This window comes from Mastigoproctus giganteus, chromosome 2, assembly GCF_048544385.1.
Source record: "Mastigoproctus giganteus isolate SK-2022 chromosome 2, ASM4854438v1, whole genome shotgun sequence".
NCBI classification, from domain to species: domain Eukaryota; kingdom Metazoa; phylum Arthropoda; class Arachnida; order Uropygi; family Thelyphonidae; genus Mastigoproctus; species Mastigoproctus giganteus.
The window spans coordinates 28498187-29651619 of record NC_143576.1 but is presented as its reverse complement, the minus strand read 5'-3'; the positions used below and the strand labels follow the sequence as shown (position 1 = coordinate 29651619).

General features: G+C 37.5%; 5 protein-coding genes across 9 annotated transcripts in view; 3 read left to right on the top strand and 2 right to left on the bottom strand.

Moving 5' to 3' along the window:
* The window catches only part of LOC150089241 (solute carrier family 12 member 2-like), a 544391-nt gene extending 526144 nt beyond the window's left edge, over positions 1 to 18247 (top strand). For all 3 annotated transcript variants that reach the window (XM_090388535.1, XM_090388531.1, XM_090388539.1), the window contains 2 exons: positions 13661 to 13728; positions 18086 to 18247. In XM_090388535.1, coding sequence (XP_090244661.1) covers positions 13661 to 13728; positions 18086 to 18221 — 204 coding nt within the window. In that variant the 3' untranslated portion in view covers positions 18222 to 18247. The remainder of the gene's footprint in view (positions 1 to 13660; positions 13729 to 18085) is intronic.
* Positions 18248 to 334377: 316130 nt separating this feature from the next.
* LOC150089240 (solute carrier family 12 member 2-like) lies at positions 334378 to 587499 on the top strand. The gene is made up of 23 exons (XM_090389918.1): positions 334378 to 334426; positions 334536 to 334611; positions 344299 to 344394; positions 360039 to 360178; positions 371377 to 371490; positions 375524 to 375635; positions 391712 to 391836; positions 399483 to 399698; positions 407505 to 407612; positions 426171 to 426294; positions 442407 to 442508; positions 453451 to 453606; positions 471400 to 471499; positions 479244 to 479358; positions 491010 to 491144; positions 503827 to 503933; positions 519158 to 519369; positions 536952 to 537194; positions 546458 to 546572; positions 562742 to 562828; positions 567526 to 567634; positions 577348 to 577415; positions 587364 to 587499. Exons 2-23 carry the CDS (start codon positions 334566 to 334568, stop codon positions 587497 to 587499), a joined length of 2766 nt encoding a protein of 921 aa, XP_090246044.1. The 5' UTR covers positions 334378 to 334426; positions 334536 to 334565.
* Positions 587500 to 596551: 9052 nt separating this feature from the next.
* LOC150089239 (betaine--homocysteine S-methyltransferase 1-like) lies at positions 596552 to 687993 on the bottom strand. 2 transcript variants are annotated; one of them, XM_090388508.1, is made up of 8 exons: positions 687657 to 687993; positions 668060 to 668198; positions 657484 to 657602; positions 643431 to 643622; positions 628875 to 629022; positions 616626 to 616808; positions 608225 to 608453; positions 596552 to 597154 (listed from the first exon to the last, which is right to left on the bottom strand). In XM_090388508.1, the coding sequence occupies exons 1-8, from the start codon at positions 687666 to 687668 to the stop codon at positions 596977 to 596979; spliced, it is 1200 nt and encodes a 399-aa protein (XP_090244634.1). In that variant the 5' UTR covers positions 687669 to 687993; the 3' UTR covers positions 596552 to 596976. The 2 variants fall into 2 exon arrangements, with proteins under 2 accessions (XP_090244634.1, XP_090244628.1); XM_090388502.1 differs by lacking the exon at positions 687657 to 687993 and adding an exon at positions 671037 to 671150 and having other exon boundaries at positions 596553 to 597154.
* On the top strand, positions 687920 to 908835 carry LOC150089238 (dimethylglycine dehydrogenase, mitochondrial-like). Its single transcript, XM_090388493.1, has 16 exons — positions 687920 to 688384; positions 729768 to 729939; positions 749629 to 749727; positions 767744 to 767908; positions 772148 to 772352; positions 782224 to 782333; positions 810491 to 810629; positions 824840 to 825038; positions 837499 to 837618; positions 845004 to 845158; positions 861190 to 861407; positions 869841 to 869971; positions 870523 to 870740; positions 882272 to 882429; positions 902402 to 902596; positions 908629 to 908835. The coding sequence occupies exons 1-16, from the start codon at positions 688227 to 688229 to the stop codon at positions 908833 to 908835; spliced, it is 2649 nt and encodes an 882-aa protein (XP_090244619.1). The 5' UTR covers positions 687920 to 688226.
* On the bottom strand, positions 908659 to 938522 carry LOC150089237 (kxDL motif-containing protein CG10681). Of its 2 annotated transcripts, none has more exons than XR_016547874.1 (5): positions 938348 to 938522; positions 930937 to 931089; positions 923435 to 923481; positions 915981 to 916259; positions 908659 to 908925 (listed from the first exon to the last, which is right to left on the bottom strand). XR_016547874.1 is itself a non-coding variant. In XM_090388521.1 (5 exons), exons 1-4 carry the CDS (start codon positions 938458 to 938460, stop codon positions 916075 to 916077), a joined length of 498 nt encoding a protein of 165 aa, XP_090244647.1. In that variant the 5' UTR covers positions 938461 to 938522; the 3' UTR covers positions 908659 to 908925; positions 916069 to 916074. The 2 variants fall into 2 exon arrangements, 1 of the variants encoding a protein (XP_090244647.1); XM_090388521.1 differs by having other exon boundaries at positions 916069 to 916259.
* Positions 938523 to 1153433: the final 214911 nt, after the last annotated feature.

Sequence of the window (1153433 nt, the reverse complement as noted above, 5' to 3'; positions counted from 1 at the left end):
GGAGGATCAAAGGGAGACATAGGTAATTACAGACCTGTTAGTTTAACTTCTGTTTCAGGGAAATTAACAGAGGCACTGATTAAAGAAGCATTGCAGGATCATCTAGACGAGACTTCAGTTATAGCTCGGACACAGCATGGTGAAGTTGGATACTATGATGTAGTCACAAAGGAATGGATGCAAATAATAATTTTGATATCATATATTTGGATCTTAGAAAGGCTTTTGATACTGTTGCACATTGAAGACTGCTGCACAAATTGGAGCAGTGTGGCATTGGAGGCAAATTGCTGCTATGGATAAAGGGATGGTTGAGTAGGAGAAGACATAGTGGTAACAAATGGACACTGCTTTTCATGGACTAATGTTATTAATGGAATCCCCCAGGGTTCAGTGTTGGGTCCATTGTTTTCTGTATTCATCAGTGATATTGATGATGGTATATCAGGCTTTAATGTCCATGTTTGCAGATGATACAAAGGTTGGCAGGTTTGTTAATGACACTAATGACAGTAAATTGCTACAACAGGATCTAGAAGACTTAAACAATTTCTCTAATCATGGAAGGGAACCAACCCAAACCTCCCCAAACAAGAGGCAGACAACAATATATAGTGAAATATATAGTCCAACATTGCATGGACTTAGGAATACAAATGATGAATCAGATTGGTCCACTTGATATCGATGGTTCGACTGTTGATGATCCTGCTCAGCTAGCAAACAAACTGAATGAGTATTTTTCATCTACAATTCTTACATAAGGAGTTAAGGAAAGAAAATGCCACATGGTTTTCAAATTGTAGCAGGGTGCTTAATTATTTTGTAATAACTGAGAGCAAAGTGGAGGAGAAATTGTTGAAGTTAAACATAAGAAAGGCACCTGGGGTGGATTGGTTTGGTTTGGTTTTGATTTTACTGGCGCATTAGCTACTCAGGCTATAATGTGCCAAGACCATGTCATTTATAAAAAAAATTAAACTTTCAGTGACCTAATTAGTTAGGTCACTATGTCAAAAGGTATAACAAATATATAAAAGAAAAATGTAAATTTTATAAACGAGCAAAAATATTTATTGATTTTAAAAAGCTAAAAACAGCAGACACATTGTCATTGTCGGATAAAATCTGACTGAGTGTATACGGCTCAGTCAGATGATTAAAAGCGGTAAAACGGATATTGCTAAAATCTGGACATTTAATTAAAATGTGTCTCATCGATAAAACTGGACGATTGCCACAGGACTCACACATAGGAGGGTCATCAGTCCTCAGCAAAAACGAATGAGTCAAATGACTATGTCCTATGCGGGTCCAGGCAAGAACAACTTCCTCCTTAAGATTCCTGCACAGACTAGACCGCCACGGTTCAGTTACAGGCTTTATCTGATATAATTTATTCGCAGTCTGTATATTCCACGAATCCTACCATTGGGAGTGTATCTTCATGTGTATTATTTGCCTGTAGTCTGTATAGGGGACTAACAGGCAGCGATTATTATTGGGAATTGCTGATTTGGCCGCGGTGTCAGCCAAGTCATTTCCACTAATCCCAACGTGGCTAGGAATCCAGCAGAAGCGGATATCATATTCACGTTCACAGAGGAAGTGAATCTTCTGCTGAATGCTAGACAGACCTGGATGAGAATTATATCTCACAGTTATATAAACGCTGAGAGAATCAGAATATAAAATGAACCGTTGGTATTGGTATTTACTAATGTGATCCAAGGCTAACTCTATAGCATGCAGCTCTGCAGTAAATATGCTGCATTCAGAGGGAATCTGCTCCGATGTAGTGCTGTCTGTAAAGACAGCAGCAGATCCCACATATGATTCCGATTTCGAACCGTCTGTGTAAACTGGCGCGAAGTCAGAATGTTCAGCTCGGTGTGCTGAATAAAGCTGCAGGTAGACAGACGATGGAGTGTCCGACTTTCCCCAAATTCTTAGGGAGAAGTCACATGTTGGAACATGAGCATGCCAGGGTGGAAGGGGTTGCTTTGGTGTTTGGGCAACCTTGTCTACCTTGATATTAACTTCCTTGAGTAGCTCTTGGAGACGAATACCAAAAGGACGATTGGCAGTCTTACGGGTGTAGTACAAATTTTCCCATCGTGGCTCAAAAACGAATAGCCACGTAGGATGGTCTGGCAGGGATTTCAGTTTTAAGGCGTACTTTAGAGACAACTCCTTACATTGAAGTGATAACGGTGGTTCGTTTGCTTCGACGTATAAGCTCTGGACAGGAGATGTTCGAAATGCTCCAGTAGCGATACGGAGAGCCTGATGATGGACAGGATCCAGCCATCGAAGTACACTGTCTCTGGCCAAATTATATACCAGGGACCCGTAATCTAGTCTGGATCGTACAAGTGCACGATAGATGCTTAGTAGGGTGCATCAATCCGCACCCCCTGGGGTGGATGGGATCTGTCCAGTTATATTAAAGGAGGCAGCAAAGGAACTAAGTAAACCCTTCGTCATAATTATGAGAGCATCCTTGGACTCAGGGGAGGTCCCTACGGACTGGACATGTGCAAATGTATCTCCAATTCACAAAGGGTGAAATGAATAATTACAGACCAGTTAGTTTAACTTCTGTTCCGGGTAAAATAATGGAGTCACTGGTTAAAGATGTATTGCAGGATCATCTAGACAAGATTGCAGCAATAATTCAGACACAGCATGAGTTTGTTAAGGGAAAGTCTTGTCTGACAAATTTGATTGGATATTATGATGTGGTTACAAAGGAACTGGATGCAAAAAATAATTTTGATATCATATACTTGGATTTCAGGAAAGCTTTTGACACTGTTGCGCATGGAAGACTACTGTACAAATTGGAGCAGAATGGTATTAAGAGTAAGTTGCCACAATGGATAAAAGGATGGTTGAGTGGGAGAAGACATAGGGTGGTAATCAATGGGCACTGCTCTTTGTGGACTAATGTTATTAGTGGAGTCTCACAGGGTTCAGTGTTGGGTTCACTGTTGTTTTGTATATTTATTAATGATATTGATGAAGGTATATCAGGCCTAGTGTCGAAGTTTTCAGATGACAAAGGTTGGTAGGGTTGTTAATGACAGTAATGGCAATGTGCTACGGCAACAGGATCTAGAAAATTTGGGAAGATGGGCTGAGAAGTGGCAACTGAAGTTTAACATTGACAAATGCAAAGTACTGCGTATGGGTAGAAGTTATTTGGTTGTTTGTTATTTGGTTTTTAGGAGCATTAGCAACTAAGGCCATATTGCTCCGGGATATGCGGTGGTCATTCCTTGACCTTTCCGCATACTCCGTATTTGGTGGTGACGGGCTCGAACCCCGGTCTAATCAAGAAGCATGTGCTACGCACTGCTGCTCCTTCCCACCTGGCTACGGAGGCGCCCATGGGTAGAAGTAACCCCAGAGGAACATACCAACTACACTTAGGGTGGTAGAAAATGAAAAAGACCTCTGAGTAATTGTGCAGTCAGATATGAAGTTTTCTGAACAATGCAGACAGGCTGCAAGAGCAGGTCATGGTTTTTGTCAATGATATACAGGAATTTTACTAGCAGCAAAAAGATGATTATTCCTTTGTTACGTCACATCTTGAGTACTGTATACAGGTCTGCCGGTCTCATTTTAGGAATGATGTAGATTTGCTTGAGCGTGTACAGAGAAGGGCAAAAAGATTGGTGAGGGGAATGAAGGGTTTCCCTTACAAAGAGAGGCTTAAGTTCTGCTAACTGCAGCGGCTGGAGACTAGGCACCTCAAGGTGATCTGATTGAGGTGCATAAGTCCTTGAATGGGTTGTGCACACTGAATTCTGATGGTATTCTTCTGCTTGCTCAGATTACGATCCTGAGGGGGCATAAATTCAAATTGAGGAAAGACAGTTGTAGAATAGATGTGTGGAAATTTGCCTTTAGCCAGCACATGGTTAATTGCTGAAACAAACTTCCATCTGTTGTGGAAGTTGATAGCTTAAATGAATTCAAGGAGGAACTGGACAAACTTTTAAAGGGAATGGATGTGTGAAATTTTGGTGTTTATTTTTTTTTGGCTGGTGCTACATAAGCTCATACGCTTGCTTTCTTGCCTCACATGCCACAATTACTGTTACTATCACCTAACTATAGCCATGATTGAAGAAGACTTTATCAATTTCTCTAGTTATGGAAGGGAACCAACCGAAACCTCCCCAAACAAGAAGCAGACAACAATATATAGTCCAATGTTGCATGTACTTAGGAACACAAATGGCTGCAGTATTTTTTTTCCCAACTACACTTTTAAATTTTAAAAATGGTGTGCATTGTTCTGATGAACAAAACACATTTCAAAGTGACTAAAAAAGAGAATTTGTTTTGTTTTGTGCACTGCAGTACTTCAACTTTCCAGATGCTAGCAATAGACATCAGCTATGACTATCCATTGGATTAGTTTAGATTTGTCACCTTCCTTCAAAATGGATTAACACCCAACATATCCCATCAAATGCACAGTAACACCTTTGTGGGGTGCAGTTCTCTCTTGACTGTAGTGGGATTGAATCTTTATTCCATTGTCAGCAATGTTCTTGTCCCCAGTAATTTTAATTTTAGCCAGAAATGGTGCTTGATAATGATGAGAATGCAGTGAAAGAAAAATGTCTACTTATGGTGTCAGATTTTTTGGATATAATGTGAATTCCATTTTCCAAGTTTTGTCACTTTTTGCAGTCATTTCAAAGATAAAAGATTAATGGAATGGGTCAAACTGAATTACAACTTCTGTAAATTTCAGATTACTGAATTCAACAAGTAAAGGTGACTAAAGTGGGACCAACTAATGTTACCAATGGGGAATTCTAAATGGGAAGCCTTCAGGGACTTAATGTTGGAGGGTACTAGGCTTTTCATACTAACTAAGAAATACTGTTCAAGTTTAGCCTAAATGGATGTCAGATGAATTAATGAGGCTCATGGCAGAGAAGAGAAATGCATGGGATGCATATAAATTAGTAGGTGACACAGAAGTCTATGGCAGATATAAGCTATTCTGTAATCAAGTCACAAAGGAGGTTAGGCAGGCAAAGGCAGATTATGAGAAATCTTTGGCAGAGGATGCAAAGAAAAACAGCAAAGAGTTCTTTACTTATGTGAACTCTAAAATGAAAGGGATGAATTAGATTGGGCAACTTAATATAGATGGGTTGACTATTGATGATCCTGATCAGGTAGATAATAAACTGAATGAGTATTTTGCATCTACATTCACACATGAGTAGTTATTCAAGGAGAGGAATGCCAGAAGTTTATCAGACTTTAACAGGGAGCTAAGTGATTTTGTAATAACTGACAGCAAAGTGGAGGGGAAACTGAAGTTAAACATAAGGAAGTCACCTGGGGTGGATGGGATCTATCCAGTTATATTAAAGGAGGCAGCAAAGGAAGTAAGCAAACCCTTAGCCCATAATTATGAAAGTTTCCTTGAACTCAGGGGAGATCCCCATGGACTGGAGATGTGCAAATGTGTCCCCATGTCACAAAGGGGAGATCAAAGGGTGACACGAGTAATTACAGACCTGAATCTAACTTCTGTTCCAGGGAAAATAATGGAGTCACTGCTTTAAAAAAAAGCGATGCAGGATCATCTAGGCAAGACTGCAGTTCAGACACAGCATGAGGTTGTTAAGGGGAAGTCTTGTCTGACAAATCTGATTGGATACTATGATGTGGTCACTAAGAAACTGGATGTAAAGAATAATTTTGATATCATATACTGATTTTAGGAAAGCTTTTGATACTGTGGCACATGGAAGACTACTGTACAAATTGGAGCAGTATGGCATTAAGGGCAAATTGCTACAATGGATAAAAGGGTGGTTGAGTTTGGGAAGGCAGAAATTGGTTATCAATGGACACTGATCTTTGTGGAACTAATGTCATTAGTAGAGTCTCCCAGGGTTCGGTGTTGAGCTCATTGTTGTTTTTGGTATTTATTAATGATATTGATTCAGGTACATCAGGATTTAATGTCTAAGTTTGCACATGATACAAAGGTTGTTAATGACAGTAATGATAGTATGCTACTGCAACAGGATCTCGAAAAGGTGAGCAGATGGGCTGAGAGGTGGCAACTGGAGTTTAACATTGACAAATGTAAAATACTGCATATGGGTGGCAGTAACCCCAGAGTAATGTACCAACTGGGTGGTACTACACACAGGGTAGTGGAGAATGAAAAGCACCTGGAGTAATTGTACAGTCAGATATGAAGTTTTCTGAGCAGTGCAAAAAGGCTGCAAGAGTAGCTCATGGTGTCTTGTCAATGATATACAGGAATTTTTCTAGCAGGGATAAGGGGGGGTGATTGTCCTCTTGTATAAGGCAATGTTTAGGCCACACCTTGAGTACTGTATACAGGATTGGGGGGCCTCATTTTAGGAAAGATGTAGAGTTGCTGGAACAAGTACAGAGAAGGGCAACAAGATTGGTGAGTGGAACAAAGGGTTGGTGTTACCAAGAAAGGCTTAAGTCTTGCAAATTGCAACTTCTGAAGCCTTGGCACCTGCAAGGTGATCTAATTGATCAATGCTAATGGGATTCTTTACCTGAGGGGGCATGTGACAGAGGCAGATGTGATAAACATCTAGCTCAGAAGCATCCCTCTTTTTAGATAGGAACCAAAATAGTTAAAATACTTAGCTGCTATTACATAATCATTACATAGCACAAATTATTATATGGTTATAATACCATTATTAAACACTGAGAAGGATATTGCTTTCTTATGATGTTTTATATTTTATAAAACATCATAAGAAAGCAATACACTAAAATCAAACATTGTTAAAATGATATTTTCAAAACTAATATGAACTATATTTATTTAGTGACACTAATTTTAAACTCAGGGGACACATAATATTTAACAATGTGAAGGAAAGGACTGCACTTGAACTGTGGGTTAGACACCTCTGATCTAGCTCAAAACATTACTTTCACAAAAAAAAAAGAGGACTGAAAAGGTTTTAATCAAGGCAAGTAAGTATGATATCAAAATAATTTTGATATATATTTGGATTTCAGGAAAGCTTTTGACACTGTTGCACATGGAAGACTATTGTACAAATTGGAGCAGAATGGTATTAAGGGTAAGTTGCTACAACGGATAAAAGTATGGTTGAGTGGGAGAAGACAGAGGGTGGTAATCAATGGGTGCTGCTCTTCATGGACTAATGTTATTAGTGGAGTCCCACAGGGTTTGGTGTTGTATCCACTGTTGTTTTATATATTTGTCAGTGATATTGATGAAGGTATATCAGGCTTGGTGTCAAAGTTTGCAGATGATACAAAGGTTGGCAGGGTTGTTAATGACAGTAATGGCAGTGTGCTACTGCAACAGGATCTAGAAAATTTGGGCAGATGGGCTAAGAAATGGCAACTGAAGTTTAACCTTGACAAATGCTAAGTACTGCATATGGATAGAAGTAATCCCAGAGAAATGTACCAACTGTGTGGTACTACACTTAAGGTGGTAGAAAATGAAAAAGACCTATGAGTAATTGTGCAGTTAGATATGAAGTTTTCTGAGCAATGCAGACAGGTTGCCAGGGCAGGTCATGGGGTTTTGTCAATGATATATAGGAATTTTGCTAGCAGGGAAAAGGAGGTGATTGTCCCTCTGTATAGGTCAGGCCTCCAGACCTGTACGCAGTACTTGAGGTCACGCCTCGAGTACTGCGTACAGGTCTGAAGGCCTCATTTTAGGAGGGATGTAGATTTGCTTGAGTGTGTACAGAGAAGGGCAACAAGATTGGCAAGGGGAATGAAGCAATCCTCTTACCGAGGGAATGGGGGGGGGGTGTGTTTGTGTTTTTGGCTGATGCTGCATAAGCTCATACACTTGCTTTCTTGCATCACATGCCACTACTACTACTTTTCTTTTCTTTCTTTTTTTTTTTTTTTTATCATCCAGAATTTTATAGCAAGAATTCTGTCTGTAGCATATGCTTTAGCTTCAATTAAATGATACAGTTATATTCACTGTCAATGCAAACAATTCAAAAATCAATATTGCCAATTAGTGGAAATGTACTGTACTTAAATTTTTGAAGTTATTAAAGCCTTCCCATCAATCCAAAATTTCAAAATTAATGTGTCTTAAGTAATGTATATCACTACATGAACAATTTAAGGGCACAAAAGGTGATATAGTTGTACATGTTGGCACCAATGATATTAAGAGTAGGAGACCGGCAGAATTACTTAGCAAGTACAGGTCACTGTTGAAAAAAGCCGTGAATTAGGGTTGAATTTGAAAGTGTCTGCAATTCTGCCCAGACACGATAGGAGGGAGTATATGACGAGAGCCTTGTCGATCAATTCGGCCCTGGAGGGATTGTGCAAGGCTCAAGGGGTAGAATTTTTTTCAGCCTGGTCTGTACTTGTTAACAGGAGAGACTGCTTCTACAGGGATGGGATACACTTAAATAGAAAGGGTGCAAAAATATTTGCTGATGTGTCGAGGCAGTGATAGGTGGGTTGGAAAACTGCTAGTTGGGGATACAAGGACTAATAGATTAACAGTAGCCACTGGCAGAGGTGGAAGTGATTCTTGCACTGCTTCTATTGAAATGAGCAGAAGCCTGAAAAACAAGATGCAGGATATTTCAGAGACTGCTGGGAGTCATTGCGGTACAAGTAAACACATGGGCTGTGTTAGGGTAGCTAAGAATAGAAACAGGTGCATGTATACTTGTGTGTACACCAATGCTAGGAGTTTGGTAAATAAATTTGATGAATTTGAGGTATTGCTCAAAACATCAAAGGCAGATATTGTTGGGATATCAGAGACGTGGTGTCACACAGATATAAGGAATGCAGAACTGGAATTTGGGGAGTACAACGTCTACAGAAAGGATAGACTGGATAGGAAGGGAGGAGGGGTTATGCTATTAGTTAAGAAATACATAAAATCCAAGGAGGTGAAACCAGTGGACAGCGCTGGACAGTGCAGTGTCGAGTCAGTTTGGTGTGACATAAGCATTGGGAGATCAAAATTGAATCAGGAGTGTGCTATAGGCCTAATGACTCTGACGAGTATAATAAGATACTGTACAGGGAAATAGAGTGGGCCAGTAAATCAGAGTCTTATAATGGGAGATTTTAATTTCCCAGATATTGACTGGAATTTGGGGCTGGTCACTCACACACTAGCAAGGCTTTTGTGGATTTATTGGATGATTGTTTTCTACATCAGCATGTTCAGGAGGCAACTAGAGGGAAGAATACTCTTGATTTGATTATCAGCAGTGATTCTTCATGCATTAAGAATCTGCAGATAAATGAACCACTAGGTGGCAGTGATCACAGTGTGTGCTAAAGTGGGATTTACTCAAAGAGGTAACTACCATTAGAGGTAAAGGGAAGGGTTATTGCTTTTGTAAAGACGACTACGATGGACTGAGACAGTATTTAAATTCTATACAGTGGGACCAACTGATGATGTTACCAACAGCAAATGCAAAATGGGAAGCATTCAAGGAACTAATCTTGGAAGCTACCAGGCTTTACATACCAACTAAGAAATATTGTTCAAGGTTTAGGCCTAAATGGTTGTCAGATGAACTAATGAGACATGTGGCAGAGAAGAAAAATGCATGGGATACATACAAATTAATCGGTGACATGGAAGCCTATGATAGATATAAGTTGGTCTGTAACCAAGTCACAAAGGAGATTAGGCAGGCAAAGGCAGACTACGAAAAATCCTTGGCAAAGGATGCAAAGAAAAACAGAAAAGAGTTCTTTACCTATTTAAACTCAAGAAGGAAAGGGATGAATCAGTTTGGTCCACTGGATATTGATGGTTCAACAGTTGAGGATCCTGCTCAGGTGGCTAACAATCTAAACGAGTATTTTGCATCTACATTCACACATGAGGAGTTATTCAGGAAGGAGAATGACGTAGGTAAAGTAAACATTGGCAGTGAGCTAGATGATTTTTATTTTAACTGAGAGGAAAGTGGAGGAGAGATTGTTGAGGATAAACATAAAAAAGGCACCTGGGGTGGATGGGATCTATCCAGTTATATTAAAGGAGGCAGCAAAGGAAGTAAGCAAACCCCTAGCCATAATTATGAGAGCTTCTTTGGACTCAGGGGAGGTACCCATAGACTGGAGATGTGCAAACGTAACCCCAATTCACAAAGGAGGATCAAAGGCTGACACAAGTAATTATAGACCTGTTAGTTTAACTTCTGTTCCAGGAAAATTAATGGAGGCACTGGTTAAAGAAGCACTGCAGGATCATCTAGACAAGAATTCAGTTATAGCTCAGACGCAGCATGGTTTTGTTAAGGGCAGGTCTTGCGTGACCAATTTGATTGGATACTATGATGTAGTCACAAAAGAACTGGATGCAGGGAATAACTTTGATATTATATATTTCGATCTTAGAAAGGCTTTTGATACTGTTGCACATGGAAGACTGCTGCACAAATTGGAGCAGTGTGGCATTGGAGGCAAATTGCTGCTATGGATAAAGGGATGGTTGAGTGGCAGAAGACAGAGAGTGGTAATCAATGGACACTGCTCAACGTGGACTAATGTTATTAGTGGAGTTCCTCAGGGTTCAGTGTTGGGTCCGTTGTTGTTTTCTGTATTTATGAATGATATTGATGATGGTATATCAAGTTTAATGTCCAAGTTTGCAGATGATACAAAGGTTGGCAGAGTTGTTAAGGACACTATTGATGCTATGCTGCTGCTGCAACAGGATCTGGAAAGGTTGAACAGATGGGCTGAGAGGTGGCAAATGAAGTTTAACATTGGCAAATGTAAAGTACTACATATGGGAAACAGTAACCCCATATCAACGTATCAACTCTGTGGTACTACACTGACAGTCGTGGAGAATGAAAAGGACCTGGGGGTAATTGTGCAGGCAGATATGAAGTTCTCTGAGCAGTGCAGACGAGCTGCAAGAGTAGCTCATGGTGTCTTGTCAATGATATACAGGAATTTTTCTAGCAGGGATAAGGAGGTGATTATTCCCTTGTATAAGGCAATGGTCAGGCCACACCTTGAGTACTGTATACAGGTCTGGAGGCCTCATTTCAAGAAGGATGGAGAGCTGCTGGAACGGGTACAGAGAAGGGCAACAAGATTAGTGAATGGAACAAAAGGTTGCTCTTACGAAGAAAGGCTTAAGTTTTGCAAATTACAGACTCTGGAGACTAGGCACCGGCGAGGTGATCTGATAGAGGTGTATAAGGCTTTGAATGGTTTGAGCATGCTCAATGCCGATGGGATTCTTCCTCTTGCTCAGAATAATCACCTCAGAGGGCATAAATTCAAATTGCGGAAGGACAGATGTTGGATAGATGTGCGGAAATTTGCCTTTGGCCAGCAGGTGGTTGGTTGGTGGAACCGACTTCCATCACTTGTTGTTGAAGTTGACAGGCTAAACAAATTTAAGGCTCAACTGGACAGGTATTTCGAACGAACAGAGGGGTGAAATGGGAGTGGTGTTTTTTTTTTTTTTTGTTTTTTTGGCTGATGCTGAATAAGCTTGCTTTCTTGCATCATGTGCCTCTACTAATGCTAATGCTAATGTAAAACTTACTGTGACAAGTGACTTGAGCTCAGGAGAGACTCTTGAATTAGAGAAGATTTCTTGTATCATCAATACATAAAGGCAGTAAACTAACTTGTGAGTTGGATGTTGGAAATAAATTTGACACCATTTGGATTTTAGCAAAGCATTTGACTCAGACCTGCGCAAGTTTACCTGTATAAACAAGAACATGTTTGTATCACAGGGAATGTTCATTAGATGGATCACAGCACTGCAAGAGGCAGAGTATTGTTATTTGTGTTTACATGATTGATGGTTACCCTGATTGAGCTAACATAAGAATTGAGTCTCCCCAATAGATCAGCACGGGGAACATTGCTGTGACGTTTTGATTTTCTTAAGTGGCATTGACAAAGAGATACAGGAGGGCATGTCAAAGTTTGCCGTGTTTGATGTAGAGATCAAGATCAGAGTAATTAATGATCAGTGCCAAGTGGCACTACTTCTTTGAGATGACCTAGGCTTCAGGGATGATCAGAAAAGTGGCAGCTGTATTAATGTAGCATATAACATATGCTTATAGGACTGAATTTAAAAAAATGTTGATGAAGAAATAAATTTGGGTGTTGTAATATGGGCAGATATGAAGTTCTCTGTGCAGTAAAGACAGGCAGCAAAGAGGGGTGCCCCCATAGTGTCCTATCAATGATTTATCAAATGTTTGTGTGTGGAGATAAAGGTCATAATCCTATAGTACAAGGACCGAGTATTTCACTGCATGTGAAATACTCAGTCTGAGTATAGAGACTGCTCCTCAAAAAAAGACAACTTCTCAAAAGGATCCAAGAAGTGAGATTAGAAAAAAAGCATCCATATATAAGGAGAGGCTTCAAATGTAGGCCACAGAGCTTTGTAACTAAACACCTTTGGGGGGGGGGGGGGGGGGTTCATAATTGAAATCTGAAAGCATAAAATAATATGAACGAAGGTAAAACTTTCATTATTATAAATGATTCCAAAAACTAAGGGCCATAGATTCAAATTATGGGCCAAGAGGTTTAGACTGGATTATATGAAAGTTTAATTACTGAATAGTTGCCTCCATGAAGCTGATAGCTTGGGGAAATTAAGGTCAGGTACTAAACGAGAAGGGAATAACATAAGTTTATTTATTTTATTGTATTTCATTTATTTATTTTTTTTTATTTGACTGGTGCAGCAAACGTCCAGGGCCTTTTGCACCATATGGCTAATATTAATTGCCATGATGACCAACAACAAGGATATTCAACTATGGACATTCAAAAACACCTGAAACTCCAGAACCAGTTGAAAATTTCATTCACTAATTTTGTCTGATTCTCAGATGACTTCATATTAACACATGCCATTCTAATAGCATATTTGAGCAAACAGAAGCTTTTGGACACAAAATCAAAAATTTGTTTTCAAAAATTAAAATTTTGATGATCACTGTTAGCAAGATATCATTCAAGAGATGAATAAGTTTTCGTTTAAAAGAATTCACCTTACTTGGTGAATTCTTTTAAACAAAGAAAGGGATTTGGTTATTACAAGTGGACGTGAAGTTCTCCATACAGTATAGACAGGTGGCAAGGAAGATTCATGATGTCCCATTGATTTATCAAAAATTTGCTTGTAGTTTCAAGATAAAGGGATCTACTTCTTATTGCACAACAATGTTAGGTGGCCACATGCTGGGCCAATTATCAAGATTTTTGGCAGCACATGAGGTTGTGGAGACCCATTTCCCTGATTTATCTCCCCTGGACTACTCATTTTCCCAAAATACGCAAACTGTAACAGAAGAAATGGTGGCAGTACTCAGTTCAATCAAATACATTTAAAAAATGTTTCTAACAGTGGCCTTACAAGTGATTTCACACGTTTTTAACTGCTCAAGGCAATTACTTTGGAAAAATATTAAAAGTTTCATTCTAACATGTAGTTTTCTTTAAATTGACTCAATCCTGGAACTTAATTTTTAAATCCTGTACGCCATATTATAGTATATTATAAGTGCACTAATATTAAAATATGTGATAATAATAGGGGCTTATTTTTTTCTAATTGTCTATTCCCTAGACAAATCGCCACATCCGTCTAAGAGAGCTTCTACTGCAATATTCAAAGGATGCCACACTTATTGCTATGTAAGTATATAAAGTAAGAAAGATAAGTTATTGAAATAAAAAACATCAAAATTATGTATCGGGTACATAATGAGTTGCTGCCACTCTACTCTGAGACTGATAATGTCACAGCGGCATCCATTAAAAACATCTTTACTGCAGGAACTCATTATAAAACTGGTACAGTAAAATAAATAAAGTATTGCTGCATTATTTTAATTGAAAAAATAATTTCAGTACAATGAATGGAATTTTTCATTGTACTAGTGTACAATGAAATAATTCGTATAAAATATATTATAATAACACTAAAATTATTAGTCTATGGTAACTGAAATCAGATATATAATTTTTACACTCAAATGATCTTAATTCCCGAGTGAATACTCCATAGATTGTCATTCCATTACGTGTAGTATTTACTGAAGTATTTGATTTAATATCTAAATTGAAGACATCTTTCATAAATTTACAAAACTTCTTTCCAGCCTTGGGATTTAATTCTAGATTGAAATCACCAGCAAGAACTATAAGTATATGATCCAGTGGCTCTTCCAATAATTTTGCACGTTCAATGGAATAAGGCATCAAATTCTTGTTTATGAATTTTTGAATTATATCTAATGACATCCCTGGAGTGATGTTTATGGCAACGATGAAAACAGATTCACTATTGAATTTGCACAAAGATCCACAAATGTCTCCAATTTCATCTGATACTGCTGTTGCACTGCTGCTATTATGTTGTGCAAATATATGTGGTGTACTGATGACAGTTGAACCTTCACATTGGTATATTGCAACACCACCACCACTACAAACATCCGACCTTTTAAATTGAGTCGCACATTGGAATGGTTTAAGTAATATATTCATTATCCAACCACATTTCACTTAATATCAATATTTTGGATTGCTGTAAGATTGTCCGTTTTGATATCTCAAACATGGATCTGTAAACTTTGTACATTCATTGACGATACAGATATACTACTTTGTATGAAATCTTGCAGTTCATCCTGTAGAGATGGTAGCTTATTATATTTCAAGAGATCTAGTTCAGCACAAAGTTCTATATTACTAGTTAATAGCTTTGCCGTGGTGAAATCATCTTGGGGATTTGTAATATATAAACCTTGCAATGAGGTCACTCGAGATAACGCCATGTATACAAGTTTCTGTTGATGATCTTTCTTATAATTATATAGATTTATGTATAGTCAAAGCACAAGCACATACTAAAGGAAATTGTTTAAATCTACATGTTAATTTCCTATCGTTCTTGAATGGAATCTTTTGATCATTTTATAATATGTACGGATTGACTAGGTCAAGGTTTATCTTTCACATTGCTTATAACGAGAATTTTTGACTTAGGAAATTTCATCCATACTCGTTTAACTGTTTTGTCGTCCTCAAATTCGAAATATACTAAAGTACTGATTGTACCACATCTATATTTGTAGTAATCATGTACAATTTTCCTTTTAATAATGGTAGAATGTATGAAAGTCCTGCAGTTTCAGTCACTGATATTTTATGAATTTTATTTCGCATACTTGCTAATTGTTCTTCAGAATGATATCCGTGGTATAAATCTTGTGCAACCACTTCATGGGTATCATCTGCAACTAAAGCATTTGTATTACAGGCATTTACATCACTATTTCTTAAAAATAGTCTAATCCTTGCAGACATAAATTAGTAGCATCTTCTTTGGTAACAAATCTGGATTCTATAATTTTAAGTTCATCTGGTAATAACGCTTCTCCATTGCCTATTTTTGTAAGAATTTTAGAAAAGGTACTATCGGACTATTGAAAACTTGTACTAATTCATGAAATTGTAGTGAATTTGCACAATTTGTGGAGCAATCTCTAATGACTTGTTTAAAAATTCTTTCAATTCCAACACAGAACGAGTAATGTCAGCTGTAATTCCTACTGATTTAAATGCAATTTACAAGTTTTCTGCGGTACGCATTCGCATAATCTTCATTGCCATATATAGCAAATGTTGGGGAGTTACTCCACGATCTACAAATCAGATCTACAAATTTCACTCAATGCCATCATAAAGGGAGTAATTTTCAATCCATTTTTAAATTTTTGTGCATGTCCCAAATATATAGCTGGAAAAGAAAGTTCTTCTGCATGTACTGTATATCAAGTATGAAACTTGTTGGAGATGATTTCTGACCCAGTGCTATACATAAATATTTATCTTCAGACCATAATAATGTTTGTTGTTGAATTAACAATAGTTCATCATCATTGTTGACTGGTTCCACAATTTCATCTGAATGTTCCTGTTCGCTATCATCATTTGTCTCCAAGAAATCGTCACTCAATTTTATGCCGTAGAATTTATACAAAGGTGAATTTATCAAATACTGTAACCATATTTTCACTATTTTCTTCTGCACACATCCTTGTAGATATTATTTATGTATGAGTCATTGTTTTATATGTACATTAATGGCATAATCGTCATCTAATTCTCTAGGTAATTGATGAACCATCATATTTACGTTAACTGGTACATTTATTACTTGTCTAATGATCCCATATTGTCTATGTTCGTGTTGTAAACGACAAATTTGCATAAAGGGTAATTGTGGTGATATCAAACGCTCAGTTACAACATCCAGTGGAGGCAAATGAGTAGGATATGTTGTATATATAAATCCATTTGACATGGCCACAGTTGGTATCCGTCCCTCTTTTAATGAAGTATGACATGTATTCCACGTCATGAAAGTACTCACTTCTTGGAGATGGTTTCAAATCTAATTGAAACCTTTAACTATCACAAATATTACAACTAAATCCAAATAGGTTTTTTACACTAATTTTTCAAACTCACTGTCAGCTTGTGTAGACACTATAGGAATCTCAGGAATCTCATTATTAGCCATTTCTAATTTCACTTTTTTTCATGCACAATATTCCTTCATTCGTTCTGCTTGACTTTGATTCCTGATAAGTATCAGGCATAGCAGAACTCTGTGGTTGAATTTCATTATTATTCAGAATAGTCTGAATTTCTAATTTCCTTTTCTTCTGTTCACGATATTTCTTCATTATTTCAGCTCAAGTTTCTTTGGGTGCAGTTTGAGAACTCCCAGGCATAACGAAACACTCTTGTTGAATTTCATCTGGATTCACATTTCTGTCTAACTTCCCTTTCTTTCTTTCACAATATTCCTTCGAATGCTGAGCTAGATTTTGGCACAGTCACTTGCGTATTAATCATTTTGCTGATATAACGGTATAATGCAGCATTTCACTGTTCAATTGTACTTATGTACAATTGAGTTTTCTTGGGTGCATGCATTGTACTTGTTGCAGCAACAAGTACAACACATGCGCATCGGATTCCGTGATTATTTTCTAGGTAACATAATGCTTTTTTCCAAATAACGCTGCTAAAAACGTTTTTAACATCAAAAACATCTCAACCTTTTAACATACACTATCCACCCCAAAAGGTATGGGACACTGCAGTTATAAATTAAATTATATATTTATTTAAAGAAAATAATGGCATGTCCACTTTGGCACTGCTTCAATGCATTGTGAAAGCTTCCTGCTAATTTCTGATAGAAAGTTGGTAGCATTGTGCTTCACCTATCCGTTAAACATTCACAAGTTCCACTAACAAAGTGAGCCACCTTGCTGGCCACTGCAATGTTCCACTGTTATTCTCTTTGAACCACAAATTCACAATTTTGGCTTTTGTAACAAGGAGCTGTCATGATGGAGAGCACAAGGGCTACTTCCATAAAATTGCTACACTGTAAGGCATACATAATCACCTAGAAAGTGTAGGACAACTCATGCTTCCATGTGCCAGTTCGTCTGGTCCATACCATGAGAAATGCCCCCAGATTTTGGCTCCTTGTCCTCCAAACCTCACAGCTGGGACAACTACTATATGTCAGCATTCTTCAGGCATTCCCAGTACCCAAATACATCCATCAGGAGCTGATGCACCTTGAAACAGCTGCTTACCCCATCTTACTAGCAAAGTCTAGAGAATCTGAATTTGGAGTTCTGAGCAGCCACAAGCATACTTGTAAATGGTTCTACAACATGCAGAAAGCTGCATGCCATGAATTTTCATGGGAAGATAAGCATCCCACAAGTTTTTTGTTATCAAAACAAATGCACACTGTTAATTAGTATGGTACAGATACACCAAACCTGGACTGTTGATCATTGGAAATTGGTAATAAGGGATGACAATTCGTATTTCACGCTCTTCCTACATGCAATGCAACAGTAAGTATACTACCATACAATAGTAGAATTATATATGTATATATCCCTCCCCCTGATATTTTAAAGTTTACTAATCTTATTTTCTTTGTTTTCAGGACTCTTCCAATGCCTCGGAAAGGAACTTGTTCAGCTCCCCTATACATGGCTTGGCTTGAAACTTTAACCAGGGGCATGCCACCTTTCCTATTAATCAGAGGAAATCAAACCAGTGTTCTTACTTTTTATTCCTGAAAATGCAGAATTCTTCTAGAGAAAAAAAAAAAAAAAAAAACACTCAGTGGGCTTGCAAAATTAACACTGTTAAACAGTGATTCCACTCTTGAATAAACTGATTTTGGCATCAAGTGAAATCCATTTAGACATAACAGACTGTGTAGGATACTTATCTTCCACCTAAAATTTGTAGGAAAGGATGCATAACTTTGTAGCATTTTTTTCACTGTGAACTTTTGAAAGTCTCAGAAGACACTAAAGACTAATTTGAAATTGATAGTTGTGTTCAACTTCATTCCAGGTTTGATGCCCTAATTATGAATAATATATAATAGCCTTATTCAAATGTTACTTTCATCTCAGGGAATGGTATTTTTATTTGTAAAGTGTTACTATGAGTGATAAAATGCAAGACTATGCCAAAAAAAAAAATAATAAATAAATAAATACGAAGCTTTGTGATAAATTTGTAATTAAAATATTTCACTTCAAGTAGTGAATCATCCTTAGCTTTATAAGTAACTTTATTTACTTTATAAGTATATTTAAGTGATTGATATTTTACAATTTTTCCATTATATTAAATAAATTTGAAACAAATCATTTATATGGTATTGACATCAATATAAATTTTCTTTGTGTGTATGTACATTTTTGTATCTTCAGGTTTGTTGTCACTTAATGAAGTTTGTAATGTATAATACACAATACTACTTGCTCTCTTGTTTTCATGAGCTGTATTTTGTTCTTTTATTTTGTTCCACATTAGTGTTACTGGATCTTTTAAATCCGTTGTGTTTGTGTACTCACACAAATATATATATATACACATATATGTGCCAGATGAACTTGGAAATTGCAAACTTAGTAAAAATATTTTGCAGACTAATTAATATTTCTCTGCACTTATCACTAAGTGAAGATGGTTTTAATGAGCTTCATGAGAACTAACTCTTATTTAACATTCAGTTTAGTAATCATATTTATGTGTAAAATCTGTTATTTTGATTGTGTCAAAATTTAAGGACAGCTAAATTATTCAAAAAATTAAACAGCTGAAGCGCATGTTTTGTGATTCTAGAAAACATTTTTAAGGAAAGTTGATTGTAATTTGATTGTAGCATTAATCCTATATCATTAAATTAGAAATATAACTATTTATGAAAAAAAAAAGTCTTTACTAAAATGTGTTCACTTTGTTGGTATTGAGAGAAGGAAAAAATAAAATAAAAGAAGCAATCTGTTAATTTCATTTCAGATACTAACAATAGCGGTAAATATCAATTGTTCATGAATTAGCATATAAATAGTTTTATTCATTTTAAAATAAAAATGCAAATATAGTTTTACTAGTAAACAGAATAGTAGAAACTTTAAGCATGAAGAATAAAGTACGTAGGTTAAGGCACTATTATTTGAAATAAATCAGTGCCCCTAGTTTGGAATATAGCAGTGTTTCCAGGATGTTTTTTTAAGTGCAGATATGCATGCATATTTACATAAAGTGAACTAAACTGTTTTGAGCTTTTCTATGCACTTAAAAAAAATTTGTATATTTTAAACAAAAATTTATCAAAAAATAATAGTAGCTTTTGTAATGTTAATGAAATAGTTTGTAAAATATGTAACATTTTTATCAAACCTCAATTCATTGAAGTTAAAGTTAAATACTATGTGGAATTTTGGGTTCTGTTGTATTTGTATACTTATTTTAATACTCTTTTAATCCAGAAAGAGTAACCTCCTATGTAATGCTTTTTATCTATAGTTTTATTATCTGTGTGAATGCACATACCTTACTCAAACTTACTTAAAGAAGAGATAATCAATGGTAAATGTTCACCTTTGGAAATGTTACTGTTACATATCAAAACTTGGCTCATTCATTAATTTTCATGATTTTGCATTTCCAAATGGTGACATTTTCAGAAGTTTTGTTTTGGGGCAAGTAATTACTTTGAAATTTTTTCCTCCTGAAAATCTATCACATTGATTTTAAAGGTTCATTTCCTATATACTAATACTTTGTCAAAAATTCATTACTTCCAATATAATCACATTATGCATAATGTGATATTAAATATATATAAAAAAGTCTCATAAATATTCTATTACCATATTATTTCCACTGTTATTACTATACATACAAATTTATCTGTTTAGCTAAAGTGCATAGCTCTTTGTCTGTTCATCATTAGTTAGGCAGGATTTTTGTTTCTTTTAACAAGTTGTGGTTCTTACGTTAATTTATTTCTAAGATGTGCATTTAGATAATCTGCTAAGTATTATAAAAGCTTATTTTTTATGAGTAACATTACAAAAAACTTGTTTAAAAATATTAATCACGTTTATGAATTTAATTTTCAAATGATAGGTTTGAACTATCGTTTGAAATAATGTGCACTTTTTTTGAAATACTAAAAAATATATATATATCCACCTTTTTAGTTTTTCTATTTTTATTATGTTCATAATTTCATTCATTTCTTTAGCAATTATTTTTTAATATACTTGAGAAGTGCTGTATATCACTGATCTTTATCTTTGAAACTTATGTAACTTATTCCCATTTTAACTATGTTCATTACTAAAGAGGTATATTTTAAGTTGTGTTAATGGCACACAAACAACTATTTTAATGTTTTTAAATTAAAAAAAAAGAAACTAGAGAGATTTAAACTGAACCCTTAAATGGAACAAAGTAAAAGAAATGTTCTTCCTGATTGTATGTATAGCCAACTCATTTTGTACATGTAAAATATAGAGCAATAAAGAACAATATTTATTTCCTTTTTAAAGAGAGTATTATTATTATTACTCAAGTAAATTGCAGCTTTATTTTGATTAACACTGAATACAAAGGCTTAATTTTTCACTGCATGAAAATTAATCAGAAGTTACAAAGTAAAACTGTGATAGAACAGAGGGGAAGTAAGGTCATTAATGCTGATGGTCTGTTAAGCTTGAAAGAAATGTAGGTGGTTGCCAAAGTTATGAATGTTATGGAAAACTGCTGTACTATGAAATAATAAACAGAAATGCAGAGCTCTTCTACTTCATGCTTACCTTATTAGGTGCACCTACCTAATACCAAGTAGGTCCCACTTCAGCCCTCTCAGAACAGCCTGGATTTACCATGGAATGAACTCAAGGTGTCAAAAGTTTATCAGAGGGAAGCCGATCCACATTGACTCAGTTGTAAATTGGATTGCTAGGGATCTCTACATCAAAGAGATTGTTTCACCTTGCTACACAGGTACTCAACTGGATTGAGGTCTGATGAGGCCACTGCAGTAGGCTGAATTGACTATCAAGTTCTATACAATTCTAGCCTTGACATAACCCATTCACAGATGGATATACTGCAGCCATGAAGTGATATGCTAAGTCGGAAGCAATTTCTAGATAAGGTATGGCATTCAAATTTTGATCCACTGGTATTAAGGGTCAAAATATTTGCCACACTGCCACCACCTGCATGCATTGATGACACCTGGCAGGATGGGTTCGTGGACTCTGGCTGTTTTCATGATATTCTGGTCCTCCTGCCAATGTGAAACAGCAAGGACCAGGATTCACAAGACCAGGCAATATTTTTTCAACCCTCCATTGTCCAAGTATTGGTGTTCTTGAGCCTGCTGTAACCATACTGTCTTGTTTATTACTGACAGTGTTTATTACTGACAGGAGTGGAAGCCAGTTTGGTTATTGGCTGCAATACACCATCCATTATAAAGTACCACGAGTTGTGCTTTCTGAAATGCTTCTTTGATTATCATTGTTGTGCTCGGTTATTTGACTGACCGTAGCCTTTCTGTTACCGTGCCAAAGTCACTTAAATCTTGCCCTGCACTGAATTGCATACATAAGCATCCCTGCCCACCTGTTTTATATCACATGGTACGAACTCGTGATGCTGATACTGAAGAAGCTTCCATTTCATAAAGAGAGTGAAGTGGCCATTAAGTATATGAGTGGAGACCTTGAAATTTTGCCATGTTCTGTAGTAGAAATTTTGACTGCAGCTTATTCAGAATGCAAAGAACTCAAGTATCTTCTCTGGAGGTTCAGATGACACTTGATTTCTGAGACACCCAGCAATATGATACTAAGGAAAATTGTGCCTACTGATATGAAACTTGTAACATATAAAGGCCTGAAGCTTGCAAGCTTTAGCTCAATGGTTTCACATTTCAGAGTCGGAAGACAAACTAATGAAGTTTTTAAGTGTATACTAAATGGCTCTCTTACCATTTACGCTTTGGCTTGAAGATGATCCTGTAATGAAAGAAACTTTACACAACATGCAGAAGAGAATTTCTCATCTCCAGTGCATAAGTTTCACTTGTACTTCCACATGAGCTAGAACTACAGTCAACTCAATGTATATACTACAGTACCTGTGTATTTGATTACTCTGTGTTTGTTCTCTTCGTATTTGATCACTCAATAAAAAAAAAACATGAGAAACTGAGATTAACTGTTGTAAAATCACTTCTAATCTCCATTCATTATAATAAGAATCTTTGTAATCAAACAGTGGGACAATAAAATACAGTTGATGTGACTATCTTACATACAAATATTACATAGTCCAAATCTGCACATTACAATTTCTTTTCCATCCCAATAAGCTTCAAAAGGTTTTATATGCATTTTTCCAAAAGTAACTTCCACAGAAATTTTTTTTTAATAAATATAAGAAAATAGTTTTTTTAATTCCAGCATGGCCACTTAGGGACAAAAAAAAATATATATATATATTTAACCCTTCATTGTTGAGGGCTTAGGAGAACCAATACTCCAGTTAACAATAAGCTATGTATCTTCATAGCAGACTAACTATGTGCAAAGAGAGGGTCATCATCTTCACCTCATCCACTTCATGGGTTGCTTCTGGATTATAAAGTTTTGGCTACTCACTCTCCAATAAGATGCATTTTGCCCTGCATCACATGGATGCCACCACCACCTTTCAGCTGCTCTCACTACAAGTACAGCTTTTTAACAGATAGGTTTTCAAATTTGGTTACAAACAGTATGCTGTTAACTTAAAAATCATAAAAAAAGCTAATACTATTTTGGCCTTTTCAACATGATGAAAAAAAGTAGGAGGATCCTTATCCTGTCCACTCATGTTTTCATAGCTGGCAGTATTTAAATTCATTCTGTGCTGTGAACATTAAGACTATTACATTAACATGCAAAGACAGTCCTCCCTACTTTTCATCCTTTTGAAAGGGCCAGAAACTTCTTTACCACTACCTTTTCAGAGAACAGTCATGGCAGATCACCTTCTATTATGTAATTCCTGGGAAGTTTAACCGTTTGCCAATATCATTTGTTTGCAAGTAGTGCAATACTAAAGATTTGTCCTGATATGAGCAGAACAAACATTTAGCTGGTCATAAAAGCAAGAAATGATGGCAAGACATCCTACTTTTCGTTTTAGGTCTCATGTGCACTGATAAGTTTCTAACTTTTCATCATTTATATTTCTTAGTTTTTAAATTAAACTCCACATTTGTTTAAAAGTGAAGTTCTGACAAGAAAGAATTTTATATCATAATTTAAAAAATAATGCATTTTGCAGTTGGCGGCGCCTCTGTAGCCAGGTGGGAAGGAGCAGCTGTGTGTAGCACACGCTTCTTGATTAGACCGGGGTTCGAGCCTGTCACCACCAAATACGGAGGATGCGGAAAGGTCATGGAATGACCACCGCATATTCCCAGAGCAATATGGCCTTAGTTGCTAATGTTCCTAAAAACCAAATAACAACAGCAGCATTTTGCAGCATCTCCCCTTAACTTTAAAGTACAATAAAATTTTGATGTATTCAAGGATTACAAAATACAACTTCTGTTTGTGCTCTTAAAATTCTAATACAATACTATTAAATACCAGCTAGGATTAATTTTCTTAATTCTGCCTAATGCAAACCTAACAGTCAAGGTAACAACTGTTAATTCTTTGCTATTTAATTAAACTGCTTTGATTAGTTTTAAAACTTTTGCAAATGAAATATTTTGTTCTGCATGCTATTACAGGAGCCAGTGATCAAAATTCTAAAATTAGTACTCAACCTAAAGAATCTGTTTAGGATAATAATTACAGCCAATGATGAGGCTATGCAATGAGCAAAACAAGAAACACTTAGTAAAAAAAAAAAAATGTAAAATGGGTTAATCTTATACATTTTTAAAAAAAAATGAATTTATTAGTAAATTCATCTCTCCTTTACTCATAAATTAATGTCTTCCCAATATAGAGATATGTCATTGAAATTAGCATTAGTTGAGGCATATGATGCAAGAAAGCAAGCTTATACAGCATCAGCCAAAAAAAAAAAAAAAACCCTTCCCATTTCACCCATCCGGTCACTCCAAACGTTTGTCTAGTTCAGCCTTAAATTTATTTAAGCTATCAACTTCCACAACAACAGATGGAACTCTATTCCAGCAATCAACTACCCATTGGCTAAAGGCACATCTATTCTACAACTTTCTTTCCTCAATTTGAATCTATGCCCTCTCAGGTTCTTAGTCTGAGCAAGTGGAAGTATCCCATCAGCATTGAGCCTGCTCAAACCATTCAAGGCCTTATACATCTCAATCAGATCACCTCGCAGGTGCCTAGTCTCCTGATGCTGCAACTTGCGGAACAATAAGCTATGCATCTATTAACCTATTAAGCCTTTCTTCATAGGTGCACCACTTTGTTCCTCTCACCAATCTTGTTGCCCTTCTCTGTACTCATTCTAGCAACTCTACACACTTCCAGACCTGTATAGAGTACTCTAGGTGTGGCCTGACCATTGCCTTATATAAAGGGATAATCACCTTGTCTCTGCTAGCAAAATTCCTATATATCATTGACAAAACTCCATGAAAATGGAGAAAAAAATATTCCATGTATCAGGAAGATTTCTCAAAGTTACTTAACCAACACATTTTGATAGATAACTCCAATTTTCTGGTGAAATGATTTATCACTTTCACAATGAACATTTAAATGATGACATCACTAAGCAGAACTACTGCATATTCCTTAAAATCATTTCATAATTCATTGCCATAATATGCTAACTAGATTGCTCCTTCTGGACCATATCAGGGAAACATAGAGAGCACACAGGGGTAAGTCATGTAAATTTTTATCTGTGGTAAAACTGTCCCTCCCCCCCCCCTTTCAGACAGTGAGGTATGGCATATTTTAGAAAATTTGTATGGCAAAAGATGTAACTAATTAAAAGGACAAATTCAAAAACAGAGGCAAAAATAGGATGTCTCAAGCTTAGAGACTGCTTAAAAAGCAGTCTAAGTTAGGAATGCATCTTTCATTTGTATATTCTGACATGCCCATAACCATAAAATGTTTAAAAATATATTGGCAAAGAGTGATTCACCCTGATACATATTCTGAAAGTACTCAAAGAAAAGTAAATTTTTTACTATATATATATATATTATTATGAGGGACATAGTATAGTGTTAATTGTTAATATTAGTATATGGTATTTATGGACTAGTGCCATTGTTGTGGCAATATATATGCTAAGACCATAATGTAATATATAGAATTATTTTATTACTTGTTAGAATACCATATAAATAAATGAAACAAGGCATAAAAGCTTAGGATTATACTATTAAATATAGGTGTAGATACACCATAGTATAGCTCTTAAATGAAACTACAATCTTCTCTATTAGTGAAGCATTACTTATTTGAGGTAGTGCAATACATGGCAACTCATTGTGAAGGATGATCACAATATGAGATACAATTGAAATGATGCCTTTACACTACGATTGTAGTTTCATTTAAGAGCTATACTATGGAGTATCTACACGTATATTTAATATTTGTTAGACGATATGTATTAGTATTTGGCAAAGAGTGGTGAATGCATGAAGAATACCTAGATAAATCTATGGAGCACACATAGACAAAAAATATTAGATTGATAAAGAATACAAATACAGTATATATAACATAAAAAACTTGCATATCTGCAATTTGGGTGACTTCATCTGCAGTCAATCACCAAACTGAAAGGAAAAACACCAATAAGAGGTTCTCTGTTTCTGTGAAGATCAATATGTAGTATGGCAATACCAATTTTAATAGGATCTTAACCCTAAGCTTGGAAAGTGGCACCCCTATGTGTTGGACATGATAAAATGTGTATTAATGTGCATCAAATTTGCCAATATGAATTAAGTTCAGACAATGAAACTTAACAATAGTGAAGTAGTGCAAAAGGCTGATGGAGACACTGTCAGGGGCTCTTTCTGTGTGTGTGGTCTTCTCACTCTCTGGGTTTTTCTCTCTCTTGTTTATTCCCCTTGATAATTATTCTGAATGAGATGATCATCAGGCTAGGACAAAAAAAAAAAAAAAATGTGCTCTCAACAAATCAAGGGCTGTTCTAGCACTTAATTGTTGCAGCATTGGATTGCGTTGTGATTTTAAGATTGGGGTGGTCACTGAGTGTTGCCCCCCACCCCAATTTTACCTTTACTGGTTTGTACTGGTGTATGAGAATATGGGCAGAGAGAGAATGAGACAAGATGTAACACATAACAACATAACATTTATTATAACAAAGGAAAATGTGTACAGACTTGCACTCCGTTTAGTTGTTTGTGTAAAAGTAAAGATATGTATATATATTGCTTCCAGGTTTCTGTTCATAACAACAACATGAATCTGTTTAGGATTTATAATATTGTATTAGCAAAATCATCTCTATAACATACTGGATTCTAGTATCACAGGAACTATTCCTTCAGTAGACTTATTGTTTGGCTCTGGTTGGTTAACAGAAGAACCTTAGGCAAAGTGCTTTTGGTATTCTTATTACCTTACACTATCTTACGTTTGTTCTAATGTGAACAGGCCCACTCCCTCTCGTTTCTTATTCCCACAGTACCTTGCTGTAAGATTCCTGTGTACCACCAACAATAGGAGAAATTCCCTTTCATTGTTAAATTATAAAGATTAAATATTTAGGAAGGGAGCATTAAAATGGTATCTGTTTATGTTGTTTTCGAGGTTTACATTCACACAAATGAGATGATGGCTTACCGGTTAATCTCTTGCTTCAGAACTTGGTTGTGAGACCTCCTTCCCTCTGGTGGAAACTAGGGTGTGGTTCTCTGAGCCTTGTTTCCTTTATCTCAGCTTCTCCTCGGCCGTTCTTAAGGCTGGAGCGACACAGACTGCTGAACCCTTCACATCGCCAAGACCCTCGGCATTCGACAACGAGATGTTCCCCTCTCTTTGCAGTCTCCGTTACAAAAGCAAAAAGGTTTCTCCCTGTGCCTCACAGAACCCTTTATATACTAATACTATCTCGTTCTACGTCACAGAGACAAAGTCATCTAAGAATGCCCATTTACAGTGATGCTGCCATTTTTGGTAATTGTCCAGTGAAAACAACTGGACATCCCATCACATATGCATCCACAAGACCAAACTTTAACTCCATAAAGGTGAAAATATATAGTTTCTCCTCTTAACTGTAATTAGTTTTGAGAAATAAAAATGAAGAGTATGGGATAGTTAAAAGCATATGCAAGATATACGAGGGGCATTCAATAAATTATCTACCTACCTACGGAAATGAGATAGAGGCAAAAATCTTTTATTTTTCAATGTAACTCACCTGCATTTCAATACATTTGTTCCATTTTATTGGCAATGAGGATATACCAGATAAATAAAATTCTTTGTCCTGTCCATCAAAGAACACAGAAACAGCCGACTTCAGTTCATTATCATCAGCAAAGCGACGTCACCATATATTTTTCTTGAGTTGTTGAAAGAGGAAATAGTCATTGAAGGTCAGATCTGAACTGTAAGGTGGATGGGCAAGTTCTGCAAAGTCAGTATCTCAAAGAACCAGCAACAGCATGTGACCTATGCACTGTCCTGTAGAAGCAATATACCTCTGGAAAGTTTTCCATGGCATTTTTCCTTTATGACATCCCATAGGTTGTACAGTAGAGATGCATATGACTTCCCAGTGACTGTCTGCTTTTGTTCCAAGTAGTGAATGTACAAAATTCCCTCAGCATCCCAAAAACTGGTGGCCATAATTTGTGTCCGAAATTTTTTTTTGGATTGAGGAGAACCCTTGTGCTTCTATTGTATTTATTCTTGTTTGGTCTCAGGATCCCAATGACGAACCATTGTTTCATCACCCATAACTATTTTGGAGATAAAAGTTTTAGGATCCCTTCCATAAAACTAAATTCTCCTCACAACACTGTAGTTCGTATTGCTTCCACACAGGGGTCAGAAATCTGGGCCCCACCTTGCACTGACCTTAGTCATCCCCAAATTTTCATGGAGGATGGTTATAACTGTTCCCTCAGATATGTCATATTCCCTAAAGATTTTGAATACCTTAAACATCTGTCATTCAGCAGGTTTCCACAGCTTGGCACATTTCTGGAGTGATCGCTGTCACAGACTTTTTGGATGTGGATCTCTGATGGACTCTACTAGTGTCAATGTTGCAAAAAAGTCGTGAGTTAGGGTTAAATTTGAAAGTGTGCAATTCTGCCCAGACATGATAGGAGGAAGTACATGATGAGAGCCTTGTCAATCAATTTGGCCCTGGAGGGAATGTGCAAGGCTTAAGGGGTAGAATTTTTTTCAGCACGGTCTGTGTTTGTTAACAGGAGAGACTGCTTCTACAGGGATGGGATACACTTAAATAGAAAGGGTGGAGGAATATTTGCTGATGCTAGTTAGGTGGGTCAGAAAACTGCTAGCTTGGGGGGATTTGCAGACTAAAAGGTTAAAAGTAGCCACAGGCAGAGGTGAAGGTGATTCTTGCACAACTTCTATTAGAATAAGTAGCGACCTAGAGCGAAGGGTGTTGGGGGTTTCAGGGACTGATGGCAGTCATCGTTAAACAGGTGGGTATATGGGATGTGTCGGGGTAACTAGGAATAGGTGCATGTATGCTTGCATGTATACCAATGCTAGAAGTATAGTAAATAAATTTGAAGTGTTGGTCAAGACATCAAAGGCGGATATTGTTGGGATATCAGAGACGTGATGTCACACTGATATTAGGAATACAGAATTGGAATTTGGGGAGTACAATGTGTACAGAAAGGATAGACAGGACAGGATAGGAAGGGTGGAGGTGTCATGCTGTTAATTAAGAAAAACATGAAATCAAAAGAAGTGCATCCAGTTGATAAAGATGAACAGTGCACTGTTGAGTCAGTTTGGTGTGACATAAGCACTGCGAAAGCAAAAATAAGAGTAAGAGTGTGTTATAGGCCAAATGAGTACAATGAACGATTGTACAGAGAAATACAGTTCGCTAGTAAATCAGAATGTCTTATAATGGGGGATTTTAACTTCCCAGATATTGACTGGAACTTGTGGGTTGGTCACTCACACACTAGTATGACTTTTGTGGATTTATTGAATGACTGTTTTCTGCGGCAGCATGTTCGAGAGACAACCAGAGAGAGTAATACTCTTGATCTGTTTATCAGCAGTGATTATCAGTGTACTGATGTGAGATTTACTTAAAGATATAATTACCATCAGGAGTAAAGGAAATGGTTTTTGCTTCCGTAAAGGTGAGTACAGTGGTCTCAGACAGTTTTTAAATTTTATACAGTGGGATCAACTGACGATGTTACCAACAGTAAATTCTAAGTGGGAAGCATTCAAGGAATTAATCGTGGAAGCTATTAAAAGTTTCATACCTATTAAGAAATATTGTTCAAGGTTTAGGCCTATATGGTTATCAAACAAACTAATGAGACTTGTGACAGAGAAGAAAAATGCATGGGATGCATATAAATTATCAAGCGACTCAGAAGCCTATGGCAGATATAAGCTAGTCTGTAATCAGGTCACAAAGGAGGTTAGGCAGGCGAAGGCAGATTACGAGAAATCTTTGGCAAAGGATGCTAAGAAAAACAGCAAGGATTTCTTTACTTATATAAACTCTAAAAGGAAGGGGATCAATCTGATTGGTCCACTTGATATTGATGGTTCGACCGTTGATGATCCTGCTCAGATAGCAAACTGAATGAGTATTTTGCATCTACATTCACACATGAGAAGTTATTAAAGTTTGAAAATGGCAGAAGGTTATCAAATTGTAGCAGGGTGCTTAATGATTTTGTAATAAGAGAGCAAAGTGGAGGAGAAATTGTTGAAGTTAAACATAAGAAAGGCACCTGGGGTGGATGGGATCTATCCAGTTATATTAAAGGAGGCGGCAAAGCAAGTGAGCAAACCCTTAGCCATAATTATAAGAGCATCCTTGGACTCATGGGAGGTCCCAACGGACAGGAGATGTGCAAATGTATCCCTAATTCACAAAGTGGGATCGAAGGGTGACATGAGTAATTACAGACCAGTAAGTTCAACTTCTGTTCCCGGTAAAATAATGGAGTCACTGGTTAAAGATGCATTGCAGGATCATCTAGACAAGACTGCAGCAATAATTCAGACACAGCATGGGTTTGTTAAGGGAAAGTCTTGTCTGACAAATTTGATAGGATATTATGATTTGGTTACAAAGGAACTGGATGCAAAAAATAATTTTGATATCATATACTTGGATTTCAGGAAAGCTTTTGACACTGTTGCGCATGGACACTGTTGTACAAATTGGAGCAGAATGGTATTAAGAGTAAGTTGCCACAATGGATAAAAGGATGGTTGAGTGGGAGAAGACATAGGGTGGTAATCAACGGGTGCTCCTCTTTGTGGACTAATGTTATTAGTGGAGCCCCACAGGGTTTGGTGTTGGGTCCACTGTTGTTTTGTATATTTATCAATGATATTGATGAAGGTATATCAGGCTTAGTGTCGAAGTTTGCAGATGATACAAAGGTTGGCAGGGTTGTTAATGACAGTAATGGCAGTGTGCTACTGCAACAGGATCTAGAAAATTTGGGCAGATGGCTAAGAAGTGGCAACTGAAATTTAACCTTGACAAATGCAAAGTACAGTAAACCCCCGCTATTCGCGGGGGTTACGTTCCTGAGAAATGCCGCGAATGCCGAAAACGCGAATACTGAGTTATGGCTCCCATAGTAATAAAGGGGTTCCGTTCCAAAGTATATAAGAAAAACTAGTCTAAAATTTTGTCTATGTATTTATTATATGTACCTTCATAATATGACTATGTACATAGACAGTACATAGTGAAATGCAAGCATATGGCATCGAAATGAAAATAAGAAACAATTTAATATTAAATGTAATATTTATTAGAAATTTCAAACAAATCTTTCAAACCAGCGTCTTTGCTAGCTAAAAAATCTATCCCGCCAGTGCTATCACCAGTTTCGCTAAAGCGTTGATAAGGAGTTTTGCGTTTTCACGAATGATGAGTGAATTTAACGGAATTTTATTTTGAGTTCGGTCTTCTATCCACAGATTTAAAGCTTTTTACATTTTTTCTAATTTAACATCACAAGTTACAGAGCAAATTTTTGAAGCAATTAGCGCGTTTTCACTGACACTACGGCGGATTTTTTCTTCTGATTTTTTGATTGATCGTACCGTTGACTCATTGATTTTATAATGTTTTGCCACTGAGGAGACACTTTCACCATTAGAAATTTTATCTAATAACTCAATTTTATTCGCTAATGTCATCACCTTCTTTGATATTTTCACATTTCTCTTGTTATTCGTAGTCATATTTTTGTAGGGGTTAGAAAGAACTTGTCCACAATCAAGTCACTTTCTTCCGTTAACACACTCGAAAAAGTCTGTTTTACACTGCAAAACGGTAGATTTATCACTTTTGTAAGCATATCAATTTATAAATTTATTCAATTTATAAGCGTATAAATTAAAAGCAAACGACGAAACCTTCCATAACAAGCGTATAACACATATTGAACAAGGATTAGCGAGAAACATCCACGCTCGCGATTTTGTCACCCCTCTCCCCCCACCCACTGAGCGCTGTTTTGACCGGGAAAGATAATTTTAGCCACGCCCATGTTTTTTTATGGCGGAAAATATTCACGGCGCTTTAAAATTCACATTTTTTAGGTTTCATTTTATATTAAATCGGCGATCGCGAAACCGCGAATACAGATACCGCGAATAGCGGGGGTTTACTGTACTGCATATGGATAGAAAGAGAAATGTACCAACTGTGTGGTACTACACTTAAGGTAGTAGAAAATAAAAAAGACCTTTACCTTCCATAACAAGCGTATAACACATATTGAACAAGGATTAGCGAGAAACATCCACGCTCGCGATTTTGTCACCCCTCTCCCCCCACCCACTGAGCGCTGTTTTGACCGGGAAAGATAATTTTAGCCACGCCCATGTTTTTTTATGGCGGAAAATATTCACGGCGCTTTAAAATTCACATTTTTTAGGTTTCATTTTATATTAAATCGGCGATCGCGAAACCGCGAATACAGATACCGCGAATAGCGGGGGTTTACTGTACTGCATATGGATAGAAAGAGAAATGTACCAACTGTGTGGTACTACACTTAAGGTAGTAGAAAATAAAAAAGACCTGGGAGTAATTGTGCAGTCAGATATGAAGTTTTCTGAGCAATGCAGACAGGCTGCCAGGACAGGTCATGGGGTTTTGTCAATGATATATAGGAATTTTGCTAGCAGGGAAAAGGAGGTGATTATCCCTCTGTATAAGGCAATGGTCAGGCCATGCCTTGAGTACTGAGTACAGGTCTGGAGGACTCGTTTTAGGAAGGATGTAGATTTGCTTGAGCACGTACAGAGAAGGGCAACAAGATTGGTGAGGGGAATGAAAGGATCCTCTTACCAAGAGAGGCTTAAGTTCTGCAAACTGCAGTGGCTGGAGACTAGACACCTGCACGGTGATCTGATTGAGGTGTATAAGGCCTTGAATGGGTTGAGCACGCTGAATTCTGATGGGATCCCTTCCACTTGTTGAGATTACGAACCTAAGAGGGCATAAATTCAAATTAAGAAAAGACAGATATAGAATAGATGTGCGGAAATTTGCCTTTAGCCAGTGGATGGTTAAATGTTGGAACAAACTTCCATCTGTCGTGGAAGTTGATAGGTTAAATAAATTTAAGGAGGAACTGGACAGACATTTGGAGGGAATGGTGTGATTTTTTTTTTTTTTTTGGCTGATGCTGCATAAGCTGATACACTTGCTTTCTTGCATCACATGGCACTACTACTACTTGAATTGTTTTGACAGAATTTTACCTGGTACTCCCAAGGTGCACTGTTGCCATACACAGCTGCCATCCTTTCGTGAACGGCCTTTGGCTCATTTCCTTCTTTCGTGAGAAACTTGATGACCGAACAATGCTCCAAGGAAGGTCTTGTCTGACCAATTTGATTGGATACTATGATGTGGTCACAAAGAAACTGAAAGCCAAAAATAATTTTGATATCATATCCTTGGATTTCAGGAAAGCTTTTGATACTGTTGGTCATGGAAGACTGCTCTACAAATCGGGGAGGTATGGCATTAAGGGTAAGTTGCTACAATGGATAATGGGATGGTTGAGTGGGAGACAACAGAGAGTGGTAATCAACGGACACTGCTCTTAGTGGACAAATATTATTAGTGGATTTACCCAGGGTGTGGTGTTGGACCCATTGTTGTTTTGTATATTTATCAATGATATTGATGAGGGTATATTAGGTTTAATGTCCAAGTTTGCAGGTGATACAAAAGTTGGCAGGGTTGTTAACGACCGTAAAGACAGTATGCTACTCCAACTGGATCTAGATAAGTTGGGCAGATGGGCTGAGAAGTGTCAACTGAATTATAACATTGACAAATGCAAAGTACTGCATATGAGTAGCAATAACAAAAGAGAAACATACCAACTGTGTGGTACTACACTCAGGGAAGTGAAAAGTGAAAAAGACCTGGGGGTAATTGTGCAGTCAAATATGAAGTTCACTGAGCAATGTAGACGGGCTGCCAGGGCAGGTCATGGAGTCTTGTCAATGATATATAAGAATTTTGCTAGCAGGGACAGGGAGGTGATTATCCAGTTGTACAAAGCAATGGTCAGGCTACACCTAGAGTACTGTGTACAGGTCTGGAGGCATCATTTTAGGAAGGATGTAGAGTAGCTAGAACAAGTACAAAGAAGGGCAACAGGATTGGTGAGAGGAACAAAGGGGTGCTCTTACAAAGAAAGGCTTAAGTTCTACAAATTGCAGCGACTGCAGAGTAGACACCTGTGAGGTGATCTGATTGAGGTGTATAAGGCCTTGAATGGTTGAGTAAGCTGAATGCTGATGGGATTCTTCCTCTTGCTCAGATTAAGAACCTGAGGGGGAACAGATTCAAATTGAGGAAAGGCAGTCGTAGAATAGATGTGTGAAAGTTTGCCTTTAGCCAGCGGGTAGTTGACTGGTGGAACAGACTTCCATCTTTTGTTGTGGAAGCTGATAGCCTAAATAAATTTAAGGCTGAGCTGGACAGGCATTTGGAACGAATGGAGGGGTGAAATGGGAAGGGTTTTTTTTTTTTTTTTTGGCTGATGCTGCGTATGCCTATGCTAATGCTAATTTCAGCAAATTAAATAATTTGATACAGATGTCTTTCTTCTTTCTGTTACAGCAGCACAACCTAAAAACACAGTGGGAACCAAATTAGTATGGTTCAAGCCGAGATATGTAAGTACATGTTAAATTATGAATCATTGAAATATAACTATGGTGAGTACCTCAGGTAGATAATTTAATGAATGCTGCCCCTTGTAAGATAAAGTGTGGGTAAGCCCAGGATCGCAAGCCCGTTCTATACAAGGAACCTGAGCTGACATTGCAAGCTATTATGCCTATGAACTTAAGTAAAGCGATATATAATCATGAAAAAAGGGAAATACATAAAAATAGAAATTAATAAACCATACATACAGTAAGGCATTTCAAAACTATGTTATTGTTTCTTTCCTTTCAATTTTGGTGGTTGACCCCACTCCCAGATGAAATCACCCAAATTATTGATATAGAACGATGAAATTTTTATTTATTATCATATGTATTGTATTCTCTAACAATATTCTTTAACAATCTAACATTTTTTGCCTATACATTCTCCATAGATTAACCTTCATATGCCTTCCTCCTTTAACAATTCTTCGTCAAATACTAATATATATATTCTAACAAATAATGCCATTATTATTTTTTTAATCTAAGATAAAACTATTGAAGTTCATCATAATAACATCAGATTTTGTTTAAGCTAAAATAAAAGTAATAATAATAAAAAATGCCAAAAATGTTAAACTCCCCAAAGATTAACAAGATTAAAGTAAATTAAACTCTAACATACCTAAAGTTGTTGATTGGTTTGATGTTTAATGGCACATTGGCAGCTGAGGCCATAATGCGACAAGTCAAAATTAAAGCCGATACAATTACAAAACGTACCTAAAGTGATAAATCCTCAAAATGAAGCATTTGGTATTTTTCTCATGGAATGATGATCATACTACAGCACTATTTTATAAATCGCAGCAACACCTGCCTGTCATATTCATTCTTGTATATCTTTAGGTACCCTAAAGGCCAATATGAACATTATCAGTCATTAAAGTTTATATTCATTTCCAAATATCTTTCTTAAAATCTTAGTAATGATGAAGATAGCACATAGAGCCTGTGGCTAGTGCTAGCTATGTAACCTCATTGATTTAACATATAAATGTAGATACTGAATTTGAAAATAATTTATCACAATAGTTTGACAAAGGACACTAGAGGGATACTACTGTCCGTCTGGTAACAGAGCTTGGGCTTCTGCTCACTCTAGAAATGATTTATCCACAAATTGATAAATCATTTCTAGAATTTTTATGCATTAAAAACTCAGTGCCATTGAGTTTTTATGCATTAAAAACTCAATGGCACTGTTGTAACTGCTTTATGAGCTATCCAGCTCCTCATCAGGCAACAGGTAGCCTCAATTAGTAAACTTTTTGAAAATAAAGTAAATATATATCAAATCTAAAGACAACAACTTAGTTCAGAGAAGTATTCTTTTCTCAAACTACTTCAATACCTGCAGTAAAATAGTATCCTGCTTTTTAACAAATTTACTACAGTCTATTTTTATCTACACAAATATACTACGTTCTACAGTTTATTAAACAAGAAGAAGCAAAACTGTAGTAATGATTTAGTTGTGATTGGTATAATTCAGCAACGGAACTGTGCCAAGTTCAACTGTATTTTCTTTTTTCCATCCACCGAAAATACAGATTTCATAAAAACCTCAATGAAGGAAATAGCAGAAAAATTAAGACATATAATTGAAAATTATTTTTGCCACAGGTAAAAATAACAAAGCTGTGCTTAGAGGCTAGCTAATATATTCTCACACAAATACACATTTGTACTGCTACTTTTGCAAACTATTTACAAGCAGTAATGTTGCCTTGGGTAGAAATTGTTTTTCAGATTGGAAACTTGCTCAAACTGTAACATATGAATTATTTTCCACATAGGATGTTTGAACTGCTATTACTGGGTCAATTAAGGCTAACTGCATTGACAGTGCTTTAGTTACCAAGTATGTTCACAAATGTAAATACTGGAGGGATATTTTAAATTTTTGTGGGGTGCAATTACTTCTCACCAAGACTAGTATTTTTCAACAGTAATGGCATTGTAAAATCGTTTTGCAATGGTAATTTTTAGGTATAATATAAATGATATTTATTAAAACCATTTTTAACCAAGCACATCAGAATATGCAAATCCTGGAGGTGGTCACACCAATTATTAAATCTAATTACATACGTAGTACAAGGTGATCTTTATAGGAATGTAGCTATACGCTAATCACATCATAGATTTGTTAAGGGGAGAGCATGGCTGACCAATCTGATTACTTATTATGAGGTCATCAGAAAGGAACTGAATGCAAAGAATAATTCTGACATCCTATACTTATACTTAAATACAGAAAAGTAAAGCTTGTAATACTGTTCCATATGAACAACTGGTGTATAAATTTGAACAAAGTTACATTAGGAGAAAGTTATTACTATGGATAAATGAATGGGTAATTATTAAAGGACATCAATTATTAATGGCTATTGCTCTTCAGGGACTACTCATAATAGTAGTCCCTGAAGAGCAGTAGCCATTAATAACTGATGTCCTTTAATAAATACCCATTCATTTAAACCTGCATTTAAACCCATTTTATTAAACATTTAAATGCAGGATTCCTTACTGTTTCAAGTTTAGATATTTCTTGAATAGATATTTCAAGTTTAGTGCGCAAGTCTGCCGATAATACAAAGGTGGAAAGGGTAATTAATAACAACAGGATATGCTACTTGAGGTCTGGTTAAACTATTCAGATGTACTGAAAAATAGCAAATGAGATATAATATTAATAAATGCAAGATACTACATTTGGGAAGTAGTAAAACAGCTCATGGGGTTCTCTCAATGATATACTAGGTGAGTATGTATGGGAGTTTTTGTTTCAGATTGTCTTTGAGTTGTAAAAACAATGGCTGGCAAACTTGCATTAGAAGGAGGTCAGAAAGTTGCTATATGGATTAAAAAGTGTACTTATCTCCAACACAATTGCAGAGGATGTTTGCAGCTCACTTTGAGAATCTGCCCCCAAATATTACTTACTATTCAGAGAATCAACAAACAGTTTGTGTCCATTAGTGCTCTGTACAGTGGTTGTCTGAAGATGGCTGCCACTGAATGAAACAAAGTCCAAGATGCAATGTTAACATTGCAATGCCTCAGTCTGAAAACATAACAATATGGAGAACGGCAACTCGGGAATTATGCTTGTGGCCATACACATACATATTCTTCATTCACCATCAGAAGATGATAAAGTGAATCATGTAAAGTGCTGTGAAATCTTCCTTGAAATGCAGAACATTTCAAGGAAGCTAATATTGATGCTAATATTGTCTGTTAATATTGCCTTCTCAAATGATGCAATATTCCATGTCTATGGAAATGCAAACTGACACAACAGTGTCATCTGAGGATCGGAAAACTCAATATGTACATAAATATGAGAGATCTTCATCCAAGGTGAGCATCTGGTATGCTGATACTTGCTAGAAACTGACTGGACGTACTTCTTCCAGGAAGAAACAGCAAATGCCAATAATTGCCTTGACATATTGTAAGTAGCCAAGTGGTCAGGAGCAGGAGTGTAGTAGCACACGCTCTGAGTAGACCGGGGTTCAAGACCCTGACTGCTAAATACAGTCGATCTGCCAACTTGCACTGGACCAGCGTGGCAGATTATGGTCCATTTCCCTCAGCATGAACTGTTGAGGAGGCTTCCATCCTGCAGTGGGTTGATAATGGCTACAGTTTACCTTTTTATTGTAAGAATATGCCTCTATTTTCTACTTTTAGCCTGTTCGAAGTCTAGTTTGTACTGATTAATAACTGCTTTAGAATTGTTGAGGACTTTGGTGCAGGCAGAAAATGAACCTGGCGATTTGAATACAAGCCAACTGTGATATGCAACATTCTTATCTTAAACAGCCTTAGCTACATTTATTGGAAGACCAAGGTTTAGATAAAAAACAAGATTTTAAGATGGAGTGTGGAATAAAGGATTTTATTCCTACAAGAATAATTTCGCTGACACTGTCTGAGCAAATTCTGTTCAGAAGATTTGAAACAGTAATCTGACCAAGGAAAAGAAATCTTGCAGATCATCCCATTTTGCATTCTTTTAATGTCAGCCCATGTATGCAGTCCACATATACAGTCTTTACTCATATAGTGGTCAACTTTTTGTCAATCTCACCATACACGTATGTTGCCAGTCTTTGGACCTTTTCAAGAAGTTCAATCACTTTTTTTCAGATGAGGTCTCCATACTTGAACACAGTATTCCAAATGTGGTCTTACAGTTGCCTTATACAGCAGGATTATGACCTCCATATCACTACACAATAATGTTTGATAAATCATCGATAGGACACCATGGGCTTTCCTTGCCACCTGTTTACGCTGTTCAGAAAACTTCATATCCAACCATATTATAACTCCCAGTATCACATCATAGTATCCAATCAAATTGGTCAGACAAGACCTCCCTTTAACAAACCCATGCTGTGTCTTAACTATTACTGCAGTCTTGTCTAGATGATCCTGCAATGCATCTTTATACAGTGACTCCATTATTTTACCCGGAACAGAAGTTAAACTAACTGGTCTGGAATTGATGAGTTCCTAATGGAACTCATCAATGTTGCTACTGAGATTCATTAATCTCAGTAGAAACACTGACGATTTCCAAAAGTCTACTGCACTGTAGACTGCTACACGAGTTATCTCATTTCAGTACTCCAGTTATCACAGTGTATCTCGGTCACTGTGATAATTCGAGAAGTGAAAAATTCCAAAATAAAACAAAGCTCAGATCAGAAGGTTGCTGAATTTTGTTAGGTCGGATTGTGCACATTTTAGTATAATGAATTTCTAGTTATTAGCTTGTAATTTAATGGGATGGTATGGCCCATTCCACTACCACGATAATTATGACTCAGTGCCTGCTATTTGCATCAAGCAAATTATGACTTTATGCAGTGTAATGTTCAGAACAAATGCAAACTGTGCTGTAGGAACACTCATAAAGCAGGTTGACTTGAATGACTGAAACAACATACCAAAATGTTAGCCAATACATTTTACGAGTGTACAACTCGACCACAGAATACCAGCAGTGCTGAGCTGTAGGAGGTTCAGTAAAACCCGTTGAAAAGAAAACATGAGTTCTGCAAATCCGTTGATCCAACATTTTGTTCAAAGGAAAGATAAAGGATACAATTTTTTTCTCCAAGTCATTTTAATATATGGTCTAGTGCCTTCTGTTATGCCTTAGAATTTAATGGGGTGGGCAGTCAACCCCACCGCAGAAATTGTGGCTCAGTGCCTACTATCCGCATGAAAAAAAAAAAAGAAAGAACATCCACACAATGCGTCATGGGTACCTCACAGTAGAAATGCTCATAAACAAATGTACTTGAATAACACTATCAGTGCACCAAAATATTAACCAATACACCTTCCGAATAAATAATATGATATTTATACAGAGTTGGTACAATAAAATTAATTCAAAGTTTTCACTGAAATTGAAATTTTTAATTTATTTTCTTAGTTTGGATAGCTATTTACCTGTCTGGTTATTTTAAAGATTAATATTATAAATTTCTAGGAATAAACCATTTAATTAAATTTGTGTGTGATTATGCACAAACAACACTAAGATTTTTCAATGGATATTTAAGTCAATATGTTTTAAAATAGAAAGTACGAGAGAAATCATATAAAATTAGTATTCCAGCATACAGGAAAATATTCCAAAAGCAGTTTCACAGTGGGAACCATTGCACTTAAAGATTTAAAAAAAGTAACTAAAATATGTTTTATTTTTTTAGTTCTTTCCTAATATCTTATTGCTCTAATACACCTCTTCCAATTTTGCATTAAGAATCTAATCTGAAATATAATAAAGCTGAATTGAAACTTTATTGTAAAACAATAATCTACAATTATATTTTTAACATCCAAACAACTAAAAGGTATATTTAAAAAAAAAAAAAAAAAAAAACCAAAATGCATACAGATTCAATGCACAAATGTATGTGTTCATAAAAACTGAAAATTATTTTCATTAGCATCAAAATACAGTTCAACCAAAAAAAAAACAAAAGCAAACAACTATAATAAAAACTAAATGTAAGTAAAATAAAACCAATTAACTTACAAAAACGATATTAAAAAACACCCAATATTTACACATCCGATATTTTCTCAATTTATTTACCAGAAGGTTGAATATAGGACTGTCTTCGGCAAGATCGGACAGCTGATAACCAGGGGCATATCGAGGGAGGATGACTGTCGAGCTTCACCTACTCCCAAAGTGTCTTGATCAAAATGAAAAACCTGATTGTCGCAACTGGAAGATACCACTTTCTCTAGGTCAAATCAACAACTCTGATTCTGAGCTTCCTCGAAAGAAACACACACATACACACACACACACAGTCGATGATGGGAAGCAGTTTCATTGAGTGATATAATAATCGTGTCAACCACAAGTATGGTGCCAAAGACCCTACATAACAGCCTAGCAGCAGCAATAGGTCTCCCAGCGAACACCTACAAGGAACTCCAGAAAGTCGCAATCCTGAACACCTACAGGGTAGTCAGACAGTTCCTCGACCAACAGTAACACCAGACATAGCAACAACCACCCTGTGTACTTGGTAGCAATACCCGTCACGTGGTGGAACTCCCTATCAGGGAGAAATAATATAAGAGCAATAATAATACAATACAATTTATTTTCATCAAAAGAATTTGTTTACAATAAATGAACTTAAGGAAAGTAAATTTCTTGACCAGTTGTAATTCTTCATATACAACAGTTTTTCCATACAAATTTCTTATCTAACAGAAAAGATAATGAAATAACAACACATAGTACACTGCAAACAGAGATAGTAATTTATCTGCATAGCAATTGTAATCTACTGTATCATTGAGTATCAAAAATTTTCTAATTAGGAATTTTAATTTGGAGATAGGATAACTTCTGAGCCTGAAATCAACACTAGCCAACAAGTTGTTTATTATATTCATTGTATGCCTGTCTCCAAATCTATTTAGTACTCTAGGGTGAGGCAAAACAATTGCTTCTGGGTTCCTTAAATTATGTTAGAAATTCCTTTGCAGATTCAACTCTTCAAAATGGTGTTAAGATTTTTCAAGATTAAATATAACTTCAGTTTTTGAACTGGATAAAGTATTTTATATTTCAACAAAAATGGCCTTCCCTTATTCAGGTCATTCCAAAAGTTTATCTCCGTTAAAAGTCTCAAAATCCTGTTAATTAAGTTGTTTATTACCCTTGGTAGAAAATGAAAAAGACCTGGGAGTAATTGTTCAGTCAGATATGAAGTTTTCTGAGCAATGCAGACATGGGGTTTTGTCAATGATATACAGGAATTTTGCTAGCAGGGAAAAGGAGGTGATTGTCCCTCTGTATAAAGCAATGGTCAGGCCACGCCTTGAGTATACTACTTACAGGTCTGGAGGCCTCATTTTAGGAAGGATGTAGATTTGCTTGAGCGTGTACAGAGAAGGGCAACAAAATTGGTGAGGGGAATGAAGGGATCCTCTTACCATGAGAGGCTTAAGTTCTGAAACTGCAGCAGCTGGAGACTAGGCACCTGCAAGGTGATCTGATTGAGGTGTATAAGGCCTTGAATGGGTTGAGAACGCTGAATTCTGATGGGATTCTTCCACTTGTTCAGATTATGAACCTAAGGGGGCATAAACTGAAATTGAGGAAAGACAGATGTAGACATCTGTCTTTCCTAAAGACAAAATAGATGTGCGGAAATTTGCCTTTAGCCAGCAGATGGTTAATTGCTGGAACAAACTTCCATCTGTCGTGGAAGTTGATAGGTTAAATAAATTTAAGGAGGAACTGGACAGACATTTATAGGGAATTGTTTTTTTGGCTGATGCTGCATAAGCTCATATGCATTACATGCCACTATTACTACTACTAATTTCAGTTATATTTGCTTGTGCCCATACATTACTAAATAATTGAGTTGGGAGTCCACTAATGCATAATATAAGGTAACTTTTGTTCTAAGATTTTACTTATTCTTAAAGTAGTAAAAAACGTACACATAAAATCTCATTTTTTTTGTACAAATTTGTTATATTAATTGCCCAACTTAGACTGTAGTCAATCCATAACCCAAGGTAACAATGATTTGAAACTTCTACCACAGTTTGACATTTGCAATTCTGGAAACTCTGATCATGTAGGCATTCATGTTTATGTAATTTAATAGAAGGATGACTATCCAAGATTTGATGAGGAGGTCTAATTACCAAAAATTTTGTTTTTTCAAAGCCGAGTGCTAATTTATTATCATGCAACCAAGTTTGTAAATGTATTACATCCTGCTGTCATTTTTGTTAAGTTCTTTCCAATTGTATATCAGATTATATCATCTGTATAAATTTTTATAAAGGAGTTCCTAATTACTTTGAATATGTCATTTATATAGATATTGAACATGGCTGGCCCTGTACGAGTGCCCTGAAGTACTCATCTCTTTACATTACATGATTTTCCCTTTGTATTTTCTACTTCAACTGTTATTTTTCTTGGTTAAATAACATGCTAAGAGTTGATTGATTCTTCCCCTAATACCATATTTCAGTAATTTTTGTTGCAATATTGGGATTACGTCATATGCTTTGACTTAATCCCAATATTAATCAATTAAGTCATATGCTTTGGTCAAATCTATAAATAAAATCATTATGAAGTTATTGTTGTTTAAATGTAAGTTAAAAAAATCTACTAAATTCTTTAATAATGTCTGTGTGCTCTTACCCTTCTGATATGAGAATAGGGAGTTGTTTAGCAGTCCATATTGATGTAAGTATTTGCTAATATGGGAAAAAATATAATTTTCTGTTATCTTATTTATAACTGACTGTATTGTTATTGGTTTATAATTGCAAAAGTCATGTGGTGATCCCTTTTTATATATTGGAATTACCTTAAATGAAAATAAATTAGTAGGATAGCTTCCTGACTCAAACATCCATGATATAAGCTCCACCCAGAGAACTGTTCCTTATTTCTCTTCACTTCGGTTACTGTAATACAGTCCAGCCTGTAAGATTTCTTGTTCTTCAACTGTTCTATAATCTTAAGAATCTCAGTCTATTGTGGAGTTAAGACTACACAAGAGTTCACTATCTGAGGAAGACTATCTTGTTGATTAAAAAAATTTTGCCAATAATGAATATAATATCTATTGAGATCTAATATAGCTTTGGCAAACCTATTTGCAGCCTCATATTGTTTGTTTGTACCAGAAATCTGTTCTAATAGTGTTTTAATTTGATTTCCCCTTGATAATTTCTTCCTTGTACTTAACAGGTTATTTATAATGTTCCATTTATCCTTTTGAGTTATCTGCTTATCCATAAAAAGTTGATTGTAATAAGTGTTTTTTTATTTTTTAATCATACCTGTCAGTTTATTTCTAAGTGTTTTATAATTGTGATAATGTTCTATCTTTGATGAACAATTCCTATACTGCCTGAAGTATTTATCCCTTTGTACCATTAATTCTTCTATTTCGTTAGTCATTCAAGGTTTCTTAAACTTATTTCTCCTACTCCTAGAATTTATGTTGAAAGCTGAGTGATTTACTTTTCTGTCTGTATTAAACCTTGAATTGTTTATCATTTGTATTATCTTATTTGAAAAGACGTTTACATTTGTTGTGTAAGATACTTACTCTTGTGCCGACCGGGCTAGCTGAGTGGGTAAAGTACCTGCCCGGCAACCCAAAGGTCGCGGGTTCGATTCCCGCCTCGGGCTTGGATCAAAGTACTGCAAAAACCTTGGGAGGTGCAATATGGCCACAGAAGCCGATGCGCCAACAACTACCAAATCAAATCAAATCAAAAACTTACTCTTGTATTAACATATTATCTGTTTTGTTTCAGTTTACCTGTTGATAAATAATTTTTCTTCGTAACGTTTGTTAATTTTATATCTTCACATGGATGTTGTTTTGAGTACATATCCACTATTAGTATACATGTTCTGTGATCTGAAAATTTATTTAATATGTAAGAATTAGCATACTTCAACTTTATATTTGTTATAAGATGATCTAAACAAGAGCTTACTGTTCTATCACCCTCCATCCTTTGTTGCCTAGTTATTCCAAATAAGGTGTGTTCAAATCTATAATTTTTAAGATTGCAGAGTATTTGAGTATCACATTATCAGTTTCATTGGTAAGTAAATTAATATTAAAATCTCCTACTAGTATAGTCTTATCAGCCTGTATGTCACCCCCATTGCAAAATTGTGTTATCTAATTCTATTAGGAAACTGTTTATAGAATCTGATGGCAGCCTATAAAAAGCAAATATCATGAATGTGTTTTCAGGATCTTCTCCTAATAATTTGACACAACAGTTTTCACAAGACAGAGTTAAGTGGTAAACCTGTACTGCCTTAAAGCTTGTTTTATAGTACATTATTATTCCTCCGCCCCTTCTCAAATCTCTCAACATATAGACCTTGTCATAACCTTGTATGTTATAATAAGAAATTTCATCACGTTTTATGTTAACCTCTGTTAAAACTAATAAATTCTTGAAATAAATTCTTTCATTGCATTTATACATTGCAAGAAGTTAAACCAATTTTTTCTTAATGACTTGATAGAGCTACCAGAAAGAACTGATTTTTATCAATTATAAGAGCTTATTTAAAAAATGTATTTAAAAAATTATTTAAATACATTTAAATTTATTTAAATACGATTATTTAAAAAATGTAAAAAAAAATAATAATAATAATAAATTGATTAGGAATAATTTAAAGTATAGAAACACTAATAATGAGTCTAATTTTTTAACAAATTCAAAATTTCAGCACAAATATAACAAAATTAAAAATCTAACACTAAGCACCCATATCTTTATATAAGACCATATACTTTCTCTAGGTCAAAGCAACAACTCTGATCCTCAGCTTTCCCAATCACACACAGTCAATGGTGGGAAGCAGTTTCATTGAGTGATAAAATAATAATAATAAATTGATCAGGAATAATTTAAAGTATAGAAACGCTAATAATGAATCTAATTTTAGCAAATTCAAATTTCAGCACAAATATAACAAAATAAACCTATCCTTTCATAAAAATCTATCAATAAGCGTCCATATCTTTATATAAGCCCACATACTTTATATAAGCTGAGGGTCAAAACAACAACTCTGACCCTCAGCTTCCCTGGAACATACACGCGCGCGCGGGCGGGCGCGATAATGGGAACCAGTTTCATTGAGTGATATAATAAAAAAAATAATAATTTAAAAAATTGATCAGGAATAATTTAAAGTATAGAAACGCCCATAGCTTTATAACAATAGGCCCATATCTTTATATTATTATTGGTATTATTACTATTATTAGCCATGTGGCGCAAGGAAGCCTGAGGCTTATGCTGCACCAGCCAAAAAAAAAAAAATTTCTAAATTACCCGGAGAGAGAGAATCATCAAGAAAAAGAAGAAGAATGATATCCAGCTCAGGACCCTGGGTGTTCTAAGCCCATACTCACCAGATGTGAGCCCCTGAGGTTTCATCTTTACGTCCTGTATATAATGGCCTGTGCTATTTACTATAATTCAACTTACACATTGCGTGAAAGACAGTCATGAATGTTGCAAAAGACCTAAGTTCGAATCCCGTTAATGATGTGAGAAATTTTTATGGGCCTTTTTCACATAATGACCAAGTTAGTTGATCTTAAGTAAGGGCAGCGTGATTTTTCTTCCCGGAAACTCGGGCTTTTCGTTCAGCAAACAGCAAATCAAGTGTCACTCAGATATTGTTATTATTATTACTAGCCTTTTGTGCAAGGAAGCCTGAGGCTTATGCTGCATTAGCTAAAAAAAAAAAAATTCCAAGTTACCCAGAGAGAAAGAGAGAGAGAGAGAGAAAAGGGAATCACCAAGAAGAGAAGAATGATGATATCCAGCTCAGGACCCTGGGTGTGCTAAGCGCATATTCACCAGATGTGAGCCTCTGGATACAGAGTCCTAGTGGGCAGCACAGTTAGTAGGAACGCCGTCCTCCTCACACCGGGTGGAAGAGACCTGAATATTCGGATTATTTAAAAAGGAAGAATTTTTATGGGTCTTTTTCACAATGCGGCTGAGTTAGTCATTCTCAGGTGAGGGTAGCATGGTTTTTCTCCCGTAAACTAGGGTTTTTCGTCCATCAAACAGAAAATCGACCTCAGAACACACGCAATTTACAGATAGTATACAAGGAGCAACATGGCCTTAGTCGCCGATGCTCCTAAAATCCAATAACAACAACATAAGGGACTCAGAACTGGAATATGGGGAGGTAACATGTGCATAGAAAGGACACATACACACACACAAAGTGTCATATTAGGACCACCCAAACACTAACTCATATGCAATCCCAGGGGCTCACATGTGGTGAGTATGGGCTTGGCACCCAAAGTCCTGAGCTGGATATGACTATTCTTCTCTCTCTCTCTCTCTCTCTCTCTCTCTCTCTCTCTCTCTCTCTCTCTCTCTCTCTCTCTCTCTCTATGGGTAACACAGAAAATTTTATTTATTTATTTTTTTTTTTTTTTTGGCTGGTGCAGCATAAGCCTTGGGCTTCCTTGCACCATATGGCTAATAATAATAATAAATTGCCCACCCATCGAAGAGGAGCCAACAGCTTTGAAACGGTGCCGTCTGGGTGGTATCCGCCAAGAACAAGTAACAGTAGCCTTCTCCATTGGCGAAATGTTGCTTATTCGAGGTAGTACAAACCATGGCAACTCGTTGTGAAGGTTTTCTCATATTTAGATTATATCTCATAATATGAGATATAATCAAAACGATGCCAATTTAACTTTGCTTTGGTAGATAGCTACGTTAATTGATGCTTTCGCACTTACCCATCTTGTAGCACTGAGGCTCTTGCCCTTACATAATTTATAGTTTATACTACTGCACACCAGGCATCTCTTATATTGTGAAGCTATACTTCATAACTGGGTTGTCATTATTGCAACAGCAAGGTACTTGCCCACCCACCGAAGAGAAGCCAACAGCTTTGAAACGGTGCCGTGTGTCAATGGGAGAGTGAGCAGCCCAATTGGGTTGGAAGGTATACAGATATGAGTGGATAAGGGCGATTATCCCTTTTGTTTCTTACAGGAGGCAGGGAGTATGGAGGGTTTTTTTTTTTCAGAACCATGTTTTTTTTCAGTGGTTCCAAAGCAGGACCCATATAGAGTTCTTGATGGGTTTAATTTTACGGAAATATCTGAGAACTGGAAAGCACGTCTGGTTTAACCAGGATGCCTACCTGCCCACTGATGAAGGCCAAATAGCCAGAAACGGCACCGGTGGGAAGAATTTAATTATCTTTGTGGTACCCCGATTGGGTAATAACAGACCTCGATAGTGGTGACGCATTACCCAGTCGGGGTATGGAGCTTTGAGTTTGTGTGTGAGAGTTAAGACTAACTATGGCATCTTTTCCTCTTCCCCTATTACTGTCACTTTCCTACCTCTTTCTTTCTTTGCTCAGTCTCATAGGGGTATTGAGGATAGCTGAGATCTTTATCCAATACTATTTTCAAAACGATGCCGTCTGGGTGGTGGTATCCGCTGAGAATAAGTAACAGTAGCCTTCTCCATTGGCGAAGTGTTACTTATTCGAGGTAGTACAATACCATGGCAATTCGTTGTGAAAAACCTTGATATCTACGCCTGGAACCGACTAACTCAGTCACGGAGTGAAAAAAGCCAATAAGAGTTTCTTGCGTCATTTACGGGTTTCTAACCCGGGCCTTTTTTCATCCGGTGTGGGAGGACGGCGACTATACCCACTGTGTGTGTATTTAAAAAAAAAAAAAAAAAAAGTAGTTCTGTTTACAATTAATCTTTCGACAAAGAATACAATCTAACCGTATATAGCTATGATTCAAGCAGCATGCAGGCTTGAATCATAGTCCACTCAAATGCGTATGTTACTGCAATCTCGCACATGACCACTCGACTGCTTCCGTCCTAATTAAAAAAAAGTAAAGTGCAGCCATTATCAACCCACTGCAGGATGGAAGCCTCCTCAACAATTCATGCTGAGGGAAATGGACCATAATCTGCCACGCTGGTCCAGCGCGGGTTGGCAGATCGACCGTATTCAGCAGTCAGGGGCTTGAACCCCGATCTACTCAAAGAGCGTGTGCTATTGCACTCCCGCTCCTGCCCACTCGGCTACGGAGGCCGTTTTCCGTCCTAATTATGCTTATAATAATAATTAAAATAAAAGGAAAAAAATCATTTAATTCTCCTATAGCATTGCTTTTAATAGAAAAGTCTTTAATGCAAACACACAGTGTCTCTGTCTGTTCGTTTGTACTAAATTCCATAAATTGTCGAAGTTTCGCCTGGTGTAAACAGTAAATACATGAAAATAAATAATTAATTAAAATTTGTAGATAAAAAATTAAATGCCAAGATACTACTGTTTTTACATCTTGTGAATTGGTAGAAAATTCCCGTTTCTCGTTTTATTTTGGTAAGGCAAAGTACATAAAACTCACGAAAACAGCAAGAATAAAGGTGAAGTAAAAAAACAAGATAAAAGATAAACAATAACCTAACTAGGTTGCCAGATAGGGATGACTGTACCCAAAATGTCATTCGATTTAGAATTTTGACCACTCGCTTGCATTTATTATAATGATGATTTGTATTTCACGAAGTACCAACAGTTCCACATCTACTGTTAAATATTGCCGTTCACCTGCTCAATTGGGCAAGAGGATAAACAGCATTGCTTTTAGCAGAGTCATCTTTTACATTATGTACAAAAATTCTCCAATCAGCATATTGAGCAACGATTATGAGGATTTCATTGAAATCAATGGTAATAGACAAGAGAACAGCCCAGAATTAAGGAGTTTTCTAGATAAGGCACGAAATGCAAGTTTTTCTACACCCCCAGAGGTGACAACTGTGACACGAAAGGAGACAAACGTAAAACTAAATGCCAATGAAGCACGATTTGAGCAAACAGATATCTCTCTGAATATAACCATCCAAATTGAATTCTATATGGTTGTTATATTCATAAAGACACCTGTTAAACATGATATGTAAGTTGACAGGTCATAAGGGATAATGTTCAGACTTGCACGCTAATCAATATTGTAACCTTTTAAATAAGGCGAGGTAAGTGATAACCTTATGCCCTGTTGTCATGTGCATTTATTACGGAATAAAAATATTAAAATGTGCTGACAGTGAACTGCTACAAAATTGTACATGGATGTTATGCTGTTTTCCTTATAAACTACAAATAATCTACTTTTCAATTCTTAAAATATCCATTATATAACTTGACAAATTATATAAATTAGGCAAGTTATTTATCAGAAAATGAATAATAATAATTTTGTATCAGACATAACTAGAATGTTACTACTAGAATGTCTTGACGAAATGATTGGCCATCATTAATATATCCACGAAGAACTAAAGATTTACAGACTAAGATATGGTCATAATTATCTTAGCCTCGGATGCTTTTATTGGGTTGATTCTGATATTTTAATTCATATTTTTCATTTATAATGCAATATTAGGGATTTGGAGATTCACTGGAAAAAATACTCATTGTTAACAATATGCATCAAATGATGTAAAAAAAAAAAAGGCTGAAGAAGAAAAGCCCTGTTTAAACTAAAACAAAACAAAGGCAGATGACCCGCAGGTGACCCTACAGGTCAGTCTCCAGAAACTGAGCAGCCTTAAGTGGAGTTTCCAGCAAATGCGATATGAATTATAAATAGCCTGGGAGACCCGGACAGGTTTTGAGAGAGAGAGCAGACATTACAGGATGATGACACTAAGGGAAACTTACCTAGTCATAGAATTTAGCTACTTAATTGCTACACAAGGCTGGTCGACCCGTAAATTCCTCGTAAAGGTTTAACTGTTTGACTGGCAGAGGGTTCGAATCATTTGCATTCCCCACATATTTAAGTTCACCTCAACGTCATCGTAAATGCCCAATGCAATCCCAATCGTAACCTAGGATACATCTTGAAAGAGCTGCACTGTTCAATGTGAGAAGCACCGCTGTGTAAGTCTGATGGTTTAGCCTTTATTTATAAGTGCGATGTTCAACTAGAGATTTCTGTCTTGTAATACAGTACCAAATTAGGAACTATAGTGACTATGAACCCCAGTATCCTAGGATCTGTGAATGCCCAGTAAACCTGGCTGATCCGGAGAACTGTTAATTTCGTTCTGTAGTAATAATATTAACTCTAAATCGATTATAGTTTAACGATTAAAGTAAAACGATTATAGAAGAATAGAATTGTGCTTTAGTTTTGTTTTTATGCCTCTTTGTATTTTCGCTGTTGTATGTGTTTGGTTGTCTCATAATTGTATGAGAGTCCTTACCTCTCGGCTGTTTGTAGAGGCAAACCAATTGTAATAAAACAAAGTAATAAGCCAATTTGTGATAAAATAAAGTAATAAACGAAATAAGCAATAATAATTTCAAACCTAAATGTGTAACCAGACGATTTTCTTCAAAAAAATCAATAAAGAAATGTTGTTACTTTTGTTGTTGTTATTGTTACAATATAAATATATTTTTTTGAACACAGATTTTGCCAAAATAAATTTAAAAAATAATACAGTTACTGTGTAAGATATGATAAGTGTTACTTTCCAAATTGTGGCACGTTACATCTCGGCGCAGATTAAATAACACTTAATTTTTTGTACCCCCAAAAGCTCTCTGTTCCAGACAAATTTCTGTCGTGCCTATTCATAAACCAGGACCTGTTGCACCTCTGGCTAGAGTAAATTGTGATGAAATTATTGTAAGCCTAACCTTCCTTTTCCCAGAAAGTGACTGACAAAAAGGAAGTTTAGGGTAGGCGAAAGAAGATGATGAGCTGCAGAGTTAAGCTGAAATTGAGTTAAACTAAAAACTTTATTAAAACAACCATTAATTCGTTTGCAACAGGATCGGAAAAGAACTTTCTGGAGTGACGAATCTTAATACATGGCGTTTGTTTATATGAAAAATTTCAGTTTTTCAGAAAACATTTTGAAAGAGCTGCACTCTTCAATCTGAGAAGCACCGCTGTGTAAGTCTGATGGTTTGGCCTTGATTAATAAGTACGATGTTCAACTAGAGATTTCTGCGGTGTTACTTTTCTGAATGAACGATACTGTGACATCCTCATTATACGAGGGGGGAGGTTTGAAAAGTTTTTAGCCTAACATATAAATAAAAGACAAATAAAAAAAATCAAAGCTATTTTTATTCAACATATCCCCCTCCTTATATCAAAGCACTTTTTACACCCGTCCTCCAAGCATTTTAGTCCCTTGGAATAGAAGTTAGAAGTTTGCTCCTCCAAACTTGGCCGCACTGATGATATTATTTGTGATGTCAAAACGCCTTCCTTTTAAAAATTTTTTGAGATTGGGGAACAGATGGTAGTCAGAGGGAACCAGGTGGATGATCCAAATATTTGAAACCCAAGTGTTCGATTTTTGCCATTGTCTGGTGTGCCTTATGTCCTGAAGGAAGATAATGTCTTTGCTCAATTTTCCACGCCTTTTTTCTTTCAAATTTTCCTTTACTTGTCTAATAGACAACAATAGAAACTTGCATTGATTGCCAAACCTTTTTCTAGATAGTCAATCAACATCACACCTTCACAATCCCAGAAAACAGTAGCCATCACTTTTCCAGATGATCTTTGGGTTCGGAACTTCTTGTGCCTTGGTGAACCTGAATATCTCCACTCCATTGATTGTTGTTTCGTCTCAGGGTCATAAAAATATAACCAGGTTTCATCTACAGTCAAAAGTTGATTTAAAAAATTGCTCTTATCCTGCTGAAAATGAGCGATAATGGTCTTTGAAGTCACCACTCGGTTTCGCTTCTGATCGACATTGAGGGATTTCGTAACCCATTTTGCTGATAACTTTTTCATTCCCAAATCGTCATGAATTATCTTCAAAACGCGTTCTTGCGATATCTTTAGGGTCTCCTCTATTGATTTAACTGAAATTCTTCGATTTTCAAGTATCATTTCATGAATTTGATCGATGTTTTCGAGAGTTGATGCAGAAATTGGTCTTCCCGACCTTGGAGCATCTTCAAGGACAAAACTGCCTCTTTTGAATTTGCATAAGAAGGACACTGTTCTTTAAGTGTTTTGGTCATATCTTCAAATATTGCTTTTGCAGAAACCCTTTGAAATAAAGGTATTTTATGATCGCAGTGCTCTATCTTCTCAAACTTGTGGTTTTCCCTTGACTCCATTTCTTTAAAGGCTGAAAAAAAGAATTAAATATTTATCTATTTTTTCTGGATTTATGGTTTTTATATTAAAAAAGATCGCTGATCACAAATATGATAATTAAATTGGTCAAATATTTTTAAAAATGGGTCAGGCTAAAAACCTTTTAACCCCCCCCCCCTATTATATACTTTTTCAACAGTGATGCTACTTTATGGCGGACCACAGATCTGCGTTAAGATGGAAGCGACCGCATCGAGGCTCCAACCCTTAACGGTAAAAATAAATAGCATTAATGGGATATTTTTATATAGTGGAGCAGTGCCAGAATGAATATACCTACTATTGCTGGAATCTCTTCGGGTATTGGGGAGGGGGGGGGATGGCATTTTATTATTTGCATCCGTTCGTTTTAAAAACGCATGAAAAGGATGAATTCCCACTGACGGTCTTGTTCGCCCAGAACCCGATCTGTGCCCAAAAGAACTACGATGGAGCGAATTTAAAAGATATGTGAGGGATTGCCTAAGAAGGCGGACAAAATGTGATGGAGGAATGAGAAATATTTCCATCGAAACTTTCCATTAATAGGTGGTAAATATTCCATGAATAATTACGTAGTATTTATTAAGATCGGAATTATAACGCTTTGTTGTGTTTTCTTCTAGCGTTCCAATAGCCTTCTCAGTAACAGAAAAGGCTATTAAAACACTAACAACAGTTACCTTATTAAAACAGTTATCTTTTAAAAGCTAAAAAAAAAAATTAAATAAATAAATAAAAAGAAAGAAACATTTGCTCTATTTTAAACAGGATCTGTATTCCACAATTTAATTTTAATTTACTGAACGCGAGGATAAAGATTGATTTAAAACAATGTATCAAAAAGCCTGAAATCATAGGGAAAAAAATAACCAGCATTAGAAATATTTCAACTTAAACATTTCCAATGCTGATTATTTTTATTTAACTCGAACTTTGAATAAAAATTAAAAAATACATAATTTAATTAATGTATTATTCAAATTGCACATCATAAGAGGCTCATTTTCAAAAAGTGCTGTCTGATGTCACAAAATATGATTATGAAAGTTTCTTTTTAACTAAAACAGCCCTTTAAGATATTTCAAGATTGATCAAAGATCTTGAATTATCAGAGATGTAAAACTAACATTTATATATGTTTGTATAGGAATATAATTTGCTTTTTCCTAGGAGTCAAGACTTTTGGGATGTTATTTACATGCTCATACATCAGTAGAAACAAAAATAAAGAAATAATTTTTTTTTTTTTTGATAGGGCATTTAATCAATGATTTATCGTGATAAATGAATATGCTGTTTTACGTATTCAATACAACATGCAGGTAGGAGAACCTTGTACTATCAGATACACAATATTGTTCGCATTAATTCCATCATGAATTTTTAATTAGAATGTACACCATAGAAAGAAACCTAATTAAGTAAAAGGCTTATTACCTTTTACTGCCTGAAATAATGATAATGTAAGAATAATTAGGTAAGCAGTGTCCGAATTATTTAATGCTCAAGTATACTAGGTCAGGGACAGTGGTTCTGTTTACCACTGGATCAGTTACGCAAAATAAAGAAATTTTCTTGTTCGCAACAAATTTCTTGTGTAAAAGAGTCAGCGACAGTTTTTCCGAGAAAAGGGAAAAACGTAATTATTTGGAAAATCTTTTGAAGTAGCAGATCAAACGGCTCAATGTAGCCGATAATACCTAGCTTTTGAGATAATGGCCTTCAGAAAGCGTAATTCTACGCAGAAAAGTCGTAGAAGTGACGCTCTGTTAGAGTTCCTTTCCGATAAGAATATCGGTGCCACCCATTTCTTGCTACGTTATTCTAACACACAAATTAAGAACTGTCTACTAAGAATGACATCGAACTCCAATTTACAGTTGCGATACATGAAAACTTGTAACCATGTTGTAATGGCTATTAAGATTTTGCTGGTTCATGACTATTTAACGAAAAGGATAAAAGTAGCCTTTATAATTATTTATTACTATGCATATAATAACTACTGAAAATATCAGTCCATAAATAAATACATTATGAAACAACAGGGATTACCTTTATTTTAGATATAGGAAGCTTCTTCCCAAAGAATTATTAGCGCGTTGGACCAGGAGAGTTGGTTGGAAAAGAAGCTTACTATATCTAAAATAAAGGTAATCCCTGTTGTTTCATAATATAATAGAATATAGGAATTATCGAGCACTTAATAGCTCTCAATTATCAAATAAATAAATACAGTAGCAACGAAAAGTGGAGAAAGATTTATAAAAGAACCAATTTCCCAAGAAGCTTTTATTGAGCGCGGGAACACAGATTTTGAGTGTGTTGAGTGTGACACAAATATTGAGCGCATTTTTAATAGGCCTGGAGGCCTCATTTTAAGAAGGATGCAGATCTGCTGGAACGGGTGCAGAGAAGGGCATTGAGATTGGTAAAGGGAACGGAAGTGTGGTATTACCAAGAAAGGCTTCAGTTCTGCAAATTGCAGTGTCCGGAGACTACGCACCTGAGGGGTGATCTGCTTGTGTTTTAAGGCTTTGAATGGATTGAGCAAGCTTAATGCTGATGGCATTCTTCCTCTTGCTCAGATTACACACATGAGTGGGCATAAATTCAAATTGAGGAAGGTTAGTTGTAGAATAAATGTGCGAAGGTTGGCCTTCAGTCAGCGGATGATTATTAGAACCAACTTCCATCTGTTGTTGTTGTTTGTGAAAGTATGTAGTTTGGATAGTCAAGGAAGTTTTTGTTTTTGACTGATACTGTATAGGTATCATCATTTGCCACTACTCTAATACTAAATCTAACGTGTGTGTGTGTGTGTGTGTGTGTGTGTGTGTGTGTGTGTGTGTGTGTGTGTGTGTGTGCATACAGAATGTTAGATTTATTTCTTTGCGTTCTCCACAATGTACGCTGCCTGTCTTATGTGCCGCACTCCATGAAGATTTGCGACTTTATTACCGTTGGATGTATTGCAAAAACAAAGAGCGCAGGGAGATATTTTCTTTACAAACAACTGACATTTATTAGCCGTCCTGTCATCAGTGAGATATACGGTTTCACTTCTGTAACTTCTCTAACTTCAATTCTTAGCTGTGTGCGCGTATCTCTAAATGTTTACAGAAAAGTGTGGCTGCTCTTTAAATTGCAGGCTGTTATTAGTTGCATAATCTAAATGCAAACATGGATTATAATGCAATCTGTTCGATTTGCAATCAATCGCGTTTCGACGAGAGTTTTGTAAAATCGCAAAAGTGATACTATTTCTAATTGTATGTGACTGCACTATTCGTGACTGTGTGCAATAAAGCATTAATTTGAAGTAGAATTATATATACGTACTCATTTATTACTTATTTTTTAAATACATTGCATTTTTAGCAATTGTTGTTGTAATAAGGGTTAGGAGTATCAGCAACTAAAGCCTTTTTCTCCTTATATACAGTGTCTGGTAAAGTCCCAAAAATGCTACAGTGCTTTAGGGCCAGTCAATATTGGAATCGTTCAAGCCGCATTAAGACTCGATAACACAGTAAGGTAATCAATACTCGCAGTGGTAGTCCCTGAATTTTTGACAGTACTGGGAAAGCTTTAATCAGTAAAAAAAAAAAAAATTCCACAGTATTTTTATCATAAGATATGATATGTCCCTCTTAGCTCTTACCTGGAGCCTCCAACGATTACTTTGTACATAGAAACATAATATAAAAAATAAAATAATTTTTTTATTTATATTTTGGGATGGCTACATAGGATCTGAGAGATCTTTTGTGGCATCACGTAGATTGGAAACACGCAGAGTGGATAAATCTGTACTCAAACTTACCACTCTGTACGGTCGTGCCAGACATACAGATGCATATCTACAATGAAAGTAAGCTTCTAAGTTAGTTGTTACTACTGAACTTTTATTGCTGATTTTTTTTTTTTTTTTTTTTTGTTAGCGCATCGGCTTCTGTGGCCATAATGCACCTCCCAAAGTTTTTGCATTTCCCATCCATGCCCGAGGCGGGATTTGAACCCGCGACCTTTGGGTTGCCAGGCAGGAACTTTACCCACCCGGCTAGCCTGGTCGGCTTATTGCTGATCTGTCAGTTCTTAACCATTTTATCCACTTTAACTCTTTTTAAAAATCTTTTTTTTTTTTTTTTTTTTTTTTTTTAAGTTGAATAACGACTTTAGCAGTTACTATAACACTTGGAGGAAAATAAATAAATAAAAAACTTTCGAAACAAATTCTTACAACTTCGAAATCATCCTTATAACTCTATTACATTATAAGAAATGTTTATTCATCTAATATCTGGAATAAATTGCGGACGAGACCTCTCTCTCTCTCTGAACAAAAATTATTAAGAAAAAAAAATCAGTTCTTAGCATCACAAGAGATGAGAGGAATATCCAGTGAGACTTAATCTTGACATCATAATCCAATATGAATGTCAGGTAAAGAACTATGTCAAGACATTGAAGATAAAGAGAAAAAGAAGGAGAAAAGTCACTGACCTGATAACCTGGTTTTGTTCAATATAGATGATTTCGCTAACTTCTCGTCCCATGTTTTCTGCTTTGATAATGGGGTCATTTCCATTATATCACAGCCTAAAAGCAAATAAAAAAGATTCCAGCACTGAGTGAAGTCTCAAATAGAAAGCGTATTTTTCATTCCATAATAGCCCTCATATGAGACAGGTGATAAAAGCTTTATGACAGTCTCCTATCATATTTGTTATTCTCGAGGTTTCTAACATCTATTATACATTATCAAAACCGTTCTTGAATTTAAGTTTGTTCACGATATTGGCCTCGAATTTTGCATCTACTGAAATAAATCATATATCATTCGAAAACTCTCAACAAAGAATTTAGTTTATGATATTAATGAGAACTTAATGAGTTCATTTTAAAAATAAGAAATTAAAGTTGTTTGTTTATGGGTTTAAGGCGCAAGGGCAGCAAGGCCATAATGCGCCTAGGAATTGATGCGTGCGCAAATGAGGCAATAATGTAGTGGATGAAAGGTTTCATGTTTTTTTTTTTTTTTTTTTTTTGTTTGTTTTTACTTCGGAGTACGTAATCAAATCCAGAAATTGGCTTCCCCCCCCTCACATCCCAACCATTCCTTAATTATTTTTGACAAAAAAATTATTAAATTTTGTTGAACTTTGACTTTTTTAAAATATATCTGAGCATATGTACTGGTAAATGTTAGGAGTCAGTACTATAAAGTTTTAATTCTTAAATAAAATTTATATATACAAAAAAAAACACATGTAAAGCTGTATGTACTTTAAATCTCATCGTATGTTGGCTTAGGTTAACTAATTGTCATACATTGCTTAAGTATTTTGTAGCATTCATGCAACATTCTACTGAAGGAATTTAGTGTATATTCTACAAAAGTGCGAAAATATACGAGAATCACTCAAAGTAATATCTTACCTTTTTTTTAAAAAATGAATTTTCACAAGAAAAAGACGAAATTTTCTTGCTCTTAGCAAGCTTAACTTTCCTGCTTCTCTTATAGTTCAAGTATTTCGAAAAAAATCTTAAAGATAATAGAGTAATTTGTAGTCCAAGTTTAAGGCTGTTTATTCAGCTAATGTCTACTGTCTTTTTGGAACGCTGAAGGAGTCGTTTCAGTGGAAGTCATGCCGGAAAGATAGACAGACAAACAACAACAAAAAAAAAAAAAATTTAAAAGAAATTGAAAGAACATTTCAAGCAAAAAGGAAAATACAACACAATAAAGTCCACGAATAGATATGAGATAGAACCTGCTTCAACATGACAACGCATTTCTTCACACAGGTAGAAACACATAGCCTACTACGTTCGAAGACCAGGATGCCATCACAAAGGCTAACAGTTCGTAAATGCCTAAGCGATTCTCTACTGTCTTTAAGTTGACAACATAGTCCTCTGAATTTATTTTATAACTAAATAGTCGAAAAGCCTTTATACGACCGGTTTTGTTATGTATCAGTATTTACACGTGTTCAAATAAATGGATTATTTATTTAAATCTTAGAAAGCATTTTAAATTAATAATGAAGTCAAAATTCTAAACAGTTGCAAATTTCTCAACTTCTTAACAACTAAATTCATTAAAATTTCATTGTTATATTAGATTAAATTAGATTAATAGTTTAATGAAATGCACCAGTCCACTGAAATTCGGTTTAAACTGTATTTAACAAACTTGTGCAATATGCATTAATTAATACACAGCAACTGTCTTAAACAACCCAAATATCATCCTCACAAAATGAACGGTCCTTTATGTTTTTGGTTTTTTTTCTTATAAACCAAAATAGATATACCGAAGGGATTAAGGGATAAAAAAAATAATTCTAAATCTTAAACGTATTTTAATATACAGTAGACTCCCGATTAACCGAGGAGGTCGGGAAATTAATTTCCCGGAACAATATGCATTTAATATATATATAAAAATTGTATACAAAGAAACAAACTTCTTTATTTTCCTTTTCAAATAGAACATATGAATATATGTTCTATTTGAAAAGGAAAATAAAGAAGTTTGTTTCTTTGCATCACTTATCTTCTTTAGAATGGCAGAACGTAAATTTAACAATTTATGTTAATAAATTGTTAAATATGCCCCTCCTTAACCAAAAATTTTAAATTAAAAAAAAAGAACGCAGGAAACGTTCTAAAAAAACAAAAAAGCCTAGTTGCCATGGGCCCCCCGATGATACCTGGACCTGGTCGCCATCCCCCCCCCCCCTTACGATGATACCTGGATATGTGTAATATTTTTTTTCCGAAAAGATTGTGATGTGCTTTTGATTGATGTCCACGATATTGAAATTTTATAAATTGCATCCAGTATTGTTATATATTTCCAAAATGATAGCCAATTACCTTCTTTGATTAATTTATGTAATTTTTTATAAGTTTCTTTAAAAATTTTAAACACCACTTGACTCATCGGTTGTATTAACGCTGTCACATTTGGTAGTAAATATTGCACAAAAATGTTCCCATCATATATTTTTAAAGCATATAAATTTTAAAATAAATTATTTTAAGTAGGTACTATAATTAATTTTTTAACATTTAAATCAATTTTTTGTTCGTTCCCGGTTAAACTGCCCCGGATAATGGGGAGTCTACTGTAGAATTAAAAATTGGTAAAAAACCATCTGTTTTAAAATAACCAAATTTTTATCAAAATACTAGAGTTTTTCTACTGTTACAGGCTGTGGTGTGATTTTTTTGGCTTATCAACCGTGGCTTGAACGTTTGAGAAGTCGACGGTAAAATACAGCTGAAAATATTTGCAGGGGGATGTTACAATCCACGAGGAAGCAAAAAAGTAAAAAAAAAAAAAACAAAAAAAAAAAAAACCAGCAAATAATTGCAGATCTACACACAGGCTGAATAATACGTCAATTTATAAATAACAAACATAGGGACGAACATATAATTAAAGCAGATTTACAAAATAAATTTACGTTTAGGATAGACTTGAACTCACGTCTGAATATTTATGGGTAAGTGTTTAAGCCACTTTAATAAGTCATGCACGAAGAGTTCAAAAATGGCATCCCGTTTCCTCCATCATATAGATGTTTCTCAAATTGTCATACTATTTTTTTTTTTTTTTCTAATAAAATACACAAATCTGATATTGCATTTTTCATTATTGCAAGGTTGGTGAGCACTGGTTACCAAGTTTTTTTAGTATGATTAACAACAGAGAACCTTCCAGAGGTTTTGAGGGAGTACAGTGCAAGATGCCGTTAACTTCAAAAGTGCGCGAGTGCAGTAACACACGCGTTTCAATTGACCATAGTTCAAGCACACGCGACTGCAAAATACGGTTAATGATTGTATTAATTGCCAAAATTATAAATTTCTTTGACGAATGTGGCGGAGTTTTGCCACCTGTCACTCGTTAGGATAGGTTTAGGTTCGAATCCTGAAGGAATAATTAAAGGCTTCTTCTTCTTATAGTTAGCCAACTTCAGCTAGACCGAAGTTGATTTAAGTGACGCATTTTTTAATTTAATTAGTTTGTAAATGATCTGTATTAATTTTCTGATTACAGTATTAAATTAGTCTTACTAATCCTTTAACCACCGCCACCTTAAACTTTTTTTTAAGGTGGTAGTGCTTTAAGTCACTTGCTGGCGTCACAAACGTCACAAGTGACCTCACTTGCTTAAAAGTTCCTCTATGTGTTTTTCCTAGTTTCGATAATGAAACTAGGAAAAACACAGAGGTTGCGCCTCTCGTTACCAGATTTCCTAATTTCAATAATGAAACTAGAAAATCTGGTAATGAGAGGCGCAACGATGGAAGAAGAGAGGAGCGCCATTCCCCTCGGCGCAAGATTATCGTTGGTCATGAAATTTCTACCGGAAAATAAGGGAAAGGGGCACAGAAATTAATTCATTCCCCAAGGGCAGCGAACTTTCCCCAGGTTTATATTCTCCGAACATTTTTGGGGCCTCATTTTTTCTTTTTGCATTTCCCTTTTGACAGCTGCCAGCTTTCAGCTGGATACCGACATATATAAACATGCAATATTTTTCAAGATGTAGTTTGTCTGATCCATAATTACAAGTGACCAGATTTACTGCTTTCTGAGTGAGTCACCAAGAAATGAATGCCAAAAATAACAACAAAAACAAAAAAAAATTCCCTCTATAATTAATTGTTCTCTATTTTTCACTACCACACCATACTTCTGCAAGAAACAGCTTTCCTGGTATTAAACCACGTAATAATCTATGCAATTACACGCCCCTTGTGACTATTTGGCGTCCCTCCTCCCCCTTTCTTTAAGTCTAGGTGGGAAAGCGCAAACACCTCTTATCTAAACATACATTAGAGATACATATATGCATGTGATAGTGAGTTTGTAGGGGATAATTCGGTTTCCGATTACTAATATTACCAAGGTCAAGTTATTAATCCGTAAACCTGAAACGTAATAATTATGAAGAAGTTGTATATTCACTTCGCGTTTTCAGTAGGCGCTTGACTAGTCATTTTCCTGAAAACTGGGGTACAGGTAAACTGTGCAAGTACAGTACAAGTCTAGTAAGCAGACCGTAAAGTGGCGGAAGATATCAGGCTAATGGGTATGACGAGGGTACTAATAATTTTAAGGGATACAAGACGTGTTATATTATATCTACAGTTATGTGTGACTAATGGGAATGGTTTGCTAGCCTCCTCACGTGACTGTCAGCCGAAGGACATTTAACATGCCAAACAGATAAGATGCAGGAAATTAAAGGTACTGAAGAGAAGAAAGAAAGCCTTACAGCACTCGTTTAAGAAATGAACCGTAAAAAAAATTAAAGAAATATGCTCATTTTTATAGAAAGTTTTGTGTTTGTAAAATATTGCATATTTTCTAGTGTTGGTGAATATTTCACTTTTTTTTTTTTTTTTATTCCACAACTAAATAACAAGTGAGCAACATTTTCCTTAATAAAATGCAGTAACTAGCAGCAGATCTTCAATGCTATTACGGCGCACTAAATTTTTTTAAGATCAGAATAACACGAAGATTTTCCTAGAAAGAAGTTTGGTCATTTTGATGATTATAGCTGCTACTGCTTTTATGTTATTAGACAGTAGTTACAAATATTTTATAATGATATAAAATATTAGCCACTGCCTGGACATTACATAAATGTCAGTTACGAAATCTGACAGGGATAGAAGGCAATACAAATTACATGTGATTTGAGTAATGCGTTTCCTTTTCTTGTGATTCAGAGTACATTTAAGCAGTCAGGGGCCTCCGAGCTGGGCGCAATTTTGTAGCCCCTGAATTATTTTGGAATTATCTTAATTTTGGGACTTAATAAACACTCAGTGCCGGACCAAGATATCCTCGCCCCCGGCAGAATAATTTTGCCGCATTGCCCGGGGCGCCATTAAAGAATGGCGACCCGGGCAAGGGTCCTGCTAGCCCGTAATTTAATCCGGCACTGTAAACACTACTGTATATATCTAATACTACTGTATTACTCTCTATATACTGTATATAGCTAGTAAACACTAATGTATATACACTGGTTCAAAGAAAGTGCATCACCTAGGAATTTCACATTTCTAACGCTTTTTTGCAAAGGTATGTTATATTAATGACTAGCATCACAAACAGAAATATAAACAAAAGATATTTATTAATAGTTAAGGCAAAGCTAAGTAATATTTGACAGGTGTTCTCAAAATATTCCAAAATGAGTATTTGCAACCTGTATATCATATTTCCTACTAAAATAAGTAACGAAATACCTAGAGGTGTTTACATCAAATAAAAAACCTTTTAACAACACAAAATTAATAACCCAAGCTTGAAAAAGGGAATAAAAGAAAATATGTAAAAAAAAAAAAAAAGCTTATTGAAACTACCAGAGGCGGACTGGATCAAAATTACCGGGAAAAACTTGTAGCGGCCTCCCCATACTAGTGTTTATGGCCAAAATCACACCGGCCTCCGGCCCAACGGGATTTTCCCGGTAAGTCTTACGGCCAGTCCGTCTCTGGTCAAACTACATATAATAGGTCTGCTGAAGTTAGACGGTAAGTATTTATTATATCAGTAAATCTAAAATACTTTTTTGCACTCTGTCATGAAGCCAGACATTAGGATCCAGATTGACATGAGTGGCTTGACCGAGATGTTGGATGCCGGAAAATCAAGTCTATTTATTCCGGAAAGTTTAGGCTGGAGGAACGGTGTGGCTCTGGTAGTCTTGGGTAGAATTCGCCTCTGAAGAAGGTTCCATATTTTGAGGAAATCATTTTGGCTAGTGATCAGGAACACAAAACACAGGATGGCATTGTATTGCCAGAAAACTGCAACAGGCATGATTTCAATTTGCTTGTACAGTTGATATTGAGATGACGTAATAGTAAGTCCAAGCGTTGCTTCGGCTAACACGATGGGTTGAAGGGCTGATTTTGAGATGAAGTACTAGATTAGTGAGGCATAAAAGAATTGTTTTATTACTGTATTGCTCAATATTACATTATTAAAAATTAAGATCAATAATGTTATTGACATTATTATTATTGAGCTTAATTTTTTATATACTGTACTTTGAACACAAATCATGCACTCTTCTTGTTCTCGTGGCGCTTGTCTCTTTTGCACAGCTTAGACATTTCATGCTGATTACATACAGGAATACGACAAAAAAAAAAAAAAAAAAAAAAAAATATATATATATATATATATATATATCAGATTACAGCAGTGTTTTAGAGGCTAGTCGTAAATTACTTAAAATTTTAACTTTTTTGGATACCAAATTACTTAATATTTCCTAAAAAGAGCTTCGACTCGTTTTCGGTTATTATGTAATGAAATACTTAAATTCGAGTTTCAATTTTTTTTAACGAAAAACGTTACATCATTCTTCGACTGTCCCAACCCAATTTCATCCATAATGTCACAACATTTTTCTGACTCGGTTCCCTTCTTCATGTACAGTGTTTGCAAATAGCATGTTAAATCTTCCTATGTACACTCAAATTTGGCAATTTTTGTTGACCTTTACTGTTTTATACGAGGATCAAGCATTTGTTCTCAGGTGATGATTATAGGAAATTTAGTAAAATTCTTTACTTCTATAAAGCTTATTATTAAGCATAATATATGCTTAAAATTAAAATAATAATATTATGTCCAATTATGTCTAATATTATAAACTTAAAACACATAGTCGGAATAAGAAATTCTAATTCGGCATTAATTAGTTATGATAATATGAACTGTAAAACATTTTTTATTTGAATAAATATATTATTTATTGCCACATTTTATTACAGCTTAACTTTTACATAGAGGGCTGTAGTGTTATATTTGGCGCAAACGCTCATATGTTGTAATTGTGTTTGATAGTAAGGTGGCGTTTATTGTGTGTGAAATTTTGCTGGTATGGAATTTTTGGCATTTTTTTTGTTAGTTATATACTGCTCTAATACAATTTTCATGTAATGATATTTTCAAATTATTGTTTTGGCTGATTATGATAATTACAATTAGTTGCCATCGTCATTTTCTCTTAACTAACAGCCTAACGCCTTATTGTGTGGCCGCCATGTCTGCATATTTGTTTGAAATGGTGTTATCAGAATAACTATAATTATAAGCAGAAACTATAGTTTTAGCAACAGTATAATAGTATTATTTTCTGCATTTTTTGTAGTTATGAATGATTTTAATTTCAACGGTATGTACAGAATAATTCCTGAATTTTTTGCTCCTAAGAATTATATTTTTAGGCGCGTTCCGCAAATGCGTAAAGCGCGTGTTATCTTAACTTTGCTCCGTTCATCCGCATGTAACAATTCTGCTTGCAGTGGTTGGATTCTCCTGAAACTTTATATTTGCCCTTTTGGAAAGATTTTTTGAGCCATCCCCAAGTTTTATTAAATCAGACCAATATCTATTACATATGTACATAAATGGAAGCATGTTTCGGATATGTGGGCATTTAACGAAGCTTGTGGAAAAACTGGTAGACAGAATTTTCAGTGTAAAAGTAATTCTTTGGAAGGTTTTAAGCTCAAAGATGTAACAACCATGGTGCAGTTAGAAGCGTAGGGCCCATGAAAACAAGAGGGGACATTGGTATGAAAGAAAATTATATCATATAATAATATACGATACACTGAATTAGGTTATTTCTTATTTTTCCAGCAACGGCATCTAGTGTTGAAAGATCGTTTAATAAATTAAAAATTAATTAATTAAATTAAAATTAAAAATTAATTCGTTAAAATTAATAAATTAAAAATTAATTCGTTAAAATTAATAAATTAAAAATTAATTCGTTAAAATTAATAAATTAAAAAAATATTACAAAATAAATTCTATAAGGTAAACCAGATTAAATGAACTCTCTATACAAGGCTATTGAACAAAAAAAAAAAAAAAAACCGTGAAAACGATATTGCAAACATAAAGGCAAGGAAGATGAGTTTTATTTAAAACACTAAATTATAATTAAAATAAAGATTAAAACCAATTTAACAATAAATTGATATGCTGTATTAATTATTTAATTTGTGAATTTTAAATCATTTAATTTATTATTTAAATAATTCATTTAATTTAATAATGATTTATTATTTGATTAATTTAATTATTAATGAATAATAAGTCAATAAATAAGACCGAAATATACTTATAAAAAAAGTTGTTGTTTAGATTTGTTGAATATCACTAAAAATGTATACTATGGAAAATATTTTAACTGGTAAGGTTTCATGTTAATAAAAACAGGAGGAGGGGCCCATTCGGTGGTCTTGCACAGTAGTCCAAAAATTCTAGCTACGAAACTTTGGATTAATTTCGACTGCATGACCTTCAATTCCCTCCCACTATTGAAATCTATATATGGTTTTGGATGGGCAACATTACTTGATAAAGTCGGCTTCAACCCCCCCCCCCCCAACAGAAATGTAATCAATAAGAGGAAAGAAGGATCACTAAAATTTCTAGCTAATATTTTGTTGGGCCCTGGAGATGTTATTCACCAATTTAGATTTCGTATCCCTACACTTCTTCCTCCCCCGTGCAGAAACATTGCTGTAAATTTGGAACAGCCGCCTGAACGTTTTCAAAATTTCAGAACTTATTTAGAATATTCTTAGGGATCTGCCTATCAAATTTCAAATCGATAAGTTAACCCCCCTTTCCAAAAAAAATAATAAATAAAATAAATAAAATAATAAATAAAATAAATAAAAAATAAAATAATTAAATAAAAAAATGAAATAATTAAATAAAAAAAATAAAATAATTAAATAAAAAAATAAAACAAATAAATAAATAAATGAAACAAAGACTTGTTATACAAATTACACCTCATTGCTACCCATCACGGAAATATCAAATGGTAGTTTTAGTAAAACACTCTTGAAGTACTACAGAAAAATTATTTAAGTTGTTTAATAACCGAATGCAACTGAAATAACGCAGTGCGTACATTTACTAACTTTTTTATTTTTATTTTAGGCATACTTAAAATATTGGTGCCCGAAGCGTTGCCCAGGTAAGAGTTATGTTTCAACGTGTGAATGTAATATTGGCGTGTGGCATCGAAAGTTTCCCACTTTATTGTTGTTTGTATTTTTCTAGGTAATTAGATTAATTTTTAAAGATTCTGTGATTTCATTAAATATTTGAATAAAATTTAATATGAATATTTATAAACTTACGATATCTCAACAGAGTATATACTATGGTAGCAAGCGAGCAAATCTGTACAAAAAAAAAATATATATAAATAAAAATAATAATAAATAAAATCATCATTCTGTACTAAAAATAAATAAAATAAAAAAATAATAATTTGCAACAAATTGATTAATTTGAAGCATATCTGTAAAGGATTTAACTAGAGAAATATATACTTTTTTTATACACTGAATTATGACCACCCCTATGAAAACTGAATGCGACCCGTTGACCCTGTGAGGTACGAGAGTGCAGAGTTAGTCGACCTACGTAGCATAGATAAGGTGTCAGTGGTTCAGTAGGTAGTAAAAGTCCGGGAGTAATGGGTAAAAGGAAGGGTTTATCGGACTTTGATAACGGACAGATTATGGGTGCTCGACGAGCTGGTGCCTCAAATTCCCAAACGGCTGAACTGGTGGGGGTGTTCGAGAGTCGCCGTAGTTAAAGTGTACCAGGACTGGCGTCAAAATGGTCAAATGGACAGTTCTGACTTCCAACAACCCGAAGGCAAAACTGCAAAGGTCAGCGAAAGGTTGATGTTAGAGGTAAGCGCCGGGTACGACGAGTCGTACAGGCGCAACACTGTTGAAGAGTTGACTACCCAATACAATATGGGCCAACCCAGAACAATATCTGGCATGACCATGCGTCGCACGCTTGCACGTATGGGCTATACCAGCAGACGACCCGTACGGCATTCTCTCCTAACCAAGGTTCATCGGCGTAAAAGACTCGCCTGGTGCAAAAAGCATGAAAGTTGGATGTTAGAAGACTGAAAGAAGGTGTGCTGGTCGGATGAGTCACGTTAGTTACTCTACAACGTGGATGGTCGCGTACGGATTTGGCGTCAACAACATGAGGCTCTTCATCCATCATGCATGGTATCAAAAGTGCAGGCCAGTGGAGGCGGTTGTATGGTGTGGGACATATTTCACTGGCAGGAACTTGGACCCCTGGTGCATGTGGAACAACGTATCAGTGGTCTCCGCTGTCGTCAACTGCTTGTTGACGGCTGTATTACTCTTTTTCCCGAATGCCGATGGTGTCTTGCAAGATGACAATGCGCCGAGCCATCGGCACTTGTTGTAGGAATGGTTTGAGGAACACAGTTCTGACTTCCAGCATATCGATTGGCCTCCGAATTCCACCGATATCAATCCCATAGAGCACTTGTGGGTCACTATGGAAAGGCATATCAGGCATCTGGACACATCAATCCCCTCCATACCTGCATTGCTGACCGCATTACACACAGCTTGGTTGGCCAATACCCTCCCCCCGACATCTTGTTGAATGAATGCCATGTCGGATAGCTGTTGTACTGAGGGCAAAAGGAGGATCTACGAAGTATTAGGTAGGTGGTCATAATTCAGTGATCACTGAATTATGGTGAATGATCACTGAATTAAACTCTCCAGGAGAGATTCTTTCACAGTGAAAAGAAGGTGGAAGGTACATTTTGAAAACAGACAGACAGCTTAACAGTTATAGGTCGGTTTCATGCATATTTTATTTTTAAACCACCATTTATTTTATAGGCTGCTATTGGTATGAGAGATTATACTGATAATGTTGATTATATTGAAGGAATTTAATCAAAACTACGTTATAATAAATTGTACTTTCCTATCATTGGTTGCCACTAAATTTCTTCAACATTTGGGTGTAATATACGATGGGTGCGCAATAGTCATGTTATGTTATTACTAATCTTATAATATGACATGACATGATTATAATTATTATTTATATAAAATATTTTTGTTTTCTATCAGATTAGGTAAGTTGTCTGTGAATTATATTTATTACTTTAAAGTATTTGTTATTTTTATAGTATTTTGTTTTTACTTAGCACATGCAACGAACAGGTTAAAATCCCTGTGATATGAGGGAGTTGCCTTGGTTAGTGCAATACTTCAAATTAGCAGTACTTACCATCCCCAAAAGAAAAAAAAAAGGTATGGGCGTTGTACGCAATGGATCGAGTGGGTTGGTTGTCCCTTCCCTCCTGGAAACTTCTTTAACATTTCAGATAGTGAAATTTCCTTTTACATTTTTACCCTTGTAAAATTTCCTATGAAAATTCCTGGAAATTCCCATAGGGAAGCGCCTTTTGTTTGAAGAACTGTAATGATATGAATAGCTGTACGGAATTCCTTTTACTGTTCTATGATTATAAACGAAACTTTTTATTATAACAAAAAAAGTTATTTTTTATGTGAAATACAGTAGACTTTCAGAATAGCGGCACCATCAGGGATTCAAGATGCCGTTATTTCGATTTTTCCGTTATCTAGAAATTATCTTTAATATATTTAATGCAGAAATAATAGGCTAAATAAGAAATAGAGAGATTAAGAATGCAATTTTATTAACTACACATAAAAAAGCAAACATGTTGACGATCCAATGTTATATTCTGCCACTCCTACTCACGCCCGTTTTATTATTACCCATATATCAAGTTTGCCACTAAACTTCATTGTTCTTCTTTTCTTCTCTGTATGGGGTTTATTAACTTTAGGAGCCATAGTGAGGGGGAGTTTTAATTTAAAATAAATGTAAAACAGCGGCATAAGCCGTGACATCAGTACATTCACTTCCAAAATGGCGAACTTAGCACTGCAAGACATCTGCGCAGTATGTAAGTATCCGATCTCAATGTGCCGTTAGCGCGAATGTTCCGTTATTTCGACAGTCTACTCTATAGATTTCCCACATAGAGCATACCCACTTTCAAAGCGAGAGTTTCTTCGCTAACGCACTACTTTATATATTCAGATAGTTCCCCATCTTTGAATTTGCGCAACTGTTTGTATATAAAAGGAAAAAATCATGTGACGACACGTCTCGTCTGGAGAATGCCCTTCTTAGGCGTCTTATCAGGAGGCCATTGATTTTGTACTGTATGACTTCAAACACTGAGTTGGGGAATTCCCGTTTATTTGAAGTAATGTAGATTTTTTTTTTTTCATTCTCTTTTCGAAAATATTTTATTATTATTTGCAGTGTCATAGATCGCCCAAACGTGGAGCCTTCATCTTCATAATGAGTTGCCACGATATTGTATTAGTTCACCCAGGGAGTAGGGAGTGGTAGTAGGGCTTTAGCCACCCCTAAATAAATCGATCCAAACGAAAAAAGCAAATAAACTGAGTAAATTTCTCTAGATTAAAGCAGCGGCTACGCTCCTCCAAAGGAAAATCTTGTCCAGGGTACGGACCTCATGTATCAAGATAGGTAATTGCAGTTATATACCGTATTTTACAGACGATAACACACACTTTTTTTGCTGGAAAATGTTGCCGAAAATTCTCCTGATATGATAGGCTCACGCAGTGCTATTTTTACCTTTAGCACGTGAATAGAGACAGTATGGTCGAAACATCCAGGTGGCCATTACCTCCTACCCCCACAAGGCATTTTACGATGATCTGATTTTGACAGTCGCTGCAGGCAACAGGGCCCAACTGGAGATACAGGCAAACCAGGCACTGAGGACACGCCAGGACTGGACGCAAACCCACCTCCTGAAGATCTCCACAACTAAAATCTGTTCTATCCTTCTCAAGGGGACATTGGACCTGAGGAGACTACCACAGAAAAGTGGAAAATGTAACCATCAAATTGGTGGACCAGCTGAAACACCTTGGTGTCGTACTGGATACAAAGCTCTCATTTAGTTACCACTTAAGCTACATAAGAGCAAAAATAAAGAGATACTCCGCCTTTGTTTGTTTGTTTGTTTGTTATTTGGTTTTTAGGAGCATTAGCAACTAAGGCCATATTGCTCCGGGATATGCGGTGGTCATTCCTTGACCTTTCCGCATACTCCGTATTTGGTGGTGACGGGCTCGAACCCTGGTCTAATCAAGAAGCATGTGCTACGCACTGCTGCTCCTTCCCACCTGGCTACGGAGGCGCCCTCCGCCTTTGTGGTCCGAATCACAAGACGAGACTGGGGACTAAGCAAGCAGACATTGACCCTATATTATAAAACTACCTTCATTCCTGCAATAGTCTACGCATCATTGTATCGATCGTTTCATAAAGTCACAACCGGTAAATAGACGAATACTGGAAGCATCTCAGAGAACAATCCTATTAATCATCATCCGAGCCTGCCGTACCACCAGCACACACACACTCTGCAGGTCCTGGCGGGGGCTCTACCCCTGGACCTAGAAATAATCCGTAGCGACATAGCAGACTTCATCGGCAAAGGACTGCCTTGCACCGTCTTGGATTTCACTGTAAACTCCACTGCGAACCAGAATACAGAGAAAGCCAGACTTCTAGGCCATCTACAGCCTGCTGTAGATGGCCTAGAAAAAAAATATTATTTTAGGGTTGTTCATAATTAAATACATTAACCCGTATTTGTGTCTGTAAATTGCGTATGTTCTATGGTTGATTTGCCTATTTTGCTGGGAAAAAACCCCAGTTACTGGGGAGAAAAACCTTGCTATCTACGCCTGAGACCAACTAACTCAGCCACGGAGTGAAAAAAGCCCATTAAAGTTCCTCGCGTCATCGACGGAATTCGAACCCAGGCCTTTTCCACCCGGTGTGGGGAGGACGGTGATGATACCACTGTGCTACCCGCGCAGACTAGATGGCCTAGAAGTCTGGCAAGACTAATGGAACGCTTCAACAAAAGGCATCATCCCCAAGAAATTCCTGCCCAACATTGACAGGTATATATTCCAAACCGCCAACCTGGTTCCAGCCGGGCCTCTACACAACTTATTTGCTAACTAACAGGCCATGGAGCGTTCATCGCAAAACTAAATTACTTCGGAATCACGGATAACCCACTCTGCGTCTGCGGGAAAATCGAATCGTGGGACCACATCGTGTATGAGTGTGCCAACTACGATGAGCTTCGCTCAGTGACCACCTACTTCCCCAAAAACATGGAAACCCAGCTTCTTGACACGCTCGAAGAGTATGGAGCCCCGACCAAATTTGCGTCAGAACTATTCACGCGACGCAGAACATTAGAGCCAACAGAATGAATCCCAACTAGGCCAATAGAACTGGGTGGGACCTCATCCCCAAAACAAACAAATAATCATGACTGTCACAATGACATGGCGACTGGATGGAACCAGCCACCAAATTGAAACATCCACTGGGCAGGACTTGCCCCAAGAGAGAGAGAGAGAGAGAGAGAGTAACACTGGAAATGACAGTAACCCATCCTGAGGTAAAACTTGCCTCACGCTGAAACGGATGCTGAACGGAGGCTTTCCCCCCATGAGAGACAGCCATACTTGCGACGAACCCTATGAGACTCAAACACTGGACTTGACAATTACGGACTGGACCTCAAACAATTGACAACTAAACACTGGACTGGACTTTGATCATGATTGTGACTGCGGGACCGCCGTCTGGCGATCTGGACTGGGCACCTGGTGGCGTCTCCGTAGCCAGGTAGGTAGGAGCAGCAGTGCGTAGCACACACTTCTTGATTAGACTCGGGTTTGAGCCCGGAGCAACATGGCCTTAGTTGCTAATGCTCCTAAAAACCAAATAACAACAATAACAGCACCTGGCCTGACCCACTTTTCTTCCTACCCCGGTGGCGGGGAGGAGGAGGGTATAAGTTATAAGGTATGTTCGTGTCAGACGGCAGCTGGGATTTCTCCCATCTCCGCGTGTGTTCGCTGTATCGAGGACAGTACACTGTCAAGCCAGAGACTTGAAAGTGTGTGGGCCATGTCTGTGCAGTGTGATGTGTTGTGCCCATTGTTTGGCCAGCTTATTGGCTGCCAGGCCCCTAATGTAGCCCGACGTTGCCCATACTTCGCCACGTGGAGACTAGCCGGGTGTGTGCAGTATCACAAGTTGCTCTGGCAGGTCCTGCCACCTAGTTTCCTGGGATTTCAATGGCTAGGGCCTATAAAAAAATAATAAATAAAAAAATAAATAAAAAATTCACACGTTTGACGTAAATGCTTAATGAGATTACTGTTAGGAAATCGCTGGTGGGGGTTGAACGCTAGAGAAATGTATTAAAAGGTCTAATGGGTCGGGCAAAATTTTGATGTTTTTAAATTTAGACGTGTGAGGCTATACGCTAGATGAAAGATAATAGTTGGAGGGATTGGAGGCTGAAGACTGGGGTAGTAGAAGTCAGGGGTCGATAGAAGATAAGACCCCTGCTAGGCAGTGTGGCATGCCTGTGCCACACCAGAGGGAAGTTTGGATGGCAGGTGGGGGAGGTGCCAAAAAGTTACCTCCCCCTGCCAGGGATAGGGAGAAGGCTGAGCTGTGTGCAGCCTGGGTCGCCGTATGGCTTAGGCAGTGATCAGCTGCTGTCCTGGTCTTCATTCCAATATCTTGGTTGTCCATTCTTTGTGGTGCTGGTCAGTTTGTCACATCCATGTGCTTGGTCAAGTATCATTGTCCGTTCCTTGGGATTAATTTCCTTTTGTCTTATCTCTGGTTTAAGTCAGGTGTGCAATGCCGGTTGTCACTAATTCTTGTGATCAGTTGTGGTTGTTGAGTCAACTGTTGGGTTAGTAGGAAGCTGTTTGTGGTCGCTGTTTTTCTAGGTGTTTTGTTGTTTGCACTTTCTCCTATGTTGGTAATTCCTTTTGTTGTCATTTATCTCGCCCCTTTCCTAGTTGGGGTTTGGTGGTTGTAGTAAAGTTTGTCGCTTGGCATATACAGCCAGGCAAAGTCTGAGAAAGCTCTGAAAGTCTTGGCACTCTCCAGAAGGTGGTGTTCATTATTTCTCGGGATGAATTGAATCTTGGTGATTAATACTAATGTGGGGTACTCATAGTGTTGGCATTCGTGCACCATGTGGTCCCCCGTCTCAGGGGAATTGCAGGCACACAGGGGGGTTGTCCACTAGTCGGAAGGTAGCCAGTTTACTTCTGATGGCGCCATGTCCTATCATCAGATATGTAACATGAAGACCTGGGGAAAACCAGATCGGTAGCGTTGGGTAGACTGTATTTATCTCAGGGATGAATTTTTTTGTTATTTGTCTCTTTGTTGTTTGGGACCAGCGTTGTTGCCATATTCAGTGGAGGTAAGCTAGAAGCCGCTTCTTTTCATTTGCTCTGTTGCTTGCAGGATCTGTGGTGAACTCTTTGTATGTGGTGCTTTTGCCCCGACCAAGCTGTAAATTCATCCCAGCTCGAACCACCTCCAGGTCAAGGGGCAGACTTCCTGTCATCACTTGTAGTGCGGGGGTAGAGACTGTGGGGAGGGTAAAAGTGTAAAGTGTATTGATGTCTAACGGCACCAGGGATTTCTCCCATCTCCGCGTTGCTTTCATTGTAGGTGTACCAGTTCACTGGGAAGGCCAGGGATTTAAAAGTGTGTGGATTTTGTATATGTGTAATGTTGTGTATCGTTGTTCATCTGGCCGTTTAGCCGCTGGACCCCTACTGAGGCCCAACGTTGTCCACACTTTGCCTCGTGGAGGCAGACCAGGTACGCAGAATGAAATTTTACTCTGGCAGGCCCTGCCACCTAGTTTCCTGAGATTTCAGTGGCTAGGGCCAAAAAAAAAAAAAAAAAAACTCGGTAGGGGTGAGCGCTGGAATTAGAAAAGCCAATTGAGGTGTATGCGATTTAATTTGGACGAAGTTGAGTTTTTGCAGTTTGTGTGGGGTTATACGCTGGCGTATTAGGCAGAGTAGGGGGGGGGAGACTGAAGGCTGGGGGGAAAAGACAGAAGTATGGGGACGATAGAGAAGACGACCCCAGGATTTTCAGTGAGGCAGGCCCAAGCCCCACCAGGAAAAGAATCAGGGTTGGCAGAGGTGGGAGGAGACAAGACTGTCTCCTCCTCCCCACCAGGGGAAAGGGAGTAAAGGTACCAGGCAAGGGAGCCCGGTACTGATCGCCATCAGGCATTGACAGTTGTGAGCACGTGCGGGTCCAAGCGATCTGTGGGGAGGGTATGGTGAGGGTATGGTCTCCGTCTCCTCTCCATCCCCACCCCTCTTTCTTCTCCTGATGGGGCATGGGCATGCCCCACTGACCAACCTTGGGGTCGCCTTCTCCTTCGTCCTCTCCATACTTCTGACTTTCCCTCTAGCCTTCAGTCTCCCTCCCCTGCACTGTCTGTATACCAGCGCACACCCCACACAATGGAAATTAGCATAAAAATTAAAACTGCTGACGAACCCTGCAAAATTCTAGCGCACACCCCTTCCCCCCACAGGCCCTAGGCACTGAAATCTCAGGAAATTAGGTAACAGGACCTGCCAGAGTAAAAAATGTCAAACTACTGTGTACCTGGTCTGCCTCCACGAGCCCAAGTGTGGGCAACGTTGGGCCACAGCAAGGATCTAGCGGCTAAATAGCCAGAAGAACAACGATGCATAACACTACACTTATAAAATCCATACACTTTTAAATCTCTCGCCTTTTTACAGTGAACTGTTACACCCACAATGAAAGTTATGCGGAGATGGGGGAACCCCTGGTGCCGTTTAACATCCATATACTTTACACACAAACAGCTAGGTCTTCTATTGTGACGATTTAAGAGAAACCACAACCGTGGCAATAAAAGGACGGTTGCTGAATTAAATATGGAGTTAGCTGCAATTCCAGGAGGCTTTAGCCACCTGCAGTCTTTGGACATCGCAATTAACAAATCCTTTATTAACGTGTTATGTGTGAGGAGTAAACGAAATGGATGGCAGCACCAAATCATGACACCAACGGGACGAATAATGCGATCAACCACTTCCCAGGTGTGTGAATGGGTGGGATTTAGGCCCTAAGTGTTATGCATGCCCAAGTTTAAAAACTCCTCACACCTGACTTAGAATCCCTGCAGTGACGCGTGAAATTTTATAGGCTCTTTCACATGGCTGAGTTAGTCGGTCTGAGGCGAGGTTTGTATGGTTTTCCGTCTGGTAAACAGACCAATTGACCACGGAATAAACGCAGTGTACAGACAAATCAGACAGCAGCGACAATGTCTAATTGCCGTTATACTATGAGCAAAAGCTCCGTTTTACACTGACATTTTGTTTAGTAATACACTGACGCGCCATAGCTTTAGTTGCTTTGACACACACACACACACACACACACACACACACCAGTTGCCATATCTTTCAAATATAGAATCAGCAATGTCTTTGATAGTAATAGTGGCATGTGACGCAAGAAAGCAAGCGTATGAGCTTAAGTAGGATCAGCCAAAAAAGCAAAAAAATTCACACAACCATTCCCTCTAAAAGTTTGTCCAATTCCTCCTTGAATTTATTTAAGCAGTCAACTTTCACAACGACAGATGGAAGTTTGTTCCAGCAATTAACCACCCGCTGGCTAAAGTCAAATTTCCGTACATCCATTCTACAACTGTCTTTCCTCAATTTGAATTTATGCCCCCTTAGGTTCGTAATCTGAGCAAGTGGAAGAATCCCATCAGAATTCAGTGTGCTCAACCCATTCAAAGATGATGCCCCCGTTGAAGAAATTGAATGTTCAGACTACAATATCAATAATGAGTACAATATCAAGCGTGGCGTTATACTATGATAAAAAGCTTCGTTTTACATTGACATTTTGTTTAGTAAGCACTTGTGAATCTATGTTTCAAATATATACAATAAATATCCCCCCCTCCCCCAAATTGCCATCTGAAACTTGTATGCTTCTCATCTTTCGGAAAATACGTAATTATTGTTTATCATTATTTTTAATACATAGTATTTCGAAACATGGGGAAGGATTGTGAAGATTCCATATTGGATAAAACTGCAAAATGGACGGGTATATTGATGGTCTCATCATTTGTGAACGCTGTTATAGTCTATATACGAAATTATCAGTGTCACCTTGTATCAGTAAATAATCAATCCATCATTTTGGAATTGAAAGAATACGTAAGAAAGCATGTAAAACAATACTATTTTTAGTGACAAATGGGCCTGGAGTACTGGGGTCCATAGTTTAACAGATATTTATTTAAAGTATACCCAGTATAAAATAAAATAAAATAAAATATTATTCAATTTCATCAAGTTTACCGTAGAATCAGAGGTGGACGGTTCGCTCCCGTTTCTGGACGTGCTAGTGCATCGCGTAGGCCCACATCTAGAGACCTCAGTATACCGCAAACCCATGTGGTGCGGTCAATTCACCAACTACGGGTCCGGCCACGCTCCAAGCCATCTCAATAGCACTGCCCGCACCCTGTTCTCCAGGGCCTGGAGCCATTCCAGCACCGACACAATTAGACGTAACGAGATCTCCCGTGTGAAGGCGGACTTAACCAGATGCGGTTATCCATCCCATGTACTAAACAGATGCTTGTTACAGGCACAAGAACTTACTTCCAACCCAAGACCTCCGAAGCAAGTCGGCATATCATCCGCCTACATTCCGTACTATCCAGGAGTGTCAGGACGTATCTCGAAGATCCTGAGAAGTTACAACATAAAATGTGTACAATTACCAGGTAGGAACCTACGTTCACTTGTCTCCAGTGTGAAGACCCCTGTCACACCTGTCTTACGCAGCAATGTAGTGTACCGTATCACCTGTAGGGCCTGTAACAGTTGCTACGTAGGTGAGACATCGAGACGTCTCCAGGATCGCCTCACGGAACACGACAGAGCAATCCGGCTTGCCGAAACTGACCAGTCCGCGCTTGCAGAACATTTTTGGGCTACCAACCACGATCTTGACCCCAAGCGCGACTTTGAGATAGTGGACCACGCGCGACACTTTCGCCACCGCCTATGGCTAGAGTAACTAAACATAATGAACAACCCTAAGGCATTAAATCGCCAGAAAGGCATGCGTATACATCCAATCCTGGAGACAACCGTTTTATTGATGGATGATCACTGGCGCAAGGCAGCACACGTCCGTGCTACAACAATGACGAATGAGTAACGTGCCACACTTTGCTTGTAATGTATTCAAAAAAATTCTGTCAGTTGAGAAAGGGACACGAGTTCCGAAAGCTTCTGGAAATATTTTATTTTATTTTATTTTATACTGGGTATACTTTAAATAAATATCTGTTAAATACTATTTTTATTTACAGTTTATTTAATTGAAAGTAGCACTCCTCATGTTGTAGAAGACTATGAACAGGGAATATATATTTATAATTAAGAAAGTATGTGAAATTATGTAGAAAAATATGGAATTTGAGAAATAGAAATAAAATAAAAAAAAATAGAGTATCAAATGTTTTACAGACTGATGTAATGTTCAATCATTATTTCTCAAATTCCATATTTTTCTACATAATTTCACATATGTTTAAATGCATAGGATCGGCCTTTGACTTGTCTACCAGGAGATACCTATATACCTTACCCATATAGCTACTTATATATTTTTACTATTCGTTTTATCTAATATATATATATTCCCTGTTTGTTTGTTTTTTTTTTCAGTAATTATGGTAAAATTCTATGCTACTATTTTAGAGAAAAAAATTAAAATATAAATAAACATGAAAAATAAATATTTCTACTTGTATGGACACAGCTAGTAGAAATGTAGAAGATTTTCTTATTGCTGATCCTTGCTACAATAATGTGTTTTTTTTTTTTTTAAATCAGTTTTCAAATGCAGGTATATACCGCATTTGAAAAGACTAATTAAAACAAAACAAAACATTTTTTACTTGCGATACCAGTTATACGATATAAAGTACGCATGTAAAATATTTTAGTTTTTACTTTTTTTTTTACTTATAATCTAAAAACAATAATAAACTTAGAAAAATACTATAACGAGTATTCTCCAAGTTTACCTAGGTATAGCTGCACCAAGGGTGCGAACCTACGCATGCTTACTGTTTTCCAGCTGCATATTAAGCAGTTTCTCCACTCGCCCGCCTCTGCTTTGAGAACATGGAGGGGACCACTGACAGTATAAATGTTAATAGGATTTTATTTTTATTTGTTCTAATGAATTGAGCTTATTTTATATCACATAGTTAAGAAAGTGTGAAAAAATGGTTACGGATATTTAATTTTCATTAAGAAGTATTGTAAAATTAAAAATACATATATTTCAGAAATAAGCTGCTTCCAAGAAATAAGCATGCCTCTGACGATTATTTATACTAGTTAATCAGTAATCTTTATTCGCTTTGTTTTACACTTTACGATTTGCCTTCGACGTGAAACGTGCCATAAACTCAAGGTGACATCCGACCATCTGTTTCTATATTTAGCTCTTTTGTTGCCGCCATGTATTATGTGTGCAAGACTTATAAAACTCTTTACAAGCTTTCCAACGGTTCAGAATTTTCGTTTCAATTCAAAGTGGTTTCCTTAATCCTTATTAATTAAAAACAAAGTGATTTACATTCCCCTATTCAGCAAGCATACAAAAGAAAATTGCGAAAGTCTGGTATCCCTCCAGTTGGTAGTCATGCAGGAAACAGTAGCAGGCTACGCCCTGATAACGAGGATCCACTGCATCTTATCAGTCGAACAGGATTTTATTTTTGCACCTGTTCTACTTCTAATCTTTTATATCCAACTTGAAAGAACAGAATTCTTTTCTGAGAACAGCGTACTGCCCAAACAAGAGGAAAAGATACCCGTATTAGCAATTCATCCAAACTGTTAAATTGAAGACAAGAAAAATCCATAAGAAATTATATACAAAATTACTGTAGTGACCTAATGCAGTGAGGCAATCCATATTAATCTAGAAACCATATATCAATCGATTACAGTGAAATTCTTAACTGTAAAAAAAAAAAAAAAAAAAAAACCCTAAAAAAATCGTGAATTATTTTCAGTCGCTAAACCTTAGCCATGAAGACTAATGCAACTTTTAAATCTAATTCAGTGAGTTTACATAAAGTGTTTGAACTACAAATATATATAAAAAAAAGGTAAAGAACAATTTTTTAAATATAGGATTACCTTTAAATCACCAGATATCTGTCACATATACATCTGATAGTGTACACCTAAGAGGATGCTCTCCATGTTTGTTTGTTTCTTTTTCTGAACTTGCGAAAAACTGCTAAGGTGATCTGCCGTATTAAAAGAACAGAACGTTGACAGTGGAGGTGAACGTTCCAAATCCATACCGAGTAGGGCTCCTGTGACACTGAAATTGCAACATCAAGAAGGAATGGCTATATGCAGATGATTAAAATATGGGACCAACGGAAGCTTCGGCTGATATAAAAACGAATGTAGAGATTGTGGAGTTCAAAGCAACGCTTGTGTTGCCATGGAGTTCAAAGCAACGCTTGTGTTGCTTTGAACTCCACAATCTCTTTGAACTCCCCAATCCCTGCAAGATAGAAGTTGACAGGCTTCTATCGTGCAGGGACCGACTTCAGAGTGCAAGAAGATTGTAGAGAATGCCGAGACGTCACGTTCGACATCGATATCAGCATCTCCGCGACTTTGACAGAGGGTTTTGATTTTATTGGCGCATTAGCTACTAAGACTATAATGCGCTTGTCAGAGGGTGGATTATCGGTCTTTGAGAGGCTGGATGGTCGCTTCGTCATGTAGCAAAACGTGTGGACAGGGACAGTACCACAGTGCAAACCAGATGATGGTGACAATGCTGCGGGAAGGTACGACTGCTCTTCGAATGGATAATGGAGTACGAAGGACTGCAGAGCGGGAGAATCATCTTAATATCGACAGGTTTACAGTACACATCCAACAAGCTGTGACATCAGCTGTCTGTCACCCCATCACCCTTCGAACCATTGCACGTCGACTGGCAAAAAAAGGGGATCGCCATGGATACCGGCCATTGCTTTCTTTGATTACCTACCTGTGACCACTGTCCAGCGCTTGGAATGGTACCGTGCACGAGCCACCTGGGATACAGAATGGTGCCCGATGATCGCCGCATCGGGCACCATTCTAGTGCCCGATGCGGGCACTAGAATGGTGTGGCAATGACGTGGTACACGCAGTGATTCTAGAGCAATTGTTGAACGCCATACTGCACACCCTTCTGTGTTATGTTGTGGGGAGCGATCAGTTTTGATAGTCGATTTTCGTTAATATTCGTCAACGGCAATCTGGCTGCTTGCCGTTAATGTCGCAGAGATTGTGGACACCGTCGCTTTCCTCTTTCTTATTGAAATTCTGATGTCAGTTTTCAGCAAGGCAATGCCAGAACACATACCGCGGGGTTTTTTCCTAAGTGTCTTCGAGGTGTGGACGTACTGTATTGGCCAAACAGGTCTCCTGATTTCTCCCCTAGTGAGCACGTGTGGGCCATGATTAGACGCCATCTACAGAGCCACCCGCAAATAGCATAGACTACGGACTTTACGAAATTTATCCCAACCATTGAAAGAATCTATCCTAAGTCACCAAACTGGCTGTCCCCGGGCCTACACACTACATTAATGTTAACGGGTCATGGGTCCATTAAAGAAAAACTTCAGACGCTCGGACTTGAAGATCCTCTTTGTCATTGCGGGTCCCCAGAGAGCTGGGGACACTTTATGTATACCTGCGAACTGTATGAAGATCTAAGATGTATTCTTATGACCAAGGTACACTTTCTCCCAAAGTACCGGGAACACCACCTCCTGGACTGCCCAGAAGATTATACAGCCTTCACACAGTTCGCGCAGGATGTATTCAACAGACGAAAGACCACGGACCTGACTACTCTGAAATCAAGTCAAATGAAATGGACACGGCAGAAGCACCCAATCCCAAAGGGAAAAGAGCAACGGAAGTTAACTACGCCCATAAACGCTTGCTGGCAACTAGCCTTTTGGCGATCTGAACTGGGCGCCCTAGCTCGGTGCACTTTAAAACCCACTCCCTTGGCGGGGGGACGGTTTCCCGTCCCCTGCTCCCCCGGCATCCTCTCTCTCTCTCTCTCTCTCTCTATTATGGTGGGGCTTGCCCCACTGATATATCTGGGGATGCTTTCGCTACCGTCCCCATACTTCTATCTGCCCCTCCCAGCTTTGTCTTTCCCCCTACTCTAACTAAACCGACAGAGTACGCCCAACACAAGCTACAAAATTCTGATGTCTAAATTTAACCTAGTTTCCGACTTAAATTCCTTTTCGGCCTCATTCTAACTAGCATACCCTCCCCCCCCCCTTTTTACGCAATAGGCCCTTGCCACTGAAATCTCTGGAAATTACGTGGCAAGGCCTGCCAGAGTACTTATAAAATCTATTGGGTACCTGACCTGCCTCCCCATGGCAAAGTGTGGTATCTGTGGGTCCCAACTGGGGCCCAACGGCTAAAAGGTCAAAAGAACAACGGTACACAACACTACAAGTTTTCCACTCCCTCACACACCTCAAAATCTCTGACTTTCACAGAGTACTGTGTAACACAAACAATGCAATACAGCGCGGAGATGGCGAAAACCCCTGGTGCCGTTTGTTCCTAAACACACTTTTAAGTTTACACTACGGATGTTCTACGGGACACGTGTAAGAGGGTTGGTTGGAAATACCGCAGGAGGCTATTTGACTCATGTACGACTCAGTGCTGAGCCGCTTAGATCATTGTATCCGCAACCGTGGTGGATTAACATCATATTGATCTGGCCATCGTAATCATCATTTTGTGTCATTAAATGTGTTCATGTGTTCCTTAACTCCCTGGCTACCATCAAAATACCCTCTCTGTATTCTGGTTCCTTCAGGGTGCTGCCATTTTAGTGTAACAGAGTGTATATTCTTTTCAAAGGGAGCCCTATTACTGCTATCAGGAAAGGCGAGATCCAGCACGGATACCAAGAAAAATAGTCTTGCCACTGGCTTTTCTGTTATAAATCCAAGCCTTTCCTCCACCCCAACCCTACACACCTGGAGCTCCAACAAACATCGTCCGTTTACTATAGTTACTAAATGCTATCTGTTTTAGTCACACTTACATTACACAGTATTGTATCTACCGTCATCGTCATTCGTCATTGTTATTTAGGAGCATTAGCAACTAAGGCCATATTGCTCCGGGGATATGCGGTGGTCATTCCCTGACCTTTCCGCATCATCCGTATTTGGTGGTGACGGGCTCGAACCCCGGTCTAATCAAGAAGCGTGTGCTAGGCACTGCTGCTCCTTCCCACCTGGCTACGGAGGCGCCTTTTTGTATCCACCATTCCCCTTCTTGTGGCCACTGTGCGCGTTGTGGTCACGTTTTTGCTGAGTGTCCAGTTAAAGAAGAACCTGCTTGCTGTGAAAGCTGCAAACGAAAAAAAGCGAGAGTATGATCACTCTGTTGGAGACTCAACCTGCCCGGAATCCCCGGGCAGGTTGAGTCAACACGTTTGAGAGCTGCTAATGAATAATGTCAACTTCCATCCTTTATATAATGTGAATAATGATTCTTCTCTGGCGGCTTGTAAATTACGAATTATGCAAATTAATGGTCACCATTGCAAGTCTGTTGCTGATGAGATTAGAGCGTCAGCGTAGGAAATTTATACTGATATAATATTCAGTACGGGAACCATACTTCAAAAATTATGGAATTTTCCCTTTCAATCAGAGTAATTCAACCAGTAAAACAGGACCCTAAAACTCGAATAGTTATTTTTTTAAATATAAAACTAGATATAACAATCATCAACGCAGTGACGGATTTAGCACTTGAGAGGCCCCAGGCGCAATTCAATTTTGAGGCCCCCCTCTAAATATTTTCGGTACCACTACAGTGTGCATTCTACGCGCACGTTTTTACTATAGCACGCGCTCTAGATTTGGTGTTGCGGTTTTAATCATTTTGGTTGTGCAATTCTTTCATACATATTTTAACTAATGTTTAAATGAAAAAATGACACAACTACCATCCCTCCCAAATCCAGCATTAATACATAAAATTATTACATAAAATCTAGCATTAATGATAATATGTATTCTACTTCAGATTTACTTAGTTTGCATAGATATTTCATATAATATGAGGGGATATTCGCATAAGAGTTTACTAACTTCTCATATTAAATAACTTCTCATATTAAATTATAGTTTAATTCAGTAAAAATTTAAAATGAAACATTTTTTTTTTGAGACCTGAGATTTGAAGCCCCCTCGATTTACGAGGCCCCAGGCGCGCGCCTCGTGCGCCTGTGCCGAAATCCGCCACTGCATCAACGGACCTTTCAATAAACTGGCAAACATGTATCTTAGTTGCTTTATCAAGTCCTAACTTTTTACCGTTGTCTGTATATGCAATATACATCACACACTTCCTTCTTTGGAGTGTGTGATGTGAATGATTTGGAAAGAGAATTTAACTTTTGCGCACACCTATACAGATATAATACACATAGCGCAATATTGCCTGTCTCTGATGCGTCTAAAACCAAAAACAACCTTCCGATATATGCGATTGGGCACGAGTTTTTCTTCAGACTGCTCACAATGCACGATATATAGCTGTCTTATAATTTCTCAAATGATGTTATCCAAACTTCCTTTTCTTCTCCCGTTCCTTTCCTAATATATACTAGTGCTTTTCCATTGACTGGAAATCCTGTCCTCCGTGGCAGGATTTTCAGTTATTTAGCACGAGACTTTTTCATTTACCAGTTATTTGGAAGTCTGAGTTCGATACCGTCGACAACTGGAAGAATTTCTTTTCAGTCGTTGTTGTTATTTGGTTTTTAGGAGCATTAGCAACTAAGGCCATATTGCTCCGGGGATATGCGGTGGTCATTCCCTGACCTTTCCGCATCCTCCGTATTTGGTGGTCACGGGCTCGAACCCCGGTCTAATCAAGAAGCGTGTGCTACTTCTTTTCAGTCGAAGCTGTAGTTAGCCCATATCCGGTGGAAAGTGTAGGGATGAGTTATTTCAGCACGCCCGTTCATATAGACCTGTGAACACATGCAATATACAAATGGGGTATTCAGCGTTTATACCTTCTTGCAGAGCGCTTCAATAGGGGAACTGAATAGCAGCAATCTCGGTCAATGTATTCCATACGATTGTTATTATTATGTACTACTTTCGTTCGACACGCTCTTCTCAGCAGAAACATAGAATAGAATAGAATAGAATCTTTAATTGCAGCAATGATAGACATACAATTAGTCCCGTCACGGCGTGGTGGTGCCAGGGGTTAACAAAACATATTTACAAAAGAGATACACATGAGAAAAAAAGATAAATCAGATAAAAAGATAAATCAGATAACAAAGCACAGTTTTACATTTTCAGTTCGACGAGGATACCCTTCCTGTATTTTTTATTATTGACCACTTCTTGGAGGTCCCCGTCGATGGCTTGCAATGAGGGCAGCATTTGCTTTGGCAGGAATCTGTCGGTTAGTACTAGCCGGTTACGGTTTGCTAGCAGCTGTGTTGAAGACCGGAGATGAGGGGGAGGAATGCGCCAAGAGCAGTGATCCCAGAAGTTCGGCTCTGTAATTTTACCGGTGGCCATCTTGATGGTGAACAGCAGCCTTCTTTCTGCGATGTAGGACCGGAGCCTGCGTAGTTGAAGAGCTTCTGCTAACTGCGTTGATCTGAGAGCTGGGGGAAGGTGGAGTTTGCTGTTGGCCCATTTTAGAAGCCAGAATTCGGCAGAGAATATTCTTTTGATGTTGGATTCGGCGGCCGAGGCCAATATCTCTGAAGCATACAGTATTGTCGGGTAAAGGATTGATACGATGTATCTTTTTACCAGTTGTGGGTCGGTGGTGTGGAGCAGCTGTTGTTTGGCGACCCAGCGTAGTGAGTTCAGCCTCGACTGTATGAGGTTTATGTGATCGTTGAAAGATAGTTTGGAGTCGAAGACGACCCCCAGATCTTTGTGTGTTTGAACACTTGGAACTGAGGAGCCGTTAAGCACAGGCTCCAACGTTGTTGGGCTGCCCTTTAGAGAGTAAGTTATTTGTGCTGATTTTAGGGGGTTGATTTGGAGGTTGAAGGTATTGAGGTAGTCAGCCATGTCCTGCAGTTTGCTAGTGATTTGCTGAGTGATTTCGGCTGCCGAGTTGGATGGCGATATTTTAGTAAGGAGCTTGACATCGTCAGCATACGTGATCCAATTGCACTTATTGGTCACAAATGGCACCATGATTGCTGAGAAGAGAATGCCAGACAGGACCCCCCCTTGAGGTACGCCGGCAGTTATGTGGCGCGTGAAGGTCTTTGTTCCGATCTTTAGAACAAGGGTCCTCTTCGATAGGAGAGATTCTAGGAACCAGAGAACATCGCCGCGAAAATTGAAGTAGTTTTCTAAGAGACGTAGGAGATTAGGTATAGAGATGGCATCAAAAGCGGAATGGATGTCAAGATATATAACTGACAATCTACAGTATCTCGAATATTCGCCACCAGTTCCTTAATTCTGATCTCCAGGTAATTAATTTTCCAGTGAGGCAGAAGAAAATTTAGTTGACTGCAGTCCTAAAACTCATTCCTTGCTTATTTTTTGTTAAAAAGAGTATGTTTCTTCCATGCTTATTTTTTAACATTACTTAGATTTCTAGACAATCATTTCTTCACTGCGATAAACCTGACGTCTCACCATCCTTGACATAAACATATCACGAATGTTGCTTCCTCTGCATCCAAAAAAAAGTAGGTTTTCTATTTTGCTCTCAGTGTTACCTTTTGTCTAAATAGATCCTTTTATCTAACCTAGCTCCTCTGTATAAATCACAAAACTACCCTATCAATGTGGTAGCCAATTTATAGGCTACCAAAATTTTTGTATCGTCTTTAATTTTGACAGCGCATTATGGCCTCAGTTGCCAATGCGCCATTAAACACTAAACCAACCAATCCGATCAATGAATGTTGTTTCCTCATCTGGGGCCGACCGGGCTAGCCGGGTGGGTAAAGTGCCTGCTTAGCAACTCAAAAGGTCGCGGGTTCGAATCCCGCCTCCGGCTTGGATCAAAGTACTGCAAAAACCTTGGAAGGTGCACTATGGCCACAGAAGCCGATGCGCCAAACAACTACCATCCTCATCTGGGGTCATAACTGCAAAATTCTCTTTAGGCGCCTACATTTTTCTCTTTGTGTGACAAATAGTGAAGTAAGTTCATCTGAAATGAAACATTAACTAATGGAAACTAGTTTCATTGCTGATGAACTTACTTCACTTTTTGTCACACAGATGTTGTTTCAGCTTCAGATCCTTTTCTACAAATATTACCTAACACACACACACACACACACACACACACACACACACACACACACACACACACACACACACTAAAATCTGATGTGATCACAAGTAAAAAGCAGGCCTTCATAAGTAGTACATCGTTTGCGATCGCTATCCTTCCACACCGTAAGGAAAAGGGTAGGGTTTGAATCGCGTCAGAACGTGAGGAATTTTTTATGGATTTGTTTACCGCATGGCCGAGTTAGTCTGTGTCGGATAAACTGTCTAAATGTGGCAAGAATGTTCTCTGAGTTAGATCAAGATTCGCGCTAACGTTGAATCAGTGTTGTGTGAAATGACCTGTAGCAAAGGGAAGATGATAGTGGGTGTATGTTACAGGCCAAATGACTCTGAGGAGTATAACAAAAAATCTCTAGGCCGATTGAATGGGCTACTAAGTACAATTGTCTAATGATGGGCGATTTCATCCTACCTCTTATAGACTGGAGCGGAATATGTGGAGCGGAAATATACTATCTGGCGACAGTTTTTTGAACAAAGTGTATGATACTACTCATCCCAGCAGGTTTCCCCTCGTGGAAAGCTTGGCGTAATCACCGGGTGAAAAAGACCTGAGTTCGAATCCCTTCAATGATGCGAGGAATTTTTATGATTTTTTTCTTCTTGCTTTTTTTTTTTTTTTTTTTTTCACAGCTTGGCTGAGACCAACCATAGATATGTATTCTATGGTCGGTCTATGGTTTTTCGTCCAGCAAATTGACCACCGAACACACTCAATTTACAGATACTGTATAATATACACTGGTGTTAAAAGAAAGTGGATCACCTCTTAAAATTGTAATTGTCGACGGAATACCATATATGGCAATATTTCTTACAGATTGCATCAGATAAGATTGACACGCGTAGGTGATGACGTAATATTGTATCAGATGTTACTTTCAGCTATATAAGCACGCTCTGCAACAGTTGCAGTCAGGGCTCCCACTCAAAAATTTTAAAAAAACTTAGATTGCAATTTAAATAAACCCAAAAAAACCCTAGTTTTCATCATATAGTATAGCAACACAAATAAGATAAAACTTACCATTCAAAAATATCTTTTATTTAATTGTAATCAGAATTTTCATCCCATTCAGTTCCCTCCACATTTATTTTTTGAAGTTCTTTCATTTTTTTCAAACGTTCTACGTATCTTTTATGACAAGTTCCTTGTATGACTTCTTTTACCAATTCTGATTTAGGTTTCCTTGTATAGCAATTTTGATTAGATCTATTTATCGCCTGTTTTGCCATTAGTCGATTTTTCACAGTTTCTGGTTTAAGGGAGTTTGTGGCTTTTGTTTTTATATGGTTTACCTGGGAGAAGATTCTTTCTACGCTTGCCGAAGAGTGAGGTAAAATAGTTAGACTGGTCATAAAGTTAGATAAAATCTCATATTTAGAATTATTAAAGCCATCTTTTACATTACGTAACAGATACCAAAACTCAGGGATGGTTTTGTAAGAGAAATCTAAATCTTGATTTAAACGAAATGATTTCCATTCATCATCTAGAAGATCTAGTTTGTCTTCAGAAACAAGGTGAGGGAACTGCACTGCTAAATGGAAAATTGAGGATGGCGAATTGGCACGATCATGTATCACTGCTGGGTCAAGAAGATTGAGACTGGCGATAATTACATCATCATTTAGAGGAAATCTTTTTCTGATTTCCATACAAAGTTCAACAAGAAATCTTAAACAATCATTTTTAAACTTGCTTTCACTGTCACCAAGTAGTGTTGAATTTAATAAGGCCATACAACGGCCTCTGAAATATATTTTATTCAGAGGCTTATGATTTATTGCATTGCTTGGATCAATTTCAACCAGCTTGCGCGAAGTAATGACTTCTTCTTTTATGAAAAAACTAAGAATATTTTTATACTCAATTGAAACCATTGAATGAAGTAAGTGCAATCTGAAATGCTCAGATTGAAATTCAATATTCAGGCAGTTTATTTTCTCCAGTACATATCCTAAAAACAACAACATATGCTTAGTTCCTTTGGTGATCATAGTATTGTAAATATTCCCTTCACCATCGATTTTCTCAATTTTTGATTGAGACTGAAAATAAAGAACGAATGCATCCCACTGCTCAATAATAATTTTTATTACATTGCCACGGGATAACCAACGTGTTTGTGCGAATTTGGGGATTTTATGCTTGGCAGTATCTACAACATCTTGAATCATTTTGAACTCGTTTAATCTTTTACTACTACGGGAAAAATAACAAGAGATATCTTTTATAAATATTTCTAGATATGATGGTAGTACCTTGACTGAATGACTAGCACATAATGCAAAAGAATGGCAAACACATCCCATTATAAATACTGATGGTACATCCTTTTTTAGCAATGACTGGAACCCACTCTTAGTACTCATCATAGTGGCACAATTATCACTTCCAAAGCCAACTAGATTACTTATTTGAATGTTTTTTTCCATGAAAAGATCTTTTACAGCTTGATAAAGCCCTTCTGAAGTACCATTTTCGACACAGTGTCAAGTAACACATCTACAACATCAAGTTTTTGAATATCAAAATATCTAACAACAACAGCTAGAACTTGAGATAAAGATAAATAGGGCTTACAGAGACGTGGTGCCACCCGGAAATTGGGGATGATGAGTTTCAGTACGGCTTGTATAATGTATTTAGGAAGGATAGGTTAGATAGAAGGGGTGGTGGGGTAATGCTTCTTATCAGAAGCAGCCTGAGTGCGACGATAGCTTTCCCGGATTCAGACGTCTCACATGCTAGTATAGAGTCTGTATGGTGTGAGATAGTTGGAAACAAAGGTATAATGCGAGTAGGAGTAATCTACAGACCAGGTGATTGTGAAGATTATGACAAAAGCCTCTACATGCAAATGGAATGGGCAAGTAAGCGTCAATGCCTTATTATGGGTGATTTCAATCTGCCTCTAATTGATTGGAGTAAATGGGAAGGAAACTCGACATGGGGAACAAAATTTTTAAATCAACTAGATGACTGTTATTTGTATCAACATGTCAGGGAAAATACTAGAGAAAAGAATATCCTAGACCTCATCATCACACATGAATCAGATGACATAACAGGGCTGACAGTAGAGGAACCAGTAGCAGGAAGTGATCACGGAGTTCTACGGTGGATGATGACGAGAGAGGTAGCAGAAGTAAAAGGCAAAGGAATGGGTTTTAATTTCAGAAAAGGAAATTACGATGCCTTAAGGTACTACATGGCCTCTATTAACTGGGTAGATATCGCGCAGAGAATGAATACAATTGAACTGTGGTACGCTTTTAAAACATTAATCACAGATGCCTTGAATGCGTATATACCATTAAAAAAATACTCCACGAGGAGGGTTCCAAGTTGGATGACTAGTGAAGTTGCCGCATTACTTGAGCAGAAAAAGGTGGCATGGAAAGGTTACAGAACAATAAAAAGTACTGAAGCCTATAACAGCTACAAGGTGATGTGTAATAGAGCCACAGAAAAGGTTCGACAGGCAAAGGCAGTTTATGAGAAATCACTAGCAAACAGAGCAAAGAGGGGGGATAAAGAATTCTTCACATATATAAATGCCAAGAAGAGCAGGACAAACCAGATCGGACCTTTATGTAAGGGAAAGGGGATAGTAATAAATACACCAGCTGCCGTTGCAGATGAACTCAACAGTTATTTTGCATCAATATTTACAAATGAAAAGCCTTTTGTGGCAAAGGGAAATTGTGGGAGCGAAGTTAAAAAATATGTAATTAATGATATTGAAATTTCGCAAGATTATTTAATGAAAAAACTTTCGAGCCTACAGACCAGTAAGGCTCCTGGAGTTGATGGAATATACCCTATAATCTTAAGAGAGGCAGCAAGCGAGTGCATTGAACCATTGAGGCTAATTATGCGAGCATCATTAGACTCTGGGGAGATTCCCTTGGATTGGAAAAGTGTAAATGTATCTCCCATACATAAGGGTGGCTCTAAAAGTGAAGTTGGAAATTATCGACCTGTCAGTCTGACTTCAGTAGTAGGGAAAATCATGGAGGCAATGATCAAGGGTGGAATTCAGGATCATTTGGATCGAATTGAAATTCTCAAGGATACTCAGCATGGTTTCGTAAAGGGAAAATCATGTTTAACAAATCTGGTTCGCTATTTCGAAAGGGTCACTCACGAGCTGGATTTAGGGAATAATTTCGACATTGTTTATTTAGATTTCAGCAAAGCTTTTGACTCAGTCCCACATGAGCGGTTGCTTTATAAGCTGGAACAGGTTGGAATCACTGGGAAAATCCTTAGATGGATAGAAGGATGGCTTCAGGGCAGGAGGCAGAGGGTTGTGATAAATGGCTATTCCTCAGATTGGGTTGATGTAAGAAGTGGGGTTCCCCAAGGATCAGTATTAGGACCACTGTTGTTTTTAATTTTCATAAACGACATTGATGAAGGGATAGAGGGCGTGATGTCTAAATTTGCAGATGATGTTAAAATTGGGAGAGTAGTTAATGATCACTGTCAAGCTGAGCTTCTTCAGAGAGACCTAGATAGACTTCAGGAATGGTCAGAAAAATGGCAGCTGTGCTTTAATCCAACAAAGTGTAAGGTATTACACCTGGGAAACAGTAATCCCAAAAAAACTTATTCACTTGGTGGAGTTCAACTAAAGCCAGTACTGGAGGAAAGGGACTTGGGTGTTACGATACGGTCAGACATGAAATTCTCTGAGCATTGTAAACAGGTTGCAAGGAAGGCCCATGGTGTCCTATCGATGATCTATCGAACTTTTGCAAGTAGAGATAGGGACGTGATAATCCCATTATATAAGGCTTATGTTAGACCACACTTGGAATACTGTGTTCAAGTATGGAGACCGCACCTGAAGAAAGACATCGAGCTTCTTGAAAGGGTGCAAAGAAGGGTAACTCGCCTGGTGAGATCGGCAAAAGGGCGTCCTTATGAAGAAAGACTTCGAATATGTGGGTTGCAGAGTTTGGAAACTAGACACCTTAGAGGAGATTTGATTGAGGTGTTTAAGGCTCTGAGAGGCATCAGTAAAATGAATGAGGACAAAATTTTCAAGATTATAAATGATGCTAGAACTAGGGGACATAAATTCAAGTTACGGGGGGAAATGTTTACATTGGATTGCAGGAAGTTCTATTTTAGCCAGCGAGTTATAAATTACTGGAATAAGTTGCCTTCATGGGTGGTAGAGGCCGACAGTTTGGGGAAATTCAAAGGTCATCTGGATAGTACTTTCGGGTAAGGGAAGCACATAGGATGATAGGTTTAATTTCCTTTTTATTTTATTTTTTTTATTTATTAATTATTATTATTATTTAGTTATTTATTTATTTTTTGTTTTTATCATTGTTTTGTTCGGATTTTTTTTTTTTTTTTTTTGGCTGGTGCAGCATAAGCCATAGGCTTTCTTGCACCATGCGGCCGTTACTAATACTAATACTAAATCTGTACTTTCATCTATTATCATTGAAAACTTGTTGTTTCTGCATATGTTAGAAATGTATATTTTTTCATGATAGGCTATGCCATCTTGTATAAGATAAGAGACTTTAGTCGCCTTTATCTGAACTTGTTTTGCAATATTGCTATCATGAAATGCTTACTTACATGCTTATATAAGGTGATCACATTGCCCAAATGGAATATTATGCTCAGAAATTAGTGCAGCAATGTTAACTCTGCCTTTGCTACTTCTTCATTCTCCGTAGGTTTACGTTTTGTGAAGAACGTGTCTAACATTGAACTTGTCTTAGCAATATTTGCACTTTTTTTATGTTTAACTGTATTTTTATGCACTAGTAACATCGATTTATTGGCATTCTTTAATTTCATTTCACAACAAATACAGTAAGATGCACCTTTTTCATTACTGTCTTCTTTCAACCAATCCTTTAATTCCGGATCTTCTAACCATTCATTTCTAAAATTTTGAGTATACCACCGTTTACTCATCTTTCTCTGTGGAGAACAAGTTTCAGACATTGTGGGCAATTTGTGGATATGGCTAATTAGCAGTTATCTTATTTAAAATGTTCTATAAAATAAAAAATAAATCACTAATCCATTAACATAAAATAGAAATAGTCACTACAACTTAAATTTATTATATCACTGTATGTAGTACACGCATAAATATAAAAATCACACCAAATAATGCAATAATACCACGAACGATCACGAAAGACTGTGCAGTAAAGACCGCCTTCGGCCTGCTCAATAGGCTGCGCATACATGTTAGTAACACGAACGAAAATCATAGTGTAGAACCCTGTGAAAACTTTGAAATCCTTTTACATTTGTAGTATTTTGTACAAGCACTTGACATATTACAAATTATGATCAGTATTGTTAGAATATAAAATTAAGAAAATTGTAAACTGTTATTAAATGTATTAAATTTTATTGTATTTACAAGAAATAAAAATAAATTTTGACTTAAAATTAAAAATTACCGAAAAAACCCAGATAATGAGATATTTTTGTGAAAAAAACCTATCAACCTAGATGACAATCAAAAAACCCAGATCTGGGTGGAAAAACCCAGGAGTGGGAGCCCTGGTTGCAGTCATTCCTTGCTTGTGCAGGATGGTGAGGTACGTGCAGTTGACGCCACGAAGAAAGAGTGCTATTGTTGCTTTACGTGAGGAAGGATGTTCTTCCCGTCATATTACTTATAGAGTGGCTTGTAATCAGTGGACAGTGAGTAGATTTCTTTCCAAACTCAACAATACTGGTTCTGCTGATAGGAAAAAAAAGGAACCGGACGCAAACGAGTCTCTATACCAAAACAGGACCGCGTTTTGAAGCGCTTATGCCTTAAAAACCGTAAAGCTTCTTCGTCTGATCTGAAAAGAAAATAGGAAGAACATACAGGAGTGGTAGCAAGTGCAGTAATAGTCAGAACATGCCTCTTCAAAAATGGACTTGTAGTCCTAAGAAGAAGCCCTTCCTCAAACAAAAAATTAAAAAGGCCCGATTAATTTGAGGGCTTCTGATAACATTTCAGCCATAATTGTCGTGTTTACCAAAACTGTTGTATAAAGGTTGCAAATGCTCATCTTGAAATATTTTGAGACCACCTGTCAAATATTACTTAGCTTTGCCTTAACTATTAATAAATATATTTTGTTTATATTTCTATTTGTGATGCTAGTCATTAATGTAACATACCATCGCGAAAAAGGGTTAGAAATATGAAATTCCTCGGTGATGCACTTTCTTTCTTTGAACAACTGTCTATACTGCAATAGTTGGGCCATATTCTAAAATCCTTCAACAACAACCAGCAGGTCAGAGAGAGAGAGAGAGAGAGAGAGAGAGAGAGAGAGAGCCTAGCTGTATCAAAACTTGGGGTAGGCTGGCTATTGTTGGCTCCGCTGGCTTCCAACAATATTATTATTTTTATTTATTTTATTTTATTTTTTTGTAACGTGCTACAAACGTTATTGTCACCGACGGCGATCGCTACCTAGCTACTCGGGCCGGTCCGCCCGAGCAGCGAACACAATACTATAAAATGTGATATATTTAAAGAAACCCATGCGGTCAAAGGTAAAGGAAAGAGCTTCAATTTCAGGAGGTAAGGTAAGGTAAGGTAAGGTAAGCAGCAGCCATTGGCTACGGAGGAGAGAGGACTATAAATGGACTCAGATATTTTTTGGGCTCGATTAACTGGAGAGACTACTATACACTATCGGATACACATATGCTATTGGAAGTATTTAAGGGATTTATTCTTGAAGCTACAAACGTATTCGTAGCAGTTGTGAAGTTCCGTAAACATAAGCTACCACAGTGGATGAAAGTGAGGTTGAGAGTTTAATTGAGAAAAAAAAAACAAGCATGGTGGGAAGTTACAAATAGTCACGTGATTACAATTCGTACGAGCGTTAATAAGAAAGAATATGTAACAAAACCAGTGGTGGGGATAAAGTGGTTGAAAGCTGAATACGAGAAAGCATTAGCAAAAAAGAACAGGGAATAGGCAGTTCTTATATTTCAATACAAAAAAGAAGAATAAATCAAAAATATTGCTTAATGGGTTGCAGTGGAAACGGCAGATGAGTTGCAGCAGGAACGGCAGATGAGTTGAATATATACTTCTCAATGATATGTGCGGTCGATAGCAAGCTGAAATCTCTGGGTAATATTAAAGAGTCAGATTTTTATTAAATAAGTGATATGGTGATCACAAAGAAACTTTGTTAGAAAAGCTATTGAAGTTAAAGGAGACGCATGCCAGTTCATCACTTCTGACCATGTGCACCTTTATGTTGGCCTTTTCCGCTGACCACCAAGGCATTGTTCTATAGGACAAGACTCCTTGTCGCATGGCTGCAGTGGCATTGCACTGGTTGGAAGGGCATTCTAGCGAGTTCTCCCGTCCTCCATTGCTGCCAGACCCACCTGATTTCAGCTGAACTGAACATGTGTGGTACGTCGTGTCATTGGCTGTTAGATGCATAGATTCAGTGCTATCGAACACCCGGCAGTTGCGAGATCGGCATGTGTACCATTCCTGTGGAACCCTCTAGTATCTGGTGGAGTCTGTACCTTGATCTATCCAGGCAGTGCTGCTCTCAAAACGTGGTGCAGTCTGGTACTAGGTGTGTGTGTTCTTAATGCAAATCTGTCACGGTGTGTGTGTGTGGCACGAATCAGAAGACCACATAGTTGTAATTTTTACGAATAAACATACCATAATAATTTCCGATTATATATTTATAATTGGCAGAGATTAGCAAAAATGAAATAAGGCATAATTATTTTTTATTAATTTATTTAAAATAATCACTTATAAACAGATGTAGTTATTAAAACTCGCGATAGTGCAAATAGGTGGTACAAAGTTGCGACTTCAACTTACTCCATAGTCATTTTATGAAGATTGACATACCAAATTAACATAGCTATGTAGTAAATACCTGCCTACTATATTTGTTTAATTGCCTATTTTACGGTTTAGAAGTACTATTTACCTATATCTTAAAAGAGCAACAAAACTCAATTTTCTCTTGTAAAAACGTGCTTCGCAAAAATCTCAACGGAAACTGTTCAGCTGTGAATTTAACTTTCCATGACAATTTTATCTATTGTAAATTTTTAAAGGAGCTAGTTCCTCAATGTGCTCCAATCCACTGTGCATCTAATGGCCCCAGTTGCAAACACATTTGGTCCTACATGATCATCTCGCATTATAAACAGAATATTAGTTTAGTTAAAATAAAGGTACCATTCAAACCTGAAGTGCGTTCCTGCCGTCTCCTAACCCCGTGCGTGTTGCTGCCTCTCCTGCCAGCCCATTCTGTGCAAACATGAATTAAAGATAAGTAACCGTACTTCATTATCCCTTCTAACCCCCCCCCCACGCGCAGCGATTTCCTCAGTGGTATAATTATTATAAGGAAGTCACATGGCTTTGTATAATATCTAATTACCATTAGTATTTTTATTGGTATAATACCGAATTTTACTTATTTTGATAATTTAATGTCAGTAAATATAAAATTCTTATTAGATAAATATATTAATAAATGAACTATCAGAACATTTTATACTTTTGATTATAAAATAATATCTGGTTTTGCTACAAACTAATACGCGACATGAAACCGAAGCTAGCATTAATATAAACCTTTATTGCGAGAGATAAAGCGTATGTATATCGAATTTGTTCACTGTGTAAAATAAGTAGCCTATAAACGCGTACACGTGGTACACTACGTTTGCGCGAGGAAATGATTACCATAATTATACTTGTCCTTACCTGCAAAAGCAGCTATCTTTTATGGCAATCTCGTACTCGTCCTTCAAATTAGAAATCCAAGGACAGTGAGTTTGTTATGTAGACTATTTCAAGATTTTTTTTAGGTAGAAAAGGATTTGATTGTCTTGGCTTTGGATGGTTTCTTCTTCTTTCTCTGACCTTCGTCATTGGTACTAAAAGCTCTCAGAAAAAGGTAAACCTAAGTTAAGAAAGGCACCCTATTGCAGCGTGCCAAACAGGTTGGATAACGTGTACCCTGTTCACCGAATAGTTGAAAGAATGTTAGTTATGCAAAGGTCGACAACTACCGAGGCAGAATGATCTCACAGTAATAGTCGATAATTGTCATATAATACTCTTGACAGTTGCATTGTCAACGGAGCATCATGTAACAGTCGTCTCTGTGATAATAACTTCTTGAAATTACAGTTTATAAGTTTTGATGGACAGCACATCTCATTAGACCTTTAAAAGAAAACGTCTGTTCACAAGCACTTGGTCTATAGAGAAGTTAAACGTTTCGCGGGTGTGTGTTAAATGTGTACACTATATAGATGGTGCAATTCTCCGAGGTTGCAGCATGTTCGCATTGGGAGGGGAGTAGGGAAAGTTCGGTGTTAAGTATTGTTTTCATGTATAGAATTTTTTTTTTTTTTTTTTATGAAAACCCCAAACACGAAAGGTATCAAAACCTATAGTACTTAGAACCGTGCATGGGTTGAAGGAGAAGTATGGGAGGAGGGGGTTGCCGGAAACTTTGCTCTAGAGACTAAACATGGGTTTCACCACTTCAAGCCTCCAATAAGCCTCCAATTATTATGGGTGATTTCAATTTGCCTCTAATTGATTGGAGTAAATGGGAAGGAAACTCGACATGGGGAACAAAGTTTTTAAATCAACTAGATGACTGTTATTTGTATCAACATGTCAGGAAAAGTACTAGAGAAAAGAATATCCTAGACCTCATCATCACACATGAATCAGATGACATAACAGGGCTGACAGTAGAGGAACCAGTAGCAGGAAGTGATCACGGAGTTCTACGGTGGATGATGACGAGAGAGGTAGCAGAAGTAAAAGGCAAAGGAATGGGTTTTAATTTCAGAAAAGGAAATTACGATGCCTTAAGGTACTACATGGCCTCTATTAACTGGGTAGATATCGCACGGAGAATGAATACATTTGAACTGTGGTACGCTTTTAAAACATTAATCGCAGATGCCTTGAATGCGTATATACCATTAAAAAAATACTCCACGAGGAGGGTTCCAAGTTGGATGACTAGTGAAGTTGCCGCATTACTTGAGCAGAAAAAGGTGGCATGGAAAGGTTACAGAACAATAAAAAGTACTGAAGCCTATAACAGCTACAAGGTGATGTGTAATAGAGCCACAGAAAAGGTTCGACAGGCAAAGGCAGTTTATGAGAAATCACTAGCAAACAGAGCAAAGAGGGGGGGGATAAAGAATTCTTCACATATATAAATGCCAAGAAGAGCAGGACAAACCAGATCGGACCTTTACGTAAGGGAAAGGGGATAGTATTAAATACACCAGCTGCCGTTGCAGATGAACTCAACAGTTATTTTGCATCGATATTTACAAATGCAAAACCTTTTGTGGCAATGGGAAATTGTGGGAGCGAAGTTAAAAAATATGTAATTAATGATATTGAAATTTCGCAAGATTATTTAATGAAAAAACTTTCGAGCCTACAGACTAGTAAGGCTCCTGGAGTTGATGGAATATATCCTATAATCTTAAGAGAGGCGGCAAGCGAGTGCATTGAACCATTGAGGCTAATTATGCGAGCATCACTAGACTCTGGGGAGATTACCTTGGATTGAAAAAGTGCAAATGTATCTCCCATACATAAGGGTGGCTCTAAAAGTGAAGTTGGAAATTATCGACCTGTCAGTCTGACTTCAGTAGTAGGGAAAATCATGGAGGCAATGATCAAGGGTGGAATTCAGGATCATTTGGATCGAATTGAAATTCTCAAGGATACTCAGCATGGTTTTGTAAAGGGAAAATCATGTTTAACAAATCTGGTTCGCTATTTCGAAAGGGTCACTCACGAGCTGGATTTAGGGAATAATTTCGACATTGTTTATTTAGATTTCAGCAAAGCTTTTGACTCAGTCCCACATGAGCGGTTGCTTTATAAGCTGGAACAGGTTGGAATCACTGGGAAAATCCTTAGATGGATAGAAAGATGGCTTCACGGCAGGAGGCAGAGGGTTGTGATAAATGGCTATGCCTCAGATTGGGTTGATGTAAGAAGTGGGGTTCCCCAAGGATCAGTATTAGGACCACTGTTGTTTTTAATTTTCATAAACGACATTGATGAAGGGATAGAGGGCGTGATGTCTAAATTTGCAGATGATGTTAAAATTGGTAGAGTAGTTAATGATCACTGTCAAGCTGAGTTTCTTCAGAGAGACCTAGATAGACTTCAGGAATGGTCAGAAAAATAGCAGCTATGCTTTAATCCAACAAAGTGTAAGGTATTACACCTGGGAAACAGTAATCCCAAAATAACTTATTCACTTGGTGGAGTTGTTGTTGTTGTTGTTTTGGTTTTCAAGAGCATTAGCAACTAAGGCCATATTGCTCCGGGATTTGCGGTGGACATTCCTTGACCTTTCCGCATCCTCCGTATTTGGTGGTGACGGGCTCGAACCCCGGTCTAATCAAGAAGCGTGTGCTACGCACTGCTGCTCCTTCCCACCTGGCTACGGAGGCGCCTGCTTGGTGGAGTTCAACTAAACCCAGTACTGGAGGAAAGGGACTTGGGTGTTACGATACGGTCAGACATGAAATTCTCTGAGCATTGTAAACAGGTTGCAAGGAAGGCCCATGGTGTCCTATCGATGATCTATTGAACTTTTGCAAGTAGAGATGGGGACGTGATAATCCCATTATATAAGGCTTATGTTAGACCACACTTGGAATACTGTGTTCAAGTATGGTGACCGCACCTAAAGAAAGACATCGAGCTTCTTGAAAGGGTGCAAAGACGGGTAACTCGCCTGGTGAGATCGGCAAGAGGGCGTCCTTATGAAGAAAGACTTCGAATATGTGGGTTGCAGAGTTTGGAAACTAGACACCTTAGAGGAGCTTTGATTGAGGTGTTTAAGGCTCTGAGAGGCATCAGTAAAATGAATGAGGACGAAATTTTAAAGATTATAAATGATGCTAGAACTAGGGGACATAAATTCAAGTTACGGGGGGGAAATGTTTACATTGGACTGCAGGAAGTTTTATTTTAGCCAGCGAGTTATAAATTACTGGAATAAGTTGCCTTCATGGGTGGTAGAGGCCGACAGTTTGGAGAAATTCAAAGGTCATCTGGTCATAGGAAGATAGGTTTAATTTCCTTTTTTTTATTAATTATTATTATTTATTATTATTTTTTTTTTGATTTTATCATTGTTTTGTTCGGATTTTTTTTTTTTTTTTTTTTTTTTTTGGCTGGTGCAGCATAAGCCATAGGCTTTCTTGCACCTTGCGGCCATTACTACTACTAATACTAATACTAAGCAAAGTGGTGGTATTTCACCGGTTGATGAAAGTCATCTACCACCTCCAGAAAGAGAGAGAAGTAGAAGGGAATCACCAAGAAGAGAAGAATGATGGTATCCAGCTCAGGACCCTGGGTGTGCCAAGCCCATACTCACCAGATGTGAATCCCTGGGGTTTAGCACATCTCGAAACCTCTCTTTAAAAAGAAAGATTTGAAGATCTCTAGAGAATCATACCTCCCCAACTTCCGCCTACATTTCTTCTAACCGTTATTCAAATGCTTAGTAGCCGACCGGGCTAGCCGGGTGGGTAAAGTGCCTACCTAGCAACCCAAAGGTCGCGGGTTCGATTCCCGCCTCGGGCTTGGATCAAAGTACTGCAAAAATCTTGGGAGGTGCATTATGGCCACAGAAGCCTATGCGCCCACAACTACCAAAAAAAAAAAAAAATCAAATGCCTAGTAATACTCCTTATGAATGGATATTTGCTCCTGTAGGTAATTGAAAACAATAAATTAATACCACTTATATAATCGTAAGAATGTATCATGTACTGTAGGGCTCCACTTTTCGAGTGGTATTCGAGAGCACCGTGATTATTTAATGATAAACCATTTAAGACCGTGAGTGTTATTCCATGCTCATATTTTTTATACTCTATTGTTAAGTCATCTTCTGTGTAAGGATAACTTCCACATTACGTGGCATCCTTTTCCAGAGTTCCGCCATATACCGGCAGCCTTTTTGCCTAGTAATACTCCTTATGAATGGTCATTACTAATTGTAATTACTTATTGTCATTACTAACTTATTTTATTTGTAGCAACCTACAATACCTTACCATGTATGGGATGAAAAAGTAGTAGAAGTTAATTGTCTTTGGACTCGAATTTCTGTAGATTTTCAGTAAATAAATAAGGGCAACAGAAGTAGATGGTATAAATGAGGAAAAAGAAAAATAAGTCGGTGAATTTGGAGTCGAAGTGCAAATAATGAATGGATGTTGATATTCTCGTATTTGGACTGCTTTGAAAGAAAGAGGGGGAAATATACTTTAATTCAGAAGAACGGTCCGAATTGAAATATCTGTAGAAAAGGCATGCAGGAGAAACCGAACGTCTTCGTGATAGGGAGTGGAGAGGAGGATCATTGATTAACCTAGCTGTACTCTTTAGGATTGAGTCCAGGAGTTTTTTCCTGTTTTTTCTTGTCTGTAAATTGCTTGGCGCACCAGCTACTCAGGCCATAATGTCTAAAAGGATTTTTAGTAGAGAAGTTCTTGGAGTATTACCCCAGAAGTGAGAACAGTATTTAATGATAAGGTGTAATTCTGATTTGTGCCGAATTAACAGCTGTTTAGAAGAATATGTAGCGATGAGTAAAAAAGAGAAACAGAAGGTTCGAGCTAATGGTCGCAGGCGGAAACCAACAAACTCCAGTGGAGTGAAACCGACCTTGAACAGACAGGACTTCAGTTCTCTACACAGGTGCGGTACAATTCTTACACACACACATGTAAACCTACATATCCGAGTGTAGGTTTACCTGTGTTATAAAATTTTAAATTGATAGCCCGTTACATTGTTCATATTAATAGCGTGCAGTATCCTAAATTTAAATGGCCCCAGAGGTAAAAGTCAGTAGGATTCAGATCTGATGAACTTGGAAGATTTGCAACAGGAAGGCTTTTGTCCTGTCCATTGTGGGGAACATTTAGCATTAGCATTAGTAGAGGCATAAGATGCAAGAAAGCAAGCTTATGCAGCATCAGCCAAAAAAAAAAAAAAAAAACCCCTTCCACTTCACCCCTCCGTTCGTTCGAAATACCTGTCCAGCTGAGCCTTAAATTTAATTCCCTCTCAGGTGATTATTCTGAGCAAGAGGCAGTATCCCATCAGCATTGATCCCATCAGCAGAATCCCATCAACATACCTGTCCAGCTGAGCCTTAAACTTATTTAGGCTATCAACTTCCACGACAAGGGATGGAAGTCTGTTCCACCAACCAACCACCCACTGGCTAAAGGCAAATTTCCACACGTCTATCCTACATCTGTCTTTCCTCAATTTGAATTTATGCCCTCTCAGGTGATTTTTCTGAGCAAGAGGAAGAATCCCATCCGCATTCAGCATGCTCACCCATTCAAGGCTTTATACACCTCAATCAGATCACGTCGCTGGTGCCTAGTCTTCAGACACTGTAATTTGCAAAACTTAAGCCTTTCTTCGTAAGAGCACCCCTTTGTTCCATTCTCGTTCCAGCATCCCTACATCCTTCTTGAAATGAGGCCTCCAGACCTGTATACAGTACTCTAGGTGTGGCCTGACCAGTGGCTTATACAAGGGAATAATCACCTCCTTATCCCTGCTAGAAAAATTCCTATATATCATCGACAATACACAATGAGCTACTCTTGCAGCCCGTCTGCACTGCTCAGAAAACTTCATATCTGCCTGCACAACCACTCCCAGGTCCCTTTCATTCTCTACCACTGTCAGTGTAGTACCACAGAGTTGATACGTTGCTCTGGGGTTGCTGTTTCCCATATGTAGTACTTTACATTTGTCAATGTTAAACTTCATTTGCCACCTCTCAGCCCATCTGCTCAACCTTTCCAGATCCTGTTGCAGCAGCATAGCGTCAGTTGCGTCCTTAACAACCCTGCCAACCTTTGTATCGTCTGCAAACTTGGACATTAAGCTTGATATACCATCATCAATATTATTTATAAATACAGAAAACAACAATGGACCCAACACTGAACCTTGAGGGACTCCACTAATAACATTAGTCCACGATGAGCAGTGTCCATTAATTACCATTCTCTGTCTTCTGCCACTCAACCATCCCTTCATCCATAGCAACAATTTGCCACCAATGCCACACTGCTCCAATTTTTGCAGCAGTCTTCCATGTGCAACAATATCAAAAGCCTTTCTAAGATCCAAATATATAATATCAAAGTTATTCCCTGCATCCAATTCTTTTGTGATACATCATAGTATCCAATCAAATTGGTCAGGCAAGACCTTCCCTTAACAAAACCATGCTGTGTCTGAGCTATAACTGAATTCTTGTCAAGATGATCCTGCAGTGCTTCTTTAACCTGTGCTTCCATTAATTTTCCTGAACAGAAGTTAAACTCACAGGTCTATAATTACTTGTGTCAGCCTTTGATCCTCCTTTGTGAATTGGGGTTACATTTGCACATCTCCAGTCTGTGGGTACCTCCCCTGAGTCTAAGGAAGCTCTCATAATTATGGATAACGGATTGCTTACTTCCTTTGCTGCCTCCTTTAATATAACTGGATAGATCCCATCCACCCCAGGTGCCTTTCTTGTATTTGTCTTCAACAATTTTTCCTTCACTTGACTCTCAATTATTACAAGATCGTCTAGCTCACTGCCAGTGTTTACTTCATCTATGGCATTCCCCTTCCTGAATAACTCCTCAGGCGTGAATGTAGATGGAAAATATTGATTCAGTTTGTTAGCTACGTGAGCAGGATCATCAACAGTTGACCCATCGATATCAAGTGGACCAATCTGATTCATCCCCTTCCTTCTAGAGTTTACATAAGTAAAGAACTCTTTGCTGTATTTCTTTGCATCCCTTGCCAAAGATTTCTCGTAATCTGCCTTCGCCTGCCTAACCTCCTTTGTAACTTGGTTACAGATCAACTTATATCTATCATAGGCTTCTGTGTCACGTGTTAATTTATATGTATTCCATGCATTTTTATTCTCTGCCATATGTCTCATTAGTTCATCTGACATCCATTTAGGCCTGAACCTTGAACAATATTTCTTAGTTGGTATGTAAAGCCTAGTAGCTTCCAAGGTAAGTTCTTTGAATGCTTCCCATTTTGAGTTTGCTGTTGGTAACATCATCAGTTGGTCCACTGTATAGAATTTAAATACTGTCTCAGACCATCATAGTCGCCTTTACGAAAGCAAAAATCCTTCCCTTTACCCCTGATGGTAGTTACCTCCTTGAGTAAATCCCACTTCAGCACACTGTGATCACTGCCACCTAGTGGTTCCTGTATCTGCAGATTCTTAATGCATGAAGAATCACTACTGATAATCAAATCAAGAGTATTGCTCCCTCTAGTTGCTTCCCGAACATGCTGATTTATAAAACAATCATCCAATAAACCCCCAAAAGCCTTGCTAGTGTGTGAGTGACCAACCCACAAATTCCAGTCAATATCTGGGAAATTAAAATCCCCCATTATAAGACTCTCTGATTTACTGGCCCACTCTATTTCCCTGTACAGTTTCTTATTATACTCATCAGAGTCAATAGGCCTATAGCACACTCCTACTCTTAATTTTGATCTCCCAATGCTTATGTCACACCAAACTGACTGGACAATGCACTGTCCAGCGATGTCGACTGGCTTCACTTCCTTGGATTTTATGTGTTTCTTAACTAATAACATAACCCCTCCTCCCGTCCTATCCTGTCTATCCTTTCTGTAGACGTTGTGCTCCCCAAATTCCAGTTCTGCATTACTTATATCTGTGTGACACCACGTCTCTGATATGCCAACAGTATCCGCCTTTGATGCTTTGAGCAATACCTCAAATTTCATCAAATTTATTTACCAAACTCCTAGCATTGTTGTACACGCAAGTATACATGCACCTGTTCTTTTTCTTAGCTACCCTAACACAACCCATGTGTTTACTTGTACCCAAATGATTCCCAGCAGTCTCTGAAATATCCTGCATCTTATTTTCTAAGCTGCTGCTCATTCCAATAGAAGCAGTGCAAGAATCACTTTCACCTCTGCCAGTGGCTACTGTTAATCTATTAGTCCTTGTATCCCCCCAAGCTAGCAGTTTTCCGACCCACCTAACACTGCCTCAATAGCATCAGCAAACATTCTTGCCCCCTTTCTATTTAAGTGTATCCCATCCCTGTAGAAGCAGTCTCTCCTGTTAACAAGTACAGACCAGGCTGAAAAAAATTCTACCCCTTGAGCCTTGCACAATCGAGCATATGCTCTTTCTGTACATAGCAATGAACAAACTGGATTTGCCACTTAGTGCATCGATCTCATTGTGGAGAAGGGTTTCACCACTAGTCGCCATAGTATTGCACTGCCTAAATAAAAGGCATTGCTCTTTGGTTTCCTTAAGTTGACGTAGCCCAGTGGTCAGGAGCGAGAGTGCATAGCACCTGTTCCTTGAATGGACCGGGGTTCAAGCCCGTGACTACTAAATACGATAAATATTTGTATTTACGATTTATTGTAAATTCTACTGACTTGGTTGTCGTGCCGGAGTATAAACAGAAAATTTATTTTTATTTGTCTGGCAAACGCCTCAATCTTTAAAAACTATATAAAGTCATTCTTCCAGTCGAGCATAGTCTCTTTCTTTACATAGCAATGAACAAACTGGATTTGCCACTTAGTGCATCGATCTCATATTGTGGAGAAAGGTTTCACCACTAGTCGCCATAGTATTGCACTGCCTAAATAAAAGGCACTGCTCTAATGAAGAAGTATATTGCTTTTTATTTAAAGTGTATGCCATTATTCAGAACCGAGTTTCCTTCCACTGATTGGAGTTTCCTTGGTGAGTGGGCATTGTGAAGACCTGAGCAACCCAGTGGCGAGATTGATACTGGTATATGAGATCTACAATGTGAGATCGATGCACTACGTATCAAATCCAGTTTGCTCATAGCAAACTGGATTTGATACGTAGTGCAAAATTAAAAACAATAAATGTCATATGGCACATTGGTTTCAAGGAGAAGTTCTTCGACCTTATTAACTTTGTGAGTAAAGAGTACACTAAGTGGATGTTCTATGCATTGTATACATCAGGATAATAGTTTAAAAATTCTGTGCAGCTTACTCTTTTCTTCAAAAAGGCTTCTTACCATGAGAACTTGGACTGCCCCAACAACTAACATCACTAATATTGTAAGGAGAGAAAACTGATTCACTCTTGTAAAATTATGTTCTTGGACATTTCTATCACGAGCTTCAATGGCACGCATCTGGTCCTAAACAATAACAGGATAATTGAAGTTCGATGGCGCGCTCTATCTTTCTAACTGCTGACAGCATTCCTCTTAGCAATTTCGATAACGCTGTTCTTAGAAACGGAAAGAGATGAAGCTCCCGTAATTCACGCAGAAAAGGAGATGCGGTAAGTAACACATTTTTTAACCGAACACACAAACAGAAATAACATGACGTTATCTTTATATATATATATATATATATATATATATATATATATATATATATATATAAATAAATGTATATATATGTATCGCTTTTTTGAGCTTTCTTCTTCTTTATCTTCGCCTTCTTCCCACGTTTATATGGGGTCGGCATTTCCGTCCTTAATTCTTTTCCTCCATACCTCCCTATCCTGGCCTTCCTCTCTCCTCCATCCTCTCTCTTTTAAATCCTCTGCCACCTTGTCCTCCCATCTCAGCTTAGGTCTCCCCCTCTTCCTCTTCCTTATCACCTCCAACTCTTCACACCTCTTCCCCACATACTCCTCACTTCTTCGTTCCACATGTCCAAGCCAGCTGAACTTAGATTTTTGCATTTTTTTGCTCAGAGGCCCACCTTAACCGTACCTCTGATGTAGTCATTTCTTATCCTGTCCTTCCTCGTCACACCACACATCCATCTTAGCATCCTCATCTCCGCCACTTCCATCTTCTTCTCCTGGGCCCTTGTAATCGCCCATGTCTCAGCACCGTACATCAATGCAGGTCTAACCACAGTTTTATATACTCTTCCCTTCACTCTACAATTTACTTTCTTATCACACAGCACCCCACTCATCTTTCTCCAGTTCAACCATCCATATTGCACTCTATGCTGTGTTTCTGCCCTCAATCCTCCATCCCTCTCAACGTTCGATCCCAGATACTTAAATTTCAAAACTGATGGTAGCTTTTCCTCCTGCAGTTTTATAGAACTCTCATATTCTCCATTCAATACCATATATTCTGTTTTTGTTCTATTTATCCTCATTCCTCTCTCTTCCAACGCTTTCCGAGATTCCTCCAATTTCTTCTCTACCTTGCCTTGGGATGGTTCGCACGGTACGATATCATCCGCGAACAGCATACTCCATGGTGCTCTACTCTTCACTTCTCTCACCGATACCTCCATTACAAGATCAAACAGATATGGGCTAAGAACTGATCCCTGGTGCAGTCCAACTTCTACAGAGAACCCCTCAGTCATACCTACACTACTCTTAACCTGAGTCACCGCCCCCCTCGTACATTTCCTTCACAAGCCTTACGTACTTTTCTGATGCACCCTTCTCCCTCATGCATCTCCATACCTCTTGTCTGGGCACTCTATCATATGCTTTTTCCAGGTCTATGAATACCATGTTTTGAGCTATCTAATAAATATTTATTTATTTATTATTTATTTAAATAAATATTTATTTAAATAATAAATATTTATTATTTGACATTTCGTAATGAATTTTGCTTGTTATTGTTACATTAATTCATTTCTCTACTAATCTTTCTGATATTTGCACTTTGTTATTAAAACAAATGAATAGGGGTACTTTGATAGTAAGGTGTATGTTTGGCGTGAATCGCTAATCGACCTCCCACATAGAATTTGAATATCTCAAATACTTTCGATTGTGTGATTTTAAAGTTATTGTTATTTATATCTTTACGATGCGAATGTACAAATATCAAGCCGATATGAATGAACATCTGCTGATTTTATCATTACAGAGAAAGAAGAGTAGTGATATTAGATAGTCAGGTCTGGGGTGGCTGAGGTCACAGGAAGCTATCGCTACAGGCTTGACGCAACAAATTAAGAAAGGATCGAAATGCATGGATATTTCCCAATAATAATACTAAAGGAAGGACTGCAATAGAGGAAAGGGTTACAGTAAGGCATCATTGGAAATGCTTACATGTTGAAATGAAATGACATGCACTATAAAAACGCAGTTTTATTGTGCATTTTATCTTTTATCTTAACCATTGAGCGATTAGCTGAATATATATATAACATTCACTGCTAACCACAGATACAGACAGGTGAATGATGGGAAAAATTTCCCAAAAATTCGGAAAACAAAATATTATGTATTTATACCTTTATCGTAGAAAGTGCCCGACATTCAAATGTGAAATTTTAGCACTTTGTAGTGCTGAAATTTGATAAATCAGTTTCTAGTAATGGTTATGACTTTATTTCTGCGTAATTTTCAATTCATGTTTACATCTAGGGGTTTAATCAGAGGGATGCCAGTAGGGTAAACTCGTCCCAAAAATGTGGAAAGAATATATTTTTATTCTTTTATCTTCCACCTTCCGTTAACTTCTAACAAAAGAATCAGCATCGAAAAATCATGGAAGAGCACACTGTGCATGTAACATCAGCTGAAAAAAAAACAACAACTTCCAATTGTAATCTGTGTGTTCTTCATCTGTTTCTTGTGAGAATTTATCTCTCTCTTTATTTACAAGTATATGAACTTTCTGGTTTTGCGAGAGTCATTTCCAGTGACTATCCGATGATTAGTATTAGTATTGGAAAATTATGCAAGAAAGCAAGCTTATACAGCATCAGCCAAAAAAAAAAAAAAAAAAACCCCAACCTTCCCATTTCACCTATCCATCCCTTCCGACAGTTTGTCTAGCTCTTCCTTGAATTTATGAAAGTTATCCACTTCGACAACATCAGTGGATGTTTGTTCCAGCAGTCAAACACCCATTGGCTAAAGGTAAACTTCCGCACATGTATTCTGCAACCATCCTTCCTCGGTTTGAATTTATGCACCCTCATGTGCGTAGTTTGAGCAAGAGGAAGAATACACCAGCATTGACTTGCTCAATTCATTCAAAGCCTTAAACCTCAATCACATCACCTCGCAAGTGCCTAGTATGTAGACTCTGCAATTTGCAGAACTGAAGCCTTTTTTTTTTTTTTTTGGTAAGAAAACTCCTTTGTTCCCCCTCACCAATCTCGTTGCCTTTCTCTGTACTCGCTCCAGCAATTCTACATTCTTCCTAAAATGAGGCCTCCAGACCAGAGTGGACGGGAAATAAATTGCTCGGATAATCTGCAAAACGAAAAAAAAGCTTGTAAATATAACAATAACTTAAAATATTTTACGTACATACGTTATTCATGTTTATAAAGTATAATACAGCGTTTTAAGTATAATCGACGTATTAAAGCGTAAGAAAATTTAAGACGAACGTATATTTTGCAAAAAAGAAAACAGTGAAGTTAAGTTTATTCCTCTTGATTTATCTTCCTGTGAAACTACGTTAATTTAAAAGCATTTTGCCAGCAATAATGGCGTTTCTTGTTGTTCCGTTTTCTCGAGTAGTGAGTTTGAAAAGTTGACACTTTAGCACCTTTTCGTGTTTTTTGATGAGTTAAAGCTTTTGTTCTAATAGAAAGAACAATACTTTTCTGTTTTAATACGATGGATGCAAAAAAAAAAAAAAAAAAAAAAAGGGAAAAAAAAAAACACCCAGAGAAGAATGTTAAAATAATGTGAACGGTAGTAAAGGATACAATGTACCCGTAATTGGTACATTGTATCGTACCTTTACGTACAATAAAGATTAATTAATACAAAATTGACACCAGAGTTGGCTTAAGGCACGCGTAGTTGTAGTACGCGTGCCAATGTTAGCACGTGGAGCTCTTTTTAGCGGCACGCCTCCGGAAATATAACTATATTAACTATATATTCTTTATTTTAACCATACGTATGATAAGCTGTATCAACCATATGTGTTCCCCAAGGTTCAGTATTGGTTATGACCTTATTCCTGCGTAATTTTCAATCCGTGTATACATTTAGAGGCTTAAGCAGAGGGATGCTGGTGGAGTAAACTCGCTCCAACGAAATGTGGAAAGAATGTATTTTATTCTTTTATCTTGCCTCTTCCGATTTGTTCACTTTTAACAAAAGAATAAGCATTGGAAAATCATGGAAGAGCACAATTCTCATGTAGCATCAGCTGAAAAAAAAAAAAAGAACCAGTTCTTTCTCCCACTCATTCTTTTTTTCTTGTATGTTAGCGATCTTCCACTGGCTGGAAATCCTATCCATAGTTTTGCTGATGATCGCACACACATTCTATCTTACAGTTTTAGAAACTTTGCCCTGCACAAACACAGCTTGAACGTCTCGAATATCCACCACACCAATTCCTTAAATGTTGATTTCCAGGTAATTTTCCAGTTGGACAAAGAAAACAAACGCTAAGATATTTGTACGCGTGTTGTAGTTCACCATATATTGAGTTTACCGTATAGTTGACCACGTGGTGCAAGCCCGCGTGATTGCTAAATACGGCAATGTTCTTTTATTCCCGATATCTTGTTAACTACTCTTCTGACTTTATATGGTTGTCCCGGACTATAAACAGAAGGTTTATTTATTAGCATAAAAAGATAAAGATCTACAGATTCAACTGATTGATAAATTAATAAGTAGAAAGTAACAACTATTCAGTTAGGGAGTTAAAAAACATAAGTAAAATAAAACGAAATAGGATGCACATAAAAAGTTAATTCATATGAAAATGCAACAAGAATTAAAGAAACAGGGCTTCCCACACTTCCCACATAAGTAATAATGCTCAAGGTATCATTGTGTTTTAACCGGCCTAGGGTTAGGAGAGGGCGCAGAGAGGCATAAATCTTTCAGAACTATTTGTTTTCTAAGAATGCCATTATTACTGTAGACCAGGGGTGGGCAACTTTTTTCGTCAGCGGGACGAATGAAATTTTCGCATCATGATGCGGGCCGGAATAGATTGAACGATTTAATAAAAAAAAATCAGAACCTAAAAAATGTTATATTACTTGAATTACCAAATTATTAATGTATTTTTAAAAAAAATATCTGAATGTCCAATTATCATTGAAAATGCGGCATTCGGCATCAATTTTTCTTTTTTTTTTAATTGGCTCATTTTATGGGCTATAAATTATATTAAATTAAAAATTGTAATAATTAGAAAAGGCATAAAACATAAAATATCTCGCACCAATATTATTTTTTTCAATAAGAAGTCAAACCCAAAGGAACTTCGTTCGATCGATGCTACAATAATAATTAGGAAATAACTCTTTGACGCTGCGTTGAATCACTTGGTTACTGTTGTACTGGCCGCGATTCCCGATTGAACCGAATTAAGCCGAACGTTTACGGCGAGTGTAGTCAGGTAAGGATTTTCTATATTTATGCATTTACCGAGGGGGCCGGATTCAACATCGTCGCGAGCCGGATGTGGCCCGCGGGCCGGCTGTTGCCCACCCCTGCTGTAGACCATGGCCGCCCAATCTGCTACTAAAAGCGCCGTTGCGCTATTTTACCGTGCTTGAAATGCTTATAAGTTTATTTCAACTTTTTTTTTGCTTCATTTTAATATGTAAGCCACGTGCTCGCACTTAAGGTCAGAACCAAAATTCCCCATTCAATATACTCGTATATCAATTAGAATCTGAAGTTTTGTGATTAAAAAGGAAGATTGGGATTTTTTAAAGAGATCAAAGATTTTGCTAATTCTGGGTCTGCAATCAGTCAAGAACGCCCCCTCCCTCCAACAGATCGGTACGTGCACCAGGTTCTGATGCTTCCATAGAAGCTGTGCATTGTATGAAGAATTCCTCTTTTTACTAACGTCTTAGATAGTTTTTTTAAATTTCTTAGGATATTTCAACACTAATTTAATTTAAATTAGATAAAAGAAATTTAATCTTTTTAATTTTTTAAAATCAAATTTATTAAAATATATAAGGTTTCGATGAGTTTTTTTCTATTGATGATTATTGATTATCTTTGCATAAATATAATAGTGCTTTCTTGATATACTAGACAGTAACTTGTTTTCCTGCAGACGGTAGAAATTTCTACTATACTGATAAATAATGAAAATTCGCTACGGCACTGCCCCTGTAATTTTTCCGATGTATTTTAGAAAAGCCCTGCATAGTTGGGATCCAAAAACTGCCAGATAACAATCCAATCCAGTATGTTCACATAAGATCAATTAATTGCCCTTTAAATATTCAATATAAAATAAATGAAAAGAAAAACAAGTTCTTAGCGAAAACTTGGGCTCATTGATAAAGCCACATCATGATAACTTCCTGTTTAGTGAAGATGTAAAAAGACTTCTGTTAGTGAGCATATTGAAAAGAAGAGTTGTGGTGGTTGAGGGTGAACTACTACTTTCTTCTGTGCTTAGACTTTTGTGCATTTTTATAAAATGCTTTGAGAAAAGCGCGGGTAACCTCTTTCGACATTCATGGTGCTGTCAGAATAGAAATGTTTCATGCTGGGTCCTTTTTACACCTTCGGACTGTATACTTGTTCAAATTATCTTTTCTGTCACAGACAAGCGTGTCGGGATGAAGAATTTCGATTGTCACGCGCTAGAGTATCACTTCTCACCCCCACGTCCGCTAGGCAGATTGCTTAATACGTACCGAAAGAAGAACACAGAAGTCAAGGTCTTTCTGTGATTTGTGAAGCTGTACGATATGTGATAACTACCTGATAGCATCAGAATTCCTCTGAGAATTTTATCAGTGGGCTCGTAGACAACTCTAGTTCTTGTTTCTACATTCATATCTATAAAACTACATTTTTTAAAATTCTTTTGTTCTTTTGGAGGACACTTTCAGGCTAAAGGAATGTTAATATGTTAATTCGTCCTTCTTGTTCATTAATATTGTGTGCACGGTGCTTTGGTGCCCATACCCGACGTTTTGTTTTACCTGATTAAGGAACTTCTCGTTCCTTAATTTAGTAAAATTTTCGCGATTATAAAAATAATAATAAATAAAAAAAAAACAGTCCTTTAATTAGAAAAAAATATGAGGAAATAAATTTAATTAGCTAATACATGATAAAACATGTGCAATTGATTGCACGGTTTGTAATTCGTGCCCTTGCCTGCTATTAAATTTTCTTTGTTCATTCAGATTTTACCTTTTTTTCTCACTGATTTTACTCCACCTTTCTTATCCTCGAATTTTAACTTTCACTCAGCGCAAGCCTAACGAATACTGAAGCTATGATCGATGTAATTATGCTTATAGATAATCCACAGATTGACTGAACGTGCTAAATATCTTTTTTAACAATTGAATTTTGAAGGAAACTTAGAATGTCATGAAAATTGTCATTTAAAATAAAAGAAAACTCAATAAAACATTCATTTAAACATCCAGTTAATATAGTTACGGGAAGATACCGTATATATATTCTAATTTCTTTCATTTGAGATTGGTTTTTGCTTTTGTGAATAGCGAGGGTAGTTGATTTTTACTTCAAATAAAAACAAGCATGGATACATAGGATACTTTCCAGGGAACCGAGCTAATAGCGGGACCTGAGAGGCATGCGAACAGTAGGAATAGTTATGTTTTATTTTTTCACAAGAGGAAAGAAATCTAAAAGCGGCCCCGAAAGCAAAGGCGCTGTTTCCGGACGCTGCTAACATAATGATGACAAATCTTCCAGTGATTTTCACGTATCTCAGCTTTTAAACCAGCGAGTTAGTTGGTGGACGCATTGCGTTACATTTGAGGCACGTTCGATTATCAAATAATCTTAGGTTAAAAACTTGAAAACTATATTCTACTCAAACAGTGTTTAATGAAACTCCACCACATGAGGTTCAAGTGAAGCGTAGCCCTGATGTGAGATTTCTATATCATTTCGTTTTAGGAGGAAGGACGAATGCTCAGGAGGACTGGGTTAACCTAACGACATCAAATTCGATGCAAAGGTTCAAATTAGGTGGTAGATGACTCTCATCAACCGGTGTACTTTGCTTATTGGAGGCTTGAAGTGGTGGAACCTATGTTTAGTCTCCAGAGCTAAGTTCTGGTCAACCCTTCCCCATCTCTTCCATCATGCAGTATGACTGATGACATTTGAGGTTATGATGGACATCATGGCGAGATCCAATCTTCCTTACATTTCGAGGGTACAGCTCTAAAGCGGTGTTCGCAGGCCGGCCGCTGGTTAGTACACCGGACCGAACCTATTGGTAACTCTTTAGCTAGGGTGGCGCATAATAGTCCTAGATGTTGATGCGCTATAAAACTCCTAAAAACCAACCAACCAACCTTTAGCTAGGATATAATCTTGCTACCTCTACTCTGCCAGATAGTGACTGGAGGGAGTCAGAATAGTGTGTATGCAGGGCCCATTGTCGAGGCCACGTTATGTCGAGGATCTTGGTATATTCTTGCCATGTGTACACCATATCCAAAAATGTCATTACTTCATACAGCATGTCCCCCCCCCCAACTTTTTCGTACTATTGAATACACCATGAATTGTCAAACTAACAGAGTAAGCTTATCTGTGAAATGATCTAAACCTCCCAAACACTTCCTAGTTCATTTCACAAATATACGTGGTCTCAATTCTAATCTCGACGATGTCCATTTCCACTCGCAGTCTGCCAAACCCCATGTACTTTTTCTCACAGAATCTCAGTTATCGGTTGATTCAACCACTGCTCATCTCAGTTGCCCAAATTATTCGCTGTGTGATTCCTTTCGCCTCAATGGTGGTACTTATGCATATGTCCGTTCCGATATTCCCTATCTGAGACTTGGTAATTTGGAATTTCCTCTTTTCGATCTTCTCTGGCTTAAAATCTATCTATCTCATTGTGTCAGATTCATCTGTTGTCTCTACCGTTCTCCCACCTCCACTAATCACTTGGAACTCTTTGACTTCCTCTCTTTGCAACTTGACTTTCTCCATTCCAACTTTCCTAACAGTTTGGTAATTTTTCTTGTTGATTTTAATGTTCACAAGTCCAGCTTCTGTTTTCTAGTCACACAGACCCAGCTGGTCGAGATGCTGAGACTTTTGCAATTACTAATGACCTTGCAGAGATTGTTCATTTGCCTATAAGAATACCGGACAATATTAACCATACAGCCAACATGCTTGATCTTTTTCTCACAAACAACCCTTCAAAGTACACTGTCGAAGTGAGTGGTCCTTTAGGCACCTCAGATCACAACTTGATGATTGTCTCTTCTCCAATGGAGCCTTTATCTCATGGATATTCGAAACCTCATGTTGTTTGGCATTACAAGAATGCAAAATGGGATGACCTGCGAGATTTCTTTTCTTGTTTTCCTTGGTCAGATTACTGTTTCAAAACTGCTGATGTCAACGTTTGCTCAGATCGTGTCAGTGTAATTATTCTTGCAGGAATGGAATCTTTTATCCCACATTCCACTTTAAAATCTCGTCCTTTATCTAAACCTTGGTTTTCCAATAAATTTGTTAAGGCGTTCAAGAGAAGAATGTTGCATATCGCAATTGGCTTGTTTCCATTTCTTCTGTTTCATTTTCTGCCTACACAAGCTCGCAAAAATTGTAAAGCAGTTATTAATCAGTCCAAACTACATTTTGAACTGGCTAAGAGTAGAAAACTTGCTCTTGCCCTAATGGTAGCCGAGCATTCTGGTCGCTTGCCAAAGCTATTGGTCGCAACTTTTGACCATCTCTGTCAAAACCAGATGGTTCTGTTGTCACTTCAGCCAAGGATAAAGCTGACCTTCTAGCATCCCATTTTTCTTCCAACTCATGTATTAATGATCTTGGTAAAACACCTCCCACCATTCCTAACACGCTCCATTCAATGCCTCCTGTGGTCTTCCGTCAAAAGGATGTCAGAGGGATTTTGACGAATCTTGATGCTAAGAAAGGCTCCAGGTCCTGATGGTATTTCTCCACTTGTTCTCAAAACCTGTGTTCCTGAACTTATTCCTGTTCTTTGCCGCCTTTTTTCACTTTCTTATTCCAAAGGTGTTTTTCCTTCTGCTTGGAAATTTGCTCATATCCAGCCAGTTCCTAAAAAGGGTGGCGAATCCCTCCCATCCAATTATCGTCTCATTGCAATTACTTCTAGTCTTTCTAAGGTAATGGAGAAATCAATTAACCGTCAACTTCCAAACATTCTAGAAACCTTCCGTCTGATCTGTGATCACCAGTATGGATTCCATCAGTATCGATCTACTGGTGATATTCTGACTTATGTTGTCTATTTATGGTCAAATTCAATGGAAAGGTTCGGTGAAACACAAGCAGTTGCTGTTGACATCTGAAAGGCTTTCGATCGTGTTTGGCATAAAGGTATTCTAAACAAGCTTCTATCTTATGGTTTGCGAACTGTTTTTTTGTAATTGGTTATCTAGTTTTCTTTCTGACCGCTCACTGAGGGTGATTGTAGATGGCTCTCTGTCTTCTAACTTCTCCATAATGCTGGTGGCCCCGAAAATTCAGTTCTTTCCCCTAATCTTTTTCTCTTGTATATTAACGATCTTCTTCCATTGACCGGAAATCCTATCCATCGTTTTGCTGATGATAGCACATTGAATCCCACTTTCCAGTTTGAGAAACCTCGCCCTGCTCAATCAGCTTCAATTTCTCGAATATCCGCTACCAATTCCTTAAATTCCGATCTCCAGTGGAGCAAAGACAACTTATCTGATTTCAATCCTTCTGAAACTCAGGCCTGTCTTATATCTTGCAAAAAGGAATCTTCTGCTCCTATGCTTATCTTTGGTGATACTCCAATTTCTAGGCAAAATGATATATCTCTTTTGGGGATTACCCTGCCTTCTAATTTCTCTTGGCACAAGCACAATACAAATATTGCTTCCTCTGCGTCTAATAAACTTGGTTTTTCTTTCGCTCTCGTCGTTACTTTTTTTCCGAAAAGCTGTTCACTCTGTACAAATTGGAAATCTGCCCTACCATGGAATATTGTTCCCACATCTCGGGCGGTGCCCCCAAAATCTCTCAGGCTTCTTGATTCCATTCCGAAGAGAGGGCCGTTAGGTTAATTAATGACTTATCTCTAACAGAGTCTCTCCACTTGCTGTCTTATCTCATAGACGTACTGTTTCTACTGCATGCCTCTTCTACAGATACTTCCATGGGCACTGTTGTTCTGAATTGGCTTCTGTAATTCCCGCTCTCTCTTTCAAAACAGTCCGAACGCGTGCCGCCACCAGCCAACATCCATTTACTGTCCAACTTAAAACCCATAGAACCAACCTTTCATCTTCCTCGTTTATTCATTGAACTGCCGGTTTCTGGAACAACCTTCCTTCATACGTATTTCCTGAAAATTACAATCTACAGAAGTTCAAGTCCAATGTCAACAAATATCTTCTCTCGTTATCTCAACCTCCAACCCAAGCACGGTACTAAGTACTGTAGGTTCTAATACCTCTCGTGTTTGGGGTTTTCATTAAAAAAAAAAAAAATAATAAATAAATATATATATATATATATATGAATATTTTAAATGAATCCTGAATGTTTAAAAGATCAATGCTTCAGTGTTTCTATGGGAGGAGAGAAAGTGGGGATATGCAATCAGAAATGGACCTAAAATTTCCTCGTGGACGAGAAAAACGTAACCGAAAATTTGGTGGCCATTCAACATTTCCTTCTCGATTTCAATAAATATACATTTAAATATATATTGAAATCGAGAGATAAATAAATAAAGACATTACAAAAATTTGAGTGACTATTATGTTGAGCTATGTGCAGTGATATGAAAACTCTATATATTATAAGATATATTATAAGAGTGATATATTATAAGAGTATCTTATATATATTATTAATTAGTAATAAGATAATTAGTTATTTACTTTTCACGTCTGTTAATCACAGAAAATGAGAATTCAATTAAAAAAAATTGAACTCGCTTGAAATATAACATACTGCAAACATGACTTGTTTATTTTTAATGCAACAATTTTATCTTATAAAGTTGTAAGAGTGCACTATTAATTTATTTAATATACAGATTAAAAGTTAACTATTAAAAATAAGTGTTTTTTTTATTTTTGTAAAACTCTAACCCAAATTAAATCTTTAGTTTTATTTATAAAAAGGGGTGTGGGATTGCACAAATTCAATTTAAAGGGTTGCTGTATAAGAATGTTTAAGAACTCCTGGTTTAAAAGAGTGGTCTTTGATATAAACTTCCATATACATTATGATGTGTATGTCAGTGTCACCTTTAATGGCATGTCAAGGAAAATCTAGTACATACATGGAATCCCAAGCACCAGTTAAATACGTTTATATAGCCGCATTGACCCTGTAGTCCTATACACATGAAATTTGATCCCCTCCACCCTTTCTGCCCTTAGAGCCATTCAATCAAACGATATTGTTTTCTCCATTCATTCAGCTGGAAACATCCTCTAGAAAGATCGAATCATGCTGCTTTAGTAACCCAGTTCTGACTAGTAAAGACATAACTAATGTTATTGATCGATCAGCAAGACTTCTAGATCTTTGATATTGACTACCACCACTGGAAAATAACTACCGAAAAAAATTTTTACCTTTAACCTCACATTCCAAGCAAATATCTTGTTTGACTTTCCGTACTTTACTTTTGGAAGTGAAACTTCTTTAGGCGCGTTCCAAGCAGTTTTCACATGGGAGTAACGTGCGTTCGTGGATTGGCAAAAATCGCAACGAAAATGCGACACTAAGTAGTAGCGACGCATGACGCAATCAATACCCATACAGCACGGCCTCGGTGAAACTTGCACGCATGTCGTGCTGCGTTTACGTTTTAAATCGCTATATCTCAGCTTCTAGCATTCCGATTTTAAAAATTTGAAAAACAAAATATTTCTTTCGTCGTTCTCTACCGTATTTCATAAAAACTTTCGACGGAAAAAATTTATAATTCAATTTATAATAGTGAGCGTTGTAAAGCGTATAGAGGAATGCGACCACTGAAACCACCTACATTGAGTACAAAGGAGAGAGCTGTAAAAACTTTTAATAAACTTGTAAAACAATTGTAAAATATTAAACCACTGTAATATTGAAATAATAAACGTTTCAAAAGATTATAAAGAAGTTTCACTTAACTTCTGCTATTCGTGCTCGGCACACACACACACCATTTTTTTTTTTTTTTTATTAATCTAGAGACCGTTTGTCTCTGCTTACATAATTAATCTTTTATTTTTGCCCCTTATAATATTTGTGTAGAAGGCTATATTTGACTGTAAGAATTGTTTCCTGACTGCTGGCAACTTAAATCTTGATGCTGGTGACCAGACACTAGATTTTTATTTCTCTGCGTTTCTAATAATTTTTGTAAATGTGCTCTTGACTCGTGGCCGGGATGTATTCTATTGTGTATCCTCACTTAGCGGCAACTTTATTAGGTACACTTACCCTTTTCGTAGGTGGAACACTCCTTCAGTAACAGTATCACGTATTCGTACCATGAGATATAAAGTAGGCGGAGATGTTGTGTGTGGGCGCAGTTTAGTGCAAGAATGGACAAGACGAAAGTGACTTTGAATGGGGCATAGTAGTAGGCACCAGACTCGCCTTATCTCGGCATCTCTTATCTTGCAGCTGCCGAGATGCTCGGTATAAGTATCTCGGCAACTGCAACCATTCAGGGATTTTCACGTATGCGACTTTGTCTCGGGTGTGCCGAGATTAGTCCAATAACCTAAAAAACATCCAGCCAGCGGCAAATTTTTCAGAAACAGTTTGTTGATGCGAGAGGGCAACGGGGGCGCTGAAAGATTTATGCAAAGTAACAGAAACGTTTTCTTCATCGATTCTTCTGGAAACATCCGCTGGGAAGATCGAATCATGCTGCTTTCGTGATATAGTTATGATTAGGAAAGCAGTAGTCGAGTAAAACAATGGTAACCAAAGATGTATTTCAGAACAATTCTTCGTACCTTGTCACCGATGGAGTTTTGCAGCCGATGACTGAACTCAGTTCCACTCCTGTCAGCAGAACACAAGAAGGTACGTTTACAGTGGGTTCAGGAACACCAACACTAGACTATTGGAAACACGTTACACCATGTGAACGAATTCGGGTTCCGGCTGTTTCACGCTGGATTATAAATTACTGTAATAAGTTACCGACATGGGTGGTAGAGGCTGACAGTTTGGGGAAATTCAAAGATCAACTGTATCTACGGGAGGAGGGAAAAAAAGGTTGTTTATTTCCTTTTCTTTTATTTATTAATTACAGTATTTGTTTTATTTAATTTTTTTTATTATTATTTTACTCTTTTTTTTCACTGGTGCAGTATAAGCCAGAGGCTCCCTTGCATCATATGGCCATTACTAATAGTAACTGTTGCTGAGCAGGAGGTTCCCATAATGGCTGCATCATCTGCAAATGGGTTCTTATATGTTATTCCATGATGCACGTAACCTGGATCAGTTTTGGGAACTGATGTTACAAGGTTAGAATTGTACAGGAACGTGAGAGTGAATTTAGTTCACTGTGGTGGCCTTCCCAGTCTATTTGGGCAACTGTGAGATGAAGTGGAACGAATTTTCCACCTCATCCCACAGTACCATCTAAGCGATGAAGTATCATTGAATTAATAGGGTCGATGGCAGTGTCATAAGTACAAATTTTAGGCTCGCGAGATTTTAGAACGGATCTACCTGTTCCTTAAGGAATATAACTGCTTTAAGGAGTGAACTTAAGCCAGTCCAGTCCTTATTAGTGGCTGATATGGCAGTATAGCAGTTCTTCACTGGTCGGAGGAGTGATCTTCCTATTTAGGAATTTACTTTTGTAGTGTAAGATCCCAAATCTTACAAGTATAAATAATAAAGGAATGATTTTTTATTAATTAGTTAGAAAATGTTTTATAACAAAATTTTCTAAATTCTTCTTTGTGGTTAACTACAAAGAATCGAAAATAGAGCAAGTTAAGTGCTCGAACATCTAAATCCACGCAGACACTCATTTGAAGCAGACTGTTAGTTAGTCATGCTAATGTGAACAGGCACAGAACAATAATGGTTCTGAATGCAAGTGTAGAGCCATGGAAAATAACTTAAGTCAAGTACATATAATTAAACTGCACCTAGAAAGCATTTTGGGAAACAGAAGGGAGTCTGTTTCAGACTACGTGCGGAACTAACAGCATAAAGGGAAGGTTCGGTTAGTAGAAAGTTTGAGAAGGAGTGGGTCCGCAACCTTGTACTCAAGGGGGGGGGGAGTTTCCCAGCCATACTGCACCCGGAGAAAACAGATTTCCGATGAAGGGCGAATTACAGGAGAGATGCTGGAAGAGAAGGTGATTACGATTGGTCAAAAAGAGGGCGGGAGAATGGGAACAAAAAGGAAGAGCACGAAGGGAAAGGGGTTGTGGTGGTCGTGGTGTAGAAGAAAATTTTTTTTGGTTTCTGGAAAATAGTGGTTCTAACATCGGGTCCGTAAGAATGGCAAGGTGGAAATAACCGTGTTTTATGTAAAGGAGGTGGGGAGTGAAGGTAGTCATAAAGGTGAGGAGTACATCTGATGAATGGCATGATGGATGCGTAAGGAATCCCATCCTCTCTATACTAAGAAAATAAATGGAAGAAGAAAATAAATGGAAGCCCATCGATGTATCGAAACCAGAAGCTGGGAGAGAAATGCCCGAACGCTTGGTGAGCCAGGTACTAGGAAGACAGCCGCGAAAGAAAAGATTTGAAGTGAACACCACTGATGGCTGAGGAATAAAGACTAGGCAAGGAAAGTAAGTTCCCACAATTATATAGATTGTTTGTTAAAACCCTCTCAGGAATGATGATTGTTACTTGGTCGACACAGTGTGGGACAGGCTTAGTACTCAAATAGCCAGCAAGCAACTGGGTTAAGTTGGCAGACAAAAAGAGAGAGCGAGAGCTACCTATCTCTAATGCAAGGGCATTGTGAAAAAGGTATGTTTTATGGTAAAGATTAAGTTGTGTAAGTGCTCTAGAGAAATATAGGTATTTCAAGGTTTTATATGGTTATGATTGATGTGGGATTATTGATTAGAGGAGAAATTTTCTGTAAAGGTGAAAGGATGGTTTCAGAGAGTGTTGTGTGAGTACAAAAAGAAAATTAAATAAATAGATCTGAAGAAAATTTTAGATTAGATGAGAAATGTATGATAAAATTGTATAAAGGAGAAGGAAGTTGTACTGATTTTGTAGTTAATTTTAATTAAAAGTAGAGTTGTACAGATTTAAAAAAAATAGGGAGGAGGAGATAGTGTTTTTTTTATGAGATAATATCGTGTAAAATATGATGTGGAAATAAATCTTGTTATGTTTAAGAATTTAGATAAATGTTTCATTATTCGAAGAGAAATGTACACTGCCCTCAAGGGAAAAAACTTGCACTAAATCCAGACCTGCGCAGGGTGAACTAAAATTATCCTCAGTGCCCAGAATCTTCTGAGACAGAAAGTGTCAATAAAACAGTCAGGTAGCTTGTGAACCTTGGAAGGGTGAGGAACCAGTTGCTCTTGTATTAAATAAAAATATATTTAATACACAACTTCCCAAATTGGTTTCCAAAGTACGGGGTATAGTAATACGTAAGTATATAGCTGTATAAATAAACAGTAAAGAAACCCCGGTTCCCACAGTAGTTTATCTTATTGCAGGCAACAGGTTTGGATCTGCATCCATTAACTGTAGCGTTGGTATCCTTTGACTGAGAGGATGCCGCTTTGCCCGAGTCATATGAGATTATATAGCTCGAACAAAGCATTGGTTTTATCCTGAGGTGGAGGTGGGGGGGGGATTCTACGGCTCTGACAACGTTTTGTGGTTTGAGGGAGGAAGTAAAAGATCTAGCGGTAGTAAGAAGGTATTCATCTGTTCAAGGAAACAAATGATGCGATGAACCCCTGTGGAAGGTTATCCTATGGTCACTTTATCATGAGACTGGACTTATCGAACCGACGTATCGGAATAATTGCAAGATGCCGCGATTGAACTGAGACACCTTCTTGGGGTATATAAGCAGGAAGGGGCGAAACATTTAAGGGATTTAATAGTTAAAATTCACGTGCAGTAAGTTATAGAGGAGTGAGAGCTCACTGCCGAGTAACCGCTTTTGGGCGCTTTATACGTTATTCCTGCTCTGTGATTAGATACTGCAAAAGAATTTGGATTGCCACTTATCGCTGTAGTGAAAGAATGGAGTGTAAGGATATTGCTTTTAGCCACGTTTTCAACTGATCTTTAATCAAGATCAGTTGAAAGATCACCATTGTATTCAGAACTTGTTGGCGTTCGTTTAAAATCCGAACATCACAACAATGAGAAGAGATATGAAGCATTTAAATTATCGCCCTTATCAACCAAAATGGTTCAAGAGCTATCGTACAACGACATAGCTGTGAGATTCGAGGCTACAGACAATCTGCTAGGGACTTTTGATATCATAATGAATTGGTAAAATGATATTTAGTGATGAATGCACCATTCATCGGAGTATTAGCTCGCGAAATGTTTATTATGCTCCAAGTCAAAATCATATAATTGCGATGAACTTAAAGGATCACGCTATAGCAATAGCAGCCGCTAGTGATTCCAGCTGGCATTGCCAAAACAATAACATTTCGTTTTCACAATATTTTAAATCAGGCAGAAGTCTGCCTAATCGTTTTATTCAAGTTTATCATCGTGTGATCACGATGAAGTTTTTTTTTTAAATAATTAAAATTCTTATTTATCGAAAATAAACACTGAAAAACGTCATACTTTGACACACGTAGCTATTTTAGGTCAAGAGCTCCAAAGCTTGATTATTTGAGAGCGTCGTTTATTTGTTATATCTGTTACGAATAAAAGTACTGTATATTTTATAACGTTTAGTCATTTATAATGTTGGTTATAAATACAAAGTAAATACAAATGAGTACTAAACAAAATAAATATAAAGTAATAAATATAAAAAGACGCAAATCTAGTGCCATGGCTCAGTGGCACTTTATAGAGCTGTTATTCTGCAATTGAACTTCCAGCTAGCATAATTACTATAAATTTTATACCCCATGTTGCTATCCCAGTAAATCCCAGAGTACTGGGATAGGATTCTAACACTGGACCTATGCCAGTGTGGGATTGTTCCTAGAAACAAGCCAACCATCATATGGGTTGGGCCTGCTGACGCCAGACCTGTTCTGTTGTGAGATTTTGCCGGCAGCAATTTGCTGGCTGTTGATTGCTCTGACCCCCACACCCAGAAGCTCATTGTCTCCTCCCCCCCGTTGAGGCTTTCTTGTCTTAGCACTTTATCTCCCTCCTTTGAGTGGTACTTACCCTATCCCCTTTGCTTACTAGGACTCTCCTAGTTCACCTGAACCGACCTGCTTACTCTCTACCCTCCCCACTTCAATTGTCCTCACTATTTCCACAACTCTACCTGTTCTACCACATTTGGCTGCTTGCCGACAGATTATATTTAAACCATATCAGGAGTTACAACTATGGTTTAAATTCCACGCAAATAAATTAACCTGTATGGACCAGGAAATTTTTTTTCTGCTATATATAGGAACTATGTGTATTAAAGTGTATGTACTGTATTTAGACACCTTTTTAGTATTCAGTGTTTCATAAATAGCTTTTTAATTGTAGAATGAGTCACTTCATTTTAAAGGCCTGTTCATATCACTCTTATGGAAGCTATGTCCACTTCTTAAATGGCCTATAACTTCTTATAACTCCTTCAGTTAAAACAAGCTCACCAAGAGACCTCCTATCCAGTAGCGGATTAAGGTCGGTTGAGGCCCCGGGCGCAGAAGTAAATATTGGGCCCCTTAAAAAAAAGAGAGAGAGACAGGGAAAATAAAAATACATGTTAACCATTTTTTTTAATAAATAAAAAATATTATGTACTATTAATGTTTTATTTCCAATAAAATTTGAATATAATATATGTATAATATAATTAATAATAGCATAATAATAATCACAAAGTTTTGAACTAATAGTTGAACATATTAGTTCAACTAATTTGTTGGGGTTTTGCGTGGGCCCTTCAGAAGTCGGGGCCCAAGGCGCGCGCCCGGTGCGCCCGCCGTTAAATCCGCCTCTGCTCGTATCCCTAAAAGTCTCCAGCTGAACTTAACTTTACCCCAAATTCACAGCAATCTTATCAAAATTCATCTCCACCTCCTTCCCATGTTAAGTCAATGGCAGGAAGGCCAATCCTCCCCTTCTAATAACTTTGGAATTAACTTACCTTTAGAGCTTATAGAATGCATTATCAGATTCCTCGTCCCATTTTATTCCTGCCAAGTCTTCTGACCTTCACAGCAAAATTTTAACACACTTTTCATCCTCCCTATGTTAAACCAATAAATGGTAATGTGAGTCTTCCCCTAGTCCACTTCTAGGCAACAAAACACATATCAATGGCTTCGTCCTGCTTCACTGCAGCATTTAAAACCATTTCAATCACCCTAACTTGCATAGTTTTAATTTTATCCTCTAAAGCAGTTTTCCCCCCTCTTCCTACAGCCAAGCACAGTCCCCGAGGTTCCTTGTCTGCCACTCTCTCTCTTGATTCTGGGGGCCTGTTGGACTTGAACACCTCATATTAGGAATAAGAACCTGATTAATTTTCTAAGGTGACCTCCCTCCACTTCAAATCTTAGTTTAATGACTAAAAAGACCACCATCCCCATTCCCATCAAACCTTAGAATGCCCTTAAAATTTCCCTCTTTTCCCCCTAGGACAAAAGTAAGTCCACCATTAGACTCCCCATCCCTGAAAGGCTCTAATTGAACCTGACTTCCCCCCAATTCACAGTAATCTTTCAATTCAACTCCCCTTTCCCTATGGTTCATATATGGCAGAAATTTTATCTTCCTCTTCGATAACTTTGAAAATACTCACTTGTAGAGCATATAGACAGACTTCCCCCATCCCATTTTATCCCTGTTTAGATCCCTTAATCCTCGTTTTCTGACCATCATAGCAAAATCTTAATAAACTTCCATTCTCCCCTCCCTGTGTTTAATCTGTGGAAGAGTATATGCTTATATACACACAACGAGCTTATATTTTACATCTGTGGCAACCATTGTTGCAAGGTGAACCGCTATATGCTAAATTTCCTGTGGTTGCGTTAGTCAGTTGTTTGGGCTGATGTAGCGAACATTTTAATTATTATTATTTATTTAGTACTATTAAGATCAACAGAACTCTACATTATTCAGCATTAACAACAAATCACTCACACATTCTAGCATTTAGAGGGAACTTATATGCTAGAAGAGAACTGATAGTGGAGTTGTGGACAATCACCGATGCCCTTGACCCTCAGTACTATGTTCACTCCAAGTTGCAAAGCTATTTAAATGAAGATTGTTGTTTCTAGTAACGTGGAACTTCTTTTATATACACACACACACACACTCAGTAATCACTTAATTATGACCACCTACCCTGTTGGGCCACCGTTCGCACGGATAACAGCCGCTATTCGCCTAGGCATCGACTCCACTAGATGTTTGAATACGTCCGTATGAATCTACAGACATACTGCCTGCAAGGCTTTCCAGTGTCGGAAGAGATGACGGTTGCGTCTCGATATGCCTCACCTCCCGTTCCAAAACATCCCACATTTGTTCAATTAGTATGTCAGGTGAATTTGGAGGCCAATCAAGATGGGTGATATCCTCACTGTGTTCCTCGAATCGTTTGTGCACAGTGCAAGTCCGATGACACGGCGCATTTTCGTCTCGGAAGATCCGGAAGATTTTTTTCTGTTCTGAAAAAAAAATGCAACATGACAGGATGCACATAGTCCCCTAAGAGCTGCCAGTAGACCTCACCAGTGAGACGTTGGCCCACACACCAGGAGTCCTAGTTCTTGCCAGCAAAAAATTTCTCATATTAAGAAACTACCCCTACCTCCCTGGATAGTGGGCACGATGGTCGATGGACACGTGTTGCTTGCGCGGCACACAAAGGCGTCCGTCGGCGTATTGCACCAGATATTTAGACTCATTTGACCAACTCACTCGTTTCCAGTCCTCTAGTATCCAACTAGCGTGTTGTTGACACCACAGCATTGGCCATTGACGATGATCAGCGGTGACGAGACGGTGTCTCTGGGTTGTCTACTGTGGAAGAAGCCACACGTCGCTCACATTTCGGTCTTTGAATCTAGCAATCAACCCACGCAAACGTTTTTTTTTTTTTTTTTAGGTCCTAGCCACTGAAATCTCAGGAAACTAGGTGGCAGGACCTGCCAGAGTAAACTACAACTACTGGGTACCTGGTCTGCCTCCACGGGGGGAAGTGTGGGCAACGTCGGGCCTCAGCAGGGGTCTGGCGGCTAAATGGCCAGAAGAACAACGGTACACGGCATCACACACCTCAAGATCCATATACTTTTAAATCTTTACAATGAACTGTATCACACCACAATGTAACCTACGTGGAGATGGGGGAAACCCCTGGTGCCGTTTGACCCTAAACACACTTTACACTTTACGTCTGAGTGTGCAGCGCATCGTCATATGGGATATTATTTTTGCATTCCCCATTATTTGTATTGTGATGTCAGCTATCGCACAGTGACCTTCCGTTGAGCCCGTACAACGCGCTGCACCCTGACAGGGTGCAACGCGCTGCACCCTGTTAGGTGGGTAAAGTGCCGGCCTGGCAACTCAAAGGTCGCGTGTTCGAATCCCGCCTCGGGCTTGGATCAGAGTAAAATGCAAAAACGTTTGGAGGTGCATTATGGCCACAGAAGCCGATGCGCCAACAACTAACACAAAAAAAAAAAAAAAAAACAGTTCTGTCGGCGGGAGGTGGTTTTATCCGTTCGACACCATTCTTAACCATAAATGGCAGTGAGAAAACGACAAGACGTACCGTTTCCAATATGGAAGCACCTGACGCACAAGATCCCACAATCATGACATTTTGAAACTTCGTGATATCTTTACTACGTTGCATAACTACTACTTTATCACTTTGTTTGCACGACCAGATGCGGGGCGCCTCCGTAGCCAGGTGGGAAGGAGCAGCAGTGCGTAGCACACGCTTCTTGATTAGATCGGGGTTCGAGCCCGTCACCACCAAATGCGGAGGATGCGGAAAATTCAGGGAATGACCACCGCATATCCCGGAGCAATATGGCCTTAGTTGCTAATGCTCCTAAATAACAAACACAAACAAACAAACGACCAGATGCAGATGTTTCGCGATGTTAATATCATAGACGTTTATGAATATGTTACATCAAGCACCGAAAGAATCATCCAGTATTATGAAAATGAAAGAATGCAGACAGATGTTTCGGATTATGATTACGTTATAAAATTAGTAGTGTTACGTTTGGTACGGAAATGTTTCGGTAACCCTGCTGGAATCGTTTACAAGGTTCCCAGTTTGTCAACATACTCCATTGCATTTTAATTTTCCAGTACAGATAATTGAAAGCTATTATGGTTACTAAGTTGTCTTTTCTTTAGATATTTTAATACGATTGTTGTTGGTTCGCTATGCAGTAGTTAGGGGAGAAAAAATTCTACGTTTGGATCTGATCACGTATACCCGAAGTACTAAAAACATACATGAAACTGTTTTGTCACTTACACTACTGGTTCAACTATTATCGCTGTCCTTATAATATCCTGACTTACAGTATCGGTTAGTAATTTATACAAGCGCATCAATTAACTTAATTTCGCTTTTAAAACTGGTAAATGTCATAAATTCGATTCTGATTGAGGCTTTTCGAATGATATATTATTATCTTTGTACACGCAAAATACGAGGCCAATATCGTGAACAAACATATATTCAAGAACGGGTTTAATAATATATAATAGATTGCTTTGCGAATTATAGAGGAGAGTAACTTAAGAAATATTACATAGAAAGCACAAATTTGTGTGCTGTGAAGTGCATCCAAATTAAGTTGTTTTAGTCTACAATGCAATCTGAACAAATCATTTACTTTCAATTATTTAGTGAGTTCTTTGAACTCTTTAGTGGGTAATTTGCTGATGACCATTTGCTCGATCGTTGCTCAAACATTTGCAACATCCGCTTTCTGTTGTTGATTCCCCCCCTCCCCCGTGCTTCTCAACCAGTTTGCCGTGATACTTAGGTTTGTCCTGGAAATTTCTGAATTTTTGATGAATAAAATTGAAACTACTAGGGAAAGTAATACATATAACGCTTTGGCATTGCTTATTGAAGGATTGAACATGCAGGAGCCAAGGAAATTCTAATAAATTGCAATATTGATTAAAAAAACCAAACAAACTGGTCCTGAGTGTGTGTCATGAGAATTAGATATCGGCTTGGTATATTGTCGAATGACACATGCTGAGGATCTTTCTCTAATGGAATGGTGAAATTTAAATTTTTTGTTTCATTTCTGCAGTCGCGGTAATTTTCTGTAGAGGAAGAAAATAAAAATCTTTCGCCAAGTTTCTAACATTGTTTTAATTTCCCCACCTCTTCTTTTTTAATGCTCGAAGCCTGTAATAGGGACAATTCGGATGACTGTTTTCTCGCATCTCCCCTTTACCCCATTCTTGGAAGCAGTCATATATTGTGACACGCTTACATGTATTAAAGAAAATGTTACTGTCCACATTGTATCTTTCAAGGTTACTCTCTGTTTTCTCAGCATTACTTAGGCTATATTAGGTCTTATTTTAGGACAAAAGTTTACGTATCACATGTCGAGGTTCTGAGAAAGCATTTTATTGATTACAAATCAGTAATCACAGTTTCTGAGAAAGCATTTTATTGATTACAAATCAGTAATCACAGTTTCTGAGAAAGCATTTTATTGAAACAGAATGTTAAATTTGGTATTTAAATCTTGTAAAAATAAGCAAAACAGGAATAAAAATAAATAAAACCATGTCAGTGTTAATTTTTCCTGTCGAAAATTGTCCAGTTCAATTACTGAACAGATTTTCTGAGATTTACTGGACAGTGAGCACACCGCACATGAGTATATCAAATTAGAAGTTCAACCCGAGATATAACTAAATTTACTATGGCAAATGCAGCCTTTACTTTGTGGGTATATACAAAGACAGATCCAGCCTTGTAATGAAAGAAGCTTTCGGAATCATCATATGGGATGGTAATTACTGTTATCCCCCCAGATAGATCCGCCATTATATAAAAAAATCACGTTACATTAGTAGATTGCGGAAAACTGCAGTTAGCAAAAATTGAATCATTACAGCGATTGTTTTATTTTTATGGTTTTTTTTTTCAGATTTTTGGTGGAGGACACTAAGGTTATGAGGTAGTGTGTATATCGTTCTGCCTGCTGTTACGAGGATGAAAAAACTCAGGTTTCGTGGATTGCAATGAGAACCCTCAGACGTGATTCCTCAGACGAGCACACGTTTTTCCCCAGTCATGGACTGTCCAATCGTTGTGTTCTTGGAACCACTAAAGTCGCAATTGTTGATGATATAGAGTTAATCAGTGGAGGGAAGACTGATTAAGATATCTGCTGTTATATTCAACCTTGTGGAGGTACATTGCACTGTCATTCAAAAAATGAGCGTTTGTTGGGCAACTTGTTCCGAGATTTCGCCACTGTGACTTGTTCTTTGGCATGCGCTAAACGTTCTCTTCCTAGGGCTTACAATTCCGAGATTCTAGGATCCCGAATACCAGGATCCCGGTAATTTTATTTAGGATTTGAAATCCCGGTAGTGATATAAAAATACTGGTTTTTCGGTACAAATTTAAAAAATAATTGTTTATGATTTATTCACATAAAGGTTATAAAATCGACAACAATATATTATTAATATCACAGAATTTGTTACACAGGGATTGTTATACACAATCCAAATGCAACGGAAACCTTAAAACTTCATGAAACTGTAAGACAAAATCTTACAAATATATTTCTCTCATACAAATATAGTAAGTATAATGCCTGTGGAAGTAAAGCACTTAAGGAATAACAAAACACCATAACGGAAATATTTCCAATAGTGGGAGTAGGTTGGTAGGGCAATCAAGGAATATGGTGAACAACGGTATGGCAGGTGCGGAAGGGTTAAAATTGAAAGCTTTTGAATAATAGTTTAATCCCTCTATTACGCTACTTGAGGATTAGTGCATTTTGGGAAGGGGTGTCAGTATGGAGCAGTTCAAAGGTATTGTGAACTGGTGATCTAGAGGTAAAAGATGAAAGCGTTTCGTTGTGTGAGAAAATATTCTGTTTTTCCCACAAAAGGAAGAAGAGTGGGTCAGGTTTAAATTAGATAGGGAGAGATACGTAAATGAGTGCAAACTGCAGAGAGGTTTTCACATAAGCTTGCGTATAAAAAAAGTAGTACAAGGGGCGATTGTAACTTGCAATCAACTGAATAAATAAATAAATAAATTAGAAGGAAATAAATAAGGTGCTCGCGCCAAAAGAGGGGTTTGTGGTTGTTGTTCGGAGGGGTTGCAGACTTGCAGTGGTAGTTCTGGGTTCAGTTCGGGTCCGGTTCTGGGAGTGTCCAGCTATATAGGGAAGAGTTCCGCCGGGCATGTTCCTCTGATAGAAGTTAATCCAGAAGTTGATTAACAAGCCAGTCAGATAGTGCCCTGGCTTCTACTACTGCTGTTGTAATTTCCTTCAGTATTAACAGAGAACTGCTCCCGAAATAAGACAGTACTTGAAGAGCTATACAGCAGAACACACAGAGTTCAACTAAGAAGGGAGAGAGACATCACCGCACTCCGTGGAAGGAATCCGCACAAAGGAATCCCACCGTGAAAGAGAAGGAAGGTAAATCCTCTGAATCAGGGGCGTATTCAGGGGTGAGCAGAGAGGGCATATGCTCCCCTTAACCAAAAATTTGAAATTAAAAAAAAAATCAACGCAGAAGGCGTTCTAAAAAAAAAAAAAAAAAAAAAAAAAAACACTCAAAAACTTGGTCGTCATGTCCCCCTTACGATGATACCTGGATGGTCACCATGCCCTCGCTTACGATGATACCTGGCTACACCGCTGCGAGTCTGAACTGTATTGTATTGGAAATGGTACTTAGATAAAGTGATAGATTATTTTAGAGTAAGGTTGAAGTTGAAGAAATTACGAGAAATAAGAAAATGTTTAGTATTGAGTTGCCTCCGTAGCCGAGTGGTCAGGAGCGGGAGTGCAGTAACACACGCTCTTTGAGTAGACCGGAGTTCAAGCCCCTGACTGCTGAATACGGTCGATCTGCCAACTCGCACTGGACCAGCGTGGCAGATTATGGCCCATTTCCCTCAGCATGAATTGTTGAGGAGGCTTCCATCCTGCAGTGGGTTGATAATGGCTGCACTTTATCTTTTTATTGAGTTGACTTATTGGTTGTAGTTGTAAAGAAAATTGATATTGCTAAATTAAAAGAAATTACATGGAATTGTTAGTATTAAGTTAGCGACTTGTGGATTCCTGTTGTGAAGAGAATTGATATTGCTGATTAAGAGAAATATGAGGATGATTAAGATTGAATTAGTGTTTGCAGCTGTACAGAGAGTTGATATTGTTAATTGAGAGAAATTTTATGGAAATGATAGCATGTATTAACAGATAAAATGAGAAAAATGAATAGATTAGATGTAAATGAATACTAGTTATGTATTTACTTGTAAGTAGTTTTGTATGATAAATGACTTTTTTTTTATATCTGTGTCATTGCTCTTCAGAAACTGACAGCTCACATATAATATATATACTCGTGTGTGTGTGTGAGAATTTCCTCAGCTCCTGGAAATTCTCATTTTTAACGCAGTCAGGTAGCTTGTGGGCCTTGGTGCTTAAGAGGAGCTGCTGTACGAAAATCATAACAATGGCCACTGATGGCAATACTAAGTAAAGTACAGGGAAATAAAAATTAATAAATAAGTAAATAATCCCCCCCCATAATAGATTTGGTTTCCTCACTAAGCTTAACCTCAGTCTCGTTCTTTCGTTAATACGGATATAATACCATAAAAAGTCAAAAAGGAAATATTTTTTATATTTGATATAAAGGAAATAAGATTTTTTTAAGATGAGGGAATAAGGGGGGGGGGGTAAACTGCAACTCGTCTATGACTATCTCAGTACAATAGCACCAACCAGCACAGAATCCAAAAAGACGTTTTCTGCCACTAATTAAATATGTACCAAAATTAGATATAGTTTAAAAATAACACTATTGATTGCTTATGTTTCTTAAGAGCTCACTTTATTCGGACAGGTAGTGTGGATGCTTAAACATAACCAAATTAGCAGTTTCAATATGTATGTATGTATTTTTTTTGATTTTAGAATAAATGTATGTTTAATAATTTTTTGTTACAATATTTATTATTGTAATAAAAGTTTCATTTAAAATGAATTCAAGTAATTACTTGTTTTCTCCTTATTTTATTGCACATTCTAATTGTCATCAAAATTTATTGCGAAAAAAATTTTTTTTTTTTTTTTTTTCTTTTTGGAATACGGTATTCCGGTTTCATAAATTAAAAATACCGAAATACTGGTATTAAGATTTTGACCGGTATTGTGAGCCCTAGCACTCACCTACGTCTAGTCATTTTCTGTTTCCTACCTTGTTGTTTGTGATCGCTGTTTGGCTGGGCCTATTTTATCAAGCTCTGTACACTGTACTTCCACAGGAACATCTCACCAGACGAGCGGCTAAAGGGACAACGTTCACTTAACCTTCTGGCATCAAGAGTCATCCCTCTTTAAAACTCCGACAAATCAGATTTCCTGTGTTCAAAGTAATTACCAGTTCTAACTTGTTCAACGTCCCGCACGCCTGTGCGGGACGTTGAACAAGTTAGCATGTAGCAAATAATGTCAGTTCGTTTTTTTTCCCCTCTTTTCTTCCCTACATTGCTAGAACAATTCTTAAATATCTTTTTGAAGTACTGTATACAGGGTGATTCACTACCAGTGCGACAAACTTGCAGGAGGTGTAGGGGGCACAAAGACGAATCGGAATCACATAGCATTGCAGGGTCCGAAATGCCTTCGTCATGCGGTAGAGGACGTTGAACGGGAGGTCGCGTGAACAGCGATCCCGCTGGAAGTCAGAATTTGCGAACCGTTTCTGTTGAAGAAACCAAGTAGCAAAAGTCCTTCGGAGTGGATAATCCGCAGGCTCCAATGATTGGACGCGTTGCAGATGGTATGAACTCATTTGGTTTGTTGACAGTATCCTCCATACAGTGGATTGGGAAATACCCAATCGTTGGGCTATCGCTCGAGTACTCGTATTCGGATTGCCTTCTGTAAGACGTAGGACATTCTCCTCATTGTCTGGCGTCCTCGTCGTTCGCTCTCGATTCATGGTACCTCTCGTGAAACAACCAGTCTCACGTAACCTTCTGTGCACACGTGCGAAAATCGTATGATGAGGAGCACGCCTGTGCGGGAAACGTTCCTGGTACAAGCGCAGAGCGGCGCGCCCGTTACAGTCCGCAGCTCCATACGCGAGGTGCATGTCCAGTTCAACGTTTGAATCATTGGACTCGTCCATCCTACTGCCTCGGGAACCGGTTCGCAAATGCTGACTTCCAGGGGGTATCGCTGTTCACGCGACCTCCAGTTCAACGTCCTCTACCGCATGACGAAGGCATTTCGACCCTGCAACGCTATGTGATTCCGATTCGTCTTTGTGTCCCCTACACCTCCTGCAAGTTTGTTGCACTGGTAGTGAATCACCATGTATACAGGATATTTCAAAAGTGATGGTCAATAATTGAAAGGTGAACTGTACCGACTACATCACTTAAGGACCCATGTTTACCTAGTAAACATGGGTCCTTAAGTGAATCGCTTTCGAGATATTGCACATTTCTAGTTGGGATGTACCACTGACTTGTTTGTTTAGGTTAGGTTATGCTCATTCTCTCTGTTTCCCCTCTCCCAATACTCTGAGACTTAGCAGGCATACTTGTCAAAAGATAGTCAACATGGAAGGAGGTTAGAGCAACGAAGAGTATGCGGACATGCACTTCATGTATGGTAAAGCCAAAGGCAGTGCACTCGAGACTGCACGTTTGTATCAAGAAGCATTTCCCCGCCGAAGACAGCCCAACAGGTGCACATTCATCAGGATACATCAACACCTTAGAGAACATGGGCGCTTCGCACTAGAGTACGAGCAGGTAGACCCAGAAGCGTAACACCTGATGTTGAGGAAAGGGTGTTAGAAAGAACATCTTGTAACATCTGTAAAATCCTGTAGTGTTGTAACCAAAAATTAAAAATGCATTATCTTATGTTTAATAAAACCACCCTTAGCAAAGGATTCACAGCTTTTTGCTAAACTAGTGCTTCCATAGTCAGTGGCGGATCTTAACAGAAAATGTGCATTATCTCGAAAACGGTTCATTTGCGGCCCGATGTTCACTGGGACTTTTTTTTTGCTTATTTTAGTTTGTACTTTTCACACTTTAATGGGCTTTTTTCATTCCGTGGCTGAGTTAGTCGGTCTCAGGCGTAGATAGCAAGGTTTTTCCCCCCAGAAACTGGGGTTTTTCGTCCAGCAAACAGACAAATCACCATAGAACACACGCAATTAACAGACATAAGACACAGCACGGCAGATGAATTTAATTATTCAGGTGGCCTAAATATAATAGTTGGTTTTTTTTTTTTTTTTTTTTTTACTTTTCACTCTTAAATTATTGAAACACTCTGTATATCTTGAAAACTCTGAGAACAGTTCAATCTAGATAGTGAAGTTTATTGACATAACACAGTTTTCAATTACAGTCTCTCTGTACCTTGTTCCAGTTGATTTCTTTTATATCAATTGGAACAAGGATAATGAGTTTAATTATGGCTAGTACAATGCTGTCCCTTTAGCAATACTTTTATTTAGCTTCATTGCTCACAAGTGTAGATTTAAGTGCCGTATGATTGTTACTTGTGGCCAGTACGGCCAAGAACGTGATGTGGACCACAAGTAATGATTACTGGTTATTAAATCATCAACTTTACTGGTTATTAATAATTATTAATAATATAAATTTAATAATTACTAGTTATTAAATCAACAAGAAATGGTTCTGAATTAAACAGAGTAGTAGTTAAATAGCGAGAATTAAACAGTCAAGAAAGTTCAATGGGGTTAGTAGTTTAAGATATCCTACTGTAAAAGTTGCCATCAAAGGCAAAAGTAGTGTTAAAGTCTCCTAAAATATAATAGAATTATCACTATATCTTTAGAAGATTCCGATGTGTCTAATTGGATAATGAAGGTAGAGGGCGTCGAAGAATGCAAATATATCATTGAGAAGTCCTTGCAACTACCATTTATGACTTTTCCTTCCACACCGTGTGGAAACGGCCTAGTTTCGAATCTTGTCTTAACATGAGGTACTTTTATTTCCTTTTATATATATATACATTGGGCGAGGGTTGCCGCATGAATTTTACCTGCGAAACTCTAGAATTTTATCGAGCACACTAGTAAACCGGCCACAGAACGCATGCGGTTTACAGACACAATACTAATGCCTCATGGCCTTCGTTGCCTTATGCCAAATAGGAAAAGAACAATTAACAAGCAATCATTAAGGATTGCATAGAGGAGATTGGTGAGATTCTTTATATGATTTACAATTATAATTGGAGGTGTCTGTTCTCTGCAACTAAGATTTGGGTAACGTTGCACGCCCCGGTGACGACAATGTAGGACAATAGGGACAACCAACTTGAGAGATAGAGACCTTCGACTGCATGCATAAGTTTTATCGACCGTTAAGTTTCCAGGTTCAATAATTCACGTTATTTACCGGAATTTTGGTTTGCATAAACTTTTATGGGTCACGACTTGTTTTGTACATGCAGTCCGCCAATCTCATGTGAGCAATTAAGTTTTTCCAGTATGTGTATTATACCACTGTCAGTTATCAGACCTGCAAACTTAATGGTTGGTAAAATTTTATGTATGCGGCACGTTGTTGACAATTCTTGATAGAGACTATTATTGGGACAACATGCTATGATCGAAGTTGCTACAGAATACCTATGTTAATTTGTCAGTGCGAGAGCTGTTTCAGGGCAAACCAGTTTTATATTGGTTCTATCCCTCTGCTGTGAACTGAAACAAGAACTGCAACCAGATGATCAACAGAATGATGATCAACGTGTGACGCTCATGCTGATCGTCCTGGCAATGCTGGAGGAAGGATACTTCCTCCGAACGATCTATGGTAGCCTTCGAACGATCTATGGTCGAACGTTGCGCACTTTGAGCGGAATCGTGTAGTAAATACGCGGATGTTGGATTTTAGAAAAACTCCCGTTCGTGTGACGGTCTGGTGTCCTTCATATTTTGGCCATTCCTTTTATTGAACCGTTGGAATGGTGGCAGCATCCTGTGACTTGTTCCTTCACTGTTGCTCGTACGTCTTCTGAAGTACTACGGCTTTCTTCCCCTTCGAGAGCGAAGTTCTGTTGTTTTTACGCAGTACGGAGTATCAACCTACATCCGTCGCTCATTACTCGACTGCTACGTCAGGTCGTTCTCAAATGCTACTTCCATAGTACAGTGTGTACTATGAACCTAAAAGGGAACATCACGAGGCGCGTAGTCAGGATCCCTCGGGGAAGGCTTTAGGCATCTGTGGGGCATACAGTTTCTTCCTTTGCAGCATTATTTATATATTTTTATTTTCATTCAAATAATCCTAAAAACTGTGGTCATAGATATTGATATTTATTACTTAAAGCTGTCCCAGCCAACCAATGGCAACCCCGCTGTCAGTTACACATAATTTAGCAGTACTCTTATATACTCCCTCTCCTGTTTGCCCAAGTACAGGGAGGAAAAAAAACCTGCCATGACCAAAAAAGATTGATATGAACAAACTGAAAATAATCAAATAACATAAAAAATAAATATACATATAATTAAATTCAGACAAAGTCCAAACTTCATTGGAAAGAGCTACATCTGTTCACAGTCTGTTGGAAAGCCACAGCGCCAGGAGCTACCGAGAACAGAAATGCCAGAACAAGGAGCTGCTGAGAACAGAAATGCCAGCACAAGGAGCTGGAGTTGCAGTGGATATAGCAGACTCAAGCCTCCACGATTTCACAGAACTTGAGGGAATTCGGCATATACCATACCGCATTACAAATCCAAGGCTTCCAGATGCAGAAGAGTCTTCCGCCTAAGAAATATTGCAGTTGCAAAGGCTTGGAAAGACAGTGCACACACACTAGTAACGTGGCGTTCGTCATTCTGTGCACAGATCGCCTCATTGTTTCATTCGTACATTACTGCAGCGTTCAGCCACCCTGGGCTAGCGTATATATTTTATTGCATGAAATGACATAGAAATATGGCGCTCCGTTTATACATTATTTTTAATGAAGCATTAAATGCTCGGCTCTTTTCGCAAGCGGCACACTGAAGTACTCTCCTCGCTTGTCTGCCGGACTTTTCCTTTCACTCACATCCTTTTGGGATTTTTTTTCCCTTCAGTCTTTTCACATAATCTTAGTGTACTGTGTTCCGAATCTCGTCATTTTCTGATTATAATCATAGATTGACGTGCACAAGCAATGCAATTAAAGCATTCCACTTTGGGCCATTGAAGAAAGAAAACAGATATTTATCTGTTTTTCCTTTTTCAGCTGCCCAAAGTGGAATGCTTCAATTATAACAGATATCAGACATGGGGGTATACTTGTCGAACACTCGAAGACTATACAGAAATGCAGACTGCGAAACAATTCTGAAATATTTGGTCCATCATATTTTCCAGAATTACAACTGGTACAGTTCACAGGGCCTCTACTGTTTTAAACTGTCACGAGGAACACGAAGGGATGGTAGGACGTTTAAATTGGCTAGCCAAGTAATCAGTTTTAAATCCTATAGAGAACGTATCGGTCTACTTTGAACCGAAAGTGAAAACACAACAATGTTTTTTGTGCTCAGAATGGCCTAATATTGACAAACTATTTAAATTATTTAAGGGGTCTGGTTGAATCCTTCCAACGAGAATTCATGAAGTGATTCTTGCTAAAGGAGGGGTTAAAAATAAACTGCAGCCATTATCAACCCACTGCAGGATGGAAGCCTCCTCAACAATTCATGCTGAGGGAAATGGACCATAATCTGTCACGCTGGTCCAGTGCGGGTTGGCAGATCGACTGTATTTAGCAGTCAGGGGCTTGAACCCAGTCTTCTCAAAGAGCGTGTGCTACTGCACTCCCGCTCATGACCACTCGGCTACGGAAGGAGGGGTTACATGATAATAGGTTGCATCTTCTCTTCAAGGATTTTTCTTAGCCTTCCTTCTACAGCCACCACCAGGTCATCAGCGTAAGCAATTTTGAGTACATTGTGATGCATTCTCAAGAGCCATTGATCCAGGACTGCATTCCAGAGGAGAGGCCCCAACACCATCCTCTGGAAACCTGAGAATTATAAGTAAGATGCTTAGCACTAACCTTGATTGAACGTTCACAAAAATAAGACCGTAAGACTTTATAGACATAATCATCACAATTTGCAGACCTCGAGGACCTGAGCGCGCTCTCCCACCACAACGAGTCGAAAGCACCCTCGAAGTCCACAAACACGGCCAGGACATATTTGGATGCAGAGTTTTGTGCAAAAGAAGTCAGAGTTGTTATTGCTTCCTCAGTTTATTTTCCCTTTTTAAAATCAAACTGAAATTTAGAACAGAGTTGTGTTTCTTCTAGCATTTTTTGAAGTCTTGGGACTAAAAGTCTCTCAAATAGCTTTCCTAAGTTAGCCAGTAGCGAGATAGGTCTATAAGCTCAGAGATGCGATGTTGGTTTCCCTGGTTATGAAGGATCTTTAACAGAGTCACTTTCCACTGCCTAGGAAAAAGTCCCTCTAGGAGGCATTTATTCATAAGATTTAATAAGATCTATGGGTAAAGATAAAAAAATTTGACTATAATAAGGTTCTCAATGAGATCTGTGCCGGGACATGTCTTACTATTTAGTTTACCAATAGCAGCTCCGAGATCCAAAAGAGTGAACGGTTCAATGTTCGTAGGACCTTGATACATTTCCTTATTTTGCCTTATCTCCTGTTGTTCAAGTGTGTCAAGTTCAGGGATATCTTTAGGAAAAAGGTTAGAGACAATAGATTCAATTGTCGTCTCACAGTCATGAGTTTCCTGACCATGTACGAAGACAGTGTTATAAACATCGCCAGCAATCATTTTGTTTCTTGTTAAACGGTATATTAAACCCCATGGTTCCGGTGAAAAGTACAAACTAAAATAAGCAAAAAAAAAAAAAAAGTCCCAGTGAACATCGGGCCGCAAATGAACCGTTTTCGAGATAATGCACATTTTCTGTTAAGATCCGCCACTGACTATGGGAGCACTAGTTTATCAAAAACTGTGAATCCTTTGCTAAGGGTGGTTTTATTAAACATAAGATAATACATCAGGTGTTATTCTTCCGGGCCTACCTGCTCGTACTCCATGTGCGAATCGCTCATACTCTCTAAGGCGTTGATGCACCCTGATGAATGTGCACCTGTTGGGCTGCCTTCGGCGGGGAAATGCTTCTTGGTACAAACGTGCAGCCTCGAGTGCATTGCCAACCGTTGGCTTTACCATGCATGAAGTGTATGCGGACTCTTCGTTGCTGTAACCTCTTTGCATGTTGACTATCCTTTGACAAGTAGTAGTATGCCTGCTACGTCTCAGAGCATTGAGAGAGGAGAAACGTAGAGAATGAGCATAACCTAACCTAAACAAACAAGTCAGTGGTGGATCCGAACTCTGTACAGTTCACCTAGTCACTGCTCGGTCCCAACTAGAAATGCGCAATATCTCGAAAACGATTCACTTAAGGACCCATGTTTAATAGGCCTTTTTGGATATTGTACTCTGTACAGTTCACCTTTAAATTATTGACCATCACTTTTGAAACACCCTGCATATAAATATAGTATACCAACTCTAGTGAAGTGCATTGTCAAACACTGTCAATCGTCCTTTTAACGTATATGTTTTTCTAATTATGCTTTAATAAATCTAAATATGTTTTTAAATTCCATGTACACCTTTATAGCCAACTAGCTGTAAGGGGGTGAAAGTAAACTTAATAAACTGAATAATAATAATAACTGTGTAGGTGGCAGTCTCAGCTCTAAAATAGTCCTTCGGGATCATAGATTGGACTAACACCAAGCTGGAGGATATCATGAGAAGGACAAGGACAATAATGACCAAGAGCCTCCAACACCACTCGAAGTCAGCTGTGGAGAGACTGACAATTGCTCGAAAAGAAGGAGTATACCTCATCGAGCAACAGAAAACAGCGATTGCTGACCTGAAGAATTACTTTTAGAAACACACAGCAGCACTACACCAGGACATAAGGAAGATAGACAAGCGGTATACCCCAATCAACCTAAGCGAAGAGTCCCCACCCATCCAGAAGGCACAACGAAGCTAGAAAGATGGGCAAAGAAGACACTCCACGGCAGACACAACAATAACCTACATCAAAATCACATAGATCAAATTTCTTCCACTGCATGGCTCACGAGCGGGACGCTCTTCCCTGAGACTGAAGGATTTATGCTCGCCATCCAAGACCATGTAATCAACACCAGAAACTATAGAAAATACATCGCCAAGGAGCTCGATGTGTGAGATGACACATGTTGTCGACGATACCACCTGGCCCCAGAAACAATCCAACACATCATCGCGGGATGCAAGGTGGTCACCCAGACGGAGTACATTCGTAGACACGACCAGGTAGCCAGGATAATACATCAGAACCTAGCAAGGAAATACCGGTTGATCAATGAAAGTGTACCGCACTACAAGTATTAACCCCAGGAAGTACTAGTGACCACATCGCAGTATCCAATCAAATTGGTCAGACAAGACTTCCCCTTAACAAACCCATGCTATATCTGAACTACACTGGTGTGCGAAAGTTAAGGACCAGTCAGGTTTTCACCTGTAGCTTTTCATAGGAGTGGCCTGGATATGGGAAAAGCATACCAAAGGAACTTCGTGAGGTACACAAATGATGACATCAATAATGATATCAGTTAAACTGTTATATCAGGTTTATGTACTCAAAATGCAACACATATTTTAATAGCTATAGAGCATATATCTTTTTACATAATTTCACTGCACTGTCCTCCATCTCAGGACATTACCTGTTCCATTGACTGCCTGGAAAGGGTCTTTATGCTATTAGGGAATAGAAACCGAATTGTTAATTTGGATTCTAATGAAAAATCTGGCGTAGTACACGGGTGTGCAAAACTTAAGGACCGGTTAGGTATTCATCTGTAGCTTCTCATAGGAGTGGCCTGGATATGGGAAAAGCATACCAAAGGAACCTCATGAGGTACAGAAATTATGAAGGAAACAACAACGGAAACAAAACGGTACAGAGGGACTTTATTCAAAAATGGCAACATAGCACTTGCTGCCATGATACAGATGCATCACTGCCAAAGATGGAACAAAGGGAAGAGGAGGTCCTCAAGGGGTGATATGGCCACCCTTAATGTCGATGCAGGCTTTGCACTGCCTGTCCTTACTTAGAACAATGTTGTTGATAAGTTCTTGCGGTAACATCGTCCATTCCTCTGTCAGCGCCACCTTCAGCTGATGAACATTTTCTGGTGGGTGTGGACGTGCCGCTAGGCGTCTCCCCAGAGCGTCCCATATGTGCCCGATCGGATTTAGATCGCGGGATCGGGCAGGCCAATCCACACGAACAATGTCCTCACTTTCCAAAAGCATATATCAACAGCTGCAGTGCGATGGGGTGTGGCGTAATCATCCATAAATACGAACTCGGGGCCAATGGCACCTCGGCACAGACGCACATGGGGAAGGATTACCTCAGCACAATGGCGTGCACACTGGTTACAGTACCGTCTTCCAGTATCTGGAGTTGTGTACGTCCATCCAAGATAACGCCTGCCCAGACGAGAAAACCTCTACCGCCATATCAATCCCTTTCAGTGATGTTTGCGGGGTGATACCATATGCCAACCTCTCGCCAGATTAGTTGACTCCCAGAATCGCTGCTGAGACTGAATCTACTCTCATCAGTAAAGAATACCTTACCCCATTGCGCTGCTGTCCAGTCCTTGTGTTCGATTCACCACTGTAAACGGTGTCTCCGATGGGCAGGTGTTAAAGGGACACAGCTTACGGGCCGTCGGGCAAACAGTCCACCTTTGTGCAGTCGCCTGGCCACAGTAAACCGCGATATCCTGCGTCCTGTGCTCCTATGCAGCTGGTTTGCAATGGATTCCTCTGTCTGGTCTCGGTCCCTCTTGGCCTGTAGGAGTATATATAGCGGTCATTATCGGGCGTTGTTTTTCGTGGACGACCAACACTGCTCCTTCGAACAGCTGTACCTCTCGTTCTGAAGGCCGACCACGCACGTGAGACGATGCTATGGGCGATACCAAACTCTGCAGCCACACTCCTCGCACTTCGACCCTCCTCCAGCTTCCCAATTATTCGACCTCGGGTAAAGTCATGCAGATATTGTCTGCTGGCCATTTCGTTGTCTGTAGCACTGTATGAAACCAATCGAAAGTCTGTAACTGTGTTTTTATAGTGCAAGGAAGCTAGAAAGGAATCACAAGAAAGAGAAGAATGATGATGATATTCAGCTCTGGACCCTGGCTATGCCAAGCCCATACTCACCAGATGTGAGCCCCTGTGAGCCCTCTCATCACGATTCAAATTTTTGCATGTGCACCAGCTTTCTACTGAACGGTTACAATTATGCAAATCGCCACAGGCTGTTTCGTTTGATTTTGTGGTTTTAACCTTTAGAAATAGTGTTGGTTCTTAAGTTTTGCACACCAGTATGTTACTGCAGTCTTGTCTAGCTGATACTGTATTGCCTCACCAATTGATTCCATTGTTTTCATCGGAACAGAAGTTAAACTAACAGGCCTATAATTATTTGTGTCACCATTTGAACCCCCTTTGTGAACTGGGGATACATTTGCACATCTCCAGTTCATGGGGACCTCTCCTTAATCTAAGGATGCTCTTATAATTATGGCTAAGGGTTTGCTAACTTTCCTCGCTGCCTTCAATATACTGGATAGATTCCATCCACCCTAGGTGCCTTTTTTATGTTTAACTTCAACAATTTCTCCCCCACGTTGCTCTCAGTTATTACAAAATCGCTTAGCTGCCTGTTAGAGTTTGATAAAGTTCTGGCATTCCCCTCATTGAATAACTCATGTGTGAATGTAGATGCAAAATACTCATTCAGTTTATCAGTTACCTGAGCATGATCATCAAAAGTCAACCCATCTATGTTAAGTGGTTCCATGTGATTCATTCATTTCCTTCTAGAGTTTACATAAGTAAAGAACTCTTTGCTGTTTTTCTTTGCATCCTTTGCCAAAGATTTCTCGTAAGCTGCCTTCACCTGCCTAACCTCCTTTTTGACTTCATTACAGATTAGCTTATATCTGCCATAGGCTTCTGTGTCGTCTGATAGTTTAAATGCATCCCATGCATTTTTTTCCTCTGCCACGAGGCTCATTACTTCTTAGTCAGGCCCCAATCTTTCCTGGAGATCCTGTCCACCGTGTGGCTGGAAACTATTTTATCATCTAATAGAACACCTAGATATTTGGTTCTAAAAAAAAAAAGTTCTAATTAAAGAGTCCAGGATCGTCACAATGGAGAATCACGGAGCGGCGTCGGCAGGGCTGGCCTCAATTTTCAATTTCATGACTGGAAGCTTCCGGTGCTGGGTATCAGTTGCTGTGTGGAGGAGGTTATCCAGGAGTAGTGTTCGGTAGTTGCAGGTGATTCCAGCGACGACGAAAGACCTCGTTTGCATAAGTGGTTAGTGCACGGAAAGCATCGTTAGATTCCAGTAACTTGGTTTCTGGCCAAAATGATGTAGTGTGAAGGTCTAGGAGTAGTTGGATTTAGGTCTAAGTACACGTTGCATGAGTGCATCACGTGGTCCCAGTCTTCAGGTTCTCCGCAGATACAGAGGGCATCCTCGACTAGGCCGAACTCTAGAAGGCGTCTTTTGAAGGACCCGTGGCCAGTTAATAGGAAGGAAGCATAGACGTTTGGGAAGAACCAAGTGGAACGTTGTTTGTTGATGTAGTTTACCTCGGGGAGGAAAAATTTAGTAGTTGCACCAGTTGTGGAGTTATTCCAGCGGGTTTGCCATAGGTTTATCAATTCTAGCCACACACACACATTTATGTTCCTGTTTGATGTCGGTATCGGTACGGGTTTGAATAGCGAGGAATTCAGATTCCTTATTATTCTTGATGGCATGAGAGAGTCCGATAAAAGCGACGTGGAGATCCAAGGGAAGGCAGCCTGTTAGTAGCTGTTGGGCGGCAGTTGATGTCGTTCTACATGCGCGGGTCATTTATAGTAGCATAAGTCGTAGAAGGCGTTGAGTTGGTCCTTTAAGACCCCAGTCCTTGTGTACGCATATCTAGTAAAGTGTAAAGTGTGTTTGGGGTCAAACGGCACCAGGGGTTCCCCCCCATCTCCGCGTAGTTTACATTGTCGTGTGATACAGTACGCTGTAAAGGCCAGAGATTTATGGATATTGTACATGAGTAGTGTTTTGTACCGTTGTTCTTCTGGCCATTTAGCTGCCAGGCCTCTGCTGAGGCCAGACGTTGCCTACACTTCGCCCCGTGGAGGCAGACCAGGTACACCAATATTTTAAATAAGTACTCTGGCAGGTCCTTCCACCTAATTCCTGAGATTTCAGTGGCTAGGACCTTAAAAAAATAAAATAAAATAAACAAATAAATAAAATAAAAATTAAAAATAAAAATAACTAAGTAAAAAGAAAAAAAAAATTTGAGAGGTTATCGCGTGGTGGTTGTGCTAGAATTGTGAGGCCGAAAATTGTGGGCGAATCTAATTTGGCTGTAATTAAGTTTGGATGTGTGGGGCTTTCGCTTGCGTGCAGGTAGAATGGGAGGGAGACTGAAGGCTGGGGGGACGACAGACAGAATAATGGAGTCGATAGGGAGGGTGACTCCAAGATTTGGTGGGGCATGCCCATGCCCCACCAGAAGGGAAAGTGTGGGTGGCAAGGAGGGAAGGAGACAGAGTGACCGTCACCCCCCCCCCCCCCGGCCAGGGAAAGGGAAGAAAAGTGGGTCAGGCAATGGCGCCAGGTCAGATCGCCAATAAGGCTAGTTTCTTCAGTCGGTGGAATGTCATTTCTGGGACATTGTCCCATCCGAGGTTTACAAAAGTCCAGTTTATTTTGTAGCCATTCATTGGTTAGGATCCCATCCGAGGTTATTTAGTCCAGTCAGTTTGTATGTGCATTTGCGATTTCATTTTGTTCCTTCTGTTATGAAGTCGGATCCCTGCGGGTTTGATTTGTTCTGGTGGTCCTTAGTGGTGTCGAATTGTTTTTCAGATTATGGGCAGCTTTGATGGGTACTTGCATTCTCTTCATTGCAGTGGTTGCGGCTGGGGGAAGGTCCGTCTTCTGCTGAAGAGGCCCTGAGCGAATTTTGTTAGCGCTTTGTAGCTGTCTTCTTCTTCTAGGATGAGGTGTTCCTGGTTCTGTAGTGTGAATCGAATTTCAGTGATGAGCCGGCAGCGTAGATCTTGATACAGGTGACAGTAATACATGAGGTGCTCCCATGTTTCTGTTTGGCCACAGTGGCAGAGAGGAGTGTCACTGAGTCGGAAGCCTGATAACTTGTGTCTGAATGCACCGTGTCCGGTGGGTAGGTAGTTTTGTGACCAGGAGTCCTGGAGACAGCCAGTGGGGATATTTTGGATATACCGTCTGAATTGTCGGCACAAATTTCCGGGTGATTTCACCCTTGATTGAATTTTCCCAGCGGGTTTGCCAGGTCTGTTGGAGATGCAGTGTGAGTCGCTTCTTTTCCATTTTAGGGTCATTGGCTAAGTCAATCGTGTAGTTCAGGCAGGTGGACGTTTTTCCTTTGCTGAGGTGGTGTAGGATTCCGCGACGAACGATCTCCAGGTCCAGGGGGAGGGCACCCATAAGGACCTGCAGCGCGTGAGTACTCACCGTCCTGCAGGTTCTGGAGATCGTTAGCAGGGTATATCTTTGTATCGTCTCGAGTTTTCTCATGTTGACCGCGGTGGTCGCTTTGTGATACCAGACTCCGGAGGCATATGAAATGGCTGGCAGGAATACTGTCGTATAGAAGAGGGCAAGGGTCCTTTTCCTCAAGCCCCAGTCCTTACGGGTGACTCTTGCAAAGAGTGCAGAATAGTTTCTGATTTTATTCCTGATGTATGTCAGATGTGGTGTGAAGGATAGATTCCTATCGAGCATGACTCCCAAATGTTTTAATTCCGTTGCGAGTTTGACGGTTTTCCCCTGTACTTGGGGAGGTCTCCTAATATCTAAGTTCCCCCTGAGTAGGACTGAACATGTCTTGGTTGGAGAAATTGTGAGTTTGTTGTTGTCAGCCCAGTCTTGCAGGATAGTGACTGCTCCATTTGCGGAGTTCTCTAATTGTGCTCTGGAGTCCTCAGCAAGCATCAGAATAAGATCGTCTGCGTAAGCCTGGGATGTGACGTTTCCAAGGTTGAGATTTAGGAAGCCGTCTAGGACGACATTCCAAAGAAGAGGGCCCAGAACGGAACCCTGTGGGCATCCTCAGTGTATTAACCGTGATACGGAGCAATACGGAGCAGTGACTGTGACTGATCTGTCTGAGAGGTATGTACTGATGCATTTGTATAGATTTCCTGGCAGGTTAGCCTCCCGGAGCCTGCCGAGGACACTTGGCCTCCAGAGAGTGTCAAACGCCCTGTACGCATAGCTAATGTGATTTTTAAATTTTTAGCTCCATTAGCGACGGAAGTAGAAGGAGGATACGAAAATTACTCACATTTTCCTGTCTGACGCCGCCATTTTTAATTTAAAATATATTTCAAAATTAAATTTTAAACCTACTCTTTTCAACCAGCTCTTTTCAACAGTATAATAAGCTATAGGTTGTCGACAACATTTTTGTCCCCCCACATTTTACCCTCCCCATTTCTCAGACAGAATTTTGTCAACAACGATCAATATGGCGTTATGTTGGCGACATGATGTACAAACCCATGCAAATTTCAAGTCAGCAGGTTGAGTGGTTCCAGAGATACAATGCTGTGACAGACAGACAGACAACCAAGTGACATTACAAGGGTCCTTCGTTAGACTGCGGACCCTAAAAATGAATGGTTACCTTGTAAGTAAGTGTAAGTGTAAGTGTATTTAGGGTCAAACGGCACAAGGGGTTCCCCCCATCTCCGCGTAGTTTACATTGTGGGTGAACCAGTTGACTGGAAAAGCCAGAGATTTAAAAGTGTATGGACTTTGTATATGTGTGATGCCTTGTACCGTTGTTCATCTGGTCATTTAGCCGCTGGGCCCCTACTGAGGCCCAACGTTGCCCCACTTACGCCCCGTGGAGGCAGACCAGGAACCCAGTAGTCTGTTTCACTCTGGCAGGTCCTGCCACTTAATTTCCTGAGATTTCGGCGGCTAGGACCTTAAAAAAAAAAAAAAAAAAAAAAAAAAAAAAAGAGACAGAAACGCGTCGACGTAGGGGTAGAATCGCTTAGTTTTGCTAGGCCAAGTTATGGGCGTAAGGTAATTTAGATATGTTAGGTTTTTGGGTAGGGCTTTCGCTAGCTTATAGATAGAGAGGGGGGGAGGCAGAAGGCTGGGGGGAGAAAGACAGAAATATGGGGCCAATAGAGTAGGTAGCCCCAGTTTTCAGTGGGACATGCCCATGTCCCACCAGAGTAGAAGATATAGGGTGGAGAGGAGAGGAGGACGAAAATGTCCCCCCTCCCCCCAGGGAAGTAGGTTTAAAGGTGAAGGAGGCTAGAGTGCCCTCTTCAGATCGCCATATGGCTATTGGCAGCTATTGTTTCAAGTTTCTTTATTCATGGGGCAAGCTCCGTCCTTGTGCTTGTGTCCCTCATCTTTAGTTGCAGCCTTTACATTGTGCTGGCTGGTGTCTCATTAGTGGTACTTGATGTCAGTCATTGTAGATGGTGATTAATGTCCTTCTCCTGATGAAGAGGTCTTGTATGGTTACCTTGTGTGGAATCCTTATTGTACTCTGAGAAACTGCTATCACTGTTCAAACGAATAACGGCGGCAGAAATATGTTCAGAGGGACAATCGCCATCAGGACAATCGTGATGAAACCTGTGCAGCCTGCACAGGTCTCATCATGACTTTTTTTTTGAGCTTGGAACTGAATGCAAAAGAAGTTTTAATAGAACTGTCGTAATTTGGGGATAGAGCTTAAAGTTCTGCTTTATTTCGATAACGAAAGTCAGGAATTGACTAACCGTGAAAAATAGCCAAAAATGAAAAACGTTTTTAAGTGCAGTACACCATTACCATCTTCTGCTGCCTTTGAAAAGCTTTTCTTTTTTGCCACCATGATCAGTCTGCCTAAATCACATGAACTGACTGATTAAATTTTTAAGAAAGTGGTGTGCTGAAGGTGAATTTTTAGAAGATGGACTAGACCACCAAAATACTCTTAATTATGCACTAAAAAGAAAACTGGACGGCATCAGTCAAGGAAGCTGGCCGTCAAAACTGTAAGTGAATGGTTGGCGTTTACAACACCCACACACTTCATTTCCTCAAATTGTAATGAGCAAATTTTTTTACCTTTTAACTTGCAATGGTTAGTCCCTATAAAAAATTATCTTGAATAACACTGTATTAAAACTATTCGTGAAATTAAATTATGAATAAAAAATTATACGAATAACGAATAATGAATAATTTATTCTTCGTAACAGAATAATTTTCGTTTTGAATAATAAAATTATTTTTATTCTCGAATAAAATAAGTAGTTTTTATTCTTATTCGTTATTAGATATTTTGAATAAATTTTGCCCAATGCTGCTTTAGAAGTATCACAAAAATCGTATTTGTTTTGAAATTCTAATTTTCAAGCTGGAGAACACTTATTTCCACTCCACTGTTTTCCGTCGGTTTTACTACATCAGTGCTTTTAAATCTTAAAGAAACTGGTTTCACGCTACTTAATTAGTTTAAAACGTTAATAGTTTTCCCTGATAACTGTACCTACTTGCATTGTCAAGCGAAATTTTATCCTAGTGAGTTCAGACTTAACGGTTCATAGGAGGACGATTGAAAGTTCTGCTCTCATATAGCAGGCAGCACTTTTAATCGTCCTCTTGTGAATCGGTTGCCTCCAATTAAGGAAGCTATTTGGTTGAGTATTAAACTTTTAAAACTTTAGCATTCTTTGAAATAAACTAGTAGAACAGAGAAATATTTGCGAAAGAATAATCATAATTATCTTAGCAGAAGTAGCATTTCAATTTCAGACTTAAAACTCCCAACAGAAATTGTTATCAGCAATCAGAGCTACGGGATTGTATAGAAAATTAAGCTTAGAAGTTTCCTCTCTTTCATTTATTTGAGCCCCCAATTTTAACGACTCTAGTTATTCCCATACAGTGTACATAATTACAGTATTATACTTCAAATGACTTTAAAAAGAGAAGGTGGAAATTCCAGGACAGCTCTGTTGTTGGAAAAAATTACGTTGAACCGTTGTTTTCATCAGTTGGTTTCACAACAAAGGTTGAAAGGAAATGCTTAAAAGTTGCACACACACCCCTGGGATATTTATTCAGTGTGACGCATGCATAACGGTTGCTCTCACTCAAGACACATTTCTAATAGCGAAAGAGAAACTATTGCTTTCTTCATGGAAGAAGGTATTTTCCGGCCTCAATTTTTCCCGTTCTCCCTTTCATACAAAGCAATTTAAGCAACAAGCAAAACAAATGTCGGTCATAGCCCCAGGGATACTAAGAACACATCGGTTACTCAAGTGACGGAGATAACAACTTCACCTTACGTGCTTTGTGTAGAAGGAATATTTAAAAAAATAATAATAATAATAAAGAATAAATAAAGAACCACCGTAACACTATCCCGCTTACCATATTCATTCAGTTTTTATTTTCTCCAAGCAGTGCTAACAAAATAAAGAAAGAAACGTAAGCGAAAACCTGGAACTAATAACACATATTATGTTTAAATGCTATGACATTGGTTTGCAACCCATGTTCCTCGGAACGCTAGGATTACGCAAAGTGGTATAAAGGATAGTGTATTTTGTCATGTTTTAAAGATAGATCTAGGGATTTCTTGAAAAATTTGGGTTTGCAAAAGGAACGCTAGGATTAGGCAAAGTGGTATAAAGGATTGTATATTTTTTCATGTTTTAAAGATAGATCTAGGGATTTCTTGAAAAATTTGGGTTTGCAAAAGGATTTTCAGTGTTCATCCATTATGTTAACTGTTCATTTTCATCTACTGTATTATAATTAGGTTTTCCATTGAAATTGAATTGTATTGTACAACCTATCTGCTGGAGCTTTATATTATTTTTGAGCAGCGTTGTATACAGTATAGTGTCAATTTATAAAACGAATCTTTATGTTTATTGCATAAGCAAGACTTTATAAAATATGACAACCAACGACATTTCATTATGATGACACTTGAAAATTATCACCAGTACTCCTTTTGCGACATCCCTCTCATCGTTATAACGACATTTTAAAATTAAGTACCATAAATATTAAAAAAGCATACTATCAATGCTTTGGTAGTATGCTTGGAGTAATGCTATTACTCCAAGCTGAGTAAAAATAAATCATCGTTTTTCCAACCCGAAAAGCTATTTGTTGAGTAGAGATTACCGTTTACGCTGTTTTTATTAGGCGCGTTAGCATATATGCATAATACGTCTATTGCCTTATGTCCTTTCGTGTGTCTTCATGTAACAGCTCGACTCCTAACGGACTGATTTTCACGAAATTTTATATTTGGTCTTTTAGAAAGATTTGTAGTCATCCCAAATTTAAACGGACCAATAGAAATCCGTCGATTATTATTTCTTTGTCCGGATGCGCAGAAACGAAATGTTCTTGGTTCGCGCCATTTTTGCTCTTTCGCTCATCCGAGCACATCTTTTCATAATGAGCCCAAGCCACCTTTGGAACTCCTCTGACAGAAAATCAAGTGATAGTGAGGCCAACACAAAGAAAATCCGTGAAGCGATTAGCAAATGAAAAAATACCCAGGAATGTAGATCTGTCTGAAATTAATATCACTAGACACGACGTTAAAGCCGCAGTTAATAGCTTCCGGAATAAAGCCACAATTGGGCCTGGCAAATTTCCACTCTTCATGATTAGATCAGCAGTGTATGCATCATAGACCTGCTCTTTCACATTTTTCAAAAAATCTTAAGCGCAAACCACTTTCCAAGATGGAATACGTACCACACAAAGATCGATACCAATAATCTCACGAGACTATTTCGAATCCAACCTGCCCTTAACTTCAGAGAGCAATTAGATATTGTCTTCTTAGACGTTGCATCTGATTTTGACAGCATTTTCATGCTCACCTATTAATATCATCTTAAAGGAATATTTCCATTAACGGAACTTCCAAAGCGACCTTCCAAGTCAACAGGGGAGTCTCGCAAGGTGGCGTCCTCTCTGCTACGCTCTTTGTGGCAGCACTACATCCTTTCCTTGCCCAAAATAAAAAAAAAAAAAAAATTGTCGTTTATGCAGACGACTTGAAATTTTTCATAACCTCGAACGATCAAAAGACAGCCTAGCAATGCAACAATGAAGCAAATTCAAAAATCGTCGAGTTGCAAGAATACCTCAATTGCATGGGGCTCCAATTAAATGAACACCAGACGGCACAAATGGTTTTCACCAACATGATAATTAAGAACCACATATCAATACTCGTGAATGGAGGCGAAGTTAAAAAAGCTCACACACATGTTGATCTTGGTTTGAAATGGGACAAAATCCTGAACTTCACACCACATCTCGGACATATAAAGAAGAAAACTTATGCAGCACTATGGACCTCCAGACAGGAGCTGGCAGTCATCAGGAACCCCGACCTTATTAAGCAATACATTTTAAGATGTATTGCGTATCTGAGATTTGGTGCTCTGCCCCGGATACTGATATCAAGCTTTCCTAGGTTTAGAGTACTTGGTCCTGAGATGATGGTTAAACAGGATTACTACACTGCCATTTACCATCTCAAGGGCTATTCTATACGCCAACTTGGATGTCACACTGTGGATACACATAATCATCACAAAGAACATTCTCACGCTCACGAAACATGAGGTATGAGGTATGAGGTATATTGAGGGTCTAGCGGCTCCTGGGATTTCTCCCATCTCCGCGAATGTTCTATGTATCGGTGACAGTACCCTGTCAAAGCCAGAGATTTAGAAGTGTGTGGGTCATGAGTAGTGTTATATGTTGTGCCCATTGTTTATCCGGCTTATTTTCCGCCAGGCCCCTAATGGGACCCGACGTTGCCCATGCCTCGCCACGTGGAGGTTAGCCGGGTGTTACCATTGAGTCAATTGTACTCTGGCAGGTCCTGCCACTTACTTTCCTGGGATTTTAGTGGCTAGGACCTAAAATAAAATTGGAACGACCGTGGTTGATTTTAATTCACTTACATTAAAGCGCTAATATGGGGTTTGACTCTGAAGGCCTGTTTCTGAAGTGCCTAAAAGGTTGGGCGAAATTTTTTTGGTGTATTTTAAATTTGGACGTGTAGGGCTATACACTGTGCAAGAGAAAGTGCTGGGAGGGGAGAGTGAAGGCTGGGGGGTGAAATAGGAAGAAGAGGGTCGATAGGGTAGGTGACCCCCAATTATTCAGTGAGGCATGCCCATGCCCCACCAGAGGGAAGGAATGGTGTGGCAGGGAAGAGAGGAGACAGCAAGCCGTCACCTCCCTCCCCTGCCGGGTGTGGGAGTAAAAGAATTGCACTGCACAAGAGAGTGCAGAGCCTTGAGCCAATATGGCTCCGTTGAGGCAGAAACTTGGAGTTTCTCTATCTTCGTCGGTCTTCTCTGTCATTGGTAGCGTTTGGTATCCAGATTTGTCCTACAGCTATGAACACTGGTCAGGTCCGTTGTTAGTCTGTTAGCAATGGCTGTGGTTCTCTTCATCATGGGAAGATCCGCATCTCCATGGGGTTATTCTTGCGATCGCTGGTTTTAGATGATTAGTAGTGAGCAGGTTCCTGAGGCAGGTTCTCCTTGAATCCTCTCCACGCGTGTTCTGTGTCTCTTTTTATTTATTTATTTATTTTATTTTATTATTTTTTATTTTTATCTTCTGTAGATGGCTATCAGTGTTTTACGCCTACCAAATAGTTTTTGGGCATATTCCTTTAGCTCCCTGTATTCCTCTAGTGAGTCCAATAGATGTGATTCCAAGTTCTTGGGGAGGTAGTGTATTGCAGTGATCAGTCTGCACCTGAGGTCCTCATAATGGGTGCAACATACATAGTGTGCTCCCAGCACTCAAGCTCCCCACAGGCACAGCTCGGATCCACCTCAACCCCAGCGCTGCCAGCTTGGCTTTAAAGGCCCCGTGACCAGTCAATAAATAGGTGGTGTATAAGCCAGGTTGAAACCAAGTTGGGGGATTGGGGTACATCCTGTCGATGTTCGGAATGAATTTCCTGGTGATATTTCCCTTATTTGAGTTGGCCCAGCGCTCCTGCCAAACTTGCATCAGGTGTTTTTGCAGTCTTGTCTTTTCATTTTTGTGTGTGGTGCATTAACGTCCACAGTATAGCCATGGTATGTACAAGGTATTCCTTTCTCTATGTGGTAGTTCATTCCCCTGCGCGTGATCTCTAAGTCAAGGGGGAGAGCTCCGGCCAAGACCTGCAGTGCGTGGGTACTGGTGTCCTACAAGCACGTGTAACTGTCAGTAGGATGGTTCTTTGCGTTGCATCAAGGATGCGTCGGTTTGCTACAGTTGCTGTTTTGGGAAACCATATTGCTGAGGCGTAAGTGATGATGGATAGGAAGGTTGTTTTATAAAACAATGACAGGGTGCGTTGGTTTAACCCCCAGTCCCGCCTGGCGATCCTAGCCACCAATCCAGAGTATCTTTTAATTTTGGCTCTGATATACGTTAGATGGTGTTTAAAGGTAAGATTACCATCCAGTATAACCCCTAAATATTTTAACTGGGTCACTAATTTTATTGTGGTAGGTCCCACCTTTATTTGTGGCGGTCTACGTATATCAAGCTTGCCTTTTAGCAGGATGGAGGACGTCTTTGTTGTTGATATTGTCAGGCAGTGGGTTCTGGTCCAGTTTTGCAATATCAGCATTGCCTGATTGGCCTTTTCCTCTAGCTGGGCCCTGCTATCTGCAGCAATGGTGAGGACCAAATCATCAGCAAAGGCCAGGGAGCGCACATCACCGAGGTGCAAAGCCAAGAATTCGTCCAGAACCATATTCCACAGGAGCGGCCCCAGAACAGAACCCTGGGGACAGCCCCTGCGGACATCACGATTCACTCTACCATAAGGTGCTTCCACGATGATGCGTCTCTCGGAGAGATATGACCTAATTATGGAGTATAAGTTGATCGGCACTTGTGCCTTAGTCTTGCCAGTACGCTCGGCCACAAATGGTGTCGAACGCGCTCACGAAACAGCTGACCCGAAGACTCCACTCGCCGAAAGCCGAATGAATACTTGCTGACTCGAAATGTTCTCGGTTCGCGCCATTTTGGTCGACGCATCTTTGCGTCACATGACGCAAAGATGAGCCAATAAAAGCCATCACCTCCACTCTTTAGCACACTCACGCAGCTGGGAAGTCTGCAGCGATATTTTTCCGTCCAACACTGTCAAGATCTACAACGATCTTCAAGTAGACCCAGAAAAGCTTTTCACAGATAAGAAATACAGGACGGAAGTTTTTCAGAATGTGTTACCCCACTTTTAAATGCTGCAAGCAAGTGAAGCCAACAGAATGCAGGAAATAAAGAATTCGGGAAGGTAAACTGAATGTGTAGAAAAACAAATCATACTCATCATACTGTATTATTTCCGCACTGGCGCTTCTGTTATGTTTTCTGTTAAACTATCTCGCTGTAAATAGTCGTGCAGATGCGAACATTCTTAAATGTTTTAATTTCTTGTAAAATTACAAATTATGTTTTGAATGTAAAAATAACTATATAGTAATAGGATAATGATGTGTATAATAGTATTACAATGTGTATAAGTGGGTAGTGATAAGTATAATTTATATTCTTATATTTGTATGTGTACCTCGGCGCCTCCATAGCCAGGTGGGCAGGAGCAGTAGTACGTAGCACACGCTTCTTGATTAGACCGGGGTTCGAGCCCGTGACCACCAAATACGGAGATGAGGATGGTCAGGGAATGACCACCGCATATCCACAGCCCGGATAAAGGGTGAGGGTTTGCGTCAGGAAGGGCATCCGGCCGTAAAAATTGCATGCCAAAACAATAAAAATGCTGACCCCATATATAATTGGAAAAAGCAAGGACAAAAAAAAAAAAAATGTATGTATACCTCCTGGTCAACAGCCGTAACCGGGTGTGTCTTAGGAGGAAATAATAATAATAATGGTAACATACTCCTTGGAGATCACAGATTGAACTAACACCGAGCTGGAGGATATCATGAGAAGGACAATAATGACCAAGAGCCGTCAACACCACCCGAAGTCAGCCGTGGAGAAACTGACAACTGCTCGTAAAGAAGGAGGAAGGGACGTGATAGACCTCATCGCGCAACGGAAAACAGCGATAGCTAACATGAAGGATTACTTCCAGAAACACCAGCACCACTCCAGCAGGCCATAACGAAGATAGACAAGTGGTATACCCCACTCAACCTAAGCGAGGAGTCCTCTCCCATCCAGAAGGCACAAACGAAGGGAGAAAGATGGGCAAAGAAGACACTCCACGGCAGACACAACAGATCACATAGATAAAATTTCTTCCAATGTATGGCTCACGAGCGGGACGCTCTTCCCTGAGACTGAAGGATTTATGCTCGCCATTCAAGACCAGGTAATCAACACCAGAAACTATAGAAAATACATCGCCAAGGAGCCCGGAGTGTCAGATGACACATGTCGACGATGCCACCTGGCCTCAGAAACGATCCAGCACATCAACGGGGGATGTCAGGTGATCACCCAGACGGAGTACACTCGTAGAAACGACCAAGTAGCCAGGATAATACATCAGAAGCTAGCAAGAAAATACAGGTTGATCAATGAAAGTGTATCGCACCACAAGTATGAACCCCAGGAAGTGCTAGAGACCCCCATCCCACAAGCTGTACTGGAACCGCACCATAATAACGGATAAGACAATATCGCTCAACAGACCGGACATAACCCTTGTGGAGAAGAAGGAAAAGGCTGCCTATCTGATTGACATAGCGGTACCCAACACTGGCAACCTGCAGAAAACCCATGGGTAAAAAATCAGGAAGTACACGAACCTAAGACAGGAGATCAAAGAGATGTGACATATGCAACAAGTAACAAACATACCGATCATCGTGTCAACCATCGATATGGTGCCAAAAACCCTACATAACAGCCTAGCAACAATAGGTCTCCCTGCGAACACCTACAAGGAGCTACAGAAAGTCGCAATTCTGAACACCTGTAGGACAGTCAGAGAGTTCCTCGACCAACAAGTAACAACAGACATAACACCAACCACCCCCCATGTACTTGGTAGCAATACCCGTCGCGAGGTGGAACCCCCAATTAGGGAGAAAGAATATAAGAGCAATAATAATAATAATAATAATACAATTAGTCAAGGAAATGTACGACAAACCAATTTCTTTGTCGTACATTTACTGTACTTGATTCATTTATTGATTTTTCTTTAAGAGTCCCTTTAAACATTATTCATAACATTAATAGGATCCCTTTAAAATAAGCTAAAAATTCTCATGGGCGGAAGAAGTAGCGTGGAAGGAGGTTAAGACATCAAATATGAATACAAATTAGAGAAAACCGGGCCTTGTTGTATCTAAAGTAATATTGGACTGGGAGAGTCAGCACATGATACACACGCGGAACGCCAGTTCCGCGTGTGTATCATGAGCTGAAGATTTTTTTATAGAAGATACTTCAGAGTTCTCCAACTCGAACCGTCCATTGTGCGACCAACAACTATGTAATCAGCCCTAAGTGTTATGCGTCCCCTGAGTTTAAAAGCAGCTGTCACAAAATATTGTTTCGCATTGGCTTTTGAAAATGTCCGTTTTTCGTAATATAAATTTTTTTTGCATTGCTTTCTTATGCTGTTTTATGTATCTTCCTCAGTATTTGACTATTATAATCATATGCAGTAATAAGAATGTTATTAGTTTTCTACAATGACTCATACCACGTGATTATTAAGATAATTTATTTGTCTATTAACTAAATCACTGTACATTATCGTAATGTTTCGGGAACCTTGCTGGAACCTAATCCTTAGACTATACGTAGGATGTTGTTTTTTTTTTTAAAGGACAGAAAGAAAAAGAATAAACCAGATTGCTGTTATGTTAAAATTAATATTACCTATATAAAACTTTTAGTGGATAATTACTACATTCAATTTATGCATGGTACATTACATATTATTTATTACATTATACATTATTAGTTTTTATCTGTTCTATTCCATTTGAATCATTGGAAATTAAAGTTAATCAGAATTTTTGATTACATGCTATGTATAGTCTGAGGATAGGTTAACGGCAAGGTTCCCGAAACGGTATCTTAATGTATAGTGATTTAGTTAATATCTAAATAAACTATCTTAATATTCATGTGGTAAGAGAGTGGTCATTATTAAAATCTAGATTCCATGGAAAACTACCACATACAAATGTCTTCCAACTATACATGTTACTTGTGTTTTGCAATAATTGTTGGAGTTTCATATTTAAGTAATAATTGTAAAAAAAAAAATAAATAAACTAAATATAAATTGATAATCAAAATTAAATTTTTTTCGAAAAATGTGATTGTAATGGTATGGAACTGTTCTTGCGGCTCGCGGCCTGTTCCTGCGAGAATCCATGCTGCCTGCGACCTTCGGAATTTTATCTGTTTTGGCCTTTAGCCAAAAAAGGTTGGATGCCCCTAATTTACTTGACTCACATTTTGAAGATTTAACTACCGAAGAACTTGAAATTGAAAACCAAAACATGCAAGACACGGCTGAAGAAATGCTAACACCGCAGCTCCAAAAGCCAAACAAGGACATGCCAGAAATTTCTACTCATTTATAAGTTGCATTGGACATTAGTGCTGAGATTAATGAAGACACTCGAAAGAATAGCAGAGTTAACATAGAAAAGAGTTAACAGAGTAGCATAGAAAAAACAACGAATGTTGTTTTTTCTATATTAAGAGGTCTCAAAGTGCAGGCGGTCTCAACCACTGCTCTTACAACAGAAAATGAACCTTCACTGAGTGATCAGCTAAGGTTAATAAAAACAACAAAATGTTCATTCTTTTTTATTATATTATTAAACTAATAGGCATGGTTCCCCCTTAATTTACAGATCATCCATGACCATCATCCGTTAAATAAACCAAAGGTCCACGAAGTTTCAATCTAAACTTTTATTCTTTAGACTATTGAAGTGATATATGAAGGGCATGAAATAAATTATCTGCCTTGACTATAAATATAATTGATATATATATATATATATATATATATATATAACTAGTTTTATCATACTTACATGGTATCATGGATATCTTATTTGCGCAGGTCAAGCTCAATACAGCGAAGTGCGAAAGAAGAGAATCGATTTAAAGTAGCCACCCAGAGGAAAAAATAATGAAATTGGAGTTTTGGGCGATCGTGAAAATTTTGACAAAAGAAGGGAATGGACTAAAAAGTTATTTATGAACTTATGAAAGCTGTATATGATAACGTTATCCAGGGGGTTCCGTAGATCCCGTTCAAAGAATCTCTTCGGTTTCGTATGTACTTTTGTTCGGAGGAGAAATTTAAAAATAAAAGCGAAAAATATATATTTTTTTGCTTAATTTGTTTTTTACCCTCCACAATTAGCGAACTCGTTGATTCAAAAATATTAGCTTGCTACCCATGCTGGTCCTTCTAAATACCATTATTTAGTCCCCAGAGCAAGGCTCTGGCAATCCTCATCTCTTCCATCATGCAGTATTGGTACAAGTAGACGTATAGTATTTCCTGTAACTTCTGAACGTCAGGGCAACTCCGCTATTGTGCACTGTGGCGATGCAGAACTTTGTAAAACAGCCAGAAGCATGTGTAATGTTACCTTTGTGTAGGTCAGCGCGCTTAGCACAGTGGTACCGTCACCGACCTTCCCACTCCGGCTGGAAAAGGCCCAGGTTTGAATCCCGTCGATGATGCGAGCAACTTAAATGGGCTTATTTCACTCCGTGGCTGAGATAGTCGGTCTCAGGCATAGATAGCAAGGTTTTCTCCCCAGGAAGTGGGGTTTTTCGTCCAGTAAAACAGACAAATCGATCATAGAACTCATGCAATTAACAGACATAAGACACACAGCACCGTATATGAATTTAAATATTCGGGTGGACTAATATAATCGGTTTTTTTTTTTTTTTTTACCTTTGTGCAGTGTGTGTGCGTTAGTTGTTCCTGGCCACTTTGCTACTAGGAAGGCGATCTCCAGGAAAGTCTAGCGTTCCGCGAAAAGCAGAAAACGATAATAGGAGAAGAAAATAGCAAAAAGAAAAAATAAAACCGCTCTGGAAACCAGTCAGTACATGTAGACTCACTCACGTAAGATAGGAGAGAAGAATCAGACAAGGTTCAGCCAAAAAGGAACAGATCAAAAAGTTACAGAAAAAAAGAAAAGAAAAATCCCTCACCAGTCATCATCAGTGGAATGCGATGAGTGATGTCTTCGAGGTTATTAGTACTATTAGTTGCAAATGATGCAAGAAAGCAAGCTTATCTTTTCCTTCTCTGTGCCCGTACCAGCAGCCCTACATCCTTCCTAAATGAGGCTTCCAGAACTGTATGCAGTACTCAAGATGTGACTGACCATTGTCTTATACAATGGGATAATCAGCTATTATCACTGCTAGCAAAATTACTGTACATCATTGACAAAACCCCATGAACTGTCTTGGCAGCTTGTCTACACTGTTCAGAAAACTTTATATCTGACTGCACTATTACCAAACGTCTTTTTCATTTTCCATTACCCTGAGTGTAGTGGAAAATGAGTAGTAGTACTTTGCATTTGTTAATGTTAAACTTCAACTGCTCTTTTTCAGCCCATCTGCCCAATTTTTCTAGATCTTCATGTAGTAGCATATCATCATTACTGTCATTAATCACCCTGCCAACTTTTGTATCAGTATCATTGGTGAATATAGAAAACAACAATGGGTACAGCACTCAACCCTGGGGAACTCCACTGATAATATTAGTCCTCGAACAACAGTGTCCATTGATAACCACTCTGTTTTCTCCCACTCAACCATCCCTTTATTCAGAGCAGTATCTTGTCCTTAACTCTACACTGCTCCAATTTTTAAGGCAGTCTTTTATGTTTAACAGTATCAAAAACTGTCCTGAAATCGAGGTATATGATATCAAAATTATTTTTGATGAGAAGATCTGCTATTTCTTACATTTCGACAACAGAACTTTTAATTAATTTTCGCAGCCGGCTGCTAAAGTAGTCCACTGAACCAAACGTATTGATACTGTAGGACGCATCTATCAGCTAATGTATAATCTTGCTGCCGCTGCTCTACCAGCTAGTCTCATAGTGGACATTGTGTACATCTGTCAGGGGGTACCAGTGGTCCCCCACAAAACCGCGTAAAAGTGCCACTGTGAAGAAGCAAAAACTACCAAAGCTAGAAAAAGGTGTGAGTAGTGTAGGTATCGTATCGTGAGAACAGTGTTGTTGTGTTGTGTTGTACATCTGGCCTTTTAGTTATTGTAAGGCAACTACCACCAGAAATGGGCATTCCAGCATCCATCCACGACACGATGAGCTCGGGTAGTTTGATAGGAGGATTCCTGTTGGTGCGAACACCTCCTACCTAAGAAGGAGGAAGAGGATCCAAGAAAAGAAGTTGGGGAAGTGGGAAAGGGGGAGGGGAGAAGAGAAAGCATTGAGAAAAAGCGGGAGAACACAAGGAGGGCAGTCCCTCAGGCGAGTAGGAATTCAGAGGCCACTAGTGAGACACCAAAGTGGTGTCCCATTAGTGGCCTCTGACAACAGAACAACAGGCCATATTGCTCCATATATACTGCCTGTAAATTGCCTACGTTCTGTGGTCGATTTTCTGTTTGCTGGACGAAAAACACGAGTTTCCGGTAGAAAACCCATGCTACCCTGGGCTGAGACCGACTAATTCAGCTACGTTGTGAAAAAGGCCCATAAAAATTCCTCACGTCATCGATGGAACTCGAACTCAGGTCTTTTTCACCCGGTGTGAGGAGGACGCCGATTCTACTAACTATGCTACCCACGAGGGACATCCACTTCTAGAACAACGGATGGTAGCTTGTTCCAGCAGTCAACCGACTATTGACTAAAGGCCACCTCTACACATCTATTCTGCAACCATCCTTTCTCAATTTGAATTTATGCCCCCTTATGTGCAAAGTCAGCAATAGGAAGAATCCCATCATCACTGAGTTTGCTCAAGGCATTCCACGCTTTAAACACCTCAATCCGATAACCTCGCAGGCGCCTAGTGTCCAGACGCTGCAATTTCCAGAACTGGAGCCTTTCTTGGTAAGAGCAGTCCTTTGTTCACCTTACCAATCTCGTTGCCCTTCTCTGTACCCGTTACAGCAGTTCATCATTCCTAAAATGAGACCTCCAGACCTGTATGCAGTACTCAAGATTTGGCCTGCTCATTGCCTTATACAATGGAATAATCACCTCCTTATCCCTGCTAGTAAAGTTCCTGTATATCATGGACAAATCATACCATGTCATATCATATCATACCATGAGTTGCCCTGTATGCCTGTCTGCACCTCTCAGAGAACTTTATATCAGCCTGTCATTACCTATAGGTCCTTTTCATTTTCGACTACCCTGAGTGTAGTACCACACATTTGATACGTTGCTCTAGAATTACTGCAGCTTATATGCAGTACCTTGCATTTGTCAATTTTAAAACTTCAATTACCATTTCTCAGTTGATCTACATAATTTTTCTATACCTTGTTGCAGCATCATACCTTTATTACTGTTGTTAACCACCCTGCCATTCAGAATGTTTCCATTCTGAATGAATTCATTCATTCATTCATTTCTTCTGTCCATTCATTCATTTCTTCACTTCTGTCCATTCTGAATGAATTCATTCATTCAGAATGGACAGAAGTGAAGCGTTTCTTATTCCAGAATTGGTGTACGAAAGATATTTTAATTATTCTGCTGTTTGTTATTGAGAGACCAGATTTTGTGTGTGTGTGTGTGTTGTAAGATATTAATGACAAGGGCCAAAATATGTCTTTCTATAGTTTTATTCCAGAATTCATTCAATCTGAATGAATGGATTCTGAAATATGCAGTCTTACATCTCAAGAGATATGGCAGACGTGTCAAGGGCCATTACGGGCCTTCGGCCACACTACCTCCCTTCTGTCCTGCTTTTTCATTTGGGGCCCAAACTAATTCCGCTTTCCCATTTGAGACCAGGAGTGTCAAAACAGGAAGTGGGGAGTGAGTGATAACGTTTTTCTAATTCAGAGAACAAGTGTCTTATTGCTATAAAACTATCCAATAATATGCAAAATATACGAATTTTCACGTTTGTGTGCTGTTAACCCTGTGGCGATGGACTTTTGGGAGTATTTTTTTTTTCTTTTCTTTTTTTGCCATTTCTGCATCCATTTACACATGTACATGACACGATCTGCCGTTCCTTTGGCTGACAGAGGCCATACGTTCTAATGTCTTTAGAATTAGAGAATTTTAAATATATTCAAGGGGTGGACAAAGTAATAGAAACATTTCTGAAAATAGTTACAGGTATGCACTAATACGGTGCTGGGCCAGCCTTTTGCTTTTAAAAACAACTTGTATTTTACGTGGAGTAGATTCAAATAAATCTTGAACTGCCTTAAGAGGAATATTGGACCATTCTTCATGGAGGAACGTTTCAAGCTCCTTGAGTGATGAAGGTATACAAGGTAATTCGCTCGTTCACGGTGATGATAGGAACTAAAGAATGCCAAGATATTGGTGACAAACCATTGTTGATCCTAATTCATGTTTGACAGTTGGCAGAAGACAGTCTGGATGATGCGCTTCCTATGGCATTTGCCAAAAACTCTCCCCGATGTTGGATAAAGTGTGAATGACGTTTCGTCTGAAAATATGAGATGTTTCTAATCAAGTGTCCAGTTTTTGTGCTCCTTTCACCTCTGATTTTGATTTCAACTTTATGAAGTTCACGCTGAACTGTTTTGCTAAAACTGGACTGCTGAGACTCGCATTAAATTCTGCAGTTATTTATGGGGCAGTACTTTTAAGTTTTCCTGTCCGGTGGTCGACAGTGCCGGACAAAAAAAAAAAAGCTGCATCACTTGTGAATTTTGAAAATAATGTTTTGCGCAGCATTGTGGGTTGCAGAAGTGTTCGAAATGCATTTGTTAGATGGGATATATATATATATATATATCTCTGTGAATTAAATCCAATAAAAAGACTCCACCTGATGTACCTAATTACCATAAATATCTTTCCAAAGCGTAAAATGCGTAATTAATGGAAATATGAGAAATCATGCAAATAGCAATCATGACAACCAAACATACATTTTATTTCATTTACGTGTACAAACTGAAATGACAAGTTAACGTAATAGTATTATGTACTGTAAATCATCAAAATAAGTCCTCAATATTTTGTTGTTCCTCTTCGAGCTGCAATTACTGCCGTGCAACGATCTCGCATAGAGTTGATCAACTTCTGGATATACGGTTGCCTAATTCCGTTGTACCACACCCTTACAGTGCTCTCCTGCAGTTGAATCTTACTTTTGTGAGCAATTTTAGACAATATTATGCAATTTTCAATAGGGGTTAAAATTTGACTGTTGCCTGGCCAGTCCAACACTGTAATGCCAGCATTTCTGAGGTATGACTGCCCCTTAAGGGAGAAAAACGAGAGAAAACATTGGTGTAAGTATGTTTTAAGCCTGAAGACAAGCAGACAAACTCATTAAATCGAAATAGCATAAAACTTACCAATTTTGCTGTGTAGCAAGGTAATGAATCCTGTTGAAAAATGCAGTTTTGAAGGTCTGTGTGGTGATCCCTAATAACGGGTTTCAGGCACTCCTTCAAGATAGTAGTGTAGGTTTTTGCATTCACTTCCATTAATAAAGTTAATTTGCGCCTACCCCTTTCTGACATATCGCTTGCCATCCGAGCCATGCAGGTTGAATTTCGATTCGTCAGTAAAAGATGACGCTGTCCCATTGCTCTTTTGTCCATGAAACATTCGTTTTAGTCCAAGCAAGTCGCTTCTTCCTCATTTGTTTAGTCAACAAAGGCTTCTTCTTGGGCCGATAGGCATGCAGCCCACATTCCGAAAGCCGTCTTTCGATAGTTCGTGCACTTGTTTCAACATCAGGGGCTATCTCAAAGTCCAGTTTTAGATCAGGAGCACTAGCATGGCGATTACGAAGTCATAGCTGCTTCAAATATCGATCTTGGGAAGGCGTAGTCACTGTCTTACGGCCTGATCCAAGTCTTCTCTTCACATCACCTGTTTCACGCTTTAATTTCAGCACCCGGGATACTGTTGATTGGTGGCAGCCTATTTTATCAGCGATAGCACGCGCAGAAAGCCCTTCCCGGGACAGAGCAATAGCTAGACTTTTTTTTTTCTTGTTGTAAACTGAACATATGGAGCCATGCTTACACCTCCGCAAAACGGGATACTAATGAGCGTGTATACCCTTCCAACGCCTATTTATAGAAATTACTATCTGATGCAAAAAGAAGCGTTATCTGACGCAATACCTTTGCTTTGCGACAAACAAAATGACTGTAATCAAACAATATCTTATACGTTTCACTACAAATGTTACTTTTTTTTAAAGTGATGCAGTTTTTTTGTCAGCCGCTGTATTTCAGTCAGCTTCGATTTTGAGCCACGATTCGTCCTATCAGGTTTTGTTTTTCCATACTTGGTGAATGCACATATGACTTTCGATACGGTTGCTCTGGATACATTAAACAAATTAGCAGTTTGTCATCGATGCCCATACTAAACGTGCAACAACAGTTTGAACTCTTTGGAATTCAAACAGGTTAGTAATTTTGTCGATGTGGCTTTTTATATCACCTATAAGTAAACGTCAGCTTTTATCACCTTTCCTTCACAGTACGACCTGCAAGAAACAATCAAACAAAAAATTATCACTGCATGTTTACAAATATGCCATACAGCATATTTAAGCATTACAAAAATTACTACTACTTTCGCATCAGGTGTTTCCATCATTTTGTCCACCCTTATACATATTTTCTAAAACACCTGTGTGGTACTATAAAATTTTTCATTGGCTTATAAATATCGCGCAAGTACGTATTTCAGTTGTTTATTTCCATTATTAAAATGACTTGACAAATGCAATTTTCCTTTTCAATAGTCTAAAGAGAAACAGATTTCAAAGAACCTTTCCTCTTTTCAAAGCATATCCAAAGAAATCATTTTTAAATATAGATAAATTTTTAATTAAATTTTTTTTATTCAGAACTTTTTATTCCCTCTTTCTGTTTTCTTATTTAAGAATGGACTGGTATTTAAAGATTTTGTCATAAGAGAAGAAGGAGCAATCAGCTAAAGCTTTTGTCAATCAAAACTTTTTTTTCCTTTCAAACAAAGAATAAATTTAACCTGTTTGTAGGGTCGATATTTTCCGCCTAAAGAAACATTTGACACAGTTGCAGAATGTCAATGTCCTTCTGAAGTAACAACACAAAAACCTAGCTTCTTAACTGACGCAACTCAGAGCAGAATTAGTAGACTGGATGTTCCATTGGTATGTAACGCTGTGCAACTGAACGAGTTATAGGATGTAACAACCGGTTCAATTATTTCTCCCCCTAGTTCCGTAAGAATTACTTCTATCACGGTAATTTTTAAAAATGTTGCTAGAGCTTTCGATTTTGCTTGAAGGGCGGAGAAGGAAGGGGAAAATTAGAATGTCTCCATTTCCAGAAACTTAAGGCTTATGAAATCAGTTGAATAAATATACACTAGCATTAAAAGCTAAAAAGAAAATGCAAACCACTTGCATAAGGCTGCGAGATGCCTTTAAATGGATACGGACGTCTCTGACTGTCCAAAGTGTTAGTTCATGTTAGGATAGGTTGACATCCGGGATGAAGTGTTTAAAAATAATTCAGACGTGACTAACTAAGCTGTGTTTGATTCCTGTTCACAATGGAAACAATATCTAAATTAAGACTTCATGAACTAGTTATCTCCATGCTTATAACAATAACTGGCAACACAGCTGTGAATAAAATTTAACTCACTACGACCCTTTGGACGCTGCGACCGTAAAGGTTTCATAAAGGCTTGTTTAGCATTCTTTGTTCTTTGAAAACGATTGTGGGTGAAAACGACGGTGGGTTAAAATGACAAGTTATGACGAATAGTGTAGATGGAGATAATGCCGTGCCGTATACTGTATTCCTTTTATTTACTTGGGTTGTCGTGGGTGGGAGCTCATTCGCCGACTTGATGCAGAAACGCTATTCAAATCTGGAACATATTTTTATTTATTTTGATCATTTTGGCTGTACAGGAGTGATTCTATTTGATAATAAAGATTAAAATAATTATAAAAGAGTATTATTATTGTACTACTAGTAATGATAATAATATAATTACTAGTAGTACAGTAAAATTACTAATTTACCCCCCATTTATCCATTAAAATATTGGATATATATATATATCCAATATTTTAAAATAAAATAAAATAAAATAAAACATAAGCCAGTAGTATGGCAAAAACTGTAGAGCGAAAATTAACATAAAGATATTTATTTATTTTATTATATTTTAACTTTTGTCATTATTTAAATATATATATATACATACAATATTTACAAAAAGATATATATACAATTTTATATACATTAACATTCTCATTACACATATATCAGACATTATATTATACCTCCTGGTGCACTTCATACAGTAAAATTTAAATTTGAACTAGTTATTTTTACGTCATCTTTTGTTTTCAGACAGGAACTGTGCCCATGGTTATCAGCCAAAGAAATTGAATGCCCAGTTTGTTGCATTTTGTCTGCTAAAGCGACTATATTTTCCAAAGAATAAATTACGTATTTATTTTTGGAAATTTCGACCGTTACCCGATGGGGTTTTATCACTACAGCATTGTAGTTTTCTATGGTGGAGGGGGGGGAGCAAAAAGCCTTAATTACTTTTATTTTTCCTTTTTTTTTTTTTTTGATCACCCCCGTTATAATATTTGTATTTATTATTAATATTAAAAACACGTTTCTTTTTGTGGTAGACTACTTGTTAAATTCTATATTTTAAATTCTACATTATCGGTGTATAGGATAAGCTTGTTTTTAATTTATGCCCAGCTGAAATTTAAATACTGTAAACTCTCGCTTTAATGGACCACAATTTCGGAAATAATAGATAGCGTCCAGCAAACAGGGTTCTTCTTCCTTACGGAATCCTGTAACTTAACTATCATTTAGATGATATTTTTCACCAGTTAAAATATTTTCACAAAAAAGCAAAGTGCCAAGGAGTTACGATTTCCCTCACCATCATCCCCTGAGCCTGCACATATCAGTAGAGAGTCGTCTGAGCTTCTAGCGAGGTAGGTACTCGAAATCTCTTCAGAGTCTGAATGAGCTTTATAGTTTCTACAGCCATTATGCGACTGCAAAATTTAAAGCTTATTTAGCAATACAGGAGTGCAAGTAAAAGATTTAATTGCAACCCAACATTTAATGTTAAGCACCAAAGCAAGTAAAGCAGAGTGACTTCGGTATATTTGTGTATGTAATTGCGAGCTGTAATTTGTAACTGAACAAAAAACCCAAGTTTTCGGTATTAAAAACTATGGGACCTCTCCTGAAATTACATACAAATTTTAAAGATCAGGATTAATCATTAATCTTTACAGGTATTTATAATTAAATTCACATTGCATACAAATTTCAGTAAATCCATCATAGGTGCATTATAGCCAAGCATCTTATGCGCCATTAAACCCCCACAACACACATCGCAAACAAATTTTGTTCTAAGTAGGGAATCCTTACCAGTGAGCACAGCAGTTGACGTCTCTGTTGCATTTTACTGAACAAAAATTCTATTTTATTCTATTTATTCACAGTACAGTATTTATTTACACATGCATATGTGTGAATGAATACTGTACTGTGAATAAATTCGCAGAATAACTGCTGCGAATAAAACTAGGGGTTGTGGGAGAATTGCCTTGAAATCGTTCATCACAATATTTAAATCGTTCATCACAATATTGGCACTTATAATTTGACGCACAGTTGCTTGTAGTACTGCTCGGAGCGTTTTATTTGGCCTTTATATTGGAAATGCACTCTATGATGAGCTACTGGTGTTTCCTGTTAGTCACCAAAGTATGTAAGTTTATTTCCACGCAACGAGCTTATATTATCGTAAGTGCCTGTGCCGGTAAGAACCGATCTCAGAGGTGGAGGCGGTTCTATTTTAATGTAAGCGTGGGACTTATTTTCAAGGATGGTGGAGGAATGTGATGTTGACATATATTCTAGGTATTTTGGACATTTATTAAAGCTATTAAAAGTTTTGTTACCATCGTGCACCTCATTGTGAGCTTCGAGATTTCTTAACTGTTGTGGTTCTAATCTGAGGAAGGAGGTTGCTCTTATAGGTAGCCCATTTTAAAGGTCCAGTATGCAGTCCTAAATATTGTTTTCCATAATGAGGGAAATGGCGGTTGTTGTTATTGTTATAGTAGGGTAAAGCCATATTGCTCCATGTATGTTATTTGTAAATTGCATGTGTTCTGATGTCAGTTTTCTGGATGAAAAACCGAGTTTCCGGGAGAAAAAACCATGATACCCTCGCCTAACACCGATTAACTCAGCCACGTTATGAAAAAGGCCCATAAAAATTCCTCACGTCACCGACGGGTTTCGAATTCAGGTCTTTTCCACCCGGTGTGAGGAAGGCGGCGATCCTATCAGCTGTGCTATCCACGAGACCATGGAGATATAGGTGGAAAGGCCCGGGTTCGAATCCCATTAGTAACGCAAGGAACTTTTATGGCTTTTTTTTTTTACTGTCCTTGGTTGAGTTAGTCAGCCTCCATCGTGGAGAACGAGACCCTCCCCCCCCCCAAGAACTCGTGTTTTTCGCTCAGCTAACGCACGCAATTTACAGACATAATACACATGGGAGATCAGTTAGTTCTCGCGTAACCCTAATATGACACTTTACATTTTTAGTACCACTACAGTTGTTCGTTTAATTCATATTGCTTTGGTTTTTTAGGAAGTACACCATAACTGTTGATTTGTCGGGACTAAGGTGCAGCGCAAAGTTGTATAGAAAGCTAGCAAGTGCCTGGAGGTTTTCATCAATGCTTGAAGTTATAGTAGATGGTTCGACTGATGAGATTTTTATCATTAGTTTAATGTCATCTGCATGTACTAAAAACTGTTTGCAAGGGCATAAAAAGGGGACGAAATAGCAATGAATAGGAAACCAGACAGAACTCCCCTTGTGGGAAAACGGTAAATATCTTCCATGATAAGGGTCTGTTTTTGATGATAAAATGGACTCCTATTCAACAGTGCAGTAAGGAAAGCCAACAGATTTCTACTTATTAAGAAGAATGACTGCAGAACATGGAAACAGTTGAGGTGTTCACACTATCAAAGATTGCTTTGAAGTTGGCGTCAATGATTGTCATTTGGATTTGTTATTAAAGACGTCTGATATGGTGGTCTGGGTTTCCAAGAAAGATATTTATTACTCTGTACCTATTGAGCAAACTATTATTTTTTTAGGCCACCTGAATAATTAAATTCATCTGCCGTGCTGTGTGTCATATGTCTATTAATTGCATGTGTTCTATGATCAATTTGACTGTTTTGCTGGACGAAAAATCCCAAATTTTGGGGGAAAACCTTGCTATCTCTGCCTGAGACCGACTAACTCAGCCACGGAGTGAAAAAAGCCCATTAAAGTTCCTCGCGTCATGGACGGGATTCGAACTCGCGCCCTTTCCACCCGATGTGGGGAGGACGGTGACGATACCACTGTGCTACACACGCAGACTACCTATTGAGCACTGAAAACTGTAACTACTTTGGAGTTGTGGGAAAAAATGCTTAGTTAAAATCGACAGGAGCACCTTTTCCAGAATTTTAAGGAGAGCGGATGAAGTTACAATTGTCCTGAAATTTTTTAGCATTAGTTTGCTCAACCCATTCAAGGCCTTATACACTTTGGTACGTTTCTCTTGGGTTATTGCTACCCATATGCAGTACTTTGCATTTCTCAATGTTAAACTTCAGTTGCTACTTCTCAGCCCATTTGCCCAACTTATCTAGATCCAGTTGGAGCAGCATAATGTCTTTACTGTCGTTAACAACCCTGCTAACCTTTGTATCATCTGCAAACTTGGACATTAAGCCTGATACACCTTCATCAATATCATTGATGAATACACAAAACAACAATGGGCCCAGCACCGACCCTGGGGAACTCTAATAACATTCGTCCACGAAGAGCAGTGTCCACTGATTACCACTCTCTGTGGTCTCCCACTCAGCCATGCCTTTATCCCTTGTAGCAACTTACCTTTAATGCCATACCGCTCCAACTTGAACAGCAGTCTTCCACGTGCAACAGTATCCAAAGCTTTCCTGAAATCCAAGGATATGATATCAAAATTATTTTTTGCATCCAATTCCTTTGTGACCACATCGTAGTATCCAATCAAATTGGTTAGAACCAGATCTCCCTTTAAGAAACCCATGTTGTGTCTTAACTATTACTGCAGTCTTGTCTAGATGATCCTGCATCGCTTTTTTAACCAGTGACTCCATTATTTTCCTTGGAACAGAAGTTACAGAAGTTATTTATCTGTTCCAAGGAAAATAACAGAAGTTATTTTCCTTGTAACAGATTAAAGGGTGACAAGAGTAATTACAGGTGTGTAATTACTCTTGTCACCCTTTGATCCCCTTTGTGAAATGGGAACACATTTGTACATCTCCAGTTCGTGGGGACTTCCCCTGAGTCCAAGGAAGCTCTCATAATTATGGCTAAGGGTTTGCTTACTACCTTTGCTGCTTCCTTTAATATAACTGGATAGATCCCATCCACCTCAGGTGCCTTCCTTAGTTTAACTTCAACAATTTCTCCTGCACTTTGCTTTCAGTTATTAGAAAATCACTTCGCTCCCTGTTAGAGTTTGATAAACGTCTGGCATTCCCCTCCTTGAATAACTCCTCATGTGTGATTGTAGATGCAAAATACTCATTCAGTTTATCACCTACCTGAGCATGATCATCAGTAGTCAACCCATCTATGTTAAGTGGTCCAATCTGATTCATCCCTTTCCTTCTTGAGTTCACATAAGTAAAGACCTCTTTGCTGTTTTTCTTTGCACCCTTTGACAAAGATTTCTCGTAAGCTGCCTTCGCCTGCCTCACCTCCTTTGTGACTTGATTACAGACTATTTTATATGTGCCATAGGCTTCTGTGTCACCTGATAATTTATATGCATCCCATACATTTTTTTTATCTGCCACGAGCCTGATTAATTCATCTGACATCCATTTAGGCCTGAACCTTGAACAGTATTTTTTAGTTAGTATGAAAAGCCTAGTGGCCTCCAAGATTAAGTCCCTGAAGGCTTCCCATTTAGAATTCAACGTTGATAACATCATCAGTTGATCCCACTGTATATAATTTAAAAACTGTCTGAGATCCCTGTAGTCACCTCTACAAAAGCAAAAACCCTTCCCTTTACCCTTGATGGTAGTTACATCTTTAAGTAAATCTTACACCAGTGCATTGTGATCACTGTCACCCAGTGGTTCTTTTATCTGCAAATTCTGAATGCATGAATAATCACTGCTGATTATCAGATCGAGAGTATTACTCCCACCGGTTACCTCTCGAACATGTTGCTATAGAAATCAGTCATCCAATAAATCCACAAAAGTCTTGCTAGTGTGCGAATGTCCAACCCACAAGTTCCAGTTGATATCTGGAAAGTTAAAGTACGGCATAATAAGACATTCTGATTTACTGGCCCCCTCTATTTTTCTGCACAATTGCTCATTATACTCATCAGATTCATTAGGCCTATAACACACCTACTCTCATTTTCCCTTTCCTAGTGCATATGTCACACCAAACTGACACAACATTGCATTGTCTACCAACGTCAATTGGATGCACTTCCTTAGATTTTATGTGTTTCTTAATTAACAGCATAACCACTCCTCCCTTCCTGTCCTGTCTATCCTTTGTGTATTCATTGTACTCCCCAAATTCCAATTCTGCACTGCTTATAACTGTGTGACGCCACGTCTCTGATATCCCAACAATACTGGCACACAGCGTATTAATATCTGCTTAGCAGTAGATGTTAAAAGGGTCCTGAGCTGGATATCATCATTCTTCTTTCTTGCTTTCTTGGTGATTTCCTTCTGCTTCTGACTCTCTCTCTCTTTCTCTCTCTAACACGTGATTTTTTTTTTTTTTTTGGTTGGTGCAGGCCTCAGGCTTCCTTGCACCTTATGACTAATAATAATAATCAGGCGCTGCAAAGGAGCGTGCAGTACTCTAGTGTTGCGATTCAGTCTCTCTGTTTGTCCTACTTGTGCCTGCCAAGCAACTGTCGCACAGCATGTAAATGTTATCAAACAACACACCCCCTGGGATACTTCTAAGCGCCAATTCTGAGTCTTCTCCTAGGGGGGAGGGCCTTCCTGTCTCAATCCTCAACCTAACTACCCTCTCCTTTTATCAACCTATCTCTCTTTTACACAGATTTTTAAGGATTTACCTTCTGAAACTCCAGGATCCTGAGGGCAGCCCAACGGAATTTCCGTGAACAGAGTGCACAGCCTTCCTTCACGTGGCATGGGTTTTAGCCAGCTAGCGAATTTCTAGATGAATTTCTTCTGGCTGGCTGCTAAGAGGCCAGTTATTCAACACAACACTAAATGCACACAAACCCACGCCGACTGGGCCAGGTGGGTAAAGTGCCTGCCTGGTAACCCAAAGGTCGCGGGTTCGAATCCCTCCTCGGGATTGGATCAAAGTACTGCAAAAACCGTGGGAGGTGCACTATGGTCACAGAAGCCGATGTGCCAACAACTACCAAAAAAAAACACAAACCCACATAAGAGTGGCTATACAGACAGAGCTGCTACAATATAGAAGATACCAGCGGATTGTAGGAGAATCTAGGTTGTTCCCCTAGACCAGTGGTTTTCAACCTTTTTTTAATAACGGCACCCCTAAGTGATTTATTTTATTTTTCGGCACCCCTACTCAGTTTTCTGCCCGTTAGATCCGATTCTCTTTCTGTATATATATATATATATAATATTAAAAATATATATTATATGATAGTTATTACAATAATATAATTATAAAAATTACATTTACATAATACAAATTAGGGGTTTTTGGTGATATTTCACGTCTTTTGGAACTGGTACCTTCGAGGGGGGTACCGCTAAATTATACATAATTGGCATTATTTTAAATTTACATCGTTTTTATTAATTGGGTTTAATGACTAAATTATACAGGGGATTATCGACTACCTTTTTGTCTTATTATTTCTACTTTCCCTTCCCTGTTTGTTTATTTTATATTATTTTGCGTTTCTTTTCGCTCTGCATTTTTGCCGTACTACTGGCTGATGTTTTTTATTTTAAATATCATATTTATTTTAATTATCAGATATAATTAGGCTTCATGTGGAGGATGTGCATTTGCTGCCTCTAATGATAGCTTCATATTCATATTTATTTATTTTTATTACTTTTGCCTAACTTTTACATCTTATTATATATATATATATATATATATATATATACAGTATATAATAATTTTATTCTTTATATACTAAACATCAATTATAGATCACCACACAATTAAAAAGATACTGTACACTTTTTATAATGAAATAAACATATAAATTTAAAAAAATAATAATGTTTAATTAATTTAAACCCAAATTACGTACCAACCGTGGAATGTTGTTGCGGCACCCTAAGGTGCCGCGGCACCTCTGTTGAAAACCAGTGCTCTAGACAGTGACTACGTGTCCCACGTGTCTCCATGTGTTACATGAGGACACGTGGGAATTGAGCCTATCACTAGATACCGATCTAAACAGGATTGCATGTGATAATCTAAACATATTGCCTGTGTTGTTTGTCTCTGGCAATCCTGTGACAACAGTATCTGTGATGATACAGTTCTTGTTGTATGGTTTTAAGCGCATCAACTATTTGGACTATATTGAACCGTATACATGCACCTGTTTCTACTCTTAGTTACCCTAACACAGCCTATGTATTTATTTGTTCCACTATGATTCCCAGCAGTCCTGGAAATATCTCCGGCACCTTGCTTTCGAGGTTGCTGCTCATTCTAATAGAAGCAGTGCAAGAATCACTTTTGCCTCTGCCTGCGGCCACTGTTAATCTTTTAGTCTGTATACCCTCCCCCCCCCCCCCAAGCTAGCAGTTTTCCGACCCACTTAACACTGCCTCGACAGCATCAGCAAATATTCTTGCACCCTTTCTATTGAAGTATACCCATCTCTCTAGAAGCAGTCTCTCCTATCAACAAACACAAACCACGCTGAAAAAAAAATTCTACCCCATGAGGCTTGCACAATCTTTTCAGGGCTGAATTCATTGACACACCTATCATTATATACTCCCTCCTGTCGTGTCTGAGCAGAATTGCAGACACTTTCACATTCAACCCTAACTCGCTACTTTTTTTTAACATTGTCCTGTACTTGTTGAGTAAATCTGCAGTAAATCTCTTACTCTTAATGTCATTAGTTCTAACGTGTACAACAATATCACCTTTTGTGCCCTTAAAAGATAAAGATGATATCTGCTCTACAACGTCATCGACTTTTGCCCTCGGCAGACATACCCTGGTCCTGTTCCACCTATCCTTCGTGCATAGTGTATTCCCCGTCTCACTGACAAGAGCGTTACAAACAATAACTAGTTCCTGTTGGACCAGCGCATTCTACATTGGAGATTGCCTCTCTGTTGCCTGATGCACAGGTGTGAGCCCTGCCGTTGAGCTGGGCAGCCGAGAGATTAATGGGCCCATCATATTAATTTCTTCGAGGACATTTACCCTAAACCTCAAGCTCTTATAGACGCCCATCAGAACGCTGAGTTGGCGCCTAATTTCTTAGGCGCCTCCGTAGCCAGGTGGGAAGGAGCAGCAATGCGTAGCACACGCTTCTTGATTAGACCGGGGTTCTAACCCGTCACCACCAAATATGGAGGATGCGGAAAGGTCAGGGAATGACCACCGCATATTCCCGGAGCAATATGGCCTTAGTTGCTAATGCTCCTAAAAACCAAATGACAACGACAACAACGACCTAATTTCTTGACGCTCTAGGTACGTAGCGCACGATACTTAATACGTAGTCTTATGGTTATAGTTACGCTGGTTATTTTTATTTTAATTTAGATAAAAAGAGTTTTTGTGGATTACTACTTAATATAGACGACTTAATAAAAGAATTTTCTTTTATTTTATTTATTACTTTTTATTTTTTTTATTATTTTATTTTATTTTATTTTTTTAAAGGTCCTAGCCGCCGACCTAATTTCTTGACGCTCTAGGTACGTAGCGCACGATACTTAATACGTAGTCTTATGGTTATAGTTACGCTGGTTATTTTTATTTTAATTTAGATAAAAAGAGTTTTTGTGGATTACTACTTAATATAGACGACTTAATAAAAGAATTTTCTTTTATTTTATATATTACTTTTTATTTTTTTTATTATTTTATTTTATATTTTTAAAGGTCCTAGCCGCCGAAATCCCAGGAAATTAAGCGGCAGGACCTGCCAGAGTGAATCTACAGCTACTGGGTTCCTGGTCTGCCTCCACTGGGCGTAAGTGGGACAACGTTGGGCCTCAATAGGGGTCAAACGGCTAAATGACCAGATAAACAACGGTACAGAACACAACACATGAACAATCCCACACACTTTTAAATCTCTGGCATTTCCCAGTGAACTGGTTCACCACAATGAAAGCAACGCGGAGATGGGGGAAACCCCTGGTGCCGTAAGACAATAACACACACTTACTACTTAATATACATAAAACCGTTATTTCGTTCGAATCGTCAGTCATTGTTTTTGTATATAGTGGTAGGGAATTCAAATTTTTCATTGAGGTAGCTAGGTAGCTCTAACGCATAATTATATAGAGTAATACGCTTCACTGTTTCTATTAGATAGCGTAGTATTGACATTTAATTAATTTAATATATTGATCTTATTAATTTAAAATAGCATTCCCCAAACTAGAGCAGCAAAGCAACGGGCACAAAGTGGCAGGAGTGCTGTGACTCGGGGGAGAACTGAGGGGGGGGGACGATTCTCCAACGCATTACAGCCTAAAAAAATGTGCAACTTGTGAAATGTTTGCCGAACTCTCTGGAACGGAACATGATATTGCCATGGGGGATGTCTTTGTGTGTTCGCGATGTAAGGAGTGTAAGGAAATCAGGCGACAACTCAGCGTTGTTATGGGCCTATATGAGCTTTTGACACTGTTGCGTATGAAAGACTTGTACGAATTGGAGCAGAATGGTATTAAGGGTAAGTTGCTACAATGGATAAAAGGATGGTTAAGTGTGAGAAGACAGAGGGTGATAATCAATGGGTGCTGCTCTTCGTGGACTAATGTTATTAGTGCAGTCCCACAGGGTTCGGTGTTGGGTCCACTGTTGTTTTGTATATTTATCAATGATATTGATGACGGTATATCAGGCTTAATGTCGAAGTTTGCAGATGATACAAAGGTTGGCAAGGTTGTTAATGACAGTAATGGCAGTGTGCTACTGCAACAGGATCTAGATAATTTGGGCAGATGGGCTAAGAAGTGGCAACTGAAGTTTAACCTTGACAAATGCAAAGTACTGCATATGGGTAGAAGTAACCCCAGAGAAACGTACCAACTGTGTGGTACTACACTTAAGGTGGTAGAAAATGAAAAAGACCTGGGAGTAATTGTGCAGGCAGATATGAAATTTTCTGAGCAATGCAGACAGGCTGCCAGGGCAGGTCATGGGGTTTTGTCAATGATATATAGGAATTTTGCTAGCAGGGAAAAGGAAGTGATTATCCCTCTATATAAGACAATGGTCAGGCCACGCCTTCAGTACTGCGTACAGGTCTGGAGGCCTCATTTTAGGAAGTATGTAGATTTACTTGAACGTGTACAGAGAAGGGCAACAAGATTGGTGAGGGGAACGAAGGGATCCTCTTACCAAGAGAGTCTTAAGTTCTGCAAATTGCAGTGGCTGGAGACTAGGCACCTGCGCGGTGATCTGATTGAGGTGTATAAGGCCTTGAATGGATTGAGCACGCTGAATTCTGATGGGATCCTTCCACTTGAGATTACGAACCTAAGGGGGCATAAATTCAAATTAAGAAAAGACAGGTGTAGAATAGATGTGCGGAAATTTGCCTTTAGCCAGGGGGTGGTTAATTGCTGTAACAAACTTCCATCTGTCGTTGTGGAAGTTGATAGGTTTAATAAATTTAAGGAGGAACTGGACAGGCATTTGGAGGGAATAGTGTGATTTTTTTTTTTTTTTTTTTTTGGCTGATGCTGTATAAGCTCATACACATGCTTTCTTGCATCACATGCTACTACTACTACTACAACAAAGAAATCCTCCTTGGCTAGATCGTATCCTGTTTAAGAAATCCGCATACATTTACCATTTCGCACAATTTTTGAGACTGTGATGCGTTGTAGAATCGCCCCCTTCGTTTCTCCTCCGAGCCACAGCGTCTCGCTAGTCTGTGAACGTGGGTTCGCAGCTCTAGTCTGGGTCATGATTTCCGTTTAAATACAATTTAATTAACAATGAAATTTAATAAGATTAATAAATATTTTTGATTAATTGATAATACAGTACTATACTAAGCTAACAGATTCCTAATACAGTGCTTCGTATTACTATCTAGTTTACGTTTTACCTTACGCTATCAGTTCGAGATAGATACGTTACACTATTTCTTATCGAGTACAACATGGCGGCTAGTTGAACAATATTGGCGCCAACACCGGTGAGTCGTAACTTCCAAAAATCACTAGTTAAATTCAAAAAAAACGAAGCTAGCGTACGCTACTAAACATTTAATATCTCTGTAGAACACAATGTAGTATGTTAATTAACGAAGAATACGATAAAAATATCAAAACTACTTATCCCTTTACAGCAGACAAAAATCCACCAACTGTTCCCTTCCGCGAGTAGAGCGCCCTACTGATTTTTTTGAGATAGTAATTGCTTTTTTTTAACATACTTTTTACATTAACATACTTTTACATTAACATACTTTTTTTTGGTAGTGGCCCCACGTTCTGTTTCATTGTTCGGGAAGACTGCCAGATAAGATCGCATTGTATGGGCTCAGCAGCGGATTTACAAGGCAGAGACGAGAGAGCATTGATGATAATATGTGGTACTATGTCATCTCCTGCAGTAGCAGTTGGTTGAGGGGGAGGGAGATTTATAGCATCGATTAGTTTTCTGTTTATTTGGGTGGACAAGAGTTCCTGGGCTGGGCTGTGTTACATCCAGAGATAGCCTAATAGTTATGATGGACTGGCGTCTAGGTTGATGTAAATTATCCAGTTGGTAAGGTGTGGAGGAAAACTAGTGATTTTTTCGAGGTGAAAATTTTCCCCGTCTGATGGTTGCAACAGTGAATTTCTTAATTAGTATTAGTAGATTAGTAGTGGCAAATGATGCAAGAAAGCAAGCATTACAACATCAGCCAAAAAAAAAAAAAAAAAAAAAAAAGCATTTCCCATATCACTAGTCCCTAAGCCTCTTATATTTCGTCTAGTTCTTCCTTGAATTTATTCGAAGTACTTACTCCCACAATACCAGATGGACGTTTGTTCCAACAGGCGAATTTCCGCACATCTATTTTGGAACCACCCTTTCTAGGTTTGAATTTATGTCCTCTAATGTGTGAAGTCTGTCTGAGCAAAGGGTGGAATGCCATTAACATTGAGCTTACGCAATCCATTCAAACAGTTAAACACATCATCATAATTATCATCAGTCATTTTCATTCCACTGCAGGATGAAGGCCTCTCCGGCAATTTTCTAGTTCCTTCTGTTTTGCGCAGTGGCCATCCATTTACCCACGAACTCTTGAATTTCAGCTGTCCATCTCCGTTGTTGTCTTCCAGGTTTTCTTTCAGCTTCTCTTGGGTATTATTCTGTTATTTTTTAGTTCATCTGTCATCATATCTTCGAGCTATGTGTCCTGCCCAAGTCCATTTCAGTTCTTTAGTTTTGGTGAGAATGTCCTTTACTTATGATTGCTACTTAATCAATGTATTTCTCTTCTTATCCAACAGTCTGATTCCTACTTAATCAATGTATTTCTCTTCTTATCCAACAGTCTGATTCCTAATAGTATAATTCGTTCCATTCTTCGCTGTGTAGTTTTCAGCTTCTGTTCTATTCTTTTCGTGAGTGCTCAAGTTTCACTTCCATAAGTGGGGAGTATACATTGATTCATTATTTTACGTTTCAGATAAATTGGGACATTGCTCCTCAGTATTTCACTATATTTCCTGAATGCCATCCATCCGAAATTTGTTCTTCTCTTCACTTCCAGCCATTTATCATGCTAAATTACAGCTAATGACTTGTCCAAGATAAGCATATGAATCCACCTTTTCAATTCTACTCCTTCAACGATTATATCCCTTTCTGTGGCATACTCGTTCATCATTACTTTTGTTTTAGCCATATTCATCTTTAGTCCGAAATACTTACTATCTCTGCATAACTGATTAAGCTTTTCCTCTAATTCTTCGGAATCGTGGCTTATGATGCAAATCGTAAATGGTTTTTAGGTACTCTCTGTTCACACTGACTCTTTTCTGTGACCAGTCCAATCTTCTGAAAGCTCCTCAAGGGCAGCAGTAAATGACTTCGGAGATATTGTGTTTCCTTGTCGAACTCCTTTCTCAGTTTTAAATTTGCTACTGTCTTTGTCTAGGAGGTAGCGTTCTCATATATTTTCTTCAAAATCATAATGTATGAGGTGTCTATGCCTTGTCTTTCCAGTAGAAACATTACCTTATGTTTGGAGTCAAATGCCTTTTCATAATCCACAAATGCCAGCCATAATGGTGTTTTATATTCATTTGCTTTCTCCATTAGCTGTGATATTACGTGAAGGTGATCCATAGTTGAGAATCCTGTTCTAAAACCAGCTTGCTCTTTCGGTTGATTCTCATCAAGTGTTCTTTCTAATCTGTTAGTGATGAACCTTATGAACAACTTATAGATGTGGGAAACAAGGTAATTGGTCTATAATTTCCAATTTCTGTTTTGTATCCTTAAACAGCAAAATTATGATTGCATTGTTCCACTCCTTAGGGGTCACGCCTTTCCTATTGTATTTTGTGAAGAGTCTTGCCAGATTCTGTGTCATGTCTCTTCCACCAAATTTTAACAACTCTACTGTAACTTCATCTTAACCTGGGGCTTTTTGATTGTACATTTTCTTCAATGCAATGTTCTATCTCATCAGGAAGGATATATGGTATGGCTTATGTGTTGCAAATTTGTGATCCATGTACCCCCCACTGGTGGCATCATTCCCTTGCTCCTTGTATAATACTTTATAGTAGTCTTCTGCTATTTGAATTAATCCTTCTCTGCTATTTATAAGTACACCATCACTATTCTTCAGATACAGTATCATATTGTCTTTCAGAATTGCTGCTCATGACTGCTGATTTAACTCCTTTATTTACCCTTAATGCTTGTTCTACTTTTCTTGTGGTAAACCTTCTTATGTCCTCTCTGAGTCTCATTGTAATGGCTTTTGCATAACTCGGTATACTCAATGTTGTCCCTTCTCTATGCTTATCTTGCTCTTCATTGTCGTCTTCGGCTCATCATGACAGGTGTGTCTTGACTAATTTTTTCTTCTTTGGATTTCTTTTTACCTATGGGTTTCTCGGGCTTTTTCACTTTCAGAAAGTTGTTTTATTCCTCTTCGATATTTTGGTCCTGAAAGGTCTGTAGAAGCTCAAACTTGTTCTTAAGTTCCAGTACGTACTGCCTTTTCTCCTCTTCTGTTATCTCAAAGACCTTCGTATTATTTACTCGAGTCAGTTTTTTCCTTTATTTTCTTAAATCTATATCAAGTGTGCATCTTGCCATTCTGTGATCACTTCCGACATTTACCTTTTTCAGGACGGTAACGTCGTTCACAATCTAGTGAGGATGAAGTAAATTGTATTAGTTGTTAATCCATTTGGACTTTTCCATGTCCACTTCCTGTTCACCATTTTCTTGAAAAAAGTAGTGTTGATTACTGACATTCCTCGAGATACTGCAAATTCCACATATAACCTTATTGTACGCATCCATGTATATTGTGATGAGGTCTAATACGAACGGTTTTCAAATATGCTAAGGTATAATTGTTGTTTGCAAGCATTTAGTTAGGTTGAGTTTGCAAGCATTTAGTTGGGTTGGGTTGTAGCCTCCCCAACTTTGTTGGGGAGGCTACAATTTTCTGTTCCACAGTATTAAGGGATTAATATTTACTCATGTACTCATGGCAAATTATTGCGTTAGTGTGATGATCAGAGAAAAAAGCAAGTTTCAGGTTGAGATCGAAGTTTGCAGTTACTAGAGGTGAGGACAAAATTAAGGCAGAGTTCACCTGTGGTCGGATTATTATTGATGATTTTAGTATTAGTATTACTAGCGGCAAATGATGCAAGAAAGCAAGCTTATACATCATCAGCCAAAAAAAAACCCTTCCTGCGTCACCTATCCATCCTCTTCAACAGTTTATCTAGTTTCTTCTTGAATTAATTCAAGCTATCCATTTCCACAATATCATACAGATGTGGGTTCAGGTAAACTACACGTTGGCTAAAGGCAAAATTCCGCATGTCTATTCTGCATTCTGCAATCATCCTTCTTCAGTTTGAATTTATGCTTCCTCATGTGCGTAGTCTGAGCAAGAGAAAGAATCCCATCAGCATTTAGCTTGCTCAATCCATTCAAAGCCTAAACAACTCAGGGAAAGTACTAGGGAAAAGAATACTCATCATCACCCATGAACCAGATGACATAATGGGGCTGACAGTACAGGAACCAGTAGCAGGAAGTGATCACGGAGTTCTACGGTAGACGATGAAGAGAGAGGTGGCAGTAATTAAAGGCAAAGGAATGGGTTATAATTTCAGGAAGGAAATTACGACGGATTAAGATGCTGCAGGGTCCTCTATTAACTGATATATATCTCACAGAGAGCGAATACAATTAAATTATGGTATTCCTTTAAAACATTAATCACAGAAGCCTTGAATGCCTATATTCCATTAAAAATAGTCCCTTAGGAAGATTCCAAGTTGGATGAATAAGGAAGTTGCCAGATTACTTGAGCAGAAAAAGACAGCATGGAAAAGTTACAGAGCAATAAAAAGTACTGGAGTCTATAGCAGCTACAAATTGATCTGTAATAGCGCCACAGAAAAGGTTAGGCTGGCAAAGACAGATTATGAGAAATCGCAGGCAAAGAGTGGAGATAAGGAATTCTTCGCATATATAAATGCAAAGAAGAGGACAAACCAGATCGGACCCTTGTGAAATGGACGTGGGATAGTATTAGATACCGCAGCTGCAATTGCAGATGAATTCAACAGTTACTTTGCATCGATATTACAGAAGAAAAACCCTTTGTGTCAATGGAAATTAATGGGAGTGAAGTTGAAAAAAATGTAATTAATGAGGTTGAAATTTCACATGTTTATTAATGAAAAAACTTTCGCGCTTACAGGCTACTAACGCTCCTGGGGTTGATGGCATATACCCTATAATCTTAAGGGACGCGGAAAGTGAGTGCATTGAACCATTGATGCTAATTATGAGAGCATCACTGGACTCGGGAGTTATTCCATTGGATTGGAAAAGTGCCAATGTATCTCCAATATATAAGGGCGGTTTTAAGAGTGAATCGGGAAAATACCGACCGGTCAATCTAACTTCAGTAGTGGGGAAAATCATGGAGACAATGATCAAGGGGTGGAATTCAGGATAATTTAGATGGAAATGGAATTCTCATTCAGCATTCATGAAGGGATACTCATCATGTTTTTGTAAAGGGAAAATGATGTTTAACTAATCTAGTTAGCTATTTTGACAGGGTCACCCAAGAGCTGGACTTAGGGAATAATTTCGATATAGTTTGGATTTCAGCAAAACATTTGACTCAGTCCCACATGAGCGGTTACTTTATAAGCTTTAACAGGTTGGAATCACAGGGAAAATCCTTAGATGGATAGCTGGATAGACCTGAGACCGACTAAATAAGCAATGTTGTCAGAAAAGCTCATAAAAATCTCTCTCATCATTGACGGGATTCGATACATGCCTTTTTCCACGAAGTCTTAGGAAAGTCACATACCTATGTATCATAGTATACTAATTTTGCTTAACAGTTAATCACTGGTTAATGTAATATTAATTAAATATAAACCATTTTTATATATTTCATATATAATTGAAGTTTCCTGTACATGTATTAGACGGTATAGACACTCTCGCTTTTAATCCAGGAAATAAAAAAATAAAATAAAATAAAACATAAAAAAATAAATAAATGTCTTTTAATCTAGCAAACCGCCATGAAATACACACAGCTTATAGTCACAATGTATTAATACCTCTTAGTTGGTTTGACGAAATTTCAAAACAGTCCGATTCAACTATTTAAATGATGGAATTTACATAAATATCATCGCATACACATAAAACATTTGAGGCGCTTTTAAGTTGCTACCGATTGTTTTAGACTGATAGCACAATTTCAGTAAATAAATAAATATGAATAAGTAATGTATGAAATAAATCAAAAATCTTGGTTACACTGATATAATCTGTTTAAATGTCAAAATTTAATTTATCATTATTGGTTAATTTCGAAAGGTTGGCCCATGTTCTTCCAAATTAAGAAAATAAATTAAATGTTCTAAAGACGGGGGGGGGAGATTAAACCAAACCGGATTATACTTAAAATATCATACTAACTAAAACAAAGATTAAAAATTAAAAGCCAGTTACATGGAATTTAGCCTAAAATAAAATCAAATCTCATTTTATCCTCCGAATTAATAAAATTACGATACTTCATGTATGATACTATGTTTCATGTAAGTCATGTGGACTTACATGCAACATAGATATTGAATTATTGCTCTTTCTTAATAAATCAACTCTTTCTAAATAAACAATAAATCATCTTTATTATAGAAACTCTTGTCAGAAATTCTTATTAGACTCTAGCACTAATATCAAATTTGTGAATCCTCCAAAAGTCGCACAACCTGTTTCTTTCTTTCTGTATTTATGAATATTTTTAAACTTTTAATGACAGTCTAGAAGAAATATGTAATCCGCATTTGCATTACAAGATATCTCAAGAAACTGCTTTCTCACGGATTAACCAGATATATCTTCCATCACTTTTTCAAAAGAAAAGAAGAAGGAAAAAAAAAAAAAAAAAAAAGATAGAGATAAACATTGCGATCACACTCTGGTCACAACATCCGGCCTTGTTTTACATTCCCAGAAGGCTGAACAAGCCAGCAGCAATTCACCTGTTACAGGTGTGACGTCATTGACAGGAAGATTAGTTCTATTGAATGAAGGAAGACATTAGGGTACAATTAGTTTAATAACAGGACAACAAACTTGCATTATAAGCCAAAGAAATGATGCGCTAAACGAGAGTAATCGTGGGTTATTGTCTTTTCATTTTTCTTTTGCTGTTTGATGAGTGATGCATAGATTAACTTTCTTTAATTTTTCGAATTTTGATCAATTAATTGGATGTTTGTATCCAGTTCCTTTAGTAACGGAAACTGCTGTTGTATTATTCTGTCTAAAATACAAACACTGTTATGTACACCTGTTTATGATAGACAGAATTCTTTGAAAGTTCTTCGGCCCGTTAACGAAATGATAATACTGAATGTTCATGAATATAATAGTATGAACGTTTCTTTGTTGTTCAAATATTCCATAATTTGTAATGTTTTGGAAAAGCTAAACGAAAGTGGAACAAATTTCTTTAACTTATGTCAACTGAATGCATTTCGCTTAAGTCAAACGTATTTAACACTATAATGTATAGAAATATTAATTCTCTCATAGAGCGATTTAAAATAAAATACTACTGTTTATTTAGATTTTAGTAAAACAATAAGAACTTAGAGATGAAAGGGTGAGGCACCACTCTTTCCAAACAACCAGTATTGTAATATTTTCATGAGTTTGGAGAGAAGCAGATCTGTTTCAGATCCAAAAGAAACGACTAAAATAATTCCAGTTGCATTAGCACCAATCAGCATACTGTTCCACAACTGAAGTGGAACACTATGCTGATTGGTTCTAATGCGATCGGAATTATTTAACTACACGCATACATCCCGTCAAAGCATAACGCAAAAAAGAATGACCGCAGATACGTGATGTTTCTGATCATGTTTCTCCTGCATTAATGTTTTGGTGCAATAAGTTCGAAATTCTGTTACTACACCTCATTAATGCGACTATATCTCTTAGATAAAACCTGAACTTCTTACGTATTTTTTTAGGCTAGGTACTCAGAATTTCCAAACGGAAAAGGACAGTCATAATAATTGTTTAAAAATTATACATATTGCAAAATAGTTTACTTTGATTTTCATGAACACCTTTTTTAAAATTTTTCCTTTTCTTTATCTTTTCTTTTCTTTGTAATTTTAGTAACAGGAAATTGGAGTTAAGAAATTTTGATATTTATTCTGTATATTACAACATAACGATTGTGGTGGCAGTTTTTGAAGCATTTTCCTGTGATAATAATATCTGTTTTTGAATTCGCAACGTAGCATTCACTCACATTCGTTGTGTAGGTAGAAAATTAGCGAATTTCTTTCCTTGCCATGAATAGTAAACTATAATTAGTAGTATTAACCTACGACCTTAGCACATGGTGCCTACCAAACCATTGCGAGTAGCATCTATTCACTTCGGTTCAGCAATATTTCTCAATTATGTCTGTCATTAGCACAATCATTACTAAGCATAACTTTTCTCTCACTTGTTCTCAGTCCAATTTCAGTCACCAACTGGTCTAAAGTATCAGTCATAAACATATTCACGCAGGTAACTTCCTGAATACTCCAATCCTGTCTTCAGCTACAAGATCGCTTCGTTTCTTAAATGAAAACAAAAAAACGGTAGAAGGTCAGTATTATTTATCATTGCAAGCGAAACAAAGGCGACTATAAAGATTATCTTAGTCGAAATTCATTCTGACATTGAAAAAATAGTGACCATTGTAATAGTTTCACTTATATCACTGATTTTTGTCGTATCATGATAGGTTATGGGATACGAAGTTTTCATTACCGTTTTAGCTGTTTTCAAGTTTAGAGGAGTGGCTGGCTTTATATTATCGAAATGTGGACAATAGAACCATTCATAGCAGGAAACAGATGTGAACGACAGAAAGTGTAATTTCTTTATAGCGCGATAACAGAATGCGCAACAGAAAGCTGCCTAAAAGATTTTTGCCCGAGGATGCACGAGTTTACAAATCACAAATATAATCAGTGACTTCCCCATTTTTGAAGGGGTGGGTATCATGTGACAAAAACCATTTCAGGCTCTGTCTGCCAAATAGATTTGGCAGACAGAGCCTGAAATGGTTTTTGTCACATGAAAAGTTGCCAGTTTGTCAGCTGAAAAGTTCTGTCTGCCAAATCTATTTGGCACAGAACTTTTCAGCCGTTTCGTGTAGCACCAAATCACTTTCCCCATTATCTTCAATTCTGGAAGACTAGTTGGACTAGACCGAGAATGTACCAAGATAAATCTTGTGGAGGGAGGGGGATGTAGCTCAGCTTTCTCTGCGGCCTTGATACATCGATTCGCATTTCAAAACAAAAATGCTTTTATTTTCTCGCGGAAACTTTTCTTTCTAATCGGACTCTGTTCTAATATGTTCTTCCCAAGAATCGAAGAAGCGAAAACAGGAAAATAAATAAATGAATTTCAGTTTATACTTGTGTTAAGAAGCAAGCAGTTTCTGAATATTAATAAATTATTGTGATAATGTTTAAATGTTTGTAGAATCTTGTAACGAGGTGCCTACACTAACTAATGAACTCTTGCGCACTATGCTGTCAAAAGTATTGGAAAACCGTAGGTAATAACATGATATAAAAAAATATTGACTGCGCTAATGATGTAGAGGGTGTTATTAGTATAAGTATTGGTATTAGCCATACGGTGAAAAAAAACCGGCCAAAAAAAAAAATTAAATGAAGATTCTGGATGTATACGAGCAAAAGGGTTTTTACAACTTTATTGAAACTGTTTTGTTACAGTTGATTTACCACCGCTACAACTAAGAATTGACTGCGCCTTTTTTGTGGCAGTGCACGGGCTCCATCTCGCAATGTGTGGATTTGCATCTGCTCTCATTATCCCATGACCACAGCCTTCACGTTAAGGAGACAAACAGTAAGCATCAAAACCAATCAGTTAAGAATTACGCAACTAGCTGAAGAGCTTTGTTTACAACTTTTACCAGACATAATTACCTGGAAACAAGAGTAATGATAATGATTAGAGTCGTATCATCATTTTGCTTCTGGCAGATGTGTGGGTGGCACATCCAGCTTCCATCTTTACGAGGTACTAAATCACTGAGGATAGAAACTTTACAGATTGAGGGTGGCAGATAGATTCCTACCTGCTATCTTCTCTGTAAAGTCAATTCGAGGCTTATTCATCTTCGGAATTGACTTTCAGAGATTAACTACATGTGTAAGCTTCAAGAAATCTACTGCCACATGGTTTGCTCAAGTCACGATTGTTTGATTACGCACACAACTCCGAAGCGCTTGCCAGTATTTAACCTTTTGGATGTTGTAGGAATCTATGCTAATTGTCAAATTCGGTATACCACCCATTTATATAGTGGCTATGTAAATTCAGAAGATATCTCGTCATACTCTGAACAGAGACAGAGTGGCAGTGTTATTTAGTGAAATGCTCCTTCAGTATAAATTATATGGTGAAGAAACGCTATGTGCTCACACCTGGACTCTTGATAAATTCAGCGTGATAGATGGCCGTTAAGCCAACACGACTTTCTGCTATATGTATATGAACACTGATCAATTATGTAGTGTAAAAAAAAAAAAAAAAGTAGTGTACACTTAATTATTATATCATAACCGTCAGGCCTCTAGTGTGTTGCTGTAAATCTAAATATATATTTATTTTAATTTTTAATTTTATTTTTTAATTTTTAATTATTTTTCTTCACTTTTTATTTTTCCATGGCATATGAATCATCTAGTATTATACTACAGTGAAGCGAATTTGTCTCTTACCGGTGTACATTTGACTACTGTAACTCATTTGGTAATTTTACCTTTATTAACAAAATAACAAACGGCCCCTATCCAGAGACTGGCAAATCCGCTATATACATACATACATATTATATTATATACAATAATATACATAGAAGCATGTTAATTACAATGTCATAAGTGTAATGAACATGTAACATGTCCGCACAGCATATTACATCACCCAACTAATCAGAAGTATAAATTGTGGCACACGGAACCACAAGACAGCAGTCTTTTCCTGTCCTGGGAAGGACGAAAACCGCACCCACTGGAGGTAGTGCTATACCAGTGGGTACTAGCTAATCCCGTACCCAAACTGGGGTACCAGCTAAGAGGAAAAAAAAAAAAAAAAAGGAAGTGGCAGGTGATATCAGTTTTAAGAGATTATCGATAGATATTGCATATTTTTTTTTTTTTTTTTGTTAGTTGTTGGCACATCGGCTTCTGTGGCCATAATGCACCTCCCAAAGTTTTTGCATTTTACTCTGATCCAAGCCCGAGGCGGGATTCGAACCCGCGCCCTTTGGGTTGCCAGGTAGGCACTTTACCCACCTAGCTAGCCCGGTCGGCGGCATTGCAGGTGTTGGGTTGGTTCCTTGCTGTTGAGACTCGACAAGAGTTGCTTTCTTTTGGTGAAAACAGCAGAGCAGAATTGTTGTAGAGCTGAGAACGATTGAGAATATTGGTGTCAGACAAGCCAAATTGAAATAGTTTGGAGTTGATGGAGCCGTGCCCAGTAAGTATATATGATATTGTTAAACTGAGAGAAAACCATTGGCGCACGTTCTTGTTGAGAGGGAAGGTAACTGCAAGAACAAAAGAGCGGATGATTTGACCATTAGTACTGGAATCTCATCGTGATTGCCACACATTGATAAGTTCATTCCAGATTCTCCGTTTCTCGTCTTTGATGTTAGCAGTTAGGTTGCATGAGATGCCGAGAATCTCGCCAGGAACTCTGTGCTTTAGACGATAGCACAGTCCTCTGAAGATGACATGCAGGTCTAGTGGTAAGACTCCAGCAAGGACCTGCAGAGCAGCAGAGAACACTGTCCCTCCGGTCCGGAGCATGGCCAGCAGCATAATCCGTTAAATGGAGATGAGCTTGGAACGGAGTTTAACATTAACGGCTCTATGGAACCAGACTCCCGAAGCATATGTTGTTATTGGTACGAATACTGCTGTATAATATAGTAAGAGAGTCTTCTTATTTAGTCCCCAGTCCGATTTGGAAATGCGGATAATTGCTGCAGTGAACTTCTTAATCTTCGAGGCGAGGTGATTAATATGAGAGGAGAAGGTTGACCTGTCATCCGCAATTACGCCAATGTGTTTTAATTCAGGTACAAAAGAGATTTGCTTACCGTCTATTTTTATATTAGCTGGGCTTCTGTAATCTAACTTGCCCTTAAAAACCATCAGTTTTGTTTTTATGCCAGATATTCACAGTTTATTTATATTTGACCACTTGATTAGCTCAGAAAGAGTTGTATTGGCTGATTGTTCTAGTTGAAGACGCGATCGACCTGGAATTGGAAGAACCAAATCATCGGTGAAGGCAGAGATATTGTCAGGTTTTTGCATAAGCCAACTGTCCAAAACTATGTTCCAGAAGAGGGGTCCCAGAGCTGATCCCTGGGGGGCATCCTCTTGAGATGGTCCTTGAGAGAGACTGTTTCGAGATTACTTGAATGAGTCTATTTTGGAAGTAGCTTCTAATAACTTGGAATAGTTGCTGAGAGGACTTGGCTTTGTTAAGACAATTGAGAGCGCTCTCCCACCAGAGGGAATCGAAAGCTCCCTCGAAGTCAATGAATATGGTCAGTTCATATTTAGTCCTGGAAGCTTATATATGGTTAACTAAAGAGACCAAGGCATCCTCACAGGATTTTCCTTTCTTGAAGCCAAATTGGGATGGAGACATAAAGTTTTGGCCTTCAATTAAATCTGTTATTCTGGGTGCTAACAATCTTTCAAATTGTTTGCCAAGGTTTCCCAAAAGAGAGAGAGAGATGGGTCTGTATGCTTTGGGATTAGATTTATTTTTGTCAGGCTTGTGAATAATTTTGATTAAAGCTACCTTCCAGAGATTAGGAAAAATCCCCTCAGTAAGACATTTGTTGTACATAGAAGTATTTCTGTAAAGATTTCAGCAAATTTGAGAATTACAGCATTTTCCACAAGATCTAAACCTGGACATTTATGGATATTTATTTTCCTTAGGGCCAGCTTTAGCTCGGGAAGAGTGAAGAGATCCGTTTCATATGAGGAGTGGTAGGTTGAGTTGCTATTCCTAATAGATATTTGTTCTGGAGTTTCTGTGGTGAGATCGTCTAGGGGAAGCATTCCAGGATGGCATTAACTGAGTCATTCCAGTTAGTGGTTTCTGTATCGTTGTTCACTACAGTGTTGTACACTTCATGAAAGCGAAACTTGTTTTTGCTAATTTTATATAATAGACCCCCAGGGATCAGAATTTCCTGTGGAGGGAACTAAGTATTGCCGGGAGGTAAGTTTTTGTTTTGCAATTGTATTTACATATACTTTCCGCTAGCCTTTATAGATATTTTTTTTTTTGGTGACTTCTGGTTCAGGCCAGGACCTTCTCCGTTGAAAGTCTCTGCGTGCTTTATGTACTTTTTTGGCGCAGAGTGGAAAGTTCAGCTGCCCACCATGGAACTGTAGTATGTTTGCTAATTTTCTTCTTAGCGTAGCGTTCTGTAGCACGAAGTAAGGTAGCCTGTACATAGAATGCATATTCTGAGGCATTGAACTGGTTCAAAGAGCGGCGAGTGTCAACGTTAAAATACTGGTGAATTGAAGAAATAAATAAAGACCATTTGATGGTTTTGATAGAAAATCTTCTAAGATCTTTTGGAGGAGGAGAAGTCTGCACGGGTAGCACAGTAGTATCGTCACCGTCCTCCCCACACCGGGTGAAAAAGGTCCGGGTTCGAATCCCGTCGATGACGGGAGGAACTTTAATGGCCTTTTTTCACTCCGTGGCTGAGTTAGTCGGTCTCAGGCGTAGATAGCAAGGTTTTCCCCCCAGAAACTGGGGGTTTTCTCCAGCAAACAGACAAATCGACCATAGAACACACGCAATTAACAGACATTAGACACAGCGCGGCAGATGAATTTAATTATTCGGATGGCCTAAATATAACAGTTTAGTTTTTTTTTTTTTTTTGTAGGAGGAGGAGAATGAGGGGGACCTGTAGTATTTGGAAGGAGAGATACCTTAAAAGTGATTACTCGGCGGTCACTGTTTGCATAGTCAGTATGTACGGTCCAATCAGAGATCCTCGAGGAAATGGCAGGCGTTGAAATGGTTAAATCAATGTTTGATTCTCCACGGACGTTTGAGAAGGTATACGGTTGGTTGGGTAAGTTGTGCAGATTTTAAATTGTAGGTGAATAAAAATTCCTCGAAAATCCTATCTCTATTGTCCAAGACGCTGTTGAACCATAAGAAAGATTTTAAGTTAGAATCGGTTGTAATTATTTAATATGTGGGATTTAAAGTGGAAAACACCTGTTCTAGATATCTTTGTGATAAAATAATATCTGCTGATGGTGGACAATATAGTGACAGTAAGAAGAATAAGAAAATTGATGTAGAGACTGAAATACAGGTAGAATTTTGATTACACAAGCCAGAGATAACAGTGATATCCAGTTTGTTGTTGAATATGACAATGGCAGATTTAGGATCTGTTTCAGAGGACTGAATGATTCTTGAAGTCATGGGATATTCCATAACTTTGGAAGATTGTCCATAAAAGTGCTTAGAGACATAAGGTTCCTGAATGCATATAATATCAAATAAATATTCCGTTGTAATGAGCCTGATCTCATCAGCAACGCATCTAGTGTTGTGCGTTGATCTGCATGATTGTAAGTTGGAAGGGACAGTCTGGTTCGCTGCCTAGCTACGCAGAGAGAGGCACACTGCCCATCTCTGGTTTCAAGATCGGTTGTACCGCTGGCTGTTCGTTATGATTACCAAACGATGGCATTACCAAAAGACCTGCGGACCAGATAGCTGTGTTTAGATACTTTTCTGTATTGGGACCTTTGATCTTAATCCGGAAAGAGGCATAGATATATGCCTGGTGGGGATCTTGATGGCGGTACCGGGTACGTTGAGCTGCTTCAGAAGGGTTTCAATTTGTTCCACCGTTGTTTCTGGGCATAGTCGGCTTATAAAAATGCTGGAGGACCTTGACCTCCTTCCTCTACGCTGCACCATTTTAATACCTAGTGTGTTAGGGTTAGGGCCAATAACTGCATCACGGTTCTGATCTGCTTGGGTGAAGAATGTCTCTTTTCTAAGGCTAGTCTTGCCTTGCTTGGGAAGAACTTTACTGCTGATAGGTGCTGATTTCATCCCCCAAGCTCTTGGTTCAACTGTCTTCTTGGAACTACTTTCAAACTGCATGTGGTGACCATCAGATGTATTTGTTGCATTACTGTTCGTTGTTGGTTGGAAATAATGCTGTTGTATATTCGCTGCAGCAAAACACAGCTGCAGGTAGCTTGATTTGGGTTGTTTGGATTTTTTATAGTTCAGTTCTGAACCTCTGACAGCCGCTTTAGTTGGTCTTCTGTTGTTCTGATGCATTATTTCTCCTTGTGGAGCTAGTAACTGGTGTGTAGTCTGGTTCGATCCATTTAGTTGAGAGGGTCTGTCACCACTTAATAAGGAATCTGGAGTTTTTCTTTGTGTGATTTTTTTGATAAATTCTAAGTAGTCATAATTCCTTAGCATTTCTTCTAGAGGACTAGAAACCTCAAGAGTAGGTTTATTATTATCAATCGACACCATGGGTACAGTCTCACTGCGGTACAGTCTCACTAGGTGCGGAAGAGACAGGATCTGACGTTTGAGTACCCACTTCCCTTTTGAGTATGGCTTCCTTTCCTTTAGTTGTGCTATTCCGGGTTCTTAGGTATATCTAAAAAGTATTGGCTATTCTGTTAATACCTTCAACAATCATCTCAAAGCCATTTGTTTCCTGCCCTTCTTTGTGCACTAATAAATCCTAAATTTTCTCGAGACATTTTGCCCCGTTTTTTAGTTTTTTCCCATCGCCCGAGATATATTTTTTAAAATTATTTATCTCGCTAAGACAAGTGACATGGGATTCCGAATTTTTTTCTTTTTATATCTCTATGTTTTTGGGGGTTTTGGTACCGGGTTCAAAGATCGCAACAGGTTGTGGGTTACGGTCTTCTACTGCTCCGGGCCACCTCGGTTCAGGTATGACGTCCGAATCAGGCGGTCCAATTATTGTATTGTTATGGTTATTTCTCATATTCTTTGCTTTTCTGTAACTCATTTGGTAAACAAATTATGTCTGTAAATTGCATGTGTTCTCTTGTCGATTTGTCTGTTTGCTGGACGAAAAACCCACAGTTTCTGTAGGTAAAAAACTTTGCTATCTACGCCTGAGACCGACTAACTCAGCCACGGAGCCTGACGTAGCCCAGTGTTCAGGAGCGAGAGTGCATAGAACGCGTTCCTTGAGTGGACCGGGGTTCAAGCCCGTGACTACTAAATACGATAAATATTTGTATTGACGATTTAGTGTAAACTCTACTGACTTGGTTGTCGTGCCGCAGTATAAACAGAAATTTAATTAATTAATTAATTAAATAAATTGATTTGGTGAAAAAAAAATGATATTAGGGTACCCTGTAAATGATTACATCTACCCATATTTATTTTGTCTGTAAATTGCGTGTGTTCTCTGACAAACTCATTTGGTAAACAAAAAAACTATAATTTTTAGGCCACCCGAATAATTAAATTCATCTGCCGTGCTGTGTGTCATATGTCTGTTAATTGCGTGTGTTCTATGGTCGATTTGTCTGTTTTTCTGAACGAAAAACCGCAGATTTTGGGGGAAAAACTTGGCTATCTACGCCTGAGATCGACTAACTCAGCCACGGAGTGAAAAAAGTCATTAAGTTCCTCGCATCATCGACGGGATTCGAACCCGGGCCTTTTCCACCCGGTGTGGGGAGGACAGTGACGATGCCACTGTGCTACCCACGCAAACTCATTTGGTTAAAAAAAAAAAAAAAAAAAAAAAAAAATCAAATTACTATATTAGGGTTACCCGTAAATGATTACATTAACCTGCATTCGTGTCTGTAAATTGTGTGTGTTCTCTGGTCGATTTTCCTCTTTTGCTGGACGAAAAAACCTCAGTTTCTGAGGGGAAAAACCTTGCTATCTACGCCTGAGACCGACTAACTCAGCCACGGAGTGAAAAAAGCCCACTAAAGTTCCTCGCGTCATCGACGGGATTCGAACTCGGGCCTTTTCCACCCGGTGTGGGGAGGACGGTGACGATACCACTGTGAAACTCATTTGGTAAGACAAAGAGTGATTATACTCTTATTTATTTCGGTATACTGACGCCTCGTGGACTTAGTTTCCTTGGCACAAGCTGTGAACTTCTCGCCAAGACAATACATGTTGTTTATGCGGTGAGGGGGAAGGGGGTTCGAATAACGTCTTGACGGGAGGGAGGAACTTTTATTTTTTGGAACTTGGCCAAGTTAACGGGAGATAAAACAGTCAGTCTGGGTCAAGAATGCATGTTTAATCTCTCGTTAACTCGAGTTTTTTGTCCAGCAAACAGGCAGACAGACCAAAAAATGTGCGCAGATACAAACACAATATGATGCCTCAGTATTAGATGCTTTAGCGCTTAACAGAGTACAGAGTACAGAGTATTTTTTGGGTCTAACGGCACCAGGGATTTACCCCATCTCCGCGTATGTTCTTTGTATCGAGGACAGTACGCTGTCAAGGCCAGAGGTTTAAAAGTGTGTGGATCATGTATTGTGTAATATGTTGTGCCCCTTGTTCCTCTGGCTTGTTAGCCGCCAGGCCCCAGATGGGACCTGTCGTTTACGTACTCCGCCACGTGGAGGCCAGCCAGGTGTTCCCTTATAGTTTGCTCTGGCAGGTCCTACCACCTATTTTCCTGAGATTTCAGTGGCTAGGACCTAAAAAAAAAAAAAAATAAAAATAAAAAAAATAATAATAATAATAAAAAAAAAAAAAAAAAAATAGAAAATAAAATAATAATAAAAAAAAAAAAATCATTAAAATAATAATTCTTCTTTTCTTTTGGGCACAGATGGTACATTATACGCAACTTAGAGGGGCTATACGGGATAAGCGCTGGAGGTAATAATATTTCCTAATGGGTCGGGCATGAATTTTGGTGTTTTAAATTTGTACGTGTGGGGCAAGCGCTGTTGTAAAGAGAAAGAGATGGGAGGGGAGGTGGAAGACTGGGGGGTTGGAAATTGGAGGTAAGGGGTCTATAGGGAAGATGACCCCTGTTGAAATAGTGGGGCATGCCCATGCCCCACCAGAGGAGAAAGAGGGGTGGCAGGAGGGGGAGGAGACAGCAGGCCGTCTCCTCCCCCCTTGCTAGGGAAAGAGGAGTAAAAAGCAGGCTAGACAGAGCCAGGGCACTATATGGCTGTATGGCATCATAAGATGTAATATTCAAGGTCCGAGTCCAAATTGCAATCTTCGTCTTTGCATTGGTTCAGTGGTGGTCCAAGTCCAGAAGTCAGGTTCAGTTCGTCACGCTCATGTGTTGTATCTGCCTCAGGTGGTCACTAGTTCAGAGTTTCGCAGTCTTTCATAGGTTAGTGATATGTGGCAGGGATCTTTGTCTTTAAAAGAGTTCGCGGGCAAAGACGGTGAAAGCCCGGTAATTATCTTCTTCTTGCAATATTATTTCTTCTCGGTTTTTTAGCAAGGAGTTGATGCGTGTATATAGCTGACATCTGAGGTCCTCGTAGTTGTCACAGTCATGGATAAGATGTTCCCATGTTTCCTCCTGACCGCAGTTACAGCTCGGGTTGTCAGAGATTCCCAGCTCGTGGAGTTTTCCTCTGAAGGAGCCATGTCCCGTAAGAAGGAAGGTGGTGTGCAAGCCAGGGGAAAACCAGGACGGGGAAATAGGATATACCCTGCTGACATCGGGTATAAATTTTTTGGTGACTTGCCCTTTTGTGGTAAGATTCCGTCTATTTTGCCAGATAGATTGCAGGTGTTCCGTTAACCTCTTATTTTCTGAGGATTTGCTTTTTTGTGGATCTGTTGTGTAACCTAGATAAGTTGTGGTTCTTCCTTTCGAATGTTGGTGTAGCAGCCCACAGCGCACAATCTCCAGGTCCAAGGGAAGGAAGCCCGCCAGGACCTGGAGCGCATGGGTGCTCACCGTGCAGCAGGCTCTAGTTGTTGTCAAAAGTATGGATCGGTGGATCGACTCCAGCTTTTTCTTGTTGACTGCTGTGTTTGCTTTCTGATACCAGGCACCTGCACCATAGGAAAGGATAGGGATGAAGAGGGCTTTGTATAGAAGAGAGAGGGCCCTCTTCTTTAGTCCCCAGTCCCTCCTGGTGATTTTGGTTATCAGGGCCGAGAGCCTTCTTGTTTTCGTTCTGAGATAACAGAGATGAGATATGAAGTTCAAGTTTCGGTCTAGTGTTATTCCTAAGTATTTTAGTTCCTGTTTGAGTTTGATGGTCGCTCCATTTATTTTGATTAGTGGAGGTCTACCAGGGTCAAGGGCACCCCTGAGGAGTATTGAGTTTGTTTTTTCGGTTGAGATTGTTAGAAGATTCCTCTTGGCCCAATCCTGTAGCATCTGTGTGGCATGATTGCCTATGGCCTCCAGTTGAGCCCTGCTGTCTGCTTGAAGCATCACGCTTAACACTTTAGCGCTTAACACTCACACGCACCCGCACACTTACTGCACCACATTTCTGAGCTTTAGCAAATCCGCATACCATATTCATAAGCTCCACGTAAATAGCCAATAAAGTTCAATTTATCTTGCATTTTTTAAGCAATTTCTTGGGTTTGGAATGAAACATTTTAGCCACCGAAATATATATATATATATATATATATTTTGGCTGATTTAATGCGGAAGGTCAATTTTAATATGAATATTATTATTATCAGTTTATTTAAACACAAGGTGAGATGAGAACCGGGGATACAAATATAAAATCTCCGGGAACAGCAGAAGATTGGATCTTATGAAGTTCATCTATGGTAAAAGTTTTTCGAACATTATAATAAGTCTCCTCCCATCGTGGTGGAGGCAGCGAGTCTGACTTTATTTAAAGCAGATTAGATTATTACCTTTTGGAAATGGGAACGATATGTAGACTCCGATTTTTTGGTAGAATTGCTGTCCTTCCACACTGACTGGAAAAGACCCGAGTTCGAATCCCGTCGATTGAGGAATCTTATGGGCCTTTTTCACAACGTGGTTAGTTCGTCTCAGGCGAGGGTAGCATATTTTTTCCTAAGTCGCTGATGCCCTCTAAACCCTACGACAAACACGTTTTACAGTATTATTATTTTATTTTTTTTTAATTTTTGGCCGATGTTAAAAAAAGTTTGCTTCCTTGCATCATTTGACCGTTTTAGTACCAACGACCTTTAGTTTTGTTCTCGATGAACGGTTTTCTTTGTGAGATAGGTTCATCGAATATTGAAATACTGTGATATTTCAATAGAATATCACAGTACATCAATATTTTACTGTTTACTGATTTATTCTGTGAAAGAATCACACAAAAACAAATTTTGCATTAGAGGTTCTCCACTAATCCCTGTATGAGTTTCGATTATGTGAGATCAGAAATACGTTATATCAGAGTGTCGTTTTTATTAAAAATACAGAATTTTTGCAGGTGTTATTGTCTTGCATAATTATAATGTTATAAGTCTATAGCTTATCTAAATGATTCCTATATGTAAGTATATACAGTATGTATGTGCGTGCGTGCGTGTTCCTTTCCCTCCCTCCAACCTCTGAATTAACACATTTGTTTTTAATCTATTTGAGAGAATAGCGATTACAGATTTCAAAAACAGCAATTTTATGCAGTCACTGACGCCAAGTTTCGTATGCACATTTTAAGTTTCATACTACGTGTCTCACTGTTTACACTTCATCTTTACTTCTGTCATTTAAATCAGCCTAATGCATTTCCTGAAAGTCTTAAACTGTTTTGTTTAGCAGAATATTCGATCTGGCGATGCGATTACATATCTTAATTGCTCATTACCTAGACCTAAAAAAAGAGTTTATGCAAGAATGACACAATATAATTACTTTTTCAGAAGAAAAAATTAGTGTTATTGCACCATATTATAACCTTAAGAAAAGTGTCGCTAAATTTTTAGTACTCTATATGTAATCATGTATGTATAACACTGTTTGAAACAGAAACTAGTGTAGAATAATCAATGCAAGTAGATGACAACTCGTTCGACTTTGTTGACCATGCCGCATTTATTTTTCGAATGAGTCAACAAAGTGAGTTAGTAGCTTTAGAGAGCTACAGATAGTAGAGCTACAAGTAGTTTTGCAGAGTTACTCTAAAGGATAATCAGGAAGACTATTTCATTTCAGTGTATGACTAGCTGATATACCAGCACATCATACATGCATTACACGTGTATGATGTACCTTAGACTTGGCGCACAGTAGCCTTAGATGCTGATGCGCCATTAAACTCCCAATAACCAACGAACCATGTATGATGTAAAAGAGTTACTTCAAAGTACATCTTGGCGTTTTGGCTATTTTCCCTAAATAATCTGGATTATGAAAAAAGTATGAAGTAGGAAAACTTGAAAATACGACTAATATGACTAAGTGCCCTTGTTGGATCATTTAAAAAGTGTTAGGTGATTATGTTTGTTCAAGGAATAATAACCTGCTTATAGAAAAAATAACTTTACACTTTAACTGCAGATTTCAGCATTTGTAGTGAAACTTTTAAACAAAAGTCTTAAAAACTGAGACTAATATAAGAATATTAACCAAACTACAGTATATTTGTAGATATGCAATAAAAATTGTAATTTCGGATATACATTGTTTTCGCAGTGTAACAAATATATCGAACATATTTTCTTATTTTGAGAGTTGTTGCTGTGTTACAGGGGCCCCAGAAAATCAGAAAGACCTGAAAACTCAAAGAATTTTAAAAATATTTAGTCTCAAGGAAGATGTATCTGTTATCAATTGCTGCCATTTTAATGGTCATAGAAAGTCTTCCCTTGGTTACCTTTTTTTCAAATATTGTAAAAGACACTTAAATAGTAGGACTGAACTATTAGATAGTTGAAAAAACTCAACTATTAGAAGAGGTTTGCATTGGTTAATAAAAAAAAAATAATAATAAAGTTTAAAATATTTGCAAACTACAACACAGAAATTGATTGAGCACTGTCCTGTGAAGTATAATTTTGTAACTTCCACCTACTTGGTTTTTCACACTAGATTATTCAGCTTGCTTCACGCAGCGTATGAAAGCATTTGTTCAGTTTTGAATAATATAAAGACAAGGAACTGAAAGAAATCTTTGACAATTTTTTCAGTTAAAAAGTGATGAAAGGAATTCCTCCTTTGTCTGAGTTCTTAAAAACAAGACTAATTTCGCTTAACTTGAGCACATTTCCCTCCTTTGTCTGAGTTCTTTGTAAGTAAGCAGATTCTGGTAGGAAAACCTAAAGAAGCATCCTTTGTAGCTTTACTTCAGGTTTATGGTACTGTTACAGTTGCGGAAGGTATGCATCAAACATTGAAGTAACAAAGGACATTAACCAAGTGTTAAAGGGGTACTTAGCCAATATGAGAAAAGTTTGGAGAAAAAGAAAATCTAGATTAAGTTACTGAATCTAAGTTACTGAACATCATAATGTCTTATAACAGAACTTAAAATTAAAGAGTTTTAGTTATAATTGGTTCTGATTAATTGTCTATCATTTTATTTTACAAATTTGTTAAATGTACTTCTATTTCCCCCCTCCCTCCCTCCCCACATAACATTATGGTCTGATGATGGGGTTCAGTAAGAATTCTGAAACGTTGCCTGCTAACATTTTAATGCAGAAATTGAGCTTGTATTCCATATAAGTTTAATAAAACCTATTTATTGATAATTTCACGTGGCATAATAATGCCATTTATTATTATTATTATTATTATTATTATTATTATTATATAGTATATATAATTTACCGTAGGGACATTTTCGATTACTACAGATGGCAATAATCAAAATGCTTCCATATCTTAATTGCTCATATCTTAAAAGCTATATCTCATTGTGGTTCATTTTCATTATAAAAATAATCGCCAAATTTAAAGCGGCTTGCTCTCAGTGCCAGCATTGGGATTTTCAACAGGGTACAGCATTGGAAGTTATTTCTACAGGATCATTGGAAGTTGTTTCTACAGGGTGCAGCATTGGAGGTCTTCTGAACAACCTGAAATGTGGAACTCCTTTAAAAACTGTCTGGCGTTAGTTTTAATAATGTACTGTTATGAAAGACCTAAAACGAGGCACATTTCTGCACATTATTCTGCTGGTTGTTGGCTGCTTTCGGTTAAATGTGTGACTAGAGTGTACAACAGTGGCAACTTTTGACAAGCACATTTAAAAAATGCGTTAGAAGTGGTGAGAAAAAAAGCCATGTGAACACTTCCACAACCAAATCAAAATACAACAAGCGATCATTAGTGAGTGGCACTGATTTCTATTGTAATTCAGATCATCATCCAAAATAAGTTTCGAAATTAGATAAATTAATGAAATTCTCAAGAAAAATAACTTCTGGCAAAAGCAATCCTAAACAATTAAAGCAAGTTAACTCTAGACAGATTATCTTCACTTGTGTATATATATATATATATACACTACTGCCACTTTATTAGGTACACCTACATAGTAGCTTGTTGAGCCTCCTTTAGCCTTCAAAACAGCCTGAAATCTTCTAGGCATGGATTGAACAAGATGCTGAAAACGTTGTGCAGGAATGGAGTACCATGCAGACATGAGTGTGTCACGCAGTTCCTTGAGATTCGACGGAGGTGTAGGCCTGCAGCGAACAGCCCTTTCCAGCTCATTCCAAAGATGTTCAATAGGATTGAGATCCGCAGACTGAGCGGGCCACTGCAGCAAAGAAAAGTCATTGTCATGTTCCTGGAACCATTCCATAGTGACTCGGGCTTTGTGCACCGGAACATTATCCTGCTGGTTGTTGTTGTTGTTATTTGATTTTTAGGAGCATTAGCAACTAAGGCCATATTGCTCCGGGGATATGCGGTGGTCATTCCCTGACCTTTCCCCATCCTCCGTATTTGGTGGTCACGGGCTCAAACCCCGGTCTAATCAGAAGCGCGTGCTACGCACTGCTGCTCCTGCCCACCTGGCTACGGAGGCGCCCTATCCTGCTGGAAATAACCATCTGACTGAGGATAAACTGTTAACATGAACGGATGCACTTGGTCAGCAACGATGTTTAGGTACGACGTGGCATTCAGACGTGAATCTATGGGTATCAATGGACCCAACGTGTGCCAAGAAAACATTCCCCACACCATAACACTGCCCCCACCACCTTGCACAGTAGTCGTCAGACATGACGGGTCCATGAATTCATGTTATTTTTGCCAAATTCTGGGCCTTCCATCAACATGATGCACCAGGAACTTCGTCTCGTCAGACCAAGCAACTGTTTTCCAATCCTCGATAGTCCAGTGCTGGTGTTGCTGTGCCCACAAGAGGCGTGCTTTCTTGTTCTTCATTGACAACAAAGGTACGCGATGTGGCCGTCGACTGTTCTAGCACATTCTCGACAAAGTGCGACTAGTGGTCCGTTGCCATATTTTGTTCTGCGCACCAAGGTTGTATTCTGACATGATGTGCGACATTGTGGCCCGTCTGTTTGCTTGCAGAATTCTAGCCATCCTCCTTTGACCTCTCTCATCAACAAGCGATTTTCTTCCACAGGAGTGCCGTTGTGAGGATGTTTTCTGTTCGTTGCGCCATTCTTGATAACCCTTGAAATTTTGGTGCGTGAAAAGTTCAGGAGAACTGCCGTTTCAGAGATGCTTTGTCCAGCACGTCTTGCACCTACTACCATGCCACGTTCGAAGTCCGTTAGAGAACTCCTTTTCCCCATTCTTGCTACGGTTTGTACGCTTAAGTGATAATAGAAAGGTTGTTCTGTTGCATCTATATCCACAACTGTGGTCATGTGACTTGCAATGTGACTTTGTGGGACAAACCATTTGTGTGCACAGCAGGGGTGTACCTAATCAAGTGGCAGCTCGGTGTTTGTGTGTGTGTGTATATATGCCTGCATGGGCTATTTTAGTTTTTATAAGTTATTTTGGCCTTATGGCCTACTGCAAGCTGTATACTGTTGTCTTTATATACATGTTCAGCATCTGTATAGTACTTATTATGCTTTTACTATAATAACTAGATTACAGACTGATGTAATGTACAATCTGATTTTGATGGCATTAATCTAATCTGGCTAATAACTTTTGTATTGAGGTCATTATTCCTAGATGTGTTTAAGGATATGATGTGCAAATTCATTACACCGAGAGTTTTTAAATCGCCATTTCCATTTTGGAAGATGGTTACCATTGCAGACTAAACCAGTCGTGAATAGTCCGAAACAGGATAAAATTTTGTTCTTTTGTTGACATTTCAGAAATGTCAGAGTGGCACAAATTTCATTAGTTGGGTAAGTGCATTTTTAGATTTTTGAAAATTTTGTGGACAAATTTGTAGTACTTTTTAGTATCATTAAAGATAAAGAAACAGACAAAGCAGTAGATGTTTTTCAGCATCAATTCTGTAAGTTTCAGGGTCAGAACCTACCAGACGCTATTAAGAAAGAAGAAAGAAAAAAAAAATGATGCACAGTGATCCTTAGTTTGGATACTGACAAGTGCCCATGGAAGCTAGAAATATAACAAATTATTCCAAGTGAACAATTCCTCATAGCAATTCCGACTGTAAGATAATTTACAGGTGAGAAAAACAAAAACGGAGTTCATATCCTCTCTTTCTGGCTGAGTTTTGGAAATGGTCTTGACAGCAGTCCGTTGTTATAAACGAAACTTTGTCTCAATATTTCTGATGAAGGAGAAGTCTGCAACAGCGTTTTTTGAAGCAAATAAAATCAGTTGAAGTGTCACAAAAAATTCAAACAGAAATCCACAGACAGAAAAATCCTAGGTAAGCTAATTTTTGAAAGCATAGTGTGCTGGTAAGCAATCCTACTTCTGTAGTTCAGTTTAAAATGTTTGTGTTTTCAGTGAAATTTCATTTCTATTGAAGTGAGGACTTTTAAAAAGCCTTCTTTTTTTCGAAATCCAAATATATTTTTTCCAGACGGAATATTCTATATTTCGTCTGGATAGTTGCGCTACGGTTTCGTGGTAACTATTTTTCCCCCCTTTTTTCTCCACGTCGCAATCCGTTTAACAGTGTTTTGCAGTTGTCATTGTAATAGACAATTTCGATATTTAACCGGAACTTGGCGCAATTGCATTGGGAAATCAGTGTCTAGTAAAATTGTTTATTCCCTGAAACAGAATCTGCCGACACTCGAAAAGAAAAAAATATTCAAAAAGACTTAAGAAACAGTATTTAAAAAAAACAAAACAAAACCATAACTCTTAATCCTCTCCATGCAATGTCGAAAGGTAACTTTCTTTATCACTGGTACCAGACAATCAGACATGTCGGACAGGACACACTAAGGCTAAACTGTCATAACGATACCACAAGAATAAGTTATGCAGTCATTTAGCATTAGTGCAGAAACCAGGATCCAGGAACACGACACGGTATTGGCACTGTCAGTGCGTATCCTGTCCTGTTTCATATTTAATTAGAACAAAGAGCTTACCTTCATCCCATTTTTATTGTTAGTTTTTTTTTTCCTGGAATAAAAACTGTAAATTTACAAATAACAGAGAAGTTAATTAAAACTAGGTGATCCCACATTTCCTAACGAAATATTAACGACATTTTAATTAGGCACGTTGCAATTTCAGTGCAACCTGCCTAATTAAACCTACATAGTTGTCATCAAATAAGCAGGAGCGCAGGAGCGCATTTTTAAATTTGTGATTGCTGGATAAAATATCAATACACGGGCCCCAGACAGAACATTTGTATACGCCCATACAGGGATCAGCGGGGCAAACTTTTCAGACATTAATGCTGTTAATATTAATTATAGGTTTTTCTTCTTGCATTTTTCATGTATCTCATAATTTTAAGCAATTTTTGTTATTTAGAAAATTGACATGACTGTGGTGTACTCACTTTCAAAATTGCAACAAAACCTCCTTGGGCTTGGACTCACTGGTGTTGCCGAATTACAGACTCGAAACAATTATAACTTGTTTAAGCATAAATTTGGCATACAGATCAATATAGAAACCTTTTCTGATATAAAATAAGCATAATTTGTTGACCCTCTCATATCGAATTTTAAATCATTGCAAAACTAGTAACCCCTTACTATAGAGAAATAACTGTAACTTAAAACTTGAGTGTTCCCCCACCCCTCACATACTGATCCTGCGTGCAAACGCCATGATGACAACATACGAATAGTTAATGGCTAGTTGTTAACAGACTTTGCTTCCAGAATAAAAATTTAAAACGAATTTTTAATAAAGTATAATATAAGAATAACACTGGTCAACGCGTAAAATGTTAAGAAAACGAGAATACCCAATTTTCACAAATTTTAAGCTGCTGAACACGAAAATCACATTAAAATTTGTCGATTGGCTCTTGTTTTCGAATTACATTTAGGGTCTCATATTAGCGAGTTGCTCTACATTATCAACTACGGCTCTTGGAAAAAACATGGCAACACGGCAGTTTCAGAACCACCACTCTCTTATCACGTGATCAGCAACTGTCGCTTGGCTTTGCATCACGTGAAAAGTTGTTGTCGCCTCAAATGCGTCTTCAACTCTGTTGCAGTAACCCTCGAATACGGCTAGGTACTGGGGATTTGTTCTCAGTTAACAGCTGATCTCTGTGAGATTCCTACTTTTTGCGCAGTATTTGTATCATGTAAGATTAATATGTCCCGTAAATGTGTGAATAGCCCGAATGACTTCTGTTACGTATGTGAAGAAGTCACGTTAGCTTCAAGAAAGCGTCCCGTAACTTGAACCATAAAAAAGGAATACTTCTTGTACTTTGGGTGTAAAGTAGGTGACCAGGACAAGAACTGGGCTCCACACATATGCTGCACTACCTGTTCATCAAAATTCAACACATGTGTGAATCTAAAGGAAAGTTTTATGCCTTTCGCAGTCTCCACGATATAGTGGGAGTCAACAAATCACGTCGCAGAGTGTTTCTTCTGTATGGTGCCTCCTATTAGAAAAGAGATGATAATGAAGAAACAGTGGAGAGTGACGTACTCAAATATACCATTTGCAATTCATCCCGTGCTATTCCTGAACCATCTGACTGTTTTTCTGTACACTCTGATGAAGATGAAGACGTTGATGAACGTCAACTTGATATACGCGAAGTACAGCAGCGGTCTACATCAACGGATCCACCATTTTATCTAAACTTTTATTTTTCTGAACTACATAAGATCGCAGAAAGTGAGCTTAATGACCTCATCAGGGATCTCGAACTGCCGAAGAATGAGGCAGAGCTTTTATCCTCGAGGCTACAACAGTGGACTCTTCTAGATCAATATTGTGAAAGTGACAACATTTCGAGAACGAAACTGTCACTTTTGTCAGAAGATGAACTCGCTATAAGGATATTGATAGTCTAATGGCAGCAATGCACATGAGGTATGTTCCCGAAGAATGGCGACTATTTATAGATTCATCTAAGGTTAGCCTTAAGGCCGTGTTATTACACAATGGAAATATGCTGCCTTCAATAGCCCTTGCATATGCCGTCCACAAAAAAGAAACATATGCAAACATGGAGAACATCGTCTTAGATGTACTATCAGAAGTATGAGTGGCAGGTATGTGGTAATTTAAAAAGATAATCGACATTTTATTAGAACTACAAAAGGGTTACACTGAGTACTGTATTTTTGCTTTCTCTGCGAGTGGGATAGTCGTGCCAAGGATATGCACTACGAGAAGAGAAGTTGGCCTCGACGAAAATCATTAACGCATGGAATGAAAAACGTAGCATTTGAACCTGCTAGATCCAAATAAAGTTTTGCTTCCACCACCCCACATCAAACTGGGGCTCATGAAAAATTTCGTGAAATCTTTGGAAGTGAACGGTCCTGCATTCACATACTTGCAAGAGAAATTCCCAAGACTTTGTACAGAGAAGATTAAGGCAGGCGTTTTCATTTATCCACAAATATTGCAACTTTTCAAAGACGAACAGTTGAAATGTGCTCTTAGTGTTTCTCAAAATGTTTCGACTGGTTTTCTAGGAAACATTAAAGCTTGTGGAAGATGTCATTACTTCTTACGAAAAACTGGGGTGCAATATGTCATTGAAGATGCATTTTTTGCACTCACACCTGGATTTCTTCCCGCCAAACTGTGGTGCCGTCAGCGATGAACTTGGTGTGCGCTTCCATCAAGACATCGCAGCGATGGAACAAAGATACAAAAGCAAATGGAGTGCTGCAAAGGTCCCGTGTTTGATACTGGTATGTTCATAGCTACATCTTACTGCCATATAAATAAAAAAATACATTGTATAAATATATATAAAAAAACAAACTACTTTTTTTCGAAAACAAGAGCCAATCTGTCATTTTAAGCATTATTTCCGTGTTTATTACTCCAAAAATATATAAAGTAAATTTACTTTCATACCCGTAACAAGATATGACTCAAAACTTTTTATTCAGTGTAATCGATAATACAATGACTATAAAAAATACTTTTCCCGTTTTTGTTATAAGAACTTGAATTTATATTTCACAATTCACTATTAATTTTAAGAATGCGAACTTATTTATAATAATATTATAATAAAGTATTATGAATAATAAAATATAAGAATATAATTATAATATTTATAATAAATTATCACGAAAGCGCCAACCAGTGTAGTAATATGCCACTATTTCATTATTTCATGAGGTGTGCATTCGTTCATTAATTTTTAAAATTAGGAGGAAATTTTTATATTTCGTTATCCGCCTAAGACGTACGCGTTGAAATGATAGCTCCTCCAAAGTTTAGATATACGTATTTATTACTAATAGTCTAAAAATTATACATTTCGCCTATGTTTTCTCCTCCATTTTATCAATGGCTGTAAAATTAAAAATAACATAGTTTACCTATGAATTATCTTTATTATATTATTTATTACTTAAATTATTAATTTTAATTTATAAACCGGCAAACCGGCGTAGAATTTAGAATTGAGCACTAATAAAAAGGGAAATTGTGCGGGACCTGTAAATATTTTCTTTAGAGAATTTTTCGTTGGAACTGTATTTGTTGTAATGTGATTTTACAGAAAATTTCATAACCAGATCCATTTTGATTCCTACCCTTCAAGACAGAGGTGTGTATTAAGATTATGAAGCGTTAGTATATTGCGTCTGCAGCTGAGTATATTTTTTGATGGGTTTACTATTTGCTAGACAAAAAAACCCAAGTTTCTTGGTTTTACCTTTTTATTTCTTGGTTTTATCACCAAGAAACTAAGATACCATCATTCGAGATACTGACTAAAAAATCCCATAAATTTTTTTCGCGTTTTATGGGATTCTAACCAAAGAGATAGAAAGGATGTTCAGATACAACTTTTTATATGCAGGACGGAGCTCGATCGCATATTGTCCGACAGCTGAAAGTTTCGGACCATATGTGATGATGGCCACATCATTTTCCGGCATTTTGCCAATGCTTGACCTCCTCCGAATCTTAATTCTTGTGATTTCTAATAATGGGGAGGGAGGGATATCTCAAGGACAGAGTTTATGAATGCAATATTCAACCTTAGGTGGACTTTAAGGAAAGCATCACAAGGCATGTTGCCAAAAAACCCCCCTAACACGCTTCAGGCAAAGGTTGGCTATGCCGTACTGCTCTTCAAACATATTAACAATAAAATTGGCTGTCACTTGATCAGTTTTATCTTTAAAACCTGTTGCTTCCTCATGCTGTAACTTGATTCAATAGATTATACTCTGTGTGTCAGTTGTACAGCTGCGTGCAGCGCCAAATGCACCTTGTCACTTTTTGGAACTTTTTTTTGCTTTTCGTTTCCGCATGATTTAGACACTAAATTTCATTTCAGGGCGGTTCGGGGTATGTTACAAGCAGCCAGTAACACCTTAATGATAATCACCCTGTACATAATTTTCTTTTATTAGAAAATGAAATGTGCAAGGCATAATTTCTTATGTTTTTTTTTTTTTTTTTTTTTTTTTCTGGTAGTTGACGCATCGGCTTCTGTGGCCATAATGCACTTGCCAAAGTTTTTGCCTTTTACTCTGATCCAAGCCCGAGGCAGGATTCGAACCGGCGACCTTGGTCGCCAGGCAAGCACTTTACCCACCTGGCTAGCCCGGTCGGTAATTTCTTATGGGTTTAGGTACTTAACTATATAATATCTCTGTAGATACACCATAGTTTACCCATAAATTTGAACTACGTGTTTAGTATAAAGGCATCATTTTAATTGTATCTCATATTGTGGGTGCCTTCACAACGAGATAGCTGTTATTGCACTACTTCGAATAAATAACGCTTCTCTAGTAGAGAAGACTACTGTTATTTCTTTTCAGTGGATACTACCACCGAGACGATCGTATCGAAGCTAGTTGGCTTCATCATCGGCACCCACAATATGAGGTATAATTAAAACAATGTCTTTATACTACATACGTAGTTCAAATTTATGGATAAACTATGGTGTATCTACACTGATATTATATACTTAATTACCTAAACACATAAGAAATTATGCCTTGCGAATTTCGTCTTCTGATACATTATTATTTTTTCACCATTTGGCATCTCTCATATTGTGGAAATAACTTCGCAACTGTGATGGTATGTAACATTTCCAGGGTACCTGCCCACCCACTGATGATAGGCCAATAGCCTTGAAACATGTCTGGGGAGCCTGGTGTTCACGGAGTTTCCGAGAATGGGTAACAACAGTCTTCTCTACTGGGGAAGCGTTACCTATTCGAGGAGTTTATGAGTTTTTGAGTGGTGTGAATTGAAGGAGTTAGTCCCTTTCATTCTTCTACATGTTTCTTTTTCCTCTTCCACTCCTACTATTACTTTCCCTCTACCTTTTTTGCTTTCTAAGTCTAATAGGGACAAGTGGATAGTAGAGCTATTATCCCACACATATACAAATAGCCTTGAAACATGTCTGGGGAGCCTGATATTCGCGGAGTTTCCGAGAATGGGTAACAACAGTCTTCTCTACTGGGGAAGCGTTACCTATTGGAGGAATTTGAGTTTTTGAGTGGTGTGAGTTGAAGAGTTACTGTCCCTTTCATTCTTCGACATGTTTCTTTTCCTCTTCCACTATTACTTTCCCTCCACCTTTTTGCTTTTCTAAGTCTAATAGGTACAAATGGTTTGAATTTTATAATTCATTTGTTTGATCTGGTCCAATGGTTTTTTTTTCACATTAAATTCACAACAGCCTGCCCATCCACTGATGATAGGCCAATAGCCTTGAAATGGCCACCGGGGGGAGCCTGATATTCACGGAGTTTCCTCGAATAGGTAACAACAGTCTTCCCTACTGGGGAAGCGTTGCCTATTCGAGGAATATATGAGCTTTGAGTGTGAGTTGAAGGAGCAACTGTACCTTTCTTCCTTCTACGGCATTTCCTTCCTCTACCTCTCCTACTATCACCTTCCTACATCTTTACCTCTTTTCTAAGTCTAATAGGGATAGTATGAGGATAACCGAGAACTTTATCCCATACCATATTTCAAAACAGCTTGGAAACAGTGCCGTCAGCGGAGCCCGATATTCACGGAGTTTCCGAGAATAGGTAACAACAATCTTCTCTAATGGGGAAGCGTTGCCTATTCGAGGAATTTATGAGCTTTTGAGTAGTGTGAGTTAAAGGAGTAACTGTCCCTTTCTTCCTTCTACGGCATTTCCTTCCTCTACCTCTCCTACTGTCACCTTCATACATCATCTTCTTTGCTTTCCTAAGTCTAATAGGGATAGTACAAATTTGTATGCGGATAACAGAGATCTTTATCCCATACCATATTTCAAACGGTCACCAGGGGAAGCCTGATATTCACGGAGTTTCCGAAAATAGGTAACAACAGTCTTTTCTACTGGGGAAGCGTTGCCTATTCGTGGAGTTTTTGAGTGGTGTGAGTAGAAAGAGTTACTATCCCTTTCACACCATTTCTTTTCTCTCCTACTATAACTTTCCCTCTACTTTTTGTTTTTCTAAGTCTAATAGGAACAAGTGGATAGTAGAGTTATTATCCCACACACATATACAAAGTAGCTTCGGAACGGTGCATTTAGGGGGGTGCTTTATGCTGTCCGGAGTTTCCGAGAATAGGTAAAAACAGTCTTCCCCACTGGGGCAGCCTTGCCTTTTCGAGGAGTTTATGAGTTTTTAAGTGGTGTGAGTTGAAGGAGCTAGTCCCTTTCATTCTTCTACACCGTTTCTTTTCTCTCCAACTATAACTTTCCCTCTACTTTTTCTTTTCTAAATCTAATAGGGACAAGTGGATAATAGAGTTATTATCCCACACATACGAGTATACAACTAGCTTCGAAACTATTGTCTGGGTGGTGGTATCCATTGAAAATAAATAAAACTAGTCTTCTCTACTAGAGAAGCATTATTTATTCAAAGTAGTGCAATACGAGCTATCTCGTTGTGAAGACATCCACAATATGAGATACAGTTAAAACGATGCCTTTATACTACATACGTAGTTCAAATTTATGGGTAAACTATGGTGTACCTACACCGATATTATATAGATAATTTCCTTTTAGATTGCTCAATATATTGAACACCGTTTTTGTGGTAATGTATGCAATATAGTAAAATCGCGTTACACCGAACTTCTCGAAGGTGCATGAATCGCTAATGTGCATAAATCCCATTTTAATGAATATTGTTGAAAATTATTACTAGAGAACTATTATTTTTTCAAATAAGTTCTGCTGCAGTTTTTATATATTTTAAAGCAGTAATTTCCGCTTTATTTTACTTAAATATTGATTTTAAAAGCAAGAATAAGTGAAAGGGCAAAATGCTTACTCCAAAAGGAAAATATTCGTTCAGTGATTATCCTACTGAAGGCAAATTTTATTAAAAGAAATACAGTTTTGTACACACGACACATGTATAAATTTCACATTCAGATATACACTACAGTGGATTTAACTTATTGTTACTTTTCACATATTAATATTTATATTATTTATTGTTTAATTTCTTCTTGTTTTTTTTTTTTTTTTTTTCCGAGTATTAATGCGAAAATTGAACTTAATGCAAATTGAAAATGTGCAGATCCAGATTACACAAGTTCAGTATCCATGCCGAAAGAGTGAGCCAGTTAAGGAAATGTTTCTGTGTGTGTGTGTGTGTCGTCGTCGTCGTAGTAGTAGTAGTAGTAGTAGTAATGGAGGCATGTGAATGTGATACAAGAAAGCAAGCGTATGAGCTTATGCAGCATCAGCCAAAAAAAAAAAAAAAAAAAAAAAAACAACCGACAATTTCAGGCATCCATTCCCTTTAAAATTTTGTCCAGTTCTTCCTTGAATTTATTTAAGCTATCAACTTCCACAACAACAGATGGAAGTTTGTTTCAGCAATTAACCACCCACTGACATTTATGACCCCCCCAGGATTGTAATCTGAGCAAGCGGAAGAATCCCATCAGAATTCAACGTGCTCAACCCATGCAAGGTCTTATGCACCTCAGTCAGATCACCTCGCAGGGGCTTAGTGTCCAGCCATTGCAATTTGCAGAACTTAAGCCTTTCTTGGTTAGAGGACCCCTTCGTTCCTCTCACCAATCTTGTTGCCCTTCTCTGTACACGGTCAAGGAACTCAACATCGTTCCTAAAATGAGGCCTCCGGACCTGTACGCAGTACTCAAGGCGTGGCCTGGCCATTGCCTTATACACAGGGATAATTACATCCTTTTCCCTACTAGCAAAATTCCTGTATATCATTTACAATACCCCATGATCTGCTCTGGCAGCCTGTCTGCATTGCTCAGAAAACTTCATATCTGACTAAACAATTACTCCCGATTTTTTTCATTTTCTACCACCCTAAGTGTAGTACCACACAGTTGGTAAGTTTCTCTGGGATTACGTCTACCCATATGCAGTACTGTGCATTTGTCAATGTTAAACTTTAGTTGCCACTTCTCAACCCATCTAACCAAATTTTCTAGATCCTGTTGCAGTAACACACTGCCATTACTATCATTAACAACTCTGCCAACCTATGTATCATCTACAAACTTCGACATTAAGCCTGTTATACCTTCATCAATATCATTGATAAATATACAAAACAACAGTGGGCCCAACACCGAACCCTGGGGGGCTCCATAATAACAGTCCACGAAGAGCAGCGTCCATTGATTACCACTCTTTGTCTTCTCCCACTCAACCACCATTTTATCCATTGCTGCAACTTATCCTTAATACCACACTGCTCCAATTTGTACAGTAGTCTTCCATTCGCAACAGTGCCATAAGCTTTCCTGAAATCCAAGTATATGATATCAAAATATTTTTTGCATTCAATTCCTTTGTAACCACATCATAGCATCCAATCAAATTTGTCAGAAAAGACTTTCCCTTAACAAATTCATGCTGTGTCTTAATCATTACTGCAGTCTTGTCTAGATCAGCGGTTCCCAACCTTTTTTCATTTGTGAACCAATTTCAACGTTATATTTTTATCACGAACCCCTTTCAACACAATATTTTTAATGCGAACCATTATATTCTCTGAAATTGTATAATACAGGTAGTTCTCGACTTTACGAGTTAATTCGTTCCTAGCGCGCGCTCGTAAAGCAAAAACTCGTAAAGTGGGAATTTATTCCCATAGACAATATGTTAAAAATGGGGGTTACGTTATCAACAATGAAATTAGTTAGCTTATTAGTTTATGTTTAAACAATGATTGATTTATCCAAAGAAATGAAAACGTAGCCTGTAAAATCAAGCAAATTATAATACATTTATGATTACAAATGTTAAAGAATGTTTATTCTTCATCATCATCATCGACTAACTGCACACTCGTTGATCACTCATTACTGACTCAGCACTTGTTGGTTTGTTGCACAAGGAGTCGTCTTCTTCAGAAATGCTTCAAGAGGCATTTATTTCCAAGATAATCTTCTCTTTTCTTTATAAATTTCAATAGCATGCATAAGCATTTTTTAATGGAACGCCCAAATTGCAACTAACACGATTTCCGCCGAGTAACAAGTTTACGAAGCTTAAAAAAGGGAATGAAGAGAAGATTGTGAAAATTTATTCATGTTTTTTATACGATTGAAGATTTCAGTAAAGGGCAAACACGTTTCACCGTAATAACGTAAAAACCCACGCAACTCCAGCTATCGGTATTTTCACAAATGCAATAATATCGAGTTTACTACCCGTTTATAATTCCTTGCAGTAACAGAAAAGCCCAATAAACCGGAAAGAGCAAATTGTTTTTATTGTTTTATGGTCGTGACTTCCAGAAATGTGCTTGAGAAAAATATCGCAAAGCCGTTCAAAACTGGTTCTTATAACTTATGATAACGAAGAAAGGTAGCGCGTTTAATGATTTGAATTGGTAACTAATACAACTTACCCTATAAAAACGACCTTTTAGGGAATTATATAGCGAAAATTTGAACTTCTTAGGAGCATTGGCAACTAAGGCGGTGGTCATTCCCTGACCTTTCCGCATCCTCCGTATTTGGTGGTCACGGGCTTGAACCCCAGTCTAATCAAGAAGCGTGTGCTACACTGCTGCTCCTGAAAAGGCGAACCCTTGCGATCCTTTATAAAGCAGCCATTATCCCAGCAATCACATACGCCTCCGGTGTCTGGTTCCACAAAGCCTCAACAGTGGTAAACCTCAGACGACTGGATATTATACATAGACCCATCCTATTGACCCTCACCTGAGCATGCAAGACAGTCTCTACCCATGCACTACAAGTGATCACGGGCGCTCTCCCTCTTGATCTTGCGGTGACTGGCGCCGGCATGCTTCAGCAACTCAGAGGGGGCAAAGTCACAACCTTCCAGGACCACACTACGGACCCGGCTAATAATTGTAAAGTTGAGAAATACAGGTTGCAAACGTACTTGACATCAATATGGCAACAACGCTGGTCGATTTCTGACAAAGGAGACGTCACGCGAAGGTTCTTTCCGAACTTGCAAAAGGTGTACCCAAAATATCCGACATGGTTCTGCCCTGGTCTCCACGTCACCTACCTTCTCACAGGACATGGAGCTGTCTGCCACAAGCTAAACCTCCTCGGACTGACAGATAACCCAGCCAGCGCGTGTGGCTCCCTCGAGACATGGGACCTCCTGCTACAAGAGTGTGAGCTGTACGAAGATCTGTTTGGATACCTCATCACACGAGTCCAGTTCAACCCCAAAAATCAGGAGCACTACCTACTGGAGGACGAGGAAACCTACAATGCCCTCACCAACTTTGCTCAGTGCCTCTTTGCAAGACGCCAAACTCTTCCTTTGCCGGCAAACCTAGGACAACTAGGATAAATACAACAACAATCACAATAAATGATGAACCAAGATAAAACTGGACTGTACCTGAACTGCACTCTTCCAAATACTGACCCATGGATGGGACACCGATTCCATTTGAGAACTTTTAACCAATCGCATCGCGCAATCGCATTGATTACAATTGGACATTCTGGAGTCCACCCTAACTGTGACTGAACCCTATCCTACTGAATATTGACCAGAGGACGGACCTGGATCTCACGAGTAACTACTTAATAAAAGACCAAGCAGGACCTGCACAAATGTCAGACAGACCTGGACTGAAAACCTGGACAGAGATATCTTCACTCCACTCCTGGAAATACCGAATGGGGCAGCCCTGGTGCCTTGGCGCTCAGACTGAAGCCACCCCACATTTATGCCCTGTTGGCGATCAGGCCGGCTCCCTTGCCTGGCCTACTTTTTACCCTTCCCTGGCGGGGGAGGGTGAGGGGACAGCCCTGGTGTCACCTCGCCACCCCTTCTTTTCCTTCTGCTGGGGCATGGGCATGCCCCGCTGTAAACTGGAGTTGTCTTCCCTATCGGCTCCATACTTCTATCTATCACCCCCCAGTCTTCAGTCTCCCTCCCCACTCTACCTGCACGCTAGTGAACGTCCCACACAATCTAAATTCCACAATTGAAAATCAATTTCCCCACCATTCTTTTGACCTCCTAGCGCTTCCTCCTCAACGCGATCACATTGTTTTTTTTTTTCCTAGCCACTGAAATCTCAGGAAATTAGGTGGCAGGATCTGCCAGAGTGAACTATATACTAGTGGATACCTGGTCTGCCTCCACGGGGCGAAAGTGGGGCAACGTCGGGCCTCAATAGAGGTCTGGCGGCTAAACGACCAGAAGAACAACGGTACACGACACCACACAAATACAATTCCCACACTTTTAGATCTCTAGCTTTTCTAGTCAATGGTTCACCCACAATGTAAACTACGCGGAAATGGAGAAACCCATGGTGCCGTTTGACTCTAAACACACTTTAAACTTTACACTGCTGCTCCTGCCCACCTGGCCACGGAAGCGCCGCTACGCGCGTTGTTTGAAATGAGGTATTTATGAATGTTTAACCATTCATTTTTTGCAATTAACGTTCAAATTTTAGATTTTGTTGATACTTGATACTTGGAAAAAAAAAAAAAAAAAAAAAACCTTGTAAACCTGGGAGCTCTTAAAGCGAGAACTGCCTGTATTTCTGAATTTTTATTATAAAATATTTTTAGAACAATGTTTCTATAAGCTGCACTACGTATTAATAAATACAGTATTATTATTATTAAGAAGAAATCTTTATTGTACAATAAAGATACAATATATGCCCGCCACGGCCAGGAGGCCAGGGGCTTGCCGAGGTTATGGATTAATATAAAATCATGTATGACAAATAGATGAGAATTAAACCATGGCATTAAATTAAATTAAAAAAATTAATATGGTATTAAATTAAATTTAAAATTTTTATATTAAAATATAATAAAATTATATTTAAAATTATTGTATTAAAATGCAATAAAATTATATTTAAATTAAAATATATTATTTATATTTTATAAAGCAGTTATTAATCGGTCCAAACTAGATTTTCAACAGGCTAAGAGTAGAAAACTTGCTTCTTGTCCAAATGGTAGGAAAGCATTCAGAGTCTCTTGCCAAAGCTATTGGCCGCGATTTTTGCCCAACTTTATTCCCACCTCTGTCAAAACCAGATTGTTCCATTGCCACATCAGCCAAAGGCAGCTGATCTGCTAGCATCCTATTTTTCTTCCAAAGCATGTATTGATGATTTTGGTAAATCACCTCAAACCGTTTCCAGTACTGTACACTCCATTCAATGCCTCCAGTGGTCTTCCGTCAAAAGGATGTCAGAATGATTTTGATGAATCTGGTGCTAAGAAATCTCCAGGTTCTGATGGTATTTCTCCACTTGTTCTCAAAACCTCTGCCCCTGAGCTTACTCCTGTTTTTGTGTCGTTTTGTTTCACTTACTTATTCCAGAGATGATTTTCCTTTTTCTTGGAAATTTGATCATATCCAGCCAGTTTCTAAAAAGGGTGACAAATGCATTCCATCTAATTATCGTCCCATTGCGATTACTTCTACTCTTTCCAAAGTAATGGAGAAGTCATTTAACTGCCAACTCTTAAACTATCTGGAAATCTTTCATCGGATCAACGATGGCCAGTATGGATTCAGTCAGTGTTTTCCACTGGTGATATTCTGGCTTATGTTATCCATCTATGGACAAATTCGGCGCCTCCGTAGCCAGGTGGACAGGAGCAGCAGTGCGTAGCACATGCTTCTTGATTAGACCGGGGTTCGAGCCCGTGACCACCTAATATGGAGGATGCGGAAAGGTCAGGGAATGACCACCGCATATCTCCGGAGCAATATGGCCTTAGTTGCTAATGCTCCTAAAAAAACCAAAATAACAATAACAAATATAGACAAATTCAATGGAAAAGTTTGATGAAACACTCAAGTCATTGCTCTTGACATTTCAAAGGCTTTTGATCGTGTTTGGCATAAAGGTCTTCTAAATAAGCTTCCATCCTATGGTTTGCAAGCTGTTCTTTGTAATTGGGTATCCAATTTTCTCTCTGGCCGCTCACTGGGGGTGATGGTAGATGGCTCTCTGTCTTCTAACTTCTCCACTAATGCTGGTGCTCCCCAAGGTTCAGTTCTTTCTCCCACTCTTTTCCCTTTTCCTCTTGTATATTAATGACCTTCTTCTGAGACCGGAAATCCTATCCGTAGTTTTGCTGATGACAGCACATTGCATTCCAGCTTCCAGTTTGGAAAACATTGCCCTGCTCAAACAGCTTTAATTTCTCGAGTATCCACTGCCAAATCCTTGAATGCTGATCTCCAGTGGGCAAAGATAACTTAGTTGATTTCAATCCTTCTAAACCTCAGTCCTGTCTTATATCTCGCAAAAAGGATTCTTCATTCTTCTGCTCCTATGCTTATCTTCGATTTCTAGGTAAGATCTTGGGGATTACCCTGACTTCTAATCTGTCTTGGCATAAAGCACATTACAAATATTGCTTCCTCTGCATCTAATAAACTGGGTTTTCTCTTTCGCTCTCTCGACGTTACTTTTCTTACAAACAGTTGTTGACTCCGTAGAAATGGTAAATCCGGCCTACCATGGAATATTGTGCCCACAGAACCTCTCTCTCTCTCTCAGACTTCTAGATTCCATTCAAAAGAGGGGAGTTAGGTTAATTAACGTCTCATCTGTAACAGAGTCTCTCCACTCTCTGTCTCACAGCCTCTCTGTTTCTGTTGCATTCCTTTTCTATAGATACTGGCATGGACACTGTTCTTCTGAATTGGCTTCTATAATTCCCGCTCTCTCTCTCTCTCTTTCAAAGCAGTCCGAGCACGTGCCGCAACCAAGACAACATCCTTTTACCAACTTTTCATCTTCCTCATTTATTCATTCTGCTTCTGTTTTCTGGAACAACCATCCTTCATACATAATTTCTGAAAATTACAATCTACAGAAGTTCAAGTCTAATATCATCTTCTTTCATCTTTTCAACCTTCAACCCATGCATGGTACTAAGTACTATAGGTTCTAAAAAAAAACGTACCTATACGTAACAATGATACTTGGAAAAAAAAATTAAAAATTAGTATGGAAAACATTTATTTAACATGATATACTGTAAGACAGTCAAGTAATTATAAGGAATTTTGTGGGAGATGTGGTTTCTTTCTTTGGCCGTTCTTTACTTTTTATTTAATTTTATTTTACTCTATTGTTTATTATTAGTCATATTTTTTAGTTTACAGTAATATACCTTTGTAAATCTAAGCAGACGCCATTACAGAATTTTTAGTGCGAACCACCTGGAACACTATCGCGAACCACCGGTTGGGAACCGCTGGTCTAGATGGTACTGCAATTCATCTTTAACCAGTGACTCCATTATTTTCCCCGGAACAGAAGTTAAACTAACTGGTCTGTAATTACTCGTGTCACCCTTAGATCCTCCTTTGAGAATTGGGGATACATTTTATTTATTTATTTTTTTAAATTATGATATTAGGACCACCCGTAAATGATTACCTCTACCCATATTTATTTTGTCTGTAAATTGCGTGTTCTCTGGTCGATTTGCTGTTTTGATGGACGAAAAAAACCGCTGTTTCTGGGGGGAAAAACTTTGCTAGCTACGCCTGAGACCGATTGACTCAGCCACAGAGTGAAATTGGGGATACATTTGTACGTCTCTAGTCCGTGGGGACTTCCCCTGAGTCCAAGGATGCTCTCATAAATAAGTTCTTTGCCGCCTCCTTTAATATAACTGGATAGATCCCAACCACCCTAGATGCCTTTCTTATGTTTAACTTCAACAATTTCTCACCCACTTTTCTCTCAGTTATTACAAAATCATTAAGCACCCTGTTACAGTTTGATAAACTTCTGGCAATATCCTCCCTTAATAATTCCTCGTGTGAATGTAGGTGCAAAATACTCATTCAGATTATCCGCTATCTGAGCAGGATCATCAACAGCCGAACCATCGATATCAAGTGGACCAATGTGATTCAACCCTTTCCTTCTAGAGTTTATATAAGTAAAGAAGTCCTTGCTGTTTTTCTTAGCATCCTTTGCCAAAAATTTCTGGTAATCTGCCTTTGCTTGCCTAACTTCCTTTGTGACTTCATTACAGACTAGTTTATATCTGCCATAAGCTTCTGTGTCACCTGATAATTTTTATGCATTCCGTGTATTTTTCTTCTATGCCACGAGTCTCATTAGTTCATCTGACATCCATTTATTCCTAAATTCTGAACAGTAATTCTTAATCGGTATGAAAAGCCTAGTAGCTTCCACGATTAGTTCCTTGAATGCTTCGCACTTAGAATTTGCTCTTGGTAACATCATCATCATCGGTCCCACTGTGCAGAATTTAAAAACAGTCTGAGATCACTGTAGTCACCTTTACGGAAGCAAAAAACCTTCGCTTTACCCCTTATGGTAGTTATATCTTTAAGTAAATCCCACACCAGTACACTGTGATCACTGCTTATAACCAGATTAAGAGTATTACACTCTCTAGTTGCCTCTGGGACATGCTGCTGCAGAAAACAGTCATCTAGTAAATCCACAAAAGTCTTGCTAGTGTGCAATGTCCAGTCCACAAGTTCCAGTCAATATCTGGGAAGCTAAAATCCCCCATTATAGCACAATCTGGTTTACTGTCCCATTTCAGAGAGAGAGAGAGAGAGTGCTCATGAGCTTAATAGGTATTAGTGCGTTGTGTTACTGCGTACAGGTAAAAAATTTGGATTTGAGATAATGATATGACGTGTGTGTGGTATGGGTGTTCAATGGCGCACAAGCTTCTGTGGCTATAGAGCCTATAATGATGTGACTTTGAACTTCTTCGATTTTGGCATTCCTGTCATTGAGACGAATTTGCCTAGCATTGGATTTTTCGTCCATTAATAGAAAATGTGAGCTGGAGGTTAGATCCTAATGAAACTGGTTAGTTTTACCTTAATAATGTTTTCAAACCTCGGTTTTTTATTCAAGCAAATCTTTCCATAGTCATATTTACAATATGCGACTGCACAGCAATTCATAATATTCACAAAGTGTTTCCTTATTTATAAACTACTACATTTTGTAGGTTTATAAAGGTGGACTTTGTAAATAATTCGTTGTACTGAATTTTTTTTTGTTAAAACTATTTCGTTTAAATGGCGCCTCCGTCGCCATTTGAAATAATAGTTTTAACAAAAATCTATTTCGTTCACACCCTTCCTGTTTAGACCGGGGTTCGAGCCTGTTGTTTGTTTGTTTGTTATTTAGGGGCATTAGCAGCTAAGGCCATATTGCTCCGGGATATGCGGTGGTCATTCCCTGACCTTTCCGCATCCTCCGTATTTGGTGGTGACGTTCTCGAACCCCGGTCTAATCAAGAAGCGTGTGCTATGCACTACTGCTCCTTCCCACCTGGCTACGGAGGCGCCTGTTTGAGCCTGTGACCACCAAATACGAAGGATACGGAAGGTCAACGAATGACTACCACATATCCTAAGCCCGGATAAAGGGTGAGGGGTTGGCGTCAGGAAGGGCGTCCGGCCGTAAAAATTTCATGCCAAAACAGTAAAAGCGCTGACCCCATATATATATATATATAATGGGAAAAAAGCGAGGGGGAAAAAAAAAAAAGTTCGTTTGAATGAAACTCATAAAGCACTATGGGAAATTGTGCTGGACCTGTAAATATTTGCTTTAGAGAACTTTTTGTTGAAACGCTATTTGTTGTAAAGGGATTTTTCCTGTACTTGTATTTCAGAAGGAAATAGATCTATATTTTTCACTAATCATTTAAAAACTGGCCTCTATAATACTGAGTTCTTTACTCATTAGTGCACAGTTTCACTTTTGGAATGAAACACTTTCTCGAGTACTTTTCGTCCTGTTTTTGCTTGACCCCACAGTCTACTGTACTTTCCAGTTTATTTTAAGTGAATTTTGATTACATACCGGAGCTGTTTCCGACAGTTTTTAGCCAGTTATCACACTATTTCATACAGTGTGATAACTGTATGAAATAGTGTGATAACCTGTGAAATTTATCTTAAGATTTTTCTTTCACTTCTTTAAGAAATGGGCCACTGTTTTGGTAATTATAAAGCTCCGAAAGGAATTATCTAAATTAATTTAGATAATTCCATTATCTAAATTAATTTAGATAATTCCATTATCTAAATTAATTTATTCAACGAATATTGTGACATCATAAAAACGCTGTTATCACATTTCAGAAAACATATATTAGTTTGAACATATAAGATTTTGCCAACATCATTTTGAAGGCAAAGACGAGTCTTCTCTCGTGAATGAAGGCAGGAAGTCGTCTGATGCTGAGAGCTATCGTCATCTGGTTAGTCCTTGGTGCAAGGGGAAGCCGAAATTTCCATATTGCCCACTTCAATAGCCAGAATTCCCCCGCAAAAATCCGTCTAAGATGTGTCGTAGCAGTTGAAGTCCAGACTTCGGCGCCATAGAGTTACCGGATATACACGTCTTAATGTATCTGTACCCAACAGCCTGGTCATGGATGTGCATGCCCAGACGGTTGGACGGCAGAAATCGCGGATTCTTTTAAAATGGGTTGCAGTATTGTTGGGTTCGGTTTGAGCGAGAAAGTCAACTGTTTCGAATTCTGAGGATTGATGTAGAGACCGAAACCAGAGAGAAAGGCCTAAAGGTTCCTGATTTTCTGAAGGATTAAGGCATTGATGTAGTCACAGCAGTGTCTGCAGGGTTAGTTGGTCTCAGGGGAGGGTAGCATGGTGTTTTCTCCCAGAAACTCAGGTTTTTCGTCCATCACACAAGAAATTCGATCACAGAACACACGCAATTTACAGACAATATATGTATACGGTTCAATATAGTCTAAGTAGTTGACGCGCCTAAAACCATACAACAAAAACTGTATCATCACAGTTGTTGTTGTCACGGGATTGCCTGAGACAACAACACAGGCAATATGTTTCGATTATCACATGCAATCCTATTAAATCGGTATCTAGTGATAGGCTCAAGTCCCATGTGTCCCCATGTTACATATGAAGACACGTGGGTCATGTAGTCACTGTCTAGGGAAACCACCTAGACTCTAGGTGGTTCCCAGGGATTCTCCTACAATCTGCTGGTATCTTCTATATTGTGGCATCTGTCTGTATAGCCAGTCTTATGTGTGTTTGTGTGCATCTAGTGTTGTGTTGTGTTGAATGACTGGCCTCTTTGCAGTCAGGAGAAATTCATCTAGAAATTCGCTAGCTGACTACAACCCATGACACGTGGAGGAAGGCTGTGCACTCTGTTCTCTGAAATTCCGTTGGGTTGCCCTCAGGATTCTGGGGTTTCAGAAGGTAAACCCTTAAAAATCTGTGTAAAAAAGAGATGGGTTGAGAGAAGGAGAGGGTAGTTATAGTTGGGATTAGGTTGAGGATTGAGACAGGAAGGTCCCCCTAGGATAAGATTCAGAATTAGGATTAGAAGTATACCCGGGCGTGTGTTGTTTGACAACATTAACATGCTGTGCGACAGCTGTATGGCAGTCACAAGTAGGACAAACAGAGAGATTGAATCGCAACGCTAGAGTACTACACGATCCTTTGAAGTGCCAGATGTTTAATATCTACTGCTAAGCAGGTATTAATACGCTGTGTGCCAGTACTGTGTATAAGCTCCCCTTCCCCCGAAACGCCGGATTCAAGCTCATTCTTATGATTTGCCCGTGCAACGTTCGAAGAGTTGGGGAACAGTTGTCCACCTCACGATTAACCGTCAGATTTTTTAAATATAAAATACAAACCCTAATTACCCTGATTGCGAGTCGATCCTGAATATTTCTATGTCAGTTTTCTCCCCACCAGTAATTTTTATTGTGATGTGTTAAAATTCTCACCTGCCATGGAAGGACGTTTTTCTACTTATTTGTATGTACATCTTTGGCAATAAAGAGATTACTTATATAATCCCCCCCCCACCCGCCAATTAGCAGAACGTCGGATCGGCTTTTCCATCCTCTGCATAGTTGGCGCTTCTCATTCCATGATTTGGCCGTGATTTAATCTCAATTTAATCTCAATCGAAAATATTAAGTCCCAGAGACCTCATATTTTCGGTTGAGATACACTGGCATTTGAAATGTGTGCAGTAAACATATATTGCAAACAAATTTTATTGGGTGTGTAAATTTAAGTGTCATAATTTCGGATTTTAACCCACCACCTCTGAAGTCCAGATGTATATCAAATTTAAATTACAAACATCATGAACTCGTTATATGCAATATACTCACACATAGGTCTAGCCTTGGGCATATGATACCTTAGCCTTGGGCACCGGATAGCTGTTTTCATTACTGGCGAGTAAATTTCGGTGCCGTGGGATTCTGTTATATGAACTTCAGCATTTAAATTTAAACATAAATTTATGAATCAGTATTGTGGGTCTTTTTTAAAGACTACATTAGAAGGCATCTACACTGCCTGGCCACTTTATTATAACGATTGAAATTTTGGCTATACGCAACAATTGTGCAAAACCATGTACATCGAAGAGGTCGGCGCCTCCGTAGCCAGGTGGGAAGGAGCAGCAGTGCGTAGCACACGCTTCTTGATTAGACCGGGGTTCGAGCCCGTCACCACCAAATACGGAGGATGCGGAAAGGTCAGGGAATGGCCACCGCATATCCCGGCGCAATATGGCCTTAGTTGCTAATGTTTTAGGAGTTGCTTAGCTCCTAAAAAAAAACAAACAAATAACAATAACAATCGAAGAGGTCACGTGATGTGCTGTGATATGTGCTGGAAAGCGCTTTAAAGCGCTGTGCCCGACTAGTTTCCAAATCAGTTCAACGGGGAATATGGTACGATATGGAGCTTATGACTTTAAAAGAAGTATGATTGTTGGCGTTGTTTTTATTATTTATATAGTCATTAACATCTGAAGCCATATGGCGCTGTGTGTATTATGTCTGTATAATGTACGGACCGATTTGCATGATGTGAACGCTGAAAACCCCAGAATAACTCAAGAATTAAAAATCGTACTGCCTCCGCCTGAGATCTGCTAATTACAGCCTGATTGATGAACGTTTTAAGAATTCCTCCCGTCTTGACATAGCATATGTATGGCGTAATATGGTCATTGGTGCCGATGTGTCAAGAGAATCTGCAAACAAATAAACAAAACAAAGGAACAATCCCAAATGGAACTTTGGGACCGTTCCTTTCACGCGGAATCACCCAACTCCATGAAACTGGGTGATTCACCCGGATAATTGCTGTTCACATTCTGGCAAAGTACCAGTGAACCAGTGAACGATGTACCAGTGAACGGCGGAACACAGCCAACGACAATGCTTCGCTCCCATACTGGTAATGTTGTTACATAATTTCTCTGAGTATCGACATGCTTCCTTGGTCTGCGACCCCTTAATTTGACTGCTTAAGCATGTCTTGGGCATGACGAAACAGCTTAAGAGTTCTGCCTTAACCATCTCAGTCTATAGCAGTTTAAGAAAATAGTTGATCCAACTATGGGAAGAATATTCCTGAAGTTGATATCAGGCATATTTTTTTACACGTAGCCATAAGTGCTTGCTTCGTTATACACAGTTGGTTGTACCCATACGACAGTTTTCCGCATTAAAGACTTTTGTTTCAATCATTTCTTGCCTTTACATATTTGTATACCATAAATAAAATAAGGCAATCCACAATTTTTGGGACTTGGTATGTTTTCTGAAATAGTGTATTTCAAAGACTTTCAGAGTTTGTTAAAGATGACGAAGCGCTGAATTTAGTAATGTCGTTTGTTGTTGAGAAGAGGAAAACTATATTACAATTTAAGAAGTAAGATTATCACATTTATGGAAAGTAGTTATGCTCAAATTTCAGTAGCACTAGAGCTGAATGTTGACAACTGGATGTGTAATCTTGATTTTCTGTTAAATGCTACTTAATGACCTAAATTGCAAATTACGAAAAAAGCACAGTTGAATCATCAATTATAGAGCCATGTTAAACTTTCGAAAACTAAAATTCGGTTGAGCGAAATATGATTTAGGAACAGCAGTACCTTTCACTTTTCTATATTGACAAATCACGAAGAATTGAATGTTAATCATACGATGACGAATTCGCTGCCCGAATGAAGAACTGAACGACGGAATTGTGGTGTTCAGGTCAGAGAAACGTAGTCTGAATAACTTTTCCTCGTCATTAGGCACTACCGTCAACTTGTTTCTCAAATACACTGAACTTAAATGGAAAAGTAAGCGGTTTAATTGTTAGGATTCTACAGCTTCTGTTCAAAGAGGACTTTCTCATAGATGTGAAATTTATCAGTTCTTAATTTATTTCTTTTTTGTTGCATTGGCAAATGCACTGGATTGGCTTTGTTAGCAACACCTACATAATAACTCGTGGCTGTCCACGAGTTATTATGTAGGTGTTGTGTGGAGGTATTATGTGGAGTCCGTGCCAAAACGTACGCGTTTTGGCACGGACTCCACAATTTGTTGCAAGGTGTCCCGTGGTAGTGCTACCCATGCGTTTCACAACGTGTACAATAATGCCTACACATTGTCAGGTGGACGGTCGTAGCATCGAACGTCCTTTTCCAGTAGGTTCCAACCATGACTAGTTGAGTTGAGATCGGATGAGTTGTGGGGCCAAGGGAGAACGGATAATTTATCATATTTCTGTAACCAGTTGCAACCTACCGGGCCTTGGGGCATGGCGCTTTGTCTTGTTGATTTTAAAGCCTGTAGCTGGAGTGGTCTGAATATACTGTCGTCATGAAGGGATGTATTTGGTCAGCGACGATAGAAAGGTAGGCATTCCCATCGAGCCATTGATTAACGATGAACAGCGGATCCAAAGCATGCCAAGAAACCAGCCGCCCCAAACCAACATAAGACCACGACACTAGCGCATTGTCTGCGCTTGTAGCACATTTTTGATTTGATTTAGTAGTTGTTGGCGCATCGGCTTCTGTGGCCATATTGCACCTCCCAAGGTTTTTGCAGTACTTTGATCCAAGCCCGAGGCGGGAATCGAACCCGCGACCTTTGGGTTGCCAGGCAGGTACTTTACCCACTCGGCTAGCCCGGTCGGCTGCTTGTAGCACAATGATATCGTCACCGCTACCCCACACCGGGTAGAAAAGGCCCGGGTTCGAATCCCATCGATAACGCGAGGAACTTTATTAGGCTTTTTTTCACTCCGTGGTTGAGTTAGTCGGTCTGAAATCGGCTTAGATCTAATCCCCACGTTCCTGAAACGTGGGGGTTAGACCTCAGCGATGGTGGAGGTTTTGTACTACTGACAGATATCCCAGATATTCGCGGCATTTATCACGCTTGTGAAAATTTCTCAAGTAGCAATTAAACGTCTGATGTCAGTTAACTTTGGGAACCTGGTTACGTGTAGCATGCTCAGCCATGTCGGTGGTTCTGTCAGTTGAGGTCAGCGATGCTTATGAGTGGGCCATTTCAGAGTCCAGTATTTACATGCGTACATCCGTGTCCGAAGTGAGGGCGAAGCAGATGCCCCCAAATTTCAGCAGCATATAAAATTACGGGATAAACTGCCATTTGTAGATATCGGATAGTGGTTGCAGCATCGTTCATATTGAGTAAGCGCTGTTTCGCTCTCCAGCGTAAGGTGTTAAATCATTTGGGGAGGTATTCTGTGAGAGCAATAAATCTCAGTTTCGGATAAAAATAGACGCCGAGGTCCTTATGTCTGGTAACTACTGGGAATAAAGTGCCACAGACTAATAGCTGACTCACTCCTTGTCACTGTTTGATGAACATATCATTTTTGCAGATTTCAATTCTCCAAATTGAAAGTGCTGTCACACTTTCGATGATGAAGCTATTTCTATTGGATTTGCTGTAAGTTGGATAAAGGTACACAAATTTATATCTTTTGCATATATTATAGCATCTTCACGGGGACACATAAAAGGGATAAGTATGGCTGAGAATAGGAGACCAGAAAGTACTCCTGACTCCTGAAAGTACTCCTTGTACTTCTACAGTGATTTTCCAGGTAAATTGGGTGCTTCTTCATTGTGAGGTGGATACTTCTATTCTTCAAAATTGAGGTAAGAAAGCTAGCAAATCGCGATTTACTCAGAAGAAGGATTGCAGAAGGTTGAGAAGTGCTGTCAAAGGCAGAAAAGATGAATAAATACATAAATAAATAATACATAAAATAAATGAATAAATAAATAATATATAAAATAAATGAATAAATAAATAATATATTAAATAAAATAAATAAATAATATATTAAATAAAATAAATAAATAATATATAAAATAAAATAAATAAATAAACACGAATAAATGAACACTGATTTCACTTGTATTAAAATGTTTAGTTTATTGAATCCTAAATAAGAGCTCTGTATCCCCAGTGTCTGATATATTCAGTTCACCAAACTGATAAATTGCTTAGAAGGCAGAATTTCTGAATCCTCTTTGGTATTCCATTTAGACTAGAATACAAGTGAGTGCAACCCTCTCTTTGTAATCTTGTTGTAATCTTGTTGTAATCAAGATAAGGTTGCTGCTCCGGTTGGTTACAGTCAGAAAAGGTCGACTAAGTGTTTCATCTGAATTTTTTAACTTGATGAATTCCAAAAGGAGGAGTCAGAATCATTTCCGACTAAGCACTTAATTAATTTGGTGAATTGAATTTACTATGATGGATGAGTATTCCCAACACTAGGGTACTACTAAAGACCCAGTAAATTAAATTAATTGGTTAATTCACGTGGCTCCATTGTTCATAATAATATATTATGAAAAAGTCCCACGTAATACTTTTCACTCATCTTGAGATTAACGACATCAAATATTTGTCACCACACTGATATTCTTTTAAAGAAACCGTTCATTGAATTTATTTTTGTTCTGGTTCAAGTTAGCATTATTGTTTGTTGAGCATACTTCAGAAAAGTTTTTTGTTTTTCATTTATAATTTTCAATATGATAAAGAGGGTGTGGGCCGCAGGCACCATGATAAAAATTCTGACATGCTTGCGATCGGTTAAAAGGCTTCGATGCCTGCATTAGACCATGCATCACTAGATGGAATTGAATCTGGCAGCCTCCCTCTCCTATAAAATATGCAGTGCTGGAATTCACATAATAAGACTCTTTTAATTCGAGGTGACTTGCTCCAAACACTTTATCTATCTTTTCCAGTTATGTTGTTCCTTCATCAGTGGATCCGACTAAATGCATTTGTTCGGTGTGTTGAGCTGCACAGGCACAGCATGAATGAAACCCATAAATAACAACAAAAGAGAATTTCATTTCAGGTGCAATTTATACAATCGAAATAGAACAGAGCGTTTATAATTTCCATTTGAGAAACTTTTAGTGTAGGTGAGAATTCTCAAGTCTTCGCAAGTGAGAGTATGTAAGTAAGTTTGAAAGAAATGTTAGAAAAAAAATGATGAGAGGGAGAGAGAACGGGGGAGAGGGGGGGTTGAGAGAGAGAGCGCGCGCGCGCAGTTTAAAAGCAGATTTGAATAAATATTAAGCACAAACAACTGAACTAATTTTACCTTCACCTGTCATTGTTTTTTGTGACCAGCAGGGCCATTCAGGACCATTGCATGAGTCACGCAGATAACTTTAGCTATATTACAACTCATTTCGTACACCGCATAGTAGCAAATATCTTCTTTACTACGGTTTCGTCCGTTTGTTGTCACTAGAGATCCCTCCCATGCTATCTAACGAGAGACCAGTTAGTCTTGAAACAGGCTGTTATAGTAGTCTTATCTTTTAAACAAATGAACAGTTACCTTTTGAAGAGGCCATTGGTAGGGCAGTAGCAGAACAACTTGTAGCATAGTTTGTCCTGAGAATTGACCATTGCATTATTCAGTTTAAACTGTTGGCTCCAAAGAGACAAGATAGCTAAATCTGAAAGCATCTTATAAGGAGAGAAATGTCATTGCTTTCTTAATATTTCTGGATTTTAAAATGATTTTTTTTCCTTCGCAAAATGTGCCAGAATTTTTAAAGAATTCTGGATTTTTACTATATTCAAATACCTGCAAGAAAAAAGCTTGATAAGCTATTTTCATTGATTGTTTGGTAGAGAATATGAGGTAGAAGGGGACTGTGAATAATGCTGAGCTGCAGATAAATTTGAAATTTCTCTCGTTTAGAATAATATGGCGCAGCAACTTTACGTTGATTAAAGGCGTTTATGCTGCCATAGTAAATTCTGGGGGCAGGTGTATTTCGTGTTCTGATTACACAAAGCTTCTAATTGTGAAATGGATATTACTGTATGTGGCTGCGGTTGAAGAGACAGAGGTTAACCTAATCATATGTGATTCCTTAATGGGTGCTTTCTCCGAGAGGCCTTCACGCCATACTTACAGGCAAACTTTACGCTAACAGTTCTATTGTTTCAGCGTTACTACTGTTTCAGTAGTTTTCATGTAAGAAATTCTTTTTTCTTCTTATATGCTCTCTCTTTCTCTGCAAGTTAATTATCAATAATTTAAACCTGCTAAAACTAAAATTAAACTACTATTTCAGAAACATTTCATTTCCAATTTAATTTTGAAAGGAAATCAGACAAATAAAATTCCACCCAAGAAATTTATAACAAAGTCCGTGTTCTTCGAACGACAGCTTCGTATGATTTAGTTTCTCAACGACCACATACATGCTGCTCTCTCGCATTACCATTTGGTATCCTGTTACAGTTTCACATCTGAACAACTCAGTCACGACTACCATATGGTTAAGCGTACATAGGTAATAAAAGGAAATTTTCTTGCATACTGGCAATTTCAAGGATTTTTAAATTGTTTGATATTACGTTGGGCCAGTATATTTCAGTAATTTTTAATGCAGAACAAAATAACAACATTCTGCACTCATCTGAAAATTACCGGAGTTATGTCAGTTTTCAATTCAATTCGAAGCAAGAGTAAACCAGAAAAAATGTTTCATAATTGAATTAAATTATAACTAACTCTGATGGTCACAAACACGATATTTTTGATTGAACTTATTTCTCCGATAGAGGAAATATTAGGTTCAGTTGCTGTTTCGAAAAAAAAATTAAGCGAATAGTCACTGTCTTTTAGTTGTTTTTAATGGCGTATCAGTATTTTATGAGACCTGGCCAGGCCTCGAATTGCGAGTTGCATGCAGCTTTTGATGCTAGAACTGTGGCTTTCTGAGAAATATGGACCGAAAATATTCATGTCTCAAAATAATACTTTGATCAACTGGAAATAGAAAAAGAAATAATGGTAGAAAAGTAATATTTAATGATTTTAATACCAGTTGGCATTTTAAAAGAAATTTGCGCCGAGTTTCTAGCTTTTATTCTTGCTTTGTATGATAGCTGTGTCTTGTCTTAGAAAAATACCAAAAATTCCCAGAAACAACCCGTATTCATCGATATTTCACTATTGCGAAAGGCCCAGTTTTTTAAACAGACCTTGTAGTTTAAATCATCGTAATGAAGATTCTATATAAGAAAAAAAATTTAAACCAATAAATTCAACGCCAGGATATTTTTTTCATTAACAGTCGTCTTCTTTTTCATGTTACAATGAGTTATACGATAACTTTTCAATATATGTTACTTTATTTATTAATGATCATATTATATGCAGTTAAATTGTCTTAATATCGAAAGTAAAGTTTTAATGCATACGTGAATCTTATTGATCAGATTTGCACACATACTTCGAAGGCCTGCTAACCCCAAACCTTCAACGATTATTTTGTGCGGCTCTCAGGGTTACTAAGCTTGACCACCCATGATGTATGGCCAAATTGCGCCCAGTTTATTTACTCCGTAAAATTCAGTTTACAAATTTGTACGTTGTTGTCACTATCTTGAATGTTTTTATTTTTTAATTATAATGACGTTCTCAGGGATGGCAACTCTGATCAGTCATGTTTGTCAGTCATAATATAAATCTTTTTGTTGTTGTTAATATGTCAAATATACATTTACTAGAACAATATACAATATAAGTGATTCTCTGGCAATAATATCGTTTTCTTGGAGGCTGTTGCAATCTTATGGGGGCTGGTGGTTTTGCCTAAGCCAGAGCTTTCCAAAAAACATCCAAAAACATTGCAATATATATGCTGCGTCCTAAAGGGTTTCGTTAAATTTTGGCATCATAGCATTGTTTTTGCTGTATATTATTGATATTATTGACTGACTGCAATAATTATTAATTAATACATTAAAAATTTACCACATTTATTTATTCATGAGCTTCATATTCGGCAGCCGGGTGAGCTCTGGACGTTCTTTCTTTTTGAAAGCTAATAACTGACGTAATCGATTTCAGATAGTCTTGGTTAAGCCTGTTTTTTCTTTACTGCACATCTTCCCTCTCTTTTAAGTTGGCCATACACACTCAAGGAAGTTAGTCAAGTCAGTTTTATAATTAACGAAGTCTTGGTGGTGGATACACGTCAAGCAGTTAGGTGCCCTTTTCGTCGGTCAAGAAAGCTCATCTACTCCAAAGAAATTCTCTCCTCACCATTACAGAATTAGGCCAATTAACATCTTCATCACAGCAGGATTAAATCCCAAGGCCGTCATATGAAGGTGTGCGCAGTGAAAGTATTAAGATGTGGGGGAAACGCCCATTGAACGAAGAAAAGTGATAAAATCTTCCCATAAGTGTGAAAGGTCGAAGTGTGAAGATTTCTATTAAATCTGAAAACTACTCACTCCAAACTGCTGCCATGAAAACCTTAGCGAAATTGGCACACATGCCGCAGAGATGTCAGTGTGAAACTGATGTGTCTCGGATACTTTCTGGAGGGTAGTGTATGGCTTTCTTGCTGCGACTCTGGAAAGGTAGTCTTAGGCATTGCGATATGAATCCATAGTAGTAACAGTAGTGAGCAAAAGTAGGGTGCTGTCAGAATTGATAGCATTCTACTGACGATATGAAACCATTTGTCTGTATAATTTTTGAAGGTAGTGTATGGCTTTCTTTCTATAGAAAACTTAAATTCGACATTGAATATGAATACATTAGTAGCAGCAGCAGCAGTGAGCAAAAACTCTCAGAATTTAGCAGCGTAACTACTCTGTTAAGTAATTTGACAAATTGTGCAAGCTGGTGTTTGTGGCTTACATATTTAGTGGGAAAGCATTTGGTAGCTGGGCTACATAATGACAGAAGTTGTAGGATGTTATTGTGACCCAGAACTAGACTGTGACAAAGCTCAATTTAGCTACGTCACCATCGCCTCAGTACATTGACGCAGACCAGGTCAACCTGTCCAAGAAAAGGCAGCAGCTGTAATATCTGTAATCCATAGGCAATAATACCAAAACCTTCATACGCAAAGCAAATCTATGTTTTTATGATCCTTTCCAGAAATTTTAATTAAACACATTGGAATAATTAAATAAATTGGATCTATGGATCAGAAATGTTAGAACCGTAAACTGAACAGTGATAATTTCATAAATTACATTACATTACATTTATGCAATTATCTGTCTTCTTAATATAAACCAAGGGTTATCAAATTTCGCGATACTGCAAATTACCTAAAATGATAAATGATTTTGTGCAGACCTCCCATAAATAAAACTAATGGTTTCATTTGGGTTAGAGTTGGGCAGGAAATAAGTATACCACTTACTTGTAATAATTAAATTTTTATCCGTGTATCAAATAAAAAAGTAAAGAATCTTAACTTTATAAAATAAGTGTTTCATTGGAAAAAAAATCACAGTCAAGTTTTAAAAACATTTTGCTACCCTGACTCATATCTCTAAAGTCGCAATAGGCATCTAGATGATTCGTATTAAAACTATTTGATTGTTTTTCCCCTTTTTGAGTTACCTGATGCTTGTCTAGAATTTTATATCTTTATTGTTTGCACTCGAATTTTCGTCTCTCTCTCTCTCTCTCTCTCTCTCTCTCTCTCTCTCTCTTAATGAAAGTATAAACTGAATAAATGGGAAGTGATTTTATTACATAAATGCAGTTCTTATTCCCTACAGAATAAATAGGTTGAAGGCAAATCTACTTGCAAGAGCAATAAAGCTTTCGTAGGACAAAATATATATTAGCCACGCTTGAATGAATTACTAGTGTGTCACAAATCATTCCATTTTTATGACTTCTGAAAGAAAAGTTGTCTATGACATGAAGATGGAACGTAGTTTTGAAAGTAATAGAAGTTCAAGGCTGCGTTAGTAAAATTCTTTTCAATAACATGCAATCTTTAGTTATGATGTGCTGTAATCAACGATATTGGTCTGAAAACCAATAGTATATGTGATACAAGGCCTCGTTTTATTGTGGAATGAAACGTTAGTGAGTGATGATGAAAAGTAACATTATTTTTTTTAATACATAACGTTCATAATTTTTCGTTTGAGTATATTTTATATAAAAATGAAGGGGAACAAGGAATCATTTATAGAATTATTCTTTATTCAGTTTTAAACTAATATCGAAACGCTTCTGTATAAAAGATTTAAAAATATTTAATTAAAAATATGGAAGAATTAATTCACTTTTACAAGGTCGCTATTGAAACTAAGTTTCCGTAGATTCTGAAATGCATACTCTGGTTTCTTTCTGAATAATCCTTGCTCTTCTGGGGAAGGATGGTGGCGTTGATAAGTTGAGTATAATTATAGGCATTAATTATGGCTCAATTACCGCCCTTTAGTCAGTTTTGTAGGTAACAAGAAGATTTAGTGAGTTCCTAATGGCATCGATTCTGTATGTACAAACACGAATTCATTATTCAGTTTACTTTATAAACATAAAATTGTTAATTTTTTTTTTTTATTACAAGTGCTTAGCATATAATTCCTCTACGTTTTTACCAAAATCATTTAGTGGCGCCAAACGAGGATCAGTGAGGGGGAAGAGGAATTATCGATTTCAATAGCTTCTTGATTTGCACCTAACATAATATGTGATCCGCTGCAGAAAAAAGATTATTCATATAACTCTGTCTTTAGGGTACTAGTCAGTATCCTATTAGGATTGAGAAGACAAGTTTAGAACAAGAGGATAGACAATAGTTTTTTTTTTTTTTTATCTACACTTATCTGACACAGACCATGACCAAGTTAGGATACTGACACAAGATATTGACATTGAGAATTCTTCTGGATCAGAGTCTACGGATTCATCTAAGAAAAAAAAAAAGGGGGGGGGGATGCAGGGGGAAGAAAACTCCCAAAACTTCTAGAATTACTCAAGCTCGAGGAGATAAAAACCTTGTGGTGGAGGAGAGTCCCTCTGTTTCGTTGGCTTCTGAGCCTCCGATGGTCTTTGTCGAAAGTAACTCGGTTCCAACAGAATCATCTGAAGATCTTTCTCTAACAGGGATTGGACCTGGGTGGGTCTTTGAATGCTTCAGTTGTATATGCCACAGTTGTCAAAATCAGGAAAGCTCTGGGAGAGTTTTTATCAAAGGATTCTAGCAAGATAACTAAGTCTGCCTCTAACCGCATTCATAGTCAATGGGCGGATCTAGAGGCAGTTACCACCGCAATCTTAATTAATAATGAACGACTTAAGACCAAAGCATCTGAATTGGAAATCAGAGCAGGTCTTTTGGACAAGATTGGTACAGATCCAACGTGATCTACATTCTCATAAGACTTTTGCGGAAGCTGTTCGTGGTAGTTCAAAGCGAAATAGACAGACTCCTGAAATAACAGATTCCACTCCTGGCTTCCTCAGTGGAGGTGGCGGCTTCTTCGGGCAGATCAATTGCTGGTGAAGATAGGATGGATTCCAGAAGTGGGGTCTCTGATTCTGAAAACTTACTGATACTTAAGCCCTCAGCAGAATTGTCCCTGGCGTCTAGTCAGGATGTCAGGAAGGCAGTTACTGAAGTGATTAAAAAAAAGATCACAAGGACATGAAAATCAAGGGTGTACGTCTTTTGAGAAACAAGGGTGTGTTGTTAGAGACAACAAATCCTGATGATGCCAAGAAGATCTCAAGTGCTTCTACATTAAAAGAAGCAGGATTATCAATGGAAAAACCCAGATTGTCCGATCCTACAGTTTTGAACTACGGTGTCCCTAAGGGCTTCTCAAAGGAGGATATTTTGGAGGATTTAATTAATAAAAAATTTAAAAGATTTTGGGTTTAGCCAGGAGGAAGTTAAGAATGAGATTACATTCAGATTTAACTCTGGCACCGGAACCAGAGTGACCAATTGGGTTATTGGTTTCAGCCCACGCCTTATGGGATACGTGATTCAGAGTGACAAAATTGTAAACTTACGAAATCACATAGATTTCGTAAGTTTACATTCGTAAGTAAATGTTTCAGATGTCTGGGATATGGTCACAGTGCGCTGTATCTTGTGGCCAATTGGGGAGTGGAGGCCATGTTTTTGCTGACTGTATCCACAAGGAGGAACCACCTCAGTGCGTTAATTGTAAGCGTAGAGGTAGGGGTTGTAATCACTCGGTTAGGGATAATAAATGCCCTTAGTATCTTAAAACTGTTTAATGACAGACCGAAGAACCAGACATGAATAATACAACGGTAATTGATTCAAGTGTTAACCTGCAATACGGCGAAATAAAAATTCTTCAAATTAATGGGCAGAGATCTCGTGCCGCGGCGGACGAGATTAGGAAAGCTGATGATGATCTGGGGTTTGATATTGTATGCTTGCAAGAACCGTATTATTCTTCTCAGGTAGGGAGTTCAGCGTATAAAGTTATAGGATATCCAATTTCGGCAAGGATTATTGCCTCAAGTGACGATCCGCCCAAGGCCGCCATAATTATCTTTAACAGTGAACTAGTAATAACAACTATCTCAAGTGAATGTTCTGCTACCACAGTTTGTATCCTGGTTTCCTCCAAGGAGTCGTTTTATCCAGTTTCCCAGTATTTTCCTCCCTCGGAAGATATTCAACCAGCCTTACACAGACTTGACAGGGTATGTAGCAGATTTTCAGCTAACAACTTACTAATTACAGCTGATCTCAACGTTAAGTCTACACTTTGGAACAGCGGCTTTTCTGATGCTCGAGGCGAGCAGTTGGTTGATCTGATCTTACCTTACCTAATAAACCATATACATTCTTGACGACAAATGGTGAATCTAATATAGATGCTACCTTAACCCCCATTAATCTGGTGGATAGGGTGCAAGATTGGGACGTCAATCTAATTAATAGTTACCATCGAGCAATCACCTTCACGGTTTTACCGGAGGATAGACAAGTAGATACAACAATAAGGGATTTAAGGCGTTTTCAGACGGGGACAGGGTGAACTGGACCAAGTTTCGTGAATATCTGAATACAATTTTTTAATGGAGATGACAAAGTAATCATTAACACCTTAACAGCAAAAGAATATTTTTTCTGGTTCAATATCATTTATATCAGGCGATGGCCTACTCGACGAAAAGAAAACAGACAAGAAGAACTTCTGTCCCATGGTGGTCTTCAGCACTAGCTGAATTGAGACAACAAACTCAACAAGCACGAAAAGTATACCAAAGGAATAATAGGCATCTATCGGACACGGACACTCAGGCTTTGAAAAATGATTACAGAGACTTGAGGAAGAGGTACCATAAAGCAATTGCTGATAGCATGCAAAATTGTTGGCAACGCTGGTGAAGGAAACAGGAAATGCTGACCCTTGGGATATAATCTATAAGCTTTCAAGAAATAAATTTTTGTGTGGTGAAATTTACAATACGGTAATTAGAGAGAATCAAGAAACTTCAGACTGGGAATCTACAGTCGAAGCGATAGTGAGTAGCCTCTTTCCAGAAGACTTGCCGTATATGGACAGCCCTGACCAAGCGGGAATTAGACGCATTAATCGGGAATATAAGGGGACAACAACTGAAATTGCCATTTTTAACATGACATGCTTGAGCTAGGAGCTGAAGTAGCTAAATTGAACCATAAAAAATGTCCTGGCATTGACCTCATTGAGAATCAAGTGATTGAAAAATTTTATGAATTCTTCCCAGAGACTTTATTAAACTTATTTAATAAATGCTTGGTAGAAGGGCTTTTCCCTCTTGAATGGAAGCTTGTGCTCCTAAAAATCTTGCATAAACCGGGAAAGCCAAAAACAAACTCCAGAGAATACAGGCCAATCTCTTTATTGGCCAATCTTGGCAAATTATTTGAATGGATGATTGTCCCAAGGATTTTAAAATTATTTACAGAACATAAACTCTCGTCTGATTGCCAGTTTGGATTCAAAAAAGGACGATCCACTGAGGATGCAATCTCAACCTTGCTGACTTACATTCAGGAGGCAAACAGCAAATATATTCTTGCTGTTTTTATTGACTTTGAGGGCGCTTTCGATTCCCTCTGGTGGGAGAGTTCTCTCAGGTCACTGCAACTGGCAAAGTGTGATGACTACCTGTTCAAAATCATTAGATCTTACTTTAAGGACCGACAAATTAGAGTATGTGCAAAGCATTTATCATACACGACTACCGTTTCAGGCGGATGCCCTCAGGGTTCAGTCTTGGGACCTCTCTTCTGGAATGCAGTGCTAGACCAGTGGCTTACGAAGGATAGCGATGAGTTCATCAAAGTTGCATATGCAGATGACCTGGTAATGGCAGTGCAGGGAGGATCAAGACAAATTCTCGAACAAAATTCAGTCAGTTTTGAATAATTTAGTGGCATGGGCAGGTTTAAATAAACTAAAGATTTCTGTCACCAAGACCAATTTCATATTGTTTAAACACCACTTCGATTATGGAACGCCGCCAAAGGTAACCCTATATGGTACTCAAATTCCATATGTACAGAACACCAAGTATTTGGGTTTAACTTTAGATGATCGTCTCAGGTTTCATGTACATGTCACTAAAATCAATGAAAAAATCAAAAAGTTCGTAGCTGCAGTTGTTAGAATTTCCCGCAAGGAATGAGGTTTATCCAAAAAAACTCTGGTATTGTACTATAAGACGATATTTCTTCCCATTGTAGTTTATGGTGCTGGTATTTGGTTTTCGGCTGCTACCAAGGTTACAACTAAAGCCCAGCGTCTGTCCCTGCAACGTACAATGCTGCTTACAGTTATACATGCTCCCAGGACAGTGTCGACAAATGTCTTACAGGTTATTGCAGGTACCATCCCCTTGGATTTACACATTATTTTCCGAGGTATTGTATATAACTTAAAGAAGGGAAGGACGTTACAAATACTGAATATCACCTCTAATCCAAATAACAACATAAAGGAGAAAAAACATAGAATTTGGGGTGAGCTTGTGAATTTCTGGCAGCAACGTTGGGATTTGAGTGAGTATGGAACCATTACGAGAGGGTTCATTCCAGGCCGTAAGCTTTGCAATGGACAGGAGGTTGTCTTCTTGGTTTGCTCCTACCATGACCACGAGTTACTTAATCACTGGACATGGCGTAAGGGCCAAACTATTTGAAAGAGGATTGGAACCTGACCCCTACTGTTCGTGCGGTGAGATTGAATCTTGGAGACATGTCATCCTTTAATGCGCACTGTATACTTCATACAGACAGGAATTACTAAATAGGTTACCAAACCTCACGGAGAATAATTTACCTTTCTTGGTTCAGAGGTGGGACATCTTTGCTTTGCTTCAGGAATTCTCGGCCAAAGTTTTTAAAAGAAGTCAGGAGTTAAGAAATCTATTGCAGGATACCAATTAAGGGAAGTGCGGCACATTTGTCGACAGAACGCTTCGTCTACTGTCATCTTTATAGGATGTTTCTGGTTTACAGTGCGAGTTGATCTTCCGCTCCTGGATACCCAAATGCAGGCTTGCATTTGTGGATGGACTCTAAGTGGAGATAATGTTAATCTAAATGTTAATGTGAATGTTTTCTAAGTGTTATTGTTAAGTTAATGTCATTCTAAGTGTATGTATGTATGTATTGCTATTTACTTGTAAATAATTGTATAATGTTGCTTTTATTTCAACAAGTATACATTGTTCTTGGAACTTTTTTTTCCCTTTTATATTAGTATTATTATTATTATGTTTTTTTTTTTTTTGCTGGCCTCCAAGTTTGGGCAGCCTTGGGGGCGGAATTGCTAGTACCTACCAGTATAGCACTACTTCCGGTAGGTGCGGGATTTGGGCATTACAGCAAACACAGAGAATGGTTGATCCAGGTGTTGGTTAGTCCCTGGTGGCGAAATGGCCTGACATAACACTCTTTTTTTTATGCCTTTTTTGCAGAAGTTCTGAGCTTTTACAGGAGTAATAGGTGGAGAGGGGCTTATGTCTAGGAGCCACCCTTCGTATCAGGACACACACACACACACACACACACACACACACACACACACACACACACACACACACACACACACACACACACACACACACACACACACAAGCTGAAAAAAGATTGACCACCAATTGTTTAGAGCAATAAAGCTTCATCCTACGTACGGTATTTGCCTGTCTTCCAAACAGTGCAAATACATCTAACCATGTGTATTGTGTCTGTATATTGCATGTTTTCTCTTGTCGATTTGGCCTGCTTTGTCGGACGAAAAATCCCGGGTTCCTGGGGAGAAAAACCTTGCTGTCTACACGTGAGACCAAATAACGCAGCCACGGAGTCAAAAAAAGCCCATAAAAGTTCCTCGCGTCATCGGTGGGATTCGAACCCCTGCCTTTTCCAACTGGTGTGGGGAGGACGGTGACGATACCACTGTGCTACCGTGCAGACCGTATGTCGAGGTAAAGTGTTAGCTGTCAAATGGCCCCATGGGTTTTCTTTGTGTACTCTGTTTGTGTACACAAAGTAGAGGGCTCGCTTTAGTACTTTGGCGGACCCGGTCACCCAGTTTCCGAAGGTTTCGATGGCAAGGGCCTATATGACGGAAGACGGGAGGAGACAGGTAGAAGAATGGGGATGATAGTGAAGACAACCCCAAAAGGGCAGTGGGGAAAAGTCCCACCAGGCAAAAGAAAGGGGGGGGGGGACAGGAAAGGGGATTTTTTTTATTTATTTATTAGTACACAATTGTATTTACATTCCCAAGATACATATTAATCAATTTATATACAAGATTTATATACAGATTTTATATACATATTCTTATATATACTGTAGTCTTTCTGTATATTTGATTGTGTGTGTGTCCTGATATGAAGAGTGGCTCCTAGACATAAGCCCATCTCCACCTATTACTTCTGTAAAAGCTCCGAACCTCTGCAAAATAGGCCTGAAAAAAAAAAAAAAAAAAAAAAAAGAGTGTTATGTCAGGCCATTTCGCCACCAGGGGAAGGGGAGTATGAGGTATGAGGTATGAGGTATATTGAGGGTCTAGCGGCTCCTGGGATTTCTCCCATCTCCGCGAATGTTCTATGGATCGGTGACAGTACCCTGTCAAAGCCAGAGATTTAGAAGTGTGTGGGTCATGAGTAGTGTTATATGTTGTGCCCATTGTTTATCCGGCTTATTGGCCGCCAGGCCCCTAATGGGACCCGACGTTGGCCATACCTCGCCACGTGGAGGCTAGCCGGGTGTTACCATTGAATCAATTGTACTCTGGCAGGTCCTGCCACTTACTTTCCTGGGATTTTAGTGGCTAGGACCTAAAATAAAATTGGAACGACCGCGGATGATTTTAATTCACTTACATTAAAGCGCTAATATGGGGTTTGACGCTGAAGGCCTGTTTCTGAAGTGCCTAAAAGGTTGGGCGAAATTTTTTTGGTGAGGAGAAGGGGAGGTGATAGAGATCTTCTCCCTCCCCCTCCCTACCAAGGGGAACGGAGATTTAAAATGAACCAGGTTAGGGTACCCAGTTCAGATCGCCAGTTGGCGTGGTGGCAGCAAAGCCGCGTGTGGTCATAATCAGGATGAAGAGTTCCAGTTCGGTCGAGGGAAGGTAGTAGCTCAATTCCACTGTAGTCGTCATTCCTGGGACACTTGGTCCCTTGAAGGAAATATAGTCATTTCCGAGTGTATTTTCAGTTTGGTCCAGTTGGGAATGCATCCTAGATTAATTGCGACTTGCTTTCTGACAGGGTGGTAACGTCAATTCGTTTCATGTTTTGAGTAAGTTTTGATCCGGGATATCCAGGGTTGTGGCTTAGTCGGGCCATTGATAGTAGTAGAGGGTGCTACGTCCGTGGAAGAGCGCGTCGTCGAGTAAAGGGAGTAAAGTTTACATAGTCTTCAGCAGATTCAAAGATGTGATGTTCCTTGTCTTTAGGAAGGTAATGCAGGTTTATAAGAAGGACGCAACTAAGATCCTCGTATAGATCACAATAATATATGATATGCTCCCGGTCTTCTCTTCCCCCCCCCCCCCAAACAGTAGGTCCATGCCCAGTCAGGAGGAAAGTGACCCGTAGACTAGGTGTGAACCATTTGGGAAGTTCCTGATAAATTTCGGAGATCAAAGGGAAGAACTTTTTTGTTATGTTTCCCTTGGAGGAGTTGGACCACTTGGTCTCTCAGTATTGTTGAAGGTGCAGGAACAGCCTCTTTCTCTCTGTCTTTGTGGTGTTAGCTGGATTTGTTGTGAAGTTTAAGCAAGAAACAATTCTGCCCTTGGTTAGTTAGTAGAGGAGCCCGTTTCTAACAATTTTCAGGTACAGTGGTGTTGTCTCAGCCAGCACCTGCAGAGCGTGGGTGCTGGCTGTACTGTATGCTCATGTGATGGAGAGAAGAATTATACGTTAGGGCGTGTTTTCTTTGGCCTTTGTGTACCATATTCCTGAGACATAACTAACATATATAGAGGTAACAATACTCATTGAAAATAAATAGCAATACACATTATATTGCCAAAGATATTAGGCACCCCTCGAATTTAAAAAAATGAATACTCAACATCCATTTGTCAGGAATATACAAAAAAAAAGCCATGTTAATAATCAATACGTTCTTGCCCTTTCAACAGAACTGCAACACCAAATGGAAACATCAAGTTACAACTAGGAAACATTCAGGTAAACTGCAAAATTTGACAGAAAGAGATCGGAGGACACTCAGAAGAGTGGTGTATAGTTCTCGTCAGCCCTCATCGAATACTATCAATAATCAGTTCAGGGAGGCCATAGAAACTGATATTACTATGAGGACGATACCTTGAGGGCTGTATAGCGTGGGATTTTATGGAAGAGCGCAACATACAAACTAAACATCACGGCACGGAGTGCACTGCATCGGCTTGCCTGGTGCACAGCCTATTGCAATTGATATTGCAACGTTGGAAAAGTGTATTATCGAATGACGAATCACGGTACATGGTTTTCTGATCTGATAGCCATTTGAGAACCTTATTTACCAGAGTTATTTTGGGCGTTTTGTTCCTGGAACAATTAATGCAATACAATACATTGACATACTAGATAATTCAGCTCTTCCTACAATGTGGCAGCAGTATGGAGAGGTCCTTTTTGTGTTTCAGCATGTCAGTGCATCATGGTGTACTGCACAAGTGACTTGGTTTGAAGATATTGTCGCATAAAAGGTTTAGTGGCCTGCCTGGGACTCCAGTGTAAATCCCGCTGAATACTTTGGGGATGATCTGAAACTTCAGCTTCGGGCCAGGCCAACGCATGAAATCAGTAATTGACTTGAGGCATAACTAACGCTGTTTTGAAGGAGGAATAGACTAAAATACCTTCTTCTTGTTATCAAAAATTGGTTCGAAGTCTACCGACAAGGCACAGCGTGTAATTAGGACTAAATGTCGGCCGATACGTTATTAATTATTTTATCATAAAAGGTTCTTAGAAACATGCAGAGATCTGATTACTTTTTTAGCTATGTAATATGCTTATCTTGATGAGCTATTTTTTTAAAGTTAGATTGGAGCCACTTGTGATTCACTCTTCAATGTGAGTCGTATAATTCTTTTATTACAAATTTCTTTTTGCCTACATAAAAAATCGTGTATTTGTAGTAGGATTATTTGCTGTATGTAGGCTTAATTGTATATTAATTAATTTTAATATAATTATATTAAACTCCTGCTACTTTGTGGTCGTCCCAGAGAATAAACAGAAAATTTATTTATTTAAATACTTAACCATAAAACTAATTTAGGACAGGAAACTTAAATTCTTAGGTCAGTAATAATTTAGAGTTTCCTTATTGAAATTTCAAATTTCCTCGATACGAAGGGAGGAGGCTGTCGAAACCTCAGTGAGGGAATGATGCCGTTTCAATGCCAGTGTTTCCCCGCTGTAGTTTTTATTACTACATTACTTTGTGTCATATAACAAAGGCGATAGCTGTCACTGGCTGTTTTGTTATTCGATATACGAAAACTTTTTGTATTCTTAAAGTTATTAAGGAAGTTCCCCTTTATTATTTTTAATTCTTGGCAATTCCTGCCATGATGAGGTAATCTTGATTCTGTGAGTTGGACATTACGTGTTGTTCGTTAAAAATTAAATTATTAGCTTGTTCTTAAGAATTTTTGGTGGGTCGGCTACTCAGACCATACTCTGCTAGCTTTTATAGTACTCTCATGCAATGTGTCATGCATTTCATCTTTACAAATGTGTGTTCACAGGCCTGTTTGCATGTTGTGTGGGGTGAAAAATGAACATTACCTCATGGTGAAAACCATACACCCTTCGCCTGTGAGATTGGCTAACTATAGCCGTGAAGAGGCCTTGAAAAATTCGAACAGTCTTCTGCGGTATTTGAATCCAAACATGATGGACGAATTCAAGTTCGAGACTTGAATTCGTGATGGACGAATTCAAGTCTCGATTACAAGACAGTACTGCTGTTTGTTGTTTGTTTTTTGGTTTTTAGGAGCATTATCAACTAAAGCCATATTGCTCCGGAGATATGCGGTGGTCATTCCCTGGCCTTTCCGCATCCTCCGTATTTGGTAGTCACAGACTCGAACCCCGGTCTAATCAAGAAGCGTGGGCTAGGCACTGCTACTCCTGCCCACCTGGCTACGGAGGTGCCTCAGTACTGCTAAGTATGAGTAAAACAACTTTATTGTAAAAGAGGTTACAAAGTTGAGCCTGGTGTTAATGTAAAGCTTATAATTTTGAGTACCGATTATTGATCTCTCAATCTCTCCCAACAAGCAAACAGAATGAAATGGGATTGAAAAGCACACAAATATTACAATTATCCTGTAGAACGCACTGGTGAGTCAGTAATCAAAATACCGACTGCTTGTTGACATTGCGTTCCTACGACATTTCCTGCGGTAATTGTCGTAGTATTTTCCCCAGATGGCACCGTGAGACAATTTTATTTAATCATCTCGCAGAAAACCATGCCCGTGTTCCAAATCAATTTTAAAACCCCAGTCTATTTCAAATTCCCGTTTCCGCCACGCATTCTGTGTGCACCTATCTTTACAATATAACAACAGGTGAAATGACAGCGGGTTCCTTATACACAGGCCACCTGATTTTAAAAATTCATTACTGGAACAAGATATCTCACAACAAAGTGAAGTAGGTAGTTAAGTCCCCACACCACGTCAAATTTGGCAGATCACTCCTAAAAGGTTGTATATTTGGGCAATTGGTAAGTGGATACAGTTGGTGAACAATCTTCTTGAACATGTTGTTTTCCTATGTTGACAAGCAGTAGAGTAGTTTTCTAATTCAAGAAGAAACTTTTGCAGTATAGTGATTCAAAGTTCTTGCAATACAGTGACCAGAACTTCTTGAAGTTCCACCAGCCACGCCTTTCCCGATTCGGTGATGCGAAGAAAGATTCCTGCTATTCGGCTGCAGCACTAGAACAGTCATAGGTAACTGAACAGACTCAGTAATCAGCCTAAAAAAAAAAAAAAAATCGTTAGCTGAATAGTCTTAAGTTTTTTTTTTTTTTTTTAATATCATACTCGTGAAACAACTACCAATGATAGCGAATGCCAGTCAAAGTGCAATTTTTGTTGGTACTGTATCTCTAAAATCCTTCCATTAAATCGTCATAAATGTTCAGGGAGTAAAATAATGAATATGGTATAGGTAAGTCTATAGGATCTATTGAACATTACTTGTCCTCTAAAATAATTTTTTATGATAATGTAAAAAATATTGAACATTTGTGAAAAAGGCTAAATTTTGAAAATAAAATCTTATTTGCTTGTAACTTACAGTACAGTGTTTGGAATTTTCGTAAATGACACTATAAATGCGCGCATCTAATTGAGATTGGTGTGGCAAAAGTACACTGTAATTCATTATTTTTCGTTGCACTGTTCTTGTGGATTCGCAAATATAATGATTGTTTATACAAGAAACAGGGGCATCACTGCCATACTACTTTGACATCTTCGTGCATTTTTTATTCTTTCCTATACTTTTCAGTTATATTCACTTATTACGGACCAAATGAGATGAGATTTTACAGGGACGGGACTAGAGTTTAGATGATCCAGTTGCATCAGTTAACGTTGGGGCAAGGAGAAGCCCTCCTTGCATAGAGTGAAGGGGCCTTTTTCAGTCTGGGACCCAGATTCGCTGAATTCTCTCTCCCCAAGGACCGACCCCGGGATTTTATGTATGTTGTCAATTGCGTATCCTGAAAATTAATTGCGGGGACAGGAAGGTAGGAGTATCGCTGGTAGATTCACTAAGAATTGAAATGCTTTTAAATATTTTAATTCTTAAAATTATGAAATGCTGTTGAAAATAATTAATTTTAAAGCATAATATTATCATGCTTTAAAAATTATAAAATTTTTAAGAGAAAATTATCTTTTCCGTTTACTTCCCATGCCTTTCCAAAAATAAATATCCGAATGATGTCTCTATCAAGAATCTACGTCTTCATTAAAAAAAAATGCAGTTTCTTAAGTTTTTATAGTTACTTTCACTATATGAGGAAACTGAGTCCTTCATTACAATTAGTAGTAGGTCTTTCATAGAAGACAGCTCACAAATACCACTCTGTCGGGTGTTTTTAAGATATACTGCAATATTAAGCATCGTTCTTTTGGAATCGTTTTGCACATAGGCTGCAGAATGACTCTAACACGTGGAAAGCGAAAGCATTTGAGAATCTGAAATCCTCCCAGATTTGATTTTATGAATCCTCTCAAGTCTAAGGTGGCCTGGGAGGCTTCATGATGCAGACAGAACAGTTTATGCGCTGTCTGCCTTTCATAATATTTTCGGCTGATCTGAGGAGCATATCATGTACAGTAACCCCCATCCCCTTAAGAAAACATCTCAACTGGGATCCTATTAAGCAGATTCCACTATATTGCTGGTTAAGTTTCCATTATATACTGCATAACTGTTTTACTTACCACTCTCCTTGCATTATATGATTTATAGCAGTTCTACGTAGTAGAACTACTCTAAAACACAATACAAGGAGAATGATAATTAAAACAGTAGATGAGGTATGGTGATATTGTAACAATAGAATGTATTAAATAGTCGTTTCCAAACCTCATTAACAACGCCTTTGGAAGATACAATAAATACTTTATAATGATTATTTGCTCACTTTAATCAAATAGAACTGTTATTACGAGATGGAACTCAAAAATAGCCCATTTCTGTTTTAAATTAATGACTATCATTTTCACCAGTTAGGAATTTTTCACTTTACATGACACTGCGACCCGTGATTTACACGCTTAATTACTTGTGTAGTATTTCCTATAGATTGCTTCTATACTTTTACGTTTTGCTTTTCATTTCAATTCCTGAAATTTCTCTTTGTTCATGTTATAGCAATTCAGCAGCATCGAGGGTAGTAACCCTAAAACATCACTTCGTACTGTTATTATCGGCCATACGGTCAGTGGCACTGGTTCTATTCAGATCTGCGCTCCTACCGACATCATCCTATAACTAACGGGCAGCCGGGACATCTGAATGCCACCGGAAATATCCTTCCGTATCATTATTTTTTCCGCGGTCAATGGCACAAACATGCAGTAATAAGCGTCTTCCTTGTGGCTGACTGCGAGTGAAAGGAACGAATATCGTTGATAGTTGAATTCCATTATGCTCATACCAGGTAGTTTGACTGGTGCCATAAATAGTTCCTATCTTCGTTTTGTATCAAGCTAGTTTTTACCAGTACCATTTTATGGTTACATCTACGTAATAACAGTTCTTTCTGATTCATAACACAACCTAGTGCTAACAGTAGCCCACAATACAAACAAAATACATTTAGCAGATTCTAGTCTACATAATCATTGGCGCATAAGCTATGAACTAGTTTGTTTGTATTTATTTTTTTTTCGCGCCAAAACTAGTGGCATACTTTCGTGTGACGCTAGTTTTTTTTTTTTAAGATAAAGCATTAACGGTGTTTCGAATCACTTGGATAACTCTACATCCGCTCCTCTTTTACGTAGGGGGAGGGGAACAGTGTAGTGCAAAATTTTATTTTGTATTTAGAACTAATATTTCAAGAGATTATATCATCTGTTTTTTTGTTGTTGTTTCTTATTTTGTTCACAAAGCTTTTAAATGAGCCTTGGTAAGGATTTATAAATGAAAATTTGTTATATACAAATATGCGGGACTGGAAAGGTACAGAACGCTGTACCGGTTCGTCATACGCATTGGTAATGTCAAGCACATATTTGATTATCGAAAATAAGATATCTTATTAAGGAGAAGTCCATTTCGACTCCTGCAAATTTGAAAGTATTTAATACATGCTGCCTGTTAGATATTTTCATTATCGTGTAGGATGTTGTCGGACGAAAATATACAATAAAATTCCAACTATCAGAATAACAGTTATCAGAAATTTCAATTAACAGAAAAATTTTTCTCGATTTTTTCTCCCTAATTTCCTTATAGAAATCAACACATTTTGTATTTAACTAAGAAACAAAACGAATTACGCGAATAAAGCGTTATGAATGAAGCAAAGAAGAAACTTTTATCCATGTAATTTTTTGTATAATACCAGCCGCACTGATATGATTTTGACAGATAATGAAATAGTTTCATTAAATACTAATCCAAATCCCACAAAAATTGAAAATGAAGAGACGTTGTGATGACGAAAACATACACATCACGAAAACTAACAGCTGGTGAAGTCTTTAACACCCTTCAGATCGCAAAAACATTTGAATGAGACTCAGTTGTGTATTTGAAGAAAATATGTAATTTCTCAGCGAAAACATTCTGACATCTTTCAAACAGAAATTGTTTGCAATTATTTGAGAACCTTTTAAGCACGTACAATACAAATTGTGTAAATAAGTGCAAAAGGCTAATTTTCTCTTATATTTTTCTGCTTACCTTTTACACCTTAAATTAAAAATCTATTATTTAAAATCGATTATCCGAAAGAAATCGAAGTCCGAAGTATACTCGATGCTATTTGTTTCGGATAACTGAGATTTTATTGTATATACCAGGGATCGGCAACCTGCGGCTCTTTGAGCATGTAACTGCGTCTCTAACTTTTAGCCCACATGAAGTAAAGTTTGAAATGGAGTTAGAGGACTTAAAAATCAAGGACAATATGGAGTGCAAGACTAAAATGTCTTAAAACTGAAATTGAGGAGTTGGAGAGGCAAAAGGCTGCACTTATAATTCTATATAAATGGATGCCGATAGATGAGTTGAAAAAGCAAGATCAAATTGTGTTCGTTACGTGGTGTAGCTTACCGGACACAAATATAAATTTTAAAATATTTGCGTTTGGACTTCTCTCCGTTTTTGGTTCAACGAATTTCTGCGGGCAAATATTTTCGAACATGAACTATATTAAAAATAAATCAAGAAACCAACTGAACAATGCCAGTCTCTCAGCATGTTAAAAGATGAAAATTGCGGCATACTTCCCTGATGTTGAGAGACTCGCTCAAGAAGTTCAGCAGCAAAAGTCAAATTAATTAGAAATATTATTAAAAAATAATATTTCGAAATATATATTTTTTAATAAAACACCTTCCCGCTCTATTCTATTTCTTAAAAAACTTCCCCACACCCTCCAAGCTTGAGCTGAAGTGCGGCTCTTCGGATTCTCTCTCTCTCTCTCTATTTTTTAATTAGATCAAAAATGGCTCTTCACTCAAAAAGGTTGCCGACCCCTGGTATATACGAATACTAGTTACAATGGTATTTATATGTTCTGTAGTACTTACTGGTGACCGAAGTGTGGCACGAATGCGCTTTTTTTTTTACACCAAACTATTCCCTGTAGTGCGTTGTGTGAGAACTTCTGAAGTGAAATTTTAGTAATATATATTGTTTATATATTTTTTCTAGGCGAATATAATAAAAAATAATAACATATTTTTTTTCATATTTTTATTATAAATGCATTTTAAGCCGCAGATTATTTTTCAAAAATGGAAAGCAGGCTTGTGTGATATTTTTTTGTGTTTACAGTGCCATTCAGACCAACTTGACAATCATGTGAAAAGCTAGTAGATTAACTTGATGGGGTTTATTTTTTATTTAAATATATTATCCTGAAACATAATAGTTGTCGCTCAGAAATGTAAACATAGCTCATTCAGAACTTTTATCTTTACAGTTGTTCCAAACCAGATTTAAAGTACATATTCAAGGATATTCTTTTGGAGTTTCACTTACTTAACCGGTTGGAGTTTTACTGATTTAACCGGTTGGTCACCGCGGGGTGGGAGGGAGAATACTTCATGCATTTCAGTTGATCGTGGTTCGAGCCCACGTGATTGTGGTGTTTTTGTATTCTCCATCTTTTAAACTCCCGTGGTCCATGTATCGTTTCCTGAGTATAAACAAAATTTTTTTATTAAGCTCTAGTATCATGAAAAAAGATAGCATTGATTAAACTGCAAGCACCTCCATTTAGATCTCTTGTGTCGGCAGCCCAATCCAAAAAAAAAAAAAAAAAAACACCGTGGCAGGGATCCCTAAATAAAAGGGGATAAAGCACTTTGAAGGGGAATATGATACAGATTATCTTTGTTTTGAATACATTTCATAACTTTCGATAGAACTCGTACATTGTTGTGCATTATAAGCTCCTCTTGTCGATTTGTGGGATAAAAGATAGAAAAAAATCCTGCTATTTCTGCTTGAGGTCAGATCTCTCCAGTACCCCTCGAAAACGTCCAAATAAATCATGGTTTTAATTAAATGTGGTACAAATAACTAATAACGTTTGAAATTAAACTCCCTTTTGGGCACTCTGATATATATTGACCTTAAGTTTTCGCTTTCTAAAGCAGCACATTTGCCTATCACTCAGAGTCACACTATGATATTATTGGACGATCCTTTGCTAATCAAACTTCATGATGCATGTTTCTTATTTGTCGCCAGTAATCATGACTGGAAGCTACCATCATTTAAACTTCATCGTATTAGAAACTTTGATAAATTTCCCTAACATAGCTGATGTAATAAAATTTTTGTATTTGACTGAATGGAAATCAGTTGTGTAATTAAATGTTAAAAACTTAAAAATAATAAGAAACCAGAGACTGGCAAAAAACACAATCAGTAGTGTTATAGTCAAATTAATTATAACGAACTATAAAATTACAATCAAAATATAAAATTAAATTTAATTTAGAAAATAAATAACAAAGACTGAAGTAAAGAAACATGACCCAGTGTTCCAAAACGGGTGCTCTTTTTAAATATTAGGTATCCTAACTTTTTTTTTTCAAACATTTATACTTCATAGTATTTAATATTATTTATTCGTAAAAGAAAGGCTACCGAAAATTTGAAAGAGTATCGACTTTTTAAAACTAGGGTATTGACAGTAGTTACAAGTCTTGATTAAGAGCAACCAGGGAGAAACATGTATCACCGAGTTTGATTGTCAACGAACCATTCAATAATATCATAGCGTAATTTTGGTTGATATCGGCAAACACGTGGCTTGGGCAAGGGAAAACTTATGATCGATAAGTTGCATATGCCAACCCCGTACGAAAATAGGTGCCATAAAGGTGTTTTATATTTCTATGCTTCTCTGGATGAGTACTAGCTCTTGCTTGTCAATTTTAGTTTTTATTTTGTAGTTTTATTGTATTTGTAGGTAGCTGTCAGTACCTTTCAAGTGTCACTTGTAGCATTTATCAACACTTTTTAAACGATGTAGGAAGGAACACTGTACTACCGTGACGCCTGTCAAAATGAAAGTGGAAGATTTAATAACTGTTAGTATAACGACAACCATGAAATCTGTATTATTTGTATTTAGATGTGCGGTACCTTAGGCTGAAGAGCTATGTTCGGAATTTCAGGCATAGAATTTAAAAGGAAACAAGAAAATTTCTTTATTCGTGCCAGGAGAGAGGAACATGGCCAGCTTTACGCGCGAGTGAGGTTGCATGCCTAGAGTTATCACTTGCCTGATGAGGATTGCTTTTACCAAAAGTTTGCAATTCGGAAGTTTTTCTTGGAAAGGTTTAATTTGTCTTCTTTGGAAACTTTTCGCTATGAACTGGATGTGGTTGTGTGCTACTTATTAGCAGTCGCTGGTTGTAATTTTCAATTTGGTAACTCTGAGAAGTGCTCATATGGCTTTTCTCACTTCTAACCTCTTATTTAAATAAACTTGCCAATGGTTTTTTAGTTAAATATTCTACACATTTAACTAAAGACAGCAGTCTACTTTTACGCGCACACGTTTCAAAATCTGTTTTACTTCAGTTCATGCATCCATTGAAATTGTTTAAATCTGTCTTTGCTTTTAGTATTTATTTCTAGATAGTAGTATTTGAGCTTCTTTTTCAGCGCACAAATAAATGAGATGATAAGGACAGCCTGTTACCACCAGGTGCTCAACTACCTCTTTTAATATTTTTGCTATTTTAGTTTTTAGGATTACCATAATAGAGGCATTATGAATACTAAGCGTCAGACAGCTTTTTTGAAAGAATCCTGTTTTAAAGTAACCCCATTTAAAGTTGCTCACATGAAGATACCCAGTGTTGTACCATAGAGTCTCCGTCCACTGTTGGCACTGAGAGCGAGTTTCTTTGGATTTGACGATTTATTTATTTATATTATTATTATCGGTAGGACCTGGGTACGACCAGGCTGCCATGCACGGAAACTGAACTTGGCCTGTTACAACGTGAGATTGCTCATCGGCGAAGACAGGATATTAGAGCTGGAAAAGGAATTAGAAAATGTGAATTGGAATATCATCGGTTTGTCTGAAACAAGAAGAAGAAATGAATCACTTATAAGTTTATCGTGGAAATCTGCTGTACACCAATGGAAACAGTGAAAGGAGCGAAGGTGGAGTTGGCTTTCTGGTCCATAAAGATATAAAAAACAACATTTTGGAATTCAAAAGTACATCACCAAAGGTATCAAGACTATTACTCAGGATTTCTAAGAGGTACAATCTAAAGGTTATAATGATTTATGCACCAACATCGAGCCATGATGATGAAGAGGTTGAAGAAATGTACACCGAAATTGAGAGTCTTCTAGATGAGCAGAAAACCCACTACACTATCATTATGGGGAACTTTAATGCTAAGGTTGGAAAGAGACAAAACAGCACAGAAAGGGGAACTATAGGAAATTTTGGAATTGGTGAAAGAAATGAAAGAAGTGAAAGCCTTCTGGAATTTGCAGAATCGCGAGGATTTTCAGTAATGAACACTTTTTTCAAGAAAAGGGTGAACAGAAAGTGGAAAGGAAGAGCCCAAATGGATTAACAACTAATGAAATCGACTTCATCCTCACTAACACAAGATATATCGTGAATGATGTTACTGTCCTGAACAAGGTAAATGTTGGAAGTTATCACAGAATGGTAAGATGCACACTTGATATAGATGTTAGAAAAGAAAGGAAAAAAACTGACACGAGTAAATAATACGAAAGTCTTTGAGATAACTTCTTCTTTATCTTCGCCTTCTTCCCACGTTTATATAGGGTTGGCATTTCCGTCCTTAATTCTTTTCCTCCATTCCTCCCAATCCCGGGCTTCCTCCCTCCTTCATCCTCTCTCTTTTAAATCCTCTGCCACCTTGTCCTTCCATCTCAGCTTAGGTTTCCCCCCGTCTTCCTCTTCCCTATCACCTCCAACTTTCCACACCTATTCCCCAAATACTCCTCACTGCTTCGTTCCACATGTCCAAGCCAGCTCCACCTAGATTCCTGCATTTTTTTACTCATAGGCCCCACCTTAACCGTACCTCTGATGTAGTCATTTCTTATTCTGTCCTTCCTCTTTACACCACGCATCCATCTTAGCATCCTCATCTCCGCCACTTCCATCTTCTTCTCCTGGGCCCTTGTAATCGCCCATGTCTCAGCACCGTACATCAATGCGGGTCTAACCACAGTTTTATACACTCTTCCCTTCATTCTACAATTTACTTTCTTATCACACAGCGCCCCCACTCATCTTTCTCCAGTTCAACCATCCACATTGCACTCTATGCTGTATTTCTGCACTCAATCCTCCATCCCTCTCAACGTTCGATCCCAGATACTTAAATTTCGAAACTAATGGTAGCTTTTCCTCCTGAAGTTTTATAGAACTCTCATCTTCTCCATTCAATGCCATATATTCTGTCTTTGTTCTACTTATCCTCATGCCTCTATCTTCCAATGCTTTCCTCCATTCCTCCATTTTTTCTCTACCTTTCCTTGGGACGGTTCGCACAGTACGATATCATCCGCGAACAGCATACTTCATGGTGCTCTACTCTTCACTTCTCTCACCAACACATCCATTACCAGATCAAACAGATATGGGCTAAGAGCTGATCCCTGGTGCAGTCCAACTGCACCAGGGATCAGGGGGTGCTACAGAGAAACCCCCCTAGTCATACCTACACTACTCTTAACCTGAGTCACCGCTCCCTCATACATTTCCTTCACAAGCCTTGCGTACTTTTCTGATGCACCCTTCTCTCTCATGCATCTCCATATCTCTTGTCTGGGAACTCTATCATATGCTTTTTCCAAGTCTATGAACACCATATGCAACTCTACTTGCATCTCCCTGTATCTTTCCATCACCTGCCTTAAAGCAAAGACCGCATCTGTTGTTCCTCTTCCCGGCATGAAACCAAACTGTTCCTCTCTTATTTCCGTCTCCTCCCTTATTCTTCCTTCCATAATTCTTTCCCAGATCTTCATCGAATGAGACATTAACTTTATTCCCCTGTTGTTCCCACATTCCTGCACATCACCCTTTCCTTTATAGATTGGCACAAGTATACTTTCCCTCTACTCATCGGGTATCCTCTCCTGCTGCCACAGTTTTTCCATAAAGTCCCATTGGATATCGATCCCTTCTTCTCCCAGACTTCTAGTTCCTCATAGGCTTCGTCCCCTTTCCTTTGCTATTTCCACAGCCCTTTTTGCCTCCTTATTTGCTAATTTATATGCTTCTTTATCTTCCTGGCTACCTGTTAAATCTCTTCATCTCCTTCTTTTGTTTTATCACCGATTGCACTTCCTCATTCCACCACCAAGCCTCCTTTCCCTCCGGCACCCCTTTTCCTGATGTTTTCTCCAACAACTCTTCTCCAACTTTCCTTATGATACAATTTAACTTCCACCACTCTTGCACGTCTTCCCGTAACTTTATTATTTTTAGCACCTTTTCCCTAAACTGCTTCCTCAAACCCTCCTCTTTCAATCTCCACCATTTTATCCCTTTCTCCCTCTTTCTTGAATATTTCCTACTTTTGTCCACTGCAACCTCCCAATCGACCACAAGCAATCTATGTTGTGCAGACACACCTTCTCCGTTTATCACCTTGCTGTTCCTCATTTCCTTCAGATGCCTCCTACGGCACATGATATAGTCAATCTGGCTTGTCCTTTCCCCACTCTTGTAAGTTATCAGCTAGCTTTCTTTCTTTTCGAAGTAGATGTTAACTATCGCCAGGTCGAATGCCACTGCGTGTTCTACTGTCCTCTCCCCTTCTCTATTTCTTTCCCCAATACTCCACCTTCAATACACTCTTCCTTCTTCTCTCTTGCTTCTTCCTAAATGTCCATTTAAATCGCCCCCAACAATCAACCTCTCTTTCTCAGATATTGCCATGACCACTTGATCCATTTCCATCCAACAACTGTCCTTCTCTTCTTCCCCGCATCCTACTTGCGGGGCATACGCACATACTATTGTGGTCAAGTGTCCACCCACTTCCAGTTTGATGCTCATAATCCTGTCACTCCTTCTGTTAACCTCACACATTCCATCTTTTAACTCCTTATCAACTACAATACCTACTCCATTACTTCCTCTCTCATCCGCTCCCCTAAAGAACAACTTGTACCCTTCACCGAGCTCTTTTGCTTTATTTCCCTTCCACCTTGTCTCTTGTAGGCATAGAATCTTCAATCTTCTTCTTTGCATCAAATCCACAATCTCTCTCTCTACTCTTTCCATTCATCGTCCCAATGTTCAATGTTCCTATTCTAACACTTTTCATCCTCTTCTTTTTCTCTAGCTGGATTAACTTCTTTAACAGAACCTCCTTTTTTCGGTAGCATTGACCCTTTTCTCACAGTTTCCGAGCGACGTGACTGCGCGTCGCTTATGGGATACGCCCTAGCCATTCCACATCTATTTTCCGCCATTCTATCATTTTCTTTTGTTTTGGCATTTTTACGGCCGGATGCCCTCACCATTTATCCGGTCTTGAGATCGGCACCTACTGAGGCTGGCTTGCCCCCCCCCCCCTCGGTGGCTGGCTTGTCTTTGAAATAACAGAAGAGGGGAAAAAGCAGTATGTACTGAAACTTAAAACAAGTTTGAGCTTCTGCAGATTGTTCAGGACCAAGGTATCGACGAGGAATATTACAACTTTTTGAAAGTGATAAAGCCCAAGAAACCTATAGGTAAAAGAAATCCAAAAAAGAAAAAAATAATCAAGAAGCACTTGCCATGATGAACCGAAGACGACAAATGAAGAGTAAGATTCATTTGTCGACGACGAGAAAATTGAGTATACTGACAACGAGAAAATTGAGTATACTGAGTTATGCAAAGCCATTAGAAAGAGACTCAGAGAGGACATAAGAAGATTTAACACAAGAAAAATAGAACAAACTTAAATCAGCAGCCATGAGCAGTAATAGAAAAAGACAAATGATACTGAAACTGAAGAATAGCTATAGTGTACTTATAAATAGCAGAGAAGGCATAATTCAAATAGCAGAAGACTACTATAGAGAATTATGCAAGGAGCGAGGGGATGATGTCAGCAGTGGGGAAGATGGATCAGTAACACATACGACATACCCGATATCCTTCTGATGAGGTAGAACGTGCGTTGAAGAAAATGAAGAATCAGAAAGCCCCGGAGAAAGATGAAGTTACTGTAGAGTTGTTAATATTGGGAGGACGGACGGACGAGAACCGGTGTATTCAGCCTAGTATGATAGTTGGCTAATTGGGAGGAAAAGACGACACAAAAATTGGCAAGACTCTTCACAAAATGCATTATAAAAGGTGTGACACCTAAGGAATGGAATAATGCAATCATAGTTTTGCTGCATAAGAAAGAAGATAAATCAGAAATTGGAAATTATAGACCAATTAGCTTGTTATCTCACATCTACAAGTTGTTCACAAAGGTCATTACTAACAGATTAGAAAAAATACTTGATGAGAATCAACCGAAAGAGCAAACTGGCTTTAGGACAGGATTCTCAACTATGGATCACTTTCACGTAATATCACATCTAATGGAGAAAGCAAATGAATATAAAAGACCATTATACCTAGCATTTGTGAATTATTAAAAGGCATTTGAGTCCATACAGCATAAGTTTCGGGCTCTGAAAAGACAAGGCATAGACATCTCATACATTATGATTTTGAAGAAAATGTATGAGAACGCTACCTCCTTTATTAGACTAGACAAAGACAGTAGCAAATTTCAAATTGAGAAAGAAGTTCGACAAAGAGACACAATATCACCGAAGTTGTTTACTGCTGTCCGTGAGGAAGCTTTCAGAAGATTAGACTGGTCGCAGAAAGGAGTCAATGTGAATGGAGAGTACCTAAACCATTTACGATTTGCAGATAACATTGTGGTCATAAGCCACGATCCTAAAGAATTAGAGGAAAATCTTAATCAGATATGAAAATCAGTTTTGATTTAGCCATATTCATCTTTAGATCAAAATCCTTACGTTAGTAATGATTTTTGACTAAAGATGAATATTGCTAAATCAAAAGTAATGATGAACAAGTATGCCACAGAAAGGGATATAATGATTGAAGGAGCAGTAATTGAAAAGGTGGAATCATACTTATCTGGGACATGGCATTAGCTGTAATAATGATAAAGGCTGGAAGTCAGGAGAAGAATAAATTTTGGATGGATAGCATTCAGAAAATATAGTCACATACTGAAGAGCAATATCCCAGTTTGTCTGAAACGTAAAATAATGAACCAATGTATACTCCCCACCATGACTTATGGAAGTGAAACTTGGGCACTCACCAAAAGAACGGAAGAGAAGCTGAGAACTACACAGCGAAGAATGGAACGAATTATATTGGGAATCAGACTGTTAGATAAGAAGAGAAACACATGGATTAGGCAATAAACTCCAGTAAAGGACATTCTTTTCACAACTAAAGAACTAAAATTGTCTTGAGCAAGACGCATAGCTCGAAGACAAGATGACAGATGAACTAAGAAAATAACAGAATGCTACCCAAGAGGAGCTGTAAGAAAACCTGGAAGACAACGACGGAGATGGACAGATGAAATTCGTGAATTTGTGGGAATGAATTAGCAAATGAAAATGAATTTCATTTGCTAATTACCATCCATTAGCAAATGAAATTCATTTACTGATGGATGGCCATTGCACAAAACAGAAGGAACTGGAAAGTTGTTGGAGAGACCTTCATCCTGCAGTGGATTGAAAATGGCTGATGATGATTATTATGAATAGTTACCTCAGTGCTATATAGTTTGCAATCATTTTGAATACTGCCATCTGTAACAATCAAAAATAGCACATTTTTGACGTTGAAAACTTTTTTACTGGCGTTATTCCAAAAAATTTGTAACGAAAAACTGTCATGTGAAAAGCATTGCGGGAGTGACGTCATCTTCAGCTTCCGCCAGAAGCGAATTATTGTAACTTGTATTGTTGCAATCATACTTGTGTGAAGGGAACAATAATTTATCTTCTACTGGACCAAATTTAATGAAATTTTGCACGGAGCTTCATCTTAGCTCTATACTAGAGGAAAAACTTCCATACATCTGAAAATTTCAGTAATTTTTCCAGGATAGTGGAAAATATGAAATGTTATCAAGGAAATTTTCCCACGTAATAAACGGAATAATGTGGACATATAGCATATCGTTGGAAAGCTAGGCATTTAGAAACAGAAATATAAGGTTTTAAGGTAGGAAAAAACTTTCGAAAACTGGGAAATGCGTTAATTCGAAAACGCATCTGGTTTCAAGTCACCTGGTTTTTAGATTGAATGTAATTTTTTTCTTTACAATTAAACTCTGAAGCTAGATTAGAGTTCTGACATTTATGAAAACATTCTTCAACTTGGATATGTCATCAGATCTTTCGGTAAATGCTACACGTAATGGAACAACTACAGATGGTGTATTTAGTCGTGAACTAAAATCTCTTCAATGTAAAAACTATATATCTTATTTTAGTCATCACAGACCAATACTTTCAGTAACCGATATGTAATTATTATTACTAAAATAAAAATATTGTTATATTATTATCCATGAATTTTATTAGTATCTGAAAATTAAAGCGTTTTAATCGCCTGTCTATTACTCTTAAATGTAAAACACTTTAAATATGCTAGCGGTAGGACACATTATGTACCTAGTATTTTTTTTATTCTTATTTTTATTCTTTTACCGTTGGGAAACATATTTCTGAAGAATGCGCCTGAATAATTAGCGCAACTCAGAGGAAATCATGTTCCTTCACAATTCTAGACTTCACAATATATTTTTTCAATCTTGCGCATATGTCTTCTGAAATTTTACGTCGTATTTTTTTTTTGCATTTTACTAAAAGTCATTAATTAGCTAAACACCGCAGAAGTACATTGAAAATGGAGAACAACGCTGTTATCTCGGGCTTTCTTGTTTTGCGGTATGCTAGCACACCAGATGACGAATAAATAAATAAATAAATAAACTGTTCTGTTTATACTCCGGTCAGAGGACTTCAAAAGATAGAGAATACAAGAAACAGTACCATATTTAGCAGTCACGCAGGACGGGAACTCAAATCACTTGTACTTATGCACCCTCGCGTCTGATCATTTTGCTACTTAGATCTTTCTTTATCAAAAATATCTCCGAGGTGGAAGGAATTTTTATGGTAGTTTTCCTCATTATATCCGAGTTAGTCTGTCGTGCGAAGACTGTACAGTTTTTCGTCTAGTAAACAGATCATCCACCATAGATAACACGTAATTTACAGTAACAATACACCGATACCTCATAGCTCTAGTTGCCTTGGCATATAAACGAAACAAAAACAAACAATCCACGTCAGAAGGGCTTTCCTGTATGAGGAAAACACAAACCAGTCATCGTCTCACATAAGTGACGACTTAAAACCTGTACAGTTTCCGTGAAACAATCGTTCCTCTGAGAGCCCGAGGGCTTCCTGGCTGTCATTTTTCTGTGGCACATCGATTTTAAGATCCTGGGACGTAATAATTTTTGGCATTCCTTGAATTTTCCTTGAAGCATCTCTCCCGGTGTCGTTACCATAACCTTGAAATTACCATTCTTGAAACTTTTAAGACTATTGACCACCTCACTTGCGACTATCCTGCTATCATCCTGCCAATAGCCATCTACCGCTCGGAATCCCATTAAACATGCATGTAACGTTCTACAGAGAGATAAAACTTTATCAGATGCATATTGTACCGTTTGATTAGAAATTAGTTGTAGGTTCGTTGTGTATTCCAGAGTATTCCGTCATTCCAACAATACTTGTGAACCGCAATATGAACTTTTAATTGTAAAAGGAAATTATTTGGAATATACTCAATTAAAACTTAGTTCTGTTAAACTGGTTCTCAAGGAAAGTACCTAACCGATGAGTCAGCTGGTGACCTACTTTTGAAACTAAAATTAAAATTAATCCTTCAGGCGCTAGTGTATCGATGACTACCTTAAACTTGAACTGTTATAAAGCTAGAAATTAATTTGAAGTAACTAATTATTTCATATAAGAAATGCTTACATCATCGCCTTAAACTCAAAATGTTCTATACGGTGATGAAGAATCACTAAATAAACTAAACTTTCCGCAGTCAACTTAAAATCCGAAACTCTGCAAAACGTTTCCGGACTTTTCAGACGCCAAATAGCCCAATCAGAACTCTGGGCAGAATAATGGAGCTTTTGCACTCCTGTGTCTTCAGAACAACTCACTACAGGCTGTGCCTGTAATAATGGGGGGGAGGAGGGGAAACAGAAGTTCCTAATAGCAAACTCCCCCTACTCCTTATACACGTACTACGTGGTGCTGTTTTAAATTTCAGAGCTGTTTCACATTACCTACTGGGGAAACTACGAAAGCACGGTTCTGGCTATCTTCCTAAAATTTTTTATTTTTATTTTTATTTTTTTTGTACATCTTTTGTTAGTTTTTTTTATATATTACATAATTTTTCTTTATGTCGTTTTTTTATTTTTTGTTACTTTTTTTCCGTCTTTATTCCATTGGAAGGCACACTGAAAGGACAGAATTCATGGGATACCTGGTTCCTGGGCCGCGCGAAGCTGTCACCCCTCTCGCTAGTGGACGAACCCATCGCTTGGCAGGTATATAGGTACACTGCATTCACATAGACGGTAATTCGATGTCAGTATGGATAAACGTCGTGCGTTAACCAATTTTGAAAGAGGGATGATAGCGGTGCCCGACGCATGGGTCACTCTGGACGCTTCCGTGAACTAGTGGACTCAAAGCCTCGCCGTATGACTGCCCTTATCCTGGCGAAAGGTGGGCTTCCAACTGTTGGAGACTCCCGTCTTCAACAGTTGGAGGCCCACCTACATACGTCCATCAGCTTGATACAGTTGGAGACGGGAGTCTCCAACTGTATCATGCTTGTATCCAACTGTATCAGTATGATACAGTTGGAGACGGGAGTCTCCAACTGTATCATACTGATGGACGTATTCGCATTTGGAGAAAGCAACATAAGGCCATGGTACCTGGATGCATTGTTAGTGTTCGCCAAACTGGAGATAGTGGTGCTAAGGTTTGGAAACTGTTTTCGTGGCATGTTCTGGGTACTCTGATCACTGTTAATCAACAGCTCGGTGGAAACACCTACCTTTCTATCGTAAACTCCCTACAGTAGTTAAACACTGCTCTGGATGTTCTCAAACCCAACCCTATACTGATAACGTCTGATGTTAATGCTAAGTCGCCCTTATGACACTCCCCAGCAGCTATTAAGGAACTCATCCTTAATAGAAACCTTAATATACACAATCTCCCGAATCAGCTTACAACTTACTCCAGCCCAACAGGACAAACAAATATTGACATAACAGTCTCAACCAAACATCTTAGGAATGTAATCAGCAAATGGACAACCATACCCGATTGGACATTGAGTGACACCGGGTGATTCACTTTCATATCAACTGGTATAAAATTACCGTTCCAATCCGAGAACATATACCATCCTTTGTAAGATTTTCCATGCGGTCAGTACAGTGTAAAGTATGTTCATTGTCTGACGGCACTAGGGGTTCCCTCCAACTCCGCAGTCAGTACGTTGCGGTCAGTACAAAACGAAATTATTATTTTAGGGATGTCCCCGTAATTGAATACATTAACTCGTATTTGTGCCTGTAAATAGCGTGTGTTCTATGGTCGATCTCCTTGTTTTGCTGGACGAAAAAACCCCATCTTCTAGTGGTGCTATGGTTTGGAAACTGTGACTGAGACCGACTAATTCAGCCACGGAGAGAAAAAAGCCCATTAAAGTTCCTCGCATCATCGACGTCATTCGAACCCGGGCCTTTTCCACCCGCTGTGGGGAGGACGGTGACGATACCGCTGTGCTACCGCGCAGATATTGCGTGCAGTACAATGGAACCTCTGACCTAGCGCATCCAAGCATCCTTATCCAAGGCAGCCTACCGCTCAGGCAAGAAGAAACAGTTCCACCCATCTTTGTGCTTGGTGGAATAACGAGTTAAATATGCTAAGACGCGATGCCCACAGAGCAAGGAAAGAGTATCAAAGGCATAGGGACTGGCCCCACAAGATGTAGCTAGGCTCCAACGAAACTATCTGGACAAGAAGAACCTATTTACTAGAACAATGGCAGCATGAAAAAAGGACACCTGGATGGAACTGCTCAGGGACTCTGGCAATTCCAACCCTTGGGGCTTATTGTATAAAATTGCTAGGGGAAAAACCTTTACCACTGGCATCTGGGGCTCGGTTAACGCCAATGGCACAGAAACGACCACTTGGAAGGAATCGGTTGAGGCAATATTGTAAAATCTTTCCTCCAATGATGACCCAGCAGAGGATCTGGAGCATAGCACCATAAGGACTGAAAATGCCGCATACACGCCAGCAAACAGCAACAGATCCATTTACCAAACAAGAACTAGAACTGGTTATGACTAAGGTTAACCCAAAAAAAAAATCACCCGGGGCCGGATCTGATCGAGTACGAATTTATCAGACCGTTCCATAAAATTGCGCCCGATCAGTTATTAATATTATTCAACAGGTGCCTGCAGCAATCTACCTTCCCAAAAATTTGGAAAGAGGCACCTCTCCTGCTCATCTAAAAGCCAAACTAGCCTTCAGATGACTCTAGATCATTCAGGCCCATTGCGCTCCTCGCAGTACGGATTCACTCCAGGCAGCTCATGTGAGGATTCCCTGACAGACCTGATCCTCCAACTTGAAACGGCTACCTCAAAATACCAGCTTGCAATCTTTATCGACTTCGAAGGCTCATTTGACAGGGTTTGGTAGAAGAGTGTACTGGCCTGGCTCCGCTCTGCCAACTGTAGAGCACAATTATACTGGCTAGTTTTAGACTAGCTGCTTTAATTGAAGAACCATTACGGTTAAATCCAAGCACAGTCTTGTCACCAAGAAGTTACACAGGGGGGTGTCCCCAGGGCTCGGTACTGGACCCCCTAGTTTGGAATATGGTACTTAAGTTCAGGACTGGCTTTCCAACACCTTCGATGAATTTAAAATCATCGCGTTTGCTGATGACATCACCATTGTAATTTCTGAGAAATCCCGGGCAGTTTTTGAGGATAGAGCAAACACGGTACTAACTCATCTCATGCATTGGGCCAAACTCAGTAAGCTCACAATCAATCCAAAAAAGTCTAACACGATGATCTTCGGTAAGAAGTTAGATATTAGACTTCCTCCACAAGTGAGACTTGAAGGAATGCAATTACTACTTGTAACGCAGACGAAGGTCCTTGTAGTCACAGTGGACCACAGGCTTTCTTTTCTTTTCTTCCATATCTGTCGCAGATTAGCACTAAGGTCAGGAATTTTTCGGCTGGTGTCAGAATCTCCAGGAATGACTGGGGACTATCCAAAAGAACCCTCAATTTATTTTATAAAGCTGTGTTCCTCTACATCCCCACCTACGCGGCAAGAGCCTGGTTTCATCGGGCCGCCCAGTGTGAAATCCTGGTCAAACTAAACTCGATTTAATGAAACTTTCTATTAGCCACACATCGCTGCACCCGCACGGTATCAACAGCCGCTCTGCAAGCCATCGCGGGCACACTACCTCTCGACCTGCATTTAATATACAGGAGAATTTTCTTCAGAGTACGACGCAACATACCGACCAAAATCCATAATATTGAAATCAACTTACTGGCCGAGCCGAATAAGGGAAAAAAAAAAAAAAAAACGATGCTTCAATGAACTTACAAATATCTGGCAATAAGGTGGACCACAGCAAACGTGGGAGAGGTTACTCAAAATTTTCTTCCAGAGGTGGCATTTACAATGGAAAAAGTCACCAGGAATTGGTTCTCTCTCTCAATATATAAATGTCCTACCTACTAACTGGGCACGAACTTGTGAATGCCACACTAAATAGCCTAGGACTAAAATAAACCAACCTCTGCCACTGTGGGTGGGGGAGAGTTGGAAGCATATACTGTTATGCTGTGACCAATATGATGAGTACAGGCAACAGCTCAGAGCATTAATCCACAAATTTTCACGAGACAGGATAGCCAATTTAGATAAACTAAAACAAATCACCAGCCAACCTAACTGCATTTAAGCAATTCGCAGTGAAGGTTTTGGACAAACGGAGGAGACTAATCTGGCTAGTAAATCAATGAAATACAGGCAACCCCCGTTTAACACGTTACTTCTACAACACGATTTCGCTCTAACACGATTGATAAATTGCGGAAATCCTCGCATAGCACAGTTTCGCTCTAACTCGGTTAGAGAATTTGGTTAATCCTGCATAACAGGGTATTTTTGTGCTGGGGAAACCCTGCTATTATGTTGGATGTGATTTTTCAACATTTCCACTCTTTTTGAATCCCCTTTTGTGGACTCGCTAATCAAAAAAAATTATTGAGAAATCCTTGTATTTTATTTTGTTGTGAAATCCCCGTGTTACGTTCTGTGCTATTGAACTTGTGGAAAAATCTAGATTTCAAAGTTTTATTACTACTGGATAGCACACCAGGTCATCCAAAAGATTTAAATCATCCAAACGTTGAATTTATGTCCTACCACCACAGTTCTACTAGGCTAATACAACTTCTTTCATTCAGCCATTAGATCAAGGCATTATATCCACCTTTAAAGCTCATTACTTCAGAAAATCGTTAGAATGGATTTTGGAAAAAATTGAGGCATGGAAATGTTTTTCAATTGTGGACTGTACCAGAATCATAGCTTTATCGCTGAAAGAAGTAAAACCGTCAACGTTAAATGCGTGTGGAAAAATGTATGGCCAGAGTCAGTTCATTCAGGAAATATGGCTGAACCGGCAGAAAACGGAATCGGTGCAATAGTAGAACTTGTAATGTCGGTAGGAGAGGAAGGTTTAGATGATATGACTACTGAAGTCTTCGTGGGTAGCACAGTTGATAGAATCGCCTTCCTCCCCACACCGGGTGGAAAAAACCGAGTTCGAATCGGGTCGACGATGGGAGGAATTTTTATGGGTCTTTTTCATAACGTGGCTGAGTTAGTCGGGCTCAGGTGAGGATAGCATTGTTTTTTTCTCCCGGAAACTCGGGTTTTTCGTCCAGCAAAACAGAAATCGATCTCAGGACACACGCAATTTATAGACAATATACACAGAGTAACGTGGCCTTAGTTGCCGGTGCTCCTTAAAAAATTAAAAAAAGATATGATTACTGAAGACGTTCAAGAATTACTGGTAGAAAAAGAGGCTCACGAAGCGGATTTGGTGGAAATGGCATCGGAGGTAAAACCAAATTAATTTAGACGATGATAGAACAGATGAAAATTCTAAACTTCCAAATTTTACACTAAAAAGCGTATTGGAAGACATAAAGTTAGCTGAGCAATTAGAATCTTAATTTTTTAATGCTGATTCTTGAATGAAAGGAGCCCAAAGTTCAAAGGGGAGCTTCAAAAATGCTTAATTCCATACGACGAAATTCACAAAGATTTATCAAACAAAAGCAAACAAACCCAGATTACTGATTTTGTAAAGAGAGTAGAAGATACACGAAATCTAGAATGATGTTTTGTTAACGAAATAGTGCATTTTTGTTAGCTTTTGGAACGTAACCTCCCTTTTTTGTACTTTTTCTTAATCCCATATAACACGGTTTCGCACAACACGACATTTTATAGGAACCTAACTACCGTGTTCTACGAAGGTTACCTGTACAAGAATTAGGAAAAGAACGAGAAGAGGGTGAAAACTGAAACCTGACATTTTTTTTTACATTTTTTTATTACTCTTCACGCACTCGGGTCTGGGCCTGGGACTCCTTTCGAACCAGAGCAGCAATAGCACTCTCCTGCTACCTTTCCTCTCTGTCCCGTGTGGGATGAAAAACTTTTTTTTTTAAAGCTGTCTATCTCTCCCTTCCACCTTCTGCTGGCATCCCAGCCAATGCGCTCTTTCCTTTCCGTCCAGGGTACGGGATCACTTATTTTTTATTTATTTTTTTTTTACTTTTACTTTTACTTTCTCGCGATCTGCCCTGGATCGGGGACTCCCCGGTCTAGTTTTTTTTTATTTTTTTTAATTAGCAATCTAGTCTGGATGTGGACCCCTCTTAGCTGACATTACCCTCCTGCTCTGTTTCCCCTTCTCCCTTTCATCTTTTTGCAATTTTTCTTTTCCTCCTTGGGGAGGATGGCGAGCTGGTAGTAGAGGAGGCTTTGCCTTTTCGGGGCTGGGGATGAGTACCTGGAAGCGGTCGTCCAGGTGATTGCTGCTTTCAGGTAGCTAATAGGACAAAACACAGCACTACACTTCAGAACACACATCTAAGCTCACGGACACTGTTTTTTCTTTCCTATCTTTTTCCCGTGCGGGATGAAAAACTTATTTTTTTTTTATTCTTTCCATTTCATCTATCTTCATTCCGCAGGACATTTGATGCTACGATCAATACCTGAAAATGTGCGGGCATTGCTGAATACATTGTGCAACGAGCACTACAACAAGACACCCTGCAACATTTTGTGGATTCCATGTCAAGACGCGTACGGGCTGTATTAGACAAAAGGTGGCCTCACAATGGTATTAGACATATGTTGCTAATTCAAAGATAACTTAGTGTACATGCCTTCTACACACTTTTAAACGTCTCTGGAATAGGACGCTAGAAATGCTGTGGTGCATGCCAAAACGAGATAGTTAATGCAAGTTAAGATAAGTTATTCAAATCATATATCAAATGACTTTTCAACTTCTGCTAATGTTTCTGGTATTTTACCACCTAGACTCACCCCAGTCAAATTTTAAGAGGACCTCAAAATATATCAGTACTTCGGGGAGACACAATAACCTTAAGGACACATTTCATTGGTCTGCCTGCTCCCTGTGTTACATGGTTGAACACCTAACCTAATGAATGCCTGGCCTGCGGCCCTGATGAGTAGATTGCAACATAGACTGTATTTAGTTCTATTTTCTTTTAATGTTGCAATAAAAATTCTCTCTCCCTATAACGGGATAAAAATGTGCTCAATAATGGAATTCCCAGCCCATATAAACGATTTCGGCTTTGGCAAAGCATTGGCAAAGTTGGCTTTGAACGGGGGGGTGGGGGGAATAACTAGTCTGCAGTATACATCGTTATTACTGAGTCCTCGTTTCGATGTATTTTTGGTCTGTCTGTTGTAGGACGTTGTGAACCCTTTCCAGATCTTTACATAGAGGAAGCATAATTTTACGACGTTAGTTTTATGCATTTCTTTTCACGTACCTTGAATTTCTAAGCAATAGCCATGTATTGAATTTCCAAGTAAGTAGACAAGTAGTAACTTTAGTGTTACTGCTTGTCTGCTAGCTTAGACCTACACGTTGAATTTCACTCGGTTTCCCATTTGGATCGTCTCATGCTTTTCTTTTTGCCATTTCAGGCATTTTAAATGGGCTGTATTATTGGGAAAAAACAGAACACGAGATATTAGATGTGTTTATTATTATTATCATGTCTACGGTAGCACCTAGACTTCCGTCTATCTCCACCTGAAAAGCCGAATTTACACAGAATTTCTGCAAAACGGGCCTGTATGGGAAGAGCCTCTGCGCCACCGGGGAGCAGCCGGCACAGGGAAATTCCCCTTCGATGGCCGTCCCCAGGCACATAGAACGGGGCCTGAGTCCACCAATATGACAGTGCCTAATGCACTAAAGTCCCGCACACACCGGAAGTAGTGCAATACCGGTGGGTGCCAGCGATCCCGCTCCCAAGCCGCCCAAACCCAGGAAAAAAAAAATATATATATATATATATATATATATACAGGGTGTTTCAGTTAAACGTTTCAGAACTTCTAAGAGGGGTAGGGTACATCCTGACAACTCGAAATCATATAGCAATGTGGGGTCGGAAATGCTTTCCTGAAGCGGTGTTGTACACAGAAGCACCATAAAGAAAAGAGACCGTAAGTGAGAAATCGTTTTAATAATACATGAAAAGAAGCAAAAGGTACATGGATTAAAGTAAGTGTTCGAAGTTTCTTCCACGGGCTACAATGCACGCCTCACATCTCCGACGCATGGACATCCGAACATTCTGGAATACTCCAGGCGAATTTCGAATTTCTTCGGCAGCTACTGCGATTCTTGCAACCAGCTCCTCAGCATTGTCAACAGGGGTGTCATAAACTAGCGATTTCATATGACCCCAGAAATAAAAATCAAGACATGATAGGTCGGGTGACCGAGCAGGCCAACGCACGGGACCACCACGTCCGATCCACTGTTGACCAAATGTGGCATCCAGGTAGTTACGAACATCTCCGCTATAATGGGCAGGGGCTCCATCGTGTTGGAACCACATTGTCTGTTGCGTCGATGCAGAAATCTGTTCATCTCTCAAAAGTGGTGGCAATACTTGCTGCAGAAAGATCAAGTAGATATGTCCGGTTAGACGACACGGTAACAGGTAAGGTCCGATGAGGTGATCTCCCATAATACCGGCCAATACATTGACCGAAAATTGAATCTGTGCTGCACGACGTCGTATTGCATGCGGGTTCTCGACCGCCCAGATATGGTCGTTATGCGTGTTGAAAATTCCTTCCCTTGTGAAGGATGCCTCATCGGAAAACAATACTTCAGCAGGAAAAAGGGGATTTGTAGCACATTTTCCAAGGTACCACTGTGCGAAAGCAATACGAGGTGCATAATCCTCCGGTTGCTGTGTCTGGACACGCTACACGTGAAACGGATGCATGTCTTGTTCTCGGAGAATCCTCCACGCGCTGCAATGGGAAACCCCGACTGCGTTTGCTAGACTTCGTGTACTCGTTCTTGGATTCCCCTGTACATGCTGCAGCACATTCTGTTCGACGGCTGGAGTCCGTGCTGTTCTTACCCTGTCCCTGTCAGCTCTTTCAAATGAACCTCTCTCAGCTAACCTCTGGTGCAGTCTTGCAAAGAAATTATGACTGGGAATACGCCTCGTCGGATATCGTTCCGCGTACAAACGCTGTGCGGCTGGCCCACTACAATTTGCAGCCCCGTACGCCAAATGCATATCGGCTAACTCTGCGTTCGTGTAATCATCCATCCTACTAACTTGGCGTTCTTGTTCAAGAAATTCGAAATTCGCCTGGAGTATTCCAGAATGTTCGGATGTCCATGCGTCGGAGATGTGAGGCGTGCATTGTAGCCCGTGGAAGAAACTTCGAACACTTACTTTAATCCATGTACCTTTTGCTTCTTTTCATGTATTATTAAAACGATTTCTCACTTACGGTCTCTTTTCTTTATGGTGCTTCTGTGTACAACACCGCTTCAGGAAAGCATTTCCGACCCCACATTGCTATATGATTTCGAGTTGTCAGGATGTACCCTACCCCTCTTAGAAGTTCTGAAACGTTTAACTGAAACACCCTGTATATATATACAGGGTGATTCACTACCAGTGCGACAAACTTGCAGGAGGTGTAGGGGGCACAAAGACGAATCACATAGCATTGCAGGGTCCGAAATGCCTTCGTCATGCGGTAGAGGACGTTGAACGGGAGGTCGCGTGAACAGCGATCCCGCTGTTAGTGTTTTACACTAACAAGAAAAATAGAATCACATATAATCCTGATTACGCCGACAGAAGACGCGCAGCTTGACACAAGTGACGCTGTAAAGGAGACGAAATGAAGACGATCCAGATCAAAATTATGCGGAAGACTAGACACCCAGGCGTGGTAATTGAAACCAACTCCAGAGAAGAGGCACAAACAATCTTAAGTAATGAAAATATGACCAAGTACGGTTTAAAGGCAGAGGCTCCCAAGAAAAAAGGACCATTAATTGTCTTATTTGACATACAGCAAGGTGTAACCCCAGAAGAACTCAAAGAGGAAATTTACCACAAAAGCCTAAGTCTGCACCTACCTGAGGACACTGTGGAAGAAGACGTTAGCCCAAAATACAGTACTAAATCTAAAACATATTCAAATGTCAATTGGGTAATCTAGCTCTCCACGCGAGCATGGCAAATCTTAGAAACACAGAGTCGCATTTTAATAGGCTGGGGAAGCCATAGGTTTAAGGAGCATATTTCAGTTACGAAATGTTACAAGTGCCTTCGCTTTGGTCACACACACACACACACACACACACACACACACACACACACACACACACACACACACACACACACACACACACACACACACACACACACACACACACATGCAACCAGCGTGATTCAATATGTGGCCACTGTGTCCAAAAAGGGCATAAGTACAGAGACTGCCCAGCAAAAGACCAGTTCCCAGTCTGTGCAAACTGCAAAGCAATGAGAGCTCCTCATCAACGCTCAATCAGGGATGGGAACTGTATGGTATACCTGAAAGCCAAAAGCCAATACCAAATGAGAATCAACTATGGATAGAGGCCCCTCTACAAACTGCCACCATGAAATAAAAATAGTTCAACTGAACGCACAAAGAGCGAGGCTGGTAGCTGACCAACTAAAATTGAAAATAGAGGAAAACCAAATTTATGTGGCCTTATTACAGGAACCGTATGTTCGCTCAGGTGTGGTCACAGGTTACCCTGCATCCTATAAAATGGTCTACTGTAAAACCGAAACCCCATGGGCAGCAATAATCATCAGAAATCAGCACAACAAAGATTACACCACTCTGCACTACAAACAGTGCCTGTGCACAAATCATAACTCAGTTAGGGTCCTTGTTCCTGTTAACAATATATACTCACCCTGCTGAAGACATCACCCCAGCGATCTCAACCATTCAGACGGCTTTTGAGACTCTCCCGGGCGGACGACTACTAATAGCCATGGATGCAAACTGCAAATCTCTGCTCTGGCACAGTCGCACTCCTGACAGATCTGCACAAAGAAATGGTGCAAAACTAGAAAAATTCTTCCTAGCCACAGGCCTCCAAGTAATAAACCGCCCAAATCAACTTACAACTTACAGCGGCCCCCTTTGGGACAGCACCATGGATGTTACAGCAGCCACCCCGACATTGCCAACAAACTAGCTAAATGGACTGTACAAGAAGCCTGGACCACGTCGGACCACAGAGCGATATCATTTTCTCTGGTTCGCTCTGTGGAACGGACCCCTCCGATCCCACGAGATGTGATACGGTACAATTCAAAAAAGGCAGACTGGCAACGCTTTCGGACTGAGCAAAGAAGACTCCCTGAAGACACTCCACTCCCTGAAGCATTCCCTTCAGACGATTGCATACGGATTATTACCACTGCCATAAGATCTGCATGGGATCTCTCCATCCCACGCAGAAGGCCCTACCGGTATGCAGTTCCCTGGTGGGGAACTGCATACCGGTTATAGGGATACCGGTTATATGGGGAACTGCATACCGGGTAATTATAGTACTTAAGGATCAAGAAGAAAATTCCAACTATAATTCTTGAAATTGAACTGGATTTAATACACCAACCCCAAAGCCGAACGACTCGAGTGCTACAATGAACTACTGTAATAAACATTTGGCAGACCAGATGGGATACCTCTGAAACAGGCGCCGTCACCAGAAAATTCCTTCCAGAGAATTTCTTCCAGAAAATTTCTTCTGTCGCTTACCTTGAAATCCTCCTGCTTGGTCACTGCACATGGCTCCCTCAACGAGAAGCTTTTTCAGCTAGGATTGTCTACAACAGACAGCTGTATCTGCTGAGAAAAGGAGAACTGGAAGCATCTCCTTCTTGAATATGCCCTGTACGAAGACATAAGAAGAAATCTTACACGGGCAGTATCAAACATCACTGAACACCAACCGAACCTCCTACTCCGAACACCAGCTCAGAATCATCTGTCCAGGTGACAGATGCTTCTAGGTAGCCAAGCGGCTAGACACAACAACAGAACGTGCCACTGCTCACACAAACCTACATAAAACACATTTCTGGCCCTTTTAGAGTGATTCTGTACTTCACAGTGACACGAGGCGGAGTTGAACAGACGTTCTATGTGCCGCCCCTACAAAACTTGTCTGCCAATCTGGACATCACACCCTGGAAGTATATCATCACAACCAGAAACATCTTAACTCTGGCAAAGCTACTAACGGAGAGAACAGATGCGCCGAAAGTGGGAAACGTGATCACTCGCCCTCGGATGATACGACCGAGAATAAACAGAGAAGAACCAAGTCTCAAGTGCCAACTGACTCAATTGGACTCTCTGGGGAGATTTTTCCCAGCAAATACTGTGAATTATTTTAATAATTTAAATATAGATCCAGAGAAACTATGTACAGACAAAATGTATAGGACAGAAATATTTGGTAATGTGCACCGGCAGGTACAAATATAATAAGAAGACTAATTTAATAATTTATATAATAATATTTAGCATTTAACAACCATTTTCAATTAATCCCTTAACACATACTCTGTGTTTTTTCATCTCCAAATATTGTAAATAATTTCATGTAAATATGCTTGTAAATACTGATATAATGTAACCACACCCTCTAGCCACGTGCTGTCTATGGGTGTCTCGTAAGAGAAATAAACAAATAATAATAATAATAATAATAATAATAATAATAATAAAACATATGTCCATGTCCAGAGTAAAATATAGAGCTACTGGGTACCTGGTCTACCTCCACGGGGCCAAGTGTGGGCAGCGTTGGGCCCCAGCAGGGGGTCCAGCAGCCAAATGGCCAGAAGAACAAATACATACACTTTTATTAAAACTCTGGCCTTTGAAAGCAACGCGGAGATGGGGGGGAAAGCCCTGGTGCCGTCAGACACGAATAAACTTTACACTCTGTTCATATTAAACACAACGGAAATATGAAGTATGTGTCACAGAAGAGTCTGCGGGGGTAGCACAGTGGTATCGTCATTGTCTTCCCCACAGCGGGTGGAAAAGGCCCGGGTTCGAATCCCGTCGATGACGCGAGGAAGTTTAATGGGTTTTTTCAGTCCGTGGCTGAGTTAGTCGGTCTCAGGCGTAGATAGTAAGGTTTTCCCCCTAGAAACTGGGCTTTTTCGTCCAAACAAATCGACCTAGGACATACGCAATTAACAGACATAAGACACACAGCACGGCATATGAATTTAAAATATTCGGGTGGCCTAATATATAAAGTTGTGTTACATAAGATCAGGTATGACCCGTATAAATGGGTTGTCCGTTGGAACTTCAAGATGCTCCGGTTTCTTTTAAGTTTGCAAAGTGGGTTCACTTTCACTTATTTCCCTTGCTTTCTCTGCCGTACAGAAGAAGTTCAGAATCATCTGTCCAGAATTGTGTTGCAGCGCGGCGCGCACAATGTAGTAACGAATCCCGTGGTTATTTATTTATTTTTAACATATAATATACACAACAGGCATACGCCCAGTTAAAGTGTATTAAAAAAAAAAAAAAAAAAAACAGAAAAAAAAAGATAACAGAACAAAGATTGTACAAAACGTTAAAATAAATAGCATAATAATACACTTTGTACAAAAAAAAAAAAAAAAAAAAAAATTATGATATTGGGGTCCCCTGTAAATGATTACATCTACCCATATTTATTTTGTCTGTAAATGCGTGGGTTCTATGGTCGATTTGTTCTTTGCTGGACGAAAAAACCCCAGTTTCTCTGAGAAAATATACACTTTGTACATAGTATTTTGTGGAAGGCGCCACCGGAATAAGGACATGTTTGCCACGTTTGCTTTTTACTTTTACGTATTAGCTTTGTGTATTCATTTCTGACAATGCGGTAAGCCTCCGTGGCGGCATCTACCTCATGGGGAGGTAGACTTGATCAAGCTTGCTGGAACATTTTTCTTGCATGGTGGACTCTTCTTCTGAGATCCTGTAGTTGGTGATTCCACCAGGGAACTGCATACCGGTAGGGCCTTCTGCGTGGGATGGAGAGATCCCATGCAGATCTTATGGCAGTGGTAATAATCCGTATGCAATCGTCTGAAGGGAGTGCTTCAGGGAGTGGAGTGTCTTCAGGGAGTCTTCTCTCAGTCCGAAAGCGTTGCCAGTCTGCCTTTTTTGAATTGTACCGTATCACATCTCGTGGGATCGGAGTGGGTCCGTTCCACAGAGCGAACCAGAGAAAATGATATCGCTCTGTGGTCCGACGTGGTCCAGGCTTCTTGTACAGTCCATTTAGCTAGTTTGTTGGCAATGTCGGGGTGGCTGCTGTAAAATCCATGGTGCTGTCCCAAAGGGGGCCGCTGTAAGTTGTAAGTTGATTTGGGCGGTTTATTACTTGGAGGCCTGTGGCTAGGAAGAATTTTTCTAGTTTTGCACCATTTCTTTGTGCAGATCTGTCAGGAGTGCGACTGTGCCAGAGCAGAGATTTGCAGTTTGCATCCATGGCTATTAGTAGTCGTCCGCCCGGGAGAGTCTCAAAAGGCGTCTTAATGGTTGAGATCGCTGGGGTGATGTCTTCAGCAGGGTGAGTATATATTGTTAACAGGAACAAGGACCCTAACTGAGTTATGATTTGTGCACAGGCACTGTTTGTAGTGCAGAGTGGTGTAATCTTTGTTGTGCTGATTTCTGGGTTTCTGATGATTATTGCTGCCCATGGGGTTTCGGTTTTACAGTAGACCATTTTATAGGATGCAGGGTAACCTGTGACCACACCTGAGCGAACATACGGTTCCTGTAATAAGGCCACATAAATTTGGTTTTCCTCTATTTTCAATTTTAGTTAGTCAGCTACCAGCCTCGCTCTTTGTGCGTTCAGTTGAACTATTTTTATTTCATGGTGGCAGTTTGTAGAGGGGCCTCTATCCATAGTTGATTCTCATTTGGTATTGGCTTTTGGCTTTCAGGTATACCATACAGTTCCCATCCCTGATTGAGCGTTGATGAGGAGCTCTCATTGCTTTGCAGTTTGCACAGACTGGGAACTGGTCTTTTGCTGGGCAGTCTCTGTACTTATACCCTTTTTGGACACAGTGGCCACATATTGAATCACGCTGGTTGCATGTGTGTGTGTGTGTGTGTGTGTGTGTGTGTGTGTGTGTGTGTGTGTGACCAAAGCGAAGGCACTTGTAACATTTCGTAACTGAAATATGCTCCTTAAACCTATGGCTTCCCCAGCCTATTAAAATGCGACTCTGTGTTTCTAAGATTTGCCATGCTCGCGTGGAGAGCTAGATTACCCAATTGACATTTGAATATGTTTTAGATTTAGTACTGTATTTTGGGCTAACGTCTTCTTCCACAGTGTCCTCAGGTAGGTGCAGACTTAGGTTTTTGTGGTAAATTTCCTCTTTGAGTTCTTCTGGGGTTACACCTTGCTGTATGTCAAATAAGACAATTGAAGGTCCTTTTTTCTTGGGAGCCTCTGCCTTTAAACCGTACTTGGTCATATTTTCATTACTTAAGATTGTTTGTGCCTCTTCTCTGGAGTTGGTTTCAATTACCACGCCTGGGTGTCTAGTCTTCCGCATACTTTTGATCTGGATCGTCTTCATTTTGTCTCCTTTACAGCGTCACTTGTGTCAAGCTGCGCGTCTTCTGTCGGCGTAATCAGGATTATATGTGATTCTATCTTTCTTGTTAGTGTAAAACACTAACAAGTTTATTAATAACCGTTTAACGGTTTATTAATAACTGTTTATTAATATGCTGTCTGCGCCTGTGATTGGGTATTTTTTTTCTAAGCGCCGCAAATTTATAAATGTGAGCCTGCTTAAAGTTGTATCAATTAACGTTGTACTGTTTAAACGCAATTAGCAGATAAGTGACTGTCACCTTGCTGCCGCTCGATTAAACGTCGTTGAGAAAACTTGGTGTTATCTGTTGTAAGTCTCTCAAATTCCAAGTTCTGTTAGAGCTGCGTGCTCTTCCTCAGCGGAAGAGCTATTTTCAGCAATGCACAACAGGCGTTTGTTGATATTTCTCCACACGCAGTACGCCACCATTGATTGTGCATATGCACCATGTTTAATTTTCCATGTCTACTATGATTGTTGGATATATTATGAATTCAGTACTTCGGTGTAATATCAGTACATTCATACATTTTGGGAATTATTTACTCTGGAGTGGTAGTGGTCGCTAATGAACGTGAGTGGTGGTATGAGAGAAAAATTAATGCAAGCCTTTATTATTATTATTATTTTTTTAAATCTGCGAATCACAAAGGAATAATTACAATTGTGAATTATTATGATCATGTGATAAAAAATGTAGTTACATTTCTTAGACGCTTAACTTTCTAGCTGACTGAAAGTGTTGGCAGGCATTTAAAAAGAAGAAAAATTATGTGATTTTAAAACACTTCTTCACGGATTTATATAGTATATGTACTTGTAAACGATTTTAATTTTACATTAGTTTATCATCGAAACAGACACAGTACACATTATTGATAACTGCAATTTGCGAGAACATTTCTATACCGTGTGGAAATGTTCTTGGTACGAACAGCGTCTTGAGGGGAAGAACTCTCTCTCTCTCTCTGCTCCCCATAAACTCATATTTTTCATTGAGCAAAACATGAAACCGAATATAACAGTACACGCATTATACAGGCACAAATACTTTTAATCAAAAGCTAAACAAATAAACCCCTATCTTTGATACCATACAGACAGAAGCCGGCAATCTTTACCACTATATGAGCTAGTTTTAAAATCAACAAGGTCTTGAGCTCGATCCATCAATGTTTTACAAGTGTATTTTGTCTTTAAATAAAATAAACTGGTTGTAGAATTATTATAATTTTAATTATATAAAAAAAAATAGTTAGGTATATAAAATTTTGAAGTACACTTAAATCGGGCAAGTGATTAATGTAATTTCTGGTATTAGCGTGCTTCAGAAAATTATATATATATTTTTACTTCTGTTCACGGATCACAAAGTTATGCACTGATAGATGGTAGATCTTTGCGATCTACCATTTGCCAGCTCCTATTATTGTCAGTACCCAATATTAGGGTTGGGGTTAATTCCGTCGCCGAAAAACAAAGTTGTGTGACGTCACTTTGTATTGTCTTCACCTGTGTATTGTCTCTGCAGAAGCTATTGCTAAAGTAAAGCTAACTTAAAAGTTAAGTTCATGAAAAGTACTAAGTTACTTTCAATTATTGTATATATATATATATTTTTTTTTTTTTTTTTGTTATTTATATTGTTACGTTTCATTTGTGGTAAAGTGTGTGTGTGTGGTATGGGTGTTTAATGGCGCACAAGATTTGTGGTAATAATAGCAGCAGCCATGCAATGTTGTTGAACTTTACTCATAATTGATCTTTCATAACAAACTTCCAAAATCGCAGTCTATCATGCCTACCATAATTTGTGAATACTTCAGTGTAATATCAATATTCATACATTTTAGGAGTTATTTACATCGAAATAATCATTCCTGTTTCATATATTTTCCCTCCCTTTTATTTCCAGATAATGACTATTATTGCGCATTTCGCCCCTTAAATTTCTGTCTCATGAAATAGCTGCTTTCTACCCTATTTTTAAAAACAGTTCTTTTAAACGTTTTTATCTTTTTCCATTATTTGCAAGAGAAAATGCAACACATGAGAACTGCCCTGTATAGCTAGCTGTTCGACACAGCTAAACGCGACTACCTGGACGCGACCGTCACACACAAAAAAAAAACGTCACACGTTTTTTTTTTTTTTGTTTTTTTTTGTTCACCCCACCCTTCTTCAAATAAAATCTTCTTTAAAAAAATTTATGCGAGTACGAATAAAACCTTTGCACAGGGCTTTCACTACAGAGAAAGGATCCTCCGAAGTCTTACCAGTATCCATTGTGTCTGACTTGGCATCCTGTAAGAGCATTTGCTCATTCCCTGATATCCAGATTGGCAATCTTTCCTGAGCAATAGCAGCACCTCCGAAAACAGCTCTTTGAAGGACTAATTTCCATACGTTTACTGTTTGAGGCGCTAACTTTGGCTGGAGAACATTATCTTACATCGAGATGGACGACAACATTATGGAGCAATCACCCTGTCGAACCTAACATGGAGAATTTCTGATGAACTGAGAATCTCCTTCGATCATACCAATCGATTTTGACTGAAACCTTGTTTATGCGTCAAGTTTCAGCAAAATTTATTTCAATATTGTTGAGCGATGATCAAAACGCTACCGTCGAGAATTGCTGAAGTAGTTGAAAAGAAGGATGTAAATGCCCCCTAATTTCATCAGTTGTATTGTAACTAGTGATGAAGCCCGGTTGTACGGCTTTGACACCGAAAGAGTCGTCCCGTCATGGGGGGGGGGAGAGCACAGTACGTTCGGTCAAACGGGAAAACAGTGTTGCTATGGTTCCCCCCCCTAATGTTTCTCGCTATTTAATATATAAATAATCTTTTCTTTCACCAAACCAGATACAGTGGGTAGTAAACACCGATTACAGTGTGCAAGGCTAGATGTTAAATAAATATTCTGTTTATACTCCAAGACGACCATCTAAGGCAGGGGTGGGCAACTTTTTTCGTCAGCGGGCCGAATGAAATTTTCGCATCATGATACGGGCCGAATGAAATTTTCGCATCATGATGCGGGCCGGAATAGATTGAACGATTTAATAAAAAAATCAGAACCTAAAAAATGTTATATTACTTGAATTACCAAATTATTAATGTATTTTTTAAAAAAATATCTGAATGTCCAATTATCATTGAAAATGCCGCATTCGGCATCAATTTTTCTTTTTTTTTTTAATTGGCTCATTTTATGGGCTATAAATTATATTAAATTAAAAATTGTAATAATTAGAAAAGACATAAAATATCTCGCACCAATATTATTTTTTTCAATAAGAAGTCAAACCCAAAGGAACTTCGTTCGATCGATGCTACAATAATAATTAGGAAATAACTCTTTGACGCTGCGTAGAATCACTTGGTTACTGTTGTGCTGGCTGCGATTCCCGATTGAACCGAATTAAGCCGAACGTTTACGGCGAGTGTAGTCAGGTATGGATTTTCTATATTTATGCATTTACCGAGGGAGCCGGATTCAATATCGTCGCGAGCCGGATGTGGCCCGTGGGCCGGCTGTTGCCCACCCCTGATCTAAGGTCAACAGGGAGAATACGAGAATATTATACCACATTTAGTAGTCATGTGGACTTCAACCATAATAATTCAGAGCGCGTGCAGTTTTGTATCCTAGCATTGACCACTCGGCTACGGAAGCCAATGCCTATTGTCCAGTATGCATGGAGGCCAATGCGTATTATCCAGTATAAACTTGTTCAGAACGGTCAGATGGTAAATTAAACCATAAAAAGTTATGAGAAAATGCGAATAGCTGTTTAAAAATAACGAATAGTTTCTCCATCATAACATTCTCCCGCACACACTGCATTTTCCATTCAAGAGCTTTTGGTCCAGGAAAACAGTCCTGTAGTACCCATCCTCCATATTCATCTGTCCTACCCCCATGTTGATTTTTACCCTTTCCCATAGTCAAAATGAAGCTGAAAGGACGAACATTTGATGGTGGCGGAACTCGAATAGCTCACAGTTAGATTGCCAACTATGCTTCCAGAAGTGGCAGGAACGTTGGGTCACTTGCATATCATCGGGGTGGGTGGGGTGTTTTGAAGAGAACCACTTATAAAAATATTTTATGTACCCTAAGTCCATATTATTTTAGAAAAAAAAGTCTGAAATGAAATTCAGACTACTTTTTTAATTATCTGATCTCGTATATGGAATAAAACCACTGATAAGGTAAGACACGCGACAGCTGAGTATTAGCTAAAAATGGGAACAAAGGCGTTCTACCCATACGTGAATACTGTACTTTATGAACAGAGCCAATCCAATAGGCCCTTACTTAATCATAGAAAGCCCAACAAAAGTGACAGACAAGTTGAATAGGTATTTTGCATGGATATTTACAGTTGAGGAACCATACCTCAGGAGGACAGTGAACAACGATTCAGATTGGGGTAAAATAAGCGATAAAATTATCTCAGATAAGGATCAGTCAGAAAATTTACTGAGGGTAAAGGAAGTAATGCTCCAGAGGTGGAGCTATATTTTATACTTAAAAAAGCTTCTTTATGAGTCTTTATAAAGCAGCCGCTAACTAATTAACTAATGATCTAATTAATATGCCTGTTGGGAGGGTTAATTAGATCATTAAATTTCGGGACGATCTCCTTGGACTGAAGCGGAGCTGATGTCGCCACAGTCCATAAAGAAAGACGGTGCGAAAGAGGTGATGGGAAATTGTAAACAATTAAGTTTGATTTTAGTGGTGAGTAAAATCATGGAGTCTGGTGAGTGCCTTTTTTTTTTTTTTTATTACCATTTAAGTACCATTTCAGTATGAACAACATCATTGGTTCGTGAAGGGAAGTCTTGTCTGACGAATCTAGCTAATTATTGTAACGATCATAAAACAATAAGATGCAAGAAACAACTTCACCAGTATTTACTTTGGCTTCAGTAAAACGTTTGATACGAATCCCTGTGAAAGGCTATTGCAGTATATTCCGGCGTATAAGTCGACCTTTGAAGCACTGAAATATCGTCTACAATTTTAAGGCCCACTTATACACCTGGGATAAAATCCTTGAATTTAGTTTTAGACATTAATTAGTGCCAATATATATATATATATATACAGTATATAACCCAGGCATTAGTTCATCTTGTTCATGAGACGAAAACAATTCATGGAATTCGCAGTTAATTGGATTTCATCGTTAATTTGTCACCAAGTGAATTTCTGCAAGGAATTTTTGAATAAGATCGTGGCCGAAGATAAGTTGTATTATTAAATCTGTTTATTGATTTCAGTATCACTCCCTAAACGACCAACAATATAGAGGCCATTCCTTGGCGCCATCATTTTGAACCGGCTGCTAAGCTCTCCCATATGCAATGCGAGCATCTTCATTCTCTTAAGAGTTATTATAAAAAAAAGTCGATTCCAGGTTTTTACAGGAAAAGTAATGATAACCTTTTTTATCTACTGCCTTGGTATTTTTCTCTTAGACTTCAGAGAACCCGATATCACTATTAACATGGTACAATATACTGAAATTTTTAACTGCTCGGTTTTGGCATCATACAACTGAGACACCTGGAGAGTTAAAAAGGTGTGCCGTGCTGGGTGACACTCGAACATCCCCGCGTACAATTCAAGTTTGTCGCCAAGTCACTTTTGGCCTTTTGAGGAGTAAAAAACTGATCAATTAATAAATATATAATATCGTGACATTCTGTAACTAACAGTGAACAATTTCGTGCAGAAATTATTTGAATAGGTGTTTTCTTGATTGGTCAGTGTCAGCAAAGATGTAATTTCTGTCGCAAAAAATGTACGAAAAAATAACATCTGATTTGTTTTTACGTTTCTTTGTTAGTACATGAACATAGATAAAATTTTTCTTCTAAGTATTAATGACTTGGTTTCTTTATGTATAAACCGCAGCGCTCGCGTGTGGCGTGCATTTTGCAATCATGTTGTAACAATAACGTGTTGTATATCAGCAAACTCCAGAGGGCGCGCTAAGCCAATCAAGGCTAACGGCGGTATATATGACCAGTATGAGGTATCACACTGCTACCAAAGAAGCAGTGGTTAGTGAAGTGTGTGTTTATCTCTGCTTTGTCTTTATGTTTACTGTGATAGTACAAGAGCGGGTAGCATTGTTTTTTCTTTAAATTATTATTTGGTATTCCTTGCAATGGATGCATTAGATGAAGTTAAGCAGACATCACGATTTAAAGTTGCTAAAGTAATTTATGAGAACGAGAGTTTTACCCGAGATTCTGTGCGCAATGTAGCAGACGACGAAACTTGCTTTACTGTCGGAGATAGTAGAGATCGACGTGAATCATCAGAGCAAGGAGGGAGTCAGCATTCCGCGCAGTCAACCATTTCTGATACTTTTAATTCTAGAAGTTTACACCATTACACTAGAGAAGCCCTGCCGCGACTTGATCACTATAGGAATGTTTACTCGCTGCATGCGCATTTTCCTCGTCCAACACTGGATGAACTGCACAATGGTAATGTCACATGGACGGCAGATCCAAAGGTAAGTTGCATAGCAATCTATTCTAAGTTTACATAAATTTAATACTGTACACCGAAAAGAGGATGAAAATAAGCATGCCATCGTCCCATCAAATCTCAAATATCCCCAGTCAGGTTTGTTTATAACTGCACGCTACTCGTTTAGATCACGTGGCAGCTTTTTTTTTTTTTTTTTTTTTCTCTCTCTCTCTCTCTCATTCGCTCTTATTCATCTGTCAAAATAAATTTTTATTCAGTATAGCAAGATTGATCGAACTTAATTTTTTCTGCATGATTTTGCTGCACAGTTGAGTATTTTTAAGAATTTATAAGTGTATCGACGGTCAGTGTCACATCGTCCTCAATGAATTGTAACGAATGTGATTTGCTTTTGGGACTAGGAGGGGGGCGGGAATAGTGGGCAGAGTTAGATGACCTTTCGTTTCTTACTGACTTTCTTCTACATCCGATGTTTTATTTTTCACACAAATGCTTTGATGTATTCGAATGCTTCTGATCTTGGAAGCCCACACATGCTCGACCGACGACTATATTTGTGGAAAGCGCCTTAACCATTACTTCAATCAACTTCTCTTTAGCAGCTTGATGTAATGGAAAATTAACTCGAAAAAGTAGGAAAATTAACTCGTAGTCGGAAAAGCCAAGATAAGGGTTTAGCACCTACATCGGGCGCAAGGCTGGATGGGGTGCAATAGATAACTGATTAAAGATGTTTGGGAGGGGCGTTTAAAAAGCAGTTTTTTTTTGGGGGGGGTTGACAACCCCCCTGCTTTTTAGCAGTTTTGCCTTGTGTTTTGAAACCAATATTTCATTAATGCATCCAGATGAGCAAACGGTTTTCGTTGAAAAGTTGGGAGAGGAGGTGGTAAGAATTATCGAACTATTTCGCAGTTAAACTAGTCCCGGTGAAGAGTGGGTTTTGTTGATCAGCTTTGGATTTTCACTATGCAAACAGATAAAACAACCTCTTGGCATAAACTTATTATATATGAAACAACCTCTTTTTATTATTTATTTATATAATATTTAATTATATAATTTAAATTTAATTTATTAATAATATATTTATTATATATAAAACAACCTCTTGGAATAAATACACACACACTACTCAAAACAGAAATCATTTGTAACCATCCCATTCTTTTTTTAAGGAGGTTTTTTTTTTTTTTATTTTTTAATTCGTAGCGCAGTGAAACTACATGCGAGTTCATTGGTAAACTTCTTGCATATAAGTCCCCCCCCCCCGATAAGAAACACGCTGTAGCTCATGTGACTGCTAAATACAGTGAGGTTCCTGTTCTCTCTCTCTCTCTCACTCTTCTGATCTTATGTGATCCCGGAGTATAAACAGAAAGTTTATTTTAATTGATGTAAACACGGTTTAAACTTAAAATATCGTATCATTTTCATGAACACGAGAGTCAATCACTTGGTAAGCCGTTATTTCTTCAGATGTTACACGATCGTGTTCTACGGCCAGGCGCGCGCTAGCAACTTTAGCTGAGCAAGTGATTGTTCCTTGGTTTGATAAATTACTTTACTTTTATGTGAGACTGCGCGCCAAGGCATGTAAAAAAAGATGCAACACACTGTTCTTGAGGGAAAACTGTTGCCTGTATGAAATTGGACTCGCATATTTGAATTACATTCAGGCGCATCAGTTTCTCGCTGTGTGTATTATAGTACCACAACGCCATGTCTATATGAAAGTAATGATGAGGTGGAAAGGAAACCATCGCTGTTTAATAAAAATATTAACAGCCGAACAATTAGTAACAGATTATCGAAGCTGACGATGATCATTCGAAAAATATTTTCTGAAAAGTTTTACTGAATAAGTTGCTTAAACCCACGTATTTTTCAGGGTAAAACTCATAAATTGTTTGTTATAAATATACAGGCGTACGTAAAGAGTTATTTTAAATAATTAAAATGCATTATACGAAACATTACATAATATCAAGCAATTTTGAAATAGTAATATAAACACAAATTTGTAAGACTCTTTACACTGAACAGTAATTTCAGTCCTTAAAAAAAATTCTGTGGTAAAAATTGATCCATTAAACTTGAAGCAGCAGAGTTGTATGCAGAAATTTAAAAAGGGGAATAAGTGTGATCTGTTAATTAGTGTCATCAAGTATCTCGTTCATATAGGTTTGAATTAACGGGAAGTGAACCCCTATAAACACACCCCTCGCGTACGGCGCTGATCAATAGATAGGATTATAACGACCGTAGTTGCTTTGGAAAATCAGATGAAATAATATGTGCTCTTAAAACTTCGGGAAAGACTTTGTAAAAAATATAAGGAAGAACTTACATCTTTAAAATGATATTATTTTAAACTTTATATGAATCTTAAACCCATAATAATTATTCGATGTTCTAAGCTATACATATTTAGTTCATGTAAGTAATTACAGTAATTCGATCTTTGGTATTCTGAAGTCTTATCGGCTGAACTCCAGAACATGGGTACACCCGAGTCATTGCACTGCGGGCGTGGCCGAATTCGGGACGGATTCAAGCAAAAGAAGTGTGGGTTTTTAAATAAACTTTCATTTTTGGCTAGTGAAAAAAAAAGGTTACGTTAGTTGACGCCATTAATTCGGGACGGATTCAAGCAAAAGACGCCACACCCGCAAAGTGGTACCCATACTCTGGAGTATAACCGTATTATCTTTTAGAGTAAGTAAGTTTTTCATCGTATAAGTTGTAAAACTATCCCTTTTAAGAACCTTTGAATAGATGCTGGATGTACCTGAGAATAACTGTTGTCAAGGCTATTAGCATCCAATAAACAATAGCTGGGCTTATGCAGAAATTTAAAAAAAGGCTGAAATTCAAGCTCTTAACATGGACAAGGTTTTCGAAATAAAATTGTTTTTTACTTAATGAACACACAAATTGTGTTTAATAAATTACTTTAATTGTCCTGTTTACGTGCGTTAGCTAGTTTTTGAATTTAGTTAAGTATTTAATCAGCTACAACTTAACATTCTTCATAGTCTTTGTTATCTGTAATTTTGGTACGAACTTCGTAACTAGTAAATTGTAGTGTAGTACAAGGTAATACAATTGTAATAAATTAAAATGGTTCGAAGGTCCTAATCATGTAGAATCGATTATTTTTGTACTGTATTTAGAAAGGTAATAACTTAATAGCTGTTACGTAACCTGAGCATAGTTTACATAGTGTAATTATATATATATATATATATATATATATTTTTTTTTTTTTTTTTTTTTTTGCCTCCTTAGTTCGTGCTGTATTTTTAAATTAAATTTTAGTCTTAAAGTCGTCATCAAACAAAAACAGCAAAGCAAAACGCTCAAATTATCAGGAATGTACTGGCTCGGTAGAGAACTGTTGCAAATCACAGCTGCATACTACTTAAAGTAGTATGGCGTACTAATTACTTTTCTTTTCCTGAGTACTTTCGTAACGCGAGGTGATACGACCAAAGAAGATGGCTTTATGTGAAAGCCAGAGTGTGCTGGGATTCGACAACAAAAGGTGCTGTGACCAAAAAATTTATTCCAACTATATCATTGACATACCCAAAGCCTCCTTCCTGGTTTGCTCCAGGTCATCTTCCTGCTTACAGGGAATGACCCGTTTAGACATAAATTAACCACGCTCGGAATTGAAGAAAACCCATTCTGTCGCTGTGGCCATGAAGAAAACTGGGAACGTGTCATGTACTTCTATCCCCAGTATGACGACTACCGGACTAGACTATTCACGAAGATACAGGAAACCCTCGAAATTCTGAGCCCCTTTTCCTCACGGAAGAAAACGTCTAAATAGCTCTCACTGAGTTCGCTGAAGATGTATTCCAGATAAGGCGTTCTACCTACATGAGGCACACATTACCAATTCCAGGACAATCCAACTGAAGATACTAACTCTTCGCACTTTTTTCTTTGCACCTGAATACCTTTGGGTTGGTCGGATTCCGCTGAAATCATCATGTTGGGGAGAGCGCCATGTTGCAGGCCTCCCTTGTTTTGCAAACTGTCCTCCTTCCCCTGGCAGTAGGTGGGCCCCCACTTTGATTCCACCTCTCGTACTCTTCCCTATTCACTCTCACCCCCCTCCTTTTTTGTTATTGTGGGCAGGAGCGGCAGTGCGTAGCACACGCTTCTTGATTAGACCGGGGTTCGAGCCCGTGACCACCAAATATGGAGGATGCGGAAAGGTCAGGGAATGACCACCGCATATCCCCGAAGCAATATGGCCTTAGTTGCTAATGCTCCAAAAAAAAAAAAAAAAAAAAACCGTCAGAAAGCTCAGGCTACCCCGACGGAGAGCAGCCAGAATACTAGACAGCCTGGCTCATCTCCCGTGGTGGTGACGGACAATGTGGAGTCCCACTAGGGGCCAAGCAGTCAGAACATTACAACAGGACCTAACACAACACTTTTCACATACAACATACTACACTTTTTCTGGCTTTTACAGAGGTTCTGTATACATCACAAGCGTACTGATGGCGCAGATGTGGGAAACCACAGGTGACGCCTTACCCAAACACTGTGCCACTATGTGTAGAGATTAATCGCCAATTCAGCATTCTAAGGGGCTTGAGGAATGTCATTGATACCCTCGAAGGAATTAAAAATACCCATCAAGCACTCAGCAGCCCAGCAAAACGCTGGAGATTCCATTCCGGCATCACACAACACGACGACATCCTCCAATAAAGAAAGCGCTGGTTCCACAGGAATTAGCTATTGCCATGACTCTGTTGTCAGGGAAACAAGAAATATATTTTCTAAAAAGTGTTATGTGGAATAAACCAGGATACGTTTGCCAGGGGGGCTAAAATTGATGACAGAGCAGCTGTCATCTTTTAAGGGCACAAAAAGTAATATTGTTGTACACACTAATGATAATTAAGAATAGGAGTCTGAGGAAGTATAGGGAAATGTTGAGAAAGTCGCGAGTTAGGACTTAATTTGAAAGTGTTTGCAATTCTGTCAAAAGTAGATAGGAAGTTCATGTGAGCCTTGTCAGTGAATTCAGCCTTGGAGACATTGGCAAGGGTTATGGTGGCCAATTTTTCACAGAATCGCCTATGCTTGTTAACAGAATAGTGTTTTTATAGAGATAGAATACACTTAAATAGAAATAGTACAAGAATATTTGCTGATACTATTAAGGCACTGTTAAGTGGGTTGGAAAACTGTTAGTTTGGGCCGGAGGATTACACAGACTAATAGATACCACAAAAATTTAACTGAATTGAAAAATATAATAACTGTATACTCAAAGATCTCTCAGTAGGATTATGCAACTCCGTGCGACATCATTGGTCGATTGCTTGATCGGTTTGTATGGCTTGATCATTAGAAGAGAAAGAAAGGCATTAAACGTTACCATAGCAGTAATATGATTTTTATAACATATAGTTTCTTAGCGTTTTCTAGTATGCAATTTCAAATGCAAATTAGTTAGTCATTTTAAAAAGAAAATAGTGTAATGCAGGGTGATTCAAAATGGACTTGACAACTTCGTAAGTGTATAGAAATTTATTCAGGAGACATAATTTATTGAATTGTCATATTGTAGCAAAAAACATCAAGTTTTACCTAGAACAGTCATTTTGGTTCGATGTGACTGCCATTGGTGATACGGCAGACATCTCATCTGAACTCAATTTCCTCCTAAACGCGACGTAACATATCCGGCATAAGTTCTATAACTGCGGCGGTGATTTTAGTTTTGAGCTTGGCAAGATTGGTAGGTATGGATGGAACAAACACTCAATCTTTAATGAAACCCCATATAAAAAAGTCTAGCGGTGTTAAATCTGGGGAACGAGGTGGCCATGCTAACGCTAATGGCCCTGCTCTACCAATCCACCGACCTGGGAAACGGTTATTGAGGAATTCCTTTACCTCCGTCAGGTAGTGAGGAGGTGCTCCGTCTTGCTGAAAGTGAACGCGTCTTTCGTGGTCATCTTCGTCGAATTGTGGAATGAGAAAATTTTCCAGCATATCCAGATACACGACCGTTGATGGTTGTCTCATGGAAAAAGAAGGGTCTGTGAACTTTTACGGACATCCACCTTTGGGCTGTCACGAACATGTTCCAGACGTACACACGGGTTTTCGCCGGCCCAAGTCCTGCAGATGTGGATGTTAACCCTACCACTAACATGAAATGTGAAAGTAGCCATTTTTGAAATGCAAGCCGCTGGCGCCCGCGGTGACGGAATTCGGTACTACGACACTACGTCAGTAAAACTTGATGTTTTTTTGTTACAGTATGACAGTTCAATAAATTATAAGTCTCCTGAATAAATTTCTATACACTTACGAAGTTGTCAAGTCCGTTTTGAATCAACCTGTATTATAAAACCTAAGAATGAGGACTTGACATCTTTAGTTATAAAAGATTATTTACTATATGGTAACTTTAACTTTGTAACGCCTTGATTGAATTCTTGATATTAACGTTTCCCCGACCGCTGTGTTTTAACTCTGAATGAACATTGGTTAATACCAAATGGTACCTTTTTGCACATTATTTCCTCGGTAAAAATAAAACTATTCGCAATAATTCTCTAAAGTTTTCCAGTAGTCTTCGCAAAATCTTATTAAAAATGCATAGGTATACAGTTAATTTTATTACTATTATTAAAAGGTGATTATTATTGTCACTCCGGTCTAAAATTTTATTACTGAATTCAGTAAACAATATAACAAAGGTCAGCTCTCAATATAAAGCGCGGAAAAGCCAGTTTAATTATTTCGTATATTATTTCCTCGTGGAAATAATATACGCTGTCTAGTCAAAATAGTGTCTCCACTTGCTTATTGTGGGTGTGTTCTTCTCTTGCCACCACGTGGCGAGACATGGACTGTGTAAAGTGTCTGAACGTTACAGGAGGTATGTTGTACTACGCCAGGATTGCGTCCCGTAGCTCCGCGATAGCCCATGGTGGAGGAACCAAACGGCGGATCTATCGATCCACCTAATTCCAGAGATGTTCTGTCGGCTTCAAATTCGGCGGCTGAGGTTGTACCGGGAAGCCCTTTCGTGTTTGGCAAATCACTCTTGAACAAAATCTGTAACGTGACAGGTCGCATTTTCCTGATGGAACATGCTTGTACCAGCTGAATAGAATCACCACAGAAGGACATACCTGATCAGCCACTATGAATAGGTGGACATGTGTTTTGTAAAGGGCGGCTCCTAGAACGTCTGTTCAACTCCGCCTCGTATCTCTGTGAAGAACAGTATCACTACAAATGGGCCAGAATGTGAATGACGTAGGTTTGTGTGTATGTGTTCTGTTGTTCTGTTCTGGCCTCTTGGCTACCCAGAAGCATCAGTCACCTGGACAGATGATTCTGGGTACTCGTCTACACCACGGGAAGGTGGGCCAGTCCCATTAAAACACGTACCGTCTCAAAAGAAACTCTGACTCACCTGATGTTGTCAAAAGGTGGACCAGGTTCCTCTGGGGGCCCATTTCAGAGGAAGTGGAAAAAAAAAAATCCAGAGGAAGTGAAAAAATAAAATAATAATAAATAAATAAAATAATAATAAATAAAATAAAAAATAATAAAAAAGGTAGTTTTTAGCATTCAGCGTGCGGTCTAGGGGCACGAGGGCTCCAAGAAATTTCCTGGAAAACATCTCCCACACTGAAACACTGCCGCCACCTACCTGTTTCTGTTGGATCAGGACATCGGAGTGATTCGTCTTCGCAGTTTTTCCCGTATCTTCTATTCACTGTCCATGCAGCATTACAGGAAACTTGATTCATCGGAAAAGGCAACCTTTTTCCATCCGTCAATTGTCTAGTGACTACGGGAGATGCTAAAAAACTTTAGGCGTCTCTGGTGATGGGTGGCCGTAAGCAGAAGTACGCCGACCGGGCTAGCCGAGTGGGTAAAGTACCTGCCCGGCAACCCAAAGGTCGCGGGTTCGATTCTCGCCTCGGGCTTGGATCAAAGTACTGCAAAAACCTTGGGAGGTGCAATATGGCCACAGAAGCCGATGCGCCAACAACTACCAAATCAAAAAAAAAAAAAAAAAAAAAAAAAGCAGAAGTACCTTGACCAGGCGCCTATTGCGTGGTACATACGAAGGAGGGTTCGTTGGATCGTGGTCTTAGAAATCTCCGGTCGCCCCGTAGTTAACTCTGTGATTCACCGTTCTCCGTTTATTGGCTCGCATAGATGGGACAGCCTACATTCACCACGACATAGATGAGGCGTGGGCGCCCGCCATTAGCCCACTATCCATCCACTCTTGGAACACCTTAACTACAGTAGCACTCCGGGAACATCCCACAAGATTCTCAGTTTCCGTAATATTGCAGCCCTTCAACCGATACCCAACAATCATCCCTTTTTCGAAATGCGTCAGATCTTGTCCCTTGCCCATGTCGAACTTCTGACTTTGTGGCTGCGCCAAAATATAAACAGAACATTTTAATAATATAAGTCAATCATGTTTTTAAGAAAAACAGCATCGCATTTACTGGTTCTCTCCGCGACATGAGTGCCACCATGTGAGGAGAAACAGCCGATTACAAAACACCGGGGATGGTCATAATGTTTTCACTAGACAGTGTATACACTTAAGGTACAGAATGGCTATGGTTAAAGTGGAGACCTATATGTAAAGAAGAGGTACATATGGGTCTCCAAAGTATAGTGATGAAACTTCTAAAAAGTATTATCCATACCATGTGGAAACGAATTTCATAAAAATGTTACTTATCAGTGATTTCACATGATGTTGATTAAAAAAAAAAAAAAAGGCCAAGTAAACGAGATCACATTTATTTTCTAAGCGCAATACTGTACTGTCCTCTATGGCAGCGTTGTCGGCACGATACATTGCTGTCTGACATTCACTTCGAGAAGTCTTTGGATTCTATTCTGTTGACAATTGGAAATATTTCTAAAGTTCTCTTCAATTGAAGCCGTAGTTTAACTACTCGTAAGTACTCAGACTCAACGTGAATTGTTGAGGAGGCTTCCATCCTGCAGTGGGTTGATAATGGCTGCAGTTTACCTTACCTTTTACCTAAGTACTCAGACGGAGGAAATAGTCTCCCCTTGAACTGTTCTGGGTTTTCAGCTCGTACAATACGCAATATTCAGCCATTTCAATAATTTATAAACGCCTCACTCATCATCTCAGCCTAAGTTGACCACAGTGATGACTAGCATAATCTATGCCTGAAATAATGAAAGTACATTGTCATTGCTTACTCTTAGCATGCCCTATGGAATACTTACAGGATGTTTATATGTCAAGTTAGGCAGAATTGGAATATTTTCTTACTACCTTAGTCCTTCAGGAAGTAATGCAGTCATTGATGAACTAGACGTGTAGCGATTGTCACTGGCTGAGCAGTACGAGATAGTGTGTTCCTGCATGACGACACACGCAGATACCCTCGTTTTGAAGGTCAGATACTACAATCAGTGAGATGTCGACAATAACCCATTCTCATTAAACTCCTCGAAAGAGATGGTTCAGCGATGATTTTGGCCCTGGAATCAAATCGTAAAATCACATGGAGATAACCTGCTCTACACTAAAAATAGTGTAGGGCAGGTTATCTCTAGATTTCCGGCAATTACACCGTCCCATCCTTGTAACTGTTGTCTCCCCCCTCTCTCTGCCATAGACTGCATACCTGTTTCTTCCAACTGCAGTTTGTTTACTAGGATTTACCGAAAGTGACCCCATTCTTTTCACTTAACTGGAACAGCAAAAGTGTGCTCAATATCCATGGAACACATGCTGCTTCAGTTAAGTTTTTTTTAAATCAGCGGTGCATGACTTCTCAAACTAAATCCTATGCCGATGTACCTGCCTTACGTACTTTTATAGGACATTCCTGTTTATCCAAATTGCTGTCATGTGCATTTGATTTGCATGCTGGTTGGATACATGCACCAGTCCAGTCTGGCGTTAAATTTTCTAAACTGCATCCCCCCCCCCGCCAAAAAAAACAAAAACTGATTAATTGAAAATAATCAGTATAGATTATGTACTGCTTCTTGATCTTACAAATGCCAGTAAATACTTCAGAGTAACAAACCAGTAGGTGTTGTGATTCCAGACTGTTGCAGTGTAGTGACTACACTACCTGCCTTCCATTTTGGAAAGAACTTCGTTCGAATCCTATTTTCGAAAGGGAATGATTTATTCTCATTGGCAATAGATTTTGAAGAGCTTTTAAGATGATGCAATTAGTCATATCTGGCAGAGCTATAGAATTTCTCTTTGGGGGAAAAAAAAGTGCTTATTTAAAGTACTATTTGAGGCTCATACTTGATAGTCCAATTCTCAAGTTAAAATTCAGATCGTTTGGAAGAGTAATGATGTTTAATATATATGTGGTAGTACACGCGTTTAAATTGACCATGGTTCGAGCCCACATCTACTAAATACGGTTAATAATTATATTCGTTTCAGAATGATTAGTTGTAAACTTCTGACTCTGTGGCTGCGCCAAATATAAACCGAACATTTTAATAAGGCCAATCATATGTTAAAAAAAAAAAAAAAAAAGCGCGCAAAATCTAAGCTATTTCATCCTTTAAAAAATCCACACTACATTTTGTTGCTATTTTAAAGTTGTATTACTTTTAAATAATTTAATTATAGTAACGAGATCTCTCCCCTACTATGAGGTTTGAAACCACCTTACTTAAATCTGGCATTATTGATCCATGAGTTCATTTCCCGTCCTGCTGTTTGCATGGTACAATTAGAGCCAAAAGTTGTTGCAGCACACAACCCTTTTCCAACTCTAATGATCCATATTTATTTTTTCCAGTTACACGCAGGCACGAGTAGTATGCTACTGTAGTCTAAGCTGAAATAATATTCGATATACTGTATTTAGTTTGATTCGGAGTGGTGTCGTTTTACACCCGCTGTTACACAGAGTGATTGAAAATTTGCGCAACTCAAATATCAATAGTTTAAATTTCGGGTTGCGCGAATTTTGAATCGCCCTACACAAGGACGTTATTTGAGGAATAATTCGGTCAGAAACGAATAATGAGACCCATGCAAATGGTCTCGTCATTCATTTCTGGCCAAAAGTTGGGTTTTTTTTGTTTTTTTTTTGTTCTCACTGTTCGTTTTCTTAGCTATATGATATTCCCGGTATACTCTTAGCTGTCTTACAAGATTGTCACTGTTGTAGTAGTGTCTTCTTTCCTTTCATGCTCCTACAATGCTCTAAACTTAAGGATAGACTTAGCTTTCTCTAAACTTAGCTTTCTGTCCGGAAAGGGGGAGAAATTAATAAATTGGTGTGATTTTTGTTTGGTGTCTGCAGAAACTTCTAAATATCGTTCCAAGTCGCGGCCAGCTAGTCGGTCAGCGGGTTAGACTTTTCTCCCGAAAACTTGTCTTTTCATCCCGCAAATCGGCCATAGAATACGCGCAATTTACAGTTACGATGTATTGACACGTTGCTACAGTATATGGCCATATACTGTGGCAGTAGTAGTACTAGTCAATGAAATTTTGAGAAGGTTCAGTATGTTTTAATGCAGTGGAACTTCGCGTGAATTCACAGGTAAATCAGATCATTTCAATAAGTTAATATAAATTGGCTTAATTATAAAGTGGGTTTATAAGATAGCTTGCATACCCGAAAATGAGTATCTGGCAGTGTAGGCTGTAGACTTCGGTTTTTGTGTTTGTGATTGACTGAGGTATGAGACACCTGACGGCCAGTCAACACTCACAGGTTCTCAGGTTGTTAAGGAGAATGTTTGAGTCCTGGGGTATTGACCGTATGAATGCCGCAGCAGACTATGGGGGTTTATTATTTTATACCCTTTTGTATGTTTTATGTACTATTCTGTATACCTTTATTATTATTTGACCCTTTCTAATACTCCACTTTCGCATCTGACTTGTGTACCTCACAGAAGAGATTCAGGCTCTATGGAGTTTCTACTGTATATTGAGTGTATTCCTCTTACCGGATTTGGCTGGATATTCAGAATGACAAGACAAATTTCAATCTAACGTTATATACAATTTATTTATACATATATTTACAGAAAAGAACTGGATCACTATTCATGCACATGTTTTAACTTGATATGACTCCTATTTGGTACACAGAATAAACAATTTCAGTTATGTTAATTTGCATTTAAGTACATTACTTATCTCTTTACCACCAGAACACTATTTCATGAATTTTCATTATTATAACAACTTCTCTAATATAAATCAGTTTTCTTCTTGGGGATTACAATCAATATCCACATTAATTTCTCTTATACACTTCTTCAGTCTTATACAGCAATAACAGTGACCTACAGTCTATCTATATTTACTACGATACAACAGAAACCCTTCTTTAAACTGACATTTGTTTGCTTATTTGGTTCACACTAGCACTAGGCAAAACACTTCTGATTAGGACCCTGTTTTACATATGAGTCATCAGGCAGGATAGCCTTCATATCTTATTACCCCTTTATTTAATCCCGTCCAAATTTTTTTCCTTACTCCATTTATTCAATAGTAAAATAACCATGTCTATATTTCTCCGCTTGTTACCGTTTCCTAACAACAGTAATTTACTTGTCCACATTTACATACATTTACCTAATATTATAATTTCCATATGACTTCCCCTAAAAGTTCTCGTACCCCTTTCCTACAGTCTTTTAAATTAGTTATGAAGTGCTTATTCTATTGTGGCACTTACTTCAATTGACTGGCGGAGCGACTCCTTTAGATCCTTCCATCTTTCTTTATTCGGGACTGTGGGTCTTCTCGGTCTGGATCAGCATCTCACGGCTTCTGTAGAATTAGCGTGTGAACTGCTATACTGCTTTCGGGAAATGTTATTCTGCCTTCTGGATACACCCCTTTTGTTCCAGGGCTGCTACTTCTATGCCTGTCCTGCTATGTTTCCTCGGGACCGGTAATTTGCCTTCCAAGACTTTCCTAATATCAGGATCTTCAGAAGTTGACTTGGGTCCTCTAGTGTAAGTGTAAGTGTGTGTTGTTGTCTTACGGCACCAGGGATTTCCCCCATCTCCGTGTTGCTTTCAGTGTGGTGAACCAGTTCACTGGGAAATGCCAGAGATTTAAAAGTGTGTGGGAATTGTTCATGTGTTGTGTTCTGTACCGTTGTTCATCTGGTCATTTAGCCGTTGGACCCCTATTGAGGCCCAACGTTGTCCCACTTACGCCCCGTGGAGGCAGACCAGGAACCCAGTAGCTGTAGATTCACTCTGGCAGGTCCTGCCGCTTAATTTCCTGGGATTTCGGCGGCTAGGACCTTAAAAAAAAAAAAAAAAAAAAAAAAAAAAGGAAAAAAAATTAAAATAAAAAAAAAAAAAAATAAATAATAATAATAATAAAAAATAATAAATAAAAAATATAATAAAAATAAAAATAATAATAAAAAATAAAAAAATAAAAATAAATAAATAAATAAAGAAAAAATAAATAAATAAAAAATCTGCGCTATTGTAGGGGTAATGTCGCTTTGGTTTGCTAGGCCGAGTTTTGGGCGTAAGGTAATTTTATCATATTAAGTTTTTGACGTGTGGGGCTTTCGCTATGATGAAGGTAGAGAGGGGAGGGAGACCGAAGATTGGGGGGAAAAGACAGAAATATGGGGCCAATAGAGTAGATAGCCCCAGTTTTCAGTTGACTTGGGTCCTCTGTGGGAAATTTTCCCTCCCTCACTTCACTAACCCTTCTAAACTCCTTGACGTTCCGATAAACTAACATTGGTTTATTTTTCCTTCGCCATCAGCTTCCCCATCATGGACACTTACCAAAAAAAAAAGGGGGGGGGGGGACTGTTTCATCCTCAGTTTTCTCCGCTCTCCCTTTTTGTTCCCCGAACTCTATCCCGCCCTTCAAAACTGGCACGCCTACGATCGGACTCCAATCAATCTTCTCATTACTATTAAATTTTCGCTCCATTTCATTTGCTAATACTTTTCTCCCAGACTGTTCCTTAGCGCGTAATCCAGCCTTCTTTTTTGATTATTCTTAATGTTTCTTCCCAGGCCGACGACCCTTTGATGTTGACCGACCACCTTCACCAACACCCTTTTTCATCTCGCACCTTGCCTTCCGAAAACACACATATCGGTCAGTCTGACGCCGCTTTTAATTTCAAACTGATTACTGAAAGTGCACCCACTTCCTGTTTGTTCTGATGGTGTAACCGATCAAAGGAAACGCCTCGACTAATCCGGTCTCCCGTCCCTTTGTTTGTTCCCGAGCAACCCTTCTCACGCCTATGTTTGTTCTCGCGTATGTTGGGGGTTGAGTTTATCCCTCGCTACTGTTTATTCTCACGTTATACCCATCCCCTCATTAAATTTAACCTTCCACTGATTTAATCTTACCTTGCTAAAAAAAAACCCACTATCTTTTACTTTATTTAATTTGTATCATTTTTCATCTTATACCATCACCATATCTAACTTTTTTTTTTTTTTTTTTTTTTTTTTTTTTATTAATATCTTACTTTGCACAAAACAACCCTGATATCTTTATTTTAACTAACTTGTCACATCTTATATCTTACAAGACGAATCTGCATGGATGGGACCTTGGAGATATGGGATGTTCCGTTACCAAATCTAGTTTCGGCAAGTGCTTTCGCATTGGCTGAAATTTAAAACCGTTTGATTTCGATAGAGGTGGAATCACTTTATTCTTGAGAGAGCCACGACAGCTGTTACAGACCGACAGTTGACTTACATCCTCATTTGGTAATGCTGTTTGAAGTAAGCGTGATCTCGAGCTGCTACAATCTTCACATCGTTCTTGAACCAAAGCCAATCACACACGGAATGTACGTTTAAACTGTGCGTGGGTGCTTTGGTGTTTCTTAAAATCCCGTTGCTGCTTCGGCTGTGTATTACGCCCTCTATGTGTTGAACGATTTGATGGAGTACTTTTGGCATTCGGTTTTGGCTTCTCTTTTTTCGTTTACGACTGGGCTTCGAGGACTCTTCATAGTTTTCATTTGCAATCTCAACTTTCATGACCCCTTCAAATTCACTTCTAACATTTTTCTGGGGAGATGTAAGGCTCTGTAGATATGGATGGACCTTCTCCAGCTTCTTTGTTCAACTCCATCGCACGCTGTGATTTCTCCCTCCGTCGAAATAGCTTGATCTCTCCTTTGTACTCAATAGATGTGGTTTTGTTTTTCGCAATGCACGTATACATGTTCTATAGGCCTTAAAACGCTCGCTATTAATCTTCGACATGTTGAATGATAAGCTTTTTTTTTTCCTTCGATTTTTTTTTATTATTAAATAAATAAATCTCTGTTGTGAAGTACAGAATTACAACACAATACGACCACCAGTGGTTTACATGTGGCAGCTTGGGGGGAAAAAAAAAAAACAGTATGCAAGTACAAAATTAGGATACAAAATACATCACACAAATACAGAAAGTAGCTTAGCAATGATTCAGCAACTCTCCAGTGATGACAGATTTGAACTTGTGGATGGAAAACGGGAGCATCGTGATCCTCTTATAGATCAGGGATCAAGAGCTTCAAAGGCTTTGTTAAAGTTGTATCTGTCCTTGTTACTTATTAGGTTGTCAAAGTCGGCGTCTACACAGTTCAGTGCGGCAAGCATCTGCTTGGGAAGGATTCTGTTGGTGAGTGCAAGCCTATTGTGGTGAACCACAAATGTGGGTGACGATCTTAGGTTTGACTGATCCTCCAAGAGCAGGAGTTCCAAATATTAGGAGTGATATCTGGCCTGTGGCCGACCGGGCTAGCCGAGTGGGTAAAGTACCTGCCCGGCAACCCAAAGGTCGCGGGTTCGATTCCCGCCTCGGGCTTGGATCAAAGTACTGCAAAAACCTTGGGAGGTGCAATATGGCCACAGAAGCCGATGCGCCAACAACTACTAAATCAAAAAAAAAAAAAAAAAAAATCTGGCCTGTGAACAGTTTGGCTGTGAAGACTAATCTCTTTTTTTCCATGATCAGTGACTTAACCCTCGGAATTTCGAGTGCTTGTGCCACCTTGGTAGCTGTGGTGGAGGAAGGCAGATGAAGGTTGGTATTGGCCCATTTCAGTAGCAGTATTGAGCAGTGTACAATCTCTTAAGGATTGTGGGCGTGGTGAGGCCCATATTCCTGCATTATAGAGAATGGCATGGTAGATTGTAACGATGTTGAATCCTTTAACAATGACGGGATGCTGAGCGTGTAGCAGCTGCTGCTTTGAGGTCCACCTAAGACGAGAAAATTTGTTATTGATTTTGTCGATCTGGTTGACAAACGTCGTCTTTTTTGGTCAAATAGAACGCCAAGATCTGTGTGCAAGAGTGTTTGGAATTGGTAGTGAAATGTTGAGTAGTATTGGCACGGTAGCCTGATCAGACTTCTGTGGGTTGATTTGAAGGGCTTGCAAGGTACAATTTAAGATCCTTAATTTGCTAATTGGTCCTGTTGCTGAGATGAGCAGGGTTGTCGCTGGGTTAACTTGCGTCAGCAGTTTGAGATCATCAGCATAGCATAAGAGGCCATTAATGGAGGCAGCGATGGGCACGATAAGTCGTGAACAGAATAGGGCGCCCCTCCCCGTGGTACTCCAGCAGTAATGCCACAGGATAGGATGTGTTGTTCCCGATGGAGAATAAGTGTTCTGTGATGAGCAGAGATTCAAGAAAGCATAGCATATCACCTCATATGTAAAACGCATTATCGTTGCGTTTTTTGTCAATCCACGAACGCAAGTTACTCCCATCTGAAAACTGCCTGGAGTTCACCTAAAGAAGTTTCACTTCAAAAGATATCATTGTCAGCTACTAGTTGTGGCAGTTGCAGCTACCAATCTTGTGGGCTGTTTGCGGAGTGCTGTAGTTATTCTTTTCCAAGAATGGACAGAGCAGCAGTCGGGCCAATGGCTGCCGCCCATGCCTAATCCATGGTCATGGTGAATGTAGAGCCCGCTTCCGTGTATTCCACCGAATAGGTGCCTAGTTAAAGTGCCCTTGCTTACTTCCACCCGTCGTTTGCGACGGGTGGCAAACTGCCACCCGTCAAGACAAACTGCAAAGAGAAATCGCTCCAATGTCCTAATCAAACAGAAATGGATAGGTGGCAGTAGTGTTTTGGTGTGGGAGATGTTTTTCAGAAAATTTCTTGGAGCCCTCTTGTCCCTAGACTACACGCTGTATGCTAAACTACCTATCCATTGCGGCTGATCAGGTACACCCCCTTTGTGGTGATTCTTTCCAGATGGTAGCGGTGTGTTCCAGCAGGATAATGTGTTCTTCTACGTTGATAGTTTTGTTCGATAGTGGTTCACCGAACAGGAAAGTGACCACCCTTGGCCGCCGGATATGAATCCCTTGCAACATCTTTGGGATTACGTGGATCGACAGATCCCGCATTTGGTTGCTCACTACGAACTAAACTCTTTATTAGGGTTACCTGGAAATTAACTTCATCTACCCATGTGTATTGTGTCTGTAAATTGTGTGTGTTCTTTGGTCGATTTGCCGGCTTTGCTGGACGAAAACCGCCCAGTTCTTCTGGTATAAAAACCTTGCTATCTGCGCCTTAGACTGACTAACTCAGCCACGGAGTTGGAAAAAAAAAAGTGCTTGCGGCAGCTACGGGATTCGAACCCGGACCTTTTCCACCCGGTGTGGGGAGGACGGTGATGATACCACTGTGCCACCCGCTCACTACGAACTGTATGAAGTGTTTTTGTGTCTAACGGCACCAGGGGTTTCCCCCATCTCCGCGTGCTATACATTGTTGTGAAACAGGACACTGTTAAGGCCAGCGATTTAGGTGTATGGGAATTGTATATGTGTAGTGTTATGTATCGTTGTTCTTCTGACCATTTAGCCATTGGGACCCACCATTCCCCACACCCTGTCCCGTGGAGGCAGACCAATTATCCAGTAATTTTATATTTACTCTGGCAGACCTTACCTCCTAATTTCCTCAGATTTCAGTGGGAAGGTCCTATTGCGTAAAAAAAAAGGGGGGGGGGCGCTGAAATTTAGGTAAGGCCGAAAGAAGTTAATATTAAAGCTGTTTGATTTGGATATTGTTGAATTTTGATGTTGTGTTGGGGCTGACGGTTTAGGCAGAGTGGGACGGGAGACTGAGGACTGTGGGGAAAAGACAAAAGTATGGAGACGATAGAGAAAGCGAACCCAAAAACAAAGTCAGTGGGGCAGGACCAGGCCCCACCAAGAGAAGAAGGGGAAGGAGACAGAAACCAGTCTCCTCTTTCCCTGCCAAGGGAAGAGGATTTAAAGGGAACTAGGTTAGGAACCTAGTTCAAATCGCCAGATGACGCTTGATGAGGTTTCAATGTGTCAGTTTCCTAATATTCCGTAATGCGTTAATGGAAATTCTCATTCGAGGCTCCAGTCAGTGATTGAAAGCTGCGTCGTGAGTTGTGGCTGGTACTGTACAGTTTCCAAGTTTGTGTTCGTGGAAGCGCTCTATGTCGAGTGAACAAGTTCTGAGCACAGTGTGTGTGGTGAGACAATGTAGTGTTATGGCAGGTATATGGAAGTGATGTAGTCTTCAGCGTTATCAAGGACGTGCTGTTAGTCGGTTTTGGTGAGGAGATCATCTTAAGTCATTATAGAGCTCTTCAAGTTCGTAGGGCTCCAGCTTTCCGGGGAAGCACAATTGCATAGGGGTCCTCAATAATGGCTAGTGCTTGTAATTTCCCATGGCCGGTTAAGAAGAATGTGGCATGGAGGCCAGGTCAGAACCATTTCGGCATTTCCGGATAAACCCTAGTAGTGTCGGGAATGAACTTTCTTGTAATCTCTCCTTTCGTGGAGTTGGTCCACCTGGATTGCCAGATTTGTTGTAGGTAGAGGGCTAGGCGTTTTTTCTCTGCTTTAGCTATGTTAGCTTTGTCTGTTGTGCATCCATTAATGATACTGCTTTGCCCTTAGTAAGGTGATTGTATTATTATTACATTAGAGTCTCTCGTAAATGATTACATACAGTATACCCATTTACGGGTATTGTCTGTAAATTGCGTGTGTTCTCTGGTCGATTTGCCTGTTTTGCTGGAGGAAAAACCCCAGTTTCTGCTGGGAAAACCTTGCTATCTACGCCCTAGACAAACCAACTCAGCCACTGAGTGTAAAAAGCCCATTAAAGTTCCTTGCGTCATCGACGGGATTCGAACCCAGGCCTTTTCCATCCGGTGTGGGGAGGACGGTAACGATACCACTATGCTACTGCGCAGACTAAACTTGATATAGAAAAGAAAATAGAACGAGGCAGAAGTGTATTAATGGCAGAATATAACATTGGATTTTCAGCATGTTTGTTTTTTATGTGCAGTTAATAAAATTGCGTTCTTAATCTTTCTATTTCTTATTTAGCCTCATTATTTCTGCATTAAATATATTGAAAGTAACACTTTCTGGATAACGGAAAAATCGAAATAACGACACGTTGAATTCCCAAAGGTGTCGTTATTCTGAAAGTCTATTGTAGTCTGATTTTTATAAAATATTTGAATATTCTAAACCTTTCATACCATATATATGAATGAAAACTGAAACTATTCTAGTTTGCTGCATTCGGTGTTATATTTTGTTTGAAACTGAAATGGTAGTACTAGAACACCTCGCTGAAAAGAGGGACATACAGCAGACTCTCGATTTACTGGGATCGGGTTAACCGGGACAGTTTGACTCCAAATAAAAAAAATAAATGAAAAAATAACCAGAAATCATAAAATTCAAGTACTGTAATAACTAGAATGAAGCGGCGTTATAAGTCGACAATGGAAGATTAGTGTACCTATTATCTTGAAACCCCCCACTGTCTTCACACCCACCACTAAAAAGGGGGGGGGGGGTAAAACAAATGTTTAGTTTGTTTTACTGCGTTGCGTCGATTGTTGTGTCCCGTTGCACCGCAGAAAGACAAATTTTGTTTCGTTATTTATGTCAGGGATGTCGGATTTGTTTAGACATCGCTAAAATGATGGGCGAACGCAAAAGAGTTTCAGTTAAAAAAAACTTAATTATTCAAAAGTTTGAAAATGGTGCATCCATTAAATCTTTAATGAACCATTATCAAGTGCAAATTGTTTTTATGGTATTGACCTCCAGAAATGTGCTTTAGTAAAATGTGACCTCCTGCGGGATGATAATACTGAGTTTTCGCTTTAACCCTGTGAAGTTCTTTTAAAAAAAAAATTCATTTTGACTGTTAACATACCGACTAAGCCAATAAGTGACAGCGGTACTGTAATAGTAAATCTACCAAGAAAAGGAAAGCGATCGATTTGGATCAGAAAATAAGGATGTATGAAAATGGTCAAACATTAACAAGTATCGCGCTGAATTCAGAGTTACGTAAAACTCGACTTACGTAAGAAGTTCTGAAACGTATCTCTTACGTATGTCGGGGACTCCCGTATTTTTGGATTAACCAGGAAATCGATTATCCTGGATTTTTTTTTTTTTTTTTTTTTTAAATCATCTATCCCGGAAAATCGAGTCTACTGTATTTCCATTTTTAGAAAAAAACAAGTCTTCGTTAAAATGATTTTTAAATTTGCGGCCCAACCCAGCCTGGAAGTTATAAGAGAAGCCGGAAGTAACACGAAACACTCACTCGCACTGCTTAGAAAAATTCCAAGGTTTAAACCTGGAGATGTTAGGGCTTTCAGTTTTCTATATGAGTTTTGAACTGTCAAATCCTATGCTAAGAGGAGACATCAAAGGATTACTGTAACCTCGCCGTGACTAACCGAAGCCGATATGCCGCATTAGACATGATAGTCAAAGGACATGTCGCTTGACGTGGCCGCGATGGTATGTGGGATGTTCAAGATCTTAAAAAAAATAATAATAAATAAATAAAATAATGTAAGGAAACATTGATATATCATGCAAATTTGAACAGTCACTCACCTATTTAAAATGTTCCTGATCTGGCAATCGTCGCGAACTAGGAGATAATAAATCCGGTATATTTTCGCTTAACAGCGGAGCATATTACATTCGCATAGCGGTACAGCATTAGCGCCGCCTGCAGTGGTGAGATCTAATAAAAAAAAAACCTATTATATTAGGGTCACCTAGAAAGTCACTTCAACTATCCATGTGTATTGTGCCTGTAAATTGCGTGTTGCCTGCTTTGCTGGATGAAAATCCCCAGTTTTTCCAGGGGGGGGAGGAAACCTTGCTGAGACCGACTAACTCGCTCACGGAGTGAAACGAGAGCCCATAAGTTCCTCGCTTCATCGACGGGATTTGAACCCAGGCCTTTTCTACCCGGTGTGGAGAGGACTGTGACTATGCCACTGTGCTACCGCGCAAACCAGTGGTTAGTTAGTTATTTGGTTTTTAGGAGCATTAGCAACTAAGGCCATATTGCTTCGGGGATATGCGGCGGTCATTCCCTGACCTTTCCGTATTTGTTGGATCACGGGCTCGGACCCCGGTCTAATCAAGAAGCGTGTGCTACGCACTGCTGCTCGTGCCCACCTGGCTACGGAGGCGCCCCACAAACGAGTGGTGTGGTCTGTATGTATTCCCCGTCTATAGTGGCACCTAGACGTATGCCTGTCTGCACCTAATGTCTCTTTGATGGAATACAAAAGCTATGTAAAACGGGCCTAACATAGTATGGGTGTGTATGTGTTAGTGCTTGTACTGTAGTATGTGTTTATGTCAGGCCACTTTGCTACCAAGGAGCAGCTAGTACCTGGATATCTGATTCCTGGTGCCCGAGCCTGTACTAGTGGATGCCAGCAATCCCCATATCCAGGTTGCCCACACCTGGATACCAACACACACACACACACACACACACACACACACACACACACACACACACACACACACACACACACACAACCTTATAAGTTGAGATATCACATATCTCAGTACCAGCAATGAAATGAGAGAGTACATAGATGTGAAGCCAGTTGCAAGTCATGAAGAACTTGTTCACTGTCCCAGGACCATCAATATTCACCAGGTTTCATCTTCTAGCGAAGGCACAAATACAGTACTAGCCGTAACGATTAATAACTGTTCCATCCCTGGCTGTAGTTGTGGAATCTGCACCATCAGTTCCTGATTCTTGTCAAAATAATGCGGACATTCATACAGAACATGTGCCCAGGTTTCTTCTTAGCCACAATCACATTATTAACCTCTAATTTGAAGTAACATAACTTAGATTTAAGCGACCCATGTCCGGTTAGAATATAAGACTAAAATATAAGCTTTAAGGCATATATAACCACCATGGAGGGATAGAATCATTTTCCGGCAGATGTACAAGTAATACATCTTACATCAGTAATAAACTTCATTGTTACGTTACCTGTCTCACTAGAAATCCATCTTTCTTGCCATAAGTTAAATGAAAGCTACAGTATTCTCTTTCAAGATATCACTGTTACTTTGGACACTAATCCGAATAAAAGTTGCTCGAATCTGTTTCTTCAGAGCATATGCTAACTCTCTGTATACTATACAGGGTGTTTCAGTTAAACGTTTCAGAACTTCTAAGAGGGGTAGGGTACATCCTGACAACTCGAAATCATATAGCAATGTGGGGTCGGAAATGCTTTCCTGAAGCGGTGTTGTACACAGAAGCACCATAAAGAAAAGAGACCGTAAGTGAGAAATCGTTTTAATAATACATGAAAAGAAGCAAAAGGTACATGGATTAAAGTAAGTGTTCGAAGTTTCTTCCACGGGCTACAATGCACGCCTCACATCTCCGACGCATGGACATCCGAACATTCTGGAATACTCCAGGCGAATTTCGAATTTCTTCGGCAGCTACTGCGATTCTTGCAACCAGCTCCTCAGCATTGTCAACAGGGGTGTCATAAACTAGCGATTTCATACGACCCCAGAAATAAAAATCAAGACATGATAGGTCGGGTGACCGAGCAGGCCAATGCACAGAGGGGTGTCATAAACTAGCGATTTCATATGACCCCAGAAATAAAAATCAAGACATGATAGGTCGGGTGACCGAGCAGGCCAATGCACGGGACCACCACGTCCGATCCACTGTTGACCAAATGTGACATCCAGGTAGTTACGAACATCTCCGCTATAATGGGAAGGGGCTCCATCGTGTTGGAACCACATTGTCTGTTGCGTCGATGCAGAAATCTGTTAATCTCTCAAAAGTTGTGGCAATACTTGCTGCAGAAAGATCAAGTAGATAGGTCCGGTTAGACGACAGGGTAACAGGTAAGGTCCGATGAGGTGATCTCCCATAATACCGGCCCATACATTGACCGAAAATCGAATCTGTGCTGCACGACGTCGTATTGCATGCGGGTTCTCGACCGCCCAGATATGGTCGTTATGCGTGTTGAAAATTCCTTCCCTTGTGAAGGATGCCTCATCGGAAAACAACACTTCAGCAGGAAAAAGGGAATTTGTAGCACATTTTCCAAGGTACCACTGTGCGAAAGCAATACGAGGTGCATAATCCTCCGGTTGCTGTGTCTAGACACGCTGCACGTGAAACGGATGCATGTCTTGTTCTCGGAGAATCCTCCACGCGCTGCAGTGGGAAACCCCGACTGCGTTTGCTAGACTTCGTGTACTCGTTCTTGGATTCCCCTGTACATGCTGCAGCACATTCTGTTCGACGGCTGGAGTCCGTGCTGTTCTTACCCTGTCCCTGTCAGCTCTTTCAAATGAACCTCTCTCAGCTAACCTCTGGTGCAGTCTTGCAAAGAAATTATGACTGGGAATATGCCTCGTCGGATATCGTTCCGCGTACAAACGCTGTGCGGCTGGCCCACTACAATTTGCAGCCCCGTACGCCAAATGCATATCGGCTAACTCTGCGTTCGTGTAATCATCCATCCTACTAACTTGGCGTTCTTGTTCAAGAAATTCGAAATTCGCCTGGAGTATTCCAGAATGTTCGGATGTCCATGCGTCGGAGATGTGAGGCGTGCATTGTAGCCCGTGGAAGAAACTTCGAACACTTACTTTAATCCATGTACCTTTTTGCTTCTTTTCATGTATTATTAAAACGATTTCTCACTTACGGTCTCTCTTCTTTATGGTGCTTCTGTGTACAACACCGCTTCAGGAAAGCATTTCCGACCCCACATTGCTATATGATATCGAGTTGTCAGGATGTACCCTACCCCTCTTAGAAGTTCTGAAACGTTTAACTGAAACACCCTTTATAAAGATCCAAAAGCAGAACCCCACCATTACTTGCAACGCATTGGTTGACACTGTTCTGCATGCTCGAAATATGGCTAATGACATAAACCTCTTTGGGGATAACTGTTTATTCCGAACTTTGCTTATAGTAACTTTATTGTATCATATTTCAGCTGCATAAGCAACTATAGGTAAAAAGACAGCCTTATAGTACAACTTCAGTCTTTTTCTTTGCCCCCCCCCCCTTCCCACTCTGATTTTATAATTCTCACAAGTGCAGATATAAAACTTTTTTTTTTTTTTCATGGATTCTGCAATTCTTTCCAATATGGAGCAAGCAGCTAAACCGGTCATATGTTATAACACCTAAATATTTACTTGAAACATGTGCTATCTGTACTGCATTAATTAAGTCTCTAGGTGGGTGGTTTTCAACCTTTTTTTTTTTTTTTTTAATAACGGCACTCCTAAGTAATTTATTTTATTTTGAGGCACCCTACTCAATTTTCTCTCTCTATATATATATATTTAATATTAAAAAATGTGTTATATGATATTTATTACAATAATATAATTATAAAAATTACATTTCGTAATACAAATTATACAGGGTGTTTCAAAAATACACGGCATAACTTCAGGAATGAGTTCCTCATAGGTAGACAATAAAAATATTTTATTTCAACATAGTTCCGGAAATGCTTGGTTTCCGAGTTTTGAAGGTTTGTCTATGACACTTAACTGTTCACATCACTTTATAGTAATTGTTAAAAATGTCCACCTTCTGCCTGAATACAGGCCTCACATCGACGTCTCATGGACTAGCGAAGACGATGCCAAATTCCTGGCATGTTTGGTATTGTCCCATACATGCTGATTGTGAAAGTTTTTTGGATTCCATCTCGTGTGAACTGTGCTTCATCTGTGAATATCACTAAGGCAGGAAAGTGAGGAGTTGTACCACACTGCTGCAAGAACCACTGGCAGAACATTGCTCGCTTAGGGTAATCTGCTGGTGACAAGGCCTGTACCCGTTAAAGACGGTCAGGATACAGTTGGTGTTCTCGCAACACTCTCCAAATAGTCGAACGTTGGACAGCTAGTTGCATTGCTATTCTGCGTGTGCTGATTCCAGGAGTGGCATGCACAACATCCAAAATTTCCTCTGCTTCAGGAGTCGTAGATCTTGGTCGTTCTCTGTCGGCAGCACGAGGTGTAAAGGTCCCATGTTCACAAAGGCGGTGATGGATACCCTCAAACGTTTTCCTGTCTGGACATCTTCGTCTGGGAACCCTTCGTGTTACACAAACGACGAGCCTCCAGAGCATTGCCGTCCGCCAAACCGTACATAAAGTGCATATCCGCTTGCTCCTGATATGAATACATGGTCGGAATGGAAAACCACCAGATTCTGTCAGTACCGTAAAGGTGTGATGAACGAAATCACCTGCGGGAGATAAGACATTCCGGTTAATAACTCGGGAATCAAGCATTTCCGGAACTGTGTTGATATAAAATATTTTTATTGTCTACATATGAGGAACTCATTCCTGAAGTTTATGCCGTGTATTTTTGAGACGCCCTGTATATGTAGTATATAATTTTATTCTTTATATAGAGGTACTAAGTAAACATCAATTATAGATCACCACAAAATTAAAAAGATACTATACACCTTTTTTATTATGAAATAAACATATAAATTAAAAAATAATAAGTTTAAGTAACTTAAACCCAAATTACGTGACACCCCTGGAATGTTGTTGCGGCACCCCGGTTGAAAACCCTGCTCTAGGTCATCTCCGATAATCGAGATAGTGATTAAAAATCATCATTACCGTTTTCTTAGTTGAATTTTTAGCTTATTAGTATTAGCCCAGATCTTGTAAAACCGGTGCAACTGCTTCCTCCAAAATCTTCTTGTATCGGCCAGTTATACAAATGACCAGATTGTCTGCATATGCAATCTTATAGCAGTGTGCATAATTCCTAGAAAGCCAATAATCCAATACTAAGTTCCAAAAAATTGAACCCGATTCTTGGGGATATCCTCTATATACCCTCCTACTGAATGATAGATGTTGTGCTTCTACTTGAATACTCCGATTTGAAAAGTAATTCCTAACAACTTAATAGACCTGGAAAGTGCATCCAAGCTTCGTAAGGACCCCTAAAACACTTTTCCCCCACCACAGAAAGTCAAATGCCCCCTCAAAATCAATAAACGTTGCCATAACGTATTTCTCGGTTGATTTCTCAGTGTTCCATCAAATCATTTACAGCATCCTCTGTAGATTTGGCCTTTTGAAATCCATACTGATTTGTCTTCTCTAGGTAACAACAATCCACCAACTGTTGTATTCAAGTCAACAATAGTCGCTCATACAGCTTGTCCAAGTTTGCTAGCAAAGATATAGGTCCATATTCTCTGGGATCAGTCACCTGTTTCCCTGGCTTCCTTCATATCTTTAACAAAACAACTTTCATATTTCTGGAAAGACCTTGCAAAAGACCTATTATACATATTGGGAAGAACTGGCAACATCATTCGGTCATACTTCTTTACTATAGCTAAATTTTCAAGCAAGTCTTGTCTGGGACACTTACTACTGTTCAACCTAGACACTACTGCTCTTAATTCTTCATCAGTAAATAACTCCATATGCTCTTTAGTGCTGCACTCATTATTTTCTCGTCGAATATCAACCTGCAGTATATTGTAATTTCTCTGGTCATCCTGAGGATATAACTTAACTTATCAACTATAGCTTACACTTTAGAACCCCAGTTTATTGTGTAACCATTCCCACTACTGTATTAAAAATATCTCCTGCCGTTATTTTATTTTTACAGGTCTTGTAAATAAGACAGCACAAGTCTGTGTTACCTGTGGTAGATACCAAAATTTTCCAAGCCTTTAATTTACTGTCTATAATCAATTGATAATATTGTCCCCTTTTAACTTTGTATGTTTCTTTCAATAACTGTACTTCACTCTCCTCCTCACCTCTGTTTCGTTGGTAAATTTTCCTGGTTGTAAAAACTTTTCGCCTAAAATTAATTCAACAGACCAAATTACATAAGACAGTAATTAGTGGCAAACATTTATTTGACATAATATTAACAATGGAGTACGAGATGGATGCATTTCATGATGTTACAACAGATGCTCGAAGGTTCCACCATCAGACGCGATGTATGCGTGACACCGACGCAGCATGGATTGGCGGACTCTGTCGAACACACCTGGAGTTACTTTGACATTAGCAGCAGCAGCGCAGACAAGTTTCGCCACGAGATCCATTTCCGTCTCCACAGGCGATTCATACACGATAGATTTGAGGGCCCTCCACAGAAAGAAATCAAGGCTCGATAAATCAGGTGATCGTGGGGGCCAGGCCAGGCAACGGGTTCACCAGGGCCAATCCATCGACGCCCAAAACGCCTGTTCAAATGGTCACGAACACACCTTCCATAATGGGCAGGCGCCCCGTCATATTGAAACCAAACGTTGCGTCTGGCATTTGCTGGAACATCGTCAAGTAACCCTGGTAGAATTTGTTCAAGAAAGATCCGATATTTAGCGGAGTTCATGCTGGATGGTAACAGGTATGGGCCGACTAAGCAGTCACCGACCATACCTGCCCACACATTTATTGCGAAGCGATGTGTGCCACCTGGAGGCGCACACCATGTGGGCCCGCTGCTAATCCATACACTAGGTGCATGTCTGCCAACTCACTGTTCGTATATCGATGCATGCTCTTCGTGCGGCGAATACTGCTTGAATGAGTAAACCAGAAATTTTTCCTCTCGCGAACTGATGAACAGCGCCGTGTACCGACTTACGGTGACGTTTCCGGTTATGGGTTCCTATGCGATTCACATTCCTTTAGATGTTACCTACCTCCCCTAAACGTTTGTACCAATATTTTTGAGACACCCTGTATATTCAACTCATCTATCAATGACCTTTCGATATTGTACCAATTTTTGGACATATCAACAACCATAAGAGGTGTCACAGTGGATCCCTTTATAAAAACGTCTAGCATATTTGCTTTTAATCCAAAGAGATAGTCAAGAATAGCTGCACTACCAGTTTGTTCAGTCTTGAAAGTCATAAGTATGAGTAGAGTTTAAAGGTCCTTGAGTAGGGGAAAACTGGTCTTCCAGGTTTTTCTCCGACATAACTAGGGGTTCCTTGAAACTTGTTTCTTTTCTAAACTTCAGAAAAGATCAGTTCACCAGACAACTCGGCAATTGGAGCACTATAGTTCGACATTTTGAACGACAAAAATATGTCATTTTTGTCGTTCGGGGAGATTGTCAAAGCTTCCCAAGCCTTTGACTGCCTTTTCCGTGGCTGCCTTTTCCATTAGGCACTACAGACACTGTGCTAAGGCTGTGTGACTAACTCTGTCTGATGTATCACCCAGCCGCTGGATTCTTTTATGAGGTTTGCTTTGAGGGACTTCACCGGAGGAGGAGGGGGGGGGGGTAAATTACACTCCTCTCTGACCTTTATTGGGGGTGTAACCGAAGGGCTGTAATCCAGAAGGCAGAAATCCAAACTGCTAAAAATGGCGATCTTCCACAACAGAACATGCCTGGTTCGATAACACTTACGTACAATTTGGATGCGTTAAAATGAGCAGATCTGGTACATTCTTCACCTCCTGGAGATGCAGAACCATCCGGCCGTTGCACTGTTACGTGTGAGAACATTCAAACATTCACTTAAAGTAGAAAAATCTATCCCATCTCTAACAAATGCATTTCGAACATTTCTACAACTCACAATGCAGCGCAAAACACATTATTTGCAGAATTCACAAGTGATGCACTTTTTTTTGTTCGCTACTGTTATATGGATAGACGTCGTATACCCTCTGGAATTCGATAAGCACAGTATACTCTCTCCTTACGTACCATTCACAGAGTATACCTTCTGCTAATTTTACGACTACAGCACTGCATATACCCTCCAACAACCTTGAGTGGAAGTGTGCCCATTCAATTAAAATTTAACATTTTGCCGTTATAACAGCAGGCGAACTTATTTTTCGGATCTCTGCAGAAAATGCCCCAATAACATGTTTCTTGCTGTTTTTTTATTTTTTTATTTATTATTATTTTTTATTTATTCTTTTGAGAGTGGAGCAAGGGCCAAGAAATGTAAATCCCGTAATTCAAAATATGTAGCGTGAAATGTTTAACAAAAATAAGAAAAAGAAAAATCCAGCAGTATAATTTTCCACTGTTCTCAAATGTCACAAATTTAGTTTCACAGGAAAACATAACGATCTTTTTTCCGGCTCATTGATTAACGCAAAATATTCCTCTTTTAACGGCGCGGACGTCTTCATTTTGGACTACACAGATGCCTTCATAAAACTTTTCGAAAGTGGAGGCTGCATTTTACGTCGACTATAATAAATATTATTTTGAAGTACGTGACATTCATAACGGACAGGCTCTCTGATATTTAATCGTGATATTTAATTACCGAATTAATTACTTTAGGGGAGCCCTCACCCGATTTTAAATGGAGTTTCCTTTTACCAGCCATACTAACTGTTAATAAATTTATTTGGTTTTGTTTTTACTTTTGGCCACAGTATTAAGGAAGTTACAGCAAGAAGGGAAAAAAGAAACATAAGATATAAATTTAGATTTTCCCTAAGAAAGTAAAACAAATGACAGCATAAATTGAACTTTAATTACTTGCTATCAAAGTACATAACTTCAGAAATATATTTGACTAACAGTGTTAATCAAATCATAGTCTTAGTAAATTAAAATCCTGGAAGATTGTAGGAGAGGTAACAGGCAAATGATCCACTTATATTACTTCATTTTTAATCCTATTTCCAAATGAAAACCTCAAAGTTGCCATAAAAGACCACTGAAATCACATACTTAACAGCCAGATCATAAAACTAAAATTATGAACTTTTTTTTTAACTTTTAGATTGGATTAGGAACCATATTGCAAAGGAATACCCAACGAGGTGGGAGGCTAAAGTTCATTCAAGAGTAGTTTGCTTTATATAATATAATAAAAAACACACCCATCCGCCTCGCACCCCCTCTCCAAACAAAATTTCTGGTTGTGCAACTGATCAATACGAAACAAGATTAACATACAGGGAGCTAAATCATCTAAAGGGAGATAAATGATTTGTAATAACTGAGAGAAAAGAGGAAGGCACATTGTTGAAACTAAACATAAAAAGGCATCTGGTGTGGGTGGGGATCTATCTAGTTATATTAAAGGAAGTAGCAAAAGAGGCAAGAAAACTCTTAGCCATAATTATGAGAGCATCTTTGGATTCATGGGCAGTACCTATGGACTGTAAATTTGCGAATGTATCTCCATTTCATAAAGGGGGATGTAAGGCTGACAAAAGTAATTGTAGATCTGTTACCTAACTTCTATTTCAGGGAAAATAATTCAAGCACTAGTTAAAGAAGTAATGCAGGACCATCTAGACAAGAATGCAGTTATTCTGCAGTCTCAGCATTGATTTGTTAGAGGAAGACATTGTGTCGATTCAGATTGGATACTACACTGCAGTAACAATGGAACTGGACGAAAATAATAATCCTGATATGACATATTTGGATTTTAGGTAAGCTTGATACGGTTGCCATAAAAGACCACTGTATAAATTGGAGCAATCTTGCATTAAGGGCAAGTTACTGCCATGGTTAAAGATATAGTTCAGTGAGAGAAGACAGAGTGGTTATTAATGGACACTGCTCTCCATGGATTTATTAATGATATTGATAGTAAGAACCAGAACTATAATGCTCAATGCTTTCTATGTTGATATCAATATTTGTAAAAGAATAAGAGAAGCTTACTTCCGTATGATACTTTTCAGATTTTCCTTCCTGAATCTGACAATGCTTTTCGACCGTATGTCGTGATCACAAGAATGAAAATTACCGAATAGGGGTGAGCATGGAACTTAAATAGGGATTATTTGTCTTTGTGCATGCGCGTAAAGGACCACAAGTCGGAGATTAGATATGGCCGGCGAACATTAACAGAATTCTCATGTAATTTAATTTCGATGGTTTTGGCAATTAATAGTCTCGTATAATTACGTTGGACAATAAGTATTTTGGCCTCGTTAAATAAAGTATGTTTTTCATTAACGGCATGAAAGGCTAATTCTGACGCTGCAGAACGAGAAGCACGAACTGAGGCCGCGTGTTGATTAACACGAAAGTTCAGAGGAAATGGCGTAGAACCTTGATATGACAAGTGGCAATCACTGCAAGGAATGTTGTATTCTAGGTAATTTATTTGTGTTGCGAACGAGGAAAAGATTGAGAGATACTGAAAGAGTTCAGTATAGTGTGTAATTTCCGTATTGGTCTGGCTACAATTTTAAATTCGGTATCTTTAAAGAATATGTTACGTTGTTTGTGCCACTGTTCAACATATGGGACAGAAATAAAGTATCTTTTGATATTACTTTTGTTGGTTGGTGTATTTTTTTTTTTTTTTTTTTTTTTTTGCATTCTGTCTTTAGCTTGTACCCTAATTCTGTCTATTGTAGCAAGTGGGTAACCCCTGTTTCAGAATCTGCTAGTTAATATTTGTATTTCTGAGCCCAAAGCAGATTCCGTCATTGAATATTTTTAAGCAATTGATTAAAGATAATCGGTCTTTTGTAGGTGAACGGGTGGTAGCTGTTGTAATGCAGCATACCGGTGTTCGTAGATTTACGATATATGTTAAATTGGATTTTATTCGAGTCCCGAATAAGCGTGAAATTTAGAAAATTGAATGACTTAGTATCCGTATTCTCCCTCTCCAATGTAAATTTGAGTCTAGAATGAATATTATTAAACGAATGTAAAAATGTCTTAGATAGTGCAGGTAGATGACTTTCATCAACCGGTGAAATACCACCACCACCACTTTGCTTATTGGAGGCTTGAAGTGGTGAAACCCATGTTTAGTCTCTAAAGCAAAGTTTCTGGCATCCCTCTCCCCCATACTTCTCCTTCAACCCATACACGGTACTAAGTACTATAGGTTTTGATACCTTTCGTGTTTGGGGTTTTCATAAAAAAAAAAAAAAATCGGTAATGACTTGAACATCGTCTAAATACCTCCCATAGTGGCGCCTCCGTAGCCAGGAGCGGCAGTGCGTAGCACACGCTTCTTGATTAGACCGGGGTTCGAGCCCGTGACCACCAAATATGGAGGATGCGGAAAGGTCAGGTAATGACCACCGCATATCCCCAGAGGAATATGGCCTTAGTTGCTAATGCTCCTAAAAACCAAATAACAAACAAACCTCCCATAGTATGTGATATGGGGAAGAAAAGGCGTCAAATGTATACGTTCAATCATTGAGAGATAGATCTCCAATATCAGGCTTAATCCCAAATGGCAAACAAAAATTTTGTTTGTATACTTTGTCTCGAAAGGTGATATAGTTGGCTTCAACTAAGAGTTTAAGTGAAAATTTTCCTTAATAGAAAGCTTCTTATAATTAATCGGTATGGAGTTATTTAATATATCCCAAAGAATATCTAATGTGTATTCATCGTTTTCGTGTATTCGTGTATAACGAGGTAGCATCTAGTGAGAATAAATTAATATTACTGCCAAGTCTACAGCCTTAGGTTATTGAATAGTGAATCGTAGTCCTTAATCCCAAATTATATCGCCTGTCTAAAGGGTTTTATAATGCTATATAGACAATGGCGAGCTGTGAATATTTTAACAATGGGCTCGCAGTTTTGCGGACTTTTTGATGTGAAATATCCTTGTATATCTGATTGGTCACGGAAGTAACGTCATACGCGGCTTCCGCCGGAGGAACTTCCCACGTTCACACTACTAGTCTGTGCCCAGCACTCACTAGTAAGTGGTGTGATTAGAGCGCGTGACGCATTTTTCGTGACCGGTATGATATCTCGAGTGAGCCTGGTTATCATCCCCTCCCCCCTTTTTACGATGGTACTTGGATAAGACAGTATTTCGAGTTCTAACCTTTTAGAATTTTTGAATAGTATGACGTCATAATCTTACTTCCTGAAGTAAGTATTATTGCAACAATCGTACTGAAGTAAATATGATTGCAACAATACAAATATTTGTCAACAATTTATTTTTTCGTCTCGCATTTTCGTAACATTCCATTGCTAAGTTCCCATAGCAGCTCCGTATGTCGTTTCACCTACAAGATCGGTACTTCAATCGACGCTGTTTTCTAGAGATTTTTAGATACGTTGCAATCGCAAGTATACACTGATGAGCCAAAACGTTATGACCACCTACCTAATATAATGTTAGTCTTCCACGTGCAGCCTAAACAGCTCCTACCCGGCAAGGCATGGACGCTACAAGATTTCTAAATGTGTCTTCTGGTATCTGGTACTAAAACGTAACCAGCAGATCCTTTAACTCCTGTAAGGTCCGTGGTTGAGACGCTGCAGATCAGAGTTCCTGTTCCAATACAAACACAGATGCTCGATGGGATTGATGCCTGGGGAATTTGGAGGCCAGGGCAATACCTAGAAGTCTTCCTCATGTTCAGCGAACCAGTATCGAACAATCTGGCTGGTGTGGCATGGCGCATTATCCTGCTGAAAGACGGCACCGTCAGAGGGGAAGAACGTTGCCACGAAACAGTGTACCTTGTCAGCAATGATATTTAGGTAAAGTATTTTCGTGTCTAACGGCACAAGGGGTTTCACTCATCTCCGCGTAGCTTTCATTGTGGGTGTCATAGTTTACTGTTAAGGCCAGAGATTTAAAAGTGTGTGGGCTATGTATATGTGTAGTGTTATGTACCGTTGTTCTTCTGGCTATTTAGCCATTGGGCCCCTTTTCGGACCCACCGTTCCAACACTTGGTTTCGTGGAGGAACACCAGGTACCCAGTAGCTCCTATATTTTACTCTGGCAGGCACTGCCACCTAGTTTCCTGAGATTTCAGTGGCTGGGGCCTATGTTAAAAAACAAAAATAGTGAGGATGAGTGCTAGGATTGGAAAAGCCAAATGGATTTAAACGATGTACTGTAATTTGGACGTAATGAAACTTTGGAACTTGTGTGGGGCCAATGCTAGTGTATAGGTAGAGTAGGGGGAGAGACAGAAGATTGGGGGATAAGAGGTAGAAATATTGGGACGATAGAGAAAGCGACCCCAATATGGTCAGTGAGGTTGGCCCAGGTCCTCTGGGTAAGTAGGTCAGTTTTGTTATCAGGATGTTGCGGAGGTCGTAATGGGCTGGCAGTCATACACAGGGCTGCATTTACACTTTTGGAGACCCTAGGCGCAACACAATTATGAGGTCCCAAAAGATCAGGTCAAGTCAGTCAGTACAAAATGAAAAAAAAAAAAAAAAAACTTCTTCAAACCTTTATTTCAGTTAATCAAATTCATAAATATATTTTTTTAATTTATTGAAAACAAAAATCGACATTTCTATTAAAACTCATTTAATAAAATAAAAATAATACAGCATTGGTATATATGTGTTAAAAATAAAGTATTATACATACATAACTATTAAATTTTAAAAAAATAACGAACAGTTTTTTTTCTGGCTTTGGTCTTAGCAAATATGTCTATAATATCATCATAAGTAATTGAGTCCATTGCATCTGATTCAATGAATAATAACGATAGGTCACTTGTTTTATTTTGGTGCAAGTTACTTCTTAAATAATTTAATTCAATACCGAGGGTTCAGCACTTGCGTTTGAAATAGGCATAGTAAAAAATATTTTTGAAATAGTTTCTACTTTCGAGAAAGTAGACCTGAACCCGTCGTTTATAAATTGGTACACATTTTTAATTGAAAAATCTTCTTTCGTCATTATTAAAAATTGCTTAACTTCGTCAATAAATTTTTCCGAGTCAATATCAGTGACTCGGAAATAGTGGAAAAGTAAATGTTTTCCACTAATTACTGTCTTGTGTCATTTCTGCTTTTGTCTTGTACTGTCTTGTGCCTCTGCTACTACTTTCCCGTGACGTTTCCGGTTATGGGTTCCTATGCGATTCAAAGTGCATTAGAAAGGTGTGATGCCTAAGCAGTGGAATAATGCAATCATAGTTTTGCTGCATAAGAAAGGAGATAAATCAGAAATTGGAAATTATAGACCAATTAGCTTGTTATCCCATATCTACAAGTTGTTCACAAGGGTCATTACTAACAGATTAGAAAGAATACTTGATGAGAATCAACCGAAAGAGCAAGCTGGCTTTAGGACAGGATTCTCAACTATGGATCACCTTCACGTAATATCACAGCTAATGGAGAAAGCAAATGAATATAAAACACCATTATGCCTGGCATTTGTGGATTATGAAAAGGCATTTGACTCCATACAGCATAAGGCAATGTTTGGGGCACTGGAAAGACAAGGCATAGATACTCCATATATTATGATTTTGAAGAAAATATATGAGAGTGCTACATCCTTTATTAGACTAGACAAAGACAGTAGGAAATTTAAAATCGAGAAAGGAGTTCGACAAGGAGACACAATATCTCCGAAGCTGTTTACTGCTGCCCTTGAGGAAGCTTTCAGAAGATTAGACTGGTCGCAGAAAGGAGTCAATGTGAACGGAGAGTACCTAAACCATTTACGATTTGCAGATGACATTGTGGTCATAAGCCACGATCCCAAAGAATTAGAGGAAAATGTTAATCAGTTATGCACAGTTAGTAAGGATTTTGGACTAAAGATGAATATGGCTAAAACAAAAGTAATGATGAACAAGTATGCCACAGAAAGGGAAATAATGATTGAAGGAGCAGTAATTGAAAAGGTGGAGTCATATACTTATCTGGGACAAGTTATTAGCTGTAATAATGATAAATGGCTGGAAGTCAAGAGAAGAATAAATTTTGGATGGATAGCATTCAGGAAATATAGTCACATACTGAAGAGCAATATCCCAGTTTGTCTGAAACGTAAAATAATGAACCGATGTATACTCCCCACCATGACTTATGGAAGTGAAACTTGGGCACTCACCAAAAGAATGGAAGAGAAGCTAAGAACTACACAGCGAAGAATGGAACGAATTATATTGGGAAACAGACTGTTAGATAAGAAGAGAAACACATGGATTAGGCAGCAAACTCAAGTAAAGGACATTCTTATCAAAACTAAAGAACTAAAATGGTCTTGGGCAGGACACATAGCTCGAAGACATGATGACAGATGGACAAGAAAATAACAGAATGGTACCCAAGAGGAGCTAGAAGAAAACCTGGAAGACAAAGGCGGAGATGGATAGATGAAATTCATGAGTTTTTGAGTAGTAAATGGATGGCCAGTGCTCAAAACAGAAGGAACTGGAAAGTTGCTGGAGAGGCCTTCATCCTGCAGTGGATTGAAAATGGCTGATGATGATGATGCGATTCACGGGAAAGTGGTAGCAGAGGCACAAAAAGCAGAAATGACACAAGACGGTAATTAGTGGCAAACATTTATTTGACATAATATTAACAATGGAGTACGAGATGGATGCATTTCATGATGTTACAACAGATGCTCGAAGGTTCCATCATGAGACGCGATGCATGCGTGACACCGACGCAGCATGGATTGGCGGACACGGTCGAACACACCTGGAGTTTCTTTGACAGTAGCAGCAGCGCAGACGAGTCTCGCCACGAGATCCATTTCCGTCTCCACAGGCGATTCATACACGATAGATTTGAGGGCCCCCACAGAAAGAAATCAAGGCTCGATAAATCAGGTGAGCGTGGGGGCCAGGCAACGGGTCCACCACGGCCAATCCATCGACGCCCGAAATGCCTGTTCAAATGGTCACGAACACACCTTCCATAATGGGCATGCGCCCTGTCATGTTGAAACCAAATGTTGCGTCTCACATTTGCTGGAACATCGTCAAGTAACCCTGGTAGAACTTGTTCAAGAAAGATCCGATATTTAGCGGAGTTCATTCGGGATGGTAACAGGTATGGGCCAACTAAGTAGTCACCGACCATACCTGCCCACACATTTATTGCGAAGCGATGTTGTGCCGCATGGGACACACCGTGTGGGTTGTCGTGAGCCCACACATGAGCATTGTGCTGATTGAATAAGCCTTCCCGAGTGAAATAAGCCTCATCCGTGAACAAAACATAGGCTGGAAAATTCAAGTCTTGAACACTTTCTTGGAGAAACCACTGCACAAAAGCCATATGTGCAGGATGATCTTGGGGGAGCAGTAACTGAACCCTTTGGAGATGAAAAGGGTGTAAGGAATCGTCGTGCCAGACACTCCTACAGAGGCAACGGCACGGGTGCTACTAGTAGGATTATTCTGGACGGCATTCAACACACTTTCTTCCATGGCGGGAGTTCGCGTCGAACGTGGTCTGCCCGCACTACTCCTGTTCCCTGTAAATGACCCATAATCGGACAAATTTTGATGCAAACAAATGGTGGGCCGGTACAGACAGTCTGGGAAACGTTCTCCATAAATTCGTTGAGCGGCTCTTCCATTGCCCTCTGCTAATCCATACACTAGGTGCATGTCTGCCAGCTCACAGTTCGTATATCGATGCATGCTCTTCGTGCGGCGACTACTGCTTGAATGAGTAAACCAGAAATTTTCCCTTTCGCGAACTGATGAACAGCGCCTTGTACCGACTTACGGTGACGTTTCCGGTTATGGGTTCCTATGCGATTCACATTCCTTTAGATCTTACCTACCTCCCCTAAACGTTTGTACCAATATTTTTGAGACACCCTATATATCTTTCTTTAAAAATATGTCAAACATATCTAATATGTCTAAATAGCTTTTCGTCATTTCGTTAATTTCCAAAATTAGCTTATCGAAAATGACATTAAAAGTATTAACAATTAAATTTTCTTTTCCATGTAATATAACGTCATCGTCGGATTGTGAAACTTCATCACACATTTTTCTTCCCATCTTTAAATTGTGTCTCATCTGTTAATATTTTCGCTTCTTCATTTAAAGCAGTAAAACTATTTCTTATATCTAAAATAAAACCAACTAAAGACTAACAAATTATTAGCTAATAGCAAATCCATATCGGGATCTTGTAGAGATTTACTAGTCACATTTATTCGTTGTAAAATTTTTCCCACACAAATGTCAAAATTGCCGTTTCTAAATTGTCAATTTTCAGCCAGTGATGAGCTCTCTAATTTAGAAATAGGTTTTTCATAAGGAGAAATGGATTGTTCAATTGTCTCCGTAATGTCTCCTTAATTTGTTTATATCCACGTTTCAATGCCAGTATAGCGTCAGCTCTTGCGGTCCACCTCGTTTCACTTAAGTCTTAACTGTTAAAGATTTTTTTTTTTTTTTTTTTTTTGTAAATGTTTAATGAAACAAATACAATCTGAAGAAAATTATTGGAGAGAGGTTTCAAAAAGAACAATAGCTACCAAGTTACTGAGTAAATTGGGACTATCGTTTAGAGGCAATACAAATGATGATATTTTTTCTGATTCTTGCGGAAATTATTTATCGTGTCTACATTATTTAAGTTATTATTTGACTTGGAAAACAATTTTCAAACAAAGCAGTAAATTTATTTGCACGTTCTGAAAAAATTAGCCACTCTCGTTTCTCCTTTGTACTATTCGTCTTTTTACAGTAAAAATATGATTCATTTTCATTTTTGACATATATTCTGTTGTGTTCTGTGTATTCTTTTTTAAAATTTTCAATCTTACCAACATTCTGAGTCGTATTTATTAAAAATATGCTCGATAAATTTTTCATCAATACTAATTGGCCTCACGGCTATATCAGTAGGATAAGAGAACTTGCTTTCTGGTAAGTACAGACTCCGGTTGAAAATTTTCTTCCAAATTCTGTTGATTTATTTCATTTACTTCTATATTGTGCACATTATTTTGATGTTTTTCATTTTCTTCTCCTGATACTGATAACAATGTTTCACTTTTATTTCGAGTATTTGAGGTACATCTTTAGTTCTGTGAAATTCTTCATTTTCAGAAGGACGTAAGAAAGACAAAATTGCCCCCTTTTGACTATTTAGCTGTTTTGCCTTTTCTCCGAGTCGTTTTCTTTTATTAGCTCTAGATTCAAACTTTCTTGGCATCGTTACGTGTTATACTATTGAAAGCGAAATAAATATTTATTAAATCCAAAATATTTAAAAAAAAATTATAACTAGTACTAAATTCTTGAGTTTTAGATCTATATTTATTTCTTTATATGTTTCATATAATTACTTTTACATACTATAGTACTGTTACATACGATTATAAAGAAATAAGTATAGATCCAAAAACTCAAGAATTTAGTACAAACTATAAAAATTACACGAAAAGATCAAAAAACCACTTCGAATTAAAAATAATTACTTTAAAAGCTAAAAAATATAAAAAGAGAGAGAATAGTATTTTTCTGTATAAAAAAAAATCTTAATTTTGTTAAAATAAGAATAATAAATTTATTTAAAAATATATTCTTACCGACTCCGACAGCTACTATCCATATAATTAGGTATATGTACTCGTATACTAACATATACGTATACTAACGATACTAATGGTAACTAAACTCTCAGTCGTTACGCGTGCGTACGAACGACGGTTAACTTCGATCGGTTATGGCCATGCGATAAAACAATATTTCAAATGGATGCGGGAGGCTTCACAAATTTTTCAGGGACTCTAGTTTTTATATTATGAATTTAATATTTAAAAATAAGTTTTATTTTGCAACTATAACTAGACTGTTTTTTATATAGTTGTTTGTGAGGAGTTAGGTTTGAGAGTGAGGCCCCCAGCTTGCCTTATAGTAAATGCGGCCCTGGTCATACATGAAGTGCTGATAGCTCTCCAGGCCTCCGCAAATGCAGAAAGGGTCCTCTTCTATCCCGAGGAGGAATAGCTTAGGTTGATTGCTCCGTGCCCTGTTAGAAAATATGTTGGCCGCAGTCCCAGTGAAAACCAGCTCGATGCCTTGGGGAAGATGCGGCCGACGTTGAGCACAAATTTCCTAGTAATTTCTCCAGTGTGGAAGTGATTCCATCATTCTTGCACCAGGTGAGATTGGATCCTTCTCTTTTCTGCAGTGCAATCATTTGCTGGGTCCATAGTGTAACCGAGGCAGGTTTTGCTGGCACCTTGGCTAGGTAGTGTAGGAGACCCCTGAGCACTATCTCCAAATCCAGAGGGAGGATGCCTGCAAGGATCTGCAGGGCGTTTGTGTTTACTGTGCTATTTAGGTAGGTGATAGACGTCAGAGTGCCAGGCACATGATTGACTGAACTCAGGGTATCTCAGAAGAACAGCACCCAAAGCATGACACCACTGCCACCGACTTGTTTTCGTCCAACGGTGCATCCAGGCACCATCACTTCCCCCAGGTAAACAATGCACACATATCCGGCCGTCCACATGGTGCAACAGGAAATGTGATTCATTGGACCATACTACCTTCTTCCAATCGCTCAAGGCCCAGTTTCAATACTCACATGCCCATTGTAGGCGCTGTCGCAGGTGAACTGTGATTAGCATGGGCACTCGGAGCAGCCTGCGGCTACGCATCCCCATTTTCAGCAGGGTTCGATTTACCATGTGTTGTGGCACATTACTCCCATCACCAGCATTCCAATTACCGGACAGTTGCGCCAGAGTCTTCCTTCTGTTTCCCCGTACCATCCAGGAGAGCCTATGCTGACCTTCAGCATCGATGAGCCGTGGTCATCCAACACCTCGCTGACAGTTTGTGGGTTTTCCCTCCTCAGAACCCTTTCGGTAGGTACTAACTATGGCTGATCTTGAGCATCGCACCATCCATACCATTTCGGATATGCTCTGAACCAGTCGTCTGGCCATTACAATTTGGTCTTTGTCAAACTTGCTCAAGTCCACTGCCCTTCTCGTCTGAAGAACAAGAGAAACACTGATTAATGGAGTTCAGTACCAGGTGTTTTTTATACAGTGTCCCGACCCGATCGCACGCCATAGTTCACCTGCAGTTGCTTTGATTTGCATAACTCCTTGCTGGTCATAATGTTTTGCCTCATCGGTGTATTTCCCTAGTTGTTAAAAAGACTAATAAAAAAAAAAGTGGCCCGTATGCCGAGCATGCACAGTAGATGGTTTTATGTCACCCCTTCATGTTTCTTTTAGGTATTTTGATTTGTATATTGATTACGAAATAAAAGAGCCTTTGTATTGTAAATATTTTATTGAACATTCGCCAATTTTCATAATTTCTGGAAGACAAGATACAATGGATTTATGATAACTAAAGTAAGAGATGTACACTGATGAGGCAAAACGTTATGACCAGCAAGTCGTTATGTAAATCGAACAGCAGGTGAACTATGGTGCGTGCGTCGGTCAAGACACAGTATGAAAATCACCTGATACTGAACTCCATTAATCAGCGTTACCCTTGTTCTTCAGATGGGAAAGGCAGCAGACTTAAGCGAGTTTGACAAAGGCCAAATTGTAATGGCCAGACGACCGGGTGAGAGCATGTCCGAAACGGCACACATGAGTACCCCCACGGCTTGTGGGGGTACTGACAGTCAGCCGTGGTTAGTACCTACTGAAAGTGGTCCGAGGAGGGAAATCCCACGAACAGCTGGCGTGGTGTTGGATGACCACGGCTCATCAATGCTCGAGATGAGTGAAGGCTCTTCCAGATGGTATGTGGCAACAGAAGGGTGAATGGCAAAACTAGCCAGTAATTGGAATGCTGGTTATGAGAGTAATGTGTCACAACACACAGTACATCAAACTCTGCTGAAAATGGGGCTGCGTAGCTGCAGGCCGCTCAGAGTGCCCATGCTAACCATGGTTCACCAGTGAAATAGCCTAAGATGGCCATGTGAACATCAAAACTGGACCTCGAGTGATTGGAATAATGTGATCTGGTCCAATGAATCACGTTTCCTGTTGTACCATGTGGATGACCGGGTATGTGTGGATAGTTTACCCGGGGAAGTGATGGTGCCTGGATGCATCGTTGGACAAAAACAAGCCGGTGGTGGTGGTGTCATGCTTTGGACGATGTTCAGCTGGGATACCCTGGGTCCAGTCATCCATGTGCCGAGCACTGTGATATCTACCACCTACCTAAACATCATTGCTGACCAGGTACACCCTTTCATGGCAGCGGTCTTCCACTCGGATTATTCAGCCCGATTATTCTACACTGGTTCATGGATCATGTGGAAAAGTTCAGGTATTTCCCTGGCCTCCAAATTCCCCAGACATCAATTCCATTGAGCATCTGTGGCTTGTGTTGGAACAGCAACTCTGATCTGCGGTGTCTCAACCACAGACTTTACAGGAGTTAAAGGATCTGCTGGTAATGTGTGGTACCAGATACCACAAGACACATTTAGAAATCTTGTAGCATCCATACCTCTCCAGGTACAAGCTGTTTTAGATGCAACTCGAGGGAGTAATACCCTCGATCTGATTATCAGTAGTGATTTTTCATGCATTAAGATAAAGGAACCATTATTTTTGCAAAGGTGACTACGGTGGTCTGAGACAGTATTTAAATTCTGTACGGTGTGACCAACTGATGATGTTACCAACATCAAATTCAAAATGGGAAGCATTAAAAGAATTAATCACAGAAGCTACTAGGCTTTTCATACAAATTAAGAAATATTGTTCAAGGTTTAGGCCTAAATGGATGTCAGATGAACTAATGAGACATGTGGCAGAGAAGAATAATGCATGGGATACATATAAATCAACAGGTGACACGAAAACCTATGATAGACATAAGCTGGTCTGTAACCAAGTCACAAAGGAAGTTAGGCAGGTTAAGGCAGATTATGAGAAATCTTTGGCAAAGGATGCAAAGAAAAACAGCAAAGAGTTCTTTATGTATGTAAACTCTAGGAGGGGGATGAATCAGTTTAGTCCACTTGATATCAATGGATCAACTGTTGATGATCCTGCTCAAGGAGCTAACAGAGTATTTTGCATCTACATTCACACATCAGGAGTTATTCAGGGAGGGGAATGCTACAGGTGAATTAAACTCTGGCAGTGAGCTAGATGATTTTGTAACAACAGAGCAAAGTAGAGGAGAAATTGTTGAAGATGAACATAAGAAAGGCACCTGGTGTGGATGGGACTATCAAGTTATATTAAAAGAGGCAGCAAAGGAAGTAAGCAAATGCTTAGCCATAATTATGAGAGCTTCCTTGGACTCAGGGGAGGTACCCATATACTGTAGATGTGAAAATGTGACCACAATTCAAAGGATGATCAAAGGGTGACACAAGTAATTACAGATCTGTGAGTTTAACTTCTGTTCCAGGGAAATTAATGAAGGCACTGGTTAAAGAAGCACTGCAGAATCATCTAGACAAGATTTCAGTTATAGCTCGGACACAGCATGGGCTTGTTAAGGAGAAGCCTTGTCTAACCAATTTGATTGGATACTATGATGTGATTACAAAGGAACTGGATGCAAAGAATAATTTTGATGTCATATATTTGGATCTTAGAAAGGCTTTTTTTTTATACTGTTGCACATGGAAGACTGCTGTACAAATTGAGCAGTGTGGCATTGGAGGCAAATTGCTGCTATCTATAAAGGGATGGTTGAGTGGGAGAAGACAAAGTGGCAATCAATGGACACTGCTCTTCGCAGACTAATGTTATTAGTGGAGTCCCCCAGGGTCCATTGTTTTCTGTATTTATTGATGATGGTATATCAGGCTTAATGTGCAAGTTTGCAGACAACACGAAGGTCAGCAGAATTGTTAGTAACAGTACCGCTTCTGCAACAGGATCTAGAAAAGTGGCAACTGAAGTTTAACATTGGCAAATGTAAAATACTGCATATGGTAAGCAGTAACCCTAGAGTAACATATCAACTGTGTGGGGACTACACTGACAGTGGTAGAGAATGAAAAGGACGTGGGGGTAATTGTGCAGGAAGATACAAAGTTTTGTGAACAGTGCAGATGGTCTGCAAGAGTAATTCAGTGTGTTGTCAATGATATACAGGAATTTTTCTAGCAGGGATAAGGAGGTGATTAACCCTTTGTATAACGCAATGGTGAGGCCACACCTTGAGTACTGTATACATATCTGGAGGCCTCATTTTAAGAAGGATGTAGAGCTCCTGGAATGAGTACAGAAAAGGGCAACAAGATTAGTGAATGGAACAAAGGGTTGCCCTTATGAAGAAAGGCTTAAGTTTTGCAAATTACAGCGTCTGGAGACTAGGCACCAGTGAAGTGATCTGATAGAGGTGTATAAAGGCTTGAATGGTTTGAGCATGCTCAATGCCGATGGGATTCTTCCTCTTGCTCAGAATAATCACCTGAGAGGGCATAAATTCAGATTGAGGAAAGACAGATGTGCGGAAATTTGCTTTTAGCCAGCGGTTAGTTGGTTGGTGGAACGGACTTCCATCCGTTGTTGTGGAAGTTGATAGCCTAAATAAATTTAAGGCTCAGCTGGACAGGTATTTTGAACAATTGAGGGGTGAAATGGAAGTGTTTATTTTTATTTTTGGCTGATGCTGCATAAGCTTGCTTTCTTGCATCGCATGCCTCTACAAATGCTAATGCTAGGCTAAGCTGTCAACATGAAATATGGTTTAAAGGTCCAGAAGAATATTCTAAAGAAGTCTTTTAAAAGGATCGGAGCGACTGTTTCAGATTTATTAATGGAGACTGAATAGGAGGACTGTGGAATATATAAATTTGTCCAAGCTTCCAGGATCCAACAAAACATATGCTGAGTATTTATTAATGATCTGCCTTTCCCTCTCAATTAATGTTTCATTCTGCCATGGTGATGATAACAGGTGTTTTATAGATTAGCAGAGGCATATGATGCAAGAAAGCAAGCTTATGCAGCATCAGCCAGGGGAAAAAAAAAAAAAAACACGTCCACTTCGCCCCTCTGTTCGTTTGAAATACCTGTTCAGCTGAGCCTTAAATTTATTTAGGCTTTCAACTTCCACAACAAGGGATGAAAGTCTGTTCCACCAACCAACTACCCGCTGGCTAAAGACAAATTTCCGGACATCTATCCTACATCTGTCTTTCCTCAATTTGAATTTATGCCCTCTCAGGTGATTATTCTGGGCAAGAGGAAGAATCCCATCGGCATTGAGCATGCTCAAACCATTCAAAGCTTTATACACCTCTATCAGATCACCTCGCCGGTGCCTAGTCTCCAGACACTGTAATTTGCAAAACTTAAGCCCTTCTTCATTAGAGCAACCCTTTGTTCCATTCACTAATCTTGTTGCCCTTCTCTGTACTAGTTCCAGCAGCTCTACATCCTTCTTGAAATGAGGCCTCCAGACCTCTATACAGTACTCAAGGTGTGGCCTGACCATTGCCTTATACAAGGGAATAATCACCTCCTTATCCCTGCTTGAAACATTCCTGTATATCATTGATAAGACACCATGAGCTACTCTTTCAGCCCGTCTGCACTGCTCAGAGAACTTCATATCTGCCTGCACAATTACCCCCAGGTCCTTTTCATTCTCTACCACTGTCAGTGTAGTACCACAGAGTTGATACATTTCTCTGGGGTTGCTGTTTCCCATATGTTAGTACTTTACATTTGTCAATGTTAAATTTCATTTGCCACCTCTCAGCCCATCTGCTCAACCTTTCCAGATCCTGTTGCAGCAGCATAGCGTCAGTAGTGTCCTTAACAACCCTGCCAACCTTTGTATCATCTGCAAACTTGGACATTAAACTTGATATACCATCATCAATATTATTTTTAAATGCAGAAAACAATAATGGACCCAACACTGAACCCTGAAGGACTCCACTAATAACATTAGTCCACAATGACAGTGTCTGTTGATTAACACTCTGTCTTCTCCCCCTCAACCATCCCTTTATCCATAGCAGCAATTTGCCTCCAATGCCACACTTCTCCAATTTGTGCAGCAGTCTTCCATGTGCAACAGTATCAAAAGCCTTTCTAAGATCCAAGTATATAATATCAAATTTATTCCCTGCATCCAGTTCTTTTGTGACTCATCATAGTATCCAATCCAATTGGTCAGGCAAGACTTCCCCTTAACAAAACCATGCTGTGTCCGAGCTATAACTGAAGTCTTGTCAAGATGATCCTGCAGTGCTTCTTTAACCAGTGCCTTCATTAATTTTCCTGGAACGGAAGTTAAACTCACATGTCTATAATTACTTGTCTGCCTTTGATTCTCCTTAGTGAATTGGGGTCACATTTGCACATCTCCAGTCTATGGGACCTCCCCTGAGTCCAAGCAAGCTCTCATAATTATGGCTAAGGGTTTGCTTACTTCCTTTGCTGCCTCCTTTAATATAACTGGATATGGGAACTCCATGGGGGTGGGAAGTAAGGTGATATATGCATTGTGTTACGATTTTTTGTTTTTTATATTATTAAATAATGTATATCAGGGATTGAAAAAAAAATCCTTGTGTTCTGTATTGTACTCGGGAAGTGTAAACATGCTGAAGTTTTGGTAAACTTCACCATATTAGGTTTATCAAAATTCTGTTATATTTACATGATTCTTGTGGTGAGATTTGTGTAGCAGTCCTTTGTTTTTGGAAGGGGGAGGAGGAAACTGGTGTAAGGGGATATGGGTTAATTTATTGACATAATATTTGTATTTGGTACAAAAGTCCCATAAGAATATTCTAAATAGGTATTAAAAATTTGGAAAAGGATCAAAGCTGCCTTTTCTAAATCCCCAATCCCAGTTTATCATGGGAGGAGTAGATTCAGGGCAATGAATTTGGAATTGGACCTAAATCTCTAGAGGAAGTAAAGAAATAGGAGATAAAAATTTAGTGTTCATTACACTTTTCTTCTAAAGAAATTTTTGAAATATTCTTTCCTTATATAGATTATTTTTCTTTGGGGATAGGGGTGGGAATTGTGGAATTGCAACTGATTTTAAGCTTCCCAGAGTAAAGAAACACGCACTGGAAATTTTGGTGTTGATCTGACATTTTTCTGTCATGCAATGGCTAAATGTTTAAAACATATATTTCCGTATATGTATAGAGAACTTTATTTTAAATTTCTTAAAATATTAAGAAATTTCTATTGGTCGAATTTTAATAAAATTTGGGATGGCTCTACAAATTATTTTAAATTATTCTGATATAAAATTTTGTCATTCAAATTATATAACTACAACTGAATAATTTGTCATAATTGAATGAATAGTAGCTAACTAGCTACTAATCATTCAAATATTCAAATGAATTGATTATAACATTTGGCTTGCAGCTTATCACTAGTTACAACCTGCAGACAAATTTGTACCGTGCATCAGCCATCGGCAGCTGCTAGTACTTCCACGAGTGGAAGTCAACAGACAAATAGTGCAAAGAACTGTGCCAGTTAAATCAGACACAGATATTTTTATTTCATTTAAAGATTATTGGTTTAATGATTACTGAAGTGCAGTAATTAATACTGCATTTATATAGAATAAGGAAATTCTCAATTTTTAGTTTCAATTCTAGTTTCAATTTTAGTTTCAGTTCTCAGTTTCAGTAATACTGCTTTCATAAACATCAAGTAATACTGCTTTCATAAACAGCTCTGAAATTTTGTCACCAAACAAGAACTTTGCTAGCAGGGATAAGGGGGTGATTATCCCATTGTACAAGACAATGAGTGTGTTGCATCTTGAGTACTGCATACAGATCTGGAGGCCTCATTTTAGGAAGGATGTAGATCTGATGGAATGGATGCAGAAAAGGACAGTGAGATAGATAAAAGGAACAAAAGGGTGGTCTTACCAAGAAAGGCTTCAATTCCGTAAATTGCAGCATCTGGAAACCAGGCACCTGCAGTGTGATCTGATTGAGGTGTTAAAGGCTTTGAATGAATTGAGCAAATGCACTGCTGATGAAATCCTTCCTTTAGCTCAGATTACACACGAGGTGGCATAAATTCAAATTGTGGAAGGATAGTTGCAGGATACATGTGCAGAGGTTTTCCCTTAGCTAGTGGGTAGTTGTTTGTTGGAAAACACTTTTCTGTTGTTGTGGAAGTGGGTAATTTGAATAAATTGAAGAAAGAACCAAATTGTTGTCTGTTGGAGGAGATGCATAGGTGATTTGGGAAGTGGTTTTTTTTTTTTTTTTTTTTTTGTTATTTTTTTGGTGGATACTTTATATATAAGCTTGCTTTGTTGTATCATTAGTCACTATTAATGCTAATACGGTATGCATAGTGTTAAATTTTAGATGCACTCAATTATCAAATAACAGGAGTTTAAGGAGATTAACTTCCATTTAGCAGTTATTTTTTTAATTTCATCATATATATATATATATAAATCCCCCCCCCCTTTGGGAGAGGGTTATAGTGATAAGGGAGTATATGATGAGAGCCTTGTCGATCAATTCGACCCTGGAAAGATTGTGCTAGGCTCAAGGGGTAAAATTTTTTTCAGCCTGGTCTGTACTTGTTAACAGGAGAGACTGCTTCTACAGGGATGGGATACACTTAAATAGAAAGGGTGCAAGAATATTTGCTGATGCTATCGAGGCAGTGTTAGGTGGGTCGGAAAACTGCTAGCTTGGGGGGATACAAGGACTAATAGATTAACAGTAGCCACTGGCAGAGGTGAAAGTGATTCTTGCACTGCTTCTATTGGAATGAGCAGCAACCTGGAAAACAAGATGCAGGATATTTCAGAGACTGCTGGGAGTCATTGCAGTACAAGTAAACACATGGGTTGTGTTAGGGTAGCTAAGAATAGGAACAACCTTTCAACCTTCACAACTGGGTTGTCATCATTGCAACACCAGGGTACCTGCCCACCTACTGATAAGGAGCCAAAAAGCTCCAAAACAGTGCCGTATGGGTGATGGTATCTGCAGAGATTGAATAACAATAGTCTTCTCCTATGGTGAAGCTTTACTTATTCGAGGTAGTACAATATCATGGTAACAGATTGTGATGGTATTCACAATATGAAATATACTTAATGATGCCAATTCATAACTACTTAAGCAGTTGGCTACGTACAAAAATGATGCAATTGCACTAACTGGTACGCTCGTTAAACATCACTTAACTTTTAACTTTAATATAATCATATTTAGAGAATAAATTCATCATCAAATAGTGCTATGCAGAGAGAGAATTTTCTGATCCTCATTGAAGTGAATCAAACTAACATTGTGGAGTTTTGTTTTATGTACCTCCAGATGGATAGAATGCAACTAAATGGTGCTGCACATTATACCTTTATCTTGCAGAACATAGAAAATTAAATTCATAGAGGATATTATTTTGTTTAAGAATTCTATGCAATAATATTAATCTTAGTAGTGTTTTCAGATAAAAGCAGAAAACTTATATCCAAACTTTATTTTCAGTTATTAGAGGGAAATAGAGAAAATGCTCTTCCTAAAAAAGTTGCTGTGAAATTTGGTTGGATTCAAGGTGTACTGGTGAGATCTCATTTTAAAATTCAGTTGTGAAAGGAAAATTACTTAATTGAATAGTTTAATATTTTGTGATAAAAATGTTGTCATGGTGTTTTCTTTCATTGCTTCTCAGGTAAGATGTCTTCTCAATATTTGGGGAGTGATGCTGTTTCTTCGCCTGTCATGGGTTGTAGGACAATCAGGCATAGGTAAGTTCTGTACTTGTATATGTATACAAATAATATACATGGGAGTGTGCATATGTGTGTACACATCCTATCTGACCAAAAGTATCCAGACACTCCTCCGTGAATATTGTGTACAATTCCAGAAGTGTGATTTTTATGGATGCCCACTTTTTGGTTCATCATTCACATCCTCGCACACTTTAACGACTTATACCAGTGGTTCCCAAACTACTGAGACCTATGTATCCTTTCAAAAATCAAAAAAAAGTTTACGGACCCCCTTCAAAAATCAAAAAAGGTTTGCCGACCACTATATATGTTTCTCTCTCTCTGTGTATATGCATATGTTTCTCTCTCTCTGTGTATATATATGTATGTATGAACACTGGTTTTCTGAAATGAAAATTCAGTTTTATGTTTTAACAACTCAACTTTATTCTAATTTTTACATAAATATATAACTTTATTTATCATCAATTTGCTATACATAGAATGAATAATTTGACCTGTTCCAGAGGGTCCGTTTCGCAGACCCCTACTAGTCTACGAACCCAAGGGGTCCATGGACCGCAGTTTGGAAAATGCTGGGTTGTATCATTCAGACACATTGGTATGACTTAACATTTTGTATGTTTATGTTGCTCACTTTTCCACTTTAAAGCAAAATTTGATATTCGTTTGTTGTCCCATTGCAGAATTGTGACATGGAACATTAACGCTATTAACAAAACTGGTTGTTACTTTGAAACTCTCTGCCTACTGGACAATCTCTGTACCATGTCTGTTGGAGGAAGTTTAAACTGTAACATACTACTTCCATTTATTTTTAAACTGATCAAACGTGACCCCAACAGTACCAGGCTGGGAACTTTTATTGCCACACCTCGTAAATCATAAATATCAATACATAAAATACTAGTATAAATCACAACATATAATTTTACAGTTAACATTACATACTTTCATTCCTGGTATTGACTTACTCATTTAAATCAATGGTGCTATTATTATTCTAATTAATTAATGAGTATTAGATAACATTGACATAGGGGGTGTTGCAGCATACTCATGAGGAGCTTGTGTAGATGTGATTGGTTTTAGTGTCATTTAATTTTTATTTTATATAAAAACTCTTCAAAAATTGACTGTGCAGCATCCTTTTTTATCTTTTATTGCATCGTATATATTGTAGTCCTTATAGAAATCCTTTGAGGTTATACCATCTTTGCCTATAGCTAAAATAGCCCATGAAAATGTCCTGAGTAGATCATGCATCTCAAAGGTCACTATGATCCTTTGATCCACTGGTTTCAGCACAGAGGTTGTGTTGGTGACAGAAACAAAACATTGTTTCTGTGATGAAATCTATCTGGCTGTGGAGAATGTCAAGAACAATCAGGATTTAAAGGGTATTTGATTTTGAAATAGCCCTTTAGCCTTAATGATGAAATAAAGTCCAGAATATGCCTTTAATGTCGCATCTGTGTCTTGGGTTTAACATAAGTCTGTCCTCGTATAGCACGATAGTTGCGTTCCTAGAAATCCTCGTGCAATGCAAAATCGTGCAATATAAACAACAGGCCCTATGGGAAAAGTAGGGTTAGGTGCCGACCACCCAAGATTGAACACACATTTGGAACCAAAACATTACCAAACACAATAAATAATCGGGTAATTTTAATCGTTATAAAATACGTAAGTATTTTAAAAAGATTAAAATACGTAATAAAAATAATATTATATTATAATAAAGTATTTTTAGTATTTTTTAATACTAAAAAAGTATTTTTTACGAATAAAATACGTATTTTATTCGTAAAAAATTTATTATATTAAATAAAATAGTCATAAAATACTTACGTATTTTATAATACGTAAGTATAAATTATAATACGTAAGTCGTAATAAAATATTGCTAATGCTTTTGCTTCTATCATAAGCAAACTTGCGTTTTGTTTGATTTTCTATCCAAAGAGATGATAGCTGTTCCATCTCTTCCAATTCTTTGTGTCTTAATCTAATGGATTTTAATTACACTTTGAGTTGTTCCCGCTGTGAAAGTTGTTTTTATTTTCTCCGCATTCTTTGTAATTCTCGGCGTTGCCTCATTTAGGTCTGTAGCACGTGCAATATCACATGGTCTTTCATTTCGCTCAAAGCGTTTCACAATTTCATATTTTTTCTCTATTGACAGAAGCGGACTGGCCATAAGCCTTACGGGGGAAACCACGGTGGGCCGGAGGCCGGTGTGATTTTGGCCATAAACCGTAGTATGAGGCCACTATAAATTTTCCCGGGTAAGAATTTTTGACCCAGTCCGCCTCTGTTTATCGATATTGCTTTTTTTTTTTCTCTCTGAATCTGCAGTGTCTTCACCAGGACGCTTCCTTTTCACACCTTTTAAGTATTTTACTAATTTTTAGGGAATAAAGCACAATTACAAAACGAGGAGGCACTTGATACACATAAACAAAGCTGCGCGCGTGTAGCAACTGAATAAATAACACCGTAAAGGCTGAGATACACTATTAATTAACACCTCGCAATTTACTAAAGCACATTTTTGGAGGTTACTACCATAAAACAATAAAAACAATTTCCAGTTGCGTTTCTGCTAGTGGAACCTGTTATAAACTGGTAGTAAACTCCATCTAACTGCATTTGCGATTGTATCGATAGCTGGAATTGTGTTGGTTTTTACGTTATTATGGTGAAATGTGTTTCCCCTTCACTGATATAAAACACAAATACATTTTCAGAATCTTCTTCATTCCTATCGTGTTGCGTTCAGTTGGGGTGATTCTGCGTTCGACTGCCATTTCTTGTAAACACAAAGGCGAATTGTGTATAAGCGAATTCGGTTCGTGTTATATAAGATAACGTTCCCCTATTTATAAATCGTGTATGATCGAATTCGTGTAATGCAAACACGTGTTATACGAGGACCGATTGTACTTGCATCATCGTCATTACAAAACTAACACCTAGAGACAAGTAGTACCCAAGCTGAAGCTTGTACATGCTTATATCATCATATGTAACAATTTACAAATTTTATTTTATACAATAAGATCACTTTGCCCCTCCTGATTTAGCGGAGAGTGTTCCTGACCCTCTTATAGATTATGAATGTATATTAAGTGACTCTCAGATCAACTTACTCTGTAAACTATACTTCCATATACAGGTAGTTCCCAACTTTACGAGTTAATTTGTTCTTAGCATACACTCGAAACAATGAAATTTGACTATAGTAATGTTAAATTAAGATCAACAAAACAATAGTTTATGCTTAAACAATGATTTATTTATCCAAAGAAATGAAAACAGCCTTTAAAATCAAGCTATAATAATAAAGAAATTATTTATTTCATATGAATGTTAAAGAATGTTTATTCTTCATCATCATTGACTAAATGTACACTCAATGGTTTGTTGGAAGCACAAGGTGTATTCTTTGGAAATGCTTCAGGAGTCATTTGTTCCCAAGAGTGTCTTCTCTTTTCTTTATAAATTTCATGATAGCATGCATAAGCATTTTTTCCCCCCTTAAATCTGTAGCAACTTTTCTGGTGCACTCAATTTGAATCTTTCATTATCAGCCATTTTCAATCCACTGCATGAAGGCCTCTCCAGCAACTTTCCAGTCCCTTCTGTTTTGTGCAGTGGCCATCCATTTACTACCCACAAACTCATGAATTTCATTCGTCCATCTTTGTAGTTGTCTTCCATGTTTTCTTCTAACTCCTCTTGTGTACCATTCTGCTATTTTCTTAGTCCATCTGTCATCATGTCTTCGAGCTGTATGTCCTGCCCAAGACCATTTTAGTTCTTTAGTTTTGATAAGAATATCCTTTACTTGAGTTTGCTGCCTAATCCATGTGTTTCTCTTTATCTAACAGTCTGATTCCCAATATAATTTGTTCCATTCTTCGCTGTGTAGTTCTCCCACGTTTCACTTCCATAAGTCATGTTGGGAGTATGCCTTGGTTCATTCTTTTACATTTCAGACAAATTGGGATATTGCTTCTCAGTATGTGACTATTTCCCAAATGCTATCCATTCAAAATTTATTCATCTCTTGACTTCCAGCCATTCATCATTATTACATCATTATCACATCCATGTAGATTACCTTGTGTGGGGGCTGTAGGAGCCTTCATTCCTCCTTATAATTTGTCACCCCCTGGGGCTCACATCTGATGAGTATGGGCTTGGCACACCTACGATTCTGAGCTGGATATCATCATTCTTCTCTTTCTTGGTGACTCTCTCTCTCTTTCTCTCAATAATTACACACCATCAAAGTATCTATTTTAAATGCTTCATCAACAAGAGCCTTAGACATATCCAGAATCTCTGGTATTGCCTTAGGCGATAGCTGAAGCTTTTGAATTGTAGTACTCCTTTTTTTCTTGCTGTTTTCATGGGCCGACCGGGCTAGCCGGGTGGGTAAAGTGCTTGCCTGGCAACCCAAAGGTCGCGGGTTCGATTCCCGCCTCGGGCTTGGATCAAAGTACTGCAAAAACCTTGGGAGGTGCATTATGGCCACAGAAGCCTATGCGCCAACAACTACCAAAAAAAAAAAAAAAAAAAAAAAAAAAAAAAGCTGTTTTCATGTTGTTTTTTTATGCGATTTACAGATTTTAGGATGCCCAAGCTAGCAGATTTTAGAATGCATAGATTAATAATTTTACAGCAGCAGAATGCAGAAGTAAAATTGATTTGTGTGCTGCTTCTATGGGAACACAAGGTGTAAGAGATTACAAGTCCTGTTGCTGGCCCTTGTGGTGCAAACAATTACATGGGAGGATGTGTTATGTTTACTAGCAGAGTTTAGTAAATTAATTTAACATATTCGTTAGGTAATCAAATGTAGACATTGTATGAATATCAGAAATGTGGTACCACTCAGAGGTACAGGATGCAGGATTTGAATATGAAAAGTACAATATTTACAGGAAGTGGGGAAGATATTATGTTCTTGTTTAAGAGGCATATAGACTCTAAGGTTCCCCTTCCCATTGCAGCAGATACCTGTGGCTAAACACCTATATGGCTAATAGTGAGTGAAAGCAACATGGGTGGACAGTGTAATGTTGAGTCCTTACAATAAAGTACAGTCCTTACAATAACATGAAATCAAATTTCAGCAATGATTTTTAGTAAACATTTGGTATGAATTAATTGGAAATCACCTGATTGGATAATTTTTTTTTTATTGAAGGTCATTTAGCAGTAGTTTGTAATTACAATTTCTTAGAGAATGAATTGTTACCTCTGCTAACATAGGTGGCATTGTCATTAAGAAGAGATTAGCTTTAGTAGTGGCGAATGGTCTGAGGAAGAATGCGTATACAGCATTAAAAAAAAAAAAATAGCTATGTTACCTGTCTATCGTCTCTAATAATTTGTACAGTTCTTCCTTAAATTTATTCAAACTACCCACCTCCACAACTTCAGATGGAAGTTTGTCCCTACAATCAACTACCCTTTGACTAAATGGAATTTCTGTACATCTTTCCTAAAACCATCCTTCCTCAATTTAAATTTATACCCCATTATGTATGTTGTCTAAACAAGAGTAAGGATACCATCGTCATTTAGCATACTCAATCCAAAGGCTCAAACATCTCACTTGGATCTTCATGCAGGATCTGAAAATAGGCAGATCTGAAGGATTTGCTTAGTTTCCATAGGCTGTAATTTCCAGAACTGAAGTTTTTCTTAGTGAGTGTCCCTTTTTGTTCACCTCACTAATCTCAATGATTCCTTGGCACCTGTTGTAGTAGATCTACATCCATTCTTGTATGCAATACTGAAGATAGGGTTTAATCATTGTGTTAAACAGTGGGATAATTGCCTCATCCCACCTGGGAAAATTCCCATATATCATTGACTGAACCCCATGCACTCTCCTCGCAGCCTGTCTGCAATGTCCATAGAGCTTCATGTATGATTGCACGATTACTCAATCTCTTTCATTCTCTAGTACCTTCAGTGTGGTATCACACAGTTGCTATGTTTATTTGGAATTACTGCTACCCATATGCACAGTACCTTGCAGTTCTCAATGTTAAACTTCAATTTGCCTTTTCTTAGTCCATCTGCCTAATTTTTTTAGATAATTTTGCAGTAGCAAAACTTGATTACTACCATTAACAACCCTGTTAAACTTTGTGTTTTCTGCAAACTTAGATACTAAGCCTGATACACCTTCCCTAATATCATTGATAAATATAGAAAACAGCTGTTGGCTCTATACCAAGCCCTGTGGGACTCCACAAATAATATTAGCACAAAAAGAGTACCCATTTATAACCACTCTGTCTTCCCTGTTGAACTGTCCATTTATTCATAGCAGTAACTTGCCCTTATTGGCACACCACTCCAATTTTTACAGCACTCTTTTGTGTGAAACAGTATCAAAAGATTTTTTGAAATCTGTTAAAATCCTTTTTTGCATTCAGTTCTTTTGTTACCACATCATAATATCCAATCAGATTAGACAAAAAAGATCTCCCCTTAAGAACTCCATGCTCTTTACCATGCATTTCTGTCTAGATGGTCTTATATTTCTTCTTTAACAAGTGACTCCATATTTTTCCTGGAAAACAGAAGTCAATCTTATAGGTCTATAATTAATCACTTTACCCTTTGTGAATTGGGGATACATTCCATATCACTAGTCCATGGGAACCTCTCCTAAATACAAGGATGCTCTCATAATTATGATGAAAGATTTGCTGACCTCATTTTCTAGCTCTCTCAATGTAATTGATTAGCTCCCATCTGCTCCAGGTACCTTATTCACTTTAGTTTCAAGAATTTTTCTTCCACTTTCCTCTCAATTGTCACAAAATAATTTAGCTCTCTGTTAGATTGTGATATACTGCTGGCATCCCCATCCCAAAAAAAAAAAAAAAAAAAAAAAATCTGATGTGCTAATGTAGATGCAAAATATCCATTCAGTTTGTGAGCAGCCTGAGTGGGACTATCAACAGTTCTGCTCTTATGAACCTATGTGGGTCATTCCTTTCCTTCTGGTGTTTATATAAGTAAAAAGAGACTATTGTCAGGAAAATTGGAAATATTTTGTAGTAGCTATAGCTACTTCCTTTGGGAGCAGTGCTTTCTGCTGTGCTGGATTTTGTTCTGTTATGTGATGCATGAATGTAGTGTCTAGTATTATGTTTGGCAGCTGAGTACTTGATGGCCCTCTCTGTTTAATTTCATCAGGGCATCAACCCTGTTCCTCAAGTTCTCACATAAGCCTACCAGAATGTTGAATTGCTGCTCAGTTTTCTCACTCTCTCTGCTGTGAAGCCACATAGACATCCTTTTTGGCTGTATCATGTCCCACTACAGAACTCTGAAAAAGACAACAATTAGCGGCTAAGGTAAAGAAAGCCAACATGAGAACAATGAGAAACGTTGGATAACTTATGCGAAAAATTAGTTTCCTGACACCGGACTCTAGCGCTGCTCGCTTGGTAAACAGACAGTAGGTGTTATCGGCCTGGAACCGAAATTGAGAAGGATATATTGATTGACAGGTAGGCATGGCAAGCGATAAAATGATTGGCGGTGGGTGCGACAGACAACAAGTTACTGTGTAGTCATTGGTTGACATTATAATGTATATTTATGAGTAAATAACGGTGCATAATAGTTTTGTGATGAACAGTAAACAGGTAATAGTAGCGATGAATCTTTTAAAGATGGAAGAAATTGTAAGGAAAATAAAACATTGGTTGATTTTTTTGATGAAAACTAAATTAATAAAAATTTCATTCTGTTCATTTTTATGTTCTTCATTATGTTTTTTCTCATTATTAAAAGCAGATTTTTGGTGTTCACGAGTGTTTTTACTATACTGTTGATTTAGGTTTGGTTACGAAAAAAGGAAAAGGTTTCTTTATTTTTCCTTATATTTCGTAACCTGACCTTAAAAATAAAAGTACGGTAATAAAAAATTTATATTTTGTTAATATACAATTTATGCACTAGTCCACACATGATTCTAAAGAAAAACGGTTAGGTTACCCCCTCCATTTCGGGAGGGTTCAAGCTCCCATGGGATTCAAGTGAAGGTAACCTGACCTTTTTTCACCATTACGGCATATTATTGAACAAAAAAATAAAAATACAGTCATAAAAAATATTTTTTTTTATGAATGTATTTCTAAATATGGCTGTGATTCTAAAGAAAAAAGTATAGTTTACCCCCTCCACTTCGGGAGGGGGTCAAGCACCCATGGGATTCAAGTGGAAGTAACCTGACCTTTTTTTTTCACAATTATGGAAAGTGTTCATTAGGGCAAGTTACCATTAGTTCTTCTGAGTGCTACTATAGTGATACTAAACTGATGGTATCGTTTGTTTTGTTTGCTCACCAATCAGCACATCGTTTTCCACGCCTACCTGTCAATCAATATATTGTTCTAGACTTTGCTCCAGACCGATAACACCTACTGTCAGTTTACCGAGCGAGCAGTGCTAGAGTGCTGTATCGGGAAACTAATTTTCCGCGTTGGTTATCTCATGTTTCTTGTCGTTCTCGTGTTGGCTTTCTTTACCTTTGCTCAATTAGCATTTTGAATGTATACCTACCTATGATTCAAAAGAGAACTACCATCAATGGTTCTCTTCCAAACCAAAGCACTTCCTGCTACTTTTTTTTTTTTGCTTTGTTGCTTTTGTTTGAGGCATGATTCTAGTATGTTTAATTTAAATTTACTGCATGAACTCACATCTGGTGAGTATGGGCCTGGCAAACCCAGGGTCCTGAGCCGGATATCATCATTCTTCTCTTTCTTGATTCCTTTCTGCTTCTCTCTCTCTCTCTCAGGGTAACTTGGGAATTTTTTTTTTTTTTTTTTTTTTGGGCCAGTGCAGCATAAGCCTCAGGCTTCCTTGCACAATATGGCTAATAATAATAAGATTATAATAAAGCTATGCTGTTTTTAGATGATGCTATGAAGTATCTATTCTCCCATTACATTTCTGGCAGACCTCTCTGAATCTGACAGAAGGTCCCAACAAAATATGTAATTACTGGTTTGGTCTTAACAATCCACAACCTGTTCACTATAGTCACTAGTATTATGGCCCACCCCAATTCTTCCTGTTGAGGTGTTTGAAGAATTTGGTGTACAAGCAAAAATCACTGGCAACAGAACTTTCACTTTTAATTACATATGCAGCTACTTGCTCACAAGGAAATTCTAAAAGTATCTGAATGAATTCAGAGTTCGAGACAAAAACTTTAGAGAAGCTTTTGGAATGCAATTTGTTTAAAGTTTTGACTTTCTGTATTAGGGGGAAAAAAAAAAATAAATAAAAGCTTTTATAATGGGAAGGAGCACTCCTTAATGATATGCTCTTTGTCATAGTTATGTTCAGATTTTGCCCTGAACTTAACTGCATTTTTAATATATTTAACTGTGTATTTATTTCCAGCCAGTGTAAATTTTAATTTTCTCAGAAATTCAACTACAGTGTTTTTTTCAATATTTTATGATTCATTTTGTTGCTAATTATTTGAAATTTTGTCAGTCCATGAGCTTTCTGATTTGTAAGAAGTCCATATAGGACTTTTGCTGCACATTCCCCCCCCCCCTTTTGTTATTTCTACTGTGCATTTAAAAATCTTGTAAAGGTTTCTATACATTACAGTATCTTGTTCATGCGAAATTTTTCTTTTAGGTTTAGCCTGTGTGATTGTCTTATTGGCCACTCTGGTTACTACACTAACAACTTTATCAATGTCTGCGATATGCACAAATGGAGAAGTGAAGGGAGGTAAGTTTGGCTTCATTTCCCTTCCAAACTTAATGTAATAGAAATCCATCTGTAGAGCCAGTGAATTCTTGCTCAGAAAAACTTATTTGATATTGTGTTTTTTATTTTCTCAACATTTTTATTTTAGTGACATAGAACTTGCTCTAGTAAATTAACCCTGCAGTGCCCATGTAAAAAAATTCACTGAAGCACACTGTAGCATTGCATGCAATATTCAGTGTTTTTGGCAGACAAAATAGCAAGAAATTGTTTAAAAAAAACTTTATAATTCTGTTCTTTATGACACTGTTTTAGATAATAAGAATGAATAATATCATTTTAGTAAGGGCAATCTTGCTATGCAAGATTGCACAATGAGAGAAACAGAAGTAAAACCGAAATCTCTGCAGGAAAATAATATAGACAGAAAAGCAAGAAATTGTTTAAAATAATTATATTTATAATTCTGTTGGATAATAAAATATAATAATGCATTTTTTGGAAACTGCATTCTTTCTATCCAAAAAAAAAAAATCTCTCTCCATGCATTGGAAGTGAGTTATCTCACTTCCAATGTAATTACTGGTTTGGTCTTAACATGCATTGGAAGTGAGTTATCTCACTTCCAATTGTGATGGGAAGTGAGTTATCTCACTTCCCATCACAATGAGAAAAATTGAAGCCAAACCCAAATCTCTGCAGTAAAATAATACATGATTGGGTATGTAACACATTTTGTATACCAACACAAATTTTTTACAGCTGTTCTTTTCTAATTAAAAAAATAATCAGTGGTCCAGTTGGAAGTTAAAGACCATATTTCCAGTATGGTCTTCAGCTTCTGTCTGTACTGACATAAATTGTAAGAGATATTGTAATCTTTACATTAAAGTTGTTGTGGTTAATAGGGTTCAACATTAATTCCAAATGAATAAATCTATTATATGTCGTCAAATCCATTCTTGAATATGTATTTGTCCACAATATTATAAGTGGAGTCCCTCAGGGTTCCATGTTGGGTCCATTGTTGTTTTCTGTATTTATAAACCATCATCAATATCATTTATAAATACAGAAAACAACAATGGACCCAACACGGAACCCTGAGGGACTCCACTAATAACATTAGTCCACGAAGAGCAATGTCCATTGATTACCACTCTCTGCCTTCTCCCACTAAACCATCCCTTTATCCATAGCAGCAATTTGCCTCCAATGTCGCACTGCTCCAATTTGTGCAGCAGTCTTCCATGTGCAACAGTATCAAAAGCCTTTCGAAGATCCAAATATATGATATCAAAGTTATTCCCTGCATCCAGTTGCTTTTGTGACCACATCATAGTATCCAATCAAATTGGTCAGACACTACGATGTTCACTTCCATAAGTCATGGTGGAGAGTATACATTGGTTCATTATTTTACATTTCAGACAAACTGGGATATTGCTCTTCAGTATGTGACTATATTTCCTGAATACTATTAATCCAAAATTTATTCTTCTCTTGACTTCCAGCCATTTATCATTATTACAGCTAATAACCTGTCCCAGATAAGTATATGACTCCACCTTTTCAATTACTGTTCCTTCAATCATTATGTCCCTTTTCTATGGCATACTTGTTCACCATTACTTTTGTTTTAGCCATATTCATCTTTAGTCCAAAATCCTTACTAACTCTGCATAACTTATTAAGATTTTCCTCTAATTCTTTGGGATCATGGCTTATGACCACAATGTCATCTGCAAATTGTAATGGTTTAGGTACTCTCCATTCACATTGACTCCTTTCTGCGACCAGTCTAATCTTCTGAAAGCTTCCTCAAGGGCTGCAGCAAACAGCTTTTGGATATATTGTGTCTCCTTGTTGAACTCCTTTCTCAATTTTAAATTTGCTACTGTCTTTGTCTAGTCTAATAAAGGAGGTAGCATTCTCATATATTTTCTTCAAAATCATAATATATGGGGGTATCTATGCCTTGTCTTTCCAGTGCCCGAAACATTGCCTTATGCTGTATGGAGTCAAATGCCTTTTCATAATCCACAAATGCCAGGCATAATGGTGTTTTATATTCATTTTCTTTCTCCATTAGCTGTGATATTACATGAAGGTGATCCATAGTTGAGAATCCTGTCCTCCATTAGCTGTGATATTACATGAAGGTGATCCATAGTCGAGAATCCTGTCCTAAAGCCAGCTTGCTCTTTTGGTTGATTCTCATCAAGTATTCTTTCTAATCTGTTAGGAATGACCCTTGTGAACAACTTATAGATGTGGGATAACAAGCTAATTGGTCTATAATTTCCAATTTCTGATTTATCTCCTTTCTTATGCAGCAAAACTGATTTCATTATTGCCACTGCTTAGGCATCACACCTTTTCTAATGCACTTTGTGAAGAGCCTTGCCAGTTTTTGTGTTATGTCTCTTCCTCCCAGTTTTAACAACTCTGCAGTAACTTCATCTTCCCCGGGGCTTTCTGATTTTTCATTTTCTTCAATGCATGTTCTACCTCATCAGGAAGAATATCAGGTTTATCGTATGGGTTGCTAATTTGCGATCCATCTTCCCCACTGCTGGCATCATTCCCTCGCTCCTTGTATAATTCTCTATAGTAGTCTTCTGCTATTTGAATTATGCCTTCTCTGCTGTTTATAAGTACACCATCTCTTTTCTTCAGTTTCAGTATCATTTGTCTTTCTGTATTACTGCTCATGGCTGCTGATTTAAGTCTTTGTTTTCCCTTAATGCTTGTTCTACTTTTCTTGTGTTAAATCTTCTTATATCCTCTGAGTCTCTTTCTAATGGCTTTGCATAACTCAGTATACTCAATTTTCTCCTTGTGAGTGTTTATCTTGCTCTTTATTTGTCGCCTTCGATTCATCTTAACAAGTGTTTCTTGACTAATTTTTTCTTCTTTGGATTTCTTTTTCTGTATAGGTTTCTTGGGCGTTATCACTTTCAGAAAGTTGTAATATTCCTTATTGATATCTTGGTTCTGAGTAGTCTGCAGAAGCTCAAACTTGTTCTTAAGTTCCAGTATATACTGCTTTTTCTCCTCTTCTGTTATCTCAAAGACCTCTGTATTATTTACTCAAGTCAGTTTTTTTTCTTTCTTTTCTTACATCTATATCGTGTGCATCTTGCTATTCTGTGATAACTTCCAACATTTACCTTGTTCAGGACAGTAACATTATTCACAATATATCTGGGTTAGTGAGGATGAAGTCAATTTCATTAGTTGTTAATCCATTTGGACTCTTCCATGTCCACTTTCTGTTCACCCTTTTCTTGAAAAAAGTGTTCATTACTGACATTCTTCGAGATTCTGCAAATTCCACAAGTCTTTCACCTCTTTCAATTCTTTCACTAATTCCAAAATTTCCTATAGTTCCCCTTTCTGCACTATTTTGTCTCTTTCCAACCTTAGCATTGAGTCCCCATAATAATAGCGTAGTGAGTTTTCTGTTCATCTAGAAGACTCAATTTCTGTGTACATTTCTTCAACCTCTTCATCATCATAGCTGATGTTGGTGCATAAATCATTATAACCTTTAGCTTGTACCTTTTTAGAAATCTTGAGTATTATTCTTGACCCCCTTGGTGATGTACTTTTGAATTCCAAAATGTTGTTTTTTAAATCTTTATGGACCAGGAACCCAACTCCACCTTCACTCCTTTCACTGTTTCCATTGGTGTACAGCAGATTGCCACTTTATAAACTTATAAGTGATTTGTGATGGTATATCAGACTTTATGTCCAAGTTTTCATAAGATACAAAGGTTGGCAGGGTTGTTAATGATGCTAATGACAGTACGCTGCTGCAACAGAATCTGGAAAAGTTGAGCAGATGGGCTGAGAGGTGGCAAATGAAGTTTAACATGACAAATGTAAAGTACTACATATGGGAAGCAGTAACCCCTGAGTAACATATCAACTCTGTGGTACTATACTGACAGTGGTAGAGAATGAAAAGGACCTGGGGGTAATTGTGCAGTCAGATTTGAAGTTTTCTGAGCAGTGCAGATGGTCTGCAAGAGTAGCTCATAGTATCTTGTCAATGAATTTTTCTAGCAGGGATAAGGAGGTGATTATCCCCTTGTATAAGGCGATGGTCAGGCCACACCTTGAGTACTGTATAGGTCTGGAGGTCTCATTTTAAGAAGGATGTAGAGCTGTTGGAAAGAGTACAGTGAAGGGCAAAAAGATTATTGAATGGAACATACAAAGAAAGGCTTAAGTTTTGCAGACTACAGTGTTTGGAGACTAGGTACCTGCGAGGTGATTTGATTGAGGTGTATACAGCTTTGAATGGTTTGAGCATGCTCAATGCTGATGGGATTCTTTTTCTTGCTCAGATTAATCACCTGAGAGGGCATAAATTCAAATTGAGGAAAGACAGTTGTAGGATAGATGTGCGTAAGTTTGCCTTTAGCCAGCGGGTAGTTGATTGGTGGAACAGACTTCTTTGTTTGTTGTGGAAGTTGATAGCCTAAATAAATTGAAGGCTGAGCTGGACAGGTATTTGGAACAAGCGGAGGTGTGAAATCGGAGCATGTTTGTGTTTTTTTTTTATTTTTGCTGATGCTGCAGGAGCTTGATTTCTTGCATCGTATACCTATGCTAATGCTAATATTGTCCTTTAATTCTGCAGCTTTAAGATAAATTGTATATCATTCAAAAAGTCTCAACCAGGAATTGGTTTTATAACATAATTAAGAATTTAATGAGTTTATTTTTAATATGAAATTAATTAATTGATGTGCTTGGGCAAATGACTGACACTGTAAATTAGTGTATTATAAGCACAACAATAATATTTGAACAAGTAGTGTTATGGAGAAAAGAGTATCGCGTCATATCATGTGTGTGTTTATTTATTTTTTCATGTATGTATGATTAAATCTAGATGTAAAAACATCCCTCCTCCTCCTCCCACAAATTATTACTTGATATTCCTTTGACATAAAAACTGAACAAAATTGATATAAATGAGACATATAAAAAGCATGTTAACAGGAAGGGATTTCCTGATTAACTAAACCAACTGTGATCATTAAACTAGAGCTTTATCACCAACCTCTGCTGCATTCTGCATTTCACTTGGATCACAAACATGTCAATCACAGAATCTGGTATTCCTCTGGTTAAATCAAATTACTATATTACTAATTTACTATATGTGTTATATACATATAGTAAATGTATAATTATAGTGCTAACTGCTAATATTCATAATCCACATTCTCCAGTATCTTTCGATACGGTTGAATTTTCAAAAATGTTTATTACCAAATTAAATAATCATTCACTATAAGGCATAAAATCTATGTCTTAGGGGTACTTTTATTACCAAATTAAAGATATGAGTTAATATTATTGATCAGTTAAAGACTATGTGTTATGCACATTTAATTTAGAAATTTGTATTCCATTTTCATGTAACTAATTCTAAATGATGGCAGTCTGACAAACTTTTACTTCCACCAAGAAAAATCTGCACCAAAAATAATATCTATCAAGAGGTTTTATGGAGTAATGCATTCTAGTGAAAGATGTAAACAAATGAACTAAACTAAAATTCAAACAGTTTACATAAAGGTATTGCTAATTCCTATTTTTAAAAACTGTTTTCTTACTGATTAACAGTAATTATTCTTATCTTTAGTTTGGTAATAAAATATTTTTAAAATTAGAATTTATTGAGAGATTAGTACTAGTATTAATCTCTCAATTTTTGACACAGAGAGAGAGAAGCCTGCAGTACATATAAACTAATCTGTAACCCTTTGACAAAGGAGGTTAGGCAAGTAAAGGCAGATCAGAAGAAATCTGTGGCAAACGAGGCAAAAAAAATGACAGACTTGTTTACTTATGTAAACACTAGAAGGAATGGGTTGAATCAGATTGGCCCACCAGATGCATAAATAGTTGATGATCCTGCTTAGTTTTCTGGCAAACTGAATGAGTATTCTGCATCCACATTCACACATGAGAAATTCTTTAGGAAAAGAGATGCCAAAACTCTAACAGAGAGCTAAACGATTTTGTAATAACTGCGAGAAAAGTGGAAGACGAATTTTTGAAATTAAACCTAAGAAAAGCCCAGGGTGCACGAGATCTATCCAATTATATTAAAGGAGGTAGCGAAGGAAGGAAGCAAATCCTTAGCCGTAATTACAAGAGCATCCTTGGATTCAGGAATGATCCTTTCGGACTGGAAATATACAAAAGTATCCCCAATTCACAAAGGGGGAATCAAAGGTTGACATGAATAATTGCAGACCTGTTAGCTTAACTTATCTTCCAGGGAATATAATAGTGTCACTGGCTAATGAAGTAATGTGGGATTATTTTGACCAGCTTGCAGTTATACTTCAGGCATAGCATGAATTTGCTAAGATGAAATATTGTATGAAAAAATTTGATAGGATACTATATTGTGGTGACAAAGGAACTGGATGCAAAAAATATTTCTGATATCGTATACTTGGATTTCAGCAAAGCTTTTGATACTGCTGCACGTAAAAGACTGCTGTACAAATCAGAGCAGTTGGCATTAAGGGCAGGTTGTGCCCTTAAGTGGGAGAAGACAGACAGAGTTGTATTCAGTGGACAAGTGCTCTTTGTGGACTAATGTTAATAGTGGAGTTCTCCAGGTTTCAGTGTTGGGCCCGTTGTTGTTTTCTATATTTATCAGTGATATTGATGAAGGCACATCAGGCTTGATGTTCAAGTTTGCATATAACTTGAACTATGATATAAAAGTTGTTGTTGTTGCATATAACTTGAACTATGATATAAAAGTTGTTGTTGTTGTTATTTTGTTTTTAGGAGCATTAGCAACTAAGGCATATTGCTCTGGGGTGGTCATTCCCTGACCTTTCCGCATCCTCCATATTTGGTGCTCACGGGCTCGAACCCCGGTCTAATCAAGAAGAGTGTGCTATGCAATACTGCTCCTGCCCACTGATATAAAGGTTGGCAAGGTAGTTAATGACAGTATGCTACTGCAGCAACAGAATCTATAGACGTTAGGGAAATGGGCTGAGAAATGGTAATTGAAGTTTAACATTGACAAATGCTAAGCACTGCATATAGATAGCGTTAAGGATCAAATGGCACCAGGGGTTCCCCTGTCTATGTGTAGTTTACATTGTGGGTGAACCAGTTGACTGGAAAAGCCAGAGATTTAAAAGTGTGGGGACTTTGTATATGTGTGATGCCTTGTACCGTTGTTCTGGTCGTTTAGCCACTAGACCTCTGCTAAGGCCCGACGTTGCCCCACTTTCGCCCCGTGGAGGCAGACCGGGTACCCACTAGTACATAATTCACTCTGTTAGGTCCTGCCACCTAATTTCCTGAGATTTCAGTGGCTAAAAAATAAAAAATAAATAATTATGATCACGTACGCATCGCGGAAAGCACTAGAAGTCCAAAATGTTCGGCAAAATTAGTTTAGTTTGGTGTCTTTAGATTTTGTGGGGCATGTTCACATTGCTGTCAGATAGTGGGGAGAAGGCTGAAGACTGGGGGGGGAGAGATAGATAGAAATATGGAGCTGAAAGGGAAGGCAACTCCAGTTTACAGTGGGGCATGCCCATGCCCCACCAGAGAGAAGAAATGGGGTGGCAGGGAGGGAAGGGGACAGCAAACTGTCCCCTCCCCTCCCCTCCCTGCCAGGAAGAGGTGAAACAGCGAGCCAGACAAGGGAGTGGCTCAGGTCGCCAATGTGGCCTGTGTGCAGGGGTGGGAGCAGACCAGACCGTGGAGTCAGGTCTGCGCCATCCGGGAGAACTGAGGCCCAGCAAACGTGATGCAATGTTGGTTTGGCCAAGAACAATGTCTAGGTAGCTCTTGGTCTTAATAGTGAATGTCACACCTGAGACCGAAGTCTCATCTTTGGGTTATTGCTCAGGAACGATGTGGGTCAGCCACTTTTGTTGGGTACCTATTGTGAGGTAATGTTCAGAGATGTCTGGACATATTCAGTTTTCCTTATCAGTCCACTTATCATCCATGTAGGTTGTGCAAAATGCCATAGTTCGGAGTCATTCATGGGATCATTGTCCCAACTGTAGGTCAGTGTTTTAGGAAGTGGAGTTTTGTCTCTTCTTGGAAGATCTCCAGTTTTGTCCTGCATAATGGATCAAGCAATGAAACCTGACATCTGGTTGAGGGTCTCTGGGAAGCTCTATTTGATGCATCTATTTGAGGTTTGCAGGCAGAGGAATTGTCAGTCATCTGGCATACAGGTTCTGGGCAAACTTGGTGAGTGCTATATATGAGGCTTCTCAGTTTTTTGGGTTGAGGCACACTTGGGTGATTAATTGAACACGAAGATCTTCATAAAGTTCACAGTCATACATCTAGTGTCCCCAGGTCTCCACAAAGCCATGCACACATTGGGTTGTCTTCGAGTCCCAGAAGGTGTAATTTGTGACAGATTGCTCTGTATCCTGTTAGGAGATACGTGCTGTACAATCCAAGGCAAAGCCATGCCGGTTACTGTAGGTATATTTGCTGTAGATCAGGGAGAAACTTCCGCATGACTTCCCCTTTTGTGAAGGTTGTCCAGCACTGCTGCCATATTGATGCAAATAGATTTGGAGTCTTTTCTTCTCCACTGTCTGATTTGTAGTTGGGTCTGTAGTGTGATCCCAGAAGGTAGTTGAATTTCCGCATCCAATCTGCTGTAACATGCCCAGGCGAACTACTTCAAGATCAAAGGGGGGGGTCCCAGTGAGTACCTGCAGGGCATGAGTAGATACCGTGCTGCATGCTCTGGTGAGAATTAATAAAATTAGTCGGTGAACGACGTTGATTAGCCGAAGATTTACCGCAGTAGAGGCCTTATGGTGCCAGACACCAGAAGCATGTGCAATCGCTGGGATTGATGGCTGCTTTGTAAAGAATTGTTAGGGTTCTTGTTTTCAGCCCCCAGTCGCGGCGGGTAATCCTGGCAAGCATGGCAGCATAGTTTTTCATTTTCTTCTGGATATATTTTAGGTGGGGTGTAAATGATAAATTTCAGTCCAGGACGATTCTTAGGTACTTGAGTTCTGTGGCCAACTCATTCTGTTGTAGATCTTTATCTGCAGTGGCCTGGTAGGAGTTAGATATCCCTTTAGTAGGATATATTGGGTTTTGGTGGCAGAGATATTAAGGTGATGAGTTTCAGTCCACTCTCTTAGTGTGGAAAATGCTGAGTTGGCAAGGGTTTCCAGTTGTGCTTTTGAATCAGCAGAGAGGATTAGGGAGATATCATCTGTGTATTCGAGCACTTGCACCCCCCCCCCCCCGTTCCAGGGAGAGGAACTCATCCAGCACATAGTTCCATAAGAGGGGACCCAGTATAGAGCCCTGAGGGCAGCCCCCTCTGTACCCGGTGCTCAACCTTTCAGTAGGAAACCTGCAACTAAGGCCATATTGCTTCGGGGATATGCGGTGGTCATTCCCTGACCTTTTCGCATCTTCCGTATTTGGTGGTCACGGGCTCGAACCCTGGTCTAATCAAGAAATTATGCTACGCACTGCTGCTCCTGCCCACCTGGCTATGGAGGCGCCGTAAATTTATGCAATGGGCAGGCTACATCTTGAGTACTATATACATGTTTGGAGGCCTCGTGTGAGGAAGAATATAGTGCTATTGGAAGGACAACAAGTTAATGAGTACAGAGAAGGACAAGTTAGTGAGTGGAACAAAGGGGTGCTCTTACCAAGGAAGGCTTAAGTCCTGCAAATTGCAGCATCTGGAGACTAGACAGTTGCAAGGTGATCTGATTGAGGTGTTTAAGGCTTTGAATGGATTGAGCAAGCTCAATGCTGATGAGATTCTTCTTCTTGCTCAGACTACTCACACGAGGAGCATATATTCAAATTGAGGAAGGGCAATTGCAGAAGAGATGTGCAGGTTAGCCTCTAGCTAGCAGGTGTTTGATTGCTGGAACAAACTTCCATCTGTTGTTATGGAAGTGGATAAATTTAATAAATTCACTATGGAACTAGAGAAACTATTGGAGAGGATGAATAGGTGAAATGGGAAGGGTTTTTTGTTTTGTTTTTTTTGGCTGATGCTGTATAAGCTTTCTTTCTTGCATCATTTGCCACCGCTAATGCTAATAATCTATATTTTAAATTGGACAGTTTTATTTATTATGATAGTGTGTGTGTGTGTGTGTGTGTGTGTGTGTGTGTGTGTGTGTGTGTGTGTGTGTGTGTTCTGAGTAACTAACACAACCCATATAATTCCTAGTTCCTTGTGAGCAGACCTCATAAATCTTGAGGCTTCAACGTTTATGAGGTTCATAAACCTTGACCCTTGAAGCTTCCCAGGCTACTGCATGTTCCAATATAAGCAAAACTCTCAGGACATGCAGTAAACTATAAAACACTTTAATATGAATTACATAAAATAATTTATTTATTAGGAATTATATTCATCTCTGGTACTGCTTAGAATGTGACGCAAAACTTTCCCACTTCTCTGGCAGAATCAAATACTTAAACCGTTAATGGGAATTTTAACAGTTTAAATGGAATTTGAACTGTTAAATTTATGAATTTCCATTAAAATTAGTTGTATCTATTGTTGAATATTTGTTGAATTGCAACTTTTTAAATATTTTGATCAATACAAGAGTAAGTATACAAGAGTTTGATCAATACAAGAGTAAGAATACAAGAGTTTGATCAATACAACTTTCTGAGGACGAGGTTGCCGGTGCGGACGTGCCTTTCTGCTGCTCTTCGAACAGAGAAGTTTTTTTCTGATTTATTTTCTGCTTTATTAGTTTAAATTGACATTAACTTATTTTCCAGAGTAGCTTTATATTCCTATTAGGGTACTTAAGTTTAAAGTAACTTAGATAGAGATTTTGTAGGTATTACTTAGTATCGGAAAGGGTATCAAATACACGTGTTTACCGTTCATAAATATCCACCATTGTTACGGGAAAATTAATCAGTAAAATCTATTAATCTTGTCGAACTTCATTGGCAATTAAATTGTACTTTTAACTATACATATAACCACTTAGGTTACGTAACATAAATAATTAGTAAAAACAAATAATTAATACATAACTTGATACGAAAGTTATATAAAGGGATTTCGTAGATAACACTCGTTACTGAAACATAAATATTTCGTAGATAACACTCGTTACTGAAACGTAAATATTTCGTAGATAACACTCGTTACTGAAACGTAAATATTTCGTAGATAACACTCGTTACTGAAACGTAAATATAGCATTATTACTGTGCTTGGATACAAGTTTAGGATTTAATTTTGTACAGAAATTGAAATTTTATTGAAAGTAAATCTAAATCATGACTCAAACCAGAGCAGCAAAGCAAAGGGCTCAAGTTATGGGAATGCTGTGGCCCAGGGGAGAACTGAGGGGGGCAGTTGTCCTCTGAATCACAGCCTTTTAAGATGCACTATTTGCTTGATGTTTGCGGAGCAGTCAAGTATGGGACATGATACTGCCATGGGGGATGTCTTTGTATGTGTGCGATGCAAGGAGTGTAAGGAGATAAGGCGACAACTCAGCGTTGTTATGGGCCTATATGAGAGCTTGAAGCACAGGGTGGATGCCCTCGAAGGATTACAAGTGAGGGGCCCATCAAGCTCTCAGCTGCCCACACCAATGCCAGAGCTTGCACTTGGTCATCGCGCAACACAGCGGCAACCCCCCAGGGCAGTATGCGCTGGTCCCAAAGGAACTAGTAGTTGTTGGTGACTCTATTGTCAGGGAAACGGGGAAACATGCTTTGTAAAAAGGATAGGTGGAACAGGACCAGGGTATGTCTGCCAGGGGCAAAAGTTGATGACGTTGTAGAGCAGATATCATCTTTTAAGGGCACAAAAGGTGATATAGTTGTACACGTTGGCACCAATGATATTAAGAGTAGGAGATCGGCGGAATTACTTGACAAGTACAGGTCACTGATGAAAAAAAGCCGTGAATTAGGGTTGAAATTGAAAGTGTCTGCAATTCTGTCCAGACACGATAGGAGGGAGTATATGATGAGAGCCCTGTCAATCAATTCGGCCCTGGAAAGATTGTGCAGGGCTCAAGGGGTAGAATTTTTTTCAGCCTGGTCTGTACTTGTTAACAGGAGAGACTGCTTCTACAGGGATGGGATACACTTAAATAGAAAGGGTGCAAGAATGTTTGCTGATGCTATCAAGGCAGTGTTAGGTGGGTCGGAAAACTGCTAGATTGGGGGGATACAAGGACTAATAGATTAACAGTAGCCACTGGCAGAGGTGAAAGTGATTCTTGCTCTGCTTCTATTGGAATGAGCCGCAGCCTGGAAAATAAGATGCAGGATATTTCAGAGACTGCTGGGAATCATTGGGGTACAAGTAAACACATGGGTTGTGTTAGGGTAGCTAAGAAAAAGAACAGGTGCATGTATACTTGTGTGTACACCAATGCTAGGAGTTTAGTACATAAATTTGATGAATTTGAGGTATTGCTCAAAACATCAAAGGCAGATATTGTGGGGATTTCAGAGACGTGGTGTCACACAGATATAAGGAATGCAGAACTGGAATTTGGGGAGTACAATGTCTACAGAAAGGATAGACAGGATAGGAAGGGAGGAGGGGTTATGCTATTAGTTAAAAAACACATAAAATCCAAGGAAGTGAAGCCAGTCGAAATCGCTGGACAGTGCTGGACAGTGCAGTGTCGAGTCAGTTTGGTGTGACATAAGCATTGGGAGATCAAAATTGAGAGCAGAAGTGTGCTATAGGCCTAATGACTCTGATGAGTATAATAAGAAACTGTTCGGAGAAATAGAGTGGGGCAGTAAATCAGGGAGTCTTATAATGGGGGATTTTAATTTCCCAGATATTGACTGGAATTTGGGGGCTGGTCACTCACACAGTAGCAAGGCTTTTGTGGATTTATTGGATGATTGTTTTCTACATCAGCATGTTCGGGAGGCAACTAGAGGGAGTAATACTCTTGATTTGATTATCAATAGTGATTCTTCATGCATTAAGAATCTGCAGATAAATGAACCACTTGGTGGCAGTGACCACAGTGTGCTGAAGTGGGAGTTACTCAAAGAGGTAACTACCATTAGGGGTAAAGGGAAGGGGTATTGCTTTCGTAAAGGCGACTACAATGGACTGAGACAGTATTTAAATTCTATACAGTGGGATCAACTGATGATATTGCCAACAGCAAATTCAAAATGGGAAGCATTCAAAGAACTTATCTTGGAAGCTACTAGGCTTTACATACCAACTAAGAAATATTGTTCAAGGTTTCGGCCTAAATGGATGTCAGATGAACTGATGAGGCATATGGCAGAAAAGAAAAATGCATGGGATACATACAAATTAACACGTGACACAGATGCCTATGATAGATACAAGTTGATCTGTAACCAAGTTACAAAGGAGGTTAGGCAGGCGAAGGCAGATTACGAGAGATCCTTGGCAAGGGATGCGAAGAAAAACAGCAAAGAGTTCTTTACTTATGTAAACTCTAGAAGGAAGGGGATGAATCAGATTGGTCCACTTGAGATCGATGGGTCAACTGTTGATGACCCTGCTCAGGTAGCTAACAAACTAAATGAATATTTTGCATCAACATTCACACATGAGGAGTTATACAGCGAGGGGAATGCCAGAGGTGTATTCAACTCTATCAGTAAGCTAGAGAATCTTGTAATAACTGAGAGCAAAGTGGAGGAGAAATTGTTGAAGATAAACACAAGAAAGGCACCTGGGGTGGATGGGATCTATCCAGTTATATTAAAGGAGGCAGCAAAGGAAGTAAGCAAACCCTTAGCCATAATTATGAGAGCTTCCTTGGACTCAGGGGAGGTACCCATGGACTGGAGATGTGCAAATGTGACCCCAATTCACAAAGGGGGGATTAAAGGCTGACACAAGTAATTATAGACCTGTGAGTTTAACTTCTGTTCCATTTGAAATTAATGGAGGCACTGGTTAAAGAAGCACTGCAGGATCATCTAGACAAGACTTCAGTTATAGCTAGGACACAGCATGGTTTTGTTAAGGGTAAGTCTTGCCTGACCAATTTGATTGGATACTATGATGCAGTCACAAAAGAACTGGATGCAGGGAATAACTTTGATATTATATACTTGGATCTTAGAAAGGCTTTTGATACTGTTGCACATGGAAGACTGCTGCACAAATTGGAGCAGTGTGGCATTGGAGGCAAATTGCTGCTATGGATAAAGGGGTGGTTGAGGGGGAGAAGACAGAGAGTGGTAATCAATGGACACTGCTCATCGTGGACTAATGTTATTAGTGGAGTCCCTCAGGGTTCAGTATTGGGTCCTTTATTGTTTTCTGTATTTATAAATGATATTGATGATGGTATATCAGGCTTAATGTCCAAGTTTGCAGACGATACGAAGGTTGGCAGGGTTGTCAAGGACACTACTGACACTATGCTGCTGCAACAGGATTTGGAAAGGTTGAGCAGATGGGCTTCGAGGTGGCAAATGTAGTACTTTACATTGACAAATGTAAAGTACTACATATGGGAAACAGCAACCCCAGAGCAACGTATCAACTCTGTGGTACTACACTGACAGTGGTAGAGAATGAAAGGGACCTGGGGGTGGTTGTGCAGTCAGATATGAAGTTCTCTGAGCAGTGCAGACGGGCTGCAAGAGTAGCTCATGGTGTATTGTCAATGATATATAGGAATTTTTCTAGCAGGGATAAGGAGGTGATTATTCCCTTGTATAAGGCAATGGTCAGGCCACACCTAGAGTACTGTATACAGGCCTGGCGGCCTCATTTCAAGAAGGATGTAGAGCGGCTGGAACGAGTACAGAGAAGGGCAACTAGATTGGTGAATGGGACAAAGGGGTGCTCTTACGAAGAAAGGCTTAAGTTTTGTGAATTACAGTGTCTGGAAACTAGGCACCAGCGAGGTGATCTGATAGAGGTGTACAAAGCCTTGAATGGTTTGAGCATGCTGAATGCTGATGGGATTCTTCCTCTTGCTCAGAATAATCACCTGAGAGGGCATAAATTCAAATTGAGGAAAGACAGATGTAGGATAGATGTGCGGAAATTTGCCTTTAGGCAGCGGGTGGTTGGTAGGTGGAACAGACTTCCATCCCTTGTCGTGGAAGTTGATAGCCTAAATAAGTTTAAGGCTCAGCTGGACAGGTATTTCGAACGAACAGAGGGGTGAAGTGGAAGTGGTTATTTTTATTTATTTATGTTACTGTTTTTTTTTTTTTTTTGGCTGATGCTGCATAAGCTTGCTTTCTTGCATCAAATGCCTCTACTAATGCTAATGCTAAGGAGACTTGTATGATTTATGTTACTGAAAACTATTCTTTTATTACCATTTATGTATCTTAGTTAAGCAAAGGCCCTCAAATTGATCACAAACTATCTCGACTTTAAAACTTCAAAAGACTAGTGACCGAACTAGATAGCCTCCTTTATTTTTCAGGCAACAAAATCTCCTTCAATTTAGTTCATCACCTGACCATTACAATGTTGTTTCTGTCATCAGCTGGTTAGTACTATAAGAAAGTGTGACTGGTATTTGTATTTAATTGGATATCCATTGAATAAGAATATAAAAATGTAAATAAAATGTCAAGTAATAGCTAAATCACAGTTAAAAATATTTTTTATGCAGGTGGGACTTATTACATGATCTCGCGAAGTTTGGGGCCAGAGTTTGGAGGTTCCATAGGCTTTATATTTGCAGTAGCCAATGCTGTTGCAGTGGCCATGTATGTTGTTGGTTTTGCAGAAACTCTAAGAGATCTACTTTTGGTAAGATTATTATTTTGTTAAATGCTTTTACATTATATAATATAAAATTAATTTCATATTACATTATAAAAACATAAAAAAAAAAAAATTATATATATATTTAAAATTAACTAATTGCACAAGGCATAATATGTTAAGAGTTTATTATCTGTATAATATCGGTACACCATAGACAACTCTTAAGAATCTACGAAGTAGTTGTTGTAGTAGGCATCATTTGCTCTGTTTATGTATTATGCCTTGTGCATTTAGTTATTTTTAAATATTGTCATATACACCTTTTGGCACCTCTCATATTGTGTGATTATCTTCACAACTGGTCGTCATGTCTGCAATACCAGGGTACCTGCCCATCCACTGATGATAGGCCAATAGCCTTCAAACGGTGTCATCTGGGTGGTGGTACTCACTGAGAATAAGTAACAATAGTCTTCTCTATTAGTGAAGCATTACTTATTCGAGGTAGTGCAATATTATGGCAACTCGTCGTGAAGGAAGAGCACAGTATGAGAAACAGAGCAAATGATGCCTACTACAACAACTGCTTTGTAGTTTCTTAAGAGTTGTGTATGGTGCATCTACACCGATATTATATATACAGTGCTTTTTTTTGGGATGGTACGGCACTCCGGCACCTTTATTAACAGTGATGTGTGACATTTGGATGCAGTGCACTTCGAAATTTGTAATATTCTGTAAATTTTTTTCACATGTTTACCTACTATTCAAATAAACTTAAAATTATTTAACTAAATTTGCATTTTTCACTGTCTATTGTTAATATATTTTCTACATAAAACTGTATAACCGTTTTTATAATTCTAAATTATTCAATCGGACCTCTGTTTAATGATGTCCTTTTATAGCGAATTATTTTGAATTCCCCTTGGAAGTTATATTTAAAATATTTTCTGTTGAGCAAAGAAAATTTTCAAATTGTGAATGGAGAATTAACTCTGTATGCACTGTTCGCATTTCTGGCCTTTAGGCAATTAGTGCTGCTGTGCGAATTAAGAGAGCTAAAGGGATTACCATTCTACAACTTAGTGATACCTGGTAAAACTTATCCGACCACCTGTCCCACATACGGAGAAGTCGTGCTGGTCAACAGTGAGCAGATCAAGGGGAAATTAACCCTGATATACCTTCATCAGTATCATTGTAAATATACAAAACAACAATGTGCCCAACACTGAACCCTGGGGGACACCGCTAATAACATTAGTCACGAAGAGCAGTGTCCATTGATAACCACTCTGTCTTCTCCCACTCAACCATCATTTTATCCATTGTAACAACTTGCCGTTAATGCCATACTGCTCCAATTTGTACAGTAGTCTTGTGACTACTGTACAAATTGGAGCAGTATCTTGCTAGTGGAGCTGTCTTGCTAGTGTGCTAAAGTATCAAAAGCTTTCCTAAAATCCGTTTTTGATATCAAAATTATTCTTTGTTTCCAGTTCCTTTATGACCACATCATAGTATCCAATCAAATTTCTCAGACAAGACTTCCCCCTTAACAAAACCCTGCTGTGTCTGAACTATAACTGCAGTCTTGTCTAGATGATCCTGCATCACTTCCTTAACCAGCGACTCCATTATTTTCCTTGGAACAGAAGTTACACTAATAGGTCTGTAATTACCCGTGTCATCCTTTGATCCTCATTTGCGAATTGGGGACACATTTCCACATCTGCAGTCCATGGGAACCTCCCCTAAATCCAAGGAAGCTTTCATAATTATGGCCAAGAGTTTGCTTACTTCCTTTGCAGCTGCCTTTAATATAACCGGATAGATCCCATCCAACCCAGGTGCCTTCCTTATGCTTAACGTCAACAATTTCTCCTCCATTTTGCTGTCAGTTATTACAAAATCACTTAGCTTCCTGTTAGTTTGATAAAATTCTGTCATTTTCCTCTTTGAATAACTCCTCATGTGTGACTGTAGATGCAAAATACTCGTTTAGTTTGGCAGCTATCTGCGAATGATCATCGATATCAAGTGGACCAATCTGATTCATCCCCTTCCTTTTAGAGTTTATATAAGTAAAGAAGTCTTTGCTGTTTTTCTTTGCATCCTTTGTCAAAGATTTCTCGTAATCTGGCTTTGCCTGCCTAACCTCTGTTATACTGGGCTTTCTCCTTCTATCGTCGTTCGGACTTCTCTGAACAACACATCTGTATAGCGGGGCGTTTTCTTCCTTGAGCATTTGTTCTGTCATAACCCCAGTATACTCGTGACTGTCTAGTGGTTTTTTATATTAGGACAATGGTCGCGGCCCTCAATAATCCTACCCAACGGAAGGGAATAGGAATCGCAGCTTCGACCAGGGCGTTGTGATAATACTCAAAACCATTCCAATTATAGTTAGGAGTTGAGCACCGTGATATAAGTTCTTCTATTCTAATTCTCTAGTTACTTATTCGTGTGAAGGGAGGATAGGTCTGAGAATATGTTTAAACAAAACATGGTTTAATGCAATCTGTTATAGAAATGGTACATATTTAATAACTACCGCCCTAGTGGCAATGACAAGCAAATCCTAAATCATTTGGTTACAATAATATAAATTGATTTTATGGAAGTATTTAAGAGTTCTTAGCATTATTGATACTTTGGAAATTAATGGGCTCTTCACATAGGTGTTCTTCGTGTGGATACTTCATCTCAGGCAAGAACTGGCATATGACATAATGGTTATACAAACATGATGGGTGTCAATACTAAACTGTCGCGCATAAGCTATGTTTTAACTCATAGTACACTGTTTTATCTATCGTGAATTCTGATAGACGACCATCTAAGTGATGTGCTATTTAAGACAGCAGCATTAGGATATTCTATACTTAATCAATGCTAACATAATTAATTATATTACTGAGGAGTAAGGTTTATGTATAGCTGTAGGAATAACTTACCTAAATAAGGACGACTCATTCTACGGGGGCGGAACTCGGCGAGGGGATTCTGTGCTTTCTCTGTCTTCCTTCGGGTTCTGCTATCTTCGCTCGCTCATTCTGTATCTTCTTGTGCTGTTCTTCAATCTTCTGTCTGTATAGTCATTCTGTAACGTTATTGCCGTTCCTGAAACTTACTGTACTCTCTCACTCTCTCTCATACTGACTCACTAACTCACCGACTGTCCACTACCCGAAACAACCACAAAAACGACTCTCCTTTCGCTCTGTCGGCCACCTGGGTATATCGCTCCTTATCGCGTGAACTTTCGCCTCCCCAGAGCCTGGACGAGGGTGAGGCACTCTACTCACGCTGTCATATGAGACCAGCTGAAAATATTTGCCAGAGAGCGGAGCTCGTATTTTCGTGGACTTGTGAACTTACTTCTGCGTAGCGACTGTTATCTTCAGTTAAGAAAATAATGGCAAAGGGAATTTGTAACTGAGAAAGCAACTAAGTCGAATTTGACCATTCTATATTTGTCAAGAAACTGATAGCGGTTAGTCATGTACGATTGGTATTTATATTTTCTGCTGAAACGGCCAAAACAACTCTTTAGCAAGAAGGGGCACAGCAAAGGGGGGAAGGGAAATATCTATAAATTAATAAGAAAAATGTGGGCATTTTACACCTCCTTTGTGATTGATTACAGACCAGCTTATATCTGCCATAGGCTTCTGTGTCGCCTGATAATTTATATGCATCCCATGCATTTTTTTTCTAAGCCATGAGCTATATTAATTCATCTGATATCCATTTAAGCCTAAACCATGAACAGTATTTCTTAATTGGTATGAAAAACCTAGTAAGTACTCTCCAAGATTAATTCCCTGAAGGCCTCCCATTTCGAATTCACTGTTGGTAACATCATCAGTTGATCCCACTGTATAGAATTTAAAAGCTCTCTGAGATCACTGTAGTCACCTTTACAAAAGCAAAAACTTTCCACTTACCCCTAATGGTAGTTACATCTTTAAGTAAATCCCACATCAGTACACTATGATCACTGCCACCAGTGGTTCATTTATCTGCAGATTCTTAATGCATGAAGAATCACTGCTGATAATCAGATCAAGGGTATTACTCCATCTGGTTGCTTCTTGAACATGTTGCTGTAGGAAACATACATTTGTTAAATCCACAAAGGTCTTGCTAGTGTGCAAGTGACCACAAGTTCTAGTCAATATCTGGAAAATTAAAATCTCCCATTATAAGACATTTTGATTTACTTGCCTACTCTATTTCTCTGCACAAATGCACATTTATATTCATCAGATTCATTAGGCCTATAACACACACCTACTCTCATATTACCTTTCCTAGTGCTTATGTCATATCACGCTGGTTCAACATTGCATTGTTCACAAATTCCAGTTGGATGCACTTCCTTAGATTTTATGTGTTTCTTAACTAACAGCATAACCCCTCCTTCCTGTCCTTTCTGTACACATTGTACTCGCCAAATTCCAAATCTGCACTGCTTATATCTGTGTGGCACCATGTCTCTGATATCCCAACAATATCTACTTTTCATGTCTTGACCAGCACTTCACATTCATCAAATTTATTTACTATACTGCTAGCATTGGTGTACATGCAAGTATACATACACGTATTCTTACTCTTAGTTATCCTAACACAACCCATGTATTTACTTGTTCCGTGATGACTCCCAGCAGCACTTGAAATCCCCAGTACCTCACTTTGCAGGCTCCTACTCATTCCAATAGAAGAAGTGCAAGAATCACTTTCATCTCTGGCACAGGTGAAAGAAGTGTCAGATGAATTTGAAAAAATGGGTTAAAGTTATTTATTTTTTTAAATAACCATTTTTAGCTATCCAGTTATATTAACGGAGCAGCAAAAGAGGTAAGCAAACCCTTAGCCATAAATATGGTAGCTCCTCTGGATCCATGGGAGGTCCCTTTGGACTGGAGATTTGCAAATATATCTTCATTTCACAAAGTGGAATCAAAAAGTGACATGAATAATTACGGATCTGTTAGCTTAACTTCTGTTCCAGGGAAAGTAATGGAGTCACTGGTTAAGGAAGAAATGCAGGATCATCTAGACAAGAATGCATTTATATTGAAGTCACACCATGAATTTGTTAAGAGGCAATCTTGTCTAACCAATCTGATTGGATATTATGATGTAGTAAGAAAGGAACTAGATGCAAAAAAATAATTTTTATATCATACTTGGATTTCTGAAAAGCTTTTGATACTGTTGCTCATAAGGTTGCCCTATAAACTGGCCCAGAGTGGCATTAAAAGAAAGTTACTGCATCTTTAGATTCAGGGCGAGGTCTCTATGAGCTATAAATGTGCAAACGTATTCCCAGTTCAGAAAGGGAGATCAAAAGGAATTACAGACCTGTTAGCTTAACATCTGGGAAAATACCTTGCAGGTGCTGAGCCTCCAGACACTGTAATTTGTAAAACTTAAGCCTTTCATCGTAAGAGCAACCCTTTGTTCCATTCACTAATCTTGTTGCCCTTCTCTGCACTCACTCCAGCAGCTCTTCATTTTATCTAAAATGAGGCCTCCAGACCTGTATACAGTACTCAAGGTGTGGCCTGACCATTGCCTTATACAAGGGAATAATCACCTCCTTATCCTTACTAGAAATATTCCTGTATATCATTGACAAGGCATCATGAGCTACTCTTGCAGACTGTCTTCACTGCTCAGAAAACTTCATATCTGTCTGCACAATTACCCCCAGGTCCTTTTCATTCTCTACCACTGTCAGTGTAGTACCATACAGTTGATACATTACTCTGGGATTACTGCTTTCCATATGCAGAACTTTACATTTGTCAATGTTAAACTTCAGTTGCCACACCTGAGCCCATCTGCTCAACTTTTCTAGATCCTGTTGCAACAGTGTACTGTCATTAGTGTCATTAACAACCCTGCAAACTTGGACATTAAGCCTGATATACCAACATCAATATCATTAATAAATACAGAAAACAACAATGGACCCAACACTGAACCCAGAGGGACTCCTCTAATAACATTAGTCCACGAAGAGCAGTGTCCATTGATTACCACTCTGTCTTCTCCCACTCAACCATCCCTTTATCCATAGCAGCAATTTGCCTCTAGTGCCACACTGCTCCAGTTTGTGCAGCATCCTTCCATGTGCAACAGTATCAAGAGCCTTTCTAAGATCTAAATATATGATATCAAAGTTGTTCCCTGTATCCAATCAAATTGGTCAGACAAGACTTCCCTTTAATAAAACCATGCTGCGTCCAAGCTATATCTTGAAGCCTTGTCTAGATGATCCTGCAGTGCTTCTTTAACCAGTGCCTCCATTAATTTCCCTGGAACATAAGTTAAACTAACATAATTACTTGTGTTGCTCTTTGATCCTCCTTTGTGAATTGGGGTCACATTTGCACATCTCCAGTCCATAGGTAATTCCCCTGAGTACAAGGAAGTTCTCATAATTATGGCTAAGGGTTTGCTTACTTCCTTTGCTGACGCCTTTAATATAACTGGATGGATCCCATTCACCCCAGGTGCCTTTCTTATGTTTATCTTCAATAATTTCTCCTCCACTTTGTTCTCAGTTATTACAAAATCATCTAGCTCACTGCCAGAGTTTAATTCACCTCTGGCATTCCCCTCCCTGAGTAACTCCTCATGTGTGAATGTAGATGCAAAATACTCATTTAGTTTGTTAGCTACCTGAGCAGGATCATCAACCATTGCTATCCAACGGACCAATCTGATACATCCCTTTCCTTCTAGAGTTTACATAAGTAAAGAACTCTTAGCTGTTTTTCTTTGCATCCTTTGCCAAAAATTTCTCTTAATCTGCCTAACCTCCTTTGTGACTTGATTACAGACCAGCTTATATCTGTCATAGGCTTCCATGTCACCCATTAATTTATATGTATCCTGTGTATTTTTCTTCTCTGCCTCGTTTCATTAGTTCATCTGACATCCATTTAGGCTTAAACCTTGAACAATATTTCTTAGTTGGTATGAAAAGCCTAGTAGCTTCCAAGATTAATTTTTTGAATGCTTCCCATTTTGAATTTGCTATTGGTAACATCATCAATTTGGCCCACCGTATCGAATTTAAATACTGTCTGAGATCTTCATAGTCACCTTTACGAAAGCAAAAACCCTTTCCTTTACCCCTCATATACTTGGATTTCGGTGGTGGTTTAGCGGTGGGTCCATTGTGGTTTTCTGTATTTATTAATGAAGGTATATACACCAATGAGCCAAAACATTATGACCAGCAAGTCGTTATGCAAATAAAAGCAACTTCAGGTGAACTGCGGCGTGTGCATGGTTCGGGACACTGTTTAAAAAATACCTGTTACTGAGCTCCGTTAATCGATGTTACTCTTGTTCTTCAGATGGGGAAAGTTTGTTATTTGGTTTTTAGGAGCATTAGCAACTAGGGCCATATTGCTCTGGGTATATGTGGTGGTCATTCCCTTGACCTTTCCGCATCCTCTGTATTTGGTGGTGACAGGCTCGAACCCCGGTCTAATAAATGGGGAAAGGCAGCGGAATTAAGCAAATTTGACAAAGGCCAAATTGTAATGGTCAGACGACTGGAACCGAGCCGTTTCGGATATGCTCTGACCCAGACTCTGACCCATAAATTCAAATTGAGGAAAGACAGATGTAGGATAGATGTGCGGAAATTTGCCTTTAGCCAGCGGGTGGTTGGTGGGTGGAACAGACTTCCATCCCTTGTCGTGGAAGTTGATAGCCTAAATAAGTTTAAGGCTCAGCTGGACAGGTATTTCGAACGAACAGAGGGGTGAAGTGGAAGTGGTTATTTTTATTTATGTTACTTTTTTTTTTTTTTTTTTTTTTGGCTGATGCTGCATAAGCTTGCTTTCTTGCATCAAATGCCTCTACTAATGCTAATGCTAATGCTAGTTGTCTGACTATTACAATTTGGCCTTTGTCAAACTCACTTAATTTCGCTGCCTTTCTCCATCTGAAGAACAAGAGTAACACTGATTAACGGAGCTCAGTGACAGATGTTTTTTAAATAGTGCCCTGAACCGTGCACAAGGGCATTCCCACGAACCGCCGTCAAGGTTTTGGATGACCACGGCTCATCAATGCTAGAGGTGAGTGAAGGCTCTCCCGAATGGTACATGGCAACTGTGGTGAAACTCACTGGCAATTGGAATGCGGTGATGAGAATAATGTGTCAGGGCACCTTCGTAGCCAGGTGGGCAGGAGCAGCAGTGCGTAGCACATGCTTCTTGATTAGACCGGGGTTCGAACTCGTGACCACCGAATGCGGAGAATGCGGAAAGGTCAGGGAATGACCACCGCATATCCCTGGAGCAATATGGCCTTAGTTACTAATGCTCCTAAAAACCAAATAACAAACAACAACAAACAGTAATGTGTTGGAACACATAGTACATCGAACCCTGCTGAAAATGGGGCTGCGGACCACTCAGAGTGCCCATGCTAACCATCGTTCACCGGCGACAGTGCTTGCAATGGGTACGCGAGCATCAAAACTGGACCTTGTGTGATTGGAAGAAGGTCCAATGAATCACATTTCCTGTTACACCTGCCTTTCTGTATGTGTGTGTTGTTTACCTGGGGAAGTGATGGTGCCTAGATGCACCATAGGACTAAAACAAGCTGTAGTGGTGTCATGCTTTGGGCGATGTTCTGCTGGGATACCCTGGGTCCGGTCATCCATGTGCCGGGCACTCTGACGTCTGCCACCTACCTAAACATCGTTGCTGACCAAGTACACCCTTTATCGAGCATCTGTGGTTTGTGTTGAACATCAACTCCGATCTGTGGCATCTCAACCACTGACCTTACTGGAGTTAAAGGATCTGCTGGTTACGTGTTGGTACCAGATACCACAAGACACATTTAGAAATCTTGTAGTAGCCATGCCTTGCCGGGTACGAGCTGTTTTGGCTGCACGTAGAGGAACAACATCATATTAGGTAGGTGGTTATAATGTTTTGTCCCATCGTCTATAATGTCCAAGTTCTTAATGTCCAAGTTTGAAGATGTTACAAATGTTGGCAAAATGGTTAATGACAGTAATCAAGATAAGCTGCTCAACGAGATCTAGAAAACTTTGGCTGATAGGCTGAGAAATGGCTGTTGAAATTTAACATTAACAAATTCAGGATACTGTATATTTGTAGCAGTAATCCAAGATTAACATAATAGTGTGATGCTGCACTCAGAGAAAAAGAAATGGAAAACGAAAAAGGCCTGGGGTAATATTGCAGTAGGATATGAAGTTCTCTGAGTATTGCAGACAGGCTGCCTGAACAACTTGTGGGATTTTGTCAATGACATACAGAAACCTTGCTAACAAGGTTGAGGAGGAGATTATCCTATTGTATGTGGCAATGGTTAGGCTGCATCTTGAGTACTACATTAGGTTTGGAGGCATCATTTTAGGAAGAATGTAGATCTACTGGTATCAGTGCAGAGAAGGGCAATGAGATTGAAGGGAATGAAAGGGTGGTCTTACCAAGAAAGGCTTTAGTTTTGGAGATTGCAGTGTCTGGAGACTGGGCACCTGCAAGTTGACCTGAATGATGTGTTAAAGGCTTTGAACAGATTGAGCAAGCTCAGCATTGATGGGTTTCTTCCTCTTGATCAGTCTATACACATGAGGAGGCATAAATTCAAATTGAGGCAGAATGGTTGCAGGATAAAGGTGCATGCAAAGATTGTCTTCAGCTGGCAGGTGGTTGATTGCTGGAACAAACTTCCATCTGTTGTGGAAGTGGGAAGTTTTAATAAATTGAAAGAAGTAGAACTACCCAAATTATTGGATGGGTGATGTGGGAAAATGTTTTTTATTTATTTATTTATTTTTTTTAATGCTTTATAAGCATACAGTACTTTCTTGTATTATGTATGTGCCACTACTAATACTAATTATTTTTATTACAACAGTACTGGGCATTTCTTTAAGAAATGAATGAAACAAAGAAAAGTATTCATAATCAATTAATATTCATTTATATTCATATATATTTGTAAATATTCATTCATGTGAATGTGAGTGTTATAAAAAAAGGTTTAAAAAATTCTTATATTATAACTATGCAATTACAAACATGGTATTTGATTTTCACAAAACTTGTACTGTTACCAACTGACCTGCAAGAAATTTGTTGAGAAATATATAAAATTCAGGCTGTGCTATGGTGTTTTAAAAAACACTCCTATTAGCATCATAAATTTGCTATTTTTTAAAATAGCAACTAACAATATAAAATATTTTATTTCTTATACATTATACAGTAGACTTTCAGAATAACGGCACCTTCGGAGATTCAAGATGCCTTTATTTCGATTTTTCCGTTATCTAGAAAGTTTTATTTTAAATATATTTAATGCAGAAGTAATGCGGCTAAAAAAGAAATAGAGAGAGATTAAGATTGCAATTTTATTAACTGCACATACTAAATATAAACATGTTGACAATCCAGTATTATACTCTGCCATTAAAACACTCCTATTTACACCCATTCTATTTTCTATTATTATATCAAGTTTGTCACTAAGCTTTAATGTTCTTAATTATTCTTCTTTTCTTCTCTGTATGAGGTTTATTAACATTGGAGCTATACTGAGAGGTTTTTAGTTTAAAAGAAATGTAAAACAGTGTATAATCTATGATATCAGTACAGAATTCACTTTCAAAATGGCGAACTTAAAAAAAACAGTGAGTATGGGCTTGGCACACCCAGTGTTCTGAGCTGGATATCATCATTCTTCTTTTTTTTTTTGGTGATTCTCTCTCTCTCTCTCTCTCTCTCTCTCTCTCTCTCTCTCTCTCTCTCTCTCTCTCTCTCAATTTTTGGCTGGTGCAGCAAAAGCTTCAGGCTTCCTTTGCACCATATAGCTAAATATAATAATAAATACAGTAATCACTTGACTTGCTTTTTTTTTTTTCCAGCACCGATCTCAATGTGCCATTATTTTAGACAGTCTACTATATAGTATAGTTTGGGGAGCAGAGGAAACGTGTATGGTAAATATTCAACAATTGTTGCACTCCTGCCAGTTCATTGATTGGAGAGATGTTGTGGTGCCATGCAACTACTAAAGTTATAATTTTTTTTTTTTTTTCTCCCATGTGTACTTCAGGGTTAAATGTAAATTGTGTCTTTGGGGTTAATGATCTATTCTAATCACTGAGGGTGCATGCTGATTTTATCATATTATTTTCTTGGATTGTAATATAGGTATATGGACTGCAAATAGTTGATGCTGGTATTAATGATGTCCGCATTATTAGCTGTTCTACTGTTGTCTTTATTCTTGCTATTGCTATTGTGGGCACAGAGTGGGAAACAAAGGTAAGAAATATGATAACTTTATCAATCATATTTTACTTAGTTTTCTGAAAATTTAAAAACTGTGTCAGGTCTATTAATGTGTTAAATAGTTAAAATTATCTGTAAATTCAGTTTAGTATTAATAATATATGTATTAGTGGTGGCAAAGGATAAAAGTAAGAAAGCAGCATCGGGGAGGGGGAGGGGACTTAGCATCACCTGTCTATCCCTCTAGTAATTTGCCTAGTCCCTCCTTAAATATATTCAAACTGACCACTTCTACAGCACCATGTGAAAGTTTGTTCCAATGATCAGTTACTCACTGGTTGAAAGCAAATTTCCACACATCTATCCTGCAACCATCCTTCCTCAGTTTAAATTTATGCTCCTTTTATGTGTTGTCTAAGCATGAGGAAGAGATGTCATCAGCATTTAGTTTACTCAATCCATTTAAACCCTTAAATACCTCAGTGAGATCTCCTTGCGTGTGCCTATTTTCCAGACACTGCAGTTGATATCTTTTTTGGAGAGTAACCTCTTTCTTCTACTCACTAATCTTGTCTCTTCTCTACCCATTCCAAAAGATTAACATCCTTTCTGAAATGAAACTTTCACACTTGTATTCAGTACTCAAGATGAAACCAAGTCATTGCATTATATTCTGGAATAATGCCATCCTTATCCCTACTGGCAGAATTCCTGTACATTGTTGACAAAGCTACTTCTGGAAATATGACTGCACAACTATCTCCCAGGTCTTTTTCATTCTCCACTATCCTCAGTGTTGTTGCACCCGGTTCATATGTTATGCTGGGATTAATGCTACCCATGTGCAGTACTTTGCATTTGTCAATGCTAAACTTCAGTTGCCATTTTTCAGCCCATCAGCCTAATTTTTCTAGATGTTGTTGTAGTAACATACCCTGCTGGCTGTTCACAGCTACCTTGCCAAATTGTGTCATCTGCAAACTTATACATTAAGGCTGATATGTCTTTGTCAGTACATTAATAAATATTGTAAACATTGAGGGGTTCAGCACTGAATGGTTAGGGACTCCACTAATAATATTAGTTCAAGAGGAGTAGTGCCCATAATCACTCGGTCTTCTCCTGCTGAACCATCCCTTTATCTATAGCAGTAACTAACCCTTAATGTAGTGCTTCTCCAATTTGCATAGCAATATTTTATGTGGAACACTATAAAAGTTTTTCTGAAATCTAAGTATATGATGTCAAAATTATATTTTGCATCCTATTCCTTTGTTTCTGTATCATAGTATCCAATCAGATTGGTAAGAGAAGATTGTCCCTTGACAAATCCATGCTGTAACTGCATTCTTGTGTAGGTGGTGCTGCATTATTTCTTTAACCAGTGATTTCATAATTTTTCCATGAAACAGAAGTCAAGGTTATGGGTCTGTAATTATTCACTTCACCCTTTAATCCCCTTTGTGAATTGGAAATGCATTCCAATATCAAAGTTATTCCCTGCATCCAGTTCTTTTGTGACTGCATCATAGTATCCAATCAAATTGGTCAGGCAAGACTTTCCCTTAACAAAACCATGCTGTGTCCAAGATATAACTGAAGTCTTGTCTAGATGATCCTGCAGTGCTTCTTTAACCACTGCCTCCATTAATTTTCCTGGAACAGAAGTTAAACTCACAGGTCTATAATTATTTGTCAGCCTTTGATCCTCCTTTGTGAATTGGGGTCACATTTGCATATCTCCAGTCTATGGGTACCTCCCCTGAGTCCAAGGAGGCTCTCATAATTATGGCTAAGGGTTTGCTTACTTCCTTTGCTGCCTCCTTTAATATAACTGGATAGATCCCATCCACCCCAGATGCCTTTCTTGTGTTTATCTTCAACAATTTCTCCTCCACTTTACTCTCAGTTATTACAAGATTCTCTAGCTTACTGCCAGAGTTGAATACACCTCTGGCATTCCTCTTGCTGAATAACTCCTCATTTGTGAATGTCAGTGCAAAATATTCATTTAGTTTGTTAGCTACCTGAGCAGGATCATCAACAGTTGAACCATCGATATCAAGTGGACCAATCTGATTCATCCCCTTCCATCTAGAGTTTACTTAAGTTAAGAACCCTTTGCTGTTTTTCTTTGCATCCTTTGGCAAAGATTTCTCGTGATCTGCCTTTGCCTGCCTAACCTCCTTTGTTACTTGGTTACAGATCAACTTATATCTATCATAGGCTTCAGTGTCACATGTTAATTTATATATATCCCATGCATTTTCCTTCTTTGCCATATATCTCATTAGTTCATCTGACATCCATTTAGGCCTAAACCTCGAACAATATTTCTTAGTTGGTATGTAAAGCCTAGTAGCTTCCAAGATAAGTTCTTTGAATGCTTCCCATTTTCAATTTTCTGTTGGTAACATCATCAGTTGGTCCCACTGTATAGAATTTAAATACTGTCTCAGATCATCATAGTCACCTTTACGAAAGCAAAAACCCTTCCCTTTACCCCGATGGTAGTTACCTCTTAGTGTAAATCCCACTTCAGCACACTGTGATCACTGCCATCTAGTGGTTCCTTTATCTGCAGATTCTTAATGCATGAAGAATCACTACTGATAATCAAATCAAGAGTATTACTCCCTCTAGTTGCCTCCCGAACATGCTGATGTAGAAAACAATCATCCAATAAATCCTCAAAAGCCTTGCTAGTGTGTGAGTGACCAACCCAAAAAATTCCAGTCAATATCTGGGAAATTAAAATCCCCCATTATAAGACTCTCTGATTTACTGGCCCACTCTATTTCCACGTACAGTTTCTTATTATACTCATCAGAGTCATTAGGCCTATAGCTCACTCCTACTCCCAATTTTGATCTCCCAGTGCTTATGTCACGCCAAACTGACTTGACACTGCACTGTCCAGCGATGTCGACTGGCTTCACTTCTTTGGATTTTATGTGTTTCTTAACTAATATCATAACCCCTCCTCCCTTCCTATCCTGCCTATCCTTTCTGTACACATTGTACTCCCCAAATTCCAGTTCTGCATTCCTTATATCTGTGTGACACCATGTCTCTGATATCCCAACAATATCCACCTTTGATGCTTTGAGCAATACCCCAAATTCATCAAATTTATTTACCAAACTCCTAGCATTGGTGTACACGCAAGTCTCTCCAGCGGTCTCTGAAATATCCTGCATCTTGTGTTTCAGGCTTCTGCTGATTCCAATAGAAGCAGTGCAAGAATCACTTTCACCTCTGCCAGTGGCTACTGTTAATCTATTAGTCCTTGTATCCCCCAAGCTAGCAGTTTTCCAACCTACCTAACACTGCCTCGATAGCATCAGCAAATATTCTTGCACCCTTTCTATTTAAGTGTATCCCATCCCTGTAGAAGTAGTCTCTCCTATGGGTACCTATGGGTACCTCCCCTGAGTCCAAGGAAGCTCTCATAATTATGGTTAAGGGTTTGCTTACTTTCTTTGCTGCCTCCTTTAATGTAACTGGATAGATCCACCCCAGGTGCCTTTCTTGTGTTTATCTTCAACAATTTCAACAGTTGTTAAAATTGTTGAAGATCCATGAAAATCCAAAAATGCTGCTAGACTATTGTTGGATGTTAATCAGAGAAAGTTGAATGAGGAAGGCCTGTTCTCCCTTGTAGTTCTCCCATGGGACAGAAATATAAAATATCAGATCATAACAGAAGATTTAATCTTGTGAAATTCACCTATGTGCAGGACTTTTGGACATTGGATTAAGTTGCCTCCAAAACGTGGTAAAGGCAATTTTATATATATGTATATATAAATTCTGTTCATTTTTTAATGAATACAATAATTAGAATAAACTTAATTTTTTCCCCCATTTGAAAATGGGTGATACAAAATTTTTATTCTGATTTTAATTCACTGCATTAAAATTTACTAAAATACCAATGTGTTTTTTAAAGGAAAATTTTTTGATACAATATTGGTGGCGTACTAAAATGATAATTTTTATGATCGAGTTTCAAGTCTTCCATTCCATCGCCAGTTACTTATGGTATGCTTTTTATGCATTTCAGGCACAGATAATTCTACTGATAATTCTTCTAACAGCAATGGTTGATTTTCTGGTTGGATCTCTGTTTACACCAGATTTAAGGAAGTTATCAGAAGGATTTATGGGCTGGAGTGGCAAGTATTTTTTTTTTTTTCTCTCTCTCTCTCTCTCTCTCTCTCTCTCTCTCTCTCTTTATATATATATATAAAAAGTTGTAATAATATTAATTTAATTAAGTATGCATAAATGGAATGAAAGCTCCTATTTTCTATTGCTATTTTTCGTCTTTATTTATTTGAATAATCCTTTTTTTCCCTTCCCCATCCTCAATTTAATATCTCAGCCTTATACAGTTTGCTTGTTCCAAATCTATTTTGTAAAATACATTGATTTCTTATCTTTACAAAATTAAATCCTACACTAAATTCCTCATATTTATATTAAACATATTGATATTAACCATTTTTATTTCAACTCTACTTATTTTTGCCTAAATAAGTTTCACTACGTTGGGATTACCTTGTCCATATGGTATTAGAAAATGCTAATTTCTTTTCATTCCTTTTTGGCTTTTCACTTCCTTCTACTACTATGGACAAGTATAGAAATGCAGTTCCTGATACATGGTCAGGTGTAGTCCCCCTGATGAAATACCTGATCATGTATCAATATTTATTTCAGCTGACATCAGATCAAGCATTTTTTGCATTACCTATATTAAACCATTTACTAAATATCTTCCCCCCCCCCTCATATCTGATGACAGCTATACCATTTTCATTTTATTAGTATTCTGTTGTACTAATTTTACTTTACAGTTCCCCCACTTTATATTGGCTTGGCAATTCAGCCCATATTTAATTCATCATAACCTCTAGGATATTAACATTCTTTCACCTTTCACTAATTTCACTAATCTATTACCTTTCACTAATCTATTACTCTTCTTTTTCTGCTTTCCTCACCCTTATGGTTACTGGTACCTTGTGTAACTGTCACATACATTTATGCATACATTAATTAAATTAATGTTATTACAACTTACATATACTCTTGCATCCTTTAATGGTGCTTTGCACTTTTAGGTGCATCTGTCATACCTAATATATTAAACTTGCTTTCATTGAAACGATTTCATCTACTGTGTACCTCTTTTCTATGTAACTTAAAACTTTTTTCCTTTGAAGAGTTACATTGAAAAACTCATTTATTTATATATATACTATCATTAAATATTGACAAAAGTTAAATTATAATAAAATAAATAAATAATTGAGCATTCATTAGAGGCAGCGACTTGCAATTCCTCCATATGAAGCCGAAATATATTTTAAATTAAATAAAATAAAACATAAGCCATGGCTTATGTTTTATTTTATTTAATTTAAAAAATATATATATAGGAATTATGTCTAATGACATAATAAAAAAGGGTATTAGCTCCTACATTAATGCTATTGTACAGTTACAATTAGACATTATACGTGCATGGGCTATATATGTACTTAATTTATTTATACATTATTACTTTTTAAAATTATGGTACTACTTGGGAGCATCAGATTTGTAGCGACCCCAACCAACCCGCCAGTTATATATAAATCTAGCCCTGGTATGGATAGCCTTATATATAAATAAATATGTATCTATGTTATATATTTATATATAAAGCTATCACCATTAAATGTCATCCCCATTAAATTTTTTAAGCAACTCTGGCAGTTTTTTAGATTTCTATTGCTCAGCACTCGTAGCATCAGCACTGTCCTTCTCGCCATGTGCTTTTTTGTAACTAATGTCATGTCTACACTTCCATCGAGACAACCAACCATCCATCTCTTTGAAATTTACGTGACCTAGCTTTTTGGCCAACTCTTCTGACTTGGTTTTTAGCATAGGGCCGCTTACACGCACTCCTCGTTTAGATACAGTGGAAAACCATTGATTCAAAGCATCTTCGATGTCTGGATCTTTGCGCATGGATTTAAAGAAAACATCTCGTAAGCAAAAGAGGGAAGGCAGTGTCCACTCCTCTCTAAGTTTTTCTTGTTGCTGTAGCAGTCGTGAAATTGTAGATTTTGGCACCTTTATTATCTCTGCTAGCTGACGATGACTGATGTTAGGAGGTTGACTTTTTATCTTGTCAAGAATAGCGATATATTTTTTTTTCCCTCCTGAAAGCGACAAATCTTTACGTGGCATCTTGACAGGGGTATTAAATGTACTGAAAAAAAATAAGGGGGAGGGGGAAAACCAAAATCAGTGCACTGTTTGGTACAGTTTTTAATCTATTCTAATCCACAAGGTGTATACACATCTACCTAGTGTGATCGTAAACAACTGCAAGCAGAATTTCTTCAGAATCCGATTACCACGACACAGAACAAACGTAAATCAATCGCTGTACAGCACGACTTCGCAATAACTGACTCGGCTGCTGCCCGCATGATCTCTTTGTTACGAACCATCTAAATTAGTTTATTGTTCAATAAACTATATTTATATGTTTGTGCGCGCCATCTAAATATAGTTTATTGTTCAATGATGACCTTCATTGCCCCCAGTTAAGCGGTGAGTTGGCCCAAATAAGCAGAAAAAATTCAGGCTAAATATTTATTTTGTTTCTGTTCATCATAATTTGCCCCAAATAACTGGCTGCCTCAATTAACTGGAATGCACTGTGTATGTATGTATGTATGTATGTATGTATGTATGTATGTATGTGTGTGTGTGTGTGTGTATATATATATATATATATATATATATAGTATGTATGAATAGGAAATGCAAAGAAAAGGAAGACAGGAATTGCACCTGAATGCACAAAGCTGCAAAAATAGGGTACAAAGGTATATTGTTGATATTAGAAAGAATTAATAGAAAATATAAAAAGATGGAGAAGTATTTAACATAAGGTGCCGAGCCTAATAGAAGGAAAAAAAAGAGTGAGAAAGAAAAAGAACATTAAGAACCTAAAAAAAAAAAAAAGTTTTAAAATTATATAAAATTAAAGGCTGAATTAAAAAGCCAACCATATGTAGAAAGCTGAAAGGGAAAGAAGGAATTTATTATTAATCAATGCTAAATAATAGTGAGCATCAAAATGAGGGTGGTAGGATAATAAGTAGGGGGGGGGAAATTTTTTTTTTTGATGCAAACTAAATAAAATTGATACATAGATCAGGCATTTCATCAGGGGACTACACCTGATCATGTACCAAATCACTGTGTTTCTATGCAAACTTATGTCAATGGAGAAAAGATTAAAATATAATAAAAAAGGGGAGGGGAGAAAAATATAAGACCTCCAAAAACATAAGTAAGGTAGCTCCAATGTATGGAATTAAAATATTAAATTAAATTAAACAAATTAGAGTGTAAATGCCTTATTTTCATGTACATGGCTTAAGGATATAAAATGTAATGTAAATTTTGAATCGTCTAAAGGATTAAAAAGACGAAAAAGTGAATTTATGTATCGAAAGGTATTAAATGTAACAGGCAGTGGTATAGAAAAGGGAGGGAAAAAGGTGATTAAGATAAAGGCGGCAGAGATAGCAAGGATGAGAAAAGTGAGAATGTCCAAATTGCCCTCGTATTACACTAATAGTTCAACGGACAGAAGAAAGGAAAAGAGTTTAAAGGATACTAGGCAAGCTAGGTGTGTATATACCCAACCTCTTAGAGAGGGCCTTGGCTGTGAGAGTGTTAGTAGAAGTAGAAACTAATACCACTAGCCTGTGTTATATCTTATAATGCCTAAAGCAAAAAAAAAAAAAAAAAAAAAAAAACCCATAAAAATAGTGAATAAGAGAAAACAATTAAATACCTGTTAAGTTATGTAACATCAAAGTGGACAAAAATGTATTACTGAGAACAAAAATATTTCAAAGAATGAAAATACAATACCTCATGAAGCTTTTCAAAATTGGATAAATGTCGTATACCAAAACATTGTAAAAACAGTTTCTGAGGCTTATAATCTTTACAATAATCCGCACATTAGGTATTCTTATCTTAAAAAACCAATTTTGGATTTGCAGCAGAACTTTATCATTACCCCTGTGGATCAAGTTTCTAACAATTTTGTCATTTTTTGCAAACAGTTTTATTATACCACTCTTAAAAAGGAAGTTGACAACAGTACTACCTTTCTACGTTGTTATATAGGCATTAATGCAACCATTAAAAAACTTTGGCCTTTCATAAAAAATTGCACACTAAAATTCGAAATTCTACTTTACCATTCTTATATATGATAGCCAATTCCACAAGCTTCCTGTTGGCTTCAGATTCATTACAAGTGCTAAAAAAAGTGGCCATTATCTGCCAGGCAAACAATTTTTTTTTAAATTGCTAAATACTATTTTTATTAATCTTCCATCTACCTGGATCATCAATTATAATCATAACGTCATAAAAACCATTAATTCTAATACCAACATTTTCAGTATTGAAACTTAAGACTTTTCAAACTTATTTACCTCTTTACCATATCATTTGATTATTTTTGTACTTAATCAATTATACTTCAAATATAGGAACATTTTTTACTTGTGGATGAGGTTGTTTGGAATAACTATGTTTTCAACTATAACTCAACAGTTTCATTTATGATGGTAAATGTACTTATAGACAAACTTTAGGAGTGCCCATGGGCTCACAAATTTCACGCTTAGTCTCTAACTTATTTCTACATTATTACGAAGATTTATATACTCGTAATAACCCAAACAATAATTTCTATGAATTTCGATACGTTGATGACATCCTGGTTTTGAATCAGGATGAACCAGCAATTTTGAAAATATTGCAAAAACTATATATCCAATCAAATTCACCTTGAATAAAGAAAATAATGGTAACCAACATGCAAACTTCCTTGATTTAAATATTACTTTAAATAGTCCCCCACTTCATAATTCGGAATTATTTGATAAAAGAAGTAAATTTAATTTTAACATTATTTATCTAACTAATTGGAATTCAAATATTTCTATTAATGTTCATAAAAACATCATCTGTACACAATTATTCTTTCAAATTTAAGCAGCAATCAAACACTTTTCATTCCAAATCAGGAGTGGGAGTGCAGTAGCACACGCTCCTTGAGTAGATCGGGGTTCAAGCCCCTGACTGCTAAATATGGTTGATTTGCCAACCTGCACTGGGCCAGCGTGGCAGATTATGGTCCATTTCCCTCAGTGTGAATTGTTGAAGAGGCTTCCATCCTGCAATGGGTTGATAATGGCTGCAGTTTTTTTTTTATATTTCCACTACTTTGAAAGTGAACGCATTACATGACTTCTCTCTGAATGATATTCATGTTTTTTCACTCTCTAAGTTTATTTTCTTTATTACTATTAATAATCATTTACAATCGTAACATTATTTCATTTTCTGTACTATCGTCTATGACATGTTGCTCTCTCATATTTCTTTCAGAATTTTTATCCAGTTAACCTTAATATATGCACCTCTGTAGCCAGGTGGGAAGGAGCAGCAGTGCGTAGTACACGCTTCTTGATTAGACCGGGGTTCGAGCCCGTCACCACCAAATACGGAGGATGCGGAAAGGTCAAGGGAATGACCACCGCATATTCCCGGAGCAATATGGCCTTAGTTGCTAATGCTCCTAAAAACCAAATAACAAACAAACAACCTTAATATACATAATATTAGATTCACATTTATTATTTTTATTTTTTTTCTTTTCGATATCCCAACTACAGAGGGCACCTGTGTCCTTCTCAGCCAGTTTTCTACTGAGCAACTCCATAGTCGTCATAGCTCCGCTTCTGTTTATATTCCATTTTTACTTACTTATCTTGATGAAATATTTTCGTTCTCAGTAATAAATTTTTGCGCACTTTGACGTTACATAACTTAACAGGTATTTAATTGTTTTCTCTTATTCATTATTTTTATGGGTTTTTTTTTTTTGGCTTTATATTTTAGGCATTTTAAGATATAACACAGGCTAGTGGTATTAGTTTCTACTTCTACTAACATTCTCACAGCCAAGACCCTCTCTAAGAGGTTGGGTATATAACACCTATCTTGCCTAATATCCTTTAAACTCTTTTCATCTTTCTACTTTCTATTCTTCTTTCTTCCTCCGTTGAACTATTAGTGTAATACGAGGGTGATTCAGACATTCTCACTTTTCTCAGTCTTGCTATCTTTGCCTCCTTTATCTTAATCACCTTTTTCCCTCCCTTACCCTGCATTATCTCCCTTTTCTATACCAATGCCTGTTACATTTAATACCTTTTTGATACACAAGTTCACTTTTTCGTCTTTTTCTTTCAAAACATTTTTTCAAAAACTTTTTCATCCTTTAGACGATTCAGAATTTACATTACATTTTATATTCTTAAACCATGTACATGAAAATAAGGCATTTACACTCTAATTTGTTTAATTTAATTTAATATTTTAATTACATACACTGCATTGGACCTACCTTACTTATGTTTTTGGAGGTCTTATCTTTTTCTCACCCTTTTTTTTTTATTATTATATTTTAATCTTTCCTCCATTGACATAAATTTGAATAGAAACACTGATTTGGTACATGATCAGGTGTAGTCCCCTGATGAAATGCCTGACCTATGTACCAATTTTATTTAGTTTGCATCAAAAAAAATTTTTTTCCCCCCTACTTATTATCCTACCACCCTCATTTTGATGCTCACTATTATTTAACATTAATTAATAATAAATTTCTTCTTTCCCTTTCAGCTTTCTACATATGATTGGCTTTTTAATTCAGCCTTTAATTCTACTCTTTTCCCTAACTTTTTTTCCTTCTATTATTCTTGGCACCTTGTGTTAAATACTTCTCCATCTTATTGTATTTTCTATTAATTCTTTCTAATATCACACACACACACACACACACACACACACACACACACACACACACACACACACACACACACACACACACACACACACACACACACACACACACACACGAGGTGCTGGGGGTTGAAAAGTTTTTAGCCCAATAGAGATTGCAAAGATTTTCATGAAAGACAATATTGCCAATCTGTACTGTAACTCTTGTGTGTTCACAGAAAATTTCAGGTTTGTAACTATGTTCTCCTTTACAGAGAGAATTTAAGTGTGGAAGGCGAATGAAGATGTCTACTGTAAGAATCAAGCACCAGTCATTCAGTACCTTATTTAAAGGGAATGTTTGCAAAAGAAATTCATGAAGACATGCATCAAACATAAGGGGAATCTTGTCCTTCATACATAAAAATTGAATTGCGGAATGAAATGCAGAGCAGAAACAGAAAAGACTGAAGTGTTGTCATGGGATTGTGCAACATTTTGAAGCTAACGAAGCTCAGTTTTGTGGGCAGTATGTCATTATGAACGAATTTTGGGTGTACCACTTAGATCCTGAAACAAAAGAGCAATCAAAATAGTGGAAGCATCCCTCTTCTCCCCCTTCTAAAATGTTTCAAGTGCAAAAGTTGGCTGAGAAAATTATGGCATCCATCTTAAAAGATACAGAAGAAGCGATCGTGGTTGATTTTCTGTAACAAGGTGCCACTGCCTTGCTGAGTATTATTCTAATCTACTGAGACATTTCTGTGAGGAATTGAAGCTCAAGAGGTGCAGGAAATTGGCCAAAGGAGTGATCTTTCATCAGAACAATGCACACAATGTTTGTAATTCAGGCAACACTACATAACTGTGAGTTCAATCTATTACAGCACCTACTCTACTCATCAGATTTGGCTCCTTCAGACTATATTCTATTTCCAAATCTCAAAAAATGACTTAAAAGGACAAATTAGATAGTGACAATGCTGTGATGGATGCAGTCAAAATTGGTTTGAGTCAAAATCTGAATTTTATTTGAGCAGGTTATGGATCATGCTAGAAAGTGTGACTTGGGGGGGGGGGATTTGTTGAAAAATAAATGAGTTTTCACACTTTCCAACATTTCTTCTATGAGAAGCTGGAAACTTTTCAGTGTGTGTGTGTGTGGTTTTATGTAATTATTTGGTGTTTGTTTTATATAGGAAAATTGGAGAAAGTTTGTCCGATGAATAAAATATGATATATAGTGTTTTTAATTTTTATGTGTATATATTTTGCTATAACTTAATGAGGGCATTAGTAATTAATCATTTTTTACTATTCTTCAGTGTAAATCAAGACTTTATAAATCAAGACTGGAACAAAGGGTTGCTCTTATGAAGAAAGGCTTAAGTTTTGCAAGTTACAGTGTCGGGAGACTAGGCACCGGTGAGGTGATCTGATAGAGGTGTATAAAGCCTTGAGTGGTTTGAGCATGCTCAATGCTGATGGGATTCTGCCTCTTGCTCAGAATAATCACCTGAGAGGGCATAAATTCAAATTGAGGAAAGACAGATGTAGGATAGATGTCCGGAAATTTGTCTTTAGCCAGCGGGTAGTTGGTTGGTGGAAGAGACTTCCATCCCTTGTTGTGGAAGTTGATAGCCTAAATAAATTTAAGGCTCAGCTGAACAGGTATTTCGAACGAACGGAGGGGTGAAGTGGAAGGTTTTTTTTTTTTTTTTCCCCTGGCTGATGCTGCATAAGCTTGCTTTCTTGCATCATATGCCTATGCTAAATCCTAAGACTATGATCAACACAGCAAGAAAAGGAATTGTTTACACCATCAACAATTGCCAATACTTACCCCATTTTCAGACTTATTTTTATGGATAGATATCACATTGACTGGCAAATATCATATTAAAATAAAATTATTTTAATAAAAGCTTATTAAATAAAATTTTATTGAAATTAAAACATGCATGAGCATTTTTTTTTTTTTTCTTTCATTTTTGAAAGTCAGTTTTTCAGTATGAAGAAATGCTGGGACTCTTCTTGTACTAGGATAGTTTCTTAAAGAATGAACATAGTCTATTGCCTAGGTTGTTTTTCCCCCTTGCCCTCTTCTAAAATAAATATGTAACCTGTTTTTCAGATCAGTTTTCTTTTGAACATGCAGATTCTTTCAATGTTCAGCTCCATGTTGAAGACTCTTTTCCCCAAACTTTAAATTTTCCATTTTTATTTCAGTATTTAATGTTTCATTTCCAAATGTTTTATTAAAACACATGGAAATGGAAAGCATTTGTCTTTTCACTCTTTGTTTATGTTAAGGATACTAAGAACATGTATATTTCAGAACTATATATAATTTTTTATACACAAAATGTACAACCAGTAAAAATATACAACGTGAACAATCATAAACTGAAATAATGTTATTGAGTGTAACATGGCAGCTCATGGGTGTGATACATGTAGCATCATACATTCTTTTGCATATTAGTGGACAAGGCACCAAATAATTATGTACATAACTTGAAACACCTGTTGTAAGATGGCCAGCGGGTAGCAGCATTCTAGCAGGATTAGCTGTAATTTAAAAAAAAATTAATGTTACTTAGTACAGAATAGACATGAATATTCCAAATTAATCAAGTTGATAGCTTAAATAAATTTAAGGTAGAACTAGACAAACAATTTGGAATGAACAGGTGGGTGAAATGGGATGGTCCCCCCCCCCCCCCGGCTGATGCTCTATAAGCTTGCTTTATTGCATCATATGCTTCAGGTAATGCAAATGCTAAACAAGTAAAATAGCTCATTCTAAGGAGTATATAACCGCAGTGGGTCAGATCATATTTGATCTTCCAGTATGGATCTGAAGTCTGTTTAAACTTTTTTTCATTGGTCAGTCTAAATTGGCTCCAGGTGGAGGCATCTTAGACAGTGGGAGACATAAGTTTGCTGAATTGTTGTCTGGAAATTGCCTCTTACCAGAGTCATAATCTGGTGATATTGGGTGGAGAGGAAACGGGTGTTGTTTCGTGCAGAAAGCTCCTACAGGACAGGGCATAGTGTGGATATGGTTGCTGGCCATACAGTAGAGCAGATATCATCTTTTAAGGGCACAAAAGGTGATATAGTTGTACACGTTGGCACTAATGATATTAAGAGTAGGAGACCGGCAGAATTACTTAACAAGTAAAGGTCACTGTTGAAAAAAAAGCCGTGAATTAGGGTTGAATTTGAAAGTGTCTGCAGTTCTGCCCAGACACGATAGGAGGGAGTATATGATGAGAGCCTTGTCGATCAATTCAGCCCTGGAAAGATTGTGCAAGGCTCAAGGGGTAGAATTTTTTTCAGCCTGGTCTGTACTTGTTAACAGAAGGGACTGCTTCTACAGGGATGGGATACACTTAAATAGAAAGTGTGCAAGAATATTTGCTGATGCTATCGAGGCAGTGTTAGGTGGGTCGGAAAACTGCTAACTTGGGGGATACAAGGACTAATAGATTAACAGTAGCCACTGGCAGAGGTGAAAATGATTCTTGCACTGCTTCATTGGAATGAGCAGAAGCCTGGAAAACAAGTGCAGGATATTTCAGAGACTGCTGGGAGTCATTGCGGTACAAGTAAACACATGGGCTGTGTTAGGGTAGCTAAGAATAGAAACAGGTGCACGTATACTTGCGTGTACACCAATGCTAGGAGTTTGGTAAATAAATTTGATGAATTTGAGGTATTGCTCAAAGCATCAAAGGCGGATATTGTTGGGATATCAGAGACGTGGTGTCACACAGATATAAGGAATGCAGAACTGGAATTTGGGGAGTACAACGTCTACAGAAAGGATAGACACGATAGGAAGGGAGGAGGGGTTAGGCTATTAGTTAAGAAACACATAAAATCCAAGGAAGTGAAGCCAGTCGACATCGCTGGACAGTGCAGTGTCGAGTCAGTTTGGTGTGAAATAAGCATTGGGAGATCAAAATTGAGAGTAGGAGTGTGCTATAGGCCTAATGACTCTGATGAGTATAATAAGAAACTGTACAGGGGAATAGAGTCGGCCAGTAAATCAGAGAGTCTTATAATGGGGGATTTTAATTTCTCAGATATTGACTGGAATTTGTGGGTTGGTCACTCGCACACTAGCAAGGCTTTTGTGGATTTATTGAATGATTGTTTTCTACAGCAGCATGTTTCGGGAGGCAACTAGAGGGAGTAATACTCTTGATCTGATTATCAGTAATGATTCTTCATGCATCAAGGATCTACAGATAAAGGAACCACTAGGTGGCAGTGATCACAGTGTGCTGAAGTGGGATTTACTCAAAGAGGTAACTACCATTAGGGGGTAAAGGGAAGGATTATTGCTTTCGTAAAGGTGACTACTATTGGTCTGAGACCGTATTTAAATTCTATACGGTGAAACCAACTGATGATGTTACCAACAGAAAATTCAAAATGGGAAGCATTCAAAGAATTAATCTTGGAAGCTACCAGGCTTTTCATACCAACAAAGAAATATTGTTCAAGATTTAGGCCTAAATGGATGTCAGATGAACTAATTAGACATGTGACAGAGAAGAAAAATGCATGGGATACATATAAATTAACATGTGACACAGAAACCTGCAATAGATATAGGCTGGTCTGTAACCAAGTTACAAAGGAGGTTAGGCAGGCGAAGGCAGGTTATGAGAAATCTTTGGCAAAGGATGCAAAGAAAAACAGCAAAGAGTTCTTACTTATGTAAACTGTAGAAGGAAGGGGATGAATCAGACTGGTCCACTTGATATCGATAGTTCAACTGTTGATGATCCTGCTCAGGTAGCTAACATGCTAAATGAATATATGTTGCATCGACATTCACACATGAGGAGTTATTCAGGGAAGGGAATGCCAGAGGTGTATTCAACTCTGGCAGTAAGCTAGATAATCTTGTAATAACTGAGAGTAAAGTGGAGGAGAAATTGTTGAAGATAAACACAAGAAAGGCACCTGGGGTGGATGGGATCTATCCAGTTATATTAAAGGAAGCAGCAATGGAAGTAAGCAAACCCTTATCCATAATTATGAGAGCTTCCATGGACTCAGAGGTGGTACCCATGGACTGGAGATGTGCAAATGTGACCCCAATCTACAAAGGATGATCAAAGCGAGACAGACCTGTTACAGGTCTGTCTCCCTTTGATCCTCCTTTGGATTACAGGGCTGTTAGTTTAACTTCTGTTCCATTTGAAATTAATGGAGGCACTGGTTAAAGAAGCATTGCAGGATCATCTAGACAAGACTTCAGTTATAGCTTGGACACAGCATGGGTTTGTTCAGGGGAAGTCTTGTCTGACTAATTTGATTGGAAAAGTATGATGTAGTCACAAAGGAACTGGATGCAAAGAATAACTTTGATATCGTATATTTGGATCTTAGAAAAGCCTTTGATACTGTTGCACAAATTGGAGCAGTGTGGCATTGGAGGCAAATTGTTGCTATGGATAAAGGGATGGTTGAGTGGGAGAAGACAGAGTGGTAATCAATGGACACTGCTCTTCGTGGACTAATGTTATTAATGGAGTCCCTCATGGTTCAGTGTTGGGCCCAGTGTTGTTTTCTGTATTTATAAATGATATTGATGATGGTATATCAGGCTTAATGTCCAAGTTTGCAGACGAGACGAAGGTTGGCAGGGTTGTTAATGACACTAATGACAGTACACCGCTGCAACAGGATCTAGAAAAGTTAAGCAGATGGGCTGAGAGGTGGCAAATGAAGTTTAACATTGACAAATGTAAAGTACTACTTATGGGAAGCAGTAATCCCAGAGTAATGTATCAACTCTGTCGTACCACACTGACGGTGGTAGAGAATGAAAAGGACCTGGGGGTAATTGTGCAGGCAGATATGAAGTTTTTTGAGCAGTGCAGACAGTTTGCAGGAGTAGCTAATGGTGGTTTGTCAATAATATAGAGGAATTTTGCTAGCAGGGATAAGGAGGTGATTATCCCCTTGTATAAGTGAATGGTCAGACCACACCTTGAGTACTGTATACAGGTCTGGAGGCCTCATTTTAAGAAGGATGTAGAGCTGTTGGAACTGATGGGTATGTGTACAGAGAGGGGCAACAAGATTAGTGAATGGAACAAAAGGTTGCTCTTACAAAGAAAGGCTTAAGTTTTGTAAATTAGTGTCTGGAGACTAGGCACCTGCAAGGTGATCTGATTGAGGTGTATAAAGACTTGAATGGTTTGAGCATGCTCAATGCTGATGGGATTCTTTTTCTTGCTCAGAATAATTGCCTGAGAGGGCATAAATTCAAATTGAGGAAAGTCTGTTGTAGGATAGATGTGTGGAAGTTTGCCTTTAGCCAGCGGGTGGTTGATTGCTGAAACAAACTCCATCTGTCGTTGTAGAAGTTGATAGCTTAAATAGATTCAAGACAGAGCTTGACAAACATTTGGAGCGAATGAATGGGTGAAATAAGGGGTTTTTTTTTTTTTTTTGCTGATGCTATATAAGCTTTCTTTCTTGTATCATGTTCATTTGCTAATGCTAATGATTCTAAGCAGAATAAAAAAAAATGTGCATTGCTGCTTACACTTCCTCAGGTATGCCTTTTGTTCAGTAGGTTCAACAAGGTCAGACATGCAGATTTAGAGTGAAACATAATAGGGAATAATGTTTTATTTCTAAGAAAAATTTTTGGACTTGCACTGTGAAAGAATCAGCCAGACCTGGTAAAGCAAAGTCTGTTGATTCTGCTGAAAATGCATTTTATCATAGGGAATGTACGGTGATAGATTTGTTGCATGAATACAGCAGAGAAATTTTATATCATCATGTTCGGATCTTAGTCCCAAGAACAGCATTTAGTTTATTCAGTTCTTCAAACAGGTCTCCATGTAGATGTGCAGTTTGCGTTTTCAGTTCTGTAAATTGCAACCCCTGCAATTTACAGAACTGAAATCTTTATGGTAAAAGAATCCTTTTGTGTCCTTGACTAAACTGGTTGCTCTTTGCATCTTTTCCAAGAGATCCACATTCTTCTTAAAATAAGGTTTTCAGGCTTGTATGGTGTATTCAGGATGTGGGCTGTTTTGTCCCACTTGCCTTCATTAGTCATTATTCCCAATAGTAAACTATTATTGACAATCAGTGAAAGTTTATAATTGTAATTTTGTTCACATTTAATGTACTGTCATTAAGTACTGGAATTTGTTGGATTGGATAACATTTTTCCCCTTGCTTAAACATTCCTGTTTTGATATTCTTAAAGCTGCTGGTTTTTAGTTGACAAGAGTGGAAACCAGTGAGATTATCTGCTGTTAAACCCATCCATGACAGTTTTTGACATATTGTGTGTATTCTGATACCACTGTTGCATTGCACTGTCATTTGACTGGCTGTGGCCTATTTGTTAGATTGTGCAATTTTCACCTGGATATCAACAAGCTGTCTCTAGTCACAGAACTGCCATTGGCTGGTTGTTTTTTTGGGTTTGTAAACCATTTTCGGTACAGATGCTGTTGTGCCCATTTTCCAGAAGTCACTATCTACCTACTCTAAAATTTGCCCAAATGCACAATGGGATGTAATGAGACTTAAATATTGTAATGAAACTCAGTTTCATCAGTTGGATTAGGATCTCATCTACACCTCTGTGGCATAACTACATTGGCAAGTATGTATATATGATGGAAATGTAACATATGTTGGTAGAGAAACTACTTGAAAATAGTGAAAACCATGAATGTTAAATAGGTATACTACACAAATATATAATTTGTGAATAAGCAAAACTGCAAATACAAAGGGCTTCCATTGTGGCTGTGGCCTATTTGTTAGATTGTGCAATTTTCACCTGGATATCAACAAGCTGTCTCTAGTCACAGAACTGCCATTGGCTGGTTGTTTTTTTGGGTTTGTAAACCATTTTCGGTACAGATGCTGTTGTGCCCATTTTCCAGAAGTCACTATCTACCTACTCTAAAATTTGCCCAAATGCACAATGGGATGTAATGAGACTTAAATATTGTAATGAAACTCAGTTTCATCAGTTGGATTAGGATCTCATCTACACCTCTGTGGCATAACTACATTGGCAAGTATGTATATATGATGGAAATGTAACATATGTTGGTAGAGAAACTACTTGAAAATAGTGAAAACCATGAATGTTAAATAGGTATACTACACAAATATATAATTTGTGAATAAGCAAAACTGCAAATACAAAGGGCTTCCATTGCAGTATAGTATTGTGCTATGCAGTGATAGACAAGGCGGTGCCTCCGTAGCCAGGTGGGCAGGAGCAGCAGTGCATAGCACATGCTTCTTAATTAGACCGGGGTTCGAGCCCGTGAACCACCAAATATGGAGGATGCAGAAAGGTCAAGGAATGACCACCACATATCCCCGGAGTAATATGGCCTTAGTTGCTAATGCTCCTAAAAACCAAATAATAACAACAACAACAACGATAGACAAGGCAATATAACTGACAGCATGGTTTTAGAAATTGTGGTCCTGCAATCACTCTATTCAAGAATTTGTACCATGTTTATTTACTTTAACTATTTCTTTTCTGAAACACTTCAGTTATACTGTTTGTTAATATCAAGAGAAACATACTTTGCTAAATTAACAAGAAATAATTAAAATAAAATAATACTGTAGTAGCAACACAAATTTTGCAAAAACAAAGCAAGAAAAACCACTGTTCTATACTGTTCAGTATTTTATTCTCCTGTTTTCCTTTTCTCTTTCCTCCCCTCTCAGAAGGTGACATCTTATGTAGCTGCTGAAGGCATGTAAAACTCAATAAGATCAAGCTTTGGGTTCATAAATTGGTTGTTTTCAAGTTAGGAAATTAGTCTTATTTAAAAGTCACATATATTTCTGCATTCAGTTAGTTTCAATATGTTATTTACAGGTCAGCATGTACTCTTTCTAATCAAAGCAGTCCATCTAATGGCAGACTAGACATTTGTTGTTTCAAGACTTTCTTGAAATAACAAATGATTCTTTAGGTTTTAAATAAATACCAGATGTGTATTTTAGTAAAGTCATTTTTTTAAAATATATTAGAAACATAGGGCCCCCAGGAATAGTGTTATCTCTAATGTGAATAAGCCTAATCATTGGAGGGACGAAAAAGTGCTGAAAAGTGGAAGTTGAATAGAGCGATGTGTATAATTTTCAAATTATTTCAATTCCTCCTTTGATATAAAACTCTGCAACTTTTATTATAAAGTAAATAAATAAATTGCATATAGATGATATTTTTCAGAACTGAGAAATGTAGTGTAATGTATGAGGGAGGAAAAAAAAACATTTCTATTTCTTTTGCTCATTTTTTAATACTTCATTTTTAATATTTATATTTCAGGGGAAATTGCAGCAGAGAACTTTGGGCCTGATTTTCGAGGGGAAAGTTTCTTTTCAGTATTTTCAGTCTTCTTCCCTGCTGCTACAGGAATTTTAGCAGGTGCAAATATTTCAGGTGATCTTAAGGTGTGCAAACTTAATTATTTAAAGTAGTTTCTCTTCTCATGACAAATTCGCTTAGCAAATTAAATTTATTTTTATGATATTTACTGAAGTTTATACAATATATTCTCAATACTTCTTAGTGTAGAAGTAAGGCAAAAAAGATGACTTATCACAGTTTACTGTGATAAGTCATCACTGTTTAAAAGAAGTACTGTATAAGCAAAACTACAAAATGCAGTAGGCTTTGTTAATATTGTTGTACCACTCAAATTAACTAAAAAAAAGTTTTATAACTATAAATTGTATTATAAATATTAAAAAGTATAAATGTAAACTTACACACCCATTTTATTTAAAATATTCAGTAAGAAGTTTTGTTTTATTGGGAAAACACTTGTAAAACAACTTGTGTTGTTTGCATTGAATACATAATCTTTTTGAAGAGAATATGAGAAATTTTTTATACCATTAATTACAGATCTCATCTAACTCTTGAACTTTCTCTAAATGTTATCTCTGCCTCGTTGCTCTGTTCAGTTTTTACAGACTCTGTCAAAGTAAAGCCAGTATGTGTCATGTAGTATTTTAAAAAAAAAAAAAAAAAAAAAAAGTTCTTCCCGCACAGGATCGGAGTCCCATGCCAGTTGAATGGGATAGTGGAAGAGGAAGGTAAGAGAGAGAGAGACAAAATAATAATAAATTTTTCATCCCACATGGGAGAAAGTGATAGGACAGAAAAAATTTGTCTGTGAGCTTTATGTGTGTTCTGTAGTGTAGTGTAGTGTTGTTTTGGCTACCAAGACACTACACTACGGAACACACATCAGATGTATGGTCATCATAATCTGCAATGTGTTTAATTTATGAATTAAATGAATGAATAATGTCAACATTATTCATTCATTCACTCAATATTATTCATTACGCTGGAAGCTCGCTCAGCTTCAGCAATGCTAATCGCAAGGGTTTCAAAGATATTTCTACATTTTTTAATTGATAAGGGAATTTCACTCAATTTTAAAGATAAACTATCTTTGACAAAATCTCGAAAATCATAAATTTTATTTCATATTTTATCAGAAAACAATTTCTTATTCGGTTTTCAGTCTTGCCACAGAGACAAAAGTGCTTTTATATTTCATGATTTCCGGTAGGATATGTTTAAAATTTCTTTCAATAGTATCATTATTTTCTTTATTTAATTTAAAATCGCTCTATTTCATTAATAACTTATCCTTTAAGGATAAAACAATGCATTTAATAACTTGTCACGAGTTAATTTTTTGAATGTGTTCTTACTTATGATTTTGATCCCTTAATTCTTTCCACTTCAACGTGCTCTCAATTTTAGCTTCATAATTTCCTTCAGAATTTTTAAAATTAGCAATAGCATTGATAGTTCGAATAATTAATTTATCTGCTTTTACCATAGTGAATCTGTAAAGCTTCTGAAAGGTAAGAGAGCTCTTGCCTTTCAGGACATTGATCATTAGTGCTAAATGGTTAAGAATTTCCAGATTTAAAAGTCAATTTAATAATCCGGAATATTTAACTTCTGATTCAAAATGTTTGCACAAAGCAGGATAATTTCTCCAGCCCGCAATTGCCGTCTGCAAGCTACAAGCTGCTCATTGGCCCAAACACACGAGTGATCTTTATAGTTTCCACATAAAGTTCTTTAGCATATGCCATTATATTTTAGAACATTTTCTACACAGTGAAAGCTTCTACGAAGTTTCAAAATCTGCCAACATTTCATATTTGTAAAGTTTATATAATATCTTAGTTGCCTCAATCCCCCCTTATGTTGCTATTGTCACTAGTTCTTTGAATACTATGCAAAACGTATGAATCACATGGATATTCAGCTACTGTGACCGTCGGCACCGTAATAATATTATTACGGTGGCTACGCTGTGACCAAGTAAACATAGTTGGAGAAATTTACTGGAAGGCGTGGATCACTCACTTCTCCGAAAAACATATGCCCGTTTGTTGGAGTAAGGGAGAACCACAACACAGGTTGACCAGAAGCTATTATCTGTGTCGGGAATTTTCTTAATCCTCTGACTGGCTATGAAAAACATTTTAACTAGCACGACTTCTCGGTATGTGACTGCATAAATTTTACGGACACCACTAACATTGTGAAACTGTAATCCCTTTCACTCTTAATTCATGCTTTCTAATTATCTAAAGGCCAGAGGTGAGAACAATGCATACAAAGTTGTCTCTCCTAATCCATTCGTTACATGGAAATTTTCTTCATTCAGCGGAAACCATTTTAAATGTAATTACCAAGGGGAATTCAAAAAAATTCGCCATAAAGAAGTTGGTTAAACAGAGGTCCAACTGTAATTAAATCAAAAATGAAGCAATTTTAAAATACATAACTGATCGATTGCACCATTAAAATGCTGGGGATGGGCCCTGCTCGCCCCACCTTAGTTTCGGCTCAGGATACTCAATAATTAAATTCAGGATTTCATTTGCAAAAAAAAACGATAGTCTCAAACAATGGGCTTGCAAATTTTCAAAAATAAAATAACAATGTGCTCTCACGAGCCCATGTGAGCCCACTATAGCTCATCACTGTATACATCTGACAAGCATGACTAAAACTTTAAAATCTTCCCCAGAATGGGATTAACTTTTCAACTAGCTGTCAAGGGAAAGAATGATAATGCTTCCAAGATAGCATGCATATGTCCATCCATTAGTTTAAACAAATGGATAGATATATTCATCTAACCTATATGGATGGATATAGAATGCACGGAATTTTTCTGGTTTATGTAACTACTCAGTTATGTAGACAAGAATAATTCTATGCATTAGTACTTGTGAACGGGTGTTGAGCATTAATTGAATCTTTGTGTATTTTGATGTGTAATGTTTTAGAAATGAGAAGTTTACAATAATTGAACAGATCTAATATTGAAATTTAATTGAATACAGCAGAGAATTTTGATGTTCCTGAAGGTTTGGCATCAGTGGATTTTTTATGATTGTAAATTCTGTCTGTAAGGATACACTAGGTTGAAAGTTGATATGAAGATATACATTCTGAACACTGAATATGGTATACTGTATTATGTATTCTTGCCCTTGTGGGGAGCAGAGTGCTTATAATCACCACCCACCCATTCTGGGTAGAAAGGCCAGAGTTCAAATCCCATTAATGATGTGAGGAATTTTTGTGAGGTTTTGTGCATAAACACACATGCACAAAATGGCTTCTTGTGATTGATCAGAAAGTACTGAGATCATTTTTCCTCTCTCTCTCTCTCTCTCTCTCTCTATATATATATATATATATATATATGAGAGAGAGAGAGAGAGAGAGAGAGAGAGAGAGAGACTTTTGTAGAAGAATAAGGGAAATTTACCTCAGTATTATATGTAGAACAATTCTGTATGATACTGTCGAGCAATTAGACCAAATATAAAATTAATGCAAAATTATTACAGTAATAAAATCAATTAAAAACAATTAACAATTTAAAGAATTAATTATAAAAAATTAATGTAAATTTTTCAAAATGACTTTCCTTCCTGAAGCTGACGGGACTTTTCAACCATATGTCTTGATCACTAGAATGGAAATAAAGTCGTATGTGTGAGCCAGAATCTTAAATAGAGAGATTATTTATCTTTGCATGTGTGTAAAGGACCATGAATTGGAGATTAGATATGGACAACGAATATCAATAGAATTCTCATGTAATTTAATTTTGATTGTTTCTGAAATTAATAGTCTAGTATAATTACATTGGACACTTAAGTATTTTGGCCTCGTTGAATAAATATGTATGGTTTTCATTAGCGGCATGAAAAACCAATTCTGATGCTGCTGAACGAGAAGCGTGGACAGAGAACACATGCTGCTTTGCTCTCAAATCCAGCAGGAATAGAGTTGAGCCCTGATAAGACGAGTCTCAGTCATTGCAAAAAATGTTGTATAACAGGTCATTTATTTGTGTTGCGAAAGAGGAAAAGACAGCAGTTGTTCAGTATAGCATGTAATTTCCATATTTGTCTGGCCGCAATTTTAAATTCAATAGCTTTAAAGGATCTGCTAAGCTGTTTGTGCCACTATCTTCAATGTATGGGCCAGAAATGAAGTAATTTTTGATGTTACTATTGTTGGTTGGTGTAGTTTTTTTGTATCCTACCCTTAGCTTGTACCCTAATTTGGTATATTGTAGCAAGGAGGCAGCCCCTGTTTAAGAATCTGCTGGTTAATATCTATATTTCTAAGTCTAAAGCAGATTCTGTCGTTGAATGTTTATAGGCATTGAGAAGGTGAACAGGTAATAACTGTTATAATGAAGCAACAATTAAAAAGCGTTTATCGGTTTACAATAGATGTTAAATTGGACTTTATTCTCTTCCCGAGTAAATACCTCTATCTAAATACCTCCCATAATATGTGATATGGGACAGAAAAGGCGTCAAATGTATATGCTCAATTGTCGAGAAAGGTAGACCTCCGATATTAAGCTGCTTAGTTTAATTAATTAATTAATTTAATTAATTTCTGGAAAGTATCATACATAAGTGTTCTACATATCATATTGAGGTAAATTGCTGTTATTCTTCTACAAATATTGATATACAACTTAGAACGTATCGAGCATCATAGCATTGTTTATACTAATATAGACAGACTGATTATTTTCTTTAAGTACTGAGGTCTTATTACACTTGAAGCATCCTAATACCTGTTTAACACATTATTTTTAATACTGCTGAATAATTTAGTAAATAACCACATATTAAAAATTTGTGTATGATACTATTTATTTCTCATTTCGTCAGTTTCATCTCAACATCAGTTGATAATGTGCTGAATTTTACTAACTTAACAAATTGATTATACAATGATTTCTTTTGTATTATGGGAAGAAAACTTCTAAAATGTGATATAATCCAACGTTAGTTTGCTTATGAAATATTATTGTATGTAAATCTTTTTGTTTTGCATAATAGTAAGATTGAGGAAATTCATTGATGCGTTAATGCATAAATGTAATATTTACCTTTCTTTAAAGGCCTTTCCATGGTAGGAAATATAATTGGTATTTTTCAAAATATTTACTAAAATCATTATTTTAGCTGGTGGAACATTTTTACGAATACTTAATTGTGTATCCGATTGTAACAGCCTATTAAAAACATCTAAGGCGTATGGAATTTTATTGTTAGTATAGAGTGACACAGCATCCAACAAAAAGAGCTCTTCATTATTAGAGCACCCTAGTAGCTTAATTTTGTTATGTTAACAAGCCATATTTTTAATAGCACATTTTCATTTTGGTATTATTGCATGATATGAATGAACAACACGAAGTATAAAAGATGCAAGGGTGCTAATGCTGAATTTCAATAAGATGTTATAGGCCAAAAATCAATAATTTAAGTAATTTTTGAAAGTCAATTTAGCACCTCCCCCAAAAAAATCAATCTAAATATGAATACAATTTACAACTTTCCCTTCATGTCTTTGCCCAGGAATTTCACAAAAAATACAGTAATGACTGGTTAGTACTCACATCTAGATATTAGGCCACAGTTTGCCAGGTGTCAGTAGTTAATAATAATGATAAAATTATGCTATTAAAATATAATCTATTAAGATTTTTTTGCATTTGATTAATTAAAAAGTGATTGAATGCAAAATCTAAAATATGTACAGACAATACTACAGACATTAATAGATGCTGTGCTGCACATTGACATTGTAATGACACAGTATTGATAGATTAAGTCTTTATTTTAATGTTATTTTGGGTTCAGATTAATGCACAAACATTAATATTCTGACAACTTCCTGAATGAGGTGTGCTTGGGTTGTCATTATTGTAAAGTTTAAGATGTAACAGACTGGTAAGTTTTAATTGTGATTATATTAATATTTTGGGCATAAGTTTCACAGGACAGTTTTAGCTGTCACTCTTAGAATGTGCATATTATGCATTAAAATTAATGCAAGTGATCATCTGAGAGGAAGAAATCTGTTGTAGAGTTTTAGACACGTATTAATTGACCACAGTATTGAAACAGACCTCCGGGCTGGGATAAATAAATACTCTTTATGGTGCATCCTCACTTGGTATATCTCACAGATGGAAGATGAAACTGCCATGTTATCACATAAAGGAAGACCATCCAGGATCCTCTACCTGTATCTTTTGTCTGTCATGAACTTTCTGTATTTACAGTCAAGCATCTTGACAGGTTGGTACCATTTCAGTTGGAAGAAACTTGTTGATTGATATAAGCCTATTAGTACCAACCGATAATGTTGGCATGGTTCTGAGGTTTACTTGTGATGCATAAATTCTAGATGTTTGGAGTCTTGATCATTCTGGTGAATATGAAAATGAGATGCCATCCACAAGGACTAACAATCCCTTAATTTCAAGAGAATGTGCTATCTGAGTTATTCTCTGTTGGGGAAGGACATGCAGATTATTAGTGACCCACTATAGCAGCTAGTACTAATTAGCATAGATCTTAATTTTGGTTGTGGTGGCAGATGTCCAAATTTTGGCACTATATAAGATGGCAGTAATGGCTGAGTAAACAAAGTTTCTAATGAGTATTAGATCATTCACTTGCTGCAGTTGTTGCTTGCTAGTCCATCTGAGTTGACAAAACTTGTTGTTGCTTATGTTTCATACTCAAACCTGTATTTGGGTAAGAAACATAAGCTAATTCTCATTTCTACATCTATGGGCAAAATGTTTTCCCTAGGTGTACAAAAAATGAAGCTACTGAGGTGATTACTGGAATCAAATTCTAAGCCTTAAAATAATCATAATTATTAAAGAAAAAACTTTATTTCTTCATACTTGTCAAAAGTGACTATCATTCACTTTTGAAAAGTGTGAAGTGACTCTCAGTCAAGATTAGGAAAACCAGTGAGAACTACATCACAGAGTTTGAGTGATATTTCCAATCACGCTGTTTTGGGAAACGAGAACTCAACCTGTTTGGTGTAGTGTTTTAAACTTGTTCTTTCCCCCTGTACTCAACCACTCCACACTGGATCTGGGAACTAAACCACACTGGGATTGGCCCAAGCATTGGTTGAAGCATTGGGTGATTTCAACTTTTCCTTCTGCACATTATAGCCTTAGTTGCTAATGTGCCAATAAAACCCAAATCAATCAATCAATCAAACTTTTCATTCTTCCAATGGCTAGTGGTGTTTAAACTAAATGATTCTCTATTCCAACTTTCAATAACTAATTCTCAGTTCTACACCTATGACTGATTTTGACATTTAAAAATACTTACATTTTATTGAGTTCATATGATTTACCAGATCCACTAGTAAGATCTATTGGCTGGGAAAAACTCATTAACTAACTGCAAAAGGTAGCTTAAAAGAATTAATAAACATACACTGATGCAGCTAATTTATGTAAAGTTATGGATGTAGTAACCCATAAGTTACCAATAGCAAATTTGTCTTATAAAATTTGCTTCAGTTTGAGGCAAAATTGCTGTGCACCATCAATTAGAAATTATTGTGCTTAATGCTACGAGAAGAAATGACATGTTTTATATTGTAAAATGGATTTAGTGATTTGTATATATGTGAAGGCACATAGATATGTGATGCATTATAATTTTTATTCGATATAACTTATTTTTAGGATCCCCAGAAGGCTATACCAAAAGGAACACTTCTTGCCATTCTTCTTACTACAGGTTCTTACATATTATTTGCTGTAACTGCAGGAAGTACAGTTTATAGAGATGCTAATGGACTTGTAAATCTTTTAAACAGCACTGAACAAACTGACATTAAAGAGATAGTTACAAATTGCAGTATTCAAGGATGCAAATATGGATTAATGAACCATTATCAGGTAATGTCTACTAATGGATTGTAATTATTTTTGGCCTTGTATTAAGTGACACCAGTGTTTCTTATAGTATACAATTTACTGCAAATTTCTGATACATTGCCTAAGTCCTAGATATATCAAATACTCCACATGTAAATATATTGTTGGAATTTTTATGGATTTCTATGATGCATTTGACTCCCTCTGGTGGCTCATCAAGAGAGTCAAGGAATCCAACTATTCAGTGAAAATTTAACCGTCTGCCAAGCTGCTCCTACAGCCAGCTGTTGTTTGGCAAAACAAAATTCCATTGTTTCCCAATTCTCATCATTTTTATAAAAATAACCCAGGGCTCTGTTTTTGCTGATATTTTAGCATTAGTAGAGGCATATGATGCAAGAAGGCAAGCTTATTCAGCATCAGCCAAAAAAAAAAAAAAAAAAAAACACGTCCACTTCACCTCTCCGTTTGTTCGAAATACCTGTCCAGCTGAGCCTTAAATTTATTTAGGCTATCAACTTCCACAACAAGGGATGGAAGTCTGCTCCACCAACCAACTACCTGCTGACTAAAGGTAAATTTCTGCACATCTATCCTACATCTGTCTTTCCTCCATTTGAATTTATGCTCTCTCAGGTGATTATTCTGAGCAAGAGGAAAAATCCCATCAGCATTGAGCATGCTCAAACCATTCAAGGCTTTATACACCTCTATCAGATCACCTTGCCTGTGCCTAGTCTACAGACACTGTAATTTGCAAGAGGAACCCTTTGTTCCTTCACCAATCTTGTTGCCCTTCTCTGCACTTGTTCCAGCAGCTCTACATCCTTCTTAAAATGAGGCCTCCAGACCTGTATACAGTACTCAAGGTGTGGTCTGACCATTGCCTTATACAAGGGAATAATCACCTCCTTATCCCTTCTAGAAAAATTCCTGTATATCATTGATAAGTTACCATGAGCTACTCTTGCAGCCCATCTGCACTGCTCAGAGAACTTCATATCTGCCTGCACAATTACCCCCAGGTCCTTTTCATTCTCTACCACTGTCAGTGTAGTACCACAGAGTTGATACGTTGCTCTGGGGTTGCTGTTTCCCATATGTAGCACTTTACATTTGTCAATGTTAAACTTCATTTGCCACCTCTCAGCCCATCTGCTCAACATTTCCAGATCCTGTTGCAGCAGCATAGCGTCAGTAGTGTCCTTAACAACCGTGCCAACCTTTGTATCATCTGCAAACTTCGACATTAAGCTTGATATACCATCATCAATATTATTTATAAATACAGAAAACAATAATGGACCAACACTGAACCCTGAGGGACCCCACTAATAACATTAGTCCACGATGAGCAGTGTCCATTGATTACCACTCTCTGTCTTCTCCCCCTCAACCATCCCTTTATCCATAGCAGCAATTTGCCTCCAACGCCACACTACTCCAATTTGTGCAGCAGTCTTCCATGTGCAACAGTATCAAAAGCCTTTCTAAGATCCAAGTATATAATATCAAAGTTATTCCCTGCATCCAGTTCTTTTGTGACTGCATCATAGTATCCAATCAAATTGGTCAGGCAAGTCTTCTCCTTAACAAAACCATGCTGTGTCCGAGCTATAACTGAAATCTTGTCGAGATGATCCTGCAGTGCTTCTTTAACCAGTGCCTCCATTAATTTAACTGGAACAGAAGTTAAACTCAAGTCTGTAATTACTTGTGTCAACCTTTGAACCTCCTTTGTGAATTGGGATCACATTGCACATCTCCAGTCTATCGGCACCTCCCCAGAGTCCAAGGAAGCTCTCATAATTATGGCTAAGGGTTTGCTTACTTCCTTTGCTGCCTCCTTTAATATAATTGGATAGCTCCCATCCACCCCAGGTGCCTTTCTTGTGTTTATCTTCAACAATTTCTCCTCCACTTTACTCTCAGTTATTACAAGATTCTCTAGCTTACTGCCAGAGTTGAATACACCTCTGGCATTCCCCTCGCTGAATAACTCTTCATGTGTGAATGTCGATGCAAAATATTAATTTAGTTTGTTAGCTACCTGAGCAGGATCATCAACAGTTGAACCATCGATATCAAGTGGACCAATCTGATTCATCCCCTTCCTTCTAGAGTTTACATAAGTAAAGAACTCTTTTTGTTTTTCTTTGCATCCCTTGCCAATGATTTCTTGTAATCTGCCTTCGCCTGCCTAGCCTCCTTTGTAACTTGGTTACAAATCAACTTATATCTAACATAGGCGTCTGTGTCACGTGTTAATTTATATGTATCCCATGCATTTTTCTTCTCTGCCAAATGTCTCATTAGTTCATCTGACATCCATTTAGGCCTAAATGTTGAACAATATTTCTTAGTTGGTATGTAAAGCCTAGTAGCTTCCAAGATAAGTTCTTTGAATGCTTCTCATTTTCAATTTGCTGTTGGTAACATCATCAGTTGGTCCCACTGTATAGAATTTAAATACTGTCTCAGACCACCGTAGTCGCCTTTACGAAAGCAATAATCCTTCCCTTTACCCCCTAATGGTAGTTACCTCTTTGAGTAAATCCCACTTCAGCACACTGTGATCACTGCCACCTAGTGGTTCATTTATCTGCAGATTCTTAATGCATGACGAATCACTACTGATAATCAAATCAAGAGTATTATCCCTCTAGTTGCTTCCCGAACATGCTGATGTAGAAAACAATCATCCAATAAATCCCCAAAAGCCTTGCTAGTGTGTGAGTGACCAACCCACAAATTCCAGTCAGTATCTGGGAAATTAAAATCCCCCATTATAAGACTCTCTGATTTACTGGCCCACTCTATTTCCCTGTACAGTTTCTTATTATACTCATCAGAGTCATTAGGCCTATAGCACACTCCTACTCTCAATTTTGATCTCCTAATGCTTATGTCACACCAGACTGACTAGACACTGCACTGGCCAGCGATGTCAACTAGCTTCACTTCCTTGGATTTTATGTTTCTTTACTAATAGCCTAACCCCTCCTCCCTTCCTATCCTGTCTATCCTTTCTGTAGACGTTATACTCCCCAAATTCCAGTTCTGCATTCCTTATATCTGTGTGACACCACGTCTCTGATATCCCAACAATATCAGTCTTTGATGCTTTGAGTAATACCTCAAATTCATCAAATTTATTTACCAAACTCCTAGCATTGGTGTACACGCAAGTATACATGCACCTGTTCTTTTTCTTAGGTGCTCTAACACAACCCATGTGTTTACTTGTACTGCAATGAATCCCAGCAGTCTCTGAAATATCCTGCTTCTTGTTTTCCAGGCTTCTGCTCATTCCAGTAGAAGCAGTGCAAGAATCACTTTCACCTCTGCCAGTGGCTACTGTTAATCTATTAGTCCTTGTATCCCCCAAGCAAGCAGTTTTCCGACCCACCTAACACTGCCTCGATAGCATCAGCAAATATTCTTGCACCCTTTCTATTTAAGTGTATCCCATCCCTGTAGAAGTAATCCCTTCTGTTAACAAGTACAGACCAGGCTGAAAAAAATTCTACCCCTTGAGCCTTGCACAATCTTTCCAGGGCCGAATTGATCGACAAGGCTCTCATATACTCCCTCCTATTGTGTCTGGGCAGAATTGCAGACACTTTCAAATTCAACCCTAATTCACGGCTTTTTTTTTCAACAGTCACCTGTACTTGTTAATTAATTCTGCTGGTCTCCTACTCTTAAAATCATTATTGCCAACATATACAACTATATCACCTTTTGTGCCCTTAAAAGATGATATCTGCTCTACAATGTCATCACCCTTTGCCCCTGGCAGACATACCCTGGTCCTGTTCCACCTATCCTTTTTACAAAGCATGTTCACTGTTTCCCTGACAATACATTCATCATCAACTACTATTTCCTGTGGGACCAGCACATTCAGCCTTGGGTGGTTGCCACTGTGTTGCGTGATGACCAAGTGCAAGCTCTGGCGTTGATGTAGGCAGCTGAGAGCTTGATGGGCCCCTTACTTTAGATCCTTCAAGGGCATCCACCCTGTCCTTCAAGCTCTCATATAGGCCCATAACAACACTGAGTTATCGCCTGATTTCATTACACTCCTTGCATCCCACGCACACACAAAGACATCCCCCATGGCAATATCATGTCCCCGGCGTCTCCGTAGCCAGGTGGGAGGGAGCAGCAGTGCGTACCACACGCTTCTTGATTAGACCGGGGTTCGAGCCCGTCACCACCAAATATGGAGGATGCGGAAAGGTCAGGGAATGACCACCGCATATTCCGGAGCAATATGGCCTTAGTTGCTAATGCTCCTAAAAACCAAACAACAACAACAATATCATGTCCCATACCCGATTGCTCCACAAACATCATGCAAGTGGTGCATTTTAAAAGGCTGTGATTCAGAGGGCAACTGTCCCCCCTCAGTTCTCCTCTGAGCCACAGCACTCCCATTAGCTTGAGCTTTTGCTTTGCTGCTCTGGTCTGAGTCATGATTTCGATTTAATTTCAATAAAATTTCAATTTCAGTACAAAATTATAACCCTAAACTTGTATCCCAACACAGTTATAACGCTATATATATTTTTCAGTATCAGTATCAAATATTATCTACAGTTCTGTTTATATAACTTCCGTATCAAGTTATGTATTAATTAATTATGTTTCATTTGTAATCTAAGTCGTTATATGTATTTAGTTAAAAGTACAATTTAATTGGTCAATAAAGCGGTTAAATATAGCTAAAAAAACTTCTCGTTCAGCTGAGCTGCAACTTGTAACACGTGGATATGATATCCTTACCTATACTTTTATGCAATTACAAGGCCGAATAAAGAATAAATACACCAGATTAATCAGAAAATCGCAAAATAATGCTATACTACTAAATTTAAATCAAAAGATTTAGAAAAACAATAATTTCAAATCAATAAATAAGAAAATCCACTTAGCGGCTTTGAACACGTCTGGCTCCCACTAGCCTCATCAGCAGACTCAACAGACTCGTCAGCAGCAATTTGGGAAACAAAATTCCATTGTTTCCAAAATTCTCATCATTTTTAGAAAAATACCCCAGGGCTCTGTTTTTTCTGCTATTTTATCATTAGTCTGTGTATTTCCCTGAACTAGCAGTGTTTTGGATTTCCAACCTTGACTCAGTAGCATCAGCAAAAATTCTTATGCTCTTTCTATTCAAGTGTATGAAAACAATCCCTTCTGTTAACAAGCATGAGCCATAATGACAAAAATTCTGCCACATGAATGTTGTGCACTCTTTCCAGAACTAAATTGATTGACAAGGAATTCATATCAATTTGGTGTGCAACAATTCATTGTATAAGACAATTTGGTGCATGACAATCAATTTTCTGTATGTTTTATAATGATTTATGACAATTTGGTGCATGTCAGTTCACTATATATGACAATTTGGAGGGTGCCTTAATTCAGGGAATTCTATGTGACAATTTGGTGTTATGCCAGAACACCACTATGCCATAACTAATTGATTTAGTGAATCTGGTGTGGTTTTAGATATTTTTTAATAGAACACATTATCCACCTTTGTTTTTTTTTATGCATATCATAAAAAAGATTCTATTTTTTTGGGAGATCCATAAAAAAAATAAAAAAAGTACCATGGAAAGGTTAAAGATTTGAAAACAAGAAGAAATTTGTATAATTTACCACCATTTTTAATATTTCGTAATTTACTTTCATTTTTGTAGATTGTATTTTTAGGAAATACAGTAGACTCGATTTTCCAAGATAGATGGTAAAAAAAAAAAAAAAAAAAAAAAATCCTGGATAATTGATTTCCCAGTTAATCCAAAAATACAGTAAGACCCCTACACATGTAAGAGTTCCAGGACTTCATACGTAAGTAGAGTTTTACGTAACTCGGGAATGACTAATAAAATATTGCTACTGTATCTGTGATACGCCAAAATTACAAAAACCATATAATATCCTCAGAAGAATGAAGAAAAATAGTCATATATTTTTCAATTAGTTATATATTTTTTATATGTTAGTTATATATATATAGAAAAATATTATATAATTTTAATTAGTTCAATTTAAAACTTTATCTGAGGACAGCGGTGAAGTAGCCGGAGTGGCACATAAGAAAAGAAAACATAAAAGGAAGGAAAAAAACACACATTTTTGTACAGTAAAAACTGATATGTATTTTGTAGCCTTGGTTATTATAGTTGATCTCATTGGTGCTGATCTCTACACCGCTTCTCGTATTCTGTCTTTGTCCTTTCTTATTGTGTTCACTGTTGACACTGACAAATCTGAATTCCACACGTTACTTGTTAATGATTGGCCATTTTCCTTATTTTAATTTTCTGATTCAAATTGATAGCTTTCCTTTTTTTTGATAGATTTACTATTACTGCTGTCACTTATTGTCTTAGTCGGTACCTTGATGGTCAAAATTAAATTTTCCGTAAAGAACTTCACAGGCTTAAGGCGAAAACTCACTATTATCACCCCATGCAAGCTCAAATTTTACTAAAACACATTTCTGGAGGTCACTACCATAAAACAATAAAAACAATTTGTGATTTCTGGGTTATTGGGCTTTCTGTTAGTGCAATTCATTATAAATGAATAGTAAACTCAGTCATATTGCATTTGCGAAAATACCAATAACTGGAATTCTGTGGGATTTTACGTTATTATTGTGAAATGTGTGTACCCCTTCAGTCATAAAAAAAAAAAAAACCCCTAAATAAATTTAAAATATCTTCTCTTCGTTCCTATTTTTAAGCTTATTACTCCATATCTCACTTGTGCCATTTGTGCATGCCGTGATCGTCATTATTGATTGCTTTTTATTATTATTATTTTACTGTTTTAAATTTTACAATCCTAAAATAAGAAAAAAAATTGAGTGAAAAAAAAAATATACTTAAGTTTGAAGTTACGTAAGTCGGGGAGTTACTGTATCCAAAAATGTTCAGCAACCTACGTAAAAAATATAGTGATAGATAAAAAAAACTAACCACACACTACTCGTGTGTCCAATACAATGCTTCCCTTTATTTTTTTCCGATGTCAAATTTAAATCTAATAGCTTCCCTTTATTTTTTACGATGTTGCGTATGGTTTGGTCGCCAACATTATAATGGTTCATTTAAGATTTAACAGATACTCCATTTTCAAAATTTTGAATAATTTAAAGTTTTTGTTTAATTTAAAGCGCAATTTGTTTGTGTTTACCGATCATTTTCACAATTCCTAAACAAAAAATTTTTTGATATTCCTGACATAAATAATGAGAATTTTTTTTTTTTTTTTTTTTTTTTTTTGTGGTGTGACAGGACACAATAATCGAAGCAACACACTAAAACAAACTAAACATTTGTTCTCTTTCTCTCTCTCTCTCTCTCTCTCTCTCTCTCTCTCTCTCTCTCTCTTTTTTTAATTTGGAGTCTTGAAGTGTCCCGGTAAATCGTGAGTCTGTTGTACATATAGCAGAATTTATAGTTTTGCCACTGCTGCTGCTGTTTCATAAACCAAAATACAACTCTTCTCTTCTCTTGTCATGTCTATCAAATTATTAGAAGAGTACTTTCTGTATTCAAATTCTTCAACTTCAGTATCAGGCTGATATCATGTAATGTCAGAATTTGATGAATTAATCATCACTTCAAATTCACCACATTTTTTTTGCTATACTCTTAGCTTGAGCATATAAGAAAGTAAATGTGCATTGTTTATGTTCTTAATAATCCTAGCACAGCCTGTATAATTGCTAGTTATTGTTATATTATATTATATTAATTAAATTAATAAATATCTTAAGCAACTCCTTTCATTTATTAGGTAATGGAAATGGTAGCAGCTTTTGGCCCTATAATATATGCAGGAATATTTGCTGCAACTTTGTCTTCAGCATTAGCCAGTTTGGTTAGTGCCCCAAAAGTTTTCCAGGTGTGTTTTTTTTTTTTTTTTTTTTTTGGGAAATTATTTCATTTTATTATTTTGTTATGACTAATTAAATGATATATTGCATTTATGTCAATAAAATGATGTTAAACTTTATTCACGAAGGGATCAAAGAAAAATACCTTCCATTCATTTTCTAGGTATTAATCCATAACTGGTCATGCCAGTGTTTTTTGGAATATTGCATGCATCTCAGTTGAATAGGGTAAAATATTTCTCAAGTATAATCTTAAACATTGGCAAGAAATAATTAAAAATTATTCACTTCAACTTTTCACTTTGAAAAAAAAAGCATCCCCTGCAGTGTTTTAGAGGCGCCTCCGTAGCCAGGTGGGAAGGAGCAGCAGTGCGTAGCACACGCTTCTTGATTAGACCGGGGTTCGAGCCCGTCACCACCAAATACGGAGGATGCGGAAAGGTCAGGGAACGACCACCGCATATCCTGGAGCAATATGGCCTTAGTTGCTAATGCTCCTTAAAAAAAAAAAAACAAATAACAAAATAACAAGCAGTGTTTTAGACATTTTCATAAACCCTCATCTTTAGGAGTTTGGAATATTAAATCCATTATTATCTTGACTTACAGTGAGCAAAATAGCAGTTCAAAAAGCTGCTGCTTCAGCGATTGTATACTGCAATTGTAATCTTCTATGATGTGAAGCCAGAGAAAATAACAAATGGATATACTGCCATAAAACAAAGAGCATGTGCTTCGACATTGCACACAAGAGATCCCACCAATTTTAAATTCATGCATTTTAGCACACACATATAATTATCAAGAATAGGCTTAATTTGATTCTGCATTTTCCTGTTTGTATAGTAAATAATGGAGATTTCTGAAATTTTCAGTGGAGAAATCAAAGAAAACACTTTTCTGAGAGATGTTGAGGGTTCCAGATGCATGGACCAAATAGATGAGCATGATGTCACAAAAATTTGTGTTGGGTCTTGAAGACCCTATGTACTCGGATCTAGATAAAGCTAAGCAAAATGAAGCTTCCCCCCTTTTCAATGGTTTTATGTGCCTTAGGTTTCCAAGAAGTTAACTAATTAATATGGTAGAAATATTTTAAACTTGTTGAAGCCATATAGTTACAATCTGATTTAATTGAACTGAAATTAATATCCCCAAGTAAATGTGTATGTTTCTTGGTTTATAATAATGCATAAAATTTAAAGTATTAGAGTTCCAGACATTATTTTTGAGTTACAGTAATCTTCCAAATTATGAACGTTGGATCTTACACACTAGCATATTTGGCACAAGTTTTGATTTGCAAAATCAAAGTTTGACATTGTGAAGTTTCCTTCAGTTGCACAGTACATTACCTTTTGAAAGTAAGTAAAAGGAATGAAAATGAGAATGAAAGACTTTCAACATTCATTTATGTAACCTAATTGTACAGTACAGTATAGTGAAGTTGCAATATTTTCATATTTCTTCATTTCCTTTTTAACCAGGGTTAGCATGTTCTTTTGTAAGAACAAGTGCTTGAAAACTTGTCAGGATGCAAATAATAATGATAATGATGATGATTTTAAATACTTATTCAGTAACACTGAGCTGATTATGCACATGCTTTTTTGTGGAAATACACTAACAAAAGTTTTTGTTAGTGTATTGGCTGCAATAAAATAGTTAGAATGAATTTGTAAACTCTTCTGGACCTAGGCCCTATAGTAGTATAAATAGAAACCTAATAATATTGATTTGATTATTTAACAGTGTACATACAATTAATACAATAATTTTATAATTAGCATATACTATATGGTAGTACACATATTGGTATATTTTTCACATTGTGCTGCTTACTCTGTTTGGCATATAAAAATGATTTTTCATGCAGTGTGATATGTATAACTGGCAAATTACAGAAAAGAAATAGAGTGCAAACTTTTGGCAAGACCACTGCATACAACTTTGTTGGAAAAGTTTCATTTTGAAATGAAACCGGTTCTTCTTATATAACTATACTTTTAGATAGATAGTCAATACGTTCTACGTTGATATTAATATTTGTAAAATAACTATATTGTGTATAGAAAATAAAGTTCAATGTATGCATTACATAAAGAGTGCATTATACAAGTTATGGTCAAAAGCTTTTGGGACTGAACTAATATTTGGGAAATAGTGAAGATTACCAGCTATTCAGATGGATCTCCTTAGTAGTTTCCCTGACTTAAACTGAGGGGGAAAAAACCACAAAATAATTACAAGTTAATAAAGTTAGAGTTATAGGATTTTCAGAATTCAGGTGCTGGTGTCCTCCTTGAAAAGAGTTCTTGTGGGTTCTTTGTTTTTTTTTTTTTGTGTGGTATTTTTATGTTATTAGTTATTATTTTGGTAGAGCTCTTTCAACAAGGAGTCGTGTTCACTCCTCCGAGAGTGAGTGTTGCTTTGATCTTTCTCTTTGGTTGAACCATTTTGAAGTTGAATGGCGGCCAGAGCAAGGATTGTCCTCAATGTACAAGTAGCTCTTTAAACTTTGCAAATCACTAAAAAGTTTTCGAACAGCACTTGGTATTATCTCTGAAAGCTGTTTTTAACATTTCATATGTTCCTTTTGCACTTTTTCAATCTGAAACAAATTTTTTTGCAAATGCTTGGCTTAGTAAAATCACTAATTTTAAAAATGTGACAGAATGCATAAGGTATATAATCATCATCATGAACTTGGTCCGGCTTAGGTCTTTTAGAGATCAAGACAACCTCCGAGAGCTACAATGGAACAGGTTCCGTTGTAGCTCTTGGAGGTGGTCTTGATCTAACCATTGCTGTCTTGGCCGACCCACATCTCTCTTGAATGTAGGTTTGTAGTTAAAGGCTAATTTTGGGATCTGGTATGGGTTCATTCTTTCTATGTGACTGATCCATTTTTTCTGATACCGTTTTATGTCATTTACTATGTTATGTTCTTTTAATTTCTCACGAATATCAAAATTTCTTTGATGATTTAGTCTTGTAAAGCCTAATAATGGCCTTAAAAATCTTATTTGTGCTGCTTTTAGTTTTTATGCCTCTTTCTTATTTATGACCCAAGTCTCATAGCAGTAGAAGAGGGCTGATTTTGAAGTGATGTTGTGCAGTCATAATTTTGTTTCAGTTGCCATTTGTTTAATCGTTCCATTCATTTTATTATATTTTTGTAGTGTAGTATGCATTACATCAAAGTATCTATTCAACGTGCACTAATTCAAAGTGACTGCAGATGAGTTGCTGAACACGTTGCAATGAGTTGCAAGTCTCTATGATGCTGAAATTTCAAGACACAAAGCTCTTGAACTTTTTTTTTATCATACCTCAGAGAGAAAGAGAGAGATCTGATATGAAGTTCTCTTAGCAGTGCTGTGGGGTTTTGTCAATGATATACAGGAACTTTGCTAGCAGGTTTGTATTATCCCATTGTATAAGGTAACGATCACGCCACACACCTTGAGTACTGCATATTGGTCTGGAAGCCTCATTTTAGAAGGACGTGGATCTGTTGGAATGGGTGCAGAGAAGAATGCAAAAAGATTGAGGGGAGCAAAAGGGTGTGTTCTCTTACCAGAAAAGGCTTCAGTTTTGCAAATTGCAGCATCTGTTGACTAGGCACTTGCAGAAGATGTGATTAAAGTGCTTAAGGCTTTGAATGGATTGATTAAGTTCGGTGCTGATTGAATCCTTCCTCTTGCTAATACTATATATAAGGGGCATATATTCAAATTGAGGAAGGATGGTTGCAGGTTGGATGTGTGGAAATTTTGCTTTCAGCCAAAGAGCGGTTGATTGTTGGAACAAATTTCCATCCTGTGTTGTATTGGTGGTTAGTTTGAATAAATTCAAGGAAGAAGTAGATAAACTGTTGGAGGGAATTGAGAGGCGAAATGTTGGCCTTTTTCTCTCTTTTTTTTTTTTTTTGTTGATGCTGTATAGGCTTGCTTTCTTGCATCATTTGCCACTACTACTCCTATTAAATAAAGTAGCATGACATTATTGTGATTGTCAACAACTCTACCAACCTTAAAATTCCCAGCAAATTTCAACAGCTTTCCCTGTACTACCTAGCAAAGATTAGAAAAAAGAAAAACCCCAGAATCAATCCTTGAGAGAAACCACTTGTCACGATAACTCACTCTGAAGAATATCCATCTATGAATACCTTCTGTTTCCTGTTCTTCAGTCAGCACCTGATCCGCCTGAGTGTCTACCTTATAATCCCAGTTTGCTCCAGTGTATATAATAACCTCTTACAACAAACCATATCATGATAACCTAACTTCAGAAGATAGTGGACACCACAAAGAAAATCTTAAAGAACACATCAGATTCCACAGAGCCCAAATAGCAGTGATAAAGAACAATCAGAACACTGAGAAATTGTGTGGCAACTTGCACTGACCTCAATAATATCAGAAGAACCCTCCATAATGTCAGAATAAAAGCCTTCATAACCTCAGATGAATATATTCTATGAAGTATTGAGGTGTGCTCTTGGAACTTCAAATGCATGCACCAGATAAGCTACCCCCATTTCCCACCCTGAAAACACAGAATCTATCTAAAATCTGGAGAGGAAATAACAGGATCAGTATTAATAACATTACTTCCTGACACTTATGACTATACTAAGGCACCCAAATAACCCCCTCCCACCACTGCAATGCTGTAGTGAATAGAAACAGGCAGATTCAGAGGCCCACAACCCCCCCCCCCTCCTGAACCGTTATTGGAAAATTTTTTAAATTTCTTCAAAAGACACAGTTGGGAGACCGTTTGTAAATGAATAAATTTGTAGTGACAAAATTTTGTTAATACAAAATTCAAGGGACCTAAACTCTGGGTTTTGTAATAACGAGGTCCACCAAAAATGTGAAAACTTTTATGTACCATTTTTTAGTAGTACTTATTTGTTCATTTTATTATTAATAGATTTGGCTAACAGTAATAAGAGTACTATTTTGTTTATATCTTCTTTTATTTATGAAAGAAGCTATGAGAAAAGAAACAGTATAATTGAATTGAAATAAAAATATATAATTAGTATCACATAAACTAGTAAAAGCAGAATCATAATATTAAAGTAAATGTGAAACCAATTAAATGAATTTAATTGATTTTAAAGAAAGAATCCAATTTCATTTGTATGGTTATCTTTCACTTTCATCATTGGTAAACAAAAACTTCATTTTGCTTTGTAGTCAGCAGCTGTTCTGAAAAAAAAAAAGGAGAGAAAGTGTTGGTGTTACTGTAGTAGAAACATTAGAATCATCCACCTTAAAGTGTCAAACTCTCCAGCAAAATTCATACGTTCCATTCCATCATATTGTATTCCAGTTTCTTCAAAAAAGACAATATAAAGACATTTTTGGATGAACCATCTGTTTATGATTAAACCTGGACCATGTTTTTCAGTGATATTCTCACCAAAGCAGATGCAGTATAAAGCCATATGCAATACTGTCCCAAGAAATAACATTAGGAATACCATCCAAGATATTTCACTTTGGCTGCAGATTGTTCCCTCTTTCTATGTTGAAGGTACCTTATCAGGTAGACTTTCCCTTGAGATTATAAATAATGCCCTTGATCCAGTAGCTGCATAGAACTGGTGGTTTTGGTGTCTCAGCAGAATGTGTTGTACAATTTTCTGCAAGCATCAATTTTTCTTTTCTAAAGCCATTGTACTATTCTGAATAATGAACAGTGAAAAAATTTTTTGTCTCATAATTGCACAAAAGTTATTTGATTACTTTAAAACACCTTGACCTGTAAAAGTTTCCAATCACAAATGGGTTCATTCACTTTTGTACTGTGATCAGTAATGCAGCACAAGACAATAGTAATGTTTTATTTTCACTTAATTTTCCATCACTACAAGACATTCTTTGAATGGCAGGTGTGTTTTCTTTCTTTCATTCTTTCTTCTTCTGTTTGTATCACATTAATTAAAATTTATTATTTAAAATATATATATGTTATTCATTTGATGTTTGATTTGAACTATTTACACTCATACTTGTTTTGTATATAAATATTTTCCCCATTTTCATTATATGTGTCCTAATATCATTGAAAAGATTATGAGAATGTTAATACTGTACTGTGGAGAATTTTAACTTAGCATTAGTAGAGGAATATGATGCAAGGAATCATATGCCTGCATAATATTTTTTGCTGATGCAAGGAAGCTTGCTTCCGCATCAGCAAAAAAAAATAATAATAAATAATTAAAAAAAACCCTTCCCATTTCACCCATCCATTCACTCCAAATATTTGTCTAGTTCTGCCTTGAACTTATTTAAGTTGTCAGCCTCCACTACAACAGATGGAAATTTGTTCCAACAATCAAACACCCTCTGGCCAAAGCACATCATCCATTCTACAACAGTCTTTCCTCAATTTGAATTTATGCCCCTCAGGTGAGTAATCTGAGCAAGAGGAAGAATCGCATCAGCATTAAGCTTGCTCAAACCATTCAGGGCCTTGTACACCTCAATCAGGTCACCTCACAGGTGTCTGGTCTCCAGGTGCTGCAATTAGCAGAACTTAAGCCTTTCTTGGTAACAACAACCATTTGTTCCATTCACCAACCTCATTGCCCCTCTCAATACTCATTCTAGCAGCTCTACATCCTTCCTTAAATGAGACCTCCAGACCTGTATGCAGTACTAAAGTTGTGGCCTGATCATTGCCTTATACAAGGGGACAATCACCTTGTATAAGGTGATTGTCCCCTTGTATAAGGCTAGCAAAATTCCTGTAAAACATTGACAAGATGCCATGAGCTACTCTCGCAGCCTGTCTGCACTTCTCAGAAAACTTCATATCTGACTACACAATTACCCCAAGTCCTTTTCATTCTCCACTACCCTGAGTGTAGAGTACCACACAGTGGGTACATTACTCTGGGGTTGCTGCTACCAATATGTAGTACCTTTACATTTGTCAATGTTAAACTTCAACAGCCCATCTGCACAACTTTTCTAGATACTGTTGCAGTAGTATACTGCCATTAACAACCCTGCCAACCTTCATATCATCTTCAAACTTCTACATTAACACTGCTATACCTTTGTCAATATCATTGATAAATACACAGAAAACAACAATGGGCTCAACACAACCCTGGGGAACTCCACTAATAACATTAGTCCACGAAGAGCACTGTCCACTGAATATCACTCTGTTTATCTTCTCCCACTCAGTTATCCCTTTATCCATAGCAACAACTTGCCCTTAATGCCACACTGCTCCAATTTGTACAGTAGTCTTCCATGTGCAACAGTATCCAAGTCAAGACTTCCCCTTAACAAACCCATGCTGTGTCTGAACTATAACTGAAGTCTTGTCTGGATGATCCTGCTTTAACCAATGACTCCATTATTTTACCCAGATTCACAATGACTGCATGCTCCTACATCAACTGTTATAAAATTTTATTAAATAAAATAAAATAAATAAATAAATTACAGTTGTTAAGATAATAATAATAAAATGAAATAAAATAAGTAAAATGAATAGTACAGTTACACCAGATAAAACTGATAAAATACTTGTCTGTACAATAAAACAATGTAGATAAAACACTGGATAAAAGTGATAAAACACAGAAGCTTTCAGAGGCATCTGCCTCCTTTTTCGACAGTGAAGCTTAACTTAAAGTACATCCTTAAATATCAGCAGGCTCACAGTTCACAGCATGTGTTTCCACAGGAGCATAGGCAGTATTCTCCATATGTGCACTGGAACCGGAAATGGCTCGGCAACGTGCCACGTGGAACCATTCCTCCCATTCAAGAACCACAGCTTCGAAGAGGGGATGAATGTGGACACCCCTATCTCTATTAATAGTATTACTCTCAGAGGAGCAAATTTGGAAGCTCTCAAGCCACTTGTGGTCCCAAAATCTGTGACTGGTTGACGATAACAGCTTCGTCAGGAGAGATTTGATAGTTCTCCTCCCAGAAATGCTCTGCCACAGCAGACCACCCATAATCTGCGGTCTTTATTGCACTGATATGCTCCCCCATATGATCTTTAAACCGATGCTTTGTTTCACCAACATAACATTTGGAGAAACCAACATAACATGGCATTAGAGAAAGATGATACCCTAAGCAATAGGACTCTATTAAGTGTGGAGGATATTTGTAGTGGGGTAGAGTTTTCTCTCTCGAGTACCACCATGGTATTTCAAACCACAGTGTATAAGCAGGTTCACGGTACAGCGATGGGTTCCCCTATTAGTGCTGTCATAGCAAATTTAGCTATGGAGGAGCTAGAGTCCAGGATTTTTGATGGGTCAGTTCTCCCTGTGCGTGCATGGAAACGATATGTCAATGTTACATTTGCAATTATTTGGAGGGAGAGAGAGGATGAGGTGCTTGGTTTCCTCAATAGCTTCTCCCCATTTATTCAGTTCACCTCAGAGGTGGAAGTAGAGAGTACCCTCCCTTTCCTTGATGTTTTGGTACATAGGGAGGGCCCTAGAGTAAAAACCAGTGTGTATATGAAACCCATGTGCCGGGGCCAATACACACATTACAATACAGCACAAGCCAACCATCATAAGAATAGTGTTGTTAGAGTATTACTTGATAGGGCTGGGTCCCATTGCAGCACCTCTGAGGATAAAAAAAAAAAGAAGAAATTAAACGTGTCACAGCAGATCTCAGTAAATGCGGACACCCCCCCCCCCCCAGGATCATAGATAAATGTATCAGAGAGCGTATAACTTGGGTGTTGCGTGATTGCCAGACATGCTGTCTGCAGCTACCAGGGCGGAGGTAGCTGCACACATCTACCTATTTTAAGAATATTTTACCCAGTTGCGTCAAAGTTTAAGGACGCCCATACCTATGGAATGTGTAAATGGGGTCTTATATGAGATAAAATGCCCAGATTTCAGGGATTATTATGTTGGTGAAACAAAGAATCAGTTTAAAGATCAGCGCAATAAAGACCATGGATTATGGGAGATCTGCTGTGGCAGAGCATTTCTGGGAGGAGAACCATCAAATCTCTGCTGACGAAGCTGTTATTGTTGACTGGTCACACAGATTTTGGGACCGCAAGGGGCTTGAGATCTTGCGAATTTGCTCCTCTGAGAATAACACTATTAATAGAGACAGGGATGTCCGCATTCATTCCCTCTTCGAAGCTGTGGTTCTTGGACGGGAGGAATGGTTCCACCTGGCACATTGTGGAGCCATTTCCGGTTCCAGTGCACATATGCAGAATACTGCCTATGCTCCTGTAGAAACACATGCTGTGAACTGTGAGCCTGCTGATATTTAAGGATGTACCGAAGTTAAGCTTCACTGTCGAAAAAGGAGGCAGATGCCTCTGAAAGCTTATGTGTTTTATCACTTTTATCCAGTATTTTATCTACGTTGTTTTATTGTACAGACAGATATTTTATCAGTTTTATCTGGTGTAATTGTGCATTTCATTTTATTATTATTATCTTAACAACTCTAATTTATTTTATTTTATTTAATAAAAGTTTATAATGGTTATTGTAGGATCGAGCGAGCGAGCGATCAACCGAAAGAGCAAGCTGGCTTTAGGACAGGATTCTCAACTATGGATCACCTTTAAGTAATATCACAGCTAATGGAGAAAGCAAATGAATATAAAACACCATTATGCCTGGCATTTGTGGATTATGAAAAGGCATTTGACTCCATACAGCATAAGGCAATGTTTCGGGCATTAGAAAGACAAGGCATAGATACCCCACATATTATGATTTTGAAGAAAATATATGAGAGTGCTACCTCCTTTATTAGACTAGCCAAAGACAGTAGGAAATTTAAAATCGAGAAAGGAGTTCGACAAGGAGACACAATATCTCCGAAGCTGTTTACTGCTGCCCTTGAGGAAGCTTTCAGAAGATTAGACTGGTCGCAGAAAGGAGTCAATGTGAACAGAGAGTACCTAAACCCTTTATGATTTGCAGATGACATCGTGGTCTTAAGCCACAATCCCAAAGAATTAGAGGAAAATCTTAATCAGTTATGCACAGTTAGTAAGGATTTAGGACTAAAGATGAATATGGCTAAAACAAAAGTAATGATGAACAAGTATGCCACAGAAAGGGAAATAATGATTGAAGGAGCAGTAATTGAAAAGGTGGAGTCATATACTTATCTGGGACAAGTTATTAGCTGTAATAATGATAAATGGCTGGAAGTCAAGAGAGTAATAAATTTTGGATGGATAGCATTCAGGAAATATAGTCACATACTGAAGAGCAATATCCCAGTTTGTCTGAAACGTAAAATAATGTACCAATGTATACTCCCCACTATGACTTATGGAAGTGAAACTTGGGCACTCGCCAAAAGATTGGAAGAGAAGCTGAGAACTACACAGCGAAGAATATAACGAATTATATTGGGAATCAGACTGTTAGATAAGAAGAGAAACACATGGATTAGGCAGCAAACTCAAGTAAAGGACATTGTTATCAAAACTAAAGAACTAAAATGGTCTTGGGCAGGACATATAGCTCGAAGACATGATGACAGATGGACTAAAAAAATAACAGAATGGTACCCAAGAGGAGCTAGAAGAAATCCTGGAAGACAAAGGCGGAGATGGATAGATGAAATTCATGAGTTTGTGGGTAGTAAATGGATGGCCAGTGCTCAAAACAGAAGGAACTGGAAAGTTGCTGGAGAGGCCTTTATCCTGCAGTGGATTGAAAATGGCTGATGATGATGATGAGTGTAGGATCATGCAGTCATTGTGAATGTGAACATTCCCAACCCCCGGAGGCCTATTTTAAGAATATTTTACCCAGAACAGAAGTTAAACTAACAGGTCTGTAATTACTTGTGTCACCCTTTGATCCCCCCTTTTTGAATTGGGGAAACATTTGCACATCTCCAGTCCATGGGGACTTCCCCTGAGTCTAAGGAAGCTCTCATAATTATGGATAAGAGTTTGCTTACTTCCTTTGTTGCCTCCTTTAATATAACTCAATAGATCCAATCCACCCCAGGTACCCTTATTTTCATCTTCAACAATTTCACCTCCACCGCCTTTTCAGTTATTACAAAATCATTTAGCTCCCTGCTATAGTTTCATAACCTTCTGGCCTCCACTTACATACAGAATTCCTGATGTGTGAATGTAGATGCAAAATACTCATTCAGTTTATCAGCTATCTCAGCAGGATCATCAGCACTTGAACCATCAATATCAACTGGACCTATCTGATTCATCCTCTTCCTTCTAGAGTTTACATACGTAAAGAACTCTCTGCTGTTCCTTTTTGCACCTTTTGCCAAAGATTTCTCATAATCTGCCTTTGTTTGCTTACCTTGTTTGTGACTTATGATAGGATATTATGATGTGGTTACAAAGGAACTGGATGCAAAAAATAATTTTGATATCATATATTTGGATTTCAGGAAAGCTTTTGACACTGTTGCGCATGGAAGACTATTGTACAAATTGGAGCAGAATGGTATTAAGGGTAAGTTGCTACAATGGATAAAAGGATGGTTGAGTGGGAGAAGACAGAGGGTGGTAATTAATGGGTGCTGCTCTTCGTGGACTAATGTTATTAGTGGAGTCCCACAGGGTTCGGTGTTGGGTCCTCTGTTGTTTTGTATATTTATCAATGATATTGATGAAGGTATATCAGGCTTAGTGGCGAAGTTTGCAAATGATACAAAGGTTGGCAGGGTTATTAATGACAGTAATGGCAGTGTGCTACTGCAACAGGATCCAGATAATTTGGGCAGATGGGCTAAGAAGTGGCAACTGAAATTTAACCTTGACAAATTCCAAGTACTGCATATGGGTAGAAGTAATCACAGAGAAACGTACCAACTGTGTGGTACTACACTTAAGGTGGTAGAAAATGAAAAAGACCTGGGAGTAATTGTGCAGTCAGATATGAAGTTTTCTGAGCAATGCAGACAGGCTGCCAGGACAGGTCATGGGGTTTTGTCAATGATATATAGGAATTTTGCTAGCAGGGAAAAGGAGGTGATTGTCCCTCTATATAAGGCAATTGTCAGGCCACACCTTGAGTACTGCATACAGGTCTGGAGGCCTCATTTTAGGAAGGATGTAGATTTGCTTGAGCGTGTACAGAGAAGGGCAACAAGATTGGTGAGGGGAATGAAGGGATCCTCTTACCAAGAGAGGCTTAAGTTCTGCAAATTGCAGTGGCTGGAGACTAGGCACCTGCGTGGTGATCTGATCGAGGTGTATAAGGCCTTGAATGGGTTGAGCACGTTGAATTCTGATGGGATCCTTCCACTTGTTCAGATTACGAGCCTAAGGGGCATAAATTCAAATTAAGAAAAGACAGCTGTGGAATAGATGTGCGGAAATTTGCCTTTAGCCATCGGGTGGCTAATTGCTGGAACAAACTTCCATCTGTCGTGAAAGTTGATAGGTTAAATAAATTTAAGGAGGAACTGGACAGGCATTTGGAGGGAATGATGTGGTTTTTTTTTTTTTTTTTTTTTGGGCTGATGCTGCATAAGCTCATTTACTTGCTTTCTTGCATCACATGCCTACTACTACTACTTGATTACAAACTAACTTATATCTGCCATAGTCTTCTATGTCACCTGATAATTTATATGTATCCCATGCATTTTTCTTCTCTTCCACGAGTCTTATTAGTTCATCTGACATCCATTTAGGCCTAAATCTTGAACAGTATATCTTAGTTGGAACAAAAAGCCAGTAGTTTCCAAGATTATTTCCTTGAATGTTTCCCATTTAGAATTTGCTGTTGGTAACATCATCATCAGTTGGTCCTATTGTATAGACTTTAAAAACTGTTGGAAAGGGTGCAGAGAAAAATCTACAAGAGTAGTAGAATGCCCAAGGATATTCTTATCAAGAAAGTGGCCATTTCTAAATTGCCTTTTGGAAACCAGACATCTGCATGGTGACTTAATTGAAATGTATAAGGCTTTGAAAGGGTGAATGAAAGGGTAAATTTAATTTAAAAAAGAATAGTTTCAGAATGGTTGTGCGGAAATACGCATTCAGCAGGGAGTAATTCTTGGAATAAACTGCCATCTAGTTTTGTAGACATGGGTAGTTTGGATTAATTTAAAGAAGGATTGGAAAAATTACTGTAAGCAGCAAATGAAGTGTATATTCATGGTTTTTTTTTTGCTGGTGCTGCATAAGCTTTTATTCCTTGCATTATTTTGCCATTGCTGATAAATATTTTCTCATAATTATATTTTATAAGTTGGACTGTCTCCTCTCAAAATTAGGCCAAAATACTGAGGTGTTAGTGCCTTTCACAGGAATTTTTTTTCCAAACTGGTGTGGGGTGGGGGGGACATTCAAATTTTACTTATAATATTTGATAATAAAAAATAAGATTGGGAAACCATTGGGAATCTTTACTCCAAAGATTAATAATAAATTATAAAAACTATATAAAATGGCAGAACATTTTTACGTTCAACTTTGTCATAAAAATATAATTGTGCAAAACAAGCATTAAATGGTACAAAACATACACGCTAGAAAAAAAATTAGTTACTTGCTTAATTTTTCAATTAATAATACATAAACCTCTTTTTCAAAACCTGGAAGACAACAACGGAGATGGACAGATGAAATTCATGAGGTAGTAAATGGATGGCCATTGCACAAAACAGAAGGAACTGGAAAGTTGCTGGAGAGGCCTTCATCCTGCAGTGGATTGAAAATGGCTGATGATACCTCTTTTAGCACAAATCATTTCGTGCTCTTGTGTTTTCACTTTCCATTCAAGATAGTCCTATACAATCTGAATAGGATTTAAATTAGCTGACTTGGCTGACCATTCTAAATGCCTACCATTCCCTTGTGTTCCTGCTACCAGTTCAAAATAGAGAGAAACAAACAGTAGAGCTTCTGTGAGCCAAAAATTTGTTATCCTGAAATATAGGAATATTGAAATCATGAGTATCCTCAAATGTTCAGCAAAAACACAACTTTACCATCTAGAACATTTGTATAACAAGTCTGATTCATCTTGATTAATATTTCAAGTAGGAGACCAATTTAATAATAGTTAAAACATCTCCAAAGCATTACTGATTCAGAACAGCTTGTACACCACTTTTCATACAGTCTCGATGAGCCTCATTGCTTCTGTGAAATCAGTGCCCTGGCATCATTAGGAGTATGGGCAAAATTTGGATTTGTTAGACCACATCACAGCTTTTCAGACATCAGTAGTCCGGTGTTTATGCCTTTTAGCCCATGTTAGTTGTTTTTTTTATGTGCACCTGTTAACATTGGTGTTAACTTTTTTAGGAGACCTATTCCAGATTTGCACATTGTTTAGTTCTCTTTGTAGTGTTTTCTCAGAATTTAGCTAATGAAGTCCTTGGTTAATTGTCTGTGAAAGTTTTCATTTGAAAATTTTTCATTTACAAGATACAATATTCGTCACCTATCACTTGACCCAGACTTTACCACAGTTCTGCCATTGACTTATGGTTGATTTTGACTCGCACCATTCCTTAAAAACTCTTATTACTGTTCTTTCTGAAATACTAACATGTTTAGCTACTTCTTTAACAGGCTGTCCTTTAAACCTGCCAGATAACACCACTTTTTTTGGCTCTTGCATGTTTTTTGTGTTCCATCTTTAATGGTGGAACTCTTGCTTCTTAAGTCACAGCTGGTATACCTGAAAACAGAAAAATGGGTTAATTTTCTATTTTAATTTCAGTTCTGTAAGCAAATAAACATGGAAGATATGTGTATTGTTCTGTTATATATCCTAAATACCACAAGTGACTGATTTTTTTATTTAATGAATAATGTTGTTCTACTATGTGGCATACCAGTTACCCAGTTGTAAATAACCATTGTGGCAGAGTATGTACCCGCAGTGTCAGTGTGTACCTGAGTTTTAGATTCCATAACATCTGCCTCATTGTTTACAGAAGCTAATTTTTTAAATGAATTTTGAGACACCAGAAATTTTACCCTGGCAAAGTTTTAACTGATGTAATTTTAATTTAATATTAGTAGTGGCAAATGGTGCAAGAAAGCAAACTTATAGAGCATCAAAAAAAAAAAAAGCCTACACAGTTTATCCATCCATACCCTCCAAGAAATTGTCTAGTTCTTCCTTGAATTTATTAAACCCATCCACTTCAACATCAACAGATGGAAACCTGTTCCAACACTCAATCACCAGCTGGCTGAGGGCAAACTTCCACACATCTATCCTGCAACAATCCTTCCTCAACTTGAATGTATGCCCTCTCATGTGTGTAGTGTAAGGAAGAATGCCATTAACATTCTACTTAGTCAATTCATTCAAGGCTTTAAACACCTCAATCAGATCCTCCTGTAGGTGCCTAGGCTCGAGATGCTGCAGTTTGCAGAACTGGAGCCTCTCTAGGTTTATTGTTCCCTTCACCAGTTTGGTTGCCCTTCTTTGCACCCATTCCAGCAGGTCTACATCCTTCCTAAAGTGAGGCCTCCAGACCTGTATACAATACTCAAGATGCAGCTTAACCATGACCTTGTACAAAGGGATAATCACCTCCCTATCCCTGCTAGCAAAGTTTCTGCGTATCTCTTTGTCTAATTCTTCCTTGAATATATTCAAACTATCCACTTCCACAACAACAGATGGAAGTTGATTCCAACAATCAGTCATATGCTGGCTGAAGGTAAACTTCTTCACATCTATCCTGCAACTATTCTTCCTCAATTTGAGTTTATGCCCCTTTTTCTCAGCAAGAGAAAAAAAATGCCAACAACATTGAGCTTAGTCAATCCATTCAAGGCCTTAAACACCTCAGTCATGCTTCACAGGTCCTAATTAGTAGAACTGAAGCCTTTCTTGGCAGGCGCACCCTATTTTGTTCTCTTTACCAATCTCGTCGCCCTTCTGTGCACTCGTCCCAGCAGATCTGCATCCTTCCTAAAATAAGACCTCCAAACCTGTATGCATTACTCAAGAAGCAGCCTAACCTTTGCATTGTACAATGGAATAATCACTACCTTATCTCTGTTAGCAAAGTTCCTGTATATCATTAACAAAACCCAGTGAGCTGTCCTGGCAGCCTGTTTGCATTCCTTAGAGAACTTCATATCTGGCTGCACAATTACCCCCCAAGTCTTTCATTTTCCACTATGCTGAGTGTAGTACTATACAGTTGGTAAGTTAATCTGGTATTATTACTATCCATATGTTGTTCCTTGCATATATTAATTTTAAACTTCATCTGCCATTTCTCAGCTCGTCGGCCTAATTTTTCTATATCTTGTTGCAGTAGCTTATCATCAATACTGTAACTAACCAACTTGTCAACTGTTGTATCATTTGCAAAGCCTGATATACCTTCATCAGTATTATTAATAACTATTGATATATCAATATTTATTAATGATATAAATAAATAGATATGTTATTAATGTATATCATTGTCATTAATAAATATAATTTATGGTGAAGTTCATAAGGATTCTATAGCTTCTGTTTTTAGATATGCCAAAAAATTTACAACTTGAACAGTACCAAACTGTAAAATATTTGCTGCTGTGGACAGACAACTTGTAGAAACAGGTACATTGAAACCTTTACATGTAAATACTAGCAGATGGCAATTTTGACTGATAGCAGATGTTGCAGAGCAAATACTTTATGCTGTACAGGTATCTCCTACTATAAGTATCAAAGGTTTCAAGTGTTGTAAATTTCATCTACAGGGTTATGGTGGACATTACATGAACAGTAATGGTATCTATTTTAGAGTATACCTTACAAGAATTGTTGCCACAGGAAACATAGAAACACATGTCTGGGCTGAAGAAAGTCCCCATAAGATTGTTAGTACGAACCCCAGGGCTCACATCTGGTGAGTATGGGCTTGACACACCCAGGGTCCTGAGCTGGATATCATCATTTTTCTTTTTCTTGGTAATTCCTTTCTACTTCTCTCTCTCTCTCTCTCTCTCTCTCTCTCTCTCTCTCTCTCTCTCTCTCTCTCTCTCTCTCTCTCTCTCTCTCTCTCTCTCTCAGGGTAATTCAAAAATTTTTTTTTTTGGCTGGTGCAGAATAAGCCTCAGGCTTCCTTTCACCATATGGCAAATAATAATAATCTCTTTATTTATTTATATATATTTTTTTTATTACCAGCAAGGCTTCAGCAGTGATATACCTACATTTTCTGTGGAAGATTTTGTAGGAACTGTTGGAAGGCATGCCCTGCCCTGCCCCTTGTAAATCAGCAGAGGATGTGATTTATGCAAAAGCACCAATCCTCTTTTCCCGTGTTGTTTCTGACTTTTTAAATTTTGGAAGAAACTGAAGCCAATAAGAATAGTCTTGAAACAATAAGGCTTGCCAGGATATTGTGGATTTATTACTCTGAATGCTACATTGAACAAATGGGGGAGCAGGTGACCTCGAATAATGCTTTAGATGTTTTCCTTTTTAGAGGTTTATTTCAGTTTCTTTTTGTGATTTGCAATTTGATAATGTTCAGTACCTTAGAAAGACACTTTTGAGACATGTTTATAGGAACTTTTTTTTCTTATTTTTAACTATACAATATGTTCTTGCATTTGTTCCATGCAATTTTGAAACACCCAGTATAAATTTTTCAAGGTCATTACAAGTATATTTGAAATATTGTGTCCATTTATGTAAAAATTTTCTTAATCATTTTGTAAGTGCTTCCATCTCATGTTCTCCAGTTAATTGTAGACAGTTTATAATAGCTGGAAGCACAAAAATAGCTTTTAAAATTGGAAGAGGAGATCTATTTTCTGGAATTCAGATTCAACAGTTGATGAATTTGAATCAAGTGATACAATGAATAGGTGTAGAAGATAGTATTATATCAAAAAATAATTAAGATGAGTTTTTAACCAATTGTTTTAAATTTTTTTTGCAGTTTAAAAAAAAAATGTGATTTTATTTTTGACAGTAATTTCAACTAATGTTGGGCAACTAGGTCAAAATAAGAACAAATTAATATTTAAAAAATTATTTACAAAGTTTTCATTTTTACAAATTTTCAAAATTTCATGGAGAAATTAACTCCACAGAGCTGATTACTAGTGGAAAACTAATTACTCGGTGTCCACACATTTTCATGGAACTTACTCCTGAAAGGGCTAAAGTAGATTATTTTTTCATTAAAAATTTCATGCCTACCAACTCTTCCGAATTGGTTGGAAGTTTTCTGATATTTGGGTGTGTTAGTACATGTGACAAATGAGAAAAACAAGTGTTCACTCAAATCAACTTTCTGCTAGACTGATACATAACAGCAAGTTAAATCTTGGTTAAATCATGCTCTATAGATGTTATTGTAAGCAATGACATCTTTAGAGTATATGCACAATCTTTTTGGCTTACAATCAACAACCCTGCTCATAATCTTTTAGCTACTGCTGTACATTCAAGAATTATAAGATCATTCACTAAGCTTTTCGGTCAAATTGATCAAACGTTGTATGTTTTTTTTTTATACGATGTTAAATAGGAGATAACATTACTCATTGGATAATACTGCAGGTGTTGTTTTCATTGTTTATAGGCTCTTTGTAAAGATAAACTCTTTCCTGGAATATATTTTTTTGCTAAGGGATATGGAATAAACAATGAACCCCGCAGAGGTTATCTGCTTGCTTTTGTTATTGCTCTTGGCTGTTGTGCAATAGGTATGTAAGTTCTTCAAATTTATTTATTTATATAATTTTATATTTAACTTCACATTTTTGAAGAATCTGAATATTATTCTACATTCATTCAATTATAAATAAGTATCCACAATTTTTAAATATTGAATGAATAGACAATGGATAATGCCTTTATAATATAAAAAAAAAAAAAAAAAAAAAAAGTGCATCATCCATAATACAGGGTGTCCCAAAAGTCACTACATATTTTGATAAACAGTGTGATTTTCAAATAAATTTCATTACAAGTATATTTATTGTTTTTTACATAAAACATAAGTATTTGTAATAAATGTGTTAGAGATGTTATTATAATATTTATTAATTTTTTAATGTTTTCTTTTCAGACCCATAATTCATGATGAATGTTCAAGAGGGAATTTTTGTTGTAACATCCACATCAAAGGAGGGATGTTTGGTGAAATTAAGGAAAGGTTTTCAAGGAGATTTCATAGTGTGGTCCATTAAGCTCGATAAGTTCTGCACACATTGCTTCTCAACACAGAAAATCTTCTTCATGCAGGTCATGCAACAGTTGGATGTGGTAGGGCTTTTTGATTAGTGTCGAATGCAAAATTCTGTGAACTGATGCCTTGGGCACATTCAGTCTTCAAGAACCCTCCTTAACTGATAATTTTGGGTCCTCTTTGAACATTTCTCGAATTGATTCAAATTTCATTCTTGGGTGTCCACACCTTTCCTTGTCACACAAAGACACAGTTCTTTTAAAGTTATTCTCCAGTGCCCAAATTGCATTGTCTGTAGGACTGGGACTATGAAATCTCCTTAAATCTTTCCCTAATTTCACAAAACATCATTCTTTTGATGTGGATGTTACAACAAAAAATCCCTCTTGAACATTCATCATGAATTATGGGTCTGAAAAAGAAAACATTAAAAAATTAATAAAAATTATAATAACATCTCTAACACATTTATTGTTTTATGTAAAAAACAATAAATATACTTGTCGTAATGAAATTTATTTGAAAATCACACTGTTTCACCAAAATGCGCAGTGACTTTTGGGACACCCTGTATAAAATATATTATAAAGTGTATACTGTACTTGAATAATTTATTTTACAATTTCTCCCAAGAATTCTACTCTGCTTTTTAACAGTAATTTTGTATGAGGTGTTAATATCAGATCATTGTTTAGATATATCCTCATGCTGCAACTTTTTTTAAAACTGCCAATTCCTAAATGATTCATTTTCCTCAAATTGTATGAGGAGACCTCCACAACTCTTGGACCATATTTGGTTTATTGAATTACAACTATGAAATCCTATCTTGTTATTTAGAATGGAATCATTTGATTTGAATAATGAAAAATAAATATATAAATATCTTTTTGTTGCAAGTACCAGATACAATAAGAAGTGTCTATTCTTAGTAACTGTTTCCCAGGCTGATAGGAGAGCTTATGTAGAAGGATTCCTGTGTACAGTATAGTATATTATAACATTTTTTTATATAATGTAGCAAGTTTGTGCACTGCACCTGAGCTCCTGGAATGCTAATAGCTTCTTCGTGATATTTTGGATTTTTGTAAAAATAAACACTTTGTAAATAAAAATGCTTTGAAATATTAATTTGCTCTTATTTTGACTTTATTGCCCAACATTAGAGAATTTATTGTCAAAAATCAAATCAGAATTAAAAAAAAAAAAAAAATAGCAAAATTCATTGTTTTTTTATTTTTTGATGCAGTAATACCTTCTGCTCTATTTATGTATCACTTTATTCATTTTCATCATCTTGTAGATCAGAATTCTGGAGAATTGATTCAATTTTGTGTGTTTTTTGTTTTTTAGTACAAATCAGACGACTAATTTTCGGCCCTGTTTTCGTACTGCCACCTATTATGATATTACAATGACAGTTTGAAGATTTCTAGACAGTTTGTGTACATGTCTGTTTATATATACATAAACAGACATTATTTGAAATGTAGTAGAATGTATGTATGTACCACAAGGAGCCCACACACGTTATATTTATATATATATATGCATACTTCACAGAGCCAGCACATGAAAACAAGAACAGCATTCTAGAAAAGAACATTACATAAAATTAAAGCATACACAATGCAATAAAAGACCACTTAAACCAATTATTACCATTATTTTTACAGCCATTTCTTTTAAACACTTTTTTTATTCGTTTGAAATAAATAGTGCAATACTAATTATTAAATGGAAAGAATTAAAGTTATTAGTGACAGCTTTAGGAATACTTTATCTAGTTTTCTTATTCTGTCTCATAAACATATTTTTGGCTTTGATCTGATTACTTTGTTGGGATATTGCCATAAAAAGAGTTGTACCCTTGAAATATAAGAAAGATTGGCTCGCTATGATGCCCATCATAACCTCAAAAGATATCATTCATGCTGCATGATGGAAGAAATGGGGGAGGGGATTGCCAGAGGTTTGCTCTGAGACTAAACATGGGATTTATCACTTCACACCTCCAGTATGCAAAGTGATGGTATTGCACTGGTTGATGAGAGTTAATTGCCAGGTAACATAGAGGGGTGGCATTCTTCTTTGTAGTGTAGATGCCACACCTTTGAACACTGAATACATTGGCTCGCACTTGCGTGGTCACCTCCAGTATACTAGGTGTCATATTTCAGGATTTGCACATGGGGATTATACCCAGGGTTACTAACAGTCTCAACATCATGAAGGTACAAATAGAGGATTTGGTTGTCACAGAATAGCTGGACTTCACCAAAATTTGGTCCACTTGACTCAAGTGTGTCATGTGAATATCAGTTCCATCAGCCTTTTAAGCTCCCAGTTTGTCATACCTGAGAGAATGTCTGAGACAGCCTGAAGGTATTAATGTTTGTTAAATAAAAAAAAATAATAATAATTAAAACAAGAACCTTTTTATATGAATAATTAATAATAATTGAAATAGGAAAGCATTTTATAATAATAATTCAAACATGGCAGTAATGGCATCTAACTTAATTTAGCAGTAGGGTGAGCCATGTAATATATAAAATCATGAGGCCTGCAGTTATGCACACAAAGCTGAGAATAAAAATAGTAAAATGGTGCCATCTCATCTGTTAGCACATTTTATGTAATTATTCTGTGTAAACAATAACTTGTGACTGCCAAAACTGCTCAAGTTTGACTATGTATATATTTAGGAAGTTAAAGAGTAATAGCCATTAATCCTGCACCATCAAGTAATGAACAATAGATATATCTCTAATGGGCTTATTGGACATGGTTCTACCATTGCTGGGTAATAGAAGAGAAGAGTAAATAATTAAACTTTTAAGGTCACTTTTAAATTAAACTTTTAAATAATTAAACTTTTAAACTCACCTTTTTACACATTGAGGGGGCACAAATTCAAGTTGAGGAAGAATGGTTGCTGCATAGATGTGTGGAAGTTTGCTTTCAGTCAGCGGGTGGTTGATTGTCACAACAGGCTTCCATCTCTTGTTGTGAAAGTGATGGTTTGAATAAATTCAAAGAGGAACTAGACAAATACTTAGAGGATATGGATGGGTGAAGTGTGTAGTGTGTTTTTTTTTTTTTTTCCCTCTTTTCATTTTTTGGTGGATGCTTGAAATAAGTTTGCTTTTTTGCATCATTTTCCACTACTACTAATTAAATAATAATATATAAAATCATTCTTTTAACTTCTCTTTGTGTACCTCACAAGGTAACATTGACTCACCTTTTTAGTAATACTTCTTACTTCTCTTTAATACTTTCTAACCCTAACAAAATTGAAATATAAAACATTTTTTGGATCTTCTATGATTTAATAAAATAAACAAATAGCATATCTGCTTCATAGCATAATATGCAGTAAAGATTTTTTATGTTAAAAACATTTTTACCGCCGTTATTTAGAAAAAAGCATCACATTACCTAGAAATCGTCACAAAACCAGATGCACGTGCGCTGTACTTGTTGTGTGCAGTGATGCAACAAATAAAATGCATGTGCCCAAGAAAACTCAATTTTCTTAGGCATACAAGTACAATTGAGCAGTGACGTGCTACATTATACGGTTATATCAGCATAATGTTACCCCAGGGGCTCACATCTGGTGAGTATGGGCTTGGCAAACCCAGGGTCCTGAGCTGGATATCATCATTCTTCTTTCTTGGTTTCTTGGTGATTCCCTTCAATTTCTGTCTCTCTCTCTCTCTCTCTCTCTCTCTCTCTCTCTCTCTCTCTCAGGGTAACACGGGATTTTTTTTTTTTTTTTTTTTTTTTTTTGGCTGGTGCAGCATAAGCCTCAAGTTTCCTTGCACCTTATGGCTAATAATAATAATGATTAAGATGCGAGTGAGTGTGCCAAAATCTACAGCCCAGCGTTCGAAGGAATATTGTGAAAGAAAGAAGATGAAGTTGGTCAGAAATATAAATCCTGATGAAATTCAACAAGTGTTTCGTTATACCTGGGAATTCTCAAACTGCACCCAAAAAAACTCGAGCTGAAATAATGAAGGAACGGAAGAAAAGGAAATTAGAAATTCAAACTATTCTGAATCATAATTAAATTCAACCACAGAGTTCTACTATGCCTGATACTTGTCAACCACAGAGTTCTACTATGTCTGATATTTATCAGGAATTTAAAACTCCAGCAGAACAAATGAAGGAATATTGTGCATGAAAAAAAGTGAAATTAGAAATGGCTAATAATGAGATTCCTGATTACATCCCTGTAGTGTCTACACGCGCTGACAGTGAGTTTGAAAAACTAGTGTACAAAGTCCCATTTGGATTTAGTTGTAATGTTTGTGATTGTTTATGGGTTCAATTAGATTTGAAACCATTTTCAACAACTTCATATGAATTACTTCAAAATGAATTTCATTTACAAGAAGTGAGTACTTTCATGTCATACTTCATTAAAAGAGGGATGGATACCAACTATGGCCATATATCCAACATATCCTGTACATATACTCACTTGCCTCCAATGGATATTGTAACTGAGCGTTTGATATCACCACAATTACTCTTTATGTAAATTCGTCGTTTGCCAGAGTTTAATGCACCTCTGGCATTCCCCACTCTGAATTACTACTCATTTATAATTAGATTGCGCTAACTGAAAAGCCCAAAAACTGTGAACTGCAAATTGTTTTTGTTGTTTTATGGTAGTACACTCCAGAAAAATGCTCCTCACACTATCATGCCACAGGAAATTTCTGTTTGAACAGAAAAATGTGATCTACTGAAAACATGAGACAGTCTACAATATCACATGTTATCTTGTGAATACAGCTAATGACAACAGTGTGTCTCTGATCAATACAACTACAGCAAATGGGAAATATAGCTCTCACATATTTGACGTTTAACTTTTTTTTTTAATCTTCGTAAACTTGTATATATTGCTGCGCTGGTTGCTTCATTCAGCTTGGTGTTGGGTTTTGTATTCACCTCGTATTACTTGCAGACGAAATCTCTCATGAGCTAGTGCAAAAATCGCAATATACTTGCATTGTTCCCTAATATATCAGTTGTGTTGGAGCAAATTCACTTTGCAAAAATGCATGTTATAGTAGAACTGACTGTACTGTATATAGGTAGCAGTAACCCAGAGAAGTGTACCAGCAATGTGGTACTATACTCAGGGTAGTGGAGGATGAAAAAGACCTGAGGGTAATTGTTCAGTCAGGTATGAAGTTTTCTTTTCAGTACAAACAGGCTGCCAGAGCAGGTCATGGAGTCTTGTCAGTGATATACAGGAATTTTGCCAAAGGGATAAGGAGGTGATTATCTTTGTATAAGGCAATGGTCAGGCCACACCTTGAGTCCTGCGTACTACATCCTTCCTCACTTTAGGAAGGATGTAGAATTTCTAGATAAAGTACAGGGGAGGGGAACAAAGGGATGCTCTTACCAAGATAGGCTTAAGTTCTGCAAATTGCAGCATCTGGAGATTAGGCACCTGGAAGGTGTATGTACTTGAATAGTTTGAGCAAGCTCATTGCTGATGGGATTCTTCCTCTTTATCAGATTACCAATCTGAGAGGCAGTGGCACATTAACCTATAGGCAAAAAAGACATCTGCCTAGGACCCCGATCACAAAAATCACTGTTTCAGAAACTCATTACTGTTTTTTTACTCATTTTTAAGTGATTTATATTGGAAAATGAACTTTCTATCTGCCAAGGCCAATGAATTTTACTTTAAGATTAATTTGAAAATTGCTTTTTTTTTTTTTTTTTTTTTTTTTCAAAAATGGTTTTACCAATTTTGATGAAATTTTATATTTAGTTCTTATGTCATAATTTGTTTGTTTTGTTGTCACAATACAATGAAATTGAAAATGTTCTGCATTAGTTTTTTCTTTAGATGAGACCCCCCAAATTCCATTTTGCCTTGGGCCCCATGAAGGTATAACGTGCCACTGTTGAGGGGACATAAACTTAAATTGAGGAAAGTCAGTTGTAGAATAGATGTGCAGATATTTGCATTTAGCCAGCAGGTAGTTGATTGCTGGAACAAACTTACATTTGTTGTTGTGAAAGTAACTTAAATAAATTCAAGAAAGAACTGGGAAAACTTTTGGAAAGAATGGATGGGTGAAATGGGAAGTTTTTTTTTTTTTTTTTTTTTTTGTTGCTGATGCTGTATAAGCTTGCTTTCTTGCATCATATGCCTCTGCTAATGCTATTTCCTTGCAGATTTTAATGTGAAATAAAATACCTTTCTCAGATTTATGATAATATAAGAAACAAATAGCTTTTAATTCAATACTTATATATTTAGTAAAATGATAACTAAAAACTTTTTCATAAGAAAGCATCCAGTATAATATGCTTAGTGCTTAAAGTGAGAACTTTTTCTCGCATCCACCATAATGCCTGTTCATTTTTTCCAGTCAGCACATTGCTACAAACTAATATCAATGCTTAAGCTAAAAAATACGGTATATCAATACTTCTGTGATGCACATGAACAAAAAATTGTCAAATTTCTTTTCCAATTTTAATGAAATTTGGATTGGTTTGGTTTGGAAATTTATTTCAAAAGAGCTAAATATAAAATCTCATCAAAATCCAGTCACTGAGAGTAGTGTTTTTCAAGTAGACGCCTGGAAGGACAGAAATGGCAAAGATAATAGCACACATTTGCAAACACACCTAAAACAACCTCCCTGCCACATGACAGCTTCATATGATTAGTATGATCAACTCGCATCCAGGTTAACCCACTTTTTTCTCATATTTAGTCCAAGTTTTGGCATTGAGTGCATGCACTGATTTTTATCCAGTTGTTTTTTTTTTTTTTTATTTATTCTTAATTTGTATTTTGTTGTTTATATTATTAATGAATTTTAACTCTTAACAGTTCCAATTGGCTAATAATTCTTGCTGAAAGTATGACTATTTTTAAATGAGTATTTAACACGTAGTACATAAATAGCATGTATTATATAATTGTATTTACAAAGATTTATAAAATCTTAATAAGAATTATATTCATAAAAAAAAAGTCCTGTAGTCTGATTCACCTGGTACATAAGGTACTTGGAAGGGCAGTATGACAACCTTATGAAACGTTTCTGTGAAATATCAACCAGTAGTTTAAAGTGTCAACAGGAGTTGATCTGTATGCTCAATGCTTGTTTTGGGAATGTATGCAATGGTACCATGTACTGGCACCGTTATTAACAGTGACATGCAACATTTGGATGCAATGCACTTCAAAATTTGTAATATTTCGTAAATTTTTTTCAACTTTTCCCTACTGTTCAAATAAGCTTAAAATTATTTAACTAAATTTGCATTTTTTTACTGTCTGTTGTTAAGATATTTTCTATATAAAACTATATGACCATTTTTATAATTCTAAATTACTCAGTCAGGCCTCTGTTTAATGAAGTCCTTTTATAGCGGATTATTTTGAATTCCCCTTGGAGGTTACATTTAAAATAGTTTCCGTTGATCGAAGAAAATTTTCATATAGCGAACAGATTAGGAGAGAATTAACTCGGTTCGCATTTCTGGCCTTCAGGCAATTTAGGCAATTAGTCCTGCTGTGTGAATTAAGAGAACTAAAGCATTCTGCAACTTAGTGGTACCTGGTAAAACCTTTCCGACCACCCCCACATACGGAGGAGTTGCACTAGTCAAAAGTGAGCAGATCAAGGTGTATTTCCAATGGGCTCTGGCCCATCTTCTACTATTACAGTGGTGTCCAACCTTTTCCCGTACAGGGGCCATATTCAAAAAAATTAAAAGTTAAGATTTCTTTAGTGTGTTACATTTTCCATATCTCGTATGTAAAAGTAAAATTGAAAATATTCGAAACTTTTATTAAGTACAATACACAATTACATTTACTGAACAAAGCATTTAATGAGAATTTTTTTGATAATTAACAAAATTTAAAATGCTGTTTTAGTTCACTTTCCTCATGGGCCATAGATTGGGTACCTTTGTGAATCAACTGTAAACTCCCCGTTCAAGAATTAGAAAAGTGATTTTCTTTTACCTCGACAAATAATCATCTGTTGTTTGGCAGAAGTGCGTTATCCACATTTTTCCGTAAATTTTTCCTATCTCTGTTTACATGGTCACAGTACCTGAATATCTGAATGACACGACATTTTGGACAGTTTCAAAAAAAAAAGAAAAGAAAAGAAAAAATTCAAATTTAAGAACTAGTGACAATACTGATGACAAGAAACAGAAAATGAGGACAACGAAGGTATTAATCCTTCTAAACATGAATTGTTGGCATTTGGTGAAAGTGAAATTAGAAAATTGTCAATTGGGTTATGGTTAAATGAAAGAGGTGGATTTCGGGGATACCTAATTGATAAGAAGGTTTCAGAAGAATTGAAGAATTTAATCAACACTCTGAGTATGATACCAATTTCATCGAGTGAATATGAACGAGGATTTTCACAAACGAATCTGATCGCCGGCCTAACCAGCGCTTCGTTGATGACAAAAACAGTTTCTTAAAATTGTAGGCCCACCACTGACCCGCGATCCATCAAAATATATCGATTCGTGGGTGCTTCGGAAATGTCATTCAGCAACTGACACACAAAGAGGAAGAAAAGAAGTCAGCATAGGACAGGGGTTGGCAACCTGTGGCTCGCGAGCTGCATGCAGCTCTTTTAACACGTAACTGCGATTCTTTAACTTTACATCTCACATGAAGCACAATTTGAAATGGAGTTAAAGGACTTAAAAATCAAGGACATGTGGAGGCAAGACTAAAATGCCTTAAAACTGAAATTGAGGATTTGGATTTGGAGAGGCAAAAGGCTGCCATTGCAATTCTGCACAAATGGACCGCAAAAGATGAGTTTAAAATGCAAACTGAATTGTGTTCAATGCGTGGTGTAGCTTACCGGACTCATATATAAATTGAAAAATATTTGCGTTTGGACTTATCTCAGTTTTTGGTTCGATGTATTTCTGCGAGTAAATATTTTTGAACATGAACTATATTAAAAATAAATCAAGAAACCGTCGTGTGAACAATGTGAGCATGTTTAATTACAACATACCCGCATGATGTTGAGAGACACTTGCTCAAGAAGTTCATTAGCAAAAGTCACATTAATTTGTACCTAATTGGATGTTTGTTACATTTTTCAGTATTAATAAATAATATTTCAAAATATATTATTTTTAATAAACACCTTCCCACTCTATTCTATTTCTTAAAAAAACTCTCGCCCCCCCCCTCCTCCTCCCAGCTTGAGCTGAGGTGCGGCTCTTCGGATTCTCTCTTTTTTTTTAATTAGATCAAAAATGGCTCTTCACTCAAAAAAGGTTGCCGACCCCTGGCTTAGGATGTCGAATGAGAACTTAATAAAAATTTGGAATATTCTACAAAAACTTTATTATGAAATTATTTTTACTTATATTATTATTTTTTGCTTATTTTGCTCACATTTTACTTATTTTTTTATATACTTGAATAATAAATTTATGCTTAATAAACTGTGTTAATCTGTTGCTCTTATTCTAAAAACATTACTACTAAAGTGACAGCATCAGGAAAAAAAAAAAATTTTAGAATACTTTTCATATCCTTTTAATTTAAAATTTTTCCTGATGGCAAAGAATGAGTACCGGCACCTATTTTCTTACAAAAAAAAAAACCACTGAGTATGCTACATATGGAGCATGTTTATTGTATTATTTTCTATGAGAAAATTTTTTTCTGAAATAAGCATTTTTTTTTTTGCTTTTTTACAGTGATTTCCAGGCATTAATTGTATAATTTTTTTACTTTACTCTCTAAGGTTTGTCTCATTAGTTTGTGTGCACCAGTCGTATTAGTTTGTTTCTTCTGTTTTATGGAAACTAGAGAAAGAATGATCGTACCTGTGTTAGACTTTTAAAATCTGCACCTCCTGAATATATATATACACATTATATATATATATATATATATATATATATATATATATATATATATATATATATAATCTTCAAAACCACCATTTGCTGGCTTTGCTCCTATTTTTTTATTATAGAATACACTAAAAAAATCATTTATGTCAAGTGGTGATCTACTATGTGGGTTTCATTTTAGTGTTCTGTGTTAGCTACATTTTAATGATTTGTATACTTATATGGATTTCCTGAAATGTTTTCAATTAATTCACCAAAGTTTGCACTTCAAGGAGATATTAGGAACATGCATCTTACCGGAGTATTGTTATCTCCAGTAATATTTGGAGAAACAATTTTATTTCAGAATAGGTTTCTAAACCTCCTCCAGAATTAAAAAAAAAAACTTTTCCATTTCATATGTGGAGAGATTCAGAAGCAGTTTATAACTCTTTGTATGGATGATATTTCTTCTACAGATGCAAAACAGAATCAGCTAGCCAGTGTTTTATTATTATTAGTTATATGGTACAAAGAAGCCTGAAGCTTATGGAGAGAGAGAGAGAGAGTGCGAGTGTGTAAAAGGGAATCACCAAGAAAGAGAAGAATGATGATATCCAGCTCAGTCAGGACCCTGGGTTTACCAAGCCCATACTCACCAGTTATGAGCCCCTGGGGTTAGACAAAAAAAAAGTTCTGATATTCTCTCCAAAATGACTGAAAACATGCTCACCATCTGCACATGATGAACATAATTTCAGTCTTTTCAAAAAAAAAAAAATAACAAAATGCAGTTAGAATCATTTGTGTCAAATAAAATGTTATTTATTTTGGTTTTAAAATGCAAAAATATTGCGTTGTTAATATTGTGAAAGTGATTCTTGCATTGCATCTATTGGCATGAGCAGCAGCCAGCAAAGCAAGGTACCGGGGATTTCAAGGGCTGCTGGGAGTCATCATGGAATAAGTAAATACATGGGTTGTGTTAGGCTAACTAAGAGTAAGAATAGGTGTCTGTATAGTTGCATGTACACCAATGCTAGGAGTATAATAAATAAATTTGATGAATTTAAAGTGCTGGTCAAGGATATTGTTGGGATATCAGAGACGTAGTGCCACACGAATATGAGCAGTGCATAATTGGAATTTGGAGAGTACAAAATGTACATTGGGGATAGCTAGGACAGGAAGGGAGGAGGGGGTTATGCTGTTAGTTAAGAAACACATGAAATCTAAGGAAGTGCATCCAATTGGACAATGCAATTCAATGTAGTGTGTGTTAGGCCTAATGAATCTGATGAGTATAATGAGCAATTGTACAGAGAAATAGTCAGCCAGTAAATCAGATTGTGTTATAATGGTTGATTTTAACTTCCCAGATATTGACTGGAACTTGTGAATTGGTCACTAGCAAGACTTTTGAGTCATCACATTTACTGGATGACTGTTTTCTTCAGCAACATCCGAGAGGCAACCAAGAAGTAATACTCTTGATCTGATTATCAGCAGTGATTGTTCGTGTGTTAAGAATCTGGATAAAGGAATCACTAGGTGGCAGTGATCACAGTGTACTGATGTGGGATTTACTTAAAGATGTAACTGCCATCAGGGGGTAAGGGTTTTTGCTATCGTAAGCTTCACTACAGTGGTCTCAAAGAGTTTAAATTGTATACAGTGGTATCAACTGATGATGTTATCAACAGTGAATTCTAAATGGGAGGCCTTCAGGGAATTAATCTTGGAGAGTACTTACTAGACTTTTCGTACCAACTAAGAAATACTGTTCAAGGTTTAGGCCTAAATGGATACCAGATGAATTAATGTTGCTTGTGGCAGAAAAGAAAAATACATTGGATGCATATAAATTATCAGGCGACACAGAAGCCTATGGCAGATATAAGCTAGTCTGTAATCAAGTCACAAAGGAGATTAGGCAAGTGAAGGCAGATTACAAGAAATCTTTGGCAAAGGATGCAAAGAAAAACAGCAAAGAGTTCTTTACTTTATGTAAACTCTAGAAGGAAACTGATGAATCAGATTGGTCCACTTAACATAGATGGTTTGACTATTGATGATCATGCTCGGGAAGCTGATAAACTGAATGAGTATTTTGCATCTACATTCACACATGAGGAGTTATTCAAGGAGGGGAATGCCAGAAGTTTATCAAACTCTAACAGGGAGCTACATGTGTTTGTAATAACTGAGAGCAAAGTGGAGGAGAAATTATTGAAGTTAAACATAAGGAAAGCACCTGGGGTGAATGGGATCTATCCAGTTATATTAAAGGTGGCAGCAAAGGAAAAAGGGAAATCCTTAGCTTATTTCTTTTTCTGGAAATAATTATGGAATTTTTATATTATGGAATTATAAAAGCTTCCTTGGACTCTAGTGAGGTCCCCATGGACTGGAGATGTGCAAATGTGTCCCCAATTCACCAAGGGAATCAAAGGGTGACACAAGTAATTACATACCTGTTAGTTTGACTACTGTTCCAGGGAAAATAACGGAGTCACTTTTTAACGAAGCAATGCAGGATCATCTAGACAAGACTGCAGTTATAATTCAGACACAGCATGGGTTTGTTAAGGGGAAGTCTTGTCTGACAAATTTCATTGGATACTATGATGTGGTAATTAAGGAATTGGACGCAAAGAATAATTTTGATATCATATACTTGGATTTTAGGATAGCTTTTGATACTGTGACACATGGAAGACTACTGAACAAATTGGAGCAGCATGGTATTAAGGGCAAGTTGCTACAATAGAAAAAGGATGGTTGAGTGGGAGAAGACAGAGAGTGGTTATCAATGGACACTGCTCTTCATGGATTAATGTTATTAGTGGAGTCCCCCAGGGTTTAGTGTTGGACCCATTGTTGTTTTCGGTATTTATCAATGATATTGATGAAGTTATATTAGGGTTAATGTCTAAGTTTGCAGACAGTACAAAGGTTGACAGGGTTGTTAAGGATACTAATGATAGTATGCTACTGCAACAAGATCTGGAAAAGTTGAGCAGATGGGCTGAGAGGTGGCAACTGAAGTTTAACATTGACAAATGTAAAGTACTACATATGGGAAACAGTAACCCCCAGAGCAACGTATGAACTCTGCGGTACTACACTGATAGTGGTGGAAAATGAAAAGGACCTGGGGGTAATTGTGCAGGCAGATATGAAGTTTTCTGAACAGTGCAAAAAGGCTGCAAGAGTAGCTCATGGTGTCTTGTCAGTGATATACAGGAATTTTGCTAGCAGGGATAAGGTGGTGATTGTCCCCTTGTATAAGGCAATGGTTAGGCCACACCTTGACTACTGTATACAGTCTGGAGACCTCATTTTAGCAAGGATGTAGAGCTGCTGGAATGAGTACAGAGAAGGGAAACGAGATTGGTGAGTGGAACAAAAGGGTTGGTGTTACCAAGAAAGGCTTAAGTCCTGCAGATTGCAGCTTCTGGAGACTAGGCACCTGCAAGGTGATCTAATTGAGATGTATAAGGCCTTGAATGGATTGAGCAAGCTCAATGCTAATGGGATTCTTCATCTTGCTTAGATTACTCTCCTGAGAGGGCATTAATTCAAATTGAGGAAAGATAATTGTAGAATAGATGTGTGGAAATTTGCCTTTAGCCAGCAGGTGGTTGATAGTTGGAACAAACTTCTATCTGTTGCAGTGGAAACTTAAATAAGTTCAAGGCAGAACTAGACAAACATTTGGAGTCAATGGATGGGTGAAATGGGAAGAGTGGTTTTTTTTTTTTTTTGTCTGATGCTATATAAGCTTGCTTTCTTGCATCATATGCCCTACTAATGCCATTGCTAAAATGACTTTAAGTTACTTTATTTTTTTAAGATGTCTCAAATCAAGGTGAAAAAACGTTTGTTTTTTTAATATTTTGTTTTACATGTTTATGTTGAATTTTATTTTATAAATACTTTAATAAAATATAATAAATAATGCTAATAAATATTTTAATAATACTTTGATTAATATATATATTTTTTCTTGTTAAAAGAGCTCATGATGCAAACATTTTAATAGGCTTGTATATAATTGGATAAACAAAGAATTATAGCCCAAATGGCTTCTAGTTATTAAGATAACAATTACAAATGAGATAAATGTGCAAAGATAGCTCATCTCTTAATTCTGCTTATTTATATTCTGTATGGAAGGTTGAAACTAGGAAAAGAAAGGAAAATTGAGAGATTGGAAAGCATGATAAAGTACCATCTCCATGAAATATATATCATAAGAAAATGTTTCTCATCCAGTTGTAGTAGTAGGAGGGGGGGGACCTTAAATAAAAACAGTGAGAGAGCATGTCTTTGAGGTTATCATTGTCATTGCCATATGAAGATGTGCACTGGAAGAACAAGGATTTTTAAAGGCTTGATCATGAGCAGTCACATGATCCAGAGAGCCTGCATTGTGTTGATCACCAGTGACTTTAATTTTGCCTAAGTGCCACATTGCAAGGAAAGTTCAACAGGGGAAGTCTGGTGTTCATTGTGTGTGACTGCCCTGATTTATATTTGGCTATGGCCAGCACTTCCATAGTCATTATTTATAGTTATTATTTAGCTTATAGCTCCAAATTTTAGCTTTGAAAAAATTAACAAAAATTTAGCTGTTTTAGTATCATCTAATCGGAACACATCTGTGTTGTACTGGGTGTGCATTAAAATATCAGTGAGTGTAGTTTCTCCTATGATAGGTACTTCACATAGGCAATACTTTTTCATGCTTTTTCATCTATCAGTTTTCCTTTCTATTCTTAGCTTGACTTTTGATATGATATTTAAATAAGCAGAATTAAGAGTTAAATTATCTTTGTAAAGAAATTGTCTCATTTGTGATAATTGAACCAAACAATAAATAAATAAAAAATGGAAAAGTAAGTACTTTTAAGTGGGTTTGCTATGTACCTCTTGTTTGGAGGGGTTTGGGTTTGGGTTCAGGTTCTGTGGAGATTGGAGAAATTCTTAATGCATTTTCATTTGGAAGTGTAATTAGCTGAAGTCAGATGGAGGGAGTAGAGTGTCACCTATGAGTTGTTATTCCAGGTTCTTCAGCATGCATATTGGCCCACAACCCCCACATTTATACAGACATAACACACAGTAAGAACTGTCTTTTGATACACTGAAGAAAAAGCCTCCAAAGAGTTAATCAAGAAACATTCCATTATTGCATCACAATTGAAAGGCAAATCTGCATTAAAACTCTACTGGATTTTTATTTCTAAATATTGTTAGGTATGTGTGTGAAAACTATTATAATTTAAAATAAAAAACAAAATATTGATATATTTTACTTCTTAAATATTCAAAATAATGTGATATAGAGAAGTAAGATTTTTCAGATATTTTGAGGATTGAAACAGACAGATAGAGAAAATAATTTGCTTTAGCTCAAAAGTAAAATCAAATCAAATAATTAGTAGACATATGTTTTAATATCAGTTCAAAAATAAAAAAAACAGGAGGAATCATTGTTGAAATTACATTATCTACATAAATCATTGAAGAAAAGTTTTTTCCAAGAAAAGAGTGCTTCAAATTCTCTGTATAATTTGAAGCAGAGACCAAAATGACAGAATGCCTTTTAGGTATTAATTTTCTATATCTTTATCTTCTTGTTTTAACATTATTAGCAATGCAACAAATTTGAAATATCATGTAGTGAAGTTGGAATTTAAATTTTTTTTTTTCTTGTAGGTGAGCTTAACCATATTGCACCACTGATATCCAATTTTTTTTTGGCTGCTTATTGTCTAATTAATTTATCCTGTTTTCATGCATCTCTAGTGAAATCTCCAGGTTAGTAAAGTACAGTAGTAATTGATTTGAACTGAATTGATGACTTGGTCATTTAGAATACGTAATATTTTAAATGACCAAGATTTTGCCCAGAACTTTTTTGGAGTTCTCTTTTTATTTTTTTATTTTATGGATGTCATTTAAGAGTATGTTTAATAATATTAAATTGAAAATAGTTAGAAAAAATAGTAAAATCAGATTAAAAGTAATCTTTAACTGTTTTTGAATTTGAACTATTTTAAGATTTTGTTTTGTATATTGATCTTGTATTAGTCATTTATAAATATATCCTTGGAATACAGGATGATCGTCTTCCTTATGAGAGATGAATAAATTAATTTATGCCATTAATTTATTGATGATGTGGTCATTTAGAATATGTAATATTTTAAATGACCATTAATTAATTTATATCTATTCTTGGTTTTTGCAAAAATCAAGAACAGAAACGATAGGGTTCCCATTAGACAGAACATTTAACCTTCTAATAGGAATCCCGTTATACTAGATAGACACCAAAAACAGAAATAATTAAAGTTAAGTATTTGTTAGAATTATGTTATTGAACTTCAGTATTTCTCTAGTATGATATTCTTTCAATTTGCATGATTAATTAATTATAAATTAAGAGTATAGTTGTAAAAAATATATATTTATGCCACCATCCCTGTGTATAAAGTGTTTTGGATGTCTACCCCCCCCTTCATTTTTTTTTAAACCTTTAGTTTTGGCTCAGTTTGCATCATGATTTCTGGCAATCTTCAGAAAATTATTATATTTTTATTTTTGTGCACTCTGCAATCAACCAAAATGTGCTTTGTAATTGACTAGTTGATCATGATCAGAGATAGCAAAATGTCAGAGATTATAAGGCCTGCTGGGAGTTCTCATAGAACAAGTAAATATGTGGGCTGTGTTAGAATAACTGAGAATGAAAAAGGTGCATGTATATTTGAATGTATATTAATGCCAGGAGCAAAGTAAATGAATTTGAAATGCTGTTCAAGTCGTCAAATGCTGTGGGGATATCAGAGACATGGTGTCCCTTTGATATAAGGGATGCATGGGAATTACAATATATACAGAAAAGAGAGACAAGATCAGGTTAATTATAAGACAGTGCATCCAATTGACATGAGTGGTTAGTGCAGTGTTCAGTCAGTTTAGTGTGAAACAAAAATGAGAATAGGAGTTATAGGCCTAATGACTGTGATGAGTGTAATGAACAACTATAAAGGGAAATGGGGGGGGGGCAGAAATCAGAATGCCTTATGGGGGATTTTAACTTCCTGGATATTAACTCATATTTGTGAGTTGGTCACCTGCAGAGAAGCAAGACCTTTGTGGATTTATTGGATGATTGTTTTCTACAACAGCATGATATCAACAAGTGAAATCAATATTCTTGATCTGATTATCAGCAGTGATTCTTCATTCATTAAGAATCTGCATATAAAGGAATCACTGTGTAGAAGTAATCACAGTGTATTCATGTGAGATTTAATTAAAGATATAACTATCTTCTCCGGGGCAAAAGGAAGGGCTTTTGCCTTTGTAAAGGTGAATGCAAGGGTTTTCAAATCTATTTGTTCTTGATAACATCATCACTTGGTCCCACTGATGTTACGAAGAGCAAATTCTAAATGGGAAGCATTCAGAGAAGTAACTAGGCTTTTCATACTAGCTAAAAGATACTGTTCAAAGTATCTTTTAGTAATACTGTTCACTTAAATGGATGTCATGCAAAGTGATGAGACTCATGGTAGAGGAAAAAATGCACGGGGTCCTTAAGCAGATTACAAGGAGTCTGACAAAGAATGGAAAGAAAAATAGTAAAGACTTCTTGATTTATGTAAACACTACAAAGAAAGTAATGAGTCACAATGGTCTGCTACATATGTACGGTTGCTGATTCTGCTCAGGTTGCTGACAAATTTAATAGATATTTGTATAAACGTTTGCGCATGAAAAATTGTTTAGGGATGTGTTTGTCAGAAGTATATCAAATTTTAACAGGGAACTAAATGATTTTATAACCATTTAGAGAGGAAAGCAGAAGAGAGATGAAGCTAAACATAAATAAGGCACCTGGGATGGATAGGATCCATCCAGTTATATTAAGAGAGGCACCAAAAAGAGGTCAGTAAACCTTGACTGGAGATGTGTGAATGCCTCCCCATTTCATAAAAGAGGGATTTGATTTGATTGGGTTTTAATGGCACAAATCATAAAGGTGGGATCAAGGCATAAAGGAAGTAAATGAAATAAATAAAGAAATGTCCTTTAATTCTAAGGACAGTTGAGGCCAGAACAGTTTGTCATGGTACCTGTTTTTCTGCAACTGACATAATACAGCAAGTAACAATAGGCTGTGCCCTTTTGCAATGTGTAAATTTGTGTCCTTGCATGTTATCTCAGGACTGCACTCAGTAATTACAGACCTGTAGCTTGATTTCTGTTCCAGGGAAAATAATGGAGTCGCTGATGAAAGAAATAATACAGGATTACAATGATGTGGCAGTAATGAATTTGTTGAGGTGCAGTCTTGTATGACCAGTCTGAATACTATGAAGCAGTAACAAAACAACTGGATGCAAAAAATATTTTTTACATCATATACTTAGATTTCAGAAAAGCTTTTAATACTGTTCCTTATGAAAGAATGCTATTCAAAGCTGAGCACTGTGGCATTATGGGCAAGTTACCATTATGGATAAAGGGAGGGATAATTGAGCGGAAGAAGACAGAGTGGTTATCGATAGACACTGCTGTTCTTGGACAAATATTATTAGTGGAATTCCCCAAGCATTCAGTGCTAGGACCATTGTCTTTATTATTTATTAATGAGAATGATGATGTCATACCAGGCTTAATGTATGCAGATGATACTATGGTTGGCAATGTGGTTAATGACAGTAATCAGGGTGTGCTACTGCAACAAGATCTAAATAAATTAGGCAGTCTGAGAAGTGGAAATTGAATATTAACGTTAAAAAATTCAAGATACTACAGATAGGTCACAGTAATGCCAGAATGACATAGTAAGTGTGTGGTACCACACTGAGAGTAGTGGAAAAATACCTGGGGGTAATTTGCAGTGAGTCATTGAAGTTCTCTGAACAGAGCAGATACAGTGTTAGTACAGCTCATGAGGTTTTTAGCATTAGCAGCAGCAAATAATGCAAGAAAGCAAGCTTATACAGCATCAGCCAAAAAAAAATTCCCATTTCGCCTATTCTTCATTCCCTCCAATAGTTTGTCTAGTTCTTCAAGGAAGACTAGCCAATAATATACAGAAATTTTGCAAGTGGTGATAAGGAGCTGATTATTCCATTGTATGAGGCAGTGGTTAAGTACACAGCTTAAGTACAAACTGCTTAATGTTGATGAAATCCTTTTTAAGGAAGAACTAGAAAAATTATTAACAGGGTCGGACAAGTTGATGTGGGAAGTGTGTTTTTTTTTTTCTCTCTGATACTATATAAACTTGCCTTCTTGCATCATTAGTACTAATACTAATATGCCATCTCTGCACTACCATCTTATAGAAGATTTTCTACTAATTTATTTGTAATTGTAGATTATTGTGGTGTCAGACATTCTACTTCAGGTAGAATGTCTGAAAGACATAATCCTCATAATAAATAATCATTTTATTTATTATTATTATTAAATAATAATAATAATAATAATAAATAAAATGATTAACTGCTTTTGATTATAGATTGTCATACAACTATTATTTTCTAAGACCTGTTGCCACCTTCCCCTTTTCAGAATTTAAGGAGCATTTTTTGCACTAAGGTTTCACATGAAAGAAGCGATATATGCTCTGAGAGACAATTGCAGAGAAAAGGACAGTGATTTATGCATTTTAAATGGATTTGAGCACCGTGGCGAAAAGAGTGCATTGCAGTTTGAGAGAACTGTGTTGAAAATTGAAATTTTTTGAAGCACCTCATATATACTCACAGGTTGATTGCAATGCGTGCATTGTTTATAAAAATAATGAACTAATTCCAGTTCTACTTCATGGCTCAAAATATAACAATTTTGCTTTCTAATTATGCAAAAAAAAAAAAAAAAAAAAAAGTAACATGTAAGTTCCATTTCATTTAAAAAGGAACTGATCAGGTCCTTATGTTTTAGTTTTTCCATTTTACAGGGAAATTAGCATTAGTAGTGCACCTATTTGCTCCCTCCAGTAGTTTTAGTTATTCCTTTAATTTATTTAAACTATGAACTTCCACAACAACAGATGGAAATTTGTTCCAGCAATCAACCATCTGTTGGCTAAAGGCAACATTCTGCACATCTCTTCTCAAGCTGTCCTCAGTTTGAATGTGTGTGTGTGTGTGTGTGTGTGTGTGTGTAGCCTGAGCAAGAGGAAGAATCCTATCAGCATTGAGTTTGCCCAGTCCATTCAAAGCCTTAAATACCTCAATCAGATCACATCATAGGTTTCTGTTTACTTTGTCCACAAAATTGGTTCATTGTCTCTACCATCCCTTTCCCAGGGTCAAAAATCGGGAGGGAGGAGAGTTATATCCGGTTTTATTCCTTATTTCAACCTGAAGTACAAAAAGGTGATATATTTGGGAAAGTGTTTAAACCATAAGGTGTTATAGCCATTGAAAAAAATGTGTGGCACTTCACAGGATTGAACACTGGACCAGAAGAAAAGAGAACTAAAAGCAGGATAGTACTGTAAGTGAGAGTATTATAACAAGAGTTTACTGTATGTTTCTTTTTGTGAGGGATAAGGGACTATGAATGAATGAATGAATGTATATAAATGTGTATATTTATTTCGGTTCAGTATCAACGAATTTTCAGTATATGTACAGATTCTCATGAAATTATACAGAGATATGCTGTAAACTGTGTTTACAAATAATATTAGCCAATTAGCCATTTTCATATTTATGATAGCTTTGAAAATTAGCATAACCTTTAGGTGATATCTGAAGAAATTCTCTGCAGTTTAATTAAAGAAATTGAAACTGAATTAAGTAATATGTATATTTGAACCTCAAAGGATTTAAATCGGGGATCCATCAAGATTTTCCACATCAATGCCAGAGCTTGCACTTGATCATCAGGAAATACAGTGGCAATCCCCAAGGCAGAATGTGCTTGCCCCCACAGGAACTAGTTGTTGTTGGTGACTCTACTGTCAGTGAAATGAGAAATATATTGTACAAAAAGGATAGGTGGAATAGGACCAGGGTATATTTGCTAGAGACAAAAGTTGATGTTGTAGAGCAGATACCATCTTTTAAGGGCACAAAAGGTGATAGTCACTAATGACATTAAGAATAGGAGATCTGCAGACCTACTTAACAATTACAGGCCAATGTTAAAAAAATCTTATAACATTAGCTTACTTCAGAAACAGGCATATTGGGAAGGAAAAAAATAAAATAAATAATAATAATAAAACAACAGTGTTTAATGCATAAATCAACACAAATTGCCAAATCCATGTACATTGAATAGCAGACATCATGCATAACCTTTTGTTTTGTTTTGAGTTTAAAATAAAATTGGTGCACATTTGTTTCAGAAACAATAATGCCTAAACTGAAGGGAAAAATCAACTTTCTGATTGAGAGAAAAAAGTAGTTATCAATTGTAGTCCACTGTTAATACCAAATTCAATCTATTGCCAAAAAAAAAAAAATTCAGAAGACAGCCTACCTAAAACTGAAAAATAAGTGAGATGATCCCTGGTACCATTTAGCTGAAACAAAATATATATGTTTAAATGTTTTTACAATTAGACGGGAGGAAAAATACTTTTTGTCATCCTTATCTGTAGTAAAACAATTCTGAAACTCACTGAAACAAACTTGCATCCTACTTATAGTCCATTGTTGACTTAATGCACAGAATTAAAAGAGGGAGTGGGGAGGAGAGCAATAACCTAACTTCATTGAAAGTTTGACTTAAGTCCCTTGCCAAATGTTACTGTATAAGTTAAAACATGTTAGGATCAATCAGTTTTAAGTCCATAGATAGTGCACAGGGTAATTACAGGAGAGGTGTAAAGGATTGTGATTAAGGCTCACTTCAGGTTTGGCTCTTCAGAAATAGTTCCTTTGGAATCAGTGCTGTGACTCTCTTTGTTTCAGATATTTTTAAGTGGTACTGGTTCCGGGATGTGCATTGTTAAAGTTTTGCAAATGACAAAATTGGGAGGATGGTAAATGACCAGCATGAAGTAGCACTCCTTCAAAATTACTTCAATAGACTTGACCAAAGGTCAGAAAGTGGCAGCTTTAATTTTAGTGTTGCAAAAGTAGGTTTTGCACTTGGTTTAAGAAGCCAAAAATAATTTACATATGTGGGATGGGTGTAAATTAAAAACAGTAGAGAAGGAAAGAAATGAGGAGGATATGAACCAGATAGACAAGAAGTATCTCTACAGTGCAGGTGTCAATGAGGGCCCTATTAAAAGCATTTTCGAGACTGGACACTATCTGAGTATGTATTCAGATGTGGTGGCCACACCTAAAGAAAGACACTAGGCTTATGTGAGACATCTAGCTTATATCTCCTCAACTCTCAACAGTGCCTGGTGAGGGTGGCTAAAGGATGCCCATATGAAGAGACTTCAAATACAACAGACTTTCGATTTACCAGGATCAGATTAACTGGGACACTTCAAGACTCCAAATAAAAAAATAAAAAAATCAACCAGAAATGATAAAATTCAAGTAATAACTGAAATAGGTATAAATAGATGTTCTGCAAGTCATAAATAAGCAACAAGAAGTGGCGTTATAAGTTGTTATTAGGAGATTAGTTTGCCTAATATCTTGCAACCCCCATTGTCTTCACACCATTGCTCGAAGAAAAGAAAAAAAAAGAGAGACCAAATGTTTATAGTTTGTTTAAGTGCATCATGTTGATTGTTGTGTTCTGTCACACCGCAAGAAGACAAATTTTGTTTCGTTATTTATGTCGGAATTTTTTTTTTATACTAATTTTTTTTTTTTAAGAAATCACAAATGATTGGCAACGCAAGAGTTTGTGCTTTCAATTAAACAAAAACTTGAAATTATTCAAAAATTTGAAAATGGTGCATCCCTTAAATCTCTAAAGAACCATTATAATGTTGGTGACCAAACCATACGCGTCATTGTAAAAAATAAAGGGAAGCATCGTATTGGACACGCGAATAGTGCATGGTAAGTTTTTTTCGTTTTTTTTATCTATCGCCATACGTAGGTTGATGAACATTTTTCAATACAGTAAGTCCCCAACTTACGTAGTTCAGACTTGCGTTACATTATTTATATTTTTTTTATATGACTGAAGATTTCAGTGAAGGGGATACATTTCACTATAATAACTTAAAAACCCCCACAATTCCAGCTATTGTTATTATTGCAAATGCAATAAGATAGGGTTTATTACCTGTTTATAATGAATTGTACTAACAGAAAAGCCCAGTAACCCAGAAAGTCCAAATTGATTTTATTGTTTTATGGCAGTGACCTCCAGAAATGTGTTTTAGTAAAATGTGAGCTCACGTGGGTGATAATAGTGAGTTTTCGCCTTAACCCTGCGAAGTTCTTTTCAGAAAATTTAATTTTGACTGTTATCATGGTGCCGCCTAAGAGAATAAATGACAGCAGTACTGGTAAATCTATCAAGAAAAGGAAAGCAATCGAGTTGGATCAGAATATTAAAATAATAAGGATGTATGAAAATGGCCAAACATTAACAAGTATCGCGTGGAATTCAGATTTGTCAGTGGCAACAGTGAACACAATAATAAAGTAGAAAGACAGAATACAAGAAGCAGTGAAGCGATCGACACCAATGAGGTCAACTATAATAACCAAGGCTACGAAATACAAATCAGTTTTTACAGTACAATAACATGCATTTTTTCTTCCTTTTATGTTTTCTTTTCTTATGTACCACTCCGGCTACTTCAACACTGTACCCAGATAAAGTTTTTAATTGAACTAATTAAAAATATGTAACTATTTTCTTTATTCTTCTGAGGATATTATGTGGTTTTTGTAATTTTGGCATATCAGGGATATGGTAGCAATATTTTTTTTAGTCATTCCCGAGTTACGTAAAACTCGATTTACGTTAGAAGTCCTGGAACGTATCTCTTACATATGTCGGGAACTTACTGTATTTTTGGATTAACCAGGATTTTTTTTTTTAGCATCTGTCCTGGAAAATCGAGAGTCTACTGTATATGGGCTACAGAGTTTGGTAATTAAAGCTCTGTAACTTTGTTTTACCTTATAGGAGATGGGACTGAAGTTTATAATGTTATGAAAGAAGACAATAAAATGAAGATTAAATTTTCAGTTGTAAATGACACTAGAACCAGGGGCCATGAATTCAAGAGGACTTTACAGTTGTCATGTGCCCCCTCGGTGCAACATATGCCTGGCTTTCCTTACAGCATATGGCTAACCAAATGGAGTAAATTGGCTAGATGGCCAATACTAAATGGAGTTAGCATTGTTTTTAGATTAATCTAGAAATTTTTCTAAAAGATAATCATCAAAAGAACATCAAAACAAAGAACCATGGGTATGCATAGTATTATAGTTGTATGCCACTTCATTTTCTTGGCATTAGCATTAGTAGAGACATATGATGCAAGAAAGCAAGCTTATTCACTCCAAAAGTCTGCCAGCTTCCACAAACTACAAACATCCACAAAGAATATTTTGTGGATGTTTGTAGTTTGTGAGGTAAGGACAAGGGAGCTCAAAGCTTAATGACCACAAATGTATGTGTTATGCAGCCAGCATGTGTTTGTTATCTGAGTTACTCATTTCTGCTCCACATGCAGGAGAGAGGTCTGATTATCATGAATTAGTATTAGCAATGGCCACATGGTGCAAGGAAACCTATGGATTATGCTGCATCAGCCAAAACAAAGAATAAAATAATAAGAAGAAAATTAAAAAAATAATTAATTAATAAAAGAAAAGGAAATAGACAACATTTGTTTCCCTCCTCCTGTAGATAACTATCCAGCTGACCTTCGAATTTCCCCAAACTGTCAGCCTTTACCATCCATGTAGGTAACTTATTCCAGTAATTTATAGCTCTCTGGCTAAAATAAAACTTCCTGCAATCCAGTCTAAACATTCCCCCTCATAACTTGCATTTATGGCCCCTAGTTCTAGAATAATTTATAACCGTGAAAATTTCGTCCTCATTCATTTTACTCATGCCGCTCAGAGCCTTAAACGCTTTAATTAAGTCTCCTCTAAGGTGCCTAGTTTCCAAGCTGTGCAACCCATATATTCAGTCTTTTCTCATATCGATGTCCTTTTGCTGATCTCACCAGGCTAGTTACCCATCTTTGGACCCTTTCGAGAAGCTCAATGTCTTTCTTTATCTATGGTCACATATTTTAATAATAATATTTCGAAATACTAATAATTATCAAAAAAAAATGTATACAAGGAAGTGAGTTTAATTATGATATCGGTTTGCTACCACCTCTTCAACCCATGTACTCCAGGCTAAATCGCATATGAATGGCATACTAGATCACCACATTGATACTTTTTTTTGTTGTCGTTACCACTACGCATACCTCTCTATGCAAAGCCCGCCAAAATAGTGTTCCATGGTCTGTTTAATTATTAGTCTATGCCAGTATATTAATAACCAAAAAAAATTATGCTAAATATTATAATGATACAGAAGTGGTGTATGCTACAAATATGCAAAATTTATTTATTTTATTTTTTTAATTATTAATTGCAATTTTTAACGGAACGCAGTTTGAGAAACGCTGCCTTACACTATGCTTATTAAAGCATAGCTGCCATTTTTCTGACCATCCCTGAAGTCTATCTAGGTCACTCTGAAGAAGCTGTGCTTGGCGGTGAACATTAACTACTCTACCAATCTTCACATCATCTGCAAATTTAGACATCATGCCCTCTATCCCTTCATTGATGTCATTTATGAAAATCAAAAACAATAGTGGTCCTAATACTGATCCTTGGGGAACCCCACTTCTTACATGAACTCAATCTGAGGAATAATCATTTATCACAACCCTCTCCCTCCTGCCCTGAAGCCATCCTGCTATCCCTCTAAGGATTTTCCCTGTGATTCCAACCTGTTCCAGCTTATAAAGTAACTGCTCATGTGGGACTTAGTCAAATGCTTTGCCGTAATCCATATCAACAATGATGAAATTGTTCCCTAAATCCAGCTCATGAGTGACCCTGTCAAAATAGCTAACCAGATTTGTTAAACATGATTTTCCATTAACAAAACCATGCTGATAGTCTTTCAGAATTCCATTTCTATCTAAATGATCCTGAATTCCACCCTTGATCATTGCCTCCATGATTTTCTCTACTACTGAAGTTAGACTAACTAGTCTGTAATTTCGCTCTTAGAACTGCCCTTATGTATTGGAGATACATTTGGCACTTTTCTAATCCAATGGAATCTCTCCTGAGTCCAGTGATGCTCTCATGATTAGCCTCAAAGGTTCAATGCACTTACTTGCTTGAAATGTTTGGGTATATCTTCCCTTCCCCCAAGGCATGATCTGGCCTGTAGGCCATATATTGGATACGACCGTTTCATATCATCTTAAGAATAGTTCATTAATTTAAGTATAGGGGTATGCCACATAAAGTAGTGTCTGTTTATGTTGGAATTTTCATTTTCTGTTTATATTATTTGGAAAATATTTGTCTAATGTAAATAAGATTTGGGTGTGTAGTATTATTTTGAAAAGAAAAAAAAAAAAAAAAAAATATATATATATATATACACATACACAGTATTACTGCTGGACACAATATTGTGCATTGTCATTACTGCGTAAAATTTCTTAATACGAAAAACCAAAAATAGTGACATTAGTCTGCAACTCTAATGTTGATTGTTTCTTTTTTTCTTTCTCTCTTTTTTTTTTTAATAGGTTTTCGTCCTGCTTTTAAATATTACAACATGTGGCTGAGCTTTGCGGGATTTTTGCTTTGCTTGATAGTGATGTTTATAATGAATTGGATAACAGCTTTAGCCACATTTGCAGTTACTCTAATATTATATCTTTGTATATATCACAGAAAACCAGGTAAGTATTCTGTAGAATTAAATATATGCTATGATGAATTTCAATATTATTATCACCATCAAGATAATATATTTGTAAGATGGATATTTATATTATTATTAAAATTTTAACTAGATTAGTAAAATAATGAAAACCTATAACAGTTCTATTTAAAGAAATGACTAGAAGTAGTGAGAAAAGACATACAGCCACTCCCTGACTTATGTAAGGGTTGCATTCCACAGAACCCTACTTAAGTCAGAATTTCCCTAAATGCTCATGCAGCACTCGCAAATTTGATTTGAAGCAAAAAAGGAATGTTCGACAAACATATAAATAGAATTATTTATTCGTTTTTTTTTTTTTTTTATCTCATGCACAGAAAAATTACAAAAATTTCAAAATTATAAAATTGCATAAAGAGAGGAGACAGGCATAATGTCAGCAAGTTTTTCCTTTCGAGCATCGTTGCCAGAAATTACTCTCCAGCTGATAAGCACGGCGCTGCAGAAGTTAAGGGCTGTGGAGATTTAGAAGAGGTCTTTTCCAACACATCACAAAATTTCTCTGCAGCTGCATAATTGGCACTGGCGACTTCACCACATACTTTTAATTGTTTGGAAACCAGTGCAATGCTTGAACCTATTAAACCACCCATTGCTTGCCACAAACTTGGCTTCACTGTACTTATCCTTAATGGTTCACCTTTTGGTTTTCCGTACTTATCCTTAATATCTAGATAAATAATTTTTGCTTGAATGGACATTAGACTCGGGGGCACGTTCTTCTAAATCTGATTTTCCATCCATATTATTAATACCTTTTCCATCTTCGATATAGCACCTGAAAGCTGTTTTGTGATTGCTGTTGATTTTAAATGCGTTGATCCTTTAACATGTTCTTTTATACACATACAGTCCCTTAAAATAGTATTCGCTGTTGAAACAGCGAGATCTAATTCCATGCAATAGATGACAAACTTTGTCCTGCTTTGTACTTCTTAATTAATCATCTTCATTCCTAAATCAATTTTGTTTCATTTCCTAGCACTGCCAGCACTTGCACTTTCCATTGGTCCCTTTCCCTTCACCATTGTATTAAATAAATAGGAATGAAGAGAAGATTCTGAAAATTTATTTATGTTTTTTATGCGATTGAAGATTTCAGTGAAGGGAAACTCATTTCACCATAATACCGTAACATAAAAACCCACAGAATTCCAGTTATTGGTATTATCGCAAATGCAATAAGATCGAGTTTACTACCCATTTATAATAGATTGCGCTAACAGAAAAGCCCAATTAACTGGAAAGTGCAAATTGTTTTTATTGTTTCATGGTAGTGACCTCCAAAAATGTGTTTTAAAAAAATATCACAAAAGTGTTCAAAAATGATTCTTGTAATGGAACATATGATAATGATGAAAGTATAGAGCAATTTCCATTATAAAATGATCTTTTAGAGAGATAAATAGCTTAGTTGTATAATGAAAATTTCAACTTCCGAGGTCTTGGAATAAAAAAAAATGCTGCAACAGGATCTAGAAAAGTTGGGTAGGTTAGCTGAGAAGCGGCAACTGAAGTTTAACATTGACAAATGCAAAGTACTGCATATGGGTAGCAATAACCCCAGATAAAATGTACCAACTATGTGGTGTTACACTCAAGGTAGTGGAGAATGAAAGAGACCTGCGGTTAATTGTGCAGTCAGATATGAAGTTTTCTGAGCAGTGCACACCCATTCTGCCAGAATGGGTCTTGTCAATGATATAAAGGAAATTTGCGAGCAGGGATAAGGTGGTGATCATCCCCTTGTATAAGGCAATGGTCTGGCCACACCTTGAGTACTACGTACTGGTCTGGAAGCCTCATTTTAGGAAGGATGTAGAGTTGCTAGAACGAGTACAGACAAAGAGGTGTTCTTATGAAGAAATGCTTACGGTAAGTTCTGAAAATTGCAGCTAGCATTAGCATTAGTAGAGGCATTTGATGCAAGAAAGCAAGCTTATGCAGCATCAGCCAAAAAAAAAAAAAAAAAAACCACTTCCAGTTCACACCTCTGTTCGTTCAAAATACCTGTCCAGCTGAGCCTTAAACTTATTTAGGCTATCAACCTCCACGACAAGGGATGGAAGTCTGTTCCACCAACCAACCACCCGCTGGCTAAAGGCAAATTTCCGCACGTCTATCCTACATCTGTCTTTCCTCAATTTGAATTTATGCCCTCTCAGGTGATTATTCTGAGCTAGAGGAAGAATCCTATCAGCATTGAGCATGCTCAAACCATTCAAGGCTTTATACACCTCTATCAGATCACTTCGCTGGTGCCTAGTCTCCAGGCACTGTAATTTGCAAAACTTAAGCCTTTCTTCGTAAGAGCATTGTTCCATTCACTAATCTTGTTGCCCTTCTCTGTACTCGTTCCAGCAGCTCTACATCCTTCTTGAAATGAGGCCTCCAGACCTGTATACAGTACTCTAGGTGTGGCCTGACCATTCCCTTATACAAGGGAATAATCACCTCCTTATCCCTGCTGAAAAAATTCCTGTATATCATTGACAATACTCCATGAGCTACTCTTGCAGCCCGTCTGCATTGCTCAAAGAACTTCATATCTGCCTGCACAACCACCCCCAAGTCCCTTTCATTCTCTACCACTGTCAGTGTAGTACCACAGAGTTGATACGTTGCTCTGGGGTTGCTGTTTCCCATGTGTAGCACTTTACATTTGTCAATGTTAAACTTCATTTGCCACCTCTCAGCCCATCTGCTCAACCTTTCCAGATCCTGTTGCAGCAGCATAGTGTCAGTAGTGTCCTTGACAACCCTGCCAACCTTTGTATCATCTGCAAACTTGGACATTAAGCTTGATATACCATCATCAATATCATTTATAAATACAGAAAACAACAATGGACCCAACACTGAGCCCTGAAGTACTCCACTAATAACATTAGTCCACGATGAGCAGTGTAGTACCACAGAGTTGATACGTTGCTCTGGGGTTGCTGTTTCCCATGTGTAGCACTTTACATTTGTCAATGTTAAACTTCATTTGCCACCTCTCAGCCCATCTGCTCAACCTTTCCAGATCCTGTTGCAGCAGCATAGTGTCAGTAGTGTCCTTGACAACCCTGCCAACCTTTGTATCATCTGCAAACTTGGACATTAAGCTTGATATACCATCATCAATATCATTTATAAATACAGAAAACAACAATGGACCCAACACTGAGCCCTGAAGTACTCCACTAATAACATTAGTCCACGATGAGCAGTGTCCATTGATTACCACTCTCTGTCTTCTCCCCCTCAACCACCCCTTTATCCATAGCAGCAATTTGCCTCCAATGTCACACTGCTCCAATTTGTGTAGCAGTCTTCCATGTGCAACAGTATCAAAAGCCTTTCTAAGATCCAAGTATATAATATCAAAGCTATTCCCTGCATCCAGTTCTTTTGTGACTGCATCATAGTATCCAATCAAATTGGTCAGGCAAGACTTCCCCTTAACAAAACCATGCTGTGTCCAAACTATAACTGAAGTCTTGTCTAAATGATCCTGCAGTGCTTCTTTAAGCAGTGCCTCCATTAATTTTCCTGGAACAGAAGTTAAGCTCACAGGTCTATAATTACTTGTGTTAGCCTTTGATCCTCCTTTGTGAATTGGGGTCACATTTGCACATTTCCAGTCTATGGGTACCTCCCCTGAGTCCAAGGAAGCTCTCATAATTATGGCTAAGGGTTTGCTTACTTCCTTTCCTGCCTCCTTTAATTTAACTGGAGGCAGCAAAGGAAGTAAGCAAACCCTTCTGGAGACTAGGCACCTGCGAGGCGATCTGATTAGCATTAGTAGAGGCATTTGATGCAAGAAAGCAAGCTTATGCAGCATCAGCCAAAAAAAAAAAAAAAACCCACTTCCACTTCACCCCTCTGTTTGTTCAAAATACCTGTCCAGCTGAGCCTTAAACTTATTTAGGCTATCAACCTCCACCACAAGGGATGGAAGTCTGTTCCACCAACCAACCAACCACCCGCTGGCTAAAGGCAAATTTCCGCACGTCTATCCTACATCTGTCTTTCCTCAATTTGAATTTATGCCCTCTCAGGTGATTTTTCTGAGCTAGAGGAAGAATCCCATCAGCATTGAGCATGCTTAAACCATTCAAGGCTTTATACATTATTATGATTGAAGTGTATAAGGCCGTGAGTGGATTGAGTAGGTTCAATGCTGATGGGATTCTTCCTGTTCCTCAGATTACAAAACTGAGGGGGCATAAACTGAAATTGAGGAAAGACAGTTGTAGAATAGATGTACAGAAGTTTGCCTTTAGCCAGTGGGTAGTTGATTGCCCGAACAAACTTCCATCTGTTGTGGCAGTTGATAGCTTAAATAAATTCAAGGTACAACTAGACAAACATTTGGAACGAATGGATCAGTGAAATGGAAAGGAGTTTTTTTTGACTGATGCTGTATAAGCTTGCTTTCTTGCATCATGTGCCTCTGCTAATGTGAGTTGCCATGTTTGGGCCCTTTCAAGAGGCTCAATGCTTTTTTCAGATAAGGTCTCCATACTTGGATACAAATGGATACAGTTAAGTTGTGGGCTGAATGAATAACACCTTATGTGCATATAAATTGTTATTCATTCCGACATTATTTGCATTAATGAATGCATTATTCATTCAAATTAAATATTAATCTAGTTGTCAAAGCCCCCAATGACAGATTGAGGAATATTTGCGTACAATGAATAAAACTTGTAAATTTGCTGCACCCCCAATATTTTTATAGATAACAGAAAGCTGCCATCACTGCCTCTGGCCATATATTGTGTGTGCCACTTTTGGCTTAAATCTTACCATTAGATTATGAATATTCAAACTATCAGTATACAGTCAGTCTTCATGTAACACGGACTGGAGACTAGTTTTCTTAGAAACCCTCATGCAATGCAAAATAATGCAATATAAATAACAGGCCTTTGGGAAAAATAGGGTTGGGTGCCGAACACCCAAGACTGAACACATATTTGTAACCAAAACATTACCAAATGCAATAAATAATCGTAATTACAATTTTTATGTAATGAAATATTGAAATGCTTTTGCTTTTATCATAAGCAAACTTGTTCCTGATCTCTTCTTTGTTTGATCTTCTATCCAAACAGATAACAGATGTTCCCAAGCTTCCAATTCTTTGTGTCTTGATCTAATTTTCTTTTGTTACTTTGAGTTGTTCCTGCTATAAAAGTTGTTTTTATTATTTCTACATTCTTTCTTATTAAAGGTCTAGTTAGAAAATAAGGTTTCCTAACTTCATCTGTCATGCCGACATGTCAATCAATATATTTTGTCTATGCTAATGCTAATTGTTCCTGAATTCTACTGCCACTACTGATAACGTGCATCATATGTTTACCGAGAATGCAAGGAGAAAGTGCGGCAGCAGTAAACCAGTTGAGGGCCGCCGTAGCCTAGTGGTCAGGCGCGCGGGTGCATAAGTACACGTGCCTTGAGTGACCGGGGTTCAAGCCCGTGACTGCTGAATACGGTGTTGTTTCTTGTATTCTGTATATCTTGTAAAACTCCTCTGACCGTTTGGTCGTCCCGGGGTATAAACAGAAAATTTATTTTGACAGAATAGCGTTAGCCGTCGACCGTGCGGCCACGCATTTTCATGCTCCGCGTTTAGTGCTAAAAATATAGTGTTAATAACTGTGTACCATGATGAATCCAATACCACAAGACTCCGTTTAGTATTTGCCGCCCATTGATGGAGCTGTCGTAGAACTCTCCATGACAGGTAAATTTTTATTGTCATTTTTTCGTCTCATATATTGCAATCATAACTACGGTATTGCGAAGTTGGCCCAATTGTGTAAGTAGAAACCTCACCAGGTCAAGGCTGCCACACAATAGGCCTGATTAATTCCCTCGATCATTAAGTGCTTTAAATTCCCTAATGGCCTCCTCCCTAGCGCCAGCGGCCTGAAGTCTGTAATTAAATCTGCTGAAAGTCACCGTAGCAAATCGTCTTGAAAGTAACTCCTCTTCTGAGCTTAACTGAAAAGTCAGTTGAAAGCAGAATACTGAAAGTTCACTACAGTAAAATTTGTCGGAGTTCAAATATGCTAAGCCCTACCCAGAAGAACGTCATGTGCGCCGGAAAAACCACATGTAGCCAGTGTCAAAAGCCTGCATCTCTCACTGTGCAGTGTGTCAGCTGCGCACTTAGCCTAGGGGCTTGCTGCGTAAATAATCTCTCAAAATTGTCAGCTTCTAAGAAAAAATCGTACCTGTGCCAAGCGTGCAAAACACCTGTAAATAAGAAGGTACCACCAAATAGAAGGACGAAAGCGAAAGGAAAGGAAGCGCAACCTAATAACTCCACTAACATAGATAAAGCGAAGCCTCTTTCGGTAACCAACGCTGGCAACAGTCTTGTAAGTCCTGCAGTCTTATACAGCTCACCGAACGCTGTAGCTGTCAATGAAATTGAATCTGCATGTGAGGTGCCACCCAGCGTCGAAGATTCTATGTATGGCGACGTACTATTAGCTCGTAAAACAGATGAGCTGATGCCGGAGAAAACACCCGGACATAATGAGAATGACAAAATAGCCGGCGAACACAGCCAACCTGCCGTGTCTACACTAATGTCTGGAATGGATTTTGATATCGGGATAGAGCCTCCCGTGAATGGGTATTACGATGCTGATGTCAAAGGCAATGTTACCGCCTCCATTAAGCCAGGTACGTTTCGAGCGCAACTCTACAGAAATCAATGCAGACGGCGGCATACTAGTGATAGTATTGTGTATGTCAGCCAACATTATAATGAAACCCTGACTGATACTGCTAACAGTGGAAATACTATTGTAAGTGTAAATTTAAATGAATATAACCAAATAAATCACAGCGTGAGTCTAGACGCCCCAAGTGAAGTATCAAACTCGGCTGCGGAACCTTGCCTAGGAACAAAAGAAAAAGCGGAGTACCAACAACTAGATAATACTACATTCCTTCGCCTAGACGACCAAAAACTGGAACTCATAGCGAACGAAATAAGGCATCTGATAATCGACACTCAACTAATGTCTCTAGTCAAAGCCAAATTATTAAAACTCTCTGAAGATCACGACAATCAGGGTACGATGGCGAATACCCCCAGGGTCAATTCACACACGTCATATCAACCAAGGGTGAGGTCACTTAATGGTCATGATACTAGAGGCACCCAAAACCGTCAACACATGACGAGTTGTGTTCAATCAGTTCCAGAAGCTAGTGTTATCAACGGTATAAATCCTTCGCTAGAAATTGAAACTCAGAATTGGCAGCATTCTAATCTCTCAGTACCTCATGAGGATAAACTGAGCACAAGCAATTCATGTCATAGAACGGAGAAGTTAAGTCTCACACCTGCATCGAGTGACTGCTGTGTGAATAATATCATTTTTCCCACATTAAATAACCCTAATGCGGTAGGTCCTAAGGCCAGATATCTCTACACAAACCAACCAACTGAGTTTCAGAGAGACCACTTAACTCATATGGGAAAATGCATCGACAGATCCACAACAAATAATCCAGTCGCAAGTTGCCTTAATGAAGAAGTTACTGAGTGGCCGTATCAAGAAGCTAATACTTCATGTACCAGTCTGCCGGATTGCCCGCCAATCCAGAATGCTACACACTATCTCAGTAGCCTTATGCCGAATAGACTGAATAACAAATCATATGGGAACAGAAATGAAATTTTCTTCAAAAGAAAAGTTGTTCAAAGACCTCCCGTCCCCTCCTACACATCTAGTCGTAGCGGATACAGCCCAAACAACTCCATCCTGGCAGCTGTTACACAATACCCTACCAATAACAATTATGGTAGATTGTCAGGTGCATCATTCTCCTCTCGAATAAAACCTATGATCACAAGACCCATCCAACAATCTAAAGCAATCTTTGTTTCCCGAGTCGACCCTCAGACTACTCCAGACCAAATTGTGTCTGAATGCCTACGACTCATGAACATAACTGTAAGAGTCACCCTACTGAAGAGGGCAGCCACATATGCGTCCTTCAAAATTGAGTGTGATGAAAAAGATATTAATAATGTTGCCGCCACTTCCTTCTGGCCAGTGGGAGCTCTCATCAGACCTTTTTATCACAACGGCCAGCCGAGATTAAAACTACCTCGCTATGTATATCCCAGTAAGCCAACCACAAACTCACAAGTATGACGCCAAAGGAAGGAAACCAGTCCATCGCAGAATATATGTACCCCGTCAGTTACACAGGATACTGAACCGCTACCGGATCGCCATTCAGATGTCAATCGAATTTCTACAATAGTCGCTACCCGACACATGATACAAAGTAAGACTATACCCCGTAGAAGACCTACTAGGACACAGATAAAACCATTATCCATGGGGAAGATTTTTTATCAGAATGTTAGGAGCATACGAAACAAGTTGGACACATTGGAACAAATGCTCTTGTCACGGTCTGCTGATGTTATCTGTCTTACAGAGACCTGGCTCCAGCCACATCAAGAGTCTCTGGTCGCTGCTGACGCTGCTGGATACAATGCCTACTTCAAATCCAGATCTGTAGCGAGGGGTGGAGGAGTAGCCCTGTTTGTACGTGACATAGCACTTCAAACAATCTCGGTCACCTACTCAGATTCAGAGTTTTATGAGGCATTACTCGTCACTCTAAAAGTCCACTCAGCACTCTTGGATATAGCAGTCATTTACATTCCACCTGTCCCTAGTCTAGAAATGATAAATAATGTAGTAGACTGGCTTCTCAACAAATTACATGTGTCAGCCACCCATATAGTATGTGGAGATTTCAACCTTACACCACAGCTCAACAACCTACTGGACACCATGTTAAATAAACTACAGCCATGTTTCATCTCTCTTATCAATGACCAACCTACAAGAGGTGAAAATAGACTTGACCTAATTCTGTCTTCTGGTAAATGTATAATTGATGTACCCCCTGAAATGTTCTTTCCATCCGATCATAGCCCAATTGCAATGCTCATAATGCTACCGTATGTGGACTTCAATGTCAAAGAAAAAATTAAGAGCCAGCTTGTCACTTCGCCAGCCTTTCTGGACCCAAATAAATGCTTATTTGCTGCCAGCTGTATCCCGTGGGAATGTCTACTTAAATGTGATGCCTTATTTGCAACAACTCTCTTAACAAGTTGGATCAACTCTATTACAGAATTTCCCTGCCGACCGGGCTAGCCGAGTGGGTAAAGTACCTGCCCGGCAACCCAAAGGTCGCGGGTTCGATTCCCGCCTCGGGCTTGGATCAGAGTACTGCAAAAACCTTGGGAGGTGCAATATGGCCACAGAAGCCGATGCGCCAACAACTACCAAATCAAAAAAAAAAAAAAAAACAGAATTTCCGGCTTCCAAAGTAGTAAGGATGTCATCAAAATCTAAAACCTGGTGGAACTCTAGCCTATCTACATTGTTTAAACTAAAGCAAACTCTGCACAGAAAATGGAAACTGTCTAATGACACACAAGATAGAAGTAACTACTCGAGGGCCAGAGCAAAATTTAATAGGGAAAAATCTAAAGCAATCAACCGCTACATAAAAGACACACTTGACAGGGGAAAGCTACCTCGTTGCACACATAAAAGTGACACAAATCAGAGGCTGGACAAAGAAGCGTGGATGGACCACATCAGCAGATTCTCCAGCATATATCCTGAGTCTCAAGTCAGGGAGTTTGAGTGGGATCAATTAGTTGACAATGAGATGGAGTCTATTCCTATCACTAAAGAAGCACTAATACAGAGTATTAACTCCCTCAGGCTAACTAACACAGCTGGAGTTGATGGAGTCCCCCACTTCATAGTAAAGTGTCTTAGTCCTTACCTAATTGAACCACTCCAAGCAATTTATAGCTCTATCCTTGCTTGCCGAGTTTTCCCTGAGAGCTGGAATAAGTACGCTGTAATTCCAATGCCAAAAATTACAAAGCCTAACCTTGTGGAGCACTATAGGCCAATATCTACTGCATCTACCCTGTTAAAAGTACTGGAGAAAGCTCTGTTGCCAAAGTTGTCGAATCAGATACTAGCTGGGCAGCCTCAACAAATTCATTATTCAATGACTGCAAGATCAACAATAACTAACCTCCTCACAGTTCAGGCCACGATACTAAATGCTTTCCAAGCCAGAAAGGAAATTGCAATAATTTATGCCGATATAAAAGCAGCATTCGATAGTCTGGATGTACATGCCTTACTTCATCTGCTCCAACACGCCTTCCAAATAAAAGGAAATTTGCTGAAGTTCCTACAGGCCCTACTTACTTGTCGGTCCATTTATTACCGCACAGATAATCAGATCCTCCAACGCCAACTCCATGCAGGAGTTCCACAGGGTGGAGTTTTATCAGGACTCCTCTTTACCGCCATGATGATCCCGTTCTGCAACGGTAGGGATGATGTATGCACTTATGCAGATGATATTAAGATCCTAACACCTATCCAACCGTCCATGAACAATAGGGCATTATGTGAGCAGGTTAATTATAAGCTTCTGAACTTATTCGTGTACTTGGACAAATTTGGCTTGGTCCTAAATCCGCAGAAGACCGTAATCATGGTGTACTCGCTCAAAAAATCGCCTACGCTCGTACACCCGAAACTTCATGGCAAACCTATCCCAGTTGTTGAGACGCATAGAGATCTCGGAGTAACATTTGATACGAAACTCACGTTCAACTCTCATATTGACCTGACTGTAAAGAAAATGAACTACTTACGTTGGGCAACAAAACAGCACCTCTTGCACGTGAAACAGACTGCAACAACCGCACGATATTTAAGAACCACAGTGTATTCAGCCATTTTGTATGGCGCTGAATTGTGGGCGTCAGCCACCCCTACCCACATTAGGAGAATATATGCAAGTGAATTCTGGCTGCTGAAGTGGGCAAACCATAAGCACCACCTCCCACAACAGTTAAGGACCACGAAGCTCTCTGAACAGCTTAAACTGCAGCGTTTACCAGACATCATTGCCTGGAAACGATTAATAACCACAATCAAAATGATGACTGGCACGATATCATCACCATGCTTCTGGCAGCTTTGTGAGTGGCACATCCCGCCATCTGCATTAAGAGGTACAAAATCCTTGAGAATGAAGACCAACAGACTGAAGATGGCCGACAGGTTTATACCCGCCAGTGCGTTAGAATCAATTCAGTGCCTAACACATATCGGAATTGACCTACTAAAGCTCATAGAAGACCCGAATTATAGGAAACAAACCGCAGTGTGGCTCGCTGAGGCTACTGTTGCCTAGTAGTTGTGTGAATTTCTGTCAAGAACTGTGTACGCAATTGAATAATGTATATCTCGCACAAGTTGATCAGTGGATGTGATGTTAAGATGAACTTTTGTATTACAATTGCCAGGATTCTAGACAGACATGTAGTGAAGAGTAATGCAATTTATATGTCATCTTTTCATGTATATTTATTGTATATTTGTTGCCCTTTCTTGTATAGTTTAGACATTCTTTTATTCACATTTTGTGGTAATCCCCTGGCATTGTCTGCCGTGAAGGGAATTTGTCGCTTACCAGTGTACTTATATATTTTAAATTTGGTAGGACAAATAAAGATTTATCTTTACCTGGCAAGTTGCCTGTAGTTTGCTGTAGTTCTCGTGTTGGCTTTCTTTCCCTTAGCTGCTTTTCTTTTTCTCTCTGAACCTGCAGTATCTTCACCACCACTCTTCCTTTTCATCCCATTTTCAAGTATTTTACTCATTTTTAGGGAATAAAGCACAATTTCAGTATTAAAAAAAAACAAAAATGAGGAGGCAAGTTTGATACACACAAACAAAGCAGAGCACATGTAGCAACTGAGTAAACAACGTAGTAAGTGTTGCATTCAGCTGTTGTGATTCTGCCACATTTGACTGCCATTTCTTGTAAACACAAAGCCGAATTGTGTATAAGCAAATTCAGTTCATGCTACATGTGACACCGTTCCCCTATTTATAAATCATGTATGATCAAAGTTGTTTAGTGTAAGCATGAGTTATACTGTTAATTTCCTTCTATTCCCCTTCCTTCTACTATTAATATGAGCATAGAAGTCTTTGCTGTTTTTCTCTGCATTCTATACCAGAGACTTCTCAAAATCTGCTTTATCTTGCCTAACCTCCTTTGTGACTTGATTACAGACTAATTTATATCTACCCTAGTCTTCTGTATCATTTGATAATTTATATGTATTCCATGCACTTTTCTTCTCTGCCACATTTCAGACATCCATTTAGGCCTAATCCTTGAACACAATTTCTTTGTTTGTATGAAAAGTCTAGTAACTTCTTTGATTACTTCCCATTTTGAATTTGCTGCTGTTAATATCATCAGCTGCTCCCACTGCACATAATTTAAACTGTCTGAGACTGCAGTTACCCTTACGAAAGCAAAAGACTTTACTCTTGACAGTAGTTATGTCTTTTATTAAATTCCACATTAGTACACTGTCAATGCTACAACCCAGTTGGTCTTTTACCTGCAGATTCTTAGTGCATGAAGAATCACTGCCGATAACCAGATCAAGAGTATTGCTTCCTCTTGTTGCCTCTCTAACATGTTGCTGTAGAAAACAGTCACCCAAGAAATCCACAAAAGTCTTGCTAGTAAAATTTATTAATCTTATTAAATTTCATTGTCAATTGAATTGTACTTTTTTAACTAAATAAATATAGCGACCTAGTTATTACAAATGAAACATCATAAATTAATACATATAAGTTGACAGGGAAGATAAGAAAGTCATATAACATAACTCGGAGATAATATTCGATACCGAAATACATATATATAGTGTTATAACTGCATTGGGATATAGGTTTAGGGTTATATTTTGTATTGGAATTTTATTGAACTTGAATAAAAATCTTGACTCAGACCAGAGCAGCAAAGCAAAAGGCTCAAACTAGTGGAAGTACTGTGGTTCAGGTGAGAACTGAGGGGGCGGTTGTCCTCTGAATCACAGTCTTTTGAAATGCACTGCGTGTTTGATGTTTGTGGAGCAAATCAGGAACGGGACATGATATTGGTAAGGGGAATGTCTTTGTATGTGAGCGATATAAGGAGTGAAGGAAATCAGGCATCAGCTTGGCATTGTTATGGGCTTATATGAGAGCTTGAAGGACAGGGTGAATGCCCTTGAAGGATTTAAATTGAGGGGCCCATCAAACTCTCAGCTGCCCACATCAATGCCAGAGCTTGCACTTGAATATCACGCAACACAGTGGCAACCCCCAAGACAGAATGCACTTGTCCCAAAAGAACTAGTTGTTGTAGGAGACTCTATTGTCAGGGAAACGGGGAACATATTGTGCAAAAATGGTAGATAGAACAGGACCAGGGTATGTCTGCCAGGGGCAAAGGTTGATGACGTTGTAGGGCAGATATCATCCTTTAAGGGCACAAAGGGTGGTATTGTTGTACACTTTGGCACTAATGATATTAAGAGTAGGCGACTGGCAAAATTAATTAACAAGTACAAGACAATTCTGAAAACAAGCCATGAGTTAAGGTTGAATTTGAAAGTGTCTGCAATTCTGCCCAGACACGATAGGAGTGAGTATATGATAAGAGCCTTGTCGATCAATTTGCCCCTGGAGAGATTGTGCAAGGCTCAAGGGGTAGAATTTTTCTCAGCCTGGTCTGCTTTTTAACAGGAGCGACTGCTTCTACAGGGATGGGATACACTTAAATAGAAAGGGTGCAAGAATATTTGCAGATGCTATCGAGGCAGAGTTAGGTGGGTCAGAAAACTACTAGCTTGGGAGGATACACAGAATAATAGATTAACAGTAGCCACTGGCAAAGTTAAAAGTGATTCTTGCACTACTTCTATTGAAATGAAGTTGAGCAGCAGCCTGAAACGCAAGGCACTTGGAATTTCCAGGACTGCTGGGAGTCATAGTGGAACAAGTAAATACATGGTGTACATGCATGTATACTTGCATGTACACCATGCTAGGAGTATAGTTAATAAATTCGATGAGCTTGAAGTGCTAGTCAAGACATGAAAGGCAGATATTGTTGGAATATCAGAGACTTGGTGTCACACCGACATAAGAGTGCAGAACTGGAATTTGAGGAGTACAATGTGTACAGAAAGGATAGACAGGACAGGAAGGGAGGAGGGGTATGCTGTTCGTTAAGAAACACAATGTAAGGAAATGCATCCAGTTCATGTGGGTGGACAATGCTATGTTGAGTCTGTTTGGTGTGACATAAGCACTGGGAAAGGAAAAATGAGAGTAGGTGTGTGTTATAGGCCTAATGAATCAGATGAGTAAAATGAGCTTCCCGGATATTGACTGGAATTTGTGGGTTGGTCACTCACACACTAGCAAGGCTTTTGTGGATTTATTGGATGATTGTTTTCTAAAGCAGCATGTTTGGGAGGCAACTAGAGGGGGTAATACTCTTGATCTGATTATCAGTAGTGATTCTTCCTGCATCAAGAGGCAGAGTTAGGCGAGTCAGAAAAGGTGGCAGTGATCACGGTGCGGTGAAATGGGATTTACTCAAAGAGGTAACTACCATCAAAGGTAAAGGGAAGGGTTTTTGTTTTGCAAAGGTGACTATTGTGATCTGAGACAGTATTTAAATTCTATATGGTGGAACCAACTGATGATGTTACCAACAGCAAATTCAAAATGGGAAGCATTCAAAGAATTAATCTTGGAAGCTACTAGGCTTTTCATACCAACAAAGAAATATTCTTCAAGATTTAGGCCTAAATGGATGTCAGATGAACTAATTAGACATGTGACAGAGAAGAAAAATGCTTGGGATACATATAAATTAACATGTGACACAGAAGCCTATGATAGATATAAGCTGGTCTCTAACCAAGTTACAAAGGTGGTTAGGCAGGGGAAGGCAGATTACGAGCAATCTTTGGCAAAGGACTCAAAGAAAAACAACAAAGAGTTCTTCACTTAGAATATCCCCTTCATCCCCTTCCTTCTAGAGTAAACTCTAGAAGGAAGGGGATGAATCAGATTGGTCCACTTGATATCGATGGTTCAATTGCTGATGATCCTGCTCAGGTATCTAACAAACTAAATGAATATATGTTGCATCGACATTCACACTTGAGGGGCTATTCAGGGAGGGGAATGCCAGAGGTGTATTAAACTCTGGCAGTAAGCTAGATAATCTTGTTATAACTGAGAGTAAAGTGGAGGGGAAATTGTTGAAGATAAACACAAGAAAGGCACCTGGGTGGATTGAATCTATCCAGTTATATTAAATGAGGCGGCAAAGGAAGTAAGCAAACCCTTAGCCCTAATTATGAGAGCTTCCCTGGAGTCAGGGAAGGTACCCATGGACTGGACATGTGCAAATATGACCCCAACCCACAAAGGAGGATCAAAGGGAGACACAGGTAATTACAGACCTGTTAGTTTAACTTCTGTTCCAGGAAAATTAATGGAGGCACTGGTTAAAGAAGCACTGCAGGATCATCTAGACAAAACTTCAATTATAGCTCAGACACAGCATGGTTTTGTTAAGAAGAAGTCTTGTCTGACTAATTTGATTGGATACTATGATGTAGTCACAAAGGAACTGGATGCAAGGAATAACTTTGATATCATATATTTGGATCTTAGAAAAGCCTTTGATACTGTTGCACATGGAAGACTGCTGCCCAATTTGGAGCAGTGTGGCATTGCAGGCAAATTGCTGCTATGGATAAAGGGATGGTTGAGTGGGAGAAGACAGAGTGGTAATCAGTGGACACTGCTCATCATGTACTAACGTTATTAGTGAAGTCCCTCAGGGTTCAGTGTTGGGTCCAGTGTTGTTTTCTGTGTTTATAAATGATATTGATTATGATATATCAGGCTTAATGTCCAAGTTTGCAGACAATATGAAGGTTGGCAGGTTTGTTAATAACACTGCTGCAACAGGATCTAGAAAAGTTGAACAGATGGGCTGAAATGTGGCAATTGAAGTTTAACATTTACAAATGTAAAGTACTACATATGGGAAACAGTAATCCCATAGTAACGTATCAACTGTGTGGTACCATACTGACAGTGGTAGAGAATGAAAAGGACCTGGAGGTAATTGTGCAGGCAGATATGAAGTTTTCTGAGCAGTGCAGACAGTCTGCAAGAGTAGCTCATGGTGTCTTGTCAATGATATACAGGAATTTTTCTAGCATTGATAAGGAGGTGATTATTCCCTTGTATAAGGCAATGGTCAGGCCACACCGTGAGTACTATATACAGGTCTGGAGGCTTCATTTTAAGAAGGGTGTAGAGCTGTTGGAACAAGTACAGAGAAGGACAACAAGATTAGTGAATGGAACAAAAGGTAGCTCTTACGAAGAAAGGCTTAAATTTTTCAAATTATAGTGTCTGGAGACTAGGCACCTCCGAGGTGATCTCATTGAGGTGTATAAAGCCTTGAATGGTTTGAGCATTCTCAATGTGTATGGAATTCTTCCTCTTGCTCAGAATATCCACCTGAGAGGGCATAAATTAAAATTGAGGAAAGACAATTGAAGGATAGATGTGCGGAAGTTTGCCTTTAGCCAGCGGGTGGTTGATTGCTGGAACCAACTTCCATCTGTCGTTGTAGAAGTTGATTGCTTAAATAGATTCAAGCCAGAACTTTTTTTTTTTTTTTTTTTTTGCTGATGCTGTATAAGCTTGCTTTCTTGCATCTTGTGCTTTTGCTAATGCTAGTGTATGAGTGACCAATCCACAAATTTCATTCAACATCTGAAAAGTTAAAATCCCCCATTATGAGACATTCTGATTTGCTGACCCTCTCTATTTCCTTGTATAGCTGTTTGGTATACATATGGCCTACAACACACGCCTACTCTCAATTTTGTTTACCTAGCACTTATATCACACCAAGCTGACTCAACATTGTACTCGTCACTGCCTTAGATTTAATATTCTTCTTAATTAAGAAGAATATTAAAGAATATTAAATCTAAGGTGTGAGTGACACCATGTCTCCCCTATTTCTACAATGTCTGCATTTTATGACTTAATCAGTACTTCAAATTCATCAAATTTATTTTCAGTGCTCCTAGCATTAGTGTACATGCAAGTATACATGCATGTGTTTTTACTCTTAGTTACTCTAACACAGCCCATGTATTCATTTGTTCCATGATGATCCACTACAAAGCCTGAAATCCCAAACACCTTGCTTTGTAGGATCCTGCATGTAGCAATGCAACATTCACTTTCACCTCTGCCTGTACCTCTAGTTAGACAGAATGACATATAGACAAATCCATGCTGTGACTGCAGTCATAGCATGGATTTTTGAGGGATGGTGATCTTATATGACTAATCAGATTACATACTATGATACAAGTAATAAAGGAACTGGATGCAAAAAATAATTTTGACATCATAAACTTAGATTTTGGAAAAACTTGACACTTTTCCATATAAAAGACAGTACAAATTGGAGCGGTGTTGCATTAGGGGTAAGTTACTGTTATGGATAAAAGATGGTTGAGTCGGAGAAGAAAAAGAGTATTTATTAGTTCTGGGCCTATTGTTGTTTTCTATATTAATGATATTGATATATGTCCATCTTTTATTGTTACAAAATTGAGAACTCTTTCTCTAGTATTGTTCCTTTATTCATCTCCTTCTTTTATAAAAACTTGTACCACTTAAACTAATAATTATAATTTAATAATTGTTAAATTGATTATAACATCCTTTGTCATTTTCTTTTGATGCTGCAGATGTTAATTGGGGTTCTTCTACCCAAGCTCAAACCTATTCTCTAGCTCTAAATGCCATTCTGAAACTGAATGAAGTGCCTGACCATGTTAAGAATTTCAGGTAAGTGTTAATGATTGAAATTTGTTTTCTCTCAAAGGTGGAAGCAGATAACTTTAATATTTAATAATATAATTTTATAAATAGAAATTTTATAAAATCATACTGTTTAAAACAAAAGCCATGTAAATTCTCCAGTTGCTGCAATTTACAGAACTTAAGCCTTTCTTGGTGAGGGACCCCTTCGTTCCCCTCACCAATCTTTTTGCCCATCTCTGTACATGCTCAAGCAACTCTATATCCTTCCTAAAATGAGGCCTCCAGATGTGTACACAGTACTCAAGGCATGGCCTGACCATTGCCTTATACAAAGGAATAATCACTTCCTTTACCCTACAGGCGCCTCCGTAGCCTGGTGGGAAGGAGCAGCAGTGCATAGCACACGCTTCTTGATTAGACCGGGGTTCAAGCCAGTCACCACCAAATACGGAGGATGCGGAAAGGTCAGGGAATGACGACCGCATATCCCGGAGCATTATGGCCCTAATGCTGCTAAAAACCAAATGCTAATGCTCCTAAAAAATCAAATTGCTAATGCTCCTAAAATCCAAACAACAACAACAACAACAACAGCCTTTACCCTACTAGCGAAATTTTTGTATATCATTGATAATACCCCATGACCTGCTCTGACAGCCTGTCTGCATTGCTCAGAAAACTTCATATCTGACTGCACAATTACTCCCAGTTCTTTTTCATTTTCTATCACCCTAAGTGTAGTACCAAACAGTTGGTATGTTTCTCTAGGGTTATTTCTACCCATATGCAGTACTTTGCATTTGTCAAGGTTAAACTTCAGTTGTCACTTCTCAGCCCATTTTCCCAACTTATCTAGATTCAGTTGGAGTAGCACACTGTCATTACCAACCTTGCCAACCTTTTTATCATCTGCGAACTTCGACATTAAGCCCGATATACCTTCATCAATATGATTGATAAACACCAAACCTTGTGGGGGGGGAATCCACTAATAACATGGCGCCTCCGTAGCCAGGTGGGCAGGAGCAGCATTGCATAGCATATGTTTCTTGGTTAGACCAGGGTTCAAGCCCATGACCAACAAATACGGAGGATGCGGAAAGGTCATGGAATGACCGCCGCATATCCCCGGAGCAATATGACCTTAGTTGCTAATGCTCCTAAAAACCAAAAACAAAGAAACAAACACTAATAACATTAATCCACGAAGAACAGTATCCATTGATTACCTCTCTGTCTCCCCCCACTCAACCATCCTTTTATCCATTGTAGCAACTTATCCTTAATACCACACTGCTCCAATTTGTACAATAGTCTTCCATGTGCAACAGTGTGAAAAGCTTTCCTGAAATCCAAGTATATGATATCAAAATTATTTTTGCATCCAGTACCTTTTGAACCACATCATAGTATCCAATCAAATTTGTCAGTCAAGAATTTCCCTTAAACCCATGCTGTGTCTGAATTATTACTGCAGTCTTGTATAGTGATACAACAATGCATCTTTAACCAGTGACTCCATTATTTTCCCCGGAACAGAAGTTAAACTAGCTAGTCTGTGATTACTCGTGTCACCCTTTGTGAATTGGGGATACATTTTCACTTCTCCACTTGGCCATAATTATGATTGCATCCCTGAGTCTAAGGATGCAATCATAATTATGGCCAAGGGTTTGCTGCCTTGTTTAACATAACAGGATTGATCCCAGCTGCCTTTCTTATGTTTAACTTCAACAATTTCTCCTCCACTTTGCTCTCAGTTATTAGAAAATCATTAAGCCCCGTATTACAGTTTGATAAACTTCTGGCATTTTTTCCTCCCTTAATAACTCCTCATGAAATGTAGATGCAAAATACTCATTCAGATTATCAGCTATCTGAGCCGAACCATCAATATCAAGTGGACCAATCTCAACCTTCCCCTTCCTTCTGGAATTTATAAAAGTAAAGAAGTCCTTTCTGTTTTTCTTAGCATCCTTTGCCAAAGATTTCTCACAATCTGCCTTCACTTGCCTAATCTCCTAAGATTTAAGACGAGATTAAGATCTAAGATTTATGGCAGATATAAGCAAATCTAAGATTTGCTTATATCTGCCATAGTTTTCTGAGTCACCTGATAATTTATATGCATCCCATGTGTTTTTCTTCTCTGCCAGAAGTCTCATTGGTTCATTTGACATCCATTTTGGCCTAAATCTTGAATATTTCTTAATTGGTATGAAAAATATCTTGTAGCTATCACGATTAGTTCCTTGAATGCTTCCCTCTTGGAATTTGCTGTTGGTAACATCATCATCAGTTGGTCCCGCTGTACAGAATTTAAAAACTGGCCGAGACAACTGTAGTCACCTTTATGGAATCAAAGTCCTTCCCTTTACCCCTGATGGTAATTTATATCTTCAAGTAAATCCCACATCAGTACATTGTGATCACTGCCACCTAGTGGTTCCTTTATCTGTAAATTCTTAATACATGAATAATCACTGCTGATACCAATTCAAGAGTATTACACTCTCTGGTTGCAGGGGGCAGTTGTCTTCTGAATCACAGCCTTCTAAAATGCACAGCTTCCATGATGTTTGTGGAGCATTCAGGTACGGGACATGATATTGCCATGGGAGATGTCTTTGTGTGTGCGCGATGCAAGGAGTGTATCGAAATCGGGCAACAACTCAGCGTTCTTATGGGCCTTTATGAGAGCTTGAAGGACAGGGTAGATGCCCTCGAAGGAACTAAATTGAGGGGCCCATCAAGCTCTCAGCTGCCCACATCAACGCCAGAGCTTGCACTTGGTCATCAGGCAACACAGAGGCAGCCCCCTAGGCAGAATGCGCTGGTCCCACAGGAACTAGTAGTTGTTGGTGACTCTATTGTCAGGGAAACGGGGAACATGCTTTGTAAAAAGGATAGGTGGAGTAGGACCAGGGTATGTCATGCAGGGGCAAAGGTTGATGACGTTGTAGAGCGGATATCATCTTTTAAGGGCACAAAAGGTGATATAGTTGTACACGTTGGCACTAATGATATTAAGAGTAGGAGACTGGCGGAATTAATTAGCAAGTACAGGTCAATGTTGATAAAAAGCCGTGAATTAGGGTTGAATTTGAAAGTGTCTGCAATTCTGCCCAGACACGATAGGAGGGAGTATATGATGAGAGCCTTGTCGATCAATTCGGCCCTGGAAAGATTGTGCAAGGCTCAAGGGGGTAGAATTTTTTTCAGCCTGGACTGTACTTGTTAACAGGAGAGATTGCTTCTACAGGGATGGGATACACTTAAATAGAAAGGGTGCAAGAATATTTGCTGATGCCATCGAGGCAATGTTAAGTGGGTCGAAAAACTGCTAGCTTGGGGGGAGACAAAGACGAATAGATTAACAGTAGCCACTGGCAGAGGTGAAAGAGATTCTTGCACTGTTTCTATTGGAATGAGCAGAAGCCTGAAAAACAAGATGCAGGGTAGTTCAGAGACTGCCGGGAGTCATTGTGGTACAAGTAAACACATGGGTTGTGTTAGGGTAGCTAAGAATAGAAATAGGTGCATGTATACTTGCGTGTACACCAATGCTAGGAGTTTGGTAAATAAATTTGATGAATTTGAGGTATTGCTCAAAACATCAAAGGCAGATATTGTTGGGATATCAGAGACGTGGTGTCACACAGATATAAGGAATGCAGAACTGGAATATGGGGAGTACAACGTCTACAGAAAGGATAGACTGGATAGGAAGGGATGAGGGGTTATGCTATTAGTTAAGAAATACATAAAATCCAAGGAAGTGAAACCAGTGGACATCGCTGGACAGTGCAATGTCGAGTCAGTTTGGTGTGACATAAGCATTGGGAGATCAAAATTGAGAGTAGGAGTGTGCTATAGGCCTAATGACTCTGATGAGTATAATAAGATACTGTACAGGGAAATAGAGCGGGCCAGTAAATCAGAGTTTTATAATGGGAGATTTTAATTTCCCAGATATTGACTGGAATTTGGGGCTGGTCACTCACACACTAGCAAGGCTTTTGTGGATTTATTGGATGATTGTTTTCTACATCAGCGTGTTCAGGAGGCAACTAGAGGGAAGAATACTCTTGATTTGATTATCAGTAGTGATTCTTCATGCATTAAGAATCTGCAGATAAATGAACCACTAGGTGGCAGTGATCACAGTGTGCTGAAGTTGGATTTACTGAAAGAGGTAACTACCATTAGGGGTAAAGGGAAGGGTTATTGCTTTCGTAAAGGCGACTACGATGGACTGAGACAGTATTTAAATTCTATACAGTGGAACCAACTGATGATGTTACCAACAGCAAATGCAAAATGGGAAGCATTCAAAGAACTTATCTTGGAAGCTACTAGGCTTTACATACCAACTAAGAAATATTTCAAGGTTTAGGCCTAAATGGATGTCAGATGAACTGATGAGACATATGGCAGAGAAGAAACATGCTTGGGATATATACAAATTAACACATGACACAGAAGCCTATGATAGATATAAGTTGATCTGTAACCAAGTTACAAAGGAGGTTAGGCAGGCGACGGCGGATTACGAGAAATCTTTGGCAAGGGATGCAAAGAAAAACAGAAAAGAGGTCTTTACTTATGTAAATTCTAGAAGGAAGGGGATGAATCAGATTGGTCCACTTGATATCGATGGGTCAACTGTTGATGATCCTGTTGAAATGAACACAAACTAAATGAATATTTTGCATCGACATTCACACATGAGGAGTTATTTAGCGAGGGGAAAGCCAGAGGTGTATTCAACTCTAACAGTAAGCTAGAGAATCTTGTAATAACTGAGAGTAAAGTGGAGGAGAAATTGTTGAAGATAAACACAAGAAAGGCACCCAGGGTGGATGGGATCTATCCAGTTATATTAAAGAAGGCAGCAAAGGAAGTAAGCAAACGCTCAGCCATAATTATGAGAGCTTCCTTGGACTCAGGGGAGGTACCCACAGACTGGAGATGTGGAAATGTGACCCCAATTCACAAAGGAGGATCAAAGGCTGACACAAGTAATTATAGACCTGTGAGTTTAACTTCTGTTCCAGGAAAATTAATGGAGGCATAGTTAAAGAAGCACTGCAGGATCATTTAGACAAGACTTCAGCTATAGCTCGGACACAGCATGGTTTTGTTAGGGGGAAGTCTTGCCTGACCAATTTGATTGGATACTATAATGCAGTCACAAAGGAACTGGATGCAGGGAATAACTTTGATATTATATACTTGGATCTTTGAAAGGCTTTTGATACTGTTGAACATGGAAGACTGCTGCACAAATTGGAGCAGTGTGGCATTGGAGGCAAATTGCTGCTGTGGATAAAGGGGTGGCTGAGGGGGAGAAGGCAGAGAGTGGTAATCAATGGACACTGCTCGTCGTGGACTAATGTTATTAGTGGAGTCCCTCAGGGCTCGGTGTTGGGTCCATTATTGTTTTCTGTATTCATAAATGATATTGATGAGGGTATATCAAGCTTAATGTCCAAGTTTGCAGATGATACAAAGGTAGGCAGGGTTGTCTAGGACACTACTGACACTATGCTGCTGCAACAGGATCTGGAAAGGTTGAGCAGATGGGCTGAGAGGTGGCAAATGAAGTTTAACATTGACAAATGTAAAGTACTACACATGGGAAACAGCAACCCCAGAGCAACGTATCAACTCTGTGGTACTACACTGACAGTGGTAGAGAATGAAAGGGACCTGGGGGTGGTTGTGCAGGCAGATATGAAGTTCTCTGAGCAGTGCAGGCGGGCTGCAAGAGTAGCTCATGGTGTATTGTCAATGATATATAGGAATTTTTCTAGCGGGGATAAGGAGGTGATTATTCCCTTGTATAAGGCAATGGTCAGGCCACACCTAGAGTACTGTATACAGGTCTGGAGGCCTCATTTCAAGAAGGATGTAGAGCTGCTGGAACGAGTACAGAGAAGGGCAACAAGATTAGTGAATGGAACAAAGGGGTGCTCTTACGAAGAAAGGCTTAAGTTTTGCAAATTACAGTGTCTGGAGACTAGGCACCAGCGAGGTGATCTGATAGAGGTGTATAAAGCCTTGAATGGTTTGAGCATGCTCAATGCTGATGGGATTCTTCCTCTCGCTCAGAATAATCACCTGAGGGCATAAATTCAAATTGAGGAAAGACAGATGTAGGATAGACGTGCGGAAATTTGCCTTTAGCCAGCAGGTGGTTGGTTGGTGGAACAGACTTCCATCCCTTGTCGTGGAAGTTGATAGCCTAAATACGTTTAAGGCTCAGGTATTTGGACAGGTATTTGGAACGAACAGAGGGGTGAAGTGGAAGTGAGTTTTTTTTTTTTTTTTTTTGGCTGATGCTGCGTAAGCTTGCTTTCTTGCATCAAATGCCTCTGCTAATGCTAAATAAATAAAGACGAAAAATAGCAAAAGAAGTAGGATAAAATGAACGTTCGTGTCACCCTCGTATTACGCTAATAGGTTAACGAAAGAAAAGAACTTTAGAATTAGACAGCAGAATGATAAAAAGCATAGAAAAATTTATTAAATAACACTAAGCTTGCTGGGGTTGTGTAGGAATTTGAAGGAAGCTGGGAATTTATAAGTGTTAGTATAAAAGAGAGCTGATACCAAATGCTTGTATTGAAAGGTAAAATATGTGTGTTGAAACATGCCGAGAAACGAATCTAAAACAAAACCAAAAGTATGATAAGACAGTGAAAGTATACGATACCTGTAGTATTTCAAGAAATGTGAAGCGGAAATATGATGGTGAGAAAATAAAGGCAGGTAGATGAAGTGCACAAATTCAGTAGAGTAGATGAATGCATGCAAGCTTCAACCAAATAAGCAATATATCTACATGATAGAGCAATTTATAGCAGCGAAGCAGGCTTAATAGTAAACTGCGAAGAAATTCCAAATAGCAGGAAAAATGGTGACCTCTATAGTCGTATTTAGAATACAAGTGCATAATTAGCATTGGAAAAAGAAAAAGAAACACAGTTGGAATAGTATGGCTTTATTGTGATAGTCATTCAAAATTAAACATTACCGTTAATATATAAAGAATTATACGATGGCAAAACCATATACATGTTAGACAAAATGATAGGATTACGTTATAATAAGCTGAATAGTAAACGTCTCAGAATATGCTAAACAAGAATCATCAAATATTTTGAGTTATAAATAAATTAATAATTATAATCAATCCAAATTTGCATGAAAGTACATTCAAAGAAAAAGAACTGGTTTAAATCCATAGAAATGAGTAACATGGTGACTTAAGATCCAAAGGTGGTGTAGTTAATGATCCGATTAGAAAAGAACATGGAATAAGTCCATGTATATGAAACAATTCCAAGGAAACCTTTATAGTATAGCAGAATGGGAAATAATTCCATGTATATAAATTCCACAGGTAGTATCACTTCATAATTGGATTCTTAACTACATGGAATTGGATTCTTAACTACACTACCATTGGATATAATGTCAACTGATCCTTTTCCTTTCCTTGGTTTCATTTACTACTATTTCCACAGTAAATTCACACCTGATAAAGAATGCAACTAAAAAAGAATGCGGGTAATGGGAGAGAAACCCTGGGGTCTGTTTCTCAACACTTGAATACTTGTACAAAAGAATGAGCTGAGCTTCAGGGGAGGTCTCAAAAAAAAAAAAAAAAAAAAAAATTGGAAAAATAAAATAAATAAATAAATGAAATAACAGTATTACAATTATTTCAGTTTTATTTTAACCTTTTTTATTTCCCTCTTAGGCCGCAAATCCTTGTGCTTACGGGGATTCCCAGCAGCCGTCCTCCTCTAGTAGACTTCACTTATACTATCACAAAGAAATTGAGCCTAATGGTTTGTGGCCATATTATTACTAAAGTAAGTTTGAATATGGATTTAAGAGATAAACTATAGTAGGTTACTTTTTAAAGTTCCTTAAATTTGTTACACCACACAACCATTAACATAAATTTGTCATGTACTATTACAAGTAATGTGTTTGGAATTTGCTCTCGAATTTCATCATCATGATCAACTTCAGCCATTGTTGGTCCACTGCAGGATGAAGGCCTCCTCAGCACATTTCCAGCATTTGCAATTTTGTGCTTTCTGTTTTTTTTTGTTGTGCACAAGCAAATTTCAAAATTTCATCAATCCACCTCATCTTTGGTCTTTTCTGTTACAGCTTTTGCATCTGGTGTTGGATTTAGTTGTTGTCCTTTATCCTTATAAAGATATGAATAAAATTCTTTCACTTGTTTTAGTATTTCTTGTTGTGCCATCCTCAAGCTTCAAAGCAAACCATTTGGTTCTTGTGTAAAAACAAAACATTTTTTGTTTTGTTTTCTTTAGCCGTGATTTTCTTCTAGTGTTCTTCTGAAGAGATCAGCATTGAATTTGTGCATTTCTTCTTTTATATATGGCAACCCCTGTATAAAACGGTACTTCTACAACACAGTTTCCCTCTAACACGATTGATAAATTGGGCAGTCCTCGCACAACACAGTACTTATATAACACGGTTAGAGTATTTTGGCAAACCTCGCATAACAGGGTATTTTTGAGCTTTTGTGCAGATAAAACCTTGCTATTATGTTGGATGTAATTTTTTTAACATTTCCACTCTTTTTGAATCCCTGCTGTTGACTTGCTAGTAAAAAAAAAAAAAAAAAATATTGAGAAATCCCTGTATTTTATTTTGTTGGAAAATTCCCATGTTATGTTCTGTGCTATTGAACTTGTGAAAAAAATCTAGATTTCAAAGTTTTATATTACTATCGGATAGCAATCCAGGCCATCCAAAAGATTTAAGTTATGCAAACATTTAAGTTATGTTTCTACCACCACAGTTGTACTAGGTTAATACTTCTTTCATTCAGCCATTAGACCAAGGCATTATATCCACCTTTAAGACTCATTACATCAGAAAATCGTTACAATGGATTTTTCAAAAAAATTTATTCTGAATCTATTGAAGTAATAAAGGTATGGAAACATTTTTCAATTGTGGACTGTATCAGAATCATAGCTTTATCGCTCAAAGAAGTAAAACTGTCAACATTAAATGCTTGTTGGAAAAATACATGGCCAGAGTCAGTTCATTCTGGAGATCTGGTTGAACCAGCAGAAAATGGAATCGGTGCAATAGTTACGTTGGTAGGAGGGGAAGATTTTGATGATATCCTACTGAAGCCAATGTGGGTAGCGCAGTTGATAGAAGCACCCTCCTCCCCACACTTGGTAGAAAAGACCTGAGTTCAAATCCTGTTGATGATGGGAGGAATTTTTATGGGTCTTTTTCACAATGTGGCTGAGTTAGTCTGACTCAGGTGAGGGTAACATGGTTTTTCTCCCCCCCCAGAAACTCTGGTTTATCATCCATCGAAACAGAAAATTGACCTCAGGACACATGCAATTTATAGACAATATAGGCAGAGCAACATGGCCTTAGTTGCCAATGCTCCTACAAAAATTTAAAAATATATGATTACTGCAGACATTCAAGAATTACTGGTAGAAAAAGAGGCTGGTGAAGCTGATTTGGTGGAAATGGCATCAGAGGTAAAACCAAATCAATTCAGAGGATGATAGCACAGATTAAAATTCTAAACCTCCAAATTTTACAACAAAAAGCATACTGGAAGGCATAAAGTTAGCCAAGCAATTAGAATTTTTTTTTTTTTTTTTTTTAATGCAGATTCTTGAATAAAAGGAGCCCTAAGTTCAAAATGGAGCTTCAGAAATGCTTAGTTCATACAATGAAATTCACAAAGATTTATCAAACAAAACCAGATTTCTTTTTAAAGAGAGCAGATGATATACGAACCCCAGGGGCTAACATTTGGTGAGTATGGGCTTGGAATCCTGAGTGGACCCTGGGTGTGCCATCATTCTTCTCTTTCTTGGCAATTCCCTCATAAGCCCCAGGCATCCTTGCACCATATGGCTAATAATAATAATAATAAAAAAATCTAGAATGGTGTATTTTTGTTAGCTTTTGGAATGTAACCCCCCCCCCCCTTTTTGTACTTTTTCTTAGTCCCGTATAACATGGTTTTGCACAACACATTTTATAGGAACCTAACTACCATGTTATATGAGGGTCACCCGTACTTTCTTATGGTCTTGCACATTTCTATATGTTCTTCCTTGCTTCTTATTTTACCACTTTGCTCTTGCATTTACTAGTTTAAAAGTGAAAGAGTCGCTCGACAATGCGTTTGACTTTTCTCAATGCTTGCTCAAAAAGTTTTGTCTTATGAGCTTATAATTCCTACCTAATATGCTTGAGGTATTTAAAAAAATTAATGATAAATAATATTTTGGTTTCATCATATTACAAATTGGTTAAAATAAAATGTTGTTGCTATTATCATGCCATTGATTTTTTAAAGTCTAGAAGTTATATGAAAGTAAGATATAGCAGCATTCCAGAAGATATCACTAACTTACTGACTGATATTGACTGGAACTTCTGGGTTGGTCACTCACACACTAGAAAGACTTTTGCGGATATATTGGATGACGTTTTCTACAGCAACATGTTCGAAAGGTAACCAGAGAGAGTAATAGTCTTGATCTGATTATCAGCAGTGATTATTATTTATGCATTTGCAGTTAAAGGAACCACTGGGTGACAGTGATCACAGTGTACTGATGTGGGAATTACTTAAAGATGTAACTATCATGAAGGCTAAAGGGAAGGGCTTTTGCTTTCGTAAAGGTGACTACTGGGGGTCTCAGAAAGTTTTTAAATTCTGTACAGTGGGATCAACTGATGATGTTACCAACAGTGAATTATTTCTAAATGAGAAGCTTTCATGGAGTTAATTTTGGAGGCTACAAGGCTTTTCATTCCAACTAAGAAATACTATCTAAATGGATGTCAGATGAAGTAATGAGGGTCATGGCAGAAAAGAAAAATGTATAGGAAGCATATAAAGTATCAGATGACACAGAAGCCTATGGCAGATATAAACTAGTCTGTACTCAAGTCACAAAGGAGGTAGTAGTAGTAGTAGTAGTGGCATGTGATGCAAGAAAGAAAGTGTGAGCTTATGCAGCATCAGCCAAAAAAAAAAAAAAAATTACAAAACAATTCCCTCTAAATGTTTGTTCAGTTCCTCCTTAAATTTATTTAACCTATCAGCTTCCACAATGACAGATTGAAGTTTATTCCAGGAATTAACCACCCACTTGCTGAAGGCAAATTTCTTCCACACATCTATTCTACAGGTTAGGCAGTTGAAGGCAGATTACGAGAAATCTTTGGCAAAGGATGCAAAGAAAAACAGCAAAGAGGCCTTCTAGAGTAAACTCTAGAAGGAAAGAGATGAATCAGATTGGACCACTTAACATAGATGGTTTGACTATTGATGATCATGCTTAGGTAACTGATAAACTGAATGAGTATTTTGCCTGTACATTCACACAGGAGGAGTTATCCAATGAGGGGAGTGCCAGACGTTTATCAAACTCTAACAGGGAGCTAAGTGATTTTGTAATAACTGAGAGCAAACTGCAGGAGAAATTGTTGAAGTTAAACATAAAAAAGGCACTTGGGGTGGACGGGTCTATTCAGTTATATTAAAGGAGGCAGCAAAGGAAGTAAGAAAACCCTTAGCCATAATTACAAGTGCTCTCTTGGACTCAGGAGAGGTCCCCATGGACTGGAGGTGTGCAAATGTATCACCAATTCACAAAGGGGGGTTCAAAAGGTGACAGAAATAACTATAGACCTATTAGTTTAACGTGTTCTGGAGAAAATAATGGAATCACTGGTTAAAGAAGCATTGCAGGACCATCTAGACAAGACTGCAGTAATAGTTAAGACACAACATGGGTTTGTTAAAGGGAGGTCTTGTCTGACCAATTTGATTGGATAATATGATGTGGTCACAAAGGAACCGAATGCCAAAAATAATTTTGATATCATATACTTGGATTTCAGGGAAGTTTTTGATACTGTTGCACCTGGAAGACTGCTGTACAAATTGGAGAGGTATGGCATTAAGGGTAAGTTGCTACAATGGATAAAGGGATGGTTGAGTGGGAGACAGCAGAGAGTGGTACTCAATAGACACTGCTTTTTGTGGAGAAATATTATTAGTGGAGTTTCCCATTGTTCTGTGTTGGGCCATTATTGTCTTGTATATTTCTTATTGACATTGATGAAGTTATATCACATTTAATGTCCAAGCTTGCAGATGATACAAAGGTTAGCAGGGTTGTTAATGACAGTAAAGACAGTATGCTACTCCAACTGGATCTAGATAAGTTGGGAATGTGGGCTGAGAAGTGGCATGAAGAATGGGCCGAAGTTTAACATTGACAAATACAATAACCGAATTCTAAATGTTCTCTTCGGTTATTGCATATGGGTAGCAATAACCAAAGAGAAATGTACCAACTGTGTGATACACTCGGGGAAGTGGAAAGTGAAAAAGACTTAGGGATAATTGTGGAGTCAAATATGAAGTTCGCTGAGCAGTGCAGATGGGCTGCCAGGGCAGGTCATGGAGTCTTGTTAATGATATATAGGAATTTTGCTAGCAGGGACAGGGAGATGATTATCCTGTTATACAAGGCAATGGTCAGGCCAAACCTAGAGTACTGTGTACAGGTCTGGAGGCCTCATTTTAGGAAGGATGTAGAGTTGCTAGAAAGAGTACAAAGAAGGGCAACAAGATTGGTGAATGGAACAAAGGGGTTCTCTTACCAAGAAAGGCTTAAGTTCTGTAAGTTGCAGTGCCTGGAGAGTTAAGCACCTGCGAGGTGATCTGATTGAAGTGTATAAGGCCTTGAATGGGTTGAGCAAGCTGAATGCTGATGGGATTCTTCCTCTTGCTCAGATTAAGAATCTGAGGGAGCACAATTTCAAATTGAGGAAAGACAGTTGTAGAATATATGTGCGGAAATTTGCCTTTAGCCAGTGGGTAGTTGATTGGTGGAACAGACTTTCATCATTTGTTGTGGAAGTTGATAGTCTAAATAAAAATAAGGCTGAGCTGGACAGGCATTTGGAACGAATGGAGGGGTGAAATGGGAGGGGTTTTTTTTGGCTGGTGTTGCATAAGCTTGCTTTCTTGCATTGTGTGCCTCTACTAATGCTAACTTACCATTGAATAATAAAACCTGATTTTAATTGTTCCCCCCCCCCTCTTTCTACTGTCTCTATAACAAATGTACCTAATATATATGAACTGATGTTGCTGATTCAGAAATTGATATTTATTTTGGTATATCGTGTATAGTTTCTAAGAAATTTCAGAAAATAATTTTCTATTCAAGCATATGAAATTTACATATACAGGCATACCTCGGTTAACGTTACCTCTGATAACGAAGCTTCGATATAACGAAGTCGGCAATTTCAAGCCCCATTTAACATAAAAAAAAATATTCCAGTTTAATCACCTGAAATCTAAACAAACTGAAGAAATTACGGAAACCTTTGGGGCTTCTCGTGGTTGGTTCGAGAAATTTAAAAAACGGGCCAGGATTCATAGTGTAAAATTAACAGGAGAAGCTGCAAATAAGTTTCCAGAAAAATGTGTAAATATAGTGCAAATGCATCAGGAATACATAGCTATATCTGAATAAATCAGATTATTAATAATAAAACGGCATCGTTCATAGCTTGAGGCTTATGCCCTAAACGCTTGAGTTTCCAGAAAAACTAAAGGAAATAATTGAACGTGAAAATTTTCCATATTTGGTGTTCAATGTTGACGAAAGCGGTTTGTTCTGGAAACGGCTACCAACAAAACGCTTCATTTCTATTGAAGAAAAATCAGCTGCTGGGTTCAAAGCAGCCAAAGACCGTTTAACGTTACTCTTTGGATCAAATGCCTCTGGCGATTATAAATTAAAATTGTTATTAGTTAAAAGTAAAAGGTGACAGTTAAAAGGTAACATAAAAATGAATTTACCTGTAATATGGAAAGCAAATAGAAAAGCGTGGGTTACCAAGGAGTTATTTACTGATCGGTCTGTTAACCACTTTTGTCCTGAAGTAAAACGGTATTGTCAAAAAAAACAAATTTGAAGAAAAAGCTCTTTTGTTGTTAGACAATGCTCCAGGACACCCTACTGATCTTAACACGTTGGACACATGCATTCCTGTCAAAGTTGTGTTTCTTCCAGCAAACACAACTTCCCTGATTCAACCATTGGTTCAGGGAGTAATAACATCATTTAAAGCTTATTATCTGCGTCGAACATTAAGCAGTTTAACTGAACTAGAGGATAAAGAGGAAATGACAGTTAAAACCTTTTGGAAAAACTACACCATTAAAAACGCAATTGAAAACATTGATAGTTCTTGGAAAGAAGTCACTAAGAAATGCTTAAATGGAGATTGGCGCAAAATATGGCCAGAAGTTGTACTAGAAGAAGAAAATAACATAAAGAAGTTCCTGCAGAAAAAGTGTTAACAACCAAAGATTTAAAAAGGTGCTTAAATGACATTGAAAACGTTTTAAATTTTTTTTAGTGAAAATGATCCTGATTTAGGAAGAAGTGTTATTGTTAAGCGATCAGTGTTAAATGCAATAACTCCGTATAGGCAATTGTTGAATGAAAGAGAAAAAGAGCATAAACAATCAACTTTAGACTCATATTTTAAAATGTGATTTCACTTTGTATGTAAGTTGACTGTTTATTTAATAAAACTTTTCTTTGTTCGAAAAAAAAGCTTTTCATTTTCTTTAAGTAGGAACGTATCCCTATTCTGGCCATAGTATTTTTACCTCTGAAAACGAACTTTCGCTTAACGAAGTAATTTCGTGGAACGCATCCTATTCGTTATTCGAGGTATGCCTGTATTTAATTTAATCGAATTAATTTATGTATTTTGTTGTAAAAGCCAGCCTCTTTCTGGGTATACCTGTTAGAAAACTGGTTTGCTATTTAGTGCATCAGTCGCATATTGCGGGGGCACTCTGTCATAAGTTGCCTTGGTATTGCACTACTCTAAATTAAAAAAAAAAAAAAAAAAAAAAAAAAACACTGCTCCAATGGAAAACACACCTTGGCCTTAGTAGCCCTTGTGTAGATTAGCAAACTCCAGTATAGAAGTATATTGCTTTTTTATTTTAAATGTATGCTGCTATCCAGAACTGAGTTTTAATTTAAGGATATTACATGAGGCATGAAACATCTTGTCAAAACAGAAGAGGCCACTATAACTCATCAAACTCTGAACCGTAGCTTTTCTTAGCATTGGCAAGTTCTACCCATTTTTGATTTAAACCATTTTTGGAATCTCATTGGCGGATAGGTAGGCATTATGAAGACCTAAACAATTCAGTGACGAAATATATCCACAATATGTGAGGTTGAAGATGATGGAGTATGTGAAGTACACATAATAACTTCACTGCAAAAACCTCTAGACATGAAAGCTATAAAAAGTCATTGTAGAAGTCATGCATAGGCTGTTTCTGTGCATAGCAGCCTAGAAAGCAAGGTAGCATTAATTTCAGGACCTGCTCTGGGTCATCATGGAACAAGGAAATGCATGGGATGTGTTAAGATAACTGAGAATAAGAACAGATGCATGTATCCTTGCATGTACACCAATGTTAGGAGCATAGTAAATAAATTTGATGACTCTGAAGTGCCGGTTAAGTCATCAGATGCAGACATCGTGTGGATATCAGAGATGTGGTGTAACTCAGATATAAGTAATGCAGAATTTGAATATGGGGAGTACAATGTATACAGAAAGGACAGACAAGATATGAGGGAGGGGGTAAGTGTTATGCTCTTAGTTAAGAAGCACATAATATTTGAGGCAGTGCCTCCAGTTAACATGGGTGACCAGTGCAATGTTGAGTTAGTTTGGTATAACATGAGCACTAGGAAAACAAAATGAAAGTAGAAGTGTGTTATAAGCTGAATGACTGTGAGTCCAAATGTCTTATAATAAGGGAATTTAACTTTCCAGATACTGACTGGAACTTGTGGGTAGGTCTCTCACACACTAGCACGGCTATTATAGATTTAATGGCTGACTATTTTCTACAGCAGCATGTTAGAGAGGCACAAAAGAGAACAATATTCTTGATCTGATTATCAGCAGTGATTCTTCATGCATTAAGAATCTGTAAATAAATGAACCACTAGGTGGCAGTGAGCACAGTGTACTAATTTGGGATTTAATTATGGATGTAACTACCATCAAGAGTAAAGGAAGGGATTTAACTTTCATAAAGGAGATTATAGTGGTCTGAGACAGTTTTTAAATTCTATACAGTGAGATCAAACAACAAATTCTAAATGTGAAACATTCAGGGAAATGATCATAGAAACAACTAGGCATTACATGTCAATTAAGAAACATAGTTCAAGACATTAGACCTAAATGGATGTCAGACATGTCTCCATTGAATGTCTGACATCCATTTAGGTGGGATGCATATAAATTATCAGGTAATACAGAAGCCTATGGCAGATATAAACTACTCTACAATCAAGTCACGAAGGAGGTTAGGCAAGCCTAGGCAAATTACGAGAAGTATGAAGCATAGAATGCTAAGAAAAGCAGCAAATACTTTACTTATATTAATAGTAGGAGGAATGGTTTGAATCGCATTGGTCCACTTATGTCAGTGGTTTAGCTCAGATTGCTACAAACTGAATAATTATTTTGTATCTATATTCACACATGAGGAATTCTTTAGGGTGGATAATGCCAGAAGTTTATAACACTCTAACAAGGAGCTAAATGATTTTGTGGTAATTGAGAGAAAATTGGAAGAGAAATTGAAATTAAATGTAGAGGTGCCGGAGGTGGATCAGATCTATACAATTATACTAGGAGGTAGCAAAGGAGGTAAACAAATCCTTAGCCATAATTATGAGAGCATCTCTGGATTCAGGGGAGGTCTCTTTGGACTAGAGATGTGCAAATGTATGTCCTATTCACAAAGGGGGATCAAAAGGTGACGTGAGTAATTAAACCCGTTAGCTTAACTTCTGTTCCAGAGAAAATAATGGAATCACTATGGAATAATGGAATAATGGGTTAAAGAAGTAAAGCAGGAGAATCCAATTTGATTGGATACTGTGATGCTGACCAAGTAACTGGATGCAAAAAATAATTTTGATATCATCTACTTGGATTTCAGGAAGGCTTTTGATACTGTTGCACATAAAAGAATGCTGTACAAATGAAAACAGTGGCATTAAGGGAAAGTTACTGCTGTGGGTAAAGGAATGGTTGAATAGTTGAAAATGCGAATAGGAGAAGACAGAGGATTCTCAATGGACACTGCTCTTCATTGACTAATTTTATTAATGGAATCCCACAGGATTTGGTACTAGGTCCATTATTGTTTTCTGTATTTATTGATGAGGTATATTAGGCCTAATGTCTAAGTTAGAGGATGATACAAAGGTTGCCAGGGTGATTACTGGTGAATGATGATATGCTGCTATAACAAGATCTAGAAAAATTAGGCAGATGGCTGAGAAATGGCAATTAAAGTTTAACTTTGATAAATGCAAGGTACTGCATATAGGCAGCAGTAATCCAGAGTAATATATCAAATCTTTGGTACACCCTTGGTGATGGAAAATGAAAAGGACTGGGAGTAATTGTGCAGTCTGATTTTGTTTTTTTTTTTTTTTTATAATCAAAATAATTTTAGGAAAGATGTAGAGCTGCTAGAATGAGTACAAGAAGGGCAACAAGATTGAGTGAAACAAAGGGTTGGTGTTACCAAGAAAGGCTTAAATTCTGCAAATTGCAGCTTCTGGAGACTAGGCACCTGCAAGGTGATCTAATTGAGGTGTATAAGGCCTTGAATGGATTGAGCAAGCTCAGTGCTAATGGGAGTCTTCCTCTTGCTCGATTACTCACCTCAAGGGACATAACTTCAAATTGAGGAAAGACAATTGTAGAATAGATGTATGGAAAATTGCATTTAGCCTGGGGGTGGTTGATAGTTGGAACAAACCTCCATCTGTTATAGTTGGAGGTCAGCAACTTAAATAAGTTTAAGGCAGAACTAGACAAACATTTGGAGTGAATGGATGGGTGAAATGGGAAGGTTTGTATTATTATTTTTTTTTTTTTTTTGGCTGATACCATATAAGCTTGCTTTCTTGCATCATATGCCTCTACTATTGCTAAATGCAGTGCAGCACCTGACAGGTGCCCCCCCCCCCCATTTCTAGAAAAAAGTTTTGGGTGGTTTTGAATTGTCCTGATTATAATGATATTTCTACCTTTCTAAAAAAAAAAAATTTTCAATATTTACTGCATGGGTCTTTTAATTTTTTTAAGTAATTATTACTTTCAAAAAATTAGTAGAAATATTAGTTCTTTGGAATAATGAAAAATTGCATCAGTCAAAAATATGTAGACTACAAGCTCTGATCCATTTTCCAGTCAAAGTGCACTAAATTTTAAACACTTGCATGCACATATGTCTCTGTAATCATACGTACAGATACTTCTAAAAATTTAAAAATTATATGCACATAAATGCAATTTTACACTTCAATTTTTTTCTTTTATTTTCTTTCTTTCTTTTTTTGTTTCTTTTTCAAAATTTTATTAAAATTTGGTGTGCTTCGCAGTGCATGGCATATGATAAAGTAGCATCTGTCTTGAATGAATCTTGTATTGCATTTCTGCATATTTACTATGTGAAAGCAATAATAAATCTTTCAAAAACAAATCCAGTGTGACCAAAAATGTTTTTATTTAATTTGTGAGAATGAAAAGGCAATTAATCTTGAGTGTTAAAGAAACACAGAATCCGAATCTTTGTAGTGGTATCAGTTCTCATGTAAATGGAAAAGGCCGTATACAGATGGTGGCACAGCACCTGACAGGTGTTTGAATTAATTACCCTGTGAAAACTAAAAGAAAATTCAGTAACCATTATACTTAAAATTATCAAAAATTTAATTAACATTAATTAAAGGGTAATGTGAGAGCGTTACTTATGGACTGTTTTCCAACTCCTGATTGTGTAGTTCTTTGTTAATTGTGCTTGTCCAACATGGCTACTTAGACAAAGCCTACAAGTAAACAACTGATTACTGCAATAAGAATTTTCTTCTGAAGCTCTAAATGTAAATAGGAAAGAAAGGTGCCCTCTCAGGTTGTTTTCCCAACTATGAAATTTAGATAGTTTTCTTCCCTTTTACATTGTGTATTAAATTTTCTGTACTTTTCTGTCAACTTGTTCCACTGAATTCACAATTAAGTTGATAACTCATTACAGGATTTTGAATTTTTTTTGTGTTATTTTTAGTTTCAAAACTAATATAAACCTTCAAACATTAACTGCTTCCCATTAGCAACACTGTTGGTTCCTATTTCCAAAATGTGATATATTGTTTACCTTTTGTAACATGCAAATAAGGCAAGCTTTGGTTTTTTTTTTTTTAACTAATTAAAAACCCCTAATTTTAGTAAACATAATAATTAAGATTTGAATGCATATTAGTAAAATAAATTAATAAAAATATTTAGCAGATATGTTGATAATTTTCCCTTGTAATTATTTTAGGACTCTTTGTCATATAAAACAAAACATTCTTTAAGAGAACGAACCTCTATCTGGCTTCAGAAACGTGAAATAAAAGCTTTTTACAGTATAGTTGAAGAAAAAAATTTTTCCTCTGGTGTCTCTTCTTTGATACAGGTATGCAGTATTTTTATTTTATTTTATTTTATTTATTTATTTTTTTAATTAATGCAGCTAACCAAAAAATTGAATTGATGACCATGGAAAGGCTGATTATTTTTGAGAATGTAATGAATTCCACATGGACTGGTTCTAAGTAAATTTTTCTTAAAAATACTTAAGACCAGTAAATTAGGTTGATTAGAAATATTGAACACAAGTTTTGGTGCCAATTAAATTTAAATTTATATGGGCTTTATTTCAAATTATTTATTAACATATAGGAAAAACTGCATAATTTGATTGTATAATGTTGTCCTTAATATTTCAGTGTGGCAGATCATACTAGAAAATAGGTTTGTTTCCTGAAATTGGTCTTTGATAACAGAAGAGTTCTTTAATTTTTTTTTTTTTTTTTTTAGCATTAGTACTAGTCATCATTAACATTTTAATTTTTACAAAAATAGCAATAACATACCAGTTCAGTGGTACCACACTCAGGATGGTGGAGCGTGGTACCACACCTTGAGGCTAGAGCATGTATCAATAGTCTCATCAATATTGCCTCTTACTGCAAATAGTATGGACTCTCAATCCTCAAATCTCAATCCTCAAAAATCAAAACTAATGGTGTTTTCCCTCAAAGCTACCCCTACAATAATAGCCCCAACATTCAATGGAACTGTGATATCTGCCACTTATACCCATGCAGATATGGGAATAGTATTTGACTCAAAACTTCCTTTCTATGCTCATGTAGACAAACTCATGTCCAGAGCAGTCTCTCTGCGATGGGCAGCTAAACAGCAACTAATCTATGTTATTCATTAGAGCAGTAATTTATTCTCCTTTCTCTATGTCGCTGAAGTGTGGGCATCAGCAGCTACTACAATGAAGAAGCCACTCCTCTGCAGAATTCTAGCTCCTTAAATGGGCTAATCGGAAAGCATGTCTCCCACCACAGGACAGAACTACAACCTTAGCTGCTTCACTTGGGATGCAGCGACTACCTGGTATTATTGAAGTATAGCAACTGGTAGCCACAATTATGATGGTTACAGACCAAATCTCAACACTGTCCATTTGGGATTTATGTTACTGCAGAATACCCAAGCCAGAACTTTGTTTGACTCCGATGCTTTGCACGAAGCATCAGAGACTTCACATCTCAGATCTCTTCCTCCCAAATCAAATGCTAATGGAAGTAAAGCACCTAGATGCCGATTTGAATAAGTTCTGCTCCAATGAAAACTATAGGAAAAAGGTCTTAGCAGTTCACTTGAATCACAGAAAGCAATAAGAACAAGCTTGTGCAACTCTTCACACCATCCTCATAGCTTTCCTGTGCTACAACAAAACTTGTTTGCTATGTGTGGGGGTAAAGTCTCACCATACACATGCATCTTTAAACAAGAGCACATCAGTGCATCTCCACAGAGAAGGCATGCGTGACATTTGTGTATATTATTGTAAATTTAATCTTATTTGATGTAGCATGTAAATATAGTTAATACTGCATTATGTAAGGATCCATAATAACATGCTTTTTTTTAGTAAAAAAACATGTTATTATGGTAGTAAAATATTTAAAGCATTTAAATTTTTACTTTTATTAATTATATTACTATAATTAATTATTTAATTCTGCTGTGAGCCCCTGGCCTTTGGCAGTGACAGGACAGTTCCAACTTTATTTTTCTATATTGTATTCATTTAGTTGCAATAAAGATTTTCTCTCTCTCTTTAAGGTTCAGCAAAAGATCTTTTGCGCTCAGACTGCTTTTGATAAGAAGCATGACCACTCCACCCCTTCTATCTTCTCTAACTTTCATCTATTGTTATGGAAGTGGATAGTTTGAACAAATTCATGGAACAACTCTAATTATTATTATGGGGGGATGGACAGGTGATGAGTTTTTTTTTTTTTTTTTTCCCCCTGTTGCTTTATAAGCTTGCTTTTATGCATCAGGTGCTACTAGTAATACTAATATAGGTTAGTTTAGTACAGTAATACCCCGACTTACGCTACCCCGACTTACGCGAACTCGGCATTACGCGGTTCTTGATTTTTTCGTTTGGCAACGCTGCCGCCCACTATCTTCAAGGTCGTTTTCATATGTTATCGATATACGGTGGGACGGCGGAGAGTGAGAGCCAAAGATGAACAAAATTCAACTTTGCTGCTTTTATGTTTTTTTATATCAGTGAAGGGGAAACACATTTCACCATAATAACGTAAAAACCAACACAATTCCAGCTATCGGTATGCAATTAGATCGAGTTACTACCAGTTTATAACAGATTCCACTAGCAGAAACACAACTGGATTTTTATTGTTTTATGGTAGTAACCCCCTAGAAATGTGAGGTGTTAATAGTGTATCTCTGCCTTTATGGTGTTGTTTATTCAGTTGCTACATGCGCGCAGCTTTGTTTATGCGTATCAAGGGTGCCTCCTCGTTTTGTAATTGTGCTTTATTCCCTAAAAACGAGTAAAGGTGTGAAAAGGAAGCGTCCTGGTAACGACACTGCACACTCAGAGAGAAAAAGAAAAGCAATAAAATGTGTGTTCAATCTTGGGTGGTCGGCACCTAACCCGATTTTTCCCATAGGGCCTGTTTATTGCACGAGGGTTTATAGGAACACAATTAACACTATCGTTCTATATGAGGACTGACTGTATCGATGGCATATGAAAAACGACCCTCAGTGTTTCACTTGCTGTGATACGCATTGGACGTGTTTCGTGCGAACTCTACGTGCACAATTACATACGATTCTACGATCGACGAAAGTTTTCTAAACCCTTAAAAAACTATGTCGTTCAAACGAAGTAAATCTGATTCTCCTGCACCTAGTAGGAAAAGGAAAACGATATCTTTGGAATGTAAACTTAACATTATCAAGGATTTTGATAGCAGAATGAAAATTTGTGAATTGGCAAAGAAGTTTGAGCTACCGGAATCCACAGTAAGAAAAATCATAAAAGATAAAGAAAGAATTCTCGAAGCGGTGAAAAATGCTCAATCCTTGAACTCAAGCATAATTCGTAAACGTCATGGTATTATTGCTGAGATGGAAAGAATGCTGAAATTATGGTGTGATAATCAAGTAAAAGTGAAGAATTGTCCAGTCGATCAGAACACTGTGTGCTATCAAGCTAAGCTGATTTTTGAGAGGTTGAAAGAAGAAGCTGAGGAGGCGGACAAAGATGAAAACTTTGTAGCTAGTAACGGTTGGTTCAACCGATTTAAAACTCGCTGTAACTGGCACAGTATCGCGGAGAGTGAAGAGGCAGCAAGTGCCGATAAAGTAGCTGCGTCTTCTTTTCCTGAGACACTCAAGGCTATGATAGAAGAAGGTGGCTATAGCAGTGAAACCGTATTTAACGTGGATGAGACTGGCCTGTTCTGGAAGAAGATGCCTAAAAGAACTTTTATCGTGCGTGAAGAAAAAAGCTTTCCAGGCTTTAAGGTTTCCAAAGACCGATTGACAGTGATGCTTGGCGGGAATGCAGCTGGTGACTGCAAGTTAAAACCTCTCTTAATTTATCGCTCCGAAAACCCAAGAGTTTTAAAAAACATATCTAAAATTAGTTTACCAGTGATTTGGAAGTCAAATCATAAAGCTTGGGTGACAGCTTCCGTTTTTGAGGACTGGTTTGGTCATCACTTCATACCAGAAGTCGAACGTTATTGCAAATCTAAACAGATTCCATTTAAAGTGATGCTTCTTATTGACAATGCACCTGGCCACCCTCCTGCCACCCTAATTAATTTCGACCAACGTGTGAAAGTTATGTTTTTGCCTCCAAACACAACCAGCTTGCTTCAACCGATGGACCAGGGAGTCATCAAAACATTCAAGGCCTACTACACGAGGCGTTCGTTTGCACGTCTGAATGAAGCTATGAGACAAAATAGTGATATGTCTGTTAAAGACTTTTGGAAACAATTCAATGTTTTAGATGCCGTAAGAATCATTGGAGAATCTTGGAATGAAATTCACAAAAAAACATTGAATGGTGTCTGGAAGAAACTTTGTCCATTTTTTTTCAAAAACGAGACGAAAACAACGCCAGAAACTGATCATGTCGCTCATGTGATAGAAGAAGTTGTTAATCTTGCCAGGCAATTAGATTTGGAAGTCGATGGTGATGATGTCAACGAGCTGTTGGATTCACATAGTCAGGAGCTGACAATGAATGAGCTCATAGAGATGCGTGAGCAAAACGTAACTGAATCCGACGCTTCAGACCCAGTTCCACCAGAAAAGCACATGACAATTGCAAACTTGACAGAAGGTCTCAGCTCAATTGAAAAGGGCTTAAAAATTTTAGAAAACATAGACTCCAACGAAGAACGCGTTACAGTTACAAAGCAAGGAATAAAAAAATTATTAGCTTGCTACGAAGAAATTCTGCGTGAAAAAAAGAAGGCGCTGTGTCGTCAGACGAATTTGTTAGATTTTATGAAGCCATCGACATCGAAATAACTTTTTTAAGTAAGTCATTTATTTTTTTAATATATATTTTGTATTAATCTGTATAAAGAACTGCAATTTTATTAATATTTTTCTTCTAAACTAGTGTTTTTGTTAGTCCTTGGTCCCAATTAAGCAAAATTTATATGTATTTATATGCAAAGTTATACCCCGACTCATGCGAATTCGACTTACGCGATTTTCGTCGGACCCACCTATCGCGTAACTTCGGGGTATTACTGTATTCGTATTAGCCATATATTGCAAGGTAGCAATAGAAGTTTATGGCTTTTTCTATGAAGTTTAGTTCAGTTTGAAATTTTTTGTTTGCAGTTGAATGGCTTTCTTGGTAACATTTAGGAGTGAAAATTACAAAGAACTAGGTTACAGGTTTATTTAATCCTTTTGAAACTAGCATTTCAAAAATCAAAGCGAGAGTAGCAGTCACCACTTTTTTTTTTTTTGTACCACAAGCTACCCATGAAAAGGAGAATCACAATCAAGAATAAACAGATTTTCTAAGTGCTTCCATAGATTAAGACAATTTTCGGCACATCGCATATCAATTTTGGCTGTGCCTTAAATTCTTCATTTGAAAGGGCAAATTTTTATTATGTTGTTTTAAGTAGGTGTAGGTAGCTTAAGTAGGTGTAGTTAAGATGTCAGGCCATCTTTGGCACCTAGTTATGAACAAACTTGTTTATTCAAATAAATTAATAGCATGTTGCCCCAGCTTTGGCTGTAATGACTGCTTCAGTATGTTGTTGGAAGACTTCCTACTGACTTTGATGGTCTGAACCAGAGCTGTAATGCTCAATACGCTACATTGATATCAATGTAGATATCAATTTTAGGATGATGAGACGATAATTGATACATGCTGTAGCCTCAAGGTGATTGTTAGAAGTAAGAGGCATTAGGATTTTTATATCATGTGCATAAATGATGATTTTCTCATTGTTACGGGCAAGAGGCACGATGATGGCTTTAAATAACAAGCCAGATAGGACTCCTCCTTGTGAAACACCAGCAGAGATCGTCTTCTTGTACGATTGTCCATGGGCATCAATCTGTAATACTCTGTCATTGAGGGGTGATGCTATGAATCAGAGGATGTTACCATGGATTAGATAGTGGGCTTCAAGTAAGAAGAGGAGTGCCAACACGTTGATAGCTTTAAAGGCAGCTTCACTGTCTAGGTATGTAATAGAGTTCCTCATGCTGTTCAAAAGTAGACAATATAATAATTGTGGTTGCAAGGAGGTTTGTCACTGTGGACTGGTTTCGGATGGTGTAGTTCCTCATGCTGTTCAAAAGTAGACAATATAATAATTGTGGTTGCAAGGAGGTTTGTCACTGTGGACTGGTTTCGGATGGTGTAGTGGATCTGTGACAGCTTATCTCCAAGAATGTGATTCCTTCAGATGGGCTGCATAATTTTTTTTTCAGAATTTTTAGGAACATTGAGGGATTAGATATGAGCCAAAAGTGCTTAAGATGAGTTCAATTGAACTATTAATAAATAAACCAAAGTCTATGGTCAAAGGAGACAGAGCACAGTAATTAATGGGCATCCTTCAGAAGGATTTAATGTGGCAATCAGTATCCCTCAAGGTTCAATGTTATAGCCCACTCTTGTTTCCAGTTTTCCTCAACAGTACTGTATGCAGGGAAAGCTGTTATAGTTTTCTGCCAGTGATGATGGTAAACAATCACGATCTGGCTGTGCTGCTTCAGAATAATGTAGATCAGTTACATACACATGTTCTAAAAGATGGCAGTTGGAGTTTAATCCTGCTAGATGTAAGGCTTGCATTTAGGGGAAAAAAATCCTGGGTGACACACAGACTAGACTTCATGGAATTAATACTTTCACTGCAAATGTAGCCATATTGCAGCCTCCAGTTTATTTGCCATACTGACTATACCAAGTTGGAAGTATTTTTGTGACTTAGTAGTTAAAGGTATTGAAAATAAATTTATCATTTGCAGTTATAATAGTTTTTGTTAAAATTCATTGTGTTTACAAGAAAAATGGTTGCTGCATACTGCCAAAATAAAAAATTAAGTTTGTCTGGAAAACTCAATAAGGTGAAATGGAAGGCCTATACAGTCATTTAAAACAGAACAGTAATAGACTCTCTTGGATTTGGATCATTGAGGGATTAGATATGAGCCAAAAGTGCTTAAGTTGAGTTCAATTGAACTATTAGTAAATAAACTGAGATAGCATTTCTAGTCACTTACAGATAGTGGCCTAGATTTTATTGGTATTAATCCACAGACACTTGAGATCATCATTTGGCACCCTCAAGTTTCTTGCTACCAATTTGAATCAGACTGAACTGGAAAGAACTGAGAAAAACCTTGAGAGGCCCTCAGTCTTCTCTGTTGCATTGCTAAACTCATTGGTATACTTATTCACAGATTCAAATAAAACAACTCTTATTTACTGTGGGGCTTTTATTCCCCAATGTGATCATGCTACTAATCTGCATGCTGTGTAAATAGCCTGTGTATTTCTTGCTAATAATCAAAGCTGAGCCTTGATTAATAGCAAGAATGGGAAGATACTGAGGATAATTTATGGGGACCTCAGTAAGATTGTTGATGCATTTACTTACAGATCCAAATTAAAATACCTTTTTATTTGCATTTTAGCATTTCTTTCCATTTCAACCCTGCTTCTCCAGTGCCTCTGACACCTCCAGTGCATGATACAGCATTATAATTGGCATCATGGGTACACTACATAATACATTCAGCAGTGAAAGTGTTAGAAGTGCTTTGGAAGGATAATAATTTAGGGGAATTATGATAAAGCAGATATGAAAATTTCCTTGCAATGTAAACAAGTGTCATACAATGCTCAGGGTATACTCTCAGTGGTAAATAGGACTTATGAATCAGGAAGAAGGACGTTATTATTCCTCTTTATGAAATGATAGAGAGACCTCATTTGGAATACTGCCTCACCTGGCAGTATTCCAAATACTGCCTCCTCTGGAGGCCTCAATAAAAAAAAAAGGACATAGAGCATCTAGATGGTCAAAGAAGGGCAACAAGACTGATTGGGAGTGCTAAGGATTGTTCCTCTGAGAAACACCTCTTAGAAGACGTGGACTGCTGTACTTGATGGAAATGTTTAAGGCCCTTAAAGGAAAAATAGTAATATAATTAATAAAAGTAAAAATTTTAAAAATAACATTATGAATCCTTACATAATGCAGTATTAACTATATTTACATGCTGTGTCACGTAAGGTTAAATTTACAATAATATACACGAATGGCACTCTTGCCTTCTCTGTAGAGATGCATCAATGCCCTCTTGTTTAAAGATGCATGGATATGGTGAGACTTTATCCCACACGTAGCAAATGAGTTTTGTCATAGCACAGGAGGCTTGGCAGATGGTGTGAAGAGGTGCATGAGCTCGTTCTTATTGGCTTCTGTGATTCGAGCAACTAAGATCTTTTCCCTACAGGTTTTATTGGAGCAGAACTTATTCAAATCGGCGTCTAGGTGCTGTACTTCCATTAATTGGGAGGAAGGAATTTGAACTCTGTTGTAACTTCCGTTGACTTGGGAGGAAGCAATTTGAGATATGAAGTCTGCAATGCTTCATGCACTGCATCAGAGTCAACCAAAGTTCTGCCTTGGGTATTGTCCAGTAACATGAATCCCAAATGGACGGTGTTGAGGTTTGGTCTGTGACCATCATAACTGTGGCTACCGGTACTGTACTTCAATAATACCAGGTATATACCATCAGGCATATTGATTATTAGAATAAGTTAGAATGACATCCATTTCCTTCTTAGCAGCAAAGGTCCTATATATCATAGACAGGACACCATGAGCCTTCTTGGTATTTGTTACACTACATAGAAAATTTCATCCCTGACTGAATTTAACCCTTAAGTATCTTTTTTTTTTTTGTCTTTAACCACTTAACTCTTCTTCTACCCCAGCTTATAAGTAACGATTTCTGTTCCCTAGGTAGAAAAACTTACATTTATGCATTAAAATTCAGTTGCCATTTTTTGGACCATTTTCACAGCTGATCCATGTCATTTTGAAACAAATTGGCCTGGTTCTAATTGTTAAGCAACCTTCCTACCTTTTAAGTTGTCAACAAACTTGGATAGTTTCCCTGCACTCCCTGATCAGTGTTATTAAGGAAGATGAGAAACAGAAGTGGTCCCAATTCTGATCCCTAAGAGACTCCACTATATTGATCCACCTTGAGGGATGCCATTTATGACTACTGTCTCTTATTTTTTTGCCAGCCTTTGATCCAGAAATGGTCTTAACCCCAGTTTGTTTCAGTTTATGTAATAGTCTTTTGTGGCGAACTGTATCAAAAGCTTTACTGAAGCCACCAAGGTAAATAATTTCAGCATTGTTTCTTCATCCATCTGCTATAGTAATAATTAACTTAATTAAAACTGTTGTATCATAATAATTAACTAGGTTGTCCTGGCAAGATTTTCCCTTCACAATCCCATACTCTGGTCCTTTAGCCAATTCATGACCTTATATGAGTTTCTCAGTTAGCTTAATAATTGAGAAACAAAATTAGGAGAACAATAAATGATGAAGATGATATATTGAATTCTTGAATTAAGGCTGTGGATACTTTGCCCCAAACCTTTTTTTGTAATCCCTTTTAGATAATAAATAAAAAAATGTCCATTTAAAATTTAAGTTCATTGTGAGAAGTTATTTAATGTTGATCCTGCACATATTTTTTGTTTCAAAGAAAGTTTGGAAAATATATTTTTAACCAATGAGTTTGTGCATGCTGTTAGCAGACCATGTGAGGAAAACTGCCCCATCAGTCCCCTGACAGTCAGTGCCTATATAGTAGTTATGTCACTTTGTACCTATTTGGAAAGGTCTAGTTTTAATCTTGTCAGTGCTTCAAGAAACTTAAGAGGCCTTTTTAACTGGATTGCCAACTAGTGGAACGTGGAGATGATGGGTTTTTTTTTATTTTTTTTTTAATATCCCCAAACAGAGAAATTGACTTTAGCACAAATGCATTTGGTAGACATTGCACACCACTACTTCATTGTCTCATCCATTGGTTTTAAAACATTTAACACTCTTGGAGCCATTGTAGTTAAATGCCATATTTTTCTGTATTTCATAAAAATGTTATATATTTCTATATGGTAAAATCTCATTACAATGAACTTGTTAAGGGTACAATTATTATTTTATTTATCGAAATTTCATTGCAGTGGAATCTAATTACAATGGGAATATCACCTAAAACTACTTCAAAAGAATTATTACTTGTTCAAATAAATTCAGCTGCACTTTACTAATATATTGATGTTGTAATTTCCACTTTGTTTTACTTAAATAATGACTTGAAAATCAATAAATAAGTAAAATGTTGAAATAAATCGTAAAAGTAAAAATAAAAAATACTTTGTTCAGAGTATTGTTTTAAAAGCATATTTTATTTATTAGAAATAACATTAAGAATTACAATATATAGAGAATTTATTGTTGCTTTTCTTATTTAGTATGATAATTATATCTTCTTAATGGTTTTTCCCCCCCTGGATTAATACAAAAATTTAGCTCTAGTGCAACTGAATGTATATGGGTTGGTTCAGATTGCATAAGGAGAATTCATTTACTAATTCTGACAATTTTTTTATTGAGTGGAGGAATCACATATAGCACTGTGTTTAGATCAAAAGACAAAATCCTGAAAACATGAAGGCCTCTTTCTTTACTGTCCCCAACAGCTGATTCATTGAAAAATGTTGGGGGGAGGGTCAGATATTTTCTGAAACTTTTAAAACTTCTCTCTCACTTTTTTTTTTTTTTTTTTTTATTTCTTTATTTTAAGTACAGCCTTTCTTAGTGAAGTAAATTATTTTTTTGAAGTAGATCCTTTCATATTTACAGCTTGGACACTGCCACTCATGATTTTCCAATAAAGTTTTTCTTTTGTTGTCGACCAGTACATTTTAGGCATAGTGAAACTTTTGTTAAAATAGTATTTGTTGTAATGGAATTTTACAGTATTCTTGTAATACAGTAAAGGAAAGCTTTTGATGCAGTTGCACATTGAAGACTACTGTACTGAAGCAGTACAGTATTGAAGCAGTATAAATAAATAAATTAAATTTTCTGTTTATACTCTGGCACAACAACCAAGTCAGTAGAGTTTACAATAAATTGTCAATACAAATATTTATCATATTTAGTAGTCACGGGTTTGAACCCGGGACAACAAGGAACGCGTGCTGTGCACTCTCCTCTCGCTCCTGGCCACTTGGCTACATCAGGTCTGTAGGCATTAAGGGCAAGTTGCTACAATGAATAAAATGATGGTTAAGTGGAAGAAGACAGTCTGGTAATCAATGGACACTGCTCTTCGTGGACTTATGTTATTAGTGGCATCCCCCAGGGTTTGGTGTTGGGGGACACCACTAATAATCACTGATATTGATGAAGGTAAATCGAGCTTAATGTCAAAGTTTGCAGATGAGACAAAGGTTGGCAGGGTTGTAAATAACAATAATGATAGTATGCCGCTGCAACAGGATCTGAAAAAGTTGGGCAGATGGGCTTAGAAGTGGCAAATGAAGTTTTAACATTGACAAATGCAAAGTACTGCGTATGGGTAGCAGTAACACCAGAGAAATGTACCAACTGGGTGGTGTTACCCTCAGGGTAGTAGAGAGTGAAAGAGACCTGGGGATAATTGTGCAGTCAGATATGAAGTTTTCTGAGCAGTGCAGACAGGCTGCCAGAGTAGGTTATGGGGGGTCTTGTCAATGATATACAGGAATTTTGCTAGCAGGGATAAGGAGATGATTATCCCGTTGTATAAGGATGATCAGGCCACACCTTGAGTACTGCGTACAAGTCTGGAAGCCTCATTTTAGGAAGGATGTAGAGTTGCTAGAACGAGTACAGAGAAGGGCAACAAGACTGGTGAGGGAACAAAGGGATGCTCTTATGAAGAAAGACTTAAATTCTGCAAATTGCAGTGTTTGGAGACTAGGCACATGTGAGGTGGTCTGATTGAGGTGTATAAAGCCTTGAATGAATTGAATAGGCTCAATGCCGATGGGATTCTTCCTCTTGCTCAGATTACAAACCTGAGGGGGGGCATAAACTGAAATTGAGGAAAGATAGTTGTCAAATAGATATGCAGAAATTTGCCTTTAACCAGCAGGTAGTTGATTGCTGGAACAGACTTCCATCTATCATTGTGAAAGTTGATAGCTTAAATAAATTCAAGGAAGAAGTTGACAAACTTTAGGACCCAGTGGACAGGTGAAAGAGGAAGGGTTTTTTTTTTTTTTTTTTTTTTTTGGGGGGCTGATGCTCTACAAGCTTGATTTCTTGCATCATATGCCTCTACTAACGTGCTAATACTAATAACACATCATGCAGTTTGTTACTTTCTGTAAGTAAGCAGTCCTTTATCTATCCTCACAGTTCACTAAAATATTCGCATTGCTATTCCTCCTACCAATGTCCATTGTATTGTTCCCAGAAAATATTGTTAATTATGAAAATTGCATTTTTTGAGTTAATAATGAAAATGAAGCTAACAACCATCATAAATAGGAATAAAAAAGACCACGATAATATGTGATGGACAGATGCCAAAGCCATCAAATGCCATTGGGTATTTAGCAATGACGTGTAGTATCATTATTAATAAATTTACCTCACTTTAATAAGCTTAAATAATAACGTCTATAGGAAAAAATAACCAATATAAATTAAGTAAATGGAAACAAAAATTTACAGTGTACATGTCCAACAAATCCATAATGCTATTGGAAAATTATACGAACTGGGCAGTTGGTGTAAGGCAGTCACCATTGGGAATATGACTGTTAGCAAAGTGACTTGAACCCTGTTTCTCCTTAAAGGGAGAATGAGATTTTCAATTTATTAACATTTCTTGCATTAATAATGCCATGCAGTAGATTTATTTTTGGTTCAAACTTACTTATATTATTGTGTTTCCTTTGCAGTTAGTGTTTCAGTGTATTGTTTTATTCCATTTTTTATATTTCATATTTTGTTTAGAAAGCATGACAGTTATTTGATCGATTTTATTAAAAAATACCATTATGAGTGCTTTACTTACCTACCTACCTGCCTACTTAAAGCTTACTATTATACCTACCGTTGTAATTTTTATGCATATATAATAAATATTTTTCACAGCTAGTTGGAATGGGAAAGCTTTGTCCTAATATCCTCTTAATGGGTTATAAAGGAAACTGGCAGAACTGTGATCCAGATGAAGTGGTAGAATATTTTAATGCAATACAGTAAGTATATTAATAGTAAATCACTGAAGAATTCTGATTTTAATTTTTCATTTGTGAAATTAAAATGTAGGATAAATATAAATAAGATTTTGTAGTCTGGATTTTTATTTATTTATTATTTTTTTTATATATGGACAAATTAGGTTTTCAATATGCTGTTGCTTTTTTGAATTAACAACTTTCTGGGCTATATATATATATATATATATATATATATATATATATATATATATATATATATATATATATATATGAAATGTGTGTTAAGTTAACCCACCAGCAGGTGTGAAAAGGATTGCTCTTCCTCTAAGCATACTGGAGTCTCTTAGATATTCATGTGTCTACATTTAAAAAATCAGCAAAAAATAATTCACAATTGTTCACTTTTTTGATGCCATCTATATTTTCAATCTTTTCTGAATACAACTCTGAAAAGTCCATTTTTTAAATTAAAACATTTAGTTTAGAATAATACTGCCTTTAGACCTGTAGGCAAGTGAAATGCAAATTTAAAAATTGCTCTTCAGCAAATGCCTGTGATTGGACACCAGCCTGTCAGTAACAGGACCACCTACTGTTGTCCTGTTACTGACTACTGTTGAAACATGGAGTACACATATGGACAGCTTGATTCCAGATGATGCTTCAGTGTCACAAATATAGAGAGTGTTACTGACTGGAGGAAAGCAAGCAGCATTAAAGCCAGCCTGCTTTCCTCCTGGCAGTAAAGCCAGCTATCAATAACTCTAAATGACAGATGCCTCTCAACACATGCATATAATTAGGTTTAACCTAATTCATTAATTTTTCCTAATTGTGCAGTATTTGACAGAGATGTCTGGAATTTTCAGAAGATAAATCAAAGAATACATTTTCATAAACAGCTGTCAGGAGTTTCAGCTCTGTAGACGAACATAAATTGCTGAAATGTTGTCTAGTCTGACTGGCCCCTTGTGACCAGCTCAGGGTTAATTAAAGAAGCTGGTTGTGTTCATTAGTAACTATACCTCATATATGTACTTGATAGTATATAACAGAGCTATGATGCTTAATGCATTTACATTGATATCAATATTTGTAGAAGAGTAAGAGAAATTTACCTCAATATGATATGTAGAACACTTCTGTATGATTCTCTCCAAAAAATTAAAATGAATAAAAGATTAACACAAAAAAAAATTACAGTAAAAAATCAGTTGAAAACAATTACAAAATTTTGAAAAATGATTTTCCTTCCTGAAGCAGACGGTGCTTTTCAACCATATGTCATGATCACAGTAATTGAAATTGTGGAATATGTGAGCTTGAATCTTAAATAGAGAGATTATTTGTCCTCTTGCATGCACATGAAATATTGTGATTATTTGTCTTCCCACATGCGTGTGTTTTTTTATTTTATTTTTTATGAAAACCCCAAACACGAGAGGTATTAGAACTTAGTACCATGCTTGGGTTGTAGGTTGAGAAGACGAAAGAAGATATTTGTTGACATTAGACTTGAACTTCTGTATTTTCAAGAAATACGTATGAAGGAAGTTTGTTCCAGAAAACAGCAGTTGAATAAATAAACGAGGAACATGAAAAGTTGGTTCTGTGAGTTTGAAGTTGGACAGTAAATGGATGTTGGCTGGTGGCGACACGTGTTCAGACTGTTTTGAAAGAGACAGCGGGAATTATAGAAGCCAATTCAAAGAACAGTGCCCATGGAAGTATCTGTAGAAAAGGCATGCAGCAGAAACAGTACATCTATGAGACAGCAAGTGGAGAGACTCTGATAGAGATGAGTCGTTAATTAACCTAACTGCCCTCTTCTGTGGAATTTAGAAGCCTGAGAGAGGTTTTCGAGGCACCACCCCAGATGTGGGAACAGTATTCCATGGTAGGGCAGATTTGCGATTTGTACGGAGTGAACAGCTGTTTGGAAGAAAAGTAACACCGAGAGCGAAAGAGAAAACCAAGTTTTTTTAGATGCAGAGGAAGCAATATTTGTAATGTGCTTGTGCCAAGAGAAATCAGAAGTCGGGGTAATCCCCAAAAGAGATATATCATTTTGCCTAGAAATTGGAGTGTCACCAAAGATAAGCATAGGAGCAGAAGAATCCTTTTTGTGAGATATAAGACAAGACTGAGTTTTAGCAGGATTGAAATCAACTAAGTTGTCTTTGCTCCACTGGAGACTTACCTGGAGATCGGCATTTAAGGAATTGATAGCAGAGATTCAAGAAGTTGAAGTTGATTGAGCAGGACAAGGTTTTTCAAAATGGAAAGTGGAATGCAATGTGCTATCATCGGCAAAACTATGGATAGGATTTCCAGTCAATGGAAGAAGGTCATTAATATACAAGAGGAAAAGAGTGGGGGAGAAAACTGAACCTTGCGAGACACCAGAATTAGTGGAAAAGTTAGAAGACAGAGAGCCATCTACCATCACCCTTAGTGAGCAATCAGAGAGAAAACTGGATAATCAATTGTAAACCACAGTTGGCAAACCATAAGATGGAAGCTTGTTTAGGAGACCTTTATGCCAAACACAATCGATAGCCTTTGAGATGTCAAGAGCAACTGCTTGTGTTTCCCTGAACTTTTCCATTGAATTTGTCCATAAATGGGTAACATAAGCCAGAATATCACCAGTGGCTCAACACTGACGGAATCCATACTGGTGATCATTGATCAGACGGAAGGTTTCTGTGTAGTTTAAGAGTTGGTGGTTAATTGATTTCTCCATTACTTTAGAAAGAGTAGAAGTAATAGCAATGGGACGATAATTTGATGGGAGGGATTTGTCACCCTTTTTAGGAACTGGTTGGATATGAGCAAATTTCCAAGCAGAAGGAAAAACACCTTTGGAATAAGAAAGTGAAAAGAGGCAGCAAAGAATAGAAGTAAGGTCAGGAGCACAGGTTTTGAGAACAAGTGGAGAAATACCATCAGGACCTGGAGCTTTCTTAGCATCAAGATTCGTCAACATCCTTTTGATGGAAGACCACAGGAGGCATTGAATGGAGCATGTTGGGAATGGTGGGAGGTTTTTTACCAAGATCATTGATACAAGAGTTGGAAGAAAAATGGGATGCTAGCAGGTCAACTTTATCCTTGGCTGAAGTGACAACAGAACCATCTGGTTTGGACAGAGGTGGGAGCAGAGATGGGCAAAAAGTTGCGGCCTATAGCTTTGGCAAGAGACCAGAATGCTCGGCTACCATTAGAGCAAGAAGTAAGTTTTCTACTCTTAGCTTTTTCAAAATGTAGTTTGGACTGATTAATAACTGCTTTACAATTGTTGCAAGCTTTGGTGTAGGCAGAAGATAAAACTGAAGAATTAGAAACAAGCCAATTACGATATGCTACGTTCTTCTTTTGAACAGCCTTAGCACATTTATTGGAAAACCAAGGTTTAGATAAGGGACGAGATTTTAAAGTGGTGTGGAATAAAGGATTCCATTCCTACAAGAATAATTTCACTGACATGATCTGAGCAAGCGTTGACATCAGAAGTTTTGAAACAGTAATCCGACCAAAGAAAAGAAATCTCGCAGGTCATCCCATTTTGCATTCTTGTTAGCATTAGTATTAGTAGAGGCATATGATGCAAGAAAGCAAGCTTATGCAGCATCAGCCAAAAAAAAAAAAAAAAAAACCTTCCACTTCACCTCTCCGTTCGTTCGAAATACCTGTCCAGCTGAGCCTTAAATTTATTTAGACTATCAACTTTCACAACAAGGGATGGAAGTCTGTTCCACCAACCAACCAACCAACTACCCGCTAGCCAAAGGTAAATTTCCGCACATCTATCCTACATCTGTCTTTCCTCAATTTGAATTTATGCCCTCTCAGGTGATTATTCTGAGCAAGAGGAAGAATCCCATCAGCATTGAGCATGCTCAAACCATTCAACGCTTTATACACCTCTATCAGATAACCTCGCCGGTGCCTAGTCTCCAGACTCTGCAATTTCCAAAATTTAAGCCTTTCTTCGTAAGAGCAACCCTTTGTTCCATTCACTAATCTTGTTGCCCTTCTCTGTACTCATTCCAGCAGCAGCTCTACATCCTTCTTGAAATGAGGCCTCCAGACCTGTATACAGTACTCAAGGTTTGGCCTGACCATTGCCTTATACAAGGGAATAATCACCTCCTTATCCCTGCTAGAAAAATTCCTGTATATCATTGACAAGACACCATGAGCTACTCTTGCAGCCCGTCTGCACTGCTCAGAGAACTTCATATCTGCCTGCACAATTACCCCCAAGTCCTTTTCATTCTCTACCACTGTCAGTGTAGTAACAGAGTTGATACGTTACTCTGGGGTTGCTGTTTCCCATATATAGTACTTTATATTGTCAATGTTAAACTTCATTTGCCACCTATCAGCCCATCTGCTCAACCTTTCCAGATTCTGTTGCAGCAACGCAGCGTCAGTAGTGTCCTTAATAACCCTGCCAACCTTTGTATCGTCTGCAAACTTGGACATTAAGCTTGATATACCATCATTTTTTGCCATCATCAATATTATTTATAAATACAGAAAACAATAATGGACCAACACTGAGCCCCGAGGGACTCCACTAATAACATTAGTCCACGATGAGCAGTGTCCGTTGATTACCACTCTCTGTCTTCTCCCCCTCAACCACCCCTTTATCCATAGCAGCAATTTGCCTCCAATGCTACACTGCCTCAATTTGTGCAGCAGTCTTCCATGTGCAACAGTATCAAAAGCATTTCTAAGATCGAAGTAATATAATATCAAAGTTATTCCCTGCATCCACCTCTTTTCTGACTGCATCATAGTATCCAATCAAATTGCTCAGGCAAGACTTTCCCCTAACAAAACCATGCTGTGTACGAGCTATAACTGACGTCTTGTCTAGATGATCCTGCCATGCTTCTTTAACCAGTGCCTCCATTAATTTTCCTGGAACAGAAGTTAAACTCACAGGTCTAGAATTACTTGTGTCAGCCTTTGATCCTCTTTTATGAATTGGGGTTACATTTGCACATCTCTAGTCCATGGGTACCTCTCCTGAGTCCAAGGAAGCTCTCATAATTATGGCTAAGGGTTTGCTTATTTCCTTTGCTGCCTCCTCTAATATAACTGGGTAGATCCCATCCATCCCAGGTGCCTTTCTTGTGTTTATCTTCAACAATTTCTCCTCCACTTTACTCTCAGTTATTACAAGATTATCTAGCTTACTGCCAGAGTTGAATACACCTCTGGCATTCCTCTCGCTGAATAACTCCTCATGTGTGAATGTCGATACAAAATATTCATTTAGTTAATTAGCTACCTGAGCAGGATCATCAACAGTTGAACCATCGATATCAAGTGGACCAATCTGATTCATCCCCTTCCTTCTAGAGTTTACATTGTAATGCCAAACAATAAGAGGTTGGAAATAGCCATAAGATAATGGCTCCATTGGAGAAGCGACAATCACCAAGTTGTGATCTGAGGTGCCTAAAGGACCACTCACTTCGACCGCTTAGAAGGGTTGTTTGTGAGAAAAAAATCAAGTGTGTTGGCTGCATGGTTAGGATTGTCTGGTATTCTTGTAGGTAAATGAACAATCTGTGCAATGTCGTTAGTAATTACAAAAGCTTCAGCATCTTAACCAGCTGGGTCAGTGTGACTAGAAAATGGAAGCAAACTGAGAAAACAATCCGAGACTGGCTACAGGAAGAAGAAACCCTACTGAAAACGCAACGGTAAAAGGTCATGAGAGGCAAATCAGCAAAATGGCCTGATTTAGAGAGGGAATTGAAGATATGGATTGAAGAGCAAAGGGCAATTGGAATTCCTGTGTCCACAAAGATGGTTCAGCATGAGGTAAGAAGAATTGCTGATGAAAAAGAAGTTACTGATTTCAAAGGAGGACACAATTGGTGCTTTAGGTTCATGAAACGGAATGGACTAAGCATGCATACACGCACCAGACTTGCCCAAAAGATGCCTAAAAGCAACGAGCAGAAGGTCTTTGAATTTCATCGTTTTGTCATTCAATGTCGGAAGACACATCAGTTTGAGTTGGGACAGATTGCAAATATGGACGAAGTCCCCCTTCAATTTGATATCCCAAGTAACAGAACTGTTGATAAGAAGGCGGTGAAAACTGTAACTGTGAAGACAAGTGGATATGAAAAGAACCATTATACAGTTGTTATAGCTTGTTGTGCCGACTGAACCAAGCTGCCTCCTATGCTGATTTTCAAACGCAAAACAGTGCCAAAAGAAGACATTCCTCGAGGAGTGATTGTCCACGTTCATGACAAGGGTTGGATGGATCAGGATGGGATGAAGATCTGGTTTGAGAAAGTTTGGAGCAGGAGACCAGGTGGGCTCTTATGCAAATCTGCCCTATTGGTGCTTGATCAGTTCAGGGCACACATAACAAAAAACACAAAGAAGATTGCTGCAGAGCAAAAAACAAAACTTGCCGTCATACCTGGAGGCTTGACATCCCAGCTCCAGCCAGACGAATGGAACCAATGGATGAAGTCTTCTGGGGACAATATGACACCAGCAGGAAGAGTGAAGAAACCAACTATAGGAGAAGTTTGTACCTGGGTGAAAAGATCCTGGGATAATATCAAGATTGAGATCATTGTCAAGTCATTTAAGAAGTGTGGCATTTCATATGCCATAGATGGAACTGAGGACGAGGCAATATATGAAGACAGTGATTCGTCATCAGACACAGATGAGGACAAGCTAATGGATGGGAGTTTTGACAGTGATGAGGAGTTGTATGAATTTTATGATGAATAAAACTTGAGTTCATTTTTTTTTTTTTTTTTTTTTTTTTTTTCAAATTTCGGGCCCCAAAATTAAGGTGCATCTTATACATGGAGAAATACGGTAATAACTAAAGTGAACTCCACGTAACTGCGGGAGAAATTATTATCCATTGAACTAGAAATTATTATGCAAGATGGGCAACACCACCACCATGTTTATTGTTTTTGCAAAGTCTGTAAATCTTATAACTTGAAACAATTTCTTAATCCAGTATATCAGAGTGAATCCATGCCTCAACAAAGCATCATTATACCAAATTTATGGAAGCAGTTGATCATTTTAAATCAGTTAAGAAGCTTATATTTCGTCATTTCTGATAGCTATAAGTTGTATGGAATATCTTGAAATTTATCTGGAACAAACAAAAAATTTTCTTTTTACTCTTGACATGAGTTGATTTATGGTTTTCTTCTGAGCCATTGAATTCTGAATTCTTGAATGGCTGCTATGTACAGCAGCCTGAAATTACTGTCAGTCTCTGAAAAGGAGATGTCTGGTAATAGATAAAAGAAAATTGTTGTTGTTATTTGGTTTTTAGGAGCATTGGCAACTAAGGCCATATCGCTCCTAGGATATGCAGTGGTCATTCCCTGACCTTTCCGCATCCTCCGTATTTGGTGGTCACGGGCTTGAACCCTGTGTAATCAAGAAGCATGTGCTACGCACTGTCGCTCCTGCCCACCTGGCTATGGAGGTGCCTAAAAGAAAATTAAATAAAGGAATGGAGTTATATGTCAATATAGGTGTTGAAATGATTTGATAATAAGCACTTTACTGTATTATATATTTGCCTTGGGGAAGCTTTGTCCTTCCATTGACGACCATAGATTTGTGCTCACTTCAGAAACAACATTGTTATCTATAAGTTGACTAAAAATATTAATTTTTGATATATACAAAAAAGGCAGATCTGTTATTCTTAAAAAACTCAAGGCACCACTATATTACAGTTGTGTCAGATCTTGTTGGACCTTCATCGTTCATTATATCAGTAACATTTCTTTTCTGAGCCAATGTAGATTAGTACTAGTGTAATATTCATGTACCGTTTAAGTTTTCAGTAAATTTTTTCCTTCCACTTGCCACTTGGCTGCTCATTTAGATTCAGTACATTTAGTCATCATTGTGACACAAAGTTGCTATACAGCCCACCTGAGAAGGGCCCAATAAGACCTGAAACAGCTGTATTAGTATTACCTTGGTACTACTAATACAGCTTTCTATAAATAACAGGTATGCCTTCTTGGTCATGTTATTCAGTTAACCTAAAATTGCTAATATCATTTTTATCTATGTTGTTTCTAAGACAAGTACAAACTCAAGGCTGTTATTGGAGGGAAGAAAGTTTCCCCAAGACCAGGGGTGGCTCATCCATAGGCACTGCAGCATCCCCAGCTATTTAAATCTAGATATACAGTGAATGGAGTTATGAAATTTTGTGAAGAACAATGCAATGCAATAAATATTTTTATTAACAGGACCCACATATAGTATGTGCATCCTGTTTCCAGTAATCACTTCAATAATTAACGAATAAAAACATGAAATCATTTCCAACTTTTAAGTTTAATTAACTGTAGGCCTCACTATACATGTGACACATTTTGCATTCCAGTGAATATCTGGTAGTTGTTGCCATGGCAACCAGCATATTAGCAACTTGCCAATACACATTTTTTTTTAGGTGAAATGAATTAAAGTCACTGTAAAGTGTGTAGTGCAGATTTTGTCGTTGACCATGATGGGTGTGTAACCACAGTGTTGATGTCTTTTTGTTATTCGTCCGAATTCCCATTAAGTAACTAAATAATATCAGTGTTAAGTCAGTATTCAACAGTGTAATTATATGATTACAGCTAGCTTAATTGCAAATTGTGCTTGAACTTGGTAAGTTGAAATTATATTATGAGGTGATGTGTAAGTAAAACATTATTTCTACAACACACGATTTTGTGAAATTTGATTTGATCATGGCCTCCATGCTTCCACATGAAGCATAACAGTGAATAAACTTCAGCAACTTAGTTTTTCACAATTATCTCTCCAAGAAAAAATTGACTAAAAAAGAAGGCCGCCCCCCCCACACCAAAAATTCAAATTTCTCAGTGGGAAATAAGTAATAATAAGAAATATATTCGCAGCTTTAAAACTGAATAGTACCAAAGGAAAAGTTGGCTTTGTGGTTGTGAAGTTAAAAATGCATTGTTTTGTTTTCCATGTTTACTGTTCGGAGGTGACTTAATGTGGCTTTACAAACATGAACAGAATGAAAGAAAAAACTGTAAATCATGAGAGTTCAAAGAAACATATTGATAATGTGATTTCATTATTGCTTTTAGGAAGCATAAATATTAAAGAACAGCTTAGTGAGGCCTACAGACTTTTGATCTGCGAACATAACAGAAAAGTTACCAAGAATCGTGAGGAATTATGTAAAATAATAGACTGCATTAAATTTTGTGAAAGTTTGAAATTTCTTTACTTGGACATGACGAAAAAGATGATTCTAAAAATCCAGGAGTATTCAGAATATTAATAAATTTCCTCTGTACATTAGATTCCAATTTAAAGAACCATTTAGAAAGTAATGCAGCATTTAAAGGCATTTCAAAAACTATTCAGAATGATTTCTTGACTGTTTGCTACAAATATGCCGGGATGAAATAAAAAGAGAAATTAAAGACGCTTCATTCGTAGCTGTCATGGCCGATGACACAGCAGATGTTTCAGAATATATACAAATGGTAATTATTCTGAGATATGAACTGAATGGAGACATTTTTGAGCGTTTTTGGGATGTTTTCACTCCGGAAAACTAAACAACAGCAGACGGAATACTGAAGTGCATTCTAGATCAGTTAGACATAATCCTCGAAGGAAATACACAAAAACTGGTTGCTCAGACATTTTATGGCACAAGGGTGATGAAAGGCAAGAAAGAGGAAGTTCAAGCTAAAATAAAAGAAGTGTACAAAAATGCACATTTTATTCACTGCTATGCACACCAACTGAATCTGATTAGGAGAAATGCAGCAAGTAGTACCGTAGATTCAAGAATATTCTTTTCAAACCTCGTGTCGATCGATACCAACATTTTTCTCGAGATCAACACAGCGTCTCTCTGTTCTCAAAAAGTACATGGACAGCTGTGTTGCCCAACCTTCCCCTACAAGATGGAACTTCAATATACGCACCATGAACAGCATTAAGAAAATTTTGAATTCTTGAAAAGGTGCATGGAGGAACTAAAAGTGACAGCAAATGCAGATAAGACGATTTCAGAAGCAACTGGAATTTTGCACATCTTGAGTAATGAAAAATTCAAGTTCTGGTTAGAACTTTTCCATCAGATAATGCCTCACATGGAAGTTATTTATAATTAAATGCAATCTTCTTGAGAAATTGAGGCAGTGAAAATACATGAATATATAGGAAACTTTAAGAATGCCATTCTAAAAATCAGGAATTCAGTGTACTGGGAAAATCTTTCAAAAACACTTCAAAAACTTGAAGCGAAGGAAGTATGCGACTATATAAGTGTTGAGATAGGTGAGAGATATTCTTTTACAAATTGATTAATTGTTGCTAAATTGTTTAACAAGAACTTTGTTATTTTTCATACAAAAATGCCCATGGAAGAGGTACAGGAGACTACTGAGGCATATCCCATGATTGAAAGAGAAAAACTTCTTACTGAATTTCAAGTTTTCTAGAGCAGACATGATCTACACAATTATTGCAAATTAAGTGACTTGCTGAAATTTATCTCAGAAAATAATCTAGCTGAAGTTCTTGGTGAACTTACAAAACTCATAAAAGTTCTTTTGACCATTCCGATGATGGCATTAGGGCTCTGAAGAGAGCCCAAACGCTGCTATTTGACATTAAAAAGAATAAAAACATTTTTAAGGGGCACTAAATCAGGAAAGGCTAAATGCTCAAGCAATGCTTTCAATAGAGAAAAGCTTGGTCAACAGTGCACCAAACTTGAATGAAAAAGTTATTAATCTATTTTCAACAAATAAAAACCAAAGAATGGATTATACAATTTACTATATAAATAATATGTGATAACTGAATTTTTATTTCTTCAAATGATATTTGTTGAACTCAGTATATTAGCAACAAAAATACTATGTATAGTGAATGTTAAATTAGATAGTATGAATCAGAGCTGTAATACTCAATATGTTCTACGTTGATAATAATATTAGTAAATTAATAAGAGGAGTTTACCTCAATATAGTACGTGGAACACTTCCGTATGATACCCTCCAGAAATTAGAACGGAAAAAACGAAAAAATCGACAACTTACCGGTACATTAAAGTAAAATATAAATAATTAAATAATCAATTTAACACAATTCAAAATCAATCCAAAACAATTAAAATTCAAATTAACGCAATTAAAAGAATTAACGAAAATATTCAAAACGATTTTCCTTCCTGAAGCTGACAATGCTTTTCGACCGACTGTCGTGATCACAGGAATAAAAATTACCGAATCAGGCTAAACCTGCAACTTAAATAGTGATTATATGTCTTCGCGCATGCGCGTAAAGGTCCACGCATCGGAGATCAAATATGGCCGGCGAACATTAACAGAATTCTCGTGTAATTTAATTTCAACGGTTTCTGCAATTAATAGTCGCATATAATTACGTTGAACGTTAAGTATTTTGGCCTCGTTAAATAAAAAAGTATGTTTTTCGTTAATGGCATGAAAGGCTAATTCTGACGCTGCTGACCGAGAAGCACGAACTGAGGCTTCGTGTTGATTTACACGAATATTAAGAGAAAACCGCGTCGAACCCTGGTAAGACGAGTCGCAATCACCGCAAGAAATGTTGTATACTAGATCATTAATTTGTGTTGCGAACGCGGAAAGAACCGAGCGTTTGTTCAGTATAGTGTGTAACTTCCGTATAGGCCTAGCTATAATTTTAAATTCGGTATCTTTAAAGAATCTGTTAAGTTGTTTGTGCCACTGTTCAACATATGGGACAGAAATAAAGTATTTTTTGATATTGCTGATTGGTGTAGTATTTTTTATCCTATCCTTAGCTTGTACCCTAATTCGATTTATTGTGTTAATGGGGTAACCCCTGTTCAAGAATCTGCTAGTTAATATTTGTATTTCTGAGTCCAAAGCAGAATCCGTCGTTGAATATTTATAGGCATTTAGAAATTGATTAAAGATAATCGATCTTTTGTAGGTGAACGGGTGGTAGCTATTATAATGAAGAAGCATACCGGTGTTTGTGGGTTTTCGATAGATGCTAAATTGTATTTTGTTCGAGTCACGGGTAAGCGTGAAATTTAGAAAGTTTAATGACTTAGTATCCGTATCTTCCCTTTCCAATGTAAATTTGAGTCTAGAATGAATATTATTAAACGAATGTAAAATGTCTTGGATAGTACTACTATCAGTAATAACTAGAACATCGTCTAAATACCTCCCATAGTATGTGATACGGGGAAGAAAAGGTGTCAAATGTATCTGCTCAATCGTTGAGAGATAGATCTCTGACATTAAGCCACTCAGGCTCAAACCCATTGGTAATCCAAAAATTTGTTTGTACACCTTGTCTCGAAAGGTGATGTAGTTAGCCTCAGCTAATAGTTTAATTAAGTGAAAAATTTCCTTAATGGGCAGCTTCGTATAATTAATCAGTGTCGAGTTTTTATTTAACATATCCCAAATAATATCTAATGTGTATTCAACGTTTACATTCGTATATAATGAGAATAAATTGTCATTGTTGCCGAGTCTACAGTCTTTAAGATTATTAAATAATGTATCGTAATTCTTAATCCCAAATTGTATAACCTGTCTAAAAGGTTTTATAATATTATATACATGTGTGGCTAAGGCTGAAAATGCCGAGTTCCTGTAGGAAACATACAATCCAGAACATACAATATTCCTGCACTTTTTGGTCAGGTAAAATTACACAAGCCTGGATTTCCGATTCGACCTATTGTTTCCTACAGGAACTCGGCATTTTCAGCCTTAGCCACACATGTATATAATATTATAAAACCTTTTAGACAGGTTATACAATTTGGGATTAAGAATTACGATACATTATTTAATAATCTTAAAGACTGTAGACTCGGCGACAATGACAATTTATTGTCATTAGATGTTACCTCATTATATACGAATGTAAACGTTGAATACACATTAGATGTTATTTGGGATATGTTAAATAAAAACTCGACACCGATTAATTATACGAAGCTGCCCATTAAGGAAATTTTTCACTTAATTAAACTATTAGCTGAGGCTAACTACATCACCTTTCGAGACAAGGTGTACAAACAAATTTTTGGATTACCAATGGGTTTGAGCCTGAGTGGCTTAATATCAGAGATCTATCTCTCAACGATTGAGCAGATACATTTGACACCTTTTCTTCCCCGTATCACATACTATGGGAGGTATTTAGCATTAGCATTAGTAGAGGCATATGATGCAAGAAAGCAAGCTTATTCAGCATCAGCCAAAAAAAAAAGAAAAAAAAACAACCACTACTCCCATTTCACCCCTCAATTCGTTCGAAATACCTGTCCAGTTGAGCCTTAAATTTGTTTAGGCTATCAACTTCAACAACAAGCGATGGAAGTCTATTCCACAAACCAACTGCCCGCTGGCTAAAGGCGAATTTCCGCACATCTATCCGACATCCGTCCTTCCTCAATTTGAATTTATGCCCTCTCAGGTGATTATTCTGAGCAAGAGGAAGAATTCCATCGGCATTGAGCATGCTCAAGCCATTCAAAGCCTTGTACACCTCTATCAGATCACCTCGGCGATGCCTAGTCTCCAGGCTCTGTAATTTGCAAAACTTAAGCCTTTCTTCGTAAGAGCAACCCTTTGTTCCATTCACTAATCTTGTTGCCCTTCTCATTTAGACTATGTTCTAGTTATTACTGATAGTAGTACTATCCAAGACATTTTACATTCGTTTAATAATATTCATTCTAGACTCAAATTTACATTGGAAAGGGAAGATACGGATACTAAGTCATTAAACTTTCTAAATTTCACGCTTACCCGTGACTCGAACAAAATACAATTTAGCATCTATCGAAAACCCACAAACACCGGTATGCTTCTTCATTATAATAGCTACCACCCGTTCACCTACAAAAGATCGATTATCTTTAATCAATTTCTAAATGCCTATAAATATTCAACGACGGATTCTGCTTTGGACTCAGAAATACAAATATTAACTAGCAGATTCTTGAACAGGGGTTACCCCATTAACACAATAAATCGAATTAGGGTACAAGCTAAGGATAGGATAAAAAATACTACACCAATCAGCAATATCAAAAAATACTTTATTTCTGTCCCATATGTTGAACAGTGGCACAAACAACTTAACAGATTCTTTAAAGATACCGAATTTAAAATTATAGCTAGGCCTATATGGAAGTTACACACTATACTGAACAATCGCTCGGTTCTTTCCGCGTTCGCAACACAAATTAATGATCTAGTATACAACATTTCTTGCGGTGATTGCGACTCGTCTTACCAGGGTTCGACGCGGTTTTCTCTTAATATTCGTGTAAATCAACACGAAGCCTCAGTTCGTGCTTCTCGGTCAGCAGCGTCAGAATTAGCCTTTCATGCCATTAACGAAAAACATACTTTTTTATTTAACGAGGCCAAAATACTTAACGTTCAACGTAATTATACGCGACTATTAATTGCAGAAACCGTTGAAATTAAATTACACGAGAATTCTGTTAATGTTCGGCGGCCATATTTGATCTCCGATGCGTGGACCTTTACGCGCATGCGCGAAGACATATAATCACTATTTAAGTTTGAGATATAATCATATTTGACATATAATCATATTTGATCTCCGATGCGTGGACCTTTACGCGCATGCGCGAAGACATATAATCACTATTTAAGTTGCAGGTTTAGCCTGATTCGGTAATTTTCATTCCTGTGATCACGACAGTCGGTCGAAAAGCATTGTCAGCTTCAGGAAGGAAAATCGTTTTGAATATTTTCGTTAATTCTTTTAATTGCGTTAATTTGAATTTTAATTGTTTTGGATTGATTTTGAATTGTGTTAAATTGATTATTTAATTATTTATATTTTACTTTAATTATTTATATTTTACTTTAATGTACCGGTAAGTTGTCGTTTTTTTCGTTTTTTCCGTTCTAATTTCTGGAGGGTATCATACGGAAGTGTTCCACGTACTATATTGAGGTAAACTCCTCTTATTAATTTACTAATAGTGAATGTTAAAAAAAATAATAATAAAATAGATAAAAAATATATATATATATATATATATATATATATATATATTTTATTTTTTTATTTTTTTTTTATTTTGATAACTGTAGCATATTTTCAATTAAAGATTCTGTTTTGTTTTATTTAAGTGATGCCTTGGATATGCATATGTCTTTAGGCATCCTTAGAGTTTCTGGAAGCCTAGATTATTCTGATTATCCTGGATTAGAAGAGATTTCTGCTCCTGCCAAACAAACAAAGCAGTCAAAACTATCCTCTAGTCTTGTCCCAGAAGTTAAATGTGAATCTTCCACTGAAATTGGATTTAGTAGAAATACTTCATTATCTCAACTTTCTCAAAGTAAGTATTTGAAGTCGCTAATCAGTTGTAATTGTTTATTATTAAATGAACTAATTACAGAACATGTGTGTATTTATATATAAATCAATTTTCAAGCCAAACTAGCTTGAGACATAAAGTGAAGGAAGGTAATTTAATGGCTATCAATTTTGAAATCATGGATTCCTATATCACAGGCTGACATAATGTTTAACTAACAGTTAAACATTACATCAGCCTGTGATATAGGAATACAAGGTTATATGTATGCAGAATTAGAGAATCAAAGTAAAGTGCTATGGTAGGCATAAAGAGAGAAATAAACTTTGTGAGCTGAGAGCGACAATAGCATTTGGCTGAGCCAGGCAAATAGTAAGCTGTTATAAGAGTAAAAGAAGTGAGTTAGTCAATTAAAGAAAACAGATAAGGTAAGTGTGTCATGAGCTGAAAAATGCCATGTTTTATCAAGAGCTAGCACCATTCAATAACCAAATAATAATTAGCTGATGCTATCTGCTTCTGATTATCTATCAGTTATAGTTTGACCTAAAGATAAGCCACATGGCTTTAGTGTAAATAGGTAATAATACATTATCAACAATTTAATAACATACTGGTAAAATAATAGCTACCCCCAACAGATAGCAACCATAACAATTATATACAAATGAGCCAAATTTTATATATGTAAAGCAAGAGGGGGTAGAGATGGGGGGTGTTATAAGCAAATGCTAATATTAGTCAAAGCGAAAGGTAGAAGTAAGATATAAATAGCATCTCTAGTCGCTCTCAAACTAAGAGTTCATGGGGCATGAACTCTCTAAGGGTTCATGGGTCATAAAAAGTTGGGAAGAGAAAGTAAAAGGCATAAGGGAAAGAATTAGTGTTTGACAATGGTACTGGGATGTACCAGGAGCATAATAACAGCCCATCACATAAGGGGGAGTGGCTTTTATTACACTAGTAATAAAAATTAAAGGAATGCATAAAACTATAGAATGTACAGTTTAAAACAAAAGAATGCATTTTTTAAAACAAGGGAATGCACAAACAACAAAGTAACTTTTCAAAAGAGAATGCAAATTTTGAAAAAGAAATATATTTTAAAATTCATACTTTGTACCTCATTGCGTACCTCATTCATACCTCAATTTAACTTTGAAGTAACACAGTCCATTCATTATTATTTTTCTTTGTGTTCTGCAGTCTTCAACCCTTTAATGTTCATTGGTATGATCACCCCTATTCTTACTTGGATTAAAAATTTATTCTTATTTCTGAGTGTGCTTTACTATTTAAGTAGAGTTAAAATTTGTTATTTTAATTTCTGCCTTGCTATTTATTATGATTTAATAAGAGTTTTTAATTTACATATTCAAAATATGTTTAGGCTCAATGATTGGTTCGGGTTCGCATTCATTTCATCCTTTAGTTTGTTTGCATTGTTTACTGGTTACAGCATGTTAACCATATATAAGCTCATATTTTTAGTTTGATCTGTCTATCTTGCTTACACCAGGTGTCCATGGACACTATTTCTGATAATAGTAGGCCTTAACAGAAATGTGAGTGTTCATAAATTTTTACAAGTAAAATAATAAGAGGAGTATACCTCAATATAGTGCGTAGAACCCTTCCGTATGATACCCTCCAGAAATTAAAACGGAAAAAACGAAAAAATCGGCAAACTTACCGGTACATTAGAGTAGAAAATAAATAATTAAATAATCAATTTAACACAATACAAATCAATTTAAAACAATTAAAAATCAAATTAACACAATTAAAAGAATCAAACAAAAATATTCAAAACGATTTTCCTTTCCTTCCTGAAGCTGACAACGCTTTTTGACCGTATGTCGCGATCACAGGAATGAAAATATACGACATACGGTCGAAAAGCGTTGTCAGCTTCAGGAAGGAAAGGAAAATCGTTTTGAATATTTTTGTTTGATTCTTTTAATTGTGTTAATTTGATTTTTAATTGTTTTAAATTGATTTGTATTGTGTTAAATTGATTATTTAATTATTTATTTTTTACTCTAATGTACCGGTAAGTTTTCCGATTTTTTTGTTTTTTCCGTTTTAATTTCTGGAGGGTATCATACGGAAGGGTTCTACGCACTATATTGAGGTATACTCCTCTTATTATTTTACTTATATTATTATCAACGTAGAACATATTGAGTAGCACAGCTCTGATTCATACTATCTAATAAATTTTTACAGTAGCAGATACTCTATGAATAAGTTCTCACTGTGCCTAAAACTTTATCTTATGTTCATTTTCTCTTAGTGAATGTCAATGTTGATTTAATGTTAACCATATGGTGCAAGGAAGCCCCTGACGTTTGGTACACTGGCAAAAAAAAAAATAAATAAAATAATAATAATAAACCACCTATTTGACTTCCTCTTCATATAGCTATCTATCTAGCTGAACTTTGAATTTCCCAAACTATCAGCATTGTCCATCCATGGATGTAACATATTCCAATAATTAACAACTGGCTGGCTAAAAAGAAAACCACCCCTTCCTGCAATCCAGTCTAAATCTCTCCCCCCATAATTCGAGGGTATGGCCCTAGTTTTGGAATCATTTGTAACAGTGAAAATTTCAACCTCATTCATTTTACTTTTGCCTTTCAGAGCCTTATACATCTCAATCATATCTCCTCCAAGGTGTCTAGTTTCCAAGTTTTTGCAGTCAACATATTTGAAATTTTTCCTCATGTGGATGCCCTTTTGCTAATCTCACCAGGTGTATTGTGTTGCCTGCATTTGGACTCTTTCACGAAGCTCAATGCTTTTTTTTTTTTTTTTTTTTTTTTTAATGCAGTCTCCATACCTGGACAGCATTCCAAGTGTGGGCTCACATTTATCTTGTACAGTAGTATTATTGCCTCTGTCTCTACATGCAAATATTCAATAAATCATTGATATCCTTGGGTCTGCCTTGCTGCCTGTCTATGCTGCTCAGAAAACTTCATGTCCTAACTCCCAAATTTTTTTATTTCTCTAATATTTAGTTCAACCCCATTAAATGTGTAAGTTATTTTCTGCTTGCTGTTCCTTCCCAAGTGCATATTGCTGCATTAAAAGATAACTGCCATTTTTCTATGAAGTCTGAATTGTCCTGAAGAAGCTCTGCTTGGTGCTGATCATTCACTACTCTGCAAGTCTGGATATCATCTGCAGAATTTGATATTATGTCCTCTATTCCTTTATCAATATCATTTAAGAAAACCAAAAACAAGAGTGCTCCTAATACTGATATTTGGGGAATTCCACTTTTTTCATTAGCCCAATCTGAATTATAACCATTAATCAGCAAATTCATTAATCAGCAACAGCAAATTCAAAATGGGAAGCATTCAAGGAACTAATCTTGGAAGCTACCAGGCTTTACATACCAACCAAGAAATATTGTTCAAGGTTCAGGCCTAAATGGTTGTCAGATGAACTAATGAGACACATGGCAGAGAAGAAAAATGCATGGGATCCATACAAATTAATGGGTGACATGGAAGCCTATTATAGATATAAGTTGGTCTGTAACCAAGTCACAAAGGAGATTAGGCAGGCAAAGGCAGATTATGAGAAATCCTTGGCAAAGGATGCAAAGAAAAACAGAAAAGAGTTCTTTACCTATTTAAACTCAAGAAGGAAAGGGATGAATCAGATTGGTCCACTGGATGTTGATGGTTCAACAGTTGAGGATCCAGCTCAGGTGGCTAACAATCTAAACGAGTATTTTGCATCTACATTCACACATGGGGAGTTATTCAGGAAGGGGAATGTCGTAGGTGAAGTAAACATTGGCAGTGAGCTAGATGATTTTCTAATAACTGAGAGGAAAGTGGAGGAGAAATTGTTGAGGATAAACATAAAAAAGGCACCCGGGGTGGATGGGATCTATCCAGTTATATTAAAGGAGGCAGCAAAGGAAGTAAGCAAACCCCTAGCCATAATTATGAGAGCTTCTTTGGACTCAGGGTACTGGAGATGTGCCCATGGACTGGAGACATTTGCACATCTCCAGTACCCATGGACTGGAGATGTGCAAATGTAACCCCAATTCACAAAGGAGGATCAAAGGCTGACACAAGTAATTATAGACCTGTTAGTTTAACTTCGGTTCCAGGAAAATTAATGGAGGCACTGGTTAAAGAAGCACTGCAGGATCATCTGGACAAGAATTCAGTTATAGCTCAGACACAGCATGGTTTTGTTAAGGGCAGGTCTTGTCTGACCAATTTGATTGGATACTATGATGTAGTCACAAAAGAACTGGATGCAGGGAATAACTTTGATATTATATATTTGGATCTTAGAAAGGCTTTTGATACTGTTGCGCGTGGAAGACTGCTGCACAAATTGGAGAAGTGTGGCATTGGAGGCAAATTGCTGCTATGGATAAAGGGATGGTTGAGTGGCAGAAGACAGAGAGTGGTAATCAATGGACACTGCTCAACGTGGACTAATGTTATTAGTGGAGTTCCTCAGGGTTCAGTGTTGGGTCCATTGTTGTTTTCTGTATTTATAAATGATATTGATGATGGTGTATCAGGCTTAATGTCCAAGTTTGCAGACGATACCAAGGTTGGCAGGGTTGTTAAGGACACTACTGATACTATGCTGCTGCAACAGGATCTGGAAAGGTTGAGCAGATGGGCTGAGAGGTGGCAAATGAAGTTTAACATTGACAAATGTAAAGTACTACATATGGGAAACAGTAACCCCAGATCAACGTATCAACTCTGTGGTACTACGCTGACAATGGTAGAGATTGAAAAGGACCTGGGGGTAATTGTGCAGGTAGATATGAAGTTCTCTGAGCAGTGCAGACGAGCTGCAAGAGTAGCTCATGGTGTCTTGTCAATGATATACAGGAATTTTTCTAGCAGGGACAGGGATGTGATTATTCCCTTGTATGAGGCATTGGTCAGGCCACACCTTGAGTACTGTATACAGGTCTGGAGGCCTCATTTCAAGAAGGATGTAGAGCTGCTGGAACGAGTACAGAGAAGGGCAACAAGATTAGTGAATGGAACAAAGGGTTGCTCTTACGAAGAAAGGCTTAAATTTTGCAAATTACAGAGCCTGGAGTCTAGGCATCGGCGAGGTGATCTGATAGAGGTGTATAAGGCTTTGAATGGCTTGAGCATGCTCAATGCCGATGGGATTCTTCCTCTTGCTCAGAATAATCACCTGAGAGGGCATAAATTCAAATTGAGGAAGGACGGATGTCGGATAAATGTGCGGAAATTTGCCTTTAGCCAGCGGGCAGTTGGTTTGTGGAATAGACTCTCATCGCTTGTTGTTGAAGTTGATAGCCTAAACAAATTTAAGGCTCAGCTGGACAGGTATTTCGAACAAACGGAGGGGTGAAATGGGAGTAGTGGTGGTTGTTTTTTTTTTTTTTTTTTCTTGGCTGATGCTGAATAAGCTTGCTTTCTTGCATCATATGCCTCTACTAACTAATGCTAACCACAATTCTCTGCCTCCTGCCCTGCAGCCATCATATTAAGAATTTTCTCTGATTCCAACAAGTCACAGCTTACTGTAGTGTCTCATGTGGGACTGAGTCAAATGCTTTGCTGAAATCTAAGTAAACAATGTCAAAATTATTTCCTACATCCAGCTGTGTCAAAATAGCTAACCAGGGTCGTTAAACATGATTTTCCCTCTACAAAGCCATGTTGTGTTCTCTTCAGAATTCCATTTCTATGTAAAATATCCTATAATGCACTCTTTATCGTTGCCTCCTTGATTTTCCCTACCACCATCAGACTGACCAGTGGAATAACTCCTGAGCCAAGTCTAGTGAAGACCTCATAATTAACTTTAATGGTTCAATACTCTCTCTCTCTCTCTCTCTCTCTCTCTCTCTCTCTCTCTCTCTCTCTCTCTCTCTCTCTCTCTCTCTCTCTCTTGCTGCCACCTTCAAAATTACTGGGTGTATGCCATTGACTGCAGGAGCCTTACGCACCTTTAAGCTCAAAAGTTTTTTTCTAATAAATAATCTTTGGAAATCTCAGTATCACTAATTCATGCTTCCAGCTTCACTCACACAGTTTCTTCTCATCATGATGAATCTTTCTTCTTTAAAAATTGATGCAAAGTACCTGTTTGATTCAATTTTAAGATAAGCAAGGTTATCTATATATAACTTTTCTGATCCATTTGATTCACTCATTTCTTCTTAATATTCACTTAGGAGAAAAACTCCTTGTGCCTCTTCTTTACTCTCTTAGCAATTTCTCATAATATGTCTTTGCCAGCCTTTTCTGTGGTATTGTTACAGATCAGTCTGTAGCTGTTATAAGCTTTGGTATTTATCGTATACCATAATTGTAATGTATTTGCACTCTGTGATCTACCTCTCCAGTTGATAGAGGCCATGTAGCACCTTAAGTAGCCATAATCTCCTTTCCTGAAAATCAAATCTAATCCTTTGCCTTTAATAATGATTCCTATACTGTCAGCCTATAATGTCATTGGGTTCATGGGAGATGATCAGGTCTGGAATATTCCCACCCCCCTTGTAATTTCCCTAAAATGATGATGCAGATAAGTCATCTAGTTGATTTAAAAATTTTGTTTCCCATGGAGTTTCCCTCCCTCTTGCAACAATCAATTAGTGGAAATTAAAATCCTCCATAATATGACATTCACACTTGCTTGCCCTTCCATTTGCTTGTAGAGTCCTTTGCCATAATCAGATCTGTAGATTATTCCTACTCTCATTTATAGGCGCCTCCGTAGCCAGGTGGGAAGGAGCACCAGTGTGTAGCACACGCTTCTTGATTAGACCGGGGTTCGAGCCCGTCACCACCAAATACGGAGGATGCGGAAAGTCAGGGAATGACCACCGCACATCCCCGGAGCAATATGGCCTTAGTTGCTAATGCTCCTAAAAACCAAATAACAACAACAACAACTCTCATTTATACACTCATGACCCAAAACATTATGACCACTGCTGTCTCCAGATGGAGACTGGGGTGGTCACAAGGCAACAAAGACCTATACATTTTTGAAAAAAAAAAAAAAATAAAAAAAATAAATAAATAAAAAATTATATATATATATTTTTAATATTTGTAAGTAGCAAGTATGCAAAATGAATATGTTTTTATTAATAGCATGTTAAATATCACAAAGCAGGTTAAATTGTTTACAAAATTTTCAAAAATATAGGAATATACATAATCCTATGAATCTTAATGTATGTTTATAATAAGTTTGTTCTTTTTATATTTTCAAAATCATTAATGATGTCATCATAATCTAATGATGATGACATCTCATGTTCGATTGGAGCATAGCTAGATCTTTGTCTTGTGACATAGTTGTTCATAAATAATTCTTAAAAAATATCAATTTAAAAAAATGGTCTTTCACTATTGGCCACAGTCACAGGAAAGATTACTAAAATTTTCAGAGAAACAAAATGTTGAGGAAAATATTGATTAAATCATTCTTGCTAAATGTAATTTAAAACTCCCAAAGGGGCACTTCTTCTGATACGTACATCCAACATTGAAAACTTCAGTTTCATATTTCATTGTCTGTTATATAAGTTACAGGTTCTACAATGACTGCTTTATTGTTTATAAAATGGCATTTGTTAAATTGATATTATGGGAGTGACACTATAAATCTATTTACTTTTTTGATAAATTAATTGACATGATGTTAATAAATAGTGAGGTTCATAAGAATTCTGTAGCTGCAGTTTGCAGACGGGATGCAGTGAAAAATATCCAGCTGAACAAGTACAAAATTACTAACCATTTGTTGCTGTGTGGAGAGATGACTTAAAGAAACAGCTATACTGAAACCATTATGAGTATATGTTGGTAGAGGGAGATTTCACCAAACCAAATGTTAAAGAGCAAATACTTTGTGCTGTTCTAGTATCTCCCACTACAAGTACAAGAAGGTTGTCAGGTCACGTAAGTGTTTTGTCTGCAAGTGAGGACACCTGCACAAATGACAGTTGTATCCATTTCATGGTATACTTGGAAAAGAATTGTTTCCACAAGATATGAATAAATTAATGGCAGATGGGCAAAGGAATAGTAGTAAAAATTTAACATTGATAAATGTTAAATTTTTACTACTATTCTATCAGTAATATCAGATTTTTATCAGTAATAGCAAATTAACGTACCAAATGTATGTAGTACTACACTCAGGGTAATGGAAAATGAAAAAAAGACCTGGGGTAATTGTGCAGTCAGATATAAAGTTCTCTGAGGAATGCAAACAGACTGCCTGGACAGCTCATGGGGTTTTGTCATTAATATACAGGAACTTTGCTAACAGGGATAAAGTGATTTATTCCATTGTACAACACAATGGTTAGGCTGCTTCTTGAGTACTGCATATAGGTCTGGAGGTCTCATTTTAGGAACAGTGTAGATTAGCGTTAGTACAGCATATGATGCAAAAATAAGATGCAGGATATTTCAGAGACTGCTGGGAATCATTGGGGTACAAGTAAACACATGGGTTGTGTTAGGGTAGCTAAGAAAAAGAACATGTGCATGTATACTTGCATGTACACCAATGCTAGGAGTTTAGTAAATAAATTTGATGAATTTGAGGTATTGCTCAAAACATCAAAGGTAGATATTGTTGGGATATCAGAGACGTGGTGTCACACAGATATAAGGAATGCAGAACTGGAATTTGGGGAGTACAATGTCTACAGGATAGGAAGGGAGGAGGGGTTATGCTATTAGTTAAGAAATACATAAAATCCAAGGAAGTGAAGCCAGTCGACATTGCTGGACAGTGCAGTGTCGAGTCAGTTTGGTGTGACATAAGCATTGGGAGATCAAAATTGAGAGCAGAAGTGTGCTATAGGCCTAATGACTCTGATGAGTATAATAAGAAACTGTACAGGGAAATAGTGGGCCAGTAAATCAGAGAGTCTTATAATGGGGGATTTTAATTTCCCAGATATTGACTGGAATTTGGGGGCTGGTCACTCGCACACTAGCAAGGCTTTTGTGGATTTATTGGATGATTGTTTTCTACATCAGCATGTTCTGGAGTCAACTAGAGGGAGTAATACTCTTGATTTGATTATCAGTAGTGATTCTTCATGCATTAAGAATCTGCAGATAAATGAACCACTAGGTGGCAGTGATCACAGTGCTGAAGTGGGATTTACTCGAAGAGGTAACTACCATTAGGGGTAAAGTGAAGGGTTATTGCTTTCGTAAAGGCAACTACGATGGACTGAGAAAGTATTTAAATTCTATACGGTGGGACCAACTGATGATGTTACCAACAGCAAATTCAAAATGGGAAGCATTCAAAGAACTTATCTTGGAAGCTACTACGCTTTACATACCAACTAAGAAATATTGTTCAAGGTTTAGGCCTAAGTGGATGTCAGATGAACTAATGAGACATATGGCAGAGAAGAAAAATGCATGGGATAATACAAATTAACCCATGACACAGAAGCCTATGATAGATACAAGTTGATCTGTAACCAAGTTACAAAGGGGGTTAGGCAGGCGAAGGCAGATTACGAGAAATCTTTGGCAAGGGATGCAAAGAAAAACAGCAAAGAGTTCTTTACTTATGTAAACTCTAGAAGGAAGAGGATGAATCAGATTGGTCCACTTGATATCGATGGGTCAACTGTTGATGATCCTGCTCAGGTAGCTAACAAACTAAATGAATATTTTGCATTGAGATTCACACATGTGTTGTTATTCAGCGAGGGGAATGCCAGAGGTGTATTCAACTCTGGCAGTAAGCTAGAGAATCTTGTAATAACTGAGAGTAAAGTGGAGGAGAAATTGTTGAAGATAAATACAAGAAAGGCACCTGGGGTAGTTGGGATCTATCCAGTTATATTAAAGGAGGCAGCAAAGGAAGTAAGCAAACCCTTAGCCATAATTATGAGAGCTTCCTTGGACTCGGGAAGTACCCATGAACTGGAGATGTGACCCCAATTCACAAAGGAGGATCAAAGGGCGACACAAGTAATTATAAACCTGTTAGTTTAACTTCTGTTCCCGGAAAATTAATGGAGGCACTGGTTAAAGAAGCACTGCAGGATCATCTAGACAAGACTTCAGTTATAGCTCAGACACAGCATGGTTTTGTTAAGGGGAAGTCTAGCCTGACCAATTTCATTGGATACTATGATGCAGTCACAAAAGAACTGGATGCAGGGAATAACTTTGATATTATATACTTGGATCTTAGAAAGGCTTTTGATACTGTTGTACATGGAAGACTGCTGCACAAATTGGAGCAGTGTGGCATTGGAGGCAAATTGCTGCTATGGATAAAGGGGTGGTTGAGGGGGAGGAGACAGAGAGTGGTAATCAATGGACACTGCTCATCATGGACTAATGTTATTAGTGGAGTCCCTCAGGGTTCAGTATTGGGTCCATTATTGTTTTCTGTATTTATAAATGATACTGATGATGGTATATCAAGCTTAATGTCCAAGTTTGCAGACGACACGAAGGTTGGCAGGGTTGCCAAGGACACTACTGACACTATGCTACTGCAACAGGCTCTGGAAAGGATGGGCTGAGAGGTGGCAAATGAAGTTTAACATTGACAAATGTAAAGTACTACATATGGGAAACAGCAACCCCAGAGCAAGGTATGAACTCTGTGATACTACACTGACAGTGGTAGAGAATGAAAGGGACCTGGGGGTCGTTGTGCAGGCAGATATGAAGTTTTCTGAGCAGTGCAAACTTCATATTTAACGGGCTGCAAGAGTAGCTTATGGTGTATTGTCAATGATATATAGGAATTTTTCTAGCAGCGATAAGGAGGTGATTATTCCCTTGTATAAGGCAATGGTCAGGCCACACCTAGAGTACTGTATACAGGTCTGGAGGCCTCATTTCAAGAAGGATGTAGAGATGCTGGAACGAGTACAGAGAAGGGCAACAAGATTATTGAATGGAACAAAGGGGTGCTCTTACAAAGAAAGTCTTTAGTTTTGCAAATTACAGTGTCTGGAGACTAGGCACCAGCGAGGTGATCTGATAGAGGTGTATAAAGCCTTGAATGGTTTGAGCATACTCAATGCTGATGGGATTCTTCCTCTTGCTCAGAATAATCACCTGAGAGGGCATAAATTCAAATTGAGGAAAGACGGATGTAGGATAGATGTGCGGAAATTTGTCTTTAGCCAGCGGGTGGTTGGTTAGTGGAACAGTCTTCCATCCCTTGTTGGGGAAGTTGATAGCCTAAATAAATTTAAAGCTCAGCTGGACAGGTATTTCGAACAAATGTAGGGGTGAAATGGAAGTTTTTTTTTTTTTTTTTTTTGGCTGATGCTGCATAAGCTTGCTTTCTTGCATCATATGCCTCTGCTAATGCTAAAGCAAGTTTATATAGCATCAACCAAAAAAAAGAAAACCCTTCCCATTTCACCAATCCAATCACTGTAAATATTTGTCTAATTCTGCCTTGAACTTATTTAAGTTATTGACCACCACTACAACAGATGGAAGTTTTGTTACAACTATCAAACCACACGCTGACTAAAGGCAAATTTCCGTACATCCATTCTACAACTGACTTTCCTCAATTTGAATTTATAGTCAGGTAAGTAATTTAAGTAAGAATTTATATTCAGGTAAGTAATCTGAGGAACAGGAAAAATCCCGTCAGCATTCATTTTTCTCAAGCCATTCAAGGCCTTATACATCTCAATCAGATCACCAAGCAGGTTCCTACTCTCCAGGCACTGCAATTTGCAGAACTTAAGCCTTTCTTGGTAAGAGAACCCCTTTGTTCCCCTCACCAGTCCTGTTGCCCTTCTTTGTACTCATTCTAGCAGCTCTACATCCTTCCTAAAATGAGGCCTCCAGACCTGTACACAGTACTCTAGGTGTGGCCTTAGCATTGCCTTGTATAACAGGATAATCATCTCCCTGTCCCTGCTAGCAAAATTCCTATATATCATTGACAAGACTCCATGACCTGCCTGGCCGCCCGTCTGCACTGCTCAGCAAACTTCATATTTAACTGCATAATTAATCCCAGGTCTTTTTCACTTTCCACTTCCCTAAGTGTAGTACCACACAGTTGGTACATTTCTCTTCGGTTATTACTACCCATATGCAGTACTTTGCATTTGTCAATGTTACACTTCAGTTGCCATTTTTCAGCCCATTTGCCCAACTTATCTAGATCCAGTTGGAGTAGCATATTGTCTTTACTGTCGTTAACAACCCTGCCATCCTTTGTATCATCTGCAAACTTGGACATTAAACCTGATATAATTTCATCAATATCATTGATAAATATGCAAAACAACAATGGGCCCAACATCAAACCCTGGGCAACTCCACTAATAATATTTGTCCACGAAGAGCAGTGTTCATTGATTACCACTCTCTGTCGTCTCCCACTCAACCATTCCTTTATCCATTGTAGCAACTTACCCTTAATGCCATACCTCTCCAATTTGTACAGCAGTCTTCTATGTGCAACAGTATCAAAAGCTTTCCTGAAATCCAAGTATATGATATCAAAATTATTTTTGGCATTCAGTTCCTTTGTGACCACATCATAGTATCCAATCAAACTGGTCAGACAAGACCTCCCTTTAACAAACCCATGCTGTGTCTTAACTATTACTGCAGTCTTGTCTAGATGGTCCTGCAATGCTTCTTTAACCAGTGATTCCATTATTTTCCCCAGAACACAATTAAACTAACAGGTCTGTAATTAGTGTGTCACCTTTTGAACCCCCTTTGTGAATTGGGGATACATTTACACACCTCCAGTCCATGGGAACCTGAGTCCAAGGAAGCTTTCATATTTATGGCTAAAGGTTTGCTTACATCCTTTGCTGCCTCCTTTAATATAACTGGATAGATCCCATCCACCCCATGTGCCTTCCTTATGTTTAACTTCAACAATTTCTCCTCCGCTTTGCTCTCAGTTATTACAAAATCACTTAGCTCCCTGTTAGCTCCCTGATAAACCTCTGGCACTCCCCTCATTGAATAACTCCTCATGTGTGAATGTAGATGCAAAATACTCATTCAGTTTATCAGCTACCTGAGCATGATCATCAATAGTGAACCCATCTGTGTTAAGTGGACCAATCTGATTCATGCCCCTTCCTTTTAAAATTTACATAAGTAAAGAAATCCTTGCTGTTTTTCTTCGCATCCTTTACCAAAGATTTCTCATAATCTGACTTCGCCTGCCTAACCTTCTTTGTGACTTGATTACAGACTATCTTACATCTTCCATAGGCTTCTGTGTCCCCTGATAAAATATATGCATCCAATGCAGTTTTCTTCTCTGCCATGAGTCTCATTAGTTCATTTGACAACCAACTAAACTTTCAACAATATTTCTTAATAGGTAGGTAGGTAGGTAAGGTAACCTTCTTTGTGACTTGATTACAGACTATCTTACATCTTCCATAGGCTTCTGTGTCCCCTGATAAAATATATGCATCCAATGCAGTTTTCTTCTCTGCCATGAGTCTCATTAGTTCATTTGACAACCAACTAAACCTTCAACAATATTTCTTAATAGGTGTGAAACATTTAGTAGCTTCCATGATTAATTCCTTGAATGCTTCCCACTTATAATTTGCTGTTGGTAACATCATCAGTTGATCTCGCTATACAAATTTAAAAACTGTCTGAGACCATTGTAGTCACCTTTATGGAAGCAAAAACCCTTTCCTTTACCCCTGATGGTAATTATAACTTTAAATAAATCCCACATCAGTACACTGTGGTCACTGCCACCTAGTGGTTCCTTTATCTGCAAATTCTTAATATTTCCCATCTCTCTGACAATAGAGTCACCAACAATAACTAGCTCCTGTGGGACCAGTGCATTCTGCCCTGAAGGTTGCCACTGTGGTGCCTGATGATCAAGTGCATGATGTACTTGATCATCAAGGGCATTGATGTAGGCAGCTGAAAACTTCGAGGGCATCTACCCTGTTCTTCAAGCTCTTGTAGATATCCATCAGAACGCTGACTTGGCACCTAATTTCTTGACACTCTGTGCACCTAGCGCGCGCGCGCACACACACACACACACACACACACACACACACACACACACACACACACACACACACACACAAGACATTTTCCTTGGCTTGATCATGTCCTGTTGCAGAAAGGTCCACAAACATTTCAAAAGTTGCACATTTTTTTAGGCTGTGATGTGTTGGAGAATTGCCCCCTTCAGTTCTCCCCTAAACCCACAGCACCTCCGCTACTTTGTGCATGTTGCTTTGCTACTCTGGTCTAGACATGATTTCCACTTAAATACAATGAAATTAATTAAAAATTTAAATTAATAAGGTTAATAAATTTAATTGATTAATCTTCTATACTATACTTGACTATACCATACTATATGAAGCTAAGCAGTAATATGTATTCTTCTATATAGTTTTACCTTATACCTTAGCTGTCAAGTTCTAGATATATGCTGTCAAGCTACACTATACCATAACAATCACAATGTTAAATTAGTTATATCCTTAGCTAAATACAAAAGATATATGCCCGAAAAGTGATTAAAACCTTCAAAATACTTTTTTATTACAATTAAAACCCTACTATTCTTCTGTGCTACTGGTTACGCTACAATATTCTTGCCAACAACCACACTATAGAGGTACGAGTAGTGATTTCTAACTTACAAAGTCACTAGCTAAATTTAAAAAATACTAATGAATGCTACTAAGCCTATTTAATCTGTTTGTAAAACACAAATTAATGTTAACTAATCTAAAATACGATAAAATACAGAAGATACAGAAAGTAATTAAAATCCTAAAAATACTTATTTATTGCAGTTTAAACCCTACTATTCTTCTACACTACTGTTGCACTATGATATTCCGCAAGAAACACCAATATGATTGCAGTACGAAAATCACTAGCTAAATTTAAAAAATAAGCTATCGAATGCTACTGAGCCTATTTAATCTATTTGTAAAACACAAATTAATAAGTTAACTAATCAAAAATACAATAAAATTTCAAGGAATATGTATCTTTGCAACGCGACATCTGCTGAAAGCAAGATCTTCTGGAACAGCTGCAGAGAAGGATACAATAGGGTGGTCTTACCAAGAAAAGCTTCAGTTCTGCAAATTTCAGCATCTAGAGATTTGGGCACCTGTGAGGTGATCTGATTGAGGTGTTTAAGGCTTTGAATGGATTGAACAAACTCGGTGCATTCTTCCTCTTGTTTAGACTATACACAGGTGGCATAAATTGTTATTGAGGAAGGATGGCTGCAGGATAGATGCATGGAAATTTGTCTTCAGCCAGTGGGTGATTGTTTGTTGGAACAAATTTTCACCTGTTGATGTGGAAGTGGGTAGTTTGAATAAATTCAAGAAAAAAAACTAGCAAAATTATTGGAAGGGACGATGAACCATCCCTTCCAATAATAATGATGAACAAGTGATGAAGGAAGGGTTTTAATAAATGTAGAAAATTTTGTCAGTGGTTCATTTTGAAATGCATACATGATCCTCAATTTCTAACCATGTTTTACAAGAAATGGAGGCGTCTCTGTAGCCAGGTGGGCAGGAGCAGTAGTGTGTAGCACATACGTCTTGATTAGACCTGGGGTCGAGCCCATGACCACCAAATACGGAGGATGTGGAAAGGTCAGGGAATGACCACTGCATATCCCCAGAGCAATATGGCCTTAGTTGCTAATGCTCCTAAAAACCAAAACAACAACAACAAGAAATGGAATTCTAAAATCTTGAAACACTCATACTTAGTCCAGTATAAAAATTGCTGCAAATAACAAGGACCAATCTTACTGTTTACCTGGTTTGGTCATTATATTTTACCAACAAAATTTCAGGAATGGCATACTAATTGTTTTCTGTGAAACAGTGTGTGACAACTATTTGAAGGCATATCCATTGAAAATTGGCAGAGGATGTAGTTTAGGCATAATAATGAACCAGCTCTACTTTCTTGTGATGCTACTAACTTTTTAAATATGGCTCAATAACCAATGGATTAGTCAGAATGACTCTGTACACCTCTATCAGCCAAACTTGCATCCTTAGATTACTTTGTGTAGGGTCACACGAAATCCATGGTTTATTCCATACATATTATCATGCAAAATGAACTAAGGAATTGCATTTTTAAGCTGATTAAAAATCATTAAGAATAGTCCTAAAATGATAAGATATGCCGGAGAACCTTTGATTTGTTGCCCTGAATTGTACAATCTGGAAGTCACTTTGAACAGCTGCTTAAAAGTTTGTTTTCCATTTAGAGGTTTGTTTCAGAAATTTTGTTTGGCACTTTATGATTATTGTTTAACATCTTAGGTGGTGCCTCCATAGCCAGGTGGGCAGGAGCAGCAGTGCGTAGCACACGCTTCTTGATTAGACTAGGTTCGAGCCCGTGATCACCAAATACAGAGGATGCGGAAAGGTCAGGGAATGACCGCTGCATATCCCTGGAGCAATATCGCCTTAGTTGCTAATGCTCCTAAAAACCAAATAACAAATTAACATCTTAGAAACAAAGACTGATGTATGTTTGTAAGAAGTTTTTTTTTTGCTTGTTGTTAGCTGTAGAATATGCTCCTACGTTTTTTTTTTTTTTTTTTTTTTCTGTGCAATTTTGAAACACCCTGTATACTTTGAAAAGTTGAAGCACAGAAATCATCAGTGAAAACTGGACACTTTTAAAAAAAAAAGTGTCATTGATTTTTATACATGTGATATTGTATTTAGTGTTTCTGTGTGAAACTGGGCAACAGGGTAAAAAAATAAGTGTCTATGAGAAATATTCAAAAAATAGCCATCTAAGTATAAGTTTTATTGAGTAGAAATTTAACACGCAACCTGCTATGTTTTAAAATCTGATATGGCCACTCAAGGTTTAAACAAATAACAGATTATCCTTTAAGTGGTGTCATATGTTTGAAGTAGCACATTTCAAAACTAACTATGAGCACTTTACTTATATCAGTTGAAGTTCTGCTGACCCTTTAACAAAATAATTATTGATTTGCTTGAATCAATAGTTACTGAACCTTTTCAAATTGGATATGCACAGCATTTTGACAAATATTCTGTCACTGTTAATTTAGCTCAACTTGTTTGGTATCACCAAATTTGACAGTAATGCATTTCCATGTGTAATGTAATGTAGTCCGGTTTCTAAAGAAAAATTTTTTTTTCCCTCAGAACAGAGTTTTTTACCCCAATTATCCGCAATGTATTCTCTTTCTCATTACTAAAACATTGATACCGAGTGCTTGTTAATTGTCTCTGTTGATCAAAGTAAACTTGAAAGCATTACTTCATATATTTTATGTTAATTATATTATTTTGTATTGCAAACTTTAGTGTAAATTTGTGAATTGTAAGTAAAGTGTGCTCAAAATATGTGATTTGTATAAAAAATATATTTTGCTAGTGTTATATACAAATTTCTTGTGCAGTTTTCTTTATTACTTTTTACGTAGAGGTTATTTGGCATAAAAATCTATCTTTTTAATGATATACTGACTATATAATCAGAATTAAATTGTTTATTTATTTCATTACATATCATTCAAAGCTACAGATGACAGTTCTAGGGATTCATCTCCACCATCCCTGTGTAATTCTAGAGGTTATTCAAATGGTTTTATATCACCAAATCCTACTGGATATTCTTGCCAAAATTTATCAGTAAGTGCTGAAGCACTTGAAGATAAAACAAAAATTGCTGTTCCTAAAGATATAGTACTGTCTGCCAACCAGTTTCAACGAAAACAAAAAAAGGGTACAATTGACGTTTGGTGGCTCTATGATGATGGAGGTAAACTGAATTTTTCTTTCCTTAACACATTTTAAAAAATATAAAGTTGCTGGCATGAATTATAATTTTTTTTAAACTACTCTTATTTCATTAATTTTAATTTTGTAACAGTTATTAAATTGGATGAACATTAATATACTAGAGTTGTACCAAAAAAAAAATCTTAATTCATATATTGTACATATTTAATTGTTCATTAAAATTTTAAATTGAATGGAATCAAATTAAATGTCTCATGCTACACTGCATTTGATTTCAATCACCAGGAAACCTTTGCTCCCAGTAGACTGTGGGTTGAATATTTGGCCTGAAGATTTCTCCTTATATTTGCTTGAAGACAAATACTATTATCCATGATTCCTAAGTTGCTAAAATCTTTGTAAATTGTGTGGCATAATCAGAAATGGCACCTCCGTAACCAGGTGTGAAGGAGCAGCAGTGCGTAGCACACGCTTCTTGATTAGACCGGGGTTCGAGCCCGTCACCACCAAATACGGAGAATGCGGAAAGGTCAGGGAATGACCACGACATATTCCCAGAGCAATATGGCCTTAGTTGCTAATGCTCCTAAAAACCAAAAATAACAAATAACATAGCATCATGAGAAAGGTCAAGTAGATTTATAAAATCCTTAGACACTGCCAGGATAGTTGTTTTAAAGCTTACTGCTTTCTCATGAGCTGGCTAATGATGTGCCAAACTGTGAACAATATAATTTAAGTGAATGCCTAGCAATGTATGAAAGCAAAATTCCATTTAAACACACAACTGTTACATATGTCTTAACTTCTAGAATTTGCCTTGTCAGTATAGCAAGGATGCTCAACCTTTTGGAAGTCGCGGGCCATACAGTAGTCCTAAAATGATAAGGTATGCCGGAGAACCTTGGATTGTTGCACTGAATTGTACAAAATGGAAGTCACTTTAAAAAGCTGCTTTAGGTGTTTGTTTTCCATTTAGAGGTTTGTTTCAGAAATTTTGTTTCTCTTTTAGGCTCTAATTCAGAAGCAACACCTAAGGGAAAATTTGTTGAGTAAAAACACTTAAAACCAATTGCAGTGTTGTTCCACACACTTTACTATAATGTGATTCTTTTAATTTTTCGACTTGAAAATATTGCCGTTGAAAGTTGTTTCTGAATTCGACTCCATGGTAATAACTTTGTTTTGTAAACCTAGGGATCGTTTAAATTTTAAACTTTAAAAGAACAAAACCAACTGCATTTATAAGCAAATTTTATTACCATACAATAGCAATGAAAGGAATTAAAGATTCAGTTAATGAGAAACTGACTCTGCTTATTTTTTACTAATAATTCAATATCAGGAACTATTTCTGTGGTAGCTAATCAGAGGCAGTGCTCCAGATGACAATCAGTAATTTTTGTCCTCAATTTTGACTTGGAGTGCTTCATTCTAGAAAACATCTGTTCACATAAGTGTGTGCTTCTGAAGAGGGAGAAGATTCTTGCCGCATACATTCTTAAATTAACAAATTTTACCTTTTCTACATATTTTTGGTAAAATTCTAGGAGAGGCACTTCATCAAATTTGATTATCAGGTCTGAGTCACGTTGGAGGTCAATGATTTCCATTTTGGAGGCCCTGGAGAAGGGGTTAGTTACCACTTTCCAGGTCCCTTCTTGAGTGTGGAAATCTTGGAGCTGAGATATTGCAGTCACATATTGAGGAACGTATTTTGCAGACTACAATTGTTATTATTAGCTACATGGTGCAAGAAAGCCTGAGGCTTATGCTGCTCCAGCCAAAAAAAAAAAAAAAAAAATTCCTTGAGTAGAGAGAGAGAGAGAGAGAGAGAGAGAGAGAGAGAGAGAGAGAGAGAGAGAGAGAGAGAGAGAGAGAGAGAGAGAGAGAGAGAGAGAGAGAGAGAGAGAGAGAGAGAGAGAGAGAGAGAGACAGTCAAAAGTAGAAGGAAATCATCAAGAAAGAGAAGAATGATGATATCCAGCAGCTCAGGACCCTAGGTGCAGAGGCCTAGCTAGGTTTTCGGCACTCTTGGCAAATTCGTGGATACACACCTTTTTTCGATAATTGGTAAAATCATAATAAATAATAAGTACAGTCGTACCTCTGTTTAACAGACTTATTTAGAGATAAATATTTTCATTTTTTTAGAATTTTTTTTTTTTTTTTTTTGTTTGTTTGTTTTATGGAAACTAAAATTTTCTTGGTTCATAGAATGAAGAAAATTTCCATATAACAACTGCATTACAAGACTTAACTGGGTACACATCGTTCGCACCCATGGCCTTCAAGCAAGCAATAATGCTGTTGTTACTTCCGAATTAAAAGATAAAGAGATTACCATCTGCCACTCAGTGAGACACGTAGAACCTATCCGACTACCTGTCTCACATACTGCAAAGTCCGGCTGGGCAACTACTTTCTGTGTATCCATAGCCAGTGGGCAGACCAAGGCTCTGGTCAACCTTCTATTGTAAGAACCCTGTTAGAGATTTAGAAGAGAGTGGTTTTCCTTTATCCTGACAAACGGTCATCTGTTGTTTCATGGAAGTTAAACGGCACTGTTTCAAAGCTATTGGCCTATAATTGAGCACAATATGAGATACAGAGGAAATGATGCCACTCACACTACTATCGTAGTTTTTTATTAAGAGTTATCTGTGGTGTATCCACTTCGATATTATATAGATATAAAACTCTTCCTCTTAACATATTATGCCTTGTTGCGTTTAGTTATTTTTAAAATTAGTTCACTTCGTACTTTTATTGCTAACAAATTCATTCTGAATTTCTGGAGGTAAATAATTAGTGTGGTGTTTAATATGCGATTCCAGAGCATTTTTCATACTAAAGTCAAATTGGCTGACAAATTTTATCAAGTTTAAAAATACACTACAATTTTTTTTCTTCGGTATCAATATTACTACCACGTCCACAAAATGCCAAATTATTTTCAGCACAGAACAATATGCATTTCAATATATGATGCCATTTCGCTTCTTACTGCTTGTGGAGCGTCATCAATTAGTCCACATTTTTGAAGACCCTTTTCTAATAATTTCCATTTTGTTAAATAGTTTGTGTTGTAACGAATTCTCACGAAAAAGAACGTTTGGATTTAGATGTTTCCAATCCTTAAATCCATCTGAGCTGCAACATGGAACATTGTTTGTGCCAGATACAAATAAGAGGCACGGAAAACAAAATATTGCATCCTTCATTTTTGCAATAAAATAACTCATTTCCTCTCTTTTTTTTTCAATACCTTCATTTTTGTATTTCCATGAATTATTGAAACATTGGCCATTAGTGACAGGAGACTATATGTCCTGGACTGTGCACCATAAGAGATCTGTTTTTGTGGGTATTAAAGTTCCATGTGGTCGGATCATTAAAATTCAGACTTACATGTTCCATGTTAATATTATTGCTGTCATCATTTTCTTCTGCCAACTGTTGTTGATTATTGTCCACACTTTCTAAATCTTTTAAAGTAACTTCAACTGTTTGAGCTTTTTCTTGGACTTCCATTTCAGTGGCATCGTCATCATTTGTTTCATCTTCATTCGAATCATGTTCATTTTCTTTGTCACTTTCAGGTTTGGAGTGGCTTATTGTAATCCAGTTTTGTATACTAGCGGAATGTTTTTTTTCTAATTTCCTCTTCATGCAGTCTTATTACGCAGTACTGATGTCCACTTTTTTTTCTTTGGTGGCATGTCTAAAATTAATTTGGCCTTTATTGTTTTATTTAAATTATAAATCACAATATTCACGATTACCTGTTTACATAGCAATCACAAAAACACTAACTTATTCAGTTTGTACACAATGCGTGAATTGCGAACTGCTGCTATGCATTCGAGCATGCACCTGATTGGTCCCTTCAAAGTTATATTCTGGACAGCAAATAGATCTATGATGCTATGTAGTATGTACTCAGATGTAAGGATGCATGCAGGCTTGAATCGGTGTGTGAAAATTAATTTTCACCTCCCTGTGCTGTCATCTTGATTCGACATCATCGAGGGGCGCCATTTCGTCAGCTAGCCTCGGGTGTCGAAATAGCTTGGCACTGTACTCATGTGGCCTGTCAGTGGCACCCTTCTCCTGTCAGCGCCCTTGGCACCTGCCCCAATGCCAAGGTGTTCCTACGCCACTGCCTAGGTGTGCCAAGCCCATACTCACCAGATGTGAATTTCAATATTCCTTGGAAATGAGTTAAATTCTGGTCTTGAAGTTGGCACTTAAAGAGTTCTAATTTCATGTGAAAAGCTTTGATGTGGTTAAACAGGACACGCACCAGTTGATCTTTTGACTGGAACTTCAAATTTAACTCATTCAAATGAGAAGAAATGTCTGTAAGGAAGGCAAAGTGGGCCAACCACTTCGGATCATCGAACTCTGATTCTGGCTTGCCTTTTGCTGTCATGCTGCCTTTTGCATCTTTCAACTCAAAAATCCTTGTGAGCCCTTTTTGAATGGCTTAACCATCACATGAGAAGTTGACAACGTTGCCACGATCAGCATCCCATTCCATCTGTAGAAAATTTTGAAACTGTCAATAATTCAAACCCCTCGCTCGGATAAAATCCACAATGTCTGTAATAACTTTCATGACATTTTCAAAACTGAGAGATTTGACACACAAATTTTCCGGTAAATGATGCAATGGAAGCTGGTAAATCTGCTAGTATCTATTTCTTGTTCATTTTTTAAAAGTGCTACCAATCCCGCTTTTGTTCCAAGCATAGCTGGGGCTCCATCCATCACCAACCCTGCGAGGTTTTTCAAATTGAGGTGATATCTAGCAAGAGTCATTTTCATAGCTTCCAGAATCTCTGTTCTCTTTGTGGTTCCTTTCAAGGAACATAAAGCCAATAGTTCTTCAAAGACTTTAATTCGTCGTCGATCCTAAAAATAAAAATATCCAACTGAGTTGTATCAGTTAAATCTGTGCTTTCATCTAGTGCCACTGAATAAAATTTTTGCATGCTAGCAACTTTGTTTCCAATGTCTCCTCAACATTCAATGCCAGTTCTTCTACTCTCCTAGTAATGGTCATTTGAAACAAGCACTAGTTGATTTTTAAGGCATCAGCTTTATTTAGGCACACAACTTCAGCTGATGCTACAAGGCACTCCTTCACAAATTCTCCACCAGAAAATGGTTTTGACCTTTTGGCAATTTTTTGAGCAATGACATAACTAGCTTTGACGTAACTCTCAGCATTCTCCAATACTTTCTTAAAAACTGATTGTTGCGATTTTAATGATTTTTTGAGAAGGTTCAGTTTGTCTGTGCCGTCCAGTGCCATTGAATAAAATTTGTTCGTCGGTCTCCAGGGTCAGGTACCCTGGAGACTGATGAACGTAGTTGCATGTTTCGTGTCATAATGTCTTTTCAAATGGTATTCTTTGACAGCGAATATTGATTCCTGACATTAAACAAACAGGTCTTCCATCAGTTTCCACAAAGAAATATGAATCAGTCCATTTTTCGTTGAAATTGCGAACAACTTCACTGTAAACACATTTTTTGCTGGTACCCACCATTTTGAATTTACTAGGGCCTCTTATTACTGTTATGTTTTATATAACAAAGGTAATTAAAACTTCACTAAATGATTAAATTCACTTAGCTTTATTTTTACAACACTCAAACAATGTAATAAAAACTAAGGAATTATTAATATTAGTCATCAATAATTGAAAGTTCGGAAAGAGCACGTTGCAAGATCAAATTCTAACTGATTTTGACAAATGACAATGAATAAAATCCATGCAAGCACAAGTAATATATATATACACCTTGATAGTTTCTAGAAAGATCCAGAGACTCGAGAATACTTTTAATACTTTTCTGGTAAACACTAGAACTAGAAAGTACATAAAAATGTAGCAGCTCCACCTGTGCATGCTCGTTGAGAAGCTGAGATTTCCTGTTTAACCTATAGGTGGCACAGGAGTTGCTACACTCCATTTTGCACTATTATATATATTTTTTGGAAACTCTGTTGTGTTCTTGAGCCACTTGTGGCCCGTGGGACATGGTTTGAGCACCCCTGCAGTACAGTAATGAGGATTCCGGCATATATTTAAAGTTTAAATCAAATTTTTGTTAACTATGCTGCATTTTATTTCAGTCAGGAGGAGATCTTTGCTTCCACCAAGGACAGCTGCCTCATACACGTATTCAACCTTAAGGCTTGTGCTTATATTCAACTTATATCATTATTTAAAGTTTTGCTAAAATTGCTGATAACTTTTTAAAATCATGTAGCATCACTTTCCTTGGTGTTATATAATTTAAAAAGATATTATGTTAGTCTGGTAATTCTTTGTGGAGACTACATAGTGTAAAGCATGTGGCAAGTAATAACAGCTAGCCATAAAGCGGAAACAAAGAATGATCATAACCTGTAAATGACAAAGCCCAAATTAACACTGTACCTTTACTCAAAGATGGTGGTCACATCCTTCTGTATCCTGTCCTTTGACCTATAATTTATTATTGGATATTTTTTAATGGTATAGTGTATAAGGTTGTTTGACAGCAGTGCTGGCTAGTGGTGCAAGCCCTTTGTTGGCTACTTGTAATCAAGAAAGAACTGCCTTGTATAGGGTAACATTGAGGCAGGAGATATCAAAAATACACAGTTGAAGCCGGTATCATTTCAAACCTGTATTAGATTGTAGATAAAGCAAAAATATTAGAGTACAAACACAAGGCTGTAGGCATAGGAACTAAATGGAAAGACCTAAAAAAACTTTGGACAAACAGCTTCTGAAAAACAAGAAATGCTAAATCTGGCATTTGGAGAACAAGCAGAACAGTGCATATGTATGCGTTGCAATTTGGTCTGGTCTTCTTTTAAAACATTTTAAAGGTTAAAATTTGAACTTAAATGGAGGAGGTTTAATGAAAGTTTAGGAGATCCAACAAAAATTGAGAGGTGCTGCAAGAGGTAATGAAACAAGGGGTCTAGAAGTGTTTTGTGCAATGGCTGAATTACTGGACAAGGTATATTACCTTGTAAGAGCAATTGCTTTGAAGGGGACACCATAGAACTTCTGGACAGTGTCTCATAGTGCCTCTCCCGTTCCTCTCCCCAGATATAAAGTATATTATTCACTTGATTGCATAATATCTATTTTATGTGATGATATCAACAAGAGCAGCTACGGAGCAGCTATGTTTCATATGTTAATGAAGATTAAAAAAAAATTGCAGTCCTTCATAAAGATTATTCCTTAAGACAGCATAATAATTGAGAAATTCAGTTGTGGTTAAAGTATGGGAATGGCAAAAATTTCACTGAAGCAGGAAACCGCTTTCAACTCCCAATCATAATTTAAGAACTGGAGGAAACATCAGTCCAATTGAGAGAATTAAAGTAGAATGCTGGTCCATATGTCTGCTTGTTTGAAGAGGAGAGGAGAGGAGAGCTCAGAGTTTAAATTCCATTAGAGACAGAATTCCTAAAGCCCTCTTCAATCTCAAACAAAGGGAGTAAGTTTACCTTGATAGTTATTTTTAAGTGTATGCACAATGTGTAAATTAGTCTACGAACACATTTGTACAGACAAAATACACCGAAAGGAGAGAATTCACAGGATACCTGGTTCCTGGGCAACGTGACGCTGTCACCCCTCTTGCTAGTGGAAGTGTTTTTTTCAAGTTGTTAGGGATTCTCTTTGCTTTTGCTAGTTTCTCACAGATTATTTTGTAATGAGCTTTTTGTCTTATCCTGTTGACTATGGCTCTTTTCATTTTGAAAAAAATATAGGATTCTGGAGTTCATTTTTTGCCATTCTCAATAGGCTTTTTGCTTGTCATTGAAATATGATTTCATTTGCCTGGAGAACCACGGCCTGGTCCATTCACAAATTCTTATTTTTCTTGCTGCCCCTAATCAAGAGGTGTTCCAAAGGTGATCTGCGATGCAGTCTGTTGCTTGAGAAGGAAGTAGTGTGTAGATCGCATTCCAGTTTATTGCTTTAAGCTTCTGAAGAATTACACTGAAAGGACAGAATTCATGGGATACCTGGTTCCTGGGCAACACAATGCCGTCACCCCTCTCGCTAGTGGACAAACTCGCCACTCGGCAGGTATATAGGTACACTGCGTTCACACAGACTGTAATTCAATATCAGTATGAATAAACATTGCATTAACAGACTTTGAAAGAGGGATGATAGTGGATGCCCGATGCATGCATCACTCTATTGCAGAGGAGGTACAGAAATTGCACTATCCCCATTTCACAGTATCAAGAGCCCATGAACAGCACTGTGAGCAGAGAAAGATAGTGAATGAATGTGGCCATCGACGTCTGTCTCACATTGTTTCAGCCAACCAGAGAGCGAGAGTGCCACACATCACCACTGACTTCGAGGGAGGTGCCAGAAACATCTCCGTCAAGACCATCAGGTGATCATTAGTCGCAATACGTTATGGGAGCCACCAAACCACCAGACTCTACTGACTTGGTTGTCGTGCCGGAGTATAAACAAGAAATTTAATGGTCTAGAGCGTGTTCAACTGGCACATGTTGAAACCACTGGTATATCTAGATGCATGTCTGGAACAGTCCAGGTTACATATCCATCCTTGCAGACCATCTGCAACCGTCCATGGTCATCATGCACCCACAGGACAATGCAACTCCCCACAGAGCCATGGTGACTAGAACATGGTTCGAAGAGCATTCTGCAGATTTTACCACTGTGGAATGGCTTCCTCATTCACAGGACATGAACCCTGTGGAGCATCTTTGGAATGCTCTGGAAAGGTCTGTTTGAGCTTTGGATCCTCCACCCAAGAATGCGATGGAATCATGGACAGCGGTGCAGGAAGCGTGGATGGGAAAAATCTGTCCTGTGTAATGCTTTTGTGAACTAATGGACTCAATGCCTCGCCATGTGGGTGCCCTTATCCAGCCCAAAGGTGGGCCTACCTGTTACTAGGTATGTATCCCATGATTTCCGTCCACTCGGCGTACACTGGTGCAGTATGGCCTGTGATGCAGTATACTACAAAATAAATGTCTTTCATTACTGTCATTTTACAGTAATGAAAGACATTTGTCAGTTGGTAGTAAATATTAATGAGATTGCCTTTATTATGTATATTATATTGTATGTAAATATGAACTTAGTTTATTTAATTTTTCATATTTGTTGTAATTTGTAAAAGCTAGAAACCATTTTTAAAGCTCTTAATTGCTATATTTATTTGAAATCAGATTGATTATTTTGTTAATTCTAAACTTATTAGGTCTTACAATGTTAATACCTCATTTACTGACAACTCGATCACAGTGGAATGGTTGCAAATTACGTATTTTTTCGCTTGCCAATAAAAAGGATGAACTAGACAGAGAACAGAGGAAGTAAGTTGTCTTTGAGTTTTAAACTGCACAGAGATATTTCTGAATGCATATAATATTTTTCATAAATATCGTAATATAAAAACTGGTAGAAAGTGAGCAGAAATTGCTATGTAGTTTCTCACTATTAATATTTTAATCAGCAGTGGCAAAAAAGACAGGATATGGTTAAATATAGAAATACTTAGAGTTTATCATATTACAGTGACTGTAATAGCAGTGAGCTTGGCAGTGAGAGGCATTATAGCACAAACTTTAAAAGTAAAAAAAAAACTTTTTACATCTTTTAAAGTGGTTCTTTTGTGGGTTGATTCTGTCCTGAAATATTGATAACACGTGCTTATTGTTAACATAATTTACATTTTTTTTTTTTTGTGTTATTATTACATGGATACATGCATAACATTACAATATCTTTCCTGGGCCCTGTCTCAAATGCAAATACATAAAGCAAACTGAATAATCACCAATTGTTATGTTCATATACCTAGACAATGAAACATCAAAATCCAGCCTCAAGAGGTTTTTGCATATTATTTTTCAGTTTTGCTTTATATATGTGCATAGGAACAAAGAACTGGAAAATGTCCTGTAACATGTTTGTTTCTAGTTTTGGCCCAAGCTACAGGCCTGGGGCATATTTCATACAAGTGATGCAGTCCTGAAGACTGAAATGTTATTTAGTGATTCTTAGATTTTTTTACAGATTTATTTACTCAAGGTATGATTATTTTTTGTTTCAATAGTTATACATCAAATTAAAAGTTTAAAGAAAATCAAAACATATAAGCATCAGAATAATAATGTTTTAAAAGTAAAGTATCAAGAATATATAAAATTTATTTTCTCTTTGTCACCAAACTGATGAGAGCCTTGTCGATCAATTCGGCCCTGGAAAGATTGTGCAAGGCTCAAGGGGTAGACTTTTTTTTTTTCAGCCTGGTCTGTACTTGTTAACAGAAGAGACTGCTTCTACAGGGATGGGATACACTTAAATAGAAAGGGTTCAAGAATGTTTGCTGATGCTATCGAGGCAGTGTTAGGTGGGTTGGAAAACTGCTAGCTTGGGGGGGGGATACAAGGACTAATAGATTAACAGTAGCTACTGGCAGAGGTGAAAGTGATACTTGCACTGCCTCTATTGGAATGAGCAGCAGCAGCCTGGAAAACAAGTCATTGCGGTACAAGTAAACACATGGGTTGTGTTAGGGTAGCTAAGAATAGGAACAGGTGCATGTATACACCAATGATAGGAGTTTGGTAAATAAATTTGATGAATTTGAGGTATTGCTCAAAACATCAAAGGTAGATATTGTTGGGATATCAAAGAAGTGGTGTCACACAGATATAAGGAATGCAGAACTCGAATTTGGGGAGTATGATGTACAGAAAGGATAGGAAGGGAGGAGGGGGTTATGCTATTAGTTAACAAACATAAAATCCAAGGAAGTAAAGCCAGTCAACATTGTTGGACAGTGCAGTGTCGAGTCAGTTTGGTGTGACATAAGCATTCGGAGATCAAAATTGAGAGTAGGAGTGTGCTATAGGCCTAATGACTGATGAGTATAATAAGAAATAGTACAGGGAAATAGAGTGGGCCAGTAAATCAGAGTCTTGTAATGGGGGATTTTAATTTCCCGGATATTGACTGGAATTTGTGGGTTGGTCACTCGCACACTAGCAAGGTTTTTGTGGATTTAGCATTAGCATTAGTAGAGGCATATGATGCAAGAAAGCAAGCTTATTCAGCATCAGCCAAAAAAAAAAAAAAAAAACCCACTCCCATTTCACCCCTCCGTTCGTTCGAAATACCTGTCCAGTTGAGCTTTAAATTTGTTTAGGCTATCAACTTCAACAACAAGTGATGGACGTCGGTTCCACCAACCAACCACCCGCTGGCCAAAGGCAAATTTCCGCACATCTATTCGACATCCGTCCTTCCTCAATTTGAATTTATGCCCACTGAGGTGATTATTCTGAGCAAGATGAAGAATCCCATTGGCATTGAGCATGCTCAAACCATTCAAAGCCTTATACACCTCTATCAGATCACCTCGCCGGTGCCTAGTCTCCAGACTCTGTAATTTGCAAAACTTAAGCCTTTCTTCGTAAGAGCAACCCTTTGTTCCATTCACTAATCTTGTTGCCCTTCTCTGTACCCGTTCCAGCAGCTCTACATCCTTCTTGAAATGAGGCCTCCAGACCTGTATACAGTACTCAAGATGTGGCCTAACCATTGCCTTATACAAGGGAATAATCACCTCCTTATCCCTGCTAGAAAAATTCCTGTATATCATTGACATGACACCATGAGCTACTCTTGCAGCTCGTCTGCACTGCTCAGAGGACTTCATATCTGCCTGCACAATTACCCCCATGTCCTTTTCATTCTCCACAACTGTCAGTGTAGTACCGCAGAGTTGATACGTTGCTCTGGGGTTGCTGTTTCCCATATGTTAGTACTTTACATTTGTCAATGTTAAATTTCATTTGCCACCTCTCAGCCCATCTGCTCAACCTTTCCAGATCCTGTTGCAGCAGCATAGCGTCAGTAGTGTCCTTAACAACCCTGCCAACCTTTGTATCATCTGCAAACTTGGACATTAAACTTGATATCCCATCATCAATATCATTCATAAACACCGAAAACAACAACGGACCCAACACTGAACCCTGAGGAACTCCACTAATAACATTAGTCCACGTTGAGCAGTGTCCATTGATTACCACTCTCTGTCTTCTGCCACTCAACCATCCCCTTATCCATAGCAGCAACTTGCCTCCAATGCCACACTGTTCCAATTTGTGCAGTAGTCTTCCATGTGCAACAGTATCAAAAGCCTTTCTAAGATCCAAATATATAATATCAAAGTTATTCCCTGCATCCAGTTCTTTTGTGACTACATCATAGTATCCAATCAAATTGGTCAGGCAAGACCTGCCCTTAACAAAACCATGCTACGTCTGAGCTATAACTGAATTCTTGTCTAGATGATCCTGCAGTGCTTCCTTAACCAGTGCCTCCATTAACTTACCTGGAACAGAAGTTAAACTAACAAGTCTATAATTACTTGTGTCAGCCTTTGATCCTCCTTTGTGAATTGGGGTTACATTTGCACATCTCCAGTCCATGGGTTTCTTCCTTTGCTGCCTCCTTTAATATAACTGGATAGATCCCATCCACCCCAGGTGCCTTTTTTATGTTTATCCTCAACAATCTCTCCACTTTCCTGAGAGGAAAGTGGAGGAGAGATTTGTTTACTTTACCTACATGATTCTCCTTCCTGAATAACTCCTCATGCGTGAATGTAGATGCAAAATACTCGTTTAGATTGTTAGCCACCTTAGCAGGATCCTCAACTGTTGAACCATCAATATCCAGTGGACCAATCTGATTCATCCCTTTCCTTCTCGAATTTAAATATGTAAAGAAATCTTTTCTGTTTTTCTTTGCATCTTTTGCCAAGGATTTTTCGTAGTCTGCCTTTGCCTGCCTAATCTCCTTTGTAACTTGGTTACAGACCAACTTATATGTATCATAGGCTTCCATGTCACCCATTAATTTGTATGTATCCCATGCATTTTTCTTCTCTGCCACGTCCCATTAGTTCATCTGACAACCATTTAGGCCTAAAGCTTGAACAATATTTCTTAGTTGGTACGTAAAGCCTGGTAGCCTCCAAGATTAGTTCCTTGAATGCTTCCCATTTTGAGTTTGCTGTTGGTAACATCATCAGTTGGTCCCACTGTATAGAATTTAAATACTGTCTCAGACCATCATAGTCGCCTTTACGAAAACAAAAACCCTTCCCTTTAAATCTGATGGTAGTTACTCCTTGAGTAAATCCCACTTCAACATACTGTGATCACTGCCACCTAGTGGTTCATTTATCTGCAGATTCTTAATGCATGAAGAATCACTACTGATAATCAGATCAAGAGTATTGCTCCCTCTTGTTGCCTCACGAACATGCTGATGTAGAAAACAATCATCCAATAAATCCACAAAAGCCTTGCTAGTGTGTGAGTGACCAATCCACAAATTTCAGTCAATATCTGGGAAATTAAAATCCCCCATTATAAGACTCTCTGATTTACTGGCCCACTCTATTTCCCTGTACAATATCTTATTATACTCATCAGAGTCATTAGGCCTATAGCACACTCCTACTCTCAATTTTGATTTCCCTATGCTTATGTCACCCCAAACTGACTCGACACTGCCCTGTCCATCGATGTCGACTGGCTTCACTTCCTTGGACTTTATGTGTTTCTTAATTAATAGCATAACCCCTCCTCCCCTCCTGTCCTGTCTATCCTTTCTATACACATTGTATTCCCCAAATTCCAGTTCCGCATTACTTATATCTGTGTGACACCACATCTCTGATATCCCAACAATATCTGCCTTTGATGTTTTGAGCAATACCTCAAATTCATCAAATTTATTTACCAAACTCCTAGCATTGGTGTACATGCAGGTATACATGCACCTGTTTCTATTCTTAGCTACCCTAACACAACCCATGTGTTTACTTGTACCGGAATGACTCCCAGCAGTCTCTGAAATATCCTGCATCTTGTTTTTCAGGCTTCCGCTCATTTCAATAGAAGCAGTGCAAGAATCACTTCCACCTCTGCCAGTGGCTACTGTTAATCTATTAGTCCTTGTATCCCCCCAACTAGCAGTTTTCCGACCCACCTAACACTGCCTCGACAGCATCAGCAAAAATTCTTGCACCCTTTCTATTTAAGTGTATCCCATCCCTGTAGAAGCAATCTCTCCTGTTAACAAGTACAGTCCAGGCTGAAAAAAATTCTACCCCTTGAGCCTTGCACAATCCCTCCAGGGCCGAATTGATCGACAAGGCTCTCATCATATACTCCCTCCTATCGTGTCTGGGCAGAATTGCAGACACTTTCAAATTCAACCCTAATTCACGGCTTTTTATCAACATTGACCTGTACTTGCTAATTAATTCCGCCAGTCTCCTACTCTTAATATCATTAGTGCCAACGTGTACAACTATATCACCTTTTGTGCCCTTAAAAGATGATATCCGCTCTACAACGTCATCAACCTTTGCCCCTGCATGACATACCCTGGTCCTACTCCACCTATCCTTTTTACAAAGCATGTTCCCCGTTTCCCTGACAATAGAGTCACCAACAACTACTAGTTCCTGTGGGACCAGCGCATTCTGCCTAGGGGGCTGCCTCTGTGTTGCCTGATGACCAAGTGCAAGCTCTGGCGTTGATGTGGGCAGCTGAGAGCTTGATGGGCCCCTCAATTTATTTCCTTCGAGGGCATCCACCCTGTCCTTCAAGCTCTCATAAAGGCCCATAACAACGCTGAGTTGTCGCCTGATTTCCTTGCACTCCTTACATCATGCACACACAAAGACATCCCCCTTGGCAGTATCATGTCCCGTACCCAACTGCTCCGCAAACATCAAGCAAACAGTGCATTTTAAAAGACTCTGATTCAGAGGGCAACTGCCCTCTGAATCAGAGTCTTTTAAAATGTTCTCCCCTGAACCACAGCACTCCCATTAGCTTGAGCCTTTTGCTTTGCTGCTCTGGTCAGAGTCATGATTCCGATTTAATTCAATAAAATTTCAAAACAAAAATTAAATCCTTAAGTTATATCCCAAAACAGTTATGTTATATTTTTTTTTCGGTATCTAGTGTTTTCTACGAGTTCCCTTTATACAACTTCCGTATCACGTGTACCACTATAGTTATGTATTAATTATTTGTTACGATTAAGTCGTTATATATATATATATATATATATATATAGAGTTAAAAATACAATTTAATTGACAATAAAGTTTATCAAGATTAATAGATTTACTGATTAATTGACAATATTATATCATGCACTATACTACACTAAGCTTATGCTATCGTGTAAAAACTGCGGGAATTCTCGAACGGTACTTCTACGGACTCGTAAGTATTGATTAGCTTCCAAATCTCGCTATCTCAATTTAGAATAAACTAAGGATCCTGACTAGGTCTATAATCTACTTATAGAAGATAATTTGATATAACAATTGGTTAATAAATCGACTAAATTTGGTTAAAAAAAAAAAAAAAAAAGTACCGTGCATGGGTTGAAGGAGAAGTATGGGGGGAGGAGGATGCCGGAAACTTTGCTCTAGAGCAGTGTTTCCCAACGTGGGTCCCACGCCCCACATGGGGGCAATTTGATTGTTCAGGGGGGCAATTCAAAAATTGATCGTCTAGAGTTTAAAACAACCGCCTACTATGATTTAACTTGTACAAAAGAAGAATTGTTGGTATCTCAATTTTAAATAAGCATTCGTTAAATGTTGTACTTTCTATAGAGCTGCACTTGAAAGTTTGGAGTAATATCAACTACAGTTTGCTCGGAGAGTATTGCTTACTATGCCTAGTGAAGGAATAGTACATACTGTATTGGACGATTGCTTATGGCATATGCAATGTGCAAGCAAAGTGGTTGTCTACTGTAGCCTACCGCAAACTCAGCATGTTATATGAAATAGGTAATTCCTTTCATACAAACGCTCGTTTGGGCATCGTGACTGTACATTTGGATAGGTTTGACGATCTCAGATTAAAATAAAAATTACTTTGTCCACGCACAGAATTATTATTAATGAAGAACCGTGATATACAATGGTATGTATTTGTCATATATGTATTTCTGTGGTCTCAGTAAATAAGCAAATAAGTCAAAAAACTCGAATTTGCAGGAGAGGAAAAATAAACTTCACACTCTCATATAAACACGCATATATTCGAATATACAAATATTTATTACTCACGCTAAAACTACAATAACGAAGATAGCTGCGTGTCACATAATAGTAAATAATAAATACTTTATTATAGTGCACTTATCTCATTTTTGACAAATTAGACTTATCTGCTTGTTCACAGAGACCACAGATTTAATAGCCCGAATTCAGTAATTCGTGTGATTTATTCATTCAAAAAGCGTACTAATAATTAATTTTGATATATTAAAATAAAATTAAATTAACTTTAATGCATAGTTTATTTTTAGTTTTTGATTTATCTTATATTTATTTCTTTCAGTTGCGCAGTAAAACGAGTAGTGCAAGTAAAAAAAAAGTTCGTCAGTATTCAGAGGAATACTTAAAATTTGGTTTCATACCCGCTATCCACGATCAAAGGTCACCTTTTTGTCTTTTATGCCAACAATGCTTGACCAACGAATCAATGAAGCGAGGTCGTCTTGAGGCGCATTTGAAGGCGAAACATAATGCTCATGTAAATTCAGATTTAGATTACTTTCAAACTTTAAAGAAGAATTTTGAAAAAAGAGCAACATTAAAGTCTCTGTTTATTGCTCATACTGCAACTGTCAATCGTACTCTTGAGGCTAGTTATGAAATTTCTTTACTCATTGCTAAATCTGGGAAAAATCATACTATAGGAGAGAATTTAATCAAACCATCAATATCAGCATTTCTTAAAACAGTTCTGGAAAAAGATGACAAAGACGTGAAAGCTATGCCACTCAATAACAATACTGTTAGCAGAAGAATAGATGAAATGAGTGAAGATATTGAAATACAACTTGTTGGAAAGCTGAAAACAAGAAAATTCTCAGTGCAAATGGATGAATCAACTTTGAGAGACAGTGAAGCCGTACTGATAACTTATGTGAGATATATTGATAAAGGTAATTTTGCTGAAGAAATGTTATTCTGTAAATCATTAGAGAGCACCACTACCTCCAAAGATATATATAATAAGCTAAAAAATTACTTAGATGACAATAATATACCAATGAAAAATATAACATCTTGCGCTTCAGATGGTGCTCCTAATATGATGGGCAAGAAAAATGGCTGCTTAAAATTGATGAAAGATGAGAATCCAGAAATGCTTCTTGTGCATTGTGTTATTCATAGGGAAAACTTGGTAGCTAAAAATATTTCGCCTGTTCTTCATGAAGTACTAAAATCAGTTATAAAATGTGTCAATGCTATTAAAGCTAATGCCAAATGTGAGCGTCTCTTCAAGCTTTTTTGTGAAGAACAAAATGGAGACCATGTGAGACTTTTACTTCACACTGAAGTAAGGTGGCTCTCGAAAGGGAACTGCTTGAAAAGATTCATGGAACTATTTGATACTATTAGTGACTTTTTAAGTGACAAACCTGAAATGAAGCATCTGTTAACGGTCGATGGTAAAGCATTTGTGAGTTATTTAGCCGATATCTTTGAAAAACTAAATATATTAAATAAACAACTTCAAGGAACAAATAAAACTCTCGTCGATGCAAAAGCGAAGATATTTGGTTTCATTACATTTATTGAATTATGTCAAAAATATATTTGTAACAAAAATTTTGAACAGTTTCGTTGGCTGCAAAAATGTGAAGTGACTGATACCGCTGTACTTGTTATTGTCGATCATCTGAAAATTCTGTCCGCTGATTTAAAAGAAAGGTTTTCTGATTTAAAACAAATTGATTTTCCAACCTGGATGATGCAACCAATGTTAGTGGATTTGTCTGATGTATCAATGCAGTACCAAGAAGAACTCTCAGAAATGCAAAATGATGAGTCAGTTAAAACTTTATTCAATATAAAAGGAGCGATGGCATGGCTTTGTGATGAAACAGAAATTAAATACCCAAATTCAACCAACTTTGCAAGAGAGCTATTGTTACCGTTTCCATCTTCATATTTAGCTGAATGTGGATTTAGTGCCATAAATGATTTGTTCCTAAAGAAAAGAAATCGACTGGATATCACAAAACGGGGAGACTTGAGACTGAAGCTGACTAAATTGGAGCCCAATATAAAATCTCTCTGCGGCAAGCATCAAGCACAAGGGTCTCACTAAATTTAGTGCACTCATCTAGAAGTGACTTCACATGGAATGTTGAAATTATTAAACAATTAAATAATAATTACTAAAAATTAAAATATTATAAAAAAATCTTTCATATAAATTATTTTGTACTTGAATTTTAGTTGTCCATTATATGTTTTGAAAATTTACTTACTGTTTTTTTCTTAATAATTTCCTAATGGTTTCTTCCTAAAACCTAAGTTTTGTGTCCTGAACAAGTTGTAATTAGGCTTCATTTAGGAAATAATTCAATTTTTGAATATAAAAAATATGTATATCGGTGTTTCCCAACGTTACATAGGGGGCATCAGAATTTTAGAAAGACTTAGGTGGGGCATGGTAAAAAAAAGGTTGGGAAACACTGCTCTAGAGACTAAACCTGGGTTTCACCACTTCAAGCCTGCAATAAGCAAAGTGGTGGTATTTCACCGGTTGTTACCAACAGCAAATATAAATTAGGAAGTATTCAAAGAACTTATCTTGGAAGCTACTAGGTTTACATACCAACTAAGAAATACTGTTCAAGGTTTAGGCCTAAATGGATGTCAGATGATTTAATGAGACATATGGCAGAGAAGAAAAATGCTTGGGATACATATAAATTAACACGTGAAACAGAAGCCTATGGCAGATATAAGTTGATCTGTAACCAAGTTACAAAGGAGGTTAGGCAGGCGAAGGCAGATTACAAGAAATATTTGGCAAGAAATGCAAAGAAAAACAGCAAAGAGTTCTTTACTTATGTAAACTCTAGAAGGAAGGGGATGAATCAGATTGGGCCTCTTGATATCGATGGTTCAACTGTTGATGATCCTGCTCAGTTGTAACAAACTAAATGAATATTTTGCATCAACATTCACACAAGAGGAGTTATTCAGAAAGGGGAATGCCAGAAGTGTATTCAACTCTGGCAGTAAGCTAGATAATCTTCTAATAACTGAGAGTAAAGTGGAGGAGAAATTGTTGAAGATAAACACAAGAAAGGTACCTGGGGTGGATGGATCTATCCAGTTATATTGAAAGAGACAGCAAAGGAAGTAAGCAAACCCTTAGCCATAATTATGAGAGCTTCCTTGGACTCAGGGGAAGTACCCATAGACTGGAGATGTGCAAATGTGACCCCAATTCACAAAGGAGGATCAAAGGTTGACACAAGTAATTATAGACCTGTGAGTTTAACTTCTGTTCCAGGAAAATTAATGGAGGCACTGGTTAAAGAAGCACTGCAGGATCATCTAGACAAGACTTCAGTTATAGCTCGTACACAGCATGGTTTTGTTAAGGGAAAGTCTTGCCTGACCAATTTGATTGGATACTATGATGCAGTCACAAAAGAACTGGATGCAGGGAATAACCTTGATATTATATATTTGGATCTTATAAAGGCTTTTGATACTGTTGCACATGGAAGATTGCTGCACAAATTGGAGCAGTGTGGAATTGGAGGCAAATTGCTGCTATGGATAAAGGGGTGGTTGAGGGGGAGAAGACAAAGAGTGGTAATCAGTGGACACTGCTCATCGTGGACTAATGTTATTAGTGGAGTCCCTCAGTGTTCAGTGTTGGGTCCATTATTGTTTTCTGTATTTATAAATGATACTGATGATGGTATATCAAGCTTAATGTCCAAGTTTGCAGACAATACAAAGGTTGGCAGGTTGTTAAGGACACTACTGACCCTATGCTGCTGCAACAGGATCTGGAAAGGTTGAGCAGATGGGCTGAGAGGTGGCAAATGAAGTTTAACATTGACAAATGTAAAGTACTACATATGGGAAACAGCAACCCCAGAGCAACATATCAACTCTGTGGTACTATGTCAGTGGTAGAGAATGAAAAGGACCTGGGGCTAATTGTGCAGGCAGATATGAAGTTCTCTGAGCAGTGCAGATGGGCTCCAAGAGTAGCTCATGGTGTCTTGTCAATGATATACAGGAATTTTTCTAGCAGGGATAAGGAGGTGATTATTCTCTTGTATAAGGCAATGGTCAGGCCACACCTTGAGTACTGTATACAGGTCTGGAGGCCTCATTTCAAGAAGGATGTAGAGCTGCTGGAACGAGTACAGAGAAGGGCAACAAGATTAGTGAATGGAACAAATGGCTGCTCTTACGAAGAAAGGCTTATGTATTGCAAATTACAGTGCCTGGAGACTAGGCACCTGCAAGGGGATCTGATTGAGGTGTATAAACCTTGAATGGTTTGAGCATGCTTAATGCTGATGGGATTCTTCCTCTTGCTCAGTATAATCACCTGAGAGGGCATAAATTCAAATTGAGGAAAGACAGATGTAGGATAGATGTGCGGAAGTTTGCCTTTAGCCTGCACATAGTTGGTTGATGGAACAGACTTCCATCCCTTGTTTTGGAAGTAGATAGTCTAAATAAATTTAAGGCTCAGCTGGACAGGTATTTCGAACGAATGGAGGGGTGAAATGGAAGTGTGTTTTTTTTTTTTTTTTTTTTTTTTGGCTGATGCTGTATAAGCTTGCTTTCTTGCATCATATGCCTCTACTAATGCTAAAACGTTTTTTGGTGGTAAAGAGAAAAGTATGTTGCTTGAATAAAATAATTAAAGATTTTGTTATTGGCTCAAGAATGAAAATGTTTTTTTTGCATAAGTTTTCCAGCCTGACTATTTTCTTCTGGCTCCTGATAAACCTCATAAGTATTATTATATCAAATCATATTGCTTCTAATGATGATGCTGCTGATTAAAATCTAGAAATTCATAACCCATGATATATTATTATCACTAAAAATGTCTACAACTTCACTTTTAACCCACTTTTAAGCATTAACGATCATAATTCAGTTTGTCTCAGATAAAACTACTGTTTTTTTTTCTCCAGTAAAAAAAAAATACTCAGTACTGAAATTAAACTTTTCTTATTTTTGGAATTGAGTTCGTTTTCTGCGTATGGAAAATCAAACCCATTTTATTAGTGTGTTCACATTCTTGGCTTTTAATCTATAACTTCATACTAAAGTGGTAAAATCATAAAATTTCTTGCTTTTTTAATGTATTTATAAACATTCAATTTAAGAAAAAGTGAAGAAAGTCTTCTTTAAATTAGCAATTTTGAATTTTACGAAATCTTCCAAGAGTGTTAAATAAAGCATGATATGCCACACTGGTTTCAACCCATATATCCAGTCTTCCATTATATTAATAGTTTTGCCAATTTTACCAGGCATGCATGTTGTCTATCTTTGAATCATATCTCTCTCTCTCTCTCTCTCTCTCTCTCTCTCTCTCTCTCTCTCTCTCTCTCTCTCTCTCTCTCTCTCTCTCTCTCTGGGTAATTCAGAAATTTTTTTTGGCTGGTGCAGCATAAGCCTCAGGCTTCCTTGCACCATATGGCTAATAATAATAATATTGTAAACCTTGTATATAACAAATGATTTTTAACACTGTATGGATGGTATGAATAAAGATGTAAAAATGTTCCTATATGTGTTTTTTTCCTATTAATGCAAGATTTTAATTGATCAATATACTTAACGATTTTTAAGTTTACGACATTTATACTATTATCATGTTCAATTTCAAGTATATTTAAGTCTATGATGAACTGAATTAAATTTGAGAAAAGGTTATCTATATTTTGTTTTTCAGAAACCATGAGAATATGATTTACATAAAGAATAAGTAACTTAAGTGTAGAAGGAGGAGGGGGGGTGGTTAACTGGTTGGGCAACACAACGCTGTTAATAGTGGATGAATCCACTGCTTGGCAGGTATATAGGTACACCAACCAACCAGCGGGTGGTTGGTTGATGGAATAGACTTCCATCCCTTGTCGTGGAAGTTGATAGCCTAAATAAGTTTAAGGCTCAGCTGGACAGGTATTTCGAACGAACAGAGGGGTGAAGTGGAAGTGGTTATTTTTTATTTATTTTATTTATTTATTTTTTTTATTTATTTTTTTTTTTTTTGGCTGATGCTGCATAAGCTTGCTTTCTTGCATCAAATGCCTCTACTAATGCTAATGCTACACTGCATTCATGTAGACCAGAGTTTCCCAAACTGTCTTCCATGAGATGTGAACAAGTATTTCATGAAAAATCGTAATTAATAATTTTAAAAAAATAAAAATTAAATTTTGCATATTTGTAGCGTATACCACTTTTGTATCATTATAATTTTTAACATTTTTTTTTCGCTTATTAATATACAGTACTGGCATAGACTAATAACCAAATAGACCACGAGCACTGTTTTGTCGGGCTTTTGCTAGAGAAATATGCGTAGAGGTAATGACATCTACGAAAAAGTATCAATGTAGTGATCTAATATGCCATTCGTATGTGATTTGGCCTGGAGTACACGGGTTGAAGGAGAGGGGGAAGTGAACGATATCATAACTAAACTCACTTCCTTGTATAAATTTTTTTTGATAATTATCAGTATTTCGAAATATTATTATTAAAATAAATGTCCATGGATTTGTGGTTGAAAAAAGGAACTTTAAAATGAGAAGAAAGTAAGTACTTCTAGTATTGCAACTGTGGTCAATGAAAACGAACACAATACTGTCACACTTCAAAGCAAGGATGAAAATTCACAGTGTTTTGTTCCCCAAAAATCTGAAGTGAAAAAACGGGAACCAACTAATAAAAGATAAAAACAAAAAGTATGATGACAGTTATTTAAATTTCAGCTTTACATGTGTTGGAAATAAAGATGCTCCTGATGCACAGTGCATCGTATGTAATAAAATATTAACAAACAGTTCTTTGGCTCCCACTAAACTTGTGTTTCGTATGTGTTCCATAAATATATTGCCAAATGAAAAGTGTTCCGTGACTAAAAAAGTTTGGGAAATGCTGACGTAGATGGTAATTCGATGTCAGTATGGATAAAAGTGAGTTAACTGACTTTGAAAGAGGGATGATGGTGGGTACCTGATGCATGGATCACTCTATCACAGAGGTGGTACAGAAATTGCACCATTCCCGTTCGACAATATCAAGAGTGTATCAGGAATATGGCATTTCTAGAATAACATCTCATTGTGGACAGCACAGTATATGGAGAAATGTGGTGAATGAACGTGACCATCAGTCTGCCTCGCATTGTTTCAGACAACCAAAGAGTGACAGTGGCATAAATCACTGCCGACTTCAATGAGGGAGGTGCCAGAAATGTCTCCACCAAGACCATCAGGTGATCATTAGCCGCAATAGGTTATGGGAGCCACCGACCCACTAGAGTCCCATTGCTAACACCACGATACAGGACTCTATTCCTCAACTGGGTGAAAGAACATTGGCACTGGACCTTAGATGATTGAAGACTGATCTCCTTGTCCAGTGAGTCCTGTTTCCAGTTATTTCAAGCAGATGAGAGGGTGCAAATCTGGCGGAAACTGCATGAAGCTATGCACCCATCATGTCAACAAGGAACTGTTCGGGCAGGTGGACAGTTAGTAATGGTCTGGGTCGTGTTCAACTGGCACACTTTGGGACCTCTGGTACATCTAGATGCATCTTCGAACAATCCAAGTTACATGTCCATGTCTGCACCCACAGGACAATGGACTCTTCCAGTAGGACAATGCGCCTCCACACAGAGCCCTAGTGACTAGAACATTGTTCGAAGAGCATTCCACAGATTTTACCACCATGGAATGGCCTACTCGTTCACTGGACATGAACCCTTTGGGGTGCTGTGGAAAGGTCCGTTTAAGCTTTGGATCCTCCATCCAGGAATGCAACAGAATTATGGACAGCGGTGCAGCAAGCATGGGTGGAAATACCTCTGGAACGCTTTCATGAACTAGTGGACTCAATGCCTCGCCATGTGACTGCCCTTATCCGAACGAAAGATGGTCCTACCCATTACTAGGTAGGTATCCCATGATTTCTGTCCACTCAGTGTTTATGCTTGCTTTCTTGCATTACTTGCCACTTACTAATACTGAAGATTATTTGTTGTTAGGGAAGACTACAGAAGTGGGAATTCAATTGTTCCTTCTCAAAGAAGATAACAGCTCTTTGCATGCACGCATGATGGGCCAAAAAACTAAACAGAATTGAGATTGGTGGTTAGTTTTAGAAAACAGAAAGTGTTTTAGACAAAATTAATAGTCTTGCAGGCTCACTCATTAAGAATGCCAGAAAGGTTGGTTGCAAAACCCAAGGAAGAGTTTGCATAAACTTTACACAACAGATGAGGATGTCTTACATGTGCAGTAAGGAAGATTTATTAAAGTGACTTGTCTGCATGTCCCCACAAATTCAACTCAGCCAGACTCTAACACTAAACTTAAAAGAACAGCATGTTCAGTTTGTTGCATAATTCAGTGCACCCTTAAAGTGAGAATTCAGTGTTATAAACAAAGTTTTGTTTTCTGGTAAAGCATTTTTATTTAGATCAGTATGTGACTAAACAAATTGCAAACTTTTGGGCTCTGGAGAATCCATGCATTATTGCTGACATTTCGTATGCAAATGGTCACTATGTGGTGTGCAATTTTGGACAATTTTGTGCTGTTCACTAAAGCTAAAATATTAAGACTGATTTCTCAACAACAATAAATACTATTAATTACTCAATTACAAAAGTGTTAGGAATTGCTTTGGCAAATGCTTCTGACATAAAGCTTAAATCCTTAAAAATGAGAAATTTCTGCAGTACATCTTAAGATAGAGCATATTGAGATGGAAAAAAAATGAAAGAAAAGTTGTGGACTTGCACTGTATAGCATTTGTATATAACTTCATTAACTCTGCTTATTTCATTATCCTGTTATTTGCATCAGATTATTATTATTGTGATGAATAGATATTAGAAGTATACAGCAGGTATTTGCTTGTGAACTTCTTAAGCTTAATATAGATATAATCCATTCTAATGGATATTATTATTATTTTTTTTTCTGATTTTCTCAGCTATAGAAATTAACTTGTGTACCAAAATCTAATAAGTATCAAAAAATATATAAAATGGTGACTATCTAGTATGACAGATGGTCGCTTGTTTGTGTTTTAAATTTTATGGCACATTAGCTGTAAAAATCTTTGGCCATAGTGTGTCATATGACAGGTACTTTAGATAACCTCCAATTCTAATAAAGATGACCTAAAACATCTTTATTAGAAAATCTTATTTCAAATTAAACTGCCATTTTGATTCATTCTGAATTTTATTGTTAGTCAATCCAAATATTTCAGTGTCTCTATTAAGTTGATAAATTTCAGTATAACAAAATGAAAGTGATGCTTCTCTTATATATATTTTATAAGTGCGAGCTATTATTTTTTATACATGCATATATTTTATTTTAGTATGGCTGCTTTACTAAGCAAATTCCGAATACAGTATTCCGATGTCACCGTAATTCCTGATATTACAAAGGCACCCCAGGAAGACAGGTAATGTTGTTATGGTTTGAAGGAAATTAATTTTTGATGATAATATAAAATTTTTCCATTTAAAGATATACAGGCAGGCCTCAATTAACACGATTAATTCGTCCCGCGAGCGCATCGGGCAAAACAGAAACGCGTTAATCGAATATCATAACCAATAGGAAAAATTATAATTGGTCCTTGACCTTCTGGAATGGCCATAAGGAATTTTAAAAATACCTTATAAATAACTTTAACTGTATATAATGTAAAAGATAATGAAAATAATTATGGAATTAAATGTTTATTGCATAAAACAGTGGTTCTTAAACTGTGCACTGCAGAATATTTTAAATATTTTATCATGATATCACTATATTTTATAGTGATATCATGATAGCAGAATATTTTATCATGATATCACTATCATTTAAAAGGATACTTTGATCTCATTGACTGTCTTTTTGTTTTTGATAGTATGTGTGGTATGTCCAATGCCTGATTTCAGTAGGCTTGGGCCCTACCATACATAAATACACAAAATATTATATTGTTATAAAACAAAGTAGCATAATTAAAACGGTTCTCTGAAGTCAAACGTTGCTATTCTGCATGTATTTGTATACTTTGTTATCAAGCATTAATTTCATACATTGGGTTGACTGTTCCAGGAATAGCTGCTAGAACAGATGCTTTTTGATTTAGTCTGTCCCTACATGTGGGAAACTTTTCATAACTGCAGTGAAATGATTGTTTAGAACAATGCTAGAAATCTTTATGGATATTCTGGATTTACTACCGTCACATTTTCCACATAAATCTTAAGCTGCATTAAGAGTGGAAAGTTGGGAGCAGACATATCTGATCATTGTGAGATGATTTGTGAAATGGTCTTTTTATGTTAGGTTTACGAGCATGCATAGCATTTGGAATTACAGTGAAACCTCTTATTCATCAGTCCCTATATTCGTCAAATCCAATATTTGTCACATTTTTTCGGCAAAAAAATGGTCCGATATTCATCCAAAAATCCAATATTCGTCACGAAAAGTCACCCACCACATGGTCATCCTAGCCTCGTGCAATCGCCCATGCAGTCAGCCAGCCCCATGCGATCGTTCAGTGCGCATCACCTGTTATTTTCTCTTTGAATTTTTTTTTTATTTTGCAATTTTTTGCAGTTATCTTTTTAAAAACTAACCATGGCCCCAAAAAAGTGTAGTGAAGAAAAACAACCAAAAAGGAAAGCTGTGAGAACCACAATTGAGTTGAAAAAAGAAATCATTGCTAAGTTTGAAAGTAGAACACGTTTCCAACTTGGTGTTAGAATTTAACATGCCGAGAACTACGGTAAGCAGCATAATTAAAAATAAAGAAGCAATTAAAGCGGCTGATGTGACAAAAGGTGTAAAAATTCTTGCTGCTAAAAAAAGATCACAAACGTATGAAGACATGGATTACTGAAAAGCAAATGGCTGGTGATAGTATTTCAGAATCTATCATCAGCGAAAAAGCAAGGCAGTTATATAATGACCTGCAGCAAAAGAACCCAGGAACCAGTGGTGATTTCATGACAAGTAGAGGCTGGTTCGAAAAATTTAAAAGGCGAATGGGCATTCATAGTGTAGTTAGGCATGGAGAGGCTTCAAGCTTGAATGCAGAAGATGCTAAAAAGTTTGTTAAAGATTTCAAAAACTCTGTAGACACTGAGGGATTTATCCCTCAACAAGTTTTAATTGTGATGAAACAAGCCTATTCTGGAAAAAAATGCCTAGAAGAACCTACATCACAAAAGAGGAAAAAGCATTGCCCAGATAGAAACCATGAAAGACAGATTAACACTCTTGCTGTGTGGTAATGCTAGTGGGGACTGCAAAATTAAACCATTGCTTGTTTATCATTCAGAAAATCTGAGAGTTTTTAAGAACAATATCATAAAAAGTAAACTAAATGTGATGTGGAGGGCTAACAGTAAGGCTTGAGTAAGACAGTTTTTCCTGGAGTGGATTCACGAAGTGTTTGCTCCGAGTGTGAAAGCTTATCTAGAAAGTTATACCTGTAAAGGCCCTCTTGGTTTTGGACAGTGCTCCTGCTCATCCCCCTGGCTTGGAAGACGATTTGGCAGGGGAATACAGCTTTATTTGCATTAAATATCTAGCACTAAACACAACTCCTCTAATCCATCCCATGGATCAGCAGGTCATTGCCTGTTTTAAAAAAACTTTATACAAAAGCCCTGTTTCAAAGGTGTTTTGAAGTGACAGCTAAAGGTTGGCACAAAGTATTAGGATCTTTACAGCTCTCTGCAAAGAGAATCCAAGACACGTGCAGCGTATGTATATATGGATGTAACAGAGCAGCTCAGCTCAGCTCTGTCAGAGACAGAACTTATTGAGAGAATTTTGGAAAAATCACTTCAGTATCCCCCATTGTTTGAGGATAATTGATAAGACATGGGGGGAAGTGCCTTCCAGGACAATGAACTCAGCCTGGAGAAAATTGTGGCCAGAGTGTGTGTTAGAAAGAGATTGAAGGTTTTGGGTCAGAGCCTGTGAATGAAATTGTGTCTCTGGCAGGTCCATAAGATTGGAGGTTGATGGCGAGGATGTAGAGGAATTGGTGGAGGATCATAGAAGGGAGCTCACCACAAAAGGACTGTTGGACCTTTACAAAGAACAGGAAGCTGAAGCTGTTGAGGAAATTTCATCAGAGAAGGAAAGGTCAAGTAAAGGCAGCATCCCAACTGCTGACATTAAGGAAATGCTGTACAGTTGGGCCAAAACGTAGAGTATGGTTGTGAAGTGGCACCCGAACATTGCCATAGTTAATCAAAATATAAATTCATTCAATGATAATGTGATTGGCTACTTTCAGAAAATTTTAAAAAACAGACAACATTGGACAAGTTCTTTGCTAAATCGAGTGCTAGTGAATCATCGGGAAAGGGACAAGAAAGACATCGATCACTAGAACTGGAGTTACAGTACCTAATGTTTTAATGGAAGGTGACTCCCTTCTAAACAATACATAATTCCTTTCCTCCTCTTCAGCTTCTGCCATCATCGCTCCTCAGTAAAGGTAAAGTTCTGGTTAAATTTTTATTTATTTATGTATCAGATTCAGGGCTGGGAATGGATTATTCCAATTTTAGTTAATTCCTATAGAACAAAATTGATTCTATATTCGTCCAATTAAGTATTCTTCCGTCCCTGAAGAACGGATTAATGACAAATATAGAGGTTCCACTGTACTAGGAATATAAAACCATTATTCCACCATTCAGCAGTCTCAAACTATCTAGTACAACTTTGAGCTGAGCTGCTCTGTTACATCCATATATACATACGCTGCATGTGTCTTGGATTCTCTTTGCAGAGAGCTGTAAAGATCCTAATACTTTGTGCCAACCTTTAGCTGTCTTACAAACTTCTGGTTCATCTCTCAGCTTTGTTAAAGCAAAGAGAATAAATATCAGTATAATTCACATGCTCATAAAGTGAATTTTTTCAAGAACAGACCATCCCTAACATTATGATCATTTCTTCCAAGACAGAAATGAAAACATTCATTTTCTTGATTATCCAGTCAGGATTTCTTGTACTGAACAGCAGCACATTGCAACCATAATAATGTGATTGCAACACTGAATGCTCAAGAAGCCTCAGCAACAAAAACTTCACTTAGGGACTAAAGAACATAATGAAGGAAATCCGCCCTTGCATAAACTTTAGCATGAGCTTTCCACCAAAGCCTGTACCTAGGAATTAGATTACAGGAATGGTCTTTTTATCCTGTGCATATATGCTATTATGCAGTAATTCATTCATTTTTGTAAAACTTAGTTCCAATTGATTTTGATTTATTTAAATTCTGATTATTAATAAGATTAATTCAGAACAGAATTAATCATCTTTCTGAGGAACAGAAATTGTGAATTCATGTATAAGCTAGTGGGAAAAGAGATAAAAGTGGCTAATGTCAAACAAAAAAAAATAGGTATTATGATTTAGTCTGGTATGAAATTTTCAATGCAGTATAAACAGGTGGCTAGGAAGTCACATGGTCTCCTGCCCATAATTTATAGGATGTTTGCTAGTAGGAAGAAGGATATTCTTAAACCTCTGTATAAGACAATGTTAAACAGCATGGTTTGGATGGCTTGGAGTATTGTGTTCAGGCCTGGAGACACCACCTAAAAAAGACAGAACTTCTGGTGAGAGCTCAAAGGACTACCAGATTAGTGAATGAGTGCAAATCAGTGCATGTGAAGAATGGCTTAGAAGGTATGGGCTGCCAAGTTTGACAACTAAGGGGAGATCTCACTGAGGTGCATAAAGTGCTGAAGGGGTTAAATAAAATTAATGAGGAAGGTCTATTCTCCCTCATAAGTGAGACAAAAACCAAGAACCAGGGTAGCACATATATAAAATCTCAGGGAATAACAGCAAACTGCATCTCATGACTTAAGCAGCAGGTTGTAAAATAACAGAATTAGTTGCTTCCCAAACATGGTAAAGGCACTTACAATATTCTGTTTTATATTATTATTTTATTTTATATTATTTTTAAAATATTTTTTGGCTAATGTAGACTGCTTCCTTGCATCATTTCGCCTTACTAATTCCAATTTAATGTTACTAATCACGTTTTACTTATGTATAAATTTTGATAATATGTTCTTGATCACTATATATACATATATAATTATATTGCTATTTCAGTAAACAAGAATTTGAAACATTAATTTCAAAATGGAAAGTTCAAGACAAAGGTGAAAATGAGCACTCGTCTTTTATTACGGAATCTGAACTTTTGGCTTTAAAAGACAAGGTAACTAGTGTGTGTGTGTTTTGTGGCTTATCTTAATTGTTTTATTGCAGATGGGATATTTTTAAAGGCTTTATCTTTTGGCTTAAACTAAATTTAATACAGTAGAACCTCAAATTTGGAACTTTCTGAATATTTATCAAAGGTTAGTTGACTGTACAAGGGCAGAGGGAAAATAGGCTGGAGAGACTTTGAAAAAAAAAAAAAAAAAAAGTATTTGAGAGATCTAGGATTAAATTGAGACTGTGCATGAAAGAAATGTGCATTTGACAAAAACTACCACTCTTTTTCCTCAGGTGTTTCTCCTTAACATGAAGAATGCCTTATATCGTACAATGGTGCTACATACAAAATCAACTCCTTTTCTGTGTCAACCCATGTTTCTGACATATAGATGATACCTGTAATGAGAGAGAGAGAGAGAGAGAGAGAGAGAGAGAGAGAGAGAGAGAGAGAGAGAGAGAGAGAGAGAGAGAGAGAGAGAGAGAGAGAGAGAGAGAGAGAGAGAGAGTTTTGTCAGTTGACATAGTCACATTCAAATTCTGCTATTGTTTAATAGGTGATTGAATATCAACCTTGTTTGTAAAGCAAGTCTCAATATAAACAAACTTCTGGATTCAGTCATTTTCTTTATTGCCTATAATTTTGAGGATGCAGGTGTACCTCTCTAGAAAGGTCTCAGTTTATTGGCTGCAAGTGCCAGTAGTTCACTTGTCCTGTCTGTGTGACTATTCACTTTGTGAAAGGATGTGCTGGGAAGTAATTTCAGTTTGTTTTGGCTCAGAAAGATGTTTTGGTGTTGTGATTGGCTGAATAGCTCTGAGTCAGTGCTGAAGTTTATTGGTGTTTCACATCTGATGGAGGTAGCAAGTTAGGTTCTTTCTCTGTTGACAGATTTTTCTCTGCCCTGGCTACTTTCAGTGCTTTGTTGGACAAAATTCTCAGTCTTTGTTTACCAATTGGTTTTGAATTATAGCAACTTACTGTCAGTCATTTATATCTGATGTTTCATCATTCTGTTGGCTTTTTATTACACTTAGTTGACATAGACAGACAGTGTAATGTTAAGTCAGTTTATTGTGACATAAGCACTGGGAAAGCAAAAATGAGAGTAGGAGTGTGTTATAGGCCTAATGACTGTAATGTAGAATTTTAACTTACTCGATATAGACTGAAACTTGTGGGTTGGTTACTCACACAGCTGCAAGACTTTTGTGGATTTATTGGATGATTGTTTTCTTCAGCAGCATGTTTGAGAGACAACCAGAGGGAGTAATACTCTTGATCTGATTATCAGCAGCAATTCTTCATGCATTAAGAATTTGCAGATAAAAGAACCACTAGGTGGCAGTTATCACAGTGTACTGATGTGGGATTTACTTAGATATAATTACCATCAGGGGTAAAGGAAAGGGTTTTTTCTTCTGTAAAGGTGACTACAGTGGTCTGAGACAGTTTTTAAATTCTGTACAATGGGACCAACTGATGAATTACCAACAGCAAATTCTAAGTGAGAAGCATTCAAGGAATTAATTGTGGAAGCTACTAGACTTTTCATACCAATTAAGAAATATTGTTCAAGGCCTAAAGTGGATGTCAGATAAACTAATGTGACTCATGGCAGAGAATAAAAATGCATGGGATGCATATAAATTATCAGGCAACAGAATCCTATGGCAGATATAAGCTAGTCTGTAATCAAGTCACAAAGGAGATTAGGCAAGTGAAGGCATAGTACGAGAAATCTTTTTTACTTATATAAACTCTAGAAGGAAGGGGATGAATTAGATTGCTCCACTTGATATCGATGGTTTGTCTGTTGATGATCCTGCTCAGATAGCTGATAACCTGAATGAGTATTTTGCATTTACATTCACACATGAGGAGTTATTAAGGGAGAAAAATGCCACAGGTTTATTAAACTGTAACGGGGTGCTTAATGATTTTGTAATAACTGAGAGCAAAGTGGAGAAGAACTTGTTGAAATTAAACATAAGAAAGGCACCTGGAGTGGATGGGATCTATCCAGTTATATTAAAGGAGGTGGCAAAGGAACTAAGAAAATCCTTAGCCATAATTATGAGTGCATCCTTGGACTCAGGGAAGTCTGCACGGACTGCAGATGTGCAAATGTATCCCCAATTCACATAGGGGGATCTAAGGGTGACACGAGTAATTACAAACCAGTTAGTTTAACTTCTGTTCTGGGTAAAATAATGGAGTCACTGGTTAAAGATGCATTACAAAATCTAGACAAGCTTGCAGCAATAATTCAGACAGCATGGGTTTGTTAAGGGAAAGTCTTGTCTAACAAATTTAATTGGCTACTATGATGTGGTTACAAAGGAACTGGATTCAAAAGATAATTTTGTTATCATATACTTGGATTTAAAGAAAGCTTTTGACACTATTGCCATGGAAGATTACTGTACAAATTGGAGCAGTACGGTTTTTAAGGATAAGTTGCTACAATAGATAAAAGGATATTTGAATGGGAGAAGACAGAGAATGGTTATCAGTGGACACTGCTCTTCGTGGACTTATTAGTGGACTCCCACAGGATTCAGTGTTGGGACCACTGTTGTTTTGCGTATTTATCAATGATATTGATGAGGGTATATCAGGCTTAATATTGAAATTTGCAGATTATTATTATTATTAGCCATATGCTGCAAGGAACCCTGAGGCTTTTGCTGCACCAGCCAAAAAAAAAAAAACAAAAACAAAAACAAAATTCTGAGTTACCCCAGAGAGAGAGAGAGAGAGAGAGAGAGGGGGGGGGGTCAGAAATAGAAGGGAATCACCAAGAAAGAGAAGAATGATGATATCCAGCTCAGGACCCTGGGTGTGTGCCAAGCCCATACTCACCAGATGTGAGCCCCCCTGGGGGTAAATTGATACAAAGGGGGCAGGGTTGTTAACTGCAACAGAATCTAGAAAATTTGCGTAGATGGGCTGGGGAGTGGCAACTGAAGTTAACATTGACAAATGCAAAGTACTGTTTATGAATAGAAGTAACCCCAGAGAAACAACTGTATGATTACTACACTTAGGCTGGTAGAAAATGAAAAACATCCAGGAGTGATTGTACAGTCAGATATGAAGTTTTCTGAACAATGCAGATGGGCTGTCAGAGCAGGTCATGGGGTATTGTCAATGATATATAGGAATGTTGCTAGCAGGGAAAAGGAGGTGATTATCCCTTTGTATAAGGCAATGGTCAAGCAATGCCTTGAGTACTACATACAGGTCTAGAGGCCTATTTTAGGAAGGATGTAGAGGTGCTTGAGCATGTATAAAGAAGGGCAACAAGATTGGTGAGGGGAATGAAGGGGTCCTCTTACCAAGAAAGGCTTAAGTTCTGCAAATTTCAGTGGTTGGAGACTAGGCACCTGATCTGATTGAGGTGTATAAGGCCTTGAATGGGTTCAGCATGCTGAATTCTGATGGGATTCTTCCCATCAGAATTTGCCTTTAGTCAACAGGTGGTTAATTGCTGGAAAAAACTTCCATCTGTCATTGTGGAAGTTGATAGCTTAAATAAATTCAAGGAAGAACTGGACAAACTTTTAGAGGGAATGGATGTGTGAAATTGGTGGTTTTTTTTTTTTTTTTTTTTTTTTGCTCATGCTACATAAGTTCATGTGCTTGCTTTCTTGCATCACAAGCCTGTACTACTAATTCTGAAAGGTACCCTGTCAATAAACTGGCTCTGTTGAATAATATCATGACAAGATTTACTATACCTTTCTTTTGGCTGCTGGTTGTGCTGTTACATGAGATGGTGGATCCACTCTTGTGGGATACATAAGCAGTGTAAGAAAATGAAGTTCATATTTGTGGAACAAGATTTTTAAAAATCTCATAGAATGTTAGGATGAATATTTGTGATGTTTATGCTGTGAAATAGACTGTCTCTTTGTAATTTTTTTATTTATCTCCATAATTTTTGAAAATAAAACTTTGGAGACCTTGTTTTGATTTCCATTTTAGATGCATTTAGAGTTGCTTAAACATGATGGAAGTGAATGTAAAAGGCACTCATTTTTTTATGCGGATAACGAAATTTATTGCTGACTGTGTGCACAGATTTAAGGATTTGCATTATGGTTGTTGCAAAAACAGAACAAATAACAGCAGTGAGTTTTTGAAACAACTTTAATGGCAAGCCTTAAAACCTTGTTAATTTCTCATCTTTATTCTTAAGTAATACTGTTTAAAGAACACATATGATTTGTAAATTATTAACCACTTTCATGTTTGTCACCAATTTGAACATTCACTGAAACCCCTGGAGGTTTCAATTTCTTATTTTATTGCATTTTAGTTTTATACCAAGTATAATGGTGGACAGTATTCTTCCATTGTTTCAGAGTTACTGCTTCATAGGTATATACTCAGAGGGAAAATGGATGAGCTTATTTTTTATTAGTACATCTATGGAATCATAGAATTTTTGAAATATTTGTAAGATTTCAGTCTGTTCCTTATTAGTTTGATTTAGTAATTTTTCAATCAACTAGGCAACTGTTATGACTAGCATAATAGGGCAAAAATATTCTGAACTTATTCATCTGTAATTGTGATCATATGAGGAGGGTAGTATCAGAATTCTTAGCAGGGAATGATCATAGTGCTGTGAGAGGATGATGATGATGGGCAAGGTCTCAATTGTTCTTAATACAGGAAAGGGGACTATGTCAGTCTCAGATGATATATGGTCTCTGTAAACTGGGATGCCAGCATGGGAGCCTTGTAACAGAAGCCACAATGCATTATACACCTTTAGGTCAAATATAACATGAGGAGAATGCAGAGGTAGATGAATAAGGAACTGGCTAGTCAGTGGTGTAACAAGAGCAAATTGACCCCAATGCAAACATAGGTCACAGGCTCTGCCCTTCCCTGTGAACCCAACCCTAAGGATGGCAACAACTGAAAGTCCAACATCCCTCGCATCCATGTACTGAGGTTATTACTCTTAGATATATTGAAGAATGTTATGTGCAAATTTATTATACCAACAGTTTTTATAGCTTCCACTTTCATTTTGGAATTTGATTACCACAGCAAACTAAACCAAAAGGATGATGATGACTAAGTCATAGACAGGATATTAGAGCTGGAAAAGGAATTAGAAAATGTGAATTGGAATATCATCGGTTTGGCTGAAACAAGAAGAAGAAATGAATCAATTATAAGTTTATCAAGTGGAAATCTGCTGTATACCAATGGAAACTGTGAAAGGAGTGAAGGTGAAGTTGGGTTTCTGGTCCATAAAGATTTTAAAAACAACATTTTGGAATTCAAAAGTACATCACCAAGGGTGTCAAGACTAATACAGAAGATTTCTAAGCGGTACAAGATAAAGATTATAATGATTTATGCACCAACATCGAGCCATGATGACAAAGAGGTTGAAGAAATGTACACCGAAACTGAGAGTCTTCTAGATGAGCAGAAAACCCACTACACTATTATTATGGGGGACTTCAATGCTAAGGTTGGAAAAAGACAAAACAGCGCAGAAAGGGGAACTATAGGAAATTTTGCAATTGGTGAAAGAAATGAAAGAGGTGAAAGACTTGTGGAATTTGCAGAATCTCAATGACTGTCAGTAATGAACACTTTTTTCAAGAAAAGGGTGAACAGAAAGTGGACATGGAAGAGTCCAAATGGATTAACAACTAATGAAATCAACTTCATCCTCACTAACAGAAGATATATTGTGAATGATGTTACCGTCCTGAATAAGGTAAATGTTGGAAGTGATCACAGAATGGTAAGATGTACACTTGATATAAATGTAGGAAAGGAAAGGAAAAAACTGACTCGAGTAAATAATACAAAGGTCTTTGAGGTAACAGAAGAGGAGAAAAAGCAGTATATACTGGAACTTAAGAACAAGTTTGAGCTTCTGCAGACTGCTCGGGACCAAGATATCGACGAGGAATATTATAACTTTCTGAAAGTGATAAAGCCCAAGAAACCTATAGGGAAAAGGAAATCCAAAGAAATAAAAATTAGTCAAGAAACACTTGTCATGATGAACCGAAGACGACAAATGAAGAGGAAGAAAAACACTGACAGGGAGAAAATTGAGTATACTGAGTTATGCAAAGCCATTAGAAAGAGACTCAGAGAAGACATAAGAAGATTTAACACAAGAAAAGTAGAACAAGCATTAAGGGAAAACAAAGGATTTAAATCATCAGCCATAAGCAGTAATACATAAAGACAAATGATACTGAAACTGAAGAACAGCGATGGTGTACTTATAAACAGCAGAGAAGGCATAATTCAAATAGCAGAAGACTAGAGAATTATACAAGGAGCGAGGGAATGATGTCAGCAGTGGAGAAGATGGATTGCAAAGTAGCAACACATACGACATACCCGATATTCTTCCTGATGAGGTAGTAACATGCATTGAAGAAAATGAAGAATCAGAAAGCCCCGGGGGAAGATGAAGTTACTGTAGGGTTGTTAAAATTGGGAGGAAGAGACATAACACAAAAACTGGCAAGGCTCTTCACAAAGTGCATTCGAAAAGGTGTGACGCCTAAGCAGTGGAATAATGCAATCATAGTTTTGCTGCATAAGAAAGGAGATAAATCAGAAATCGGAAATTATAGACCAATTAGCTTGTTATCCCACATCTACAAGTTGTTCACAAGGGTCATTACTAACAGATTAGAAAGAATACTTGATGAGAATCAACCGAAAGAGCAAGCTGGCTTTAGGACAGGATTCTCAACTATGGATCCCCTTCATGTAATATCACAGCTAATGGAGAAAGCAAATGAATATAAAACACCATTATGCCTGGCATTTGTGGATTATGAAAAGGCATTGGACTCCATACAGCATAAGACAATGTTTAGGGCACTGGAAAGACAAGGCATAGATACCCCATATATTATGATTTTGAAGAAAATATATGAGACTGCTACCTCATTTATTAGACTAGACAAAGACAGTAGGAAATTTAAAATCGACACAATATCTCCGAAGCTGTTTACTGCTGCCCTTGAGGAAGCTTTCAGAAGATTAGACTGGTAGCAGAAAGGAGTCAATGTGAACGGAGAGTACCTAAACCATTTACGATTTGCAGATGACATTGTGGTCATAAGCCATGATCCCAAAGAATTAGAGGAAAATCTTAATCAGTTATGCACAGTTAGTAAGGATTTTGGACTAAAGATGAATATGGCTAAAACAAAAGTAATGATGAACAAGTATGCCACAGAAAGGGAAATAATGATTGAAGGAGCAGTAATTGAAAAGGTGGAGTCATATACTTATCTGGGACTAGTTATTAGCTGTAATAATGATAAATGTCTGGAAGTCAAGAGAAGAATAAATTTTGGATGGATAGAATTCAGGAAATATAGTCACATACTGAAGAGCAATATCCCAGTTTGTCTGAAACGTAAAATAATGTACCACTGTATACTCCCCACCATGAATTACGGAAGTGAAACTTGGGCACTCACCAAAAGAATGGAAGAGAAGCTGAGAACTACACAGCAAAGAATGGAAGAGAAGCTGAGAACTACACAGCAAAGAATGGAAGAGAAGCTGAGAACTACACAGCAAAGAATGGAACAAATTATATTGGGAATCAGACTGTTAGATAAGAAGAGAAACACATGGATTAGACAGCAAACTCAAGTAAAGGACAGTGTTATCAAAATTAAAGAACTAAAATGGTCTTGGGCAGGACACATAGCTCGAAGACATGATGACAGATGAACTAAGAAAATAACAGAATGGTATCCAAGAGGAGCTAGAAGAAAACCTGGAAGACAAAGGCGGAGATGGATAGCTGAAATTCATGAGTTTGTGGGTAGTAAATGGATGGCCAGTGCTCAAAACAAAAGGAACTGGAAAGTTGCTGGAGAGGCCTTCATCCTGCAGTGGATTGAAAATGGCTGATGATGATGAAGTCATAGACATTTCTACAAAGGTTGTGAAGAGCCTAAAACAAGATGAGAAGATTCTGTTCTGTTCAAGTACTTTATTGCTGCATGTGACTAAACAATCAATCAGTTGATGGTAATACAAACAGAAATCCACAGACAGAAAATTCCTAAGTAAGTTAATGTTTGAAAGCATACTTTACTAGTAAACAGTCCTACAACTGTATTTTAATATAAAACGTGTATTTTGTCAGTGAAATTTATAATGCAGTGGACTTTAAAAAAACTTTACTGCTTTTTTCAAAAATTCTCCTGTGTTGGTTTTTTTTTTTTTTTTTTTTTTGTGAGGAACTGGTTTTTGCAAAAACTTTTTGGTTCTCACCTGTTTTTGCCAAAAAGCTGTTTTTATCCTAGAAAACAAAAAATCACTTTAATATTCCTCATATTACAATTGCTTGACCTTCAGCTTTTTTTAAGTCAAAAGTTAGCAGCTAGGTAGAAGGCGCTTCCAAACAATAGAGTACGAGTGCTAAAAAATTAAAGGCAGAAATTATAGGCAATATGAGAGTTTCAGAATGTGATTATTCTTTTTTATCATGGGACTCAGTGTGCAAGCATTTTGAATTGTTTTTTTCCAGATAATAAAATTTCCCATCAAATGAAGCTCCCACTTTAATCAAAATTATATAAAAAGTGAACAAAGAATACTGCTTTGTCAATCTTTCTTTTGATGAAGTAACAACTGACATGAGTACTAAACAGTTGGTTAGGCATGTATGAGGTGTGTATGTGTTTTTAGAATCCACCTTTGTACATGAAACACCACATAATTAAAATGTGAATTATTAGGGAGTCTGAGAAAAAGTAGTATTAATCTGTAGCACATGATTATAATTAATTCAGATAGACTACCTGTAATTCTGTAGTTAGTAGTGGGCTATGTATTGTGGAAAGCATATGGCCCTCAGTTTCAGAGTACTTATTTGCAGCCACCAAACCCAGGACCAGAGCCTCTCATATTTGTAGGATTAAACTTCTGATCAATAATCTCTAACTAGAGACTCTTAGATTGTTGATGGGAAAAATTAGATTATTAAGAAATAAAAATATAAATTCTTTTGCCAAGTCTCCATGAACTGTACCATGTCAGTATATACTCAGTGGTTGTTTACTCCAACACAGATCCTTAAAGAAATTTTTTTTGGCTATACTTCTCCAATTAAAAAATAATTAATGATTTAATCGATGGGGGATTACTCCCGCCACATACCCACGCTTGATTGAATTTCTTCACTTTGACATTCAGAGCACTGGTCAGAAATCACATTGTATAAATTATTATACTTTACACATTGAATCATTAATATACTTTAGGAATATTAAAATTTTTCAATTTTTTTGAAAATTTGCAAAAATTCTGTTTCTGGTTGATGATTTTTGCAAACTGAACTGCTAAATTGTTAACTGTATGTAGCTGATCAAAATATAAAAATAACTTTTTAAAAAATTTAAACTGCTCTATGGGTTGGACTCAGTCACAGAGACTTCAGTTGGTTATTAGGAGTTTTATGGCGCATCAGCGTCTAAGGCTATTGTGTGCCAGCAGACTTCAGTATGCCCAACTCGACTGCTAAAGAGAAATGTATGTGGTAGAGAGAAAGCTCACATTCAAGTTAGCATTATTATTTCATGTGTAATAATCTTATTTGTTATCCCAACAAAATTGTTTTTTAGTCACATTATTTCACTATTTGCTGATTGGGGAATTCAAAAGCCTACTTTTATCAATTGCAGACAAATCGCCACATTCGTCTTCATGAATTACTATGCCACCATTCAAAGAATGCATCGCTTATAGTAATGTAAGTATTGTTATTTTATACCATCTTAATTTAATATGTAACTTGATATAATTGAATTTTAATTTAACTTCATAAATGGTATTTTTATCAGGCCATAACTACATAAGCATATGTTCGTGTAGTTAGATTCTAATAAAATAACAAGTTAGCTTCATGTCTGGCTATCCATACGCAAGACAAGAGGATCTATTTTTCATGTGAACAGATAGTTGTGCTGATAAGTTTGGTGACCCCACACACACACACACACACACACACACACACACACACACACACACACACACACACACACACACACACACACACACACACACAGAATGTCTGAAAAGTTCAAGGCCTGAGTATGAAAGGGTAGTGATACAGTGTTAAACATTTCTGCACTTTGATGTATAACACTTCAAACAGTAGCCCACCAAGTTTCGTGCAATTTCAATAACGCTTTTTTTAATTACAGGCCTGAAGTCAACAAAGTTGTTTGAATGAAGAAAGGTGAAAAAAATTAGTTGACCATACAGCCATCCAATATTTGGAAAAAAATGGACTAATGCTAAAGGCAATTCATGAGGATATGGTTACAACATTGGTGGAAGATATCCCCTCCTACATGATTAAGAAGTGTGCAGCAGAATTTAAACAAGGGAGGGACAGCCTGGAAGACCTGCTGCCAGCTAACATATCCCACCCCCGGAGTGGGATGGGCAGTTTGACCTTCCTACCAGGTTCAACACTGCATGTGTATGGCAGCCATCACCGGTGAAGACATGCTGCGGCTTCGCTGCCAACACGCCATTTGGCAATCTTTGACATGGAGATGGGGGAAACTCCTGGTGCCGTCAGACAACTAACACACTTTACACTGTGGAAGACCTGCAGCATCCATCAATCCAGAAGTTCACAGTGTGTATGGTCTAGTGATGAGTGCTTGATAAAACATCAAAGACAAATGCCAAGGAAAACTCAGCAAAGGAGTCTTATTCCACCAGGACATTGAGCCTGCTCACAAATGTGTTATTGTCATGGCTGCACTACATGAGTGTGGCTTTGAAATCTTGGTCCATCTCCCCATATTCACTAGATCTAGCACCATTGGATTTTCACCTATTTCCTGGCTGGCATCCATTTTCCCACTGACAGTGGCAGTTGAGGAGGCCCCAAGAAAATTGCATGCACTGCAATATTTTCAACAAAATAAAACTTTTATTAATGCTAAGCAAATAAACAGAACACATTATGAACGTAAAACTATAAGTCACTTCCACGTTCCAGTTTATAAAACTGTTAAACTTGTGAAAGTTTGAACTTTTGCACATATTAATATGTTCTTTAAATAAATAGAGCTAAATAATAATAACTGATTATTAACATTTTATAATTCTAATAATTAATAATAATAATAATTATTATTATTAATTATTATTATTAATAATAAATAATATTAACATTTTAACTTCACAAATAATAGTAATTGAGACAAGATAACATTTTATGAAGTAATTAAACATAAAACAAAGGTTAGCTAATTTTTAGCAGAAACAGTGTTGAGTAAGAAATACTGCTTACATTATGCTGAAAGTAGCAGGATGAAGCAGAAGGCAAAAATTGTAACAAAATGGTTGGCTGGCTTCCAACTTTACTTAAGTTCTACTGTTGACTTCCAAATTTACTTAAGTAAAACTGTCTGTAGAACAGTTAATCTTGAATCATTAATTAATGTGCAGTAAATTTTTCAGAGTGGCACCTGTAAAGTCTGGTACAGCCACCACCAGATTAAAAATAATAAGGGTAGCATCCAAAATTTTATTTGCATACAGTCTGTCAAAAGTATCAATCTAGTTCTGTCATACCAGCACCACATTAAAGAGATCACATAACAGGTAGGTGTCAAGTGGTATAAACTTTTTTGGATTTCCAGAAACCACATCTTTAATAAATTTATGAAATGCTTACTTTTCTTCTAGAATTTAGTTGTTTGTTATTTTAAATAATAAACTTTTTATGATTTTTGGATATGGACCTATTGATACAGGCAAAAAGTTACCTTCAGGTTGCTGTCATTCTGTATTTAGTGCGTAGAACATCATATGCTAACAGCATGCTTGGTATACAATGTTTTTATTTTTTTCCTCTTGAACAGTAGTGCCATTTCTGTTATCTGATTTATTTTTTCCTTTGGATGCTTGTTTAGCTTATCTATTAGTTCATCTCATAAGCATTGCCATGTTTGCATTCCTAGAGTTATTTTATTTTATTGTGTAGACATTGGTTTTCATTTTATGTGTAAAATTTAATAGATTTCTAACATTAAACAATGGAAGCTGCAGAAAAACACATTAGGCATATAATGCTTTACAAATTTAGAGAGAGAGAGATAGATTACAAACATTCAAGATTTGTATGGCAAGGAAGCTTTGTTTGCAAGAAAATGCCAGTGGTAGTTCAGGTCTGGTTTCTACACTTTAGCTTATGAAGTGTATTTGAGCCACCTGTTCAGCTCAGTGATGACATGCCATTAACTACATTTGAAGCTATAAATCATCATGTTCATGTTACAGCTATATATGCTGTAACATGAACTTATCCAGAAACTAAATTTGAAGGTTCCAAGGTTCAGTGTCACTTGTGACAGATGGAAAAAGTAATTTCAGAGAGTATCTTGAAGTTCACATGATCTCCATATGCATTCACTCCTCCAAGAGCAAATGTTGCTTTGGTTGCTTCTCTTTTTTATTCTTAATCTTATACAGGTAGTTCTCGACTTTATGAGTTAATTCGTTCCTAGCGCGCGTTCTAAAGCGAAAACTGGTAAAGCGGGAATTTATATCACATAGACATAATGTTAAAAATAGGGGTTACGTTCTCAACAATGAAATTAGGTTCTGTTTAAACAATGATTGATTTCTCCAAAGAAATGAAAATGTAGCCTGTAAAATCAAGAAAATTATAATAATAGAGAAATTATTTATGATTACAAATGTTAAAGAATGTTTATTTCCAAGATAATCTTCTCTTTTCTTTATAAATTTCAATAGATACATATGCATTTTTTAATGGAACGCACAAATTGCAACTAACAATTTTAGTAGTTGGAGTAACAAGTTTATAGGCGCCTCCGTAGCCAGGTGGGAAGGAGCAGCAGTGCGTAGCACACGCTTCTTGATTAGACCGGGGTTCGAGCCCGTCACCATCAAATACGGAGGATGCGGAAAGGTCAGGGAATGACCACCGCATATCCCGGAGCAATATGGCCTTAGTTGCTAATGCTCCTAAAAACCAAATAATAACATAACATAACATAATAACAAGTTTATGAAGCAAACGAAAAAAGGAATGAAGAGAAGATTCTGAAAATTTATTTGTGTGTTTTATACGATTGAAGATTTCAATAAAGGGGAAACACATTTCACCATAATAACATAAAAAAACCACACAATTCCAGCTATCAGTAATTTTGCAAATGCAATAATGGAGTTTACTACCAGTTTATAATTGCTTGCAGTAACAGAAAAGCCCAATAACCCAGAAAGTGCAAATTGCTTTTATTGTTTTATGGTCGTGACTTCCAGAAAACTATCACAAAGCCGTTCAAAATTGGTTCTTATAACATATTACAAAGCCGTTCAAAATTGGTTCTTATAACATATGATAACGATGAAAGTGTAGTGCATTTTAATGATTTGAATTGGTAACTAATACATATAAAAACGACCTTTTAGGAAGTTATATAGCGAAAATTTGAACTTCCGAGGTCGTGGAATGAATTACCAAAAAACAATGTGCTATTGGGTTCACATTACGATATTTTTCCAGATAAATGCGTAACAGATAAATGGTAACATTTAAATAACAGATAAATATCGTAAAGTAACAGATAACAGATGAATGTTAACAGATAAATATCGTAAAGCGGGGTACACTGTATTATATAGCTACGTGCATGGTTTGAAATGCGGTATTTATTTATGAATGTTTAAACCTTCATTTTTTCAATTAATGTTCATATTTTCGATTTTGTTGATACTTGGGAAAAAAAAAAAAAAAAAAAACTCGTAAACCCAGGAACTCATAAAGCAAGAACTGCCTGTATTTTGTGTGACATTAGTTAGTGTACTTGCATCATTAGTAAATACTTGAATTGTTTAGACAAGCAAAACTTTGTACATTGCCATCATTATTGTAACATCTCATATTGTGAAATCTTTCACAAGTTGCCCTCCTTATACTTCAAATAAGCAATGCTTGCTGTTAGAGAAGACTGCAGTTGTCACTAACCTTACTGGTTGGCTGCTTTGGGGCTTGTCAACAATGTCATTTACCCGATTTGTGTCTGTTGGGGTGTGTACCTACCACAACTAGGTTCAACTAATAAATTCTATCATTTTTACTCTATCTAAAGAGCTGAAGCTTGCTATAGCTGGAGCCAGAACTGTTTTCTTCAATTTTCCCACTTCAATTTTCAGAAATTTCTATTTAATTTCACGAAAACTAAAAAAATGTGACATCAAGTGTGCATTTTTTTAGGCCTTTTTCGGTTATTTTTTTATAACCCCCGCCTTAACTAGCCTAGGACTTATGAAACATGATACTTGATTTGTTTTTTGTTCTTGAGAGAGTGCACATCTCTGTTTACAGAGAGGAGTTGTTTATGAGCGAAGCGAAAAGGCAAAAAAACAAAAAAAAAGACAAATGCAAGCTACTGTTAGTTGCCATAAGAAGCAATAAAGCGAAAAGTAGTAACGATTGTTTCTGAAAAGCAAAAAGATCGTATTTTCTTTCTTCAATGTGCATTGCACCTACTAACAGAAAATCTTCTATTGGAAGCCACACTGGAAATGGAAAAAACTGATGTAAAACTGATAACACTGCAATGCGCATTTGATAAAAAAAAAAGTTTGTTCTATTGTAATTGTTTTTAGGGAACAACAGTTTCCTGGATGTACATTTGATCTTCTAACGAAATTTCAAGAAAATATTTCTATCGATAGCTGAGTTATAAACTTTAAAAACTTGTGCACAAAAAAAAAAAAGAAAAATCATCCGCTATGAATAACGTTTCTTGAAATGTGTATTGTTCACAAAACTGCAATATTTTTGAACAATACAAAGTTAACAGATTACGGCTAACAGACTGTTCAAAAAGTATTGTTAGAAAATATTTCCTTGGTATGCACATTTGATGTTATCACAAAGGGAGAAATTCTGTTTTAGTACGCAAGCCGAATAAATTCACCATCTACGGTCATATGCTGTTCTGAGCTGCAATAAAAAGATATACCACACTGCAAAATAGTTTACTCCCACTCTCTGCTTTTGTTTTACTGTGGGAAGGTTATTTCACACAATCAAGCCAGTGACTGCTAAATGCAGTGCTGTTTCTTGTATTTTCTCTCTCTCTATCTTGGGATCTGCTCTGACCATGTGGTTGTTCCGGAGTATAAACAGAAAATTTATTTGTCAGAATGCTGCCCACCAATGGCACCAGTTATCAACTCTTTTACTGTCCTTCTAATTTACATTGTGTTCAGATAATCCGCTTTGGGAAAATTTGAAAGTGCTACATCAATTGGAGCAAAAACCATTTCCTCCAACATAACAAATTACTTTAAGAGTTATTAATATGTATAATTAACCACTCTTTTACCATGTGGAGTTTTTAATATATATTTTATTAAGCATAGCCTAAACTAATATATACAATAGTGTGACGTTTTGGGTATCTTGCCGATACCCATCATCAGACTGTGCTGTTTGGGAATAGAGATAAATTAAAAAGGTGAAGGTTACTAATTAGATTTACATTGAGCAGTTCTAAATTACAATCATAATTTTTTTTTTTTTTTATAACAAAGGATCAGTTATAAGATGTATTAACAATTGGTCATTTCTAATTTTCAATAATGCCAGTGAGTAGATAAATAATTCTAAGTTATAATAACAAATTGAGCATTTCTAAGATTATAGTTACAACATAAAGGAGCAATTCCAGCAATTCTATGTTACTATTACACAATTATAAGAGAACTTAGTTACACTGAGCAATTTAATTTTTTTTAAGTTACTTTACTTTTAGCTTATTTTATAAGATGAATTAAGACAAACAAAACAAATCTTACCTGCTGATTGCTCTCGGACCTGAAGAGAAATGAGAAAGAGGATCAGCCAGCAGTGCCTTTTATAGGCCAGGGATTCTCCTAATTAGCCAATAGGAATAGTGTTAGGCTATCCTAGATCCAGGGAGCTTGAAAGATGACCTTTGACCTCCTGCTCTGGTTCCAGGTTGCTGTTGACCTTTGATCATCCTCTATGGCGTGCAGGCTGATTCTGGGGAATGGAAGGGGGTTGTATGCGATCTGCACCTCTGGATGCCTTGTTTCTCTTTCTTTCTTGGGTCCTTATTTCTTCACTTTTGTCAGGGAAACGGGGAACATCCTTTGTAAAAAGGATAGGTGGAACAGGACCAGGGTATGTCTGCCAGGGGCAAAGGTTGATGACGTTGTAGAGCGGATATCATCTTTCAAGGGCACAAAAGGTGATATAGTTGTACACGTTGGCACTAATGATATTAAGAGTAGGAGACCGGCGGAATTACTCAACAAGTACAGGTCACTGTTGAAAAAAAGCCGTGAAATAGGGTTGAATTTGAAAGTGTCTGCAATTCTGCCCAGACACGATAGGAGGGAGTACATGATGAGAGCCTTGTCGATCAATTCTGCCCTGGAAAGATTGTGCAAGGCTCAAGGGGTAGAATTTTTTTCAGCCTGGACTGTACTTGTTAACAGGAGAGATTGCTTCTACAGGGATGGGATACACTTAAATAGAAAGGGTGCAAGAATATTTGCTGATGCTATCGAAGCAGTGTTAGGTGGGTTGGAAAACTGCTAGTTTGGGGGGATACAAAGACTAATAGTTTAACAGTAACTGCAGGCAGAGGTGAAGGTGATTCTTGCACAACTTCTATTAGAATAAGAAGCGACCTGGAACGTTTTGGGTATCTTGCCGATACCCATCATCAGACTGTGCTGTTTGGGAATAGAGAAATTAAAAAGGTGAAGGTTACTAATTAGATTTACATTGAGCAGTTCTAAATTACAATCATAATTTTTTTTTTTTTTTTTTTTTATAACAAAGGATCAGTTATAAGATGTATTAACAATTGGTCATTTCTAATTTTCAATAATGCCAGTGAGTAGATAAATAATTCTAAGTTATAATAACAAATTGAGCATTTCTAAGATTATAGTTACAACATAAAGGAGCAATTCCAGCAATTCTATGTTACTATTACACAATTATAAGAGAACTTAGTTACACTGAGCAATTTAATTTTTTTTAAGTTACTTTACTTTTAGCTTATTTTATAAGATGAATTAAGACAAACAAAACAAATCTTACCTGCTGATTGCTCTCGGACCTGAAGAGAAATGAGAAAGAGGATCAGCCAGCAGTGCCTTTTATAGGCCAGGGATTCTCCTAATTAGCCAATAGGAATAGTGTTAGGCTATCCTAGATCCAGGGAGCTTGAAAGATGACCTTTGACCTCCTGCTCTGGTTCCAGGTTGCTGTTGACCTTTGATCATCCTCTATGGCGTGCAGGCTGATTCTGGGGAATGGAAGGGGGTTGTATGCGATCTGCACCTCTGGATGCCTTGTTTCTCTTTCTTTCTTGGGTCCTTATTTCTTCACTTTTGTCAGGGAAACGGGGAACATCCTTTGTAAAAAGGATAGGTGGAACAGGACCAGGGTATGTCTGCCAGGGGCAAAGGTTGATGACGTTGTAGAGCGGATATCATCTTTCAAGGGCACAAAAGGTGATATAGTTGTACACGTTGGCACTAATGATATTAAGAGTAGGAGACCGGCGGAATTACTCAACAAGTACAGGTCACTGTTGAAAAAAAGCCGTGAAATAGGGTTGAATTTGAAAGTGTCTGCAATTCTGCCCAGACACGATAGGAGGGAGTACATGATGAGAGCCTTGTCGATCAATTCGGCCCTGGAAAGATTGTGCAAGGCTCAAGGGGTAGAATTTTTTTCAGCCTGGACTGTACTTGTTAACAGGAGAGATTGCTTCTACAGGGATGGGATACACTTAAATAGAAAGGGTGCTTTCTATGATAAAACTCAAAACAGATTTATCTGCCCCTTATCTAACGGAAGTACAAGGTTTGATTAAGATTTCAGTGAATGATCTTATAATTCTTGAACATAGCTAAAAAAAATGGTGGGCAGGGCTAACATCTTTTGGGAATGCATGCATGAAGTTGTAACTTCATGCATGCATGCCCAATTTAGTGGAAATCGAGTTAACACTTGTTTTACACACACATAAAATGATGAAATTTGAACATGGTCATTAAACATTTCCATACTGTACCCACCTTCTGATTTGGTACCATGGGACTTTTGGCTAATCACAAAATTAAAACATGGCATGAAATGAAAACAATCTAAGTCAATTCAAGAGGTCTAATCGAACACAGTGGACTACCTAAGAGAATTCAAAGAAGACTCCCAAAAATATTTTGGTCAGTGGCAGGCATGATGAAACAAGCATAGGGCTGCAGGAGATTGTACTGAAGAATATTAACAATATATTCATTTATCACAGTATAACATTGATTTTTTTTGCAACATTCAAGGTTTATGATCAAACCTCGTAGATTAATTACTGTTCATACAGGAAGAGAATCTGGATTTATTAATGCACTGTTATATGCCTATATAAAATGGAATGAACATATGGAAATGAATGTAAACATTTTCAAAAATAGACCAATAATTAAATAATTTGAACAGTTTCCGGTTGATTCTGTTGTACTCATAAACAACACATCATATATAACTGTCATTTAAAAGAAGTTGTCTACTTTGAAGTACGTAACTTTTTTTATTTATGCCTGTTTTAGACTTGAGTCTAAAAGCAGGCATAAATAAAAAAAAAAAAAAAAAAAAAAGTGGCTTCAAGAAAGTAACCTTCTATAGTGATTCAGTGCTAAAAACAAAATGTGAACTAATAAAATTAAATAAGCTGTAACTGAGAAAATATTATATACAGTATATTATTTGGGCTACAGGAAATATAGAAATGGATAGCTTGCCACTAAATGAAGGAGGGACCCCAGCAATTTATAAAAAAAAATAGTAATTAGTATTGGCAACTGATCATCCATATCTTGAAAAAAAAAAAAAAAAAAAAAACATCAGTGTAGATGAATATTAAGTTTGCATTGATCAATAAAATTTTGTCTCTCTTTTTATTTTCTTTAACTAATAAATCATTTTTTGTACATGGACTTTTTAATAGAATTTAAAAGGCAGCCAGCCTCTTAGTAATATTTTTTTTATGTGGTTACTGAAAATAATTCTGTATGCAGGAATAATAGGCATTATTGTATTTGAGGTAGGTGTGCATTTTTATATTTTTTTCCATGTTAGAATAGTAATTTGTTGCCTCAAGATGCTTGAAATGACCTCATCCACAGTTCCTGGTTGTATTACCAACCTATCTGAAATACACTGTATAGTATAAAATCTTGAACATAATGCAATATCCTCTGGACTTGAACTTTATGGAAGATATGTTATCTTACAACTAGAACATGACTTGAAGATCCTGCACTTCTAACAACAGGAGAAGGTAATAAATTATGGTGTGACCTCCCCTATCAAATTAAACCCAATAAAGCTTTTATGGGATCATCTAGACCAAGTCCGTAAAGTCTGCCCATCTTCACAGAATTTATGGGAAACCTTGCAGATCGGTGGGAATAATATTAGTGAAGACACTATTACAAAATTAGGAACATATTCTCTTAAGAGTGTAGCTTAATCCTTTCAGTAACAAGAGGTATTTTCTAATGCAAACTTTTGTATAACTTATAACACATGTAAAGTGTATAGAATTTTAATAATTTAATTACATACTGAACATTTTGCATTTTATCTTTATAGGACATTGCCAATGCCTCGTAAGAGTACTTGTTCTGCACCATTATATATGGCATGGCTTGAAACTCTAACCAAAAATATGCCACCATTTCTGCTCATCAGGGGTAATCAAACTAGTGTTCTCACATTCTATTCATGAAGAGGTTAATTTATGATATGGAGACTGAAAGTTAGAATCAAACTCAGTATCTTTAACAAATTATGTATGATACTATGTGCCAAACATTGGAGAATGCCTAGAAAAGTGCCTCAATGTGAGGTATTTTGTTATAAACACGGTTAGTGCATCATAATCCTGTTTTTAACAAAGATCTATTTCTGTAAATAATTTAATGTATATTTGCGAAAATTCATCTTTACTCATCATTTAGATTAGGAGTGCTGTAGTCAAGATAAAGGCTTCATTCCCCCATAAATTAAAGATCATCTGAAGTGCAATTTTATATCAGGCATAGTAACTCTTAATAATTAGCTTTCTTTAGCTAGTTAAATTTTGTTTGTAGATGTACAGACCTCACTAGTTTATTTAAAAGATGTTACTATTGATATTAAGCAAAGATAATCAGCATTACAAATGCTGCCTACTTGCTAGCATTGCAACATAACTAAAAAGCACAATGTCTTATATTTAAAATATAAAGTGTATATACTTTGAATGTCTAGTCTAAAAATTATCCTTTTTATGTATCCTTATTCTGCCTTAGAGTTTAGTGCAATTCACAAGAACTTATTGTTCATTAACTCAGCATAAGAAATGTTTCTAAATCATTAGCATTTGATACTTAAATCTTTACATAGTAACTGTATGTCATTTATATTTAGTCTGCACTGTATTCCATATTGTGGTTTTTTGAAACCACCTTTAAGTAACAATTTTGCCTTTTCCGCTGGCTAAACAATCAAAATGTGCATAAACTTTTTAAAGGTGTATGGAATATACTAACAGATTATTTTGTGAACCTGCCAAGATAGTTTAGCCTCTTTTGCCAATTACAACAAAACTCTTCTCACAAAAATTTTTGAATTAACACTAAGCCTAACCAAATAGCATGGTGAACCTAAATTCCCTTAAAATTTGAAATAAGATCCCAGTAGATGAAATTCTATCTCATCAGATGCTGGAAAACCTCTATGAATGAAAGGAAGGAAAACACATTCTCCCACACAGTTATAACTGGGAAAAGACAAAATTGTTTTGGCATGTTCCTAGAATTTTCAGTTATTGTATTCCATATATCTTTAAAAAGTTTGCGTGCTTTTTCAATTTCCTTAGCCAGCAAAAGAAGTAAAAACATCTTGGCAAGCTTAGTGTCATTTCAAAAGTGCCTTCCAACATCCATAATATAGTATAAAAAGAAATTATCAAAATCCTGTGTGTATAGACTTTAAATTTTTAGTGTTCATTTTTTTAATTTAAAAAAATAAAAATGTTGTCTTCTACTGAACAAGATCAAGAATTTTATAAACAGAATTTATATATTTTGTTCATTCTTTAAGCTTCATTGCAACTGTAAATATCTCAATATTTTCACATATTCAGAATGGCTTGGAATGTTTTGCAATGCAGCTACTTTCACTCAGCTGCATTAATGGACTATAACAGTTTAACTTTTGGTCACAAAAAATAAATAGATAAAATAAAATAATATATAAATTTTATAGAAGCTATATTACAATATCAGCTTTCTGTGAAGTTATCAAAATGACATCTAAAATGCTTATTTGATGCCACAAACTCTTCATCCATAAAATGTTTAGTCTGTTCACAGAAATTAGCCAAAAAGATGCTCAGTTCATAGCTCATTATTTATATTCTCAAAATAATCTAAAGGACTGTTTTGAGAATAACTGAGCATTTATTTATAACTGGCCATATGTTTCTTTTTATGCTATAAAAAGGAACATATGGCCAGTTATAATTTCTAAACATGCTCTGGATATTTGTTTTTTCCTCCAGTGGCACAAAAGACTTAATATTCTGTACTACCAGAATATTAGTATCATTAAAGAAAAAAAAAAAGCTGTTAATGATAATATGCATCAGTTTGCAAACAAAGAAAATATTTCATGAAGTATTGCATCATGCAACTTATTGACCTTAAAGATAATCTGACACAAGTTCAGCTTAGAAAGTGGATATTCAGGAAAGAAACTGCCATGTCAGAAGATCTGCCTGCAGCCTTAGCATTTGGTGGTAATGGCTATGTCTAACATACCTTCCTATTGAGGTATGTTATTCAAATATAAATATACTTGGATTTATATCTAGTCATAGGATGAGTGGCACTTTGTGGAATGCTTTGGTATATTATTGATAAATAGATACAATAACCTGTATTACCTCATTGAGTAATATTGTTGGAGTAGGCATTTGTGAAAAAACTGCATCAGCTATTCCACTGTTCACATGGTTTCATATGTTCCATGTAGTGCTTCTTATTAACACCTTCAATATCCGTATGTATTGAAAATGTTAAAGATTTTGAAGGCAATGTCCTCTCTACGATTTACTTAAGGGGGACAAGGACATTGCTTTCAAATTTACTTTTATTGAATTTGAAAGCAACTGTCTAAATGAATCATTTGCAAAAATAGAGATCTACTATTTAAATTTTAACAAAGTGACTGTCTAATTTCTTTTAAAATGCACAACAAATCTTCATGAACATGCTGTACTACTGCTCTTTCTGACCATGAAATGCAAAATCTTTTTTATCTTTATAAGATAAAAACATCTTATAAGACATGTGTGCATGTCTTCTACATAATAAACATATACCACCTTGTTGAGCTGTGTATCTTTGATGGTTCATAATGCATTTTGCAAATCTTTGTAAAGTTAATCAGTTCGTTTCAGTAAATAAATTGTCTGTGTTTACTATAACTTGTTTTCTTTTGTTTACACTAATAAAAATACATTCACCAATAATACAAATAGTTCTAAATAAACAAGTTACTTCATATTGACAGCATTAAATTCCTCTTAAAAATGTTTCAAGAATGGTAAGAAAAGTGGCAACAAAATGCAAATAGCCCAAAATAAATTATACACTTGTTGGGATTGAATTAAAAACAGTATAGAAAGGGATCTGGGAGTAAAGATATGTGCAGATATGAAGTTTTCTGAGCAGTGTAAACAGGTGGCCAGAAAAGCCTGTAGTATTCTATCAATAATTTATCAAATAATATCCTATAGAAATAGGGAGGTCATGATCCCGCTGTACAAGGCAATTGTAAGGCCACATTTGGAATGCTGTATCAGAGTATCTGTCTGTATCTTGTCTGGGTGGGGGAACCAACACTGGGCTTCTTCCATTCAGAAGGTGGTGGTACTTGTTGGGTTCACTTTATTTTATAAAGTTACTAATTTCATAAAGTCATCAAACTAAAAGAACTGAATCTCTATTCCTTTGGGTGGAATATGTTTTTTTATTTCTATTGCATCCATTCTGTAGTGTTACACATAAGATGTGTTCAAATGTGAAAACAGTGATTCCCACATGTAAATTCTACCAGACTTACATGTAGAATCACGGTGGTTTCACATTCAGAGTGTTTGACTGCTTTCAGTTTCCTAAGTACAATTTTAAACTCAACAAGTGGCAAAAATTATATAAAATAATATCTGAATGCGAAAGTATTTTTCATTAACTGTTAGTGATTATTTTGCATAAAGCACAAGACTACGTGCAAGATTCACTAGTGAACAGGTTAGTGCCATTGCACCATGTTTTGTTTGTAGTGAACTGCTGAAGTAGATAATCATCTCATTCTTTATGCAAAATAATCTCCTTGGTTTATACTATTGCACACCATCGGGCATTTCTCATAATGTGGAGTTATACTTCATAACTGGATTGTCACGATTGCAACTAGGGTATCTACCCACCGAGGAGAGGCCAACAAGCCTTGAAATGGTGCTGTATGGGTTGTGGTATCCACCAAGAATTGGTAACATTAGTCTTCTCCATTGGTGAAGCATTACTTATTTGAGGTAATGCAATACCATGGCAACTCATTGTGAAGGGATATGAGATACAATTAAAATTATGCCAATTATCTACTTTGGCAGTTCACTACGAACAAAACATGGTGCAATGGCACTAACCCATTCACTAATTAACTATTAGTTAAGAATGCTTTAACAGTCTTTGGAATAGGATGAACCTTCTTACTTTAGAACCTGTTAAGTCAAATTCTGTCAAGGCTAATGCCTCTATTTTTCCAAATCATAATTATATATATATAGTGCTGTAAAAATGAATTACAACATATTTTGTTGACAGATTTGTTTCGAGAATGCATAAATATATGAATAAGATAATGGCTCATACTTATAGGAGTTTTCATTCTCAAGAAAGCTCAGTTGATTGGGACTATCTTTCTATATATGAGAGAGAGAGAGAGAGAGAAACATGGTTATATGACAAGTTATAAAAGGTATATTTTTTAAAATGCAATTGTACTGGAACAAATACTGGCATCAGCATTACTGTAATTCCATAAAAAAGACTGGACATCTGTGACCAATCTTTTATATGCTTTCACAAATGCACATCTGTTGCTAAGTCATCTACAGGTCTGCATTCCAAACCATAAGCAATTGTACCTTCAAAACTAATTTTTTGTAGTGCTTGTCCATGAGGTCAATTCAAGCATTTTCTCTCTTGCTTACATTAACAAAAAATGGATACTAGAAAAAGAAAGCTTTCTGTAGAAGTTGACATCATAATTGAGACTGTATTTGTGAAATTAATTCTGAAGTTTCTGGAAAGTTCAGTTCTCTTTAAAGATAATTTGTTCCATTTTGACTATTTTCAGTGCAGTGATAAAAAAAAAAAAAAAGTTGAGGGGGGGGGCTGCATGTGTGAAGTAAAATATTTTACATATGCCATAAACATGTTGTTGTTATTTGGTTTTTATGAGCATTAGCAACTAAGGCCATATTGTTCCGGGGGATATGCGGTGGTCATTCCCTGACCTTTCCGCATCCTCCATATTTGGTGGTCACGGGCTCTAACCCCGGTCTAATCAAGAAGCGTGTGCTACACACTGCTGCTCCTGGCTACGGAGGCGCCCCATAAACATGTAAAGCTAAACCTGGCTCCTTAATATAATGTAGTATCAGCAAGCCTACCTGCACACACTACTCACTCTCCTGAATGAGAGTAGTGTGTGCAAGTGCTAGAAGAGTAAAGACAGTCATTGCTAGCAGAGTAAAGACAGCAAAATTATACATTAGCTGATCCAGGTGCCTCCTCTAGCATTTAGATATGGCTCATCAAAAGTGATGGGGAAATACATAAGCTTTGCTCTGAAGGCCAAACAATTTTTGCCACCATACCCCTATCAGCTGATGGGAATCATCAACTGTAAGTAACCAAACATGTCCAGCTATTACAAGGTTTGACAATTAAGTTCCAGGAATAAGTCCCTGGCATGCTTATCCAAACACAGCAATCATAGTGCAATGTGCCATGACAGCTAGCTGATCTATGTGACTGCTTTCCTCTGTAAGGTCCTTTACATTCTGTAAGTCATTCACACAGTGTTGTCAGAGCAGTTGTAGTGTTCAAAGCATTGTCATTTTATTAGGCAACAGAACAAGGAGCAAACATTAAATTTTGTCTCAACTTGAGAGGAAAAGGATAACTGAAATCTACAAATTGGTTTTAAAAAAAAGTGTATGGTAACAATCCTCTAGCTCAATGATTTTCAAGATTTTGGGATGGTAGTAACAATCTGGAAGATGAGAATTGTAAATGTCCAATACTGCATCAAACCCCAGAAATGATTAAAAAATTTTGTACATTGTGTCTGATCATCAAATGATCAGATAATTCTTAGAATGATAGAACAACTTCACATTAACAGAGAAACAACTGTACAAATCTGAGAAAAATTAAGGTTATTTGCACTGTCTTGTCCTTTTAAATGTTTTTGCAGCCATTAGGGTTTACCTCATAGAATAATGCAGTGGTCTTAATACGGAATTAATTATATTATAACTTTGAAGCTCTGAACAGATTTGGCCAAACACATCCTAAGGTACAACCCACATTATGAAATGCTCTGTGTATATAATGCCAACTATCTAGTTTATATCTTTGATTTGACAGTGCCTAGTTTTTACATACCTTATGCACATTTTTTTTCTGCAAGGCAATAACAGTAGTCTCAGTACATTATTAGTATTAGCAAAGGCACATGATGCAAGAAAGCAAGCTTATATAGCATCAGCCAAAAAAAAAAAAAAAAACCTTATTTCACCCATCCACTTGCTCCAAATGTTTGTCAAGTTCTGCTTTGAATCTATTTAAACTATCAACTTCTACAATGACAGATCGAAGTTTGTTCCAGCAATCAACCACCCGCTGGCTAAAGGCAACTTCCACACATCTATCCTACAAACGTCTTTCCTCAATTTGGATTTATGCCCTCTCAGGCGATTATTCTGAGCAAGAGGAAGAATCCCATCAGCCCTGAGCATGCTCAAACCATTCAAGGCTTTATACACCTCGTTTGGTGAGATTCTTAGAAAATACAGTAAAATAAGACCTCTCTGAAGATACAGTACAGTAAGAATAATCATTTTTAAAAAAGATTGCTGTCAAAGTTCATAGATGAAAGCATAATTGTTATTATTTTAGCATTCTGAATAGATTGTTTTTTGTGCTCCCCCATATATTATGTATAGCATAAGTGAAAAAAATAACTATGAATACAAATATTTATTGTATACAATTCAGTTAAGTATATTACATAAAGTACTACAGGGATTTTAAGCTTTTACATACATTATTTTGTTGAAAATGAATAAGTTAATTTTTTATAAAATCTGTTCTACCACTCAAAAGTACATAATCTTTAAAAACTTTACCATATATTGTTTACCACTCATTCATAAAAATATCAAAATGATGTGACCAACATATAAGTAACCAGAAGCAAATAGTTCTATTAAATTTTGCCAGTAAGAAGTTCTACTACAATCTTTCTTAAAACCAAAACATAACTACAGATACAATTCTATTTGTGATCATAAGAAATTTCTGAAATATTTAGAAGCTGCAACTTTAAAAGTTTGCTGCTCAAATTGTCATAATTTATTGGTGGAGAGTATTGTTTCAAAAGCATCTAAACATGTCATGGACAGGTAATTTGCCTTGGCGAAAAACAACCTTTAAACTCAATTGCAGAAAGACTCATTTAGATCTTAGTTATTATTGTGAAATTAAGCTCCAATCACAACAACAGCTTTAAACTTTGAAAATGCCTACTTTGAAGGCATCTAATTGAGATGTCTGATGAAAGTGTCTAACCGATATGAATATGCAAAACCACAAGTTGCAGATAATAAACCAATGTCTATCCAGCTTTCCTCCAATATAAAGTTGGCAATATTACTTTATATCATGCCGATAAATATTTAGTGCCTTAATCAATTAGTAAAAGTACTTTGCTTTTTATAGTTTTGTTATAGTAAAGAATCATGAGAAAGGACTGATTAAATGATGTTTACTGTATACCAAAAAGGATGGTTAACAATAATAAATTAAAAGCATTCATGATAAAGGAAAAAAATTAAGATTTTTTCCAGTAACATCAGACAGGGTATACAGTAACACTATTTTATTTCACCTTAAGCATCAAGCTTGAAGTGTCATACTAATACTGTAAAATAATTTCCTACAATCCTAATTTCTTTTTTTCAGTGCCTAAAAATTTGCGTTTTTGCCTTGACTTTCTTGTGGAAACTAACTTAGGTTTATAAAACAAAACAAATTACTCATATATATATATATATATATATATATATATATATATGAGTAATTTGTATCTCAACTGCATAAAACTGGTTGATTTTCTTTTTAGGAGTTTCATTTAGATATAGTACTACTAAACATATGTGCAATATTATTTATAGCTTTTAAAAATTCTCTTAAATTCCACATCTACATTTATTAAATAAGCTAAATATATTGCTTTTTATTTATTTTAATTACTTTTGAATTGCTATATATCCAGTTCCACAGAAATATCTGTATCAGGCCAGCTGCCAATTTACCCCTAATTCTAGAGTCATTTCTTGAACCAACCACCTGGCACAAAATGGCAGTATGTGTTCCATAAAAATAACTTTTAGATTACCCAAGAAAGAAATCGTTGACAGTATAGTTCAGTGGTGTCCAACCTATGGCCTGAGAATAATTTTAATACGGCCCATGCGGAAAGTGAACCAAAACAGCATTTTAAATTTTGTAAATTACCAACCAAAAAATTTTCTAATTAAATGTTATTGTACATTGTACTTAATAAAGTTTTTGAATATTTTCAATTTTAGGTGTATCATATTTATTTATTCACCTTAACACTGAAAAGCACTGATCCTTTTCAGGTTGTAAATTTAAAAGCAAAAGTATTTTTTTAAAAAAAGTCATTTGTATAATTTTAATAAAATCTAAAAAATAATACACTGACATAGATTTGTTGCATATAAGTGTTAGGAATTTGCATTTTTTATATATAGCCTGAAAATAAAAAACGTTTAACATTAAAATAGAAACTTCCTTTTATATGTAACAAGATATGAAAAACGCTAATTTTTCTCAACTCGCTCAGTGCAACCCGCGAAACAAATCTAACTCTGTATGGGAAAAGGTTGGCCACCACTGGTATAGTTAGTTGCAAAATTGAACAATCATCAATTCAGTCTCAGATTATGTTGCTTTGCTGGAACTGAGTAAATTACCATCTCTCAGAGAACAATTAACTTGTGAATAAGATGGTAATTTTGTTGCCAGCATGCAGTGTCATTATCATTTTACTTCTTACTTCTGAATAGCTTACGAGATATTAGTTTTGATACATTTTGCTGAGAGATAAAATATATATTTTACAATCAACGTCTAATATCATTCAACTACTATAAATTAATCCTTACTCTAATATTAAAGAAATCAGAACTGCACAATGGATAGTTAAATTCCACATCTACATTAACCTTACAGACACTGTTATACATAAATAAAAATTTGCAATTTAATCAAGAATTCAATATTAATAGTATAACTGAATTTTCTTGTAACCCTCAAATAATATTCAAACGTTAACTATTTTCACTATCCAAATTAGAAATATCTCTAGTATATTACAATTCAAAGATATTCTTGAACTATAATTATTAAATTATAATATAATATAATTATTAAATTAAATCAGTAACTTATTAAAGTGGCAACAGGATTGTTTAATCCACTGGCATTTAAATCATTCTATTCACCCGGTAACCCCATAATCCGGTACTCCATACCTTTCATTCTTGGTTTCTCTATTAAAAATTTGAGAGTGATATTGAAAATGGTCAAGATGATCCTCACATATGATCTTGGTATTTATCAATTCTAGCAATCAGCTTCCCTTGTTTTCACACATATCTGAATGTGAGATAATATCAAAATAAACTTCTGTTTTACATTTAAAATTACAGAAGCATTTTCATTTTAAATATACATTAATAAGCAGATATATGTAAACAAAATAAATGGATACTATAAAGTATCAATATAAATCAGAACACACTGTGTTCAATTACACATTACTGTAAAAACAGTAATTACTGTGATTTCATATATGAAAACACATGGTGCAGCTCTTCAACAGTAGTATTTTCAGAATGTTGTGTAAGCTCTTTAGATCCAGCAGTAACACCCCAGTCATCAGGTTTTGCATAGGCTGAAGAATAAGGACGGCCAGTGGATGGATTTAAGCTTTCCCAATAGGAACGGCGGGCTCTATGGAAAATATTTAATTTAATTTAGAAACTCAATAGTTACAATAGACAAACTACAGCTTTATGTTTTTTTTTCACTTTTTATTATTTATTAAAAAAAAAAAAAACTTAAATTGTGATCAATGACCACAAAGGCTTTACAATACAAGATGACCAAAGTTCTTTGGTTTATGACTATCTTTGCACAATAACATGCTAAAGATAGGACAGTTCAATTTTTGGCCACCAAGTTAAATACACTTGGAATTTTTTATCAATACTGTTTTGTCAAGGTGAAATGTTCAATGTGCACCATACAAGCTGCCTGTATATACTGCATACAGGCAGCAGCAACCATCTGCATCCCACCTGGGATGTCTGCCACCTGCCATTTTCTGAAAGGCCTTGGCACATGGCATACCTATGACTTCAGGGTAGTATTAGCATTAACAGTATGGTACAAATAAGCCCCAGGCTCTTGCTTAACTAGCCAAAAAAAAAATAAATAAAAACAAAAAATAAACTATATCAAATTGACCTTATGTATAGGTTGGGAGTGAAAAACATTGTTGATGACGTCAACCAAACATCCATCTCTTCAAAGGGAAAGCGTGTGAAATTAAATTGAGAAAAAGAAGGAACTAAGGGATACACACTTCTTTCTCAAAATTTAATTCCATGTGTTAATCCATTTGTACTTTAGCAATTTAAGTTTAAAATATTAAATATTCTATCCTCACTGGAGGTACTATCTTTGGATATTTATATTCTATCTGCACCATTTTCTATTACATTTTTTTTTTTTTCATGGCTTCATTGGTCAGTACTATGTTTGTTTACTTGTTATAATGTCCAGGAAACTGCTCAACTTGCATTCTTCTGGGTTGTTGGTTACCGAAATATTACAGTTTTTCTTGCATCTGCTGGAGTGCCTTGCAGCTTGAACTCTGCATAAATATGGGGTATTGGTGGCTAAATTACTTTTTTCCAGGTATTTCCATTTATTCTTCATTAGGTGACTTTTTTTGTTTTGCTCTTTCTAAATTTTCATTTCAGTTTGTGATAGCTTTAGCCAATTAAGGAGACTGTGGAATTTACTTCAGAAAGTTTTCTTCCATTTATTCTACTTTCTTCATGATGAAAGGGGTGCCAACCAGTGCACCTTGCTGCACCTCTATTGTGCACTTGTGTGATTTAAGTTAGATTACGGGTTCAGAGTATACGCATCTGCTAGGCTCAGCATACTCCAATGGCTGGATCCCATCCACCATCAGGCGATTCGTATTGCCACCAGAGCATTTCAAACATCTCCACCACAGCCTCTATTTCGAAGGGAATAACCATCATTTTTTATTATCGCTTTGTATGAAATAGTTGCTTTGAAACTGAAATCCCTACCTGACCCCACATGGGCACCCGTTTTTGAGCCACGTTGGGAAAAATCCGTACAACATGTGCCAGACTGCCAATCTTCCATTCAGTATTCGTATCCAAAGACTACTCAGAGATTTGGAGATAACATTAGATGATGTCACCCTATCACCAGGCCAACCTTCTCTACCTTGGCATGCTCGCATAACAGCTGGGGAAAGGACAGCACTCCATCTGCTGTCTATTTGCAGCTCTTTTCAGCACACTGATCTGAACATTCTGACTTCTTGCCAGTGCACACAGATGGCTTGAAATCAGAAGTGTCTGCGGAATCTACAGTTATCTTCCCAGACACCACCATATCAAGCAGATCTCCCATGAATGCAGTGTTTTCACTGCAGATATGCATGCCTTTGAGTTAGCCTTGGATCATATAGAAACCATCCACCACAAAATATGTTATATATACCGATTCTCTCAGTACATTGCAGGCCTTATCGTTGAGGGTCTTGATTAGACTGCGATTCAAGTCCGTGACCACCAAATACGGAGGATGCAGAAAGGTCAGGGAATGACCACCACATATCCCTGGAACAATGTGGCTTTAGCTGCTAATGCACCTAAAAACCAACAACATTGAGGTTCAATCCTCATCCAGTCCTGTCCCGGATACAGCAGAAACTGCACCTCCTCTCTCAATCAGATTTTGATGTTAATTTTTGCTGGAACCCTGGCCACATTGGGATCTTAGGAAATGATCTGGCGGACAAAGCAGTGACCCTTTTTTAATCTCATGCTTGTTAGTCCCCCATACAGACTACGAGCCATTAATATGAAAGAAACTGTTCGCCCAATGGCAACACTCGTAGCATGGGCAGGCTGCAAATAAGTTATGAGATTAAACTTGTAATTGAACATTGGCAATTTTGTCTGCACATGAACCACAAAGAGGAAGTTGTTCTATCTCAGCTCCGCATAAGACATTGGTATTTGCTGAGGGCAGACGATTGTCCTATGTGTAGAAATTGTGACACCATTTTAACAGTCCATCATATTTTAATAATAATCATTGTTTGTGTTTTTCCCATTTGTTTGAGCCTCATACACTCAGACAGATTTTATCGGACAATGACAGCATATATTTAAGTCTTTACAACTTATTAATTTATATGATTTAATCTAAAATGTTTTATTGTTTTATGCTCTATAACTGTTTTATATCATATACTCTTTTATAATTATATATGAATTTATTATAATATCAATACTGGAAAAGAAATTCTAAGTGATGAAAAACAACCTGTAAAAAAGCAGTGGATGACAGAAGAGATTGTAAACCTAATAGATGAAAGAAGGAAGTTCAAAAAGGGATCCAACTAAATACCAGCAAATCAAAAAAATTAGAGAGGAAAATTAAGGAAGCAAAAGAAGAGTCAATGCTAGAAATATCACATTAGAACGAAAGCATGATAATTTCCGTTTACATAAGAAACTAAAAGAGTTAACAGGAAATACAAACAGAAGGATGCCATACACAATAAAGAATGCCCAGAATCAGTTAGTTTTAAGAGGTGATAACAGAAAGATGTGGGAAACTTACATCAAGATACTTTTTGATGATGCCAGACAGGATGTAAATGTTAAAATACCAATGGAGGAAGACCTTGAAATTCTACAGTCTGAAGTAAAATATGCTCTGGAAGTGGCTAAGTCTGGCAAGGCAGTGTTGGCCCGATCAAATCCCAATTGAAATAGTGAACCTTCTAGATGAAGAAAATCTGAAATATCTAACCAAAATGTTCAATAAAATATATCTAAATGGAACACTACCTAACGATTGGTTGAGATCCTCGTTCATCCCTCTTCCAAAGAAGAACAACATTCTTGCATCAAATGCCTCTACTAATGCTAATGCTAACATCACCTCATGGAACGATTTTCATCTTATTAATCTGATGAACCACATTGAATTTGCTGCTACGAATAATCCTAAACAGGATTTACAAAAAATGTGAATCAGTAATTTCTGACACCCAATTTGGACTCCGAAGCGGACTAGGCACAAGAGAAGCTCTCCTAGGTATAAATGTGTTGTTACAAAAATGTAGAGAACACAGCAGAAGATAGTATTCATCTGCTTCATAGACTTTGAAAAGGCTTTCGATCGGGTACAACATGTAAAGCTTATAGAAGCACTTAAAAAGCTAGACCTTGATGGAGAGGACATCAGACTCAAAGAAATCTGTTGGAATCGGTCACTGTAAGTGTCGAAGAGAGTGAAACTGATGAGATCATATAAAAAGAGGGGTAAAGCAGGGTTGTATTCTCTTGCCCATAATATTTAACATCTATTCTGAAGTTATTTTCCAAAATGCATTGTGGGAAAGGAAAGAAGGAATTAAAATAAATGGTCAGCTGATAAATAACATACGCTAAGCTGACGATAATGCTATATTCACAGAAAATATAGATGACCTTCGATTGCGTTTGGACTGTATTAACATTAACAAAAAATGTAATGATATGGGTTTAAGAATCAACGTCAACAAGATCAAACATGTGACTGAGTAAATCTCCAGTAAGCCAAGTCCAGCCATTATTGAATGGAGCTCCAATAGATAGAATGACTCATTTTAAATACCTTGGTAGTTGGCTAAATGCTGATTTAGATCCACAAGCAGAAATAAAAGAAAGAATAGAGGTTGAGAGAAATGCCTTTACAAAATACAGAACAATGCTGTCACAAAACTCTAGATCTGTCAATCAGACTGAAATTCGTTAGGTGTTATGTGTGGTCCATACTATTATACAGAGTTGAAACTTGGACACTGAAAACATCAAGCATGAACAAAATAGAAGCCTTCGAAATGTGGATCTACAGACGCATGTTAAAAATATCTTGAATAGACAGAATCACCAACATTGAAGTCTTGAAAAGAGCAAGAAGAAAATGTGAATTGTTGAGCTTAGTGAAGAGAAGGAAAACTGCCTACCTAGGACACATCCTTAGAAATGTAAAATATAAATTGCTTCAAGTAATAATAGTGGGAGGAGGAAACTTTCTTGGCTGAAAAACATCTGGAAGGTCTGGAACCATTAGTAACAGCAGAAATTTCACCCGCATTCATCTTTCTCCTCTGAGCCTTATAGACCTCAATTAGGTCTCAGTGGTGCCTAGTTAAACTCTAGCCCACATATTCAAAGTCTTTCCTCATGTGGATTCTCATTTGCTGATCAAACTAGGTGGGTTGCCCATTTCTGGATTCTTTCAAAAACTTGTCTTTTTTTTTTTTTTTTTAGATGCAATTCATACTTGAATATATTCAAAGTGCAGTCTTACAATTTCCTTATACAGTAGGATTATAACCTCTCTATCTCTGCCAGCAAATGTTTGATAGGTTGATCAAACACTATGGGTTATCCTTGCCACTTGTCTGTAGTGCATGGAGAACTAAATATCCATTCAGACTGTAGCCTCCAAATCCCTTTCTTCGTCTACTCTTTTTTTTTTAATGCAGTCCCACCAAATATATTTTGATAGGGCTGCATTAAACAAGTTATTTTGGATGGCGAACTGCATTTTTCTTCATTAAAACATAGCTACCCCTTCTCTGAAACCTAAGTTGATACTGAAGAAGTGTTGTTTGGCACTCATCATTAACTACTCTCCCAATCTTGAAATTGTGCCCTATATCCCTTCATTGATATATTTTAAAATCAGAAAAGTGGTTCCAGTACCAATCCTTAAGAAAATCCTCACCTCTAACATTGGTCCAAGCTGAACGGTAACCATTAATCATAACCCTTCACCTCCTGCCACGCAGCCACCCTGTGATCCATCTTTGCTGTGATCCCAATAATTTTCAGCTTTGCTAAAATCCAGATAGATAATATAAAAATTATTTCCTACATCCAAAATAGTTAACCAGGTTGGTAAGACAAGGTGTGCCCTTACAAAACTGTAATGCATTTCTTTTAGAATTCCATCTATTAAATCCTATACTGCATTCTGTCATTGACTTCAGCGGTAGAGAAAAATAATGGAGACAGACTGACTAGTCTGTAATTACCTTTATATTGTGGCAATAGATTGGCACCTCTACCTTTCCAACCCAATGGAATCTCACCGAAATCAGTGATGCTCTCATAATTAATCTTAATGGGTTGAATGCAGCATTCTTGTTGCTTCCCTTAAAATAATTGGATATATGCCATTAACCTAACCAAAAGTTCAAAAGTTTTTCTAAGCAATCTTCAGTATCACTAATTTTGTGCTTCTCAACTTGATTTGCATAGTTTACTCACTACAAAGGGTCTTTTGTCAGCCAATATTGTTGCAAAGTACCCACTGAATTTATCAGAATCATCTTGTTTGTATTCACATATGTGAAGAATCTCTCTCTCTCACTCACTCACTCTCACAGCAATTTCTTGTAAGCTTTGCTAATTATCATTTTCTATGATACTATATTATGTTATAGGATAAGTATCAAACTTTAGGATGGAGCTAATACTACATTAAATAGAAGAAGTTATGAAAGCCAATGAAAAAAAAAAAGGCTTTTTATGTACTTGTTGGCACAATATTGCCTAAGTAGCCCTTGCACCTTAAACTCCCATAACATGTCACAAAAGAAAATAACTACACTAACTACATCACTAAAAAACAAAAGTTAAAAAAAATTGACTGAACTAAATTATATTGTCTGTAGTCTTATAATAATGAAACTTTAAAAGTTGTAGCCATACTCCATCAAGTCAAAATTCAACTTTCCCATAGCATTTGTAAACTCTGATAACATAATCATCTATTTGGTATGAAACTAAGCAAGTTGAATGCCACCCTAATGGGCTTTTGCAGAGGCTCTTTATTTGATTAAAAAAATAAATTTTTTGGGGAGATTGACATTTGGGAGACCTGCTGGGTTAATGTAATCTGTGAGAGAACTTGGTATACAAAACTGAAGCCATACCTTTATGATGTAAGAAATCCAAGTACAGCAGAACCCCAAATCCAGCAACCAGATTTAGCTCTTGCCAGATTTTTGAAAACTATAACATATCTGATACCAAAATGCACAAATCTTCAACTATTGTAAAATCCAGTTAAATTTCATAAATCCAGCATCCTCGGGACATAGCACATTCCAAATTTTTGAAAACTGTTTTTTTTTTAAGCTATGCATATAATCTATATTAAAAAGTAAGGGATTACCTCAATCTTTTTCATGGAATGCTTCCAGTCAATTCTCTCCCATATCCCATATGTGATGAATAAAATAAGATGAAAAAAGGTGAAAAAAAATGAATTAATGAATTCCCTCACTCAGAGAGATACGACCAAATCCGATGTGCAACAGAATTGAAAGCCGAGAGCCCCAAACCGACCCTGAAACACATCAAACCACAGCAGCAAGACCATGAGTGCGAGAAGAAATTGTGTCATAATAAATAGTTAAAACTGCTTCCTATAATAAATAATTACAATTTAAAAGATTAAAAACTATTGAAATTAAACGGATTAAAAGTTACGATTTGGATGAATGCTCAAATTAAACGAAATGCACAGCTGTTTCCTTTCCTTAAGCAGACCATGCTTTTCGGTTGATCGCCGTGTTCACAGGATGGAAATATTGCGAAGTGTTTGTGTGCGTATTGACTCTGAAATATAGAGAGATTACTTATATTGGTGCATGCGCAAAAAGGACCAGAAATCTGAAATTAGATAAAGGCCATCGCACATTGATAGAATTTTCATATAGTTTCATTCCAAGCGTTTCAGCGATCAATAATTTTATGTAATTGTGTTGTATATTTAAAATTACCGCTTCATTGAATAGGAATACGAACACGTGACCATCACTGGCTACATGAAAGGCCAACTCCGATGCATTTGCGCACGACGTGTGGACGGAAGCAGCATGTTGCTTCAGACGTAACTCTAACGTGCAACGAGTGGAACCCTCGTACGATGAATCACACCGACTACACGAAATTTACCTGTGGTGAGCAAGAAGGAAGAATTGTGATTTTTTTTAATATATTATGAGGCTTCTGCATGGGCCTGGCTATAATTTTGAATTCAGTATTTCTAAAGAGTTTATTAAGCTACCTTGTACCATTGTTAAACGTACGGTATGTAAATAATGAGCAGAAAACCCACTACACTATTATTATGGGGGACTTCAATGCTAAGGTTGGAAAAAGACAAAACAGCGCAGAAAGGGGAACTATAGAAAATTTTGGAATTGGTGAAAGAAATGAAAGAGGTGAAAGACTTGTGGAATTTGCAGAATCTCAAGGACTGTCAGTAACGAACACTTTTCAAGAAAAGGGTGAACAGAAAGTGGACATAGAAGAGTCCAAATGGATTAACAACTAATGAAATTGACTTCATCCTCACTAACACAAGATATATTGTGAATGATGTTACCATCCTGAATAAGGTAAATGTTGGAAGTGATCACAGATCTATATCAAGTGATGTACACTTGATATAGATGTAGGAAAGGAAAGGAAAAAACTGACTCGAGTAAATAATACAAAGGTCTTTGAGATAACAGAAGAGGAGAAAAAGCAGTATGTACTGGAACTTAAGAACAAGTTTGAGCTTCTGCAGACTGCTCAGGACCAAGATATCGACAAGGAATATTACAACTTTCAGAAAGTGATAAAGCCCAAGAAACCTATAGGGAAAAAGAAATCCAAAGAAGAAAAAATTAGTCAAGAAACACTTGTCATGATGAACCGAAGACGACAAATGAAGAGCAAGATAAACACTGACAAGGAAAAAATTGAGTATACTGAGTTATGCAAAGCCATTAGAAAGAGACTCAGAGAAGACATAAGATTTAACACAAGAAAAGTAGAAAAAGCATTAAGGGAAAACAAAGGATTTAAATCAGCAGCCATGAGCAGTAATACAAAAAGACAAATGATACTGAAACTGAAGAACAGCGATGGTGTACTTATAAACAGCAGAGAAGGCATAATTCAAATAGCAGAAGACTAGAGAATTATACAAGGAGTGAGGGAATGATGCCAGCAGTGAGGAAGATGGATTGCAAAGTAGCAACACATACGACATACCCGATATTCTTCCTGATGAGGTAGTAACATGCACTGAAGAAAATGAAGAATCAGAAAGCCCCGAGGGAAGATGAAGTTACTAGAGAGTTGTTAAAATTGGGAGGAAGAGACATAACACAAAAACTGGCAAGGCTCTTCACAAAGTGCATTCGAAAAGGTGTGACGCCTAAGCAGTGGAATAATGCAATCATAGTTTTGCTGCATAAGAAAGGAGATAAATCAGAAATTGGAAATTATAGACCAATTAGCTTGTTATCCCACATCTACAAGTTGTTCACAAGGGTCATTACTAACAGATTAGAAAGAATACTTGACGAGAATCGACCGAAAGAGCAAGCTGGCTTTAGGACAGGATTCTCAACTATGGATCACCTTCACGTAATATCACAGTTAATGGAGAAAGCAAATGAATAAAAAACACCATTATGCCTGGCATTTGTGGATTATGAAAAGGTATTTGACTCCATACAGCATAAGGCAATGATTTGGGCACTAGAAAAACAAGGCATAGATACCCCACATATTATGATTTTGAAGAAAATATATGAGAGTGCTACCTCCTTTATTAGACTAGACAAAGATAGTAGGAAATTTAAAATCGAGAAAGGAGTTCGACAAGGAGACACAATATCTCCAAAGCTGTTTACTGCTGCCCTTGAGGAAGCTTTCAGAAGATTAGACTGGTTGCAGAAAAGAATCAATGTGAACGGAGAGTACCTAAACCATTTACGATTTGCAGATGACATCGTGGTCATAAGCCACAATCCCAAAGAATTAGAGGAAAATCTTAATCAGTTATGCACAGTTAGTAAGGATTTTGGACTAAAGACGAACATGGCTAAAACAAAAGTAATGATGAACGAGTACGCCACAGAAACGGAAATAATGATTGAAGGAGCAGTAATTGAAAAGGTGGAGTCATATACTTATCTGGGACAAGTTATTAGCTGTAATAATGATAAATGGCTGGAAGTCAAGAGAAGAATAAATTTTGGATGGATAGCATTCAGGAAATATAGTCACATACTGAAGAGCAAAATCCCAGTTTGTCTGAAACGTAAAATAATGAACCAATGTATACTTCCCACCATGACTTATGGAAGTGAAACTTGGGCACTCAACAAAAGAATGGAAGAGAAGCTGAGAACTACACAGCAAAGAATGGAATGAATTATATTGGGAATCAGACTGTTAGATAAGAAGAGAAACACATGGATTAGGCAGCAAACTCAAGTAAAGACATTCTTATCAAAACTAAAGAACTAAAATGGTCTTGGGCAGGACACATAGCTCGAAGACATGATGACAGATGGACTAAAAAAATAACAGAATGGTACCCAAGAGGAGCTAGAAGAAATCCTGGAAAACAAAGGCGGAGATGGATAGATCAAATTCATGAGTTTGTGGGTAGTAAATGGATGGCCAGTGCTCAAAACAGAAGGAACTGGAAAGTTGCTGGAGAGGCCTTCATCCTGCAGTGGATTGAAAATGGCTGATGATGATGGAAATAAAAGTGTGTTTTAGTGGTATTATTAATGGGTATCTTATTTTATTGAGCCCTGTAGCTCTGAATTTTTTACTAATGCATATAATCTATGTATTCAGTGGTAATTCATATTATGCATGTATTCTACGATTGGCAAGCTCAGGTGAGCCATAGAAAAATTTAATGCACTCGCATGATTGCGGACAAAAGTTCAATTTAACAATGAAAATTCATGGAGACCTTTCAGCTGCATAATAGAATAAGTATGCTATTTTTTTCTAACTAAATAATCTCAAAATAAAAATATTTTTGGAAATCATATACGAATATTTTTATTAGATAATACAGTAGGTGTGCTATCTATAATCTTCAGAAAACGATAGCCACCAGATTAAGTCAAAATATATACCCATGTTGCCAGACTGGGCTGACCAGTAGTGTACCTGCTTAAGAAATAAACATTATGGATCTGAATCTGAATCCCACCTCTGGTATGGGTGTTGTGGTTGTCCTGTATTTTTTAATATCAGGTGGAATAGATTTTAATAACTTCCCCTCCCCCTTTCATAATTGCCACTACTAATACTAACTGAATCAGCTACAGTACTTTTATTATACTATGAACTAGTACTGAATGTTTTGCAAAACAAATGATTTTATGGATGCATACACACAGTAACAATGAGGTAACAAAGAAATTAATGGTTCTAAATTATTGCTAGAACATTAACATATAAATCTGGCACCTGCGATGCTTTAAGTCGAGACAGCCTATTTCCTTGTGTATGGTTGACTACCCTTAAAAGAAATATTATATTCAAGAAGTGATGAATTTATGAGGGTGTTTTGTTTTTTTTTTTAAGAAAACTCCAAAAACAAAAGATGCATGGGTTGGAGGCTGAGAACATGAAAGAAGATACTTGTTGAGACTAGACTTCAATTTCTTTTGTAATTTAAAACTAAACATATTGCCGACACAGAATTTAACATTTTCAGTTTTCAACATTGATAATATAACAAGGCAACTTTAATAATGTGGCACCTCTGACTAACAAGGCATTTGAATAGCATGAATTTATTGCAACAATGTAATAAAAAACACATAACACAAAACTTTATCTAGATAAAAATAAAAGTGCATATTACCTAGCTCTAACCCAGGGCTTGGTATGCATTTTTAGTCCTTCTCCCCATGGCTCATGTTTCACTGATGATTTTGGTAAACATCCTCTCACTTTACTTAATTCTTCAGCCAGTGCTCTAATATGATATGGTTCAAAACCACAACAACCGCCAATGTAGCGAACTCCCAAATCATAAGCTTCACGAGCATAACGATGCATATCCCACCTTGTGCAAACTCTAGGTTCCAAAGCTAAAGAAAAACGCACAAAGTTAGTTTTAATGCAATGTAAATCTAAAAGATAACAGAAATTTTCCCAAGTCTAAGACAGCAATATTAATAGACCCCACTTCAACTAACACACTTTTTTTTCATCACTACCAAACTTTGAATGATATCAGCAACAGTCATTAATCAGGAATGTCCATATTTTTAAACTAAAAGGTCTTCCTTCTTTTATAGCAATATATGGAGAATTCTATTTTACTTATTGTGTGCATACTTCAGGAATAGCAATAAAATTCTCGAGCCAATTTTTACCTCTTAAAATGCAATCTATATATTATTCAGAAGCATTAAATGAGTTACTGAGTTGCATGTAACACTGTGCATAAACTAGACAAATTAAAAACGTACTTAAACCTGAAAAATTTAAAGGGAATGAAGGATAACCAGGACCTACGTGCTTCTTCCACCTAAGAGTGCACTGATGTAGATGAATGGTCAACACAGATACGGTAATACACACATTTGAGTTGCCTGTCATTAGAGCCCATGTAATTGCTAAATATAATGTTCTTGTATTTTTTTGTCTAGTAAACTCCCCTCTGACCTTATGTTCATAGCAAAATTTAACTGACCATTCCAATGTATAAGGGGAAAATTTATTTTTAATTGCCACAAAAATTTCACAGAAAGTAGATTTTACAGTTCAAAGAATTGATCTTAAAACTGAAAAAGCATCAGAACTGTTTAAAACTTACTGTTTTAATTTAATTCAATTTAAATTAATTTCAATAAGCTTTGGAGTAGCTAAAACTACATCTAATTATCGTCGGAAGTTAACAGCAAACTAATATAACAAGGTTAAAAAACACTAATTAATCTTTTAAAGTGAGCATTTTACATTACTAAATCTTATTTGATGTTAATTTATAAGTACCATAGGGGAAAAATATTCATTGGTGTTCAAAGAAAGTGCATCACCTAGGAATTTCACATTTCTAACCTAGGTGCCTCCGTGGGCAGGAGCAGCAGTGCATAGCACACACTTCTTGATTAGACCGGGGTTAGAGCCAGTGAGCCACCAAATATGGAGGATGTGGAAAGGTCAGGGAATGATCACTGCATATCCCCGGAGCAATATGGCCTTAGTTGCTAATGCTCCTAAAAACCAAATAACAACAACATTTCTAACCCTTTTTTGCGATGGTATGTTACATTAGTCACTAGCATCACAAATAGAAATATAAACAAAAGATATTTATTAATAGTTAAGGCAAAGCTATGTAATATTTGACAGGTTCTCTCAAAATATTCCAAAATGAGCATTTGCAACCTTTATACAACAGTTTTGGTAAACACGACAATTAAGGCTGAAATGTTATCAGAAGCCCTCAATTTGCTTCGTTTATCATTTTAAATGGAAAACAAAATGAAAAGTTCACCAGATGCAAACTAATATTTAGTTGAACTGCCTCTGGCTCTAATGACAGTAGCACACCGTCGAGGCATTGACAAGATCAATTTATGAAGAAAATCAACTGATAGTTCATGGTTCCAAACACGAATTATGGCTTTCTAAAGTTCACAAAGGGTTTTTTGGTTTCTTTCTGACAACTGCAGATCCACATGATGCCAATAGTTCTCTATAGGATTCAGGTCCGGGCTGTTTCCTGGCCAGCTAAGAGTTGTAATGGAGTTCTTCCAACCAGTTTTTCACCTGTAACAAATGTAAACACTTACTGTCGAGCCTCTAATGCAGAAATGAAAAAAAAAGTAACTACAGAAATGCCTACTTACACTTTTCGCCCAATGACAAGGAGCAGAGTTGTCCTGAAAGATGCAGTTACTTGGCAGGTTGAAATGGTCTCTAATGGTTGGCAACAATTTGCCTTCCAACATAGTCAGGTATCCATTGGCATTTACGGAAACTTTTATAAACTGCAGGTGACCTACTCTGCATACGAAAAGCGGCCCCATATCATTTGGCTGGTAGGGAATTTCACTGTAGACACCGTAGAGTCTGGATGGTATTCTTCACGACGTCTACGGCGAATCATTTGTCTCCCATCAGAGCCATGCAGGTTGAATTTCTTCTCATCCAAGAAAATAACTGACTTCCACTGCTTGGGGGTCCATTTAACATGCTCCTCACACCAAATTAATCTGGTCTTTTTCATTTTTTGTGCGAGGAGGGGTGTCTTCTTAGGACGATGGGCTACAGGTCCATTTTGAAGAGGCGTCTTCTGACTGTTACTGCACTTGTTACTACTCCTGTATGTACTTCCCATTCTCTTTTTCAGCTGAGACGAAGAAGCTTTGCGGTTTTTAAGACATAAGTGCTTCAAAATGCGGTCCTGTTTTGGCGTAGAGACTTGTTTGCGTCCGGTTCCTTTTTTCCTATCAGCAGAGCCAGTATTCTTGAGTTTGGAAAGAAAATCTACTCACTGTCCACTGATTACAAGACACTCTATAAGAAATATGACAGGACGAACATCCTTCCTTGTGTAAAGCAACAATAGCACTCTTTCTTCGTGGCGTCAACTGCACGTAATTTGCCATCCTGACACAAGCAAGGAATGACTGCAACTCTTGCAGAGCACACTTATATAACCAAAAATAACAGCTGATGCAATACTACATCATCACCTATGCATGTCAATCTTATCTGATGCAATCTGTAAGAAACATTGCTATATACTTACGTTATTCGGACAACAATTACAATTTTAAGGGGTGATACACTTTCTTTGAACACCAGCGTAAGTACCAAAGCACTTAGGGGAAAAATTTATTCAGTTAGTGTAAATCAAATAAGGGGAGAAAACTTTTCCAGGAATTCATTACTCTCATTAGTTGAAGCAGTAGTGCTCAATTTCCTGCAAACAATATTAAAAAAAAAAAAAAACTATGACAGTCCTCATTTTAGGAGAGATATGGGGGATATTGAAAAGTTAGTAGTCTCACACAGAAATAATTACAATAAAATTTTAAATATATTTTTTGCATTATACACAAATGCAAAAAATATAAGTTATACTTAATATTTTGCTTAAGAACCTGTTGAACTCTGTTTTCTTTTTATTATATAACAAGGCAAATTTGAACGTTGTGGCATCATATGATATCTGCAGAAGAAGCATTTAACGCCAAAAGAAATCCATAATAATATGAGCAGCAGAAATCGAATAGGGAAGGAACGGTAGTGGCCACAAAAAACAATGGCACAATATAAGATTTGGAAAAAGCAGAACAGCAATTAAAAATCCACTAAATAGTGAGGATTGCAGGTATCTCATATGAATTCTGGCAAAGGAATTGGATTTATGAAAGGTTTCTTCAAAGTGAGTCCCACAACTTCTGACACCTGATCAGAAGCACGATCAGTGCAACTTAGAATTGCTAGCTTGTTATGAAGTAAATCCAGAAAAATTTTTGGTAAGATTTTTAATTATGGACAGAATATGGTTCCTAATCACTATCATCCTAGGTTATGTTCAAACATCTGTGTTCACCACCTTGAAAGACAAAAACAGTTCTACTGGCTAAAAAGATGATAGCAGCAATCTACTGGGATTCCAAAGGAATTATAATGGTGGACTATGTTCCAACAAGCATCATCGTGATGATGATGATGCTTGTTGAATCTGTTATTGTGTTGATGTGTGCTGAATCTGTTATTGTGTTGATGTGTGCTGAATCTGTTACTAGTGTTAGCAGACCTAAAAGAAAAGGAATGCTGACAAAATAAGGTGTCTTGTTTGACCAAGACACCTTATCAGCAATCCATATCAGCAATCACAATAACTGAAATATATTGTGGGTGTGAATTGCTATCATATTCATTCAACAGACTTCTTTTTGTTTCCCAGACTTAAATTGCACTTGGCTGAAAAAAAAAATTCCAAACACATGTCAGCCAGGGAAACATTTTTTTTTCAGGCTTTGATGGATCATTCTATAAGAGTGGGATAAATGTGTTCCAGAATCACTGGAACAAATGCCTGCAACTCCAAAGAGAGACTATATTGAAACATAAAACCCACACACTATTAGGTCGACTGCTCCACAGTGAGGCTATGAAATTTTTAAGGCATCCCTTTGTATGTGCTCCTGGATCTCCATCTCTAAGCAAAAATGATTTTTACATAGAAATATAGTACTTATAATGGGGAGGATGCATTCAGAGGGTTGAGAAAATGAACATAAAAAAATCATAAATACAGTACATACAAATCAGGTTCCCAATCAAGCCAGATCGACCTTAATTTAGAAAATGTATTTTACATTTAAATATGAAGCAGTATACTACATTAAAAATTAAATGGAAAAAAAAAATAATAATTCATAACTTGAATAAAGCTGAAAGTAGTTTGACAAGGCTAGATGGCATGAGGTGGAGAGGAGCAAAATTATAGACAGCTGAAGTATGTTGGGGTAGTGGAACCATATCAAGAATTTTTCAATTGAGAAGTGAACTGTGTTTATCTTATCCCTGTACATCTGCTGACAGATCACAAACATATTACATATCTAACTGTTTATTTTGAAGGATCACTAATTTACAGATATCCTCTTGAACTAGGCAACAGTTCAAAAATAACAAGCCTTAAAAGGTATTGATAACATCTTGATCTAATGGCTGGTGTCTGGAAGCAAGAAAATATGCCAATTTGATGTTAATCAAATTGGTGCATTTTCTTGGTGGAGTGATTGAGTGCATTATCTAGGAGACTTTTGGAAAGAAAGTTCTGTTGCTCAATACTTTTTAATTAGCCCTTGAGTGCTTCTAGTTCTAGATGACAAACAAGCAAGAAATTTAGTGTATAATCACCTGAAATGTTCTTCCCTAGCAGCAACATGCAGCAATCTTTTGCCACTTTGAAAGTGGGTGCAGATTTTTCTTCAAACATCTATGTTAAAGCCCTGTTAGGAAAAAATATTCAGCTTCTACTCTAATGTTTCTGCTTCTTGTCAAAGCAGAAACATTAGCTTTGCCTTTGAAGCTCTGGGTCAAGTGGTGATACTCAAAATGTACAACTGAACCTGTGCTCAATATACAAGGTTCCTTAATTTCTCCTCTGCAAGATTCTTGTCGGGCAAGTCATGGTTACTTTAAGGGAATTAAGGAAACAGGAACATACATTATGTTGGGAGTGTTCCTCAAGCCACATGCTAGACAGCCACATAATCTGGAATTCCATAAATCAGGTCACAAAAATAGGTAAGGCAAGTTTTATGGAAACAAACACTTTTCTTGATTTTCAATGAACAGATGAAGTTCAAATAAAATTCATGAACTTAACTGCATTTGATTTTGTTCATAAGGAGATAACTGTATTCATTTCCAAGTTGAACATAAATCAAAGCCTTAAGGTCAAACACAGTCTTCAGTGTGAGAAAAGATCTCCACATGATCAAAATAGAATGCAGTTAAGCACATGAATTTTGTTTGATCACCTAATATTTGATACTTAATTAATTAAGTATTATTATTAATTATTTAAGTATTATAAATTCTTCAAAGAATTTCTATTTCTTCTAACTTGATTATACATTTATTAGAACACTACTTTATGTTGCAATTTATACTTTATAATATATTATTATTACATTTCACTCTTATTGTTATAATGATATGGTGAATTTGATGAATTAATATATAGATATTTAATTTTTTTTCATTCAATAATTATATAAACATTGTAGTACTAAAATATTATTACTCATAACAACAATAACTTTTTTAAAACAATTAGTAAGCCAGTACATTTATATGTTGCTTATATGAATCTACACAATATTCCAAAAATTGCACTGCTCATTGTTAAATGAGTGCTGTTTTATTAACTACTATAACGATGACATTATAAACTCTTCTTGCTTGGAATGTCTCAGATTATATCATGAAATAAAACCATGAAACAAGGCATCATAAATGTAACGATACTCTTTTCAAAAAGCATCCAGTTTTGTGACACATGCACTTTTTACAAAAATGTGTCAAGCTTTTTTTCGACTCAGGACAGTAATTATATGATCATTATAAAACCAACATTATCAAATTTGTAAAGACATTTTTTTAAAAATTCCTAGCTTAAATGGTTAAAATCACATAAGTATAAAACTTCATACACACAAAAAGTATGCATTTGCACTACTCATACAACAGTTACACCTTCCTAACTTTAAGCTTTTTAGCTATATCCAAGTCAAGAGCTTGCTTCTTTTTCTGAAAACAGCATCACAAACATGTGTTCCTCATTGTATATCATGTTATGATGCCACTGTGCATAAATTTAAATTTGCAGAGAACAGCATAATACACCTCAGTGTGAAATATGAGAACATATGCATTTTTTTTTTCCCTGGCAAAATACATGTTGAAGAACATAAGCATAAATAATTTTTCAAAAACTTTTCTTTAGATAAAAATAAATAGTAGTCGAAATATAACATTTGTTGCCCATGTTTATGGTCATCACTGTGGAAGGTTGCAAAATCCCATAACCTTTGGCACGCTTAACAGCAGTGTGACAGAAACTATTGGAAGAAGTTTCATGCTCTACACAACTCATAACCCAATTTAAAATAATAAACAGACAAATGACAAGTAGGCATGTCCCTCCTCCCCCACAACCATTCCTTGATACTCTTGACAGAAAAATTGAAAAGTGAAAGGCATGTTGCTAGGAGGGGAATGTACTGGTTAACTAAACTAACCATTTAACATTAAACTTGAACCTTATTTTTAACTTTTATAACCAACCTCCACAGTATTCTGCAAATCCACTTTGATCACATATCACAGACAACACAGTATCTGGCATATTTCCAAGTAAAGTAAATTGACTACTTTGCATGTCTTGTAGAAGTATATTAAATGTGTAATCTCTAAATCAATAATAAATAAACATTTATAACAAGCATTCTCAAATATCTTTTAATATTTTAAATAATACTTTTCATTTGTTGAAAGTCAACAAATGTTTTTGAAAAGTTGAAAGTCAACTTTTCAAAAATATTCATTACAAAATTAACTCATTATAGAGCAGTACTTTAAATCTTACCTAGTAGTATGCAGGGTTAGATCCTGTTACATATATTGACATTCTGCACTCTGCTCTAACGTTTCCTCAATTTTCAGCAATTACATACACAAAACAAGATGCTTTGAAAGATAATTATGAATTTCTGCTTAGGGGGCAAGAGGTGTGAAGAACAAGGAAGTTATTCTACTAGGGTTTTATCAAACTCCTGTGTATCATGTGATGTATAAAATTTGGCACTACAAACAGTAATGAATTGGCCTATCTTTTACTATATCAAAAAATCAGTTAGTAATATGCAAAAACAAACTGATTTATGTTAATTTGTTTAATCAGATTTGCACATTTAGTATTTATAGACACACACACATGAGATACTCTCTTTGAAAACATTAGTCATGCAAAAAATGAAGTGAACAGTATCAACTGACAAAAATGGTAAACATTTCATATTATCCTGACAAAAATTTCCTCACAAGAAAATATTTCTTGGGATGGCTCCTCACACTCTTCCAAATGACATCACCAGATATTCTCAGTCCCTCTACTAAGGATTGAGGATATCTGGTGATTTCATTTGGAAGGGAGTGAGGAGCCATCCCAAGAAATATTTATCCATCCTGTTCATATTTAACCATCCTGTTGGAAAGTGAACTGGATGGAATTGTTATTCCACATAAAATTATTGTACTAAAATTTGAGTAGGTCATAGAAAAGATAGTTGATGGTAAGAATCAACTATCTTTTCTATGACCTACTCGAAATATATTTTTTTTATTTCTTTCAAATTAAGCAATTTGAAATAAATAATCATCACAATAACATACAAAAATATAACTGGATAAGCTGAATCCCAATCTATGTACACCAGTGTTTTTTTTTTTTTTTGACTTTTCAAGATGCATTCTCCTGACTCTTTACTACATATCCCACAACCCTAAATTCTGAAATTCTAAATTGGAACAAAGTTTAAGGCATATATTTTCTTCTTAAACTGGTATTGAAGAGTGTGCCTTCCTCCTCATATTCTATCAAGGATATGGGAGGAAGGCAGTCATGTGCACCTCAAAGTTTAGTTCAAGTGCTCTTAAATTACATTAACTTCTTTTATAATTTTATCATAAATAATAGTACACAATCTGTTCCAACTTACCAAAAGGAAACTCGGGCAGATCAATAAAACCTTGTTTCCCAGCATCTGGAGTGTGATAAGCAATAGGCTGAACCATCAAATGAACTTTAATTCCTGCTTCTTGCAATGCATCCTTCATAACTTTAATGGATTTCAAGGAAATAAAAGGATCAAAATGGCAGTTCAATCCAACGACATTGGCACCTGCATAATAAATGGGGGTGGAAGAGAACAATATGAGAAGTATCACATCAACATGCCAAAACTGAAAAATTTTATATATTCTATATTTAGAATCATGCATTCAAAAGCATATTTGTTAAATCATGTAAATTTCTTTTTACAAATTCTTAAACTTCCTTTTACAAATAGTAAATGAAGATCAGCAGTATTAATATAGATAATTATAAGGACATGAGTAGACCTGCTTTATTCAGTTTATTCTAACTACATAAAAATGATAAAAATAATTTTCAATAGTATTCATATAATAAATTTACTTCTAGGAATTGAACTTTTTTTCTGCAAGTTTGTATTACATATTATCATTTTATTTATATTAGATTTGTTATGAAGTTTATTACTCATTGTAATCTGATCTATGTAAACAGATTTATACATTTCCCGAGAAGCATTTCATAAATTGGGAATGATTTCTGTCCCTCAGAATAATAAAGGTGCTGAGGGACAGAAATAACACACCTACATTATAACTAACTGCAATATGCCAGAACATTACTGCTGAACTTAATAACCTAACCTCACCTTACCTTCCCTCCCTTATATTAGTTAAGTATAACAATTCCAAAAAGACACCTGCACAGCCATATTATCTTTTGTCTATCCATTTATGCAAGCTCAGGTCTCTGGGAAGTGTTAAGGAGTCAGAATGCTACAAAATAAGTGACATAATAATCTCAGAGAAGCATATATTAGAAAAGCTACTGAAGTTAAAGGAGAGTAAGAGCTCCAGGAGTTAGTATTAGTAATGGCCATATGGTGCAAGGAAGCCTAAAGATTATGCTACACCAGCCAAAAAAAAAAAAAAAAAAGAAGTAAAATAGTAAATAAAATAAATACATAATAAAAGAAAATAGGCAACCTATGCATTTCCCTCCTCCTGTAGACCAGCTGAATTTTTAATTTCCCCAAACTCTCAGCCTCAACCACCCATGTAGGAAACTTATTCCAGTAATTTAAAACTCACTGGCTAAAATAAAACTTCCTGCAATCCAGTCTAAACTTCCCCCCTGCCCCCCATTACTTGAATTTTATGGCCACTGTATAAAGCAATTGTAAGGCTGCACTTGGAATACTATATCCAAGTATGAAGACAGCACCTAAAAAAAAAAAAAAAAAAAAAAATTTTGCTTCTTAAAAGAGTCCAAGATGAATGAAGCATCTGGTGAGATTGGCAAAAGGTGAACTACAGAGCTTCATAACTTGGCACCTTGAAGGAGACCTAATTGAGTGAGCACTTATAGGAAAAGCAAAATGAATAAGGGTGAAAATTTTTCTTGCTTTGTTGAAATATATTCCATCTCTGTAGATTAAGATTAGATTCCTTTTTGCTCACAAGTGTGGGCCATGTTCATAAAAATTTCCTCCTAGAAGCTTTGCAGAATCCCTCACATCTTGAATTAATCTTTTCAGCATATAGTTTCTCTTATTGTGCATGATCAGAATTGCAGATGCCTAAACATTCTAATTTTATTTGACTTTTTTCAGCATGGTCCTCCATTTTACTAGCAAATCATCATTTTATATTTACTTAGCATCACTAGTCCCCATATGAATAATCCTCTCCTTATTCCCCTACTGCTTAAAATTTGACAAAACTGTTTGTGACATGATCAATGGTTGCTTCTTGTGGGTGCACCCCAGTTCTACTCCACCTATCCTTATAACAAAATTTTTTTTTCCCATTTCCTTTACACTGGAGTCTCCCAATAAACCTAAATACTTTTGAACTAGACTATTCTTCAATAAAGTCTTGTGCAACAGAGCAAAATCGAAATAAAAGAAAAAGACTATTCTGTTCTGAGGCCCAAACTGGGAGTGCATTACCTTGCAGGTCACTAGATCTTGAATCCCTGACATTCCCAGTTTTATTTGTCTTAAGAGCAATCATCTTGTCCTTGAGTGACCCAAGTTCATCAAATAATGCACCAAGTTTTAATTTGAAATCTATACACTTGTTATACTGCAAGCAAAGAAAGGATTGTCAATTGAATTATGATTTTACACTGGTTGGCATCAATTTCCTCCCTGAAATAATTTTGACAAATTCTCATAGGAAATATGTTCAAAAACTCAGATATGTGCTTAAAAAGTTCTCATCACCCTCAGATTTCAAATATCATAGGTTAATGATCAAAAAGCAAGACCTGTATTGGTTTAATCATCTTTTCCATCTATTTTATATATTTATTATTTTTATTTTTTTTCCAGAACGTTCGGGAGATTTCTAAAGAATTTGGGTACTTCCTACAACACTTGAGAATGTTTTTCAACTTTTTAGAATATCGTTACATACGGAAGGAAGGTCAAGATGTTTCTGGAGTGTTCTAGAACTTCTGACACAGTTCTCTAGACACTTCTCTACTGGTATGTATATATATGTGAGTGGTTTCTGCACGAAGCAAATATTTTCATATTTAAAAAAGTTTGTGTTTCAGAGAGCGAGTGGAATTTTAGTGAATTAGTATTTGTAAATAAGTGTTGTATCAGCGTAAATCATGAACTGTGTTTAAATTAGAAATAAAAATCTACAATTTCTTAATTGCATTCTTATTTATTTTATTTTTTTTTTTATGAAATCCCAAACACAAGGTATTAGAAACTATAGTACTTAGTACCGTGCTTGGGTTGGAGGTTGAGGAGACGAGAGAAGATATTTGTTGACATTAGACTTGAACTTCTGTAGTCTAATTTTCAGGAAATACGTATGAAGGAAGGTTGTTCAAGAAAACGGCAGTTGAATGAATAAACAAGGAGGATGAAAACTTGGTTCTGTGAGTTTGAAGTTGGACAGTAAATGGATGTTGGCTGATGGCGGCGCGTGTTCGGACTGTTTTGAAAGACAGCGGGAATTACAGAAGCCAATTCAGAAGAACAGTGCTCATGGAAGTATCTGCAGAAGAGGCATGCAGCAGAAACAGTAAGTCTATGAGACAGTGAGTGGAGAATTACTGCATCTAAAAAACCAAGTTTTTTAGATGCAGAGGAAGCAATATTTGTAATGTGCTTGTGCCAAGAGAAATCATAAGGCAGGGTAATCCCTAAAAGAGATATCATTTTGCCTAAAAATCGGAGTATCACCAAAGCATAGGAGCAGAAGAATCCTTTTTTCAAGATATAAGACAAGACTGAGTTTTAGAAGAACTGAAATCAACTAAATTGTCTTTGCCCCACTGGAGAATTACCTGGAGATCGGCATTTAAGGAATTGGTAGCAGATATTCGAGAAGTTGAAGCTGATTGAGCAGGGCAAGGTTTTTCAAAATGGAAAATGGAATGCAATGAGCTATCATCGGCAAAACTATGGATAGGATTTCCAGTCAATGGAAGGTCATTAATATAAAAGAGGAAAAGAGTGGGGGAAAGAACCGAACCATGGGGGACACCAGCATTAGTGGAGAAATTAGAAGACAGAGAGCCATCTACTATCACCCTCAGTGAGCGATCAGAGAGAAAACTGGATAACCAATGGAAAAAACAGTTGGCAAACTGTTTTTTACAGTTTGTTACAGAACAAGCTTCCATAAGATGGAAGCTTGTTTAGAAGACCTTTATGCCAAACATGATCGAAAGCCTTTGAGATGTCAAGAGCAACTACTTGTGTTTCACCGAACTTTTCCATTGAATTTGTCAATAAATGGGTAACATAAGCCAGAATATCACCAGTGGACAGACACTGATGGAAACCATACTGGTGATCATTGATCAGACTGAAGGTTTCTAGGTAGTTTAAGAGTTGGTGGTTAATTGATTTCTCCACTACTTTAGAAAGAGTAGAAATAATTCCAATGGGACGATAATTGGATGAAAGGGACTTGTCACCCTTTTTAGGAACTGGCTGGATATGATATGAGCAAATTTCCAAGCAGAAGGAAAAACACCTTTGGAATAAGGAAGTGAAAAATGGGGGCAAAGAACATGAGTAAGTTCAAGAACACAGGTTTTGAGAACAAGTGGAGAAATACCATCAGGACCTGGAGCTTTCTTAGCATTAAGATTCATCAAAATCCTTCTGATATCCTATTCACAGAAGACCGCAGGAGGCATTGAATGGAGAGTGTGATGGGAATGGTGGGAGGTGTTTTACCAAGATCATTAATACACAAGTTGGAAGGAAAATGGGATGCTAACAGGTCAGCTTTATCCTTGGCTGAAGTGACGACAGAACCATCTTGTTTTGACAGAGGTGGGAGCAGAGATGGGCAAAAGTTGCGGCCAATAGCTTTGGCAAGAGATCAGAATGCTCGGCTACAATTAGGGCTAGAAGCAAGTTTTCTACTCTTAGCCTGTTCAAAATCTAGTTTGGACTGATTAATGACTGCTTTACAATTGTTGCGAGCGTTGGTGTAGCCAGAAAATGAAACTGAAGAATTAGAAACAAGCCAATTACGATATGCAACGTTCTTCTTTTGAACAGCCTTAGCACATTTATTGGAAAACCAAGGTTTAGATAAAGGACTAGATTTTAAAGTGGAGTGTGGAATAAAGGATTCCATTCCTACAAGAATAATTTCACTGACACGATCTGAGCAAACGTTGACATCAGAAGTTTTGAAACAGTAGTCCGACCAAGGAAAAGAAGAAAGAAATCTCGCAGGGTCATCCCATTTTGCACTCTTATAATGCCAAACAATACGAGGTTGGGAATAGCTATGAGATAAAGGCTACATTGGAGAAGAGACAATCACCAAATTATGATCTGAGGTACCTAAAGGACCACTCACTTCGACCGTGTACTTAGGATTGTTTGTGAGAAAAAGATCACGCGTATTGGCTGTATGATTAGGATTGTCCGGTATTCTTGAAGGTAAATGAACAATCTGTGCTAGGTCATTAGTAATTGCAAAAGCCTCAGCATCTCGACCTGATGGGTCGGTGTGACTAGAAAACGGAAGCCAGCTGGAGTTGTGAACATTAAAATCAACGAGGAAAATTACCTCACTGTTAGGAAAGTTGGACTGCAGAAAGTCAAGTTGCAAAAAGAGGAAGTCAAAGAGCTCCAATTGATTAGTGGATTTGGGAGAATGGTAGAGACAGTAGATGAATTTGACACAATGAAGTTGAGAGATTTTAAGCCAGAGAAGATCGAAGAGAGGAAATTCCAAATTACCAATTCTCTAACAGGGAATATCGGAACGGACATATGCACAAGTACCACCTTTGAGGCGAAAGGAATCATACAGCGAATAATTTGGCTAAATGAGATGAACAGTATTTGAATCAACTGATAACTGAGATTCTGTGAGAAAAAGTACATGGGGTTTGGCAGGCTGCAAGTGGAAATGGACATCGTTGAGATTAGAATTGAGACCACGTATATTTGTGAAATGAACTAGGAAGTGTTTGGGATATTTAGATCTTTTTGCAGATAAGCTTACACTATTAGTTTGACAATTTGTGGTATATTCAATAGTAAGAAAAAGTGTGGGGGGACATGCTGTATGAAGTAATGAAATTTTTGGATATGGCGTACACATATTAAGACTATGCCCAGATCCTTGACAAAACGTGGCCTTGACAATGCCCCCCGCATACACACTACTCTGACTCCCTCAGTCACTATCTGGCAAAGTAGATGCAACAAGATTATACACTAGCTGATCCAGAAGCCTCCTAAAGAGTTACCAATAGGTTTGGTCCAGTGTACTAACTAGTGGCAGGCATGTGAACACCATTTTAGAGCTGTACTGAGAGAATGTCTTAGAGCATATCTGAGAGAATGTCTGTCCCCTCAAAATGTAAGGAAGATTGGATCTTGCCATGATGTTCATCATAATCTAAAAAGTCATCAGTCATACTGCATGATGGAAGAGATGGAGAAGAGTTGACCAGAACTTAGCTCTGGAGACTAAACATAGGAGTGGGTGCCACACCTCGACCCCTGCTTACGTTGGTTCATACCTGGGTGGTCACCCACAGTGTGCTTGTGCATGGAGGTTATACCCAGGATTACTAATAGTCCCACCATCATGAAGGTGCAAGCAGAGGATTTGGCCGTCACAGACCATCCAGACTTCACCGAAATTGGGTCTGCTTGACTTGAGTGTCAGCTACCTGGGAGCGTTTTAGACTCCCAGGTAGCCAGTACAGCTTGTCTGGCATATCTGAGAGAATGTCTGTGGCATCCTCAAGGACCTTATGTGTGTGTACCTCAACCGTACGTGAAATATGTCGCATTCTTGCCGAAGTAAGTCTGATAGCTTTTTCTACATTTGCAGAGAAGTGGTATTAAAATTGCAATGGAAGGCACTATCACAACTTGTGAGAAAAGCCTATGAACTCTATTTTGGATGTAAGGCCAGAGATCAAGATAAAGTATGGGCTCCAAATATTTTCAAGTCATGTTCAAGGACAAGACTGGCTTAGAGGTAGTCATAAATTGATGCCTTTTGCTGTTCTGGTGATCTGGTAAGAATCTCGAGACCACATAAACGATTGTTACTTTTCCACGACCAATATTTGTGGTTTTTCTGTGAAATCCAAGCATAAAATAGGATATCCCAACATACCTTCTGCTCTAAGGCCATTTCCACATAATGATAGTGCCAAAGCCACCAGAAACGTGTGGACTCGACTCTGATTCAGGATTGTAAAAAAAGTCTTCAGAAGTTGCAGAAGCCAGAATGAGTACAGATCCAGACTTTAACTCTTGATACTGCAAAGCCGCATCTAATCGCTCAGGCAGAATTGAATGACTTTGTCAGAGATTTGAACCTCTCCAAAACAAAGGCTCAATTACTAGATTCATGGCTTCAGCAGTGGAATCTTATTGAAAAGGGTGTCAAGGTGTCTTATTATAGGAAGAAGCAATCTAACATAATGACCTATTACTCCATGGATAATGCTTTGGTTTATTGTAACAATGTTCAGGAATTAATGAAAGAGTTACGTCTGGAGCATGTCCCTGAGCAGTGGAGGCTTTTCATTGATTCATCCAAGGTCAGTTTGAAAGCAGTTTTACTCCACAATGGAAATAATTATCCTTTGCCCAATGCAGTTCACATGAAGGAAATGTAGAGAACCTACAAGTTCTTTTGCAAAAAATATGCTATCAAGAATACAAATGGAATGTCTGTGCCAATCTAAAAGTGGTAGCTTTGCTGACTGGGTTGCAAGGCAGATACACTAAATATTGGTTCTTTTTATGCAAGTCAAGTAGTTGAGTGAAGGATTGGCACTACTAGGTAAAAAAAAAAAAAAAATGGCCACACCATTTAGAAATTACACCAGGCCAGAAAAATGTAGCACATCCTTCTCTGGTGGATAAGCCAAAAATCTCTTTGCCTCCATTGCACATCAAGCTAGGTTTATTATAAAATATTTGTGAAAGTGATGGACAAAAAAGGAGGATTTTCCTGTTTGAGGAAAAATTTTCCTCAAATCAGCAAGGCCAAGATAAAAGAGGAATTTGTGGGTCCTCAAATCAAACTGCTATTCCAAGATGAGGAATTCACTAAAAAATTAAATGCTACAGAAATAAGAGCCCAGAAAGCATTTGAAAACGTCTGCCGGAACGTTTTAGCCAATGAGAAATCAAAAAATTACAAAAAATTACTGTTGCTTTTCTTTTCACTCGTTCCAACAGATCCACATCCTTCAAAAATGAAGTCTTCATATCTATGTGCAGTACTCGAGATCATTGCCTTTTTCAGTGGGATAATTATCTCCTTATTCCTGCTGGCAAAATTCCTGTATGTCATAGACAAAAACCCCATGAGCTGTTCTGGCACCTGTCTGTATCACTCAGAGAAATTCATATCTGATCAGAATTACCTCCAGGTCTTTTCCATTCCCCACTTCCCTGAGTGCAATGCACAGTTGGTACACTAATCTGGGATTACTACTCTCTATATGAAGTATCTTGCATTTGTTGATATTAAACTTCAGTTGCCACTTCAGTCCACCTACCTAATTTGTCTTGTATGCATTAGCATACCCTGTTTACTGTGATTAACCAACCTGCCACCCTTCATATCAACTGCAAAGTTAGACATTAAGCCTGATATGCCTTCATCAATATTATTAATAAAAATAGAAAACAATGGGTCCCCAAATCAAACTGCTATTCCAAGATGAGGAATTCACTAAAAAATTAAATACTACAGAAATAAGAGCCCAGAAAGCATTTGAAAACGTCTGCCGGAACGTTTTAGCCAATGAGAAATCAAAAAATTACAGTGAAATTGTGAATGAGCTAATTTTAGCATACAGAGTTGGGATGCAACATGTCGTTAAAGCTTCACTTACTACAGTCCCATTTTAGACGTTTTTCCTGTAAACTTGGGTGTGGTCTCCAATGAACACAATAAAAGGTTTCACCGAGATATTTCTCAAATGGAAAAAAAAGATAGCAGGAGAAAATGGAGTCCAAATATGTTGGCAGACTACTAGCATTTTAGCATTAGCATTAGTAGAGGCATTTGATGCAAAAAAGCAAGCTTATGCAGCATCAGCCAAAAAAAAAAAAAAAAAACCACTTCCACTTCACCCCTCTGTTCGTTCCAAATACCTGTCCAGCTGAGCCTTAAACTTATTTAGGCTATCAACCTCCACCACAAGGGATGGAAGTCTGTTCCACCAACCAACCACCCGCTGGCTAAAGGCAAATTTCCTCACGTCTATCCTACATCTGTCTTTCCTCAATTTGAATTTATGCCCTCTCAGGTGATTTTTCTGAGCTAGAGGAAGAATCCCATCAGCATTGAGCATGCTCAAACCATTCAAGGCTTTATACACCTCTATCAGATCACCTCGCTGGTGCCTAGTCTCCAGACACTGTAATTTGAAAAACTTAAGCCTTTCTTCGTAAGAGCACCCCTTTGTTCCATTCACTAATCTTGTTGCCCTTCTCTGTACTCGTTCCAGCAGCTCTACATCCTTCTTGAAATGAGGCCTCCAGACCTGTATACAGTACTCTAGGTGTGGCCTGACCATCGCCTTATACAATGGAATAATCACCTCCTTATCCCTGCTGGAAAAATTCCTGTATATCATTGACAATACTCCATGAGCTACTCTTGCAGCCCTTCTGCACTGCTCAGAGAACTTCATATCTGCCTGCACAACCACCCCCAAGTCCCTTTCATTCTCTACCACTGTCAGTGTAGTACCACAGAGTTGATACGTTGCTCTGGGGTTGTTAGAATGTACTGTTAGAATCTTGTACGGAAGCCATCAATGGATGATTTATAAAAGGCAAAAAACAACAAAATAAGTGTTTTGTTATCAGATAAACATTATTGTAAATACAATAAGGTTAATAGATCCATTGTTCAATATTTAGTACTGTATGTAATGTTTTCTTAAAATATATGAAATATTTTTTACCAGAAACTTAGTTTTTGACTTTAATCCCTTCTCTCTTAAAATTGATAGGTGTTACAGCAATATGCTTACCATATTTGAATTCAGCAACATCAAATCTACAAGAATCACCCTGAATTTTAACAGAGAGCAAAAAAAATGTTTTTTTGCTGACCAGTGTTATCAACTAAATCAGCCTCTGAATACATGCCACTGGGTATACAAGTGATTGACTCATAAGGGAGTCATTATATCCTTGGATGAAGTATTCAAAGTGGATTCATACAAGGTAGGATCAAAAAATACTGGAACTTTTTTTTTTTTTTTAACTAAACAAATATATACTAAACAAAAATAATTTTTCAAAATGATGACCTTGGCTATTTACACATTCTTGTCAGAACAATTCCACAACAGTAATTTCTGAATACCCTTTCTAAACACTCTGTCTGTGTTTTCTCATACAGCAAAAGCTAAGGTAACTACTACAAACACAAACAAAAAACAGTCAAAAAAAGTAGTTCACACAAACAATAGTTCAATATGTTCACAACAAAAAATATTTCAATAGTATAAATACTGGGTTTGTGAATACCAGTTACCAACACAGATCTGTTTTGGTAACTGGTAGCTACAATATACATGTAGCCCTCTATTTACGTTGTGGTTAGGTTCCTGGGGTGGACAGGTGCATATGGAACCCTTTATATAATGAAGTCAATCGGAAATCACAGGGTTAGGTTCCGGGCACCAAAAATTTTACCACTTTGCATCGATTGTTTTATTTTATTAGCATTCTTCGTAGTTGTAGTAATAGTCCATGGAAGCATATTCACAGCCCCACACACACACATTAGGGTGGCTTTCATCAGATTCTATCCTCCGAATATTGCACTAGGATTCAATTAACTACTTTTACCAGACATGGCATGTCTTTATTCTATTAAATTAAAAACTTTATACACACCATTTATTAATAGAACAATTAACAAAAAAAATGTTAGCATAATAAATTTCCAACACGTGTAAATAGCGTAAACAACAACCAAGTAAATGCTTCACCACATGGACCTTTACTACCGGCATCCACGAGTGATCATTTTGAGGGCAGGAATCTTTCTTGTCTCTGATACGAATGCACTAATTGCTGATTGGCTCAGACTAAATTACGTGAACGGTGCATAATACATAGCACAGTATGATGCCGATAAATTTTGTCTGACGATTTTAAACTTTCAATTTATAAAAAAATTGCAAAAATAAATAAATAAAAATGCCGTTGTGGTTAGTGATCAGCGCTATTGAGAAGCGGCACAAATCGGACCAATGCAAAACGAGGGCTACCTGTATGTAACATTTTCTTAAAATATATGAAATATTTGTAATATGTATGAAAATAAATAATTGTTGGATTTCTATTATTCTAATTTTAATTAAATTTGGGATGTTCAACAAATCTTTTTAAAAGAGCTAAATATAAAATTTCATAAATCTGTCCGCTGCAGTTGTTACATGTGGACAGATGGACACGGTGAGGATCTTTGTTTATATATATATTTAAATAAAACTAAATGCAACTAAGCATAATATTTTAAGAGTTTAAGATTCTATATCTATGGTTATTTTCTATATTTTTCTATATTTATGGTTATCTATGGAAGATGGTTATTTTTGAAAACATAATGAGGGATAGATTCCTTTAAAATAAGAATTGAATAATTAGACTATGTACAAAAGGCAGCATATTAGTATGCAGCAAATCTAAAAAAAAAAAAAAGCTAAAAACAGCATCGTTTTAGTTATATCTCATAATGTGAATACCTTCACGATGAGTTGTCATGATATTGCACTACTTCAAATAAGTAACGCTTCACCAATGGAGTCACAAGTTGCCATGATGCACTACTTGGAATAATTTTTAACGTTATTAAAATTATTCAAAGAATTGAATAATAAACTTCAGAGAGCAGAAATGTAATCAGCAACTGTTTACTTTATTTCCATGTCAGTCTTTTATCATGTATCACTGCCAGACATATGGTAAAAGACTGATACAGAAGTATAAGTAAGGAAAGGTGACACATGGTTTTGACAATTTTAATTACCAATAGTTTTTTCTACATTTTAATATATTCAGCTACTCATAGCAAGATCATGAACCACATAGACCACGAAGATTGAAGAAAAACATAAATTTAAAATTAATATCTTCTTTCCTTTCCAATTACTGAAGTGAGCTACCATTGCATTTGATTCACATCTCCCAACAGAAGTACTTTATTCAGATGTTTCAGATACTTGCTTCAGATGTTTACATTTCTCAATGGCAGATCACTCACTGCAGAACACAAGTTATTCAATTTTAATTTTTTTCAAGTTTTGCTTGCTGACAGTAAAAATAATGCCCAAATGCAGGCATTTTTTTAACATGTGAAAATAAAAATTTTAAAAAATGTCTAAAGTGCATGTATAAAGCATGGCACAACGAGTTTTATTTTTAAAAAAATAATAAAAAATATAAACTATTAATATAAAAATTAGATTGTTTTCAAGTTTTCTACACTAATTTTAAGGTTATAAAATGGCATACCTGATCCCAAGGTGCATCTGGCAATAAGAAGGAAACTTGTGCACTCAGAGGGTTAATCATTTATTTCTGTTGTATTTAAATCCTAATGCAAGGGCATAAAAAAAGATAATTATATACCATTGCATTAAATGAACTTACCAGCTTTAGCCATTCTTACAGCACACTGCCCTGTTGTTATGCCATGCAAGTCACCTTCAGGTCCAATGCACATAGTAGAAGCTACTGGTAAAGATGTTGCCTTGCATACTTCAATAGCCCATTCTATTTCTTCAACATGTTCAAAGTACTAAAAGAAAGAGAGAGAGAGAGAGAGAGAGAGAGAGAGAGAGAGAGAGAGAGAGAGAGAGAATTCTTTATTACTCCTTTAAAAGGCTTAATTCACTATTTTGCTAAAAAGAATGAGTTATCAAGAAATGCTAAATGCTTCAAAAATTTTCAAAAAATAAAAAATAAAAATATTCAATTATATTTTTTAAAAAATGGGACAAGTTCCTGGTTTCTAACCCTTTCCAACAAATGAGAAAAACAAGTGTTCACTGAATACAGCTTTCCACTAGACCAGCATGTAACAATAAATTAAAACTTGGATGCACATGCTCAAAAGTTGTTGTAAGCCCTGCTCAGTCTTTTAGCTACCAATGCAGAATTATAAGATCATTTACCAGACTTTTTGATCAAACCTTGTATGCTATTTATGTCTGGTGATAAAATCCATTTGTCTGGGGATGAAGTCCCACCCATATCCATACTTCTACAGACCAGAGCTCATTTGTGTACTATAATTTTTAGTGTTTCTCACCAACCATTGAAGTAAAAACGAAAACCAAAATCTTAAAAAGTTTATGTTTAAATTTACAATAAATTTACAGTAGATCAAACAAAATACGATTATACAAAATGTTACTGATAATAAAATACCGAATTAGGATAGAATAAAACAAATGTAATTTACAGTGAATGTACAAATAAAATGATAATAAAATACTGAATTAAAATGCAATAAAATATACTAGATTAAAAGTGCTAAAATAACTGAAGCTTTCAAAGGCTTCTGCCTTCTTCCTGAAGAGTGTACTTCTATACTGCGGTGCCTCATTAAATACCAGCAGGTTCACAGTGCATCTCACATAAATGTGTACTGTTCCCGTACATGTCGGAACCGGAAGCGGCTCGGGAGCGTTCCAGGCGAAAACGTTCATCCCCTCCAAGGATTACCGCCTCAAAGAGGGGATGAATGCGTGTACCCCTGTCTCTATTTATATTATTCCCAATAGAACTAATTTGTAGGCTTTCGAGCCACTTGCGGTCACAAAATCTATGCGCCCGATCAGTGATGACTGCTTCGTCTGGGGAGATATGATGTTGCTTCTCCCAAAAATGTTCAGATACGGCGGATTTACCATAATCCGCATTTCTTATCGCGTTTGTGTGCTCCCTCAGACGATCTTTGAGGCATCGTTTTGTTTCCCCCACATAACACTCCTCACAATCCGGGCACTTGATGCTATATACGACCCCACTTATATTTTCGTGTGAGATTGGGGTCTTTCACCTGTGACACGACCATGTGCAGCTTCCGACCTGGGAGCTGCACACAGCGCGTCTGGTAATTCCTTAGTATACGAGCTATATGCTCGGTTAAACCCGGATAGTAGGGAACGTATGCGGTGGCTATCGGTGTGAAAGGCTCACATCTGCTCTGCCCTCCACTAATGTATTTCTCTATGATCCTCTGGGGGTACCCACACTTCAAAAGATCCGTAACATTTTGTATAATCGTATTTTGTTTGATCTACTGTAAATTTATTGTAAATTTAAACATAAACTTTTTAAGATTTTGGTTTTCGTTTTCACTTCAATGGTTGGTGAGAAACACTAAAAATTATAGTATGAATATACCCAACCCCAGAGGCCTATTTGAAGAGCTCATTTGTGTAAACACCCATTCATGCAAATATCTTGTAGATATAATCATACATGATGTAGAATTGTAAATAATATAATACTAGTAAATAGTTAACATTATACAAAGCATAATTATAGCATATTAATTTTATCCTAATCTTATAACTAGGATAACAAATTAATTAATTTTGATGTAAGGCTCTGGTTTCTGATTGTGATGGGACAGTTACAACATTAACCAATCCTGTATTGTACTCTTCTGGCTGCTTATAAAGGTTCTCTAAGGTCAACGGTTGGCTTTGCAGAGAGCAGAAGTTTCTCTCTTTGCTCTGCAAACAGGTGGATTAAAGGCTAAAGAAGTAGTGACTTGGATTCAGTAGGTTAATTTTTGCTTTTGCTTAATTTCTTTAATATTTGGTAAATTAAATTTTAATATTAGATCACTTTTATAAATGTATAATTTATTACAATATTCATAATCAAATACAGTTCAGCCTTAGTTTTACGAGGTCTTTGCATAACTTTTTCTCTGGCTTAAAAGTTCTTAATAACTGAACAAAAAACACTAAATGAATCGATAATTTATTCCTTCTTATAGAGATGCTTCAAAGAAACTTTCTTATTCAGTGTGCCACTATCTTTTATTGTTGTATCTTCAGTTATTAGTCAAAAGAGTTAGTGCAACCATCATCATTCACTTTAATGATGTAATAAAATGAAAGCTTAAATTTTGAATTTAGCACTGGCTATGTGCTAAATTCAAACTGCAGGATGGAAGCTTCCTCAACGATTGATGTTTACCTTTTATGGAATTAACTAGGAATTAAAAATAACAAAGGCTAGGTGGGATTGAGTCTGCCTCTTTTAGACCTTCCTCCTGTGACATATATATAAAAAAAAAAGGTTACATAGTCTCTTTAGCTCTTGGTGTCAAATAACAAGTCCTTTCTTTGTTACTTTACTTGCAGCTTTTACTTTACTTACAAGAATTTTGGGAATAAATAGTCCAGAAATATAATAATATAGGACTGTGGGAGTATATATTAACACAAATTAAACAGAGATCGATTTTCAATGCATTAATATGTTGGGCATACAATTCTATTCCCACTAGAGATCAATTAGAATTAGTAGTGACATATGGTGCAAGAAAGAAAACATAGACAGCATCAGCCAAAAAAAAACCACTTCACCACCGAACCATTCCCTCCAATAGTTTGTCTAGTTCATCCTTGATTTTATTAAAGACTCTCACGACAACAGATGGAGACTTGATCCAGCAATCAACCACTTGCTAGCCAAAGGCAAACTTCCACACATCTATTTTGCAGCTCAATTTCAATTTATGCTCTGTCATATACATAATCTGAGCAAGAGGAAGAATCTCATCATCATTGAACTTGCTCAATCCATTCAAAGCCTTAAATACCCAAATCAGATCACCTCTCAGAAGCCTAACCTCCAGACACTGCAATTTGCAGAACTAAAGGTTTCTTTTGGTAAGAGAATACCTTTGTTCCACTCACCAATCTCATTACCCTTCTCTGTGCTTGTTCCAGCAGCTCCACATCCTTTCTAAAATGAAGTCTCCAGTCCTGTATACAGTACCCAAGATGTAGCCTGACCACTGCATTATACAATAGTATAATCACTTCCTTATCCCCACTAGCAAAATTCCTGTATAAAACTGACAAAATCCCATGAGCTGTCTTGACAGCCTGTCCGTACTCTCAGAGAACTTTTTATCTGACTGCATAATAATCCCCAGGTCTTTTCTGTTTTCCACTATCCTGAGCATAGTACTCCTGAATCCAAGGATGCTCACATAATTATGGCTGTGTTTCCTTACTTCCTTCACTACCTCCTTTAATATAACTGGATAGATCCCATCCACCCTAGTTGCCTTCCTTATGTTTAACTTCAACAATTTCTTCTCCACTTTTCTCTCAGTTATTACAAAATCATTTAGCTCCCTGCTAGAGCTTGATAAACTTCTGGCCTCCATTTCTCTAAAGAATTCTTCATGTATGAATATAGATGCAAAATACTCGTTCAGTTTGTCAGCAACCTAGGTAGGATCATCGACAATCAAACAATCAATATCAAGTGGACCAACCTGATTCATCCCCATCCTTCTACAGTTTACATAAGTAAAGAAGTCTTTGCTGTTTTTCATTGCATCCTTTACTATAAATTTCTTGTAATCTGCCTTTGCTTCTTAATCTTCTTTATGACTTCATTACAGACTAGTTTATATTTACCATAGGCCTCACAATTGTTGCCTGAAAATTTATATGCATCCCATGCATTTTTCTTTCTGCCACAAGTCTCATTACTTCATCTGACATCCATTTAGGCCTAAACCTTAAACAGTATTTCTTAGTTGGTATAAAAAGCCTAGTAGCTCTAATTAATTTCTTGAATAATTCCCATTTCAAATTGGCTGATGGTAACATCATCAGTTGGTCCCAATGTATAGGACTCAAAAACTATCTGAGGCCGCTATAGTCACCTTTACAAAAGAAAAACCCTTCCCTTTACTCTTGATGGTAGTTATATCTTTAAGTAAAGGAATGCATTAAAAATGAAGATAAAGTAACCATTGGGTGACAGTGATCACAATCTGATATGGGAATTACTTAAAGATGTAACTACCAACAAGGCTAAAGGGAAGGGTTTTGCTTTCGAAAAGGTGACTACAGAGGTCTCACACAGTTTTTAAATTCTGTATGGTGGGATCAACTGATGTTGCCAACATCGAATTCTAAATGGGAAGCCTTCAGGGACTTAATCTTGGAGGCTATTAGGCTTTTCATTCCAACTAAGAAATACTGTTCAAGGTTAAGGCCTAAATGGATGTCAGATGAACTAATGAGGCTCATGGCAGAGAAGAAAAATGTATGGGATGCATATAAATTATCAGGTGACACAGAAGCCTATGGCAGATATAAGCTTGTCTGTAATCAAGTCACAAAGGGTGACTTGATTACAAATTAGGCAGGTGAAGGCAGATTATGAGATATCTTTGGCAAAGGATGCAAAGAACAACAGCAAAAATTTCTTTACTTATGTAAAATCTAGAAGAAAAGGGATGAATCAGATTGGTCCACTTAACATAGATGGTTTGACTACTGATGATCATGCTCAAGTAGCTGATAAACTGAATGGCTGTTTTGCATCTACATTCACACATGAGCTCTTCAAGGAAGGGAATGCCAGAAGTTTATAAAACTCTAACATGGATCTAAGTGATTTTGTAATAACTGAGAGTAAAGTGGAGGACAAATTGTTGAAGTTAAACATAAGGAAGGCACCTGGGATGGATGGGATCTATCCAGTTATATTAAAGGAGGCAGCAAAGGAAGTAAACAATCCTTAGCCATAATTATGAGAGCTTCCTTGGACTCAGGGAAGGACACATTTGCACTTGGAGGTGTGCAAATGTGTCCCAATGGAATGGAGATGTGCAATGTATCACCAATTCACAAAGGGAGTTCAAAAGGTGACACAAGTAGCTATAGACCTGTTAGTTTAACTTGTTCCGGAGAAAATAATGGAGTCTGTTTAAAGAAGCATTGCAGGATCATCTAGACAAGACTGCAGTAATAGTTAAGACACAGCATAGGTTTGTTAAAGGGAGGTCTTGTCTGACCAATATGATTGGATACTATGATGTGGTCACAAAGGAACTGAATGCCAAAAATAATTTTGATATCATATACTTGGATTTCAGGAAAGCTTTTGATACTGTTGCACACGGAAGACTGCTGTACAAATTAGAGAGGTATGGCATTAAGGGTAAGTTGCTACAATGAATAAAGGGATGGTTGAGTGGGAGACGACAGAAAGTGGTAATCAATGGACACTGCCTTCATGGACAAATGTAATAAGTGGAGTTCCCCAGTGTTCGGTGCCGAGTTGTTTTTTTTTTTTTTTTTTTTGTAGTTGTTGGCACATAGGCTTCTGTGGCCATAATGCACCTCCCAAGGTTTTTGCAGTACTTTGATCCAAGCCCGAGGCTGGAATCGAACCCGCAACCTTTGGATTGCCAGGCAGGCACTTTACCTACCCGGCTAGCCCAGTCGGCTGTTGTTTTGTGTATTCATCAATGATATTGATAAAGGTATATCAGGATTAATGTCCAAGTTTGCAGTTAATACAAAGGTTGGCAGGGTTTTAATGACAGTAAGGACAGTATACTACTTCAACTGGATCTAGACAAGTTGGACAAATGGGCTGGGAAGTGCCAACTGAAGTTTAACATTGACAAATGCAAAGTACTTCATATAAAGGTAAAGTGCAGCCATTATCAACCCACTGCAAGATGGAAGCCTCTTCAACAATTCATGCTGAGGGAAATGGACCATAATCTGCCACGGTGGTCAAGTGTGGGTTGGTAGAGCGACCATATTCAGCAGTCAGGAGCTTGAACCTCAGTCTACTCAAAGAGCGTGTGCTACTGCACTCCCACTCCTGAGTACTTCATATAGGTAGTAATAACCCAAGAGAAACATACCAACTGTGGGGTACTACACTCAGGGAGGTGGCAAGTGAAAAAGACCTTGGGGTAATTGTGCAATCAAATATGAAGTTTGCTAAGCAGTGCAGATGGGCTGCTGGGGCAGGTCATGTAGTCTTGTCAATGATATATAGGAATTTTGCTAGCAGGGACAGGAAGGTGATTATCCCATTGTACAAGTCAATGGTCAGGCCACACCTAAAGTACTGTGTACAGGTCTTGAGACCTCATTTTAGGAAGGATGTTGAGTTGCTAGAACGAGTACAAAGAAGAGCAACAAGATTGGTGAGGAGAACAAGGGGATGCACTTACCAAGAAAGGCTTAAGTTCTGCAAATGCGGCACCTGGAGAGTAGGCACCTGTGATGTGATCTGATTGAGGTGTATAAGGCCTTGAATGGGTTGAGAAAGCTGAATTCTGACTGGATTCTTCTTCTTGCTCAGATTAAGAACCTGAGAGGGCACAGTTTCAAATTGAGGAAAGACAGTTGTAGAATAAATGTGCGGAAATTTGCCTTTAGCCAGCGGGTGGTTGATTGGTGGAACAGACTTCCATCTTTTGTTGTGGAATTTGATAGCCTAAATAAATTTAAGGTTGAGCTGGACAGGCATTTCGAACGAATGGAGGGGTGAAATGGGAGGAGTTTTTTTTTTATTGGCCGGTGCTGCATAAGCTTGCTTTCTTGCATTGTATGCCTCTACAAATGCTAATCAATACACTGTGATCTCTGCCACCTAGTGGTTCCTTTATTGAGATTCTTAATGCGTGAATAATCACCAGTAATAATCAGATCAAGAGTATTACTCCTCTGGTTGTCTCAATAACATGCTGCTGTAGAAAACAGTCATTTAATAAATCCACAAGTTTTACTAATTCGCAAGTGACCCACCCACAAGTTCCAATCAATGTCTGGAAAGTTAAAATCTCCCATTATAAGTCATTCTGATTTACTGGACTACTATTTCTCTGTACAATTGTTTGTTGTACTCATCAATATCATTAAGTCTATAACACACCCCTAATCTCATTTTTTCTTTCCCAGTGCTTATGTCACACCAAACTGACTCAATAATGCACTGGCCGCCCATGTCAACCGGATGCACTGCCTTATATTTTATGTGTTTCTTAACTAAGAGCATAACCCCCCGCCCCATCCTGTCCATCCTTTCTGTACACATTGTACTGCTCCAGGGGCTATTCTGGGATGCATACAGTGCGAGTTATCCGAGTGATATATAGATTTGATTGTGAATTGTGTTAATTTGCTTTCTTGTTTATTTTACTTGTATAGTTTGCCAAAGCCAGTTTAGTTAGCCCTACTTCCTCGTAGTCTGAGGTGGGCAGTCGGGGAGAATTCCCCGGCTGGCTAGATGGGCTAAATTGATTGTTTGATTTGGGATTTTGGAGAGCTTGTTAAAAAGCACTTCCGTGCTTTTTAACAAGCATGCATACAGAGTTTTGTTCCTGGGACCACAACCCATTTAACTTGGGTATGGACGGTTTTAGTTGGTTTCTGATAGATTTCAGAGATCTTTTAGTAAGTTCATTCAGCAGCTGTGTTTATTCGGTGTTCATTGTGCAGGACTCTCGAGCCACGTACATATTGCAAATAGTTGTTATTTCTCACTGTTGAGACTTAACTTTTAGATTGTAAATAGTTTTTATTGTATACATGGCAAGTATTGAAGAATCATTGAATTATTGAAGAATGATTGTGTATTTGTCCCCATAATCACATATTCTTCTGTGGTTTGGTTGCACCGAATAACTAATACTGTTGAAAAGAAGTACTTGCTCCAGGCGCAGAGGTTCGCTCTCTTATGCACAACACGAGTCTGTAGAACAGTGTCGACAGATTCTCTGCAGGTATTAGCTAGACGATTTCCGTCTGATTTGCAGACCATCTTGTCGGCGTTACTATACTGCACTAGAAAGAACATCAAGAAAACGTGTTGGGTGTGTCCTCTTGCCCAGATCTAAATAAGACATATTCGAGATCTGATTATAAACAAAAAAAGGCAAGAATTAAAAATGAACTGATGGCTGTATGGCAACAGAGGTGGGACACGAGTAAAAAAGGCCGTGTCACCTATATGTATCTACCAAGAGTTGACATATTAAATGTGCGGGCAAATCCTTGGCAGCAATTTGGACTACATGCCACTTTCCTTATCACTGGACATGGATTGGCAAAAAGACTCCATGAGTTGGGCCTTATGGAAAATGATGTATGTTCTTGTGGGTTATAAGAAACTAGTGTCCATATTATGCTCTATTGTAATCAATATGTTGATCTGCCTTAGATCAACTTAGATGAACTGGAGATAAGTCTAGATAGACTTGAACAACAAGATCTATGGATCATGTTCACAGATAGGGCTCTCCTATGGTACTTCAATAAGTTTGTGAGTTTAGTTTTTAAACAGAGAGCAAGACTAGATAGTAGTTCCCACCTTCTCGTGGCTGGGGACGGTAATACAGCCAATTAGGATATGTGAGACAATGATAGCTAATACTATATCCTTCTTTGCTGTGGCTAAGAGGATTAGTGCTCTCCCAAGATATGTTGTGTTGTCTGAATTTTAAATAGTATTTTATTATTACTATATTAACATTTTTTAGAACAGCTCAAGATAATAACACTGAAGTAGCATAATCCACTTATAAGCCTAGGCTTAGGAGGTGGACTTGCTGAAGGTGAGTTGAATGAATGTACACATTGTACTCCTCATATTCAAATTCTACATTCCTTATATCTGCATGACACTACAACTCTGATATCCCAAAACTGTCCGCATTTGATGTTTTGACCAGCACTTCAAACTCATCAAATTTATTTACTATACTCCTAGCATTGTTGTACATACAAGCATACATGCACCTGTTCTTACTCTTAGATTCCCTAACACAGTCCATGTTCTTACTTGTTCCATGATGACTCTTAGCACTCCTTGAAATCCCTGGCACCTTGGTTTGCAGGCTATTGCTCATTCTAATAGAAGTAGTGCAAGAACCACTTTCACCTCTGTCTACAGCTATTGTTAATCAATTAGACTGTGTACCACCCCACAAGCTAGCAGTTTTCCGACCACCTATCACTACCTTGATAGCATCACCAAATATTGTTGCACACTTTCTATTTAAGTGTATTCCATCCCTGTATAAGCAGTCTCTCCTGTTGTTGACAAGCAGACTGTTGTTAACAAGCTGAGAAAAATTCTATCCTATGAGCCTTGCACAATCTGTCCGGTGGCCGAATTGATTGACAAGGCCCTCATCATACACTCACTCCTATTGTGTCTGGGCAGAATTGCAGACACTTTCAAATTTAACCCTAACTCGCAACAACTTTATTTTCAACATTGGCCTGTACTTGTTAAGTAAGTCCACACATCTCCTAATCTTAATGTCATTAGTACCAAAGTGTAAAACAATATCACCTTTTGTGCCCTTAAGAGATGATACCTTCTCCACAATGTCATCAACTTTTGTCCCTGGCAGACATACCCTTGTCCTATAGGTGGAATACCTATCCTTTTTTGAACAATATATTTCCCATTTCCTTGACAACAGAGTCACTGACAACAACTATCTCCTGTGGGACCAGTGCATTCTTGGGGGTTGCCACTGTGTTGCCTGGTGATCAAGTGCAAGTTCTGGCTTTGATGTGAAATGAATTATTCAATTGACATTGATTGTACAATGCTTTAATTTTTTTTTTATGGCTATTAGTCATTTTATTAGCAAGCAATAATTTAATTGCAGTTGTATGCAGTAAATTTTAATTTTTCTCAATTTAATTACAGATATGACCAAATATATCCCTGGACTGTAATTTAAAAAAAAAAAAATAATAAAATATCTCACTTGCAAAGTGTTCCATGCTGTCATCCCTGAGCCTCGGTGACTTTGCCAGCGCTGAAAGCATTTCTGGAGTTCCTTGCTACTTTTTTTTTTATATGATATTTCACAAATCTAAGATGTCATGAAATCTTTACCCTTTTAGTGCATATTTTAATTTTGAGAAAAAGAAGTCATAGGAGCTAGATTTCAAATCAGAATCATATTACTTATGTTCATAAATGTCAGGTTTGGAAAGATGTAAACAAGTTTACTTAAATTTCAAGAGCAAGGTGATCATCCCCCCCCCCACTGAATCTGTTCTACTGAGTCAAACCTACTGTGAAAGCATTTCGACACTCAAAAAGGCAAAAATCATATTTTAGAAGAAGAAAAAAATAATAAATAAATAAAGGATACTGTATCTGTTGAAGGAAGTAGATCACAAAATAGAAGATGCTGCAATTCCTTCCACCGGTAATTACTGTATCAAATCTCAAGGGAATTATTTAGGAGTGACAGCACAGAATAACTAGTAACTGACCTTTTTTTTTTTCTTTCTTTTATAGAATCCACAAACATTTCTGGTAATACCCAATATCTCTCTATTACAGAAGATTTAGGAGAAGTCTGGTTGGCCTGCCTCCCTAAAATCCACTCATGCACACCTTCTCAATGGTAAGCCCTGTTACGTCACTTAGGTGGCAACGAACGTGTAGAGTGGTTCTCTTCAAGACGCCTGGTCAGTGTGAAGAGGAAAAGACCAAACCCTCCAGCAATGAGAGCACAACAATACAAATGGCCCTCAGTCCCCAGCAGCTTTCTCTCTCCCTCTTACGGCAGCAAGAGGATCAGAGTGGAAGCAGAGGGTGCTAAGAATCTCTGGGTATGACCAGGCTGCCATGCACGGAAATTGAACTTGGCCTGTTATAACGTACGATCACTCATCGGTGAAGACAGGATATTAGATCTGGAAAAGGAATTAGAAAATGTGAATTGGAATATCATCGGTTTGGCTGAAACAAGAAGAAGAAATGAATCACTTATAAGTTTATCAAGTGGAAATCTGCTGTACACCAATGGAAACAGTGAAAGGAGTGAATGTGGAGTTGGGTTTCTGGTCCATAAAGATTTTAAAAACAACATTTTGGAATTCAAAAGTACATCACCAAGGGTGTCAAGACTAATACTCAAGATTTCTAAGAGGTACAAGCTAAAGATTATAATGATTTATGCACCAACATCGAGCCATGATGACGAAGAGGTTGAAGAAATCTACACTGAAATTGAGAGTCTTCTAGATGAGCAGAAAACCCACTACACTATTATTATGGGGGACTTCAATGCTAAGGTTGGAAAAAGGCAAAACAGCGCAGAAAGAGGAACTATAGGAAATTTTGGAATTGGTGAAAGAAATAAAAGAGGTGAAAGACTTGTGGAATTTGCAGATTCTCAAGGAATGTCAGTAATGAACACTTTTTTCAAGAAAAGGGTGAACAGAAAGTGGACACGGAAGAGTCCAAATGGATTAACAACTAATGAAATAGACTTCATCCCCACTAACAGAAGATATATTGTGAATGATGTTACCGTCCTGAATAAGGTAAATGTTGGAAGTGATCACAGAATGGTAAGATGTACACTTGATATAGATGTAGGAAAGGAAAGGAAAAAACTGACTCGAGTAAATAATACAAAGGTCTTTGAAATAACAGAGGAGGAGAAAAAGCAGTATGTACTGGAACTTAAGAACAAGTTTGAGCTTCTGCAGACTGTTCAGGACCAAGATATCGACGAGGAATATTACAATTTTCTGAAAGTGATAAAGCCCAAGAAACCTATAGGGAAACAGAAATCCAAAGAAGAAAAAATTAGTCAAGAAACACTTGTCATGATGAACCAAAGACGACAAATGAAGAGCAAGAAAAACACTGACAGGGAGAAAATTGAGTACACTGAGTTATGCAAAGCAATTAGAAAGAGACTCAGAGAGGACATAAGAAGATTTAACACAAGAAAAGTAGAACAAGCATTAAGGGAAAACAAAGGATTTAAATCAGCAGCCATGAGCAGTAATACAGAAAGACAAATGATACTGAAACTGAAGAATAGCGATGGTGTACTTATAAACAGCAGAGAAGGCATAATTCAAATAGCAGAAGACTACTATAAAGAATTATACAAGGAGCGAGGGAATGATACCAGCAGTGGGGAAGATGGATTGCAAAGTAGCAACACATACGACATACCCGATATTCTTCCTGATGAGGTAGAACATGCATTGAAGAAAATGAAGAATCGGAAAGCCCCGAGGGAAGATGAAGTTACTAGAGAGTTGTTAAAATTGGGAGGAAGAGACATAACACAAAAACTGGCAAGGCTCTTCACAAAGTGCATTAGAAAAGGTGTGATGCCTAAGCAGTGGAATAATGCAATCATAGTTTTGCTGCATAAGAAAGGAGATAAATCAGAAATTGGAAATTATAGACCAATTAGCTTGTTATCCCATATCTACAAGTTGTTCACAAGGGTCATTGCTAACCGATTAGAAAGAATACTTGATGAGAATCAACCGAAAGAGCAAGCTGGCTTTAGGACAGGATTCTCAACTATGGATCACCTTCAAGTAATATCACAGCTAATGGAGAAAGCAAATGAATATAAAACACCATTATGCCTGGCATTTGTGGATTATGAAAAGGCATTTGACTCCATACAGCATAAGGCAATGTTTCGGGCACTGGAAAGACAAGGCATATATTATGATTTTGAAGAAAATATATGAGAGTGCTACCTCCTTTATTAGACTAGACAAAGACAGTAGCAAATTTAAAATCGAGAAAGGAGTCCGACAAGGAGACACAATATCACCGAAGCTGTTTACTGCTGCCCTTGAGGAAGCTTTCAGAAGATTAGACTGGTCGCAGAAAGGAGTCAATGTGAACGGAGAGTACCTAAACCATTTACGATTTGCAGATGACATTGTGGTCATAAGCCACGATCCCAAAGAATTAGAGGAAAATCTTAATCAGTTATGCACAGTTAGTAAGGATTTTGGACTAAAGATGAATATGGCTAAAACAAAAGTAATGATGAACAAGTATGCCACGGAAAGGGAAATAATGATTGAAGGAGCAGTAATTGAAAAGGTGGAGTCATATACTTATCTGGGACAAGTTATTAGCTGTAATAATGATAAATGGCTGGAAGTCAAGAGAAGAATAAATTTTGGATGGATAGCATTCAGGAAATATAGTCACATACTGAAGAGCAATATCCCAGTTTGTCTGAAACGTAAAATTATGAACCAATGTATACTTCCCACCATGACTTATGGAAGTGAAACTTGGGCACTCACCAAAAGAATGGAAGAGAAGCTGAGAACTACACAGCGAAGAATGGAACGAATCATATTGGGAATCAGACTGTTAGATAAGAAGAGAAACACATGGATTAGGCAGCAAACCAAGTAAAGGACATTCTTATCAAAACTAAAGAACTAAAATGGTCTTGGGCAGGACACATAGCTCGAAGACATGATGACAGATGGACTAAGAAAATAACAGAATGGTACCCAAGAGGAGCTAGAAGAAAACCTGGAAGACAACTACAGAGATGGACGAATGAAATTCATGAGTTTGTGGGTAGTAAATGGATGGCCATTGCACAAAACAGAAGGAACTGGAAAGTTGCTGGAGAGGCCTTCATCCTGCAGTGGATTGAAAATGGCTGATGATGATGAATGACTGTCACAGCTTCAAATTAAATTAGTAAAAACAGGCAATGTTCTTAATGTCATTATGAAACTGGTTAGGTTACTGGGATGAAATAAAATAATGCAGAAAAAAATTATGAAATATTAATCATAAAGCAACATTAAATTCAAAATGTTTGTTATATTTAACAAGGCTAAAGTGAAGACCACCCCCTCATGCTAGTATTTAATATAATATAAATTAAAACAAGAAAAAGAAATTCTGAAGGAACAATTTGAAATTTATCTGCTACAGCAGATCTTACATTTCAAAAAATAAGTGATAAGTTACTTACCTCAGAAGCAAAACCTTTGCTACTATACCTTCATTCTTCCATTTCCCCATGCTTCAGCACTCACCAATGACTTCTCAGGGGATGTGTAGAGACAGAGAGCTCCACCACATCCAGGTCTAAAATCTTGTGATGTGTCTCACCTGCTCCTTTAAAAGACACTACTGGTTGCTAAACATTGAACTGCTGAAGGAAAACAGATGTGGTGAAAGCTCCTCAGGAGGGCAAGTAGCATACCACTCATTTTATGAAACTTAAGGTCTGCTCTATCAGGTAATCTTATGGTGTAATTTTATTGGTTTACAACATAAAATCTTTGATGTTCACTAGATTTAAAAATCACGATATGTCTTGTTTATTTAATATTTTAAAATAGTACTTACTTCACAAATAAGAAAGTCCACTTCATTCTTCACAAATACTTGGACTTGTTTATGGAATTCTGCTTGAACTTCTTGTTTTGATTTTCCACTCAGATAAGACGGAGTTTGACAAATACCACCGGCTACAAGGGCATTTCCTTCTTTTGCCACCTCTCTGGCTATCTTGCATGCAGCATCATTAATATCATTACCCTAAAAATACAAAAAAATAAATGTCTGTATATGTTCTGTATAGCCACTGTGGCCAAAGGTGTTTACAACTTCACTATAACTGTTTCACAGAAAATGACAATGATCTTTAAACCTGCAACAGACATGCTGTTTCACCATGTTCATTATCCCCTCCTAAATTTAAATAGCCATCAGAATTATGCTATTTAATATTTAATAATTATGCTATTTAATAATGCCCAACATTATCTTCAATTTCAATGAACATCACTGATTTTTTTTTTCTGTTGAAAAATACAACTGTAAAAAATGCATGTTCATGCATAAAATGGACTATACACTTACCTGTGTGTAATTTTACTGTTGATTTTTGGTTTTTGTTTCAATATCTCTTGCTCCACAACACTGTACACTGGGAGGAAGTAGTTGGGAAATAACTTTTTTTTTAAGATAATAAGACTTCTGTTACCAAAGATACTTCTTATTATCCAGTATGGTGTCATAGTTTAAAATGGTGCACTTAATTCAGTGCACCGTTTTAAACTATTTCCTTTTATTTATTTATTTTTTCCACTAAAATACTGAAATCTACATACAATGCATGTGATTTTGTGAAACTTTTTTTGCTGCAGAGTTAATAATCTCAAGTTGAATACACTGATTCAACTAGGAGATACCACAAAAGAGACTAGCAACACATCAGGAAAAATAAAAAGCTGGTATTAATAATTTCTAAGATTAATAACAGAGTTTACAGAAAACACAACTCGTAGTTTCACACAAACACATTTTTCTTAAATGGCTCTGTCTGTATTCTTGGTTGAGTGCCTACCAGTCTAAATTGAAATCAAGTTTAATGATTAGAGTCCACCAGCCCCTGACCTTCAGTAATGAACTAGTGACTAATGAAATCCCAAGTGTTAATATGGTCTAAAAATCTCCTATCAATTGCATTATCATAAATCTTTATTGAAAAATGTTAAATTCGTCAAGAATCTTCTTGAGCAATAGGACAAGAAACATGCTTCTTGAGTGTTTCTTGTACCATTTAAGGATCCAAGATTCTGCAACAAATATTTTTTTTGATAGAGGCAGCATATTTGCCCACATATTAGTAACACAGGATTTCAGAAAATACAATTTATGTATTTTGAAATGATCTGCATATTTTTAATTTTTACTAGGACTAACTTCATAAGCCAGATTCTGAAGGCGAATTTAGAACCTAAAAACCTTCCAAGAAACTTAAGTACCAGAATTGCAATTATAGGTTAGCCCAGTGGTTTGACCTTTTTTTAATAATAGCACCCTTAAGTAATTCATTTTATTTTGTGACACCCATACTCAATTTTCTGCCTGTTAGATACAATTCTGTGTGTGTGTGTGTGTGTGTGTGTGTGTGTGTGTGTGTGTGTGTGTGTGTGTGTGTGTGTGTGTGTGTGTGTGTGTAAAATATTTTAAAAATGCTATATGATAGTTATAATAATATAATTATAAGAATGTACTTTTTTATAATGAAATAAATACTTAAATTTAAAAAAATAAGTTTATGTAACTTAAACCCAAATTACGTGGCACCCCTGGAATGTTTTTGCGGTACCCCAGTTGAAAGCCACTGTTTAAAACTAATAGAGGAAGAGATTTTTATGTTGGTGATAAACTGAAATATTGGGTCTGAGCAGAATTCAGTTTCAAGTTAAGGAAGGTTAATTTTAATTCCAAAATTAAAAAACAGCAAAAGAAACTTTTAATGCCTCACTGGCTAATACTGACTGAGATTTTCAGTTTGTGGGGAAGTGAAGCGTACATCAGCATATGAAGGAAGGCCACGATCTTTATTAAAAAAAGGTATCTAGATGATATTGAGGAGCAGGACTGAGAAGGAAACACTTTGGGGAATCTCTGTTATAATATTTCTATTTGAGAGAATAAGTTCAATGAAGGATAGAGAAAAATCTTTGATTAGAAAGGTTGTTTTTTTTGTTTGTTGTTTGGTTTTTAGGAGCATTAACAACTAAGGCCATATTGCTCCGGGGATATGCAGTGGTCATTCCCTGACCTTTCCGCATCCTCCGTATTTGGTGGTCACGGGCTCGAACCCCGGTCTAATCAAGAAGCGTGTGCTATGCACTGCTGCTCCTGCCCACCTGGCTACAGAGGTGCCTGATTAGAAAGGATTGTTCAGGTAAAGAAAGAAGGGAATTAATAAAAATTGATGTTTCCATTAATTTCCTATTAACTCTAACAGTTGATAACCTTAAATATTAAGTATCTAAACACATTACAATAGTACTATTTTCTCATTCCATAATGGGTAAAGTTTTGAGCTGATAAGCGATGAAGCCATTTATTAGTCCAAAAACTTTTCAAATAATTTTCTCATACATCTCAGTCATTATTTGTTATTAAATTAAGCAAAATAGAAGAGACTGAGATGAATGAAAGCTTGATGGACTAGCTAGCATGTTTGTGGTGGGAATGGGAAACACACTGTACTGAAGCCTACAAGGATGTCAACACAACAGTAACTGGTAATTTTTTGGGCATAACTTTGAAATTGATTTGACCCAAGACTAAATTAGTCAGGTAACTGATTTATACTACAGGTGACCCCCGCTTAACGCTGATAATGCATTCCGGAAAAACAGAGCGCTAAGTGAATCCGCGCTAAGCGAGCGCCCATTCTCATAAGGTAACATATGTATGTGTGAGTTGCGGTCGGTGCCATAGGATATTTCCTAATCAATAATAAACTGTGGTGAAAAGGTGCACAAATGTTAGTCAAAATATTTAATATTCAAATATTTGTACATATAAAATATTCTCCATTACATACGTATATAATTATATGGTAACTACTTACGTATCAAAATTAAACTTAAAATTCCGATTAAAATCATGAATTTAATTGATCTAAATTGATTTAATTTAATTGATGAATTTAATTATGAAAACTGTGTCGATTTTTGGTTGACCTTTGGCTCTCTTCCAAATAAACTAAAAGGGGTATTAATTTTAAATCCCCGCAGTTTAATTACCACCCAACAATAAAGTCAACCGATCCTTCGCCGCTTTGAAACCTGGCATGTTTTTTTCTTCTTTCAATATGAAACTTCTTTTAGGCATTCGTTTCCACAAAAGTCCTGCTTCATCTATGTTATAAATTTGTTGAGAAGTATAACACACAATATCCCTCTTCAATAATTTTAACAAGTTCTTTTTTGAAAGTTTCGGCTCCTTGATCTGCACTTGCGGCTTCTCCCTGGATTTTAAATCTATTCAACCAGCACTTACTAGTTTTAAATGGTTCCAATTTTTTTTTTTTTTTTTTTAGGCGAGTTTTCTTCAGATCATCATATAGGCTAATCTTTCTCTCTCTCTTTTATTATTTATAATATTTAACTTAACTGAATTCTGCATTGGATATTATCTTGAATAAAATTAGTTAGTCTTTCCATTTCAATCCTAGCCCGGCCTAGCCCTAGTTGCTTGCAGTGGAACAGCTATCTTTCCTGCTGCTAAAATTAATTCTTTATTTTTTTTTTATAATTGTTCTTACAGTTAAACTTGCAAGTCCTAAATTTTGGCACACATCCGCTTGTCTTTGACCAGAATCGATTCGCTTCAAAACGTCTAATTTGATTTTCAAATTCAGTCTTTTTCCTTACATTTATATCTTCGTATTGCGCTCAGATGTTGTTGCTTTTTCATTCTTATTGGCCATTATTAACTCTTCGTAAATGTAACTGCATTGGTTGCATCAATTATGATACAATGTTTAAGTAAACTGTCCATTACACACGATGTTTAATACTATACTGAGTGATGACTAGACTTCGGATAAATGCATATAACTCAAATATTACAAGCAATATAATTGATCTCCGAACTACATAACAAGTCACTGTACTGCAATTAAATTAGCGCGCGAGAGAATTTCACTGAGTGTGGGAATATTTTTCAGGTCGGCATGGGAAACGTTTTAACCATATTTTTATATTCATTTTCAAGCTATCGACTCCATCAAATGAAACGATTTCGTTAAATATGCCAAAAATGCAATATGTAAAAGAGCGTTATAGTGATCTGGAACAGCGTTATAGTCAGATACGGGTTATAATATAAGAACAGCGTTATAGTCAGATACGGGTTATAATATAAAAACAGCGTTATAGCGAATCAGCGTAAAGCGAACCGCGTTATAACGGGGGCCTGCTGTATAATTAGTTTGCTTGGAGATATGACCAAGGCTAGGCATATTAATTTGTTCTTTTCCTCACAGTGTTTGGTGTGAGGAAAAGACGAAAGGTGTTTTTCCTTGTTTGCCAATTGTCTATTTAAGAACAAGAATGTATTCTGATTCAGCTACTAAAAGGTTCCTTTTGTCAACCAACTCACTGACAGTGTGAACTGATGGTTCCATCTGTAATTTCAGTGAGTGAACGATTTTGTCTTAAAAAGATGGTGAGAGCTGATTATTCAAAGCAACCTGTGAAATTATGTAAGTCTTCAACACTGTGACTTTAATATTTAAGTCTTCAACACTGGCTTTATGAGACAGTTCCAGGGATACACTGAAAAAATTCAGCTATTGAGCTATTGGTCTAATGCAGTTATAGAAGAAAATGCTAAATTCTTTTTAATATCCTTGGAGCAGCTGATCTCTTTTAGGTCTTTTACCTGCAGGTTCTTAATGCATGAAGAATTGCTGCTAATAATCAGATCAAGGCTATTGCTTCCTCTTGTTGCCCCTCATGCTACTGTACTGTAGAAAACTGGTCAGCCAATAAATCCACAAAAGTGTTGCTAGAGTGTGAGTGATCAATCCACACATTTCATTCAATATCTGGAAAGTTAAAATCCCCCATTATAAGCCATTCTGATTTACTGGCCTACTCTATTTTTCTGTACAGTTGTTCACTTTACTCATTACAGACATTAGGCCAATAACACACTCCTCTCATTTTTGTTTTCTCAGTAAATCAGAATGTCACACTAAACATTGCACAGCCCACCCAAGTCAACTGGATGCACTGCCTTATATTGCATATGCTTCTTAACTAAGAGAAGCACCCTCCCCCACTCCTGTGCTGTCTGTCCTTTCTGTACACATTGTACTCCCCCATATTTAAATTCTGCAACCCTTATATGTCTGAATGACACTATGTCTACGATATCCCCCTACATTTGATGACTTGATACTTCAAATTCATCAAATCAAAAATGAACAAACAGGAGGTATAAGACATACAAACAAACTGTACCTTGGGAATAAATGAGAAACATAAGCAGCCATGATGGTTTCAAAATTTTTCTCTGTAATAACTTTTAAAAGTCACCTTTTTTCTTTTTTGACTGGGTAAAGAATTTATCATAGTCAAAATTAGTGCTAATGAATGCAATGAATTAGTCTCTTTGCAAGGTTTCAAGTAAAGATGACAAACTGAAGAGAGTACATGTGATCCCTGCTTAACACTGATGATTTGTTCCCGAAAAACAGAGCACTAAGCGAGTGCCGTATTCCCATAATGTAACATATGTATTTGTGAGTTGTGGTCTATGACATAAGATATTTCTTAATCAATAATAAATGGTAGCGAAAAGACGCATAAATGTCGGTCAAAATATTTAATATTAAAAATTTGTACATATAAAATATTCTCCATTACATACCTTTATAATTATGTGGTAAGTAACTACATTATGTATCAAAATTAAACTTAAAATCATGAATTTATTAATCCGATGGCCCTGGGCTATCAAGTTTTCGTAACTTTGGTCGATTTTGGGTTGTACTTTGGCCATCTTCCTAGTAAACTAAAAGGGGTTTTACTTTAAAATCCCCGCAGCGTTACCACCCAACAATAAAGTCAACTGATCCTTCGCCGCTTGAAGCCTGGCACGTTTTTTTTTTCTTTCGACATGAAACTTCTTTTAGGCATTCGTTTCCAAAAAAGTTCTCTTTCATCTATGTTAAAAACTTGTTGAGAAGTTTAACACCACTCTTCAATAATTTTTAGAAGTTCTTTTTTGAAAGTTTCAGCTCCTTCTTGATCTGCATTGCGGCTTCTCCCTGGATTTTAAATCTATCTTACCAGCCCTTTCTAGCTTTAAATGGTTTTCCGCTTTTTTTTTTTTTTTGAAAGGTGAGCTTTCTTCAGATCATCATATAAGCTAATCGCTTTTTCTTTAACTTAACGGAATTGTGCATTGGATATTATCTTCAATAAAATTATTTAGAGGTCTCTCCATTTCAATTATAACAGCCGGCCTAGTTGCTTGCAGTGGAACAGCTGTCTTTCCCGCTGCTAAAATTAATTCTTTATAATTGTTTTTACAGTTGAACCTGCCAGTCCTAAATTATTGCACACATCCACTTGTCGTTGAACGGAATCAATTTGCTTCAAAACGTATAATCTAATTTTCAAATTCAGTATCTGCCTTACCTTAGTAGGCTTTGTACCACATCCAGACATTGTACCTTTTTAATTCTTATCCGCCATTATTAATCTTCGAAAATGTAACTGCATTGCATTAATTATGATACAATGTTCATGTAAACTGTCCATTATGGACAATCTCTAACACTGTACTGAGTGATGACTAGACTTCGGATAAATGCGTATAATGCAAATATTACAAGCAATATACTTGATCATATTTTAAAATGTTGATTGTAACAAGTCACCATAGTGCAATTAAATTAGCGTGGGAGAAAATTTCACAAGTCAACGTGGGAAACTTTGCTACTCATTTTCAAGCTATCGAATTACATCGAATGAAACATTTTCACTAAACATGCCAAAAATTCAATCTGTATGCTGGTAGTGAGTTGTGACAGCGTTAGAGTGAGATATGGGTTATAATATACAGCATTATAGCAAATCAGCGTAGAGCAAACCACGTTATAACAAGGGCCTGCTGCTTTCAAGTTTGTTTCTGAGACACCTGATATTTTGAAATTTGATTTGTAGTTTCAGAGATGTGACTGATTACACAAGGGCAAGAAGATCACTTGGATATCGAGAATGGTTGCATTTTATACAAATCATTTTGGAACTGGTTTTTGGAGTAATTATACTGAGTGATAAGCTAATTAGACAGAAGAGGTGACTACACACCTTTTGATTTATTAGAATATTGTCACTGTGTCAGTTTTGTAGTAAAATCAATGATCTAACTCAAGCTCTCATTCTGCCCAATTTTCTTCCTTGGGGGTTTCAGATAAACTAAGAGCACAACCCTTTAATGAACCTTTAATTCTTTGAGTCTGTTCAAAGATATTTGGTCAAGCCTGAATTCTGCTTTGACAGAAGTTACATCTCTATCATAGGAAAGCATCATTATATAATTAGAAATGTTAGGTATATTTTCAAACTTATCAGCAGTAATTTCTATTGTGCTGAAGTACACTGACAGTACACAGTAAAGTACACAGATGCACACTGACTTCGGGCTAAGCATGTCAAGTTCAAGTTATAAAACAGACTCAAAAGTGAACAAGATACATGTCTGTGAACCCAACTTAGAGTACTCTGGAAAGTAATAATAATGGAGGCATGTGTTGGAGGCAAGAAAGCAAGCATATGAGCTTTGTAGCATCAGCCAAAAAAAAAAAATCAATTTCACACATCCATTCCCTCTAAACATCTGTCCAGTTTCTCCTTGAATTTGTTTAAGCTATCAACATCCATAACGACAGATGGAAGTTTGTTCCAGCAATTAACCACCCGCTGGCTAAAGGCAAATTTCTGCACATCAATTCTACATCTGTCTTTTCTTAATTTGAATTTATGCCCCCTTAGGTTCATAATCTGAACAAGTGGAAGGATCCCATCAGAATTCAGCATGCTCAATACATTCAAGGCCTTATACACCTCAATCAGATCACCGCGCAGGTGCCTAGTCTCCAGCCACTGCAATTTGCAGAACTTAAGCCTCTCTTGGTAAGAGGATCCCTTCATTCCCCTCACCAATCTTGTGACCCTTCTCTGTACACGCTCAATTAAATCTACATCTTTCCTAAAATGAGGCCTCCAGACCTGTACGCAGTACTCAAGGCATGGCCTGACCACTGCCTTATACAAAGGGATAAAAACCTCCTTTTCCCTACTAGCAAAATTCCTGTATATCATTGACAATACCCAATGACCTGCTCTGGCAGCCTGTCTGCATTGCTCAGAAAACTTCATATCCTTCTTTACAATTACTCTCAGGTCTTTTTCATTTTCTGCCACCCTAAGTGTAGTACTACATAGTCGGTACGTTTCTCTGGGGCTACTTCTACCCATATGCAGTATTTTGAATATGGGTGGAAAGCTAAGTTTGGCTGCAAATTCAAAGAAAAATCCATACAGATCAGAACTAAATGAACAAAAATTAAACCATGAGAACTTGAAACAGTAGCCATTAGCAACTGGCGCCTCAATCCCTCCAGATATAACTGTTTTGTGAATCTGGAAACAGTTAACAATAAGTGCATATTTTGTAGACACTTGCCCTTTTGATGCATACCTGTGTCCAATTACACTGGGACTGCATCCAGTTTGATATAATATAATTTTTCTATAAAGTCTGTTTCAATTAATACTGAAAATATTTGATCTTACTGCTTGTAAAATTTCATGTTTTATTAAATTTAAAATATGTAACAAGATAGAAAAAGAATGCAACTTAATTAAAATAAATGGAACAAGTTCTAATTGGACAATTTTCCCTCTTGCATTCTTATTCCCAAAGTTTTTTATTGACATAAAAATATAAACTCAGTTCTGTGAGTGAACTGACATCAAATGACTAATCATGCAATTAAATGATAAATAATGAAAAATTAGTATTTCAAACTTAATTCATAATACATGGTATAACAATATTTCTTTCACTAGTTTAATCTTTACAATATAAACAAAGTATCACGACCCTTTTCAAATAGTTAACTTTATAGCCTATTACAAATTTGTAAAATAATAAGAGAAGTTTACATTAATATAGTACGTAGAACACTTTCGTATGATATACTCTCCAGAAATTAAAACAAAAAAAAAAAAAAAAAAAAAACTTACATTAGAGTAAAAAATAATTAAAATCCAATTTATTTAACACAATTAAAAATATGTAAAAAAACCTAACGAAAATAAGAAAATTAAAAATATTATTTTTAATTTTCGTTTTTTGTAGTTGTTGGCGCATCGGCTTCTGTGGCCATAATGCACCTCCCAAGGTTTTTGCAGTACTTTGATCCAAGCCCGAGGCGGGATTCGAACCCGCAACCTTTGAGTTGCTAGGTAGGTACTTTACCCACCCGGCTAGCCCGGTCGGCTTAATTTTCGTTAGATTCTTTTACATATTTTTAATTGTGTTAAATTGGTTTTTAATTATTTTTACTCTAATGTAAGTTTTTCGATTTTTTTCGTTTTAATTTCTGGAGAGTATCATACGGAAGTGTTCTACGTACTATATTGAGGTAAACTCCTCTTATTATTTTACAAATATTAATATCAACGTAGAACATATTGAGCATTACAGCTCTGATTCATACTAGCCTATTACAAATGTAAATAAATATGTGAAAATTACAATTATAATTCTTCGCATGGAATAAAAAAAAAAAAAAATATATATATATATATATATATATATTAAAAGCTTATAATATATATATTATAAGCTTTTAATATTTGGAGATGCTTCATACCTCCAAGTGAACACTTATAATATAAAAATCTAGTAAAATTACACAGTAGTTAACTCATTAGCAAGCATGTAAGGATGACAGCTATCCTAGTGTATTAAAAATTTCACAAGCAAAAACTAAATGTTCCATTCCCACTGTGGCCTTCAGTACCTTTAAATTATAGCAGAGTTTCAAGTTTTTCACTTCTGGTATACTTTTATAGCTTTATGTTTCAGGAAGCATAATATAAAGGGACAAGAAACTCAAAAGTCCTTCCAAAAAGAAGTCTTTCACTCACACTCCTTATCTGAAGTCACTGCAAAGGAGGTGACTTACCTCTGTGTTTATTATACTAATTAACTTCCTTGCTCAGCTGTTTACATAAAGTATACTTGCTTCCCTTATTTCTGAGTGCATTAGCTCATGTTTCTATGGGGAGTAAAGTTTACTGATAATGATCAGCAGCAGCAGTGTCTCTTCTGAAGATTAGGTGGCAATGAACCTTTCTAGGTTGTTTTTTTTTTTTTTTTTTTTTTTTAAAGTAACATAACATTTACTTCACACTGTGAATGTAAAAATAATTCTGTACTTCTAATTTTCTTATTTTGACAAATACAGGTTTCTGAAAGTAACAGCATTACAGTGCCTTTCACCACATTACAATTAAATATAAAATTAAATAAAAACTGCTTAAAATACTTATTCACAGTTGTATTATCATAAACATCTAAAAATGAAATGTGATGCTATGTTATCAATTAAAAAATATGCATATGATTGCTTTAGACCAGCATCTAAAATCACAGGGAAAAAAATAATTATTGAAAATATTTACACACACACTTGCATTAAGTGAATTCAAGTTATGGATTTTTCTTTGGCTTTTTTTTTTAAACTAAATACAATAAAATCCTTATTTAAGGAGCTATTTTGCAGCAAGACCTCTCTGCTAAATCTGATTATCCATTAAATTTGAAAGAAATGCAAATATTATAGAAAAGGCGTTGTGTAACAAGAATCATATGAGTAAGCACATCTACTGAATAAACAAATAAAATATTAATTAGAACTATACAAAAAATGGAGAATGGAAACTAGTTATAAAAAAAAAAAACATGAAAAACTGATAAAAATAAAGGGCTAAAAGAGAGAAAATGCACAAATAAAGAGAAGCTTTCAAGGTAGTGTATCTTTCTCAACTAACATCCAATGCGGTCTCAAAAGATACTCTATTTAATCGCATTTAGTCCTTTACTTTTATCAGCTCTTAAATGGTTTTTAATTGTAATTACCATTTTTCATAGCTTTCACTAAGTAAAGCGAATGATTAGAGGCCTTGGGGCCGAAACGACCTCAACCTATTCTCAAACTTTAAATGGGTGAGAAGTCCGGCTTGCTTGACTCTAAGCCCGGACGAAAGGATGTGAGTGCCCAGTGGGCCACTTTTGGTAAGCAGAACTGGCGCTGTGGGATGAACCATTTGTATTTACATTTGTATTTAGCTAGAAAATGAGAAATACATACAGACTTGCAGAGGTCTATAGGGGAGAGGCCACATTACACAGTATATCCATTATCATGGCCTGCTATATGTATAACCTACCAAGGTCATATCATGAAAATTATTCATATCCATAACAGTGATGTAGTATCTTGTACTGAAGAAAACATCAGTTCATCTTAAATGCTGCAATGCAAAGTATCAGGAAGCAAATATTTGTTTTTACTCTTACAGACATCACAAATCTTGTGTTTGGAAATTTATTGGTGCAGTGACTACTCATGCCATAGTGTGCCAATTCTTATGGTACTTTGGTTCATATAGTTTGTAATGTATTATGGTTGTACAAGTGTGTTAAAGGTTGATTTGAAGTCAAGCTGGCTTAAAAACCCATAATAACTCTGAAGGGGGGAATCCTCTCCCATCTGAGAATGGTGAACTACAGCTCCAACTGAAGAGGTATTTAACCCATTCTGGAGTATATACATACATATGAGATCTGTTCAAAAAGTATCCAGGTTATGCCCATTATTTGAGGTTAAGACAACAGTGTGCACTGTTACAAAGCACAACGCATCTAGAGACATCTCATCCTACAGTAACTCTTCACTTGCTTACAACAGTCTGTTACTGTCACATGATAACAAATACACCTTTTCACATCTCCTCATATTTCAAAATGTTGGAAGTTCACCAAACAACGTACGAATCAAGTGCAAGAGTAAAAAATGCATTCAATGCACACAAGCACTCGTGCTCTTCATTACACTACTGGATATCACCTGTGTTATGGGCACCCTCAAACTACAGGCCCTAGGCACATACCTAGTTTGCCTAGGCCTAAGATAGGCCCTGTCACAAATAGCTATCACTTGTGGGGCAAGCACAAGTGTATATTTGTGCTGGTCTCACAGGAGATGCTATACTATGCACGAAAGTTGAGGTATAAGCCTTCTAAAGAAGACTACCATACTGTGTGGTATATTTTGGAAGGAAAAATGTGAAAAACTATACGCTCATTTCACTGACACCCCAATGTCAAGTACCTTTGGTAATACAGGCAACCACTGTATAACGTGGTACTTCTACAACAGTTTCGCTCTAACACGATTGATAAATTGCGGCAATCCTCGCACAACAAGGTTTCGCTCTAACACAGTTTGAGAATTGCTGGAAATCTCACATAACATAGTATTTTTGAGCTTTTGTGGTGGGAAAACCCTGCTATTATGTTAGATGTAATTTTCAAAGTTTCCATTTCTTTTTTGTGAATCCCTGCTGTTCACTCACTAGTTGTTATCACCATCATGGTATTTTTCTAAAGCACATTTCTGGAGGACACTACCATAAAACAATTTAGTTTCCGGTTTATTGGTCTTTTTTGTTAGTGTAATGAATTATAAATGGGTAGTAAACTCTATCTTCTTACATTTGCTATAGTACCGATAGCTGGAATTCTGTGAGTTTTCACATTATTATGGTGAAATGTGTTTCCCTTTCCACGAAATACTCAATCATATAAAAAATATAAATAAATTTTCAGAAATACATTACTCCGTATCATGTTTGTTGCAACTTGTGCGTGCCATGTTCTTTGTGATTTATGGTTATAATTTTTACAACCAAATGCTTTTTTTTTTTTTTTTGGTTGTAAAAATAATAAGTCAGTGAACAGAAATATCAATTAGTTAGCATGTGCATATTACAGTATGTATTAATTAAGCTATGTATGCAAGCGTAAATTTATTTTTATTTTGCTAACTGGAAAATATCCTTCCGATTTTCAAGTATCATTTAAAGTAGAAGTCCACAGTATTTTGTTGGGAGATCCTTGGGTTAGGTTCTGTGCTATTGAACTTGTGCTTGTTTGAGACCATAAAAAATAACTGTGACTTGAAAGGATGCAGTTCGTGACTTTTAAAGAGAGAAGAAGGTACATGAAAATCTAGATGCAGCAAAAGAGATTGTGCTTAGCAGCGATGAAGAAGAAAAAAATTAAATGAACGTACATTATCTCACACATAAGTACCACAGTTTGTAAGGCAAGACATTTGTTCAGTTATTACTATTTAAGTTGCTACTATTATGTTAAAATATTAGGTTATTACTACTATAAAAATTAAGTTTCCGATAGTTATAAAAAAAAATTATGTATTTTTGTTAACTTTTGTAATGTAACCCCCCCCCCACCTTTTGTACTGGTTCTTAGTCCCGTATAACACAGTTTCGGCATTACACGAGATTTTGTAGGAACCAAACTACCAAGTTATATGAGGGTTACTCGTGTAATCTTTTCCACAACAGATAAGGATCTATGTATGAGTTTGGAAAGGCCACAAGAGATTACTTAATTTCTGTTAAGTAACATGGGCAAATGTTAGGTACAAATGGATGAAAGATGCTGTGTCAATGTTGCTTATAAAAAACATTCACAAAACAGTAAATGTGCTTAGTTGATCATTAGCTCAGTCTAATCCTTCAAGTATGACTTGTGAAACTCAGAAATTTAACAATACATTACTTTTGGACAATCCAATTTTTGGGCGATTTGGCAGATTTGTCCATTATCCTAAATATAGTCAGAAAATTGGCCATGTCAGATAATAGCTGGATTTGGGAGGTTTGACTGTATCAAATTTCCTGTTTAGAATAGTACATTAATATTTTATAGTATTAAATGATATTCTCTCTTCAAAATAAATACTTACTGTATATAATTTTCCTGCTTGGTTACCCCTGTTTATGAGTTTATCATCGCTAGCATAGAAAGTAAGCGCTTGCATTACATCGGCACCTGCATGCAAGAATTCTCTATGAAGTTCTTGCACTGAAAGGAAAGAAAATTTATATTTTAGTTTCCTGGATGAAATTTTATTACTATATAAAATTGTGATTTTTCTGTATTCACTTAATCTTTGAAAACCAAGTGATCCAAAACATTCCAATCCTTTAAAAACACCAATTTCAAAAATACAGTGGAGGTATTTAGTATTAATAGTTTATTACTGTACTGTACGCATTATGAAAAATTTTGCGAGGAAGAAAGTTTATACAGCATCAGCAAAAAAAAAAAAAAACTCATCTTCCCATTCTAATAATTTGCAAAATTCTTCCTTAAACTCGTTAAAACTGCCCACTTCTACAACACCAGAGAGTTTAATTCAACAATCAAATACTCTCTAGCTGAAAGCAAATTCACACATCTATTCTTTTTCAATTTAGGTTTATGTTCCCTTAAGCATGGAGTCCAAGAAGGAGTAAATATGGCATCAGCATTAGTTTACTCAAATTCATTTAAAACCTTAACCACTTCAATCTGGTCTCCTTGCAGGTGCCTAATTGAAAAAACACTGCAATTTGCAGAAATTAAGTCTTTCATGGCAAGAGTACCCTTTTGTGTCCTTGACTAACTTTGTTGTTCTTCTTTGCAACCATTCCAACATATTCACATCCTTCTTAAACTGAGGCTTCCAGACCTAATACTTAAGATGCAACCAAACCACACCTTATACAACAGGATACCGTAATTATTCTTGTCCCTGCTGACAAAATTCCATGAGCTGTCCTAGCAGCCTCTGCACTCCTCAAAGAGCTTCCTCTCTGCACTCCTCAAAGAGCTTCATGTTGAACTGTACAATTACCCATAGGTCTCTTTCTTTCTCCATCATATTTTTGTGGTACCATTTAATTGGTATGTTATTCAGGGATTACTGAATATACTGTTATTCAGGAATTATTTGGATGGAGACCAAATAAAAAAAAAGGGGGGGGGAAGATAGTACAAGTGGCAGAGTCATAGTAGGCAAAAGGAGGAGGATGAGGAAAGAAGGCATCCTCCAGCAGAAATAAGAAGTGGGAAAGGAGAAGTAGGAATCACCCTTGGTCTGGGAGCCCACCGAAGGCCAAGGAAAGGAAGACAGCTTCTCAAGGGAGGTCTGCAAAGTTAGGTAGGTGAAATGGGAAGTGTGTGAGTTTGATTGCTATCAGTTCAGTGCCATCATTCTTCGAGGAAGATGTCCAGTTGGGTGTTCATTCAGTTCTGATTGTGGCCGGTGATGAGGGAAGAGCAGGTACGAGGAGAGATCGAGAGATCATAGCAGTTTCAGGAACATCTGGTCTAGATATCTATGTTATGGGATCAGACGTGAAGAGATGATACCAATGCTTTTTGAAGACTGCTGAGGCATATCTACTAAAAGTTAAACACTTTTTTTGATTTTAACAGGTTGCTCTCTGGACTAAGTGTGGGTAAATTTAGATCCAGTAACAGTTGATTACGTAGGTCCAGGTAGATGTTCACGAGTGCATTATGCAGTACCAGTCCTCCAGTTCTCCACATACACAATGGGCATTGTTTACAAGCCCAAAGTTCTGAAGTCGTTTTTTGAATGACCCATGTCCTGTCACATGGAATTGAGATATTGAATATTCTTAAATTTTAGATGAAAAGCCACCAGGCTTGATTAAACAAAAGTAGCAGTCCTCAGAAATGCCTTTACATTCCCGCCATATCACTGGCACTGCAAATGACACATTTAATTTTTTCATTTAACCATCCTTGAGGGGGTCATTACACAACAGATATGTGGGGCATCAAAGTTATCTTTTGTAGCCAAATTCCCATTTTGTAGCCACTAGGTTTCTTGATCATAGAAATTTTTCTTTTGTGCAATTCAATTACATATTTACCACAAACATAGATACTATTGAGTGTATTTATACATTGACATGACAATTCAGTATTCACATAAACATTTCGTTTGATTCCAATGAATTATATAAACACACCGAAAATTCATTTCAAGTTATATATTAAATACAAGTCATTAATTTTACACTGCAGAATCTGACTTAGCACTATTCATATTTATAAGGAAACCTAACTGGTCAGAAAGGTATCACAATCTAGGTGACACAAATGAGTGTCACCAAGATTATATTTCATTCTGTTTACAAGTGATAGTGGCATTTTTTATATTTATGATTTATTTTTATAATAGTTTCAAAAATCAGCATGGGAGGATGCAACCTTTCAACCACATTACAGACATGTAGGCTTACAACCTGAAACTGAAGAAATCCTCTAGAATTTCGATCAATAAATTAAAAATCAATAAACTAATACATATATAAATGTAGAGGGTATTACTGCATTAAAAAATAAATAGCAGTCCTCGGAAAGCACTCACAAATAAAAACTGATTGTGAAATTTCCTTTCACAATTAGTTTATTTTTCTACATTTATGATTTTTACTTTTCTCACATTTATTTTTTTTATTTTTTTTTTTACAGTCAGTCTATCAATAACCAGGGGTGGGCAACTTTTTCCTGCAGCATGTATCCCCAATTCACAAAGGGGGATCTAAGGGTGGCAAGCGTGATTACAAACCAGTTAGTTTAACTTCCATTTCAGGGAAAATAATGGAGTCACTGGTTAAAGATGCATTGCAGGATCATCGAGACAAGACTGCAGTAATAATTCAGATGGGTTTGCTAAGGGAAAGTCTTGTCTGACAAATCCGATTGGATATTATGATGTGGTTACAAAGGAACTGGATGCAAAAAATTATTTGGATATCATATACTTGGATTTTAGGAAAGCTTTTGACACTGTTGTGCATGAAAGACTACTGTACAAATTGGAGCAGTATGGTATTAAGGGTAAGTAGCTACAATGGATAAAATGGTGGTTAAGTGGGAGAAGAAGAAGAAGAGTGGTAATCAATGGACACTGCTCTTCGTGGACTAATGCTATTAGTGGAGTTCCCCAGGGTTCGGTGTTGGACCCATTGTTCTTTTGTATATTTATCAATGATATTGATGAAGGTATATCAGGCTTAATGTTGAAGTTTGAAGATGATACAAAAGTTGGCAGGGTTGTTAATAACAGTGTGCTACTGCAACAGGATCTATAATATTTGGGCAGATGGGCTGAGAAGTGGCAACTGAAGTTTAACATTGACAAATGCAAAGTACTGCATATGGGTAGAAGTTACCCCATAGAAACATACCAACTGTGTCATATTACACTTAGGGGTAATAGAAAATGAAAAAGACCTGGGAGTAATTGTGCAGTCAGATATGAATTTTTCTGAGCAATGCAGACAATCTGCCAGAGCTGGTCATGGGTTTTTGTCAACGATATACAGGAACTTTGCAAGTAGGGGAAAGGTTTGGTTTGGTTTGGTTTAGATTTTATTGGCACATTAGCAACTAAGGCTATAAAGCACCAAGATCACATAGGGGAAAGGAGGTGATTATCCTTTTATATAAGATGATGGTCAGGCCATGCCTTGATTACTGCGTACAGGTCTGGAGGTCTCATTTTAGGAAGGATGTAGAGTTGCTTGAGTGAGTACAGAGAAGGGCAACAAGATTGTTGTGGGGAACAAAGGGATCCTCTTAACAAGAAAGGCTTAAGTTCTGCAAATTGCAGCGGCTGGAGACTAGCTGCAAAGTGATCTAATTGAGGTGTATAAGGACTTGAATGGGTTGAGCACGCTGAATTCTGATGGGATTCTTCTACTTGCTCAGATTATGAACCTGAGGAGGCATAAATTCAAATTGAGGTAAGACATTGTAGAATAAATGTGCGAAATTTGCCTTTAGCCAGCGGGTGGTTAATTGCTGGAACAAACTTCCATCTGTTGTGGAAGTTGATAGCTTAAATAAATTCAAGGAGGAACTGGACAAACTTTTAGAGGGTGAAGTGTGAAATTGTTTTTTTTTTTTTTTGTTTTTTTTTTGGCTGATGCTACACATAAGCCAAAATGTAGCCCTATGTAGCATCAGCCTAGGAGCATATCTATAGGCTACCAGAATCAATCCAATCACAATACTGTTCCATGCCACAAAATGTTTCTGCTAACTGTGTAAAGGAATGGCTATATATGCCAAGCACTTGTAATAAAAAAAAAATTAAATGATTTTATGTTTATAAAATAAATTTAATGTAGTTTAATGAATAAATGTTTGTCCTTGCAGAATCAATGATAAGGAGATAATTAACGCCTTACATTAAACAAATGTCTGTTTATTCTACAGATAGCTGAGGCCAGAAGAGTTTACCAATTCATTGCAACTGCAAATATATTGAGTTATTAATGGCAGCCTGAATTTCAGCATCAGCTACTATGACATAACAGTCCTAATCACCCTGTATATTGAAATCGTAGTTATAACTTTTGGTAATAAAAATTGAATTTAACACTTTCACTGCCACCTAAATATGAGGGAACTCATTCAAATGTTACCTAATCTTCAGAATGTTGAATAAAAAAAAAAAAAAAAATCAACATTCTGACATCCTCAGCATTCTACAAATTGGTACATAATGTTTGAAAATCATTGCTAAAACTGAGCACTTACTTCGTGTGAAGCTGTCAATCAGAACAAATCTTAATCTTACAAAAAGTTGATTCATGCACATAAACTAACACCAATAGAAACAAAACTGTGTGTGAAGTCTATAAAAAAATGCCAAGCATTACAGCAAAATATTCAATTAGTGTGCCAATACTGAGCACTTGTTAATTTCATGTGCCTTTATGTTTACAGCACTCGCTGGTTGACTGCTTAAGAATTTAAGAACGATCGCTTGCATCAGGGTAAACCACTTGGGTGCATTTTGAATGCATTTCTGCATTACAGCACAATGCTCAGAGTGCCACTTTACATGTATATGTGTTAAACCAGAGTTTCCCAAACTTTTTCAAGCATGGACAGGTGTCGGTGTTTGCAGATTTTTTGTTTCGCTGCCCACCTATAGCTATAAATTAATGTATCTTCAATAATTATACTCGTAGGCTCAGGAAATAATGACACTATCATTAGGATATTTAACCAGTAATAATGCAATTAGGTATTCATTAACATTAGTAAATATAAATAAAAGATAAGTAATTTAATTTCTTTGTTTATTATCAAACGTTTACATAAAATTGACATATTTTTGAGTCTGTTTTTGGGCAAATAAATATTTATTTAATGAGAAGGGTGATGCTGTTTTTCATCACATAGTAATTTTAAATCAGGGGAAAAGATGTCAACTTGATTCTCAAATCTGGTTCAGCGTCCAATCTGTTCCGGCATTTCTTTTTTTTTTTTTTTTTAAAAACGAAATGTTAAGAATCCAGTTTCACATTTTTAAGTTGTTACATATGGCATAAGAAATTTCGGTGCTTTTTCTGATAAATACGTATATTCTACATGGCAACTTAGCCAAAAATTTATCAATGAGACCTGATTGAAGCAGTCTTTTAATGCTACATCACATGATAGTTCAAAAACAGAATCAATTTCTTGTTCATTGAGCCAGAATTCTTTCACATGGGTTTTGAATTCACATTTTACTGCTATCAATTGGAGGAAAATATTCTTGAAAGTTTGTTTTCGATTCCAATAGGTGTTCTTTAATCGCCGTAGAAATCTCAGCCAGAATGTCGCTTCGAACATACTCTTTTTGTAATTTAGTTAAACTAGGAAGAATATTATAATTTTCCTTTCAACTCTAAGTACCCACAGATGAATTCTCATTGTAGCTGCTTCTACTTTTTCCTGAATTTTAAAAATATTTATATCAATACCTTGTAAATTTAAATTTAAGGCATTTAAAAAACCAAAAATATCACATAAGTAAGGATACCTTAATAAATTATAAAAGCATTAAATTTATTTTTATTATAATAGGCTATTTGGTATTTTATTACATTTTAAGTTTTTCAGGAATTTTTCTTATAGTTTTATGTAGGTATACTTCAAATAAGTTGTTCGCGGACCGGTATTTTCTTACCACACTTTGGGAAACCCTCTGTTAAAGTTTATATTCAAATTGATTTTTTTTTTTCTTTCGTTGGTAGGTGTGTCACTAACAACAGCTGCACAGGGCACACATGATGAAGAATTGGCTACCCCTGCAATACACAATCAGATCAAAAAAAAAAAAAAAAACACCACTACATGCACCTAGAATATATTTGGGCTAAAAGATGCAGGGAAATTTTAGGCAACATTTTCCAGGTAAAAAATATAAAACTTATGGTTATATACTGCTGTTGTTATTTGGTTTTTATGAGCATTAGCAAATAAGGCCATACTGCTCCGGGGATATGCAGTGGTCATTCCCTGACCTTTCTGCATCCTCCGTATTTGGTGGTCACGGGCTCGAACTCGATTCTGATCAAGAAGCGTGTGCTATGCACTGCTGCTCCTGCCTACCTAGCTACAGAGGTGCCATTATATATTGCCTGAAAATTTTCTTCCAAAAGGGTTAACTTGACAACACCTAAAATTGTGTTGCCAATCCTCAGAAAAAATGAAATTTTCCAATGCAATTGCAATTTATTTCTTGGGTATCATATGAATACCGCTGTTAAATATAAAATGATATTTTTCAAAAATCTGATAAGATGAATATTTTGAAGTTGTTTCTGCAGTCAGGAAGAAAAAAATTCAGTAAGAAAAGATCTTACTTTTCTAGAAAAAAAATGTATATATTTAACAGTGTTATTTACTGTGATTGTATTGTTTATATAATTATTTCAAAAAATAACACATTTTTATACTAGGGCAAATGGGAATACGAGGAATATTTAGCCTACATGAAATTTTTCTCTGGAACTAGCATAGAAAATCAGTTCTAGGAAAATTTTCTCTACAACTTATATCAATAATGTCATCACGGAACAAGTAAATATATGGGCCATGTTAGGGTGACTAAGAGTAAGAACAAGTGCCGTATACTTGCATAAACACCATTTATTTGCTCTACTGCTAGCAGTAGAACAAATAAATTTGATGAATTTGAGGTTCTGATCAAGACATTGAAGGCAGATATTGCTGGGCTATCAGAGAAGTGGTGTCACACAGATATAAGAAATGGAGAATTGGAATTGAGGAGTACAATGTGTACAAACAGGACAGAGAATATAAAGGGAGGGTGTGTTATGCTATTAGTTAAGAAATGCATATAATCTAAGGAAGTGCATCCAGTTGACATGGGTGGACAGTGCAATGTTGAGTCTGTTTGATGTGACATAAACACTGGGAAAGCAAAAATGAGGGTAGGATAAAGGAACCACTAGGTGACAGTGATCACAGTGTACTGATGTGGAATTTATTCAAAGATGTAACTACCATAAGGAGTAAAGGGAAGGGTTTTTGCTTTTGTAAAGGTAACCACAGTGGTCTCAGACAGTTTTTAAATTCTATGCAGTGGGACCAACTGATGAAGTTATGAACAACAAATTCTAAAAGGGAAGCATTCAAGGAATTAATTTTCTTTTCATATGCTTTTCATACCAACAAAGAAATACTGTTCAAGGTTTAGGCCTAAATGGATGTCAGATGAACTAATGAGACTTGTGGCAGAGAAGAAAAATGTGTGGGATGCATATAAATTATCAGGTGACACAGAAACCTTTGGTAGATATAAGCTTATCTGTAATCAAGTAACAAAGGAGGTTAGGCAAGTGCAGGCAGATTATGAGAAATCTTTGGCAAAGGATGCAAAGAAAAACAGCAGACTTCTGTAAACTCTAGAAGGAAAGGGATGAATCAGATTGGTCCACCTGATATCGATGGTTCAATTGTTGGGGATTTTGCTCAGGTAGCTGACAAACTGAATGAGTATTTTGCATCTAAATTCACATATGAGGAATTCTGTAGGGAAGTGGAGTCCAAAAGCTTATCAAAATCTAACAGAGAGTTAAATGATTTTGTAAAACTCAGAGCAAAGTGGAAGAGAAATTGCTTAAATTAAACATAAGGAAGGCACCTAGGGTGAATGGGATCTATCCAGTTATATTAAAGGAGGCAGCAAAGGAAGTAAGCAGGCCCTTAGCCATGATTATGAGGGCATCGATGGACTCAGGGGAGGTACCCATAGACTGGAGATGTGCAAATGTAACCACAATTCACAAAGGAGGATCAAAGGCTGACACAAGTAATTATAGACCTGTTAGTTTAACTTCTGTTCAAGGAAAATTAATGGAGGCACTGGTTAAAGAAGCACTGCAGGATCATCTACACAAGAATTCAGTTATAGCTCACTCGCAGCATGGTTTTGTTAAGGGCAGGTCTTGCCTGACCAATTTGATTGGATACTATGATGTAGTCACAAAAGAACTGGATGAAGGGAATAACTTTGATATTATATATTTGGATCTTAGAAAGGCTTTTGATACTGTTGCACATGGAAGACTGCTGCACAAATTGGAGCAGTGTGGCATTGGAGGCAAATTGCTGCTATGGATAAGGGGATGGTTGAGTGGCAGAAGACAGGGAGTGGTAATCAATGGACACTGCTCAACGTGGACTAATGTTATTAGTGGAGTTCCTCAGGGTTCAGTGTTGGGTCCGTTGTTGTTTTCGGTGTTTATGAATGATATTGATGATGGTATATCAAGTTTAATGTCCAAGTTTGCAGATGATACAAAGATTGGCAGGATTGTTAAGGACACTACTGACGCTATGCTGCTGCAACAGGATCTGGAAAGGTTGAACAGATGGGCTGAGAGGTGGAAAATGAAGTTTAACATTGACAAATGTAAAGTACTACATATGGGAAACAGTAACCCCAGAGCAACGTATCAACTTTGCGGTACTACACTGACAGTGGTGGAGAATGAAAAGGACCTGGGGGTAATTGTGCAGGCAGATATGAAGTTCTCTGAGCAGTGCAGACGAGCTGCAAGAGTAGCTCATGGTGTCTTGTCAATGATATACAGGAATTTTTCTAGCAGGGATAAGGAGGTGATTATTCCCTTGTATAAGGCAATGGTTAGGCCACATCTTGAGTACTGTATACAGGTCTGGAAGCCTCATTTCAAGAAGGATGTAGAGCTGCTGGAACGGGTACAGAGAAGGGCAACAAGATTAGTGAATGGAACAAAGGGTTGCTCTTATGAAGAAAGCTTAAGTTTTGCAAATTACAGAGTCTGGAGACTAGGCACCGGCGAGGTGATCTGATAGAGGTGTATAAGGCTTTGAATGGTTTGAGCATGCTCAATGCCAATGGGATTCTTCCTCTTGCTCAGAATAATCACCTCAGAGGGCATAAATTCAAATTGAGGAAGGACGGATGTTGGATAGATGTGCGGAAATTTGCCTTTGGCCAGTGGGTGGTTGGTTAGTGGAACCGACTTCCATCATTTGTTGTCGAAGTTGATAGCCTAAACAAATTTAAGGCTCAACTGGACAGGTATTTCGAACGAACGGAGGGGTGAAATGGGAGTGGTGTTTTTTTTTTTTTTTTTTTTTGGCTGATGCTGAATAAGCTTGCTTTCTTGCATCATATGCCTCTACTAATGCTAATGTCATTGGTGGAGTTCCCTAGAGTTCCATGTTCAGCCCATTGTTGTTTTATGTATTTATCAATGATATTGATGAAGGTATATCAGGCTTAATGTCCAAATTTGCAGATGATACAAACATTGGTATGGTTTAATGACAATATGCTACTGCAACAGGATCTAGAAAAGTTGAGTAGATGGGCTGAGAGGTAGGAACTGAAGTTTACATTGACAAATACTAAGTACTGCATATGAGTAGCAGTAACCCTAGAGGAACCAGAGCAGGCCATGGGGGTTTTGTCAAATGATATACAGTAATTTTTCTAGCTGGTGTAAGGAGGTGATTATCCTTTCATATTAGGCAATGGTCAGGCCACACCTTAAGTACTTCATGCAGGTCTGGACGCCTTATTTTAGGAAGGATGGAGAGCTGGAATGAGTACAGAGACAGCGAGTGGAACAAAGGGTTGCTCTTACCAAGAAAGGCTTAAGTTTTGAAAATTGCAGCGGTGGAGACTAGGCAACTGCGAGATGATCTGATTGAGGTGTATAAGACCTTGAATGGTTTGCTCAGATTACACAACTGAGAAGGCATACTATTCAAAGTGAGGAAAGATTTCAGTTGTAGAATAGATGTGTGGAAATTTACCTCTAGCCAGCGGGTGGCTGATTGCTGGAACAAACTTCCACCTATCATTGTGGAAGTTGACAGCTGAAATAAATTCAAAGCAGAACTAGAAAAACTTTTGGAATGAATGGGAAGGGTTTTTTTTTTTTTTTTTCCACTGATGCTGTATAAAGTTGCTTTCTTGCATCATATGCCTCTACTAACAGTAATGTCTTTGTTGAAAAATTATATAAAAACAAACACCCATAATAATATGTTAATGGGACTTTTGTAGCACAATACAAACAGAAAAACAGGGGGAAATAAGATTTTTCACTTATCAGTGACCTGAAATTCAAGTTTAAAACTTCTGCTGTAATGATTACCTGCTTCAGGAGATTCAACAGTAGCCTCTGGTGTCCATGGTCCAGCTTTTACGTATCCCCTTTTTTCCAAAGAAAAAACAAAGCCACCATCCCCTATCACTACGCTCTCTTCAAGTCTTTGCAAGAGACCCTTTTTACTCTATAGATAAAAGAAAGTTAATAAAATCACAATAAATTAATTCCATTTTGTAATCAGACTTATACCTTGAACATAAAAATTTCTGTAACATATTGTTACAGTTGTATGTTATATTTTTTCGACTTAAAAAGAACTTCAATCCAGATTTATACTTTTTCTTTATTTACTTTCAGAAAATGTTGAAACAGTGTAAGAAAATATACTTATCTTCTATGCAAAAAAAAAACAACCTAATAACTAATTGCATGGTACTTTTTTGTTGGTTAGTTTAGTGGCAACTCAAGATATAGAGCAAAGTGTTGTTGTGTCTATAAACTTTATTCCAAGACAAGTTTGTTTGTAGGATTATAAAAAAAAAAAAGAAAAAAAAGAAAGAAAATCTGCACTCATGCCTGAACTGGCCAGCTTTGCTCATGTGAAAAAGCCTCAAATTACAGAAGTCAAGCTAGAGAAAATAATGGAGTTGGGAGTTAAAGAAATAATGCAAATCATTTTTACAGGAATACAGTGATATATCCAAATCACAGCACAGATTTGTTAAGGGAGGATCTTGTCTCACCAATATAATTAGTTACCATTAAGTATTCACAAAGGAACTTGATGCAAAAATAATTCTGATATCATATACTGTGCTTAGATTTTGATACTGTTCCATATGAATAACTACTGTACAAATTCATTAACACATATCTGGTATCAATGTGCATGAATGTGGACATTTAATTTATCTGCAAGAAAGAGATACATCTCACTAGCTGACTGATTTCTTTTGAATGCTTGTCTCTCACATAGCTGAATTAAAGAGCAGTACACTAAGCATTATTTACCACACAAAAAGGAATATTTGTTGATTTTATACTACATGGCAAGTAAAAAGATACATAGTACACATTTTCAGTTTTATTTCAATTATTATAATAATAATTATTATAAAGATAGCAATAAAAGGCTGCACATGTCCTTCCTCCTAACCCAAATGTAAGCAGAGACTTTTTTGGTTGACATTTCTGATTTCATATCAATTATTATAACTTAAATTGGCAAAAAGGTGAAGATTCTTAGTCTATACTATTTGTTTTAAGTAGTTAGAAAAATAAAACTCCATGGATGGTGCAGTGGCATAACCAATGAACCTCAATGCAATCATAGATCAAGAGCCCCTTTTGATGATGATGTGTAGACCGTTTAGCAGCTATATGGGGACTAGGATGGCAGTGATTATAAACATTAAGAGCCATGATGGGCATGTGCTAGCTAGATGCTCATAGTTGGCCTTCACTGTGATAGAAATAAGTAACAGTAATAAAAGATATGGTGAACTGCCATAAAATGAACCTCGGTTGTTGCATGTACCACATACTCTACTTTCATAAAAATTATTCTGTAAACTATTAAAAGTATGGTTAGTGTTTTTTTTTTTTTTTGGTTTGTTTTAAGCATATTAGCATACAGGCATAAAGTGCTTATCGTCTTTACCATGTCTGTCTGTAATAACTTGCTCCTAATGGATGGATTTTCATAAAATTTTATGTTTGACTCTTTTAGAAAGATTTGTGAAGCTATCCCAAAGTTCGTTAAAATTAGACCAATAGAAATTTGGCAATAACTATTTATTTTTTCCATACATATCACTAAGTCTATTCCATATTCCATTCCAGCTATTCCATGTAGCTGAAGCACTGGATATTATGTTGTTTCCATGTGCTGATTTGAGGAATGAACGGGCAATAAATACACAGGGGCCAGAAATGAAACATTTAAGTTCACACATAAAAGTTGTTGCTTTTTATAAGTCATGAATTATTACTATTTGCTAATGCACCTGAAAAGTAAAAATACACCGTGTATATTAACTTGTTTTTTTTTTTTTTTATTGCATTACATTTGTTCTTATATTTTTCCTTTAAAACTAGAATTAACATGAAAAGTTCCACTACATAGTGTAATGTTAGACAGCCTCTTATATTCATTGTCAGAACTGGCATACAGAATAAAATCAATTCAATTTGTAAATTGCTACTTTTTTTTCCGACTCCTTAGGTTTACAGGCACCAGCATCCCTTAAACAATGGGTACAACTGCTAGGCATGGTCCAGGATATTACATTTACTTATGAAGTGGACATTGTGATATCTAAGGAGATATCACATCTATCACAAAAAAAAAAAAAAAATTAATAATGGTAATGCCTGGTGAAAGCAAAAAATACAGTGAAATAATTTAACAGATTTTGGTAGTATTCTCATATTTGAAACTTCCAACTACAAACAAACATCAAGTTGATTTATTAATTTTTTTTTATTAATAATAAAAAAAAATTAGTCTTTGCAATCTGGTACCTCTTCCGATTGATGATAGTTACAAGTAGCAGTAAGTGATGTCTACCCCTCTATGGTTAGTTTCAGGGTGTTTATTCCCCCCCCCCCCCCGCCGCTGTTTTAATATGGGAACACGAGTTCCAGGGAATCATTAAGTTTTAAACATTATGCAGCAGTAAAAAATCTATACTATTTTGATCATAAGGGGAAAGGGTGGCTTTACCCCCCCCGTCACTACTTGGGCCCACCCATGGTTCTTAAAACCATACATTTAAAACCATCTGCACTAATAAAATATAATATATTTGTTCCCATTTTCTTCCCCTTCAGACTGCACACTATATTCTTTTCACAAGAAAAAAAATATATAAGGCAATGGCGCATTATCGTGAGCTTGATCCATCTTTATGTAATTTCTGTTTTCCTTTTGAACCCCCTACACACACACTAGCTCAGGGCCCAGGTACTGCTGACCGGCAGGTCCTCATGGCAGATTGCACAAAATTTCTTCAGTCCTTACCTCGCACATCGCAGGCCAGTTCATTGAATCACAGATGACCTTGACACTGATCTCCCGCCTCACTTTCACCGACAGCTACAATCTCACTGCAATCGAATTTAAATGCGCATAAATCGTAATACCGCGGAAGAATACATGCATGAACGACGTTTATGCGTGAATTACTGTATTTATTTTGTGTATGTATATTTTAAATTTTATTATTCAGCGGGATGTATTTCAAAGAAGTACTATTTGGCCTACTTCATTAATAAACTGAATATGTAAATTAATAAAAAAATTCATTAACAAATTTCAATGTTAAAGTGGGAAATTATTAATATATTCGCCACTGTATTTGGCCATAAAAAAAACCAAAATCAGTCTTGGATTTACTCGAACCTGCAGTATAGACGGTGACTGAGCAAAACAGAATCTGCCTTTCACCTGCAATGTGAGAAGTGCTTACACTTACTGCGCTTTGAAAATATAGTGCATTAGAATTTAATGTGTTGCTCTACAGGAAGATGGCAAAATGAAAAGTTGAACAAATATAGTACAGTAACAGTCATACTTTTTTCTTTCTTATAGCATTAATTTTTAGTAGGTCCTAGTTTCATTGTGTTTACTGTTTATTATATAATGAATTCTTGTATATTATACCATGTAAGGTAACGAACGGTATTCTGGCATATCGGACTGGAATGAGTCTGCACCAAACAAGGTCATCAGAAAAGTTGCTTCATCGGAAAAGTATTGAATTATAAATTGCCCAATTTTAATCACACACAAACATGTGCCTGTACACGGTGTTTACAAATAGTGTGTTACTATTTGTAAAAAGCGAATAAGAATACGGTTAATTAATATAGCGAAGACAGTATTACATGAAATCATTTAAGGAAATAAAGTGATTAAAACTATTTTTATAAATTTATCTACCATTATGGATATTGTCGTTAAATGGTATAAAAATGAAATTTTGAAAGAGTTACAAATTAATAATCAAGATGGGATATTTCGTCGGTGGTGCATTTAGATCAGTTGGAACCCATAAACACTGTTCTTGGATGCTCCAAACTTCAATATATTTGAGTGTATACTATTATAACTTTTGGATCGCACAGGCGCGCGCATCTGCAGTGGAAATGACAATTGTGGATATAAATGTATTTATCATATTTTATCTTAGAATATTTCGACCAAAAGTACCTTCGCCAAAACTTAAATAATTTTATCACAAATCGAAGAAAATAGGTAAAATGATTATGCATTCTATCTTGTGAACTCCTCATGTGGCGTACCGGAATATAAACACAGAAATTAATGTGGTGAACGGTTCCTTTTGTTCAGAAATTTTCCAAATGACTATCCAAAAGTGACAAATCCAGAAGGGGGCGATCGTTTACCTGGATTTGCCACGGAGCCTGTTGTTTTATGACACTCAGTTGTATTAACAATTCGTGTTATAATACACTTCTCAACAAAATTAACTGAAAATGTTTTTCACGAATATTTTATTGTGAACAGTGTCACCAATGACGAATATTTGTTATAATAGGCATTCCTGGCACGTAAATTTCGTGTATCCAATAGAAATGATCTACTACTGTACAGAGCCGCAAATTATTCGTGCCTATGAAAACAAGGGTAGTGACCACATCACTTCATTCCCGTTTTTTGGCTTCCTCAGTGGGATAGCCACATCTCCAGTACTCAGGACGGCAAGTCATCGTTGTTTATATGATTCGAGTTAATTTGATTTGGGATGGCGGACTGTTGGACGACTTGAAGCAGGAAAATCGCAGTCGGAAGTGGCACGTTAGCTTAATGTGCCACACAGTGTCGTCTAGGCATAATGGAAGCAGTTTCAGGAGACAGAAACCATTACAAGAAGAGCTGGTCAAAGTTACCGGAGGGCTACGTCAACCAGAACAGGCCTATCTGGCTCTGACAGCAAGATAGAACCCTACAATGTCCTGTCATCAACTGTCTCTTGAGGTTTCTGCGGCCACAAATGAAAACATTTCCAACCGGACTGTTAAGAAGGCTTAGTTCGAGTGGACTCAAATAAGCCAGTGGTTTGTATCCCATTAACCCCAAACCACCGCAGAGCTTGTCGAAATTGATGGAATGAACATGTGACTTGCAGCCCTGACACGTGGGGTACAGTTCTGTTCTCTGATGATTCTCGTTTTAGATTACAAACAAGTTCTAAACGTTATTTCATTTGGAGGCAACGAGGAATGCAGTACCATCCCTCCAACACCAGAGAAAGGGACAGACGGTGTTCTCGTGTGGGATGGAATAATGAACAACGGCCGCATCCCTCTTGGTGTTTTTGATAGGGTTGCCGTAACTGCGCAGAGGTACCGAGAATAGATCCTCGAACCTATGATAGATACCTTTATATTGACAGCATAATTCACCGCTGTCAGGCCTGTTTAGCCGTTAGGGGGATCATACACCGTGCTGATTGTCATTTGACCATATTTTCGCGCATCTGTACCGACTTCTGTATTGTGACCTTTTTGGTACTTCTGTAATGTGACCTTTCAGTAATTCTTACAACCCCTATAAATGTCCCTTATACCTGTCCAAAGTTTTTCGCCCGCTTGTCATTTCGTTGTTATTCTGTTACACCACCACCACCATACAAAATTTTGTCCCTCTTCATCGCAAGCTCCATGTGTTAAACCACGTTTTCTACGTATTCTATTAATTTTGTCGAACAATGTATAAACTACATGCTGACTACATGCGTCAGCAAATCTTTGGAACGCTTTTCCCACCAGATCGAATGATTGAATGTGCCAGATAAAACAGCATGTAGTTTCGTCCGATAATCCATATTTAATCCTTTTCTGAGACGGGGGGGGGGGGGGAGATTCAGAGGCGGATTTAACGGCGGGCGCCCTGGGCCCCGACTTCTAAAGGGCCCACGCAAAACCCCAACAAATTAGTTGAACATATTAGTTCAAAACTTTGTGATTATTATTATGCTATTATTAATTATATTATACATATTATATTCAAATTTTATTGGAAATAAAACATTAATAGTACATAATATTTTTTATTTATTTAAAAAATTGGTGAACATGTATTTTTATTTTCCCTATCTCTCTTTTTTTTTTAAGGGACCCAATATTTTCTTCTGCGCCCGGGGCCTCAACCGACCTTAATCCGCTTCTGGGGGGGATTGCAGAAAAAATTACAAAAAAAAAAAAAAAAGGCAAAAAATAATAAAATGACATTTTATTAAAAATATGAAATATAAATCTAAAAACTAAAATAATTGGATGTTAATTTTACATATTCTAACGTTAGATGCGTATAATGATAACCCAGTTTAATGTAATAATAAAATATACAGGGTGTTTCAGTTAAACGTTTCAGAACTTCTAAGAGGAGTAGGGTACATCCTGACAACTCGAAATCATATAGCAATGTGGGGTCGGAAATGCTTTCCTGAAGCGGTGTTGTACACAGAAGCACCATAAAAAGAAAAGAGACCGTAAGTGAGAAATCGTTTTAATAATACATGAAAAGAAGCAAAAGGTACATGGATTAAAGTAAGTGTTCGAAGTTTCTTCAACCTCGTATTGCTTTCGCACAGTGGTACCTTGGAAATTGTGCTACAAATCCCTTTTTTCCTGCTGAAGTGTTGTTTTCCGATGAGGCATCCTTCACAAGGGAAGGAATTTTCAACTCGCATAACGACCATACCTGGGCGGTCGAGAACCCGCATGCAATACGACGTCGTGCAGCACAGATTCGATTTTCGGTCAATGTATGGGCCGGTATTATGGGAGATCACCTCATCGGACCTTACCTGTTACCGTGTCGTCTAACCGGACCTATCTACTTGATCTTTCTGCAGCAAGTATTGCCACAACTTTTGAGAGATGAACAGATTTCTGCATCGACGCAACAGACAATGTGGTTCCAACACGATGGAGCCCCTGCCCATTATAGCGGAGATGTTCGTAACTACCTGGATGTCACATTTGGTCAACAGTGGGTCGGACGTGGTGGTCCCGTGCGTTGGCCTGCTCGGTCACCCGACCTATCATGTCTTGATTTTTATTTCTGGGGTCATATGAAATCGCTAGTTTATGACACCCCTGTTGACAATGCTGAGGAGCCGGTTGCAAGAATCGTAGTAGCTGCCGAAGAAATTCGAAATTCGCCTGGAGTATTCCAGAATGTTCGGATGTCCATGCGTCGGAGATGTGAGGCGTGCATTGTAGCTCGTGGAAGAAACTTCGAACACTTACTTTAATCCATGTACCTTTTGCTTCTCACTTACGGTCTCTTTTCTTTTTATGGTGCTTCTGTGTACGACACCGCTTCAGGAAAGCATTTCCGACCCCACATTGCTATATGATTTCGAGTTGTCAGGATGTACCCTACCCCTCTTAGAAGTTCTGAAACGTTTAACTGAAACACCCTGTATAAGTAACAGGCAGTAGCTTTCAAGACTACGAGTCCCTTTTTCAACTGAATAATGTAATAATAAAATTCAATTGATTTAGAATTATTTAAACTGGGTTATCATTATACGCATCTAATTTTTTTCTCTCAACCATGGACCCCAGTACACCAGGCCCATTCGTTAATATTCTAACATACTGATGAATTTTATCCATTTGACATTATGCCCACTTTGCAACTTAATATAAATTTTGGCTCACCCCAGAGGCTCACATCTGGTGAGTATGGGCTTGGCACACCCAGGGTCCTGAGCTGGATAACATCATTCTTCTTCTTCCTTGGTGATTCCCTTCTACTTCTGACACTCTCTCTCTCTCTCAGGGTGACTCAGAAAATTTGTTTTTGGCTGGTGTACCATATGGCCATTACTAATACTAAAACTTCAGATAGGTTTGCCATCTCCATTTCTCTTCAACCATATCAGCAAAGCAATATTTAAAGTTATTAAAAATTAACAGCACTTTTTCCCAGCTTACTAACACTTTTCTGCACAGTCAAATTTCTTTTCCATATTTTATTAATCAATGAACCGAACAAACGAAACCACTGAATTACAAAACCTGCAGTACGTGATGCACATCAAATTTAAAAGTAGAGAGGCAGTAAATCCCACCCCTCTTTCGAAAGGGGATTTCCTAATTCGGACGAAACTGTATACCTAAAATGTCACTTACCAACTTTACCCGGACGAAACTGTATAAAATAATTTACGCAATCTCTTATCGTACGAACCTACAACCGCAGAAAAAATTTTTCTCCAGTTTCTACTCTTGGTACTTTTATTAGCATTTATTCAAAATGATTATGGATAAATAATGTATTTTAAAAAATTAAATAGTTAGATTAACTTCTAATATTATTTTAATTTTAAGAAGTTAATCTAATAGTTAGATTAACTGCTTAAAATTAAATAGTTAGATTAACTTCTACCTTCAATAACGGAAAAGCAACATTCTGACGCAGTGTTTTCCAAAATTTTCGTGTACTATAGACCCCTTTTTAACGTCAAAAAATTTCGTGTACTCCTACATAATAACTGCTGTACTTTAGTATCCGATGATCGAGAAAATACATGACAAAGCATTTAAATGAATTTGTATTTTATTTAATTGCAACAGAATCTGTATACATTTTGAATATAGTAGTACAGTACTGTATATACGTTTCAGATATTATTTATTCATATGTACAGGATGTATCATAACATGTGGAACCCACTACAGGGATAGATTTAGGACCTAAAAATAATAATAAAAAAAAAATTCATGTAAATATAGATCTGATTTCTCCTTGCTTCCGAGTTAGTCACTTTTGTGTTCCAGTGTTCCAGCAATTCTTTCCACATAGCTGGCTCCAATCAACTGTTTACAAACAATGCTCGATATCTCGTAGAGAGCCTTACTGTAGTTATGTAAACAAGATCCCGTAGTGTTCTTTGAGTGATTTCAGTTAGTTCTCGTGACAAGGGAGCTTGTTATTAACATTTTAATACTGTGGATTTACTGTGATAATGGAAGCTCATTCAAATCGAGTGATGGCAGACATGCCATCTCATGTATGACTTTCTGGATGCAATGCAGCCGATGCAAGTCGTCTGTATGCAGAAAACTTCCCAATCGTCATGTGCCAAATAAGAACTTTCAGAGAATACATGAACGGCTTGCAAACATCAGTTCCTTTAGAAAACGAGTAACAGATGGTGGTAGAAACATCAGCACCAGAACTGTTGATTTGTAAGAACGGATCCTCGATAACGTTGAAGAAAATTATGACAGCATCCGGAGGATAGCAACAGCAGAGAACATGGGACATATGATTGTGTGGAGAATTTTGCGGAACCAACAGCTTTATCCATATCATCTTCAGAGAGTAAAAGGACAGGGTGAAGGCAGTGGCGGATTCAGGGGAACATGCCCCTCTGTCGTTTTTCGGAAAATATACAGCAATCGTTTAAATTCCCTTTCGCTAAAAAAATTTTTTTTTTGCATTGTTAACATAGGATTTTATCTATATTTGCATTGTGGCTCAGTTATTTTCAACTGACTACAGTTGGCAACACTGATGCTGATGTGATCGCCATTCTAGTTCGAAGCGTCACGCAGTTTGGTCGTGCGTAATGTTTACTTCAAAGTAATTCAGACTTTAGCTGTGTGCCTGTGTCCGCCAGTCACACTATGTTTGAATGTCATATTTGTTTTGTTCTGTGCATTATTTTTGCCTTGTTTGTGCACAAAATGATTCCTCTCCTGTCATTTTTTTCTGGATCCGCTACTGGGTGAAGGAAACGCCAAAATTAAAGAGTCCATAGAGACTTCACATGAGGAGCAGAGGCGTAGTAGATTATGTACCGCCCGACGGAGAACATGTAATACATTTGTGCCCCTAAAAAGGGCCATCGGCATCCCCGTAGACCGGCGCCAAATCACCCCTACTATCAACCCCCGTCGTTACGCCGCTCACGAAGGGTCCCTCCAACTACGATTAACGGTATATGGCGAAATATATGGTAAGAATGCTTCATGGTTTTCGCCAGAACCTCTATTATCCCCGGAATTCAGTTACAGATTGCGTTATTGGAAAATAAAAATGGCTTTAATAAAGTGGATGTAAAGTAATGTAGTGAAGAATTTGGAATCGCATGACGCTGAGCAAAAACAAAGATATAATTGAATTGAAGAAACAAAGTGGAAGGGTTCAGGAGGAAGTAAAATCTGAGAGTAAACTGAGAGTAAAATCGCTCACAAAAACATGTCGGAAGCTTTCAGTTTGATGGTCATTCTCGTTGAAGAAAACCCGAACATAGAATGGAGCAGCAGGTTCAGTTGTGTAATCTTTTGCCGTCCAAACAAATTATATTAAGAGAAAAACATGCAAAATATTATTCGGATTTCTATTTGGCTTTTTAAAACAAGTAATTTAGTAGTAGAGGCATGTGATGCAAGAAAGAAAGCTTATGTAGCATCAGCCAAAAAGAAAAAAAAAAAAAAACATTTCACACATCAATTCCTTCTAAAAGTTTATACAGTTCTTCCTTGAATTTATTTAAGCTATCAACTTCCAAAACGACAGATGGAAGTTTGTACTAGCAATCAACTACTTTCTGGCTAAAGGAAAATTTCTGCACTTGTATTCTACAACTCTTTCCTCAATTTGAATTTCTGCCCTCTCAGGTTTGTAATCTGAGCAAGAGGAAAAATCCCATCAGCATTGAGCCTGCCCAACCCATTCAAGGCCTTATACACCGCAATCAGATCAACTCGCAGGTGCCTAGTTTCCAGACGCGGCAATTTGCAGAACTTAGGCCTTTCTTGGTAAGAGGACCCCTTTGTTCCCTTCACCAATCTTGTTGTCCTTCTCTGTACTCACTCAAGCAACTCTACAACCTTCCTAAAATGAGACCTCCAGACCTGTACGCAGTAATCAAGGCGCGTGGCCTGACCATTACCTTATACAAAGAGATAATCACCTCCTTTCCCCTACAAGCAAAATTCCTGTATTATTGTTGACAACACCCCAGACTGGCTGCATTGCTCAGAAGACTTTATATCTGGCTGCACAATCACTCCCAGGTCTTTTTCATTTTCTACCACCCTAAGTGTAGTACCACACAGTTGGTATGTTTCTCTGGTGGAGGTTACTTCTACCCATATGCAGTTCTTTGCATTTGCCAATGTTAAACTTCAGTTGCCACTTCTCAGCCCATCTGCTCAACATTTCTAGATCCTGTTGCAGTAGCACACTGGCATTATTGTCATTAACAACCCTGCCAACCTTAGTATCATCTGCAAACTTGGATATTAAGCCTTATATCTTCATCAATATCATTGATAAATACACAAAACAACAGTGGACCCAACACTGAACCCTGGGGAACTCCACTAATAACATTAGTCCACGAAGAGCAGCATCCATTGATTACCACTCTGTCTTCTCCCACTCAACCACCCTTTTATCGATTGTAGCAACCTGCCCTAATACCATACTGTACAATTTGTCCAGTAGCCTTCCATGCGCACAACAGTATCAAAAGCTTTTCTGAAATCCAAGTATATGATATCAAAATAATTTTTTTGCATCCAGTTCCTTTGTAACCACATAATAGTATTTAATCAAATTTGTCAGACAAGAGACCATCTACTGATAGATCTTGACGAATAGTATTTTCTGAACACAAAATAAGTCCACTTTAATCACTTTGAATAACTAATTAATCCGAGGAGCATAAGAACTGTGCGTCTGGCCAGATTTAGTCAGCGACCTCTACCCCCGTCGAAAGGCTATACTAGGCGGGCGCTCGATGCGCGGCTTCGGTGACGCCTTCCAACGCCCAGTTTTACTGGAAGCAGAGGGTAAAAAATGTAACTGCAGCCATTATCAACACACTGCAGGACGGAAGCCTCCTCAACAACTCATGCTGAGAGAAATGGACCATAATCTGTCACGCTGGTCCAGTGCGGGTAGGCAGATCGACCGTATTTAACATTATTGGCATTATTTTTAACCCAGGTCCCCGTAGTCACTCGGCTACGGGGGCCTGGGTTAAAGGCATGCAAACTAGACGAGCACTTCGAACGCCGCGTAAGCGGGCATAAAACGCCTACCAACGCCTTTGGACGTGTTACAAGCGCGTACCCCTTGGCGTTTGCATAGCCTGAGGAGACATTCTTCCCGTGCATGGGGTGGTTGGTTTGTTCATTATACTTTGGGGAAGACTTTTTGACACAGAGGAGTTTATTTGTGAGGTGGAAAGGAGGCCTCCCTTGAACAACACCTCATTAAAAGACTACTCCAGCAAAGAAATAAAGGCAAAGTGTTGTATTGAAATTGGAAAAGAAATGTTTCCGAACTGGAATGAACTATGTAATGATGAGAAGAATCAGAAAGCTCAGTTCTGAACCTTATATTTATTGTAAATATTACTTCTATTTTAGTACTGTTTCAATTAGTTAACGAAATACAAGTTTGTCCACTTGCAGAGAGTTTATTGGTAGATTCTGGGTTATCGGTGTACGGAATCACGAATGTACATAATTTAAGCCTATAAAGAACCTTATTATTATTAAATAAGATGAAAACGGTAATCGGAAAACTGCTGAAGAATATCCACTGTTCCGGTGGATATTCATCAGCATTTCAGTGTATAATATTTACAGCTTACTTTTTTTTTTTTATCTCTTTTTCTCTCTACATATAATGTATCTCTTCACAACCGACACCACGTTCACGATTAAAACTACATTTGATCCACGAATTTCTTTTCCATGCAGTTTGTACGGAAAAAATGAAATCATTGCTGGATTTCTATTTGCCCAATTTAGAATGTCTCGAAAAACTTTTTATAAAGCTCAAATATAAAATTTCATGAAAATTCGTCCACTGGGACTCCTTCTGGTAACAGCCCGCCGTAGCCGAGTGGCCATGTATGCGGGTGCATATTAATGTGTCTTGAGTGACCCGGGTTCAAACCAGTGACTACTGAATACGGTGCTGTTTCTTGTATTCTTTCTACCTTGTGAACTCCTCTGACCGTGTGGTTCTCCCGGAGTATAAACAGAAAAATTTATTCATTTATTGCATGTGGATGCACGGCCATGGTCACAGACTACTCTGTGGCCATGGTGAAGACAATAGACGCATGCAGTATATGAATGCGCATGAAAACAAGTTAATTAATGTGCACAGTGCATTACATTTCCAGCAGTGCTTAGCACACGCTTCTTGATTAGACCGGGGTTCGAGCTCGTGACCACCAAATACGGAGGATGTGGAAAGGAGGATGTGCATATTGCTCCGGGGATATGCAGGGAATGACCACTGCATATCCCCGGAGCAATATGGCCTTAGTTGCTAATGCTCCTAAAAACTAAATAACAACAACGAGTTACATTTCAGGCACGTTAGATTTTTATTTATTAAATTACACTTGAATTGATTTCTTTTTCTGTGATTAATAAAAGTGAAAGTAAATAACTTATTGTCAATTAATTACTAATTGATTAACTAATAATATATGAAAGTACTGTAATTGTTTTCATTTCACTGCACCTCCGTAGCCGAGTGGTTAGGAGCGGGAGTACAGTAGCACACGCTCTTTGAGTAGACTGTGGTTCAAACCCCTGACTGCTGAATACGATCGATCTGCCAACCCGCACTGGACCAGCGTGGCAGATTATGGTCCATTTCCCTCAGTGTGAATTGTTGATGAGGCTTCCATCCTGCAGTGGGTTGATAATGGCTGCACTTTACCTTTTTTTTACTTTCCAACGTTTTACTTTTCACTCCACCTTTTGTAGATAGCGTGTGTGATATGTATGAAAATAAATAAGATTTCTGGATTTCTATTGGTCCAATTATAATAAGATGTGGAATCGCACAAAAACTGTCTAAAACAACAAATATAAAATTTTATGAAAATCCATCCACGGGAAGTTAAGGTATTATATGTGGACACACAGACGGAGGGTCGTGGTGAAGATAACTAGATGCTTTCCACGTATGTGATAACGTGCCTAATAAGCAGACATGTATCTAGTAACATGTTTATTTTACTTTATTATACAAGCAATATTTGGGATTTTGTTTAAACTAATTTAAAATGATAAAAAGAGTGATTTTTATCATTTTAAATTATAATTTTAAGTTCATAAAAATATGAACAATTAAGCTTTAAAAATATGGAAGTCAGCAAAGTAATAGGCTGCATGTTTCATCTGTCTCAAAGCTTGGTACTGAAAAATTCAAAAAACCAAATTTTATTTATTTATTTTTTTTTTTTTTTTAACGCTGGAGCTGCCGGAAGTCCTTTCGAATGCTCCTACATTGGCCTCATTTTGTAATTAACGAGGAAATGTTACTTCCTCCAAATATTTCTATTCCGCATAAGCTGAGTGTATGCAGTGACGAAAACTAAAGAATCAACTCATTTCAATTCTGTTCATCCAAATATAAGCCTATATAAAATTTTCGACCATTTTAAATTTTTGTAAACAGTGCCAAAAAGTTCAATAAAGTAAGACATGAATTCCCCCCCCCCTACACACACACACACCACAAGGAATAAACGACACATTGAAATTTAATTAAATTGTTTCTATCTGCTTTATAAAGTTTTATAAAGCGGATAAAAAGTTTATAAAATGCTAAATAAGTAAAAGTATATAAAATTAATTTCATAAAACTCTCCAAATGCAGACTTTTTTTTTATATTTTTGTATATTAATATTTTGGATTATTTACTATATTCTGTGTAAAATTTAAGTTTTTGTATGAACATATTATTTCTCTTTTTTAATACTTTTTTAACATAAATACGATAAAATATGACATTTATATATATTTTTTGTCTATTTTTTCTTCCCCACAATCCCCCCTCCAAAAAAACTTGTTCATAAAATTTGTAATTTTATTTATTTAATAATAATAATAATTATTATTATATAATTCTGTCCAGGGATTTGAAGGGTTGTAAAATAAGGTTGTAGGGTTGTAAAACTAGATTGTAAAATACAAAAAGAAATACGTTTTTATTTTAAGACGGGGAGGAGTGGAAAAACAGACGAAATATATGTACAGATGTCTTATTTTAAAACAAAAAATAAAGGTATTTATGTTAAATAGTATTAAAAATTAGAGCAAAAAAACAGGGAAATAATACATACAAAAACTTAATTTGCACAAAATATAATAAATAATTCAAACCAAAAGAATTAACTTTTTTTAGAAGTGTTAATTTTTGTTTAGGTTTTCGAAAATTTAATGTCAAAAAATTTACTGTATATAGGCCTATACAATACTGCATTTGGATGAACAGAATTAAAATTAGTATTAATTAAATCTAGTATTAAATCTTGAATTGAGCTGCTTCTGAAGTAAGTGAAAGCCAAGTAACTGGAGGGAATAACATTTCCCTGTTATTAATTACGGGATCCTACAAATCAGCAACTCATTGCTAACCACTAAAAATAGCATAATCTCTCTCTCTCCCTCCCTCCCTCAACTGATATTCAAATTTGTTAGCAAACATTGATTTTTCTGTTTAAATTTTTCTAACAGATCTGTTTGCCTACTTAACAATTTCTATATTTGTTACTAATAGAAAAAAGGGTACAGTTTAGAATCAAAGTAGACTAATTTAGAGTCAAAATCAGAAAATATGAAAATTAGCATTTTCATATTTCTTTAGATTTTCTGTTTAGAATTGATATTCAGATTTACTTTTTGAATGGGAAACATTTATTTCTTCCGAGTAGTGATAGTTTTTCCCCACTCAGAGAGAGAGAGAGAGAGAGAGAGAGAGAGAGAGAGAGAGAGAGAGAGATGCCTCCAGTAGCAGTTGTGGGTAGTTTTAGAGAGACATTTAAGTTATTTTTCATCCACTGAAATCGTTAATTAACGATTTAAATGAATTAAGATATAATTTCGAGGCGCGGTTAAGCAGACTGGACATATGTATAGATGTTGCAGAGAAAAAAAATTAAGGGGAGGAATGAAAGCATCAGTATGATGATCAGTGATGCAAGGAAGTGGGCTTTTTCTGCATCTGCCAAAAGAAAAATATTAGGGGGAAAGATGAAAGCATCAGTATTAGAATGACCAGTAATGCAAGAAAGTGGGCTTTTTCTTCATCAGCCAAAAGAAACAAAATAAAAAAAAAAAAAAAAACCATCACTTAGTGACCATCCAATTTCGCTTATTCCAAAATTCTCTGCCTCAATCAGGTATTCTTTCCTCCTTAACCAGAGCGGATGCTGGTTAAGGAGGAAATATTATTTTAAAAACATAACAGTAGATTTTTATTTTTGTTTTGTTGATACACAAAGTATATGACCTGTGGAGTAGTAGTTGGTAAGCAGGCAAACATTCGGTGTTTGCTTAACAATCTCTACATCTGTTACTAATAGAAAAACATACAGTCGAGATCGAGAATCAAAGTAGATTACAGTATTTTAAGGTAATTAACGTGCTACTCGAAACCGGAATATGGGGATAAATGAAACCGGAAGCTGCGGTTATGTACAACCTATAGCTGTCCGGTCTTTTTTGTGGGGTGGGAGGTCACGTTGCAACTCTCGTTACTATATTTTATGGTTTTATGACAGAAAAATTTCTGCTCTGTATTATAGGTAATATCTCATTTAAATAATATATTTAGGGAATTTTTAGGAACAAGAAATGTAGAAAGCAACAAGTATTATTTGTTATATATGTTTGTTTATTTTTTTACGTTCTTTATATAAGTATTTATTCATTAATATTCATTTTGAAGTAATTATTATTTTGGTTTGATACTTATGAACAGTTACTTTCGCAATGGATTTATAGAACACCTTGCTTCTCTATGCATTTCCTGCAAATTACGTCTAATGGTGACAGTTCTTTTTTTCACAACCTGCAATCCATCTACCTCCATTCCAGTTGATAATTTGAGATTTAATGAAGTAAGCGACTGTCCGGGCTCAAAAAAATGCTAGAAGAATGTTCAAACAATGCCAAGAGCTAACAAACTTCACTATCTTTTAAAGGTATTTCAAATTTAATAATTCATTTAAAAAAAAAAGCACCTTAGTTATGTTTTGTGAAAGCAAATTAACATAATAATGTACCATAGAACCTCATAAATCCGCCATAATCGGGAACAGTATGTTCCTGATTTTTGAAAATTCTGGTACGTACTGTGTCCCCGAAGATGCGATTATTCAGAATAAATGAAAATATATGTTCGCCTTTATATTCCGGGACGACCACATAAAGCCACAGAAGTTCGCAACATAGAGAGAATGCAAGAACATCACCGTATTTAGCAATCACTTGTTATACCAAAGTCAGCTGAAATGCCCGTATACAAGCGTACTGTCGTGCTTCATCGCTCGGCTGTGGTGGTCGATTGATATGTCGTTTCGTATTATTAAGTACTGTATTATACTGTTAACTAGTATTGAATGTCTCGCAAAATGAATGATTTTAGACGTCGCAAATACCTAATATTAAGGCCCGATGTAGCCGAGTGATCAAAGGCGAGGTGCAGTAATGTACACTCATTTGTGTGAACAGTGAGTGAAGCCTGTATGAGTGCTAAATACAGTTGAGGATTGTGTTAATTTTAATTAATTGTAAACCTACCCTGACCTAGTGATCCGGAGTTATAAACAAGAACATAAATAAATGCAGTCTAGTAAATACGCAAAACAGAATGAAATTATTAATAAAACACAATGAGTACATTTAGCACTTGCAGTGTTTTTTTTTTTTTAAGTCCTCTGCCTTTGTACGGTCAACTGCCCACGGAGTAGGCAGTGTAAAAGAGGGGCGCGCTGGTGCGATGCATCCGTGCTCCGACACTGATGCGCATCCCCAAAACGTTTCGTTATAACATTGCTATAACAAAAGAAAGGAGCATCCAAAACCAACCATGCACCCAGATAGCATTGCACGGTCCTGCTTCTAATTAATTTTAAAAAATCTCTAGCTTTTTAAAAATTTCGGTGTTTTGAAGATATATAGAGCTTAAGTATTCAGGCATAATTCGTTATTTTTATTAGATAATGCAATATCCTTATAATTGCACAAAACTATAGTTGCCCGCTATACTTCTTCGTGAGGTATTGAAATGGGGATATGATGAATACGAAAAAAAAATAATAAAATAATAAAAAAAACCTTGTTTGTCCAATGTATAAAGTTCAAATCACTTTGCATTAGATTTAAAATATGCAAATACTTCATTTAGAGAATTCAGTTATTGCCGATGCTGACGCCGTTTTATATAGGATGATCTCTCTTATAAATGGTACTGCTTGATTGCATTGATTAATATCACAATTCATGGTTTCATTAATGTGTTCTAGCATCAGAACCGGCGCAAGGGTTTCAGGCGCCCTAGGCGAAACTTAAAATTTTTGCCTCAGTTGTATTCTGTATCATCCATCCGCCTATCTATCTATCGCCCTGCCTACCAACAAGATTACCTATTCTCACCCATTCATCTGTCTATCCATTCACATCTATAATATTTATCTGCTTGCTGTATATTATAATGATTTATTGTATGATGTGATAATAACAATACAACGCACGAATACGACATGGAATATTATCACAAAATAAACTTTTATCGTCCTCCGTTCCTCCTCTTCCGCCCTCTCTTCCCCTGGTCACCAAATTCATTGACACGGAAGGAGCTACAATGTTCTACTTACTACGCTGGAGGAAATAGCTAATAGGGATCACAACAACACCTAGAATTTTTTAAAAGAAATTTAATAAGATAATTGGTGAATTTTACTTTCGAATTAATATTTTCGGAAGCTTTTAATTAAACATCAAAGTGATGCGCCGACAAAGCGATCCTGAATGTCATAAAACCATAATGAGGATTACGTTATAAATCATTTTTTTAAAATATATTCTTAATATTTGATAAAATATTTAGATAATGTTATTTCTTTATTTAGAAAAATTATTACTACCTTATGTAATTTAAATAATTATTTTTTAACCACTAAAAAAAATTACATTTTGTTGGAATGCGCCTCTAGGATCTTTGCGCCCACCTGGATTCGCCTAATGCTCTGTTTAGCATGTAAATAGATTGGTCATGATGTTTTCCCCGTTTCATTGAAATAATACATGTAGAGAAAAGATTTCACATTATAATGAAAGGAAATAGAACTGATAATGTAACCGATATTGCGAGGTCTCCTGTGTAGCTTAAAGTGGTTCACGGGGCAGTCACCCGTTATCATTTTATCACGCAGCGGATAAAAGATGTTTGCAATCCTGCCACTCATTTCTGATCAGTCAAAACCGTGTCATTATTACAACATTATTATAACATTATTATTTTTTTTATTTCGCGATGTAGGAGGTGGCTCGAAAACATAGAGAATGATTAAAAGTTGAAAATAAATACATTGGCAAAAGACTCATTAACAATTTGCGTCTACATAGAATCTTTCGGTATTTCATTAGATTAATTACAAAATATACACGCTACATTTCACGAATAAAAGGCACAGTACTACTTTCATTATTGTGATTTTAAAAAGTAACAAACTTTAGGGTGCTAAATTAAAACTTAAATTGACGACATTTTGCTGTTTAGTTAACAACGCAACTAGTTTAAAAGAAATCAAGAAAATTACTTACTGTGGTACACATCTTTGTTCTCCAAGTTCTCCTTTTCTTTCTGGTTTACACACGTAGTTCTAGATGCTGGCGCACAAAATGGCGGGAAATTTATACCTATTTTCAGCAATTCAAAACCCACGTGATCAGACTTTGTCTACCAGGTGGTGGGTATTATATTGAAAGAACGGATGTACTTGATTACGCTGATATGTAATTCATTGACGTGAACTCTTTCATGTGCGGTTTACATAATAAAGTAAATGCGCATGCAAATTATTGAAAAATGAGGGATTTTAGAAGACTTCCGGGAATTTTTTCCTTCCCTACAGTCTCTCCGTGCACCCCTACTATAATATGAACTGTGCTACACATGAAAATGGTGATTGTCAGAGATCCGGATAAACAGTGTAGCTCTGACCTTGATGGGTATCTCGTTCAAACTGCGTTTTGAAATATAATCAGGTCACTGACCAACTAAAATATTGCATCATATAGCAAGTATAATCGTCTGCAGCTACATGAGATAGACTGATTATTGGAATTACATTAGTATAACTATTGGAGTCAATCTGAATACCATTCAAGAAAATGACCCTGACAATGCCGTCCTGGGCGTCTCATCACCTACGGCTACTGCTCTCTGGGAGAGGCCCGGTGAATTCTCGATTTTCCATTCTACAACAAGCGTCCTTGAAGGGTTCCCATTGCTGTTATCTGAGTAATGGTGGCAGTAGACCACCTAAAGGGTAAAACGTTTATGTTGTGTGTGTTATATGTAAACATAAATTGCTCCTCTTGTTTTAAAATTTAAAGTTTTCACTCTACTTTGCAAACATAACATATATATTATTAGTAAAATGATTGTTTAAATGATAAAACTGAATAGTAGGGGTCTCAAATAAGTTTCTTAAAGTATTATGGTTTATCGTAATCAGAATTTTACACCAGGAAAAAAAGTTACAAAGCGCAGCGTTGAATTCAGACATATAAGGAGAAATTTGGGCTGAAATTTAGTATCCGGTACACTTGGGGTTACGTGAAGAACAGAAGGTGGCGTGAAGGGCGTGAACTGAGAAAAATAGTTATAATTAGAAGGAAAAAAACACTTATAAGGAGGGGTCATGTTTTTAATCGACTTTCATTTTTGTTTAGTGAAAAAATGTTAAGATTTTTACGTGACTTTGAGAGGGATTCAAGTAAAAACCGGTCGTTGGCCAGGGGTACCGGATACTAAAGTTTTACAGAAATCTGTGTTTCCCCCCCCCCCCACACACACAGAATTAAAAGTCTGACTACAGTAATATAAATCAGGAAAATAAATAAAAATAATTTCAGCATTAATATTAATATTTTTTCTTCAGCGTCCTGATTCCCCCTTCTCCGAAGAAGCAACTTCTAAAAACAAATCTGGTTGCAAACAAGTAAGCTTACGCGCTATATCGTTTTCAATAGGACTTCCCCTCCCACCATCACTTCTGGGGGTATTTTTAATCCATATTTTGGAAGTTAACAATGATTTTTAGCTTTTTTTTTTTTCTGTAGTATTTATGAGGAAATGTTTATATGTAAGTTGCAAACCTACACACGTAATGTGCTGTGATTTTTTTTTTTTTTTTTTATTAACTTTATCTGTTACACATGCAAACTGTTGTTATTATTGTTATTTGTTTTTTTTTTTTTGTTTTTTTTAGGAGCATTAGCAACTAAGGCCATATTGCTCTGGGATATGCGGTAGTCATTCCCTGACCTTTCCGCATCCTCCGTATTTGGTGGTGGTGACGGGCTCGAACGCCGAGTCTAATCAAGAAGCGTGTGCTACGCACTGCTGCTGCTGCTGCTGCTCCTGCTCCTTCCCACCTGGCTACGGAGGGCCACACACACACACACACACATGCAAACGTTACGTAACACACCAGTTTTCATTTGTCCTGACAGTGTATAGTTTGTTCATTGTCTAATGGTACCCATATCCGCGTATTTTTCATTGTGGGTGAAGGCAGTACTCTGTCAAGATTTAAAAGTACTGTACTGTATATGGATCTTGTAGTGTGTAATGTCATGTGCCCATGACAGTCTGATGACATGATTAAAATGTAATTACATTTTCGGAAGTTTAACAACCGAAACACGTACTGTACTTAAAAAGGCAACTCGACCAAGGTGCTCCAGTATATGCATAAATTGCATGCGTTCTACATGTTGATTTGTGTTTTGCCAGATTAAGAACGGGAGTTTTCGATATAAAAACAGCAATCTCAGTTTTTAAATGACATACTGACAAGGATATATTTTTTTTCATGCTTTGTAAAAATTTGGCGCCCCGGGCAAGGGCTCTGCTAGCCCGTGCCTTAATCCGGCACTGTAAGTGGACATTTACTTTTTGTAAGCCACGACCCGGACGTTCCTTTCTCATCCTTCAAACTATAAAATTGCTCGTAAATAGTTTACGATGAGAACTCCTCTACCCTCCGAAGTATGAGCATTTTGAAGTCGACGAGCAGAAGCAATGCTAATAATTCAGGTGACTGCATCACCTCATTGGTAGCTAATTGACGACGAGGGATACTTAAAAATCTCTTTATTATTATTATTATTAGGTATATGGTGCAAGGAAGCCTGAAGCTTATGCTGCACCAGCCAAAAAAAAAAAAAAAAATTCCCGAGTTACCCTGAGAGAAAGAGAAAAGTACGAGGAAATCACCAAGAAGAAAAGACCCTGGGTGTGCAAAGCCCATACTCACCAGATGTGATCCCCTGGGGATGTATATGTGAATAAATGAGCTGCAAAATGCATTCATCCATTATTTACAATATATCATTAAGTGTTAGTAAAAAATAATTCTGAAAAATGTATTTGAAATCAATATGAATTATACCATTTGCGAAGGTATACTCTGCCTTCCAGCTCAGGTTAGATTTTCCCCAAGCACAGAAAAACGTTTGAGCTTGAAGGCCAGTACTACTGCTATAGATGATGTATGTCCAGTTATTTCGGGGGAAGCGGGGAATGGGGGACAATAACATTACGTTTTCCAAGGCTTCACTGGACTCAGGGACAATTCAGTTAGATTGGAGAAGCGCCAGCCTACCCCCATTTCATGGAGGAAGTTCTAAGAATGAAGTGGTAACCGGAACCGGTCGGTATGACAGTGATAGAGAAAATAATGGAGGCGATAATTAAGCTAGCAACTTCCACAACAACAGATGGAAGTTTATTCCAGCAATCAACCACCCGCTAGCTAAAGGCAACCTTCGGCACATCTATTCTGGTGCATGAGGCACTGTTAAAATAGTAGACCAGGCCCAGTACCAAGTGACACTATGGGCGAGCAGCCCATAATGTCACTTGGTACTTGGTCTATTGGGGAGCACCTGTCCAGGTGCCAGCTGCTCCCTGGTGGCGAAGAGGCCTGCCATACAGGTCTATTTCGCAGAGGTTCTGCACAAATTCAGTTTATCAGGTGGAGATAGACGGTAGCCTAGGTGCCACCATAGACATAATAATAATAAATACATCTATTCTGCAACTTCCTCAATTTGTTATGTCTGTAAATTACATGTGTTCTGTGGGCCATTTACCTGACTGCTGGACGAAAAACCTGAGATTCCGGGAGAAAAACCTTAGTACCTCGCCTGACACCAACTAACTCAGCCACGTTGTGAAAAAAGCCCATAAAAATTTCTCGCATTATGACCGGGATTTGAACTCAGGTCTTTTCCACCCGGTGTGGGGAGGCGTCTATTATACCAACTCTGCTATCATCATCATCATCATCATCATCATCATCAGCCATTTTCAATCCACTGCAGGATGAAGGCCTCTCCAGCAACTTTCCAGTTCCTTCTGTTTTGAGCACTGGCCATCCATTTACTACCCACAAACTCATGAATTTCATCTATCCATCTCCGCCTTTGTCTTCCAGGTTTTCTTCTAGCTCCTCTTGGATACCATTCTGTTATTTTCTTAGTCCATCTGTCATCATGTCTTCGAGCTATGTGTCCTGCCCAGGACCATTTTAGTTCTTTAGTTTTGATAAGAATGTCCTTTACTTGAGTTTGTTGCCTAATCCATGCGTTTCTCTTCTTATCTAACAGTCTGATTCCCAATATGATTCGTTCCATTCTTCGCTGTGTAGTTCTCAGCTTCTCTTCCATTCTTTTGGTGAGTGCCCAAGTTTCACTTCCATAAGTCATGGTGGGGAGTATACATTGGTTCATTATTTTACGTTTCGGACAAACTGGGATATTGCTCTTCAGTATGTGACTATATTTCCTGAATGCTATCCATCCAAAATTTATTCTTCTCTTGACTTCCAGCCATTTATCATTATTACAGCTAATGACTTGTCCCAGATAAGTATATGACTCCACCTTTTCAATTACTGCTCCTTCAATCTTTATTTCCCTTTCTGTGGCATACTTGTTCATCATTACTTTTGTTTTAGCCATATTCATCTTTAGTCCAAAATCCTTACTAGCTGTGCATAACTGTTTAAGATTTTCCTCTAATTCGTTGGGATCGTGGCTAATGACCACAATGTCATCTGCAAATCGTAAATGGTTTAGGTACTCTCCGTTCACATTGACTCCTTTCTGCGACCAGTCTAATCTTCTGAAAGCTTCCTCAAGGGCAGCAGTAAACAGCTTCGGAGATATTGTGTCTCCTTGTCGAACTCCTTTCTCAATTTTAAATTTCCTACTGTCTTTATCTAGTCTAATAAAGGAGGTAGCACTCTCATATATTTTCTTCAAAATCATAATATATGGGGTATCAATGCCTTGTCTTTCCAGTGCCCGAAACATTGCCTTATGCTGTATGGAGTCAAATGCCTTTTCATAATCCACAAATGCCAGGCATAATGGTGTTTTATATTCATTTGCTTTCTCCATTAGCTGTGATATTACATGAAGGTGATCCATAGTTGAGAATCCTGTCCTAAAGCCAGCTTGCTCTTTCGGTTGATTCTCATCAAGTATTCTGTCTAATCTGTTAGTAATGACCCTTGTGAACAACTTGTAGATGTGGGATAGCAAGCTAATTGGTCTATAATTTCCAATTTCTGATTTATCTCCTTTCTTATGCAGCAAAACTATGATTGCATTATTCCACTGCTTAGGTGTCACACCTTTTCTAATGCACTTTGTGAAGAGCCTTGCCAGTTTTTGTGTTATGTCTCTTCCTCCCAATTTTAACAACTCTACAGTAACTTCATCTTCCCCCGGGGCTTTCTGATTCTTCATTTTCTTCAATGCATGTTCTACCTCATCAGGAAGAATATTGGGTATGTCGTATGTGTTGCTACTTTGCAATCCATCTTCCCCACTGCTGGCATCATTCCCCTGCTCCTTGTATAATTCTCTATAGTAGTCTTCTGCTATTTGAATTATGCCTTCTCTGCTGTTTATAAGTACACCATCGCTATTCTTCAGTTTCAGTATCATTTGTCTTTCTGTATTACTGCTCATGGCTGCTGATTTAATTCCTTTGTTTTCCCTTAATGCTTGTTCTACTTTTCTTGTGTTAAATCTTCTTATGTCCTCTCTGAGTCTCTTTCTAATGGCTTTGCATAACTCAGTATACTCAATTTTCTCCCTGTCAGTGTTTTTCTTGCTTTTCATTTGTCGTCTTCGGTTCATCATGACAAGTGTTTCTTGACTAATTTTTTCTTCTTTGGATTTCTTTTTCCCTATAGGTTTCTTGGGCTTTATCACTTTCAAAAAGTTGTAATATTCCTCGTCGATATCTTGGTCCTCAGCAGTCTGGAGGAGCTCATACTTGTTCTTAAGTTCCAGTACATACTGCTTTTTCTCTTCTTCTGTTATCTCAAAGACCTTTGTATTATTTACTCGGGTCAGTTTTTTCCTTTCCTTTCCTACATCTATATCAAGTGTACATCTTACCATTCTGTGATCACTTCCAACATTTACCTTATTCAGGACAGTAACATCATTCACAATATATCTTCTGTTAGTGAGGATGAAGTCGATTTCATTAGTAGTTAATCCATTTGGACTCTTCCATGTCCACTTTCTGTTCACCCTTTTCTTGAAAAAAGTGTTCATTACTGACAATCCTTGAGATTCTGCAAATTCCACAAGTCTTTCACCTCTTTCATTTCTTTCACCAATTCCAAAATTTCCTATTGTTCCCCTTTCTGCGCTGTTTTGTCTTTTTCCAACCTTAGCATTGAAGTCTCCCATAATAATAGTGTAGTGGGTTTTTTGGTCATCTAGAAGACTCTCCATTTCTGTATACATTTCTTCAACCTCTTCATCCTCATGGCTCGATGTTGGTGCATAAATCATTATAATCTTTAGCTTGTATCTCTTAGAAATCTTGAGTATTAGTCTTGACACTCTTGGTGATGTACTTTTGAATTCCAAAATGTTGTTTTTAAAATCTTTATGGACCAGAAACCCAACTCCACCTTCACTTCTTTCACTGTTTCCATTGGTGTACAGCAGATTTCCACTTGGTAAACTTATAAGTGATTCATTTCTTCTTCTTGTTTCAGCCAAACCGATGATATTCCAATTCACATTTTCCAATTCCTTTTCCAGCTCTAATATCCTGTCTTCACCGATGAGTGTTCTTACGTTATAACAGGCCAAGTTCATTTTCCGTGCATGGCAGCCTGGTCGTACCCAGAGATTCTTAGCACCCTCTGCTTCCACTCTGATCCTCTCGCTGCCGTAAGAGGGAGAGTGAAAGCTGCTGGGGACTGAGGGCCATTTGTTTCGTCGTGCTTTCATGTGCTGGAGGGTTTGGTCTTTTCCTCTTCACGCTGACCAAGCGTCTTGAAGAGAACCACTCTACACGTTCGTTGCCACCTAAGTGACGTAACAGGGCTTACCATCGAGAAGGTGTGCATGAGTGGATTTTAGGGAGGCAGGTCAACCGGACTTCTCCTAAATCTTCTGTAATAGAGAGATATTGGATCCATCAGTGTTTTAGGCTGAGTGTCTGATAACACACAGGATACCTGTTCCCCTTTAAGCCCCTGCTATCCTTGAGGGCTAATTAACCCTCAAGATGCTTGAACAGCTCTTATTTCTGATTTTCATATATGACATTGACGAAGAGATACAAGGCATAATGTCAAAATTTGCAAAGAATTTGAAGTTCGGGAGAGTAGTTAATTAATTAATTAACCCTTTATTGATCGCATGGGTTGATTAGAAACTAGGCATAACTACTTACAGGTTGCAACTGCATGATGTGCAGTTGCAACCTGAAAAAAATTCCCAACTGTATATAGTTTTTAATTTCTTGAAAAAAAAAAAAAACATTTATTGTTTTTAATTTCTTTTATTTGTTTATTTATTTTTTATGTTCATATGCAGTAAAGTGAGTTCAATTTTTCTCCATTGCTCATCTATTACGATGTTTAGCTTTGATTATTAGACGCTAATTGTGGTAATTACCTTGTGGTAATTAATCTAACTATCTAGTATACTAGAATCGCTGCTAATCGGGAGCATGATACGTATTGATTCCAACACATAAATTGTATTTAAAAACTTTTACTGTCACTGAATCACTATTTGTATAAATAAATATATATACTATGCTATTAAAATTTTAGAATACATAAAATTGTATAAATAAAAATAAAATAATATTATTATACAGTTAAAATATAAATGACGTTTTCTTAAACTTAATCATCTCGTAATCTGACATGTGGAATGATTGTATGCAATTCACATCGGCACGTAATTAACATCCATATCCAATCCATTACGTCTATTGAACCACCTGACCCGTCCCACTCACTTTTTGTTTTCCAAGGGGGTTTGTAACAATGCAATATCACTGATTCAAAGACAGAGTGAATACGAGTACCCCTGCTTCTGTTGTTTTTCGCAGTAAATATTCATTACTGCCCAGCGTCTCTGTTGCTAATCCTTTTCATAACCGATGATCAGTTATGAGAAGGGAAGAGAGTTTATATGATGATCCCTCTGCCAAACACTTTCGGCAACATCTTTTCGTATGGTGGCCAGGTGGTTACCCAGCCGATTCTTAAGTTGGCTCCTTGTTTTGCCGATGTAACTTGCATCACACTCCGAACATTCGATTTTATATATATCTCAACTCCCAAACATTTCAGGAGTGAAGAATCGGGGAAGGGGGAGTATGGCTGAAAGTTTTCTCCCAGAATTTTCCTGCAGTGATTATTATAGTTTTTTATTATTGCTCTCCTTTGTGATACCTCAGGTAAAATGTGATGTAAGCCACAAACGGCAGTAGCCGGAGATTCCCTTAGTCCAGAACTCTGCTCAGACAAGACTTCATACTTACCCAGGATCCGTTAAAGCGCGCGCGCACACACACGCACACACACACACACACACACATACACACACACACACACAACTTCCTGCCGGCACAGGTCCTACCAGTAATCTAGACTTTGCTGTTAACTGGCATTGGTCTGTACAAATATGCCAGTCTGCGTGGGTAGCACAGTGGTATCGTCACGGTCCTCCCCACACCGGGTTGAAAAGGCCCGGGTTCGAATCCCGTCGATGACGCGAGGAACTTTAGTGGGCTTTTTTCACTCCGTGGCTGAGTTAGTCGGTCTCAGGCGTAGATAACAAGGTTTTTTCCCTCAGAAACTGGGGTTTTTTCGTTCAGCAAAACAGGCAAATCGACCAGAGAACACACGCAATTTACAGACACGAATACGGGTTAATGTAATCATTTACGGGTAACCCTAATATAGTAATAGTAATAGTGTACAAATATGCCACAAATGTGTACAGACGTCGGATTAGAGGATGGTTCACTGCTCTGCTCAACGTGTAAATTCCGCTCCATGACGGCGCTCCCGGACCAAAAGACTGTTCAATTGTCCTGGCTATACAGTATTCAGAGACCTGACAACTTGACAAGGACCGAAATGTTGCAAATGCCCTTTTGTTATGCATTGTTCCGGGAACAATGCATAACCTTTCCGAAACGCCATGTAGTTAGGTGTTCCTGTTATTAAGGGAATATGCGCAATAGTTATTTGACTAATTTACTTTGATTTTACTCATATTAATCTAAAATATAGTTATATACTGTATTTTATGCTACTTCAATGTTATATTTCTGTGGATTGATTCTAAAAGAGCCAATATCAATTTTTATGCATACTGCATTTGTATTATGTTTGAATTTTTTATATCAAAATGTCTAACTCTATTCCGTAATTAGTAAGACACAGTAGCGAAGCTATAAATTCTAACCCCCCCCCCCCTCCCTGACCGATTGCCAAACAGCCCCAGGTGATCTTAGACCAACCATACAAAATCGGTGAGTTTGTTCTCTGTAGTAGGGAAATTCATGGAGTCTATGGTTAAGTATGCCATTCATGATCATCTCGAGAATGGTATCTTGAATATATCCCAGTGTAGGTTCGTTAAGAGAAAGTCATGCCTGACCAATATGGTAAATTATTATGATGTTATTAAGCAGTTACTTGCAGGTAACAATTGTGACATTGTATGTCTAGACTTTAGTAAAGCTTTCAATACGGTCCCTCGTGAAAGGCTGCTATATAAACTGGAAGAAGTTGTAGGCTGGCTAACAGATAGAAGACAGAGGGTTGTCGTAAATGGTTAGTCATCAGGTGGACCAGCATAACAAGTGGAGTCCCTCGGGGATCAGTGTTGGGGCCCCTTTCTCTTTCTTATTTTCATAAATGATAGTGACGAGGGCATCCAAGATAAAGCTTGACAAAATTTATTGATGATTTGAAGGTGGTAGGGGTGGTCAACGATCCGAGACAGGCCACGTTGCTTCAAAAAAGGCCGACCGGGCTAGCCGAGTGGGTAAAGTACCTGCCCGGCAACCCAAAGGTCGCGGGTTCGATTCCCGCCTCGGGCTTGGATCAAAGTACTGCAAAAACCTTGGGAGGTGCAATATGGCCACAGAAGCCGATGCGCCAACAACTACCAAATCAAAAAAAAAAAAAAAAATCTTCAAAAAAGACTTGGATCGGTTGCATGAAATGGAACTAAAGTTTAATGCTTTTAAATGTAAATTTATGTATTTGGGTAACAGAAATCCTCGAGTCACGTATAAGCTACAGGGAGTGTAGCTAACATTGGTTCGAGACAAAAAAAAGACTTGTGAGTTATAATTCAGTCTGACATGAAATTTTCTATTAAATGTAAACAGCAGCTACAAAGGCGCAGTGTCCTGTCTATAACTTATAGAGTCTTTGCTAGTAGGGAGAGGACGTCATTACAAGACGATGGTTAGACCGCATTTCGAATTTTGTATTCAGGTCCGAGGACCGTGCCCTTGTGGGTAGCACAGTTGGTAGAATCGCCCTCCTCTCCACATCGGGTGGAAAAGACCTGGGTTCGAATCCCGTGGATGTTGTGAGGAATTTTTATGGGCTTTTTCATAACGTGGCTGAGTTAGTCAGTCTCAGGCGAGGGTAGCATAGTTTTTCTCCCAGAAACTCGTGTTTTTCGTCCAGCAAACAGAAAATCGACCTCAGAACACATGTAATTTATAGACAATATACACGGAGCAATATACTCTCGTCCTGAGGGAGGGAGAGAGGATTATACTCCTCATTGACCTTAGCAGCGGCAGCAAGCGAGGAGACGGAAAGGAAGTAATAATCATGATCCATGATGTGTTGGAAAATGGCAATCACCGTAACAAGAAGGCAATAAATGCAACACAATTAAAAAAATATATATAATAATAATTAGAGGCCATAGAACGTGTACAGCCTGAATATGTTAGCATCGAAGCCTTTGATGTGGCACCAGTAACGTAGCTATCTTTTTTTGGGGACCGGAGGCAAAGAACATGTTCAGGCCCCCACTTAATGAAAATTGCAAAAAGAGGAGACAGCCAAATTTCCTTGCCTGCCTACATGGTAGCTAGGCCACTGTGTGGCACGCATGTAAACACTGAATTGCGATCTGTATTATATAAAAACCTTCTAATTTTAGGAGCACTTAACTTCACCATATCCACGCACGCTCACTTCTCAATATATTTTGTCTGTGTGCGTGTGTTAAGGCGATTTGAACGTTGGGCGAGCCAAATAATAGACGGGTAAAATCAGAGCCGGCCTGAGGTATATTGGCTCCCCTAGGGAAGGCATTTCCTGACCCCCTTCCAGATAGAAAAAATTTTATGTTTTTATTGGGTTAATATTTTTATTTTTGTTAGAGAAACGTTAAAAAGACAAATGTAAACACAAAAAAATACAACCAGAATATTTATAATGTTTTAATTGTCATATTAAAATATTAACAATAAAAATTTTACAAAAGAGTAAATTTTTAATAAGGACATTTATCAAAATACTAGCAACGGTTTGCAGTTACGCATGCCTTTAATTTATATTATAATAATAATAGTTTGTACAATTAAATTTCAGCCGTCATGTGAAAGAAATGGGATAGACATAGGATTGTGGCCAATCACCTATATTTATACCAAATTTCAAATCGGTATCCCATCTGGAAGTGGAAGGATTCGGAGACAGACTGACACTTGACAATACTTAATAGTAGATGCTCACAGAATAAATATGGATTTTACATTACATTACACAAGTTACATCAAAGCTATTTAAAAATACAAAACTAGTTACATCAAAACAAGTTACATCAAAGCTATTTAAAAATACAAAACTAAAATTTAAGAATTTTTTGTTATTAACACCAAATGTCATATTTTTATCGAGTGCCAAATGAAATTCTTTTCCTTTCAGAAAATTTATTAATGACATCGGTAAAATCCAAATTTGCAGCCACATCATTTTCAATTGATAGTATTGCTAATGAATTTAATCTTGTCTGCGACATTGATGATCGCAAATATGTTTTAATTAGCTTTAATTTGCCAAAACTCCTTTCCCCACTTACTACAGTTAGTGGAATTGTCAGTATAACTCTCAATGCTACCCATAAATTTGGCAACGTATCTTGTAATTTATTGTTATTTATAAATTTCAAAATACTTAAGTCTTTATCAGGTCTACCTCTGAGGAGTTTGAGAGAAAATTTTCGGTTAGTTTGGTATTCCCGGGTTCTCTATCCATTTTCGCTAAAATCTTTGAAAGGCCGAGGGCCTTTGCATCGGACGCATGCCACGTGGGTGATGCATTTTCGACTGTTTACTGCACTATACAGAAAGAAAGGGACAGAGAAAGGGCACATCTTTTCCCAAATCTTTCATTCCCCCCTTCCACGAAGTATATGCGCCCTCTCAAATATTTGACGGCCCCAAAGCGTTAGCGCCCCGGGCGACCGCCCGATTCACCCTTAGCTTGGGCCGGCCTTGGATAAAATACCCACTGATTCTTCTTGAGGTCGGCTAACTACAGCCTCGACTTAAGAGGATTTCAAAAATTCCACCAGTCATAGACGGGAATCGAATCTCGCCCCTCCAAACGAGTGAAAAATGGCGAAACCACTATATTGTCATGGTGGAGAGAGAGAGAGAGAGAGAGAGAGAGAGAGCTGGACATTGGCCATTTTTAGCATAAGAAATATAAAATAAAACAATACAGTACAGTAGTTCAATCATTATAAACACAGTATGCATAAAACGTATTTGCTCCCTTTAAAACCAAGTCGCAGATTTATTATTTATATTTTTCATTGTTTTGTGATTCTGTCATGTTATTTTAAACCTTTCAAGCACTAATACTATTTCACGTTTTGACATTTAAATTCGAAGACTAGTTGATGTTGTTTTAAGCATTCAGAACCTTGTAGGCTGCGGCGGTTTCATTGCTGTGCTACATGCGTGATGAGCAATAAAAATTTTATTCTTCATAAATTGGAGAGTATTCTATATATGAGATATGTAGTTGCTACAGCTCCCTCCCCCACCCAAGTTTGTAGATTTCCCCGAAAAATTCAGTTGTTGTTGTTTGTTTGTTGGTCCAGGGGCCCGCAAACTTTATTTCAGGATACTGTAAAAATTTAAAATTAGATCTTCGGCGCAGTAAAGAACTAATGCAATTTTAGTTCTTCAAAATTGCATTAGTAAAGAAAAAAAGTTAGAAAGTATTACTTAGGAATCTTATTTCAAAATGTTGAGGGGTGGAACAGCTGCTTGTGTCTGAAGTTCATTTCCTATTATCAAATTTAAGTGGCATTGACTTTTTCAAGTGCTTGAATACCGGACAACAGTCTGATAAGGAAGTTAGTTATCTCTACAGGGTTTTTGTTACTTAGAAAAGTGTGTTTGCGCAGCACTTCCTAAGCACGAACAATATTTATTCGAATTATTGTATATTCCAAACCTCTTACGAATTCTGGCATATATCGGTTATATGCGACAGCGGGATTTTGATTTTGAAGTTCATTGTCAGTCAAATTTTATGCTTACTTGAAATATCGATTCGCTAGGGCAGCCATATGAGTGTTAATCACAAGACATTTTACCTGTATAAAAAAAAAAAAAAACCTGGAAATTCGTGATATATATAATATGTTGTATATAGCAATTAATACTGAAGATAATTCAAGAAGACAATACCAAGCTGGATTTATAGAAAACGCAAGGGATAATGTAAGGTTAGTAGAAAGGAGAAAATACAGTATATACAAAAAAAACGGCAAAGAAGAGAATATCAATTAAAATACTGTATATACACAAAACTTATCGCTATTTACCCTCAGTCTGGGGCCAACCACCCAGACTGAAGGCAAAAAAACGACATGGATTTCTCTATTTCTGTAATGATCAACATCTGATAAGTTATATGAAATAATATTAGAGATTAAGTAATTTGAATCTAAACCAATAAAAGGTAGTTAAAAATTTAGAATCAAAAGAAAGATAATATAAAGTATTAATGCAAGCACATATTGAACATTGTTGACCCGACAGAGAACGCAATTTATTTATTAAAATAAGAATAAATGTAAAGCATAAGGCATATCTACCGTATCCAAGACGCGATGTAGTAACAACAGTAGTTGTCATGAAAGAAATGCAAATCCCTCTAGTGAGAGTTAATCTGCGTGTGATGGAAGTGGTAAATAGCCAATTAGTTAAAATTAAGTTAACGCAAAGAGAAACATGCGGATAGTAAGATGAATAAAAACTAATAGAGTTGGAATAATAGTATCTGAACTCAGTGAAGGCGAAAATATAGTAGTACAAATAAGAGGTAGTTTCTCCTACATCCTCAGATTACCATAATAATTTCGGAGAAATAAAAACAAAGAGTGTAGGCTGGACAATTTAAAGACGATGCAAGATATAAGTTGTAGCTCGGGTAAGCCCGGGATCGCAAACCCGTTCCTATAGTATGACCCTGAGCTGAATTGGCATGTCACCTTAGGGTGAACTTAAGTGTATATGCAGTGTTATTATAAAATAAAATAACATAAAATAAAATAAAATAAATTATACAGTATAATTTGCAAGCCGGTGGGTACAAGTTTTCTAAGCTGTAAGTCACCAAGAAAGCAAAGCGTATTCTATGTACATAATATACATGGCTCTACCTGTAAATCCGTAAATTATGGCAATTATATTGGAGCAATGGGTTCAGGAAATAATTTTTTGAAATTAATTATATTTATCGCCTTCCTCAAGTGGTATTTCAGGTAAGCGGTAAGGAAATTATTATTTATCATCTTATTGTACAATGCTATTATGTTTGTTGCAAAAGTTGTATTTTTATTGCAAATAGAAGCAATACTTAGGCATTGAGATAAAATGATATTTGCATACACTGATTTCGATATATTAGATCTCCAGTTTGTAAGGCAGACTATGTACATTGAAATTAAATGCGTCTCTTTGCTCCAATATAATTTTAACTATCCGCATGTTTCTCTTTCCGTTAACTTAATTTTAACTAATTGGCTATTTACCACTTCCATCACATGCATATTAATTTTCACTAGAGGGATTTCCATTTCTTTCATGACAACTATTGTTGTTACTACATCGCGTCTTGGATACGGTAGGTATGCCTTATGCTTTACATTTATTCTTATTTTAATAAATAAATTGCGTTCTCTGTTGGGTCAACGATGTTCAATATGTGCTTGCATTAATACTTTATATTATCTTTCTTTTCATTCTAAAATTTTAAACTACATTTTATTGGTTTAGATTCAAATTACTTAATCTCTAAATTTATTACTATTATTATTTCGTGTAACTTAGCAGATGTTGATCATTACAGAAACAGAACTCCTTGTCGTTTTTTGTCTTCAGTCTGGGTGGTTTGCCCCAGACGAAGTCACTTAGATTCTGGGTAAATAGCGATACGTTTTGTGTATATATATTTTAATTTATATTCTCTTCTTTCCCCTTTTTTTGTATATATTTTCTTCTTTCTACTAACCTTACATAACCCCGGGAGCTCACATCTGGTGAGATTGGACTTGGCACACCCAGGGTCCTGAGCTTGATATCATCATTCTTCTCTTTCTTGGTGATTTCCTTCTACTTTCGACTCTCTCTCTCTCAGGGTAACTCGGGAACTTTTTTTTTTTCCTAGTGCAGCATAAGCCTCGGGCTTCCTTGCACCATATGGTTATTAATAATAATAATAATTATTATTATTATTATCCCTTGCGTTTTCTATAAATCAATCTTGGTAATGTCTTCTTGAATTGTTTTCAATATTAATTGCTATATACAACATATTTTATACACATTATGGTCGTAACGCATCATTGCTGTTGCAAGTGCGTTGGCCCATAAGTATTAGTTACATGTCATATTAAAAGGTAAACTGCGGCCATTATCAACCCACTGCAGGATGGAAGCCTCCTCAACAATTCATGTTGAGGGAATAGAACCATAGTCTGCCACGCTGGTCAGTTCTGGTTGGCACATCGACCATAGTAGTAGTAGTAGTGGCATGTGATGCAAGAAAGCAAGTGTATGAGCTTATGCAGAATCAGCCAAAAAAAAAAAAAAAAATCACACCATTCCCTCCAAATTCCTGTCCAGTTCCTCCTTAAATTTATTTAATCTATCAACTTCCACAACGACAGATGGGAGTTTGTTCCAGCAATTAACCACCCGCTGGCTAAAGGCAAATTTCCGCACATCTGTTCTATATGTGTCTTTTCTTAATTTGAATTTATGCCCCCTTAGGTTCGTAATCTGAACAAGTGGAAGGATCCCATCAGAATTCAGCGTGCTCCGTATTTATTGAGTGATCACTGAATTATGACCACTCCTATGAAAACTTAATGCGACCCGTTCACCACGTGAGGTATGAGAGTGCGCAGTTAGTCGACCTACAAAGCATAGATAAGGTGTCAGTGATTCTGTAGGTAGTAAAATTCTGATCGTGACGGGTAAAAGGGAGGATTTATCGGACTTTGATAAAGAACAGATTGTGGGTGCTCGACGAGCTAGTGCCTCGATTTCCCAAACGGCTGAACTGGTGGGATATTCGAGAGCCGCCGTAGTTAAAGTGTACCAGGACTGGCGTCAAAATGGCCAAACAATGACCCGACGGCAAAACTACAAAGGTCAGCGAAAGGTTGATGTTAGAGGTGAGCGCCGGGTTCGATGACTCGTACAAGCGAATAGGCGCAGCACTGTTGAAGAGCTGACTACCAAATACAACATGGACCGACCCGGAACAATATCTGGCATGACCATGCGTCGCACGCATGGGCTATACCAGCAGACGACCCCTACGGCATCCTCTCTTCCACCAAGGTTCATCGGTATAAAAGACTCGCCTGGTGCAAAGAGCATGCAAGTTGGACGTTAGAAGACTGGAAGAAGGTGTGCTAGTCGAATGAGTCACGTTATTTACTCCACACCTTGGATGGTTGTGTACGGATTTGCCGTCAACAACACGAGGCTTTTGATCCATCATGCAGGGTATCAAAAGTGCAGGTCGGTGGAGACGGTTGTATGGTGTGGAGCATGTTTCATTGGCAAGAAGTTGGACACCTGGTGCAAGTGGAACAACATATCACTGGGCTCGACTATCGTCAACTGTTGCTGACTGTGTACACCTCGCTGTGTTATTACTCAGTGTATATAACAATATATAATATGGTCGATCTGCCAACCAGGCACTGAACTAGCGTGGCCTACTATACAGGGTGTTTCAGTTAAACGTTTCAGAACTTCTAAGAGGGGTAGGGTACATCCTGACAACTCGAAATCATATAGCAATGTGGGGTCGGAAATGCTTTCCTGAAGCGGTGTTGTACACAGAAGCACCATAAAGAAAAGAGACCGTAAGTGAGAAATCGTTTTAATAATACATGAAAAGAAGCAAAAGGTACATGGATTAAAATAAGTGTTCGAAGTTTCTTCCACGGGCTACAATGCACGCCTCACATCTCCGACGCACGGACATCCGAACATTCTGGAATACTCCAGGCGAATTTCGAATTTCTTCGGCAGCTACTGCGATTCTTGCAACCAGCTCCTCAGCATTGTCAACAGGGGTGTCATAAACTAGCGATTTCATATGACCCCAGAAATAAAAATCAAGACATGATAGGTCGGGTGACCGAGCAGGCCAACGCACGGGACCACCACGTCCGATCCACTGTTGACCAAATGTGACATCCAGGTAGTTACGAACATCTCCGCTATAATGGGCAGGGGCTCCATCGTGTTGGAACCACATTGTCTGTTGCGTCGATGCAGAAATCTGTTCATCTCTCAAAAGTTGTGGCAATACTTGCTGCAGAAAGATCAAGTAGATAGGTCCGGTTAGACGACACGGTAACAGGTAAGGTCCGATGAGGTGATCTCCCATAATACCGGCCCATACATTGACCGAAAATCGAATCTGTGCTGCACGACGTCGTATTGCATGCGGGTTCTCGACCGCCCAGATATGGTCGTTATGCGTGTTGAAAATTCCTTCCCTTGTGAAGGATGCCTCATCGGAAAACAACACTTCAGCAGGAAAAAGGGGATTTGTAGCACATTTTCCAAGGTACCACTGTGCGAAAGCAATACGAGGTGCATAATCCTCCGGTTGCTGTGTCTGGACACGCTGCACGTGAAACGGATGCATGTCTTGTTGTCGGAGAATCCTCCAGACGCTGCAATGGGAAACCCCGACTGCGTTTGCTAGACTTCGTGTACTCGTTCTTGGATTCATTCCCCTGTACATGCTGCAGCACATTCTGTTCGACGGCTGGAGTCCGTGCTGTTCTTACCCTATCCCTGTCAGCTCTTTCAAATGAACCTCTCTCAGCTAACCTCTGGTGCAGTCTTGCAAAGAAATTATGACTGGGAATACGCCTCGTCGGATATCGTTCCGCGTACAAACGCTGTGCGGCTGGCCCACTACAATTTGCAGCCCCGTACGCCAAATGCATATCGGCTAACTCTGCGTTCGTGTAATCATCCATCCTACTAACTTGGCGTTCTTGTTCAAGAAATTCGAAATTCGCCTGGAGTATTCCAGAATGTTCGGATGTCCATGCGTCGCTGATGTGAGGCGTGCATTGTAGCCCGTGGAAGAAACTTCGAACACTTACTTTAATCCATGTACCTTTTGCTTCTTTTCATGTATTATTAAAACGATTTCTCACTTATGGTCTCTTTTCTTTATGGTGCTTCTGTGTACAACACCGCTTCAGGAAAGCATTTCCGACCCCACATTGCTATATGATTTCGAGTTGTCAGGATGTACCCTACCCCTCTTAGAAGTTCTGAAACGTTTAACTGAAACACCCTGTATATATATATATATATATATATACACACACGAACCTAAGTGGCTGCAAAATGCAATATCCAACACGTCGCGCTAAATATGAGATACAGTATATCAATTAGAGAGAAAAAAAAAAGGGGGGGGGGAAATAGCAAAGAAATCAATAAATAACGAAGACAGAAAATTTATTTATTATCTCATAATTTTGGCTATTTTTGTCCTCTATCTAATATTTTTATCACATATTCCTAACACGTCTCTCCATTTCCTATGTCTTCGTTATTTATTGGTTTCTTCGCTTATTTTCCGCTTTCCTCTTTTTTTTTTTTTATTTAATAAATAATTAAATGTAACAACAAAATTGCTTGCAAACTCCACTTTTGTGTATTAATTTGAATTCGTTTTTTTTTTTTTTTTTTGTTTGTGTGTTTTAATTTCTCAATCACAAAACGAACTGGTTTCGAGGGTCGAAAGGCACGGGAAATATTTATAGGTGACACGTACGCTTCGCATAATTTCTTTCGATTTTAGAACTAAAGGTGCAGGGTTGCATCACTGCCTCTGCCTTCATGGGAGTGGAGTCTAAAAGGAAAGGGAATAAAAATGGGAGGCTAATAAAGAAACGTTGAAGTGTTTCTATGCTCCTGCGTATTACTTCATTTTCCTATCATTCATTTCCCTTTCATTTTTTTCTTCTTGCTTGTCTTGGGGAGGTTGACAGTGATCATGAGATGAATTACTGGACATTTTAAAAACATTTTAAATAGCTTTAGAACACAGTGGTTACATTCCAATTAAGCATATGATCGTCTTTCTCCATGGGCCCACGGAGAAAGATGATCCTGTCCGTACAGTATCCCTTTCAAGTATATGATATCAAAATAATTTTGATATCATATACTTAGATTTCAGGAAAGTTTTCGACACTGTTACGCATGGAAGACTACTGTACAAATTGGAGTTATTTGGTTTTTTTTTGGGTTTTTTTTTTAGGAGCATTAGCAACTAAGGCCATATTGCTCCGGGGATATGCGGTGGTCATTTCCTGACCTTTCCGCTTCCTCCGTATTTGGCGTTCACGGGCTCGAACCCCGGTCTACTCAAGAAGCGTGTGCTACGCACTGCTGCTCCTGCTCACCTGGCTACGGAGGTGCCCTACAAATTGGAGCAGAATGGTATTAAGGATAAATTGCTACAATGGATAAAAGGATGGTTGAGTGGGAGAAGACAGAGGGTGGTAATCAATGGGTGATGTTTTCATGGACTAATGTTATTAGGGGAGTCCCAACGGGTTCGGTGTTGGGTCCACTGTTGTTTTGTATATTTATCAATGATATTGTTGAGGGTATATCAGGCTTAGTGTCGAAGTTTGCAGATGATACAAAGGTTGAGAGAGTTGTTAATGGCAGTAATGGCAGTGTGCTACTGCAACATGATCTTGAAAATTTGGGCAGATAGGCTGAGAAGTGGCAACTGAAGTTTAACCTTTACAAATGCAAAGTACTGCATATAGGTAGAAGTAACCCCAGAGAAGCGTAACTGTGTGGTACTAAACTTAAGGTGGTAGAAATGAAAAAGACCTGGGAGTAATTGTGCAGTCAGATATGAAGTTTTCTGAGCAATGCAGACAGGCTGCCAGGGCAGGTCATGGGGTTTTGGTCAATGATATATAGGAATTTTGCTAACAGGGAAAAGGAGGTGATTGTCCCTCTGTATAAGACAATGGTCAGGGCACACCTTGAGTACTGCGTACAGGTCTGGAGGCCTCATTTTAGGAAGGATGTAGATTTGCTTGAACGTGTACAGAGAAGGGCAACAAAATTGGTGAGGGGAATGAAGGGATCCTCTTACCAAGAGAGGCTTAAGTTCTGCAAATTGCAGTGGCTTGAAATTAGGCACCTGCGAGGTGATCTGATTGAGGTGTATAAGGCCTTGAATGGGTTGAACACGCTGAATTCTAATGGGATTCTTCCACTTGTTCAGATTACGAACCGAAGTGGGTACAAATTCAAATCAAGGAAAGACAGGAATAGATGTGCAGAAATTTGCCTTTAGCCAGCGGGTGGTTAATTGCTGGAACAAACTTCCATCTGTCGTTGTGGAAACTGATAGGTTAAATAAAAGGAGGAACTGGACAAACATTTAGAGGGAATTGTTTTGTAATTTTTTTTTTTTTTTTGGCTGATGCTGCATAAGCTCACTTGCTTTCTTGCATCACATGCCACTACTACTACTACTTTCTCCCTTCAAAATTTAGAATTACATGTACTGTACTGTATTTTGTTTGACCTGCACTAACATGATCAAATTGGCTTCAAGGATTCTATGTACTGTGTGCTTATTGTCGCATAAAAAGAAACCTGAATATGACCTACCATTAAACTAAATATGTCTCATATTGATAAAAGTTGGTTAAATTTAAATATTTCCCACATGGATAAAATAACTATCTCATTTTTGAATTAATATTAATTATAGTGATATAGCTCTACATAATATGGGTTTGCAAATTAATTTTTTTTTGTTTCATTTAATCTAAAGTGATTAATAATCAAATCATTATTATTTAAGGAAATAGCATGAAACGTTTCTACCAAAAATAGTTAAAAAGAAATATTCGGTCATTTAAAATCAGTTACCTATTATTTATACAAAAAAAAAAAAAAAAAAAAGAAAAGAAAAGAAAGAAAGATTGCAGTTCAGTGACTACAATCAATTATGCAAGAAGAGTGAACTAGCTATATCTTGAGTTATGAAAATACTAAAAATTTTCGCTATCACTAGGAAAGATACTGTCCCATCCTTAACTTTTCCGTTATTAGCCGTATTTTTACAATGGGTTATAAGATATGTAGATACATTTACTTTATTCATTAATGAGCATATTAAATGTAGTTAAAACGGCTAATAACCGATTTTGAAATGGGCTCGATCCGAAAAGTAAATTTTTATTGCCTGCGTGAATTTTATTTATCCCGTATGGACGGCTTGCATTTCTTCAATCTTCGAAAATTATTTTATGTGGTTCCCTATCCTTCTGCGCGCTCAAAGTTATTAACCCGGTTCCCATGGGGTAGACAAGAGGAAAGCTTCCTGTTGCCTATAGAATTTGAATAAGACGGTGTAGAACGGCTGGGACATAATTATGATATTTCTGCTTGGTTTCTGAAGTCTTGATGACATTTATTGCTGAGAACAATGTTCTGTGTCAGGCTGGTCAGTGTGTTTATTGTGGGTGATTATGTGAGTGCACAACAGCTCTGACCCTTTGGAGGGTCGACAGATTTGCAGCTACAGTTCGGTTTTTCGAACATCAAAGAATGTGGGTGACTCATGGTAGGGATATCTGGTCGTTTTTCGGTATAAGTCACTTTAATGTAGATCAACGTTGATCAACACATGTATAGATTCTGTTCTTAAGTCAAGTCAGTGCAAAAAAAAAAAAAAAAAAAAATGTCACACTATGGCCACCAGGAATATTCATTCATCTGCTCAAGTTTATTATGTTAGTGAATTGCATGTGTTCTCTGGTCGATTTGCTTGTTTGTTGGACGAAAAACCCGAGTTTCCGGGGAGCGGGGGTAGGTTTGGCAGTTTGTCTACCATGCAGACTGCCAGATCAGTGCAGGTGGAAAACTAGAGAGAGAGAGAGAGAAACAAACACATTCAGTCTCTGCAACATCTCTGTCAAGCTTACCGTGACAGCTAAACGCAAGGTGCCATCTGAATCGATATCTTCATGGTGTTTACTGCGACTACTTATATCATCATCATCATCATCATTATCAGGGCGCCTCCGTAGCCAGGTGGGTAGGAGCAGCAGTAAGTAGCACACGCTTCTTCATTAGACTGGGGTTCGAGCCCGTCACCACCAAATACGGAGGATGCGGAAAGGTTAGGGAATGACCACCGCATATCCCCAGAGCAATATGGCCTTAGTTGCTAATGTTCCTAAAAACCAAATAACAAACAAACAAACAAACAAACATCATCATCAGCCATTTTCAATCCACTGCAGGATGAAGGCTTCTCCAGCAACTTTCCAGTTCCTTCTGTTTTGAGCACTGGCCATCCATTTACTACCCACAAACTCATGAATTTCATCTATCCATCTCCGCCTTTGTCTTCCAGGTTTTCTTCTAGCTCCTCTTGGATACCATTCTGTTATTTTCTTAGTCCATCTGTCATCATGTCTTCGAGCTATGTGTCCTACCCATGACTATTTTAGTTCTTTAGTTTTGATAAGAATGTCCTTAACTTGAATTTGCTGCCTAATCCATGTGTTTCTCTTCCATTATTTTGGTGAGTGCCCAAGTTTCACTTCCATAAGTCATGGTGGGGAGTATACATTGGTTCATTATTTTACGTTTCAGACAAATTGGGATATTGCTCTTCAGTATGTGACTATATTTCCAGAATGCTATCCATCCAGAATTTATTCTTCTCTTGACTTCCAGCCATTTATCATTATTACAGCTAATAACGTGTCTCAGATAAGTATATGACTCCACCTTTTCAATTACTGCTCCTTCAATCATTATTTTCCTTTCTGTGGCATACTTGTTCATCATTACTTTTGTTTTAGCCATATTCGTCTTTAGTCCAAAATCCTTACTAACTGTGCATAACTGATTAACATTTTCCTCTAATTCTTTGGGATCGTGACTTATGACCACAATGTCATTATGCAAATCGTAAATGGTTTAGGTACTCTCCGTTCACATTGACTCCTTTCTGCGACCAGTCTAATCTTCTGATAGCTTCCTCAAGGGCAGCAGTAAACAGCTTCGGAGATATTGTGTCTCCTTGTTGAACTCCTTTCTCGATTTTAAATTTCCTACTGTCTTTGTCTAGTCTAATAAAGGAGGTAGCACTCTCATATATTTTCTTCAAAATCATAATATGTGGGGTATCTATGCCTTGTCTTTCCTGTACCCGAAACATTGCCTTATGCTGTATGGAGTCAAATGCCTTTACATAATCCACAAATGCCAGGCATAATGGTGTTTTATATTCATTTGCTTTCTCCATTATCTGTGATATTACGTGAAGGTGATCCACAGTTGAGAATCCTATCCTAAAGCCAGCTTGCTCTTTCGGTTGATTCTCATGAAGTATTCTTTCTAATCTGTTAGTAATGACCCTTGTGAACAACTTGTAGATGTGGGATAACAAGCTAAGTGGTCTATAATTTCCAATTTCTAATTTATCTCCTTTCTTATGCAGCAAAACTATGATTGCATTATTCCACTGCTTAGGCGTCACACCTTTTCTAATGCATTTTGTGAAGAGTCTTGCCATTTTTTGTCTCGTCTCTTCCTCCCAATTTTAACAACTCTACAGTAACTTCATCTTCCCCCGGGGCTTTCTGATTCTTCATTTTCTTCAATGCATGTTCTATCTCATCAGGAAGAATATCGGGTATGTCGTATGTGTTGCTACTTTGCAATCTATCTTCCCCACTGCTGGCATCATTCCCCTGCTCCTTGTATAATTCTCTATAGTAGTCTTCTGCTATTTGAATTATGCCTTCTCTGCTGTTTATAAGTACGCATCGCTATTCTTCAGTTTCAGTATCATTTGTCTTTCTGTATTACTGCTCATGGCTGATGATTTAAATCCTTTGTTTTCCCTTAATGCTTGTTCTACTTTTCTTGTGTTAAATCTTCTTATGTCCTCTCTGAGTCTCTTTCTAATGGCTTTGCATAACTCAGTATACTCAATTTTCTCCCTGTCAGTTTTTTCTTGCTCTTCGTTTGTCGTCTTCGGTTCATCATGACAAGTGTTTCTTGACTAATTTTTTCTTCTTTGGATTTCTTTTTCCCTATAGGTTTCTTGGGCTTTGTCACTTTCAGAAAGTTGTAATATTCCTCGTCGATATCTTGGTCCTGAGCAGTCTGTAGAAGCTCAAACTTGTTCTTAAGTTCCAGTACATACTGCTTTTTCTCCTCTTCTGTTATCTCAAAGACCTTTGTATTATTTACTCGAGTCAATTTTTTCCTTTCCTTTCCTACATCTATATCAAGTGTACATCTTACCATTCTGTGATCACTTCCAACATTTACTTTATTCAGGACGGTAACATCATTCACAATATATCTTCTGTTAGTGAGGATGAAGTTGATTTCATTAGTAGTTAATCCATTTGGACTCTTCCCTGTCCATTTTCTGTTCACCCTTTTCTTGAAAAAGTGTTCATAACTGACAGTCCTTGAGATTCTGCAAATTCCACAAGTCTTTCACCAATTCCAAAATTTCCTATAGTTCCCCTTTCTGCGCTGTTTTGTCTTTTTCCAACCTTAGCATTGAAGTCCCCTATAATAATAGTGTAGTGAGTTTTCTGCTCATCTAGAAGACTCTCAATTTCGGTATACATTTCTTCAACCTCTTCATCATCATGGCTCGATGTTGGTGCATAAATCATTATAATCTTTAGCTTGTACCTCTTAGAAATCTTGAGTATTATTCTTGATACCCTTGGTGATGTATTTTTGAATTCCACTTATATCACACCGTTCTAAACGTTTCCGAAAAGGATGAGCGAAGGCGTCCAACAGGAAGATGTTTAGTTCGACAGGTACGGTTTTCTTTGTCTTCAATATCCCGAAATCTCTCTTTTGTGGGTAGTTTTTACCTTGGGAAAGAGGAAAAAGCCCGCTGGTGTTAGATCGGAAGAGTAGGGTGGATGTTTGATGTGTACAATGTCGTGTTTCGTCTGTCTTAACAACAAGTATGGAAGTGCGGTTGGGATTGTGTAACAAGAACCAGCTGCCTTTCTCCCAAAATTGCGGTTTCACCCGGAAATGCGCTTCAATAGTCTTTGAAGACCTGTATGTTTGACTCTCTCCCCTTCAGGTACAAATTTCTTGTGAATCATACCCTGTTTGTCAAAAAAGTTATCAGCATCATCTTGTTACTGGATTTCTAGATTTCTGTAAGCAAAACATTTTAGGTCTTGGCGTTGATTTTGAAGTCCACTGGCTCTATTGCCATGCTCTGACGCTTCGTGTTTGGGTCGTACTAAAACACCCAACACTCATTTCCAGCACAGTTGAGTAAATTAGGATTGTGTTGACAAGTCTGGATGAAATCTTCGATGCGATACTCTTCGCTGCTTCTGCTGATTTGTGAGGCTATGCGGCACAAATTTTGCACAGACCTTCCTTTCCTCTAAACCTTCACGCAAAATTTGATGAATCGTCTCCTTATTCATATCCAACTCTTCAGCTATCATTCTGAGGGTCAAACGACGATGTCTTGCCATAATATTCCTAACTTTTTAACTCTGTCTTCATTTCGAAAGCTTGACGGGCGCCCACTTCTTAGGTCATCGCAAACATCTTCATGTCTGTGTTTGAACCCTTATACTAGCGGTTCTCAAACTTTTTCGTCAGCGGGCCAATACTGATGAAAATACGACGATAGAAATTTTGGAATAGCAGTATATTGGGTTAACGCTGTAATATCACGACTATCCTAGTATGAAAGAATAGTTTCATGCAAGGAAAGAAAGGGAAGGATTTGTAGGTACATCTTGTTATCGCGACTGTAATAGAATGTAGTTGGTTTTTTGCAGTATCTATCGGTTAACTGATTATTTTCGGCGAACCATTCCATACCTATATGGACAGTTCCCTCTGCGCATTTCGTATTAACCAGTTGTAAACCGGTTGTAAATATTGTTGTCCTGCGATTTACTTCAGTAAAATGAAATAGGAAGGAAGTCTCACCGTAGTTAGTACACAAGTCTTATGACTATAAAATTTTAACAAAAATTTTCTTCACATTTATACATGGCATTATAAAAAGGCAGCGAGCTGCATATAAAAAGTTCACGGGCTGCTTTGTGAAACTCCTGGTTTATATCATTTATACATAGATAGTAGACTTAACGTTTCATCTCCATAAACAGTTTTTAACATTTCATACATGTCTGTTGCAGATTTTCCCAGTTTAAAGCAAAATTTGATATTCGTTCGTTGCTCCATTGCAAAATCATGACATGGTATGTTAACGCTACTAACGAAACTGGTTGTCACTTTAAACCTGTCAGCCTGCTGTACAATCTCTATATCACCATCTGTTGGAGTAAGTCTGAACTACAACATACCACTTCCGTTTATTTTCAAACTCATCGAACATAACCGCAACAGCACTAGTTCGGCCCTTTATTGTCATACCTCGTAGATGCCGACAACTTGCTGTGCATGCAACGCCCTAGCTGTTAATGTGATCTTAGAGTGTGGGTAGAAAAGGGGAAAAGAAAAATTCAAATCTGGACTACAAAAATTTTAATGAGTTGCATTTAATTAATTAATTTTTAGAAGACCCTCATCCATAATTTAGTGGAGAGGGTGTTTTAGCACTGTAACAACTAGATATACTTCGTTATATTTAGGGCATTTTCTCCCCCCCCCCCCCTTTTTGTTGATGCTCCATAAGTTTGGTTTGTGCGTGCAGCATTTTTCCAATATTATTTAATAGAAATACAATAGTCGTTAATAGTCAAAGTTATGAAATTCTTCTTGCAGTGCCTCTCGTCTTGTCTTTTTTTTTTTTTTTATCGTTATTATTATTATTATTTCTTTTACTTCTGATTTTAAAAAAAAAGTGTTCAAGATGAAACTTCGTCCCATGGTTTTCCATGAAACTTGTTTATCTTTTGAATAGCGCTTGGTTTCATAAGTCGATTGACGTCATTTGTAATTTAAGGTTGTAAATATTGTTGTCCTGCGATTTACTTCAGTAAAAAGAAATAGGAAGGAAGTCTCATCATCACTGATAAACTATGAAAACAATTACAAAAGCAGTTGGGTGTCATCACACCACACTAAAATGTTATCATTTGTGTTCGATTAATTGGAAATTTGTAATCGAAGAAAATCAGCTGTTGAATGTACGGCTTATTCAGGAGCAGGAGTAGTGGTGGGGGGATAAGAATGTTTGTTTCTAAATAATTCATTTATAGACATGCTACTCTGCTCGCTCAAGCTGTTCTTTCATCTATCATTTTGTAAACTGATAATCTGATTTCATCGTTTGTTGACTGGTAACTGATAAGCATGGTGTCATAATATGACATGTTATTGCATTGCGCAACAATATGTTATATTATGACACCATGCTTTGCTTTGCACTGGCACGTTATGTATGAATAAATTGTAAGTTTTATCTTGTTATTCATATTATCTCTCCGTGACATTATAGTTGTTTTGCCACTTGTCACCGGTTTGGTTTGGAGAGGTATGGGTTCAATTCCTGTTGACTACAGGAGGAATTTCCAAAATCCTTTTCAATCGAAGCTGATGTTAGCTGATCTCAGGCGGAGGAAAAAGGGTTTCCGCAGTGAGATATTTGGATTTATCAGCCCCCACAACGTGCAAATTTTCCTCTGAACACATGTTTCTACAGACGTAATACACCTACACGGATATGTTACGCTTGGGAGCAATTAACATAATAATTTTTGTTATTCAGATATCTAATAGCATTTATGGTGAATTAAGTAAAGGAGTATGCGTGCCGATTGGAAAGGATTGCGAAGCTCATCTCGTCCATGGAAGAACTTTTTGTAAAACTCCACCCAGTATGAGTGGTCAGCTTCAGGAAACTGAAGTAAGCCTTCTCGCGAGAAAAATTAAGTTTTAAAAAATTTACAAATCTTTAAATCAAACGTCCCATCCCCTGTAAAAGATTTCTTCCCAAGACTCAAAAATACGTCTCTTTCAGCGCAGTTATGATAATTAGCAATAGAAAACAAATGGAGCCAAACTGGTAAAAACAGATATGGTGTGTTCTATCTGAAGAATATGTTTATTTCTTTTTTTTTTCAGATATAATCACTTATGATAATGCATTGTGAAACAGCGTTTATTGTTATGCAACACCCATTGTCTAGCCACAATTCATGCCTTTTATCACAAAAGCCACAAAATACTTCATAACTGGGTTGTCACTATTGCAACAACAAGGTACCTGCCCACCCACCGATGAAAAGCCAACAAGCTTCGAAACAGTGCCGTCTCGGTGGTGGTATCCGCCGAGAATAAGTCCAAATATAAAGTACTGCATGTGAGTAGCAGTAGCCCCAGAGTAACATACTAACTGTGTGGTACTACACTCAAGGTAGTAGAGGATGAAAAAGACCTGGGATAATTGTTCAGTCAGATAAGAAGTTTTGTGAGCAGTGCAGACAGTTTGCAAGAGTAGCTCAGGGTTATTGTCAATGATATATAGGAATTTTGATAGCATGGACAACAAGGTGATTATCCCTTTGTATAAGACAATGGTCAGGCCACACCTTCAGTACTGTATACAGGTCTGTATACCTCATTTTAGGAAGGATGTAGAGCTGCTGGAACGAGTATAGAGAAGGGCAAAGAGATTGGAAAGGGGAACAAAGGGTTACTCTTACCAAGAAAGGCTTAAGTTCTGCAAATTGCAGCGTCTGGGAGCTAGGAACCTGCGAGGTGATCTGATTCAGATGTTATAAGGCCTTGTATGGTTTTTGCAAGCTCAATGCTGATGCGATGCTTCCTCTTGCTCAGATTCCGCATCAGAGGGGGCATACATTCAAATTGAGGAAAGACAGTTGTAGAAAAGATGTGCAGAAATTTGCCTTTAGTCAACAGGTGGTTGATTGGTGGAACAAACTTCCATCTATTGTTAAGGATGGCAACTTAAATAAATTCAGGGCAGAACTACACAAACTTTTGGAATGAATGGTTTAGTGAATGGGAAGTTTTTTGTATTTTTTTGGCTGATGCTTTATAAGCTTACTTTCTTGCTTCATATACCTCTGCTAATACTAATGCTAATATTAGTCTTCTCTATAGGTGAAGCGTTACTTATTCGCGGTAGTGCTAATGCTAACATTAGTCTTCTCTATAGGTGAAGTGTTACTTATTCGCGGTAGTGCAATGCCATGGCAACTCGTTGTGAAGGTATTTACAATATGAGCTATAATTAAAATGATGCATCCAAACTGCCTTGGTAGTGTAGGGTGGCCACTGAAAGACTGAAGGGTTTGAAAAAGTCATAACTTGTTCATTTTTAATCTTTTTATTTTCTTTTTTTACAGGTTATAGAGCATCCTTTGGAGATTAAAATGTGGCCACTGAAAGACTGACCACCCTTTCAGAATCTTCTGAAGCGATGTTCTGGCGATGCCTAGTTGAGCAGAGCGACGACGGGTAGAGGAAGATGGATCCTCAAGGACACTCTGCCGTACAGCTTCCACTGCTGCGTCAGTGCGCTTAGGACCTCTTCCCGGAAGATCGCCGACTGATCCAGTTCTTTCAAACCAGGCGATTAGGTTCCAAATCATGTTATCGCTAGGAGGACTTTAAAATGTTGCCGGTATTTTCTCTGAGTTTCAATGATTGATCTTTCGCTGAAATAGAAAAACCCAACGAGTTTTACTCGTTGCTGGACATCATACGTAGCAATTTTAATCTCCAAGGGATGCTTTATAACCTGTAAAAAAAGAAAATAAAAAAAGACTAAAAATGAACAAGTTATGACTTTTTCAAACCCTTCAGTCTTTCAGTGGCCATCCTGTAGAAATGGTGTGTGTGTGTGTGTGTGTGTGCGTGCGCGTGCGCATTACCTATACAGAATTGAACCCTCTTCATATTCTTAGGCATTTAGCCAAGAAATATCTTTTAGATAAAACCACGCACACCATCGGGCATTTCTCATATTGTGGAGTTATACTTCATAATTAGGTTGTCACTATTGCAACAACAGGGTATCTGTCCATCCACCGATGAGAAGCCAACAAGCTTGGAATCGGTGCCGTCTGGAGGGTATTGATGGCCTCTCGTTACCGCGAATAGGTAACAACAATCTTCTCTAATGGGGAGCGTTGCCTATTCGGGAGATTTATGAGTGGTTAGTTAGTTCAGTGAGTGAGTGTGAGGAGTAACTGTCCCTTTCCTCTTTCGACAGCATTACTTCTTCTTCCTCTCCTACCGTTACTTTCCTATACCTTTTTGGATTGCCTAAGTCTAATAGGGACAGTATGTGGATAACACAGTAACTTAGTCCATACCATTTTTCAAACTGTGCCGTCTGGGTGGTGGTGGTTGTATCCGCCGAGAGTCTTCTCCATAAATGAAGCGTTACTTATTTGAGGTAGTGCAATACCATGGCAACTCGTTGTGAAGGTATTCACAATATGAGATATAATTAAAACGATGCATTCAAATTACTTTGGTAGCAGAAAGATGTGTATGCATTACCTATGCATAATTAAACTCCTTCATACTCTTAGGCATTTAGCCAAGAAATATCTTTTACAGAATACTGTTTGTTCTTGGGGAACTAATTTTGAGTAGACAATACTTTTTTTTTTTTTTTTTATCAAACATGACGATGAGCACGGTCTTTAATTTTGATTTGGTTAGCCTTGATTTCTGTCTTGAAGAACTTATCATCTTTCTCTGCCTGCTCGTTTAGTAATCATACTGCAATAGACATGTTTGATGATGATTAGAAAAGAGGCCTTGAGTACCTGGGGTATTCATATTCAAATAATATTATATCGACCGGTGAACTGATAAAGCAAACTAAAACTATAATCGTAAATTTTAAATACACAAGTAAATAAAATGTACACCATAAAAGTGAGAGTATATAAAAAAATAAAAATAAAAGCGTTGAAAACTTCTTATAAATAAATAAAATAAAATAAAAAAATAATATAATATACTCAGCAATCAGATCAAACAATAAACCAAGAGAGGCTTTCAAAGGCTTGGTGCCTCGAGACCGTCTGTTATGTGGAAGTACTGTATAGCCTTCCACATGCTTAGACATCAACTGGTTTAGATCGTGGACGCCAAAAAGTAAAAAAAAAAAAAAAAAAAAAACCAACAAAACTATTATTTTTAGGCCACCCGAATAATTAAATTCATCTGCCATGCTATGTGTCTTATGTCTGTTAATTGCGTGTGTTCTATGGTCGACTTGTCTGTTGTTGGACGAAAACCTCCAGTTTCTGGGGGAAAAACCTTGCTATCTACGCCTGAGACCAGCTAACTCAGCCAGATAGTGAAAAAAAGCTCATTAAAGTTCCTCGAGTCATCGACGGGATTCGAACCCGGGCCTTTTCCACCCAGTGTGGGGGAGGACGGTGACGATACCATTATGCTACCGCGTAGACCGGCAAAAAGTAAAGAACAAAAGAAAGGGGGAATAAAAAAAAACATTAATCGTCAGACTCTACCAAACCAGTGTGGCGTACATTAGTTATGTTATTAGCCCGCCATCTCTCGTCACCATTATAGTTAATGGTGGAACTCGCATTGGTCGCGGATTGTAATTGAAATGTTGTTCACTCCAAAAGTGTACCTCAGTGGCTGAGCCAGTGACTTCGGGCTGGCGGATTGCCCCTCATTTCGCATTTCTTGGTTGAGTTGATAAAGAGATACAACGCCTTAAGCTTCTCATGGTTTATCGTTTTACCTGGTTTTATTTGGCCGCTGTGTACTTTATTTTCTTTCTTTATACAAAGTTTTTAACTTTTTTATATACTCAGACACTTTTATGATGCATACTGTATTTTATTTATTTATGTATTTAAAATTTCTGATTTAAAGTTTGGTCGTCCCGGAGTATAAACAGAAAATTTATTTATTTATTTAAAGTTTATTTTAACAGTTCGTCGGCCGATGCAATATTATTTTAATTTTATGATGACATTATCCAGAAAGTTTGGTTCTACTTGAATTTAGAGTTAGTAATGGCAAATGATGCAAGGAAGCAATATTTGGCTGATGATATATATACAGGGTGTCCAAAAAAAAAACAAAAAAAAATGTATACACATTTTATCAGCCCATAACTCAGTAACCTTTTTTCTTTTTCAGTTGCAAGTTGGTGGTAATAATGGAGAAGACCAGACTTATATTTGAACAGCGGAAATTTGTGTTGAAGTGGTATTGGAAGTCGCAAAATATCAACGAAGTCCAGAGGCAGTTTAGGAGTGAATACCACACGGAACCACAATTTCGGGTATTCGTGATAAGTTTGAAGCGGATGGCACTGTGCAAAATGCACACAGGCAACGATCACGAGATCACAAGGTGCTGGAACTTTTCCGAACATCAAGGAAATCTGTCCGACAAGCTGCTCGTGAAACGGCAATCCCCAAATCCAGTGTGCATAACATTTTAAAGGGTGCAAAATGGAAAAGGTACATTCCAAGATTAGTGCAGGCCCTGAACGAAGATGATGCTGATCGGTTGAATTTGCCGAGTGCTTTTTAAGAAAATCTGCAGAGGACGCTCTGTTTGCCAATAAGATCGTTTGGAGTGATAAGGCACCATTCAAGTTGAATGGTACAATTAATCGCCACAATTGTTCGTACTGGGCAACCGAGAATACACACGTTACTGAGAAACAAATTTGAATTTACCGGGCATTACAATGTGGTGTGGATTATCATCCTTGGGTTTTGGACCATTCTTTTTTTGATGCAACTGTTACGGGTGCTGTTTACCTCAACTTGCGGGACGAATCAATCGTCCCGCACATTAGTGGGCTATTTGAGGATGATGAATGTTATTTTCAACACGATGGGGCACCTCCCCATTTTCATCGCGATGTTAGGGCTTATCTGGATGAAACTTTCCCAAACAGAAGGTTTGGACGAAGAGGCAGTATTGAGTTCCCTCTGCGTTCTTCAGATCTAATGCCATTGGATTTTTATTTATGGGGATACAATCGCTGAATAACGGCAAGCTATTGAAGCAGAACATGCAGCAATATCAAGAGATATCTTAGATGATGCATGCAATTCAGTTTCTCGACGATGTCAACAATTCCTGGATGAGAATGGAGGATAATGTGGAGGATAATTTGAACACTTGCGTTAATGCATATTTTTTTCTCACATTTTGTCCTCATTATAAAAATTTGAATTTATGAAAATAAACATAGAAGTTATTAATAATCAAAGTGTGTACACATTTTTTTTGGACACCCTGTATATTTGTGTAAACCGCCCGTCTGTCAATCCTTTCTAATAATTTGTCTAATGCTTCCTTAAATTCATTCAAACTTCTCACTTCCACAACACCAGATGGAAGTTTTTGAAGCAAAAATCGCTGTAATTTAATATTGTAAAACACACAATAAATGCACAATTTTGGAAAAACTCTTTCCCTCTCTCTCTCTCTGGATAAAACAAAATTTGTATTTTATTTTATCTCTATTTTGTGTGTTTGGGAGGTGATATACTGCTAGTTGTGTGCATCTCTTATCTTTTCTTACTACTGCGTTCTCAATGTCGAAGCTCCTGAATAGTGTTAGTTTATTTATTTATTTATTTTTCCTATTTGAGCATTTTCTGTCCCGTGGTTTTTCAAACTTTTTTTTTTTTTTTTTGACTGAGGAACCCTTTTGCAGATCTTAAATCTTCCGCAGTACCCCTTTTCAAATTAGAAACCCCTAACAAGCAGCAAAAATTAACGGAATATTCGCAGAACCTCTTAAATCCTTTGTATAACAACAGGGTTCTGCGGAACTTTGAATACCACTGCTTTGAACAGTTCTAAATCTTGATTATTTCTTAATCCTCATTAAAGTATTGTTAATTTATCTGAAAAAACTAATAACTAAAATTAAAAACTAAGTTATCCACGCTTTCCCACCATATCCTATGGTGGGAAAGCACAAAAGAGGTTGGATACCGTAATACAATAGCACTCAAAACCTGTACATTTTAGGAATCTTTCGCAATAGGGAGTTTCGTAGTGGGGAAATTACATTTTTGTAACTTTTGAAAATAAGTTTTATAGTGAGTAAACCCAGGTACAACTCAGTGTTGCCATTACTTAAATGCCATCATATGTTTTTTCAGTATGATACAGCACTGTATCATTAACACAAACTCAAGCAGTTCAGATATTTTCATTCGCGCATACTTTCAGTTCCATATAACCATATAAGGAAGTTAACAAGATTACATTATCTTTTTAGCAACATATTTGATCTAAGTGCAGAAACTTGGCCTTGTGTAAAGGTTGCCTCTCTACTTGCAAATTTGACCTCTTTGCCAAGGTTACAGTTTTGTCTTTGCATCATTATTTACAGGAGTATGAGCTTTCTTATGAAGCAGTTTTTCAGACTCTCAGTTTTCTATTATAAGTGACTGGTATAAGGAAATTTATTTAATCTAATAAAAAGATAAGCTATTAGATTAAATACGGAACTATATCTGAAAAATAGGCGAGAAATTGAATGAAATCTCGTTGCCAATCCAATTAAGATGCTTTTATTGTTGTTGCTATGGCTTGCCATACAAGCATGAAGGTCAAGCACGAGTTATCTGTATTTAGGCAAAACTGGACTGTTGCTGTCTCGACCTGATATGAGAACTTGCAGTGCAAAGGTCAAAACAAAAGCGGAGATGAATGGCCATTCTTAATGTTTTCAGACAGCTTAAGTAGCTGACCTTGTCATTTACGTGAGAGAAAAAAAAAAAAAAAAAAAAAACAGGCGCGATGTTCAGATTTTTGAAAGGTTATCCTAATTGAACGTCACTTCTTTTTTTCGTTATGTATTTATATATCTTATTAAATTTTCGGAAGTTATATTCTAAAACCTAATTTGCATATATAGAATGCGTATACTTGATATATGAATAAAATAAGTTATATCGGTTTCGTAAATAAAGCTCATTTAGCATATTTTTTGAAGTTTAAAATAAAAAGAAAAACTTCAAATTGCAATGGCTTTCCCTATGGCGTATATAAATCCCATTGGAGACGCAGGTATGTAAATAATCTCAGGTATATAAATCCAATTGGAGACGCAGGTATATAAATAATCTCAGGTATATAAATCTCATTGGAGACGCAGGTATATAAATAATCTCAGGTATATAAATCTCATTGGAGACGCCACTAGATAACTCGATTAATTAATATACGCACATTGTGAAATCGAGTCTTCACGCTTCCAGAAAAAAAAACGTACAGTATACAGCCATTGGTAATTGCAGCACTAGCATACTATGGCTGTATACTGTACGTTTTTTTACAAAACAATTCGCTCTAAATGTTTGTCCAGTTCCTCCTTAAATTTATTTAACCTATCAACTACCACAACGACAGATGGAAGTTTGTGCCAGCAATTAACCACCCGCTGGCTAAAGGCAAATTTCTGCACATCTATTCTACATCTGTCTTTCTTCAATTTGAATTTATACCCACTTAGGTTTGTAGTCTGAACAAGTGAAAGAATCCTATCAGAATTCAGCGTGCTCAACCAATTCAAGGCCTTATACACCTCAATCAGATCACCTCGCAGGTGCCTAATTTCAAGCCACTGCAATTTTCAGAACTTGGTAAGAGGATCCCTTCATTCCCCTCACCAGTCTTGTTGCCCTTCTCTGTACACACTCAAGCAAGGTGTCAGACGTTTTCCCCACATTAATTTCTGCTCAGATATATCAGTTTAAATCCCATGGATTGTAGATTGAAACTTAAATTTCAACATGAGACAGTGATTGGAGGTCTCATCAGTAACCTTTTCTGTGCACTCAGGCATGACTCGTCTGAACTTGACAAAATTTACTGTGATGGATGTTATCCAAAGGTAAAAGACTTTGGAGATACTTCAAGAAAAAATGTCCGACGGCCTCGCAAACGCGAAAGTGTTCAGCAGACCATAAAGAGGGAATTGCTTGCCTTACACATATTGTTTACAGAAAATGACGTTATGATATTTTTTGTAATTTTAGTTTTACGTGTTATTTTGGTAATTAATCAGTGTTCAACTGAATTTATAGTTTAGGTGTTTTGTAAATTCAAATTGTATTTAAAAGAGAGTATGGATTCACCTAGAAAAGTTAGCTATAACATCCTAAAGATGTGACTGCGGAATTGCTAGCAGTGATTCCCCTGTTAGTTGTGGCCTTTTTTGCTTGCACCCATTATCGTATGTATGCTGAGATTTCTAGCTGATGGAGAGTAATTTTTTTGTGAAAGATGACGGAAGTGTGAGTGACATCTTTGTGCAAGATGTACCGGTAAATGATGCGAGGAATATTTATTGCTTTTTTCACAATGTGATTGCAGACCCCAAGACTGTAAGCGAGATATGCGTCGCTTACGGGCAGCAGTTCAGGAGGGCGGCAAAATTGTTTTTGGCATTGCTTTATTATGTTTATCAATATTTAACATTTAGAGCATTTAATTTTATTTTAGCTACTAGCTGCTCATAGCATCACAGCGCTACTGTGTTGGTCAGCCCCGGGCAATAGTTACATTGTTTTTTTTTCTCCCAGAAACTGAGGTTTCGCTTCCAGTAAACCAGCCAATCACTAATGGTTAAGAGTTACTTAACAGATTTACTTAACAAGTACAGGTCAATGTTGAAAAAAAGTCACAAGTTAGGGTTAAATTTGAAAGTGTATGTAATTCTGCCCAGACATGATAGGAGGGGGTATATGATGAGAGCTTTGTCAATCAGTTCGACACCCTGGAGAGATTATTCAAGGCTCTAGGATAGAATTTTTCACAGCATAGTCTGTGCTTAGGGGAGACAGCTTCTACAGGGATGGGATACACTTAAGTAGAAAGGATTCAAGAATATTTGCTGATGCTATTGATGCAGTGTTAGGTGGGTTGGAAAACTGCTAGCTTGTGATGATTCACAGACTAATAGATTAACAGTAGCTGCAGGCAGAGGTGAAAGTGATTCTTGCAGTGCTTCTATTGGAATGAGCAGCAGCCTGGCACACTGGATGCTGGGGATTTCAAAGACTGCTGGGAGGCATCATGGAACAAGTAAATACATGGGCTGTGTTAAGCAGAGGCGAAGTGAGTCAAAAATTCTTACCGGGCAAAACTTGCTAGTGTTTATGGCCAAAATCACACTATCTTCCATCGGTCTCTGGCCCACTAGGATTTCCCCAGTAAGTCTTATGGCCAGTCCCCCCCTGGTGTTAAGGTAACTAAGAGCAAGAACAAGTAAATACATGGACTGTGTTAGGGTAACTAAGAGTAAGAACAGGTGCATGTATACTTGCATGTACACCAGTGCCAGGAGTACAGTAAATAAATTTGATGAATTTGAAGTGCTGGTCAAGACATCAAAGGCAGATAATGTTGGTATATCAGAGCCATTGTGTCACACAGATATAAGGAATGCAGAATTGGAATTTGGGGAGTATAATGTGTACAGAAAGGACAGACAGGATAGAAAGGGAGTCTGGGTTTATGCTGTTAGTTAAGAAACATATAATCTAAGAAAGTGCATCTAGTTGACATGGGTGGACAGGGCAATGTTGAGTCAGTTTGGTAACATAACCTCTAGTAAAGCAAAATTGAGAGTAAGAGTGTGTTATACGCCTAATGACTGTGATGAGTACAGTGAACAACTATACAAGAGAAATAATGGGCCAGTAAATCATATTGGCTTATAATGGGGGATTTTACCAATCTGATTCATCCCCTTCTAGAGTTTACATAAGTAAAGAAATCTTTGCCTCCTTTGCCAAAGATTTCTCATAATCTGCATTCGCTTGCCTAACCTCCTTTGTGACTTGATTATATTTACCATACGCTTCTCTGTCGCCTGTTAATATATATGCATCCTATGCATTTTTCTTCTCTGCCATGAGTTTTATTAGTTCATCTGACATCCATTTAGGCCTAATCCTCGAATATTATTTCTTATTTGGTATGAAAGGCTTTGTAGCTTCCAAAATTTATTCCTTGAATGCTTTCCATTTAGAATTTGCTGTTGGTAACATCATCAGCCGGTCCCACTGTATTGAATTTAAAAAATCTCTGAAACTACTATAGTTACCTTTACAAAAGCAAAAACCCCTTCCCTTTACCCCTGATGGTAGTTACATCTTTGAGTAAATCCCACATCAGCACACTGTGATCACTGTCACCCAGTGGTTCCCCTATCTGTAAATTCTTAATGCATGAATATTCACTGCTGATAATCAGATCAAGAGTATTACTCCCTCTGGTTGCCTCTTGAACATGTGCTGTAGAAAATGATCATCCAATAAATCCATAAAAGTCTTGCTAGTAACCAATGGAAAAGTTGTCATCAACTTTTGCTATTGGCAGACATACTCTAGACCTATTCGACCTATCTTTTTCCTATGAATGTAATTTAAAAAAAAATTTCCTCATTTGCCAGTAATAATACTGGCAAATGAGTATTACTAGCACTAATAATGTTGGACCATGATGGTATGTGGCTGCTCTCATCTACAGGATCATTTTCTTATTGTAAGCTGTCTCACAATGACACATTAGAACTGTTATTTTGTATAAGGCAATGTCTTTGAGTGAAGTCGGTGTTTTTGAATTTTTTTTTTATAATGCAATCCACATAAAATGTAAAAAAAAATCTGCAAACAACTATTTTAGAATTTCTATTCACAGACATAGAAGAATTCGCTATTTTAGTTTCTCCTTGTTCTTCCTATATTAAAAGTATAAATGTAACTAACAGGAAGTTCATTCATTTAATCAATCAGTTTTCTGTATGCAAATTATGAATATAATTGATAAAAAAGTGCTTATTATTATACTTTATATTTTATTTGATTTTTAATGCATTCTATGTAGGTTTTTCTGTTACCTGCATGTTGAAAAACACTAATAAATGATGGAACAAAGAGAAAATGCCAGATTTTGTTTCAACTCAGGATATATTGTGCAAAAAGGATAGGTGGAACAGGACCAGGGTATGTCTGCCAGGGGCAAAGGTTGATGATGTTGTAGAGCAGATATCGTCTTTTAAGGGCACAAAAAGTGATATGTTGTACTCGTTGGCACTAATGATATTAAGAATAGGAGACCAGCAGAATTACTTAACAAGAACAGGTCACTGTTGAAAAAAAAGCTACTAGATTTTTCATACCAACTAAGAAATATTGTTAAAGGTTTAGGCCTAAATGGATGTCAGATGAACTAATGAGACATTTAGCAGAGAAGAAAAATGCATGGTGACACAGAAGCCTATGATAGATATAAGCTGGTCTGTAACCAACTCACAAAGGAGGTTAGGCAGGCAAAGGTAGATTACGAGAAATCTTTGGCAAAGGATGCAAAGAAAAACAGCAAAGAGTTCTTTACTTATGTAAACTCTAGAAGGAAGGGGATGAATCAGATTGGTCCACTGGATATTGTTGGTTAAACTGTTGATGATTCCGCTCAGGTGGCTAACAAACTAAATGAGTATTTTGCAGCTGCATTCACACATGAGGAGTTATTTAGGGAGGGGAATGCCAGAGGTGAATTGAACTCTGGCAGTGAGCTAGATGATTTTGTAATAACTGAGAGCAAAGTCGAGGAGAAATTGTTGAAGATAAACCTAAGAACGGCACCTGGGATGGATGGGATCCATCCAGTTATAATGAAGGAGGCAGCAAGGAAAGTCAGCAAACTCTTAGCCATAATTATGAGAGTATCATTAGAGTCAGGGGAGATCCCCATGGACTGGAGATGTGCAAATATGTCCCCAATTCACAAAGGAGGTTCAAAGGGTTACAAATAATTATATAGACCTCTTAGTTTAAATTCTGTTCCAGGGAAAATAATGGAGTCACTGGTTAAAGAGGTGATACAGGATCACCTAGACAAGAGTGTAGTAATACCTCAGACACAGCATCAGTTTGTTAAGGGGAAGTCTTTTCTGACTAATTTGATTGGATACTACGATATGGTCATAAATTAACTGGATGCAAAAAATAATTTTGATATCATATACTTGGATTTCAGGAAAGCTTTTGATACTGTTGCACATGGAAGACTGCTGTACAAATTGGAGCAGTATAGCATTAAGGGCAAGTTACTGCAATGGATAAAGGGATGGTTGAGTGGGAGACGGCAGAGAGTGGTAATAAATGGATACTGCTCTACGTGGACTAATATTATTAGAGTCTTCTAGGGTTTGTTGCTAGGCCCATTGTTGTTTTGTGTATTTATCAATGATATTGATGAAGGTATAACAGACATAATGTCAAAGTTTGCAGATAATACAAAGGTTGGCAGGGATTTTAATGACAGTAAAGACAGTATGCTACTGCAACAGGATTTAGAAAAGTTAGGCAAATGGGCTGAGAAATGGCAACTGAAGTTTAACATTAACAAATGCAAAGTACTCCATATGGGTAGCAGTAACCGAAGAGAAACGTGCCAAATCTGTGGTACTACACTTAGAGAGGTGGAGAATGAAAAAGACCTGGGGTAATTGTGCAGTCAGATATGAAGTTCTTTGAGCAGTGCAGATGGGCTGTCAATGATATATAGGAATTTTGCTAGCAGAGACAAGGAGGTGATTATCCCTTTGTGTAAGGCCACATCTTGAGTACTGTATACAGGTCTGGAGGCCTCATTTTAGGAAGAATGTAGAGTTGCTAGAATGGGTACAGAGAATGGCAACAAGATTGGTGAGAGGAACAAAGGGGGTGTGCTTATGAAGAAAGGCTTAAGTCCTGCAAGTTGCAGCATCTGGAGACTAGGCACCTGCGAGGTGATCTGATTGAGATATGGTATAAGGTGTTGAATGGTTTGAGCAGGCTCAATGCTGACGGGATACTTCTGCTTGCTCAGATTAACAACCTGAGGGGCCATAGATTCAAAATGAGGAAAGGCATTTGTAGAATAGATGCACAGAAGTGTGCCTTAACCAGTGTTTAGTTGACTGCTGGAACAGACTTCCATCTGTTGTTGTGGATATCTTAAATAAATTTAAGGCTGAATTAGACAAATATTTGGAGCGACCAGATGTGTGAAATGGGAAGGATTTTTTTTGGCTGATACTGTATAAGCTTGCTTTCTTGCATCGTATATTCCTCAACTAATGCTAATGCTAATGACAGTAAATGATCCAAAATCTGTGCTGCTATGCACAGATTTTGGATCATTTAGTTAAATGAGTTCACTGAGTAAGGGTTTAATTTGTGAAAAAGGGAGTTAGTTCCTGTTGTATGCTAGGCCACATTCGGCATAAATTACTTAAGGGTTTTGGCAAAGTGAGAGAGAGGACTTTGGAGCACCCCCTCCTGCTTTCGTGATGTAACTCTGTTGGACTATTTCTTCCCATATTGCAAGAATAATAATTTGATGGTCTAAAGGGCAAAAAAAGAAATTCTACAAATGAATTGGTGGCTCCTCTCAGTCATAGAATATGACTCAGTCATATTCTATGACTGAGTCATATTCTATTCTCAGTCATAAATCATAGAAATGTTTTCAACAATTCTGTGATTGATCTCACAGGTCTGTAGGTGTTGAAGGTGATTATGTTTAAAAATACTAAATGATTTTTTTTCGTGCTAACATCTGTTTTCTTTAAATCGATTCCTTCATAAGAGGGGCTACATAAGGAAGCAGAACATACATGTTCTGCTTCTTTATGAACCCCCCCCCTCCAATTCTTCTCTTTATAATCATAAGATTATTATTAAAGTGTAATATAGATATTTTCCTTCCAGTGCAAATGTAGATAATAATTTCACAAAACATGTAAAGGATACAGCAGAAGTTGTTATCATTGGAGGAGGTGCAGTTGGTGTCAGTATTGCATATCATTTAGCCAAACTAGGAATGGAAGATGTCTTACTACTTGAGAAGTCAGAGCTAACTGCTGGGTCAACTTGGCATGCTGTAAGTTGCATTTCCTATATGTTACTCAATGAATTCACATTTGTTAGTACTACTTTTCATTCAAAAATATCATTAGCATAAATAGCATTTCAGAAAAGAGTGAAAAACAAAGCACTTATTAAAATTGCATCCTCTAAATAGATAAAGTTAACTTTTTTCCCCCAGAAATTTATTTCACCTAATTACATATGTTCTTGTAGTACTGTACTGTCAGTTTATAGTGAAAGAACTGCAAGTTGTAGGGGAGAATTAGACTTTATTGAATTGCTGTATAATCATCTCACCTTAAATAAGGAAAAATTGTTGAATAAAAAAAATGAGAGTGAAATACTATTAAAAACTAATTGCAAAACTGGGCAGGCTTTCCTTCTCTATCATCTAAAATTGAAATGCTGCACTACAGAGTACATTACTTTTTTCAGAAAAAAATTACCTTGAAATTGTTTACCAAAAATTTATATTAGGCATTTTGCATACTCTTAAGAAAAGTAACACAAATTCAAAATGAGAAGTATCACTCTGGTTGGATTCAGAGCTGTCCATTATTATCACTTAGAAGTGACATGTTACTCTCTAGCACTGAGTATTGTAGTTATACTTGCGATGATTTTCAAGATGAACATTGCATATCTCTTTGCATTATTACTGTACTAATAAAAAAAATATAATTGACTTGTCACCTTTCTTCAAAAGAAATTACCTGTTAACACTGCCCTGACTCATACCAATTTTAGGAAAGGTTTTGAAAAGAGTGTTTTAGATGATTAGTCAGAACTTTCAATTCATAAATTTCATATATATTTCTTAAAAGTGATATAGCATAATTTAATCTGTCTTTAATTTATTTCACGGTTATAAAGTTATGCTGTTGGATGCAAGTGTGATTTTTGTGTGAGAGTGTGCACGAATGCCTCTTATGTTTGTTGGAGCTTTGTTATTCATAAGTCCAAGAAGTACTAAAACCTGAAATACAAGTTCATGGATCAAAGAATTATGGCAAAGTTTCATGAAAAAAATGCTCCAAGTGCACCTCACTCCTTCAAGAAAAAGATGACATAGATGCAGCATGCTTAAAATTGCCATTGATTCATCATCAGACTTTTATGTAGTAGTAGTAGTGGCATGTGATGGAAGAAAGCAATGGAAGCTAGTACACTTATGCAGCATCAGCCTAAAAAAAAAATTACAAAACAATTCTTTCTACATGTTCGTCCAGTTCCTCCTTAAATTTATTTAACCTGTCAACTTTCACAATGACAGATGGAAGTTTGTTTCAGAAATTGTTTGTTTGTTTTGTTATTTGGTTTTTAGGAGCATTAGCAACTAAGGCCATATTGCTCCCGGATATGCGGTGGTCATTCCCCGACCTTTCCGCATCCTCCGTATTTGGTGGTGACGGGCTCGAACCCCGGTCTAATCAAGAAGCGTGTGCTATGCACTGCTGCTCCTTCCCACCTGGCTACGGAGGTGCCGTTTCAGAAATTAACCACCCGCTGCCTAAAGGCAAATTTCCGCACATCTATTCTAACTCTGTCTTTCCTCAATTTGAATTTATGCCCTCTTAGGTTCGTAATCTGAACAAGTGGAAGAATCCCATCAGAATTCAGCGTGCTCAACCCATTCAAGGCCTTATACACCTCAATCAGATCACCTCGCAGGTGCCTAGTCTACAGCCACTGCAATTTGCAGAACTTTTTTATTATTATTATTAACCATATGGTGCAAGGAAGCCTGAGGCTTATGCTGCACCAGCCAAAAAATATTTCTGAGTTACCCTGAGAGAGAGAGAGAGAGAGAATGAAATCACCAAGGAAAAAGAAGAATGATGATATCCAGCTCAGGACCTTGGATGTGCCAAGCCCATATTCACCAGATGTGAGCCCCTGGGGTTGTCTCTCTTGGTAAGAGGATCCCTTCATTCCCCTCACCAATCTTGTTGCCCTTCTCTGTACATGCTCAAGCAAATCTACATCTTTCCTAAAATGAGGCCTCCAGACCTGTATGCAGTACTCAAGGCGTGGCCTGACCGTTGCCTTATACAGAGGGATAATCACCTCCTTTTCCTTGCTAGCAAAATTCTTGTATATCATTGACAAAACCCCTTGACCTGCCCTCGCAGCCTGTCTACATTGCTCAAAAAACTTCATATCTGACTGCACAATTACTCCCAGGTCTTTTTCATTTTCTACCACCTTAAGTTTAGTACCACACAGTTGGTACATTTCTCTGGGGTTACTTCTACCCATATGCAGTACTTTGCATTTGTTAATGTTAAACTTCAGTGGCTACGTCTCAGCCCATTTGCCCAAATTTTCTAGATCCTGTTGCAGTAGCACGCTGCCATTACTGTCATTAACAACCCTGCCAACCTTTGTATCATCTGAAAACTTTTGTCTTATTTTATGTGAAGGTATTCCACATTTGATAGCAATACTTGTGATCTCATCTCATGTGCAGAGCATAAGTCTAGTCCCTCAATTGTTAAAATTTGTCTTTCTCTCCTCATTATTGGGCCAATTCCCTCCTGCCATTTCTGCCTTTCATTCCTTTATTGGCAGTTTGGTTGTGCTGTTGATGTCATACATTTTACATTATACATATACAGTAGACTGTTGAAATAATGGCATATTGAGATCGGATGTATACTACAAGTCTACAACGCAGATGCCTTGCAGTGCCGAAAAAAGAAAACAGCAAGTCACGTGATTATTGCATTTGCATTGCCATTTTGAAAGTGAATTCTGTACTGATAACATGGATTATACTATTGTTTTACATTTATTTTAAATTTAAAACCCCTCACTATGGCTCCTAAAGTTAATAAACCTCATACAGAGAAGAAAAGAGGAATATTAAAGCTTAGTGACAAACTTGATATAATCGAAACTATTACATTAGGGTCACCTGGAATGTTAATTCAGCCTGGCAACCCAAAGCTCGTAGGTTCGAATCCTGCGTCGGGCTTGAATCAGAGTAAAAAATGCAAAAACTTTGGGAAGTGCATTATGGCCACAGAAGCCGATGCACCAACAACTAACAAAAAAAAAAAATGTTAATTCATATACCCACGTGTATTGTGTCTGTAAATTGCGTGTGTTCTCTGCTTGATTTGCCTGTTTTACTGGATGAAAAACTCCAGTTTCTAGGTGGAAAAAACCTTGCTATCCATGCCTGAAACCCACTAACTCAGCCACAGAGTGAAAAAAGCTTATAAAAGTTCCTTGCGGGATTCGAACCCGGGCCTTTTCCATCTGGCGTGGGATACCTCTGTGCTACCCGCACAGACTAAACTTGATATAATAAAGAAAATAGAATGGAAAGTAAGCAGAAGTGTGTATTATTGGCAAAATATAACATTGGATTGTCAACATGTTTATGTTTTTTTTATGTGCAGTTAATAAAATTGCATTCTTAATCTCTCCATTTCTTATTTGGCCTCATTATTTCTGCATTAAATACATTAAAAATGAAACTTTCTAGAAAATGAAACTTTCTAGATAACGGAAAAATCTAAATAACGGCACTTTGAATCTCCAAAGGTGCCATTATTCCAAAAGTCTACTGTATATTTCACTGTCTGTATTTTATCAACTCTAAGTTCTCACAAATTTTCTAAAGAAAGTTTCATGGAGGAAGTAGCGTATGGTTTCATTAATTCATTTATTCATTTAAGCAAGCCAATAAGCTAGTTACCACCCATGCTTACACATAAGCAACTAGAACTCATCTGCTTAGAGAACATAAAATGTAAACAATCAGTAGTTTTATTTAAAAACAACAAAGCAGAGACTGCACTCTTTGGGTCAACTTTAACAAATTGAAAGAAAAAGAGATTCAGTCAGAGGGAGTGACCTTCAGCCTCACGGTGGGAATGGGACATCACACCCCACCACAAGGAGGTAGGTCACTATTATCCTGCTCACACAATAACTAACTCTGCATGAACAATCATATACAGCATAAGTTTTAATTCCTGGTAAGTTCTAACCATTAGTGTCTGCAGAGGGCCAGGAACTCAGCCTCACAACAGGGACAAACAGTCCATGGCTAGATCTTCCAGCTAAGTATCACCTCTACTGGCACTATGTTAACATCAGTCATGGCAATCAGCCTGTAATACCTCTCCCAGGGAAACTTCTGAGCCATTTCAGCACCTTAATCAAAGTCCATCTTACTCCTGACTGTATCAAGTGCTTGTTCAAAGTCGGTACGTGATCTAGTTAAAGCAGCAGACTCATGCTCAGAGGAGAGCCGCCTCCTCCAGCAGTTTGCATACCTGGGAGGATCAATGAATTTTGGGAAAAGAGTAAATAAGAAATAAGAATTATTTGCTTCCCTTCTCACATAGGTAACTATCCAGTTGATCTTTGAATTTATTCAAACTGTCAGCCTCAACTACCTGCAAAGGCAACCTGTTCTAGCAATCAATTCACTGTTTAAAAGAAGGTTTCTTACAATCTAGTCTAAATTTCTTCTCTAATTTGAATTTATGCTCCTGAGTTCTGGAATTTTCTATAATAGTGAAAATTCCACCTTCATTCATTTTGCTAACATCTCTCAGAGCCTTATTAACCTCAATCAGGTCATCTCTGAGGTGCCTGGTTGCCAAGATTTGTAGCCCACATAATCGGAGTGTTTTCTTGTATGGTGGCCCTTTTACGGATCTCACAATGTGAGGGCGCCTCTGTAGCCAGGTGGGAAGGAGCAGCAGTGCGTAGCACACGCTTCTTGTTTAGACCGGGGTTCGAGCCCGTCACCACCAAATACGGACGATGTGGAAAGGTCAGGGAATGACCACCGCATATCCTGGAGCAATATGGCCTTAGTTGCTAATGCTCCTAAAAACCAAATAACAAACAAACTCACAATGTGAGTTGCTTTTCTTTGGACTCTTTCAAGAAGCTCAATGACTTTTTTTTCAGATGAGGTCTCTTGCCATACTTGAACACAGTATTCCAAATTTGGTCTTATAATTGTCTTACACAGTGGGATTATGACCTTCATATCTCCACAGGATAATGCTCAATAAATCATCGGTAGGACACCATGAGCTTTCCTGGATGCCTGTTTACACTGTTCAGAAAATTTCATATCTGCTTGTAGTATAACTTCCAGATTTCTTTCTTCCTCTACTGTTTTTAATTCGATTCCACTAAGTGTATAATTTATTTTGGGGTTGCTATTCCCCAAGTGTGCAACTTTCATGTTATTAATTAAGAGTAAAAGTGTAAGAGAAGATTCAGAAGTGAAAAATTCCGGAGAACGAGCAAGACAGTTTGTCTTCTTTACTGAACTAAAGCTCTCACAAACTGAAATAAACTTTGCAAAAAAAATGACCTATAATGGAGTGGAAATAGGGTTGAATGACCTATATAAAGAAAATAGAAAAATACACCTGGAAAATGTAGAAGAAAATTTGGCTGCTAATGCATGTCTTTGTAGCTTTTTCTTTCTCTGAAGAGATAGCTACAAGGCACTCCAGTGGGTGAAGGAAGAACACAGTGTTTCAATAACCCCTCAACCCAGGACAACTGAGTTGTGTGGCTGTATCCTTGTATCTTCTTCTTGACCTCATAAAGACTTTTATTATTTATCATTCCCTTGGTATTCCACAGTCATGAAGGGTTTTGCGAATATTTTTATGTACCATAATAAAGATATTTATTTATTTAATTTTTGTCCAATGCAGTTCTCTCTCGTTACCGTTTATGATGTTGGGAATCTGGTGAATTATGATAGATTGTTTCCTGACGTTCTGATGCCACTAGTATCAGTGATGTGCCCAAGTATATCATCCTGTACCAATTGTTGTGAAAAACATTCAGCCATCACAACATCACCCATGCAAACAGCAGTTTGGTGTTTTGAACATCCAGTTTCGACAATACAATGATTTAATCCCTTTCAAAGGTTCTCAGCTATACATAATGTTGCCATTGCTTTACATGTGTTAAAGGCATTACATGCTCTCTTATATGGTCATTTGCTCACCATTTGTTTTCTTGCTAATGTTTACACACATTTTTATAGCATATTCAGATTCCCCCATCAGGGTGGTAACAGACGCATTGTTGGATATTTTACTGCCCTGATCAGCTAGATATGCTTTTATATCCATTTACATCACAATTATGTTTGCAGATTTTCAGGTGAATTCATCCATTCTTTCCAGGTGAGCAAATTTCAGTGCACTGCAGTGCAGTATAATAATTCGTAGAAATAGAAAATAGTCAGTGTGATTATTGTTATTTCTCTCTCTCTCTCTCTCTCTCACTGATTTTGTTGTATGGTTGTTTTGTATACATACAGTATGTGGTTTTAAAAGGCAAAAAAATTTTCACTGCCTTTTCATGAAATGCCATATACTACGAGCAGGATAGATGTTTGAAAATTTACTTTTAATCAGAAAGTAATTGACTGTTGGAAAAAACTTTATTTGGTGTTTTGGAAGTTGGTTGATTGAATAAATTTAAAATGCATTACATAAATTATTAGAAGGTATGAACAAATGAAGTGGGTAGTGTTTTTTTTTTTTTTTGTTACTGTAAAGCCTTCTTTACAATGTTGTGCTACTGTGCATTTACTTTTACCTAAAACTGAGTAATGTCTGTTACTTAGTTTTAGGTAAAACTAAGTAACAGACATTAAAAAAGGATTGATAATTCACAAATTTCTCAATTAGCATTAGCATTAGCAAAGGCACATGATGCAAGAAAGCAAGCTTATATAGCATCAGCCAAAAAAAAAAAAAAACCCTTATTTCACCCATCCACTCGCTCCAAATGTTTGTCAAGTTCTGCCTTGAATCTATTTTTTACAGGACTTCTGGTGGATAGCAGTCATAGAACACTTAAGAAAGTGGTTTCAAGCAAGATTAGATCTAGCCTTCATGCTTTGGGATGTTAAAAGCATGGGAAAATAAGGTAGATCAAGCGTTTGAGGGGATGTAACAGCATAAGAAGATTTTTTGCATACCCAGCAATTTTCTAAAAATGCAGAAGTATAACATGCAGGAATAGTCTATTGGAAAAATTTGCCCCTTTTATCTGCCCTTGCTTCCAGGTATTCACAAACAATACTTGTAGTGCTTTTAATATCTGAATATGAAAAAAAAAAGAAGAACCTTTTCATAATTATTTTTATATCCCCTCCACAAGATTTTAAACTTAAAGTAACTGTGTTAATGAAAAGCAGTAATCACAGTTGCTTGAAGATGCAAAGTTAACCCATTTATAAACCAAAATATATCTAATTAATGTAGATCTTGCAACCCATTCTTTTTTCCAAAAAATAGCATCTAGTTTTGAATGTTTTACTTCAAAAATACTTGTACTTTGTATCTTAGTTCAAATAACCTTTTTAAAAACCTTTCAACTTGACAGCCATTGTACTTCAGTATGAATTAGTAAGTATGCATGATCAGCCCCATTTTGTCATGCAAAATTGTAAACTGATAAATTCAGTGCATTGCTCTGAATGTGGAGCCAATTGTGTGAGGGTCTGCAGGACCCAACATGACATTCAGTGATATCCTGTTCTTTGTCTAATCAGTCCACACATCTTTAAAACTCTCAATACCTTTCAAAAGAAGTGGTTTTTTTTTTTCCATTGAAAATTCCAGAAATTTTTTGTTAGTGTTTTTCAGGACTAAGTGAAGCCTAGTCTGAATAATTATGTGATGAGTATACCAAACAGCTATACAGAGAAATTGAGCTGGCCAGTAAATCAGAATGTCATATAATGAGGATTTTAACTTTCCAGATATTGATTGGAATTTGTGGGTTGGTCACTCACACACTAGCAAGACTTTTGTAGATTTCTTGGATGACTATTTTCTACAGAAGCATGTTGGAGAGACAACAAGAGGAAGCAATACTCTTGTTCTGATTATGAGCATTGCTTCTACATGCATTAAGAATCTGATGGTAAAAAAGACCCACTGGGTGGCAGAAATCGAGGTGTACTAATGTGGAATTTAATTAAAGGCATAACTACCATCAAGGGTAAGGGCAAGACTTTTGCTTTCATAAGGATAATTATGGTAGTCTCAGACAGTTCTTAAATTCTGTGCAGTGGGACCAACTGACGATGTTACCAACAGCAAATGCTAAATGGGAAGCATTCAGGGAATTAACCATACAAGCTACTAGGCTTTTCATACCAACAACGAAAAATACTGTTCAAGGCTAAGACCTAAATGGATGTCAGATGGACTATTGAAACAAGTGGCAGAGGAGAAAAGTGCATGGGATGCATATAAATTATCAGGTGATATAAAAGCCTACGGTATATATAAATTATTCTGTAATCAGGTCACAATGGAGGTTAGGCAAGTTAAGGCAGATTATGAGAAGTTTTTGGCAAAGAATGCAAAGAAGAGCAACAAGGATTTCTATGCCTATATTAACAGTAGAAGGAAAGGATTGAAACCCATTGAGCCAATTGGACATAGTGGGTTAACTGTTGATGACCCTACTCAGGTTGCTAACAAATTGAATAGTTATTTTGCATCTACATTCACACATGAGGAATTCTTTAGGAAAAAGGGATGCCAGAAGTTTGATGGGGGGGAGCTAAATGATGATGGGGAGCTAACCAAACTCTGATGGGGGAGCTAAATGATTTTGTAATAACTGAGAGGAAACTGGAACAGGAATTGTTGAAGCTGAACATAAAAGAGGCACCTAGGATGGGATCTATCCAATTATATTAAGAGAGGCAGCAAAGGAGGTAAGTAAGCCTTTAGCCTTAATTATGAGAGCCTCCTTGAATTCAGGCAAGGTCCCTGTGGACTGGAGATGTGAAAATGTATCCCCCAGTTCATAAAGGGGGATCAAAAGGGGGCACGACTAATTATGGATCTGTTAGCTTAACATCTGTTCCAGAGGAAACAATGGAGTCAGTGGTTAAAGAAGTAATGTAGGACCATCTGGAAACAGTAGTAGTAGAAGTAGTGGCATGTGATGCAAGAAAGCAAGTGTATGAGCTTATGCAGCATCAGCCAAAAAAAAAAAAAAAACACATCATTCTCTCCAAATGCCTGTCCAGTTCTTCCTTAAATTTATTTAACCTATCAACTTCCATAACGACAGATGGAAGTTTGTTCCAGCAATTAACCACCCGCTGGCTAAAGGCAAATTTCTGCACTTCAATTCTACATCTGTCTTTCCTTAATTTGAATTTATGCCCCCTTAGGTTCATAATCTGAACAAGTGGAAGGATCCCATCAGAATTCAGCGTGCTCAATACATTCAAGGCCTTATACACCTCAATCAGATCACCGCGCAGGTGCCTAGTCTCCAGCCACTGCAATTTGCAGAACTTAAGCCTCTCTTGGTAAGAGGATCCCTTCGTTCCCCTCACCAATCTTGTGACCCTTCTCTGTACATACTCAATTAAATTTACATCTTTCCTAAAATGAGGCCTCCAGACCTGTACGCAGTACTCAAGGCGTGGCCTGACCATTGCCTTACACAGAGGGATAATCACCTCCTTTTCCCTGCTAGCAAAATTCCTATATATCATTGACAAAACCCCATGACCTGCCCTGGCAGCCTGTCTGCATTGCTCAGAAAACTTCATATCTGACTGCACAATTACTCCTGGGTCTTTTTCATTTTCTACCAACTTAAGTGTAGTACCACACAGTTGGTACGTTTCTCTGGGGTTACTTCTACCCATATGCAGTACTTTGCATTTGTCAAGGTTAAACTTCAGTTGCCACTTCTTAGCCCATCTCCCTAAATTATCTAGATCCTGTTGCAGTAGCACACTGCCATTAACAACCCTGTCAACCTTTGTATCATCTGAAAACTTCGACACTAAGCCTGATATACCTTCATCAATATCATTGATAAATATACAAAACAACAGAGGACCGAACACCGAACCCTGTGGGACTCCACTAATAACATTAGTCCACGAAGAGCAGCACCCATTAATTACCACACTCTGTCTTCTCCCACTCAACCATCCTTTTATCCATTGTAGCAACTTACCCTTAATACCATTCTGCTCCAATTTGTACAATAGTCTTCCATGCGCAACAGTGTCAAAAGCTTTTCTGAAATCCAAATATATGATATCAAAATTATTTTTTGCATCCAGTTCCTTTGTAACCACGTCATAATATCCTATCAAATTTGTCAGACTAGACTTTCCCTTAACAAACCCATGTTGTTTATGAATTATTGCTGCAGTCCTGTCTAGATGATCCTGCAATGCATCTTTAACCAATGACTCCATTATTTTACCCGGAGCAGAAGTTAAACTAACTGGTCTGTAATTACTTGTGTCACCCTTCGATCCCCTTTTGTGAATTGGGGATACATTTGCACATCTCCAGTCCATGGGGACCTCCCCTGAGTCCAAGGATGCTCTCATAATTATGGCTAAGGGTTTACTTAGTTGCTTTGCCACTTCCTTTAATATAACTATATAGATCCCATCCACCCCAGGTGCCTTTCTTATGTTTAACTTCAACAATTTCTCCTCCACTTTGCTCTCAGTTATTACAAAATCATTAAGCCCCCTGCTGCAATTTGATAACCTTCTGCCATTTTCAAACCTTAATATCTCCTCATGTGTGAATGTAGATGAAAAATACTCAATGAATTACAAAATACTACAGTCAGAGCATGGATTTGTTAAGGGGCAGGCAGCTTTGTCTAAACAATCTGATAAGTTACTATGATGCAATGACCAAAGAACTGGATGCAAAAAATAATTTTGATATAATTAAATACTTGGATTTTAGAAAGGCTTTTGATACTGTTGCACATAAGACTGTTGTGTATAATGGGGCAGTGTGGCATTAACGAAAATTACTGCTTTAGATAAAGGGATGGTTAAGTTTTTTTTTTTTTTTTTTTCTTTTTGTAGTTGTTGGTGCATTGGCTTCTGTGGCCATAATGCACTTCCCAAGGTTTTTGTAGTACTTTGATCCAAGCCAGAGGTGGGATTCGAACCCGCAACCTTTGGGTTGCTAGGCAGGCACTTTACCCACCCGGCTAACCCTGTCGGCTAAAGGATGGTTAAGTGGAAGAAGACAGTGGTTATCAGTGGGCACTGCTCTTCATGGAATAATGTTATCAGTGGTGTTTCCCAGGATTCTGTGCTGGGCCCATCATTGTTTTCAGTATTTATTAATGATATTGATGAAGGTATATCAGGCGTAATGTCTAAGTTTACAGGTGATAGACAGGGTGGTTAACTACATTAATCAGGGTGAGCTACTGCAACAAGACCTTGTAAAAATGGATCAATGGGCTGAGAAAGGGCAGTTGAAGTTTAACATTAACAAATGCAAGGTACTGCTTATGGGTAGCTGTAATCCAGAGTAACTTATCAACTGTGTGGTAATGTACTCATGGTGGTGGAAAATGAAAAAGAACTGAGGGAACTGTAGTCAGATTTGAAATTCTCTGAGCAATGCAGACATGCTGCAAGAATAGCACATGGGGTTTTGTCAATGTATAGAAACTTTGCTAGCATGGATAAGGAGGTGGTTATCACTGCTGGCTCTCACACTATTTTTTCGTGGTGTTGATCCCATTGTTTTGCATATTTATCAATGATATTGATGAAGGTGTATCAAGCTTAATGTCAGAGTTTGCAGATGATACAAAGGTTGGCAGGGTTATTAATAACAGTAAGCTGCTGCAACAGGATCTGGAAAAGTTGGGAAGATGGGCTGAGAGGTGGCAACTGCAGTATAACATTGACAAATGCAAAATACTGCATATTGGTAGCATTACCCCCAGATAAATGTATCAACTGGTTGGTGTTACACTCAGGGTACTGGAGAATGAAAGAGACCTGGGGGTAATTGTGCAGTCAGATATGAAGTTTTCTGAGCAGTGCAGACAGGCCGCCAAATGAAGTCATGGGGTCTTGTCAATGATATACAGCAATTTTGCGAGTGGGTATAAGGAGGTGATTATTCCTTTGTATAAGGTAATTGTCAGGCCATACCTTACGTACTGCATACAGGTCTGAAAGCCTCATTTTAGGAAGGATAGAGAGTTGCTAGAACGAGTACAGAGAAGGACAACAAGACTGGTCAGGGGAACAAAGGGGTGCTCTTACGAAGAAAGGCTTAAGTTCTACAAATTGCAGTGTCTGGAGATTAGGAACCTGCGAGGCTATCTGATTGAGGTGTATAAGGCCTTGAATGGATTGGGCAGGCTCAATGCTGATGGGATTTTTCCTCTTGCTCAGATTACAAACCTGAGGGGTCATAGATTCAAACTGAGGAAAGACAGTTGTAGAATAGATGTCTGGAAATTTGCCTTTAGCCAACAGGTAGTTGATTGCTGGAACAAACTTCCATCTGTCGTTGTAGTTGATAACTTAAATAAATTCAAGGCATAACTAGACATACATTTGGAATGAATGGATCAATGAAATGGGAAGGTTTTTTTTTTTTTTTTGGCTGATGCTGTATAAGCTTGCTTTCTTACCTCATATGCCTCTACTAATGCTAATGTGTATAAAGCTTAATGTGTGAGTTTGCAAATGATAAAAAAAGGTTGGCAGTGTGGTTAATGACAGGAACGAAAACACTACTGCAACAAGATCTAGAAAAATTAGGTAGATATGCTGAGAAGTGGCAGTTGAGTTTTAGCATTGATAAATGCAAGGTACTGAAATGGGTAACGGTAATCCTTGAATAATATACGAATTGTGTAGTACCACCCTCGAGGTAGTGGAGACAAAAAAGACTGGGGGGGGATACAGGAATTTTGCCACAGGTGATTATGGTGTTGTATAACTCAGTGGTTAGACCATATTTTGTACTGCATACGGTCTGAAAGTTTCATTGCAAGAAAGATGTGGATCTCTTAGAATGGGTGCAGAGAAGAGCAACAAGATTAGTCAAGATCACAAAGGGATATTCTTATCACAAAAGAGTTCAGTTCTGTAAAATGCACTCTTTGGAAACCAAGCACTGGTGAGGAGATCTGATTGAAATGTTTAAGGCTTTAAATATATTGAGTAAACTTAATGATAATGGTAGTCTCTGTCCTTCTCAGAAAATGCACACAGGGAGATGTAAACTTAAATTGAAAAAGAATGGCTGCATGACAGATGTGCAAAAATTTGCTTTTAGCATGAGAATGATTAATTGTGGTAACAAATTATTATCTGGAGTAATTAGTAATTTCTTTAATATAACAAAACTGTTGTATATATACAAACTATCCATTTTGTGAAAGTAGGTAGTTTGTATATACAACAGTTTTATTATATTAAAGTTAGAGTTACTGATTTTGGCAAAGGAGAAGCCCTCAATTTAGAAATTAGCATTAGCAAGGGCATATGATGCAAGCAGGCAAGCTTATATAGCATCAGCCAAAAAAAAAACACATGTCTTTCTCATTTCACCCATTCACTTGCTCCAACTGTTTGTCTAGCTCTGCCTTGAATCTGTTTAAGCTATCAACTTCTACAATGATGGAAGTATTTTCCAGCAATCAACCACCCGCTGGCTAAAGGTAAACTACTGCACATCTATCCTACAACCTCAATTTGAATTTATGCCCTCTTAGGCGATTATTCTGAGGAAGAGGAAGAATCCCATCAGCATCAAGTGTGCTCAAACCATTCAAGGCTTTATACACCTCATCAGATCACCTCGCAGGTGCCTAGTCTCCAGACACTGTAATTTGCAAAATTTAACCCTTTGTTCCATTCACTAATCTTGTTGCCCTTTTCTATACTCATTCCAACAGCTCTACATCGTTCTTAAAGTGAGGCCTCCAGACCTGTATACAGTACTCAAGGTGTGGCCTGACTATTGCCTTATACAAGGGGGATAATCACGTCCTTATCCCTGCGAAGAAAGTTCCTGTATATCATTGACAAGACACCATGAGCTACTCTTGCAGACCATCTGCACTGCTCAGAAAACCTTATATCTGCCTGCACAATAACCCCCAGGTCCTTTTTATTCTTTACCACTCTCAGTGTAGTACCACACAGTTAATATATTACTCTGGGGTTACTGCTTTCCTTATGCTGTACTTTACATTTGTCAATGTTAAACTTCAGTTGCTACCCCCTCAGCCCATCTGCTCAACTTTTCTAGATCCTGTTGCAGGAGCGTTCCATCATTAGTGTCATTAGCAACCCTGCCGACCTTCGTATTGTCTGCAAACTTGGACATTAAGCCTGATATACCATCAATGAATACAGAAAACAACAACTGACCGAACACTGAACCCTGGGAGACTCCACTAATAACATTAGTACACGAAGAGCCGTGTCCATTGATTACCACTCTCTGTCTTCTCCCCCTCAACCATCCCTTTATCTATAGCAGCAATTTGACTCCAATGCCACACTGCTTCAATTTGTGCAGCAGTCTTCCATGTGCAACAGTATCAAAAGCCTTTCTAAGATCCAAATATATGATATCAAAATTATTCTTTGCATCCAGTGCCTTTGTGACTACATTATAGTATCCAATCAAATTGGTCAAACAAGACTTCCCCTTAACAAACCCATGTGTCTGAGCTATAACTGAAGTCTTTTCTAGATGATCCTGCAATGCATCTTTAACCAGTGCCTCCATTAATTTCTCTGAAACTGAAGTTAAACTAACAGGTCAGTAATTCCCTGTCTCACTTTGATTCTCATTTGTGGATTGGGGTCACATTTGCGCATTTCCTGTCAAGCTCTCTCCCATAATTATGGCTAAGGGTTTGCTTACTTCCTTTTCTGCCTCCTTAATATAACTTAAGGAGTCGGATAGATTCCATCCACCTCAGGTGCCTTTCTTATGTTTCTTCAGCAATTTCTTCTCCACTTTTCTCTCAGTTATTACAAGATTATCTAGCTTACTGCCTTAGTTTAATACACCTCTGGCATTCCCTTCCCAGAATAATACCTCATGTGTGAATGTAGATGCAAATTATTCATTTAGTTTGTTAGCTACCTGAGCAGGATCATCAACAGTTGAACCATCAATATCAAGTGGGCCAATCTGATTCATCCCCTTCCTTCTAGAGTTTACATAAGTAAAGAACTCTTTGCTGTTTTTCTTTGCATCCTTTGCCAAAGGTTTCTTGTAATCTGCCTTTGCCTGCCTAATCTTCTTTGTGACTTGGTTACTGACCAGCTTTCCCACCTTGGGCTTGGATCAGAGTAGTGCAAAAACCTTGGGAGGTGTATTATGGCCACAGAAGTTGATACACCAACTACTAACAAAAAAAAAAAAAAAAAAAAAAATACAGACCAGCTTATATCTGCCATAGGCTTCTGTGTCACCTCTTAATTTATATGTATCCCATGCATTTTTCTTCTCTGCCACATGTCTAATTAGTTCATCTGACATCCATTTAAGCCTAAATATTGAACAATATTTCTTAGTTGGTATGAAAAGCCTAGTAGCTTCCAAGATTATTTCTTTGAATGCTTCCCATTTTGAATTTGCTGTTGGTAACATCACCAGTTGGTCCCACTATATAGAATTTAAATACTGTCTCAGACCACCGTAGTCACCTTTATGAAAGCAAAAACCGTTCCCTTTACCCCTGATGGTAGTTACCTCTTTGAGTAAATCCCACTTCAGCACACTGTGATCACTGCCACCTAGTGGTTCCTTTATCTGCAGATTCTTAATGCATGAATAATCACTACTGATAATCAGATCAGGAGTATTACTCAATCTAGTTGCCTCCCGAACATGCTGCTGTAGAAAACAATCATCCAGTAAATCCACAAAAGCTAGTGTGTGAGTGACCAAAGCACAAATCCCAGTAAATCTCTGGGAAATTGATATCTCCCCTTATAAGACACTCTGATTTACTGGCACACTCCATTTCTCTGCACAATTGCTCATTATACTCATCAGATTCATTAGGCCTATAACACACATTGGATGCACTTCCTTAGGTTTTATGTGATTCTTAACTAACAGCATAACCCTTTCTCCTTTCTGTCCTGTCTATCTTTCTTGTACACATTGTACTCTCTAATTTCCAATTCTGCACTGCTTATATCTGTGTGACACCATGTCTGTGTTATGCCAACAGTATCTGCCTTTGATGTCTTGACTAGCACTTCAAGCTCATAAAATTTATTAACTATGCTCCTAGCATTGGTGAACATGCAAGTATACATGCACCTGTTTGTACTCTTAGTTACCCTAACACAGATCATGTATTTATTTGTTCCACTATGACTCTCAGCAGTCCTGGAAATCCCCATTGCCTTGCCTTCCAGGCTGCTGAATTGCATTTCAATAGAAGCAATGCAAGAATCATTTTCTTTCACCTCTGCCAGCAGCTACTGTTAATCTATTAGTCTGTTAAACCCCCCCCCCCAAGCTCACAGTTTTCTGACCTACATAACTCTGCCTTGATAGCATCAGCAAATATTCTTACACCCTTTCTGTGAAGGAATGTAGAAATTCAGAAGAAATTCATGAAGGAATGTAGCGAAAGCACACGACAAGCCTCGTTTTAAGATTTTTTATAACTGTTGTTGACTGTTTTGCGAAACATTATGCTTGTAGTGTGTTACTTCAAAAATAAAATTATTTTGCCTCAAACTCTGCAGGACATTGTCTTACTTAAAAATAAAAATTTGCCTTTTGCCTTATTCAAAATTGTAAACATTTTATCTGTGCAAAGTATGCAAATATATTGTGACGTGATGTTGGCTTTCAATTATGAGTACTAGAGACAATTGAAAACTAAAAAGAGACAAAGATCATATAGTTGGATTGTCAGCTTACTGACCAATCATACTAATTTTAAGAGAAAGTTTTCTACGGATTTAAAAAGGTTTTTGATTTATACCTTTCCAACATTTATACTGCCAAGGTTATGGAGAATCTAAAACAAGAGAGGATCTGTTCATGTGCCCAACAAGGAAGTACTTTATGGCTGTATGTGACTATGTTGTGACTATGTGGTGTGCAAATTCCCATTGAAAAATTATGTTCTTATAAATGCTGAGGTAGTACAAATTTCATGAAATTGGCAGTGCATCATTTTCAAATTAAAAAATTTTTTTTAGAAGAGTTTCCAGTATTTCTTGGCATCATTAAAGATAAAGCAATAATTGAAGTAATAGATGTTTTCCAGTATAAGTCTGCTATTTCTGTGTGATAACCTACCAGAACGCTAATATGAAAAAAGAAAGAATTAATGTACAGTGATCCTTGATCGGGAGACTGACAAGTGCACAATGAAGCTTTAAATATAAAAATTTATCCCAAGTTATGCTTGATATGTTAATAATTCCTCATAGCAATGCTGAATGTGGGAGAATATTTGGCCAGGTTACTCAAACTGAGTTCAGATCTCTTTCTGGTGAAACCTTGGAAATGGCCCTGATAGCAGGACCATTGTTATGAACATATCTTTGATTCAACATTTCTGAAGAGGACAAAGTCTGCAGCAATATCTTTCTTGAAGCAACCAAAATAGTTGTCTAATAGAATATCCAAACAAAAATCCACAGATAAAAAAAAGTTAGGTAAGCATACTCTACTGTTAAACAATCTGTGGCTGTATTTTTATATTAAATCTAATGAAATTTAATTTATAGTGCATTGTGGACTTTAAAAAATCTGTTTGCCTCCTGCTTTTTTTTCCCTATTTTGACCCAAAATCTTCCTATTTTCTCTTGCTTACAAATGCCTGATCTTCAGTTTTTTAAAGTCTAAAGTTAGAAGCTGTGTTGCAGATAGCAGTAGTGCCCACACAAGCATAAACTGTTGTTCATATAGACAGTTTTATCTTTGTGTGGCAAAAAAAAGGTGTTATTTTTAAATATTGTAATGTTCAGCCCAATGGTATTTTTAATTTGGGATTTGTGTGAAAATGTTCAATAACTCAGCCTTTTATCTATATTGCACCACTTTAGTGGACTAAATAATTATTTTCATAGTTTTCCTTATAGTCATCTGAATTTTAGAGCACTGAATTGTAATTATTAAATTTTGCGCAAATTTTTAATGACTGATACAAATTATCTATGCTCTTTATGCTGTGATAAAATTGTGGTTTTATGGGTGTGGGTTATGTTTATCAAATTTTATGGGTAACCCCCTCACGAATGACTATTAAGTCATTAATTATCACTCTCCTCTTTCTTTCTCTCTAATTAATTATAATTTTAGAAATTTATCAACTTTTTTGTAATTTATTTTATGTATTTGTTCCTGGGTTTTCATAAAATTTGAAATAGAACCACATATTTCATTTATTTTCTGTGGTTAATAGATTTTCTATGATTAATAGGATTAACAAATAGTAGATATTCACTATTTACATATTTTTAATAAATTAATTACATGAAATTAAACTCTTCGAAAAAGTAGCTGAACTCTACACGGAGTAACAAAAATGGATATTTTTTTTGGAATGAGTATAATAATGCATATTATAAAATAAAACTATTACAGCCCCTGTTAATTGGAATCATCTCATGGTGCTGTTTTTATTGGTTGTTTGAGGATAATTTTGGTGCATCAGCATCTGTGGTTATAGTGCGCCATACATATGATAAGCAATAGACTATCCAGCTCAGGGGGAGAGAAACTTATAAGGCTAGTATCAAAAACCTAGTTTTGTATTTCCTGGCTTGAGATGATGGCACACATTGATCATTTTTAGAAAGGTGAAAAAATGTTTGAAACATTTGAAACTTCATTACCCAAAAATTAAGTAAGCATGAAGGAGACTTGAATTATCACTGGAGTGAGAGGAATGTTGTGTTCTTTTGTTAAATTTTCTGCATTTAATGAGGATATAGCTGACTACAAGCACCACATTACAGTGATGACTGAGGAATGGGATCATCTACTCTTGAAAAAATGGACATAATTAATATTTGTATGACCTGTTTGCAGACAAGCCAACATTATGTCTTGTTGGCGATTTGATCTGAAACTTAAGGGCTATTGTTCAAGGGCACTTTAATACTTTGAAGCTTGTGCTGTTTGGAGTAGGTGCTGGTACCTCCTTTGGTAGTTTCTGATCCCTGTTTTAATCCAACCTGGCATCTGCTCTATTCTGGGAATTAACCTGTTACAATCTATGATTTTCTGATTTATAGCAAGTGAATAAATCATAATCATATGATTATTATGTGTTTTGTTGAATTGCAGCTGTTATCAGACTATTAGTTTTAGAAAAACAGTAAGGCTATCAACCTTGTCCCAATTGTGTGATGAGTTTTCTGTACACATTCCATGAAGATTCCAAACCATAGTAGAAGGCAAATCATTTTATTGAGGGCATCCCATTTGTTTTCATTTTCAGAAAAGTGACTAGTTTAACTCTTCTTGACTTTTATCATCACCTTACTTGGAAAAGCGACTGTGTCCTGGCCAGTTTTGGCAGTTTGGTGACTCTTCAGAGAAGATATTAAGAAGCCTCATTCCTTTAGCCTCACAAGTAGCTGTGGCTGAGGAGCAATATTGCTGAAGCAGATACCTATTTTGCAGTCCTTAGTCAAGGATTATTTAGAAAGAGAACCTTCCCACCTCCATTATTTAGCATCCATCTTGTTTTTTAAATACATAGTTTTACAGATGAATTTTAATTCTTCGTGATTTATTATTACATATGTAGAACTTATTGGTTAATTTTGATTAATTCAGTTTAGAGAATGCACTGCTTTGAAATATAGATGCAGATGCTTTATTTTACTCCTGTTTTTTCGGACTTATAGGCAGGTTTAGCAGCACTGTATCATCCAGGAATAAATATGAAAAGACTCCATTACTATAGCATAAGTCTTTTTTCTCAGCTGGAAGAAGAAACTGGCCAGGTAATATAATTTTTGTATAATGTATTATAATTACTGTGTGTGTGTGTGCTCACACGCCTACATGCGTGCACATATCCAGGTATATGCATGTCCCATTGATAGAATAGATGTCTTAACTGTTTTAATTTCTTCATTCCTAGTATGCACGCCATTTTAAGATTAATTCTTAAAAACCCTGAGAAACCCCCTACTGATCCTAAATCATATACACAAATAGCCCTACTCCCTGCACTAGGAAAAATATATGAAAGATTAATACATAACAGATTATCTCAGTACTACACAGAAGCAAGATTACATTCTGACAATCAGTATAGTTTTAACCAGGGCAACTTTACAGAGGATGCCATGCACCTACTGACAACAGTTAAAAACACAGAGGATAAGTATATGTTGGCAGTTTCTATAGACTTTGCCAGGGCATTTTACTCACTCTGGTGGCCTAGTGTCCTTAGGAGACTCTGCCAGACAAATGTCCCACAAAAACCTCTATAAGGTAATTGACAGCTACCTTAAAGACAGAAGTGTCTCAGTATGCACAAGGTTCCAGGAATTGACATGCCTTGTGAATAAAGGTTGCCTGCAGGGTTCCAGAAGAAAGGACCACCTTTCTTCTGGAACATTGTTCTGGATGAATTTCTGGGCTTGGATCTGGGCCCGCTGGAAAGCCTAGCCTTTGCAGTTGACTTGATTCTCCTTGTAGAAAGTAACATGCGATGGTTGTAGAGCAAAGATCAAATGTCTCCCTCTTGCAGCTGCAGGAGTGGGCACAAATGCACATGCCCAAAACCAAACAAATAATAAATACTTCTAAAAGGCAATTTAAACATAAGAAGACCTCCACACTGAATTAAAATATCTAGGAGATTGTCTTTGACTCAAAATTAACTTTTTACAATCATTTCACTTACTCGGCAAAGAAAGTGAGAAATTATGCAGGCATGATTTCCAGGATCAGTTGAGCAGATTGGGGGCTCAAAAGAAGGAGACCCTGGCAGTCATATACCGTGTGGTGTATGACTGCCAGGTGTATGTTATGATCTATGGAGCCAGTGTGTGGTTCATCCGCTTAGCCATAATAAGAAACAGGAATAAATTAGGATAAATAAACTATTATCAGAGCACGTTGCATAGTAAGCATCCCTGACTCCTGCTCATTTTAATAGAAGAAGTGCAACAGTTACTTTCACGTCTGTCTGCTGCTATTGTTAACCTATTAGTCTGTGTACCCCCCTCTTCCCAAGCTGGCAGTTTTCCAACCAACTTAACACTGCCTTGATAGCATCAGCAAATATTTTTGCACCCTTTCTATTTAAGTGTATCCCATCCTTGTAGAAGCAGTCTTTCCTTGTACAATCTCTCCAGGGCTGAATTGATTGACAAGGCTCTCATCATATACTCCCTCCTATTGTACTGGGCAGCATTGCAAACACTTTCATATTTAACCCTAACTCGCAACTTTTTTAAACATTGCCTGTACTTATTAAATAAGTCTGCAGGTCTCCTACTTTTAATGTATTAGTGCCAACGTGTACAACAATATCACCTTCTGTGTCCTTAAAAGATGATATCTGCTCTACAACATCAACTTTTGTCCCTGGCAGACATACTCTGGTCCTGTTCCACCTTTTTGCACCTTATTTTGCCTGATGATAAAGGCTCTGGCATTGATGTGGGCAACTGAGAGCTCAATCCCCCCCCCCCCCAATTTAATTCCTTTGAGGGCACACAACCTATTGTTCAAGCTGTTATAAAGGCCCAGAATAATGCCAAGTTGGCACCTGATATCCTCACACTCCTTACATTGAGCACACATAAAGACATCCCCCCCCCCTAGGCACACTATAGCCATAGCAGCTAATGCGCCAATAAACACCCATACCACACACACACACACACACACACACACACACACACACACACACACACACACACACACACACACATTTCCCCCCCCAACAATATCATATCCCATATCCAATTCCTGATAGCTCTGCAAACATCGAACAAGCCGTACATCTTATAAGGCCGTGATTCGGAGGACAACTGCCCCCTCCTAAGTTCTCCCCAGAACCACAGCACTCCCACTAGCTTGAGCCTTTTGCTTTGTTGCTCTAGTCTGAGGCATGATTTTCATTCATTATAATTAAAAATACTTCACTAAACAAATATCTAATGCAGTAATAACACTATGCACTGGTTATGCTATGAAGTTTACGTTATTAATTATATATAATTAAAATTTGAATGTTCACAGTATAATAGTGTAGCTTAATTTAATTTATTATGATACTCACCTTTTTATAATCTGCATTGATGTTGGAATAAATTGGATGATAATTTTAAATTTAAGTTAGTATGAATAAGTTAGGATTTAAAAACAGAATTAAAATGTGCGCAAGGAAGTAGAAGTGCACGTCTTTGTCCTTGGTTGTCAATGTTGAAATTTGAAACGATTTTAGTTATACGGTTGGAAACAGCAGGCCAATAGCCATAACAAGTGGCTTTCGTTTTACACATCTTCAGTTGGCAATGGTAAAATGAGAGTAAACGCGTGTATTTAAGAAAACTAGGTTCCCGTGATGGTCCTGGATACACATGGGAATCTCAGGTGCATGAGATTCCAGACCAGTGCTATGTTATAGGGTAGTTTGGAATTTAATATTTGAAGAGTGGAATGGTGGCGAAACCATTCTATAACTAGGGCTTCGTATTGGAAAATTTTAAAACTGGATTTTAATTTGATAATAGGAATGGCTGAATCTACTAAGGGGGTGTGGTTGTGGGATTGAACATGTGTTGCTAATTCGGTATTGGACTGTCCCATCCTAAAGCTATTGTAGTGGTAGTACGCACGTATTTGATGTTTTGGTAGAACCGTATTTTGTGGTGGTGCTACCAATGTAGCAAGCATTACAGTTATCTTGACATTTTATTAAGTAGATGATATTATTCATGTCACTAATGTGGTAATTTTGTGTATCTTTATATGAGTTGAATAATGAACCTAGTTTATTGTAAGATGAGAATGTAAGGGTGATTTCAGTACTTTTGAATAAACGGCGGAATTGGTTGGCAAAATTACTATGGTAAGGGAGGATAATATGTGGATTATTATTGGACATGCGTTTGGGTGGGGTGTTGATATTATTTTGGACTGTGATAATAGTTTGTTTGATTATATTGTGTCAGTTATAAATGGTACTTTAAGAGATCTACAATTTTCGAATTTAGCATTAGCATTAGTAGAGGCATTTAATGCAAGAAAGCAAGCTTATGCAACATCAGCCAAAAAAAAAAAAACACTTCCACTTCACCTCTCTGTTCATTCAAAATACCTGTCCAGCTGAGCCTTAAACTTATTTAGGCTATCAACTTCCACGACAAGGGATGGAAGTCTGTTCCACCAACCAACCACCCGCTGGCTAAAGGCAAATTTCTGCACGTCTGTCCTACATCTGTCTTTCCTCAATTTGAATTTATGCCTTCTCAGGTGATTATTCTGAGCGAAAGAAAGAAAGAATCCCATCAGCATTGAGCATGCTCAAACCATTCAAAGCTTTATACACCTCTATCAGATCACCTCGCTGGTGCCTAGTCTCCAGACACTGTAATTTGCAAAACTTAAGCCTTTCTTCGTAAGAGCACCCCTTTGTTCCATTCACTAATCTTGTTACCCTTCTCTGTACTCGTTCCAGCAGCTCTACATCCTTCTTGAAATGAGGCCTCCAGACCTGTATACAGTACTCTAGGTGTGGCCTGACCATTGCCTTATACAAGGGAATAATCACCTCCTTATCCCTGCTAGAAAAATTCCTATATATCATTGACAATACACCATGAGCTACTCTTGCAGCCCATCTGCGCTGCTCAGAGAACTTCATATCTGCCTGCACAACCACCCCCAGGTCCCTTTCATTCTCTACCACTGTCAGTGTAGTACCACAGAGTTGATACGTTGCTCTGGGGTTGCTGTTTCCCATGTGTAGTACTTTACATTTGTCAATGTTAAACTTCATTTGCCACCTCTCAGCCCATCTGCTCAACCTTTCCAGATCCTGTTGCAGCAGCATAGTGTCAGTAGTGTCCTTGATAACCCTGCCTACCTTTGTATCGTCTGCCAACTTCGATATTAAGCTTGATATACCCTCATCAATATCATTTATGAATACAGAAAACAATAATGGACCCAACACTGAGCCCTGAGGGATTCCACTAATAACATTAGTCCACGACGAGTAGTGTCCATTGATTACCACTCTCTGTCTTCTCCCCCTCAGCCACCCCTTTATCCACAGCAGCAATTTGCCTCCAATGCCACACTGCTCCAATTTGTGCAGCAGTCTTCCATGTGCAACAGTATCAAAAGCCTTTCTAAGATCCAAGTATATAATATCAAAGTTATTCCCTGCATCCAGTTCCTTTGTGACTGCATCATAGTATCCAATCAAATTGGTCAGGCAAGACTTCCCGTTAACAAAACCATGCTGTGTCCGAGCTATAGCTGAAGTCTTGTCTAGATGATCCTGCAGTGCTTCTTTAACCAGTGCCTCCATTAATTTTCCTGGAACAGAAGTTAAACTCACAGGTCTATAATTACTTGTGTCAGCCTTTGATCCTCCCTTGTGAATTGGGGTGACATTTGCACATCTCCAGTCTGTGGGTACCTCCCCTGAGTCCAAGTAAGTTCTCATAATTATGGCTAAGGGTTTGCTTACTTCCTTTGCTGCCTCCTTTAATATAATTGGATAGATCCCATCCACCCCGGGTGCCTTTCTTGTGTTTATCTTCAACAATTTCTCCTCCACTTTACTCTCAGTTATTACAAGATTCTCTAGCTTACTGCTAGAGTTTAATACACCTCTGGCATTCCCTTCCCAGAATAATACCTCATGTGTGAATGTAGATGCAAATTATTCATTTAGTTTAGCTACCTGAGCAGGATCATCAACAGTTGAACCATCAATATCAAGTGGGCCAATCTGATTCATCCCCTTCCTTCTAGAGTTTACATAAGTAAAAAAACTCTTTGCTGTTTCTCGTAATCTGCCTTTGCCTGCCTAATCTTCTTTGTGACTTGGTTACTGACCAGCTTTCCCACCTTGGGCTTGGATCAGAGCAGTGCAAAAACCTTGGGAGGTGTATTATGGCCATAGAAGTTGATACACCAACTACTAACAAAAAAAAAAAAAAAAAAAAAAAAAATACAGACCAGCTTATATCTGCCATAAGCTTCTGTGTCACCTCTTAATTTATATGTATCCCATGCATTTTTCTTCTCTGCCACATGTCTAATTAGTTCATCTGACATCCATATAAGCCTAAATATTGAACAATATTTCTTAGTTGGTATGAAAAGCCTAGTAGCTTCCAAGATAAGTTCTTTGAATGCTTCCCATTTTGCATTTGCTGTTGGTAACATCATCAGTTGGTCCCACTGTATAGAATTTAAATACTGTCTCAGTCCATCGTAGTCGCCTTTGCGAAAGCAATAACCCTTCCCTTTACCCCTAATGGTAGTTACCTCTTTGAGTAAATCCCACTTCAGCACACTGTGATCACTGCCACCTAGTGGTTCATTTATCTGCAGATTCTTAATGCATGAAGAATCACTGCTGATAATCAAATCAAGAGTATTCTTCCCTCTAGTTGCCTCCTGAACATGCTGATGTAGAAAATCATCCAATAAATTCACAAAAGTCTTGCTAGTGTGTGAGTGACCAGCCCCCAAATTCCAGTCAATATCTGGGAAATTAAAATCTCCCATTATAAGACTCTTTGATTTACTCCATTTCCCTGTACAGTATCTTATTATACTCATCAGAGTCATTAGGCCTATAGCACACTCCTACTCTCAATTTTGATCTCCCAATGCTTATGTCACACCAAACTGACTCGACACTGCACTGTCCAGCGATGTCCACTGGCTTCACTTCCTTGGATTTTATGTATTTCTTAACTAATAGCATAACCCCTCCTCCCTTCCTATCCAGTCTATCCTTTCTGTAGACTTTGTACTTCCCAAATTCCAGTTCTGCATTCCTTATATCTGTGTGACACCATGTCTCTGATATCCCAACAATATCTGCCTTTGATGTTTTGAAGAATACCTCAAATTCATCAAATTTATTTACTAAACTCCTAGCATTGGTGTACACGCAAGTATACACCAATGCTAGGAGTTTACACCCATTTCTATTATTAGCTACCCTAACACAACCCATGTGTTTACTTGTACCACAATGACTCCCGGCAGTCTCTGAACTATCCTGCATCTTGTTTTTCAGGCTTCTGCTCATTCCAATAGAAGCAGTGCAAGAATCTCTTTCACCTCTGCCGGTGGCTACTGTTAATCTATTCGTCTTTGTCTCCCCCCAAGTTAGCAGTTTTCCGACCCACCTAACACTGCTTCGATAGCATCAGCAAATATTCTTGCACCCTTTTTATTTAAGTGTATCCCATCCCTGTAGAAGCAATCTCTCCTGTTAACAAGTACAGTCCAGGCTGAAAAAAATTCTACCCCTTGAGCCTTGCACAATCTTTCCAGGGCCGAATTGATCGACAAGGCTCTCATCATATACTCCCTCCTATCGTGTCTGGGCAGAATTGCAGACACTTTCAAATTCAGCGCTATTTCACGGCTTTTGTTCAACAGTGACCTGTACTTGTTAAGCAATTCTGCCGGTCTCCTACTCTTGATATTGATGCTCCAGTTACACAGCAATAATACCACCACGCTTCCAAGTTTGCATTAGATGTACAGGTAGGCCCTGCTTTATGGTGCTTCAGTTTATGCCGTTTCACATTAATACCCTTTTAAAATAATAATGAAAAAATAAAAATATATTTTAAGGGCACAAAAGGTGATATAGTTGTACACGTTGGCACTAATAATATTAAGAGTAGGAGACCGGCAGAATTACTTAACAAGTACAGGTCACTGTTGAACAAAGGCCAAGAATTAGGGTTGAATTTGAAAGTGTCTGCAATTCTGCCCAGACACGATAGGAGGGAGTATATGATGAGAGCCTTGTCGATCAATTCGGCCCTGGAAAGATTGTGCAAGGCTCAAGGGGTAGAATTTTTTTCGGCCTGGACTGTACTTGTTAACAGGAGAGATTGCTTCTACAGGGATGGGATACACTTAAATAGAAAGGGTGCAAGAATATTTGCTGATGCTATCGAGGCAGTGTTAGGTGGGTCGGAAAACTGCTAGCTTGGGGGGAGACAAAGACCAATAGATTGACAGTAGCCACTGGCAGAGGTGAAAGAGATTCTTGCACTGTTTCTATTAGTATGAGCAGAAGCCTGGAAAACAAGATGCATGTTATTTCAGAGACTGCTGGGAGCCATTGTAAACACAAGTAAACACATGGGTTGTGTTAGGGTAGCTAAGAATAGAAACAGGTGCAGGTATACTTGTGTGTACACCAATGATAGGAGTTTAGTAAATAAATTTGATGAATTTGAGGTATTGCTCAAAACATCAAAGGCAAATATTGTTGGGATATCAGAGACATGGTGTCACACAGATATAAGGGATGCAGAACTGCAATTTGGGGAGTACAACGTCTACAGAAAGGATAGACAGGATAGGAAGGGGGGAGGGGTTATTGCTATTAGTTAAGAAACACATAAAAACCAAGGAAGTAAAGCCAGTCGACATCGCCGGACAGTGCAGTGTTGAGTCAGTTTGGTGTGACATAAGCATTGGGAGATCAAAATTGAGAGTAGGAGTGTGCTATAGGCCTAATGACTCTGATGAGTATAATAAGGAACTGTACAGGGAAATAGAGTGGGCCAGTAAATCAGAGAGTCTTATAATGGGAGATTTTAATTTCCCAGATATTGACTGGAATTTGGGGGCTGGTTACTCACACACTAGCAGGGCTTTTGTGGATTTATTGGATGATTGTTTTCTACATCAGCATGTTCGGGAGGCAACTAGAGGGAGTAATACTCTTGATTTGATTATCAGCAGTGATTCTTCATGCATTAAGAATCTGCAGATAAATGAACCACTAGGTGGCAGTGATCACAGTGTGCTGAAGTGGGATTTACTCAAAGAGGTAACTACCATTAGGGGTAACGGGAAGGGTTATTGCTTCCGTAAAGGCGACTACGATGGACTGAGACAGTATTTAAATTCTATACAGTGGGACCAACTGATGATGTTACCAACAGCAAATTCAAAATGGGAAGCATTCAAAGAACTTATCTTGGAAGCTACTAGGCTTTACATACCAACTAAGAAATATCGTTCAAGGTTTAGGCCAAAATGGATGTCAGATGAACTAATGAGGCATATGGCAGAGAAGAAAAATGCATGGGATACTTACAAATTAACACATGACACAGAAGCCTATGATAGATACAAGTTGATATGCAACCAAGTTACAAAGGAGGTTAGGCAGGCAAAGGCAGATTACGAGAAATCCTTGGCAAGGGATGCAAAGAAAAACAGCAAAGAGTTCTTTACTTATGTTAACTCTAGAAGGAAGGGGATGAATCAGATTGGTCCACTTGATATTGATGGGTCAACTGTTGATGATCCTGCTCAGGTAGCTAACAAACTAAATGAATATTTTGCATCGACATTCACACATGAGGAGTTATTCAGCAAGGGGAATGCCAGAGGTGTATTCAACTCTAGCAGTAAGCTACAGAATCTTGAAATAACTGGGAGTAAAGTGGAGGAGAAACTGTTGAAGATAAACACAAGAAAGGCACCCGGGGTGGATGGGATCTATCCAGTTATATTAAAGGAGGCAGCAAAGGAAGTAAGCAAACCCTTAGCCATAATTATGAGAGCTTCCTTGGACTCAGGGGAGGTACCCATAGACTGGAAATGTGCAAATGTGACCCCAATTCACAAAGGAGGATCAAAGGCTGACACAAGTAATTATAGACCTGTGAGCTTAACTTCTGTTCCAGGAAAATTAATGGAGGCACTGGTTAAAGAAGCACTGCAGGATCATTTAGACAAGACTTCAGTTATAGCTCAGACACAGCATGGTTTTGTTAAGGGGAAGTCTTGCCTGACCAACTTGATTGGATATTATGATGCAGTCACAAAAGAACTGGATGCAGGGAATAACTTTGATATTATATACTTGGATCTTAGAAAGGCTTTTGATACTGTTGCACATGGAAGACTGCTACACAAATTGGAGCAGTGTGACATTGGAGGCAAATTGCTGCTATGGATAAAGGGGTGGTTGAGGGGGAGAAGACAGAGAGTGGTAATCAATGGACACTGCTCATCGTGGACTAATGTTATTAGTGGAGTCCCTCAGGGCTCAGTGTTGGGTCCATTATTGTTTTCTGTATTTATAAATGATATTGATGATGGTATATCAAGCTTAATGTCCAAGTTTGCAGATGATACAAAGGTTGGCAGGGTTGTCAAGGACACTACTGACATTATGCTGCTGCAACAGGATCTGGAAAGGTTGAGCAGATGGGCTGAGAGGTGGCAAATGAAGTTTAACATTGACAAATGTAAAATACTACACATGGGAAACAGCAACCCCAGAGCAACGTATCAACTCTGTGGTACTACACTGACAGTGGTAGAGAATGAAAGGGACTTGGGGGTGGTTGTGCAGGCAAAGATGAAGTTCTCTGAGCAGTGCTGACAGGCTGCAGGAGTAGCTCATGGAGTATTGTCAATGATATACAGGAATTTTTCCAGCAGGGATAAGGAGGTGATTATTCCATTGTATAAGGCAATGGTCAGGCCACACCTAGAGTACTGTATACAGGTCTGGAGGCCTCATTTCAAGAAGGATGTAGAGCTGCTGGAACGAGTACAGAGAAGGGCAACAAGATTAGTGAATGGAACAAAGGGGTGCTCTTACGAAGAAAGGCTTAAGTTTTGCAAATTACAGTGTCTGGAGACTAGGCACAAGCGAGGTGATCTGATAGAGGTGTATAAAGCCTTGAATGGTTTAAGCATGCTCAATGCTGATGGGATTCTTCCTCTAGCTCAGAAAAATCACCTGAGAGGGCATAAATTCAAATTGAGGAAAGACAGATGTAGGATAGACGTGAGGAAATTTGCCTTTAGCCAGCGGGTGGTTGGTTGGTGGAACAGACTTCCATCCCTTGTGGTGGAGGTTGATAGCCTAAATAAGTTTAAGGCTCAGCTGGACAGGTATTTGGAACGAACAGAGGGGTGAAGTGGAAGTGGGTTTTTTTTTTTTTTTTTGGCTGATGCTGCATAAGCTTGCTTTCTTGCATCAAATGCCTCTACTAATGCTAATGCTAATATATATATATATATATAAAAAGAAAATTTGAAAGCACAAGTGTAAACTCAGCATAGGAAGTGGGTGCCTAGATGGCGCTAGTGTCGATTTTAGTTGCTTTCTCCTTGTCTGCCAGTGTGCACTCGTGAGCTGTGCCTTAAAGTTTATTAGTGCCTTGTTATTTTAAATAAATTGTGCAACTATGTTTTCTAAGCGTAGTGGTGAATCTGTGCCTGCACATGTTAAAAAAAGCCGCCAATCTCTAATGATTGAAGTGAAAATGGATATTATTCGCTGTATGGAGTCTGGTAGCAGCATTCGGAGGTGTGCTGCAAGACCTTAAATTTAGCACCTTCTTCTGTTACGACCATTATGAATAATGCTGAGAAGATAAAGCAGTCACATACAGGAATTGTTAATGTAAGCATTTCTAGAACAACTTATTCCAGGAGTGAGACAATGGAAAAAATGGAGAAGTTATTAGTGCTGTGGATAGAGACGATATGAACCAAAATAACATTCCTGTAACACAGGCAGTGGTTATGGACAAGGCTAGGAACTTGTTCAATGAAATTAATGAGGAACTGGGAAGGACTGAATCATTTTCGACTTATAGGGGCTGATTTTCCTGTTTCAAAAACAAGACTAGAATTCACAATGTAAAAATTACTGGTGAGGCACAGTGCCGCCACAAGCATGTTCATCCGGTTGTGTCAAACAGGGTCCTACACTCAAATGATCAAAACAGTATTGTTGATTAATGTATTAAATATTATTTGTATTTAAAATTTTTGTTCAGTTTAATATAAAATTATTCAATTATGTCTTAGTTACTGTAAAATTAAGAAAAACCACCATTACAAAAACACAGTGCATAAGTTTTGCACAGGACCCTAGGGCCCCACAATTCATTCTTGAACAGGGCCCTAAAAATTTTGGGGCCATTTCTGCAGTGTTGTCACTAGCCAACACTGCAGGTGCTGAAGAATATTCTACCATATTCCAAAAGTTAATGGACAAAGGCTGCTACACCCCCAGACTTGGTCTTTAATGTTGATGAAATGGAGCTGTACTGGAAGAAGATGCCTGGTAGGACGTATATAGCCTGTGAAGAGAAGTCTGCCCCTGGTTATAAGGCTGGAAAAGATCGGCTTACATTACTTCTGGGTGGTAATGCATCAGGCACTTTTAAGTTAAAGCCAATGTTGGTGTACCATTCAGAGAATCTACATGTTATGGAGGGCATTGTGAAGACTTGATTTTCTGTTTTCTGGCACTCTAATAAGAAGGTGTGGGTGAACAGACCATTTTTAGTGAATGGTGCACTTCATACTTTTGTCCAGAGGTGGCTCAATTTTGTGCAGCAAACAACTTGCCCAAAAACGTTGTTTTAGTCCTTGACTTAGTCGTTGTTTTAGTCCTTGACTTAGTCGTTGTTTTAGCCCTAGGACATGCAGCCAACCTTGAAGATATCCCTAATGACTTTCTTGAGTGTGAAGATCATTTATTTGCCACCTAACACCACCTCACCATTGCAGCCAATGAATCAGGGCATTATTGCAACCTTCAAGGCATACTATTTACGTACGACCTTCAAAAGGATTGCAGGCATCTAACTCAGTGACTGTGAGAGAATACTAGAGGTCCCACAACATCCTTAAGGCCATAAGTAATAATGCTGCATCTTGGAAAGAAGTGTGTCGCAATCATGCATGAATGGCACTTGGAAGAAATGGCTTACTTTCTTGAGCTTGAGTGCTAGTTTCAGCAGTGGCTGAAGATGTGACTTGGATGGCTGAGGATGTTGGCCTTAACAAGGTTGATATTGATGATGTCAGTGAGTTGCTGCAACGCCATGGTGAGCCTCTTTCAAAGGAGGTCTTAGAGGAACTGGTTGCACAACTGGCTAAACAGGACTCTGAGGAGGAAGAAGAAGAGTAGGAGATTGTGCCAATTAGGATATCACCACAAATCAGCTTCAATCAGCTTTGGCACAAATACAAACAGGCTGTGAAACTCTGTGATAATGACCCAGACTGGGAATGCAGCTCTTCCATCCAAAGCACCGTTACTAACATATTGAAGCCCTACTACAATATGTTAGAAGAGAGAAAGACTCAACAGACATCATTGCTGCAGTTCTTTTCTAAGGCTGAAGAATCTGCAGAACTGGTTGACCCTCCATCAGGCCAATCCTATTATGCTACTGTCAAAGAACATCAATGGGGGGGGGGGGTCAGACAGTGGCGTTACTACATATTCTACAGAAATGAAGTAGGAAGTTAAATTTTTATTTTATTACTCATATTTTATCTATAAATATTATTTATATCTCAAAATTATAAAATAACTACATATATTTAATATAAAAAACACTTATATTAACTCTTATGGTTTAATTTACGTAGTTAAGAAACTTATCTCATTTAAATACATCATAATTCATCCTCGATTTATGGTGCTTCAGCTAACGATCTTGAGGAGGTGGAACATAACCCTGGTGTAAATTGGGGCCTACTTGTATCAGGCTATACCATTACGCATGAATGTTATAAGTTAATTATAATATATAACAAAAATATCCAACCTAAGTGATTTGAACTTTAGAGATACCTATTTACCACAATTAAAAAAAATTTCAGTTCCCCTACTCACTCTATAACTATAATAATGGTGGTAGATTTGAACGATACAAAAGTTCTTAGTATATTAAATAGTAATCTACAAAATCTCTATCTAAATTAAAAATAAAATAATGAACGTGATTAGGATTATAAAGTTACTTATAGACTATGATTTAATATGACAATTAGGTCAATAAAATGGCAAAATTCTTCAAACAAAAACATTTTCTTGGAGCTGAAAATTCTTTGACTAGCATGTGGATACTCTCATCCCTGGATTCTAAATCTTGTTCAAATGCATCTGTTGATGTTGGAATGCTACAAACAAGAGATGCTGGCCGACTGGGCTAGCCAAGTGGGTATAGTGCCTGTCTGGTAACCCAAAGGTCGCGGGTTCGAATCCCGCCTCGTGCTTGGATCACAGTAGAAAATGCAAAAACTTTGAGAGGTGCATTATGGCCACAGAAGCCAATGTGTCAACAATTAACAAAAAAAAAAACCAAGAGATGCTAGCATTACTTGGAGTGATATAAGTGTTAGCAATCATGTTAATTCAAGTTTATGACTTTATACCTGGTGTACAAGTATAAAATTTCAGAGAGTTTTTGTAGAACTTCAAACTCAACATATATGCTAGAGAGAGAGAGAGCCTGAGCTGAGTGATTCAAAGGTGCTACCTAAACGTTATGAGTACAGCCATAAAAAAACAAACAAAGATAAACCTTATTTTTGTGATGCGTGTGATTCCATAATATATTTGGTACAAAAACTGACATTGTAAATTGTTTTATAGTAGTAGAAGTTATCATGAAATGAGTTTCTTCTGAAATTCCTGTTTCACAGTTAAGTTGAAAGTTATGCTTCTAGAAGCATAAATTTAAACTTAACTATCAAACTTACTTCTTTACTTATGTAAACTCTAGAAGGAAAGGGATGAATCAGATTGGTCCACTGGATATTGATGGTTCAACTGTTGATGATTCTGTCAGGTGGCTAACAAACTAAATGAGTATTTTGTATCTACATTCACACATGAGGAGTTATTCAGGGAGTGGAATGCCAGAGGTGAATTAAAACTCTGGCAGTGAGCTAGATGATTTTGTAATAACTGAGAGAAAAGTGGAGAAATTGTTGAAGATATATATAAGAAAGGCACCTGAGGTGGATGGAATCTATCCATCTTCTTAAGTTATATTAAGGAGGCAGCAAAGGAAGTAAGCAAACCCGTAGCCATAATTATGAGAGCTTGCTTGCTTGGACTCAGCGGAGATACCCATGGACTGGAAATGTGCAAATGCGACCCCAATCCACAAATGAGAATCAAAGTGAGACAGGGAATTACAGACCTGTTAGTTTAACTTCAGTTCCAGAGAAATTAATGGAGGAACTGGTTAAAGAAGCATTGCAGGATCATCTAGAAAAGACTTCAGTTATAACTCGGACACAGCATAGGTTTGTTAAGGAGAAGTCTTGTTTGACCAATTTGATTGGATACTATAATGTAGTCACAAAGCAACTGGATGTAAAGAATAATTTTGATATCATATATTTGGATCTTAGAAAGGCTTTTGATACTGTTGCACATGGAAGACTGCTGCACAAATTGGAGCAGTGTGGCATTGGAGGCAAATTGCTGCTATAGATAAAGGGATGGTTGAGGGGGAGAAGACAGAGAGTGGTAATCAATGGACACAGCTCTTCGTGTACTAATGTTATTAGTGGAGTCCCCCAGGGTCCAATGTTCGGTCAGTTGTTTTCTGTATTCATTAATGATATTGATGATGGTATATCAGACTTAATGGCCATGTTTGCAGACAATACGAAGGTTGGCAGGGTTGTTAATGACACTAATGATGGAACGCTCCTGCAACAGGATCTAGAAAATTTGAGCAGATGGGCTGAGAGGTGGCAAATGAAGTTTAACATTGACAAATGGCAAGTAGTACTTTTGAGAAGAAGTAACCCCAGAGTAACGTATCAACTCTGTGGTACTACACTGACAGTGGTAAAGAATGAAAAGGACCTGGGGGTAATTGTGCAGACAGATATGAAGTTTTCTGAGCAGTGCAGATGGTCTGCAAGAGTAGCTCATGGTTTCTTGTCAGTGATATACAGAATTTTTCTAGCAGGGATAAGGAGGTGATTATCCCCTTGTATAAGACAATAGTCGGGCCACACCTTGAGTACTGTATACAGGTCTGGAGGCCTCATTTTAAGAATGATGTAGAGCTGTTGGAATGAGTTTAGAAAAGGGCAACAAGATTAGTGAATGGAATGAAGAATTGCTCTTACGAAGAAAGGCTTAAGTTTTGCAGATTACAGTGTCTGGAGACTAGGCACCTGTGAGGTGAACTGATTGAGGTGTATAAAGCCTTGAATGGTTTGAGCATGCTCAGTGCTGATGGGATTTTTCCTCTTGCTCAGAATAATCACCTGAGAGGGCATACATTCAAATCGAGTTGTAGGATAATTGTGCGGAAGTTTGCCTTTAGCCATTGGGTAGTTGATTGGTGGAACAGACTTCCGTCTTTTGTTGTGGAAGTTGATAGCCTAAATAAATTTAAGGCTGAGCTGAACAGGTATTTGGAATGAACAGAGGGGTGAAATGGGAGCGTTTTTTTTTTTTTTGGCTGATGCTGCATAAGCTTGCTTTCTTGCATCATATGCATCTATTAATGCTAACTAGATTATACAAACTACAGTAAACTCCCTTTGTACCAACTGTGTGGTATTTCACTCGGAAAAGTGGAAAATTAAAAAGATCTGGGGGTAATTATACTGTCAGATATGAAGTTTCTGAGCAGTGCCGAGGCTTTCAGGACAGCTCATAGAGTTTTGTCTGTGATATATAGGAACTTTGCTTGCAGGGATAAGGAGGTGATTATCCCATTGTAAAAGGCAGTGGTTAGGCTGCATCTTGAGTATTTTTTTTTTTTTTTTTTATGAAAACCCCAAACACGAAAGGTATCAAGTACCGTGCATGGGTTGAAGGAGAAGTATGGGGGGACGGGGATGCCGGAAACCTTGCTCTAGAGACTAATCATGGGTTTCACCACTTCAAGCCTCCAATAAGCAAAGTGGTGGTATTTCACCGGTTGATGAAAATCATCTACCACCTGAATCATACAGGTCTGGATTCCTCATTTTAGTAAGGATTTATTTTATTTTTAACATATAATATACACAACAGGCATTCGCCCAGTTAAAGTGTATAACAGAGCAAAGGTTCTACAAAACATAATAATAATAAATGGTAGACTAATACACTTTGTACAATGAAAGTTAATTCAAACGGGAAAAGTCCAATTCACGAAAATAAAAAAGATATTCATGATGTCAAGTCCAGCGCCATGAAAACTCGCAGAAAGCAGTTTGCTGCAGGAGACAACACACACACACACACACACACACACACACACACACACACACACACACACACACACACACACACACACACACACACACACACACACACACACACACATTAATGAGAACATCTTTAGCCCAGAACTCATCTGTCAATCGGTGAACCTACTCCAAATAGTTCTGTGAAACTGTTTCTTGTTCACAGCCATATCCAAGTCAAACTTGTTCATGAGTGCCAATGTTCTTTTGAAGAAGGAGTTCCTGGATATCTCTAATCTAGAGTTACCGATGTGGAATGTAGTCTTCTGTCTAGTAGCCACTACTGGAGCATGAAGGTCAATATGGCACAGAAGATCTGGCAGGTAGGTTGAACCAGCGAAGATGTGGTACAACAGTTTTAAATCAAGAACAGTTTGCCGAGTTTCCAGAGATTAAAGCTTGAAGTAGGAACAGAGATTCTGCTAGAAGATTCTGTGGTAAAACATGGGGTTACGTCTGGAAAGATAGCGAATAAATTTCATCTGGAGTGATTCTATTTGCTGTATCAATTTCGATCTGCTGTAATGGGTGTGAGAAAGGCAAAAAAATTTATGAAGCAAACGAAAGGGTGTTCTTACTAAGAAAGGCTTCAGTTCTGTAAGTTGCAGCATCTGGAGACTAGGCACCTGCAAGTTAATCTGATCGAGGGCTTTAAGGGTTTGAATGAATTGAGAAAGCTCAGTGCTGATGGTATTCTTCCTCTTGCTCAGATTACACATATGAGGTGGCATAAATTCAAATTGAGGAGGGATGGTTGCAGGATAGATGTGAGGAGGTTTGCCTTCAGCCAACGGATGATTGACTGTTGGAGAAAACTTCCATCTGGTGTTGTTGATGTGGGCAATTTGAATAAATTCAAGAAAAAGCTAAACAAATTATTGGAGGGGGTGGACATGTGATTTTTTTTTGGCTGATGCTTTTTAAGCTTGCTTCCTTACATCATATGCCAGTAATAATAATAATAATATGTTGTTGTTGTTGATGCCACCTGGCTCTAGAAATAATCCAGCTCATCATTGCAGGATGCAGGGTGATCACCCAGATGGAGTACACTGAAAGACACAACCAGGTGGCCAGGATAATACATCAGAAGATAGTGCAAGAATACCATCTGATCAAAGGACAATTGATGTATGAGCCTCAGGCCATAATAATGGACAAGACAATCCTGCACAACAAATGAGACATAACTCTCATCCACAGGAAGGAAATGGCTACCTACCTGATTGATATAGTGAGGCCCAACACCAGAAACCTTCAGAAAACATGAAGAAAACATTGGGAAGTACTCAGACCTAAGACAGAAGTCAAAGATATGTGGCACATGGAACAAGTAATGGCCATCCCAATCACTGTGTCAACCACCAGACACAACCAAACACCCAACCACCCTGTGCACTTGGTACCAGTACCTGTCATGGGGCAGAAAAATCACATAAAGTAGAAAAAAGTCATTATAATAATGTTTTTGATGGGACTGCCTCAAGGAACACTGTGAACCCCCCACTTCATAAGAGTAATCATGGGACGTGGAGAAAAGAGTGCTAAAGGCCACATAGCACTAAGCAGGAGCTTACTGGATTATATAGAATGAGTTCTTGTTGCATTTTTCAGATTTATGTTATTAATCTGAAGTATTAGATAAGACATAGTCTCTTTATATGTGTTTACGTATATAATCATTACATGTAAGGTATAGAGGATTTAATTTGTTGTATATGTTATGTTTATTTTTAGAATCTTAGTTTTCACAGACCAGGAAGTATAAGATTGGCAACAACTTCTGAACGTATGGACGAGTTTCATTATCAGATGCAACGGCAAGGTTGGCATCAAGCTCCTCAAAAGCTGATTAACCCAGATCAGATATATGAAATGTTTCCTCTTTTGAATATGGATGGTGTATGTATACAGTGGAATTATAGTGATTCAGTAGGATTTTTTGAAAAGTAACATTATCTAACTAATACAGTTTAATAGATATTCTTAAATTTTTTTATAGTAATTAAAATTTAACATTTATTTAATTTATATAAAAATATAACATAAATATAATAAAAATTTCATATTTATGTTATATTTTTGGTGACTTGTTTGTGTAGTGAAAGGAAATTAAAAATATGGTAGAATATACAGGTTGTTATGCAGCATATTGTCCAAGCTTCGGGATTTTGTTCTAGAGATGATTTGGAGCAAAAAAATATTCTATAAACCATAAATCGATTTGACACCTTTTATCAAATTAGTACTAGTGTAGTGTAGTGAGCTGACTGCTGTAACTGTGCGACCCTTGATATGCTTGTACATCCTGGCTAGTGTGGTTGTGTTGTGTTGTGTTACAGAATTATTCATAATGCTGAAAACATTTTCAAATGGAAACTGTAACAATATGCATTTTATTTAGTTTGTGCAGTAGCAAAACACCAACAGTGATATCCACATCATGGAATTTTACATGCAGCATGTTCCTGAATGGGCAAAGACTCTCAGAGAATCTAGTTCCTTTCCATGAGAAAATGGAGGAGATGGGCTGTGATGGTTTGGAAAATATGATGTTCTAGTTTCATTGCAGTGAAGCTCATGTACAAGTGTACACAGAATTTATGTGATGACATATATTGCACTGATATAGATATGAAGGACTTTGAACAATGAGTTTTATGCATATCACCTCCAAAGAATACAGTACAAGGAGCTTCCAGCACCTTGTACTGGAAGCTCACATCAGCTGGGCCCAAATTCCTGCAAACTTGCAGAAATCCACAGGAAATCAAATCAAAGGAATCCACACAAGCTATCAAAGTGAATTTTAAAATGCAATTTTAAAGCAATTTCAAAAAAAGCAATCGCTTCAGTTTATCCAGAAATCCTGTAAAGTTCCAAAATTTTTTTTTGGCATATCTCTTTAACATGAAGAGAAATTACACCAGAGAGTGCGAGTACTGGTGTTACTTCTTTTTTATGATGCTGATGGAGCGTGGCTACTGAAATGGGTCAATGTCAAAATCTGTCAAAATCCTGGGATCACTACCACTGAAATGGCAGCATTTTGCCAATCACGGGATGTCCACTATTATTAATTAAAGGAGAAAATGCTAAATAAGATGTACCTTCCAAATTGAGCTGCAGTAAATTATTGAAGAGATGGATCCTCTAGTAAATTGGAGTTTTGTTTTGTAGGAACTTAGATCAATTTATTGAATGTTACAAGGAAATTTATTGGAAGAAGCAAAAGTCTAGTACTGTGCAAACTACATCGGACATTGGAGAAAGAGAGATAAAATGTCACTGTGCAGTTATACAATATTTGGGAAAAAAAGGGACTAACACTAAAGGGAGTTATTGAGGATGTGGCTAAAATGATGGGGAAGAATTCCCCTTCCTATTCAAGGTTAAGAAGTGGGCAGCAGAATTTAAAGGGAGGGAGAGCTTGGAAGGTGGCCCATGCTATGGGCCACCTGCAACACTCATCACTCCAGAAGTTGTTGACAGTGTGCATGATCTGGTGATGAGTGGTCAATGAGTAACAATTAGGCACATTGCCAGTGTCTTGGCCATCTCATCTGAATGTGTGGACCCCATAACAATGGTTCTTGTTACGGAAAAGTGTCAGCTGGTTCCCAAAGTCATTGGCACATCAGAAACACACAAGAGTTATCAAGTCAAGTAAACATTTGCATAACGTAAACATTTTCAAGCAGATCCAGCAAATTTCCCTGCAAGGTTTGTGACCACGAATGGGACATAGGTCGAAGATGTAATGGATGCATTCCTGGAGGTCCAAGAGAAAACTTTCTTGAAGCATTAGTTACAAAATTGCATTGACTCCAAAGGGGACTATTTTGAAAAGTATCATATCATGACTCCTCAAATAAATTCTTTGTACTCAGGCCACAAACTTTTTGAACACCCATCGTACATTTATAGTTATTGCAGAATAATACTTTGATAGCTGAACTACAGAAAAAAAAATCAGAGTGGCAACTTTTTATGCTGTTATATATTAAAACATTTAAGTCACGGGCATATCTTATGATTATGACATGTATTCTTATTGAAAAGTACAGTAGACTTTCAGAATAACGGCACCTTCCAGGTTTCAAGGTGCCGTTATTTCAATTTTTCTGCTATCTAGAAAGTTTTATTTTTAATGTATTTAATGCAGAAATAATGAGTTCAAATAAGAAATAGAGAGATTAGGAATGCAATTTTATTAACTGCACATAAAAAAACATAAACATGTTGACAATCCAATGTTATATTCTGCCATTAATACATTTCTATTTACACTCCATTCTATTTTCTTTATTATATCAAGTTTAGTCTGTGTGTCACCATCCTCCCCCATACTGGGTGGAAAAAATTCAAACCCAGGCTGTCTTCAAATCTCGTCGATGACGCAAGGAACTTTTTATAGGATTTTTTTCACTCCGTGTCTGAGTTAGTGGGTCTCAGGCGTAGATAGCAAGGTCCCCCCCCCCCCAGAAACTGGGATTTTTCATCCAGCAAAACAGGAAAATCAAGCAGAAAACACATGCAATTTACAGACGCAATACACATGGGTATATGAATTAGCATTCTGAGTAACCCTAATGTAATAATTTTGATTTTATCAAGTTTGTCACATGACTTGCCGTTTTATTTTTTTCGGCACTGCAAGACATCTGCAGTATGTATACATCCGATCTCAATGTGCCATTATTTCGACAGTCTACAGTAATTTTTTGTTTAGCATGACAATTGTCTGAAATATATCTGTTGCAGTAAATGAGGTATAACTGTATAACTAACAAGCCGACCTGGCTAGCCGGGTGGGTAAAGTGCCTGCCTGGCAACCCAAAGGTCGCGGTTTCAAATCCCGCCTCGGGCTTGGATCAAAGTACTGCAAAAACCTTGGGAGGTGCATTATGGCCACAGAAGCCGATGCACCAACAACTACCAAAAAAAAAAAAATAAATAAATAAATAACTAACAAATACTCAGGTTTGCAATATTAAAGCCCCATAGCTCTTTACATTTCATGATCTAATCTTTTGCTATATTTTATAGGAAACAACACAGTAGAGCCTTGTAAAAATACAACTTTTTTTGATTTTGTTTAGAATGTGTACACTTTTTTTTTTTTATCAGCACATATAAATTGTTAACATGTTCTAAAATCATGTCCACAGTGGTACACAAGAGCTAATGCCATTTTGGCTTTGAAAAAGGGTCATGATGAAATTGAGAATGCCTCCTTGATATTATTTTCACAAAGAAATGAGAAGCTTCTGGCAAAGATTGATGCAAAATCTTTAGTAAAAGTTTGAAAAATGTGAAAATGCTATCCTCACAGTTTTGTAGAAAATTTGTTATAAAGATTGAATTCTGTTGACAGATCACCACAGCTAAAAGGTAGTCACTTATTGATGGCTGTAGAATTTGTTGACATCTATTAAGACTTTCACTGTTGACATAAGAAACAACTACCTGTTTGCTGAAAAGAAAGCATTTTCTTTTTGGCATATACAGTCAGTCTTCTTACTCAGTCCCAACAAAGACTCAAGACAAAGAATCAAATGAAGCTGAAGACCATAGTAGTCATGTTTATTTCACTCAGTAAGTAGAGCTGAGAAGGGATGATCATAAAATCACCTAGACTGTTTCCACACCAACCTTGAACTGTGTTGAATGTTTGGGAGGTGTCCGGAGCATTAATTGCTAACTCTATAATTATACAAATAACTCCTTACTACAAAATAAATTATACTCATCTTGCAGTCATAGAAAAAGCTTACAATGAAAATAAACCTGTGTTCAACCTGCATTCAGTGGAGCCAGTTGGTATGTGTTATTATCATTAACCACTTATGTGAAAAAAATTAATGATATCAATAATCATATTTTAGATTAATGACACTTCAAAGAAAAGCACTTTTATAGAGGTAAAATAAATATGCTTCATTACAAGACTTAAAAGTTAGTCCCCGAGTCTATAGAACCGATTTGATAACTGAGGCTAACCTGCAGATCTAAAAAAAACAAAACAGATAAAACTGTACTATTCTCACAGTATTGCTATCTTATAAATTGCCCTTTCATTCAAAACAATATGTAATATGCAGATATGTACCTTCTGTAAATGCATACATATTTTTTCAGATTTTAGGTGGGTTGTACAATCCAGCCGATGGACATATTGATCCGTATTCTTTAACTATGGCCTTAGCTGTTGGAGCACGAAAATATGGTGCACAGATAATTCAAGGGACTCCAGTTACTGGATTAAAATTGCGCCCGGACAGAAGGTGGGATGTGGAAACATCACAAGGGATTATAAGTACCCGTCGAGTTATAAATGCTGCAGGTAACTGGTGGGTGGCATTAAAAATATTGGCCAGATATTTTGCAGTGCTTTAAAAATAAATTGCACTATTTTAAAACCAACTTTCTGAATGTTTTGTAACAGTTAAATATTTTCTTTTTTTTCTCTTTATTTCTTTAAATTCATTACATTATACATTTTTGTTACTTCAACCTTATAGTGAAATCCCTGCTATTCTTCAATTAAGAACTGCAATGTTTCAAGGGCATACATGAGTTCATTATGTACATGCTTGTCCCAGTAACAAATTTGGTGGCTCCCTGGTTTGTTGTTATGCTTGAGCTTGTGATATTGTTTTACATCTCTAATTGTTTAGGTTGTTTGTTTATGAAAGTTGAGAGCAAAAGTAGAATAGAGTGAGTATAAAAATATGAAGTGTAAACTTGGTAAACAGATATTTTCACTAGAAACATTCATTGTAGTTTGAACTTTTAACTGTAGAAAGTTTTTAATTTAAATGTTTTCTGTTTGTAGAAAATAGTATCAACAAGTAGAGGTATTAAACATAGGAATGTACTGATGTTACAAAAAAAAATAGAAATTTGTAAAAGTCTTAAAATAGATGAAAATGATTTTAATGAAAGATTTCACTTTTAGTTCTACTATTTATAACCTCAATAACTAGAAAGAAAAGTTAACGAAATTTGTAGTTGAAATCTGTAATTTATAACGGAAATTTATAAATTTTGAGTACTATTATCAGTGTTCTCCCCCGAGGACCTATCAAATTAGTGCACTGCCCGGTGAATTTAACTGACCTCCCGGCTAAAATGTAAGCGATTCTTATGGTACTGTATAGTACTGCTCACTGATCTCAATCAATATCAAGGGGAAATTCAAAGGTCAGCTGAAATTCAAAGGTCATAGGATAATTACCTATGGGAGGAGGAAAACGCATAGGTTGTCCATTTCCTTTCCTCTTATTAATTATTATTATTATTTTTAAAAATTTTCTTCTTATTATTATTATTTTATTTGTATTCTACTTTATTTATTTTATATATATTATTTTACTTTATTTATTTATATTATTTTATTATTATTATCTTTCTGTACATTAAAATAATTTTCCTCCTTGTGATATTATTCAGCCAATGAGAGAAGAGAGATGCGGGTTAAGTGGTAAGTGTAACAAATACTAAAATACATAACAGAAACTTGTTTTACTGTGGTAAAACAAGCTTCTGTTTAAGCATGGTCGTGTATTATGTTTATCTAACATGACCATGCAGTACCATTCTGATTTCCATATGTAATGTATTTATGTATTCATAGCAGAGGAAGAGACACACACAGTGTTGAAAGCGTCTGTATTTTATTTTACTATATCAGAAGAAGCAAGTGCAGCAAGGCAAAGCCCACTAGTTTTTATTATTTATTATTATTATTTTTTTTTGGCTGGTGCAGCGTAAGCCATAGGCCTCCTTGCACCATGTGGCCATTGCTAATACTAATATTAATTTGAATATACTATGCGATCGTGGTCAATGCGACAGGAGCATATATGAGGTGTGACAATAAAGTTTTGAGAATAATTTTGTTTCCGTAAGAGTGGCCACCCTGTAAATTGTTACATCCTCCCGCTGTATAGCCGGAACTTCCCTCTACCTGTATGCAAAGGGTAAATGTCGTCAGTTGTTTCAGTCAGCGCCTCCATAGCCAGGTGGGCAGGAGCAGCAGTGCAGAACACATGCTTCTTGATTAGACCGGGGTTTGAGCCCGTGAGCCACCAAATACGGAGGATGCGGAAAGGTCAGGAAATGACCACTTCATATCCCCAGAGCAATATGGCCTTAGTTGCTAATGCTCCTAAAAACCAAATAACAACAACAACATTGTTTCAGTTGTTGTACAAGTTGGTTCAGTGTAAAGACATGTTTGAGTTTCATTTTACATGAAAAATGGAACGCAGTTTAGAGCAAAGAGTTGTGATAAAATTTTTGGTGAAAAGTGGCAAATCATCAACGGATATTTATGAAAAGTTGACCAGAGTTTATGGAAATGATACCATGTCGAAACCATGCATTTTCAATTGGGAAAAACAGTTTTGAGAAGGACATGAATCTGTCAAAGATGCTGAGCATTCAGGGCATCCTTCCATGACTCGACATGACGAAAACATTGTTCGTGTGCATGGTCTTTTTCAAAGCGATAGGCAGTTAACCACAAGAATGATTGCCAAAAAACTAAACATTAATCAGGAAAGTGTTAGATTAATTTTGACTAAAAATTTGTTGATGAGGAAAGACTGTGCAAAGCTGGTACCAAAAAACCTCTCTCATGAGCAGAAAGAAATTCGGTGTAGCGAAAGAGTTTTTAATTTCAAAATCGATTACAACGTTGCAGCACCCTCCGTATTTGCCTAATTTGTCTCCTTGTGACTTCTTTTTATTTCCTCGACTAAAAGGAGTCATGAAAGGAATGCATTTTCAGTCAGTTTCTGAAATGTAATGTAACGCGGGTATTAAAACAGATACCAGAAATGTTATGATTAATGGATCCTACACTGGAATACATGTGTGCAGTCTGAAGGGAACTACTTCAAAGGTGATAGCCTCACATCTGTATAATTTTCAAAATAAAATTTTTAAATGAATTTTTCTCACAACTTTATTGTCGCACCTCGTAATGTTAAATTCTGCAATTAATTTTTGCTCTGGATTGCTTAAGTCACGTTTATAAATAACAGAAAATTTTATAATATTGCAAAGTATTATACTTCCCCACCCAGCTACTTCATAATGCCACCCAGCTGGCAAATTTTTCTGGGGAGAACACTGTATTATACTTTACTTATGTTTATTTGAAAGAGCAATTGAAAACTATGTTTCTCTAATGAGTGATTATCACATTATGCCTTAAGATTTATACGAGGGAGTTCGTTCAAAAAAAGATTTTTATTCACCCCAAAGTAGTCGTAATAGAAAGACAATTTTTTTTTTTTTTTTGATGTCTTGAAATCTCTATAACAACTACACAAATTTTGGTTTTGATCTGACAATTTATTTATTTTTTTCTTACTGTGCTGAATGAAGTGAAGTGTCACAATGGATAAAGTTGTATACAGATAAGTTATTTGGTTCTTCTTTCTGCAAGAGAAAACACCCAAAACAATCCACAAATAAATGGATTGTTTTGGGTGTGTGACAACACTGTAGACTGCCTAGTTGACAGTGTTGTTGCACATTGGTATAAACAATTCAAATGTGGAAAAACCACATTGCATGATGAAGAAATCTCAAGATGCCCAACAACTGCTGTTACAGAAGAGTGTCTCGCAAAAATTGAGGCATTAATCCTGGAAGATGGCTCAATTTTTGTAACACATTACACACACTCAATACTAATTTGTAGCACTAGCTACAGAGCTGCAAATTAGTGTGGAGTCTGTGGAGAACATCATCTATCAACAGTTATGAACAAAGTACCTGCTAAATGGGTTCTCAGACTTCTGACTCTTACTAGAAAAAGGAAAGAGCACAATGTGTGCATATGAAATGTTAATGTGCCAGGAAAAGCAAGAGGAAGTTTTTCACAGTCATCATGGATGAAACTTGGATCCATCATTATGATCCCGAAATTAAACAAATGTCAAAACAGTGGAAGCATGCAGAATCCCACCCTCTGAAAAAAGCAAAGGTGCAATCAAGTGATGACAGGGTGATACTGTCAGAGTTTTTTTGGATCAGCATGGTGTAATACGAACAGATTACTTTCAGAAGGGCTGTACTGTGATGGCAAAGTATTATTCCAACCTTTTCATAAAGCTACATCCTGCTATAAAAGAAAAGATGAGGAAAGCTGTCAAAAGGTATGCACCTGCTCCACAATAATGCCTCTGCGCATTCCTCGCATGATGAAGTGAGTTGTGCCCATGAATGTGGATTTGAAATATTGCTGGATACTGCTTATTCCCTTGATCTTGCATCTTTGGATTTTTTTCTCTTTCTTGCCCTGAAGTTCTGTCTTCATAGAAAAGACTTCAGGGCAGGAAGGTGATTTCTGCTGCTGAGTCGTGGTTTGTAGGACAGTCAGAAGACTTCTACAAAACTGACCTGCAGAAATGTATTAAGAGGTGGTAAAAATGTATAATTTTGTCTTGTGATTATGTTGAAATGTGTAATACATAGTTTTAGAAAATGTGTAATACATAATTTTTTTTTATAACTAACATCAAGAGTTCCTCTAATCAATGTTCATCAACAATTAGCCATATTTGAATTCCATCTTCCCTGCTAGTATTTTTCCTTATCAGCTGGTTCTTGATGATACTGTCTGCCATGTTCATCACTGGTAGGCAGTTGGATCTTGTGGAAAAAACAAATACAAAAACTCTAAATGCAAGTGCAGGAAATGTATCTTTAAGGACATATTGCAGTACATTTTTTTAAAGCATACAGTATTTTTTTTAACAATATCAGTATAATTTTGTACTCTAATATTTTGTAGGAAACTGGCAGTAAAAATATTTTTAAGTTTTTAAATGCAGCTTTTTAAAAGCTGTATTTAAATGTGAAAGTTAAATGCTGCATTTTCAGGTGGCTTTAATGCAGCTTCAAATATGCTGTTTAGCATTGGTTTGTAATGTGTATTGTCAAAAATACTGTTTTTGATCTCTATTTCACTTATTCTTAGGAATTTGTTTTTTAGCCCTTCATTTGTGAGTTTGGTGAGCATTTGTGAGTGAGGTTTCCTCTACAGCCAGCACTGTGAAGGAAGTTTTTTTCATTGAATTTTAAAAAATTATAGAAATGAAAATTTTATACCTAAATGCTTTTAAAACATTAAGTTTTTTCTTATTTTGGCCTGATTGTCAACAGAGTGAAATTATTGACAAAAATCAATCAGAAATTTTTTAAAAATTTGTTAAAATCAAGTATTATTAAAAAAAATTGCAAAAAACATAAATTATAAGAAAACCCCATGGTTTATATTATTTTTTACTGCAGTAATATATCTTTATTATCACTTAATTCATTTTCATCAGTTTCTAAATCTAAATTCTAAAACATTTTGGCTTTTTTAATATTATTATTGCTAATTGAAAAATGATGCATGGAAACAATATACAGAATACTTTTAGCTCTTTGGCTCTTATACAGAATCAGCCAAAAAGCAATATACCTACTTCAGTTATCCATCTTTCCTAATAATTTGTTTAGGTGTTCTTTAAATTTATTCAAACTATCCACTTCCAGAACACCAGATGGAAGTTTGTTCCAACAATCACATATTCTCTGGCTGAAAGAAAATTTTCACACATATGTTCTGTAACCATCCTTCTCCAGTTTAAGTTTAAGTCCCCTTGTGGTATTAGTAGTGGCAAATCACGCTTATACAGAATCAGCCAAAAAAAAAGTACCCATATTATCTGTCCATCCTCTCTATTTGTCTGACCCTCCAACAGATTTATTCAAATTATCCACTTCCACAAAACCAGATAGAAGTTTGTTTAGACAAGCAGTTAATCAGTTACAAGCTGAAAACAAATTTTTCCACAACTATCCTGTAACCATCCTTTTTCAATTTATGTTTGTCTACTTTTGTATATTATCTGAGAAAAGCAAGGATGCTATCAGGATGCCATTTAAAGCCTTAAAACACTTCAATCAGATATCAGTTTCCATGCTGCAATTTTCAGAACTGAAGTTTTTGTGGTAGGAGTACCCTTTTGTGTCCCCTGAATAATCTTGTTGTTGTTCCCAACACCTGTTCCAGCAGATTCACATCCTTCTTAAAAAAAAAAAAAAAGCTTCCAGACCTATATGCTAAACTTAACATGCACCTGATCATTATGTTATACAGTATGATCATCTCCTTGTCCATGCTGCAAAGTTCCTATATATCATCAACAGAGTGCCCATTAACTGTCCTAACAGCTTGTTTACACTGCTCAAGAGGGCTTCATATTCAACTGCACAAGTAGTTACTCCTCGTTTTCATTCTCAATTGCCCTGAGCATGATGTCTAATTTAGATGTCATTCTAGGATTACTGCTACCCAAATGTAGTATTCTGCATTTATCAGTGTTAAACCTTAACCGTCACTTTTCAGCCCATCCGTCTAATTTATTTAGGTCTTATTGAAATTACAATACCCTGATACCTGTCATTAACCCCCCCACCACCAATACCCACTTTTTTCTTTTTTTTTCAGCAGTAAACTTGATATGCCATTATCAGTATTGTTAATAAATATTGAAAACAATAAGGGATGCAGCACTGTATCCTAAAGAACTCCACACATTAGTCCATGAAGTGCAGTGGCTATTATTAGTGAATCTTAATAACTGCTTAACCACCCATTTATTCATAGCAATAAGTTGCACCTAATGCTGCACTTTTCCAACGTGTACAGCATTCTTCATGTGGAACAGTATCAAAAGTTTTATTTAAATCTAAGTATATGATGCCAAACTTATTTTCTGCATCCAGTTCTTTTGTGACTACCTTACAGTAGCCAATCTGATTACAGATCCATGCTGTAATAGTTCTATAATTGCATTTCTGTTACGATATCCCGTATTACTTCTTTAACCACTGATTCCATTATTTTAATTGGAAGAGCTTTCCTAACTGCTTTCCTATCAAGATGATTTTGGATTATTCCTTTAAACAATGACTCCATTATTTTCTCTGGAACTGAAGTCAATCTTACAGGTCTGTAATTACTCACTTTGCCCTTTTATCCCCTTCTGCAAATAGGAGAGATGTAGCACATCTCTGGTCTGCAGGGAATTTTCCTGAATCCAAGGATGCTCTCAAAATTATGCTAAAGGCTTTCTTACTCCATTGCTGTTTCTTTTAATAGAATTGGTTAGATTCCTCAGCTCCAGGTGCTTTATTTATTTTTAGCTTCAGAAATTTCTCTTTCAGTTTCCTCTTGGTTATAACAAAATCGTTTAGCTTCTAGCTGTAATATCTTATAAATATGATATCACCGTCCCTTAAAACTTTGTTATACATGACATGAATATTGATGAAAAAAAATATTTATTTAGTTTGTCAGTGACCTGAATAGGGTCATCAATAGTTGTGCTATTCGTATGTAATGGACCAAGGCCATTTATCCCTTTCCTTCTAATATTAACATAAGCAAAGAATTGTTTGCTGGTTTTCTTTATATTTATAGTCAAGGAATTCTCATAATCTGCCTTAGCTTGTCTAACTCCACATGTAAATTGATTTAGACTAGTTTGTACCTATTGTATGCTTCTGTGTTCCCTGATAATTTATAATCATCCCAGCAATTTTCTTCTCTACCAGTGGTCTCATCAGTTCATTTGCCATCAATTTAGGTCTAAACCTTGAACAGTGTCTCTTAGTTGATATAAAAAGCTTAGTAGTTTTTGCAGTTACTTATCTTATTTTAAGTTCTCTTCTGTGAGACCAACCAAAGATGTTAGCATTGTCAGTTGGTCTTACAGAAAAGAACTTAAAAACTATCTAAGACCAGTGTAGCCACCTTTTATGAAAGCAAAATCCCTTCCCTTTACCTTCAACAATAATTATATCTTTAAGTAAATCATGTATCAGTATATTGTGATTACTGTCATCTAGTGGTTCCTTTATATAGAGAATCTTAATGCATGAAGGATCACTGCTGATAATTAGATCAAGAGCAGTTCTTTCTTTTGTTGCCTCTCTAATATGCTGCTGTAGAAATCAGTCATCCAATGAACCCAGAAAATTTATGCTACTGCATGAGTGACCAACCCACAAATTCCAGTCAATATCTGGAAAGTTAAATTACTTCATTATAAAATATTCTGATTTACTGGCCCATTCTTTTTGTCTGTATAGTTTATTATACCCATCACAGTGATTTGGCCTACGATATCTTCTCATTTTTTTCTCATTTCTTATGTCGCTCCAAACTCATTCTGGCTGCCATGTCAACTGAGTGCTTTCTGTGTATTTCTTAACTAATAGCATAGCTTCTTGACTAAGAGTGTAAACCCCATTCTGCTCAAAAAATTCCATCACTTGCAAAATTCACTGAATTTCTGTGAAATTTGGCAATATTTCATATATGTTTTGTAATAATACTATCCTATTGCATCATCCATCTCTAGCAAGCTCTCTTAGATGATGTCACATGCCATACATGATTGCATTACCCTAGAAGCAGTATAAATAAAGTGCATATGCTACAAGTCCAGTATTCTGCACTATTGCATTGGCTAAGTTTTCACAATTAGTACCACGTAGAAAAAGTGTTGCTGTTGCGTTGAATGCAGAGGGACATTCTATGCCACTAACAGTTGATTCAGAGCAGTTGTTGAAGAGACTGCTGATGCTTTTCAGGCAGGCTTGTATTGGAGAAATTGGGGCTCGAATGGAGAGTTAGACCACCACAATGAGCCTGTTGGTGGATTGCATTGTGGTTGCTTCCTCGATGGATGATCTGTGATGCTGTGGTGTTATTGTGGTTCCAGGGGCTGCATGTGAAGAATGATTAAGGTATTCCCTTTACTGTTAACTGCTGTCCTTTTGGGACTGTTCAGGTTTGAGGAAAAGTAGACTTTTTCATTGTGACCACAATTCCTGGTTTAGGCATCTACTTCCTGGATTGGATTTCTACTCATTTTGAATCTAAATGGTGGACCTATAAGTATTGAATGGATCCTTGGAGGTCATCACAACACTTTATGTTGGGACTTTATAGTGTATAGTGTTTTGGGTAATGAAGGTACATATGTGTACCTTCATTACCCAAATTATCCATTTGGTAATGAAGGTACCCATTTTGGAGATAGTACATATGTATATATACATTTCCCAAAGCCATTTCAACTGCACTTCAAATAATTTATCCATTTATATAGAAATTGTCTTAATCTTCAGTAAGTGCTGCCACTTATCTAATTGTAGAAATATATTGCAGATGACATATGAAAATAGCTTTTTTTTTAAATCAGAGGAGAAGAAAACTGAGGAAATTGCCTCAATTTATTATTAAAATAATTTATTAAAAAGTCTAAAATCCTCTGAAATTCACATCCAGAAATTAATAAAATTTGGATCAGGTGATAGATGTAGAGGATATTATTCCTTTAAAAATAATCAAGTATTTTTTATGAAATTTTTTGTTTTATTGTGGTTTACGCACGTGCAGTAGAAAATGATTATGTAACATCCCAATTTGTTCTTGAACTCTGACATGTTTATTGTTATTATTATTATTAGCCGTATAATGCAAGGAAGCCTGAAGCTTATGCAGCACTAGCCAAAAAAAAAAAAAAATTCTGAATTACCCTGAGAAAGAGAGAAACAAGAGTCAGAAGTAGAAGGGAATCACCAAAAAAGAGAAGAATGATGATATCCAGCTCAGGATCCTGGGTGTGCCAAGCCCATACTCACAAGATGTGAGCCCCTGGATTTGTTGCTTTGTACAGTTTTAATGGCAGTTGGTGTCATTATTCTTTTATAAAAAAGTACCATATCTGTCCTCTTTCTATTCTGTTTTACAGTAGAGCATTAACCCTTTTCTAATTCTTGGTTTTAATATTTTCTTGATTTGTTTTTAATGGTTTGTAAGGATTTCCAGAAACACTACGACAGTTTCATTTTTATTGATCACTTACTCGAAGAAATAGTGGAGAGTCAAATTAAACTATTTCATATGCTTGATTGTGATATTTTTTTCTATCCACTTCCACCTTTTTATGTACACATTTCTGCTCTGCATCAATAAACAACACTGAACAGCTGCATTCTTGTTTCTTCAGTTATTTTTTATCAACTGGTTATTCTTATTAATTAAGCTGATTCCCAAAATAATCAAAATAAGCTGTGTGCACTGAACTTTGAAAATTTTGAAGACATTGTTTTATTTCTCTTTTATTTGGCAGGTTTTTGGGCTTATGAAATAGGAAAGATGATTGGCATTGAACTTCCATTGGTACCAATACATCACCAGTATATCGTTACTGGTTCTGTTCCTGAAGTGAAAGCATTAAAGGTAAAGGATAAATTGTTAAATGTGTAAAAAATTTATGTAGTGGTTTGTTAGGTACTTTTTTTTTTTTTGTTACTAAAAACAGACAGCTATAGTGGAACCCATTTAAGAGGACCCTGCTTAAGATGCCTTGCTACCTAAGGAGTCAAAAATTCCTGAAGAATCTCCTGTTGCTTTGATCAATTTTTTACCTATTTAGAGTCTCCATTAAGGACTTCCTGTTAAAGAAGTTCTTAGTAGTGACATTTTATTTTATTTTTTCATTCCTTCTGGTAATATTTGTAAAATAATAAGAGGAGTTTACCTCAATATTGAGTAATATTGTAATATGTATTGAGTATTACAGCTCTGATTCACACTATCTGATTCCTTCCGGTAGGGAATTGATGTTCATTTCAATTGTTATAATTACCACATTTTATCCAAATAATGTTTTTACTGCTATAAATATTAGTCATTGATCTGTTGTGTATGGATGATAAAGGGAAAAATACATTATTAAAAAGTACTATTCATTTGATGCAATATTATCTTCTATATCTATTTATGTATCATGTGATTTGATTTAATCGATTTCTGAATCTGCGCACGCACACACACACACACACACACACACACACACACACACACACACACACACACACACACACACACACACACACACACACACACACACACACACGCTGACCGGGCTAGCCAGGTGGGTAAAGTGCCTGCCTGGCAACCCAAAGGTCACGGGTTCGAATCCTGCCTCAGGCTTGGATCAAAGTAAAATGCAAAAACTCTGGGAGGTGCATTATGGCCACAGAAGCCAATGTGCTTAACAAAATACACACACACACACACACACACACACACACACACACACACACACACACACACACACACACACTGGGAGTGCAATAAATGGTGTGTGTGTGTGTGTGTGTGTGTGTGTGTGTGTGTAGAAACACAGTACTAAACCCCTTAACCAGAAAGCCTGGAAACAGAAGTCTTTTTGGGTTCTTGGCAAGAGAAATTAGAATGCATGCAAAATAAATAAATAAAATATTATATTACAAATTGCTTTATCTAAAAAAGTGTTAGTAAATACACATTTTAATACCACTATAATCAGATCTTGCTCTCAACCAAGTAAACAGCAAAATATAAAAGTTAAAATAATTTATTTACAAAATAAAACTACAATGTATATGAAATCCTGAAGTAGCCTAGTAGTTTCCAAGATAAATTCTTTGAATGCTTCCCATTTTGAATTTGCTGTTGGTAACATTATCAGTTGGTCCCACTGTATTTACCCTTCCATTTACCCCTGATATTTACCCTTCCATTTACCCCTGATGATAGTTACCTCTTTGAGTAACTCATACTTCAGCACACTATGATCACTGCCACCTATTGGTTCCTTTATCTGCAGATTCTTAATATTAGTAAAATAATAAGAGGAGTTTACCTCAATATAGTGCGTAGAACACTTCCGTATGATACCCTCCAGAAATTAAAACGGAAAAAACGAAAAAATCGACAACTTATCGGTACATTAGAGTAAAATATAAATAATTAAATAATCAATTTAACACAATTCAAATCAATTTAAAACAATTAAAAATCAATTTAACGCAATTAAAAATCAATTTAACGCAATTAAAAGAATCTAACGAAAATATTCAAAACGATTTTCCTTCCTTCCTGTCTCTCCAGCAGTAAACAATCGATACACACAACTATGGGAGATTTTTTGAATGGCTTGGTACAAAATTACATTAAATCTACACTAAGGTACGTGGCCCAAAGTTACCGTATTTCTTTTATAAAATATTGCCTTCAAAACAACATCGTTCCGAAGTTTGCCAGGGTGAATTTAAATCAAAAAATTTCAGGCATAAAACAACTAACACTGGCGACATCGCGTAATATTGTTAAGCTCGCCTTAAAATCTTGATATTCGAATAAACAAAAATACCTTTCTCAGGTTAGGAAGCTTCGCGATAAATTAAAAAATTATCTACATCCGAACGATTGGTCTGTATTGAAGACCTCCATATATTTGCGACGGGAAGCACAGGCCTCAGAAATAAAAAAACAGACACGTTAATAAGTTGCAAACATTATCGGATAGGTCAAGACACATTCATACGAATTCTAACACATTGTCGCGGGTTTGCAACCAAGTTCATACGAGTTGGGTGACTTCCCCCCCACAGACACACAATGTGCTACCACAGAATATGTCAGCTAGTTCACAAACACCCCCTCACCCAGTATCCAACAAACCGACATATCAACAGGTTACAAATCTTTCCTCGTGTACACTATCGCAGGACCAGATTTCGCTTTTATCCAAAGGACTAAATTATAATTTACCACCTCGAAAACTGTCTAAAAAACAATGCGTAATTGATATTGAATTTGGACTTCGTAATGTTCCACAAAAAGATGTTTTTATTCAACAAGTTAACCAAGTAGTGAATAACATAAAAGAAACGCGACTTCCTAAATTAAATACACATGACAGTTTAGCTTTACGAGAACTTCGGGGAAACAAGGACATTATTATACAGAGGGCAGGTAAAGGAGATACAGTGGAGGAAGGAAAATCGTTTTGAATATTTTCGTTAGATTCTTTTAATTGCGTTAAATTGATTTTTAATTGTTTTAAATTGATTTGAATTGTGTTAAATTGATTATTTAATTATTTATATTTTACTCTAATGTACCGGTAAGTTGTCGATTTTTTTCGTTTTTTCCGTTTTAATTTCTGGAGGGTATCATACAGAAGTGTTCTACGCACTATATTGAGGTAAACTCCTCTTATTATTTTACTAATATTATTATCAACGTAGAACATATTGAGTAGTACAACTCTGATTCTTACTAGCAGATTCTTAATGCATGAAGAATCACTACTGATAATCAGGTCAAGAGTATTACTCCCTCTATTGCCTCCCGAACATGCTGCTGTAGAAAACAATCATCCAATAAATCCACAAAAGCTTGCTAGTGGTTGAGTGACCAACCCACAAATTCCAGTCAATATCTGTGATATTGACTGGAATTTGTCAATTCCAGTCAATATCACAGATATTGACTGTGATATTGACTGTGATAGTGACCACAAATTCCAGTCAATTCCTACTCTCAATTTTGGTCTCCCAATGCTTATGTCACACCAAACTGACTCGATACTGCACTGTCCAGCGATGTCGACTGGCTTCACTTCCTTGGATTTTATGTTTCTTAACTAATAGCATAACCCCTCCTCCCTTTCTATCCTGTCTATCCTTTCTGTACACATTGTACTCCCCAAATTCGAGTTCTGCATTCCTTATATCTCTGTGCCACCATGTTTCTGATGTCCCAACAATATCTGCCTTTGATGTTTTGAGCAATACCTCAAATTCATCAAATTTATTTACCAAACTCCTAGCATTGGTGTACACGAAAATATACATGCACCTGTTCCTATTCTTAGCTACACTAACACAACCCATGTGTTTACTTGCCGCAATGACTGCCAGCAATCTCTGAAATACCTGTTTCTTGCATTTTGTTTTCCAGGGCTGATGCTCATTCCAATAGAAGCAGTGCAAGAATCACTTTCATCTCTGCCAGTGGCTACTGTTAATCTATTAGTCTTTGTATCCCCCCAGGCTAGCAGTTTTGTGACCCACCTAACACTGCCTCGATAGCATCAGCAAATATTCTTGCACCCTTTCTATTTAAGTATATCCCATCCCTGTAGAAGCAGTCTCTCATTATATAATAAAATTTAGTAGAATCTATGTAAGAACAGTATATAATAAAATATTTTAGCATAAAATATACCAGAACCTCACTGTGGGTGGGGGATTTGAAATTTTGCACCCTGAAATATCAGTAATTTTTTACAATGAACATTAAGTATTTATTTAAATATGTATTAATACATACAGTGCAACATTGATATAATGCAGGTGTCAAGGATAGCTTTAACACCTGCATTAAAGCTGAAAATAAAATTTATCCAGTGTTTTTCTAATTTTTATGTCTCTTGGCATATATCCATAAAGTTCCTATTTGTTTTCACCATGTCCATCCATTGGGAATGGCATTGTTACATTTTCATGAAATTTCGTATTTAGCTCTTAAAAAAAGGTCAAGCCATCCCAAATTTCTTTAAAATCAGACCAGTAGAAATTGAGCAATTATTATTATTTTTTTTTTCATACATATCAAATGGGCTGTCTATATACTGTATATTGTAGCTGAAGCACTGGATATTATGTATATTGCCATTTGCTGATTGGAGGTTAGGAATGGGAAAATGGCAAATGTGCGGAAACTAAGTGTTCTTGGTTTATGCATAAAAGCCATTGTTTTTTGCTCATTTGTTTCTTTCTTAAGCCTTTACTAAATTACTTTACTTAATATAATACACTTTACTAAATATATATGCAGGTTGTATTACTTATTTGTGTTAACAAATTATGTGATTTTAGTGAAGCACAGAGTTGGATGGCATTGCCTTCTGAAATCCCCTTCAAAAATGAGAAACATAAGAGTTATGTAATTTTAAACAACAGTTGCAATGTAAAGTTTTAAGTTTAAAAGAAGGAAGTTCACCTTCCCATGACATTACAGAAAAAGCTTTGTTTTTGTAAAACAAGTATGTACCACTTGAGTTACGTGATTTTTGCATTATGCCTTTAGCAGTTTTTGCCATTCTACATGTGATTTCATAGCTTTGAAAAGGATGTCATGTGGTGTTGTTTACAAAAATTTATAAATGAATATATCATGGCTGACAAATACAGTAGTTCATTCTCAGAGGTGAAATATTTACTTAAAAGTACTGTTTCACTGATGTATAATATTTGGTATTCGCTAATTATCCTCCTGCCAGGGTACAATTGGCTGGCGCTGTTTTGATAATGATATTGCCACTAGAAACTATCATTTGTCTGTTATCCATTGTAAAGTACAAGTAAGTTTAATTAACATAAACATTATAAATAAATTAAATATCATTTTATTAGTCAATAAATCGGATACAGTATTATCAGCCAATGTTGAGGCTAAATAATCACTAGAGAGGTGACATTGTAAATGCTTGCAGGAGGATAATTAACAAGTACCTAATATTTTCTTATTACTTCTCTAATTGAGGCAAAATAGGTGAAAAACTGAACATTTATACTCTTAGGTAAGTCTTGTGGTTTATAAAAATTTAATTGTCTAATTAAGAGATTTTACTGTGGAAGGGAATATAATAGATCAGTGGTCCACATTTGATATCACTGCAGTAGGTGGTTCTCACTCTATGAAGTATGGAGTTTTCTTTTTTAAGTATCTATTGTGAAATTAGTGCTTTTTCCATAAACTATGTTATATGGAAAAAGCACTAAACTGTGTTGAGGCGAAGTTTTTACGGCTCCAGCAAATAGAGAAGTTTTTGCTTTTTTATTGACTTAAATTGGCATATTAATTTATTTTTTAGAGTTGTTTTATATTTCTAGTAACAATACTTTAGTTTAAATTGAACTTAGATAGAGATTTTGTAGGTTATTACTCAGTATCAGGAAGGGTATCAAATCCACGTGTGGACAGGTTTTGCAGCTCCCGCGAACGAAAAGTTTTTAATTATACTTAGCCGCTTTATTGACTTAATTGTTAGATTAAATTATTTTCTATAAGTAGCTTATAGATCTGGTCAAGCTCTGTGGTTTATTTTGAATTTAGATAGCGTGATTCGGAAAGTAAATAATACCTCGTGTCCGTAGATTAACCATTCATAACTTGCCGCCATTGTTATATAATACAACGTGTGCTAGCGTGAGGTTTAACGGAAAACTAGATAGCAAGTATAGTAGTATCAATTAATCAGTAAAATTTATTAATCTTATTAAATTTCATTGTCAATTGAATTGTACTTTTTTAAATAAATAAATATAGCGACCTAATTATTACAAATGTAACATCATAAATTAATACATATAAGTTGACAGAGGATAAGAAAGTCATATAACATAACTCGGAGATAATATTCGATACCGAAATACATATATATATAGTGTTATAACTGAATTGGGATATAGGTTTAGGGTTATATTTTATATTGGAATTTTATTGAACTTGAGTAGAAATCATGACTCAGACCAGAGCAGCAAAGCAAAAGGCTCAAACTAGTGGAAGTGCTGTGGCTCAGGGAGAACTGAGGGGGGGGGCGGCGGTTATCCTCGAATCACAGTCTATTGAAATGCATGTTTGTGGAGCAATCAGGAACGGGACATGATATTGCCAAGGGGAATGTCTTTGTGTGCGCGCGATGTAAGGAGTGAAGGAAATCAGGCACCAACTCGGCATTGTTATGGACTTATATGAGAGCTTGAAGGACAGGGTGGATGCCCTCAAAGGATTTAAATTGAGGGGCCCATCAAGCTCTCAGTTGCCCACATCAATGCCAGAGCTTGCACTTGAACATCACGCAACACAGCAGCAACCCCAAGGCAGAATGCGCTGGTCCCAAAGGAACTAGTTGTTGTAGGTGACTCTATTGTCAGGGAAACAGGGAACATATTGTGCAAAAAGGATAGTTGGAACAGGACCAGGGTATGTCTGCCAGGTTGATGACGTTGTAGGGCAGATATCATCTTTAAGGACACAAACGGTGATATTGTTGTGCATGTTGGCTAATGATATTAAGAGAAAAATCATTAGTTGGCACTAATGATTTTTTTTTTTTTTTTTGGCTGATGCTGCATAAGCTTGCTTTCTTGCATCATATGTCTCTACTAATGCTAATGCTAAAAATGCTAAAGAGTAGGAGACCGGCAGAATTGCTTAACAAGTACAAGACTATGCTGAAAAAAAGCCGTGAGTTAGGGTTCAATTTGAAAGTGTCCTTAATTCTGCCCAGACATGATAGGAGGGAGTATATGATGAGAACCTTGTCGATCAATTCTGCCCTGGAGAGATTATGCAAGGCTCAAGGGGTAGACTTTTTCTCAGCCTGGTCTGTCCTTGTTAACAGGAGAGACTACTTCTACAGGGATGGGATACACTTAAATAGAAAGAACTCAAGAATATTTGCTGATGCTATCGAGGCAGAGTTAGGTGAGCCGGAAAACTGCTAGCTTGGGGGAGGGATACATGGACTAATAGATTAACAGTAGCTGCTGGCAGAGGTAAAAGTGATTCTTGCATTACTTCTATTGAAATGCAATTGAGCAGCAGCCTGGAAAGCAAGGCACTTGGAATTTCCAGGACTGCTGGGAGTCATAGTGAAACAAGTAAATACATGGGCTGTGTTAGGGTAACTAAGAATAGAAATAGGTGCATGTATACTTGCATGTACACCAATGCTAGGAGTATAGTTAATAAATTCGATGAGCTTGAAGTGCTAGTCAAGACATCAAAGGCAGATATTGTTGGAATATCAGAGACTTGGTGTCACACAGACAGTGCAGAACTGGAATTTGGGGAGTACAGTGTGTACAGAAAGGATAGACAGGACAGGAAGGAAGGAGGGGTTATGCTGTTTGTTAAGAAACACAAAATGTAAGGAAATGCATTCAATTCATGTGGGTGGACAATGCTATGTTGAGTCTGTTTGGTGTGACATAAGCACTGGGAAAAGAAAAATGAGAGTAGGTATGTGTTATAGGCCTAATGAATCTAATGAGTATAATGAGCAGTTGTGCAGAGGAATAGAATGGGCCAGTAAATTAAAGTGTCTTATAATGGGGGATTTTAATTTCCCCGATATTGACTGGAATTTGTGGGTTGGTCACTCACGCTCTAGCAAGGCTTTTGTGGATTTATTGGATGATTGTTTTCTACAGCAGCATGTTCGGGAGGCAACTAGAGGGAGTAATACTCTTGATCTGATTATCAGTAGTGATTCTTCATGCATCAAAAATCTGCAAATAAAGGAACCACTAGGTGGCAGTGATCATAGTGTGCTGAAGTGGGATTTACTCAAAGAGGTAACTACCATCAAGGGTAAAGGGAAGGGTTTTTCTTTTTGTAAAGGTGACTATGGTGGTCTGAGACAGTATTTAAATTCTATATGGTGAAACCAACTGATGATGTTACCAACAGCAAATTCAAAATGGGAAGCATTCAAAGAATTAACCTTGGAAGCTACTAGGCTTTTCATACCAACAACATGGATGTCAGATGAACTAATTAGACATGTGACAGAGAAGAAAATGCATGGGATACATATAAATTAACATGTGACACAGAAGCCCATGATAGATATCAGCTGGTCTGTAACCAAGTTACAAAGGAGGTTACGTAGGCGAAGGCAGATTACGAGAAATCTTTGGCAAAGGATGCAAAGAAAAACAGCAAAGAGTTCTTTACTTATGTAAACTCTAGAAGGAAGGGGATGAATCAGGTTGGTCCAGTTGATGTCGATGGTTCAACTGTTGATGATTCTGCTCAGGTAGCTAACAAACTAAATGAATATTTTCCATCAACATTCACACATGAGGAGTTATTCAGGGAGGGGAATGCCAGAGTTGTATTCAACTCTGGCGGTAAGATAGATAATCTTGTAATAACTGAGAGTAAAGTGGAGGAGAAATTGTTGAAAATAAACACAAGAAAGCACCTGGGATGGATGGAATCTATCCAGTTATATTAAAGGAGGCGACAAAGGAAGTAAGCAAACCCTTAGCCATAATTATGAGAGCTTTCCTGTACTCAGTGGAGGTACCCTTGGACTGGAGATGTGCAAATGTGACCCCAAACCACAAAGGAGGATCAAAGGGAGACACAGGTAATTACAGACCTGTTAGTTTAACTTCCCAGGGAAATTAATGGAGGCACTGGTTAAAGAAGCATTGCAGGATCATCTAGACAAGGCTTTAGTTATAGCTCGGACACAGCACAGCATGGGTTTGTTAAGGGGAAGTCTTGTCTGACTAATTTGATTGGATTCTATGATGTAGTCACAAAGGAACTGGATGCAAAGTCTTTGATATCATATATTTGGATCTTAGAAAAGCCTTAGATACTGTTGCACATGGAAGACTGTTGAACAAATTGGAGCAGTGTGGCATTGGAGGCAAATTGCTGCTATGGATAAAGGGATGGTTGAATGGGAGAAGACAGGGAGTGGTAATCAATGGATACTGCTCTTCGTGGACTAATGTTATTAGTGGAGTTCCTCAGGGTTCCGTGTTGGGTCCATTGTTGTTTTCTGTATTTATAAATGATATTGATGATGGTATATCAGGCTTAATGTCCAAGTGTGCAGACGATACGAAGGTTAGCAGGGTTGTTAATTACACACTAATGACAGTACACTGCTGCAATAGGATCTAGAAAAATTGAGCAGATGGGCTGAGAGGTGGCAAATGAAATTTAATAACATTGACAAATGTAAAGTACTACACATGGGAAGCAGTAACGTATCAACTTTGTGGTACCACACTGACAGTGGTAAAGAATGAAAAGGACCTGGGGGTAATTGTGAGGCAGATATGATGTTTTCTGAGCAGTGCAGATGGTCTGCAAGAGTAGCTCATGGTGTCTTGTCAATGATATAAAGGAATTTTTCTAGCAGGGATAAGGAGGTGATTATCCCCTTGTATAAGGCAGTGGTCAGGCCACACCTTGAGTACTGTATACAGGTCTGCAGGCCTCATTTTAAGAAGGATGTAGAGCTGTTGTATTTTGTATTTTATGTTTATGTCTATTTCCTAATTTAATTTTTTTTTTTTTTAATTTACAGATTACCTTTTTTTTTTTTTTACTGTACTATACAGGCAAATTTCAGTTAAAGTTTTTTCTCGTACAATAATGTAAATTTTAATTAGAAATTTCTTTTAATTTTATCTTATTTATGCTAATTATAAAATTAGATAGTATGAATCAGAGCTGTAATACTCAAAATGTTCTACGTTGATAATAATATTAGTAAATTAATAAGAGGAGTTTACCTCAATATAGTACGTAGAAAACTTCCGTATGATACCCTCCAGAAATTAAAACGGAAAAAACGAAAAAATCGACAACTTACCGGTACATTAAAGTAAAATATAAATAATTAAATAATCAATTTAACACAATTCAAAATCAATTTAAAACAATTAAAATTAAAATTAACGCAATTAAAAGAATCTAACGAAAATATTCAAAACGATTTTCCTTCCTGAAGCTGACAATGCTTTTCGACCGACTGTCGTGATCACAGGAATGAAAATTACCGAATCAGGCTAAACCTGCAACTTAAATATTGATGTATGTCTTCGCGCATGCGCGTAAAGGTCCACGCATCAGAGATCAAATATGGCCGCCAAACATTAACAGAATTCTCGTGTAATTTAATTTCAACGGTTTCTGCAATTAATAGTCGCGTATAATTACGTTGAACGTTAAGTATTTTGGCCTCGTTAAATAAAAAAGTATGTTTTTCGTTAATGGCATGAAAGCCTAATTCTGACGCTGCTGAACGAGAAGCACGAACTGAGGCTTCGTGTTGATTTACATGAATATTAAGAGAAAACCGCGTCGAACCTTGGTAAGACGAGTCGCAATCACCGCAAGAAATGTTGTATACCAGATCATTAATTTGTGTTGCGAACGCGGAAATACAAATATTAACTAGCAGATTCTTAAACAGGGATTATCCCATTAACACAATAAATCGAATTAGGGTACAAGCTAAGGATAGGATACAAAATACTACACCAAGCAACAATAGTAATATCAAAAAATACTTTATTTCTGTCCCATATGTTGAACAGTGGCACAAACAGCTTAACAGATTCTTTAAAGATACCGAATTTAAAATTATAGCTAGGCCTATACGGAAGTTACACACTATACTGAACAATCGCTCGGTTCTTTCCGCGTTCGCAACACAAATTAATGATCTGGTATACAACATTTCTTGCGGTGATTGCGACTCGTCTTACCAAGGTTCGACACGGTTTTCTCTTAATATTTGTGTAAATCAACACGAAGCCTCAGTTCGTGCTTCTTGTTCAGCAGCGTCAGAATTAGCCTTTCATGCCATTAACGAAAAACATACTTTCTTATTTAACGAGGCCAAAATACTTAACGTTCAACATAATTATACGCGACTATTAATTGCAGAAACCGTTGAAATTAAATTACACGAGAATTCTGTTAATGTTTGGTGGCCATATTTGATCTCCGATGCGTGGACCTTTACGCGCATGCGCGAAGACATACATCAATATTTAAGTTGCAGGTTTAGCCTGATTCGGTAATTTTCATTCCTGTGATCACGACAGTCGGTCGAAAAGCATTGTCAGCTTCAGGAAGGAAAATCGTTTTGAATATTTTCGTTAGATTCTTTTAATTGCGTTAATTTTAATTTTAATTGTTTTAAATTGATTTTGAATTGTGTTAAATTGATTATTTAATTATTTATATTTTACTTTAATGTACCGGTAAGTTGTCGATTTTTTCGTTTTTTCCGTTTTAATTTCTGGAGGGTATCATACCGAAGTGTTCTACGTACTATATTGAGGTAAACTCCTCTTATTAATTTGCTAATTATAAAAAAAAAAAAATTCTGTCAATTTTAAATTATCTGTATAAAATGAACTGAAAAACTGTTATGTTGGTGACTATTTATGTGTTTGCATAATGTGTCTTCCCAAATTTTAATGAAATTCTGTAGGATAATGGGTGTTAATTTGTCAAATCTTTGTTTACATTATGTTCCAAGAATGCACACATTTAAATAACAGCTGTCCTGTATTAGTATTGCCAGAATAATGCAAGAAAGCAAGCTTATGCATAATCAAAAAAAATAAATAAATAAAATAAATATAAAAATAAATTGCAACACTATTTGTCCATTTTTATTAATAGTTTTTCCACTCCTTTAAATTTTTTTCAGATATCCTTGTTGAATGACACTAGGTGGAAGTTTTACCAGCAATCAGTTACTTTCTGGCTGAAGTAAAATTTCTACTCATCTATTCTGCTACTATCCTGTTTCAATATAAAATTTAGTCTCCTTTTGTATTGCTTCTGAGAAAGTTTAAAGAGCTGTCAGCATTTAGTTTATTCAATCCTTTTAAAGCCTTACTTCAATCAAGTCATCAAGCAGATGCCTAGTGACTAGCTACAATTTATAGAACTTTAGTCTTCCTTGGCATGAATACCCTTTTGTGTTACCAGCTAATCTCATTGCTCTTCTCCGTACCCTTTACAACTGATCTTCCTATAATGAAGTTTCCAAGCATGTATGCAGTATTCTAGATGTGGCTTACTGGTTACTTAAATACAGTGTTTCACTGTATTTAAGTAACAAGTAAGAAACCTCCCTTAACAGACACCTCTCTAAAAGGGATGCCTCTTGTTGTGGACACCCTGGATTGGGTTCCAGTCAGAACTGTTAGGAATTACATATCAGATGACCTCTTAAAAAAGGACACTTTGTAACATGGACTGAGACACTTGAATAGATGTCCTTTTGGTATTTTCAACCTCTCTTGATGGGACATGTTTAGATTAATTGATATTCATACACTTTTTTTGTTGGTCAACAGCATTTGTAATGATGGCAATTTGAAGGGTCATGGTTATTGCAGTAATACTAATTAAATTTGTGATGGCCATGAATTACTAATGAAGCAGATGGCATAGTATGTCATTAATTGGTAAGGAATGTTTATAAACATATTTGGCTATTGAATGAAGTTCCACTGTTGTACATTGCTTAGCCCGGCAGTAAAATTTCCAAATAAAAGATGTTTCCAGAATTTAAAAAAAGAAGAAGAAGAAAAAAAAAAAACAGTACTGTAGCAAATCTGCATACAGGATTCAGTTTGTAATATATACATACCAAAAAAAAAAAAAAAAAAGTGATGAGGATTTTCCATGTCTACAAATACACAAATCTCCTTTATGAAACTAAAATGTTATGTGTGAATAGGGTACATGGTACAAATCTGAAACTCCAGCCTGGTGATAGAGAATACCATCAAAGTTTATCTACCAGCCAGAAAAGCACACCCTATAGTAGATGGCAGCATAATCACAAAACTGTAATCATGGTGGAATTCACCAATACTGAGAAGTCACAGTGTATATTTTGGTTCAATGAGTTGCAGTGTTCTCCACCTATGTTATATGTAAATTTTGAATAGTTTAAAAAGAAACCAATGAGTTGACCTACAATTCTGCAGTAATATGGAAAATTCATAATGGGTACCTGGTTGTGTAATCATCCTAGCAGATGGTAGCTGAACAAGTTAATGAGGATGTAGTGGAGCTGTTTCAAGGAAGTTTTATGCAAAGACCAGAGAAACCCACATGACATTCCAGTTGTGAGCTTACCATGGCAAGGTTAACAGTATGTAATATGTTACATTGCCATCTAAGGATGAAACATATAAGTTATAGCTCACAGATGTTGATTGATGACAAAACCAAAAGGATGGAATTTTGTTGGTAAATTTCTCTGCAGAAAACGTTTTGCAGAATTATGCTGGCATCTACTGGCATGCACATTTTCTGATTGGTGAATAGAAACAGGTGCAGGTATACTTGCATGTACACCAATGCTAGGAGTTTAGTAAATAAATTTGATGAATTTGAGGTATTGCTCAAAACATCAAAGGCAGATATTGTTGGGATATCAGAGACGTGGTGTCACACAGATATAGGGGATGCAGAACGGCACTTTGGGGAGTACAACGTCTACACAAATGATAGACAGGATAGGAAGGGGGGAGGGGTTATGCTATTAGTTAAGAAACACACAAAAACCAAGGAAGTGAAGCCAGTCGACATCGCTGGACAGTGCAGTGTTGAGTCAGTTTGGTGTGACATAAGCATTGGGAGATCAAAATTGAGAGTAGGAGTGTGCTATGGGCCTAATGACTCTGATGAGTATAATAAGAAACTGTACAGGGAAATAGAGTGGGCCAGTAAATCAGAGAGTCTTATAATGGGGGATTTTAATTTCCCAGATATTGACTGGAATTTGTGGGTTGGTCACTCACACACTAGCAAGGCTTTTGTGGATTTATTGGATGATTGTTTTCTACATCAGCATGTTCGGGAGGCAACTAGAGGGAGTAATACTCTTGATTTGATTATCAGCAGTGATTCTTCATGCATTAAGAATCTGCAGATAAATGAACCACTAGGTGGCAGTGATCACAGTGTGCTGAAGTGGGATATACTCAAAGAGGTAACTACCATTAGGGGTAACGGGAAGGGTTATTGCTTCCGTAAAGGCGACTACGATGGACTGAGACAGTATTTAAATTCTATACAGTGGGACCAACTGATGATGTTACCAATAGCAAATTCAAAATGGGAAGCATTCAAAGAACTTATCTTGGAAGCTACTAGGCTTTACATACCAACTAAGAAATATTGTTCAAGGTTTAGGCCAAAATGGATGTCAGATGAACTAATGAGGCATATGGCAGGGAAGAAAAATGCATGGGATACTTACAAATTAACACATGACACAGAAGCCTATGATAGATACAAGTTCATATATGCAACCAAGTTACAAAGGAGGTTAGGCAGGCGAAGGCAGATTACGAGAAATCCTTGGCAAGGGATGCAAAGAAAAACAGCAAAGAGTTCTTTACTTATGTAAACTCTAGAAGGAAGGGGATGAATCAGATTGGTCCACTTGATATTGATGGGTCAACTGTTGATGATCCTGCTCAGGTAGCTAACAAACTAAATGAATAATTTGCATCGACATTCACACATGAGGAGTTATTCAGCGAGGGGAATGCCAGAGGTGTATTCAACTCTAGCAGTAAGCTACAGAATCTTGAAATAACTGGGAGTAAAGTGGAGGAGAAACTGTTGAAGATAAACACAAGAAAGGCACCCGGGGTGGATGGGATCTATCCAGTTATATTAAAGGAGGCAGCGAAGGAAGTAAGCAAACCCTTAGCCATAATTATGAGAGCTTCCTTGGACTCAGGGGAGGTACACATAGACTGGAAATGTGCAAATGTGACCCCAATTCACAAAGGGGGATCAAAGGCTGACACAAGTAATTATAGACCTGTGAGCTTAACTTCTGTTCCAGGAAAATTAATGGAGGCACTGGTTAAAGAAGCACTGCAGGATCATTTAGACAAGACTTCAGTTATAGCTCGGACATAGCATGGTTTTGTTAAGGGGAAGTCTTGCCTGACCAATTTGATTGGATACTATGATACAGTCACAAAAGAACTGGATGCAGGGAATAGCTTTGATATTATATACTTGGATCTTAGAAAGGCTTTTGATACTGTTGCACATGGAAGACTGCTACACAAATTGGAGCAGTGTGACATTGGAGGTAAATTGCTGCTATGGATAAAGGGGTGGTTGAGGGGAAGAAGACAGAGAGTGGTAATCAATGGACACTGCTCATCGTGGACTAATGTTATTAGTGGAGTCCCTCAGGGCTCAGTGTTGGGTCCATTATTGTTTTCTGTATTTATAAATGATATTGATGATGGTATATCAAGCTTAATGTCCAAGTTTGCAGACGATACAAAGGTTGGCAGGGTTGTCAAGGACACTACTGACACTATGCTACTGCAACAGGATCTGGAAAGGTTGAGCAGATGGGCTGAGAGGTGGCAAATGAAGTTTAACATTGACAAATGTCAAGTGCTACACATGGGAAACAGCAACCCCAGAGCAACGTATCAACTCTGTGGTACTACACTGACAGTGGTAGAGAATGAAAGGGACTTGGGGGTGGTTGTGCAGGCAAATATGAAGTTCTCTGAGCAGTGCAGACGGGCTGCAAGAGTAGCTCATGGAGTATTGTCAATGATATACAGGATTTTTTTCCAGCAGGGATAAGGAAGTGATTATTCCCTTGTATAAGGCAATGGTCAGGCCACACCTAGAGTACTGTATACAGATCTGGAGGCCTCATTTCAAGAAGGATGTAGAGCTGCTGGAACGAGTACAGAGAAGGGCAACAAGATTAGTGAATGGAACAAAGGGGTGCTCTTACGAAGAAAGGCTTAAGTTTTGCAAATTACAGTGTCTGGAGACTAGGCACCAGCGAGGTGATCTGATAGAGGTGTATAAAGCCTTGAATGGTTTGAGCATGCTCAATGCTGATGGGATTCTTCCTCTAGCTCAGAAAAATCACCTGAGAGGGCATAAATTCAAATTGAGGAAAGACAGATGTAGGATAGACGTGCGGAAATTTGCCTTTAGCCAGCGGGTGGTTGGTTGGTTGGTGGAACAGACTTCCATCCCTTGTAGTGGAGGTTGATAGCCTAAATAAGTTTAAGGCTCAGCTGGACAGGTATTTTGAACGAACAGAGGGGTGAAGTGGAAGTGGGTTTTTTTTTTTTTTTTTTTTTCCTTTTTTTTTGGCTGATGCTGCATAAGCTTGCTTTCTTGCATCAAATGCCTCTACTAATGCTAATGCTAATGCTAAAACTTGAAGATATCCTCTATCACTTGGAAGTGGTTTCAGATCTGTATCATGTATCTTATTCACACATTAACATTTTAGCTTTGTAAAGGAGGTTTGTGGATACCCTGTATATTCAGTATTCTTGTCTATTCAATAAAAACGCTGCATGAGGCTTAAAATTACTTTCATAACTGCTTTAGTGACAGCAGTGTCTGGAATTTTGACTGAGGGACAATGACAATTTTCCTGTTCAGGACATTACATTGATTGTTTGCTAATTATTTAAGAAATTAAATTTCTTGGTGTTTTTAGCAGGGCTGTATGCAGAAATTTAAAAAGGAAGGGATTCTGACCCATTAAAGGAAGGGGGGGTGTATCCTATTACTTAAAAAAATTCTATGTGAGCAAAACTGATGAATTTTAACTGATGAAAACTGATGAAATTTATCCACTAAAATTATAAATGACCTAATTATCCATAATGAAAATGAAATTGCTTTAAACAAAGCCATTTATGTTTGTTTTTGCTAAAAGTCAAATGTGTGTTATGTAGAAGTTTTCATTATTTATCAAAAGTCAATTAATTGAAACACATATGTATAATGATAATTAAAAAAAACAAAACTGAGTAAGCAACCAGTTACAGTATATTTCTGTTTTCAAAATTATTAAAACTGGTTACACTGACCGCTGCAAAGTAGACGCCTCCCTATAATGGACTTCCTTCTGACACAGTGTGTCTGCTTTAGAGAGGTTTCATTGGGCAGTAGGATGATTATCTCTTTGTCTTTGCTGTAAGGCTAGTATTAGTAGTGGCAAGAAAGCAAGCTTATAAAGCATCAGTGTGAAAAAAAAAAAAAACCTTCCCACATTACCTGTCTACTCCCTCCAATAATTTATGTAGTTCTTCCTTGAATTTGTTCAAACTACTCACCTCCACAACAACAGATGGTAGTTCTTTCCTCAATTTGAATTTATGATTCCTCATGTGTGTAGTCTGAGCAAGAGGAAGAATGCCATCAGCATTGAGCTTGCACAATCCATTCAAAACCTTAATAAAAAAAAACTGAGTGAGCAGCCAATTCCTGTATAACATTGACAGAAACCTATAAGCTGTTCTAGCAGTTCGTCTGCATTGCTCAGAGAACTTCATCTTAGGCTTGTGGAACATTTTTTCAGACCTGATATTTTCAACCTTTTAAGTGGGATATCCTATTAAATAGATTCCACTGTCGCAATACTAAATGCGCCTCCGTAGCCAGGTGGGAAGGAGCAGCAGTGCGTAGCACACGCTTCTTGATTAGACCAGGGTTCGAGCCCGTCACTACCAAATATGGAGCATGCGGAAAGGTCAGGGAATGACCACCGCACCGGAGCAATATGGCCTTAGTTGCTAATGCTCCTAAAAAAAAACCCAAAAATAACAAATAACAAATAGCAATACTAAATAAATTGAATACTATATAAATTGCTAATATGCTAATGCATTGTTTGTGAGCAGGCTCATTAACCCCACTCAATGTACATAAGAAACTGATTCCCCCCCCCCATTAATTGAAAAGGTTCTATCTGTATTATTCATTTTACTGTCTCTGAGAGCTGGAACCTGGAAGAAGTCACTTTCAGACTTCCATCTTAACACACCTTTGTTCCTGTGCGTAGCAACTAAAGGTTTCATTCTCCAGAAGAATATGCAACCTTAGGCTATTCGGCCGTAGCAACTAAAGGTTTCATTCTCCAGAAGAATATGCAACCTTAGGCTGCATATTCTTTTTCTGGACTGTTTTAAGATTAGGTAGTTTGTATTTCTACAGCTTCAGATAATATGAAATAGGTCTGCCAATCTCATCAGAAATTATCCCCTATTTCTTTTTCCTCATGGATTATGATATATGGCCCGATTGGTAATCTTTCTTGGCATTCTTAATATGTGTTCTCTTCAATCCTTTTGGTACAATCAGATTCATCAGGCGCCTCCGTAGCTAGGTGGGAAGGAGTAGCAGTGCGTAGCACACGCTTCTTGATTAGACCTGGGTTTGAGCCCATCACCACCAAATACGGAGGATGCAGAAAGATCAAGGGAATTTCCACCACATATTCCCAGAGCAATATGGCCTTAGTTGCTAATGCTCCTAAAAACCAAAAATAACATAACATCAAATTCATCAACAGTAGTCTTTTTAAATTTTTTTCATAGTATTTCATTCCTTTGTCTGATCTTGTGCATCTTTCGATTCCTAATAGCTCTTTCAGAAATATCGTGTGATTTTTATTTTTGTCTCTTTTTCAGTACCCATATTCACTCCCAAATCTTAGCAGTTTTTGAGGTAATGTTATATTATTCTTAATATCGTATCTGTTGTCATTTTTTTACAAAAGATTTTTTTGATAATCTCATTTTTCTGTTACATTGTTGTAACTTGATGTCTGTATCCCTTTCTCAGTTTGAGATCGTGCCTCCTAAAAATTTGAAATCCGTCACCTGTTCTCCAGTCTTCCCATCTAGAATAGTCTTAACTCACTGTATTTTTTTTTTCCCTTTTATTTCCAAAAAAAACAAAAAAAATTACCTTCATTTTTTTTTTTTTTTTTGTGTTTGTTCTAGTGTATTCTGTAATCTATAACTCATTTTCATGTTCTGATATTAGAACTTGATCATCTGCATATAAGACCATATTTAGCATCTTATTTGGGATTGATCTTTCCTATTCATTTCATTTGTTTTTAGGTTGAATTTTTTTTTTTATCTCTGGAATGCTAATAAATAATGGATGTCCTGTTCCTGAAATAACAATGGTATGTTATCTGATTAATTGCAATACATGGGATCATAGAAATCATTGATTTCATTGTGTCTTCTGATTAGTTTTAAGAGGATGGTTCAACAAGTTTGTAGAAAAAAAAAATACAAATTGTATGAAAAGAGTTTACAAAGCAGTTTCTACCTTACTGTATGAAAAAATATAGCTTTTAAAGTTCTTATTTTGGTATTCAATGTGACATGCATTGCAGTTCAGTCTCCCTGTATTTCAGTGCACTTTTCTCAATCAGTAATGTTCAAGTCCTTTTATAACTGCACAAAAAAGAAGTTTCTATCCTACTCTACAATCTAGGCTCTAATGGCATATGTCATCTCTTCACAGAGTTTTTAATAACATTAAACAGAAGTTGCATTATGTTGCATTATTCCAGTGGAAAAAGACATCATTATGCAACTTCTGCTTAATTTTGATGGCCTCATTGGTTCATTATTAATTATGCCAAATTCTGGCTCTGATTTTGGCTGCAAACTTATGATAATCAACTAACACCATTTTGTAAGTATTACAAAAAAAGGGATGCCATCAGCTTCTTTATTGACTTCAGCTAAGATGTTATGTTCCCCAGTCATGCTTTGATGCTTGTATGACTGAGGAACATAGAAGCATCAAAGCATGACTGGAACATAACAGTCATGCTTTGATGAATGTATTATTTGGCATAAAAATGGAATACATTGGAACAGAGGCTTTTAATATTGCCAACATATCAGCTTAGACCTCTCTTGCAAACATGACCTTCAAACACCATCAGTGGTGCTTGAAGGGCATGTCTGCAAGACAGGTCATTTTTCCAAGTCAAGAATGTATTATATGAAAATGTTCCTTCTTAATTTTTTTTTTAATCTTCCCCTTTGTAACTACCATTCACTGCTTACTTTATCAAACTAATTTTATGAGTTTAAGTTATGATATACTGTCTTATTTTTGATCATTAAAAATCAGTGTGTAATTAATGAAATATCTCTGAAATGTTCCTTTGATAATGGCATGAAATTCAGATTTATTCATTTGAGTATTTTATGGAGACAACTTACAAAAATCCCTTCAAAACAAAACTGTTGTTAATACAATGAAACTATTATACAAGGATGTATCTATTGAATTATAATTCCTATGTGTAAAATTTCTGGTATGTGTGAATAATACCTTAAGGTCATTGCATCAAATTTTTGAACTATTCTTATAATATAAGAGGTGGTATTTATAAAGAAGAGGTATATAAGAAGAGGTATTTATAAATTTGAATTATATACTATATTAGAAACATTTATAATGTATGTATTTAATTTATGGATGTTAACTGTGTGCAGCATTTATAGGTACAGTTATTAATTTGTGGGATTATTTATACCACCTCTTATAATATAAGAGGTGGTATTTATAAATTTGAATTATATACTATATTAGAAACATTTATATAATTTATAATATATGTATTTAATTTATGGATGTTAACTGTGTGTAGTATTTATAGGTATAGTTATTAATTTGTGGGATTATATTATGATCAAAATGGTTTGCTTATAGTACAAAATATAAAACAGTGCTGGCACAAAGTATAAGCTGTTGATTTGTAATAAATGTTCTGTTTACATACATTTTTCTAAGTCAATGTATCATATGAAAATGTTCCTTGAGAATTTTATTTTTTCAATCTTTCCCTCTGTAACATTTTTTTTTTTTCTCATTTATAGCTCATTTTAGCAAACTAATTTTATGAGTTTAAGTTATGATTTGTTCTCTTATTTTTAGTCATCAAAAATCAGTGTAAACCTGATGAAATACGTCTGAAATGCTCCCTTGTGTTTTTTGTCCTTAGAAAAGGCTAATGATATTATATTTTGTTCTGTATGCAAGTGGTTTAGGTCAATATATATATATATATATATATATATATATTTTTTTTTTTGTATAGTTTAAGTACAATTAGTAAAATAGGTAAGATATATTTCATATAGGATAAGCTGGGAGCTACTTAACCCTATAATAGCCATAACTGGTCCACAAGGCCAAACCTAGTAAAGGATGATCATTAGTCAAAGTAAAAGTAAAAATAAAACAATTAATAAACATAATAATAATATATATCAAGTCAATTATAGGTAATAGGACACATTGAAAGGGACTTTATCGAGGGCTAACCCTTTCAATAAGTCCTCTACAATTAACCCGGCTGTCAGTTTCTGATATCATCTGCCTGTTTAACACGGTCAAAAGGTAATTCATGCGATAAATGGATAAGTATAATTAAAGTTAGACAATAATTTTGTTGTTAACAGGCTGGATGACTTTAGCCCGACCGATAGCTAAGACAGCAAAAGCATATATTAAGGAAGAAGAGTAATAAATGAGAACCAATATCCTTCAATTAATATCGTATTAATAAGTACAAAAGGAGCAAAAGCTAAAAAAAGGTAAAAGCATAAAAATAAACAGCCTACCAAGACCTTTGATATGTTCAAAATAAAGCAACATTTAAAAATGTTGCAAGCTAAATTTATTATAACTACCATAGACAAAGCAGCCAACAACTACAGCATTATATGTAGGAAATTTTATACTACAACAGTACTAAATGAACTGAATAACAGTTCTACTACAAATTGGAGGCCATTAACCATAGTACCATTATAAAAAAATTACCGGCTATGCAAAAAAAGTTAAAATTAATTAACCCCATCACCAATTTTCCATATATATATTGTATATCTAAATTCCATAAATCACCCACTAGTTTTAGATTTATCACTTCCTGTAGGAATAGTTACTCAAAAATTCCACATAAAAAACTAGTAGAACTACTAAGTATTATTTTTAAAAATATAGACAATTCTAGAATTATTCTCAACAATAGCCCCATTTTAGAATATTTAAACAAAAATAATTATGCGATTGAACATATCAATACCTATGACTTCAAAAATCTGTTTACCAGCATTCCACACAACAGTTTAAAATATGTGTTTAGTAACTATTACACAGAATATAATAATATATTGCCTTGTATGCAACAATATTGGAATGACCTAATAAATCTTTGCATTTTCAATAGCTATATCTACAATGGTACCAATATATATAGACAACATACTGGTATTGCTATGGGCGCATGTAGTTCTTGCCTGGTTGCCAAACTTTACCTGCATTACTTAAATAAAAATTAATAAGGAAATAACTTTGTACAGATACATTGACGATTTAATTGTATTCAATTATCGTAACTTTCTCACCGAAATTTGCAACTATTACCCGCAGGAACTAGAAATAGTAGCTACTAATAAGCATAGTACTAAAATAGCCACATACCTGGACATAAACATACAAGTACAAAATAAGAAAATAGTTTACGACAAGCATAATGCATTTGGATTTAAATCCATTGACCTAACCAATTGGCATTCAGATATCTCTATAAGGATCCACAAAAATATAATTTTGTCACAGGTATCAAAAATATGCAATAGTGCAGATAATATAATCAGCACACTTATAGATTTTAGACATAAGCTAATAGACAGTGGATTCCCAGAACGTTTTATTAATATAAACCTACATACAGCTATTTTGATAGCTTTAAATAAATACATCATAGCTAAAGTTTTGCGGCATTAATATTTTGCTCTCCTTATTGGTACTTATTCAACTACTGTATTGTTGACTTTTAGCAGTATCTACAGAGCCTGTACATATATACATAATTAGGCACTGCCTCAGGAGCAATACTAATATAACTTACGCTCATTGAAAAAGTTGTACCTATATTTGCTTCTGAGGTAGTAATTAATTCTTGGCTTCCCCCTTAGCCATCTTTTTTCTGCTGAGAACCTTATATCTAACTACTTTTGTTTTTTTCACCTCTTAATATAATACTGAATTTTAGTGCCATATGCCGAATTATGCTATTGGGCCCCTTTTTTGCTATTAAGCTTACTTTATTTAATCATTTCTCAACTAAATTACATGACAGAACTGCGAAGGCGCTGGCATCTGCTAATATTTGATATAAAATAACACGTGCACTACAGTGTGGTCTTTCTTATATTTCATTTTCATGGTAAGTTTGATTTTGCCTAATTAGTTTGGTATTCTTAACGTAATGTTTTACCACGATTTAAGCATGTAGGAATTAGCCTTTCCACCGTCCGCTTCTTTTCCATAAAATACATTATATTATCATATTTTGTTTCATTATACTTATGATATACCAGGATCTCTTTCTATAAGGGACAGGAAGTTACGCTCCCTTTAAAATCCGACATACATTTGCATTATAGCTTTCCCTTTGCTTTTAACTTTTACTATCATATTCTATTTTTCTTACCTCATGAACTATTAGAGTAATTCGAGGGGGATTGAGGTACTATTGCTATTCTTAAACCTTGAATCCATTTTCCTTTTTTAGCTTTTGCTCCTTTTGTACTTATTAATATGATATTAATTGAAGGATATTGGTTCTCATTTATTACTCCTCTTCCATAATATATGCTTTTGCTGTCTTAGCTATCGGTCGGGCTAAAGTCATCCAGCCTGTTAACAACAAAATTATTGTCTAACTTTAATTATATTTATCCATTTATCGCATGAATTACCTTTTGACCGTGTTAAACAGGTAGATGATATCAGAAACTGATAGCCGGATTAATTGTAGGGGACATATTGAAAGGGTTAGTCCTCAATAAAGTCCCTTTCAGTGTGTCCTATTACCTATAATTGACTTGATATATATATTATTATTATGTTTATTAATTGTTTTATTTTTACTTTTACTTTGACTAATGATCATCCTTTACTAGGTTTGGCCTCGTGGACCAGTTATGAGTATTATAGGGTTAAGTAGCTCCCAGCTTATCCTATATGAAATACATCTTATTTTACTAATTGTACTTAAACTATACAAAAAATATATAATAAGACTGATGTAATGTTCTATCTAGATATGTATAGATGGCTTTAATTAGGTCTTGTTTAGTTAACTTTACATAAGTTATTTATTAATTTTCAATATTTTATATATATATATATATATATATATATATATACAGTCAATTCCAGTTATTTGGGACACATCGGGACTAGTGCATTTTGGCCCGATTAAGCGGCTGCCCCAGTTATCTGAAGTTTCACGTAAATAGTTAAAAATACAATGCCTCCCCCTTTACAATTTGTTCAGTGTACAATCAGATCACGTTACGATGGAGTCACCATTGTAAAGTACCGTTCACTATACGATGTGTAATAAGTGCCGGTCTTAATGATCACGTTTGTGAATTGAATTTTAATTCAATTAAACAGCGATTCTGATTAGCGAAAATAGGAGGAATATTATCCACAGGCTATAAAAGTAAAGATATATTAAGTACAAATTTACCCTTTATTACCTTACCAATTAAAAAATTAAATGATACGTGAAATTCGGAAGAATATACGTGATAATCGGAAGAATTAATACGTACTGTAATATGTTTGTTTGTTTGTTTGTTTGTTATTTGGTTTTTAGGAGCATTAGCAACTAAGGCCATATTGCTCCGGGATATGCGGTGGTCATTCCTTGACCTTTCCCCATCCTCCGTATTTGGTGGTGACGGGCTCGAACCCCGGTCTAATCAAGAAGCGTGTGCTACGCACTGCTGCCCCTTCCCACCTGGCTACAGAGGCACCACTGTAATATGTGCTTACTAACTAAACTAGTTGACATTTCTGTTCACTGTCATTTGTGAGTGGGGGGTTAAAATTTAAAACAGTAAAAAGATAAGCAATCAATAACAAAGAACACGGCACACACAAATTGCAAGTAACACGATAAGCGCAAGTGAGAACGGAGTAACAAATTACGAAACTTTAAAAATAGGAACAAAGAGAAGATTCTGAAAATTTTTTTTTTTATATATGATTGAAGATTCCATGGAAGTGTAAACACATTTTACCATAATAACCCACAGAATTCAGCGGTCGGTATTATCACAAATTCAATAAGATCAAATTTATGATAGATTTCACTAACACAAAAGCCCAATAAACAGGTGACTGCTAATTGTTTTTATTGTTTTATGGTTGTGACCTCCAGAAATCCGACCGAACTACGTGGTACGGTCAGAGACAATCGTAGGGTAATCTTCAGTGCTGCGGTCTCCTGCCCCGATTAAACGGCATTTTGTCCCAATTAAGCAAAGCAAACCCTGGCCTCGATTGGGTTCTGTTTTTTAAGATTTGCCCCAAATAAACGGCTGCCCCGATTAACTGGTGGCCCAAATAACCGGAATGCACTGTGTATATATATATATATATATATATATATAAAACAGGTGAAAAAGGTAAAGAAAGGAGAAGAAAAAGGTAAAAAAAGGAAAAGAAAATGTGAACTAAGGAGGTAAGTAAGAAATAGAGAAGCGAGAGAAGGGAGGTTATATTTAAAAATAGCCATGCGCAAAGCTGCAAATAGCTAAGATTTAAAGTATGTAGTATATAAAACAAGTGAAAAAGGTAAAGAAAGGAGAAGAAAAATGTAAAAAAAGAAAAAGAAAATAGAAAATAGATGTACCTGGACGCGCAAGGCTACAGAACAGGATACAACTATAAAATAAAACGTAGAAATAAATGATAAAGGACATAGTAAGATGGGAAAGTTATTAACAACAACGTGCCATGCCTAATGGAAGCTATGAGAAGAAAAGAATGTTAAGATCCTAATGAATTAAGTGGAAAAAGTGGCTGAATTGATAAGCCAAATCATATTTACAAAAGCTAGAAAAAAGTGGTAATTAATGCATATTAAAAAGTAGTAATAAATAGAAATGAAAATAATGAAAATAAAAATTGGTACATAGATCAGGTATTTCATCAGGGGACTACACCCGATCATGTACCAAAATACTGCGTTTCTATACAAACCCATGCCGATGGAGGTAGCAATAAATTAAAAAAATTAAAAAATTAAAAATTAAAATTTTTTTGAAACCTTCATAGACATGAGTGAGGTAGCCCCAACGCAGTGTATATTTTAAGTAAACCGTTAAATTAAAAGGTGTAATTAAAAGGTGTAACAGGCAGCAGCATAGAAAAGGGAAGTAATACAAGGTATGGGTGGGAAAAAATAGTAGTAAAAAAAGGAGGCGAAAATAGCGAGAATAAGAAAAGAAGGAATGTCCGAATCACCCTCGTATTGCACTAATAGTTCAACGGATGGAAAAAGCAGAATAGAAAGTATAAAGACGTAAAGAGAAGGAAAAGATTTTAAAGATACTAGGCAAGCTGGGTTCGTAAATACCCAACCTCTTAGAGAGGGCCTTGGCTGTGAAGGTGTTAGTAGAAGAGGAAAATTAATACTGCTAGCCTGTGAAATATTTTGTTAATGTCAGATGTAAAAAAAAAACTAGTATAAAATTACATACCTTTAAAATTATGTAGCATCAATTAGTAGAATTATGTAGCATCAATTAGTAAAATTATGTAGGATCAATTAGTAAAATGCATAATAAACATGATTAATAAATAGAATACAAACAAGGAGAGGTTGCTTAGTAGAAAAATAATAATGGACGCCCTCTATAGCTAAAAGTGAGGAAAAGGTCCGAATAATAATTAAAAATAATTAAGCAAAAATAATTAAGCAAAAATAATTAAGCAAAAATAATAATGGAAAAAATAAATAAAAACTTAAAAGGTAACTTAGAAAGTGAAAAGACATGAGCATCGTTCAGAATAGAAGTCATATGATGTGATCACTTTCAAAGTGGTGGGAATAACCACCATTTAAATTTACAACTATACATCTGTACAAATTATCATGTTAACCCTAATCAAAATGAGATATAGTGAAACCGAATTTGTTTAATGAAGTTAGAAAGATTTTTAATAATACGATTTATAAAATTAATAGGAATATCATTTAAACATAATTTGGTATATAGGCCGTTTAAAGCTTTGGTAAAAAGTGTTTGATTGCTGCTAAGATACGCAAGACGTAAAATTTGTGTATGGATGATATTTTTATGAACTGTAATGGAAATATTAGAGTTCCAATTTGTTAAATAAATAATGTTGTAAGCCTGTCTGAGATGTAATGCAGGTGTTGTTTCGCTCTCCATTTTACATGTGCTGCACGACTGATGAGTTTGTCAAAGTGCTCGTTGAATCTGAGTTTTGTGTCGAAGACAATCCCCAATTCTAAATGATAAGGAATAGTGGGGATGGAAACCACTGGTGTTGGGTGAGATGATTGTTGTTTCTTTCTTCAGGGAGTAGAGCATGCACTTAGACTTCGCTGGGTTAATTGTTAAGACCAGATTGTTTAAGGTAGCCCACTAGTGCGAGGAGGACACTGTTAATTTCCTCTGTGATCCTAGAGGGGTCTGTGTTTGCTTGGATATAATCTTAATAATCTTACCAGATTAATCCAGATCATAAAAACTACAAATAGATAAGCGACGAAAAAAAATTTTTTTTTTTTTCTTTACGTTCATATTAAATTCTTTATATAAGAAAATTTCTTCTATTAGTTATTTGATTAAGGCTAATTACATCAGGATTAATATTACATCTTGACCAAAATAAGAGACTATTCAGTAACCATGACATGGACCTGAGCCTTTGAATACATATAAAAATGAAGGTTTCTTGTCATGAAAAAAAAATTATGAAGTATATGTGAGTTTTTTTTAACCATTCTTAGATATCTTCTTGGATATTTTTTAGTCCACAGACTAAACTATGGCCAACTTGTATTTGCTTATAATTATATGCCAAACCATGATATCATTTAGTGCCTTCAGATGGAAAAGTTTGGTATTGTTTGGATTGCAGTGTATCAACTGCACTATACTCTTAAAGGGTTTAATGAAGATATTTTCATTACTGTTTTCTCAGTATATTTTCTCTGCTAAATGTTTTGTTGCTTATTCTTTTTATTATAACTGTGTTAGAGCCTCTTGTAGTTTTACTACTTCAGTGGTATACTGTTTATGTAGACTGAACCTCCAGTTTTGCGACATCTTGGAGGCTCCTTTTATCTCAGAACAGAAAGAGATGGATTGCTTATTGGACCATATGAACATCAGAATAAGATGAAAATGTGTGAAGAATGGATAATAAATGGAGTTCCTTCAGGTATGCCTTTTAAAAGATTGAATAGTATGTTTTCAGTGTAACTAAACCTAATCCAGTAAATTCTGAAGTATAACAATACCTATGAATTCCAAAAGTTAGAATTTACAGTTAGAGTTTAATAATGTCTTAATTCTGTTTAATTTTAAATGCAGTTGATTCTTGATTTGTTTCATTTTACTTTTTTTCTATGGTATGGTATAGTGATTGGCAAAATTTGGCTGATTTGACTCAGTTGAATCATTACAGAAAAGTAATTGACTTAAGTCAAGTCAGTGACTTAAGTAAAGAAGTCATTTCAAAATAGGTCATGATTCAATATAGTAGCACTGAGACACCTGGAAATTTTCTAGTAGGCTCCAAGAAATAAGACCTATTTGGTATATGCCGACCGGGCTAGTCGAGTGGGTAAAGTACCTGCCCGGCAACCCAAAGATCGTGGGTTCGATTCCCGCCTCAGGCTTGGATCAAAGTACTGCAAAAACCTTGGGAGGTGCAATATGGCCACAGAAGCCGATGCGCCAACAACTACCAAATCAAAAAAAAAAAATCTATTTGGTATATAGTAAATTTTATTTTCCATTATTCTTAAATTAAATTAAAATTCCAGATAAAAAGATAAATTTATTACAGTGGTTCTTGTTTTGGGGATTTCTGGCACATTGACTGTTTTGATCTGTAGTGCACTATTTTGCATGATATATCATGTTGTGCTGTGTTGTGTCTATACAGCAATGTGTCCATAGTCCAACTGGGACATGCAAATTGGACCTGAAACTGCTGTATAAAGAAATTAGAGAGTAAGATAACTAGCTTTCATTCACACAAAGGCAATGCTTTAAATGCATAGAATACTAGGACAACAAACTTACATAATTTTAAAGGATATGTTAGGGTAGTAAACAACACAAAAACACAGTGTAAATCGTGCTCAGTAATGTCATGAATGTTGTCAACAAAATGAGCGAATTGGAGTTCCTGGTTAGTCATCTGACTGACATAATAGTGCTAGCAGAAACTGGGTGTCTCCCAGATATAGAGGACAATCAGGTAGCATTAGTATTTTATGCAAGAAAGAAAGCTTATACAGCATCAGCCAAAAACACGCACTCACTCACACTTGCCATTTATCCTATCTATTCCCTCCAAAAAATTTATCTAGTTCTTCCTTGAATTTATTTAAGCTATCAACTTCCAAAATGACAGATGGAAGTTTGTTCCAGCAATCAACCACTCACTGGCTAAAGGCAACAAATTTACGCATATCTATTCTGCAGCCATCTTTCCTCAATTTGAATTTATGCTCCCCCCTTATTTCTCGTGTTTCTTCAACTCCAAACTTACTCTAAAATAATCTCCCACTTTATCTAAGTACCATTTCCAAAACAACACAGTTCAGAGGACTTACCTTCCTTTTCTTTCATGGTGGGATTCCTTTGTGCGGGTTTCTTCCACGAAGTGTAGTGATGTCTCTTTCTCTCTCTCTCTCTCTCTCTCTCTCTCTCTCTCTCTCTCTCTCTCTCTCTCTCTTCTTAGTTGAGCTCTGCATCTCTGCTGTATAGCTCTTCCAGTACTGTCTTATTTCGGGATTTTGAGAACAGTTCTCTGTTAATACTAAAGGAAATTACTACAGCAGTAGTAGAAGCCAGGGCACTATTTCACTGGCTTGTTGTTATTCAACTTCTGGATTAACTTTTAGCACAGGAACATGCCCGGCAGAACCCTTCACTGCTGGACACTCCCAGCACTGGACCCGAATTGAACCCAGAACTACCACTGGAAGACTGCAACCCCTCCGAACAACAACCGCAAACCCTTCATTTGGTGTTAGCACCTTATTTATTTCCTTCTCATTTATTTATTTATTGAATTGATTGCAAGTTATAATCGCCTCTTGTACTATTTTATGCACAAGCCTATTTATGTATCTCCCCCTATCTGATTTAAACCTGACCTAATCACGGTGCTAGTCTTTAAACTCACTCTTCTTCCTTTGGTGGGAAAAACAGAATATTTTTCCCACACAACGAAACACTTTCATCTTTTACTTCAAGATCACCTGTTCACAATACTTTTGAACTGCTTGGCTAAGGTAAAGAAAGCCAACACGAGAACGACAAGAAACATCAGACAACTTACACAGAAAATTAGTTTCCCAACACCGGACTCTAGCGCTGCTCGCTCTGTAAACAGATGGTAGGTGTTATCAGTCTGGAGCCAAAATCGGGAAGGATATATTGATTGACAGGTAGGCGTGGCAAACTATGAAATGATTGGTGGTGGGCACAACAGACAAGCTACTGGTTAGTTATTGGTTGGCATTATAATGTGTATTTGTGAATAAAGAACGGTGCACATAATAGTTTTGTGATGAAATGTAAACAGGTAATAATAGTGACGAATCTTTTAAAGATGGAAGAAATTTGTAAGAAAAATAAAACGTTGGTTGATTTTTTGATGAAAACTAAATTAATAAAAGTTTCGTTCTGTTCATTTTTATGTTCTTCATTATGTTTTTTTCTCATTATTTTTCTCATTTTTGAAGTTCATGAGTGTTTTTACTATACTGTTTATTTAGGTTTGGTTACAAAAAAAAGAAAAAGTTTCTTTATTTTTCGTTATATTTCATAACCTGACCTTAAAAATAAAAGTACAGTAATAAAAAATTAATATTTTGTTAATAAACAATTTATGTGCTAGTCCACCCATGATTCTAAAGAAAAAAGGTTAGGTTACCCCCTCCATTTCTGGAGGGGTTCAAGTTCTATGGGATTCAAGTGGAGGTAACCTTCTCCCATGGGATTCAAGTGGAGATAACCTGATCTTTTTTCACTATTAGGGCATATTATTGAACAAGAAAATAAAAATACAGTCATAAAAAAATTTATTTTTTTATGAATGTATTTCTAAATATGACTGATTCTAAAGAAAAAAGGTTAGGTTATCCCTCCACTTCGGGAGCGGGGTCAAGCTCCCACGGGATTCAAGTGGAGGTAACCTGACTTTTTTTTAACCATTATGGAAAGCATTCATTAGGGCAAGTTACCATTAGTGCTTCTGAGTGCTACTAAACCGATGTTATTGTGTGTTGTGTTTGCACACCAATCAGCTCATTGTTTGCCACTCCTACCTGTCAATCAAGATATCGTTCTCGATTTTGCTCCAGACCGATAACACCTACTGTCTGTTTACTGAGCTAGCAGCGCTAGAGTGCCGTATCGGGAAACTAATTTTCCGCGTAAGTTATCTGACATTTCTCGCCGTTCTCGTGTTGGCTTTCTTTACCTTCGCCAACTCCTCCATACGAACACCCTTTCTGAAAATGCCCTAAGTGTCACATCCTCAAGTAGCGGTGTAATAGAGGGATTAAACTATTGTTCAGAAGCTTTTAATTTTAACCCTTCTGCACCCGCCATACCATTGTTCACCATATTCCTTAACTTCCCTACCAGGCCTACTGCCACTAATGAAATATTTTTGTAATGATGTTTTCATTATTCCTTAAGTGCTTTACTTCCATCACACTATAAGATTACTATAAGATTTGTCTTATAGTTTCATGATGTTTTCAGGTTTCCGTTGCATATGTACTTTGTATAACAATCCCTCATTTGCAAATTCAGCAGTATTAATGATTTACTGTTGTCGATTTTATAACCTTTATGTGAATAAATCATGGATAATTATTTTCTAAATTAGTACCAAAAACCGGTGTTTTTCTATCAATACCGGGATTTGAATACCGGTAAAAATTACCGGGATCCTGGAATCTTGGTATTCTAAGCCCCTAGCCATACCCCATCACACTGCAGCTGTTGATATGCTTTTGGAAAGTGAGGACATTGTTTGTATGGATTGGCCTGCCCCTTCTACCGATCTAAATCCCATTGAACACATATGGGACACTCTGGAGAAACACCTAGCCGCATGTCCACACCCACCAGGAAATGTGCACCAGCTGAACATGGCGCTGATAAAGGAATGGACGATGTTACTGCAAGAACTTATCAACAACCTTGTTATAAGTATGGATAGGTGGTGCAAAGCCTGCATCGACATTAGGGGTGGCCATATCTTCTACTGAGTACCAACTCTTCCCTTTGTTCCATCTTTGGCATTGATGCATCTGTGGCAGCCGGTGTTATTTTGCCATTTTTGAATAAAATCCCTCTATACCATTTTGTTTCTGTTGTGTTAGTGTTGGAAAAAGTGGTATGAACACAATAAAGAATTATGGATGGCATTTTTGAATATAAAGAAAGCGTTTGATGCCGTAAAGAGAGAGAAAGTGTGGGAGGTTTTGAAAAACTTGGGGATAGAGGAACATCTTGTGGAGAGAATTGAGAATATGTGCACCAATACAGTGAGCAAAGTAAGAATAGTGGTGGGGTTGATGGAGAGCTTCAAAATAACATCAGGTTTGAGACAAGGAGGTGTCTTTCACCACTACTTCATAGCTGTCATGAATGATGTGCATTGTAGAGTGGTGGAACAACTTGGACAGGACCAGATGAAAGTCATGCTCTTCGCAGATGACTTCTGCATATGACTGATGGGGAGAGAGCATCGAACAAGTTCAATAGCAAGTTGATATATGGACTAGTATGGCCAGTGAATTTGGACTAGTTTTCAGTCAGGAGAAGAGTGAAGTAATGGTTCTAAAGAGGAGTGGCGAGCTTGACAGATACATTACAATGGAAGGGAAACAGCTAAAAATGGTTAACAACTTCAAGTATCTAGGAAGCACCATTACAAAGACTGGAGTAATAGATGAAGAAATAAGTAGAAGGATACAAGTGGGTGGAATTTCTATTAGGCAGACAAGAGATCTGATCTGGAACAGGAACATACCACTGAAGTGTAAGTAGGCTATATCAGGCCTATTACGTACCAGTTCTGACATAGGCCTGATTTTTAGCCTTCTTACACTTCAGTGGTATGTTCCTGTTCCAGATCATATGAACTATGAGGAAAAAGAATGAAAGCAGAATTCAGGGGGCAGAAATGAGATTTGTGAGGAGCATAGCTGGAAAGACAAGATGTGACAAAATCAGGAATGATGTGATTAGGGAGAGAATTCAGGTTGAAAAACTCCAGAATAGGATTGAAAGTTCCCGTTTGAAATGGTTTGGACATGTCAAGAGGATGAATGAGAGGTGTTTGCCAAGAAGAATTTTTGATTTACAATTAAGGGACAAAAGACGAAGGGGCAGACCAAGAATGAGATAGCAGGACATGATAAAGACTGATGTCATTAAGAGAGGAGGAAATTGGAGTGAAATCAATGACGGAGAGAAGTAAACGGACAGGGCATAGTGGCGAGGCTTCATACATCGACCCATGGAATAGCGGAACGAATAAATGATGATGTTGTGTCAGTGTTGTTTCCTTCATCATTTCTGTACCTCACGAGGTTCCTTTGGTATGCTTTTCCCATATCCAGGTCACTCCTATGAGAAGCTACAGGTGAAAACCTGACTGGTTCTTAAATTTTGCACACCATTGTATTATACAAGTCAGCAACGAGACTGCATTTGGTGTATCATGTTCAGGTCTGCATATAAAGAAAGACTGAACTTGAATGGGTCCAAAGAGGGGGAACTCATTGGGTGAGAGTAGTGGAGGGATGCTTATATGAGGAGAGATTATGAAGATGCTAGTTTTTGGTTGGAAAGTATACTTTTCAGGTTGGGTTTACACCGATGAGCTAAAACATTATGACCAGCGAGTCATTATGCAAATCGAATCAACTGCAGGTGAACTACGGCACATGCACAGGTTGGGACACGGTATTAAAACACCTGATACTGAGCTCCATTAATCAGTGTTACTCTTGTTCTTCAGATGGAAAGGCAGCAGACTTAAGCAAGTTTGATAAAGGCCAAATTGTAATGGCCAGATGACTGAGTCAGAGCATATCCGAAATGGCACAGCTGGTGGGGTGCTCACAGTCAGCCGTGGTTTGTACTAACTGAAAGTGGTCCGAGGAGGGGGAACACATGAATCGCCAGCGAGGTGTTGGACAACCACAGCTCATCGATGCTCGAGGTGAGCGAAGGTATGTGGCAACACAAGGGTGACTGTGGCACAACTCGCTGGTAATTGGAATGCTGGTGATGGGAGTAATGTGTCACAACACACAGTACATTGAGCACAGGCGCCTCCATAGCCAGGTGGGAAGGAGCAGCAGTGCGTAGCACACGCTTCTTGATTAGACCGGGGTTCGAGCCCGTCACCACCAAATACGGAGGATGCGGAAAGGTCAGGGAATGACCACCGCATATCTCGGAGCAATATGGCCTTAGTTGCTAATGCTCCTAAAAACCAAATAACAAACAAACATTGAGCGCTGCCGAAAATGGGGCTGCGTAGCCGCAGGCCCACTCTGGTGCCCATGCTAACCACGGTATGCCTGCGACAGCGCCTACAATGGGCACGCGAGCATCGAAACTGGACCTTGAGTGATTGGAAGATGGTTGTGTGGTCTGATGAATCACCTTTCCTGTTGCACCATGTGGACAGCCAGGTTCATGTGCATTGTTTACCTGGGGAAGTGATGGGGCCCTGGATGCACCGTGGGACGAAAATAAGTGGGTGGCTGCAGTGTCATGCTTTGGGCGATGTTCTTCTGGGATACCCTGGGTGCAGTCTTCCATGTGCCGGGCATTCTGATGTCTACCACCTACCCAAACATCATTGCTGGCCATGTACACCCTTTTGTGGCAATGGTCTTCCCCTCTGGCGGTGCCATCTTTCAGCAGGATAATGGGCCATGACACACCACCTGGATTGTTTGAGACTGGTTCGAAGAATATGCGGAAGGCTCCCAGGTATTGCCCTGGCATCCAAATTCTCCAGACATCAATCCCATTGAGCATATGAGGTTTGTATTGGAACAGCAACTCCAATCTGTGGCATCTCAACCTTGGACCTTACAGGAATTAAAGGATTTGCTGGTTACATGTTGGTATCAGATACCACAATTCACATTTAGAAATCTTGTAGCATCCATGCCTCGCCGGGTATGAGCTGTTTTGGCTGCATGTGGAGGACCCACATCATATTAGATAGGTGGTCATAATGTTTTGGCTCATTGGCGTATATTCCAGATATTTTTGATTGAGGTTTCTGAGACACTGAGTTTATAGGGGAAAGGGAATGAGGACTGTTGTAAATTTCACAATGAAATGGGATGCAAAAATTAGAGGTGCATAAATACAAACACAGTGGCTGCTTGTGGCCAGGCTTCAAGTTTTCAGTCAAAAGACTTCCATCTTTTGTTGTGGAAGTTGGTAGCCTAAATAAATTGAAGGCTGAGCTGGACAGGCATTTGGAATGAATGGAGGGGGAATGGGACGGTTTTTTTGGCTGCTTTTTTGCATCGTATATCTCTACTAATGCTAATTATGAAGTACACCATTTTCAATCATTTCTTCCCTTTTGTGCAAATAAAATGAATCACACACTTACTCTTGGATTATTTTATGTATTTATTTTTTTTCCTACAGTAACTTGAGAATTAACCATATATGAGTTGAAATAGAAGAGAGATTAAGAAAACAGTCAGTCATATTCAAGAGACATAAGTATTATTGCCTAAAGCTATTGAGTTTTACTGCTGATACATGTTTGAAGAGAGTGTTGGTGTTATACTTTTGATTTTTGTCACATTAAAATTACCTTAATTATAATACTGCACAAAGTAATAAATAATTTTCCCGACTTAAAATGTATTTCTTAAAATATGTATAAAACATCATCTATATAATGACATTACAGCATTATATAAACAAGTCGGAACCTGTCAAAACATGTGGGGAAATATTACAGCACCTTTTATATACATTTACAGTTCTGTTCCTTTTTTTGTATTATTTGAACTAAAAATATTATAATGAATGCTCAGGACATTGTCACATATAATTGTCCATGGCTAAAGACAGGCTGTGGTAAATAGGGACAATCACGAAACAGGGCTTGTTATTGCACTTTGTTGTTTGTCGCACAGAATGCAAGCAAATAGGAAATTGTCACCTAAAATAAAAAGAAAGAGTTGTGTTAGATGTTGTTAAGTCAATCCAAGGAAGTGAAACTCTCTGCCTGCACTTTGGCCAATAATAATTTCCAAATCTAAATAGTTGTTGTACAAAGGAACTGGATGCAAAAAATAATTTTGATATCATATACTTGGATTTCAGGAAAGCTTTTGATACTATTGCACATGCAAGACTGCTGTACAAATTGGAGCGGTATGGCATTAACGGCAAGTTGCTGCAATGGATAAAGGGATGGTTGAGTGGGAGATGGCAGAGAGTGGTAATAAATGGACACTGCTGACTAATGTTATTAGTGAAGTCCCCCAGGGTTCGGTGCTGGGCCCATTGTTATTTTGTTTATTTATTAATGATATTGATGAAGGTATATCAGGCTTAATGTCAAAGTTTGCAGATGATACAAAGGTTGGTAGGGTGTTAATGATAGTAAAGACAGAATGCTACTGCAACAGGATCTAGAAAAGTTAGGTAGATGGGCTGAGAAGTGGCAACTGAAGTTTACATTGACAAATATGAAGTACTGCATATGAGTAGCAGTAACCCCAGAGAAACGTACCAACTGTGTTGTACTACATTTGGGAAGGTGGAGAATGAAAAAAACCAGGGGTTAATTGTGCAGTCAGATATGAAATTCTCTGAGCAGTGCAGACGGGCTGCTGGAGAAAGTCATGGAGTTTTGTCAATGATATATAGGAATTTTGATAGCAGAGACAAGGAGGTGATTATACCTTTGTATAAGACAGTGGTTTTTGGTTATTTTATTTTGTGGGACCCCTACTCAATTTTCTGCCTGTTAGATCCGATTCTGTGTGTGTGTGTGTGTGTGTGTGTGTGTGTGTGTGTGTGTGTGTGTGTGTGTGTGTAGACAGATATATATATATACAGGGTGATTCACTACCAGTGCGACAAACTTGCAGGAGGTGTAGGGGGCACAAAGACGAATCGGAATCACATAGCATTGCAGGGTACCGGAATGCCTTCGTCATGCGGTAGAGGACGTTGAACGGGAGGTCGCATGAACAGCGATCCTGCTGGAAGTCAGCATTTGTGAACAGTTTCTGTTGAAGAAACCAAGTAGCAAAAGTCCTCCGGAGTGGATAATCCGCAGGCTCCAATGACTGGACGCGTTGCAGATGATGTGAACTCATTTGGTTTGTTGACAGTATCCTCCATACAGTGGATTGGGAAATACCCAACCGTTGGCCTATCGCTCGAGAACTCGTACTCGGATTGCCATCTGCAAGATGTAGGACATTCACCTCATTGTCTGGCATCCTCGTTGTTCGCTCTCGATTCATGGTACCCCTCGTGAAACAACCAGGCTCACGTAACCTTTTGTGCACACGTACGAAAATCGTATGATCAGGAGCACACCTGTGCGGGAAACGTTCCTGGTACAAGAGCAGAGCGGTGCGTCCGTTACAGTCCGCAGCTCCATACTCGAGGTGCGTGTCGGCCAGTTCAACGTTTGAATACTCGTCCATCCTAATGCCTCGGGAGCCGGTTCTCAAATGCTGACTTCCAGCGGGATCGCTGTTCACGCGACCTCCTGTTCAACATCCTCTACCGCATGACGAAGGCATTTTGGACCCTGCAATGCAATGTAATCCCAATTCGTCTTTGTGCCTCCTACAACTCCTGCAAGTTTGTCACACTGGTAGTGAATCACCATGTATATATGTGTATATATGTATAGGATGGACAAGTATTCAAATGTTGAACTGGCCGACATGCACCTCGCTTATGGAGCTGCGGAGTGTAACGGGCGTGCTGCTCTGCGCTTGTACCAGGAACGTTTCCTGCACAGGCGTGCTCCTCATCATACGATTTTCGCACGTGTGCACAGAAGGTTACGTGAGACTGGTTGTTTCACGAGAGGTATCAAGAATCGAGAGCGAACGACGAGGACGCCAGACAATGAGGAGAAGGTCCTATGTCTTGCAGAAGGCAATCCGAGTATGAGTACTCGAGCGATAGGCCAACGATTGGGTATTTCCCAATCCACCGTATGGAGGATACTGTCAACAAACCAAATGAGTTCGTACCATCTGCAACGCGTCCAGTCATTGTAGCCTGCGGATTATCCACTCCGGAGGACTTTTGCTACTTGGCTTCTTCAACAGAAACGGTTTGCAAATGCTGACTTCTAGCGGGATCGCTGTTCCCGCAACCTCCCATTCAATGTCCTCTACTGCATGATGAAGGCATTTCGGACCCTGCAATGCTATGTGATTCCAGTTCGTCTTTGTGCCCCCTACACCTCTTGCAAGTTTGTCACACTGGTAGTGAATCACCCTGTATATATATAATTTTATTCTTTATATAGAGGTACCAAATAAACATCAATTATAGATCACCACAAAATTAAAAAGAACCATACACCTTTTTATAATGAAATAAATGTATAAATAAAAAAAAAAATAAGATTAAGTTACTTAAACCCAAATTACATGGCACCCCTGGAATGTTGTTGCAGCACCCTAAGGTGCCACAGCAACCCGGTTGAAAACCATTGGGTTTTCAACCACACCTTGAGTACTGCGTACAGGTCTGGAGGTCTCATTTTAGGAAGGATGTAGATTTGCTAGAACGAGTACCGAGAAGGTCATCAAGATTGGTGAATGGAACAAAGGGGTTCTCTTACCAGGAGAGGCTTAAATTCTGTAAATTGCAGCATCTGGAGACTTGGCACCTGGAGGTGATCTGATCGAGGTGTATACGGTCTTGAATGGTTTGAGCAGGCCCAATTCTGATGGGATACTTCCAATGCTAAGATTAAGAACCTGAGGGGGCATAGATTCAAATTGAGGAAAGACAGTTGTAGAATAGATGTGTGGAAGTTTGCCTTTAGCCAGCAGGTAGTTGATTGTTGGAACAGACTTTCATCTGTTGTTGTGAAAGTTAATAGCTTAAATAAATTTAAGGCTGAACTAGACAAACATTTGGAGTGACCGAATGGGTGAAATTGTAAGTTTTTTTTTTGGCTGATGCTGTATAAGCTTGCTTTGTTGCATTACATGCCTCAGCTAATGCTATATTACTGAAACAATTAACCTTGTTTAATTTAGTTTCCCCTGGGAAACATTTAAATTTCTTAGTAACATCACAGTTGCTCTGGGTTTCAATTTTGAGATATGTGGAAATAATCCACTTAATTCTAATCTATTCAGAAAGTCAATTAGAAATTTAATAATTTCATTTTCAACTTCAATAATCAAATTATTAACATTAACATATATTCTTGTCATTCCACGTATCTTTGGTTACTTTTGGATTGATTTCGTCAGAATGTTCATTTTTTGGTGAAAGAATAGTGATGACTCTAGAGAAAATCATAAACATCGTCTGGTGACACAAACTTTTCTACATAAATTTCAGAAAAAATGTCGTTTTCTGCAATTATAGTGGATGGTAATTCAATGGTGGAGGTGTGAAGACGTAGACTTCTGGAACTCCTGTAAACAGATAAGTTTTCTTAGAAATTTTATCGTATTTTTGATTAAATAATGTATTAATTTGTGTTTTAATATTAAATAGACTTATTAGCATTCATTAGCTTATTTTTAAATTTAGCTAGTGATCTTGTAAGTTACAACTTGCTACACATACTACTATCGTATTGGTGATTTGACGGAAATATAGTAGTATGTAATCAGTATCGCAGAAGAATAGTAGGGTTTTAATTGTAATAAATAAGTATTTTGAAGGTTTAATCACTTTTTGGGCATATATCTTTTCTATTTAGCTAAGGATAGACTAATTTAACATTGTGATTGTTACGGTATAGCGTAACTTGATAAAATATATATCTAAACCTTGATAGCTAAGATATAACGTAAAACATGTAGTGGAATACATATTACTGCATTAACTTAGTATAGTATAGTATAGTCAATTAATCAATTAAATTTATTAACCTCATTAATTTTTTGTTAATTAATTACATTGTATTTAAACAGAAATCATGCCCCAAACTAGAACAGCAAAGCAATGTGCACAAAATAGCAGGAGTGTTGTGGCTCGGGGAAGAACCGAAGGAGGTGATTCACCAACGCATCACAGCCTAAAAAAATGTGCAACTTGAAAATGTTTGCAGACTTTCTGGAGTAGGACATGATCTAGCCAAGGAGCATATCTTTGTGTGTGCTAGGTGCAGAGAGTGTCAAGAAATTAGATGCCAACTCAGCGTTCTGATGGGGGTCTATGAGAATTTGAAGAGTAGGGCAGATGTTCTCAAAGGAATTAAAATGGGGGACCATCAAACTTGCAGCTGCCCAACTCAATGCCAGAGCTCACTCTTGTCCATTAGGCAACACAGTGGCAACTTTCAGGGCAGAATGTACTGGTCCCGCAGGAGCTAGTTATTGTGACTCTATTCTCAGGAAGATGGGAAACATATTGTGCAAAAAGGATAGGCGGAATAGGACCAGGGTTTATCTACCAGGGGCAAAAGTTGACAAAATTGTAAAGCAGATATCATCTTTGAAGGGCACAAAGGGTGATACTGTTGTACATGTTGGCCCTAATGACATTAAGAATTGAAGATTAGAGGACTTAGTTAACAAGTACAGGTCCATGTTGAAAATGAATAAAACTACTAGAGTGTGAACTCCAGACAGTATGTGGGAAAAAAAAAAAAAAAAAAAAAAAAGGAGAAGATGGTGGCATGCGAATATAGAACCCTTAAGTCACTGAAGAGGTGTTGTTAGGTGCAGTTACAACTATGTAGCTCTGCTTCCTGCACTCAAAGACTTGGGATGTATAGGATTGGAATGCCTTTAGATTGTCAGGTGTTTGTAGTAGAAGCTCTGGTTGCTGTTCTGAGATACCTGGCACAGCCTGCAGCAGGGTCGTTCTTAAGTCATCGTACAACCTGCATTCGAAAAGAAGATGTTTTCAATTCTCTGACCTGCCGCAGAAACAGCACTCTAGCAAACCCAGTAGATGTAACTTTTCGTTGAGGGACCTGTGTCCGGTAACCAAGTAGGAGGATTCCAAGGTGAGGGAAAGCCAGGTCTTTACCATTTCAAGGTTGTGAAAATGACATCAGGGAGGAATTTTCTGGTAACGGAGCCTGTGTGTGAGGTGTTCCATCTAGACTGCCAAATGTTGACGAGTTCGTTATAATAGCGAGCTCTTTCTGCTTTGGGGTCAGCATTGAGATTTAGTTCTAGGCCCTGTATCTTCATTGGTATTTTCTTTTTAATTCTGAAGTTAAGCCCTCTGAAGATTACAAATAGATCAAGCTTCAGAGTTCCAGCTATCACCTGGATGGCAGCTGTAGACACTGTTCGGCATAATCTGTGCGTGGCCAGGAGGATAGCACGTTGAATGGAGTTGACCTTGATTTTCATGTGTACTCGTTGAATCCGGTGAAACCATGCTCCTGCTGCATAGTTCACAATGGGGATGAAAACGGCTTTATAATACAGAGAGAGTCTTTTGTTGGAGAGTCCCCAGTTGCTTTTAGAGATCCTCATGATTGCAGCTGAAAATCTTTTAGTTTTGACCCCTAGGTATTGTAGATGTGGAAGGAAACTCAGCTTATGGTTAGTGACCACCCCTAGGACTTTAGCCTGTGTCACAATAGGAAATTCAATTACTGGCAAGTTGTGCCACAGTCACCCTTCTGTTTCCACATACCATCCGGGACAGCCTTCGCTCACCTCAAGCATTGATGAGCCGTGGTTGTCCAACACCTTGCTGGCGGTTTATGGGTTCCCCCTTCTCGGACCACTTTCAGTAGGTACTAACCATGGCTGACCATGAGCACCCCACCAGCCATGCCATTTTAGATATACTCTGACCCAGTCGTCTGGCCATTACAATTTGGCCTTTGTGAAACTCACTTAAGTCTGCTGCCTTTCCCTTTTGAAGAACAATAGTAAACACTAATTAACGGAGCTCAGTATCAGGTGTTTTTTAATACCGAGTCCCGACCTGCACACTTGCCATAGTTCACCTGCAGTTGCTTCAATTTGCATAATGACTCGCTGGTCATAATGTTTTGGCTCATCAGTGTATATGTATATATATAAAACACAACCACATGTGTTTTCCTCACTACATTTGTAAATAATTTATAATTATGTACCAGTAATGTGTGTTGCAGCATTTGAAACTCATTGCATTATTATTTTTTTTTTATGCTTTTTTTAGGATTTGGCAAAGAACTTTTTCAACCTGATTTAGATAGAATAAATAGCAATCTGGAGGTTGCTATGGATCTGGTTCCAGTCCTAAAGACAGCAAATATTCAGACCGTTGTTTCAGGTCCTATAATGTATACTCCTGACCTTATCCCTTTAATTGGACCATTTCTTGATATACCAAATCTGTGGATGGCAGTTGGCTTTGGGTAAAGTCAATTGATAATGTGCTCTATAAATAACAAATAGAATTGGAATGCTGTTTCTGCTATTTTTTCCTTAAGTATATCATAGATAAAGGCTTGTGATGTTATTTGTATATATGCTGTATCAATATCTGTAAATAGTTTTTCTGGATTTAATTATAAGCAGTTGTCATTTAAAGTGTGTATATTAGTTATAAATCTTTATCTGGCATTCATATGCATTCTTACATATGGCACAAGGACATTTAAATATACAGCAAGCTCCTGTTATAATGCTTTCTAGGGGACTAACCTTAAAGAGCACTGAAAACAGGAAAATGTTTTAAGCCAGACTGCTTATTGCAGACTGTTTTACATATTTCGTCAATATTTTCCTACTTAACATTGAATATTCAGTTGTTTTTTTTTGCATGGTTTATGAAACAATGATTAATAAATAAGTTGAAAACTTATACACTTAATGTGTTATGCTTTTTTTTTTTTGACATTTTGATGCTTTTTTTTTTTCATGCTGTTAAATAGAATGTAATTTTTTAAAGATTTTATTAAATTAAGCTAAATATATATACTGAACATTATAAATATGATAAATGTAGTATTAGCATAATAATACATCATTAAAGAATAATGATGAAACATAATAATGCATAATTAAAGAATAATGATAAAACATAATAATACATCATTAAAGAAATTTGTTGATGCCATGTTGAATATACAACTACAAAAAAAGACTAATTACTATAAGAAAAGCGGAAAAAAACAATTTAAAATCAAAGATTAAAACTGAGAGGTGGCAAATGAAGTTTAACATTGACAAATGTAAAGTACTGCATATGGGAAGCAGTAACCTCAGAGTAATATATCAACTGTGTGGTACTACACTGACAGTGGTAGAGAGTGAAAAGGACCTAGTGGTAATTGTGCAGGCAGATATGAAGTTTTCTGAGCAGTGCAGATGGTCTGCAAGAGTAGCTCATGGTATCTTGTCAATGATATACAGGAGTTTTTCTAGCAAGGATAAGGAGGTGATTATCCCCTTGTATAAGGCAGTGGTCAGGCCACACCTTGAGTACTGTATACAAATCTGGAGGCCTCATTTTAAGTAGGATGAATAGATACCTTGTATCTACTTTCACACATTAGGAATTTTTTAGGGATGGGGATGTCAGAAGTGTATTTCAAATTCTGATATGGAGCTAAACAACTTTATGATAACTGAGGAGAGAGTGGAAGAGAAACTGTTGAAACTGAAAGTAAACAAGGCAACTGGAGTTGATGGGATCTGTCTAATTATATTAAGAGAAGTAGCAAAAGAGCTATAAGTCTTTGGCCATAATTATGAGAGCAGCCTTGGTTTCAGAAGGAGATGTGTTGGATTGGAGATGTGTGAATACCTCCCCTATTCATAAGAGGGGGGAAGGATCAAAGTGTGAAATTAGTAATTACAGCCTGTTAGTTTGACTTCTGTTCCAAGGAAAATAATGGAGCCAATGGTAAAAAAGTAATGCAGGATTGTCGAGACAAGAATGCAGTTAAACTGCAGTCACAGCATAGATTTAAGTTGTGATCTTGTCTAACCAATCTGATTGGATTCTTGGATGCAGTACCAAAGGAAACCAGATGCAAAAATCTGAGTAGATCTGACATGGTCTACTCAGTTTTCAGAAAAGCTTTTGATACTGTAGACATAAAAGACTGTTGTACAAATTGGAGCAGTGTGGCTTTAGAGGAAAATTGCTGCTTTGGAAAAAAAGACAAAGAGTGGTTATCAATGGGTGCTGTGCTTCTTGGACTAATGTTAGTAGTGTAGTTTCCCAGAATTCATTAGTCCCATTATTGGGTCTAATGATTACATAAATAATTACATAATGATTACATAATAAGTCATGTCCGCAATACTAGGGTACCTGCCCACCCACTGATGATAGGCCAATAGCCTTGAAACATGTCTGGGTGGTGGTACTCACTGAGAATAAGTAACAATAGTCTTCTCTATTAGTGAAGCGTTACTTATTTGAGATAGTGCAGTATCATGGCAACTCGTCGTGAAGGCAGAGCACAATATGAGAAAGAGCAAATGATGCCCACAACAACTACTTTGTAGTTTTTTAAGAGTGTCTATGGTGTATCTAAACACCGATATTATATAATGATTACATAAATTACATAAATACGTTCATATTTATGTAATTGTTTCAATATATCTATGCCTTTGTTATTTCATAATTTAATTATTTTATCATAAATTCTTTTCAGATAAGATCCAGCGAATTACTGAAATACATTCATTGCTTTGCAAGTGTAAAAAATCACTCCAACAAATTCTACTGTGCTCTGCTCTTTCATAACTATTATGACAGATATTTTGAAAATTTACCAGTTTTGCTTTGGCTGTCTACTCGGTGATGTGACCATAATAAGGCATAGGTATCACATTATTTGTAATGCTTGTTCAAATGGTTTGGTCAGATGACATAACAGGGCTTAAAGGAGAGGAACCATTGTCAGGAAGTGATCTCTGCTCTTTCATAACTATTATGACAGATATTTTGAAAATTTACCAGTTTTGCTTTGGCTGTCTACTCGGTGATGTGACCATAATAAGGCATAGGTATCACATTATTTGTAATGCTTGTTCAAATGGTTTGGTCAGATGACATAACAGGGCTTAAAGGAGAGGAACCATTGTCAGGAAATGATCATGCAGTCATCAGTTGGAAGATGAAGAAAGATATTGCAGTAGTTAAAGGTAAAGGCATGGGTTTTAACTTCAGAAGAGAGCACTTTGACAGTTTAATGTGCTATATGGCATCTGTGAACATGCTGAGGGATGACAAATACATTTGAAGTATGGAATACTTATAAAGAAAAAATGCAGAACTGGCTGATCAAATAGAGCAGAACAAGATAGCATGGGACAGTTACAGAGCGATGAAAAGTACCGAAGCCTACAACAGGTACAAGTTAAATGTAATATACTGCTTGACAAAATTAACTGAACATGTAGAAAACATGCTGTTACTCTACCTTTTTTCAATGAAACAACAAAATCTCAATAAAATGAGAGTTCATCTGAAAAAAGACATTGAGCGTCTTGAAAGGGTCCAAAGACGGGCAACGCTCCATGTGAGTTGCTCGTCTTTGGATGCTACAGATCTTCGCAACTAATCACTTCAGAGATGATCTGATTGAGGTTTATAAGGCTCTGAGAGGGATTAGTAAAATGAATGAGAGTGGAATTTTGATTAGATTGTAGTAACTTTTCTTTTAGCCAGTTGCCCTCACAGGTAGTTGAGACTGACAGTTTTAATAAATTCAAATGTCAACTGGATAGTTACTTGTGGAAGGAGGAAAGTGTATAATTTGTGTTTTCTTATCTACTTCTTTTTTTTTTTTTTTTACCAGTGCAGCAAAAGCCTATGGATTCCTTGCCTGTATGGCAAATTCTATTACTATTACATGAATGGGTGAACAAGGAAAAAGTCAATGCCATTTGCATTTATCCATGACATGAAGGGAGCCAGAAGACCATGATGGCGAATGTTACTTTTTTAATGTGAACGTAACTGAATTCTCAGTAAAGAATACACATAAGTTTATTTATTTAAACCTGGATTCAGTGATGAGATCAGTTCCTTACAATGACAGTATGCAAATTTTGGTATCTCCATAGCACTGACTAGATTCTTTTGAAGACAAATATGTCTATAAATGTCTTTCCTCAATTTGAATTTATGTTCTGTCAGGTCATTAATCTGGGAAAGAGGAAGAGTCCCATTGGCATTGAGCTTGCTCAAACCATTCAAGACCTTATACACCTCAATCAGATCCCCTCGCAGGTGCCTAATCTCCAGACATTGCAATTTGCAGAGCTTAAGACTTTCTTTGTAAGAGCAACCCGTTGTTCCATTCACCAATCTCATTGCCCTTCTCTGTACTCATTCCAGCAGCTCTACATCCTTCCTAAAATGATGTTGCCAGACTTGTATACAGTACTCACGGTGTGGCCTGACCATTGCCTTAAACAAGGGGATAATGACCTCCTTATCCTTGCTAGCAAAAATTCCTGCATATCATTGACAAGACACCACAAGCTACTCTTGCAGACTGTCTGCAGAAAACTTACCCTGTGTGTAGTACCACACAGTTATGTCACTCTGGGATTCATCATCATCAGCCATTTTCAACCACTGCAGGATGAAGGCCTCTCCAGCAACTTTCCAGTTCCTTCTGTTTTGAGCACTGGCCATCCAACTCATGAATTTCATCTATCCATCTCCGCCTTTGTCTTCCAGGTTTTCTTCTAGCTCCTCTTGGATATTTGGATTCTGTTATTTTCTTAGTCCATCTCTCATCATGTCTTCGAGCTATGTGTCCTGCCCAAGACCATTTTAGTTCTTTAGTTTTGATAAGAATGTCCTTTACTTGAGTTTGCTGCCTAATCCATGTGTTTCTCTTCTTATCTAACAGTCTGATTCCCAATATAATTTGTTCCATTCTCTGCTGTGTAGTTCTCAGCTTCTCTTCCATTCTTTTGGTGAGTGCCCAAGTTTCACTTCCATAAGTCATGGTGGGGAGTATACATTGGTTCATTATTTTACGTTTCAGACAAACTGGGATATTGCTCTTCAGTATGTGACTATATTTCCTGAATGATATCCATCCAAAATTTATTCTTCTCTTGACTTCCAGCCATTTATCATTATTACAGCTAATAACTTGTCCCAGATAAGTATATGACTCCACCTTTTCAATTATTGCTCCTTTCAATCATTATTTCCCTTTCTGTGGCATACTTGTTCATCATTACTTTTGTTTTAGCCATATTCATCTTTAGTCAAAAATCCTTACTAACTGTGCATAACTGATTAGGATTTTTCCTCTAATTCTTTGGGATTGTGGCTTATGACCACAATGTCATCTGCAAATCGTAAATGGTTTAGGTACTCTCCGTTCACATTGAGTCCTTTCTGCGACCAGTGTAATCTTCTGAAAGCTTCCTCATGGGCAGCAGCAAACAGCTTCGGAGATATTGTGTCTCCTTTCTCAATTTTAAATTTCCTACTGTCTTTGTCTAGTCTAATAAAGGAAGTAGCATTCTCATATATTTTCTTCAAAATCATAATATATGGGGTATCTGTGCCTTGTCTTTCCAGTGCCCGAAACATTGCCTTATGCTGTATGGAGTCAAATGCCATTTCATAATCCACAAATGCCAGCATAATGGTGTTTTATATTCATTTGCTTTCTCCAAGATAATTGGTCTATAATTTCCAATTATAGACCAATTATAGAAACAAGCTAATTGGTCTATAATTTCTAATTTCTGATTTATCTCTTTTCTTATGCAGCAAACTATGATCGCCTTATTCCACTGCTTAGGCGTCACTCCTTTTCTGCTGCACTTTGTGAAGAGCCTTGCCAGTTTTTGTGTTATGTCTCTTCCTCCCAATTTTAACAACTGTACAGTAACTTCATCTTCCCCCGGGGCTTTCTGATTCTTCATTTTCTTCAATGCAAGTTCTACCTCATCAGGAAGAATATTGGGTATGTCGTATGTGTTGCTACTTTGCAATCCATCTTCCCCACTGCTGGCATCATTCCCCTGCTCCTTGGTTCATCACGACAAGCGTTTCTTGACTGATTTTTTCTTCTTTGGATTTCTTTTTCCCTATAGGTTTCTTGGGCTTTATCACTTTCAGAAAGTTATAATATTCCTCGTCAATATCTTGGTTATGAGCAGTCCGCAGAAGCTCAAACTTGTTCTTAAGTTCCAGTACATACTGCTTTTTCTCCTCTTCTGTTATCTCAAAGACCTTTGTATTATTTACTCAAGTCAGTTTTTTCCTTTCCTTTCCTACATCTATATCAAGTGTACATCTTACCATTCTGTGATCACTTCCAACATTTACCTTATTCAGGACAGTAACATCATTCACAAAATATCTTCTGTTAGTGAGGATGAAGTTGATTTCATTAGTAGTTAATCCATTTGGACCCTTCCATTGCCACTTTCTGTTCACCCTTTTCTTGAAAAAAGTGTTCATTACTGACAGTCCTTGAGATTCTGCAAATTCCACAAGTCTTTCATCTCCTTCATTTCTTTCACCAATTCCAAAATTTCCTATAGTTCCCCTTTCTGCGCTGTTTTGTCCTTTTCCAACCTTAGCATTGAAGTCCCCTATAATAATAGTGTAGTGGGTTTTCTGCTCATCTAGAAGACTCAATTTCGGTGTACATTTCTTCAACCTCTTCATCATCATGGCTCGATGTTGGTGCATAAATCATTATAAACTTTAGCTTGTACCTCTTAGAAATCTTGAGTATTAGTCTTGACACCCTTGGTGATGTACATTTGAATTCCAAAATGTTGTTTTTAAAATATTTATGGACCAGACAGCTAACTCCCCTTTCACTCCTTTCACTGTTTCCATTGGTGTACAGCAGATTTCCACTTGATAAACTTATAAGTGATTCATTTCTTCTTCTTGTTTCAGCCAAACACTCTGGGATTACTGCTACCTATTAGCAGTACTTTTTTGTCAATCTTAAAATTCAGTTGCCACCTCTCAGTCCATCTGCTCAATTTTTCTAGATCCTGTTGCAGTAGTGTACTGCCATTAGTGTCATTAACAACCCTGCCAACCTTTATATCGTATGCAGACTTGGACATTAAAATTGATATACCTTCATCAATATCATTAATAAATACAGAAAACAACAATGGGCTCAGCACCGAACTTTGGGGACTCAACATTAGTCCACGAAGAGCAGTGTCCAGTGATTACCACTCTCTGTCTCTTCTCTCAACCAACCCTTTATCCATAACAGCAATTTGCCCTTAATACCATACTGCTGCAATTTGTACAGTAGTCTTTCATGTACAACAGTATCAAAAGCTTTCCTAAAATCCAAGTATGCGATATCAAAATTATTTTTTGCATCCAGTTCCTTTGTGACTGCATCAATAGTATCCAATCAAATTGGTCAGACAAGACTTTCCTTTAGCAATCCCATGCTGTGTCTGAACTATAACTGCAGTCTTTTCTGGGTGGTCCTGCATTACTTCTTTAACCAGAAACTTCATTAATTTCCCTGGAACAGAAGTTAAACTAACACCCTTTGATCCCCCTTTGTGAATTTTTGACACATTTGTATATCTCCAATCCATTGGGAACTCCCATGAGTCCCAAGAAGTTCTCATAATTATGGCTAAGGGTTTGCTTACTTTCTTTGCCGCCTCCTTTAATATAACTGGATAGATCCCATCCACCTAGCTGCTTTTCTTATGTTAAACTTCAACAATTTCTCCTCCACTGTGCCCTCAGTTATTACAAAATCATTTAGCTCCCTGCCAGAGTTTGATGAACTTCTGGTATTCCCCTCCCTGAATATCTTCTGATGTGTGAATGGAGATGTGTAATACTCATTCACTTTGTCAGCTAGCAGAGCAGGATCATCAACAGTGGAACTATCGATATCAAGTGAGGCAATCAGATTTATCCGCCTTCCTTCTATAGTTTACATAGGTAAAGAACTTTTTGTTATTTTTCTTTGCATGTTTTGCCAAGGATTTCTTGTAATCTCCCTTCACCTGTCTAACCTCCTTTGTGACTTGATTACAGACCAGCTTATGTCTACCATAGGCTTCTGTGTCACTTTTTAGTTTATATGCATCCCATACATTTTCTTCTCTGCCATTAGTGTCATTAGTTCATCTAACATCCATTTATGCCTAAACCTTGAATGATATTTCTTAGTTTGGAACAAAAAACCTAGTAGCTTCCAAGTAATTCCTTGAATGCTTTCCATTTAGAAGTTTCTGTTGGTAACATCATCAGTTGGTCCCGCTGTATAGAATTTAAAAACTGTCTGAGACCACTGTAGTCACCTTTACAAAACACCCAAAAGTGATTTGAACTAGTTCATTGGAGGTTTACTGTCCAAAGATGAAGCAGCTTCTCACCTCAAGGCTAAATCAGAAACACTTTCAAGCCAACCGGGCTAGCCAGGTAGATAAAGTGCCTGCCTGGCAACCCAAAGGTCGCGGGTTCGATTCCCGCCTTGGGCTTGGATCACAGTAAAATGCAAAAAAACTTTAGGAGGTGCATTATGGCCATAGAAGCTGATGCGCCAACAACTAACAAGGGAAAAAAAAAAAAAAAAAAAAAAAAACACTTTCAAATTCTTTAAGAACATTAGTGTCTCACTTCCAAAAATGTTTCTGGCCATTTTTGCCAACCAGCATTGTGCAGTTGCCATAAAACCGTTGACAATATTCCTGGCTCACTGCTTGACCATGAAAGACAAGTTCATAATAAAGAATACCTAAACTAAATAATACCTATCTAACAATACTTGCAGGTGCTTAATCTACAGATGCTGCAATTTGCAGCATCTGGAGGTTAGCCACCAGCGAGGTGATCTGATTGAGGTGTATAAGGCCTTGAGTGGTTTGAGCAAGCTCAGTGCTGATGGGATTCTTCCTCTTGCTCTGGTTATGTACTTGAGGGGGCATAAATTCAAATTGAGGAAAGGTAGTTGCAGAATAGATGTGCAGAAATTTGTGTTTAGCCAGCAGGTGGCTGATTGCTGGAACAAACTTCCATCTTCATTGTGGAAGTTGATAGCTTGAATAAATTCAAGGAAGAACTAGACAAACATTTTGAGAAAATGGATGGGTAAAATAGGAAGATTTTTTTATCTTTTTTTTTTTTTTTTTTTTTTTTGGCTGATGCTGTATAAGCTTGCTTTCTTGCATCATATGCCCAATGCTAATGCTAATGCTTTAATGTGTTAAAAAACGATAAGCACAAACTTTGCATTTGATTAAGATTGTTTTGTTTTTTTGGGCCTTGGAGAAATGTAGTCCTTAACCTTGGACTTTAATGGGTCTTTGTTTGCTAGTGACTGCTAGGAAACAAAGACCCATTTACAATTTGTCTCTGGTAACAATAGAAGAAATTAAGTGTTGATCAGCAGCACCTCCAGAGCATTGGTTTTCAAAAAATGTGAATTTTGAAAACCACAAACCTGACTGAAACATGTTGCATTCGTGAGTGATAATCAGCTGACAAACACAAACAATTGAATCATTAGTTTTTGAAGTTGATGTGTGGCCAGAGGGAGAGATCATCTCCGAGAGACAAGCAGCCCTTTTTAAACTTTGCAAACCACTGAAATGTGTGTCAAACAGCATCTTCTTCAAAAGCAATTTTTAATATGTTTTCGCTTCTATTGATGCAAATGTGTTGTTCAGTAAAATCACACATTTTAAAATGCAGTTGTGAAACACACAAAACACCTTCTATGCAATGCACACTAACTCAGACTGACTGCATAAATGGGTGATTCATGTGTTACTTTGTTTAGGTGGGTAACTGAACATGTTACAACAAGTCTTAAATTGTTATGACACCACAGTGTCAAGATACAAAGCTCAGACCCCAAACTTTTTAATACACAATTAGTTATACAGTAAATCCCTGCTATTCGCGGTATCTGTATTCGCGTATTCGCGATCGCTGATTTAATATAAAATGAAACCTAAAAAAATGTGAATTTTAAAGCGCTGTGAATATTTTCCGCCATAAAAAAACATGGGCGTGGCTAAAGTTATCTTTCCTGGTCAAAATAGCACTCAGTGGGTGGGGAAGAAGGGTGACAAAATCACGAGCGTGGATGTTTCTCGCTAATCCTTGTTCAGTATGTGTTATGCGCTTGTCATGGAAGGTTTCATCATTTGCTTTTAATTTATATGCTTATAAATTGAATAAATTTATCAATTTATAAACTGATATGCTTATAAAAGTGATAAATCTACCGTTTTGCAGTTTAAAACAGACTTTTTCGAGTGTGTTAATGGAAGAAAGTGACTTTATTGTGGACAAGTTCTTTTTTTACTCATACAAAATTATTGCTAAGAATAACAAGGGAAATGTGAAAATATCAAAGAAGGTGATGACATTAGCAAATAAAATTGAGTTATTAGACAAAATTTCTAATGGTGAAAGTGTCTCCTCAGTGGCAAAGCATTATAAAATCAATGAGTCAACGGTACGATCAATCAAAAAATCGGAAGAAAAAATCCGCCATAGTGTCCGTGAAAACGCGCTAATTGCTTAAAAAATTTGCTCTGTAACTCGTGATGTTAAATTAGAAAAAATGGAAAAAGCTTTAAATCTGTGGATAGAAGACCGAACTCAAAATAAAATTCCATTAAGTTCACTCATCATTCGTGAAAAAGCAAAACTCCTTTATCAACACTTTAGCGAAACTGGTGATAGCACTGACGGGATAAGTTTTTTTGCTAGCAAAGGCGCTGGTTTGAAAGATTTGTTTGAAATTTCTAATAAATATTACATTTAATATTAAATTGTTTCTTATTTTCATTTCGATGCTATATGCTTGCACTATGCACTGTCTATGTACATAGTCATATTATGAAGGTACGTATAATACATACATAGACAAAATTTTAGACTAGTTTTTCTTATTTATTTCATACTTTGGAACGGAACCCCTTTATTACTATGGGAGCCATAACTCAGTATTCGCGTTTTCGGTATTCGCAACATTTCTCAGGAACGTAACCCCCACGAATAGCGGGGGTTTACTGTACTTTGATACACAAAGTATAACAAATTCCACATACACAGTTATACTTTGTTAATTGTGTATGTGGAATTTGTTATACTCGTAGGACATAAAACAAGAAATTGATAATAGAGACTTTTCTTCATGTAGAAAATATGCATATGTAATTGTTTTATTTATGGAACAAGTAAATGTTATAACAGTTCCTACTTTCTATAACTCTAGTTTCATAAAAACATCTTTCTGCTGTGAAAAGCAGCAGAAAGATATCTCTCTCTCTCTCTCTCTCTCTCTCTCTCTCTCTCTCTCTCTCTCTCTCTCACACACACACACACACACACACACACACACACACACACACACACACACACACACACACACACACACACACACACACACACACCTGTGATATTTGGGATTAGTAGAAAATCCAGAAATTTTGTTTGGGGAAGGGACTTGTATATTCCATGCTGGTAGCTTTTACAAGCTTCAACATGACAGCAAAGTTATATAATATAAAACAAAATGTTCTTTGGTGCCTTCCCCCTAATAGGGATCCTAGTGGATCACAGATCTTAAGGGAGATTGGTAATAAAAATAAAAAATGAGGTTGCACTTAATTTTCAATGGTTATGTGCAGATTTTCTTCTTTTCAGTAGCCGGTTATTTCTAATGATAAGTTGAGCAGAGGGGTGAAATCCTGAACACGTTATTGGTAAAGATGTGACACAGTAGCTGTTTTCCCTATTAATGTAGGAACATTTCTTCCAAAAAAACTACACAATCTTTTTAGTGGGGGGAAAAAAAAGATTTTGCCAGTAAAACAGCTTTTTTGAAGCATTTCGAGTTTTTGCACCTAATCAACTGAAATCCTTAGATATTTCTGCAAGTGACATAGACAATATCATGTTCGACAAAGATATAAAAGCCAGATATCAGTGCTATGCACAAACTGTGGAATTAATTACATGCCACCAACAATTCATTTCCATTCTGGTTTTCCCAAAATGAGTGATTTTCCAACCACTCAAATGTAGTGCTCTGACATTTGTAAATTTCAGTGAACAGTACTGATGTAGAGTGATATTTTTTGATATACATTGATGTTCTATGAGACAATTGGCAAAGTATAAAAGAAGAGAATTTAACTGTATGTAATTTGGTGTAGCAAAATTCAATTTGTATATATATTTTTTTCTTTTTTGAGGCACTTACATGGATCCAACAAGAATTTAATTGTTTGGAAACCTAAAAGATGTACAAATTTTGGCCTGCAAAATTCCTCTAAATTTCAACTTTTTTTCCTGTGAAAAATTTACATTCCTACTCATTATGTTCCTTGAGATGACTAAAAGTAAATAGCATGTAACTTCATTTTATCTTTTTATTTTTTTTCTAAATTAAAGAGTAGGTGCCTTCTTAATATGACTTAGTAAATAGTAACATTTAAAACTGATGTAAACTGATCAGGAATAATGGTGTTACACGCGTCCCACTCACTTACAAACAGATTAAGACAACTCAGGACTTATAAGGAGATCTTTTGTAAACTCATCATCAGGGTTAACCAAACTTTCATTATATATATTTAAATGAATGGATTGTTGCCTATTAAGGTATTACTAGTATATAACTCTTTTTGATATTTATTTCACTTTTCCATTCTTTGGAAGTGAAATCAATCATTTCAGTTTTCTAAAGAATGGAAAATTCACTTCAGTATATTCTAAACAAACTGAAGTGAATCTAGCTATGGTCAAATTTGCTCTGACTTACTTAAAACAAGACAAGAAACTCAATGAAGAACATTAGCAAATTGTCAAAATGCTTAGAAGTGAATTCTTAATTTCATCCTTTTCTTTAGTTATGGAATAATTCATTCTGGAGGAGCTGGAAGATATATAGCAGATTGGATTATGAATGGTGAACCAACTTATGACTTAAATGAAGCTGATGTCAATCGTTTTGGCAAATGGACTACCAGGTAGAATTGTTTAAAAATATATTTGATCTATAAATAGAAGCTTAAAGTTCAAGAAAGATCATAAAACAATGCCTTCTTTATATTATTTGGTTTATAAACTGTCTAGAATCATAAATAAACTGTTTGGTTTATTTATGATTCTAGGATCACTAAAGGAAGAGGGTAAGATCTTGGTATATAGCTTCAGGTTTAATCCTGCCCTGCTGAGGTTATTAATTGATACTCTTTGTATAATCATTGATTAATCTGGCAGTATTGATTCTGCCATAGTTAAGTTTGTTTGTTTGTTTGTTATTTGGTTTTTAGGAGCATTAGCAACTAAGGCCATATTGCTCCGGGGATATGCGGTGGTCATTCCCTGACCTTTCCACATCCTCCGTATTTGGTGGTCACAGGCTCGAACCCCGGTCTAATCAAGAAGAGTGTGTGCTACGCACTGCTGCTCCTGCCCACCTGGCTACGGAGGCGCCTCCATAGTTAAGAGTATTTTTTTTTTATTTATTTATTTTTTTTTTGTTGGTTATTACTAGTTAAAGGTGCAGAAATTGATTTATCATTTGCTATTATAACATTGTATGTTAAAATCAGTTATATTCATAAGAAATATGGATGCTGCAAGCTGTCAGCATCAAAAACTAAGCAATGTTTTGATAAGAGAGAGAAGCTGAAGATATTGAAACAAAACAATTTTTGTGTCAATCTCTTGGCTTTGAAGCAAGAAAAGCATTTATAGTCAATGCCAAATAGTGGGTCTGATTTTTATTCCTGCTGATCCACTGGCACTTGAGGCCACCATTTGATAGCCTCAAGTTCCTTTCTATCAATTAAAGTCAGACTTAACCACAAGATATTGAGAAAAATCTGAAATTCTCTTGCTCCCAACCCCTTCCTCACCACCAGTGTGTCATTAAAGTCATTGGCACATTTATTCATAGATCCAAATAAAAAGTTTCTATTTTCTTTCTGTGGTGCTTTTTGTTTCCATTGTGACTGTGCTACTAATCTGCAAATCCTTGCTTTTAATTGGGGTGAAATGGAATGGGAAGATACTGAGGATGATCACTATGGAGCTTGCTAAGGTCATCAGTACATTTACCATAGATCTAAGCAGAAATACTTTTAATTCTATGGGGAAACTTTTCATATTTGAACCCTGAAATTAACCTTCTGATACTGCCTCAAGCATACAATAGTGCATTACAGTCATCATCATAACAGATATACTCCATGATACATTTGGCAGTGAAAGTGTTAAGAATGAATATCAAACATCTTATTTGTTAATGGAATTAGAAATTAGAATTAAAATTTTCAACTAATTAGTGTAGGAAATATGCATATGCAAAAATTTTGACCTATTTGTAAAAATTTTGACCTATTTGTGTGTTTATGCATGTGTGTGTGTTTTTTTAGGAGGGTACATGCATAAACACACAAGTTCCATTCTCGAACAGATTGTTCAAGAATGGGAGTGCTGAGCCACAGCACTCCCATTAGCATGAGCCTTTTGCTTTGCTGCTCTGGTCTGAGTCATGATTTCGATTTAATTTCAATAAAATTTAAATTTCAGTACAAAATTATAACCCTAAACTTGTATCCCAACACAGTTATAACGCTATATATATTTTTCAGTATCAATATTATCTACGAGTTCTGTTTATATAATTTCCATATCAAGTTATGTATTAATTATGTTTTGTTTGTAATCTAAGTCGTTATATGTGTTTAGTTAAAAGTACAATTTAATTGACAACGAAGTTTGTCAATTAAACTATACTAACGCTATCTAGTTCAAGATATACGTTGTATCGTATAACAATGGCGCAAGTTACGAACGATAAATCTATGGACACTTAAGTATTAATTAACTTCCAAATCTCACTGTCTCAATTCAAAATAAACTAATGATTCTGACTAGGTCTATAAGCTACTTATAGAAATAATTTGATGTATCAATTGGTCAATAAAGCGGCTATATATGGCTAAAAAACTTCTCGTTCAGCGGAGTGCAACTCGTAACATGTGGATATAATACCCTACCAATACTTTTATCAATTACAAGACCGAGTAAAGAATAAATACACCAGATTAATCAGAAAAACACAAAATAATGCTATAATACTAAATTTAAATCAAAAGTTTTAGAAAAACTAATTTCAAATCAATAAATAAGAAAATCCACTTAGTGGCTTTTGAACACGTCTGGCTCCCACTAGCCTCGTCAGCAGACCATATATGTGTAACGAGAATGTTAATGCATATAAAATTGATTGTACATATATCTTCTTGTAAATATTGTATATATATATATATATATATATATATATATATATATATGTAATAATTGTGTATACAAATAAATGGAAATGACCAACTGGGTCTTTGTAATTAGAAAATGGAAGCCAGCTGGAGTTGTTAACATTAAAATCGCCAAAGAAAATTACCTCACTGTTAGGAAAGTTGGACTGCAGAAAGTAGAGTTTTGAGGAGAGGAAGTCAAAGAGTTCCAATTAGTGGAGTTTGGAGAATGATAGAGGCAATAGATGGATTTTGCAGAATGTGGTAGAGAGATCTTTAGCCAGAGAAAATTGAAAAGAGGAGATTACAAATTACCAAGTCTTTGACAGGGAATATCAGAATGTACATATGCATGAATATCACCTTTGAAGCTAAACGAAAATCATACAGTGAATAATGCAGACAACTGAGATGAGCAGTGTTTGAATCAACCAATAACTGGGATTCTGTCAGAAAAGTACATAGAGTTTGGCAGACTGTAAGTGAAAATGGACAACATTGAGATTAGAATTGAGACTAAGTATATTTGTGAAATGAACGAGGAAGTGTTTGGGAGGTCAGATCTTTTCACAGATAAGTTTGTTCTATTAGTTCAACAATTCATGGTGTATTCAGTAGTAAGAAAATGTGGTGAGGACATGTTCTATGAAGCAATGAAATTTTTGGATATGGCATACACATTGAAAGAATATACCCAGCTCCTTGGCATAACACTTCCTTGACAATGCCCCCTCCTGCATATACACTACTCGGATTCTCTCCAGTCACTATCTGGCAGAGTAGAGGCAGAGAGATTATACACTAGCTAATCTGGAAGCCTCCTGGAGAGTTACCAATAGGTTCAGTCGAATGGACTATCTAGCAGCCAACCTGCGAACACCGTTTTAGAGCTGTATCCTTGAAATTTAAGGACGATTGGATCTCGGCGTGATGTCCATCATAACCCCAAAAGACATCGTACTACATGATGGAAGTTTAATTGAAGCCACATTTTCTCTTTTTATATGTTATTATTTTTACTTAATTTATGTAAGCCCACTCTATCTTGGCTGTACCAGTTATTTCTCTTACTTTATTGGATGGCAATAAATGATTTTATATTATTTTTTAGGAGGGCAGAGAAAATTTCAGTCATTAATCTTCAACCAAAAAAACTTTTTCTCTCAAGTCACTTGCCAGGTCCAGTCCAACCACTCCCATGTTAAATGATAATTTCAAATATGAATGCGTCTTCTAAGCTGTAGTGCTCTTGTACCATTTAAAGTTTGAGAATTGGTAAGCTAAATGAAACTTGTTAGTGTCACTTTTGAACTTAGGGTGATAGAAAATGAAAAAGACCTGGGAGTAATTGTGCAGTCAGATATGAATTTTCTGAACAATGCAGACAGGCTACAAGAACAGGTCATGGGGTTTTGTCAATGATATACAGGAATTTTGCTAGCAGGGAAAAGGAGGTGATTGTCCCTCTGTATAAGGCAATAGTCAGGCCATGCCTTGAGTACTGCGTACAGGTCTGGAGGCCTCATTTTAGGAAGGATGTAGATTTGCTTAAGCATGTACAGAGAATTTACCAACTTCCAGTCAGCACACACACACGGGGCCACCTCCTCTCAACCGCCCGAACCTTGCTAACTCGCGCCTGGACACACTCCAGCTCTGCAGATGAAAGGCGCAAAGAGATTACCAGAGTCAAAGTAGACCTTACGAGGTGTGGCTACCCCATCGATGTCCTTAACAGATGTGATCTACAAGCACGCGACAACGTGACGACCAACAGCAACGCCAACAGTGACGAGTCTTCCACGAGGGCATTCATCCCATACTACCCCAACCTGTCACAGCAGATCGGTAGAATCCTAAGATCGCATGGGGTGAAGTGCATCCAACTCCCAGGCAAGAAACTGCGTTCTCTCCTTTCCAACATAAAAACACCTGTCCCCACCCTTCTACAGAGTGGTGTGGTCTATCGCATCTCTTGCCGTGACTGCACGAGCTGCTACTTTGGAGAGACTGGTCGTCGTCTCGAGAAACGCCTCTCAGAACATAAAAGGGCGATCCGTTTGGCGGATGTAGAACACTCAGCTATTGCCGAGCATGTCTGGGCAACCCACCACGACATCGACCCACACCGCGATGTCGTGGTTGTAGACAAGTCCCACCATTACCTAAGGCGCACCTGGTTGGAATCGTTAAGTATAAAATGCTCGGATACCTCGTTGAACAGGAACAGTGGTTGTCAACTTAACCCCATCACAGAAACAGTAATTCTGTCCATAGACAAACGCTGGCCACGTCACCACCATACGTCACAGCCACAAACATCAACAAACAATTAACCACGTGTCTCACGTACCATCCTGGCAGTGCATCTCTATTCTAACTGCCATTCAAAGTATTTTAATCTGATGAAGGCTGCCACCCAGCCGAAAGCTAATTCATTTATCATAATTTTAATGCTCTGTTTAACAAAAATAAATAAATTATGAATCCAGAGCACGCAGGCGTGTTTTATTATGTAATGTTATCTGATTCAGTTAATCATAAAAGTTTGAAATATCACTATACAGTATATTCATTTTGTCATACAGAGAATCAGTTATTCCTAGCTCTGTGGTCCAGAAGTTGGCAAGCTCACTCATATTGTGAATATCAAGTAGATCAGTTCAAACTCAACCATGAATATATTAAAAGAAATAATTAAAAATACACTAAATATTATTAGAAGATGACTCAATGCATTACTCCTGGCAGCTCAAAACACATTCATTCCTGGTCTCTCTTTTTATTGATATGATTTAAAAAGGTTCAGCTTCTTAAATCTGTTTTTGTTCCTGTTTACATTACCACTTATATGGAAGGTAGCCTTGGCACTAAAGACATACTTGGGCAAAAAGTTATTCTTATTTTCTATGTGGTTTGAAAATGCCTGTAACAGTTAAATTCCATAGCTTTATTGTCATTAAATTCATGCAATTTTTTACACAAATTTAATGACATTGTTAAATCAGTTCTGAGATTTTAAGCAGCTTGCAGCCTCTTAACAATAGCCACCAGCACAACCACCAATTTTAATAGTGCTGACACTGAATCTTGCAACTTGGTTGCACATGCCATATATTCTCATTGGCAAGAATACAAAATATGCAAGCAGCCACCTGGCTGGTGGATATATATTGCCATATTTCGTTCAGAAAGGATGCTATATTATCATTAATACCTAGCCAGTATTGTGAAGGGAGAAACAGTAGCTTCTCTTACTGACACATGAACTCAGAGCAGCAGCAGCATTGTGAAAATCTAGTTATTGACTTTTGCTAGCATGAGTTCTGTCTTTGCTGTTACCATTCAGAAGTTACAGACACTTTAACTTGTAAAGATGATTTGTTCTTGCTGTGTATATCATTTTCTAATTAAGGTGACAGATAATAAGAGTTTACAAGGAAAGTGTTCATTTATTCTATACTATGTATTTGTAATTCTTCTTAAATGCTAATTAATGTTCGGAGGAACTTTTCTACTTTCATCCATTATTGGTGTAATAACTGGCCTTTCCACTGGAAACCTTCAAAGGTTTTTTTTTTTTTTTAACTGGAAAAAAAAAAAAAAAGGGTCAAGTCAATTTTTAGAAACTCCATAATTTACAGACGTAATACAGAAGATCTTTCGAAAATCTCAACAATAAACTTTTGCAAATATTGCACGGTATTTTGTGAAAAACATCTGAGAGAGTATGTCTCATATAACAGCTAATTTTTTTTTTTCTCTTGATATTCTTTGAAATTTATATATATTCTTTATTAACCCTTTTGCGAGTGCAAATGTATATATATGGAATTTCCTATGTCGGCACAAAGAAGTATGAACATATATACAGGGTGTTTCATTTAAAAGTCACCAGGATCTATCTCTTTTATTTTTAGGTTTAGGTTGTTTGTCATCTGGATTTTTTTTTGTCTTATTTTGGCCAAAATTTCTGAATTTCATGTTAAAATTAGACTAAATATTACTGTTTATATTTTATGATTTCTACACTTCAATTTTGCCTGATCAGCTTATTTTTCAGAATGGAACTGTTGTTCCACATCCTTAGTTTAGTTTAACACCTTCATCAGTGTACTTCTGAAACAGAATTAAACTAATTTTGTTTGAAGAAAAAAAAATATAATAACACAATAGTGGTGGTATGAGGTGATGGAACACAAATTTTCTCATATAATAAGCTGCTGCTGTACAGCTGAAATTGTGTAGTGAAGATCAACAGCTTTGTTTCTTCTGTATTTTTTTTAAAGTCAGTTTACATTTGTTTCTGAGGTACATCAGTGATCTCTTTAACTAAACTGAGGATGAGAAACAATTTTCCCATTGAGGAACAAGCAGCTGATTTGGAAAATTTTAAATTCTAAAATAGAAATTGTGAAATCTAAATGATAATATGCTTAGTACAACTTTAACATCAAATTCAAAACATTATCTCAGATGCAATGAAAAAACATCTGGGGGATCCAAATAGCTTAAACATAAAAATAAGTGATAAGAATCCTTCCCAGTGCCTTTTAATTGGAACACTCTGTATACATTTAGAAAGTTATTCTGAAGCAGTGTCAACTGTGTATATACAGACTGTCTGTGGGGGCGTGTTGCCATCTGTTACCATTTGAGACTGTGATTCGCATAGTCTCAAAGCCAAAATTGAAGAAAGGTTGATGAAACTAGATCAAATAATACATATGTAAAGGTAGGAAATATAGAACATAAATATATATAAAAAAAAGGTAATGACTAGGTAGGTTTTTTTTTTTATAAACAAAATTTTGACCTTGATTTTATTTTTCATAATAATCTCATGCTAATGTTTAAATATAAAGTCAAGATAGGAAAAAAATGTATGTTTAAAACATACTTTTTAAATTATACATATATATATAGTTTTTCAATTTTTGTGATACTTCCAAATTCCTCAAAAAATGTCACTCTAGGTAGCTTGCATACTGTCTGGAAACTCACTCGCGAAAGGGCTAAACGATATTCCATTGATGATTAAAACATGTAATTAATAGAAACTAAACTGTGTTATGTAATGCTTTTAGAGATTATGTTTTTTCCAAGTCTCGAGAAACTTATGGAATGAATAATTCTTACACATATCCTAAAGAGGAAAGATGGGCAGGAAGACCAACTGCAAGAGTAAGTGGAGCATATCAGAAAATGCTTGATCGTGGTGCAGAAATGAGTTTTCATGCAGGTAATAAATTTATATACATTTAAAATATATTTCATAAAAAAATAAAATTTCAAGTATTATAATCACTATTTTAAAATCTCACAATATAGAACATTATTAGGATATTTTCATCTCTGAATTTTCCTTATAAATGTAAAACTGTTCTTTAATTTTAATGTTTTGCAGATGATACAAAGGTTGGCAGGGTTGTTAATGACAGTACGCTACTGCAGCAGGATTTGGAAAAGTTGAGCAGATGGGCTGAGAGGTGGCAACTGAAGTTTAACATTAACAAAAGTAAAGTACTGCATATGGGTAGCAGTTATCCCAGAGTAACGTATCAACTGTGTGGTACTACACTCAGGGTGGTAGAGAATGAAAGACACGTGGGGATAATTGTGCAGTCAGACATGAGGTTTTCTGAGCGGTGCAGACAGTTTGCAAGAGTAGCTTATGGTGTCTTGTCAATGATATACAGGAATTTTTTAGCAGGGATAATCACCTCCTTATCCCTGCTAAAAAAGTTGTGGTCAGGCCACACCTTGAGTACTGTATGCAGGTCTGGAGGCCTCATTTTAAGAAGGATGTAGATCTGTTTGAAGAAGTACAGAGAAGGGCAACGAGGTTGGTGAAAGGAACAAAGGGTTGCTCTTATAAAGAAAGGCTTAAGTTCTGCAAATTGCAGTTTCTGGAGACCTGCGAGGCGATCTGATTGAAGTGTATAAGGCCTTGAATGGTTTGAGCAAGCTCAGAGCCAATGGGATTCTTCCTCTTTCCCAGATTAATTGCCTGATGGGACATAAATTCAAATTGAGGAAAGGCAGTTGTAGAATAGATGTGTGGAAATTTGCCTTTAGCTAGCGGGGTGGTTGATTGATGGAACAAACTTCCATCTATCATTGAAAAAGTTGACAGCTTAAATAAAATCAAGGCAGAACTAGACAAACATTTGAAGTTAATGGATTGGCAAAATGGGAAGGGTTTTTTTTTTTTTTTTGGCTTATGCTTATGTTTTCTTGCATCATATGCCTCTACTAATGGTGATAATGTTGATGTTAATAATTTTTTTGTTAATTTCTTTTAATTTCTGTTAAGAATAGATGTTCACTTATTTGAATGTTCCTTTTAATATGCAATTTTCATTTCATTAAACTCCAGAAAACAGGTAAAACTTAATAGTCTATATGAATGTAAATTGATAGAAAATGCTCATTTTTAGACTTCACTTTTTAATAAATTAATCCGAAAACACTAAAGGAAATGGCTTGCAGTAGTAGTACTGCATTGTAAAATAGTATAAAGTTGTGTTAGGTTGTATAAATAAAACTGATTTAAATGAAAAATATTTTAGAGTAGAAAGCCTCAAACTATGACATTAATTAGTGCATTTGCATAATTACTGCATAGTTAAATTTTTTTTAGACAAACTGAAATTTGAACATTGGAATCATTGTAACATCTCATATTGTGAAATCCTTCACGTGTAACCCTCCTTATAGTTTAAGTAAGTAATGCTTCCCATTCGAGAAGACTACCATCATTATATCCACTTGAATGTGTACCACCAGTATAATTAGTCGCACCTTTTGGCATCCCTCATATCGTGTAAATAAGTCATAACTGGGTTGTCAACCCAATTTTGACTCTGGGAACCTACCCTCACTGATAAGAAACCAAATTGCTTTAAAATGGTGCTGTCCGAGTGGTAGTACTCAACTGAAAATAAAGAACAGTAGTCTTCTCTAGTGGGATTTCACAATATGAGATAGTAGTAGTAGTAATGGAAAAAAAAAAAACATAGTTCACTCATCTGTACCCTCCAAGGATTTGACTAGTTCTCCCTTGAATTTATTCAACCCATCCACTTCAACAATTGGTGCCTCCATAGCCAGGTGGGAAGGAGCAGCAGTGCGTAGCACATGCTTCTTGATTAGACCGGGGTTCGAGCCCGTCATCACCAAATAAGGGGTATGCGGAAAGGTCAGGGTATGACCACTGCATATTCCGGAGCAATATGGCCTTAGTTGCTAATGCTCCTAAAAAACCAAATAAACAACAACCACTTCAACAACGGATGGAAGTCTGTTCCAACAATCAACCACCTGCTGGCAGAAGGTGCACCTTTCTCAACTTGAATTTATGTCCTCTCATGTGTGTAGTCTCAGCAAGTGGAAGGATACTATTAACATTCAGCTTACTCAATCCATTCAAGGTTTTTAACACCTCAATCAGATCTCCCCGCAGGTGCCCAGTCTTTAGTCTTGAGACAGATGTTAAGCTAACAGGTCTGTAATTACTCATGTCACATTTTGATCCACCTTTATGAATTGGGGCTATATTCACACTCTCCAGTCCATAGGGACCTTCCCTGAATCCAAGGATGCTCTCATAATAATGGTTAAGGGTTTGCTTACCTTCTTTGCAGACTTCCTTAATATATTGGGATAGATTCCATCCACCTCGGGTGCCTTTTTTATGTCCATCCTCAACAATTTCTCCTCCATTTTCCTTTCAGTTATCATAAAGTCATTTAGCTCCTTGTTAGAGTTTGATAAACTTCTGGCATCTCTAAAGAATTCCTCACGTATGAATATAGATGTAAAATACCTCTTCAGTTTTTCTGTAACCTGAGCAGGGTCATCAACAGTTATCTCATAGACATCAAATGGCCCAATGTGATTCAACCCCTTTATATTCTACTGTTAATATAAGCATAGAAGTCTTTGCTGTTTTTCTTTGCATTTTTTATATAATGCTTTTTGAGATTATTTTAGAGATTAGCTTGGTGTAAGGACTGACATTCTTGGACTGGTGTGTTTGGATAATGAGTCATGGTACATGGTCTGCTACTCTGATGGCCATGTCTGGGTGTAGCAGATGCCCAGAGAAAGTTACCTGCTAGACTGTTGCAACTTGATTGTCACAACACATCATCTCGAGAGTGATGTTTGGCAGAGGCAGCATGATGATTCGGGTCTGTTTTTCATGGTTTGGCCTGGGACAAAATCATAAATGTTGAAATCTGTCTAGATGCCCTGTACAAAAATGTGTTACTTATGTTGGGCAGCATGTTAGGTAAGGCCCATACCTGTATCAGCAGGATGATGCCCCATGTCTTGCTTCTAATGTTGTGTGATGATTTGGCTTGAGGGTGAATGTCAAAAAGTTGGACTGGCCAGCCCAATGCACTGACTCCAATCCTATGATTGAGATGAATTGGATTGCTGGGTGCATGTGAGAAAAGACTGCCAAAAAGCAGAACTGAACTGGTTGCCACTTTGAATGGCAGAAAATATTGGAGGACATTTACAAAAAAATTGGTGGAGAGTGTTCCATGAAGACCAGAGGCTCTCATAAAGGCGAAAGTTTTCAGCATGTGTTATTAGTTTTCCTGTAAATAAAGGTTATTTGTAGACATGCAGGTACGTGGATATTAATGATAGAGTTGTCTGTGTGCATATGCAAATGTATATTGTGGTTTGTTTTAATCATTAATGCATATAAATGTATATAACACAAATGTTACTGCAACACTATATTTCATTAATTTTTTTGATCAGTTTTTCAGACACTGAACTCAGAAACATGATTTCGGTCTTTGAAACATCGCAATATTGCAGTAACCTTTGCATGGGGAAACATGTTTATTTCTTTAATTCTCATACCATTAGTGACACTGGATGAAAGTGCAGTAAAACTACGATATAATGGACTATATTTTGGTAAGATCTCTCTGCTAAATCCCATCGTCCATTAAAAGAAATATTCATCCTCTTCAAAGTTGCCAGAATATTATGAAAAAGTGCTGTATTATGAAATTAAATGTTTAATGTATTTAATAGGGGATTTTACTGGGCTTATGGTGTGGAGTAGAAGAGTTAAATTTTTTGCTGTGTTGTATAGTGGAAGTGAACTCTGAATAAAGCTTATTCAGAGTTTGAAGAGTTCTCATGTACTTTCTCTGGAGGTTCAGTTGACTCCCTACTGATGTCTGACATGGTTGTCAGGCTGATAGAAGATGGTGAGGAATATCCTGGATTTCTGCACTCTGCTTTATCGTGAAAATATTTTAATTGATGGTGATTACCATCAGACTGGGGCAGTTACATCACTGGGTCCCATATACTGGAGCTGGCTGTTATTTGCAAGCACTGTTAAATCAGGTTTTGCTCTGAATTTTGTATCTATTGTAACAGTTAGTTTTGCTATAATAATACAGAATAGGCAGTTGGAGATTTCATTCAAAATGCTAAAAGCGCCTCCGTAGCCAGGTGGGAAGGAGCAGCAGCGCATAGCACACGCTTCTTGATTAGACAGGGGTTCGAGCCCATCACCACCAAAAATACGGAGGATGCAGAAAGGTCACGGAATGACCACTGCATATCCCGGAGCAATACGGCCTTAGTTGCTAATGCTCCTAAAAGCCAATAACAAAAAGCCAACAAAATGCTAAAAATCAAATCTACTATTAAACATATGGAATTGTGGATTGCCCATCATGAAAATGATTTTACTATGGATGGGAGTATTGTCTTTTGTTTTATTAGTGAAAAAAATGCCCCATGCAGAAAAAACAACTCCAGATCAACCAACATATGAAAACAACATTGCACAACATTACAAGGGAAGATTTCCATATATTATTTTAACTAAGATAATGCACCTCAAGAGAAGAAGAAATTCATTTTTCTGTTCTCTTAAGGTATGTAACTCTGTTAAATTGTCAGCAGAAACGATTTGGGAGACTTTTGGTGAAGTTACTAAAATGCTTCTATAACAAATCTTTGTAAAACCTGTGCATACTTAGTTGTTGCTTAACTGTTTATAGATATATGCAATCTGGCCTTCCTTTCCCATCAGTGCCTCTTTTGACAAGGCACTGATGGGAAAGGAAGGCACTCTTTTGGAGAACATGATTATATGCAGCATTGTTTTATGTCAAAAATTTTGATTCTATAAAAAATGTTGAAGCTCTGGATACTGTATCCAATGCATCAACCAAATGGTCTCTAACCAAAGAATCATTCTGATTCTTTGCTTAGAAAACATTTGTTGTTCATCAAGATTCATTTTGTTTATTTACCTAATTTTCTATAAAAAGGACTCTATTTGAGCAATGCAATTGAAGAGGTCAAACATGTTCATTTAGAAATTTCAATCATCCTTGGGACACGCTGGAGAGAAAATATCAGATTTGATGAAGTTTAAAAAAAAACAGCAATCTGGATTTCATATTTTAAGAAAAAAAATTGCTTTGTTAATGCTAAGTAGACTTGAGGGTTCAATGGAATTCCAACAGTATTTCAACAATCTGTGCTTCATCTGCTTTGTCACACAGCTGAAACTCTTAATAGCTGTTTTTGAAAATGTTTTCTTTGATTTCACCACTGAAAATTTGAGAAATCTCTGTTAATCATCACACAATAAGGGAAAATCATGATTAAGCTAAACCTAATTATATTCATGTTTTGATTAGCCTCTGTCATGTGCATATTGCTGACCGGGCTAGCCAGGTGGGTAAAGTGCTTGCCTAGCAACCCAAAGGTCGCGGGTTCGAATCCTGCCTCGGGCTTGGATCATCATCATCATCAGCCATTTTCAATCCACTGCAGGATGAAGGCCTCTCCAGCAACTTTCCAGTTCCTTCTGTTTTGAGCACTGGCCATCCATTTACTACTCAAAAACTCATGAATTTCATCTATCCATCTCCGCCTTTGTCTTCCAGGTTTTCTTCTAGCTCCTCTTGGGTACCATTCTGTTATTTTCTTAGTCCATCTGTCATCATGTCTTCGAGCTATGTGTCCTGCCCAAGACCATTTTAGTTCTTTAGTTTTGATAAGAATGTCCTTTACTTGAGTTTGCTGCCTAATCCATGTGTTTCTCTTCTTATCTAACAGTCTGATTCCCAATATAATTCGTTCCATTCTTCGCTGTGTAGTTCTTAGCTTCTCTTCCATTCTTTTGGTGAGTGCCCAAGTTTCACTTCCATAAGTCATGGTGGGGAGTATACATTGATTCATTATTTTACGTTTCAGACAAACTGGGATATTGCTCTTCAGTATGTGACTATATTTCCTGAATGCTATCCATCCAAAATTTATTCTTCTCTTGACTTCCAGCCATTTATCATTATTACAGCTAATAACTTGTCCCAGATAAGTATATGACTCCACCTTTTCAATTACTGCTCCATCAATCATTATTTCCCTTTCCGTGGCATACTTGTTCATCATTACTTTTGTTTTAGCCATATTCATCTTTAGTCCAAAATCCTTACTAACTGTGCATAACTGATTAAGATTTTCCTCTAATTCTTTGGGATCGTGGCTTATGACCACAATGTCATCTGCAAATCGTAAATGGTTTAGGTACTCTCCGTTCACATTGACTCCTTTCTGCGACCAGTCTAATCTTCTCAAAGCTTCCTCAAGGGCAGCAGTAAACAGCTTCGGAGATATTGTGTCTCCTTGTCGAACTCCTTTCTCGATTTTAAATTTGCTACTGTCTTTGTCTAGTCTGATAAAGGATGTAGCACTCTCATATATTTTCTTCAAAATCATAATATATGGAGTATCTATGCCTTGTCTTTCCAGTGCCCGAAACATTGCCTTATGCTGTATGGAGTCAAATGCCTTTTCATAATCCACAAATGCCAGGCATAATGGTGTTTTATATTCATTTGCTTTCTCCATTAGCTGTGATATTACGTGAAGGTGATCCATAGTTGAGAATCCCGTCCTAAAGCCAGCTTGCTCTTTCGGTTGATTCTCATCAAGTATTCTTTCTAATCAGTTAGTAATGACCCTTGTGAACAACTTGTAGATATGGGATAACAAGCTAATTGGTCCATAATTTCCAATTTCTGATTTATCTCCTTTCTTATGCAGCAAAACTATGATTGCATTATTCCACTGCTTAGGCATCACACCTTTTCTAATGCACTTTGTGAAGAGCCTTGCCAGTTTTTGTGTTATGTCTCTTCCTCCCAATTTTAACAACTCTACAGTAACTTCATCTTCCCCCGGGGCTTTCCGATTCTTCATTTTCTTCAATGCATGTTCTACCTCATCAGGAAGAATATCGGGTATGTCGTATGCGTTGCTACTTTGCAATCCATCTTCCCCACTGCTGGTATCATTCCCTCGCTCCTTGTATAGTTCTCTATAGTAGTCTTCTGCTATTTGAATTATGCCTTCTCTGCTGTTTATAAGTACACCATCGCTATTCTTCAGTTTCAGTATCATTTGTCTTTCTGTATTACTGCTCATGGCTGCTGATTTAAATCCTTTGTTTTCCCTTAATGCTTGTTCTACTTTTCTTGTGTTAAATCTTCTTATGTCCTCTCTGAGTCTCTTTCTAATGGCTTTGCATAACTCAGTATACTCAATTTTCTCCCTGTCAGTGTTTTTCTTGCTCTTCATTTGTCGTCTTTGGTTCATCATGACAAGTGTTTCTTGACTAATTTTTTCTTCTTTGGATTTCTGTTTCCCTATAGGTTTCTTGGGCTTTATCACTTTCAGAAAGTTGTAATATTCCTCATCAATATCTTGGTCCTGAGCAGTCTGCAGAAGCTCAAACTTGTTCTTAAGTTCCAGTACATACTGCTTTTTCTCTTCTTCTGTTATTTCAAAGACCTTTGTATTATTTACTCGAGTCAGTTTTTTCCTTTCCTACATCTATATCAAGTGTACATCTTACCATTCTGTGATCACTTCCAATATTTACCTTATTCAGGACGGTAACATCATTCACAATATATCTTCTGTTAGTGAGGATGAAGTCGATTTCATTAGTTGTTAATCCATTTGGACTCTTCCATGTCCACTTTCTGTTCACCCTTTTCTTGAAAAAAGTGTTCATTACTGACATTCCTTGAGATTCTGCAAATTCCACAAGTCTTTCACCTCTTTTATTTCTTTCACCAATTCCAAAATTTCCTATAGTTTCTCTTTCTGTGCTGTTTTGCCTTTTTCCAACCTTAGCATTGAAGTCCCCCATAATAATAGTGTAGTGGGTTTTCTGCTCATCTAGAAGACTCTCAATTTCGGTGTACATTTCTTCAACCTCTTCATCATCATGGCTCGATGTTGGTGCATAAATCATTATAATCTTTAGCTTGTACCTCTTAGAAATCTTGAGTATTAGTCTTGACACCCTTGGTGATGTACTTTTGAATTCCAAAATGTTGTTTTTAAAATCTTTATGGACCAGAAACCCAACTCCACCTTCACTCCTTTCACTGTTTCCATTGGTATACAGCAGATTTCCACTTGATAAACTTATAAGTGATTCATTTCTTCTTCTTGTTTCAGCCAAACCAATGATATTCCAATTCACATTTTCTAATTCCTTTTCCAGCTCTAATATCCTGTCTTCACCGATGAGTGATCGTACGTTATAACAGGCCAAGTTCAAGCTTGGATCCAAGCCAAGTTCGGGCTTGGATCAAAGTACTGCAAAAACCTTGGGAGGTGCATTATGGCCATAGAAGCCGATGCGCCAACAACTACCAAAAAAAAAAAAAAAAAAAATGTGCATATTATTGAGAACAAGCTGGTTTAACTGTCACTCACTTTCTTCCAATTGGTAATGCTCTCTGGGTGTTAAATTGATGCATCATCCGGAATTAGACTGTTGGTGGGTGGGTGTGCGTGCGTGCACGCTTCACATTTCATGCAGCAAGCACTCCTGTTACATACATGCTGGTGCCTAATTGCTGTGTTTGTTGACATGTGTGGTTTTTAAATGTGCATTTTACTTACTGACAAGCTAAAGGGAATTTTAATTTCAAAAATTAATTAAAATGTATGATTTTAATATAGAACATGGATTTTTCATAGTTGTATTTAGAAAATAAATATGACATCAAAAATTGAACAGTTTCAGTTGTTTTTTTTTTTTTTTTTTTTTGATTTTTCAAATTTTAACATACACAGAGGAATTTCAGTTTTTTGCATGCCTAATGCCCAATTCTGGGTTAATGGAATATAGGAACTTTCATTTAAAGTAAAGGCTTCAAAGGTTCACATTTTTAAATTGAGCCCAGTCATTGATGTGGAATGATTGTTCTCTGCTTTTAAAAAGCTTTTAAAAGATTGTTCTCTGCTTTTAAAAAGCAGAGAACAATCTTTCTACATCAATTTTATTCATTTATTCTTCATTCATTGTTCTTTTATTGTTTTTTTAAAAACAGAGAACAATTTTCTGGATGGTAAATGCCACAGCATGAAAGAATGACACATTTGAAAGAACAACATGAAAAATATATTGTTCTTTTCAGATTATATTAATACAAAGGAAGATAGTATTATGCCATGGGCAAATGTTATGAAACATTTATTGGGATGGCTACAAGAGACAAAAGATTACTACCTACATTGTGGTCATCATCTTTTGTCTCTTGGGATAGTTACAAGAGACAAAAAAATGATGACCACAATATAGGTACTTAAGAATAAGGTAATGTTTTGTAACTTAACTGAGTAGTGTCATCAGACTAGGAGAACTGAGACCAGCACAAAAATTGCTGAACAAATGTGTTGCTTCATTCCAGTCGCAGTCTTCAGCTTTCCTGTTCCAATGACATTATTAATTTCAGTTACAAAATGTTGTCTTTTTTGCTAAGTACCTGTATTATGGCAGTTATCTTGTTCTATTGCAACCATCCCAATAAATATTTAACATTTGCACATGGTTTAGTGCAGTAGCATAGCTACTCTTTTTCGGGCCCGGAGGCAAAGAACATGTTCAGGCCCCTACTTAATTAATGACAATTGCAAAAACAGGAGACAGCCAAAGACGCCAGGCCCGGAGGCAATTGCCTTGCCTGCCTACATGGTGGCTACGCCACTGGTTTAATGGTGTCTTTCTTTATATTAATATTTGTTATTGGGACAGTATGTGGTGTACCACATATTTCTCCCCCCCCCCCATTTCAAATAATGTCGTTGGTTACTGTAACAGAGGTTATTCCATGTGCAAGTTGTAAAATGATCCTTATTCTAAAACTTTTCCTTAATGATTTTATTCTTTTAAATATTAAATACAAAGAAATTGTAATTAAATTAATTGTGATTGGTAATAAATATAGAAATGTTATTTTATATTATAGAATTTTGCTCAATTTTTAGTAACATACACGTATAAGTTATAAATCCAGTTTAATGTAAGAATACAAATATATACTAACAGTAGCTTTCAAGACGCTTGTCTCTTCATCAACTGACATTTAAATACAAAAATACAACGGATAAGTGCAATGAGCTGAGTGAGGCACGTTAATCATGTGTCATTGTTGTTGCACGGACGTGCGCTGCTTTCTACTCCACTGATCATCTAGCATTAAAACGGTTGTCTCTAGGATGGGGTGTAGACGTATGCCTTTCTGGCGATTTAATGCCTTTGGATTGTTTACTATGTTGAGTGACTCTAGCCATAGGCGGTGGCGAAAGTGTCGTGAGTGGTCTACTATTTAAAAGTCGCGTTTGGGGTCAAGATCGTGGTTGGTGGCCCAAAAAATGTTCCGCGACCACGGACTGGTCAGTTTCGGCAAGCCGGATTGCTCTGTCATGTTCCGACAGAGCAATCCGGCGATCTTGGAGATGCCTTGATGTTTCTCCTATGTAGCAACTGTTACAGTCTCTACAGGTGATGCAATATACTACATTGCTGCATAAGACAGGTGTGACAGGGGTCTTCACACTGGAGACAAGTGAACGTAGGTTCCTGCAGGGTAATTGCACACATTTGATGTTGTAATTTCATTTCTAAGGACCTTCGAGATCCGTCCTGACACGCCTGGATAATAGGGAATGTAGGCGGACGATATACCGACTTGGTTCGGTGGTCTTGGGTTGGATGTGAGTTCTTCTGCCTGTAATAGGCATCTGCTTAGCACATGGGATGGATAACCACATTTGGTTAAGTCTGCCTTCACACGGGAGATCTTGTTACGCCTAATTGTATCAGTGCTGGAATGGCTCCAAGCCCTGGAGAATAGGGTGCGGGCAGTGCTATTGAGATGGCTTGGTGCGTGGCTGGATCTGTAGTTAGTGAATTGACCGCACCACATAGGCTTGCAGTATACTGAAGTCTCTAGATGTGGGCCTACGCGATGCACTAGGACGTCCAGGAATGGGAGCGTACCATTCACCTCTGACTCTATGGTAAACTTGATGAAATTAGATAGGGAGTTGAGGTATTCCAGTAGTGCAGTTTCAGAGCCATGTGGTATTACAGTAAAAATATCATCAACGTATCTACACCATGTTGTAATAGGTGTAGGTGGGTTCCGGTGTATCTGCTCCTCCAGATCTTCCATGGCGATGTTGGCTACTATGGAACTGACAGGGGCACCCATAGCAGTGCCATGTACCTGCTGGTAGACTGAATCCTCAAAAGTGAAGATGCTGCTTGATAAGCATAGGTTGAGGGCGGTACAGATGTCATCAGTGGATAGTGATGTCCTGGATTGGAGGCTTAAGTCGTTCTCGAGGAGCCTTCTTGCGCAGTGCACGGCCTGTTGGATGGGAATTGAAGTGAATAAAGAAATCACATCAAATGATGCCATGACAGTGTTGTCAGGGATTGAAAGGTCCTTAATGAGGTGAATGAATTCACTGCTATTTTTAACAGTGTGCGAGGTATTACCTATAAGAGGTGAGAGGAGGCGCGCGATATGCTTGGACAGTTCATACGTTGGGGCACTGCAGCATGACACTATTGGTCTGAGGGGAATACCCGGTTTGTGGATCTTTGGTAATCCATAGAATTGTGGTAGTTGGCAGCCAGTAGCACGTAGAAGATGCTGAGTTGTAGTCGAGATCTTCTTATCTTTAAACCATGTGTGGATGAGTTTATTGACATGTGTCTCTAGACGTTTCAAGACAATGGGTGGATCAGATAGAGGTTCATATATGTTTGGGTCTAGTAGTAGGGTCAGGGCTTTCTCTCTGTAGGTTGATCGGTCTAACACAACGGTCCGGCGCCCTTTATCCGCAGGAAGTACGATGATGGAGTTGTCTTTTCTTATAGATGATAGGGCGGCATGTTGACGATGGTTAAGGTTTGAGTAAGTTTTTCGAGTGCTGCAGAGGATTGCGGCAGTCCTGAAATGGATCTTGTTGGCAATTTCTTCGGGAAGGTTGGTAATACTGGCTTCTATACCCATAGCGAGCTGTGTGAATGGAGGTTTGGATGGTATGACGGCGAATTTCATGCCGTTGGATAAGACATTCAGCTGTTCGATGGATAGTTGTTTGCTGCTTAGGTTCAAGACAAAGGAAGTTGTATCACTTGAACATGTGCTTGCCTTTAAGGAGTTGGCTTCTATGCTTAAGTTTATGAATTTGCGCTGTTGGCATAAATGGTAGGTATCAGAGATCTAATTAGCCCGATGACAGATGGTATGTATAAGGTTCGTAAATACGATAGGCGAGACCTTACCTTGTAGATGTTGTAACAGTCTGGACTTGTTGTAGTCAGCGCTCTTGATTTCACGGTGGAGATGTTATTATAAACCATGGACCCCAGTACACCAGGCCCATTCGTTACTATTAATTTTTAGTGCATATTATCCAGTGTCTATAATCAACAGTAGTTGTAACCAAATTACTGTTTTTCAATCATACATTCCAGTTTTTATACATATCTTCCTTCAGAAGCTTATAATGTTGCCACATGTGAATGAAAGTTCTTTGTTTTTGAATGAAAGTTCTTCTTTTCCCTTTTTGGTCATTTAAACTAGTGGTCACTACTTTAAAAATGAATTGTCATGTTCATAGCTACAGTGGTTAATTTTTTGAATAAAGTAAAAAAAAAATGGCTTTTTGGTAATTTTCCCAATTTTCTAAGTTATGGTTAACTTAGAAAATTGGGAAATTTCCGAACAAGAACTTTCAAATAAAATGAGCAGCACACATAGAGACATTTTCTAGCAAAGAGTGAAAAGAAAATTATAACTTTCTAGCAGTAAAGTATAATCTTTGATATTCACATGAAACTTGACCACCCCACCCCCATAGTTTGTATATTCTTCCCACAGGTGAGCATATTTGCTATGAGAAGAGGTGTTCATCACTAGCTGTAAGTAGTCAGCTGTACTACAGAAAGTGTAGCTAAACTTGTCCACAAAACATTACATGCATGAAGGCATGGGAATAAAATCTATCCAGAGAAACTTTGACTATGGCTCTGGGCACTGTTGTTGAACTTAAATGTAGTTCAGTTGTCATTAACCCATCCTTTAGAGCTTGCTTAAAAGGTACTGAATAGTACAACAGGATTAGATTTTTTCTTATTGCATGAAATGATGTATGTATTTCTTTGCCCTGAACAAAAATAAATAAATATTTTAGAAAAAAAGTTTTATTTCTAAAACCACAGTGGTTTAAGAAATAATGTAAGAAATACACAGTATCCATCATTGCCATAATTACAGCACACATTCAAAATTTCTTAAGTGTTCCAAAAAATGCAGGGTGAGAATATGAAAAGTCAGGAGTGTGACTATTTTGTTAAATACTTACCCATATGCAGTTACATCACATTCAAGAACTACAGCTGCAAAAGATGACACAGCTGTTGCAGTGAAGCATCTGAAAATACCATCTCAGATGGATTTGCCCAAGTTTGCCACCTTGACATGTATCAGGAGACCAGAGGTGCCAAGTTTCAGCATGGCTTGGTGTGCTGCTATGGAGTGTTATTAGCAAGTTGTGGAATCATTGTACATGTATAGCCTGCATTTGGATTCTCATTGGGTTGTAGCATGGCATAAAAAAGAAATCCAAAACAACTCTGTGTGTGTGAAGGAACACAGGAAAGTGATTTCTCTTAAGTCAGTTTGGTAAGGGAGGATTGCTGCTATGGGACAGCATTAGGCTCCATAGTCATATGAACTTGCACATCATCAGAAACAGAACACTGACTGCAGATAACGAGATTTGCAATTAGGATTCGTAGAAATGAGATACTGTGATTCCTGGTCCTTTCCTATGCTGGTACTGTAGGCAGAGTTCATTATGCTAGATAACAGTGCTCAACCAGAACATTGTATCTATCACTAATGAACACAGTTTGCCAACAATATGCTGGAAAATGAGAGTATTGTGTGTATGGATTGATGTGCCTGCTGTATGGATAGTTGACCTGAATCCCATTGAACACATCTGGGATTCCCTAAAAAGATGTATTGCATCTTTTCAGAATGTCCAACGACACTTAATCAGCTGGAAACAGTATTTATGCAAGAGTGGCAAGTGATTTCATAAAACTCATTGATCCTTGATTTATACCTGTGATGCACCATTGTCTCTTTCAGTGCATCACAAGTGTGAAGCATGTTTAGCAGTTGTTAGGAGCCATACATCATATTAAAGTCATTGTCTGTGCACATGCCATCCACAACAGTCACAAAAACTGTTCCTTAAACTTGTAGTACTTTTCTTCTGCTATTTTATTTATTGATGCCATATTGAACACACACATACACATAAAAGATACTGATTACTGTATCAGGGAAGGAAGTGGGCATACAACATTGAATTTAAAAAAAAAAAAAAAAAAAAGCCATAGAGTGCATAAATATACTGATAAATGGGAAGACAGTAGAAATGATTTCTACAAAGTAAACGTGCTGCACCATAAACAATTCGACTTCACAAGGAGTGTTTTAAAAGTTTGTCGCCTGAATACGAAGGGTTTATTTGAAGAGTCTGGAGTTCAACTCCCTTTGGAGTTGAAACACTTTTGCCACTGATATACTGGATATATACTGGAGTAGAATTACTTTTGCCACTTCACACCTTGTTGAGTCAAGGTGTGAAGAAAGTTTTCTCTTGGACTCTAGGAATGCATCTACTACAGCATCAGTTGGTGTGAAAATGCATGCCAGCCAGGTGTTTTTCAAATCGGGAAATAGGTGAAAGTCAGGAGCAGATTAAGGTTGATTGAGGCCCCAGGCGCAGAAGAAAATATTGGGTCCCTTAAAAAAAAGAGAGAGACAGGTTAAATAAAAATACATGTTAACCATTTTTTTAAATAAATAAAAAATATTATGTACTATTAATGTTTTATTTCCAATAAAATTGAATATAATATATGTATAATATAATTAATAATAGCATAATAATAATCACAAAGTTTTGAACTAATATGTTCAACTAATTCATTGGGGTTTTGCGTGGGCCCTTCAGAAGTCGGGGGCCCAGGGCGCGCGCGCCTGGTGCACCCACCGTTAAATCCGCCTCTGGTGAAAGGCCAATAGTATTAGATCTGTTGAATATGGGGAATGGTCCAAGGTTTCAAAGCTGTACTCATGCAGTGCACCCATAGCAATGAAAGATTGTGGGCAGGCACACTATCCTGGTGGAACAAGATTCCTTTGCTGCATTTTCTTTGGCACTTGTCCTTGAACTGATGTTTTTATGCAAACCCCTCATGAGGTCTTCGTAATATGCTCCTGTGACTGTCTGGCATTTCTGTCAGAAAACAATAGTAACACTCAATCAGCATCCCAAAAAACTGATACCATCAAATTGCTAGCAGAATGAATCAACTTGGCTTTTCTTGGAGGGGGTAGAAGTGCTGTATTTTGACTGTTTGCAAAGAAAAATTTGCTGGATTTGCATGGTGATTGATTTTGTCCATCTTTCCTCATTCACACAGCTTTGTTGACTTCAGAATCTGAAATTGAAAAAAGAAGTCATTGAAACTGCACAAAATTTAGTGGGTTACTATTTGAAGTGTTATACATTAGTATAGAAATTTTTAACACTACCACTACCCTTTCAAACTCAGCCCATAGATTTTGCAAATGCTCCTTGTAGTCTCTTATCTGTTTCTCAAAACCAAAACTTAAGTGGAAGGAAGGTTATATCTAGATTTCTTCCTTTTGGAACCTTAAAAAAGCAATATAAACAGGAAAATGTTTTAAATGGCTGCATTATTACCTTAAAGGCATAATCCATTTAATGGTGCAATATTTCTTAGATGTGATATGTATTAACTTTTATAATTTAGTCTTAAAACTTGAAATTGAACTTCATTTTCAGGTTGGGAACAGCCAGCATGGTTTGCTCTGCCAGGAGATGAGAAAGGATATAAACCTAGTTTCAGGCGTACTAACTGGTTTTACCCTGTAAGAAGAGAATGCAGCATGGTTACTAATAAAGCTGGTATAATTGATTTAACTCCTTTTGCAAAGTTTGAAGTGAGGGGTAAAGATGCAGCTGTAGTCTTAGACAGACTGGTAGCCAATAGCTTGCCAAAGGTATAGTTTTAATTGGATGTGGACAGCATTTTTTAGTAAAAATATTGTTTAGAAATAGAGTAAGCACAGTAATTCATATACATCAATGTTTAAAAAATTTAAATCACTAATCACCAAACTCTCAATGTAAGTTATACTGATTGTTCAAATGTATGGTGGATCCACAGTTAAAAATTAAAACGTGATGAGAACCACACCTTGAAATAGAAATGAGAATATACCGACCCAGTTAATGGAGTAGAAAAATTTAATATGAGAAATATCATGCTTTAATATTGTAATGTAAATTAATATATCTGTTACAGAAATCACTGAGAGTTTTAAAGATGCAATGGTAAGAAAAAATCACAATACACTATACCCTCAATATTTTCCAGGAGATATGTTCCTGGAAATTTCCATGTATAAGACCAAAGTCTTTGGAAAAAGGGAGATTAGTTGGACCTATCTTAATGAAATAAAGGCAAACATTCATGATTAATAAGGGTTAGTGTGTAATATGTATAATAACAACAATAATTATATTATAACAAAAATAAATGTAAACATTATGAGTATGTTTTCTATGAAGAATAAATTAAAAAATATTTAACTCACCAGTGATGAGTGATCATCATCAGTGAAAAGATAATGAGGGTAGCAGTGATACAAAAGGATGGATTAAAGAGATATGAGATTCTCTTGAAAAAAACTTTCCAGAAAGATGGCTTGCAAAAATCTTCAGGGGATAAAGATACAGTTTCGATGTTCTTAAAAAATCTCATTACGGTTATTTGCTTATCTACCATTGCAAATTCTTGTAGGTTTTCTTGTAATGGATAGTAAGAGCCTCCAATCAACATTAGTAGACATGTACAGAATATCTACCAGTGCCTTAAGCAATAGCTAAGGCTTTTAAATCACATCCCTTTTTTCCTCATTGCTCTTGCTTCCCTTTCTTTGAGATGTTAAGCCCTCTCATCCCACATCATGTGGGAAGAGAGGGTTTGACCACATCACATCTTGCACCACATCACATCTTGCACCACATCAGGTAACAATTTATTCTAGAGATTCCTTTATATTCTTTTCACCAGCAATGGTGATATACATTCAGTGACGTAGTAATTTTTCCAGTAATCACAGACTGACATAGATAGAAAAATACTGTTGAATGGGGATGGTTCAATTTATTTACCATCTCTGCGATAGAGTGACCATGCATTGGGCACCCACTATCATCCCTCTTTCAAAGTCGGTTAACTCACAAAGTTTATCCATACTGATATTGAATTACCATGTACGTGATGCAGTGTACTTATATACTCACCAAGTTGTGGGTTTGTCCATTAGCGAGAGGAGTGACAGTGTGTCGCATTGCCCAGGAACCAGGTATCCCATGAATTCTGTCCTTTCAGTGTAAAACAAAAGGCATGTTTGGGATCAAGTTGTGCAGGAGGCAGTTACTCTGGGGGAGTGTAACTGTCTTGTCCTGACTTCCAAAGGGTGAGGATATTGCCTCAGATGTTCTTCACAAACTTTTTTTTGAGTGCATACGTGCTTAACTGAGTTTTTGTTTTGGTAAGTTTGATTATTGTGCGATTTAATATGAATATTATAGGATATTTTTAAAGTTTTTCACTGGTATTATGATTAGTAGTGTATTAAGTATATTGTTATATTTTCATAATTTTAGGTTTCTTAGACTTACATTGAATTGTGGCAGACATAAGTAGCTGCAACCAGGGGATTTTAGTTTTTGGTTGTGATTTCAAAAATGGGTCACTCATCTAGTGTACCCTTTTTAGAACTTGTTTTGCAAAACTTAACGGAACAAAATTTTAATCTTATTCTGTGTATTTTAACATCATGTAAAAAACATTATGGGATTCCTATTTTAACATGAATATTTTTTTTTGTTGCTACCGAGTATACAGGAATTGTAACAAAAAATTTAAAAATTTTAAGAAGAAAAAAAACAAAAACATGGTGCATTTCTTTGCAATTCCTTTCTAGTAGATAGCAATAAAAATATTTATTGCATTTTGGTCCTATTTCTGGGTATAATCCAGATACCTCATATAGAGTTAACCTATAGGTCTGTAGGAGGCATCTGGGTCAGCTAGTGTATACACTCGCTGCCTCTACCCTGCCAGACAGTGACTGGAGGGAATTGTGTGAGGGAGTAGTAGTGACTGGAGGGAAGGAGTAGCCCAAGCAGTGTGTGTGTGTGTGTGTGTGTGTGTGTGTGTGGAGGGGCATTGTGTGAAGGCCACATTATGTAATGGAGCTGGTTACATTCTTGTTGCATGTATGCCATATCCAAAAATTTCATTACTTCATACAACATGAAGTATGCACAGGTTTTAAAAGATTGTAAAAGGTTTAAAAGATTGTAGATCATGAATAATCAAACTAATAGAACAAACTTATCTGTAAAAAGATCAAAATCTCCCAAACACTTGCTCGTTAATTTCAAAAATATACACGATCTTAGTTCCATTCTCAGTGAAGTCCATTTCCACTTTTTCTGGCATAGTCCCAATTGTTTGTTTATTTGGCTGCTGTTCATCTCAATTGTCCTAATTATTTGCTGTATGATTCATTTTTACACTTTCTTATTCCACTGGTGTTATCTTCTACCTTCAAATTTGCTCATATCCAGCCAGTTCTTAACAAGGATGACAAATCTTTCCAATCTAGTTATTGTCCCAGTGCATTTGCTTCTACTCTTTCTAAAGTAATGGAGAAATCCATTAATTGCTTACTCCTAAACTGCCTTGAAACCTTCCATCTGATCAGTGATTACCAATATGGATTCCATCAGTGTTGATCCACTGGTGATATCTCAGTGGTGAGCTATAGTGGGCTTGCGAGAGCCCATTGTTTTTTTTTTTTTTTTTTTTTTTTTGAAAATTTGTGAGCCCATTGTTGAAATGATCATTTATTTTACAAATAAAATACTGAATGCAATTATTGAGTATCCAGAGCCAAAACTACAGTGGGGCGAGGGGCCCATTCCCAGCATTTTAATGGTGCAATCAATTGGTTATGTATTTTAAAATTGCTTCGTTTTTGATTTAATTACAGTCCAACCTCTGTTTAATGAACTTCTTTATAGCGAATTTTTTTGATTCCCCTTGTTAATTACATTTAAAATAGTTTCTGTTGAATGAAGAAAATTTCCATGTAACGAACGAATTAGGAGAGACAACTGTGTATGCGTTGTTCTCACCTCTGGCCTTTAGGTAATTAGAAAGTATAGTGTGTTTAGGGTCTAACGGCACCAGGGGTTTCCCCCATCTCCGCGTAATATACATTGTGGTGCTATACAGAACACTGTAGAGGCCAGAGGTTTAAAAGTGTGTGGATATTGTGGCGTGTAATGTTTTGTACCGTTGTTCATCTGGTCTTTTAGCCGTTGGGTCTCAAATGAGGCCCACTGTTGCCCACACTATACCTCGTGGAGGCAGACCAGGTACACCAGTATTTTAGAAATTTACTATTTACTCTGGCAGGTCCTGCCACCTAATTTCCTGAGATTTCAGTGGCTAGGACCTATAAAAAAAAAAAAAAAAAAAAAATGGAAGGGGGGGGGAGAAACGCCAGAAATTGGGTCAGGCCGAGATATAAGTTATACGGGTTAGAGTTCTTTTTTTTTTTTTTTTTTTTAATTTTAGTGTGGGGCTTGTGTAGTTTTGGCAAGGGTCAAACGCTAGTCGCAAGATAGCTAGAGAGGGAAGGGAGACTCAAGACTGGGGGGTGAAAGACAGAAATATGGGGTCAATAGTGAAGATAACCCCAAAAGTCGGCGGGGCAGGCCCATGCCTCACCAGATGAAGATAGGGGATGGCAGGGGGGGCTACAGAGTAACCATTCCCTGCCAAGGGAAGGGAAAGAAAGTGAACCAAATGAGGGTACCCGGTTCAGATCGCCTAATGTTTCTGCAGCAAACTGCACAATGTCTTTGTAAGGTCTTCGTATGCCATTCCTGGGACATGTTGTCCCATCCGTGTGAGTGGTCAAGTTCAGATAATGACTCCAGTTTAAGCCAGTGGTCAGATCCAGGTTAAATTAATGATTAGTTTTTCAGATTGTAGCTGTTAGGTTTTTGTTTGGTTGACACATCTAAGGATCTTTATTATGGATGACGAGTGGTTAGTTTGTGGGAAAATTCCTGCTAAGGTTGTGGGTATGTTCTTCTTCTAGTGAAAAGATCCTGCACAAACTGCTTTAAGGCTTTATAGTTGCCCTCGCTCTCCAAGAGATATTGTTCTTGGTTTATTGGCGAGAAACGTATTCTAGTTATTAAGAGGCAGCGGAGGTCTTCGTATAGTTGGCAGTGGTGCATGAGGTGGCCCACGTCTCTGACTGTCCACAGTGGCAGAGAGGGGTGTCACTCAATCCGAAACTGGAGAGTTTTGCTCTTATTGCGCCACGTCCCGTGAGCAGGTAAGATGTCAGCAGTCCCGGTGAAAACCAGTTTGGGCTTTTGGGAAACACTAGTTGATTATCCGGTATGAATCTTCGGGTGACTTCCCCTTTTGTCGAAGTCGTCCAGCGAGTTTGCCAGGCCTGCTGTAGGTGGGTGAGAAGGCGTTTTTTCTCGAGTTTAAGATCGTTTGCCGGATCAGTTGTGTAATTATAAAGTGCGAATTAAGAGTGAAAGGGGTTACCATTCCACAACATTAGTGGTGTCTGTAAAACCTATGTAGTCACATACCAAGAAGTCGCGCTAGTCAATATTCTTTCCATAGCCAGTCAGAGGATTAAGAAGATTCTCGACACGGATTATAGCCTCTGTTCAACCTGTGTTGTGGTTCCTCTTTACTCTGACACATGGGCATATGTTTTTCGGAGAAGTGAGTGATCCATGCCTTCCAGTAAATTTCTCCTGTCTATGTTTACATGGTCACAGTAGCAGAATATCCGTGTGATTCCGACATTTTGCACTGTATTCAAAGAACTAACAACAGTAGCAACATGGGAAGAGGCAACTAAGATATTATATAAACATTACGAAGATGAAATGTTGGCAGATTTTGAAACTTTGTCGAGCCTTTCACTGTATAGATGATGTTCTAAAATATAATGGCATACAGGCAATAATTAAAAAAAAAAAACTCTATCACCAATTTCTAAAAAACCAGTGCAAATTAAGGATGATTGCTAAAAAACTTGATGTGGAAACTATAAAGATCGGTCATGTGTTCGGGCCATAATGAGCAGCTTTCAGCTTGCGGATGGCAATTGTGGATTGAAGGAATTATCCTGCTTTGTGCAAACATTTTGAATCAGAAGTTAAATATTCTGGATTATTAAATCGACTTTTAAATTTGGAATTTTTTAACCATTTAGCACTAATGATCGACATCCTGCAGGAGCTCTCTTACCTTTCAGAAGCTTTACAGAATCACTATGGTAAAAGCAAATAAATTAATTATTCGAACTATCAATGCTATTGCTAATTTGAAATATTCTGAAGGAAATTATGAAGCTAAAATTGAGAGCATGTTGAAGTGGAAAGAATTTGAATGAATCAAAATCGAAAGTAAAAAAAATTGCCTCGTGACAAGTTATTAAATGCATTGTTTTATCCTCAAAGATAAGTTATTAATGAGTGATTTTAAATTAAATAAAGAAAATAATGATACCATTGAAATAAATTTTAAACATATGCTACCCGAAATTGTGAAATGTGAAAGAACTTTCGTCTCAGTGGGAAGACGGTGAAAACTGAATAAGAAATTGAAGTTTTCTGATAAAATATGAAATAAAAATTAATGATTTTAGAGATTTTGTCAAAGACAGTTTATCTTTAAAATCGAGTGAAATTACCTTTTCAATTAAGAAAGCCAGAAAATATCTTTGAAACCATTGCGATTAGCAGTGCTGAAGCTGAGTGAGGTTTCAGCGTAATGAATAATATAGTGACAATTAAACACGTTGCAGATTATGAAGACCATACATCTAAATGGAAAACCATTGCTTTAATTTTATCCGGATCGTTACGTCAAATCATTCCTCTGTAATCACCACTCAGCTATTGAGCAAAGCAGAAGATCGACAACAAATATTAATAAAGAAGTCAATTCTATGTGGCAATTTTTACAATAAATTTTTCTTGAATATTTGTGAAATAATTATTTTTCGTGTAATCTGTGATTTTTTTTTTGTATACTTTTTCTAGAAAATTTGTTTTTTATGTAATATTTGTTTTTAAATTGTGGAATGTTTTGTGATAGTTTTTATGTTATTTGTGATATGGGAAATTTTTGTTATTTGTGATATGCAAAATTTTTATGTTACTTTTTATTCTCAATATTAAAATTTTATCATGAAAAAAATGTATCCATTATATTTCCCTAGTTGTTAAAAAAAAAAGACGAATAAAAAAGTTGCGTGTGTGCCGAGCACGCGCGGTAGATGGTTTATGCAAAACATCCTTCGCGTTTCTTTTAGGTATTTTGCTTTGTATATATCGATTAGGAAATAAAAGAGCTTTTTTATTGTAAATATTTTATTGATCATTCACAGATTTTCATAATTTCTGAAAGACAAGATACAATGGTTTTATGATAACTAAAGAGATGTATACTTGCAAGTGCAACGTATCTAAATATCTCTAAAATAGCACTGATTGATGTATCGAAGGCCTCCGTAGCCGAGTGGTCAGGAGCGGGAGTGCACACTCTTTGAGTAGACCAGGGTTCAAGCCCCTGACTGCTGAATATGGTCAATCTGCCAACCTGCATTGGACCAGCGTGGCAGATTATGGTCCATTTCTCTCAGCATGAATTGTTGAGGAGGCTTCCATCCTGCAGTGGGTTGATAATGGCTGCACTTTACCTTTGATGTATTGATCTTGTAGTTGAAGTGACATACGCAGCTGTTAGGGGAACCTAACAATGGAATGTAATGAAAATGCGAGACGAAAAAAGAAATTGTTAACAAATATTTGTATCATTGCAATCATACTGCAGTAATAACTTCAAGAAGCATGATTGTGATGTCATACTATTCAAAAATTCTAAAGGGTTAGAACTCCAGACGCTGTCGTATATGTAGCCAGGTGGGCAAGAGCAGCAGTGCGTAGCACACGCTTCTTGATTAGACTGGAGTTTGAGCCCGTGCCCACCAAATACGGAGGGTGCGAAAAGGTCAGGGAATGACCACTGCATATCCCTGGAACAATATGGCCTTAGTTGCTAATGCTCCTTAAAAAAAAAAAAAAAAACCCAAAAAACTGTTGTATTGACAGCTATTCACAGCTCACCACTGGATATACTGGCTTATGTTACCCATCTATGGACAAAACACAGTGGAAAAGTTTGAAACTCAGTGAAAATTTGCATCATTTTAAAGCAGATCCAGAAAATTTCCTTGCAAGGTTTGTGACCATGGATGATGTGGTGCGAGTTCATTGCATTCAGCCAGAGACAGAGGAGCAGCATACATTGAAAACACATCTCTTCTTCCCCTCCAAAGAAAGCCAAGTCATTTCCTTCTGCTGGCAAGGTGATGGCACCGGTTTTTTGGGATTCTGATGGAGTATTGGTAGTGGATTACTTTCAGAAAGGCCAGACAGTCACACAGGCATATTACACAGACCTTTTGAGGCATATTTTAAATACAGATTCACAAATGCTTATTAAACAACATGTCAGCACAGAATGAAATTTTTATTTGTCATAGAATGCCCAAAACTCATTGTTAGTATTGCTGATTCCCAACTTCTTGAAAGATGGCAACTACCCATGTTTCACCAATTCACACAAATATTACACCAGTTTGAACACTTGCAAAATTGTTGGTTTCCTCATGTCTTGGTGGTGTCAAATCATGATTTAATGCATTATAGAATACATGAGCTGAGACTCATGCATGAAATGCTCATGCTGAGATTCCATGCATTATATAGAATGCATGGACATCCCAACTAAAAACATTTTAGAACATGAATGTTCTAAAAGGTTTTTAGTTGGGATGTCCAGAGGCTGCTGGCCACGACCTCCTGAAATTACAGCTACAACAGAGGCAACAAAAAAAGAATTACATCCTTTCTGTCCCCCCCCCCATTACATGTAAAGAGTTGGGGGAGGGTGACTGCTGTTTCAGTATTGTTGTTAAGGAACACAGGGAAGCCCTGTTTGAGAGTCTTATGGGAATGTAAGAATTTGTAGTTTTTCCTCTGTTTGAAACATTACTTTGATGTTTTTTTAATTTCTGTAGATCTTTTTTAAACAGATTACTTGAAAAGTAAAGCATGGGCACTGCCTGGGTGAAGAGTTTTATTTCCAGTTTATTTCAACATGCTTTCTATTAGGAATATATTAATATACAATAATCATTATTATTGACAAAATCTTTACAAAATTAAAAAGAGAAAACTGTAGAATAGTGTGAATTGTAAAATAAAAATTTTATCTCTCTTACCCCTTCTCCCCACTTCAGGTTGGATCAACAAATATATCACATATGCTGACGCCAAGTGGCAAAGTTTATGCTGAGTTAACTATTACATGCCTAGCACCTGATCACTTTTTTATCATCACTGGCTCTGGTTCTGAACTACATGACCTTAGGTAAAACTATTATAAACTCTATTAGTTTAGAAGACTAAATCCCTGTTTATTATATAAAATTGTGATTTGTTATAAAAAATAATTGTTTCATTATGCACCAAAGAAGATGGATACCAGAATATTTTTATTACAGTATAACATCCAGCACTAGCACTAGCGTTTGTGGTGCCCAAGGCAAAACTCTGTAACAGTGCCTAATTCATATCATGTCTTAACATGCATATATATGCAGTAGCACATCTAGCAGTGGCTATTTAGGCAGTGCCTGTGACAAGTGCCTCACTTGAGCACCCCTAGTGCGAAACCTGATAACGTCAAATGCTGTTGAGATTACAGCCAGAAAGGCTTCAAGTTACTGTATTACAATTGCAATTAAGATAAATTAAGCAAGTATTCTTTAATTATAAAATAATTAATCCAAATTACCCAGTTGATCACTTTAGTGTTAGTGTTGTATTTGTATATTTTAATTTGTTATTTAATTTAGTTATTTATTGAAAATTTTTTTTATCAATTTATAACAAGAATTTACTAATATTCTTATTTAAAAGGTGGATGAAGGTGCACATGCATGAGTGGAAAAGTGAAGCTACAGTTGATAATGTCACTGACGAAATTGCATGTCTGGGGCTTGCTGGGCCTTTGTCAAGGAGGATACTCTCTAAATTAACAGATTACAATATTGAAGATAATGCCTTTCCATTTCTAAGTGTTCGCGACATTGATATCGATGGTATATCAGTTAGAGCCATACGGATATCATATACAGGTTGGTACTTTTACTTTCTGTTGTGATAACTGCTTGCCATTTTATTTATATCACGGCTGGGGATGATCGAAACCGCCCTGGGTCACTTTTAAAAACAAGTTTTTGAGGTCCACATAAAAAAAATGTAATTCTTTCTAATTCTCCTTTTGGCCTTTTCTATATGCGCATGTATGAATTTATTTAATCTTTCATTTCCAAACTCATCTCAGTCCTTTTGCTCTTCCTAATAGTTAAGGATCAGGAATTTTCACAAAAATGTAGAATGTAAGCAGTCTGTGTTGTTGTAGCACCCAGAATTAGGTGCTTATATATTTCTTGCTTTTTTTTTTTTGATTAATCAAGAATATTATATGGCCATGAAGTACAATTAAGATCATCTCATGTTATTAAAAAAATCACAGACCGTAGCAGTTTTGAAGTGCTTTTTGGAATATTTTTTTAAGGTTCTGAGTGAAACCCAAAGTAAATATTTCTTCTTGGTTTTTTCTTTTTTCTTTTTTTTTTTTTTTGTTAGCAGGACTATAAAGATTGATGGAAATTAAATATATTTAACTGCTATAGTTTTTTTAATTAATTTTTGAAAATACAGTTTTTCAAATTCTCATTATGTAGCTATAAAAATATTTTTATGGAATCATACCATTTTTTTCTTCTATCAAAATTCATCTATCACACTTCTGTGGAATGGCTTCCGAAGGCCAGGCTGTTGACATAAACAAATGAATAAAAGTAATTAGTTGTATTATGAAACAATGGACTTCTCTGTCATCTCTTATACTTTTGTATTTGACAGGATTTAAACTGTCTAATAAATGTTTTTAATGCTCACAGCTGTATTGCACTTGCTTTCAAACAAGTAGCATTGCTCAAAAGCATCTGCCAATGAGTGTGTTAATTAATCTGCCATTATTTTTAAAAGATGGGCATTGCAATGACAGCCTCTTTTGGGATTAAAGAGCTAAGAATATGACTTGGCAGAACAGGAAAGAACTAACCCCCTTCTAGTTCTTGTCTGTTATAAAGGTAAAGTGCAGCCATTATCAACCCACTGCAGGATGGAAGCCTCCTCAACAATTCATGCTGAGGGAAATAGACCATAATCTGCCACGCTGGTCCAGTGCGGGTTGGCAGATCGACCATATTCAGCAGTCAGGGGCTTGAACCCCGGTCTACTTAAGGAGCGTGTGCTACTGCACTCCCGCTCCTGACCATTCGGCTACGGAGGCCAGTTATACCCACATGTAATCAATTTGTCATCTGCTTTTCCTCTCATGCAAGAAATTAAATCATAGAAGCTACTAGACTTTTCATACCAACTAAGAAATACTCTTCAAGGTATAGACCTAAATGGATGTCATATAAACTGATGAAAGTCATGGCAGAGAAGAAAAGTGCATGGGATGCATAACAGTCAGCTTGGTCTGTGCTTGCTGATGACCTGTTGATATTAGTGTGTGGAGATGCAAGGTCTCAAATAGAGAAATGATTTGCAGTTGTATGAGCTGCAAATTTCACAGGCAATGAGTGTGCAAATACTGTTGAAGGAGGTGCCTCAGTATGAATCGTAGTCTTCTGGTGAGACATGGTGATGTCTCTTTGAGATATAAAACTATGATTAAGTATTTGGGAGTTGCATAGGGGAGCATATGAGTTTTGTGGAGCACATGAAATATCTAAATAAAAAGATAAAAGTACTATATTCCAAGCTTAGAAGGGTAGTGAGGGTCGATTGGGGAGTAAAGGATAGAGCGTTGAATATGCTCTATGATTGCCTTCATGTTCCCATTGTAACTCATGCCTCGATAGCTTAGATTCACAGAATTGAAAATTCTGTTATAAGAAAGTACTTGCTCTCCTATGCATAACTCGAGCATGTAGGACTGTTTCGACTGAGACGCTTCAAGTGATAGCAGCAGCCAGCTGATTTGCAAGTGGCAGTATTTGCAATGATGTATTGCACTAGAAGGAATTTAAGAATGACTATTTTGGGAGTTGAGACATTTATGTCCGGACATATGAGGGGACATATGGAAGGAAGGAAGGATGTTAAGAATGAAAAAGTAAGAGTGATAAATGAATTGAGAAAAGTATGGCAAACGAGATGGCAAGAATCCGTCAAAGGACGGGTTACGTATCAGTTTTTGCCTAATGTTGAGATATCGAATAACAGGGTTAATCCCTGGCAACAGCCTTGGGTTGTATATGTCCTTTCTGTTGACCGGACATGGGCTTGCACGCAGGTCATTTGAGCTTGGGTTGAGAACTGATGGGCTATGTGTATGTAGAGAAGATGAAGAAACATCAGGACATGTAATGTTTCAATGTGATGTTTATGCTGATTTGAGAATGGAGCTAGAGAGATCTGTGGGTGAGATTGAACAAAGGAGTCTTTGGACCTTGTTCACGGAGAAGTGCCTTTTCACTTATTTAAATAATTTTGTACATTCTGTATTCAGTTGGAGGAAGTGCTTGCAAGATAGTAGAGCCCACTTCCCAGTGACAGGGATGGAAACCTGATCCACTGGGAGGCTATGATGTGCCTCCAGTACCATATTCATTTGGATCAGGGCTAAGATGCAAAAGTGCTCCTCCATGAGTTGAGTTGTGTTAATTTTTGTAATTGAATGGAAGTTTTAACACAGCAATGAATAATATACTGTTCGGACACAACTACGTATAAGCTTTGGCTAGGGTAGTAGCTTGGTGAGGTCTTAAATTGAATGTGCTTGCTAACAGGAGAGACTGCTTCTACAGGAATGGGATACACTTAAATAGAAAGAGTGCCGAGAATATTTGCCGATGCTATCGAGGCAGCGTTAGGTAGGTCAGAAAACTGATAGTTTGGGGGAGGGGATTCACAGACTTTTGCATATACGTCCACACATGAGGAGTTATTCAGGGAGGGGAATGCCAGAGGTGAATTAAAACTCTGGCAGTGAGCTAGATGATTTTGTAATAACTGAGAGCAGAGTGGAGGAGAAATTGTTGAAGATAAACATAAGAAAGGCATCTGGAGTGGATGGGATCTATCCGGTTCTATTAAAGGAGGCAGCAAAGGAAGTAAGCAAACCCTTAGCCATAATTATGAGAGCTTCCTAGGACTCAGGGGAAGTATCCATGGACTGGAGATGTGCAAATGTGACCCCAATTCACAAAGAAGAATTGAAGGACGACACAAGTAATTACAGACCTGTTAGTTTAACTTCTGTTTCAGGGAAACTAATGGAGGTACTGGTTAAAGAAGCACTGCAGGATCATCTAGACAAGACTTCAGTTATAGCTCTGATACAGCATGGTTTTGTTAAGGGGAAGTCTTCTTTGACCAATTTGATTGGATACTATGATGTGGTCACAAAGGAACTGGATGTAGGGAATAACTTTGATATCATATACTTGGATTTCAGGAAAGCTTTTGATACTGTTGCATCTGGAAGATGGCTGCACAAATTGGAGTAGTGTGGCATTGGAGGCAAATTGCTGCTATGGATAAAGGGATGGTTGAGTGGAAGAAGACAGAGAGTGGTAATCAAGTGGTAATCAATGTCCACTAATAACATTAGTGCTCTTCGTGGACTAATGTTATTAGTGGAGTACCTCAGGGTTCAGTGTTGGGTCCACTGTTGTTTTCTGTATTTATTAATGATACTGATCATGGTATATCAGGCTTAATGTCCAAGTTTGCAGATGATACGAAGGTTGGCAGGGTTGTTAATGACACTATGCAGTGTTTGCAGGCCGGCTGCTAGTTAGTACACCGGACCGAACCTATTGGTAACCCTCTAGGAGGCTTCTGGATCAGCTAGTGTATAATCTTGCTACCTCTACTCTGCCAGATAGTGACTGGAGGGAGTCCGAGTAGTGTGTATGCGGGGGAGCATTGTTGAGGCCACGTTATGTCAAGGATCTAGGAATATTCTTACCACATGTACGCCATATCTAAAAATTTCATTACTTCACACAGCATGTCCCACCCATTTTTTCTTACTATTGAATACACCATGAATTGTCAAACTAATAGAGCAAGCTTATCTGCGAAAAGATCTAAACCTCCCAAGCACTTCCTAATTCATTTCACAAATATACGTGGTCTCAATTCTAATCTCAACGATGTCCATTTACACTTGCAGTCTGCCAAACCCCATGTACTTTTTCTGACAGAATCTCAGTTATCGGTTTATTCAACTACTGCTCATCTCAGATGCCCAAATATGATTCCTTTCGCCTCAAAGGTGGTACTTGTGCATATGTCCATTCTGATATTCCCTGTCAGAGACCTGGCAATTTGGAATCTCCTCTCTTTGATCTTTTCTGGCTTAAAATCTCTCTACCTCACTGTGTCAAATTCATCTGTTGTCTCTACCATTCTCCCTACTCCACTAATCACTTGGAGCTCTTTGACTTCCTCTCTTTGCAACTTGACTTTCTCCAGTCCAACTTTCCGAATAGTGAGGTAATTTTCCTTGGTGATTTTAACGTTCACAACTCCAGCTGGCTTCCGTTTTCTAGTCACACCTACCCATCAGGTCGAGATGCTGAGGCTTTTGCAATTACTAATGACCTAGCACAGATTGTTCATTTACCTTCAAGAATACCGGACAATCCTAATCATACAGCCAATACGCTTGATCTTTTTCTCACAAACAATCCTTCTAAGTACACAGTCGAAATGAGAGGTCCTTTAGGTACTTCAGATCACAACTTGGTGATTGTCTCTTCCCCAATGGAACCTTTATCTCATGGCTAGTCCCAACCTCATGTTGTTTGGCATTACAAGAATGCAAAATGGGATGACCTGTGAGATTTCTTTTCTTCTTTTCCTTGATCGGATTACTGTTTCAAAACTTCTGATGTCAACATTTGCTCAGATCGTGTCAGTGGAATTATTCTTGCAGGAATGGAATCCTTTATCCCACACTCCACTTTAAAATCTCGTCCTTTATTTAAACCTTGGTTTTCCAATAAAAGTGCTAAGGCTGTTCAAGAGAAGAATGTTGCATATTGTAATTGGCTTGTTTCTAAATCTTCAGTTTCATTTTCTGCCTACACCAAAGCTCGCAACAATTGTAAAGCAGTTATTAATCAATCCAAACTAGAGTTTGAACAAGCTAAGAGTAGAAAACTTGCTTCTTGCCCTAATGGTAGCCGAGCATTCTGGTCTCTTGCCAAAGCTATTGGCCGCAACTTTTGCCCATCTCTGCTCCCACCTCTGTCCAAACCAGATGGTTCTGTTGTCACTTCAGCCAAGGATAAAGCTGACCTGCTAGCATCCCATTTTTCGTCCAGCTCATGTATTAATGATCTTGGTAAAACACCTCCCACTATTCCCAACACGCTCCATTCAATGCCTCCTGTGGTCTTCTGTCAAAAGGATATCAGAAGGATTTTGATTTATCTTGATGCTAAGAAAGCTCCAGGTCCTGATGGTATTTCTCCACTTGTTCTCAAAACCTGTGCTCCTGAACTTACTCCTATTCTTTGCCGCCTTTTTTCACTTTCTTATTCCAAAGGTGTTTTTCCTTCTGCTTGGAAATTTGCTCATATCCAGCCAGTTCCTAAAAAGGGTGACAAATCCCTTCCATCCAATTATCGTCCCATTGCAATTACTTCTACACTTTCTAAAGTAATGGAGAAATCAATTAACCGCCAACTCTTAAACAACTAGAAACCTTCTGTCTGATCAACGATCGCCAGTATGGATTCCGTCAGTGTCAATCCACTGGTGATATTCTGGCTTAATGGACTAATTCAATGGAAAGGTTCGGTGAAACATAAGTAGTTGCTCTTGACATCTCAAAGGCTTTTGATTGTGTTTGGCATAAAGGTCTTCTAAACAAACTTCCATCTTATGGTTTGCCAACTGTTTTTAGTAATTGGTTATCCAGTTTTCTCTCTGATCGCTCACTGAGGGTGGTGGTAGATGGCTCTCTGTCCTCTAACTTCTCCACTAATGCCGGTGTCCCCCAAGGTTCAGTTCTTTCCCCCACTCTTTTCCTCTTGTATATTAATGACCTTCTTCCATTGACTGGAAATGCTATCCATAGTTTTGCCGATGATAGCACATTGCATTTCACTTTCTATTTTGAGAAACCTTGTCCTGCTCAATCAGCTTCAAATTCTCGAAAATCTGCTACCAATTCCTTAAATGCTGATCTTCAGGTAATTCTCCAGTGGGGCAAAGACAACTTAGTTGAAGGTGCCTCTGTAGCCAGGTGGGAAGGAGCAGCAGTGCGTAGCACACGCTTCTTGGTTAGACCCGGGTTCGAGCTCGTCACCACCAAATATGGAAGATGCGGAAATGACCACTGCATATCCCGGAGCAATATGGCCTTAGTTGCTAATGCTCCTAAAAACCAAAATAACAATAACAGTAACTTAGTTGATTTCAACTCTTCTAAAACTCAGTCTTGTCTTATATCTAGCAAAAAGGTTTCTTCTGCTCCTATGCTTATCTTTAGTGACACTCCGATTTTTAGGTGAAATGATATATCTCTTTTGGGGATTACCCTGACTTCTAATCTCTCTTGGCACAAGCGCATTACAAATATTGCTTCCTCTGCATCGAAAAAACTTGGTTTTTCTCTTTCGCTCTCAGCTTTACTTTTCTTCCAAACAGCTGCTCACTCTGTATAAATCGCAAATCCGCCCTGCCATGGAATATTGTTCCCACATCTGGGGTGGTGCCCCCAAAACCTCTCTCAGGCTTCTTGATTCCATTCAGAAGAGGGCAGTTAGGTTAATTAATGATTCATCTCTAACAGAGTCTCTCCACTCGCTTTCTCATAGACGTACTGTTTCTGCTGCATGCCTCTTCTACAGATGTGAATTGACTTCTATAATTCCCGCTGTCTCTTTCAAAACAGTCCAAACACGTGCCGCCGCCAGCCAACATCCAGCCTTCAAACCCACAGAACCAACTTTTCATCTTCCTCATTTATTCATTCAACTGCTGTTTTCTGGAACAACCTTCCTTCATACTTATTTCCTGAAAATTACAATCTACAGAAGTTCAAGTCCAATGTCAACAAATATCTTCTTTCGTCTTCTCAACCTCCAACCCAAGCACGGTACTAAGTACTATAGGTTCTAATACCTCTCGTGTTTGGGGTTCACATAAAAAAAAAAAAAAAAAAAAAAATGTTGCTGCATCAGGATCTAGAAAAGTTGAGCAGATGGGCTCAGAGGTGGCAACTGAAGTTTAACATTGACAAATGTAAAGTACTGCATAAGGGAAGCAGTAACCCCAGAGTAATGTATCAACTGTGTGGTACTACACTGACAGTGGTAAAGAATGAAAAGGACCTGGGGGTAATTGTGCAGTCAGATATAAAGTTTTCTGAGCAGTGCAGATGGTAAGCAAGAGTAGCTCATGGTGTCTTGTCATTGATATACAGAATTTTTTCTAGCAGGGAAAGGATGTGATTATCCCCTTGTACAAGACAATGGTCAGGCCACACCTTGAGTACTGTATACAGGTCTGGAGAGGTCATTTTAGGAAGGATGTAGAGCTGGTGGAGCGAGTGCAGTGAAGGGCAAGATTAGTGAATGGAACAAAGGTTGCCCTTATGAAGAAAGGGTTAAGTTCTGCAAATTACAGTGTCTGGAGACAAGGACCTGCAAGGTGATCTGATTGAGGTGTATAAAGCCTTGAATGGTTTGAGCATGCTCAATGCTGATGGGATTCTTCCTCTTTCTCAGAATAATCGCCTAAGAGGGCATAAATTCAAATTGAGGAAAGACAGTTGTAGGATATATGTGCGGAACACCTATGGTACACCTATGATTATCTTTCTAGTGAAGATATTTGCATTTCATATTCTGTTGCTTGATAACATGAATAAACTAAAGTAAGGCTCTGCTAATGTAGATAATATTTATGTAGCAAGCAAATGAATGTAATAGTGATATTTCTTATCAAAGACCTGGAAAATTTTAGTTGGTGGTAGTGGTGGCAGCTACCAGGTTTATTGTGTTTGGTCTGCCAGGAATGTAGCAGTGAAATTGCTGGGGCTGTTGTGGAATTATTTGATTGGTGAGAGTTAGGAGGAATTTCTCAAAGATGTAGATGAGATTGAGCAGAACTGATTTGGCTGTGAAGCCAACCAGCACTTCGGCGATAGTTTCAATGTGCAGATATTTGTGTTGGGAAGAAAAACGTTTGGTGATATTGAACAGAGAGAGGAGTGAATTTACAAGGAAGGGTCCAAGACATTTTAGTATAATCTGTTTCAGCATAATCTAGATGTCAATTTCAACAAGTTTAGTCAGGTTCGACAATATAGAAAAAGAATACTCTGTAGTGGGTGGCAAAGGCCACTACTATTATAACCTGAGTCCCAATCAATGTATTCTCTTACTCAATCAGTGTATATAATTATGCTACTCGATGTACAGTGTATTCTTATGTTATGTATTTTGTGACTAATGTTGTGACTAACTCACTTAATTAGTATACCCAGTTAATTTCTCTATTTTTCCAATTGGCGCCTCCGTAGCCAGGTGGGAAGGAGCAGCAGTGCGTAGCACACGCTTCTTGATTAGACTGGGGTTCGAGCCCGTCACCACCAAATACGGAGGATGCGGAAAGGTTAGGGAATGACCACCGCATATCCCAGAGCAATATGGCCTTAGTTGCTAATGCTCCTAAAAACCAAATAACACACAAACAATTTTTCTAATACTTTTTACTTATTCATCATTATTGTATTTTTTTTGATTTATTCAGGCAACTTTGTCTTTACATTATATTGTTAATCTCTGGTCATTGTGCCGTGATGGGCAGTTGCAACTGCACTACTATGTACATTACTATCTCTGTGTTGCAATAAAGATTTCTCTCTCTCTCTCTGTTTATTGAACAAATTAGATGATCCCTTGTAATTAGGATGGAGTCAGCTGAACTAGGTTATTCCATTGGTGTGGAGGCTCGTAGTTGAGCTGAGAACCTCATTAGGTGATCAAGCCAGCTGCTTAGGTCAAGGGAGTTGAAGACACTTTGTGACTGGTTCTTATGAAAAGGTTTTTCTATACTGAGGGTAGTCTCCAGATGGCTGCCCTCTTATTCCTAAAGAAAAGTACCTTGGTACAAGGGAATGTAATTTGGTTCGAGACTAAACCTGATTTCTTCCATCTTTTATGAAGTTCCTGCTTTGCACTGAAACTCTTAGACAGGGAAGTTTCAGAGTCTGGAATGCTCTGCGATCTACATTTTCTCCATTACAGTATACTGGAAAATAATATCACTCATCTAAGTCTATATTCCAAAGTCAATGTCACAATTTTGTGGCAACAGCCATTGAATGGAACTAGCCACATAAGTGCACCTTGTGCACCTTATGGTCTGAGTATTTGGGCCCTATGATCTGTTGATAGCAGTTGGTGCATCCATTTCTACATGGAGGATAACAGACTCATGATTGGACTGAATAAAACTGATGGAGTAGTCATTCACTTCATACAACATTGAGGCAAATACAAGGTAAAGTTTATTGTTTCCTCTGGTGAGTTCAGTATTAACACATTTGCTGCTGCCTATATTTGAGCCCATTCAGTGTGCTGTATTTTTGATGTGTTACAAACAATAACATTCTTAAAATTTGTAAATAATGGTTGAAAAGTAAGTCTGAAATAAATAACTGAAGTGAACACTTACTTTTGGGCTGAGCTGTAAATTAGGAAAAAACACAAAATTTTACTATGACTATAAATTTTTATAGCAAATGAAGTGAATGTTAGCCATGGATCTGTTTGCGCCCTGGATCTGTTCATGCACAACTAAGTGGTAGACTTATTGGTTCCGAGGTTGTTGACATTAACCCTGAGGAGTCACATCTGGTGAGTATGGGCTTGGCACACCCAGGGTCCTGAGTTGGATATCATTTTTTTGGTGATTCCCTTTTACTTCTCTCTCTCTCTCTCTCTCTCTCTCTCTCTCTCTCTCTCTCTCTCTCTCTCTCTCTCTCTCTCTCTCTCTCTCTCTCTCTCTCTCTCTCAGGGTAACTTGGGAATTTTTTTTGGCTGGTGCAGCATAAGCCTTGGCTTCCTTGCACCATATAGCTAATAATAATAATCTCCTCAAAAGTTCCTGAGAAAAGAATTGTGTTCTACATAATTGTTTTGTAGAGAGAATTTTGATGATTTTTTTTTACTGAATTGTAATGATGGATGTATACTAAGTACATCACTATGACCAAAAAAGCAGATGAGCAAACGGTGGAAATATTCACCTTCACCAGCCCCCAAAAAGGCCAAGGTTCAATTGTTTGCCAGTAAGATCATGTTGCAAGTCTTCTTAACTCTAAAGGTATCATCCTTACAAATTTCCTCCTAAAAGGGGAGACAACTCTGGGGATCACTGGGGAGTACTATAGGAACCTAAGAAAGTTAAGAGGCTATCAAGTTGAAGAGGTGTGGGAAGCTATTTAAAGGTGTCCACCTGCTTGCCAGTGCTCCTGCCCACAAGGCTGCTCTTATAGTAGACTTTACAATCAGGTGTGGCTTTTAAATCTGCAGCACCCACCAACCACTCACCTTCAGATTTCTTCTTCTATCCTAAAATGAAGAAACCATTATGGAGCAATAGATTTCTGACTGAAGAGATAAATGTGTAGCCCTAGAAGGGAGCTACATAGAAAAGGATGAAATTGATAGCCAAGTTTCAAATCCCTATCTCAGATATTTCTAGATGAGGGTAAGTACTTATTGACTGTACCTCATATAATTTAAAATTTTAAACTTTAAGATAAATTGGAAAAAATGAATAAAAACTTGCAGATGAAAACTAAGTGGTTTAATCATGAAATAAGTGATAACAGACATAGTTGTTGTTTTTTTTTCACATGCCATGGTAAATGTGCATGCACTTTTATATAAATTATATGTAATTTGACAAGTGAAATCTTATGTATTCCTTGTACAGGAATTTTTCCATCAGGGACAATGTAATTATCCCATTTAAGGCAATGTTTAGGCCACACCGTGAGTACCATGTACAAGTCTGGAAGACTCACTTTAGGAAGAATGCGAACCTCTTGGAATGGATACAGAGAAGGGCAACAAGATAGTAAGGACACAAAAGGGTACTCTTATCAAGAAAGACTCCACTTCTGCAAAATTGCAAAATATGGAAACTAGGCATCTGTGAAGAGACCAATTGAATCATTTAAGGTTCTATATAGATTGAGCAAACTAAATGTTGATGGCATCCTTATTTTTTTGCAGATGACACACATAAGGGCACATTTAAATTGAAAAAGGTTGGTTGTAGGGTAGATGTGCAAATATTTGCTTTAAGAGTAAGTGGTTGTTGGAACATACTTTTGTTTGGTGGAAGTAGTTTCAATAAGTTTTAAGGAAATTATGAGAACAGGTGGATAGATGTAGATGGGTGGTTTTTTTTTGCTGATGCTATATAAGCTTGATTCCTTGCATCATTTATCACTACCAATTCTTATTTTAGGCTGTATACATTTTTTAAACTTTTGCATCTTCTAGAAAACATTTATATTGTTGTATGTTCTTGATATATTCTTTAGGAGAGCTTGGATGGGAGTTATATCACCATTGTAGTAACACTGAAAAATTGTACAGTGCATTATTGGAAGCAGGAAAAGAGTATGCAATAGGAGATTTTGGAACATATGCAATGAACTCACTAAGATTGGAAAAAGGCTTCAGAATGTGGGGTGCTGAGGTATGTTATTATAATTATTACTTTATTATTATATATGAATGATTCTTAACAGAGGCATAGCTAGGTTTTTGGCACCCTTGGCAAATTTGTGGCTATGCACATTTTTTCAGTAATTTGTAAAATCATAATAAATAATAACAAGTACAGTCAGACCTCCGTTTAACAAACTTCTTTATAGTGAATTTTTCTATTTAGCAATTTTTTTAAAATTCTCTTTGGTAATTACATTTAAAATAGTTTCCGTAAAATGAAGAAAGTTTTCCATATAACAAATGGATTACAAGAGACTTAACTGGGTATGCCTTGTTCGAACCTCTGGCCTTCAAACAATTTAGGCAATAGTGCTGTTGCTAAGCACAAATTAAGAGTTAAAGAGATTACCATCTGCAACTTAATGGTACCTGTAAAACCTATCCAATTACTTGTATCACATACCGAGAAGTTGAGCTAGTCAACTACTTTCTATTTGGACAATAGATTTTGGTGAACCTTCTACTGTAAGCATTCTGTTACAGATTTAGGAGAGTAGTTTCCCTTACCCTGACAAGTTGTCATCTGTTGTTTTATATTAATATATAAAATTGCAAATTTATATGGGTAGGTACATAAAGTTATTAAATTACATCGAAGCTTAATTTTTCTTGCTTTAGTGTTAACAAAATTTGTGATATTTTCATCGAATTTTTAGTGCTAGCATGTTCAATTGAAAGGAGACAGATATGATGTGCATCCTTGTCCTGATGTTGATCTAAAATAATTCTTAACAAGTTTTAACTTGCTAAAACTCCTTTTGGCAGTGGCTTCTGTTGTTGGCATCATAAGGAATCTTTTAAGAGCGTTTTCAATATTTGGATAGGTTTCTTGCAACTCCCATTTAGCCAATACATTTAAAATATCTAAGTGATATATTGTATGGGGATTTTTGTTTTCTAATATTTCAATTATTTGGTGTTTAAAGCATTTGATTTCAATCTTAAATTTGCCTTGATTAATTTCAGTGTATTTTTCTGACAATAAAATAGCTTTAGTTTCTAAATCCTCATTTGTCACTGAATGGAACACTTTGCCAGTCAAAAAAAATAGTCCTCTTATCTTTTTTTAGAGATTTAGATCTTTAATTTAACTGTATTATAATAGAATCAATTATCTAAAAACAAGAAATTTTTATTCCATTCGGACAATAGGCTCTGGCCAACCTTCCACTGTAAGCATTTTTTTTTTTTTTTCCCCGCTTTGCCTTCCTCTTTTCAATTGGTACTAAGGCCGCCATAGCCTAGTGGTCAGGCACGCGGGTGCATAAGTACACGTGCCTTGAGTGACCGGGGTTCAAGCCCGTGACTGCTGAATACGGTGCTGTTTCTTGTATTCTATGTATCTTGTAAACTCCTCTGACCGTTTGGTCGTCCCGGAGTATAAACAGAAAATTTATTTATTTTCATTTTTTTGCAAGTTTCCTCAATTTCAGTAAAAACATAAATTTCATTATTTCTGAATCATTAAAATAACCTCCAAGTCATTTAATTAATACGGATGATTGATAAATATCCTGATTTTTTTTATTTTTGCAGTGATATGTTGTCCTTTCTGTCAGTATCAAATTCCAGAGGCTTAAAACCCCAATAAACTTGTAACGTTTGACAGTGCAATGATTTAGCAAGAGATAATGCATCACCAAGTAAATAACCATCTTTCATTTCGTGTAATATTAAAATAATTTGGTATAACTTATGGTATTTACTTTTGAACATCATCTTGTATTGATATGTCTCTTCAGGCTGATTTTTATGACTGATGATAGTTTCCCCATCTGCTATGCTAGTGGATGAAGAGAAGAAATTGTACAATAACTATATATTTCCAAAAGATGTCACATCTGCATTAATGCTGGCTGCATGCAGGCCTATCAAATTAAGATTATGTACACAACATGCATTATACCATTAAAGGAGCAAGGGAATGCTCCTTTTGAAATATGGCTTTGGACACCTTTGTACTTTCTCGCCATATGAGAGCCATTATTGTAGCCTTGACCACATATATTTTCAATTAATAGGCCATCTTGAATTAGTTTTTCCTTAATTTCTGATGCAATTCCCTCTCCTGTTTTTTCTGTTGTGTTTATGAAATTGATGAATCTTTCTTCAATTGTATATTTATCATCTGAAAATTTTAGTGAATAATTTCTGTTAATTGGTCTCTTTGTGGATACATCTAGAGTGCTATCAAATATTATACTATAATAGTTAGCTATTTGGATTTCTTTTATTATTTCACTTCGTACTTTTGATGCTAACAAATTAATAAATTCATTCTGTATTTTTGGCGATAAATAATTAGTGTGGTGTTTAATATGTGATTCCAGGGAATTTTTCATACTAACATCAAATTGGCTGACAAATTTGATCAAGTTTAAAAATATACCACAATTTGTTTCTTCAGTATCGATATTACTAGCATGTCCACAAGTTGCCAAATTATTTTCAGCACAGAACAATATACATTTTAATATTATTTTCAATATATGGTGCCATTTTGAAATTTCACTTCTTAATTTTGCTTTTGCTGCTTTTTCAATGTCATCAATTAGTCCACCTTTTTGAAGACCCTTTTCTAACAATTTCACAAAATGGAAATTGTGTTGTAACGAATTCTCATGAAATAGAATGTTTAGATTTTTCCAGTCCTTAAATCCATCTGAGCTGCAAAATGGAATATTATTTGTGGCAGATATAAATAAGAGGCACAGAAAACAATATATTGCATCTTTGTTTTTGAAATAGAATAACAATTTCCTCTTTTTTTCTCAATACCTTCATTTTTGTATTTCTACGAATTATTGAAACATCCGCCATTAGTGACAGGGTACATACTTAATACTTTGTTCAGGACTATTTTTCACTATAAGAGTTCTTTTTGTTCTTATAAAAGTGTTTTTGTGAATATTAAAATTCCATGTGGTTGGATCATTAAAATTTAGACTTATACATTCCATATTAGTATTATTGTTGCCATCATTTTCTTCTACCAACTTTGTTTATTATTATCCACTCTTTCTAATTCTTTTGAAATGACTTCAACTGTTTGGGCTTTTTCTTGGACTTCCATTTCAATGGCATTATCATTTGTTTCATCCTCATTTGAATTATGTTCATTTTCACTTTCAGATTTGGAGAGTGGCTCCAAATCTGAAAGTGAATATTGTAAGCCAGTTTTGTGAACTTGCAATTTAAAAAATTTTTTTTTTTATTTCCTCTTTATGCAGTCTTTCTATGTGGTACTGATGTCTGCTTTTTTCTTTGTTTGCATGTCTAAAATTAATTGGACTTTTGTTGTTTTACTTAAATTATAAATCACAATATTCACAATTACCTGTTATAAATAATGTGGGTAAAACACTATACACACATTATTTATAACTTCTAACTTATTCAGTATCGTAGAATGTACACAATGCGCAAATTGCAAACTGCTATGCATTCCAGCATGTGCTCATGAAGCGGTTGCATGAGTGGTCCCTTCAAAGTTACATTCTGGATGGCAAATAGATCTATGCTGCTATGCAGTATGTACTCAGATTTAAGGATGCATGCAGGCTTGAATCGACCTCTGAAAACATGCCATTTGGCAAAAATTGATTTTCACCCTGCCCTCTGGTCCCATCCTGATGCAACATCATCTAGAGGAAACCATCGAAATAGATTGGCATGAAACTGATGTTGCCTGTCAGTGACAACCTTAACACCTGTGACAATGGCAAGATGTTCCTACGCTACTGATTTCTTCAGTGGGTACTGAATACAGGTGTAACCCTCGTATAACACGGTTATTAGGTTCCTGTAAAATGTTGTGTTGTGCGAAACCTTGTTATACGGGACTAAGAAAAAAGTACAAAAAGGGGGGTTACGTTCCAAAAGTTAACAAAAATACACTATTTCGTTAAAAAAAGAACAAAAATACACCATTCTAAATTTCATGTATCTTCTGCTCTCTTTAAAAAATCAAAAATCTGGGTTTGTCTGCTTTTGCTTAATAAATCTTTGTGAATTTCATCATATGGAACTAAGTATTTTTGAAGGGAATGCTCCTTTTGAAATATGGCTTGGACACCTTTGCACTTTCCCACCATTGTTGTAGCCTTGACCACATATATTTTCATTTAATAGGCCATCTTGAATTAGTGTTTCCTTAATTTCTGATGCAATTCGCTCTCCTGATTTTGAACTTTGGGCTCCTTTCATTCAAAAAATAAGATTCTAATTGCTCGGCTGACTTTATGCCTTTCCCTATGCTTTTTAGTGTAAAATTTGGAAGTTTAGAATTTTCATCGGTGATATCATCATCTGAATTGATTTGATTTTACCTCCAATGCCATTTGCACAAAATCCACTACACTGACTTCTTTTTTTACCAGTAATTCTTGAACATCTTCAGTAATCATATCTTTTTAAATTTTTTTTTAGGAGCATCAGCAACTAAGGCCATGTTACTCTGTGTGTATTGTCTATAAATTGCGTGTGTCCTGAATCGATTTTCTGTTTTGCTGGATGAAAAACCCAAGTTTCCGGTAGAAAAAACTATGCCGCTCGAGCTCGACTAACTCAACCACATTGTGAAAAAGACCCATAAAAATTCCTCCCTTCATCAACGGGATTCAAACTAGGGTATTTTCCAGCCAGTGTGGGGAGGAGGGCAATTCTATCAACTGTACTACCCACGAGGGCTTCAGTAGTGATATAATCAAAACCTTCCCCTCTTACCGATGTAGCAAATTCTACTATCGCTCCGATTCCGTTTTCTGCCCGTTCGATGATATTTCCTGAATAGGTACCTCCGTAGCCAGGTGGGAAGGAGCAGCAGTGCGTAGCACATGCTTCTTGATTAGACTGGGGTTCGAGCCTGTCACCACCAAATACAGAGGATGCGGAAAGGTCAAGGGAATGACCACCACATATTCCCGGAGCAATATGGCCTTAGTTGCTAATGCTCCTAAAAACCAAATAACAAAATAATTTTCTGAATGAACTGACTTTGGCCATACATTTTTCCACACGCATTTAATGTTGAAGATTTTACTTCTTTCAGTGATAAAGCTATGATACAGTCCACAATTGAGAAATCTTTCCATGCCTCCATTACTTCAATAGATTCGGAATCAATTTTTTCCAAAAGCCATTGTATCGATTTTCTGATGGAATGAGTTTTAAAGGTGGATATAATGCCTTGATCTATGGCTGAATGAAAGAAATTGTATTAAGCCCAGTACAGCTGTGGCAGTAGGAACATCTACGTTTTGATGACTTAAATTCTTTTGGATGGCCTGGTGTGTGCTATCCAATAGTAATAAAACTTTGAAATCTAGATTTTTCCACAAGTTCAATAGCACAGAACGTAACATGGGAATTTCCAAACAAAATAAAATACAGGGATTTCTGAATAATTTTTTTTTTTTGGCTAGCGAGTCAACAGCGGGGATTCAAAAAGAGTGGAAACGTGAAAAATTACATCCAACGGTCCCCCCCCCCCCCCGCACAAAAGCTCAAAAATATCCTGTTATGCAAGATTTACCGAAATTCTCTAACCATGTTATATAAGTACTGTGTTGTTAGCATTAGCATTAGTAGAGGCATATGATGCAAGAAAGCAAGCTTATTCAGCATCAGCCAAAAAAAAAAAAAAAAAAAAAAACAACCACTACTCCCATTTCACCCCTCCGTTCGTTCGAAATACCTGTCCAGCTGAGCCTTAAATTTGTTTAGGCTATCAACTTCAACAACAAGCGATGGGAGTCTATTCCACAAACCAACTGCCCGCTGGCTAAAGGCAAATTTCCGCACATCTATCCGACATCCTTCCTTCCTCAATTTGAATTTATGCCCTCTCAGGTGATTATTCTGAGCAAGAGGGAGAATCCCATCGGCATTGAGCATGCTCAAGCCATTCAAAGCCTTATACACCTCTATCAGATCACCTCGCCGATGCCTAGTCTCCAGGCTCTGTAATTTGCAAAACTTAAGCCTTTCTTCGTAAGAGAGCAACCCTTTGTTCCATTCACTAATCTTGTTGCCCTTCTCTGTACTCGTTCCAGCAGCTCTACATCCTTCTTGAAATGAGGCCTCCAGACCTGTATACAGTACTCAAGGTGTGGCCTGACCAATGCCTTATACAAGGGAATAATCACATCCCTGTCCCTGCTAGAAAAATTCCTGTATATCATTGACAAGACACCATGAGCTACTCTTGCAGCTCATCTGCACTGCTCAGAGAACTTCAAATCTGCCTGCACAATTACCCCCAGGTCCTTTTCATTCTCTACCACTGTCAGCGTAGTACCACAGAGTTGATACGTTGATCTGGGGTTACTGTTTCCCATATGTAGTACTTTACATTTGTCAATGTTAAACTTCATTTGCCACCTCTCAGCCCATCTGCTCAACCTTTCCAGATCCTGTTGCAGGAGCATAGTATCAGTAGTGTCCTTAACAACCCTGCCAACCTTGGTATCGTCTGCAAACTTGGAATTAAGCCTAATACACCATCATCAATATCATTTATAAATACAGAAAACAACAATGGACCCAACACTGAACCCTGAGGAACTCCACTAATAACATTAGTCCACGTTGAGCAGTGTCCATTGATTACCACTCTCTGTCTTCTGCCACTCAACCATCCCTTTATCCATAGCAGCAATTTGCCTCCAATGCCACACTTCTCCAATTTGTGCAGCAAGTCTTCCATGTGCAACAGTATCAAAAGCCTTTCTAAGATCCAAATATATAATATCAAAGTTATTCCCTGCATCCAGTTCTTTTGTGACTACATCATAGTATCCAATCAAATTGGTCAGACAAGACCTGCCCTTAACAAAACCATGCTGTGTCTGAGCTATAACTGAATTCTTGTCCAGATGATCGTGCAGTGCTTCTTTAACCAGTGCCTCCATTAATTTTCCTGGAACCGAAGTTAAACTAACAGGTCTATAATTACTTGTGTCAGCCTTTGATCCTCCTTTGTGAATTGGGGTTACATTTGCACATCTCCAGTCCATGGGTACCTCCCCTGAGTCCAAAGAAGCTCTCATAATTATGGCTAGGGGTTTGCTTACTTCCTTTGCTGCCTCCTTTAATATAACTGGATAGATCCCATCCACCCCAGGTGCCTTTTTTATGTTTATCCTCAACAATTTCTCCTCCACTTTCCTCTCAGTTATTAGAAAATAATCTAGCTCACTGCCAATGTTTACTTCACCTACGACATTCCCCTTCCTGAATAACTCCTCATGTGTGAATGTAGATGCAAAATACTCGTTTAGATTGTTAGCCACCTGAGCTGGATCCTCAACTGTTGAACCATCAACATCCAGTGGACCAATCTGATTCATCCCTTTCCTTCTTGAGTTTAAATAGGTAAAGAACTCTTTTCTGTTTTTCTTTGCATCCTTTGCCAAGGATTTCTCATAATCTGCCTTTGCCTGCCTAATCTCCTTTGTGACTTGGTTACAGACCAACTTATATCTATCATAGGCTTCCATGTCACCCATTAATTTGTATGTATCCCATGCATTTTTCTTCTCTGCCATATGTCTCATTAGTTCATCTGACAACCATTTAGGCCTGAACCTTGAACAATATTTCTTGGTTGGTATGTAAAGCCTGGTAGCTTCCAAGATTAGTTCCCTGAATGGTTCCCATTTTGAATTTGCTGTTGGTAACATCATCAGTTGGTCCCACTGTATAGAATTTAAATAGTGTCTCAGACCCTCATAGTCGCCTTTACGAAAGCAAAAACCCTTCCCTTTACCTCTGATGTTAGTTACCTCCTTGAGTAAATCCCACTTCAGCACACTGTGATCACTGCCACCCAGTGGTTCCTTTATCTGCAGATTCCTAATGCATGAAGAATCACTACTGATAATCAGATCAAGAGTGTTACTCCCTCTAGTTGCCTCCCGAACATGCTGGTGTAGAAAACAATCATCCAATAAATCCACAAAAGCCTTGCTAGTGTGTGAGTGACCAACCCACAAATTCCAGTCAATATCTGGGAAATTAAAATCCCCCATTATAAGACTCTCTGATTTACTGGCCCATTCTATTTCCCTGTACAGTATCTTATTATACTCATCAGAGTCATTAGGCCTATAGCACACTCCTACTCTCAATTTTGATTTACCTATGCTTATGTCACACCAAACTGACTCGACACTGCCCTGTCCATCAATGTCGACTGGCTTCACTTCCTTCGATTTTACGTGTTTTTTAACTAATAGCATAACCCCTCCTCCCCTCCTGTCCTGTCTATCCTTTCTATACACATTGTACTCCCCAGTGCGAGGATTGCCGCAATTTATCAATTGTGTTAGAATGAAACCGTGTTGTAGAAGTACCGTGTTATATGGGGGTTGCCTGTACATGAAAAGTTTAATAAATTTGATTATTTGGAAGGATATTTAAATCATCTCTAGCTAGTTTTTTAGGTAGATATATAGGCAGTTCCTGCTTTACGAGTTTTTTTTTTTTTTTTCAAGTATCAACAAAATTGAAAATGTGAACATTATTTGCAAAAAATGAGTGTTAAACATTCATAATTACCACATTTCAAACCAGGTATGTAGGTATACAATGCAGTGTACCCAGCTTTACGATATTAATCCGTTCCAAAGACACCATCATATCGTGAAAATATTGTAATGTGAACCCAACTCATTGTTTTTTGGTAATTCATTCCACAACCTTGGAAGTTGAAAATTTTGTTATATAATGCTCTAAAAGGTCATTTTTATAGGTAAGTTGTATTGGTTACCAATTCAGATCATTAAAATGTACTACACTTTCATTGTTATCAAGAACCAAAATAAGAACCAATTTTGAACGGCAATGTGATATTTTTCTAAAGCACATTTTTGGAGGTCACTACCATAAAACAATAAAAACGATTTGCACTTTCTGGTTTATTGGGCTTTTCTGTTATTGCAAGCCAGTGGCTGACTGGTCAGGGTGTCAGCTTGCCCGATGTCAAGTGGGCCCCCTTGAAATAACATTAAACAATATGTTAAAAATGTTAATGACCTCTTAGTAGCTTGAAAATATAGTAGTTGTGGGTGGGCTTCCCTTTATCTCCTGGCAACGAATATTTTTAGGCCCAGTGCGCCATTGCTGCAAGCAATTATAAAAGGGGTAGTAAACTCGATGTTATTGCATTTGTGAAAATACCAATACTGATAGCCGGAATTGTGTGGTTTTTTTATGTTATTATGGTGAAATGTGTTTCCCCCCCCCCCTTTACTGAAATCTTCAATTGTATAAAAAACATAAATAAATTTTCAGAATCTTTTCTTCATTCCTTTTTTTTTTTTTTAAGCTTCATAAACTTGTTACTCTGTGCAAATTGTGTTAGTTGCAATTTGTGCGTGTCTTTAAAAAATGCTTATGCATGCTATTGAAATTTATAAAGAAAAGAGAAGATTATCTTGGAAACAAACGCCTTTTGAAGCATTTCTGAAGAAGACGACTCCTTGTGCAACAAACACCAACGAGTACCGAGCCAATAACGAGTGATCAACGAGTGTGCATTTAGTTGATGATGAAGAATAAACATTCTTTAAAATTTGTAAGTCATAAATAATTTCTTTATTATTATAATTTGCTTGATTTTACAGGCTGTTTTCATTTCTTTGGATAAATCAATCATTGTTTAAACATAAACTAATTAGCTAACTAATTTCATTGAGAACGTAACCCCTATTTTTAACATTATGTCTACGGGAAATAAATTCTCCCTTTATGAGTGCACGATAGGAACGAATTAACTTGTAAAGTCAGAAACTATCTGTATAGGCAAATGCTTGATTTTCCAAAAATTTCATTACTTCATACAGCATGTCCTTGCTTCCTTTTCTTACTTCTGATTACACCATGAATTGGCAAAATAATACACTTCCTCATTCATTTCACACATATACGTGGTCTCTGTGATGTCCATTTCCACCTACAGTCTGACAAACCTGATGTACTTTTTCTGACAGAATCCCAGTTATCAGTTGATTCAACCAGTGCTCATCTCAGCTGTCTGAATTATTCTCTGTATGATTCCTTTCATTTCAAAGGTACTTCTTGTGCATATAATCATTCTGATATTCCTGGTCAGAGACAGTACTTTGGAATCTCCTCTTTTCAGTCTTCTCTGTCTTAAAATCTCTCTACCACATTCTGTCAAATTCATCTGTTGCTTCTATCATTCTCCAAATGCCACTCACTAATCACTTGGACTTCTCTGACTTCCTCTCTTTGAATCTTGACTTTCTCCAGTCCAATTTTCCTAACAGTGAGGTAATTTTCCCCGATGATTTTAATGTTCACAACTCCAGCTGTCTTCCATTTTTTATAATTACATGGACCCAGCTGGTCAAGATGCTGAGGCTTTTGCAATTGTTAATGATCTCGCACAGATTGCTCATTTACCTACCAGAATACGAGACACTCCTAACCATGCAACCAACCACGTTTGATCTTTTTCTCACAAACAACAGCCTTCTATGTACACAATCTGAGTAGTCCTCTAGGCACCTCAGATCACAACTTGGCAATTGTTTCTTCTCCAGTGGAGTTTTTATCTCATGGCTATTCCCAATCTCGTGTTGTTTGGCATTACAAGAATGCAAAATGGGATGATCTGCAAGATTTCTTCTTTTCCTTGGTCAGATTACTGTTTCAAATCTTCTGATGTCAACATTTGCTCAGATCGATCCAGTAAAATTATTCTTGTAAGGATGAAATCCTTTATCTCACACTCCATCTTAAAATCTTGTCCTTTATTTGTCATTCTGCCTTCTGACTTCTCCCCTAATCCTGGTATTCTCCAAGGTTCAGTTCCTTTTCCCACTCTTTTCCTCTTGTATATTAATGACCTTTAATTGGCTGAAAATCCTATCCATAGTTTTACTGATGATAGCACATTGCATTTCACCTTTCAGTTTGAGAAACCTTGCCATGCACAAACAGCAGTTTAAACTGCTGGAATATCCACTACCAATTCCTTAAATGCTGATCCCTAGGTAATTCATGGGATAAAGATAACTTAGTTGAATTCAATCCTTCTAAAACTCAGTCCTGTCTTATAGTTATGGTGAGTTATTACATAGCACAGAGCAAAATGGAAGACACCTGTCTTATACCTAATAAAAAGGATTCTTCTGCTCCTATGCTTATCTTCGATGACACTCTGGATTCTAGGCATGATCATATATCTCTATTGGAGATTACCCTGACTTCTAATCTCTCTTGACATAAGCACATTACAAATATTGTTTCCTCTGCATCTACAAAACAGGGTTTTCTCTTTCGCTCTCACTGTTACTTTTTTCCAAACAACTGTTCACTCTGTACAAATCCCAAATCCGTCCTACCATGGAATATTGTTCCCATATCTGGGGCGGTGCCCCTAAAACCTCTCTCAGACTTTTAGATTCCTTTCAAAAGAGAGCAGTCAGGTTAATTAATGACTCATCTCTAACAGAGTCTCTCCACTCTGTCTCATAGACGTTCTGTTTCTGCTGCATTCCTCTTCTATAGATACTTCCATGGGCACTTTTCTTCTGAGCTGGCTTTTATAATTCCCCCTCTCTCTTCCAAAGCAATCTGAACACATGCCACAACCAGTCAACATACTTTTACTGTCCAACTTGAAACTCACAGAACCAACTTTTTTATTTTCCTCATTTATTCATTCAATTTCCGTTTTCTGGAACAACCTTCATAAGTATTTCCTGAAAATTACGATCAACAGAAGTTCAAGTCTAGTGTGAACAAGTATCTTCTTTCATCTCTCAAAATTTAAACCCGTGCACGGTACCAAGTGCTATAGGTTCTAATACCTCTCGTTTTAGGGGTTTAAAAAAAAAATAAAAAAAATCTGCACCAACTATAACTCTTTTGACTCCAAGGCACACCCTCACTAGTTACCGAATAAAACATCTATATTCATTAAACTGGGAATACATAGAGATAAAATGAAAATTCCAAATATTACTATCTCACAGCCAACTTAGTGTGAATCAGACAATATTTGTGTTAATGGTAAAATTTTTATTTCTAATAATTATTGTAGCCTGGGAATTATTATCGGCACTTAAAACTTGCTGCCTGGACTGGTAGCCCTAATTGCCTTTACTGTTTGAATAGGGCTCCTGAACAAATATAATGTACAAATTATTCTCCTGTACTAAAATAGTTATTTCAGCAGCTACTACCTTTCACTTCTGAGCATTAAACTGCATTAAAGAAATCATTAGTTTCCTTGTTACTAAAAGGAATATCTTGTTTATAGTGGAAATCCCTCAAGGAATGCCCAGAACTGGTTCAGTGACAGGAGATGGTATCACCACAATAATACTTGACCATATGACATTTATAACATGTAATAGTAATTATATTTTTAACTTTATACAAAGACCAATTTATAGACAATCTAAATTCTAAAATTAGATCTAATCAATAAAATTTTAGATAGTTTTCCTTTCGCATCAAAATTATTCAGTCTGCAACAAAGTCACAAAGGACATTAAGCAAACTAAGGCAGATTATGAGAGGTCCCTAATAAAGAATGCAAAGATACAGAGCAAAGACTTCTTTACTTATCGGAACACTAGAAGGAAAGGAAAGAATCACTTTGTTCACGAGATATGAATGGTTTAACTGTTGATGCCCTTGCACAGGTTGCTGAAAAATTGAATAAGTATTTTGCACCTACATTTACATGTGAGCAATTTTTTTAGGGATGTGGATGCTAGAAATGTTATCAAATTCTAACAGGGAGCCAAATGATTTTATGATAACTGAGAAGAAAGTGGAAGAGAAACTGCCAAAGCTAAACTTAAAAAAAAAAAAAAAAAAAGCACCCAGGATGGATGGGATCTATTCAATCATATTTGAGGAGACAGCATAAGAGGTAAGCAAGCTTTTAGCTATGATTATGAGAGCATCCTTGGATTCAGGAGAGGTCCCAGTAGATTTGAGCTGTGCAAATGTATCCCCCAATTCACAAAGGGTTCAGAATAGCATGAGTAATTACCAATCTGTTAGCTTGACTTCTGTTCAGGCTGGCTAAAGAAGTAATGCAGGACCATCTAGAAGCTTTTTTTTAGATGGTCTTTTATGTTGCACTTAAAAGACTATTATGCAAATTGGAGCAGTATGGCATTAAGGGCAAATTACGTCTATGGATAAAGAGATGGTTGAATTAGAACACGATGAGCACTGCTCTTCGTGAAGTTATCTGCGGAGTCCCTCAAGGTTCAGTGTTGGACCCAGTTGTTTTCTATGTTCATTAATGATATTGCTGAAGGCATATCAGGATTAATTTAATGTCTAAGTTTGCAGATACTGTGAAGGTTGAAAGGGTGATTATTCACAGTATTCTACTGCAACAAGATCTAGAAAAATTAAGAGATGGGCTGAGAAGTGACAATTGAAGTGTAAAATTGACAAATGCAAGGTCATGTGAATAGCAGTAATCCCAGATTGATATAAGAATGTGTGGTAGTGGAAAATTAAAAAGATCTGTGGTAATTGTGTAGTCATATATGAAGTTCCTTTGAGCAGTGCTAATAGGACAGCTCATGGGGTTTTTTCAATGGTGTATAGGATGAGGAGGTAATTATTCCATTGTATAAGGCATTGATTAGACCACATCTTGAGTACTGCATGTAAGTTTAGAAGCCTCATTTTAGGGAGGACATGGATCCGTTGGAACGGGTGCAGAGAAGAGCAATGAGATGAGTCATGTACCAGGAAAGGTTTCAGTTCTACAGTTTGAAGCATCTGGAGACTACACACCTGTGAGATGTAATTGAGGTGTTAAAGGTTTTGAATGGATCGAGTAAGCTCAATGGTATCCTTCCATTTACTCAGACTACAAATGAATTGTAGTGTGAGTTGTTGGTGCGTTATAGCCCTAGTTGCTCATGCTCCATTAAAACCTAAACAAACAACCAACCAACCAACTACAAATGAGGAGACAAATTCATATTGAGGAAGACTGATTTTAGAATATATATGTGTAGAAATTTGCCTTCATCCGGCAAGAATGTGGTTGATTATTGGAACAAACTTCCATCCGTTGTTGTGGAAGTGAGTCATTTGAATAAATTTAAGGAAGAACTAGACAAACTATTGGAGGGGATGGACAGGGCAGGTGAGAAGTGTGCATGTGCACATGGGTGGTCACACACCTTAATGTGAGCTCCGTGCTGTGATAAATTAGTGTAGTTTTCCTTGGAGCTACCACTGAAGAGTGTATGTGATAAGGCTCAGGTGCCTGTGATCTACCAAAATCTGATGACAGAAGTATCAAAAATAATCAGGAAAAATTCTATAGTTGTGTTAACATTACATGTGTATGATAAAAGATCTTGCTAACTCCAATGCTGTTGCTTATTGCCATTATCTGCAAACCCCCAAGGAATTACCGTTGACCTAACCCTCTCTGGAATGTGTGCTGAGTGTGTACTTGCATATTAGTCACTGGATTTAAATATTTTGAATAATTGAAGGGTTTTTTCAGTGTAAAATTACAACTTAATTGCCCAAAGTTTGAACTTTGGGCAATAAATTTGACATCTATTTGAATCGTATAGCTTGTCCGAAATTCTATTCTTTTATGCTTTTTTATATAAGTGCTGTAATGCCTATATAATGAAATTACTTAGTGGTTTAGAGATGCCACTAAACAAAATGACAAGTCTGACTCTGCCAGCACTGGTTACTTGCAAGAGGTTAATATAAGTCAGTTCCTTTGTAATATGTTCCATTTGTAAACACACCCTGTGTGAAATCTCTTCAGCTGTAAAATCGTTATCCAAGATGCCCAATCTTAGTTGAAGAAACTTTATCTAACATGTAGAGTAAAGAACTGTACTACTGGTGAGAGTATTGGATCCAAAACGAAAGATGCACACGAAGCAATGGAAGCCAAAGACTTATTGACAGACCCCCCCCCATGAAGCTGGAGAGACTGAACAAGATCATCAGAAGTAATATACCTGAAAATGCAAATGTGAACAGCTGTCATGTGTAATAATGAAATTTGTTCGAATGAAGTGTGTTGCCAAGAGTTGCAACTACAAACAGTCATAATTCTATAGTGCCTCCTCCTCCTTCAGACATCAACCCGTATGAACGTAATAATAACATACACATCACCAGTTGGGCCAAGTGTCCTATCATATATCACCTCTTTTGAGGGCTACATCCTTGTATATGAAGTCAGCCCAAACTGTGTATCAGGTGTCACAGGAGTGATTCCTGTCTTCACTGCCATTTTCGGAGGACTCATCTATTTAATCAATCCCCCTCCAAGTTCCTATATCTCAGTAACAACTGATGATCCGCATATGCTAATTAAAAATATCAAGCTGGAAATAATCCAACTCATTCGGAATGAAATTCTGACAAGGTAACCAGCACCACCAATGAAATGGCTTGCATTCAGTGGTTCAGTTAGAAAGGCTGATAAAACACTCTATAACTCGCATTCATTTGAGTGGTCCACAGCCAGTTTGAGACCTCAAATCCAGTTCACCACATTGAACAGGCTTGCACAGATGCAAGGCACCAACTGCCAGCAGAGAGAGAGTTCAAACCCATTATTGTTGATAACATGCTCTGAGGAGATCTGCAAGACACCACCAACTTTTCACATCTCACACACTCCAGCTAGAAATAGTGCGAATTGCCTCCCACTGCCATATTAATCCTTATGCTAGATCGAGAGCAGCTAAGAAGTCCTGGTGTAACAGCTTTTGAAACCTCTAAACTGCGTGTTGCGACACCTTGGGGAGGCACCATAATTTACCAGGAGTGTCACGGACGATGTAATAGTTTGTAAGATTTCCATGGCCTTATTAAAAATGTATTAGTAATGGTTTTTTTAATATTAGATATATACTAATATTTGATCTGTATTATTAATGTAAATAATTCCTCCATAGCCAGGTGCAGTAGTGCGTAGTACACGCTTCTTGATTAGACTGGGGTTCAAGCCCGTGACCACCAAATACGGAGGATGTGGAAGGTCAGGGAATGACCACCGCATATCCCCAAGCCCGGATAAAGGGTGGTGCTAGGAAGGGCATCCGGCCATAAAAATTGCATTCCAAACCAATAAAAACACTGACCACATATATATAATGGGAAAAGGTGAGGGAAAAAAAAAAAATAAAAAAATAAAAAATAATGTAAATAATTATAGAAAATATTTGAGGTATTTTTAATGAAGAGAACGTGTGTGCCCAGATGAGATTCTTGCGATCCGGTTTTTTTTTTTGGTAGTTGGCACATTGGCCATAATGCACCTTCCAAGGTTTTTTGCAGTACTTTGATCCAAGCCCGAAGCAGGATTCGAACCCACGACCTTTGGGTTGCTAGGCAGGCACTTTACCCACACGGCTAGCCCGGTCGGCAGCGATCCGGTTAATACGAGTGATTGCTTCAGATATTTTTGCACGTTATTTGACCTTGCATGAGTCTGAATTATTGTATTTAGATATTAAAAATAAGAAATTGCACTCCCTTGAAGTAGATGTTGTACTTCAAGGGAGGCGTGGGCTCAGAAAGTTGATTCGCATATGAAAGTTTGAAAACCGCTGCTCTAAAGCATTAAATCTATAACAAGTCAACCAAATAGGATTAGATGAGAAAACCCTGTTCATTTCAAGACTTTCTCCTAACACTACCTTACAACAGATTCTGTGCAGCAGGAACTAAAGATCAAAATGGAGGCTCACTGGCTGCCTACCAAGCAATCATCATATGCATTTTATCATAGTCTGTTTTCAGACTATGATGCTGTTTGTGATCCTGCCAACTGGCCTATTGGCATGCTGATTCATCCCTTCAATGCCAACCCTTGGTGGGTAGAATAGGAAGCCATCCTATTCTACCCACCAAGAATCTGATGCAGATGCCATCCCAAAAACAACAGCAGGACTGACTGATGATGGAAAGTGGAATCTCATCTGCTTCCTGTGGCCATAAGTCCCTGCATACCTCATCCACTTCAACCAGATTAACAACTTGCAATCTCTCTCTCATCTTCATATGCAATGGTATCACAAGATGATTGTCCCCTCCAGAATAACAGCAATATTAGATGTAGACAGCCAACCAGAATTTGCATAACACATCAAAATCCATTGGTTATCTTCTATCAGAATGCTTGGAGCCTTTGAAATAAGCTTCATATGCTTGGGCAGATCCTCCTATCACAGCAGTATCATATTGTATGTATGTATATGGAAACCTGGTTGGTCCAACAAACTGAAGAAACCATTGACATGGCTACAGCTGCACAATATGCTACAGCATTTGCATCTAGGTCTGATAGAAGAAGAGGAGGTGCAAAATTAGTGTTAGTCATAACTACTTGAATATTCAAAAGTGTTTCTTTGCTGCCTCTGCAATTCCATGGGATGTGTTAGCAACTTGTCCTGCAGATTTGGCTGTTCCTCCTGTCACAAGGTGGTTTAATACCATTGCAAGATATGCAGCCTCAAAAATGGTTACTATTACTTCAAGGTCAAATGCATGTTGGATACCATTTCTTCACTATGACTTCATGCTTAAGCAACATGTGCATGCCATCCAGAAGAAGACTGGTGACCCACTCCACAGGGCAAAATACTTCAGACTATTACACCACATATAATCAAGCCAAGTTGCAAGCCATCAAGAACTACTTCAGTGGCACTCTGGATAATCGGAAAATTTCCTATGCGAATGTTCAGTCAAGCTTCCTGCAGAATTCTAACCCAGAGGAGTAGCTGGACTATATTACTTGGTTCTAAAATGCTGTACCCACCAATCTCCAGGTCTCAAAGAATTCCAATCAACAGGATATCTTTGACATGATCGTCATCGCCAAACAGCAACTGTTAAATGCTATCAAAGCATTACGGCTCTCGGATACTGCTGGCCAAAATAAAGTTCCGCACTTCATGCTAAAATCTGTATATTTCTGATGTCTTATTAACAATATAATACTGTGATTAAAGAAAACCACTTTCCATAGCAGTGGAATATTTATGAAGTAATGCCCATTGCAAAATCTAATATCTATATCAATCAGTCACTACAGGCTCATATCTAAAGATTCTACTAGGTGATGTGTTTTTTTTTTTTTTTGGGTTTTTTGCTGATATAGCTTGCTTTCTTGCATCATTTGCCACTACTGATATTAAAATTATGCAAGAAAGCAATCCAAATGCAAGATTTTATTCCTGATCAATAACAATAATTGTACTGCACATAACATCTAAATAACTGCTTGTGTTACATATCTGCCTCTTAATTACACAATCATTTTGTAACCACTGAATCTAGGCATAATTTATAATGTGCATTTCAAAGTTGTCTCAAATGAATTCTTATCACAGCATTCACAAAGAAGATAAAGCATGCTATTGACATGATTTCTGGAGCTTGATGTTTGGTTAAAAAAACAATTGTGAAATGTTGACAAAAAACAGAATCGATTCCAGTAGAAACATCCAGCAACTTAAATTTAACAAGAAATTGAATTATATAAAAAAAACAAAAAACACACTATGAAATCATTTGTTGTTGTGGAAAATGTTCCAAGCAAAGTAGCTTTTAAAGAATATGTGCCAGCAGATAGCAAAATCATTGAAACTATGAGGGATGGTGCAAAGCCAAAAGAAATTGATGACAAACATTGATTACAGTGATGAAAATATCAATTTATTGAAGTAATTGCAAGTATCCAAAAAGTGAGGTGGTCTCTTTCTGATTTTAATGATGTTTTTGGTCAGATAAACCTTACTGATGAATATTTAACGTAGCCTATCACATTTTGTGCTGCTCCCGCTCACCGTAGCCAGGAGCAGCAGTGCGTAGCACACGCTTCTTGATTAGACCAGGATTCGAGCCCGTGACCACCAAATACGGAGGATGCGGAAAGGTCAGGGAATGACCACCGCATATCCCGGAGCAATATGGCCTTAGTTGCTAATGCTCCAAATAACAAACAAACAATATTGTGCTTGACTTCTTTCAAATTAATACGCTTTTAAACTTGACAATTTTATATAAATTTATTTATTTCGTAGTTGCATTTTGCATTGTTTGTAAGTAAACAAAACTATTATATTTGGAGGGCAAAGTCACATTTTATACATAGTGTGTTGATCAATCTAAGTTTGTTGCTTAGTGCACCTTAGCTCAAATTGTGGAGGAACCCACCACAAGTTACCTTGGTTCTGCACTACTGTAAATAAAATATACTGCTTCAATGGATGAATTCATTTCTGTTTCATTTAAAGTGTTTGCCACTACCCAGACTTGAGTTTTGATCCTATTTGGGATTTCATCAATGGAAGGTAAAAGAATAAGAGTATTTGTCATATAGTGCAAGGAAGCCACAGGGCTTTTTGTTGCACTAGAAGAAAAAAAAAAAAAAAAACAAGTATATAAGAAAACACAAATCATATATGCTTCTCACCTCACAACGGTAACTATCCAGTTGGTCTTTGAATTTATTCAAACTGTCAGCCTCAACTATCTGCGAGGACAACTTGTTCCAGCAGTTAACAACTCACTGGCTAAAAGAAAACTTCCTACAGGTAGGCAATTTTGAATACCTTAAGAACTCCATCCATTGGAGTCACACTTGAAAGTTGCATCCAAACCCTGAGAAATGTTCCATAATCATATTTGTTTTTCAATTTACTTGGATGTTCTTAATTCATATTTTGGTTTTCATTATAAGTGCATAAAATTCTCACCCTTTGCTTTTGTATATAGCCCATAATGTACTTGTACAGTTTTGTTACATTTAGATTGTTGATAGTTCGAGATGTACTAAAATATGTTCTCTATAGTTTCTAATTGGATGTTACTTATCATTCTCTGTAATTAAAAATAAAATTCTAATTCAAAACAAACTTTTTATTTATTTGTAGATGAACTTGGATACAAATCCATACGAAGCTGGACTCGATTTCTTCATTAAAGTACAAAAGAAAGCAAACTTTATTGGAAAAGAAGCTTTACTTGATCTTAAAAGGCAGGGTATAAACCGAAAACTTGCATATCTTAAAGTAAGTACAGCAGATGTTGATCCAGAAGGAAATGAATCTGTTTATTGTTGTGAAAAGGTAAGCAACTAATGTGTGCTCTCTTGCTTTATCTTTAGAAAGTAAAGAATGGTAAACTACTTAGAAAAACATCAGTGAAAGAAAATTTCTGTTTTTTTTTTTTGTTTTTTTTTTTAATATGATAAAAAATCTATAGAGATGTGGCAAGATATTTCAAAAAAATATCAGATATCTCATGTCTTTCTCATTAGAGCTATGTCTTTCCTGAAGAGAGAATTCCAAACGTGTATGCAGTGTTTTGGATGTGTGACCCAACCCTTGCCTTATACAATGGAATAATCACCTGTCTGTCTGTCTCTCTATTTATCCAAGTTCCTGTATTTCATTGACAGAATCCCATGGGCTGTTTAAGTAGCTTGTTTGTACTTTTCAGAGAATTTCATGTCAATCACCCCTAGTTTTTTTTCATATTCCACTACTTTTCATTTATCACTGTTAAACCTCAACTGCCATTTTCTAGCCCATCTGCTAAGTTTATCTAGGTTACTAGATGCCCAGATTACTGTCATTAACTACTTTTCCCACTTTTGTATTATCTGCAAAGTGAGACATCAAACTCAAAATGACGAGAGTACAAAAGTGGGGCATCATCAATTGGAGCTGTAATTAGCCGATCTCAGATGGTGTTTTCTTCTTGAATTGTTATTGGTTTTCCAACCTGAGAATAGAATAGACGTATATAAATTTGCCTTTATCCAGCGATTCATTGTGGAAGTTGATAGTTTAAATTATTATTATTATTATTAGCCACAAGGAAGCAGGAAGAACTGTGCAACCTTGTGGAATGAATGGATAGGTGAATGGGAAATGGGTTTTTTTTTTTTTTTTTTTGCTGATGCTGTATAAGTTTGCTTTCTTGCAACATATGCCACTAATAATGTTAATGCTAATAATATTGACAAGGATATCCAAGGTAAGCTGTTAAAGTTTGCAGATGATAATCCCAAGGGCTCATCTGGTGAGTATGGGCTTGGCACACCCAGGATCCTGAGTTGTATATCATCATTCTTCTCTTTCTTGGTGATTCCCCTTCTACTTTTGACACACTCTCTCAGGGTAACTGGGGAATTTTTTTCTTTTGGCTGGTGCAGCATAAGCCTCAGGCTTCCTTGCATCATATAGCTAATAATAATAATATAAAAATAACTATATCAGGAATAAATATTAAAAACAGTAAGGGGGCCAGCAGAGACGTTAGAATCTTGCTCACTACATTGGTCCATGAAGATCATGACCAATAGCCACTCTGACTTTTATCCATAGTAACTTTCACTGAATGCCACATTGATCCAATTTTTACAAGTCATACATGTGGTACATATAAAAGGCTTTACTGTGAAAAATCTAAATATTTGAAGTCTGAATTATTCTTTGCATCCAGTTCTTTTGTGACGGCCTCATAGTAGTTGATCAGCTTGGAAATATATGATCTCCCTTTATCAGACCAATGCTGTGATTGCCTTATGGCTTCACTCCTATCAATATGACCTTGGATTACTTCTTTAACTATCGATTCCATTATTTTCCCTGGCATAGTGGTTCAACTTACAGGTCTGCAGTTACTTAGAAAACTTACTTCATCCTTTGAATAGGAAATAACATTTGGTACCTCTCCTGAATCTAAAGACACTCATTATGATGGCTAAAGATTTAACTAGTTTTTTTTTTTTTTTTTTTGCAGATTTGTTTAATAAATAAATTTTCTGTTTAAAATCTGGGATGACCACATAAAATCAGAGGAGTTCACAAGATAAAGAAATACAAGAACATTACAGTATTTATTATAAATTATATGCAAGTAAATGGGATTGAACCATGGTCACTCAAAGCATTTGTACTTCTGTACTCATAAAATTGGAGAGATTCGATCAGTCCCAGGTACTTTGTTCAGTTTAACACTTTTGTTTGACTTTTCTGATGACCTTTTTTGACCTGGGATTGAAAACCACAGAGACATTTTTGAGCTTTCCACTATGATTGAATTAATCAGCCTCTGGTGAAGGTTGCTTGACAAAAATAGATGGTTTTTCTTCTGTCAAAGTGGAAGAAAAAGTTTCAAAAGTAGGATAGTTTCCCCTCCAAGTGAATTAAAAATCCGAAGCTGCATATTTGCATGAGAAAGCACTTTCTTTTCTGTACTGTAAAATAATTTAATTACCAATCCATATTAGGTACACTTCTGTTAACACTGTCTCTTAAAATCTCATGTGAATTTTGAAACAAAATATTTAATTTATCAGCAATTTGTACATCAACAGTTAGGCTATTCATATCTGGTGGGCCAATGTGATTCATCCCTTTCCTTATAGAATTAATATATGCAAAGAATTCCTTCTTTTCTTTATATTAAACACTCCTCAGCATCCCTAACTGCTTGAATTACTTGAAGGACCAGGCGCTTCCGTAGCCAGGTGAGCAGGAGCAGCAGTGCATAGCACACGCTTCTTGATTAGACCAGGGTTCGAGCCCGTGACCACCAAATATGGAGGATGCAGAAAGGTCAGGGAATGACCACTGCATATACCCGGAGCAATATGGCCTTAGTTGCTAATGCTCCTAAAAACCAAATAACAACAACTTGTAGGACTTCCTTTGACAAATCACAATCATCCCATGCATTTTTCCTCTCTGTCACTAATCTCATTAGTTAATCTAGCATACATTTTGGTCTAAACATTGAACAATCTCTTAGTTGGTATAAACTAATCTTAGTGTCCCCTACCACTTGGAATTTACATTTTTTAACATCAGTTGGTCCCACTGAACAGAATTTAAAAAATATCCGAGACCATTATAATCACCTTTGTGAAAAGAAAATCTCTTTACAGCAAAGGTTTTATTCCCACATCAGTATACCATGACAACTACCACCTAAATTTTTCCTTTACTTGATGATTCTCAATACATGATGAACAGACCAAAAATATTTTCTTTCATTTGTGCTTCTCTAATATGTTGGTGTAGAAAGTAGTCATTCAGCAACCAACCAATTGAGTTGCCAACCCACAAGTTCTAATTGATATCTGGAAAGTTAAAATCCAATATGACAAGACCTAATTTTCTTGCCTACTTGAATTTGGCTGTATAGTTGTTCATTATACTCATCACAGTCAGTCTATAACAGACCCCCAACTCTCATTTTTGCTTTTTCAGTGTTTGTCACACTAGAGTGATTCAATATTGCAATGGCAACCTATCTTTGCTGGTTATACTGTTTTATTTTATGTACATCTTGAAATAAAAGCAGTAGATGATCCTCCACCCCTGAACACATCCCATTTGACATTTACATTTTTTAACATCAGTTGATGGCATTGAAAAGAGTTTAAAATGTCTGAAACCATTAAAATCACCTTTGTGAAAACAAAATCCTGTCATAGTCTTCTCTTTGCCCTTGTCATGTATGTACAGAATGAACTAATCATGATACAGCCAGTCCTCGTGCAATATAAACAACATGCCCTATGGGAAAAATAGCGTTAGGTGCCGACCACCCAAGATTTAACACACATTTGTAACCAAAACATTACCAAACACAATAAATAATCGTAATAAAATATTGCTAATGCTTTTGTTTCTATCATAAGCAAACTTGTTCTTTGTTTGATTTTCTAACCAAACAGATGACAGCCGTTCCATCTCTTCCAATTCTTTGTGTCTTGATCTAATAGATTTTAATTACACTTTGAGTTGTTCCTGTTATGAAAGTTTTTTTTTTTTTTTTTTTTTTTGTTAGTTGTTAGCGCATCAGCTTCTATGGTCATAATGCACCTCCCAAAGTTTTTGCATTTTACTCTGATCCAAGCCCAAGGTGGGATTCAAACCCGCAAATTTTGGCTTGCCAGGCAGGCACTTTACCCGCCTGGCTAGCCCAGTCGGCAGGAAATTTGTTTTTATTTTTCTCTGCATTCTTTCTAATTCTTGGCATTGCCTCATTTAGGCCTGTAGCATATGCAATTTAACATGGTCTTTCACTTCACTCAAAGCGTTTCACAATTTCGTATTTTTTCTCTATCGACAGAGGTGGACTGGCCATAAGCCTTACCAGGAAAACCCCAGTGGGCCAGTGTGGTTTTGGCCATAAATGCTAGTATGAGGCCACTACAAATTTTCACGGGTAAGAATTTTATGGAAGTGTCTTCACCAGGACACTTCCTTTTCACACCTTTTAAGTATTTTACTCATTTTTAGGGAATAAAGCACAATTACAAAATGAGGAGGCACGCTTGATACATATAAACAAAGCTGCGCACATGTAGCAACTGAATAAACAACACTGTAAAGGCAGAGACACTAACACCTCACTAGCTCATATTTTACTAAAGCACATTTCTGGAGATCACTACCATAAAACAATAAAAACAATTTCCAGTTGCGTTTCTGTTAGTGGAATATGTTATAAACTGGTAGTAAACTCGATCTAATTGCATTTGCAATAATACTGATAGCTGGAATAAAAGGTTATTATAATGAAATGCGTTTCCCCTTCACTGATATAAAAAACATAAATACATTTTCAGAATCTTTTCTTCATTCCTATGTTGCATTCATTTGGGGGTGATTCCGCATTTGACTGCCATTTCTTGTAAACACAAAGGCGAATCGTGCATAAGCGAATTCGGTTCATGTTATATACGATATCGTTCCCCTATTTATAAATTATGTATGATTGAATTTGTGTAGCGTAAACACGTGTTATACGAGGACAGTGTATTTGAATCCAGCACCCCTGATATCAGAATGACACCAGATTTCTGTCATGACTATAATGTTAGTATTTAGCGATATAACGATTACTTCAGACCCATCAAATTTATTTGCTATACTCCTAGCATCACTGTATAAGTAAATAAAATATATGTTTTTAATAACTGTTACAAAGCCTATAATTTTTATTGTTATTAATGGCAGATATATCTTGGTCCAATGCACCTGTCCTTATTACAAAGGATATTCTCCACTTCCTTATTGATAGTCACTGAGAATAATTACTTCCTTTGGGATCAAGTGCATCCTGCTTGTGGTAATCCCATCATGCAGCCAGATGCATGAGGGTAGGGTGTAATGTTAAGGTGGGTAGCTGAGCACTTAATGGGTCTCAATTTAATTCTTTTGAGGAAAGTGTGACCCCTTTCTTCAAGTACTCAGATTCATCTAATGAAATACTAAATTTGAATTTAATTTTCTCACTTAGCACATACAAAGGTATCTCTTCTGGCAGTATAATCAGGCTTGCACACAAAGCACATATAATAATGCCTTGATTCATAGAACTGCCCTTGGCAATTCGTACCACCACACACCAAGGCATCTTCACTGCACTGGGTTTTATGCTTTTCAGCTATAGTCCCAAGCATAATTTCTGTTAAAAAATATATTAGTCCTACAGCACTAAATGCTAGTACAATAGCAATACTACATAATTCCCAGCTACTACAGCTATGTATGTATTACATAAAATTTATAAAATATTACAGTATTAATTATGTGCCCATAGAACCTCGCAAAAGAAAATATTATACTGACCCTCCTGTTCTGTTTGTGAATTGCAAATTTCTGTGAACTACAGGGTACCTACCTTCATATCTTGAGATATATGAAGTGAGATTTTTTTAATTATCTTTTTTCTAGATAATACATGATTACAGGGCACAATTCATACTCCCCACCTATATATTTTAACAGAAATATTTTTGCTTTACTGCTTTCCTTGGTCTTAATAAACTACTTAATTATTTTCTTTTCTGCCTTTTTACCTTTGTGCAACTGAATTACATTGAATACAAAGCACTATTACAAATATATGAAGACCACGATTCATCATCATCCAGTTCTACTTCTGTATATTCTTCACCTATAACTACAAAATTCATCATTGAAAACTTCAACTTGTTCAGGATTTGTGCATTGTGTTGAATGAACTGATTGCAGAAATAAAATGTTTAATTCAGTCTAAAAACAAACCCTTTAACAACAACAACAAAAAAAGTCACAATTCAGATAAAAACTTTAAAAATTTATATTTATTTCAGGTTGTAGGATACACCACTTCAGGTTCCTACAGTGAAAATATTAAACACAGCATTGCTTTTGCATATTTACCATTGTTCCTAACTACACCAGGAAGTCAGCTTCAGGTAGAATTGCTAGGAAAGTTTTGTGATGCTATCGTATTACCTGGTCCTCCTGTTGATACTGATTCTGTTAGACAAAGAAAGGCAAAGAAGACAAAAATATAGAGCTTGGACTGGTCCTGGTCTAACTCCCCCTACCATTTATAGGATGAGGAGCAGAGCTTTTTTCCTGCCAGAGTGCACCGGCATGCTGTTCTGGAAGTTTTAAACTTGTATAAATAAAAATCTTTATTTTTATTTGTATAAATAAAAATATTACTAATGCATAAATGAAATGACACTGACATAGACAGTCACAATATTTAAAAAATAAAAAATTCCCCATTAGGGATCTTCTTCCCTGCTGGGGAAGAATGGCAATCAAAAGGTATTCTATACCTTTTGATTGCCATGGCATTCCAGAAACTTATTTTTTACCAAAAAAAAAAAAACCCAAGGAGGAGTAATATTAGGGAACATAACATTAACTAATCAGAAGTCACAGGAAATGAGTAAACAAATGCAATCTGATTTCATAAATTTACATGGCACATCAGCATATAATATAAAAGTCAAGTTGTATCTAAAAATAAACAGGTTTAAATGGAAGCTAGAACTATTTGGAATTGCTGCTCTTGTTTGTTTTTCCACCGCACCGCACTATTAATTTTATTTAAAGTTATTGAAGAGAAAATACTTTATTAAATTTGTTTAATTATTTTTCATAGTGTTTTATATATTCTTTCATTGAGTCCAAAATGTATTTTAGATAAAACGCAAGTTCTTTGATGACATTTTATTTTTCGTAGTTTCTAACATATGATTTAAATAACAGATCCAATATCAAAAGTAACAAAACTGGCAGTGCTGTACTGCCAGTTTAACAAAATGAAGAATAAGAGAACATTAAAAAACACAGTTTGGAAGAGTAGATAAGTTCTACTCTTCCAAATGCCATAGAAGAATATTCACTGAAACATATTTCATAAAGTTCTTCAGAGCTGCCATAAGCAATTTTGAAAGGAGTCAACTTCAAACAAGAACACCATCTTTTCAAAGGTGATACCTTAAAAGCAAACTCAGAAAACAGAGTTAACTTTAACTAGCCCTGGTCCCATCCAGACTCATAAAACTAAGCATTGCAGAAGAAATAGGTTTTCAGATTATAACAAAATTGAGTTCAAGTAATCTTAGGAACAGAAGATGAAACCAAAAACAACCCACATTGTAAGTAATACTTGAAGACCATCTTAATATTTTAATTCTAATATTTAGACCTTGTGCTGCTGCTTCATGTTTTATAAAGTCTTTATATGATTTTATTAAAATAGTTTTTAATCTTTAAACCTTTGTAATTCACTGTAAAGCTTACATTGCGGCCCATAGCTCAATAACCCAGAGCCTAATTCTCAGTAAGTTTATCCTGCATTCTTAGTAATTGATCTATAATCAACTATTCACATTTTTTTTTTTCTCTATAACCACCAGCATATACCAATAATTACTAAGTTTAACATCCAAAGCACATGGAAGCTATAAGGACAACCACATCATTTTAACAGACTTGTGAAATAATAAACAGCATCCACTGAGCCTGGCTTCTCTTCCTGTGATGTAACTGCCCCAGTTTGATGGTATTTGCTTTAATTGAAATATTTACAGAATAGAGTGCCAATGAGTCAAGATTTTCCTCACCATCACTTTCTATCAACCTGCCAAGCATGTCAGACATCAATAGGAGTAATCTAACCTTCCAGTAAGAATACTTGTGAGCTCTTTGTACTCTGAATAAGCTTTAGTCAGCTTCCACTGCTACTATATGACAGAGCAAAATTAATTTTTTAAATAGAAAAAGTGAAGTAAAAATTTAAATATTTACAATTTTTTTTATTATTATTATATATATTTTAATTTCATAGTGTGTCCTTTTCCAAAATATTCTAGCAACTTCAGGGATTATATGTATTTCTTTTGAGCTTAAAGTCTTTTAAACTGACTGGCATGTCAGCAGTTATGGCTGTGATGAAAGGATTTAATATCCAATCGTTTAGTTTTTCTTCGTTCTTGATATGCAGAAAATGTTGTGTGAAGGCTTCACTGAGAGGCATCAAGTGACATTTAATTAGTTTAGTCACACTGACACTTACGGGAACTCCATTCTGAACAGTGAATTCGTTAAGATTCGGAAAAGCTGCGATATTCCCATCCTTGCTACGTTTTGCCCACAACAATAATTTACTAGAAAATTTTTATTTTACTATGTATCTTGAAAATATTACTGCCAAATCCTTGAAGTTGGAGATTAAGTTCATTTATCTTGCTGAAAATATTTGCAAGATAACTGAGTTGTGAAACTTCAATGCTTTTGAAATTAGATACATAATCAGATTTTATTTTTTCTAGGAATTACTTCACTTCCTCCCTCAGTTAAAACACATCCATGGGAGAGCCACCTCACCTTGGTATGCAACGATAGGTAAAAAATCTGATGAGTCACCACTTAGCTTAATAATGGCAATAGCAATTACTACAGAATATGGTTAAGTAAAAATTACTTTTCAATTGTTCTAAAATATTTTTTTTTTTTTTTGTTAGTTGTTGGTGCATCGGCTTCTGTGGCCATAATGCACCTCCCAAGGTTTTTGCATTTTATGCTGATTCAAGCCCGAGGCAGGATTCGAACCCACAACCTTCGGATTGCCAAGCAGGCACTTTACCCAGCTGGCTAGCCCAGTTGGCGTTTATTGTTAATCCCTTGTGTACCCCCAGGAGTACGCGCACCCCCGGTTGAATAACTGAAGTAGAGAACAAAAAATGAAGTCTGGCAAAATAAGATTTTGCAGAGCAGTGAAGTTTATTTTCACTGAAGAGGTGATTGAAAGAGAGACTGCATATATTAAGATACAAATATCTGAACTCAATCTGAATAGGGTAAGCAAAGATTTTGTAAATCATGAACTGGTACTAACCATAGCAGATGGAAAAATCTGCAATGCCATGACAAATATGTGTTCCACATAACTGTATATTTGTAAGGTGAAACTGACAGAAATGAACAATTTAGACCTAGCATTACAGTTTTAGCCTATTGTTATTGCACTGATGGATGCAATTTTTTCAATGTTGTTAACATATATATCAGTTACTAGCTGCACGTTAAGACTTATCAAGCAAGAGGAGCAACCCAATTCATAGTACAAAATAAAAAAGAAATTATTGACAAAGTGAGAAGAATTATGGACCAGGCAAAACCTGGTTATGATTCTAATAATGATGGAAACACTGCAAGAGCATTTTTGTATAATCCCTGAACTAACATCAAGAAATAACAGCATTAAACAAAGAGCTAATTTGGAATAATTTTTAAGACCAGCTGAAGCAGATACAACATCAGTGCTGAGAAGTTTAGCATTTACACTAAAGAAACTGCCAGCTTATTTATGGCTAATTATCCATGATTTTATATGCCTGCAAGTGTACACAAAGTATTAATTCATGGGAGTGAAGTTATTAAACATGCCATATTACCAATTGGACAGTTAAGCAAAGCCCAATAGGCAAAAAATAAAGATTTTAAATTTATTATAGAATACCATACAAGAAAATTATCACTTATTTCTACAAATGATTATATTCTAAGCTACTTACTTTTATTCTCAGATCCAATAATATCAGAAAATTCTCACAAAAAAAAAAAAAAAAAAAAACTAAAGCACAAAAAACCAGCTGATTTTTTTAATAAAGATGTACTGTCTTTACGTGACAAACCAACATTTTCAATAAATGAATCAGAAACACAACTAGGTTGTGAAACTGAACGAAAAAAGTAACTTTCAGTATGCCATTAACTAACATTTGAGTATTATCCTATCCTATTGCAAATTTCATAACACTGCACTTCATACTGACTAATTTTTCTCACTGTTATTTTTTTTCTTGTGTCAAATTTGTATTATGATGTAATTTACCAGCTATTTTATCTTTATAACTGATTATTTGAATGTTAACAAAAAAGTTAAATTATATCATACTAAAAACCATAACTAGACCACTGTGTGCTGCATTGAAATCCACACTACAATGAGAATATTTTGTGTTTATACAGATAAACTCAAAAATAACTGTCTATGAATGCTTTTACAATAACTGCCCACTTGGAAGAATGTTGAGTGTTTTGGAATAAATCCAAATGTGCAGTGAGAGTGAATGACAACATATAGAGAGATGCCTATGCACATGGGAGAATTTGTTTTTGAAACACTTTTTTTCTTTAGAAAAGCATTATATATATATATATATATACATACACACCCACTCAATGGTGTCTTTCATCCTGATATCATCACGTGGTTACATTAAATTTTCTTTCATAATGACCACAGAATATTTTCTTATCTATTTCTGTATTACTATTTTTCAGATACTCATTTCAAACAAATTTTCAGTTTATCATTTTAACTAAGCATCAGAGCCTGATGGAATAAGAATATCGGTTAAATACAGCTTGCAACTCCAAAACCTTCATATATAATTTCTACTTTAAGCAACCCCCTCTATGAAAAATTGTCCTCTGTTAAGTAGATTTTTATCAGTTTATGCTAAATACACCCTCTATCTGCACTGATTTTCCTAACAAACACCAGGCAGTACAATTTAACTCCACACATGTTTATCTTGCTTAGATTAAGCAAGCATATTATTATTGTAATTGTAAACAAATTTAATTCTGTGCACTTTAATGGTGTACTATTTTGAAACCATAGGGTAATGTTTTTATGGCAAGTGCAAAAGCATTACTGTAGTTTTAAAAAATACTTTAACGTGAAAATATTAAAAAACAATACTACATGTTAGGGCTGTCTAACCTTAGGTAATTCCAAGGGCCACATCCAGAATAATAAATACATTACAGATATTAAAATATTTGGACAGTCCTAATGTTAGGTTTAGGAAGCACTTCTAAAATTTCGTAATAAAGGAAAGTCACGTTGCTTATAAAAGTTTTTATTGAAACAGTAGACGATACAATTGTTTATAATTATTTCATTTTAACGAGAGCTCTGTGGTTGTTCGTTTTCATTTTAACGTCGCTATATCAATGCTTGTAGTTGTCAATCGCAGTAAATGTGAAAGTGATTTATCAGTCAATGAACATCTGTATTTGGATTTTATGAATTTCATTGTTGAAAAAGTGCTTCACAAAGATATGTGCACCAAGCATTGAGCACATCTTCAGGCCAAAGTCCTTCAATTCGGATAGCACTCTCTTAGTAATGATTCTGCCAGTATAAAAACGGTCAGATTGCAAATCACACAATTGCAGTCGGAGGTCAGATCTTGCTTTTTCAATGCTGAGAGTCAGTGGTTGAATGAAAACTGAAATATCTTCTATTTCCTTAATATTGTAAAAAAAAAAATAAAAATATTATTGGCCAATGTTGATTTAAAAAGCTTCAATTTACTTTTAAAACCATTCAACTGACCATATAAGTTAGCAGTATTCTGTTGTTTTCCCTATAGCTTTAAGTTCAACTCATTCAAATGGTTGGTCATATCTCAGATAAAAAGGTGGGATTTTGCATTTGATTTTCAAGTTCTGTTGTGTCAGACTTCACTTCGTTTTTAAGAAATATGGGTATTTCTTTCCGAATGGCAAAAAAGCACCCCAGACATTTTCTGGCACTTAACCAGCGAATATCAGAATGGAGGAGCAAATTGCCATATGCAGCATCCATTTCGCTCAAGAAATCGCAAAACTTATGATGGGTCAGAGATCAATAACCTCCTCATATAACATTGGTTACTTTTACAGCAACTTTCATGGCATAGCAGAGTTTTGAACTGCTTCGAAAACATCAGTATCTTTAGTAGTCCTATGCAAAGATATAAGACTGAGCAGTTCTTCATTAATAGTAAAGTCCTCCTGAATAGTTCAAACAAAAATTAAAAGTTGACTTACGCCTGCTTGATCAGTGCTTTCATCCAGACACAATGAAAAGTATCCACATTTTGCCATTGAATTACCAGCTTTTTTGAAACATTGATCCATGTGTTCTACACATCTTGCAACAGTCTGATTGAGATAATGCCAGTTTTGAACTTCTCAGCTAATTTCAGCTCATTAAATTCTTTTGCCATTTCAATTGCACATTTCTTGACAATCACACTGTCACTAAAAGGCTTTTTTGCTTTTGCTAACTCCAATGCTACTTTGTACAAAGCTGCAAGGCTAGAACTTTGTGCAATGCTAAGTTAAGCAAAAAAAAACTTATTTGATGCATCAATTTCTTCCCATATTCCGTAATAACAGTGCTTCTTGATTCCCCAATATACATCTCAAATCTCTTACTGTGTAATGTAGTGTAGTGTTGTTTCACATTATACTCTTTAGGCACTGACAAAACTTGCATGCAAACAAGACATTGAATTTTATTCTTGTTGTTTGTAATCAAATAGTCTTATTCCCATCAGCTTTGATACACTCGTTTTCTTTCTTTGTGTGACATGGTTGTTCGACGATAAGTAGAAAATAACACGGAAATCAATTGCAATGCATATCTAGTAATTTGGTGAACCCCTGGTGACACAACCTTGGTAAATGAATGACACTAACAACGAGTGACCCATCCCGGAGCATGCACGTTGAAACAAGATATCTAGCATGGATGCAAAAAAAAATGCACTCTAAGTCTTGCGTACAAGGTTTGCACTCGCAAGTAGTGTTTTGCGATGAGAGCTATATTTTTTTCATGCATGAAAATCAAAAGGCCTAACCCACAGGAGGGCAGCACAAAATCATTCCGCGGGCCATGGTTTGGACAGCCCTGTTTTTTGTATTAAAAATTAAATTTTCAATTTATTATAGCAAACCCACAATTCCAAACGAGGAACTGTTTATAGAAAATCTGATATACAATACAGTACTATTAACAAGCACTAGTTGAGCTACAAAGTGAAAGTTTCATATGTATGCATGTAATACCATAAGTGTGATGTCCCCTGTCTACAGCTTTTGTCTGTCTTTGACTTTGTAAAGTTTCCACAAGTTTCTTCTTAAAGAAAGTACAGTGCAGTACATCAAAATGTTTTAACTTAACTTTAGAGTGCTCAACATAGGATTTACTCTACAGTTTTCTTAACATTTCTAAATGCTGTGTAGTCTTTGTGGCATAATTGTTCAAAGAAAATGAATCCACACAGACAAATTCTGTTTACTGAAAACATACCTTGGGTTTAACCCATTATATACAATAACATGAATTCTCAATTACCTTTAAATAAATTATGGTACTATATATATATTTTGAACTTCATCACATTCAAATTTAGGAATGCACAATATTTTATAAATTAAACTACATTCACTCATCCTGTATCATCTGAAGTTGAAGGAGATGTGACAAGGCTAGAGCTTCCTTGGCTACAAGAACTGCTAGCTGCATTATTTTCTGAGGGTACAGTTATTGATGACTGCACTTTTCTAGTAGGGTTGGACTCCTTTTCATCTTGTTCTTCTTCTTCATCCAGTATATTAAATACACTACTGCACGCTGGAAAGAGTTTAATATATCCAGCTAAGAAAATATAAATTTATCATCAATAGCCATTTTCCAATTAATATGCACACAATTTATATGAAAATTAGATTTTATTTTATTTTTTTACTAGTTGAAAATACTTTACGAATTGTGTGCATAATTTACAATTTAATATCAATAAATCTTGCCCCTGAACTGTTGTGATCTTGTGCATTGAATTTTGTTTTTTGTGATGGACACCAAGGATCCAAGATTAAAAATAATAAAGTTAATGAAACAAACTAACATTGTATTCATGTAGTGTATTCAAAAAGAAATGAATACACTACATGTTTCAGATCATTATGTACAATAGTGCATAGTATATGGCAGTGGTTTTCAACCTTTTTTTAATAACGGTTACACGTAAAATCGTGTAAATAATATTTACACGATTTTCGCCGGTATCACAAATTAAAAAAAAATCTGTAATTTTCGTTTTCACAGTACAATTAAAAAATGTCTGATTCTCAAAGAAAACCTCACATTTGTTCAGAGCATTAAAAACATTATCAGAAACATTTTCACAAAACTGCAGACCCATATGAACCATTTAAAAAGCGTTAATCATTTCTTCGCGAATTGGCTTTTCTACGGGTTGTTCTGATGCGTCTTCAGCGTCATCATTAATTTCTTCATGATCATGGTCATGTCTAACACTGTTCGGCAGTATTTCATCTTCATTTGGATGTTCTGTTGTAGTCAGATCTTGATCTACATAAACATAACTATCCAGTGTTATTTCATTTGATGTTTCCGGAAGATTCTAATAATGTCCAAAAGTTTTTCAGTTGTGAAAGGGGCAATTCATCTCGGTAGTCCAGTTGTTGTTCGTCTTCTGTATTCAATGCAAATCCCGCTTTCAAAAAACAATTTTGAATAGTGTATTCAGTGACATCGTTTGTCCAAACTTTTGCCAGTTCAGAGATGCAATCTTTAAGGTTAATTGTAACCTCCAAGTTTCTATTTTCTGATAACGCATTGACAATCTTCATTATTATTCTCTTTCGATAATGAAATTTAAAATTTTTAATAATGCCTTGGTCCATTGACTGGAGTTTTGACGCTAAGTTTGGTGGTAAAAACAACAACTTCACACTTAAGTTTGGCTGGATGTGCTGGACAGTTGTCAGTTACCAACAGGATTTTACTTTTTTTCTTTTCTTATACGCCTGTCTAGTTTTAATATCTAGTTTTCAAAGATATCACTTGTCATCCATGCTTTTTTATTAAAGGTGTAGTCAACTTCCAAAGATTTTGTGCCTCTAAAACATCTTGGGTTTTTTGATTTTCCGATGACTAAAAGTCTTAATTTTTCACTTCCTGTCATATTTGTCCCAACTAGCGCAGTGATTCTTTCTTTGCTTTGTTTTCAGCCAAAACATTTATCATCCTTAAAAGCAAGTGTTCTATTCGGTAAACATTTAAAGAATAAACCCATTTCATCAGCATTAAAGACATCCTTAGGTTCATATTCTTCCAAAATCTTCTTTAAAGTATTATTCCTCCAAATGTTGCAATCTTCTTCGCGTACATTAACACTTTCTCCACAAATAACCTTTTCCACAATTCTGTGGTGCTTCTTAAATATATCTAGCCACCCAGTGCTCACATTAAATTTTGTATGTCCAAGGGACTCTGCAAATTTCAGAGCTGGTTGCTTAATTATTGGACTGGATATTGGTATATTCTTTTCACGTATCATTTGCGCTCATTTTAGAACAGCTTTATCAACATCTTCGTATATACACAACTTAATTCGCTTCTTGTCTGCTCCTCCTTCAATTGCATTTAAAATTGATTCTCGATTTTTTTAAAATCGTAGATAAGCTGTTTGCAGGTATGCCATATTTCTCTGTAACATCTTTTTTCTTAAAACCCTAGTCAATATCATGAAGAATCTGTACTTTATCATTAATACTTAAACACTTTCTCTTCAACATTGTTTCCACAACTGTAAAAATTACTTGACTGCAGCTCTTGCTGATACACACACACTGCAAACTTCGTGCGCTGGCCATATAGTGAATCGTTAGTATCACCTACTCAATGACGTTCACTTGCCAATTCAACAGTATCATGTGACCTTTCCTATCAATCACTTTAAAGAAATATACGACTGTGAATTTCTTTTATTCTGCTTTCATTCATATATACACGAAAGAAAATTTATGGTTAATGTATGCTGTATGTTACTTTTCAGAAAAAAAAAAAAAAAAAAAATACAAGAGCATATAGCCTATGTGTAAAGGAGTATTGTGTGCTTGGAGAGGCCCCAGTCACTCCTGGAGATCCTGACTATTGAGGCTGATAAAATACAAGAGCATATAGCCTATGTGATTGATGACAAATTGTTCTGAAAGAACAAAATAAAAAAAAAAATAATTCATGAATGACAGGAAGGTCACGTGGTACGGTTGAGGTGAGAAGCGAATGTCACTCAGTAGGCATTACTAAAATCCAACTATGGTAGCATTCTATGTATTGCCGCTGCAGCACGCTAAAGGTTTACCGCAGCGAATTTCGTTTTCCCCTGAGCCAACATCAATTTACAAATCTACCCTATTTATTGTAAAGTTTATGACCACTTTTAAGAAACCCATTTGGTTTTATAACTGTAACTAAAATGAAACAAAGACCGTCCTACGGGCATCAATGGCCATAAGTATTCACTAAAAGGATGATTAATTCCAGATGCTAATGCACAATTCGGAGGGAAGGGGGCCGTATATTTGAGTGGCTGTTTAGCAGTAAATGTTTGAAAATCTTCAAAAATGCTTTTCCTAATTTTTTTAAAAATTTGTTATAGAGAGACTAACACTATGGGGTTAATTTTACATGTAATTTCGTTTCGAGGTGCAATGTTGTGCAAAAAAATTCGTAATATAGAGAAATTCGTTAAATAGAAGTTCATAATAGAGAAGTTCCACTGTATATAATATATGTTATATGATAATTATTACAATAATGTAGCTATAAATAAAACTACAATTCATAATACAAATTATATATAATTTGTATTATATACAAATTATATATAATTTGTATATAATTATATATGATCTGTATACTGTATAATTTTATTCTTTATATAGAGGTACTAAATAAAGATCAATTATAGATCACCACAAAATTAAAAAAGATACTGTACATCTTTTTATAATGAAATAAATATATAAATTTTAAAAAATAAGTAACTTAAACCCAAATTACGTGGCACCCTGGTTGAAAACCACTGGTATATGGCAAAAAGAATATTCATTTTTTAAAGCTACATTAAAAATCAGAGTTAATGAATACATAGAAAAGTACAGCAATGAATGTATTACTCAAAATAAATCTACCATCTAATGCCTATAAAACAAATTTAAGAAAACTAGGAAGGTTGCAGATGCATACAAAAGCAAAGAGAGACTAAAATGGACATTTATGCTACAAGGAGCAAGAGCCTGAGGAGGCTTCAATCTCAGGGCAGTATATGTTTATCAGTTCTACTCATAAGGTGCTCAAAAAACATCACATATTCTTATAAAGAAGGTAGTAGTACATTACTTGCTGTGATGAGATCACACTAGTTATTTACAGTGGTTTATGGAATATGTAGCTCTTGAAAACAAGGTATTGGAAAAATATAGTTAACAGCTCCCTCGTGATAATTACCTGTCAACCATATTCAAGAATTCTGACTAATATTAGCACTAGTATGATGCAAGAAACCATTCCCTCTAAACATTTCTCCTCCTTGAATTCATTTAAGCTATCAACTTCCACAACAGATGGAAGTTTGTTCCAGCAATCAACAACCCACTGGCTACAGGCAAATTTCCGCTCATCTTTTCTATAACTGTCTTTCCTCGATTTGAATTTATGCCCCCTCAAGTTTGTAATCTGAGCAAGAGGAAGAATCCCATCAGAATTAATCCTGCTCAACCCATTCAAAGCCTTATACACCTCAATCAGATCACTCACAGGTGCCTAGTCGCCAGATGCTGTAATTTGCACAATTTGAGCCTTTCTTGGTAAGACCACCCCTTCGTCCTCCCCACCAATCTTGTTGCCCTTCTGTGTACTTGCTCAAGCAACTCTACATCTTTCTTAAAATGAGGTCTCCAGACCTCTAGGCAGTACTCAAGGCATGGCCTGGCCATTGCCTTATACAAAGGGATAATCACCTCCTTTTCCATACTAGCATAATTCCTGTATATCATTGACAATAAATATCCCATGACCTGCTCTGGCAGCCTGTCTAAACTGTTCAGAAAACTTCATATCTGACTGCACAATTACTCCCAGGTCTTTTTCATTTTCTACCTCCTGAAGTGTAGTACCACAAAAAAAAAAAAAAAAAAAAAAAATTGCGAAATCCCTGTGTTTTATTTTTTGGAAAATCCCTGTGTTAGTTTCTGTGCTATCAAACTTGTGCTTGTTTGAGACTATAAAAAATTGTGACTTCGAAGCATACAGTTTTAACTTTTAAGGTTTTTGTAAGGTTATATTGGTTTTTATTTGATTTTTTATAAATTTCTTTATAAACATTGACAAATGCAAAGTACAGCATATGGGTACCAGTAATCCAGGAGAAACATACCAATTGTGTGGTACTACACTCAAGGAGGTGGAGAATGAAAAAGACCTGGGGTAATTGTGCAGTCAGATATGAAGTTCTCTGAGCAATGCAGACAGGCTGCCAGAGCGGATAATGGAGTTTTGTCAATGATATATAGGAATTATGCTAGTATGGAAAAGGAAGAAAAGGAACAAAGGGGTGTGCTTACAAAGAAAGGCTAAAGTTCTGCAAGTTGCACATCTGGAGACTAGGCACCTGCGAGGTGATCTGATTGAGGTGTATAAGGCCTTGAATGATTTGAGCAAGCTCAATGCTGACGGGATACTTCTGCTTGCTCAGACTAAGAACCTGAGGGGGCATAGATTCAAATTGAGGAAAGACAGTTGTAGAATAGATGTGTGGAAGTTTACCTTTAGCCAGCAGGAGGTTGATTGCTGGAACAGACTTCCATCAGTTGTTGTGAAAGTTGATAGCTTAAATAAATTTAAGGCTGAAATAGACAAACATTTGGAGTGACCAGATAGACAAAACGGGAAGGGTTTTTTTGTTTTTTTTTTTGGCTGATGGTGTATAAACTTGCTTTCTTGCATCATATGCCTCAACTAATGTTAATTTTTCCAGGTATGTATTGCTAAACTTTGTTCTTAAGAACCGTATTGGAATAATTTCTTTTTTGTGAATTAAATTCCAGCCCTAAATTATGCCGAAGGAACTTAGGCATAATTTGGTTAATTGCCAATTTATTTAAAGAATGGTTTCTAAATTGTTTTGTGCCAGCTATGGAAAGCTATGCCATCCCCGCCTATGCCATCCAAAAGATTTAAGTCATCCAAATGTTGAAGTAATGTTCCTGCCACCTAATACAACTTCTTTAATTCAGGCATTAGATCAAGGAATTATATCTTCCTTTAAAACTCATTACATCAAAAAATCGTTACAATGGAGTTTGGAAAAAATTGATTCCGAATCTATTGAAGTGATGGAGGCATGGAAATATTTTTCAATTGTGGACTGTATCAGAATTGTAGCTCTATCACCTAAAGAAGTAGAAACCATCAATACGTGTGTGTTGGAAAAATGTACGGCCAGAGCCATTCATTTGGGAAATAGGTTGAACCAGCAGAAAACTGAATCGGGGTGATAGTAGAACTTTCAAAGTATGTAGGAAGGGAAGGTTTTGATGATTTGACTACTGAAGCTGTTCAAGAATTATAGGTAGAAAAATAGGTTGGAGAAGCAGATTTGGTGGAAATGGCATCAGAGGTAAACCAAATCAATTCAGAGGATGATAGCACAGATGAAAATTCTGAAGTTCCAAATTTTACACTAAAAAGCATACGGGAAGGAATAAACTTAGTTGAGCAATTAGACTCTTATTTTTTTAATGCAGATCCTTCAACTGAAAGGAGCAAGAAGTTATGGGAGCTTTAAAAATACTTAGCTCCATACCACACTATTTACAAAGATCTATCAAGCAAAAGCAAACAAACCCAGTTAGTGATTTTTTAAAGAGGGTGGAAGATACACGAAATCTAGATGCTGAAGAAAAAAGTTCAGAAGGTGAAGATATTCTGCAATAGAGAAAACGTTCTCGTTTGATTGTGCTTAGCAGCATTGAAGAGGAAAAAAATAAATGAATGTACATTATCTGGCATATATGTATCACAGTTTGCTCAGTTATTACTATTTTTAATAAAAATTAAGTTTCCGATAGTTATAAAAAAATATGTATGTATTTTTATTAGCTTTCGGAACGTAACCTGCCTTTTGCTACTAGTTCTTAGTCCTGCATAACACTGTTTTGCGCTACACGAGATTTTATAGGAACCTAACTACCGTGTTATACGAAGGTTACCTGTACTCTAACTTTCAATTTATGGATGAATTCAAATTTACCAAATACAAGAAACTGGCTAATGTTGAAATTGAGCAAAACACATCATCCTAAATGTGTTTCTCAAAATCTGTTTCTGAGAAAGAAAACCGAGGAAAGCAGTTTTTTTTTTGTTTTTTTTAAAGTACATTTCAGTGAATATACAGATGAACAGCAAATGGATAGGGGGTTGGTTGCTGCACGTTTTTCAATATGTTTAGAAGTGGATGGAAATGTAGATTTTACCAGATTTGGAATGGAGAACATCTTTCAAAAGAAAGAATCTGTGGATTGGACAAAAATAATTATTCAATCAAGATTCTATGAATAATTTTTTGTAAATTAATAGCCTGATTCTGTAAGGGCCTCCACAGCTGAGTGGTCAGGAGCAGGAATGCAGTAGCACATGCTCTTTGAGTAGACTGGGGTTTAAGCCCCTGACTGCTAAATACAGTGGATTTGCCAACCTGCACTGGACCAGTGCGGGTTAGCAGATTATGGTCCATTTCCCTCAACATAAATCGTTGAGGAGGCTTGCAGCATCCTGCAATGGATTGATAATAGTTGCAGTTTACCTTACTTATTTTTTTTAGACTGATTCTTGCTGATATTAAATCTGAACTTTGGAAATTTGAGTTACATAAAAATGGCAAACAAACTTATACTAACAATCAGATTAAAAAAAAAAAAGAAAGAAAAGCAATTTACCTGAAAATGCAGCTGGATGTTGCTGAGATAATTTCATCTTTAAGAATCTTTAAAAAATATACACATTACTTAATACTCTTGTGTCTCAAACACATCAAAATATGCATGAAGTCACAATTAACAACACGGAATTTTTTTAATGTAACGTAAAACCAAATGACTATTAACAACAGTAGATTTCAATAAGGAAGATAAAATTATCAAAAATAATATTTACATATGTAGTTTATCTCACATTATATTATATGGTAATCAAAAATCGGTTATCAAAAAGAAAGACAATAATGTAACTCCAAATGCCCGGGGGCTCACATTTGGTGAGTATGGGCTTGGCACACCCAGGGTCCTGAGCTGGATATCATCATTCTTCTCTTTCTTGGTGATTCCCTTCTACTTCTCTCTCTCTCTCTCTCTCTCTCTCTCTCTCTCTCTCTCTCTCTCTCTCTCTCTCTCTCTCTCTCTCTCTCTCTCTCTCTCTCTCAGGGCAATTTGGGATTTTTTTTTTTTTTTTTGGCTGGTGCAGCATAAGCCTCAGGCTTCCTTGCACCATATAGCTAATAATAATAATAATAATATAATGCTGATCACTTCAAAATTAATTAGCTAAATTTTCATTCTAAAAACTATTCAAAATATATTCAAAATATTTAATATATCTAAATTTCATACAACCACCTGAAATAACAGAGGTTGAGATCTTAAAAATTAAACTAGACCAATTTTCCTAATTATTATACATCAGAATTATATCAGATCCTTATGTAAGGAGTACAACGAAGTCTTGCATAACCCAGCTGATGAATTGAATAGGTACTTTGTATTGATCTTTACAATACAAAGAAACAAAAGCACCTTCATAGTGAGGAGAGGCTGTGAGAATGAGGCTAAGCAGTATGAAATTAGTGACACTGCAATTACAGGTTATTAGAAAAACTTTTGAGCCCTATGATCAAGTAAGGCTCCTGGAGTATATGCCCAGTAATTTTGAGAGAGAGAGAGAGCACTGAACAATTAAAATTAATTATAAGGGCATCACTGGACTCTGAGAAAGAGTCCTTTGGACTGAAGTACTGTTGTATTGCCAATACATAACAGTGGTTCTAATAGCTAAATGGGTAATTACAGATTTAGCAGTGACTTCAACAGTAGGGAAAATCATGGAGGCAGTGATCAGAATGCAATATACACACGTTTAGATAGAAATGGAACTTTGAAGGATACACACACTGTTTACTAAAGAGAAAATCATTTAACTAACCACCTGGTCAGCTATTCTGACAGTGCTGCTCACGAAATGGTTGCAGGAAATAATTTCCATACTGGTTATTTAGATCTTAGCAAAGCATTTAACTTGGTCCTACACAAGAGGTTATTGTATAAACTGGAACATGTTTGGATTATATAAGATCCTTAGATCACAGTTTTGCTGTAGAGCAGGAAGCAGAAGATTGTGATTAGTAGGTTACTCTTCAGACTGGGCTAACATTAAAAGTAGGATCGCTCAAGGATACAAGTAGTGGGACCACTCATTTGCGATTTTCTTAAATGGCATCAATAAATGAGCAGAGAGCATATTAAAATTTGAGGACGATGGCAAGATTGGTAGAATGGTAAACATTTAGTGCAAACTAGCATTCCTTCAAGATGACTTGAACAGTCTCCAAGCATGGTGTCGGAAAAGTGGTAGCTATATTTTAATGCTGCAAAATGCAAGGTCTTATACATGGGGAATAGCAACACAAAATAACATACACTTAGTGGAATTGAATTAAAAACGATAGAGGAAGAAAGGGTCTTGGAGTCTGTGAGATTTGAAAAATGACAACCATAAGAGGAAAGAATACATGGGCAACACAGAATGGTAACTTGGTACCTTAGAGGGGACCTGAATAAGGTCTATAAGGCTCTGAGAAGGGATAATAAAATGAATGAAGGCAAAACTTTCACCATTAGAAATGATTCAAAAACCACATTACAAATCCAAACTCCAGGGAAAGTGGTTTATTAGATTGTAGGAAGTTTGTTTTTGTCCAGCAATTTGTTAATTACTGGAATAAGCTACCTCTGTGGGTAGTTGAGGCTGACAGCTTGGGAAAATTCAAAGGTCAGTTGGACAGTATCTACATAAGGAGGGAAACATGTCAGTCATTTATTATTTTTCTTTATTTTTTGACTGGTGTAGCAAAAGCCTAGGGCTCCCTTACAGCATATGACTAATACTAATATAGCTGCTCATCAAAATGCAACATACATTCTAAAGAAATGCTGCACAGTAGAAATGTGGACTACAGCTTACCCAAGTATATTCTTACCATGTGTACGCCATATCCAAAAATTTCATTACTTCATCATTACTTCATATTGAATGCACCATGAATTGTCAAACTAATAGAGTAAGCTTATCCACGAAAAGATCTAAACCTCCCAAACGCTTCCTAGTTCATTTCACAAATATACGTGGTCTCAATTCTAATCTCAACAATGTCCATTTCCACTTGCAGTCTGCCAAACCCCATGTACTTTTCCTGACAGAATCTCATTTATTGGTTGATTCAACAACTGCTCATCTCAGTTGCCCAAATTATTCGCTGTATGATTCCTTTCACCTCAAAGGTGGTACGTGTGCATATGTCCATTCCGATATTCCATGTCAGAGACCTGGAAATTTGGAATCTCCTCTTTTCGATCTTCTCTGGCTTAAAATCTCTACCTTATTGTGTCAAATTCATCTGTTGTCTCTACCATTCTCCCAATTCCATTAATAACTTGGAGCTCTTCAACTTGACTTTCTCCAGTCAAACTTTCCTAACAGTGAGGTAATTTTCCTTGGTGATTTTAATGTTCACAACTCCAGTTGGCTTCCCTTTTCTAGTCACACCGACCCAGCTGGTCCAGATGCTGAGGCTTTTGCAATTACTAATGACCTTGCACAGACTGTTCATTTACCTACAAGGATACCGGACAATGCTAACCATACAGCCAACACGCTTCATCTTTTTCTCACAAACAACCCTTCTAAGTACACGGTCAAAGTGAGTGATCCTTTAGGCACCTCAGATCACAACTTGGTATTGTCTCTTCTCCAATGGAGCCTTTATCTCGTGGCTATTCCCAAACTCCTGTTGTTTGGCATTACAAGAATGCAAAATGGGATGACCTGCGAGATTCTTTTCTTTGGTCAGCCTTCTGATGTCAATGTTTACTCAGACCGTGTCAATGAAATTATTTTTGTAGGAATGGAATCCTTTTATCCCACACTCCACTTTAAAATCTCGTCCTTTATCTAAACCTTGGTTTTCCAATAAATGTGCTAAGGCCGTTCAGGAGAAGAACGTTGCATATTGTAATTGGCTTGTTTCCAATTCTTCATTTTCATTTTCTGCCTACACCAAAGCTCGCAACAATTGTAAAGCAGTTATTAATCAGTTCAAACTAGATTTTGAACAGGCTACGAGTAGAAAACTTGTTTCTTGCTCTAATGGTAGCTGAGCACTCTGGTCTCTTGTCAAAGCTATTTGCCACAACTTTTGCCCATATCTGCTCCCACCTCTGTCAAAACTAGATAGTTCTGTTGTCACTTCAGCCAAGGATAAAGCTGCCCTGGGGCTAGTTGGAACAAAAATGGGCTAGCATCCCATTTTCGTTCCAACTCATGTATTAATGATCTTGGTAAAACACCTCCCACCATTCCCAACGTGCTCCATTCAATGCCTCCTGTGATCTTCCATCAAAAGGATGTCATAAGGATTTTGACAAATCTTGATCCTAAGAAAGCTCCAAATCCTGATGCTATTTCTCCACTTGTTCTCAAAACCTGTGCTCCTGAACTCACTCCTGTTCTTTGCCGCCTTTTTTCACTTCCTTATTCCAAAGGTGTTTTTTCTTCTGCTTGGAAATTTGCTCATATCCAGCCAGTTCCTAAAAAGGGTGACAAATCCCTCCCATCCAATTATCGTCCCATTGCAATTACTTCTACTCTTTCTAAAGTAATGGAGAAATCAATTAACCGCCAACACTTTAACTAGAACCCTTCCATCTGATTAATGATTGCCAGCATGAATTCCGTCAGTGTCGACCCACTGGTGATATTCTGGCTTATGTTACCCATTTATGGACAAATTCAATGGAAAAGTTTGGTGAAACACAAGCAGTTGCTCTTGACATTTCAAAGGCTTTCGATCGTGTCTGGCATAAAGGTCTTCTAAATAAGCTTCCATCTTGTGGTTTGCCAACTGTTTTTTGTAATTGTTTTTCCAGTTTTCTCCCTCGCTCACTAAGGGTGATAGTAGATGGCTCTCTGTCTTCTAACTTCTCCACTAATGCTGGTGTCCCCCAAGGTTCATTTCTTTCCTCCACTCTTTTGCACTTGTATATTAATGACCTTCTTCTATTGACTGGAAATCCTATCCATAGTTTTGCCAATGATAGCACATTGCATTTGACTTTCCATTTTGAGTAAACTTGCCCTGCTCAATCAGCTTCAACTTCTCTTATATCTGATACCAATTCCTTAAATGGTAATTTAAGGTAATTCTCCAGTGGGGCAAAGACAACTTAGTTGATTTCAATCCTTCTGAAACTCAGTCTTGTCTTATATCTCACAAAAAAGGATTCTTCTGCTCCTATCCTTATCTTTGGTGACACTCCAATTTCTAAGCAAAATGATATATCTCTTTTGGGGATTACCCTGACTTCTAATCTCTCTTGGCACAAGCACATTACAAATATTGCTTCTTCTGCATCTAAAAAACTTAGTTTTCTCTTTTGCTCTCGGCGTTACTTTTCTTCCAAACAGCTGTTCACTCTGTACCAATCACAAATCCACCCTACCATGGAATATTCTTCCTACATCTGGGGCGGTGTCCCCAAAACCTCTCTCAGGCTTCTAGATCCCATTCAGAAGAGGGCAGTTAGGTTAATTAATGACTCATCTCTAACAGAGTCTCTTCACTCGCTGTCTCACAGACGTACTGTTTCTGCTGCATGCCTTTCCATGGGCACTGTTCTTCTAAATTGGCTTCTATAATTCCCGCTCTCTCTTTCAAAACAGTCTGAACACGTGCCGCCACTAGCCAACGTCCACTTACTGTCCAACTTCAAACTCGCAGAAGCAATGTTCATCTTCCTCATTTATTCATTCAACTGCCGTTTTCTGGAACAACCTCCCTTCGTATGTCTTTCCTGAAAATTATAGTCTACAGAAGTTCAAGTCTAATGTCAACAAATATCGTCTCTCATCTTCTCAACCCCCAACCCAAGCACAGTACTAAGTACTATAGGTTCTAATACCGCTCATGTTTGGAGTTTTCATAAAAAAAAAAATATATGATAACTAAGATGGAACTGTAACGAGAGACATATTTGAATAGAAGTGTGGCATAATTTATGTAAAAGATGCATAGCTGGTCACAATGCATTCCATTTATTCCATTAATATATTATGGAATAAATGGAATACAGTGTGATATATTTCTTTATTAATATGTATATACTAATATTTGTTCCATGAAATTTGTATAATTATCTTAATATGATGTAGTATTGGTTTTACCAATGTTCTGCTAACTAGCTGTTTCACATACATAAACACCCTAGAGCCTGGAGTTCAGTGAAATATGCAGTCAGAATTATGTTTTGTGTCTGCCTGTGGCTTCAACAGTGCAGAAGCCACTTTTGTAGAAGGAAAGTACAAATTTTTGGATTTATCTTGCCATTACATATGCAAACTAAACAGACAACCATAGAAGTGATTATCCCAGTGCATGCAGTACTCAAGGTGTGGCCTTATCACACCTTGGGTACTGAATACAGATCTGGAAGCCTCATTTTAAGAAGGATGTGGATCATTTGGAATGAGTGTACAGAAGGACGACCAGATTAGTCAAGAACACAAAAGGATGCTCTTACCACAAAAGACTTTAGTTCTGCAAATTGCAGTGCTTGGAAACTAGCAACCTGCAAGGAGACATGATTGAAATGTTTAAGGTTTTAAATGGATTGAGCAAACTAAATGCCAATGGAATTTTTTTTTTTTTTTTTTTGAACAAAACACAAAACTATTGAAAAAGTATGACCACAGGATGGATGTATGAAATTTTGCTTTTAGCAAGAGTAACTGATTGTTGGAATTAGACAAATCAGAATTTTACAAATTATTAGAAAGGATGGACAGATGAGCTGGGTAGTGTTTTAGTTATTTATTTTTTTATATTAATAAGAGAGATGTATTGCTGAACAGGGAATGCTAGAATTAAATATTTGCACTAATATTAATAACATAGACATATTACAAAAAATCACAGAAACAACAAGAATTCATTTGGCTTGAATAATATGACACCGAGGATAATCTTTTAAGGAAAATAAAAAGTTTTTGTATAAAAATGGTAAATATGCAGTGGGAACTAAAGGATGCACTGGAAAATGGTTTAAGGTTAATAATTTCACCACTCTTCCGATGATCTCTTTGACCTGGGATTGAAAACCACAGGACTCAGTCAAACTGGATTGGGGAGGGCACAGACATTTCTGGGCTTTTTTCTTACCATGGCTGAGTTAGTCAGCCACTGGAAAAGGTTGCCTGATAAAACTATTTTTTCCCATCAAATTTAAAAGAAAATTGTTCTAAAGAAAATGGTTCTAAAGTCAGGTGGTTCACCCTCCAAATGGATTAAAAACTCCAATGATGCATATATGCACGCACGCATGCGCGGGCGCACACCACACAGTTAAGGCATTAAATGTGCAGCGTAAGGCAGGAATATATCTTACATCTCCATTTCTTTTTATAATTTGTTTAAAAGTAGTGCAAAACAAGGTAATTCACGATAAAAAGCAAATTCGTGTTACTGTAAGCATTAAGACCATTATTACATTTACCAAGATTTAAAATTCATAATAACTTTCACATATTCAAAACCAGCTGCAGGTTACACAAAAGAATAAGGTGAGCCATGGATTGTACATCACTGATTTGAACACACACACACACACACACCTGAAACAAACATGAGATATCAGGTACTTGTAATACGTACTCACAAATGAATATCACCTAAAAACACTGCTTTTGGATCCAATTTGATCACCTGCACCACAAGTCTGGCTACAAATGGCATTACCCAGGTTCTTTCTAGTGTTCCGTTTTACATTTCCTTGCACTTTTTCTCACACAATTCCAACACTAACTCACATAACAGTATCCATAAAATCAAATCATACACTTTTATCTTCTTCTTGGTCTTCCTCTACCGTTTGCCTGTGGGAGACCCCACAGGCAAACGGTAGAGGAAGACCAAGAAGAAGATAAAAGTGTACCATTTTCGGCACTATTGCTATGCATAAATTGAAGACTAATAAAGTGATGATAAAAATTTTATATATGGAAATAAAAATTGCAAATTTTTCTACTGTAAAAAGTTGGCATATCATTAAAAGGACAATGAACACACATAAATACAGGATATACACATATTAACAGAACAGAAACTAATTAAACTCACCTTATCCTACGAAACACTGAATCTAAATCTTTCTTCATCTCTACTAAAAGATGAATATGCCTTTTCATTTCACGGCTGGCTACTTCGTATCTTACAAGAGACAATGCATTACAGTTTACCAACATTTCATTGGTTTTTTCAAACCTCATTAACCTGAAGGAGAAATAACTAGAATTAAATCAGAAATTAATATATGGTTTAACATATATAAGAATACATCTTTGATATTTTCTTTCAATTTATTTTAATAAGAACACTAAAGATATCAAATGAAATAATGCTCTAATTAAATGCATGTGATATGATCAAAACAATCTTGGATTACTCTTCTGAAGTAGTCCTCCCCCACCAATTGAGCCTTCACACAGCAAGTCCGGTAATTGCTTACTACTGTTTTAAGAATTTCTGGAGTCCCTATTTTTTTGATTCCCTTTGGCACATGCTGCAGTTGTTTCTCAAAAACGTCTTGAAATTTGTACCTTTCCAGTACATTTTAGTTTCAAGAATGCTGGCACTGTATATAATGTGTACAGTGCCAACTTTAGTATCAGAAACTGTTAACAATTTCTTTAGTGCTTCTATAAATTCTGAAATCGTATTGCTTTCACACTGTCTACTCTACACTCCTATCTCGTATCAGACAAAGGTTTTGGTGTTAAATCCCTGTTTTTTATATTTAAAAACCCCATGTTTTTTAATATACGCTAGTGTGATATTGATGCAGCAAATAGTGTAATTTTTTTGCAAAATGACAAGTTTTTTTTTGTTATATTCCCACGCAATAAATTGATGTTATGACATGCACAAGGAGTATACATTGCTTTGGGATTTTCTTTTGAAATATATGCCCGGACATCTTGATAAGCACCCTTCATATTAATGCCATTATTGTAGCCACAGCCTCAACAACTGGACAATTCTATTCCTAATTCACCCAAAATTAATTTAATCCTTTCTGACAACCCTCTTCCTGTTGTGTCATGTACTGCAAAAAAAGTAATAAAATGCTCCCAAATATCAATGTCGCTACTGTTAGCTTCACTAATGTAAACAAATCTCAAAATAACCGACAACTGTTCTGTGTGAATTACATCTGGCGTGCAGTCAAGTAATAGAGAATAGTATTTTGCATTCTTCACCAATTTTGCTATTTTTGTCGTACCTTACTCCCCATAGTATTAATTCATTTTGGATAACATGAGATAAATAGGTATTATGTTTTTATCCAATTTTATTCTTTTCTGAAAAACGATTTAAATGGTCTTTTAGAATTGGATTGAATTTTGCAATAAGCTGTTGTTGTTATTTGGTTTTTAGGAGCATTAGCAACTAAGGCCATACTGCTCCGGGATATGCGGTGGTCATTCCCTGACCTTTCCACATCCTCCGTATTTGGTGGTGACAGGCTCGAACCCCGGTCTAATCAAGAAGTGTGTGCTACGCACTGCTGCTCCTTCCCACCTGGCTACGGAGGCAGCTTTGCAATAAGCACAATGAGGCCTAAAAAGTTCCCATTACAGGGAGTGTAAAGAGTGTCATGTTCTCCTCGAAATGCTAAATTATGTTCAACTAAATATAGATTGTTGCTTATTTGGTTTTTAGGAGCATTAGCAACTAAGGCCATATTGCTCCGGGAATATGCGGTGGTCATTCCCTAACCTTTCCGCATTCTCCATATTTGGTGGTGACGGGATCGAACCCCGGTCTAATCAAGAAGTGTGTATTAACTGCTGCTCTTTCCCACCTGGCTACGGAGGCGCCAGCTAAATATAGAATTGCATTTATTATACACCGAAACACACTGCACCATCGCTCTGTTTCCATTTGGAGAAATTTTTCATGTGTTGCATCAATTGTACTTCCCAATTTTAAATTTATCTCCATTTGCAACCAAGTATACGTGTTTCTAAATGTTTAGGAGCATGTTCATGCATTTTCAACTTTTGGCTTAAATGTGCCCAGTCAAAAATTCCTTGATCACATAAAAAATGTCAAGAGTTTGGAAATATTTCACAAAGAAAACACCAAACTTCATTGGAACTTCTAGAATATATCATCCATCTTCTAATTTGTTTAACACCATTTGCCATTTTTCTGACGTAACATTGTGTTGAAAAGGATCTTTTCTTCTGATCAGTAGGAAAGTGATCAGTTTTCACTTGTATTGGACCATGCTCAACTATTAATGTTCTCATCTCAACTTTTAAATATTTTGGCCATGTAGCTGGATCCTCAACATGAAATCAGCACTTTCATTGATTTGCTTTGAGACTGAAGAGGTTCCTTTTCCATCTGAAGCAGATGCATTCTCAATCAAGTGGATAAATTAATAAATTTTCATAAGCCTCCTACTCTTCATTTGTTTCCACAATGTTTTTTTTCATTGGAATACTCATTGCTTTTATTGGATTCACAGAAAATGTCTTCCTTCTCTGGTAACACTGTTTTATTTGAATTTGAAGAGGTGACAGTAGGATCAATATCACTTTTTATATACTTAAAAAGAGTGTCTCAATGTTGTCTTGCAGTCTGCTATTTACATAATTTTCTTTTTAGTTTTTCATTTCCACTTAAATATTTTCTGTTTCGATCTTGCTCTAGGCTTGTCATAATGTGTCCTCAATATAATTTTAAATAAAAGTATTGATATTTATTTAATATTCTTAATGCAAGTACATATGTGGTAAAGAATTAAAAAATATATATTAATAATAAAAAAACATGTAGAATTAGCCAAAGGCACTCACTTATTGTGTGGACATGCATCACAGTATTTTTTAAGGAAAGGTCCCCAAGTGTGGGGGTGGGTGGGTAGCACCCGCTTCAAGCTGACCCTGATCGCCCCTTAAATCCATGTTGCGAGCACAGTGTAATTGCATTTCTGCCTAGATAGCCCTGCATTACGTCCTAAACCAGTGACTCCATTATTTTTCCTGGAACAGATGTTAAGCTAACAAGTCTGTAATTACGCATGCCATCTTTTGATCCCCCTTTGTGGATTGGGATTACATTTGCACACCTCTAGTCCATAGGGACCACTTCTGAATAGAATGCTCTCATAATTGTGAATAAGAGTTTGCTTATCTCCTTTGCTGCCTTCCTTAATATAATAGGTTAGATCCCATCCATCCCAGGTGCCTTTTTTTATGTTTAGCTTCTACTATTTCTCATCTACCTTCCTTTCAGTTATCACAAAATCATTTTGTTAGGGTTTGATAAACTTCTGGCATCCTCTTCCCTAAAGAATTTCTCATGTGTGAATGTAGATACAAATTACCTATTCAGTTTGCTAACGACCTGTGCAGGGTCATCAACAGTTAAACCATTCACATCAAGTGGTCCAATGTGATTCAACCCTTATACACATAGAAGTCTCTGCTGCTGCTGCTGTTCTTTGCATTCTTTGCCAGAGATTTCTTGTAATCTGCCTTAACTTGCCTAACCTCCTTTGTAACTTGATTACAGAATAGTTTATATCTACCAGGCTTCTGAACCACCGGATAATTTATATGCATCCCATGCATTTTCCTTGTCTGCCCCAAATCTCATCAATTCATGTAACATCCATTTAGGTCTTTAATAGCATTTCTTAGTTGGTATGACAAGCCTAATAGTTTCTATGATTATTTCTCTGAGTGTCTCCCATTTAGAATATGCTGTTGGTAATATCAACACTTCATCCCACTGCACAGAATTTTAAAAACTCTCTGAGATTACTGCAGTCACCTCACAAATAACAAGCTGTATTCATTTAAAAAAGGACATAACAAACTACTAATTTTCTATGCATGCCACTACTGTGTAATAATCACCAGTAGTAGACAGTAATTAAATAATAATTAAGCTTTGCACATAATTTCATTGCTGCTAAGCTCCTAACTTCGTTATGATATAACATGTGATGAACCATCACCAAAACATACTGTAATAGAAAGAACTACTGGAATTCATTTCTGAATTAAAAAAAAAAAAGTTTAAGATAACACAAAGATGCCACTAAGTTTGAAACAACAAAATTTTAAAAATATATAGAGTATTTAATTTAATACTATTACAATATGGTAATGAAAGTGTCCACCTTACTTGTATAGGCATGTAGTCACCTTTTTTGTTTGATTATTCTTTACTCTGTAAAGAATATGTTTATTTGTGGTGTGAATGCAATTCTCAATATTCTGCTTCAGTTCATCAGATTATGTGAGTTGTTTGTGAAAGCCTTATTTCTTAAATACAACCAACACATGCATGAAATCTTCAAAAATAAACATGTTCTTTGGAAAAACTCATTATGCACCACAAGAACAAATGCTATACTGCTCCACAAATATCAGGGGCATTCAATAAACTATCTACCTAAGGTACTTCCCCATAGTTATATTTCAATGATTCATGATTTATCACATTCCTACATATCTTGAATCATACTAATTTTGATCAGACTATGTTTTTAGGTTGTGCTGCTGTAACAGAAAGGAAGAAGACACCTGTATCAAATTATGGATTTGCTGAAATTGGAGCATTGTTCAGTCATCAAGTTTCTCACCAAAGAAGAAAATGGGCCCAAGGCCATTCATGAAAGGATGTTGGCTGTGTATGGCAACAGTCCATCTTCACAGTACCAGGTGAAATTCTGGTCAAAACAATTCAAGTGGGGGAGAGAGAGTCTATTGAAGATGATCCATGTAACAGCAACCACTCCAGAAATGTGCCAAGCTGTGTAAACCCTTCTGCTGAATGACATGTTTAAAGGTGTCTCAAGGGAATGTGACATATCTGAGGGAACAGCTATCCTCCATGAACATTTGGATATCACTAAGATCAGTGCAAGGTGAATCCTCAGATTTCTGACCCTGTGCTGAAGCAATTCAGAGCACACTGTTGTGAGTAGAATTTAGGGCTTTTATGGAAAGGATTTTGAAGCTTTCATCTGCAGAATTGTTAAAGGTGACAAAACATGAGATCATCATTGAGAACATCCTGAGACCAAGCAAGGATCAATGCAATGGAAGCATAAAGGTTCTCCCTCACTCAAACAACTTAGGACACAACCTTCTGCTTGCAAGATGATTGCCACCATTTTTTTGGGATGCTAAGAGAATTTTGTACATTCATTACTTGGAACACAAGCAGACAATCACTAGGAATTCATATGCATCCCTACTGTATAACCTAAGGGATGCCATCAGTGGTGGATTTCCGCACAGGCGCACGAGGCGCGCGCCTGGGGCCTCTTAAATAGACGGGGCCTCAAATCTCAGGTCTCAAAAAAAAAAAAAAAAAAAAAAAAAATTGTTTCATCTTTAATTTTTACACTCATCATTATTACTGTTACTGAATAAAACTATAATTTAATATGAGAAGTTAGTAAACTCTTATGCGAATATCCCTACATATTATATGAAATATCTATGCAAACTAAGTGAATCTGAAGTAGAATACATATTATCATTAATGCTTAGTTGTGCCATTTTTTCATTTAAACATTAGTTAAAATATGTATGAAAGAACTGCGCAACCAAAATGATTAAAATCGTAACACCAAATCTAGAGCGCGTGCTATAGTAAAAACGTGCGCGTAGAATGCACACTGTAGTGGTACCAAAAATATTTGGAGGGGGGGCTCAAAATTGAATTGCGCCTGGGGCCTCTCAAGTGCTAAATCCGCCACTGGATGCCATAAATGAAAAACACCATTGAAAACTTTCCAGAGATGTGCTACTTCCTCACGACAATGCACCAGTGCACAGATGACATGCTATTGCTGCTTCTTTAAGAGAGTGTGATTTTACAGAACTTACGCATCCACCTTACAGTCAGATCTGGCTCCCAGTACACGGACATCACTTTGCTGATAATAATGAACTGAAGTCTTTGATGGACAAGGCAAAGAATTTTGTCAGGTATTTGCTCATTGCCAACAAAATGGAACAAGTGTATTGAAGTTCAGTGGAGTTGCATTGAAAAATAAAAACAGATTTTTGTCCTATCTCATTTCCTTCATAGGTAGGTAGATAATTTATTGAACACCCCTTGTACCACTGCTGCCAAAAAATCACACTCTGCATTAATATTACCAACATGATACAAGGAAGCAAAGCTTATAAAGCACTAGCCAAAATAGAAATAAAAAAGTCACTTGCCAATTCCTTTCAATAATTTATCCAATGTCTTTATGTTTATCCAAACTACCTACTTCCACAGCCCTGGGTGGAAGTTTATTCCACAACTGGTTACTCTTTAGCTGAATACAAATTTCAAAAAATCTATTCTGCAACCACCCTTTTTCAAATTAAATTCATATCATATCAATCAGCATGTGTGTTTCATCTGAGAAAAAGTACAGCTACCATCAGCATTTAGTTTATTTGACCCTTTTAAAGTCATATTTTTTAATTAGGTTACTATGCAGTTCTCTAATTTGCAGTCTGAAATTTACAGAAACCCAGTCTTTCTTGGTAAGAATATCCTTTTTTGTTCCCTACTAATCTTGTTGCTTGCCTCTGCACCCTTTCCAACAGATCTATGTCCTTCCTAAAATGAGTTTTACAAACCTGTATGCAGTACTTGGGATGTAGCCTAACCATTGCCTTATACAATGGGATACTCACCTCTTTTCACCTGCTGGCAAAGTTCCTGTATATCATTGACAGAATCCACATGAGCTATTCTAGTATTTCATTTGCACTCTCAGAGAATTTCATGTCAACTGTACAATTACCCCTGGATCTTTTTCATCTGAAGTGGCATACACCACTACTTTGAGTTTGGTAACAGAGGTGGACTAGCCATAAAGTTTACCAGGAAAACCCCAGTGGACTGGAAGGCAGAGGCCGGTGTGATTTTGGCCATAAAAACTAGTATGAGGCCATTACAAATTTTGCCAGTAAGAATTTTTGACCCAATCTGCCTCTGTTTGGTACCATCCAAATGATATGTTAGTCCTAGATTACTGCCATAGTACCTTGCATTATCACTGTTAAATTTCAATTGCCATTTTCAGTCCAGTTACTTAGTTTATTTAGATCCTCTTGAAGAATTATATCCTGATTACTGTCATTAACCACTGTGCTTTTGTATCATCACCAAACTTAAACAACAAATTTAAAATACCTACTTCCTTATAATTAATAAATATTAAAAATAGTAAGGGCCTCAACACAAAATCCTATCGAACTCCACTCATCACATTATTCCATGATGAGTAGTAGCCATTTATAACGTCTTGGTCTCGTACCACCATCCCTTCATCACCAACTGGTGGGTGTGGTACAGAATCAAACGTTTTAGTGAAATCTAAGTATATGATAACAAAATTATTATTTGCATCCAGTTATTCTATACGTCAATAATAAAAATAAAACTGATTTCTATAAAGGATGAACTTAGTTGAACCAACCGCCCATTTACTTACATATGTTTTTGAGCCTGTATTAAGGCGTCAACGTCCGGCTCGTTAACTTGATGCGAAAGAGCTTGTATAAACGCAACAGATGCACTTGGTTCCTGTAAACCATAATGTGCCATATTTACTAAAATACAGGAAAGTAACGCATAAAACGTAAGTAGTTTAAATATTATACATGATCTTCTCCATTTTTCGAAGTAATTGCTTATGCTGCCCTCTACCAATGAATACAAACAGACAGCAAAAACGAAATAAAATGAATAACACTGGGTATTGTAAAAATCCTCTGTCAGCAGGCGCTGGATACCTGTTAAACCCTACAGACAACTATAACTAAAAAATTGTTAATTCATATGTAAATTAAAACGTGTAATTTAAATATGTTATTAAAATATTATAAATCAATATTTATACTATGTATAATTGGTTGGTGGATTTTTGGCAGCTGAAAACCTATTCTTCGTTAATTAACATACTACATTGTGTTTACAAAGATATTAAATAGGTTTAGTAACGTTCGTTAGCTTCTTTTTTGAATTTAACTAGTGATTTTTGGAAGTTACGACTCACCGGAGTTGACGCCAATATTATTGAACTAGGCGCATATTGTAATCGATAAGAAATAGAGGAACGTATATATCTCGAACTGATAGCGTAAGGTTTGTAACACTAGATAATGTAATATGAAGCACTGTATTGGGAATCTGTTAGGTTAGTATAGTATTATCAATTAATCAAAAATATTTATTAATCTTATTAAATTTCATTGTTAATTAAACTGTATTTAAACGGAAATCATGACCCAGACTAGAGCTCCGAACCAAAGATCACAGACTAGCGAGAGTGCTGTGACTGGGGTAGAAACGAAGGGGGTGATTCTCCAACGCATCACAGTCTCAAAAAATGTGGGAAATGTGAGATGTTTGCTGAACTTTCTAAAACAGGACATGATCTAGCCAAGGAGTATGTCTTTGTGTGTGTGTGTGCTAGATGCCTAGAGTGTCAAGAAATTAGGCGCCAACTCAGATATCTTCTATACCCTATACCTCAGTCTATGAGAGCTTGAGGTATACGGTAAATGCCCTCGAAGAAATTAATATGAAGGGCCCATCAAGCTCTCAGCCGCCCAGCTCAACGGCAGAGCTCACTCCTGTGCATCAGGCAACACAGAGGCAATCTCCAAGGCAGAATGCGCTAGTCCCACAGGAACTAATTATTGTTGGTGACTCTATTGTCAGGAAGATAGGAATATACTATGCAAGAAGGATAGCTGGAACAGGACCAAGTTATGTCTGCCAGGAGGAAAGGTTGATGACGTTGGACAGCAGATATCAAGGGTATCTTTTAAGGGCAGAAAAGGTGATATTAGGTATAGGTATAGGTATGTTGAGGGTCAGATGGCTCTGGGGATTTCTCCCATCTCCACATATGTTCTATGTATAGAGCAACAGTACCCTGTCTATGCCAGAGGCTTAAAAATAATGTATGGGTAATGTGGTATGTAGTTTGTTGTGCCCATTGTTCATCCGGCCTGTTGGCCACCGGGCCCCTAGTGGGACCATACCTAGCGACGGGGACGTCGGCCGGGTGTACCAAGAGACTAATTATACTCTGGCAGGTTCTGCCACTTACTTTCCTGGGATTTCGGTGGCTAGGACCTAAAATAAAGGTTGGAGCGATCGCGGTTGATTTCGATAAAACTGCATTTAGAAAGCGCTGTGTGGGGTTTTACGCTGAAAGAACTATTTCTAGAGAGCCTAAAAGGTCGGGCAAAATTTAATGTGATTTAAAGTTAGACATGTGGGGCAGTCGCTGTACAAGAGAAAGTGTTGGGAGGAGAGGGTGAAGATGGGGGGTTAAATATGCAGAAGAGGGGGGGTCGGATAGGAAGGTTACCCCCCATTTTTAGTGGAGCATGCCCGTTCCCCATCAAACTGAAAATATGGAGAGACGAGGAGGGGAGAAGAGAACAAAAAAAAAAAAAACCACTCTCCCCCCCCCCAGGAAATAGGAAAAACAGATCCGCATAAGGGAGTGCAGTTTTGGGTAGGCCATATCACCTAAGGGAAAGGAGGAGACGGGAGCCATCCACCCACCCCTGCTAGGGGATGGGAATTTAAAGAAACCAGATTAGGTCACCTGGTTTAGATCGCCAAATGGCAGAAGGTCAGATGCAGGATGTGGTTCTTCCTAAAACCCCAACTGGGGGACTAGAAGATCGTTTCATTATTTGGTATTTGTCATACTTCAGTTGTATTTCCAGTTCTTCCATTTGCTAGTTTCGATTTTAGTTTGGAATCTTGTACTACTACTTGAAGCATTGTAGGTGGTCAGTTCTGGTCCATCAGACATGAGACTGATTTGGGACATATCCACATTCAGTGTCGTGTCGCCATAGGCATCCTCTTCTTTGTTCATTGCCTTTTCTATTTAGTAGCGGCAAGTTTAGGTGTCATTTCTGGGTGTTCAGTCAGTAAGGATTTGTTGATAGGGGCACCATTCCCTTACTTAAGTTCCTTGCTGCTATTTTCTTGCTCATTTGGTGCGGGTCTTTGGTCTACTTTGTTAATCTCCAGCATTTTTGTGTAGCGCAATCAATGTCCTCCTCCTTGCGAAAAGATCCTGCGCAAATATATTGAAAACTTTGTATTCTTCTTCCGTGTCCAGTAAAAGGTGTTCTCGATTACGAGGAAGGTATGTAGTCTTGCATATCAGGACGCTTCGGAGATCCTCATAATATTCACATTCATACATTATATGTTGCCAAGTCGAACTCTCTGCATCCACAATTTGGGTCATCTACAATTCTCATATTATTTAGTTTGACATTTATGGCACCATGACCCGTCAGCAGGTATGTAGTGTGTGTAATCCTGGGAAGAACCAATGTGGGGTACCAATGTGAAGAACCAATCTGAGGTAGACTCTGCTGACTTCAGGTATGAATTTTCTTGTGATTTCTCCTTTACAGTAGTTTGACCATCTCTCTTGTCATGCCTGCCGCAGGTTTTTCCTGTTTCCGATTATTCGCCGGATCTGTTGTGTACCTTATGAAGATCGTTTGGATTCCTCAAGAGGGCATATACATTAGCTCACAATGCATCACCTCTAGGTCAAGGGGAAGCACGCCTGCCAGGGTCTGTAGGGCATGGCTGCTCACCGTACAGCAGGCACGAGTTATAGTTAGTAGAATGCTTCACGAATCGTGTCAAGAATTCTTTTGTTAACGGCTGTAACTGCCTTGGTAAACCATACAGGCGAGCCGTAGGTTATTGCCGGAATAAAAATCGCTCTGTCCTAGAGTGCGAGAGTTCTTCGTTTTAGTCCCCAGTCTTTTCTAGTGATTCTTGCAATCATGGCCGTGTATTTTCTGATTTCTCCTTCCAGTAGAGGAGATGTTGCTTGAAGGATAAGTTTGAGTCTAAAATGATTCCAAGATACTTTAGTTGCGTACTAAGCTTGATGGCTGTGCCCTCAATTTTAATCTATGGAGGCCGACGAGTGTCTAGGCTCCCTTTTAATAGGATTGAACCTGTCTTTGTCGGCGAAATTGTCAATGAGTGAAGCTTCATCCATTTCAGTAGATTTTCCAGCACCCTGTTTACTTGGATTTCCAAGTAAACCTTGAGCTCGCCTCCACGGTGAGGATGAGGTCATCTGCAAACGATTGACTGTTTACCTCTCCCAGGTATATTGAAAGGAAATCATGTAGAACTACATTCCACCGAAGCGGCACCAGCACTAAACCTTGTGAGCAGCCTCGGTGTACGGGTCTAGTTACTTTCTGATATGGCGTTTTAACTTCCACTTTTCTGTCGTGTAGGTATGATCTTATGGTGTTGTGTAGATTCATCGGTAGAAAAAAAAGTGATATTGTTGTACACGTTGGAGCTAATGACATTAAGAGTGAGATTAACTAAACAAATACAGGTCAATGTTGAAAAAAAGTCACAAGTCACAAGAAAAAAAGTCACAAGTTAGGGTTGAATGTGAAAGTGTCTGCAATTCTGCCCAGAAACGATAGGAGGGAGTATATGATGAGAGCCTTGCCGGTCAATTCGGGCCTGCAGAGATTGTGCAAGCTCAAGGGGTAGAATTTTTTTCGGCCTGGTCTGTGCTTATTGATAGAAGAGACTGTTTTTACAAGGATAGGCTAAACTTAAATAGAAAGGATGCAATGATATTTACTGATGCTATCGAGGCAATGTTAGGTGGATCGGAAAACTGCTAGTTGGGGAGGATACACAGAATAAAAGGTTAACAGTGGCCGCAGGAAGAGGCAAAAGTGATTCTTGCACTGCTTCTATTAGAATGAGCAGCAGCATGGAAAGCCAGGCAATGGAGATTTCCAGGAGTGTTGGGAGTCATAGTGCAACAAGTAAATACATGGGCTGTGTTAGGGTAACTAAGAGTAGAAACGGGTGCATATATACTTGCGTGTACACCAGTGCTGGGAGTATAGTTAATAAATTTGATGAGCTTGAAGTGCTAGTCAAGACATCAAAGGCAGATATTGTTGGGATATCAGAGACGTGGTGTCACACAGATATAAGCAGTGCAGAATTGGAATTTGGGGAATACAATGTGTACAGAAAGGATAGACAGCAGGAAGGGAGGAGGGGTTAAGTTGTTAGTTAAGAAACGGTGTGTGTTATAGGCTAATAAATCTGATGAGTATAATGAGCAATTGTGCAGAGAAATAGAGTGGGACTGTAAATCAGAATGTCTTATAATGGGGGATTTTAACTTTCCAGATATTGATTGGAATTTGTGAGTTGGCAACTCGCACACTAGCAAGACTTTTGTGGACATGGGATGATTGTTTTCTACAGCAACGTGTTTGGGTGTCAACCAGAGGGTGTAATACTGTTGATCTGATTATCAGCAGTTACTCTTCATGCGCTAAGAATTTGCAGATAAAGGAACTACTGGGTGACTGTGATCACAATCTGGGAATTACTTAATAAAGACGTAACTGACATGAAGGCTAAAGAAAAGGGCTTTTGCTTTCGTAACAGTGACTACAGTTTCTAAATTCTGTACAGTGGGATCAACTGATGATGGTACCAACGTTGAATTCTAAATGGGAAGCCTTCAGGAAATTAATCTTGGAAGTTACTAGGCTTTCATTCCTACTAAGAAATACTGTTCAAGGTTCAGCTTAAATAGATGTCAGTTGAATTAATGAGGCTCGTGACAGAGAAGAAAAATGTATGGGATGTATATAAATTATCAGGTGAAACAGAAGCCTATGACAGATATAAGCTTGTCTGTAATCAAGTACAAAAGAGGTTAGGCAGGTGAAAGCTGATTACGAGAAATCTTTGGCAAAGGATGCAAAGAAAAACAGCAAGGATTTCTTTACTTATATAAACTATAAAATAAAGGGAATGAATCAGATTGGTCCACTTGATATTGATGGTTTAACTGTTGATGATCCTTCTCAGAAAGCAAACAAACTGAATGAGTATTTTGCATCTAAATTCTCACATGACGAGTTATTAAGGAAGGAAAATGCCAGACGGTTCTCAAATTGTAGCAGGGTGCTTAATGATTTTGTAATAACTGAGAGCAAAGTGGAAGAGAAATTGTTGAAGTTAAACATAAGAAAGGCATCTGGGGTCGATAGGATCTCTCCAGTTATATTAAAGGAGGCAGCAAAGGTAGTAAGCAAATCTTTAGCCATAATTATGAAAGCTTCCTTGGACTCAGGGGAGGTTCCCATGGACTGGAGGTGTTCAAATGTGTCACCAATTCACAATGGGGTTCAAAGATTGACACAAGTAACTATAGACCTGTTAGTTTAACTTGTGTTCCTGGAAAAATAATGGAGTCACAGGTTAAAGAAGCAGTGCAGGACAAGACTGCAGTAACAGTTAAGACACAGCATGGGTTTGTTAAAGGGAGGTCTTGTCAGACCAATTTGATAGGATACTATGATGTGGTCACAAAGGAACTAAATGTCAAAAATAATTTTGATATCATATTGTTGGATTTCAGGAAAGCTTTTGATACTGTTGCACATGGAAGACTGCTGTACAAATTGGAGAGGTAATGACATTAAGGATAAGTTGCTACAATGGATAAAGTGATGATTGAGTGTAAGACAACAGAGCGCGGTAATAAATGGGCATTGCTCTTCGTGGGCAAATGTTATTGGTGGAGTTCTCCAGGGTTCGGCGCTGGGCCTATTGTTGTTTTTTGTGTTCATCATTGGACATTAATCCTGATATTGATGAAAGTATATCAGAATTAATGACCAAGTTTGCAAATGATACAAAGGTTGGCAGGGTTGTTAACGACAGTAAAGACAGAATGCTGTTCCAACTGGATCTAGATAAGTTGGGCAAATGGACTGAGAAGTGGCAACTGAAGTTTAACATTGACAAACGCAAAGTACTGCATAAGGGTAGTAATAACCCAAGAGAAACGTACCAGCTGTGTGGTACTACGCTCAGGGAAGTGGAAAGTGAAAAAGACCTGGGGGTAATTGTGCAGTCAAATATGAAGTTCGCTAAGCAATGCAGACGGGCTGCCAGTGCAGGTCATGGAGTCTTGTCAACGATATATAGGAATTTTGCTAGCAGGGACAGGGTGGTGATTATCCGGTTGTACAAGGCAATGGTCAGGCCACACCTAGAGTACTGTTTACAGATCTGGAGGCCTTATTTTAGTAAGGATGTAGAGTTGGTAAAACGAGTACAAAGAAGGGCTACAAGATTGCTGATGGGGAACAAAGGGGTGCTTTTACAAAGAAAGGATTCAGTTCTGCAAATTGCAGCACCTGGAGAGTAGGCACCTGCGAGGTAATCTGATTGAGGTGTATAAGGCCTTGAACCGGTTGAACAAGCTGAATGCTGCTGGGATTCCTCCTCTTGCTCAGATTAAGAACTTGGCAGGGGCATAGATTCAAATTGAGGAAAGAGAGTTGTAGAATAGATTGTGTGGAAATTTGCCTTTAGCCAGTGGGTGGTTGATTGGTGGAACAGACTTCTATATTTTGTTGTGGAAGTTGATAGCCTAAATAAATTTAAGCCTGAGCTGAACAGGCATTTGGAACGAATGGAGGGGTGAAAAGTGAGGATTTTTTTTTTTTTTTTTTTTTGACTGATGCTGCATATGCTTGCTTTCTTGCATTGTATGCCTCTACTAACGCTAATGCTAATTCAGTAATTAAAATATAAAAGGCTATGTAGATTAATTAAATTTTACATTGTTGTGCAAAATTTAAGGAGCAGTCAGGTTTTCATCTGTAGCTTCTCATAGGAGTGGCCTAGATATGAAAAAAGCATACCAAAGGGACCTCCTGAGGGTACAGAAATGATGAAGGAAATAACACCGACACAATAACCCAAACAAACCGGTACAGAAGAACTTTATTCAAAAATGGCAACATAGCACTGGCTGCCATGATACAAATGCATCACTGCCAAAGATGGAATAAAGGGAAGAGGTGGTCCTCAGTAGGAGATAGGGCCACCTCTAATGTCAATGCAAAGTTTGCACCGCCTGTCCATACTTAGAACAGTGTTGTTGATAAATTCTTATGGTAACATTGTCCATTTCTCTGTCACCACCATCTTCAGCTGGCGAACATTTTCTGGTGAGTGTGGATGTTCTGCTAGAAGTCTCTCTCCATAGCGTCCCATATGTGTTTGATGGGAATTAGAATGGCGGAACCGGCAGGCCAATCCATATGAACAATGTCCTCACTTTCCAAAAGCATATCAACAGCTGCAGTGCGATGGAGTATGGCGTTATAATCCATAAACACGAACTCGAGGTCAATGGCAACTCGGAACAGACACACATGGGGAAGGATTACTTCAGTACAGTAGCGTGCACCGTTACAGTACCGCCTTCCAGTATCTGGAGTTGTGTACGTCCATTCAAGATAACGCCTCCCCAGACGAGAACACCTCGGCCCCCATATCGATTCCTTTCAGTGATGTTTGCGTGGTGATAGCGTGTGCCAACCTCTCGCCAGATAAGCTGACGTTCAGAATCGCTGCTGAGACTGAATCTACTATCATCAGTAAAGAATACCTTAAATAAAGATTTTGTGGTTGTAACCTTTTAAAATAGAGTTGGTCCTTAAGTTTTGCACACCAGTGTATCTTCTCTACAGCTGCTCCAGGAACATTAGTTAATCTCCGCCATGTTACTCTGTGATGATACAAAACTCTGTAAAACGGCCGGAAATGTGTGGTGTTATGTTTGCATATTTTATGTGTTGTTTAGTTGTTTCTGGCCTCTTTGCCACTGGGCAGGCGATCTCCTGGAAAGCGTGCCCGGTGAACTGAACTTGGCTAAGGACATATCTAGTTGTGGCCCACCTCCTCGTGGGCCACAACTAGATATGTCCTTAGCCAAGTTGAGATAGACCATTACAATCTTTTTCTGCCCTGAAAAGAGCAAAGTCCCGCACCCACCGGAGGTAGTGCTATACCAGTGGGTGTCAGCAAATCCTGTACCCACAGCCACCCAAACTTTGGGTGCTAGCATAGAGAAAAAATAAATAAAATCATAATTTAAAAAAAAAAATTAATAATTTTTAAAAAAGAAAATAATAATTTAATTTAAAAAATAAAAAAATAAGTTAATTAAAAAATAATAATAAATAAGTTAATTTTTAAAAAAAAAGTACAATAAAATAAACTAAGATAAAAATTTATAGATAAGAGTAGAAAAAATAAAAATAATAAATAAAGTAGTATTAAAAAGGAAAAAAAAGTAAAATAAAATAATAAAAAAATACATATGATAGAAATTTTTAAAAAAATAATAAAATAAATAAATAAATAAAATGAAAGTGAAGTAAAATAAAATAAAATAAAAATTTTAAAAATTATAAATAAAAGTAAGAAAAAAAATAATAAATAACTAAGTAATGATTGTAAATATAAAAAAAGAAAAAAGATAAATAAAATAAAAAAACCACAGTTGCCCAGACTTTCTTCCATTATCTTTAGCTGGTACGGCTAAGGAAAATAGAAGAAAAAAATAAATAAAATAAATATAAAAAAAAAATTTAATTTTAAAAAATATATATAAATAAATTTAAAACAAATAAATAAATAAAATAAAAGTGAATTGTCTAAGATTGGACTAATCCCGCGCACACTCGAAGCAGTGCAATACCAGTGGGTGCCAGCAATCTTCGGGTTGCCTAGGCTTAAGGGGATAAAAGTAAAAAAAAAAAAAAAAAAACTGGATCAATGTGGAGTGGATCTTCAAAAAGATGATCTTCTAAGAGCTATTGAAAGTGACAATATTTTTATCTTTGCAAGAGACCACTCACCGTTGAAGGACCTGGAGGCACCGTAGGAGGTGAAGTTGAAGCGGAACTGTCCAACAGAAGTTTTTTCAAGCAAATAAATCAGAAGCAAATTGTTGTAGGATTCCAAGGCAGATTCTACTAAATGTTTTTCGTTGCCAGGTGAGAAAGTGTTTATACAGTTTTGTATGCATTTCCGTAGGTCAGCCTAAAGAGGGCAATGATAGAGCAGGTGGTTCCAGTTTTCCAGTTAGAGACAAGGGTAAGAATCACTATTGCTTATTCTGAACTGAAAGGGTTTGGAGTTAAAAGAGCCATGTCCGGTTATGATAAATGATGTGTAGAGGTTTGGAGAGAACCACAGGGAATTTTTCTCGTTGGCAGTAAAGGAGACATCCGGTATAAATTTATATGTAGTTCTGCCTTTAGGAGTTGTATCTCAATGATCTTGCCAAATTTTTATTAAAGCACACCAAATCCGGGTTTTTTCAGATTTGGTGTCTGCAAAGATATTAGCATTAGCATTAACAAAGGCACATGATGCAAGAAAGCAAACTTATATAGCATCAGCCAAAAAAAAAAAAAAAAAAACCCTTATTTCACCCATCCACTTGCTCCAAATGTTTGTCAAGTTCTTCCTTGAATCTATTTAAGCTATCAACTTCTACAACAGATGGAAGTTTGTTCAAGCAATCAACTACCCGGTGGCTAAAGGCAAACTGCCGCACATCTATCCTACAACCGTCTTTCCTCAATTTGAATTTATGCCCTCTCAGGCGATTATTCTGAGCAAGAGGAAGAATCCCATTAGCATTGAGCATGCTCAAACCATTCAAGGCTTTATACACCTCAATCAGACATCATTTTGTATTCCGTAGAATTCTATGAAAGTCTGATGTTTTTGAAAGCAGCAGAAGGCACGATGTAAAATGTGCAAGTCCAGAGGTAATACTCCAGCTATGACCTGCAGGGCCTCAGTTGAGACAGTCCCAGACACGGAGCATTGTAAGAATCACGGATCTTTGAAAGGAGAGTAGTTTTTATTTCAATTTGACGTTCTTAATTCTATTATACCAAACCGGAGCAGCATAGGTTGCAATAGGTAAGAATACTGCCTTGTAATATAAGAGAAGAACTCTGCGTCCAAGCCCCTGTCAGTTCTTGTAATCCGAACAATGGCCGTAGTAAATTTCTTGATTTTATCTATTAGGTGGTTTACGTGGAGAGTAAAATTGAGTCTATCATCAATGATCACACCAAGATGTTTTAAATACTTAACATATGGTATTTGCTTGCTAGCTATTTTGAAAATAGGAGGACGATGGATATTTAGTTGACCTTTAAAGATTATGAGCCGGGCTTTGGATGGAGATATTTTAAGTTTGTTGGCAGTTGCCCATTTAACGAGATCCTTTAAGACCAGAGGGGCTCTTTCTTGAATTTTTGCCTGGAGTTACCTGAGAAGACAATGACAAGGTCACTAGCACATACAAATGGAGTAGCAAAATCAAAATGTCTGGTTAGCCATATATTTAGTATAATGTTCCAGAAGAGCGGCCCCAGAAGAGAGCCCTGGGGACATCCTCTATTGACAGCTCGTGTTATGCTGCAGGTTTTTGATGGAGTAACCTGTATAGATCCGTGATCAAAGTAGGCTCGGATAGCTGTACAACTGAGAGAAGCATGAGATGTTTTGAAGACTTGCGAGGGCGCTCTTCCACTAGAGGGAGTCAAAAGCACATTCGAAGTCTATGAAGATGGCCATTTCATATTTTGATGTGGAGTTCTGGATGTAATTTTTAAACGCAAGAAGTGCATCTTCACAGGACTTGCCCTTAACGAATCCATACTGGTGAGGTGAAAAGGTGTCTCGAGCTTGGAAAAGATCGTAGATTCTTGGGGCGAGTAGTCGTTCGTAGAGTTTCCCAAATTCGGTAGGAGAGAAATGGGGCGGAAGGCTCTGGGGTCTAGTGGGGGCTTGTGGGGGTTTCTTAGTATTTTGACTAGTGCATTCTTCCAGAGACGGGAAAAGTACCACAGAGAAGAAATTTAACAGAATGTTAGGATAAATTTCTCCAGCAAGTTAGGTCCATATCATTTTTGGACATTGATTTTATTTAAAGTTGTTTGAGGCTCTTGTTGAGTAAACAGGTCAATATCCACAGTGGAGGAGTAATGAGGATGGAGGGTTCTTGTTATGGATTGAGTGGGAGAGTCTGTTGACTGATCATCCTGAGGGAAAAGTTTATCCAGAATCATTGTGACAGTATCATGCCAGGTCATGGTTTCAGAGTCATTAGTCAGTATGGAGTTGTAAATATCATTGGTTGACACTTTATCTCTGCTAAGTTTATAGAGCAGTCCGCACGGGTTCGAGTTGCCCACAGTGGAGACGAAAGACTGCCAGGTAGCGATTTTTTGTTTTGAAATTTCGATATTTTACTGATGTTTTATGGTCTTTTGTACTTCATTTGGAGGCCAAGAACGTCGTCCTTGATACACTTTGCTTGCCCGGTGAACACGTCTTCTTAAAACCGCTAGCTGGGGATTCCACCAGGCAACAGATGATTTCTTTGGAGTCTCTTAGTCGATCATTCAGTTGCTCGTTGTAAGGCAGTTTGGATATAGAAGACTTGTTGTTCGGCATTGAGCTGATTAAATGAATCTAAAATTTCATCACGGAAGTCATGTTTAACTGATTCCGAGAACAGTGGCCATTTTATATGCTTTATAGCAAATCTTCTCAAGTCTCGAGGAGGTAACCTCCGATTTTGTAAATTTGTGGTTATTTTAAATGAAATTGCACGGTGGTCACTACATGTTAGATCCTCAATCACAGCCCAGTTTGATATTTTGTTAGTGATGCTTGCAGTTTTGAGAGTCAGGTCGATGTTAGACTCATCATTTATTGTGAAGAAGGTACTGGATTGGTTGGATTTATTTAGGATGTGCAGGTTATGTTCCAGTATGAAGTTCTCCAGTTGTTGTCCTCTATGGTCAGTGGTGGTACTAAACGCTAATGGAGACTTGCATTGCAGTCTGTAGTTATAATGATTGGTGATGGGCATAGTTTTTCAATGACAGAATCTAGATAGTTCAGGGAGATTTGGATATCTTCAGATGGAGGACAGTATATAGAAAGTATGAGAAAGTGACGAGATTTGTACACATGTAGCATTTGGTCTACACAGGGAAGAATCAGCTATTATATCAAGTGAGGTATTAAATGCCACTATTGCAGATTTTGGATGTTCTGCGTCAGCATGTATAAACCGGGTAGAGATTGGGAAACCCATTAATTTTGAGTTGTGTCCATGGAGACTTCTGGAAAAATAGGATTCTTGCAAGCAGACCAAGTCATAGGAATTCTCAGTGATGGCAATTCGGACTTCATCTGTGACATTCCTGGAGTAATGACATTCAGTTGCAGTATGGTTATATCCTCATGGTCAGGGAAAGTTGCATTAAGGGCAGAGGTCTGTTCGATGTTGCTCGTTGTTTTAACCAGTTCCAGTGCTCTAATGTGTTCTGGACACAGAAGTGTCCTTTACAGAGTGATCATAATCCTTATGACGCCTCTTGCAGTTGATGCATTTTGGTCTACCCTGTTTTTGAGGACAGTCTGCGTATACATGTCCTCCCATGGCACAATGACCACACGACACTACATTTTGGTTATAGTTGTATGATGAATGACTAAATATAAAATTTAAAGTACACTGCTCGAAAAAATTAACAGATCTGAATATTTTTTATGAATATTTTATTGTGAAAAGTGTCGCCGAAAGCAAATATATGATGGTATGCAAATTCCGAGTATCCATTAGAAATAAATCTACCACGTTACAGAGCCGCACATTATGAAAATTATTCATGCCTCTAATTTTCTTTCATTTACTTTTTTTTTTTGGCTTGCTCAGTAGGATAACCACATATCCAGTATTCAGTATGCCAAGTCATCAGCGTTTAGATGATTCTTTGAGATGCTGTGGGTGTTATCCTATATGCAAAAAGATAGCTGCCTTTTTTGAAACAGTGAATTTAGGGCTCCCGATCAGAGGGGGCCCTAAATTCATTGTTTCAAAAATTTATTGCTGTTTTTTAATATTTTTTTAGTGATTTTTTTAAAATCAGAAACTGAATGAATTTTTAACTGCCAAGGTCAGTGAACTTTACTTGAAGGTTAATTTGAAAATTAATTTTTTCATTTTTTTTTTCAAAAATGGTTTTACTGATTTTGATGAAATTTTATATTTAGTTCTTATGTCATAATTTGTTGGTTTTGCTGTCACAATAAAATGAAATTGAAATGTTCTTTATTAGTGTTTTTTTTAAGATATGGACCCCAAATTCCAATTTTCCTTGGGCCTCATGTAGGTATAAGGCGCCACTGTTGAGATGGCGGGCCGCTGGACGACCTTGAAGCCGGGCAGTCACAGGATGTAGTGGCACGTTGGCTTAATGTGTCACGCAGTGCTGTCTCGGCATTATGGAAGCTGTTTCAGGAGACAAGAACCATTACAAGAAGAGCTGACCAAGATTGTCTGAGGGGTAGGTCAACCAGAATAGAGACTTGGCTCTACGATGTCCTGTCATCAGTGGTCTCTTGAGGTTGCTGCGGCCATAGATGAAAACATTTTCAACAGGACTGTGTTAAGAAGGCTCAGTTCAATTGGATTCTACACAAGGTGGCCAGTGGTTTTGTGTATCCCATTAACCCCAAATCACTGCAGAGCTCGTTGAAACTGGTGCAATGAACAACCGACAACCTAAATCGAAATCATGACAGACTAGAGTAGCAAAGCAAAAGGCTCAAGCTAATGGGAGTGCTGTGGCTCAGGAGAGAACTAAGGGGGGACAGTTGCCCTCTGAATCACAGCCTTTTAAAATGCACTGCTTGCTTGATGTTTGTGGAGCAATCGGGTACGGCACATGATATTGCCATGGGGATGTCTTTGTGTGTGCGTGATGTAAGGAGTGTAAGGAAACCAGGCAACTCAGCGTTGTTATAGGCCTATATGAGAGCTTGAAGACAGGGTCGATGCCCTCGAAGGATCTAAATTGAGGGGCCCATCAAGCTCTCAGCTGCCCACATCAATGTCAGAGCTTGCACTTGATCATCACGCAACACAGTGGCAACCCCCAAGGCAGAATGCGCTTGTCCCAAAGGAACTAGTAGTTGTTGGTGACTCTATTGTCGGGGAAACAGGGAACATGGTATGAAAAAAGGATAGGTGGAACAGGACCAGGGTATGTCTGCCAGGGGCAAAGGTTGATGATGTTGTAGAGTGGATATCATCTTTTAAGGGCACAAAAGGTGATATTGTTGTATTGGCACTAATGATATTAAGAGTAGGAGACCGACGGAATGAATTAACAAGTACAGGTCATTGTTGAAAAAAGCCGTGAATTAGGGTTGAATTTGAAAGTGTCTGCAATTCTGCCCAGACACGATAGGAGGGAGTATATGATGGGAGCCGTATCGATCAATTCGGCCCTGGAAAGATTGTGCAAGGCTAAAAGGGTAGAATATTTTTTTCACCCTGGTCTGTACTTGTTAACAGGAGAGACTGCTTCTACAGGGATGGGATACATTTAAACAGAAAGGGTGCAAGAATATTTGCTGATGCCATCGAGGCAGTGTTAGGTGGGTCGGAAGACTGCTAGCTTGGGGGCATACAAGGACTCATAGATTAACAGTAGCCACTGGCAGAGGTGAAAGTGATTCTTGCACTGCTTCTATTGGAATGAGCAGCAGCCTGGAAAACAAAATGCAAGAAACAGGTATTTCAGAGACTGCTGGGAGTCATTGCAGTACAAGTAAACACATGGGTTGTGTTAGGGTAGCTAAGAATAGGAACAGGTGCAGGTATACTTGCGTGTACACCAATGCTAGGAGTTTAGTAAATAAATTTGATGAATTTGAGGTATTGCTCAAAACATCAAAGGCAGATATTGTTGGGATATCAGAGACGTGGTGTCACACAGATATAAGGGATGCAGAACTGCAATTTGGGGAGTACAACGTCTACAGAAAGGATAGACAGGATAGGAAGGGGGGAGGGGTTATGCTATTAGTTAAGAAACACAAAATCCAAGGAAGTGAAGCCAGTCGACATCGCTGGACAGTGCAATGTCGAGTCAGTTTGGTGTGACATAAGCATTAGGAGATCAAAATTAAGAGTAGAGTGTGCTATAGGGGGCCTAATGACTCTGATGAGTATAATGAGAAACTGTACAGGGAAATAGTGGACCAGTAAATCAGAGTCTTATAATTGGGGATTTTAATTTCCCAGAGATTGACTGGAATTTGTGGGTAAGGCTTTTGTGGATTCATTGGATGATTATTTTGTACATCAGCATGTTCAGGAGGCAACTAGTGGGAGTAATACTCTTGATCTGATTATCAGTAGTGATTCTTCATGCATTAAGAATCTACAGATGAAGGAACCACTAGGTGGCAGTGATCACAGAGTGCGAACGTGGGAATTTCTCAAAGAAGTAACTATCATCAGGGATAAAGGAAAGTGTTTTTGCTTTCGTAAAGGCGACTACGATGGTCTGAGATAGTATTTAAATTCAATACAGTAGGACCAACTGATGATGTTACCAACAGCAAATTCAAAATGGGAAGCATTCAAAGAATTTATCTTGGAAGCTACTACGCTTTACATACCAACTAAGAAATATTGATCAAGGTTTAGGCCTAAATGGATCTCAGATGAACTAATGAGACATATGACAGAGAAGAAAAATGCATGGGATACATATAAATTAACATGTGACACATAAGCCTATGATAGATATAAGTTGATCTGTAACCAAGTTTTTAAAATTAGCGATGAAGCAGCTATCACTAAAAAGTATCAGCATATGATGTCTGTAAATTGAAGGTATTCGATTGTTGATTTATTGCTTTGTTTGCTGAAAAATCTGGATTTCCGCTAATATAAATTTACACAATCCTCGAAGGAGGATCAAATGGTTTTATACTGTGAATACTCGGACTCAATAGCTTAACGATGATGCAAAGTAAAATCCGTAGTGATTCTTCCCATCTGGATGGCATTTGGATCCTCTCGTTTTCCATAAAGTGCGGAAGTGCAGCAATCATTGCACTAGCAGCTATGGCTGGTATGAAGAACAATGATTACACTCACAGCAATAGCTGCAGAGGGCAAAGGTGTTGTTCATAAGCATATGGGAGAAGTGCCTGTTGCCATTTGTTTGATATGCAGATTTAACTGCGTTAACCGTGTAGAATGTTAGCATGCAGCTCAGTGGTATCGTCACCATCCTCCCCATGCCTGGTGGAAAATGCCCGCGTTCGATTCCCGTCAATGACACCAGGAACTTTTATGGGCTTTTTTTCACTTCGTGGCTGATTAGTTGGCCTTATGCGTAGATAGCAAGGTTTCTTCCCTGAAAATCTTGGGTTTTTCGTCCAGCAAAGCAGGCAAGCCAGTAGGTGTGATATGAACCCAGTAGGAGTAAGGGTGATATTAACAGATTTTAATTGTGGTGCAGCTATCGAGGCACTTTGAACTGATTTTGCCAGAAGGGGTCTACTTCCTGCCCTACTCCCATGTCGCCGCTAGAGGGCGCAGCGATCAAGGCACTTTGAACAGATTTTAATTGCGACCAAAGCCGCTAGGTGGCGCACATGTCCGCCGTCCATCCCATGATCCTTTGCGCGAACTCCTGGTGGATAAAGTGCCTGCCTGGCAACCCAAAGGTCGTGGGTTCGAATCCCGCCTCAGGCTTGGATCAGAGTAAAGTGCAAAAACTTTGGGAGGTGCATTATGGCCGCAGAAGCCGATGTGCTAACAAATAAAAAAAAAGTAATTTTAAAAATTGAACTTCATTGTTTTCTCCGAACTTCATTGTTTTCCCTTCCCATGATGCTTTGCGCGATCTCCCCTCGCTCGCCGAATTCGGTTACTTATTTTTTTTTTATTTTAAATTTTGCTGCTGGATGGCACCAGAGGTTGTTTCATAAAAATAATTTTTTTGTGGAATTCGAACTGAGGTCAACCTCTTTCACCAACCTAGTGGTTAAGGCAAGTGCCTTAACCACTAGGTTACTGAGATATTTACTCACAACACCAGTATAAGAATGCAACTCGAACTCAATTTTTAAAATTACTTTTTTTTTTATTTGTTAGCACATCAGCTTCTGCGGTCATAATGCACCTCCCAAAGTTTTTGCACTTTACTCTGATCCAAGCCTGAGGCGGGATTCAAACCCACGACCTTTGGGTTGCCAGGCAGGCACTTTACCCATCTGGCTAGCCCAGTCGGCTTAAAATTACTGTTATTTTGAACACAATGTGTGGCTCTACATAATGTGTAGACTTCCACTGGCAAAATCGGTTCAAAGTGCCTCGATAGCTGCGCCACCAAACGGCGACAGCCGCAACTAAAATCTGTTCAAATCACCTTTACTCCTACTCAAGCCAACCAGAGAACACACCAATTTGCAGACACAATTCACATGAGTAGTTGAAAGTATCTTTTCAGGTGACCTTAATACAATAGTAATCGTGTAGAAGGAAGGGAAGAATAAGACCAGATCTGATGGATTTAGGGGTTCAGTCGGAAGCAGGAGGTATCGTTCACAGAAGAACTTGATCCAGCTTACATATGATATAAGGTATAAGGTATAAGGTATGTTAGTGTCTAACGGCTCCTGGGATTTCTCCCATCTCCGCGGGTGTACATTGTATCGGGGCCAGAGATTTGAAGTGTGTGGGGGTCATGTGCTGTATATTGTGTTGTGCCCTTTGTTCCTCCGGTCTATTAGCCGCCGAGCCCCTAGTGGGACCCGACGTTACCACACCATGCCACGGGGAGGCTGACCGGGTGTACCACTGTAGCTAGAGTACTCTGGCGGGTCCTGCCACCTACTTTCCTGGGATTTCAGTGGCTAGGACCAGATTTGAGAATGAGATGATCGCTGTTTCTTGAGCAACGGTTGTAATTTTAACAGAGCGTAGGGTTGTTCGCTGATAACTTGTTCTAGGGCCAAATAGGTCGGGCAGTAATTTTGATGTTTTTAGATTTAGACCTGTGGGGAATGCGTGTATGTGTATATATAAATATATGTATATACACACACACGCACACATATATATACATATATATAAACTAAAAAAAAAAAAAAAAAAAAAACGTTGTGCAAGAGAAAAGTAAGGGAGGAAGGCAGAAGACTGGAGGGTAGGAAACAGAAGAAAGGGGCCAATAGGGAAGATGGCCCCTGATGACAGTGTGGCATGCCCAGTGCCTCACCAGAGAGAGGAGTGGGGTGGCGGGTGGACGAAAACCACCACCCCACAAAAAAAAAAAATAAAATAAAAAAAAAAATAAAAAAAATAAAAAATAAAAAAAAATAAAAAATAAAAAAAATAAAAAAAAAAAATAAAAAATAAAAAAAATAAAATAAAATAAATAAATATAAAAAAATAAAAAAAATAAATAAATAAATAAAAAAAAAAAAAAATCATTCTGTAAGAGAAAAATAGGGGGGGGGGATAAAAAAAAACGGATGGCAGGAAACAGAAGAAAGAAGCCGAAAAAAAAAAAAAAAAAAAAAAGAGAGAGAGATATACTCCACAAGTTCAGGGTAGGTACAGCTAGCACGGCCAGTCAGTTGGAGCCGACAACTTGCTGGAAATCCAGCATTGTGAGTGCTGCTATGGTGGATGGGTCATGTTCAGTAAGGTCTAGTTCAGGTGCCGTCATTGGGGCTCCATTTGGTGAGTCTGTGTCGCATCCAGACTGAAGGCTGGTCCAGTAGTCCATCAGAACGAACAGTGGGGGGGGTGGTCAAAACCGGGAGTCCAAGATTGATGGTCAAGTCCAGGGATCGATGCTAGGCCTCTTCTTGATGAAATGTGTCATATCTCGGCGAGAGAAGTTTGTCCAGAAATCAATGATGAGCTTACATATGATGCAACATTGTCATTCCAGTGAAATCAAAAGATGACCGTAAAAAGTTGGTGAATTTTAGTAAATTGTATTGTTCTTAATGCTTACCGCAGAACAAACTTAGCTTTCATAACGAATGCCTTAGTACTGAACGACATTTAAACAAATGGCAGATTAACCTTCCAGTATTAAATAGTATTTCAGTTTCAATTTCTTAAATAGTATTTCAGTTCTGATGGACAACGCTTCACACGCTTCTCAGACAGACAGTTTAAATGAAACGAATAAAAAAATAAACAAATAAAAAAAAAACGGAAAAGACCTGGAAGTCGTATTTTTCATAATTTCCGAGAGGCTGAAACAACATTAGCCATTTTGTGATTTCGGCTTGGATTTATTGAAGTGATTGTTTTAAGAATAAAACTGGAAGTCTGCTCACAGATAATCTTTCTTATTTTATTATACACATTATGACATTAAAGAACATTGACATTAATACAAAGATAGTGGTTAGTAATAATAATAAAAAAAAGTAGTAATGAAAAAAATCGGTAAGTAGACATCGGTATTTCCTTGCGATATCTGACACATGAATGTTATATGAATAAAATGAAAGATAGAAGTTGTATAAGCTGTAAAAATATAATTAGTTTGTTTCCAACAGAGGCATGTCAGGAAAAGACCTGAAAGGGGGATGCATGACCTTCGTTTCATTGTGATAACGATGCAGAAGTCGTGCCCCTGTCTAGACACACCCCTGTCCCTGTCTGCATTGGTACGTCTGCAATCATAGACATTAACCTATTACGACAGAAACGAAAAAGGACCAAAACTTAGCTCCTATATCAGATAGCCAGTGATATGGTACTAACACAATACAAAAATTTTCAATTTTTGTGGGGTGGAAGAAAAATTGGTATTCCATTTCCATATTCTAATTATTAACAGTGTCCTAAATTTCCTTTCTTCTAAATTTTATATTAATGTTTAATTTTATCGGGGCATTTTTAATCGATTATTTTGTACTATATATTTTTTATAGCACAAAGTTCCACTTCTCAAGGTAAAGCATTGTATAAGTATATGACCATTTGCTCTTTCACTAATTTTAAAAGGAATGGTAGTTATGTGGCTACTGAGGTGAAACGGAATTTCAAAAAAATTAATTTTGCTTTCATAGAGCTAAATGTTAAGGAGATTTCGCTGTATATAAATCTTATTTACAAATAGGGAGCTCTAGGTGTGCTCATTTTATTTACCTAAGACTTTGCACAAGGCGTGTATTCTAAAGTACGCTGTTCGTTAGTAGTAGTAGCAGGATTTTAGGAACTCAACGACTAAGACTATGTTTTGTTTGCTGGACAGAAAACCCGAGTTACCGGGAGAAAAAGCCATACTGGCCTTGACTGAGACAGACATTATTATTATTATTAGCCATATGGTGCCTGAGGCTTATTCTGCACCAGCCAAAAAGTAGAAAGGAATCACCAAGAAAGAGAAGACTAAATGAGCAACGTTGTGAAAAACGCCCATAAAAATTCCTCACGTCATCGACGGGACTCGAACTCACGTCTTTTCCACCCGGTGTCAGGAGGATAGTGATTCTTCCAACTGTGCCATCCACGAGAGCAAGCTGCTCGTTACTGGACCTTACCTACCGCGAAGGAGTTTACTTATTTAGAGAAAGTCGTGCATAGGAAGAGTTGTCTATATGAGGAAGAAACCATTACAAGCCTAAATCAAAATGAATTTAACTCTCGGAATACCAGAAACAATATAGTTACTATGATAAGGAATTCATAAGTGATTTATTTTGTGGTAGTTCGTCATGTTCGTCAAGATGGCACTTGGTATACTAGAAGTATGCCAAGTGCCATCCCAACAGCTGGAAAAACCACTATAAGTTACTAACTGAACGAAAACGCACGATTTCTCGAGAAACCCACCACAATATTGCTGATGTAGCAGCTCTCTGTCTTGTATTCTAAAATACATGATTAATTAGTTAATCATTGTATTTTAAAACTAAAAAAAAAAAAAACGTTTCGAACATATCATTGTCAAGGATGATCTTGCCCTTGAAGTCGCCCTTGCTCTTAGTAATTGCACTCGAAACGTTTTTAGTCGGAATTCGGGGAAAGTTTCTAAATAATTAATCATTATATTTTAGTGAACAGAGGTCTGCTATGGTGAGTTATCATTATTATTATTCTGTTATCAACGATTTTACCTAGGATGTCTCGAGAAATCGTGCGTTTTTACTCTGTGGGTAACTTAATAATGGTGGTTATCCACAATTATTAAGCTACTAAGGACAGACACCATTATTAAGCTGTTGGGATGTCACTTGGTATACTTCCAGTATTTAAAAAAAAATGGAGGGTCCTTTAAGTGAACTAAGCGGTAAACAGTGTTCCTGAGTTTGAAGAAGTGCCACAGAATAAATCACAGGTAAATTCACGTTATAGAATACTTAATAAAACTGTGGTAACGAATATAGCTGTTCTTTTTAATTAATATATTAATATTGTACGGCTCCCACAGAAAGTTATAGAGGCGCTGTTGCACGTTGTGGGCAAGTCAAAAGATGGCTATATTAACTTCTAGTGGACATCTCATGTTTGCTATGCATACGCTCTGAGCTTGGTAAATGTTTGAACTGGCTAGGCTCTCAATTCTGTGCAAATACCATCACATCCAAGGTGTATTTATTGTAATCAGCTTGGGTGGACTTGTAGGAAATGAAAGAAAGTCATTATTACGAAGACACTGTTGGGCAGCATTCTTACTGTTACATGGTGTGCAGTATGAACCTCATAAATGGTCGCAGAACTGGTCTCAGGGTGGTTTCGGCATAATGTTAAGCCATCCTTCAGTATTAACGTGTCGTACAGCTGTTGTTGTTAGGCAATGGTATTACCAGTGCTATAAACACTGACACAGGGCACTACAAAGCAACTTTAGGGATTGTTATTGTTCGTTTGTTTTTGCACAAAAGCAAGTCTGTGAGGTATCAGTTTATTGCATCTGTACTGTGTCTATTCTATGGTCAATTTGCCAAATGAAAACTTCAAGTTTGGGGGAAGGGAAACATGTCGCCTTCATCCGGCTGGCTTGGCCATAGTGTGGGGAAAAAAGCCTCAAAAATTTTCTTTTGTCTTGACGGGATTAGAACAAGGTGCGAATCCCGTCGACAAAAATGAAACATATGACTCATAACAGATTTATAGCAGCAACTTATCAAATTTTGGGCTTTTATGTTAAAAAGAATTTTATTTTTCAGATTTTAATGCTGAATAGAAGCGTAGTATTTGCACAATCATGTGCAAACCATGCTACCCTCGCCTCGATCTCAGCTGGGATAGCATGGTTTTTGCTGCTGGAAACTTGAGTTTTTTTCCTCCGTCAAGTGGCAAACTGATCACAAAATATAAGCAATTTATAAACATAATGTATAAGGTAAGAGTTACTTTCCAGGATATTTAAAATGTTTGTTTCTTCGTTTTTTGTTTTTATCTGATCATTGTAAATGCATTTTGAGCATGGTACAATTGTGAAAATACCCTTTGTGGAATGGGCCAATTGGTTGTTATTTCTGTTCTTGAGCTTCAAGCTTAAGAACAGAAATTTCTAGCTTCAATTTGGTTGCTAGACTTGACACTCCTTAAACAATTTCTTTTATTACATAATACTGTAATTTGTTTTTAAAACATGGCTGATCACAACGTAAAATTACTAATACCTTGTGCATTTGTAAGCTTAATTATAGGACAATAATCTCTTAAAATGCAACGCAGACCTACTGGTGTTTGAAGCAAAGACTCCTATAGTGACTTTCTATTTGGAACGCCAAATAGAAAGTCACTATAGGAGCTGCACGAACTGGACTGAATGGTAAAGTAGTCAGATTAATTAAAGTGCCAAGTTCTGTTCGAGGGTGAATTTAGATTTTGTTTGCAACCCCATTCTTAATGAGGACTTGCTGGTACAAATATGAACTCCGTAACAGCATATGAATTTATATGAAGAGCAAATTAATCCGTGTGGTGGCAATGGTCTGGAACAGTATTAGTATCAGTGAGCATATTGATCAGGAATCAGAGACAAATCAGGGGTATAGAAATGAGATCTTGAGACAAGAGTTTTTCCATACGCCACTGCATTTCGCAAAATGTTCGTTTATGTTGCCTTAAAATTCCTTACCTCACAAAGTATGGCAGTTGGCTGAATGAAACAGCCAAAGTCAATGCGTTGGTACAGCAGTACACGATTAATTTGAATGTAGTTCGAGCCCACATGACCGCTAAATACCATAATGTTGTTGTTGAATTCTCTAGCTTGTAAACTCGTCTGCACAGTGGTATCGTCACCGTTCTCTTCACACAGGGTGGAAAAGGCCCGGGTTCGACTCTCGTCGATGATGCGAGGAAATTTAATGAGCTTTTTTCACTCCGTGGCTGAGTTAGTAGGTCTCAGGCGTAGATAGCAAGGTTTTTCCCCCAGAAACTAGGGTTTTTCTCCAGCAAAACAGGCAAATTGACCAGAGAACACACGCAATTTATAGACACACAAAAAAAAAAAAACATATGGGTAGATGTAATCAATTACGGGTGACCCTAATAAATAATTAGTTTTTTTTTTATTGTCTTGTAAACTACTCTGATCCTACATGGCTATCCCAGAGTATAAAAAAAAAAATTATGATGCAGCCGAGTGTTTACTGAGAGAAAGCAGTAGTAATATTTGAGCTGAAGGTGATTCAAAAACCAAATGAAAATTTGGTTTTTGAAAGATGAAAATTTGCCCAGTACACACAATTATGCCTGTTCATGTGCCTGACAATTTGAAACAGGCTTCGTCTGACCAGATGATCTTATCAAGAAGGTCTGGTTGGGCAGAAATTTGGTTACGCATTATCTCGGCGCATTAACCACTGAACCCGTTGCATCAAATTTATCTCTGATACGATAAATTGTCAGACGTGTTGGTGGAGCAGTGTCAAATGCCTCTTGCCACGCTTTGCGCACCTTTTCGGCATTTTCAGTCTTCCAATTACCGCTTCAGAATCCACTTTCTTTGTTCTTCACCCAGACTCCCTGCCATCGTTCTCAATGCCTGTAAAATAAAAGAAATCATAATGAAAAATGAAAATAAAATAAAAATACCATGACCCGATCAGTACTGTATACCTTTGGCACACCCTATATATATGGTGAACGAATTAAATTAATGGCTTTTATCCGTGACTGGTAAGCTAGTGCGACTCTTAAGGAATGACTGACTATCTTTTCTTCCTGAAAACCGTCAGATCCCAAAGTTTTGCATGCGAATTGCATTCTGTTAAATTTTTAAGGATGCGCTTTCTTTGAATATTTATTTTTTTTTCGATTTTTGTTAGAGTGCATGCTGTATAATGCGTGGTGTTGTCTTATTTTTACAACTGGTTCCTGCTCCTAGGTTCATCATTTCTTACAACAGATTTCGATATTTCTACTGCCAGATGCAGGTTCTTTGTGCATGGTGGCCCTTTACGTTTGGGTGGAGTGGTCAACGATCTATAATCCGTAACAAGAACACGGTTATAACAGTGCTCATTAAACTCCCTGCTTGGCGTTATAATTTGTTAGCGATCCACGTTTTTATTATTATTATTTTTTTTACTACATTCTGTAGCGCTCTTTTAATTTTTTTTCCCCATCTCTTCGCTTTAGCATAGTCTTGTAATGGCACATATTTTGTTGGATACCCATTGATACAATATTATCTATTTTTGTTTTTAAATGTACTGCTTTAATCATGGAATTTAAATTCTTTTGGTTTCATGTTGCTTTTATTTCCGATACAAAGCTTTCGGTAATGATTTCTCCGAATTCCTGCCTATCGTTGTTTCTTCCACCATGCCGAAAGTACTCGAGAAAAGTGTTGCCAATATTTTTAGTAGCAATGTTTTTTTCCTACTCATTTCTTACACAACTGTCTGCCACATGTGCTCTAGGAAAATCGTACAGTATTTAATGCAACACGCAACTAGACATGATTTATGTAGTCCAAGCTTTTGCACCCAAGGGTCAAAAAGCTGTTCTAAAGAAGAAATGTAGAGCAGTGAGAGTGCACCAACTTGTTTTTATCGTGTATCAAGCAAATTAAAAAATAATGAATCACATAATATTTCAAGGGCTGCAATTATTAATTACAGGAGAGTAATGCATACCTCGTAGCCTAGTAGTCAGGAGCGGGAGTGCAGTAGTACACGCTCCTTGAGTAGACCGGGATTTAAGCCCCTGACAGCTCAATCTAATAAACCTGCACTGGGCCAGTGTGGCAGATTATGGTCCATTTCCTTCAACATAAATTGTTGAGGAGGGAGGCGTTCATCCTGCAGTGGATTATAATGGCTGCAGTTTACCCTTTTTTTTTATTTTTAATGCATACCTGTATCATACATATTTTAACTTCAAGTAGTTTAACTGATGTAATTGTCATATTAAAGTTACCCGAGAAAAAATCCACCAACCTATGTATATTGTGTCTGTAAATTGTATGTGTCTTCTCTGATTGGTTTGTTTGTTTGTTTTTTTTTCTGGAGGAAAAACCTGGGTTTCGGAGAGTAAAAACCTTACTGACCTGACACCAACTAACTTAGCCACGGAGTGAAAACAGCTCATAAAAGTTCTTTGCCTTATTGAAGGGATTCGAACTCAGCCATTTTTTTCACCAGTGTGGAGAGGAAGGTGATAATAATTACTGTGTTACCGCGAAAGGAATTTAACTTAAAACACATTTTGATTAAATTGGTATTGCTATTGTAAGTACGCAATTTCCTGGAGGAAAAAAGGGGGGCTTAGAAATTTCTGAAAAGCGCTCAGTTGCAACGGTATTAAAACAGGATTTTATACCAATAGGATAACGTTCGTTCCTTTGCTGACGAGATTTTTTTATTCAATTTCGGACTTGTAAACATGCCCTAGCGAAGAGCACTGTAGTTCTAATCAGCATCCTTCCGCAACGGGTGGAAAAAGGCTCCATTTCGAATCCCGTGAGGAGAAGAATAGTCATGGGCTTTTTTTTTTTTACAACGGGACCAGGTCAGTCGGTCTCAGTTGAGTGTCGCATGGTTTTCCCTCCCGAAAACTCGGGTTTTCGTCCAACAAATAGCAAACCGACAGAAGGATATACGTAAATACTGACGCCTTATTTGTTTTGACGTTTAGCAGATACCTAACACATCTAACCTAATGCCACTCTTCAACAAACCAGTGAGAATAAGGTAAAGAACCTTTTGGAGTATTTGAAACAGTTCAGTCTCTTTAAAAACCTCTTTAAATATGTCTATTTGTATATTCGTTTCGAAAAATGGAGAAAACTTTTTCAAACATTAGCAAAAATGTCAGTTAAAAAATGATTAAGTGCAAACACGGGCTGCCGTAGCCTGGTAGTCAGGCGCGCGAGTGCATAAGTACACGTTCACTTTGAGTGACCGGGGTTCAAACCCGTGATTGCTGAATATGGTGCTGTTTCTTGTATTCTGTCTATCTGGTGAACTCCTCTGATCGTTTGGTCGTCCTGGAGTATAAACAGAAAATTTATTTTCGACAGTTTCTTTATATTTGATGAATATGTGGTTCTGGGTAAGATTCTCCAAAATCGTCACAAAAGGATCCAGACGCCCTTTGGAGGACTTTCAAAGATCAACACTTTTGTGCTGTATAGTAAGACTCAAAGCCTCGATAATATCTTTCCATTCTGTGTTACAAAAGTGCATAATGAATTGTATAATTGATTTGAATCGATAGAATTACTGTATTATCAGAAAATAAAATAAGTCCATTTTTGACAAGGGTAACCAGATGTCCCATTTTTCGGGATTGTACAGATTTTGGGAGTAATGTCCAGGTTTCCCTAAAAAAAATTGGGGAAGGTGTTTTGTACCATTTTTATATAAAGCTTTTTTCTGAACTAAATATACGATGTTAAAGATAATAATATATAATTTAGTTAATTTTGCAAGGCAGCTAAAATTATCAAAATAAATAGTAACACTCGTACATTTTGCCCCTAACATTATCGAAATATGAGGACGTTGTACGCATCAATTAGATGTATGTTAAACTTGCTTGCTTGCTCATGCACTGCTTATTGACATCCTGTCTTACTGTATTATTCCATAATCAAACAATCAGAAGAAGCCAGTTATAATTATTGATTAAATAGAGTACCAAATATTTTATTATTTCCCCATCCAGTAAAATGCCTATGCGTAAATAAGAAAAGACGTTGAACGAATAACAAAACAAGATCGTCTTTATGACGAGATAAACACACTTTATTCATGATATTTTTAAGTAGCGGTGCTCGGGGTAGCGTTGCTATAAACGCTTACGTCTGCGCTGGTAGCAGAATAGTATCGTCACCGTTCTCCCCACGCCGGGAGGAAAAGGCCCGGGTTCGAATATTTGATGACATGAGGTACTTTTATGGCTTTTTTTCACTCCGTGGCTCAGTTAGTCGGTCTCAGACGTAGATAGCAAGTTTTCCCCTCCCGAAAAACGGAGGTTTTCACCAGCAAAGCAGACAAATCGACCAGAGAACACACGCGATTTACAGAGGCAATAGACATGGGTAGTTGACGTTACTTTCTAGATGACCCTAATATACAGTTTAGTTTTTTCTCCCCAAAAGAGTTTACGCAGTAGCACAGTGGTTATAAATACCATCCTACCCACATCACGAGGGAAAGGCCTTGGTTTGAATCCCATCAATGAAACTAGAAACATTTATGGGTTTTTTCGCTCCTTGGCTGAGTTAGTCGGTCTCAGGCGAGGATATAAATGTTTTTTCCCTCGTGAACTCGGATTTTCCATCCAGCAAAGCGACCAAAAAAACCCCATACCAAATCATATCGGGTCCGGTGAATTTTTGAGCACCTCCGCAGTGGTATTGTAGTTTCACCACAGCAGGCAGGACGGTTGGATGTAGATCTCCATGGCTGGATGTAGATCTCCATGGGTACACGGCCACGACTTCAGATTCTTCAAAATCAATCGATTATTTATTTATTTTTATTATTATTCTTTTACCAAAGAGTATTCCAGTGACAAATTAAAATAAAATGCTGTTGGCCTTTTCTTACCTAATTTTCTAAGCGTTGCTGAGAAGAATAGTTATGATTTTTATCGTTCTTTAAAACAATGTGATCAAATAACGCGCTACCGAGTGTGTGTGTGTGGGGGGGGGAATATATAAAAAAGGAATTTTCTTTAATTTTATTTTGAATATGTATAATAATAATAATAATAATAATTCTTTATTAAATATTCTTTATTTGTTCTGTTCCCTTATAACTATATAGACCTCTATTCCTTACACCCCCACGTACACATCTGACTTTGCTTCACAGGAGAATTCCAGATTCAAGGGAACTTCTCAATTATGTATAATTCCCTTCGGAAAGGCTGAGTGTTCAGGAATAACAAACTCACAAATTAATAAACAACAAAGTTTATTTACATATATATATATATATATATATACCACATAATATACAATTGAATTAAAAAACATGTAATATGGCATACAAAATTAAATCAAGGATACCTTGCATAAATTATTCTTATTCCTGTTTCCCTTCACTAGCTAGCTAATCTGAGTTGACTATTATATGAAAACACTTGATTCATTCTTCTTGCCCTAACTAACTCCTAACACTTATACACATTCACCATACCTATTTCACTTACTCCTGGATACAATTGTGTTTCTTATATTAACAATCAATATGCTACTTTCATCATTATACTCTGTGTTCTCATCATTCTGTTACAATACACTGAAGACCAATCTTAACTTTCCTAAAGTCTCTATTTGTTATTAGTCTTTCAGATGAACCAACAATTCTTCATCAATACAAACACTATATTCAATTATCTATCCTTAAAACATATTCAAAGTTTCTCATATAATTTAATTATCTATCCTTAAAACATATTCAAAGTTTCTTATATAATTCAATTATCTGTCCTTAAAACATAATCAGAACTTCTCATATAAACCTTACTACTCTTCTAACACATTATAATCATTTGAACAACAATTTAATCTATTACTCATCCTTCGTTTCCCTTGCATTTTACAATAACCTTTTTTAACATAATAACTCTGTTAGTATATATAATTTACTTCAGAGATAATTTATCTATCATTTTACTTCTAGTGCTATCCTTTTTTTTAATTAATTACTATACTGTTTCACTATCAGTGCTTCTAGTTAACTTACAGTACTTAATACATATCTCACCTACTTCTATCTTTTTTCTTTCCTTTCCTTTCCTGGCGATTTCAAGCTTGCATTTTAGGCTCTCATGCTACCTTCTGAGGATCTCCTTCATCTGCTTCAGATGATTATCAGGAACTCTTGGCTGCATGGGTTTGGCGTCCTTTCTCCATCTTATTCGGGCTACCTTCCATTCACTGCTTCCTTCCTTCTCATTGAGCTACTAATTTTTAGGCTTCGTTCCGTCTAATCAGGCTAGCACTTTGCCCTCACCACCTGTTAGCTTCGATACAGGATCTGCTTCCTACTGTCTGGGACATCAGAACTCGATGCCTTCATCAAAAGGGACTTCCTCCTTCCCTAAGCACTTATGCCTTCGCTGATTTCTATCACTCCATTCTTTTACTTTCTCTTTTATTTTTCTCTCTCTCTCCACCTTTTTAAAAACATCTTCTCAAAAAAAGAAACCTCACAGACTCACTTTTTTCACTCCGGTTCTCTCTTTTTGTTCATCTCAATTTCTGTACCGTCTCCATATGTCAGGCTTACCCTAGTTCTCAGTCTTAACCAATCTTTCTCATTTTATCAACTTTCACACTGTTTTTATTTGCCCGTTTTATTTTCTCAAGCTGACTCCTTATTGCTCGATCTAACTTCTTATTTTAAGAAATTTGTAAAATTTCTCAGGCTGTCTGTACCTTTGAAGTCAGCCGCTTATAGTTATACTTTAGCAGACTAATTTCACGCGATCTACAAAACTTGCCATCACCGACAGCCATACGCCAATCTTAACTGTAATTCCAGCATTTGTCCCATATTTACTTCCTGTCTCTTCTCCAGGTGTCACCGATCAAAGAAAATCCCGACAGTACCATGGTCCACCGCCCCATTGTTTTCCAGAGTTAACACCTATTACTAACAGCAGTTGCTACTCGTTTCTATTGTTTTGGTTTGTCTGTGTGCTGGGAGTCGAAGTGTACCCAGGTTGCTAATAGCCTTTCAGCTTACCGCTCCCCTTCTATAAACGTTGTCTAATTTAATCCCTTGCGAGTGACCTTAGTAATATTCTTGACTTGTAAGGATTCGCTCCCCCATATTGCTATATTATAAGTTTTACTTTAAATTAATCTCAGTTTTCTATAAAATATTATACTTGTAAGATTTTACATCTTACACGAGAAAGAGGTGGGTGTATTAAGTGCCAAAGCAAGTGAACTATGAAGCATTAGAATATTTTGTTTGTAATAGCATATGTTCTTCGGTTGGTTTGATAGAAGAAAAACCCCAAGATTCCAGGAGATTAAATCAACCAACTCTCACCCGACTAATCTGGCCACATTGTGAAAAAAAAAAAAAATTATAAAAGTTCCCCCTGTCGACATAGAATTCGAATCCAGGCCTTGTCTATAGTCAGAAGGCTTGAATACCTTCAAGAAGCGCCAATGTCTTTAATATCTTTTATTTTTTCTTTAATGAGGAAATATTTTATTTAAAAACATACACTGTAAAGAGCGAAATCGAATGGCAGTCACTACACTGAAAGCAATTCTGCAATAGGAACTGATTACAAATCGACTTGTTTGAAATTTTTAATTTCGTTATAAAACATAAAGTCTTCTAAACAAAATAGGATCTAGTGAACAACACCAGTAATACTTATGAATAGGATTATCTGTTATTTTTTAATGTAACATATTTCTTTCTGAAACTCTGGTTTTTCGTCCAGTAAACAGCAAATCGATCGCAGAACACACGCAATATACGGCGCGATACAACCTAAGTTTCTGGTGAGATTAAAACCATAGAAAAACCAACCAAGTACATTTTGATTTTTGGATTTTTTATAATTAACGTTTTTTTATATAAAACATGATAATTGTACCTGGATTAGAATTTTTGTTAACTTGATATCAAATATGACAATTTAACCGAGATTTGGATTTTTGCCAGTTCTTTTGCCAAAATAAAATTCCAGATGTATGGTTTGATTTTTTGAAATAATATTACCTTATGATAGTTTACTAAACTTTGTTTATCTTAAATTTTACTTTATGTTTACCTGAAGAATTATTTATTCAGTGCACAATAAATAATGCAGTGGCAAATAACAACTAACATTTATGGTCATTAAATACCATATTTGGAAGTAGCTATTTCAGAAATATGAACGTAAAATCGATGTATTCTTAAAATTGCATTTGGAACGGTCTCCTCCTCCCTTTGATTTCATCATAGCTTCGTCTTAAATTCAATACTTTCGCCGTTGGCACATGAATTTATAAGTAAGCGTTATGGGACTGGAAAATCTACTTTATTAATAATATGATTAATTAAATTTTACTCGTCGTGCTTTACTCCAGGAGGCGCGCCTAATTGGGAAATTGGGAACGGCGCCATAATCCAGCCGCGTAAGGAAAGTGTCAATGTTAAGTGTGTTTTCTGTGAAAAATACGTATGAATAATTTCGTCTGTCAGCAGTTACTATTCCGGTCTTGACTAAATTATTCCCATTTCTTGATATAAAGGTATGTACTTTCACAAACATGTATTTTAATTTTATATTTTTATTTATCCAGTATAATTAAATTGCAGTTTTATGTTTGCCGTGAAAGCGTACGTTTATAGAACATATAATACAAAATAGCCATTACGTTTTAGTTTCGTATTTTATGCGTTGTGTATTCGCAACTTTCGGAAAACAAAATTGAATTCTGGAAGTATAAAATACTTAAAAAAGTATCCAAGTGTCCTCTTTAGAATATATAGAGTCAACTTTCCCAGCACGTATTGTAATAGGCACTTTTTTTTTAAATTCTCAAGGGAGTTGTATTATTAGCTAGCTTATACATTGTATTTGAACTTCAGGTGACTGGTATGTAAATAAGGCCGTTGAATTTCGCCGCATCTGTACACTCACATCAAGGTAGAAGCTTCATTACAAAGTTACACTCATATATGTATATACTGTATATATAAAAAGTCTTCATGTTACGAAGAGGTTCCAGACACATCCTTGAGACATCTCCATTAATCATCCTAATAATGGAAACAAGTTTAGCGTTATTTTGTGCACTGGCGTGACACTTTAATAGACTCATGGACCAGACATAGATACACTTGTGAGACATTATTCCAGGAACAGTAGGCGGAGAGATTTTAAGCTAGGGGCTTTAGGTCCGTTGACCAGTTTATGACTTCACGGATAAGTGTTCTGTATGCTCGCTATGCGCTAACGATCTTAACTTTCTTAGAAAAGCCGGCAAGAAGAAAAAAAAAAAAAAAAATCAGTTTTTGCTACGGAACTGACGTGGTCTGCATGGGTAGAGACATGTCTGAGAAGTATTGTCATATATGTAGCAATATGTATTTAGCAATTCATACCTTGTTATAAATTGTGAGTAAATATAAACTTGACTTTGGTAAAAAAAAAAAATGAAAAACAAAAGCGAAACATAATACGTTTTATTTTCTGCAGAATTTTGGAAATAACCCCTTTTATATCCTTCATCCCCTCTCCTCTTTGATTCTTTGCACCCTTACGCGACAACTGAAGTCTCTTTCATAATGCCAGGATGTTGTTTTTTAAGTTAGCAACAACGAAAGATTTTGATTGGTTAGTAGAGTGACACTACGAGTAAGACTGTTAATTAGGCTCAGATACATAAACACTTAATGCATAATTGCTTAAAATTTAACTATTAGTGATAACGCAGTATATGCGTGTATATAGTTCAGGCGGTAAGGAAAGATATTTATAATTTTAATGATCTGTTTATAAAATAGAACACCAAATAAAATAAAAACTAGAAAAAAAATTTCGCATTTGTAATCACCAGCGGTCATTAGAATCTTGTTTCCGTAAACGTATTTTTAACTCTATTAATGTTCTAAAAATGGACGCAGCCAAAACAGTACGATGTTTCATAGGGATAGTTCAGTGAATTATCATTGTTTATATCCCCCCCCTTTCCTCATAACTATTATATAACACCAGACAGCTGGGGAAGCGGCAAAGTGGGCGTGTCGTGCATTACACATTCTCCAATCATATAACCCAGTCTTTATATTTAGGGGGAGGAAATTATAATAATTGCTGGTAAGTCCATTCAATGCAACGACAGTGAACTACAAAGCATGCGCATTCAGACTGTCAACCAGTCAAACAGCTTCCGGTGTGGTCATAGTGTTTGTGAAAATTAGCCAAGTAGTTTTTCCTCAGTAAGAGGCGTTGTTTAAAAAATAAAGTTGGTAATTTCATAGAAAAAAGAAAAAGCTATTGCAGTTATGAACTTGAGATTTTATATTTTCAATAAGAACAGTATTCTTGACTTTTTAAATTTTTTTTTTTTTATTATAAAAATGAATGTTAAATTCTTATGTGCTACTTTGTCATAGTTGTATATTTAAAAAGTTCGTTAAAAATAACCACTGTAGATCTGAAAGTGATATTAGATATTTTGAAACACTAATGTTCTTTACTAACAGTAAAAAAATTTCAATGAGTAATATTTTTGCGCTCTATTTTGCTTTTAAAGATAAGGTGAAAAAATTGCCAAAAAAATTTGCATTTCTTAGGAATTATATGAAAAAAAAACAAAGCTGTTAGGAATATGAAAATGATAGTTTGTGTTTAGTGTATATAGTTTCGGTAAACAGCGAGTCAAAAAAAAAAAAAAAAAAAAAAAATTAAAGCGTGTGTACTCTGTATGCACGAAAGTATTTCCTGTGAAAACATGTGGCTTGGAAGAGGTTAGCGAAATCCATTTGTAGTATAGTATAACGTCCACAATCATGCAGGAAGTATGATTGCAACAATACAAATATTTTGACCACAACATTTGCATTGTTTCAAATGTGAAGATATGTAACGGAAGGTATTTCCATTACACTTCCGTTACATTCCATTGTTAGGTGCTGCTGTAGATGTTTTCACATCAAAAATAAATAAAAGTAAGCATAAGCACCTTAACAATGCAATTAACTGCTCGATTTGTAAAATATGGTACCGTTTTTAATTCTTTGTCCGTCCGTCTGCATGTAATAACCTTCCCTGTGATGGATTTTAAGGAAATTTTATATTTCGCTCTCTAAGAAATATTTGTAAACCCTGTCTGTTTTTATTAAAATCACACCAATAGAATTCCAGAAATTTTCTTTTTTTTGTTCGTGCTTAAGTAGTGATTTTTGCTGTAAATCAGGAATTATTAACGTTTGCTATAACGTGCCTGAAATGAAATTCTCTGCGCACATTAACTACCCCCCTTTTTTTTGTAATTAAATTTTGTAGCAGGTGAAAAACCACAGCAATTGATATTTTCTTGAATAGCATAATTATTTACATTTTAATCGATGGATTTTAGTTGCAGCTGAAATCCACTGCCTTAGTGCATGCCATACATTCTTTTAAGGAACAGAACGTCTGTTGTGCCCGCAACCCAACTTACGAAGGTGGTGCGACTGCCCCACTACCTCCGTCCGCAGCGAAAACGCTGCGGAGTTTAGTCTACAGCGTCCCTAGCCCTATCAAATTTTCGTTTACTCCTCGTCGACAAAAGTGGTTTGTATGTTGTGAGAGGAAAACCGGAGTTAATGCGGGTGCAAAATCTCAACCACGGTTTGAGATCGCCAACCTCGATGCTGAATGGAAAACCCCTGAGAAAATTCCCATAAGGGTAGCAACTGCAATCGAACCTCGATCAGTTATTTAACAAGCCGGCAACGTTGCCTCAAGCTACCGTGGCTCGTTTGCTATTGCTTTAATTTCAGTATTTCACATCACATTTCTCACCAGAAATGGGATGTGACGAGATTGCTGAACTCTCGATATATTAAATTATTAGATTCAGCAATAGATGTTCTCACATAAAAAAAAAAAAAAAAAAAAAACACACGTGTACCTTGTGCGCACGAAAGATGTTTTATGTGAAAACATCCTTGGCTTGGAAGAGGTTAGTGAAATCCAAGCCAATAGACTAATTACCAATTTGATTGTAGCCATTTGTTGAATAATATGATTGTAACAATAAGTATTTGTTAGCAATTTCTTTTTCGTCTGGAATTTTTCCTGAATTTCAACTACAAGATCAGGTATCTCAATCGACGCAGTTTCCCAGAGACATTTAGATACGTTGCAATCGCAAATATACTTCTCTTACTTTAGTTATCATAAATCCACTGTATCTTGTTTCCAGCTGAAATTATGGAATTTTGTGAATGATCAATAAAAATGTTTACAATACAAAAGCTCTTTTATTTCGTAATCAATATAAACAAATCAAAATACCTAAAAGAAACGCGAAGGATGTTTCACACAAAATCATATACCGCGCGAAGTGACGTCATTTGTGGTTTACTTCAGTTCAACCAAGTAAATCGATCCGGTCACGAAAAATAAGACGCGGAAGTGACGCCATTTGCAGCTTCTGCCAGAGGCAAAATATCTTAATTTATATTGCAATCACACTTCCTGTAGCTGCCATTTGATTGTAGCCATTCAACATATTGGGATCTACTGACACTGATTATCAAATTTTTGGGGGAAAAATATTCCTTTTCCACTTTTCTCTATTTTGGAGTTGTATTAAACGTACTTGTCACAAATTTCTGCATTCACAAATAACATTACATAAGGCAAATGTCACTCAACATAAGAAAGTTGTGTAGATATCTTAAATTAAATTTCATTTAGGGGTTTGAAGGAGTTGAGAAAGCGAATGGATTTTTTGATGAAAATAACTGGTAAAGTTGGATAGGATATACTGTACAGTACTTAAAATTACCGTTATCAGTTAATGATATGGATCAAGATTACAGAATTGGCGAGGCCAAAAGTCACTTTTGGGTTGTTAATTCCCCTGGAGGTTAGTGCAATCGTGAGAAGAAAAGCTACTTTTGATTAATACGAATTGAGATCAATTTTTCTACTTTAAATAAACTCATTGGCTGAAAAATCCATTTAAAAATTCATGAAATTCTAATTGGGTTTGAATACTTATCGCCAAAAGTATCCGGACTGTCGTGGGATTTGAAAAAAAAAAAAAAATCATTCTCATCATCCCTTTGTCAAAAATTGGTATAAAAGCAACTGCGTTCACGCTAGATGCGGCACCTCCGTAGCCAGGTGGGAAGGAGCAGCAGTGCGTAGCACACGCTTCTTGATTAGACCGGGGTTCGAGCCCGTCACCACCGAATACGGAGGATGCGGAAAGGTCAGGGAATGACCACCGCATATCCCCGGAGCAATATGGCCTTAGTTGCTAATGCTCCTAAAAACCAAATAACAAACAAACAAACAACACGCTAGATGCAAGCAGGTCATTGAAATACAGATTGGTCGAGGCGTTGAGCTTAGCGGCCTTCTTCGGGGGGGGGGGGGTGTCTATCAAAATTACCATATACTGTATATTATGTGCTATTGTAGTTGGGTTACGTTCGGTGTCACCGTAGAAATTGATGGAAAGAGACTGCAGGGCGCCCGGATGAGTGATAAATACATCCGGGATTGTGCTGGAGAAGCTCGCGTAAGCCCCTTGTTAAAAAAATTAATCTAATAAAAAAATTAAGGCTTATCTAACTGGTGATGACCCTTAGCTGAAGTTATTGTCGAGCGGGTCCCTTGTTAACAAATTGTCAGCACAGCTCCCTCAGATGTCATTGAATGCTGTCAACGAGGAATTCACAATATTTGATGACGACATAAACGAAATATCCCAGCACTCAGGGATACAGAAATAGGGAAGTAGTTAGGGGACATTTGGTGCCGTGAGGGCGCCAGATGGCGTTATTTATATATTTAGGGGTTGATATACTATATTGCATTGTCCATGGGCGCCATAAAACCTCGCTACTCATCTGCTAGCACGTAGTGCACAGAATTGACTTGCCTAGTGCACAACTCGTCGTAATTAGCCACTGGAAACTTAGAAAGCTGCGTTATGGAATAAGAAATCAGTCGGGGTTATATTAGACCGGCGCTTAAAGTGAGGCATTGGAAACGCCTTCAAACGCCCGGTTTTACAGGAAGCAGAGGTTTCGGCATGCGAACTTGACGGGCGCTTTCAACGCCGTCAGTGGCGTTGAAAGCGCAAGATGATATAGAAATAACAATTTCTCAAGCATTGCTGACTTTTTACACATACACATCAGACCGTTTAGTTTTTTCGATACGCCATTTTCTTTTATAGTACCTCGATTTAACTCTCCATAAACAGGTATTTTCTTTGTATAGTTGGGATGGATTCCGTAGTTTGTAATTTTGGACATTTTATTTTTAACAGCAATGCACAACACAAGCGACAATGCATGAACTGCGTGTCACTTATTTTCGTAACGGCTTATGCTTTCGACATGAGGAAATAATTTCTGGATTACTGATGCGAATCAGAAAATGAAGAAAGGATTATAACTTCTTGTATCGTTAACCGGGTTATACGACTATTAAACAGGATGATGTTCCTCTTTTCCCTCTATCTGGTAAACAGCTGACCCTATGTAACTATTCCGGAGTATAAACAGAAATTTACTTTATTACCACAGAAACCAACACCATTAAAGCTTTTTAACGCATTTTAAGATTGCTACTAGATTGGAAGAATCGCAAGAATTGATTGAGAACTAATTACGTGTTTGATGAAAATTTAATCTCTGCAGCGGGTTTAAAAAAAGAACAAACCTAACGTCTTTCAATCAGCAGAATATTGGCAACTATTTTGAAGCTGTACAAGTGTAAGCAAACCAGCAAAACCGTACAATGTGTAATTAATGAATACAGATCACTATAATTTTCTTTGCTTCATTGTTTCCCGCTTCTCATTTATATGTATATACTGAATAAACTATCCAAAAATACCTTAGTCTTACCACAAATAACCAGAATTCTTTGTGTGTATTTTAATTGTTTTGGTTAGAGAAAACCATTCACTGAAATTTAAGTGACCACACCTTACTCCATTGAACAAAGTAATTTTTAGACACTTAGCTCCAATTTTATTCGTATGTACATGTTTTCTTTGTTAGAAAATAATTGGAAATTTTTGAAACAGGCTTGCTCTTATTATAATAGGAAATGAGCAGCATTCATTTTTTCTTAAGGAAATAAAGTATCATTTCCTCTAAAGGCTGTGGCTCTAGTCAGAATACTGTAATAGCCATACCAGCGTGTGAATATTGGATAAAAAAAAAAAAAAAATGCTGCTTTGTTTATACACAAGGAAATATTTTTGCTATTTTTACCTGTGGAATCGGAGCACATTTGCACGCATTTCACTGAAGCACAAAATAAAATCTCATTGCTCTCAAAGCTTAAGGATATATTCACTTTTCTGATTTTTAGACAAGGGGAATAGGGGAACATATCCCTGACCCTGAAAGGTGTAACTATTTTTTAATTAATATGGAACATTCTTGAAAATATATTTTTTCCCCTTTTCAGATTGTATGTACCCCCTTCGGGTGGTAGGTTATTATTTATACCCTTGTTTAAAATTACTGTAGCCCGTTTTTGATCAACTGTGATCAAGGTGGTTTTAGTTTAATCATGACATTGCTTATCTTGCGAGTGCTGGTCGTCTATATTCACGTGCCCCTATAATTATAACTTTGTTTTTGTTTTCATCTCAATTTTTGATTAAATAGCAAACCCGTGACTGCTGAATACGGTGCTGTTTCTTGTATTCTGTGTATCTTGTAAACTCCTCTGACCGTTTGGTCGTCCCGGAGTATAAACAGAAAATTTTATTATTTTATTTTTTAACTTAACTAAATCATTAAAGTTGTGTGCTGTTTAACTATTTTAATATTAATTTCATACAGTAAAGATTTACTGCTTCGACGCTATTCTAATGATAAATCCTTTCATTCGTAAATATAGCCGGTTTTTTTTTTTTTTTTGTTTCGTTGTGAAAGTGGCGAATGTCTGGTATCGGGGACTTGCTTGATATTATATTTTATACTTAACTTACATAACTGATAGTTACGTAAGTGAAGTACTAAATATGATATCAATGAGTCCCCGATACCTGACTTTCGCCGAAAGTTTTCCGTAGAGTTATCAGTTAATTCTTGCCTAGGTTGCTTTCTATTAAACCACTGTCAGTTATTATGAAAAATAGTCAGAAAATCGACCTCTTCTTTTTATGAAGGGGTAAATTTTCCATTAGGTAACTCTTGCTTTTTGTCACCCTTTCCTTCCTGCTTCTGTTCAGGTGTCCTGAGTCTAGCAGGTAGGGAGCTCTTCTTGCTGGTATGTGACCAACTCAAAGCTCTTGACTGAAATCAAAATCTTTTGGAATTAACTATTTATTAAAATATGAATCGCACCTTCTTTTATTGTGACTCTGTTGGAAGTCACAATCAAAGAAAAAATAAATACAGTAAAGAAAAATTTTCTGTTTACACTCCGAGACGACCACACGGTCAAAGGAGTTGACGAGATAGAGGGAGACAACAAGGGGATGAAAGTTATCATAATTCATTCAGCAAGGTGTCAATGATAATTAAGCTACCACCATGAGGTGTTTTAAAATGGTTGAGAGACCATGTCCACCGTAAACGACCCGAAAAATGGCGAATCGTTGATTACTTCACCATGACAATTCGCTGTCTCACAAGTTACTCGCCGTCCGGTAATTTTTCACAAAAAAAAAAAAAAAAAAATTCCCATTTTGTCACACTAACCTAATTTTTCTGATTTGGCACTGTGCGACTTCTTGCTATTCCCAAAATTAAAACAGGACATGAAAGGAAAACGATTTCAGTTCGAATTGAATTGAAATCGTCCTGAAATCGAATTGAACTTTTCGTCTATTCAAGAAATCAAATTAAACACGGCGGACCGCCTAAAAGCATTCACAAAAGATCTTCAAAATGTTTTGATCCGTGGTAGGCATGGCGGAACAAGTGTGTGTGTGTAGGAAATTATATTGAAGATTATGAACAATCTAAACATTTATCATTGAATAAAATTAATATTTTGCTGTTGCAAAAAATTTATTTAATCAATGATTGTTGTTACTGAACTTTTTTTCAAACCTTGTATGTTTTGTCATATTTAGATTTTTAAATAGTTCATATAACTATATCTTTAATATACTGTTACGAAATAATGCTGTGTAACATTACTTCTTCACAGATTTTCCATCCTAAATTCCTTTCGAAAAGCTTGAATTTTCATGAGGAGAATCTTTATCACTTCAATCATATCGTTACACCTTTCTGGTGTAAAGGCGTAAATTACTTTGTTTTTCCCCTCTCCCCAAAAATGTTAATTTGAATATCCTATGATGATGAGGAACTAACGGCTATATATAAATCTTACGTTAATAATTCTTTGTTGTAATGAATTCCTTTTGGGGGCGCCTCCGGAGCCAGGTGGGCAGGAGCGGTAGTGCGTTGCACACGCTTCTTGATTAGACCGGGGTTCGAGCCCGTGACCACCAAATACGGAGGATGCGGAAAGGTCAGGGAATGACCACCGCATATCTCCGGAGCAATATGGCCTTAGTTGCTAATGCTCCTAAAAAAAAAACAAAAAAAAAAAAAAAAAAAATCCTTTTGGGCAAAAAAAAAACACATTTTTCTGAAACCCTGCTGTGGATGCCAATTTCCGGAAACTGAAGTCCAGAATATTGTCTCGTATAGAAAAAAATCTGGCTTAAAAAATTTAGATATAAATATTAAAATACTTGAGTTGTACTGTGGAGTGTACTTAAAACTTAACGTCATCAGGCAGTCACATATCTAAGTGCCTGTAATTTATCTCTTATCTTTGGTATTTGACTTTGTGGATTCCTAAACTATTGCTCATCTTTTCCTCTCTCGTTACATTAAAATTCCGCCCTGAAAACAAACAAACAAACCTGTCTGTTTGTCTAGATTCCTGGAAGTAATTCGAAGTTAGCTTAAAGCGAATTGTCCACTCTTCCTAGGATTTAAATGTTAATAATCTTCGTCACTTTTAAATGAGATAAACACCTGCGTGTGCACTGTAGTCGTTGCATTTAGAGGCCATGTGAAAGTAAGAGTAAAATAAACATGTCTTAAACGAAAAATCAAATCAAGGACTGCTACTTTTTCATTGATTTTAATTGATTTGCGAACTGTTCGTGAGCGGAGAAACGTGTGAAACAGCAAACCTTACTTTGGAGAATACGTTCCAGAAAATTACTGTAGTACTGAATTTTCAGTTTCTGTCTGCTCTCTGGTTGCCATTCCTGTCTTTCGTTACAGTGCATGAATCCCTCGCCAACGCGGAGGATACCTTTCTGAAAAGTACTGCGGTTAGCAGGACTAAGGTCCCATAGAAAAGAAATATGCCGACAAAAATATATATACCGGTATATATAAAAAATTCGTTTTCGATTTACACGACATAATGATGAAGTCTATCACTTCCTTGCTGTTTTCCCTGCACATTTACTTTCACTACTTAATGAATATTTAGAGGTCATAAAAAGGGTAAAAGTTTACAACAAACACGATATCTTTAAAGCATAACGAAAGCAAGCCAAGTACGTCCCGGAAAATTATGTTAGTTAAAAAAACCCACACACACCTACAGTTGAGTAATAATTGTAATGTTCTTTTTGTGGAAAAAAAAAAAACCCGCCGATTTTAAAATTTTGGTATGCAAATACAGACCGCGTTGTCTTATATCTACGGAAGTATTGAAACAAGACAAATCAATAAAGTACAAGCGATGATAGAAATTGTCACCATCTTTTTTTTTTTTTTTTTTTTGATTTGGTAGTTGTTGGCGCATCGGCTTCTGTGGCCATATTGCACCCCCCAAGGTTTTTGCAGTACTTTGATCCAAGCCCTAGGCGGGAATCGAACTCGCGACCTTTGGGTTGCCGGGCAGGTACTTTACCCACTCGGCTAGCCCGGTCGGCTTTGTCACCATCGTGCATGCGAACAAAGCTATATGAGATAAACTATGTTTTTGTGCATGAACAGTCTTCGAACATTTATTTTTATTCCGAGCAAGTAAAAAGGATGAAATTGATTATATCAATGTTGAACAAGAGATTAATTAAGAAATGCTCTTCAGGTAACTTTGATTTTTCGCGCCATCTTAACGAAAGCCGGAAATTGAGAGATTTTTTTTTCATTACGTTTATTCAACCAGTAAGATTCGTACTGTAAAATGATGCTGCCCATAGTTCACTCTATTGAATCATTGTCGAAAGTTGTGTCAAAGACTTTCAAGGTACAAGCCACAGCCATAGATATACTTATCAATCAAGAATGTGACATCTGGTTATTTTTTTACTCCGAGAGGGGAGGGAGTGTGAAGAATAGCTCTCTCTCTCTCTCTCTCTCTCTCTCTCTCTCTCACTCAGAACTTATACTACAGAATCCAGATTACTTTCCAGCAGTACCGAATTTGCAACGAGTCTCTTCAAGCGACGCGAAGATCAATGCACAGAACCCCACCAACAGCAGTTGGAGGAATGACATCGACAGTTTTTTTTTTTCCATCTTTCTCTCTCTCTTTTTAGCACCACAAGGATTTTTTTTTCTAACACCACGAAAACTTTATTTTATTTTATTTTATTATTATCTTCTATTTATTATTTTTTTAACACCACGGGAACTTTTTCTTCTCCTCTGAACTGGGCCACCAGAGGAATCTGGCCCATCTTCCTGTGGTGTGGACGAGCACCCAGAATCATCTCTCCATGTGACTGATGCCTCTGAGTAGCCAAGGGGCCAGAACTGAACAACAGAACACATAAACCTACTTTACCCACATACAAAGGGTACTAGGAAAGTTTTGCAATATGACGCAACAATGAATCACAGGAAGCTGCTTGTTGCTGCATGTTGAGACATGTTTATACGTGCATAGTAGCCGCCGCGCCAAGTCGATGGGCTCAGTTATTCATTAGTAGTGAGAGTGTAAAGTGCTTGCGATGGCATCGTGGTCACGAAATGAGATAAGGACAGTTTTGCGGTATAATTTCGTGCGTGGTTTAACCATAGACCAGTGCTTAGAAGAAATGACTCTTGCACTAGATGATGATTGTCCACATCGTACAACGATATTCAGGTGGTATAGAGAATTCCAAAGGGGAAATTTCACTCTGGAGGATTCTGAGAGGCCGGGAAGGCCACGAACGTCAGTTACGGAGGAAAACGTTACTGCTGTGAGGAAAATGCTTGACGAAAACAGGCGAGTGACCTACCAACAGATAGAGGATACTTTGGGCCTAAATAAATAAATAAATAAATAAATTTTCTGTTTATACTCCGGGACGACCAAACAGTCAGAGGAGTTAACAAGATAGACAGAATACAAGAAACAGCACCGTATTCAGCAGTCACGGGCTTGAACCCCGGTCACTCAAGGCACGTGTACTTAGGCACCCGCGCGCCTGACCACTAGGCACCAGCAATTCGTTCGATTCTGCAAGATCATTTGCACGTGAAGAAACTTTGTTCTCTCTGGGTGCCGCATCAACTGACTGAAGAGCAGATGACACGACGTGTGACTTGGTGCCGGGAGATGTTAAAAAAGTTTGATAAGGGACAATCTCGGTATGTGAACAACATCGTGATAGGTGACGAGACTTGGCTGTACTATTACGATCTGCCGACCAAGGCTCAAAACAAAGTTTGGGTCTTTGATGATGACGACACACCCGTAATTGTCAGAAAATCCCGATCTGTAAAGAAGAAAATGATAGCTGTATTTTTCAAATCGAGTGGAATTGTGGAACGTGTCGTTTTGGACACGCAGAAGACAGTCACAGCTAAGTGGTATACTGAACAATGCCTGCCTAAAGTCATTGGATCTATGAAGAACCTGCGGCCAAAGTCAAGAATGGACACCTGGTACCTCCATCACGATAATGCTCCAGCTTACCGCGCCAAAGCCTGCACCGAATATTTGACCACGACAGGACTGAAACTTCTCGAGCACCCTCCCTACAGTGCAGACCTTGCTCCCTGCGACTTTGCACTGTTCCCGCATGTGAAAATGAAGCTAAAAGGGAGGCGGTTTTCCAGTGATGAGGACCTTCTACGGGCTTGGGACAACGAGTGTGCTTTACTCCCTAGTGAAACTTGGCAGAACTGGTTTAAAGATTGGTTTCGGAGGATGGAGAGGTGTATTGAATGTAGAGGAAATTACTTTGAAAAAATTAAATAAACAAAGCTGTATTGCAAAACTTTCCTAGTACCCTTTGTATTTGGGTATTTTGCAGTGGTATTGTTCTTCACAGAGATACGAGGCAAAGTTGAATTGATGTTCTAGGAGCCGCGCCGCCCTTTACAAAAACACATGTCTCTCTTCGGCTACCTCTTTGGACGAACTAATGCCTTTGCTGCTTGAATACATTTTTCAAATTTTCTACCTGGTTGGGGGTTGAATAAAATTTTCTTGACCGCTCTTAAAGATACTGATAGAGTGGTGACGCGACTGGCTGCTGCCTATGCTGAAATCAGTTATGTGCTCCTGAATTTTATCTCGAAAATGTGGTATTAAGAAGAGTTATTTGATTTTCTTGGTGATCATCTTGTTAACGAAGTTATATTGTAGTATGATTGAGTGTTTTTTCACGATATCAGGTAATATTTAAGTACTTAAAGACATTAGGTTATTTTGACAGTTGGAACGTTCTTCGTTCTAACCGTCAGTTGATTGTTTACGTATGCTGCAGCATAGCGTAAATACTTAAATTTTAACTGGCTATAATTTAAATTATTATGTTTAGAGACTGGAATACCTTAATTAATGAGAATGATCTTACTGTTCTGTATGCCAAGGTTTAAATCTAAGGAAATAATGTAAACTGTAAAGGGAGGATTCAATAAGCTTTAGGTAGCATAAGCTGTACTACCGTTTATTTTGCTCAAAGTTTACATTTGCGGATTCTCACCAAAGGATAATGGCTAAGGGTTCAGAAAACGCAAAGGACAATGGTAAGATTAGAGAAAGACATTTGGATGATAAGTTAGGGGACAGATGTATGGGTTTAGTTGAAGATATGGAAACACGGAAAAGTACAGTAGTTATGGAAACAAAGGACAATAAAATATTGTTGGGTGGAAAAGAGTGTGATTTTGATGTCAATGGGACATTGATGAATGAGCAAAACTCATTCATCAATGTCCCATTGACATCAAAATCAATTATTCTCACAGCAGGGAATAATCAAGACTGAACTAGATCTTCAAATGACAAAGTTGTTCGAAATGCAATCTGTTCAGGCAAATTGAATAATCTTGGAAAAATTAGTGGAGTTATAAATAGCGAAAGAGATATTACTGGATTTGGGGATGAGGAATTTGATAATGGAGAGGATGAATATAGTGAAATCTACATGCCTGTGGCAAGTCATGAGAAAATAACAGATGCAATATCCGCTGGAACAATGCACAGAAGTTCTGGAAAGGGTAGGCCAAAGAACGTTAAGAATAAACCGATGGAACATTAACTGAACTAGATACTGAAGAGGAAAGCAAAAGTGAAAGTTTGCAGATGACTGGTGGTGACTTGGGGATGGTTACTCCATTATCTCCAGAAGTCGGTCTCCCGGCTGTTTTAGAGCAGTTAGGCTTCGAAATAGATCTAATAGAATGGATGACAGTTCAAGGGGCATCCCCTATCTCGCGGGGCACGGCTACGTCGTCATGCAGTAGATCCCCTCAGCCTAGGAAAAGTGCCAAAGGTAAACGTGTGCAACGTTCCAAAGTAAGTAACAGTTTGGAAAATACTATGCACAATGTTCAGAAGGATCTTGACTTAGCCAAGGGAAATAGGAATTTGGAGAAGTTGATGAAATGCACACCAACTGTTTCCCCTGGTTTGTCTCCATGCGATGGAACACAGTATGCTAGATCAAGGGGATTTTTACCAGATCGTGCGAGGGAACCTGTAGCAATTTAGCTCAGAAAATATCTTTTAAAACATTTAGTGAGCTTTCTCTCTGCCTGCGCAAAGAGCTGGAGGAATTTCTTTTTCAGGAGAAAAAAGGTGTTGGTATGAGGATTGTAAATGGGGTACTTTCAAGATGGCGCACGCTTGAAAGTGCTCTACATTATGTTGGCATTGAAAACGAACGTCTAAAGGAGAAGGTCACTGGCTTAGAGAGGGTACTAGATGCGAATGAGAAACAACTGAGAGAGAGATCCAGATCAAGGAAGACTGGCTGACTAAGGAACTGTTTAATGCTTCCTTGTTGGGAGCAGAAAATAAATGCTTAAAGGATAACGTTACATTACATCCGTGGAGGTGAAATTGGAGGAACACACACAAAAAATTGAGGGACTGAAAAATAAAGATAGTGATATGGTAAGAGTACTATATAGTAAGGTAATCCAGCATAGAACACCTCAGAATCAGGTGAATATCGAGGGACGAGGGCAAACTAAGGACAGAAATGAAAGTCAGATGTGCTTATCTTCCTCGTCATTGGATGTGACAGGAAGACATGTTCTGATAGTGAAAGCAGCTGAGGGATCAAGATTGAAAAATAGTGATGAGGTGCGTTTAGCAGTAACTAAAGAGTTTAAAAGCAGCTTCAAGAAAATTAGGATAAGGAGGCTTCGGAAGATTAAGGATAATGGTGTGGTATTGGAGATGCAAACAGAAAAGGAGCTACAAGAGGTAAAGGAATGTGAGAGCATTAAACAATTGGGCGTGATTCTCCCGACTCCAAAAGAGCCAGGACGAAAAATAATATTGTATGATGTGGAAAAGACGATCAACAAGGAAGACCTGTTAGAAGACTTATACAACAAAAATTTACTAAATATGAACATCTCTATGGAGGAAGTGAAGATGGAGAAATTTGTCCGTTTTTGTAGTATTAATAAAGCAAAAACAGGAAATAATTGGGTCCTCCAAGTGTCAAGGCTTATTAGAAGTCATTTGTTACTTACTGCATGGTAGGATTTTCTTTGGCTTCATGTCGTATAAGTTCAATGACTTTCATTTAGTTACTTTGTGCTACAATTGTCAGGGATTTGGTCATTCAGCCAGAACATGTTATCGCACAGACCTTGTCTGCAGTCACTGTGCAGGTATAGGACACTCCTACACATTCTGTACTCATCAGCGAGAACAACCGATCTGTTCCAATTGTAAGGAAAAAATCGAGCTGCACATCATTCTGTAAGGAGTAAACAGTGTTCAGAATACTTGAATGCACTTAAGTTGGTCAAAGAAAGAGCACGGCATTTTGATAACGTTAATGGCAGATATTGATGATCACTTAATTCTTAATCAGTAAAATGCAAAATCGAATGATTTTGCATACTATAGATAATTTATATATAATCTATATATAGATAATATAGATAATCTATATTTTTTTTTTTTTTTTTTTTTATTAAAACGTGAACAGTAGATACATTTTCAACAACAACAGCTACTGTATTTACATTCTATGTACAAAGCAAAAAGGAAAGATAAAGAAAAACTTTTTAGAAAGAAATACAAAGGTTTCAATATTTTAATTTCAGGAAATAAGAAAAAAACAGTTTCTTGGGGTTGGGTCGTTCTCCTGTTAAGTGTCACACGTTGAAGGTGATGGACTGTTCAGTGATGGTGAAGAGGTGACCGCCACTGTTCCATTCGCTGTTAAGATGATCCACAGTTTCTGGTCTTTTGCAGTGGAATTCGAGTAGGAGTCTGCTCTGCAACTTCCTCCGTAGGCTCCACTTCAGATGTTGCGCCGATGTGTCGACAGGTGGCACGTCATCACTGCTTCTTGTGTGCTTCAAGTAGAAGCTGTAAATGACGGCCTTGGCCGCAATGAATAGGAAGTTGCAGGTAGTGTGTGCTGTCTGCTCAGAGTGAAGTAGGTACCAGTAGTCCTCCGGAGTGTGGGCGTGGTTGCAGGCAAGCTTTGCTGCATCCAAAGCGTATTTGACGAGTTCCTTGTTCACAGGGCATGCCAGGTATATATCTATATATAATCTATATATAGATATATAGATAATCTATAGTACGTATACTATAGATTAATGCTCAGAGATCAAAATCGGTGGCTGATGAAATTAGACTAGTGTGCAGCAGAGAGAATATTGATATAGTCTGCATACAGGAACCATACTTAGTGAAAGGTCGGCCTATAGGATATCCACTTTCAGCACGTGTACTCTGTGCAGATGAACCAGACTAAGAGCTGCAATTGTAGTGTTTAATAAGGACATAGTTATTACTGTTATAAATTCGTTGTGCTCTTCAGAGATGGTGTGCATAGGGGTAGAGTCACATCTTGCGTCATTCTATCTATATTGTATGTATTGTCATCACTCAACAGACATTAATTTCTACATCACGTACATGAAACTAGTTCAAAATCGCTTGGGTAGTAATTCAGTAATATTTGCGATGGATTCTAACGCAAGATCAGCATCGTGGTTTGATAGAATTACAAATGATCGTGGTCGCCAACTAGATGAATTCTTGACTTGCTGTGGATTGTTTATACAAAATCTACCAAGTTCAGATAGTACTTTCTTCAATGGAGAATCAAATATTGACTTGAGAATCTGTAACGTAAGGGCAGCTGGTATCGTGAACGATTGGCGATTAAGAGCAGACTGGGTCTGCTCTGATCATCGGGCCATTGTATTTTCTGTCAGGGACATAACAAAACTAGCTCCGTCTCAGGAACAGTTACGACGATTTGCTATCGAAAATGCAAAGTGGAATAGGTTTGACGAATATATTCATGTCCGACTTGGGAATCTGGGTATTTGGGCATTCAGTCAGATGTCTGGAGAGAATGCAGTGGAGTTACTTCAGCGCTCTCTCTTTGAGGCTTCCAGCACATCTATGAAGAAAAGAACTGTAATAGGATTCCAGTTAAATGGTGGTCTGGTGAGTTAAGTCAACTTCGGAAGCAGGTTCATAAAGCGCGGAAAAGGTACCAAAGAAGTAAGCGCAACAATGGGGACGAGGAAGTTAATGTACTGTTCTTCTTCTTCTTCTTCTTTGGTCCTTAGCTGGCAGCTGGGGGAGGCGGTTGGCCACGCAACCAGTATGCTGCTGTAGGTGCCGCAGGGTTTCGGACTTGCTCTGTGATGTTCTTCCATACCTTACGATCCATGGCTTCAGTCCTGGCCTGGTTAAGGTCGAGACGTCGGCTCTTCAAGTCATCTTCCACTTGCTTGGCCCACGTTTTCCTAGGCGCGGTCCGTTGGATGCTCCATTGGGTGGGTCGTTGTCTCCAAAGGAGTGTGGATGGTATTCTGTTCGTGCCCATTCTACATACGTGGCCAAACCATCTGAGCCTTCGCTTCTGGATTTGGTCGGCAATGGTTGGTTGCTGTTGGCATCTGGCGCGGATGGTATCATTAGTGATGCGGTCGCGAAGAGAGATGCCCAAGATCTGCCGCAGGCATCGCATTTGGAATACCTCAAGTTTGTTCAAATCTAACTTGAGACAAATCCATGTTTCCGATCCGTAAAGAAGAATGGGCAGGATCAAAGTCCGGAAGAGTCGGATTTTAGTCTTTGTGGAAATGTTGGTCCTCTTCCATAGACACCATTTGAGCGAGGCGAACGCAGTGGCCGCCTGTCCAATTCTGCTGTGGATTTCCATGGTGGATGCAACTTTCTTCTCCTGGACCAGCGACCCAAGGTATTTAAAGTCCTGCACTTTCATGTACTTAAAGTAGAGTATCAGAGGATACGGAGTGCATACGTGCGTATGATATCTAAATCAAAATTAACTGCCTGGAGAACGTTGGTTAGAACAGTGGGCAATGAGAACCCATGGGGAATTGTATATAAGCTATGTACTGGCAAGACTAAAATATATAATGGAGATACAGCATACTCTATTGGAGGTGTTGACCAGGAAAGTACAAGTTGAAGAGAAAGTATGTCTGCGATTTTGGATCATCTGATTGGAGATACTATCTCTTAGCAAGACGATGAGTAAAGGATGTCGATGAAAAGGCTTAATCATGCTTACTCTGGGGTACATGACGAGGACCCCTTTAGCCTGATTGAACTCTGTGATGCAGTACAACACATAAGGAACAATAAATGCCCAGGATGGACCTCATTGAAGGAGAGGTCATTAAACGGGCTCATCGACTGATACTAGGAATCCTTCTTGAAACTTTTAATAGCTGCATGCGTGACGGGGCCTTTCCATCACCATTGAAAGATGCCCTATTAAAGCTGATACTTGAAGGGACTATCTAGGCCAAAGAATGATCCACGATCTTATCGACCTATTGCCCTCCTCCCTGGATTAGGAAAGGTGTTTGAAAGGATGCTGGCGAGACGGATTACTGACTATACTGAAAAAAACAGGCTGGTCTGGCAGACAATATGGTTTTACTCCAGGTCGTGGAACAGAAGATGCGGTTCAGTCATTGCGAAACTATATATTAGGCTCCAACAGTAAGTATGTCCTTGGAATCTTTATTGACTTTGAGGGAGCTTTTGACTCCATTCAGTGGAGCAGCGTTCTTATGATGTTGAGACTTGCAGGCTGTTCAACTAAGATCTTTAGGGTGGTAAAGGACTACTTCATGCACCGTACAGTGACTGTTAAGTCGTCGGTTGATTCTATTGTACGAGAGGTGACCAGGGGATGCCCACAAGGATCGGTTTTTGGACCAATAATGTGGAATCTCGTTTTGGAGGACTGGTTGCATAGGGATTTCGAGCATACAGAGATGGTGGTATATGCCGATGATCTTGTGTTGCTTATTGAAGGAAATACACGGATGCAACTAGAAACCAGGTCACAGCAGGTTTTGTTTGAACTTAATAACTGGTGTAAGTTACATAAATTGACTGTATCAGGAACCAAAACACGGAGAATGGTCTTTAAGGATCAATTTTCGAGTAGAAGACCCCGGTTGTTAGAATGAATGGGTCGAGCCTTAAATCGGCAAGGCAACTAAAATATCTAGGCATTATGTTTGACGGATCTTTGACTTTCAACTCACATGTTACTTATCAGAAAAACTGAGGAAATTTATTGGGATGAGCACTCCAATCACTAGAGTTGGCTGGGGAATAAAAGGTAAGGCGCTGAACTTGCTATATGAATGTGTATTTATCCCCATGGTAACGTATGGTGCACCAATTTGGTTTGAACGTGTAGGTGGAAGAGTATTTATTAGAAGGCTCAGTTCCATTCAAAGAGTAATGCTCCTTAGGATGTGCATGGCATGCAGAACTGTGTCGACCCCAGCTTTGCAGATTGTGACTGGAAAATTGGCTATTGATCTGCATTTATTGTATTGTGCATTGGCTTACTTCATCTGCCTTGGCATTCCCTGTTCTTTTCTGAATATACAGGTGGACATTTTGGCAGATCCCAGGAAGGAAAGGACAAGAATCTGGGATGCTTTGGTAAACGTCTGGAAAGAACGTTGGAGTGTTTGTAATAAAGGGCAGATTACACAAAAAGTTTTCCAGATTTAAGAAATGCAGCCTCGATAAAATTCAAATGGCTTACCCCAAACTTACAAGCTATGTTCTTATTGACTGGTCATGGTTCGATTAATGCAAAGTTGCATGATTTAGGAATTAATGAAAGATCTAGTTGCCATTGTGGCGAAAGAGAATCATGGGAACATATTATGTACAACTGTGAGGAGTACTGTGATCTACGAATTGAATTGGTATCTCAGGTTAGTAATCACAATCTTATGGCAGAACGCTGCGAGACAGTTCTAGTTGATTAACAGGAGAGCGTCTTGGCTTTCCAAGCCTTTGCAACTGCAATATTTCTTAGGCGGAAGACTCTTCTGCATTTGGAAACCTTGGATTTGTAATGCGGTATGGTGTATGCCGAATTACCTAGAATCTGTGAAATCGTGGAGGCTTGAGTCTGCTATATCCACTGCAACTCCAGCTCCTTGTGCTGGAATTTCTGCTCTCGGCAGCTCCTGGCGCTGGTATTTCTCTTCTCAGCAGCTCCTAGCGCTGCTGGCTTTCCAACAGACTGAACAGATGCAGATCTTTCCAATGAAGTTTGGACTTTGTCTGAAATTTAATTATATGTATATTTTATTTTTTTATGTAATTTGATTATTTTTCAATTGGTTCATATCAATCTTTTTTAGTCATAGCAGGTTTTTTCCCTCCCTGTACTTGGGCAAACAGGAGAGGGAGTATATAAGAGTACTGCTAAATTATGTGTAACTGACAGCGGGGTTGCCATTGGTTGGCTGGGACCGCTTTAAGTAATAAATATCAAATATCAATGACCGCTCTTAAATTGTGGCATCTTATTGACTTAAACCAGGGTTCCCCAAACTGCGGCCCGCCAAAGATATTAATTCTGTTGACACTCAAAGTTATTCTTTGAAACATCTTTAAAATAATCCGTTAATCTTGACTCTGTCATTAAATAGCAATAGGCGTTAGAGACGGTAATTAGGTATTTCCTAATCCCTTGCCAGCCTGCACATCAACTTTGATGTCCAGAGTATGGGATCAAAGGTCACCCTAAGCTTGCACTACACAAGAATCCCGGATCCAGGATAAAACCTGTCACCAACAGCTTGATCTGATGATTGGTATCGGTAACATCCAGAACAAGCTTGCACATGAACCCTGATGATCAGAGTATGGGAGCAAAGGGTAACCCCTGGCTTATACTATACAAGAATCTCGGTTCACGATAAAAATATGACACTATCCCATTGGTTAATGGAGTTAATCCCTCTGCTCTAAATTAACTGCTGGCAGCCTGTATGCACAGCAGTTTTAAACCTATATCATATTATTCCTCGCGCATAGAATCTTCAAATATTGTATCATTCTGTACACCATTTGGATCTCTCATATTGTGGTAACCACTTCGCAACTGTGATGGCATGTTTGCATTATTAGGGTACCAGCCCACTCACCGATGATAGGCCAACAGCTTTGAAACGGTGTCCGCCTGGGTGGTGGTATCCACTGAGAACAAATAACAGTAGTCTTCTCTACTAGAGAAGCGTTACTTATTCGAAGTAATGCAATACCTGGTATTTCGTTGTGAAGGTAGCCACAATATGAGATACAATTAAAAACGATGCCTTCACACTACGTACGTAGTTTAATTTATGGGTAAACTATGGTATATCTATATTATATAGTTAATTTAAACCCATATCATAATATTTGAAGGTTCAATGTCTCGCGCATTGAATCTTCAAATATTATGGCAATTAGGTATATCAGGTGGAGTCTTTTTACTGGTTTTCATTCAAAGAGATATATATCCCATCTAGAAGAAGAAATCTATTGCATACATAACAAATGCATTTCGAACATTTTTGCAACTCACAATGCAGCACAAAACACATTATTATCAAAATTGACAAGTGATGCAGTTTTTTTTTGTACGCCACTGTAGTTTTATATTATAATATAAAACTATAAGTTTTATAGTATAATAATGTAGTTTATTACGAAAACAGCCTAATAAACTTTATTATTAATTTCATATGATATAAGAGTGATATGAATATAATAATAACCTTTATGTTAAAATATTTCATAAAATTTTAAGACACGTCAGTCGGTGCTTGCTTACTTTAATATTCACGAATATTTTTTTTTTTTACTCCAGTGACCCCATAAAATCATGTTGAAGTTTATGTCGAAAGAAAGAAAAGTTTATATTGAGTGTCGCATTTTTAATGAGCGGTAGTCAATTAATTACTTTTTTGCACTGCTCAGTGATACTTGCACGTGTGTTATTTGCAATGAAGCCTTGTCGGTTTTCAAGGAATATAATGTGAAACGTCACTACACCACAAAACATGCTTGAAATTACGATAAATTTCAAGGAGCTTTGTGGCAGAACAAACTCCAAGAATTAACCCAAACTTTTCAAAGTCAACAACAGAAGATTAGAACTTTTACTTATCAAAATTTATCTGCAGTTAGAGCTAGTTTTCGAGCCTCCCAAATCATTGCTGAAGAAGGAAGGGCCTTTACTGATGGAGAATTTGTAAATCGAATTTGTTTGGCAATTGCAGAAAGAAGTATGTCCTGAGAAAGTAAAGAATTTTGCGTCTAAGTTTATCTCATCAACTGTAACGAGAATAATTGAAGATTTAGGAGCCGATGTTCAAAATAAAATAGTAGAAAAAGTTCGTGAATTCACACATTTTTCAATAGCAATTTACATCCGAGGTGTAAATCAAAATTTTGCAGTAACTGAAGAGCTAGTTGCATTAAAAAGCTTGAAAGATACAACAGGTGAAATCCTAAACATAGAATATTGGATACTCAGGTGGCTAAACAAGATTTTTCAGTTCCCCTTCACTGTCTCCAGAGATTGGCGCACTATGGGCATAGTTTCCGATGCGCCTAATAAATCCCTAAACAAACAAACTGTCTCCAGAGGCATTTTGTATGCAAATAGTAGTGGCATAGTATTTAGGTTCAAGCGCCACCAGTGGTTTCCCACATCTGCGCCATATGTACTCTGTGATGAAATGCAGAACTACTGCACAGCCAGAAAAAAAGTGTAATGTCTTGTTAATGTAGTGTTATGCTTTGTTCTGTCGTTGTGTCTGGCTGCTTGGCAGCGGGACCCCTACTGGGACCATACGTTGTCCGCCACAACCACTGGGAGGTGAGCCAGGTTGCCCATTATCTCTGGCTGCCTCTGCCAGGGTTGCCTGAGCTTTCTGACAGAGGCCATAAAAAAAAGAAAAAAAAATGAAAAGGCTATAAAAAAAATAAATAATTTAAAAAAATAAATTTTTTTTTTTTTTTTTTTTTGAAGAGAGCATATGGGGGATTAAGAGAAGAAGAAGACGTCAGACTGTGGGGAACAGTAGTTGGAGTGGGCGCCTCCGTAGCCAGGTGGGAAGGAGCAGCAGTGCGTAGCACACGCTTCTTGATTAGACCGGGGTTCGAGCCCGTCACCACCAAATACGGAGAAGGCGGAAAGGTCAGGGAATGACCACCGCATATCCCGGAGCAATATGGCCTTAGTTGCCAATGCTCCAAAAACCAATGTCATCACCAAATACGGAGGATGCGGAAAGGTCAGGGAATGACCACCGCATATCTCGGAGCAATATGGCCTTAGTTGCCAATGCTCCAAAAACAAGTAGTTGGAGTGACCAATAGGGAAGGCAGTCCACTCTAAGGTAGAGGGAGGAGAAGGGAGTTGAAAATCACAGGAGTAGGTGCTGCTGTGTGAATCCTGCACCCAGGGTGCTTGCATTATCCTACCCCAGTCGGGGATCGCAGGGTTGGCACGTGATTCTGTTCTGCTCTGAGTTCTGCAAGCCTTGCTCTTTTATAGTTGAAAACAGCCTGGGCGTAGCGCACTAAGGCTAGGTATGTGGCCTCTTTTTGAAGTAAAGTTGACTCCCGATTGCGGGGGGGGGGGGTCCTTGAATCTCTGTGAGGAATTGAAGTCTGGCGTTGTCGTAAGTGAGACACTCGTACATAAGGTGTTCCCAGGACTCCTCTTCACCACAGTGGCAATGTGGATTATTTTGTATTCCCATGGGCTGTTAATTTTTGCTGGAACGGTCCATGGCCTGTAAGCAGGAAGGTGACTTTTTGAGGGAATAAACCTTTTGGTGATTGCTCCTTTCGGCGTTGTGTCCCATGTTTCTTGTCAGAGGTTTTGTAGGTGATTTGCAATTTTTCTTCTTTCCGGATCATTTGCATGGTTCAACTGCAGATTTAACAATTGCGTTGGGATTCCCTTCTTCAGGCGCTGGAAGAGACCCCTCTTGACAACTTCCATATAGAGAGGTAAGTATCTTGCAATGACTTGTAATGTAGGGGTGCTGACAGTACAGCACGCCCTGGTAACCGATAGTAACACAAATCTTTGAATGGAATCAAGCTTGCACTTGTTCCTTTCCAGGATTGCCTTTTCACACCAGATGGAGGCTCCATAGCACACAATCGGGACATATACTGCCTTATATATTAACGATAGAGCTTTATTCTTTAGGAATAACCGTATTCTTTGTATGCAAATATGGAGTGGACACCGTGGATATTTATTGTCATTTGGACAAATATTCATATACTGGCCAAGCTATTGACAGGAGGATATAATGTACCCAGTACTTAGAGGCATAATCTCGCACCCACGAAGTCAGAGGAAATCGGGCAGCCTGCAAATTAACCCACTTCGCTCTAATCTAAACTCCTTGAAACGTTTAAACAGGATATTCCCAACAAATATCATAGAAACCCTAAACCGGTTTCAGGTTAACTGTGCTGCAATAAGGCCTACAGAAAGACTATCTACCAACAAACTGAGTTGCAACACTACTACCTGGAACTCATCTCTTTTAGTACTCTGAGTTATGCTGTCATAACGACATTCGAGTACTAAGTTAATAAATTTTAGTGTTCCGGATGCTCCTCTACGAAGACATCCAGAAATGAAGAACAAAATTTTTATATAAATATGCATTTCCTTTATTGCTAAACTTTAAATATTTTTGTAAATTTATCCTCTGCATTGAAAATAAAATATACCCCTGTGGCTTAGACGCGGTACAAGGGGTGATTGTATCTTACAATCAACTGAAAAAAAATTAAAATAAATAAAATATATTTTTGAGTGTGTTCAGAAGCAATTGACCGGCCTCAAATTTAAATTGGAATTTGCTATCAGCAGTTAAGACGGATGGCGCTAAAAATGGATCAGCTTCATGTTGAGAGTAAAAATACTAAAAAAAAAAAAAAATAAAATAATGCAATTTCATTGTATAATTCGCTAGCATCTTTGTGCGGAAAATATTTGGGCTTAGATTCAGTCATGTCAACTGTAATATCAACAGTAAATGTCATTCGCAAGACTGAATCATCGGCAATTCAAAAATTTTCTTGAAGATATTGAGGCTGAATACGGTGATTTGTTGTACCGCACTGAAGTACGATGGTTGAGCGATTATATGAACTTAGGAAGGAAAAATTGAAACCTGCTCCGGAACTGTCAGATCTCAAATGGGCGCCTCCGTGGGCAGGAGCAGCAGTGCGTAGCGTACACGCTTCTTGATTAGACCGAGGTTCGAGCCCGTGACCACCAAATACGGAGGATGCGTAAAGGTCAGGGAATGACCACCGCATATCCCCGGAGCAATATGGCCTTAGTTGCTAATGCTCCTAAAAACCAATTAACAAACAAACAGATCTCAAATGGTTGTTGAAACCTTGCCTTTTTAACAGATATATGTGAACACTTAAATTTTCTTGATATGAAACTACGACAAGACAAACTTGTCAATGAATTATATTATAATGTCAAAACATTTGAAACAGAACTGGAGTTATTTAAAAGTCAACTACTTCGGAATAATTTTCACATTTTCCATATTGCGATAATTTATCTAAAAATATGCCTAGTTGAATTTTTTCAACTGAAAATTTTGTTCAAAATGTTAGTTTACTGCAGGAAACTTTTGCGGCTAGATTTTCTGATTTTAAAAATAATTCAAAGGTGTTTGAACTTTTTCAAAATTCGTTTGACGTACCCGTCAACGATGTTGATGAGAATTTACGATTAGAGTTGGTAGATCTTCAATCTAATGATGCACTGAATACAATATTTTAAAATGAAAATCGAATTCAATTTTATTGAACATTATCTGAGTTCAGATTATCAAAAAAAAAAAAAAATAATAATAATTAAAAATTTTTAAAGAAAGGTTACATCAATTTTCGAAAGTACATATATATGTGAGCCAGACATTTTCAAATGCAATATGTAAAATCAAAAATGCGATCACGTCTAACTGACACGCATTTACGTGACTTTTTAAGAATTTGAAACAGTACTTTAAAACCCGATATTACGAAACTTAGTCGCACTCTACAACCGCATTAATTATAATTTAGTTTTATTACTAACTGTATTTTTGCGATTAGTACAATAAATAAGCAGTAATAAAAATTTTGTATAAACAAACCGGTGTATTTTATATTACATATCCATCGATTTATTTTTGAACCTGTAGATATAGGTAGGTATAAAATTTGTTTCTCTGCATAACACTAAAGTTATGCAGAGAATATAGTTTTCAGTAATTAGGAATTTTCTCACGCTCGCCAAATATTCCAAAAATTCATATGTGGCCCGCTTCTCTAAAAGTTTGGGGACCCCTGACTTAAGCGATGCGCGAAGCTTCTGCATCACTTCTTAATTTTAATAATTATCAGAAATTAAACTATTGTTTTCCCTTAAGCTTTTTGTCAAGGATGCTAAAACGTAACAGCCTTGATTTTTTCCCTGCTTAACCCTACTAACACATTCACCATTATGATCTCGATCCCTTTGTCCGCTCAACCTCATTTTAAAATCAGTTAAAGGCAGTTGAATTTGATATGTGACATATTATAAAGGGCTTGTAAAATGGTCTCGTATTCGCAGAGTCTTGTGAGCTCCTCTGACCGTGTGGTCGTCCGGAGTATAAATAGAGAAATTTATTTAAATGTTCACGTTCACGATTGTATAAATAATATAAATTTCTTTTGTTTTTAAAGTGTAATGGATTTTTTGTTCTTATTTATTACACAATATGAACACAAATACTGTTAATTCAAACTTGGGAAGTTTGTATTAACTTGAATTTTTTCTGTGCTTATTCAAACAACACTTTGTGATATATTGTATTTTTTTTATGTTCTTATATATTTATTTTGTTTTATTCTTAATTTGAATTATTATTTTATAAGCGACCGGTGTAAATATGACGTTACACTTCGTAATTTTTTTTTTTTTTTTTTTTATATGTGAACCCCAAACACAAGAGGTATTACAACCTATAGTACTTAGTACCGTGCTTGGGTTGGAGGTTGAGAAGACGAAAGAAGATATTTGTTGACATTGGACTTGAACTTCTGTAGACTGTAATTTTCAGGAAATACGTATGAAGAAAGATTGTTCCAGAAAACGGCAGTTGAATGAATATACGAGGAAGATGAAAAGTTGGTTCTGTGAGTTTGAAGTTGGACAGTAAATGGATGTTGACTGATGGCGCCACTTGTTCGGACTGTTTTGAAAGAGAGAGCGGGAATTATAGAAGCCAATTCAGAAGAACAATGCCCATGGAAGTATCTGTAGAAGAGGCATGCAGCAGAAACAGTACGTCTATGAGACAGCGAGTGGAGAGACTCTGTTAGAGATGAATCATTAATTTACTAACTGCCCTCTTCTGAATGGAATCAAGCAGCCTGAGAGAGGTTTTGGGGGAACCACCGCAGATGTGGGAACAATGTTCCATTGCAGGGAGGATTTGCGATTTATACAGAGTGAGCAGCTGTTTGGAAGAAAAGTAACGCCGAGAGCGAAAGAGAAAACCAAATTTTTCAGATGCAGAAGAAGAAATATTTGTAATGTGCTTGTGCCAAGAGAGATTAGAAGTCAGGATAATCCCCAAAAGAGATATATCATTTTGCCTAGAAATCGGAGTGTCGCTAAAGATAAGCATAGGAGCAGAAGAATCCTTTTTGCGAGATATAAGACAAGACTGAGTTTTAGAAGGGTTGAAATCAACTAAGTTGTCTTTGCCTCACCGGATTATTACCTGGAGATCGCCATTTAAGGAATTGGTAGCAGATTTTCGAGAAGTTGAAGCTGATTGAGCAGGACAAGGTTTCTCAAAATGGAAAGTGGAATGCAATGTGCTATCATCGGCAAACCTTGGGGGACACCGGCATTAGTGGAGAAGTTAGAAGACAGAGAGCCATCTACCATCATCCTCAGTGAGCGATCAGACAGAAAACTGGATAACCAATTACCAAAAACAGTTGGCAAACCATAAGATGGAAGCTTGTTTAGAAGAGCTTTATGCCAAACACGATCGAAAGCCTTTGAGATGTCGAGAGCAACTACTTGTGTTTCACCGAACCTTTCCATTGAATTAATCCATAAATGGGTAACATAAGCCAGAATATCACCAGTGGATCGACACTGAGGGAATCCGTACTGGCGATCGTTGATCAGACGGAAGGTTTCTAGGTAGTTTAAGAGTTGGCAGTTAATTGATTTCTCCATTACTTTAGAAAGAGTAGAAGTAATTGCAATGGTACGATAATTGGATGAGAGAGATTTGTCACCCTTTTTATTAACTGGCTGGATATGAGCAAATTTCCAAGCAGAAGGAAAAACACCTTTAGAATAAGAAAGTGAAAAAAGGCGGCAAAGAATAGGAGTAAGTTCAGGAGCACAGGTTTTGAGAACAAGTGGAGAAATACCATCGGGACCTGGAGCTTTCTTAGCATCAAGATTCGTCAAAATCCTTCTGACATCCTTTGGACGGAAGACCACAAGAGGCAATGAATGGAGCGTGTTGGGAATGGTGGGAGGTGTTTTACCAAGATCATTAATACATGAGTTGGAAGAAAAATGGGATGCTAGCAGGCCACCTTTATCCTTGGCTGAAGTGACAACAGAACCATCTGGTTTGGACAGAGGTGGGAGCAGAGATGGGCAAAAGTTGCGGCCAATAGCTTTGGCAAGAGACCAGAATGCTCGGCTACCATTAGGGCAAGAAGCAAGTTTTCTACTCTTAGCCTGTTCAAACTAGTTTGGACTGATTAATAACTGCTTTACAATTGTTGCGAGCTGTGGTGTAGGCAGAAAATGAAACTGAAAAATTAGAAACAAGACAATTACGATATGCAACATTCTTCTCTTGAACAGCCTTAGCACATTTATTGGAAAACCAAGGTTTAGATAAAGGACTAGATTTTAAAGTGGAGTGTGGGATAAAGGATTCCATTCCTTCAAGAATAATTTCACTGACACGATCTGAGCAAACGTTGACATCAGAACTTTTGAAACAGTAATCCGACCAAGGAAAAGAAGAAAAGAAGTCTCGCAGGTCATCCCATTTTGCATTCTTGTAATGCGAATCAACACGAGGTTGGGAATAGCCATGAGATAAAGGTTCCATTTGAGAAGAGACAATCACCAAGTTGTGATCTGAAGTGCCTAAAGGACATCTCACTTCGACCGTGTACTTAGAAAGGTTGTTTGTGAGAAAATGGTCAAGCGTATTGGCTGTATGATTAAGATTGTCCGGTATTCTTGTAGGTAAATGAACAATCTGTGCAAGGTCGTTAGTAATTGCAAAAACCTCAGCATCTCGACCAGCTGGGTCGGTGTGACTAGAAAACGGAAGCCAGCTGGAGTTGTGAACATTAAAATCACCAAGGAAAATTACCTCGCTGTTAGGAAAGTTGGACTGGAGAAATGAAGTTGCAAAGAGAGGAAGTCAAAGAGCTCCAAGTGATTAGTGGATTTGGGAGAACGGTAGAGACAACAGATGAATTTGACACAATGAGGTAGAGAGATTTTAAGCCAGAGGAGATTCCAAATTGCCAAGTCTCTGACAGGGAATATCAGAACGGATATATGCACAAGTACCACCTTCGAGGCGAAAGGAATCATACAGCGTATAATTTGGGTATCTGAGATGAGCAGTAGTTGAATCAACCGATAACTGAGATTCTGTCAGAAAAAGTACATGGGGTTTGGCAGACTGCAAGTGGAAATGGACATTGTTGAGATTAGAATTGAGACCACGTATATTTGTGAAATGAATTAGGAAGTGCTTGGGAGCTTTAGATCTTTTAGCAGATAAGCTTGCTCTATTAGTTTGACAATTCATGGTGTATTCAATGGTGACATGTGGACATGTGTTTTTGTAAAGGGCGGCTCCTAGAACGCGAGTTCAACTCCGCCTCGTATCTCTGTGAAGAACAGTATCACTACAAATGGGCCAGATGTGTGTGACGTCGGTTTGTGTGTATTGTGTGTGTGTTCTGTTGTGACCTCTTGGCTACCCAGAAGCATCAATCACCTGGATAGATGATTCTGGGTACTCGTCCACACCACGGGAAGGTGGGCCAGTCCCAATGGAGCACGTACTGTCTCGATACGAGACTCTGAACCACCTGATGTTGCCAAAAGGTGGGCCAGATTTCTCTGGGGGCCCACTCCAGAGAGGGGGAAAAAAATAAAATAAAAATTAATTAAACTAAAAACAGAAACAAAATGTATTTCCCGTGGTGAAAAAAAAAAAAAAAAAAAATAATAATAATAATAAAAAAATAATAAAAAATAAATAAATAAATAAAATAAGAAAAATAAAATAAATTCCCTGTGATGAAAAAAAAAAAAAAAAAAGGGAGAGCTGTCTGGCACCAATGATAGTCCACATTCCAGTTGTCAAAAGAGAGCACGAGAAAAAAAAAAAAAAAAAAAAAAAAAATGAAGCTAAGTAAATGAAAAAAAAAAAAAAAAAAATAAATAAATAATAATAATTACAGAATAATTAAATAATTTTAATCCCACAGTGAAGAGGAAGATGTAAGTCGGGGTGCCAGCAGAGAGAGAGTAAGAGAAAAAAAAAAAAAAAAAAAAATGTGAGAGTGGTTATCTATCCTGCACAGAGGGAGAAAGAAGAAAAGGTGAGCCAAGGCTGCTCCTAGTTCCAGGGCAGGACCCGGAAACAGTGCAGAACGCAGGTTTGAGGAAAAATAAAAAAGAATAAATAAAAATAATAATAATAATAAAATAAAAATAAATAAAAAATAAAAATAATTAAGGAATAAATAAATAATTTTAATCCCACACCCTGGCTACAGTGAAGAGAAAGACGTAAATCGGGTGCCAGCAGAGAGAGAATGAAAAAAAAAAAAAAAAAAAAAATGGGAGAGTGGTTATCTATCCTGCACATAGTGGGAAAGAAGAAAAGGTGAGCCAAAGCTGCTCCTAGTTCCAGGGAAGGACCCGGAAACAATGCAGAACGGAGGTTAGAAAAAAAAAAAAATAGTCAGTAGAAGGGGTGACTTTCAGTTGGCAGTGGAATTGTTAATGATCGGCATTTCCACGTCGGTGACTGACGATCAGTGTCCTCCTCCAGGCAAATACCTCAGCTGCAAAGGTCTGGAAGGCTTCGAGGTTGTTTTGGGTACATATCAGTTGATGCAGATCTGCTGGTGGGAAGTCCTGGATCTTATTCCGGAGACGGTTTCTGATATCGTTGTAATGTATACACTCTAGAAGCAAGTGTTTCCAACTTTCACTTTGTCCGCAAAAGCAGTAGGGAGTGTCGATGAGTCCCAGTGTATGCAGTTTCTCATTTAGAGAACCATGTCCGGTAATGAGAAAGGATGATTCGAGGCTGAGGGAGAACCATCGGGCGTTATTTTTGGTGGTTGCAAAGGTTACCTCCGGAAGAAAACTCCGAGTTACAACCCCTACAGTAGAAGAATCCCATCTGGTCTGCCATACATTGAAGAGTTTATTGAGACATCGAGATTTCTCCTGCTTTATATCCGTAGTTAGTGAGAGTTCTATATCCAGGATCGTTGCCGGAATACCTTTTTTAATTCGATAGCAGAGCCCCTTGTAGATTGTGTAAAGGTCGAGAGGGAGGGTGCCTGCTATAACTTGGAGAGCTGCTGTAGAGACTGTACGGCAGATTCGATGGGTCGCCAGTAACATAGCTCTTTGTATAGAGTTTAGCTTTTCTTTCATCTTAATGATGGGAACTCTGTGAAACCAGACCCCGGCAGCATAGGTTACTATTGGGAGAAAGACAGCTTCATAATAAAGAAGAAGGGTTCGTTTTGATAGTCCCCACTCACTTCTTGAGATCCGTATAATTGCGGCGGAGAACTTTTTGGTCTTGGAACTCAGATGCTGTAGATGGGGGAAGAAAGACAGACGGTTGTCTATTACTACTCCCAGGACTTTTGTCTGTTCTACGAAGGTTAGCTGGGTTCCATTGATTTTGACCTGGGGAGGCCTTCGTAAGTCGAGTCGGTTTTTAAACACCATCATCTTAGTTTTGGCAGGGTTGATTTGCAATTTGTTGATTGTTGTCCAGGTAGAGAGATGGTTGAGTACTCGCTGTGCTGTGGATTCGAGGGCTGCTCTGGAATGACCAGCGACCACGATGGTGAGGTCGTCGGCGAATGCTATGATTTTCGTTTTTTCAAAATTGTTACTGAGCCAGCTCTGGAGCACCATATTCCACACCAAGGGCCCCAGGACAGAGCCCTGGGGACACCCACGGTAGATGGGTTTAAGGACTTGGTGATATTTTGACTTAACTACTATTGTACGTTGTGAGAAGTAGCTTCTGAACAGCCAGTAAAGATTGTTTGGACATTCTGCTGTGCGAAGACGTTCCAGTGCACTTTCCCACCATACATTATCGAAGGCCCCCTCGAAGTCAATAAACAGAGCGAGTTCATACTTGGATTGCGAAGTTTCCAGATGCAGGATCAAATCAGAGAGGGCGTCTTCACATGATCTGCCCTGGGTGAATCCATATTGGGCTGGTGAAATCATACCTTTGGAGAGAAAGAGATTCGTGATTCAATGGTGGGTGGGACGTCGACCGGGCTAGCCAGGTGGGTAAAGTGCCTGCCTGGCAACCCAAAGGCCGAGGGTTCGAATCCCGCCTCGGGCTTGGATCAAAGTACTGCAAAAAACTTTGGCAGGTGCCCTGTGGCCACAGAAGCCGATGCGCCAACAACTACCAAAAAAAAAAAAAAAGTGGGTGGGACATGCTGTGTGAAGTAATGAAATTTTTGGATATGGCATACACATGGTAAGAATATACTCGGATCCTTGACATAACGTGGCCTCGACAATGCTCCCCGCATACACACTACTCGGACTCGCTCCAGTCACTATCTGGCAGAGTAGAGGTAGCAAGATTACACACTAGCTGATCTGGAAGCCTCCTAGAGAGTTACCAATAGGTTCGGTCCGGTGTAGTAACTAGCGGCCGGCCTGCGAACACCGTTTTAGAGCTGTACCCTCGAAATGTAATTAATATTGGATCTCGCCTCGATGTTCATCATAACCTCAAAAGTCATCAATCATACTGCGTGATGGAAGAGAGGGAAGGGTTGACTGGAACTTAGCTCTCGAGACTAAACATGGGTTCCACCACTTCAAGCCTCCAATAAGCAAAGTCGTGATATTGCACCGGTTGATGAGAGTCATCTACCACCTAGTACTGCCTTGTAACATAGAAGGGCGGCGTTCCTCCATGTGGTGTGGGTGCCACACCTCGACCCCTGCTTACGTTGGTTCACACCTGGGTAGTCACCCACCATGTAATTGTGCATGGAAGTTATACCCAGGATTACTAACAGTCCCACCATCTTGAAAGTGCAAGCAGAGGATTTGGCTGGCACAGACCGTCCGGACTTCGCCGAAATTGGGTCCACTTGACTTGAGTGTCACCCGAATATCAGTTCCATCAGCGTTTTAGACTCCCAGGTGGCAAGTACAGCTTGTCTGGCATATCTGAGAGAATGTCTGTGACATCCTCAAGGACCCTCTGTGACATCCTCAGTTGGATTGAGGCTGTAATGTGTAAACAAACAATAACCAATGCCAAACAAAGTTGTTTCAAAATGACTAGGATAGGTTTCAGATATGATCAGAAAAGTCGCAAATATGTTTTTATGCTAAAAAATGCGAGGTTTTTCACATTCGGAGAAATTTTCAGTGCTTTGTAACTACCAGGTACAGATACATTCAACAACTACTTCTCCATATCTCCCTGTCCTCAGCCTTCCCTTTTTAAAACGCCGCGGGAACCCCCCCCCTTTCCCCCTGGAGTGGGCCCTAGAGGAATCTGAAACATCTTTTGGCAACATCAGGGGCGTCAGGGTCTCGAATTGAGACATTACGAGCACTATTGGGACTGGCCCACCTTCCCGTGGTGTGGACGCGTACCCAGAACCATCTGTCCAGGTGACTGATGCTTCTGGGTAGCCAAGTGGCCAGAACAGAACAACAGAACACACACATAATACACACAAACCTCCGTCACGCACATATCTGGCCCATTCGCCTTTTACAAAAACACATGTCCATGTCCTCTGCCTTCCTCTATATCTTCCCATATCCACTATCTCCCACTCAATTCATCTGTCATATTTTGCCTCTGAGTCTCTTCCCTTCAACTTTTCCTGCCATCGCATCCTTTATCAACCCTTCACCTCGCAACAAATGTGAGATGTGTATTGTAATTTCTCTTACGCCTTCTGATTATTTAAAACATCTTTTCCCTCCCACTGTTCTTAAACCTTCTAGGCTTGACTATGTATAAGTATAGTGCGAAAGAATCAATGTAATATAATATAACTTTATAGTCTTTTAATTTTCCATTCTCGGTGTTCATGAAGTACCACACTCCATACCCATACGTCGTAGCAATCTTTTCCGAAAACCACTTTCTGATCTTCCACCTAATCTCCCACCTCCTTTTTTTTTTACCCATTTCTACTATTATTATTTCTTTGCTGCTGCTCTTCGCTTCTTTCACCATTTGGCTTCCCGAATACCTATAGTCACTACTCTATTTTCTCTCTCCCAGTTTCAGTGTTTAACTCACAGTTTCTCCTCACGTTCTCGTAACCTTTGTTTTCCCAAAATATATACAAGGAGGAGTTGAACTAAAACAGTAGATGAGGAGAGAGGTTTCCTTTCATCTTTGGTTTCAGTGTTGATGCATATTCTAAATAGCTTAGTTTCATTTGACGTATTTGCTGTTTCTTCCACAGTTGCTGCTTCTTTCTCTTTAAAAACCATAGTTCTTTCTGTTTCTGATTTCGACATATTGATAGTTGTGGTTATCCCAAAACTAACAATAATCCCAACTCGCATGAATCAGCCTTTAAAAAAAAAAGTATGGAAATTTCATTTGGGGTACTGATCCTGACTGCACATTGTCATTGTATCGCTGAATTCAAGATTTAACAAGTTTGCTGTGCCTTGAAAAATGGAGCAACTAAAAATATCTAAAACAACCGCTGTGACGAAATACATATGATAAACAATTCATTGGCCATTAATGATTAATCTGAAACAACAGGAAAAAAGTTTGCATATTTTCTTTTAGAATGACATTTTAGTGGTCTCCCGATAAAGATAAAACCGTTGCATGTGCGAAACAATTTTTAATATTCTTGCACATTTAAGTTTAGTTAAATTTTATTACGAGATATCAGTAGTAATATTTTCGATATGCATATTTGATCGTTGATTAGAACCAGGTGAATCGCATTGCTCACATCCAGTTAAGCGTCAGCAAGATAAGTAATCTTAACTTTTTTTTTAAATATGAATTAATCTGAATGCTTACTGTGCCCGTTTAAAGATACTAAAATGCAAAAATCTTAGAGAAAACTTTCTTTTTCACACCTTTGTTATACTGCACGATGTTCTTTTAAGAGTCTGTTGAACTTAGACAGGGTATGGTTGTCTATTTGTTGTATTGGTTTTTGTTCCTGCATGAATTATTATTTAGAGCTTTTAAAAGTTTTAAGCACCGTCCTAATCTCTAAGTGCAGAGGAAGCAGAAGGTTTATGATCAACGAAGCTATTCACACATACCGCGAGTTGACTCGCCTTGTCTCAGCCATGACGTGACAAACATACATGTATGCAAATTTTTTACTTCTTTCTTGTTTCTTGTTTGCTTTGTGTGAAGGTCTTTATACCGCGTACAGACTAATAAAATCTTTTTGTCCTTTCGGAAGTTTTAGTGTAGCTAGCTGATTGCTGTTTAAAAATATTTGGTTACTTGTTATTTGGCTGAATTTCCATTACAGGAAGTTGAGATAATGACTGAAAAACAAAGATAATTTACGACTTTTGGAACCACGCTGCAATATCAACTCACTTAGCTTGTGCAGCCTCGAGTATTGAAAACATTGGGTTAATTTCTTGCCATTAGCCTAAAGCCTTCTCTCGACTAAGTTTCCAAGAAGCATTTGTTAATATATTATAAAAATTATCAAGAACAAATTTATTGAAATGATAATCGGCAGTGGACAAATTTGTCCACATAAGCTTTATAGATGTGAACATTCATAAGATATGCAGTGCTTGAGTTATAGGAAAGTTTTTTCGTCTGAAGTCTTAAACTTTCTGATGTAATAAGCTCAGTGAAAGTGTTTACACAATCATTATGTACTCTTAATTATGACCACCCCAATTGAAAACTGAATGCGACCCGTTGACCACGTGAGGTACGAGAGTGTGCAGTTAATCGACCTACGTAGCATAGATAAGGTGTTAGTGATTCAGCAGGTAGTAAAATTCTGAGCATGATGGTTAAAAGGAAGTATTTATCGGACTTTGATGAAGGACAGATTGTGGGTGCTCGACGAGCTGGTGCCTCGATTTCCCAAACGGCTGAACGGCCGTAGTTAGTGTACCAGGACTGGCGTCAAAATGGTCAAACAACGACCCGACGGCAAAACTGCAAAGGTCAGCGAAAGGTTGATGTTACAGGTGAGCGCCGGGTCCGACGACGCGAACAGGCACAGCACTGTTGAAGAGTTGATTACCCAATACAACATGAGCCAACCTGGAACAATATCTGGCCTGACCATGCGTCGCACGCTTGCACGTGTGGGCTGCACCAGCAGACGACCCGTACGGCATCCTCTCGTAACCAAGGTTCATCGGCGTAAAAAGACTCGCGTGGTGCAAAGAGCATGCAAGTTAGACGTTAGAGGACTGAAAGAAGGTGTGCTGGTCGGATGAGTCACGTTATTTACTCCACACCGTGGATGGTCGTGTACGGATTTGGCGTCAACAACATGAGGCTCTTAATCCATCATGCATGGTATCAAGAGCCTCATGTTGCATGGTGTGGGGCATGTTTCACTGACAGGAACTTGAATCCCTGGTGCATGTGGAACAACGTATCAGTGGTCTCCGCTATCGTCAGCTGCTTGCTGACTGTGTACACCCCGCTATGCTACACTTTTTACCAATAGCGATGGTGTCTTCCAAGATGATAATGCGCCGAGCCATCGGGCACTTGTTGTGCAGGAATGGTTTGAGGAACACAGTTCTGACTTCTAGCATATCGACTGGCCTCAGAACTATCCCCGATATCAATCCCATAGAGCACTTGTGGGACACTATGGAAAGGCATATCAGGTGTTTGGATACACCAATCACCTCCATACCTGCATTGCTGACCGCATTACACACACTTGGTTGGCCATACCTCCTGAACGCTTCCGACATCTTGTTGAATCAATGCCACGTCAGATAGCTGCTGTACTGAGGGCAAAAAAGGAGGACCTACGAAGTATTAGGTAGGTGGTCATAATTTAGTGGTCACTCAGTGTATGTCTGTGCAGCAAGAATAAATGAAATGAGTTATTAAATGCGTAATGGAACTACGCCATTTCCATTTTACTCTCCTATTTTACTAGAAATTGAACAGAAGTTAGTATTAATAAAAACAGGACTATCTACCCTTGGGTAGGAACTGGGAATATGAGCAGATGTCATGTAAATGGATGAAGATAAACTGTTGGAGTAATTATACTCTTAACCTAATCTTTAATCTTGTTCTGTATTTTGACTACGTCAACTAAATTATTAGTACATCGGCTGCTAAGGAAACCTTACCTTGATGTAGCTTATTTTGAGCTCTATAATTTTAGCACAAGGTTAGCTAGTTCTGCTGCATATGTACCTTCTTTTTTTTTTTTTTTTTTTTTTGTTCTCTTCCAAGTAAATGTTGCAATTCTAAAGATAAATTTTAGCAGTTTTTGCCTGTTTATTTTAAACAGATATATATCTCAGGTCGCTAGTCGACATTGTGTTCTAAATTTTGAAAGGTTTTTTACAATAATTCGTTACTATTTATTGTGTAATAAACATTACACGCCTTACATAATCCTAAATTGCGGTATATATGTCTAATATAATCAGATGTGTTAAATTGTTTTTTCCAAAACTATTATTGAACGAATTACGCAACTACACTATCCTAGCGAAATTCGTGGAAATACCCATTTGATATCAGGAAATTTTGTGTGACTACGAAGTATGCAAATATTTTGGCCTCTAAAAGTTATTGGCTGTTAGCCTGGAATTCATTTCAAACGTATATGCCGTAATGATGAGCTCACGAAGGAGCTGACGGAGTTTCAGGAGGGAGTGATATTTGGACGTCATGTGGGAAAAAAAGTCTGCAGGTGCTGTTTTTCAGGAGCTGAACATTATCCACTTCGACAGTTTGGCAACATGCCGAAAAAGTGGAAGTCCAGGGGGACATTTGTTGCCAAAAAAATTACCAGGCAGGTGTAAAAATCTGATTGACAGCCGCGGACGCTCCTCGAGACGATTGCTTATCTCATATCACTGCCCCTAGAGAATCTGAGTTGGGATCTGCGAACAGCCATAGGCAAACCTGTTATGGTTTCCATGACGCAGAGAGCTACAGCTCTCAAGCCTACCGTCGATTTGCATGGTATAAGGCACGTCTATCCTACAATATGTAAATCGGTCCTTTGGAGCGACGGCGCTTCAAAGGACCGATTTCACGCTACACTCTCTTCCGGTCTGATCGATGTGTTTGCTTATGGAGGGTGCCTACCACCAGAATATTTTGTCTAAACTGTGAATTTGGTAGGAGGTGCCATGGTTTGCGAAGGGAGGTATTTCTTATGATATAGACAGTATCCATTGGTTAGAGTGTATGGAACTTGCATCCTACATAGATTTTCTAAATATCAAGAAACGCAGAATCAGGACAAGGCCAAATTGCCCCCTTTCGTTAGTGGATATTAGCATGGGCACATGATACAAGAAAGCAAGCTTATATAGCATCAGCCAAAAAAAAAAAAAAAAAAAAATATATATATATATATAGATATGCACACCCCCTTCCCCATATTACGAATGCTTTAAAAGATATGTGAAGCACACTATCTTTCTCTAGCTTTCTACCAGAAATTAAATGAAATAAATTTTCTGTTTCTTATTTGTACTGATTAACTCCTTTGTTCTGCTCCGGATCAGAACAGTTTATCAGTACAAAGCCTTTGACGACGCATTTAAACAGTTAATACGGTCAAAGGGGACAACTTGTTATTAATTTTTTGAATAAAAACATACCATCATATTCAGGAGAATATGATGGTATGCTTATTAACCAAGCAGACATAGCATGCTATCTCTTATACAAAGGGTACTAGGAAAGTTTTGCAATATGACGCAACAATGAATCACAGGAAGCTGCTTGTTGCTGCATGTTGAGACATGTTCATACGTGCATAGTAGCCGCCATGCCAAGTCGATGGGCTCAGTTATTCATTAGTAGTGAGAGTGTAAAGTGCTTGCGATGGCATCGTGGTCACGAAATGAGATAAGGACAGTTTTGCGGTATAATTTCGTGCGTGGTTTAACCATAGACCAGTGCTTAGAAGAAATGACTCTTGCACTAATGATGATTGTCCACATTGTACAACGATATTCAGGTGGTATAGAGAATTCCAAAGGGGAAATTTCACTCTGGAGGATTCTGAGAGGCTGGGAAGGCCACGAACGTCAGTTACAGAGGAAAACGTTACTGCTGTGAGGAAAATGCTTGATGAAAACAGGCGAGTGACCTACCAACAGATAGAGGATACTTTGGGCCTAAATGCACCAGCAATTCGTTCGATTCTGCAAGATCATTTGCACGTGAAGAAACTTTGTTCTCTCTGGGTGCCGCATCAACTGACTGAAGAACAGATGACACGACGTGTGACTTGGTGCCGGGAGATGTTAAAAAAGTTTGATAAGGGACAATCTCGGTATGTGAACAACATCGTGACAGGTGACGAGACTTGGCTGTACTATTACGATCTGCCGACCAAGGCTCAAAACAAAGTTTGGTTCTTTGATGATGACGACACACCTGTAATTGTCAGAAAATCCCGATCTGTAAAGAAGAAAATGATAGCTGTATTTTTCAAATCGAGTGGAATTGTGAAACGTGTCGTTTTGGACACGCAGAAGACAGTCACAGCTAAGTGGTATACTGAACAATGCCTGCCTAAAGTCATTGGATCTATGAAGAACCTGCGGCCAAAGTCAAGAATGGACACCTGGTACCTCCATCACGATAATGCTGCAGCTCACCGCGCCAAAGCCTGCACCGAATATTTGACCACGACAGGACTGAAACTTCTCGAGCCCCCTCCCTACAGTGCAGACCTTGCTCCCTGCGACTTTGCACTGTTCCCGCATGTGAAAATGAAGCTAAAAGGGAGGCGGTTTTCCAGTGATGAGGACCTTCTACGGGCTTGGGACAACGAGTGTGCTCTACTCCCTAGTGAAACTTGGCAGAACTGGTTTAAAGATTGGTTTCGGAGGATGGAGAGGTGTATTGAATGTAGAGGAAATTACTTTGAAAAAATTAAATAAACAAAGCTGTATTGCAAAACTTTCCTGGTACCCTTTGTATATCTAGCAATGCATTTCTGGTTCGTCACAAGCATCCGTAATATCGTGTGCATACTTGGTTATTAAAAATAATATAATTTATTAACGAGTGTTCAGTTTCACAAAATTCTCCATTTCTCTTCCTTTACTGAAGTACTGAATGGCTTGTACTGACTCATTCACACAGTGTAGGTCCGCTATGTTTGAATTGTATTACAAAAGAATATAATATTATGAATGTGAAAGTGAAAATATGTGGAGTATTTTAATTGAAATTCTACTTTTGTTCATGAAATAAACTGGAGATTGAGTTATCTTTTAAGATTTCCCTCGCCATTCAGGTAGTACTATTGAGACTTGGTGTCCTGGGGAGGAACATACAAGAGCCTAATTAGGGTACCTCCAGGTAATGAGCGAAAGTTTGTCAAAAGTATTCAAGTTCATTCTGAATGGCCCAATATGGATGCTTTGCTCAAATTTTACTACAGTAATACTAATGATAAAAAAGTTTCATGGTAGAAAGAGGAACTTATTAGGATTAGTGGTAAGCTTGTTTGGGAGACCATTTATTTCTCGAATTATGTATTTTCTTTAGTTACGTTGATTTTTGGTAGGGGATTTATGAAAGCGGATCTAGATAAAGCCATCGTATATAGGAAGTTTACATGATTAGTATTATCTTCCAGGGGTGAATTAGCCTTTGGGTGGGGAGCAGTAACTAGTTTCAAGGTACTTTTCGTCCATTCCATAAATCAGGTTTCGTCCATGGTGACGATAGTATGTTTTTTTGCTGAAGATGGTTTTAAACTTATCAGTTTTTAATGATAGTTTAGTTGAAACTTTTGTTGCTCCTGCTTTAAGGAGTAGGTCCTTTCTCTTTTGTAGGTGATGTCGTCCTCGAAGGTTCGGGTTCTCTGCCACTTTCATTAAGTCGCTTGTTTTCTTCCAAAATGCTTATTAAACTACCAGTTTGACCAATGTGATTAAGATCTCTTTAGACGCGCCAACACAAGCAGTTTGAAATAATTCTTCGCCTAAGATGGAAGCAGCTTCAGGTCTTGAGTTATTCAGCAGATTGGCCTGTTTATACGAAGTAGGGCGATGGAGGATTGTTTCCTGATTAATGACTTGGTGGTGAAGGCTCTCCTTTGACCTCCATTCCTTAAAGAGGGAATGAAAAGGTCAGAGTAGACATAAAATTCACAATCAATGGGATTATATCAGATTGGAATCTGATATAATCCCAATGGCTTGATGAATCCGTATCAGATATGAGGTCAGGGCCGATGCAAGCGAGTATACACCGGTGTCCGACTGGCAATGGAGCCGAATTTCATACGATCTACAATCAACTTCCATTCATTCAGTAAATTTTTTCCAGTGATTACAGAGAGCCGACCGGGCTAGCCGGGTGGGTAAAGTGCCTGCCTGGCAACCCAAAGGTCGCAGATTCGAATCCCGTCTCGGGCTTGGATCAAAGTACTGCAAAAACCTTGGGAGGTGCATTATGGCCACAGAAGCCGATGCGCCAACAACTACCAAAAAAAAAAAAAAAAAAAATTACAGAGAAATGAAATACAAATAAGGATGTGAGAAATACGGTGCAAGGGTACAGTCTCTGCTCTTGATCATATTTTTTGCTTTTTGCATTTGGTGATGCTGCCGTAGAGAAGTATACGATTTTGAGCAACTGTGGTTCAAGCTCACGTGACTACTAAATGGGTGATATTCTCTCCCTCTTTTTCTCTCTCTCGATCTTGTGAACTTATTACTTTATGTAGTCGTACCGTAGTATAAAAATCAAATTTGTTTATTTTATTTTATTATATTATGCTTATGTGAGTACGCACTTTCTCCAACCCCTTTTAGACACAAGCACTGCCTTTTCTAATTAGCAATTATGTGAGAATTAGTTTCTGCGTAGAACTTGTACACCCCACACTTGCCTAGTTTAGGAGTTGTTTCCTCCTGGTTAGATAGCCTCATCTCTTTCATTATAACTTCACTTCGCGTTTTTGATTTTGTTTGGCATTTATTATCAGTGACTTGCTATTGTAGGGGATTGTGTATTGAAATTTTATTAATCATAATATTTTCTTCAAAGAAGGATAAAAGTGATTTAGAATGTATACTTATATATTCCTTATTATCCTCTGATAAAAATGAACCAGTTCGTTGCCGAGGCAGCGCTAATTATGTCAAGAATCTTCTGTCCAGAAGAAGATTATATTTGATTCTCCAAAAATAGCCAACCAACTTTATTTGGTGCTAGGGGCAACAAATTTTCCTTCGCACGCCGGTGGCAACAAGCACTGTAGCGACCCTGGAGGAGGTCAAGCTACTGCGCACCCCCCCCCCCCTTTTCTGTGTGGGTGATCTCAAACTGTATGAAATCAAGAGTTTGGAAGTGTCGAGTCCATCAAGCGTCTAGCTTCGCCATGCTTCGGATATGGTATATTGAAGTCTCGTTCATGCCAAACTGTAAAAAGGCTTTTTCTGTAATTCTTCTTTTTACATTTTTTTATTGCTAATGTATTTATAATCACCCTGAACATATAATTGATGAAGAAGAGAGATAGTTCAATGACGTGTGGCATCCCCTTTGATTAATTTGGTGGTGACCCCTACCCTACGTATATCTTCTACGGGTGGTAGAAAATGAAAAAGACCTGGAAGTAACTGTGTAGTCATATGTTTTCTGAGCAGCGCAGACTGGCTGCCAGAGCAGGTTATGGGGTGCTGTCAATGATATACAGGAATTTTGCTAGAAGGGAAAAGGAGGTGATTATCCCTTTGTAAAAGGCAATGGTCAGGCCACGCCTTGAGTACCGCGTATACAGGTCTCATTTTAGGAAGGATGTAGAGTTGCTTGAGCGAGTACAGAGAAGGGCAACAAGATTGGTGAGAGGAACAAAGGCCTCGAATGGGTTGAGGAGGCTCAATTTTGATGGGATTCTTCCGTTTGCTCAGATTACGAACCTGAGGGGGCATAAATTCAAATTGAGGACAGACAGTTGTAGAATAGATGTGCGGCAATTTGCCTTTAGCTAGCAAGTAGTTGATTGCTGGAACAAACTTCCATCTGTCGTGTGGAAGTTAATAGCTTAAATAAATTTGGGAGAAACTGGACAAACGTTTAGAGGGAATGGATGTGTGAAATGGTTTTTTTTTTTTTTTTGTTTTTTTGCTGATGCTACGTAAGTTTGCTTCTTTTTTTTTTTTTTTTTTTTTTTGTTTTTTTGCATCATATTCTCTACTACTACTATAAGGGAACTTAGCCGAGCGTGTTCTCGCGGCTGCTCTTTTGCCGCATTTTATCTTCTACGGCACGCAGTCTCTGCGTTAACATAGTAGTTGAATTAAGGTAAACTAAACGAGCGTGTTTCATGCTGCGGGCTGAGGTGTTGCCTGACGGATCCGCGGATGGAACACAACTGGGCATGTTAGGCCCGCCCCTATTTGTTTTCAAGATGCACGAGGTGGACTACACGCGAGCGGTTGACTAATTTCAGTTCTTCTCCAGTACTCTTTGGAGTTACGTTTTATAATTATTAATCTTTTTTTTTTTTTTTTTTTTTCAATGTCGATTAATATGTCGACATTTAAAATTTTATTAATGAAGTTCAGAGGCGGACTGGTCAAAAATTCTTACCTGGGAAAACTTGGTGCTACCCCGCACTAGTGTTTATGGCCAAAATCACACCGGCCTTCGGCGCACTGAGGTTTCCCCGGTAAGTCTTATGGCCAGTCTGCCCCTGGTGAAGTTGAAAAACGGCCAGCTCTGTACGATATGAGAGCAACATAATATAGTAACAGGGATATGAAGGCAGTTTAGTGGAGAGAAATTTCGCAAGCCATGTGTGAAAACTGGGATGATTTATCCACAGAAGAAAGAAAAGCACTCGTTTTCAGCCTGAACGACAAGATAGGATGAACCCACCAACGGTGGTGTCTTTTTAATTTATGAATTAAATAAGTGCAGATAGGGTTATGTCCATTTCCGATGTTCAGACAAAACTGATCAGAGTACTAGAAACCGCTCCCTTAATTTACCGGTCGTGTTATCCGCTGCGTTTTACATGCTTTGTTTACCCGTCCGTCTATATATTGCCTTGCAATTCAAAAACTTTCCGCGGGAAAACACGCTCGTTTAAAAGATCCCTATCTCTTCGGAATTATATGTATAATTTGAGTAAAAGCCATTTGCCATTCATATATACCGGATATAGGAATGGGATGCACATAAATTATCAGGTGACACAGAAGTCTATGGCAGATATAAGCTAGTCTGTAATCAAGCCACAAAAGAGGTTTGGCAAGCGAAAGCTGATTAGGAGAAATCCTTGGCGAAGGATGGAAATAAAAACAACAAAGACATCTTTACTTATGTAAACTCTAGAAAGAAGGATATGAATCAGATTGGTGCCCTTGATATTGGTGGTTCGACTGTTGATGATCCTGCCCAGATAGCAAACAAACTGAATGAGTATTTTGCATCTACATTCACACATGAGGAGTTATGGAAGGAAAATGCCAGAATGTTATCAAATTGTAGCTGGTTGCTTAATGATTTTGTGATAACTGAGAGCAAAGTGGAGGAGAATTGTTGAAGTTAAACATAAGAAAGGCATCTAGGGCGGATGGGATCTATCCAGTTATATTAAAGGAGGCGGCAAAGGAACTAAGCAAACCCTTAGCCATAATTATGAGAGCATCCTTCGACTCAGGGGAGATCCCCACCGACTGGAGATGTGCAGATGTATCCCTAATTCACAAAGGGAGATCGAAGGTGAAACGAGTAATTGCAGACTAGTTAGTTTAACTTCTGTTCGGTAAAATAATGGAGTCACTGGTTAAAGATGAATTGCAGGATCATCTAAACAAGACTCCAGCAATAATTCAGTCACAGCATGGATTTATTAAGAGAGAGTCTTGGTTGATAAATTTGATTGGATACTATGTGGTTACAAAGGAACTGGATGCAAAAAATAATTTTGATATCATGTACTTGGATTTCAGGAAAGCTTTTGACACTGTTACGCATGGAAGACTACTGTACAAATTGGAGCAGAATGGTATTAAAGGTAAATTGCTACAGTGGATAAAAGGATGGTTGAGTGGGAGAAGACAGAGGGTGGTAATCGATGGACGCTGCTCTTCATGGTCTAATGTTATTAGTGGAGTTCCACAGGGTTCGGTGTTGGGCCCACTGTTGTTTTGCATATTTATCAATGACATTGATGAAGGTATATCAGGCTTAGTGTCGAAGTTTGCAGTGATACAAAGGTTGACAGTGTGCTACTGCACCAGGATCTAAAAAATTTGGGCAGATGGGCTGAAAAGTGGCAACTGAAGTTTAACATTCGCAAATGCAAAGTACTGCATATGGGTAGACGTACTAAAGTACCAACTGCGTGGTACTACACTTAGGGTGGCAGAAAATAAACCTGGGAGTAATTGTGCAGTCAGATATGAAGTTTTCTGAACAATGCAGACAGGCTGCAAGAGCAGGTTTTGTCAATGATATACAGGAATTTTGCTAGCAGGGAAAAGGAGGTGATTATCCCTTTGTATAAGGCAATGGTCAGATTACGCCTTGAGTACTGCGTACAGGTCTGGAGGCCTCATTTTAGGAAGGATGTAGATTTGCTTGAGCGTGTACAGAGAAGCACAACAAGATTGGTGAGGGGAATGAAAGGATCCTCTTACCAGGAGGGGCTTAAGTAAATTGTAGCGGCCCGAGACTAGGCACCTGTGAGATGGTCTGATTGAGGTGTATAATTTGCTGGAACAAACTTTCATCAATAGCTTAAAAATTCAAGGAGAAACTGGACAAACATTTAGGGGGAATGGTTGTGTGAATTTTTTTTTTTTTTTTTTTTTTTTTGCTGATGCTATATAGGTCCCATACGCTTGCTTTCTTGCATCACATGCGACTCTTACTACTATATTGCTAATTCCGAATATTTTCATAGAACATCTGAGAGATTGGTAGTTGTTCCAGTGTGTCAGGGCCCGTAATGTTCCGGTATTTGGTGCTTGTGAATGGTGTAAAGAAGAAGGTATCAAGGTGTATTTGTTTTAATTGCAGTCTCCAGGGGTTTTTCCTATATGCCGCTGTAGTATCTGGAAAGGCATAAGTCCCAGGCCGGGAAGTGTATGTATGTATGTAGGTGTGTAAGTATGCGTGTCGTTGTGTTGGGTGCCGCGTCTGGCGAATTCGCAACCAGGGGACGCCTGGTCCCCCCCCCCGACTCCCAACCCAATCTGAGTAATGAATCATTACCCCAAACAGATATTTACAAGATGAAGGTTTCTCACAACTAGAAGCATAACAAAAGTCTATGAAACTTATTTAGCCAAACAACTCATATAACATAAGAGTTCTTTTTACAAAAAAAAAAAAAAAAAACTATTATTCCTATACTGAGGAATATACACAAAAGTTATCATGTATATCAACTGATTCGCAAACCCAACGTACATCTTTGAGGGAAACTCCCACACTTCGGGGAAGGAAACAAAACATTTATCTCTCATTCAAGGATTTGGAATTACTGTCAGTTTCACCAAAACAGTGGAATACTCAATCCAGGTTAAGAGCCAATATGAATAATATTCGCATTATTCATATCATGCTCACCAGTTCCTACAGAACCCAGTACAATAGATAGTATGTGTCCCTTTTCTTAAGAGAACACCAAAAGCATGAATATCCATCTTATAAATATATTTTGCCTAAAGACATTAATTTATTGATGTTACCATTATCAATCTTACATCTTTCCTTAGTCCAAGCACATCGGTACGGAACTGTGCTAAAGTAAAAGACAATTAAATAATCAAGGCGCACACTGATTCATGCACAACCAGATCAACAGTTAAGTAAAAAAAAAAAAAAAAAAAACCACGCTTCCAAGGGAACCATTCTCAAATTTAAACTTGCAAGTATGACAGCAGCCCTCTCTTTTGAGGGGATTGCACATCCTTTGAGTAAATGAAACACAACATCGCCCAACCCTGCAACAAATCAATTTCCACAAAAGGCCAAGGTAAAATTCACTCAGTCCAGTAATAAACAACAAAATACCTTTGTGAAAGTTAAGTTCAATTCACTGTTGAGTTATAGTTTCCTAGCCCAAAAACGAGATTCCAGGCCAGCACAGGGAATCTAAATACACAGAAAAAACTCACGACAAGCCAGAAACAGTTTGGCAAGTCCACATCGATAACCCTTAACACAAAAGGTCATAAGTCTAGAACAAGCCTACATTTCACAGACAATTTACACAGCACAATCAGGCTCATTAACTTACTCCATTATGGTATAGAATCGACCAAGCAAAGCCGTCTGGAGCTACAAAAACATTAATTTTAAGAATAAATTTAGAGATGTACAATTTTTAACCATTAACCATGATCATTTACAAATCGCTTTCTTCTCTTAAAGATTTTGTCGGTGTAATCCGACTAAGCCAAAAAAAATTTCCTATTTTCCAGGAAATGAGCCATATCATTATAGTCATATACATTACAGTAGTTAATAATTTTAATTCATGTCTAAGAATATTCCTTTACAATTGGAAGAATTAAGATTGAATAATGGATAAATTGGTGGACCGTACCCTTTTATTTACATGAAACAGTATGTTATTTTTTAACAGTATGTTATTTCTCTGTTCCTATATTTTTATATAGGAACAGAGAAATTTCTTTGCAGAGGTGGACAGAGTGTTGGTACTCTTTCCTTCATGGGTGGGTGTCCAATTCTGCTCCTGCCAACACAGTTCGAAAGAAGCCTTAGTTGTTGTTTTTTTTTGGAATTGATCCTGCAATGACACCTTCCAGCTTGGTTTTGCTGGTTAATATGAGTAACCTCTGTGGAGCTCTCTGACTGCTGGTGGATGGTTGTTCCTTGAACTGTTCCTTTTGGAGATTACTGGAGATGGTCAGTCTCTAGAATGAGATGCTCATCTGTGTATGGACAGTCTCTTCATTGGTTTGTGTTGTAGCCTGCTTGTACAACACAACATCGCTCATTTTGCTGTAGCTGAGGGGATGACCATTGCACAGTATAGTTGATTTGTCATGTGATAATTGAATTGATTGATGATATACAATGTCTCATGTATATAAGAATATTGTTAATAGTTGTATACTGTACCATATCTATGTGTATGGCAGATTTGTTTGGCTAGGGGCTACTATACTAATGAATGAATGAAATAAAAAAAAAACTCATAAGGAGAGTTAGAAAGTTCTAATGCAAAAAGCTTAGTATTTAAATTCCCGTGACCTGTAATCAAAAAAGAAACATAAAGGCCAAGGGAGAACCATGCCAATTGTCTGTTAAATTCCATAACATTGGACATAAGGACGTCACAGGCACGGTGTCGTCCTGATGGATTGTGCCATCTAATAAGGCATTAATTGATTCACTCGATGTAATTGTTTCAACGTTGTCAGGAGTTGCGATAGAAGAAAAGACATCTGCTGGTTGAATCTTTTCATATACTAGTTTATAAGCTAACTCCACGGATCGCGATTAAGAGTTGTATTTACAAGTCGATCTCATGCAGATTTCTTCTCATGGTAGATATTATGAAAATATGCCCGACTGGCATCCTTGTATATCTGTTGGAGTCTTTCAATTTTCCCCGTGGTCTATTATTTCTTCTAGACCGCTGGAAGTCCCTATGTGTATTTTTACCATTTTTTTCTCAGATTAGAAAGTCCCTGCGACTACCAACGCACGTAGTTCTTTCTTCGTTTCTTTTTGTGAACAGTGGCTTTACACACTTCCATTGTTAACTTTTACACTTCATCTGCCTGCATTTCAGCATCCAGCTGTTTCAGACGATAATAGTTTCGGGAGTGACCAATTCATGGAACTTATTATCAAAAGATTGCCAGTCCGCTCCCTGGGTCTGAAATGTAGGCAAGTTTGGCGATGGCCCTGTTGCCTGAAAATCAATGTCAGATATCAGATTAAAGGTAATTACATTGTGGTCACTCCCAGACCACGTTGTATGTACTTTCCAATTTCTACGGCGCCTCCGTAGCCAGGTGGGCAGGAGGAGCAGTGCGTAGCACACGCTTCTTGATTAGACCGGGGTTCGAGCCCGTGCCCACCAAATACGGAGGATGCGGAAAGATCAGGGAATGACCACCGCATATCCCCGGAGCAATATGGCCTTAGTTGCTAATGCTCCTAAAAACCAAATAACAACAACCAATCTCTAAGAAGTGTTCCGAAAGTAGTATTAGTCAGAGTAATATCAATGAACGACTGTCCATTGGAAGAAACAAATGTGGGAGGTTGGTAAGGTGTATTCCAAATAGTCATTTTTTTGTATAAATAAGCTCTTCAAGTAAATTCCCCCTTTGGGTCAGTAACAGGACTGTTCCATAAGGGAGGGCGAAGCATTTCCATCTAAAACTATCCTTTTACCAGCAAGCCTGTGCAGTACATTTTCTATTTAATTTAAGAAAGAGTCAATAGCCTGTTGTGGCTGACTACACTGTAAATATACGGAGACACGGGAAATCTGGCCAAATTTGCCTTCAAGGCATGCACAAGCTGCATGGTATGTATTAGTAATGGCCGCATGGTGCAAGAAAGCCTATGGCTTATGCTGCACCAGCCAAAAAAAAAAAAAAAATCCGAACAAAACAATGATAAAAATAAATAATAATAATTAATAAAAAAAAGGAAATTAAACCTATCATCCTATGCGCTTCCCTTACCCGAAAGTACTATCTAGATGACCTTTGAATTTCCCCAAACTGTCGGCCTCTGCCACCCATGAAGGCAACTTATTCCAGTAATTTATAACTCGCTGGCTAAAATAAAACTTCCTGCAGTCCAATCTAAACATTTCCCCCCGTAACTTGAATTTATGTCCCCTGGTTCTAGCATCATTTATAATCTTGAAAATTTCGTCCTCATTCATTTTACTGATGCCTCTCAGAGCCTTAAACATCTCAATCAAATCTCCTCTAAGGTGTCTAGTTTCCAAACTCTGCAACCCACATATTCGAAGTCTCTTCATAAGGACGCCCTTTTGCCGATCTCACCAGGCGAGTTACCCGTCTTTGCACCCTTTAAAGAAGCTCGATGTCTTTCTTTAGGTGCGGTCTCCATACTTGAACACAGTATTCCAAGTGTGGTCTAACATAAGCCTTATATAATGGGATTATCACGTCCCTATCTCTACTGCAAAAGTTCGATAGATCATCGATAGGACACCATGGGCCTTCCTTGCAACCTGTTTACAATGCTCAGAGAATTTCATGTCTGACCGTATCGTAACACCCAAGTCCCTTTCTAGTACTGGGTTTAGTTGAACTCCACCAAGTGAATAAGTTATTTTGGGATTACTGTTTCCCAGGTGTAATACCTTACACTTTGTTGGATTAAAGCATAGCTGCCATTTTTCTGACCATTCCTGAAGTCTATCTAGGTCTCTCTGAAGAAGCTCAGCTTGACAGTGATCATTAACTACTCTACCAATTTTAACATCATCTGCAAATTTAGACATCATGCCCTCTATCCCTTCATCGATGTCGTTTATGAAAATTAAAAACAACAGTGGGTCCTAATACTGATCCTTGGGGAACCCCACTTCTTACATCAACCCGATCTGAGGAATAGCCATTTATCACAACCCTCTGCCTCCTGCCCTGAAGCCATCCTTCTATCCATCTAAGGATTTTCCCAGTGATTCCAACCTGTTCGAGCTTATAAAGCAACCGCTCATGTGGGACTGAGTCAAAAGATTTGCTGAAATCTAAATAAACAATGTCGAAATTATTCCCTAAATCCAGCTCGTGAGTGACCCTTTCGAAATAGCGAACCAGATTTGTTAAACATGATTTTCCCTTTACAAAACCATGCTGAGTATCCTTGAGAATTTCAATTCGATCCAAATGATCCTGAATTCCACCCTTGATCATTGCCTCCATGATTTTCCCTACTACTGAAGTCAGACTGACAGGTCGATAATTTCCAACTTCACTTTTAGAGCCACCCTTATGTATGGGAGATACATTTGCACTTTTCCAATCCAAGGGAATCTGCCCAGAGTCTAGTGATGCTCTCATAATTAGCCTCAATGGTTCAATGCACTCGCTTGCCGCCTCCCTTAAGATTATAGGGTATATTCCATCAACTCCAGGAGCCTTACTGGTCTGTAGGCTCGAAAGTTTTTTCATTCAAAAATCTTGCGAAATTTCAATATCATTAATTACAAATATTTTAACTTCGCTCCCACAATTTTCCATTGCCACAAAAGGTTTTTCATTTGTAAATATCGATGCAAAATAACTGTTGAGTTCATCTGCAACGGCAGCTGGTGTATTTAATACTATCCCCTTTCCCTTACGTAAAGGTCCGATCTGGTTTGTCCTGCTCTTCTTGGCATTTATATATGTGAAGAATTCTTTATGTACAGACTTACAATTTTTGTAACGGTTATTTCTGGATCGACGACCAGAGCAACGACCAGAGCTGCCCGAACTAGCTGTTTGCATTACTGCCCACACCAGAGATGTCTGTATTTGATTGAATTACTTTGCAGTCGAATGGAAGGCCTTTATTTGAATTTTATTATCAGAAATTATCTTTGACAGATCATTCATGACCGAGACACTGCGTTGAGAGTTTAGCTGCAACACTTTAATAATGCCACTGAAATTATTACCCCTCTTTGACGTATTAGACAGTCAGGCCTTATTTTAGTGGCTTCTTGGGCCCTTATATATTCGGGACGCTTAGGGTCCCGGTACGAATAATATGCCTTACGTTTACGTGCCTTATAATTTGGGCACACAACAGGCGACTCCTTGTTTGGGCATTCACCTATTTGATGGCCAGTACAACCACAATGTCCGCAAGTAGTATCCTTTTTTCGGCAGTTTTTAGAAGAATGACCATAACTGGAACATTTAAAGCACCTAGATGCAATTAAAAAAATCCTTGATTCCGTAAACTGACCATCCTATGTATATTCTACCACTTGATACCAATAAAACTTTCCGGATAGAACCAGGGGTCTCAATAATTCAATGGTTATTATTTTTAACCCTAGATTTAATTTTTCATTTTGTCTGAATTCCTCCTCAGAAATTTCCTGTTCTAATAAGTTTTTACCATAAAAATCCTATAAGAATTCTTCCTCAGTAACATCCTTACCAATATCTTAAATTATTAAAGTCGGACTTAAATTTTTTTCAGTTTTTCACATTTTTTAAGTTTTTCTAAATCAGTGTTTGTTGCATTCTCATTTAATATAATCTTGTGCCGTATTTTTCCAACCGATTTTATTTTTAATTTTTTAAAACTTGAAATTTTTTGAAACCTCAGCTTTTACCTCTTCACTGGATTTACATTCATTGTCTTTTTTTGCTCTAACAATAACATGTTTGGGCAGTGGCCCTTTTACATCTAAATTCTGTGAAGTCTGTGCGCCCACGTTCAAGGCAGCCACGCTTGCATACCTAGGCACCGTAAGAGCAGCAGGTAACTTTCTTTCCTCTACCTTTGTTTTGAGTTTTTCATTCTCCATAGATAAATCGAGCAATAGCCTCTCCATTGAATTCCAAATTTTGTTAACTTCAACGACTATTTTTGAAGTTACCTTTGTACCATCCTTGAGTACACCAAGTAAGTTATTTTTTTTAGAGAAAAAGACATACTCCAGTTCAGAGGCATTACTCAGTCCTCAGTCCATTATTTTCACACTGATTATTTACAATATCATTAACAGAGTCAATCAACTCAACTCGAGTGAATGGAATGGTGGAAACTGCTGTTCCAAAGTTTGAGACAATTTTTGGATAGGCTCGTGAAATTCTATCATGCCTTCCTCGTCCACATCTGGGGCAACTGTCAAGTCATGAGGAATACATGACGAATATACATTAGACAATGAAGATAAATAAAAACAGTTCATAGAAGTTATCAAACTTTTTAACCAGAATATTTATGGCCAAAAGCAAAAACAGATGAAAATTGCAACTCCAAAACCAATACTTTGGAGATCACCAGGTGGCGCTACACTAATTTAGAGCAAATAAAACAGTCATCTTTGCTTAAGCCCCAGTACCCACAACGAGTGTATAACCTAATATTAAAGCAAAACATATTTATAGAGTAGTTACAGTAATAGTAAACTGTCGCTATCTGAACAAGTGGTGTGAACACTAATACATTTTTAAAATTGACCATTATTCACGAATTTTTTCCAGACGACTAGCCGGCAAGCAGCGCTCAAAAAATTCTAAAAAAAAATAAGTAATTACACTTACTATCCATTAAAAAAGATTCACCACGGTAAGTCTCAATGAGGGCTCGCTAGAGAAGTACAAACGTTTGCCAAAAAGTAGCCCAATAGGCTACTTGCAAGCAACTTGAAGAAAATTTGATTTTTTTCTTAAAATCAATAAATACTCAGAAAAAAGGGTACTTAGAACCCCTACCACAACCAGTTAGACCATATATACACATACAGTACATAATATTCAATATATATATATATAATCTCCATCCATCCATCCATTTTATAACAAATCAGTATTTTCCTGAACCAGTATGTTTCACCACTTTTACTATCCAGCCAAGATGGCAGCCTCCTGCTAAGCGTTCCAGCCAAGGCAGTGTAGATAACAATATGTGAACACAACAAATGTCTAATACCTTGGTCATGACTATATGCACTCTTAACTCCAACCAATAGTGCAACATAGAAACCTCACTATTCAAGATGTTGGCGCCCCATAGGTCCCTCCAATTTTTCTCGCCTGGACGCCATGATGGTTGATGAAGACAAGGTGGCAGAGCTTTCCCTAGAGATACATGTTTTGCAAAAGCCAATGGTTAAATAAGTCCGGGCCAGTATAATGTGTGGTTAAAATCAAGAAAAAAATGTTCCCCAACCACCAACAGCCGCCCTACAATCCAAAAAAATATGCGAACTTAATTGTTCTACCCAGTATTTGGGGAGAACAAGACCACAACTATAATTGGCAAGCTGACAAATAGAGCTAGTGCTTTTCTATAGGAGCCGTATTGTACAAAAATACAAGATGAAAGCAAAATCGAGCAGTTTTAACGATCGCTTCCAAATAGGGAAAAACCCCAAATGTCAGACTGAAAAGTCAAACCATCCAACTTACTAGACGTTCATAAACATGATGGTAACAATTGCCAAAACGACAAAATCACAATCTATAATTATGAGCTAACATACCCAGGAGTCTCACCGGCGTTCATGTGTGAACTACTCGGTATCCAAAACACTCTGCACAGGACATTTCATAGGCGAAACACGACGTACATTTTTTCAATTCCTACTATTACTTGTTCAAATTTTCAATTGTTAATAAAATACTTTTTATTTATCCACTCAAGTTCAAATACATTTTTTTAAACTTGTAGTGGATGACACTTGATGTTAATACAGTTTTTTCAAATATTAATTCATTAATTAAATTTAATTAATTTTAGTTTTATATGGGAGAAAAAAATTTCTCTTATATAAGATATTTAGCAGGATATAAATTTAGGAATAAATACCGTCAGTGGCGAAGCGTGTAGATCGCTGGAAAACAATTTCTTTTTCAGATTCTTTTTTCGTTCTGGGTTCTAGTCTGAGTCAAGGAGGGAACAAAATAGAAAATGAAACATGTGAATAAAAATAATAGTCCAACACCATATATAGAAAGGAAAATGGAAAATTGCAAGGAAATTCGTTTTCTATTTTGCCACTTAATATTGTGATTCTGTCATATGTATATACATATGTATATTAATTGTAATTATTTAATAAAAAGTAACTAAAATAAAATTTTTCTTTGTTGACCTAAGTAGGAATTGAATTTAAAAATTTTTTTTTTATATTACTTGTTTTTTGTCTGATTTGGGTGAAATTTTCATTCGCCACCTTTTGTGAAAGGTTTTTGTTCAGATTTCATCGATAGCGAGAGTAATTTATTGAGATCTTTTAAATCAGGACTGAGTTAGTTGATTTCAAAGGATATCCTCGCGTACATACAAATTTTTATATATAATACAAAATTTCTAGGTGTGCCATCAGTGTAAAGATAAAATCAAAACACCTGTCTAGTAAAGTGAGGCGTTTACCCTTCAACTTGGATGTAACAGGTTGGTGAAGCCTCTGAATGCTCGTCATTGTAATTAATTAATGAAATAGTTAGTTTCGTTCTTGCTTACTATGAGATCGGAAAGAAAGGCTTCGTGACCAAGTTATTACTTTACAAAGTAGGTGTGACTTGTCTGTGATTGGCGACCTTGAAGGAGCCCAAGACCTTGTGAAGTGGTTGGCTGATAGCTGGATTTGTGAAACGAATTTTAACAATGAATGCGGTCCTTGACCGAAGTTCAAAGGTAGAACTTGAAACGGGATAGCTAGGTTTACCCGAAAGGGATGCAACTCGTTGGAGCGAATGGAATTCAGGTACTTTGAAGCATTAAGTGGTCTGCTGCTATGAGAAGGGTCTACTTTTTGTAATGCAATAGAAAAGTTGTTAGATTACATCAGCTTTATCAAAAGTTGACTGAATGTAGACAGGAGTACTTATTTTCAAATTCTGTGTGCAGTTAATGGTTATTTATATTTTGTAACATTCTTGTATACTGAATGTAAACTTGTATACTTTCGTAAAGTACAGTGGTCTCAGACAGTTTTTAAATTCTGTACAGTGGGATCAACTGGCGATGTTACCAACAGTAAATTCTGAGTGGGAAGCATTCAAGGAATTAATCCTGGATGCTACTAAAAGTTTCATACCTATTAAGAAATATTGTTCAAGGTTTAGGCCTAAATGGTTATCAAATGAACTAATGAGACTCGTGACAGAGAAGAAAAATGCATGGGATGCATATAAATTAGCAAGCGACTCAGAAACCTATGGCAGATATAAGCTAGTCTGTAATCAAGTAACAAAGGCGGTTAGGCAGGCGAAGGCAGATTACGAGAAATCCTTGGCAAAAGATGCTAAGAAAAACAGCAAGGATTTCTTTACTTATATAAACTCTAAAAGGAAGGGGATGAATCTGATTGGTCCACTGGATATCGATGGTTCGGCTGTTGATGATCCTGCTCAGATAGCAAACAAACTGAATGAGTATTTTGCATCTACATTCACACATGAGGAGTTATGGAAGGAAAATGCCAGAATGTTATCAAATTGTAGCTGGTTGCTTAATGATTTTGTGATAACTGAGAGCAAAGTGGAGGAGAATTGTTGAAGTTAAACATAAGAAAGGCATCTAGGGCGGATGGGATCTATCCAGTTATATTAAAGGAGGCGGCAAAGGAACTAAGCAAACCCTTAGCCATAATTATGAGAGCATCCTTCGACTCAGGGGAGGTCCCCACCGACTGGAGATGTGCAGATGTATCCCTAATTCACAAAGGGAGATCGAAGGTGAAACGAGTAATTACAGACTAGTTAGTTTAACTTCTGTTCGGTAAAATAATGGAGTCACTGGTTAAAGATGAATTGCAGGATCATCTAAACAAGACTCCAGCAATAATTCAGTCACAGCATGGATTTATTAAGAGAGAGTCTTGGTTGATAAATTTGATTGGATACTATGTGGTTACAAAGGAACTGGATGCAAAAAATAATTTTGATATCATGTACTTGGATTTCAGGAAAGCTTTTGACACTGTTACGCATGGAAGACTACTGTACAAATTGGAGCAGAATGGTATTAAAGGTAAATTGCTACAGTGGATAAAAGGATGGTTGAGTGGGAGAAGATAGAGGGTGGTAATCGATGGACGCTGCTCTTCATGGTCTAATGTTATTAGTGGAGTTCCACAGGGTTCGGTTTTGGGTCCACTGTTTATCAATGATATTGATGAAGGTATATCAGGCTTAGTGTCGAAGTTTGCAGATGATACAAAGGTTGGCATTGTTGTTAATGACAGTAATGGCAGTGTGCTACTGCAACAGGATCTAGATAATTTGGGGAGATGGGCTAGGAAGTGGCAACTGAAGTTCAACCTTGACAAATGCAAAGTACTGCATATGGGTAGAAGTAACCCCAGGGAAACGTACCAACTGTGTGGTACTACACTTAAGGTGGTAGAAAATGAAAGAGACCTGGGAGTAATTGTGCAGTCAGATATGAAGTTTTCTGAGCAATGCAGACAGGCTGCCAGGGCATGTCATGGGTTTTGTCAATGATATATAGGAATTTTGCTAGCAGGGAGGAGGAGGTGATTGTCCTCTGTATAAGGCAATTGTCAGGCCTCGCCTCGGGTACTGCGTACAGGTCTGGAGGCATCATTTTAGGAATGACGTAGATCTGCTTGAGCGTGTACAGAGAAAGGCAACAAGATTGGTGAGGGGAATGAAGGGATCCTCTTACCAAGAGAGGCTTAAGTTCTGCAAATTGCAGTGGCTGGCGAGTAGGCACCTGTGAGGTGATCTGATTGAGGTGTATAAGGCCTTGAATGGGATTCTTTCACTTGTTCAGACTACGAACCTAAGTGGGCATAAATTAAAGAAAGACAGATGTAGAATAGATGTGCGGAAATTTGCCTTTAGCCAGCGGGTGGTTAATTATTGGAACAAACTTTCATCTGTCGTTGTGGAAGTTGATAGGTTAAATAAATTTACGGAGGAACTGGACAGGCATTTGGAGGGAATGGTGTTTTTTTTTTTTTTTTTTTTTGTTGACGCTTGCTTTTTGCTTGCTTGATTTTTGGCTGATGCAAGAAAGCACTTTCTTTCTTGCATCACATGCCACTACTACTGTATTAACTTGTTTAGAAATTCCATGGTTCAGACACATTATAGCCTTATTTGCTAATGCGCTGATAAAACCCCAACTCTATGGTTCAGAATATGCTGGATTGTTCTTGTGTGTTACGGATTCTGTGTATCGATGTTTTGTTATCTGTTCTACAGTAGTAACTGCTGTTTATCTATCATTTTATATTCAGTAGTATTTACAACTTTACTGTTTTAACTGCCGTTCACGAAGTCCCTCCCTTCTAAGTCATCACTAAAGTTTTTTATTTTATGCATGTTTTATGATTTCAATTTTTATATCTTTTTTTTTTTACTATGATATTCATGTTTTCTTATCGTTGTCTTTTATATTATGTGATTATATCTAATTTTATAACTAATGTATCAAATGAGATCACTTATGTGACGTTATAATTTGTGTGTAGAGCCATTTGCGATACTAGATAATTATAACATCATACATTGTAATCGGGTTTCATACCCGTGATCAGTGTTGCCAACTCTTAATAATATTTCCCGCTAGCCGCATACTCAAAATCCGCTATTTTTAGCACTTGACCCGCCAAATTTTTAAAATTTTCATTTGTTTGTACTTTGTAGTGAATAAAAACAAACAAACAAATAGTATATATAAATAGTTATTTATTTTCTGTTTTTAATATAAAATCAATATCTAAAAATCTAAATTAATTTCGAAATTCAATACCTCCTCATCATATGTTTCTTGTGTGCCTATTTTGCGAAGCACTTCTTCAGGTAAAACATAATTTTTACAACACTTTTCAACTCTTTTGAGCCCGTATCGTACTGATAAGATTGCATTAACCGTGCCAACACTCATTCTGTTGCGTGTTTTGTTATTTACTAGATTTATGTTGCTGAATATTCTTTCCACATCTGCATTGGATAATGGCAAAATTAAAATACCCAATGGAAATTCGCTAATTTCTTTAAATGGATTTTTACCGCTTGCATCTCGATATTTCGAAACTTCTGACCAAAACTTCATTGTATTGTTGATGTTTTCCCATTTAACGAGAGTAATGTTTATATACTGTTGCTCAATTTTTTCAATTTCTACTTCAGACAATTTTAAATTTTGTAATAAATTTATCAGTGGTTCTTTTTGTTTCTTTAATATATTGTTAACTGAGATTAATGACATTTTTTCTAATTCTTTTATGTTGTCCGGAAGGCGTTGTTTTAATTGTTGATACAAATCAATCAAGAAATTACGGCATCTCTCTCTTATTGCCATTTCATCTGTTGTTGTTGTGATAAGTTTATTCATTATTAATTCATTTATTTTTCTTTCATTATTTGGTAAAAACATTTTATTGGCAATCATCGACAATAGCATGTTTAAATCATGTAGTAATAATGTAGGATCGGCAGTATTTGATTCAAAAGATTTGTTTACTCTTTGTACTTCAGATAAGATAGGTTTTAAAATAAGAGATATGCTAAATTACTTGCATCTTTGAACATTGAATAAAGAAGTTCTGCAGTATAACATTTGTCAGTCAAACGAGTATTTCAAAATGGGCTTTTAATTCAATATACTGTTCTAAAATTCTTGTTATAGCAACTTCAATGGATAACCACCTTGTTTGACACGAATGAACTATCTTTTTCGGATCTGCACCATCGTTTATGGCACTGTATAAATATTTGAATTGATTTTGTCGGCTGGTGGATTTACTAAACGCACGATTTTGCATTGCACGAGGGTTTCTAGGAATACAACTATCGTGCTATACGAGGACTGACTATACTAAGATATTATTACACTGTGGTTATTAGAAATAATTATTTCTTATTGCTCTGTGGTTATTAGAAACGTTGAAAGAGATGTCGGTAATTCGGATCGCATTTCTTGGAAGCCAAACAAATACGACGAAGAAAAATTATCCAATGCCATTCCTTCGCTGTTTCAAAAAAAGGCGTCATTAGAATTTTTTCCACATTTTTAGATTTGATTCAACAATTTAAAGCTATGACCCAATGATCAGGTCGTTTGACCGCGAGCGTAACTACGTAAAATTGTTGGGGTTCTCCTCAGGGAAATCCAGAATAATATAAAACCGATTCTTCGCTTTATAAAAAAAAAAACTATGAAATATGATATCCCTACTATTTCAATTATGAATTATTTTTATTGTTAATTAAATAATTAATCGAACAATTAATTTAATATTTCTTAAATGAATATTTCTTAATATAAATGTTACATTGCCAAAATACATAAAATGCTAAACATTTATACTCTTCCCGCTAAAAAATCCGCTATCCGCTATTTCATATTTTTATCCGCTAAACCTGAAGCAATTCCGCTAAATCTAGCGGGTAAACCGCTAAAATGGCAACACTGCCCGTGATATGGCCGAATAAACAAGTAAATAAAATATACTAGCCGAGTGGGTAAAGTACCTGCCCGGCAACCCAAAGGTCGCGGGTTCGATTCCCGCCTCGGGCTTGTATCAAAGCACTGCATAAACCTTGGGAGGTGCAATATGGCCACAGAAGCCGATGCGCCAACAACTATCAAAAAAAAAAAAAAAAAAATACTATATAAAGAGCTTGTTTGAATGTTTTGCCTAACCGATCTTGTGTTAAGGCTTCATTGTCGTAGTGCATTTTTTCACTGATTGTGTTGTGTTATTGGCAAATAAAGGAACTGAGAGGCTGGAATAACTATTGTTGATGGTACAGTATCCATTGTTTACTACAAATGTGTTAATTAACCGTTTTCATTTTTGAGGCCCGTTCGCATATATATGCATGAAGCGCTTGTTGTTTTCACAGTGTTTGTCTGTCCGTTCGCAGGTAGTAACTAGAATCCTAGTGGATGGATTTTCATAAAATGTTATATTTAGCTCTTCTCGAAAGATTTGTTAGCACTCTTAAATTTCATTTAAATTAAACAAATAGAAATCCGGCAATTGTCATTTATTTTTTTCAATACTTATTAGGCTCTGTGTATACCATATGTTGTAGCTTAAGTTACTGGATATTGTTTGTTGTCATGCGCTCATTAGAGGAATGAATGGCAATATGGCAGATGCACAGGAAAGAAATATTCTTGGTTTTCACACATGAATTTTTTTTTTTTTGAGGGACTAATTTTTTAAATCAATTTATTAAATATATAAATAATGAATTTTTACTATTTTCATATTATGTTAATCAGAGCAAAAATGAAATATTTGAATTGTAAAATCCAGGAAGAAAAAAGCATATTATAGAAATGTTGACTGCATACCACGATCTGAAGTATGTTGTTATTTGTTTATTTTATTAAATCACAGATATGCATAAAATTCTTGTTGAATTTCAAGTTTTATTAAAAATCCAAGGGTAAATAGGTAAAAGTGTGTCGAAACATTAAGTAAACATTTACGTTGTTGAGGTAAGTGAAGTGAAAAACAATCGCAGAAAATAAAAGTTCAATTAAAAACATTCAACGAGCCTGAAATGTAACGCACTATGAACATTTATCTCTGTTTTGTAAAGATTAAGAATTTGCGTACACAATATATTTTTATATACAGTATAAGACGCGGATTGCGTAAAACAATTGATATGATAATTTCAAAAATGGTCCACATTAAATTCATTCACTTTTCAGAATCATTCTTTCCATTTTTAAACAAGGGCATGGAGGGAATTTATCGCTTTAGATATATTTCTGAGCATATAATTTAAAGATATTTCATTTTCAACTTTCTCCCTTCTCTATATCCGCGTCACTAAATAGTATATAGGATATTTCAGTTGAAAGGCACCGGGGTCTGGCTCGTTTATTTTTTAGCATATAGCTTTGAGCGTTTATAATCTCTATTTTTTTTTTTTTTTTGTCGTATTTGGGCTGAAAATTTTGAATATGATGTCAAAAAGTGGATTCTTTTAGGCTGCCTCATTTTCCATTATTAAGACTAGTAGGAAAAATATTATTACTCATTATAAAGTGCTTTGGATTAAGATTGAAAACCTTCATGTCAGTTATAATTCGAAGACAATATTTTATACACAAAACACACCAACTTTTCATTTGTGGTTTTAAATAAATTATATATTGCTTAAATTGATTAAAATGTAGAATACGCATTGCATTTATGCAAAGAAAATGCAATTCGCTGTTAAACACTAGGAGAAAGCAGCTGACAGTCATTCAGTTGTTTCTGCCCTCTGGCGGCCGGCCAACAAAACTCGGTAGAACGAACATATCGCTGAACAGTTAACGTTACCAGTGTATTCCGCGCGAAAAATTTTGTTCTTAAATTTACGTACTTCACGTTTCGTATTAATATCGATTCCTATGTGACCATACAAGAATCAGTACCCATGCTGTCATAATTAAATACTTGTAGCTCGACATGTTTAGGATAAACTTAAATCTATTTGGAGGAAGAGAAACATAAGAGGATAAAAATATCTTGGCCTTTTCAGAAATAGTTGGATTACTGTATCGTCTGGAATAAAACAAAATTTATCCACGACTGGAGATTCTCATCTTGAGAATTAACTTTCTTCACAATTTTTTATTTTCAATCAGTGTTTGTGGCTGCAAGCATAAGGATTAAAATTATCCAGAACTCTGCAGATTGTCAAGTGTTTTATAATCGTTTTATATGTTTTTGACTTTTTTTGGAATCTAGCAGCTGCTAGATTCCAAAAAAAGTCAAAAACATATAATTATCCATATGATGCATATGGAATTATCCATATTCATCGTTCTTAGGATAAAGTGAACTAAAACCGGGAATAAACGCTACGAAGAATTTCTATGTCCAGTAGATATGTAGTAGTGGCATGTGATGCAAGAAAGCAAGTGTATGAGCTTATGCAGCATCAGCCAAAAAAAAAAAAAAAATAAATAAAAAAATAAATAAATAAAATAAATAAATATAAAAAATAACACCATTCCCTCCAAATGCCTGTCCAGTTCCTCCTTAAATTTATTTAACCTATCAACTTCCACAACGACAAATGAAAGATTGTTCCAGCAATTAACCACCCGCTGGCTAAAGGCAAATTTCCGCACATCTATTCTACATCTGTCTTTTCTTAATTTGAATTTATGCTCCCTTAGGTTCGTAATCGGAACAAGTAGAAGGATCCCATCAGAATTCAGCGTGCTAAACCCATTCAAGGCCTTATACACCTCAATCAGATCATCGCGCAGGTGCCTAGTTTCCAGCCACTGCAATTTGCAGAACTTAAGCCTCTCTTGGTAAGAGGATCCCTTCATCCCCTCACCAATCTTGTTGCCCTTTTCTGTACACGCTTAAGCAAATCTACATCCTTCCTAATGAGGTCTCCAGACCTATACGCAGTACTCAAGGCGTGGCCTGACCATTGCCTTATACAGAGGGACAATCACCTCCTTTTCCCTGCTAGCAAAATTCCTATATATCATTGACAAAACCCCATGACCTGCCCTGGCAGCCTGTCTGCATTGCTCATAAAACTTCATATCTGCCTGCACAATTACTCCTAGGTCTTTTTCATTTTATACCACCTTAAGTGTAGTACCACACAGTTGGTACGTTTCTCTGGGGTTACTTCTACCTATATGCAGTACTTTCCATTTGTCAAGGTTAAACTTCAGTTGCCACTTCTTAGCCCATCTGCCCAAATTTTCTAGATCCTGTTGCAGTAGCACACTTCCATTATTGTCATTAACAACCCTGCCAACCTTTGTATCATCTGCAAACTTCGACACTAAGCCTGATATACTTCATCAATATCATTGATAAATTTACAAAACAACAGTGGACCCAACACCGAACCCTGTGGGACTCCACTAATAACATTAGTCCACGAAGAGCAGCACCCATTAATTAACACCCTCTGACTTCGCCCACTCAACCATCCTTTTATCCATTGTAGAAACTTACCTTTAATACCATTCTGCTCCAATTTGTACAATATATATATATCTTTATTGCAGGCAGTGATTGGTTACATGATTGCCTGATGCAATAATACCCACAACAGCGACAATGCTAGGGGTTTAACATTAAATAACTTATACAGAATAAATTACTTAAAACATATATTAGGACATAAAACGTATAATTACATATTTTACATATAAAATTAATATTAACATGTGAAATGAAGACACATGAAAGGACGATGACAGTCACTCGGTTGAAGACGAAAGCTGGTCCCTGATGATGCGTCTTCTGTACGATTTGTCCTCTATGAACTTTTTGTAGTCCACATCCATCTCCTGGACATTGTGGAGCATCTCCATGGGCAGGAATCTAACCCCTATTCTGAGCCTCCACGCCACAGACTGCAGAGAGGGGAGGGCTCTTAAGGGTTTTGGGGGGATCCTCCAATTGCACATCTGCCAAAAATTTGGCGTATTGACTTCACCCGCTATCATTTTAATTGACACAAGCAAGCGGAGGGCAAATATCCGTTTGGAGACTTTTCTGTAATTTAGAAGTTGGGTGATATCTGAAGTATGTATGAGTGGTGGCAGTTTGTGCTTGAAGAGGACCCACCGAAGAAGCCAGTACTCATCAGATGCAATGGTTTTTAGCGTGGTTTTCGTTGCCGACGCCCAGATTTCTGACCCGTAGGTGATGACTGGCTGCAGAAACCGGTATATGTATTGGAGCGTGTACTCAGGCTCTGTGACATGAAGGAGGTGTTGTTTGGCAAGCCATCTTGCTCTGCAGACCTTGTTGTGAATGTCTGCAACATGGTGTTTGAAACTGAGTTTAGGGTCGAATATAACGCCGAGATCTTTGTGTTTGATGACTGGGGTGATGGGGGTTCCGTGGATTTCCAGGTTTAGTTGCGTTGGATTTGATTTGAGGGAAAATATCATTTGTGCAGATTTTTTTGGATTTATCTTAAGAGAGAACTGTTCCAAGTATGTAATCAGATTCTTGAGGCTGTTGATAATGTTTCCAGAAACAGAATCAGGTCGGGCGGTCCCGTTGATCCGATAGAGGAGCTTCAAGTCGTCTGCATAACTGATAAATTCTGTTTGCTGACACAGGAATGGGTGGATGGCAGCCGTAAAGAGGAGCCCTGAGAGAACTCCGCCCTGGGGTACACCTACACAAACTTTCCTTGTGAAAGATTTTTTATTCACAGTCAGGTGAAGGACCCTGGTCGTAAGTAGCGACTTCAAGAATTGCAGTATATTGCCTTTTATCTGGTATCCATCCTCACAAAGTTGCAGGAGGGGCTGGATGTCTATGCTGTCGAATGCAGACTGGATATCCAGATAAACAATTGCCATCTCAGCCCTATCTTGTAGAGCCCCCAGAATGGTGTTGGTGGTTTGTAATGGTGGACCTGCGTTTCAAGGCATAGTGAATGTATGGTGATTCACATGGCAGAACCTGGTTGGTTAGGATAGGAAGAAGGCACTTCTCCATGACTTTGAGGAGACATGAGGCTTTCATTATTGGCCTGAATTGTGAAATTAATGTCGCTCCTTGTGTTTTGGGGATTGGTCGGACAATATATTGATTCCAGGCTGTTGGGAAAGTTTGCGTTGTGAGGATTCCATTGAAGATACCTAAGAGTGCATCAATGATGAATACACTAACGCTCTTAAGAATGAATTGTGGGACCCCATCATATCCAGTGCAAGACGTTGGTGGGATATCATTGATGGCCTGGATAAGCTCTCTTTTTGTGATGATGATGGAAGCAAGGACATCTCGCTGACAACTGTTGTGAATGCTCTTAAAGTCTGATACTGACTTTGGCTTAAATCTTGTGATGTAGTCTAGCCATTCAATTGGATTAAGTTGTTGAGGGAATTCATCATGCCTTGCCTTAAACGGTGCTTTCCCGATCTTGATTGTTTTGTCGATATAGGCTTTAATGGCTTCAGATTTGCTTCTATTGAACTGGGCGCGGGCTCTTGAGTATGCAATTCTGTCTAGTAGGTCTAATTTTGCTTTCCATTTTTCATGTAGTCTTTGTTTATTCCGAAATTTAAGGCTGAGATCTTGGGTCCACCATGCTTTGCTTCGACAGGAGATTGAAACTGTTTTTGACGCTGCAGTTCGAGCAATAGACTGCAGCCAGCAGGTAAGAAAGTGCAGCCCGAACTGTGGATCACATTGGTTTAGGGCTTCCCAAGGAAAAATAGATGCTGCGAAGCAGCATTTCTCTGGATTGAGGAGAGACGGGCTAATCACTGTCTTCTTAACTAGTGCCTGATGTTGCCAGGATGTCCTGGGAGTGATTGGAAGAATGAGGCCTACTGGTAGATGGTCTGACACGAAGGCTGTTTCCGGTTGGCTGTCAACGGTGAGGGTGTCTGTTGCAAATATTAGGTCTAACAGGTTAGAGCCTCTGGTAGGGGAAAAATTCTGGAGGGTCAGACCTACTGTTGCCAGATTAGAAGATAACAATTTGCGAAGACTGTGTTGGCCTGAGCTAATATTAAAGTCTCCACACACTAGTAATGTTGCTTTAGGGTGGCATTGATTAATGATCCAGTTGGAGATCTCTTGTAAAGTGTTCTTTACTGTGGGAGGGGGGATGTAGACTGTGCACACGTCAAGTCTGTGGCCTTGAATGCTGAGTGAGGCTCTTGCAGCTTCAAACAGTTCTGTTTTTAGTGTTGCTGAGCTTGTCAGTGAGAATTTTTTTGTGTTGAAGAGAATGCCTACACCACCACCAGTTGTCCGTTCCCTGGAGGCAAAAATGCCCGAGAAGCAAGTGGCTTGAGAAAATGCGAAGTCTTCTTCATTGGGGGACAGCCATGTCTCTGTGATACAAATGATGTCATACCACCTTGACAAAAGAAGAATTTCCATTGTCTGAAGTTTATTTCTCAGACTTCTAGTATTTTGATAGAAAATTGTGCACATTAAAGAAGTTTGGATGTATGCCCTTGTTGGAGCTCTGATGGCCTTCATCAATCGTCTATGGTTCGTTCTGGAGGTAGTTCTCACTTCAATCTTCATATGTCTTCCCTCAGGCGTTTGTGGTGGGTGATCATGTCGCTGGCAAGCTTCTGTGAGAGTGTTTGAACTTTTAAGAAGGTCCTGCTCAGTATAACCGGAATGTTCCTCCCCAAACTTAGACTTAATGGCGGGTCTGAGTCAGGTTTTCCTTTCATTATTTGTGGTTTCAATACGTTGGGGATACCGCATCCAGGTAGAGGTACGCTTTGTAGTGTAGAAGTGTTTCACTAGTGCCCCTGCAGGCCAAGAAGATGCAAGGCTGAGTAGTTTGTAGTTAGATTCTGCTGTAGTGATTTTAAATGATGCATAGTATGGTTGTTTGGTCGTGAGCCTGGTAACTTCTGTGTCTATACCTAAGTCTTCATTCAAATAAGAATACATCTGTTCAACAGTTGTCTGTGGAGAAAGCCTGGAGACAAAAATTGATTTTTCATGTGTAGAGATTTTTAGCGGAATTGCATGTATTTTCGTTGAGATAGCAGTCCCGACTGTGGGCTTCATGTTGTAGTTTGGCTTTTCTGATGCAGTTACTTGGTTTTTTGTGTATTTCTGTTTCCCTTTGCACGGTGTCTTCTTAGGAAATGGTGGGTGTCTTGGTTTGGTTGTTTCTTCGATGTTGGGGCGAGATGAATAATTTCGGGATGATTTGCCGTGGTTCTGAAATTTCCGGGTGCGATTTGGTTGATAGGGAAGCTCCGGTGCCTCAGATTGTAGACTTTGCACGCCGGGAATTGGTTGTTCCTCTTCCTCCAGTGCGTGCGGCCTAACCTGTAAGCTGGGGGTATTCTTCCAAGGTGTCCGGACGGTTGAATGATTAGATTTAAGGACATCTGCAAATGTAGCACATTAGCTTACTTCTGAGTCTTGGACGGAATAGTTTTGTACCCGAGACGGGAGAAAATGGGTGGTGCTGTCCTTGTGTAATTTATGTGAGGAGGGGTAAGAGGAGGTTTGGAGTTCAGACGCTGGTTCTCCAGGAGGGAGAAATCGTTCATTGCGTTGAAAACTCTTATTCGCTCCTAATGTTTTTTCCTTGAATGGCTTGGAATTGATCCTGAGTGAGGGATGATATTCATCAGTTGTCTTTTCCTGTGATCGAGAATGATTTTTTTCCTTGGGAAGAATACTGTTCGTTCTTGCCTTCTGAAGGGGGCTGTTGGAGACCAGTGGATTCGGCCTGATCAGGGATGTCGATTAAGGCCTCAGAGGAGTCTCTTCTAGGATTTGTAGCGGAAGGAACGTGACTAGATTTTGTTTTACACTCAGGACAAATTAACACGATATTGGTCTTTTCATAATTTTTATAAATCTTAATAAGGTCCTGCGCGTTGAGCAGGTTGACAAGCTCTCTAGATTCCTCGGACTTATTCAGTTCGATTTTATTGTAGATGTCTAGAAGAATGAGCTTGATGTCCTTGTTACATCGGTGCAGAAATGTGACGTTATCATGAAGTTCTGCGAGGTTCGCTTTCATCATACTAAAGCCGAATTCCATTTTCGAAATGACGTGGGATGAGGTCTCCTGGAGGTTCCTTAGCTCGTTTTCCATGAAGTTGACTCTTGACATCACAATTTCGGAACTGCTGACGATCGCTTCCATGACGTTGGAATTACTTTCTGTAGTCATTTTATGCTGATTTTCGAGTTTTGCGACTACATTCTCTGTCAGACGCATGTGAGAATCTTTTAACTGATCTAGTCCGGATATCAATTCCGTAACGGCGACTTGAATTGGGTTCACTAGGACTGTCAGCTCATCACAGCCAATGGGATCAGTCTGTTCCGAATGTTTTCTGTAAAAGGTGGGATGCGCAGTATGAACTTTATCGCTGTCATTATTGATCATTTTGCAGACATCACATTTCCACGCAAGTTTAATTTTCTTTGCAAGCTTTTTTACATCCGAATATGGGCTACAAGGTTCGCAGAGACATATCTGCTTACAGGAAGAACATACAAGTAGAAAATCTGCTTCCTTGAGACATCCGGTACATATCAAATTTTCGCCCATGCTGACTAAAGTGAAATGTAATGTCAAAGCAGGCTAAACAGGGTCAGTGAAAGATTAAAACACCTTCAGCGTTTTTACGTTAAACGGAGTGAACTATGGGAAGGTCACTTCGAAAGTCTTCCATGCGCAACAGTGTCAAAAGCTTTGCTGAAATCCAAATATATGATATCAAAATTATTTTTTGCATCCAGTTCCTTTGTAACCACATCATATAATATATATTTTCTGTTTATGTTCCGGCACGACAACCAAGTCAGTAGAGTTTATAATAAGTCGTCAATACAAATATTTGTCAGACAAGACTTTCTCTTAACAAACCCATGCTGTGTCTGAATTACTGCTTCAGTCTTGTCTAGATGATCCTACAATGCATCTTTAACCAGCGACTCCATTATTTTACCCGGAACAGAAGTTAAACTAACTGGGCTGTAATTACTCGTGTCACCCTTCGATCCCCCTTTGTGAATTGGGGATACATTTGCACTTCTCCAGTCCGTGCGGACCTACCTTGATTCCAAGGATGCTCTCATAATTATGGCTAAGGGTTTGCTTAGTTGCTTTGCCGCCTCCTTTAATATAACTGGATAGATCCCATCCACCCCAGGTGCCTTTCTTATGTTCAACAATTTCTCCTCCACTTTGCTCTCAGTTCTTGTATTCTTGAAAGGATAACCTGTTCCTTTCTGCTTAAGCGGAAACTGGCTGGCCAATACCAGAAAATTGGTTTATTCTGAAGAAAGTTGTTGCCGTCTTGAGTTCTCCAGATGTTTTTTCCACTGATTCATACTTTGAGACGTTACATAGTCAGTTAAAGGAACCTAAGAACAGGTAGCAGTTGGCTCTACGCTAAATTTAGCTGTAAGATTAGCACTCTCATTGCCAGGGATGCCAACATGGCCAGGGTTGGATTACACGCTGGTGGGGAGCGGGAGAGAGCCCATGGAGAAATGACAGAAGTATCTCAATTATGAAGATCAAGCCACCAGGTTTCATATAAAGAGCGAAGACGTATACGAGCTGCCGATTCATCAATGGCTAGGCTGCACAGAGATTTTGTCAGTAAGGAGCAAATAAATATCTCCTGGTTGAACGAGTGGGTTTATTTTAATTTTGGTGTCATAATTCAAAAGTAAAGATTAATGTTCCGTCACACAGCTTCTGTCTGCTGAGAAATCTCTTAGCAGACAGAAGATGTGTGACGGAATTCAACAGCGGTGCGCAAGTCAAGGTGGTGTATTATAAATGGTGTATAGCCACCTTAAGATACTAGTTTCACAAAGTTACAAATTGGACATCCACCACTTTGTTTTCAGTTATTACAAAATCATTTAGCACCCTGTTAGAGTTTAATAAGCGTCTATCCTCCACTTGCCTACAGAATTCCTCCTGTGTGAATATAGATGCAAAATACTCATTCAGTTTGTCAGCTATCTGAGGAGGATCATCAACAGTCGAACCATGGATATCAAGTGGACCAATCCGATTTATCCCCCTTCCTTTTAGAGTTTATATAAGTAAAGAAGTCTTTGCATCCTTTGCCAAAGATTTCTCGTAATCTGCCCTCGCCTGCTTAACCTCTTTTCTGACTTGATTACAGACTAGCTTATTCATGCCATGCATTTTATTCTCCGCCATGAGTCTCATTAGTTCATGTGACATCCATTTTGTTATTAAACATTGACAAATTTATAGTAAAAATATATTGAAATGATTAACGTTAACAACTGTAGTGATTTTTCATCAAAATATCTTCCACGAGATTTTATTACTTCCTTACCCAGACGTGTCATTCTTGACGATTAATTTTATAATATTGACTTGACTAACATATTCCAAGTGAACTGAAAGGTTTCTCATAAATTTTTTGTGAAGATGGGCAGAATTCAAGAACTGGAAGGTCTAGAATATACACTGTCCTACTATTAATATCCGGACACCTGCCTTTAGACAAAAAAAAAAAAAAAGCTTTTATTGTGCCATTCAATATTTTGTGCTGAAACCTTTTGCTTTTATGACGGCCTTCAATCTTCGCGGCATACTCCCAACCAGCTTTTTATAAATGTAAGGTGATATGTTCCTCCACTCGGCCTTTAACGCAACCACCAGTTCGGCCTTGTTCTTTGGGCGATCTCGACGTACACGTACCCGACGATCCAATACATCCCAAAGATGCTCGATAGGGTTCAGATCAGCCCTGTGGGCTGGCCAATCCAACTTTTTCACACCCATGTCCTCAAACCCCTCTGTTACGACCCGAACAGTATGGCATGGCGCGTTGTGTTGCTGATACATTGCCATAATGTTGGAAATTGTCAAGGCTGTTCTGGTATTGCACAGAATTCATGGTTTTGTCGATAACGACTAATGGGCCCAAGCCAAACCATGAAAGGAGCCTCCATACCATGACATTGCCTCACTAAATTTCATTGTTGGGAGGACACAATCAGGAAGGAATTGTTCCCCTGGCATTCGCCACACCCATGAACGGCCATCAGACTGGTAGAGTGTGAACCTCGATTCGTCTGAGCATAGGGCTGTTTTCCACTGCTGTACAGGCCAGGATTCGCGCTCCTTACACCACGTTAATCGACAAGGCCGGTTAATAAGGCCGAACTGGTGGCTGCGTTAAAGGCCGAGTGGGGGAACATACCACCTGATATTTATAAAAAGCTGGTTGAGAGCATGCCGTGAAGACTGAAGGCCGTCATAAAAGCAAAAGGTTTCAGCACAAATATTAAATGACACAATAAAAGCTTTTTTTTTTTGTTTGAAGGCAGGTGTCCGGATGTTAATGGTAGGGCAGTGTAGATGATCCCTTAAATTTTTGTGAAGATGTTCAGAATTTACGCAATAGGTCTAGAATATTGATGATCCCATAAAAGCTCTATTTGGTTAAGTTAGGCGATTCGGCTGGCCACACCATAATTTGCAATACCCTCTCCTGTTGGTTACTTGGTAGAAAGTCCTTGCACAGCTTAGAGCTGTACTTCGAGCATTGTTGTAATGTTAAATTTTTTTCACCAAGTCGAAGTCCAAAGGATATTGCATTATATTCAAGAATGTTTTTATAGCCTTATTTTCTTAAAATTCCTTCAATTCTGATGATTGTAGGCACTAAACAATGTGGCACCATTTTTTTAGTCAGTTGATCGTCTCACAGAAAAACTACGCTTGTATCTAAAAATTTCAAATTTGGATTCATCCGTCCACAGTACATTTTTCCAGGCGCCTCCGTAGCCAGGTGGGCAGGAGCAGCAGTGCGTAGCACATGCTTTGCTTCTTGATTAGACCGGGGTTCGAGCCCGTGAGCCACCAAATACGGAGGATGCGGAAAGGTCACGGAATGACCACCGCATATCCCGGAGCAATATGGCCTTAGTTGATAATGCTCCTAAAAAAAAAAAAAAAAAAACCCAATAACAACATTTTTCCACTCTTCAATTATCCGATTCTGATGGCTCTTAGCCCAAGCCAACCTTTTCTTCTGATTTTCCGCTTTTTCTAAGGATTTTCGGACCACGAAGTCGTGTATCGGTCCTGAGAGTGCTTGTTTAAAGACGAAGTTTTACAGTGGATATATACACAGGAGTTTCTCTGTGCCTGTTGAACTCAGATCGAATTTCAGGGGGAGTAAGTCGTCGATTCCGTTTAGAAATCACTGTTATGGTCTTATCCTGTGCTTCCGTTATACGTGCCATCGTCCTGATCGTTGTTTGTTCTTAAAACCACCAGTATTCTTGAATAGTCGAATGGCAGTTTGAACTCCTTTAAATGAAACAACTAGTTTTTTTTTTTACCAATACTTTCCATGGAATAACTTTCTTTATACAGAGTTATAATAGCACTTCTTTTTTTTCAACAATCAGTTCCTTATTTCTTGTCATGTTTATCTCGAAACATATCCAACTCAGACTAAACTTTCCTTCTGAATGATGAATGTTCGATTTTATAAGTTAAAGCTCTTATATTATTGCAAAACACTGTAGAATCATCTACAATCATCTGTAAATATTGAAACAGTAGTCCCACTTTCTTGAATTATCTACAGCGTTAAGGAATCTTCTACAATATTCTACCATGCTGAAGCGTCTTCTAAACCTTTCTGTAACATTCGCCATATAGTGCAAGGAAGCTACTGGCTTTTGCTGCATTGGCAGGAAAAAAAAAAAACAAAAAACCACCAACTAGATAAGAAAATATAAATTATATACCCCTCCCTCCTTACACAGGTAACTATCCAGTTTACCTTTGAATTTATTGAAACTATCAGCCTCAACTACCTGCGAGGGCAACTTGTTCCAGCAATCTATAACTCACTGGCTAAAAGAAAACTTCCTACAATCTAATCTAAACATCAACCCCTGTAATTTGAATTTATGATCCCTAGTTCTGGAATTCATTATGAAAATTAAACTTCCACCTTCATTCATTTTACTAATCCTCTCAGAGCCTTATAAACTTTAATCAGGTAGCCTCTGAGGTGCCTGGTTTCCAAGCTCTGTAGCCAACATACTCGGAGTCTTTCCTCCTACGGCCGTTGCCTTCTCATCGTTCGAGTTGCCGCCTTTGAACCCTTTCAAGAAGCTCAATGACTTTTTTTCAGATGAGGTCTCCATACTTGAACACAGTATTCCAAATGTGATCTTACAATTGCCTTGTACAGTGGGATTATGATCTCTACAGGATCATGTTCGACGAATCATCGATAGGACAGCATGGGTACCTGTAAACAGCCTGGCTACCTATTTACACTGTTCAGAAAATTTCATATCTGCTCTGTCGTAACTCCCAGATTTCTTTCCTCCCCCACTGTTTTTAATTCAATCCCACCAAGTGTATATAATTTATTTGGGGGTTCTGTTCCCCAAGATAGGCCGAGTGGTCAGGGTCGGGAGTGCGGTAGCACACGCTCTTTGAGTAGACCGTGTTCAAGCCCATGACTGCTAAATACGGTCGATCTGCCAACCCGCACTGACCAGCGTGGCAGATTATGGTTAATTTCCCTCAGCATGAATTGTTGAGGAGGCTTTCATCCTGCAGTGGGCTGAAAACGGCTGCAGTTTACCTTTTTTTTTTTTTTATTCTCCAAGTGTAAGACCCTGCATTTAGCATCATTAAAACATAACTGCCATTTCCCTGACCATCTTTGAAGTCTGTTCATGTTATTCTGAAGGCATGCTGTTTGGCACTGTTATTAACTATTCTAGAAATTTTTTAAATATACATATATATATTTCTTTACATAACAGAAAATATTTCAATAAGAATTGGTAAACAGGTTGGTCCTATTTTAATAAAAATTTTGAAAATTACGAAAAGGAAAACGTGATTCCAAACATTTAGGCGGGAGTGTATATGCAAATTGTCTGCGTAGCGGGCTGAATTTTCTAATTTGTGTAATAGAGGATGTTACTTAATACCGATTCCTGTGGTGTACTTTCTTCCTGATAAAACTGCAAGCAAACAAGGCTCGGAAATCACACATGAACCCATAACTCGTACGAGTGAAATGTCTCCACAATTGCTTTTTCCTTTTTGCTTCTTCCTTGAATGCCTCTGGCATTTACCTCCGGTTCTCTTAAACTGTACTAGATTTGAAGCAATGGGATAATTAGGCAAAGTTATTCCAGTTGTGTCAAAGGGCTTTAAACGAACCTTAGTTCAATGTTCCTTTCTTCTGGATGTATTACGAATCACGATGCTAAGGCGGATCCGTCAGCATGAACGCCACACTACGCTGGGTGATAATATTTGAAAATAAGATTATAACGCGCACTTGGTGTCAATTATTTGAGAAACTGTTTTTTGTGAAAATCCGGTTATACAGGAGTATTACATAGTGTCTATTTACAGAGCTCCTATTAATATAGCATAGTAAACCTTATGAGGTTATGTTAACACTGGGCTTTTACATTATTCAGAGCAAGACTTAAAACGATTATTGTGAACAAATAGTTGTAAAGTGGATGCGAGTGCACACTCAAAATTTAGGGATTTTTTTTGGACAGTAATGGTATAACGAACACTCTCTTAGAGTGTTCGTTATATCTTGAAGGAGCAAAACATCATAGCGATTTACATTCGGTTTTAGTTAAATATTTTACATTTTGCCGATTTTTTTCCTTCGGTGCAGATTTTAGGAAACCTAGTAATCGTAGAAGTGAAATGTATTCATGATGGTCTTTTGCTTCTTACCTGAATGTCTCTGGCATTTAGCACTGGTAGTCTTAAACTGTATTTGATTTGTAGCAGTGGAATGATTGGCGAAAATTATTCCAAGCACGATTTTTCTCTCACGCTTAGTTATTCCACGGTTTGGCCATGCTGGATGAGTTGTAAACATTCTTGCGACAGTTATTTCAGTGACTTACAGTACTTGTTTCGTTAAACCCTGAGTGACCACTTTATTAGGTGCCCTCGTGAGTAGCACAGTTGGTAAAATCGCCGTCCACCTCCACTGGGTGAAAAATACCTGAGTTAGAGTAGCGTTGATGACGTTGGGGGGGATATAATGTAAGAACAAAATTCTTACACTTATCCTAGCGAATGTTATGTTATAAATATTATAACATAACAAGAAAAAAAAGATGTAAATAGTAAATAATATTATTTACATAGGATGATTTTCAACCAGATTTCGATCGCTCTGTACCATACAGTCAAGTAGGGGAGGATTAACGTAACTACGGGGGGTAGCAGGACGGTACACAAGACAATGGGAGCACTGGAACACTAGTACAAAGGGAGCACCGCAAGGCCAGTTCATGGTCGCATAAACAGAAAGTGAGCAGCTCTTTGGAAGAAAGAACAAGGGAACCGACAACCCCTTGTGGAGAGGAAGATTTTAAGAACTAGGAGGGTGAAGAAAACCCTGGATGCGATATACACTATGTAGAAATGGCTGCCGCTATTTGAAACAGACCGACTCCTTGAGCACTTACTAATTTCAAGGAGCGGTAGAGAAGAAACAGAGTGGACTAATGGCGGTAAGTGAATCGGGAATGATCACAAGGAAATATCTAGAAATTTCTAGACGCCCTGTAGTTCATCGAAGTTGATGAAAATTTCGTAAACAGGAAGTTACCCCAGGAGAGGGAGGGCCAAGAAAAAACGGAAGAAGTGGGAGAGAGCGAATGAGAATAATGAGATGATGGAGAACGAACGACGATTGGATCAAAATAGAATGAGCGGCTGAAACAAAAGGCAGATGCAAGAAAGGAGTGAGGAAGGTTTTTTGTGGGAGAGTTGTGAGTTTTGGCAGTGTGGAAGTTTGGAGAGTTCCCGTGGAGATGCCTGAATGATGTGCGGCGGGAAAGAAATCCCGAGAAGTGCCGGGGGAATCGCCAGAAAGTAGCGGCCAGAGTAATGAGTTGTGGGAGATGCTGTTTAAGAGTTGTTGAAATAGGAAGGAGATAATCCTTGAAAGATGGAAACACCTATGCTGGAGCTGAGTAAAAAGGATCGAAAAGCCTCACCATAGAACGATAAGGAAGAGCTACATAGCCAGGCTTCTTAATAAAGCAGTAAGAAGAGTCCTGATAATCCTATTATGCTTCCCAGTTTCGTCGAACTGATCAGACGCCCAAAAAGCAGGCCGGAGCAACTTATTTAATAGCCGTATGGAAAGCAGAGCGAGTTCCTGAACGTAGGAGAATCCCTGTAGATGAACAGCAGTACTTTGCCGATGAAAAATTCCAGTTGGAGCCTGATGATGCCCTATGCTGTTGATGATGAGTCGCCCCTGAACTGAGAAAAGGTAGTGTAAAGAGTGGTTCCCTAAGTTAATATGTAAGTACGAGATAATAATTTTAAGCTAGATTTAAAGAGAAGGACTTTAGAAAAATGTTTATTTAGTTGATAGTAGAGTTGAAGAGAAGGACTTTAGAAAAATGGTTATTTAGTTGATAGTAGATTTGGTATTGATTAGTATAGAAGGAAGAAAAGGGTTCATAGATGTATGTACTTCATCTCAAGGATAAGTTAAAGCAAGGAAGATTTAGATACATGTACTTGAGACTGGTATGTTCTAAGTTAAGATGTAAAGGTGTTCTATGTACTTGAAACGTTACAAGATATTAAGATTGAATTATTTTGGAAGGGATAAATTAATGAAAGATTATAGCGGGGATTTATAAATCTAGGACAATATCCATAGAGGTGTTAAGCCCACTGAGGTAATTCCAGTTAGGAAGTTTAACTGTTAGAAAGTAAAAATAATGTTATGAGATGTAACCTAAACCAGAAGGAGAAAAAGCAGAAAGACACGAAGAGACATATTATATCATTTGCTATTAATTTTACATCTTAACACACATATAATGCCAGTTATTAACATTATACCAATTGATGTTGTATGATCCAATTCTTTAATGTATATACTGTGAAATAAACAAATTTGTATATGTTTATCATGTGTAGTATTGAGTCATTCTGAATACTCAGCCAGTCCAGAGGAGACATACACGAACTATTATTCCCCCAGAATCTGTGATCTTCTGTGCAGTATACAAGTCAGGTGTTAACGTGGAGGGTGGTAAATTAAGGGGGAAATTTAATTAAGGAATACAAAGTTAAAAGAGGTGAGTCTGGAAGGATAACGTGATAATAAATAAAGAAATAAATAATAAATAATAATAAAGAATAAAAGAAAAAGTATTAAGTATTAACCCCCCAACAAACACCCCCCACAATAAAAAGGAATTGGTTTAATTTTATTTTGAATATGACAGGGGAGTGATCACATCGGAAATCTGTAATAAGATCACAGCTTTCTCTAGCCATCTCAACCATTTCGGTCTCAAACTGAACCCCCAAAAATCCGTTATTATGGTTTTTTCTCTGAAGAAGTGTCCCACATCCATACAACCCTCACTGCAGGGTGCAGTTATTCCAAGTGTTACTAAACACAAAGATCTCGGTGTAACCTTCGACCCAAACCTTAGGTTCAACTGTCACATCGAATGTGTTCTACGCAAGATCAACCGAATGCGCTGGATTGCCCGTCAACATCTTATTCATAACACAGACGCAAGAACCACAATCAGATATCTGGAAACCATTGTGTATCCTACCTTTCTGTATGCCTCTGAAATATGGGCATCCGCAGTACCTTCTCTCATGAAGCCCATCTTCGCCAGTGAATATTGGATATTGAAGTGGGCAACCCACAAACATCGACTCCCCCCTCAGCAGAGGACCACCAGCATGGCCGACCAACTCCAAATCCCGCGGCTGCCTCAAATAATCAGCATGAGGAGAACTGCGACCACAGTCAAAATGCTGGTTGGCAAAATCAACTCCCCTGACTTCTGGGATATATGCCAGTGGCATGTTCCACTTCCGTCCTTACGAGCCACCCCTCTTCTTCAGCTACACCGGAACAGGCTGAAGATCAGTGACAGATTCCTACCTGGACAAGTACTTCCTACAGTACAAGCCCTGCTAATGATCGGAGTTGGCCTGCAGAAATTCGCTTCTGATCGCAATTACAGGCACTCGTTGGCCGAACTTGTTCTCCTTTTGTTTGGCCCCTGATGTCGACTCAAACTGATATCTCCATCTGCTATCTCCTATGAGGTGCATAACGGCACGTCGCAGGCAAATCGACGAACTGTCTTCACAAGAAAATGCAATACCGAACAATAATTTGGCACTGTGAAATATTCTGACTTGTGTGAATATGCTTAAATATGTGCTTTGTACATATGAACGTGCACATACCTTGGTGCACTGTCTGCTTCACAACTATGTACATACTCATATCTATTGAATGGCTAATGCTACGTTTTTAATTGTTATGTAATATTTTATACTGCACAAATTTTTATACTGTACATATTTTTATATTACCCTATATCATTGTCAAGCTCCTGGCTGTGGCGGGCACATTATTGTATCTTTACTGTACAATAAAGATTTTCTTCTTCTTCTTCTATAATAATAATGCTTTATTAAATATTCCTTATTTGTTCTGTTCCCTTATAACTATATAGACCTCTATTTCTTACACCCCCACGTACACATCTGACTTTGCTTCACAGGAGAATTCCTGTGAAGCAAAGAACTGAGAAGTTCCCTTGAATCTGGAAGAACTTCCAGATTCAAGGGAACTTCTCAATTATGTATAATTCCCTTCGGAAAGGCTGAGTGTTCAGGAATAACAAACTCACAAATTAATAAACAAAGTTTATTTACACATATATATATACAACATAATATACAATTGAATTAAAAAAAACATGTAATATGACATACAAAGTAAATCAAGGATACCTTGCATAAATTATTCTTATTCCTGTTTCCCTTCACTAGCTAATCTGAGTTGACCATTATATGAAAACACTTGATTCATTATTCTTGCCCTAACTAACTCCTAACACTTATACACATTCGCCATACTTATTTCACTTACTCCTGGATACAATTCTGTTTCTTATATTAACAATCAATATGCTACTTTCATCATTATACTCTGTGTTCTCATCATTTTGTTACAAGATACTGAAGACCAATCTTAACTTTCCTAAAGTCTATTTGTTATTAGTCTTTCAGATAAACCAACAATTCTTCATCAATACAAACACTATATTCAATTATCTATCCTTAAAACATATTCAAAGTTTCTTATATAATTCGATTATCTGTCCTTAAAACATATTCAAAGTTTCTTATATAATTCGATTATCTGTCCTTAAAACATCGAAGTTGCTCATATATCTCAATTATCTATCATTAAAACGTATTCAAAACTTCTCATATAAACCTTACTACCCTTCTAACACATTATAATCATTTGAACAACAATTTAATCTATTACTCATCCTTCGTTTCCCTTGCATTTTACAATAACCTTTTTTAACATAATAACTCTGTTAGTATATATAACTTACTTCAGAGATAATTTATCTATCATTTTACTTCTAGTGCTATCCGTTTTTTTAATTAATTACTATACTGTTTCACTATCAGTGCTTCTAGTTAACTTACAGTACTTAATACATATCTTGCCTACTTCTATCTTTTTTTTCCTTTCCTTTCCGGGGAGGTTTCAAGTTTCCATTTGCATATACTCATTATATAGAATATAATAAGTAACATACAAAGTTACATGACTCAATAAGTTCTACGGTGTATGTCAATTAGTAATAAAATGAGAGAAATTTACCTTTATGTTGTTTGCAGAACGCTTCCAAGCACAACTCTCCAAATTTAGAACAGCTTCACAGCATGGTGGCGCCATTAAATGTAAAAGCCATTGCTCATTTCTGTACGTTCAACACTGGAAGTGAGAGTACAGTATATACAGTAATTCTATTAATCGTATCAAACTTCAGTCTGTCTCACTGAAGAAAGGTACAAGAGTAAAACATCTCTTTTTATGCATTTGCTATGTAAACAGTGAGGCACGTATCAGTGATTAACCCCAAAATGCCGTACTCCATCCCTTCATGTCCCTGCGTAGCGACTTTATCTCCCGTCGAGATGACCTCAAAACGTTTGTCTATTCCAAGGACTCCGCAAGTGCACCTGATTTCTCTGAAGATCACCTTGTAGATCTTGGCTCTAGTCAAATTTTCAAAATGATCAGATTGGCCCTTATTCCAGCAAAGGCAGCACAAATCACATTCACAAATAAAAGGTTGAAAAATAACATCACGGTTTCGCTAGAGGAACACATCGGAAGAGTCAAGTAACACCTCGACTTGGGGGCAGTTTGAGACGACCAGTTCACCTTTGGACCGCACCTTGACTCTGCAAAGAGAGAAAAACTATATGGTTCCGTGATATGGGCTTCTGCCCCACAAGTCAGCTTAAATGCCTCCTAGGGGCCAAATATTGGATCTTCCGACTAAACCGCTCCCTAGGAAGGCTATTCACCGTTCCCAAAATAAAAAAAATAAAAATATATCCTCTACACTTTCATAGGATGGACTCACCCTGGGCGACCAGCATCCTAATTCTAGTGAAGTTTGTGACGCATAGGATGGAGGCATAAACGATGGTGGAAATTCTCACTCGGCTGTCTATTCCACGCAGATCCCTACAGAGGAACAGCAATTCGGCAGCTTTCATAGGTGGAAGGCGCGCCTCCGTAGCCAGGTGGGAAGGAGCAGCAGTTCGTAGCACACGCTTCTTGATTAGATCGGGGTTCGAACCCGTCACCACCAAATACGGAGGATGCGGAAAGGTCAGGGAATGACCACTGCATATCCGGGAGCAATATGGCCTTAGTTGCTAATGCTCCTAAAAACCAAATAACAACATAGGTGGAAGATGGCTGAAGTTCTTCCAGAAGCTGTTCCCATACAACGTGCTAGATTCCTTCAACCAACTCGTGGTCGACTGTGAGCGGATATGAGTGGGGAAAGCCTATCGGACAGCTCTCCATCAAGCTTACCTTTTTATTCACGTTCAGCTATCATGATGCGAATTCAGACACCCATCTCGGACTAAAGGCTACGTACAAGTAGTGTGCCTCAGCTTCGCACGAGTGATGCTTAAGATCCTACCCAGTACGGCATTGACGTTGGAGACTCTTGTACGCGTATATGCTTTTAATAATTTTTCATGCTGTTCAATAAGTGATCGTAACTTAAGTATTATTGCAGTCATTGTCCATTACTTGGGGAGAAGTTTACACGATGTAAATATTAAAAAAAAAGTAACAACTTGACTCCCAGTGGACAGATTAAAATGAAATTTTATATTTGGATCTTTCAGAAAGGTTTATTGAAGAATCCCAAATTTTATTAAAATCGGCAATTTTTATATTACCAAACTTGTTTCATGCTTATTTCAGATATGGGAGGAAATCTTCCAGCACTGTTTTTGTGAAATTTCTAGCTTTGTATCGAATCGGAATCGATCCTACAGCCTGAAATATTAGAAGCATACGTTCTGACTCTTTGAAAGGCTTTAGGATGATTCCATTCGTTATTTCCCACCAATTCATTAATCAAGAGGGGAAAAGTCAGATCAACCAGATTTTCAGCATATTTTTCGTTGAAACCTTGAGGTCTTCAGGATTAAGTGCCATTCCATAGTGTTTCCAGTCTCTCCCCCCCCCAGTCTCAGAGGTACATTACGATAACTTTGGAGCAGCTGCTCCGATCCTTTTGAAGACTTCAGGACTAATTTAGAATATTGTCTGGACTGTCGGTATGAAATTTGTAAAGCGCATGGGATATGGCTAATTGTCGACACGAAATCTGGTGGAAATTTCGTGTCAACAGATATCCCCGGCACACCTGCACTCTTCTCCCCCCTAAAAAAACCTGCTCCACAAGTTCGACCTCACAGCTACCCATCAGGTGAGCTTCACAAGTGATGTCCAGGTGATGGATAGCCATGGTAAATACTTCTTGAGTACGATATAGAAGTTTATAACAAGTGTTATTTGATAATCAAAAATGCCTGAAATGTAAGACAACGCCTACGCTACCCGTGTGTCATGCTTATTTCAAATACGGAAGAAAATTTTACAGCCCCACAATTTTTGTGACATTTCTGGCATTATTTTTCATAAAAATACAGAATTACAAAATTAAATATTACCCTTCAAAAAAGGAATATTATGTAAAAGTTTGGAAGATAATAGATTTCTTTCGTCGCTTGTTATTTTCACGGATTTGTAGAAAACCCAGTTCAGATGGAAATGAAGTAACAGCGAGACATCAATTTTTGTGCATATTTTTCCTTTTGTACGGATTTTTTAACGTTTTACTACTTATCATAAAATGTTTTTATGTACCTTCAATTTTATTTAGTTCTTTAATTATAATATATGTATATTTATTTATTTATTATTATTATTTTCTAGGGTTGAGTCAGTCAACGTTCAATAAAGAGAAATCAATTGCAATAAAGAGAATCACTGTGTTGTTCCTGGACTCCACCTTCGCACACATCACGGACGCGTTTGTGGTGCCGCCTTAATATTTATCTTAGGTACTGTGCGTTGACTAATGGACGTTTTCTTGCTAAGGCAAGTTGTTAAAGGAACTTTTTGAATAGAAGACAGATTTAGCTACTAGTTGGCCTAGGGCTTCCATGGAATGTGATAATAGGTGAGATGGGATAGTTTATGTATTTAACTATAAATCTTTAATGTTTTAATAGTCTGATTTGTTTTTGTTTATTTTGAAGGCGAGCCAAAGTATTTCATATCAAGCAAAGTAAGTAGGAAAAATTAATACGATCTTCAGGAAAGCGAAATAAAAGGAATTCTGGAATACCTAGACTAATAAGCCTAACTTGAAAAACGAATTATATGAATATGAAGTATTTTAATTCGCTCGGTATAATAGACAGCACTGACTTGTTTTTGTAGTTACAAATAACAAGATGGATAACTAGGAACACGAAAATGATTTGCGCGCTGTCAGGGAGAGGACAGCTTAAAAGGACCCGCAAGATACTTAGAGCATGTCCTAGAACGCATTTTTTATGAATGAATGGTTCAAGGGAGTTAAAAAAAAAAAAAAAAAAAAAAAAAAGAAAAATAATGTCACCATCAACGCCAGAAAATGTGGTCGCGGGGGAGGGGACTGCGACACTGCGCTCCAGTAAATCTAGCCCTGGTCACCATCACATACTAAAAAGAATACGAGGTAGTCGTATTCCTTGTTTTTATAAAATTTGTTAATTACAGGCTAGTAGTCAAAAATTAGTTAATCATGACGTTCGTGAGACATTTAGAATGCATGAAAAAGGCGAAATTATATCAATACTGCCCATGCTCCTGTAGAAACACGTGCTGTGAACCGTGAGCCTGCTGATATTTAAGGATGTGCCGTACGATAAGCTTCACTGTTGAAAAAGGAGGCGGATGCCTCTGAAAGCTTCGGTATTTTAGCGCTTTTATTATCCCTGTGTTTTATCTACATTGTTTATTCTAATTTATTTTATTGTATTTTAAAAATTCCATATTGTATTGTACAGACAGTTACCTTTTTTATCAGTTTTATCCAGTGTAATATTCTATTTATTTCATTTTATTTGTATCATTATTATTTTAATACAACACAACGCAAATTTATTTAATAACGGTTTGTGTAGGACAGTATTGTGAGTATATAAGATTTAGCGAATCATGGAGGGATTACAAAAGCCTGTTGCTGTACTCATAACAGCAGAAAGTTCCAGGGGTTTAACAGGGAAACGAAATTATAAATAATAATACAGGTTCCTGGAAAAGATCTGGGTTTACTTTTGTAATTCTTATTAAGCAAAGATAGATAAATGGATGCCATTTTCACTGTTTTCGTAAGGAAACTTAAAAAAAAAAAATCATTGAAGTTTCGATGCGAACACTATTTACAAATCCTTAAGTTATCGAGATGGTTCAGTCTCTCACCATGTGTTTTGAAAAATATGTGGATTTACAGTTACCCACTTACACATTGCAGGTGCGTGGGCTTTCACTTTTCGTTTGTTCTGAACAACTCCAATTTTTAAAACTTCTCCAGCTTTTTATGAAGTTGGCTAAAGGCCAGTCTTTCTGGTATTTTTTTTTTTTTTTTCCTGTAATTTCATTGTGTCTGGCTTCTGGGCATTACCAGGAACCATTTGTGCATGTGAATATTTTATGTCAATAAATATTAACTATCGTATGCCGTCAGGTTTCTTTTCGGATTATTGTATATTGTTGTGGAAAAATTAAACCAAATTGGTAAATTTAATAGTTGAACTATCCGAAGGAGCAACACAGTAGAACGGTTCTCTCGTTGACTTCTTTATGTATCTATTTGAATTGAAGGGATCTAAAAACCTGAAATAGTTTTATGAGAAACTTTACATTCTCTTTCGTTCCTCCTCAGACTGGTTAAATCAGCCCTAAGTTAAAACCCGTCATTTCTTTGCTCAATGATGGAATTCGAATCTGGACATTTCCTAACGAATAGAAACCGCTTACCCATTATACTGGCTTTGAGGACTAAATTCGCCGTATCGTGTAATCCCTCGGGTATTGTTTGTAATCTTATTATTAGTAGTGTTGATTAAAAATAAATTTTCTGTTTATACTCCGGGACGACCAAACAGTCAGAGGAGTTAACAAGATAGACAGAATACAAGAAACAGCACCGTATTCAGCAGTCACGGGCTTGAACCCCGGTCACTCAAGGCACGTGTACTTATGCACCCGCGCGCCTGACCACTAGGCTACGGCGGCCTATCTGGCGCCAGGGGTGGGATTACTGTATTCGGACTGACTGACATGAATCCATTGCCTCATGTTGCCCATTCAGCTAAGGTAATATTTGAAATTTTTTATTTAAAAACAAATTAGAAATACAACGTGGTTCATAATTGTGTTACCATTGCAATGGTGAAAAATATAAATGTAGAACCCCATAAATTGTAACTATTTTTTATTTATACTTATCTTTACATAATTACACAGAAAATTTAAAAGCTTTCCGATATTCTTCTAACGTAAGCCTGTCAATCATTTTTTTTCCTATTCAAAGCAACAACCAGAAACAAAAAATTTCCATAAGATTGATAACATACTTGTGAATCATTCTGTAGATGTTTATTAAACGGGTTCTGTAAAGCTTTATTTTACGCACAGCAATGATCTAATTGGGTTTTCGACAAAATGCATCAATCGCATATTGTGGAGAACCTCCACGAGTTACCTTGATATTGCATTACTCTAAATAAAAAGTAATGCTTCAAGGCAGAAGCATTACCCGTACTGCGGTTTCGACCCTATTTCTAGTTTCACCAATGGCTATGTAGTAGGAATCTTGAAGAACGCACAGTCGAGTGATGACATATATTTACAGTATGTGAGGTGGTATGAAAGATAATAAAACAAGTAACTTGAGGGCAAAAAGCCTCATGCTAAGTGAGTTCTACATTACTATCTCATATATTTTGGACATCTCATCACTGTGTTGTTCAGGCTCTCACGATTTCTGTATATCTACCAATGAAATCCTAGTATTGTGAATGTGGCGCAGTGCATTTTATTTAGAGTAGTATGAGTAAATATTAATGATAATATTAGCAGGTGCACATATGAAATGTATAATGATAAAGCTTAAAATAACTAAATGCAAGAAGGCATAATATGTTAAGAGTAAGAGTTTTATATCTATATAGAAGAGGAGAGATAATAATCCAAAAATTGATTGTGAAAAGTAATTGGGGGAAAAACAGACTGAAAATGAAATATTATTACTTCTCAAGCTGAAAAAAATATTACCACACCTTTTGTTGGGTAGGAGATGTATTCCAAATATGTCCTTGTTTAAAAATCGGAAAAGTGGATGAATCGTTAATGCGAACAATTTTCTAAAATACAAAAAATTTTGTTATTACTTCTCTTTTCGGAGTGGTACCAGTAGTGGCAAATGATGCAGGGAAGCAAGTTTACACTTATGGCTACCTGTGTTAGGCACCTTTCGCCGTGATAACCGCTTGCGCCCACCTGGTGTGGCATGATTCCACGAGAACATAGAATGTGTTCTCAGCTCTCCTGGACCAGCTGGACAGAAGGACGTCCCAAAGTTCGGCAACAAGCGAGGCAATGGCGTAGACTGGCGGATGCTGCGTTCCACCTCATCGCACAAATGTTCGATGAGGTTGATTTTGGGGGATTTTTTTGGCTGCCAAGGACATGATCCTAGAACTATTCATGCACAACGCGGGCCTTGTGATAGTTTTCTTGTTTAAAGTGTCCAGTGCTATCTGGATACACGGTCAACACGTAGGGCAAAACCTGGTCCGAAACAATGCAGAGGTAGGATCTGGAGGTGAGGGTGTGTTTAGGGGTCCAGTGATGTTCACGAAACCATCCCCGAAGCCATGATACCATTGCCACCGGCGAACTTAGTCTGGTTGCACAGTTGGATGACATTCAAATATTATTATTATTAAAGAAAGCTATTGACTGCATTTCAGACCATTCAGAACCATTCATGTATGAAAATTAACTGTGAAACCCTGAACTCTTAAACAGTGAAAGATATAATTAATATTAAAGGAAATATTTATAATTCCAAGAGAAAACTTCAGTAAGTTTTATCAATTTTCCTGCAAGGAACAGTTGATGCTTTATCATCAACTCCGAGAACTACATGTTTAGAAAATTTTATATATATGCAGTGACTGTAACTAATATAAAATAACACAAGTAATAATACAATACTATAATAAAATAGTTTATTACTATAAATACTATAATAAAATATTTTACTAATAATAAAATAATACTAACGCTAGGTAGCAGATGACTTTCATCAACCCGTCTCTAGATCAAAGTTCCCGGCATTTCCCACTTCTCCCTCGACCCATGCACAGTACTACTAATACTAACTGGTACTAATATAAAATACCACTAATAATACAATACTAACACTAGGTGGTAGATGGCTCTCATCAACCGGTGCAATACCGCCACTTTGCTTATTGGAGACTTGAACTGGTGAAATCTGTGTTTAGTCACCAGAGCAAAGTTTCCAGTATCCCTTCCCTCCCCATCTCTTTCAACCCATTCATGGTACTAAGAATTATAGGTTTTGATACCTTCCGTGTTTGGAGTTTTCATTAAAAAATATATGCAATTTCGAAATTGTACTTAATACTCCAGTTTGTAAAGTTAATTCTGGATTATTTATGATTTTGAGTTCGTTTTACAGACTGAAAAAATAAACAAAATTTATATATATATATAAATTTCACCATAAAATATAGATCGGTCTACTTTGGTGGAAGGCACATTAAGTCCTAGCTACCTAGGTAAAATGCTTATTTTGTGTCCTACTCGGGTTATATATCTTTATGCTTCATGATAGTTCGCTGGGTTGAGCGCGTTTTCCGCTGGTAAGAAAACAAAATAATAAAATTATAAACAATAAAAGAAAATACCGTATATATTGAAGAGGTCTGGGTTTGATTTGATGGCGCGTTTTCCGTTGGTAAGAAAACAAAAGAATAAAATTTTAAACAATAAAAGAAAATACCGTATATATTGAAGAGGTCTGGGTTTGATTCGCTGTCCCTTTCAGGACGATGTAGTTAGCCGATTTCAGGTAGAGGGAGCAGGGCTTCTCTCACAACGTTGTTCTGGGTTTTTCATCCTGTGAACACACTCGTTCGGACATAATACACAATGGCGCAATATTGTCTAAGTTGCTGATACGCCTAAAACCTAACAACAAAACGGAATGAATTTTCATATGCTGTTGTACTTTTGTTTTGTTGTACTTTTGCACTGAGTGGCATCAAACTTTTATGAAGTGCTATTAAAGATTTACTTCTGAAGCTAAATTTTATCTAGTTGTTCAGTGTTAATTAAGAATAAAACTTCACTCCATAGAGGTAGTTGAGCAATATATAGCCAAAACATTGACCAGCGAGTCGTTATGCAAATCGAAGCAACTGCAGGTGAACTACGACGCGTGTGCGGGTCGGCACACGGTATAAAAACACCTGATACTGAGCTCCGTTAATCAGTGTTACTCTCATTCTTCAGATAGGAAAGGCAGCGAACTTAAGCGAGTTTGACAAAAGCCAAATTGTAATGGCCAGACGACTGGGTCAGAGCATATCCGAAACGGCACGACTGGTAGCATTCTCACGGTCAGCCGTGGTTAGTACCTAACGAAGTGGTCAGAGGAGGAGGACCCACGAACACCGCCGGCGAAGTGTTGGACGACCATGGCTCATCGATGCTCGAGGTGAGCGAAGGCTCTCCCGGATGGTACGTGGCAACAGAAGGGCGACTGTGGCGCAACTCGCCGGCAATTGGAATGCTGGTGACGAAAGTAATGTGTCACAACACATAGTACATCGAACCCTGCTGAAAATGGGGTTGCGTAGTCGCAGGCCGCTCCGAGTGTCCATGCTAATCACGGTTCACCGGCAACAGCGCCTACAATGAGCACGCGAGCATCGAAACGGGACCTTGAGTGATTGGAAAAAGGTCGTCTGGTCCGATGAATCACTTTTCCTGTTGCACCATGTGGACGGCCGGGTACGTGTGCATCGTTTACCTGTGGAAGTGATGGCGCCTGGATGCACCGTGGGATGAAAACAAGCCGGTGGCGGCGGTGTCATGCTTTGGGCGATGTTAATATGCAACGTATATCCCAAATCACCATCCTGGTTCTCCCAAGGCCTTCTAATCACGTATCTCCTAACAGGGCATGGTCCTTTCGCAGCAAACTGAACCTTCTTGGACTATCCAACAGCTCCCTTTGCACCTGTGGTGCCCAGGAGGCCTGGGACCACTTAATGCATGACTACCTACTATACGATGACCTCAGATCTTCTCTCATCACACAAATTCATTTCATCCCCAGAGACCAGAAGCAACATCTCCTGGAAGAAAGACCACCATACCTATACAGCCTTTTCTAACTTTGCTCAGGGCCTCTTCACGAAGTGGAAAACCCTACCACAACCTCAGAATCAGACCCAACCAGACAATGAAACGGCCTAATCAGCCATGTGTCAAGACCACTACTTGCTTCAGCATACTGCAATCCCCGTGAAGTCTTTCAACCGTCAAAATAATAGTGCCTTTACAATGCAGCCTCAATATAACCTCGATCTACCATGACTGCCACTCTGGCTTCGCCCCCACCAAGTTGACGCTCCACTTAAATGACTCCACTATCCGGACGGGACTTCTTTGGCCCAGGATTGACACTACCCGGATTTGACCCTCTCGGATTGACTCTACCAAATATATCTTCATGCAGCTCGCTACTGAAATGACTTTGCCACCTGGACAGGACCTGGCTGTCCAAGGATTGCACTACTCGAATTTGACCTTCTCGGACTGGACTCTGCCAACTATGACTTCACGCAGCATTGCTACCAATGTCACGTGGCGATCCTGAACCCGTGCTCCCTTGCACGGCTCTGTTTCTCCCTTGTCCTCCTGGCGGGGAGGAGATGACGGTCCCCTTGTCTCCTCCCCTCCACCCCCTCTTTCCTTCTAGTGGGGCATGGGCTTGCCTCACTGATTTTGGGCTTATCTACTCTATCGACCCTATACTTCTATCTCTCTCACCCCCCAGCCTTTAGTCTCCCCTCCCCCTCTAGCTTTCCAACTAGCGTTCATCCCATGTCAAAATTATCCTACCCCTACACCCAAAATTCTTAATTCCACACACTGTATAACTTAAAACTCCTTTCGCCTGACCCAACCTCTAGCTCGCCTTTTTTTTTTTTTTTTAAAGGTCCTATGCACTGAAATCCCAGGAAATTAGGTAGCAGGACCTGCCAGAGTATTTATTTAAAAATACTGTTGTACCTGGCTTGTCTCCACGGGGCAATGTTGGGCATCAGTAGGAGTCCAGCGGCTAAATGGCCAGATGAGCAATGGTACACGACACTACATCCAACAATATCCATACACTTTTAAATCCCTGGCTTTTACAGTGTTCTGTAACACACGACAATGTAGACTACACGGAGGTGGGGGAACCCCCCTGGTGCCGTTAGACCCTAAACACACTTTACACTTTACCTAAACATAATTACAGACTGGACCAAACACCTGCAACCACAGACCTGACTAATGGACCTGTCCTGGTGCTAAGTGACAACTACGGACAGTATCCTACACCTTACTCGACAAACTCGGATCCAACAAATGGACCCAGGATCCAACAACTAATAACCATGACTCCAGACAGAGACATAAGTAACCACGGACTGCACTAAATACCCACAGCTACAGACCTGACTATGGGACCTGTCCTGCTGCCAAGTGACAACCACAGACAGGAACCTAGACCCGGATTGGACAAACTCGGATCCAATCAAGGACCTGACTCAAGTAGACATGCAGCTGCCAGGCCATACGGCAATCTGTGCCGGCTCCCTTGCCGGGCACACTTTCCTCCACTGCAGGGGGGGAAGCGACAGGCCTCCCCCCTGCCATCCCACATCATTCTCTCTAGTGGGGCATGGGCATGCCCCACTGGCACATGCTGGGGTCATCTACTCTATTGACCCCAGTCCTTCCTAGCTATCCCCCCCAGCCTTCAGTCGCCTCCCCTCTCTATCTGTACGCCAGCGCAAAACCCACGAGACACACCAAAATTCTAGCTTCTTTAAATTAATTCGCCCGATCCCCAGCCATTAAATTCTCAAACACAACCCCTTCAAACCGGGAAACATGTATGTAATTAACATACAACGTGCAAAAATTTTATTTTATTTATTTATTTTTTTTTTTTAGGTCCTCGCCACTGAAATCTCAGGAAAATAGGTGGCAGGACCTGCCAGAGTAAATGCAAACTACTAGGTACCTGGTCTGCCTCCACGGGGAAGTCGGGCTTCAGCAGGGCCCTGTCGGCTAAATGGCCAGAAGAACAACGATACACGACACCACACATTTCAAGATCCATACACTTTTAAATCTCTGGCCTTTACAGTGAACTGTATCACTACACAAAGTAAACTACGCGGAGATGGGGGAAACCCCTGGTTCCGTTTGACCCTAGATACACTTTACCTAAACATAATTTTTTTAAGGTCCTACCCACTGAAATCTCAGGAAATTAGGTGACAGGACCTGCCAGAGTAAATATCTAAATACTAGTGTACCTGGTCTGCCTCCACGAGGCATAGTGTGGACACCATTGGGCCCCAGCAGGGGTCTAGCGGCTAAATAGCCAGAAGAACAACGATACACAACACTACACTTACAAAATCCATCAACTTTTAAATCTCGGGCCTTTACAGTGAACTGTCACACCCACAATGAAAGCAACGCGGAGATGGGGGAAACCCCTGGTGCTGTTAGACACTAAAACACTATACACTATACCTAAGCATCATTGCTGACTCGGTACACCCTTTCATGGCAACGGTCTTCCCCTCTGGCAGTGCCGTCTTTCAGCAGGTTAATTCGCCATGCCACACCACCCGGATTGTTCGAGACTGGTTCGCTGAACATGAAGACTTCCAGGTATAGCCCTGGCCTCCAAATTCCGCAGACATCAATACCATCGAGTATCTGTGGTTTGTGTTGGAACAGCAACTGGAGTTGTTGTGTTGGAGTTGGTTACGTGTTGGTACCAGATACCACAAGACACATTTAGAAACGCTGGGTACAAGCCGTTTCGGCTGCACGTGGAGGACCAACATTAGGTAGGTGGTCATAATGTTTTGGTTCATCGGTGTGTCAGGTAGATATCAATGTGCATGGCGAAACCTAAGTTCGGTCGAGTTTTCATGGTTTTATTTCCGGCTCAGAGAAATAGTCATCTCCAGTTACGCAACAGTGCGGCCCATAAATATTTTATATCAAAAATTGATATAAATTTTTTGTGAGAAATCGGGAATTTGTTCATAATCATGACGAATAACGTGTAGCCAAGAAATTTCTTATTATATATAATTTCCCGCATTGCTTGTTGTATTTTATTTATGTTAGACGTCTGTTGAAGTATGCCAGACCGATCTGATTTATTCCTATCAAGGACGCTGCAAGGGCTTACCCTTTAAGTAACTGTAGTCTTCGATCTCACAAAACACGAGCTGACCATTAGACTCGTAGTTAACAGATACCTCGTGGCCTTAGTTACTGCGGCCTTTAACGAAAACAATTCAACTCACTCAGGAATCATAGCCAATGTGCTAACCCTTTCATGGTTATCAGAGTAGTAATGAGCACTGTTCTTTCAAATTGCGTGGAAAAGGCTTTGGATGATATTTCCACTGATACAGGTTTGAATTTTTTTTTTTTTTTTTTTTTTTTTTTTCGGTACACCGTGGCTATGTCAGTCAGTATAGAGCTACAGTTGCATGGTTTTTCATCTCATAAACAGAAAAATCGCCCATGCAAAACCAACAGTTTGCAAACATACAGAAAATTCATGAGCGTGGCGCTTAGTTCAAACAACCCATCCCTTTTGTTGTGCTCACAAGTTCAGAACGTAGCTCATCAACATTTCTACTTTTCTCCTTATTCAAAGCGAACCATTTTCCTATTATCTCAATTTGAATAGTTGTTTTTCCTCCGAACAGAAACTTTGGTTAAATTTCAGTACCATAAGCAGATTTCCTTGTGTATTAAAATCGGCATTTCAGAATTGTTTCTTTTTAATGTGCTACTGAATATTTATTATTTTGTGTTTCGGAAGTGATGTCGTATTTAATTATATTTCCCTTATTGTGTTTTTTTTTTATTTTCCTTTTAAATATAAATATCTTTTTAATTCTTCCACTGTACTAATTTTTAAATATTCTCATCTTTCGTGCTGCCAAACCCATCAGCCTCCCATTATCCTCACACAATTCACCGAGTTTCAGTCATTCTTGTTTTTATTTTCTCTCTCCTCTTGTGCGCAAAAAAATCTGAATGTTTGATTCCATACACTTTTTCTACGTTATTGGGAACACTTTTAATCTACACTTCAGCATATTACAAATCACGCCACGTCGGTGTTCTGTCTTTCTTCATTTGTATAAATAGAATCATAATTTCATATGGAGCTTTTATGTTGTGTAGGTACGAAAGTATAATACAGAAATGGCGACCTTCCCAACTGGTGTTCTACAATTCGTCTGGCACAATTGCAATTAACTTACGCATAGTAACCAAAAAAAACAAGTTAACAACCGTCATCTTTGTTATCTTTATCTTACGTCATTATTTGTTACTACGTGTGCGTTATTTTAGTTTCTTTGTAATTCTGCCAGACGTACTGTAAGGACGTCAGTTCTAAACGTTCCTGTGCTGACAGTTCTTTACTTTTTTATTATATTTATTCTATTAGGCAGTCCTGCCAAAGTTTAGCAACACCGCTGGCTAATATGCAGATAATTTACATAACTGTAATCTCCCTTTCCTGTTTTTGCCCAGTTGGGGAGGGGAGAAGAAACTCTAGAACGCCACATTAAAGTAACACAGAAGTAGATACATTTGAAAACAGTTGCTTTAATTAGAGCAACACAGAAATATATAGAAAACAGTTCAAAGTCTAGGTTATAAATAATTGTTAGCCCATTTCAAACTCCACAGCGTCATCAACTAAGACGGCCACGGCAGACTATACCCAAACCACTAATATAAAAAAGCAAACCAGTGAAAAACAGAATCTTTCAACGCTGGCGTGTGGATCAACCTACACCTTTTTGTCTCAGCAGCAAGGAAAACTGCTTTCCACAGACGCCGAATAACGAAATCCTCACGACGTCAAGGAATTCTTCAGGAATTTACATCCAGTCTGTAGGCACTAAGTACTCCGTTAAGAAAAGCCTGCATCACAAGGCGTTCGCTACCTAGAACAAAACTTGACAACACAGGGACCTTTACAACTTGAATGAGTTAGATGGTCTCAGGCGACGGTATCATGGTTTTTTTTTTTTTTTTTTTTTTTGTCCTGGAAACTCCGGTTTTTCGGCCAGCAAACATGCAAATCGACCACAGAATACACGCAATTTATATACGGCGCTATACGCTGATGCGCCTAAAATCCTATAATAATCAGACTACTCACTTTTATCGTTCAGCAATATTGATGCATCATTTACACCGTCCTGTTAGTCTTTCTTGGTTGGGATTTGTTCTTTGCTTCCAGTTTGCAAAGAGCTTATTGTGGTCTTCTCATATGAGGCCGAATTAGCTGATCTCAGAAAGCAGGTTAAGTGTGTCCCTCGTTCTCTCCCCGAATTGCCAATATTTTCTGAATGAAAGTTTATGATAGGACGCAATTCGAATCGAGCTGCTTTTGTGTTATCAGAATTTGAACCTTCATTATTATATTCATATATAAACATTGTTATTCGAGTCGATTTCTAACGACAGACAAAGATGGCAATTGAAATGAAGCAGAATATACTTCATAAAAAGTATTTTTTATTATTTTCTTTTAACAGATATATATATTTCGATTCGAAACAAATAAAAAGTATTAAAATAATCACGTACTTATATTTTTGTGAATATTATGACATATATTCTGTTCTTATACATAATTTTTTTACTTCGTATGTAAGTATGGGGATAGAGATAAACCGGCTCAGAACAGAGCACATGATGATTCCTTGTAGTGGGAGTAGTTAGGGTGGTAATCTAAAACAATCCTACCAGCTAACGACGGAAATTCTAAGGTCAAATAAAAATTGATGAACACCACTTGTACATTTTATGAAATCTTATTCGTTTCTCAATGAGAACTGATAGTATTAAAAAAAAAATTTATTTTTATTTTTGAAAATAACTGAAATTCTCAATACTTTCTGATTGGTTGAGTGATATTTTGTTGTTGTACAGGGGTTAAGTCCTCCACGATATATCGCTGTTTGGAAAGGTCTGGCTTCGATTCATTGATAGCTGGAAGCATTTCTAAAAAGCCTCTTCAGTCAGGCTGTAGTTAGCTGATTTCGTGCGGAGGGAGTGGGTTTTCACCTTTCTTATTTTTTCGATGCACAATCTAATGTAGTAATTTCTGTTTATATTTGTGAATTCTGAGGAGTTTTAATTCATCCCAAATGTGAATTTTTCAGAAATTGAAACCGGCTAACTTATCCCATCACAACTGATGTTTTTAACTCGTGATTTCCAACATCACCCAACTTTCTATGAAGCGCTCCTCAATATCATGCATTTTAACTTGACAGCAGTATACGAGTCAAAAGCTTACTTCCATTGTTAGAATTCGATATTCTTTGGAAGTAAAGTTTCAGAAATTTTACTTGCTAAATCATATTTTTCTTGTAAAATGTTTTAAGAGAAACAAAAATACATCCATGTTAAATCTGTTTCTCAACTCATTCTGACAAAGAAAGTTCAGATTCGATTCAGTTTAAACTTTTTTTTTATGAATTTTCATTAAAACATTGATGTCAGTTTCTTTTACTAACAGTAAAGTTTATGTTAGTAATATAAATATTTTTCTATTCTTTCGAAACGTCATCTCAGTGGGTTATAAAAACTTTTCGTAAACATCAATTTTATTCAAAAGGACTTGTTAGCGCACATTGTTCAGTCTCGCAAAATATTACTTGGATGTTTCAAAACTACCTTCGAGCACTAATCACCAATACTAAAGTTTAGATCTTGCTAGACAGAATACGGTGTTATCACTGGAACTTAGAATCAAGAAGCACAGCGGTTATATTCTTAAAGGCAGCAACGATAAACAACAACGCTAAATTTTAAATGGAAAGGTGGGTTTGTCACAGACGTTTAAGCAATATGACAAACATTCCGGGCATTGAGCCAACCCAGCTACAGTTAAAAAAATAGTTACAGCTTTTCTTTGATAAACGAGAGAGAGAGAGAGAGAGATACGAAAAGATGAATGTCTTGTCTGGGGAAATTAACGAAGTAGAACTGCTGGGTGGGCAAGAGCATCTTCTCTTTGCTGTGTAGCCAAGGTGACAGAGTCAGCGTTCCATAAGCTAAAATTGTCACATCTCCAACAAAACCCAGTGTTTTTAAGTGGAAGAAAAAGGCGTGAGAAGACGCCAAGTGACAACAAAATGGCGTTTTCATGTGACTGTTTTCAACCATACAGATTATTTGGTGATTTACATGTTTTGTGTTGTTCCTGTGCGCACAAGCTTCTTTGCCCCTCTTTCAGGCGATTTTCCAGAACAAAAGTGTCTTTATTATCAGGCGTATGAACCATCCATCTTGGATGGTTCATACGCCGGAGAGGAGGTTTCTGTTGTCAGATGTCGCATTGTTGGCTTGCCGATTCGTGCAATTGCCGACAGCCTACACCATACAAAGTCAAGCGTCGGTGATGTTATCATGAAAACTGGGTCACATCGTCAGAATATTCTCCTGTTTATTTGTGTTTATCACTATTCTTGAAACGATGCCATGCAGTTTCGGTAACAACACGTAATAGGAGTTGAGAGAGGACAACTTGTAACGCAATAGCTTAAGTTTCAAAACACTTACCATGAAACTAGCGACTTGTTTACTTCTTTGCACGTTTACTACGGCTACAGTATATTTATCAAATACAGTAATAATAAATAAAAAAATAAAAAAAAAAAACCTACAGGACGATTAATAAGAATGGCAGTGTTAAGGATGCAGCCCGATTATGCAAGTTTTAGTTTTAACACTGTTCAGTCTTGCTTTATATAGCTGATTACAATGAAAGTCGAGCATGTGGAATACTTAAGGTATACTTAAAGTATACATGCCACTCTGTAATTGTGAAGGCTAGTATTTATCTATACTTAGTTACAATGAATTGCTAGACAGTGACTGTTACATTAGGTTGTTGTTGTTTTTTGGTTTTTAGGAGCATTAGCAACTAAGGCCATATTGCTCCAGGATATGCGGTGGTCATTCCTTAACCTTTCCGCATCCTCCGTATTTGGTGGTTACATTAGGTGGCATATTTTAAATCTGGCCACAATTTTCAAAGTGGCCTATATGATAAATAAATAATAAAATCATATACAATTTGTATTGCTAAGCATACCGGCAAGCCCATCATGGCCTTATGGCTAGGGACAGGCATTAACAAAATTTAAGAAGCTGTAGCAATAAATTTATTACAAATTGGAAAACTTTGGCACAAATCCTCAGTTGCATTTGAAGAAGACACGATTAAGGAGACACTTTTCTTGCATTGGACTGGTGAATTTTCAGTAATTTTTAATCAGTTTGGCTATCTCTTTCTGTAGGATTTGCTAGAGACAAACTTGTGACAGTCGAATTATTAGAAGTGCAGAGTTCGGGAATAGCCTGTTCAGTTTAGAGAAGTACAATTGCTAGTCCGTGTGTTCTGACAGGATGGCGCTTCAGTCACTGTGGTTGTGATGTTGGGAGAAACTGCCACTTTCGAAAGTAGTTTGCACTGCAGAGATATATTGGCCTGTTTTATGAGTAGATGCAAGGGGGTTGAGCTTGGTGTTCTGATATATTTGCTGTATGGATGTTGTGAATGGAAATCTTAATTTTCGGTTTAGCCATCAGAGGATCCAGTACTCAAGAGAGAGGAACTTCTTATATGTGGCTGTGGAGCTCCTGACCATATTATTATTAATATCAATTTATTTCCGAAGAAATGTCCCTTTACAGCTATGCAGCTAGAGGACATGAGTTACATACAGAGATAAAACATAAAATACAGACAAATACATTGTATACAGAGCCAGATACAATATACGGCCTTAAACAGCCACTGGTAAAGATACAAAAACATAAAGTTACTACTACAAATACAAAAACATAAAGTTATAACAGATAAAAGTGCATACGGATACATCGGAGCGTGGATAGTGCGGCGTCACAGAGTCCACCTAGAGCATGACTAAGGAATACATGTCTGCAAGAATGGAAGCTCTGTATGTTCTGTCCTTGCAAAGTTTCTCAACGTCTATGGCTAATCTGTTAAATATCTGGAAGGAGTTACGTGGAAACATGTTGTCCAGGGAGGATATGCTACGCAGTTTCGATCTGTATGTGGAGGTGTTGGACTGGCATCTTCTCCTGTCGGACGGTCTGGCGATAATATCCCATATATCGGGTGACTTCAGTTTTCCGGATAGAAGCTGAGAGAGGGTAAGAAGGTTCCTAGATACCTCCAAGGAAGCGTATTAAGATTGGTGACCAGAACAGATTTTGAGATTGTAGGTTGTAGCCCGGCAACCCTATTTAGCCATTTCAAGATCCAGAATTCCAGGGAGAGGAACCTGGCTTGGTATGATGAGGGTGCTGAGGACCATATAATCGAGGCATATAAGGGAATTGGGTAAATGCAACGAAGAATGTATTGGATGATAAGGTCCGGGTTATGGAAGTTGGAGATCTCTTGTTTTTCTGCCCATAAAGCCGAATATATGTTTTCGTTCGAGTGGCATTAAAGTGAGGCAAGAAGGTGAGGTCTTTGTCCCAGATGATACCCAAATCTTTATGTTGGGTGACTTTTTTAACTGGAGAGTTCGCTATAATGATGTTAACATCGTTGGTATTTTTCTTCTTGGTGATAGAGAGTTGTGCAGTTTTCTCTTTATTAATGGAGAGCCCAGTCGCATGAAGGTAGTTTTCCAGTACATGTAGCTGTCGGTTGGAGCTCACAGTAATAGACTGGGGGCATTTTGTGATGATGAAGAACTTAATATCATCTGCGTAGGTGGTAAAATTACTACGGTTATTTTCTGCTCCGTCTGTGAGGATTAGGTAGATGCATCGCTAGGATCACAATTAGTGATTTGGGTTTTTCCCAAGTTATTGTAAGGGTCATCTTGATCTGCAATAATGATGTTTCTCAGCAGATCCTTGTTTTTATTTCACTGATATCACTAAACAATTCCCAAACCATCATGGGATTGTTTAAAGCAAAATGAGTTGGATATATTTTACTAGAACTGATCAGAACTGACTCCAGCTGAAAGCATACCGATACTTTTAGAGGGGCGTAGGAGAGGCACTCGTAAAATTGTCTACTTTGCTCGTTTGTGGACGCGAATAGATTACGCTCCAGAACGTGCCGAATACTCTGTTTTCATAGTCCACTGAACAATTGACTCAGACCGGTATATGGAAGACGGATGAGCCACTTAAGTCAGTTGTTTTCGTCATGGCACATAGAACCTAGCTGACGGATTTCGAGAGGGGTGCTATTGTCAGATGTCACATTGTTAGCTCGTAGATTCGTACAATTGTTTACAATCTATGCCCTACATGCCTACAAAGACAGTAATAGTATAATGAAATTGAAGCGTGATGGTAACACCACTGTCTGGCGGTTCGAATCCCGTCGATGATGCGAGGAACTTTATTCGGCTTTTTTCACTCTGTGGCTGAGTTAGTCGATCTCGGGCGTAGATAGCAAGATCCCCCCCCCGCCAGGAAACTAGGGTTTTTTTCGTCCAGCACACAAACAAGCAAATCGATCAGAGAACACACGCAATTTACAGACAAAATAAATAAATGGGTAGATGTAATCATTTGTAGGGGACCCTAATATCATAATTTGGTTTCTCTAGCGCCACTAAGACCACTGCCCAGTGCCGTCCCATGGTGGTCCCCAGAGCTGGAGCGCCTTTGCCGAATTGTACACTCCAAAAGAAAAGCCTTTCAGAGAGCTCGTATTTTTGGCCCCCAAATGAGGTCAACATCCTCCGTGAAGAATATCGAAGAGTCAGAAATGATATACTTCGCTGCCCTTATAAGGCAGCATTAAAGATCATCTTGGGAATGACTCTTGAAAACGACTGGCAATACTGAACCCTTGGGGAGGGGGGGGTATACTGCATCACCACCAGCAAACTCCCGAGGAGCGAAGTTATCCAATCCACTCTCACACCCCAGGGCATTGATTACATCGTGGGAGCAATCTATGGCCAATATTCTGGACACTTTTTGGCACAGATACTGACCCTCTGGCAGCATAACATAACATAACAGCAAGAAATATTCCAGGCAAACAACACCTAATTCAACAATGCTGTAGAAGACCAATTTACCACCGATGAATTGCAGCAGGCTCTCACCAAAATTCAGGAGAGGAAATGCCCCAGACCAGACCTCATTGAACCTGAAGTCCTTAAAAAGACCGCCCAAATCAACATCCAGTTTCTACTCGACCTCTTCAATAAGTGCTTTGTCCCATGGATCTTCCCAGAAGAATGGAAAAACGCCAATGTAAAACTGATCATAAAAAATCCATCTAAACTGCTCCAACAACCAGAGTCATATCGACCCATTGCCCTTTTATCCATGGTCAGTAAACTGTTTGAACGTCTACTCCTAGTACGGCTCCAAGACCGTTACACCAAAGCTGGGCTCCAGTCCAACTTCTAGTTTGGATTTCGACCGGGGCGTTGCACAGAAGACGCACTGTAAAGGATCATCTCTGCAGTCTCAACTTCTACCTTCAAATACTAATACTACCTACTAATAGCAATAGATTTCGCTGGAGCCTTCGACAGGCTCTAGTGAGCAAGTGTTCTTCAAAGACTTAGGCAAGGAAATATTCCATTAAATTTATACAAATGAAAATTAAATTTATACAAAACTACTTATCAAATGGGAAAATTACCATCTCTTTACCTCAACGTACCGAAGAATCACCAGATCTATTTATAGGGGTTGCCTCCAGGGTTCAGTCCTTGGTCCTTTTCTGTGGAACATTGTCCTGGATGAGCTCCTTGGACTGGACCTAGGTCCTCTAGCCATACAAGCCTTTGCCGATGTCACCATCTCAATTGAGACTGACAGAGCTTCTCTGGAAGCCAGAGGAAACCAAGCGCTTCCAATCCTTCAGGATTGGGCAGCCCTACACAAGCTAAGACTCTCACCCCAAAAGACACAATCCATTCTCCTGAAGGGATCACTGCAGCCTACTAGTAACCACACTATCAAAATTGAAGGCCAAACCATCAAGCTAGTTTCCACGTTAAAACTATTAGGAATAGTACTTGACCCTAAGCTCACTTTCTTTCCGCATCTTACATACCTCCACGCGAAAGTGAGAAACTACACTGCCCTAATTGCACGGGTGAGTCGTCATGATTGGGGATTGAATCGATGCACCCTTAAAGTTCTGTACAAAGCAATCTTCCTTCCCTTCATAACATATGGATCTGGGATCTGGTTTTGCAGGACAACTCTTTACAGCAACAAACTTAAACTGGGACCCATCCAGTGCACCATCCTTCTTACTATTATAAGGGCATGCTGCATGGTTAGCAACCCAGATCTTCAGGTTCTTGCAGGTGTCCTTCCGCTCGATCTGGAGATTATCAAGGGCCATACCAGCAACTATCCTTGGACACTCCATCATAATTTCATACCTGAATGAAATGAGGCAGGGCAAGAAACAAATTGCCACCCTACTACTTCAAACTTGGCAGGACAGATGGACTGCTACCTATAAGGGCCCAATAACCAAGAAATTTATACCTTATGTGAATGCTGTATTTCCCGAGTATCCAAATTGGTTCTCTCCTGGTCTTTATTCCACCTACCTTATTACCGAGCACCGATCAATAAACCACAAACTAACATCCATGGGAATTATTGACAACCCCTACTGTGCATGTAGTGAAGTAGAAGACTGGAACCATCTAGTATATACCTGTCAATAGTATGAGGACCTCCACAGCATCCTGTTTATTCGTATACAAGACAACCCTCAAGAAAATGAGGGTTGTCTATAGCCAACGCAGAATAGGAACACTCCAAACATCTGATCCTAACCCAACTGGCCCACATGATTCACCAGTGGTGACTTACAGGCAGCTCTCTTGCTGTGTCGTATTTATCCTCCTCCCTGGGTTCCCATTTCACTGATGGCGCTTATTGCTCCATTGATAACCTGGAGCATGCCTTCATCTACATTCTCCATATTTCTGGCTATACCCTCCTTTATTGCGTACACTTTGTACTTCTGCGACTCTACCTTTTATTTCCTTTTTTTTTTTTTTTTTCTCTCCATCCATGAAGGTCTGGCGACCGTGGCGGAGACAAGCCAGAAAATAATGGGCAGCCTGGTTACCTCCTAGTGGTGTGTGTGGGCAACGTGGTCTCAAATGCCTGCGGCTAAATGCCAGGACATACAACAGAACCCAACATAATACAATGTCTTCAACATACAACACAATTTTTTGGCATTTAGTGTTCTGTATTTCTTCACAGCGTACATATGGCCTTCCAAGATTAATTCTTTGAATGCTTCCCATTTTGAATTTGCTGTTGGTAACATCATCGGTTGGTCCCACATATAGAATTTAAATACTGTCCCAGATCACCGTAGTCACCTTGACGAAAGAAAAAACCCTTCCCTTTTCCCCTAATGGTAGTTACCTCTTTGAGTAAATCCCACTTCAGCACAATGTGATTACTGCCACATAGTGGTTCCTTTATCTGCAGATTCATAATGCATGAAGAATCGCTACTGATAATCAGATCAAGAGTATTACTCCCTCTAGTTGCCTCCCGAACATGCTGCTGTAGAAAACAATCATCCAGTAAATCCACAAAAGCCTTGCTAGTGTGTGCGTGACCAACCCACAAATTCCAGTCAATCTCTGGGAAATTAAAATTCCCCATTATAAGACACTCTGATTTACTGGCCCACTCTATTTCTCTGTACAATTGCTCATTATACTCATCAGATTCATTAGACTTATAACACACACCTACTCTCATTTTTTCCTTTCCCAGTGCTAATGTCACACCAAAGAGACTCAACATTGCATTGTCCACAAACATCAGTTGGATGCAATTGATTGTGTTTCTTCTCATCCGAGAAAAAATAACTGACTTCCACTACTCGGGGGTCCATTTGACATGCTCATTGCACCAAATTAATCTGGCGTTTTTCATTTTTTGTGTTTGGAGTGGCTTCTTCTTAGGACGGGCTACAAGTCCATTTTTGAAGAGGGGTCTTCTGACTGTTACTGCACTTGCTACCACTCCTGTAGGTTCCTTCCATTCTCTTTTGTGCTCAGACGAAGAAGTACGGTTTTTAAGGCATAAGCGCTTCAAAACGCGGTGTTGTTTTGGTGTAGAAGCTAGTTTGCCTCCGGTTCCTTTTTTCCTATCAGCAGAACCAGTATTCTGGAGTTTGGAAAGAAATCTGCTCACTGTCGGCTGATTACAAAACACACTATAAGCAATATGACGGGAAGAACATCCTTCCTCATGTAAAGCAACAATAGCACAATTTCTTCGTGGTGGCAACTGCACGGAACTCGCCATCCTGACACAAGCAAGGAATGACTGCAACTTTTGCAGAGCGTGCTTATATAGCTGAAAGTAACAGCTGATGCAATATTACGTCATCACCTACGCGTGTCAGTCTTATCTGATGCAATCTGTAAGAAATATTTCCATGTACTTACGTTATTCTGACGACAATTACAATTTTAAGGGGTCATGCACTTTCTTTTAACACCAGTGTATATTGTTCTGCTACGCCCGCAGCAGAGATACCCAGAACATGGGTATTTCTGTTGCGGGCGTAGCAGAACGGAGTGATTGTCCGGTCGAGTTCTGTGATCGGCTTATTATTGGGAATGAATAATTTACCTCATTTTGCATCTTTGATTGGATGCAAATTCGCTTCTCATTTTAGCGGGAAATTAACCTGCTGTTGTTTAGTCGTCGTCGTGCTGCTCAGCTGCCCTCGATTATTGTGTGTTATTGTTATTCAGTGTTATTCTGTTTGCAAAAGGATGGATGTAAAATTGTAATTGAATGGTGTATGAGTGTGAATTTGATACCTTCGCAGTGCATGTTTTCAGTGTGGATGGATGTGTGGCATGCGAGGCTGATGAGGCTAGTTTTTTTTTTTTTTTTTTTGTTTGTTTGTTTGTTTTGCTTTCACTTTGTTTCTTGACGATTTGATGTTTTTCTCAGCAATTGTATGTATGAGTTGTTAATATCAGGTTCTCTTTATATTAGCGGGGGTATGGGGGAATTAGTCCCCAAGCGCACACACACACAAAAACAAACATTTTTGTTGACGTGTATGAGCAAATCTCATCGTTAATGCACGTGAAATCGTTTAGTAATGTAGGGTGAGAAGAATCAATGGTTGTATGTGGTGGTAATTTTTTATTAGTTAAAAAAAATTGCCATTTTGTCGTTTCTTTTTCATCATTTCAGCTCCGACATATTGTGATATCACATGACATCATCCAGTACCATGCGGGCGAGGAGGAGAGGGGGATACTAGTGAGTGGGAGTTGCCTTCACGTCCTATCTCTGTTTTCTTCCGCTCTTTCTCGCCGAAGTATGTGGTTGTAGCTATGTTCTAGAGTATAACATTGCGAAATATAAACATGAAACACAGACAGCGCCGGACCAAGGCATTTCCGCGCCCTGGGCAGAAAGATTTTTTGGCGCCCTTTACTAAGGATATATATATATATATATATATATATATATATATTGCTTCATTGTTCTGTTTCTGGCGTTCCGGGCAAGAGCCCTGTTAGCTCGTACCTTAATCCGGCACTGAACACAGATCCAGATAATAAGATAATTAACGGACGTCTGCAATATCCTGTACTGTATTTATTTCAAATGAATTATTTTCCTGCCGTGTTGAATACTGGTAAAAGTTAACCAATCAGATGACCAGTGCGACTTCTGGGTATTTGGAACAGGCTGTTGGATAGGTTTTACGAGTGCCACTAAGTTACAGAATGGTAATTCCTTTAACTTTTAATTCGTGCTTAGTAGAAGCACTAATTGTCTCAATTGCCTGAACGCCGGAGGTGCAAACTGTTAATGCGTTCCCAGTTAAGTCTCGTAATCCGTCCGTTTTATGGAAATTTTCTTTTCTACGGAAACTATTTTAAACGTAATTATCAAGGGGAATTCAAAAAATTTCGCTAAATAGAAAATTTCGTTTAAAGAAGTATAACGTTAAACAGAGGTCCAACTTGTATATGTTAAAAAAAAAATTTGTCGCCCTCCTGAAATACAGCCCTTAAGCGACGCTTACCTCGTCTACCCACTTGCGGCGGCCCTGCACTTGACACAATTTTTTGGTATGTGCTAATGAAAATATCTCACCAGCAGAATAATTTTAATTTTGATAATGATGCTGGCCTCAATGGAACGAGTCCTCACACATCTTACCAATTTGTCCAACAGTGATTCTTTTCGACTCGCATCGAGGTTTGGAGCGGGCAAGTCCATCAGTATGATGTTATTCTCCCTAGACTAAGTTATCTTAAACCGAGTATTATTGTGACAGTGGAAATTGTCCTATAACAAAATATCATGTTTTGGAAGAAGAGTAATCAAGGATGTGATAATATCGCTCCAATCTGACAAGAATGGTGCATACCGAGATTCGTTGATCCACAGATTTTCTGCTCCTTAAGAGGCCAGTTCCTCCATTTGTTTGGTATAATGGTACTCATTTTTGTGGATGAACTTTCTTAGTGAAACATTTTCCAGCAGGTTTGTCAATTATGTTGGCAATAATGAAGTTATGGTGATTGGCGTGACAGAAATTGGTATTAAAATGGGCAGGACAATTTTTTCAAGAACTTTGAGACTTCAAGAGCACGATATAGGGGCCGAAATTGGCCAACTTGTGTTTGGGATAGGTTTCATCAGTTGACCCAAGTCAGTGAACGGTTATTTTTCCGCTTCGGTTTTGCAAAACATCAAATTTTGATCCAGTTACAGTTTCATTTCACTAGTCATCATTCCACCGGTTAATTTTGTTCCCCGTATCAACCATTGGAAATATTTTAGGATATGATTTTAATTAATATGACCAAATAAATCTTCACCGTAATAATGCTGGTGTTTTTAAATAATAAATACATAAAGCAAAAATAAAATATTTAAATTTTGAATGATTGGATTTTATTTTGCTAGTTTACTGCAAAAAATAAATTAAATTAAAGTCTAAGGCATGGTTTTTATACTTTTCATGCAATGCCGAACAAACGTTTCGCGACACACTGGAGAAAAAATAATTTTCTCCAGCTTTTTATGACTTACAAAGTACAAAGTGTGTTTAGGGTCAAACGGCACCAGGAATTTTTCCCATCTCCGCGAGTGTTCGCTGTATCGAGGGACAGTACTCAGTCAAGACCAGAGATTTAAAAGTGTGTGGATCATGTGTTGTGCCCATTGTTCTTCTGGCCTACTGGCCGTCCAGCCCCTGATGGGACCCGACCTTGTCTGTACTACAAAATCCCAGGAAATTAGGCGGCAGGTCCTGCCGCCTAATTTCCTGGGATTTCAGCGGCTGGGTGCTAAAATAAAGTTCTAGAGGCCTAATGGGGCCGGCAATAATTTTGGTGTTTATTTAAATTTGGATGTGTGGGGCTTTCGCGGTGTTTTCGCGGCTTTTCTTCTCTTTCAAGAGAAGGGTGGGGAGACTGAAGGCTGGGAGGAAGAAAGAAAAGTAAGGGGCCGATAGGGTAGATGGCTCCTGCACTCAGTGGGGCATGTCTATGCCTCACCAGAGGGAAAGAGGGAATGGCAGGAGGAGAAGACAGCGAGCCATCCCCTCCCCAGGAATAGGAGTGAAAGCAGGCTGGTTAAGGTTGCCAGCCCAGATCGCCATATGACTAGGTGGCAGCAATGTGCTACAATCATTTCTCTGAGTCCTTGCATGGTAGTCTTGTTGTCTTGATCAGGCTGTCAAATGCCTGTGCTGGATGAGGTTGTCTAATCGGGTTGTCACAGTGTGATATTTTTTTTGTTGGTCACTTCCAGGTCAGGTCCAGTTAGCTTATTCATGTCATGTTCATGTGTTGAATGAGACTGTCACGTCAGGTGGATACCTCTGTGGGTTGTCAGAGATTGTTACTTCAGGTAGACTCAGTTGTGAGGTTTAATTCCTTGGTTGTTTCACTCTGGTGTCAGTTCATCATCTGGGTAGGTTTCCGTGGTTGTGTAGGCTTTCTGCTGGTCTGCACGGCATGGTTGTTTACTGCAGTGGTTGAGGCTGTGGGAGCGTCATTCTTCTTGTGAAGAGGTCCTGGGCCAGCTGCGCGAACGCCTTGTATGTGTCAACTTCAGTTATGGCGAGGTCTTCTTGATTATGGAGGTTAAGCTATGTTCTAATGATCAACCTGCAATAGAGGTCCTCATATAGTGGGAAACTGTACATTAGGTGCTCCCACGTTTCACTTTCACCACAGAGGCAAAATGGCGTATCACTCAGTCCAAATCCTTGTAGTTTGTCTCTAATGGCCCCGTGTCCCGTCAGCAGGTAGGTGGTGTAGATTCCTGGTGAGAGCCACGGTGGATAATCCGGGTGTACCAGCCGTATGTTGGGTAGAAATTTTCTAGTTATTGCACCTTTGCTGGAGGTCTCACAGCGGGCCTGCCAAGTTTGTTGGAGGTATGCGGAAAGACGGTTCCTTTCTACTTTGGGATCATTTGACAGATCTATGGTGTAATCGAGGAATGTTGCTGTTCTGCCTTTGGTCAGTTGATAGAGTAGCCCATGCTTAACAATCTCCAGGTCCAGAGGGAGGGATCCCGTTAGGGCCTGGAGTGCGTGGGTACTTAGTGTTACAAACTCTCGAGATGGTTATGAGTATGTGTCGCTGTGTAGTCTCCAAATTTTTCCGGTTCACTGCAATGGTAGCCTTGCGATACCATATTCCAGCAGCATATGTAATCGCTGGCAGGAAAACAGCTTTATAGTAGAGGCTGAGGGTTTTCCTCCTCAAACACCATTCCTTGCGTGTGACTCGCGCAAAAAGCGCGGAATATCCTCTAATTTTCTTCCGTAAGTGCACTATATGTGGTGTGAAGCTCAGGTTCTTGTCTAAAACGACTCCAAGGTGCTTTAATTCGGTGGTAAGCTTAATTGTGTTACCTGGTATCTTGATTTGAGGGGTCGTCTGTTATCTATGGCTCCTTTTAATAATATAGATCTTGTCTTCTAGGATGAGATCTTCAAGTTATTGCTGTTAGCCCAGTTCTCTAGGGTTTTATTGCTCTGTTGGCGGTTTTCTCCAGTTGGGCCTTAGAACCCCCCCCCCAGGCAGCATCAGAACCACATCATCCGCATAGGCTAAGGGGACGACGTCGCCTAGTTCGAGGTTCAAAAAGCCGTCTAAAACCAGATTCCATAGGAGTGGACCCAGGATTGAACCCTGTGGGCATCCTCTGAATACTTCTCTTGTTACTGAAGAATATAGTGCTCTGACTGTCATGAACCTATTCGACAGGTAGGATTTCATGACTTGATACAGATTTGACTGTAGGTCGGCCTTCCAGAGTCAGAGCAGGACACTTGGCCACCATAAAGTGTCAAACGCCCCAGCAAAGTCTATTGCTATGACCAGAAAGTATTTCTGATCTGAGGTAGTTGCAGTATTAGTAATATTTTCCAGGACATCCAGGGTTGAGCATCCTTTCCTAAATTCATATTGTTGGGGTGGCTGCAGTGTAGTGGATTCCTATTCTATTTCTTAATAGCTGCTCAAAGAGCTTGCTCAGGACTGATACGAGTGCTATGGGTCTGTATGACCCCGGAAGGTCCAGTTGTTTGTTGGGACTTTTGGGAATGAGGCACAAGTTTTCAGTTTTACAAGCCTGGGGGAACAGGCCTTTTTTGAGGCAGTGGTTGTATAGGTTAAGAAGCACGTCTAGAATGGTTTCGACGGCTTTTTTTTTGGTAATCTCTGGCTACAAAAGATCAGAGCCAGGAGACTTGTTTCTGATCCTCATGGCAGCTGTTTCTAGTACAAGTTTCGTGAAAGGTTCTTCTATTGCAGTCGTGCAGTAGGTTTCATTGTCCGCACAGAGGGTTATCTGCTCTGGAGTAGAGGGGGGCCAAGATGGTCTTGAAACATGGTATCCATGATGTTAATAATTGTTTCCTGCCAGGTCCGGATATAAGTACCCTGCCGTGTCCTCGTCGCTGGTATGGTCTCAACCCTGGCCAGTTTGTTTGTGGTTACTCTGTATACCACGCCCCAGGGGTTATCATTCCCAGTGATAGACACAAGGTGTTTCCAACTGCGCATCTTACGCTGGCGTATGGTTGCAGTGTATAGGTTCCTTGTGTACAGTTCTGTCTTAGTGCCTCCACTTCTGCTGCCAGCTGGGAGCGCCTTGCCTGCTGGAAGAGTTTCCTTCTCCTGTGCACCTCCTGCCTAAGCCTCTGTAGCTCTGGAGACCACCAGGGTGCAGCCCCTTGGGTTGGGTTTTTTCTTTTTAATAGAAGTGTTGGCAGCTTCAGTGATGAGACCAGCGACCATCATCTGGTGCTGATCCGGGCTGAGTCCAGTGATGTTCAGCGATTGGGCTGCTGTGGTCAGTGTGGCTCGGAAGAGTGGCCAGTCTGCCTTCTCTATGCCATATCTTGGCTGTGCCTGCCTCACTGCTTGGTGTCGACTAAGGGAGCGTTGGAGCTCAAACGTGATGGCCCTGTGGTCCGACGTGGTCCAGCTTTCTTGGACGGTCCATGATGTTAGGTGGCCAGCGAGGGATCTGGTAGCCAGAGAGACATCGATTGTAGCCTCTCCCATTGAATTAGAGAATGTTGCCAGGTTGTTTGGTCGGTTGAGGATTGTGTACGGACTATTCGCTAAGTAAAATTCAAGTCGTTGCCCGTTCTGTACTTCACGTCTATCCGTGGTTTCGCTGAACCACTCCGGGGACCTGCAATTCACATCTGCTCCCACAGCAATCTTACTGTTTGGGAAGTCTGTCTGGAGGCTCCTCAGATATCTGGCTACCAGTAGTATATCTTCACCTGGGTGACAGTATAGCATAGAATTCACCCAAGGGCATGATAATATGGGTACATGTAGCCCAAGATGTGCAGTAGTTGGTTAGTTTTGTTGCTGTTATATTTGGATTCCGAATCAATATGCAGGCCCAGAGTGTTTCTTTGGTATCCTGCACTATCTTATAGGCTAGGGGGGTAACCCCTAACCTCCTTGCGATATGCATATGGCTCCTGGATGAGGAATATATCGAGATTTGTCTCGTTCGCCTTCTTTGTGAACTGCACCGCTACTATTTTGGACCGTTGTGCGTTCAGTTGTATGAATTTTACCCTGTTGATGTTATAGGATTTAGGGCGTTGGCCATAATCTAGTCTCATTTGGAAAGTGCTCTTTGCTTTACAGTACACTGGACATTCTTTGTACCTAATTGAGTGCTGTGCTGGTAGCTTATGGAATTTGCAATTTACACAGGTCCGCGGCTTGTCTTTATTCGGACACGTATTGAAGTCGTGGCCACGTTCTGCACAGTGGCCACAAGTGGGTATGAGTGGTATACCTAAACCGGCAACATCGGAAACACTTAGGGACAGCTACGTGCTCCCTAAAGCGCCGATTGCCCCAGTTTATAAACACTGTTGGTCTGGCTAAGCGTGCCCCAGGCTGCTAGTGACAACTCCATGACCCACTGGTAAGTATTTCCTATTCTGGCTTTCGTCTTAAACTTGGGAATGATCAAGTTGGTGGGTTCTTCTTCCGGATGTGCGTGCTGAAGGTTTCTGTGATACAGCTCCGCCTGGAGAGCATTTGGTGTCAGATCATTGTCGATGTTATATATCCTTATGCTAGGTCCTTTGCATCTAGGGGGTAGGGCTTCAATTCCGAGTGTTTGAATTTTCTCATTTTGTAGATTTTTGTTGCATCCTCTTTTGTTTGAGTCTCGACGATAAGCCCTACGTTTCGGGTCTTCCTTACCAATTTTATTTTGGTATCTTTGAAGTCGTCTGCCAACTTTTTGACCACCAGATTTTTGACCTGCTCGCTGGTGCTGTTTTCGTCTGTGGAGGTCGGGCGCAGTATTACCAAATGTGGTTTTGGCAGGAGGGTCCTGCATTTCATCGCTGTAGTCGCAGTTGGAGTTGGGTCAGCAATCGGTCGGGTCCTCAGCGCTTGCGCATACGAGGGAGCGCGCTGTGGCATTTGGTATGCTCCCACGGATTGGAGGGCCTCCAGTTTCGCTTTAGCTGTTTCGCACTCTAGGTTGATTTGGAATAGGACTGTCTCCAGCTTTGTCCAGATGGACACTATTTTCCCTCGAAGTCCAGTAGTTATTCTGTTGCAGTTATCTTTAAGGAGGTTCCCTAAAGTTTTTCTGAGGGAGAGGGTCTTTTCCAGTACTGTTCCCTTTGGGAGAGTCGGATCTAGCGACTCTGTTTTCGTCCTGCTTTACATTGTCAGATTTTCTGCTTGAGAGCAGAGGATGTTCTGACTTCCTCTCGTCCCTTGCTGGCTTCTTGTCTCTCTGTCGCTCTGTTCGACGACCTGTTTTTTATTATTTCCGCTTGGATGCAGGGTTCGTTTCCTCTGTATACTCAAGCTGCACGATTTCCAATAGAGTACTGCCTGCTGTTTCCTGCGAAGCAATGCTTATTTGGGCGGTGTTGCTATCAGTATCTTGTGGCATCTTGCACCAAAATTCGGATTACCGAGCTATTCCAGATAAACGAATGTAATGCATACCGTTGTGGAAAATGATTCACAAGATTGCAAATGGTGTTGACTACAAGTTCTTAGCACAAGTCCAAGCCGAGATATGGCGTGTCAAAGTTTCAGCTCACCCTCTAAGGTCTCTGATGGGGGGGGGGGAGACACCAGATTTAAAAGTTCACCGAGGGAGCTGGGACTACCTTTAGTAGGTTTGGGCTCGACAAATATGACGGTGGTGTTATTTCTGTCTATGGTGCATGGTTATCAGTCGCGTCTTTAACATTTTAGGTTCCAAGTGGGGTGGAGAGAAGCACATTAGAAATTTGGAAATCATTGTTCAGTAACTGTAGTGGTAGTAACTCTAGTCGATGACCAGAGGAGAAAGTTTCAGGAGTGGGGGAGGAACAATCCCTAACCCTGTCGCCACTTGACCTTGTCAGGAGCTTAAGCGACGTGTTGCCTTAAGCAGAATATCGCTGGGTTCGGCTGCACTGAATCAACATTCAGCCCACTATTGGTTTCAACTATTAATTAACTGGAATATGAATGCTTAAAATTTAGATTAAACATATTTTCATTAGCAGACATTATCTACAGGTTATAGTTCTCATAAGCTTTCTGTCAAATTGTGTTTCAGTATGTAACACGGGGGGTCACCCTCCCCAGTCAAGAGTGCAGTTCAACCGCGGTGGCAGGGAACTAACTGGAATGCCACTCTCTCCAACGCTAGAATAATGCCGCCATAGTGATCTGACACATTGTTGCCAGCGTTGAATCAAAAACGAGTTGAAATACACTATCTCACCACTGTGATCCACTGATGTAGGTAAATCGTAGAGTACACAATTTAGTTAGCATACTAAACTTAAAACGCATAATCCAGACACATTTTCACGGAGCGATGAAGCACGTGTGAGTAAGAAGGCGGCCATTTTATTGTCGACTTACAAGGTATTGTAAATACTCTCAATATTTAGTAATGGTATCTCAATACCGATATTTAGGCTCTGTCTGCTATTAAGAATGCAGTGTAAACGAATAACTTAGTGCAAAATGGCGCCATCTGGAGAAGCGTGATGATGATGTGGATGGTAGTATTCGCCGAGAATAAGCAACATTAGTCTTCTCTACCGGGGAAGCGTTGCTTATTCGAGGTAGTGCAAAACCAGGCAACTCGTTGTGAAGGCATTCACAACATGAGATGTAACAAAACGATGCCATTTCACCTACTTCGGTGATTTTTTACGAACTAAAATGGATGATTGCACTAACTTGTTCGTCTAGTAAATTTCCCGTAATCTGAGCCTTTCAGCCCTAAACTCTTTTTTTAGAATACAGTGTAAGTAATTCTTTCATGTATTATTGTCATTATATTCTCATTAACCTTAGGCGATATGTGAGGTCCCCTCCACAATACTAGGAAACTTCCCCCGATTGTCTGATGTCAAATTTGACCTTGTGTTCATGTTTTTAGTAGCAGAAATTGTATAAGTCTGCGCGCGTAGCACAGTGATATCGTTACCGGCCTCTCCACACCGGGAGGAAAATACCCGAGTTCGAATCCCGTTGATAACGCGAGGAACTTTAATGGGCTTTTTTCACTCCGTGGCTGGGTCAGTCGGTCTCAGGCGTAGATAGCAAGGTTTATTCGTCCAGCAAAACAGGCATATCGATCCTTCTAAGTACACGGTCAAAGTGAGTGGTCCTTTAGGCACCTCAGATCACAACTTGGTGATTGTCTCTTCTCCAATGGAGCCTTTATCTCATAGATATTCCCAACCTCGTGTTGAATGCAAAATGGGATGACCTGCAAAATTTCTTTTCTTCTTTTCCTTAGTTAGATTACTGTTTCAAAACTTCTCATGTCAACATTTGCTCAGATCGTGTCAGGGAAATTATTCTTGCAGGAATGGAATCCTTTATCCCACACTCCACTTTAAAATCTCGTCCTTTATCTAAACCTTGGTTTTCCAATAAATGTGCCAAGGCTGTTCAAGAGAAGAATGTTGCATATTGTAATTGGCTTGTTTCCAATTCTTCAGTTTCATTTTCTGCCTACACCAAAGCTCGCAACAATTGTAAAGCAGCAATTAATCAATCCAAACTAGATTTTGAACAGGCTAAGAGTAGAAAACTTGCTTCTTGCCCTAATGGTAGCCGCACATTCTGGTCTCTTGCCAAAGCTATTGGCTGCAACTTTTGCCCATCTCTGCTCCCACCTCTCTCAAAACCGGATGGTTCTGTTGTCACTTCGGGCAAGGATAAAGCTGACCTGCTAGCATCCCATTTTTTTTCCAACTCATGTATTAATGATCTTTCTAGGCAAGTTGATATATCTCTTTTGGGAATTACCCAGACTTCTAATCTCTCTTGGCACAAGCACATCACAAATATTGCTTCCTCTGCATCTAAAAAACTTGGTTTTCTCTTTCGCTCTCGGTGTTACTTTTCTTCCAAACAGCTATTCACTCTGTACAAATGTCAAATCCACCCTACAATAGAGTATTGTTCCCACATCTGGGGCGGTGCCCCCAAAACCTCTCTCAGGCTTCTAGATTCCATTCAGAAGAGGGCAGTTAGGTTAATTAATGACTCATCTCTAACAGAGTCTCTCCACTCGCTGTCTCATAGACGTACTGTTTTTGCTGCATGCCTTTTCTACAGATACTTCCACGGGCACTGTTCTTCTGGGTTGGCTTCTATAATTCCCGCTCTCTCTTTCAAAACAGTCCGAACACGTGCCGCCACCAGCCAACGTCCATTTACTGTCCAACTTCAAACTCACAGAAGCAACTTTTAATCTTCCTCGTTTATTCGTTCATCTGCCGTTTTCTGGAACAACCTTTTTTCATATATATTTCCTGAAAATTGCAGTCTACAGAAGTTCAAGTCTGATGTCAACAAATATCTTCTCTCGTCTTTTCAACCTCCAACCCAAGCACGGTACTTAAATAATAAATAAATAAATATTCATTTATTGCAAATACAGCAAGCCCATCACAGCACATGGCTAGGGGCAGGTAATAATACAAAGGGAATGCCATAAAATAATCGAATACATGTACATAGCAGATTTCGTACAGACATTAACAATGACTAGGAATTATAGTTATGAGTTAAAGAATTTGCAGAGCAGGACATTTGGCTTTCAGTTGCAATTACTATGTTGGATTATTTTTCTTCATTTTATCGGAGATCTGACTCCTGTAGGCTTCAGAGTTGATTAACTGTTGTGATGATTTATGAGGTGAAGGGATGCATTGGGGAACATTCTGTCCATTTGTTTGAGCCTGGATAGGTTGGATTTGAATCGCTGGTTTCTTGAATTTTCCCTGTTGGGGGCAGCTATTATATTGGCTAAGTTTGATCCGTCGCATGCAGAAATGATTAACTTTGCAAGAAGCATGACTCCAGATTCGCTGATCATCGGTTGCAGAGGCTTTGTTTTTATATTTTCATAAAGCTGTTGCCTGGATATTGTATGGGGAAAACGAAGCTTACTATTGAGCCATCTAAGAACCCAATATTCTAAGGCAAGGCATTTCTTGACGGTTACTTGAGGAGCACCAGACCAGATTTCGGAACCATAGGACAGAATGGGAAAGATGCATCTTTGAACATGCTTAATGACTGTTTTTCTGTCTTGAATCGCTGCTGCTTCTGTTTGATTAACCATTTTGCTTTTTGAATTTTTTGAGCAACATATAAAAATAGTGGGCATTAAAGGAGAGATTTTTATCAAAAACAACTCCAAGGTCTCTGTGAGCATATACATTTGGGATTGGGACATCTGCAATTTTTATTTCTATGTGGTTGGGTTGTTTCTGAAGGGAATAAGTAATTTGAGCAGATTTACTTGCATTTATATTCAGATTGAGATCTTTCAGGTACTTGATTTCACAAATCTGTGAATTCGCATCATTGATAACTTTGCGAATATCATCAGTGGCTTTGGAGATTATAAATAACTTTAAATCATCGGAATATGCCAGTAGATTTGGATTTTCTTGTAGAAGTGGTTGAAGAGATGCTGAAAATATCGTACTGGAGAGAACGGCTCCTTGAGGAATGCCTGTTGAGGTTGTGACGAGAATGTTGTCGGTACTAGTGGGGAAGAGGAGAAATCTGCGATTTAGGCTGTATTGAAGATAGGAAATAATCATTGTGTCAACAAGAAAATGATTTTTTAGTATTTCAAAAGGTTTTTTGAGATCTATGTTGTCGAAAGCACCTTTGATGTCAAATTAAAGTACATGTACACCGCATTGTGCCTTATCTTGAAATGCAGTTTGGTTGCGTACAATGGTGTCAGCTAGGCTTGTTGTTGTGGAGCGCCCTCTAGGACCAAAATGCACATTGACAGGTGCATTAGCGAAGATTGCATATTAAAGATATGGGAGCATAATATTTTCAATAATTTTAGTAATTATTGTCGAAACAGCAATTGGCAGATGTCCGGGATGGTTATTTCTGCAAGCTTTTTTAGGAATCACCGTAATCCTGAAAGTTTTCCACTGTCTTGGAAGGAATGGCTGGGAGATGCAGCTGGAAATGATGTGCACTAACGAATCAATGATGTATATGCTGGACAATCTAATAATAAAACCAAGGACGCAGTCAGGACCTTCACTACTATCAGGGTGTATTTGGTGAACTGCACGCTGAACTGTATTCTTGTTCACAAGTTGGTTAATTAGCAGGGCATGATCCGGAGACACATCATGTTGCACGTTGTCTGCTTGTTCATAAGAATTGAGTGCTATAAATCTATTCAAAAACTATACACGGTGATTCACTACTATTGCGACAAACTTGCAGGAGGTGTAGGAGGTACAAAGACGAATCGGAATCACATAGTATTGCAGGGTCCGAAATGCCTTCGTCCTGCGGTAGAGGACGTTGAACGGGAGGTCGCGTGAACAGCGATCCCGCTGGAAGTCAGCATTTGCGAACCGTTTCTGTTGAAGAAACCAAGTAGCAAAAGTCCTCCAGAGTGGATAATCCGCAGGCTCCAATGATTGGACGCGTTGCAGATGGTATGAACTCATTTGGTTTGTTGACAGTATCCTCCATACAGTGGATTGGGAAATACCCAATCGTTGGCCTATCGCTCGAGTACTCATACTCGGATTGCCTTCTGCAATTCTCCTCATTGTCTGGCGTCCTCGTCGTTCGCTCTCGATTCATGGTACCTCTTGTGAAACAACCAGTCTCACATAACCTTCTGTGCACACGTGCGAAAATCGTATGATGAGGAGCACGCCTGTGCGGGAAACGTTCCTGGTACAAGCGCAGAGCGGCGCGCCCGTTACAGTCCGCAGCTCCATACGCGAGGTGCATCTCGGTCAGTTCAACGTTTGAATACTCGTCCATCCTACTGCCTCGGGAATCGGTTCGCAAATGCTGACTTTCAGCGGGATCGCTGTTCACGCGACCTCCCGTTCAACGTCCTCTACCGCATGACGAAGGCATTTCGGACCCTGCAGTGCTATGAGATTCCGATTCGTCTTTGAGCTCCCTACACCTCCTGCAAGTTTGTCGCACTGGTAGTGAATCACCCTGTATATCCATTCAAAAACTAGATCATGCTGTAAGGTAGCTGTTGTTTTTGTAGAAAGTGCTCTTTTGTTGTGCTTTTGCGTGGACATAACATAATTTTTGTATGACTGAATTTTTTTGAGTTGAAACAATGCTCTGCTCTTTTTATATTTTATGTGTGCTGATGAAGGGCCGTGTTTCTTCCACTGTCTGTGGCATTTTTGCTTATTTTTAAAGTATGGTTTCAGGTGGGATTTGAACCAAGGTTTGGAGTGAGAAGATATTCTAACAAGTTTGGATGCCGACTCTGTTTTCAGTTGATTCAGCCATTTTATAAGAAGAAATGTGGCGTCCTGTATAGGAATATTTTTAAGAGAGTACCATGGGTAGTATTTTAAGAGCTGCAAAAACTTTTCTTTCTGAAGGAATTTAATTGATGATATTCTTTTAGTGATTTCCAGAGGGGGGGCGAGGATTCCCGCAGCAAATTGTTGCTTGCAGTTCTATACTTTTGTGGTCAGATTTAAATGTAATGATGCTGCTAAGTTTATCATGCAGTGGAAAGTCAGAGTATACAAGATCAAGCGCTTGATTACCTCTTGTAACAGGGATGTTGATTTTTTTAGCTCCTAGGACGAAAAATGAGTTGGACAGCAGCTTTATTTGTAGATTATATTTGGGCAGGGGAAGGTTAAAGTCGCCCATTATAATGATGTTAGTTTGAGGCTTAAGAACAGTAGTGATCCAGGTTATTACTTCATTAATGATGTCATCAGTAGGTCCATGCGGAATATAAATATTATAAATTTGAAGCAGAGAATCCTTAACTTGGATTAATAGGGAAATTCTCTCAAAGTTGAAGGTATTAGAGTTGTATGTGTTCAAAACTTTAATATTGGATTTTAAAATTATTGCTGTCCCACCACCTCTACGATTAATTCTTGATGTCCTGTATGGCGTGTAGCTGAGATTCTTCGGCAGTAGGAAAACAACTTGTAAAGATTCCTGCATCCACGTTTCAACTAAACATATGATGTCTTGCGATTCTTCAACCATTAATGAAATAAGCGTAGACAGTTTTTTTTTTTATGCTTCCTACATTTTGAAGAAAAATGCTGAGGTGGACATATGTGTTGGAAGGATGTTTGCAAACAGATGTATTAGGTGGCAGATTAAATGATGGGTTAGGATGAGAATCAGGAATATCATTCTCTAGCTATGCAGAGAGTTCGACAGATTGAGAATTAGTTGGTAACTTTTCACTAGCCTTGTTGACCGATCCTCCAATAGCTCCATAAAATGGCATGACGAGTAGATCATTTGGCCAGATATCAGGATTTAGATATTGTTGAAGGTCACAATTCTTTAGCTCAATTCTAAATGATGAATATGTGGGATGCTTTGGTTTTTAATTTGAAAGCTCTACCTGGAATTTCTAGCTCTCATAGTAGGTGGTCCATCTGCTGGGAGGCAGTATTAGGGTCTAGCCTGCTAACAAAAATGTTACTACTTCTAAGCGTCAAACTATTTCTGTTTCTAATTTTAATGCAAGACTGCATATTTCTTGTTCCTATTATGCCTGCATACCTGTTGTTTCTGCAGGGAAACTTAAAATTTGGGGGGTTTGTAGGCAAGCTATTATGGGAAGGCACTTCAGGATAATGCTCAGAGCGATCATTTTGACAGTTCGCATACAAATTGCTCGGTTTCTGTTGATTACTAATAGTGGTGGATATCCGTTGTCTGCCTGTGTCAACACGTTGCGAGGAAGCACGATTATGTTCTCGGAGATAAAGAGAGCTAGAACTCGATATTTGGGATCGCGATTTTTCCGGAACAAATTCTTCAGCATCTGGACTGAGGACTACAGAAGGGTGAGGCACCGAAGTGCTTTCGACCATAGCCTTTAGTTCGAGAAGCAAGTGGTGGAATTTACATTGCTGATCTTATATTCGAAAAAGATGCTGTTTAATGTCTTCATTTTATCTAAATTGCTCCAGGGAAGCAAATGAGCAATCATTGTTTGGGACTGTTGAAGGCAGGGGGGACGGATTAGAAGAGTCATCCGTTTGGGCGGTGGCATCTTTAGTTGACTTCCTTGTATGGTCTGAGGGCTTAGGAGATTGTAGTATATTGACGGGGAGAGATGAAGGATGGTCAGCGTTGCGAAGGAGATCAGCATCTGTTGGGGTTTCCTGGCAAAGGTGATGCTGTCTAGGAGACTGTAAATTTGTACTTCCTTTTGCATGAAGGACATCTGAAATTGGTTTTTAAATTACTGGATTTAGAAAAGTTCTTTATTAATGAACACGCATCACAAAAACACATACTGCAAATTCCCTTTCAGATAACCCAATTCCGTACTGTTTTTTGACATACATTGCATGAAACCGCTTCCTTAGGTGGCATGTTGAAGAGTTGGGAATGGCTTTAAATATCAGCAAACAGAATGTAACAAATAAGCAGGTGAGCCGTTATTGACACAGCAGGGAATCGAAGAGAAGAGTATTAAGTCTGAAGAAATGAGACGACAGTTCGGACGTGGGAGTGGCTAACTGCAAAATTGCTAGAGGGCTGCAGGACTTTACCAAAGCAGGAACACTGCCAAGGTCACGAACAGCTTTATGTCAAGGTTAGCACTTCAGGTCAAAAGTCAATAACGTTGCTGTTTGTAGTTATGCTAAACAAAGGCTCTGAGAGTAACGTTGCCCACTAAAAATTTAAGCTTAAATAAATAGTACTTATCTTGATGAATACTTCATAAAAACCATCTAAGTTGCTTGATAGTCATCTAAGGAACATGTTAGTACACAGATTTTATAAAGATGCCCTTTAAAAACTACTTAAAATCACTATAAAGCAGGAGCTGATTCACGCACACGTCTAACACCTAGGCCACCTGGCGATAATAATGAAGTACTATATGTTCGAATACCTCTCGTGTTTGTGGTTTTCATTAAAAAAAAAGATACTGTTAGAAAAATATCTTTACAGTTGAAAATGTAATTTTCATCTGTATATCGCTGAAAGGAACATTTTTGCATGTTCTGGTATTGTCAGGATGAGCAGGGTTGGGTTTACTTGTTTCGTGTTGTCCCTATGCATACATGCTTCGTTGCCTCCTTCTCCCTCTTGCAGCGAGTTTCCAGAACAAAAATACCTATTATATTGGCGCAATATATATTTACTTATCATCCAGCCTAATGATGAGTAAATATACCAATATTAAATATACGTACTTATATATGTACATTTACTAGGTTATCATAAGTTCATGTAGATTTTTAGAACTGGTATTAGCATTAGTAGAGGCATATGATGCAAGAAAGCAACCTTATTCAGCATCAGCCAAAAAAAAAAAAAAAAACACACCACTCCCATTTCACCCCTCCGTTCGTTCGAAATACCTGTCCAGTTGAGCCTTAAATTTGTTTAGGCTATCAACTGCAACAACAAGTGATGGAAGTCGGTTCCACCAACCAACCACCCGCTGGCCAAAGGCAAATTTCCGCGCATCTATCCGACATCCGTCCTTCCTCAATTTGAATTTATGCCCTCTGAGGTGATTATTCTGAGCAAGAGGAAGAATCCCATTGGCATTGAGCATGCTCAAACCATTCAAAGCCTTATACACCTCTATCAGATCACCTCGCCGGTGGCTAGTCTCCAGACTCTGTAATTTGCAAAACTTAAGCCTTTCTTCGTAAGAGCAACCCTTTGTTCCATTCACTAATCTTGTTGCCCTTCTCTATACCCGTTCCAGCAGCTCTACATCCTTCTTGAAATGAGGCCTCCAGACCTGTATACAGTACTCAAGATGTGGCCAAGGTATTGTTTAACCTTTCGTTCATAGAACGAAAGAAAGAATTCATTTTTTGTATGAAACTTGTAAAATTTGTTAGAAAGATGCACTGATTAGATTTAGAAGCACGATTTGTAATAGAGAAGCTTTTTCTAGAAACTTAGTAGTGTGACTCTTATTCGTAGAGAATGGCCAGAATATTTTGATACTGCTATGCTATCAAAACACTAACAATTTAATAAACAAGTAAGCGGTTTAAAATATTGTAAACCCCTCTAGAAGTGATAGATTATGTTCTCTCAGCGTTACAGGAAAAGATGAATGAGTTGGTAAAGCTGTACAGAATAGTCCACAAAAGTCGACACGATGGCTATCATTAAAACTGAAATTGTCAGAAACTTCTCTTATTTGAATCTCTAAACAGTGGGATATAAAATTGACATGCTAAAATTATACCGATCTCTAAATGATGATGATCCTATAAAAAGATGGAATTTTCTGACAGTTTATCAAAAACATGCCTGAATGAAAGTTTTCCTACCTTTGGACTAATTAGCCCGAAATGTTTACGCCTTTTTAAAATGTTCCCCCCCCCCAACCCAATTAAGAATTCAGATTTTTTTGCTACATTCAAAAGTATATTTAGGGTTTACTGCATATACTAAATATGATACTCCTGGACGTGTGCTACCTCTTAATTATTCTTTCATCTTAGATATTTGCATACTGTTGTTTCCCAGTATCTACCAATATTTCTTTGCAGTTTAAAAATCCATTTGACTGTGTAGTCATTCACCTGAGCTGCAGCGTTTGAATTGGGTTCACTGCAGTGATGTTAAAAAATTAGATGAGTTTCGAAACAATGTTTGTCTATTTTTCTTTTTCAGACCTAGACAGTAGTTTGATAAACTGCATACAGTGGCTGCTGATAGCAGTGTTTGATGGCAGATTTAATGATTATTTGCGACGAAAGACGAATGGACTGTTAAATGTTATACTTCCTGACGGTCACGTATTAAAGATCTGGCCAAAAATTCGCGAAACAGCTTGCCGTGCTTACGTCCTGTAATTCTGGCTTTTCTCCAATACTAACATCGGATAACCAGATTTAGAATAGAATATGGTGATTGAAAAAATATTCCCGGAAGTGCTATATATTGCCTAAAGAAAGTGAGCTAAGTTCATATTTGTAACTGTTATAAGGAATAGTAACCAAACTTGTATGATAAGAGTGCGACAACTTTCCTGGGCTATGTCCTGAATCTTGATTGTATGAATGGTGGGCTGATAGTAGCGCACATTCTGGGACTTTTCCGATACAAGAATACCTAGATACATACCACTGTAGCGAATATGAATATGACTTTTGTTCTCTGTAAGAGTTCATGTATTTTGCACTTTATTTTAAGCACCGGGTGTGAAAATTGGAATTTCGTTAAACAAATTAACGATCTCCAGCTGCGGCAAGTTCAAAGTATTATTTAACGATATTACTTGATGCATGAAGATTCTTGGAGTGATTGCAGTACTTCCGGATTACAATATGGGGACAGTAATCCACATTGTAATTCTATACAGTTATACCTGAAATTAGTATAATCATCAATAAAAATTAACAGATAGAATTTTTTTTAAAAATGTGCAAAACAGTTTATGTACAATGTTTGCAGGACAAGCGTATCTGAAAAATAATATGCTGTAAATATTGTACAGTATACGTTACTGTTTGCACACAGTTGTGTAGTGAGGAAATTAAAAAAAAAAAAAAAAATCGGGTTAAAACGCGTTAAACGAAGTAAATTATCGCGATATAATGTAATATAGTATGTTACATTATATCAACTTAATCAACTGTCCGCATTCAGCGGACAGTTGATTAAGGAATAGTAACCAAACATCACTATGATAGCATATGGTTGTGCGCATATGCTATCATTAGACCTCTCTGGAAGTGGCTAACAGTACATCTTCGAAAATAATACCAGCAGCCAACTTGTTATAATATTTTAAACATGGATTGATGTAGATTCTTGGGGCATAGATATCACGCGCAACTGTCAGTGGTGTTCTTAGAAATGGTTGAACAGAGAAGAACGAGTAGTCTACTACAGAGAAGAACGAGCAGTCAAAGCCTTAAACCCACCTTAATCAGATCACCTCACAGGTGCCTCCAGACACTGCAGTTTGCAGAACTGAAGCCTTTCTTGGTAAGAGCACCCTTTTGTTCCACTCACCAATTTCGTTGTCCTCTCTACGCGTTCCAGTAGCTCTGCATCTTTCCTAAAATGCCCTCGCGGTAGCACAGTTGGTAGAATCGTCAACCTTCCCACACTGGGTGGAAAAGACCAGTGTTACAATCCTGTCGATGCGAGGAATTTTTCTATGCCTTTTTCACAATGTTGAATTGAGTTAGTTGGTCTCAGGCGAGGGTAGCATGATGTTTTCTTCCTGAAACTCGGGTTTTTTGTCCAGAAAACCGACTATAGAATACATGCAATTTGCAGGCATATTATATACGGCCGATATGGCCGCTAATGCGTCTAAAAAACTCTACAACAAACAAACAAATAACATCCTTCCTAGAATGAGGCTTCCAGGATGCTATACGTGGATTTGAACACTGTGCGTGAATAGGCCTTTACTTGGACTTTGACACTCTTGCCTTCTAACCAATATTGGTTAGAATAACCTTGCCTTCCATTCCAATATTTCACAAAGAATCTCTTCTCATTTGTACGACTTGCTTTATCGATCTTTCACTGTTTCTGATGTATTAAATACAGTACCAGAAAAAATTTCAACAGTAACAGCACGACATGGACATCGAATTTTTACACACCACACCTGGAGGAAGAAGAAAATTTGGATTTCCTGGAGGAAATCCAAAGAAGAAAAAATTAGTCAAGAAACACTTGTCATGGTGAACCGAAGGCGACAAATGAAGAGCAAGATAAACACTGACAAGGAGAAAATTAAGTATACTGAGTTAAGGAAAAGCTTTAGAAAGAGTCTCAGAGAGGACATAAGAAAATTTAACACAAGAAAAGTTGAACAAGCATTAAGGGAAAACAAAGGACTTAAATCAGCAGCCATGAGCAGTAACTAAAACAGGTACTGAAACTGAAGAATGGAGATGGTGTACTTATAAATAGCAGAGAAGGCATAATTCAAAAGCAGAAGACTGCTATAGAGAATTATACAAGGAGCGAGGGAATGATGCCAGCAGTGGGGAAGATGGATCGCAAATTAGTAACACATACGACATACCTGATGAGGTAGAACATGCGTTGAAGAAAATGAAGAACCAGAAAGCCCCGGGAAAGATGAAGTTACTGTAAAGTTGTTAAAATTGGGAGGAAGAGACATGACACAAAAACTGACAAGACTCTTCACAAAATGCATTAGAAAAGGTGTGACGCCTAAGGAGTGGAATAATGCAATCATAGTTTTGCTCCATAAGAAAGGAGATAAATCAGAAATTGGAAATTATGGACCAATTAGCTTGTTATCCCACATCTACAAGTTGTTCACAAGGGTCATTACTGACAGATTAGAAAGAATACGTGATGAGAATCAACCGAAAGAGCAAGCTGGCTTTAGGACAGGATTCTCAACTATGGATCACATTCACGTAATATCACAGCTAATGGAGAAAGCAAATGAATACAAAACACCATTATGAAAAGGCATTTGTGGATTATGAAAAGGCATTTGACTCCATACAGCATAAGGCAATGTTTCGGGCACTGGAAAGACAAGGCATAGATACTCCATATATTATGATTTTGAAGAAAATATATGAGAGTGCTACCTCCTTTATTAGACTAGACAAAGACAGTAGGAAATTTAAAATTGAGAAAGGAGTTCGACAAAGAGACACAATATCTCCGAAGTTATTTACTGTTGCCCTTGAGGAAGCTTTCAGAAGATTAGACTGGTCGCAGAAAGGAGTCAATGTGAATGGAGAGTACCTAAACCATTTACCATTTGCAGATGACATTGTGGTCATAAGCCACGATCCAAAAGAATTAGAGGAAAATCATAATCAGTTATGCACATTAATAAGGATTTTGACTAAAGATGAATATGGCTAAAACAAAAGTAATAATGAAGAAGTATGCCACAGAAAGGGACATAATGATTGAAGGAGCAATAATTGAAAAGGTGGAGTCTTATACTTATCTGGGACAAGTTATTAGCTGTAATAATGATAAATGGCTGGAAGTTAAGAGAAGAATAAATTTTGGATGGATAGCATTCAGGAAATATAGTCACATACTGAGGAGCAATATCCCAATTTTTCTGAAACGTAAAATAATGAACCAATGTATACTCCCCACCATGACTTTTGGAAGTGAAGCTTGGGCACTCACCAAAAGAATGGAAAAGAAGTTGAGAACTACACAGCGAAGAATGGAACGAATTATATTGGGAATCAGACTGTTAGATTTTGACTAAAGATGAATATGGCTAAAACAAAAGTAATAATGAAGAAGTATGCCACAGAAAGGGACATAATGATTGAAGGAGCAGTAATTGAAAAGGTGGAGTCTTATACTTATCTGGGACAAGTTATTAGCTGTAATAATGATAAATGGCTGGAAGTTAAGAGAAGAATAAATTTTGGATGGATAGCATTCAGGAAATATAGTCACATACTGAGGAGCAATATCCCAATTTTCTGAAACGTAAAATAATGAACCAATGTATACTCCCCACCATGACTTTTGGAAGTGAAGCTTGGGCACTCACCAAAAGAATGGAAAAGAAGTTGAGAACTACACAGCGAAGAATGGAACGAATTATATTGGGAATCAGACTGTTAGATAAAAAGAGAAACACATAGATTAGGCGGCAAACTCAAGTAAAGGACATTCTTATCAAAACTAAAGAACTAAAATGGTCTTGGGCAGGACACATAGCTCGAAGACATGATGACAGATGGACTAAGAAAATAACAGAATGGTACCCAAGGGGAGCCAGAAGAAAACCTGGAAGACAACGGCAGAGATGGATAGATGAAAAAATTCATGAGTGTGTGGGTAGTAAATGGATGGCTATTGCACAAAACAGAAGGAACTGGAAAGTTGCTGGAGAGGCCTTCATCCTGCAGTGGATTGAAAATGGCTGATGATGATGACCTGGAGGAAAATACTGCTACTAACATATATGTACATCGATTCCTTTAATTTCTACTTTTATAATAGCATATCGATTATTGTTTAAGAAACGTTTTTTTTTATGTAGATTGTGTATTTCATTAAATACATATTTGAATAAATTCGAATCGTATTTCTTATCATATTTGAACAAGTACGTTATGTTATAAATTTTTTGGGTTCCTCTGTTCAAAGGAGCCCAAACAATTAAAAAAAAATAATAATAAACTGGTACTGGCCCGGCCCCGAGGTTGCCAGATTTGGGTGCCCTCCTTTGCTGTGATTATTATATTGAAAAAATTTAAAAATAGGGAGGATTGTCAATAAAAAAATATATATATATTGATATTTTTTAATATGACAATGTTGACTCTGTTGTTTTGAACTTAATAGCGTAGTACACATTTGATATTTCGTAGTAAAGGCGGATTTATAGTGCACTGAAATATCACCTATAAGAACTCTTGTGGAGGGTTGTGTCTTAATTAATTTCAGTTTAATTACTTTAAAGATATAGTTGAATGGTTAACTTGCTAAGAGTATGCCTCCTATCAGAATAAGAATTCTGTACCCAATCGTATTCCACAATTTTCTTTAAAATCCTTCTCGACTCCTCTGGAGTATTAAACGAATATTTAAAGACGGCCCAAACGAAATATTGTATTCGCTTAGACATGCACGGTATCGATTCAGTAATTAAAACTAACTAATCTTACCACGACTTTTGTAGCGTTTTTAAGTTGATACTAGCTGATAACTTGAGTTATTCAAAGTACTTATTTCCTGTTGGAGAGGCGCACTTAAACAAACATAATTAGAAACAGCCAGCAAGCGTTGGAAAATATCTATGAAGAGATTGCTTAGTTTTGTCGAACCTTTGCTACACTTTACAGCCTATTTAATTATTGTAAGAACACTGCATACCTCGCCACATCAACAACTTCCATGTTTGTTCTGGAATGCCCTCTGTGCTCATTTCCTGCACTCGTGTATTATGACCGACCATCACTCATGATACCGGTAACAGCTAATGCCACCAAGTACTTTCACGAGCACTAAGCCCGCCCTCATTTTAATGGCTCTTCTCCAAAAATAACAAGCTGTAAAACTGGCATGTTTGGTGGGAAGCGTTGTTTATTTTACTCTATACAGGCAAGACTAGCAGTGCATTGCATTTTAAAAATTTCATCTCATACCTTGGTTTCTTCATACTTACTACAAATATTTAAACAAGTACGTTGTATTGTCGTTCTGACAGGTATTGGGTCATTTAAATTCCTGGTTCAAATCGTGGCATATAATAATTGTCTGTCTAGCATTCCAATAGATCAGTTGAGGAATAACTGTGAATGAATGAGTCCATCAGTATACCGTACGATCCACCACTCAGCAATGGATCGAAATGTGCAGGTAGCCAACTACAGTAGAACCCGGATAAGAAGTTTTTCGAGGGACTGGAGGTTTAGAACTTCGAGGAAAAACTTCTTATAAGGGAAAACGACCTTAAAGAGCATTTTTAAATATGTACTATTTCAGAATTTATAAATTTATTTCTAATTGCTTAAATAAATACATTTATTTCTAATTGCTTAACACTATTCGTTAAAGTCATTACCAAGTTGGAATGAGCTCCTTTGGAGTTTCAACATACCTTAGAGGGACACAATTACAATACGACAAATTCAAAACTGTTCACAACATCAGAGCTTAACGTGGTCGACGTATCCAATTATGGGTATCGATGAAAACAGTTGCAATATGTCACTTCCATTATATCAAAATGTTTATATTAAAAAGGTTTTAACACTGAAAGCCCTGTGATTTCGGAAAATTCACTAATCGAACAAGTTAGTGCGTAGTAAATCACTTAAGTAGATGAAATGAAGTCGTTTTTGTTATATCTCTTATTGTTAATGCCTTCACAACGAGTTGCCCTGATATTGGACTACATCGGATAAACAGCGCTTCGCTAGTGGAGAAGAAGGGGGTGGTAGTTTCCGCCTAAGTAACATTATTCTTCCCACTGGCGAAGCGTTGTTTATCCGATGTAGTGCAATGTCTGGGCAACTTGTTGTGAAGGCATTCACAATATGAGATATAACAAAAACGATGACATTTCACCTACTTCAGTGAATATATACTAACTAAAATGATGCTATGCATTAAAACCCCAGGGGCTCACATCTGGTGAGTATGGGCTTGGCACACCCAGGGTCCTGAGCTGGATATCATCATTCTTCTCTTTCTTGGTGATTCATTTCTCTCTCTCTCTCTCTCTCTCTCTCTCTCTCGGTAACTCGGGAATTTTTTTTTGGCTGGTGCAGTATAAGCCTCAGGCTTCCTTGCACCATATAGCTAATAATAATAACTTGTTCGATTACCAAAATTATTGTATTGTTTAATATAAAAAAATTCTATTTTCAGAAACGTATTAAGTGGTAAAACGTCATTATAATAATACACTGTGTATTCTTTATCAAGAACTCTTTGTGCGAGAAAGCTTTTTACCCGGGAAAATAATACATTACAATATTTAGTTGAAATTGGGAATTAAGAAACCAAACCTAGTACTGTAGAGGGGGAAAACTTCTTACGCGGTAATTTCTTATCCGGGTTCTACTGTATTTGTTATTGGCAGTGGCGCAAAATAGTCTTCGCACTAGATCAGTTCTTACTGCAACTTCCTACATTTCATGTAATGCTTAACACTGTAAAAAAGCTGATGTGTTAACCTTTATCTGTTTTCTCTTTCCTATACAGTAAAAACTTACTGATTCGGATTTGTCCGAATTTTCTCTATTAGTAGAGGAAAGAGGATAATTCGAATCATTGAATATACGATGTAAATATTTTCAAGCAGGGGCATGATGTGTACAGTTGTATCCCGGACGGTCGGGATTCTTTCCTGATTTTCCGGGGATAGTTAGGAAATAAATTTTCATAGATAATCCATAAAATAAAGAAAAACCCATTAAATGTGACGAAAACAAATTTATTTACGTACGTATTGATATTTATAAAAGTACACTACAGCGGGAGATTTCACGTAAAATTTATTACGTACATATTTTTTGAAGAAAGGAAAACAATTCGCTTTTTCCCTTGATTTTGTCTTCCTGCGAATGGTACTGCGCATGGGCGGGCCTAGATAGGGGCTAAAGGAGCTACAGACCCCTTCCCCCTTATGATAATTTTTTTTTCTTTTTTTTTTACTGCTGCACTATGATTAAAGCTTAATAATTCCCTGGAACACTGCTTTAGCCACCCCACTCCTTAAAAAAACTCTAGGACTGTCCCTGATACTCTGCAAATTTCGAAACACCATCTTGTCAGTGACAAGATATTTCAGTGGCGTTCTTTTTTGTCCTGTGTAGTCAAATAAAGACACATTAAAATCGACACTTTAGCATATTTTTCTTGAGTTTATTGAGAGGCTGAAGTTTTTGTTCGATACGAAGAAAATACTTTTCTGATTTAACATAATCGATGCAGACTGAGATAAATTAAAAAAAAAAAAAAAAAAAATTCCAAGAATGTTAAAATTAACCGCACAATAGTAAACCTGAAGGATCACTGAAATATGACTAGAGTTGAGCTAGTAGGCAGAAGCCAGAGGTTGGGAGATGAGGGAGGTTTCTGCGAAATTCAAGTCGTGACTGCAAAAACATTAAAAAAAATAATAATAATAAAAAAAAATTTCATTTTTTTTTTTTTTTTTTGTTATCCGAATTTCACGAGCAATAGACACTGCGTTAAATGGAGAGTTTCCAGTATTGTGGTGTATATTTAGTTTCTCGAACGTAACTAAAATTCTGGTATTTTGGTGCCTACAGCATTTATCTAAAAATTATTCTGTTTATCCTGTGTAAAAAAACAACAGCAAAAGCTGTTGCCAGCTTGTACAGTCACCGAAACTATTAAATAGAATCAGAAATGCTTGTGAATTCCTGTAATTTCCATTTATTTAAGCAGTAACCAACGCGTAATTTTAAATGCTCATAACTCTATAACAGGATTCATGTTCATATTTCCAACTCGGTAATCACTTTTCGTATAGACTCTAGAGCAGGGATCGGCAACCTGCGGCTCTTTAACTTTTGGCCCAAAAAGTAAAGTGCAGCCATTATCAACCCACTGCAGGGTGGAAGCCTCCCCAACAATTCATGCTGAGGGAAATGGACCATAATCTGCCGCGCTGGTCCAGTGCGGGTTGGCAGATCGACCGTATTCAGCAGGCAGGGGCTTGAACCCCGGTCTACTCAAAGAGCGTGTGCTACTGCACTCCCGCTCCTGCCCACTCGGCTACGGAGGCCGTCCCCCTTGAAGCACAATTTAAAATGGAGTTCAAGGACATGTAGAGTGCAAGACTAAAATGCCTTGAAACTGAAATTGAGGATTTGTAAAGGCAAAAGGCTGCTCTTGGACGGCGATAGATGGGTTGAAAAAGCAAGACCAAATTGTGTTCGATGCGTGGTGTAGCTTATCGAACAAGTATATGAATTGGAAAATATTTGCTTTTGGACTTCCTCAGTTTTTTGTTCGACGTATTTCTGCAAGCAATATTTTCGAACATGAACTTTACTAAAAATAAATCAAGAAACCGTCAGAACAATGCAAGTCTCTCAGTATGTTTAAAGATGAAAATTACGGCATACTCGCCTGATGTTGAGAGACTCGCTGAAGAAGTTCAGCAGCAAAAGTCACATTAATTCGTACCTAATTGGATGTTTGTTACGTTTTTTTTTTTCAGTATTAATAAATAATATTTCAAAATATATACGAGTATATATTTTTAATAAAACACCTTCCCACTCCATTCCATTTCTTAAAAAAACTCCCCCCCCCCCCCCAGTTTGAGCTGAGGTGCAGCTCTTCGGATTTTATTTTTTAAAAAAATTAGATCAAAAATGGCTCTTCACTCAAAAAAGGTTTTCTACCCCTGCTGTAGAGGAACGCCTAGTATATAGGGTGTCCGGGGAAAAAAATAAATAAAAATTAAAGCGTGTGCACCCTGTACGCGTGAAAGATGTTTTATTGAAAATATCCTTGGCTTGGAGGAGGTTAGCGAAATCCATTTGTAGAATAGTATGATTGTGACATCACAATCATACTTCCTGCAACATTAATTGCAGTAATTATGATTGCAACAATACAAATATTTGACCACATTCATTTCCGTTACACTTCCGTTGCATTACTATTATTAGGTGCCGCTATAAATTTTTTCACTTTTTTTTTGAATATATATCACATGGGCTATCCATTATACTGTAACTTATGCTTGCTGACATGCGCAGAAAAGAGATTTTCTCTGCTCGCGTATAAATAGTGCTTTTTGCTGTATCTCATCAATTATTAACTGTTGCTAACGCGCGTGAAATGAAATGCTCTGCGCACGTTAACTACCTTTTTTCCCCCTTTTTTTTGTAATGAATTTATATTTTGCAGCAGGTGCAAATCTCAGCAATTGATTTTTGTTGAACAGCATAATTATTCGCATTTTAATAGATGGATTTTAGCTGCAGCTGAAATCTGCATGCAGCTGCCTTAGTGCATGCAATGCATTCTTTTAAGGAGCAGTGTATATGTTAAATAGAGCATGCAATGCATTCTTTTAAGGAGCAGTGTATATGTTAAATAGAGCATGCAATGCATTCTTTTAAGGAGCAGTGTATATGTTAAATAGAGCATGCAATGCATTCTTTTAAGGAGCAGTGTATATGTTAAATAGACTGCTCGCAACCCACCTTATGATGGTGGCGCGGCTGCCCCTCTAATTACCTTCCCTCAAGAGTAAAGTCCGCAGCGTTTTCGCTGCGGAGTTTAGTCTACACACGTCTCTAGCCCTATAAAATTTTCGTATACTCGTCATCGCGAAGGGCGGTTTGTCTGTTATGAGGGGAAAACTGGAGTCAATCTCGGTGAAAAACCTCACGACCACGGTTTGAGACCGCCAAACTCAATGCTGAATGGAAAACTCCTGGGAAAATTCCCATAAGCTAGCAGCTGGAATCGAACCTGGACCAGCTATTCAGCAAGCCAACAACGTTGCCAAAAGCCTACCGTGTCCCCTTATGCTATCGCTTTAATTCCAGTATTTCACATCACATTTCTCACCAGTAGGGTGGGTAACATGATTGCTTCCATTATACTCCACTGTTAGGTGCTGCTATAGTTGTTTTCACATCAAAAAACCTTTATTATTAGAAAAGTCCATAACTTTAGAACAGATGCATATTTATATTAACTGTTTTCACAGTTTTACCACAAATAATAGCCCACAGTTTTATGTGCATCAGCAAACTTAACTTGTGTCCCTCTTGCAGCTCTGACGATGTCAAATCTGTACTCAACGTCCCCATACATTGCTTAGCATTTCAGCTGAAATTAGAGATTGCTTCATTACATTATATTATTGTGTTTAGGCCTTCCCAGCCAACCTTTGGCATCCCCATCATATGTCGTACAGATCACTTACCAAGGCAGCATAAAGAGCCTATCATCTAGATCAGTCACTAAGACAGAATTGATTTTCTTGTAAATTCGACAATTCGGAGTTATGTCAGGTCACCGAGGCTGCCATTCAGTCTGTCCACCAAATCCAGTGACTTGGGAAAACTGCATCAAGAGCAGAAAACGCGTGATGCAGTTTTCTGCTCTTGAAAACTGCATATACAACAGAATATCAATGAGGTGGGCCCCCCATCCTGTAGGAGAAAATTCCCCTGATATGTGCCTCCACAACTATATAATCCTCTAAATGGTCAAGGTAATGATTTTTGAATTGAAATAATAATAATGACCAATAATGTGATCATGACGAAGCCCGCACCACACGACCTTCGGACTATCGCGCATTTCTCGCGTCATTGTATTTGCTCTCGACCTCCATACGAACATTGTACCCATTTACATATCCTATAAGATGAAAAATTGCTTCATCAGAAAATTTTTTTGCATGACGTTGTCTTCTTCAGTTACAGCAGCATTGTGGTGGCAAACAATACGTTGCTGGCCTCGCAATAACTGCTCACCTATTGAACTTTATAGGCAAATAATCGAAGCCCTTTTGTGAATGACATCGTGTACTGTCAATTTCGGAATTTGAAGTTCTCGTGAAGCACGTCGAATTGACATTCTTGGGCTTCGATATGCATTACGAATAATCTCCTGAACTTCAAGAGACGTTTGCGGCCGTCCGTTACCTTTATCGTGCAGTAAACTTCCAGCTTTCTATGTATAAATATAGTGCAAGCGCATCGGAAATACATAGCTATATCTGAATAAATCAGAATATTAATAAAACGGCATCGTTTTAAGTTATATCTCACATTGTGAATACCTTCACAACGAGATGCCATGATTCCTTAGGTGAAGCGTTACTTATTCGAAGTAGTGCAATCATGGCAACTCGTTGTGAAGGTATTCACAATATGAGATATAACTTAAAACGATGCCGTTTTACTAATATTCTGATTTATTCAGATATAGCTATGTATTTCTAATGCGCTTGCACTATATTTATACATAGTCTAGACTCCTCCCATAGCTTGAGGCTTATGCCCTAAACTTCCAGCTTTCTTGATCTTTTTCATCCACCCATAAAAGGTAGAAACACTTGATAGTCCTTCCTAAACATTCGACAATCGGTGAATTTGTAGCAGAAAGCCACAAAACACTGTGATACCTCTTTAACAGTGGCCATTTTGTCCTTTTTGCCTACTGGCGCCACCTTCGAACTAGTGATTTACAAAATACATAGAAAGCAATTGTTTTGCCTTATTCTTTTTAATGGTGAAAAGTACATATATTATTTCATATCATATCAAATTTTTGGACTTTTCTAATAATAAGGACTTTTTTTGAACACCCTGTATATTCACTTTTCATATACGAGTGTTTCCACTAAAATAACGATTTAACTATTTTTTGTTTAAATAACAGCTACTGAGACTGCTATTCATTTTTAAGAAAGGAACTATTTTATATTTCCCACCACTGTTTACCGAGTTTGTATACTTCATCCAGAAAGTATATGCACCCAACAATCAAAAATGGCGGATGTATCAGAGTTGGGTTAGAAGTGAAGAGGTGCGATCAATTTTTTTGAGTGGAGACGAAGAGCTGATTGCAATCAGTCAACATGTACAAAGGAGATGCTGTCAGTGTGCAGACAGTGAGAAGGTGGGCTAGTGGGTTCAAAATGGGAATCCTAATGGAAAATTTATTCAATTATATTTAAGACATTCGGGGATTGATCCATGTTGGCATTTTGCTTAAAGGTTCAACAGTTAACTCAGAACGTAATATGAACACCTGTACATGCTAAGAATCACCAACCTCAAGGAAACACTTTTTCAGAATACAGAAGGACACACTTTTTGACAATCTGTCCATCCCTGTACTATGCGCCATTCTATGCGATTATTAGCCACCTTTCAGATCTTAAGAAACTTCTACAGTCCAGGACCCTATGGATAAGAAATTAGTACCTTGATCACCGAATTGTCTGCTCCAGAGGGCTTCCCCAAGGGAATGTTCTCTCTGCCGAATATTTAGAATCCTTTTTGCAAATCATGCTGGCTTTACCAAGTACACTGATGATTTTAACTTCTTTATTGTTACAAAATGCCACCAGTCTACCACAGTGATTTCCAACCAACAGTTACAAGAACTTGAAAATTACCTCCATGCGATTAGGCTCTCCATAATCAAAGAAAAAATAGCTCACCTTACTATCACCAAGAAGAAAAACATCAATGATGTGAACATCATAATAGGGAACTCTCCAATTAAAAAAAAAGTCACCCAGCAAAAGGATTTTGGCGTCATCTGGGACAAAGACCTTAAGTTTTTGCCTCAGTTTAATGCCACTAGAAAAAAAAAAGTATATATATATATATATATATATGGGCAGTGAAACAGGAAATCTCCAACTTTCAAAATACGCATCTTATCAACTATATTCGTTTCATAATCCCAATTCCTTTATATGTCTCAACTATATGGTCCTCTTTACCCATTATCTTACCAAACCAGGTTCTTATCCTTGGAATGCTGAATTTTAAAATGGCTGAATAAAATTGCAGGCCTACCACCTACAATCTCAAAATCTGCCCTGTCTCCAATCTAAATATGCTACCATGGAAGTATCACATCATTTCAAAGAACTTTGTGATCGTTCAGCTTCTGCTCGGAAAATTAACCCACCTGATATCTGGGATATCATTACCAGACGGTCAGATTGTGATAGAAGCCATACAAGCACACTCCCAAACAGATCTAAGCTGCGTAGTATGACCTCCGTGGATAATGTTTCCATTTAATTTCATCGAAATATTAATAGGCTATCCATAGACTTTCAGAAGCTGTGCAAGGACAAAACCTAAAGATCTTCCACTCTTGCAGACATGTATGCCCTCGTCAAGCTCTGGGTGAGATTATTTCGGTGATGTCATATTATCCACGCATCGTATATTTATGTATCTTAACCAGAGACTGTTTAAGGGCATGTATTCTTTAGAAGAAGAAAATACAGTGGAAGCGGTAACTAAAAAAATAAATTTAATAAGTTTTTAATACGACGAAGAAGCTTTCGGGGTAACGAACCCCTTCCTCAGCAAGAAAGGTACATACAGAAATGCAAACATAACATAAAACGTTAGGAATGGATTTAACTAAATTAAATAGGCTGTGTGCTCAGATGATTGGGAATGACCACCGCATATCCCGAAGCAATATGGCCTTAGTTGCTAATGCTCCTAAAAACCAAACAACAACAACAACAACAACAACAGATGATTGGGAGAGCGCGTACATGAACGCGAATGTTCAGTCGCTTACTAGGCCAGATCAGGCGATTGTTTTTGGTACGCGGCGCGCATATGGGATTGCTGCCAGCGTTTGTCTTGCTTCAAAACTACTGACTCCAAAATTGGGTGTAGCTTTGTACCTCTACTGCGATTTAAAACTGTGACAGCTGGATATGTTTAGGGACTCTAACCATAGGCGGTGATAGGTAGTGTCGAGATTGCTCGATCACCTCATTATCGCGCCTGTAGTTGAAGTCATGTTGAGTTGACCAAAAATGCTCTGCGATTGCAGAGTCACCCGGGCGGATGGACCTGTCATGTTCCGCGAGGCGGTCCTGAAGACGTCTGGAGCTTTCCCCTACATAACACCTGCCACAATCGTGGCAAGTGATCCGGTATACAATGCTGCTGCGTAAGAGAGGGGCGATGGGCGTTTTTGCTCTCGTGACAAGAGATCGTAAACTCCTACCAGGAAGTTGTATGCATTTCACGCGGTACTCGCGTAAGATCTTATAAATCTGGTCTGAGGCGCCCGGGTAATACGGAATATAAGCAGTAGGTACAGTGTCGCTGTCTCAAGGGGGCGAGGGCCTCGGGTGAGTTGCAAGCTCTTGTGCCTGCAGTAAGCACCTGTCTAACACACGACTGGATATCCACGATTGGTGAGGTCAGCTTTTACTCTAGAAAACTCGGTGCGTCTGGCTTCCTCTGAGCTGGAATGACTCCAAGCTCGAGAGAGTAGAGCCCAGTTCCCACCCGCCTCACCAGAATATCTAGGAAAGGAAAGGTCCCGTTCGCTTCCAATTCTAAAGTGAACTGGATGAAGGGGGATAGGGAGTTGAAGTACTCTAACAGCGACGCATCTGAAACCGGGGGATGATGGTGAAAATATCATCTACATACCTGCACCACATGGTAATTCGTATCGGTGGGTTCAGGAATATGCATTCCTCCAACTCCTCCATTGCGATGTTGACGACAGAGCTGACAGGGACGCCCATAGCCGTACCGTGTATCTGTTCGTAGGGAGTCGCCAAATGTAATGACACTGCCCGACAAGCACAGGTTAAGGGTGGCATAGATGTCTTCCGTAGATAGTGATGATCTGTCCGATAGACTGAGATCATTCTCTAAAAGCTGTCTGGCACATACGACCGTCTGTTGGATTGGAGGTAAATAGGCATGAAAGGACGCCATGATCGCGTCGTCAGGAACAGTAAGGTATTTGATGAGGCGAAGGAACTCCTCGCTCTAGGTGAGATTATTTCGGTGATGTTACATTATCCACGCATCGTTGATTTATGTATCCTAACCAGAGTTTTTAATGGCATGTATTGTATTACATATGAGTACTCTGTACATAAACTGTATATAGTATCCCTACCATTGTTGCTGTTATGGACTTTGCATCAGGCATACATGTAAAATTTTTTACTGATTGCAATAAAGATATATATAATCACGTAACCCGTGTCCTCTAGCTGAATGAATAGCTGTAGCAGGACATTTCTTTGGAAATAAACTGATATTTATAATAATATGCAAGGCGTGTTTAGTGTACACGATAAAATCGCAAAACAGAAGCCATTGCAAATATGGGATGAACCAATCTTCATCTCTGTAACTTATTTTTTCAACTTTTTCAAGGACTGTGAGGCAGTCTTTATGAATCTGATGATGACGAAAAAAGTACCAATCGAGAAGTAGCGATTAGTTATTTTTCTGCATGAATGAGACAAAACTTTCTTTCGCGATGCCAATATCTAAGTTGGTGCAAATGTATGGGATGTAATGAAAACTGCGCACAAAAAGAAAAAAAAGAAAAAAACACACATATTTGTCAAAACAACTGTAATCGTAAGCAAGCAGAAAAACCTGTAATCCGTCTAGCTTTTTAACAAAAGTTTGGCTAGTTTGTTTCTTTTACTTGACTCACTGTCTCAATGTTACGGCTATCGGAACGAATGATTAATGAATCTGCAACGTTCTTTCTTTCTCGGGGCGTTAATTGTTATCTAAAATAACAGCTTACTGTTTTGTTTCCTTAGAAATAACTTTTCGTCTGGGCGTCGTCTTAGTAAGCATTAAATTATTTTCACTAATGAAGTAGTCTAGACGTAATAAAACAAGGTCAGTACTTTCTTTCTGCAAGACTAGGTGCAGGTTAATGAGCTGTTTGAATGGGAGGAAGCTGTCTTGTTATAACAGAGTATAACTTGAAATATCTAAGAAAAAAATTCCTTGCAATTATACATCCAAGTGCAAATAATCCAGCTAAGTTAATACCACGTCCTGCCTTTCGTATAACTGCAGTTGGTCTGTTAAATGATTTTTATGGCGTGCACGTGTTTAATTATTTTGGATTAATGCCAAGGCAGTATAGGCCACGAGGCATCAGGTGGATATGTAAGGGTTAAGGCCGCCTTACCCTAAACACTATATCCACCAGAAATTTGTTGAAACAGTCTGTAACTATAATGTTTTTGTGTCAAAGCAAGTAAGGCTATGAGGCGTTATCATATTCTGCGAACATTTTTTTTTTTTTTTTTAATGAGAAATACCTGAAATCCCCCGCTGGAAACCGACTAATTTGGTCACGTTGAGAAACAGGTCATTAAAAATTCATTCTTCCATCTTGGAGGGATTCGAACTTTGGTCTTTTATAGCCAGTGTGGAAAGAGATTTACCGTATCCACCATACTACCTGTTAATATATATCGGTAAGTGGATTCTCACTGGTAGTACAATAAAGACGATCGCCCTCCTTCCACGCAGCGCAAATTTTTATAGGCATTTTTCACACCGTGGCGGAATTACTCGGTTCAGGCTTTTTTATTTTTTATTTACCTTCAAAACAGTTAAAAAAACACTAACACAATGGTTGATTGTGATGTTCGCTCTTTGGTACACGCGTTTAATTTGTACAAGGTTAGTTATGTTGCGACTGCTCATGCTTTCAACCAGTATGTGCATTTTATCTCTTAAAAAATCGGTTTACTTTTGTTACAGAAGTAAACTGATGACGTTGTTAGACTAAAACAGGAGGGAGAACCACTTTCCCACTGAGCAAAATGCAGTTCATTAGGCGTAATTTAAATTTAAAAATAGTATATTCTGAACGGTAGTACTTAGTCCAGTTTTAAACATTAGATTCAAAAGTTTCATCCAAAATATGACAAAAAAAAATAATTAACGAATAGTCTAAACCTAAAAATAGTGGATAGACCACGTTGCCTTTTAATTGAAACACCCGATATATACACATGGTTTCTAATCTGTTGTTCAGGTCGTTCAATTCCTGATGTTAATTAGTGTGTGCGCTGTGAATGTTTAAAATATTCAGTTTTATATGATTTCTTGATTGAGCACACTTCCACAGTATCTTGCGTATGCAATATAGATAAAACTTTGAGAAACCACTTACCTTTGGAAACATCACTGGTCCCCCACGGTATGAAGGTAACTACCTCGGGCTCAAGCGTTTAGAGATTTCATAGTGTGAGTTCATGAGATAGGAGAAGCGTATTTCTGAATAGTTGCCTCTGACATAGAAATACGTCGTCCTGGCTGTGTGATAACCAGAAATCAGCTGGTGTAAAGTTTGACAGACGTGGTAATCACGCAGAAGGAAAGAAGCAATCAATGATTTTTCATGATCGCCTTCACACTTTTACGTGTGTATATGTTCACATAAAGATGGCCTGTTTCGAAAGGCTGCCATCCTACATAGCAGACGTAAATTCCATATTGTTTGCTGTGGTGATGCACTTTTGTGACCCATCCAGTGTTTTTGCTTATGTCGCTATAGATTCTCTTAGCAGAAGATCTTTATGCAAATTTTGATCTCGAATGTATTCTCGACAGAGTCCCTAAAAAGCTTCACGTTTATGTCTGTGCATCCTTGCAGAGGTAACAATGTACCAAGTGGTTATAAAGTCTTCTTCTGGTTCGTGGTGTATCTCATGGCCGTATTAGCAGTGAATGCAAGCTGGTGCTGCATGCTCTCGATTAGTTAATAAAATTATGTTTTTCGCTGTCTGTGTATAGCCGTCCCAAGTATAAACAGAAAAATTCATTTTATTTATTCTAATGTGTTGTATTAGCTGTGGGCCTGTTCGTTTTCAATCCAGTCCATGGTCCCTATGTGATAATTTTGTTTCGCTTTTTAGAAAATGATTATCATCATCTAGGGTTACCGTGCTCATAGGGTTTTAAAACAGTCGTGTGCGCAATTAATGGGAAAAAAGTGTATTTAATTTTATCTAATAAGTGTGCATTTATTGGTTATTTTTACCATACGTAATATTTTCTTTTTAATATTACTAATCATTCGATATATAATTTCATTGTCTGTATTGTCTATATAAGTGTATGTGCGTGAGTGTGTTCATGGGCCGATTTTAAATGTCGTGCTGACTGAAAAACTAGAGTAACTCATGATGGGGGAACCCTACACTCCCATCTGAGACAGACCAATCGCAGTCCCAACTGAAGAAGCCTTTATAAATTCCTCCAGCCTACGATGGGATTCGAACTCAGGTTTGTCCAAACGAGTGGCAAGTGGTAAAACCACGATGATGTGAAAGGAGGTCAGGCATACACGAGTTGAAACTTGGGAGAGAAAAGTGATGCACTTGTTAAAATAAGATAAAAATTACAGAATTCTGGTTTCGAACATTAGCTGCAGTATTTAGTGTTAGTTTGGGCAAACATGAAATAAATTCGTGGGATGCTCATGTTTAGTTTAGTTTATGCTGTCCCTTCTTCAGTATTTTTCCTTTTTAAAACATTTCAACAGCAGGGGACCTTTCTTCAGAAAGTTATTTTAATTCATAATTTTAAGTATGGTAGAATCCGAAAATGATGTGAAAAGGAGATAACGACTATATAAGCGATAACGATTTCATTCTTAAGGATTATTATTGAACGGTCAGTGCTTTTGTACCATGTTGTGTTCGTAGTGAACTGTTCAAGTCGATAATTGGCATCGTTTTAATTGTATCTCATATTGTGAATCAACCTTCACAACGAGTTGCCGAAGTATTGCACTGCTTTGAATAAGTAACGCTTCACCAGTGGAGAAGACTAATGTTACTTATTCTCGACGGCTGTTGTTATTGTTATTTGGTTTTTAGGAGCATTAGCAACTAAGGCCATATTGCTCCGGGATATGCGGTGGTCATTCTCTGACCTTCCGCATCCTCCTTATTTGGTGGTGACGGGCTCGAACCCCGGTCTAATCAAGAAGCGTGTGCTATGCACTGCTGCTCCTTCCCACCTGGCTACGGAGACGCCTATTCTCGACGGCACAGAGTAGTAAGATACAGAGTGGACACTCCCATAGATGATAATGCTAATTCCTTTTACATGGTAAAGCGTATAGAAAGTGGAGCTATCATTGTATGAACATGGAAACAGGCCGGAACATTTGCGAAGAGTTCCTGGAGGATTTTCTACAGTTTTGTAGTTTCGATAGACACTATATCGATTCACTGATTATTAGTATGAGATATTCATAATTAATTATTATTTTTATACAAAAAAAGACGCTATGAAGACGGCAGAATAGTGAAATATAAACATAAGTAAATATTTCGAGAATACCGGAACAACGGTTATGATAGCCGTGTGGGAACGCTGCAAGTAGCGGTTTTCTCCTTCCTCAGTTCAACTCCATTTATTTTCGCCCTTACGTTTTTCTTCCCCCACCTTTTTTTTTCTCCTTATACTGTATATATTTATTTCTTCGGTAATATGGTAGTTTGCCTATGTTTTCACACATATATAATATTTTTAAAAATATTTTTAATGTTTTTTTTGATACAATGGTCACACATTGGCTAAAATGTAGCCTAGAAAGAGATTAAGATGACAGTCATGTGTGTCAGTTGCAATAAACATTAATAAATACAGAATTTTATGTACACACTACTGGGTTCCAGTATGTAATAATAAAAGTACAGTGAGACAGGTGCACTGTACTGAAACCTGCTATAATTGCCATTTTTTATTTTATAATACAGTAGTGTATACATATATAAATTCTTTATTTATTAATGTTTGTTGCAACTGGCACACATGACTGTCATTTTAATCTCCTTTTAGGCTGCATTTTAGCCAATGTCTGGCCATTATATTTTGAAATATTACTTATTTGATCTTAACTCCATAAATCTACATGTGGTCACTTTGATTAGCCTCAACTCTTGTTTTAGGTTTTGATTTAATGAACTGAACTCCTTTTGACGTCGGTTTTAATTTTTATTTAATTCTTTTCCATTATTTATTTATTAATTTAGGCCTGGCTTCCTATTAAACGAACTCTGCATCATTTAGCTTCTAACCAGAGCCACTAATATAAATTTAGTACAGCTAAATACCAATGAAATAAAAGCAGAAAGTGGTACAGCTGTCATCAGATATGGGGGGGGGGAACATATTTAGATAATGGTCGAATACAGTTAAGGCAAATGTGCTTGATCTGTCAGCTGAAACAAATATTGATACATGATGACAGCTGTACCACTTTCTACTTTTATTTTTTATTTTATTGGTATTTTGCTGTACTAATTTTACTTTACAGTTCTGCCACCTTCTATTGGCTTAGTAATTCAGCCCGTAATTTTCTTAATTCCTCATAACTTTTAGGATATTAACATTCTTTCTTTCACCTTTCACATATCTACTACACTTCTTTTTCAACTATCCTCACCCTTCTAGTTACTGGCATTTTGTGTAATTTTCACATCCATTTATGCATACTTTATTCAATATATAAATACAAACTTATACATATATAAAGGCATGTTGATTTAAGTCATAAAATTAAAAGCATGACTAAAGACTTATATGCCCAGTACAAGCAATAAAACTAAATAAACTAATAATAGTAATAATAAAGCAGTGTGTCACAATCTTTAATACAATCCTTGATTTCATAAACTGTAAAGGTGCTGTGACATATATTCCATGCAGTTACTGAAAGATAAGCTTTGCTAATACAAATGTCAGTTGCCGGCCGGGTGGGTAAAGTGCTTGCCTGGCAACCCAAAGGTCGCGGGTTCGAATCCCGCCTCGGGCTTGGATGGATCAGAGTACTGCAAAAACCTTGGGAGGTGCATTATGGCCACAGAAGCCGATGCGCTAACTAAAAACAAAACAAATATCAGTATCTTTCTTACAACTCTAGCATCAAAATTCAGATAATTTTGATATTGGAGTTTTAAGAAAGATACTGATACAAACAAACATGCTTAGGACTGTCTTGTGGACAGTTCACTAGACTAAAACAAGTGGGAGCTGTCATCTAGATTTAAATTATTTAATTATTCGATAAACCATTACTTCGATTAATATCAATACATTATTCATTTTAATTAATGTAAAAGTTATGAATTAGTAATTAATTAGCTATTAACAGTAGTTTTTTTTTTTTAACATTTCATTAAATATTTTACAGTTGTATCAATTATTACGATAAATTACCTTAAATTTTCTTTCGGAAATCGCACTTCAGCTTTGTTACAAAAGAAATACTTCTTTCTATCCACGATGTCAGAGACAACTACACAAATAATTATAATAACGATAAAAGCAATGTAAATCGAACTTGCTATGCTCCATTAACACTAATCAAATCCAAATACAGTAACGGCTTCATTAGCATTGGGCATGCGCGTTAATACTCTCGGGGTTTTGATGGCTGCGTTAGTTCCATGTTTATACGATAATGATGGCGCTGGGAGTAATTCAGCGGAGTGTCCACTCTGTATCTAGTACTCTGTGCTCGACGGATACCATCACCCAGACGGCACCGTTTTGAAATATGGTATGGGATAAAGTTCTCGGTTATCCTCATACAATCCCTGTTAGACTTAGAAAAGAGATGTAGGAAGGTGTTAGTAGGAGAGGTAGAGGAAGGAAATGCCGTAGAAGGAAGAAAGGGACAGTTGCTCCTTCAACTCACACTCAAAGCTCATATATTCCTCGAATAGGCAACGCTTCCCCAGTAGAGAAGATTGTTGTTACCTATTCGAGGAAACTCAGTGGCCATCAGACCCCCCCCCCCCAGACGGCACCGTTTCGAAGCTTGTTGGCTTACTTATCTGTGGGTGGGCAGGTACCCTGTTGCAATAGTGAAAACCCAGTTATGAAGTTTGAGTCCACAATATGAGAGATGCCTGATGGTGTGTAATAGTATAAACCAAGGCATTTATTTTGCATGAAGCAATGAGATTACGCTTAAGATTCGCTATTAAACGGTCAGTGCTTTTGCACCATGTTTTGTTCGTAGTGAACTGTTCAAGTCGATAATTGGCATCGTATTGGTATTCGCTGAGAATAAGTAACATTAGTCTTCTCCACTGGTGAAGCGTTACTTATTCAAAGCAGCGTAATACCTCGCCAACTCGTTTTGAATGTTGAAATACAAATAAATATGAGATACAATTAAAACGATGCCAATTATCGACTTCAACAGTTCACTACGAACAAAACATGTTGCAAAAGCACTGACCCTTCAATAGTGAATCTTAAGCGTAGACCCATTGCTTCATGCAAAATAATTCTTAAGGATTGTATGCACTGTCTTAGTATTCGGTATATGTCACTGTAACCGAAGGGTGTACCGTCACTAGCCATTTAGGCTCTCTTGAGTCTGTTGTTTGAGTTTGGATGGTTGGTTTGTCGAAATTGTCGTTAAGGTAATTAGTTAGTTAACCGTTAATTATTCCAGGCACATTAATTGGTAGGGTACAGTAGGACTGTAACTTCATATCACTATGCAAAAGCCTGTGCTGAATTGCGAAAGACTTGAACTGAGCTCATTTTAACAGAAAAGTTAGGTTACTGCAACAAATTGGTAAGAAATCAAATGAAAACTTTTGAAGTTCATGTCGTAACGTGGAACATTCCGATAACTTTTTATATAAGAGTATTAAGTATTTGTCAGATGAGCGTTTCCTGAAATCGGCTCAGATGTTAAACTTTGAACCGTCCCCGACCATATATATGTTAGTTGGTTCGTGGTATAGTAAGAGCAGCATAGGCGAGTGGGAAAGTAGACATTATTGATCACAAGCAGCCACTATAGGCTACTAAAATCGGGAAAGACACAACGAAAAATATAGGAAGAAATTCGGACAAACTGTGCATAGTTTAGAATTATATCCCGCTGTAAAAAAATTAACTCTACAAACACGTTTTCTTTCTGCGCTGTACCTTTATGAGATAATTATCATAGTACCTGTTACTTCGACAGAAGGGATTTAAGTATAATCTTAAGAATGTTTTATATTGTTGTAATTCAAGATACAGCTGCTATTTAATCTAAATATTGACTAGTGATAACATTCTTTGACCTGTTTTTTTTTTTTTTTTTTTTCTGTCAACCATTTGTTTTTGTATATCAGAAGTTTACGAATGCTTTTATTGCACCAAACGTATTGCGTACCACCTTGAACACCTTTTGAGCCCCAGCAGAGAGTCTCGCTCCAGACGTTGGTAAACACTTCACCGAGAAATCTTGTCTGCTACTCCTAGTGGAGCTCAGTTTCTGTGCGCTGATTGTTTGCCTTTCCCCTTGTGAATCAACGTGACATCACACTGTCACCTGTGTTTGCATGTCCGCTATCCCCAAAGGCGTACACCGTATATGACCTCCAGTATCCCTTCTTTTACTGCTTTCTTAGGAAAGCGATACTTTATTCTAGTATAAGTTGAGTTAAGAATCAGTTTTCACTCGAAAGCTGATGGTTGTGTGCCAAACTTCTCTTTCCTCGGGAAGAAGTTTGAAAGATATAAAAACTGCACTTGAGACAAGGCACGTCTTAGTCGTCTTTTTTATTTTGTATTTGTAGCGAAGCGGTGCTGTTATCTCACTGACATTGTTTTGTGTTCAAAAGGAAGGGGGAAATGAGTCCCAGACATCGACAAGTAAAGTAGATATAGTTAGAACGTAATGTATTGTTTTCTTCTCAAAGATCGCTATTGTAAAGGTTTTAGTGGCAGAGATCACGAAACGAAATACTACTTTTCTTAAGGCGCAATTCTTTGTTGCTGCAAGTGTCTATTATGCAGTACAACGCTATAAAAGGCTGATGTTCAGGGCCACTGCTGCTCCTTTTTTGAACGATCAGGTTGCGAGAATAAGTGACTGACAAAGACAAAAAGAGTTTGTTCATTGCATCCGACTAAGTTTTAAAACCTCAGTAACGCAGTCAATAACTAGTTTTATATATATATCTTTTTCTTTTTTTAGTTTGGTACAATTCTTTGCAGTTGCTGTTAACTTAACTAGTGTTACTTTTAGCGTTGTTACGATTACATAGGCTTTACCTTGTAACTTTTTCGGTGTTTTGAAAGATTTATCTTTCAGATAACTGAGCGAGTTTCATAATTTTAACGGCAATGAACGGGGAAGCATCAGTGATATCTCGGCGTAGAGGTGTGAAATCTTTGCTTAAAACATTTGGCATACTCGATTTATCGCCGAGAGAAATTTCCAGCGAATTTTTGATGTTTATACGATAGCAAGGATACTTCTTATCAGTAATTTCGCAAGCTTTCTAGAATTTCAGGGACCTATTGATTTTTTTTTTTCTGTAAATCTTTTTACTTATCGTATCTTAACCTCCCCACTTGGAGGCGTTGAATGTCACCTCCTAATATCCCTAAAGTCAAGTTTCTTATGATTTCACCTCTAACAATAAAATCATCAGGCATTTTCAATCCACTACAGGATGATAACCTCTCCAGCAACTTTCCAACAATAAAATACTACAGACTAAAAGTCTGGTGAGATTCTGTTTAAATAATTAAACATAATCTATAATTAGTGATACAAGATATGGTTTAATAATGTTTATCTCTGCCACAGCTTCAGGAGAGATGCAATCATATCGATGAGATTGTCACATCATTTAATTTCTTTGTAGTTTCTCGATTTTTCTCACATGTATTGCATGTTGGAATACATGTGAGAAATTACATACATTGTTTCCGTATCGTACAGCTGTATACCACACATGTTGATCATTATCGAATGTACCTGTATATGTGTATATATATATATATATATATATATATTATGTGAGGTAAAAGTTAGGTAAAAGTAATAAAAATAAATAAATATGGCTATGTAGCTATCATTAGAGGCAGCAAATGCACATCCTCCACATGATGCCTAATTATATCTGATAATTAAAATAAATATGATATTTAAATAAAATCATCAGCCAGTAGTACGGCAATAATGCAGAGCGAAATGAAACGCAAAATAATATAAATAAACAAACAGGGAAGGGAAAGTAGAGATAATAGGACAAAAAGGTAGTCGATAATCCCCTGTATAATTTAGTCAATTAAGTCATTAAACCCAATTAATAAAAAACGATATAAATTTAAATAATGCCAATTGTAAATAATTTAGCGGTACCGCCCTTGAAGGTACCAGTTCCAAAAGACGTGAAATATCACCAAAAAAGGGTTAAAGAAACTACCAAAAAACTAAAATATCAAAATAATAGACTGACCATCATGCCCCATATCGACAGAGGACCACGAGGCCAATAATGGTCATGGAATCGCTGCATTTCAATCGTCATACAAATCATCGCAAAGGCAGAAATATCGAAGAACCAAACCACCCCTCCAATCTCCGATAGATCAACCAATGCAGAGGATTTGCATGGCGGTGGTCCTTATGCAGCGAAAAATAATCTATAGAACAGAGAGCACTCTTGATCAGAGCCACACCACTGACATAATGCAAGCTTAACCAGCTTATATAATAGAAAGGAAAAGAATAGATGGCGGCACAGGTGCTGCTTATTTAGCATATCAACCCACTACTACCACTAATTTATATTATGTGAGGTAAAAGTTAGGTAAAAGTAATAAAAATAAATAAATATGGCTATGTAGCTATCATTAGAGGCAGCAAATGCACATCCTCCACATGATGCCTAATTATATCTGATAATTAAAATAAATATGATATTTAAATAAAATCATCAGCCAGTAGTACGGCAATAATGCAGAGCGAAATGAAACGCAAATTTAACGCAGATTTGTTTTGTAACGCAGATTTGTAACGCAGAAATGAAACGCAGATTTATTTTAATTATCAGATATAATTAGGCATCATGTGGAGGATGTGCATTTGCTGCCTCTGATGATAGCTACATAGCCATATTTATTTATTTTTATTACTTTTACCTAACTTTTACCTCACATAATATAAATTAGTGGTAGTAGTGGGTTGATATGCTAAATAAGCAGCACCTGTGCCGCCATCTATTCTTTTCCTTTCTATTATATAAGCTGGTTAAGCTTGCATTATGTCAGTGGTGTGGCTCTGATCAAGAGTGCTCTCTGTTCTATAGATTATTTTTCGCTGCATAAGGACCGCCGCCATGCAAATCCTCTGCATTGGTTGATCTATCGGAGATTGGAGGGGTGGTTTGGTTCTTCGATATTTCTGCCTTTGCGATGATTTGTATGACGATTGAAATGCAGCGATTCCATGACCATTATTGGCCTCGTGGTCCTCTGTCGATATGGGGCATGATGGTCAGTCTATTATTTTGATATTTTAGTTTTTTGGTAGTTTCTTTAACCCTTTTTTGGTGATATTTCACGTCTTTTGGAACTGGTACCTTCAAGGGCGGTACCGCTAAATTATTTACAATTGGCATTATTTAAATTTATATCGTTTTTTATTAATTGGGTTTAATGACTTAATTGACTAAATTATACAGGGGATTATCGACTACCTTTTTGTCCTATTATCTCTACTTTCCCTTCCCTGTTTGTTTATTTATATTATTTTGCGTTTCATTTCGCTCTGCATTATTGCCGTACTACTGGCTGATGATTTTATTTAAATATCATATTTATTTTAATTATCAGATATATATATATATATATACACAGGTAACTCTCTTATAACACGGTAGTTAGGTTCCTATAAAGTCTCGTATAGTGCGAAACCGTGTTATACGGGACCAGTACAAAAAGGGGGATTACGTTCCAAGAGCTAACAAAAATACACCATTTCGTTAACAAAACTGACAAAAATAGACCATTTCGTTAACAAAACTGACAAAAATACACCATTCTATATTTCATGTATCTTGTGCTCTCTTTAAAAAAATCATTAATATGGGTTTTTTTTTTTTTTTTTTTGCTTTTGCTTTTGCTTGATAGATCTTTGTAATTTCATCGTATGGAACTTAGCACTTTGGAATCTCCCTTTTGGACTCTGGGCTCCTTTCAGTTAAAGAATCTGAATTCAAGAAATATGATTCTAATTGCGTTGTTAACTTTATGCCTTCCCGTATACGTTTTAGTGTAAAATTTGTAAGTTCAGAATTTTCATCTGCGCTATCGTCTTCTGAATTTATTTGATTTTCCTCCGATGCCATTTCCACCAAATCCGCTTCGCCAGCCTCTTTTTCTACCAGTAATTCTTGAATGCCTTCAGTAATTATATCTTTTTTTTTTGGGCGCATCGGCGACTAAAGCTGTGTTCTGTGTGTGTTCCGAGGTCGATTTTCTATTTTGCTAGATGGAAAACCTGAATTTCCGGGAGAAAAAACCATGCTATCCTCGTCTGAGACCGAATGACTCAGCCACATTGTAAAAAAGACCCATAAAAATTCCTCCCGTCATCTAAGGGATTCGAACTTGGGTCTTTTCCACCGGGTGTGGGGATGACGGCGATTCTACCAACTGTGCTACCCACGAGATCCTCAGTAGCCAAAGCATCAAAACCTTCCCCTCCTACCGACTTAGCAAGTTCTACTATCGCAAGAAGACTTTCAACCTGAATGTTAATTCAAGAAATCAAACTGAAAACGGACCGTAAATCATAATACAGCCTGTTGCCTCTTCTGTCGTTCTGATGACGTCATATACAAAATTGTTTTGGTTTTCAAGAACACGCAAAGGATTTAACAGATGCTGCACTTTTCTGGCTCATCCTTTATCAAGATTCTCTACAACTAAATCCTTCCTCAGTGATACCACGAACCAGAGACTTCTGATACCACTCCAGATTAACAGAACAGATTTATATCTAGAACTTGTTGCTGCCTTGCAGAACTCGTTTTTGGATGACATTAGTATACTGCTGTTTGACTGTATACCTTTTCTCCTTGTGGAACACTTTGGCCAGCACTGGATAAAGACATTTAATTTTTTTTTACTTTATGCTATTTTCTTCTTCATTTCTTCGTCTTCTGCTGTCCTGGAAACGTTTGCGTGTGTGCGCGCGCGCGCTGTTTCCGGCACCTAGGTTCTTTTGAATGATTCCAAACTCGCTTTGGACATTCAGTGCGTGACTGTTGAGGTTGGCCTTAGTACATGCGTAGGTGTGGCCTACTTCTCCGTAGTGTAGTAGGACACTGGACAGGCTTTCCAGGTGATCGCCTGCCTGATGACGAAACGGCCAGAAACAACTAAACTGCACAAACATAATATCACACACATTTCTGGCCTTTTATAGTGCTTTTTGTAATCACCACAGTGTACAAAGGCGGAGTTGAACTTTGTTCAGGTGCCGTCCTACATAAGATACTATACATGTCTACGTCACGGATTCTGTCAGTTTGACCATAGTTCCTGAATAAACTGACTTGGGCCAAACATTTTTCCAACACCCATTTAATGTTAGCAGTTTTACTTCTTTGAGCGATAAAGCTATGATTCCCAATACAGTGCACAATTGAAAAATGTTTCCATACCTTCATCACTTCAATTTTTCATCAATTCAATTCAGAATCATTTTTTTTTCCAAAATCCATTGTAACAATTTTCTGACGTAATGAGTTTCAAAGGTAGATATGCCTTGATCTAATTAAAGAAGTTGTGCTAGGTGGTAGGAACATTACTTCAACGTTTGGATGACTTAAAATTGGCTTCAATAAACGGCAGACATACAGATTTCAAGATCCTTAGATAAAACTTTGAAATCAAGATTTTTTTTTTAAACGATTAGCGAGCCAAAAGATTCACAGAAAGTAATGGAAGTGTTCAAAAATTACATCCAACATAATAGCGGAGTTTTTTCCTGCAACAAAAGCTCAAAAATACCGTATTATGCGTGGTTGCCACAATTCTTTAACCGTGTTAAAGTGAAACCGTGTTATATAAGTACGTACCCTTTTGCGAGGATTGCCGCACTTTATTAATTGCGTTAGAGTGAAAAGTTTTGCTCATATAAAATTTTCGAAGTGTTCTTAGTAGATGGAGGGGGGACATTGCACTGCAAATAAATCCCCGATGCCGGGATCTCCGTGTACTTTGCCTCAACTTCTTGCATTTTCTGAATCCATGCCAATCATAAAAAAAATTAAAATCTTAGAGCTTGTCTTAATTTGTTTTTATACATTCTAAAAAAACTTTGCATGAGAACTGACTATTTTTTTTTGCTAATTTTTCTCATGTATGATTTTATGCTGTTTGGATCAAGACTACTTCACCATAATATTTATTATTTTTCTCAGTTCGTGTATGTGTGGAATTATAAATCTTTGTTTCAGGGAATTTATAATTTTTGACTTAAAAATTACGTGGTAAATATATATCAGCAGAATACCTACTTTTGCAACCGCATGCTTTTTTTTTTTTTTTTTTTTTTTGTTGGTGGCGCATCGGCTTCTGTGCCCATAATGCACCTCCCAAAGTTTTTGCATTTTACTGTAATCCAAGCCCGAGGCGGGATTCCAACCCGCGAACTTTGGGTTGTCAGGCAGGCACTTTACCCACCTGGCTGGCTAGCCCGGTCGACGCAACTGAATGCATGTAATGTCGTGTGTTTAATTGGAAAGAAATCTAATTGGGATTGTATTTGTGCGTCCAACGGTCAGTTTGCCGATCCATGAGTGGGGACGGGGGGGATACATATAGTCAGCATTTCTATGTAGAATTCTAGTTAGTCTACTTTTAAAGGAAACAAAAAATACATGTATATATGTGTTACTGACTTTTCATGCATTTTAAATGAGACGGAGCCCATAACGTATATTTAATGCTGTTGATACGGAAAGGAAATGAATGTTATTATTTATATGGAGCATCTACGTTCGTATAGCATCTGAGGCCATATTGCGTGTATGTTCACCAGCCGAAAACGTTTTTGATTAAACATTATTGTCTGAGGGTTATCATTTTCGAAAACTAAGCCAGTAGGGAATACTTGACCCTCTACTATCCTAGTTGATGAGTTATATATCATATCGAAAACATAGGGTAATCATCGGACCGAAAATCTCAAGGGATTTTTTCCATCTAGAGGAGTACCACAGGGATCATCTCTTGAGCCTCGTTTATTCACCATTTTTGTCAATGACCTACTGCAATTTGTTGAGAGAGGCGGTATTAAGATTTTAATGTTTGCCGACGATACGAAACTTTACTCACGTATCAACAGTCAAGATGATGCATTTAACCTTCAAGCTGCTCTCAACTCTTTCGCCAATTGGGCTGCTTTGAATGATCTGGAATTCAATCATAGGAAATGCAGTTCTATTTCTATGCAATTTCGAGGAAAACTAAGATTTTAGTAAACCAATATTACATCAAGGATATTCCGATTTCCAGATTTGCCGACGTTAAAGATCCAGGAGTTACTTTTACCGCTGGACGCGGGTTTGATCAACATGTTAGGAATATATTAAACAAGCAAAAAAAAAAAAAAAATAATAATAAAAATAAATAAATAAAATTGGCTTCATTAAACGACAGACATACAGATTTCAAGATCCTTAGTTCTCTGTGCTCCTATTCAAAGCAACGTTCTCCCTATACTGGAGTTCGCTGCTCCTATATGAAATCCACACTATGCATATTTTATACAGCAAATAGAATCGCTGCAAATGAAATTCATCCACTATCTTTCCAAACGTAATCCCATGTTTCACCACAGAATTTTATTTCCCAATCTCTGTTCTTACTTCAAGCTTCAATCTTTGGAAACTCGGCAAACTGTTCTCGATCTAAAACTGTTGTATTATATCTTCACTGGTTTAACCTACCAGTGCCATATTGATCTACACGCTCCAGCTGTGGCTACTAGAGAGAAGACTACATTCCACATCAGTAACTCCAGATTGGAGATATCCAAGAACTCATTTTTTAAAAGAACATTGGCATTTATGAACAAGTTTGATATGGCTGTGGACAGGAAAGAATTTCACAGAACTATTTGGAGTAGATTGGCTGGCTGATGGATGGGTTCAAGGTTAAAGATGTCCTCATTAATTCGTGTGTGTATATGTGATGATGTCTCCTGCAGCTATCTGCTATCTGAAATTTTCTTCATGACACTGGACTTTACGTCATGAATATCTTTTTTATTTTCTTGAATGGGACCTTTCCCACTTGATTGAAATTTCTTTGTAAAAAGTTTGTTATTCTCTATTTTTATGTTTTGCACAATCTTTGTTATATTTTAGTTTTTCTGCTCTGTTATACACTTTAACTGAGCGCATGCCTGTTTATATATTATATGTTAAAATAAATAAATAAATTATAGAGAGCCCTCTGTATTATTTATCGACTGTATAATCCGTAGTCCGCTATTTAACACCATTATTCTCTTATGCGTATACATGTCGCTACGTCTGTCACTTTTCATGTATGTGACTTCACTTACCAGGCACAGAGTGGTTCTAGAACCAGTTCTCTGCCGATATTGTGTCTTATTTGTTTTATTTTTGAAACAAACTAAGTGCCTCTTCTCTCAAGTCAAAGAAAAAAGTAAGGATAGTTCAGTTCCCACTTTGGAAACGAAATTGAAAATTATCGCTCGTTTTGAGTCGGGAAAAATTGATATCCGACGTGAATATGTAAGGAGAGACTACAAAGATGTGGGTTATAGGGCGAAGAACCAGGCTTAACACGGGTTTGGGGGGGGGGGGGTCTGATTGAGTTGTATGAGCCCAAACTTTTAGAGAAGCAGGCCACATTAATTTTTGGAATATTTAGCGGGCCGGAGAAAATTCCTTTACTGAAAACTACATTCTCTGCATAACTTTAGTGTTATGCAGAGAAACAAATTTTATACCCACCTATATCGACAGATTCAAAAATAAATCGATGAATATGTAATATAAAATATATCAGTTTGTTTATATCAAATTTTAATTATTACTATACTAATCACAGAATTACAGTTAGTAATACAACAAAATTATAATTAATGCGATGAATGTGGTGGTAGATTACGACTAAGTTTCATAATATCGGGTTTTAAAGTACTAGTTCCAATTCCTAAAAAGTCATGTAAATGCGGGTCAGTTAGACATGATCGTATTTTTGATTTTACATATTTCATTTGAAAAGGTCTGCTCACATATATGTACTTTCGAAGATTGATGTAAACTTTGTTGCCAAATTTTTAATTTGTGGATAATCTGACTCAGATAATCTTCAATAAAATTGAATTAGATTTTCATTTTTAAATATTTTCTTCAGTGCATCATTAGATTGAAGATATACTAACTCTAATTGTAAATTCTCATCAACGTCGTAGACGGGTACGTAAAACGGATTTTGAAATTACCTTTGAATTATTTATTTTTAAAATCAGAAAATCTAGCCGCAAAATTTTCCTGCAACAAACTAACGTTTTGAACAAAATTTTCAGTGGAAAAATTACAACTAGGCATATTTTTAAATAAATTATCGCAATATGGAAAAATTATTCCGAAGTAGTTAACTTTTAAATAACTCCAGTTTTGTTTCAAATGCTTTGACATTATAATACAATTCATTGACAAGTTTGTCTCTTCCTTGTAGTTTCATATTAAAAAATTCAGGTGTTCACATATATCTGTTAAAAAGGCAAGGTTCCACAACCATTTGAGATCTGACAGTTCCGGAACAGGTTTCAATTTTTCGTCATATATAAATCTGTTTCGATCCTATGTTCACAAAATCGCTTCAACACGTTACCGCGACTCAGCCTCAATTTTTGAATTGCCAATGATTCAGACCAGTCTTGCGAATAAAATTTACTGTTGATATTACAGTTGACATGATCTAAATCTATGCTGACTAACTAAAGTTGACTAAATCTATGCCCAAATATTTTCCGCACAAAGACTGCTGACGAATTTATGCAATGAATTTTTAATATTTTTACTCTCAAGCTGGCCCATGAACCCAGTTTTAGTACCGACCATATTTTTTTGCTTCATCCGTCGTAACCGCAAATCCCAATTGAGGCCATCAATTGCTTCTGACACCCTCAAAAATATATTTGCACCTGTTGTTGTATCTTTCAAGCTTTTTAATGCAACTAGCTATTCAGTTACTGCAAAATTTCGATTTATACCTCGGAGATAAATTAGAAATTGAACTGTATGGCTTGTATCTTCACTCTCATCAATTGCTGGAAAATATGTGAATTCACGAACTTTTTCTACGAGTTTATTTTGAATATCGGCTCCTAAATCTTCAATTCTTCTCGTTACAGTTGATGAGATAAACTTACAGACCCAAAATTGTTTACTTTCTCAGGACATACTTCTTCTGCAATTGCCAAACAAATTCGTTTTACAAATTCTCCATCCGTAAAGGTCCTTCCTTCTTCGGCTATGATTTGGGAGAGTCGAGAACTAGTTCTAACTGCAGATAAATTTGTAATATTACAAATGTTACAATTTGCAAATTACGATTCTAAAGTATTAAGTTTTGAATTGCCATTAAAATAGGAAATCTAAGGTAATACAAAGAGGTTAAATTCATACCTGCCGACAGCCTCCTCTTGCCGATGGTACCAGAAACTTTGTGCATACAGGCTGCCAGCAGTTAATTTATAACAGAGGGATTAACTCCATTAACCAATAGGATAGTGTCATGTTTCTATCCTGGATCCAGGGTTCTTGTATAGTAGAATCCAGCGGTGACCTTTGCTCCCATACTCTGCACATCAGGGTTCATGTGCAGGCTGGTTTAGGATCTTACCAATACCAATTATCAGATCATGCTGCCGCTGCCAGGTTTTATCCGGGATTCTTGTGTAGTGGAAGCCTGGGGTGACTCTTGCTCCCGTACACTGTACATCAGGGTGGGCGTGCAGGCTGGCAAGGGATTAGGAAATCCCTAATTACTGTCTCTAACGCCTATTGTTATTTAATGACAAGATCAAGATTAACGGATTATTTTAACGATGTTTCAAAGAATGGATTGGAATGGAAATGACAGAATTAATATCTAAAAAATGCTAAGCTCACGACACAGAGGCGTCAACACTATTAATCAACCAACGAATGGCTAAAATAATCTGTAAAATGTGTTTTTCGTAAATTTTATTGTGATCTAATATAAACATTAATTCTTAATATCTAATTGAAATATCTGCGGGCCGGATAAAATTCTTTCGCGGGCCGTAGTTTGAGGACCCCTGGATAAGGCATTGAGAAAGATTATGATATCAAAATGAACGACCATGGAATCTTCATGCAAAAATGGGACACAAAAACCTAGGGTCATGAACACAAACTATTGGGGAAAAACTAATACGCTATACCTCAAAAATTTTTATTTACATTTGGCCAGCGCGTTTTGTTCGCTAGAACAAACTGCATCCCTGTGCTCGATGTTGACAGTCTGCAGAAATTTAAGAAACAGCTGGATCGATACCTTTGTAGGTGGGACGAGTATAATAAAAGTGGATATATTTTTATGGACAAAGTTTTTTTTTTTTTTTTGGGGGCTTTACTAATTTACGTATTTATGGATGTTTCTTGGATATATCGGTATTTATTGGATATTTGGCTAGTATCCAATCGGGATCGAGTTTGGCCACATTATAAAGTTAGTATTATTCGTATGTTGCAACGAAGCCCTGAGCTTTAGCTGCACCGGCCAAAAAAATAAAAAAAATAGATAAAAATGAAAATATAATAATAATAAACCACCATAAACTACATATTAGACTCCCTCTTCACATAGTTATCTATCAAGCCGAGCTTGAAATACCCCCAAGCTGTCAGGCTCAACCATCTATGAAAGCAACTTATTCTAATAATTAACAACTCAGTAGCTAAAAGAAAAATAATCTGCAATACAATCTAAACCTCTCCCCCATAATTTGAATTTATGGCTTCTAGTTCTGGAATCATTAACAACAGTCAAAGTTTACCCTCGTTTATTTCATTTTCACCTCTCTGAGCCTTACACACTTCAAGCAAATCTCCTCAGAAGTGTCTAGTTTCCAAGCACTGCAGTCCACGAATTCGAAATCCATATGGACGCCCTTTTGCCAATCTCACCAGGCACTTTGCCCGTCTTTGGACCCTTTCTGTAAGCTCGTCTCTTTTTAGGTGCGGTATCCATACCTGAACATAGTACTATTCAAAGTATGGTCTCACATATGCCTTGTACAGTGGTATTATGACCTCCCTATCTATACACAAAAATGTTCAATAAATCATCGATAAGACATCATGCCCCCCCCCTTGCGGCGTGTCTGCGCTGCTCGGAGGACTTCATATCCGACCCGTGTTATTACTCCAAATCACTTTCTTTCCCTATTGATTATAGTTCAAACCCCGCTAAGTGCATACGTTACTTTGGGCTTGTTCCCAAATCTAAGATCCTGCATTTTGCTGCATTAAAAGACAGCTGCCACTTTTCTGATCATCTTCGAAATCTAAGTTATCCCGAAGAAGCTGTACTTGTCGCTCATCATTTACTACTCTGCCGTTCTTGATAATATCAGATAATTCACACCCTACATACCTTAGTCGATGTCATTTAAGAAAATCAAAAACAGGAGTGGTCCCAGTACTTGGGAAACCCCATTTTCCCCCAGAAACTGGGTTTTTTTTTTTTTTTTTAACCGGAAAACAGGCAATTCGACCAGAGAACACACGCAATTTACAGACAAAATAAATATGGGTAGATGTATTCATTTACAGGGGACCCTAATATCATATTTTTTTTTATTTACTTCGGAAATCTCACTTCTTACGTTAGTCCAATCTGAAGAATAATCATAAGAGTAGATTGGATATGATCTTAAAGAAAAATTCAACATCGATGAAATGGGGCTGGTCTGGAAGAATTTATCACGATGGAAGAGACCTTGCTAGGTCATAGGCCATCTAAGAATCAACTGACTTCAGGAATGCAATGCTGCTAGGAATTTCAAGTTGAAATCGATACTTATTTACCACTATGAGAACCCAGGAGCTTTGAGAGACTTTAGCTTACTGTGGCTTGGAAGTCAAAGAAGGAAGCTTGGTTACCAGGACTGCTTGACTGCAGAACTGCTCTTTTAAGAGCAGTTCTGCAGTCACAGTTACCTCAGAAAGAACGACATAATGGAGAAGGCATTGCAGATCGCGACTATGCTCTAGACTACCCAGATATTCTTGAGATAAATTAGTGATGGGATGGTGGAGGAGAAATGATAAAGTCCATCTGATTTCTCCAATACAAAATCGATTTTATAGCTTATCGATTAGAATGTGATTTCTAATTTCAAACAATATTACCACGTGATCATATTAACTAAATTCTTGCATGCCACTCATGGAGAACGAGCCCATTCTAAGAGAATGTTTGGAGGTGTTTCAGTGTCAGCAATGCAAACATCATTGCAATCGTAGGTGTTCGCTAGGAGACCTATTGCTGCTAGGCTATTATGCAGGGTCTTTGGCACCATACACGTGGTTGATATGATGATCGGGATGGTCGTTACTTGTTGCATATGCCACATCTCTTTGATCTCCTGTCTTAGGTTCGTGTACTTCCTGATTTTTTTCCCCATAGGTTTTCTGCCGGTTGCCAGTGTTGGGTACCGCTATGTCAATCAGATAGGTAGCCTTTTCCTTCTTCTCCACAAGGGTTATATCCAGTCTGTTGTGCGGGATTGTCCTATCCGTTATTTTGGCGCGGTCCCAGTGCAGTTTGTGGGTTCGGGTATCTAGTACTGCCTGGGGAGTGTACTTGTAGTACGGTACACTTTCTTCGATTAACTGGTATTTCCTTGCTAGCTTCTGATGTATTATCCTGGCTACCTGGTCGTGTCTATGAGTGTACTCAGTCTGGGTGATCATCTCACATCCCACGGTGATGTGTTGGATCGTTTCTGAGGCCAGGTGGCATCGTCGACATGTGTCATCGAACACTCCGGGCTCCGGCGATGTATTTTCAAGTTTCTGGTGTTGATTACCTGGTCTTGGACGGCGAGTATGAATCCTTCAGTCTCGTGGAAGATCGTCCCGCTCGTGAGCCATGCATTGGAAGCAATTTTATCAATGTGATCTTGATGGAGATCATTGTAGTGTCTGACATGGATTCTTCTCTACCCATCTTTCTAGATTCGTTTGTGCCTCCTGGTTGTGGGGCGACTCCTCGCTTAGGTTGAGTGGGGTATACCTCTTGTCTATCTTCGTTATGGCCTGGTGGAGTGCTGCTGTGTGTTTCTGGAAGTAATTATTCAGGTTAACTATCGGTGTCTTCTGTTGCTCAATGAGGTCTATCAGGCCCCTTCCTCCTTCTTTCCGGGCATTTGTCAGTCTCTCCACGGCAGTTTTCGGGTTGTGTTGTCGGCTCTTGGTCATCATTATCCTTGTCTTTCTCATGATATCCTTAAGGTCGGTGTTAGTCTAATCTATGACCCCGAAGGAGTATGCTAGCACTGGGACTGCATAGGTGTTTACGGCTTTAACTGTGTTCCCTCCGTTCAGCTTTGCTTTCAGCAGGCTTCTGAGTCTATTATTATTATTATTAATATTTGTTTATTGCTTCGCTCTAGAGCCACCCCCTGGACAGCAGTAATCTAGGGGGGTGATTATTACATTCGCAGGTTAAGGCAGTGATATATGTCCGGGGTTACATTGGCCACATGTGCTTTACCTGAAAGGAACAGTATTTATAGAATTATTTAATTACATACTTGAAAATTGTGGAATACCGTAGTACCCGAAACCTAAGCAAGATAATATTTGATCAAAAAATGCTGGATAAAACGTGAAGTATATGTACAAAAAGGTATTTCGTTGGTTGAGGCAGTCCATATTTTCCTTCTGGTGGTGTACATGTGAGTCTATCGGTAGATTTAAGTATGTGTCCATTAGCTTCTGGCGTCTGTAGGTGTGCTGCTAGCAGAATTTATCGAGGTCGATGGTTAGACTGTTTATAAAGTTGCATTTTACAATAACCCTCTTGAATTAATTAAGTCAACCGTGCAAACTCCAAGATCTGAGACGCATGTGGGAACATGCGTCTCAGATCTTTGAGTTTGCTGAAACTGATACTCAGCAGGAGCCTTGTGTCCAGTTGACTTTCGGCAATTCGGAGAGTTTTTTATTAGGTCACTGATATTAGGGCGTCAAGTCGTCTTGTGATTAGTCTGGTCAGTGTAAGAAGGTTAACCGCCACAATTCGTTGTTTCCATGGTGTGACTTCGAGATTGACATAGCGTTGGGCCCTAGAAATAGTGTAATGGTTGCCAGTCCACCAGTTGAGTCATTTCAGGGGCCAGTATTCCAGGCTGAGGAACTTGTTGAAGTGTGTTGTAGGTGTTGAAGTGTGTTGTAGGGGCCGATGACCAAATAGTTGCTGCATAAAGAGGAATGGGGTAGAGACATCGAAGGACGTATTTCTTGATCAATTCAGCATTGTGTGTCCCCGTTAGTTCCTGGCGGATTGCCCACATAGCAGAATACATTTTTGTTTTCGTGTTCAGAAGGTGTGCCTGGAATGTCAGACCCTCATCTCATACTAACCCCAGATCCTTGTGCGTTTTAACTTTTTTAATGGGTGAGCCATTAATGGTAATGTTGATATTATTTCAAATGTCGTTTGACAAGCACATCACAAATATTGCTTCCTCAACATAAAAAAAAAAATTTTTTTCTAAACTATTTATCTTATAGAAATCTCAAAATCTGCCTTACAATGGAATATTGTTCCCACGTCTTAGGTAATGCCCCCAAAATCTCTCTGAAGCGCCTGGACTCCCTTCTTTTTAAGGGCAGTCAGTTTAATAAATGATCCATCTCTTACAATGCTTCCCCACTTTCTGTGCCACAGAGGTTGCCCTCGTGAGTAGCACAGTTGGTATATTCACCATCCCCCACCAGGTGGAAAAGACGAGTTCGAATCTCGTCAATGACCCGAGGAATCTTTATGATCTTTTTCACATCTTGGCTGAGTTAGTCGGTCTCAGGCTAGAGTAGCATGGTTTTTTGTCCAGAATGTAGTGTGTTTTTAGTGTCAAACGGCACCAGGGGTTTCCCCCATCTCCGCGTGCTATACATTGTAGGTGTGAAACAGAACACTGTCAATGCCAGAGGTTTAAAAGTATATGGATTTTGTATTTGTGTAGTATCGTGTACCGTTGTTCATCTGGTCATTTAGCCGCTGGGCCCCTAATGGGACCCAACGTTGCCCCACTCCGCCCTGTGGAGGCAGACCAGGTACACCACTATTTTATAGTTATTTACTCTGGCAGGTCCTGCCACCTAATTTCCTGAGATTTCAGTGGCAAGGACCTTAAAAAAAAAAAAAAAAAAAAAAAAACCGGTAAAGATAAGGGTCAGCCAAAACAAAGGGAGTACTAGTTGGGCGATTTGATGTTAAGTTTTTGGGTGTAGGACTCAAGCAATTTGGAGTTGATTCGGACGCTAGTTGTAAGTTAGAGAAGGGGAGGGAGACTGAAGACGGGGGGGGGGAAGATAGAGATATGGGCTAGAGTAGCATGGTTTTTAGGGAAGATGGGTCCATAGGGAAGATGACCCCAAGTCAGTGGAGCAGGCCCATGCCCCACCAGAGTGAAAAATAGGGGTGGCGAAGGGGGGAGGACACAGGAATGAACTCCCCCTCCCGCCAGGAAGTGGAGGCAAAGGACCACGCAAGGGAGCGTGGTTAGGGAGGCCTAATGGCAGCGCAGCTGAGCTGTGCTGGTGGGTTCTGTCACTCCTGGGACGAAGGAGGGTTTTTTTTTTTTTTTTTTTGCCTTCTCCTGAGAGGACTGTCATATCCAGGAAGTTTCTTACTTTGATCTTCAATGGGTGGTGTTTGGGTGCCGAACCCGTCTAGCAGTGAAGACAAACTGCGCAAACTCTGTAAAGGCGGCGTAGCGCTGCTCGTCCATCATAATCAGGTGCTCACAATGCCGGGGATTTTCTTGCATTTTAGTGGCAAACCTTAGCTGGAACTCGTCATATTCATGGCAATTATACATTACGTGATCCCACGTTTCTTCAGCCCCGCAGTGACACAGTGGATCATCTTCAGTGCCTATGGATGTTAGCTTCGCTTTAAAGGGTCCATGGCCTGTCAATAGAAATGTAGTATGGAGGCCTGGTGAGTACCAGGGAGGAGGTTTTGGACTGATGAGGTTCACAGATGGAATGAACCTTTTGGTTATCAATCCTTTGTTGGTGGTGTCCCATGTCTCTTGCCAGGTCCTGTACATAATTTCAGAGATTCTCTTCCTTTCCTGTTTGGGGTTATCAAGGTTAAGAGTGATGCCTGCTGTTTCGGTGGGTATACTCTTCTTCAATCGTTGATACAATCCTCTTCTTATTACCTCTACGTGTAGGGGTATACATCCAGCTAGAACCTGTAGAGCTGGGGTGCTTACTGTACGGCACGCCCTTGTTACGGCAAGGAGCATAGAACTGTGGGGGGTGGAAAACAAGGATGATTGTTTATATATTTTTTTGTTTATATATTTTTATTTCGTTTTGTTCCCTATTATGTGTTTGTCCACTTTATTCTTATTTCCCCCACTTACGCATCTGACTTTACTTCCTAGGAAAATTCCAGATTCGTGGGAACTTCTCAATTAATTATAATTCCCTTCGGAAAGTCTGAGTGTTCAGGAATGACAAACAACACACACATTAATATATAACATAACATAGTTTATTTACACTTATATATACAACATAATATACAATAAAAACATGTAATAAGCATATAGTTAAATCAAGGATACCTTGCATAAATTATTCTTATTTTAACAATCAATATACTACTTTCATCATTATACTTTGTGTTCTCGCCATTCTGTTACAATACACTGAAGACTAATCTTAACTTTCCTAAAGTCTCTATTTGTTATTAGTCTTTCAGTTAGATCAACAATTCTTCATCAATACAAACACTATATTCAATTATCTATCCTTAGAACATTCAAATATTCTCATATAAAATTTACTATATTCAATTATCTATCCTTAGAACATTCCAAGATTTTTTTATATAGTTCAATTATCCTTCTAACAATTATAATCATTTGAACAACAATTTACTCTATTACTTATCTTTCGTTTCTCTTGCATTTTACAATAACCCTCTTGAATTAATTAAGCTCTGTTAGTATATATATATAATTTACTTAAGAGATAATTTATCTATCAAGTTACTTCTAGTGCTATCTCTGTTTTTCATTAATTAATCACTGTACTGTTTCACTAACAGTCCTTGTTAACTTACAGTACTTACTATTATCTTTTTTCTTTCCTTTGCTTTCCGGGGTGGTTTCAAACTTCCATTTTTGGCTCACTGTGGATCTCCTTCATCTGCTTTCACCTGAATTTTCTACAGATACTTTTTTTAGGAACTATTGGCTGCATAGGACTGGCGTTCTTTCTCCACCTTATTCGGACTACCATCCATTCGCTGCTTCCTTCCTTCTCGTTGAGCTACTAATTTTTAGGCTTCGTTCCGTCTAATCGGCTAGCACTTTGCCTTCACCACCTGTTAGCTTCGATACAGGATCTGCTTCCTCCTGTCTGGGACATCAGAACTCGATGCCTTCATCAAAAGGGACTTCCTCCTTTCCTAAGCACTTACGCCTTCGCTGATTTTTATCACTCCATCCTTTTACTTTCTCTTTATTTTTGTTTTTCCACCTTGTTAAAAACACCTCAAAAAGGAAACCTCACAGACTCACCCACTTCCACTCCGGTTCTCTCTTTTTGTTCATCTCAATTTTTGTACCGCTTACATATGTCAAGGCCGCCCAAGTTTTCAGTTTAACCAATCTTACTTATTTTATCAACTTTTTCTCTCTTCTTATTTGCCCATTTTTAATCTTTCTCATGCTGTCTATTTAGTGCCCTATCCAGCTTCTTATTTTAAGAAATTTGTAAAATTTCTCAGGCTGTCTGTACCTTTGAAGTCAGCCGCTTATAGTTATACTGTAGCAGACTAAATTCCCACGATCTAAAAACTTGCCATCACCGACAGCCAGAGCCAGACTTAAATCTAATTCCCAGCATTTGTTCCGTTTTTACTGCCTCAGTGTAGCCGATTAAAGAAATGTCCCGACAGCACATGGTCCACCGCGCTATTGTTCACCAGAGTTGACACCTTCTACTAATACTCGGACTCTCAGCTCACACAGACAAACCAGAACAATAGAAACCAGTTGCCTTTGCAACTGGTTTCTATTGTTCTGGTTTGCCTGTGTGAGCTGAGAGTCCGAGTGTACCTAGCTTGCTAATAGCTTTCTACTTACCGCTCCCCTTGTATGGACGTTGTCTAATTTAATCCCTTGGCTGTAAGGTTCGCTCCCCCATATTTTCATATTATAAGTTTTACTTTAAATAAATCTCACTTTTCTTTAAATTAATATATTTGTAAGATTTTACATCTTACAGAACGCTGTATGGAGTCTCAGTATGGCGTACTAGGAGGCCCTAGTACGCCATACTGAGGTTTTTTTGTCCAACAAACACCAACCATATCGACCACAGAACATACGCAATTTACAGACATATTATGTACGGCGCAATATGGTCCAAATTGCCGATGCGCCATAAAACCCTACATCCACCAAGCTTAAAGACGTTTCTTCAAAAGTAAAAAAAAAAAGTCTTTAACCTTTTCCCTGAATGAGAAATTTTAAAAATTAAAGTTTAAATGCTACTTATTCTCTGCTCACTTTGAAGCAATTTGTGTTAGTGTTACGAACACAAGTGGATGTTGGAGCTGATCGTCTTAACGATGACTTGCTATAAAATTAAGTAATTTGCATGTAAAATTACTTTTGCTAATTTATTTTTACTTTCTGCGTATTATAATTAAATATTAATGGAGAGCGGTGTCCTACTTTAATTTGGCTACCAGTTTAGTTTTCTGTCATAAATCCTGTATATAGCTGGTTTGAATCTTAAAATGTAATTCTTTTACATAGGCGTATCATTTTCAAGGGCAGAACTCTACTTCATCTCTTGAATTTCAAGTATCATTATTTTTGTGTTATTTCTTACTACACTGTTTAGCTGACAGTTTAGTCTAGTAAAAAAATAAATTCTTGTGGGGGTGGACATTTTTTTAGAATTCTTGATTCGTAAATTTATTCTTAATAGTTTTCTTTGTTAACATTTAGAAGTAATGTTATGGTTTTTATCATTTATAATCCCTTTTCTTGATGATAGAATCTAGCATTCCAAAACGTACCTAGATCGTCAATTAACTTACCAAATTATATTAGGTTTTGGGATATATGAATATTTAGCACATTTTGATCACGTAGTTTACAATAAACTAGTTACATAAACGAACGTGGTATTTAAGTGTTTCTATTATACAATTTTGATGAATGGCAATATGCTTGTTTTGCACCCGAGAGCCACTTTTTTGTGCTAGGGGAACTATATATAATCTCCTTATGGCGGATAGAAAAAGAACATCCTGTTGCAAATCATTTCACAGTGGCCGCACAGCTTGAGTAACTGCCTGTTTTCCTTGTTATCCATCGTAACTGCAAGCCATGTGCTCACTTGTTTACACATGCGAATGAGATATATGACTGGTCAAACTTGTTTAGCACCTCTTTACTAGTACAAGTGCAGCATTGTTACCCTTAGTCAGTAATGCTGTACTCTGCTGATAGGTGTTTAATCTCTGCTGTTTTCTGTGCAATATCAGTTCAGTTGGTTCTGTAAACCGTCAAGTACTTTTAAATTGCCGTGAAAAGTTGGAGTTTGTGTCAAACTGACTTGTTAAGCGGTAAGTTAATATTGTTACAAGTTCAGTGCTACCTCAGAACATGAGCTACAGTGTGTGATTTGATCCTTTAATGCATGATTATTCCTACACTCGCTGTTGGTATGACTTGCAGTCTCGTGCGTTTTTATATAGTTTCTTACTTTTAGTGATGGAAATAGATTTGTAATAGCTTTAAAGCATATCGTAACTGTAACTCTTAATCTCCTAATTCATTTACTTATTTCTCCCATTCCCCTTTGTCTGAGTTTTCTAGTAGCAAGTTACTCTTTGGCCAATATAAAAGTCCAAGGATATTTTAAAACGTTAGTTAACATTGTAATTATATTGCTTTATTATGCTGATTAAGAATAAGTTTAATCTATACTGAATCCCTGAGAGAAATTGCAAATATTCTGTCACGGATTCAGTAGGGCCGCACTGTTGGTGATGTCTGCACACATCACAGTGCTAATCTGAGCACATATATTATATTAATCCAATTAATCCAAAATTAAATAAAGAGATAAAAAGTAATCAAAATATATATTAAAATAAATAGTAAAAAAAATACATATGTAAAATCCAAAACTTTGATAACTAACATCCAGGTCATATTACCTGCCAGCTGAATGTGCATAATTTTTGCAAAGCCATAACTTTTTTTTTTTTGCAAAGCCAAAATTTTTTGGCTGCACTTCCATCATGATAGTTAGCTACTAGTATATCACTAAAGTTGATACATATAGTTTCATAGTATTTGGTGGTTGTTATCTTGCGGCTTTTTCTTATACCTTCTGCTGTATGATTGATGTCTTTTTAAGCTGTGTTTGGCAAGGTCTAGAAAGCCCTGTTTAGAAAGTCCGGCTTTGGTCGTTGAAAACTGGTTCCTATGAAGTGTGTGTGAGAGAGAGAGAGAGAGAGAGAGAGAGAGAGAGAGAGAGAGAGAGAGAGAGAGAGAGAGAGCATTATCTGACCAATAATCCTATAATTTTTTGTAAACCGTTGCAAAGATCACCATCGCTTCATGTACAGTAATGTCTTATCACCGAAGACCGTCTAATCCCACGATCCCTAGCTGTTTGCTGTGGAGGCTAAAACATCGGCAGTCAACCACTTACAGCATTGGTACAAAAGGTTGCGATCGAATTGATTTCGCGTAATTGGCATTCGAATAAGGTATTGCCAAAGGCTCTCTCGTCCTCCTCACCCAGCTGCGTAAACTCAGTTTTGCTCCCACGGGTAGCATATTGGTTTCGATCGCTGTACTTCCATGTCCCTGGGTTGGAATCCCTCCCGTCTGGAGAAGAACTTTTATGGGTTCACACGGTAACCGAGTTAGCTGGTTACCACGAGAAATACTTCCCTCCTCGCTACCACGACTATACCTTCTAACATTACAGTGCCAGACCATCCTACGCTGGCGCACTATGGCCACAGATGCCGATGCGCCTAATAAATCCCCAAACAAACAAATCATCCGACGTGGCCATCCGTTTTTGAGCCACGATGGGAAAATTTGTATAATGCCCGTCAGACTGTCAATCGCCACTTCGGCATTCCTGTCTAAGAGCTACTCAGAGAGCTTAATATCATGGTAGACAAGGTTGTGCAAACACCAAAGCAACCCCTTTCACCCTGGCATGCCACTTTTCTCTTAAGAACTTTGTAAAGTTTGATACTCCATCATCTGTCTACCTGCAGCTCTATTTAGCACACTGAGCCGAACTTTCTGACTTCTTGCCAGGTTACACTGACAGCTCGAAGTCTTCGGAATCATATGTAAGATATACTGCTGTCTTTCCAGACACTACAATATCCAAGCAGATTCTTCCTGAAAGCAGTATTTTCGTTGCAGAACTGCACGCTTTAGAGTTAGCCTTGGATCACATGAGTACTCGCCAATACCAACGGTTCGCTATCTATTCCGATTCTCTGAGCATCATCCAGGCTTTATCATCGGTAAGGTATAACTGTCACCCAGTCCTGTCTCGAGTTCAGCAGAAGATTGACTCTGTGAACGTGAATATGGTCGCTTCTTCTGCATTCTCAGCCACATTGGGATTTTGAGAAATGATTTGGCTGATATCGCAGCCAAATTTGCAATCCCTATTAATAATCGTTGCTGTCAGTCCTCTATTTTTTTTTTTTTTTTTTTTATGTAAACCCCAAACACGAGAGGTATTACAACCTATAGTACTTAGTACCGTGCTTGGGTTGGAAGTTGAGAAGACGAAAGAAGATATTTGTTGACATTGGACTTGAACTTCTGTAGACTGTAATTTTAAGGAAATACGTATGAAGGAAGGTTGTTCAAGAAAACGGCAGTTGAATGAATAAATGAGGAAAATGAAAAGTTGGTTCTGTGAGTTTGAAGTTGGACAGTAAATGGATGTTGGTTGGTGGCGGCACGTGTTCGGACTGTTTTGAAAGAGAGAGCGGGAATTATAGAAGCCAATTCAGAAGAATAGTGCCCAGTGCGTCTATGAGACAGCGAGTGGAGAGACTCTGTTAGAGATGAATCATTAATTAACCTAACTGCCCTCTTTTGAATGGAATCAAGAAGCCTGAGAGAAGTTTTGGGGGCACCACCCCAGATGTGGGAACAATATTCCATGGCAGGGTGGATTTGCGATTTATACTGAGTGAGCAGCTGTTTGGAAGAATAGTAACGCCGAGAGCGAAAGAGAAAACGAAGTTTTTTAGATGCAGAGGAAGCAATATTTGTAATGTGCTTGTGCCAAGAGAGATTAGAAGTCAGGGTAATCCCCAAAAGAGATATATCATTTTGCCTAGAAATCGGAGTGTCACTAAAGATAAGCATAGGAGCAGAAGAATCCTTTTTGCGAGATATAAGACAAGACTGAGTTTTAGAAGGGTTGAAATCAACTAAGTTGTCTTTGTCCCACTGGAGAATTATCTTAAGATCCGCATTCAAGGAATTAGTAGCAGATTTTCAAGAAGCTGAAGCTGATTGAGCAGGACTAGGTTTCTCAAAATGGAAATTGGAATGCAATGTGCTATCATCGGCAAAACTATGGATAGAATTTCCAGTCAATGGAAGAAGGTCATTAATATACGAGAGGAAAAGAGTGGGGGAAAGAACTGAACTTTGGGGGACACCGGCATTAGTGGAGAAGTTAGAAGACTGAGAGCTATCTACCATCACCCCCAGTGAGCGATCAGAGAGAAAACTGGATAACCAATTACTAAAAACAGTGGCGCCTCCGTAGCCAGGTGGGAAGGAGCAGCAGTGCGTAGCACATGCTTCTTGATTAGACCGGGGTTCGAGCCTGTCACCACCAAATACGGAGGATGCGGAAAGGTCAGGGAATGACCACCGCATATCGTGGAGCAATATGGCCTTAGTTGCTAATGCTCCTAAAAACCAAATAACAAACAAAACAAACAAACAACTAAAAACAGTTGGCATAAGATGGAAGCAGATCACAGGCAAATAATCCCTATGCAGATCACAGGCAAATAATACACAACAAAATATATTCCCAGCGGCAGGATTCATGGAATAGACAGACAAATAAATTACATCAGATAAAGCCAGTAATTGAAGCATCGTAATGAGGAAGTTGTTCTTGCTCAACTCTGCATAGGACAGTCATTTAATACACTCGTTCCTGCTGATGACAGATGACCCTCCTATGTGCGAGCCTTGTGACAACGTTTTGACGATAAACCATATTTTAATTGAATGTGTTAATTTTATCAACGAACGAAATATATTTTACCGCTTTTACCAATCTGGTTGGACCTTATATACTGTCAGATTTTATCAGACAATGACCACTTGTGAGATTTTTTAAAAATGATTAATAATTACAAATACATAATATTGGTATTTAATTTTAGACTGTGTATTTTATATATTTTGACACTGTACCCTTCCTGAAAGGTTACGAAAAATATTTTTTCTTTTATTTATTTTCTTGGTAGTGGCGCATTGTAACCTCTGTTGCTCTTGCGCTAGAAAAACAGAAATCAAATCTAACATTACAGTTAGAACAAAGAACGCAAGTTGTAACCGTTTGCTAATCTACACCCAGTCATGTCCATAAGGCTGAAATAGCGTGTAGTGTGACTGTGGAAATCGGTTCTGTTGACCACGACATAGAGAAATTATCTCTGTGTGTCACGAAAACGCTGAAAGGTTTGCCTGCGGGCTCACGCAGCTCCGAACTCTTCGAACAGTGGCGTGATTGGGGTGACTAGTCGTCTCTGCCATTAGTATTTTTCGCTTGCCTGGTCGTTTCTTGAGTTTAGTATCATTTCTGGATTTCCATTTCTTCAGCATGTTGCCAGTTGTCAACCGGGAATTGTTTAACTCCTGCTTCCTTCAAATTCTTGAGAATTAATACGCTCAGGAGTTAAACATTCTCATATATTTTCCCAATAAAACACCCAGCTGTCATCCCATTGTGAATCTCTGCTAGCTATTTCCGTGTGTTCCATTCAGTCAGGTCTACATAGTTCCTCTTCTGGAACTCAGGTGGTGCATCCAGGGAAACAAGCAAATCGACTACGCAGTTTAAAAAGATTTATATCTCGGCTAATTCTAAGCCAGCTAGCCAACCAACCGGAGTTTGGGCGGTTGTTTAGAAGTAGTGATGTGCTTTTTCATGAAAAAATCTATGGCCGGTGTGGGATTTTTCAATGTTCAAATAGTCCTATAGCGACTCCCCCCCCCATAGGGTAACCTAATCTTATGACTGTACTCCCCCTAAGTATCCCACCTCCCTCCCAAACACTTCGCCTAGTAGGCCTTACCACCCAAATACTTTACTTTTACTGTTCTTAACAGTCCCTTTCTATGGAGGATGGGGTGCCCCACTATACGCGGAACTTCTAAATTCTTGGTGGAAGTCTTTCTATCGTCTACCTTCTTCACCTTCATACTATACTCTTCCACGCTCCATTCTAACAGAAACTTTTTCCCCGCTCTGGTAAGTTCAGGTGACGCCAGGGTTCGCCCCGCCAGAGCGTCTAATCCCTACTATCTGGCCCAGCTCCCCTCGCCTAGTACGGTAACTAAAGGTGGGTGGTGTTCCACGGGCTCCTAGGCTAAGAGGCCAGATGAACAACATAACCCTACTTCACATTATACACACACCACATATCATTTAAGCTATCTGGCCTTTACAGGGTTCTGTATTCAACACAAGAGAACTGATCGCGGAGTTGTAGGAAACCACTTCTGCTGCTTCTTGACCATAAACACTATGTACACTGTGTTAGTGAAATTGTATTAATTATTATTACTATGGTCACGTAAAGTTACTTAATAAACGCTGTATTCCATAGTCATGACAAAATAGTCCTTATGCGGTAATCTATTACACATTATCAAAACCATTCTTGGATATATGTTTGTTCGCAATATTAGTCTATTATCTAGTTTTGCATCCATAAATATGGACTAAAGTTTGCGATATTAACTATTAATATTATAATTAGCAATATGGTGCAAGGAAAAGCCTGAGGCTTTTGCTGCACACCAGCCAAAAAAAAAAAAAAAAAAAAAAAAAAATTCTGAGTTACCCTGAGAAAGAGAGATAGAAAAGAATAGTCAGAAGTAAAAGGAAATCACCAAGAAAGAGAAGAATGATGATATCCAGCTCAGGACCCTGGGTGTGCCAAGCCCATACTCGCCGGATGTGAGCCCCCGATGCAATCCCGACTAAAGTTTGCGATATTAACCAGAATTTAATGGATTAATTTTTAAATATGAAGTTAAGTGAATGATGCTTTGCGCCATTGGCTAACTGACATTGTAAATGAAGGCTTCTGTTTTATGATATTATAAACACAACGATTACATTTGAACCAGTAGTGTAATAAAAGTATTAAATATAAGTATTAATTGCAATAAGTATTAAATAGTAAAAGTATATGTTTTTTCATTACTCCGTGTATACTGATCATGTCCAGGCGTTGGTATTATATATTTTAACTATTCTTAGATTCTTTCGATAGAAAAGATTAACGAAGAGATATACATAAAAAAAGGCGTCACCAGTAAAGAAATTTACTGATTAAATAAAGTAACCATTGAACGTTCACCTGAAACTTTATTTTTGACTTTTATAACTAACCTCCACAGCATCTGCGATCGACACGGATCACAAATATCGCAGACAACTCAATCACAGAATTTTGCGCCGATAAGGTAAAATACTACTTTGCATGTATTGTAGGAGTATAGTAATGTGTAATCATAGAACTAACTCTTACTATTTATAGGACACGATTGTATTCAAAGATATTTCTCAAATGTCTTTGAACACAGTCGACTTTTCAGAAAACATTTATTACAAAATTAAATCATCATTTACCATTAGGACTGAAATATTCACCTCAGCACTAGGCCTTTATTTCGAAATTAACCCGGCATACACAAGCATACCTGGTATATGCCGGGTTCAGTTACCTTTGTATATTATGTTGCTGATAGTTTAAGACAACTGTCTTCAAATGCAAGTAAATGGCACCATCGCCGTTTATGGGTAAGCAACCAAGCAATAAAGATTGGTCAGTCAGTATGTAAGCAGCTGGTCCAAGCCAGAGCAAAAATTGAAATGCTATGTTTATAATAATAAACAGCGAAACTTCAGCAGATCAATTCGAAAAGAAATCAATTTTTCTTTCTGAAAAAAAATTATATTTTTAAAAGTAGCATTATATTGATTATTTATAAAACCTGAAAATGCATGTATAATGTCAACTGCTGTGACAAATAGAATTGTGCTCACGAAATACGTGAATATAATTTACAAGGGAAGGAAAAAGAAATGTAATCCTATTTTGATGCCTATAAGATCAGAGTTTATTTACGATATTTCCTCTAAGGCAGTACTTTATATCAGTATTATATTCAGTTTGGCCGAGGTCTTGAATCATTCCAAGAAACATGAGTAGTGCTGTGCGTTTTACTTGAATTCTTACTTCGAAACGCTATCACTTGTACAACAGGCGTTTCCGTAAGACTGGAGATCGAGTAACAGTCATTGAACGTGGAGTTTAAGCTTCACTTCTTTTGAAGGTCCTCATGATGATGAATATGAAAGAAAACTCGCGATGTGTGGCAACATCTGTCCATCCATTAAAGAACGGAAACGAAATAGTCTGACTGAAATGAAATTTTATATGGACAACTATAGATTGTACTTGACGCGTACCTTATTTGAAAATAACTGCTATAAATGCGTTGTAAAAAGACGTGCTGATCGGCATAAGAGTCTCCGTGAATATGCGTTCCTCAAATAATTTGTAGGTCGTGGGCTTAACAGTACATAGATGTGTTCTGGGACTTGCGTTCCGTCTTCATACACATTAGTCCAACTTTTCTCAATTATTATGTATAAGTTAACCTTAATAACAAAACTGATCGTTACCAACTCAAACTGCGTTTTGTTGTAGAAGATAAATTAAAAATTTTAAAGTTAATTACAGTATAAGCATCATCTTAGTTTGATTTTGTACCAAGACCTGCATTAGTGCAGAGGCGTCCAACCCGCGGGTCGCATACGACCGAGTCCTTCACATTCTTCACTCCTACATCTGACCCGCAGCCATAAGTATTTGAAAGTATGTGAAAATAGATTCACATTGACTTTTGTAAATATCCGTTATTAATATTCGATGTTTCTGAATCGCTTTCTTTTGAACTTAAGTATCGTGTTAACAATATTATTATAACCATATAATAAGAATATTATTCAAAGGTGTTAATTGTTGGATTTTCGTATTTAATTATTAAATATAAAAAAAAAAATTAACATTTCTAGCAAAAATTCAATTCTGTTTTAAAAATGAGTAATTGGTAGTATGGAACTCTTCTTGCAGCAGGCTTCCCGCGAAAACTTATGCGGCCAGCGACCTTCTACATTTTACCTGTTTTTCGTCCCTAGCCAAAAAAGGTTGGACGACCCTGTGTTAATGGATTGTATCTGCAAATTGCTTGTATTCTATGTTGGTTTGCCTGTGTGCCTGGTTGAAAAAAAAAAACCGTGCAACCCTCACCCGACATGGCGTGAATAAAGCCAATAAAGAGCTCATTGTAATCGCACGATCTTAGGAAAGAGAAAAGGTCCGAATAAAATTTCTATTAATAACAATTTTGGTATTATATTTTCTTTATTCCTTAATTTTAATAAAAATAAATTTAGCATTTTTCGCAATTAACTTTAATAAAAACGAACGTCCTTTTTTTTTTTTTTTTTTAATAAGAAATGTAAAGTTTCAGTCATTCTTCCTGTTGGGTGTAACAACTCAACTCTCAGTGAACGCATTTCAATGAAATTTGAGATTTGGGCCTTTTAAAAAAGTTTGTCGAGTCAATCCAAAATTCGTTAAAATCGGATCAGTAGAAATTCTGAAATTTGCGATTTATCTCTATACATAAATGGAATTAGGCAAGTTGGTACAATGGATAAAAGGATGTTTGACCGTTCCTCGACAAGAAAATGTCATGTGGGCGCTAAATTTCAGCGTTTGTTCTATTATTCTCCTTGGGAAGTTTTAGGATCAGTTCCGATTTACATCGCCCTACGGAAACCTACATTAATTCCGGATGTTCGAGCATTATTCAAGAAGGAAAAGTCATAGCGACATCAAAATTTCATCGCTTGCTTAGTTGTTCCCTGGGAAGCTCTTAAGACCGATTACGATCCCATAGTCTCCTCTCTGCTCCCTCCTCCCCAGGCTCGCCTCCATCCCGACTCCCATAGAAATCTGTATAAATGAAAGAATGTTTCGGGAAGGGAAGCGTCGGTAGACACTGCCTTAAATTTTCATGGAATGTTCTGTTAGTCATGTTGGTGTAGGGGAGACTATGATTTCCTAGTCTCTCCCCCACCACAATCCTGATCGTTTCCAAAATTTTATTACTTATTTAGAATATTCTTTTGTATCTCTGTACCAGATATCACGTCAAGCTAACTTATATCTTCTGTGCATTCCCCCCCCCCCCCCCAAAAAAAAAACCCTGGTATATAAAACTCACCTCACAGCTATACATCACGTGCTGACGATTTATTCAAGACTTCTTGTTGTACAATAAAGAACATCTATTTATTCTTTAGTACAGAAATTTTTAACCCGTGGGTATTATTTGATAATCAAACTCAGCTGAAATGTAACGCAATACGTACATTATCCAACGTATAAGTAATACATTGGATAATGATCAAAGGGTGACACGAGTAATTACTGACCTGTTAGTTCTGATCTGCTCCAGGGAAAATAATGGAATCACTGGTTAAAGAAGCACTGCAGGATCATCTAGACAAGACTACAGTTATAATTCAGACCCAGCACGGATTTGTTAAGGGGAAGTCTTGTCTAACAAATTTGATTGGGTACTATGATGCGATCACAAAGGAACTGGATGCAAAAAATAATTTTGATATCATATACTGTACTTGGATTTTAGGAAAGATTTTGATACTATTACACATGGAAGACTACTGTAAAAATGGAACAGTATGCCATTAAGGGCAAGTTGGTACAATGGATAAAAGGATGGTTGAGTGGGAGAAGACAGAGTGGTAATCAATGTACACTGCTCTTCGTGGACTAATGTTATTAGTGGAGTCCCCCAGGGTTCGGTGTCGGGCTCTGTTGTTTTCTGTATTTATCAATAATGATGAAAATACATCAGGGTTAATGTCTAAGTTTGGAGACGATACGAAGGTTCGCAGGGTTGTTAATGACAGTAATGATAGTATACTACTGCAACAGGATCTAGAAAAGTTGAGCAGATGTGCCGAGACGCGCAAACTGAAGTTTAACATTGACGAATCTAAAGTACTGCATATGGGTAGAAGTAAACCCACAGTAACGTACCAACTGTGTGATACTACACTCAGGGTAGTAGAGAATGAAAAGGACCTGGGGCTAATTGTGCAGCCAGATATGAAGTTTTTTTGTGCAGTGCAGACAGGCTGCAAGAGTAGCTCATGGTGCCTTGTCAATGATATACAGAAATTTTGCTAGCATGGATAAGGAGGTGATTGTCCCCTTGTATAAGGCGATGGTAAGGCCATACATTGAGTTCTGCATACAGGTCTGGAGGCTTCATTTTAGGAAGGATGTAGAGCTGCTGGAACGAGTACAGAGAAGTGCAACGAGTTGGTGAGTGGAACAAACGGTTGCTGTTACCAAGAAAAACTTAGTTCTGCAAATTGCAGCATCTGGAGACTAGGCACCTCTGATATGATCTAATTGAGGTGTATAAGGCCTTGAATGGTTTGAGCAAGCTCAATGCTGTTGGGATTCTTCCTCTTGCTCAGATTACTCACCTGAGGGGAAAATTCAAATTGAGGAAAGAATTATAGAATAAATGTGCGGAAATTCGCCTTTAGCCAGCGGGTGGTTGATAGTTGGAACAAATTTTCATCTGTTGTAGTGGAGGTCAGCAACTTAAATAAGTTCAAGGCAGAACTAGACAAACAATTTGGGGTGAAATGGGAAGGTTTTTTTTTTTTTTTTTTTTTTTTTTTTGCAATATGCAAGAAAGCAAGCTATATAAGCTTGCTTTCTTGCATCATATGCCTCTGCTAATGCTAATACCTTTGCGAGGGAACTATAAAAGCTTTGAGAAATTCGTGAATTGCACAACCGGGAAAAATGAGAACTTCGCCATGTTTAGGTAATATATGCTCTACAAGAGAAATATAAAGGAAAAAGTACGGTTTAATATGAGAAATAATTGCACACTATTGCAATCTAATAAGTCAGGAATCAAACCTTACTCTGATATTTTATTGAACTTCTTCCTGCCCTGATGATTTCGATCAACTTATAAAAATCTTTACATGTTAAATGTATGCTAATTTTGCATGGAATTTAATGTTATTTTCATCCAGATTTCGTTCATCTCTCTATTGACTGAACATATATTTCTGAAAATAATTCTTTAAACATTTCCCTTACCGCAAACAGACAGCCAGATAACTCGTTTTCCGAAGTCCGCTCTTGAACCGCAAACTTCGTAAAACACAATCGTTACCGACGTAACAAGGCTGGTGATCGTTGCTTTTCTTAAAAATATTTTTTTAAGCAAATAAAGCCAACTAAATAATAACTTTTCGTCAATTTGAAAATTTCTCCATCAGTATTTTTCCGCATATTTGATATTTCTTCTCAAGGAAGAAGACGTAAATTTCAGCTTTTCGATGGTGTGATGCACGTAGCTGATGACGTCTATTATGCAATTTTCTGAACTTCCAATTTTTAAGATTTGCTTGTTGAATATTCCAAGCATACTATGCATAGCATAGAAGATCGTTTCCTTTAACAGTGATTCAGAAAACATTTACTACAATAAATTCCGGCGTCTTTTTCTTCCAAGATAAAAATGCAGTATTTCGAAAAAAGTTTAATATTTCATTGATCGCTTGGTATAAACTTAACCAGTGAGTTTTAGAATGCGTCAGAAACTTGCTGTACGGGGTATTTTGGAAAGTTCTCGTCACCCTTTGGGGAGCGTGTTCTACTATGCATAGGGATGAAAAAAAGTTCATATGGCTGGAAATTCTTCCCTTCCGACTCGTATCCTATTTTCGTTTTTTTAGTAGAGTGAGGGAAAGGACGACTGCCAAGTTTAATAAAAGAAACATTAAATAATAATTAATGCACACGTAAATGAGTACGTTCCTTTACGTCTACATCAGAAGAAGTGTTCGAAATGGTCTTCTTGTGCAGCAATACACGCTTCTGAGCGTCTTTTTATTGATTGTTGAACATTTTCGACAATTCCCGGAGTGTTCCGAATTGTTCCAAACTCATCCATGGATCCGTTCTCGGAGTGATACAAGCAGGGATAGCGTAAAAAAGAGCCTTCACGTGTCCCCATTAGAAAAAAATCAGTCGCTAGGCATGCAGAGTTGTTTCACCTCTGCCATACCAAAGGCCATACTTATTAACGAGAAATAAGGCTAAAATGTGTTGGGGCTCCACCATTCATGAACCGCAGCCTCTTTTCAATGTGACTCCTTACAGCAATGCAGGTAGGTGCCATTACCAGGTGGCAGGAAAAATGGACCAGTCAGGTAGTTACGAATGATACCAGTCCAGATGTTCCACTGGATGAAAACGTGGAGTATCCTGTTCCCATTGGTGATTGTTGTGATGATTCATAATGTAATTTCCTGTGAATATAAAACAGTCCATGTACTGTATATCCCAATTCGCCGCTAAGGTAAACAACTTGATGTTTTCGCGCACACTCACTGCTATTTCTCACTTGTTTATGATCTAAAAAGAACACAAAGTTCGTTTCATGCAGTGTGCTGGACATCAGGTGATGGTTTGCATAATCATACTTCCGTGTTTATCACACAAAATACGAAAAAGACGTGTGGAAATTACTGTAACATTAAGATTGAAAGTGCCACGTGTATTTCAGTTGGCAGCAATTTAATGACAAAAAAAAAAAAAATCCTCTTTCCCCCTCTAAATTTTCTGTTTGTACTGGATATATGTCTAGGGCAAAAGGCACAATGATTAACGGCAGCCAAACACGCAACTCGCTGTTAGCTGTAGACCGTATATTTTGTAGCGTCATGCCAATTAGAATATGCGATGTGCCCAGCTGAGCACTTGCCACTCGGTTGACCTGATATGAAATACTTGTGGCAATAAATCTGGAATGTCTGCGGATCGGGAAAAAAAAAGAATATCTCAGATGAGCAAATCATACTAACCACGAATAGTTATCGTATAAAATCCAAGTGAAAATCCTGCCTTATTTCAACGCAGCCAGAAATATAGTGACTCAAATGAAAATTGAGAAAACAGCAGTTTTGTGTAAAATATTTTTAACCTCGCCAAGTTTCTGAAAAAGTTCGTTACTCAAGACAATTGGTCAATTCATTTCTGACAAATGCTAGTGTTGCTGCTGAGATTTGCTGAAGAACACGAGTGAGATTGTCTTTAAGGTCATCTGGTAGTCAAATTCTGTGATAAACACATGTTGTTCAGCATAGCTCTAGAGAAAGAAATGCGAGAAAGTGAAGCCTAGTGAGCGACTTGAATGCCCAGATCCTCCATTCCAATCTAGTGGATACAGGTAGCCATCGTATAACTCGGTAGTTAGGTTCCTATAAAATGTCATGTTGTGCGAAACCGTGTTATACGGGACTAAGAAAAAGTACAAAAAGGGGATTACGTTCCAAAAGCTAACAATACACTATTGTTACAATACAATACACCAAAAAATACACTATTTCATTAACAGTGTTAACAAAATGCACCATTATAAATTTCGTGTATCTTCTGCTCTCTTTAAAGAATCAGTAATCTGGATTTGTTCGCTTTTGCTTGATAGATCTTTGTGAATTTTATCGTATGGAACTAAGCATTTTTGAAGCTCCCTTTTGAACTTTGGGCTCCTCTCATTCAAGGATCTGCATTCAAAAAATAAGACTAATTGCTCGGCTAACTTTATGCTTTCCCCTATGCCTTTTAGTGTAAAATTTGGAAGTTTAGAATTTGCGCTATTATCCTCTGAATTGATTTCGTTTTACCTCCGATGCCATTTCCACACAAATCCGCTTCGCCAACCTCTCTTTCTACCAGTAATTCTTGAACGCCTTCAGTAATCATATCTTTATATATATATTTTTAGGAACATCGGCGACTAAGGCCATGTTACTCTGTGTATATTGTTTATAAATAGCGCGTGTGCTGACGTCGATTTTCTGTTTTGCTGGACGAAAAACCCGAGTTTCCGGAAGGGAAAAAAACCATGGTTCCTTCGCTTGAGCCCGACTAACTTGTGAAAAAAAAAAAAAAAAGACCCATAAAAATTCCTCCCGTCATCGACGGGATCGAACTCAGATCTTTTCCACCCAGTGTGGGGAGGAGGGCGATTCTATCAACTGTGCTACCCACAGGGCTTCAGTAGCCATATCATCAAGACCTTCACCCCCTACGGAAGCAGCAAGTTCTGCTATCGCACCGATTCCGTTTTCTGCCTATTCGACCATATTTCCCGAATGAACTGACTCTGACAATACATTTTTCCACGCGCATTTGGCGTTGACGATTTTACTTCCTTCAGCGATAAAGCTATGATTCTGATACATTCCACAATTGAGAAATGTTTACATGCCTTCAATAGATTCGGAATCAATTTGTTACAAAATCCATTGTAACGATTTTCTGATGTAATGAGTTTTAAAGTTGGATATAATGCCTTGATCTAATGGTTGAATGAAATTAATTGTATTAACCTAGTACAACTGTGGTGGTAGGAACATAACTTCAATCTTTGGATGACTTAATTCTTTTGGATGGGCTGGTGTGCCATCCCAATAGTAATAAAACTTTGAAATGTAGATTTTTCCACAAGTTCAACAAGCACAAGTTCAATAGCACAGAACATAACACGGGGATTTCCCAACAAAATAAAATATAGGGATTTCTCAATAATTATTTTTGACTAGCGAGTCAACAGCAGGAATTCAAAAAAGAGTGGAAATGTTGAAAAATTACATCCAACATAATGGCAGGGGTTTTCCCTGCACAAAAACTCAAAAATATCCTGTTATGCAAGGTTTACCGAAATTCTTTAACCGTGTTAGAGCGAAACCTTTTTATGAGAGGAATGCCGCAATTTTTCAATCGTGTTAGAGCGAAACCGTGTTGTAGAAGCACCGTTTTATACGGGGGTTGCCTGTATTAGTTTCTGAAAATAAAGTAGGAAATGCTTGTTGATTTAGCACTACGTCAGCATCTTAGATTATATTGCGCCAGTGCCTGTACAAAGTGTGTCCACGGGCCGAGTTGCATATTTTTCAGGATGAAACACAAAAGAAATCAAGGGAAAGACCCATATCCCTCCAGACAGGAGTGACAAATCATCAATACAGTTGATTGGTCATCAATACAGTCAACAATGGGCCCAACACCGACCAGAGTTCGGTGTTGGGCCCATTGTTGTTTTCTATATTTATCAATGATATATATTTTTTTCTTGTTTATACTCCTGCACGACCACCAGGTCAGTGGACTTTACAATAAATCAATCACTACAAACGTTAATAGTATTTAGCAGTCACGGATTGAACTCTGGTCCACTCAAAAAGCGTGTGCTACTGCACTCGCGCTCCTGACCACTCGGCTATGTCAGGCCTATTGAAAGGCATATCAAGCTTAATACCCAAGGGTGCACATTATACAAAGGTTTTTGCAGGGTGGTTACGTATGCGCGTTCATATGTATTTAGGTATGCATTAATGGCAGTAATGCCAAGATGCTACTGGATCTAGAAAAGTTAAGCATATATGTTAAGAAATGGCAATTGAAGTTTAACCTTGATTAAGCAAAGTATTGCATAAGGTTTTTGCTGTAGATTTTTTGGATGATAGTTTCGAAGTTTTTTTGGGAAGAGTGCATCGTATATCCTCGTCGATTTCAAAATCGTGCATAAGATGGTCCAGTTTTCAGGGGAGCCGTCATGGCACATGGGAGAGGTCGTCAATGATACCCACTACTTTCAATTTTCCTATGTGTGTGTGTGCACATACGCATTTAAATATCCGCTTGCGAATGTATGTATGCGAGTGCATATATGTGCATAAATTTTGTACATATGTCTCTTTTTATATGCATATATATATATATGTATACGCGTGCGCATGAGCCCTCAAATTCTTGGGTTTATCGAACGGATCAGCTTCCCATTTATTTGCAAGCTACCCAGTAGTCCTTCCCAAATTTGGAAACTTCACCGCTCAGATCTAATCAACCAACTCGAAAAGAACATAAGTAGAAATAGGCTTCTTATTCTACCTCTAAAAACACTGCAAAAACCTTATTCTACACTGCGGTTTCCTCAACAGCAAACCGCTCAATAAAATGATCACTTTCGTTCTCTCGCTTCTTGATCAAATCCATTTCCGTGTTCTTTTATTCTCAAACAGATAGAAGTAAGCCTTTCACACGATAAACTTAAATTAGATGATAACAGCGTCATAGAACACTCGGAAGAACTGACTGCTAGAATAAACCCCTTGGGTAGACCTAATCAGAGGCAGTTAAAGGATTAATTGATTTTTGGAACTCCTTCATGTCAGTCATATTTGGAAACAATGATGAGCATAATCGAGAGGTTATAATCGATTACTTCGATTATGTTCATCTGATTTTGGATTATTGCATAACGCTCTGTCATTATCATTTTAAGATCCACCTGATTAAGTTCCATTCCAATCTGCCAATTCTTATCCAAGACCAACCTGTAAGTTCAGTTCTGGCAATTAAGTTTCTTTGAATCTTTATAGACTCGAAACATCTTCAAAACCCACATGCAGCATCTTAGAAAAAAGAATATTAAAGACCGTCTGGCGTGGGCAATCTGCAAATCACACAACAAAGTAAAATTTAAAAATATGAAGGTCATTTTAAAAAGATGCATATTTATATTTTTTTTCTGGAATACAGTGTGGGACAACATCTGTTGTCTCTGATCAGAAACGTTTGCTGCAGAACCTTGGACCTTAATTGGGCCAGGAAATATGCCTACTACACTCACCGGATCATGGCTTCTTGAGGAATTTAAATTTCA

Excerpts from the sequence above, each read along its gene's own strand:
- LOC150089240 (XM_090389918.1), top strand. The coding sequence starts at position 334,566 with ATGCTGTTTCTTCGCCTGTCATGGGTTGTAGGACAATCAGGCATAG. Across the intron at positions 407,613-426,170 it reads GTGCCCCAAAAGTTTTCCAG|GCTCTTTGTAAAGATAAACT; the intron begins GTGTGTTTTTTT and ends CATTGTTTATAG. Across the intron at positions 471,500-479,243 it reads GACCATGTTAAGAATTTCAG|GCCGCAAATCCTTGTGCTTA; the intron begins GTAAGTGTTAAT and ends TTTCCCTCTTAG.
- LOC150089239 (XM_090388502.1), bottom strand. The coding sequence starts at position 671,060 with ATGAACTGGCCTGCGATGTGCGAG. Across the intron at positions 629,023-643,430 it reads TGGACTTTCTTATTTGTGAA|TACTTTGAACATGTTGAAGA; the intron begins GTAAGTACTATT and ends TCTTTCTTTTAG. Across the intron at positions 597,155-608,224 it reads AAGCCCTGGGTTAGAGCTAG|AGCCCGCCGTTCCTATTGGG; the intron begins GTAATATGCACT and ends TATTTTCCATAG.
- LOC150089238 (XM_090388493.1), top strand. The coding sequence starts at position 688,227 with ATGACCCTGACAATGCCGTCCTGGGCGTCTCATCACCTACGGCTACTG. Across the intron at positions 688,385-729,767 it reads GGCAGTAGACCACCTAAAGG|TGCAAATGTAGATAATAATT; the intron begins GTAAAACGTTTA and ends TTTTCCTTCCAG. Across the intron at positions 729,940-749,628 it reads CTGGGTCAACTTGGCATGCT|GCAGGTTTAGCAGCACTGTA; the intron begins GTAAGTTGCATT and ends TCGGACTTATAG.
- LOC150089237 (XM_090388521.1), bottom strand. The coding sequence starts at position 938,460 with ATGGCACATTATGGTTTACAGGAACCAAGTGCATCTGTTGCGTTTATA. Across the intron at positions 931,090-938,347 it reads ATACAGGCTCAAAAACATAT|GTTAATGAGGTTTGAAAAAA; the intron begins GTAAGTAAATGG and ends TTTCTCCTTCAG. Across the intron at positions 916,260-923,434 it reads ACATCCAGCTGCATTTTCAG|CGTGCAGTAGTGTATTTAAT; the intron begins GTAAATTGCTTT and ends AACTCTTTCCAG.